General features: G+C 50.0%; 12 protein-coding genes, 3 long non-coding RNA genes and 1 other non-coding gene across 46 annotated transcripts; 8 read left to right on the top strand and 8 right to left on the bottom strand.

Moving 5' to 3' along the window:
- Positions 1–3,594: 3,594 nt before the first annotated feature.
- On the bottom strand, positions 3,595–23,493 carry LOC116945643 (NADH-cytochrome b5 reductase 3-like). Its single transcript, XM_032960164.2, has 9 exons — positions 23,277–23,493; positions 18,299–18,448; positions 17,614–17,686; positions 16,901–17,007; positions 13,814–13,943; positions 12,284–12,367; positions 11,643–11,728; positions 7,152–7,251; positions 3,595–6,626 (listed from the first exon to the last, which is right to left on the bottom strand). Exons 1-9 carry the CDS (start codon positions 23,289–23,291, stop codon positions 6,454–6,456), a joined length of 918 nt encoding a protein of 305 aa, XP_032816055.1. The 5' UTR covers positions 23,292–23,493; the 3' UTR covers positions 3,595–6,453.
- Positions 23,494–149,196: 125,703 nt separating this feature from the next.
- On the bottom strand, positions 149,197–277,585 carry FBXO3 (F-box protein 3). Of its 5 annotated transcripts, XM_032960162.2 has the most exons (11): positions 269,196–269,422; positions 262,352–262,441; positions 255,029–255,186; positions 243,042–243,156; positions 218,363–218,573; positions 200,867–200,906; positions 198,422–198,506; positions 186,443–186,565; positions 169,008–169,123; positions 154,724–154,914; positions 150,239–150,385 (listed from the first exon to the last, which is right to left on the bottom strand). In XM_032960162.2, the coding sequence occupies exons 1-11, from the start codon at positions 269,375–269,377 to the stop codon at positions 150,374–150,376; spliced, it is 1,323 nt and encodes a 440-aa protein (XP_032816053.1). In that variant the 5' UTR covers positions 269,378–269,422; the 3' UTR covers positions 150,239–150,373. The 5 variants fall into 5 exon arrangements, with proteins under 5 accessions (XP_075925598.1, XP_075925597.1, XP_075925600.1 ...); XM_076069483.1 differs by lacking the exons at positions 169,008–169,123; positions 269,196–269,422 and adding an exon at positions 277,325–277,585 and having other exon boundaries at positions 149,197–150,385; XM_076069482.1 differs by lacking the exon at positions 169,008–169,123 and having other exon boundaries at positions 149,197–150,385; positions 269,196–269,428.
- Positions 277,586–279,088: 1,503 nt separating this feature from the next.
- Positions 279,089–564,956, top strand: LOC116945640 (CUGBP Elav-like family member 1). 6 transcript variants are annotated; one of them, XM_076069475.1, is made up of 16 exons: positions 279,089–279,627; positions 364,129–364,188; positions 481,923–482,064; positions 504,905–505,116; positions 521,672–521,754; positions 535,763–535,811; positions 545,064–545,195; positions 545,582–545,661; positions 546,814–546,972; positions 555,946–556,021; positions 556,504–556,641; positions 558,094–558,162; positions 559,009–559,110; positions 560,533–560,754; positions 562,077–562,220; positions 564,821–564,956. In XM_076069475.1, exons 3-16 carry the CDS (start codon positions 481,994–481,996, stop codon positions 564,946–564,948), a joined length of 1,665 nt encoding a protein of 554 aa, XP_075925590.1. In that variant the 5' UTR covers positions 279,089–279,627; positions 364,129–364,188; positions 481,923–481,993; the 3' UTR covers positions 564,949–564,956. The 6 variants fall into 6 exon arrangements, with proteins under 6 accessions (XP_075925590.1, XP_032816045.2, XP_075925593.1 ...); XM_032960154.2 differs by having other exon boundaries at positions 279,090–279,627; positions 481,926–482,064; positions 560,530–560,754; XM_076069478.1 differs by having other exon boundaries at positions 279,090–279,627; positions 555,958–556,021.
- On the bottom strand, positions 399,018–418,280 carry LOC142928925 (uncharacterized). The gene is made up of 4 exons (XR_012945237.1): positions 417,413–418,280; positions 408,764–408,891; positions 406,157–406,332; positions 399,018–405,466 (listed from the first exon to the last, which is right to left on the bottom strand). It is a non-coding gene; the product is annotated as an uncharacterized LOC142928925 (long non-coding RNA).
- Positions 564,957–578,194: 13,238 nt separating the features above from the next.
- Positions 578,195–624,876, top strand: MED25 (mediator complex subunit 25). 9 transcript variants are annotated; one of them, XM_076069474.1, is made up of 24 exons: positions 578,195–578,591; positions 580,693–580,882; positions 581,348–581,393; positions 583,300–583,424; positions 584,848–584,946; positions 587,649–587,769; positions 588,984–589,137; positions 590,502–590,657; positions 591,337–591,384; positions 593,229–593,374; positions 593,503–593,599; positions 594,518–594,711; positions 596,592–596,750; positions 600,920–601,006; positions 602,887–602,972; positions 605,676–605,733; positions 609,256–609,363; positions 610,323–610,496; positions 613,718–613,897; positions 615,494–615,562; positions 615,868–615,954; positions 617,121–617,291; positions 618,987–619,186; positions 621,836–624,876. In XM_076069474.1, the coding sequence occupies exons 2-24, from the start codon at positions 580,746–580,748 to the stop codon at positions 621,945–621,947; spliced, it is 2,814 nt and encodes a 937-aa protein (XP_075925589.1). In that variant the 5' UTR covers positions 578,195–578,591; positions 580,693–580,745; the 3' UTR covers positions 621,948–624,876. The 9 variants fall into 9 exon arrangements, with proteins under 9 accessions (XP_075925589.1, XP_032816039.2, XP_032816036.2 ...); XM_032960148.2 differs by having other exon boundaries at positions 578,196–578,566; positions 617,124–617,291; XM_032960145.2 differs by having other exon boundaries at positions 578,196–578,566.
- Positions 624,877–629,083: 4,207 nt separating this feature from the next.
- Positions 629,084–748,912, top strand: LOC116945638 (N-acetyl-beta-glucosaminyl-glycoprotein 4-beta-N-acetylgalactosaminyltransferase 1-like). Of its 3 annotated transcripts, XM_032960143.2 has the most exons (21): positions 629,085–629,935; positions 640,419–640,511; positions 667,647–667,852; positions 676,011–676,145; positions 681,760–681,855; positions 688,137–688,227; positions 692,316–692,416; positions 701,506–701,573; positions 710,386–710,464; positions 711,245–711,311; positions 712,482–712,622; positions 713,509–713,618; positions 716,411–716,511; positions 723,132–723,256; positions 723,990–726,195; positions 726,879–727,156; positions 728,269–728,422; positions 729,454–729,526; positions 734,782–734,935; positions 736,979–737,105; positions 738,661–748,912. In XM_032960143.2, exons 1-21 carry the CDS (start codon positions 629,812–629,814, stop codon positions 738,773–738,775), a joined length of 4,644 nt encoding a protein of 1,547 aa, XP_032816034.2. In that variant the 5' UTR covers positions 629,085–629,811; the 3' UTR covers positions 738,776–748,912. The 3 variants fall into 3 exon arrangements, with proteins under 3 accessions (XP_075925588.1, XP_032816034.2, XP_032816032.2); XM_076069473.1 differs by lacking the exon at positions 676,011–676,145 and having other exon boundaries at positions 629,084–629,935; XM_032960141.2 differs by lacking the exon at positions 640,419–640,511 and having other exon boundaries at positions 629,086–629,935.
- A 50,694-nt stretch (positions 748,913–799,606) lies between these two features.
- On the bottom strand, positions 799,607–842,673 carry LOC116945637 (plakophilin-1-like). The gene is made up of 14 exons (XM_032960140.2): positions 842,371–842,673; positions 839,233–839,448; positions 832,039–832,205; positions 827,432–828,315; positions 822,372–822,504; positions 821,673–821,883; positions 821,212–821,380; positions 820,833–820,950; positions 820,145–820,351; positions 814,896–815,072; positions 814,104–814,260; positions 813,140–813,332; positions 809,410–809,494; positions 799,607–803,403 (listed from the first exon to the last, which is right to left on the bottom strand). Coding segments are annotated over exons 1-14 (2,832 nt in total). The 5' UTR covers positions 842,372–842,673; the 3' UTR covers positions 799,607–803,289.
- LOC142928924 (uncharacterized) lies at positions 842,666–857,543 on the top strand. The gene is made up of 2 exons (XR_012945236.1): positions 842,666–842,766; positions 855,272–857,543. It is a non-coding gene; the product is annotated as an uncharacterized LOC142928924 (long non-coding RNA).
- Positions 857,544–857,545: 2 nt separating this feature from the next.
- Positions 857,546–867,541, bottom strand: LOC116945635 (aflatoxin B1 aldehyde reductase member 4-like). Of its 2 annotated transcripts, none has more exons than XM_032960136.2 (7): positions 867,283–867,541; positions 865,088–865,303; positions 864,021–864,208; positions 861,871–862,072; positions 860,668–860,767; positions 859,797–859,926; positions 857,546–858,766 (listed from the first exon to the last, which is right to left on the bottom strand). In XM_032960136.2, exons 2-7 carry the CDS (start codon positions 865,296–865,298, stop codon positions 858,605–858,607), a joined length of 993 nt encoding a protein of 330 aa, XP_032816027.2. In that variant the 5' UTR covers positions 865,299–865,303; positions 867,283–867,541; the 3' UTR covers positions 857,546–858,604. The 2 variants fall into 2 exon arrangements, with proteins under 2 accessions (XP_032816027.2, XP_032816029.2); XM_032960138.2 differs by lacking the exon at positions 867,283–867,541 and adding an exon at positions 866,851–867,276.
- Positions 867,542–867,765: 224 nt separating this feature from the next.
- On the top strand, positions 867,766–874,859 carry RPS13 (ribosomal protein S13). The gene is made up of 6 exons (XM_032960139.2): positions 867,766–867,890; positions 870,111–870,159; positions 870,901–870,979; positions 872,371–872,540; positions 873,447–873,547; positions 874,782–874,859. The coding sequence occupies exons 1-6, from the start codon at positions 867,868–867,870 to the stop codon at positions 874,813–874,815; spliced, it is 456 nt and encodes a 151-aa protein (XP_032816030.1). The 5' UTR covers positions 867,766–867,867; the 3' UTR covers positions 874,816–874,859.
- On the top strand, positions 871,240–871,335 carry LOC116945682 (small nucleolar RNA SNORD14). The gene has a single exon (XR_004403358.1). It is a non-coding gene; the product is annotated as a small nucleolar RNA SNORD14 (small nucleolar RNA).
- A 20,503-nt stretch (positions 874,860–895,362) lies between the features above and the next one.
- On the top strand, positions 895,363–921,000 carry LOC116945442 (uncharacterized). 5 transcript variants are annotated; one of them, XM_076069472.1, is made up of 7 exons: positions 895,363–895,648; positions 904,158–904,764; positions 906,096–906,191; positions 907,727–907,960; positions 909,378–909,400; positions 911,039–911,184; positions 911,430–921,000. In XM_076069472.1, exons 2-7 carry the CDS (start codon positions 904,192–904,194, stop codon positions 912,158–912,160), a joined length of 1,803 nt encoding a protein of 600 aa, XP_075925587.1. In that variant the 5' UTR covers positions 895,363–895,648; positions 904,158–904,191; the 3' UTR covers positions 912,161–921,000. The 5 variants fall into 5 exon arrangements, with proteins under 5 accessions (XP_075925587.1, XP_075925585.1, XP_075925583.1 ...); XM_076069470.1 differs by having other exon boundaries at positions 895,364–895,526; positions 904,109–904,764; XM_076069468.1 differs by having other exon boundaries at positions 895,364–895,648; positions 904,109–904,764.
- Positions 921,001–921,004: 4 nt separating this feature from the next.
- LOC116945634 (transient receptor potential cation channel subfamily M member 5) lies at positions 921,005–976,225 on the bottom strand. Of its 2 annotated transcripts, XM_032960134.2 has the most exons (27): positions 975,905–976,224; positions 957,614–957,690; positions 956,570–956,738; positions 954,355–954,535; positions 953,508–953,674; positions 952,215–952,392; positions 950,844–950,908; positions 949,906–950,103; positions 947,471–947,576; positions 945,917–946,035; positions 944,760–945,215; positions 943,373–943,540; positions 941,966–942,095; positions 941,129–941,274; positions 940,283–940,395; positions 935,561–935,656; positions 934,751–934,991; positions 933,929–934,047; positions 933,568–933,700; positions 931,936–932,110; positions 931,416–931,578; positions 930,143–930,324; positions 929,854–929,986; positions 928,134–928,206; positions 926,913–927,012; positions 926,236–926,295; positions 921,005–924,142 (listed from the first exon to the last, which is right to left on the bottom strand). In XM_032960134.2, exons 1-26 carry the CDS (start codon positions 975,929–975,931, stop codon positions 926,273–926,275), a joined length of 3,738 nt encoding a protein of 1,245 aa, XP_032816025.2. In that variant the 5' UTR covers positions 975,932–976,224; the 3' UTR covers positions 921,005–924,142; positions 926,236–926,272. The 2 variants fall into 2 exon arrangements, with proteins under 2 accessions (XP_032816025.2, XP_032816026.2); XM_032960135.2 differs by lacking the exon at positions 926,236–926,295 and having other exon boundaries at positions 975,905–976,225.
- Positions 976,226–986,093: 9,868 nt separating this feature from the next.
- Positions 986,094–1,018,830, bottom strand: LOC116945632 (basic helix-loop-helix ARNT-like protein 1). Of its 5 annotated transcripts, none has more exons than XM_076069464.1 (17): positions 1,018,403–1,018,830; positions 1,008,736–1,009,024; positions 1,004,187–1,004,234; positions 1,003,519–1,003,560; positions 1,002,747–1,002,904; positions 1,002,186–1,002,265; positions 1,001,624–1,001,719; positions 999,721–999,838; positions 998,761–998,928; positions 997,871–998,363; positions 997,357–997,463; positions 995,993–996,143; positions 994,878–994,969; positions 993,692–993,803; positions 992,697–992,790; positions 992,249–992,333; positions 986,094–991,608 (listed from the first exon to the last, which is right to left on the bottom strand). In XM_076069464.1, the coding sequence occupies exons 1-17, from the start codon at positions 1,018,410–1,018,412 to the stop codon at positions 991,460–991,462; spliced, it is 2,292 nt and encodes a 763-aa protein (XP_075925579.1). In that variant the 5' UTR covers positions 1,018,413–1,018,830; the 3' UTR covers positions 986,094–991,459. The 5 variants fall into 5 exon arrangements, 4 of the variants coding, with proteins under 4 accessions (XP_075925579.1, XP_075925578.1, XP_075925580.1 ...); XM_076069463.1 differs by lacking the exon at positions 1,018,403–1,018,830 and adding an exon at positions 1,018,169–1,018,389; XM_076069465.1 differs by lacking the exon at positions 1,018,403–1,018,830 and adding an exon at positions 1,018,169–1,018,389 and having other exon boundaries at positions 1,001,624–1,001,716.
- On the top strand, positions 1,018,821–1,025,647 carry LOC116945631 (uncharacterized). The gene is made up of 2 exons (XR_004403355.2): positions 1,018,821–1,019,357; positions 1,023,775–1,025,647. It is a non-coding gene; the product is annotated as an uncharacterized LOC116945631 (long non-coding RNA).
- Positions 1,025,648–1,028,022: 2,375 nt separating this feature from the next.
- Positions 1,028,023–1,064,345, bottom strand: LOC116945630 (serine/threonine-protein kinase 38-like). 2 transcript variants are annotated; one of them, XM_032960132.2, is made up of 14 exons: positions 1,064,223–1,064,345; positions 1,053,240–1,053,377; positions 1,049,829–1,049,880; positions 1,048,178–1,048,300; positions 1,045,939–1,046,022; positions 1,044,474–1,044,597; positions 1,043,897–1,044,051; positions 1,043,217–1,043,325; positions 1,042,486–1,042,547; positions 1,042,145–1,042,262; positions 1,041,578–1,041,701; positions 1,040,445–1,040,540; positions 1,033,096–1,033,193; positions 1,028,023–1,032,590 (listed from the first exon to the last, which is right to left on the bottom strand). In XM_032960132.2, the coding sequence occupies exons 2-14, from the start codon at positions 1,053,362–1,053,364 to the stop codon at positions 1,032,460–1,032,462; spliced, it is 1,401 nt and encodes a 466-aa protein (XP_032816023.1). In that variant the 5' UTR covers positions 1,053,365–1,053,377; positions 1,064,223–1,064,345; the 3' UTR covers positions 1,028,023–1,032,459. The 2 variants fall into 2 exon arrangements, with proteins under 2 accessions (XP_032816023.1, XP_032816022.1); XM_032960131.2 differs by lacking the exon at positions 1,064,223–1,064,345 and adding an exon at positions 1,064,054–1,064,216.
- Positions 1,064,346–1,068,047: the final 3,702 nt, after the last annotated feature.

Raw genomic sequence — 1,068,047 nt, 5'->3', positions numbered from 1 at the left:
AACAACGACCCATTTATTGGCGAAGGGGCATTGACTGCAGCGATGAACGCCGCCGCCGCCGACGCCGCTGCTGCCCAGTCCGCACCCTTTGGCGGGAGCTGCGGACAAGAGCCGCAGCATTCAGACGGCCTATGGGGGGGGGGCCTGGGCTGCGCGGACTGAAGAAGAGGAAGAGGGCAAATTGCGTGCCAGTGCACGCGCAGAAGAAGCGCGCGGCTGGCGTGCAATGCGCTTGGAATGACTCGACATTGAGAGGCGTCAGAAGGGGAACGCGTGGGCCGTACGTGCGTGGAACTTATTTCGCACCGTGCGGAGTCAACCGTGCTGAGCGGAGGTGCGGGTGGGAAGGACGGCAGAAGGCAACAAACTAAACACCAATAAGCAGTTGTAAGGAGATGAGTTGTGGGGAACGTAGCGCGCGTCGGAGATATCGACTTGAGAAAAGTGCGCGGGGCTTGGGGTAGGGCGGGCCACAGTCGACGGGGAGATGGTGGACGTCGAGACTAAAGTCGGAGTGGCAGCCAAAGCAGGGGACGCGTCCGAGTGGAGGACGACCGCTGTGGAAATGAAATAAAGAAGCAGGGCTAACACCTTCACATATCTGTCTCTCCACACATATGAACTCAAATTTAGAGACCTTGTTTTTTACACATCCCATCGCACACACGGTTTTCTTGGGAGTGATGTTGTAGTCGTTACACAAGCAAACGCTGGACCTGTTTCTGCATGCAGTGTCTCATCAGAATTGATTAAACAAATGCTGAAGAGCCGCCAGATGTTCTTGACAAGGACCCCCATCAAGGTTCGATATGGGCGCTAGTTCGATGCGAAGATCTGTAACACGGAGCAATAATTAAATCTCGTGTTCCGGTTGCGAGGGTGAGTTATACATCATCGGACTAAGAGAGAAACAGCTTTGGGGAGGCTCTCATCCAGCAGTGGATTGATCATGGCTGATACTAATTAATCCATTATTGGTGGTGCCGGTGCAACGTTCACTGTTTACATTCTTCCCTGGCCACTCCGACATGGACTCTCCTCACCACATTCGGGTCGTTAACGATAACCCGCGAACCCGGTAACCGTTTTCATCATCGATTACCGGGGGATGGGATGCCGAAAGTCAATCGATCCCATTGGAATGCGAGTGACGGATGCAACCCTAGAGGTGGTGTCAACGTTTCTCGACGTCCGCCGAGCCACGATGGCCGGTTTGTGCTGTTGTCCTTCTATGAAGGCTCGCGGTTACGAAATTAACTTTTTTTCTGCTACCCCAATTGCTACCCTTGTAACCTCGCTCTCACACGCGAGGTGTTCCAGGGACCCGCCGGGTAAAATGGAAGTAAACTCGCTCCGAGTCACGGCGGAGGAGGATGCTTCTCGCGTGAGCCTCACGCGAGATTTTTTGTTGTTGAGCTCTTCAGAAAAACTCCAGAGCCGCACAAATACAATAATACAATAATAATACAATGATACAATGTGTGCGGCTCTGAAATAGCGTGCGATGCGGTGAGTCACCAATTAGCAATCGCCCAGTCATCTATCCACTGCTGGATGAAGCCCTGCCCCCCCCCTCCAGCCCCACCCTTCTAGCCCCTTCCCACACCGCCCTACGCCGTCGGAATCCCTCCACATGGCTGCTGCTGCCAACATTCCATCGTTGCAGCACTCCGTCTCCGCGGTGAACGTGCCTCTCGGCGCGCGTTTCCTCCCCTTTGGCTGCCATTCCGTCAGCAGCCTCGTCAATCGGCCATCCATCCCCGAAGCCGGCGATGTTGTGTCCCGCCCGCGCCGAATTGCTTTTTTTTCTCTGAACTGTCGATATGTCTGTTAATAAACGTTATACCATTAAATATGTATTATTCACCCACGCGCGCTGACCAGCGTGGTGAAGTATGGCCAAACAGCTCCCATGGCCGAACGACGTCACGGGATCTTTAACGTCCGCCGTGAGTGAAGCAGGCAGCACGTGGTAATTTTTTTGTTAGGGCGAGGCACGCCCGCAGTAATAACCAGGGCGGCCGCTCGGTTCGAAACAATGAACACAAATTTTTGCAACACTTGGCGAACGACGAGGTCACGTGACTGCCCCTTCCCCAGAATGTGATGTTTATCGCAGAACATGTCCTCTACGTGCGGTAAATATGGTAACCGGTTTAATTTAATCCGGTTACCGGTAAAACAGTAATGCGCAACTCGGCTACTTTAAACCTTGTCAATATTGTTGTAAGGGGCCGTCCATAAATGACGTCACGCACCTGGGGGGGGGGGTTAGACATTTGTGACGATGTGTGACGAGGGGGGGGGTGAGAAATGTGACGTCACATCAAAATGAGCAACTTTAAATATAGACAACACGTTCTACTTAATTAAAAACGTTTTTATAAATGTTTTCTCCTACATCAGAGTGCAGCGCCGTCATATTTGAGGGGGGGGGGATCTGACTTTTTGTAACGCCGTGTGACGGGGGGGGGTCAAAAATCGTCAAAAATCGCGTGACGTCATTTATGGACGGCCCCTTATATCTCCATGGCGAGCTGGCGTGGTGTTACGGACTGCGTCCTCTCGTGGCTAACACGAGAATTATAAACCAGCATTGCCCTTCGATTAAACAAAACCCGACTGCCGAGGACACCTGGCACGTCGAAAATGGTCCAGTGTTGCTCGTCTTCAATCAATTCTGCTGAAATTATACACTCACAGAAGGGCGCGCGTGTATGCAGATGGGATTTGTGATAAATAATTGTTTATGTTGATGCGGAGAGACGTTGATGTGAAGGAGACGAGTAGTATCGTCTGCTAATTTTATTCAAATCAATGAGTGTGATGGAAGACGGGGGGGATGCTGTGTCTGTGAGAACAAGTTTGCCGAGCTTTGTCCTCCAACAATAAACCCCGACATCAATAACCCATGACGTTTTGGGTCCAAATATCGGTGAAAATGTGTCCTCTCCATTTTATAGTTGAAAACTGATGTTATGCAATGTGTTAATGTTAAATATGCGATATATTCAATCTAAAAGCAACCCTAACATTGATGCTCATTTGGCACACTGAAAAGTGGCGTGGCAATTTCACCCAAATGCGCACTTCCAAAAAATATGGCCATCAGTTCTGTTGCCGTACGCGCAGCTCTTACAGCCAATGCAGCGACGGCACTCGGACACGTTCGCAAGCGCCTTCCGTGTATAGCCTTAAACACACTGTTGGGGCAAGTGCTGTTAGCGAGCGCCTATTAAGCCCAGCGTGGCGTCATACACACACAACCCACGCACATTAAAACTCACACTTTTGCATCTATAATCGTTGCATTGTGCGTGCGCATGGATGTGAGAACGTATGCGAGTTTAAGACATCATTATGACTTGAGAAAAGCGAGTGGGTCGGGCTTGAGCAGGACACGTGGTGGAGACTGATGGAGAGGCGGCCACGCCGAGGGAACGCGCCCCAGCGGTCACCCTCCACGATGGAGCGACGAAATTAGTCCGTGTGACGGTGCGCCAGCTGCCGTCTTGTTTAAATCTTCTAAATAGGAAATAAACAAGCGTTCTAATAGATGTTTAAAATGTGTAAACATTTGAAAATGAAAAGAAACACGATTTCTTTGGCTTTTAATGTGGTGAGAAACAAAACACAAAGCAGTACAACTACTTCACTGGCTATTATCACAATTCAACATTACTTGTATCGCGCCCCACAACACAAATCTCATTTATTAAAGCAACCGTTTTCAACCCGGGGACACAGGCTGCAGGATGGATACCGTGCAGAACGAAGGGTAATGGATGGGTCACTATATCCTGCACAAGAGATTTGAGCCACGTGGAGTTCATCAGAGGAAGATTCCACACGCGATAGTTGTGTGTGCAGGCAGTCCCGCCATTGTATGCGATATAATTTCGAGCCGGTTTTAGGTTTTAACCTACGATGGTGATTGGCCGTTGGCTAGGAAAGCGGGCATTAAGGGTTGTTTCTCTTAATTGGATGTGGGCCTGAGCAGGCCACACGATGCCAATAAGGGATGGCAGGCCAGTGGTCGAGACGAGCAGTGGAGCAGCAGCTGAAGGGAATCGCCCAGGAAGACATCCACGCAGTGCAATCGCTATGCCCGAGCAACTCTTGGCGCGCCAATGCAGCGGTGCGAGCGCCATGAGTGAGCGGGAAGCTGGGGAGGAGGGGGCAGCGTAGGGAGCAGTGGTGTTGATTGGGGGGTGGTGGGGGGTACTACCACACTTAACAGGTTGAGAACGCCTCCATTAATTAGGGGGGGGGGGCGATGAAATCAGACAAACGCTTTTTGATGGGGAGTTTATTTAGAGCGTCCCGGGTTCACTTCAAATGCCAGCACGCGTGAAATACAGAAAAGTGCGGCACACCCCTTGGCTTTTATCAACGTTCAACGTTCAGCGGAGAGCAAAGCAACATCGGGAATGACGAACAAAAACATTTAAATCGCTAACCTCGGGCGGCCAATTTAGTGCACGTTTAATTAAAAGGCACGACGGAAATGAGCGCGATCAAATTAAACACGTCAAAGACGCGCGCGTGTTACAGGGAATGGCCTGCCAGGATCGTGGCGCACAGAATAAGAATATTGATAAACGGATTAAAAAAATACATTTAGCGCATCTCGCACTAAACATGGGTAAGCCATACACATTGAAAGCAAATATGAAACTTAAATAACGCTGAATTGTTGTTGTATAATATAGATATATTATTGTGGTATAATAATCAGCGTAGGTTGTATAGATGTATTTGTTTTGTTTATCAAGTCCGACTTGAATCGACACACCCCCTCTTCAGCTCGGAGTAACAATCACCTTGGTCGAATGCTGGACGGATTAACTTAAACTGTACGGTTTCGTTGCATGTTATTACTTGACCTAATAGGCGTGTAACAATACATCAATGGATGAATATAAATGCTTTGCACATAACGACACGTGCAATAGATTGCGTGTACAAGAATCGTGATATTACAATATTATCAGATGTCGATCGGTTCATGAAATTCTCTACAGGCACTAGAGGCGCTACACACACCGCAGTGGAAACAACAAAAATCAATCATTGTATTGAATTGTGAACCCCACCCCTCCAATCACGGCAATCCATTGAATGCCGATGGGGACAGAGTGTTACATGCCTACTAACAAGGCAGCCAAAGCAATATCCGACGGCAGTTTCCGATTACCATGCAAATCGGGCACAACGGACAAAGCCGCACACGGCTTCACCCCGTCTTGATTGAGGTCCGAGCGTTCCGTGTGGGCGTGACAAGCGGGTTACGCGCGCCAGCTCCAGACGGTAGCGCTGGTCACCCTCAGCTTGGCATTGGAGTTAACGCGTTTACGTAAACAAAACTTTGGCCTAAAAGTAGATTCAAAACAATACGCTATTATCGGAGCCTGCAAGCTGGCAGGCTGCAGCTCGGAAACCTATGGACTTTTCTGGGCTACCGTCTTATGCAAGCAAATGGGACACATTCAACCACCCCCGCCTGAATAATGGTTTCTATGTAATCTTATTTTGCGTTCTGTTCTAATAAAAAAACGACAATCCCAGTCACGGTGCACGCGTGAAGGAGGCCATCTCGTCTAATTTTTTTTGCACGGCACTTTGTTACGTCTGTACCCGTCGCGTCGCTGTGGGGCCACCCAGGAAAAAGTGGTGGATCGCCATTTACACCGCGCTAACAAAAAAAATGTATCGCTCAAGTGGTTCGTCGGTACGTCCGTCTCTTAAGGCTCGAGGACTGTTAATTGCCGGCAGCTCTTTGAAAAGCACGGCAGCTGCTGATATAATGAGTGCAGGAAGCATGCAAAACACGCCGACCGTTCCGTCGGTCCTCAGGCTCGCGCAGTGCGTGTGGCTTTTGGCGCGTTACGAGGGAGGCGCGCGGTGGGCTGGTGACCAAGTTTCAAATACCGACTGTGACGTGGCTCTTAGCTTCATCTCACAACTAAAGAAAACAAACCCCGGGAGGCAATCCACCAGGAGTACAAAAACCATCTGGTCAAAGTTCCTGGCAACAAGAGCTTTCCTTTATGAAGTTAACTTTAATGAAACAAAGATTAAGTTCAATTTTTATTGCGCCCATAACAATCAAATATCAGAGCAATTTTTTTTTATCCTAGGGGATCCTCCCCAATGGCAGCTTGTCCCTGTGCAGCACAACGGGGGAACACATAAGACTGGCCTGAATGTGTGCATTTGTGAACCAGTTTTGGGGCAATTGGTGGTTGCAATTAATCGATTTAATTTCTCCAAATCTGGCACACGGCCCTGCTGTTTTAGGTGTGACACCGAGTAACCCTGCTGAGGATTTCTTTCATCGGCGTAAAAACAAGCACCATTGTTTTTTTTTTGGTTTCACAGCTACCTATGAAAACAGCTCGAGAGGCGTTAAAACGACGGTGCCATCCATGGCTGGTTGAGCGGCGCAGGCCCTCAGTAGGAGAAGCGCATGGCCTGCGTGTACTCGAGCTTGTCGAGGCTCGGGTAGCAGGCAAACTGGATCATCGGAGGAGGGCCGCACATGAGGATGAGGACATCATCCGCCGGAGGGGGAAGGTGGTCGCGGATCATCTCGGCTGTCACAAAACCCTTGCCGAAATCCCAGTCTGTCGGGAAGAATCAAACAGAGGTGCCTGAATGAACGGCGGGATCTGAACACAAGCGCTCACGTACAGGTCCTCGCAGCCAAGCGATCACAGTTCAATCATCCCATGCGAGGAGAAACAATTGTGACATTAACGGAGCAATAATACAAAACAAATGTTGCGGTAATCCGTTACTTTTGAACATCATATTGAGGGCCTTGGGCCTCCACAATTACCCCAGGCAAGCGAAGATCCATTGATTTGCCGATAAAAATCGATTCTTGAGCCAAACACACGCGCATCGAACTGTACACATTTACATTATTTACTTGTATATAAATGTTAAATTCAGGGTGAGAGAATGACACTAAACATGAGACAAGCAGTACAAAGCGGATGGCACATACGAGACAAGAAAGAATAGATTCATTGAATTACATTGCGATCCTGTATCGTGGCAATTCATCGACTTTCAGGTGGGAAGGGGGAGTGGGGGGGGCGAGGATGGATTGGTGGATTAATCCCAAGTAGCACACCCCGACGTACCTTCCGTGGCAGTGTCGAGCGTGAACCACAGATTGAACTTGTTGGGGTGACGTGCCTGGATCTCCTCCAACTCATCACGAAGCAGGATGTCCTTCTCTGTCTGAGAAGAGAGGTGGCGAGATGTTAATTCCCTCGACCGGTATACAAGAGGTTGTGGGGTCGATCCTGACCCCGACGCCTGTTGTATATTTGGAGTTTGCATGTTCTCCCCGTGGGCGCGTAGATTTTTTTTCTCGGTGCTCCGGTTTTTCCCTTCACATTTAGAAACATGAGTTTAAGAGTATTTGGCTATACATTTCCACACTATAAGCCACTTCGTTGAGCTATCATTTGTAGCCAGGTTGCTTCTGAAAAAGAGCTACATAACTCAGTGGGCCTTCTCACACAGCTTAGAGGTCGCGGTCTGAGCTTGGCTGTGTTCGCTCCAGCGCTGTCCTCCAGACAGTCTCGTCCCTTCACCTGATGAAGGCCGCTTGTGTTGTGGCCGAAACGTCGTGAGAATATTATTGTGTTATTTTATTTTATCAATTTATTATTTTATTCTCATTCTACGTGACTTTACCGAAAGAACCAAAGAAGATGAACCCTTGCAGTCACGAAAGCTTTAAATCGAAATAGAAAAATAAAGTTTAGTTTAAAAGATGTAGGGTGTAAGGCAGGGTGGATGGGCAGGTATGGCAAACGGGTGGCCGGACGGGCGGATAGCAGCAAGTAGGTAAAAGACGATCCCAAAAAAATATACAACGCCGGCATATCGGTCAAAACAACTGCATGTTGTTTTCTCGCGCAGTTAAGAAAAAAGAAATGGCACAATAAAAAACACATTTTAAAAATACAGCCCAAGATGTTCATCATTTATGTGTCACTTGCTCGCGGCGAGAGCGAGCGTCGTCAGTAGCGAGACGGAGCACGCTCGTTGGTCACAGCGCGAGCGGTTGGACTGCTGCCACGAGCACAGCTTTCCCTTCAGGAGGCGAGGAAGCTCAAAAAATACACGTGCTTTTTTTGTGGTGTGCTAAATGTCACTTTCCAGCCAGTTTGTCACACTTGTCAAAAGTTGCCAGCGGTCACGGCCGTGAGAAGATGTACTCCCGCGGCACGACACGCAATACGCTTCCGAAAAACAGCAGTGCGGCAGCTGACAAGCTTGAAATGTTGCTCTCTTCCATGTTGATTTTTATTGTTTTGTTTCTAAGGGTGCCCTTTTTCGTGTTGCCCAATTTATTTTTCACATACACCACGATTGCTGATTTTTAATTTTTATTTAAAGCTTTCGTGACTGCAGGGATTCATATTCTTGGTTCTTTCGGTAAAGTCACGTAGAAGGGAAACAATAAAATAATAAAAATATAAAACAATAAAATTCTCACGACGTTTCGACTGCAACACAAGCAATCATCATCAGGTGTGAAAACCACAGCAAGAACATTTTTGAAAAAAGTGGCGTTTTTTTTAACGTTAGCACCACGGACAGCGATTTGGCAGTTATTCAGATGGACTAGTCCATGTTCGGAAAAGAAGAGGGGGGAGACGAAAATAATGGATGCGGTCTGAAAGCCACCGTAAGCGTGAACAATCAATTAAGACCCGAAATGGTTTATCAAATCCTTCCAATGATTGCTAAGCCAGAATCCATCTTCTCGGTTGAAATTGTCTCTGTTTGTATATGTCGATAGCCTCATGAACGAATCTCTCATGGTAGCCAGATGGCTCGCAGAGAACCTCCGTCTTGGAGAAGTCAATGTCATGTGAGCCTACTGAATTATAACAGTGATCTGCCACGGCCGAGGTGTTGGTCCTACCGTGTTTTAGGTCTGCTTTGTGTTCACGGATGCGGTCCGAGATATGTCGTTTGGTTTCTCCAATGTAACTACTACCACAGAGGCAACTTAGTTTGTAGACGCCAGGGTACTGTATGTCCGGAATCACATCTTTTACAGATGGAACCAGATCACGGATTTTATGTAATGTGTTGAATCGGACCTGGATCTTGTGTTTGATTTTGGAGATATTTTTTTGTGATCCCCGCAATGTAGGGTACAGTGATGGTTTTGAATGGCTCCTCAAGAGGGTCCTTCTTCATAGTTGGAGTGATAGCTTTGCGGATTGTGTAGTCGGAGTAACCATTAGCCTTAAGAGCTTGGTGTATGTCAGGGGCGGAGCCAGGATTTCAGGCCAGGGTGACATTCAACAAATTTTTATTTCAAGAATGATTAGAGAGTCAGGCTGTTGAACTAGACGCCATCGGTTGGCGACACACTGACAATGCAGTTGCACGGAGTCCGCCAGACCGAGTGTCGTACACTTACACGCAGAATGTCACCCCTGTCACCCCCCCTGGCTCCGCCCCTGGTGTACGTCCTTGAGTTCACTGGCTACGTGTTCCTGGTCGGATATGCATTGGGCTCTATGGTGCAGAGTCTTTATGAGGGAATTTCTGGGATGGATGGTGGTTGGAATCCGGTTTCAGGTAAGCATCCGTATGGGTAGCTTTCCTGTATACAGAGTGGCTCATTGAACCATCAGGTCTCTTTTTAATTAGGACATCCAAAAGAGGTAGCTTGCCATCTTTTTCGACTTCCATGGTAAATCTGATGGCTGGGTGTATGGAATTGATGTGGTGGAGGAATGTCTAGAGCAGGCCGGCCATGTGGCCAGATGACAAAAGTGTCATCCACGTACCTCTGGAGAAATTTGAGACAGACGCCATCCAGACTGCCACTCTGCGCCCAACCTTATGGAAGAGGTACGTGGATGACACTTTTGTCATCTGGCCACATGGCCGGCCTGCTCTAGACCAATTCCTCGACCACATCAATTCCATACACCCAGCCATCAGATTTACCATGGAAGTCGAAAAAGATGGCAAGCTACCTTTTTTGGATGTCCTAATAAAAAAAGAGACCTGATGGTTCAATGAGCCACTGTCTACAGGAAAGCTACCCATACGAATGCTTACCTGAAACAGGATTCCCACCACCATCCATCCCAGAAGAATTCCCTCATCAAGACTCTGCACCATAAAGCCCAATGCATATCCGACCAGGAACATATAGCCAGTGAACTTAAGCACGTACACCAAGCTCTTAAGGATAATGGTTACTCCGACTACACAATCCGCAAAACTATCATTCCAACAATGACGAAAGACCGTCTTGAGGAGCCTTTCAAAACCATCACTTTACCCTACATTGCGGGGATCACAAAAAATCTCCAAAATCTTGAATAAACACAAGATCCAGGTCCGATTCAACACATTACATAAAATCCGTGATCTGGTTCCGTCTGTAAAAGATGTGATTCCAGACATACAGTACCCTGGCGTCTACAAACTAAGTTGCCTCTGTGGTAGTAGTTACATTGGAGAAACCAAACGACATGTCTCGGACCGCATCCGTGAACACAAAGCAGATCTAAAACACGGTAGGACCAACACCTCGGCTATGGCAGATCACTTTTATAATTCAGTAGGCTCACATGACATTGACTTCCCCAAGACAGAGGTTCTCTGCAAGCCATCTGGCTACCATGAGAGATTCGTTCATGAGGCTATCCACATATACAAACACAGAGACAATTTCAACCGAGAAGATGGATTGTGGCTTAGCAATCATTGGAAGGATTTGATCAACCATTTCAGGTCTTGATTGTTCACGCTTACGGTGGCTTTCAGACTGCATCCATTATTTTCGTCTCCCCCCCCTCTTTTCCCAACATAGATGGACTCGTCCATCTGAATAACTGCCAAATCACTCTCCGTGGTGCTAACGTTAAAAAAAGCCACTTTTTTCAAATTTTCTTGCTGTGGGTTTCACATCTGATGATGATTGCTTGTGTTGCAGTCGAAACGTCGTGATAATTTTATTGTTTTATTATTTTATTGTTTCCCTTCTACGTGACTTTACCGAAAGAACCAAGAATATGATTGCTGATTTGTTTTAATAACTGCAAAAACATGAGCGGATATATATCAGTCCCGAGTACGAGCTGGCAAAACAACATGCAATACATCCACGGAACAGCCATAGACTGCAAAAAAAAATTCACAGCTTAAGATGCATAATCATGTTTTCACTATACAATTTAAATTTGGAATGTTCGTGAGGTTTAATGATTTCTTAAAAGTGGCAAGATTATATGGTACAGAATCTCTGGCCATGTTCATCAACGCATTGTCACGATGACTATTAACAAAGGCAGAAACGAGGCATAGATTTCCGGTTGAAAAGAATTATTACGCTCAACGTACATCCATGAAATCAAGCATGCTAGGGCCAATTAATTTGTATTTGTATGCTGCAATTACTCTGACCCCTACAGCCACAAGAGGCACTACACAATGCCATTTTTTTTACGAATCACAACCCCACATTGCAACACTACATTGACTTACAATGGGAAGGGGGGGGGTGAATTATTGACATATCAACTGGGAACCAATAGAAAATTATATTATAATAAAAGCTAAAAAATTCCCCCGTCTGCCTGTACCTGATTAGCGAAGATCAGCGAGCAAGTGGTGTGGTCGTCAGAAGACTTCATCACCTGCCGAACAAGCTGCAGCATCGGGGTGATCCCTGTTCAATGTAAAAAGAAACAACGGACGACATCGCCAAAGCCTCAAGCGAATTCAAAAGAACGCGTGTTGTAGCAACTACCTCGCTCGGCAAACACACAAGGTAAAAGGCCAAGGTGCAGCACTGCCAATTCTTTCTCATGCCACTGAAGGGGACCCCCGCCCCACCCTTTGAATTAGAAGAGGGAGCTCTAGAGCGGCAGCCCTCTATATGGTATTTGGCCTACTCTTCCATCTTAAAAAACGTGGAAGTACCCACACTGTACCTCACCACATGCGACCCCGCTGATTGACTGATGTGACCCATGATACTGCTGCTGGATGTACAGAGGCCATGCCGGGAGATCAAAGCAGTGGCCTCTGAAGTGCAAGTCCGTGGCAGCAGCATCCCCTTAGCAACACGTAAAAAACACACATTAAAATAACCTGCAATAAATTAAGTTCTGCATCAAATGTGTAATTATAATAATAGGGGTTTTTTTTTCTTCTCAAGGCTAACATTCATCATGCAAACATGGCATTTAGACGCGATGTGACAGACAGGAGCTCAACTGACCTGTGCCACCGGCAATCATCCCAACCTTGGTAACCTTTTTAATTTTGGGCTCCGACTTCTTGTCCGGACGGATGGCAAATTCACCTTGACATGAGACCAAAAGAGACCAATGAAAATATATTTTAAAAAAGATAAAAATATAAAGCAATGCAGATGGAGTTAAAAGGCAATATATTTTAAAAATATATATTCTTAAACAGATTTTTCTTGAAGAAGAAACGCAAAGAAAAAGGCATCAAATCAAATTCATAAATGACAACATATTATTGACAATGAATTACTATGTAATGAGACACACGCATTAAAATATAATGATGTTCTGATTAAAAATAAATGCATGTATATGGGATGACCCCAAGGACCTTTAGTGGCACGTTACTGACATCTTTGTGAAACGTGACACGTCTGTGCAAAGTTATTTTTAGCCATCTGATGCTGCCCATCAAGCAGGATAGAGCGTCCGCTATCTTGTGGCTTGTGCCAGTGAAGTGTGGTTAGAACTACCCTAGCGCAATGTGCGACGTTCGTCACTGCCGTGGTCTCAACTAATTTACACAACGGCTCAAAATTAATGTGCACAATGTTTTATCGTGTGTGGGAGTGAAACGAAACATGCTGCCATTTATGTATCTATAATTTATTTCACAACGTACGTAGCCAGCAGTGCTAATTGGAGGTGCGGGGGGGGAAGGACAAACTAAACACACAAAGCAGCTCGAGAGAAATGAGTTTCCAATTTAGATTTTAAAGTGCATAGCTCCATTGGCATGAGCGTATATCGTGTTCGTTTTTAAATAACTGCAATCATGACAGCTATTCATATAGCGTGGAGAGTCACATTTTAAAATACAACACATCAAAAGAAACAGATCCCGTCAGAAGCCTCACTGGGCAGTGCAACCCTTCGTGTTGAAGAACGGCCCACGGAAGTGGATATCGCAGAACTTATTTTAAGATCCCTTTAAGTAAGCTCTGGTGCACACAGTAGGGGGCAGCACGTTGCCATAAAACTTGTGACAGACAAGTCACCGTCTAAGAATTTTATATGCACACAGCTGTGATTTGACCATATTAATTGGAGAAGCGAATGTAACGGGGATCTTTTTTTTCGTGCAGTCATTGGAGAATGGGCTCTGACCATCAACTTGCTACACTTGAGAATGCAGTTTAATTACAACATAATCTACATGAGACAACGGTTCTTCATGCGAGTTTATGGGTCTCTTTGTAAGCCAATGGGTGGGATCTCTACATCATTGGTGACTGGGCCAAGGCCATCAAAGCGGTCCCAGTTGAGCACCCATCTTAATAAAATACAGAACATCGGCTGTGCGCCGGTTCAGCACGTTTACCTGTGGTTCCATTTTTGGTAGAGTTTATATGTGGACACGCATAACAATAACCAACACACACAAGTACATTCGTTATTCGTTTGTGTGGCAACGGTGCAAAGCAGAGCGCTGCTTTACGTGGAGCTTGGCGATAGACATGTGCAGATGGTGGGCGGGATGGGCAGCGCGGGACCCTTACCGTTGCCGTTATAAACCAGCAGACCACTTGGTCCGCGGAACTCGATGGCGTCACCCAGTGGCAGGCTGTCCAAGTACTGGGACATCTTGCCTCCCTCGGGGAACTTGGGGTGAACACCCTTCAGGTACACCTACAGTACACAACACAAGCCACGCGCGTTTCGTAGGTTTAACGACGGGTTGTTAACGACACCCGGTAATACCGGTAATCCGTTTTCAGAAGCGATTTGCAGTTGCTACGGTCAGGGTCCGCTTACCATTTCCAGTGCAGATTGAGTGAACATACCGTTTGGCACCGTGCGCTAACGTACAGATGGCACGGTGGGCCATGCGCATGTCGGCCTCATGCTTCAGTTAAAGGGTAAAGGTGCAACCCTGAAATTGCTTTCCTTGGTCATGCCACTGCTGGCAAAAGAGCCTCCACGAAGAGGGGCATTGGTCTACTCTTCCACGCTGAGGAGACATCTTAAATGTGGCGTAGCCACGCTTCACCACACCACACACTCCACCTGCTCATTGACTGCGATGTACCCACACGTACAGAATCATAATCTTGATTTAGACTGGAGGAATCCGATGAGATATGAAGCTCTTTTTCACAGATGTCCAGTACAGCGGGTGGACAGAGCTGCTGGTGGAATTTAATACACTTTCCCCTCTTAGTTCAGCTGACACCCTGGGAGATGGCATCAAACCAGTGACCTCTGGATTACAAGTCCAGTGTGCTCACCATGACACCACTGCGATGGCTCCCTTCGTTTCTCAGTTAAAAAAGGTAAAACGTGCATGTTTAATGCTATAAACTTTTCTACGTGGGGCGAATTGCCAAACGGTTTTCTTCATCTGGTTACCGTTAATGCAAAAACAACATTAACAAACCCAGCTTTATGTTCTGTGTAATCTGAAAAAAGTGCTACAATTAAAGAGTTGCACGGAGAAAGTAAAAGCGCTACAGAAAACCTTTTGCCCTCTCTTTGGAAGACAGCGTCATATTGTTAGCCGTTTGTGTTATTTATTTGTTAAAAGGTAATGAGATGACGTTTATTTATTTATTTCAACATGGGTGCAATTATGCCTTGCTTGTGTAATGAAGCACATGCATTGGGATATACAGCGAGCAAAAGCTGGACTCTTCACTGCAAAAAGTGAAATTCAACATTAATTTCCACAAGCGTCTATCTTCAAGTGGTTTGCATTTCGCTCGACCGCAGTTGAGAGATACGCTTTGCGGTGCCCAGGATGGTTGCGAGGGCTCGCCAATCACAAAGGTTGCGAGTTCAAATCCTGACTTGGGGGGGGAGGGGGTCGAAATAGCCCATCATCCCTTCGGGGGTCCAGAAAATTAACACCGCTTTGTGGAGAAGTCAGTGGTTTTCCTCCTTTGGCCAGACCAGAGGTCGGCAACCAAGACAAGAGCAGACATTTTTTTTCGAATTCTGTACGCGACGGTCCTCAATAAATAACATCACGAAGCAGTCCCTTGAAGAGCCGCATGTGGCTCCAGAGCCACAGGATGCCGACCCCTGCCCATGGTGAACTGGACTCCCATGGTGAACTGGACTCCCATGGTGAACTGGACTCCCATGGTGAACTGGACTGCCATGGTGAACTGGACTGCCATGGTGAACTGGACTGCCATGGTGAACTGGACTCCCATGGTGAACTGGACTCCCATGGTGAACTGGACTCCCATGGTGAACTGGACTCCCATGGTGAACTGGACTGCCATGGTGAGCTGGACTCCCAAGGAGAACTGCACTCCCATGGTGAACTGGACTGCCATGGTGAACTGGACTGCCATGGTGAACTGGACTGCCATGGTGAACTGGACTCCCATGGTGAACTGGACTCCCATGGTGAACTGAACTCCCATGGTGAACTGGACTGCCATGGTGAACTGGACTCCCAAGGAGAACTGCACTCCCATGGTGAACTGGACTGCCATGGTGAACTGGACTGCCATGGTGAACTGGACTGCCATGGTGAACTGGACTCCCATGGTGAACTGGACTCCCATGGTGAACTGGACTCCCATGGTGAACTGGATTGCCAAGGTGAACTGGACTCCTGGGCTAGACTCACCCCCCTACCCCCCATAGGAATGTGGAATTCCCACCACTGGCTCATGGCAGTAAACAGGATATGAGCACTGCTTCAATGCTAATTGCAGCAGGAAATCACAGACTTTGACACAGGAGCACACAAAAATAAAACCTGCAGGAGCCTACAAGCCCAAAACATGGAAGCCTCTAAGCAGAACCTGAGGAGGCTTTGTGTATAATCTACACAAATCTACACAATAGATGATTCTAAGCATTTCATCGTTTCGTCAATTCGACAATATATTATTAGTCTCATTTTTTCCATTCCATACGTGTCACTTCTCTTTTCTTTCGTATTGCTTCATACAGCTTTTTTTGTGCCTTTAGCCTAAATGTAACTTCAACATACCATTTACATTTAATCGTACATTATTTATCTAACAACGCAATAGAACACATGTATTGTAAAGCCGAAGAATCAACTTCAATCAATACAATCAATGCATCATTCCATGTCTAGTGTGAATCCAATATTGGTGTTTGCCCTCGAGTCATGTCATATTTTTTTCATTTTCAAAGAGTTAGGACCTATAAATTAAATCTCACTCCACTTTGGCTGTAATCTTGTTCATCGAATTGGGTCACATGCCTCACTTGAAACGTGGCTTATTGGATTTTAGGATATATATATTTTTATATATATGTATGTGGCGGCACTATGATCATGATGCAAGTTGTGCTTTCTAGAAAGAACCATTAATGTATTCATTGACTTCACAGCACAAATAAACATTGATTCATAAATGATTGGGTTAAGCCTCAATGATCTGGCCCAATTTGTGTTGCAAGACCATCCACCATTAAACATACTAAAACCAAATGAAATTTCCACGTTTACGGACGTTCAATTTTTCTGGTTACGTCGGGTGGCGGAGGGTCTTACAACAAAGTTTGGCCAGATCATTACGTAGCCCAAACCAAAAAAAAAAATCTATCATGAGCCATGACATTGCTTGCAAGTGCTCACAGGTTCACGCGACATTCACCTTGACGACGAGGTCAACGTAACCCTTGTTGTCGTCGCTCGACACGGGTGTGTATGGGCGCACCACCAGGTTCCCATCAAAGGTGGCCGACAGGTAGATGTGCTGACCTGTGCGTACAACAGACAAGCAGAGACACCAGCCGTAGTGGTCTTACTACTCCTCCTGCAAGCATCCACACGACCGCAACCACTGGTAAATAAACTTGGCGAGGGCTTACCGAGTTGCAGCGTTCGGACGCAGTGAACAAACGCAACGCACACACAAACACCTCGTCCTCGGCTCTAAATCTGAATACATACGCAAGGACCCTGTAACGCTTTCCAACACGCGTTTGTGTCCGTCCAAAGTATTGAATTAGCAATGCTGACATTACATTTCAAGCCGCACAACAGGATGACGTTGCACGTGATGCAGTCTCGCGAGGAGAGGGGGGGGGACGCGGCGTTCATGTCAGCCAGCAGCGCTTTGGCCAGTGTTCAACAGAGTCTATCCCTGATCGTGAAGCCACTTTATTCAACACCGAATAAACAGATGTTGGTGCATCCTCGCTTAATGCATTCGAAGACAGACAGCACTAATGCAATAACGCTTTTTCAATCTTAGTTTGGAGGGCATTAGCAAGTTTAAAGAAACTGTAAATCTTGATTGACAGAGAGTGAGAGAGACTTCTTGGTGGTGGTGGTGGCGGTGAAAACACGAGTCTGTGTGCGTACCCACGGGCAGGCCCAGAATGTGCCGTGGAGTTGGCAGAGCGAAGCGGAAACGTCGCGTGTCATGGCTGATGATCTGCGGTGGAGGGAGGGGGGGATGGAACATTTGACATTTACAGAAAATGCATGTGGATATCTGCACTCCAGCGCTGTTGGCGGACGGACACTTCTTGGGCAAGGGAGAATATTTTTAGGCCAGCCCTCCTGCACCTCTATTAAACATTGGCTGCAGTGCTCGGCAGATTAATTTCTTTTGAGGGTGAGGGGGTGGTTCGTTTCCATAATCGCTGTATTCGGACTGTCCCAGGCTAGACATCTACAACCGAAACCGCCTTAAAGACTAATCTCATTATATCAGGAAATCTGAACAAGCTGCCCTGGCAATGTAACCAGCGCACCCTGAATGAATTACAAATGAAGTGTCCAAATGACCTTTCACTATTCTGTAGGTACAACCAAATTAGAAATCAAAGCAGATAAGCGAAGTAACCATTGGCATGCTTTAGTCACAGTAACGATTCCTCTTTTTGTGACCACCAAATTTCGATCAATTTGAAGAGCAAAAGTGCCACACACCATGGCTCCCTCGAGGCTACCAAGTGCCTAAGACAAGCGTGCAGCCAGTTTACGCCCGTTAGTTAGCTCTCTGCCAGCCACGAGCACGGTAACATCCGTGTGCACGCTTCACCTCCTTGTCAACAAGACGCAGCGGGTACTTGATGGCCGGGTCTTTGAGGAGTACAGGCGACTTGCGCTTGCGAGCGTTCCAGAGGGTGTAAGCCACCACACCCGCAGTCGTCAGAGCGATCACCCCGAGGGCCACCACCACGCTTGTCGTCTGTGGGTGGCGGTTTGTGGGAAGCAGGAGGAACGTTAAATGCAGGGGCATACCACCGCCCCGCGTACGCGACTCAGCCGCACTGAGGTGCATGTCACAACACGTGCTTCCAGAGAATTTATGGTTACAAATCAACAAAATTAGTTTGAAATGCGAAGAGCTAAAATAAATAATTCACCCAAAAAGCCAGCCTCTGGTAGGAAAGGGTAACAAAACTTTTCTCATAGCTTTGGGGTTCAGAAGGAGTTAAAACATTTAATAAAGCAAAAGCAAACTAAAGGCAGCTCAAACAGACCAAATATAAAAACCAATACCACACAGATAACCTCTCATACTGTTCCATGAAAAGGTCGTGAGAATCAGTCAGGTTAAATAATCCAAGGAATCCATATCATTGCAAACAATAAGAACCAACCGAAATCTTTACTCGTGGCACAATGGTAGAACGCTCGTCATTATAAATTCCACCCTAGTGTGCATACCACCAATCAGCAAATCCTGAGGCTGTTGAAAGTCTTCAGGATGTATGTGGAGATGAAGAGAGGCCTCAACGACACACAAGGCTGATTTTTTAAAGAGGTGCAACTAAGATAATTATCAGTCGGCGATTCCACAATTCAGACCACCTCATTGTCAATAGTTCTAAAATCAATCACAATACACACGAGTCATTGTGATGGTTATCATCACAATCATCCCAGCTTGAAGGAAAACATTAGTCTCTGTAGATCTGACACACCATGGTATGTTTTATGAGCATCTCTCCCTTATCAAAAAAGGTGGACAAATTATTTCCTTTTAAATTAGAAATGTAATTGGTTGACATGCTCTGCCCAAGAGAAAAAATACACTTGGTGATTATACCGATTTCACAATCAGAAAGGGTTTTATCATATCTTGTTTGAGAATCATCCAAACCCTTGGAACTACAGCAATACCTTGACTTTCGTCGCTTCGCTCTTTAGTCCGATTTAATCCCAAACCTTCCACGAAATCCACGCGCCGTCTTTTCGTTTTTGAATAGAAGTCGTTCAGCGAGCATCTCTTATATTTGTGTTTATTCATATATTATTAATACTGTACTTATTTATGCGATTATACTGTAGACAATTCATAGTTCTTTTTGTGATAACAGTATAACACAAGTGTTTACTTGCACAAGAATAAAAATATTTCAAGGTATCAGTTTATTTAGTTTTGTTTATTCATTGAGTTTTGTTAATTTATTCTTGTTTATTTTTCCTTTATTTCTGTTTCGCACGAATGTATTATATAGTTACTGTAGTTATCTGCATGGTCGTTTTTATATTTACTGTAGTTATTTGCATGTACGTTTTCCCCCCGTGTCCCCTGTTGTATCTGTGTTAGTTCCCCCTACTTGGGTGTCTGTATATACATCTGAGGTTATGTTTCCCCTCTCTCGTAAATTTAGCTCTTCTGTACCTGATGATGGCTGCTTGTGTTGCAACCGAAACGTCGTACGCTATTATGTTATTTTATTATTTCTTATTTATACGTGACTTTACCGAAAAAAAAAACAAAGAGTAATTCCTGCAGTCACGAAAGCTTCAAATCAAGTCTGAACCACCTCTTCGGGGAGGTATGAGGTCTGTGTGTTGTGTTGTCTCTGCTTGTGTATCTGCCTTTGTGTCTTGGCTTGGATTTGTGTCTCTGTGCTGTCTCTGCCTGTGTGTGAGCCTTGTTGCTTCCGAGTGGGTGCTGCCATGCCCCACTTTGCTGCATACCTCATGCTGATTTGTCCCATTGTGTGCTGCCGCGCCCACCTTTGCTCCATGCATACCTCATGCTAATTTTGTCCCATTGTCTCTCAGCCTTACCTTCTCTGCCTATTTAAGGCGACTTCACTGTGTGCTTGTCTCTGTGCTGGTTCGCTCTACTTGGATGTCTGTGTGTGTGGTCTGTATTTTGAGTTTCATATTTAACTTGCAATTTAGCAATCTTTGAAACAGCGTGATCAACCGGACTATGTGTTAATTGTGTTTTGACCGACCGTCTGTGTTGCTTTATATGGTTTCCAAAATTTTGCTAAACCCTGTTTGTCTGGTATGCTTCTCTCTCTGTGTCCCCTGTTGTATCTGTGTCGAGTTCCCCCTACTTGGGTGTCTGTATATACATCTGAGGTTATGTGTTTCCCCTCTCTCGGAAATTTAGCTCTTCTGTACCTGATGATGGCTGCTTGTGTTGCAACCGAAACGTCGTACGCTATTATGTTATTTTATAACAAAGTAAGCTAAATATAAACAAAGTAAGCTAAATAAAGGTACTGCTTTGACATTCGTCCATGCTCTGGTTCCTAGCCAGACGAAAGTGCAAGATATTCCTGTACCCGCTGGTTGGCATCCTGAAATAACAATAATATCCGCTGGAGTGTAGTGGATACGAGAAGTTTAACTATTCCAGAGGTAGTCACAATACGTGTAATCAAATCTAAACAGGCCCGCATACTAATGATGATGATGATGCTGAGTTTCTGCTGCCGAGCCAGCCGAGTAAGTGTAACAGCAAGCGCTCGTCGGCGGAAAATATGCAAACACACTGGTCCCAACAGACATCGACGAAATCAAATTCAAGTCCACTCCCAGACCACAAGGACAGCACACGCCAAAGGGCGGGGTGGGAGGACGAATTCATTTTAAATTGAGCATCTTCCTGTTACGATATTTGCCAAGGGGCCTGAAAGGCAGGGGCGGTTCACTTTGGGTGGGAACTCGAACAAGCCACGAACATCGTTCCATATCCAAAACGCCTGCATAAAGCTCCTTTTATTCACCGTGTGACAGTCACACCCCGAGAGAGGGAAAAAAGGGCTGCCACCTCCACAACTACCTCCATGTATTTAGCAAACTCATAGAACAGCGGCTAAACACACATGCACGCCTCGGATTAGCATTGTTGGCTACGCACCATGCGAAAGAAGTTGAATTTGATTTTACGTACAATTTAGTGATGGGCGATCCGATTATTTAAGTGGAAGATTATTCTCCGTTGTATTTCTTACTCGAATAATAACATGCAAATAACTTTGGGGGGGGGGGGGGGAGGGCATCACAACAATGTTTCCACGTGTGTTGCTGGACGGGAGGTGATGGGCGGGGCTTGATGAACCCACGCTGCATAGTTAGTGGGCGTGGCCTGTGGGTTTTTTTTCCTGCCTTCAGGAGGCTTCCAATCAATTGACGCATCGTTCCAGTTATAAACATCTGTAATTAGCTCAGCACACTCATCTTGCAGTGTTTAGATTATTGAGCTGCTAGAAATATCCACGTGATAAGCCACCTTCGTTGAGCTACCATTTTTGGCCAGGTTGCTCCTGGCTTTACTTGGTAAGACAAAACAAGTTTTTCGATTTAAAGCTTTCGTGACTGTAAGGATTCATCTTCTTTGGTTCTTTCGGCAAGGTCACGTAGAATGAGAATAAAATAATAAAATAACACAATAAAATTCTCACGACGTTTCGGCCACAACGCAAGCGGCTTGCCACAACGAAAGAACCAAAGAAGAAAAAAAAAAGTTTTTTTTGGTAGAATTTGAATTGCTTTGTTTACTTTTGTTGTTGTAACGCTCTCACTCGCCCCGACTGGATTTGTGAAAAAGGAGCTTTATAGCTCATCGGATTCCTTCAAAGATAAATACATGTTCAGATTCTGATATGGCTCTCCATGACACTGTACAAGTATAATATCATCTGTCCACACTCACGCCTGCGGGCAACTCTAAAAATACCGTAGCAAGACGTCCAGACCTTCCCTTTGAGGATAGATGCAGGCGTTTGCGAGTTGCAAAACACATTTCTAAGGCAATGTCCTTGATGAATACGCCTGTTGTGCAACTGCTCTTACTAAACAGCATGCCATTCAATTTACGAGGCGAAACATTACCCACCGAGTATATATTTATATATCTGCATATTTACATAATTCACCCCGAATGCAGTAGTCGAATGTGTACATTGTCTGGCTTCTTAATGGTTAAGCTCTGCCTCTATAAAGCATGGCGATATTAATATCCTGAAGGCTAGTCTGCTCAAAAGGCGGACATTTATTCTCCTCAATGACACTAACAATTTAAATTCAACGCCGCAGTAAGTTGTTACCGTACAAGGCATTATTATTATTAAAGGCGAAACGGCAGCGGCGTAATTCATCATTTCCCACCAGCACCACTATTGATACAAGCATCTCCTCGCCATCATCTCCCATCACCATCACGCACCCATCGGCTCAGCCAACGCCTCATTGCCACCCCCCCAACCCAAACCATTGAGAGAGGGAAAACTCGTGGGCCATCGCTCGCACTCAGACAGAGCGGTGTGCGTGGGCGTGCCGTCGTCGTCGTCATTAAACACGAAATGGAAACGCAAGAGACGAGGCGCTTGGACTGTTTAAAAAAAATAAAACGCAGCAAACAAAAGCAAGTGTACAAGAACCATCACCACCGCCACCACCACCACTATACAACCACACCACACATTCTCAAGAGGGCCCTACGTGGTGGGCCTCACCGGCCCTGCCATCCCCCACGGCGCACACGCGACAACCCGCCCCGGGATAAACTAAAATCATAAAAAAACACACATTTAAGCCACAAGCCAGCCGTGTGCGTATTCGCTTCAAAATTGCACACGGAAGATGTGCGGGCAAGCCGTGCATCTCGTTAAAGTAAAATACTCCTTTCGAATGTGAGAGGTCTCTTAAAAAACCCAGAGGACGGTGCCAGGCAATGTCAAGTGAAGTTGGTGTCGCGCCGAAACGCCCCAGCGATGGCGATGCGGACACCACCGAAAAGGGCCCTCAAAGCGACGTCTTACCGTGCTGCTAATCATGGCTGGCGCCTGCCCTCTGCTTTACCCGTTGGGTGCCGAAGTTGAACGAACAGCGGCGTTAAAGGAACCGAAGAGGCTGCTAACGGCAACGCAACAGCAGCCTTCAACGGACAACGACTACAACATCATCATCAACAAACACGACCACAACACTCTCGTTACTGCTGCTGTAGTGCTACTGCGCCTCCCAGTTTTTATGGCGCAATTCTGGAAGATGAATTCCGCTTCCGGTAGATGGATGCTACCTTCCGAATGACGGTTGCTACCTTCCGGAAGATGGACGTTACCTTCCGGAAGATGGATGTTACCTTGAGATAGATGGATGTTACCTTCCGGTAGATGGATGTTACCTTCCGGAAGATGGATGTTACCTTCCGGAAGATGGATGCTACTTTCCGAATGACGGTTGTTACCTTCCGGAAGATGGACGTTACCTTCCGGAAGATGGACGTTACCTTCCGGAAGATGGATGTTACCTTCCGGAAGATGGACGTTACCTTCCGGAAGATGGATGTTACCTTCTGGAATATGGATGTTACCTTCCGGAAGATGGACGTTACCTTCCTGAAGATGGACGTTACTTCCAGAACATGGATGTTACCTTCCGGAAGATGGATGTTACCTTCCGGAATCTGGAAGTTACCTTCCGAAAGATGGATGTTACCTTCTGGAATATGGATGTTACCTCCCGGAAGAAGGATGTTACCTCCCGGAAGAAGGATGTTACCTTCCGGAAGATGAACGTGAAGGCCGCTTGTGTTGTGGCCGAAACGTCGTGGGAATTTAATTGTTATTTAATTTTATCAATTTATTATTTTATTCTCATTCTACGTGACTTTACCGAAAGAACCAAGGAAGATGGATATTACCTTCCGGAAGATGGATGTTATCTCCCGGTAGTAAATGTTGCGTCTTCCAGAAGCAGTAGCCTCTACCGGAGTGACCCCGAACTCCCCAGTTGTTCAACAGAATCACAACAGAATCACAATCTTTATTTAGACTGCAGCAGAATCCGATGAGCTGTAAAGCTCTGTTTCACAGATGTTCAAAAGGGGCAGGTCATAACGTTATAATAACAAACAATACCAAAACACGATAGGAGTGAAAAGTATAGGAAGTAAATAATACTGGTAGGAACGAAGTTGTAAACTGAGTGTACCAGCCTTTAATAGATTAATGTGTCCGTCCGTCCGTCCCCTTTCAATACTTTAACGAAGTGAAATCTCGTGCTGTTGGGGTGTAAAAATAAAATTGTGCAAAATTCTAATGTTCCTACCAGCCCACCCTGCAGGGACCTGTCAAAATATCTACAAATAAAACTAAACTATGTTTTTATCTAACCAGGTAAGAGTCCACTGAGCCATTAATTTCTTATTCAGAAGCGACCTGGCCCCAAATGATAGCTCAACGAAGTGGCTTATCGTGTGGAAATCCAAAGCAGCAAAATAATCTAGACGCCGCCCCCTTAATGGACATCTGTGGCAAAGAGCTTCACAGCACATCGGATTCCTCCTCCTGCAGTCTAAACAAAGATTCTGATCGTCCCAATGCTAATGACGTCTTCCAATCTTCCGGCGGCCGTAGAAGAATAAAAGAAACCCTACAAAACAACTGCGATTCTTCCAGAAGCTCTTTGCTGCCGCCGTTGCCGCGGTGACGAGGCCTACTCAATTACTCTTACAACAATTCGGCCCTTTAATTATAATTACGAGTAATTAGCAGAGCCCAGACACTTTGGCAGCTTATTTTGCAATTTGCAGTCCTAATGGCCGCCCTGGGCTTCTGAGGGTCACGTGAACAATTTTCATTAACTTTAAATCTGTGGCGTAGCTAATGGAGCATGCTCCAATGTACACAGTTTGTCATCTTTAATGCTAATGTATGATGCACCACTATATGGCATATTTAATACATTGCTAAGTGAGATTAAATTTCGTTGCCTGCTTGTAAAATGTTCATTCCACTTTTCACCACTTGGGAAATATGCAATTAATAACACTGCATTGCCCTGTACTTAATCCAGCAAAGACTCAATTGAGTCTCAATACTGCTTTCTTAGGATGTTCTTGCATTAGGATGTTTGGCAAATGACATTAATGAGTAGTTTGATTTGCTTGCAGGAGTCACGGTTATTTATGTCTGAGCTAGTGTGCACGTTCATTTGCTATGAAGCCATCTGGCCGCTTCGCAACCCAGGCTTACGGCACACAGAAAGCTTAAAGACCAACACAGACCCATAGTCTAACACAGAGCCATAGTCTCACAGAGAAACCCATGGACACACAGTCGCTCACAACACCCCACATAGAGACCAACAGAGTCACAGAGACCCATAGCGCAGGTTCGCACAACGCCAGGCTCAAACCTGCTTAGCTTCCAAAGTCTGACGAAATTTAGCATATTCAAGTGATTTAGACACATATTCTTTGTAACTCAGTGGGCTGGGGCGTGATTCACCAATCATTGCCATAGAAGGTGATGGCACCATCTATATGCACTTTGGCACAACAGATATCCGACCACTTTTGGATGTACTTAGATAATTAAATCCCACTGATCTACCACCTGTAATGAATAAGGAGAGGGTGAAGCTGTAAAACGTGTGTCCATGCCTTTCACCGCCACATCCTTGAAACCAGGAAACTACAGCCCCCTTTACAGAGGCCGCTGGGTCCACTAACCTCTGGCGACAGTCCCCCACTGTTGAGGATCATGTGACATCTGTTGCCGATGTTTCCACCATCATAGTGCCTCTTCCACTCCATCACTCCACATTTCATCGGTCGCCCCGCTGCCTCTTGTTTGTCCTCTGTAATTCCACCGCACAAAATGAATTAATAATGTTGGATCGCTCCACTGGCGCTCATCCAATGCACGACACCAAACTGTTGTTGTACCCTTGTGGATTTCAAAACTTAATCCGAGTTCTTATCAGCACGATCAGCATTGTGGACAGAGCCGCCTTTAGACATGCCCTGTGCTGAGGCACCATCATATATCGTATACAAAATCAAGATTTGACCACAAATTCCTTCCCATCCTCTGCAACCGTCACTTGGATTAAACGAGCTCCCTCTCGTCACAGTTTGCGAATGGATTTTTCGGGGAAACTGATGATAAAACTCGATTGTGCCAGAGTTACGGGTTGAAACTTGAAAGCACACGATGAGTTTCCGGCTACGGATATTAATGATGCCGAGCTAGATGTTGATGTTACATATCGCCCTTGTAGTTCGAGCTATCTCTCGTGTGACTTCATCCATTGAAAGCCTTGCCAAAGGCCCTCAAAACACAAAGACACAAACATGGTTTCCATCCAGTGAGCAATTACCAGAAAGCCACATTTTATCTCTCTTTTTTTTCTTCTATCCAAATGTTATCCAATTATGCTATCGGCGTAAAAATTTAAGAGCCGAAATGTTGAGCTGGTACTCTTGCAGGTCAGTGCCGCAGTGGTAGAGAATGGCCTGCGGATGTTTTTACGTACGCATGAAAGTTGAACTTCTTTCTCACCGTACGTAGCCAACTATACCCTATTTAATGCACACACCAGTGGTCGCTGCACATCCGCACGCACCCCACGTACAGAGGGATGTCCATTGCGTGGAAGTCAAACTGTTTATTTTCAATTCTTCGAGCTGGAATGTTAGCGACACTAAGTGAAGAAGCGTTCATAAAACGCTGCAGTGGGTTTTAAGTGCAGTCATTGGTGACCGGGCTGACACCGTCAATTCACTAAACGTTCGAGCCTATGTTCATCGCGAGTGGCAGAAACCCAGAGTTGAACCCAGGCTCTCAGTGGTTGTGGCCTCAGCGTCGCTTGACAATCTGAGATACCCGATCATTTTGGGGAGTCATTTTATCTCTCTTGGTGGCACCTACGATAGAGATGAGGGAAAAGTAAAAAAAAGTTGGAAACTATTCCATCTACCACATTGGCCCTTGAATGTGGCATAACATTGCATTCCTTTTTACATTTAGATGGATTAAAGATTAGAACTTTGATTTAATGGAAAATGTATGTTCGTTACTTTGACAATGTGAATGTAAGTGCTATGCAACGACGGCCGTGCACACAGCGGTGAAAACAAGTCGGAACGCCGTGGTGCGAGGTAACATTTGAATCCGTCTTCCGGAATTAAAAGGTAACAATTGTAATGCAGGGTCGTCTTAGCTAGGGAAAAATCCGCAAGCGTCCATCCATCACGTTCTACATCTTCCAACATACACGCAGTTGTGTGACAAGTCCGCATGTATTCTATTTTACTATAACGAACTTGCTCAAACAGACAATATGAAGGTGAATTTGTTCGTCATTGCAATTGGCTTCATGGGGATCTTTAACATCCATCATGAAGCGGACGGCGCAGAGTGTCATTACGGTAAAATACTCCCGCAGTGATGACCAGGGTGGCCGCTGGTGCAGAGTGTCATTACGGTAAAATACTCCCGCAGTGATGACCAGGGTGGCTGCTGGCGCAGTGTCATTACGGTAAAATACTCCCGCAGTGATGACCAGGGTGGCCGCTGGTGCAGAGTGTAATTACGGTAAAATACTCCCGCAGTGATGACCAGGGTGGCCGCTAGTGCAGAGTGTCATTACGGTAAAATACTCCCGCAGTGATGACCAGGGTGGCCGCTGGTGCAGAGTGTCATTACGGTAAAATACTCCCGCAGTGATGACCAGGGTGGCTTCTGGTGCAGAGTGTCATTACGGTAAAATACTCCCGCAGTGATGATCAGGGTGGCTCATGATGCAGAGTATCATTACGGTAAAATACTCCCGCAGTGATGACCAGGGTGGCCGCTGGTGCAGAGTGTCATTACGGTAAAATACTCCTGCTGTGATGACCAGGTGACCGCTGGTGCAGAGTGTCATTACGGTAAAATACTCCCGCAGTGATGACCAGGGTGGCTCATGATGCAGAGTGTCATTACGGTAAAATACTCTCGCAGTGATGACCAGGTGACCGCTGGTGCAGAGTGTCATTACGGTAAAATACTCCCGCAGTGATGACCAGGGTGGCTTCTGGTGCAGAGTGTCATTACGGTAAAATAATACTCCCGCAGTGATGACCAGGGTGGCCGCTGGTGCAGAGTGTCATTACGGTAAAATACTCCCGCAGTGATGACCAGGGTGGCTCATGGTGCAGAGTGTCATTACGGTAAAATACTCCCGCAGTGATGACCAGGGTGGCCGCTGGTGCAGAGTGTCATTACGGTAAAATACTCCCGCAGTGATGACCAGGGTGGCCGCTAGTGCAGAGTGTCATTACGGTAAAATACTCCCGCAGTGATGACCAGGGTGACCGCAGGTGCAGAGTGTCATTACGGTAAAATACTCCCGCAGTGATGACCAGGGTGGCTCATGGTGCAGAGTGTCATTACGGTAAAATACTCCCGCAGTGATGACCAGGTGACCGCTGGTGCAGAGTGTCATTACGGTAAAATACTCCCGCAGTGATGACCAGGGTGGCTTCTGGTGCAGTGTCATTAGGGTAAAATACTCCCGCAGTGATGACCAGGGTGGCTCATGATGCAGAGTGTCATTACGGTAAAATACTCCCGCAGTGATGACCAGGGTGACTCATGGTGCAGAGTGTCATTACGGTAAAATACTCCCGCAGTGATGACCAGGGTGGCCGCTGGTGCAGAGTGTCATTACGGTAAAATACTCCCGCAGTGATGACCAGGGTGACCGCAGGTGCAGAGTGTCATTACGGTAAAATTCTCCTGCAGTGATGACCAGGGTGGCTTCTGGTGCAGAGTGTCATTACGGTAAAATACTCCCGCAGTGATGACCAGGTGACCGCTGGTGCAGAGTGTCATTACGGTAAAATACTCCCGCAGTGATGACCAGGGTGACTCATGGTGCAGTGTCATTACGGTAAAATACTCCCGCAGCGATGACCAGGTGACCGCAGGTGCAGAGTGTCAATACGGTAAAATACTCCCGCAATGATGGCCAGGGTGGCTTCTGGTGCAGAGTGTCATTACGGTAAAATACTCCCGCAATGATGACCAGGGTGGCCGCTGGTGCAGAGTGTCATTACGGTAAAATACTCCCGCAGTGATGACCAGGTGACCGCTGGTGCAGAGTGTCATTACGGTAAAATACTCCCGCAGTGATGACCAGGGTGACTCATGGTGCAGAGTGTCATTACGGTAAAATACTCCCGCAGTGATGACCAGGGTGACCGCAGGTGCAGAGTGTCATTACGGTAAAATACTCCCGCAGTGATGACCAGGGTGGCTCATGGTGCAGAGTGTCATTACGGTAAAATACTCCCGCAGTGATGACCAGGTGACCGCTGGTGCAGAGTGTCATTACGGTAAAATACTCCCACAGTGATGACCAGGGTGGCTCATGGTGCAGAGTGTCATTACGGTAAAATACTCCCGCAGTGATGACCAGGTGACCGCTGGTGCAGAGTGTCATTACGGTAAAATACTCCCGCAGTGATGACCAGGGTGACTCATGGTGCAGAGTGTCATTACGGTAAAATACTCCCGCAGTGATGACCAGGGTGACTCATGGTGCAGAGTGTCATTACGGTAAAATACTCCCGCAGCGATGACCAGGTGACCGCTGGTGCAGAGTATCATTACGGTAAAATACTCCCGCAGTGATGACCAGGGTGACTCATGGTGCAGAGTGTCATTACGGTAAAATACTCCCGCAGTGATGACCAGGTGACCGCTGGTGCAGAGTATCATTACGGTAAAATACTCCCGCAGTGATGACCAGGGTGACTCATGGTGCAGAGTGTCATTACGGTAAAATACTCCCGCAGTGATGACCAGGGTGGCTCATGGTGCAGAGTGTCATTACGGTAAAATACTCCCGCAGCGATGACCAGGTGACCGCAGGTGCAGAGTGGCATTACGGTAAAATACTCCCGCAGTGATGACCAGGGTGGCTCATGGTGCAGAGTGTAATTACGGTAAAATACTCCCGCAGTGATGACCAGGGTGGCCGCTACATTCCAACCGTGAACGTCTGCAAGAAGCGCCACCGCCAAGGCTCCATAAACGACCGACGTGCACAAAATGCGCACACACACAGGGAGAACGAAGTGTGTGCGCGAACTCGCAATCAACCCACGTCACCAAAACCCTAACACAAAGCTCCGTTTATTAGTACTATTATTGATCTCTTTTATTACACAAATTAGACAAAGCGAGCTCGTTTAGAAGTGCCCAGGGCTTCTGCGCTGGCGATGTCTGGTGCTGACACGCTGCGGTGATGTGAATGAGGCTGCGAATCCCACATCTAAGGGGGTGGGGGGGGAGGGGTGTTTTTGTTGGCATGTGAAAGCAGCTGTCGTGCCTTTTTGCGGCAGCGACAACAACAACGACGACAAGAAGAACTGCTTTTGGAGTCGCTTTGCCTGGAGGTGACATAAAACACACAAAAGGGGTGGATGATCTAAAAACTTGCATGCTAATTCAAGGTTTGTTCCAAGATGTAAGCTGAATTATTTGAAAAATGAAGGGGGGTGGGGTGGGGCGGGGGATGCTCCACTATTAGTTGTATCGATCAGTTGGCACAAACCAATCTGAAGCCACAACATAAAAATAAACTTCAATGACTTGGGATTTCCTAAGCGGTGAGATTTTCGTGCCAATGCGTGCCGATGGTGGCAGGAGGAGCCGTTGCTGTTGGCTGAACAGCAGTGGCAGCATTGCGATTATCGTGCCCCTTATTAGCATAATTTATTGGAAGGCAGCAAAGCCACCACAATTCCATAGGAGTTGTAGGGGTGCTGCAATGGAACCGCTTGAAATTTCAGCGACTGCTACACAAGGGAGAAATCTGGCGAACAGGGCTCGACTCGACAGCCAAAGGACATCATCAACATTCTATCATCTTTCGATTTAAAGCTTTCGTGACTGCAAGGATTCATCTTCTTTGGTTCTTTCGGTAAAGTCACGTAGAATGAGAATAAAATAATAAAATAACACAATAAAATTATCACGACGAGAACTAAGTGCCGTGATAATTTTATTGTGTTATTTTATTATTTTATTCTCATTCTACGTGACTTTACCGAAATAACCAAAGAAGATTCGCATCATCATAATCAAAAGTATCAGCAACCATGGTCCATCCACTGCTGAAACGAACGCCTGCCCAAGCCGTCGCAATATCTCACGATCCTGCATAGTAATAAAAAATAAGCATTATTAAAATAACAACCGCCATTCGCCACTAAGTGGCGGTGACGTCACCACGACGCTTGTGCCAGACCATGTGCACCTTGAGGCCACGTGAAGTTTCGAAGGTCCGCCAGCAGGAGGTCACGGAACAGACACAGCAGGTGCCACGAGTTGACTCGCTGAGACGACTGGCAGATGCACCAACTGTGCTATCCACTCTGCCAACTTGCTGCGTTTTAATACGCCCGGCGCTCTGCTCGTTGTTATGAGCGTCGCAATAATTGTAGTAATCCACCCAGGACATGCGCTCGAGATGTTTCCTCGCTCCACCTTATTCGCGGAGGTACTCTTGATAGGCATTACATTCCTCAGCTGCCGTTGCGTAATCATTCATGAGCATCGTTCATCATACCTTCTATCAACGCGTCCTGCCGAAGTCCCACTTAACTTTTCTCAATACGTAGTTTGGATCATGCTATGAACCCTTGTGCGTTCTCTAATCCGCGCGCGCTCCTCGTTCCGTCTCTCAATATAATGTCAAGCGTCATATCTGCATGCTTGGGAGCTGCTGGGTCATTGTTGTTGAGAATGTTCTCAAGTCACAGGAAATGACCATGGCTAAATTAATGACATTATCAGCTACCATAAATATACCTCCCTAATATACCGTGTCAATAACGGAATTAATGGTAGCAGGAATTACCGTAGATTAATTGATACAAGTGAATGAATCCTAGACGATGTCATTAATTCTTAATTTAATATCAATTCTGCTTGACTTCCTCCATGTATCATTGCCCCATTGCGTGGCAGGAGACTGACAGACATTTTACGCTCGCACAGTGATTATTAATATAGGACATGCAGTCTTTGCAATATTAAACATGTCTCTCCCTGCCGAGCATGTAATATTTAATTAACAGGGCACTCAATACTCGTGAACGGATATTAATAATTCAGCGCAAGATCCATCAATTATTACTGTTGACAAAAAATATCTTGTCATCTTTTCAAGTGAGATTTAATGTAGCGTGTGTGTTTTCTCTCTCTCCAAAAGTTGAAGCGAGTGCAATTTATTGCTTATTTATTCGAGAGGCACAGCTCTCAATAACAAAAATCTCGCATCGATTTATTTGATTCTTTACACGCGTATACATTCCAAAGAGAGGCTTTTAGGTCGAGACGCCAATGATAATCGTCGGCAATAGCCGAGCCATTTCAGCGGTCACCCACATTAACCTACAAAAGACCTCCTCGACATGTCCGCAAGCAACACCATGTGTGAGTGTGGGTGACCTTCAAAAGTGGGGAGCAGTAGCACAGCGGTTAGCGCGCTGCCAACCCGGCATCCCGAGTTCGATTCCTGCTCACGGCCAGCACCAGTGACGATGATCTGAACCGGTCCTGGGCCTCCCCGAGGTCGAAATAGCCTTAATTGAGTGCCCGGTGCGGTGTGTAAACATCGCCACTGGGGAGACAAATGCGATCGGGCGTGGTGCTGTTCACCCCACCCCCTCGCTAACAGCCCATGCTCCTACAGCCTGTGCAGGCGAAACGGCGGATATTTGAACCGTATGGCGGGACCCCGGGGTCCGGAATAAACGGAAGTAAAAATCGTAATTAACTTATTTATTTTTGGCGACTCCGTCCTGCCGCGCACATAAACGCCGCGACCCGCCTGGAGCGGATCGTTCTGTTCTCGTGTCGTGTCCAAGCACAGCAGCGAGGACGAATGCGCAGGAGAGCTGAACAAGCATGGGCAGGATCATAAGTCTTATCCAACGCTGCTCAAACTGCCTACACGACTTAAGTCCTTTATTTGTCATAGCGGTTTGCATCATACAGTGAAACTGCTCTCTTATCGTCATTATTATTTGTGACCTACCAATGTCTGCAGCCAGGATCAATCGATGATAATGCTATTACCTTCAGATATTTAACAGATGAGATGCGTTGCACCGTTAATTCCTCCTGTTTGATAATACTTCTCTTGTCCGTATGCATCTGTGCAGATGTTTTTTTTGCGGTTAAGCCATAGTCCCCACTTACCGCTCGTGTCAATGCTGATAAGAGGAGCGGCAAACCACTACTCTGTAAAGTAACATTGGTATAAACACTTGTTACAATATGAACAGCGCATTGAAAACGCGTACTATTTGATGTACTGTTTACAAAGTGTCTTCACAAATCCACACTGAGAAACACCATAGCTTAATTTGTTATAGTGGCCTTAAAAGGAAAAAAAATCACGTGATAGGCGGAGTTTCAGGCGATGGCCCTTCTTCATAATCGTGCATAAACAGAGAGGCCAGAGGGAGAGAGGGGACAGAGGGGATAATAAGAGTTGTGTTACCAAACGTCGACACGTGTGTGTATATAGTATGCGTGTTAAACAAAAATTAAACATAAATTAAATTCGCCGACTCGAAGCACATTGAATACACGTTCGTGAAGTGTCACGAAGATTTCATTAAAAAATACAATAACAACAACAACAAAACGGCGCGATTTCGCGTTCCAAGCTCCGTTGTCCGCGCGTGTGCCGTGGACCACAATTGTGGGCCATGGGGTCAGCACAGCCATTAACGAGACGGCATTTCGTGAAATTGCTTCACCCGACTCCGCCGTGAAGTCACGTGGAGGCGCGTGGAGTCACGGCCTGTTGGTGCGGGGCAGGAGGCGTGCGGCGGGCGAGCGTCCTGCGTGAATGTTCGAGTCCAGGGAAGCGGCCACGGTGGGTGCCGTGGGAGGTCCGGAAACTCCACCCCCCGCCCGAACCCGACAATGTTAAGATGTTGGCTATATGGCTCCTTCTTCTTTCGTATGGATGATGTATATGCAGAGCCACAACTACAATTTCACATCCACGTTGGTCAAGCCCAGACGACCGCGTCAGGAGCAGTAGCGGAGTGTATCGCTGTGATGTCTCCCCCGTATCTGTGGATCAGGCATCGCGTCATTATACGATGTATGGTCTGTTCTTTAGAGTGGACCGTGAGCTTCGCCAAGATGCAGCCGCGACATTGCGGACGAAGCTCTCGGTATGTTTCAGTAGCCGACGCTTTCTCTCTCCCTCTCTCCCTCTCGTCCGATTGTGTACCACGAGCAGAGCACGCAAATAAACAAATCCCACGGACACTTTTTTCAGACATCGAAATCTCGCAGAGCCTCGAGCTTCGCACCGCTAAGGAGGTGCACGAAGCGGGCTGAGAGGCGACAGGACGTGTCCCGCATGGCGATGCGAAACGAGACAGCAGGAGGTTGCCCGGCTGCTCCCGCGAGCCGAGACGCGTCAAGACAAGCAGCTAATGAGCGCTCCGTCAAGTCGCAGTGCTAATGGTGGCCCATGTGCTGTGATTCAGGGCCGTTGCCCGAAACGTCGCCTATTCTATACTTGGTTATTTTTTAAGGGCACGCAGTGTTAATAGCGAATGTGTTGGGGGTTTTTGTGGATTTGTTTTCATGGAGGGAGGGCGAGATGCCGTCGAGCCAAGGAGGTTTATATGTAAACTTATATATAAACTTTTATATATAAACTTATATATATAGAATTTCGAATTCCCCTACACCCCACACCGTATTTAGCCGGGAGGTGGTGGTGGTGGCTACGCCGCACGTGGCTGCTGTAATCCAGAGCTATGGAGGCAGCAGCAAGGGTTTGTGGATCAGCGCACAGACGGCGTGAATCTCCCTTCCCGTGGGAATCGAGGAGGAGTCGCGCCCTGGCTCTGCCAGGAGAGGGCGGTACAGCAAAGTGCGGACTGTTATCAATTGTCCCATCTGCATGATGGGGTTGAGTTGAGCATTGCCTCCCTCGCACGCGTGGGATTTTCTACGTGCGCTCCGGTTTCCTGGCACACGTATAAACAACCTATTAATTGCCTGGAAACAACTCAATATATCGAGAACGGCAGAGCTTGGAATTTGTTGGTAGCGCCGGCTACTCGCCGCCGCCTGTCTGCTGCCTTGCGAGGCTTTGTCCGTGGTTCCGCGGCGATTACGAGACGCACTTTACATGAGCGGCGAGGCAACACGTAAACTAAAGCATTAGAATTGTGTTCTGTGGTGCTGTGCTCATATTTATGATCATACTCCACTGTGACTTGCACATGAAATGCAATGTTCTGCAATGGAATGGAACGGAACGACAACGGCTCGCAGCCACGCATGTTACTTTGTCATCAGAACGAAATAAATTAAATATCACCACCATTATCAACCATGGTCAATCCACTGCTGGATGAAGGCCTCCCCAAGCCGATGTAACAAACAATCCTCTCTCAAACACGGCCCGTTCATTAGCTTACTAAACATATAGTGGATATAGTATTTTTATTTTACCAGGTAAAGCCCACCTGAGCTATGTAGCTCTTTTTCAGAAGCATTCACAATTTGAGTAGAGTAGTGGCGCAGTGGTGAGCGCGCTATGATATGATTCTGGCATCCTGAGTCCGATTCCGGCCACGGCTAACACCAGTGGCGAGTGATATCAGAACCGGTCCTGTGCACCCCCCTCCCCACTGCTTCACCAACCTGCTTCACCAACCTGCTTCACCAACCTGCACTGACCGTGGTGGAGAAGTGTGGTCCAACGACCCCCGTGGGGAGACCAGTGGATCGACAAAGTTCTGTAAACAATGAATTCGAAATATTGACTCAAATATAACAAACATTTAGCAATGCGACACGGGAGTTGCGTGACCACACTTTATTGCCACACTGGTTCGTGCGGGTTGGCGAATGAAGGCAGCCCAAGACGGGTTCGGATAGCACTGGCCACTGATGTTATCCGTGGCTGGGAATCAAACGTAGATGGCCAGGGGTTAACGGCGATAGCCATTGCACCACCGCTCCCCTATTAAACGTAGCAACCTCCTAAATCTAATGCGAGTGCTGTGTTCTAAGCCCATAAACATGCTCACAATATATGCGAACGTCTCTGCTGTTTGGTATCTCATTAGCAAAATATATTGAGCACCCATTGTTTACACTAAATATTGATGTGTAACTGTTAAGGCCGAACAATTTTAATGAGCTGATGAGAGCCAAAAGGTCGAAACTAGTACAGAGTTTTTTTGTTTAAATTAACACTGCTGGGTAATAGTGAGCGCTGCGAAATGGAGGTGACAGTGGTTGGAACCGCATTGCGCTATGAACATGGCGACCTGAGTTTGTTTAGCTCTGGCTACGGCTAACATCAGTGGCGAGGGATATCTGAACTGGTCCTGGGTACACCCCTCCACCCCCCTCTTCCCCCCCACACACACTTCCACCAAACCTCCCTGCCCAGCGTGGTGAAGTATGGTTAAACAACCCCCACGACTGATACGGTGTGGGCAGGCATTTATCCAGCAGTAGATTGACAAGGGGGCTGTATATTATTATTCAGTTATACATGTAATATTGGTTCAGATAACTCATAGGCTGAATAATTACTATATATCATAGATGCGGAAGGAAGGTGTATTTACACTGCCGCATATAGTTGTTCACAGTTGTGCTGTAGGCTTGTACAGTTCTGCCCGATGTACTTTCGAAGTACACCACGTGTTGTTCGCCAACCATGTCCGACGTTTCGCTGCACGTCCTCGACAACCAGAAGGTCCCAGCAGTTTCCGCAGAAGCGCCCAGCACGTGCAGCGAAACGTCGGACATTTAGGCCGAACAACGCGCGGTTCAACCCAATGGTGCAGAAGGCTGTACCGTGTTAATTTATTGCATGCAACGTAATCGCCATAGGATGGATTTCCAAACTTAACATACAGCAGTTAAAACCTCGTCCGCTGCTTTCCTACTATCTTACGAGAGCAACAAAAGAATACTCTCATAATAAATATAAAACTTAATCAGTATTCACGAACTCGTAAAAGTGTTGCCCATTTAACGGAAACACGGGCCAACATTGCGCAGTCATCAACAACAACAACAAATCCTCAACACAATTGACAGTAACATCACTCATATGTGTTAATTGGCCCTTCTCAAATGACGCTCTTTCCATGTGCTACGCAGGACTATTGGTCCGAAACGTGGCACATCACACATGTGTAGTTATATTAAAGTCACACATGGTTCATATTCTTGGTTCTTTCGGTAAAGTCACGTAGAAGGGAAACAATAAAATAATACAAATATAAAACAATACAATTCTCACGACGTTTCGACTGCAACACAAGCAACCATCATCAGGTGTGAAAACCACAGCAAAACCACAGCAATAAAAGAGCTTCATTTTGGTCTCATCTGACCACAACACTTTCACCCAGTTGTCCTCTGAATCATTCAGATGTTCATTGGCAAACTTCAGACGGGCATGTATATGTACTTTCTTGAGCAGGGGGACCTTGCGGGCGCTGCAGGATTTCAGTCCTTCACGGCGTAGTGTGTTACCAATTGTTTTCTTGGTGACTATGGTCCCAGCTGCCTTGAGATCATTGACAAGATCCTCCCGTGTAGTTCTGGGCTGATTCCTCACCGTTCTCATAATCATTGCAACTCCACGAGGTGAGATCTTGCATGGAGCCCCAGGCCGAAGGAGATTGACAGTTCTTTTGTGTTTCTTCCATTTGCGACTAATCGCACCAACTGTTGTCACCTTCTCACCAAGCTGCTTGGCAATGGTCTTGTAGCCCATTCCAGCCTTGTGTAGGTTTACAATCTTGTCCCTGACATCCTTGGAGAGCTCTTTTTGTCTTGGCCATGGTGGAGAGTTTGGAATCTGATTGATTGATTGCTTCTGTGGACAGGTGTCTTTTATACAGGTAACAAGCTGAGATTAGGAGCACTCCCTTTAAGAGTGTGCTCCTAATCTCAGCTCGTTACCTGTATAAAAGACACCTGGGAGCCAGAAATCTTTCTGATTGAGAGGGGGTCAAATACTTATTTCCCTCATTAAAATGCAAATCAATTTATCACATTTTTGACATGCGTTTTTCTGGATTATTTTGTTGTTATTCTGTCTCTCTTTGGTTCAAATAAACCTACCATTTAAATTATAGACTAGCATTTCTTTGTCAGTGGGCAAACGTACAAAATTAGCACGGGATCAAATACTTGTTTCCCTCACTGTAGCTCTTTTTCAGAAGCGACCAGGCCACAAGTGATAGCTTAACGAAGTGGCTTGTCATGTGGACATTTATAGCGGCCAAATCCTCTAAGGCAGTCTAAGCGCACGTTTCCAAATGCGGAGGGGGAAACCGGAGGACCCGGAGAAAATTCCACGCGACGACAGGGAGAGAGAGAGAGACACCGCAAACTCCAAATATACAGCAGCATGCGTCAGGGTCGGGATCAAACACACGGCCTCCTGCATATCAGGCGAGGGAGTGAACATCTCCTAGCCACCGCAACGCCTTTCCTCAATCCTGCTGCAAGTTTCATATCCCAGTTCTCGATAGAACCCCCCCTCCCCCCGGTGCAGGACGTCAATCATTCATCACTTCAGAAGGCTCGCGGGACGGTCATCTCGGGCAAAGACACTGACGTTTGACAGCCGTAAGTGGGTTTAAGGCACGGTTATAAATTAACAACAACACACACGCAACACACTCCTCTCTCTCTCTTTGTTGCGAGTCCCGGCCTGAAAGTGGGAGGCAATAAATAACAAATAATACGGGACACTAATTTATTGCCACCTTTCCCAAGAAATATAGAGAAAAACAAATAAAATATTCGGTCAGCCCCCTCCAACCCCCACCCCCCATATGCCGCTTGGTCCAATGTTCGCTGGCAGCATTTTGATAAAGCAGGCAGACGGAATGTACAAAAATAAAAATATGAAAATGGCAAAGGATTTGTGTCCTTATTTGTTGAGCGTTAGCGCCAGCCAGAGAGAGTCCGGAACACAGCTGTTCCAGGAACAATGTTTGGTCTCGCCAGCCACATCCGTCTCTCCCTGATCTGTCTCTCTTCTTGATCCTGCAGTATCAGAGGATTAAAGGAATCTATGGGGCGCAATGGGTCGTGCCTCTTGGCTGCAGTGGTAGTGCCTTAGGCCAATAATCCTACTTCAGAGTCAGCTCAGCAGCCTTCTGGTTACGATCGGGTAAGAAATGAATCCCCGTTTATGATCATTATCAATGTCATTATGAATGTTATTGTCTACAATCCTGATTTGCACTCTAGCGGCAGAGTGCAAATATAAGACGACTGACAGAGGCATACTTTGTTCATGGAGTGCACTTTGTGTGTGATTATTTGATGAAAGCAGGGTTCTATGGATATATCATAATTTGTTTTACATCCAATAATCAACAACACAATCTCTTGACCAAATAGCCCGCAGCGCAACCAATCCTAAGCCAAGCTAAGTGGGGCTTGAGCCTGGATATTGTTCGGATGGCACCACCACTGCAGTGGAAAACCAAGGTTTATATCGGCTGCGACGGGGGCCACTTTGTGGTGGGCAGCCGGAGGGCAGTACAGAAAAAGCCATTGTTGTACTGCATTTCTATGCTACCACGTCCAGGCTCCCCCACTTTCACCAACTAGCATAGACGAGCGTGGTGAAGTAGGGTCATATTACCATCACGACCTGCAAAAACAGGGCATGCCTTCATGCCAGCAGCGGCTTGCGTCAGCTGGTATTCTAAATTCCGCACATGACAAACAAAGAAAAAGATCCCCCATATAGCCTTAACAGACGGCGGGGCAAGTGCTGTTAACGAGAACCTGTAAAGGCCGGAAACGGCACACGAGGGGAGGTGGGTGCCCAGCACCACGCCCAGCCGCCTTTGTCTCCCAAGTGGCGACGTTAACGCATCGTACCAGGTACTAATTTGAGGCTGAGTCGACCTAGGGGAGGCTCAGGACCAGTTCAGCTAATTGTCACTGTTGGTGGCCGTGGGTGGGAATCAAACTCGTGCCGCCGGGTTCGTAGCGCAGCGTAGCACTTACCACCACACTACCGCTCCCCACATGACAAACACACTCACACACGACGCGCATGCGTGTTGTAGATATGTGTGTGTGTGTATGGAATGTTGTTGTTATTATTTTTGCAGGGGCCGAGTGGCTAGCGGCTAGATCACACCCCCCCCCCCCCCCCCTTGTCAATCAGAGAAGCGGGGCTCGCTGCCAAGTGACCGCTGACCTCTGTGCCTCCCTCGTGAAGGTCACCTGTGATCAGGTGTCGCCGATAGATGAGGCGCGTGCGGCAGCGGACGCGGGGGGGGCGAGTGGGGCGGGGGCGGGCATCCGTCGACGCGCGATGACCCACGGGGTCAGCCGTGCCACCACGTGACCTTATTCTCTCTCTCTCTCTCCACGGCATTTGATTGATTGCCGCGCTCCGCCAATAATAATCTCGACCGTGCAACGGCGGCGCACCTAATTAAAGCCACCCCTGGGCAGCGGCGAGTTGGGAATTGCGTGGCTTTTTGTTTTTTAAATGTTAGTAATGAAATTGTGTACGGCCACCCTCAACCCACAACTCCACTACCCCCTCCTCTCCACCCCCCACCCCGTCTCTCTCCCCCCCACGTCTGCCTCTCCTACTCCCCCGTGCACGATCCCAACAAGCGAGTGTGTAACGCGACGCGGTCGTGTGCGGAGGTGGGAAGGGAACGGTGGACGTGGGAAGATATTTGAGCGCAGGCGAAGCATGCGGCGGCGAGTTATAAACAATCCGTGATGTTTTTGGTCAAATAAATATCACGTAAATATAAATGCGTCGTTAACCCGCCACCGTTCGACGCGGCCAATTAGTAACGTTCGTCAACGTAACCAAAACGTGCCAATGAGTCACCGCTTCAGCACACCGGTGCGTTGGAGAGTAAACCCACGACCTCCTGTGTACCAGACGAGGTAGTTAACAACTCGCCACCGAGATGTTCATGACCCTCTCCGCCCATCACGTGAGCAGCCAAGCCGGCAATGCTCCTCGCGCGACCAGGGGTGGGGGGCAAGAATCTTAGCAGCGGTTCGCAATGGGCTGCAGTCAAATCAGTTAATGAGCAGAGCGAAGGCAGGCGTCAGGAAATCAATGGGGTGAAATGGAGAAGCGATAATCCTTTAGTCAAGCGGTGCGGCAGCCTTGTAAGAGAAAAGCAGGTGACAGCCAGCAGAGGATCGGCTGGCTCGTTCCTGACGCATCAATTGTTCGGCTCACGACGCAGGCATCGAATCGCGCGTGTGAGAATCAAATGGGTCACAATTAATGATAATAATAATATTTAATTAATACTCATTCTGGAATTAGTTTTTTCCGCTCCTAACTTAACTACCCGTATCATAGCAGGTAGCTTAAGTTGTGTAACTTCAGAGACAAAATGTAAACATCGCCACTGGGGAGACAAAGGCGGTCGGACGTTGTGCTGACCACCTATCCCTTCGTGTACCGCTCCGGCCTTCATCGGTGCTGCTCGCTAACAGCACTTGCCCAAACAGTCTGATAACGCTATACGGGGAGGGGAATCATTGTCTTAATGTAACTTCTCAAGCAATTGTATCACGCGCGTAAATGACACAGCCGTAGCTGATAGTGGCCGAAGCGACCCCCCCCTCCTCCATCCACTTCGTAAGCCTCGCTCGGTCAGCGTGGGCTCACAAATTACGCAGCCGCTACCCCCAGGCACCGTCGTGGCTGCCGTGGGCGAGGGGATGCGAACCAGTAGGTGGCTCTGTGAATGCGTTGTCCGCATTTCTGCGCGGGGCAATTCCGCGAAAAAAACAACAACCTTGCGGCCGCCGTTTTCATTCGCGGAGTCGGCGGGGTCCGTGGTGGCTCAATGCTGCTGCTCCCACGGACATCATTGACAAATATAACAACAAATATTCCACGTAACTCTTACTTTCAACTGTGCTGGATACATGGGGAGCGGTGAGCGCGCTGCTGCGTTACGAACCCGGCACGAACGAGTTCGATTCCTCGCTCACGGCCACCAACATCAGTGACGATTGTCTGAACCGGTCATGGATCTCCCCTTCCCCTATGTCGACTCAGCCTCAAAGGGATAACTGGTGCGATGTGCAAACATGGTCACTAGGGGAGACAAAGGCGGCCGGGCATGGTGTTGACCACCTACCTCATCGTGTGCCGTGATGCCATTCATATTTACTACTCGCTAACATCACTTTCCCCAACTGTACATTAAAGCGATACGGGTGATTTTAGTGTTTTGTATTTGCGATAAACTGCTCTACGGTTGTGTGTTCTGGTTATGCTGCGTGTTGTTCGACACGATGTCCGACGGTTTACTGCAGTTCCTGAAGAAGCTCGCTCCAAAAACGTTAAGAGTAACGTCAGACAACCCTTGTTTTAACTCCCACAAAGTGGTACTCCTTTTATTGACCGACCATTGAGGAAATGATGATGGTCTGAGTCAACCCCCTCCACCAGAGCTTGAACTTGCAACATCTCAAATTGCGAGCCACTCACTCGCTCTTCTGCTCAGCCACCAGAGTCCCTGTGTGGAATGTGGGAGCTGCTCTGGGCAATGGAGAGAAACGTCGGGCATAGTGCTGAACAACACGTGATAACCACCACAACAAGCTGCCGTGCCCGCATTGATCTGAGTTGGCTCTTAAATGTCACTTCCCCAGCACTCACAACTCCTAAATGTACCCTCTCAGCCCCCTGCCACCCCTCGCTACGCCACCGCCCACCCATTCCCCCCCACGCCCCCTGCATCGCGAGACGTGGCGCTCAGCACGGACCGCCAGTTTTGACAAATATGTTCGCTGTGTCTTGTGTCAACAGCTATTCACGGCACAGCGAACCCCGCGATTAAAATGCATGCGTGCGCATGCGCGATCGGGTCACAGCGTCGAGCTAGAACCAAGCAAGGTGTACGTGTGTGTGTGTACATGTGTGTGTGTGAAAAGAGATGAAGTGACGTGGTACAGGAGGACGTGGAGCTGAGTGGACTTGCCGATGACTGGTACCAGCGGTGTCAAGATCGACCTCTATAGATGAGGTTCGTGAAGAATGCTGCTGGGCAGTTGGAGGCAGTCGCCATGCAACAACAACGGAGGGCGAAGGAGCGACGCTCACAACAACGAGCGGAGCGCCGGGTGGCTAAAACGCAGCAAGTTGGCACAGTAGGGGGCACAGGTGGTGCATCAGCCAGTCATCTTAGTCGACCCGTGGCACCTGGGTCTGCCCCGTGACCTCCTGTCAGAGGGTGTTCGACACTTCACGTGGCCTCAAGGTGCACATGGCCTGGCACAAGCGTCGTGGTGACGTCACCGCCACTTAGTGGCGAATGGCGGTTGTTGTTGCTGTGTGCGTGCGTGTGCGTGCGGGTGAGTATTCGAACTAGTCTTGGGCCTCTGCTTGGTCAATGCTTGGGGAGCGGTATTGTAGTGGCTAGCGTACAGCGCTCCGATCTTAGCGCGCCAAGTTTGATACCTGGCCACGGCTACGTGGCCGTGGTGGTGCTGGCCCACATCTCGACCCCCGTGCGCCGTGCCATCCTTCAATAAGTGTCCACTTCCTGCGCTTGCCCCAACAGTCTGTATGAGCTATAGGCGGTCGGGCGTGGATGTTTACATTTTTTTACCAGGCTGAGCTGTATAGCTCTTTTTCAGAAGCGACCTGGCCACAAATGAGAGCCCAATAAATTGGTTTATCATTTGTACATTAATATTGTAAACGCATGCTACTAAATGTGAAGGGGAAAGCCGGAAGACCCAGATAAAAAATCCACGCGACCACGAGGAGAGAGAGACACGCAAACTCCAAACATAAAGCAGGCGTCAGGGTCGAGATCGAACCCACGACCTCCTGTATACCAGGCGAGGTTGTTAACATCTCATAGCCACCGTGGCGACTTATCTTCATGTGGCAGGGGGAGGGGTGTGTGGTTAGGGGACTACACACGCGAGGTTAATGGATGGATATCGTGCGGACGGATGCTCAATCCACGACTGGCACAGAGGAAGGTAGTCGGAGGAGCAGTGACGGGGGGGTGGGGGATGAGCTAGGCACGAGCTGGCAAACGCCAGCGCTCACGAACCACCTCCTTCTCCTGCTCTGTGTTCTTTGGGTGACAGACGGAGGGAGAAGGAGGAGGGAGCCGTGCCTGCGTGAGAAATGGCTCTGTCCCAGGGCAGCCCGACTCGCCAACCTGTCTCCCCGTGCCTCCCACTGCATTCCTCAGTCGCAGCTTGCGTAGAGGGAGGGAGGGAGAGAGAACGCGGTCTAATGTCAAGCCAACGAACAGTCAAAGTGATTTTATGCTCAAGCAAGCGTGCGGACGAGTTCATCTCATTGATGTATGTATGTATCTTGAACTTCGTTCGCACCGTACGCAGCCAACCGTACTCATCGGTGGAAATTCCACATTCGTATGCCAGGGCTCGGTAATTCCATAGGATAACAAATATTCTCGATCTACAACAGTCTACTTATTGTATGGTCCGCCGAATAAATGTATGCCAGAAATAAACAATAACAATTAATTAGTTAGGAATTGTTGTTGTTGTTCTTTCTCTGCTTAGTTTATTGATTTCCACTACCCTCCAATGTCGGGTAGCTGCCGCCACTCCCCACTTTCTTGGGCTGTGGTCGATGCGTCTCAATGTGACTCTATGGCTCTCTTTGTAACTCTATGGATATCTACGTAGCCCTCTGTATATCTATGTAACTCTACGTATCTCCATGCAACTATATGGATCTTTATGTTATCTATGCAACTCTAAGAATCCCTATGCAACTCTAAGCATCGCTATCTAGCTCTATACATCCCTATGCAACTCTATGCATCTCTATCTAACTCTATGCATCTCTATCTAACTCTGTGCATCCCTATGCAACTCTGTGGATCTAACTCTGTGGAACCGCGATGTCCTGTGGTGACTCCTGCCGATGCCGATAATCTTGGACTGTGGCCGTCCTTGCAACAGAGCCGCTTTAGCTTCCATAAACCAACACGAACTCTCTCGCTCGCTCTCTCGCTCTCTCTCTTGAAGCCCTCTCGCTGTGGCCAGCATCAGATCTCGACATTGGCGTTAAGCTCCTGAACCACATGGGTGCCGTCATGCGCAAAAATATAACAGCAGAAACAATAACATTCGAATCTGAATATCGGATGATTTTGTCGAAGGAAAACTAAAATAAAAACGGAGATAACTCTCGGTCCGGCATCTGACTCGCGATCCTCAAAACGATTGGTCACACTCCTTCCACCACTGCACTGCCGTGGCTGCGTGACCCTCACGGTAGTAACCGTAAGAGTCACCGAGCTGTGGCTCTCCCAGGTTTATTTTCCATTGCGACGACGACGACGACGGTGATGATGATGATTCTATCCACTTTAATTAAAGACCCTCGGCGGCTCACGCTCCGCGCGCGCGGGAGAGGGCGAAGGGGTTTTGTTGTCGTTGAATTCGCACGTCTGGCGGACTCTTTAGCCGTGAGAAATGGTGCTTCAGACCTACACAATGGGCCATTGCCAAGGGACGCATCATTGGTTCTCACCGAGAGCCCCTGGGGACTACCACCTCACACCCCCCGCAACCCCCTTTACCAACCAGACGAGCAAACAATAGCGAGAGAGGGGGGGCGGCATTGAGAGGCAGGGCCCAAATTTTGCCAACAACACCAGCGCCGAGCCGAACAATAGGTGGTCGTGACGTAATCGCCCCTTCAACCACACGGCCGCCAAAGACAAAGGTTCCCCGTAAAGGGTGAACAGACTGTTGGTGCAAGTGCTGTTAGCGAGCACCTATATGAAGGCCGGAAACGGATAGGGTGGGTGGCTAGCACCACTCCCGGCCGCATTTGTGTCCACAATTGCGATGTTTACAGACCGCACCAGGTACTCATTTGAGGCTGAATCGTTGTAGGGGAGGCCCAGGACCGGTTCAGATGATCGTCAACACTGGTGTTGGCCATGAGCGGGAATCAAATTCGGGCAGCCGGTTTCATAACACAGCACGTGAACAGCAGCACCACCACCACAATCACCACCAGCACCACCACAATCCCCGCCATCACCACCACGTGTCACTGAATCAGTGAACCTTGACTCCAATAATGAGTCAATCTCTTTGAATAGTGAACACGGTTGCTGTCTTCTACACGGCCCAGACGTGGATAATATTTCAGTAAAAAGTCAAAGGCAAGACGACTTGTTGCTACATTTGGAAGTGGTATTGTAGTGGTTAGCGTGCTGCGCTACGAACCCTGGATTAGACGAGTTCGATTCCAGCTCACAGCCAACACCGCTGACGAATATCTGAACAGCTCCTGGGCCTCCCGCTAGGTCGACTCAGCCTCAAATGAGCACCTGGTGCGTTGTGTGGTAAACATCGCCAACGGGGGAGACAAAAGCGGCCGGGCGTGGTGATGGGCCACCCTCCCCCTCGTGTGCCGAGTGCCGGTCTTCATTGGTGCTACTCGCGAGCGGCACTTGCACCAAGAAGTCAGCGAAGGCTATACGGGGGGGGGGGGGGAATATTTGTCTTTGTTGTTTGTACGACGGTGCCACATGTGATCATGATAAGTGAAAACATTTGCATCGGTGGCGAGCGCTGACGTGGCCGCCTCACGCCGGTCTCGGGTAATTTAGAACCTCCGGTCGAGGGAGTGAAAAAAAAACTGCGGCCGGGCATATTTCTCACTTAGCCCTAATGGCTCCGTTACGCCACGGGCAAATTGATTCAGCATCCACACCCGCCCCCCACCCCCCAACCCCACTCCCACACCGCCTTCATCCGCATCCCTGCCATAACAACGTTAAGTTAAATTACACGCAACTTAGTGCTTTATAAATGCGGAGTACATGCGAGAAAAGTTGATTTTCCAGCGGAGAGTTATGACGGCGCCGTGTGCGTTTTGTTTTTATTATCTCTGTGATTTATCGGACCGGGCAGGTGCCGCGGGTGATGGAGATCGTTGCGGCGTTAGTAGCGACGTCAGCACGCGCGGAGATTACGGATCTCTCTCTCTCCCTCGCCATCTCTACACCAGTGCCGTCCCAACCATTTACAACCAATGTAAAACCCCTAAATAAAAAAAAACCCATCACGGACCACTATGCATTAATAACAATATATCTAGACATCTACATAGATCAGCCCCCAGCCTCCCCGTGAATCACGTGACTCCTGTGTGGCCACACCCACTGTGAACCCCTCCCCTCTCCCCGCCCTCTGTGGAAACAGACGCCGATGCAGCCTCTTCCTCATCGTCCTCGTCTCTCGAGACCTCTCGCTCCCGTTTCTCGGTTCCTATTCCATCAATGTCCTCCTCTCATCTCCCCTTGCTCTCTCTTTTCCCCGTGCATTAACATCCTCGACTCTACTCCCCTTCCCGTCGTGTGTGTCACGGATGCGACGTCGCTGTTATTGGCCACGCATCGCAATTCTGAATGATAGGAGCAATTGAAAACTTTTCAATTGGGATGACGCACAACACAAACAGCATGGCCTCCTTACTGGAAACATTTGTTAGGACCCTCTTTAAACAAAACCCACAGAGACTCAGTGAGCCTTTCCAAGCTAAATAAAGCACAATAATAATAACGAAGATAAACTAAAGCTCATCAGCAGTAAGCAATGGCAGAAATACTCCGATTCGGTCAGTAGCCTGCTGTGCTTGGTGAGTCACGAATACGATAGAAATGGTTGTGAAACCGGCAGAAAATTACCGTGGTGTTTCGTGAAAACAAATCCCATCTACAACACATTTCCGTCGGACTACCTTCACACGACGCATTGCAGTCCAGCAGCGGTCCACTGAGCCACAGGTTTGGATGCCCTGGTCTAGGCCACGACCCCCCCCCCTCGCCCCCCAACTCACCTACGTGGCAGTAATTGCAATCGCCTACAGCTGTACATTTGGGACCCCTTTTTTGCCAGTATCAAGATGATGAGAAATAAAACAGAATAGGCTTCACCCTTTCCAGCAAAGATTGCAAGTGTCAAGACGTTCAGACACCAAATATCATCGAAAGGTGGTCAAACGGCGCGTTATTGTAGGGCCAGAGAGCTCGGGTGAATGTTGACAGGCGCCGGTTCTGGCTGTCTGTGGTGTATCCCCCCGCCTCCCGTGTGAAACTTGCGTACGTTGCAAATTTGAGAGCGTTTTGAGAAGTGCTCTGCACGAATGACAACGCAATTCCCAAAATAAATAGAACGTAAAACATCATCATCGTTGTCATTACGTCTTCCCGTCGACAACCTGGCCATCAACCAAGACCTCAAACCTCGCCACCGACGACCCAAGTCCCCATCTCCCTTCTGGGATCGCGCTGCTGCTGCTGCTGTCACCGTCCTAGAATCTCTCCCAGCTCAGCAAGAACGCTGCTGCTGCTGCTGTGCCAACCACAGTGGCACAACGGGGACGCCCAAAGTAAAACACACCTCCTCGTTCGAGACCCAAACATCATCGCTCCTCCTCGAAGACACCGCTGGAAACATCATCACGCGCATCAGAAACATCGTCAGCAGCAGGCCGCTGCGCACAGCTCCCTCATTAATAGAACAAAGACGCAACCGCAGTGATGCGATTGTGGCCATGCAAACCAAACTATGCACCATATAGCAAACCCAAAGAGATCCATAAACTCATAGACTCATAGAGACTCACTCGTGGATATACAGAGACACACAGGGACGCATAGAGACCCCCATACAGACACAACGATATACATAGAGATCCACAGAGATGCATCAATGACGAGCCGTGGTAGTGCGACTGTGACCATGCAGCCCACACTCTGGCCCCGCACAGCGGACCCACTGTGGACTGCACTCCTTCAACGAAGGATGAGGAACAGCGACACGACACCAACTCTCTCTCTCTCTCCTGAAGCCATCTCGACAATGGCATTCATCACCTGAGCAAATGCAAGAATATAATTGCGATTCCTTATTATTACTTATTATAATGACCTCTGTACGTCTATAATCACGAACATGATCATCGTGAGCCATGACTTAGGACTCGTCGAGCCTTCGTAATCTTCGATATTAAACACATTACTTGGCGATGCTGCGGATCTCCAATATATAATCCTTAAAACCTCGATAATAATGAGAAAAGTAATTGACAGCCCCTCCGTAGGCGTCACGTCACGAGACGAGGAATCCGTTTGGATCTCTCGCCGAGCAGGGTAGAAGCCCTTCGCGTTAGAGAACGGCCCGCAGAAGAAGATCTCACAGAGCTACCTTTGACGTCCCATCATGTGACCTCTGTTCCACACGGTAGGGGGCAGCGATTTGACATTCCGCCTGTGCATATTGACTCATTTTCGTCCATGGGTGGTGGTGGTTGTGGCAACGCTGCACGTGGTTGCCTGCAATCCACCAATGTGGAGGCAGCGGCAGCGAGGGTTGATGGATCACCGCACACACACACACACATGTTGTGAAACTCCCTTCCCGTGGGCTTCGAGGAGATGCCGTGTCCCCTGACTTGCAGGAGAAGACGGTACAGCAAAATAGCACGGATGTATGCGTACGGTGAGAAAAACGTTCAAAATACGTACATACAAAATATGGACTCCACCTGTTCCGTCTGTATGGGATAGAGTGTTGCCCCGTCGCACGCGTGGGTCTTCTCAGGGTTATCCGGTTTCCTCCCACATATATCAACACGCATTAATTGGCTGAAAGCATCTCAATATATAGAGAACCGCAGAGCTTGGGTAATTGTCGCCAGACAAAGTGTGACCAAATGAAGCGCGAAGCATAATTGTACGCGATGGGTTTTTTGTGTTTTTTTGTGTTGGCCTTGGTGACCGGGCTGAGATTTAATCCACTCACTACTCGTCATTATCCACAGCCTACTGCCTGGTTTCGAACCCAGGCTTCTCATCAGTGGCAGCCACAGCGCTCTCACCTCTCAGCCAGCCAACCCGGCAGGCCCTCCTCTCTCAATCGTGTTTCATTACTGCAGCACCGCGATGGCTACGAGATGTTAACTACCTCGCTTGGTATACAGGAGGACGTGGGTTCGATCCCGAACCTGACGCCTGCTGCTATATATTTGTGAGTTTCCGTGTCTCCCTCCCCATAGTCGCGTGGATTTTCCTCCGGGACCTTCGGTTTTTACATCCACATTTAGAAAACTTGCGTTTAGAGTATTTGGCTCCAATACATTTCCACACGTTGATAAGCCACTTCGTTGAGCTAACATTTTTGACCAGGTCGCTTCTAAAAAAAAATAGTTAAATAAAAAAACAAGTAACTAGGAAACGTGTTAGAATCCGCGCACATGCGCGCACGCGCCTCCTGTCCGCATTGTTTACACAGCACCGGACGAACGAGCGCAGGCTGCCGTCTGCCGCAACGTTCGACATTGTCTCACCTGCGTTAAATCCGGGGACGAATTTCCACGATCTGCTGGAACTCTGCGAAGACGGCTCAGCTGCCCGGCGCAGCGACCTCCGAAAACCAAGACGGACGCTTTCACCACACACTTCGACAAGTTTTTCCATGGGGGGGGGGGGGGGGGGTTCTGAAAGCCACCGCCGATCTGACAGCAGCGCAAACTTAGCCTTGTTAGCTCGACGGGTCACGGCAACCCGCCACCATAGCAACTGTTGAAGTGATCAGCTGAAAGTGAAGCTTCACATGGAGGAGGAGCGGGAGGAGGGGAGTGGTTGTGAGGGACCAACTTTCACAACATCCCCAGGCGCACACCACGATATCCAGTTGAAGGTGATTATATTTATAGCAGTGATGATGGTGGTGGTGGTGATGATAATAGCAAATGGAAAGTTGCAGCCATGCAAACTTCTCGCTCAAGCCACTCCTGGCGGAAAAGATCTCCAACTAAACGGAGCTCTATTGAGAGCACCCCCCCCCCCCCTCTCTTGAACGAGGTGTAGGTGACACAACACTTTACCCCACCACACGCGCGCGAAACTAATTGTGGTGTACACTTTTATACTTCTGTGTGGTCAGAGGTGCTGGGGGGGGGGCAAAAACTGTTTTGACTGCGTCGCCGGGAGTTTGAAGTGGCGGATTGCAAGTCCAGCGTGCTGACCGTCAGACAGACCACCGTGGTGGCATCATCGCGATGGTGAACTGATGGCATTTGCCTATCCAGAAAAGCCCTCGCCGAGTCTCAGGAATCGTTTTCAGGAGGGCCCTGCTGCACTGCGCTGTGATGGTCGGGATAGTCTGTGCCAACGAGAGTTTGTCTGGCCTCTCGTGTGTCGCAGGTAACCGGAGAACCCGGGAGAAAACCCAACAGTGGCATACGAGGGACGGGATGGGGGGTAACGCTCAGAGAGATTCACGCAATAATCCATTGCTGCAGACATCTCAGATCGCCTGGCTACTCCGCAGCCCACGGTGCTTGGCATCCCAAGCGATCATCAATCCAAGGATGGCAAGAGTGGACGTGGCATCGGAGGCATTTGGCGATGATTGACAGCCTGACATCGTGACCCCGTGGTGACATCTCCGACACTGGAGCAGCGTGGTTAGCGCACCACTCCACGCACCCGGCGACCTGAGGTTTTATTTCTCGTTCACATAAAAAAAAAATCAGTGGTGAGTGACACCTGCACTGGTTCTGAGCCGCTCCCTTCATCAAAACGCACTGACCAGCGTGGTGAAGTATGGTCAAACCAGCCCCCTCCCCACCCATGACCGATACGGCATACGGAGGCCTTCATCCAGCAGTGGATTGACACAGGGTTTAAAATCATGAACGCTGCCTTTGTAACCGGGGATTAATTTCAGCTTGGTCTCTCGGGGTGCGCGAAAATATGTATGTGCCCGGCACCCCACATCAAGCATAGCTCTTGCTATGGCCGTGGCTACTTACTAGCCGCCTGTCCTCGTTCAGTCGATCAGCATTGCGGAAAATATTCCGCGAGAAACGAAGTCCTGCTTGAAGCTAAATAATCAACAAATACATACAACCTGTCAATACGCTTTCTTCACACATCCGTCCCTACGCATAACAATACACATTCTATCAGCCACACAGCCTTCAAGCTTGACTGCTGATGAGACACTGAATGTCGAAACCGGTCCCGAGTTTGCTTGTGTTAAATCAATGCTGCTGAAATGTATCACTCCCAGAAGGCCGTGTTGCTAATGTAACGCGTAAACAAAAATACTTAGATGTTTCACATGGAGTGACAGATTTGTCAAGAAGACATTGTCTGCTTATTTATTTTGAAAAGCATAACCTGACCAGTTCATTTACTTTCAGATCAATGTTTAGTTATTTTCACGTAACAAAAACATTAGTGTGGCACGGAGAGTCTCTGTTCCAGTCAGACAATTTCAACCGAGTCCATTACGGGTTTTACTGATCTCCCAGCCAGGTGCATTTGGTGGAGTTAATTAAAATTGAAGCGCCGCTGATGAGTCAACACTCAACTGTTCCCCATTGTGTGCATGCACCTGGTGGTGGCAATCACGACTGTGCGGATTGGATCACGGGCAACATGTGGACTGGACGTAAAAAATACAAAGGTCCCCGGTAGAGCTTTGATTAACTTATTGGAACAAGTGCCGTTAGTGAGCACCTATCAAGGTCACCACGATGCACGAGGGAGTAGTGGGCCAGCACCACGCCCGACCGCCTTTGTCTCCCTAATTACGATGTTTACACACTGCACCAGGTGCTCATTTGAGGCTGAGTCGAACTAGGGGAGGCCCAGGACCGGTTCAGATAATCGTTACTGGTCTTGGCCGTAATGGGAATCGAACTCGGGACGTCGGGGTTCGTAGCAGTGCAGCGTGCTAACCGCTACACTACCACTCACCCCATGCCGTAGCACGGACACACACACAGACACACAAAATCCATGGCTATAAACAAGAAACAAATTAGAATCCGTTCAGTCAATTCGTTGAGAACGCCCTCCCTGCGGACGATGCAATGCGTTACCCGCTAATTAAGTAAGCGCTCCGAAGTCCATTTTTATAGACTCGCCCGAAATTGGGTCGGCCGAACACATAAGCAGATTGATTGTGTGCAGTGTTCTGTGACCTGGTTACGTGGTGAGCGTTCTCTCTTCTGCCGTGGGGGCTGGGGGTGGGGGGCTGGGGAGGGAGGGCTGGGGGTGGGGGGCTTCGTCCGATTGTTAATTGTTGTTGCTGGGCACCGGTGCAGGGTCCAGTCGACGCCAGTTCCCGTTGAATTCCCTTACTGTCCAATGAACCCGCCTTTAAAGCGCTCGGTTGACGCCAAAGTGCTGAGCGAGGCTTAACTTGCAATCCACAGGTCACCGGCTTTATATACTGTAATAATAATATGTAGGTTTTTTAACGTATATTGCGCTGCGGCTTATGCAAACGGCATCTCTCAAAATCGACGAGGAACGAACAAACACGTGCTGGAACGCAGCAGCAGCAGCCAAGCTGAACTAAAAACTTTTTTTATTTGACCAGGTAAGGCCCAATGAGCTACGTAGCTCTTTGTCAGAAGCGACCTGGCCACAAATGATAGCTCAATGAACGTGGCTTATCATCATCGTGTGGAAATGTCTCGCAGCCAACTAATCAAGCGATGAGTCGTCGGCGCTCGCGTCAATCCCCGAAGTTCTGCGGTTCTCTATATATTCAGCTGTGGTGCACTCTACCGGGGTTCGTCTGTGGTTTTCCTCCCGCGTGAATCGAAAGGGGCTGCAACGCCGAACAGAGGGTAACGCGTTCAGCGCTCGGCAGTCAGAGGTTCGCGGAGTGAATTTACCCACAGATTACGTTGAAGGATCCGGAACTGGTAGGCCATTACTCATTGGTTTTTTCGGTAAAGTCACGTATGTAGAAATACAATAAAATTATATTAAAACAAAAAAAACAATCACGACGTTTCGATCACAACGCAAGCGATCTTCATCAGGTGTCAAGAACAAATCACGGAGGTAAATACAACAAAAAGATGAGAGACGAGAATTCAACAAACCTGAAAAAACATTATGTGAAGCACATCCAGTCAGGCCAACAACACAGTTAGACACTTCCTGGCGGACCACGAATTTCAGAAGAGTGTTAAATTTCGTGTTCAACCTTTGGATTGCACATACCAGCATAGATAGAATGAAAAATACGAGGTACACGGTCAGTAGAAATACATATACAAGTTCACCAAGAGGTAAGGAGGGAGGAAAGACGGACAGGGAGGTAGAGAGAGGTGGGGGAGAGGTCAGAGGGATGAACAGAAGCTTAAATAGGAAATACGGTTGGTAGGCCATTGTTCGTGCCGGCTGCACGCCCCGATAGCCTGACACAGAGCGAGCCACGCTGCAATCACAGCCACCTACTGCTGGCAGGCCGCTGCTTTGGTGTGGAGGGCTCGAGCTTGTGAGCTGGCCAGCAGATGGCAGTATATTAGTGGGTTATTGAAATATCTGTGTGGAGCTTTGAGTGTATGTCCCCTTAAGAGAAAGAATGCAACATAAAACAGGCGACGTTTCGTGCAATGACCCTTCTTCGTGGCACATGAATAGAGAAAATCCGAATATTTATTTATCCTGGAGGAATGCGATGAGCTATAAATCTCCTTTTCGCAGATGTCCTGCGGGTACTGAAGCCACAACAACAAACAATGTACAAAAACAACTCCAAGAGGAGGGCAATGTACAAGAAATGTAAGCAAGTCACTAAAATCAATAACTGAAAATAAACACGTTATATAAGTCACTGAAAATCAATAAGTGAAAACAAACACGTGAAATAAGTCACTAAAAATAAATAAGTGAAAATAAACACGTGATATAAGTCACTAAAAATCAATAAGTTAAAATAAACACGTGATATAACTCATTAAAACAATAAACAAGTTAAAATAAACACGTTATATAAGTCACTGAAAATCAATGAGTGAAAATAAACACGTGATATAAGTCACTAAAAATCAATGAGTGAAAATAAACACGTGATATAAGTCACTAAAAATAAATAAGTGAAAATAAACACGTGATATAAGTCACTGAAAATCAATAAGTGAAAATAAACACGTGATATAAGTCACTAAAATCAATAAGTGAAAATAAACACGTGATATAAGTCATAAAAAATCAATAAGTGAAAATAAACACGTTATATAAGTCACTAAAATCAATAAGTGAAAATAAACACGTGATATAAGTCACAAAAAATCAACAAGTGAAAATAAACACTTGATATACGTCACTAAAAATCATGAAGTTAAAATAAACACGTGATATGTCATTATAAATCAATAAGTGAAAATAAACAAGTGATATGTCACGCAAAAATCAATAAGTTAAAATAAACACGTGATATAGGTCACTAAAAATAAATAAGTGAAAATAAACACGTGATATAAGTCACAAAAAAATCAATAAATTAAAATAAATACGTGATATAAGTCACTAAAATCAATCAGTGAAAATAAATACGTGATATAGTGACTAAAAATCAATAAGTTAAAATAAACACGTGATATAGGTCACTAAAAATAGATAAGTGAAAATAAACACGTGATATAAGTCACTAAAAAAATTAACAAGTTAAAATAAATACGTTATATAAGTCACTGAAAATCAATGAGTGAAAATAAACACGTGATATAAGTCAGTAAAAATCAATAAGTGAAAATAAACACGTGATATAAGTCACTAAAAATAAATAAGTTAAAATAAACACGTGATATAAATAACTAAAAATCAATAAGTTAAAATAAACACGTGATATAAGTCACTGAAAATCAATAAGTGAAAATAAACATGTGATATAAGTCACTAAAATCAATGATTGAAAATAAACACGTGATATAAGTCATTAAAAATCAATAAGTGAAAATAAACACTTGATATAGTCACTAAAAATCATTAAGTTAAAATAAACACGTGAAATGACATTATAAATCAATAAGTGAAAATAAACAAGTGATATGTCACGCAAAAATCAATAAGTTAAAATAAACACGTGATATAGGTCACTAAAAATAACTAAATAAGTGAAAATAAACACGTGATATAAGTCACAAAAAAAATCAATAAATGAAAATAAATACGTGATATAAGTCACTAAAATCAATCAGTGAAAATAAATACGTGATATAGTGACTAAATATCAATAAGTGAAAATAAACACGTGATATAAGTCACTAAAAATCAATAAGTGAAAATAAACACGTGATATAAGTCACTAAAATCAATAAGTGAAAATAAACACGTTATATAAGTCACTAAAAATCAATAAGTGAAAATAAACACGTGATATTAGTCACTAAAAATCAATAAGTGAAAATAAACACGTGATATAAGTCACTAAAATATCAATAAGTGAAAATAAACACGTGATATAAGTCACAAATAATCAACAAGTGAAAATAAACACTTGATATACGTCACTAAAAATCATTAAGTGAAAATAAACACGTGATATAGGTCGCTAAAAATAAATAAGTGAAAATAAACACGTGATATAAGTCACACAAAAAATCAATAAATGAAAATAAATACGTGATATAAGTCACTAAAATAAATAAGTGAAAATAAATACGTAATATAAGTCACTAAAAATCAATAAGTGAAAATAAACACGTGATATAAGTCATAAAATATCAATAAGTGAAAATAAACACGTGATATAAGTCATAAAATATCAATAAGTGAAAATAAACACGTGATATAAGTCACTAAAAATCAATAAGTGAAAATAAACACGTGATATAAGTCATAAAATATCAATAAGTGAAAATAAACACGTGATATAAGTCAAAAAATATCAATAAGTGAAAATAAACACGTGATATAAGTCATAAAATATCAATAAGTGAAAATAAACACGTGATATAAGTCATAAAATATCAATAAGTGAAAATGAACACGTGATATAAGTCATAAAATATCAATAAGTGAAAATAAACACGTGATATAAGTCATAAAATATCAATAAGTGAAAATAAACACGTTATATAAGTCATAAAATATCAATAAGTGAAAATAAACACGTGATATAAGTTATAAAATATCAATAAGTGAAAATGAACACGTGATATAAGTCAAAAAATATCAATAAGTGAAAATGAACACGTGATATAAGTCATAAAATATCAAAAGTGAAAATAAACACGTTATATAAGTCATAAAATATCAATAAGTGAAAATAAACACGTGATATAAGTTATAAAATATCAATAAGTGAAAATGAACACGTGATATAAGTTATAAAATATCAATAAGTGAAAATAAACACGTGATATAAGTTATAAAATATCAATAAGTGAAAATAAACACGTGATATAAGTCATAAAATATCAATAAGTGAAAATAAACACGTGATATAAGTCACTAAAATAAATAAGTGAAAATGAACACGTGATATAAGTCATAAAATATCAATAAGTGAAAATGAACACGTGATATAAGTCATGAAATATCAATAAGTGAAAATGAACACGTGATATAAGTCATAAAATATCAATAAGTGAAAATAAACACGTGATATAAGTTATAAAATATCAATAAGTGAAAAGAAACACGTGATATAAGTTATAAAATATCAATAAGTGAAAATAAACACGTGATATAAGTCATAAAATATCAATAAGTGAAAATAAACACGTGATATAAGTTATAAAATATCAATAAGTGAAAATAAACACGTGATATAAGTCATAAAATATCAATAAGTGAAAATAAACACGTGATATAAGTCATAAAATATCAATAAGTGAAAATGAACACGTGATATAAGTCATAAAATATCAATAAGTGAAAATAAACACGTGATATACGTCACTAAAAATCATTAAGTGAAAATAAACACTTGATATACGTCACTAAAAATCATTAAGTGAAAATGAACACGTGATATAAGTAATAAAATATCAATAAGTGAAAATGAACACGTGATATAAGTTATAAAATATCAATAAGTGAAAATGAACACGTGATATAAGTTATAAAATATCAATAAGTGAAAATGAACACGTGATATAAGTTATAAAATATCAATAAGCGAAAATGAACACGTGATATAAGTCATAAAATATCAATAAGTGAAAATGAACACGTGATATAAGTTATAAAATATCAATAAGTGAAAATGAACACGTGATATAAGTTATAAAATATCAATAAGTGAAAATGAACACGTGATATAAGTTATAAAATATCAATAAGTGAAAATGAACACGTGATATAAGTCATAAAATATCAATAAGTGAAAATGAACACGTGATATAAGTTATAAAATATCAATAAGTGAAAATGAACACGTGATATAAGTTATAAAATATCAATAAGTGAAAATGAACACGTGATATAAGTTATAAAATATCAATAAGTGAAAATGAACACGTGATATAAGTCATAAAATATCAATAAGTGAAAATGAACACGTGATATAAGTTATAAAATATCAATAAGTGAAAATGAACACGTGATATAAGTTATAAAATATCAATAAGTGAAAATGAACACGTGATATAAGTCATAAAATATCAATAAGTGAAAATGAACACGTGATATAAGTCATAAAATATCAATAAGTGAAAATAAACACGTGATATAAGTTATAAAATATCAATAAGTGAAAATGAACACGTGATATAAGTTATAAAATATCAATAATTGAAAATAAACACGTGATATAAGTTATAAAATATCAATAAGTGAAAATAAACACGTGATATAAGTTATAAAATATCAATAAGTGAAAATAAACACGTGATATAAGTTATAAAATATCAATAAGTGAAAATGAACACGTGATATAAGTTATAAAATATCAATAAGTGAAAATAAACACGTGATATAAGTTATAAAATATCAATAAGTGAAAATAAACACGTGATATAAGTCATAAAATATCAATAAGTGAAAATAAACACGTGATATAAGTCACTAAAATATCAATAAGTGAAAATGAACACGTGATATAAGTCATAAAATATCAATACGTGAAAATGAACACGTGATATAAATTATAAAATATCAATAAGTGAAAATGAACACGTGATATAAGTCATAAAATATCAATAAGTGAAAATGAACACGTGATATAAGTTATAAAATATCAATAAGTGAAAATGAACACGTGATATAAGTTATAAAAATCAATAAGTGAAAATGAACACGTGATATAAGTTATAAAAATCAATAAGTGAAAATGAACACGTGATATAAGTTATAACAATCAATAAGTGAAAATGAACACGTGATATAAGTTATAAAAATCAATAAGTGAAAATGAACACGTGATATAAGTTATAAAAATCAATAAGTGAAAATGAACACGTGATATAAGTTATGCGCGGGAGCGCCGAAACTTCGTGGCGATTTATGATTTCGGGACAAAAATTATGTACAATTTAAGACAACAGTAGCACCTGTGCATCCCCAGGTGCGACTGTTCGATCATTACAATTCCGTCCAATTGCTGCGGTTGAAAATGTCTAATTTGCGCAGATTAAACCGAAGTACTTTATAAATGTGTGTGTATATATATAAAACAAAGACAAAGTTTACCCGTATAACCTTGAACAGACTGTTGGGGCGAGTGCTGTTAGCGAGCAATACAACCGGACGACATCACAGATCGGCATTCGCGTGCGGTGATGTAAAGTGTGGCTACTTCCCCGCTCTTCGAATTACATCGGGGCTCTCAGAGCTCCCTCTATTGCATGCATGTTGAACTTCTTTCGCGCCATACGTCACTAACCGCGTTCATTGGATGCCCCTTCCGCCCGCAGGGACGTGAGTGAGCAGTGGGCATGGCTGCCCTCCTCCTCCTCGTCCAGAGACTCCTTGGATGAGTCTCAACATTATTTTTCAGCAGGGCCCTGCACTCAGACGTTAGGTCAACTCCATTGGGGATACGTTTGTTTTGGCAGGGAACCAGATAAAACGCATGCAATACGAAAGTCTGCGCAGATGAGTTCATGAATCCACACGCCACCAAGGTGGCGGGATTTTAACTTCCTCGCCTGGTATACAGGAGGCCATGGCTTCAATCCCGACCGTGACGCCTGCTGTATATTTGGAGTTTGTGTGTCTCTCTCTCTCCCCGTGGTCGCGTGGATTTTTCTCTGGGTCCTCCGATTCGCCCCCACCCCACATTTGGAATCAGAACGCGTTTAGAGTATTTGTCTGCAATACGGAAATAAGCCACTTCGTTGAGCTCTAATTTGTGATAGCCAGGTCGCTTCTGAAAAAGAGCTACATAGCCCAGTGGGCCTTACCTGCTAAAATTAAAATAGTTACATTGTATCGGTGTTTATAGTTGTGAAGCCCGACAAGACCAACCAACCCAACCATCCGTGCAAGCCAAGGCGAGCCATTCTCCGTCTGCTGCTGGCTGTCTCTCCGCACCGACACCACCACCACCATCATCAACAACCTGCGCACAGTGCATCTATCATCCGTCTCGCTCCCTCGTGCTCTTTGATTACATTGCTCAACGTTTAGAGAGCGATCGCTCGCTCGCGTGCTCTCCGCGGAGGCGTGCTCGCGACAGCCACCCCCTCCGTCCTCCCTCGGTGTCCCAGACGCACCGGAATCGAACGAGCATATGGCCGAGCGTCTCTTGCAGATGCTCGGGGTTAATGACGAGAGAGTGCTGCAACTAATTTGTTTCATCAGACAAATAGTCGGCGTGAATGAATAGCCACGATTTTCTTTTCATTCCTGCCATGCGTTTGATAAAGAAACAACTCGCCCGATATAACGTAAAAGAAACACCACCCATACACCCCCCTCTCTCTACACAGCTGTCACACTCGTAAGGTTTTGCGAGCGTATACATTGACGTGCAAAGATAAATATAGGGTTTTCCTTGACGAGTAATTGATTGCTGAACATAGGCTCGGAGAAACAACATGCCAAAGAGCCATCGATGACTTTCATCTTCCTCATCATCATCTTCGTCAGCAGCAGCCATGTTCAATCTACTGCTCGATGTAGGCCTCCCCAAAGTCTCCGCCACCTGCTCGCGATCATGCGGTGTAATTCGTGTCCAGCTGAGTGTGGTCTCAGTTGAGTAGATTTCGCGAGTGATGGTCAACATCAGAATCTGAATATTTATTTATACTGGAGGAATCCGATGAGCTATAAAGCTTTTTTTTCACAGATATCCAGTAGGGATGGTTAAGAACGTTACAACAACAAACAATATAAAAACATAATGGGAGATACACTGAATGTGGGGTTTTATATTTGTTTAGCTTTGGGAGGAAAGCGGATGACCCGGATGATACCCATGCAGAATAGCGAGAGAACTTACAAACTCCACACAGACAGATACCCGGGTCGGGAATCGAACCCTGTTGCTGCGTTATTATTGATATTCTAAGGCGGAAGCGTGGTGCGCTGTCACCACGCTGCCGACCAACAACAACAACAACAATATTGCTTGCGCCCGCGCTCAAACTGAATGTATCGCTCCATCTCCCCGCCTGACGCCCTCCCACGGATGCAGTTCCATCCCTTGGTTTATGAATCGCGATTTCTGAACACGGGACGCCCAAAACAAAATACGTGGTCACATTTTTCGATGTTTCATGTCGGCGTGTTGCAAGTGATGCCCTGCGGCAGTTTAACCTGAGGCGATCGTTGTGGGGGGGGGAGGGGGAGAGATTGCCCTAACCCGTACACCTCTAAGACGGGCAGATGCTCGAATCTCATCGTTAACTGGCAACGCAGCGCGTGAACGGCCTCACCGCAGCGCGTGAACGGCCTCAACGCAGCGCGTGAACGGCCTCAACGCAGCGCGTGAACGGCATCAACGCAGCGCGTGAACGGCCTCAACGCAGCGCGTTATAAAACCCGCAGGGGCAACGTGCATCGCAACATGCACAAAGACAAAGATCCCCCCCCCCCCCCCCGTATAGCCTGCACAAATTGTTGGGGCAAGTTGTGTTAGTGAGCACGTAAGAAGGCCGGGACGGTACACGAGGGGGTGGGTGGCCAGCACCACGCCCGGCCGAACTTCGTCTCACCCAGTGGCGATGTTTGCTACGCACCGCACGAGGTCGTCACTTGAGGCTGAGTCGACCAAGGGGAGTCCCAGGACCGGTTCGTATATTCGTCAATGGTGTTGGTGGCCGTGAGCGGTAATCGAACTCGGGTCCACACGCACACACAACGCACAAGCGGCGCAGCGCTTAAACACACAGCAGTGATATATTAGACAGGGTGCTTTGCAAAAATGTTAACACTGATATGGGACTATCGTTTTTAATGGAAAAAGAACGGATAATACACTGTAACATGATAACAAATGTAAACGTTAATAGCTTCAAAAAGTCAAAGAGTCTCCACTTGTTCGCCATCATTGTCAACGCGTTGCCTTTAATCTTCTCCAGGTGGTCTCCAGGGCCCGGAGGGCACGTTTCTTGTGGCATTGTTGCAAATTCTCAGAAGTGTTCCAAACATCTTGAAGAACCCTGTACATAATACGTGTAATATTCGTCAATGGCTCTCTCTTGACGCGGCTGCTCTCCGACTTTGCAGGAGGCAGAGCGCTGTGATTTGCGTGCGCGCTTTGGCCACGCAAGGCGCGCGAGTCGACGACCCCCGCCCTCTTCCTCCTCCTCCTCGCTACGCAGGGCGCCTCCGCATCGCCGCCTGCGGATTTAATGTCTCGGTTGGGTTCCGTTTGATTTGGCCCCGAGATGCCAGATCGCCTCCCTGCTTTATCCAGTCGCCGCCTCTTGACCGATGACCGGATGCATCCAAACGCAGGCAGCCGGCCGGCCCGGCGAGCGGTGGTGATGGTACGTACGCGTGTTGAACTTCTTTCCCACCGTACGTAGCCAACCGCGCTATTCGGAGGCGGTGGTGGCTGCGCTGCACGTGGCTCTCCGTAAACCGCTGCTGTGCGTGCTGGCAGCGGCGAGGGTTGGTGGACCACCGCACTCATTGTTGTGACATTTCCTTTACCGTGGGTGTCGCGGAGGAGCCCGTGCCCTGACTCTTGCAGGGGAAGGCGTTACGGCAAACTAAATGTCGACTCCACCTGTTCGGTCTGTATGGGATAGAGTGTTCCCCCTCGCACTTGTGGGGTATATCATTAATTGGCCGAAATCAAAACCTTCATAACATCCAGAGGACAGCAGAGCTTGGGCAATCGTTGCTGCTGCTGCCTTCTCGCTCGTCTGTGGTTGATCATCCTGGCGCCTCTGAGTCGTCCTCCCTCTCTCTGAGTCGTCCTCCGCCTCTCTATGAGTCGTCCTCTGAGTCGTCCTCTCTCTCTCTCTGAGTCGTCCTCTCTCTCTGAGTCGTCCTCTCTCTCTCTGAGTCGTCCTCTCTCTGTCGGAGTCGTCTTCTCTCTCTCTCTACAAGAGCGAGCGTATACCGTGCAGTGGCGGCGCAGTTTAGCAAGTTGACATTATGTAACAAAAATAAAATATGACAACGCTCGCACAGCCCCAATGTTCCTGCGCGCACAGAACAGCAAACGCGATGCGCCAAGACAAGCAGCTTCCACTGGCACGCGAGTTACAAAGAATCCCACTGGGATGACTGTGGCGCCGAAACTATTTCATTAATTGTCCTCGGTGGCCGCATCAGCCGAAGAGATGAGGAATCCCAACTTCAGCCAGCCGCCCGTCACCCCGCTGGGTTGTACCCTCTCCCCTGCCCTCGTTTGCTGCCCCCACGAAACCATCGTTCGACGGAGGTCGAGTCCCCCCCCACCCCGCCGCCACGGGCCTTTGGGCAGCGGGAGATGGTCCATGGGTTGGCGACCCCCGAGGAGGCCACAAACCGAGAGACAAGACGGACATCACGAGGCGTTGCTGCTGCTGCTGCTTGAGGGCAACGCGGGCAGGGCCAGCGGCGGTGGTGCCGTGGGGGGGGGGGGGGGTGGAGGGGGAGCAGGCGGGCAGAGCAGGGAGCCGAAATACTGACAACGCTCGTTGAAAATTCTGGCATGTGCAGAACTTTTTGAAAAAAAAAGTGTCGGGTTTGAAGTGGAGTGGAGGGGGGTGAAGTGTGGAACACGCCGGCGTCGTCCGTACAGATAATTAGGCGCACCCTCAGCTCGCTGCGGGCTAAATGGGCCGCGGGGCGCTGTCAATGTCTCTCCGTCGCGCTTTCACGCCCTCAGAGTTGGCGACTGGCAAGTGGCCGCGTGGGTTGAAGCCCCTCGGCTGTGCGTGCCCGTGGCGTGTGCGAGACTCCGGGGCGCCGCGTCTCCACGCACCCGGCAGCTGCAGTGGCGCTCGAGGCCTTGACGTGAACAGACACGCGGCCTCCCCAGCTTTGTTGCCCGCTCGTGACGTTGCGCTCGTTTTTCCAAGGTCGCCTTTCAAACACAACATACGTCTCGTATGAACCTCGCCTAACATTAAGTACACGAACACATCTTATGCATCCTCTTCCTCCTCTTCCTCCTCTTCTTCTCCCGAGTATTTGTCCCACGAAGTTGGGTTGCGAATTCCGAGGAGCCTCTCTGCCACAGTCTTCGTTCCGTCGCCAGCTCCCCCGGAACTCTGCCACGCGCCCTCAGCTCCCCCTAGACAACTCCTCGCCGCGTGTCGTTCCGTCTCCCACTACCCTCTGCCTCTGTCCCGCATCTTCTGGGCCACGTGTCCGAGCCGTCTCCGTTTCGTCTTACTCCACTTCTCCCTCTGTCGACGACGCTACCTTTCAACTCCTCGCGTATTCCTCTTCGCTTCTCGAACCATCTTTCGCACCTCCGATAAGCACGGTTGGCTACGTGCGGTGCGATGGAAATTCAACATGCTAAATATTGTGTTTTTTTTATTTTATCAGGTCAGGTTCACTGAGCTATATAGATTTTTTTCAGACCCGACTTGGCCACAAATGATAGCTCAACGAAGTGGCTTATGAAGTGGAAATGTAAATGTCCTACAGTGTCGGCCCTTGAATAGTTTGAGATGTCATCAATGTGGCCCCACAGGTGATCAGGAAGTAATACCTAGAGTTGAATATGTTCGAATAAATCACAGTATTTACGTAAATTATTATAGATCATGTTAAACATATCCTTGTTCCTTCAGCCAGTGAAAAGGTGTTGTGTTTTGTGTCCGGTGCCGGATCTTTTTCCACATTTCTCTGCCAATTTCTCCGTGACTCGACCAGCGTGGTGAAGTATAGTCAAACAACCACGGTGATTAACGCGGCGTGGGGAGGCCCTACGTCTGATAATTATCATTACCGTGAGCGGCAATCGAACTCGGTTTGCCAGGGTTCGAAGCGCAGCGCGCTCACCGCTACACTCCCGCTCCCACACACCCCACCTCCTCCACCCTCATCCCCGCGATGGGAGCTCACGCACAGCCGCGCGTGCGTGTGCGCGTTCGGCGCACGAGGTTTAATTGAGTCTGCATCCAACAGATTCATCTAATAACCGGATTAGATGACTGCTCCCGTGAGCCCTCTACTCGCTGTGCGCGTGGTTTACTTAAATAGACGGCCGCCCAACGCCACGCACAGGCTACGGGGTGAAGTTGGGAGCGAAGGCTGTGCCCACAGAGGTGTTCCTTCCCCGCACCATGGATGGACGATGTCTCTGGTCATGCGTTCTCGAATAGCCCCCCTCACTTTACCCCTCCCTCACTTTACCCCCCCCCTCCACTCCCCGCCGCTTTCATTGCTGCATTATTGTTGCAATCCAGAGGTTGGCATTTTTATAGTTTGAATTCGAGGCAGTAGAAGCAATGGGTTCAAGTTGATTAAATCCTTCCCTGCCAAACCCACACCTCCCTTGCCTCCGTTCCCCCTGGATGCCAAATGTATTTCCGGACCCATCCGTCTGCAGACAAGCGCTGAGCACAACACAGCTGGTGCATCGAGAGGAGGTCGCGTTGTGGTGCGGTAAAGTATGGATACTTCCATCTCTCCATAGACATCTCTGCCCAGGGTGGAAGAGGAGGCCAACGTACCGCCTTGAGATGCTCTCCGGAGCTTCCTCTAGAGCGGAGGTTCTCGTGTCCACGGTGGCGGGAGGCGAGCAATTGCGGGGCTGCGCCGTGTAAGCAGGACATCACTTTTGACTCTGACGATTGAATACAATCCCATTTCCGCACTCCCAAAATAAACTCAATGCATGCAGTGAGTGGCGCGTGCAGGCACTTGCAGGTCTGCGCCGTCAGCTTTACAGATACTCGCCGAGGAATCTCATCAGGATGGGCCCGGCACGAGTATGTTGTGTATACAGTATTGAGTATATATTATACTGTGTATGTGTTCGCATGTATATCCTTGCGCGTGCTAATAGCTGCTCACTCCTCGTCTACCCGCCGTGATGTATTACCTTGTCACGTCCGTGCATTGGCTCGGGAAGCCTTTGTCTTCTCTGAAGCTGCGTGAACGTAGCATGCGCGTGTGTGTACGCGTGTGTGTGTGTGTGTGTAGCGGTTAGCGCGCTGCACTACGAACATGGCGACCCGGGTTCGATTTCCGATCACGAACAACACCAGTGATGATTATCTGAACCGGTCGTGGGCCTCCCCTAGGTCGACTCAGCCTCAAGTAAGTACCGGATTCTACCGTGGGATTCAGTCGTGGGAATCGGTCGAAAACCACCACTGCTTTCACCGAACGGTTAGTCCGTAAATGCGCACGCGTGGAAATAATTTCCGGGGGAAAGAAACAAAAAAAAATCCATTACATCATTACAAAATAAATCTTCACTTAGAATTCGAGCCGCCTATGTAATTCACAGCCGAAAGACTTAAAACAGATTACGTGACTCGGACGCCATCAAATTACAAGGGTGTAATTGTATTACTTTGCTATTGCGAGTCGTGCTGTACTTCATATATTTCAGTGTAACAGATCAATTTGAATTTTAATTTGTACACACTCTCGCGCAGCCCAGCAGAGCCATGCCGAGCCGTCGCGGAAATCTAATTTGATGGGTTCTGCAACGTGCGCCCCGCGTGGCTACATTGGTCATCAGCTGCCGAGCGCGAGAATTAGCGATTTATAATTAACGCTTCTTAGGCTTCGCGCGTTCCTCTCTATTCTCTTTCTTGCGTTGCCGCTGATGTAGGTGCAGACGTGCCGGGCCCTTCCTGGTGAGATTGCCCCAGCGAGTATCTGGTCAGCGTCGCTCCCGCCACTGTTGGCAGAATGAACTTCGCTATCGAAAAAACTCGGGAGAGCCTCTCTAGGTGGTACGTTGGCCTCCTCTTCCACGCTGGCCAGAGATGTCTAGGAAGAGGTGATGCCAAATTCAGAGCGCGCGGGTGGCCTTAATGTCTCGCTGAATATCCGCAGAGTTGCTGTTAGACTGGAGTAGGTGGCACCTGATGTCAACTACCTCGCCTGGTATACAGGAGGTCGAGGTTTCGACCCCGACCCTGACGCCTGTATATTTGGAGCTTGCATGTTCTCCCCGTGGTCGTGTGGATTTGTCTCCGATTTTACCCTCCGATTTTACCCTCCACATTTAGAATCACATCAAGCGTTTAGAGTATTTGGCTGCTATAAATGTCCACACGACAAGCCACTTCGTTGAGCTATGATCTGTGGCCAGGTCGTTTCTGAATAAAAGCTATATAGCTTCGTGGGCCTTACCTTGTAAAATACAAATAGCAAAAAATAGTTGCTACAGGTCGCTCCGTAGGAAGACGTTTGTGGCATGCCCCGGATGTTAAAATGTGTCTGTGTTTTGCTGGCAAATTGGAACACGTGGCAAGTGGCCACAGTAGCCACGGCCATAGCGAAAGGTATTCTGGATGTGGTGCACCGGGTGCAGAACCAATTTGAAACACCAATTTTTTTCAATATATTTCAGGGAGCTAAAGTAGACTGCTGGTCGGTGAAACGTGACGCAAAAGTAGCCACAGCCTTAAAGGTGGCTTTAAAGGCGCAGCCCTGCAAGTGCATGTTCACACCACTGCTGGATTGAAAGACCTCTAACGGAGGGAGCTCTGTAGAGCATTGCAGCCATACGCATTTTTTCTTACCATATACCTCACGGCATTGCGAACCCAGAACAGCCCACGGAACATATGACGACTCAATGCACGACTCAAAAAATACGAAGGAGGAGGCATCATCACAGCGGTGGACCCCTCGGCTACTCCTGACACAATCATCTGGCTCGACCACCTCGAATGTAAAATAACAGGTGTTGCTCTGCATGGACATCAGCCGCACGAAGGAGACAGAGGTCTATAGATTAACACTCAAACTCCTCGACTCACACAGGCATCCATAGATTCACGTAAAGAAACCTTACACTCACACACAGACCCACAGGCTTACACAGAGACGTAGAGATTCACATACAGAACCTTACACTCACACACAGACCCAGAGGCTCACACAGGTATCCATAGATTCACATACACAACTTTACATCACACACAGACCCACAGGCTTACACAGAGACGTAGAGATTCACATACAGAATCTTACACTCACACACAGACCCAGAGGCTCACACACAGAGACCTAGAGATTCACATACAGCACCATCGACTCCCATAGAGAGAGACCCATACGAAGGAGGAGGCATTATCACAGCGATGCGCCACTCCGCTACTCCTGACGCAATCATCTGGCACGACCACCACGATTTAAAACCACGGCCGTTGGCTCTGCATCAACATCGGTCAGTGCGAAAAATGTCTCGTCGGACACGTGCCGAGAATCGAGACTCGAACTCGGGTCGCCGAGCTCACATCTCAACGCCCTGACCGCTAGACGAGACCCCGGCCCCTCTCCACCCCTGCCCCCGCCCCCTCCACACCGCATGGGATTCGTACGCACGAGCCAAGAAATAAAACAAAAGACGACGCGAGTCTGAAGTGACGAAGTGAGACGCATTGGAACGGCGCCAGATCAGAAGCCGCTCTGATTGCTGCAATTAAACCATCTCACGTGCTGTGATTTCCGCGCAAGATTAATACAGCCGTACAACTATATATATGTTTTGTTATTATTGTCAAGTAATTATTGCTTTTGTTGAAAGATGGAGGTCAATTCTGGCCCCATTCTTTTGCCACAAACATGTTAATATCCCTGGGAACACTTAACCGTAATGGCATGAAAACGGGCGCACTAATTGACTGAGTGGTCAGCTATTAAACTCGGACGCTACATTACACTGGGAACGTGCTCTGCAAGCTGCTCTGCGGTCATTTGAATTTATTGGGGGGTAGGTGGTGGGGAGGGGTAGATGGGGGGGGGACGTGGGTGGAGGGAGGGAGAGGGTGGTGTAACATTACGAAGTGTTAATTTCACTGTGTTAATAGCCCGAGCTCATTAATGCAATGCGAGTTGAGTTAATTACGACTGCCTGTGTGCGCCCGTGTATGCGGTTGTGTTTTTGGAGGTGTTAGAGGAGCAAACGCTCACAAAAACGAGCGAAGTGCTGGGCGGAAGAAACAAAAAAAAACACGCAGGCAAGTTGTTGCAGTGGGAGGCACAGGTGCTGCGTCTGCCTGGTCATCTCGGTCAGTCAACCCATGGCACCTGGGTCTGTACCGTGACCTCCTGCCATCAGCGAGCCTTCCACTCTTCAGGTGACGGCCTCAATGTGCACCTGGCTTGGGATCGGCAGTGGTGGTGGTGGTGGCGGCGGCGGTGGTGGCGGTGGCAGCGGTGGCGGTGGTGGTGGCGGTGGCATTGATGGTGGTGGCGGTGGTGGTGGTGCAGTCCGATGGCAGCTTGCGCCACGTTCCGATAGCCGCACGATCCCCAACGGCTTAAGGGAACGCGCGCAACGACTTGGGTTAGATCGATGTGAAATAAAAACGTTAGTGGGGTTTCTGTGTATTTTAAAAATAAATATCTGCGCTTATTTCGATTTAATTCCTCGGGTGCAAAGCAATTCCCCATTCCATGTTTTCTGTAGTAAGCTGTAGAGAAAATATGATCTATAACATATTATTTGGTTCTTTCGGTAAAGTCACGTACAATAAAAATAATAATAAAGTATTTTAAAAAAAAACTCACGACGTTTCCATTGCAACACAAGCGATCGTTATTTTCTTTGTTTCTCTCTGCCTGATGACGACTGCTTGTGTTGCGATCGAAACGTCTTGAGTTTTTGGTTTTTATTTAAAAATATTTTTTTTTACTTTTTTCTATCTACGTGACTTTACCGAAATCACCAACGATTATAAATTCGTGCAGTCACTAAAGTTTTAAATTATAATGATCTATAACAGTTTTTTTTTTTGGGGGGGGGGTTACATCGCGCATATAAATTATGAGTCGTAAACCCTCCTCCACCCGACACAGCCAATCAATACAGTTGTCACGTGATGAACAAACGTGCTGATTCATTTCTATGAATCAGCCATGAGCAAAATTGTCGACAAAATATATTTGAGAGTTTACATCTCATCGAGCGGATTGGCATTGTGGGCCCTAGGTCTCGTTTTGTTTGCTGATAAGGCCGGCACACACCACCGCACGACGTGTCTGCATCTCACGGCTTCATCTGTTCTCCGATACAGGGAGGTGCATTGCTCACTATGACGCTTTCTGATAGGCACAATTGCAATATAACACCACTGGTTTATATATCAAATATATTGTATATGTAATACATGTATAGATGGCATCACAGCAATACTTCGGAAATCACTCTGACAGGGGTCCCTTTATTAACACCGGTGATACGACATTGTTTTTATGCCCTGCAAAAGAGTGTTCACTCGAAGTAAATCAAACCCACACTTCTTATTTATAAAAAAAAAATACCCATCCAGTGGTGGCCTTGCACTCGGCTGCCTGTAATCCCGACACTGTGGAGGCAGCAGCGAGGATTGGTGGATCACACACTGACGGTTGTGCTCCGGTTTCCTCTTCCGCACGTGAATAATAATAACGATACACACGACTCAATGTTAATTGGGGCTGAAAAAACATTAAAAATAAACACCCCAATGTAGCAGCGGCAGCAGGACCCTCCTGAAACACAGCCCTACGACTCAGCGGGACTCTCCTGGATAAATAAGTAAACAAGAAATCCTCATAGCATTCAGTGGAATAATGAATTGAATTCATTTTTTGTTTGTGCAGTCATTGGTGACTCGGCTGCTATGGTCACGTGGCTATACTCGATAATACAGTTTAATCATGCGTGATTAAAAGCTGGATTCAAACCCAGATTCTCAGCGGTACCAGCTCAGTGCCTGTGACATGATTGTATCCCTCCCCTCCTCCTCCCCCCGCAAGTCTAGGAGCAATAGTCAATATTGGCAAACATTAATTGTAACTTGGTGAACTCATAAAATGCGGGTCATAAGGCCTTAACTACGTTCAAGTTCGACATCAGGAATTTTCCCGTAGCGTGACTCAATATCATCCGTGTAATGATTTACTCCCACCCGCTGTTACCTTTCCGGCAAAGTGGTCCGCACTGTGGCCACACTGGGGGCTGTGGGGTGACAAGAGCTGTGGGTGGACATGACGATGAGGATTTTACACGGGGTTAACCCTTCCGATTGTACTCCCAACACAGCGAGAGCTCCGCCAACACCGCGAGTGTACGAACTTCAAAACACTCCGCCAACACCGTGAGAGCACAATCTTCAAAACACTCCACCAATACCATGAGAGCACGAACCTCAAAACACTCCACCAATACCATGAGAGCACGAACCTCAAAACACTCCACCAGCACCATGAGAGCACGATCCTCAAAACACTCCACCAGCACCATGAGAGCACGAACCTCAAAACACTCCACCAATACCATGTGAGCACGATCTTCAACACACTCCACCAGCACCGTGAGAACACGAACCTCAAAACCCGGGCAGGATTGCAGCCCGTGACTCAACACAGTGATGACTCGAATATGCACCTGCAAGTCTTGTTACGTGTGAGTGCAAATCTCATAGGTAGGGGATTCCACTTTCAAAATGATCAAATTAAAATGCCATATAGATAATTAAATCAGACAATCAAAGTCTAACTTCCCCGATATCATCCCGTAAATGTGCACAATCATTCGCGGGGGTCGAATGCGGACGACGTGGGACGGGGTTCGTCATCGAATGAGATGTTTTTAGTGGGACAGAGGCCTTGAATGTTGTTGACATCATGAGAAAGTGCGTGATTTCACAAATAAAGTGTGTGATTTCACAAATAAAGTGCGTGATTTCACAATAAAGTGTGTGATTTCACAAATGAAGTGTGTGATTTCACAAACAAAGTGTGTGATTTCACAAATAAAGTGTGTGATTTCACAAATGAAGTGCGTGATTTCACAAATAAAGTGTGTGATTTCACAAATAAAGTGCGTGATTTCACAAATAAAGTGTGTGATTTCACAAATGAAGCGTGTGATTTCACAAACGAAGCGTGTGATTTAACAAATTAAGTGTGTTTAACAAAGTGTGTGATTTCACAAATGAAGTGTGTGATTTCACAAATGAAGTGTGTGACTTCACAAATGAAGTGTGTGATTTCGCAAATCACTGCGCTACGTCCTCTCTCTCGCTCTGGCCGCGTGGCTGGAGGCTCTGAGTGTCGCCTATACTCGGGCCCCACCTTCAAGACAGTAAACGAAGATGGATTTTGTACGTAATAAAATATTATATTCATTAAAAATGTTTATTTTGTCTCAGAAGTTAAAGACACCGAGCCAACGTCGCTGACAATCTGGTTTCGAAAACATCTTCGAGCCGACTGATTTTCAGTCAAGTAATGATTAAAATGTAAGAGAGATAAAGGGGAAAAACCCCGAGAGATGGAGAGATGAGAGAGCTGTAGACGAGAGATAAAGATGACCGAGAGACGAATGCGAGATAGACAGGAGATGAGAGACGTGGAGAAGAGAGATACCGATTAGGGGGCGTGTACAGATGTCGTGACATGACGTGTACCCGCCAGCACACGCGTGTTGAACTATATAGCTCACTACAGCGTAATAGTTCAAGATCCCGGATTTAAGTTAATCTTCGCCACTTCCATTCGACGGGCTGGTCAACCCCCCCCCCACCGCACGCTGAAGATGTTGAAACAGCACCCAACGAGGATGCGAAAATTCTAGTAATGCCACATGCAAGTTAATTGACATTTACGGAATATACTCCATTAGGATGAAATGTATTTAGATATATGAACAACAACCATCCTCGCATTGTTTGGTAATTGTAGCGCTCGAGCGAGTCGCGCCGGCTATCTGGGAGAGCGCGTTGAGGTGTTTGTGTTCTCTTCGTCTGCGAGATGAGTTCTGCCGACACGCAGGCAGCCCGAAGCTCGCCACGGCAATCACACTCAAGGCGGCGGGGACATGATGTAATAGCGACACTCCGGTGAGAGAGAGACTTTTGACTTTTAAACAACTTTGATTGCCGCCAGCAGCAAAAGCACTGGAGGCGATTTCGGTATGAAATACACAAAGTCACCAGCAAACAAATGAAAATAAACGTTACAAATCCACGCGCTGTGGCGCTAAAAGCACCGCGCACAACACGAAAGAAAAATCACGTGGTGGTTGTGGTGGTCATCGCGCACGCCACGGTGACGAGCGAGCGCTTCAGAAGGTGAACATGAGGGTGCCGTCCACGCCGGTACAGAGAGGGCTTTTAGAGCGGAGAGATGGGGGCACAAACTTTTAACGTGGCGTCAGTGTTCGGGGAGCTGTAAGGAAGAGACGTGGAGGCCCCTGCCTCGGCACTCATAAATGAGGGGCTGAGATGCGGGCTCACGGCCCCATCGCCCCAAAGAGAAGAGGCTCGTCTCCTCCCCGAGTCGCCTGCCTCTTGCTGAGCAGGTTGCCTGCAACCCCCACCCACCCCCGCCTCCCAATACGAGCCACGTTTGTCTCACTGCAGGCATCTGTCCGCATATTCACCGTGAATGCATCACGGACCCCCCCGAGTTCACTAAGACTTCGGGGTTTTTTGTGTTGGCAGAGCAAAATGTTCCCTTTGCGTGTTTCTGATGTATGTGCCATAAAGAAGGTGCCTTTGCCAGAAACGTCGCCGACTATATATGTATCTCTCGGTCTTACTTTTATTAAAGACGCACAGTGTCATTGATTAATGCGTCCTTTGTTTATTGTGGCACAGTTAAAGTGTTCTAGTGTTGAGGTTCTGCGTGACACACGATCGCCAGTGCGATTGATATTTGGCTCCACGTGGCCGCTTGTAATCCTCCAGCACTGTGGAGGCAGCAGCAGAAGCAGGTGGGTGGGGGGGTTGGTGGATCACCGCGCATCACGTCGCGAAGCAGAGAGCACGCACGCAGAGTATTAGAGACAGACGTCATCATCACCATGATCGTTGTTATCGATATCTTCTGAGATATTTCACCCGGATATTCAAACTGACACGTGCATGGGGCAAACGTGTAACGACGGGCGTATTAAAGCACGTTATATTCACAACTTAAACTGCTCGAATCTGTATGGTGATGTAGCAGTCTACTTTCTATCCTGCCTCCAGTAGTGAGATACTTGTGTGGGTTTGTGTGCGTCTGGCGGACGTAGTCTCCGAGTGATCCACCAACCTCGATGACACGTCACACGTGCCGCACACGCGCACAGCACACAAAGAGACATATCCCCCGTATAGCGTTAATAAACTGTTGGGGCAAGTGCTGTTAGCGAGCACCTATGAAGGCCGGCACGGCACACGATGGAAAGGGGTGGCCAGCACAACGCCCGGCCGCCTTTGTCTCCCCAGTGGCGATGTTTACACACCGCACCGGTTGCTCCTTTGAGACTGAGTCGACCTAGGGGAGGCCCAGAAACAGTTTAGATGATCGTCAACGGTGTTCGGCCGTGAGCGGGAATCGAACTCTGGGCGTAGTGCAGCGCGCTAACCGTTACACTACCGCTCCCCACACACACAGCACACACGCAGTACAAACAGCACACACAGCACACACACAACACATACAACACACACACAGCACATACACACACACAGTACTCGCAAGGACAGCACGCACCCAAGCATCGCACGCACGCGCAGTACACACGCAGTACAAACAGCACACGCACACAGCACCTACAACATATGCACAGCACGCACGCAGTACAAACAACACACACACGGGACACACAGAGCGCACACAGTACAAACAGTACACACACATCACAGACACAGTACAAACAGCACACACGGAGTACAAACAGCACACGCACAGCACACACAGCACCTACAACACACACACAGCACTCACGCAGTACAAACAACACACACACACGGGACACACGCAGTACAAACAGCACACACAGTACAAACAACACACACACGGGACACACAGAGCGCACACAGTACAAACAGTACACACACATCACAGACACAGTACAAACAGCACACACGCAGTACAAACAGCACACGCACAGCACACACAGCACCTACAACACACACACAGCACTCACGCAGTACAAACAACACACACACACGGGACACACGCAGTACAAACAGCACACACGCAGTACAAACAGCACACACGCAGTACAAACAGCACACACACAGTACAAACAGCACTCACGCAGTACAAACAACACACACACACGGGACACACGCAGTACAAACAGCACACACACAGTACAAACAGCACACGCACAGCACGCACTGCTGCTGGCTATGCGCGGTGATACAAACCAAGGGGACTGCGACGTTGTCGATACGAGACACGATAGTGTTCGCACTTGAGCTGATACACACACAGTATATATCACACACACAGTATATGTCACACACAGTATATGTCACACAGTATATGTATCACACACACAGTATATGTCACACACACAGTATATGTCACACACACGCACAGTATATGTCACACACACAGTAGATATATCACACACACAGTATATGTCACACACACAGTATATGTCACACACACACAGTACATATCACACACACACAGTATATGTCACACACAGTATATATCACACACACAGTACATATCACACACACAGTATATGTCACACACACAGTATATGTCACACACACACACACAGTACATATCACACACACACAGTATATGTCACACACAGTATATATCACACACACAGTATATATCACACACACAGTATATATCACACACACAGTATATGTCACACACAGTATATATCACACATACAGTACATATCACACACACACAGTATATGTCACACACAGTATATGTCACACACACACACAGTACATATCACACACACAGTATATGTCACACACAGTACATATCACACACACACAGTATATGTCACACACACACACAGTATATGTCACACACACAGTATATGTCACACACTATGTCACACACACAGTATATGTCACACACACAGTACATATCACACACACAGTATATGTCACACACAGTATATGTCACACACTATGTCACACACACAGTATATGTCACACACACAGTACATATCACACACACAGTACATATCACACACACACACAGTATATGTCACACACAGTATATGTCACACACTATGTCACACACACACAGAGTATATGTCACACACACAGTATATGTCACACACACACAGTATATGTCACACACACAGTACATATCACACACACAGTATATGTCACACACAGTATATGTCACACACTATGTCACACACAGTATATGTCACACACACACAGAGTACATGTCACACACACAGTATATGTCACACACTATGTCACACACACACACAGTATATGTCACACACACAGTATATGTCACACACTATGTCACACACACACAGAGTACATGTCACACACACAGTATATGTCACACACTATGTCACACACACACACAGTATATGTCACACACACAGTATATGTCACACACTATGTCACACACACACACAGTATATGTCACACACACAGTATATGTCACACACTATGTCACACACACACACAGTATATGTCACACACACAGTATATGTCACACACTATGTCACACACACACACAGTATATGTCACACACACAGTATATGTCACACACACAGTACATATCACACACACAGTATATGTCACACACAGTATATGTCACACACACAGTATATATCACACACACAGTACATATCACACACACACAGTATATGTCACACACAGTATATATCACACACACAGTATATGTCACACACAGTATATGTCACACACACAGTATATGTCACACACAGTATATGTCACACACTATGTCACACACATACACAGAGTACATGTCACACACACAGTATATGTCACACACACAGACACAGTATGTCACACACATACACAGTACACATATAGGCTGTGTGTGTAGTGGCACTCGCATGTACCTATCAGTGATCTTTGACGAGGGTTGTGGGGGCTGGCTGAGTGTGGGGGATGCGTGAGTGACGGGGCGGAGAGTGGGGGGAGGGTGGGTGGTGAGGTGGGGGGTGAGGTGGGGGGAGGGTGGGGGTGAGGTAGGGAAGGGTGGGGGTGGGTGTGGGGAAGGTGGGGGGTAAGGTGGGGGGAGGGTGGGGGTGAGGTGGGGGGAGGGTGGGCCGAGGGAGTGGGTAAAGAGTTAAGTTGTTGTTGGGGTGTGGGGGGATGTGGGGAGGGGGGGCGAGGTGGGGGGGGGGGCAGTTAATAAAAGGCAAAGAGTCGCGCGACCTCGGCTGAGGCGTTCGTGATTTCTGCAGAAAATCCTCTTTTAAACATCAGGGGAGCGTGAGTGACATTCTGGAATCCATTTCTTATGGGGAAGGGGACTTAGGCGGTAATCTCGCGGGAGGGTTTTGGGGGAGAATGAAATGAGGCGGGCCGCGCTTGCACCACTTCAATCGAGCCCCTCCGAGTCATCACGTGACGTGCCCCCCACAGACCCCACCCCCCACCTCAACCCCCCCCCCTCCTTCCCCCAAAATGGATGTCTTCCTTATCTTCAAAGCCACAGGTAAGCCGGTGCCCCCACCCACCATCGCGCCCCACCCACCCACCCACCAGTCAGTCTGTCTCCCCACCAGTCCTTCTCGTTCTCACCACACCGCCACCACCACCACCACCACTCCTGCCGCTGTCACCAATGTCACCGCTCGCACTGCCAGTGTCACCACAGCCATCGCCACCACCACCACCATCATCATCACCGCTACCTTCACCATCGCTACCATTACCACCGCCACAACCATCATCATCATCATAATTACCGCCACCATCTCCACACCCCACCATGGTCCCACACAGGGTCACAGATTCCCCGGTGCGAGCACACAGCGTGCTGTTAGCGAGCACCTATTGAGACCGAATCTCAAGAACAAGGCGCGGTGGGTGGCCAGAACCACGCCCGGCCGCCTTTATCTCCCCAGTGGCGATGTTTACACATCGCCACAAATACTCATTAAAGGCTGACTCATTAAGGCTGATTGACCAGATATCAGTCGCCACTGATGTTAGCTGTGGCCGGCAGTCAATCCCTGGGCGCTAGGTGCGTACATCACACACACGTGTGTACATCACACAGTGTGCGTACATCACACACACACACTCGTGTGTGTACATCACACACATACATCACACACAAGTGCGTACATCACACACACCGACACACGCATCAGACACACACGCGCGCGTGCGTACATCACACACGCATCACACACGCATCACACGCGCCAAACCCTGAGCCCCATCAATTCTCGTAAAGTGTTGCAGACACTCGCTATGAGCGCGCGCGCATTCGCGCGGTGGGGGAGGAGACAACGAAGAGCGAGAGAGAGAGCGACAGAGAGAGAGAGCGACAGAGAGAGAGGCGTGAAAATGGCACAATCGGGTGAGTGTCAGTGCCACGAAAAAAAGCGCGCCCCTTTGTTTCAAAAGAGAGCCCCCGTCAGACAGAAAACAAAGCCAGAAGATTACAACCTTGGCCGTTTGAATGCCTCTTCCATATGGTGCTCAGCTCGGCTCCATATTCAGCGACATGCACAAGTAAGCCGTATCGAGCTGCGGAGAGAGAGAGAGAGAGTCTGAGAGCGAGAGAGGCAGCCCCTTGCCTCTCATTCTCTTTGTGTGTGTGTGAATATATATCTATCTATATATGTGCTCCCTCACACACACACACACGGGTGCACGTTAGATTAAATTTTTACAATGGATGAATTGTAGGTTGGGATATCTGGAAGGCTCGGGCTCTGCATAATTCATGGTGGGGGTGGGGTGCGGGGGGGGGGGTAGGCAAACTGCGCATAATTCCATAACCATGCGAGCTCACGCGTTGAGAAGTGCTGGGGCAACTTTGCACCCCACCCCCCAAAGCCCCCCCCCCCCCACCGCAACCACGTGGGAGGCAGTGGAAAGGGGAATTTAGAGCAACAGCTGTATAATAGATCAATAGGTCATGACGGCAGATATTCATTGATGCCCGCCGCCACGATCCACCCCCACCCCTCACGGAGATTCCATCGCCCGCTCTTCTCCGAGCCCCGCTCGGCCGCTGCAAAGTGGACATCCGAAGTGTGGACAGATCATCGCAGTCAAGCGCAACACACACGCAGACACCGCGTGCCATCTCGTCCTCCCGCTCGCTCGCTCGCTCGCGAGATCAGCCGTCATTTTCTCTAACTGGGGGATCCAAATCTTAAAGGGAGGTGGGGGGTGGGGTCCGTGCCTCTATTACCACCTGGGCAGTTCACCAGCCAGGCTCGCATGATTCATGTGAGCTGAATGTCGACATTCCATAGTGTTGCTCTCTGAATTTACACACACACAGAAGGCCGTGCGGTTGTTAATAAGTTCCATACAATAAAATATAATTTGTTGTTATTTACATGGAGAGACTGATATATGAAGGACACGTCCTGCTGATCTAGTTTGGTATCAATCTTCCTTGCCTCACCGTACGTAGCCAACAGCGCTGATCGCGGAGGTGCGGACGAAGGACAACAAGCTAAACACAAACATCAATTCTCAATAAATGCGTTTGTCAATCTAGATGATGATGATGATGATTTAAAAGTGCATAGCTCCAGTGGCTTCTTAATATCGGAAGAGGGTTCCAGACGGCCGCAGAAGCGTTCCTTCCTCAGATCCTGAAATTCTTAATCGGTGGACATCAAAGACGTCAAGAGGTCAACACCACGCACATGCCACTCCATCGCTGCCCCCTCCCGCTCGGTCCTGTCACCCTCCTCGACCATCCAAACTGCGCTCACATCAACTGCAATGCCACGCTCCGCTGGGGGTACAGCTGCTGGGCAGCAGCCACTCGGGCACGTCGATCTGCTGCTGGCTAACAATGAGATTGATACTTGAAACGTGGTTTTTTGTGATAATTTATGGTACGGGTGCGCAGGTTATGTATGTGCCCAGTCGTCGCAGTCAGTGAACCCCTGGCACCTGGGTCTGTTCCGTGACCTCCTGCCAGCGAGCCTTCGACACTTCACGCGGCCTCAAAGTGCACCTAGCCCGGCACAAAGCACAGTGGTGACGTCACAGCCACTTTGGTTTTGGGGGAATAATTTGTTTATCCTGGAAAGCCACACGAAGTCTAATTCGTTTTTTTTTTAACGAGGATCCTCCTACATTGGGTTTTTGACCTAAGATGTTGTCAACCAATGGGAAGTGTTTATCTGTACGGGATGAAACCGGAGCACCCGGAAGAACAAAAACCCACGCGTGCAAGGTGACAACAACAACACGACGTCCCCGTACAGATGGAAACAGATATGAGATTAGTCAACTTAATTTCCTGCATTCTGCTAGCCTGCGTCAAGAAAGTGCCATGATCTGTCTCGCCAGGAGAAGGCAGTAGAGCAAAGTGCCGACTCCTCTCATGGGTCGCTTCTGTATGGGATACAGTGTTGCTCCGTCGCATCTGTGAGGTTTTTTTTCCGGGCGCTCCGATGTCATCCCACATGGATGTATGCATGTTGAAGGTCCTTTGCACCGTACGTAGCCAACTGTGCTTATCGGAGGTGCGATGTATCATAAACAACTTGTTAATTGGCTAAACACGTATTGAATATATAGAGGAGCGCAGAGCCTGGGCAATTGTTGGTCGCGTCGACTCCTCATTGCCGTCTTGCTGCTGCTGCTCCTCGTTCGTGGTTCCCCGGTGTTTGTGAGATGCACTTTGCGCGAACGCCGAGGTGATATATAGAACTAGATACACACAGCAAGAACATTCGCCCACTGCTCCACCGCTCTGCAACCGCTCCTGTACGAATATAAATATACATGTGATACATATATATGTGCGTGCAGTTATATTAATAACTGAGCTGTCTCTAACAATACCAACACGTCTTTCCCCGGGCGGGGGGAGCGGGTGGCAAAATGCAAAGCCTGGCCCTCGCCTCTCTGCTAACGTTGCCCTGTCGTATACGTGTCACAAAGTTATCGCTTTAACACGACTGGTAAACTTTGGAGTACATTACCACATTATAGATGCACTCTGGCTCACATCCTCCTCCTGATGCTGCTGCTGCCAGCCGAATATCCGATCCACCAGCGTTAATAATAACTACCACTCGGGCAACGCCTGCATATTCAGTATGCTCTCCATTTAAAAGTTGCGTGGCCGAAGATACCTGCTTGCTCTTCAGCGCTTGCCGACGGCGAGGAATTTGCACGAAGAGACTGGCAGATGAAGAGCAACGTGTGGATTAGGGAGATGCAGGGTTCGTGCATCGATGGATTCGTTGATTATTTTTAGCGCCGTTCAAGCTGTTAATTAAGGTGAGCAGGGGGGGGGGGGGCTTGGGCAGGAGAAGTCGAGGCTAGAAGGAATCTGAGATGGTCGATGGCGAAATATAACAATGACGGAAGTGGAGTGGAGGCCACGGCAAGGTATGGAGTCCATCAATGGAAGAGATGGAGCGATGAAATCAATAAATTACCGTGAAGGGGGCCGGGGGGGGGGCTTACGTGAATAGATCGATGAATCTCGAGAGGTGGCTGGCAATGGCTTGCCGATGATGTTTTTTTTAAATCTCGCAGTGGATTGCTAAGCCAAGCTATTACATGTTTTATTTTACCAGGTAAGGCCCACTGAGCTATGTCGCTCTTTTCAGAGACGACCTGATCGCAACTGATAACTCAACAAAGTGGCTTATCATCACGTAGAAATGTACAGCAGCCAAATACTCTAAACGCATGCTGATTCTAAATGGAGGAAAAAACCGGAGGACCCGGAGAAAAATCCACGCGTCCACGGGGAAAGAGAGCGTGCAAACTCCACATATACACGCGTCAGGGTTGGGATCGAACCCACGGCCTCCTGTACACCGGGCGAGGTAGTGAACGTCTCGCCACCGTGACCCAGGTTGATGCCGATGACAAACTACGTGTGAAGTTATGTATGCGTTAGCTCCGTGCATCTGTCTGCAACACAGAGATGACGATAGCTCCCGTAGAGGAGATCCGAAGCGAACGGAACTTGAGTGCAAGGCTCTGGTTGAGGGGCTTTGCACGAGAGACGCTTTGCAAAATGCGCGTGTGAGGACGAAAACAAATGCACGCGGTTGGATACGAGGGCCAGGGTCAGCAGCCCTAACGCAGTGCAATAACCACGTGAATAAGTAACGCGTGCCTCCTCCTCCTCGTCTCCCTCCTCCCCTCGTGTAGAATTCTTCCAGCAGCTATCCGAGCTCGCAGCGTGCGATGGCTCACAGCAGGCCCGCACCGCGTTAGTGTCATCACATTGCGGCGATGTGCTAGTTAAAAACACAACAGACACGATACGTACGCGTCTGCGTTTTATGTATGTAGGTCGACTCAACCTCAAATGACTACCTGGGTGTGATGCGTAAACATCGCCACCTGGGAGACAAAGGCGTCCGGGCGTGGTGCTGGCCAACTACCTCCTAATATGCCGTGCCGGCCTTCATAGGTGCTCGCTAACAGCACTTTCCACAACAGTCTGTTAAAAGCTATACGGTGAAATATCTGCCTTTCCATGTGCGCGTGTGTACGCGCGTGTGCCTTGCTGTATATTCTCAAATAATAATCCGACGCTTGCCCGGGTCAAGTGACTCGCGAGTCAATGTAAAGGATTTGCTCCGGATTTCTGCTTCTTGTACTGTGTTCGGACATAAAGCGATTCTCCCCCCCTCCTCCTCCTCCTCGTCTCTCGCGTCATTGGTTCCGATCGCGGTCACTTACTGCAGGTCGCATTGGGCGCGCTCGAAACGGCGCGCTCGGACCAGCCACGGGCAGCAGCAGCAGCAACAACAGTCGCAGAAGCGGCAGCAGCAGCCCATTGCTTTCCCATTTTACGTGGCAATGTGCGGTGCTCGAGGGCCCCTTTCCTTTGTGTGAGGCCCTGGAGCAGTAATTTGCCCCAGGGCTTCACACAAAAGAGGTTCCCCGCAACGGGAGTGTTAATTGCCGTGTGTGTGTGCGTAATGTGTGTGTGTGTGTGCGTAGTGTGTGTGTGTGTGCGTAATGTGGTGTGTGTGCGCGTAATGTGTGTGCGCGTAATGTGTGTGTGTGTGTGTGTGCGCGTAATGTGTGTGTGTGTGCGTAATGTGTGTGTGTGTGTAATGTGTGTGTCTGCGCGTAATATGTGTCTGTGCGTAATATGTATGTGGGTGCGTAGTGTGTGTGTGTGTGCGTAATGTGTGTGTGTGCGTAATGTGTGTGTGCGCGTAATGTGTGTGTGTGCGCATAATGTGTGCGCGCGTAATATGTGTGTGTGTGCGTAGTGTGTGTGCGTAATATGCGTGTGTGTGCGTAGTGTGTGTGTGTGTGCGTAATATGTGTGTGTGTGCGTAGTGTGTGTGTGTGTGCGTAATATGTGTGTGTGCGCGTAATGTGTGTGTGTGCGCGTAGTGTGTGTGTGTGTGCGTAATGTGTGTGTGTGTGCGTAATATGTGTATCTGTGCGTAATATGTATGTGGGTGCGTAATGTGCGTAATGTGTGTGTGTGCGAGTAATGTGTGTGTGTGCGCGTAATGTGTGTGTGTGCGCGTAATGTGTGTGTGCGTAATGTGTGTGTGTGTGTGCGTAGTGTGTGTGCGTAATGTGTGTGTGTGTGTGCGCGCGTAATATGTGTGTGTGCGCGTAATGTGTGTGTGTGCGTAATGTGTGTGTGTGCGCGTGCGTAATGTGAGTGTGCGTAATGTGTGTGTGTGCGTAATGTGTGTATGCGCAATGTGTGTGTGTGTGCGTAATGTGTGTGTGCGCGTAATATGTGTGTGTGTGCGTAATGTGTGTGCGTAATGTGTGTGTGTGTGTGCGTAATATGTGTGTGTGTGTGCGTAATGTGAGTGTGCGTAATGTGTGTGTGTGCGTAATGTGTGTGTGTGCGTAATGTGTGTGTGTGTGTGCGTAATGTGTGTGTGTGCAATGTGTGTGTGTGTGCGTAATGTGTGTGTGTATACAGGTAGAGTCAAGGGGAGCGGTCGTGTAGTGATTAGCGTGCTCCTCGACGAACCGGCTACCTGAGTTCAATTCCCATTCACGGCCTACACCAGTGGCGATTATCTGAATCTGTCCTGGGCCTCCCCTAGGTCGACTCAGCCTAAACACAAACAACTATTTTAGTTTGTTGTCCTTCCCCCGCACCTCCGATGAGCACGGTTGGCTACGTACGGTGTGAAAGAAGTCCGACATACATTAAAAAATGGTACCTGGTGTAAAACATCGCCACGAGGGAGATAAAGGCGGCCGGGCGTGGTGCTGACCACCTAGCCTCTCGTGTGCCGTTCCCGCCTTCAACCGTGCTACTCGCTAACAACACTTGCCCCAGTAGTCTGGCAAAGCTACACGGGGGATCTTTGTCTTTGTATCCTCAAGCAAACCACGCAAGAGGCGAGCAATTGTTAAACACCTGCAACCATGATGATGATGCTGGAGGTAATCTCTGGTGAAATGTCGCCAAGATTCCTCCCCCACCTCTGCTTTTGCTGATACATCAAGTCAATTGGAATATTTGCAACGTACGGCGCGAAAGAAGTTCAACATACATTATTTTATTAGCTCTGTCGTGTGATGAAAGGATACATTTGTAAATTGGTATCATACCTACACAATGATGCAACCCAAATTAAACGAGTTTTGATTAATTCTACTTTTCCGTCCTCTCTATGTGGAGCATTGTCCAAAATGTCGGCAATAAATTTCAAGATGTTTATTTTTTAATCCACAGTATTATTGATGAATGTTTCGAGTTTTTTTTGTTGAACTGTACGTTTGTTTTGTCTTTTGTTCTTGAATCAAGTAAAGATGCAGGCCAACAAACTAAGAGACAAAAATAAAGAACTAAAGAATGGCTGCCGATGTCGCGTGCGCTGACCAATTAGACGCGAGTATGCCGATTCGTTGGTGAGGATAAAAGAAAGACTTTAAAGTTATGGTTAGATGTGGAATCGTAGCGATCGAGTCTACTGGAATACGAAAAACATTGATATCACAGTCACCATTACATTCGTGGGAGGCTCAACCTAGTCACGTGGCTGAGCTGGCAGTCCCGCCCCTCTCCGTTAGCAACGCCCACTTTTACGTGGCCACGCCCACTCCATCACTAGCCCCCACACGCACATTGAGTGGCCGGAACACTGCGAGTCAGCGGTACAGAATCATAATATTTATTTATACTGCATGAGGAATCTGATGAGCTATAAAGCTCTTTTTCACAGATGTCCAGGAGGGGCGGGTAAGAACGTTACAACAACAAACACAATACAACAACACGATAGTGGTGCAAAGTACAAGAAAGGTGAACAAATCACCCAAACACAATCAAATACAACACTAAACCATCTCCATCCTACCAGACAAAGCCCGCTGAGGCATTAACTTATTTTTCAGAAGCGACCTGGCTACAAATGATAGCTCAACAAAGTGGCTTATCATGTGGACATTTATAGAAGCAGAATTATCTACACAATCTCAATGCATGTTTATATATGTGTGCAGGAAAAGCGAAGCACCCGGCTAAAAAAAATTCCACGCGACCACGAGGAGAGAGACACACGCAAACTCCAAATATACAGCAGGCGTCAGGGTCGGGATCGAACACCGACCTCCTGCATACCGGGCGAGGGAGTTAACATCTCATAGCCACCGTGGCGCGCCCCTTTAATAAATGAATAAAGTACATATATACGAACAAGACAAATTGGAGGCGAACTATTAAGGCCATTATTTTGCTCGTATACGAGCTATGGGCCAGAGATGTGCGACTAAAATGGGATTGCCACCTGTGATGAACAAAAACGCAGTTGCATATCATGAGAAGATCACCCAATGCCAACTATAAATATATAAAACATGTCTTGTCTCAAGTGGTGAATTATTATTATTATTACGACGCCAACAATAAGAAGCAGGACTTGTATTGTCCCGGGAAGAATTACAGATTGCCCACGGGAGCGACTGCAAAGAAACGACGTTTCAGAAAGAAACAAACAGGACAGGTAGCAACGCATGACGAAGAGTTTGCTGGTTCGAGGTTCCAGGGTGGCTCAGAGGTCAGAGTGCTCAGCTGGCGCCGCAGAGGTCCCTGGGTTCGAAGCCAGGCAGCTGCCAGTGGTTACACCTCGAGCGTGAGTGAGTCTTGGTTGGTCTCAACCCAGTCGCAAATAACTGCACGAAAGAAACCCCGTAACATTCAATTAGATTCTTCAGTTGATTTGGCTGAATTCCAGCTCTGACAGTTCCGTGACAGATGAACGTTCCTCTCGCTTGGCAGAACAGGTGGCAAAGTGATGCCCTCTACTGTGCGTGCACCAGAGTGTCACTCGAAGAAGGAGGAGGCCGGATCTCAGACGAAGCTCTGTGATATCCACTTCCGTGGGGCGTTCACCGACACGAAGGGGTTTGTTGCCGGACTCCCGCGGAGAGATCCAAATGGATTCCTCTCACACCGATGGCACAATTGTGGTAAATTCGGGTGGAAATATGACAACAACATAAAATAGTAATAATAACAAAGAGAGAGAGATAGCAAGTGTGTTTTTGTGTGTTTCTGGTGTGCACACACGCGTCCATCAGCCGCTAGCCACAGCGCCGCACACAGCTGCAGCTGGGTCAAGGCAGATGCCTCCTCAATCATCTGTTTCCCGCACGGTTATGTGGCGGGTTTTTTTTGCTCTTTCCCTCCCTCTCCGTGGCTCTGTTTTGTTTGTCTATGTTCCATCATTTATTACTCAATCAACTCATCCATTCTCATTCTCTGTTTGCGCGTCAACTCGATATATCTCCGGCTTATAGTTGTTGGGGCACACCCCCTCCCATTGCCTTTGCAACCAACGCCATCAACACGCCCGCACCCATTCTATCTTGAATATATATACATACACGGTACTTTAGCAGTCCACTGCTGGAGGAAAGCCTCCCCAATGTAGGGATTATTGGACCATACTTCACCACGCTGGTCATCATTGCGAGTTGGTGAAGTGGGATGGTCGCGGAAGCAGGCCCGCGATCGGATATCGCTCACCGCCGATGTTTAGCCGTGGTCAGGAATCTAACTCAGCGGTTAGCGGCGCGCTAACTGCTGCGCCACCACTCCACGCGTCCAACCCGAGCTGGTAAAATTTAACTCTCATTCGAAACCGAGATAATTTATAAATTAAGGCCATTTGGGCAAAACATTCAGATTTCTCCTCTCCTCTCGGTGACAGCAAAAAATATTGCTATTATTTTTAATTAACACGTTATGCTGAGAGGCTATCTATATAACGGAATTTAATTACATACCCTCGTACGGGTGTAGGATATATTTAATTGCACGTAACGTAATAAACGTCATACAATGTAAAATGCATTTTTTAATGATAGAAGAAATAATTTCTATCACGTTATATTTTTCAAATGTATTTAATGCCAGGATGTGCATGTCGTAGGATATGGCAAAGCGACTTGGAAATTTTGAAATGAAATGCGTCTGGAAAGCGTCGCGGGTGTGACTAGGAGGAGATTGTGACGGGTGGGACACGTGGTGTGCAGGGTGGTTGAGGGCAGGTTACCCCGCACCTCCGATGAGCACGGTTGGCTACGTACGGTGTGAAAGAAGTCCGACATACATACTCAGAGGTCTGCGACCAAGGGGTAGAAAAGACCCAAAGCTACACGGTGGTGGTGAAACGTTAAGAAGAACATTGAAGATGGTCCGGTGCACGCATTGTAGAAACGATAATCTAGCAGAGTGGAGGAAGTGATGGCGAGGGTCGCCAGCACCACGCACATCTAATGAGCACGGTAGGCTACGTACGGTGCGAAAGAAGTTTAAAATACACGTATGCATCAACACAGTTGTGCGAGATGACCTCTATGCTTTGACTTTGAAAACTAAAGTAACGAGTTTGAGTCTGTTCCTTCGTTATGAACGTCTCATTTTCTGCAGAGCTCAGACGATCGTTAGACTTCCGCCGCGTGCATAATCAATCAAAGAGTCTGGAACAATGACCGTTAAATCTCCCCCGACGGAACGACACTCCCGGCCACCTTTGTCTCTCCACTATTGATGTTTACACACCGCACCAGGTATTCATCTCAGTCAGCTGTGGGGAAGGCCAGGGCAGGTGCGAACACAACCAAATAACATTCCATGCACCTCATATCGTTGTATCTCAGAAGCTAAGCAGTTGTTCAGCCTGGTTGGTACGTGAATGGATGACCATCACCAGGGCTTGCCGGGTGTTGTAGGTCTAGGCGAGGAGAGAGTCACGCCTCCTGGTATTCAGGATTCTTACTACAGCCAAACACTCATATACAGCGGCAGGACCCTCCTGAACATTAGTCTTGCAAATATTGAAATATAATTTGCCAACGACGTTATCTTGTGACCGGGAACCGAACTCAGGTTAGCAAGGATCGTAGTGCAGTCACTGCACCACCGCTCGCGTCTCCACGATTCCAACAGCCGCACGAAGGCAACGTCTGTTGTGGACAGTGCTGTGAGCGAGCACACATTAAGGCCGTCACGGCGCACGATGAGGTGGTGTGGCCAGGACCACGCCCGGCCGCCTTTGTCTCCTCGCAATTGATGCTTACACGTCGCACCAGGTACTAATTTGAGGCCGAGTCGGTCTAGGGGAGGCCCAGGACAGGTTCAGATAATCGTCACCGGTGTTGGCAGTGAGCGAGAATTGAACTCGGAACGCCGGGTTCGTAGCGTAGCGCGCTAACCGCTGCACTGCCGCTCCATACCCCACACACACACAAACACGAGCATGTATATTTATAACACATTGATAATTGATGTATGTGTGTGTGTGTGAGTGGAGTGTGTGTGGTGTTCACTCTCCGCTTGAAGATAACGCGCATCCCCAGCCCGGGCTTTCACATTGGTTCTGCTCAACCCCTCGTGACCCCACCCGGACACCTGCTCAATAACCTCCCTCTAACGCATCCCCGTCTTCCCGTCCATCAATCACATTATCCTCTTGTTTCAAGCCCCGTGCTCTCTCGCTCTCTCGCTCTCCCTGCTCGCTGCTCTTTGACAGCCCACGCTGCACCGGAGGGAGAACGACGTGAGAATTTGGTGGGCGAAACTGCGGGTTACCTCTCTCGCCCACCCGCCCGCTCGCTCGCTCGCTCTCCCCATTCTCGTCTGTCGGTGGACGCATGGCGACTGCTGATGGTGAGGCTGGTCCATCTTCTTCCTTTTCTTTCTCTCTCTCTCTCTGGTCACGGTCATCGCTACTTCTCGACCTAAAGACAAATTCCGCCGTATGGTCTTAACAGACTGTTGGGGCAAGTGCTGTTAGGGTGTAGCGCCATTGAAGGCCGGAATGGCACACGAGGGAGTGGGTGGCCAGCACCACACCCTCCCACCTTTGTCTCTCTAATGGCAATGTTTACACATCGCATCAGCTACTCATTTGAGGCTGAGTCGCCCCTTAGCGAGGTTCAAGGACCGGTGCAGGTAATCGTCACAGGTCTTGGTGGCCGAATTTTTAATTGAATTACTGCGTGGAAGGGGCCTGGGGTGTAGTGGCCCGCACGCCGTGCAACACAACACCGGCGGGGTTGATTCATGGACGAGCAGCTCTTGCGTTGGGCTCGTCGCATGGATATAATGCCACCACCCGACACAGCGAATCACATCGAGGTGTCACGTCATGGGCAAATATTCTCATTGATTTGTTTAATCGGCAAAGCCAAATGAGGAGGAGGAGGTGGGCGGAGGAGGGCGGAGCAGGAGAATGGTTGAAGAGTAAGACAGATCTTGACGATGATCACGATGATGATGATGATGCTGGATGTAATCCCCAGCGAAGCGTCAAACGTTGTCAAAAATGTTGCATGAACTTTTAAACATTCCTTCCTTCTTATTCTCCTCCTGCTTTTGCTGATAAAATAAATCAATGGGAACATTTGGTCATTACGTGACATTGATTCTATTGGCTCTGTCGGGTGGTGGAGGGTTACAGTAAAAAACCCTCTCTATGCCCACACGACTATCTATATTATAACCCAAAAGAAGGTGATTAAGAATCATAATACTGATCGAGAAATCCTACACATATATAATTGTATTCACTAACAATCTCAAGACGATCCGTACGAAGCAGACAAGCGAGATGGTGACGGCTTGGGGAGGTCTTCATCTAGCAGTGGATTGACCATGGCCACTGATGGTGCTGATGCCAAAACAGTGATGGACTTGGCTACATTCTATATCAGCAGGACTCGCCTCTTCAAAGGAATCCCATTGAGGCTCTCCTCTACATATTAGCAAAAGTCATGGTCCATCATCATCTTCATCAGCCATGAATAACCCATTTCTGGATGAAGTCATTCCCAAGCTTCCACCGCCGTCAGAACTTCTCATGATCCTGCGATGCAACAGTCGACCGTCAGCCCCGCGCAGACGAAATCTCTTCATCGCTCCAGATCCGCACGTCACGGGATGAGAGTGTGCACCCTGCACGTCACGGGATGAGAGTGTGCACCCTGCACGTCACGTGGTGAGAGCGTGCACCCTGCACGTCACGGGATGAGAGTGTGCACCCTGCACGTCACGGGATGAGAGTGTGCACCCTGCACGTCACGTGGTGAGAGCGTGCACCCTGCACGACACGGGGTGAGAGCGTGCACCCTGCACGTCACGTGGTGAGAGCGTGCACCCTGCACGACACGGGGTGAGAGCGTGCACCCTGCACGTCACGTGGTGAGAGCGTGCACCCTGCACGTCACGGGATGAGAGCGTGCACCCTGCACGTCACGGGGTGAGAGCGTGCACCCTGCACGTCACGTGGTGAGAGCGTGCACCCTCCACGTCACGGGATGAGAGCGTGCACCCTGCACGTCACGTGGTGAGAGCGTGCACCCTGCACGTCACGTGGTGAGAGCGTGCACCCTGCACGTCACGGGGTGACAGCGTGCACCCTGCACGTCACGTGGTGAGAGCGTGCACCCTGCACGTCACGGGGTGACAGCGTGCACCCTGCACGTCACGGGATGAGAGTGTGCACCCTGCAGGTCACGGGATGAGAGCGTGCACCCTGCACGTCACTGGCGGAGCCACGCTGCAGGTCTTGGTGGTGGTGGGAATCTTGGTGTAGGGGTTGACGATCGGCGTGAGTGTGGAGGTGGGTAGGTAGGTGGGTGGGGGGAAGATAATGCTAGGTAGTAGTAATTATAATCATGATTTGTTATTGATACCGACGCCTTCCGACAATACGCGGTGGTGTCACGTCGCCACAGCTCCTGTCCACACATTTTAAAGGGGCACCCCCCATTGGCAGCTGTCCGTGGGCGGGCACAAGGTAACTCAGAATTAATAATAATAATAAAACTGAGTCGTACGGTTGCTTTTTTTCTCTGGAGGGTCATGCCGCTGCTGCTACATTGGGGTTTTTGTCTTAAGATGTTTTCAGCTCAATTAATAACGAGTTGTGTTTATTATCATTCACGTGGGGAGGAAGAAACCGGAGCATCCGGAGAAAATGCACGCCTTGCGCGAGGGGAAAACCCTCTATCCCCGCACAGATTGAAACAGATGGATTGCAGGCAGCCACGTGCGGGCAGCCACGTGCGGGCAGCCACGTGCGGGCAGCCACGTGCGGGCAGCCACGTGCGGGCAGCCACGTGCGGGCAGCCACGTGCGGGCAGCCACGTGCGGGCAGCCACGTGCGGGCAGCCACGTGCGGGCAGCCACGTGCAGGCAGCGTCGCCACCGCCGCTGGGAGGCGAGAGGGGGCGATTATTGCTACGCATAATACAAATCGAGTCCCTTTCCGGGTTAATTGTTGGAATAAAAAAAACGTAGATCAAGGACTCCGGGATATGATGGCCTGCTCCTATCGAACGACGTCACGCGATCTTTAACAGCTCACGCGTTTGCAGACGTGGCCGTAGTATTTCCAATCGATGTATTTATGTATTTACTTATTCATCGCGGTGATTTCTGTTGACGCAAAGCACCGCAGTGATAACCAGGCCGGCCCACCGGAATTCGAACCGCGAACCTCTTGCAACAACAACAAGCGGCGGAACGCAACAATTGATGAAACTCCGGGGAAGGGGGCGATGCGAGAGAGGGTGAAGGGTGGGGGGCGGAGGAGGCGATGGAGCGTGGGGGGCTGGGGGGGTTGGAGGCGAGGGAGGTGGCGTGTGTCGGGCCGGGCACGCCGCGTAATGGATGGGAGAGGGTCACGCAGTCGCACCTGCGGCCTAATAAGATGGATTGCTCGTCCCCAGAGAGATTCCTCGCGTGCTCCCTCCTCCTCCTCCTGCAGGGCGCGCCGCGCTGCCTCGCGCTCTAATTTTCGCCCTCACTCTTTGTCTTAATTTCCCACCTGCGAGCAGGAGCGAGGAGGAGCAGGAGGAGGAAGCCTCCTCCTTCACCCCTCGTGCGCAGTAAATAGCCACGCCGCCTCCGCGTCGCAGCTAGGACCCGATCCGGACCCGAGCCACGTGCGCGCGCGTGTGTGCGCGTGCACGTGTGTGCGTGTGTCCAAGGGTGGGGGGGGGGGGCGTAGCGGTGAGCGCGCTGCGCTACGAACCCGGCTACCCGGGATCGATTTTCGCTCACGGCCAAAACCAGTGGCGATTATCCGAACTGGTCATGGACAATCTCCTCGGTCGACTCAGTCTCAATTCGGTACCTAGCGGCATGTGTAAAACATCACGTCACTGGGGAGACAAGAGCAGTTAGGCGCGGTGCTGGCCACCCACCCCTCGTGTGCCGTGCTGGCTTTCATAGAGGCTCGCTAGCAGCACTTGCCCCAACCGCCTGTTAAGGCTATACGGGTGATCTTAGTATCTTGTGTGTATGTGCATGTACGTTTGTGAGTGCGTACGTGAGCGTGCGTGTGCGTATGTATAAGTGCGTGTGTGTATGTGTATGTGTGAGTACGTGTGTGTATGTATGAGTGCGTGTGTGTATGTATGAGTGCGTGTGTGTATGTGTATGTGTGAGTGCGTGTGTATGTATGAGTGCGTGTGTGTATGTGTGAGTGCGTGTGTGTATGTATGAGTGCGTGTGTGTATGTATGAGTGCGTGTGTGTATGTATGAGTGCGTGTGTGTATGTATGAGTGCGTGTGACGCGTTAGCCTTCGTAGGTGGTCGCGATCAGCACCAGCCCCGACAGTCTGTGGATATGCACATGCGATGCCCGTCCCGAGACGCATCCTCAAACCGCGATTTTGAAAGTGATTCTCGCAGTTACAATACACCGACATACTAACGCTCTATGTGCGTCGCTCGGGTTACCAGCAGCAGCATTTGCTCTATTGCAAGGGCGACCTGAGTATCAGACGTTCTGGAAGAATCAGAGCATTTATATGATGTCAATTTGGGGTTACGGGCTCAGAGGTGGAAGTACCCACGCTTTACCGCACCGCACATCATCGTAATCATCGCCAGCCTCCGTCAATCCACTGTTGGATGAATGCCTCCCCCGGGCCGTCACCATCCACTCCGCACGATCCTGCGATGCGGCGATCCACGTTGATTCCATCGTTCCATCTCCACGGTATCGGAGGCGTTTCGCCTATACTGGATGTGCGGCTAATTTGCTAAAGAGACAGAGAGATATATTTTTTTCCCAAGTCGTGTCAAGTGGCTCCACGCTCTAACGAGCATTATACACACACACGCACACACACGTGTACACACACACGCGCGCGCGCATGTGATCTGCTCGCAGTGATATTACAGTGATTATACTGCACTCAGTCAAATTAATTAAAATCTATTTCGGGTTCTGCAGCCGTGAAGAAATGTTCGCTGTTATCTTACATTTTGAATGAATATGTGGCAATGTCGCTCTCGACGCGCGTGCGTGTTTCACGGGGGGGGGGGGGGTTGTACGGAAATTATGTCCGACGGTTCGCTCCGCATGCTGGGAACTTCTTCAGTTGACAGCAAAATAAGTTCCTGAGATTACATTTTGGCGATCGTCTAATTAGCGGTCATGCAAATAAATTGTCACTTGATTTTTGAAAATATTTCTATATTTGCATAGGTCCTGGAACCGGAGCGGAGCGTTGGACATCGTGCCGTTCATAGCGCAACTCGAAGACGCAGCGGAGGGATACGCAGCAAGGACGTGAGGCTGCCGAGAAAACACGGCACCGGAGTATTCATCACTTACGCGCGCGCTCGTGTGTGTGTGTACACGTGTGTGTGTGTACACGTGTGTGTGTGTGTGAGCGTGTGTGTCCGTGTGCATGTATACACGTGTGTGCGCGCGTGTGTGTACACGTGTGTGTGTGCGCGTGTGTGTGTGTGTACACGTGTGTGTGCGCGTGTGTGTAGACGTGTGTGTGCGTGTGTGCGTGTGTGTGTGTCACGTGTGTGTGCGTGTGTGTGTGTGTACGCGTGTGTGGGCGCGTGTGTGTGTACACGTGTGTGTGTGTGTGTACGCGTGTGTGGGCGCGTGTGTGTGTACACGTGTGTGTGTGCGTGTGTGTGTACACGTGTGTGTGTGTGCGTGTGTGCGTGTGTGTGTACACATGTGTGTGTGTGTGCGCGCGTGTGTAAACGTGTGTGTGTGTGCGTGTGTGTACACGTGTGTGTGTGCGTGTGTGTGTGCGTGTGTGCGTGTGTGTGTACACGTGTGTGTGCGTGTGTGTGTGCGCGTGTGTGTGTGCGCGTGTGTACGTGTGTGCGTGTGTGCGTGTGTGTGTACACGTGTGTGTGCGCATGTGTGTAAACGGGTGTGTGCGTATGTGTACACGTGTGTGCGTGCGCGTGTGTGTGCGCGTGTGTGTACACGCGTGTGTGCGCGTGTGTGCGTGTGTGTGCGTGCGTGTGTGTGTGTACGTGTGTGTGCATCGTAAGGAGTCGTAAGCGATGAGACGCGTGCACCGTGAGCACGCGGGGAAGCGGAATGGTTTCGCGAGGATAGGGAGGTGAGGTGATGAAGGCGTCGTGGTGTCATTGTAAAGACATCAAGGATTCGTTAACTAGGGGGGGCGAGAAGGCAACACAGAGAACGACAGCTGCGACGAGATCGTGGGAGGTGATGGCAAATTATTCTGAGAGGCCTTCATCCAGCAGTCGATTAATCATGGAGAAGGAGGATACGCACAAATATATAATCTCGGAATTGCGTAACTTTACGTAAAGTTTCTGCTCTGGTGAAATTTTTACAATGAGCAACAATAAACGTCAAAATATGGATTTTGCGGGGACTCGCCTTCAGGATTCAATGAAGACAGCCAGAGGACAGGAATATCTCTCTCATTGCAGTAACAGCCCAGTTATTGTTATGTCTAATTAACTTGCTATTCATGTCTGAACCATATACAAATGTGCATACATAGTTACCGTGTGAGACACGTGGAAGGGATGCTGCCGCGTTTTCATGGTCATTACAACGGACTTCATCTGTTCGATTCAATATCCCGGTGCGACGTAACAATATGTATTATACCAATTTCAACTTATAATACGCCACGCAGGATTCGCTCGCTCTCGAAGAGACGGAGAGAGGGGGAACTACTGACGAACGGGAAGGCAGCAGCCAGGTCGGCGAGCCGGCGTCACCAACAATTACCCAAGCTCTGCGGTCCTCTATGCATTAAGATGTTTCAGCCAGTTAATGACTGTTTACATGTGGGAGTAAATCGGAGATAGTCGGAGGCAACCCGTGCGTGCGAGGGGGCAACACTCTATCCCGGAGAGATGGAACAGGTGGAGTCCACATCTTTCGCTGGTACGGCGTTATTCTGGCGAGACGGGGATATGGCTCCTACTCGACACCCACGCAGAGATGGAACAGATGGAGATTAAGCCCGCAATCGGCTGTACCGCCGTCGACTGGCGAGCCAGGGTATAGCACCTCCTCGACAGCGACGGGGAAGAGGGGAGTTTCACGACATCTCCGCTCGTGATTCACCAACCCACGCTGGCTGAAATTTCAGGCCACCATGCACCTCTACGCAGTAGGCGCGTGGTTTCCCCTGAGCATAACTGCGGGTACCGTTTTGTTCAAAACCATTTGAACCCGTGGCGAGTGGGGTGCCCCTCCCCCCTTCACTTTACCCCCCCCCCCCGCCTGCCTCCTCCCCCCACCGCGCCCTCAGATTTCGTTGCGCGCCGCAGAGATGAACAGCGCGGGGTCGCGTCCGTAGGCTCGAAGCGGCGTCCCCTGCTAAGCGCATTCCTCAACCCTCGCCGCCCTCTGCGTGACAAGGCCGGCCAAGCCGCCACCGCCGCCTGTCTCGCATTCCGCATTCCCCAGTGCGCCCTTCGTCGTCTTCCCCGCTTAATTAATGAACGGCCGCAGCAGAGCCGTGCGGAGAGGCACGGAGGGGGGGGGGCAGGGCAGGTGAGGGTGTGGGGGGGAGTCGCACGGGAGAGAGGGGGCACGCCCAGCAGCCGCGTGCCAGCAACAATACACAAAGACAAAGATCCACCCTCCCGCATAGACTTTGCAGTCTGTTGGGGCAAAGTGCTGTACAGCAAGCACCGGAGGAAGGCTGGCACAGCACACGAAGGGGGGGGGGGGGGGTGAGTAGCCAAGCCCACGCCTTCCCGGTCGCCCTTCTCACCGCAGTGGCGATGTTGACTACACACCGCACCAGGAACTCGTTTGAGGCTGAGTCTACCTAGGGGAAGCGCAGGACCGGGTCAGATTATTCGCCACTGCGAGCGGGAATCGAGTCGACTCGGTTCGCCGGGTTCGTATCGCAGTGCTGCGCCAACACTCCCCACAAGTAATATGTGCACACAACAACAGCAACAGCGGCAACAAACAAACAAACGCACCCGCGGTGGATATGAAGTCAGCCCTGCACGGGCATTCCCCGTAGCAAGACGAGTTACCGGAGTGCTCACGCGTCCCGGGAGAGACGCTGTTACAGCGGAAGGAGCACGCAGCAATCTCAACCCCATTCTGTCCATGCTCCCACGACATCCATTCGTGTCCGTGTGGGGGAGGTGGAGAGAGAGAGCGAGCGAGGTGGTGACGGGGGTGGGAGCGGTGGTAAAATGGTGAGCGCTCTGCGCATCGAATCCATCGACCACGCGTTCAATGCCCACTGACATCTGCACCGATCCTGAGCCTCCCCTAGGTCAACCCAGCCTTCAATGAGCCCTGGGAGAGGTTTGTAAACGCAGGTGTGGGAAGACAAAGGCGGCCCTGCGTGGGGGTGACCGCATGACCCCCTTGTGCGCCGGTGCTTCTGGCCTTGCTAGTCGCCCGCTAACACCACTCGCCCCGACAGCTCGCACGGGACATGTAGGGGATTACGTGATGGTTGGGGAGCGGTGGTGCAGGGTGCTCTCCGAACCGGGAGACCTTAGTTACAATTTCCCTGCCACAGCTGATTGCGTTAGTGGCACGTTACATATCAATAATTGTGCTGGGCCTCCTCTAGGTCGACTCAGCCTTAAACGAATGAGTACTTTCTAAGGCGCGTAAACGAGCGTGAGAACTAAAAGCCAGGCATCGGCTTTAATAGGCCCTCGCCAACAGCACCTCGCCCCGTAGGAGGCCACATATATACACACACACACGTATATATACACACACGGCTGGTTGGGTGGGTGAGTGGGGTGTTTGTTTTCGGCATAATCCGAGCAAGCGCTTTGGCGCGCGGCAGTCACACAAAGACAAAGATCCCCCGTATAGCCTTAACAAACTGTAGGAGCAAGTGCTGTTAGCGAGCACCTATGAAGGCCGGCACGGCACACGAGGGGATGGGTGGCCAACACCACGCCCGGCCGCATTTGTCTCTCTAGTGACGATGTTTACACACCGCACCAGGTATTCATTTGAGGCTGAGTCGACCTAGGGGAGGCCCGGGACCGGTTCAGATAATCGTCACTGGTGTTGGCCGTGAGCGGGAATTGAACCCGGGTCGCCAGGCCCATAGCGCAGCGCGCTAACAGCTACACTATCGCTCCCCAGTCACACACACAGGCACACACACAGACAAACACACAGACACACACACAGTCACACACGTCCACACAGACACACAGACATAAACAAACACACAGACACACACAGACACACACACACCGCGTTCCACCCCCCCCCCCCCCCATTGCCGAGGCACCACCGCGCCCGACACAATTTGGATTTATTTGGCGCCCCGACCGCCACGGCGCTCCTCCACGTCACTTAGGAGTTGGAGACGGAAATATTTCCCGCGCCGTTCCAGAAAAAAGAAATGCCACCAAAATCCCATCCGCGACGTCGTCCACACGACGATATATTAAAGTGATCTCCGTATGATTCCATTAGGCGGTCGCTATTATAATGGAGCTAACCCTGGAAACCTTGGGTTAAGGATTTGGCGAGTGTCAACGCCATGCGTAAAGGTAATGGAATGATGCGGAGGTCTCTTGGTTGTCGCACCGGTGCCGGACGGGTGATTTCCGCGTGTGGGGCGAGCGAGCGAGTGACCCGCCAATGGGAATGTTGCAAGTTCAAAACCCCGGTTGTGGTGATGGTGGTGGTTGTGGTTGTAATTTTGGTGGTGGTTGTAATTGTGGTGGTGGTTGTGGTGGTGGTGGTGGTTGGGTTGGCCGAAAATTCATCCAGGGTCGATAACAAAAAAAAATAAGCACCAATTTATTGTAAAAGTCAACCGTGGTTGCTGGTTTTACTCGCCCCCCACCATAGTAATGTGGATTTTCCACCACTGGTTCAGGGCTGTAAACAGGAAAAGAACAACACACCACCTCGATGGGTGGTTGGAGCAGTACATCGCTTCGACTTATTGCGCGGGAGCTGTGCGTGTTGCTGTGAGCGCCGCGCTGTGACCTTGGCGACCCGAGGCCAGTTCCCGGCATTCGGAGATCTGCACAGCAGCGGCGGCAGCGGCAGCATAACGTTGACAACGAGAGGGAGCGAGTCAAGTTTGGAAGAGGAGAACGACTCTTAATATTGAAACAATTTCAGCGAGCGCGCTCCTTGTGAGTCGCATCATTGCACCCTCCACGGCACGCGCATAGCACACGCAAACATAAAGTTATCCACGTAATTGACCTGTACGAGCATGCTGGCAAATCTCATCTTCTCTCATATTTGTCTCGTTTCTCCTTGAAGGTCGATAAGGAACGATGAGTAACTGTAATCTGCACTTACATCGGTGTCTCTCTCTCTCTCGCTCTCTGTCGCTGTATCAGCTGCGAGCACGATCGTGAGCACACCACCGAATTATCTCGGGTCCCAAGGCAGCTCGGCGAGATGTAGCGACGTTCCCGCAGTGGCATCGCCACGACCCACGGCAGCTTCGTCATCCTCTGAGCCCCGAAATATTCTCTCTCGCTCTCTCGCACTCGCACATGCAATCCACGTGGCCTACCGCAGTGCTTCTCTACTGTTTCTGGAGGAACCCCGAGGGGGCGAGGGGGGGGGGGAGTTCAGTGTTCTGACTCCGCCAAATGGGGTTTGGCCAGAAGACACCATAGACGCCTGTCCCCCCGGGGTATCCGGCACAGGCTTATTGCTGTGCTTTCTTGCGTGGTTCTTTCGTAATGTAATTAAGGCTGGGGAGGTGTTACCAGCCCCTCAAAGACAAAGGTCCCCCGTATAGCCTTTAATGAACGGTTGGGGCAAGTGCTGTTCGCGAGAACTCTATAAAGGCCAGCACAGCACGAACACGAGGGGGGGAGGTGGGTGACCAGCACCGCTCCCGGCCGCCTTTGTCTCCCCGGTGGCGATGTTTAACGCACCGCAGCAGGAACTCATTGGAGGCTGAGTCGACATGCAGAGCCACGCACACGCACGGGCTATAAACAGCCAGGAGCTCACAGACTCCAAGATAACCACATTGAGTTTCATGCCAGGCGTGGGTTATATCCGGTACCCGTGTGCCTGGATGCAACGTTATTGTGCTTGTTTTCTGGCGCCGCCGACTCTATTTTGCAGATAAAGAGATTCTGAGTTTCTCCTTTAGAGATAATTTGTGTTGATGCGCTCCTGTTTTTTTTATCTATTTTCTTCAACCCCCCCCCAAGACCAAGCAACAACGAGCAATGTGCCGCCTCGGCGCTGAAACACAGCGGAGACTCTCACCATCACACGAATTTATTTCAATACCTTGAACAAAAACACAACATTAAAACGTGCAGCCACCAAGCAAAGCCATCGAGCCACACGCAAAGATAGAGAGAGAGAGGACTGGCTGTACCGCAAAGTGATGGCAGCAGCAATCAAACAAAGATATAATATCCCCCACCCCCGTATAGCCTCAACACCGATGTTCGGGCAAGTGCTGTGGGTGAGCACCTCTAAAGGCTAGCACGGCATACGAAAGGGGGATTGGCCAGAACCACGCCCGGCCGCTTGACTCCCTAACAGTGACGTTTACACACCGCACACCGGATACTAATTTAAGGCCGAGTCGGCCTAGGGGATGCCCAGTACCGGTTCAAATATTCGCCCACTATTTATCGGTCACGAGTGGGATTCGAACTTGGCTCGCCGGCTTGGTAGCTTGGCGGGCTAACCGCTGAGCCACCGCTCCCCCTACACGCACACGCGCGTGCATACGCACGCGCGTGTGCACGCACACAGGCAGAGCCACAGACCCATCCTTCATCTCCCTAGGGGGGCTGTTATAGTAGCAGGGTGCAGGTGCCGTAGCCTCAATCTGTCACCGCGGCGATCGGCCAGGCAATTAGTGCCGCTTGCTTCTGCCCCCCGCCTCGCCCGTACCTCTCCTCACCCCCCCCAAAACCAAGACCCCAATGAACCCCCCTTTCACCGACCCCCCCCCCTTTTCCACTCGCTCCACTTCCCCCTTCCCACCTCCCCGCGCCTCCAGACCGATCCTCACTACCTCCCTGTGATCCTTCCTAATGACCCCACAGTCGTTTCATTAATCAGTCGCTACCCAGTAGCTAGGGTCCACCGTGTCCGCTCGCCACGAGCTACAATTTACCCGGAGCTTCGTTTCTACAGAGCCTGTCTCTCTGTCTGCGTCGATGATCCGGCATAATATTTGCTCACCCGGCATACCACATCCAGTCTACATCTTCCTGTGGCCCTGGTGGCGACCAGTCACGTGCCACCTAATTGGTACCTATTTTATTGAACCCCCCCCCCCGAGGAATGATGATGGGCTGAATCAACACCACCCCTTCTCCAGACCAGGACTTGAACACGTAAACCTTCCAATCGCGAGCCGCTCGCAATTGGAAGCTACCTGGCCAGGCTATGATTGAATGACACAGCAGAGTAACAGCAGTCGACTTGAATCAGCAGCCAGTAGCTGAGCTCCCCGTATCCGATACAGAGTGGAGGGGGTGCGGCGGTGGGGGGTGGAAGCCGAACTTGGCCGATCCCATCTGTTAATGTGACTCATGACCACCGCGACCCATTGGCCGGCAGGGCACCCCCCCCCTCCCCTCAACGCGGTGGTACAGCCCGGGTGGGTCACCAAGCCCCGACCACCCGCCGAGGTGCCCCAACTCCTCGCTCCACGCGCCGCGAGTCGCTCACTCCACCTGCGCGCGGTCGGTAATTGGCGGTCTCCACCTGGGGTTGCCACGTGTCCTGGTTTCCCAGCAGGATCGCGCTCTTCCTGACGAGCTCGAGCTGCCGCTGTCCGGGGAAATCTCGAATCTTTTCCCGGGATATTAAAAGTCCCGGGTCAGTTGTATCCCAAAAACAACAACACTAATAATAACAATACTACTACTGCAGAAACAATCCACCTCTCGGGAAAGTGCCAAGCTTTTCCTCTGGCATTATCAGAAACATTTCTTCTCAATCCCCCACGATATGACCCGTTGTTGTTGTTTTATATCTCAGAGGTGGCAACGCCTAACTCGAGCTAGAAGTTCGGGCACGGCTGGGAGTGAATGCCGTGCGGGATGACGCGCGACGCGCGGCGCACGGAGCTGGGCACGTTCCGACGAAGCGCGGGGAGCGGTGGTGCCGCGGTTAGCACTGCGCTGCGAATACGGCGACGCGAACGGCCAACACCACGCCCCGGGCCGCCTTTGTCTCACCGAGTTCGATTCTCGCTCACGGCCAACACCGGTGACGATTATCTCAATCTGGACCTGCTCGAGGTGGACTCAAATGAGTACCTGGTGCGATGTGTCAACATCGCCACTGAGGAGACAAAGGCGGTCGGGCGTGATGTTGACCACCCAACCCTTCGTGCGCAGTGCCGGACTTCATAGGTGCTCGCTAACAGCACTTGCCCCGCCAGTCTGTTGAGGTTATACGGGGGATCTTTGTCTTTGTATGTGTGTGTATATGTTTGTGTGTGTGTTAGGTGGCCTCGGGGTAATGGTAATTAGCAAGCTCTCCTCTACCTCCCCATGCAATGCAGCACCTGCTGAGGTCATTTTAAAAATGCTGCCCGCATGCCGGACATCGCTTCCTAATATGGGCCTTCTCCCGTCCCTCTCGACGAGGAGATGCGACCACCACCACCAACAACAACCACAACCAACGCCACCACCACCTCGCCGCCATAACCCAGAGGCGGTCTGGGCTTGAACGCCGCCGGTCGCCGCAGCATCACCACTCCGCAGGTCCCAGGAGCGGCTCAGGCAATCGCCACTGATGATGGCCGCGAGACGGAATTGGTGGTGGCTACGCTGCTGCACGTGGCTGCCTGTAATTACCCAGAACCGCGGAGGCAGCAGCAGGAGCAGCGAAGGTTGGTGGATCATGGCAGCGGACGGTGTGAAACTTCCATTCTCGCGGGCGTCGAGAAGGAGCCGTGCCCTAGCTCTGCCAGGAGAAAAGGGTACTGCAAGTGAGGACTCCACCTGCTCCTTCTGCATGAGATAGAGATAATATTGGTTGATTATGGACAATATTTGTCTATTATGGAAAATATTGGACGCGAAAGCCTACGTGTTAACCTGGGATAGAGCGCAACAATAAGTTTCACCATTTCTGGCAATAAATATATGAATTGTCTTTGAAACTGATTGGTGTGTACCAAACAGTTTCAAAGACAATGCATATATAATTATCAGAGCATGTTTCTTTTTTGCATGTTCACTACAAGTGCGCGTGGTTAAAGCAGACAGGATTCCTTGAAAATGGATTCTGTTTGGTGTTTAAACATCTTAACACAACTCCTGTTTAATTACCATAAAGGGGCGAACCTATTGTTATATGTTGATACTGGCAAGAAAGGTCCCATACTGGGATAGAGTGTTTTTGCCCTCGCACACACGCGTAGGCTTTCTCCTGGTGCTCCAGGTTTCTCCCACATGTTGTCCGATTCCACCTTAACACATATAGAAGACCGCAGAGCTTGGGGGTGGGGTGGAGGGAGGGGGGATTTGTCACTGGCTCACGGCGTGGTGGCTGCTGCTGCTGCTGCCTTGCTCCTCGCGTCTGAGTCGCCCCCTCTGCCTCTCTCCGTACGAGAGCGAGCGGGCGCTGTGCGGCACTACGATTAAAACATTATTGTAATTCATAACCACGAGGTTACCGATCGCCACACGCGAGCGCGCCGTCGACGAACCAACGTGCCAAATACGCTGCTCTCCTTTTTCAGAAGCACGGCTCCCTGCGATTTGTTGGAACCCCCCGATAAATATGGCAACGTTGGCATGCGGACGGACCAACGTTGGCCCACCGTTGGGCCAACGTTCAATGTTTGCTGGGACGTGCCCAATCCATTTACATCGCGACACACTGCACGCCATATGTGTACCAGAACATGCCGCAGCCTACGGGGTGGAGCTAGTCGGGTTGCCACCTCCGGGACACGCACACACACACACAAAACGGGACACACACACACACGCATACACACACACAACGGGACACACACACACACAACGGGACACACACACACACGCACGCACGCACACACACACACAAAACGGGACACACACACACACGCATACACACACACAACGGGACACACACACACGCACACACACACACACGCACACACGCACAGACACGCAAACACACACACACAAAACGGGACACACGCACACACACACACGCACGCATACACACACACAACGGGACACACACACACACAAAACGGGACACACACACACAACGGGACACACACACACACGCACACACACAACGGGACATACACGCACACACACGCACACACATACACGCACACACACACAACGGGACACACACGCAGACACACACACACACGCACACACATACGCACACACACGAAACGGGACGCATCATCGGCACCGTCGTATCAACCCCGTGCCGAGAGGTGGCGAGATATACAGAGAGGGAAAAAAGTATTTGATCCCCTGCTGATTTTGTATGTTTGCCCACTGACAAAGAAATGATCAGTCTATAATTTTAATGGTAGGTTCATTTGAACAGTGAGAGAGAATAACAACAAAAAAATCCAGAAAAACGCATGTCAATAATGTTATAAATTGATTTGCATTTTAATGAGGGAAATAAGTATTTGACCCCTCTGGAAAACATGACTTAGTACTTGGTGACAAAACCCTTGTTGGCAATCACAGAGGTCAGACGTTTCTTGTAGTTGGCCACCAGGTTTGCACACATCTCAGGAGGGATTTTGTCCCACTCCTCTTTGCAGATCTTCTCCAAGTTATTAAGGTTTCGAGGCTGACGTTTGGCAACTCGAACCTTCAGCTCCCTCCACAGATTTTCTATGGGATTAAGGTCTGGAGACTGGCTAGGCCACTCCAGGACCTTAATGTGCTTCTTCTTGAGCCACTCCTTTGTTGCCTTGGCCGTGTGTTTTGGGTCATTGTCATGCTGGAATACCCATCCACGACCCATTTTCAATGCCCTGGCTGAGGGAAGGAGGTTCTCACCCAAGATTTGACGGTACATGGCCCCGTCGATCGTCCCTTTGATGCGGTGAAGTTGTCCTGTCCCCTTAGCAGAAAAACACCCCCAAAGCATAATGTTTCCACCTCCATGTTTGACGGTGGGGATGGTGTTCTTGGGGTCATAGGCAACATTCCTCCTCCAAACACGGCGAGTTGAGTTGATGCCAAAGAGCTCCATTTTGGTCTCATCTGACCACAACACTTTCACCCAGTTGTCCTCTGAATCATTCAGATGTTCATTGGCAAACTTCAGACGGGCATGTATATTTCCTTTCTTGAGCAGGGGGACCTTGCGGGCGCTGCAGGTTTTCAGTCCTTCACGGCGTAGTATGTTACCAATTGTTTTCTTGGTGACTATGGTCCCAGCTGCCTTGAGATCATTGACAAGATCCTCCCGTGTAGTTCTGGGATGATTCCTCACCGTTCTCATGATCATTGCAACTCCACGAGGTGAGATCTTACATGGAGCCCCAGGCCGAGGGATATTGACAGTTCTTTTGTGTTTCTTCCATTTGCGAATAATCGCACCAACTGTTGTCACCTTCTCACCAAGCTGCTTGGCAATGGTCTTGTAGCCCATTCCAGCCTTGTGTAGGTCTACAATCTTGTCCCTGACATCCTTGGAGAGCTCTTGGTCTTGGCCATGGTGGAGAGTTTGGAATCTGATTGATTGATTGCTTCTGTGGACAGGTGTCTTTTATACAGGTAACAAGCTGAGATTAGGAGCACTCTCTTTAAGAGTGTGCTCCTAATCTCAGCTCGTTACCTGTATAAAAGACACCTGGGAGCCAGAAATCTTTCTGATTGAGAGGGGGTCAAATACTTATTTCCCTCATTAAAATGCAAATCAATTCATAACATTTTTGACATGCGTTTTTCTGGATTTTGTGTTGCTATTTTGTCTCTCACTGTTCAAATAAACCTACCATTAAAATTATAGACTGTTCATTTCTTTGTCAGTGGGCAAACGTACAAAATCAGCAGGGGATCAAACACTTTTTTCCCTCACTTTAGCAGGGAGGTGGACACGTGGACGACACCCACCACCAAATCACCCTGCACGCGCCCGGGTTAAGCCTGGAACAGGTCCTTTGAAAACCAGGTGCTGTAGGCGTGGGCTACAATGTGACCAGGACACGGCACTACAACACTGGATTCTTGAACCCATCTGTGTGCAGGCTATGAGTGTTATGCCCCTCGCGTGCGGCGCTGGGTTCTCTCGGCGACCGTCGTTCCGACACGAAACCGACCTACGGCACGCCGAGCCACGCCCCGTCCCTTCCCACGCTGTGCGCGCGGAGCCCTTCCCACGAGCCGGCGTGCTTATCGCGCAGTTGCACCGCCTGCACTCCCCGCCGGGGCCTAGTGGCTGTGGCATTTCTTCCTCCGTGGGTTTCGGCGGCGTTTCTATCGCTCGCCCACGGTTTCATTTGGCTCGCTGCGTGTCCAGTCACCCAGGGAGGAGGAGGAGGGGGGGGGGTCATAATAGCCGGCGCTTTTGTTGCGATATTGCTCACAACGCTCCGCGCGCAGGTTAAACCAATCAGCTCCGCGCGTAATGAGCGCGGAGCGTGGGTACAAGACAAAGATCCCCCGTGTAACCTTGAGCAACAGACTTTTGGGGCAATTGCCGTGAGCGAACATCCTTAAAATGGAAGGCCGGAAATGGCACACGACCGGGTGGGTGGCCATCACCACGCAGGGCCGCCTTTGTCTCCCCGGTGCTGATATTTACTCACTCGAGGCTGAATCGACCTGAGTCGATCTATGGGAGACCCCAAAGCACCGGTTCAGATCGCCGTCACCCGTGTGGTGGCCGTGGGCGGGAATGACAACTCGGAGCACCAGGCTGGTAGTGCAGCGCGCAAACAGACTCCGCTGTTCGCCCGCCCCCGCCCCCCGCGACCCTATACAGCGGACGGACACAGCAGACAAACAGCACGCGATGGGAAGAGCGAAGTGAAGAAGAAATTCGGGGTAGGTTAGGGATTTGTGTTTTTTGCGGCGTTGGGACAGAAAACAGATTCACGTGAAAATGTTTGAAATGTGTCGAGAGCAAGGCCCTTGTAGAGCGCAGCTACGTCCGCTCGAGTGCACGACGCGCGCGGCGTGCAGCGCTCCGTCCGCTAACGCGCGGCTTTTAAGTTCCATTGTAAATAACCCATGAGCCTTCTGCTGTTTTGGGTCTCAACATTCATTGCAGCCTCTCGTTAAGGTCCTGCATCCTATCGGCTCTCGCCAGTGCGAGTGCCGATAATGGAGCTGCAGTAAATGTGGCGTTTGCTCTTTGCTGCTTATGGGTGGAGCGGTGGCACGGCGGTTAGCACGCTGCGCAATTAACCCAGCGATCCGAGTTCGCTTCCCGGCCACGGTGAACATCAGTGCCAAGTGACATGTGAACCCGTCTCCCCCCCCCCCCCACCGCTTTCAGCAATCCACACTGACCAGCATGGTGAAGTATGGTCAAATACCCCCAAATGACCAATGTGTGTGTGTGGTGGGGCAGTAAATGTGGATGAGTTTTTGGCGGTGGCTAATGTGTGTCTGACTGGGGAGCGGTGTAATTGTGTGTGTGTGTGTGTGGGGGGGGGTATGTGTCTGTGTGTCTGTATGTCGTGGGGAGGGGTAGTGCAACGGTTAGCGTGCTGCGCTACCAACCTGGCGACCCGAGTTAGATTCCCGCTCACGGCCAACACCAGTGAGGATTATTTAAACCGGTGCTGGGCCTCCCGTAGGTCGACTCAGCCTCAAATGAGTACCTATTGCAATGTGTAAACATCGCAACTGGGGGAGACAAAGGCGGCTTTCCGTGGTGCTGGCCACCTTCAGAGGTGCTGCTTATACTCGCTCCTAAGAGCACTTGCCCCAACAGTCTGGAACAGGCTCTTTGTCTCAACGTGGCCATCGTATGTGCAAGTGTCCGCGGAGGTGCCAACAGGAAGTCTGGCATTTGTCACGAGTTCGCGGTAAAACAGAGCGGAGAAACCCAAAAAATTGGGGCAAATGTTTCGTTCAGCTCGGTTGCCTCCCAGGGGTGAGCGCGCCCACGTTAGCTCTGCTTGCCGAGGCTGCCCTGCGTCGAAAAATCATGATGCGAGTCCTGGGCTTGAGCAAGGCAAATTGGCATCCTTTAGAGAGAGAAAAAAACAAAAGGACGACTTGATGTTACTTTTGCATGATATTGTTTTCGAGCGCAGTTGGGGGGAATATCTTAATATCAGTTCTTGGATGGTGATGGGAACGATGCCGTGCATCGTATGCACGTTGTATGTGTATGTAGCTCGAACTTTCTTTCGCACCGTACGTAACCAACCGTGCTAATCGTGATGGCAACCGCGCTGGTTCGATTCGATCGCCCGTCGAGGCAGTTGATACAATGGGGCGATTTTCTCAAATTCCTTCCCCCACCACCCCGGCACCCCAACAGCCCATTGCCTTCCACGTGCCAGCAGCTCTGAAGCAGTGTCCACCGCGGTCAGTCGATCACGCAGGTCACGTCTGGTGGGGTAGCGTGTGCACGGGTACTCCCACCTCTTCCACGACGTGCGGCCAGGTTGGAAGAGTAGGCCAAATACACTCTACGGGGCGAGGCTCCCTTACTCTTTAGCCGAGGCACCTTTAAACCAGCAGGGGCGCGAGGTAGGCAATTTCAGGGGCTGCGCCCCTTGAACAGCGCCATGCAGCCATTCCAGCATCCGCGCAATCATCGTGGATGCCACCAGGCCCCCACAATCGCTCTCTTCCTTCCGCCAGATCTCTCAAGTCGTTACTCCTCGATTGAAGACCGAGGCAGGAAGACGTCTTCACAACTCTGGCTGTCGCCTGGTGAAGCTGCTTGTCGATGTAATCACCGGCGAAACGTCTCGGTACTAGAATTGCAAATGCTGTTGGTTTACTCCCCAACGAACTTGAACACACACAACCGGCGTGTTGAGGTCGTCACTTATTGGCACGTTTTGTTCACGTGACAAACCTTACTAATTGGCTGTGTCGGGTGGTGGCGGGTTTAACGACACAACATTTATATATGTACGTGAGTGGCCAGCACCACGCCCGGCCGCATTTGTCTCCCAGTAAAGATGTTCATCCATTGCACGAGGTACTCATTTGAGGCTGAGTCGACATAGGGGAGGCTCAGGACGGTGTCAAAAGATCGTCAGTGGTGTTGACCGTGAGCGGGAAACGAACTCGGGTCGCCGGGTTCCTAGCGCAGTGCACTAACCGCTACACTACCGCTCCCCCCCCCCCCAACCCACACACATCCACGATTGCACAGCACCTAGCCAGTCAACCATCCACCACCGCCACCACCACCACCCTCACACGGGCAGCTGCACTCTTCCGGATGACTGGGTGCATTGAAGGCGGACACCTCGGCGCGCCGGTAATTAATACACAAAGCCCCGAGACACACTCCTAATGACGCTGCCCCGCTGGCGCGCGCTGATGCACGAGACGCGTTTATGAATCCGCTCCACCTCCAACTCCTCCCCGCACCGGGCCCGCGTCACGACGCACGCGGCGGTGCTTGTCAGGGAGGAGGAGGGGGGAGTTGGGGGGGGGGGGGTCTTAGTCGGGGGTGGAGGGGAGGTTTGGGGAGGTTGGGGTTTGGTGATGGGGGACAGAGCCCATGGAGGGAGAGGGTAGGATGATGTAGGGGGTATGAGAGGGGTCGACTCATAGATGATTCTGCAGGACTGCTGGCAGTTAGTGAAGCCATCAGGCCAGGGTTTAGCTTTGGGAGGAGGGGGCGAGGGAGGGGAGGAAGGGAGGGGGCGAGGGGTGCGTGGAACAGTTCTGCCTGACAGAGCCTGGGTTTAGCTTTGGGAGGAGGGGGCGAGGGAGGGGAGGAAGGGAGGGGGCGAGGGGTGCGTGGAACAGTTCTGCCTGACAGAGCCTAAGGGAGCCTTTGGAGACTCGGGGGCAACTGGGGTCATCGCTCGGGAAGGATGAAGAAGGGGAGGGTGGAGGCAGGACGGGTGCAGCGATCTCCCACAAGCGGCCGCCTCTCGTCGTCGTCGTCCGCGGGGCTCGCGTTCTCTGCCACCGAGACGCGCGGTCGTCCTCCGACCCCCCCCCCGTCCCCCCTCCCGTGGTGGATGCACGGAGGGGGGGGGCTATGTGGGCTGTCGTCCCCCCCCCCGCCCCTACAAAATAAGAGACAGCTGTCCATCACCGTGATCTTCTCACGATCCTCCTGAACTCGGAGCACTAAAAGTAAATCTGCTTTCTTTCGAAATAATAATAACAGCAATGTGCCAAGATAATGCGTATCTTGCGATATTTATATATTGTGTGTGTTCTCTAGAATTTACGGGATACCCTGGCGAAATGAATGACAATAATGGGAACGCAAATGTAAAAGTTAGAGCGATGTCAAATGAGCCGTGGTGAGTTTCTGTCTTGGTTTCTTCCATCTCTTATTCATTAGTATTATTATAATTGTTGTTGTTGTTGTTAAACGTCTTTCGAACGTCTTCTTCTTCCGCCGTTGAGAATTAAACTCAGTGTTTATTCGTTGTACGGGGGAAAAAATCACATTTAGCCAATTACCCGGCTAGCTTCGGTGTCCACGGCCCGCAGCAGCCACGAACAATCGAGTTTGCGGTCGACAGGCGCCGAGCCAGCAGCCAGCCAGGACACTCGAGGCTTATAATAATATTATTATTATTAATGAGCACGTATTATAAATACAATTTATCGAACATGTCGACTCATCGCCTTTACAAACGCGTGTAGCCCACTTGCACGTAACCTAAATTGCCCGTGCCGATACCTCTCTCTCTCTCTCTCTGTCGAGTTAATCACGCGGCCAATATGCACACACACTGCCTCCTTCTATTTGTGCTCTGAATCATCCGGCCCCTCTCTCTCCGCCGTGCGCTCTCCTCCTCCTCCTCGTCCTCGTCCTGGCTCCGTGTGCCGCGGTCGCAAATCGCACAAAACAAACGTTATTACGCCGCGGGGTAATTTTGTAGCCCGCCAGCACCAAGAACCCCCCCCCCAGTCCCGAACCGTAAAGGTCAGCGAGATTTTTCTCTTGTGTGTAATAAACCTCGGTGGTGTTACGGTATGCGGGTGTTTACGCCCGTGCGTGTGCGTGTTTGTCGTAGGGAGCGGTGGCGGAGCGGTGAGCGCACTGCGCTACGAACTCGGCGACCCGAGTTCTATTCCCGTTCGCGGCCAACGCCGGTGACGGTTAAATGAACCGGTCCTGGGCCTCCCCTAGGTCGATTCAGCCTCAAATGAGTACCTGGTGCGGTGTGTAAACATCTTCGCTAGGGAGGCAAAGGGAGTCAGGCCTGGAGCTGGCCACCCACCCTGTCGTGTGCCGTTCCGGCCTTCATAGGTGCTCGCTAACAGCACTTCACTTTCCCCAACAGTCTGTTAAGGCTATACGGCGGGTGTGAGCCTGTGTGCTTCGGTGTCCTGTTTGTACCTGCGCAAGCTGTGCTTGTGTGCTTTAAAAGTTGAGGGGGTGTCGCCGTGCCTTTTTCTGATAAAGACAAAGTTCACGAAATATTATTTCGATCAAATGAGTTTCAAAGAGCCGGGCCACTTTGCAAGCCGATGGCTGATGGATCACCGTACACAGATGCTGTGAAACTCGTTTCCCGGGGGCGTCAATGAGGAGCTGTGCCCTGGCTCGCCAGAAGAAGGCGGAAAAAGTGGACTCCACCTGTTCCGTCTGCTTTGGATACAGTGCTCCGATTTCCTCCCACACGTAAACACTCATTAATAGGACCAATAGCAATTCAATATAACGAGGACAGCGAGCTTGGGGTGGGATGTGGCGCCGGGTCATTGCTTGGCGTGGCTTCCAACGAGACTTCTCAAAGGAAACTCATGGTGCCCACAAAGGAATTATTAATCAATTGGTATATCACACAGCTTCAAATATCGCCCCCACCCCTACTGCCAAAATAATGCTCGCTTGCAGGCCAAGTGCTGAGTCTCCTTGTGGCGCACAGGGACAGCTGCTACTGGGGGTGCCCTAGGTGAGAACACACATCAGCAAACGTCGCTCCCCTAGTGGCAAAAATTAGTCCTCTTCACAGGCCAGGTCCTGAGTCTCCTTGTACCGCATAGGGACAGCTGCCATTGGGGGTGCCATTTCGCTCGCAAAGGGCTCTGATCCATCATAGAGGTTTTTTGGGTTAGATCGCGTAAATATATGAACGTGCCGTTAAACCCGCCTCCACCCGACACAGCCAACTAGTAAGGGTTGCCACGTAAACAGAACGTGCCAATTCGTCACCAGTACACCACGCCAGTGTGTTGGAGAGCCAGGCCACGACATTTACAAACTGAGTACGACGTTTCGCCAGTAATCACAACTAGCTTCATCAGGCGACAGCCAGATTTGTGGAGAAGTCGACCTGTTTCGTTCCTTATATAGAGGCGTAGATGTGGTGACCACCCTTCTGCGCTCTTGAGTCAGCGTACATTATGCATGCGCATTATGCGGGCCCATTGATCTTGTCCTTCCCGTCCATTGTGTGTATTAAAGGGCTCTGAGAAGCCTCGGCGTAATAAAACGAAATGCACTCGATGGAGCGCAGCTCATAGTCACGATAAATGGATATCATTGCGCGGTTGGCTACGTACGGCGCGAAATAATCTCGACGTACATTCATACATCTGGCTTATTGGTCGCATGACATGCGGGGGCATGTGCCCGGTATCGACAAAGCAGCGGTCGCGTGGCTTCCTTTGAGCACCTGTTGGTGTGAACGCCACTCACGCGGCGAGCACAAAGCTCTTCATGAGGGGATGAGCGCGAGACCGCTCTGACATTTACGCGAAGTTAAAGCACCCCCGAATACACAAATGTCAATTGCATTTGCAACATTTCCAGCAACGCAACTAGGCCATAACTAATTGCACAAAGGTTATGTTTATCTATTAGACCTTAACATAGCTTGAAGTTAAATTAGTTCCACTCGGATAATTACGATTTACGGCCTCCCAGTGTCGATCCACTGCTGGATGAAGGTCTTCCCGTGTCCTGTTCACGATGAGGCAACAAAGAAGCGGCTTCACGGGCATGGGAGAGCGAGAGAGGGCGCCTGTCGAACTCGGCAAGACGAATGAATCACAAGCGCAGCGCATGAAACAGGGCCCCCCCAACGTTTGAGTATTAATGCACGCGGATTATTCAATTACCTCGCCCACTTCATTTCCAATCAGCGCCGTACTTAATAACCGGACCTTGGCGATTAAAACGATGGATCCGGGTCTCTCTCGCAGACGCGTGCGGTCTGCCTACTTCCCAAATCCGTTTCCCGTAAAGGGGTGGGTGGGGCGGTGGGGATGGCCGCTACGTTTGTCCGGACGCATCCTATAGGCCGTGGCCGCCCGTAGAAATTATGAATAATTAAGGGCGCAATTAGGCAATTACCACGGTGCACATCACTCACAACGGCGTGCATTACTCACAGCGGCTGGGGCAGATGGGGAAAAAAAAGCAATGGTAAGTTAAATAAAATAAAAACTACTGACAGGCCAGTCCATCAAGAGAGCCTCGGTTTAGTGAGAGAAATTATTTGGTGGTGATGCTGTTGCTGTTGGCAGTGGTGCACAAACAACAGCAACAAAAATCGGCACATTTGTCACGACCAACGAACATCAAATCGCGTCTTTAGAGCTGCTTTTTGTGTTTAGTTTGTTGTCTTGCCCCCGCATCTCCGATTAGCAAGTTTGGCTTCGTACGGTGCGAAAGAAGTTCAACATACAGTACGTACATATAATAGGCGATGTGTCAGGCAATGGTCCCATGTGCAATGAATAAGGGCCATTGCCTGAAACGTTGATTCAACGTTGGGCCAACGTTAGTCCAACGGTTCCAGCGACGTTTCAACATTGGCCCAAACGTTGCGCGTTCGCTGGGAAGTCGCCTCGCAGCTGCCTTAAAAAATAAAAAAAACGACAGCGGCGTCTCACTGACCCAGGGTCGTGCAGCGTTCCCCCGACGAGAGATTCCTGGGCTCTGGTCGTGGCTGAAAAAATACGCACCTCGACACGAGCACGCGGTTTAATGAATGCCCCCCCCCCCCCCATCGCCGAACAGGTCGTAAGTATCACCCACATTTTTATTTTATGTTTTTTTTCTCTACATTTTTTCTCATACACAATTTCGCAAATTGTCAGCTCCAAGAAAAAGTCCTAACCTCTCCACCGGGGGTGGCTGCCTGGCAGGTGCGCGGGCGGGTGCGCGGGCAGGGAAGTTTGTTGCGGGGTAGTGTCGAGGAAGAAGATAGGACGACGGCATTGAGAATAATAAATAACGAAGCGAAGCGGAGGTTCAAACAAACTACCCCCACTCTCCCCCACCCACCACCACCACCAGACCCAGCAGTATTGCGTGCCACGTGATGTATAGACAAGAGTTGCCTGCGTATCATTGGGTCATTAGCGGCACCCCTTGCGAATTCCGAGCCGAAATAATGCAGCATCGACAACGCAGCATCGCGCATTAATTCGCAAATGACTGGAATCGCGCGTAAATTACGCGGAGTCCCACCGTGTGATATCATCAGCGCGCGTGCACGCGCGGCGCACGCGCGCACGCAACAAAGACAAAGATCCCCTGTGTAGCATCAGAGGCATTTGGGGTAAAGCGCTGTTAGCGAGTAGCAATATGAGGCTGAGCGGCGGGGTGGCGACTTTGTCTCCCCAGCGGTGATGCTTGACATACTGCACTGGGTACTCATTTAAGGCTGAGTCTACCTAGGGGAGGCCCAGGACCGGTTATGATAATCGTCACTGGTGTTGGTGGCCTTGAGCGGGAATCTAAATCACAAACAGACTCTCTCAGCCATAAAGACTCACAAGATCACTTGCTTACAAACACACACACACACAAACGCACAGCACACACTCACAACATCACTTGCTTACAAAGACACACACACAAACGCACAGCACACACTCACAACATCACTTGCTTACAAACACACACACAAACGCACAGCACACACTCACAACATCACTTGCTTACAAACACACACACACACAAACGCACAGCACACACTCACAACATCACTTGCTTACAAACACACACACACAAACGCACAGCACACACTCACAACATCACTTGCTTACAAACACACACACAAACGCACAGCACACACTCACAACATCACTTGCTTACAAACACACAAACGCACAGCACACACTCACAACATCACTTGCTTACAAACACACACAAACGCACAGCACACACTCACAACATCACTTGCTTACAAACACACACACAAACGCACAGCACACACTCACAACATCACTTGCTTACAAACACACACACACAAACGCACAGCACACACTCACAACATCACTTGCTTACAAACACACACACAAACGCACAGCACACACTCACAACATCACTTGCTTACAAACACACAAACGCACAGCACACACTCACAACATCACTTGCTTACAAACACACACAAACGCACAGCACACACTCACAACATCACTTGCTTACAAACACACACAAACGCACAGCACACACTCACAACATCACTTGCTTACAAACACACAAACGCACAGCACACACTCACAACATCACTTGCTTACAAACACACACACAAACGCACAGCACACACTCACAAGCATAAAGGCGGGCTGCGGAAGGCTTCATCAATCGATTATATTTGTATTCAGATATCCTTTTGATTATCGCCAGAGGTTAATAATTGAATACAGCAATTCAATAAACACACACATACACACATAATAATAATAAGAGTCTATCCACGCTACGTTGGGCGTGTGACACCGCCTGTCTGCCCGGGTCGTGTTCTTACAAATTCTGGATTAAAAGGAGCCCGTGTTTGGTTAAACCTCTGGAGGGCTTAGGAGTGTTTTTTAGCTTTCAGAGCGCAAGATAAAAAAATATATATTTAATATATGAGGAATCTACAGGTTCAACTGACGCGGCTCAATATCCCCTTGAAAAATCATCTGACAACACGCACCGCCACGCGTTACATGCAAACAGTCGCAAGATCGATCATCAGCAGCAGCGGCAACGGCAGCAGTCGTGTTCTATCTGCTGCTGGATGAGGGCCCTCCCCAACCCTCGCGGTTATTGCAATCCGTCCAGCTCCGGCACGCGAGCGGATTTCATCGCTCCATCTCCCCGCGGCAGGGGCGTCCTCTCGTGCGTTCTGTTTCTCCTTTGGCTGCCACTCCGCCACGAGTCTCCAGCGTTAGTCAGTCAACATCCCTTTTGACGAAGCGTCCTCCTGCTCAAGCCCGCTCACGTCCACGCGGCCCCCCACGTGTCTCCGCTATATCTAACGCACGCGTTCCTCTCGCTGCCCTCATATTGATGATGTCTTATCGGTGAAAGTGATACCCCCCCCCCCGCCCGCGCTAAAAACGAGTGAAGGACACTGCCACAGGTCGCTTTCGCCCGTGCACAATGGATACTCTGACTGGACGGGTGACAGCTTGGGAGTAAATCGAGGTCATCAGCCGCACGCGATATAAACCGGAACACGGCCGAGAGTTCACCGAGCGCGCGAACCAACCATTCTTCCCGCGACTCAAAAGTTTTGCTGGCTGGTTGGAAGGGCTGGGAGGGTGGGACATTAGGGAAAGAGGGATGGGGAAGAAAGACGGACGGAGGCTTACGTCCAAATGACATTTCGGGCTGCTAAGTTTGAGCGACTATCAGAATAAAAAAAATGAGCACGGAGCAGATAATAATCGAAAATCTCCTCCGTGTGGCAGCATTCAGAGGTTCCCAGGGAGGGACCTCCCTGCATCCACGCCGGTCAAGGGGCTCCGCTCCGCTCGCCGGGAGCTTGGCGCGGCCTCCCGCCAGGGCTCCTCGCGGTCTGCGCGCACGCGCCAGCGGTGTGCGATCCAGCGGCACAATTAGCGGCGCTTAAACTCAGCCACCCACAGAGTCACGCGCGACGCCCCTGAAATCACGGCAATTCATTTTTCTACCCATCGTCATCATCACCATTGTCATCACCATCATCATCCTCACCATCATCATCACCATCATCACCATCATCACCATCATCACCATCACCATCCTCACCATAATCATCACCATAATCATCACCATCATCATCACCATCATCATCACCGTCATCATCACCATCATCATCATCGTCGTCGTTGTCGCCTTGTGCGCGCCTGCGCAGTGACGGGGGGACGCGGAGAGGCTGAGTGAGCGAGAGAACGGAAGGCTACGGGATGATCACGATACCAAGGATGGAAGAAAAGCCAGAGGATGGTGCGGCGATGTGCGCGGAGTGCGGGGGACATCGTCGCGAGTGGAGGCGAAGGCTGCCGTGCGTGGGACCGGCCACGCACGCCCCCGTGTGCTGTGCCCGCTTCCATAGTTGCGACTCGCTAGCAGCACTTGCCCCAAGCGGTGTGTGAAGGCTTTACGGGGGATCTTCGTGTTTGTTTGCGTTGGCGGTAGGTGCCGCTCGCGATGTGTTTGCTGTTCGGCACGATGTCCGACGTTTCAGTACGCGTGCCTGGACCTTCATGCAGCAGTGGATCGATTGACAAAACGGGTGTGCGTGAACAGTAACCCACCGCGGTTGTTTATGACCTCAACATTCTCAAAATATAAATCTTATCTGGAATTAAACTAAACAAATGCAATAATATGTTTGTTAAATCTTGACTTAAAGCTTTCGTGACTGCAGGAATTCATACACTTTGGGTCTTTCGATAAAGTCACATGGATATAAAAATCATAATAGAAAATCACGACGTTTCGATCGCAACACAAGCAATCGTCCTCACCTGATTTTATTTTTTTCTATCTACGTCACTTCACCGAAAGACCCAAACACTATAATAAGTTTGTTACAGTATTTCTTTAAATAATTAATGACTCTTTATTACTGTTTATAGACTGTTTATAAGTTACGGATTAATACAATCGTAGCCTGAAATACATTCAATTGAAGAGCTGAGGTGGCCAGAAATTACATATATATAGAATATGTTTTCAAAATATAAAAAAAATTACAAATATATAAAGAATATTAAATATATTTTATTTATAATATATTTTAAATATATATTAGTATGGAAAACACTTATATGAATATTTTTACATGTGTATATATATACACATATATAATACATAGTTTTTTTCTCTTTGTTATAAAACATTCTGGGACTTCGAGAGCAAATTGTGAAGTGGCACCACCCGCGATGGTTCACGTGGCGCCCGCACGAGGGCCGGGGCCCACGGAGGGGAGGGGGTGGGAGGAGAGGGGAGGGGGTGGGGTAGGGGGAGGAGAGGGGAGGGGGAAGGGGAGGGAGTGGAGGGGGAGGGAGGGGAGGGGGTGGGAGGGGAGGGGATGGAGGGGGCCGTGCGGCACGCGGACCCAGATGAAGGGCGACTGCTGCACGGGGCGGCTTTATGAGCAATAAGAGCAGGGACACTGAGGCAATAACCCTCGCCAGCGCTCGCAGCCGCGGCCAATAAGCCCTCGGAAAATATGACCGGCCCGACGCTCTGCGTCAGGTGCGTCCACTTCTCTGCGATGCGGCGTTGTGTGGGGGGGGGGGAGGGGGGTCTGGGGGGTTTGGAGGAAGGGGGGGGGGTCACCCATCCGGGCGCGCGACGCGGGCATTCCGCAATATTCCGTGTGCCATCGCGGGCGTCGGGAGATACGATTTAACAAACAAACAAAAAAAATTGGTGGTGCAGAGCCAGCTAAGCCTGGCGGAGGATCTCTCCGCAATCGTCGTCGTGAAGTCGTGGCGTCGGAATAAAAATGAAGAAGCATCAGCGCAAGAGAGCGATCTGACGCAGGGTGACGCGGCCATTCGCTGAAGTGTCCGGGGCTTGCTCGGAGCGGGAGCGGCGGTTACAGGCGGTGGGTTCAGAGAAAACGATTCGTCAACCACCACCGTCAAACTCCTGGATTGTGTCCGCGTTTCGGGCGGCTGCGATTAAAAACCCGGCTTCTCCAACGTGGCCTCAGCCCCCCCTCCCCTCCCCCCCCCCCGGTCGCCAAGGATCGCGCAGGTGGAAGTCGCAAATCTGCCCCCAGCAGCCTGGATGCTGATGAAGTCGAATAACTTTTAGCTGCCACCCGCCGCTGGGATCCAGGGGCTTCGAGCTGGGTTTCCCGATGCCCTCGATCAACCCGGGTTCACCGAGTGTGGCGAGTTCATGGTCTCAGTCCCGTTCGCCAATGACGGCACAACCACACACCTTTGTGTGTTTAGTATGGTACAGGTGCAACCCTGGAATTGCTTGCACATGCGAAATGCTGGTGACAGGGCCCTCACTCCGGTGAGCGCTCGAGAGAGTCTCTGTAGAATGTTTGGCCGACTCGTTGAAGCTCGTCAGATGTCTAGGTGGGAGTAACCCATACTACATCCATGGTATTTTACTAACATGGACTAAAATTCCAGCTTTTGCAATGAAAAACATATATATGTATGTGTTTGACTATCACGTAACAAACGTTTCTCTACAGCAGGGCATGTGGTGTATGGGTAGGGATCTTCGAAGTAGTTCTGTTGCTTCTGCTTCAGCGGGCCATTCCCGAACACGGGAAGATGCGCTGCTCTGCGAGAGTTTGTGACGGACCCCTCGTCTCTGTCACCAAGTAAACCGATCATCCCGAGAAGCAAGTGACGGAGTCGAGACAGACGCAACTTTTACAGCCACTGCAGAGCCAGGGGTGCAAACTCCACGTCCCTACGTCGGGGTCGAGTCTACCCATCGGAGATCCGCCGTGTTTGCGGATTGCCCAGCGTTGCGTGATGCGGTTACGTACATAACTCTGCTATTAAACAAATACAAAGGACGTAATACTGTCTATGTATAAGCACCTTTCATGAATCGTCTCAATACGCTGTACAAGACACAGCAGCAAGCACTCAGCATGGCGGTAACTCGGGAAGCTAAAAACCAACAACGGTAAAAATATTAATACAATAAATGCTAAACGTCATTGACTGAATTAGCGAAGAGTTGAATAAACAGAAGTGCCTGGATGAGACTCAAGATGCGCTTGACGCGTGTCCCTTGACTCAGAGAGAGATTCTGAGACCTCTTGTGAGAGAGTTCCAGAGTGTTGGGGGCTCCTCCACGGAGCAACTTCGCCCGGTCGCCCCACGGACCACAGAGACTCGCCCACACGGAGCGACGCTGAGTACACAACAAGGAGTGGCGCTAACCGCTGCGCCACACATCACCCCCCCCCCACACCCCCGCTTACCCAACCCCAGCATTAAGTAATGATGACGACATCCATTTTTCCACAGGCCTCTCTCTCTCTCCCTCGACCGTCTGCAATTTGAGAGAGCGAGCGAGTGGGAGCGAGAGAGAGAGAGAGAGCGAGCACACACAAGAAAGTATTGGTGAGAGAAAGCTCACAGATGCAGCAGTAATCGAGTGGGGGGGCGGTCGCGTGTATAAAATAAATAATAAAACCGCCGAGGCACATCGCGAGGGCCATATGAGCAGAGACAACACTGTCGGGCACGGCAGGGAGAGATGCTGCGAGATAATTAGAATTCTTGTTCTTGGAAAATCGCCAACTCCTCTCTCACTCCTCACTCAATGCCAGCGCCCAGAGATGCCGCTAGGGGGTTCGGTTGGGGAAGGGGAGGGGGTTCTTTGTGGAGGTGGGGAGGGGGGCAAGGTGGGGTGGAGGAGTTGGAGTGGCGGTGTTTGGTGGTGGTTGGTTGGTGGTGGTGGGAGGAAAAAAAACTCTTCGAGCTGAAAATGGAACTCAAAATTAAATCTCGGCACCGAGTGAGGAGGAGGAGGAGGAGAGGGAACGCTGCTGTGAAACGTAAAGCGAGAACAGCAATTGAGATTCCACCCCGTTATTTAGCCGCAGTGTCGCAGTCAATCACGTCAAGCGGACGCAGAGCAGGTGGATGTGTTAACGCGACCAAGCCAAAGACAAAGATCCCCCCGTATAGCCTTAACAGGCTTTTGGGGCAAGTGCTGTTAGCGAGCACCTATGAAGGCTGGCACGGTTCGCGTGGGGGTGGGTGGCCAGCAGCACGCCCGACCAGGTATTCATTCGAGGCCGAGTAAATCTTGGGGAGGCACAGGATCGGTTCAGTTAATCGTCACTGGTGAATGGCCGTGAGCTGGAATAGTACTCGGGTCGGCAGGTTCCTAGCGCAGCGCGCTGACCGCAGCGCCACCGCTCTCCAAAGTCGTGTGCGCATACACACACACACTGCTGATGAGACCCAAAACAAGTCGAAACCGACCCAGGGCGCTTGCCCGCTTAAACGAGCATTGCTCGAGAAGGCCTTCTGTGCCGATGGAACAAAATGTCTTTTTTTTTCATTGGTGAAACAGTCGCTTGTCTGGTTCATCATCATCATCAGCGGCAGCAGCTGCGGACTATCCACTGCTGGACGCAGGCCTCGCTCACACTGTCACCATCCGTCACGGCCATGTGATGCGGCGATCCATCCCACCCGTGTCGCGCGAGCCGATGTCGGCGCTCCGTCTCCGCGGCGCTGGCGTTCCGTCCTTTGGCTGCCATTCCCTCCGCCACCTGTCTCATCCGTCCAGAGCCCCATTGGCTTTCTCCTCGGCGCTCCGACACGACGCGACCGACTGGCGTTTGTTCTCTGGCCCACGTTCAGTTTCTCCCTCTCGTCTCTCGCGCTCACTTACAGCCAGAAATCTCTCCATAGTTCTCTGCGCACTTTTCAACTTTTGTTACATTGTTTTTTTCCTTTGCGAGCGGCCACGTTTTCTGATTGAACGTTCTCAATTACCCGGAGCGTAGCGGCTCGCTCAATTACACCAAACGGAGACCCATTTGCTCCAAATGGCCAGTTTTTAACAGAACCAACGCTCTCTTCACATCCCGACGAATGTATACGAGTGATAAATGTTTGCTATCGTTGTGAAAGAGGATTAGGGGGTTAGGGTTACACTCGTCACTGAGACTAAAAAATAATTATAGACCAATCATACAAAATTTATACGGAAATATAAAGGCATGACCTCGGTAACGAGAACTACCAATTGGGACTCGGTGTCTCACATTGACTTATATAGCTAATCAGAGACTTGACACCTATATAGACATCCGCAGGCTTACATGTACCTGCGGAGATACGGTGTCCTACTCGCTCTCGCAGGCCATATTTCTTGGAAGAGGTTTTTGTTGCGAAAGGGCAAGGGGTGAGCATTGTAACGAATTTAAATGCAGCGACGGCAATTAAAGATCGCCTCGAGGCGAGCGTCTCCCTGTCGGAGACCCGAGACTATCACGCATCGAGGATGCCGCGACGCGGGTAAAGGCGCAGCCCTGCAATGCCTTGCTCACGCCACCGCTAGCGGAAGGGCGTCCACTCTCGATATCCCCCCTCCTCACCCCCCTCTAGAAGGTGATTGCCCTACACCCAAAGGCGTACACACACTGCCCTTACATATATGTGTTTGCCTACTCTTCCACGTCTGACAAAGACATTTTCGAAGAGTGTAGGCGTACCCACACTTTACCCCACCACACGTGACCTGCCGATCGACGTCACTGTGGTCAACCCATTTATACCACTGGGTGGACAGCCGACGGTGGGGAAAGTGGTGGGGGGGGGGGGTTAATAAACTCGCTCCCATTGTTTGAACTGCTCCGCCCAGAGATCGAATGGAACCGGCGATCTCTGGAATGCAATGCCCGGCGTGGCTCACCGTGACACCGCGATACACCGCGGCGGTAGGGGCCGCAGTTCGTCTCTTTATCCCCAAGGCGCATAAACCATCCTCGTACGAGCTCCGGATGTTGCCTCGTCATCGAACAAACGCGGCGGTCACCGCACCATTGTCGCGCGGTGCTTTCAGATGCGCTTGTGCGGCCGTCTGGAACGCTCTTCCTTCCGATGTTAGGAAGCCACCGAAGCCGCGCACTTTGAAATGATCTAGATTGAAAAGTAATTTCTATAAAAGTGCTCGTTGTGTTTAGTTTGTTGTCCTTCCCCCGCACCTTCGCAATTAACACGGTTGGCTACGGTGTGCGGAAGAAGTTCAAAGTACGCACGTAAAGATCGTCTAATCAATATCTCCGCAGAGAGGTTACACGAGGCGGAACTTTGGGTCCAAACGCGAGGTCTGTGCGGACACTGCACAGCTATTACGGCCAGAGAGCGTGGGACACGTGTGCAGTTTGACGAAGATGAAACGCTGCTGCACCAGGTGCTCATTTCAGGCTGAGTCGACCAAGGGGAGGCCACAGATTAGGTTCAAACGCCAAGTGCCGCAGGTGTTGCTGTGAGTCACGGCTCTTGTTTCACGAATTCGAAGCTGCGTTGCCAGAATCGCAGAAGGGTGAATGAGCCACATTCGTACAGCTGCCCCCTTAAGACTGTTGGGGCAGGGTTGTTGTTAGCGAGCACCTATTGCAGGGGTCGGCAAGCAAATGAACAAGAAGGACTATTCTTTTAGAATTCGAGCCGCATGCACTTTGTAGTGAATACGAGACGGTGGTGGTCCTAAATAAGTAGCGTCACGAAACAGTCCTGAAAGAGCCACATGCGGCTCCAGAGCTGGACGACTCCCATGGTAAACTGGACTCCCATGGTAAACTGGACTCCCATGGTGAACTGGACTCCCATGGTGAACTGAACGCCTATGTTACACTGAACTTCCATGGTAAACTGAACTCCTATGTAAACTGGACTCCCATGGTGAACTTGACTCCCATGGTAAACTGGACTCCCATGTTACACTAGACTCCCATGTAAACTGAATTCCCATGGTAAACTGGACTCAGCGTGTGCATAATAATCGCTGAGCTATTAGGACACAGAAATGCATACACATACACTGCCTACATATTCCGTATACCACCTGTCACTGATGTTAGCCGTAGTCATGAATCAAAGTCACCATCCCCACCTCCGCTTCACACAGAAAGACAAAGTTCTCACATGTAGCGTGAACAGACCAGATGAACAAATGTTGTAAGCGAACACCTCTGAAGGCCAGCACGACTCACCAGGGTAGCCAACACTCCAGGCCGCCTTTGTCTCCCGAGTGGCGATGTTTACCGTCACCTACACATTTGAAGCTGAGTCGACATAGGGGATGCCTGGGACCGGTTCAGATGACCGTCACTGCTGTGGGCGCTGTTAGCAAGCACCTGAGAAGACCGGCACAACACACGAGAGGGTGGGTGGCCAACACCACGCCCGGCCGCCTTTGTCTCCCCAGTGGCGATGTTTACACATCGCACCAGGTACTCATTGGGGGCTGAGTCGACTTAGGACAGGCTCAAGGCCGGGTTCAGATAATTGTCATTGGTGTTGGCCGTGAGAGGGAATAGAACTCGGGTCGCCGGGTTCGTAGCGCAGCGCGCTAATCGCTACACTAACGCTCCCTCCTCAGAGACACACCCACGCACGGACATACACACACGCACGGACATACACACACGCACGGACATACACACACGCACGGACATACACACACGAACGCACGCGTGCAATGGAACGGAACGCTGCTAATTACAGCCATGCCTGACCTCAAAGCGTATGGCAATAAGTAGGACCGTCATTAAAAAAATGACAATATTAATAAGGATAATAAATTATATAGTGAAAAAAAAGGATCCGCACACTTCCATCACACAACCCTCTCGCGTGCGACAGTGGCCGGAGGGGGGCCATGGTATAAGCCAGACCGATAATGGGACAATTTGGGTCATATTCCAGCTCCACCACCTCTTCCCTAATTTTCTAGAAAACTCAATTGCGGCCACGGTGCCAGTAAATAAATAACACGCATCGATGTATTATTATTATTGGTGTTGCAATGCGCGCAGGCCAACACTGCCCAGGGCGCGGCCGCCCAGGTTACCGTTAGATCCACCGCGCGGTTAATTGGGAGCCCAGGGCTCGGCTTTATTGGCTGATATTTGTGTGTGGGGGGGGGGGGGGGGGTGCCGTGGCGTGGGACAGAGGGCACCGGCTTCAGTATCGATCTCCTGGCGCGGCAGCTGAAGAATAAAAAACGACGCCCATGTGTTTTTAAATCACTCGAAGCGTTCGCGCTGGACTCACGGATTCAGTGTGAACGGGTAAGGCCGTGGTCGAGTGGGCAGGTGTTGCCGAGGTCGACTCGGCCTGAAATGAGTACCTGGTGTGGAGTGTAAACATCGGCACGAGGGAGACGAAGGCGGCCGGGTTTGGGGCAAGCCACCCACCGCCTCGAGGTGCTCGCTAACAACACTGTTAAGGCTACACGGGGTATCTCTGTCTTTGGGGTAAAGTGTGGGTAGCTCCCCACTTCTTCCAAGACATCTGACGAGCGTGAAAAATGAAAGCGCAGCCCTGCGATTGCTTTGCTCGCGCCACTGCTGCCGGAAGGACCCGCACGAGACGAGCGAGAGGAGACCTTCCCGTGGCGAGCTTGGCCAGATATAATCACTCTGGCCAGACCTTTTGGGAGAGGTGGGAGTTTAGAGATACGCGTTCAGAGCATTTGGCTGCTATAAATGTCCACGTGGTAGGCAACGTCGTTGAGCTATCATTTGTGATAGTCAGGTCGCGTCTGAAAAAGAGCTATACAGCTCAGTGGCTCTTGCCTGGTAAAATTACCCCAACACGCGCGACCTGCCCATCAACTAACCGCGGTGTTCTCGTTGGTACTGCCGTGTTGACAGAGGCGGAGCCCACGGGCGGCGGGGTTGAAAAAAAAAGAAAGACGTCGTTCGTCTGCCGTGCCGGGAGATCGCGCGTTTACCGGGCATGTGGTCCATTACTGATGGGGCTTCCAGAGAGCATCACTGAGTTGGGGGGCCTCTTCCACCAGCAGTGACGTGGGCGAGCAATTGCAGGGCCGCGCCTTTACCCCCCCCCCCCCCTCCACCTGATATTTGCTTAATTCCTGCTGCAAGGTAGCGGTGAGGGATTGGGGATGGGGTCGAGTATTGGAAAGCACACCCCGCGCACCCCACCACAAGCTGATGGGGTGGAGGGGGGTGGCCCGAACGGCTGTAGACGATTGTTGGCTGGGCCGCGTATTAAAAGCGGTCGTTAGCAGGGCCAAAGGAGAGTCAGCGAAGTGCCACAGAACGGCCCCTGGTGGAACATAATGCGGCTCTTCGGGTGACAGAGTGCCACTCTTAACATGATGAAGCCAGTTGCGGCCAAAATAGGAATTTAAATTGCAGTGAGTTTTTTTTTTTAATCTCGCACAGAGCCGCACCTCCCCCCACACTTACCGCCCCCTCTCAAATAATAGAACTGGGTAGTGGTTAAATTGGAAAAAAAGCGTTTATAAGCCCGGCACTAATATGGTGAAGTATGGTTTACAAAAAAACAACGACGACCACGTGACCAATATGGAACGGGGAGACGTTCAACCAGCATCGGACGAATCCAAGGGATGTAAATTTTATATGAGGGATGCTTTTTTGTCCCTCTAATTCGTAATTACCAGCGTGGTGAAGTATGGTCAAGCGGAGCCCCACGATCGATATACTGACGGGACACGGGGAGGTTTTCGTCCAGCGGTGGACTGACAAAGAGGGGCTATAAATTCAATCTTGATTTGAAGCTTTCGTGACTGCAGGAATCCAAACTCTGAGGTTATTTCGGTAAAGTCACGTAGGTAGAAAATTAATGGATCACGACGTTTCATTCGCAACACGGGCAACCGTCATCAGGTGGGACAAACGCAGCAGGAGAACTTCTGACGCGTCAGCTCGAGTTGCGATCGAAGCGTCGTGATCGACTCATTTTCTATCCACGTGACTTTACCGAAAGAACCAAAGCGCTGTAAATTATTCGGCGTCGTGATTATTGTTGTTATTATTGTTGTTATCCCGTAATCGAATGCTTGCAGGGAGTTTTTGTTGTTGTTATTGTTGTTTCAGCTAAAGGGCAAGGGGTGTGCATGGTATCGAATTTAAATGCAGCGACGGCAATTAAAGATCGCCTCGAGGCGAGCGTCTCCCTGTCGGAGACCCGAGAGTATCACGCATCGAGGATGCCGCGACGCGGTTAAAGGCGCAGCCCTGCAATGCCTTGCTCACGCCACGGCTAGCGGAAGGGCGTCCACTCTCGATGCCCCCACCTCTCTAGACGGTGATTGCCCTACACCCAAATGCTTACACACGCCGCCTGATGATGTTAGTTGTAGTTACTGGCGAAACGTCGTACTCGAATTGTAAATGTTGTGGGTTTAATCTCCAACAGACCGGTGTGCTGAACTAGTCACGAAATGGCACGTTTTGTTTACGTGACAAACCTTACTAATTGGCTGTGTCGGGTGGTGGCGGGTTTCACGACGGATTGATGTTTACGCCATCTCACCCAAACATCTCGGGTATGGATGTATGGATATGCTTACCTACTCTCCAACGCTGGCCAAACATCTTCGAAGGGTTACCCACACTTTACCCCACCACACGCGACCCTCACGATCGAGTGACTGCGATCCAAGCTCTTTTTTTGTTTACAAAAGCCAGCTCGGACACAAGTGCGCGGGGCCGGTCCACGAAACGTTTCGCACCGGCTTTGTTACCAAATGCCGCGCCGGGAGATGGAATGGAACCGGCGGCCCCTCTGGATCGCATGCCCGCTGCGGCCAGCCACGGATTACGTCGGCCGCCGGCCCCGGCGATCGCGGAGTGAAATCGACAACCGGGTTGGTTGCGTGCCCACCGACAGCACGGCACACGCCACGAATATCGCCGTGGCGGCGATTTCCCCGCGTGACCGCCGTGGTGTCCACGCAGCGCGCACGTCGCGAGAACGCGATCCCTCCACGAGGAACTCCCTCGTCCTCGTCCTCGTCGTCGCCGTCGCCACAGCAGAGAAGCACCACTCCCGCCACTCCGACCTGACGCTCGACCACCTCGATTTGAGCTTACAGCTGCTGCTGATGCTGCTGATGCTACTGATGCGTTTGCTCAGCATCAACATCAGCCACGCGAAGACCTATCGAGGGGGTGGGGGGGGGCGTATATTGGGGGTTGGGGGGGGCGGATTTCTAAACTAGTGGGGCATCCTTAAGTGCATCACCCTGTGCACGCGGGCCGTGTTAAATCGAGGCAACCGTTCAATAGCCGACAAAAATAAACCGCCGCTTACATTCACGCCAAACTTGTGCATTTATGTACATCTAGATATTCATATACATCCTGATATTCATATACATCCAGATATTCATGTACATATATATTCACGTACATCTAGATATTCATGTTGATTTCCCTCTCTAGTTCCATTTATTTACTTCCATTTATTTGGTATAGCCCTGTGAGCCATTCGGCTCTTGAATCGGGTGCCACCGCAACAAACAAAAACATGAACAAGAAAATATCCCCAAAGTCTCTGCGACGGAGGTGCCAGGATACGAGTGGTCACAGCTGGTGGTGGTGGGGGGGGGGTACCGTAGGGGGGGGGTGTGGGGGTCGGGGTCGGGGTGCTTACGTCACGCGCGATATTAGCCCCCTCTCCCCCCCACAACCCACGGAGACAGCGGTGATGTCGCCAGCGTGGGTGGTCGTCTTTTCATTGTCTCTGTCCGGCCGCTGCGGGGACACCGTGCAGGAGGAGATGTTGAGAAATAAATAAATAATCATGGAACCCGATTGGATTCTTTCTCTCTCTCTCCGTCTTTCACCATTCCCCAACCCTCCATCTCTCCCTACTTCATTATGTGTAACGTATATAACGAGTCAGACGAGCCAGACGAGCCATGCGTGTGCGTTGATTGCGTGACGCTTCGCAACCCGTGCTGCGTGAGTCGTCGGCAGCGTGGGACGGTGGCGATGCTGCCGTGAGGCCTCCAGCCGCGCCGCGCGTGTCCCCGTCGTGGCCGTGGCTTGCGAGGCGGAATCCTTGAGCGCTGTTTGTCTTTTTTTGTCGTTTCCACGTTTTGGGGAAATCCATCGACGACAAGAAAAAAATATCAACGCGTCCGTCAATTATACAGCGCGGCCTTAAAGTAAAGAAAAAAAATAAGAGGCGACGTTTCGGGCGATGGTGTTTCGTAGCTTGTAAAACATTTGATGCATTAGGATGGTTTTCACTCAATAGGGCCAGTCCCCAGAGGAAACACAAAACCTAATTGTCAGATGTTGTTGTTCGCATGAGATCTGCACTACTGGAGGTGCAGCACCCCCACCCCCACTGCGTCAACGGAGAGGCAGCCACCGCAATAAATGCTCTCTTTGGCAAGAGTTGAAAACAAACATGTGCAGGGAATGAGCTGGGCCGGTGGGAGGTTGGGTCCGTGGGAGGTTGGGTCGGTGGGAGGTTGGGTCCGTGGGAGGTTGGGTCGGTGGGAGGTTGGGTCAGTGGGAGGTTGGGTCAGTGGGAGGTTGGGTCAGTGGGAGGTTGGGTCGGTGGGAGGTTGGGTCCGTGGGAGGTTGGGTCGGTGGGAGGTTGGGTCGGTGGGAGGTTGGGTCAGTGGGAGGTTGGGTCAGTGGGAGGTTGGGTCGGTGGGAAGTTGGGTCAGTGGGAGGTTGGGTCAGTGGGAGGTTGGGTCAGTGGGAGGTTGGGTCAGTGGGAGGTTGGGTCAGTGGGAGGTTGGGTCGGTGGGAGGTTGGGTCGGTGGGAGGTTGGGTCAGTGGGAGGTTGGGTCAGTGGGAGGTTGGGTCGGTGGGAGGTTGGGTCAGTGGGAGGTTGGGTCAGTGGGAGGTTGGGTCAGTGGGAGGTTGGGTCAGTGGGAGGTTGGGTCAGTGGGAGGTTGGGTCAGTGGGAGGTTGGGTCGGTGGGAAGTTGGGTCGGTGGGAGGTTGGGTCAGTGGGAGGTTGGGTCAGTGGGAGGTTGGGTCGGTGGGAAGTTGGGTCGGTGGGAGGTTGGGTCGGTGGGAGGTTGGGTCAGTGGGAGGTTGGGTCAGTGGGAGGTTGGGTCGGTGGGAGGTTGGGTCAGTGGGAGGTTGGGTCGGTGGGAAGTTGGGTCGGTGGGAGGTTGGGTCGGTGGGAGGTTGGGTCGGTGGGAGGTTGGGTCCGTGGGAGGTTGGGTCAGTGGGAGGTTGGGTCGGTGGGAAGTTGGGTCGGTGGGAGGTTGGGTCCGTGGGAGGTTGGGTCAGTGGGAGGTTGGGTCGGTGGGAAGTTGGGTCGGTGGGAGGTTGGGTCGGTGGGAGGTTGGGTCGGTGGGAGGTTGGGTCCGTGGGAGGTTGGGTCAGTGAGAGGTTGGGTCGGTGGGCTGCTGTTGGGTCAGTATTGGCGTTGGTTGGGGCTCCCTGCTGCGCCTCTCGCCGTGACCCCCCTCGCGTCGCCTCTCACGCCGCTTCGTTGCCGAGCCGCTCCCCTGCCACTCGGTGGCACAACAACAAGAACAACAACGACAACAAAACCCCCAAACCAAATTTGTCACCAACCGACGCTGCTAAATCTGCGCGAGCCGGAATCGGCGCCGGGTCCCGGCCACACGGGGCAAATGAAAAGAGACAAATTAAATAAAGCCTCCATAACGCTGCCAGAAAAGTAATATATATATACCAGGGGACGCTTCGGGCAATGGTCCTACTTCATGGCAGAGAAGTGCAATGACCCTTTTCTAGTAAGAAGGGGACCATTGCTCACAACGTCGTCTGTCATGTATTTGTTTAATTAAATATTCAGGGCGCATTTAGTGTTCTTGACGAAGATGGATGCTGCCGTGTTGTGTCGTGGGCAGCGCGGTGGACACAAGATCTCCCGTCGCGGCAGTCGGAACAATGGGGGGCAGGGCTCATTAAATCCCCTCGCTAAGGCGCCGCCACCTCCGTCCAAAGCGGGCAGCGTAAAGCGGTGCCACCACGGTTAGGTCGAGCGGAAGGTCGCGGGCGGTGGGGTAAAGTGTGGGTACTCCCACCAACTTCCAAGACGTCGGGCCAGCGCGTGAAGAGTAGACCAAGCACACTCACACTCCTTCTTTTGGAGCTACCTTTGTTGCGAGGCTTGCGGCGTTTGCCTTCCATCGACCGGCAAGCGTTGAGCTCTCGCTATTTGTGAACGTGCATCGCTGCCAAGCCCACGGGGGACGAACGCGCACACGCGGAGTCGCCTTCTGCTTTTAGACGAGCGACGGAACTTGGTGCGGAGGAGGCGGCGGCGAGCTGCCCGCGAGAGCGAGCCGGGCACACGGGGACCGCGCAGAGCCACGCGGCCGATCGATGCCACGAAGTTGTTATGAGATTGTTTCGGATTTGCAGCGCCAGAATCTTACCGACACTCGTGGAGGAGTCTGAGTACAGCTTGGAATTCCCCGCGCAAGAGGACGCCGGTTACAGAGACGGAGCGTCGCAAAAACTGAACACAAATTAGAAAATAACTGCAACAAAAATGTGTTGTTTATTATCGCTGCTGTTGATGTAAAAGTTGTAAGCCACTTTGAACTCCTCCGCGTTCTTGGGATACTCTGCGCGGGGGGGGGGGGGGGGGTTATGTGGCCTGTAACCAGCAGGGGTGGTGGTGGTGTGTGTGGTGGTGGTGTTGTGTGTGGTGGTGGTGGTGGTGGTGTTGTGTGTGGTGGTGGTGTTGTTGTGTGTGGTGGTGGTGTTGTTGTGTGTGGTGCTGGTGGTGTTGTGTGTGGTGGTGATAGTGGTGGTGTGGTGTGGTGGTGCTGTGTGTGGTGGTGGTGGTGGTGGTGTTTTGTGTGGTGGTGGTGGTGTTGTGTTGTTGGTGTTATGTGTGGTGGTGGTGTTGGGTGTGGTGGTGGTGTTGTTGTGTGGTGGTGGTGTTGTTGTGTGTGGTGCTGGTGGTGTTGTGTGTAGTGGTGATAGTGGTGGTGTGGTGTGGTGGTGCTGTGTGTGGTGGTGGTGGTGTTTTGTGTGTGGTGGTGGTGCTGTGTGTGGTGGTGGTGCTGTGTGTGGTGATGGTGCTGTGTGTGGTGGTGGTGTTGTGTTGGTGTTGTGTGTGGTGATGGTGCTGTGTGTGGTGGTGGTGTTGTGTTGGTGTTGTGTGTGGTGGTGGTGTTGTGTGTGGTGGTGGTGGTGGTGTTGTGTTGTTGGTGTTATGTGTGGTGGTGCTGGGTGTGGTGGTGGTGTTGGGTGTGGTGGTGGTGCTGTGTGTGGTGGTGGTGCTGTGTGTGGTGATGGTGCTGTGTGGTGGTGGTGTTGTGTTGGTGTTGTGTGCGGTGGTGGTGTTGGGTGTGGTGGTGGTGTTGTGTGTGGTGGTGGTGTGGTGGTGTGGTGTGGTGGTGGTGTTGTTGTGTGTTTGATCCAAGCCCCCTACAAATCCCAAGCCAGGACCATGCCCCCCAGAACCCGCGGTCGAGCTGATTTCTTTCTGAATGCGCAGCGCAGCAGAGCACACGAGACGGAGTCCACTCACGCTCAAAGTGCCACGCGATAAACGCTTCGAATCCAGAGAGCGTCCGAGTCGCACTGCATCTCAAGACCTTACAAACGTTTGAGAAACGTGCCCATCTCTAGCAGTGGAAGATCGCCCCCCCCCCCCAATAGTCACCTCTATTGAGATCCCTCCCCCTTGCTTGGGAAGTACCTAGATCCGCCTCTGCTGTCTCAAGAGTTTGGCCACGAAGTCCCTGCGTCCAAGAGTAGCGAGAGGTTGACTTCACGTGGCAGGAGGAACCCGGAGACAACGCAGCGGTGCGCTGCCGTGCACGAGGAAGGAGGACACTCGGCACTGTCACCTTCTGTATCAACCACGGCCACAGCACATGGCACGCCCGCGTGGTGGTGCCCACCCATCCATGTCACCGACCAGGCTCAAAACCCTCTGCTTAGCTTCTGAGATCCAATGAGATCGGGTCCATTTCAAGTTATTTTGTATTAACTGCACTTGCGCTGGACCTCCTTAAATTGACCGAGCCTTTACCGAGTACCTGGTGCCGTGTATAAACATATGAAATCGAGGAGACAAAGACGGCCCCGAGTGGATCCGGCCACACCACCACCAACTCATCGTTGTGCTGCCGAACCGAAGAGGTCAAACGAGGCTCAAACTGCGCTTAGCTTTGGAGATGTGACGAGATTGGGCACATCCAGAGTGATCTGGTCTTCAGCATAATTCTGCTCAGCTGAAATTTACGGGAATAAAAACAAAACTATACAGACTGCGAGAAAGACAAGACACATGCGTCTACATTCTTCAATGGCTGCATGAAGTCTGCATGTGTGAGTTTAAACAAAACATTTTTTTTTACTGCCGATCAAAAAAAACCATCACCAATTACATCGAAAAAAATTGTTTAAACAGGAATCACGCGGTATCGGCAACGTGTGTGCGTGAGTGCGTATGTGAGTGCATATGTGTGTGCGTGTGCGTGTGTCTTGGTGTGCAACTGCACAATTTTATGGCCCCAATATATTTTTTCAGAAGTTCGCATTAACTTCATTATGGACACGCCGGCTGACATTTCAAATCTGCCACCCGTGGCAATTATGGTTTCGCGTCATACACGGATTACACGGGGCGCTGATGCCCGCGGAAATACTGATGAGACACACGGGAGATGGGATGAAGCGAACAGAGTGAGCGAGCGAGAGAGGAATCAGGGATTGGGTCACACGCACGCACTCAGCCACCAGCCGCCGCCGGTGACGTCTCCACAGCGATTGTGCCAGGCTGGGTGCACTTTGGGGCAACGTGGAGGTGTCCAAGGCTCGCTGACAGGAAGTCACCGGACAGGCCCCAGGTGCGCACACGCACGCACACTGACGCACGACGCTCCACGTACACAATGATGCCCCATTTAGTTGTTGAGACCAGAGGGTGCAGAGTGCTGTTAGAGAGCGCCTATTGAGTCTGGCACGGCAAGTGAAGAGGTGATGTGGCCAGCACCACACACAGAACCGGGCCTGGCCTCCTTTGCGTTCCCGGCAGTGATGAGTACACACCGCATCAGGAACTCATTTGAGGCTACGTCGACCTAGGTGAGACCCAGAGCCGGTTCAGATAATCGTCACCGGTGTTGGCCGTGAGCGGGAATCGAACCCCGGGTGGCCAGGTTCGTAGCGCAGCATGCTAACCGCTACGCTACCGCTCCCACACACGCACGTGTACACACACACGTGTACACACACACGCACGTACACACGCGCACGCACGGACACACACGTACACACACGCACGTACACACGTGTACACAGACACGTGTACACACACACGCACGTACACACGTGTACACACACGCACGTGTACACGTACACACGTGTACACACACACACACACGTGTACACACACACGCACGTACACACGTGTACACACACGCACGTGTACACATACACGTGTACACATACACGTGTACTTGTGAAACAGTGACCCGACCACAGTCGTCCCTGTGACCCCTACCTGCCCCCTTCCTTTCGCAACCTCTGAGGCTCGGGTATCCCGTTCCCCCACACTCTCACGCTCACACGCGAGACGACACAGACGCACGCTCCCGTCAGCACTTGCAACTGTCCTACCCACCCGGGCAAACTCACGGACAGACGGACCGACGGACAGATGGACACACACACACGCACGCACACACGCACACACGCACGCGCGCGCACACACACACACGCACACTTGCGGCAGACGCAGCATTAATTACCGGTCGGGGCCGGTGAAATAAAGAAAACGAACGTTATCGCTCCTCATTCTGTCCCAATTAGTTACACGGCCCGTTTCTAATCACAGGCGGCATTATCGTGCGGCTCCCACGGGACATCATTAGTTGGCAAACACGGGGAGGCTTAGCCCTTGCGTGAATTGCTATCGATTTGGCTGCCTTGCATCGGCTGATAGCGCGGATCCCAGCCTTTAACGACCACGCCACCACCACTACCACAGCGCTGCTGCTGCTGCTGGTGATGGTGGTGGTGGTGGCGCGTGTGGATGTTGCGGTTAGAGCTGCGCTGCGCTACGAACCCGGCACGCCGAGTTCGATTCCCGCTCACGGCCAACACCAGGCCACCCACCCCCTCGTGTGCCGTGCGGGCCTTCGTAGGTGCTGCTCGCTAACAGCACCTGCCCCAACAATCTGTGAAGGCTACAAGTGGGATATTTGTGTTTGGTGCACGTGTAATAATTTGGGGAGTGGTGGCGTGGTGCTTAGCGCACTGCGCTACGAACACGGCGTTACCCGAGTTTGCTAAGTTCACGCCGACGACCAATACAGCTGACGAATATCGGAAGCGGTCCTGGACCACACCCCTAGATCGACTCGGCCTTAATTGGCGCGGCGTTAAAAAATCAGCATTATGGAGACAAAAGCCGCCGGGCGTGGTGCTTTGCAACACGGCCACATTGTGTGCCGGGCCGCATTCATGGGTGTTCGCTACCAGCACTTGGCCCAACGAGTCTGATAAAGGCTATCCGGGAGATCTTTGTCTTTGCACGTGTCAGCACGACCAAGTGTGGACATCAGAGGGAGGGGTCACAGGGACGACTCCGGTCGTTGTCACTGTTTCACAAGTACACGTGTGTACATGTGTGTGTGTGTACACATGTGTGTGTACATGTGTGTGTGTGTACACATGTGTGTGTGTACATGTGTGTGTGTGTAAACATGTGTGTGTGTACACGTGTATGTGTGTACGTGCGTAGTGTAGCGGTCGGCGCGCTGCGCTACGTACCTAGCGACTCGCGTACGATTCCCGCTCACGGCCAACACCAGTGACGATTATCTGAACCGGTCCCCTAGGTCGACTCAAATGAGTACCTGGTGCGATGTGCAAACATCGCCACTAGGGAGATAAAGGCGGCCGGGCGTGGTGTTGGCTACCCACCCCCTCGTGTACCGTGCCGGCCTTTATAGGTGCTCGCTAACAGCACTTGCCCCGACAGTCTGTTAAGACTATAAGGGGGATCTTTGTCTTTGTACTTGATGTGTTTGCATACGTGCACTTGTATGTGTGCGCGTGTGTGTCATGCTCCTGAGTGTACACGTGTATGTGGGTGTATGGAAATGATCCATATACAGACAGACGCATGGCCGTGTTAGTTCACCAACATACAGTAACATGTGAAATTAAAACATGTCCTGCCCACCCCCCCCCCCAAGTGAACTCAGCTTTAAAATCGGTATAAAATTAATCTGCGCATAAAAAAGAAGCATTAGCAGTGGGGAGACAAAGGCGGCCGAGGCGTTGCGCTGCGAATACACCACCGCGTGTTATTCTGTTCAGTGCGGTGCCATTAATAGGCGCTCGCTAACGGCACCTTTGCAAAGAAGCTCACTCCCTCTCCTCCCTCCCTCCCCTCCCTCCCCTCCCTCCCCTCCCCTCCCTCCCTCACTCCCTCCCTCACTCCCTCCCTCACTCCCTCCCTCACTCCCTCCCTCTCCTCCCTCCCTCCCTCCCCTCCATCCCTCCGCTGTCGTCGTAGCGCACAGCCCGGCCAGGGGATGCGCAGGGGCGAGGCGAGACGAGTCCGTCTGGAATCGTCTCGCCTCCTCCATCCTGGGGGACCATGCGGTGCTATTTCACAAACATTTCATTACTTGCGGAGGTTTTTGTGTGGGGTGGGGTTGGGGGGTGCATGGGGAGGCGTGGGGGGAGGGGATATGCCCGCACCCGCAGTTACTCCTACACGCAAAGGTAAAGGTCCCCGTGTATTCTTAACAGACTGTTGGGGCAAGTTCTGTCAGCGAGCACCTATGAAGGCCGGCACGGCGCACGAGGGAGTGGGTGGCCAGCACCACGCCCGGACTTGTTTATCTCCCCAGCGGGGTTTAAAACGCACCAGGCACCCAGGGGCGGCCCGGGACCCGCCAAGGTAATCGCCACTGGTGCGGGCCGTGAGTGCCGCGCCACCGCTCCCCACGCACAACGACAACGACCGTCGATCACCGCGAAGTGGTGGCGGTGGTGACGTCACTGCGAAGTGGTGGCGGTGGTGACGTCACCGCGACGGTTGTGCCATGCTGGGTGCGCATTAAGCCAACGTGAAGTGTCAAAGGCCCGCTGGCAGAAGGTCACGGAACAGACCCAGCATGTGCCACGGGGTGACTAACTCAGATGACTATCAGATGCACCAACTGTGCTCCCCCACTGTGCCAACTTTATGCGTTTTAAACACCCGGCACTCTGCTCACGCACACGCGCAATCACCAAGATACACACACACGATAATTCTCACAAACACACAAAGCACGGTTACCAGCTTTTTGGTCATTTGTGTAAATTACGGGAAGTTGTGGAGTGGTGTGGGCTAGGGTGGAGGAGAGATCTCGACGCTTGCTCTGCAAGAGGCAGCAACACACTTAGCGCACACGGGGGAAAGGGGGGGGGTCATCGGCGTGTCCTCCTCTGGAGAGGAGGCACCTGCGAACCGCCCTTGACTCCCTTTATAATGACAGCGGAAACAATTAAAATCATGGGGGGCGGGGGGTAATAGAGATGACTGCGAGGAAGAATATTGACTTCTACCCCCGTAGGTGTGATGAGCGTTGCGTAGAACAGAACGGAAAGTCAGCGGAGGAGGCCAAGGCGAGCACGATTAGAGGGAATGATGGATTGAATGAAAGCCGCGTGGAGCTAAGAACCCGACGATCAAGGCCGAGTTCAATTCCTGGCCACCGCGGCGTGATGTGTGGCGAGCGATGTCGCTGGTTGTGGAGGAGGGTGGGCGGGGTGGTAGTTGCGGGCTCAGGACCAGTTCAGAGATTAATTTTGGTGGCCGGAGTTCATGCGATTATTCGCTAACCACTCGTCACTGCTCCGTACAGCTTTTCATCCATTCATTCCAAATATCACGCGCTACTGATGTTGGCTGTGGATTTTTTTCTTATATTTGGCTGTGTGAGGCATAAGTTAAGGCCCGACTGTGAATGAGCGACCCTATCACTTACCGGGGGACAGTGAGGTTCTGGAACGCGCCCTTCTCCCTTCCGACGGTGGCGAGGTGTGACAGATCACCGCCACCATGCAATTAACGTGACTTCACAAAAGGGCTCGAGATGAAATGTGCCAGATATTCATTTTATTGTATCTGGCTGCCTTCGTAAAATAAATAAAATAAAACGCTTTTCCTTTGGTAAAATGACCCCGTTCAATATTTTTGCCGTGAGTTGGCTTGCCACTTTCTATGACAAGCTATCAATTCCATTGCACACACATACACGAAAACTATTTAAAAGACAATTAAACATTTTGTACTGTGCAAGGAACACACGTCTCTCCGAAATTCCATTACACACACATAATATCCATGACACACATACACACATAATATCCATGACACACACATAATAGCCATTACATACACACATAATATCCATTACATACACACATAATAATCAGCATCTTCATCCCTTTGACAATCCACTGCTGGATGAGGATATCTCTACATCGTGTCTGTCGGTCGTGGGGGAGGGAAGGGGGGGTGGGGTGCTTGGCCATACTTCGCCGTGCTGGTCAGCGCGCGTTGATGAGGTTTGGGAGAGAGGAGCAGGTGCCAGGCATCACGCCACGTGCAGCACCGGCAGCTGTGACCGACAGGCCGCCAGGTTCACAGTGCAATGCGCTAACCACTGCACCCTCCGCTCCGGTCGATTTGTACGGTCCTTGTATCGATCCACTGCTGGATGAGGGGTCTCCGCACGTCTGCTGCGGGTCGGTGAAGGCGGGGAGCCACGGACGTGGGAGCATAGAAGTGCAGCACAATGGTGGACTTTGCCACACAGCCCTGTTCATGTCCGCCATGTAATCACGCAGCCTGTTTGTGAATGGTGGTCACCCATTGATGCACCACCCGAGCTATATCCTACATTAACATTCGCTGCCCCTCCCATCTCTAAACCTTTATAAACAGCTTGCCCTCAGAGGCTAACCTCCGGCTGTTCCTGATGACGACCGCTTGTGTTACAATCGAAACGTCGTGATATTTTTATTCACTTAATTTTTATTATTTTATTGTTATTTTTTCTGTCTACCTGACTTTACCGAAAGAACTATATAATATATATCCACGTTCAAACACTGCTCAGTTCTCGAAGAAAGAACAGACAACAGAGACACGCAGACCGTACATCTCCTTCACATAGCCGCCTCTCCACACACAAGAAAATTAACGCGTTCTTTCCACAACCCATCGTCCCCAGGTTCGTCTTGGAGTGCGCAATTCCAACAGCGTTGATTCAAACGCAAGCAAACAACGGAGTTGGTTTCAACATCCAGGGTATCATCAGCAGAGTCAGGCTCGCCTGACGATCTGCCGAGATCCGGGGCACTCTGGGTAGTTCGGCCACATTTAGGAATGTGTCAGCATCAGAAGTCAATGCCCGAGTGAAGCCCATTGAGCTGCACAGGTCTTATTCAACCAACAATCGCGCGACACGCTGCACATGTAATGATACGAATACAGCGTATGGTAAACATATGCATACAGATAATTACACAGATCCACTGTGTAGTCTTCAACAGACTCTTAGGGCAAGGGCTGCTAGCGAGTAGCACCAATGAAGGCCGGTACAGCACACGGAGGGGTGGGGGGCCATGTGGTGATGTGTACACACCGCACAAGGTACTCATTTGAGGCTGAGTCGACCTATGGGAGGCCTAAAACCGGCTCAGATATTCGCTGTCATTGTTATTGGTCGTGAGCCGGAATCGAACTCGGGTCGCTGGGTTCGTAGCCAAGCGCACTAACCACTGCACCGCTGTACCAATACACATACAAACATAGAAAATAAAAAGATCCCCCAATATAGCCTTAACAGACTACTGGGGCAAGTGCTGTTAGCGATCACCTATGAAGGCCGGAACGGCACACGACAGAGTGGGTGGCCAGCACCACACCCGACCGCCTCTATCTCCCCAATGCCGATGTTTAGACACTGCAACAGTAATGCTGAGTTGACCAAGGGGACGTCCATGATCGGTTCAGATAATTGTCACTGATGTTGACCGTGAGCAGAAATCAAACTCAGGTCGCCGGGTTCATACCGCAGCGCACTAACCGATACACCACTGCTCCAAACACACACACACACACGTCACCATAAACTCATAACCAGGTTTGCAAGTCAATGCATTTGAGTAACTTTTCAAAGACAATGTAAGCCTTGAGCTCAGCAATATCTGACATTCACCAAGGGGAGCTCTTCTTGGCTCAACACAGCCCAGCCACCCATCCAGATCCCAGCCATTCGTCCAGAACCCAGCCACCCATCCAGATCTCAGTCACCCGTCCACATCCCAGCCACCCGTCCACATCCCAGCCACCCGTCCAGATCTCAGTCACCTGTCCAGATTTTAGACACCCGTCGAAAACCCAGCCACCCGTCCAGATCCCAGCCACCCATCCAGATCCCAGCCACCCGTCCAGATCCCAGCCACCGGTCCAGATCCCAGCCACCCATCCAGATCTCAGCCACTCGTCCAGATCGCAGCCACCCGTCCAGATATCAGCAACCCGTCGAGTACCCAGCCACAAGTCCAGGACACATTTTAGGAACACCATACCTCTGCATGGATTCCGTAACACTTTCCGTAGATAAGTCCCTGCAAGGGACACAACTTTATCCTTGAGTTTGATTCGTATTAGAGCATCTTTACGACAGTTATCATGCCCCCGCAGCCCCCCCCCCCTCTCCTCGTTACGGACGAACGGACGGGGCTTAATTAATTATAAACGCTTTCAACCCGTGGTCGGAAAAAAATACTCCACTCAATCGGAGGCATTATCGTCCACGGACTTCCCATAATAATCTTCATTAGGGCAGCCGGCGGCGCGCACGATAGTCCGCACGCACTCTCTCGCGTCCAGCCGCCGGCAAATTGGAGCCCCCATCCGCACACTTTGGAACCCGCAACACGAACATAATATGAATAATAAAGCGAAATAGCATTCCACTTTGTCCCAACTTTACACAGAAGTCTACAGCCTTCCTCGTTCCTTTTGTGGCGCGAAGTTGCTTCACACGATGGGTCACAACGCAATTGCCCGTACAACCACCCGTTCCGCGCTATTAATACCACCCGCGTGTTTATATGTGAACGAGCGAGGTGCGTAAAAGTCCCTTTGTGGAGACACGGAGCGGCGCAGCGGGCCTCGCTTGCACGCGCTCCGGCGGGGCCGCATCACTGCAGCTCGTGGCGGGTGCTATCGTAATTGGATGAGTTCTTGAGAAGTTTTATACTGGGGGGAGGGGGTGGAGGGATGGGGGTGGGGGGGGAGCCCCCTCCACACTCCCTCGCCTTCCCTAGCCCAGCACGGCGAGGGAGGGAAGGGTGAGAATGAGATAACAAAGAGCGTTGCGCGGGCCCTGCTGTTGCGATCATTCATCAGCGGAGACGCCGCGTGTGGGAGCGGCGCGCGTGTGTGTGGGTGGCAGGTTGGTGTGTGTGTGTGTTCGTGTGTGTCGGTGTGAGTGTAGGGAGCGGCGGTGCAGTGGTTAGCGCACTGCGCTACGAACACGGCGACCCTAGTTCCATTTCCGCTCACGGCCAACACCGGTGACGATTATCTGAACCGGTCCTAGGCGGCCCCTAGGTCGACTCAGCCTCAAATGAGTACCTGATGCGGTGTGTAAACATCGCCACCAGGGAGACAAAGGTGGCAGAACCGGATGTGGTGCTACCCGCCCATCCCCTCGTATTTGCCCCAACAGTCTGGGAGAACGCATGAACGTGTGCGTGTGTACATGCATACATATCTGTACGTGTGTGTACATGTCTGTACGTGTGTGCACAGGAATGTGCACGCACGCTTGCTTGCATGTATATTTGGGCATGTCTGCACATATGTTCGGGGTCATGTCTATCTGTACGCGTGTTCAGCATGTCCGCAACATGTATCCACGCATATGAATACGCATCCGTGCACATGTATGTATGTTGAACTTCTTTCGCATCGTACGTAGCTAACCGTGCTCACCAGAGGCCCATGTATGCGTACACACAAACTCGGGTTGCCGACTCTGACTGAAGCTATTCAGGGATACATTTCAGTTTTAATTCATGTATTGTCTTAAAATATCGTATTATTATTAAAATCTCCTGGATTGCCTTCAATAGCCACCGTGAGATGGATGCCAAATTCCGGTAGAGACTCCCGGCCAATCCGGAATTGTTGACAACCCGAGTCCACACATACACACACGTGCACACACGTGCACACACATACGCACACGTGTACACACATACACACACGTGTACACACATACACATACGTGTACACACTTACACACACGTCCACATACACACACCACGTGTACACACCTGGATGTGCGCGTTATGACGTGGTGGGGGTGTGGGGGGGGCAAGAAGAAACGGCTCGCGTATCGCTAGCGGCAAGCGAGTGATGCTGACGCTTTGTGGCATGGCAATAGTCGCGCTCTGAGGAGGAGCAGCCATGGAAACGGAGGGGGGTTGGATGCGAATGCGGCACTCGCGGGAGTGAGGCGAGTGCGTGAGTGAGTGGGTGTCTGTGCACGTGCGTGTCTGTGCACGTGCGTGTCTACGGGGAGCGGTGGAGCAGCGGTTAGCGCGCCGCTCCACCGCTTAAGGCTGGCACACGTGAAGGATATCTGAACCGGTCCTGGGTTTCCCCTAGGTCGACTCAGCCTCAAATGAGTACCAGGTGCGGTGTGTAAAGATCGTCACTAAGGAGACAAAGGCGGCCGGACAGCGTTACAATTGGCTTCAACGGAGCGAACGAGAACATACAGCAGTAAAAAACGGGCAAAAAATAATATCCATCAATCTGTGAAATTTCATCCGAATAGCCACAGGGAGTGTATCACTCCGTAGCCTCGTTGACATGCAGCCAAAACAATTAATCACTTCTTGAATCTAATCGCGAGATCGAACCTTGATCATTCATTGAAAAAAGAACCCTGAAAGTGTGACTCATTAGACAAACAAGGTTAGTGAGCAGCTTTGAAATTGCTTACTCACGCCACTGCTGGCAGAAGGGCATATGTAGGTGTTTTAACACAGAGGGCTTTCGCGATCAATATCATCCAGAATTGAAATCTGGCTATCGCCTGATGATGCCGGTTGTAATTACTGGTGAAACGTCGTACTCAGATTGTAAATGTTGCGTGGCTTTGCCCTCCAACACACCGGTGTGCTGTACTAGTAACGAATTGTCATGTTCTGTTTACGCGACAAACCTTACTAATCGGTTGTGTCGGGTGGTGGCGGGGTTGACGACACATTTATACATTACGAGATCTAACCCAAAAAACCCTGTATAATGGATCATATGTAGGTATGCACGTTGAACGTTTTGTGTACCGAACGTAGCCAACCGTGCTGATCGGAGGCACGTGCTAATAATCGGAGGCGTCTACTATCGAGATCTCTAGATAGCCCTCCGCTCTTCATGGTGTTTTGGCCTACTCTTCTACGATTGTCAAACGTCCATGGCAGATGTGGGGAGCGATAAGGACACTATTTAATAACGATTTCTTTTTTTGTTATTTTACCAGGTAAGGCCCACTGAGCTATGTAACTCTTTTTCAGAAGTGCTTGGCCATAAATTATAACCCAATGAAGTGGATTATCACGTAGAAATGTATAGCAGCCAAAGACTCTAAACGCGTGACGTTGATTCTAAATGTGAAGGGAAAAAGCAGAGGACAAGGAGTAAAATAATATCCACGCGACCACGGGCAAAACAGAGAGAACAGAGACAGCATGCAAAGTTCAAAAACACAGCAGCAGGCGTCAGGGTCTGGATCGAACCCACAACCTCCTGCATACCAGGCGAGGGAGTTAACATCTCTTAGTCACCGCGTGCGATCTGCTGATCAACGCAACTGTGCTGCACAGAACTGTGCGGATGTAGGCCGGCGGGAGGATTTGAGAGAGGCGGGGTGGGGGCTGCGGTAGATTTAAGAAACTTGCAGCATTGTTTCATTAAACGCCTTTTGATTCATCCCAAGTCTGCCTTTATTTTTGTTGTGTACCGGGCGACTCATTAAGCAGTCTGGCCGGGCTTCGCGACGGGGACAATCACTGCTCGTCGAGTGAGGAGCGAGCGAGTGGAGGGATGGCGGTGGACACACGGGGGCTGGGGGGGGGGAGGCGGGGCGCAAAGCGCCGGATCAGACTTCGCGTTACAAAGGCAGAGCAATAATGATCCGCAACTCCCTGTCCGCCCTCTGTTTTCCCTCTACGGTGGTGCTGGGGGCTCGGTCTCTCAAGCAGACCTCCCGGTTTCCCGATCATCTCTCTCTCTCTCCGAAAACACGAAAGCTGTCTTTTATAGCGTATCCCCCGCGAGCGATGGAATGCATCTCCGCCAGTGTAGTTCATCTCATCTTACCTTGCCGGACGCGAGTGACTCACTGATGTGCACCCTAATGATGTTCTAGAAGGGCACAGAAAGATGAGTTTTTGGCACAAATAAGGCCGAGTCTCGTGCTTGTTACGAGACAGCGGCTCATCATGAAAGCCGAACACCCAAACTGCTCGCTGTAGGCCACCCAACAATGATGGCCAAGGGGCAGCGTTATTGACGGATGTGCTGAGATTGTTATTATTTGTCCTTGTGCACCGCTGTCAATAAACAACAGCATCGCCAGATAATTCACGAAGAGGTTTCGATTGGTCGCACGCAAGGGTCACTCGAAAATTGGAAACAGCGATGGCTCTTCCGCGTGAACACTTCACAACAACAACAAGAACACCATTCATTGACACGGCACATGTCTGCGTGTTGAATTTATTTCGCACCGTACATAGCCAACAGCGCTAATCGGAGGTGCGGGTTCTGTCTTTGTGTTTTATTTAATTAGTTATGCAAGAGAGCCACGCACAGTAGTACGATTCTTTTTCAGGAGGGCCCTGCATTGTTTTGCTCTTCGTATTTGTAAGATCTTGTCAGACAATTAGTGATGAGTTTCGTTCATGACACACTGTTTGAGCCAACCGGAGCACGCGGAGAAATCCCACGCATGCAAGGGGGCAACGCTCGATCCCCGCGCAGATAGAAACGGATGGGGGTTAGTCCACTTGCTGAACTGCCGTCTGGACAGCCAGGGCACGGAACGTCCTCGACGCCCACGGGAAGGGAGTTATTTATTTATGCATTAAGATGCGTGGGCAGTACGTTTATTGAGAGTTTGGCTTCCAGCTAGTAGGCAACCTGGTGTACCATCATAAAACCCATCATTACACACGAGGGGATAACGCCCAGCGCCGCACACCGATAGATTCAATGTGTGTGCACTGCTGTCTCCTGCCCGTAACAACTGGCATTCCCATGCAGTTTCCTATCTACATACAAATCAGACTCAACCCTGCCTAGCTTCCGAGAGCTGATGAGATCAGGCACATCTATGGAAATGTGTCCACAGCAAAAAAAACAAATATATGACCCCCATCATCACTCAACTGAGTAATTTGGCTCCCGTGGATCTGTGACACTCAAGAGCAGGCAAAACCACGAGTTACCACCACATACACAAAGATGCCCTGTGTAGTCCACGCAGACTGTTGGGGAAAGGCCTGCAAGCGAGCACCTATTACGGCTGGCACGGCTCACAAGGGGGTGTGTATAGTTAGCACCACGCCCGGCCGCCTCTGTCTTCCCAATACTGGTGTTTATACATGGCAACAGGTATTTAAGGCCGAGTCTATCCAGGGTAGCCCAGGACCGGTTCAGATACTCGTCGCAGATATTGGCCGTGAGCGGGAATGGAACTTTGGTCGCCGGGTTCACAGCGCATTGCGCTAACCACTACATTAAGGCTCCCCACTTTGCATACACAAAGATCCCTCGTACAGCCCTAAGTCTTTTGGGGCCAGTGCTGTTAGCGCGCACCTATGAATGCCAGGACAGTACATGAGGGGGAGGGTGGTCAGCACGACGCCCGACCGCCTTTGTCTCCCCAGCGGCGATGTTTCCACACCGCACCAGGTACTCATTTGAGGCTGAGTCGACAAAGGGGAGGCCTAGGACCGGTTCAAATATTTTCCATTTATTAGTCGAAGTCGCCGGGTTTGTCGCGCAGCGCGCTAACCACTGCGCCACCACTTGTGATTTATAATAATTATCGGAGCGCTTCGAAGCCTCGGGAATAAATACATATGCGGAAGCAAAATCCACACACACGTTATGCTGAGATCGCCACGTGTTTCTCGTACAGCCATCGCTGGGGCTGGTAACATGGACACGAGGTCCGTGGAAAAACGACAGGAACCACCGACAGTGACCGTCATTACCACCCCGCGTGCAACCACCCCGCCCCCCACCTGCACAACCGAGCAACTGACTCGAGCAGCAATCGGAACCTTCTGCATTCACACCCCCGCCCGCCTGCCAAACAGGCACATGGCAAGCTCCCCGTGCCGCACGCACTTTGTGTGCCAGCTCCGGTAGCACCTCCCTGTACAGCCAGGGCCGGCCCCCAGGGTACGGGGAATCAGAGCGACCGCCCAGGGCCCCACGCTTTGGCAGGGGGGGGGGGGCATTTCGACGTCAAGGTGTCAGATGTAAGAATCCCCGTTTGGTTTGAAGGCGTCAGGGGGCCCACAGGAAGCGAGTCGCCCTGCACCTCTACTCCTCACCCAAACCCATGGACTGCCCTGTGCACAGCGCTCAGATCCCCAGGAAATAGTTTTTTTCCACCGGCACATCCGAGCCCAGCCAGTACGGGGGGGGGGGGCTCACACGGTACGGGTGGTTTTACCACTGGGTGCTATTTGTAGTGCCGAGCCGACAGCCAGACCGTCACAAGAAGACGTCCGAATCCGGCCCCTGGACAAACACAGCCAGGAAGCATCGCTAATGACGCGCTCGTTGCGAGCAACATCAGCCATCTCGACGCGACGCGACTCGCTCGCTGCGTGTGTCATCAACGGCACGGCTCGGCTTCTCCCGTGGGTGGAGGGTAAACAAATGAAACCGGCACCGGCGGTTACCGAGGCGCGCCGGGACTGGCTCGGTACGGCCACGGCCGCCGTTCGTCGGTTGTTCAGCGGAAAGAGGCGACGGAGAGAGCCCCTGAAGCAAAGGGAGCCCGAGGGCTTCTGCCAGGAAGCCTGAGGGCAGCATTTGGCATGGCCTGGGAGCCCCCCAGACGGAAGCTTTGAAAGGGCCCTCATTTTCCAAAACGTGCACCGCCCTCCGACCCCCCCTCCCCCGCCATCCCGGCTTGAGCCACTTAATGGGAGATAAATCGCGACGGAGCCGCCTGTGGTTAAGTAGGCTCCTCGCTGCTCCGTGCTGCGTCCGGCACCCCCCTGAAGCTGCAGGGGGTCCCCGGCGGATGAAACGTTTTGCTGACGGCGGGAAAAGCTGGCGCTGTACCGCCCCGCACGCACGCCGTGGAAACTGTCGCTGTGGCGGAGACGGAATTAACGCCCCAGTCCCCCGCCGAAATTAAGGCCGCCGCCCGGTGCACTCAGCAATAACCCCAGCACCTGCCGAGCAGGCGCAACCGAACGCAGGCGGCTCGTGCCGCCACCCGCGTTCACCGTTAGTTTGTTAATCCCGTCGAGGGCAACGGGGGTGGGGGGGGGGGGAACAACAATCTCCCCGTTCCGGTAGCGAAAGCGTGACCCCCCCCCCCCTCACCCCCGAGCGCACGCCGCATTGCGGTGGAGCGACGGCGGCCGGCAGCGGGAGGGCCGGGGTTCGCGCAGCACAGCGAGAGCGTGGGCGTGGAACGTCGTCGTAGCCGAAGAAGAAGCAGCGCCGGCGGTGTATGAAATTAAATTAGCGCACACGCACACAAAAAAAATCAAATAAATTCCGTTGGCCCTCCCAATTAAAACGCACAAGCGAGAACGCTTTCCGAGAAACGCCCAAGCGCTCCATCTCTCACCCCAGGGGGGTACGCGTTAATGCGCGAAAATGTTGACGTTTCAGTATCCACGGCTGCGGGGTTTTTTTCTCCCTCTCCCTTTACCCATTCGTTCATTTACGTGTTTATCCTTCCCTCCCAGGGACGCAGGCACCAACTTGTGGGCACAGTCATTATTTTCGCGTAATTACGCAGATAAGCACATTCATTCGGCCGCAGGGACTTTGCAATTCACCTGCACGGTGGTCAGAGGAAGGGGCGGCGTTCATTGCACGCGTCCGGGCGTTGTGTGTTTTGATTACTTGGTTCAGGGAGAGAGAGGGATTTCGGTGCTGTAGTTAATAGCCCCCGATGCCTCGTTTTTACGGCCAGTGGGAAGTGTGCCGGCCACGCGCCGATTCAGTGCTGCCAGTCACGAGCAGTGTAGCCTCGAGAGCTCGTGGGGGACACGGCCCCAACGCCTGGCGCTGTCCGTGGTCCCGAATCCCTGGTGCTGTCCGTGGTGCTGATTATGGGGCCATTCCTTGACCAGCGAAGACGGATTCCCATCGGTCACGGCAAACAAGGCACGAGTTGAAACGGAGGACCTTCGGTAGATGAGGTCTTGGAAACTGATAAGAGCCAGGTCTTGAGCACCACCTCGCACTGACCAACATGGTGAGGTATGGTCAAACAACCCTCGTGACCTAAAGGCATGTAGATGTCTTCATCCAGCAATGAGGCTGTAAAGGACGCTACATTAATTCTAGATTTGAAGCTTTCGTGACTGCAAAGATTCATACTCTTTGGTTTTTTCGGTAAAGTCACGTAGGTAAAATAAAAATAAATGAAAACTAAATTGGGGTACATCACATTATTCCAATAAAAATGTCAAACTGATTTCCTGCTCAAATGAGAACCGAGGCATTGGTGCTCATCTTCTGTTCACAGCCCTGAGCCACTGGTGGAAATTCCACATTCCCATGGCAGGGGCAAGTCTATCGAGAGGACAACCACTGTTGACTTCCCGAGAAAAAGGGGTACTCGTGTTATCAACCCCAGAGGGATGATGATGATGATGAAGAGACAAGTCAACCCCTAACCAGGACTTTAACCCGCTCTATTACTCCAAACCACACAGTGTTGTCGTGAAAACATGTTTTCGAGGAGAATGTTCAGTGTTTTTAAGACATCGTGTGTAGACCGAATGTTTACTTGCCCACAGAAAACACGACGCACGCACTCACCGACAAACAGCTGATGTGCAATTTTATTCTGTGGCTTTGAAACCTTTGAACATTCTCGTTCCGTTAATTAAAATAACCACGGCGATATTACTCCACGCGTCGTCAAGACACATCGTAGAGGTTGGAAAGCGTATTAGTATTTTCCACCACCGTTACAATACAATATCAAAGTGTAAATCTTCACCGTTAGCGGCAAGTAGTTACGCTAAACCTGTTAATCTAATTGCCTTTTTTATTTTACTCGCAATGAGAATTAATGCTTCACCGTTCTTCCAGTCGCAGCCACTTTGAACACGCAATCATTTCTCGATCAAATGACGCAAAGGAAGGTTGGCCTCGGATTGCAAATTCGTAAGTGGCTAATTTGGAGCACGTTCCACATTTATTGTCGTCAAACAGCCACACGTTGTCCAGCGACACAGCCCATGAGCCAGAGCAGAATTCGGTACCAACTAAGTCAGAAAAGACCTTCTTCGTACCAATTTATTTACACGGCTAATCGGAACGAATTAATTGAGAGGACACTCATTTCAGTTGCTATTGCCATCAGTCACTGTCAATGGGCCACGGAAAGAAATTAGAAGCGTTCAATTTACGTGGGCTGCGCTGGTACTGACAAGAGCACTATATCTGGTCCGAACTAACCCAACCCCTGCAAACAAAAACAACGAAAAACTAGCTATCAACATGACAAAGTTACAACAACAAAAAAGATGACGCAAGCAGCGATCGCCGCTGCGCCCTTACAATCGCGCCGGCGAGACAAACGGCCTTTCCCCAAAGCACGAACCCTGAACCTTGTGCCGCGAAGACCTACGCAGCCGCGGCAAGGCAGCAGCACCAACAGGGAAAAGTAGAGAAAGAAAAAAAAAACTCACGAAAATAAACCGCAAGGCTATCTTCTGTTATCGCCGTTGGCGGGCGGCTCACGGTGAAACGCGGGGCGGCTCACGGTGAAACGCGGGGCGCCCGCGCGCCCACGATCGGCAGCTGCCGCTGCGTCGCTTGACATCGGCGTGCGGCAAAACACCGCGGCCCGAGCGTCGTCCGCACCCGCCCCCCCCCCCCCCCCCCGTCCCTTGCTCGATGGCTGCGGTGATGGCATTGCCCTCGCAACGATGATGTCGGGGTCAGCGATGGGGTCATCGATTCCTCTTGCTCCTCCTCCTCCTCCTCCGACAGTTACTCCTTCAGCTGCGGGCACAATGACATCGTCGTAGTTGTGTGCGCGCGTGTCCCTCCCGATCCCCGCCGTGGTCTGTCCACTGCTGGATGAAGGCCTCAGAACCAAGCCACTGCAGCGACAGCAATTAGGCACTGCCCGGAGGTGAGTGTTTCTCTATTGGAGAGCAGTGGTAGATCCAAGGGGGGTGGGATGGGGGAGGGGGCGATTCCACCCCACCCCCTACCCCAACGCCCCCCCCCCCTACCCCCTTGAGACCCAAATTTTTTAAAATTTTATTGATATTTGACAGTGAAAACACACGGAGTGTTATTTTTTTTAATATTTATTAATGCAGAGCTCTATTTAAACAGCTTAAAATTTCAGGGCTGTCCCCCTCCCTCACCCTCCCCCTCCTGCCCGCCCATCCCCCCTCCCTAGGGCAGATTCTAGACCAGTCTGCTACGTTGCTGAGTATACACCTAGAAAGCATCGTGCTTAAAAGATTGCCGATTTAAAATAACGCCAAGCTGCTGTGGTGCCAACCGTCGCGAACTGCCATTGTCGCGAGTGAAGCGAGAGCCACTCTCAGAGCAGCTTCCCCATCAAACGTTCGTCTTCAAATCATCGCCAATCCCACCGCTCCCAGCCCTCCCGTTTCGCCTCCATGTGGAGATGACGCTGGCGTTCTGGGGACGCCGGAAGGGAGGCAAGCGTGGTGGTTAGGCTCGTGTCTCGCAGCCTAGCAGTCTGGGTTCGATTCGCGACTCTAGCCGTTCTGTGTGGCAGGTTAAATGTTTACCCTCCCCACTGTTCTGCATGGAGTTTCCTCCAGGTTCTCTGGTTTCCTCCTCCCATCGCTAAAACAAAAAAACCAGACGCACAATGTAACTCATATTTAGATGCGCTTCTGCGGCCGTCTGGAACGCTCTTCCTTCCGATATTAAGAAGCCACTGGAGCTGTGCACTTTTAAATCATCTAGATTGAAACTAATTTCTTCAGAACTGCTTTTTAACGTTTGGGTGTGTTGTCCTTCCCCATACCTCCGATTTGCACGGGATGGCTACGTACTGTGCCAAAGGTTTTCAACATACATACCAATAACATCCCAATGCCGCAAAATTTACCTGCACATTACTAGATTGGGATTGCACGCAGCGGCAATGCCGTCCCCGAATGCCAAACAGCTGGCACGCTTCGGGGTAAACACGCAGAATAATACAAACGTAACAAATCTCAACAGTTGTCTTGAAATAAATTCTGCCCCTCAGCGCCTTCGCGACTCACTTCACGCAGAGAGGCCGCACGGCGAGCGACGAGCGACCGTTCTTCCCTAACGAACCGCCACGTTTGAATTCCTCCGCGCAAAAAACGCAACAACAAAAAAGCAAAGCTGAAGCTATTTCCTCTCCGACACTTCTTTGATATTTCCACGTTGATACGTCAAACGCCTCGTTAATTCTCCGGCGGTTTTTATTTAGCCACGGCTTGCTAATGACGGATGCATTTAACGCGGTAATGCCTCCCAACGCCCTTGTTTATGCATTAAAGCGCTTTCTGGCTCTACTCTGAAACATTATGAATGCCCACTTAAAGTTTCTTTATCGGTACACTTAATCTCGCACGCGGCAAGCGACGGCACGATCCTTCCCGGGGCAAAAAGTTTTCCATCGCTCTTGCACGCAACGACCAAACTTGCCAGGTGCTCACGTCGCTCGATAAGCAGATTATAATCGTCACCGGGGTGTGGATGACGATCGCATTAATGACGCGAGCCGTTTGCTGTAGGGGTTCAGCAGTTCGAATCCGGCAGGCCAACCCCGGTTAATACTGCAGGTATGTTAACCATACTACAGAAGGACACTGCTGCATCTAAGCGCAAAGGGTGACCAACGTAGTAGTAGGAAACAGGTTGCACACAGATGACGACGACGGCCTGATGGTGATGATGATGGTGATGATGGTGATGATGGTGTTGATGGTGATGATGATGGTGATGATGGTGATGATGGTGATGATGATGGTGATGATGATGGTGATGATGATGGTGATGATGATGGTGATGATGTTGCAGGCAGTGATGAGAAGGAAACTGGCACTATTTGGAAAAATATGTAGAAGGATGTTGTTGTTCAGAAAAACGGAAGGAACCGGAAATTAAGGAAGACCTAACAGAGAATGGCATGGCTACGACATCATAAGACATTGGTGCCAGAAATATCAAATTCAAGATCACACTCAGCATCGGCACGACCCTCCATGGACCCGCCTCTGTCTACCTCTCCCCTCTCACTCTACTCCCCTCCACGCACTCCCCCGCCTCTCCCCTCTCATCTCACTCTACTCCCCTCCACGCACTCTCCTACCTCTCCCCTCTCATCTCACTCCACTCCCCTCCACGCACTCTCCTAAATCTCCCCTCTCATCTCACTCCACTCCCCTCCACGCACTCTCCTAAATCTCCCCTTTCATCTCACTCTACTCCCCTCCACGCACTCTCCTGCCTCTCCCCTCTCATCTCACTCCACTCCCCTCCACACACTCTCCTAAATCTCCCCTCTCATCTCACTCCACTCCCCTCCACGCACTCTCCTAAATCTCCCCTCTCATCTCACTCTACTCCCCTCCACGCACTCTCCTAAATCTCCCCTCTCATCTCACTCCACTCCCCTCCACGCACTCTCCTAAATCTCCCCTCTCATCTCACTCCACTCCCCTCCACGCACTCTCCTAAATCTCCCCTCTCATCTCACTCCACTCCCCTCCACGCACTCTCCTAAATCTCCCCTCTCATCTCACTCTACTCCCCTCCATGCACTCTCCTGCCTCTCCCCTCTCATCTTGCTCTACTGTCCCCATGCTCGTTCTCCGCTCCAGCAATGAAGGCTGTCTGTTGAAGCTGCCCACGAATAAACCTTCTCTCTGTGGGAGGTCTCTCCTTCTCCTCTGTTGTCCCCAACAGTTTGGAACTCCCTTCCCCCAGCTATCCGTGCTGTCGGCTCCCTGCCCCTGTTCAAGTTCGGGCTCAAGGCCTCGCTGATCTCCTCCTCTGCCTGTGGCCGACTGCCCCTCTACGTAATAGGCGCGGCCCCACTGTTTCTGTCTGGCACCTTGAGATGCCCGTTGCATGCAGATGCTAGTTATATAAATCCACATTGCATTGTTTGTCATACACAAAACTTTGCTCTTTAGGCACACTGGTCTGTTGCTTTTCATTATCGAGTTCAGAATTTTAATTATTGAGCCCAAGTGCACTCCCACACGCTCTCATCTGCCTCGATTTCGGTCTAATTCAGTCCGTTTTCCCTTTTCAGCGATTCGGCCGACGTTCGATATCAGTTCTAGGCACACACATTCCAGTCGCGTCCCTCCAAACGACATTTCGACTCATCGGGCGACCATGTCGCTTAACTCTGCAAATTTCTAAATTGGGCTCTTCTGAGCGGCCAAGGAGACGGAATGCGGACATCCGTGAGAGCGTCCCCCGCGGAGATGGAGCCATGGAATCAATCGGTTCCTCGTGTGTGGTGGGCGCCGGGTGGACTGTCCCATTGCGTGATCGTGAGAGATCACGGTGGACTGAGGGTGTCCTTCATCCAGCAGTGGATGGACCATGGCTGACGATTATTTCCCGCAGTCAATCTTATCACATATTTGAAACGGTTAGAATTTTCTCACTTTAATTCATGCCGTTGATTCTCCAATCTGATTGCTGGGAAGGGATAATGTTGTCGGTTGAGACGTGTCAGAATAGCAATTTCATTTATCACACCTGATGATGATGATGATAACGATATAACAACAAGAACAAAAGCAGTCAACGTTGCATGAACAAAGCGATTAAAAGCCTCGACAATTCACCGCAACACATTTGCCCGACATCTCATCTCAAACTTTCGAAGAGTGCAGCTGACCCTGTGTGACACAGGGTGTCATTATCCTCCAGTAAGTTTCAATACAAGAAGCGGTTTTCCCCTTTTTTCTGGCAACAAAACAGCTGTGTTAAGATGTTAAAACACCAAACTGAAACCTTTTACGAGGAATCATGTCTGCATTAACCACAATACTTGTTGTCAGAATGCAAACAAAAACAGACTCTGATAATATATGCATTGTCTTTGAAACTGATTGGTCCACACCAGAGACAAGCTTTCTTTTGAGCCTAGTCTCAAACGGTGTTAGACCAGATAACGCCAAAAGGCCGCAAACCTATTCTCTTATTTTGTTACTGGCAAGGGAGGTCCCATGAAGTATCAATACAATAACCACTTTGGGGGGGGGGGGGGTTCACGGCAAAGGGGTGCAGGAGCGGGTGGCGATCACTCTCCACACCCCAATCGGCACGTCGCAAAACTTGTCATCATCCTACCTGTCCGTCCTGCGCCAGGCGCAGCGGCGGGCACACCATGTGGAAGCGTGGCACGGTGGCGGTGAACACGGCCTCGGGGTTGCCGAGCTGGTGGAAGGTGTAGTAGCCCTCCATGTCGCCCGAGCTCGTCGTGAACGTGGTGCAGCTCGTGTACTCGTGCCGGCTGCCCGGCCGCAGCGTCGGAAACTCGCCTGTGGGTGGGGCGGGATGGGGGGCAGGGGGAGAGAGGATGCGGCATCAGCTGGTGCAGCATCAGCTGGTGCAACATCAGCTGGTGCAGCATCAGCTGGTGCAGCATCAGCTGGTGCAACATCAGCTGGCCCCGACACAGCCACCAAGTTCGATTCCCGGCCACAGCTACAATCAGCCTGCATATGTGGAGTTTGCGTGTCTCTCTCCCCGTGGTCGCGTGGATTTTTCGCTGGGTCCTCTGGTTTTTCCCTCCGCATTTAGAATGAACGTCACGTGTTGAGAGCATTTGGCTGCTATAAATGTCCACTTTGATAGGTCACTTTGTTGAGCTATCATTTGTGGCCAGGTCGGCTCTAAAATAAAGCGAGATAGGTCAGTGGGCCTAATCTGATAAAATAAAAAATAGCTTACTAGTTTAAGTGACGTCGGAACTAGGCCCGTTGGCTGGGACCCGGCTGCACTGGACGGCATGGTGATGAATGGTGGTCCAAAGAGAAAATAAACTCCGTCACATTTTTCATTAAAAAAGTACGATAATTCATTTGCGATTGTTTAAATATGAAGGATGGAAACAATAATGGCCTTGCTACTACCAATACAAGTTGACGTAGGACATGGCATGGGGGACTCATTGGTCTGGTGCAGCGTGGGCAATGATACATAGAGCAGCCGGGGCCACGATAACTACAAGAGTAATTCTTTATTTGAATCAATCGATCTGCAGTTCGCTTTACGTCTCGAATGAATCCGTCGTGCGCCGACTGACACCGAGTCGTTTTATTTTTTTGCGTTACGAATTTTGTTCTGCGACTCGAGCGACGACGCTCGGCACGCTGGGCGCCGGAAGACGGCGGCGGTCGGCATGTGGGTCGCACGCAGCGTCCTGAGCACCGCCGGACTTTTTGTCGGCGACTGTTTCTCCCTCCTCGTCGCTGGTGCGTAAAACACAACAAAAAACCAAGCTGCAGAAAGCGCCCGGTGGGAACGCCGAGCGGCGATGTTCAATTAATTTAGAGCTCCGCTTTGTAACGTGCACGTACAAGGAATTGGACCGCGACCCGGGCGAATGGTAAACATTCGTTTCAGCCGAACGGTATTATTTTACTATTTACGGGAATCATCGGAGAGAATTATCCAATTAATGACGTGGCCGCTATGGTTTTTTTTTACTTACGTTGTGCGGATTTGGCACGCGAGTTTTCAGCTGTGAGCAAAATGTAGCGGTTCAGGTCAGAATGCGGTTTGCTGGATAATAGTGGGTGGGTCGATGCGTAGATTCAACGATCAATATCGAATCTTGAGCTCGTAATACACGCATCGAGCAGCAAGCGTAAGAACGTTGGCACGCGCTGTCGCTAAATGGGTTCACGTGGCCCCTACGGCCAGTTGAGGTTGCTGCAATACATCATCATCAGCCACCGTCGGTCCACTGCTGGATGAAGGCCTCCCTACTCACACCACGTCTAAGAATCCTGTGATGCAGCGATCAATCTGCCTGCGGCATTCACGCCGATATTATCTCGCTATGCGTTCCATAGCTATGCTGCCACTCCGCTATTATCCCTGACCATCGTCCATTCCCCCTTCTCGCCATGGGATGTGTCCTGCCCAAGCCTCGCTCTTTGTAAAGGTATTGCAAGTCATGCGATTTTTTACTTTCCTCCGCGCCATGTTGCTTGACGACTCTCCAATGTGCTTTCCGGTCGCGCCACGCACGCGCCCTTCGTCTAGCTCCACGGGTTGGGAAGCTCGACTCGTCAGCTGCCAGCGCGTGTACGCAAGTACGTACGTCAAAACTTATTTCGCACCGCACGTAGCCGACCGTATTAACCGGAGGCACGTGGCAGCCAAACGTCGGATCATCGCGCCGAACGGCACTTCGGAACGAACCGAAACCACGGCGGGAGAGCAGCGGCGGAAACACCCGACGCGGCAGTGGCGTCGCTGAAGATGATCCGCGCATCGAGGTGACGCACGGATCATCAGGCGCTGACGCCACTCGCGTGACTTTTGCAGCCCAACGGCGCGCTGCGTCGTCACCGCTCATTGTGCATTCGTCCGCCTCGACCACAGACGGTCGCCCCCTGTGCTGCCCTCCGCATAAATAAACGCAGCGGGCCGGTTAATCACCGTTTGATGACGGAGTATACCAGGAGCGATTTAAAAATACCAAGAAAAAAATGATGCCCACGGAGAGCGAGTTCATTGCTTCGACTTTTACTCGCTTGGATCTTATTGGCCCTGGACTCCCATCCGAGTTAATTTGTTTTTTTCCTTTCTCCCCAATCAGTCGCACAGATTTGCAGGTAGAATATGATGATAAAATGAAGCGAGAAAGAAAAGCCGAAAGAAAAGCCTGGTTTCAAGATGTAGGCGAGCTGCAACCGATCGCCGTGAAAGACGACGAATGGCATGAACAAAGCGCGACAAAGTGAAACCGAGAGCTCAAAGGGGCAAGGACGGGCGGAAAAAACCCACACTGCTTCCTGACGGCGTCACGTCGGCACCGCGTGCCAACGCCCGCACGCCCGCGTGAACAAAAGCGTCGCTTCGGGGGCTTCGCTCTGAAATGAACACACAAAAGTATATTTTTCTTATTTTACTTCACGGCACATCGCCCTGAATCCCTGGCTCCCCCCACGTGGCTCGTAAAAGTGGGGGAGAGGCAGCGGCGGTGCATCAGGTTGCAATGACGACGATGCTCACAATAGTAATAAAAAAAGGAATATATTGGGTCATCAAAAAAAGCACTTTAAAATTTCATGCGTTGGAGGGCATTGTTTTCCACAGCGTTTCATGTCCCCCCCTTGTTGATCTTCCACCGGGGTGGTGTGCAGAGCGGACCCCGTGCCCTACCACCAAACAAAGGCCCCCATGAAAGAAAGAGCATGGGGAGACACGCGGAGAGAAGCATCTGCTCAACATCAAATGAAACGAGTGTCTGTGTGAAACTAATAATTTTCATTACATGGCCTCGGGATCGCAAGTCTTTGCACAAAGCGAGAGAGACAAAGAAAGACAGACAGAGGCGTGCACGCGAGAGAGAGTGGGGGAGAGCGAGAGAGAGGGCGCGAGAGCGAGAGAGAAAGAGCAGGAGAGCGAAAGAGAGAGAGCGAGAGAGAGGGCGGGAGAGCGACAGAGAGAGGGGGAGAGGGACAAGAGAGAGCGGGAGAGGAAGAGAGAGATGGGGAGAGCGAGAGAGGGTGAGAGAGAATGAGGCAGCGCTCACAACTTCTCAATGTCAGTGCATATGTTTGTTATTTTATTTCGAATATTAAAATTATTTCTTACAAATAAAAACAAATAAAGCAACAATGCCAGGCCGCACCAGCTGTGAAGTGACATCTCGTTTCAATGTGCCCCTCGCGGTGCACAACCGGCACCTTCACGATGTTGTTGCTGCTGCTGCTGCTGCTGCTACTGCGTGCCGGGGATTTTGTCATTTCGTTTCGTCACCCCGGCCCACTCCACGTCTCTTTCCTCCTTTCCTCGGCCCCTTTAAACTACGCGGGGTCGAGAGCGTGCACGCTGCATGCCGACGTAAGGACTCAGTGTGTTCCACGTTAACCCACTCAACGGGCAAATCGCCACGTGCAACAGGGGGCGGGAATGCTTTTGGCGACGGTCCTTTATAACTTCAGCTCGTGACGGGACGTGCAACTGCAGCTCGTGCGGGCAAAGACGTGAGCCCGTGAAACCCCCCCAGGGAAGAAGCGTGCCGATGCGATGGCACGCTGATATTATTATTGTATATTTATATTTATCCCGTCCGTATTGAACACAATTTGCAACGTGACATGCTCCAGAGCCATCCCCCCACCCCCTCCCCGGGGATGAAATTACGCAATGTATTTTAACCCCGCGCGACCCGCTCTTCGATTGTCTGGAACCATCAGCAGGCAAAGCACCGGCTAAAAAAAACGAAGCCGAAAGCTCAGCCGCTAGCGAAATGGTTAAAAAAATTCCACAGCTTATTCCCATCATCATCATCTCCACCACCACCTCGTAAAAAAATATACCCTGGTGGCGGCTTCTTTCCGTCATCTCCTTGAAGAAACAATAGAGAATAGTAACGTAAAAAGATCTCCGAGCGATCGGTTGCGATTGTTACGGCTTCGCGGAAGGAAGACGGTGACGACGGAGGAGGGGGGGGGGGTGGTATATATATAAATAAATACATCTTGCGCCGGGGGTCATGACTGGATCATTATGTGTGCGCGTGCCTGTGTGGGTGGATGAGTGGATTAATTTGCGGGCGTGCGCCTGGGAGGTGGCGGGGCGCAGTTATTCCGTGAGAGCGCTCCTCTCGCTGACCCCCGTGCCGATCGCTCACTATTTAAGCCGAAGGAAATTACGCTATTTTATTCCCTTAATTGCTCCGTGTATTAAAACTCTTTTGGACAATTACATAAATCAAATTAGGAGCTGCGTTTAAAACAGAATCATTCTCCCAAGGACAGCGATCGGCAGTCCCCCTGATTTTTTTTTTTATATTTACGGACGCCGGTCGCGGAGAGGTTTTAGCGAGAAACAATTACGATCGAGTTAGCGCTCCGTAAATTAACATCGCCGTGCGAAAATAATGCCGTGTGGGTATCATATTTTAACTCTGTATTTTTAAATCGCTCCTGGTTTACTCCGTAATCAAACGGTGATTAACCGGCTCGCTGCGTTTATTTACGCGGCTGGGAATGCCGGACGACAAAAATAATGCGACGCCGGTTATTATTACAAGAGGTTAAGACGCACCCACACCAATTAACGTGGAGGCCGCCATTGGCTGTAATGAATCGCGCTGACCTTTCCCGTTACCGTAAATGTCTGTCTCTGTGGGAAGAAGATGTAAAACAAAACACCACACGGCTCGGTTTTATAATTTTATCACAACTGGAATAACGCATTCAAGGTAGCGGGGGGGGGGGGGCAAAAAAATACATGGGTATTTTATTACGATGTAAAATAATATTTCTGGCCTTTTAAAAAATAAGAGCGTAAAAAGTCCAAATATTATTCAACCATAACCGGGCACAAGGAACTAAAAATGCGACTTAAAATTTACAGCCGGCGTGAGCGAGCCGATCGGTTTAACATCACCGCGGCACGAGCCGGCGGGAAACACGGTGCTCCGGACTGTGGGAGCGGCAGCATCGAGAGGCCACGCCGGCGTCTGTGATGGTGGACAGGCGGGCGAGAACGCACGGCGCAGCATGCTTCGACGACCCCGCACACAACTCGGCAAATGAGGCAAGGCGGGCCCCGGTCGGTACCACCCGGGTCTGCCGCGGGGAATTTTACCACAGCGTTCACCCACCGCGGGCAGTGTCCGCCACCGTGGGGGGCACCGTCCGCCCACCGTGGGGGGCACCGTCCGCCCACTGTGGGGGGGCAGCATCCGCCCACCGTGGGTAAAAAAAGCTTGGCGTATATACGGTCCCGCTTCATATACGCATGCTTCCTATGTTTTTCCACATTCCGTCGATGTTTCATTATCCCATTATGTATTTTTGTCCAAAATTATATTCTCTGTCAAACATTCTTGTAAAATATAATGTACGATAGCAAGGTCACCGTGGTAGCTATTAATTTAAACAACTTTTTAGAGGATGGAATAATACGAATACTCTTATTTAATGACCTTATTTTCCTCGTAAAAAGCTATCAAGGTGACCTTGCTATCATACTTATTTGCTATCTGGAGATAAAATGCTCCAAAAAAATAATCATTAGCATCTGCCACCCTGTGTGGTACTGATAAGCCATTTTTGGGCCTACGGCACAAGGGCTTAGGACTGCCAAACTTCCTCTTCTGTTCAGGTCGAGGCTCCAGATCTCCTCTGCCTATCACCGAATCGAATCGTGACGATTCTGAAACGTGTAAAAATGTTTCGTATTTTTGGAGTTTGCACGTTCCCCCTTCCACCATGCGATGTCCGTGGGCTCTGATCTTTGGGTCTGTTTGAAACTCTATGGGTCTCTCTGTAATTCTATAAGTCTGTCTGTAACTCTATGGGTCTCTATGTAACTCTGGATCTCTGAAAAACTCTATGCGTCTTCAAACTTCTGCCACTGGACAACGGTCTTGGGCTGTGGTCGTGCTTTCAACAGAGCTGCTTAGCTCAGCTGGGGCCTCCTTAGCAGCTGGAATAATAAAGTCTGATTCCCGAGTCTGGATGAGAAAGCTTTGCCCCATGTCATTAAAAATGAACACTGCCCCGGAGGCTGAAAAATACGCGATATGTTTTGAGCAATGGATGTTCGTCGAGTAGAAACGAAAGAGCAAGCTTTATTGTATCGTTGATGTAGGTTTGTTAGCCAGGTATGCATTTGTTCGCTTTTATTAGCAATCTAAATGTCAACTATTTAAAATTCAAATGTCAGTCCCGATGCCACCACACTTTTCTGTTTTTCTTCCCGGCAGCAGCGCCACCGTCGAAAATGTTCGCCCGCTAATTACCGTAAACTTTTCCTCTTGTCAGGGCAACGAGTGTCCGTTAATGACGGGGAGGGTAAAATATTCTCAGGCCGTGCATCGCGTCTGACCGTCGGGAGGTCTCGTCGCGAGCGTCGATCCGCGCTCGCTCTGCGACGCACACGCTGCGCGAGCGGGCACGGACGCCGGACCTGGCGCGCAAAATCATCCACGCTCACCGGCGCTCGCTCGCTCGCTCGCTCGCTCACTCGCTCTCCCTCTCCCTCTCCCGCGCGACGACCTCGCGGTGTCGTGATCGCGCCGGGTGGTCGTCGCCATCGCTCTCGGCTATCGCTAAAGCGGAGCTCGCGAGCGCGGCGGTAATTATTCACGGCGCCGTTCGTTGTGATAGCGGACGGTGATCTGGATTGAGCGGCTCTCTCGTACGAGGTCACGGTGGGAGTGGGGGGCGGGGGAGGGGGGTGAGGGTTGGTGGGGGGGAGCCTGACGGCACATCGCGCACCGGGTATCGCTCAACGGTTTATTTCCACCGCTTGCGAAACAAATCCCAACAGCGGCAACGACGTGACTACAGTGAGAAATTTTAAAAGGTGAGCACCAACGGTGGCTCGCTTGTGAGCAACCGGCTATGAGTATGCCCCGCTCCACCTCCCTCCCCCCACCTCCAGACTCCCCACCCCCCCCCCCCACACTTATATTTGTCATCATCGTCGTGATTAACGCGTTCCCCCGTCCCCTAGCTGCACACGCCGTATGAGGGGAGAGAAGATTATAAACGTTGATAGGCGGGCGGGGATGGCAATGAGAAAAAAATAGAAAGAAAATCGCGAGCAAATGCGCTCGCGAGAGGTGCGGGAATGCGGAGCGAGGCTGCACAAGGAGGGGTACGAATGTCCTCAGCTGAAATTACATTCCTTCCAACGACAATTCTCCCCGCAGTGTTTCGATTCAACACGAGACGACAGGTAGGAGTTTTGCGTTCCTTATCACCCGCAATTACGCCAACGGATTAGCGGCAGCGCGGCCGCAGCGCTCGGCATTTCAATGGGGTCTCCGGCGGAGCCCCGATGTTCGGTGTCCGTTCCGACGCGGAGCGTTTCGAGAGCGCCGCGGCCCAGCGGGGCGGAGCTGTCAGCGCTGTTCTTTGGCAGCTCGGCGGGGGGCCCCTTCACCCCCACCACCCAACGCCCCCCAGCCTGCCGGCCCTCCTTCAACCGGAGTACCCGACGATTGCTCGGGCCAGTGTCCAGCAGCTACGGCCCTTCTGTCCTCGCCGCGCTGCGCCACGTCGTGCCAGCCTCCCCGCGCCGCGTTTGAAGGAGCTGGCACGGCGCGCTCCGTCCCCACGGCGCAGGAACAACACACGTGCCCCCCCCCTCGCCCGCCTTGCGCCTGTCCGTGCCGCACACACCACCCCGGCACAAACCACACAGCGAGCGAGGCGGCACGCGCTAACACGGCACGCGCCACACGAGACAGAAGACACCAAAAGGAAAGATCGCTTCCCCCCTGCCCCACCCAACCCCCCCCTCCCCCCTGACCAATAGCCTCCAACAGGCTGTTGGGGAGAGGCACCATCATGGCCGGCACGGTACACGAGGGGGTGGCGTAGCCAGCACCGACGCCTGCCGCTTTTGTTTTCCCAAGGGGTTTGAGTCCGAGTCGACCCAGGGGGGCGGCCAAGGACCGATTCAGATAATCGTCACTGGTGTTGGCTGTGAGCGGGAATCGATCACTAACCACCGTTGGTGTGTGCGCTTACCCACGAACCACACATGCACGCACACCTCGTCCGCCACCTCGTCGTCATCCTGACTGTCGTGAACAAACACGCACGGACGCACGCGGACCTGCGTCCCCCCCCCCCCGCACAGCAGCACTTAGCAGGCAAGCTGAGCAAACGGCTTTTTGCAGGGTCTGTTGACGCGGCCGTGACGAACGTAAACAGCAGCGGACGGGGCGGGCGATATCGTTGCTTTTCTAAAAAATTTTTTTTTAAACAAGGGCGCCACGTTTTGTTACGTGCATATCCAACCCCTCTACCTCCGCCACCAGTGAATACGTAAATATATAAATAATGCAGGGGGAGGGAGGGAGAGAAGAATGGTGGCAGGTGAGTTTATATTTAGATGAATTGCCGGGGCGACGGTAGGAGCCATTTTATTACCACCGTAGGCACTGCCTAATTTTCATTCGCACACATGAAATTCATTAATGCGGCCGCGCGGTCCGGGAACCACATAATTTGTCCCTGGTGACAGGCTCCGGTATAAAAAAAGAAAGGGAACGAAAATACGGCAGAGGGAGGTGGGCTGGGGGGGAATCAGGAGCTCGAGGGAGGGAGGGGAGGGCTCGTTTCGTTCGACTGTCACGCACGTCAGAGCTGCCGCCCGGCTTCTTCCGAGTCCACCCTCTTAATGAGGAACAAATTAAACTGCGGCCGCCTAGCGGAATTGCCTCTCCACCCGTCGGCACGCACACAGAGAGCCCTCTCTTCTAGCGCCGTGGGTCCACGAGAAGCACCACCAAGGCCGCCACCACCACCACCACAACCATCACCGCCACTTCCACTGCCATCACTGCCACCACTACTACCACCACCGCAATCACCACCACCGCTACCACCACCGCGACCACCACCACCATCATCATCACTACCATCAGTCTCACCATGAGCATCACCACCACCTGCTTGTTGTCTGGGCAGGGGGCTGCAGTGGTGGAGGGCGGTGCTCGGGATTGATGCGATGGTTCCATTACGTAATTAGACACCGCCCTGCGTTCTTGCAGTCAATTCATTCTCCCCCCCGATGCCCCCCATAACCCTGCCACCACCTGGTAGTCGAATTCATAAATGTCCATTAGCTTCTCATTTACCGGCCGAATGTCTGCAGTGGCCCTGACATTATTACATTGAACATTCGTGTCTCCAACCTTTCTGCATGTGTAGGTGTACAGCTACAGTGAGGGAAAAAAGTATTTGATCCCTGCTGATTTTGAACGTTTGCCCACTGACAAAGAAATGATCAGTCTATAATTTTAATGGTAGGTTCATTTGAACAGTGAGAGACAGAATAACAACAAAATCCAGAAAAACGCATGTCAAAAATGTTATAAATTGATTTGCATTTTAATGAGGGAAATAAGTATTTGACCCCTCTGCAAAACATGACTTAGTACTTGGTGGCAAAACCCTTGTTGGCAATCACAGAGGTCAGACGTTTCTTGTAGTTGGCCACCAGGTTTGCACACATCTCAGGAGGGATTTTGTCCCACTCCTATTTGCAGATCTTCTCCAAGATTTCGAGGCTGACGTTTGGCAACTCGAACCTTCAGCTCCCTCCACAGATTTTCTATGGGATTAAGGTCTGGAGACTGGCTAGGCCACTCCAGGACCTTAATGTGCTTCTTCTTGAACCACTCCTTTGTTGCCTTGGCCGTGTGTTTTGGGTCATTGCCATGCTGGAATACCCATCCACGACCCAGTTTCAATGCCCTGGCTGAGGGAAGGAGGTTCTCACCCAAGAATTGACGGTACATGGCCCCGTCCATTGTCCCTTTGATGCGGTGAAGTTTTCCTGTCCCTTTATCAGAAAAAACACCCCCAAAGCATAATGTTTCCACCTCCATGTTTGACAGTGGGGATGGTGTTCTTGGGTCATAGGCAGCATTCCTCCTCCTCCAAACACGGCGAGTTGAGTTGATGCCAAAGAGCTCCATTTTGGTCTCATCTGACCACAACAATTTCACCCGGTTGTCCTCTAAATAATTCAGATGTTCATTGGCAAACTTCAGACGGGCATGTACATGTGCTTTCTTGAGCAGGGGGACCTTGCGGGCGCTGCAGGATTTCAGTCCTTCACGGCGTAGTGTGTTACCAATTGTTTTCTTGGTGACTATGGTCCCAACTGCCTTGAGATCATTGACAAGATTCTCCCGTGTAGTTCTGGGCTGATTCCTCACCGTTCTCATGATCACTGCAACTCCACGAGGTGAGATCTTGCATGGAGCCCCATGCCGAGGGAGATTGACAGTTATTTTGTGTTTCTTCCATTTGCGAATAATCGCACCAACTGTTGTCACCTTCTCACCAAGCTGCTTGGCAATGGTCTTGTAGCCCATTCCAGCCTTGTGTAGGTCTACAATCTTGTCCCTGACATCCTTGGAGAGCTCTTTGGTCTTGGCCATGGTGGAGAGTTTGGAATCTGATTGATTGATTGCTTCTGTGGACAGGTGTCTTTTATACAGGTAACAAGCTGCGATTAGGAGCACTCCCTTTAAGAGTGTGCTCCTAATCTCAGCTCGTTACCTGTATAAAAGACACCTGGGAGCCAAAAATCTTTCTGATTGAGAGGGGGTCAAATACTTACTTCCCTCATTAAAATGCAAATCAATTTATAACATTTTTGACATGCGTTTTTCTGGATTTTGTTGTTGTTATTCTGTTTCTCACTGTTCAAATAAAGCTACCATTAAAATTATAGACTGATCATTTCTTTGTCAGTGGGCAAACGTACAAAATCAGCAGGGGATCAAATACTTTTTTCCCTCACTGTATATACACACACGTATGTGGGAATGTGTGTGGGAATATCTGTGTGGGAGTGTGTGTGTGTGGCGCAGTGGTTCGTGCTCTGCGCTACAAATCCGCCAACCCGAGGCCGATTCGCGTTCATCGCCATACACCAGTGACGGTTATCTGAACAATTCCTGGAAATTTTCTAGGTCGATTCAGCCTCAAATGAGCGTCCAGTGCGGTTCGCAAAACATCAGAACTGGAGAGACAAAGGCGGTCGGGTGTGGTAAACTCTCGTGTGCGGTGGCGGCCTTCATAGGCGCTCGCTGACAGCACTTGCCCCAACAGTCTGTTGAGGCTATACGGGGGATCTTTGTCAATGTGTGCGCGTAAGAGGGAGGCAGTGGGGAAGTGGTTGACGCAACCAACCGCCCGGTTTTCGAAACCGATCCGGGGCCTCCCCTAGGTCGACTCAGCCTTGAACGAGCACCTGGTGCGGTGTGCAGTGAACAACAACCGCCGGGGAAAAAAGCGGTGGGGGCAGAGTGGCTCTGGCCTCGACACTCCGTTGGATGCTGGGTTGCGGTCAATAGGTGCTCGCTAACCGCACTCACCAACAACGACGACCGTCGATACGAACTAAAGCGATCTAAATTCTCCTAAATAAATAAATATTTACACGAAATAAAGCGATCTTCGCGCGCCGCTGCTCTTTCCTTATTGCATCTGCGCATTTTTTTTTATGTCTCCGTAAGTGTTTGAGTTACATATATATAGGGATTATTAACACTAATGTTTAAATGAAATTCCAATCCAAGTGTTGAGTTGTTGGCAGTCAATAGCTGCATTTTTTTTCTCTCTTCCCAAAGCAATCTGATTTTAAAACGATCTCTCTCCGCTCTCGCTCTCTCCGCTCTCGCAGCCGTGCAAGGGATAGAGGGGGGAAAAAACAATCGGCTCCTTGCTCCGGCTCACAATTTTCTGCCAATTTCCAAATGAAAACCCATTAGTTCCTTACCCACTCGCTCATTAAGTCCCGGTTAGAAACGCACTGCAGCTCTTCATTACGTCCGATTTCTACAGAGATATATTTATCGCGCACGCGTGTGTGCGAGCATGCGTCGCACGTAGGGGATTTAGAACGAGGGTTGATACCATACCACGGTGAACAGCTGATTGCCAGAGTGAACGGCCACACACATACACACGCACTCACACACACGTTCACACACTCTTACACTCACACATCCGTAGCGGAGCGCGCTAACCACTACACAACGGCTCCCCACAAATCACACGCACACACCACTCACGCACACACGCACTCACACACACACACACATTCACGTCAGCATCACCACCGTCACACCGCTCCGACGGCCGAAGGCCGAGTGCAGCGCAAACCCGAGAAGTGGAAAACAGGCGGCGCGAAAACGCCGGCAACGTTATCGAGCGCGCAAGTCAAACTGAGGGCATTGGGGGAAGCGAGGGTGACGGAGGGTCAAGCTCAGCACCGGCGCCCACCTGCACGAGTTGACAGATGAAGGACTCCGGCTATCGGGCGCTCGCGGTAGGGAAGGCACCTAAACCCTCACTCCACCCCGCGCGGCAAAGTTACTTTCAAACGGCGGCGATTCTTTCACTGAAATTTCCCCCGTGTCTCAAACCTCCCCCCCCGCCAACCCCCCCACTACAAGGCCGACGCGGCTCGTCAAAACATCCTCGATCTCTTGGCGGAGTGCCACCTATTCACACCCTATTCACACCCTATTCATGGACGGTATCCGGGTGGAGGAGAGGGGGGGGGGACCCTAACGCTCAACAACAAGGCAGGCAGTCACGCAGGCAGCCGGAGGCAGTTTCTCCCGTCTGCCGCCCTGCTGCGTTTTACGATTCGGTGCAAACGTCGAAGCCTCGGAAAGCTAAAATGACCGCAGCCTGACTACGACTGAAACGTCACATCGTGCAACGTGTGCATGCGGTGATGTCACTAAACGTCCAGGCAGGAATTATCTGCCAGGTTCGATGGGGTAAGGCAAATGTCTGTACGTTAATACATTAAAGTAAATTTGACTCCGCGGAAATGAAAAGGTTACGTATCGGTGAGCGAGCGATGGTTCGTCTCATCACAGTCGTTGATTGAGTAGGAACACTCTAGACTGGATTCCATTTCCCTGAGTCGCATCAGCAGGCCGAATCCTGTTAAGCAGATGCTGCTGGTATAGGCAGGCATGGCCCGTTTCCTGAATATTCCACAAATTATAAATTCCTCGGCATGGTTGGTTACGTACGGTGCGAAAGAAGTTCAACATGCATCCATACAAAGATGTTTCCTTTCGCTCGAAACCAGTTGTGGAAATGCCACATTGCTATGGCATGGGGCAGGCAATTATTTCCATCGGACAACCGCTGTTGACCTCCTCTCAAAGCGGTATTTATTTTATCAATCCTGTAGAGATAATGGGCTCAGTCGAGTCCAGACCGGGATATTAACTCGCAAGCTTGCGAGGGCGATCCGCACACCCTAACCACCCAGCAAGATACAAACAGGCGTCCACAGAAACACGAGCAACATCATTGGTGACACGAGCAGCAATTATTCATCGCGTTGTGGTCTAAACACTAAGTGGAGAGGCTGACACACAGACACCTGGTACATGTGGGTGGTGCACGGTGCATGTTGATTCAAGCGCACTGACAGAAGCCTTGGCCTGTAAAATAGGGGTGCGAATTCACGGGCAGAGGGTCCCACACGGCCTGTGACTTCACTTCACACGTCACTGCGACTTCACTTCACACGGCCAGTGCCTTCACTTCACACGGCCAGTGCCTTCACTTCACACGGCCTTGTGCCTTCACTTCACACGGCCTTGTGCCTTCACTTCACACGGTCAGTGCCTTCACGTCACACGGCACTGCGACTTCACTTCACACGGCACTGCGACTTCACTTCACACGGCCAGTGCCTTCACTTCACACGGCCTTGTGCCTTCACGTCACACGGCACTGCGACTTCACGTCACACGGCCTGCGACTTCACTTCACGCTTGCCCGTAGCTTCCCCACGCTGTGTTTTAGACTTCAACCTACAGGCGTTTCTCAACCATCCCCCACACACACGGGGCAACCTACAGGCATCCACTTACCGACAACACCGGGGCCTTCCACCTCCTCCTTGCTGCCGTTGGCATCCGTGATGATCCAGAAGCGGCGGATGAGCTTGCACGCGTTCTCTGGCAGGGCGTCCTTGGCCATCTCAATCCTGCGGAGAGACGCGGTGCGCAAATGACCCATGTAAATTAAATCGGCGGTGGCGATAATTTGCGCTTTGCTTCGGTTAACAGTCTGGATTTCTCGAGAGAGACGCCCTTTGCGCTGGTTGCATACGCGCCCAGCCATCGGCACGCCCAGCCATCGGCAACTTGCGTCTTCGTCACAAACGTCTTAGGGTGTACCCCTGGCGGCAGCTGCCCCCGTGTAGCACAACGTGGCTTCGTCAGCTTGCCTGCATGTTGGCGCGAGTTTGCGAGTAGCTGGGCGATGACCGCTGCAGTGTGCAGTTCAAATTGAGTCCTATGTGGGTTTTTTTTTAATTTAAAGTTGACATCCATGCCAATCAAGATCTTCACTGGGGGGGGGGGGGGGGGGGGAGTGTGGGGCCCTCCGTGTGGATAGGATGTCCCTTGAACGTACCTCGGAAGCAGTTTGGCGACAGCCGCTTCTGCGGTCTGTTCTCTGCGGCGAGGCCATTCACCGATAGTCGTTGAAGAGTTCTAAATGGACTAGGCGTCCGCGGGTCATTACGCCAAGAAAGCAAATGGAATAAAACCGGCGGGGAGGGGGGCAGGGATGACTTCAAATGTTTAAAGGACGTGCAGTTGGACTGGTGAACAAGCAGAAGTGAAGGAATCAAACGTGTCCATACGCGCCGCCTTGCAGCGTGCAACCGTCGAGTCGGCGAGTTCATTTGGCAACGATTACTCATTCCGTCCCTGACTGTTCTTCTCTTCTAAGTGTGAGCCGGTGCCCAATATTGCATCCAATTACTTGATGTATTGTTCTGTTACACGGCTGTGTTAATGATGAAAATAATTAGTTTTGTTTGAATTCAGGGGTTGTAATGGTTGGCGTAACAAGGCGTCGCATTGCCTTTATGAAAATGTACTTAATTATTTTCGAGTGAATTTAAGGCACAGAGCCACCGTGGCAGGTTCTGTTTCGACCGTCTTTGACGATCTGTGGACGGTGGCGAGGTGCGGAGTGACGCGTCTATTCACCAGGCTCAAGTCGACCGATGTACTTCACGGCACACGCGTTGAAGAGCGCTCATGAAAATAGATTATATCACGAGTATAAATATTGCCTGCAATGGGTTAAATGTCACCCCTGCTGCTCCCGTATGTTTATAATGGAAGATTCAGCAATGCTATATCACGAAAAATCATCCGTACTTTAAAATTGTCGTCATTTAGATCCGACCACGAGTATGCGAGTTGCGCGATCGCCGTTGCGTCGAGAGACTACGGGACCGCTCTGATCTCTCGCAGAGGAGTGCCCACCATTCGCGTTGGCCAATGGCCCACGTAAAGCGAACATCACAAAAGTAGTTATGAGATCACCTCTTCAAGTGACAGAATATTAATTAAGGTCGTGTTTTTTTTCTTCTTATTGTGCAGTCATTGGCGAGCAAGCAAGAGACCGGCAACTCGTTACACACGTACACTCTTGCATTTAATTGTGAATCGTGAAAACGAATCAAATCACGAGTCGGCCAGAATTGTCACGGGCTTATACAAATCCCAAACAACTCGACACATTCGTCAATAACACCGCGGGCTTAAAATAATATATAACAGGCGATATTTCTGTGCAATGGTCCTTCCGCATGGCCGATAATATATTTTTCCTTTTAAGCTCACAATGTTATTGACGAATGTATTGAGGGTTATTTCTCATTCACCCTGCGTCGTTGCACCACTGCCAATACAGTGGCAGCGCCGAATAATTTGTGTTATATAAATACAAAATATATTTGGAATATATATTTTTTACGGGTTCGGTTTAGAAAGGTGGAAGTAGCAGCACCAGAAAAAAAAAACCTTCTCTACTCTTAGAACGATGGTAATTTCATCACACGCGCGGGGGGGGGGAAATCCCTCTGACTTGCCATGCCAGTGGCAAGTCAGCAACAGGCACAAGCGCAAATTAACTTTCTGTGCCGCTAATAAGATAGCGCACAATGAGATCCGCTCACTGACAAAATAAAGGCAGCCATTAACCCCGCCGCTTATAATACCCCAACACAGGGGCAACATTTAATTAAGGAAGGAGGCAGGTTGTGTGTAATTATTTCTTGACAAAAATCTGTCTCGTTGCGAACAGCTAAGGAATAATGTGGGGTTTTGTAGCTTGAAGGATTAGGGAATGATCAAACGGGAGCCATCGCCTAATCTTGTTTTACAGGGCATACACGTGTGTGTGTGCACGCATGCGTGTACACATGTGTGCACGCGCGTGCGTGTACACGTGTGTGCACGCGTGTACACGTGTGTACACGTGTGTGCGCGCGTGTACACGTGTGTGCGTGTGTGTACACGTGGGGAGCGGTAGTGTAGTGGTTTGCGTGCCACGCTACGAAGCCTGCGATCCAAGTTCGATGACAGCTCACGGCCAACACCAATGAACATTATCTGAACTGGTCATGGGGCCTCCCCTAGGTCGACTCCGCCTCAACTGAGTGTCCTGGTGCGGTGTGGAAACATCGCCACGGAGGATAGCAAAGGCGGCCGGGCGTGGTGCTGGCCACCCACCCACCACCTAGTGTGCCGTGCCGGCCTTCATAGGTGCAGGACTTGCGCCAAAAGTCTGTTAAATGTTGTATGGGTGTGTGTTTATAGGTAAAGGCGCAGCCCTGCAATTGCTCACTCATGGAAGGAGCCTCTACTAAAGGGAGCTCTAGCGATTACCTCGAGAGGATATTTGGCCCGACTCTTCCACGATGGGGCAGACGCCTTGGGCCTTGGAAGAGGTGGGAGTTACCCACGCTTTACCCCACCGCACAATTTAAGAGCCTTGCACCGCTGTTTAAACGGCCCCGCCGGGCTATCGAACAAATACCCAGCGACCCCTCGACCCGCAAGCGCAGCGCGCTCACTCCATACGGCACGGCGGTATCCTTGCACGTGCGAGTGCGCGTTGGGGCTATACGGGGGATCTTTGTCGATTTGTTTGGTGTGCGCATACACACATACATACATGACATAAATCATATATGTGCTGTCTATAGAAACACAAGTAATGAGTCGTAATAATAAGAGGAAGAACCGCAGCAACAACTTGTTGAAAATAAAAAAAAACAGGAATGGTGCAAATGAACGAGCTGACGGGCCACGCTCGTTAGGTGAGCATGGACTGGCTGATGATACCCGGGAGGGGGCGGGGAGTGGGGCGAGGGCAGGGCGGGGTGGCTGGCAGATCCTTGTTGCGCATTACTCCACCACCACCGTCACCCACCACCCCGTCGCGTGAGAGCGGATCATCAGCCGGCTAACCCCCAAAACTATCTGCCAAGCCTGGGGGATCTTCAGCACCAACTTTGGTGAGTTTGGCTCCCTGGGTAGATGTGCGCGCGTGCGTGTGTTTTGTTTAATGCCAGGAGCCAGTTTGAGATTTCTTTTGTTGTAAAAAAGAGTGACAGTGGAACAAAAACAAATTCGACCAAGGTCAAGAAGTTTTTTTCCCTTCTTCTAATTCTATTAAAGGGAGTGCTCCTAATCTCTGCTTGTTACCTGTATAAAAGACACCTGTCCACAGAAGCAATCAATCAATCAGATTCCAAACTCTCCACCATGGCCAAGACCAAAGAGCTCTCCTAGGATGTCAGGGACAAGATTGTAGACGTACACAAGGCTGGAATGGGCTACAAGACCTTTGCCAAGCAGCTTGGTGAGAAGGTGACAACAGTTGGTGCGATTATTCGCAAATGGAAGAAACACAAAATAACTGTCAATCTCCCTTGGCCTGGGGCTCCATGCAAGATCTCACCTCGTGAAGTTGCAATGATCATGAGAACGGTGAGGAATCAGCCCAGAACTACACGGGAGGATCTTGTCAATGATCTCAAGGCAGCTGGGACCATAGTCACCAAGAAAACAATTGGTAACACACTACGCCGTGAAGGACTGAAATCCTGCAGCACCCGCAAGGTCCCCCCTGCTCAAGAAAGCACATATACATGCCCGTCTAAAGTTTTGCCAATGAACATCTGAATGATTCAGAGGACAACTGGGTGAAAGTGTTGTGGTCAGATGAGACCAAAATGGAGCTCTTTGGCATCAACTCAACTCGCCGTGTTTGGAGGAGGAATGCTGCCTATGACCCCAAGAACACCATCCCCACCGTCTAACATGGAGGTGGAAACATTATGCTTTGGGGGTGTTTTTCTGCTAAGGGGACAGGACAACTTCGCCGCATCAAAGGGACGATGTTCGGGGCCATGCACCGTCAAATCTTGGGTGAGAACCTCCTTCCCTCAGCCAGGGCATTGAAAATAGGTCGTGGATGGGTATTCCAGCATAACAATGACCCAAAACACACGGCCAAGGCAACAAAGGAGTGGCTCAAGAAGAAGCACATTAAGGTCCTGGAGTGGCCTAGCCAGTCTCCAGACCTTAATCTCATAGAAAATCTGTGGAGGGAGCTGACGGTTCGAGTTGCCAAACGTCAGCCTCGAAACCTTGGAGAGAATCTGCAAAGAGGAGTGGGACAAAATCCCTCCTGAGATGTGGACAGGTGTCTTTTATACAGGTAACAAGCTGAGATTAGGAGCACTCCCTTTAAGAGTGTGCTCCTAATCTCAGCTCGTTACCAGTATACAAGACACCTGGGAGCCAGAAATCTTTCTGATTGAGAGGGGGTCAAATACTTATTTCCCTCATTAAAATGCAAATCAATTTATAGCCTTTTTGACATGCGTTTTTGTGGATTTTGTCGTTGTTATTCTGTCTCTCACTGTTCAAATAAACCTACCATTAAAATTATAGACTGATAATTTCTTTGTCAGTGGGCAAACGTACAAAATCAGCAGGGGATCAAATACTTTTTTCCCTCACTGTACTCTTTCTGGTGGGGGGAGCCAAGGAGTGATAGCGTGGTGTGATGTGGAATTGGAAAAATTGGGAAGAAGTCTTGGGCGCATCGCAGGGGGTTGGGCTAAGTGGGGTTGGTGCGGGTGGGTGGGGGGGCAAACAGGCAGGAAGGTTTAAGATAGAATCCTGGCTCCTGACAGCGGTGACACGGCGACGCGACGAGGGGTGGGGGTCGGAAGGGAACAGGAGGGCGGGGGGCCCCGGTGGAGCGGGCAGAGGGAGGACGGTGCAGGCAGTTTGTGCTTCAGATTAAAGAGGAAGGGTATTAACCCCCACGGAGCCTTTCACGTCGACGGGGCAATTCGCGCGTCGCGGCGCTTTCGTTGGCGACAGCGGCCGCCCCCCACCTCCCCCCGGCGTGTCACGCTCTCCCTCGCCCTCTCCCCTTCTCTCTCCGCCCAACTTTCACGACGAGCGACGCGGGGGGGGGGGGGGCCGCGTGCCAACCCGCGCGCGGGAAGCGCCGCGGCCGTCCCCCGTAGGGGCTCGGCGGTTTTAAATCCGGCGCTCGCCCCGCGCCGGAGGGTTAACCCTTCCGACGACGGCGCCGTTCGCGCCTCGTGGCCGACGTCGTCGCGCGTCCCCTGGCCGTCCGGGCTGGCGGCGTCGCTGGGGGCGGGCGCCGGAGCGCCGCGGTGACGGGAGGCCGCCGGGGGCCCCTTCCCCGCGGCGGCGGCACGGCGAACCCCGCGCCCGGCAAAGTTCGGCGAGCGCGGGGGGGGGGGGGGGGGGGGGGGGAGCGCGACGACCACCGCGGAGGGCGGCAGGGCGAGTCGGCGGGGGGTGGGGCGATGGGTTAAAAAATCTCTTGGGAGCCATCAGGCAGACAGGACACTGATGGGAATTACAGGAGACGTCAGCCTTGCGTTTCTAACGAGCTTTTGAAAAGGTCTCGGGGCAAAGAAAGGGGGAGTGGAGGTGGAGGGGAGAAAGGAGGGGGGAGAGAAGCAAAAAAAAAAGCCCAGCACGACGTAGGAAGCGTTAAGCTCCCATGCTGTCATCCCCGCTCGCATGATCTGAACCGTGTGATACTCAAAGGTTATTAACGGTTTAGCTTTTTTAATTCGGATGAATCCCTTCTTTTCCCCGTGAAAACGACTCTCGAGTCGAGGCAGAAATACCCCCCCCCCCCCGCCCTGTGAGTACTGCGTACCGTGCCGGAACATCACATGCCGCTAAGCGTAAGGGAGGGGGTGAGGGAGGGGGGGTGAGGCTGCTTCCACGAGGCTCTGGGACGAGGTGCGCCATCGCCCGCGCGGTCCAAACGGCGCGACGGCGGACGCCAGCGGAGCGACCTTTTTGATAATGTCGCTCTGCTCGCTCGTGCCTCAAGTGTGGCCCTTTAACAAAACGCGGATCGGCGGCAGCGGCGGCGGCGGATGAACCACTCGATACGACAACGGATTAAAAAAAAAAAAACTCGCGACAAGAATGGGTGGCACTGACATTCAGAGGCATTAAAATCAACGTGGACGCCCGACCGGAGTGCCCCGATCTCTCTCCCCGATAGCCCACGCGGGAGGGAGGGACATTCAAACCGGAGTGACGTTAAGAGGTTTGCGCCACGAGAGGTGCGAGCCGGCGCCGGGGTGCAACGGTAAAGTCGGCGTCGGCAAAGCCCGGACCCCTGCACGACGCTCGGGCGACTTACGGAACCGTCGCCGCCGGACCACCGCGAGCCGTCTTAGCCGACGAAGAACTGAATCGCGCGGTGGCGTGCGGGCGCGCGGGGCGCCCTGCGCGGAGCCGTACCTCGCCGCGCTCGCGGGGTGCCGGTGAAGGCGGGCAGCGACAGACGCCCTTCTCTTGGGGGCGCGTTTTCCCTCCTTCGGCTGCCGCACTGCCGTCAGCCTCGACCGCACAGCCTCGACCGCAGGCCACCGACCCTCCTAGCCGTGACGCGTCCGGCCCGAGGCCCCGCAACATACCGTTCTTAACGCACGTTCTCTCCGAGCCTCCCCAAACCTCGTCTGCCTCTCGGCACCACGCAGCAAAGAGAATCGCTCGGGATGGGGGCCACGCTGCACGGGTTACCCAGAGGTCGCCAGTTTGATTCCGTCTCCCGGCGGCGGCAGTTGAACCGAGCGGCGTGATTGGCTTCAACGAGAGTTGGTGGGACACCTGGACAGGGTGGGAGAGAGCCAACCAAAATATCCTCCTGAGGAGGAGCGGCTCATCAGAGCTGCTCCCTTCAGTGGAGGCCCTGCTGCCAGCCGTGGCATCAACCAGTACACTGCAGGGCCGCTGTGTCCTTGCACAGCAGGGAAACCACGCGCTCGTATGAGCGCGCGCACAAGCGAAGTCGGAGATGCGAACCGCCCAGCCATCTGCGAACGACGCAGGCCGACGTGTCGAGGAGTTAACGACAGGTGCACGACAGCTCCTGGCGGGCAGAGGCGCGGGGCAGATGGGCGGCGCGGCCACCGACGGGGGCGTGGATCAGCCACGGCGCGGACGGCTTCTTGTACTCACGAGAGATTTGGCCCGGGTGACAGGGTCTCAACTGAGTATTTTGCACCTCTCTCCCCATCGCCTCTCCGCTGGCCTCCGTTGACAACCCAAAGGGAGGATGCGATTTGAGTCGCAGGCGGCTCTTGTCGCGTAGACTCGCAAGTGAAGCTGGTCCCCAGACGGCCTCAATCATAGAATGTTCAGTCCACGCCACTTCCTTGTTTTCCTCGGTTACGTTGTGTGGAGCATCCACAGTTCCCTACCTGTAGTGAAACTATTAAACAGTTTTGTATGTTATTAGGTAAGGTCCACGGAGCTATTTAGCTCCTTTTCAGATTATAGCTCAACGAGGTGGCTTATCGCTTAGAAATGTATATGGGCCAAATACTTTGAACGCACGTCGATTCTAAATGTGCAGGGAAAAACCGGAGGGTCTGGAGAAAAATCCACGCGACCACGGGGAGAGAAACATAGGATAAAGCTCGCGACCTCCTGCATACAAGGCAGGGGAGTTAACACCTCGCCACCACGGCATACCTTGACAAAGAAAAAAAGTTCAATGCAAGCCCGGCTGAACGAAGATCCGGAAACTCGCCGATTCCCTCAATGGCGTTCAGTCGCCTCCTTGTTACACTTCCAAGTCCGTTACGATGGTCACTGTCCCCGCGAGCTTCACTCTGCTCCCTCCACCCACGCTGAGCCTACCAGAGTGACAGCATGTCGTCGTCGCACGCAGGAGGAGGAGGAGCAGAAAACACGAAAAGTAAGAGACGGAAAAGCGGATCCGTTCTTTAACCAGACGGGCTGGTACACCGATGTGGCAGGCAGGAGTGGAAACGTCTAAACGCTGCTTAACCCAACGATGGGTTTTTTTTGGCGGCTGCGAGCGATCAAACGAATTGCAAATGGGAGATCAGAAGGGATGAGGACGAGAAGGCGCGCGGCTGTAAAAAAAAAAATTGCGACGTGAGAGCGAAGATGGAAAGTGAGAGGAAGCGAGAGAGCCCATGGCGCGATTGACAAAAGGGAGTGGAGAAAGAAACAATAATGAGAAATCGCTAAAACGTAAAGGATAAGGAAGAGATAAAAGGTGAAATATATATCTGCTCGATGGAGGGGACTCGATATCCTCGGAAATTACACGGTATGGGGGAGTGAGGTCAATTTCGTTCAAGTGGCGCTTAACCCGGCAGCGGCCAAGACCCTCGCAGCGAGGTTTGCTGGAAGTGCGGCTTCCGCTCCGGCACCGCGACGACACCAAGACACCCCGCACACACGCACGCATCCTTTCAAATATTCCTCACTTAATTATTAATTGAGCCGCTCTCTGTACCGCAAGCCGAGGGTGTGTGCGACACGTCCGATAAACTGCCTGCCTGCCTGCCTGCCTGCCTGCCTGCCTGCCTGCCTGCCTGCCTGCCTGCCTGCCTGCCTGCCTGCCTGCCTGCCTGCCTGCCTGCCTGCCTGCCTGCCTGCCTGCCTGCCTGCCTGCCTGCCTGCCTGCCTGCCTGCCTGCCTGCCTGCCTGCCTGCCACGCCGAAAGCGTTAATGCCCTGCAGTTATAAAAGTGACCCTCGGTGGAACCCAGCAATTCCTCTTCATGCCAGGAAACATCTCACACACCATCTTTTTGTTTTATATTTAATTATTTTCTAGTGGATCGGGGAGGCGGGGGGGAAGCTGGAGGGGAGGTGGGGGGGCAGGGGCAGAGGGGGGTGGCTGCCACTTCGAGGTTGCTCTGATGGTTTTTTTTTACTTTTTAGGCCAGTGGGGTGGTGGACAGCTGCGGTCCAATACTTTTGAGGTTAAGCGTTGGTGCATCACGGACAGATTTGCAGGACACCTGATGTGTTCCGAGTTGGCCACCAGCGGTCATTTCCTTCCTCACGCCCGTGATCCAAAACCTGCTAGGCCTTGAGTGGGCCCAGCAGCATTCTTCCCCACAAGTGTGATGCGTGGGTTCTCTCCGGGCACCCTGGGATCCAATGAGCAAATCACCCAGGCAGCGCCCGAATCTCGCCAGGTCTCTCAAGTCAAGCAGCGCAGAGCCCGGGACAGTGGTGTGATGGGCGACCAGCATGCACCCCAAGATGTTATCGGCTACTGCTACGCTGTGCCTACCCGAAGGGAGGACAGCATTGTACTTCAATGTATTTCAATGCTCCCGCATCCACACTCCATGTACGGTCACGCGATTGTACCCCACCACGACTCCCGCATCGTGGAGGGGAGGGGGGGGGGCGACGCTCAGCAGTGGATTGACGGAAGGGCCATCCACGTCCTCCGCTTTCCTCCGAGACACAAAGCGCGAGCAGCCCATGAGAAGGAAGTGGCCAAACTTTGAAACGTCGCAGGGCGCTCCCTGAAAGCGTCTCGAGACCCGGGAGAGGCTTCTCCTTCACGAATGAATTGCACTATTGCATCGGTAGAATACTTTTTTGGAGGGGCCAAACAGGCGGACGAGCCACCGGCAGATCACCTGGTAGCCACAAGGAGGTGCGGGGCATGTCAACCGCGCCGCGGACGAGTGCCAGAATTTCCGCCAAAACGTCTCCCGCGGAGCCGAACAGCCGCCACGGCGCCATGCTGCCACGTCGCCTTGTATTTGAATGATGCGTGGCGGTGCGCACCAAAGCAGTGGGGGTAGAGAGTGGTTTATTTTTTTGGCATTTGTTGGCATTCCCCCGCACCCCCCGCACCCCCCTCAACGATTTTACCCTACTCTTTGTTTTTTTTCGGTAAAGTCACGCAGAAATAAGAAATAATAATGAAATAAAATTACATAATAGCATACGACGTTTTATTTCTACGTGATTTTACCGAAAAAAAAACAAAGAGTAATTCCTGCAGTCACGAAAGCACCAAATCAAGTTGATTTTACCCTAATCGTGCGATTGGCGTCACTCCACGAAAATAACTAAAAGCCCGTTTCAGAACGCACCCCACCCCCCCGCAGAGAAACACAACCCACCGTGATATTAGAAAATGGCCCGCGGAAGGGGACGTCACGGAGCTACCTCTGAGATCCCTTCGAGTGAACCCCCGCTCGTCGCGTGAAAGGCGAACAAAGGTTTGGAGCTGGAATTTAGTTAGCCAAAGTGTAGAACCAGATTCATCGTGATGGGTTCATTGATTTATTTAAAGTGCAGCATATTGGCCACAGGGGCTCAGATCATCGTCACAATGCTCTTAACCCTTTCCCGTTCCAATGAAGTACAACGTGCACGTCCATCAGTTTTTTTTCCGATTCTGTTCCGATGATGGAATCGATTCCGAACAAATTCATAAGTAAAACGCCATGCGGGCCGGCATGTGGCACAGCTTGACGTGAGCTACTACAGAGTTTGGCGGTCGTGTCGCGACAGTTCTCTGCGGTGAATACGGTACAGCGTCTTTATAAACAGCTGCGCTACGCCTCTCTAAATAACATTAGCGCTGAACCGCTTGTGCGTTCCGAGATCCGGCGGTGAACAGGACGCCGACCCTACAACTTGCAGAATATCTCGGAACGGGACAGGGTGAAGAGCCCAGTTGATTGAAAGGCTGCCTGTGTGGATTTTTTCCCCGCTACACAGATAAGTTTGGTTTCTTGCTTGGAGCTTTCGTGGAAGATTTCTGTAAAAAGACAAAAAAATCTAAACCGAGGCTGGTAGCCCAGCGCGAACAGGCAGCGTGGGGATATGCGCGAAAATTCATCTTTCGGTAATTATGAGGCTTGCTAAGTGGTTGCGTGGTAATTTATCACTAATCAGCACAACCGACGTGAGTGCGCGTGATGATGAATTAGGAATTATTACAGAACCAGCACTGCCATCACGCCGCATTTGCGAGCCCAGATCAGTCAGGAGTGCGTGATGAAATATCCCCTTTCCCGTATATATCAAACCAATAATCCTTTTAGGTATTTTACAAGCATTTTTTTTTAAAACGTATGAAATATTTCACATTTTATTTGAGCTCCTTCAACATTCCCTCCGTTAGAATTGGAAACGCATTAAATGCCGTGCAATGAGTGTGTGGTGGTTCTCGCCTTAAATCCGTGAATCAAGTATCAGGTCGATGAAACCGTCTGAACAACCTTGGCGTTCCTAAACTGTTTGCTTTCTTTTGACGTGGAGGAGAAATAGTTCTTGACCAAAAATAAATTTAGCAAAAATGCGTTAAGATGGTTCCTAAAACGAATGAAACAAATATGTGGTACATTACAAGCTGGAATTTATTGACGCATCCATTCATTGATAACAGGGAACTTTTATGATCAAGATACACGGCATCAAATCCCACAGGCCCGGATCTATTCGTCGCGATTTTGGCAAATTATGTGCGAACGTCGTTTTTGGAAGGATGGAAAAAAGCCCCCCACGAAAATAAGAAATGCAATTGTACTTCATGCTGTTATGCCATTTTAAATGTAATATGTGAATTCATCTCACTCTTGTCATGCGTAATGCTATTTTGGATTGCTCACTAGATTTACATTGTACATACTTACGCCTGTTTATTGGTCATAAATCGAAAATGTTCCCCTGATTTTTGTTCCATGCAGCCCCTGTAAACCCTCCCTTCTCCCACGTAACCTGACCACCACTACTGTGGCATCAGCCTCTCTGGACGGGTGGGCACTGAAAAAAGAGGCTTCCGAGCTGAATGGGCCTCAACAGAAATAAACCGATTGATATGACAATCTTGGCTCATGTTACGTTCAGGCAAATGGGACAAAAAAGCTATTATTTAATCAAATCACCAATCTGACCGGTGACAGTTAATCGAATCACAGGGAGGGGACACGGCGGGGGGGGGGGGCGGTGGTGGTGGATGTGAATCGTTAACACACCTACCGAATGAGCTACTTGCATTCGCAGATTTAATCACAGATAATCAAGGAGATTAATTTATGATGGGAGGGACGCGTGGCGTTCAGGGGTGGAGGAGGAGGGACGGTGACCGAGACGGGCAGTCGAGTGGCATCCAGAGGTCGGCGACCACGGGGAACAAAAGACCCGGAGCCAGATAGTGGCGGTGATTGAGAGCCCAGAGACCCCATCGCTGGTGATCACGCATCGAACTCACGGCGGTCGCACAGCACGAACCGACACGCACGCAACAGAGGGGGGGGCAATCGACGGCGAGGTTAAGCCACATCGACATGGTTGGTCACAACGACCTCTCGACTTCGGGATCATCATCAGCCCTGCGGCGATCGCTCTCGGCGCTCGCTGGCGGCGTCTCATCGAGCGAGGCCGAAGCGCCGCCCGGCGCTGCGCACGCGGAGAGAGACCAGGGACGGACTCGGAGAGGAGAGGCGAAAAATAAATATCACAGGGGTTGGCAGGTTGAGCAAAATAAGGCAAAGTCAAACAATATAAAATATAACGGAGAGGATGAAGATGGAGCCATCTGGGGAAATTATAGCTTTATAAATCAAAAAGGAGAAAGGTTAGCCTGGTTTATTTTTATTTTTGGGGGGAGGTGGTGGTTGGTGCGGCGGGGGAGATGACAGGAAGAAAAAACAAACTTGCCGTGCGTACAAAATCTAAACGATAGCTTCCTGCCAGCTCACAGCGTTTTGGTACGGTAATTGTAAAAACTGGAATCGGCACCTTCCTTCCCAGGGACCGCCCGCCCCTACGCGTCCATTTAATGCGGCGAAGCAGGCGCACGGCCATCCGCCGGAGAGGTGTAAACGATCACAGCCAGAGGAGTGTGACGACCCCTACTAACCCTGCGCGCTCGCAACGCGCGCAGACATGCCGTCGCGTGCCGTCGCGTACCGTCGCAACAAACGCGGGCGTGGAACAGTCAGATGGACGGACGGACGGGCAGGGCGACAGAGGAGCGAGTGCACGAGCTGAGACGCGGAGCAGAGGCAGAGCGAGCGAGACGCAGGGATACTGCTGCCGCTGCCGCCCCTCCAAGTGTGTGTGCCGCTGATTAGAGCCGCCTGCTGCTGCCGCTGCTGCTAAAAGCGAGTACCCATAATATAGCGAGGGCACACAGGGAGAGCCAGAAGTGCAGCGCCCGTTGCCAATAATCACATGCGTGCGTGTCGTTAGAAAGGCAGCTCAGCCCGCCTCTGGCGAGATGCAATCTGAAAAAATCGCAGCGGAGAGAGAGAGAGAAAGGTGAAAACGCAGACTCTGGAGCTTTTTTTTTACTTACACACGGCCAGTAACGCGTCACGAAAACACATTTGCGCGCGTTCCGCGCGTTTCATCTCCATTCTTTCCTTTTTAAAGACGGCAAATAGGCTGCTCCAAGTGTCCTTTCATACGGCGCGGCAGGCGTTTTGGACATATCGGTGGCAGCTTTAAATTTTTAATACATCACCCGGGTCCCCCTTTTATTCGTGGGCGAACCCGCGTGAAGCGAGACTATCAACGCTCGCACGGAAACGCCGCGCGCGGCCGCTTATCGTCCTGCCTTGTTTGGGAGGATGAGGAGGAGGCGACAGTTGTAGGCTGCTTGCGTGAGCAGCAAAACCGCATTTCCTTGCCCGTTATTCGCTACTTTTCCATTTCTCGATTTCCCCACCACTCAAGTCTTGTTTACCGCACGCCGGCGCGAATGCATCAGGGTTATCCCCAAGGTATGGCTGCAATAGCACGAACATGAATAATTCCTGCAAATGTTTACTGGCAGGACGGAATGCACTCCGTCGTGACACATACGCGCACGTTCTCGAAAAAAGTTACTGTGTCACCAGCCTCTACAGAATGCCGTCTTGGCAAGAACCCGTAAAGCGCATGCCGCCAAATTTAAATGGCAAGCGCGGCGTCTTCTCCACACCCCCCCCCCCCCCAAACTTATTGTGAACAGGCGAACAGGTTTTCATTTTTTAAAATGTTTTTCTCGAGGCCCATTCTCTCGGCAGGCACCCGCGTGCCGTGCAGGCATAAGTCAGCTGGCCTCTTTGTCCTCGGGGCCGGGGGGGGGAGGCGATAGGGGGGGAAACCTCTGCGGGAACGGATTCGAATAAGTCGCGCGAACACGACATATGGACGCGCCCTCCCCGCTTCGCTGCGCTTATTGTGCCATCTCTGATTAATGCGGAAAATCCTCCGGCGTTCGTGACAAAGTTATAGACCCGGAGGAGGTCCCACGTGGATTGGCGCTGGTGCGTCGGGCAGGTCGCGTGCGACACCGTTTGGCGCGGTGAAGGCGGGAGAGGGGGTGGCATTTTACAAATTTTGTGAGAGAGTGCCACGGGGAAAAATCTAATTAAGTGTTTTGGCGTTATTTAAAAAAAAGGCAAATTACGAGAGCAAAGGTGGTGCAGCCCTGCAATTTCCTGTCCGCGCCACCGCACCTGGCAGAAGAACCGCAACTAGGGGGAGCACTGGAAGGCATTTTGGCCAAGTCTTTCACAAGGCGGGAAACACCCACACTTTACTCTACCGGAAGCGACCAGCTGATCGACTGACTGTGGTGTGCCCATTGAAACTGCCGGGTGGACAGAGGCAGAGCCATATATAGAAACCCCATGACATTGTTTCCACTGCCGGGCCGGGGACATCAAACCTCAATCCAGTGTGCCTGGTCCAAATTACAAGCCTTTACTGCTGTACGATCAATTATGACTTATCTTTCTTTAAACTAAAGAAACTGTATATCTACAGAGAGAGTGATTTCAAGCGCGTGCTGGTTTCATTGTTGACTGCTCCTTACTAAGTGTTACTTCAAATTTGTTGTTTGCGCAGGAAAACTATTTTACCAAAGGCGTTTCTATTCCTCTTTTTGCAATATTCTATCGAAGCTTATTCCTCCCTCAAGATGTACTATTTTGCAATATATTTCTCTAATTTTAATGTTCACTGTGGTTAAATATTTAATTTATAATGAAGTAATATATTGTACGTTTTCTTAATTGGTTGACTTTTTTCATTGCTGTATTTATTGTATTCAAAATTTTTATGCGACCTGTAGCAAACGTTGTGTTTTTAATTTGACAGTTTTTTGTTTTGTTGATGAAACCCGATTCAAGAGCTTCTTAGCTCACAGGGCGATTCTAAATAAACTGTATAAAACTCATATTCTTGGTTCTTTTGGTAAAGTCACGTAGAAGGGAAACAACAAAATAATAAAAATATAAAGCACCACGGAGAGCGATTTGACAGTTTGTTCAGATGGACGAGTCCATCTATGTTCGGAAAAGCGGAGGGGGGAGACGAAAATAATGTGTGGGGTCTTAAAGCCACCGTAAGCGTGAACAATCAATTAAGACCCGAAATGGTTTATCAAATCCTTCCAATGATTGCTAAGCCAGAATCCATCTTCTCGGTTGAAATTGTCTCTGTGTTTGTATATGTGGATAGCCTCATGAACGAATCCCTCATGGTAGCCAGATGGCTTGCAAATGAACCTCTGTCTTGGAGAAGTCAATGTCATGTGAGCCTACTGAATTATAACAGTGATCTGCCACGGCCGAGGTGTTGGTCCTACCGTGTTTTATGTCTGCTTTGTGTTCACGAATGCGGTCCGAGACATGTCGTTTGGTTTCTCCAATGTAACTACTACCACAGAGGCAACTTAGTTTGTAGACGCCAGGGTACTGTATGTCCGGAATCACATCTTTTACAGACGGAACCAGATCACGGATTTTATGTAATGTGTTGAATCGGACCTGGATCTTGTGTTTATTCAAGGTTTTGGAGATCTTTTTTGTGATAACCCGCAATGTAGGGTAAAGTGATGGTTTTGAAAGGCTCCTCAAGAGGGTCCTTCTTCATGGTTGGAGTGATAGCTTTGCGGATTGTGTAGTCGGAGTAACCATTAGCCTTAAGAGTTTGGTGTACGTGCTTGAGTTCACTGGCTGTGTTCCTGGTCGGATATGCATTGGGCTCTATGGTGCAGAGTCTTGATGAGGGAATTCTTCTGGGATGGATGGTGGTGGGAATCCGGTTTCAGGTAAGCATCTGTATGGGTAACTTTCCTGCAGACAGAGTGGCTCATTGAACCATCAGGTCTCTTTAAAAAATAACCGCCACTTTTTTCAAATTTTCTTGCTGTGGTTTTCACACCTGATGATGATTGCTTGTGTTGCATTCGAAACGTCGTGATAATTTTATTGTTTTATATTTTTAGTATTTTGTTGTTTCCCTTCTACGTGACTTTACCGAAAGAACCAAGAATATGAATCCCTGCAGTCACGAAAGCTTTAAATCAAAATTGTATAAAACTCATCGCGGGCCTCTGACCTCATAAGCACAGACTCCTCACAGAAGCAACAAAAAACGGATGTACATATGCTGAACTTCTTTCACACCGTACGTAGCCACCCGTGCTAATCGTCGAGATGGGGGGGAAGGACAACAAACTAATCACACAAAAAGCAGTTCTAAAGAAATTAGTTTTCAATCTAGACAATTTAAAAGTGCATAGCTCCAGTGACTTTAAAATATCAGAAGGAAGAGTGTTCCAGACGGCCGCAGAAGCGCATCTGAAAGCGCCGCACGATGATGCGGTGACCACCGTCTTTGTTCCATGGCTAGCCAAAAGCTGCCACTGCCGCTGCGAGGATGACCGGAGTATCGCGTGATTGTGGTTTACGCTCCTTGACGAGATCAGAGAGGAAAAAAAACAGATGACGCATTCTGTGTCTTCACTGCTGCTGTCCGTAGGCGAACGATAAAATACATCGTTCTGGCCGAATTCAGCCACGTTCCGTATGATCCATCCCTTATATGATCCATGCCCTATCCGTATGATCCATTCCTCATATGACCTATGCCTAAACCGCGTGACCCCTACCCACCCCATGTACAATGCCTAATTGTGAGCTGACGACACGTTCATGAGTGTACGTACAAGTGTGTACACACCGCCCTCTATGTTACATTTTCAAACGCAAGACAACGAACAAAACAAGACAAAACCGCGCGAATGCAGGAATAATCATGTATCGTCGAGGTGTGTGTGTGTGTGTTTTTGCATTATTTGACAGAATGCACGCGGGGGGCATGGGGGGAGAGGGTGGGGGACGTCACCTTATTCTGTAGGTGAAGAAGTAGTGAGGAGGATTCACCGAACTGAATTCTGGGAGGAAGGAGGTTACCACGGAGACAGTGATGTCACCGGTTTGTGCGACACAGTCCTTGTCACACGTGTACCTGACAAACACATGGCGGGAGAGAGAGATAAAGAAAGCAGTAATTGGAGCACACGCTGGAAACAAATATATAATTTATTTTTAATTGGTAACTAAACATGGCTGTTAATTTTTCGTGACATGCCACATAGCTGCCAATTGCTTCCGAGATATTTCAGAAAATATACACTCGTGGGCGTGTGTGTGTATGAACGTGGGGAGCAGTAGTGCAGTGCTTAGCACGCTGCGCTACAAACCCAGTGACACCAGTTCAATTCCAGGCCATGGTTAACATTCATGGTAAGTGCTATATTAATCAGACTTCAAACACTCCACCACCCCCACCCTCCCTCCCCCAGGTCAACTCAGTCTTAATATGTACCTGGCGCAATGGTCAGGCAATGTGCTTCACCAAAATAATGGCGCAGTCAGAATTATTGCAGTATGCTATGTGTATAAGACAGATTCCCGTGTAGCCTACACAAGCCAGTTGAGGAAAGTGCTGCTCGCGAGCATATGAAGGCCTTGACAGCTCATGAAGGGGTGGGTGGACAGCACCACGCTCGGCTGCCTTCGTCTCCTGAGTGGCGATGTTTACACGCCGCACCAGGTACACATTTGAGGCCGAATCGACCTAGGGGCGGCCACAGGACCAGATCAGACAATCTTCACTGGTTTTGGCAGTCGTGAACGGGAATTGAACTCAGGTTGCCGGGATCGTAGCGTAGCACGCTGACCGCTACACTACCGCTCACACACTGTGTATAAACAAGCGCAAACACAGACACACACGTGCATTATTTTAAGCACACACGCAATTAAAATCGAGAAAAATAATTACACTGATTCCTACTTTGATAATGTTAAGTGATGCATCCGAACCTTATTAAAAGTTAATGTTTGTGCATTGAATCTTTGCTTGTGTTTGACAATCCTTATAATGTGGGAGTGTGATTTCTCATTAGTCGAAATGAGTCACCCCAATAATTAACTGCTGGATTAACCCACCACACGTGCTGGCAGGCCACACTGCTCCACCCAACCATTCCTTCGGAAACCAAAACGCTGGCTGAGCGGGGTGCGACGGGGTGGGGGTGGGGCAGGAGGTGGGAGTGCGCACGATGAACGTTTCAATTCGGGATCCGTCGCGTCGTTTGTGTGCCCGGTCGCCGGTGCTACGAGGTGAAACCGTCGTGCGGAAAGAGAAGAAAAAAAAACTTACTCTGACGGAGACCGCCCCGGTGCCACGCGCACAAAGCCCGGGTCCCAACGGCTCAACGTCACGCGACGCCACGTTGGGCGAGTCGCGAATTAAACAGGTTAACCACACACACACACACACTTCTGTGTGTTCAGTGACAGACCCTCGGTCCATTTTCTATTGCGATATGGCGGCGCACAACACGTGCGAATGTTTCTCCGAATCCCCGAGTGTGAAATTCATTACGGAGCGGTCAAATCAACTGACAAACACGTAATTGCATTTCCGCTTAAATACAAAGTACACAATGTTCTTCGCGTGCGATGGCAAGGAGCGAGAAGAGTTAAGAGAAATACTTTTATCTTAACTAATGAAAGGCTTTCCGTAACTCAAACATGACTCAGTACAAACTGTTAATGAAAAGGAAAACCAAGGCTTACATTCGTAATTGTGTCCTCACTGAGCACCGTTGCTTTGTTTAAGTACATTTTAAAACTGTTAAATTTTTCAGACGAGCAATTCTTTCCTTGGATGCATTTAATTTTTTCTGGGATTGTGCTCAAAGAAAGTTGGGCTGCGGGGGGGGGGGGTGGTGGGGGCAGGGGTGGGTGGCTGGGGGATAGAATCGCGGTGGTTGTTGGCAGACGAAGTTTTGTGGGTTTTTCATTTCCAGCCGTGGCCCGGGAGGGACAGGCGTAGAAACTTGGCCAAAAAAAGGTGGCGGAAAGTGCTGGCGGGCGACGGGGGCGGCAGCGGGGGCACAGGAGAGGGGGGGGTGCAGGAGGGGGAAGGGAGGGGGGAGAGTGGGCCGCTGAGAATATCTGCGGAGAAGGGCCGACATCACACGCTCACGCTTGACCGGACGGAGGGCTCAGAGGCAGCTCCGCTCTGTGGCAGAGTAATCTCATTTTAATTAGGTTCATGTGCGCCGAGATGCTGCTAACACGCAAAAGCTTTTAAAACAAGCAGACTTTTTTGGGTAAATTCTGCTTTATATATTTATTTGTTTCACCACCATTTTCTTTTTCTTCTTCCCCCTTTTCGTAATTTTGCGCACCGCTGTAAAAAAAAAAAGCGCGACGAAAAATAACTTCCCATTTACCGGGGACAAAAACAAATTCTAACAACAACAACAACGATGACGACGACGACGACGAACGACGACGTGGGTGTAACGTGGCCGAGATGGCACGGCGCTTCTACGAAGGCTTCATCTCTCGCGCCGTTTTTGACGCCGGGCGGAGTTAGAAAAAAAACGCGGATGTGGATTTTTCGCGGCAGCGGCGAGAGCGCACGTGGCGTGACTGCCGAGGCGGCCTTGTAATTGTTGATAAAGCCGGAGCCATTCCAAAGCCGACGAGACAGGCAATCCTGCAGCACTAACACAACGCGTAACGGTGCACGGTTGCCATCTGTCCGTATCCATTTGAACAAACAGATATGCAGCAGCGGTAAGTTAAAGGTAAGTGATACGACTCCGAACCAACAAAAAAAACGCAATCGCCATTGATCAGAAGAAAACAATTAACTCGCGAAGGTGCGGTATAGATCTACAAAGTAACGCTAAAATAATTAGGCGGGTCGGAAACCAAACAGGCCGCGCGTTTAAATGACCAATCGCCAAATAGATCATTCGCGAGCAAAAAAAAGACAAACAGCATTAATACGGGGAAGAGGGTCACGCCTGAAATGACTTTGGGCCAGAGGCTAACGAGATTTGCGGTAACGATACGGTCGCAGTCGGAAACAACGCAATCTACTCTCTCCATTCCGCGCGACGTGTATCCGCGGCGCGCGACTCGTTTATATGCGACATGTGCTCGCTCACACCCGGGGGGCGGGGGGACGCCTGGGCTTCTCCCTCCGATTCTTCGCTGACTTCTCATTCAGCCGGCTTCTCGGCTTCGGCCGACACCTCCGCCAAAAAACACCGAAGTTTTCTGCAGCTTCTTGTTGTTGTTGTTGCTGCTGTAGTTGTCGTCGTTATTGGTGTCACTGCTGTTTTGTTAGTGTTCACCCGCGCTCTCTCTCTCTCTGCCCGCTTACGCACCGAGTTGTTCTTGCCTAATGTGTGACCGGACCCTCGGGAGTCGGGGAAAAAGCCGGAGGGGTGGTTTTTTCCACAAGTGACACCCAACCGCAGGAGGAGCGGGGTAGGGGAGTTGCCACCGCTCGTAGATTTATCCCCGCGACGCTCGCGCGAGATTTATCGCGGTTCGCGGACGGTCGCTCCGAGCACGGTGACACCCGGAGCAACTCTGCTCGTTGCCGAATCGGCATGCGACGAGCGCAAGCGTCCGAGACCGAGAGAGGGGAGTGGAGTCACCGGCTGCACAGACACGGGCGGTCGCGTTGTGCCGAGTGGCGTGCACATCACACACACAATGGTGTGCCACTTCTGACCGCATAGCCGCTTGTAGGTGCATTCTAACCTCATAATAGAGCAAATTTTGGGTTCAAAAAGGTCAGCAGAGTGAACGGCGCGAAATCGCGCAAACAGGGCACGTGCAGAGCAACGAGAACCTGTAGACGGTGACGTTGTGGGCCGTGGTACTTCTTCGTGGTAATTCTTCGCGGCACATGAGTGGGTTTGTGAACATGTTTGTGAGTAGTATTGTGGTAAAAAAAAAATTCCACCATACTAATACGGAGCTCTCCGTCGATCCGCATGCCATGCCAGTCACGGGGGTTGCTTGACCATACTTCACCGCGCTGATCAGCGGGGCGCCAGGATGGGTTTGTGTACGAGTAAGCAGTGGTCGGAAATCGAACCCAGCTTGCCGGACTTACGAGGGCAATGTACGAACCAACAAGGCCCACACCCCCCTCTCCCCTCCAACCTACCCCACCCCACCCACCTCTCCCGTACACATACTAGAACACACGTTCGCTCACCAACCAGTAAAGCCCACGAAGTCGCGGAGAACCTCTGCTTCATTTCACACCTCGTCAGACGCTAATGATCTGCAGTCAGGTTTCGACTTCACACAAGGCAACGGCTCATTTCACTTAACGGTGGGCACTGCCCCGGTCACTTGTTTAATTTTCTTTCCCTACGCCGCATTTCTCCGCTCAGGTTTGAATTTAAAACGGGCTTCCGTAAAACAAAAAAAAAACGTTTACGTTCGTAGATTTAAAAAAAAGGAAACAAAAGTGTTACCCGTTGGAGCAGCACGGGGGGGGGCGGCAGCAGCGGCGGAGTCGGGCAGCGGCCAAGGTGGCGGCTCAATGAGCGGGGGAAAGGGACGGATGCCAAGACCAAACTAAACTAATCTATGACTATAAACAATATTTATTTTATCAGGTCGAGGCCCACCGAGCTATATAGCTGCTTTTTCAGAAGCGACCTGGCCATCGCAGGTGACAGCTCGACGAGGCAGAAGGCTATCATCGTCATAATCGTGTGGAAATGTAAAGCCGCCAAATACTCTAAACGCGTGGCGATGTTGATTCTAAATGTGGAGGGGAAAAACCGGAGGGCCCGGTGAAAATTCCACGTGACCGCGGGGAGAGAGAGAGAGAGAGACACGCAAATTCCAAATATCCAGCAGGAGTCAGGGTCGAAATTTAACTCACAACCTCTTGTATACCAGGCGAGGGAGGTAATTTCTCGCCACCGCAGACATAAATTGACATATAGGGCGACCCGATGCCTCTCCATACATTACCCTGCATTGGACACGTGACTGAAAGTGGCCATACGAAAGTGGAAACACAGGAGCAGGTGGAAAAATCGCTATAGAAACACATTGACGGACACATGGGTAAGGGGGTTTTGATGGGCGGACAAACAGCCGCGGTTGACTATCAAAGCTGGGCCTGACCGGCATAGTGGACAACCGTAGAGTCGCACTGTTTGATGTTCACCGTGCAGATGGGGCGGATCAGTTTGGCTCGTTTTCTGGGAGCTGGGCGAATCGTCTGTTGCGTCGCAGAGAGATGGCGACGGCTGGGTTGTGGCTTTCATCCAGCAGTGGATTATTGATCGTGGCTGACGACGAGGACGATGAGGTTTACACGGAGGAGCCAACGCAAGGCACGTCGGCTGCGCACACGCGCGGTCGCTTGCAGCGCAGCTGGGCTCGCGTCCATCTCCGCGACGAACCAATAAAAGGGAACAAGAAACCGATGTCGCGTAATTTGCGGAGGGGGAGGAGGGCCCAGATTAAAGAAATACATTTTGCGTGGGCTGAGAGGCGGAGGGAACGGCAATTAAATGGGCGCAGGTTTGACTCGAATTTGCAGTCAACGTTGTTCCGTGGCACGAGACGCGTTTCGTAAATAAACGGATTTACTCGTGAACGTTGGCCCCCTCGCAGCGGCATGTGGGAGTGGGGGTGTATGGGGGGGGGTGCTTTAATCAGCACCGCTGCCCTTGTTCCGCCGTGACAACGCAATCGCATTTCCAAGTCGAAAAACTATAAAAACTAAACGGATAAAAACGGCCACTCGTCTTATAAAACCCTAAGAGATTTCCGCAGACAAATTCGGAGAAATGAAAGCATCTCCCCCCCCCCTGTTATGATTTTTTTGGTATCTTTTTTCACCTCTCCCATCTGTTTTTAAAGAAAGGAGATTGGCTTGGCACGAGCATTAATAACATTCTGCTTTGCAGAAGAAATAAAACGAAAAAAAACGAGAGACGGCAATTTCGCCTTTCGGCAAACATTAAAAGAGCAAGTCAAAAGAATCCACGAAAAGCAATTCACGTGTGATGGTTGCAAGCTGGATCTAAATTCGCATCAAGGTAAGCTGTACACGTTGTACCTTTCATCGGCTTTCGCATGCGTCGTACGTTTCTCCCTCCACAGCTCACTTGGCCCCGGCGCGAACACGCGCCTCCTCGCGAGGGTGCTGAACGCGCGCTGCCGCGGTCGCACGCGCGCGTGGCGAGCAACGCCGTTCGCTCGGCCGCGCCGACGAAGGCAAAATCTCAGCGGGGCACCCGCAGCGGCTGCCCGCCGGTACGATGCCGGCGTAACGGGCTCCCCCCACCACCTGCCCCGTCGCTGACTTGCCCACTGAGTTGCGAACCTGTGGATCGGTGGAGGATGCAAAATCTTGATATTCCAATCTCGAAACAACCGTGAAAAAAATCTACCCCAGGAGTTCCCCTCTCCACCCCTTACATCCTACGGTCCCGGCCAGCGATGGGAAACCTACGCCCCGTGGAGGCTCCCCCCCCCCCCTCGTGGTGTGCTGGTCTAGGTGTCTCGAGGGTGATGCGTGGGGGTCACGGCGTCAATCTTGTGGCCCACTCCTGTGGCCCACTAACTCGTCTGTGTCGCCCATCGTTGCTGCAGACCAACGTTTCTCTCAATTCGGTCCGTCTACTGCCATTCCACCAATCCACCTCTTGCGAGGGACCGTTCTCTACTGCGCGCTCCTTCCACGTGGCAGTGCAAGACCACCGATGGTCATTTGTTCGCTCTCCTCCACTCGCTTCACATTTGACACATCTCCCATACTCTTTTGACCTGGCTCAATCCACGTCACCTCCTCTTATCTTTGACGACGCCGACAGCGCCATTTGGTTCTGGCCGCTTAACGCTCTGGGGCCTCTCCGCCCGTGCTCAGCAGCTGCGTTTAAACAGAAGTCTGCGTCTTTATGGCTTTGTACCAAAGATTCCGGCTGGCCAGGCTGTCTTGTCACGGTCTCAATTCTTAGTTGATGTGGTCTCGACAATCCCAGGCTCCTTCGACCATCTGGTTAATTTCTGATCGCGTCCGACATCGAGCGTCTGGAGGCTTTCTGTACGCGCTGCCAACGGCGGCATCCTTGGCAGATCAGGTGGTCTGGCTTCAAAAGAAACGTCACCGCACCGGTCTCGCCAACACAGAGGGGAGGTTTCATGCGACACTGCCGTCAGGGCCTGTGTTCAGGTGCGTGTAGCAGCTCGTCTTCAACAACCGGACGTTCCGGCTTGCCTTGCCCGGGAGGTCGAGCGTCCGTGGGGCCCCACCGCGCAACGGGACGCCCAAGATCGACCCGGCGCCGCTCTCGGGATCGTCGTCGTCGCGCTCGGTGATGGAATGCGGGCACGAAGCCGATATCCAGGAGGCCCGGCTTGGCGGCGACAGATCGCGATGACACCCAGAGGAACATTCAATGCTACGAAGATGCCTACCCCCCCTCCCCCCCCCCCCCCCCGAGGGATTTTGCTGGCAGTGTGGTGCATGGCCACGCATGGAACACGGCCTCACAACCGTCGCCCAACAACGCTGTCCGCTGGACAGGTTGGTCCCTTCACCTGATGAAGGCCGCTTGTGTTGTGGCCGAAACGTCGTGATTTTTGTTGTTTAAATTTTTTACCTACGTGACTTTACCGAATAGAACCAAAGAGTATGGATCCTTGCAGTCACGAAAGCTTCAAATCTAGAAAAGACGACATCTTGTGATGCGTACGGCAAGTTAACGTCTGTTTCTGGGATGGCAGGCCAGCATCAGTGGCCCACGTGGTGAAGTATGGTCATGACAAACATGGCACGGGAGAGGCCTTCATCCAGCAGTGGATTGACGAAGGGATGTAGGCTAAAGCGAGTGTAGCAACGCAAGATAATTTAACACAAAAAAATTGTGGTTTTCTGCTCAAACGAGTGTAGGGAGGTATCCCGTCTCCTGTCTGCAGCCTCCACATTGCTATGACGGCAGCAAGTCCATCCACAGGACAACCATAGCCGGCTTCTCACAAAGGGCGGGTCGATCTTCGCATTGTCTCGAGAGCGTGGGATGACGACTGGCCGAGTCGAAACCCCGACCGGGATTCGAACGCGCAGCCCTCCTGATCGCGGGCTGCGCAAACTCTAACCGCTGTCCGCAGCCTGGGCCGGATGAGAGTTTTGCCCGACGCTGAAAAGAAAGCTCCCGTGACCGAGTCGCCCTTATTAGGGGGTAACACCGATAAAAAAAACAACCTGACCCTCCCTTCACGGTTCGTGATGAATGAAAGGGTTAAGTGTATTTTCTTGCTGCTAGCCGAGGGGTAGGGGGGGGGGCTAAATCCAAATCCACATACTTAAGCGGAGGAATATCCATGCCCACGTTCCACGGATAAAACTGTTATTGCCTTGCTCTATTCTGCATACGACTGACAAAAATGGACCAGATTAAAAGATTGCATCGGCGATATCCTCGGTAGGACAGGCCATCCAAATGGCCCATTATAAAACCCCGCGCGCCCAACGCAGCCCCAAGCTGTCACCTCTCTAAAGCCTCTTTGCGTTTAATGCCTAAAACAAACTCGACTTTCTTTTCTCCCCTCCTCCTCTTTGTGTCATCACAGCGAACATAACTGGATACAGCGAGTCATACGTGACCGAGCAGCTGCTACAGAGGGGGTTGACGGTTAGCGCACCGGGCTTTCGACTTTCGAGCCGGCTCGATCCCATCTCATCCGAGTGGCAGTTTGAGATGGCAACACGAGTTTCCTCGAATCCGCCAACTGCCCCGCCTCTGTCCACCCGGCAGTAGAAATGGGTTCACACCACAGTAGTACGGTAAAGCGTGGGTATACTCCCGCCTCTCCCAACACTTGGGCTCAGCGCGGAAGAGTAGGCCAAACACACCGAAGAGCTTCCTTCCAGCGGATGTGGCGCGAGCGGAGCGATTGCGGGGTGGCTGCGCCTTTATCTCTTCAAGTGGATGACGAGGGACCTTGCCGTGGAGCTATCGCACGTGAGCAGCAACGTTTTTAATTCGTGGCAGAGAGGGGGGGACTCGGGCTCGCCCCTCTGAACCACCCTGTAAGCAGCTGGATTAGATTTCCATGTAAATGAGCAGGGCAGAGTAATCGGAGAGAGGGCCACCGCATCGTCACAGGTGGGGCGCCAACACCCCCCATTTCCCCCACGCGCCACCCCCCTCAACACAACCCCCCCGATGGCACCGCCCCCACCCCCCCGCGACACGGCAATTTGTCCCTTCGCTGCAACCGCACTCGGACGGAACTCGCCAAGGTTGGAGGAGACCTTTGCGATAAACGTCTACAAAGGTTACACATCAATTCGAGACAGCCCCCCCACCTCCGACACGGCGCCCCCCCCCCCGCCCCCCCCCAATTTACCACCACCGACCGGTGAAATCCGCCGCTGCTGAGATGCACGCCGGCGACCGGGGCCCCTGTGTATGAATTCACCGGCGTGAGTGGGGCTGCTCCTGATCGACTCGCGCGCCTCTGCTTTATGAATCGTGACGACAAAGCGCGTAATTTTCACCGCGAAAAACACCGAGCGTAATTGCGGCACCTCACCCCCCCTTCCAGGCAGCAGGGCCCCATAAATCACGGGCGTCACAGCGCGTCGCACCGGGGCGCGGGCACGCACGCGAGAGAGACGCGCGATGGCCGACCCGCCACTCGCTAGCGGTGCCGCATCTCCGCGGGTAACCAAGCGGCCCGCAGCGTGAATCCCGTCTAAAGCCAAGCTCAGCCGAGAGCTTTAGCGACGGGACGGGGGGGTCACGAGGTCACCGCGGGGCAACCTCCATCGCTACAGCTCCCCGGGCGGGTTGTCGAGGGCCGTACCGCATTGTGGTTCGCCGCGACGTCCGACGTTTCGCCCCACGTGCCTTTACCTCTTCAGGTGGCTGACGAGAGCCCCACGTGCCGGGAGCTTCTGGAGAAACTCAATTGGGCAGCTCGCAGTCTCCCAATGCAGCTGCTGTCGGCGTTTCACGCTCTGGGTGCTGATCGCGGCTCTGCCCTTTTGACGTCGGAAGAAAGCTCACCCCGCACCAGCGAGTTTGAGCATTTTCGCGATCCACCAACCCTGACGCCTTCAAAACTCCAATCTCCACCGCCGCTCTGTGCAGGCCTTCGCGCACGACTTGAGCCGGAACGCAGATGTGGACGTGTGGGCGCTAATAATATGAACTATAAACTATTTTGTATTTTACCAGGTAAGTCCCACTGGGCTATATAGGCCTTTTCAGAAGCGACCTGGCGACAAATGATAGCGCAACGAAGTGGCTTATCGCCATGAGGAAATGTATAGCAGCCAAATACTCTAAACGCACATTTATTCTAAATGTGGAGGCAAAAACTGGACACGGATAAAAATCCATGGGGAGAGACACATACAAACACCAAATATACAGCAGGCGTCACGGGCGGGACCGAACTCACGACTCCCTGCATACCAAGCGAGGGAGTTAGCATCTTGCCACCGCGGCACCCTATCACAACAGCGACTACGTTCACTCAGACTCAACCCTCCCCCGACTCCCCCCCCACCCCCCTCAGCTCCCGCCCTTCATACGCGGACAGCTCCGCAAGTCCACGAGAAACACGCGGGGGAGCGAGTGATTGGTGCGACCGCCCTGCGTGATTCACGCGCGCCCCGGCTCCGCACGTCACAACGCATCGCCGTGTGCTATTTCACGAGGCCGGGTGGCCGGCCGACCGGCCGGCCGGCCCGGGGTGAGCACCACTCGCAGACGCCGCCAACAAATTTCACCGCATAGAATAACCGGGGCCAAAGGGTGGAAAACGAGCAATGGTTTTCAAATGTTTTTTCCTCTCTCCCACAGCGTAGGCTCACGTGAGAGGCATGCGGAATATCCACAACTCACCCGACGTGTGTTCTTTGGATCGTGCCGTGCGATGTCCGACGTTACGTCCCACGTGCCGGGGGAGCTTTTTCGCCAACAAAATTCGCTTAGTCGCGAACGTCTTAAAGACGTTCTGGCGTCCCCCACATGCCCCGGGAGCTTCTTGGGTTCTTGAAGAAGCTCCCAGAGCACGCGGGTGCAAAACGTCGGGCATCGTGCTGAACAACACGCGGCACAAGCTGAGAAAACTGGAGAGGGCTGCGGCAGTTCTGCGGCTGAAAACCCACACGATGGTGTGTGTGTGTGTGTCTGGAATAGTCACTTAATTGGTCACATCAGGAATTCAAATGGCTGTTACATGAATTGGTAATGCCAGGGATCAGCAAGTCTAACTTTTTGATCACGCGTAAGTGAGTTACACAAATTGGCCATTCAATTTTTGATAAAGGGAAAGGTAATAAAAAAAAAGCGTGGAAAAGTGCCCCATAAATCTGGGCCCCCCTCTCTCAGACTGGAAAGCCACAATGGCTGAAATCATCCACCCTTCCCGCCGACAAGAATGCAAATCACCGCACCAAGGCATAATTCGTCAATTTTTTTATGATAAACGGTGAAATTAACTTCCAAAATGGTGAATTGTGGTTTCAAATGTGAGTAGACCGCCCACAGTTTTGCACGAAAAACCCCGGCGGGGCTGTGATCCCCCTCCCCCCCAACCAGACTCCCACCCATCTAGAAATTAACAACTTCACACACCGCTCAATAACTCTGTGGCTTTAAAAGGAAACGTTCTAACAGGCGACGTTTTGGGCAATGTGCCATGAAGAAGTGAAGAAGGTCCATTACCCGAAACATCGCCTCTTTAATGTTTTTCCTGTTAAGGTCACACACACATACACAGGTGGTGTTGTTGACACACAGAACGTGTCGAGCGGTTGCCTTGACTGTGCTTGTCCACCGCTGCCAACGCAGCTGCAGCAGCAGCATCCCCAGAGCAACGCCTCTGGAGAATTGTCACTTTTTTCGAATAAGACTCAGAATTTGTATCCATGCCAGAGGAATCCGATGAGCTACAAAGCTCTTTTTCAGAGATGCCCCCCCCCACCCGCCCGCGCGACCACGGAACTTACTTGTAGATCTCGTTGTTCAGGATGGGGTACTGGCCAGTGACAACGTTGTTCACGTACGAGGTGAACCAGTCGGTGAACGAAGATCCTGAGGCAGACACGAGCGAGAGAGAGAGACAGGCGTGGGAGATTGTCCCCCATCTCCGTCTAGCGTGGGTGTCTGCTCAAATGACCACAGAGGGGCATCGCCGCTCATCTCATCCTCACATTCCTGAGCCAGTGATGTCAATTCCACATTCCTATGACACGGGTCGAGGCTATCTATAGGACAAACACTTCCTACAAAGTCGCACTCGTATCGACTTCGGAGGGATGATAGGCCGAGTAAAACCCCTCTCCCCCAGCCAGGATTTAAACTTGTGACCTTCCGATTGCGAGTCGCTCGCTCTGCCGCTGACGGGATACACAATCTACTTGTAAAGCCCCTTGTCAATCCACTGCTGGATAAGGGCCTGCCCATGCTGTACGGGCGGTGGGAGTTGTTTGACCATACTTCACCGCACTCGTCAGCGCGGGTTGTTGACGGTGGGGAATACTGACGTGGGTACATAGAGGTGCAGTACAGCAGCAGATTTTGCTGCGTTGCCCTCTGCTGCCCACCGCGTATTCCCGAAGCAGCAGCAGCAGCCTATAGCAACCTGTTATACATGGCGGCAATTGCCCGTTCAAGTGCTGTCCAGGCTTCTAACCTGCTTAGCTTACAAGATCTAATGAAATCAGGAGGGCTACGGGTGACTGGGTCAGAGGGATTGAGGCCCGTGGGAGGAATGTAATAATAAAAAAGTCTTAATTTTAAAAATGTACTTTTTTATTTAATTAAGCATTCAATTGATGTAAAACAAAGTTAAACTCCCAGTAATCATTCTGAAAAGAAGTGACCAAAAACACGTCACCATCATATTACGCGAGTGCTGCTTTAGAGAAGAGGAGGGATCTCGGCAGTACTTCCGTGATATCCCCTTCCATGCTATCCATCGTCTTAACGCAGGGCAGCGCTGCACTGCTTCACCGCGACAAATCTAAAACAGATCGCAACGCAGCGTCGACAGCTCAATCGGAATAAACTCACGTGAATATATATTTTTAACATAAAATAAAAAATAAATACCCCGACAGCTCTGCTGCCGTGCATTTCCAACGGAGGCTAGAGATGAACCCAGGGCTTCCCTTAATTCATGGCAGAAACCCTAAGCACCGGTCCCCGGGGTCAGTCTCCCTCGGTGAGCGCAGTCCGATCATTGTCTCGCAAGACGAATCACTTTCCATAAGTAGCTCGTTAGGGCCTGCGCCTGCACCACCGACACCCGACGCGGATTAGAATTTATACCGATAATAAGAAAAGTTTGCTTAAACAAATCGTATCCGCGTCGTGACCAAGCTATCGGCTTACCCGTGCCGCTAATTCCTGCGGCGGAATTACGGCGGGGAACCGCTAAGGATGGATCGGAGTTTTCGAAACTGGTTAGGTTTTACGTCCGTTATAAATATCTATTACCCGCGTATCTACTCCCCGTGCCCGCACTTTTTCCGCAAAGCGAACAACTTGGCACCGCACGCCGCCCACTCCGAGTGGCGTGCTCCGTCGGAGGCTTCCCGGTTTGCGGTGTTATTTATGTGCGGCATTAAACCTCCTCCTGAACTTCCGTGTAATGGAGGAATGGGTGCCATAAAAACTGATAAATTATAAATGCTTCGGTTTTTTAAACTTTAATGCAAAGCTGAAAACGCGCAGCGGGCGGGCGGGCCGGGCGTGCTTTCTCTACACCCGTTGCAAGCCCGCACCGCGGCAACCACCCCGCGGTCACGTTCACGTCGGCCAGCCAGAAACGATGACGAAGAGCGCGGCCAGAAGCCGCTGCGGTCTTCGACGCAATCTGGGGATTTCGGCCCTAATAGACGGCAAAAGTGTGGCCTCCACGTAACGGATTGGTGGACACGGCCTGACGTCCTGCCAGGGCCCCCGAGACGAAGCCGCGAGAGGGCCCCCGGCGCGGCGAGCAACATTCGAATCGTTGGGCTTTCTCAATGGAGGCAGCGATGAAGGTTAACATCATTAACCGGCGATAAAAAAAAGCAAACGGCACAGCTCTCTCGGGAGGCAGACGCTAACACAATATTGTTCCCATAACAACGGCGACGTTACTGCGTACCCCCCCCCCCTCCCCAATTCTTCCTGGCACACGTACGATAATTGGCGATGCCCTTTACGCTAAATCTCCCCTCCCCAGCCCCCCTCCTTAAGAGCACAATAAATGAGGAATGTGCCTGCCGCGCAGATTCTCACCTGCGAGGGAGAGAAGAGAGAGACAGGAAGATAGAAGGGATAAAATAAAAATAAAAGAAACCAGGAAGCTTCAGTTCCCAGTGGGGGGAAAAGGCAAGACAGATGTTGCTTTCTCACCCAACACCCCCCAAACAACACAGCACAGAAGCCCCAACCCATCTTACCCATCAAGAAGAGATCAAAGACTCCATAGTCCGTCTGATCCTGCAGGGGAAAGGGGGGCGGGGGGGTGGGGAGAACGACACAGGAAGAGGCTTTAATTATTACGCACGCTTGCGGAGAGCAATAACGGATGGGCGGCGCGCGCTAAAAACCTCGCGCGACGCGGCGGCTTCGGGGGCCCGACGGCGCCGGAACGATGAAGCCGCAGCACCGTGAAGGAGCGTTGGGGAAAGTTGGGGGGTGGGTTGGAGGGGGACGACTCCAGGAGACGGGGGGGGCGGCTAACGGCGTCTTCCTCCCGGCGGGGCCGTGCGTCAACCGACGAGGCTGATGCACACGCCACGCGCATGCACGCAGAGGCGCGGACAGGAAGAGCGACGCGCAAAAGACGGCGCACAACAACAACGGCAGACGCAGCGACAACAACAACAACGGAATGTGAAATAAAAAAAACCCCAAAAAATCCCTGGGTTCCAAATCATCGGCATGTGAAATATATCGGATATGAAATATTTATTGAGAATTTGAATATCAAATAAGGCAAGTGTATATTTTGTTTTGAAGATTTCGTATACTGAGCTTCTCTGTTAATTTGCTCCCTAGTGTTTGAGTGAAGGCTCCCAAAGGGGCACAAAATGGTTCATTCCACTTTAATTTATCTCCCGAAATCATATCAATTATCCTCAGCGGGATCCGTATCGCAGTCACATCACATCACTTTCAGACGTCCAATATATACGGCATTCCACATCAGTGATTTTTTTTTGCAGGCTTAGAGCTTAACATTAATTCAAGCTCTCTCTCTTTCTCCCAGACTCAACAGAAGCCACAGTCATTTTGCCCCGGTCTCGGGTGAAATCAGAAAATCCTACAGTGAATATCTTTAACCGTGGCGAATGCAATGAAGCAGCCTAATCAACTCTTAAACTTAAGCATTTTTAGAATGAAAGTGTGGAATTTTAAATTCGGCTCCGTGACAGGCCCGCAGCATTAACGCACTGCAGATAATCCCGACTCCCGTACACAAGAAGAAATCATTAAAGGGACGCCGTAATTGCCAGCGTGCTTTTCAATATCACCCAGCCCAGCAAGCGGTCTCATCGTTCAGAATCGTACGAAGATAGCGCACAACTCTACGGGACCCCTCCGTCGTGTGACAGCGAACCGTCATAGGGAAAAAAAATACGCGAGCGACGCCGCCATCGCGTGCCCGGCCGGTGCGCACGAAGCGCCGGGGTTCAATCCCTGCTCGCGATCGCTCTGCGACGCAAGCCGAACAAGACCGCCCGCTTTGGAAATTATTCACGGGCGCGGCGCCGTTCCGTCGATGCCACCCCGTTGGAATTTGCAAACAGTGGAAACGGACAATAAAGTATATATAGAAAAATCACCCGCTGGCATTGCGCACGTTCTGAGGATTGCTTGCATTGAGGCACCACGACCACGAGGATTATTGACGATAACCAGCCTCGATAAATATCTGTCCGTAGGAAGAAGCTAAACGTGTACGATTTCGTACACCATCCGGAGCACAGGTTGACAGCGTTAACGCATTAGCTCTGCCAGTCTGTCTGTCTGTAATGGGGGCAGAGGGGGCAGGAGGAAGAAGGGGTACGATCATCCAACTACATATTCTTGGTTCTTTTGGTGACTTTATCGAAAGAACCAAGAATATGAATCACTGCAGTCACGAAAGCTTTAAATCAAAACATCCAACTACATTTTAGCGGTGAGTGCTGCTAAAATGTAGTGCTGCTAAAATGTAGCAGCACTCGCTGGGGAGAGGGGGGGGGGGGACTTAACGAAGAGCTGAACAGCTACCATAAACTAACAGGGTTGCCCACCAAGAATATGGCGATAAAAAACTGCACTAAAAGATTATTTGTCTTGTCCGCAAGAGCGATGACGAAGACGACAACCATCGCACATGGCGCGTGACCTCACTTCCTCCAGCGGCTTGAAACCTTACAGATTATCATCGCTAATTAAATACTGCGCTAATTAAATATGGGGGGGGGAGCAGTGTGGGCGGGAGAAATGTCATTTTTGGAAAGGGGTTACAGAAGCCGTTGCATATGCGTGACTATTTCTTTCTTGTTTAATGTAACCCAACCGTAAAAGAGATAACTGCTGCCGCTCAGTCGCCAGGCTGTTGAGGATAATTACCCGACATGTAAAACCGTCTCCGACGATATAATCTACTCGGCTACAGGCAATTTTCGAAACTCCCTAAAATAACCCCGTAATGTTACGGGACAACTGTATATTGCCAGCTTTCAGCAGTGATTAAATGTTTCCGGACAAAAGCCAGCACACGTTCAGCGACGTGGCAGCGATTCATTGCGGGAATCATCAGAATTTCCTGCCATAAAGAGATAACAGCGCCGCGGCGTAATTAAAAAGGTGCCGCCCGGAGGGAAAAAAAAATACAAACGGCAATCCGGGTGAGCGTTTTGGCGGTTGGGCTTAACCGTGACGATTTGGTGTCGGCGTTATTAATAGGGACGGGTCGTCCGCTCGATCATTTTCATCACCGTCCCCCGGCGCACGGCCAATTGCATCGCGTCGTGCCCAGCTAAGCCACAACTGGCGGTGGCAGCCAACGCCGAGCCGCTGTGTTTTTTTTTTAGCTCGACGCTCGGTGAGTTATAGGTGAATGAGTTAACGGGGCACTGGTTCAGTCTAATACTCCGACGCGTCACGCTAAATTTGGCGCGAGATAAACGGCAGATTTGGAATGCGCTGGCTGCTGTTAGGGGAAGCAAGAAAAGAGAGATGGTGGTGGTGGTGGGGGCGTGGTGGGGGGGGGGATGGTGGGGGGGGGGGGTGGTGGGGGGGGGGCCTTGGCAGGGGGCGGGGGGGGAGGGAGATTATGGATGGGTATAATCAAACACGAGTGATGGAGAAGTTTGTATTTTCTCTAAATCCACACAAGCAGCGCACAACATGTGCAGCCATGAATTACGTAGGGCAAATAAAACCATCACGAACACGCCATCGTCGGGAAACACTGGAGCCACTCCAAATGTCATCGTAAATGGCTTACCAATTCAATGGTGGCTTCACTCTTGTCTGGGCCACGAGGATTATGTCTGTAAATGCAGAGTACTTAACAAAAATTAATCCGTGCGTGCACGCTGCGCTCTGCAAGTGCGCAGCGTGCACGTGTGTTTGTGAATATATCATGGCAACCGGTGGGCTGGGGCAGCGGCGAATGCACCGCAGTACGACGCCAGTGACCTGGTAATGGACATAGGCAGTGAGCGGAATCTCAACAGCTCGTCGGCCTCCCCTAGGCCATACTCCGCCTGAAATGATTGTGTGGTGCGGTATATAAAACATTAAGCACCGGTGCAGACAGAGGCAGCTGTCCATGGTGCTGACCACACCGCTCCCCTGCCACCCCCCACTGCGGTATGCCGGACGTTAATAGGCGCTCACTAACAGCGCTTGCTCCACCAGTCTGTAAGAATACTCTTAGGGGTGTGGGGGCGGGGAAGGGGGGCCAGGGGTGAAATATTTGTCTTTGCTTACAGGCGCCGCGTTTTTCTTCTCCCAGCGTAAGCGAATAAATCACTCCAATTAAATTTTCATCGACTTGGTTAACTTTTATTTAAGCCATTACTTTCCGTTATTAACTGCCATCTGTATTTACAAATTACGCGGCGGAATCCGTGAGAAAAATTAATTATGGACGAGTCGAAGCAACGGCCGTTGGCGGTGCGGCGTTTGGGAGCGACGGCTGGGCGGCCCACACGGCAATTGGAACGACGCTGCGGGGGTGAAGCGGGATCAGCCAGCACCTGTCAAGAAGGTCTCCTCATCTCCACCTCCACCACCATCATCCTCACCAAAGCCTTACAGGTAAAGCAATTAAGACTTACTCCTGTTGTTAATAGGTTAAGGCAAAACGTTATTTTGTCCACGGAGCAGTTGCGTAAGTGGTTTCCGTGCCATCGCGCCTAGTCTGTAAAAGAAAACGCCTTATTACGGATGACCTCTTGCGGGGACTTGTGTTATAATGGCATTATGATATTTCCCGCAAGCTGTCAATCAGTGGGAGGCCCAATGGACTCAATTACTTTGACGCGTCACTTGGTGATACAGGGGCAAAGTTCCATAATATTCCTCAACAAAAACTGGGAGAGCACATGCCTCAATTTTATTAAAATGTCTCCTCAATTGAAATCTCTCGAACATTTTACAAAGGTTAACCCCTTTTCAGCTGCTTAACTTTACTTCTGGAAAAGTGCCGCAATTTTAAACTTTTCAATCAATATGCAGCATCCTTTTAAAATGGCAAACACAATTTTACCGCGATATCGATCAGAAGATTTATCCTCTTTTTATTTTCGATCTGTCCATATTTTTTTTTAAAGGAAACTGAAATATCAAGATGTGCTGCTATTTGAAAAAAAAAAAGCATTGACGATCCTAAAAAAAGCAACAACGCCTCAATGTGCCAGCAGCGGCAAGCCACGGCCTACAAGGCAGTAATTGGGCACGGCAATGTACGGCCGGGTTTCCAGCAATCATTCAAGCCTGCCTCCGCAAAAGGCTATGGGTTCAAATGTGCCAGTCATTTCCATCTCCCTCCACCCCACCACCCCCAACCACCCTCCCTGCTGCTTCACCCCCCACCCCACCCCCCAGCTCCCCCCCTGTGTAATCCCATGTTAGGTTTTCATTAGAGCGGCTGTGGAGGAGCAGACAGTGTCGACTGTCAGACGATTAGAAATTAGCTCAACCCTTGGCGGATTTGGGCGCTGGTAATTAACCTGAGAGTCTGCGACACGGCTTTCACTTCCTCCGGCAGGCGACACCACCACCACCACCCGCCAATCCTCTCTCCCGCTCTCCCGCTCTCCCGCCCGCCGGTTTGGCCGTGCTTGTCGAAAACGAAGCGAGGCCTCACCTTTTGTTTTTTGCTCAATAATTTTCATTAGGCCGCAAGGTGTGCGCGCCGCTCCGGTAATTAGCTGCAGGTAATACAAGAGGTTCGGTTTAAAATCAAGTCGATCGAAGGAGCACTCTATCTAATGGGGAGTGCGCATTCACGTCCCAAAGTGTTTAACGGTTAAAAAGGGAGCCAGAATCAAGAGCAGACAAGACAGCCATGGGCAAATCCTGGGCTACGATCGCTGACCAGAATAATATTGGACGCAATATATAGTGTTTAATTCCTTTATTAAATTATCAATTTACTTTCATTATCAGCTCGCAGCTGTGGCTGGTGTGTGCGGCAGCGATTGCGAACGCACAGTTCAAAAAGAGTGGCATTTTACAACGCCATTTTAAATTGCTGCGAAATAGCGTACCTATTTTTGTACGTCTTCCTAACACCACATCATCGTCGTCGGCCACGATAGATCCACTGCTGGATGAAGGCCTCCCGACGGTGTCACCACCTCTCGTGGTCACGTGACGAAACGGCGATCGATCGAGCTCCCCGCACGCACACGCCAAACTCGTCGGTCCGTGCCCCAGCGGCAGACGGCCCCGCAAGCCAAGGTCCACCTTTAGGCTGCCACTGCCGTCAGTCTCAACCGTGACCTCCTCCGGCGGCGTGCTCTGCACTGGCCCAAGCACCATTCCTCGGCAGGCCGTACGTCCCTAACAAGCGATCGTTCTCTCATCAACGCGAAGCCTCTTCCTGTCTCCCGAGCGTAAATCTAAGCGTGCACTTCGCCCCTGCTTGTTTGCGCACTTCTCAGCTCCTGGAGTCCCGATTGCCTTTGTCAATGTCCACGTTTCTAACCCGTGACTATGCAACTAAGGCGTTCAGCGTTTAACTAAATTCTCCGTGTCGTCGTTTACACTTCACTTAAATAAAGTCCTGATTTCCGCATCAGCGGCAACTGCAGGTGCTAGCAGAAGACATCACGGTGACGTTAACGGCTTTGACCTTGATGACTTCTCGACCTTAACCTACGAACGGCATCGCCGTGCGTAGCGACACTGCGGTCCACACGTCGAGGCCTCGATGACGCGGTAAACTGCTACGAAGCTGCCCCTTATAACTCAACTATCATTCCAAACCAATTGTTCTCAATTCAATCATTACAATCCACCTCACGAGGCGGCGCCAGCTGGCGGACATCAGCGACGTGGCAACGCACCGACGCACAGACTACCGAGCGATGTTTAAGCTCGCGATATTGCAGGAGCTCGTACCGATCTCTTTAGCCTTGTATTTGGTGCAGTTGCTTCTTCGTCGTGTCCTCTGCAGCCACCAGAGGCCGCTACAATCACGATAACAAAACATGTTATCGTTGAGGCGAATCGCAAGACTGAATCGTGAAGATTAATTGAATTGCGAGGCAGGGATGAATCCTTCCACTGCTAGTGGGGATGGAGTCTTCATTCTTTTGACACCCGGCGCCTTCTATAAGCACGAGGAATTTCACTTACGTTCAAAGCCTGTCTGCGAAAACCAACCAGTGATCAAGCCTTTTTGAAAATCTCGTCCCCCTGCCACAGGAATGTGGAATCTCACGCATAGATCAAGGCCGGCGCAAGGGAGGCGAGCGCCCTTGTCGGTCGCAGGCTCGTTTGAGCGAGGGGGAAAAAAAAAGTCAGGGACGTCACTCTCGCCTTTGAATTCCTGGTTGATCCACTGCGGAGTCAGGGGCTCACGCGAGTGAGCGAGCGAGCGAGCGAGTCCGGCACTGGGCGCGGGAGCGAGCACACGGCACCTGGCTCTGACATGGACACAAAGAGGGAGGGCCAAGTCTGGAAGGTCACGACAGCGCTGACATTTTTCCCTGGCAGGCCCCCGTGAAAAAGCATAAAAAGGACGTTGCATGACACCCTTTCTCCCTCGAAGGCTTTTGTTGCAATTTAGCGGCCCGGGGGAGACGCTCGCGGGTGGGTGCCAAGGGGGAAGCGGGGGATGGTATGGGGGGGGGGTTAGGGGGGCATAAGGGGTATTGGGGTGGTAAGGGAGGTAAGGGGGGTGGCAGCGATGGGCAGTTTCTGTCCCCTCCCCGCGTCTCAAAGCAATGCAATGACCCACGCCAAAAAGCCCCGGCGATAATTCTGTCATCCCTGAATTAATGCGCATGCACAAGTTTAACTAGCGGCCAGCTGCACCACCACCACCTCTTCCGCAACGGCGCGGCAAGGCAGGGGGCACCCTGCAACCCGCGGCCCCCACGCTGCAAGGCATCCGGACGAACATTGCCAGTGGCATTTTTATTTCTTTCAACCGCCACCCCCCACTCCCTCCACCATCTTCTTGCGACGGCAGCAAAAAAATACTCTGCCGGAAATCAACAAGAGGACAAAACGGCAAACGGGCGAACACATTTGAGCAATCGGAGCGCACTCGCTCCGATTGCTCAAATGTGGCGGTTGACTCCGCGTCCTTTTCGGCAAAAATGGTAACAAATTCCCCAACGGGTGTTGGCGTTGGAGCGCGCGACAGAGCTAACGAACTGTGCCACGTTGAGCGGGCAGCGTCACACACGCTGGTCTCTTCGCTTCTCTTTCCGTCCATCTTTGAGCAGCTCGCGGGATGTTTAAGGGTTAACGCGCAGCAAACCGCGTATAGCGGGCGAGAGACACTTTGATGAATGCCGCAAGCCACTACCAAAAAAAATCAATTTGGCGCAGTTAAGGAGGGACAAAGAAAAAAAATCTATTTATAACGCCCTGCTTTGAAAAAAAAAAACAATGGGGAGTCACTTTCGGAATACGGAAAATTATTGGCCGCGTTTGAAATATTACGGCGGAGCAGTGGTCTCTCTACGAGCCGTAACTATTTTATTGCGCGAGCGAGCGTTTAAGCGGATTCGGAAGCGTCCCCTCGCTCGTTGACGAGCACGCCCACGCGCAACAGTGCGTAACGTCTGCGCGACTTTTCGTAACGCCTCGACAGGTCACAAAAATGTACCAGTTATTTTGTTCCCGCCGTCTCCCGTACGGCTGTCCCAACAGTTGCCGTCAACGGCGCGCGTTTTCGCTTAAGTGAAAAAATAAATAAATAAACAAAACCGGGCGTACATTTTCACTCAAATACTTGTTTTCCTCTTCTTTCGTGCGCTGGCCAAATTAACGGAAAATTTCCCAGGCAGAAACTTTTTTCCCTTTTGAATCGCGAGCAAAACAAAACGCCAAAACGTGGGAGAGCTTCCCATTACAGCCGCGCTGCATCGCAGAGCCCAGTAGAAATATAATCACTGCCAAGATTCAAACGAAAGTGCTGCGCGCTAGAAGCTAATTAAAGAGCACAAGTGACACGATAGGGTTCAATGCCACACCTGGTATTTTGCTGCACAACAAAGCAATAACTGTGCAACAAAGCAATAACTGTGTGCCGTTATCCAAGACGTGGATGCTGCCACAGTGGTGGAACGGTCAGCGCACTGGACTTGCACTCCCGAGGTTGCCGGTTCGATTCCATCTCCCCCACCTCCCCCCGCCCCTCCAACACCACCGGCAGGTAAAGTGTCGGTAACTCTACCCTCTTCCTCTTCCAAAAGCCTGCGTCAATTAAATCGGCCAAAAAAATTACCCACGAGTGCAAGCCACTTTCCGCCAGCAGTGACGTGCGCAAGACATTGCAGGGGCTGCGCCTTTGTCTCGGTCACCTACAGAAGCGATGCGAGCTCTCAGGGCTCCGGCACAATTAAATAACCCCCCAGCGGCCAGCTGTCAAAGCAAGCAAAGCCATGTCCCTCGCCTGAAGTCGCTGTTGCTCCCCGGCCCCCACCCACCCCCAATGCGAGATGCACATGATCGGCCCTCACAGCTTGATTTTACGCAATTATTCCAAACCGGACAGGAGACATTTCGAACTTCGATAGTAGGCGTGTAGCAGTTCAATCGCGACCCCCTCCACCCCCTGGCCACCCCCGCACGCCCCACCCACCCAGCAATTTGATCAATTGTCACAATTCAGAGGTGAACAATTCGATGGCAGAGTCAATTCTCTCGCTCGTTTTGCAACATCTCGTTTGCAACCATTTTTTCCATGCGTTTTTTTTATTTTCTTGAGAATCTCGTTTCATAACGTTTCATTCACCCACACTGAGCTGAAACGAAGCGGTGACCGGTGCAGATCTGCAGCCTTCGGCTTGGAAGAGGAGGTGGGAGCACCCACACTTCACCCCACCACGCGCGACCCGCCCATCGACTAACCACGGCGTGAACATTTATACCGCTGGGGGGGACGGACGGACGGACGGACGGACGGACGGAAGGACGGAGGCAGTGAAGAGGATTTAAGAACGTAACTAATTTGCGCGAGGTTCCAATTGCCGTGCGGGCGGATCGAACCGGCGACCTCTGACCTCCCGAGTGCGATGCGCTGACCGCCACACCGCCGTCGCAGCGCCGAATTTATTTGTAGATATCGGAAAAAGATTGGCTATCTCACACGGACAATTAGCGCGCCTGATTAACGATCGTAATTGACGAATCGATGCGTCGCTACATTCATATTATTTACGCGCGCGGAGCGAGTCGTGAGCGCATGCTATGCCCAATTAAAGCTGTTGAACGGCAACGTTAGTGTTGGGGCGTAAGTGTTCTCGAGTCTTAACGATGATTCATGCAGAAAATGTCAGAACAAGCCACAAACCGTACCAAACTCCCACAACTGCAAATACATAATTTGTGTGTATATATTATATACTCTCTCACATATTTCCCGCAAATTACGCAGACCAACAGCCAGCGAACGCCGAGCAGTGAGCGCGTTTGGCAAAAAACGTAACAGATTACGCTACGGAGACGCGGAGAGCGAGCAAGTGGAGCAAGATTTATCAAATATAGCACGCGGCAGCAGCAGCAGCAGCGGCAGCAACAGCAGCAGCAATAATATATATTTATTTTTAAATCCCAGATCCACTTGGGAGCTGGGCATCATAATGCGCCGTGATTAATCACCCGTTCCTACAGGCGTCACCATCTGCAACTGTTCGGTTCGCACTTCCGTCGGCGACGCGACCGCTGTTCGGGGCAAATCCCTGATCGGGAAGCTAATGCGGAGGGCTGCGCGAGCACGGGCGCGCGGGCATGCGCGTAAGAGTGATTGGCAGAAATTCCTCTCGGCACTCGGCGCAGAGCACACACCGTTCTCTTTTGTTGTGCTGCTCCGCATTACGACCGTGCCACTCGGCGCAAACTTGTCATTGCCGTCGTCGCCGCTCAAATTACCCGGAGATTTATTTTGTTAACCCTTAACCCCGTTCACGAACGGTAGGGGTGACCAGGGGAGGACAGGGTGGGGGATGGAGGGGGGAAGCTGGCCATAAGCGGTTGACGCTTGCTCTGTGAACCGGCCATCCCAAGTTCGATTCCCGCTCGCAGCACAACATCGGTGACAAATAGCTCAACCAGTCCTGGGCCTCTCCTAGGTCGACTCAGCCTCAAAAGAGTAGCTGGTGCGATGCGGTGTGTGAACATCAACAACTGGGGAGACAAAGGCGGCCGGGCGAGATGTTGGCCACCCGCCCACTTGCGTGCTCGTTTTGCGAAACGGGAATAAAATATGCGTCTGCTAAAGAAGGGTTTCTCGATGGATTATCATGAGCTGATATGTTATACCCAAACTATTGTCATCAATCGTTTTCAAATTATCTATTCCACAGTCCAGATGGAGCAGTCGTGATGCAACGGTTCGAGCGCCATGCTTATCAAGTCTGGAGATCTAAGTTTGATTCCCAGCCACGACCGACATCAGCGGCGAGCGGCAACCACAGCGGTCTTGATTCAGCGTGGCCCAATATGGTCAAACACAACCCCAATAGCGTGGCACGACATCAGCATGCCGTCAAGCAGCAGTGGATTGACCGATAACTTAAAATTATTTTAAGTTGCATTTTTATTAATTTACTTACAAGGGACATTTCAACCCAAATGCCACCCATGTATTATTAAATTCCATGTTAATATAAGCAGCCGACAAACCGTTTACTGTAATACAGACATTGAAATGTAACGCAGGCTGACTAGCACTTAGCACTGTGAGAGCCAAGCTATGTGTGTGTGAGAAAAAAGAATCGACAATGGGAATACAGGTGTGGAGAATCGTCGTCCCAGGTAAGGGATGATGGAACCAGACGTTGACACTCACAACACAATGGTAACCGCCAAAAGAAAGGAAAACGCGCCCGAGAGAGAGAGCACGTCCAGCGCAGAGAGGAGCGATGACATCCGCTCACATCCTCACTCCTACGATGAAACGACTCCTTCCCCACACACCTCCGGTTAGCACGATCGGCTACGTACGGTCCGAAAGAAGTTCAACGCACGGACGTGCAATCTGTTGCCTATCGCTCATTACAAACACGGACACGAGGATGTGAAAATCCCAGCGAGGCTGCGGCGACAAGACAAGTCGGAACTAATTCTTAAATATAACCGGGACCACGGAATGGTGACAATTCATCCAATCGCTAGCGGTGGGGTAATAATTAAATCTATAACATAATAAAAAAAAAGATATATGGTGAGAGTAAATATATAGAGATATAAACTGAGTTAATGAGGCTCCGTTTATGCTTTTTAATATCCGATCCCTTGACTTTTACAGCCCTCCAACTGCATACACACACACATATATAAAGATACATATTTACCAAAATGACAGCTCAATTCTGTCTCCAACATAATACTTAACGAAAGTAAACGCGAGCTGATAGATAGCGGCTTAATTTTCCCGGCGGCCGGCGCACGTACGTTTTAATTCGGCGTTCTCCTCCACGAAATATATATATTTTTTTACGTCTCGACGCCAGAAAACGACGGCAGGGCTCTGCTGCTGCAGAGAACATTCTTGGCAAAGCTTCCTTGACAGCATGGCATCGTGCCACGTAAACAGCCAGGGGGAAACAAAATCAGAATTAACATATTCCTCTGCCTTTCCCTATGGCCCAACTGGTATTTGCAAGATGTTACCTCCGAGCGAAATAGGCACGGTCCCTTGTGGTAAAGTTTGCAGGGGTTTTATATATTTATTTTTTGCGGGGGGAAGGGGGGGGGGTTTGTATGTTTTTTGCGGAGAGAATTTAATTTTTTTAATTTGCCAACCGGCACGGCTCTACGTGGCGAGTGCTGCCTGTCCCCGTAAGATAAATCAGCGGTGGTATTTGCGGCGGTGGACTCCACTTCCCAACGGTGTCACCCGGCGATTATAAATAAACCCGCCTCCGCACAATAGGTGAACAGAGCCCCGTGGCAACGAACGGTGAGGGGTGGGGGCCGGGGGGGGGGGGACGGGGATGGGGGCGGTGGAGGGGGAGGGGGGGGTTTGCGTTAGCGCCGCATGCATTTTTATCTAAAGGTCTGCCCAGTGATGAACTTGCTCGCCCCCGCTTAATTATTAAGTTGCACTAAAACGTTCCTTCCCTCTGAATCAAACGCGCTGGAGGTAACGCTCCGTGTAAATCGGTGGAACGAACGACATCACAGCCGCCACCGCTCTCCCGCCATGGCAAGGGATCCACGCCGGATCGGGGGGGGGGGGGCGATGCGGCACCGAGACGACCGATGCCACGCGAATGATTATCGTCCGCGGGCATCGCGCCGCTCCGCGTGGGCACGGCGGGGGCAGGCGACGGCGGCTGGGCGCCCCGTGCGGTCGGTACGTTCCGTGGGGAGGCGGGGCGCGCCGCCGACGCGGCCGCGCTATTCCCGCCGTCGCCGCGCGTTGCCGACGACGCCGTCCGCCGCGGCGTTGCGAGACCCCCGCGGCGTTGCGAGACCCCCGCGGCGCTGCGAGACCCCCGCGCGGTGCGAGACCCCCGCGGCGCTGCGAGACCCCCGCGCGGTGCGAGACCCCCGCGGCGTTGCGAGACCCCCGCGGCGCTGCGAGACCCCCGCGGCGCTGCGAGACCCCCGCGCGGTGCGAGACCCCCGCGGCGTTGCGAGACCCCCGCGGCGTTGCGAGACCCCCGCGCGGTGCGAGACCCCCGCGCGGTGCGAGACCCCCGCGCGGTGCGAGACCCCGCGCGGTGCGAGACCCCGCGCGGTGCGAGACCCCCGCGGCGCTGCGAGACCCCCGCGGCGCTGCGAGACCCCCGCGCGGTGCGAGACCCCCGCGGCGTTGCGAGACCCCCGCGGCGTTGCGAGACCCCCGCGGCGCTGCGAGACCCCCGCGCGGTGCGAGACCCCCGCGCGGTGCGAGACCCCCGCGCGGTGCGAGACCCCCGCGCGGTGCGAGACCCCCGCGCGGTGCGAGACCCCCGCGCGGTGCGAGACCCCCGCGGCGTTGCGAGACCCCCGCGGCGTTGCGAGACCCCCGCGCGGTGCGAGACCCCCGCGCGGTGCGAGACCCCCGCGCGGTGCGAGACCCCCGCGCGGTGCGAGACCCCCGCGGCGTTGCGAGACCCCCGCGGCGTTGCGAGACCCCCGCGCGGTGCGAGACCCCCGCGCGGTGCGAGACCCCCGCGCGGTGCGAGACCCCCGCGCGGTGCGAGACCCCCGCGCGGTGCGAGACCCCCGCGGCGCTGCGAGACCCCCGCGCGGTGCGAGACCCCCGCGCGCTGCTTCGCAAGGGGAGGCGGCGGCTTTCGCAGCGCTGGCGTCGAAGTGGCCCGATGGTGCAAGAGTTCGCGTGGTGCGGCGACGAGCATCCCCGCCCCCCCTTGCAAAAACAGGCGACGCATTCAGCTTTCTCTCGCTTACGCTGGGAGAAGAGACGACGGCGTTTGTTGCTCTCCTGGCGCTGTTTTGTTTTAATGCAGCTTGTTTGCGGGTCTCAGATGAACTACGGTCACGGCTTGGGGAAGCTTTCTTCCAGCAGTGTATTGATCATGGCTGACGATGTTGCTTTTATAATTTAAATTTTCCTACAATTTATATTTCTACCGAGCCTTAGGAACGCTCACAGTCAGCAGTGGATCACCCCGTGTCAAAAAACAGCGCGTTAGATAACGTTACGTATACTCTTCAAGTCACTTTCACCAATTAGTGATCATCACACGGCAAAACCAAAGTGTTGTTTCTTCTTATTTTATCTCCACATCTTCACGATGGTTTGTTCGTGCGGCCATGATTCCCGAAGCGCTGAGATTATCAACTCGAGACCTTCGCTGAACCGCTTGATACTCAGCACATTCACCAGCGACACCTTGGCGTTTTAAAAAATACATATATATCTTATAATTCTAGCCTTATGCCCGTCCAAGGCAGGGTGTATTGCAGTAGATCTGAAACTTGCAAGCGAAAAGCAGACCGCGACGTGATCTTCATTGCACTAATTCGTGTGCAATTTGTAAGGCCGCGGTGACACAGACTCATTTCATTTTAAGGTTATAATCCCTTGTTCATCGCGACGTCATTTTGACTTCTATGTCTCAATAGCGTTACGGAGATCACGTGACATGAGGGTTCTGCCTTTGTAGTGAGGGTTGTCAGTTAACGCTGAGGAGGGGGGAGGAGGCGCCTCGCCCCCCCATGTGGAGTGACGTTAGTCGCTAATTTTTATGAAGGGGGGGGGGGGGTGTCCATTTGGAAGACGTCACCTCTTTATGATTATAAATGGAGGGGCTGTTCGATGTGGAGTGACGTCACCTGCTCATGATTATTAATGAAGGTCGGGTCCATGTGGAGGACATAACCTGTTCATGATTATTAATGAGCGGAACTGGTCGACGTGGGAGTGACGTCACTTGCAGGACACACAGACATTCTTGGCTCATTATCGTATAGAAAATGAGAAAAATATGGATGATCGGTGACGTTTCGGGCAATAGCCCTTCTGCATAGCAGGTGAATGCATTATTTTATACATATATACAGGGCGCTTCTAAAAAAAATGTTAACACTTACATGGGACTACCGTTTTTAATGGAAAGGGAACGGATAATAAGCTGTAACATGATAACAAATGTACGGTAATAGCTTCAAAAAGTCAAAGAGTCTCCACGCCTAGAATCTTCTCCAGGTGGTCTCCAGAGCCCAGAGGCACATTTTTTGTGGTGTCGTTGCAAATTCTCAGAAGTGTTGACATTTTTTTCAAGCACCCTGTATTTAAAACCCGAAATGTTGGCGTGGAAGAAACCAGGATGTGAACGCAGGATCTCAACCACGGTGGCTCCCCACGCGCCCCCGGCATCACACAGCCACCTTTCACATTCCACCCCAATAAGATGTAACCCGGTTAATTAAAATACATTTGGGAGTGTAAGTTTGAATAAAGTGCATTATGATTATTTAATACGCCGTATACGCACAAGCACACCAAATAATTAATCACATTTGTAACTGAAAATGAACAAAGCGCCAAACGGCTTAATTAACAATGAGATGTAACAGAAAAGGCTAGGTTTGTTTGAATCGTTATATAGATGTAAATAAAATAAACAATCTGGTTCAAGAGTTGAACTGTTAAAAAATAAATGGGTCTCAGAATATGAAATATCGCAAAGTACGAACGTGTGCGTGAATAATAAGCATCCAGTCTTGTGAGTAATGACGGCAAACAGCAGCGACGAGTGCTTTTTAATTACAACGGTAATAACGATGATGCTGGAGAAAGGTCACCCCCCCCCCCCGTGTTGAGGGTTGTTTTACCATACTTCACCACGCGTCAAATGGTTTTGCTTTTCTTAACGTGACAATTCCGTGCGACGCTTCATTGGAGACTACAAACGGCATTGTGGAGACGTTGGTAACGAGCTATCGCGAGCGGAAAGAGCTACGTGGAAAATTTAAGACACAGTCGTCGTAGTAGTGCGATCGTGGACATGCAACCCGAACTATGGATCATACAAATAGACCCATAGAGACCCATCGAGATAAATAAAGACACGTAAGAAATACAAAGAGATACATTAAAGACAAGCCACAGCAGTACGATTGTGGCCGTGCCAGCCCAAACTGTAGACCAAATCGTGAACCACTGTAGTCTGCGCTCTACACAAACTCTCTGGTGAAGCCCTCTCGTCATGGCCAGCAGACCGCAGCATTGGCATCTTGTGCTTAGACCGGTCATCGACGTCATAGCCGTAGCGTCATCACCGTGACAGTCGTTGCAGTACCCAGCAATCGAGCCCAAGGTGCCGGGTTGGCCGACAAGGTGGGCAAACTACTGCACCAATGCTCCACTCCCAATATGAATTAACATCATGATATCGATTTTTTTACGGGCAATGTAATTCAAGTACCGTGTGTTTTGTCTTGCTGTGGTCTGGGACTGTTGTTGTTTTTCTGCCTTGACAAAGCTTGCATTTAGTGTTGACAAATCGGCAGGAATTGATCATTTGTACTTCTGTACTTTATTGATATTTATCTAATTATTTATATTTGTAGTGACTTGCTTACCTTTTCTCTATCTTGCTCTTCTCATGTCGTTGTTTGTGTTTATTTGTTTGTTGATGTAACTGGCCGACCCCACGCCCCTACTGGACATCGGTGAAAAAGAGCTTCATAGCTCATTGGATTTCTCCTCCTCTTCCAGTCTAAGTAAAGATTCTGAACGTAATTCTGAAGGAACATGGACCGGCATTACGTAATGCGAGCAGAGGAACAAAAATAAAATAAAAAAATCCCAACTCCCCAGCGCAATCGTTAAATAATACCGGTAAGTTAAACACCGTGAGAGTGCAATGGCAGATAAGTAGCCTTTAAAAAGGAGGAAAAACGTAAATCGCTTGATTTTATTTTTATTTCTTCAACCGTATCGCTGTGACCTACATCCCCCATCCGTTTGTTAATCTCCACGAGCACGCGGGCGCACGCGGCGATGGATTGGAATTGAAAGCAGCATTCACTCATTCACTCACTCACTCACCCACCGACGCACGTCGTCGCATTTAAGGGTTTTAATTTCCCACCCCCCGAGCAAACGCGCTGGCAATTCGGCAACGGTGGCTCGAGCTGGAGGCCCAGCTCCCAAAAAGAGATGATCCAGAACTGTTATCATTGTTTATAAACAAACAAAAAAAGAGATAATAACGGACTGGCTGCCGAGGATTTTAATGCATCAGCGAGGATGTAACACCTGGGAGATGGAGCGATGAAATCGGTTCGTGCGCGGGTGCTGGATACGTTTGCTGCATCGCAGGATCGTGAGGATGTGGCGGCGGTGGATTGGGGAGTGATCATGGCTGATGATTGACGATGATGATGAAAAAATAAACCGTCACGCAACCCACTCCTTCGTCGGCGCGACCATGAGCGGGAATCAAATTCGGGTCGCCGGGTTCGTAGCACAGCGCACTAACCGCTGTGCCACTGCTCGCACAGACACACACGCACACACACACGCACACACACGTACGCACACATACGCATGCACGCACGCGCGCATGCACGCGCGCGCACGCACGCACGCACACACACACGCACACACACACGCACACACGCAACAACAACCGCTGTTCGCCACTAAGTGGCAGTGACGCCAACACGGCGCTTATGCCAGGTCAGGTGTCGAAGGCCCGCTGGCAGGACGTCACAAAACAGACCCATGTGCCATGGGTTTGGCTAACTTGAGACGACTGGCAGATGCACCACGCGTGCACCCACGCATGCACTCGCGCACTCACCCGCACTGCGGACGGGTAGAAGACCTCGTGCTTGTGGAGGCCCCCCTTGTCCGACATGTCCAGGTACTGGCTGAGGGCCGTGCGGGTGCAGAAGGTGAGCGGCAGGCAGCCCTCGAGGCTGCGGCGCGTCGTGTAGCCCATCACGGCAGTCTCCACGTCCAGGAGGTGCTCCGAGCGGTGGTGGTTCGAGATCTTCATGCTGCCCATCAGCCTGGACACGCGGTCGCACGTACATCGCCGGATGTCACCGCCCTGAGCGGATCTCGGAAATTCCACTTCACTGTGGCGGTGGCGAGTCTATTGCGTAGAACAACCACGGCCGACTTCCCCGTGTTGTTTGTCTCGCAGCGACGATGAGCCGAGTCAACTCCCAGCCAGGACTTGAACCCATAACCTTCGCATTGCGAGCCGCCCGCTCAACCGCCGAGCCACCTTGCCAGTCAAAGGCGCAGCCCTGCAACTGCTCGCTGACACCACTGCTGGCGGAAGGGCCTCCCGCGACAGGAAGGCTTTGGAGAAGGCTCGGTGTATTTTGGTCTACTCTTCCGCACTGGCAAGGCGTCTTTCTAAGAGGTGGGGGTACCCACACTTTACCCCACCACATGCGACCTAGAGCTCTCTCTAGTGCAGGGTGGGGTTGGGGGAGGGGTTTGGTAATTATTTCTCGTCATAACGGAAAAGGTTAAGGGATAGGCGTGCGCAACGAGGCAAGTTTAAAGCTGTTTATACGACCGCGTATATATCTGCACGGTGCCGCGCCTCGCTCGGATTAGCCAGCGGAGCTGGGAGTGAGAATTGCAAAATATAAATATATATAAATGCAAAAGATTATCCCATTTCGTCAGCTGTAACGAGAGCCTAAAGAATACAGCCCGTGCCAAAATAAAATTGACTAGTGAAAGCCCGGTTAAAAATTTATGTATATGAAAGTGGCAAGGTGGCTTAGGGAACTAAATCCAGGGCAGTGTCACTAAGCCGGTGCCTCTCTGACATCGCCGGTTTAACCGCGAGACGGTGGGAGAAGAGAAAAATATCCACGGCAGTGGCCGCCCCCCCTCCCCTCCCGACCCTCCTTTCTCTTTGTCCAGGGGTTTTGTGTCAACACTTGGGCAACGGTGGCCTTAGCCGGGGCCAGCGACGACAGCGACGCGACCACACGAGAGAGAGAGATGGAGAGAGAAATATCTCTCGGGGCGACGCGCGCGGCGCTTCAGGATTCCACGTCGCCGGTGGACGGGATCACGACAGCGGCGATCGGCGTGGTGCTAAACCGTGACCCTTCCCGGGCGGCAGGCGAGTGCCGTCGGCGTGTTGGCGCTCGCGAGGAGAGTCCGAGCATATCCGGCTTCATGTCCCAAAGTTGGGGTCGCCAGAGCGAGGCTTTGGCGACCGGAATATTATCTGGGTGGTGGCGGGTTAACGACACATTTATATTCATGCCACTTAAACCCCAAAATAACTTTATTTTGGAAACAGTTATTGTCGTCGCGATGCTCCTGGGTAGGTGGTGGAATAACGCCGCCTCGGACGTCATCGGGAGGGGCCCCAGCCGCCACGGTGCACAAAGCAGAGGAGAAAACTTTTAAAGACTGATTATAATCTCCAAGGTTTGGGCGTAGCATTGATCAGCTTAGCTATTCTTTTATGGGCTAAGTCCATCGTAGAGAAACACGACGTAATACTGAAGTTTAATTCGTACCGGGACAATGTTTGCAAGTTCAATCTCGTCTGAGGGTGGGGACTCGCTCCATCTTTCCTCTGGGGTGATAAAATGACTACCGTTTTGTGGGGTAAGTCAACTGCAGTTGTCCTCCATACAGGACTCGTCCCTGACGTGGGAATGCAGAATTTCCACTGCCGGCTCCGCAGGGCTGCTCACAGGTAGACAGCATTTAAGCTGGAAATCACTTTGAGTCCGAGACAGCTGGAAGGAAATAAAACCACAGATATTATTAACAGGTGAGGGCGACCGCTTTCTCATCCCTGTGCAGCGGTCCACGACCAATACCACGGGCAGCGGAGCATGTCAAAAACTATAAACACGCATCAAGCAGGCCGGGGCCGGTCGACCTACACGCGTTCCCGCGCCGACGCGCGCACGCAAAGCGTCGGCGCCGCAAAACGTGTGATTTTCCTCGCCGAACGATCGCCCACCCCACCCAACCCCCACTCACTTTGCCACAGAGCCGGCCGCTCGATCTGCGCCGCAGCCCGTTATATTTTGCGTGACGTTATTTCCGATAACGCGATTCGCCCGGCACAAGCGCGCCCCTCGGCCGTGAAGTGCCGGCGGTTTAAAGATCCCCGCGCCGCTGTCTGAGAGCGGCAGCGGCCGACCGCTCGCTCCGCGAGCTCGCGGCCCCGTCTCCATACACAACTCGTACTTGCAGGGTGGAGCCCTTCGTCTCTCTACTGCTGGATGAAGGCCTCGAGCCCACCTTCCACACCCCCCCCCTCCGCCAGCCACCCAAAGCCGTGTCGGTCGTGTGGGTCGTTTGGCCATACTTCACCGTGTGCATCGGCGAAGATTGGGAAAGGCAAAGGGGGGGGTGTGGGCGTCAGGACTGGGTTTCAGATCTTGCTCGGCACTTGACGTTAGCCGTGGGTGGCAATTTAAATTCAGGTCACCGGGCTCACGGTGCGGTGCGCTCACCACTGCACGACCACTCCTCCTGATGGATGGTCAAACAATCACGTGACCAAAATTATATCAATCAGCCATGATCAATCCACTGCTGTATGAAGGCCTACTTTGACCATCGCCATCTCTCATGGTGCTGCGATGCATCAATCCGAGCCGATCTCCGTTGCTCCGTCGCGTCATCACCCCATCATCGCCACCACGTCATTACCACGGCACGTCATCACCACGTCGTGTCATCGTCACCATGTCGTGTCACCATGCCGCGTCATCGCCACCATGTCGCGTCATCGTCACCATGTCGCGTCAGCACCACATCATCGCCACCACTTCGCGTAGTCGCCACCAGGTCGCGTCATCGCCACCACTTCGCGTTCCCTCCTTTGGGCTGACAATTTTTGTCGTCAGCCTCGACCGCGGTCCGTCGTCCCTCCCCGCTAAGGCGTCCCACCGTGGTTCCTGCCGCTCGCTTTTGCTCAACGGCTGACGCACCCACCCTCCCACCCCCCAATTCCGCGCATCATCGTCGCTCTCTTGCGTATGAAACCTCGCCGCGACGACGTAAACCGGATGCTGGTGATCTAAGAACGGGGCTAATCCAAAAGTTTTCCCCGTCACGGATTGTTTAAAGATCCGATTCGATTCCCTGCGATCACGACGGCCCGCGGCGAGAGTGGTCCGGCCATGTAATTAAGTCTTAATCCCTGCCCCTGTCCCTTGGCCGGTTTCTCGCAGCCAGCTGCTCCGTATTCGAAACAGCGTCGCGCGCCCGAGACTTCCCGCAACTCTCTCTCCTCTAGACTCCCCCAGGTCCCTCACCTCTCCTAAAACATAATAATCCAGTAAGCCGCCGCGACCGCTGTCACCTCAAGACTGCTCGCTTCGCAGCTGTGAGCGGGACCCCGTCAGCGGCTCCCGATGCAGTTCCAGATTAACAACAAGATCGCACTCACCATCTTCAAAATCCTGCTTGGACTCACCCCTGCTTACTTCTCCTCCACTCTCATCTCACTCTACTCCCCTCCACGCACTCTCCTACCTCTCTCCCCTCTCAGCTCACTCGACTCCCCTCCAAGCACTCTCCTACCTCTCCCCTCTCATCTCACTCGACTCTCTACGCACTCTCCTACCTCTCATCTCACTCTACTCTCTACGCACTCTCCTACCTGTCCCCTCTCATCTCACTCGACTCTCCTCTACACGCACTCTTCCACCTATTGGTCATGGGCAAGGATCGAATTGGGGTGGTCGGGTCCATAGCGCAGTGCGCTCACCACTATACCACCGCTCCCCAGGCGACAAACTGCCTATTAATTACAGCCTTTGAAAGCAGCCTTCATTGCAGATCTGCTATTTTTTTTTACCTGTCACCATCAGCATTTTGGCATGCACTTGGATCCCAAAGTTAACTGTTGAAGAGAAGACGCGAGTGTCATCCCGCTAGCGACGGTGCATAAATAAGGTATGAGCTACGCGTATAAACGAGCTCGCTAATGGCACCGTGCCCAACGATGTACAGAGGGGGGGCGGGGGTGGGGGGGATTTGCGATTATGAACGCGTAATTATTAATCAAGTGATGTCGGGAGCGGCCGTGCAGTGGTTAGAGCACACTACATCATCATCAGACGTCGCAAGGCAAGCAAAGGTTGGGCCTGGACGGCGTCTTGGCTGGACGACTACCGTGCATAACAGATGCTACGGGCATCGTGGTCAACTGCTCGCTCCCGGTTGCGGAGACGTCCAACGTGGAAGCGACTCACTCAGTTGCGACGCAGCCGAGTTGCGACACAGCCGAGTCGCGCAGCTGAGCTCGCGAAGATCTTCGCAGCGAAAGGTGCGATGCAAAATAGATGCTTGTGTTAGGTCACCATGTGATGATCCGGCCAAGCCTACGTCGCAAGACCCTCGACCGTCGCAAGACGGCCAAACAAACGAAAACTGTCATGCGGGCGGTGCCCAAATATTTATCGTGCCAATTTGTTATCGTTTCACAATCTATTAAGAGGATGCTGAACGAGGTTGTGGGAATCGTTCAACACACGAGTTAAAATTATAAAATAATAATAGCAATAAAAAATAATTGACCCGTCACGATGGCTCTGTCAGGTGCTGGAGGGATGGATCTTTAAGTGGCAGAGCTAAAAAACAATAATAATTTTGACGAATCCGCAACACAATACTATTCAGCGCGACGGTTATCCCTGTGGGTTTAATGTCGCCAACCAATGCGAAACCATCTTTAAAAACCACTGGAATTAAACCGCAACGTTCGGCTTCCTGCCAAACGCCGTCGCGCCATCTGAAAGCACCTCCGCTTGCCCGCAAAAGTCCCACGTTTTGCGTGCCATCCCGTCGTCCGTCTAATTATTCTGCTTCACGCCAATTCAACTTTTATTCCCACGCACCGCTGCAATCCTAACGGCGCTTTGTTAACGGGGGGCTCGACTGTGCCGTACGGCTGCCAAAGCCGATACGGCGAGCGCCCTATTAGCATCCATTACGGCACGGGAAGCCGCTGGGCTGTAATGGTGAAGTCACACTGGGATTGCCATCCAGGGCTCGCCGTGTGGGATCGATTCGATTTCCCGGCATGACAGTTGAAACAACGCCCCCCACGCCCGTGTCCACCGGGCAGTATGAATCGGGTTCACCACGGCCAGTTGGTCAGCAGGCCTGGTGCGGCGGGGCACATTGTGTTTCGGTGGCATTTCTTAATTTGTCTGTTAATTTTTAATTTTACCTGGGAGTAGGGTTTTCACTTGCTTGGTAGTGGCTGTATATGGCATTTGGTCCTTATATAGAATTAACAGACAGCGTTGCGGGATGCTTTTAGCACGAATGACGCAATATGAAATGAAAGTAACATTAAAAAATTAAAGTATTGTATTACTCCAACCTCTGTCCAGAACATGTGGCGAGCGCGGAAGCGTAGGCCCTCTCTCTCAGGAGCAGCAGCAGGAGGCACTCCTTAGCGGCGATGGTGTGAGCATCGCAAGTCTACACCTTCACCCTCACCTGCTCCTCGCCATTGCCGGTCGATACGAGCGGCGAGTTTATTTCCGAAAACGTTAAAAACCGACGCGCGCGAAGCACGCCGCTGAATGTAAAGCGAGCGATCGAGAGGCAGCGGGGGGGGGGGGGACACGGCAAATTGACCCCCGCGTTGCGCCGAAGCTCGATCTGGGCTTCGTCTGTCGGTTCGCGGAGCTCGCAGCGCTGATAGAGAGACGCGGGGAAAACCTCGCTCGCTCACTCGCTCGCTCGCGTTAAGAGGCTCCGAGCGGGTTCACGCGAGGTCAACGATCCGGCGCGTGGCGAGGTTATTCCAGCGCCGCCGTCGTCGCGCATTCGCTCTCGTCGTGGGGGGGGGGGAACCTTCACGCGCTATCCGGGAGTGTGGCTCCGTTGGTTAAATGCCTTCTAATGCCACCGCCACTCATTGTCACGCATCGAATTACCCAAACATCATGCCGCAACGCTGCTGCCCCACCCCCTCCAACGTCCCCACCTCCTCCCCATCTTCGGCTCGCTGAGGGGAACCGCTTCCCATCTCGCTGGCAAGACACCTCATTCGCGTGAGCAAACGTCCTAAAAAATAACAACCTTCCCACTTGCGTTGTAACGCTGCACAGTGAGTGTGTGTGAGTGCATGCATGCGGGCATGCGGGCACGCGCGTGTGTGGGCGTGTGCAAGTGCGTGGGCGTGCGAGCGTACGAGCGGTACGGGCCACACCATCCCCCCTCGTGTGCCGTGCCGGCCTTCACAGTCCGTTAAGGCTACACGGAGGATCGTTGTGCTCGCCTTTGTGTGCAGACCTCAAACGGGTACCCGGTGCCGTGCGTGAACATCAGTATTGGGGAGACAAAGGTGGCCGGGCATGGTATTGCACCACACCACCCTTGCGTGTGCTGCACCTTCCTTCATAGGTGCTCACTGACAGCCCCTTGTAGCTCACTGACAGCCCCTTGTAGCTCCACGCGATGTCTCCAGCACGCATCTCTCCTCTTCCTGCCTCTACGTGTGAATTCTGAGCGTGCGGAATCAGACGTAGATTTCGGTTGTTTTTTAGGATTGAACGTTAAACGCAGTCGATTAATAAGAGTGTTATTAATATTATGATTGTTTCAGAGTTTTGTTCTATAGTGCGGGCAAGGCAGATTCATTATTATGGATTTGCTTAAGAATAATTACAGTAATTAACACGACGGGTACAACATTTATACAAGTGCCCACGAGGCGTCCGCGCGTAACCCCGATCGCGCCTGTCGTAATGCGTAAAAAAAACAACAACGCCGGGCGAAAATAAATCCGATAGATCGCTACGGACAAGCTGCCTTCTCTCGACAACACGGCCACCAAAATATTCGACAACAAACGCCCAAGACAACGATGGGGGCCGGGGGAAGCGGGTGGAGTGAGGGGGGGGGTGAAAATACTGGCACAGACGAAAAATCACGAAGGCCCCCAAAACGAACGACAAAACTCAAGGCGAGGCAGCGACAAACTGTCGCTTCGGGTAACGCGTCACGGGGCTGACAGTTATTAGATTAGGACGTGTTTGTCCATACGTCGCCTGTCAGCTATGCCACAAGCGCAGGGGGGGGTGGAAAATTAATAGAAATTGATTTCAATAAAGCGGTAAAAACAACATACCTCCCCGAACAAACACGCCGCTGACGGACAGGTTTAATCGTTTCCCCATTTTGAAGGAGGTGGGTTTTTTTTAGTTCTCTTTTTGATATCGGGTGCCACGCGTGCATGCGTGTGTGTGCGCGTGTGTGTACACGTCTGTGTGTTAGCGGTGGTGTCGCGGTTTGCGCAATGCAGGTACAAATCCGGCGACTCGAGTTCGATTCCCGCTCGCGGCCAACACTGGTGGCGATTTTATGAACCAGTCCTGGGCCCTCCCTAGGTCGACTCAGCCTCAAATGAGCACCTGGTGCGGTGTGTAAACATCGTCACTGGGGAGACAAAGGCGGCCGGGCGTGTTGCTGGCCACCAACCCCCTCGTGTGCCGTTCCGGCCTTCAGCACTTGCCCCAACAATCTAAGGTTTTACGGGGGATCTTTGTCTTTGTGTGTGTGTGAATATATATGTACATATTGGGAGCGGTGGGGTCAGTGGTCAGCGCACTGTACTATCAACCCGGCGATCTGCGTTCGATAACAGTGGCAAAAATCTGAACGGGTGCTGGCCACCCACCCCTTCGTGTACGGTGCTTGCCTTAATAGGTGCTCTAATATTGTTTTGTCTTTCCGAGGGGATCATTGTGTTCGTTACACTTACATACACAGATAACAATCATCCCGCTATATGCATACAGAACTGTGGCTCAACAGCTGTTAGCAAGCGCCCGTGACGGCCGGCATGACGCACAAAGGGGGTGGGTGTGGTAAGTACCACACCCGGTCGCCTTTGTCTCCCCGGTTCTGATGTTTAAAGCCAGGTTTCCGGGTTCAAGGAGCAGTGCACTCATCACTAAGCCACAGCTCCACCCAAAGCACATGCAATACCCTCGATCGCTTCAGCTCCAGGAAGCCACGCAGGATTTGAGCCTGTCTAGAGCTCGGACGGGCGACCACCACCGCCACGCATAAACTTGTTATTTTAGGCACGGTGCTCCAACAAATGGCTGCGCGTGTTTGTACGAGAACACATTCACACCATTCATAATAACGTCGGATTCACACGGTCCGGTTCTATTTAGATTACCACTCCGTACCGACGCTCGTCTTGTTTTGAGCGGCGGTATAACGCCTCCCCCACTTCGTGTGCCGACCCCCAGGAATGTTGTGGCTGCGGTGGCGGTTTGTGGCGGTGGTCGCGTTGGCGGCGCAGGTGGTGGTGATGGTGGCAGTGATGGCAGCGGCCTGTTATGGCGGGGGTGGTGGTGGCTGTGGCAATTGGCAGCGGCGCAGGTGGTGGTCGCGGTGGTAGCTGCGGCAGTGGTAGTGACGGTGCTCATCGCGGTGGTGGTAGTGCGGGGAGGATTTGGCTTATATCGGTTCACAGCTACAGGTACGGTGGGGGGGGGGTTGTCTGGGTGGCGAGAAAGGTGATAGAATTGAAACCTTGGTAGGATCAATTCCAATCATTGCATTTCATCTCTCTGCCGCTCGCTTCATTACACGTGCCCCTAAACGGAAGCCAAAATCCATTCTGACCCTGTTTATCTTGTGCTGTTATCTGCAGCCGGTTTTTTTTACATGCTGGGCCCCTGACAAACCCCCTCCCCACCTCCGATTACCTTCCCTAAGCCACGTATCTAACGAACGCACGACCAGACGGCAAGCCAGATAATTTCCCCCCCGTCTCGTCGTTTGCTTCGGACGCTGCGGATGTTGGCAGGGGGTTTTTTTAACTCACTCCTGGTTTTTTTTGCCTTCTTCTTTTAACGTTTTCCAACAAAGGGTGAAAAGGCGTGGAACGCATTCGCCCCCTCGCCGGTCCGTCGGTGCCGCGACGCATGACGGCGTATCGTGAAAAAAAAACGATCAAAAAATGAATGACGCTGGAGATATGAGAACCTGTGTTGCTTGCTGGGACTTGCCCCCGCCCCTCTCCCGCCCCCGTGCAAGAGAAAACCGGCCGATTTGATGGAAGCACGGCCTGAAAGTTGACGGTAATAAACCGGCGTGCTAGAAAAAACACACGCCTTGCCGGCCCGTGGAGACGGCACGAGAACGGCGCCCATGGACGTGCGCGTCACTTCCCGCGTGACGTGTCACGCGTCACGTGTCACGAGAGCATCTCGCCTTCCCTCCCGGTGACGTCGTCACGTGCCTCGTCGCGGGGCTCGTAATGCTGGAAAGCGTCCGGGGCATCCACGCGTGCGAGTGATTTTTCTTTACCCCGGTTTTGTCGTCGCTCGAGAGCTCGTTCGCAGCCAATGCGGCTGCCACCCCTCTCCCTCCGGTGACCGTCACGAAAGTCTCTCTCTCGAGCCTCTCCGCCGTGCCGCCAACGCGCAGCCTCGGCAAGAAAGCCACGTCGAAGGCGCGGGAGCCGCCCCCGACGCCGCTCGCGAGTTTCAAACCGCGACGATGATTTTCATTTGTTTCATGAGATTTCACGGGGCCCGTTGTGCAAAGACGCGGGCGGGCGGGATTTGTTTCTCAGAGCGGCGGGCGTGAACGTTTCTTCGACTGAACAAAGCGGCGACAGACATCAAGCCCGGCTGTCAAAGCGTCCGCGCTAATTATCGGCAATGAGGCGGTGGCCGCGTGCCGACGTTTTTTTCCTTCTCCTCTGGCCGTGCGCCGAAAAACTTTCCCGCGGTTCCCCACGTCAGCCCCTTTCACGAGCTCTGACAATCGTAACCATTACTTTTTGATATTGAGCCATTTTTTTTCTAAGGGTATATTTGCCCAATCTCTTTTCAGAGACACATTTTATAGTGTTCTCATCTTGTTTTTTATGAAGGTGCTTTGTCTTGAATATGAGAATTATATTCCGATTCAAAAAACCCAAAGCTGAGTAATGTTTCTAAGCTTCGGAAGTCGGGAGAGAGAGGAAAAAAGAATTACGGACAATTAGAGCTGTGAAATGGTAAAACAGAAGCTTGCTTCTTCCTTCACCCATTGGCCAAGTTTTAATGAAGCTCCATTAGGCTTCGAATTAATGAGCTTAAACGTACGGCGTACACAATTCGCTAATTTTTCCAAAATGCTAAAACACATGTCCGCCGCCGATAATGCACAATGGTATCTCACGCTGAATTATTCATGGCAAATAGTTAATAATAGATTTTCTCAGTGTTTATAACAAGGACATTCATTTGGGGTAGAATGGTATCCCCCCCCCCGTTACAAATCACCACGTCACCTTCATTCGCTCCGACGCGCGCCTGAAATATTGCGCCTCTTCGTTTCGGGGGAATTTCTCGCCGACCTTTAGTTATTTCAGATTAAGAGAAATAAACCGAGGTGGGCGCGTAAAGCATGGCGTAATAAAAGAACAGAGATGTGTTTAAGGCAACGCAATAAAATAAAAATAAATAAAACTACCGACGGAATTGAAAACAGAGCACGGGGGGGGGGGGGCAGCAGTGGGGGAGGAGGAGGAGGTGGGGATGGGGGAAGGGGGGCATGCGCGGAAAGGTGAATAGATGACTGTGCCGACACCAATTCTCATCAGCTGCTCCTCGTCAGTCCACGGCGCTGGATATTAAAACAAAATAAAAAAGCGCCTCTCATTCATTAATTTTTATTCAGCGCGCCCTCCCCTTCATTAGCGCTGTCCGTCTCTCGGCCTCGTCGCACCATGCCGATTCTCACGATGGCAGGAAGCAACGAGCGCTTCAGGGGCTGGCGAAACGCATGGGGGGGGGGGCTACTAGTGCCACCGCTGCCACCTTAAATGAGCCATCAGAACGAGCGACCTCGCCGGCATTGCGACGTCGTCGGCCGGCGTCAGATCCGCGTCCCTTTGCCTTGCCTCGCCAGTCCCATCGCCCGTGCTGGCGGACGAGCGAGTGGGCGAGCGGGCGAGCGGTGCGATCGCGCTGTAAATTTCCATCGCTCTGGTCGTCAAGCCTCCGAGAGACAGCGCAGGCAATACGTACCCCCCCACCACCCCCACCGCCCCCGCCCCCCACCCTCCCACACCCCCACCCTGCCGGGCCTCCAGACCCTTAGCTCAGAACCCGCGTGTTTGTCATCGTCAACGGTGCGCACATTATTGAGCTCAAAAGTCCATCGCGCAACGAACTGCTCCTTAGCCGTTTCAAGAGCATTGTGTTCGGCTCACGGCGAGCGGTGCCTGCCGCCCAAGATTAATCAGCCAAGGGTCGCTCCACAATTGGCCGATTAATAACGCGTCCACTCATAGGCGTTGATGTGTTCCCCACACGGCGACCAGCAAATGCCTCCCTCTCCAATTCCCGTTGGGAGAAAATGAAATCCTCATTTCTGCCTCCAGACAAGATGAGAACAATGATTGGTAAACCTGCGCTGTCAGACTTCAAAAGGAGCACAAACCCCCGGTCATTTTATTTTGAAAATTGCGGCGAGGTTCAATCATAGCTTCACCCCTCCAACCCTCCGCACACTCCTCTCGTGCCACCCCTAAAACCCGCAGCCCCCCCCCGCCCTCCCCCCACTCGGAGGGCATTGCAAACGCCGCACTACTTTGTGCGGCACTCGCAGCTGGCAACGCACGCCCCACAAAGGCTGAGCCACTTAATTTATCTTTCCGCAGTGCTTTTTGAGATGAGTTATTTATAAACTCATCTCTCCCCCCCACCCCCCCGCCGCTGGTCCAGCTCACCGTTTGCGTCCAAGCCTTCGTTGGCGAATGTACAAAAAGTTTAAACAACGGCGCCGTCTTAATGACGGTAACGATAACTGTTTAGTGGCTTGGTCGGTCTCACAGCGCGGCGCTCTCGCGACGGAAGGCGCTCGTGTGTTTTTGCAGACGCGGTGTCCACGACGACCGAGTAACCGGCGGCTACTTTCCAAAATTTCTATCGGGACGACGGTGCGCAGGATGTCCCTGCTCGGTTCGAATGACGTCACGAGGGCAAGGTCCTGCCTGCGAAGCTGACGGCGGCGCATTTGCACGGCTAGTGGCGCACACCGCGGTTATGACCGGGGCGGCCTGCCGGGGTTGGAACCACGGAAACCTCGGAGGCGAGCGGCGCCGCCGCGGGGCCCGCGTCGCCGCCCCAAACGCGGCGGGCTTTTCGCCGCGTGAGATCCGCATTTATCACGGCACGTCCGCTCCGCTGAGCGTTGCGATGTACAAGCCCAATATCGCAAGCGGGGGGCGGTGGGGGGTAGAATTGAAGAAGAAAAAACGCAGCGCGGCTAATTCCGGAAGAGAGAACAATTTCACCATCTCGCACACTCTCCAAGGCAGCATTGCTTCCCTTTTTCTGTCAAAGCCCTTAATTAAAAGCTAATGTAAGTGTCATCGATTTAGAACCACATGACTAAATATCTGAAGGGCAAAGAAATAATACGTCACGTTGCGGGTGTGCGTGCATGCGTGCGTGTGTGCGGGCGTGGATGCGCACGGTTGGGTGTATTATTTTTGTAACACTTTTTTTCTTGGTGGCGTATTATTTTTTTGCTTGACGGGCCGTTACGCTTTGCCGCATTGTAATAGTGCGACCGCGTTCCAAAATACACCGGCGGTTCCACACGCCCCCAACGGTGGTGACGCCCCCCCCCCCCCAACTAACAAATAAGTATACAAAATAATTTTTACACGGAGGTTTGGGGAGACAGCCGATAATGGAAATTTTTTACGTCAGATTTTTTGGCTCTGTTTGTTTTCCTTACGGGGGCGAACCAATTCAAAGTCATCCGTGATGACAAATATGGGGAATGCACGTGCCCTTTGTGCTTGAACACGAGATGAGAGAAAAGAGACAGGAGGGCGGTAACGGTAGGCCAGCAGAGTCGTTACGCCTGCTGTGTCGGTGGTGGTGGGGAGGGTGGGGGCAAGGGGGGGCGCGTGGCAGGGTGGGGGGAGACCGTTAATGCTGTCCCTAATAAGTTGCTAAGCACATGCATCACGGGCAGGTAAATATCATCACGTATGTGCAAATGAAATATGCTGGCCAGTGTGCAATGGCATTACATTCTCACCTTCAGGCGGCCTCCTATTTACCCCCGAGAAGACGACGGAACGACCGAACGAAGAAAAATGTAAAAGGAAAAAGATACGAGAGGAGAGAGCTCTGACCGCGGAAATGCAAAATCCTGAGATGGGAAGGAAGGCGCGGAGACGTAGAGAGAGAGAGCGAGAGCGGCTGGCGTGACCGTTCGAAAACGGACGCATTAAAATGTACGAGCGCACTATACGAACACATCTTTTTGGTGGACATCGTATGCTGAGATATTAGCACGAAACGAAGAAATGCCCCCGGATCTGCGTGGAGGCGCGTCAGCCGCAGCCTCGGAGACCGAGTTGTCTGTATAGCCGAGCGAAACGCAGGAACAAATTAAGCACCAAATTACCGCGTAATGCAACGTTTTAAAAATAAGAAAAATCGGGCTGTGATGTTTAAATTCGAAAATCGCTTAATCCCAGCTGGAAAATATATATATAATACAATAATTTCGAGAAAATAAATGAACTAATCTATTTCTATTTATCGGAACTCTCGACTCAAACGCAGCTACTGTACCCGCACAATTCCTTACGGCCTCGTGACCAATAGCAAGCCTTTTAATTTTTCCCCGGGTGAAGCGAGAGGGATTTTAATCAGGATCTCAAGGCAGTATTTTTAGCGGAGTAATGTGCATATTTTCACAGCTCCAAACATCTGCCGGTGTCACGCAGCAAGTTATTTTGGCCCCGATTTCACACCTTTTTTAACATCCGTTAAAACTGTAAATTGCCTTTACCCGTTTCACCGCTCGAAGATAGAAGAGAGAGACTGAAAAAAAACACCCCCACCATACCCGCAAGGCTATAATAATAAGAAGAAGAATAAGGCAGAGTCAATCAAAGACCGTGCGCGAGCCCCGCACGCACGAAATATTTGAAACGAAAGTAGAAAAAAAAACGTTACGGTCCAATGTTATTTCCGTAAATTATGCCGCGGTAATTTTACAGCGGGGTGGTCGAGTAAAACTGGTTGACACTCAAAGCGTGATTCACTGGGGCGCGCGCGCGAAATCACGGCAGCTCCGGCCGCTCGATACGTGGAGTACAAAAAAAACAATGGAGAGGTTTTTGCGGTTTAATTGGCGAGCGGAATATTGGGAGAGCTTCCGTATTGAGTGCGCTTTATCACTTAGCCGTTTCCAGAGTGTACGCTAATGCAGTGAGCTGCGATAAAGCATTTACCGGATCTATCGAATTGACCGCGCAGAGGATCGGATGGGCATTCAGCCCTGGGACAGACGCGTGCGATGTGGGGTTTTTTTGTGTCGCCAATTCAGAATATTGAAGGAAAAAAACCCCAAGCACAACCGCGGCGAGACGATGCCGCCTTTTCTTCGGCCCTACACTCCTTTCAAAGTGTGCGCGCAGATGCTCAAGACACATCATGCCCTGGGAAATCAAGGGGGTTTTTTTAAGACGGGGAGGGTAGCGGTGCAAAGAGCCTAAAGTAGCCGGACCACAGCCATTAGATGCAAAATGGCCCTCCTCTGAACAAGGCAATTACCATAATGAAGACACCCACCACGCGAGCGCTTGTAATCATAGTAATTAAGCTAATTACAGAAGTGCTTCTGACAAGGCCCCGAGGAAGGGGAGAGAGGATGCGCCACTCGCTCGCAGATGCAGCCGGCACTTGATCCTGGTCAACAGGTACCTGGGTTGGTGAAGGAGTGTGGGGAGTACGGAGTGAGCTGTGAGCAAGTGGGGAGTAGGGAGTGAGCTGTGAGCAAGTGGGGAGTAGAGAGTGAGCTGTGAACAAGTGGGGAGTAGGGAGTGAGCTGTGAGCAAGTGGGGAGTAGGGAGTGAGCTGTGAAGAAGTGGGGAGTAGGGAGTGAGCTGTGAACAAGTGGGGAGTAGTGAGTGAGCTGTGAACAAGTGGGGAGTAGAGAGTGAGTTGCGAGCAAGTGAGGAGTAGGGAGTGAGCTGTGAACAAGTGGGGAGTAGAGAGTGAGCTGTGAGCAAGTGGGGAGTAGGGAGTGAGCTGTGAGCAAGTGGGGAGTAGGGAGTGAGCTGTGAACAAGTGGGGAGTAGAGAGTGAGCTGTGAACAAGTGGGGAGTAGAGAGTGAGCTGTGAACAAGTGGGGAGTAGGGAGTGAGCTGTGAACAAGTGGGGAGGAGGGAGAGCTGTGAACAAGTGGGGAGTAGAGAGTGAGCTGTGAACAAGTGGGGAGAAGGGAGTGAGCTGTGAACAAGTGGGGAGTAGGGAGTGAGCTGTGAGCTGTGAACAAGTGGGGAGTACGGAGTGAGCTGTGAGCAAGTGGGGAGTAGGGAGTGAGCTGTGAGCAAGTGGGGAGTAGGGAGTGAGCTGTGAAGAAGTGGGGAGTAGGGAGTGAGCTGTGAACAAGTGGGGAGTAGTGAGTGAGCTGTGAACAAGTGGGGAGTAGAGAGTGAGTTGCGAGCAAGTGAGGAGTAGGGAGTGAGCTGTGAGCTGTGAACAAGTGGGGAGTAGAGAGTGAGTTGTGAACAAGTGGGGAGTAGTGAGTGAGCTGTGAAGAAGTGGGGAGTAGAGAGTGAGTTGTGAACAAGTGGGGAGTAGTGAGTGAGCTGTGAACAAGTGGGGAGTAGTGAGTGAGCTGTGAACAAGTGTGGAGTAGGGAGTGAGGTGTGAACAAGTGGGGAGTAGGGAGAGAGTTGTGAACAAGTGGGGAGTAGGGAGTGAGCTGTGAACAAGTGGGGAGTAGGGAGCGAGCTGTGAACAAGTGGGGAGTAGGGAGCGAGCTGTCAACAAGTGGGGAGTAGAGAGTGAGTTGTGAACTGTCAACAAGTGGGGAGTAGGGAGCGAGCTGTGAACAAGTGGGGAGTAGGGAGTGAGTTGTGAACTGTCAACAAGTGGGGAGTAGGGAGCGAGCTGTGAACAAGTGGGGAGTAGGGAGTGAGCTGTGAAAAAGTGGGGAGTAGAGAGAGCTGTGAACAAGTGGGGAGTAGGGAGCGAGCTGTGAACAAGTGGGGAGTAGAGAGTGAGCTGTGAACAAGTGGGGAGTAGGGAGCGAGCTGTGAACAAGTGGGGAGTAGGGAGTGAGCTGTGAACAAGTGGGGAGTAGGGAGCGAGCTATGAGCAGGGCATTCGACGCAGCCAGGATCCCCCCCCCCCCCCCACTTCTCTAAGCACATCACTCATCCGTTCACTGGTGGTCAGTCGACTACTCGTCACTCTTCTACCGCTACAGCGATGGGGACTGTTCCCGTGAACTTCACTCATCGATTCCTCCTACTCTTTGGGTCTTTCGCTAAAGTCACGTAGATAGAATAATAATTTTAAAAATCACGACGTTTCGATCGCAACACAAGCAATCGTCTTGATTTTTTTTTCTATCTAAGTGACTTTACCAAAAGACCCAGAGTATGAATTCCTGCAGTCACAAAAGCTTTAAGTCAAGATTCCTCCTCCTCTCATGTTGTGGACTCTCTAACAGACACGGACTGTTTCGTTTCCTCCACCACACTGCAGGCCACAGAAACACTCACTCACCCACTCATCTACTCACTCAACCACGCACCCACCCATCCATTCATCTACTCACTCATCCACCCACCCACCCAACCTCACTTACCATTGCAGGTCACATCAACACACTCACCCACTCACCACACTGCAGGTCACAACAACACACTCACCCACTCACCACACTGCAGGTCACAACAACACTCACCCACTCACCACACTACAGATCACAACAGCACACTCACTCACTCACCACACTGCAGGTCACTACAACACACTCACCCACTCACCACACTGCAGGTCACAACAACACACTCACCCACTCACCACACTGCAGGTCACAACAACACTCACCCACCCACCACACTGCAGGTCACAACAACACACTCACCCACTCACCACACTGCAGGTCACAACAACACACTCACCCACTCACCACACTGCAGGTCACAACAACACTCACCCACTCACCACACTGCAGGTCACAACAACACTCACCCACTCACCACACTGCAGGTCACAACAGCACACTCACCCACTCACCACACTGCAGGTTACTACAACACTCACCCACTCACCACACTGCAGGTCACAACAACATACTCACCCACTCACCATACTGCTGGTCACAACAACACACTCACCCACTCGCCACACTGCAGGTCACAACAACACTCACCCCCACTCACCACACTGCAGGTCACAACAACATTCACTCACTCACCACACTGCAGGTCACAACAACACTCATCCACTCACCACACTGCAGGTCACAACAACACACTCACCCACTCACCAACTGCAGGTCACAACAACACATTCACTCACACACCACACTGCAGGTCACAACAACACTGACCCACTCACCACACTGCAGGTCACAACAACACTCACCCACTCACCAACTGCACGTCACAACACTCACCCACTCACCACACTGCAGGTCACAACAACACACTCACCCACTCACCACACTGCAGGTCACAACAACACTCACCACACTACAGGTCACAACCAGTAAGTTTCTGCTTCTACCCTCGCTCACTGCTCCACTCTGGAACTCCCTTCCATCTACCCCCCTGCATCCCAAATCTACTTAATAGCCTCACTCAATGTCAAGAAACGCGTCGCACTCTTACCCATCACAGCTGTGACAGTGTTGCATGTTGCTGGCCGCTTGATGTTGGTCTATTTTTTTTTTTAAATCGATGTTGCGACGCGATCGAGGCGGCAGCAAAAGACGATCCATTTATAGACACCCGACTAAAAATATCGGGCCCAAGTTTGAGAGAATCCTACATTCTATGTTACACGTCTCCCAACAACCTTGGTGCACTTATTAAATCGTTCACCTCTCTCCTGGTACACTTCGTCCGACACAGCAGGCGTAATTTGCTTCCAGCAATCAATGATACGTAAGCCGGAGTCATTGATATCTTGCGATTGTCACATACGGAGACAAAGACCCCTGACGCCCCCCCCCCCCAACGTACCCTTTGGGAGGCTGTTGGGGAAAGTGGCGTTCGCGAGCACCTACGAATGCCCAGCATAGCACACGAGGGGGTGGGTGGGCGGGCAACATCACGCCGAGCTACCTTTGTCTGCCCAGTGCTGACGTTTACACAACCACATCACACCAGGAGCTCGTCTAAGTCCGAGTCGACTTAGGGGAGGGCCCAGCATCGGTTCGGACATTCGTCACCGGTGTTGGCTGCGAGCGGGATTCGAATCGCCATGCTGCCGCTCCCAACACACACACAACGCTTACATGCGCGCACACGTGCACATGCGATCTTCGATGTAAACACTCAGTCTGGGGGCCATGTCAGATGAATGTGGAGGCCACGTGACTGTTCCACCTCGGCTCGATCCAAAACAGAGAGGGCCCCCCCCGTAACCAATCACGCGCCGCACGGGCCCACGGACATTATAAATCACTGGGGTATCTATAATTGGATCGCCATGCACTATTATAATGGTTATTCCGACTACACAATCCGCAAAGCTATCACTCCAACCATGAAGAAGGACCCTCTTGAGGAGCCTTTCAAAACCATCACTTTACCCTACATTGCGGGGGATCACAAAAAAGATCTCCAAAATCTTGATTCAACACATTACATAAAATCCGTGATGTGGTTCCGTCTGTAAAAGATGTGATTCCGGACATACATTACCCTGGCGTCTACAAACTAAGTTGCCTCTGTGGTAGTAGTTACATTGGAGAAACCAAACGACATGTCTCGGACCGCATTCGTGAACACAAAGCAGACCTTAAACACGGTAGGACCAACACCTCGGCCGTGGCAGATCATTGTTATAATTCAGTAGGCTCACATGACATTGACTTCTCTTTGCAAGCCATCTGGCTACCATGAGAGATTCGTTCATGAGGCTATCCACATATACAAACACAGAGACAATTTCAACCGAGAAGATGGATTCTGGCTTAGCATTCATTGGAAGGATTTGATAAACCATTTCGAGTCTTAATTGATTGATCATGCTTAAGGTGGCTTTCAGACCGCATCCATTATTTTTCGTCTCCCCCCTCCTCTTTTCTGAACATAGATGGACTCGTCCATCTAAACAAACTATAAAATCGCTATCCGTGGTGCTAACGTTAAAAAACCGCCACTTTTTTCAAATTTTCTTGTTGTGGTTTTCACACCTGATGATGATTGCTTGTGTTGCAGTCGAAACGTCGTGAGAATTTTATTGTTTTATATTTTTATTATTTTATTGTTTCCCTTCTACGTGACTTTACCGAAAGAATGCAGTTGACTCTCGAATGCAGTTGACTCTCGATTATCCGTGGGCAGATCACCCGGCTTGAGGGTTCAACTGTGCTTGCAAAAAAATGAATGTAGGCTGGTTACAATTATGAGTCGCTCATCACTTGTCCGGGTCGGTGACTGCGCAATGTATCGGCAACAAACACAAACACAAAGCCTATAGCACCTGTTATGCACAGTGGTGGTGGTCGGCCATCCAAACACTCTACAGGTTCGATCTTGCTAAGCTTCCCAAGCCTGCCGAGGCTGAGCACATTCCGGAAAATATGGTCAATGGTGCTGAACTATATCACCATAAAGCTGTATGTACACAAGCACATGTGTCCGTATTATGTACGTATGCTGAACTTCTTTCACACCGTACGTAGCCAACCGTGATGAAAACCGGGTCGCCGGGTTCGTAGTGCAGCGCGCTAACCACTGCGCCACCGCTCCCCGCAAAGACACAAGGTCTCCCGTATAGATGTAACAAACTGTTGGGGCAAGTGGTATTAGCGAGCACGTATGAAGGCCGGCACGGCACACAAGGGGGCGGGGGTAGCCAACACCATGTCTGGCCGACTTTGTCTCTCCAGTAGCGATGTTACACATCACACCAGGTACTCGTTTGAGGCTGAGTCGACCTAGGGGAGGCCAGGACCGGTTCAGATAATTGTCACTGGTGTTGGCCGTGAGCGGGAATCGAACTCGGGTGGCCAGGTTCATAGTGTCGCGTGCCAACCACTGCGCCGCCGCTCCCCACACACGCACACACGCGCACGGGCAGCGCGCGCCCGCGTGTATGTCATAACAAATTAAACATTTATCTTTTTAATGACGGGCCAGATATTTTATCTCAGCGTGACAACATGACTGCAGGCCCCTAGCATAATGCATCGTCTCTTATTAAACTAAACACACAAATAATTAATTATTTCCTTAAATTGCACCGTTAAACACACAAAAAAACTACGCGCACACACACACACACACGCCACCACCGCTGCCGCCACCATCGGCGACGCGCGATTGCCGCCCTCCCCGCGATGACAGATTATGAATGAGTAATGATAACACCTCGCGCAATATCTGCGGTATTGAGAGGGTTAACCTCCCTCATTGTGAGACTTCCGAACTGCAAAATTAAAGCTGTCAGGTTATCATAAAGTTGCAAATGTTTAAATTGAACAAAGCGCAATTGGAATAAAGAGTGTCACCTCGCCTGTCAGAGCGCCCGGAGACAGCACTCTGTCACAATAACGACCCGAGGGCTGTCACGCGGCGTCTGTTAACGTGGGACCCAGCAAGGCGCGCCAACCCATCGCTGGCTTCTTTAGTTCATCGGCGGCACGCCGCCTTTAACCAGCGGCGGCTGCCGCTGTCCGCACGCGCGCTTCAACCTCCTCATTAGGAGCTGTGACTGGGAAAATTGCGTAGCAAAAAAAAATGAATTGATTTTGTCAACAAACGAGCCGCAAGTTTCAAAAGCGTCTTCATTCGTTTGCCGAATTTACACATTTCTGTTCGTTTCTTTTGCAATCTGTGGGGGAGATCAAAAAAAGTATCGCGAGTGACGCACTGGGAAAAAAACACGAACCGTCCTAACGTACAACACGTTGTAAAGGTACGATGATGTGGTAGAAAGCTGGCGTGGTGGTTAGCTCCCTGTACCTGGTTACCCGTTTTCAAATGGGCTTTGCCCCCCCCCCCCCCCCCGGGCCGCTCCCCACCAACCCACACTAATCGGTGTGGTGAAGTACAAAAGCATTCATCCAGCAGTGGAGTGATTGAGACCTGGAACCTATTAAGTTATTTCATGTACAGCATAACAAAACAATCACAGCGATGTATCAGAATACACTTACAAGGAAGCTCATATCCTGTGTACAGCTCTATGCCAATCGTGGAAATTCCATATTCCATTGACGGGGGGGTAAATCATAAATCGCGCTTTAAATGAATGTCAAAAAACATGAATAGGGTAAAACGAAAATATTATTATTTGACCAGGTAAGGCCCAATGAGCTATGTAGCTCTTTTTCAGAAGCGACCTGGCCACAAATGATAGCTCAACGAAGTGGCTTATACTCAAAACACTTGATGATTCTAAATGTGGAGGGAAAAACCGGAGGACCCGCGGAAAAATCCACGCCACCGCAGGGAGAGCACGCATACTCCAAATATACAGGCAACATGGTCGAAAATCTAATCGACGACCTCCTGCATACCAGGTGAGGTAGTCAACATCTCGCGACCCTGGTGAGATGGTAAAATATGATGCCCGTTCCCTAAAACAACACGCGCCAAACAGTGGCGGTACGCGATGCACACCTTCAGCAGACGGAATTTTCACAGCGAGTTATCGGGGCAGATGCTCCACGCAGTCCGGGAGTCTCGGTTAAAGAGCTTCCGCGAGTGGCCTGTTCTGGATTGCCTTTTTTTTACTGTTGCAAACCATCGAGTTAAATAGGCATTAATTGACAGGATAAGCTCCGCTGGATCCTGCGTTAAGCTTAATTACACTCACGCGTGAATAATTAAGTCACCTGCCATACCGCTGAACCCACTGCCACATTGTGCAGTCGGGCGAAATTCATCATACTCGACACGGCTAATCCAGCTAAAGAGGCGTCCAAGAAGCTCGGACCGATCGGTCTCACGCCAAAGCCTTCTTTCACCTCCGTTCGGTCACGACCGCAGAACAGAGCAGCGAAAGTTCAGCCGATGCAGAAGGACCGGGGTCACATCGCCAGGGCGGAGGTTCAAAGTTGCGACACGACGCTTGCTCAACGGCATCCCGAACTCGACGCAGTTTTGCTTCACCGCTGCTCGCTTGCTCGCTCCTCCGCTCACCGATTTCCTGCAGTTGCTCTCTCGCCACGCCGTACAGCCGCTCCACCCTCACTCTTTTATTGCTACCATGAATGTGAACGTTGCTATGAGCTTCGTGATAATTGATACCGTCACCGATAGCCAAAGGTCTCGTTGTACCGGAATTGACTGTGCCCTGCCGGACACAATTCCGCTCAGCCAGCACACTTGCAGGAAACTTAACGAAACTAAAGTAGTTTTTATTTTACCAGGCAAGGCCCACTGCGCTATATATCCCTTTTTCATAATCGACCTGGCCACAAATGATAGCTCAACGAAGTGGCTGATCACGTGGAAATGTCATACAGCCAAATACTCGAAAAGTGTGACGTTGATTCTAAATATAGAGGGAACCGGAGGACCCAGAGTAAAATCCACGCGACCACACAAACTCCAAATATACAGCAGGCGTCAGGGTCAGAAATCAAACCCACGACCTCCTTTATACCAGACGAGGTTGCTAACATCTCATAGCCACCGTGATGATGGTGAGAAAGGGAGAGACACACAAACTCCAAATATACAGCAGGCATCAGGGTCGGGATCGAACCCACGACCTCCTGTAGACTAGGCGATGTAGTTAACATCTCATAGTCACCGTGATGATAATGATGAGAGAGGGAGAGACACGCAAACTCCAAATATACAGCAGGCGTCAGGGTCGGGATTGAACCCACGACCTCCTATATACCAGGCGAGGTAGTTAACATCTCATAGCCACCGTGATGATGATGATGATGGTGAGAGGGAGAGACACCCAAACTCCAAATATACAGCAGGCGTCAGGGTCAGTATTGAACCCACGACCTCCTGTATACCTCCTTGCCTCGCCCTGCTCGACTCTGGACTCTGGAACTCTCTACCCTAGTCTCAATGGCCTGTGATAACTCATGAATAAGGGCCATTGCCCGAAACATCGCCTATTATATCACTTTTCCTTGTAAGGCCACAATGTTATTGAGGAAGGCTGTAGAGTTTTTTTTATATCAACTTACTCTAATTGCAATCCCGGTCTCCGTGTAAATGAGAAACCGTGATCTCAATAGACTCTTGACTCGGTTAAATGAAGGGCAACATGGAACTGATAATCATGTGCGCTTGGTGTGACATGACAGAGGACCCCTGGTGGATTATTAGGGTGATAGAACCGGGCATTCCGTCTAAATGTCGCTCGTTCAGGGTCTCAGCCTGGTCACATAATTGAAGCCCTAAATTCCGTTCTTGCACTTAATTTGGTAATTTTACAGCTCCGAGACTTCAAAATTTCGATTTAATGATAATAATATTAATGATAGGAGTAACTTCAACTTGTAACGGTCCGCCGTGAAGTACTCGCTCACTCCCAAAGAGGTGCCAGGAACCACAGATGAGTGGGAAAGGCAGCAGCCAGGTGGTCGGGTTGACGGTAAATTTCCCCAAAGTTATGCTATCCTCTACACGTGGTGTTTCTTATTGACAATTACTTAGTGTTTATACACGTGTGGGAGGAAACCGGAGCAACCGGAGAAAGCCCACACGTGCGAGGGGGAAACACTCGATCCCATGCAACTGACATTCGCTGCACCGCTTCCACAACATTCGCCAAACCCTCGCCCGCTGCCTCCACAGCGGCCAATTACAAGAGGCAGCCACTTGCAATGTAGCCACCGCCGGCCAGGTTCGAGTATCACGCGAAGAACGATCTCGCAGCGGAGTGTATGGGAGGGCGTGCCCCCTGCTGTGTAGAGGCCACGACAGGCACTTGGAAGGATTTTTTTCAGGAAAGGTGCCGCAGCAATATTATTTCCGATGCAACAGGGAGGAAAAAAAATTGCGCAAAAAACGTTTCTGAAGAACTACCGCTCATCAAAATTTACGAGCGGCACAATGTCGTGCGCACATTCGAAAATTGGCGGAAAAAAAATAGGTAGCAAAAAACCGCATGACGCATGGCAAGAGAGCACAGCTGCGAGCGGGTACGAGATAATATCTTTGCCCCTAGGACTCTATACAGAAATGCGTTTCCACCCATTCCAATATAAATCACCTCCGTTGTTTTCCAATGAAGCCAATTATGCAAATTTGATAATTCCGTTGTATCCAAACGAGCCCTAATGAGGTGAAATACGGATTATATATATATAAATACAATTATATTTACTGTGTGTGCGCCGTACTGCGTCCGGCGCTCTGTTGCATGAGGATTGGTGGGAGGGGGGGGGGTAGAAAGAGAGGAATTGTAGAGAAGGAATGATAAGAGAGGAGGGAGTGGAGAGAAAGAAGAGAAAGACGGGAAAGGAGGAGGGATGATAGACATGGAGAGAATTGAGACAGAGAGCGTGTTGGGATTTACCCGTGTCCCAAAAATTTCTCCCCGTCGTGGATGCGCAGCGAGCAGCGGAAGTCGTTCGGGAACTGGATCCCGACCTGAGCCTCCAGCGAATCCAGCACGCTCTCCAAAATCCCCTCTGCGGAGGCATCACACAGCGCCGGCTCGTCAGCAGCGCACAGGGTCACGTGACAAGACTGGCAGCGGCGGCGGCGGCAGCAGCAGCAGCAACAATGTTCAGCGAGATGATCCAAACCAGTTTAGCGTCAACAAACTACGAGACAGAGAGGCAGTTAGGAAGACCAATCGACAGATAGAAAGGCACGGATGGTAGAGAGGCAGCTACGTGCGCAGACAAACAGATCTGCGATGCATAGATAGCGAGACAGGCAGGCAGAGAGACAGGTAGGTGGAAAACCAGCCAAATGGAGAGACACAATAAGACAGATAGATAACAAGACTGATAGAGGCAGAACGAGAGACAAAGAGACAGATAAACCAATAGAGGCAGATATACACAAAGATAAATAGGGATAGCCAGACAGACATGGAGACAGAGAGACAGAGAAATTAGACTAAGAAAAGGTCAGATAGTAAGAGAGACAGATAAATTAAAAGAGAGACAGGATGGAAGGAAGCCAGAGAGGGAGAGTTTCTTAATTTGCAAGGCAATGAGAACAATTGTTGGTGAAGCCTCGCTTATCTACATTTCACCTGAATAATACTCATCACCATTACTATATTGCCAGAATCAGGAACTCCGAGTGAGACATTGTTAATCAGTTTAAATAATCAAGAGATGCTCCAAAAGTCGCATTTTTTTGTTGCCCTCAATCACTTTTTTTTCTCGAACCAATACACAAGTTTTTAGGCGTTAATTTGTTGAAATGTCGCAAACTATTTGGCCGGTTTTCAATGCAGCCTGCATCCTTTTTGCCACGTGTCTGTGCCAATGTGACACCAGGGCCAGAATCCCATCCCCAGCCTGACAAGATGTGAACTTCCTCGCCTGGTATACAGGAGCGGATTGACAAAATTACGCAAATTATTACCGTTATCACAATTATACGTGTTCGTGCAGGCCACACACAAAGCGCGAGACACGCTCCACATCGGCGCGTCCCCTAAGAGCCACTCGGGATTTCAAAACGAAAAAAAAACATTAAAAATAAAACGCCGTGCAGTGAGGCAGCGTGCTGCACAGGGGGTGGGCGAAGCAACCAATGCAATGTTCAGAAGCTCAGCGGCGGGCACCGCTATTTATTGTTTGATTTTTTAGTTTTGGCTTTCTTCGAAATTTCATCCCGTAATTCCGCTGCTGGATGAAGGCCTTTTTCCCACACCGTACTAGTCATGGGGGATGCTTGACCATACTTCACCAGGCTCGTCAATGAGTTGTGGCGGACCAGAAACCGCAATAACCAAGGATTCATTTCAACCGGCTCCATCTGGACCAGCGATCCGGAAATATGTCTGCGCCCGGCAAACCACATCCAGTATGCCTCTCGCTATGGCTGTGGCTACTACTCGTGGGTCATGTGCCACCTACTCCAATCTGCCAGCGACCCGGAAAATATGCCCACTCCCGGCACACCACATCCAGTATGGGCTGCGGCCCACGAGCTCACGCGCCAGCCACCGCACGCACGACTACAGCGCGCCAGCGACTCGGACCGCACTCTCTGATCAAATCAAGCGTCGCTCACGACGACTGGACCACCTCCCCGGACGATCCGACCCATCGGCACCTTACTCGGGCGGGGGTGGCGTGGCACTGCCTGCTGCTGCTGCCATGAACGTGCGGGGGGAGGCGACCCGAGGGATTAAACAGCGATGCTGGGAGGAGGAGCAGCAGCAGCGGAGGCAGAAGGAAACCGACACGAGGCAGCAACAGCGTCCGACCTGTTTAGTCTCACGGCGCGCGTCGGTAAGCTCATCGCCGGTTCAATTTCACCGGGACAAGGGGATGGGTGTTCCCACCCAGCTCTCCCACCACCACCGCCGCCGCCGCCACCGCCGTAACCCACGCCACCATCCGCCGGCCACGGGTTTGTCCGCTGAACCCGGGATGTCAGAGCCGTCCAATACGGTTAATTGAATGACCGATCGTTTTCCACTGGATTCGCATTAAATCTATCGTCGGCCGTCCGCGGCGTGTCGGTGCCGTTGGAAAACGAAGAGCCGGCTCGTCGCGCGGAGCGGTTTACCGTTCTAATCGAGCGGCGAAATTACCGGTGAAAGACAGGAGATTCGACGCCCGGCTGCCGCCAGTCCAACCGTCGCCCCCCCACTCCCACTCCCCCCCCCACTCCCCTCCCCCCACTCCCCCCCCCCTGGCCCCCCGCCCCCTTTCAGAGAGAGGACGATGATTTTACGCGCCCCGCGTTCTACTGTCGCGGACACAGCGCGCTGCGGTTTGTAAATGAGCAGCGAAATGAGCGATGAGCGACAGGGCCGGGTTGCTCAACGAGCGGCCGCCTTAGAAGTACGACTGTCCCCGCAAATAGAAGTTAGTTTTGTTGTACCGGGTGAGAAGGCAAGGGACCAGAGATAAGTCTCATTGGCAGGAGCCACCTGGGTCACCCAAATAACGAAAGCAATCACATGCAAGCAACGTCCCAACAATGGAGCAGATAAAAATCGGAAACAAAAACGGCGTTACGTAAGAAATGTAACGCAGCGACTTTAAAAAGAGGAAGCATGCAGAACAATCACCAGGAGGTGGGGGCACGTTCATGGCCAACGGTAAACGAACGTTGAGCCACGCGCCGGAACGAGTGCCGATGCGATCCGCTCTCGCTCCCGCTCCCGCCCTCTGTGAAAAACGAAATTCTGCCAAGGCCGTCGCTGAATTGTCCTCATTGTTACACCGTTTGTTGACTTGAGTACTACAGCTACAGTGTGGTGCGGGGGGGGGGGGGAGGGCTTAATCTCATGCCCCTACAGGTCTACCCCGACCGCGGTCGCTCGTACGAGCCGCGTTGGAGAGGAGGCGACTCGCGCCGCCCGCTATCGCCGTGCGCGAGCTGCAAGCGGTCGACTCGCCAATAGGTGGCAGCACTTTGGGGCGGCCGTCTGGAAAACCGCGCGCGCTGTGCGGCACCCCCCGTGCCGTATTTAGACGGCTAGACAACAATAAAATAGACGTTGTGGGGTTTCAAGGAGGTTCCAAACGTCCCCGCCCCCCCCCCCCCCCCCCCAAAATTGCCCCCCCAACCCCCTCCAATGAATCCCGCACCATCACACACGCCGCACCGGGGTGACACGCGCCGACGGTTTTGCCGAGCGCGTTCCCAGCGCACGCCACATACACAAGCACGCACGCAAACACACGTGCACGTCGCCCCTGCGCGTCAAATACAGTCGCGCACGTTTATTATGCATCCCGCGGGCAGAGTACGCCTCGCGCGCTAAAAACACGTTCCCATCTAAACGGTAACAACCGTCGAAATAAAGGTTTAGAAAAAAACCTTTTAAACATTATTCCTGTAACTTTATTTGATACAATGACGACCTCAGGTGGCCTGTTAACCGTGTAAAGAATTTCCGCTCTTGTTAGTTTCCACGCTCCCTCCACCCTGCGATGTTCCGTGACTTTCGCCCCTCCAGGTGTACGTGGGCTTTGGTCAATGAGTCTCTTTGTAACTCTTTGGATCTCAGAAAATCCATGGAACTCCACGTAACACTTCGTGGATCTCTGTGCATATCTGTTTATCTCTATGTAACTCTATGGATCTCTAACTATTTAGATCTGTATCAACTCTTCTTGTACAAGCTGCTGCTTTTGATGCTGCCGCTTCTTATTATTTTGCTGCTTCTGTTATTATTGCTGCGACTGTTGATTTTCTTCTTCTTTTGCTGCTGCTGCTGCTGCTGCTTGGACTGCTTCTACTCCTGCTCCTCCTGCTACTGCTATTGCCGCTCTCATCCTCACAATCGCACCCACACGGGCGATCAGCAGGATTACGCCTAAAGGAGCCTCGCACCAAGCTCGAACTCTGCTCCTTTTCACGGTGAAATCAAAGTTAACCTGGCAGGCCAACAAAAGGGAAGCCGCGGCGGCCGGAGTGCCCGGCGCGCTCGCGCAACGCGGCTATCTTTTGGAGGAGAGGGGGGGGCAATAAAAACCCCGAAAATCCCAGCGACTGCTGCCGGAGAGGCATTGGCTCCGCGGGAGCGCTCATGTCCCGCGAGCAGATGGAAAAGCCAGTTTTAAACCTTCTGCTCCACCCCTCCGCCCCGCGCCCCCCGCGACCCCCGACCCACTCCCACAGCGAGCCGCGTGCTTCCTCGTGCTGCTGTCTGCCACATGGCACACGCGGCCGGGATCGGCGCCCCGCGCGTGTTCAAAGTGGGGGGGGGGTGACGGCGAGTTCATCGGTTATCGTTTATTTTTGTCTTAAATAATATTCGCCGTTCGGAATCCGTGACCCGGAATCCACGTTCACCTGCCATCTATCTGCCTTAACCATCGATCCGATCCATCGAGCTGACCCTCCTTAAGTAAAAAAAAAACAAATCTAAAAATATCAACGCGTGGCCTTTGCCGGCGATCGGTGCAATATTTATATACGAGCCGGTGCACACGTGCCATATCGATAGGCCGGCGAACGCTGATTTATAGCTGATAAGTGATTGATTATTGATTGCTGATGGATGATGATGGCGGTGGCGATGACGCTGGCAGAACTCGGAACGATAAGCGTGAATGTGCAGAGGAGCGGTAAAACACTCGAGATGGATTATCTGAATTTGCATTAAAAACAATATATAGCGCTCACAAAGACCCCTCCCCTTCACAGTATAGCCTTCGATTACTCTTTGGGCAAGTGCTGTAAGTGAGCAGCGATTAAGCTCGGCACGGCGCACGAGTGCAGTGCTATGGCCAGAACCACGCGCCGCAGGCCTTCATCTTCACAGCTGTGATGTTCACGCACTTAAGTCTAAGTTGACCTAGGGGAGGCTCAATATTCAGATATTCAGTTCAGATGTCCGTCACTGACGTTGGGCGTGAGCGGGAATCGAACTGAGGGCGCCGGGTTCAGTAGTGCGGTGCGCGAACCACTGCGCTACCGCTCCCCACATGCGGCACACGTCTGTGCACATTCACACACACCGAATCAAACAAAACGGCACAATGAGCAAATGTGAAAACACTGCAGCTACTACCCAGGCAATATCGACTTTAAAAAAAATCAACAAAGAATGCCGCCGAATCGTTTTTAACATACAGCACCGATATCTCCCAACATAAATAGCTTTTAGAGTTTCCTCCGTGCACACTGTGCATAGCACATCACAATTACCAAGTCCGTGCAATTATTAATAATGCAATTTCCATGAACCGGCGATTAGAAAACAAATTAAAGTAATTTTTTTTTTTTACAAGCACAATACAAGTTTTTATTTTTTTTGGTGGGGTGGGGGGGGGTGAGAGGGTGGGGGTAGCGGTATGTTTCTGTCTTCCTTCACCCCATTGTCCACCTTCCTTTAACACGAAGCGGATTCCGATTGGCCCGCGACGCTGCGGCGCTATTTAGTCGCACGGCAAAGCCCGGGTTTTTGTAATTTACATGTGGGCGCGTGTGATTAGCGCCGTATACCTTGCAAGCGAGATAAAGCAGCCAATTACAGGCTTGCACCGTCCGGTATAAAGGCGACAATGGAGGCCTGCTCAGGCTCACTGACCCTCCCTTCCACGAGCGCCCGACCACCCTGCAGCCCGGAAAGGGCATTTTATTTTATTTTTATTCCGCGCAAGACAGTCCCGCGAGCGCGCGGAGATAAGGAATGAAGGAAGCGCGTTTCATGCCAATGCGGTTGTTTCTTCACCGCCCCCCCCACCGCCACCGCCACCGAATTAGCAGCCGTCGGGGAGATGGGGCAGGTGAAACAATTACGGTACGACTGGGTTTGGGAAGTGACCTCGCGGTCCGTGGGTTTGTCCCGAGGCGGGTGGGTGGGTGGGTAATTGTGGGGGGGAACTTTTTGGACAGCGACGTTGAAGACCGACGGTACCGTGGCTCGCCGGGGTTCACGGTTCGAATCCGACAGGCCGCCCTGGTTATTACTCCGGCGTGGCATGAACCGCAATGGTACACGGCGCCCGCTTCACGCCATATGCCGGGAGATCGCCTGATGTCCTGAAAAACGAGCGGGGCACCGTCACGGTCCAAATTTGACAACATTTTTATTAAATTGCCTTTTGCCGTGGTGCACGGACAGCTGCCACCGGGGGCGCCCTTTGAATGTCTGAGATGAGACGTGGCACGGGTGACTCACCACCGCGTGTAAAGCGCTGTGAACATGCTCCGGCGACAAGGGGCGCGCTTTCAAAAACAAACGCTTGCTATTCTTATTTTTAGCGCTCGGCTGAGTGGACCCACAATGAGTGCGCACGCTCAAGGCTCGGAGGCAGCCTGCTTGAACAGCCGCTTGGACATTTCCAGGAGGATTTACCAAAGTATGCCATCCTGCCAGAGCGTAGAGCAAGCGGTTGCCTACCCTGTGGTAAGCAACCCGCCCCCCAGGAGCACCCGCGATGTCTCCAGGGTCTACGCGAGGCGAATCGCGCATTGGCAGATCTCTCCATCCTTTCACGTCCAGCGAACCTCACCGTGCCCCCCCTGCTGCTGCACGGCGATGGTTAGCGACTTAGCTTCTACTCTCCAGTAGAAATTGCCTTTATAACGATTTAAGTGGCAATAATGAATTGCACTTTTAGTCGTTATTAAGTCATTCATTTGATTGCAGAAAGCAACAACCCCAGTGTGCCTCAAGAAAAAGAGTTCAAGTCCAATGTTTTTCAATCGGCGCCCGTAACCTGCAATGAAACGTCGATCACAAACCCGGGAACTGAATGAAATGTCGTTGTGCCAAAAGCTGAAAAGTGTGCAAAGCAGCACGCTGAGAGGCAGACAGAGGAAAATTGGCCGTTAAGAAAAGTGAACTAGGCTCTGGGCAGATCATACCACGAGAAGAGACAGTGGCCAGTGGTCGAGATGAACAACGGAAGGGCATTCAACGGAGGGAACGCACCTCACAGTAACGCAACCGCAGTGATGCACTGACTGGCGAGGCCTTTCTCACCCAGCGGTAGAGAGACCACGGCTGATATTGGCGTAATGAAAGATTACGATGAAACAACAAAAGTCCCAGTGGACCCACTTCATAGACGAGATAATGAACCTAAAACGGCTCCCATCCGATGAGATAAAAGACGCCGATGTTAATGCGCAATCCCTGCTTTATCGTTTGTGAATGCCGGCGTTGTAAACGACGCACGGACCGAGCACCGGGGGGGGGGGAGGGACGTCGCCCCGAGGTTTTCGTGCACAGCCACGTCCTAGCCCGGCGTCGCCAAACCACGGAAGCGGCCGGCTGGCCAAACGAGACGTGGGACAAAAAAATTAAATAAACTAAAGAACAAACACGACCAACCGTTCACCCGTCCGCACCGCGCTCCGTCGTCGTCAACAGTGTCTGTCATGCTTATAGGTCACGCGGCGGCGGCAGCAGCAGCAGCAGCAACTCCTAAGTGCAGCTGTGGCAGCTCTGGTTGTCACTGCCAAAAGGAGGTGGAGGAGGGGGGGGTGGAGTTAAAAAAAATCCGGCATGTTTGAGCGTTTGTTACACGTCTCGATGTATCTCCGTCGCGCTCTATGTTCGGCATGACAGCCTTGTTATTTTGTCTCATTAGGGCCTCCTTAGTTTGCCTCTCCGTGGCAAACCTAGAGCAGAGGGGACGTCAGGCCACGGAGCGCCGGGCTATTTCTTTCTCGCATTTAAAAACCTTCCTCCGCCAGCCTCGGCCAACCCCACCCCCCCGGCCCCCCCACCCCTCCCCATCCCCCGACCCCTCACCACCCCCAGCTCGAAAGCGGCAGCGAGAACCGCCCGGCTCCGAGGGCCAAATTGACGTTAAATTGTCAGGATGGGCAAACAAGCGGCCGCACGTTCCCCGCTGTCCGACCAATTCAAAAAGCACCTCGGCCCCTGCCCAACAACACAATCAGACCACGAGCCGCATCTGTCACACGCCGCTTGCTCCGCTCGCTTTATTTACCGAGTCAACATGCTCCGCCGATAAAAAGGAAGAGAAGTATCTTAGCGTTGGCGGAGGCGGCCCGGCAGCCAAGCAGGCTGGCTAAGCTCAACCGGAATACCTCAAATAATTTGTGGTGAAAATGAACCCCATCACGTTACAGTGCCGCTATAGCGGACCGGTAACGTGATAACAGACTGGTAACGTGATAGCGGTCTTTCTTGCACTCGATGTGAAGAGTGGCTCTAAAACGGCAACTCAAGAGAATGAAGTGATTCTATTAAAAGTATAAGAAAATATACATGACAAATAGGATATTTGGAATGTTAGAAAATCAATAACGGGGGTTCATAAAACAGTAGCAGCTGTTGTTATGACCATCATGTTCACAATCACAGAGTTTTAAATCGCCGACTCCCGATTTGTGTGTGTGTACGCACGTGTCGCTTCCCAACATCGATGGGGCATCGTAGTGCTACGAGGCAGCCCCGCTGTGTGAATGCGCGGAGCAGGAGACTGTGGCTCAGACTTCGTCTCCAGGTGTGAAGTCAGTCAGGGCGTGCCGGACGCTACCGGTTGTTGTTGCTGGAGGAGGAGGAGCAGGCCGTCACATGGCTCTGTGGCTACGTGGGGGCTGACGTCCACTCACGGAACATCGACATACATGTCCATTTAATTACTTGTTTTGTGTATCTGGTGCTCTGTGTAAAAAGTCACATGTGAAAGCCTTTGCTAAGTAAATACTTTCATACCTATATTTTTACTCATTTATATTTAAACACAAGCGGCCACTAATTGGGTTTAACATTCTAGCGGTGGGTGGAGAATTTTCGTTCTCCACCCACCGCTACAATACTTTGTTCTGCCAGTGATCCTAAAAACTCTATTAGTGGCACACATTTACAAAGGCCACAGTTTAAACAGGGGATGATTATTTTTTACCTTCTAGTGAAAGGAATAGGGTAATAAAATAATCATAAATATTGTAAGGCTTTCATTAATGAGAAAAAACGCGGAATTCAAAGTGAAATTTACATTTTTCATCGAGGAATCTAATTTAGCTAAAGTTAAATTCACAATAAATGTTTCGTAACGTCTTCGCTTTGTATCAAGCTGCTTAAGCGCAGTGACTCCGCGGAGCTGTGCGAACCGAGTTGGCAGCTACCGTTTATTTGGCGAGCGCCGATATCTGAACTTGGCTGGGGCAATCTGAGAGTTAAGGCACAAAAAAAATCACAGCACTTGGGCACAACATCTTAACGGTCAATTTATGGAACGTTAGCAATTTCATTCAAAAATGGTCCGCGGTGGTTAACGGGTTCTCCTCTCTCCCTCTCTGGAATTTTATGGCATCTTAGCACGCTCAACTGAAAATCAGAGGGCCTAACTACGCGCCACCGCGTAAAGCAGTTTACGGACGTAAAACTAACGGCGTGTGCGGCGCGCTTTTCCGTGCGGTTGTTTGCGGGCTCCCGCGGGGAGCGTCCTGATAGGACCCGGACACCGCTGGCGCGACCGTGCCGCCTGCCAAACTCCCCCCGCGGCCAGCGATCCTCTGTCACGGCCTGTCGCGGCCGTCGCAAGCCAAACCCCAACCAGCCGTCACTAAGGTACATCTGCGGCTCTAAATATTCAGTGATCCCTTGCCAAACGCGAGGGTTAGGTTCCTAAAAACTGCCGCGGTTGGGGAACTTCAGACCTCGTGGGGAAAACAGGGTTAGGGGAGACCAAGGTCACGAGCGGACTTACTTCTCACGGGAGTCTGTGAGACAACACGGCGAACGCCACGCAGCAGCGCCAATTTTGATTTCACGACTCGCGTATTAAAAAAAACGAGATGCTCGCGACTGAACAGAAGTCAATCCGTGTATACTCGAATCCGGAGGTTGGTAAATTCGTGGTTAGCAAGGATTATTGTACATGCCAATGCTTGCGCAAGGCCCTCTCTCCCATCAGAGACAGGATCTAGAGAGCCTCTTGTCAGCCACTCTTCCGGACTGGTGATACATCTTGGACAGGGGGGCGGGGTGTGGGAGCACCTCACACTTTACCCCACTGCACGCAAACTGCCGCGAGACTTGTCCCCCCCGTTTAAAGCTGCTGGGTGGATAGAGGCTGAGTGGGGGGAGGGGGTAATTTAAAGAACCTACCCCCCTACTGTTTTAACTCAAGCGCCGCGCGACAGAATACGAACCGGCGACCTCTTGGATTGCAAAGTCGAGCGAGCGCGCCGCTAACTGACGCACCGCGGCAGCCTCCCCAAAGCTTTCACGGCGGCCACGCAAACGCCACGGCAGCCTGCAAAGGGCATCTTGACGAATGAACGCGGGCGGGAATTTGGAATGAGCGCGCGTACCCGGACGGCTTTAAAACATGTATCTTTACAACCGGCTACAAAATATTATTCCTGAACGCCGAGACCGAGATTTATTATCGACCAGGACGTCAGCGTTTTATACTTTGGCCTCCCCTCGATTTCACACCGTGCTTTAAGCACCGAGCGTCGCAACTTGGCAGCGCCGCGGCATTTTCAATTCATCGCCGCGAGGACGAGAAAGTACGGAGCCCTGACTCAACGCCGCCGACCCTCTCGCAAGTAGATGCTAATGTTGCCATTGGTTACGAATCTATTTCAAATATGGATGAACGGAGCTGCCATCACACCGTCATCTCCGTGCCACTCTCACCCCCCCCCACCCCTCCCCACCCCCCAACACGGATTGTCCCCTGCCCGTCGAGATCCAGCGGTGCGCACCGGCGGCGCAGGGAGCATTAATTCCGAGGCCGTGCATCTCGGGGGGGGGGGGGGGGGGGGGTGAGGGAACCAAATTTCACAATTTGAGTGTGAATGAATTGTACATCGATTTTAAACTATTTTAATGGATTCCGAGCTATTACGGCCAATTGGAATTGATTGCACCGGAGCCTCTCTTTGGGTGCGTGCATTTGCTAAGTGTGATTTGGATGAGGCGCCCCGATCACTCTGATTACCACATTTGAAAAGGGGAGAGATATTTCGATAAATTTAGATTTTTTTTGTTGCTATATTAAAACATTCCGTTTGCGGTCAAGCAGTGGGGGGGTGAGGGGACGGTGGGGGGGGGTGTGGTTTTTATTTTTTATTTCTGGCCGCGCGCGAGAGAGCTTGGTGATTTTTCAGTGTTAAGCCTGCTCCCCGGCAATTGGGTGTTAAAGGAAGGGCCCTCGCACACAGATCAATTAACGCACACCTGACCGTTCAATAAGACGCAAAAGGGCAAAGCGTTCGCCTCGAGATGAATCAACTCCCACTGTGAGCACGGACACTGGAATGCACTATTTAGTTTCCCAAACGTTTGATGAAAAAGCGACAATGCTACACGGTTAATTTCGTTAATTACTTTAATTGCCATTCCGCGCACCAATCGGAAAAACCTAACGTTTCGCGGAGCATTTTGCGGTCCGGTAGATTTATTTTTTGTAAAGTCGCGCGTAATTTAAACGTGTTATTATTTTACGACGGCCCTGTTGTCAGTCCCGACGCCGGATGAAAGACTTCTTCTCGTCGTGCCTTCTCACGGCGTGTAGTTTGACCATACTTCACCACCCACGGTTCAGCGCGGGACGGCCAAGTGAGGAGGGCCCAACACCGGTGTGAGATACGGCATCGGCCGCCGACGCTAACCGTGGCCACGAGTCGGATGAGGTCGCTCGGTTCATCGCGCAGAATGCACCAACCAATGAAACCTAACCCTCCGGGCACATGTTATTCGGAAAACTAAAAAAAACACAAACGCATTCTGTCTGTATCCGAGTATGACATTCCTTAGTTCTGGCTACAAATACCTGACCTTTTCGTCGACGCTCGAAATAAAATAAAAAATAAACAGACCCCCAAATGCAAGAAAGGCGCGAGCAGGAACGGGAACAAAGGCATCCATCACGGTGCGCAAAGCAAGACGGTGTGTGGCGCGGCGCGATCCATCACCTCTCAGGTTGCCGAGGAGCGCCGGGCAGTTCTCGCCGAGGAATTTCTCCAGGTCATTCCAGGCCCCCTTAATCTCGGCGTAGCAGCCGACGTAGCGGCCCAAGTCGCGGAACATCTCTCGGAAGCACTCCCTCCACGACGCCACTCCCGCGGGGAGCCTGTGTCGCCGTCGGATTGCAGGGCGCGGGCCAGAGCACAACACGTCAGGGCAGCGACCGTTAACCTGTTCCCCGTGACGTACGTATGCGTACCTCATCGGTTTTGCCCTTGTGGTTGCATTCCGATGACGTACGTGTACAGTAGGTGTGTGACATACGTATATGAAGTGCACGGACGTGTACGGTAGATGTGTGACATACGTATATAAAGTGCACGGACGTGTACGGTAGATGTGTGACATACGTATATAAAGTGCACGGACGTGTACGGTACAGGACCGCAAGAAAAACTGAAATACAATAACTTTGTCGATACCGAAGCTCCCACAGGGCCATAGGGGAGGGCGTATGGCACAGTTTGGCGCTGGCTATCGTAGAGTGCAGCGGTCTTGTCGCTACGGTTCTCTGCGGTGAGAACGTCTTTAAAAACAACGGCGCTACTATGTCTCTCTAAATACAATTAACGCCGAACAGCTTGCGTGTTCCGAGATTCAGCGGTGAACGGGGGGACAGCCGCTCCGCAACTTGCAGACGTCTCGGGAAGAGAAAGGGTTAATTCGGTCGGTGCGTTTAAAGTCTTGATTCGCAATTGATTTTTGGTTTGGTGCCACGTTAACGATCTGTAAAATGTTCAGCGGCACGACCCTTCCCGCCGACGCGACACAACCGAACAAACCGAGTTGTCGCCTGGGCCTACGCGCCGATCGGTTTTGTTTTGCCGGCACACACAAAAAAAACGTGGTTTCGTTAAGAAAAGTGAGCTGAAACGTTGGCGATTTCATGTGGCATTTCGCCGGAGGTCAAGGCCGGCATTGGGCGAGGTTGTTGGTAAAAGAGCTCCAAATTAAATTGTCTCGATCGAATTTTGTTTCCGATTGCTGAAATCCAGTCGTGAGAATTGTCCTCCCGAGTTACCGGCGAGCTGAGACGGCGACAATCGGTGCGTTAAAACTTTGGTTGAGCGGCTGGTGGGGAGGGGGGTACAAAACCACAAATTTGGCCAAATCGTGACGTAGCATAATCCAGTAATGTCGTCTCAGGCCACCCGAGCAAATTTAAATCTTCGTGGTCTGAGTCTACTCGTCGGCAACCTGCGGAATTTTAGTCGACTCTTATTCCATGGATTTCATTTAGCGATCAACATATTGGCAAAAAGTTTATCCGCAAAGACTTGTGGTAGATTAGACGACCACAAAATAAACAACAATTATGGGGGGTAGAGGGGGGAGTTTAAACAATAATTATTCATGTATATTCAATTTATAATCATTTATTATGTATTTAATATGTAAAATTACATTTAATATTACAGAATGAGAAAGTGATCCGAGTCCAATTCCTGGACACAACGGCCAGAATGGTGAGGTATGGATAAAAAAAATACCCCTGAAAAGCCTTCATCCACTGGCTGATTGAGAATGGTTGAGAGGGTGATTTTATGCTAATTTACGGTAACTTCATTTGTACAAAATCTATTTCATTTGCCGAAATGATTTGTCCTCCTGCCAAGATTTGTTATCCGGGCGAGCCACCGAGTCCGTAATCGGGGAAAAAAAAAAAGTGTCTATTTTTTTCAGAGGCGACCTGGCCAAACACGATAGCTCATCGAAGTGGCTGATATCATCGTCACATGCGGGAATTTATATTAGCGTTCCAAATAATCTAAATACACGCTTACAAACGTGCAAGGGGGAGGTGGGGGGGGTTTGCGAAACCGGAGGAATCTGGAAAAAATTTGCACGACCACCACGGGGAGAGAGAGAGAACGCATGTGCTCCAAATACATGCCAGGCGTTGTCAGGGTCCGGGATCGAACCCATGACCTCCTGCGTACCAGGCGCGAGAGAAAAGAGTTGGTTGGATTTTTTTGTTCACATATATAAATGAAAAAAATCCGGCGACCATTCGCCCAACTGACCCGGTGTTAAACGCCGATGTTAATCACGTATGAACCTCAGAATTGCGAGCGGGCGATTACCAATTATTGCACAAGACTTGCGCTTTGATGAACATTTTATGAATTAAGCAAAGCAGAGCCCACACAAGGGGTCCCTCGCAAAAAATATATTATTATTCCAAGCCTCGTTTAAAGTCGGGAGGGGGAAGATAAAAAAAAACCCCCACGGAGCTGTGTGAGAATACGAGCAAAGTCTTCCGCTGCCAAGCCGAGTGAGCATCACCGGCTACGGCAAAAGTGTCGGCCCGTATCACTTGTGAACCGGGCCAAACGCTTATCCTAATGAATAAATAATCAGCCCGTTGCTACCGAGGGAGGGAGATCAGTGCTACACTGTACGGCGTACGTTCACAATCTGCGGGGTGAGAACGCGCACGCGGCCGCGTAAAACAAAAACAAACAAAAAACACGTAGGGCCCCTCGTGTTCAATCCGCAGCTGGATGAGGGCGGTCCTCCCCCCCCCCCCCCCACGGCGTCGTGCGGGTAGCGGTAAGGTTATTGTGACCATACTTCACCACGCTGGCGAGCGAAGGTGGGGAAAGGAAGGAACACGTTGCTGCGCTGCCCTCTATCGTTCATGACACCCACCGCACCTGGCTTGCGCGCACGGTGGTCGCCCAGAGGAGAGCGCGACCCAGGCCCAGCGCCTGCTCGGCTTCCAAAGTCTTGACGGGATAATAAAAATATGCTCGGCTTGTAACGCGATGTCGCGAGGCATTTGCTCGCTCTCGAAGAAAGAGAATGACTCGGAGGCGTGCGGGAAAAAAAGCGAATTTCCCACCGAGATGTATCGCCCAATTAACATCTGAGAGGAAACTGGATCACCCGGAGAAAACCCACCCAGATGTAACAGATGGAGTTGACCATTCGTTGTACTTCCATCTCCTGTCAAACCATGGTATGGCATCTCGTTAATGCCCATGGGGAGTTTGAGATCTGTGTGCGTGATCCTCCAACCCTAACTGCTGCCTCCACAGGCAGCCACGTGCAGGCAGCAACGTGCAGGCAGCAACGTGCAGCGTCGCCACCACCATCTAGGATCAGGCGCATACGATGGCCTGGCGACGGCAGTCCGGCAAATGGTTTTGCGAAACCATGTGTGTGTGTGTGTGGTCATACAAGTGTGATGCTTTATATACCGTGGGTTCTGGCTGGGAGCTCCGGATATTTTACAACATGAAAAACACTCCCGAAAGAGGAAATGGTCATATATCCTCACGTAGGATCGATCAAATCCATCTAAACTTCATTTCTTTTCACAGCGCCTTTCTTAAACCAAGACTCCCGTACGTAAATTATCATTCTCCAATAAAACCTTTCAAACCATGCAATAATAATGATCAGGTTAATCGAAAACAGTAACTTTGGAGACACTGTTCATCGTCGTCTATATGTGCCAGGCTGAACATGGAATGGTTTAAGTAATGTGTCCAATCTTGGCAGATCCGGGAAGCTAAGCAGTGTAGAGTCTGGATAGTGCTTGGATGGGGGTGAATCCCATGCACGCCAGGCTACCACGGGTGACTCGAAGGCTCTTGCTACGTCACGGGCATTTGCAGAAAAATCCATCGATTCTACGCTACCACGTCCATGGCTCGTCACTTTCAGTGACCCGCCCCGTGCTGACCAGCGTGGTGAAGTATGGTGAAACAACGGCCACGACCCACGCAGTGCGGGGGAGGGGCCCACATGCAGCAGTGGATCGGCAAAAGAGGCTCATACTATGCATGCTAATGTGCAAATAATTCACGACATGACCGCATGTTTCGAGTTCTGTTAGATAAAACCTGCACAAAAGACTGTAATTTCACATGTGTATGCATGGTGTTCAGGTCTTATTGATTACGTGAAATTGCTGAATAATTGCGAAGCGGTATTGGGTCTTTGTGAACGTGACAATAATAAGTCCACAAACAGACATGAGTTATTATTACCACGATAACAATATTTAAAAAAACATTTCCGAATTAAAATCACGCCGCTCTTTCCCCAAACACACCAACGGGGAAAAAAGTGAGCATAAAAAATACACGGGCCTGCTCCGGCAAATACAGGACGCTGCCTGGAACACGGGCTCAGAATTGTTTATGAACGCGAGAAGAATATAGGCGCTTTTGATGCTGTGATGGGAGCACGCTGATGTCGAGACTAGGATGCGGCACCAGAAAGATCGTGAACAAAGATGTTTGTGAAAACCGCGGGATTACAAGAGAAAGACGCTGGATTGAGTGGGACAGAGGAAAGCGGGATGCACTGTGGAACACGTGGTGTTAAAACCCTACTGCCATGCCGCACTCCTTGGGAACAATGGAAGGTAGCAGGGGGGCAAGAGGAAAACAAAGACTGACGTGGTGGTGGTGGTGATGATAGCAAGCAGTGGCGCCAGCTCAGTGAACGTCGTGTGCAGCGAGGAAGCGCTGGCGTACGTTGACAGTCGACCTCCGAAAAAATCCAGAGTTGACACCGGTGGAGGGAAAATAACTTCACAGACTTCCTTCTCTTTCACCAGCTACATGGCCAGCAGTGCCTGGCCAGGTGGCTCAGTGGCAGAGCGAGAGTCTCGCAATCCGAAGGTCATGAGTTCAAATCCTGCTTGGGGGTTGACTCAGCCGATCAGTCATAGGAATGTGGAATTTCTACCACTAGCTCTGCAGGGCTGCGAACAAGAGATGAGCACCAGCGCCTCAATGTTCCTTTGAGAAGGCAAAGTGAGCAACTGTTTACGCAGGCAACCTCTGAACCAGTTTTGACTTTCTGGGTCTGGTCAGCAGTCAGGCCTGTTAAACAATTCCTGCTGGGTTGTCAGGCACCTTCGTCTTTAGGATGGGGGCCTATAACATTCAGCGTAAAACTGAAAAATGGCAAAGTGGGGAGATCCAGTTCCCGTTGGGATATCGCTTGCCACTGGTGTTAGCCGTGGCCGGGAATCGAACTCGGATCGCCTGGCTCATAGGGCAGTCTGCTTTCGCCACACATTCCATTTTATTATTGCGCACGATGGCAATACGTTCTGGAGTTAAACGCTAATGTTGAGGTCTGCTGGCCACGACGAGAGGACTTCAGGAGAGAGCTCGGATAATCTTGCTGTTGCTCCATTGAAGAAGTGCAGAATGCTCCCGCTTTATACGTAATCTGTATGTATAAATGTACATATTTATAAAGACTCATGAAGCAGTGTTTTTTTCTTGACATTGATGATCCAATAACGGTGCACCCTCCCCCATTCCAGGTCGCTGGGTGGGCAACCACGCGTTGTTAAAGTAAGAAGAAAAAGAAGCGCTTGTACTACCTTGTTATAAAGTGAGATCTTTCCAGCTCCGATTACGATCAAGGATCATCGTTCACAGAACTAAGCCCACTGCCCCCCCCCCCATACTCCACATCTTAGCGTCTCGGAAAATCTCTACGAAAATCAATGTAATGCAAAGGTTGTGGGAGATCGATAGCAAATTCACTGACTTTAAAAACAAACAGCGCAATGAACTTAACAACGTATGACAAGCTCAAACCCTAACAAACAACCCGGCTGAATAATTAGCATGAGTCTGTGTGGTTGATTTATCTTTAGGGATTTGTTTTCACTTCCACTGCATCAGATTTTTTATTTTAATAATTCTGTAATATTGGTTTAGTAAAAACTAAAGGGAGATAAATAAGTCACCCCCAAAACCCATGCAAAGCTCTCTGATTCTTTACAAGCTGGCCCCTTTCCCACAAAGACACAGGTCTCCCATATAACCCACAGGCTACCGAGGCAAGAGCTGTTAAGCGATCACCTATGAAGGCGGACACGGCGCCCGAGATGGTTTTGGCCAGCACCACTCCCAGGCCGCCTATGTCCCCCGAGCGCTACTGTTTACTACACACCGCACCAGGTATTCATTAAAGCAGAGTCAACCTAGGTGATAATTATATGAACAAAGGAATGGTATCAGAGAATCACCATCGATGTTAACCCGAGGCCGGGAATGGGACTCGGGCCGCCAGGTTTGTAGCGCGGTACGCTAACCGATCTATACCACTCGCTACTTTCCCACACGTGCGCACACACACACAGGGGTTGATTAAAGCAATTAGAAAAAAAAGCACACCGTTTGTGTTAACGCAACCGTGGTTTATCGCTCGAAGAGAGTTGTGGACATTTGCAACGGGGTAATGATTGCACGGTCGTCGATCTCGCAGACTTACGACTCTGATTAACTTTAATGAGCACTGGGGTCTGGCCGTTATTTTAAATCCGAGGCAAAAATCCACCTTCCGCTTTCATGGTGGCAGCAAAAACAAAAAAAACTGAACACAGCTCTGTGGGGCCACTTAATTATAATATCGCCGCCTCTGCCGAATGTGGCATTTATGAAGTTAATTATCACGTTCATTGTGATATCAAGAGAAAAAAAATTTGTCCAGGCATCTAATATGTCTTTGTGCACGTATTAAAGCTGTCCTCGGGGCTAAATGCTCCGACTCCTACACAAATGTCACATGCCAAATGTTTTGGTTTTCATTAAACTTGAGAAGGTGGAAGGCTCCTCCTCCTCCTCAATATTATGAAATATTTATACCCCGCACGCGAAGTCACGTAGGTGTGCAGCATGTTAAGATGACAAAGCCTATAATTGCACAGTCAATATTTTCTCGAAATTAATTCACGGGTAAACTTTGAGTGCGAATGAGGGCTATTTGAAAAAAAGACACTATTGTAGGAGCAAGTCCTGTTAGCGGAGCAGCACCTCCCTCGTGCGCCGGCACAGCGCACGAATGGGTGGGTGGCCAACAACACGCCCGGCCGCCTTTGTCTCTCCAGTGTTGATGTTTACACACTGCACCAGGTCGTCATTTAAGTGGACCTAGGGGAGACCCAGTTCAAATGTTTGCCACTGTTGTTGGTTGTGAGAGGGAATCTAACTCGGGTAGACATAAGCGTGGTGGGGGTCTAATAAACTTGGACTATTGTTTGAACCGCCACGCATACAGGGTCCTGGGTGCTATCACTCCACGGCAAGCCTCGCTTTTTATATTTAACTTGCGGGGAAGAAAAAAAAAACCACTCGCTCGCGAAAAGAGTGCATGTTTAAGCCAAAACCTCTCCAAGCGTGCCGCACACAACACTCTCGGCGATGTCGACGGGACATCGGCGAGCGGCCGCACGGTCGAGGGGGGGGGCGGGTGGTGGGTCGGGTGGTGGGAAGTGCCAGTCGGCAGCTCACCGTCGCACGAGCCAGTAGCGGCGACACTGCGCCTTCCACAGTGCGTCGTGTTCCACCAGTTGCCGCAGTCGCCTGCACACCATGCCGCAGCTGAGACGCACAAACGACACGGCCACGACGGGGGGGGGGGGGGGTGTTGCGGGGGTTAACGGAGATAACGACGCTGACGTTACAGACAATTAAAGATAATAGCGACGCGCCTGCGCCTGCCCCCCCCCGTCCCCCCATTTTGGGGCGGTGCTCGTTTTGCCAAAGCGTCGGTGCGCTTGGCAGCCCGCTAATTGTCTAACGGTACCGCGGGGGGGGAGTGGAGGGGGGGGGGGGATCTGTCGTTGCTCGAGCCAGGATAAGCGGAGGTGGTCGGATAAGCGGCTCGCAAAGTACCGGCCACGCCATTAAGAATACAGCCACCCACCCCACCTTCCACCGGCCAGCCGGCAACGGGGTCGTTGATAATTGCCGTAATTTTCACTCGCGGGGCCGAGAGCGGGCGGCGTGGAACGGGGAGGTCGCCCGTAATTCACAACGTGTCACGTGCCGCGTTTATAAACGGGAGATAAAACGGTGACACCGTGACACGCAATTTTGTCATATTTTACGGAGACGACCATCGCATGAAGTGGGATCGATGAGCCGCGAGATTAGTCTTCGTAAGGATGTGACAACTATCGCGATGCACTTTGCTCACGACTACAATCGGATTTATAAAAAAAATTACAACTCATTTTACCAGTTCACTTTTCCGAAGTGCAATTAGTGGCACAATTAATTAACATTTTTAGGAAAAAATATATTAAACAAATTCATTTAATACACATATACATACATATAGTCATTGTCTGAGGTTTTTTCTATCACACACTGCCAACGCTCCCTTCCTTCTGCCAGATATTACTCTATGCAATGAAACACTCCATACAATATAATGAGAATGCTGTGAGATATTAACTAAAATAGAAGATCATACCAAATGTAAATTCATGCAGTGCACCATAAAAGAAAGTTACCTCGCAAAATATTTAAAATGCCAGGTGGTTTTATTATCACCTAAAAAAACTTCTCAATAAGGCCGCGGTTGGAGGATATTATTCCTGTGTCAGCAATAGTTACAGAACAGGTTAATTAGTTTTCAATATTACAATGCTACAACTTCAACGACCAGGCATGCATGCACGCGCCTGAACTTTATTTCTAAGCGGGTAGAGAACTCGCAAAGATTAAACTCTTTTTGAGCACGGGAGATGCAAAGTGGTGCAAGAAGCATACGGTTACCAATATCTCGTGGGGAAAAAACGAGCGCTAAAATTTCAGATTAAAAAATGTCCCTAAGTTTGAGTGTTGAGTTTTTTTAATTTGTTAAATTGATGATGGTCCCGTGTAGCCAGCTGCTTGGCTATTTTACATGGGAGATCAAAAATAGGCGCGAGAAAAAACAAACATGATTTTAAAAAACCCGTAATTTCAGCTTTATATTGCTGCACGAAACTTTCAAACCCTATATCTGTTCAATGTTTACGTAACTTAAATTCGAATATCGTAAGATCAGTGTAAAAAAAATCTGCACAAGCCGCCTTGTGCTACAAGGAATGTATTACTGAACATTGATTAATGTTTGTGAAAAAATTATATTTCCAATGCAACGCAGTTCCTTTTTAATGGATTGCTATTCGCTTCAGTGCTGTACTTTAGTTTCTTTAGCTTTAGTGATTTTGATCACCGGGGTCACTGTTGCAAACGAGACCCCATCCTGGATCTCTCGATTTCTCACTTGGTTAAAATAAACTTGACTTGACGGGACCAGATACAGATTTGGTACAGGTGAAATGCGTGAATCTAGTCTACAGGTTATAAGACGCAATCCCAAAACCTGGGCCGAGTGTCAATCATGTTCGACAGGCCTGGTCGCGCACGCTAATCTTCGGTCCTTTGTTGGTACTGGTAGTAATGTGAATTCCTTACAATATTGGAAGCTCAACGTGTGTTGACGTGTAAAGAATAGCGGATGTGGCAGAGGTAAATTGACGTGCGCTGATAAATATTCATGCGAACTTATATTGCCCAACACTACACTTTTACTTCCAATCAGCTTTGTTTTGCACATCTCCTTGCACTTACCAAAAAGAAATTGCTATTTTTTTATCTCAAAAAGTAGTTTAAAATGCATTAGAAATTAAAGGAAAACCGTACCATAACGTGTGCCGCATTGCTTTTGATTTATATTTTTAATACAATTTTTTAAATGCGAAAAACACATTGGCAGGCTTATGAATGCGTAAACAGAAGGACCATATGCTACACCAACTGGGGCCAGGTCTACGATACCCAAAATAAATCGGGCCTGGTACAAAGTGCCGCTCATCGCGATGACGCCTACAATCTTGTTTGGCAACGCAAAACGTTTTCTCTTAAATTAAGCGCGCAGAAATTAACAGGCAGCTTGAATGTGTATTTGTTAATTGCAACTTCAAAATAAAGTCGAACGTTTCCGCTGACAAAACTTATTTGTTTTATGCTAAACAGCTGAGGTGGGAGGATTGGCACTGTGGTTTGGTCGTGCTGATTCTGACACTAACCTTGTTATATACAATGCCTATGCAATCAGCGGCAAGTCTGTATCTGCCGATGAGACCGTCATTTTGAAACCGGTCCAGAGTTTGCTTGTATCTGAATAAATGCTGTTGAAATGTTAAACTCCCATGAAGCCGTGCGCCCGATAGGATGCGTAAGAAATGCTTTAATTTTTTGTTGTGGAGAGACGGATTTGTGAAGGACACTTGCCTGCCAAATTATTTTATTTATATTCTCCCCAACACCAATGATTACACTATGTAACACAATTTTTCTTCCTGGGTAGTGTTATTTCGTTAGTGCTTATGCATAAAAAGTATAGAAAATGGCTATTATGCCCCACAAACTTAGCTTTTGTGACCAGGATAGTGATATTTTGCAATGTACCTATTTTCAATGAGAAACGTCAGAAAAAAACATATGAATCAAAATAAACATGTATTTATACTAAAGTAATACAAAAATGATTACAACAGTTGTAGGAGTAGTTTTTCGAGATTTACGATTATACCGTAAATCACTTTCACAAATCAGTCCCCAAATGTAGTCTCCTATCATGTTCTCGTTATACTGTCCTTGGTAGCGGCGTTCAAAGTCCAGTATATCCTGGTGGAAGCGCTCGCTTTGCTCCTCCGAGTACGCTCCCATGTTCTCCTTGAATTTATCAAGATGAGCATCAAGGATATGGATTTTGAGGGACATCCTACAGCCCATTGTGCCGTAGTTCTTCACCAGAGTCTCAACCAGCTCCACATAGTATTCGACTTTGTGATTGCCCAAGAAGCCACGAACCACTGCGACAAAGCTGTTCCAAGCCACTTTCTCCTTACTAGTGAGCTTCTTGGGGAATTCATTGCACTCCAGGATCTTCTTTATCTGTGGTCCGACGAAGACACCGGCTTTGACCTTTGCCTCAGACAGCTTAGGGAAGAAGTCTTGAAGGTACTTGAAGGCTGCCGACTCCTTATCTACAGCTCTGACAAATTGTTTCATAAGGCACAATTTGATGTGCAGTGGTGGCATCAGCACCATCCGGAGGTCCAACAGTGGCTCCCACTTGACGTTGTTCCTCCCAACTGAGAACTCGGTCCGCTGTGGCCAGTCCTGCCTGTGGTAGTGCACCTTGGTGTCCCTGCTGTCCCAAAGGCAAAGATAGCAGGGAAACTTTGTAAAACCACCTTAGAGACTCATCAGGAATTCCACCATTTTTAAGTATCCGATGACCTCCCAGCCGTACTCATCATACTTCGAGGCGTCCAGCAAGGTCTTGATGCTGTTGTAATCCTCTGAGGTGCACCGAGTGAGCCAGGGGAAGAGACGGGTACTTGTTACCATTATAGAGCAGCATGGCTTTGAGGCTCCTGGATGAGCTGTCAATGAAGAGGTGCCACTCATTCTGGTTACAGGCGATTCCGATTGCCTCGAACAGACTGGTCACATTGTGGCAGAAGCAGAGCCCATCTTGACGGGTGAAGAAGGCTGCAAAAAGGTTGTTGACGCTTCCTCTGATCTGCGACTTGCACACTTTCATCCAACAAGTTTCACTGCTTGAGCCTATACATCAAAAGCTCGGCATTGGACTTAGTCAGCCCAAGATCTCTAATCATGTCATTTAGGTATTTTTGGTTGGGGTAGTATGGGTTTCTCTCCTCAGCTCCACCTCTGAAATTGTCATCTGGATCTACAACGTCTTCCTCGCTCTCTGACTTGCTGCGCTCTTCTAAAGATGGCTGCTCTCTCTCCGGGGGAGTGGGTACGGGGAGCTCATGGTAGTGTGGCACAATAGATGAAGGAAGGTCCGGATACGTGATAGCAGGTGCATTATTGCCAGTCTGACGTTTGAAGAAGTAGCAGTTGCTTCAGTGGTCAGTGGGTTTCCGCCAAATTCTTGGGATAGCGAACTTCATTGCTCTCTTTCCCCCTCTTTACCGTCATACAAAAAGATATTTATTTCACCCATGACTAATGTGTAAGCGATTCTTGTAACATTTTTCATGTATATATTTTTTCAATAACATTTAAAATTGTAACAATTTTTTAAATTAAAAACTTTTACAATTTTCAAAATGAAATAACAAAAATTTGAATATTAAATTCCGAGCAACAATTGTCCATATTACCTTCCAGAGTTTTTTTGCATTACTCGCAGGTGAAATGAGGTGCCCAGGGTTTGTCTTGAACCCCGACAGGCATGCCGAAATATGCCTTGTAGGCCTCACACATCTTAGCAGATGCTTCCACAGAGCACTTTTTCGCTCGTCTTGATAAATTGGCCGCAGACATAGCAAAATGCGTCTGCCGGATGCTTGCAGCCTCTTAATGGCATCTCAGAAAAATGCAGATATCCACTTACGCAGCTGGAACTAAACTGAACTGGTGGGCAGGGGACACAGCCAAGAATGTCTGTGTCCTGCAGTGACGTCACTCCACGTGGGCCAGCCTCCCTCATTAATAATCATGAACAGGTGACGTCTTCCAAATGGATACCCCCCCCACCATTCATAATAATTAGCGACTGACGTCACTCCACATGGGGGGGGGGGCGAGGCGCCTCCACCCCCCTCCTCAGCGTCAACTGGCAACCCTCACTACAAAGGCAGAACCCTCACGTCACGTGATCTCCATGACGCTATTGTTGAGACATAGAAGTAAAAAGAACGTCATGATGAACAAGGGATTATAACCTTTAAATGAAATGAGTCTATGTCACCGCGGCCTTACAAATTGCACACGAATTGATGCAATGAAGACCACGCCGCGGTCTGTTTTTCGCTTGAAAGTTTCAGATTTATTGAAATACACCCGTCATTGGACGGGCATAAGGCTAGTTTGTAATAATGTTTAAATCCCTGTTATTGGAAATACAAATGATTGAGTGTATTACTTCATGATTGAAGTATTAATTTCAGCAAAAACAATTTACCAAATGGGTCAGATAATTTTGTTCCAACAATTGACGCTGCTTATTTGACAATGTCCAGTTATTATTACATCTGCCCTGGGAGAGTTCCCCTACTGTGAAGGTCAAAGTTTAACGCATCAAGTGTGACACCTGGACATTGCATCGTTGCATCTGAAACACGGTTGGATTCCTGAGTCATAAAAATGCATTTTGCCCAAGATAACTGGAAAATATTCCTCCACTAACATAAACAAAAAAATTCCACGTCATGTGTATATTATGCGTGTGTCTTTCTCACTAGATAAAAAAAATGATTATTTAGGTGCATTGTGTTGCTCTCCGTTATCAATATAACAGATGGGTATCATATGCACTCTCAGAAACACACATACACTGTACATACATACACACAAAACAAAGATCCCCCGTGTAGCCTTAGCAGGCTGTAGGGGCAAGTGCTGTTGGCGAGCACCTATTAAGGTCGGCACGGCCCACGACAGAGTGGGTGTCCAGCACTACGCCCGGCCGCCTTTGTCTCCCCAGTGGCGATGTTTACACACCGCACCAGGTACTCATTTGACGCCGAGTCGACCTAGGGGAGGCCCGGGACCGGTTCAGATAATCTTCACCACCGGTGTTGGCCGTGAGCGGGAATCGAACTCGGGTCGCCGGGGTTCGAAGCGCAGCGTAGCGCGAACCACTCTCGCAGACACACGACAACACTTTAAAAATCACTCGCACGCAACCCCACTCGACACACACGTGGAAGTGTCAAAGGCTCGCTAACAAGAGGTAAACACTCGCGCGCACGCACACACAGGTTGGGCGAGTGCGTGCAGTCACATACACTCGGACACTGGTAACCGCTTGCACAGACACGCAGACGCGCACAGACGCACACAATATGCACTGTTCACATACGCTCACAAAGACAACCATGCCACAGCACAGCATACATAGCCTTCAGACTTTTGGGGTGTCCAGCACCTACGAAGGCCGGCGCGGTACACGCGGAAGTGGTGGGCAGCACCACACGCTACCGCCTTTGTCTCCCCACATTGCACACCGCACCAGTTTTACTCGTTTGAGGAGACTCGTACGCTTACTCACGCTTACACAGGCAGTAGTATTAACACACTGTTTGGGGCAAGTGCTGTTAGCTACACACACTCTCTCGCAGTCACCATCAACCCCACAACAGCGACACTCGCGCACACACACCATGGGCCGTGCAGTGTGACACCAATGATGATGGTGCTGTTCATCGGTGACTCTACGATCACTCTGAATGTATGCCGATGACAACATCATCATCGGCCACAACAACAACAACGACACTAGCCACGCGAGACTTGATACTACAAGTGGGCAGACCGCAGCAGATCCGTGTAGTCCAGCATCCCGAGCACGAGAAGGAGCGGGTCTCCGGGCATCGCGTCCAGTCGCCTCCACCCCCCTCCATCATCACCATCGCCTCCTTCTTCACCCCCTTCATCACAAACATCACCACCATCACCACCACCTCCTCCTACAGCTATAACATCCTGGGAAGCCATGCTGCCCGGCCGCACGCACTGCGCATGCGCCAACCGAGCCCCCCTCCCCCACCAACACCACCGCGGCGGCGGCAATGGACGAGCGAGACGCGATCCCATTGGTCGTGGCTGCAATCACGAGAAAGTTGCAGCCAATCGCGTCGCGCCCTCTCCTCCCCCCCCGTGATAGGCGGGAGATGCAGGGCGGGGTATTGTGCTTATGTGGGTTAGGAAATGCAGAGGATATCGTTAAGCTATGCTTATCAAGTGTACGTAATGTAAATATGGGTATTTAACCGTTGCCGATGTGAACTAGGAAATATAAATGTTACTTTAAATATGCCTATGTGAACTTTTAAATATTAAAAAAGTATGTGTATGTATACCCCTTTGTGAATGTTTACATATAAATGCATCATGTACCGTACTTTTAACATTCCATATGTACTGGCCAATGTCAATTTGGGCTTGAAAACACATCCATCCCATGTTACACTAAACATGTGATTTGATGCTGCTGCAGTGGCAATAGCTGACTGGCACAATTTGTTTTAGATTTAATATACTTTCTTAAGAACTGCTGTTTGTCTTGAGTTTGTTGTCCTTACCCCGCTCCACCGATCAGCATGGTCGGCTACGTACGGTGCGAAAGAAGTTCAACATACATTAACAAAAACACTCAGTATTCGTCAATAAAACTCCCTCTCTGGCCTCTCTGTGTGCTGTGAAGAAGGGCCGTTGCCCGAAACGTCGCCTATCATATACGATATGAACAAATATATGTGAAGTCCAAGTGTCATTGTACCATGAACAAAAAAACTACTTATATGGGTCTCCATCATTCTCTGTTAATACCCCAAACTCCTGGAATTATATCTCTTCAAGTAGACTGTTAATACAAGTCAGATATATATTCGTACAATCGTCACCCTACAACCGTTTAATGTTTCTATGACCTAATTTGCCACGTGGAATGTGTTATTTAACATATGTTTACGATCGTGCAATATTCTACATTCCTCACGTGACCAGGTTGTTGTTGTTGACTTCTGTTTCCTTCATTGCTGTACTTGATATTGTTCGCTGAGCGGTTGTAATTTTTGGAGACCCAAGTCTCTCTCGCGAATGAGACTCAACCTCGTCTATTGTGTTTTCACTTAGTTAAACAAAATTAACTTAACTGAATACAAATTTGCCCACGTGGACTAGGAGTGGAAGCGTGTATTTAAATAACTTTATATTAAATCAGAGTGATTGATTTGCTTAAATGAGCATTTATTACTACTATTTTTATTTTATCATATAGAGCCCACTAAGTAATTAGCTCTTTTTCAGTAGCGACTTGGCCACAAATAATAGCTTAACAAAGTGGCTTATCAAGTGGAAATTTATAGAAGCCAAATACTGTAAACGCACCTTTCGAAATGTGAAGTGAAAACCCGGAGGAGCCATAGAAAAATCCACGTGACCACGGGGAAAACATGCAAACTCCAAATATATAGGTGTCAGGGTCGGGATCGAACCCACGGTCTCCTGTATACCAGGTGAGGTAGTTAACATCGCGCCCTTTTTAGGTGGTGTTTGTCGCCTGTTTAAAGGCAAGAGCCAGTTGCCGAAATTCCACATTCATCTACAAGACAACCACCGTTGGCTTGAGGGATGACGGGCTGAGTCAACCCCCAGCCAGGATTTGAACTTCTATCCTTCTGAGCCACTTGGCAAGGTTTGATGTTGGAAAGCTGTAAACGTGCGTTTGTGAACTCCGGGGATTTGCTGTGAGCAACAGCAGGGGGCAGTGCGGCAAAATCAATTGTTGTACTGTTCTATGCTCCGACGTCTTTGCTCCCAGCTTTCACCGATCCGAACTGCCCAGCGTGGTTAAGTATGATCAATAAATGCCCCCCCAATCTACACGATGTGGAGAGAGGCCTTCATCCAGCCGTGGATTGACAAAGAGGACAGCGTGGCTACACTTCGCTGATGAATCCTAATCAGTGTGTGACCCGCTTTAATATAGCTGTATCACGGGTTGTCGTTGTTTTGGGTGCGATTAGCCTTCTTAACGATTCTTGCCTTGCCCTCATGGCAATTAGTAACGTTGCGATTTAACCAATGGACTCGTTAAATATTTATATCACCAAATGAGATGCGCCAAAACGCATCTCTCTCGCACTGGAAAACACGTGTGGAGAAAACCGAATTGGTGAACAACAATAAATTATTATACAAATTGAAACCCCAGCATAGAAATGTGGAAAATCCACCACTGGCTGGAGGACGGTGAACAGGAGATTGATTAACACCGCTCCACACTCGTTGGAGCAAAACTCTATTTTGACTCGTTTGACTTTTATTCAATATATTATTGGCACTGCGCAATCACATGAAGCCGACGCTACGCCAAGCTAAGTAATAGAACACCCATATGTTTTCTATCACGTTCGGAGAGTCGTGGTAATACGTCTACAGGAGTTGTTGGTTGGGCGGGGGTGCTGAATTGGACAGCTCCTCTACTCGACATCGAGCCGCGTGCAAATTAGCGATCAAAGGCAAAGATTCCCCCTATAGCCTTAACAGACGTTTGAGGCAAGTGCTGTTACCGACCACTTATGAAAGCCGGTACGGAACACGAGGGGGCTTTGTGGACAGCCCTAGTCCCGGTCGCCTTTGCCTCCCAAGTGCTGAATGTTTACACACCGCACCAGGTACTTGGCCTAGGCATGGGCCTGGGACCGGTTCAGCTTGCACTCATCAAACTCGGGTTGGTATCACAGTGCGCTAGCCACTGTGATACCGCCCCCCCCCCCCCCATTAAACACACAAACAGACACTCGCACATATAGATGTCTGGTTTACAAGTCATGTTATTATTCGCATGCATACCCACACCTGCTCACATGATCTATTATAACATTCCACGTGTGCGCAGACATACACACACAGTAGCGCGGTCAATACGGGCTCAATAATGATAATAACGATAAATTAACCGAAATGCAGCACGGCGCTACTAACAGGGACAGATGTAACTAATATTAATGGCAAACTTTAAAATCGATACACTATTATGAGGGCAGCAATGGAAAATAGATGCTCTGTGTAAAAACACAGTATACTAATGCGGCGATAACATATGGGCTGCTGTATGTGTGCGTGATAAATAAATCACCTTCACTTCTCGTATCTGCACATAAAACAAAAATAATAGTTTTCAGAAAATCAGTACGTACATCGGTTGGTTAGCCTTCTGCAGCAGCATTTAAACTGGCAGAATCGAGACCAGTTTCGCCTTTACTGTGGCTCATCAGCATACTTCAGGCGTGCTAAATCAAATAGAGTTGGCTTATCAGATGTTATTGGTAAGTGGCTTCCATATACGCCATGGGTCGTCAGCGCAAAAACACGAATATTTAATAATAGTGCCATAGAGGACAATTTTGTGCAATTAATAATTATCCACCATCCGATTTAAAGCTTTCGTGACTGCAAGGATTCATCTTCTTTGGTTCTTTCGGCAAAGTCACGTATAATGAGAATAAAATAATAAATTAATAAAATAAAATAACAATACAATTCTCACGACGTTTCAGCCACAACACAAGTGTCTCGAGGACAGCGCTGTCCTCGAGACAGTCTCGTCCCTTCACCTGATGAAGGCCACTTGTGTTGTGGCTGAAACGTCGTGAGAATTTTATTGTGTTATTTTATTTATTAATTTATTATTTTATTCTCATTCTACGTGACTTTACCGAAAGAACCAAAGAAGATGTATCCACCATCCGTTCCTGATTCCTATATACACATTTTAAACATATTTTAGGCATATGCCCTTCCAAAAATATGCTACCCAACAGAATGCTTTAAAGCATCAACATTTTGGATGAGCCAGAGAAAGGGGAATGGGTTCCGTCTTTCTGTGGCTCATCAGCAGTGCCATGCGTGCTAAATAAAAATTCATGATTTATCAGCTGTTATTGATACAATAATTCACTCTCGACCATATATCGTCGACTGAATACTGGCTCTATGCAATTTACCAAAGCTGCCTTCAATAATCCATCACTAACTCCGATTTAATCATCTGTCGTAGTTGTTGGCACGAAGAAACTCGTTCGCATTACAAAACACATAAACACACAACATCTTGTTTTCATCTTACTCAGTAAATCGCTAAATGCAAGACCCGCTCTTGTCCGTGTGCAACAGCATCATTGCGTGTGTGTGAATCGTGTGTGTGAATCGTGTGTGTATGCTGATATTAATTAGCCGATAACAAGCAATTGGGCTGCAGCCTCAAGTCTTAATGTCTCCATAAGGAGCACTTGTATAGGCTACTGCATGTAGCACTCGAACAAGATTTGCACAAACATGCAGATCAACGTAGACATACACTTACATCATGACAAAGACAAAGATCACCCGTATTGCCTTAACAGACTGTCGGGGCAAGTGCTGTTCGCGAGCGCCTATGAAGGCCGGCACGACACACGAGGGGGTGGGTGATCAGCACCATGCACACATGCACCTACAGATAAGCCGCCTATTCTAAAGCTCAGTGGGCTTTACCTGGTAAAATAAAATATATATATAAATTTTGATTTAAAGCTTTCGTGACTGTAGTAATTCATATTCTTAGTTTTTTCGGTAAAGTCACGTTGAAGGGAAACAATAAAATAATAAAATATATATAAAACAATAAAAAATTCTCACGACGTTTCGACCATAACTCAAACGGTCGTCTTCAGGTGTGTTGGTTTGCATAAATTTATTTTTAAAAACGTCGTGATAATTTTTTATTGTTTTATATATATTTTATTATTTTGTTGTTTCCCTTCAACGTGACTTTACCGAAAAAAACTAAAAATATATATAGTTTAATCTTTGATCAAGTCTTCAGTCACCAATCACAATGCCATTGAATATGGTGAGGCACGATGATGCTTATGTTTCAATATATAATAGACGACGTTTTAGGCAATGATCCTTCTTCATGAAGTGCCATTTTAAGATCCCAATGTTATTGGCACATGTTGAGGGTTCGATTGTGCTTGTATGCATCACTACCAACGCAGCATCACCACGTCTTGAGCCATGCCCCATTCTTCTTAAAGAGACGTCAGCCTATTAACGATGACAGACTCGTCGTGATTGTTGGCTGAAGACATCATCCCTGACGGATGAATCATATATACACACACACACACATTGCACACTCAAATAACGAAACACAATTAAACCACTAGCTTTCAATGGGATGTTTTCGCTAACCTGCCAACAAACGTCCCTTCAGCCTCAGTTAGAATGCTGTTGAAGGGCAATTATCGGAAATAATCTTCTCATATTTTTTTGCAGCATGCTACTGCTGCTATCTTTCCAATAAAAACACAACTTTCTTGGCAGGTTAACACTTGAGATGTGACGCTTTTTTATGTACTTAGAATGTTAAAATGACATCGGCCAGAAGGGGATACAAAACAAATCTAAACACTGACCGCGGACGTGCACATTCACGCTGCTGGAGTGGACTGAGCCAGCGCTGTGGGATCTGCGAAGCTTGCCCATGTATGTACGTGTGTTCGACTTCTTTCGCACCGTACGTAGCAAACCGTGATGATCGATTGCAATCGGCGACGTCTGTATTACAAGCCCAGTGTGGCTTATCCATTTACACACCACGGCAGCACCTGTGGGATATAATAATAATTGTTATTATTAACTCTGGCCAACTGACTAGCTCATCGCAGCACAAGCGTGGAAGTCATTTGAAGGCAAGACTGGTTACCGTTGTTGTTTTTGTTGTTGACAACACGTCGTGGCGTTCTCGTTTTAAACACGCGATTTTAACACAAGCAGTGACCACGCCACTACGAAGGGCTGCCCTTCTGTGCTATTCGGTCACGTTCAGTCGACCCTGCTCCCACGCAAGGCGTGGGGAATGTTGTCTTCCCCTGCTCCGCTTTCCTCCTCCTCCTCACGTGAAGAATAATAATAATAATGAACACAACTCATCACTAATTGGGGCTGAAAACATCTTACAAATAAAACACTGCGTAATGTAGCAGAAGCAGCAGCAGGTGGAGGACTCTCCCAAAATAAAATAAAAATCCGACTACTCAGTGTGGCTCTCCTGGATAGTTAAGTAAACTTCGTTCACATATGTGAAACCAACGTGTACTTTAAAAGTGTTATTTGCGATGTCACCTCTTTGCCGAAGGAAGTCTCGCCGAATTTCAAGGTTTCATTTTACGGAAGAGCCCTGCTACATTGCCATGTTTGACCAATTCATTTTAAATCAATAATTATTATAAAATGACTTAATTAAGCACGAAAGCCTCACTGCATTTCAATTCCTTTCTAATCAATTTCTAATTAATGTTTTGCACGTGGGAAACAAAAAAACCAGAGTGTCCAGAGAAAACTCCGCGAGTGGGTGATGGAGCTCCACACACAGACGGATTCATGAACCCACTTGCTGTGCTGACATCATTCAGCCACCTCGCAGACGAGCACGTTTATTGCTTAATCGATTAATATCGACCATCATAGCTCACGAAAGATGCATGTAATAATATAAATGTGAACACGTAATATAAACTAGTCAACATGTATCCTGCACATCTGTGTCTCCACGTAAACATGAAAGTAATTCTCAGACGGCCTTCTGGGAGCGCATTATTTCGGCAGCATTGATTCAAGGCAAGCAAAGTCTGCGCCGGTTTCGACACGCGGTGTCTCATCGCAGTCAGGCTCGCTTGAATCAATGCTGGTGAACTACCAGATGTTATTGGCAAGGACCCTCTCTCTAAGATACGGATCCTCATGCATTTTATGACAAAAGTAAGGTGCAGCCCTCTTCAATCCACTGCTGGATGACGGAGGATTATTACGCCGTATCGGGCATAGGCGTTGCTTGACCATACTTCACCACACTGGTCTGTGCGGGTTGGTGAAGGCGATCGGGGAAGGGAAGGGTCCCAAGATCCGTTCAAATTCATCCGGACACAATATTTTCCGGAGCTTCGCCCCGGACAGCTCCGGCATGAAATAAACCCCTGCAGACAACCCCGGCACAAATCAAATAAAGTTCTTAGTTCGGCCCAGTTTGCTTTTCTGCTAATTAATTGTTGCTAGACGTAGCTGCCTGTGTGTGCGTGCGTGCGCTCCACGCGCCTTGTACAAAGTAAAGGCGAATTCTTCGGCGGTGCAAATTGGTGCCGATGCGATGACGGCACAGCGAGCAAGGTGATGTTTACAGCGAAGCAATTATTCTCCTGGAGAGTACGCGGGTAGCCCCCCCACCACAGGAGACGCACACAGTGTGGGCATGTGCTCTGCTCGTGCCCTGACAGAGAGCAGACGTGCCCTTGCACGCAATCGCTCGCCGCGCTCTCAATCGCCAATGTTTTTTTTAAGTCGTTATTTTGTATGTGTTTACAACTAGCACGGCCCTCCCTCTGTTGTTTTAGATCAGAAGGAACAAAAAAATGCTAGGTTATTCGGCACCTCCCGCCAGCCAGCGAGCAAAATTTGTATCGGCTATAGTATGATACTCCCGCCGCTCGCAAGGTGAGACTTGGCACGCCACGTGGAGGCGGTATATGTCAGTACACGTTGCTCAGGTCGAGAGAAGTCAGCGCTGCTCCCCTCTCTCCGTCCGCCTTTGCCTTCCCTCCTCTTATCCCCGCTTTCCTCGCTCGTCTCGCGTTACCCTCCCCTGTCATCGCTCGCCGCTCTTCTCGCTCTCTTCGCCTCTCTCCCTCTCTCGCTTTCCCCTGTTCATGCTCCCATCTCTGCGTCTCCCTTAACGGTGTTTGCTGCTGCTGCCCTCTCTAACCTCACCGCTTGCCTATGCCCACACCACTCCCCGCTCACCCCGTCTGCCCGCTCACCCCATATCCATGCTCACCCCTCACCCCCACAACACTCGCCTAGCCCCAGACCTCCCGTCCCCGACGCACTTTCACCAACCTCACTCCGTTGACAGCGGTGTGCACGCGGACTCCCCGCTGAGTCTCTTCGCCTCCGTTATTGTGCTATTTTTTGTTATTTACTCTTTAAAAAAAACGTTGAGTGCCAGCCCCGCGGTGATGGATGGCTCCGACTGCCGCCAGCTCCGCGCCTCCCGCTGGCCGAGACGGGCGCGGCCCCGGGGCGCGACTCCCGGAGGAGGAGAGACGCCTCGCCCCTCCTGCCTACATCCCTCTCTCTGTCTCTCTCTCCAACTACCTCCCTCTCCTATCTACCTACCTCTCTCTATCTCGCCCCCCTCCCCCCTCCGTCTCTCTCAACTGTTCTCTCCTCATCTTCCCATCCTCACGTCTCCCCTCTTCTCTCTTTCTCCCGCTCTCTCCCATCTGCCCATCCTTCTCTCTCGCCTCATTTGGTTTCGGTTCATTTATTTACATATTTTGCCCATCAGGCTGGAACTTCTGTTGTAATTTTCAACATTAAATCGTTCACCGTATATCACCTGGAGTTGTTGTTGTGTTTAATGCGCTGCACCATGACATACACAAACTGTGATGTCGGATTGACTACAATGCGTGTCTGTGCGCCGGGCCTACACGAGATAGGGCTATGGGATTTTTCCCTTCCCGAAAGGATAGGCTTGGGTGTTTTGGGGGTTTTGGATAGAGTGAGGGTTTTGATGAGGGCTCGTTTAGAGTCAGGGTTACGGTCGCGTCAGGGATAAAGTTACGAGCTATAGGATTGAAGTTTAAAATGTGGATTAGGGTTGGAACGAAGATTAGAGTCAGCATATGGTTAGAGTTAGGTCCGGGCTAGGGTTAGAGTTAGGTCCGGATTAGAGTAGCATTAGATTTAGGTCCGAGTTAGCGTTAGTGTAAGGTCCGGGTTAGGACCGGGTTCGGAGGCACATTATGAAAAGAGCGCCCGCATATCCACGGAGCGCGTGGCCTCCTTCTCCTCTCCCGCACACCGCTCCCGAAAGGCCGCGACGTCTCCCGCTCATTGAGCGAGCGGAACTCGATCCTCTCTCGCTCTCTCTCTCATCCTCCTCCTCTAAGAACATCTCTCCCGATCCCTCTCCCACCTCTTCCCCGTTCTCTCCCACCCTCCCTCCTGTCTCCCCCTGTCTCTCGCTGTCTCTCTCTCTCTCTCTGTCCGTCTCTCCCGCGTGGCTCTGCGCCCTCGCGCCCCTTCGCGCTTCTTCCTCCATCATCGCAGTCCTGGAATCTGCGCGCGCGCGCATTTTGTTTCGGCTTCCATGGCAACGCTGAGAGCAGCAGCAGCAGCGGGAGGAGGAGGGGGGGGGGGTGATGCGAGAGGGGAGGGGAGAGGCGGTGGGTGGGAGTCGGGGGAGTGGGGGGAGGGGGTGGTGGGGGTGCACGGGAGGTGGTTGCAGGACGTGAATGAGCGGTGGGTGGGGGAGTGGGGGTGCGGTGAGGTGACGGCGCAGTAGCGGACCCCGTGTGCATATCCATGGCAACATGAGCGCCTCTGTTTGATAATGATGATGATGCAGATGATGCAGATGATGGTGATGATGATGATGATGACAGGAACGACGATGACACCACGTGTGAAGAAGCTCTTTTACGCACTCCTCTGATCTCTCCCCTGCCATCTTCCGCGGCTCATCCGCACGTCTCTATTGCTCGACTCGTCCATCCTCCTCTTCCCCGCTCTCTCTCTCTCTCTCTTTTCTATTCTCCCTCCTCCTCCTCCCTCCCTCCTCCTCCTCCCACCACCACCACATGCCCGCCTCGCCGCCATCTTTCGGGGCGGGTCCCACGGATGCGCCGTCACCACGCTGCCCGCTCCCCGCTCCGTCTCCCGCGCAGCGAGCGCCGCGCACTTCTCACGCAGCGCGCACGCACACGCACAGCCACACACGCACAGCCACACACGCACACACACACACAGCCAGCCAGCACCGCGCCGCCCTTTCTTAGCCTCCTGTCTCTTTGCCTGTCACACGAGCGAGGCCGGTCCCGGCGCAACTCCATCAGCACATCCCAGCCCAGCACGGTCCGGCACCCTCGTAGCAGCCACCCGAGCCGGTTTGGCGTGGCGTGGCGTGGCATCAAAACCCAGCCCGTGCCATCCCCCCCCCCACCCCGAGTCGCCACCGCCGTCGCCGCTAGCACCGCGCGCTGCGCGCGTCCACACGGAGCAGCTCCCGGCAGTCGCTGGTTTTTGTTGCGGTGCCTCCTGCAGTCCCCCCCGGGCTTCGGGAAGAGAACAACAACAACAAAAATCACCCGGAACGGGCGCACACGCCAACGTTACTACACCTGCTGCTGCTGCAAGTGAGTGTCTTATCCTCCCCACTGTGTGTGTGTACCTCCCCGCTCTCTCTCCTTGTGCACACTGAGAGAGAGAGAGCGCGCGCGATCTACGAGGTTTGATTTTGCCGGTTTCATTGTTAAGTCGGTCGCTCTTTCGCCAGACAGGTTGATCGTGCTGTTGTCGCTGCCGCTGCTGCTGTTATTGTTGTGCTGTGCGTGTTTAGGTGCTACTCGCTAACAGCACTTGCCCCAACAGTCTGTTAAGGCTATACAGGGGGCGGGGGGGGGCGTCTTTGTCATTGTGTGCAGCATCGCTCTCGTGCGTTGTGCCGGCCTTCGTAGGTGCTACTCGCTAACAGCACTTGCCCCAACAGTCTGTTTCAGCCGACAGGCGGACGGGTCCGCGTGCTGCGCGCTGCGTGGCGAGCGATTCGTCCGCGTCGCTCCTCGGCGTTGCGCGCGTCGCCAGCGTCCGCTCCTCCTTCACTCGTGTTGAGCGAGCTCGTGAAGCGAGCATTTGCATTGGTGGAGAGGGGTGGGTGCCTGCTTTGTGGGGTTGGGTTGTTGGGGGCGGCGGTAGAGTGTGGATGAAGTGGTGACATCTGTGAAACTACCGGACGTTTGTGAAAAAGAGCTTTATAGCTCATCACGTTCCCCCAGTTAAAGGAAAAAATACATTTTTTATTCTCATTTTGTTGGGAGGGTTAGGGTTGCGGCGTTGTTTGGAGAATGAAATTTACGGACAGCGATCGCAGCGAGCGGAGGAGCTGAGCGCTTCCCGTCCCTTCATTGATGCCCTGACCACCAATCACTCACTGATTCACTCATTCACTCACTCACTCATTCACTCACGCATTCACTCACCCACTCAATCATTCACTCACTCATTCACTCACTCATCCATTCATTGACCAGTCTCGAGGCCGGGTCGCTTCCTGATTTGTCAATTGCGCACGTGTGGGATAGCAATTAAATGTAAAGAGTAGAACAGCAGCAGCATCAGTACTCGCAGCAGTAGCAGTAACGTCGCCAGTAAAAACACAAGCATTAGTACCAGCAGCAGTAGCAAACAGCACGAGCAGCAGTAACGTCACCTTTAATTTGTTGTCCTTCCCCCGCACCTCCGATGAGCGCGGTTAGCTACGTACGGTGCGAAAGAAGTTCAACAGATATATAAGTAACAGCGGCACCGACAACAGCACCAGCAGTAGCAGCACTAGCAGCAGCAGCACAAGCAGCAGCAACACCAGTAGACGTAGCACAAGCAGCAGCAACACCAGTAGAAGGAGCACAAGCAGTAGCAGTAGACGTAGCACAAGCAGCAGCAGTAGCAGCAACACCAGTAGAAGTAGCACAAGCAGTAGCAGTAGACGTAGCACAAGCAGCAGCAGTAGCAGTAGACGTAGCACAAGCAGCAGCAGTAGACGTAGCACAAGCAGCAACACCAGTAGAAGTGGCGCAAGCAGCAGCAACACCAGTAGAAGTGGCACAAGCAGCAGCAGCAGTAGAAGTGACACAAGTAGCAGCAACACCAGTAGACGTAGCACCACCAGCAGCAGCAGTAGAAGTGGCAACACCAGGAGAAGTGACACAAGCAGCAGCAACACTAGTAGAAGTGGCACAAGCAGCAGCAGCAGTAGAAGTGGCACAAGCAGCAGCAACACTAGTAGAAGTGGCACAAGCAGTAGCAACACCAGGAGAAGTGACACAAGCAGCAGCAACACTAGTAGAAGTGGCACAAGCAGCAGCAACACTAGTAGAAGTGGCACAAGCAGCAGCAACACTAGTAGAAGTAGCAACACCAGGAGAAGTGACACAAGCAACAGCAACACTAGTAGAAGTGGCACAAGCAGCAGCAGCAGTAGAAGTGACACAAGCAGCAGCAACACGAGTAGAAGTGACACAAGCAGCAGCAACACTAGTAAAAGTGGCACAAGCAGCAGCAGCAGTAGAAGTGGCAACACCAGTAGAAGTGGCACAAGCAGCAGCAGCACTAGAAGTGGCAACACCAGTAGAAGTAACACAAGCAGCAACAATACCAATAGAAGTGACACAAGCCGCAGCAACACCAGCAGACGTAGCACAAGCAGCAGCAGTAGAAGTGGCAACACCAGTAGAAGTGACACAAGTAGAAGCAGCAGTAGAAGTGGCACAAGCAGCAGCAGTCAAGTTTACCGCGTGCGCGCGCCCCGTGATTGTGATCCCGTCTCTGTCGCTTTTGCACCAAACGTTCTGCCTTTCCGAACTCGCGTTGTGAAGGTCACGAGTTCCGGGACCAGAGATGCCTCGCGCGCGTGTGCGCACCACGAGAGGCGACGCGACTTTGAGCGGCGCCAATTTCCCGACGTGGCCAAATGAGCGGCGATCGTGCGATAGCCATTCGCAATGAGTGCGGGTTATTATCTGGTAATTAATTCACTGGCAATGGCCGCGCTAATAAATCGGTACGAATAAAGTTTGGCTACTTTGGGTGGTACCGATTTTTGACCGGTGGATTATGCGCGGGGCACGTGTGTTCGTGTGTGTTCGTGTGTGTGTGTTCGTCTGTGTGTGTTCGTCTGTACGTTCATTGTGTGGGTGTTCGATTCAGTGCGTGTGTAAATGTATTGAACTATGTGTGTGTTCATGTGTGTGTGTTCGTGTGTGTGTGTGTTCGTGTGTGTGTTCGTGTGTGTGTGTTTGTGTGTGTGTTTGTGTGTTCGTGTGTGTGTGTGTTCGTGTGTGCGTAGTGGGGAGCGGTAGTGTAGCGGTTAGCGCGCTGCGCTATGAACCCAGCAACCCGGGATCGATTCCCAATCACGGCCAACACCAGTGACGATTATCTGAACCGGTCCTCGGCCTCCCCTAGGTCGACTCAGCCTCAAATAAGTACCTGATGCGGTGTGTAAACATCGCCACTGGGGAGACAAAGGCGGCCGAGCGTGGTGCTCGCCACCCACCCCCTCGTGCACGGCGCCGCCTTTCATTGGAGGTGCTCGCTAACGGCACTTGCCCCAACAGTCTGTAACAGGCTATCTGGCGGCTCTTTGCCTGTGTTATCACCCATCGTGTGTTTTCGCGGTTCAATTTACACCTCGACCTTCTAAGTTTCCAAGCCCTGATTGTGGGCACTTGAATGCGGACTTTGCATGAGAAGTCAATGTGATGGGAGCGACATGGCCTTCTCACGCCGTGTGGGTTTTATCCTGGGGGCAGGGAGGTGGGGGGGGGGGGTTGGGAGATGACCATACTTCACCACTCTGGTCAGTACGGGTATCCGGGTGACCCAGGGCGTTCGCCTCTGATGGTTGTCTCGACTCGCCAGCTTCAGAACGCGAGTGTGCTAAACGCTGCGCTACCGCTCTTGCTTTGATGTATTATGCGTATTTTATTGTGTGTGTGTGTACGCGTGTATGTGTGTGTGTGGTACAGCGCTTCTATTATGAGCTCTATTCATCTCTTGAGTTTACAAATCTCAGTTGTGAAACATCGTGTTCCTGCGGTTTTTTTTGTATGTGCGACTCGTGTGAGTGCGTGTTTACGTGTGTGTCTGTGTGTGCATGTATGATGTGTGCATGTGTTTTATGTGTGTGTCTGTGTGTGCATGTATGATGTGTGCATGTGTTTATGTGTGTGTCTGTGCATGTATGATGTGTGCATGTGTTTATGTGTGTGTCTGTGCATGGATGATGTGTGCATGTGTCTATGTGTCTGTCTGTGCATGTATGATGTGTGAATGTGTTTTATATGTGTGTCTGTGTGCATGTATGATGTGTGCATGTGTTTATGTGTGTCTGTGCATGGATGATGTGTGCATGTGTCTATGTGTCTGTCTGTGCATGTATGATGTGTGCATGTATGATGTGTGCATGTGTTTTATGTGTGTGTCTGTGTGCATGTATGATGTGTGCATGTGTTTTATTTGTGTGTCTGTGTGCATGCATGATGTGTGCATGTGTTTATTTGTGTCTATGCATGTATATTGTGTGCATGTGTTTATGTGTGTTTATGCGTGGGATTCTGTGTTCCTGTTAAATTTTTATGATACTGTGTGTGTGTTGTTTGTGCATGTACGCGTTTGTCTTTTGTGTGTATGTTTATGGTTTTGTTTTGTCTTTGTGTCTATGTATGTGTGATGATGTGTGTGTGTGCGTGTGTATGATGATGTGTGTGTGTGCGTGTGTATGATGATGTGTGTGTGTGCGTGTGTATGATGATGTGTGTATGTGTTCGTGTGTATGATGCTGTGTATGTGTGTGCGTGTATATGATTCTGTGTGTATGTGTGTGCGTGTGTATGATTATGTGTGTGCGTGTGTGATTCTGTGTGTATGTGTGTGCTTGTGTCTGATTCTGTGTATATGATTCTGTATGTGTGTGTGTGTGATTCTGTGTGTATGTGTGTGCGTTAGTTGGCTTTTAGTGCTTGCTCGATAAAGCATTCAGTGATGTGCGCCTTATGATGTTTCATGTGAGAATGTGTGTCTGTAAGCATGTATGCGTGTGTGTATCTGAATTTGTCTCTATGTATGTGACTGTGTTGTATGTGTCTGTGTATGTTCTATGTGTATGTGTGTTGTATGTGTCTGTATGTATGCATCTGTGTGTTGTATGTGTCTGTGTGTATGTGTAGTGCTCGCCACCCACCCTCTCGTGTGCCGTGCTGGCCTTCATAGGTCCTACTCGCTAAAAGCACTTGCCTAACACTCTGTTAAAGCTATACGGGGGATCTTTGTATTTTATATATGCGTGTATGTATGTTGTGTGTATGTATATTTGAGTGTGTGTGTGTATATATATTGTGTGTATTTTTCATTGTGACTATTACTAGCGCTAGATCACTCTCCACCGAACATCATCATCATCGCAATCTCACGCAGAGATCCTAATGAACACCGCTTCCCATATAACGTGTACGAATAACTTACAACCCAAATCCTATATAGACTCCGGCGCGCTAAATTACAACTCAAATCTCCACACAGTCGGCAATAACACCCGTGGCCTTAGGACAACAACACATTTCATAGGCGACGTTTCGGGCAACGGCCCTTGTTCAGAGCACATCAATAGCCCCGTATTAATTTCAATTGCCCTTCATGCAAATGTAGCGTATTTATTCGTCATAGCGTATCAGTGTGAATACAATTCACATCATCATCTACACTACAACGTATATGCCCCCTCTCCCAATACCGCGCAGGTTTCTGTAAGACGCCGCTATAAGTGCGTTTGCCTACTCATCCACCCACGAGGAAACTTAGCGGCAGATCAAACACTCGGGGCTGCACCGTAATAAACACATGCACACGCACACACGCGCGCGCGGCACATTTAGACGCGAGTGCTTTGGTCTGCCGAGCGGCGTTGTAAATGCGACTCTCGTTGACTCTAACGTGCGAATTAACTGCGAAATTATATTGACTGTTGTTTTTATTCATTCCGAATGTATAGTTTCCCCCTCCCCGCCCACCATACATATCACGGCCTGGAGGGTCATTTGGTTTCACGCGACATGCAGGCTCAGCCTAAAGTTAAATCATTGCCGCAAAGTATCGTGGTAAACCCTGACAAATACCACGCTCTCCCTCGTCATCATCGTCATCATCGGCGATACAATCCGCAGCGTCGTCATCATCGTCACCGGTGGAGTGTGACGCTGAGGCGCATAAAAAGCGCACCCAGCCACCCCGCTGGAGTGTGACATTCGTGGCTGTATTCTCTGCTGCTGCTGCGATGATGATGGGGTCCTTTGATGTGACGCGACAATGAGCGGTGTCCGATGGAGAGAGAGAAGCAGAGCCAACGAGCGTCACACTGGGCTGCTGGCGACAGTTGCCGACAATTGTACGAATAGATCAATGAATGGGTGAATGGGCTAGCGAGTTAATTAATTCGTGAGTGAGTGAGCGAGTGAATGGGCCAGTGAATTAATATGTGAGCGAATGAGTGAATGGGTGAGCGAGTGAGCGGTCGCGTGAGTGAATGAATCAACGAGTAAAATGAGTTCGTGAACGAGTGAACGCATTCAATCAGTGAGCGACTGAATGAGCTAACGATTGAATAAGCGAGCGAGTATATGAATGAGTGAGGGAGTAAATGAGAGCGATTGAATGAATAAAGATGCGAGGGTATGGGGGGGGGGGGTGCCGCCAGCCTGCCTTCCTTGCTGCCGCTGCGCGATCTCCGGGTGCGCGCCCTCGGAGAGGCGATGTCAAAGTGTGTGGGTGGGGGATGAGTTCATTTCGTGGCCAGGGCGACAGAGCGAGTGAGTGAGTGAGTGATCCCTTACGCTCATTACGGCCGCGCTCGTTGTGACCGTGCGCCTGTGTCTGCGTGTGTGTCTGCGTGTATCGGCCCAGCTTTAAATGAGTTCCTGGTGCGGTGTGTAAACATCGCCACTCGGGAGACAAAGGCGGCCCGGCGCGGCTCTAGCCAACCCCCCCCCCCCCGTATGCCGTGTCGGCCTTCATAGGTGCTCGCTAACAGCACTTGCCCTATCAGTATGTTAAGGCAATACGGGGAATCTTTGTCTTCATGTGCATATGTGCGCGCGGGTGTTTATGTCTGTGTGTGCATGTATGTGTGTGGGGAGCGGTGGTGTAGCGGTTAGCGCCCTGCTCTACGAACCGGCGACTCGAGTTCGATTACCGCTCACGACCACCAACACCAGTGACGATTATTTGAACCGGCCCTGAGCCTCGCCTAAGTTGACTCAGCCTCAAATAAGTACCTGGTGCAGCATATAAACATCGGCATTGGGGAGACAAAGGCGGCCGGGCGTGGTGCTGGCCACACACCCCCTCGTGTGCCGTCCCTGCCTTCATAAGGTGCTCGCTCACAGCACTTGCCCCAACAGACTGCTGAAGCCTACACGGGGGATCTTTGTCTTTATCTCGCGGGAAGCGGTGGCGCATTCCGTTCGCTCACTGCGCTATGAACCCGGCGACCTGTGTTCAATTTCCGGCCACGGCTACCATCAGTGGCGAGCGATAATCTCTACATCGACCAAAGCCTTGCGCGGTTCGTAAACAATCAGCGCTGGGGTGATAACCAAACCACCTTCTCGTGCGCCGTGCTGACATTAATAGGTGCTCGCTAACAGAACCTTCCCCAATTGTCTATGCGTCTATACGGGGAGGGTGTGGGGGGTGAGTGTGAGATTGCAAGTGTACTATTTGTTGATCAATGCAACTAAAAGTTTATTATTAGCGTCGGTCAAACTTTTTTGTTCGTATATATTTGAGACGTGGCCAGGGCAGAGATATTCACGCCCGTGGATTGACGCCCGCACTGCTGTTTAAATGGCCATGCGAGTGTGAGTTTGTGTCTGCGTGTGTGAGCAAGTGTGAATTTGGTTCTATTGGGTAAAGTCACGTAGAGTATGGATCCTAGCAGTCACGAAAGCTTTAAATCTAGAAGTGTGAGTTTGTGTGGGCGAGTGTGTGAGCGAGTGTGAGTGTGAGTGAACCTGAGTGTGTGAGTGTGGAGTCTGAGTGTGAGTATGTGTGTGTGTGAGGATATTGCAGTATGTGTGTGATCTCTGCCCACATCACGCCATGCGCCTTACTCTCACTTACCCCAACGGTCTATTGAAAAGGCGATACGGGGGGTGGGTTATCCAGGGGTCTTTGTATGTGTGAGTGTCACAATGGGGCCAGTGTGTGTGTTTATTTGTGTGTCCGTGTGTTTGGTCGCGTGTGTGTATGATATATGTCAGTGCGTGTCCACGTGTACATGTTGGAGTGTGTTTGTATGTAGGTATGTATGGGTATCTGAATAGATGAACGTTGGTGTAGCGGTGAGCGCGCTGTGACCCCAACCTGCGACCCGCGTTCGATACCGACCCATAGGCCAACACCGGCCCTGGGCCTCCCTCACGTCGACTCAGTCTCAAATGAGTGCCTGGTGTGGTGTGTAAACATATGGGGAGACAAAGGCGGCCGGGCATGTCGCTGGCCACCCACTCCATCGTGTGCCGTAACGGCATTCATAGGTGCTCGCTAACATCACTTGCCCCAAAAGTCTGTTAAGGCTACACGGGTGGGTGGGTCTTTGTCTTTATATGTATGTGTCAGTGTGTGTCCTAACGGGAGTGTGTTTGTGCGTATCTGTGGGTGTAGATGACAGTCCGTATATGAGTCTGTGTGTGTGGGGGTGAGTGTGCATGCCTATGCATGTCATATGCGGTGCATTGGAAAAGCTGCGCACATCATCAGCAGCAGGAGCTAAGCTTTCCTCTCTCTTCGGAAGCTCGCTGGCCAATATTCTTTTCCCGACGGCTCGAAATGAGCCTGAGAATGTAAGCGCCGCTCGTGACATATCATCAGATAACCCTTAATCAGCCGTGACTCAGGAATACAGATAGTGCGTGTACAAAGACACATGCAAAGGTGCCCCGTGTAGCTTCGGTAAATAATTGCTGGGAGAGGCAAGCAGGCGCTATGAGCTATCTAACGTGGTTGGCCAGTAAAGAGCCCGGCCGCCTTTGTTTCCCGTGGAGTAACAATTGCACTCAGGGATCGGTTCAGATGATCGCCACTGACGTTGGCCGTGGCCGGTAATCGAACTCAAGTAGCCGGGGTCCGTAGCACAGTGCTCGGAGCCGCGACGCCACTCTGCGTGCGTGTACCTGGACAATTACAAAAGTCTCTCGTGAAGCCTTTCACAGATTGTTGGGGCAAGTGCTGTAAGCGGGCACCTATTACGCACCATCTATACACACACACAGACACGCACATGATACGCACGCACACACATATGCACAGACGTACGGAAGCATATATTCACACACGTACACAACGTATACATCAACACACGAACGATATACAACGTTATTGCAATTACCATCGCCCTATAAAAAAATAAAAATAAAACATTTCAAAGGCTAACGTTTCGAGTTACGACCCTTCTTCAATGACTGAGTGTTCGACCAATGAATATAGGTATTTGCAACAGGGCAATGTCTGTGATGCATGTACGGGGTTACAACAACACGCGGGGTACGTGTGCTGGACCACCCCTGCCAAACTCAGTGTCTGAATCTTAGTTGTAAACATTCGATTTTGAAACACAGATCTTCTTCATCATCGCTGGCACTTCTTCCGAACGCGCCGCGGTCAACGGACGAGTTGCATGCAACGCAATCGCAATTACACGTTGACCTTTCTGCAACCGATTACGAGCAGTTTCGCGAGCAGTTGCGCGCAATCCGGTTGCTTTGCAGGCAGGAGATTTGGTTGCGCGGACAGGTCGGGCGGCACTTGGAGCCGAGGTCACGTAGACAGCTGCCGCGCTCGCCTTCCGAGCCGTGGGCTCAAGCCACGCGACCGACATCATCACAATGTTCAATACTTCTCATGCAGCTAGTTCCTTGCGACCTCCGATTGTTGTGATCAAGAGCCGAGGGGCTGTGAACGCACGAGAGAGAGAGAGGGGCTGTGAACGCACGAGAGAGGAAGGGGCTGTGAACGCACGAGAGAGAGAGGGGCTGTGAACGCACGAGAGAGAGATAGAGAGAGGGGCTGTGAACGCACGAGAGAGAGAGAGAGGCTGTGAACGCACGAGAGAGGAAGGGGCTGTGAACGCACGAGAGAGAGAGAGACGGGCTGTGAACGCACGAGAGAGGAAGGGGCTGTGAACGCACGAGAGAGAGAGAGGGGATATGAACGCACGAGAGAGAGAGGGGGCTGTGAACGCACGAGAGAGGTCGGGGCTGTGAACGCACGAGAGAGAGAGAGGGGCTGTGAACGCACGAGAGAGAGAGAGAGCGGCTGTGAACGCACGAGAGAGAGAGTGGCTGTGAACGCACGAGAGAGGTCGGGGCTGTGAACGCACGAGAGAGAGAGAGTGGCTGTGAACGCACGAGAGAGAGGGGCTGTGAACGCACGAGAGAGAGAGAGAGGGGCTGTGAACGCACGAGAGAGAGAGAGAGAGGGGCTGTGAACGCACGAGAGAGAGAGGGGCTGTGAACGCACGAGAGAGAGGGGCCGTGTGCTGCGTGTTCACGCGCTGCGCTACAAACCCGGCGAAGAACCGAGTTCGATTGCCGCTCGAGGCCACCAACTGCAGTGACGATTATCTGAACTATTTGTAGGCCTACCCTAAGTCGACTCAGCCTTAAACGCATATCTGTTGCTGTGCGTAGTAAACATCAGCATTGGGGAGACAAAGGCGGGCGGGAGTGGTCTATGGTAACTCATCCCGTCGTCGTGTGCCGTGCCGGCCTTCGTAGGTTGCTCACGAACAGCACTTTCCCCCAATAGTCTGTTAAGGCTGTTGGGGGAATCTTTGTCTTGTGTGTGTGTTGGCGCTCGCTAATAGCACTTCCCCCAACCGCCTGTGTAGGCTACGCGGGGGCGTTTGTCTTTGTCTTGTGTGCGTGGAATTATACAGCGGCGCAGTGGTTCGCGCGCGATGTCACGAACCCGCAACCGCTCTGGGTTGGACTCCCGGCCACGCATAGCATCGGCGGTGAACATCTGAACCAGTTCCGCTGCGTCTCCCCGGGTTCCACCTGGCCTTAACTGAGCAAGGGGTCGGGGTGTTTAAGGCTCAACAGACAAATGAAACAAAGGCGTCTGGGCGTAGTGTTGGCCCACAGCAACAAACCCCGTCGTGCCGCAAGCCTAGTGATAAGGTGCTCGCTGACAGAGGGTACTTTGCTCCAAAAGTCTTTAAATGGGCTACACGGGGATGGTCCTTGTCTGTATGCGTAATGCCAGAAATATGCACGCGAACACACGTACGTTGTGTTTTTTCTCGTCGCAAAGAATGAATGGATATTTATGAGCGGGTGATGGAATCGAGGATGTGTCACACGCCACGCATGATGTATGGGGCGGTCCCCATTCAAAATTGCGCCCCGTAGATCGATCCTCCTCGGCGAGCGTAAGCCCATCCGCCCAGCAAAGACAAAGATCCCCCGTGTAGCCTTCACAGGCGGTCGGGGCAAGTGCTGTTAGCCAGCGCCTATAAACGCCGGCACGGTACACGAGGGGGTGGGTGGGTGGCCACCACCACCAAGCCCGCCCGCCCGCCTTTGTTTCCCCAGTGGCTACGCTTCCATACCGCACCAGGTACTTACTCGAGACTCAATCGACCCAGAGGAAGCCCATGAGGTGCGGACAATCGTCACTGGTGTTGGTGGCCGTGAGCGAGGATCGAACGAGGGTCGTCGGGTTCGTAGCGCAGCGCTAACCACTGCGACACCGCTATCTGGTACACAAGCGCACGGGGCCTTTGATGTAAGAGGGGGGTGGGGCGGAGGGGGCTACACAACAAATCAACTTCGGCACACGCACGCCCCCTGCAACCAATCACGAATTTGTGCAGGGACTGGGGCCGTCGAGCCGGTACCACCAACCCGAGCGACCGATCGTTCGCGCGCAAAACCAAATCGCGCAACTTTGACGATCGCCTGCAACTGCTTTGTCCGCCTCCTAGCAAGCGGTTGCGCAACGATGGGGATATCACGCCGCGTGCTGTTCAGGATCGTGGCGACCAATCAGGGTCGCGCACGTGCGATCAAGCACGTTCGATGAAACGCGTGGCGACAAATCGCCGTGCGGATCGCGCAACGCGGTCGCGCAACCGCTCGCAATCGGTTGCGGAGACGCCTGCGTCTTCGCGCGGTTTTGGGTCGCAACGCAACCAAGCGCGCCTGACATCTATTGCTCGGGCTTGGACGCGGCGTTAAGACATCGGTGGGAATTCTATGAATGGATCGGCCCCCGTACTCGGGAGCGACATTCACATTCCGCGTGGTAACCCCGGGGAGCGTCTCGCGACGTCAGACGACCAGGGTCGTGCCTCTGACCGCACATCTTGCCAGCAGCGCCTCGTCCTAGGCATCGGTCACGTAGGGTCGTTTGACCATACTTCACCATTTCATGGGTGCTCGCGAATAGCACTTGCCGCCCAGTAGTCTGATAGACTATTACACAGGGAGATCTTTATTCGGACGGGTGGCGGTGGTGGCGGTGGCTGCATTTGCACGTGGCCTGCGATTCAGTGCTGCGGAGGCAGTCGCGAGGGTTGGTGGGTCACACACAGATGGTTGTGAAGCTCCTTTCCCGTCGACGTCGAGGAGATGCCGTACCCTTAAACTCGCCAGGTGAATGCAGTACAGCAAAGTATGGACTAATCGCCGTCTTTTTCCATCTCTCCGGGGATAGAGTGTTGCGCCCTCGCGCCAGGCGTGGGGTTTTCTCCAGATGCTCTGGTTTCCTCCTCCCACGTGAATAATAATAATAATAATAAACGCGACTCATCACTAATTGAGCTGAAGACATCTTACAAATTAAACGCCAATGTAGCAGCGGCAGGACCCTCCTGAAAAGTACACCTCTGGCGGCGTCTTCCTGGATATTTTTTGTGCGAGTTTAAATAGGTCTTTATATTGGTGCGTAGTTTAACACGTAGACTTTCGCGAGCAGCATTATTCATAAAATCATTTTCCTGATAAACCACCATCATCGGATAAATCGCCCGATGTTGCTGGATGTAATTAATAGCGAAACGTCGTATTCAAATTGTAAATGTTGTGTATTTACTCTCTAACACACCGGTGAGTTGAAGTAGGAACTAACTGGCACGTTGTTTACGTGGCAACGCGAGTCGCGGGCGAGTTAGAGGCATCGTCTTCCTCACGCGCGTCCACACGACGAGTGAAGGCAAGCGAGAGACAGAGAGAGAGACAGAGAGAGTGACAGACAGAGAGCCAGAGAGACAGTGAGACAGAGAGAGAGACAGTGAGACAGAGAGAGAAACAGTGAGACAGAGAGACAGAGAGGTTTAGAGACAGAGAGGTTTATAGACAGAGAGAGAGACACACAGAGAGACAGAGATACAGAGAGACAGTGAGACAGAGAGACAGAGAGACATAGAGACAGAGAGACAGTGAGACAGTGAGACAGAGAGACAGAGAGACAGAGAGACAGAGACAGTGAGACAGAGTCACGACTACTCCTTCTGTCTTTGTGCCGTGGTCGCGACCGTGGCTGTAGAAGCGGCTGCGGGTTTTGTTGTTGTTGTTGCTCCCCACGAGCAGGGACACCTTCTCACGGGCAGGAAAATACGGCGCGCGAGCACGCAGCGTGCCGTCAGATTCCCCGGGAAGGCAAAGCAGTAGCAGGGGTGTTGGAGGTGTGGGTTGGGGGGGTGGGTTAAGTGAACCGAGTTGGTACTTGAATATTGGGACATCTGCTTGGGGAATCGCGTTAAAGTAACACGCATGAAACGGCAAAAAAAACAATTAAAGTTCTAAATGAATGCAGTCACACAGGGCATCATATCTCCGCGTCAGCCCCCGCTCGCTCCGAATTGAATTGAAGAAGAAGCAGCAGCAGAAGAAAAAAAATCCCGCCAGGCGCCCGTAATTGACTTGAAACGCGGGCGCCTCTGTCACGGCTCTGGGCTCGTTATGCGCCTCTAATTGGACATGGGGGGTGCGAGGCAGGGCTCAGAGGACTCTCACCTGAACGGGCCCGCACCACTCCCCAACCCACCCACCACCTCCCCCTCCCCGGCTCTCACTGACTGAGAAGATCCGCAGAGTCGTTGGGGAGTCTGCGGCTCAACTCGCGATGCCGCGGCTCGCGCCGATGACGACGACGACGAGACGGAGTCACGGATTGTTGTGGTTGTTGTTGCTGTTGTTGCTGCTTCCTTCAAACACTCGTCACACGCACCCACGAAACCCGTGCCAGCTGCAGCGCCTGCTGCTGGCTCATTTGCTCGATCCACCGCTGGATGAGCCGAGGCCCTTCCGTCCCACCACGCCGTGCGTGAGTGGAGGTCGTGACCATTGTTTTTATTGTTGTTGTTCATGATTTAAAAGTTACGGCACAGTGCGGCCTCTGGGAGTTCAGATGTCAACTCGCTAATCGTGTTAGCCGTGGACGGGAGTCGAACTCAGGTGGGTCGTGTGTGTGTAGCGTTGTGTCGCGAACCACCACGCCACAACCCCCACGTGCATGCGATGGCCGTGTTTATTGATATACGGGGTGAATGCATTCGATTGTAAAGTAGCAAGCGTTGTGTTGGCTCGTGTTATCATTATCATCAGCCATGTTCTATCCAGTGATAGATGAAGGCGTCCTGATAAGATACCTTGTGCATTAACGCTTCACTGAAGTCGCAATATATAAATGAAAGGGTGTATTATCTTAACGAAATATAAAGTCAGTGAAATTAATGCTTAGACCTTTAACTCCTTTATAAAACATGAACAATGTTAAGGTCAAGTTGTTATGAGTTTTTTAACTTTCATAGATTGACACAACCTTTACTGAGAACAAAAACGATAAAATATCTATATTTAAGATTTTTGTAATTTACTAGGTAAGCTGCAGTTCTCGAGAGCCTATAACGTTCACCTGGCACACACGTGGTGGTGGTGATGGGGGGGGGGATTGATATTGTGCCGACGCACGCCCGGCCGTCTTTGTCTCTCCAGTGTGTACTGGGTAAAGTTGCTATCAGTGAGCATCCATTAAGGTCGGCGCAGCACATAAGCGGGTGGAGACGCCGTCACTCCACTTCGGCGCCTTTCGAGCGCTGTTACACATCGCGTCACGGTTCGCGCATTACGCCGTGAACCCTGCCACCTGAGTTCGATTCTCGGCCACGGCTGCCACTCGACCGACCTGGTTGCATCTACCCCTCCCCGCAGAGCGCTGACCAGCATGGTGAGGTATGGTCAAATGACCGCCAACGACTGACACGCCATGGGGAGGTCTTCATCCATCAGTGGCTTGACAGAGTATTGCATTGCTCTGTTTTGTTTGTGTTTATGTAGCCTCAAATTAGTACCTGGTCCGGTGTGTAAACATCACCACCGGGGAGAATCTTTGTCTTGTATTCGTATCAGAATGTACGCGTGCGTGTTTGTGCAAATGTATGTTCAACAATGGTGAATGTATTACGCTGCAAACCGGGCGATCCGAGTCCGATTCCCGCTCGAAGACAATCAATAACAGTCGCAGCGAATATCTGAACCGATCCTGTGCCTCCCTTCGGGTCGACTTGGCCTTAAATAAGTACCTGGTGCGGCGTGTAAGAATCAGCACTGGGGAGACAAAGGCGGCCGAACGTGGTGGTGCTAGCCACCCACCTCCATGTGCACCGTGGCGGCCTCAATCGGTGCTCGCTAACAGCACTTGCCCCAACAGCCTGTTAAGGCCACAGTGAGAGGAGGGGCATCTTTAGCTGAACCTTTGTCTTTGTATTGACTAAAGGGCTGCACACATAATAATATTGTCATAACTGCCGATGCAGTATTGTGTAGTCTGTTGTATTATATAATGGTCCTTTGTAAAAAAATATATATGTGGGGTGAATCTTAAGGGCACGTGACGCACATGGCTGAACATTTCCTTTAGGGGCAATTGTCAAGACGGATTAATGCCCCGTCTCTCGTGCACGCGCGCGCGTGTGAGTGTGTGTATATCTGTGTGTGCACTGTGTGTGTGTAGTGGGGAGCGGTGGTGTAGCGGTTAGCGCGCTATGCTACGAACCCGGCGACCCGGGTTCGATTCCCGCTCAAGGCCAACATCAGTGACGTTTACCTGAACCGCTGCTGGGTCTCCCCGAGGTCGACTCAGCCTCAAATGAGTACCTGGTGCGATGTGGAAGCGTCGCTACTGGGGAGACAAAGGCGATCGGACGTTGTCTTGGCAACCCACCTCCTCGTGTACCCTGCCGACCTTCATAGATGCTCGCTAAGAGCACTTGCCACAACAGTCCGTTAAGGCTATACGGGGGATCTTTACAGCTGGAGATAAACCTCCCGTGGTGTTAAAATGGTTAGTGCGCTTTGATTGCAATCCAGTGAATCATCGATTTGGTTTATTTCCGTTCGATCTCCGGGCGTGATTCGTTTTACCAAAACATATGTTGGGTTAGGTGGTGTAAAAAAAAGAATGTGTGTCGTAAACGCTCCTCCAACCGACATGAAGTGTCACGTGAATCAAACGTGCCAAATGTATTACTGTTTCAGCAGTAATAGCTCTTTTTGGTGACAGATGTCCAGTCGGGGCACGTCAGAAGGTGACAACAACAAACAACACAACAATAAACAACACAACAACAACACGGTACTAGTGCAAAGTATAAGACAGGTAAACAAATCACGTCAGATGTTTACAAATACAACGATGATGCTGGGTGCAATCTCGAGCGAAACGTCGGATACATTTAAATGTTATTTCTTCAATTCCTTCCCCCCCCCGCCTTCCCCTCCAGAAACCGCCTCTGTCCACTCAGCAGTGTGTATACATTACATGGGTAGAGCACGTTAGGCGATAGGCAGGTCGCGATGGCGGGGTCAAGTTTTCGTACTCCCCGGATTTCTTCCACGATGTATCCTCTCGAGTCTAGAGGGGCTCTTGCGCCAGCAGTGTGGGGAGCGGGTAATTTCAGGGGCTGCACCTTTGTGTGTGTAAAACTAACGCAGACCCTTACGCTTTAACAGTGGCAAAATATCTCTCGTCTAGCCTGAATCATGGCACACGAGGGGGTGGTGGCCAGTACCACGCTCAACCGCCTTTGTCTTCCCCAATGTTTACACACCGCATCACCAAAAAATAATTTCAGCCCCAGTCGACCTAGGGGAGGTACAGGACCGGTTCATATGTTCGGTGTCACGGCAATTGTTCGTGAGCATGGAATTGAACTCGGGTCACCAGCTTCGCAGCGCAGCGCGCTCACCACTACACGGCCGCTCCCCACCTCTACGCACGCGCGGCCGCACACACAAATACACATACAGTGAGGGAAAAAAGTATTTGACCCCCTGCTAATTTTGTACGTTTGCCCACTGACAAAGAAATGATCAGTCTATAATATTAATGGTAGGTTTATTTGAACAGTGAGAGACAGAATGACAACAAAAAAATCCAGAAAAACGCATGTCAAAAATGTTATACATTGATTTGCATTTTCATGAGGGAAATAAGTATTTGACCCCTCTGCAAAACATGACTTAGTACTTGGTGGCAAAACCCTTGTTGGCAATCACAGAGGTCAGACGTTTCTTGTAGTTTGCTACCAGGTTTGCACACATTTCAGGAGGTATTTTGTCCCATTGATCTTTGCAGATCTTCTCCAAGTCATTAAGATTTCGAGGCTGATATTTGGCAACTCGAACCTTCAGCTCCCTCCACAGATTTTCTATGGGATTAACGTCTGGAGACTGACTAGGCCACTCCAGGACCTTAATGTGCTTATTCTTGAGCCACTCCTTTGTTGCCTTGGCCGTGTGTTTTGGGTCATTGTCATGCTGGAATACCCATCCACGACCCATTTTCAATGCCCTGGCTGAGGGAAGGAGGTTCTCACCCAAGATTTGACGGTACATGGCCCGGTCCATCGTCCCTTTGATGCGGTGAAGTTGTCCTGTCCCCTTAGCAGAAAAACACCCCCAAAGCATAATGTTTCCACCTCCATGTTTGACGGTGGGGATTGTGTTCCTGGGGTCATAGGCAGCATTCCTCCTCCAAACACGGCGAGTTGAGTTGATGCCAAAGAGCTCCATTTTGGTCTCATCTGACCACAACACGTTCACCCAGTTGTCCTCTGAATCATTCAGATGTTCATTGGCAAACTTCAGACTGGCATGTATATGTGCTTTCTTGAGCAGGGGGACCTTGCGGGCGCTGCAGGATTTCAGTCCTTCACGACGTAGTGTGTTACCAATTGTTTTCTTGGTGACTAAGGTCCCAGCTGCCTTGAGATCATTGACAAGATCATCCCGTTTAGTTCTGGGCTGATTCCTCACCGTTCTCATGATCATTGCAACTCCACGAGGTGAGATCTTGCATGGAGTCCCAGGCCGACGGAGATTGATAGTTCTTTTGTGTTTCTTCCTTTTGCGAATAATCGCACCAACTGTTGTCACCTTCTCACCAAGCTGCTTGGCAATGGTCTTGTAGCCCATTCCAGCCTTGTGTAGGTCTACAATCTTGTCCCTGACATCCTTGGAGAGCTCTTTGGTTTTGGCCATGGTGGAGAGTTTTGGAATCTGATTGATTGATTGCTTCTGTGGACAGGCGTCTTTTATACAGGTAACAAGCTGAGATTAAGAGCACTCCCTTTAAGAGTGTGCTCCTAATCTCAGCTCGTTACCTGTATAAAAAACAACTGGGAGCCAGAAATCTTTCTGATTGAGAGGTCAAATACTTATTTCCCTCATTAAAATGCAAATCAATTTATTGCATTTTTGACATGCGTTTTTCTAGATTTTGTTGTTGTTATTCTGTCTCTCACTGTTCAAACCATTAAAATTATAGACTGATCATTTCTTTGTAAGTGGGAAAACGTACAAAATCAGCAAGGGATCAAATACTTTTTTACCTCACTGTATCCCCCTTATAGCCTTAAGAGACTTTTGGGGCAAGTGCTGTTAGTGAGGACATTTATTATATATATTCCCTCCCTTTAAGGCCAGTGTTGTTGACGATATGTGACGAGGTGTTTGATACCTCTGCACCACAGCCACCGCAGTATTGCACTTGTCTCTGTGTTAACCCGGGGATCACAGGTGTTCATTTACACACCTGGTGTGAGGACAAACGATTATGGGTGATGCTGATGATGATGGGTGGTGATGCGTGAGGATGATAGGTGGTGATTATGGGTGACGATGGGTGGTGATGATAGTTGATGATAGGTGATGATGGGTGATGATGGGTGTATGTGACCTTTATTGGCATTTGTCAGTGGTGCTCCTAGGCCATGGAACAACGCTTTGCCTTTGCTAATGAGACAATCAGAGTCGTGAGAGCTATTTAAGTCTGTCTTGAAAACTCACCTTTTTAAAGTGGCCTTTACCACCCCCTAGTCCTGGCCGTGTGCCCTGCAGGTCACATCTGTAACCCGCTTTACATACACGGTGGCGCATTGGTATATAAGGATGAAATGCGCCTTTAAAATTTAAATGATTATTCCTAACCTTGCATGATACCAGTCACAAGTCAAAGTGATTTTCGACTCAAATGAGCAGCGAGGCACTGCTTCTCCTCTCCTGTTTTACAGCCCCACAGAGCCAGTAGCGGTAATTCCACGTTCGTATGGCGGGGGCGAGTCAACGCGTAAGCCACCGTTAACTTCCCCCACACGGTGGTATCTGCTTTATCGACCCTCCCTCCTCCCCGTGAGGAATGATGGACCGAGAGTGAGCCACCAAGCCAAGTGTTGAACTCGCAAGGTTCCGATTGTGAGCCGCTGGCTCTGCCCGCTGAGCCACGCGGGCCAATTGTATGGCCGTTAGGAACGCGGGACTCCTGTGGAAGATCGTGATGATGTGATCCTGATGGATAAATGGATGCCTTTTATAAAACGGTAACCACATCAGAGCCCTTTTGAGGCCAGTTTCTTTTTTCTTTTGCTTGCCCAAGGGAAGCTAAGATGACGATGGGACTGCTGTCAACCTTGATGATGGATAAATCGAGATATAAATGGAAGTGACCTGTGCATGCCAGGCAGGTCAGGTCAGAGACCTTGAAGGGGAAGTCACCGTTGTTCAAGGAGCAGGTGATAATGGTGTGAATGTGTTAGATTGACAGATAGGTGGTCTCTATGACCACGTGAGCACCAATTGAGATTGAAACCAGCCGTCTTCTTATTTAAGAGAAAAGACAACGTTTGTTGATGGTGCAGATGATGGATTGACAGGTTACCCTTTCTTTCAATGAGGTAGGAGCCGATTAAGATCAGAAGTTTATTTCTGAATAAAAACATGATGACAGATTGATAGATAGGTGACCACGAAGGCTGATTGATGGTTTTTTATAAGCAGAAAACAACCCATTGATAAATGAAGACCATGATGATTGTGATGGTGATTGAAGTGAATTGATGATGGTGATGGATTGATAGACGACCTTGTGCATAGATTGACTGGTCTTCTTTATAACCGGTTAAGAGCCAATTGTGACCTTGGAAATCGGATGAGGATGATGATTCAAGGGAGATACTAGATGATGAGATGATGAAGATGGATTTATAGTTGGCCAGATAGATTGGCAGATGTAATTTGAGCCTAATGAGACCACAGAGCCATGCTATGAGTGATGATTGATGATGACAGATTATCAGACCAATAATGATTCTTTAGAAAATGGTAAAATGGCAATGTAATGGTGATGCTATGATAATTCACTGTGTAACAAAAAAATATATTTTTTTTGTTCCTGGGTAGTAAGTGTTATTTTCTAATTGCTTATGCCTCAAAAGTACAGAAAATGGATATTATTCCCCACAAACTTTGCTTTTGTGACCAGGACATTTATATTTTGAAACTTACCTATTTTTAATGAGAAAACGTGTGCATTTGTGTCATTCCTTCACATAAAGTAATCGTCATCATCATTTCATGATTATAATGATTACATGATGATGACGATGATTCAAAGGAGATGATGATGACCAGATATACGTATTGATTGATAGACATCCCTTAAACACAATTAAACATTCACACCATCGAGACCTAATGCTATTAATAACGATGATTCAAGTGAAATATGAGACGATGGTGATGATAATAATTGAAAGGAGATACGAGATGTCATTGCTGATGCTGATGATGATGTAGTTGTTATTTTGTGGAATGGATGGGATGGGCGTGGTGTTGGCCACCCACTTCTTGCGGGCCTTCATAGGTGTTCACTTACAGCACTTGCCCCAATAGTCTGTTCAAGGCCATTCGGGGTATCTTTGTATTTCTTTGTCTGATATGTGTGTGTCCGCCCTGACACGGTTCTGCCACTGATTTCCTTCGGCCACAGCTGACAGCATAATTAATTCAGCTCAGTCTGCCAGGTCGCTGAATGCGATGTTAATTTGTTTAAGTAAGATGGACAGGCAAGGAGGCAGGGAGGCATGCACGCACACATACACACACGCTCGCCTGCGTTCTTAAACACACACACACACAAGAGATAGATAGATACACACACAAGACATAGATGGATACCTCCATTTCAACATTTTACAGCTGGGGCAAGTGCTGTTGGCGAGCAACTGCTAAGGCTGGCAAGGCAACCGAGGAGGTAGTTTGACCAACACCACGTCTGGCCGCCTTTATCTTCCCAAGTCCTAATGTTTCAGATATCACTGGCTACTAATGTAGTTGTGACCTGGAACCGAGCTCGTTGCGGCCTCGTTCGAAACGCATGTGAGCTAACCACTGCGCCACGGCTCCTAACACTGACATACAGCAGACACACCGACTCACTCGACATGCAGAGAGATACAAGACAAAGATCCTCCGCATAGCCTTAACAGACTGTTGGGGCAACGCCTATGGGTGGTCAACATTACGGACGGCCACCTTTGTCTCCCTAGTGGCGATATTTACACACCGCATCAGGTATTCATTTGAGGTCGAGTCGACCTAGAGGAGGACCAGGACCGGTTCAGATAATCATCACTGGTATTGTCCGTGAGCGGGAATCGATCTCGGTTAGCCAGTTCCGTATCACAGTGCGCTAACCACTACACTATTGCTCCCCATCCAGAGAGATACGCATATTAACACACACACACCAAGATGCTGTAGTATCTCTCTATCTTACCTTTCACACATGCTGCCAATCAACGATAGCTCGCGCCGTTAGCGAGCACCTATTAAGGCCGCACGGACACCTCGCAGGAGTCGCGGCCTCTTCCCCGCGTCCGCGCCATCAGCAGACGCTGCGCTCCGTGGACTCCGAGCCCCGGTTTGGGGTGAATGGCCGTGGGGCGGACGCAATTAGCGGAAATAACAAGCGACGGTATTGATGCGTCAGAGCGGGGAAGGGGGGCTGCAACCGCCCCCCACGCCCCCCCCCCACCCACGCCCTCTCCGCACTGTTAGAGGGGGGTAGCACCCGCTCCCCCCCCTCTCTAACCAGGGACCCCCACTCTAGGCATGTTATGGGGGTAACGCCCGCTCCCCTTTCTAACCAGGGACCACCTCTCCTCGCCCCCCCCCCCACCCCTCAGCACCCCAAAACAGTGGAGCACAAAGTCCATCGTACGTCAGTCGTGTCGATTGACCCCCCCCCCCCCAGCGCCCACCTTACCCCGGGCCGTGGGTAGGGGGCGGGGCTTACTGGACGGTACCTTTCAGGACCTTGGACAGCGCGCGAGGGCGCAGAGGGGGAGTGGAGGGGGTGACGTCGTCTCGCGTTCACAGCTCACGCGCCCTCCTCTCCACACCCCCCCCCCCCCCCCAGAATGCGCCCATCAGCACACACGGCGTGCGCGCTCTTTCCTTGCATGCGATTTGCATCGATCGCACAGACGCGGCTCTTTCTCACGCGCGCCCGCGGTGCGATGCGACGTCACGTGTTCTGGCGAGCACTACAGAATCCAATGTTAGTCGATAGCTCCAATGCATCGTAACAAGCTGGGATTAATTTCCCGCCGAGTTTCTTTTTGGTGTCGTAATTTATATGCGGACATTAACCCCCACCACCCACCCACCTCCGGCCTTCGCAGCTGATTGGCTCACAAGGGACGGCATCACATTTATTTAAGAACGAGACAGGAGGGTTTCTCCACCAATCTGGCTGTCGCCTGTTGATGGTTGTTGTAATTACTGGCGAAACGTCGTACTCGAATTGTACATTTTGTGGGTTTACTCTCCAACACACCGGTGTGCTGAACTTTTAACGAATTACTAACCGGCGGTGTCGGGTGGTGGCGGGTTTAACGACACATTTATGTTTACGCAATCTGACTCAAATCGCCTCTCATGGATATCATCTCCACCCCTCGGGTCGCTGTGTAGACTGGAGATTAAGCTACGAACGTGGATTTGTAGCCACAGCAAAAGGTGCACTTGGATGAGGCGTTCCGGATGGTGGAAATATTTTCTAGATGACGAGTGGACTGAACAGTAGGCGGCGTAAATTTTTTTATTTAAAGCTTTCGTGACTGCAGGGATTCATATTCTTGGTTCTTTCGGTAAAGTCACGTAGAACGGAAACAATAAAATAATAACAATATAAAACAATAAAATTATCACGACGTTTCGACTGCAACACAAGCAATCATCATCAGGTGTGAAAACCACAGCAAGAAATTTTGGAAAAACCACCTCTGCGGTACAAAATTCTACTCACCTGGTATCGACAATCAAGGGTATTTCCCTGTCCCCAAACAACCTGCTTGTCAGTTTTGATGTAGTTTCCTTATTCACCAAAGTTCTTGTACCTGACACCATCGCAACCATTGAAGACTTGGTTCATCAAGGACTAAACACTGAGGTACCTCCCCTGGTGAGACACTGCTTAACCAATACATACTTCACTTGGAATGGAACTTTCTACAAACAAACTGAGGGCACCCCAATGGGCTCCCCCCTATCTCCGGTTGTAGCCAACATTTTCATGGAGAAATTTGAGACTGACGCCATCCAGACTGCCACTCGACGCCCAACCTTATGGAAGAGGTACGTGGATGACACTTTTGTCATCTGGCCACATAGCCGGCCTGCTATAGACCAATTCTTCGACCACATCAATTCCATACACCCAGCCATCAGATTTACCATGGAAGTCAAAAAGATGGCAAGCTACCTTTTTTGGATGTCCTAATAAAAAAAGACCTGATGGTTCAATGAGCCACTCTGTCTACAGGAAAGCTACCCATACGGATACTTACCTGAAACTGGATTCCCACCACCATCCATCCCAGAAGAATTCCCTCATCAAGACTCTGCACCATGGAGCCCAATGCATATCCGATCAGGAACACATAGCCAGTGAACTCAAGCACATACACCAAGCTCTTAAGGCTAATGGTTACTCCGACTACACAATCCGCAAAGCTATCACTCCAACCATGAAGAAGGACCCTCTTGAGTAGCCTTTAAAAACCATCACTTTACCCTACATTGCGGGGATCACAAAAAAGATCTCCAAAATCTTGAAAAAACACAAGATCCAGGTCCGATTCAACACATTACATAAAATACGTGATCTGGTTCTGTCTGTAAAAGATGTAATTCCGGATATACAGTACCCTGGCGTCTACAAACTAAGTAGGCTCTGTGGTAGTAGTTACATTGGAGAAACCAAACGACATGTCTCGGACCGCATTCGTGAACACAAAGCAGACCTAAAACACGGTAGGACCAACACCTCGGCCGTGGCAGATCACTGTTTATAATTCAGTAGGCTCACATGACAATGACTTCTCCAAGACAGAGGTTCTTTGCAAGCCATCTGGCTACCATGAGAATTTCGTTCATGAGGATGTCTACATATACAAACACAGAGACAATTTCAACCGAGAAGATGGATTCTGGCTTAGCAATCATTGGAAGGATTTGATCAACCATTTCGGATCTTAATTAATTGTTCACGCTTATGGTGGCTTTCAGACCGCATCCATTATTTTCGTCTCCCCCCTCCTCTTTTCCGAATATAGATGAACTCGTTCATCTGAACAAACTGTCAAATCGCTTTCTGTGGTGCTAACGTTAAAAATAACCGCCACTTTTTTCAAAATTTCTTGCTGTGGTTTTCACACCTGATGATGATTGCTTGTGTTGCAGTCGAAACGTCGTGAGAATTTTATTGTTTTATATTTTTATTATTTTATTGTTTCCCTTCTACGTGACTTTACCGAAAGAACCAATAATATAATAGTAGGCGGCGTGTTAACAGTAGCCACAGCGATAGCGAAAGGTATACTGGATATGGTGTGCCGGCTGAAACGATCCCCCTGGCTTTCCCGTTGGATGTTACGTCTGCTCACAGAGCTGTGGTCGTGCGTGCAGCTCTCGGCATTGCGGGTTGGAGGCGAGCATCATCCAAGGCAAGTCTGTTGCTTCTGAGTTGTATGCACTTCATGTTGTGTTTGCGTATTTTTCCTAAACACGACATCAAATCAACCTCGTCTGGTAGAGAGCCCCCCCCCCCCCTCCCTCCCCCACACAAAAATCGCCGAATGCATTCGCCGTGGCTAATGAGGTGGTTTCAGCAGTCGCTGCTGTCACCGACTCTTGTAATCATCTCGGCGCCACTGAGAGGAGGCTGACACACACACACTCTCAGCTGTAGGAGTAATAACCACACGTGGCTTCTCCCCGTTGATGTTCTCCGCTGTAAGAGGGCTTGGCGACACGACGCGATGATTGTTCACACCGCTTCCAAGAGTCTTGCTCGTCTTGAATCAATGGCTGCTGAAGTTGCGCACTCGCGGAAAAGGAAGGCCTTGGTGCAGTCGAGATGTCTAATAAACACTTTCATTTGTTTGCATCTGGAGAGACGGAATGGTCTACTTTTTTTTCCTCAATTTAATTATTTATTCAAATTTTTTTAAACGTTCCGTTTGAATTAGCGGCCTCTAGTGGCTGCAGGGATCACACCAATGCAATGGCTTCGTCTAATTCATGTACGGGCTACACGGCTGACAATACAGTAACCTACAGCCACATTGTCAATTCACTGCTGGATGAAGGCTTCCCTACGCCATATCGGCCGTGGGGGTTATCTGACCATACTTCACCATGCTGGTACGTGGGGGTTGTCTGACCATACTTCACCATACAGGTACGTGGGGGTTGTCTGGCCATACTTCACCATGCTGGTACGTGGGGGTTGGTGAAGAGGGCCACATCGGTGGCGAGTAATGTCCCCAACCGGTTTTTATTTATCTGAAAAAGGGATATTTTGTGTGTAAATATTGGGCCTAGATATGAAATGTTCGATGGTCGTAACGTCATTTTCCGAAACGTGACGTCGCTTATGCTTGAGGCCTTAATATAAATAACAAATGTTTACACGAAAAAAATAGTTTTGCCTATGGATAACAATGCAGTGATTTATATTTCAAATGATCTGAATGCTTCAAATGTAATACATAAATAAACAAGTAATGTATGCAAAGTTTATTAATTTAAATTCGAAAAAAAACATTCCGAAGTTGGGCCTAAAAATGCCACAAAATGTCAGACCTGATAATATTTCGGCGAGAACTCCCCTATGATAAATCAAAAACAAAGCCCACCCAGGTAGGAAGGGCAAGTGCTGTTATCGAGCATCTATCAGGCCGGAACGGCACACGAGGGGGTGGGTGGCCAGCACCACGCCCAGACGCCTTTGTAATTACTGGCGAAACGTCGTACTCAGATTGTAAATATTGTGGTTTGGCTCTCCAACACACCGGTTAGTGCTGTACTCGTGACAAATTGGCCACGTTCTGTTTACGTGACAACCCTTAGTAGTTGGCTGTGTCGGGTGGTGGTGGGTTTAACGACACATTTATATATTTACGCCTCCCACGTGTTAAACTTAAACACCGGAGCAGGCACTCATTTAAGGCCGAGTCGACATTGGGAAAGTCCAGGACCAGTTCAAATATTTGTCACCGACGGTGGCCGTGACCGGGAGTAGAACTCGGGTCGCCGGGTTCTCAGCGCAGTGCGCTAAACCGCTACGCTAACCGCTCATTGACATTTACACCCACTGCATGTCAGCCAAAAGTGTCCCATCTACGTGTCTTTACGTCAGTCGATCCGCCTGCCCGTAACGGGAGGGCAGTGTCGTGAAGATGTCCGAATGCTGCTATTGGGGTCTCACCCCGTCGACGAGCAGCCAACGTTGATCAAAGCTTTGCCTAAAACTCAGTGACACGGAGCGGAGCTAAAAAGGACACATTGATAATACGCAAATGTGTATGTGCACCGACAGCTACCTGTCGCCTCCAGACCGCTCACGAAATTCTTGGGAAGGCGAAGAGGGCGCGCGTGAAATTGTTGCGTAATCCGCGCGTACGCACTTTTTTTTTGCTGACTCGCATCTGTGGTGCACCGATAGGTCAGCTGAGAGACCTCGTTGCAAATTCGCTCATGTGCTGTCCCGCATTAGACTCGTCATGTTCAAGCAGCGCCTCCATCTTCAAAGCCACCGCTGGCGACGCTGCCGCCGCTTCCTTCCTTCTGCCAGATCACACAGTGCTGAAAGGCTCTGGCCACGACACCACCCCTCGTGCGCTGTGCCGCCCTCGATGAGCGCTCGCTGATGGCGCGGTCCCTACTAGTCCATGTAGCCTACACGTAGGGGGGTTGGTATCGGCGCGTCTGTATGCACATGTCGATCTGCGGGAGGGCTGTGTGTGTGTCTATATATGGCGTGGGGGAGCGCTAGTGTGGCGATTCGCGCTACGCTGCGCTACGAACCAGGCGACCCGAGTTTGGTTCCCGCTCACGGCCAACACCGGTGACGATTATCTGAACCGGTCCTGGGCCTCCCCTAGGTCGACTCAGCCTCACAATGAGTACCTGGAGCGGTGTGTACACATCGCCATTGGGGAGACAAAAGCGATCGTGCGTGGTATTGGCCACCCACCCCCGCATATGCCGTCCCAGCCTTCATAGGTGCTCGCTAACAGCACTTGTCCCAACAGTCTGGTTAAGCTATACGGGGGATCTTTGTATTTGTATAAGTGTGAGTGCATTTGTGCATTGGGAAGCAGTGGCCTAGTGGTTAGCGTGCTACGTCACAGACCCGCTCGCGGCCAACACCAGTGACAATTATCTAAACCAATCCTGGACTTCCCCTGGGTAGACTCAGTCGCAAATGAGAACCTGATGGCGGCCGGGCGTGGTGCTGGCCACCTACCCCCTCGTGCGCCGTGTCGGCCTTCATAGGTGCTGCTCGCTAACGGCACTTGCACCTGACGGTCTGTTCAAGGCTATAGTGGGGATCTTTCCCTTTCAGTGCGCGCGTGCCCTTCGCGCACTGCGCTACGAACGCGGGCGCCTACGACGCACGCGCAACCAGGCAGGAGACGGGAGCTGACTATCCCATTCAGCCGCGCTCATTATGGTAGAATTATTCAAATAGATGCACATCCGACCGTTCCCTTTGAGCAGCCAGCCTCAGGACTAGTCATCAAATATTAAAAATCCCCCGGCCCCCGTCCAAAGTCTGACCCGACCACCTGCCTCGCTTGCGTGGGAGAATGGGCAACAGCTGAACGCTTTAACCCTGAGGCCACCCTGCTTGCAACAGGCTCCGGCCCTCCGGACCGTCAGCCCGAGGCCTCTCTCCCCGTACGCACTAAAGGCCGCTGCTGTGAGTGGACGGCAGGGGCGGGGTGCCAGGCACCGTTTGTAAACGAGGTGTTAAACGCGCAGGCCGTGTCCCCTTGGGCAGCGGCTGTACGAGAAGACCGCGGAAATGTGCATTATTATTATTATATATTTGAACGAAAATATTTGCACCAATCTATTTTTTTATTTATCCGGATGGTGTTGGAGTTTCCATTCGGAACTCTGGCAAGAGATATGCGACCATTCGGCGTGTGTTGTCGGGTCGTGCCGCGCGATGTTGTTCGGCACGATGTTCGACGTTTCGCTCCACATGCCCGGGGAGCTTCTTCGGGAACTGAATTTTGAGCAGCTCACTTCTCAAGAGACAGAGAGAGAAAGATGTGGAAATAGACCGGTATGGATAGAGACAAGAACCAGAGAGAGAGAGAGACGCAGTGAGACATGGAACTTAGACACAAAGACAAACATGGGCTGACGGGCATGAAGATAGACGTAGAGATATCCACAAAGGAACAAGAGACGTACACAGTCAGACACATAAGAGGGACACACAGAAAAGACAGACAAAGAGATGTGGAGTGAGACAGACTGAGCGTGACAAAGAATTGCGGGGGCCATATCGTAGAAATGCATAGAGACAGACGCAGATAGAGACACAGTGAGAGACACAGAGAGACACGAAAGAGACACATGGAAAATCAAGCACAGAGAGACAGAGACGGAGACAGTTAAAATAAATTATCGGGAACCCGAAAGCATCGGAGACCACGTCTACACACACAAAGACATATCCCCCGTATAGCCTGAGCAGATGGCAGGGGCAAGTGCTGTTAATGAGCACCTATGAATACCGATACGAGGCACGAGGGGCGGGTGGCCAGCACCACGCCCGGCCGCCTTTGCCTCCCCAGTGACGATGTTTACACACCGCACCAGGCACTCATTTGAGGCTGAATCGACCTATGGGAAGCCCAGGACCGGTTCAGATAATCATCACCGGTCTCGGCCGTGAGCGGGAATCGAACTCGGGTTCCGGGTTGGTAGCGCAGCGCGCTCACCACTGCACCACCGCTCCCGATACGTGTATACACACACGCGCACGCGCGCACCCATACACACCGCACGCTCTGGACACACAAAGGTGACACCACTGAAGCGGCACGTGAATGACGATCTCCTCGCATGCGTTCTGTGAACGCGGTGGCGGCGGCGGCGGCGGCGGTGGTGGTGGTAGCAGTGCCGGTGCCCTAACGACGGCGTCGATGACGGTGATGTATCGCTATTTTTTTTATTGCGAGGAACAAGGAGAACACAAATCGCTTTTTCCACGGTTCACGTTTCACCTTCTCGGGACTCGCTCTCCGTGCGCGCGCGTGTTCGCTTGTGTGTGTGTGTATGTGTGTGTGCGTGTGTGGTCGTGTGTGTTCGTGTGTGCGTATGTGTGTGTTCGTGTGTGTGTGTATGTGTGCGTGTGTGTTCGTGTGTGTGTGTATGTGTGCGTGTGTGTGTGTATGTGTGCGTGTGTGTGCATGTGTGTTCGTGTGTGTGTGTATGTGTGTGTGCGTGTGTGTTCGTGTGTATGTGTGTGTGCGCGTGTGTTCGTGTGTGTGTGTATGTGTGCGTGTGTGTGTAGTCTGGCAAAACAACCCCCTACCTCCTCGCGGTGCCGGACGGACAACTCTGTCGTGGACAGTGCTGTGGGGGGAGGGCCAATTCCGATTGGCTCCTACCCTCATGGCGTCTGTGTCCACCACAGTGGCTAAACGGGGGCTCTGGACAGGTGCGAGGGGCTGGTAACCCCTCCACCTTCAATTAATTACCACTAAACCATGAGTTAAACTGAAATATGTAACTGATAAGTTTGTGCCGGAGGCCCCGTGGGGATAGGCGTCTATGACGTCTCCTGGCCAAACCCCAATTGGCGGAGCCAGGAGATTGAATCTCTACCCTCGGGGCTCCTCCAGAAACAACGAAAAGCCACTACGGATGGCCACGTGGAATGTTCGAACACTCACTGCGGAGGAGAGGATGCCACTCCTCTGTCGGGAGCTGGATCGGTACCGCCTGGATTTCTGTGGCATTCAGGAGGTCCGGTGGACCGGTTCTGGCTCTTGCCACCATGAGGGGTGGACAGTCCTCTACTCGGGGCAGCAGACTGCCAAACAAAAGGGTGTGGCTCTTCTTTTGAACAAAAGAATGAAGGGGGCGTGGGAGCGTAGCGGTGAGGTGTGGGAAGCTGTAAGCCCCAGGCTACTTTGGGCTCGCCTTCCCATCAACCGGAGGCGAGGAGTGGTGGTTGTGGTTACTTATGCCCCCACCGAAGACGAACATCCATGGAGGGATGCAGGCAAAGCCGATGAGTCAGATGCCTTCTATGACCTGTCACAGGTGCTGGCTAAAGTGGCACCTCGGGATAGAGTCATTATGTTGGGTGACTTCAATGCCCGAGTTGGTCATGATGCTGGCACCTGGTCTGGAGTGATTGGAGGGCATGGGCCAGATCAGCTCAATAACAACGGTAGGAGGCTGCTAGATTTTTGTGCAGCCCATGGGCTTGGAATTACCAACACGCTGGTCTGTCACTACATAGTGATGGACCAGCGGATGCGAGCCCATGTCCTTGACACCAGGACCTACCGTGGAGCTGATCTGCCCTCTGACCATCGACTAGTCATCTGTAAGATGCGCCTGCCATTTTTCCACTCCGGTGGTGGGTGTACACCCAGGACCCCATTCCAACCTAAAGTGGCCTGGTCTCAGTTATCTGATGAAAGTTGCAAGCGAGAATTTCATCATCGCTTGCGGCTGGGATTGGCATCGTCCCCAACTCCTCCTGGTGTCGAGGGTAAATGAGCGAGGTTTAGGACTGTGACTCATACAGCTGCAATGGCTGCTTTGGGTACGTGGTCAAGACCTCCCCAGCGACCCTGGCTGACAGAGGAGGTGTTCAGGATGGTTGAGAAAAAGCGACAAGCCCACTGTCATCGGCTACAGAATCCCACATCAGAGAATAAGGAGGCTTACCGCAGCCTTCGCTCGGAGGTTCGGAGAGCCGTGAGGCGCTGCAAGGATGGGTGGTGGTCACGGGTTGCTGAGGAGATGGAGTCTGCCTCAGTGGCCCTCGATCACAAATCTCTATTTAACTCCATCAAAAAAGTAACCTGCAGCGCCACACCTATTACCATCATTAGGGGAAAAAACGGTGATCCAATCTCCGACCCCCAGGAACAGGTTTGCAGATTTGCTGAGCATTTCTTTGAGGTCCTGGGGGAGGGAAAATCCCTCAGCTAGGAAAACATCATGGCACAAAGTGAGGATGACCCTGCTGAGGCTGCGGTGCCTCAAATATTGGAAGAAGTCACCCCCTGTGAGTGGCTGGCTGAGGTGCCATCTGTTGAGGAAGTACTGAAGGCGATCCGGAGTCTGAGACCACGAAAGGCAGCGGGCAGAGGGAGGGTGGCGTTTGTGCACAGACTGCCCTATATGACATAATAACAACAGTCTGGACCACTGGACGGGTTCCGCAGGATTGGAAGGATGCCCTGGTGGTCCCCCTCTTTAAGAAGGGAGACCGCACAGACTTTAACAACTACAGGGGAATCTCACTCCTCAGTGTGCCGGGAAAGGTCCTGGCAAGGATTATTCAACATCGCCTTGCCAGGCACGCTGAGGAGAGGCTTGCAGAGCCCCAATGCGGTTTCAGGAAAGGGCGGTCCTGCACAGATGCCATATTTTCTGTCCGTCTGCTACAGCAGAGGTGTAGGGAATTCCAGCAAGACCTACATCTCTGCTTTATTGACCTGGTCAAGGCCTATGATACCATCAGTAGGCCTGGGCTCTGGGTTGTTCTTCGTGCTTTTGGAGTACCTGACCCTCTGCTCACGATCATTAAGGACCTTCATGATGGTGAGCCGGCCCGGGTAAAACTACGTGGTCGGGAGTCCGAGCCATTCCCTGTACACCTTGGGGTGCGACAGGGATGTCCTCTGGCTCCCACATTATTTAACATCTCCATATGGTACAGATATAATGGGAGGCTGATTGATGCCCAGGTGCGGTCAAGGGATGGCTCCCTATTGGTCAACCACGTTATGTATGCCGATGATTTGGTAATAGCCGCTCATTCAGAGGAGGAGTTGGAGATGCTGCTGATAAGACTGGAGCGTGCTCCTAAGAGGTGGGGCCTTACCATCAGCCCCACCAAAACTAAGCACCTGCCTGGGTATTTTGTACTATCGGACACGCCACCCCCACAACTCCCAATCGGTGATGGGGCAGTTGTGGAGAGAGTGGAGAGTTTCCCATACCTGGGCAGCGTGCTTATGACCGGCTCCAGTTTAACAGCAGAGGTCTCACTCCGAATCAGTCGAGCGCCAATATCTTTTCATCGGTTGTGTAATGCTGTGTGGAAGCTACCTGGTCTGTCGCTCCGCACTAAGCTTTAGGTCTTCTCGGCCACGGTCATTCCCTCCCTTCTCTACGCTTGCGAAACGTGGACCCCCCTAATGGAACATCTTCGCCGGTTAGAAACATTTAGGCTGGCCTGCCTATGATCCATCCTGGGTTTAACCAGGCTGGGTTGTGTGAGGAGCTCACAAATCCTTGAAAGATCTGGGCACGGTCCCATCGGTGAGCTCCTCCGCCAGGCAAGGCTGCGTTGGCTGGGTCATGTAGCCCGCATGCCCAGCCACCGCATGCCGAAACAGCTTTTGTTCGGCCGGATCGAGGGGGCTAAACGGGCGCAGCACGGGCTAGAGTAGAGATGGAGTGATGTGGTACAGGAGGACGTGGAGCTGAGTGGACTGGCCGATGACTGGTACCAGCGGTGTCAAGATCGGCCTCTGTGGAGGAGGCTCGTGAAGGACGCTACTGGGCAGTTGGAGGCTGTCGCCCTCCAACAACAACGGAGGGCGGAGGAGCGACGCTCACAACAACGAGCGGAGCGCCGGGTGGCTAAAGCACAGCAGGTTGGCACAATAGAGGGCACAGGTGTTGCATCAGCCAGTCATCTCAGTCAGTCGACCCGTGGCACCTGGGTCTGCCCCGTGACCTCCTGCCAGCGGGTGCTCGACACTTCACGTGGCCTCAGGGTGCACATCGCCTGGCACAAGCGTCGTGGTGACGTCACCGCCACTTAGTGGCGAATGGCGGTTGTTGTGTGTATGTGCGTGCGTGTGCGTGTATGTGTGTGCGTGTGTGTGCGCGTGTGTTCGTGTGTGTGTATGTGTGTGTGCGCGTGTGTTCGTGTGTGTGTATGTTGGGGGCGGTGATGCAGCGGTTATTGCGCTGCGCTACGAACTCGGACTCCCAAGTTCGACTCCCGCTCGCGGCCAGCACCAGTGACGATTATACGAACCGGTCCCAGGCCTCCCCTAGGTCGACTCAACCTCAAATGAGTACCTGGTGCGGTGTGTGAACAAGGCGGTCGAGCGTGGTGTTTACCACACACCCCTCGTGTGCCGTGCCAGCCTTCATAGGTGCTGCTCGCTAACAACACTTGCCCAAACAGTCGAAGGCTATAGGGGTGATTCTTCTATTTGTGTGTATGTGTACGTGTGCGCGCGTATGCACACGCATGCACACACACGCGCATACACATGCACACACACACAGGCACACACGTTAATGTGGTGCGACAGTAACGGCACAAACCCCCCCCCCCCTCCAGCCCCCCTCCCTTCACTCCTCAAACCCCCGTGACCCCCCCCCCCATCGCCTCCATTCGCACCCCTCAGGCCCCCCTCCACCCCACCCCCCGCGTATAAAATAAATAATTAAAGAGTGCTCCAGTGGGGAGCACCAAACACCTGAAGCGCAATGCACCACCACCACCACAACAAGAGCAAAATGAAAGGCAGCGAGCGCTCTTGTTCGGGGCAGCGCGCTTTGGGGCCAGGGTGCAGCGCGTGAAATGTTCTTCTTGTCGTCGTCTCATTTCACCAGCGCTTGCCTTGAGCCCCAGAAGCTAAGCTAAGGGCCACCCAAGCAGCTGAAGGGGCCACCGGATGTATTGTTGTCCGCAGTGGGGAAACCAATAATAATACTAATAATGATTGATCATCATAGCTAACGTCGTTTCTCCGTGTCTCCATGTCGCATTGTTTGTCTGTGTATCTCAATGTGCGTCTCTCTCTCTCTCGCTTGTGTCTCTCCATGTCACTCTGGATGTGTGTGCGTGTCGCGTCTGTGTCTATGTCTCTCTGCCTGTCGCTCTGCGTGTCTCTCAGTGTCTCTTAGTGTCATCAAAACATCGGCTCCAAATCAAATCCGGCTAAACATAACGAGCTGATGATTAACTTAAAAGAGCAATTCAACTTTCTCATCTTTATCTTGTCTGCATCTCTCTTCTTTCATCTCGCTGCATCTCCATTTTTGTCTACATTTCTCTCATCTCACTACATCTCGATCCCGAGTCTGCGTCTCTACTTTCATCTCACGAGGGGTCTATGAGTTGAAAGGGTTGGCCTCCTCAAATATAATTTCTGCTTCGGGCCTCCAATGGGCGAGCATTCATCACTGGGTCGAGGAGAGCTGGGCAGAAGGCGCAGACGTGAGAGGGAGCTTCTCTGAAGAAAATAGAAGCTCCGTGGAGCAGAGGGGCAGCATTGCTAGAGAGGCTGGTTCGGTGGAAGGGCAGGGAGGCTGGTTTCGAATTGCACCACGTGGCACGACGCGGGCAACGCATCGGAGAAGAGTCGCGAACCGGCCACGTGGAGCCCGCGTGCTTCACTTGCACCACGTGCTTCACTTGCACCACGTGCTTCAGTTGCACCGCGTGCTTCACTTGCACCACGTGCTTCACTTGCACCACGTGCTTCAGTTGCACCGCGTGCTTCACTTGCACCGCGTGCTTCACTTGCACCGCGTGCTTCATTTGCACCGCGTGCTTCACTTGCACCGCGTGCTTCACTTGCACCGCGTGCTTCACTTGCACCGCGTGCTTCACTTGCACCGCGTGCTTCACTTGCACCGCGTGCTTCGCTTGCACCGCGTGCTTCGCTTGCACCGCGTGCTTCGCTTGCACCACGTGCTTCGCTTGCACCACGTGCTTCGCTTGCACCACGTGCTTCGCTTGCACCACGTGCTTCGCTTTCACCACGTGCTTCGCTTGCACCACGTGCTTCGCTTGCACCACGTGCTTCGCTTGCACCACGTGCTTCGCTTGCACCGCGGCGGCGATAACATTTGGATGTGCAAAGCGTCGTCCAAATACGCGGGTGTCTCGCGACGTTGTGCACACAGAGAAGACAAGCCCGCACCGAGGGTGTGAAGAGCGTCTCCTTTGTCTACGGCTGGGAATGAGCGATGGAATGACTCCACACAGATAAGTAATAGTGTTGGTGGAGTGGCGGCTCGCACTGGCTCGTTCGGAAGAAGAAAAAAACCCTCAGATCGACTCCCAGCCACGGAAAACATCAGAACCGGTCGTGGTTGTGCCGCCTCTTCACCGGATCTGTATCGACCCGCGGCGTGCTGAAGGCATCCCCCAACAACCCCTGCGACCCGCACGGAGTAGCGAGGCGTTCGTGGATTTCCAGCGGTCGGGCTGATGAAGTGGGGGTGGAGAGAGGGGGGGGGCGAGGCATGTAATGTTTCTAGGAATAATTGAGGCGACATTGTAGTCGTAGTGGTAGTGGTGGACGCCTGCGTGGTGTGTACGTGCGTGGGAAGACGATATCGCAGAGACAGACGGACAGACGAGGATGTTCTTGCTGCTGGAGTTTCGTCTTATGGGATGACGATCTTGGGAGGGTGCCGTCGCGTTCGTGTCACATCCTGGTGGAGGGGTGGGGGGCGAGGGGAGGGGTCTACTTCTTTGCCTGCCTGAGACTCGTCTCGGCTGAACGCACTTCGCCATCTTCGCTCTTGCACGGGCCGAACATTGGCAGTGGGAAGGCATCGACATTCATTGGCTGGGGTGGAGGGAGAGTAGGGGCGGGACGAGGAGGGGAGGAGGGATCGCTAAATTACGTCACAATGGGGTTGGGGGTGGGGTCATTAGCCGCGGGGGTGGGGGGGAACATATATGTTAGGTGGGGGCAGGGGGGAATATCAGCGTGTACGGTGCGGAGGAGTTCTCGTAGGGGAGACGCGACAGTAGGCGAAGAGCAATGTCGACTTTCTTTTAACTAATATATATCTCACATGCCTGCTGTACTAATATATATCTCACATGCCTGCTGTACTAATATATATCTCTCATGACTGCTGTACTAATATCTCTCTCATGACTGCTGTACTAATATATATATCTATCATGACTGCTGTACTAATATATATCTCATGACTGCTGTACTAATATATATATATCTCTCATGACTGCTGTATTAATATATATCTCACATGACTGCTGTACTAATATCTCTCTCATTTGACTGCTGTACTAATATATCTCTCATGACTGCTGTACTAATATATCTCTCATCTGACTGCTGTACTAATATATCTCTCATGACTGCTGTACTAATATCTCTCTCATGACTGCTGTACTAATATATATATCTCTCATGACTGCTGTACTAATATATATCTATCATGACTGCTGTACTAATATATCTCTCATTTGACTGCTGTACTAATATATCTCTCATCTGACTGCTGTACTAATATCAATCTCAATTGACTGCTGTACTAATATATCTCTCATGACTGTTGTACTAATATACAACTCATCTGACTGCTGTACTAATATATCTCTCATGACTGCTGTACTAATATCAATCTCAATTGACTGCTGTACTAATATATATCTCATCTGCCTGCTGTACTAAAATATATCTCATCTGACTGCTGTACTAATATCAATCTCAATTGACTGCTGCACTAATATCAATCTCATCTGACTGCTGTACTAATATCAATCTCAATTGACTGCTGTACTAATATATCTCTCATGACTGCTGTACTAATATCAATCTCAATTGACTGCTGTACTAATATATCTCTCATGACTGCTGTACTAATATCAATCTCAATTGACCGCTGTACTAATATATATCTCATGACTGCTGTACTGATATCAATCTCAATTGACTGCTGTACTATTATCAATCTCAATTGACTGCTGTACTAATATCAATCTCAATTGACTGCTGTACTAATATATCTCTCATCTGACTGCTGTACTAAAATCAATCTCAATTGACTGCTGTACTAATATATCTCTCATCTGACTGCTGTACTAATATCAATCTCAATTGGCTGCTGTACTAATATATCTCTCATCTGACTGCTGTACTAATATCAATCTCAATTGACTGCTGTACTAATATATCTCTCATGACTGCTTTACTAATATAAATCTCAATTGACTGCTGTACTAATATCAATCTCAATTGACTGCTGTACTAATATCAATCTCAATTGACTGCTGTACTAATATATCTCTCATCTGACTGCTGTACTAATATCAATCTCAATTGGCTGCTGTACTAATATATCTCTCATGACTGCTGTACTAATATCAATCTCAATTGACTGCTGCACTAATATATATCTCATCTGACTGCTGTACTAATATCAATCTCATCTGACTGCTGTACTAATATCAATCTCAATTGACTGCTGTACTAATATATCTCTCATGGCTGCTGTACTAATATATCTCTCATGACTGCTGTACTAATATATATCTCATCTGACTGCTGTACTAATATATCTCATTACTGTTGTACTAATATATCTCTCATCTGACTGCTGTACTAATATACATCTCATCTGACTGCTGTACTAATATCAATCTCTCATGACTGCTGTACTAATATCAATCTCAATTGATTGCTGTACTAATATATCTCTGATCTGACTGCTGTACTAATATCCATCTCATCTGACTGCTGTACTAATATATCTCTCATCTGACTGCTGTACTAATATCAATCTCATCTGACTGCTGTACTAATATATCTCTCATGACTGCTGTACTAATATCAATCTCATCTGACTGCTGTACTAATATATATCTCATCTGACTGCTGTACTAATATCAATCTCATCTGACTGCTGTACTAATATCAATCTCATCTGACCGCTGTACTAATATATCTCTCATGACTGCTGTACTAATATCAATCTCATCTGCCTGCTGTACTAAAATATATCTCATCTGACTGCTGTACTAATATCAATCTCAATTGACTGCTGTACTAATATCAATCTCATCTGACTGCTGTACTAATATCAATCTCAATTGACTGCTGTACTAATATATTTCTCATGACTGCTGTACTAATATCAATCTCAATTGACTGCTGTACTAATATATCTCTCATGACTGCTGTACTAATATCAATCTCAATTGACCGCTGTACTAATATATATCTCATGACTGCTGTACTGATATCAATCTCAATTGACTGCTGTACTAATATCAATCTCAATTGACTGCTGTACTAATATATCTCTCATCTGACTGCTGTACTAAAATCAATCTCAATTGACTGCTGTACTAATATATCTCTCATCTGACTGCTGTACTAATATCAATCTCAATTGGCTGCTGTACTAATATATCTCTCATCTGACTGCTGTACTAATATCAATCTCAATTGACTGCTGTACTAATATATCTCTCATGACTGCTGTACTAATATAAATCTCAATTGACTGCTGTACTAATATCAATCTCAATTGACTGCTGTACTAATATCAATCTCATTTGACTGCTGTACTAATATATCTCTCATCTGACTGCTGTACTAATATCAATCTCAATTGACTGCTGTACTAATATATCTCTCATGACTGCTGTACTAATATCAATCTCAATTGACTGCTGTACTAATATATCTCTCATGACTGCTGTACTAATATCAATCTCAATTGACTGCTGTACTAATATCAATCTCAATTGACTGCTGTACTAATATCAATCTCATTTGACTGCTGTACTAATATATCTCTCATCTGACTGCTGTACTAATATCAATCTCAATTGACTGCTGTACTAATATATCTCTCATCTGACTGGTGTACTAATATCAATCTCAATTGTCTACTGTATTAATATATCTCTCATGACTGCTGTACTAATATCAATCTCAATTGACTGCTGTACTAATATATATCATCTGACTGCTGTACTAATATCAATCTCATCTGACTGCTGTACTAATATCAATCTCAATTGACTGCTGTACTAATATATCTCTCATGGCTGCTGTACTAATATATCTCTCATGACTGCTGTACTAATATATATCTCATCTGACTGCTGTACTAATATATCTCATTACTGTTGTACTAATATATCTCTCATCTGACTGCTGTACTAATATACATCTCATCTGACTGCTGTACTAATATCAATCTCTCATGACTGCTGTACTAATATCAATCTCAATTGACTGCTGTACTAATATATCTCTCATCTGACTGCTGTACTAATATCCATCTCATCTGACTGCTGTACTAATATCAATCTCATCTGACTGCTGTACTAATATATCTCTCATGACTGCTGTACTAATATCAATCTCATCTGACTGCTGTACTAATATATATCTCATCTGACTGCTGTACTAATATCAATCTCATCTGACTGCTGTACTAATATATCTCTCATGACTGCTGTACTAATATCAATCTCATCTGACTGCTGTACTAATATCAATCTCTCATGACTGCTGTACTAATATCAATCTCATCTGACTGCTGTACTAATATCAATCTCATCTGACTGCTGTACTAATATATCTCTCATGACTGCTGTACTAATATCAATCTCATCTGACTGCTGTACTAATATTAATCTCTCATGACTGCTGTACTAATATCAATCTCATCTGACTGCTGTGCTAATATCAATCTCATCTGACTGCTGTACTAATATATCTCTCATGACTGCTGTACTAATATCAATCTCATCTGACTGCTGTACTAATATCAATCTCTCATGACTGCTGTACTAATATCAATCTCATCTGACTGCTGTGCATGGAATTTTAGTGGGTTTAGAATCTAGCCACGTCGATCGTTCACCACCCGAATTTGCCAAGCAGTGGCGTTTGGAGGGGAGAAAATGTGTTATTATATTATTAATTATAACGCTTGTTTTGCCGAGAACATTTTCCAGGCTATGACGATTATATTTACAAATTGAGTTATTTGTGGTGTAATGTTTTTGTTTAAAATGACGCGGGCGGACGATGGTCTACGGTCCTTCGAATTACATCACATCACGCCACGGTGGCTATGAGATGTTAACTCCCTCGCCTGGTATGCAGGAGGTCGTGGGTTCGATCCCGACCCTGACGCCTGCCATATATTTGGAGTTTGCGTGTCTCTCTCCCCATGGTGGCGTGGATTTTTCTCCGGGTCCTCCGGTTTTTCCCTCCACATTTAGAAACACGCGTTTAGAGTATTTGGCTGCTATAGATTTCCACGTGATAAGCCACTTCGTTGGGCCATTTGTGGCCAGGTTGCTTCTGAAAAAGAGTTAATATAGCTCAGTGGGCCTTACCAGGTAAAATAAAAAGATCAATTTACAGTTTAAATACTTTTAAATTACTTTTTCATAGTTTTATTTTCACAGCGCATACACCCGCAGTATTGACCAGGGCTGCCTGTCGGATTCGAACCTCGAACTTCTTCACTACAGCTGGGGTCGTGTCATCGCCCCAACACAGCGTCTGCTGCCTCTCATGTTTTCTTTTTTACACCACGGACGAAAGATGTGGGCGGGGGGCGGGGGGCAGGGGGGGCAGTGTGCAAGGTCAATCTGTCCCCGTGACCCCTAAGCTGTCGCCTTTAGCGACACCCCCCTCCCCACAGCCCGCCTGCTATCGTGAGAAGCCCCTCGGCTGATCGTGGGGACCGGCGGGGATCGGCGGGTTGTGGCGAAGACGCCGCCGCGCACCTCTCGCGTCGTCACCGCTACCGCCACCACCTTGGCCACCGTCGCCACCGCCACCGCCGAATTTCAATCCAGGGCGCGCCGCTCTCCGCGCGCGGATCCCCCAATTAAAGGCACCGCACGTCCCAATTGCGGTCCCGTCGAGGTGCGTTAGGAGCCGAGTTATTATTTCCCCGAGGCAATTTGCTCGAACGACACGGAGCCGTGTATCTCGAGCTCCGTGTTATTTAGTGCATCATCTCGGCTCGTCGTGGGCGCGTGTGTGAGTGTGTGTATATCTGTGTGTGTGTGTATATCTGTGTGTGTGTATATCTGTGTGTGTGTGTATATCTGTGTGTGTGTGCGTGTGTGTGTGCGCGTGTGTGTGTGTATATCTGTGTGTATATCTGTGTGTGCGTGTGTGTGTGTGTATATATCTGTGTGTGCGTGTGAGTGTGTGTATATCTGTGTGTGCGCGTGTGTGTGTGTGTATATCTGTGTGTGCGCGTGTGTGTGTGTATATCTGTGTGTGTGTGTATATCTGTGTGTTTGCGTGTGTGTGTGTATATCTGTGTGTGCGTGTGTGTGTGTGTATATCTGTGTGTGTGTGTGTATATCTGTGTGTGTGCGCGTGTGTGTGTGCGCGTATGTGTGTGTATATCTCTGTGTGTGTGTATATATCTGCGCGTGTGTGTGTGCGCGTATGTGTGTGTATATCTCTGTGTGTGTGTGTATATATCTGTGTGTGTGTGTGCGCGCGTGTGTGTGTATATCTCTGTGTGTGTATATATCTCTGTGTGTGTATATATCTCTGTGTGTGTGTGTGCGCGTGTGTGTGTATATCTGTGTGTGTATATATCTGTGTGTGTCTGCGTATATATATCTGTGTGTGTCTGTGTATATATCTGTGTGTGTGAGAGTGGGGAGCGGTAGTGTAGCGGTTAGCGTGCTGCGCTCCTGGCGACCCGGGTTCGATTCCCCCTCACGGCAAACACCAGTGACGATTATCTGAACCGGTTCTGGGCTTCCCCTAGGTCGACTCAGCCTCAAATGAGTATATGCGATACATAAACATCGCCACTAGGGAGACAAATCGGCCGGGCGTGGTGTTGGCCAGCCACCCCCTCGTGTGCCGTGCCGGCCTTTATAGGTGCTTGCTAGCGGCACTTGCCCCAACAGTCTGTCAAAGCCTACATGGGGGATCTTTGTCTTTGTTTCATCTTGTGGAGTGACGGCGCAGCCATTGGCGCACCGTGCTAAAATACGAGTTCGACTCCCATCCGTGGAGAATTGCATCAGAACCAGTCCTGGGTTGACTCACCCCGAGCATGAGCAACCCTTTTGCGCGTGAAAGCATCAGCGTCGTTGTTGTTGTTCAATGCAGGCGGCATCACCCACCCCACCCACCTGATGTGCGCCGCGCTGGCCCTGCGTAATAGGTGCTCGCAAACAGCACTTGGCACAACACCGTGGCTGGCGCACGCAGGAGCAATGACATCGGCCCGTTGTGCAGGTGCCAGATGGAGGTTCACGTCGCGGGGCTGTGAGAGATGATGGGGCGGCCACGGGGATGGCGAGTGGGGAGGCGGGAGGCAGTCACAATAATCCAGCAGTGGAGAGAGTTGATCACATCCAGTGTGCGGATGCTTCTGAAGCAGCCGTGCCCAGATTGCTACGAGAATAACCGATTGCCAGATGACCCAGATTTGCGGATCACGCATCCCTCCCTCCCACCACTATTCTCCCCCCCCCCCCACCCATTTATATTTAACAAGTGTGAAATTAGCGAACACAGTGGACTTGTGGCGGTGTCTGCAGCGTAGCAAGTTATCACTCACACAGTGTAATTTATTGTCATATAATGTGAGCGAATTTCGCATCACACACTCGTGGGGTTCGCTATACTCTCTGCCCGGAGCCAACATATTTTCTCAATTACAGGGGGCTCCATTAATTTATTTAATATTTTCGTAATTGGAACCCCCCTCGTCCACTCCCTCGGGAAGGCAGATCGGTGACTGACAGACAGGTCCTTTATTGAAACCAGGGTGAGTTCCCGTTGGTAATGAAAGATTTCAGAGGTGTGAAATATTTGTTTTATTTATTATTAACGAGGGAGACTTGGATCACAATAGCCGTACAGGAGACCAAATATCACATCACAACATCGATATCATCATCAGCCATTATCTATTCACTGCTGGATGAAGGCCTCGCCAAGCCATCGTCGTATCTCACGCTTCTGCACACGACTTTAATTCATCACGCCATCTCCATACTTGGACGTCCTCATGGGTGTCTTTTATATATATATATATTATTCATTATCGCCCGACCACTCACCATCGTCCCTTCTAGCGATGACGCGTCCTGCCCAATTCCATTGACTATCGCTAACGGCCAGTGTGATGATGATGATAATAATAATGTATCTAACCCGCGGATGTTTTCTGTTCCACGTGTTTCTCTTTGCGTTTCTCAGTGTAAAATGACAAAGCTTATGGCCAATTGTCAGAATCAGAATATTTATTTATACTGCATGAGGAATCCGATGAGCTGCATAGCTCTTTTTCACAGATGTCCAGTAGGAGCGGGTAAGAACGTTACAACAACAAACAGTACAAAACATAAAAGTAGTGCAAAGTATAAGAATGGTGAACAAATTACCCAAACACATATAAATACAAATTAAACCATCCCCATCCTACCAGGCAAATCTCACTAAGATATTAACTTACTTTACAAAAGCGACTTGGCTACAAATGATAGCTCAACAAAGTGGCCCATCATTTGGACACATAGCATCAACATAATCTAAATAATCTAAGTGCATGTTTCTGAATGTATTTTCAACACATTTTAGCGAACACATATTTTGCTGCATGTAAAAAATAAACCCTCCAGTAAACACATTACAAATGCAAAACATTCAGCATATAAAGGCGATCCGTTAATCTGCATGAAGTTTTAAACCGATCGTACATTTGGGGAGTGGGACGGTTTAAATTGTCGCGTGAGGTGGTGCAGTGGTCCCGTTGACAACATCATCATCATCACTCTTTGTTGTTTTTCGGTAAAGTCACGTAGAAATAAGAAATAATAATAAAATTACATAATCATCCTCACCACGTTTGAGAACCCGGTTTGTGTCACGGGAGTCGAATCCAGGGACTCAACAGCAGTGGCCAGTCCTCGTTACGGAGGTCGCAACAAGGGCGACTTATCAAACCACAAAACAACAACACCGAGCCAAATGTAAAACCAGGTCCAGACTTCTTCACGGATGTAACGCGAGCAGATTTATAAACCCACGTCGCCGAAATCAATAGCTGGCAAGAAGACAGCAGCAACAAGTTGTGAGCTGCGCGGTTAATTAGAAGGGTGATTAATTTCCGTGGGACACAAAACCAACAACATCCGTAACTTGGTTTTAAATTTCTAATTAAAACTTCAAAGTTCTTGGCATCGAACTTGGCAAACAGAGAGAGGGAGAGATAGGGCGTCCGCTCGCTGCCCGACTGTCGCCCAACGACCGATGACGGTCGTGCGAACGCCACCCTCCTCGTCAACACCTCCCGGGATAATTGGAGTTAAATAGCGGCGCGTGCACTCGACTGGACCCGTGCGGGCCGCTGTCGAAGGCGCTGGTACGTGCAGCCAGAGGGTGGCTTGACGAGACACCATGAGAGATCGATGGATGCCGCACTGCTTGAGCATTTTGGCACAAGACGGAGGGAAGTGAAACAAATGACGAAATGTGCAGTGGACACTTACGGGGGCTATCTGCCCATGCATCGTGATGGTGGTGGTGGTGGTCTACTCGATGAGGCCCTTCGGCCGCTGTCCAAGGTCCTGGGGCGTACCGCGTTGTACGTCCCAGGCTGTCGCCAGTGCCCCCGCCAAAGAAAAATACACTCCCCCCTCCCACTCCCATGTTTAGCCTTAACAGAGTTTTGGGGCAAGTCCTATTAGCGAGCACCTATGAAGGCACACACGGGGCGATGGTGTGGCCAGCACCACGCTGGTCCGCCCCACTCCTTGTCTCACTCGCTCCGCGTGACGTTAATTTGCACGGGCACAGTTTCACAGATTCTATTTTATACAAAGGCGCACGAATAGTATTCAATTACAAATGCACAACTTTATTTATTTGCGCTTTTGTGTTGTGTATTTGTGTTTGTTTATTTATCTTTATTAATAATTTATTTAACGCGTTTATTTATTTATCCAGATATATATTTTTTGTTTTATGTGACACCACCCCGCACCCCCCCCCCCCCCCGCTGCCGCCCCGTTTACATCCGAGACCGGGCATCATGTTCGTATGCGCGGTGGCTGTGACAGCACATTTGCGTTACAAAGGTTACACACAAAAAAACAAACACAGTTTCGTGTAAAGCGCTGCGACCGTCCGTCCGTGCGTCCTTTCGTCCGTCCGGCAGTCCGCGCAGGCCCGGAGTGAAAGCCGTGATGGAGTGTGCGACAAAAATCGCAGAGCGTTCGCTGAAATTGAACGACATTACAAGTTAGGCTTCGGGAGGTTGCGACTTTTAAACTTTCTCTCTTTTTTTTTTGCTGCTGCTGCTGCTGCGTTCACGTTGCACGGTTTATCTTTGTCCCTTCGCCTCGGCAGTCACTGCCGATTGGTTCGCCATCGCTCTTTGGGACCTCGCTCGAGCGCCGTGGTCGAAGCGCGGCTTCTTCCCCTGGCGCGCGCCCCGTGCCCTCCGTTGTTTATTCATCAGCTGGCAGGGGGAGTGTGTAATCGTTCGCACGCCGCTTTCCCCCCACCCCTCATCCTTACCACCGCCAAGCGCCACCAACCCCCTCTCTCCCGGGATTTGATGAATTGTCACGATTTTGGGGACCGATTCAGTGATCGCTAATTGTTCATCCCATTTGATGGGGGCAGCGGCTTAGCCGCCGAACAAAGCCCCGTGGTCACCGCGTCGAGCGCTTTCAAGATGCTCTTCTGCGGCCATCTGGAACGCTCTCCTTTTCGATGTTAGGAAGCCACTGGACTGAAAACTCACTTCTTCAGAACTGATTTTTGTGTTTAGTTGGTTGTCCTTCGCCCGCACTTCCGATTTCAACGGTTGGCTACGTAGGGTGAAAAATAAGTTGAACATACAGATATAGTGTGCATGTTTGCAACATAACCCATGCCACAGCTTTGTTGGAACACTGCAATCCACACTCGACATTTATTATTGCTTAATATCCCTACAGATGGCCACGCAACGAATGTAACAATTAACTAGTTTTTTTGCATCCAATTAATGTATGAAAAAAATTTGCATACGATTTGCATAAATTGTAAACGCTCAGTGTTTAGATGCGCGGCTTGATTCGTGTACTGCGAGCGTCGTATCGCGAGAAGTTTGCTCGATTTCTTCAAAAGAGATAACTTAATGAATTGACAATACCATCACACTGGTAATTATTTACCCAGAAAAGCTTCCTCGAGTCTCATGAATCAATTTTCAGGAGGCTCCTGCTACATTGGAGAGTTTGGCCATCCATTCCACATCATGAGCGGTTTAATGTGGGAGGAGAGCTGAGAATCATGGTTAAACCCCAGTACCGCGCCACTGCTGCTGTTGTATGCGAGGTGAGTGGCGCTCAACACTGCCACCTCCTGGACACACCTCCCAGCCCCACGCCTACGACACCTGGCAAGCCTCTGGTGGTGCCGCTGGTGGTGGTGGTGGTGCTGCTGGTGGTGGTGGTGGTGCTGGTGGTGGTCGTCACCCACCAAGCAGTCTCCACCACGATTGGCTTCTGAGATCTGATGATGAGATCTCATGAGATCTGATGAGATCTGATGTTGAGATCTCATGAGAACTGATGATGAGATCTCATGATATCTGATGTTGAGATCTGATGAGATCTCATGAGAACTGATGATGAGATCTGATGATGAGATCTGATGATATTGAGAGCATTCCGAGTGATTAGTGGCTAGGCGGTGGGCACGATTGCCCGCGTGTTAATGGAGTGGCATCTGCTGCGGTAGTTTGGTTATCTAGTTGCCTTCCATTGAGCTCTGATCACCCCCCCCTCCTCTCAATCTCTGCTCGGGCGTGTGGCAGATTCTGGCCATGCATCTCTGACAAAGGCAATCCGATTGGCCGCAATGGAGCCATGTCTTCGCTCTCTCGGTGTTTTGTGCTCTCAGGCGCTTTGCAATAAAAATACTCAAGGAGTCATTGCCCAATCAATCCCGCTTAAGGAAGCGCTAACTCAAGCAAATATGTTTTACAATTAGATTGTAAAAGATTTTATCGCAGCAGCAGCATTTCTCCCAATTGGGATGAAGTTCAAGCTGCGGGGAGCAGACACAGATGGGCCTTCGCCTTGACTGATTCTAGTCGACTTTTGTGAACCAGGCACTGGCGGAGCCAGTGGGAGGGAGGTCGCACGTGCCCCCCCCCCCCCCCCCTCTCCCAATGATCCGATCGAAATCTCTTATTTTCATCGGATCATTGGGGTTTATTAGTAATAAATCGGCATTTTGCGACCCCCACTGCCACTGTGTAGCATATTATTACGTGCCAGGGACACTATGAGACGATAGAACAATAGTCTGAGTCCATGATTGGCAATAAGTAACGGCAAAGCAGTTATAAGTGACTCAGAATTGTGCGCAGTTGCGTATCCAGTACACGACTTCCCTGAAGGCATCGACACCTTCAGCGATGGCGATCACACAACGTGGTTCGAATTCGACCCTCGATCGATGGCTGCGCCATCGCCGCACACGCATCGAAAAAAAGCAAGGGACAAGTCCTTACTCACTAACAACTCCTTACTCACTAACAACTCCTGTCATTTTTCATTTCTGGAGGGGTTGCCCCCCCTTCCTGAAAATCCTGGCTCCGCCACTGGAACCAGGGTCTCCTTGGTTGATGCTGGTAACGTTGCGGTCGTGCAATATGGAAATTCTACAATCGTTTGTATCCGCGCGATATTCAAAACCACGATAATGATCGCATCGCCCGACTTGCAAATATTGTAACGTCGTGATTATCGATGCTCATTTAATGTAACCTCAAATACTCAGTGTTACTTCCTGACAACATATTAAAGTTGCAAAACGCACAGATATTCTCAATTTAACGAGTAAGTCATGGACTGCGTGGTCATCATTATCCGTAGACGAGGTGGTGAGTTAATTGTGCCACTGCAGTGGCGTGCGCCCATTGTAACGCGCGCTGGTTTGTAAAGTTGCGACGATTTAGAAGGATGCGTGGCAGGCCCGCGTCGAGTGATCTGCCGATGTAGAACTTGAATAGTCTTCATCCCTCCTTTGAAGTTACAGCAAGGAACCAAAAACAGTCGGAGAAATATTGTGACAAAAACAATGACAAAGTTACGGAAAATGGGCAAAAAATCCTGACACCGGTTCCTCTTGCCTAGAGGGCCCCCCGGTGAAGGTTTGCTCAGCTGCCTCTGCTCCCTGGTCGCCCCTGCTCACCGGCTCCCTCCTCTTGGCTAGAGACACCGCGTGGGTGCCAGAGACTGACGGCTCTCTGCCCTGTGAGCACATTGACAGTTGTTGTCGAGAGCAAGGAAAGGGACGGGAGCTCAGGCCTGGTGGGGACGGGGGGGGGGGGCGGCGGCGGTCCCCTTGGGTCTGCATCAGACGGTGGGTGGATGATGTCCAGACAGCGCAGGCGCTGTTACGTTCGACTCAATTTCTAGCCCGCGCTGCGTTCATCCACTGAAAGTCTCTGGCCGCGCCTTTGGTGCCGTCTCGCCGGCGCAGCCTTGTCCGACGTTTCGCGCCACGTGCCCGGAGTTTCATCGGTTCCTGAAGCAGTTCCTGGAGAAGTTCCCGGCATGTGGTGCGAAATGTCGGACATGGTATATGTGATGTGTAAAGAAGGTGTTGTGGATGTAATTGGGAATGCGGAGGTTCTGGAGTACACATGCAGGACGGTGGAGGATAGGCTAAGCAACTTGGAAAATCACGTGAGATGCAAGGTGTGGCAAAAGTAATTAGTAGGATGAGGTCGTGATGGATGGGATAGGTTTGCGAGGATGCACCCTCATGTCACGAGTGGCCGGATCGGATAAGCAACAATGGATGCTGCGGTGGCTAGGAGATGTTAACTGCCTCGCCTGGTGTACAGGAGGGCGTGGGTTTGATCCCAACGCTGGCGCTTGCTGTATATTTGGAGTTTGCGTGTCTCTCTCTCCCCGTGTTCGCATTGTATTTTTCTGCCGGTCCTCCGATGTTTCCCCCCCCCCACATTTAGAATGACCATCACGCGTTTAGAGCAGTGGATCTGAACATGCGGTGCACGCACCCCCTGTGGGTGCGAGATGCCCTCTCTGAGAACCAAAAGGGGTGCAGTCTGCAGTAAAGGTTAATAACCACTGGTTTAAAGTCTTTGGCTGCTATAAATCCACACACGATGACCATAAGCCACGTTCGTTGAGCTATCATTTGTGGCCAGGTCGCTTCTGACAAAAGGAACTATGGAGCTCAGCGAGCCTTACCTGCCAGGAAAGAAAAGTAGTGGAACAAAATACGGGGGAAAAAATCGGAATTTCAGATTTGAACGAGGCGATAGAACGTCGCTCGCTCACTCGCTCGCTCGGACTGTCCCACTCGCCCCATCGAGACGCTGAGGCTGCCGCGTAGAACACGGGGAGGGGAGGGGAGGGCCACCGGGCTGGAGCCTCGCAGCACGCGACGCCGCCGCCGCCGCCGCTGCTGCTGCTGCCGCTGCTGCCCCTGTCGATGCCGCCTGCTGCCACCTTCATGAATGTGGACAGGGATATTTGTCTTACGTTCACATTTGTTAATTGTCACCTTTACTACCGCCGCAGATTGCATTTGTTAAATAATACAATTAAAATAATGTGGGGTAGGTTGCAGGGAGGTGGGGGAGTCTGAGGGGAGGAGGGGGGGGGTGTGTCGTGGGTTTGAGGTGGGGGGCAGGGAGAAGGGGTGCGGATTATAATTAATGAAGGAGCTTAATGTCGCATCGCGGGTTACCGACGCTGTCCGGATCTGGGGAACGTGAAGCCGCTTTCTCGGGTCGCGGGTGCGTGGTGGCGGGGGGGAGGCGAGGAGCGGTGGCGCAGTGGTTAGCGGCGAATCTGTGAATATCAGTGGCGAATATCTAAACCGGTCCTGGGCCTGAACTAGATCAGCTCAGCCTTAAAATGAGTACCTGGTGATACGGTGCATAAACATCGACTCTGGGGAGACAAAGGCGACCGGGCGGGCGTGGTGCTGACCACCCACCCCACCCACCTCACGTGCCGTGCCGGCCATCATAGGTGCTCGCTGATAGCACTTGCCCCGGCAGGCTGTTAATGGCTAAACGGGGTGCCTTTGTCTTTGGGGTTGCGGGGGGGGGGGCATCAATAAGTTAGCGCGTACATAAATTAATGCATTTGCGAATTAATTAATGCATGAATTAAGTACGGAATTTGATGAATAAATAAACGCGGCGACATTTTAATAATTCCTTTCTGCTTGAGAGTGTTGGCTAAAAGCCTATTGTTATTTAAGAGTTTAAGAACGTGATGATGATGATTCCATTTCGTTGTCGTGCCAACGAAATCTTGGCTGCAACGTTTCCTGAGTTGTGGCTGTCATCCTCCAGGATTTAGTTTCTCTGCCTCTGTACGTGTGTGTGTGTGCAGTCTCATCGCGAGCATGTGTGTGTCTTGTTTGTGTGTGTGTGCTTTACGATTATCTGAACCGTTGCTAGGCCTCCCCTAAGTCGACTCAGCGCCAACTTAGTATCTGTGGCGAGGAGATGAGTTCATGTACTGGTGCCAGCTGGAGCATATTGCATTGCAGGATTGCTTGAGAATGCATTCATCCAGCAGTGGATTGACCGCGTCGAATAATGATGATTATTTCATATAAACTTTTAAGAAAAAAATAATGTTATAATAAAAAATATTATCAAACGACTCAGCGGTAGATGGAGCAGCTCGCAATAGGAGGGTCGCGAGTTCGATCCCTGGTTGGGGCCGGGCGGGGGGGAGTCTACTCAGCCCATCATCAACATCATCCCTCCGAGGCGGACAAAATAAGCACACCTTTATGGGGGAAAGTCAAAAGCGGTTGTCCCGTGAGTAGACTCGCTCTGGTCATAGTAACGTGGAATTACCACCACTGACCCAGAGCTGTAAGCGGGAGATAAACACCGATGCTCCAACGCTCATTTGAGCAGAAAATCACTTTGACCGTTGACCCCACCGCCGCTCCAAAAATAATATCAAATCGTGGCCCTGAAATTTGACGATTCCTCAAATTATTGGGGGTGGGTGGGTCGGGGGGAGAATCATTTAACCCCCTGCGAGGCGTCCGCTCTGCGTTGCCCGTGGCGCCCAAGCGTACGTGCGGTGGTCGAGGTACAAAATGAAGTGATGCAATTCCCTCCGTGAGGTCGCCCTTGAGAGTTGTTGGCCATCCCTAGAGCCTGCAGGTCAGTCTGTCTGTCCCCGTCTCCTCTCTCCTCTCTCTCTCTCAACGCTCACCTCGCCACCTGAATCTTAAGGGTTTGGCTTTGTGGTGTCATCCATCAACCTGGCAGAATCTCTAAACCCGCGTGTCTCACAAGCGTGTGCGAGCGTGTGTGCGCGTGCAAGTACACGCGCGCGCGACGCCTCGCGTGTCTTTGTACCTCAAAGGCGGACAAGAGTGGGGGGGGGGCGGGGGGGGGTGGTGGGAGGCGTTGGGGATGTGACCTGGCGAGGCTCATCAGCATGGCACGGGTGTCCGTCGGCCGTTCCGACGGAGCGGGTTCACCTTGCGGGGAGGGTGGCCGTAGGCGTGGCGGCGGCGGCGGCGGCGCCACGCGAAGCCTTCCGCCGGTGCGGTGCCGATAGCGCCTCGGGAGTGACGGCAGCTGAGAAGCGGGGTGCGATTCTCGATTTGGAACTCGTTTCTTTGGAATGGATTCTCAGTGTGCTTCGTTTGCCGTCCGACCCCCACACCTCCGATTAGCGCGGTTGGCTACGTGCAGTGCGAAAGAAGTTCAACATACACACATGCACATACATACGTTCACACATCTACACACATACATACACACATGCATATACATATACACACAACAACAACCGCCATTCGACGTCACCACGACGCTTGTGCCAGGCCATGTGCACCTTGAGGCCACGTGAAGTGTCGAACGCCCGCTGGCAGGAGGTCACGGGGCAGACCCAGGTGCCACGGGACGACTGACTAAGATGACTGAGATGACTGGCTGATGCACCACCTGTGCCCCCTACTGTGCCAATCTGCTGTGCTTTAGCCACCCGGCGCTCCGCTCGTTGTTGTGAGCGTCGCTCCTCCGCCCTCTGTTGTTGTTGGAGGGCGACTGCCTCCAACTGCCCAGTAGCATCCTTCACGAGCCTCCTCCACAGAGGCCGAGCTTGACACTACTGGTACCAGTCATCGGCAAGTCCACTCAGCTCCACGTCCTCCTGTACCACATCACTCCATCTCTTCTCTAGCCCGTGCCGCGCCCGTTTAGCCCCCTCGATCCGGCCGAACAAAAGCTGTTTCGGCATGCGGTGGCTAGGCATGCGGGCTACATGACCCAGCCAACGCAGCCTTGCCCGCCGGAGGAGCTCACTGATGCGACCTTGCCCAGATCTTTCAAAGATTTGTGAGCTCCTCACACAATCCAGCCTGGTTAAACCCAGGATGGATCGTAGGCAGGCTAGCCTAAATGTTTATAACCGGCGAAGATGTTCCATTAGGGGTGTCCACGTTTCGCAAGCATAGAGAAGGGAGGGAATCACCGTGGCCGAGAAGACCTGAAGCTTAGTGCGGAGCGACAGACCAGGTAGCTTCTACACAGCGTTACGCAACCGATGAAAAGATATTGTCGCTCGACTGATTAGGAGTGAGACCTCTGCTGTTAAACTGGAGCCGGTATACACACTATACATACACATATACCTTATGTGCGACGCTCAAACTCAGGTTTATTATTCATGTTTATAAATAAATAAATATTTCGCGGTTGCTTTTTGAGAACACGCCCAAAGGCCCCGGAACGCCAAGCGGCCAGTAACACACAGCACTTATCACAGTTGTAATTGATACGAGTGTGACGCGTTTGTAGAATTGAGAAAGGTTATTATTATTGATTGTTAGCTCTTGGGGGAAAGTGACGATGATGGGAAGAGCGGATTTCAGAGTGGAGCAGTGCGAGGGAAGACTCAGAAGAAGAAGTGTTCTGACCTGCAGTGTGGTGGGTGAGGCAGTGAATGAATGAGTTAGTGAGTGGGTGAGTGAGTGAGTGACCAAGTAAGTGAGCGTATGGGTGAGTGTGTTGTTGTGACCTCCAGTGTGGTGGGTGAGGCAGTGAATGAATGAGTGGGTGAGTGAGTGAGTGACTTAGCGAGTGACCAAGTAAGCGAGCGTATGGGTGAGTGTGTTGTTGTGACCTCCAGTGTGGTGGGTGAGGCAGTGAATGAATGAGTTAGTGAGTGGGTGAGTGAGTGAGTGAGTGACCAAGTAAGTGAGTGTGTGGGTGAGTGTGTTGTTGTGACCTCCAGTGTGGTGGGTGAGGCAGTGAATGAATGAGTTAGTGAGTGGGTGAGTGAGTGAGTGACCAAGTAAGTGAGTGTGTGGGTGAGTGTGTTGTTGTGACCTCCAGTGTGGTGGGTGAGGCAGTTAATGAATGAGTTAGTGAGTGGGTGAGTGAGTGAGTGAGTGACCAAGTAAGCGAGTGTGTGGGTGAGTGTGTTGTTGTGACCTCCAGTGTGGTGGGTGAGGCAGTGAATGAATGAGTTAGTGAATGGGTGAGTGAGTGAGTGAGTGACCAAGTAAGTGAGTGTGTGGGTGAGTGTGTTGTTGTGACCTCCAGTGTGGTGGGTGAGGCAGTGAATGAATGAGTTAGTGAGTGGGTGAGTGAGTGAGTGAGTGACCAAGTAAGTGAGCGTATGGGTGAGTGTGTTGTTGTGACCTCCAGTGTGGTGGGTGAGGCAGTGAATGAATGAGTGGGTGAGTGAGTGAGTGACTTAGCGAGTGACCAAGTAAGCGAGTGTGTGGGTGAGTGTGTTGTTGTGACCTCCAGTGTGGTGGGTGAGGCAGTGAATGAATGAGTTAGTGAGTGGGTGAGTGAGTGAGTGACCAAGTAAGTGAGCGTATGGGTGAGTGTGTTGTTGTGACCTCTAGTATGGTGGGTGAGGCAGTGAATTAATGAGTGGGTGAGTGAGTGAGTGACTTAGCGAGTGACCAAGTAAGCGAGTGTGTGGGTGAGTGTGTTGTTGTGACCTCCACTGTGGTGGGTGAGGCAGTGAATGAATGAGTTAGTGAGTGAGTGAGCGAGTGACCAAGTAAGCGAGTGTGTGGGTGAGTGTGTTGTTATGACCTGCAGTGTAGTGGGTGAGGCAGTGAATGAATGAGTTAGTGAGTGGGTGAGTGAGTGAGCGAGTGACCAAGTAAGCGAGTGTGTGGGTGAGTGTGTTGTTGTGACCTGCAGTGTGGTGGGTGAGGCAGTGAATGAATGAGTGGGTGGGTGAGTGAGTGAGCGAGTGAGTGACCAAGTAAGCGAGTGTGTGGGTGAGTGTGTTGTTGTGAGACTCAGCGTGGCGGTGGTGGATGAGACGAAACTGCCAGTGACTGGTACAGACCGAGTCCTCAACACTGCGAGAGGAATAAACGGGTGACGTTCACAGGAACGGTGTCCACGGTAGTAGACATCGTAGAGTGATACGGAAGAGGCGTATCGCCTTTTGAGCAAGTGACTGGATTAGGAAGCTTTGCCATATATTAATCCACTGCTGGACGAAGCTGCTACCGCCTCTCGACATCTCTCGCCATCCATGTCGAGTGACATTGGACACAACGATACTCGCGCAGACGCATCGAGTAGCGGATGTAGGGATGCAGTCAGTCGTGTGTGCTTTGACGGCTTTGTAGTGGCACGTGGAGCACGCCGAGAGGTATGTGGGGAGGGGGCGGGTGGGGGGTTCGTGGGTGAGCGGAAGCATTGCGAACTGACCTTGAGAAGGAATGTAGAGGAATGAAAAGGAATGAAGAGGAATGAAGAAACGCTTCAGCGTGAAGGCGTTTGCCACGGTGATGGTGAGAATACAAAACTCATGGAGCATTGTGGCGAATAAAATTAAAAATAAGCATGTTTCCGTCCCTCTATTCACGTACAAAAACATTGAAATCTTTGCTTTGACTGTTGGCCTTGAAAGCGAGGCAAAAGTCCGGACCGTTTGTGACCTTTTGGGTCTCGTCAACACCGAGTCTGTAATGCGTGTGACAACAACGATACTGCTCAACGATAGCATAATGCGGGTTGTATATATATGAAAACATAAATACGTAATATTTTATCTATAATATAAATGAATGTCGATGTTTTCAGTGAGCATGAGCCCTGTCATGTAGATTGATTGCTCCTGCCAATAAACACCTGGAAACCCAGCAGTGTTTTACGTCACGAGCTTCATTATAATCATACTGCTGATGAGCTTCAAACATTTTACAAACAAAAACCCACAGCTTGCTTGAGGTTACATTAGGTCGGTGGAAACCTTTGGAAGGTGGCTCCGTCACGCAGCGCAAGCGACATGAGCAGCTGGCAGTGGCAAATGAGTGAGTGTGCAGGCGGTGCAACTGCACCGTGGGAGAGGGGGGGGGGCAAAGCTGGGAGGGGCCCAGGCGCTGGGCTACAAGGAGTTGGGGCGAGGTGGGAAGGATCGGACAGGGCCTATTGTCCCATTGAGTTCCTTTGCCCCCCCCCCAGATTACTAGCAAACCGGGGCCGCGACACTGACTGCTGTCCATGGTAGCCGGGCGCCACGAGCGTGGCTTCAGGGCGCAGGGCACACCTCCTCCACAAGTGGAGAATTAAAGACGACCCACGGTGTGACTGCGGCCACCCGAACCAGACAATGGACCGCGTTGCGAGCAACCGCATCCTACGCCCGCTCTCCGGTGGGACTGAGCAGTAAAAGTCGCGCTGCTCCTGAAGCTATCGCGTTGCTTACAGACTTCAACTTGGACGTGTGATTTGCACACAGTTGCCACACGCTAGAGAGAGAGAGGGCGCAGGGCCGTAGCGAGGGTGAGCTAGGGGTGGGGCAAGGTGGGGTCGGTGGGGTACCCCCTCACCGGGGAGGGGTGGAAGGATGGGGGTTGAGGGGTGTGGAGGACCTACATGGGCAGCCAAATTATCTGAAACGCAATCGAGCCGTGGGTGGCTCTAGTTTGCTAATGCGGCGCCCCGGAATAAACCTATCCAGCTCTCTCGCTCTAAGCCTGAGAAGTAGCAGCCAAAAAGACGATAATGCAAGCCCCAGTGTTTCTTTCCCGGGTAGTCTAATGTTACTTAGCATCCCGGCTCACGTTTGACTTCCTTAATGTTTCATGATTGTAATGCTTTACCTACTGTTCAGTCTGCCCCAAATTCCACCGCTGAGAGCCGGGGAGAGAGCGTTGGGGAGATGACGGCGGTGGGGAGGAATCACGAGCGAGGTGCAAGGCGGTAAGAGCCGTCGAGCGGAGATAGAAGGGATTGCGGCGAGAGATGGGACAAACACTTCACGTCGGAGATAAGAGGCATAAAATATATGGAAGACGGTGGAGATAGAGTGGCCGCGGGAGGTGTAAAACAGACGGGGAGGGAAAGCCTGCGAAGCCTGCGAGAGAACGCGAGATAGTGGCGAGAGAGAGCAGAGGACACTAAAACGCACTCAGCGCCGAGCAGAGGCGAGCTCGGCTGCCGAATAATTGATGACGTTCATTTGCCGGAGCCGCGCTGAGACCGCGGACTAAGACGCCGTTCATTCGGAGCGGGTCCGGTCCGCTGCACCCCCCCCCTCTCCCCGCTGCCGCGGAGGGGGGGGGGGCACCCCGAGTCCGCCACGCCAGCCGGGAAGTGCGCCCGGGGGTCTCCGCGGGGTCTCGGGAAGCTGCGCGAGACGGGGACAAAGAGAGCGGCGACAACGAGGGGAGGACGCGCGGCTGGCCTCTTGGGCACGGCTCTGGCAACTCCCTTTGCCCGGCGCGCGCGAGACATCTCCCTGCCGACGGGGGGGGGGGTGGAAATCGCGACGAAATTTTGCCCGAGCTCGTCACGGGGACGCTGAGCAGCAGGGCTGAGAGCTTGGTTCGTGCTCGAGTGGGAGACCACCGCGCCACGTGTTGCAGGTGTAGGGCTGCGTGGTAACGAGCGGGTGGCAGTGCTGAGTGTCAACCCACACGGGGTTTTTTTTTCTCCTGGTCCGCTTGTTGAGTTCCACATGTAAACTTACATTTTTAATTGACCGATAACAACTTAATATAGAGAGGATTGCCGAGCTTGGGCAATTGCTGCTTGCGCCTGCATACCCCCAGGTTGTTGCCTTCCTCGTCCGTGGTTTCTCCTCCTCGCGCCTCTGAGTCGTCCTCTGTCTACAAGTAGCGAGCAGATATGTTTAGGCAGCGCGTTACAAGTTGACACTATTATTATTATTCTTATTACATTATACAATTCCCAGCCAAGCATCCCAATGCATGACTCTAATGGAAATGTCCGGTCAATGTGGGTTGGCGGATCAGATATCACTCACCACTGAAGTTAGCCGGGAATCAGAATCCGGCTCGCCGAGTTTACTGCTCAGGTTGCTTGTTGTTATCCAGGGGCTATGATTTGAAATACTTCGATTTCGATGTGTGATTAATAACATTTTTCTACATAGGCGTTTTCAGAATAAACAAGAAATCCGGTGGAGTATAGTGGCTTGATTAAGAGCAGGGTCTAAGATTTACCCCTCTGAAGTCCCGGGTGGTATACAAATTGATGTGTATGTTTACCATGATGACACATGCATAGATTCGCACCTTTGAGAATCAATGTTGTATTTCCAGATTCGTATTCGCTGTACGTGATAGGGTTCACACGACTCCGACAGCCACTTAAGTGACCGCTATATTCACCGCAATGTTAACAAAAAAAGTGATACTTGATTTGAAAAACCTTTAACTTCGTTGTATTTCATGTACGTTGAACTTCTTCCGCACCGCACGTAACCAACCGCGCTTATCGGAGGTGCGATTGGATCACGGCTGCGCACGCGTGTACGTGTGTGTGTGTGTTCGCCTGCACGTGTGAGAGTTGTGAAACGCGGAGACAACATTGGCAGCGGCGCACCGATTTAACATTCACAAATCTAAACACCATTCGAGAATACAGAACGATAGTGTACAAAAAAAGCAAAAAAAAATTAATGCGTTGCCGGGGAAGGGAAAAAACGGATGTAATTTTTCTCTGCCATAGCCTTTGCCGCAGTCAATTAATTACGGCTAATTATTGCCGCAATAAACTAACGGATTAAACAGTCAAGTTTCTTGGTGCTGCCCCAGGCACCGGCGGAAGGAACGCGTCGTGAGCCGAGCCAACATTTTTTAAAAAACATTTTTTAGGATTCCCTGAGAGCGTTCATCTTTTATTTAACGTTTAAAGGCATAAAAGCGCGGAATTAAATGGTTTTAATCATGACCCACCATACTCACACAAACCATTTAGCCTGCATTGAAATCCCGGAATGATTGCACGATGATGAGTAATGAAGTGCAGTAGTGCGTAGAGGTTATGTTGTTATAATGGCAATGGTTGTAGTGATAATATTAATAATCATAACAGGGCCCTGTGTTTACCCGGCTAAAGCCTAAGTGGGCCTCAAGCAGAGACGCGTAGAAACGTTGTGGGTTGTCTCTCAGCCACATCTTGAAAACATGTATCGCTCCTGTTGTCAAGGGTCACTTTCAGCGGGGCCCTGACACTTCTATGCGGGATGTTTGGCCAAGTCCACAGTGCTTTCGAGTTTGCTTTTTTTTTTGCTTCGTGTGGGAGAAAACCAGAGAACCCACAAGGAAATCCCAAATCGTGGGGGTCGTACGAAAGGTGTAACGCTCCAAGCCCCACACAGATGGATTCAGCAACCCTCCTGCTGTACCGCCCTCACCTGGCCACCGACCCGCGGCGGCGTTGCCGGCGTTTTTATGTCCCGCTTTCCGCTCGTCTAATTCCCGACGTAATCCCCGGGCTTTGCGGAAACGTTGTCACACTCAATGTGGAGTCCGTGCGTTTGTGGCATCTCCCCCCTCCCCCTGCCACCAGCGGGTGGGCAGGGACGGGCGGAGCGACGGATCACGCCGGCCGACAGCTCTCATGCGTCGTCTGCTTGCGAAGACGGCTCTCGGCGCGCCGTGTCCTCCCACCCCGCCGAGCAAACGAACCTCTCTCCTCTCCGATGTGGTTCTTTTTCGGCTTGAATACCGCGTTGTTGTGTTGTTGTTGTTGTTAGTTATTGTTGTGCGGCGTAACGGCCGACGTTTCTTTCCGAGTGACTGGGCGCTTCTTCAGGAACACGTCGTATCGAACAGCAACTCGAAAACATTATCGGAGAGCTGTGCGGCAGAGCCGCGCTAAACCTGCGCATCGGTGCTAAAGCTGCACCGTCAACTCGTGTTGGCTTCTTGCCACCCTCTGCATTATGAGCCCTTCTCTCTCGAATCCTGCCGAACGCAACCCCCCTCAACTATCATTGTCGGTATCGTGTCATTTGATGGAATGATACACTACGTTTGAAAAGAGAAGGCAATTATTTTACACCTACGTGACTTTACCGAAAGATTCCTGCAGTCACGAAAGCTTCAAATCAAGAGATAATTAATTGTTAACCTTTTTAGATATTTTTTTTACAACAATCGCATTGCAATTTCAGCAGTCATGTTACGAGAATGTACGCGGAAGGGGCGTGGCCTACCAGCCTCCTCATTTGGGTGCACCTTGTAAATGTGCCACCCTGCCAGGACTGCATACGCATGCCATCTCCTAGCCCGTTTCAATTTATACGTATTGTCTCCCTGGTGGTAGAATTGCATCGCCACAGCCCCTTTAAGCGAGGGGTTTTCTACCCATGAAATGAGGTCAGCGCTCGGTTGGCACGATTAAGCTTCGCAATAACGACACAGCCCCCCGAAAAAAAACATAAAATAAAAATAAAACAGCAGGCTGCCCACCCTTCGCCTCTAATCAGGCACGATGCTGTAAGTGCTGATGTGTGCAAGAGGCAACAGATCGGCGACCGCGGGACACCACCATCCCATGAGCTTCCATGTAAAATAAGCGATTATCAATAAACGGGAAATTACCGGGCTGTGTGGGGGCGTGCAACGTGATGGCGGGGGGGGGGGCACGCGTGTCGGGCGTTCTGTGGGGGAGCAGTGGGGGACAGTGGTTAGCGCACCGCGCAGTGAACCCGGCGTGATTCGACGGTTTTTTTTTATTGTGAGTGTAAGACGTTAATCGATGAAGCCGTGTATCATTGCACCCTTCTATTACACCCTAGTGTATGTGCTGTGGGGCGGAGCGGTGGCGCAGCGGTTAGCGCGCATCGAGCTATGAACCGGCGCCCACCTGAATTCGATTCACGACCACGGCTCACTTCGGGTCGGCGTGGCGCGTGGCATCCTTCACCGGCCCGCGCTCACACCGGCGTGGTGAAGTATGGTCAGGCAGCCGGCACAACCACATGCATAAAAAAACACGGCTGAGCGAGGCGTTCATCCAGCAGGACCGCTCCCCACCCACCACCCCCCCCCCCCCCCCAATATGACACAAAGGTGCGCGCTGTTGTATCCGTGCGTGCTATCGCTCACTCTTCTGCTGCGTATTGTGAAAGGCGCGTCCCAGTTGTTACGCGTGGTGTCTCCATTAATTATATAAGTGATCTATTTTTGGTTTCGCCGAGAGCATTTCGAGCGAGAGGGAGCGGAAATAGGGGGGGGGGGTGAAAGCAGAATGCCCCCCCCACCCACCACCATCCCCTTCATTCCTCCCACCCCCCCCAACTCACTGCCCACCCACCACCATCCCCTTCATTCCCCCCCACCCTCCCAACTCACTGCCTCCCCCCCACGCGCATGTTTCAGCCGTGGAGAGTAGGAGGGCAGCAGTGGGATTAACGTTTGCAACATTCCCCGCTTTGTGAGAGCGTTCCTGGGCAACGCGCCCCCTACTCCCCCCGCCCCCCTCGTGAAGCGTCCCACAGCGTTGCGTTGGAAGCTTCTTTAAAGGAGGAGGGAGGGACAACAACAATGAGACATGCGAGCTACAACACAGAGAAACGACGCACACAAAATGTCTCTCACGCCGTAGCCAGGGGACACGGCCGCCCTGTGGACGGGAAGTCGCCGCGGTGGCTAGGAGATGTTAACCACCTCGCCCGGTGTGCAGGTGGTCGTGGGTTCGATCCCGACCCTGACGCCTGCTGCTGTATATTTTGAGTTTGCGTGTCTCTCTCTCCCTCTCTTCCCCGTGATCGCGTGTTTTTTTCTCCGGGTCCTGCAGATTTCTCCCCCTCCACATTTAGAATCTACATCACACGATAAGCCACTTTGTGAACAAAATAAGCCACTTTGTTGCGCTATCAATGGTGACACAGGTCGGTGGCTAAAAAGAGCTACACAGCTCAGTGGGCCTTACCAGGTAAAATACAAAAAAATGTTTTCGTTTTAATAGTTTTAGATGGGGGGGAGGGGGGGCGGAGAGGGGGGGGGGGGGGTCTCTGCTTAGCAAACGGTTCAAGGTGGTGACCGGGTCGATTACAGACAGAGCTTGCAAAGCACCCCCACCCCTACGCTTCCCGCCGCCCCCTCCTCTTCGTCACGGGTTTAGAGGAGGTGGCGTTCTACCGCCGCGCTATAATTGTATTAAATCCACCCAGTTACTGGCTCCTGGCTCCTCGGTGCTGAGCCGACTTCTCACCGCCAACTGTGTATCTCGGTCGAGCTCAAGTTGGTGGTGGGGAGTCGTTCTCCAACTCAGGCGGTGTTCATCAGAAAATAATAATCGGAACCTCGTGAAGCGCTTTCTAACACCGCATGACTTTACTTTGTTTGGCTGCGCCGGGTGGTGGAGAGTATTACGGCAAACATTTAAAAAACCCAGGCCAGTTCATTACGTAGCCAAACCCCCAAAATGTTAACTATGATGAATCAAGAAAAGAACTGTTTAGCAGAGCCGATGGGCTATTTGTGTTTACGCTCGGGAAATATTCCGTCTGTCGTTCCTGTGTCCATCCATATCGTCTTACGTGAAAACTAGGAAACCCGGGAACCGATCAGAATCAGAATATTTATTCTGACTGGAGGAATCCGATGAGCTATAAAGCTCGTTGTCACAGCTGCCCATTAAATCGCTACGGAACTCGCCACAACACCACGGTCCATCTCTCTGTCTCTCTGTCTCTCTGTCTGTCTCTCTCGCGCGCGTTGGTCAAATACCGTCGACGCGACTCTCTCAAAGAAGCACTGTCACTGCTTTTTTCAAACCTCAGAGTAATTATCGCGCTCTCGTCCGAGCTCGGGCGTGGGCGCCTGCGTGGCACGCGACGCACGCGTCCGTGCGTCCGTGAGTTTTCACGCGCGGTGCGGCTCAATTATCATGCCAACGTCGAATGTCTTCCCCGAACACCACCCTCATCCCCTAAATAAACTGAGGATCCCATAATGGACCCGCTTGGGCAGCTTGTACATTTTTATTATCTCCCTTTAGAGAGACCTTTGCAGTGACCGAGTGGCTTAGAACACGAGTGCGTTGCGGAAGCAGGGTGCCTGTTGCACCTGTATCTTAACTTGTGGAATGAGAAAAGTCCCCTGTGGGGTCACAGGGAGGACGAGCTGCCCTTTAATTAAAGCCGCGACCACGCCGGTGCTTGTGTGCCTGTGTGTGCCGTTAGAGTAGCGGGTAGCGCTACGCTGCGCTACGAACCCGCAGACCCGAGTTTGATTCCCGCTCACGACCACCACCACCAGTGACGATTATCTGAACGTGTCCTGGACGGGGAGATATCTGTTTGTTTTTAGTGTTTTCTTTCTCTGTGATGCTCTACTATTTTTCATTGGCCGCTATTGCTTGTCATGACGTACGGAATCAGGGACGCCAAGCATTGACAAATGACTCCATTCAGAGTCGAGCGGTCTCAACGTCAGCTCCGAGTTGTCGTTGTGCGTGCCGGGCCGAGTGAGCCGAGCGCTTTGCGCTCGGAGTCGAGACGTCGCTGCCGTAGTCTGTGCCGAGTCGTGAGAGCCTCGTTGGGATTGGAGTGATGGCTTCTGTCTTCGGCAGTGAAGCCTCCTGTCCCTGGGGTGCTGCTGCTGGTAGTGGTGGTGGTCGTGGCAGGGATGTGCCTGCTACCCGAACACCAACAAAGACGCTCCCTGACTGCATCACGTTGCGCTTTCAGATGCGCATCTGCGGCCGTCCGGGATGCTCTTCCGATATTAGGAAGCCACTGTAGTTATGCACTTGAACATCATCTAAATTGAAAGCTCATTTCCTTAAAACAGTTTTTTGTGTTTAGTTTGTTGTCTTTTCCCCAGCATTCAACATACATACATACATACGAAAGAAGCTACAAATACAAACATACAAGAAGCCACGGAGCCACTGGCCTGAGAATAAAGCTCAGCCACAGCAACACAAATCGTCCCCGTGTCTCACCGCTATGCCACGCGTCCCGGGCCCTCCAAGCATACTGGACATCACGCAAAATACAATCCAGTCCAATGCATGGTCTTCCATCCAGCAGTACCTCGATCTCCCTGCTTGGAGACTGCGGTGTGCTTAGGTTTTGGCCGTGGTGGTGCCGGCGGTGGTGATGATGGTTGTGGTGGTGGTGGCCATGCTTGTCGTCGTGGTGGTGATGATGGTGGTGGGTTGGCCATTGTGGTGATGATCATAGTGGCATTGCTGGTGACCGTATTGGTGGCGATGATGGTGCTGGTGGGCGGTCACGCTGATCGCCGTGGAGGTGGACGGTCATGCTGGTGGGCCAAAGTGTGGGTATCCCACCCCTCCACATCCCCACATCCAAAATTTCCAGCCTGTTTACCCAGCGTGGAACAGTAAGCTGGGGCTTAGCGCCACTTTAATACGAATTCCTTCCCTCCATCTCCGACCCACCCCTCCCTACTTCCAATCCGGGTCGCCGGCACGCCGGCATTTCCTGCCACAGCCTGCGCTCTAAATCCTCCTGGATAAATTGATAGCGCGATGCCATTGGAAAATGAAAAGGTATCAATTAGATATCCCATTACTGCATCGGAGGGCATTAACGGCCAGTCGGCTCAGGCGGACATGTGGGGCGGTACGATTAGCGGAGCGCTGGAACTCCGCGGGTGTGAAATCCGTAGTATGCACACGTGGACACGGATTGGAATAGCTACTGCTCATCGAACACCGACTTGGCGAAATATTTACGGTGCCGGGCCCGCTTATTGTGTTTTCCTGCATGGTGCATGTAAAGTCCCCGTGGATTTTGTTTGTTCGGGGAGCAACTGGACTCACTGCTTGGTGGCTATACGTGTGCGAGTGTTTCTGAGCGTGTACCAGTGTGTGTGACCTCATGCCTTCAATGACCTCCTGTCACAGGTGCTGGCTAAAGTGGCACCTCGGGATAGAGTCATCATGTTGGGTGACCTCAATGCCCGAGTTGGTCATGATGCTGGCACCTGGTCTGGAGTGATTGGAGCGCATGGGCCAGATCAGCTCAATAACAACGGTAGGAGGCTGCTAGATTTTTGTGCAGCCCATGGGTTTGTAATTACCAACACACTGTTCCGGCATCGGCGCATCCACACAACATCATGGATGCATGCCGGGTCCAAGCAAGAACATCTGCTGGACTACATAGTGACGGACCAGCGGATGCGAGCCCATGTCCTTGACACTAGGACCTACCGTGGAGCTGATCTGCCCTCTGACCATCGACTAGTCATCTGTAAGATGCGCCTGCCATTCTTCCACTCCGGTGGTGGGTGTACACCCAGGACCCCATTCCAACCTAAAGTAGCCTGGTTGCAGTTATCTGATGAAAGTTGCAAGCGAGAATTTCATCATCACTTGCGGCTGGGATTGGCATCGTCCCCGACTCCTGATGTCGAGGGTAAATGGGCGAGGTTTAGGACTGTGACTCATGCAGCTGCAATGGCTGCGTTGGGTACGCGGTCCAGACCTCCCCAGAGACCCTAGCTGACAGAGGAGGTGTTCAGGATGGTTGATGAAAAGCGACAGGCCCACTGTCATCGGCTACAGAATCCCACATCAGAGAATAAGGAGGCTTACCGCAGCCTTCGCTCGGAGGTTCGGAGAGCCGTGAGGCGCTGCAAGGATGGGTGGTGGTCGCGGGTTGCTGAGGAGATGGAGTCTGCCTCAGTGGCCCGCGATCACAAATCTCTATTCAACGCCATCAAAAAAGTAGCCTGCAGCGCCACACCTATTACCATCATTAGGGGAACAAACGGTGATCCAATCTCTGACCCCCAGGAACAGGTTTGCAGATTTGCTGAGCATTTCTGTGAGGTCCTGGGGGAGGGAAAATCCCACAGCCAGGAAAACATCGTGGCACAAAGAGAGGATGACCCTGCTGAGGCTGCGGTGCCTCAAATATTGGAAGAAGTCACCCCCTGTGAGTGGCTGGCTGAGGTGCCATCTGTTGAGGAAGTACTGAATGCGATCTGGAGTCTGAGACCAGGAAAGTGCAGCGGGCAAAGATGATCTCCCAAGCTAAATGCTGAGGGAGTGTGGCGTTTGTGCACAAACTGCCCTATATGACATCATAACAACAGTCTGGACCACTGGACGGGTTCCGCAGGATTGGAAGGATGCCCTGGTGGTCCCCCTCTTTAAGAAGGGGGACCACACAGACTGTAACAACTACAGGGGCATCTCACTCCTCAGTGTGCCGGGAGAGGTCCTGGCAAGGATTATTCAACATCGCCTTACCAGGCACGCTGAGGAGAGGCTTACAGAGCCCCAATGCAGTTTCAAGAAAGGGCAGTCCTGCACAGATGCCATATTTTCTGTCCGTCTGCTACAGCAGAGGTGTAGGGAATTCCAGCAAGACCTATATCTCTGCTTTATTGACCTGGTCAAGGCCTATGATACCATAAGTAGGCCTGGGCTTTGGGTTGTTCTTCGTGCTTTTGGAGGACCTGACCCTCTGCTCACGATCATTAAGGACCTTCATGATGGTGAGCGGGCCCGGGTAAAACTACGTGGCCGGGAGTCAGAGCCATTCCCTGTACACCTTGGGGTGCGACAGGGATGTCCTCTGGCTCCCACATTATTTAACATCTATTTTGACCACGTAGCTCGTGAAGCCTTAAATAGCTGTACCGGGGGAATCTCCATATGGTACAGATATAATGGGAGGCTGATCGATGCCCGGGTGCGGTCAAGGGATGGCTCCCTATTGGTCAACCACGTTATGTATGCCGATGGTTTGGTAATAGCCGCTCATTCAGAGGAGGAGTTGGATTCGCTGCTACTGAGACTGGAGCGTGCCACTAAGAGGTGGGGCCTAACTATCAGCCCCACCAAAACTAAGCACCTGCCTGGGTATTTTGTACCATCGGACACGCCACCCGTACAACTCCCAATCGGTGATGGGGCAGTTGTGGAGAGAGTGGAGAGTTTCCCATACCTGGGCAGTGTGCTTATGACCGGCTCCAGTTTAACAGCAGAGGTCTCACTCCGAATAAGTCGAGCGGCAATATCTTTTCATCGGTTGCGTAACGCTGTGTGGAAGCTACCTGGTCTGTCGTTCCGCACAAAGCTTCAGGTCTTCTCGGGCACGGTCATTCCCTCCCTTCTCTACGCTTGCGAAACATGGACCCCCCTAATGGAACATCTTCGCCGGTTAGAAACAGTTAGGCTGGCCTGCCTACGATCCATCCTTGGTTTAACCAGGCTGGATTGTGTGAGGAGCTCACAAATCCTTGAAAGATCTGGGCACGGTCCCATCGGTGAGCTCCTCCGGCAGGCAAGGCTGCGTTGGCTGGGTCATGTAGCCCGCATGCCCAGCCACCGCATGCCGAAGCAGCTTTTGTACGGCCGGATCGAGGGGGCTAAACGGGCGCGGCACGGGCTAGAGAAGAGATGGAGTGATGTGGTACAGGAGAATGTGGAGCTGAGTGGACTTGCCGATGACTGGTACCAGCGGTGTCAAGATCAACCTCTGTGGACGAGGCTCGTGAAGGACGCTACTGGGCAGTTGGAGGCAGTCGCCTTCCAACAACAACGGAGGGCGGAGGAGCGACGCTCACAACAACGAGCGGAGCGCCGGGTGGATAAAGCACAGCAGGTTGGCACAGTAGGGGGAACAGGTGGTGCATCAGCCAGTCATCTCAGTCAGTCGACCCGTGGCACCTGGGTCTGCCCCGTGACCTCCTGCCAGCGGGCGTTCGACACTTCACGTGGCCTCAAGGTGCACATGGCCTGGTACAAGCGTCGTGGTGACGTCACCGCCACCTAGTGGCGAATGGCGGTTGTTGTTGTGTACCTGTGTGTGTGTACCAGTAGCGAATGTTTGAACCGGTCCTGTGCACTCCCCTAGGTTGACGCAGACTTACTGAGGTACCCGGAGCAGGGTGTGTAAACATCAGCACTGGGGAGACAAAGGCGGCCTGGCGGTACTGACCACACCACCCCTTCGGAGAGGCTCACTAACAGCATTTGCCCCAACAGCCTGTGTCGGCTAAACAAGAGCTCTTTGTATGTATACATGCCTGTGTGTGCCTATGTAAGTGTGCATCTGTGTGTGCGCATGCGTATGTCTGTGATAAATGTGTATACACACACATTCCCGAGTTCGATTCCCGCTCACGGACAGCACCAGTGACAATTATCTGAACCGGTCCTGGGCCTCCCTGAGGTCGATTCAGCCTCAAATGATTACCTGGTGCGGTGTGTAAACATCGCCACTCGGGAGACAAAGGCGGCCCGGTGTGGCGCTAGCCGCCCACCGCCTCGTGTGCCGTGCCAGCCTTCATAGGTGCTCGCTAACAGCACTTGCCCCAACAGTCGACTCAGGCTATACGACGGATCTTTGTCGTTGTATACCTGTGTGTACGTGTATATGTATATGTACATCTTCGTGTGTGTATACATGTGTGTGTGTGCTTGTGTGCGCGCGTGTGTTTGTGCTGTCACCGATTGAGGGCACCATCGCTGATGATTCAGGACACCTCTCTGGCCCGCAAACACAGCGTTTGAGCTTGGCAGCGTTTCCCATCAGTGTGTCCCTGAGTTCTCGGCAGGGGGGCACCGAGCTCCCCCTACCCACCCCCCCCCCCCCCAGGGCCAGACCCCAATGGCGTGGCGACAGACCTGACATTTTGGTTAATTCAGGCATGCGAGATGGATTTCGCGCGTGGTGGAACGGTGGCGTGGTGGTGAGCGCACTGCACAGCAAACCCCGGTGGGCCTGAGATGGACGATTCTCCACCTAGAGCCAACATCAGTGACAACTATCCGAACCAGTCCTGGGATTCCGCCTAGGTCGGCTCGGCCTTAAATGGGCACTCGGTGCGTTGTGCAAATTAAAAAAATCGTCACTGGGGGAGACAAAGGCGGCCGTGCGTGTGTAGCGCTGGCAATGACACCCGCTCGCGAGCAGTGTGGTCCTGCATAGGTACTCGCTTAGAGTACTTGCCCACAAAGCCTGCGTGGGCTACACGGGGCACCTTTGTGTGTGTGTGCACGCGGGAGCGTGTGCATTGCGACTGACATTCGTTCACTCAACATCGATACAGTGCAGGCGCAGTACATACGTCCTGTACTCGCGTGATGTGAAGGTAAATATGGAGCCCCAGTTGGTAAATCCACTGCTGGATGAGGGCCTTGCCGAGCCGCAGACAGATTGGTCCTATCCTTGCAAGCTAAGCAGGCTGAAAGCCTGCTTAGCTTGCAAGAACTATTAAGATCGGGCCCATTGCGAGCGATATGGCTAATGCCTTTAGTTCGTATCGTATAATTAAAAAAAAAATAACGTTTGCACTTCGAGATTACTCGGAAGCATGAAAAACTCATCACATTCGTCAACCACACTGTGGCCTAAAAAGAAAAAAATATGTGAATCGACGTTTCGTGCATTGACCCTTCTTCGTAGCGCATTACAATGTAAACACAAACGCGCCGCTTTGCTTTCTCCGTGTTTACATGCGCGCGTCTGTAGGCGCGCGCGTGTGTGTGTGTGTGTGCTCGTGTGTGTGTGTGTGCTCGTGTATGTGTGAGCCGGCGCATGATTTGTAACGAGCCGAGTTTAACCCCTTGCCACCTATCGAATCGCTTTGATATCGGCGTCGTTGGTCGCGCGTGTCTCTCGGGAATAAATGAAGGGACCATTAGAAAAGATAATTTCCGTTCGGGTGCAGGGCAACGTGGTCTTTTTTACATCGTCGCTGCGGGTGACTGATTAGCTCCGCCAAAATATATAAATATATTAATATATAAGCGGCCCGGTAGAAGCTGGGGGTAATTAAATTCCATTCCTGTGTCCGGGGCATTGTGGGTGAAATGGTTACCACGGCAACTGAGTGTCAACTGCCCCCCCATTTCCCTCCCTACCAAATGTGGGGGGTGGGGGATGAAATCAATGAGCGAGCACTTCCCAAAGAGACGGAGATAATGCACGCGGGGCGCGCGCGCTCGCGCACTCACGCGCGCGAGCGCCTCACGGAGCGCGCTTGGGCCGAATGAAACCCAACGCGAACGCGCCCAGAACGAACCCGCGCAGCGCGTCGACAAGGAGATTCAAACAGCAGCAGCAGCAGCGTGCGCGGTTTGCTATACCGCCCCGTGTGTGTGTGTTAGTGTGCGTGCGTTCATGCATGCGGGTGGGTGGGGGTTGTGTGTGTGCGTATTCGAGTGGGTGGGGGTAGTCGTGTGTGTGTGTGTGTGTTCGCGTGTGTGGGGAGCGGTAGTGTAGCGGTTCCTGGCGACAAGGGTTCGATTCCCGCTCACGGCTAACACCAGTGACGATTATCTGAACCGGTTCTGGGCCTCCCCTAGGTCGATTCAGCCTCAAATGAGTACCTGGTGCGGTGTATAAACATCGCCACGAAGAAAACAAAGAGGGCCGGGCGTGGTGCTGTCCACCCACCCCCTCGTGTGCCGTGCCGGCCTTCATAGGTGCTCGCTAACAGCACTAAAGGCGATACGGGGGGAGGGGGGGTCTGTGTCTTTGTTCGTTGACAAAGGCGGCCAGGCGTGGTGCCTGCATGCCCACTCCATCGAGCGCTGGTGCAATATCCTGAATAGGTGCTCGCTAACAGCACTTACCCTCCCAGTCTAGGGGGATCTTAGTCCATGGTCTATGCATGGAACATGAACACCCATGGGTCCTTGCTAACAACACTTGCCCCATCAGCCTGTAAAGGTGATACGGTGGGCATCTTTTTGTTGTGTGTGTTGTTGTGTGTGTTGTTGTGTGTGTTGTTGTGTGTGTTGGGCGTGTGTGTTGTTGTGCGTGTTGTTGTGTGTGTTGGTCGTGTGTGTTGTGCGTGTGTGTTGGTCGTGTGTGTTGGGCGTGTGTGTTGTTGTGTGTGTTGTTGTGTGTGTTGGTCGTGTGTGTTGGGCGTGTGTGTTGTTGTGTGTGTTGTTGTGCGTGTTGTTGTGTGTGTTGGGCGTGTGTGTTGTTGTGTGTGTTGTTGTGTGTGTTGGTCGTGTGTGTTGTGCGTGTGTGTTGGTCGTGTGTGTTGGGCGTGTGTGTTGTTGTGTGTGTTGTTGTGTGTGTTGGGCGTGCGTGTTGTTGTGTGTGTTGTTGTGTGTGTTGTTGTGTGTGTTGTTGTGTGTGTTGTTGTGTGTGTTGTTGTGTGTGTTGTTGTGTGTGTTGTTGTGTGTGTTGTTGTGTGTGTTGTTGTGTGTGTTGGGCGTGCGTGTTGTTGTGTGTCCGTGTGAAGTCACTTCCTTGAAAAAGAAGGGGAGGTGAGGGGGAATAGAGGGAGAGGCATAGTTGGTGAGAAGGTGAGAAGGCGGAAGAAGAAGATGAATGGTTAGAGAGAGAGAGAGGTGAAGGAGGACTTGAGAGCGTGGGCAGTGAAGGGCGTTAGAGGTAACCATGTATAGGGGGGTCGCCGGGGGGGGCATGCAGATTCAGGGGGGCACGACCCAATGTGAACGCAGCGTCTTGCACCAGTGATAACACATTGTAGCATCACGCTTGGGGTTACGGGGCTGGCGAGGGGGTAGGCAGGTAGGGAAGGAGAGAGGGAAGGAGGATAAGGGGGGAGGGGGGAAGATGGGTTTGGAGGAAGCGCAAGGAGCCGGCAGTAAACAATGGATTATATTTTATTAGAGGGAGGGGAAGGGAGACCTGAGAGAGACTGAGATGGGATTAGAGCAGAGTGGGGAGAAAGGCAGGATGAGAGTAAGAGATGGATTATTGGGAAGCAGAATTGGAGAGAGTGAGCGTTGGGAGGCACGCAGGGCAGGGGAGGGAGGGCGAGAGGAGTAGGGGCAGGGAGAGCTGGGGGGGGGGGGAGCACGGTGTGGGGAAGAAGCGGCCCCGGTTCACGCCACTGCCGAGACAAATTGAAAAGGACTGTTCACTCGCACTGCCTCGTGCCTCGATGGGTTTTTATCTGCCTGCGACAACCCTGATGTCGTTACCGCTTTGCTATTTACAGTGTATTTATATTTTTATTTTTTCACGTCTTTTCGCCTCCTCCTACTCCTCCTACTGTCAGACTGTTGCCCTCTCCCACTCCCCCCTCAATCGCGGGCCCAACAGCGAGCGATGCGCGGCGGTGGCGAGGGGGGAGCCGTGCGGCTCACCCGACCCCCTAGGGCGCTGTCCGCCGCGGGGAGGGTGCTGAGTTCATCCCGCGCAGGAGTTCGCAGGGGTAGCCGCTCCGAGCGATGCGCGTGGCGAGGTCTGGAAGCGTTTTGCTTCGAACCGCTAAGGTTCACGGTGCTCGCTAACAGCACTTGCCCTAAAAGTGTGGTCAGGCTATACGGGGGATCTTTGTCTTTGTTGGTTGACAAAGGCAGCAGGGCGTGGTGCTGAACACCCAGCCTTTCGAGCGCCGGTGATGTAGCCGTTAGAGGTGCTCGCTAACAGCACTTGTCATAACAGTCTCTTGAGGCTATACAGAGGTTCACGGACAAGGATCGGAACGAGCGTTAAAACGTGAGATAAATATTCGCTACTCTGTATGGTCGTGAGCGGGTTTTGAACTCGGGTCACCGGGTTTGTAGCGTAGTGCTCTAACCACGACACTACCGACTTCCCCAAACGTGGATACAACTGCACACACACGTGCCATCATGCACACACACGTGCCATCGTGTACACACACGTGCCATCTTGCACGCACACAAACACGTGCCATCGTGTACACACACGTGCCATCTTGCACGCACACACACACGTGCCATCGTGTACACACACACACATGCCATCGTACACACACACACGTGCCATCGTGTACACACACGTGCCATCGTGCACACACACGTGCCATCGTGCACACACACACGTGCCATCGTGCACACACACACACGTGCCATCGTGTACACACACACACGTGCCATCGTGTACACACACGTGCCATCTTGTACACACACGTGCCATCTTGCACACACACGTGCCATCTTGCACGCACACACACACGTGCCATCATGTACACACACGTGCCATCTTGCACGCACACACACACGTGTCATCGTACACACACACGTGCCCTCGTGTACACACACACACGTGCCATCGTGCACACACACACGTGTCATCGTGTACACACACACGTGCCATCGTGCACACACACACGTGCCATCGTGCACACACACACACGTGCCATCGTGTACACACACACACGTACCATCGTGCACACACACGTGCCATCGTGTACACACACACGTGCCATCGTGCACACACACGTGCCATCGTGCACACACACACACACGTGCCATCGTGTGCACACACACACGTGCCATCGTGCACACACACACGGGCGTGCATACATACACTTATGCGCGTGCACACTGACGATGACATGCAAATATGTTTTGCTTATGATGATACATTTATTAAAAACAGAACTGAAATCAAATGGAAATCCCTTTGTAAGAGAAATCTCGAGAGAGGACACGAGGAAAACAAACACCCCAACATACAAAGATAGCTCCACTTTTTACGAAAAAAGAATTGAATCACTAACTTTGAAATATTTTTTGTCGTAGGGGCGACGTTTTTAGAGAGGACTAAAACCTTTATGATGAATATTATGATTTAATATTGCAGGTTAGCCTCTTACAACCCCTGTATCCTCCAGACGTTTTACAATTTTAATTCAAAGCTAGAGCCAGTGATGAATTCATTATTATTGGATTTTTTTTCATTCCATTGCACACATACAGTGAGGGAAAAAGTATTTGATCCCCTGCTAATTTTGTACGTTTGCCCACTGACAAAGAAATGATCAGTCTATAATTTTAATGGTAGGTTTATTTGAACAGTGAGAGACAGAATGACAACAAAAAAATCCAGAAAAACGCATGTCAAAAATGTTATATATTGATTTGCATTTTCATGAGGGAAATAAGTATTTGACCCCTCTGCAAAACATGACTTAGTACTTGGTGGCAAAACCCTTGTTGGCAATCACAGAGGTCAGACGTTTCTTGTAGTTGGCTACCAGGTTTGCACACATCTCAGGAGGGATTTTGTCCCACTCCTCTTTGCAGATCTTCTCCAAGTCATTAAGGTTTCGAGGCTGACGTTTTGCAATTCGAACCTTCAGCTCCCTCCACATATTTTTATGGTATTAAGGTCTGGGGACTGGCTAGGCCACTCCAAGACCTTAATGTGCTTCTTCTTGAGCCACTCCTTTGTTGCCTTGGCCGTGTGTTTTGGGTCATTGTCATGCTGGAATACCCATCCATGACCCATTTTCAATGCCCTGGCTGAGGGAAGGAGGTTCTCACCCAAGATATGACGGTACATGGCCCCGTCCATTCCTCCTCCTCCAAACACGGCGAGTTGAGTGGATGCCAAAGAGCTCCATTTTGGTCTCATCTGACCACAAAACTTTCACCCAGTTGTCCTCTGAATCATTCAGATGTTCATTGACAAACTTCAGACGGGCATGTATATGTGCTTTCTTGAGCAGGGGGACCTTGCAGGCGCTGCTTGATTTCAGTCCTTCACGGCGTAGTGTGTTACCAATTGTTTTCTTGGTGACTATGATCCCAGCTGCCTTGAGATCATTGACAAGATCCTCCCGTGTATTCTGGGCTGATTCCTCACCGTTCTCATGATCATTGCAACTCCACGAGGTGAAATCTTGCATGGAGCCCCAGGCCGAGGGAGATTGACAGTTCTTTTGTGTTTCTTCCATTTGCAAAAAATCGCATCAACTGTTGTCACCTTCTCACCAAGCTGCTTGGCAATGGTCTTGTAGCCCATTCCAGCCTTGTGAAGGTCTACAATCTTGTCCCTGACATCCTTGGGGAGCTCTTTGGTCTTGGCCATGGTGGAGAGTTTGGAATCTGATTGATTGATTGCTTCTGTGGACAGGTGTCTTTTATACTGGTAACAAGCTGAGATTAGGAGCACTCCCTTTAAGAGTGTGCTCCTAATCTCAGCTCGTTACCTGTATAAAAGACACCTGGGAGCCAGACATCTTTCTGATTGAGAGGGGGTCAAATACTTATTTCCCTCATTAAAATGCAAATCAATTTATAACATTTTTGACATGCGTTTTTCTGGATTTTTTTGTTGTTATTCTGTCTCTCACTGTTCAAATAAACCTACCATTAAAATTATAGACTGATCATTTTTTTGTCAGTGGGCAAACGTACAAAATCAGCAGGGGATCAAATACTTTTTTCCCTCACTGTACAACGACAAAGATGCCCCCCCCCCCCATAGCACAGTCTGTTGGGGCAAGTGCTGTTAACGAGGAGGGGCGGGTGACCAGCACCACACCAGGCCGCCGTTGTCTCCGAAGTTGCGATGTTCACACATCCCACCAGGTACTCAATTGAGTTGGACCTATGGGAGGCCTAGGACCGGTTCAGACAATCGCCTCTGGTGTTGGTGGCCGTGAGCGGAAATCGAACTCGGGTCGCCGGATTCCTAGCGCAGCGCGCTAACCACTGCGCCACCACTGCTCGATCACCCGCACACACACACAACCACACGTGCAGATTGATGGAGCACCACATAGGTGAGAGTGGTGCCTGATAGATTCTTTGCACTGTCATTCCGAGTCTGCTGTCTAATTCTCGGCCCATTCATTGCAGAAAACGAGAGATAACCTTTTCAACCCGAAACCTCACTCCCCCCTTCCCCCTCGCCCCCCCTTACCCCCCCCCCCCCAAACCCTTAGGTTTGAGATTTCATTTCGGGCCACACACACACACAATTCCGTTGCAAACTCTAAAGAAAAAAAATATAAAATAATTGGAGCAAGAGAAGGAGGTTTGGAGGGGATGAGTAGCAGAGGCATTACAAACTCGGGTTGGTGGGGTTGATGGGTTGACCGGAAAAAAAAATAAAACAATGGATAGGTGGGGTGGGGAGTGGTGGGGTGATGTGGGAAGGGGAGGGGTGGGGAGGGGTGAGATGGGGAGGGGTGAGGTGGAGTGGGGAGAGGTGGAGTCTCAAGGGGACCGCAGCTTTCATCAGGTGCACATTTGGCGCAACGCGGTGGGGGGGGGGGGGGGGGAGTCGAGAATAAAACGAATAAAATGAATGAATTGAGACTCATAATAAAGAGGTGTGATGTGAAATAGTTCTGGTGGGGGAGGGGCGGGGGCGTTGTAGCCAGACTGGGGGGGGGGGGGGTAGGGGGAGGGGCGCGCGCAAAGGATAAAATAATTGAGGATCGTGTTTTGCTTGGCATTTTATTTTTGATCCGCTCTTCTGAAGATGCTGTTTAAAAGGCTGGAAGCAATAATGTAGACCAGATCGTGGCTTCTGTGAGCCCCCTCCCCTCCAACCACACACGCACCCCACAGCGCCCGGCTGCCGTGTCGTATGTAAAATTATTTACTTATCTGTTTATTATCCGTTCCGTCATTAATCCATTAATTATCGCCATAATTAATCTACGGATCATTCACTCGTTAATTAATCTCGTCCCCCCCCCCATATATATATTTTTGTTTTAATCTAAAATGTGCACCGGCGTCTTGATTTGCATTGGTGGTGCGACACGACAACAGAGCACCGTCGTGACGCAACGTTCACTCCGTGTACAAACCGTGTGTTCCCGGGTACCCCACGCAGACTGGTGGGGCACGTGCTGTCAGCGAGCACCTATTAAGGCCGACACGGAACACGAGCCACGTGGTGTGGCCAGCACCACGACCGCCCGCTTTTGTGCAACTCTGTTACCAAGGGCTAGTTGATTTCAGCCTGGCAATCCTCACAATGGTGGCTTTGGCTGGGCCATCGCACAAAGACGGCCACTGCATCGCGCGCTTTCAAATGCGCTTCTGTGGCCGTCTGGAACGCTCTTCCTCCCGATATTAGGAAGCCACTGGAGCTGTGCACTTTTAAAGCGAGAATAAAAACTCCTTTCTATAGAACTACGTTTTTGTGCTTAGTTTGTTGTCCAATTAGCATGGTTGGCTACATACGGTGCGACGGAAGTTCAGCATACACACATACAACATACATCGTAAAAGCGAATAATACATCAGGTGCTTGGAATAATTTGGAATATTGTAGGTGCGGGGGGGTCATGTCACATTGCCTAGTCGGGATTCGCACGTGGCACGGAGTTGACAACACAGAATGGCTGGAGGGGAAGGGAGTTTCAGGCTGTGGGAGCAGCAGGGGAGAATGAGCGACCTCCCACTGAGCGAAAGTTCCCTGCGGGGGATTCGACAGAAGGCCTCGCCTCGTTGGTTGCTGGAGCGGAGAGTGCGTGGAGGGGAGTAGAGTGAGATGAAAGGGGAGGGGTAGGAGAGTGTGTGGAGGGGAGTAGAGTGAGATGAGAGGGGAGAGGTAGGAGAGTGCGTGGAGGGGAGTAGAGTGAGATGAGAGGGGAGAGGTAGGAGAGTGCGTGGAGGGGAGTAGAGTGAGATGAGAGGGGACAGGTAGGAGAGTGCGTGGAGGGGAGTAGAGTGAGATGAGAGGTAGGAGAGTGTATGAGAGAGGTATGAATGAGAGTGCGTGGGGGGGGGGGGGGTGCAATCGAGTGGAATGAGTCGGGGGCTATGTATAACGCTATTCATAGACAATTTATTTTACTGAACGGGACCAGAGAGGGCCCCATTTAACTATTCGATGCAAAGCGGTGTTTCGCTTGTGAGCGACGCAATGCAGACTCACGCGCGAGACTCACACGGAGACTCACATGGAGACTCATTCGGAGACTCATTCGGAGACTCATACGGAGACTTACACACCGAGACACACAGAGACTCACACGGAGACTCACACATCGAGACTCACAGAGACTCACGCACTGAGACTCACGCACTGAGACTCACACACTGAGAACCATGCGTGGAGAGGTGTGGGGGGTCGAGTCGAGGCCAGGCAGACGCCTCTCCTCAAACTCTTGGCACCTGGGCGCCGCTCCCCGTCTGCGTCCACCGCATTAAACGATTTAACTTTACTTCGCCAGCCTCGCGTTAATCAAGACCCGGTGCCTCCACTAATCTCCAATCTCACAGTGCAAACCCATATTGGGGAGGCGGAGTAGAGGAAGCGAGAGAGATAAGGCAGGGGCGGCTCCATGGAGGAGGATCTTCATGATTGCCTGCATGCCCTAAATCATAATGATCATCATGTCCTTTGAATCATCCAGGAAAGCCACACTCAGTCGCAGAACCCTTGTTCAGGAGGGTCCTACTGCTACTGCTCCAGCAGTGGGGTATTGTTTATTGTAAAATGTGTACAGCAAATTGATGAGATGCGTTTATGAATATTCACGTGGGAGGAGGAAACCGGAGCAGCTGGAGGAACCCCCTCATTGCGCGCGAGGGGACAGCACTCCATCGCCGTACAGATGGAAACAGATGGCAATGAGTTCACTTGCTGCACCGCCTTCTCCTGGCAAGTCACAGTGCGGCCACCTCCTCCTCGACTCCCACGGGAGAGGATATTCACAGTGTCTGTGTGTGTGATCCACCAAACCCTCGTTGTTGCCTCCACACACGCGGTGTTGGATTACAGACAGCCGCGTGCAGAGTAGCCACCCCGGTCCGGCCACCCAGGGTGAACTTCGGCCTGGTCGTTGCGTTGGGCGAGCAGAGCGGCGACCGGACGCTCAAATATTAAAACAAAAACTAAAATTCGTAATGCCACTCGTGGATTGGGATGGAATCAATGCGGCCGTGGTTGCCAACGCAGCTGCGTTGGCCGTATCGGTGATTAATCTGTCACTCCGCATCATTTGTCATTGGGAAATGCCCGTGGACTTTATATCTCATGTACAATTCACGACACAACACGTCTCTCTCTATCTATATCTAAAACGTCTCCAGACGCCGTACGGACACGGCATTCATATATATTTATATACAGAGAGAGCGAGAGAGGCGGGCAATCGTAGACAAAGGAAGAAAACAACAATACGAAGGGCTTGAGCCTGGCTTTTAACAAGGCCAGGGAGTTGACAGCACGGACGGCTGGTGAGAGGGGGGGGGGGAGCGGTGTGCGGGGGGAGAGAGTTCAAGGCCAGCAGAGGAGAATGAGCGACCCACCCACGAAATGAAGGTTGACATCGCTTTTGGTTAGAACTTGACTTAATAGATCATTGTATGATAATTTAGTTCACACACACATTTGTATAAATAAAAAAAACAAATCTACGGAGCAATGAATGGTGTATGTTGAACTTGTTTCGCGCCGTACATTGGCAGCCGTGCTAATGGGAGGTGCGTCTTTACGACGATGCCCAGTGAGGCCTGGTGGAGGAGGTGACTCCTTCAGATGAGACTCATACTGGTCTCTTGAGTTCACACCTGGGTTAAAATAAATCACCTGAAAACTTTTTTATTCATGGCAGTGGCAGTATATTAAAAATGAAACTGTTATAAATGTTAATATGCCTGTTGTTTCATTATGTATGTTATTAAACGTATATATTTCCGCACCTCCGATTAGCACGGTTGGCTACGTACGGGGCGAAAGAAGTTCAACATGCATACATAATTGTAATTATTTATCTTGACTTTTTAGCGATGAGTTCTTGGACCCGCATTGTATTTATTAGAAGTGCTGTCACGGATGCAATTCAGAGCTGGGAGATATTTTATTAAAATAGTGGAAGAATATGAAATCATGATATTTGTATCCTGCATTCACGTAATTATATTTTATTTTTGTTTTATTAAAGCCCTTTGTCGATCCACTATTGGATGAAGGCCTCCCTACGTCATCTTAGCCATCGAGGTTGTTTCACCATATTTCACCACACTACTCAGTGTGGCTTGCTCCAGGTAGAGTGGACAGGAGCGGTTCAAATATCACTGCTAGCCATAGCCAGGAATCGAACTCAGGACCGCCGGGTAACACAACAGCCGAAGTGCGTCAACCACTGCCCCACCACTCCACCGCCTTGCTCACAACACATTCATCCAACTGCGTATAAGCGCCTGTCATATTTATATTTCACGTATGTTTGCATAACGGTGATACAACACTGTTAGGCCCTGGACACTCAAATCACGTCGGGGCCTGCACACGCCCTACAGTAGACCAGGTAGGGCTGATTTCTTTAACCGAATCATTCACATCACCAAATCATGACTGAACGCATCATGCCCCCCTCCTTCCCCCCTACCAATTTGTGACAATACTTAGAATCGCAGAGGTGGCAAATTGTTCGAAAAAAAAATCCCACGATACGGCGAGACGAATTTAACGTCAATAAAGCAAGCAAAATTGCATAACTCCCCAAAAACATTGTTGTAATAAAACAGCAATAGCGTGGATTTTTTTTACGTGTTCATATGAGAGCGCATCACCGCTTCACTTTATGACAATTCGCTGCAGCAGATCGCATTAAATAGGGCATCTTAACACAATCACGGAACACAATGAAACAAAATATGCGCATATGTTACACGCGGATTGTCGGACGCCGTTACCATTTGTCAAAGGCGGGCTGGTTTTTTCTCCCTCCCCCCCCCCCCCTAATATTTATTCAAACACTGCTTGCAGTGTCGTCATGAAGGGCTTATCGATGCAAATGTAAACGTGAGTAGCCGTGCGAGTCCCCCTAACCCATCGCGGCCCCGCAGTGGCAGCTCGGGATACAATTAGCGGCCTTCGCGGTGAGACGCTTGCATTGTGGCAAGCGGTGGTGGGCGGGGTTATGTGGGGGGTTGGGTGGGGGGTTGGGTAGGGGGTTAGGTGGGGGGTTGGGTGGGGGGTTGGGTAGGGGGTTAGGTGGGGTTGGGTGGGGAGTTGGGTGGTTGGGGTTTGGTGGTTGGGGTTGGGTGGGGGGGTAGGTGGGGGTTGGGTGGTTGGGGTTGGGTGGTTGGGGTTGGGTGGTTGGGGTTGGGTGGGGAGTCGGGTGGGGGGTTGGGTGGTCAGAGTGCATCTCGCCTCCTGGGGCGACCTTTCTCCCGTCGCGAGTTGTATCGCGAGGGGGCCTTGCAGCGGAGAATCCTCGTGGTGAGGGGGGCCCCACGTGCTTCGTACGACCGCAGTTCGGAGAGGGGAGGGACCCTGCTGGTGGCTCTCCCCCTCCCTCTCCCCCTCCCTCCCTCCCCAACTACGCCGTGACATCAATGGCATCAAAGCAAACACATTTTTTTTTGGCCGTGAATTTTACACGCTAGTTTAACACCGAGGTCAACGTGTTACGGGACATTTGATTTGATTTAAACGCTCGTAGGTGTTTCGTGCCCGTCCTTTTGATTGCTTTCATGTGGCGGGGTGGTTTCTGCTCGGCGTTTTGCGTCGATTGTCCGCGCTGCGTTATTAATTGTTGCTGTTGTTGACATTTTGGTGACGACCCATGCTTCGCTTGAAACTACGGGGGGACACTATCGCGTCGTATTACTCACAGAGTCACCTGGCGGCCCAGGTCACTCTTAGCAAATGAGACTCATATCCTGATCGTCTTGTGTTCTCACTCGGTTGCGCGAAATGCACCAAAGGGAAGTGAAGTAAAGCACACAGCAGTTGCTCCCAATCTCACACGTTTATTTAACAGTCCAATGGACGAGGTTTCCACTGCCAACCCGATTGCATTCCACTTCATTGTTACTTGCTTTATTGGTCCTGTATGTACGATGAGCTGAGGTGACCCCTGACCTCGCTATTGAGCTGTACCCTCCATCCACTGCGGAGGCACCACCGCGTGCTGTGCGTACAATGTGTGCAGCACAAACAGATTTAACGCGCGTGAACCATTCACTCGCACTCGCGATTCGATGAGCCAGCGTGAGATATGAAATCCCACTTTTCTAAGGTGGGGGAAAATGTATCCATAGGACAACCAACTGTGAACTTTCTCACAAAGTGGTACTCATCTTATCGACCCCCGAGATATGATGGGCTGACTCGACCCCTCTCACCCCCCCCTCCCCCTGCCATGAACGGGATGTGAACTCTCGAACTTCTGGTTGCGTGCCGCTCACTCGACCGCTGGGCCATCCTGTTGGATTGTTGTCTAATAATCCCAAAAATATTTGCATAAATATTCCATGATCTATTCTGACACGCACGATTTCATTCATGTATCGCGTGCCAAAAAAAATCGATTTTAATCTTTAAATACATTAAGTTACATGCCTACGGGGGTGGACCTACATATTACATGAATACCGTATTCTCTGGATTAAAAGATGCTCCAGAAATTAAGACGAACAGTAAAAACGTGTGCCCGGTGTCAATAAAGTTCAACAGATCTGGTTTCTCTCTCTCACACACACGCACGCGCACACCAACTGGGTTATAAGCCACATTCCCAGCTATTGCTTGATAATACAGGGGAAATGAGTGCATCGTGTAACTCATAGAACACGGTGGGTATATACATCTGAGTCAACATTCACTCTATTATAGAGTGGACGACTGCGAGGTTAATCCATTGCTAAGCAAATTGGACATTGTGGCACAGACAATAATTTAATGGCCTACGCAATTAAAATTCTCCCTTGGCTAATTAGCGAGGCAAATTAAAGTCCTTCGCAAGCAGACACTTCCTTTGCTTAAATTGTAATCTTTATGTGTGCCTCATATACAGGAATTACAAGCAATATACTGCGTTATTTTATTGTTTAATAATTTAATAAAATTGAAATTCTGTGAGAATTCAAAGGACAAATTGCCCTCAATTCGCCCGACGTTTTCAGATCTCCGAAGCTAAGCGGGTTGTGAGCCTGTTTGGGAATAGGCATTGAGACTGGTTAAAAATACCAGGCGGTCTCGCGAGAAGTGTGATGTCTGAGGTTGCAAGGGGGATTGTGGCGCGGTAGTGGATTGCTGAATCCATTCCTGCAGAGTGCGACCGATATTGTTCTCAGTGGCAGAGCGGGCGAGAAGGTGCGTTCCCTCTCTACCACCGTGTTGGACCAGCAGAGGTCACTGAGCCGTAGCTCTTTGACATCCGCTTCCGTGGGCCGTTCTCCTAACACGCAGGGAAGAGATGCACCGCCCTTCGAGAGAGTCCTCGTCTCGTCACAATGATGCCGAGGGCACAATCGGGGTGACATTTCGGGGGGGAGGGGAGGAGGAGAGGATAGGACTTGGGAGGGGGAAGGTAAACATGAATTAAAATGACCGATGTGCGTGATGGGGGCATCTGCCACGTTGTACGGGAGCGGCGAGAAGGATACAGCGAGGGCTGCAGTGGTTTTGTTTGTTGCGTTCGGGGTGGTGGCGAGGGTTGGGGGTCTGGCTTTCAGGGCAGAGAAAGAGAGAGGGGCACAGGCTGCAGAAGAGGCTTCACCATCAGCTGCTTAACCAATTAAGCCCTCCCAATGGAGACGTATTTAACGGAGCGCAGCTGTCTGTTGTTTCATATCTGCCGCCGAGCTGCAGACGGACGTCTCATAAATGCTGTTTGCGCGCGTTCCTAGCCGGGAGGGCAATTACCGCGAAATAATTGAAAGGTAAAAAAAAGGTTGCTTGAAGTCCTTGTGTTAATGATGATATTCGTACACATGAACACCACACTGCACGACTCTTGTGGGGAATTTTAAATTATTATTTTTGGGGGGGGGGGGTGAGTTGGGGGGGGGGGGCTAATATCACAATGCTCCTCACCGTCTTCGCCGTCGCCCCGTTAATGTTTTAGCTGCTCGCGTTTCGCGTAAAAATGTTTAAAGGCGAGTCCTTCTGTTCCCCGCTACGGTCAAACGTCGCGGGCTTTTTTGATCGCATGCAACGTAAATCGTCGACGGCGCCCGCACCTCTCGTCTCGTCTTTAATCGTCATCATTTGCCTGCCGGTCGCCTTCGATCGTTAATCTCCTAACGTCATCTCTCTATCTCTCTCTCTCTCTCGATGGTTGTCGACATTCGCTTTGGAGATGCGGGGGCTGGTGCACGCAAGGCGGCGAGACGTTGCCGCTAGGGGGCAGTACAGCAAGTAGGCTCGTGAGACCACTTTGATTTCATAGAGGCGCGTTCCACACCCACGTCTGAATGAGTGTTTCTTTTTCTTGAGACGCTTCCCATTTTTTTTTTTTACCTCCCGTGACTATGCAGCAAAATTATTCGTAGCCAAAATGTTTGTGGGGCTTTTTTGTTCTTGGGGGGTGGGGGGGGGGTGAAGCAGACTCTCTCTGCAAAATGAATTGACTCAGTGAGGGATTACTGATAAAATATCATCATCAGCAGCAGCATCGCCACCATCTGTCAAATGTGTGATGTCCCGAATGGCTTTTACTTAATCATAACATCATCGCCATGACCACCGCCATCATCATTGTAATCACCAATCGTAATTTGTTTTTTATTGTTATTGCAATCAGAGAGTTGCCGTAGTTGTTTGCTCACTGCACTATAAATCTCGCCATCGTTTGGGAATAATAAAAATATGTAGAACCCGTCCTGGCCTGGACCCCCGCCTCCAACTTCACCAACGCACCACTGACCCCTTGACCTTCACGGCATGGGGAGGCCTAAATACCGCAATGGAATGGAAACATACATTACGATCGCCGCCGCGGTCGCTGCCCACCACTCGCATTGGCTGCTGATATTTGGGCTACGCCCATTTCAAACCTTTAAAAGCAGTTGTCTTTAGAAGCTAACCCCCCTTTTTCCTGAAGACGACCGCTTGTGTTGCGATCGAAACGTCGATATTTTTTGTTATTTTTTTCTGTCTACGTGGCTTTACCGAAAGACCCAAAGAACATTATCATTATAGATTAAAATTTTTACATAAATACTGTAGAGGATGCTAAACATACACACGGAGAATGCAATTATGATCGTACTAAATAAACACACGCCATCGGGGACAGACGCCATCAGAGAAACTGCTTGAGCCGAGAGAGGAAAACGGGACGCCTGTTATTAGCGAGCACCTATACAGGCCAGCACAACGGAGGAGGGAGTGGTGCGGCCTCGCCCGGCCGTTTTTGTCTCCTCGGTCGTGATGTGTACACATGGCACCAGGCACTCATTTAAAGCTGAGTCGACCTATGAGAGCCCCCAGACCGGTTGAGGTATTCACCACCGATGCTGGTGGCCATGGCTGGGATTCGCACTTGGCCTGATTCACAATCGTCGACGTCGTCATCATCATCAGACAATGCGCTGACACACATAACCTGCCTCCCTCTGTACTTGTGGAGGCGCTGTTGTTTGCCGGCTCTGTCCCTCATTAGTGGTGACCTCTGCCCCCCCTGTCCCCCCTCCCGCCCTCCCCCACGTGTGTGTGTGTGTTTGTGTTTACGCCCCCAGGTGTGAAATCGCCACGGGGACAGGGACAGCGCGTCCGCTTCGGCTAACGACTCCGGGACGGTACGCCGGATGATGATGATGACTCGTGCGCACACTCATTTGCATGGCCCGACTTGGGTTGAAAGCGTTGATGCATCATCTCCGTCCGCCCGTCCGTCTGTAACTGGGGGAGGGGAGGCGATTGCTCTCGTAAAGACGATCCAATATTAACGACTGTTCAGTATAAAGTCGTCTTGCTATTCGGGACACTGCTACAATGGAGCAGCGACCGAATTGATCGGGGCAAAGCAGACACATTGACGATGCTGCACTCGCTGGCAGCTATTCACGCGCCCAATTTATAAATTGGTCATCAGAAAGCATTTTCTTCAAATGTTATTCTCATCGGCGCCCCATGAAGGCGTGCAGCATCACACACTCCATCTCTCTACTGCTCGCTCTGTTCGTGTGCTGTGAAGGAATGTAACCTGATGCATGTATAGTCGCTGTCCTTTTAAGTCCACCGTGTTATTTACGACTCTGTTAAATTGATCAAAAGGTTGCCCAACTATTTTTTGAAAGACAAAAACCATCGCAAAAAAGGGGCAATTTGCTCATTTTCAAATGGATTCTGCCTCTGACAGCTACTTATTGGCTTCAATACTGCCAATTAAAAACTCCTGCGGAAAAAAAAACAAATCACGCGCGCACGTGCCTTTTCACTACTTTGTATTTAAAATAAAAATGTGTCCTATATTTGAATGTAATCCGCCTCAGCTGTGACCACGTGCGCAGGGCCTCGTGCCTGCGCCGATGTGGGTTCCCAAGTTAAACGCGCAATGACCGGCAAAAAAAACATCGTCATTGTCCGCAGGATGTCCATGATAAATCCGTAAGCAGTGTCGACCGATGATTTGAAATATATTGTATACCACTCACACCCTTCAATAGCAGTGCACCCTTGCGTGTAATCGCCACCACGCAAACGCTGCGTTAAACAGTTTCGCCCCCCGCTTTTCAGATCGACTCACGCTGGTGTTATCCACGTCGTTGGGCCACTTTTGCCTCTTGAGCTATAAGCAGAATACAAACACACTTAAATTAATGTCATCGTAGCATGATTGTACCATTGGTGCAATGCTGCGTTTGCTAAGAGAACCAATCGTGGATCCTACAGTCAAGTCAGTCTGTCTGTCTGTCCGCATGGCTCCAACCTGCCACGCCGCTGGCGGGCCTTTGCTAGACAAGTGCTGGACACAGAGCGAGGTCTCTGTGTGTGCGGCCATCCTCCACGGCCGGGAGTCTTCATGACAAGCCACACTGCGGACGCGGCAGCGTACAAACAACGTCACGTCCGGGTGATTGCTGCGCACCGACTCAGCTCATCGGAGGGCTAGGAAAGCCACCGCATGGCTTTGGCGAATTTGACGCACGCGTGGAATGCATTAAGAGAAGAGTCCCGTGGAAGCAAATATCAAAGAACTACTTGTGAGACACCATCCCCCTTCAAGAGACCTTTGTAAACAACATATCGGGGTGGGATGGGGGGAGGTACTGCACATTTCCTCATGCCTGGTTACGGAGGAAATATTCATGGCATGATGGCAACAACCGATATGTTTAATTTTCAGAGCTAGAAAACATTTTTTTTAAACCAAATTAAGTGAAAACCGAACTTAATGTGATTGTTTTGTGCAGTCAATCATGACCGGGCTGACACCATCAACTCGCTCCACTCGGGGACTCGGTTTAATCACTCGCGGCCGAAAAGCAGATCGGTACTCAGGGTCGCAACGGTGCTGGCTCAGTGCGCCTGACCCCTGAGGCCACCTGGTCACTTCGCATTCGTGTGTGTGTGTGCGTGTGTGTTTGTCTTTGTGTTGTGTGGAGCGGTGGTTGAGCCGTTAGCGCGCTGCGCGACGAACCTGGTAACCCGCGTTCGATTCCCGCTCACGGCCAACACTAGTGACGATTATCTGAACCGGTCCTGGGCCTCCTCTAGGTCGACCATGCCTGGTGCGGTGTGTGAACAAGGCGACTGGGCGTGGTGCTGACCACCCACCCTCTCGTGTGCCGTGCCAGCTTTCATCGGTGCTACTCGCTAGCAGCACTTGCACCAACAGTATGTTGCAGGTTATACGGGGGATCTTTATCTTTTTGTGAGTGCGCATTTAAAGCCATTGCTTGCTACAGTGAGTCTGTTCTATGGAAATGGCTTGTACGACGAATCTCAGCTGACAAATGGCCAAATTGGCAAGGCACGCTGGGTGATTTGCCAGTTCCTCTCTGCCCAACATTGGCGGAAACTCAGTTTTACGCCAGAAAATGAATTAGGCTCAATATCTTCCACTTGCATGTCTGTTCGGGGGGATTCATGGGGGAAATGTAAAACAAGTTAAAATATGTAAAAACACTGACAATAGTTTTTTTAACAATATATGTGCCCCTTTTTTTTACGTAAAACCCATCATGGCAAGAAAGCAACGTGATTCTCGTTTGAGGGCGAATTCAACAATTCCGCGTGTGCGGCTAATGCCCACCGTATTTGTTGTTCTAACCGAGCTTCAGCACCCGTCCGTTTGCAGGCACCGATTACCCAATCGTGCCAGCCTCTCGGCGTGAGTAGCACCACGATTCTCGAACCTCGATGTTCAGTTTTGGCTAGTTAGCTAAACTGGGGGGGGGGGGGGGGGTGGCATGAAGGCTGTGAGAGTGGCAAAAGGTGTGGAAGCCGGCTGTGAGTGCTGCGAGCTACCACGAGATGGCCCTACCCCAGTGGATTCGGTCCACGGTTAGGTTTTGTTCACCCGCGGGGTTGAGTCTGTGGAGTGAATCCGTCTGTGCCGAGCTTCGAGTGTTCACGCCTGCGTGCTCCCACTCCTCACTGCAGTTGCCGCTTCAATCCACGTTGATTTTGTGACGGTTCGCTGAACGGTAAATTACAAAAAATGAAAAAGTGACAAGGAGCATGATGGCAACGAAAATACGAACGTGAGACTGCTGGCACAAACATGTAGATGATCATCATCAAAAATTCTGATACGGCCCTTATGATGCATTACAGAGACACTCAGACCCGGGGCTCAAACCCAGGTTCCAACCAGCACCGGGTCGGTGTCTCGACCACACAGATTATGAGCCTGTTACTGCCGTTATTAACCTGAACATAAGGCAAAGACACCCAGACGCAGCGTTCGAACCAAGGACCACACCAGCACTGCCTCCGCTTTCTTGGCCACAACCAGAACGAACACTTAGGAGGACCTAAGAGCCTCTCAAATCAGAACCTCTCTCAGGCGCATCGAACGATGTGGATTTGGACCCCGCCAGCTGCCCCATTATCTCCCAACGCCAACAACAGCAGCAGCACAGGAGACGGGAGGGGGTTGCTTTGTCTTGGCACATTTTACTTTCTGGCTGCCGACGTCGATGGCATTTCTCGCCCGCCTCTAATGTTCGTAATTAGCGGGAAGCCAAACGGAGGCCCTCTGGTGTTGGCCAGTCTTGTGACTCTTCACCTGGATCGACGTCAACCTGTTCTTGTGTGTGTGGTTTTTTTTTTCCTACTGCCAAGGGCAAGAGAATGCATTCTTGTTCACGACTGTGGCGAACAAACAAAACAATTACGTTCTAAATTATGGGGTGGTTTCATCGTCGTCGTCGTCATCAGCAGCCATGGTTAAATCAACTGCTGGACGAATGCCGCCGCAACCCGTTGCCATCGTGCACGGCCCTGCGTGAGCACTTGGAGCAAGTGCTGCTAGCGAGCACCTGTGAATGTCGGGAGAGCACACGGGGGGGGGGGGGTTGGCCAGCCCCGCACCCGACCGCCTTTGTCTCCCGAGTGGCGATGTTTACACCCCGCACCAGGGGAGGCCCAGGACAGGTCCAGATAATTCCCATTGGTGTTGGCCGTTAGAAGGGATCGAATCCGGGTCCAGCGATATAACGATCCAATAACCACCTGCACACTCACGCGCGCTGATTTAATCACTCGATCTCCCCGATGGACGTGCTCCCAGGTGCGTTCTCTCTTTGGCTTGTGAAGCCTCCCCGATGTGGTAACCATACTTCACCACGATGGTGATACAGGACTGGGTCGGATATTACTCGCCACCGATAATTCACTATGTAACACGATTTTTGTTCCTGGGTAGTAAGTGTTATTTTCTAATGGATTATGCTTCAAAAGTATAGAAAATTGTTATTATTCCCCACAAACTTTGCTTTTGTGATCAGGACTTTGTGTGAAGGAATGACACAAATGCACACCACGTTTTCACATTGAAAATCGGTACATTTCAAAATATCACCGTCCTGGTCACAAAAGCAAAGTTTGTGGGGAATAATAGCCACGTTCTGTACTTTTGAGGTATAAGCAATTAGAAAATAACACTTACTACCCAGGAACAATAAAATATTATTTTTGTTACGCAGTATAATGTTTGCAGTGGCTTGGAATCAAACTCGGGTCTTCAGGTTCGTGGCTCAAGACGCTAACTGACCGACTATTTATGTTATTAGGTAAGGCTCACCGAGATCTTTTTCAGAAGCGACCCGGCCACAAATGATAGATCAACCAAGTGGGTCATCATCACGTGGAAATAAAACTCAGCCAACTACTCGAGATGCGTGGTGATTCTTAATGTGGAGGGAAACCCAGAGGTCCCGGAGAAAAATCCACGCCACAATGGGGAATATACTCAAACTACAAGTATACAATAATAAAGTATTAAAGCTTTCGTGGCTGCATAAAATTACTCATTGTTTTTTTTCGGTAAAGTCACGTATGTAGAAATACAATAAAATTATATTAATACAAAAAACAATCACGACGTTTCGATCACAACGCAAGCGATCTTCATCAGGTGTCAAGAACAAATCACGGAGGTAAATACAACAAAAAGATGAGAGACGAGGATTCAACAAACCTGAAAAAACATTATGTGAAGCACATCCAGTCAGGCCAACAACACAGTTAGACACTTCCTGGCGGACCACGAATTTCAGAAGAGTGTTAAATTTCGTGTTTAACCTTTGGATTGCACATACCAGCATAGATAGAATGAAAAATACGAGGTACACGGTCAGTAGAAATACATATACAAGTCCATCAAGAGGTAAGGAGGGAGGAAAGACGGACAGGGAGGCAGAGAGAGGGGGGGGGGGGCCGGAGGGAGTATACAGCAAGCGTCATAGTTGGGGTCGAACCCACGACCTCCTGTATGCCAAGCGAGGTCGTTAACATTTCATCACCGTGGCACCCCTGCATAACCGCTGCACTCAACGTGCATATTATGCAGCCATATATTCATGTATATATAATGTCGGCACTGCACATAATGTGAGTGTATTTGTACATATGCATGTATATCTCAAGACAATTTCCGCTGAGCGGACGAAAAAATAAGTGGCACACCCGCGCGGTGCGGGTTCTGGGATACGTTCGCGTGTAGCACACTGAGCCGTTACGCACAAAATCAATCTCTCCAAATCTACCGGATTTCTCATTTTGCGTTTGAGAAAATCACCACGGGGGGTGGAGGAGTTGGGGGGAGGGGGCAGGTGGGGGGGGGGCGGGTTGATGGGGGGGGGAACCAAATCAAATTTCGCAGGATTCCATGCATGGTAGCTGGTGGGAAATTGCAGCGCACACGTGGAAGCGTTTAATGCGGCGGTGGTGGTTTGTGTTGGGGCGCTCGCTCGCTCTCTCGATGCGACGCGGCTTGGTGTGGCGGCTGTGCCGTCGGGAACCCCGCAGAGTGGCTTAACGAGCCAATTTGTTTCAGTTGCGCGCCCCACAATTGCGCCGAGGGTTTAGGGGGCATCGTCGGCGAAAGGAAGCCGCGGGCGCGTCGAGGTGAGAGTCATTTATTCGGCGCTCGCGGACCGGCGTAAGGGTCATTCTGTTCATCTGGGAACGGATTCATCCGACCTTTATGACTCCCCGTCTCTGCCCGCGCATCTTCCCATTCAACCCCCTCCTCCCAACCCCACCCAACGACAACATTGCTCGCCCGGCCCAGAGACGCCCTTACAAAGCAGCGCAGCGTCCACCGCTCACGGATGTCCCAGAATGCATTGAGCGGCTTTGCTCACAATCGCGGTTGGAGGGCGTTGATTGGGCCACGAGTCTGGGGGTTTTTTTTGCCCTGATCCGATTGCTATGAACCCGGCTACCCGGGCTCGCGTGCCGCGATGGTTTAGCTTGTTCCCTTTTGAGTTGTAACGGGAACGAGATGAACAAGAACATATCGCACTGACGGAGGGGGGGAGATCTCCGTGTCACAGCGAAGTGCGTTGTTCTGAGTGGATGTATCGGGGGCCTTGTTTTTCATGGGATAGTGTCTGCCCCCCCCCCCAAGCTCCAACCCCCAGAGACACTGGGGTGGGGGCGCGGGGGGTGAAACAGTGTGGATAGATCTTCCAGGGCTCAGTCTCGGCCAACTCCAGGTAAAAGTAATCCCTGGGTGTACGATTACGCAAATGACTAAACCACGACTTTTATTGTCCCGGGGTGAATAATTACAGATCCCCTGGGACAGCCGCTACTACGCCCATCAACAACTAAGAGGACGACCCGCGTAGAACCAGGACAGAGGTGGCAACTTCCCGGAAACCCGAATTCCCAGGCACGGCCAACGCCGCTGGCGGACGACATCTGAAGCGGTCCTGCTCCGCCTGCTCCCCTCCCGTCCAAGCCGCCCACTACTCACGCAGCTCGCGTTGTCTGCGCCTGCGTCGAGATGACCGCTGGTCGCGTCGTGAGCGGCACGCCGCGCGGATGTCGAGGCCGTCGCGCGTCGAGGGTGCAAAATCGCGCGCTCGGTCACCGCGTTAAACGTCGCGCGACATGAGCGTGCGTGGTGGGTTGGAAAATAACATCGCGAGCATCTGCGCCCGAGCTCTTCACGCGCGCGGGATGCAAAGTGCCCGGAGCTTAAAGGGCAATGGCAGATTACCATATCGCTCATTTTGCACGGTTATTTATTTACTTCATTTCATTTCCCCCCGTTGTGACGTCTCCTGTCCGCGCAAAAGATAAAGGGACACGGAGAGAGGCGCCCGTGCGCGAGAAACGGAGCTACGTTACACGGGAAAAGATCCCCCGTATAGCCTGAACGGGCTGTGGGGCAAGTGATGCTAGCGAGTAGCACCTATGAGGGCCGCAACAGCACTCGAGGGGGTGGGTGAGATCACGTAGAGACCCGTAGGCTCGCATTGAGACATATAGATACCCATAGACTTATATAGAGACCCACTGACTCACATATAAAACCACAGACTTACATAGAGACCCATAGGTCTTCAATAGAGACCAATATACCTACATAGATACCCACAGACTCAAATAGGGACTCATAGATTCACATAGACTGGCGTAGACCCATAGACTCACGCACATGCGGGCAGGGCATTGCGTGCCCATAGTGATATTGGTGATCTCCACAGATCTCGCGTGGAGATCACTTCGTGATATCTGTGCGGAGCCCACGGAGTGACGCGTACAGCGTCACAGCCTGAGCAGTGAACATCGCATCAATAGAACCGCTCTATAAATATAATTCTCCATCATAGATGTATTGAAAACTAAAATACACGGACCGTCCTATCTATGGACAAGACAACGTGCTTTTCAAATTCTAGATCACTTACTCTATCGATGTTTCAGTTTGTTTTGTATTTGCTCAAAAAATTAGCAAGGGGCTTCACATATCCACTTGGAAATCGTGAGCCAGTGGTGCATTTCCACGTTTTTCTGCATGAGTCTATGGATAACCGTGAGTCTTCGAGTCTCTATGTGAGTCTATGCGTTTCTATGCGAGTCTATGGATCACTGGGTAAGTCTATGAGTGTCTGTGTAAGTCTGGGTCTCTACGTGAGTCTATGGGTCTCTGTGTGAGTCAGACAGCAAGGGGTGCAGGTCTGTACGTAGAACAACGAACGAAACGCCCCGCACGCTCCACGAGCCACGATGCTCCGTGGACTCGGGCATTATCCCCCCTCCCCGCTCTCACTCTCATTTGCCACAAAGCGGTACTGATTTTAACCACCCGAGACGGCGTCATTGGCTGCGTGGGACGTCCGACCGCGATTTGAACTTGCAAAAGCTGGCGGCTTTAGCCACAGCGACGATGGCACGTTTGAACCCTCCTCCCCCCCGAGTATTTTCTAGCGCGAGCCCAGACAGCAACTCCCTTCCCCTTGGCAACTCTCTCCGAGATGACGCAGTGACCATGTCCGCGTGCGCATTTCCGTATTAGCCCTTGTTTGGCTACAGCCCCGCAGCCGGCTCCAAAATCTGCAGAACGTCCGTGCAGCGTGCTCCGTTGGGGGGGCCCTAAGCACGGAATTATTTTTGGGGCAGCCGGCCCGACCCCCGTCCCCACCCCACGCCCTTTCAATGTAAAAATCCCCCACGCCCCAGTGAGATGTACGTGCGTCGAACTTCTTTCGCACCGTACGTAGCCAGCCGTGCTGATCGGAGGTGCGAGGGAAGGACAACAAACTAAACACATTTCTAAAAAAAAAATTATATCTAGATTTAAAAGTTAACTCGAGTGGCTTTCGAATATAGTTCGTGTTAGCTATGAAATTCGTACGATAATATTTGTATTTAAAAACATTTAAATGTGAATTCGAGCTGATATTTGGCAGGTTCCTAATTGTATGCGCTTGGCCACCAATATATTTATTTAGTTTCGTGTTCATACATCCGGGGCCCCTTGAGCTGCTTGAGGCCCCCAGCTGTAGCTGAGTCGGCTTCGCGGCTCGCACCGCTGCCCTGCTGCTTGAGGGAAGCGAGCGCCACGCATGGCCAAAGGCAAATGTTCCCCGTATAGCCTTGGAATTTTGAGGGCAAGTGCTATAGAAGCCTTTTTCTCCCAAGCGGCGAAGTTTTACACACGGCACCAGGTACTCTTTTGAGCCTGAGTCGACCTTGGATGGGAGCCCCAGGACCTGTTCAGATAAATCGCTATCACTGATATTGGTGAGCGTGAGCTGCAATTGTAGCGCAGCACGCTCACCACTGCGCCACCGCTCCCCTACACACGCGGACACTGGCGGCGGACACCCGAGGTGTCCCGACAAGAGGATTGCGTGGGATTTGAGAAATGTTCTTCATCCGGATTTGGCCGAGACAGGCGAGCGATAAGATGCGCTCCTCTCGTTCGGGATTCCTCTATTTCTTTCTTTTCCCGGGGAGACCGCAAAAGCTTGCCTCTCGTAATCGCCGTAAATCGGCACCGCAAAGGGAGACTCGAGGGCGAGAGTGAAGCGTGTGAAGAGAGAGGGCATGTTGCGGGATGCGCGTTTCCGTTTGTTCATGGGCGGTTTTCTTGTTGCCAGTTTTGAAAAATATTTCATTTCTTTACTTCCCTTGATCAACCCACTGCTGAATGAAGGCCTCCTTCACGTGACATTCTTTATAATAATGATGATGATAAAATATCGACAAGTTTTAGTCAATCCACTGATGGATGAATTTCTACAAACGCCTCTAAAACACTATACAGGCCGTGGGTCAATGTTACTGCTTGAACATGCTTCCCTATGCTGTGTTGATTAGGAGAATTGGTTCAACCAATGCGGGTTGGTCAATGCGGGTTGGTGAAAGGTGGTAGGGATTGGACCCAGGACCACTCAACCACTCACCCACCCACTCAACTACTCACTCAAGCACTCACTCACCCACCTACTCAACCACTCACCCACCCACTCACTCACCCACTCACTCACCCACTCGCTCACCCACTCACTCACCCACACACCCACTCACCCACACACCCACTCACTCACCCACCTACTCAACCACTCACCCACCCACTCACTCACCCACTCGCTCTCCCACTCACCCACCCACTCAACTACTCACCCACTCACCCACTCACTCACTCGCTCACCCACTCACTCAAGTACTCACTCAAGCACTCACTCACCCACCTACTCAACCACTCACCCACCCACTCACTCACCCACTCGCTCTCCCACTCACTCACCCACCTACTCAACCACTCACCCACCCACTCACTCACCCACTCACTCGCCCACTCGCTCACCCACCCACTCACTCACCCACTCGCTCTCCCACTCACTCACCCACCTACTCAACCACTCACCCACCCACTCACTCACTCACTCACCCACTCACTCACCACACTTATTCCCTCGCTTCTTCCCTCGCACTGCTCCACTTTGGAATCCCCTTTACCAATCCTCACTTTCTTCCATCGCCCCTCTCCTCCCCCAAATATGGTCCGGGTCACTGGTAGACCAGCAGTGGCAGTGACCAATGGCCTGCATCTTGCGCTTAAAGGCGTGTGTAAGGAATTCATCCAACAGTGGATTGACGTTATGTGGCGGGTTTGGACACGTCGCTGTACTGAACAGACCCGGCCGAAATTAAGGCCAGGTTTAGATACCAGATGGCATGGGAGCGTTTATTTATTTATTTACAATGGCGGTGGCTGTGAAGACCACTCTTCTGTGGCCATGAGCGGAGGATTGTAGAGGACGAGACGGAGAGAAGGTGGAGGATGAGCGACACCACGACGACTTCTCTCCTTGGGAGGGAGCCGCTGGTAGCGATGAGATGGGGGCGGGGTGGAAGGGATCAGATGCAGCCCCGGTGACCCCCCGGGGTTCAGGGTGAGAGCCCCGGCCGTAACGAACGACCTCGGCTACATTAACGAGCAAATCAACAGCCAGCTGCCCCCCACCTTGTTGCGATATGGCGATGAAGGCCGCTCCACCGTTAACCTCTCCTACCCCCACCCCCCTGCCCCCCAAGGGCAGTGGCAATCAATTTCGAGAATTTCATCTGGCTGGGTGAAAAAAAAAATATTTGCCGTTAGCATTTGCAAACAATGACTTGTGTTTATCAGGGGTGGGACAGTTCCACACCGTGGTTGGTGCCAGCGGTGGCAGGATCGGCCTCTGCGGAGGAGGTTCGTGAAGGACGCTCACGGGGAGTTGGAGGCAGTCCCCCTCCAGCAGCAGCAAAGTAGGTCGGAGGAGCGACGCTCACAACAGCGAGCGGTGCGCCGGGAGGCTAAAACGCAGAGTTGGCAAAGTGGGGCGCACAGCTGGTGCATCTGCCAGTCGTCGCAGTCGGCCAACCCATGGCACATGGGTCTGTTCCGTGACCTGCCAGCGGGCCTTCGACACTTTACTTGACCTCGAAGTGAACTTGGCCTGGCACAAGCGCCGTGGTGACGTCACCGTCACTTAGTGGCGAACGTCGGGTGTTGTGTGTGTATATATGAAGTAGTGTGTGTATATGAAGTAGTGTGTGTGTATATATATGAAGTAGTGTGTATATGAAGTAGTGTGTATATGAAGTAGTGTGTGTATATGAAGTAGTGTGTGTATATATGAAGTAGTGTGTGTGTGTATATGAAGTAGTGTGTGTGTATATATGAAGTAGTGTGTGTGTATATATGAAGTAGTGTGTGTGTGTATATGAAGTAGTGTGTGTGTATATATGAAGTAGTGTGTGTGTGTATATGAAGTAGTGTGTGTGCATATGAAGTAGTGTGTGTATATGAAGTAGTGTGTGTGTATATATATGAAGTAGTGTGTATATGAAGTAGTGTGTATATGAAGTAGTGTGTGTATATGAAGTAGTGTGTGTGTATATATGAAGTAGTGTGTGTGTATATATGAAGTAGTGTGTGTGTGTATATGAAGTAGTGTGTGTGTATATATGAAGTAGTGTGTGTGTGTATATGAAGTAGTGTGTGTGCATATGAAGTAGTGTGTGTATATGAAGTAGTGTGTATATGAAGTAGTGTGTGTATATATGAATTAGTGTGTGTGTATATATGAAGTAGTGTGTGTATATATGAAGTAGTGTGTGTGTGTATATATGAAGTAGTGTGTGTGTGTATATGAAGTAGTGTGTGTGTGTATATATGAAGTAGTGTGTATATGTATATATGAAGTAGTGTGTATATATGAAGTAGTGTGTATATGAAGTAGTGTGTGTGTGTGTGTATATGAAGTAGTGTGTGTGTATATATGAATTAGTGTGTGTGTGTATATAGTCAGTGGAAGTAGGATTATCTGAACCTGGGGGTCCTCCCCTAAGTCGACTCAGCCTCAAATGAGTACCCAGTGCGATGTGTAAACATCGCCAGCCGGGAGACGAAGGCGGCCGGGCGTGGTGGTGGCCACCCACCCCCTCGTGCACCGTGCCGGCCTTCATAAGTGATCGCTAACAACACTCGCCCTAACAGTGTGTTATATATCGAGTGATATCGAGTGCTTTAGCTCAGGCTCTTTGGTGCGCGGTTCTGAACATCACAACCTTCAGATCACAGAGCTTCCGCACGGAAGGCAAAAACGAACGTCTGCTCACTGGAGTTTGGCTCCTTAAGGTCAAAGCGTGACGTGAGCTGGAACTGGGTTTAAATCACAGCACCAGATGCGCCACTTTTCATGCCGAGTCCACGTCTGTGCCTCTTTCAACCAAACTGCTCTTTAACGTATCTGGCCACAATTGATGGCTTATCACGCCGACATTTATAGCGGCCAAATACTCTAAACGCACGTTGATTCTAAATGTGGAGGGGAAAACCGGAGGACCAGGAGAAAATCCACGCGACCACGGGGAGAAAGACGCGCAAACTCCAAATATACAGCAGCAGGCGTCAGGGTCGGGACCAAACTCATAACCTCCTGCATACCAGGCGAGGGAGTTAACATCTCGTCACCGCAGCATCCCTTGTTATCCAGGAAAGCCTCGCTTCTCAGGCGGGTCCTGCTACCTGTGAATGTCTGGCCGTTGACATCATCGGCCGTGCTCTATCCACTGGTTGATGCAGGCCCCTATAATCCAAATCTATTCCTCGCAGATTCCCGATGCTGTGGGCCGTTCAAGCTCATACACGCGAGCTGAATTAATCGCTCCAACTCTGCATTGTACGCACTTTTTTGAGTCGTGCATTAGTTTACGGTCCTCTGTGTATGTAGTAAAATATGTTTGTCCTGTAGAATAGTATATAGGCTCTATGTAAATCTGTGGGTCCTCATGTAAATCTATGGATCCTAAATTTTGATTTAAAGCTTTTATTGTTTTATATTTTTATTATTTTATTGTTTCCCTTCTACGTGACTTTACCGAAAGAACCAAGAATATCTATGGACCCTATTTAAAGCTATGGGTTCTCAGGACTCTGAGTCCTAAGTCTGCCTGCGAATCTTATGTAAATCTACGTGTGCTATATTAGCATTGACTTTGTGGCGTTTTGTTTGGTTTCGAGACGTACGTCAACGTTGTGTTTTGACGATCCGTTGGTTGTATTCTGACCACTCGTCTGCTTCTGCTGCTGCTTCTGTGGGCCTCGTGGGGATGTCATTTACCAGCTGAGTCACAGCCCCAGGCTAGAGTTTTATTGATGTGGTAGTGGTGGTGGTCTGCTGTCCGCTGGGTTGAGAGGGATTACGAGCGGCTGTAATGGGAGATTTGTGATATTGCTTGGGAGCAACTGGCTCAGCCCGTGTATTTCATCATCATCGTCGTTATCGTCGTGGTCGGCCGTGACCTATCCACTGCTGGATGAAGGCCTCCCTCAAGCCATCGCCATCTCTCATGGTACTGCGATACAAACAGTGCGTCATTGTATGTATATGTATGTTGAACTTATTTCGCACCGTACGTAGCCAACCGTGCTCATGCTAGGTGCGGGGAAGGACAGCAAACTCAACACAAAAAGAAGTTCTGAAGAAAGAGCCATCATCATCGTCATCGGCCGTGGTCTATCCACTGCTGGATGAAGCCCTCCCTAATCCGTCGCCATCACTCAACATCCTTTGATGGAACAATCCGTCCGAAAGCTGCGGCGCGAGCAGGTTTCATCGCTCCGTCTCCACGGCGGCACGAACGTCCCCTCGTGGTGCGTCCCAACTCCTTTGGCTGCCACTCCGCCGTGCGTCTCGACCACGAGAAATCGCCCCTCTCTCGAGCGACGCGACCTACCCAAAGGCCTCTTTCAGTTTCTTTGATGCCCATCGCGACGTTTCCGACTTGCCCGCGACTTCTCTCCCAGGACATGCATGTTCCCCTCTCTCCTCTCTCTCTCTGTCTCTGTCTCCCGGTGTCATTCCCACCGCGCTTCTCTGCACACTTTTCGGATTTGCGATCCTTACGGCTCGACGGGACTGTGTTCAAACACCGGACTCGCATGGCCCTTGCACACACGTAAATCTACATTTATCTCCGGAGTATTTGCCTTTCGTTGTAAGTGCAGCGGTAAAGTTGTGCAACCGACTGCTGAGCATGGATGTGTGTGTGTGCGCGTTGTACAAATATCACTACTAGGGAGACAAAGGCGGTCGGGTGTGGTGCTGGCCACCCACCCTATCGTGTACCGTTGCGGCCTTAATAGGTGCTCGCTCACAACACTTGCCTCAACAGTCTGTTAAGGCTATAGGTAACAACATGGGCTATCCAATTGCGCTACAAACCCAACCCCCTGAGTTTGATTCCTGGCCACGGCTAACACCAGTGATGATTGAACCGATCATGTGCTTCCCCTGGGTCGACTCGGCCTTGTTAGGTTACCCCTTACATCAGTTGCCCCAAATAGCCCATGAGCGCGATATGATATACGGGGCATTGTTGTGCGCACGTGTGCGCGGGAAACGAGAGAGCGAGAGGACACGCGCTCGACTCGCTGTGTGCGTAGCGAGAGAGCGAGTGGACACGCGCTCGACTCGCTGTGTGCGTAGCGAGAGAGCGAGAGGACACGCGCGCTTTAATCAACCGATGTGCCTGCCTCTGTTTGCAGACGTGGTATTGGTTCGCGACGATGCATGGCTCATTTCGCTCGCGAATGATCACCCCCGGTGTAATACCTTTGCCGCGTCGCAGGATTGTACAGGGACATTGGAGCGCCCGCGTATTTATGCGTGTGTATGTGTACATGCCTGTGTGTGTGTGTGTGACAGCGGAGGGCCAGAGAAACGACGCTCACACACACACAAACGCGGATAGTTGACGCAGTGTGGGAGCACAGGTGGTGCATCTGCCAGTCATCTCAGTCAGTCAACTCATGGCACCTCCCCTGTGTCCCTGGAGTCGCCAATCTCGAACCATTGGACCACAGAGCTGCACAGCTGTCCGTTTGATCATCCGTCCACCGTCTAACTCACCACCAACCTTCCCATACGTCTTCCTCTACATATATAACAACAAGTATTTGTTTACACATTCCATCGGCCACACGGCGTACTTTCATCAGCGCTGTTTTCAAAACGAGGCACAATTGAACCGGTTTCGACTTTTATAGTTTGCACGGCGGGAGAGATACGGGCAATGAGGTGGCGTTTATTGTCTCCTTATCTCCTCCCTTACTCGTATTCTCCGCGGTGACGCGAGTGTTTGTTGTTGCGTTGTAAAACGAGAGACCCGTAACTAACAGAGAGGCTCCTTGTCCCCACTAAAACGTCCGGCGATCCGCCAGCATTTATGACATTTGTCAGAATCCGCCCAGAGCCCACGTGACGAGTGGGCCGCTGCGCTCGCCGCTCCCGGCACGCACGGAGCGCGTCGATCAGTGGGGCGTGTGGATGTGCTGTGGATGTGCGCACACGGGCGAGTCTTGCACTGGCTCTCTCCTTCGCGTTTAATGTGGACAGCGGTGGCAGCGGCGGCAGCAGTAGCCGCAGTAGCGGCAGTGGCGACACCATTGAAAAAGAAAATACCGTGTATATTATTATTATTATTTATTACTGAATTAGATGGCCACAGCCCTGTCCAAGCTGTTCGGGTCTTCAAAATGCTATGGGCTGCATCGCTCCACTCTGGGATTTCTGCACCACGTAATAATGCACTTATTAGAATAATAATTTATCCATGATATAGTTTTTTTGGTGGGGTTAGATCGCGTTAATATAAATGTTTCGTAAAACCCGCCACCATCCGACACAGCCAACTAGTAAGGTGTGTCACGTAAACAAGCAATGCCAATTCGTTATTAGTTATTAATCGAGGAGGGCCACACTGAGCCGTATGACTATTGTTCAGGAGGGTTCTGCCGCTGCTACATTGGGGTATTATTTGTAAGATGTTTTCAGCCCCAATTAGTGACGAGTCACGTTTATTATTCACGTGGGAGGAAGAAAGCGGAGCACCCGGAGAGAACCCACCCGACGCACTATCCCCGTACAGATGGAAACAGATGGCGATTCGTCCACTTGATGTTACTGCCTTCTCCTGGAGAGCCAGGGGTATGGCACGTTCACAGTGGAAGCTTGTACGTATGTTGAACTTCTCTCGCACCGCACGTCCGATTAGCACGGTTTGGCTATGTGTATCGTAGAATTAACATTTATCGTACGCACACTCATCGTACACGCGTGCACCGCCTTATATCTCCACATACAAATACAACGATGTATATATAAATCAGCCTGCTGGTATTCCAAGACAAAAAAAAATTTAAGCAAGCACACAGTCTTCAACCTTCTGGGCCTTATCAGTAGTGTCAGCCTTGTTAAACAAATCAACATCGCCAATTATCATCGGCAGCACGGCGTAGGCGGTGATGTGCGCTCGTTGCACCAGCCAGCGAGGCCACGCTCAGCCGCGCCGTGGAGGCGGGAGACCTCTCGGTGGTGAAACCCGCGCCAAGAGCCGACCGCGGGCGGCCGATGTTATTGGCAGGAGCATTCCGTCTAAACTACGGAGCCCTGTTCGACGCACAGACAGTAGCAAAAAGTAGCTACATATGCTACGGACTTCCGCACTTGCAAGGGCCCCGCGCTAAATGCTTTCAATATATCAATTCCGGATCAGTGATTCCGCACTTGCTGTTTAACTATAGTACTATACCGCCTTCAACTTTTATGAACGACTGGGTGTTTAAGGTGAGCGATTTGTCGTATTATCTGGCTGTATAGCAAATAAAAAAAATACAATTACTTTACTATGCAAGTTAAACATTTGTGTTTTAATATGTATGTGTTTTTATTTATTTAGAGCCCCTTTGTAACAAATGCCACAGGCCCTGCACTAGCTTACTCCGGCCCTGCGCACAGAAGCGATGATGTTACGACTGCCACGATTGCCGCTTCGCCGACTTCCTCCAGGGCCGTTCCCATAAATTCAGGACTTTTGTTGCTGTTGACATTTGTGATTGTAGCGGCAGACGAGTGGCTGCAGGGGTTACACGAAGCCACTGCACGTGACAACCGTTTCGGTCATTCCTTTGCTAGACGAGGGCCTTCCTCGCACCCTGCAGGTCGTGGGGTGGGTGGGGGGTGTTATATGACCATACTTCACCCTACTGACAAGTGCAGGTTGGTTGAAGGCAAGGCGGGGAGCGTAGACATACAGGAGAACAGATGGATTTTTCTTCACTTGCCAGCTTGCTCGCCAATTACACCCAGGTATGCACGGCAGCCACTATCATGCAGACGCTGTCCAGGCTCGAGACCCTGCTAAGCTTCCGAGCTCGGCATCATATTCACCAGCGAAACGTCGTACTACTCAAATTATAAATGTTGTGGATTTACTCTCCAACACACCGGTGGGCTGAAGTAGTAAATAATTGGCGTTTTGTTTACGTGATAAATCACTTACTAAGTGGCTGTGTCAGGCGGTGGATGGTTACGACACATTTATACTTACACGATCTAACCCATACACCTTTATTATGAATAATATTGGTCGCGAAAGCCGACTACGTGTTAAACCTTCCGAGCTCTGATGTGATGAATTCTGGGTGATATGGCAGCCGTTACGCACGACGCACCGTGGTTTGGCTCAGAATCAGTATTTTTATTTGTATTGGAGGAATCCGATGAGCTATAAAGCTCTTTTTCACAGATGTCCAGTACGGGACACGGCGTCAGACCGTTACAACAACAAACAATACAAGAACACGACAGGAGTGCAAAGTAAAGAAAATTTAAACAAACCACTAAACAAATATACAAATACAAGTTGACTATTTTTTTAACAAGGTGAAGCGCACTGAGCTCTTTTTCAGAAGCGACCTGTCCACAAATGATCGCTCATCGAAGTGGCTCATCGTGTGGAAATGTACTACAGCCAAAAACACTCAATAATCTTCAAGCACGTTTCTAGGGGGGGGGGGGGAACCGGAGGACCCGGTCAGAGCACAGATCCCGACCACTCCCCCCCCCCACGCAATTTTACCAATGTAACAGTGAGAACATTTGCATATTGATCAAGTAACCGATGCATCATTGGGGTCCCACCATACAGCACGGCGTAGGGCAAGGCGCACGCACGCCGTAAAACATCATCGCTTCCAGCTTGAAGGAGGAGGGGGGGGTTCCTTTATGGATGCTCTGCGTTGTATTTGTATTAAACCAATTATGCAAATTGGACGCGCCATTGTATTACAATTAGACGGTAATGAAAACGTACGGCTCCACGTCGTTCCCGCGGCTCGCCCAGTAACATATCGTCCACTCCGTACCGCGGCGCCTAACGGTCACGTTGGTGGCGGTGCCGGCGGTGGTGGCGGTGGCGGCGGTGGTGGCGGCTGTGGTGGCGATGCTGGCGGTGGTGGCGGTGGTGGCGGTGGTGGTGGTGGTGGTAATAATAATTTTAATTTCAGCCATAAGTCAAAGTCCAAAGTGATTTCCGGCTCAAACGAGCGCCGAAGCATTGGTGCTCATCCCTTCACAGCTCTGTAGAGCCGGTGGTGGAAGTTCGCCATTGCTGTGGTGGCTACGGGGGAGTGGAGGGGGGTGATTCTATCCATGGGACAACCACTGTTGACTTACCCACAGCGTGGTACTGATTGAACTGACCCCTCCGCCCCCAGAGAGACGATGGGCTGAGCCAAACCCCTCCTCAACCAGGAGTTGAACTCTCGCAGGGTCGTCGGTTGCGAGCCGCTCACCCGACCGCTGAGACATGAAAATTCGCTTTCGCGTACAGACGGCGACTGGCGCGCGTGAATGCGACTCGTGCGAGTGACCGCGGTTCCCCTGTTAATTCCACGAGGAAGACACCAAGCAAAGTCCCGTTGTCAAGGGGTTTTATTCTTTAGTGCCCGTTAAGGAAAATTATCCGACGGGGGCTCGAAGCGCGGAGACGTAAGACGCGGAGGGCTCAAAAGGGCCCCGCATTTTCCCGGCTCTTGTCACCGCGCGCGCGCGCGCAGACTCCCGACGCGCCCCGTGTCACGGCACGACACCGAAGGCACGGAGCGCGCTTCACGCGTGACAGCGTCGACTGTCAAACACGCGGCTCGCGACAACAGCTTTGTAAATCCCGGTCGCCGTGTAAATTAGAGAGACCAATGTCCGGCAAGCATTCATACCCTGCCGCGCCTGTCTTTCACTGCGTAACATCACCACGCGTATATATATAAAATAACAAAATACAAGGCTATTTATACAAAAATAAAAAATAAAAAAATTACACATTAGTCAATTATTCTGTCGATGGGGCCTAATGGAGACCCTCTGCAAGCTTTGGCCATGACATCAAGAAATCGCGGGAGTGATTTATGCCGCAATTTCTCCATGCTAAATCTGCCCGACGGCTGCAATTTCTGCTCGCCAGTTTCGCTCATGTAAATTCCGGCGAGTTATACAAATTACCGCTTAAAACTCTCCTCTGCCTGCATTAACCGCTCATTAAAGCTCTATTTATAATCATCTCCACACGTAGACGCGAGTGGGCGAACGAAGCCCCCGTGACACGCGGAGTTACAGATCCCACAGCCGCGGCCTGCCTCGGTTTTCTCGAATGAAAATAATCTCCGAATAGCGATGGTTAGTGAAGTGCCCTGATTCTGCAACAAAAATAAAACTCAACATTTTTACGAAACAGATTGGCGAGAGGAGAGACAAACAACGTTCCCGTCTCGTGTTGCCGATGGCTCTGCGTGTTGAGCGCCGAGCCGGGAAGCTTTGAGACCCTGGGTTCGAATCCCGGCGTCACCCCATTATCTTTGGTAGTTAAACCGGGTTTTTAAGAGCGGTGGATTGACGTTCTCACTCCGATGACCGGGGATTACACAAAAATAACGTCACGTAGAAATTGGACCGTGGCTGTTGTTGTTGTATTCCAGTTTTAAGAATTAAACATTGAAAATGTGTGATAAACATGCGTGGAACAATGCTCTCTGCAGGACATGTAAGCGTTGCGCCGCCTGTAGTGTGGACACAGAGGCATGCTGCAGTGATTTCAGAAGCAGTTCTACAATGTCGCGTTCCAGGGACGTTCTCTGGCACAGAGTGATGCGCCGCTCGCTGCGAGTGTTCCGAACGTGAATGCCTGCAGCTCATGACATTGCGTGAATTTAATCGCAATTTGAATTTGATAGTGGGGGGGGGGGACCCACATCGAGAGCAGTGACTCCGTGTTGGCCAGGCAGCCTCGCACACAGAGAGCGCATCATCGTCATCATCGTCGTCGTCGTCGTCATTATCGCGCCCATTCGTCATCTCCCTATGGAATGCATTCCCGAATGGATAAAACATCTCTAACACCCAACAAATTAAATGATGAGACAATACACTTTTCTAGATTTAAAGCTTTCGTGACTGCTAGGATCCATACTCTTTGGTTCTATTTGGTAAAGTCACGTAGGTGAAAATAAAATAACAAAAAATCACGACGTTTCGGCCACAACGAAGGCCTTCGAAGGCCGCTTGTGTTGTGGCCGAAACGTCGTGATTTTTTGTTATTTTATTTTCACCTACGTGACTTTACCCAATAGAACCAAAGAGTACAATACACTTTCTTTAAATGTCTGTTCTGCCGTGTAAAAAACATAATCCATAGGTATATTTTACACATCCCATCAGCCACCACAGCCTTCTGGAAGCGCTTCATTTCAACAGCATTGGCTCAGAATAATCAAACTCTGGGACCGGTTTCGACATGAAGTGTCTCATCAGCAGTCAGGCTTTAACCATTGCTGGTCAAATGCCAGATGTTTTCGGCAAGGAGCCTCTGTTAGATATGGGTTCCTAGTTCAGACGAAACTATATATAATACACAGCCACAAGCTTACCATTAGCATCATGGGGAATAAAAATAACGGAATACATACATAGATATCGCTCCTTGTTCCCATATCTGTCCCTCCGCGTAAAAACAAAAATCAAAGCCCAAACCAGTCCAGTGTGGCGTCTGTTAAACCAATGCTGCTGACATTGTGCACCCAGGCTCGTTAATGCGTAAGGTCACTCTATAACAATAAGACAAAAAACTATTTCGAATAAGTAGCGAAACGTAACAAAATAATGAAATAAACATACTCGCGAAGAAGAAAAAAAACCGCGAAATAAAAACAGGCGTCCATAGGAATCGCCGATAGGTTAAGGAATATTGGATTCTCGTTCCGTGGTGGGGGGTCGGGGTAGGGTGGGTGGGGGGGGAAGTCGAATAAATAGAAACGAAGCAGATTGACTGCCTCGGTTGTGCTTCTGCCGGTGCGGGAGGCGGTGTTCAAAAGGTCTCCTGTCAAAGGAAAACATCCCACGGTGACGGAGAGAGGCTCGGCGGAGGGAACGCAAAGCGCTAAGATCACGGGGGCTACGGGCACCACCGGGAAAGGTCAGGCACGGCGTTCCTAAAACCGTTACACAATAACAAACCCTTCATGGCGCCCTCCTCGCCGCAGCCGCCAACCACAGCAGCCGCCCGCGACCCTGCGTCTCGTTGGCATTCCGTTTATTAAAGTTCTCTATTATTATTATGTCCCCCCCCCCCATTTAACTGCTCGGAAAAATTATTTTTCGAAGGATTTGATTCACGCGGCATGATATCGAGAGGAGCGACCTTTTCAGAATCCACATCGCGCACCACGAAATCACCACCCCGCCCCATCCCCACGCCACGTTCCTCCGTCCACTCGGCTCGTTTATGGAATTTCTCGCCGTCTTCACAACATCCACGGTGCCAAACGATGATTTCGTTTACCGACTCCGAATTTGCGATGTGAAGAAAATAAATAAAAGGGGGATGAGGCTGGCGCGGACGACGGCGTGGCCGGCAAAGGGAACGACTGGAAAGTTCCCGCCAGGGCGGTGTTTGTGGGCTTCTCGTGTTCGAGATAATACCAATACCCCGCCACTCGCCACTCAGCCACGTCAACCACGGTGGCTGTGCCAGGCTAGGTGCACTCTGAGGCCGGCACGTGAAGTGTCGAAGGCTCGCTGACAAGGAGGTCACGGGACAGACCCATCAAGGTGCCCATGGGTTGACTGACCGAGATGACTGGCAGATGCACACCAGCTGTGCCCCCTCCTGTGCCAACTCGCCGTATTTGATCCCCCCGACGCTCCGCTCGTTGATTGTGAGCGTCTCTCCTCTGCCCTCCGTTGTTGTTGTTGGAGGGCAACTGCCTCCAACTGACCAGTAGCGTCCTTCACGAGCCTCGTCCGCACTTGGCGCGTTCAGGCTCACAGAGTAACGCTCTCTGTGCAATCGAATTCCACGGTCGGGAGGCGGGGCTCTGTGGATCCAGGGCGAAATCGCCGCTGCGTGGCTTCGGGCGGCTAAAGTAAAACCTATATTTTGTATTTTAGCAGGGAAGGCCCACTGAGCTCTACAGCTCTTTTTTCAGAAGCAACCTGGCTATCACAAATGATAGCTCATCGAAGTGGCTTATCCTCTAGAAATGTATAGCAGCCAAATGCTCTAAACGCGTGTTTCAAAATGTGGAGGGAAAAACCGGAGGAGCCGGAGAAAAATCCACGCAACCACGGGGAGAGAGACACGGAAACTCCAAATATACAGCAGCAGGCGTCAGGATCGTGATCGAACCCACGACCTCCTGTATACCAGGCGAGGTAGTTAATATCTCCTAGCCACCGTGGCTGTGCTGCCGTGCAGATCTCTGGCGTGTTTGCCGGGTTGTACCCGCGTGTTGTCCGGCACGGTATCCCGACGTTTCGCTGCCACGTGCTGGGAGCTTATCTCCGGAACTACAGGATCACCAAGCGATGAGCCTTGCAATGCGAATGACATCAACCGGCCCAAACACCAGCAGTGGCCGGGAACGTTGCGTCGTCGAGGGAGAATGTGAGACATTCAATTCGGTTTACAAGTCGGTCACCATCGCTGTGGTTAGAGCGGACAGTTTTCACGAGTTGAGTGTCCACGCAACCAATCATGCCTCCTGGGTGGATAAAATAAGTTCCGCTTTGTGGGAAGTGAGAGTGTGGGGGGGGAGGGGCTGGGGTAGGGCCCAAGTCCACGGAGCATCGTGAAGCGCGGAGCGGTGGCACGGAACTGCACCTCCCGAACTGAATTCAGGAGCAGGCAGCGTGATTCACATCCCAGGTTGGAGAGCGAAACGTCGGACATCGCCGCGGAACGACGCCATGAAATTACACGTCGGACAGTGCGCAGTGCAGCAAGTGGGCCCCTTGATCTATCTCGACAAAGAGAGTCCCTCCGTTTGGACGGCTCACGACAACTAACACACAAGTTGCGTGCTCTCCTTGCGCGAAGACCATGCAACCGTTGTCATCACGTCTACCCCTCTATTTAAGGAACGAAACAGGGAGGATTTATCCACAAATATGGCTGTCGCCTGATGAAGCTGGTTGTGATTACTGGCGAAACGTCGTACTCAGATTGTAAATGTTGTGGCTTTGCTCTCCAACACACCGGCGTGCTGTACTGGTGACGAATTGCCCACGTTCTGTTTACGTGGCAACCCTCACTAGTTGGCTGTGTCGGGTGGTGGCGGGTTTAACGACACGTTCATATATTTACGCGATCTAACCCAAAAAAACTGTATTATGAATAAGAATAGAAACCAGAGCTCTTTATGTAACTTTGTAACCGTTTTAGCTGTTGGCTGCGTATCCTGTGATACTGTTATATAAACAAAGCCCTGTGGTCAGCGTTAACATTTCCTAAAACTAGGCGCTGGTAAAAAAAAAGGGTTATGAAGAGATGCACTCGCGGTGATACGGGTATCAGCGCACTCCACTTGCAATCCAAAGGGTAGCCGGTTCGATTCTATCACCCGGCGCGGCAATTAAAACAATGGGGGCCAAGTTTGTATTTATTTAAATGCCCTCCTGCCGCGTCTGTCAACGTAGCGGTGTGAACGGATCCAGCCACAGTTTCGTTTGTGACGTGCGGGTGACGTGTGGGTGGGGTAAAGCGTGGGGGTGCTGCCACGTGTTTCAAGACGTCCGGGCCAGCGTGGAAGAGTAGGCAAACTATCCCATTGACAGGAACTCTCTCGAGTGGAGGTCCTTCCAACAGCAGTGGCGTGGGGAAGCAATGTGCAGGGCTGCGCCTCTATCTATTTACGACGGTTTCATTCGTGTTAATTTTAACATCCTCCCCGCTGAGCTGCGGGTTTTCTCTCCGCACATTCGACCACACGCTCAGCACAACCGACGAGCGGCAACCCTCGTGGCACAGCGAGCCTGAGACTCGGCGAGGCTTCGCTCCCGCCTCGGGGTGAAGTTGGAGAAACGACGCAATAATGTAATAAATAAATAAATCGCTACTTCGGCCGCCCCCCCCCCCCCCCGGAGATTGCCTTCGCCCCCATTGGCCCGGACCGCCTGTACCATTTGCGGTGGTGGTGGTGGGGGGGGCCCTCTGAATAATTAATAGGGCCCAGGGATGTTGTCTACACGCCACAAAACCACTCCTTTTCGGTGTCACTCACAACAACAACAAGAGAGAGAGAGAAGAAATAAAAGCGCATGGGAACGGCGTTGTTATTAACCTCCTCGCAGTCACCTCTCAGAGGTACGGACCTTTTCCAATGCACCCCGCGTGGCAATATATTTATAGTGCACGGGTTTATCTCTAAAATATACATTTGGGTGGCCGCGCCAAATGGGGTTGAGGTATTCCCCTTGTGTTGTCCCCTCGTCCTTGTTAAGGTTAGAGATGTATGTATGTTATTTTTTTATTTGTATACAATGTCTATACAAAATTCCATATTCCCTCCCACCGTTATTTTTCTCTCGCTAAGTATAAAGCTCCCCCCCCCCGCCCCTGCTGTGGAGTAAAATCAGAATTGTAAATGGACATCCCTGAAATTCATAAAGCTCAGTGGGTGGCCTGATTGGCCAATTTGTAAAACATGTTCATTGAAATGCCCTTCCGTTGCTGCCCAGTTAAGGCAGAGCCCCACTCGCTCCCACCGTCTCTCTCTCTCCTCTCTTCTCACACACCCACCCACCCAACTTACACTTTATTCGTTATGTCATTTTAAACTCCTTTTATTTGTGCTCTCGTAAATGGCCGCGTGATTGCGCGCGTCCTTGCTTAGCTGGGGTTAAGGCTACGTGAACATTCACGTGAACATTCACGCTCAGCCGCTCTTGCCACTGCCATAGCTGCCAGACACAGATGATCAAGTGGGCTTTACGTGGTAAAATTAAAGTTTCGTTTCATTTTGATGGTTTATTTTTTTGACGTTATTTTCCGTTATTTCCTATACTTTGCACTCCTATCTTGTTGTTGTGTTGTTTGTTGTTGTAACGTTCTAACCTGCCCCGACTGGACATGTGAAAAAGAGCTTTACAGCTCATCGGATTCTTCCTACATGAATGCGTATTTTGATTATAATTTATGCAGCATCGATAGGAAGTGCGTGCTTTGTGTACGCTGAGATTGATTCCCTCTCACGGCTAATATCCGTAACGTATGTCAGAACCGGTTTGGGCTTCCCCTAGGTCGACTCAGCCTTACATGTGCTCCTGGTGCGGTGTGTAACCAAACAACGTCGGGAGTCAAAGGCGAGCGAGCGAGCGGGCGTGGTTTTGGCCACTCCACCCCATCGTGCAACGCGTCCACCGAGACATGTGCTCGCTGATAGCACTTGCCCCAACAGTCTGGATGGCTATCGGGGGATCTTTGTCGTTGGTTGTGACGATGACGCATGTGGTGGTGACGATGGTCGTCTCACTGATAAAGATGAGGGTAGTGGTGGCGGTGTCAATGATGATAGTTGTGTCATCAACACAAACTTCATCACTGCCACCATCACCACCACTATCATTGCCACCACCACCACTACTATTGTCATTATAATAATCGTCACCAATACCATCTGGATCACCACGATCAGTTCCACCACCATCTCTTGTATCTTTGGTGGTGGTGGTGGTGGTGGCGATGATAGTGGTGGTCCAGATGGTATTGGTGAAGATGATGATGGTGGTGATGATGATGGCATTGATGATGATTGTGTTGATGGCAAGTTGACGATATATTTTGTTAACATTTCGGTGGCCGAGGTTCGACGAACTTCTCGTCGCCACGTAGGGGCGGGCAAGCATCCCGACAACCGATGGTGGGGCCGATGCAAAAAAAAAATATCGCGGCGTCAGTTGCTTTCTTTGTCGTCGGTCGAAAGATCGTTCAGATGGTGGTGACGTCGGGAGCCAGATTCGCTCCCCATCGCGACTGCTAATGAGGTCAGGGCAGCCCCGGTGGCATATCCTGAGCCGCGGAAGATTAAAAGATGAGAATGATAAATAAATCAACACACGGAGAAAATGCATCCGTACACAAATTCGTACGCGTAAAATGTCACAGCCACGGAACAAGCTACGCACCATGTGAAGTAATATTTGTGACCCGGGCCGCCTTTGTCTTTCTTACCCGATGTTGATGTTTATACACCCGCACCGGGGCACTTATTTGAGGCTGAGTCGACGTTGGGGGGGGGGGAGTCCCAGGACCGGTTCGAATGCACAAACAAAGACAAAGATTCACCATATAGCCTTTAACAGTGTGAAGGTAAGTGCCATTAGCGAGCACCGATGAACAGCATTTAAACAACAGCCGCCATTCGCCACTAAGTTACAGTGATGTCGCTCCAGTGCTTGTGCCAGGCTAGGTGCACCTTGAGGCCATGTGAAGTGTCGAGGGTTCCCAGGAAGGAGGACACGGGATAGACCCATGTCTTTTGAGTTAAAGCACAAATGTATACACAACACACAATTTACCCATCTAAATAATTATACGTTTGTTCGTGTGTCTGTAACGCGCCGGGGTGACATCACGCGACATTGAGGTGAGGTTGAGGGGAGGGGTGGATGACCTCAGAGACGAGGAGGGAGCAAATGGGTGTGATGGCGTCACGATACCGTAGGTGGTTAGGTGGATGAGAGGGGTGAGGACGTCACTTTACACTGGGGAGATGATATGTCATGGCGTCACGCAACTCGAGTGAGGTGGAGGAGTGGGAGTGATGACGTTAAGAGTGGTGATTCGAGGGGGAGTGATCACGTCACAAGGGATTTTGGTGAGGCGGGTAGAAAGTTGATTCATTTTAATTTATTTTCGGCACATCTATATAAAAAAAAATCTATATTTCCGTGTGAAATCATCAGTTTATGAAATCCTCAAAGCCTCTACAGATTCGCCATCCTTTTACCGCGGAAATTCCGCAGATTCCTGCGAGTGTATATCCACAATTTACATCAAATTTTCGTTCTTCAAATCTCTCATTTCTTTCGACTTAATGTTTTCCGCCCCAAATTCACGTCGCTCTGTATAACCAGGGCGAATATTTCAGCCGGGCCTGAAAACTATATCTGAACCCGGTACACCACATCCAGTATACACCATCTCATTTCGGCTGTGGCTCGCAGTCACGTGCCACCCACGGTGAGTCAGATAGCCACACAGAGAAGAGACAGCGAGTAAATATATAGCATGCAAGGTCACAAGGATCCATACTCTTTGGTTATTTCGGTAAAGTCACGTAGGTAAAAATTAAATAAAATTAAAGAAAATAAAACAAAAATGAAAACAACTAAATTAAATCACGACGTTTCGGGCGCAACACAAGCGTCCGTCATCAGGTGGGGACAACCATAATATGCATACTTCAGCGATTTAATTTAGTTGTTTTCATTTTTGTTTAATTTTAATTAATTTTATTACATTTTTACCTACGTGACTTTACCGAAAGAACCAAAGAGTATGGATCCTTGCAGACACGAAAACTTAAAATCTAGAGGGTCACAAGGCACTGTTGCTAACGAACGCAGCGAGTTTTGATTGTAGCTTGTGTTAAACAGACACGCACGCATGATTCGTGCATTGGTGTGTATCATCTCAACCGGTTGCAACGTTTATTGTTGTAAATCGAGTTTCCATCGCGTTGCCTATCACAAAGAGCTTCATAGCTCATCGGATTCCTCGGGTAAAAATACATATTTCTGATTCTGATTCGGACATCTGGCGATCCACACAACTGCTCGTGAGACTCAAAAAGGTCAAATACGCGCCCGTCTGCTTTCACAGCAGATTTCAAAGATTCCGAGGCGAGTGCGCCGGCATCGTGATCAAAGTAAGAATAATTATTATGATTAAATAACGCAATTACCAGAAAATCACCGAATTGGGAAACGCACATCAGCAATCGTCACCCCCTTCTCCCATACCGACTTCTAAAACACCCAGCGCAGAAGATGCCTCGGTTTTTTTTTTATCTTCCACGAAGCTCACGGTCCGCCCTAAATCGCATCCACTGCACAAACCATGGTGGCACATGCGAATACCTGATGATGCACAAATGAAAACCCTTAAACATCTCCAGTGTGCGACTGTGGTTAACCAGAACAGACACAGTACGACATAGAACGACGCAATACCCGATCCACAAACACGAAGAAGAGACATCACAGCGATAGACTCCGCTGCTCGTGACAAGGTTATCTGGATTGACCACCTGCATGTGAAATTGTAGCTGTTGCTCAGCCGTACGAACGAAGACAACTGTGAAATTCTCGCAGGACCCTCCTCAAGAGAGTCTTGAGAGTCGGTGAGATTTTCCAAAGTGGTGCTGCACGCCATCTACCTGGCAACCTGAGTTCGATTCCCGGTTACGGTTAACATCGCTCGTGGGCCCTTCCCCCTGTTCGCCAGCCCACATTGAGCGGCGTAGTGAAGTATGGCTAAACGACCCCCCATGGCCGACACGGGATGGGGGGGGGCCTTCATCCAGCGGTGAATTGAAAAAAGTGTCTGTTAATGATAATGACAAAAGTATTACTTCTGCCGGAGTTTTGGGCTGCTTTAAAAAAAAAACTATTAATGGACTGAGACAGCGTTCCCGAATGCTGATAGGCGGACGGACTGAAATAGCCGAAAGCCATATTCCAGTAGGAGGAGGTGGAGACCCCCTTTTGCTCGAACGACTTCACGTAAAAAGGCTCCCTCCGAGTGCCTTGTCTTAAAATCCGCAGTTCGAACGGCACATGGCAGCGTTACGACGATGAAATCACCCACGCGGGAGCAACGCTGCTGTTGCTGCTGCCACTGCTGCTGCCGCTACTGCTGATGCCGCCACTGCTGCTGATGCCACTGCTGCTGTCACTCCTGCTGCTGCCACTGCTGCTGCTGCCACTGCTGCCACTGCTGCTGTCACTCCTGCTGCTGCCACTGCTGCTGCTGCCACTGCTGCTGCTGTTACTGCTGCTGCTGCCACTGCTGCTGCTGCCACTGCTGCTGCTGCCACTGCTGCTGCTGCCACTGCTGCTGCTGCCACTGCTGCTGCTTTGGCCACTGCTGCTTTTGCCACTGCTGCCGCCACTGCTGTTGCTGCCACTGCTGCTGTTGCCACTGATGCTATTTCTGCCGCTGCTGCTGTCACTGCTGCTGCTGCCACTGCTGCTTCCGCTGCTGTTCTCGGCTCCCGCAGGAGACCAGCGTCAGCGAGCAGCGTCTTAAATTCGGCTTAACGAGACAGCGCGCATCGAAGCCCTGCGTCCCCCAACACTTAGCCCAACCTCCCCGCTCCGTCTTCAAGGCGCGCACTCGCACACGCGCGGAATCGCTTCATCTCGGCGCGACGATGACGGGGGTTGGGGGGGGGGCGTCTCGCTTGATTCGCGTTCTCGCGCCGCCGTAACAGCCGAGCAGAGGGAGAGGTCTCGAGCGCATCGCCATCATTCTCGGCGTCGGCTTGTCGAGGTCGTGCAGTCGACAGTCACGGCTGCAAGATGACCACGAGGACCATGGTGACGATGATGATGATTATGGTTGTTCGAACGCGTATTTGCCTCGTAGTATAAATTAACAATGACGACTGCAAGATGATTCTGATGAGAATGATCACGGTGGTGATGATGATGATTGTTATTGCAATGTTGTTTGTATAGCCGGAGAGTTAACAAGCAATGGTAATGAAGGATTTATGAAGGATTCCTTTTTTTAATGAATATTTTCCGTGTCAATGGTAGACGAGAGTCGGTGGCACGTGACCAGTTATAATCATGATGATGAAAATATATTTGCAGTGTAATTTCTAGTCACATTGTTAATCATCACAACTACAATACCATGATGATGATAATGATGAATCTGTTATTAATAACAGACGATGGTTGGATATTTTTATTATTATTTCCCAGCAGAGACGCTCAGAGATTGTTAGTGGGTCGGTGTTATTTTTTAAATGGGAAGTGGGTAGCGTTTAATTAGTACAGCCCACCACGCTAACATGATTAGCGGTCGCTCATCAATTAATACATTTTAAATAACATGTAAATTTTAATAATTGGTAGGCGAAAGTTGGGTGAGGGCGGGGGGGGGGGGGGTAGCACTCCTTGCCAACTGATGTTAGCAGTCACAGGTGATCGAACTCATGTTACCGAGGTCATAGTGCAGTGCGCTAACCCATTGCACCACCACTCCCTCCGCACGCGACATTTTAAATCTATATTAAACAAGCAAAAAATGACCACATTTTATATCATGGGCTGCTTATTACTGCAACGTTTATGGAATGTTCGTGCCCATGATAACATCTGAGAACTATGAAAAATAAATCGTGCAAATTTTCCGTTCGGATTTGTTCACGGTTCTCAAATATCATTCATCAGCACCACTCCTTCTTATCCGTTATCCGATCGCCTCGACTCGTGACATTCGCGGAAACCTTCGCGCGTTTTTTTTGTGAACCCCTCCCCAATTATCCGCGATCATCGACAAACTTTATTTCCCCTCCAAACGCATAAGCAGAGTCCAAAATAAATAAATCATCGCCGACTAATCCCCCTGGGGACGACAGAATCTGCGATACTGGATCCCGGGCGCATCGCGACAGATACTTGGAGTCCTCCCGCGCTGCGCGTCCTTCCGTCCGTCCGTTTGCTGCCATAAATTTGCGGACGTTAATTTAGGCGACACAGCTGAGAGGTAACGGCTCATTTGCCGTTCGGCGCCGTCTCACGCCGAGACGGCCCCTCGCACAGACGCAGGAGGAGGAGGTGGAGGAGGAGGTAGTGGGGGCGGCGTGGGAAGACGAAACGACGTCATAAATATTGAATAGCGTGCGCCGAGAAACCGTGCTCATCACGGGCGTCGAAGGGAACGGCTCGTTACAGCGCGGCGCGCGCTCTGGGAGACACTGGGCCGGGCTGGGTGGGGGGGGGATGGGGGGGGAAAGGGGGCGGGGGAAGAAGATATTTAAAAAATGCGATCGCATGCAATTGGCCGTACGTACGTATGTTGATCTTCTCTCGCACCGTACGTGGACAACCGTGCTAATCGGAGACGGGACGATTCGTCGATTAACGTGATGGAAGTTGGAGTTTGTTTTCGTTTCACCAGATGGGATCTCAGGAGACCAGGGGGGGGTCATTTTCGAGAGTGCCCCGCGTCATCAAAATTACAGAAAGGAACAAAACAAAGAGCACCACAGATAGAGCTGGCTCAGGTAAAGGTGCAGCCCTGAAATGACTCACTGCTGGTGGAAGGGACCGCCACTAATTGGAGCCCCTCTAGAGGGTATTTGTCCTCCTCTTCCACGCTCCTCCGAGTCGAGTAATCGACAAAAATGTTAAATCCACTACTTTTTTAAAATAGTCTATTAATCTTGGCCCCTTTAAACGAAAATAGGTGGCCTCTGCTGCCACCCTGCCTGGTGAAGGCAGGAAAGACCCCGAGGAGCCACGCCTCAGGCGTGACGCGGCCGACGATGCGCGATGACGTCACCAAGCCCTGTCCGTCCCGTCACCTCCCGTCCAGCGGCACACGTGGCAACAGAGGCGACCCTTTCTTTCCCAGCTTACTTCTGCAATTTCCGGCGAGTGGGACGACAACCGAACTGATAAGCAGCAGAGGAGGGAATCACAGCGCCCTTAAATAATTGGAGGACCCAGCTGTAATAAATAAATATATATTAAACCCAGGGACACCTGCCACGCCGCTTAAATTTGACGATAACGCCGGAACCGCCGCTCGCCTATTAGGGCAAACCTCCGCGCCGTCGAATCGCGCTTCGCCGTGCACTAACCCTCACCCGCCCGGGGGTCAGAGGTCACCGCGCGATAGAACCGGCACGCCGGAGTCCCCCGCGGAGGTCACGTCGCTGCGATGGAAGCGGCAGCACGCACTCATATCGACCCCTTCGGCGGAAGTGAATGACGGGCGCTCTGATGCGGTGGCGGTGGTGGTGGGGTGGTGGTGGAGGGGGGGTTGGAAACCGATTGCCCTGCAGAACGAGCCTAACTTGCATCGTCGTTTCACGCGGCCACCTCGTCCACAGCGAGGTCGACCACCTGCTCCTTCCTCCTCCTCCTTCCTCTACCTCCTCCTCCTCCTCGAAGCGGCCCGCTAACGACGTCTCTGCCCCGTCGCTGCTGGCCATCTCAGCCGCACTAATCGAGTACCAGAGGGGGGATATTCTCAGCACGGTGGTTCTCGTTGTGAGCGCGCTCGCTGTCACTGCTGTCGCTGCGAGCGTTTGTCTACGTTCGGTCGACGAGGCGATTGTGATTGTGGGGTGCGCGTGTTAACGTGCGATGATCCTTCCGTGTGATAACCCTTCTGCGGCCTTCAGTAAGGCCGATCTCCGTGAATGCGAAGGCGGCGGTTTCGTAGCCACGTCGTATTTACCAACTGGTTCCTTTTTTTCACATCCTCGCGTTGGTACACCCAAAAATATCGCGATCGGATTGCTCGACAAATTGCACGGCTGTTTTGATGGGTTTTATTTGTTGAAGCACGCGTGGATGGCTTTTCGGCGAGAAGACGCTAACGGTTGTGACGTTTTGGCAGCGCCCAGTCCTTTTTTTGTTCCCCCCCTTCCCTTCCAGGGCCCCACGGAGGGTTCCGAATGCGTAATAAACATCGACAAGCGGACACAGAGCGAGCTGTCTGTGCGCTCTCAAACAAACATCGCAACAACGTTGTCACTCTGCCCGTCGCCTGGGGAAGGGGAGGGTGGGCAAGTGATGGACGATCGCCCCCTGATCCCCTCGATCCCTCGATCCGTTGATCCCGCTCGGTGACTGGGGTAGAGCGAGCCAGATGTAAATTGGCAGAGAAAATTTGGAAACGCGAAATAGAGAGGCACGTGGCACGAGCCCACCCTGACGAAATCGTCTGATCTCGGAAGCTCAGCAAGGGGTTGAGCCTGTTTAGTAGCTGCCTTGGAAAGCCAGGTGTGGTCGGATCCGGGATTCAATGTGATGGAGCAAATGGCAGTATAGCAACGGATCGGTGAATCCATCCGTATGGATCGCTCGTTTGATTTACCCACTCGTTGTGAGTGACACATCTCTGGTTTTCCTCCACGTGAAAACAAACGGTCATGAACGGTGTGGGCCAAACATCGGTGAGGCTCTTTTGGATAAATAAAATCTACATAATGTAGTATTATTTTTTTTATAATATTCAGCGTCGGCTACACCCTTAATATTGGCCCACCGCACGTTGGTATCAAGTGAATAAAAACACGAGGGCATAAAATAAAATAAAAAACACTTCAAAATATAAATGCACCAAATAACATTGACATGAAACCTGGGGACAAATCCACATTATGCACACAGAACAGACATACATACGTAAATACACGTATGCATATTCATAGGTATGGCTAGGAAACACATACTTCGCTGATATTGTTTGAGAGCACCTATCAATTGGTGTGCACTGACACTGCTGCAATACAATGACACCCATGCAATTCACCGACACCCATGCAACACACTGACACCCATGCAACACACTGACACCCATGCAATACACTGACACCCATGCAACACACTTATACCCATGCAACACACTTACACCCATGCAACACACTGACACCCATGCAATACACTGACACCCATGCAATTCACTGACACCCATGCAACACACTGACACCCATGCAACACACTGACACCCATGCAACACATTGACACCCATGCAACACGCTGACACCCATGCAACACACTGACACCCATGCAACACACTGACGCCCATGCAACACACTTACACCCATGCAACACACTGACACCCATGCAACACACTGACACCCATGCAACACACTGACACCCATGCAACACACTGACACCCATGCAACACACTGACACCCATGCAACACACTGACACCCATGCAACACACTGACACCCATGCAACACACTGACACCCATGCAATTCACTGACATCCATGCAACACATTGACACCCATGCAATTCACTGACATCCATGCAACACATTGACACCCATGCAACACATTGACACCCATGCAACACACTGACACCCATGCAACACACTGACACCCATGCAATTCACTGACACCCATGCAACACATTGACACCCATGCAACACACTGACACCCATGCAATTCACTGACACCCATGCAACACACTGACACCCATGCAACACATTGACACCCATGCAACACACTGACACCCATGCAACACATTGACACCCATGCAATACACTGACACCCATGCAACACACTGACACCCATGCAACACACTGACACCCATGCAACACATTGACACCCATGCAACACACTGACATCCATGCAACACATTGACACCCATGCAACACATTGACACCCATGCAACACACTGACACCCATGCAACACACTGACACCCATGCAATTCACTGACACCCATGCAACACACTGACACCCATGCAACACACTGACACCCATGCAATTTACTGATACCCATGCAACACACTGACACCCATGCAACACATTGACACCCATGCAACACACTGACACCCATGCAAAACACTTACACCCATGCAACACACTGACACCCATGCAACACACTGACACCCATGCAACACACTGACACCCATGCAATTCACTGACACCCATGCAACACATTGACACCCATGCAACACATTGACACCCATGCAACACACTGACACCCATGCAACACACTTACACCCATGCAATACACTGACACCCATGCAATTCACTGACACCCATGCAATTTACTGACGTACAATATCATAATTCTAACAACAATGCAGCGCATGTGATATTCAATGTCATTATTATCGCGGCAAGGCACTCATCACAAATTAAGGAGCTACGTTGCTCAGGCTCAGTCTGCGGGAGTTTCACCGTTGCTGGGGGTCAATATTGCCATGTAAAGCCAGTTGAGTAATTTGCGGGTGAATATTTTTTAGAAATGTGACAAATTTGGACCACGACGCCGGCACACAAAAGCCTACTCTCGAGTGACGTCTGGCATCTTTGAGTGTATTTTTTACGGTTAATACATCCGCAGTATGAATCCGGGTGGCCTTCCGGATCTCTGCGACAAGCCGCGAACCGCGCCGCCGCTGGGCCACGTAAAAGGCCGGCGCCAAATGATCAACGCATAGTGGCGTCACGATGTGGCCCACGATTTGAGATGTAGACTCACATGGAGAGCCATAGACTTGCAAAGACACTCATAGACTAGCATTGAGACGTGGCCCTACATAGGCGCCACTTATTCCGTCTGGAGGGTTGTTGATCGGAAATGTTTGTTTGTGTGGACGTTGGTGAGTGAGCGAGCAGACAGATATACGTGGAGCCTGATGAATGTCTGAAATGCTACCGGTGGATTTAAAAAGCGGTCAGTGGCGCCACTGTGGGCCTCGGTTTGAGATAGAGGTCCACGTGGAGAGTTATCGACTTACGTAGAGACCCACTCATAACTTACATATAGGACCAAATTATTAAACGGCGCTACAGGGGCGAGATGATAACTACCTCACCTGGTATACAAGGGATCGTGGGTTTGATCGCGACCATGACATCAGTATAATTGGAGTTTGCACGTCCCCCCCCCCCCCCCGTGGTCGCGTAGATTTTAATTTAAACTTGCGTTAGTATTTGGCTACTATTTATTTCCACGTGATAAGCCACTTCATTGAGCTATCATTTGTGATGGCCAGGTCGCTTTTTTAAAAATAGTTATACAGTTCAGTGGGCCTTGCCTGGCAAAAATAAAATGCAAACGTTTAAATAGGTTCAGTTTTTAAACAGAGATGCCTTCTGGAGCAGCCTCGTGGTGAATATCTGAAAAATCCGCCGGCGAAATAACCGCAGCGGGCAGCAGAGTCGCCGCATGCTCCACGCCGCGAGATTGGCGACCACAAGTCGCACTGCGGGACTGTCCTTCGGTTTTCATCGGTGGAGGAGGGGGGAGGAGGAGGAGGGGTGAGGGGGGCGGGCGGAAGGGAGGAGAGATGCCCGCATCTGCCGCGCGGTGTCCTCACCAATGTTTGCCGGGTGAATTGAAACCGGGGAGGTTATCGGCCATGCGCGCGCCGAAGACCGCTGAAGGGTGCGGGGGGAGGGCATCGGCGGAGGAGTGGCGCTCCGATCGCCGTGGATTTAATTAAATCCCGCGGTCACTCCCCAGCGGAAGGTCTCCGTCGTTCAGCGTGGCCATGTCTCCGGCTCGAAGTGAGCGGAGATGTGAGTGCGATGAGATGATGATGGTTGCGGTGATTTGGGAAATTATGATGACGGTGGTGGTGGTGGGGAGTGGTGGCGCAGCGGTTAGCGCGCACCGCGCTATGAAACTGGCTATCTGGGTTAGGTTCACGCTCATGGCTGACATCAGTGAAGAATTATATCTAAACCAGTTCCGAGCCTACCCTATGCCGACTCGGCCTTAAACGAGTACCTGGTAAGGAGGATAAATATCAACACTGGGGAGACGAAGACATTTTAGCGTGGAACTGACCACACCTCCCCAGTAGCACTTGCCTCAACGAGCTAAAAGTCTATATGGGGGATCTTTGACTTTAGAGATGATGATGACAGTAGTAGTAGTGGTGGTGGTGAAAAATATGCGGAATATTTTCTAATAATTAGCAATAACAGCTGCTGCTGATGATGGTGGTGGTAGTAGTGGTGATGGAAATGATGATTGTTATATTGTGATAGTGGTGACAAATACCGAACATCATCATCATTATCACCATCATCACCATCATCATTATCACCATTATCATTACCATCATTATCACCATCATCATTATCACCATCATCATTACCATCATTATCACCATCATCATCACCATCATTATCACAATCACCATCATCACCATCATCATCACCATCATCATCACCATCATTATCACCATCAATAGGTGACTAATAACATTAATTCCGATAACAGAATGAAATTCCTCTCTATATGTGGGGCTCCCAGGCGCAGATGGCAGCGAAACCCATCTACAGCTGTCGATTTACCACATTTTTTAAAACCCTTTGAGCTGGTGGTCAATCTAAACGACAAAAGGGCCACACGTTTAGTTGAGCTGGTGGTCTGGATAAAGCTGAGAGCTTCTGGACATGTCGGTTGCTGTGTCTATTCGTGGGGTTCTTTTTTTCCAGCCTGCGTGGATAAAGTGTATGCTGTGATGGGGCTTTCTCATCAATTTCAGATTCGTAAAAGTAGAAAAAAATCAACTAAATAAAATCCATCGCCAATTTCGGCCTCTCCGCTGCGTAGGGCGAGGGAGGGGAGGGGAGGGAGCGTCCGGCGTCTCGTTACAGCTGCCACGGCGACGTTTTTGTGATTTAAAAGTAAAATCAGGACGCTAATTGACCCTGCATGTACGACGAGGATGCCTGGCCCGCAAAGCCGAGCCGTGGGCCAAGCTCGCGATAATTAGCATCGGGGCGGCATAAATGTAGCTCGTGACATAACAGTATGTTCTCGGGGAGAGAAAAAAAGTACGCGATAAGCGGGAGAATGAATGAGTAAGAAATTATTGAGGAATTTCGCGTGAAAATATCAGGGGAGCGAAACGTTTTGTATGGCACGAGACAAAGCTCCCCCATATAACCTTGACATACTTTTGGGGCAAGTGCCATTAGCGAAGACCGGCACGGCACACGAGGGGGTGGGTGACCAGCACTACGCCCGACCGCCTTTGCCTCCCCAGTGGCGATATTTACACATCGCACCAGTTACTCGATTGAGACTGAGTTGACCTAGAGGAGGCCCAGGGCCGGTTCAGATATTCGTCATTGGTGGTGGCTGTGAGCGTGCATCAAACTCCGGTCGCCGGGTTCGTAGAGCAGCGCGCTCACCACTATCCCACCGCTCCCCACACCTGCACACACATGCCCGTGTGAACCCGCGTAACAATGTCAATTAAAACAGATTATTATACTCACTCGGCCTCGACGCCGTCGTATAGCATGCTTAATAATGTCGTGTGTGTATTATGATTTACTGATGCAAATCGGGTGCACGTGCGATGCTATTGTTATACTTGGGCTCACGGAGCAAGCGAATCCGGTGTGCACGAGGAGAGAACGAGCACAAGAAGAACCGATACAATCGAAGAAGACAAACAAGACAGAGACTTGCGTTGAATGGCAACGACTCCCGAGCGAGACGGTGCAAATATAACGAAACAATACAAATGAGACGGTACCAATAAAGACACAAACACATTTTGGTGTTCCTCAATCGAATTGTGAGTTTTCATCTCTTGGCCCGTGGCACGGGCCAAGAGATGAAACAAAGAATTTGATGACGCTGCTGATGCTGCTGCGTTGCCAGCGGCACAAAAGCGTCGTCGATAAACCATCGACAGCAACAATGCATTGCGTGTGAGCTTAAACGAAGCACACATAATAGGCGACGTTTTTAGGCCACAGCTCTTCTTCATAGCACAAAGACAGAGAGGCCACAAATGATGATAATAATAAGAGTTGAAGACTGCACTCTGGGCCATGGTGCCAGAGTAGAATTACATTTGTAAACGTGTTTCCTGATGCCCAGTTTTCCAAAAGGCGTGTGAAAGAGTCACCGAATAGAAGCTATTGAGTGGGCCAATAGATAAATAAACCTTCCTTTGGGTGAACTTGGCCTCACAGCGAGCACCTGGTGCAGTGTGCGGCGATACATCAGCGCAGGCCACTGGCACCTTGTCACCTACGCACAGCGCCAGCCTCTAACCCGCCACTTGCCCCAATATCTATATTCAAACAATGAGTTATCTTTATTAATATTATGTATTTTGTTGCAATGGGAAAGCACAAAATATACTCACCTCGAGTCAAAACACTCTTATCATCGTGTGATTTATTGTTTACCCGAAAGCACATTTCAGTGTTGGGTTATTTACGTAATGATGCATATTTCCAATCCTCTGTTGATCTGCCCGTCCATGAGGATTTTTCGCGTGTCGTGTCAGCCGCGGGTTTGTCGTTTGGCTATACTTCACCGCTCTGGTCAAGGGACGGGGGTCGGTGCAGAAGCGCGTGCGAACGGTGCCTAGACGTCGCTCGCCACCGATGTTAGCCGTGGCCGGGAATCGAACTCGGGACGCCGGGTTCTTCACCGGCGCGGTTCGCTAATTGCTGCGCCGCCGCTCGCTGCACGCGGTCGTCGGTCCGAGAGAACTGCACGCGTGTGCGGGAATCTCTCTCCAATCCCTCGCGGGAGATTTACAAAGGCAGCTGGTCACAAATAAACGCAAAGAGTAAAAGAGAAATGGAACTCCTGAGCAGTCACACGCGGCATTTCGTGCTCCGATATAAGGATGCACTAATTGGGATGTAAGTTCACTCCTCTGCACTATTACAAAAAAAACTATATATTTTTTTTATTTACCAGGTAAGGCTCACCGAGCTATGTAGCTCTTTTTCAGAAGTGACCTGGCCACAAATCATAGCTCAACGAAGTGGCTTATCATGTGGAAATGTATTGCAGTCAAATACTCTGAACGCATGTTTCTAAATGTGGAGTGAAAACCCAGAGGACCCAGAGAAAAATCCACGCGACCACGGAGAGAGAGACAAGAAAACTCCAAATATACATATTGACTTAAAGCTTTCGTGACTGCAGGATTTCATATTCTTGAGTCTTTCGTTAAAATCAAGTGGATAGGTCTTTTCTTTGAACCTATCTACGTGACTTTACCGAAAGACCCAAGAATATCCAGGCGAGGTAGTCAACATCTCGTCACTGCGGCGCCCCCTTTGATCAGCCCGCGAGCCAATGCAAAGAATGTCTTCTTCTTCCTTACCTTGGCCTTTTGGGGCCTTTGAGGCATGACCGTTCCCTTCCCCGACGACTGCTAGGCAGGTAGGCAAGCATGCTCACTGGCTGGTAGTCTTACTAACTGGCTCACTGGATAGCTAGGAGACAAATAGACAGACTGACTAATAGAGTGGGCTGATTTGTAGGTATGTGGACTGCTTGGCTGGCCAGCTGGTAGACAGGTAGGCAGACTGGTAGGCAGGTGAGATTAATAGACAATTAGCTGCGTGGAAAGCCGGTGGGCATATTTGAAGACAGCTGAGCCAGATGGATGAATGGCTGGCTGGTAGCCAGGTAGGCTGGCTAGTGGGATGACTTCATGACCAAATGACTGGGTGACTGGTAAGCAGGTAGGCTGGCTGGCTGAGTGGCTGGCTGATAAGGCAGATAAGGCTGTATACTAGGATATATGGCTGGCTGACCGGCTGAATAAATGGCTGGCTTGCTGGCTTTCTGACTGACTATCTGGTTGGGTGGGTGGCTGAAAAGGCTGAATGGCTGAGTGTTTAGTAGTCAGGTAAGCTGGCTGCTGAATAACTGGCTGGATAACCGGCTGGATGGCTGAAAGGTGGATAAGCTGGCAGTCGAAAGCGCCCACTCAGAAGTGTGTGGGCACTCAACAGTGGGCCGTGCCCCATTAAAGACTCAGCCCCGGGTTCACCTGCCGCTGCAGTGCACCAAAGTGCCATGGGTTTTCACGTCCGTTTGGAGAGTAGGCATTTTTGGGTTGCCGCGTCAGCATTTCTAAATAGCTCAAGAAAGAAAAAAAAACACTCCTACCACCACCGCTATCCGAGCCATTAGCCCTTGGAAAAAAAGGGTAGCGTGAAGATTCAACACGAAGCCCTTTATCAAAAATGCTTGGCGTGGTATATTTAACCAAAAAAAAATTGCCCTTGTTGACCCATTCCAACTTTTCCTTCTTTTTGCGGAACCCTAAGGTGCGTTCGAGTGACTGTGAGTTCACAGGTCAGGCTACTGCGTGGCAGGGGAGAGTGGCGGCGAGGGTGGTGGTTATTTCCCGGTCGTGGTGCCCTTTCCCGTTTGTTCGGGTCCCTACCGCGCGCCTTGTCCAGGCACGGTGCCCCCGACGTTCCGTGGCCACGCGCTCGCGGCAGCTGGGAAAGGCAAAAGCGGCAATGAGCTCGCCGCCAGCGAGCACGCGGAGCTGAGAACGTCTCAGACGCCGCGCCGAATAACACGCGGCAGTTGCGACCCCGAGGAACGCAGCTGGAGGGCTAGTCGAGAGATTAATTATCAAGCAAGGCCCTCCCGTGGCTCTTATTCTTTATTCACGATGGCTGCTCTTGCATTCGAGATTATCTCAGCTGCACTGGAGAGAGCCCCTGGAATCGTATTCCGGCTACTTCATTAGCAACAGAAGAAGAAACAAATGATTAGGAACGATATATATTTAATAGACTAAGAGACAGAATTTATGTCAATTGAGGAGGCCCCGGAGGGACTCTGAAGTGCAATGGAATGTTCCGTTCATAACCGTGCGTGGATGATGGTGGAGGAGTCGCATGGTGGGTGATGAGCGTTGTGTTTCACGGTGACAGCATGGACGGGTTTGATTTTTATATTTTTATTTTTCATGCTTCGGTGGGGGGTGGGAGAAGCGTCATCAGTCGCACTCACAAATATAATAATATTGTGCTCCCCCCACCCCCCCACACACACACTCATCCTGGTGTCCCCTTCTCTGACAAAAAAAATACAAATGAAGGGAAACTGAAATCAGGAAGGGAGGCGAACTTTAAGAAAAAACAGGAATTGAATAAGGTAACTGCTTTGACTTCCCTTACCTTTCCTTTCCGTTTGCGAGTGGGGCGAGCGAGAGAGCGAGCGTGTGGTCGGGCGAGCGGGTGATTCGTCAGGGTCTGCTGACCAAATTCACGCTTGCGATGGGAAAGTCACATCGCGTTAGCGCCCGGCCATTGACAGCCGGGCCCGCTCTGAGCGAGATGTGGACGCAGGGACACTGCGCGGCAGGGGTGGGAGGTGGGGAGAGGGGCAGAAGAAAGTTGGGGGGGTGGGGTATGAGGGGGGGTGGGGGGAGCACGGGGGAGGGGGGCAGGTAGTTGTGGGGGGAGGGGGGACAGCGCGGTAGGGAAGGCAGAACATCGGAAAGGCGAACATGAGGTTCATCTGTCGGTCATTCTATTAATTGTCACAATTCAGGGTGTACGAGGCTTGATTCAAGGTTTAATTTAAATTTTGGTCAGACATTGCAAGGCAGTACCCGCCTGGCTAGGGTGTCCTGAGACTCAGCGAGGCTTTTCTTGGTAAATAAAAACGTACAACACACACACCCCACACCCCACAACATTCCCCACATTCATCCAACGAATTGTCACAATTCACAATCGCGGTTGAATTCGAGGTTCTATTTGTGTTTTTTTCTCTGCATGTTTTTTTTCTTTCCCATAGTTCCATAGTTCATAGTTCATTTATTTGGTATAGCCCTGTGAGCCATTCGGCTCTTGAATCAGGTGCAACCGCAACAAACAAAACATGAACAAGAAAACATCTTAAAGTGATCTCGTTTGTATTGTTCGTGATTTGTATTACGCTTTGTGCAGATGTGTGTTCCCCATTAAGACGCGCGACGTTTCGAGCGATCCACGCGTGCACTGTTCACTGCGGATAACGTGAGCGTAAGGAAATCTATTTCAATCGGTGCATGGCTACGCGTGTAAACACTCATCGATTGAGTTGGCCGAACATCCCAACATAGGACCCCAGACCTTGGGAAATTATCGGAGCTTTGTCTAGCTGCCTTTGGTCTCCAGGGGGGCCTCTGTGTGAAATCTGCGCGAGTTACAATTTCTACAGCGACATGAGATGCGATTTGGATGAAAGGAGCTATATCTTTAAAATGAATATATTTACATTGCCATGTGTAACACACGCACAGCGATAGGGTGAACATGACACTATGGATGCTGAGATGTAGCTACATTGAAATGCTATGTAGATCCAACATGTATTGCATGTTTTTTTACGTGCTCACAGTCTTCCAGGTTGGGGTTCTATTTAAGGCACCCGGTGATGAGATGTTGACTACCTCGCCTGGTATGCAGGAGCTCGTGGGTTCGATCCTGACCCTGACGCCTTCTGCTGTATATTTGGAGTGTGCGTGTCTCTCCCCGTGGTCGCGTGGATTTATATCCGCCTCCTCTGGTTTTCCCACCACATTCAGAAACACGAGAGTAGATTGATCGGCTGCTATACGTTTCCACATGACAATAATTAGCCACTTGGCTCTAAGGACAGCTGTCTCGGGTGTGGACCAATCAATTTCAAGGACAGTGCCAATACATTATCAGAGTTGTGTTTTTTGTTTGCATTCCGACCGCAGGTATTGTAGTCAATGCAAACATGACTCCTTGTAAAAAAAGGTGTCAGTTTTGTTACCAGATAAAAGGGTAAAACACCAATTATCATATTTTGCTACTGGCAAAGGAGGTTCCAATGGTGAATTAGCCACTTCGTTGAGCTATCATGTGGGACCAGGTCGCTTCTGAAAAAGAGCTTTGAATCTCAGTGGGCTTTACCTGGTAAGTAAAACATAGATTTAGTTTGGTTAAAATATTGTTTACGTTTTTCTACGCCGTGTAAGAATGTGCAGTCGATCCCCATATTTTGTCAATCCACTGCTGGATGACTGCCTCCCCACGCCGTGCGGCTTTCCATCGGGGGCCATGTGACCATACTTCACCGCGCTGGTCAGTGCGGGTTGACGGAGGCGGGGAGCAAATACAGTGCAGCATAACAATTTGAACATTAGTGGATTCTAAGTCAGAGAGGCGGATACAAATAAGGACGGGGGTGGGGGGGGGTGGAATACAATAATAATAATTTTTAAAAAAACTGTCCCGTGTTGAGAATCGCGGTTCGGTATACACTGCACGCTTCACGTTTGTCCACCTCCATAACTCGACACCATTTAAACATCAATAGTAGACACAGGCACGCACGCAGCACACGCGCACGCACGCAAAATGACTCTCTGGCCGTCCGTGCGAACTCTACTCGGAGATGGAAATCGAGGAGGGGTGAAAATAAAACATTTACACGACGACATGTCTCGCGATGGCGATGCCCAAACGGAACAGCGATACACACACAGAGAGAGAGACAAGCGCGCTTGGAGATGACATCCACTCTATTTCACCCGTTGTATTTTATCTCCAGCGAGCGGCTTTCCCTTGCGCAGCTCTCTGGGCTTTATCTTCTGTCGCCTTTGTCGGCTCATCAGCTCGCCAGTCGCGCCGTCTACACCGAGGAGCGACGTTTGCGGTTAATCACGCCCCACCGGACAGGGCTGCCCCCCACCACCCACTCCACCCTCACGACCCCTCCACCCCCACCGCCCCCACCACCACCCCCACCACCTTCACCGCCCCTACCATCAGACAACGAGTGGGAGCGATGTAGAGTCCTGGATACAGAGCCACCATCGCCTCCTGCTGGCAGACCGATGCCTCGGGTCACCGCGGCAAATAACGGGACTCGTCCTGGTCTCTTGAGCTCACACCTGGTCACACAAAATCACATTGAGACCGTGCACTTGACATTCAGTACGGGAGCAACAGAAACGACAAAATAATGCACGTCCACAACCAGCATGGCGAGTAGGCAAACACGCGGCACAGGCACGCACGTACATCAGCGAGGCTGCTTCGTTGGGAGCTGTCGCTTGGCACGTCAAAGAAAATTAATGTGAATCGCACAGAACGCGATTAATAATGCAACGACGTTATTTGGCAACACTTAAGCCTGACACTGCTGAAGGAAAACCTGGCTGGCATGTGTAATTTATACATATACATCATGTGTACATTCGCGCACACATGTACACTCGCCCAACAAATACAGAGGCAAAGATCCCCCGTATAGGTTCGACGGGATGTTGTGGCAAGTGCTCTCAAGCGAGCACCTACGAAGGCCGGCACGGCGCACGAGGTGGGTGTTGTGGCTATCGCCACGCCCGACCGCCTTTGCCTCCCCTACGCTGATGTTGACACATCGCACCGGGGGCTCATTTAAGGCCGAGTCGAGCTACGTGAGACCCAGAACAGGTCCAGACAGAGCCGTCCAGGGTGGGGGGTGAGGGTGCGGGGCCTCTGGACAACGCCACCGTGTGCGACCCTCACGACGCCTTCAAACGACACCGAAAGGATCACATCTGACACAGTGACGTGGAAGCGTCCCGCCCCCCACCCCTTCTCAAGCGCGGGGCCCCCTAGGGGGGGGCTCTGGCTCCAGATACCCTTCACAGACGGTGTGGCCACAGTGAGTTGCGAACGAAGTCAGGTCGCAGGATTCGTAGCGCAGTGCGCTAACCGCTGCACCACCACCGATACTCACGTTCTATGTACACTACACAAAGACAAATATCCCCCTTATAGCCTTAACATACTGTAGGGGCAAGTGCTGTTAGCGAGCACCTATGAAGGCCGGCACGGCACACGAAGAGGTGGGTGGCCAACACCACGCCCGGCCGCCTTTGTCTCCCTAGTGGCGATGTTTACTATTCCGCACCAGATACTCATTTTTGGCTGAGTCGACTTAGCGGAGGCCCAGGACCGGTTCAGATAATCGTCACTGGTGTTGGCCGTGCGCGGGAATTGAACCCGGGTCGCCGGGTTCATAGCGCAGAGCACTACATCACACACACACACATACATGTACACTCCCTCACACACATACATGTACACTCCCTCACACACATACATGTACACTCCCTCACACACATACATGTACACTCCCTCACACACATACATGTACACTCCCTCACACACATACATGTACACTCCCTCACACACATACATGTACACTCCCTCACACACATACATGTACACTCCCTCACACACATACATGTACACTCCCTCACACACATACATGTACACTCCCTCACACACATACATGTACACTCCCTCACACACATACATGTACACTCCCTCATACACATACATGTACACTCCCTCACACACATACATGTACACTCCCTCACACACATACATGTACACTCCCTCACACACATACATGTACACTCCCTCACACACATGTACACTCCCTCACACACATGTACACTCCCTCACACACATACATGTACACTCCCTCACACACATACATGTACACTCCCTCACACACACACACATACATGTACACTCCCTCACACACATACATGTACACTCCCTCACACACACACATACATGTACACTCCCTCACACACATACATGTACACTCCCTCACACACATACATGTACACTCCCTCACACACATACATGTACACTCCCTCACACACATACATGTACACTCCCTCACACACATACATGTACACTCCCTCACACACATACATGTACACTCCCTCACACACATACATGTACACTCCCTCATACACATACATGTACACTCCCTCACACACATACATGTACACTCCCTCACACACATACATGTACACTCCCTCACACACATACATGTACACTCCCTCACACACATGTACACTCCCTCACACACATGTACACTCCCTCACACACATACATGTACACTCCCTCACACACATACATGTACACTCCCTCACACACATACATGTACACTCCCTCACACACATACATGTACACTCCCTCACACACATACATGTACACTCCCTCACACACATACATGTACACTCCCTCACACACATACATGTACACTCCCTCACACACATACATGTACACTCCCTCACACACACACACACGTAGAGCAGCGTCTATTTACTGCGTGCAATGTTCGTACTGTTTAACCTGTCACAATATACAAATATATATAATGAAACCATAAGAGAAGCTTTTAGGCCAATTCTGGCACGCAAAAAAATGCATCGGAGAGAGTGTGCATGACGTCACGCACAATCACGCCGTTGTTTTAAGTGCAGAAGCGGCCACTAGTAATGGCAGTCCGGGGATGGCCGTCTCACTTATCTCGCTCGCTCGCTCGTTCGCGCTCTCTCTTTCTCTCTTCCCCTCTCGCCCGCCTCTCTCATCCTCTCCTTCATCAGCACCTCGACTGCAGGCGCCTCGCATGGACTGTGAGGCGCGGGCGGACGGGGGAGTTCGCTTTGGGGCTCGCTTTGACAGCGGAGATGGAGGAGGGGATGGGGGGGGTGTAATATTTATATATATAGAGAGAGAGCCCTTCATCACACGCTCGCACACAAAGCAAACAGCGAGCGCGGCTGTGGCGGTAATGCGGTGTTTGCCGAGTGTAGTGGTGTGGTCCGAGCGGGCGGTAGCAATGCCAGCGGTGTTAGACCCTTAGAACTTTAGATGCTGCATAACGCCACCTTCCCCGCTGTGTTGGAGAGATCGGAGCGGTGGCTATCATCGGCGCGGTTGGCATGGGCTCTGGTGGAAATCAATTTTGAAGTGCCCGACCCTCGCAGACTCCCCCCCCCCAACTCCCTGTGCCAAATGAATCCCCCTGGCCCCAGGCTGCGCGCCCTGCGGTGCAGTTTCACCGCCTGCGCGCTCTCCAATCGTCATATGCCACTTCGATCGCAGAATTGGCAGTGATCTCCGGTTTCTGCGAGTTCAGATCCGTCATTGCCGTCATCGTAATCATCATTGGGGGCGGGGGGAATCGATGGGGCACAATTGAATCGGAGGCTGCACGTCTCGGGGTAGGTATTCCGTGGCGAGTGCGGCAAGCGGTGACCCAGACCGTGGACCAACAACGTGAACCGCTGTGACCCACGGCGCTGGAGCGTTCCACGCCGCGCGTCAACTCGAACCATTGCCTGGAGATAAACTAATCCTGGCCAGAGACTTGTAAGTTCCTCATTATCCAGCCATACACAAGATGGGTCTCCGTGATCATCATCGGCAGCATCGTGAAATATTTAACCCGTAGGCTTCCGCGAACGATATTATTAATAATAAAGATTTTTGGGTTATATCGCGTAAGTATAAATGTGTCGTAACCCTCCACCACCCGACAAAACCAGTAAGGTTTGTAACGTAAACAAAACGTACACAATACGTGACAAACCTTCCTGGCTGTGTCGGGTGGTGGAGGGTTACGACACGTTTAGACTTACGCGATCTAAGCCAAAAACTATTTTTAGTATGAATCATGAAATGTATCGTCACGGGAAACTGTGCCACTCGGCAATCAGCCAGACATCAAAAGGCGTTTGCTGTGCAACGATATGTATGCACAGGGGGCTTACAGAGATGTTAACACTTATATGGGACTATCGTTTTTAATGGATAAAGAACGGATAATACCCTGTAACATGATAACGAATGAACGTTAATAGCTTCAAAAAGTCATAGAGTCTGTACTTGTTCGCCATCGTCGTCAACGACATTGCCTGGAATCTTCCCCAGGTAGTCTTCAGAGCCCCGGGTGGTAACATCTCTCGTGGCATTTTTTTTCCACATTCTCGGAAGTGTTAACTTTTTTTTTGAAGCACCCTGTATAAGGGATTCCGAGAGATCAAACCCCTATTAGAAGATAAACAAATACGTAGACATCACCGCACCCGGCGGGTCTAAGGGGCTCTTCCACGTGAGTTCCAGTGGCCTGCTCGACTCTCAGCGGTGAGGGGCTATCGCAAGGGAGAGTCGACGTAGGGAGCAATCCCCAATCGCTTGTGAAGGTAGGGAACCACTCAACGTCGGATTGCCTCGTCGGGGAAAAATAAAATGGAAATTGAGGGCTCGGTGTTTGAGAGACAGTCGTGGGGGGGGGGGGGCAATCAATGGGATTGGTGGAGAATCATGAAAAGTTCGGGAAAGGATGGGTTAGAGACTAAACTAAACAACTAGTGTTTTTGTTTTACCAGTAAGGCTCACTGAGCTATAGAGCTCTTTTTCATAAGCGACCTGGCCACGAATGATGAATCGACGAGGTGGCGAAACACGTGGGAGTTTATAGCAGCAGCCAAATCCTCTAAGCGCGTGACGTTGATTCCAAATGTGGCGGGAAAAACTGAAGGACCCGGATAAAAATCGACGCGACCACGGGAAGAGAGACACGCAAACTCCAAATATGCAGCAGCAGGCGTCAGGGTGGGGATCGAACCCACGGCCTCCCGTACACGAGGCGAGGTAGTTAACATCTCCTAGCCACCGTGGTGCCCTTAAAAGGAGTCACAGAAGGGGAGTCGAGGCAGTGCCTGAACCCAGTGACCCCCTGGCGTGTGACAGGGCGCTGTGGTGCGGAAGACGGAATCAAGAGGAAGGTCGAAACTCACCCGGGCTGGAACTCCTTTGCCGATTCCTTGATTCGTCGATTGTAATCGATCCTTATGCTTGCGATGAATGGCATCAAATCCCGTGGCTTTACGTTCTGTTCGCAGCCATCGTTTTAGAGCTAATGGAAGTTTCGCGCATTTTCCACTTTTTTTTTACTCGGGGTGAGTGATGCGAGATAAAAGCAACCACCCCAAGACGGCACAAACGTAAGAAACAATCCGAACGAGACGGAAAAAATTGAAGACGACACGGTCGGTCGATCGATCCATCCTTGAACCACTTTGCGACCATTAATCGTGACAACTCAATGACCGTTGCGTCTGCGGGGATTGTAGTCAGTTGCCCCATTATCGCGATATTCCGAACGTGCAACAAACGTCACGTCCGCACAAGCGCGTACGCCGTCGGGTAGTTAAATAGACGATCGATTGCACGCGCGGACAAATCGATTAATCGACCAAGACGTTGCGCAAACAGACTCGCAGATGCGTGACAAATAGAACAAATATCAATCCATGGCCGAGGTCGGTGACACGGAAGGAAGCGAAAGTTTAAACGCAGTTCATGCCCCCCCCCTCCCCAATCCCTCAATCTCCCACGGACTGCGCGCACATCACATTCCTCATCGGCATCTCCCGCTGTTTCCGCGGAAGCTGCACGGCAGCGCCGTGGCATCTCTGCAGCTTAAATATATATTTTTATTTATTTAACCCACCACCTAGAATAAAAGGGGATGTGACACGGCGCGGTTCTTTGTAGAGTTGTAATCAAACACAGCCCCCCGCCCCCCACCCTTACTCCTGGCTCAGCCTTAGTGGGCCTGATGGCAGCAGCAGCAGCAGCAGCTACTCCACACCGCAGGCGGCGTGCTCGGAGCCAGCGGCGCTTGGGGAGGCGGAGGCCGTGGCGGTGCGAGAGGAGCGGAAGCGGAGCGCGGGGGTGATGCATGCGGGGGGCGGGGTGGCTGGGACGAGCGGGAGGGAGACAGACACGGGGCTTAACCCCAGATCAAAAAGAGGGGGGGGGGGCTCATTAAGCGTGCCCTGTGTGACGCCCCCCACGTCCGCCCTAGCCGGCCGCAACTCTCGTCTCTTGTCAGGTTCGAAGGAGCTGCGGCCAAAGCGGCCTGGAGCTCGCCACGACGTTCCTCTGCCGGCCGGCGCACGTGGTGATTCACGGTGGCACGTCAATATTTATGCGTGCAAACGGGCGCTCAGTTCTTAGTTTCCTAACCCAACAACAACAAGAATGCGTGACCCGTGCAAGCATCTGCCGCGCGAGATCCGCCGGGCTAATTCAAAGAGGCACACTGCGCGATTCTGACTTCACACGGTTTTGGGGATATTTTTTCTCTTTCTCTCTCTCCTTTTTGGTGGCCAAATCTCACGACATTTCGGTCGCCGCTCGTTTATTAAACGCAGCGCGACTCGCCTCGCGTGTCGGTGTGGATCCCGCTACCCGCACTCACCCGGGGAACGTGCTCGCGTCGTGCTCAACGCGCGCGATGCGTGTGGCTCGGTGGAAATGAATGGTGCGGTGCGGTGAAATTGCTGCCACTTTTGAGTGACTCCTCTTGTTGGCAAAAAGGTGCAAATTATCATCATCGTCGTCGACATCGACAGGCGTGGTCTTATCCACTGCTAAATTAAGGGCTCCCCTCGCCAGCACCACCCCTCACTGCTGCACGATCGTTTCCTTCACCGGTACCTCCTGACCGCTCTCTCTCTCTCTCCACTTCATGAAAAGAATAAACGATCGAACAAACGAATGAATGGACAGATCTGCTGGGAGGCTGAAGAACCGCAGAGTTTCCCCTTTTAGTCAGACGGTGCAATTTAGCGGGCCAAGCGAAGGGTTAAGCTTCTAGAGTCCCTGCATCCCAGAGGCATCAGGCCCCGTTACTGGAAAAGTCTCTGTGAGGGGTCCGGTGTGAGCCCGGGCACAATCAGAGGTTAACTACGGCTGGCAGCAGAAGACGGAGAGACAAAGGCGGGAGGCAACAGAAGCCGCCGCACGGAGCGGAGCTTAAACGCTCTCCCGTTACGCTCAGCTCGGAGCGAACACACAAAAAAAGCAACAACACGCGCAGGCTGCGAGAATCGTGGATTATAACAAAAACGAACGAGTGTAATGAAAATAATCATGATTGTGATTAGACCGACTGTAAACGTCTTGGTTTAGAAATGGAATCGTTTCCGCTTCAGCAATTTCGTACAATGAGTAACATCGCGCAGACTGCAGCGATAACACGCGCGGATTGTTGTTATTTTTTTTCTCTTCTCTGACGCTAAATAAAAAAAAACGCTAAAGGATCTGGAAGTTTTGGCTCAGGACTCGATGCTGAAATTTCAAATTATTTTAACTCCTTCATGGGAGGGAGAAGGTGCAGAGTGGGGGAGATACACACATACGAGTTACTTTCACACTTCCACTGGAATTGCGATTTAAATATCTAAACACGACGGCTAATAAAGAAAGATGGTGTAATTTTTTTCTGTGCCAATCCATGCGGCGTAAAGGTTTTTTAAAATATAAATTCTAAGTTTAATGTTTATGCCTTCAATTATTTAACATTAACTCGCAAAGTGCGTTAAGCACAGGCATGTCACTGCAGGAGGCCCGTACCCACGTCGCCCGTGGTGGATTCCTGATTTCTTTCGCAAGGCTCCGCTGATTTTTGTTTTTGTGTCCCCTCCGGCTTGTATGGAGCGAAGAGAACTCGTCACGTCACCCAACATTTGTAGCCGCTCGTGTCGCGCTGAAACTCATCCTCTATCAATTGTTTTGAATGAAAGAAAACCTAATCATTATTATAATTTACAGTCATGGAGCCAGCGACTCCTGGATGAAGGCCTTCCCTCGGCGTGGCGGTCGCCGATAGTTGTTTGACCATACATCACCACGCTGGTCAAGAGCGTGTTGGTGAAACTCGAAAGTTGACCCAGGACCGATTCGCGGACATCGCTCGCCGCTGCCGCGAGCCGAGCCCGGAATCGACCTCACGACCGCCGGGTTTGTAGCGGAGTGCGTGTCGAGTACTGTGGATTGGTTCACGTGGCCGCCGTTAACCGCTAGGCCATTGCTCCGCCACGTGAATAATTCATTATTTTTGTACTTTGCTGAGCCAACTGGGCCAGGATTGGACAAAACCTAGCCCGCTACTTGTCACCCAGGAAACTGCAGGGCATCACAGACTAAGTGTTACTAACCTAACGTGAAAACTGAAGTACAGCAGAGAGTAATAATGGTGTTCTTTGTCCGGCAAAGTCTCACTGAGTCTCGAGACTTAATTTTTTTCAGGAGGGTCCCGCTAGATTGGAATAATTGGCTTTGTGCGCGGGAAAAAAAGAACACTCAATCACGCAAAAGCGATGTGTTCATAGCTCTACACAAAGTATGCAAGCATCAACTTGCTGTACTGCCATCTTCTGGCCACCTCGTCTGCACAGAGTTGGACCACAACAGTGTGTGCCTCTACCCCTGGCTTGAGGCTTACGCAGGGCTCACTATCGCCACCTTCATAGCGCAGTGCGCTGACCAATGCATCACCACCCCCAGATGTGTTCCAAAATTCCGTATCAAAATTACTCAAAGAAATTAGGTTTTGAGTTTAAATCCATCAACATTATCATCGTCGTCATCATTCAAAAATAAAAAAAAACAATGGGCAACGTTGAACAGAAACCACACGTCTCACGGCAGATCATATGATCGCGAGCGGAGATTGAGGGCACTCGCACTGGACCGGCGAGCACGTGGTCAAGAGTTCAACACCGATTCAAGTTCACACGGCGCCATCGTCCACGCGGCTCGCACCTCGACGCCGCGCGCGCCGCTTGCCACGGGCTGCCCGATCCTCTGCCTCGACTCTTCCAGCGTCCGGCTCGATGAGAGGCAACGTGGGGGGACCGGGGGGCGGGGGAGGAAGAGGGGTGCTGTGTGGTCTGCGAGGGAGGGAAATGAGGTGGGGGGTGGTGGTGGGTCGGGAGCTCACAAATGCCCTGCAGTTTCCATTCACGTTTAGATATCAGCGACCCGGCAATTCGCCAACGTCGAGGGCTCGTGTGCTAGGAGCCCTCGAGCGGCGCAATTACCGGGAGCTCCGCGCAGACGACGCAATGAGCAATCACCGACTAAAGAGCAACACCTGGGAGAGAACAATGGGGGGGAGGCAAGGTGGCGGTCTGCCCGCGGGTCGCACGATGCGCGTCGCTGCCGGAGTGGTGGCGCGCGCCCAATTAGCCGTCGGAGCGCGCGCGCCACCGACACCCCGGAAGTAATAACGGTGAAGGTGTAGCAGCCCCGACAACGTCTCGCTCGCGCCACTGCCGGTGGAAGGGCCTCCTCCACTGAGACGGAGCTCTGCAGAGAGCCCCCTCGTAGCTATTTGGGCCCCGCTCTCACGCGCCGGGCCCGACGTCTCGGAGGAGGCGGGGGGTACTCACGCTTTGCCCCACCGCACGCGACCGACCGGCAATCGGCCAGCTGTGGCGAGACCCTCCTGCCTCCTGTCCTGCTGGGTGGACAGACGCGGGCGGATTTAACGAACTCAACGATTGTTTCCGCTTGCGTGCAGGGAGTTGTTAAGATAATATTGGATTGAACGTGTCCTTTACGCAGGGCGATTAAACAAGTAAACGCATCTGTAAATATATATACACATCGCCACGTGAAACAAACGATATTTGAGGTGGCCAGGAGGCTCCGATGGTCAGAGCGCTGAGCTGGCACAGCTGAGAGCATGGATTCGAATCCAGGCAGCTGCGTGTGGTTCAAACGGATGCTCGAATGTGGAGAGTTGATGGTCTCAGCCTCGGCCACCATAGACTCACGTAGAGACCCATATACTCACACAGAGACACATAGGCTCACACAGAGACGCATAGACTCACACAGAGCCCCATAGACTCACACAGAGACCCATAGACTCACATACATACCGATGGATTCACGTAGAAACCCATATACTCACGTAGATTGAGTTGTGATTAAGCCGGGTCCTCGAGTGTGGAGAGCAGATAGTCTCAGTCCGGTCATCAATGACTGCACACACAAAAACCAATCATATTAAATATGGTTGTGCACTTAATTTGTGCGTCACGTAATGTAGCCGACAGTGCAATCATAATAAAATTGTGGGGAGAATATGAAATCATTATTGAAGAATATATATAATATATACAGTGAGTGAAAAAAGTATTTGATCCCCTGCTGATTTTGTACGTTTGCCCACTGATAAAGAAATGATCAGTCTATAATTTTAATGGTAAGTTTATTTGAACAGTGGGAGACAGAAAAACAACAACAAAATCCAGAAAAACGCATGTCAAAAATGTTATGAATTGATTTGCATTTTAATGAGGGAAATAAGTATTTGACCCCTCTGTAAAACATCACTTAGTACTTGGTGGCAAAACCCTTGTTGGCAATCACAGAGGTCAGATGTTTCTTGTAGTTGGCCACCAGGTTTGCACACATCTCAGGAGGGATTTTGTCCCACTCCTCTTTGCAGATCTTCTCCAAGTCATTAAGGTTTCGAGGCTGACGTTTGGCAACTCGAACCTTCAGCTCCCTCCACAGATTTTCTATGGGATTAAGGTCTGGAGACTGGCTAGGCCACTCCAGGACCTTAATGTGCTTCTTCTTGAGCCACTCCTTTGTTGCCTTGGCCGTGTGTTTTGGGTCATTGTCATGCTGGAATACCCATCCACGACCCATTTTCAATGCCCTGGCTGAGGGAAGGAGGTTCTCACCCAAGATTTGACGGTACATGGCCCCGTCCATCGTCCCTTTGATGCAGTGAAGTTGTAATGTCCCCTTAGCAGAAAAACACCCCCAAAGCATAATGTTTCCACCTCCATGTTTGACGGTGGGGGTGGTGTTCTTGGGGTCATAGGCAGCATTCCTCCTCCTCCAAACACGGCGAGTTGAGTTGATGCTAAAGAGCTCCATTTTGGTGTCATCTGACCATAACACTTTCACCCAGTTGTCTTCTGAATCATTCAGATGTTCATTGGCAAACTTCAGACGGGCATGTATATGTGCTTTCTTGAGAAGGGGGACCCTGCGAGTGCTGCAGGATTTCAGTCCTTCAAGGCGTAGTGTTACCAATTGTTTTTTTGGTGACTATGGTCCCAGCTGACTTGAGATCATTGACAAGATCCTCCCCTGTAGTTCTGGGCTGATTCCTCACCGTTCTCATGATCATTGCAACTCCACGAGGTGAGATCTTGCATGGAGCCCCAGGCCGAGGGAGATTGACAGTTCATTGTGTTTCTTCCATTTGCGAATAATCACACCAACTGTTGTCACCTTCTCACCAAGCTGCTTGGCAATGGTCTTGTAGCCCATTCCAGCCTTGAGTAGGTCTACAATCTTGTCCCTGACATCCTTGGAGAGCTCTTTGGTCTTGGGCATGGTGGAGAGTTTGGAATCTGATTGATTGATTGCTTCTGTGGACAGGTGTCTTTTATACAGGTAACAAACTGAGATTAGGAGCACTCCCTTTCAGAATGTGCTCCTAATCTCAGCTCGTTACCTGTATAAAAGACACCTGGGAGCCAGACATCTTTCTGATTGAGAGGGGGTCAAATACTTATTTCCCTCATTAAAATGCAAATCAATTTATAACATTTTTGACATGCGTTTTTCTGGATTTTTTGTTGTTATTCTGTCTCTCACTGTTCAAATAAGTCTACCATTAAATTATAGACTGATCCTTTCTTTGTCAGTGGGCAAACGTACAAAATCAGCAGGGGATCAAATACTTTTTTCCCTCACTGTTTTTTTTTCCCTATTGGTCTTCCAGGCTTGTGTTAACTGGCAGCATTTGTTTAAGCATGCAAACACTGGAGAGGCTTTGACTTTCTGGGTTTCATCAGCAGAGTCAAGTTTGTTAAATAAATACTGCCGGTTTGCCAGATGTTATTAGTGAGAGCACTGTCTCTACACAATGGGGCCCTATCAGTGCAATCGATCGATGTTATTTTAATAAATAAATAGAACTCATTATGCTTCGAAGTGTCAAAACCCCTTTCTCAATAGGTGCGGCTTGGGAATGTTTGGTACATTCCGTTCATGAGTGAATGTGGAATTTTCATCATTGAAAAGGTCAGAGTGATCCGATGGTAAATAGCAGGGTCAGACAAAGTAAGGGTGTTTAAACTCAGTGTCGGGGTCAAGATCCAAATTATATGCGAGGGTCAGGGGGTCAAATGGTGATATGGGTTTTAACGTTTAGGTTCATTGGCTGGCATTAGTATAAACAGGCACTCGCTAACAGCACTGACTCTAATGGCTTCTATTTGTAATGTAGGGCGAATAGAGAATGCAAGTTCATTGTCGTTTAGAGCGAGGCCGTCGTGCTCTTTCACGCTCGAGCAACGTTTGGCTCCTGAGCAAAGATCGTAATTATAATAAATAAACAAGTAGCCGAGCGAACACTCAGCCGAGCTAGCGGAGCGCAAACCTGGCGGCGGTGTTCGTGTTGTAGCGGCGAGGCCAGTGGTCTCCTTCGCGAGGAGGTCGAGACGGCACGGACAAAAACAGACGGCGAGAAAAGCCACAGCCGCCATCCACCCACGACGACGCGGTGGGGTCTCGTTTGTGAGAGATGAAACAAAACGAGCCAACGAACAAAAAAAAACTGTCGCCCGAATTGTAACTGACAAAAAAAACTCCGCAGCTGCCGAAAAAAAGAGACCACAGCAGTCGCAAAAATACGTGGCGGTGGCGGCGGTGGCGGTGGTCGTTGGGATGGATGCGTGGGTGGGTTGCGAGCGAGCAGAGGTTGAGCGTGTGTGGCAGAGATATCGTAACGGCGAGCTGAAAGATTTTCTTTTGGTCCGGGGGGCTCGTTCCACACCCAGAGGCCACCCGTAATTGGGTACAGACGGTGGGCGCGCGTGGCCTCCTGGGTCCATGCAACCACCCCGCGACCCCCATCCTGCCCCCTCTCTTTACCGCGCGCGTTGAAGACGAACGGCGCCAACCAACTCGACGCCAGTAAGTAACGATACAATCGACGTTTTGCGATCGTCGGGCGGGCGAAGTCGTGGTGTCGGAGAGACGACGGTGTTGTCGGGGGGAGGGGGGTGGTGGGGAGGAGAGGGGGGGTGGCCCCCCGGGTGGTGAAGCGAGAGAGAGCGACAGGAGGAAAAGAGCCGGAGAAAAAAAAGCGAAATGGTTTTTTTGAGCGAGCTCGTTAAAATTGAATGCCACCCACCCGTGCGTCTTGGGAGGTGTGGCTGAGCAGGTTACGAGTGGAAGTTTGCAATAAAAAATAAAATAGAGGAAAAAAGAGAGAAAAAAGTTACAAAATTGGATAAAATTATTCCAAAAAACGGTCCAAGGAAGCCGTTCTTTTACACATGTGCACCTGCCTATCATGAGGGTCCAAAATAAATCAGCCTTAGTGCAAATATCACAAAGACAAACATTGCTTTTGTACTGCCATTTTCTCTTTAAAGAAGCCGTGTAAAAGAAATGAAAAAATTGCAACGAAAGAAGTAAAAAAATGAGTAAAAAGTTAAACTTTTAAAAAAAGGGGCGTCCGCACTTTTCTTGCGCGTGCATTAGCGGAGCGTCACGCTGGTGGCCGCTCGCTCTCTCGCGCGCGGGGGACGACACCGGCCTCGCGGCTCTGATGCAAGTGGCTGCTTCGGGTGGCCGTTCGCCGACCGCACTTCAACTGTAGCGCAGACGACTGCGGCAAATGTTTAAAATTTATCAACTATTCATAATTATCCATAATTCACAGCCCCATGTCATTCCACTGATGGATGAAGGCCTCCCACTCCCCCCCACCCCACCTTCCCCGCCCACGCCATGTTGGACGTGCAGATTTTTAGATCGCAATTCGGCATTCCGCTCGCTGCTGAAGGTGCTGGAGGGAGGAAGGGCCGGTTCAGTTATCACTCGCCACTGATGTTAGCCGTGGACAGGAATGATATTCAGGTGGCCGGTTTCATAGCGCAAGTGCGCTAACCACTGCGTCACCGCTCCTCCCAGGGTAAATTTTATCAATGGCAAAACATAAAAAAAGCTCAGACGACCCCAGCTTATCGGAACGTAAACGCCTGTCAACCTGCCAGGGCACAGTTTTATCTGTCAGTGGTCCTGACAATGGACGCTGGACCAACGAATGGATCCGGCATCAAGAAGTCAGATTGGATTGGACTTCTTTGCTAGGGGTCAATTTTACTTTTTGCGTCATTTGCGCGCTGTCACAAAAATAAATAAAATCGCGACGTGTGACACAAAATGATTAAAGAGATTGGAAATCAATACGGAAAATACGCTGGAAATTAGGGCTCCTGTGTGAAATTTGGCAGCAAAACTCTGCGAGTGCTTTCTATTTGTTATGTTTTGAAACGAGGGCGCCTGAACCCTGACCCTAACCCCTGCTTTCAATGATATCTGTACGCGCGGGTGCGAATCTGATTGCTACAACTCATCAAACTTCTCACCAACGTCACTGACGATGGGGGTGCAGTCCAATCTCATTTCTCTTCCAGAAGCAAAAAAAAGATTAATTCTCCAACTTCCCCGCACAGGAAGCCTCTCATTAGCGGTTACGCGAGCCTTTTAATGAAATAAAATATTAATCAGGAGCTAAAATTCCCTGTGCGGTGGATGAATATTTTAAAGAAAAGAAAACCATCACGAACAGCGGCAGAGAAGTCGGAAGGGTTTGGAGCCGCGGTGACACCGTGCGACAAAATATAGCGGCGAAAAAAAGCAAAATGGGTGGGGGGGGGGTCATACCGTAATGAATTCAATCACCTTAATGAATGTGCAAAGAAGCGGTGTGCGCGGCATGACGGAGCTTGTCACTCCGCGTTACTTCACGACGCGACCAAGTTGTTGCAGGTTGCACAACGAGGTTTGTATTTTATTCCAGTAAACATTTTAAATATTCATATTTCCTGCTGAATAATTTATGGCGGGGGGAGAATGGGGGGGGGGGGCGTGCAAGGGGTATTTTTTTTTTATGCCGCTGGGGACAAATCGGCGAGACGCTTGTACCCTCCACCGGGATTTCGGCCCACTTTTGAAGTTTTTCTGCCGCTTGCGTCACGGAACAAGCGCGGGCTTCGCCGTGAGATGGAAGAAGAATCACAAGGCAGGGATCGCTACCCACGTGGGTGGCGGCGAGGAGAGTGGGGGGGGGGAGGTTATTATTATTATTATTTTTAAATGTAAACTGCGCGGCGCCTCGATGAACCGCGTCAGATTTATGGGGCGCTCCAGCACAGCTCGTAAACTTAGCGCTGCGCTCCTTACGGTTGGCGAGCGCGCTATCTGTCGGGAAGTTTATCGCGCTCATTAAGCGAGGCGGGGGCAGCTCACTTGTTAAATGTCTCGACAGCCATGAATTTATTCCGCAGTCGCCTACAAATGTGTAAATAAGTGGAGCGACGGGCGCCTTCGTAATTGTTTTATTAGGGGACTAATGATGAAGGGGCCATCGATGCAATCAGCAGCGTCTCAGGGCATTTGTTTGGCAGATCCACCCAACGTTGACTACTGCAGCCACAGCTAATACTCTCGCTCACAGCATTGCAGCCACTCGACCTGATGATTGCAGCGCCAAACTTCAGAAAGACACCTCAACTAGCCCAACTACAGCGGCTTCACAGAAGCCTGCCACGTGCTGTCCTGGTCAGCCGGCGTGGCCACGTGGCTTCCATGTCTTCGCCAGAAACTGCATTGTCTCTGCCTTCAAATCAAGGGTATACAGCACAACATCGCTGTCCTATACCACAGAGCTCTTGCGGTACCTCTCCACCCTCCTCACTCCACTGACCACGGCAAATCGCCACGTCCTACCAGAGTACGTCTGACAACCTGCTCCTAGTACCCAGAACCAGCACGACCGTGGCTTGGGTGGCTTTTTCCATAGACGCACGGAGCCATTTGGAACTCACTCCCAATGCACACACGCAGCAGCATCCAAGCACCATGCACCTCCAAAGCAGCGGCTCAACGTTCACCCGTTCAAACCCTCACTTGTTCAAGCTCTCACCCGTCTAGGCTCTCACCTGTCCAGGTTCTCACCCGTTCCGGCTCACGCCCGTTCAGGCTCACGCCCGTTCAGGCTCACACCTGTTCAGGCTCTCACCATTCCAGGCTCTCACCAGTCCAGGCTCTCACCTGTTCAGGCAAAATTTGAGCTCTGGCTCCACGCCTGCGAGTTCTTCATTGAACAATGTGTGTGATTCCTGAAATTTGAGCAGGTTTATAGAAATTGTGTTTGTTATGATGATTGTGTTTAATGTGATCGATTTGTAGCTTAGCTTGCAGCTATGAATGCCCATCAGCGTACCACGCAGTTAATCGGTGATGGGTTATTGTGGCATTGTGGTTAAAAGGCGGTGGGTGGTTGAGGGAGCCGCTGAGAGTTGGAGCGAAGAGGAGGGGCAGGGAGGAAGATGGGGATGGTGTGATATGACGGCGGATGAAGAGAGATGGAGGGAGCTCGAGAGAAGGTCGAATATGCCAGCAGCTGATAGGGCTGTTAAGATAGCCTAAGAGATGTAAAGGGAGTTGGAGGGAGATAAATATAGTTGTTGGGAGATGCAGGAAAAACCGGTGAAGTGGGAGGTAGAGAGTTGTGGAAGTTAGAGGGAACTGGTGAAAGGAAGAAGGTGAAGCGAGGAAGAGGGAAATGGAGAGAGACAGCGAGAGGCGATGGAATGTAATGACAGACAGAGGGAGTTGAAAATAACTCAAGACGGGTGGAAGATGCAGGCAGGATGGGGGAGGTGAAGAGGTGACGAGAGGTAGAGGGAGATGGAGGACGATTGAGAAAGCTGCAGGGAGATGCAGGGAGCTGGAGACAGGTGGGAGGTGGAGAGAGGTGGAGGGAGAGGTCTCCCTCGCGGCTGCAGACAAAGCAGGGTCTCTGCAGGCCCCAGCGATTGCTCGATGCACGCACCGCATCCACACGCGAGCATCCCATCTACCTGAGGAATTAATTTATAAATAATAAAACACGACAGATCTCTCCCGAAGATGAGAGCTGCAAAGCGCAGGCACGGTCAAACGATTATTATAGTTTCCTCCCCTTTCATTTTTTCTTTTCGACAGAAACCGCCGTGTGCTTTTTATATTTTATTATTATTTAACTCCCGTTTTTTTGTCTCTGGCCGCCGTTAAACTTTTAACTCGCAGAAGCCCTCGCGCCCCGTGCCCGATTGGTATCACTGTCTGTGGCACCCAGAGCGGTGTCGCTGTCTGTGGTACCTAGAGCAATGTCACTGTCTGTGACACCCAGAGCGGTGTCACTGTCTGTGGTACTCAGAGCGGTGTCACTGTCCGTGGTACTCAGAGCGGTGTCGCTGTCTGTGACACCCAGAGCGTTGTCACTGTCTGTGACACCCAGAGCGGTGTCACTGTCCGTGGTACTCAGAGCGGTGTCGCTGTCTGTGGTACTCAGAGCGGTGTCGCTGTCTGTGACACCCAGAGCGGTGTCGCTGTCTGTGGAACCCAGAGCGGTGTCACTGTCTGTGGTACCCAGAGCGGTGTCACTGTCTGTGGTACTCAGAGCGGTGTCGCTGTCCGTGGTACCCAGAGCGGTGTCATTGTCTGTGGTACCCAGAGCGGTGTCACTGTCTGTGACACCCAGAGCGATGTCACTGTCCGTGGTACCCAGAGCGGTGTCGCTGTTTGTGGTACCCAGAGCGATGTCACTGTCTGTGACACCCAGAGCGATGTCACTGTCTGTGACACTCAGAGCGGTGTCGCTGTCTGTGGAACCCAGAGCGGTGTCACTGTCTGTGGTACCCAGAGCGGTGTCGCTGTCTGTGGTACCTAGAGCAATGTCACTGTCTGTGACACCCAGAGCGGTGTCACTGTCTGTGACACCCAGAGCGGTGTCACTGTCCGTGGTACTCAGAGCGGTGTCGCTGTCTGTGACACCCAGAGCGGTGTCGCTGTCTGTGACACCCAGAGCGGTGTCACTGTCTGTGACACCCAGAGCGGTGTCACTGTCTGTGGAACCCAGAGCGGTGTCGCTGTCCGTGGTACCCAGAGCGGTGTCGCTGTTTGTGGTACCCAGAGCGATGTCGCTGTCTGTGACACCCAGAGCGGTGTCACTGTCTGTGGTACCCAGAGCGGTGTCGCTGTTTGTGGTACCCTGAGCGATGTCGCTGTCTGTGACACCCAGAGCGGTGTCACTGTCTGTGGTACCCAGAGCGATGTCACTGTCTGTGACACCCAGAGCGATGTCACTGTCCGTGGTACCCAGAGCGGTGTCGCTGTTTGTGGTACCCAGAGCGATGTCACTGTCTGTGACACCCAGAGCGATGTCACTGTCTGTGGTACCCAGAGCGATGTCACTGTCTGTGACACCCAGAGCGGTGTCGCTGTCTGTGACACCCAGAGCGGTGTCACTGTCTGTGACACCCAGAGCGGTGTCACTGTCTGTGACACCCAGAACGGTGTCGCTGTCTGTGACACCCAGAGCGGTGTCGCTGTCTGTGACACCCAGAGCGGTGTCACTGTCTGTGACACCCAGAGCGGTGTCACTGTCTGTGGAACCCAGAGCGGTGTCGCTGTCCGTGGTACTCAGAGCGGTGTCGCTGTTTGTGGTACCCAGAGCGATGTCGCTGTCTGTGACACCCAGAGCGGTGTCACTGTCTGTGGTACCCAGAGCGGTGTCGCTGTTTGTGGTACCCTGAGCGATGTCGCTGTCTGTGACACCCAGAGCGGTGTCACTGTCTGTGGTACCCAGAGCGATGTCACTGTCTGTGACACCCAGAGCGATGTCACTGTCCGTGGTACCCAGAGCGGTGTCGCTGTTTGTGGTACCCAGAGCGATGTCACTGTCTGTGACACCCAGAGCGATGTCACTGTCTGTGGTACCCAGAGCGATGTCACTGTCTGTGACACCCAGAGCGGTGTCGCTGTCCGTGGTACCCAGAGCGATGTCGCTGTTTGTGGTACCCAGAGCGATGTCACTGTCTGTGACACCCAGAGCGATGTCACTGTCTGTGACACCCAGAGCGATGTCACTGTCTGTGACACCCAGAGCGGTGTCGCTGTCCGTGGTACCCAGAGCGATGTCGCTGTCTGTGACACCCAGAGCGGTGTCGCTGTCTGTGACACCCAGAGCGGTGTCGCCGCACCATGGCCAGGTATGTGATGCAGGCAGGGGCACAGTGAGACTGAGGGGAGGTTTCCTGCCAACAACGATCAGTGCAGGTCAGCATGAGCGATGTATTGGGAGATTTTGGGGGGAGGGGGGGGGCATCCGAAAGCGTTACCCTTGCTATTGAGTCACAGACAAACTCTTCAATAAACAAACACGAGTAAATATGATCTTCTCTTGTTCGTCCCCAGCTGCCCACTCTCCCTGTCCTGGCTGCTACTCGTCTAAACCTAACTCGCTTATCCATAATAGAGGTTTTTGGGTTAGATCGCGTAAATATATGTTTACATGACAACCCTTACTAGTTGGCTGTGTCGGGTGGTGGCGGGTTTTAACAACACATTTCTATATTTATGCGATCTAACCCAAAAACCTCTATTATGGATGATATTAGTCGCGATAGCCTACATGTTAAATTAACTCGCTTAACTCACTGCCTTGGCGACACTGACAAAATTATACTAGTGATGTGATCATTTACTTATTTATCCAGGGAAGCCACACTGAGTTGTATGACTCTTTTTCAGGAGGGTCCTGCTGCTGCTACTGCTAGACTGGGTTTTTTGCGTATAAGATGTTTTCAGCCAAATAATGATGAGTTGTGTTTATTAGTCACGTGGTCAGAGAGAACCGGAGCACACGGAGAATACCCACGCCTGCAAAGATGGAAACAGATGGCGATTAGCCCACACTTGCTATACCGCCTCCTCCCGGCGAACCAGGATACCATGGCACCTTCTCGACACTTACGGGAAAGGGGGCGCTGCGGTGGCGAGATGTTAACTACCTCGCCTGGTATACATGAGGTCGTGCATTCGATCCCGACCCTGACGCCTGCTGTATATTTGGAGTTTGCGTATTCTCCCCGTAGTCGCGTGGATTTTTCTCCAGCTCCTCCGTGTTTTTGTTTCCCCTCCGCACTTAGAAACGTGCGTTCGGAGTCTTTGGCTGCTGCTGTACATTGCCACACGATGAGCCACTTCGTTGAGCTATCATTTGTGATAGCCAGGTCGCTTCCGGAAAAGAGCTACGTAGTTTAGTGGGGTCTTACATGGTAAAAGAAGAAATAAATACGGTAGTTTAAATAGTTTATAGCAGTTTTACAGCACGGCCACCATCGCGACCCATGTATTGTGCACTGACAGTCCGCTCATCGCCAACCTCCCAACTGCGTCTGCCTCTGGCTGTAGCTAATCCGCTTCTGGAAGTGTGATTTCCAGATCGGGACAATCTTCTTTGATATCATTGAGCTATTGTATTTTAATCTTGGCACGTCCTCTAGACATTGTTTCCCTTGATGTTGCCGTAAAGGAGGGCGTTTGGTAGATCTGTCTTTGTCCATCCTGACTGGGTGTGCGAAGTAAGATCAATCGTCTGCTTCGGATGAAGTCTAAGACGCCCCTCTGTTCCTCATTCCTTTCTAATGCCAATATTTTTCCTCTTATCTCTCCCAGGTAATCCCATTATCTCCCTCAGTGTAGTGTAGCCGTTTCAGACATTCTTAGCTTCTTTTCTGCTTTTCACCTTAACCATTTTTTTTCATTCCGCCGCCTTTACCCGCTCCTGCCTCCCCACCACCACCACCCTCGCGATTTCACACCCTACACGTCGTGCCTTTTTGTTGCCATCGTCTTGCGATGCGGTCGCGCGCGAGCGAACACGCTGCAACTTCACGTTGCACGTCGCGTGATTGCCTTTCGAAGTCGCCACGTGACCCCCCACCCCCGGGTCCCCCACCGCGGCGACTTTGCAAGGCGCCCGGGCAAGGTTCGTGAACGAAGCTCCGATCAGCACGGTTGGGCACGTACGTACGGTGCACCAAAAGAGGCTCGCTCAACGTACGTACGTACGTGCGTACGTGCCGGTGTTGCTGGTGCCATCCTCCACGAGAGTCGTGGTACTCGCGGTGCGAGGCAGGGGGCCTTGCGTGGCTGAGAGCTCCACCACTGGCAAGTCCTTCCTAGGGTTGGTGGATTACACAGACGAGTCCGCGAAACTCCATCCCTTCACCGCAGGAGTTGAGGTCGCCACCCCTAGGCTTATGGCCAGGGCACGATGGTAGTACAGCAAGCGGGTTGATTTCAATTTGTACGAAATCTTTGTGGGCCTTGGCAACTGATGCCCGGTTCCAGTCGCTGGCCACTGGTCCTAGGTCCCATGTTCCTGACCCCCTAACAACCCTTATCCCAGGCCTCTGGTCCCGGATTTCTGGTACCATATGCCTGGTCCCAGGCCCCGTGCTCCTACCCCCCAGATTCCACGCTCGTGGATCCAGGTACCAGGTGCCAGGACCAAGGTCCCAGATCCCTGGTCCGAGGTCCCAGGTGCCAGATCCCAAAAACCTTGTCCCAGGTGCCAGGTCTCATGTCTCTCGTCTCAGATCCCTGTTCCCAGGTGCCTGGTCCTATATTCCCTTGTCCCAGGTGTCAGGTCCCAGGTTCCAGGTCCCTGGTCCCCTTAGATGAAGTGCGAGAGTTGTCCCGCTGTGCGTGGTACAATCGGTTTGTGAGATTGCTGAACGCTGATTCATATTCTCTGGAGGGTTCTCATTATCTGTCCCAGTGAACAAAACAAATGTTGTGGTAACACAACGGCTCGCTTGTGAACCTATGAGCACAACAACTGAAAAATATTCTGAAATAAAAAAACAAAAAATAATCAGCTTAATTTTTTGTATTAAAATGTTTTTGCTGGGTATTTTTTTGTTATCCAGCATGTATTTTTCGCAGAAACCGAAAGGTATTATTTTCGTCAGCATATTCCTCTCTCGCTCTCATTAATTTTCTAGCGAGATAAGCATAAATGCAATTATTCCGACAGGCAGGAACCTGAACATGACGTACATTTGTCAAAGCAATATAGGCATTTGTGTATTTCTAAGTTGAACTCACAGCTGTTGCCCCTGCTACAAATCATCGTCGTCATCCTCAGCCATGGCCAATCCACTGCTGGATGAAGGCCCTCCCGAAGCCGCCACCACCATTTCTCAGAGTCGCGCGATGCATTCACCCATCTGGCTCCTGATTGCATTGCTCCATATTTTTTTTTCTCAGCCGGACTTACTCCCGGACGCCCTAGGAACGATTGTTTAAGGGCGCTTTAATAATGTAAATGATAATCATTATCATCATTCCCGTGGCTCACCAACTACGTCGTTGTTCACGATACAACGGCCACCGTCCCTTCTGCACCTGATGCGTCCTCTGCCCGGGCTCACTCGCTTTTCTTAACACTTAGAATGATGCCGATAGTAACCCGGGTCCCTTCTCGAAATCGGCGCGCTTTCCACTTTCCCGTTTCCCTCGAACGTAATCGCGAGCACGCGTCTCTTCCCCGCTCCCCCCTAGGCGTCGCCGCTCTGAGATAGCGGAATCGGAATCTTTATTTGTCCTAAAGGAATCCGAAGAGCCGTGAAGCTCTTTTGTTTCATATTTGGTCCTAAAGCCGCGTGGCTCCCTACAGTATCATAATCTCTGGTTCGCTCCAACTTAGGGGTCTGCTTGCCCCCACCCCCCGCCCCTACTCCCAATTTTCATAAAATAATCTTCGTACGGGAATTTATTTCTTCCAATTTGTTTTTTTCTGGGAACTGCTTGAGTTTTACCCCACAGCGTCTCGTGCGTGATACAGAAACGAAGATAATATATTTTATATATATCATAATTGAGTTAAAATGCTCCTTGGCTGCCGACGTAAATAGCGAATTTTCAAGTGGCCGTGCCCGTGGTGTTTTCATATCGGCAGCGCGTGCGTGTGCGTGCAACTTAATAAAGGGATGAGATTTTATATTGAACCACAGGGTATTGCGGTGAGGTACATGATTGCCTTTGCAAGGAAGATCAGGGGGTGTAAACACGAGGAGGTCAGTGCAAATTAAAAACATCAACAACAACAACAACAACGGAAACAGCAACCGTAGCCCTTGCTATCCAGAATTGCATAACCCCCGCTGCGATCATAAGCACGTATTTTTTATGGTATTAAACTATGAATTGATTCACTTGACTGTGCTTGTCCCGGAAATTTTCAGCTTCTTGTTAAACAGAGTCGTGTTCTTGTCACCACAATGCCGGACATTATCAAGCGTTGTTTGTTTAACGGTAATGTATTTATATTCTTTGGGTCTTTCGGTAAAGTTACGTAGATATAATCCTGATTTGAAGCTTCCGTGACTGCAGGAATTCATACTCCTTGGTTCTTTCGGTAAAGTTACGTAGATAGAAAAATAAATTATCGATCACGACGTTTCGATTGCAACAACAAGCAATCGTCTTCAGGTGAGAGAGAGAAACACGCCGCTCTGACGAGGCATTGCATAGGTCCGAGAGGGGGAGGGGGGGCTGTCGTAACGGGCGAGAGCGTGGGGGTGAAATTAAAAGAGGGAACGAGGTGAGAGAGAGAGAGAGAAAAAAGAAAAACGATCCAAACTTAGCAAACTTAGAAATGTAATGCAACTCAGAGAGTCGGTCAACACAACAGTGAACACTTTACCTGGTTGATCAACGTCCTTCCGAAGATTGCTACATTTGCATTCGTATTTTCGGTTGAAGTCATATTTGAGTTGTGTGGAAATCCTCCGCGTAGAGGCGGTTCAATCCTGATTGGAAGCTTTCGTGATTGCAGGAATTAATACTCTTTGGTTTTTTCGGTAAAGTCCCTCCCCCTGTCGGATCTACATAATGCCCCGTCACAACGGCTTGTTTCTCTTTCTCACCTGAAGACGATTGCTTGTTATTGTTGTGCTCGAAACGTCGTGATGTATTATTTATTTTTGCACGTAGATGGGTGCTTTTTTGTTCTTTTCTTTGAACCTATCTCCGTGACTTTACCCAAAGAATAGGAATTCCTGCAGTCACGAAAGCTTTAAGTCAAGGTGATGTATTTGTCCACGTCCTGTAATGGTAATCGACGCCGTGCGATGGTTAGAACGTGGCGCTGTCTCTCGTGAGAGCCGTCACCAGACGGCACCACGTTCCTTCCTTCGTTGGGCCGTTCGTTCATCAACGTCGTTGACACCTAGGCGAGAGCCCGAGGAAGCAGCTCAACGTCTCGTTCGAGCAAGGAGAAACCTGGGGCACGATGGCCACGCAGTGCAACATCGCAAGCTACCGGCTGGAGCAGCAGTTGAAAAGGTTCGGTGGGGACGTGCAAGGTCGTCGCCAGATCTGTGTTCAACAGCAATGCTTCTCTGCGACCCTACACTGTGTGGGTTAATACAGTAACAATAATTAGACCTCATCCAGCAGTGGATTGATCCAAAGCGCTGTACGTGCGCATAGGGTCTGGTTTAAAGGCACTCGCAAGTGGCTGAGGAAACAAATCCACGTGCAGATTGAGAAGGGGAGAGACACAGCCTGACTTGGCGATTAATTGTGCTCAAACGCAATGGAGCTGTAATGTCATTCCGTATCGAATGACACATTTGAAAGTTACACCTCAAATGACGGCCAAATGAGGGATTATACACAGCGGGCATCACCCCCCCCCCCCCTACTCCGAAAGGCTTGGCAGGGCCCTCCTGGAAAAGAGACTCTTGTGGCTCAGCGCATTATTCTTTTTGACTGTCTAAAGAAGAATATAAATTATTATTTGGTTATTTCGGTAAATAACACTAATCGTGGCGTCGTTATTTCCTACGAGTGATCACATCGCTCACGAGCGAGCGACTTCATCACGGGGCCCTGTGTGTCGTGCCCGACTTGGAACCTGGTCAGTAGCCCCTCTCCCTCCCCCTCGATCGGCTCAGTTGACAACAACAACAACAACAAAATTCTCAACAAAATGAAAAAGTAGACGGGCGAGAGCACGTGACCTATATCCACTCCCCGTAACCCGGACACTGGAAGGAAGACAAACGCAAAGTCTCCGCACGTGGACCTCGCGACGATGAATACATTGAGAGCGGCGTTTCACCACATATGGACAGAGTTGCAGGGAGAGAGCGAGTTGTGTGTGGTCACAGTGGTAGGGAGCGGTGGTGTGGCGATTAGCGCTACGCTGTGCTATGAACCCGGCTTCCAGAGGTCGATTATCTGAACCGGTCCTGAGCCTCCAATAGGTGGACTCAGCCTCAAATGAGTGTCTGGTGTGGTGCGTAAACATCGCCACTATGGGAGACAAAGGCGGCCGGGCGTGGTGCTGGCCACCCGCCCTCTGGTGTGCCGTGCCGGCCTTCATAGGTGCTCGCTAGCAGCACTTGCCCCAACAGTCTGTTACAGGCTATACAGAGGATCTTTGTCTTTCTTTTTTGTTTTGGTGGTTGCGAAAGAGTTTGCGCTGCCGTTCGAGAAGGGAAGGGCTCTGGGTCCGTCGTGGGGCACTCCGTGGCTCGGTGCCGTCAGGCTCAGTCACCTGTCTCGCTGTGGACGAGGCGGCCACGTGTTGGGGCGGCTGCTCCGAGGAGACAGCCTAAGAGACGAACAAAGCGAGCGACTTTTTTTGAGACGAGGACGTCGATTATGCACATTTATGAGCAATTTCAGGAGTGCTTTAATGATCCTAGATTGACAACTCATTCTTTATAAATGCCTTTTGTGTTTAGTTCGTTGTCTTTAACCGTCGCGCACCTTCGATTAGCACGGTTGGCTACGTACGCTGCGAAAGAAGTTCAACGTCCCGTATGGGCGCACTCTGCGTGATGCTCTATGAGCTGTCGAGCGGCGTGATTGGGGTCGTGTTTTCAGGATCCTGCATCGGTACACATTCGTTAGCGACGGGTTTTTTGTTGTTGTTGACGATCTTACAAAGTCCATCTAGCGACATCTGGTGACTGCTTGAGGTTATTTTGCCTCCAAACGTCGCGATGCACACCTGCAGCTTCATGGGGGGACGGGGGGGGGGGAGGTCTATGTCGAGCGATAGCTGTTATTTGTTTTTTTTATATTCTGCAATTATTACAGGGTTTTTTTCTCTCTCTCTCTTTCGCTGCGTGTTCAGACTATGCACACTTTTATTTATTTCTGCACTTTGGAGTCGAAATGAGGTCGCGAGTCAACATAGCCGAGCGCCAGCGTGGACAATTACTTGGGGCTCTGCAGCTAAGGTGGAAGAAAAGCAATCACAGCCAATTAGGGTCGTTGCTACTCACTCAGCGTGTTGCGCGCGTGCGTGTGTGTAAGTGCATCCATCTGTGGTGCTGTTTAAACACGATAGGTGCTAATGCGAGCGAGCGAGTGAACGAGCAGGTACACACATTTTGATTTAAAGCTTTCGTGACAGCAGGGATTCATATTCTTGGTTCTCTCGGTAAAGTCACGTAGAAGGGAAACAATAAAATAATAATAAAAATATAAAACAATAAAATTTTCACGACGTTTCGACTGCAATACAAGCAAGCAATTGCTTGTTTCGACAGCAACACAATTGCTTGTGTTGCAGTCGAAACGTCGTGAGAATTTTATTGTTTTATATTTTTATTTTTTATTATTATTTTATTGTTTCCCTTCTACGTGACTTTAGCGAAACAACCAAGAATATGAGCAGGTACACACTTGTGCGCGCGTGTGTCTGTGACTGTGTGTGCGTGGGGTGGTGGTGAGTGGTGGTGTAGCGGTTAGCGCTACGCTGCACTAAGAACCCCGCTCACGGCCAACACCGGTGACGATTACCTGAACCGTTCCTGGGCCTCCCCTAGGTCGACTAAAGCCTCAAATGAGTACCTGGTGCGGTGTGTAAATATCTTCACGAGGGAGACAAAGGCGGCCGAGCGTGGTGCTGTCCACCAACCCCGTCGTGTACCGTCCTTCATAGCTGCTGCTCACTAACAGCCCTTGCCCCAACAGTCTGTTAAGGCTATACGGGGGATATTTGTCTTTACCTTTGCGCGTACGTGCATTTATATTCGGCCTATCGCTCCATACGAAGCTCCGGGTCTCCTCGATCGCAGTTATGCCCGAACTTCTCTATGATTGCGAACCCTGTAAAGGAACTAATGATAAAGGTGTTTTGGGTTAGATCGCGAAAGTATAAATGTGTCGTAACCCTCCACCACCCGACAGCAAATTAGTAAGGGTTGTGTCACTTGTCGATGACTGGTAACATCAGTGTCAAGGTTGGACTCTGTGGAGGAGGCTCGTGGGCAGTTGGAGGCAGTCGCTCTCCAACGACAGCGGAAGGCACAAAAGCGACGCTCACAACAACGAGCGGGCAGCTAAAACGCTGCAAGTTGGCACATTTCGGAGCATAGGCGGTGCACCGTGCCAGCCATCTCAGCCACGTAGACCCATACCACCTGGGCCTCGACCGCGACATCCTCCTGCCGGCAGCGATCCTCCGACACTTCACGTGGCCTCAGAGTGCACCTATAGCTTGGCACTAGCGCCGCGTGGTTCCGGCACCGCCACTTGGTGGCGAACGCCGCCAGTTGTTGCGCCCACACAGGTGGTGTGCCACGTGTCTTCTCACCTGCATGTTGGCAAGAACGCAGGTGCGTTCACACAAGTGTCTGTGCCCCGTATTTGAGATCGATTTTCTTTTGTTTTGTTCTCCGGGACCATTTTTCAAATTGCTTTTTTTGAATTTGCAGGGGGGGGGGGGGTGGGAGAATGAACCTTAATTTACGAAATCACTTTGTTAGGTAAATTCAATTCTCGGGGCAGGACTTGCAATGAGTGCTCGGCACGGTTTTATTTGCATTTTATGGCGCGCGGCAGCATTCCGGTCAGAGCTGTGGAATTGAGATGATGTTTGTGTAGCTGTCTATCTGTGCGTACGTGTGTGTCACACTCAGTGTTGTTGTTGTTGTGTGTCTCTTGAGGATGTTTGTGTGGCGTCTATCTGTGTGTGTGTGCGTGTGTGTGTGTCACACTCAGTGTTGTTGTTGTGTTTCTTGATTATGTTTGTGTGGCCGTCTATCTGTGTGTGTGTACGTGTGTGTGTGTCACACTCAGTGTTGTTTTTGTGTGTCTCTTGATGATGTTCGTGTATCTGTGTGTGGTCGTGTAGCGGTTAGCGCTACGCTGCGCTACGAACTTGGCGTACCGGATTAGACTCCCGCTCACGGCCAACACTAGTGACGATTATCTGAACCGGTCCTGGGCCTCCCCTCGGTCGACTCAGCCTCAAATGAGTACGATATGTAAACATCGCCATTGGGGAGACAATGGCGGTCGGGCGTAGTGTTAGCCACCCACCCCCTCGTGTGCTGTGCCGGCCTTCATAGGTGCTCGCTAACAGCGCTTGCCCCAACAGTCTGTTACAGGCTATACGGGGGATCTTTGTCTTTGTTTTGCTCCACTCAGTGTTGTGTGTTATTGTTGTTGATGTGTCTCTTGCTGGAATTATTTAAAATCCTTGGCGGTGGGTACTCTTGACATTCTGTGAGTGCACGGTGAATTTTCTTTTTTAATCTTGCAGATTTAAATTGTCCACGAACCTTTTGGTGAATCATCACCAACATCACTATCATCATCGTAACCACCATCATGCTCCTCTCGTCAATAACCATCATCACGCGAACTCCGCTCATCCTCGCCGCGGCATTTGGCTGGCCATCGCACAAAGACGGCCACAGCATCGCGTACTTTCAGATGCCCTTCTGCGGCCGTCTGGAACGCTCTTCGTTCCGAATATTCGGAAGCCACTGGAGCTATGCACTTTTAAATCATCGAGATTGAAAACTCATTTCCTTGGAACTGATTTTCATTTCTAGTTTTCTGTGCTTCCCTGGCACCTCCGATCAGCACTGTTGGCTAGGTACGGTGCGAGAGAATTCAATATTATGAATAGGATAAACAGGAGCGAGGTGCTTGCTCAGGAACTTATTAGGATACTGAGGAGAGGAGACAGGGGCTGGAGGATCCGTTGGATGATGATGATGATGCTATGAAGAGACAGATAATTCCGAGAATGATGCTGAGGAAGAAGAGAAGGAGACTAGACCAAGGGAGATGAGGAGGATGCGGAAAAACAAAGAGGAGGAAGAGGAGGGGCGAGGAGGCAGTAGGGAAGTCCACGGGCAATTGCCGGTGCCACGGTGCACACCCACCCACTGACGCCTTCGCCTCCTCTCCGGGCCCAGCCCCGCAGCCAGCCGTGAACTTCTCAGGCTGGGCCGGCAGCCTCGGGGCGACGCTTGCTCAGGAGGGATGTTGTGGGCGGGAGGGGAGGGAGGGGAGCGGGCAACGCCGCAGTCGCTCGCTCCGCCTCTCTCGCCCGTGACCGCGCTGGGCTCACGTGGAGCGAGTCCCGTGCCAGAAGGGGGAATGGTTCAAAGGCGAGAGTTGCAGCAGCCCCCTGTAATTTCTTGGCCGTACGACGCCACTGCCTGCGGAAGGGCTCTCCGCGAGACGGAAGCTCTATCTCGAGAGCCCCACGAGTGGCTCTTGTTTGGCCTACTCTTTGACGATTGGCCAGTACTTCGTAGATAGAAGAGGTGGGACTTACCCACACTTTGCCCCACCGCACGCGACCTGCCAGGTTGACGAGCTGTGGTGAACCCATTTGTACTGCTGGGTAGCTGTCAGGGGCGCGGGGGGGGGGTGCGGTTGGTCGCGGTGGGCAGGAGGGTTTTAGAAACTTGGACCATCGTTTAAACAGCCCCAGCCCGCAGGTCAAATCGAAGGGGTGACCTCTGGGTTACCAGCCCAGTGTGGGCTCAACGGTACCCCGCTACGGGCAGCCTGTTTGGACTGGGTGGGTCACGCGAAGAGTTCCAATCTTCGCTTGGCCGATCTCGGCACTATCTCCACTCTCTTCGGAGATGAGGCTCGGTGTGTAGGCGAGGGGGCTGGGGGGGGGGATATTGGGACCGCAGTGGGGAACGGTGCCTAATTTCAACCGGCGAGGTGGGGCGTAGTGGGCTGCGAGCGAACCATCGCAATTTCCACACGTGTCTGCCTCTCTGCGGGGGATCTCCGTCTATAACATCTTCGGTTAACGAGGCGACACGCCGGGACAGAGTGGTTGGCCCGCCAAGCTTTCACTGGCGAGATCAGCCGCCTGCCCCCTCCACGCCCAACCTCCCCCGTGCCCTTGCCGGCGAAGCCAGGCGCTGCCCATGCATCACGATAAATGCAGGGGGGGTTGCCCTTTGTGCCCGTAACGCTGTCTCGCGCTGTGGGGGGTGAGGCGGTGGGGAGGGGGGGGGGTTCCATGGACAATGCCCTCCCACCCACCCATCCCGCTCTGCGCGTACGGCCGAGTAAAGGGCATTGGTTTGAGGCGGCCCGCTCAGCATGGGCACGATGATGGGGGAGAGAGACGGCGAGGGGGAGTGGAGCTGCAGGTGAATTGGCTGAGTGGTAATCTTTACGCTCGTAAGAGTTTTTTTTGTTGTTTTTGCGGTGGTAGAAAGAAACACAAATGGTTGAGAGAAAATCTAGCGCGTCTCAGCGTAATGTGATAAAGCAGATGATAAATATAACTTCGCAAACGAAAAAAATGAAAATAGCTTGTTTATTTTCGTAATGGGTACCTTTTTCGTGGGGTTTCTTTTGCTGCCAGCAGCCCATAGATGAACACATATATATTTTATTTTATTTCTCTTTCATGTTCTTTCCATCCCGCCACCCGCACGTGAAAATGAAATGAATGGTGAAAAAAAATGTAAATTATATACAATCAGTCGCTGCGGTGACAACGGATTGCCGGGCCTTGAACCGCGAGCAATCAAAGGCGGCTGATTTCGGGTGATGCCGAACGTTGAATGAAGAGAGGCGGCGTCATCCTCCATGCACCTGCGCTGGGGGGGGGGGGTGTGGAATGAGGAGAGAAAGCCACGGGGGAGCCAAGAACAGCACGTTTACAAAGGGCACCCAGCAAAAAATAGGCAGCGACAATGTGCACCCCAAAAGGCAAACATCCCCCATGTAGCCTTAGCAGACTGCTGGGGCAAGTGGCCTCAGCGAGCACCTATGAAGGCCGGAACGAGGAGGTGGCTGGCACACACCACGCCCGGACGCCTTTGTCTCCCCAGTGGTGATGTTTACACGCTACACTAGCTACTCATTTTTGAGGCTGCGTCGACCTAGGGGAGGCCCAGGACCGGTTCAAATAATCGTCACCGGTGTTGGTCGTGAGCGGGAATCGAACTCGATGCGCCGGGTTCGTAACGCTAACCGCTCCACTACCGCTCCCCACACACACGCCGGGGTTTTAACCACACACACTCGCACGCGATTGGATAATTGGATATTTGATGGGGGACTGTCACACTTGTGCACTATTTTCATTTGTAACTTCTATAGCGCTCGTATTACCCAGATTATTCGGTGATGCCGCTGCTTAGTTTGCAGTGGTGCATAACCACAAATAACAACAAACTCAACACAATCGTCAATAACACTCTGTGTGAACTTAAAAGGAACACACATATATCATAGCTGACGTTTCGGGCAATGACCCTTCAGTAATTGCACATTAAATTTATACCACATATAAATGAATATAATAAGCTACGCTGCGGACAATGGCTCTTCTGTAGAGAGCATCACAATTGCCTCTTAAGAAGGGCCATTGCCTGACACGTCGTCTATCACAAAACATAACTTTTCAGGTCTCACACACACAGTGGCATTGACGACGAATGTGTTCATTGCATTTGTCTACCCAGGAAAGCCCTCGCTGGGTCTCGTGACTGCTCCGCCATGAGCGGGTCCGCTTATTGAACCATCTCGCGCCGAATTCGTTCCAACCACTTTTCTGTTTTCGTTTTTTACTGAAAAGCGCCAAATAAGTGGATTCGTGATGCGGTTTTCAGCACGTTACTCTCTTGCGCAAAATAGGTCGAGTGGGTTGAGCGGAGCGCTAGATGCAGCAGCTATGTGTGTAGGACAGTGTTTGATATCTCGCAATAATAATAATAGCAAGAGGAATTTGAATTTATATAGCATCTAAATACGAAAACGCATCTCAAGATGCCGTGCACAGCAAGCATATAAACCTAAGCGGCACGCGTAGACGCACGTGGGAAATGAACAACGCGAAATGGCAATACAATTTGTAGTGTGCGTCGCGGCTAACCGAGGCGGTTAATCATAGACAGTCACACACACATCACAGACAGTCACACACACACACATCATATACAGTCACAGACACATCACAGACAGTCACACACACACATCATAGACAGTCACACACACATCATAGACAGTCACACACACACATCATAGACAGTCACACACACATCACAGACAGTCACACACATACACATCATAGAAAGTCACACACACACATCACAGACAGTCACACACACACATCATAGACAGTCACACACACACATCATAGACAGTCACACACATCATAGACAGTCACACAGACACATCATAGACAGTCACACACACACTCATCATAGACAGTCACACACACACACACATCATAGACAGTCACACACACATCATAGACAGTCACACAGACACATCATAGACAGTCACACACACACTCATTATAGACAGTCACACACACACACATCATAGACAGTCACACACATCATAGACAGTCACACAGACACATCATAGACAGTCACACACACACTCATCATAGACAGTCACACACACATACATCATAGAGAGTCACACAGACACATCATAGACAGTCGCACACACACTCATCATAGACAGTCACACACACACACACATCATAGACAGTCACACCCACACACATCATAGACAGTCACACACACACACACACATTGTAGATCTTGAGCCTGCACCTGAACCGAGGCAAGGGAGTCGACGCCACGGGTGACTGGGAGACAGCAGTTCCGTACCAATGGGGACAGCAGTTGCGTACTAATGGTGACAGCAGTTCCGTACCAATGGGGACAGCAGTTCCGTACCAATGGGGACAGCAGTTCCGTACCAATGGGGACAGCAGTTCCGTACCAATGGGGACAGCAATTCCGTACCAATGGGGACAGCAGTTCCGTACCAATGGGGACAGCAATTCCGTACCAATGGGGACAGCACGGCCCTTTGCCCATATAACGCCGAGTCAAGGCCAGACTAATTTTCTTTGTAAGCATTTGTTGATGTTATTATTGCTATCGGTATTCAAGAACCAAGAATACAGTGGGGAATATCAAAGGGCGGGAGATTTAATAAGATATAAAATGGCTGAAATGGCAAGAGATGACTGGTGTGGTGTGTGATAAGAGGGTCCCAGTATTAACTCGATTTGGTGCTTTCGTGACTGCAGTAATTAATCTTTGTTTTTTTCGGTAAAGTCACGTAGAAATAAGAAAAAATAAAATTACATATTATACGTTTCGATTGCAACAAGCAATCATCATCAGGTAGAGGAAACACATAACCGCAGATATATATACAGACCTTAAGTAGAGGGAATTAACACAGATGTACCAGGGGATACAGAGAGATGGAGCATCACACTAAATCAAACGGGGTTTATCACTATCTTAAATTTCACACTCAACTTACAATTTTACAATCTTTGAAATAGTGTATTCAGCCAGACCATGCGTTAATTGTGTTTTAACCGACCGTCTGTGTTGCTTTACATAGTTTCCAAATTTTGCTAAACCCTGTTTGATTTAGTGTGATGTTCCGTCTCTCTGTATCCCCTGGTATATCTGTGTTAATTCCCTCTAATTAAGGTCTGTATATATCTGCGGTTATGTGCTTCCTCTACCTGATGATGATTGCTTGTGTTGCAATCGAAACGTCGTATATTATGTAATTATATTTTTACTTATTTCTACGTGAATTTACCGAAAAAACAAAGATTCGGGTCCCAGATTGGTTGAAGGGAAAAGTGTACAAGGCGGTGGTGAGGCCGGTTCCTGTTGCATTGGGCCGAGTGCTGGGGCACAACAAAGAGGGAGAACCTCGCTATGGCAGTCACAGAGATGAGGCTCTTGCGGTGGATGTTGGGGTTTAACAAGGAAGGACAGGGGGGTGAGAAATGAAGCACTGAGAGGAAGACTCAAGGTGGTAGAAATCACAGAGAAGATGAGAGAGAGAGAGAGAAGGCTCTGGTGTGGTTCGGTCATGTTGAGAGACAGCAGGAAAATTATGTGGGTCAGAAGGTGGCAAGTGATACTTGTGGAAGGAAAGAGATTAAGATGAAGGCAGAAGAAGAGGTGGTGGGGTGATCGGACACGGTGGCTCGAGTCGTGGAAAGAGAGATGGTGCAGGACAGGGCAGCGTGGAGAAGGTTGGCAAGGATAGCGGCACCCCCACGTGAGTTGGACAAACGCGTGGAAGAAGAAGAGATGACGTCCAACAGGCCAGGCGTAATGCAATCTCGACATTAGGCAACTGACGAGGGAATCCGGGCTCGCTGACCCACCGTGGAAGGGGTCAGGATCGGGAGCAGTGTACAAGGCCAGACTAATTTTAACCGGGACAACATTTGTCGACGGTTCACCCACCATGGCTTCAGGACACCGCGACAACCTTTCAGAAAACCGGGGGGGAGGGGGTGGGTGGGGGGACTGTTCCGGTCAAACCGGGACATTTGGTAGCCTGAGGCTACACGCAAGGCCTTTGGGTGCACTTTGTTAAAAGGCTCGTTCAGGGGAAGGCTGTGGAAGGCTGGGGATGTGTGAGAAGGTGCGGGGAGGGGCGGGCGGGGGGCAAATGCAGAGTCTTATGAAACGAGGCAGGAAAGGGTGAGAGAGAGATTGACGTAGCTTCAAATGGTACGTGTCGCATGCGTCGGACAAGAATCGGCATGGTGTACGTCGTCGCCAGATGAAAGCGTGGTTCGCAGTCGTCCGGGGTTCACGATACGGCTTGGAGCATTGCCGGCATTGTGTGCCGTATGTTGCCATCGCGTGTGTGAAGCATACGGCCGCGCGTGTGCGCGTGTGCGTGTGTGTGCGCGTGTGTGTGTGTGCTTGTGTGTTCGTGTGTGTGTGTGTGCGTGCGTGTGTGTGTGCGTGCGTGTGTGTGCGTGTGTGTGTTCGTGTGTGTGCGTGTGTGTGTGTGCGTGTGTGTTCGTGTGTGCGTGCGTGTGTGTGTGTGCGTGTGTGTTCGTGTGTGTGCGTTTGTGTGTGTGCGTGTGTGTTCGTGTGTGTGCGTGTGTGTTCGTGTGTGTGCGTGTGTGTGCGTGCGTGCGTGTGTGTTCGTGTGTGTGTGCGGGTGTGCGTGCGTGTTCGTGTGTGTGTGTGTACGTGCCACAGCAGTTGTCCCGATGGTCTGTTCAGGCTATGCGGGGGGATTTCTGTCTTTGTGATGCTGAAGGAGAGGAAGTCGAGAACCGTGGTTGAGCGTTCCGCGCTACGAACTCCGTCGACACGGGTTCCATTCCCGCTCGTAATCACTGTGGTCTAAACCGGTTCTGAGCAACGTGTTGTGTACGCGTCAGCATTGGGGATACAAAGGCGGCCGGGCGTGGTGCTGACACATACACACACGGCCTCTCCTACCGCGACGGTGCTCATTCACAGCACTTGCCCCGACAGTCCGTTGGAGGCTATAGGGACACCTTTGTGCGTGTAACGGTGCCGTCGGCGCGTTTGGGAGAGGAGACGCCACGCGTTCCGAGTGTGCACGAAGGGCGTGAAAGCGGCCAAGAGGACGTGGTGATGGGAGCGATCACAAACAACACAACGACGATCCGCTCGGGTGATGCAGTAGGCGCCATTCGGGCGCGAACATCGCGCGTGAGAGGTGGCGACGGCCTGGCGAGGTTCTTCATCCAGCAGTTTGAGTGATCACGTCCGATCATTATGATTATGCCAATGACGGTGGTGGTCACTTCGGAAAGTCACCACTGTAGTGTATTCACCTACCCCGGCGATGCGGTACATTATCTAAATTCGGGGGTGTCTATTTGGTTATTTAAGAGTCGATTGCAAGGATCTATGGATTTAATGGAAGCCGCCACTCCTGATTACAGGGGTTTTATCTAATCGATTCTCACACGAGCGATTCAAATCACAACTGTGATCTCGAGAATCGATGATAATCGACGAAATCTGTGCATCAATACAACCCCAGAGTGTGCGAAACGCGTGCGCGCGCGATCCGCAGATGAAGCGTTGCCTGTCACCAATTGTCGTGGGTGCGTTATGACGCCACTGACGGCTTCACACATTTCCCAGGACGCATTCTGCTACATCAACGGGAGGACGATCCTGGTGGTGGGGGGGGAGGGGGAGTGTGAAATCGAGGACGAGGTGGAAACCTCCTTGGGTGAGAACCCACGGGAGGAGGCGCGGGGGGGGGGGTGGGGGGGTGCTCCGTCTCTTGCATTTGGATTCCGAATCTTGCCGCTGTTGTCTGAATTCCTACGGCCGGGTCCGAGGCTGCTGCTGCTGCTGGCCGTCTCTCCGTCACCTCCCCGATAATAATGCATGAGCTGGGGTTTGCGGGTCCCTCTCGAGTGGCGGCCAGGTGCCACGTGCAGATCGTTTGTAATAAATAGCGCACATAAGCAGCGATGCGTTAAATACTCTGGCTTTCCACTCAATCACTCACCCACCCACTCTCACCCCCCCCCCCCAAACGTTCAGAGCAGGTGACCGTACCTATTTAAGGAGTTGCATTTTTCCAATCACTCCGTGAGAAATCACCCTCGCCAAATGGGTCGTCCACTCGTTCCCTCGCCAGCCCGCCCGCCAGCCCACCCTCTCCTTCATTCGCTGGTTCGTTCGTTTCGCTGCTCGCCTACAAGCGGACGACGTTGCCCCGCTTTTCACGACTGAAACGTGTGGCTTTACTGGCTATTCGTTCATGTTGCGTTTATTTGCAGCCCACTGCTAATCTGCCGCTGGATGAACAGCGCCCCATGCCGTGTTGGTTAGCGCTACGCTGCTGCACTATGATACTTCGGCAATCCGAGTTCGATTCCCGCTCACGGCCAACACCAGTGACGATTATTTGAACCGGTCCTGGGCCTCCCTTAGGTCGACTCAGCCACAGTATGAGTACCTAGTGCGGTGTGTAAACATCGCCACTCGAGAAACAAAGGCGGCGTGGCTTGGTGCTGGCCAACCACCCCCTCGTGTGCCGTGCCGGCCTTCATAGGCGCTCGCTAACCGCAATTGCCCCAACAGGCCGCAACAGGCTATACGGGGGGATCTTTGTCTTTGTGTGTATGAGACTGGCTTCATCCGCGTGTCCGGGGTTAAGTGACCCCGGCCTCGGTGAAGCCATGCATGCGAATCGGGGCTTTCTGTGCGAACGTGCGCACGGACGAGACCGCCCGTTCGGCTGTGGTTCGTGGCGCGATAAATTAATGACGGAGCCCCAACACGCCGCCACTGACTCCTGCAGACATCAGGGCCCACATGTGCCCGCTTGAGTGTGCGGTGTGTGGTGTCGTGGGGAACGGTGGCGCAGCGGTTAGCGCCTCGCGCAACGAACCCGGCAAACCCAGAGTTCGATTTCCGCTCACGGCCCCCACCGACACCGGTGACGATTGTCTGAACCGGTCCTGGGCCTCAACCTATGTCGTCTCAGGTTCACGCAAGTACCCGGTGCGGTGTCTATGCGTCGCCACTGGGGAGACAAAGGCGGTCGGGCGTGGTGCTGGCCACCCACCCTCTCGTGTACCGTTTCGGCCTTGATAGGTGGTCGCCAACAGCACCTGCTCAACGATTTGTTTAAAGCGTCTTTCATACGGGGTATCTTTGCCAGCGTCTTTCATGAGTATAAATAAGTGCAGGCGTTAACAGTATGAATAGTAGCGAGGGAGTATGAGTAGTAGCGAGGGAGTGTGAATAGTAGCGAGGGAGTGTGAATAGTAGCGAGTGAGTATGCATAGTAGCGAGGGAGTATGAGTAGTAGTGAGGGAGTATGAGTAGTAGCGAGGGAGTGTGAATAGTAGCGAGGGAGTGTGAATAGTAGCGAGGGAGTGTAAGTAGTAGCGAGGGAGTATGAGTAGTAGTGAGGGAGTGTGAGTAGTAGCGAGGGAGTATGAGTAGTAGCGAGGGAGTGTGAATAGTAGCGAGGGAGTGTGAATAGTAGCGAGGGAGTATGAGTAGTAGCGAGGGAGTGTGGGTAGTAGCGAGGGAGTGTGGGTAGTAGCGAGGTAGTACGAGTAGTAGCGAGGGAGTGTGAATAGTAGTGAGGTAGTGTGAGTAGTAGTGAGGGAGTGTGAGTAGTAGTGAGGGAGTGTGAGTAGTAGTGAGGGAGTGTGAGTAGTAGTGAGGGAGTGTGAGTAGTAGTGAGGGAGTGTGAGTAGTAGCGAGGGAGTGTAAGTAGTAGCGAGGGAGTATGAGTAGTAGCGAGGGAGTGTGAATAGTAGCGAGGGAGTATGAGTAGTAGCGAGGGAGTGTGAGTAGTAGTGAGGGAGTGTGAATAGTAGCGAGGGAGTGTGAGTAGTAGCGAGGGAGTATGAGTAGTAGTGAGGGAGTGTGAGTAGTAGTGAGGGAGTATGAGTAGTAGCGAGGGAGTGTGAGTAGTAGTGAGGGAGTGTGAATAGTAGCGAGGGAGTGTGAGTAGTAGCGTGCGGGTATGAGTAGTAGCGAGGGAGTATGAGTAGTAGCGAGGGAGTATGAGTAGTAGTGAGGGAGTATGGGTAGTAGTGAGGGAGTGTGAGTAGTAGTGAGGGAGTATGAGTAGTAGCGAGGGAGTATGAGCAATGTTGTCGGCGCGGTGTGACGCCTGTTCAGGCGTCACACCAGGCGTCACACGGGCAAACAGCGGTCATCATCTCTTGGGGAAGTGGGGGGGAGTGGGGGGGAGTGGGTAAGAGGGGGGAGTGGGGGGTAGTGGGGGGAGTGGCGGGAGTAGGGGGAGTGGAGGGTGGGGGGCAGTGGAGGGTAGTGGGGGTAGTGGGGGGGAGTGGGAGTATTTGCGGGTAGTTGGGGGTAGTGGGGGGAGTGGGGGGGATTGGGGGGAGTGGAGGCATTGGGGGAGTGGCGGGGAGTGGGGGGAGTGGGGGGGAGTGGGGGGGGAGTGGGGTAGTGGGCGGAGTGGCGGGAGTGGCGGGAGGGGGGGGAGTGGCGGGTGGGGGGAGTGGCGGGTGGGGGGAGTGGCGGGTAGTGGGGGGAGTGGTGTGAGCAGTGGGGGATCTGGACTCTCAGAAGGGAAGGATTCACTCCCATCGTCTATGTTCTCCCAGTTCTTGCAATAACCTTCATCGACCCAAGATGAACTCGAATCTATGGACTCGTACAGTATCTATTACACCGTCAACAGCGCTGTTTGTTGCTGCCGCCTAACGGTTTGGACCTATGGGCCCTGTACCTCATCAACTGTCATTTAAAATAAACCCCCGCTCGCTCCACGTGGCGCTGCTGCCATCGGCGGTGCCAACAAGAGAGGCCTAGGCGAAGAAAAAGAAGAAAAGGCTTCCAGCATCGTGGACCGAAACGTCGGACATCGCGCCGAACAAGAACGCTCGGCACACAACCCGAAATAGCGCGTCGGAGTAAAGTGCACGCGCGGATCCTCTTCAGCTCCTTTTCTGCCCGTGGTTTTTTTTCTTCTTCTGTTTGTTTAGAATTTTTTGCTGTTGCTCAAGTGGACGTAACTTCATTTGAAGGAAGATTACTTCAAAAGTTTTAACCGTAAACGTTGCGATATTGGAAATACATTCTCCTCCCGTTGATTCGATCAGTGTTAGAACATTGCGTTCGATTTTTTTTGGAGGGGGACAAAATCAAATTTTAATATCGGGTTTGCTGCCCGCAGCTCCACCAAGTTATACATTTAAGAGATTTTTTTTTTGCTTCGCTGAAAACTTCTGCTTGTTAAACTACGTCTGCTTTTATTTTAATATCATTCCGCACGCTCCCGCAAGATTTACGCGCCTGTAAAGAGGCCGCGATATCGTAGGACGTCATGAAATAGTTACTCTTCTGACCCAACAGGAGCACCTATTCCAACACCTCTATCGTGGGGCTCTAAGTCCGTGGAAGGTTATCGGCGGCTCCGGATCAATAAGGGGCTCGGTGATGCGGCTTTTGCCAGGTGAAGCTCCCAGGTCTCGGAAGGGCGTTCCGCTTCTGTTAATACGACTAACAGAGTCGTTCGATATATATTTAAGAACGTCTTGAAAGCTCACCTCTTTAAAGTGGCCTTCACACCCCAGCGGAGTTCTGCCCGTGAACCCTGCAGGTTCTCGTGATGTTGTTCCTGCTTTCCGCACACGTTGGAGCATTTGGTGCGATCTACGGAGGCGAAAAGTACCACGTTGACAACTATGATTTATCATTTTATTTACTGGAAGTGCCAGAGGCCAACCCCATCGCTGAAGGCTTCAGCCCTCACTTTAAATTCTTAGGTCAAGTACAATAATAATAATGCTGCTGCTGCTGCAATTAAGCGACACGTGTCGACGAAGGCCGTGGTGGGTGCGAGAGAGAGGAGAGAAAAGAGAGAGAGAGGAGAGAGAGAGAGAGAGCACCAGAGAGCAGAACGCGCGATAGACAAGCGCCGAGCGCCACTTGGAGCGGTTACCCGCGAGTCGAGCGGCAACATTTCAGGAACGAGCTAAACACGACGGAGAAATCGGCGCGGGCTTCCACGCGCCTCTGCGTACGCGTGGAAGATTGTCATTTGTGTTTTAGTTGTTGATTTGGGGCTGAGTCGGGGACATCCAGGCGGTGGAGGGCCTTGACGAAACACACAGTCGTGGTCACATTATATTAACCGAAACCCAGAGCCGCGGAAAATCAATTACGAATCGGTCTCTCGGTGAGAGTGGCGCGCTGAGGTGTGTGTGTGTGGGGGGGGGTCAGAGCGAGGGACGCGCATTTCACTAAAACGTTGGACGCATTTTAACGACCTTTTTAGTCGGGGGGTGGAAGCGGAGAGTGCATTGCAGATTTGAGTGATGTTTTCAAAAGCCAGGCATTAGCCATTAACGCTGATTGTTTCGTTTCAAACGCACATCACTTACCTTCTCGGAGAGACGCATTGTCATTGTTTGTACTTATTATATATTTTTTTAAAGGCAAATATCTTCTTCCTTTTAGCCTCCCCGGCTGCCTGGGCAAATGATGTTAGCGATCGTCTATTGTGGCCTGCACGGCACGCTAGGGAAAGGGGTAATGCTGAGGTCTCACGCGTCCATCACCCCCACCCCACCACCTACCCACCGTGTGCTGATGTTCGCGAACTAATGTCGGGCTGAGCCGACCTAGGGGAGACCCACGGCCGCAGCTATTGTGCATGGCTAGGAATTTTAGCAAGGTTCAAGGATAATTGTAATACAAAACAACAACAAACCACCACTGTTTACTTCGTACACATCACTCGCAGACTCACGTGTATAGAATACCACACAGACCAATAATTCGGGTGTCTTTTGTGTCCGTCTGTGCGTGCCGAGCGCTGGATGCGTATGTGAACATATGTGTACTGCATGTGTAGGGAAGAGTGGCGCAGTGGTAAGAGCACGCCGCGCTATCAGTCCGACCGTTTAAAGTTAGATTCCTGGCCACGGCTTACGGCAGTGTTACGAGCGATATAAAGCAGCGGCAGCAGCAGCGCTTTGGAAAACAAAGGCGGCCGGGCATAGTTTTGGCCGCACCAATCGTTTGTGTGCCATGCCATGCTGGCCTTAATAGGTGCTCGCTAACAGTACTCCCCCCCCCACCCCCCCCAGCAAAAAGTCTGCCCATGGCTATGCAGGGAGTTGTCTGTCTGTGTATATCCATGCATGAATATACCTCCGGTTAGCACGGTTGGCTACGTATGGTGCGAAAGAAGTTCCACCTGCACACATCAGTGTTTGTGGACTTGCATGCGTATGTCTGTGCGCGCGCGCGAGAATATATCCTTGCATGGGTATGTGTCACTTGTCCCCAAAGCCTATTAAAGCTATAACTGTGGGGATCTTTTTCTTTGTTGTTACGTACGTGTGAACGTCTGCGTGCGTGTATGTGAACGTCCACGTGCATAACTGTGCGGTTTGGGCCTCCACATGTGCGTACGTGACATTTCATACGCTGCGAACCCGGCAACCCGAGTTCGATTCCCGCTCACGGTCAACACCAGTGGCGATTATCTGACCCAGTCCCTGGGCCGCCCCTATGTCGACTCAGCCTCACATGAGTACCTGGTGTGGTGTGTAAAAAAACATCGCCACTGGGGAGACAAAGGCGGCCGGGCGTGGGGCTGGCCACCCACTCCATCGTGTGTCGTGCTGGACCTTCATAGGTACTACTCGATAACAGCACTTGCCCCAACAGTCTGTTACGGGCTATACGGGGGATCTTTGTCTTTGTGTACACATCTCCAATACACAACCGCTATTGACATTTCATACGCGTAACTTCATACAATAACGATCAGCCATCTTACAAGGCGAGTGGTGCAGAGACAAAGAAAAACCGGGGGAAAAAATTACAGAAATAACAGGGGGTGAAGTGCACGGTTTTTTTCTCTATCTCCCAGCCTCTGTAGCTGAAAGTGCCCCCTTGTTGAGAAAGGTAATGCCGTAGAATCTCTGTCATAATTTTCTGAAGCACTCTTGAGACCGCACAGCCTATTTTCTGGCGTGTCCTAGCCCACGTACCGACTTCCCACCGTCGCATCTTGGTCGGACAAATCTGTTTTGTTAAATAATTTGATCACGCCCCTTCCCATCTCCCACTACCGCCAGCACCACCACCACCACCCCACCACCGTCTTCCCCATTCACCACCCCGTGCTCTCCTCACTCCTTGACCACCGACACTTCCATCCCCTCCATCCACCGCCATCACCACCAACAACATCAGCCTCCTCCCCCCTCCGTAATCCACAGCCACCACCACTTTCCCAACTCCATGACCATTATCACCCTCGCGGTACTGAGAACCCTGTCGGTTATCCTCGCACCTTTTCGAATTATGTCTCTTCTCTCTATCTTGTGTGTGTGTGGGGGTGGTTTTGCGCCTGAAAGCGTATAATTTTTTTCCAAGGCTCTCGCTGCCTGCATGTGATGTCCCCTTTCATCAGAGCCACTCTCTGGCCCTTCTCGGCTCTTCACGAGGCAGGCGCTGGGGCTGGATGGTGGCGCGTGACGTCTCCTCCCCTCGCCGCGCGTCCCGTCCGTTTTCAGATCCTTACGTTGTGGGGGGAATAAATAAATGAGCGGATAAATGAATGAAGGATTGAATTCACAAAGAGATATATCCTGCTTTGGTTTCCTTGGCGGGTACGCGGCTTTGTAGTGTACCGTCACGAAATGCAGACGGCCCTGCGTTGACTATAACTCAAAGCACCATTTGATCTTTGTACTTGTGCCATTATTTCTCGACAAAAAATATATAAATCTGTCCCTATTATCATTACGCACGCAAATGCACGATACGGTTAGGAATTAAATAAAAAGTTGCGTGCACAAACATCAAATGATTGCGATGATGAATTATGAATACGGGGGACAAAATCTCGGAGAAAGGAATAACAACACGCAAAAACACAAAAAGTGTATTCTTTCGTCTCAAATTGCGCGGGACGCAGTCGCTACCACTTCTGGCGTTCCGGCAGCTTTTTGTTGTTGGAAACTCTCGCCGCAAAAAGGGCTGAATCTTGACGACGACAAAACATCGCTCAGGAGAAACAGACAGAGGCTCCTCTGTTGGACCGTCTCGGCGCGTTTGCTCAGTCTCGGTTACATTTACGTTTCACTTCAGGGTAAAGGTGCGTGGCGAGGAATCGGTTTCAGCAGCGGAGGTAAAACAGAGCGACACAACGCGTCATCGAAATATTTCACGGCAATCTTCTCGTCCGTTTAGCGCAATTACATCGAATGTCGTGGTTCACGTCGATGAATTTTTTTCTTTTCTTTTTTATTACATTTCATGTCCAGACACAATGTATGAAACAACTGGTACGGTGACGTTCACAATATTAATGATAATCAAAGTAAAACATATATTGCCATGACCCATTAGACCAGTGTTGGGGTTCAACTCTTTCCGGATGAATGTGCAGCCCGCTTGGCTTTTGCGTCCTCCGCGTTACGGATCGCAGAGTCGCAGCAGCGGCCACGGAGAGGCTCGCACGCGAGAGCTGGCGGGGGGGGGGGGGGCTGCTGCAGTGCCACCGCTTTTGAGCGGAGCGCGATTCGCACTCGAGGTGCATTCAGGCGCAACGACACGTCGAAGAATGCGTAAAATACAAGAGCAAAGTTAAGGGGAAACTGATATCGCGATTATCGTCGTCTAGTAGATATGTTATATCGTATCTTACCGGTAAATTTATACCGCGGTAACGCTAGTTAAAACCAACTCGTTAAGTTGACAGTCTAATTAACACTTTTTACTCCAGTTATTTTTCCGTGGCGCGACCATATTTGTGAAGGAGGCGCATTGTCAAAGTATTACCTTGTTACTCGTTCTCCACACTCCTATTCTTTCATGGAGCTCTCTCCTCATGGCTCTCTCTGCTCGTGTCTATCTCCTCGTGGCTCTCTCTGCTCGTGGCTCTCTCCTCATGGCTCTCTCTGCTCGTGGCTCTCTCTTCTCGTGGCTCTCTCTCTCCTCGTGTCTCTCTCCTTGGGGCTCTCTCCTTGGGGCTCTCTCTCCTCGTGGCTCTCTTTCCTCGTGTCTCTCTCCTCGTGTCTCTCTCCTCGTGGCTCTCTCCTCGTGTCTCTCTCCTCGTGGCTCTCTCCTCATGGCTCTCTCTGCCTGGGGCTCTCTCTGCTCGTGGCTCTCTCTGCTCGTGTCTCTCTCTGCTCGTGGCTCTCTCTGCTCGTGTCTCTCTCTGCTCGTGGCTCTCTCTCCTCGTGGCTCTCTCTGCTCGTGGCTCTCTCTCCTCGTGGCTCTCACTGCTCGTGGATCTCTCTCCTCGTGGCTTTCTCTGATCGTGGCTCTCTCTGCTCGTGGCTCTCTCTCCTCGTGGCTCTCTCTGCTCGTGGCTCTCTCTGCTCGTGGCTCTCTCTCCTCGTGGCTCTCTCTCATCGTGGATCTCTCTGCTCGTGGCTCTCTCTCCTCGTGGCTCTCTCTCCTCGTGGCTCTCTCTCCTCGTGGCTCTCTCTCCTTGGGGCTCTCTCTCCTTGGGGCTCTCTCTCCTTGGGGCTCTCTCTCCTCGTGGCTCTCTCTCCTCGTGGCTCTCTCTCATTGTGGCTCTCTCTGCTCGTGGCTCTCTCTCATCGTGTCTCTCTCCTTGGGGCTCTCTCTCCTCGTGTCTCTCACTCATCGTGGATCTCTCTGCTCGTGGCTCTCTCTGCCTGGGGCTCTCTCTCATCGTGTCTCTCTCTCCTCGTGGCTCTCTCCTTGGGGCTCTCTCTCCCCGCCGGGCCAGGCCGTTCGTCAAACGCGCATCGACACCGCGGATCTCACTCTGCACACATTCGGTTGTTTTGAGGGTGAGAAATTTTAATTGTTTCTGCAAAATTGTGATTTATTTTTCTCCATGAGGTTGTTTATCCCGAATTAAAAAAGCGTGTTATCTGTAAGTCGGTGATTAATTAATGTTTTCCGTAACCCCTGAGCTTTTTTATTTGATGTCTAAACACACGCTAAGCGTTTTATTTCTCTCTCTCTCGCTCTCATGAATGCACTTTATTAATTCATTTCCGTACACGTTTATTTATTCATACTGTCATCGTACGAGAGTGTTCTGATAAATGACCACCTTCCTTAGCCACGCGTACCGTGTTCACCAGGCCCGTGTTCACATCGTCTAACGTACGGCTCTGACTGCTGTTGATTGTCAGGAACTGATAAGACACTGTATGTACGTTGAATCTCTTTCACACCGTACGTAGCCAACCGTGCTAATCGAATGTGTGGGGGAAGAACAACAAACTAAACACAAAAATCAGTTCCAAGCAGTTGAGTTTTGATGAGATATCGCGGTGCAGTGCGGAGCAACCCCCCCCCACGCCCTACCTCGCTTCCTAGCTTGGTAATTGCTCCGCTTGATAACGATGACACGGAATCATCGTCAGTGGTCGGTGCGGACAATAAATAAATAAATAGCGCTGCTAAATAAAACGCACGGACAGTTAAAGGGAGAAGATCGCCCGGGGGGGTGATGCGCTGCGGGGATGGAGCGATGAAATGGGCTTCGCGTGCCGGAGTCGATGGCATCGTTTCATAGCGACCCCGTCCGTGTGAGAGATGGGGGGATGGTGGTAGTGGGCTTCATCCAGCAGTGGATAGTTCATGGCTGAAAATGATAACAAATATTATGAGGTTTAATTATTTTAATTTACAAAAGAAAGCCTCGAGCTGCGCTCCAAAAGCTATCGGGGCCACAGTCGGATGGCGTACAGAAAATGCTGATGATGTCAACAAGCCCCACCCGTCACCTCCCGTCCAGCGGCACGCGTGGTTACAGAGGTGCATTATTTTTTATTTCAAAACTTGTTTCGTTACAGTATTACCCGATTCTGTGCAAGCGATGGGAACGATACTCGGTAGTAGAGTAATCGACTCAGTCGACCGCCCCTAGAGCTTCTTCTCTGTGCGCCACTCTTAAGTAAGAAAAACAAATCCAGAGCCGGCAATGGATGGCTTTCCTCTGCAGAGCCTCGGGGGGAGGGGAGGGGAGGGGGGAGGGAGCTGCTTGTGTCGCGGGCTAATGAGAGATGCAAGCAGCCTGACTCATTCCGAGCAAACTTTTTTGACAGCCACACAGACAAATACGCATTTTATTATTTAGGCCACCAACTCCTGCGACGCGCGCGCCCGTGTGTGTGTGTGTCTGTGTGTGTGGGTTTTGTTGGGTGGTGTGGTGGCGGAGGAAGGGAGGGAGGAGGTGGTGGTGGTGCAATGCTCTGTGAAGATCTCCGCGAGAGCGTGCGTCTGTGTTTGCAAAGCGCATGTTTAACGTTGTCAATTTTCGTGCGGTAAGAAGTGAGCCACCCGCATTACCGCGTGAATAATGCACCGCTTTAAAATAGGAGCCTCTCACCAGCGCGCGCTCGCACATACATGCAGGCATATGAGGCGTACATTCTCGCTAACGCGAAGACCGACGGATGCCTGATTATTCCCTGAATACAAATCGCAGGCGCAGGTACTGTTAGCGAGCACCTATTAAGGCCAGTACGGCGCACGAGGGGTTGATGTCGCGCTGTCTTCCGCCCTACGTCTAGCTGCACCGAGTGCTCATCTCAGAGCTGAGTTTGCACTCGTATTTTTTTAGGGATATTGATGTATTCAAATACACAACTTGAACGATCGCTTGCGACGGATCACCTCGTCCGCGAGGGCTTCCTGGGGGATGTCAAGTGACGGACGCAGGTAGGAGACGTCTATTAATGACGCGGGCGCAAACAAATCGTTGGTGTTGAAAAAATTAGAACGCGCTCGCGGTGGAGCGGTGTCAAAATACATTGGTGGCGAGTCAAAGAGAGAGAGGACGAGACGGCACCGGGCAGTGCGCGTGAACGTCGCTCCGCAGAGGCTCGAGTTGACTTTGTTCGGCCAGATGAGATGTCAAGAGTCGAGGGTGGATCTCGTTTTGGAAGAGCGTGACCGGATTGGGTCACCGAAGCGACAAAAAAATAACCAATAACGTATACGCAGAGAACAACAATGAAACAAATAGTGATCAGAGCAAAAACAACCACGTAGAAATCATAGCAAAAAAACAACGTCACGGGATCAATCACCACAGGAGCACACACGCAGAGCGAACTCATCAATAAGTGGTGCAGATCTTCGGTTCATAGACAATGTTCTGAACAGTACCAGGTGATGTGCAAGGGGGTATCAAGTTAACCTAGGGGAGGCCAGGAACTCAAATTCAAGTTTTCAGGAGAATAACATAATGCGTTGATCACTTAAGCATCAATCACACACACACACAAAGTTCAAGGTCCCCCGTGCAGCCTTTAACAGACTGTTGGGGAAATTACTGTCAGCGAGAACCTATGAAGGCCGGAGCCCTACACGGGACCGTTCTCGTTTACGGCGGAGTCGATGCAGGGAAGGTCCAGAACCGGTTCAGATATTCGTAACTGGTGCTAACCATGAGCGGAAATCGAACTCGGATGGCCGGGTTGGTAGCGCGTCCATTACAAATGCACACACTTTGACATAGATATTCTCAACAGACTTTTAGGGGCAAGTGCTGTTAGCGAGCACCTATGAAGGCCGGCACGGCACACGAGGGGGTGGGTGGTCAGCACCACGCCCCACGGCCTTTGTCTCCCCAGTGGCGACGTTTACACACTGCACCAGGTATTAATTTGAGGCTGAGTCGACCTAGGGGAGGCCCAGGACCGGTTCGGATAATCGTCACTGGTGTTGGCCGTGAGCGGGAATCGAACCCGGTTCGCCGGGTTCATAGCGCAGCGTAGCGCTAACCGCTACGCCACCGCTCCCTACTGTGAGCACACAGACAGAGACGCGCATGCATTGCGTACACGGAGAGGAGGGGGGGAGTCGTTGAGAGAGGGTGATAGTCGCGATAAGACCTTGTCTGCGTGTTTACTCTGCTACACAGAGGTCGCCTTTGGTGAACGCAGCTGGGCGTCATTTCCAATGAACGCGTAACAGGTGAACGCGTAACAGGTTCACTGGCTGGCACGCAGGTCCAGAGGACTCATCTGCCCAGACTGACAGCTCGACCCAACGACTTAATTCATTATCGGGGTTTAACGCTTCAGTTCCCGATTTCATTGGCTCTTTGTGCACATGTAAATTATAAACAATGCTAGAGTCTGCAGAGACACAAAGCATCTCGTGCAGTTAAGAGGTACACTCTTGCACTGAGCTTTCTGGATTAACATGGGATGTAGCTAAGCAAATCCGATTAGCATGGTTGGCTATGCACGGTGCAACATAAGTTCAACACACATACATATGTGCTATAGTTCTATTTTATTTAGTTTTTTTTATTTTACCAGGTAAGGCCCCGCTGAGCCATATAGCTCGTTGTTCAGAAGCTACCTGGCTATCACAAATTATAGCTCAGCGAAGTGGCTTATTGTCACGTGGGCATTTATAGCAGCCAAATACTCTGAACGCACGTTTCTAAATGTGGTGGGGAAAAGCCGGAGGACCCGGAGAATAATTAAGTTGACCACGGGGAGAGAGACACCGCAAACTCCAAATATAAAGCAGCAGCCGTCAGTGTCTGAATTGAACCCACGACCTCCTGTATACCAGGCGAGAGAGTTAACATCTCATAGCCACCGTGATGATAATGAGAGAGAGACTCATACTCCAAATATGCAGCAGCAGGTGTCAGCGTCTGGATCGAGCCCACGACCTCCTGTATACCAGGCGAGGGAGTTAACATCTCATAGCCAGCGTGGTGATGATGAGAGAGAGACACATACTCCAAATATGCAGCAGCAGGTGTCAGCGTCTGGATCGAGCCCACGACCTCCTGTATACCAGGCGAGGGAGTTAACATCTCATAGCCACCCTGATGCCCTTGCACCGTGTGTGTGCGACTCTTTTTTTGCCGATCCACCGCTAGACGAGGGCCTCGGCACGCCATGCGCTGTGCCGGGTGGGACTGTGTGACCATACTTCACCACGCAGGTAGGTCAGTGCGGATTGTGGAAAGCGTGGGAGCTTAGACGTGGAAGCATAGAAGTAGAGTTGAGTGTTGCTGCACTGTCATCTGCTGCCCACTCCACGTTACCTCGCAACCCACAGTAACCTCGGCGTGCAACGTGGTCACCCATACAATCGATATCCAGGCTCGGACTTGCTTAGCCTCCGAGCTCTCACGTTCTGGGTGATTTGGCCACGAAACGTTGAGTGCAAGACTTTTCGCTCGACTGTTGGGGTGAAGGAAGCTGCGTTCACGTGCTGTGCTGGTGGCGAGTTCCCCAGACCATTGTGATCGAGCGTGTTTCGTGCGAATGGTTTGTTGTGCGCGAAGTTGCGTGGGGGACCGGTTTGAAAGATGCAAATATTGTTTTGGAAGCAGAAACAATTAAAAAACACCCGCAACGCGCCGAGCGGCTGTGTAGAGTCGCAGCTGGCGAGTCTTCATCGTCGTCATCATCATTGTCGTCATCTCGCTACGTCACACCTCATCGTTGTCCTCATCAGGAGAGTTCTGCATATTAGGCGACCCTCGCCGTCAAAATGTCATAACCATTCTAACAATACGCACGGTAGCACGGGGCATAATTTTTGTTTCGCAGGCGATTACATCTGTGGTGTGTTTTTGGAAAACGTGGCTTGTTCGATGGGATTATACGTCAATGGGTTTTTTTTTGTACGTATATTGAACTTCTTTTGCCCCGTACGTAGCGAACCGCGCAAATCGGAGGTGCGGGGAAAGACAACAAACTAAACACAAAAAGCAGTTTTAAATTTTGATTTTAGCCGTTGGTTTTTCACACCTGATGATGACCGTTTGCGTTATGGTCGAAACGTCGTGAGAATTTTTATTGTTTTATATATATTTTATTATTTTATTGTTTCCCTTCAACGTGACTTTACCGAAAGAGCTAAGAATATGAATACAAAAAGCAGTTCTAAAGAAATTAATTTTCAACCTAGATGATGTGAAAGTGCGTAGCTCCAGTGGCCTCCTAACGTCTGAAGGAAGAGCGTTCCAGACGTCCGCGGAAGCGCATCTGAAAGCGCCGCGCGATGCTGTGACCGCCGTCGTTTGTTCGATGACGGCTGCCGCTTGCGAGGATGACGACCGGATGAGTTGGCGTGATGATGGTTCATAGCTCCTTGACGAGGGTTCGACGCGCGCGTGAAGCTGAACGGCTCCGTCTCCCGTTGTCTCTCAGCCCCAGCGTGCGTGGAAGGTCACTTTCATCTCAGCGCGTCCGGCACTCTGGCGGTCTCGTAAGCGTCTTTTGCTCAACGAGAAAGGTGGGCCAGGTGGAGGGATTGTTTTTTATCATCTGAAAGCGAGTGCTGATCGGTAGACATAACTATACCCAATTTCACGATCAAACTAATGATCACAGCTTTTCTTTACAAGTGTCCGACGTTTCGCCCCACGTGCCGGGAGCTTCTTGAGAACCGCAGCACTTAATCGGGAGTCCAGTGCAGTTTCCGACGAAAGCTCGCAGCGTGTGGGGGCGAAACGTCGAACATGATGTCTCGAACGACAGAAGAAGAAGAGGAAGAAGAAGAAGAAGACAAAGAAGAAGACAAAGAAAATGAAGAAAAAGAAGAAGAGGAAGAAGAGGAAGAAGAAGACAAAGAAGAAGAGCTGTCTCGCAACTTGCCCGTCAACAACCAAAAGACGGCGGCGGCATCCCGAGAGGCGGCAGCGTGGCGCCCATTTGACTTCGTTAAAGGCGCGCGCTCCCGTGCGACACGAGCCCGGGAGTGCTTCAATGATGCTTCGTCTCGTCCGCGTCGTCGTCTCGTCCGCGTCGTCTCCTTCGCCTGCGCTGCGCCGAGCGCGCCACAGCGCCCGGCTAATCAACGCGACCCGCGCCGATTCACGCGGCGATCACGGGGGGGGGGCGGCGTGCGTTAAGGTTCAGATGCCGCGTTAATTTCAGTACATTTAATCAATTAATGCGCGCGGCTCTGAAAAGTTGTTTATTTATTTAGAATTGATCGGCGTGCTTATTTACTTATTTATCGCATTGCCATGGCCTATGGAGTCTCCGCGTACATTTTAAACGGCCCATCGCTCGCTCGCTCACTCGCTCGCTCGCTCGCTCGCGCGCTAAATCCATTCGCTCGATGTTCGGAGAGGATTCCGTGGTGGAGACGGAGATTCACTTCGCTTCCTTACTAAACGGTGGTCATTTGTCTGCGGTGCGTGGGGCTGCGGGCCAAATGGAGAATGCATTGTTTAATCTCCGGCTCTTAAAAAAAAACTCTTCCATAATCATCCAAATGTGCTTCGCTTGTGCAAGCAAGCAAGCAGCAAGAGCGGGGGGGGGGGGGAAATAACAACACTTTGGAATTATGTGCAGACACAGCTTCTTAATGAGCTCCATGTCAGCGGTTATTTAATCGTAAAATAAAGGAAGTAAGGGGGGAGGGAGAGAAGGGAGAATGGGAAAAAGCAGGAGAAGTGAATGCCGATGTGTGTGAGGAAACGCATCGACGCTAGACATCGATGCTAGACAAAAAAACATTCCCATTGTGTTGCGGCGGTGACTAGAGAGGAGGCTGGACACCCCCGGGGGGCACGGCTGATGTAGACAGTCGCAAAGAGGTTGTCTCTCTGTCCCAAACGCCACCCCAGGTTTAACAACGCCTCGAGGTCAAGAGGTCATCGCGGCCGAAGCTGTTGATGCTGGGCGCCACGGTAGCTCGGGATGTTGACTACCTCGCCTGGTATACAGGAGGCCGTGGGTTCGATCCCGACCCTGACGCGTGTCTCTCGCTTCCCATGGTCGCGTGGATTTCTTTCTTCCAGATCCTCCGGTTTTCCCTCCACGTGTAGAATCAACATCACGCGCTCAGAGTATGCGTGTGGCCGCTGTGCATTTGCACACGATGGTTAAAGCCACTTGGTTGAGCTATCATTTGTGATAGGCAGGTCGCTTCTGAAAAAGAGCTACGTAGCTCCCTGGAGCCTTACCTGGTAAAATAACAAAACATTACTCCTTACAGTTTAGTTTCATGCCGGCACCACGCCTCACTACCACCGCTCCTGCCGATCCTCCGGATCTCTGGGCTGTTGCGCCATTTGACACGCAGCGAGCTCCGTGATCTGCCCCGACAGTCTCCGGCTCTTGGGTCGCGGGGCTCGTGACACATGCAGGTGGGTCGACGTCGCCCGTGCAGTGGCCGCCGCTGAAGAGCAACGACAACTTTCTTTTTTTCAAACGGCCCGTTCGTTCGTTCGTTTCTGAATCCGCTTGTCCTGTTGAGAGTCGCGGCAGAATGTTGAGTAGTGGCGGCCCAGACCTCCCTTTCCCTGGCGACAGACTACAGCTCTTCCTGTTGGCAGCGTGTCCTGGGCCGGCCCCGGGGTCTTCGCCCAAACGGTGAGAGACTCAAAGTGTGTTGAATACTAACGGGGCAATAGCACAGATTCAGAGATGCATAGATAGGTCAAGGTATTTCTGCCATTCGGGCAGAGTGATCGGTCGCTCACTAGAACATTGAGGCGGTGGTCGCCTCTCGTGTACAGCCTGGAGCCAGTGGTGGACATTCAACATTCCTATGGTAGGGTCGAGTAACGCCATAGGGGAATCCAGTCACGTGCCACGTGGCTTCGTAGGCGGACCCACTCGCAGCTGACTTGACGTAGTATGGGACAGAGCCATTCAGGTTATCACGCACCAACTAGTGCAGACAAACACATCACATGCACATGCAAACAAAGAAAAAGATCCCCCGTATAGCCTTTAACAGACTGTTGGGGCAAGTGCTGTTAGCGAGCCCCTATGAAGGCCGACACGGTACGCAAGGGGGTGGGTGGCCAGCACCACGCACGGTCGCCTTTGTTTCCCTAGTAGCGATCTTTACACACAGCACCAGGTAATAATTTGAGGCTGAGTCGAGCTAGGCGAGGCCCGGGACCGGTTCAGGTAATCGTCACTGGTGTTGGCCGTGAGCGGGAATCGAACTCGGGTCACCGGTGTCATAGGGCAGTTCGCTAACCGCAACACAACCGCTCCCCGTATGAACGCACACACACATACACAAAGACGCAGACACACGTAGACACAAGCGCACGCTAGTCAATATTCACAGTGCCTGTCTCCTCTCGCTCTGTTAAGAGTCTCTCAAGTCATGACCAGCTCACGTCAGCCTCGATCAAGCCGAGTTTGTTTGACGAGTCGGAAAGTGGAGTGTGTCGCGTGTTCTCATCACAGCCCTGTGTGTGTGTGATATATCTGTTGTTTTATTTCCATCATTATTACTTCTCTCGATAGGACAGAGGTGGTGCAGATGAGATACATAAACCTCTGAACCCGTGGCACCGCACCACGGGAAGGGGAGTCGAGTCTGGTTCGCGAAAGGGTAGCAGTGGGGGGGGGGGCAGGGTGAGGGGGTTAGGGGGAGGTGCAAGCTGAGTGGGAACGGGCATCTAGGCCGGGACGGAAGTTCCAGAGACGGGCAAAGAGGAGGGCAGGGCTCAAAATGAGCAGCAGGGAGAGAGGAGGAGCGCTGGGCAGGAATAGGAGTAGGAAGGGGGGGGGGATGAATGACCGGGTCGAGATGTCGGAGATGGTGAGAGTGTGGTGAGGATGAGAGGGGAAGGAAGAGAGAAAGAAGGGGAGATCCGAAGTGAGCTGCACGGAGGAGCAGCGTCTGTTTTCGCAGTGGGCGGGGGCGGGCAGAGGGAAGGGGTTCATAGTGGGCGTGGTCACAAACAAGTCACGTGCTTCACGGGAGGCTTGAGCTGATTTAGAGATAGTTGGGTACAAAACCAGTGACCAAGTCAACCCTGCAAAGCGCCCAATCTCGTCGTATCTCGGGAAGCTCGCAACATCGGTTGCGTTCACTCGCTCACACCTTTATCCTTCCTGTATCCTTCAAACCCTTCTCCTCCGGAGGGTAATATATTGCTCTTGTTCTCTGCGTGACGTTAATGCACCCGTTCGGGAGTTATGCGTTGTAAAGCGCGAGATGTTCGGTGGGGTAGTGGCGAGGGTGGTGGGGGTGGTGGTGGTGCGTGTTGTTCTTTGCTTCAGGAGCAGTAAATGGTAGCAGATGGTTGCTGCTTTTTTATTCTTCTCACAGCCGCCTTTCCCGCTGAGACCACCGCGGTAATTAAAGACAATGAAAGATGGACCGCGGGTGGATCGATAAATCAATGGTTGCATCGGGAAGTAGACCTCTCCCAAGAAGATGATGATGGTGATGATGATCAGTTCCGCACCGCGCCCGCGCGCGCTGTACGCGTTAATGGCGGGCGAAGCGTCGCCCCGTGCACATCGCTACGCTTCAGGGGTTAAAGTCTCTGGAGGCCGGTCTCAAGTAAGCCAGCATTCTGGGAGAGCCGGAATGATTCATCCCGCGTTCCGGCTTAGTCGAGTTGTCCATTCGTGCGTATTGAAGTGCGGCTTTTCGGGTTGGGCTACGTGGCGTTTGTTGTAGTGGTTGTTGTTGTTGTTGATCATTTGTTCCGTACAACTTTCGCCACCCACTGCTGCGGAGCAACTTCGGCAGTTGCATCGTTTCAACTCTCGGGAAAGCCGCGCTCGGATGGCAATCGTCGCGTGAAGAAAGCTCACACCTTAATTAAACGACGACGTGCTAATTAAATTACTACGTTTCAGTTCCGTGCGTAAGGTTATAATTCCGTGCGAATGCAAATCGTGGCGGTAACTTGCGGTCGCTGTCTGCCAGCAGTGGATCGATCATGGCTGACGATGAACCGTGTGCGGTTTATTTATTACCAGTAATCGGAGCGGCTCTTACGCCAATTAGTGTGGCTTCAGAGATGTTTACTGTTTGTAGATAGTTTGGCTTTCCAAATATAAAATTAAATAGCCCAGCATTCGTCTCTCCAGATGATAATACAAATTTAAAAAAACGTTTGCCAATAAACTATTTGCCCTAGAGAGCCTCATTGAGTCTCAATTAAGACTCTTCTTCAGGAGGGCCCTGCCAAATTCAAGAAACGAGAGTTGTTGTCTTTGTGGTGTGGGAGGAAGCCAGAGAACCTCGGAGAAAAGCGACGTTGCGTACGAGGGGAGAACACTCAGCAGCCCTCCACGCCCAGAGGAACGAAGCCATCGCTCTCCCGCCATCGAATCCCACAACACCTGTTGGCGTCTTCTCAGCCAGTCTCCCATCCATTTGCCGAACCAGGCTCACCCTCCTGCTTAGCTTCCGAGACCGGACGAGCTCCACGACGCGCGCTCGGTTTGCGCCCCGTGTAGTAGTTGTTGTTGTTGTTCGGCACGATGTCCGACGTTTCGCTGCACAGTGCCAAAAGAAGCAGCTTGCGCGTGGACGAAAATGCCCGCAGGTCACCGTGCTGACCAACAAGCGGTTAAATCTGAACAAGCATCGGGCAGCTTTGCAGTACGATTAGCAGCAGCAGTGGCGGCAGCAGCGGCAGAAACATTCGGTGCGATTTCTAAAATATCGGCTCGAGTCCAAAGTATTCCACCAACGCTCTCGGGAGACGAGGCAACCGCCCACGCACAGGGAAGGGACAGCTCGACGTTTCCACTGCAGCACAAAGACAAAGATCCCCCTTATAGCCTCGAACAGACTGGTCGGGCAACTGCTGCTGGCGGGCGCCTCTTATAAGGCCGGCACGGCACGCGAGGGTGGTAGGTGGGCCAGCACCACGCCTTTGTCTCCCCAATGCTGCTGTATACGCCCTGCCACACGCACGCACGGTCACGCGCGCGCTCGCGATGCAGGGGGGGGGGGGGGGTGATGGGTATGTGGGGGTTAGGGGTCGAGGTGAGGGTGAGGGGGGAGGGGTGTGTGGGGGGTTAAGGGGGAGGTGAGGGGGGAGGTGAGGATTGGGAGGGGTTTGTGGGGGGTTAAGGGGGAGGTGAGGGTGGGGGCTATGTTCTGTGACCTCGCGCTTGGAGCGGCTCGCGGGGACATCAAAGGCCCCTCTCTGTGCACCCGCCCGAGAGGGCTGCTGTAGACACCGCGGGCAGCAGCAGCAGCGGCGGCAGCGTTCACACTTTAAAGTTATCCTGCCCCCGTGACAAGTCCCTGTCTAATTTGCCGCTCCGTTCGAGGGCAGCTGCTCACGCTTTCTCCCTCCCAGCGGAGCGACGGGCGGATGATTTCGGGGGGGGGGGGGGGGGGCGGGGTGGATGGAGCACGGGGGGGGAGGAGAAGGTAAAAAAAACACGGCACGACACGCGGACGATGCCCACGCGCGCCGGTGCCAGCCAGCACCGCGTGGCACCGCCAGAACCTTCGACCCCAACCAGCCCCCTTGGCAGCAGCCCGCAGGCTCATGAGCAGCCCCCCGTTGCCGGGGGGAGGGGGGGGGTAGCCGATGGCTCCGTAACCGCAGCGAGTCGCCACTTGCGAGACCGGCCAAGGCGTCGACGGTGGAGCCGGCAAATGAAATGAGCCCCACTTCTCCCGCTCACCCCACCAATGTTTGGCCTCTGGTTTGACTTTAAAGTTCGAGATCTCAGAGATGCCATCGAAAAAAATGTACCGGAATAATACAAATGTCTTGTTACGGTGCAAATCAAGTCGAGTTGTCTTGAAATGAGATTGAATGTCGTCGCTGGGTGGCGCCGAGCACAGGACGAATCTTTTACTCGCCGCTCTCGGGAGATCGTGCTCCTTGCTCCGGCATGAGAACACAAAAAGACAAAAAAACGACTCGCTCGCCCGACCGCGGGAGCAGCACAAACAAATCAGTCTCCAGCAGCCGCGCAATTATGGCTCTGTAACAAGGAACCCATTTCCGCGAAATTTTGGGCCCTTTCTTTGCCTCCGCTTCACCTGGCCCGCGCTCGTCCGCTGAACTACCGACGCGGGGAAACTTGATTGAATTTCGGCACCGTCGTAGTTTTGCTGAAAACGGAAAGACGAAGAACGGGAAAGACGCACGTCGCGAAGAAGCGGGTTTAATGAACCCGGGAGATTATCGGACGTCGCGACCCCTTCTGAATCGAAGCGCACGGCGACCCGCGCAATTGTGGCGTCTCCTCGACAATTCTAAAACGTTTTTTTTTGTCGGGGGTCTCGCATTGTCCCCCCGCATCGATCTCCGGGACGGAGAGTCCTTAACTATTGCGCGACTCCTTAAATTAGACCCCGCTGCGCGATAATTCGAAGTATGTCTCCGCCTATTGTTCCGCCACCGGCAACCGCTGCGAGACGGCATCGATCTCACGTCGACGACGAACGCCGGGACAGCTACCGAGGGCCTCGCGCACGCCCACGGGACTAGGGAAGGTTTCACGCCCAATTGGAAAGGGCAGCACCCGCGCGGCCTGATCTCGAGGAGCAAAAATGACCTCTGGATTTCTGGCAAAGTAGCCGCGGCCACAATTCCCGCAAGTCTCAGTTGATGATCTCGGATGAGGTAGAGTAGAGGTCAAATATTTTTTTTGCAAAAGGAGGACATCTGCTGCTGCTGCTAACGCGACACAGAGGGCTCGGCTAATGACCCGCAAGCACAGAGCACAAGTGCTCGCTATGCCCAATTGCTCTCGGAGCGTGAATTATGGCCGTGCTGTGAACATCAACACTGAAAAGCGGTCAATGCACCTGAGGTGGGGGTTAGTGGTTGGATTAGGCCCAGCGGTGCAGTGCAGCGTGAACCCCGTGTCCTGAGTTAGATTCCAGGCTACGCCCATCCGTGCACTCTCCTGCCTCTCCCCTCTCATCTCACTCTACTCCCCTCCACGCACTCCCCTGCCTCTCCCCTCTCATCTCACTCTACTCCCCTCCACGCACTCTCCTGCCTCTCCCCTCTCATCTCACTCTACTCCCCTCCACGCACTCCCCTACCTCTCCCCGCAGCAGCTTTTGGCTCGCCATCCAACAAAGACGGCCATTGCATCGCGTGCTTTCAGATGCGCTTCTGCAGCCGTCTGGAACGCTCTTCCTTCCGATATTAGGAAGCCACTGGAGCTATGCAGTTTGAAACCATCATCGTCTAGATTGATAACTAATTTCTATAGAACTGCGTTTTGTGTGGTTAGTTTGTTCTTCGCCCGCACCTCCGATTAGCACGGTTGGTTACGTGCGGTGCGATACAAGGTCAACATACTTGCGGTTGTGTCCAGATGCTTTATAAATCCACGTTGCATTGCTTTGCATTGCGTGTGCCGTGTGCGCGTTTGAATGGAAATGGCGGAGCGGCGGCGCAGTGGTTAGCGTACTACGCTACAAATACCGGCAACCCCAGTTAGATTCCCGCTCACGGCCAGGATCGGGGACGATTATCTGAACTAGCCCTCCCCTAGGTCGACTCAGCTTTTAATAAGTACCTAGTGCGGTTTGTGTAAACATCAGCACTGGGGAGACAAAGGCGGCCGGGGTTGGTGTTTGCCACCCACCCCATCGCGCGCCGTGTTTGGCCTTCATCGGTGCTGCTCGCTAACAACACTTGCCCCAATTGTGTATTGAGGCTATGGGGGTATCTTTGTCTTTGGTGAGTGCAAAGAAGTGCGGGCGTAGTGATCCCAGCCTCCGATTGGGGCGACTGCATTTGCAAAGTGGGGGTGGGCAATAAGTCGGTATTCTTAATAAATAAATAAACGGTGCGCTATATATAACGCGCTACAGGTACCTTTGCAATTTAGAGTCGAATTATTCCTGCCGATTTTGTTTTTTAAAGGCAAGTGTAAAAGGTTAGGTGTCTCATTAAACGCGAGTTTTAAGCAAAACGCTATGCACACAGGCACGCACGGAACACACACGCACACACGGACACACGCACACACGCACACACACGGACACACGCACACACGCATGCCCCAACACCTACAGTGCCGCCCGTAATGCAGCCTGCATCCGATGTGCCTTGTCTACCCCACAACCCATCCCCCACCGCCCTCTTTTAACGCCTTAGACTGTTGGGGCGCAAGCGCTGTGTGTGGGCCATCCATTAGGGTGGCCAGCACGACGCCCGGCCGCCTTCGTCTCGCGAGTGGCGGTGTTTACTACACCGCACTAGGCACTCATCGGAGGCTGAGTCGATCCCGGGGGAGGCCCAAAGACCGGTTCAGATAATCCCCACCGGTGTTAGCCGTGAGCCGGAATCGAACTCGGGGTCGCAGGGGGTTCGAAGAGCAGCCCCCTAACCGCTGCACTACCGCTCCCCACACTCGCACACACTGTCGCACGCGTGCGCGCCGACGTGCACGCGGGAATGCGCGCGTACACGCGGGTACACGCGCACATACACTCTAGCACTGTGCGTGGCGCGCACCGCTTTGTGATATTCGGTGCATGAGGTCAGTGCTTGCTGACACGACCTGCCACGTTCCCACTATGACTCGCAATGCCCAGACGATTCCTTCATTAATTCTTTTTTTTTTTCCAAGGGAATTTCGTTTTCTCGTTCGCGGCTCGGTGTCCAGGGGTTGTCCGCGTTATGTCGTTACGGGTTTCGCCCGGTAAACGATTCAAAGGGGTGAGGGAGGACGTATTAGCCGATCGTTAAAGGGGTTGATCTCTGTCAAATACGGCACGAAATAGTATTCAAACTTTCTGCAGGAACACGCGTGCGCATCGTGTGCTTGTGAACAATTGTTTTGATCTCTATCAGCAATTAATTTCACCCGTGACCAAATCGCCATTAATAAGGCGAATCTCTAGAGAAGGAGGGTTGAGACTCTGGTTGGTACTTGGATGGGTGACCATCACGAGCACCGGTACGGCTTGCCAGGTGTTGTTGGCGTGGGACTGCGAGGAGTGACCAGGAGATAACAGCGCTGAGTCTCTCCCCCTCGTCCACAGAAGCGCGGTGCTGGCTTGTCTCGGGGTGCTGCGATTTCCATGAATGAATAGGATAGAATTCATGGCCGATCATCCCATTGTATGTTTGTATATTGAACTTCTTTTGCACCGTACGTAGCCAACCGTGCACATCGGTTGGCTACGTATGCTTTCCTGAAATTCGGCGAGTCTTTATTTGGTAACTACCTGTCTCTATTTGACCACGATTCATATTTCAAGAATTAACTGTTGGTGACGTTCAGGCTTAAATATTTGACGAAATATATGAAAATCCACTCGTGAAAGGGTGCCCCCGGTGTCCGTCCGCATCACGTGAGGCTTAGATAAACAATGAGAGGTCACGAGGTCACTGTGACGCTGGCACGCTCGCCCACAGATGGACACACACACACACGTGCGTGCGTGCCACCGTTGAAGGCACCTGACACTGTGATGATATAATGTGTTCTCGTTAGACGAGGAGGAGACACCGTGCTCAAGGAACACACGGACGCGGTTTTGTAACTCCCCCGCGTTTTAATCGGACGGCGAGCGCCGTCTCTGATCCTCAAACGGGCGTGGGGTTTTGGGGATTGGTCGAGGTGGCAGCGGGGCTCAGGAAGGGGGAGGAGAAAAAGAAGGGGAATATTTTACAGGTAATATGAAAAATGGCTATTGCCCAAAACGTCGCCACTAATATTGTTTGTCCGTTTGCCTTTTTCAAGGCCACGGTGTTGGTGATGCACGCATTAAGATTGCTCTGTAGCACACTCTGGCTCATCGTGACCCCGCGTTGAAGACTGAACCATGAAACTATATTTTATTTGACCAAGTAAGGCCCACTGAGCTGCATAGCTCTTTTTCAGAAGCGACCTGGCTGCCACAATTGACAGCTTAACGAAGCGGCGGCTTATCAACATGCGGAAATTCACATCAGCCAAATACTCTAAAAGCGTGTTTCTAAATGTGGAGGGAAAAGCCGCAGGACCCGGACAAAAATACACGCGACCACGGGGAGACACGCAAACTCCAAATATACAGCTTGCGTCAGGGTCGGAATCGAACCCACGACCTCCTGCATACCAGGCGAGATAGTTAACATCTCGTAGCCACCGCGTGTGCCGTGAAATGGCCCGGCGCACGACGCTCCAGTTGTCCCGGCTGCTGATTCAGAGCGCTCCCCAGAAAGGCAGTCGGCAAGAGAAGGTGGTGCCGTTGCGGAGTTTGTTTATAGATGTTATAATTATTAATATTGAATCACATTAGCAAAAACTAGCTTAATAATGTTACTAATTATAACTATGTAACACGGTTTTTGTTCCCGGGTAGTAAGTGTTATTTTCTAATTGCTTATGCCTCATAAGTATAGAAAATTGTTATTATTCCCCACAAACTTTGCTTTTGTGACCAGAACTTTGCGTGAAGGAATGACAAAAACGCACACCACGTTTTATCATTAAAAATAGATACATTTCAAAATATCACTGTCCTGGTCACAAAAGCTAAATTTGTGGGGAATAATAGCCATTTTCTGTACTATAAAGGCATAAGCAATTATAAAATAACACTACCAGGGAACAATAACATATTTTTTTGTTACACAGTTATTTATCATACTTTAGTTATTATATCCTTATTTATTAATCCAGGCAAGGACTAATCTTGATTTGAAGCTTTCGTGACTGCAGGAATCCATACTCTTTGGTTCTTTCGGTAAAGTCACGTAGGTGAGGACTCTAGGACTCAAATCTGTGTTTTATTCCGTGAATAGGTGAATTTAGATATACAGCAGTGTTTGAGTGAGTGTGTGACTTGTGTTTACTCGAGTGTAGATTGTGTGTGTCTGTGTGGACATGGAATGGTGGTAGTGTCGTGGTTGGCGCTACGCTGCGCTACGAACCCGGCCACCCGAGTTCGATTCCCGCTCATGACCCACACCGGGAGACAAAGGCGGCAGGGTGTGGTGCTGTCCACCCACCCCATCGTGTGCCGTTACGCCATTCATAGGGGCTGGCTAACAGCGCTTGCCCCAACAGTCTGTTGAGGCTATACGGGGCGTCTGTATCTTTGTTTGTGTGACTGAGCGAATGAGTGAAGACAGGTCAAGCTGCCACTATTAGCCTCCCTCCCGCCAGAATCAAATTTATAAAGAGCATCTCCACAGCAACCTACTGTACACATACGCGTGTGTACGTGTTGTTACGTGGGTGTGAGTGTGTGTACGTGTGTGTACGTGGGTGTGTGTGTACGTGTTGTTACGTGGGTGTGTGTACGTGTGTGTACGTGTGTGTACGTGTGTGTGTGTACGTGTGTGTACATGTGTGTTCTACACGACCCGAGTTTGATTCCCACTCACGGATATTTCAAGCGGTCTTGGGCCTCCCCTAGGTCGACTCAGCCATAAACACGAGTACCTGGTGCGTTGTATAAACCAAAGCATCGGGTAGACTAAGACAGTCGGGCGTGGTGTTGGCCAGCCTTCATAGGTGCTACTCGCTAACAGCACTTGCCCGAACATTCTGTTAAAGGCTATAAGGGGAATCACTGTGTGTGCGTGTGTGTATCTAGGCCGTGTCAGTTGAGACGCAAGGCACGGTTGGCCACGTCTCCACTGTGACCACCACGCAAGATGATCATAATATTGCGCTCGCTAACCCAGGAAAGTCTCACCGAGTCTCAAAGCTCCTTTCCAGGAGAGTCCTGCGGGGCAATGTTGCTCCTGTTGCCGTGTGCGATCCCAATTGAGTAATACGTTGCGGGTATTTTTTTCAGCATTGGAATATTGTACCCGAAACCAGTGAGATTGTGTGGAGTTTGTTGTTGTTGTTCTCCATCCATGGGAGGAAATCGGAGAACCCAGGAAGAAGCCACACTCGGGAATCGAACCCAGGATGTTCTTGCTGCGAGGCAGACGTTGCACGACTGTGCCACCCTGCCGCTACCCAACCAAAACTTATTAAGTCGATGCTGACTCAGAGCCTTTTTTCTTATTGCTTTGGCCGGCTTATGGCTCTTTAAATGCAATGCCCAAGCGCCATGCATTGTACACACAGCGGGTCGCACGCCTCCGCCAGATTCTGCCAGGCAGAAGCGACCCCGCCGGCGTGATCGTTGGTCATAGCGAGCGGGCAACTCCTATAGAACGCGGCGTCAACATCTTACGAGGCTTCTCTTGGCTGCAAACGAAGGTTACTTGGAGGAAGGCAACGAACAACCGGCGTTGCTCCACGTGCGACGAGCTGGCTGAAAATGCACGGCAACCTGCCAGCGGGTTCCTAAAGGAAAGTCATTCGCGAATAACCTCGACGCTAAACGTCGATCGTAAATCATCAGCAGCCACCGCGCTCAATCCACTGCTGGACGATGAAGGCCTCTCCCCAAGCCACCACCACCACCATCTCCTCTCACGATCGTGCGATGTTACAATCCGCCCAGCAAGTGCGCAGCGCGAGCTGATGTCACCATCGCTCCATCTGCCCCGTGCACATTCTCTGGGACGCAGAATTCCATTCCCTGGCTGCCACGTGATTGTTTATTCTCGACGATGTGCGACACGTGCTGCCCCGAGCTCGATTCCTTCTCTTTAACGATGTCATTCGCCTCCTGCGTGCGTTCTCTAATCCACGTGCTCTCCGTCTCTCAAAGTAATTCCGATTCGTTGCCGCTCGTCATCGGCAACGATTCTTCACCGGTCCCACAATGGAAAGAATCAAAATATTACTTCTCTTTACCATGCAAGGCATTCTATTCTACGTTGCTGATTCCAAGTGCCTGTCGGATAAATGTACGTGTGTTATAACCAGGGTTTACCACAGCAAAATTTGGACACTGACCGTGCTGTCTCTGACTCAAATCTTTACCCGTACGGTCCTGAATTCCCCTGCCGGGCGTATTAAATTTGCTCACAACGAAAAAAAGAAAATCAACACTGCCATAAAATAAGAATAAGAATAAAAAACTCACCATAATTCCTTCGCCATGGGTTGATATTAAAAATGCGAGCGGAATATATTTTCATTCGACACATTTAGCACTTAATCGCTAAAAGATGTTAATGGAATGTCACTAGCGGTGCCAGGCTGAGGATGATACAATAAACGCTCAATGGAACGGTAAGGGCAAATTAGCCGCTGAGGTACAGCCAATTTTATGGCCGTCCCCATAATGACTTCACTTCCATGGCCGGTAATTACAATTGAGCTAGGCAAACGGAGATGTTGGGCCAGAGACAGCCTGCTGGCTCCTGCCTATGCCTCCTTGAAACCATATCGTGTGTGCGGTGCCTGGCGCAGAGCTGGAATATCCAATTACTTAAGGAATCTATTCACGATCAAACAGATTATTTGGCAATACTGCTGCTGCAAGTGGTGCCAGAACACAAACCGACAAACCCAACACCTTTGTCTATAACAATGTGTGGCCTTAAATAAAATGTGTGGCATTTCGAGCAATGGTCCTTCCCCATTATCGCGCAAAATACGTTGACTTTTTTTTGTATATCCAAGATCAACATTAAGACAACATCATCAGTAGCGGAACGAGACTAGGTCTCCACCCTCGTAGGTGGTGAATGCTACGCGTTGGGGCACCCCTCTGATGAGCACCATGAGATTTGTTTTCATCAACAGTGTCAAAGAACGACGACTTATATGATGATGTGATTAGGCAGGTGGAGCCGCGATATGTAGTTACTACACCACTGATAATGTAGTTACTACACCACTGATGATGTAGTTACTACACCACTGATAATGTAGTTACTACACCACTGATAATGTAGTCACTACACCACTGATAATGTAGTTACTACACCACTGATAATGTAGTTACTACACCACTGATAATGTAGTCACTACACCACTGATAATGTAGTTACTACACCACTGATAATGTAGTTACAACACCACTGATAATGTAGTTACAACACCACTGATAATGTAGTTACTATACCACTGATAATGTAGTTACTACACCACTGATAATGTAGTTACTACACCACTGATGATGTAGTTACTACGCCACTGATAATGTAGTCACTACACCACTGATAATGTAGTCACTACACCACTGATAATGTAGTTACTACGCCACTGATAATATAGTTACTACACCACTGATAATGTAGTTACTACACCACTGATGATGTAGTTACTACACCACTGATAATGTAGTTACTACACCACTGATGATGTAGTTACTACACCACTGATAATGTAGTTACTACACCACTGATAATGTAGTTACTACACCACTGATGATGTAGTTACTACACCACTGATAATGTAGTTACTACACCACTGATAATGTAGTTACTACACCACTGATGATGTAGTTACTACACCACTGATAATGTAGTTACTACACCACTGATAATGTAGTTACTACGCCACTGATGATGTAGTTACTACACCACTGATAATGTAGTTACTACACCACTGATAATGTAGTTACTACACCACTGATGATGTAGTTACTACACCACTGATAATGTAGTTACTACACCACTGATAATGTAGTTACTACACCACTGATGATGTAGTTACTACACCACTGATAATGTAGTTACTACACCACTGATAATGTAGTTACTACGCCACTGATAATGTAGTCACTACACCACTGATAATGTAGTTACTACACCACTGATAATGTAGTCACTACGCCACTGATAATGTAGTTACTACACCACTGATAATGTAGTCACTACACCACTGATAATGTAGTTACTACACCACTGATAATGTAGTTACTACACCACTGATAGTGTAGTTACTACACCACTGATAATGTAGTTACTACACCACTGATAATGTAGTTACTACACCACTGATGATGTAGTTACTACACCACTGATAATGTAGTTACTACACCACTGATAATGTAGTCACTACACCACTGATAATGTAGTTACTACACCACTGATAATGTAGTCACTACACCACTGATAATGTAGTCACTACACCACTGGTAATGTAGTTACTACACCACTGATAATGTAGTTACTACACCACTGATAATGTAGTTACTACGCCACTGATAATGTAGTCACTACACCACTGATAATGTAGTCACTACGCAACTGATAATGTAGTTACTATACCACTGATAATGTAGTTACTACACCACTGATAATGTAGTCACTACACCACTGATAATGTAGTTACTACGCCACTGATAATGTAGTTACTACACCACTGATAATGTAGTTACTACGCCACTGATAATGTAGTTACTACACCACTGATAATGTAGTTACTACACCACTGATAATGTAGTTACTACACCACTGATAATGTAGTTACTACACCACTGATAATGTAGTTACTACACCACTGATAATGTAGTTACTACACCACTGATGATGTAGTTACTACACCACTGATAATGTAGTTACTACACCACTGATAATGTAGTTACTACACCACTGATGATGTAGTTACTACACCACTGATAATGTAGTTACTACACCACTGATAATGTAGTTACTACGCCACTGATGATGTAGTTACTACACCACTGATAATGTAGTTACTACACCACTGATAATGTAGTTACTACACCACTGATGATGTAGTTACTACACCACTGATAATGTAGTTACTACACCACTGATAATGTAGTTACTACACCACTGATGATGTAGTTACTACACCACTGATAATGTAGTTACTACACCACTGATAATGTAGTTACTACGCCACTGATAATGTAGTCACTACACCACTGATAATGTAGTTACTACACCACTGATAATGTAGTCACTACGCCACTGATAATGTAGTTACTACACCACTGATAATGTAGTCACTACACCACTGATAATGTAGTTACTACACCACTGATAATGTAGTTACTACACCACTGATAGTGTAGTTACTACACCACTGATAATGTAGTTACTACACCACTGATAATGTAGTTACTACACCACTGATGATGTAGTTACTACACCACTGATAATGTAGTTACTACACCACTGATAATGTAGTCACTACACCACTGATAATGTAGTTACTACACCACTGATAATGTAGTCACTACACCACTGATAATGTAGTCACTACACCACTGGTAATGTAGTTACTACACCACTGATAATGTAGTTACTACACCACTGATAATGTAGTTACTACGCCACTGATAATGTAGTCACTACACCACTGATAATGTAGTCACTACGCAACTGATAATGTAGTTACTATACCACTGATAATGTAGTTACTACACCACTGATAATGTAGTCACTACACCACTGATAATGTAGTTACTACGCCACTGATAATGTAGTTACTACACCACTGATAATGTAGTTACTACGCCACTGATAATGTAGTTACTACACCACTGATAATGTAGTTACTACACCACTGATAATGTAGTTACTACACCACTGATAATGTAGTTACTACACCACTGATAATGTAGTTACTACACCACTGATAATGTAGTCACTACACCACTGATAATGTAGTTACTACACCACTGATAATGTAGTTACTACACCACTGATAGTGTAGTTACTACACCACTGATAATGTAGTTACTACGTCACTGATAATGTAGTTACTACACCACTGATGATGTAGTTACTACACCACTGATAATGTAGTTACTACACCACTGATAATGTAGTTACTACACCACTGATAATGTAGTTACTACACCACTGATAATGTAGTTACTACGCCACTGATAATGTAGTCACTACACCACTGATAATGTAGTCACTACGCAACTGATAATGTAGTTACTATACCACTGATAATGTAGTTACTACACCACTGATAATGTAGTCACTACACCACTGATAATGTAGTTACTACGCCACTGATAATGTAGTTACTACACCACTGATAATGTAGTTACTACGCCACTGATAATGTAGTTACTACACCACTGATAATGTAGTTACTACACCACTGATAATGTAGTTACTACACCACTGATGATGTAGTTACTACACCACTGATAATGTAGTTACTACACCACTGATAATGTAGTTACTATGCCACTGATAATGTAGTCACTACACCACTGATAATGTAGTTACTACGCCACTGATAATGTAGTCACTACACCACTGATGATGTAGTTACTACACCACTGATAATGTAGTTACTACACCACTGAAAATGTAGTTACTACACCGCTGATAATGTAGTTACTACGTCACTGATAATGTAGTTACTACACCACTGATGATGTAGTTACTACACCACTGATAATGTAGTTACTACACCACTGATGATGTTACTACACCACTGATAATGTAGTTACTACACCACTGATAATGTAGTTACTACACCACTGATGATGTAGTTACTACGCCACTGATAATGTAGTTACTACACCACTGATAATGTAGTTACTACACCACTGATAATGTAGTTACTACACCACTGATAATGTAGTTACTACACCGCTGATAATGTAGTTACTACACCACTGATAATGTAGTTACTACGTCACTGATAATGTAGTTACTATGCCACTGATGATGTAGTTACTACACCACTGATGATGTAGTTACTACGCCACTGATAATGTAGTTACTACACCACTGATGATGTAGTTACTACGTCACTAATAATGTAGTTACTACACCGCTGATAATGTAGTTACTACACCACTGATAATGTAGTTACTACGTCACTGATAATGTAGTTACTACGTCACTGATAATGTAGTTACTACACCACTGATGATGTAGTTACTACACCACTGATGATGTAGTTACTACACCACTGATAATGTAGTTACTACGCCACTGATAATGTAGTCACTACACCACTGATAATGTAGTTACTACACCACTGATGATGTAGTTACTACACCACTGATAATATAGTTACTACACCACTGATGTAGTTACTACACCACTGATAATGTAGTTACTACACCACTGATGATGTAGTTACTACACCACTGATGATGTAGTTACTACACCACTGATAATATAGTTACTACACCACTGATAATGTAGTTACTACACCACTGATGATGTAGTTACTACACCACTGATGATGTAGTTACTACACCACTGATGATGTAGTTACTACGTCACTGATAATGTAGTTACTACGTCACTGATAATGTAGTTACTACGTCACTGATAATGTAGTTACTACGTCACTGATAATGTAGTTTCTACACCACTGATGATGTAGTTACTACGCCACTGGTCGTCACGGCCAAAACCGTTGACGTCAGCGCACATCCTCACTGCCCACGCGGTCTGCCCCCAGCTGTTGCCCAGTGGAAACGCAGTGACCCCCCCAAGGCCTGCGACCAGGCCACCCTCAATGTGCCCAATGTCGTCAGATATATGCAGGCTAAGCAGAGGTTTTTTTGTTTGAAGTTTGTAAAAGTTTATACACGAAATACACGCGAATGAACAAAATATAAAACAGTGAAAAATAACACGTGAGAGCAAGAGGCACCAGGCAAAAAGTTACGTACAGATACAAGCAAGCACGCTATATTTGAGTCTTAACAGTGAAGCTCGGATGGGTGACAGCCAGTGCTTGCCGGGTGTTGTAGGATAGGAGTTGTGAGGCGGCGAGGAGAAGACAGTGCGGAGTGGCTCCCACTCCGTCTGCGTGGCGGATTTTCTCCAGGTCCTCCGGTTTTCCTCTGTCCTGCCGACAACTCATTTCGAGTGAACAGAAACTCAGGTTTTCGTCGCCAGTACTATGAGCCAATATTTGTTTTTGGTTTAAGTTTAGGACACGTGATGGTAGTAGTGTGAATGCAGTCATTAACCCTCCACCATCCCGACAGACTGGTCGCGGTTACACGGATGTTGTTGTTGTTATTAGTATTTCCGCGATGGTGCCGATGCATCGAACAAGGAGCTCCGGGTAAATTTCAGACGTGGAAAGTCCTGATCCGCCGTTGATGTTTATCGGTCGGAGTTTCGCTCGATCCATCGGCAAGTGCACAACTGTTATATCTTCGTAAACGCCCCTCCGATTCAGCACTGTTGGCTACGTACGGTGCGAAGGAAGTTCAACGTACGTACAGAAAACCTCGTCGGATTGGCGGAGGACGAACAACAGGAATGTTGGCGTTAAGCTCGCTGTTTGACCAAGCATCCGAATGCAGGAGCCTCCTGGAAAGTAGAAAATGAAGTATTACATGAGTAAATCATGGGCATGATTAAACGCAGAGTTGCTTTCCTTTGATGCTCGTTAGGAGTGACATTTATTTTGCTTTGTGAAAATTAATTCGACTGCTGTCTGAAGACAATAGCGCCACAGGAGAAGACGCATAGCTCTCCAACATGGCACGATTCAAAATTGGGCTCTCCATGAAGTCACATTTGGGATGGAAATGACTCCAACCTTAATCTTTGACTAATTTTGCCTTCTAACTCTTCCATCGCCACCTTGCCACGACGATGAACGAGTGTCTGTCCAGAGCTCTCGGCTCGCTGAAAGAGATATCACAGAAGCATGTCTGAGATCCCTTCAAGTGGCATCTTATCCACGTGGTTAGGAGGTGCTGCTCTCTCCCGTATACCCTGCTGTACAGATGATAGTCGCAATCACTTTGTGTATTCTAAGAGCTGATATTTACGTCAAATTGAGTGCAAATTCCAGTTTAAAAGGATCGGGGGAAGGGGGGGAGGTTGCGTGTGCAAGCATTGTTGAGACCATCAACCCACTGCACCTAAAAACGAATATGAATTACCAGCGGCTGAAACCTGGATTTGAACCGAGGATGTCAGCAGCGTTGGCTCAGTAACCCGACTCCTGACCCACCTCGCTCGTCCTCTTCCCATTGCTAACCATGACTTCTCAACAGGGCTTAATTACATCCAAGTCTGTCTGAGTCGGTTAACCCAGAACGTATGTATCTTCCCGGCACACCACCTCCAGTATACCTCTCGCTGTGGCTACTACGCGTCGTCAAGTGCCACCTTCTCGAGTCTGAACAGCAAACATTTGATGTGAAAATGTTAAGCCGGGGCCTCGAACCACAATTTTCACCGCAGCCAGAATCCCACGCAAGTCATATTTCCCATAAATCTCACCCCAGTTTTACTCTTTGTTATTTTACCCCTCCTCGTCATGTTGTGTTGCTTATTGTGCCGCGCGTGCGGTTCCCGCGTGTGAAATCCCCGTGCCAGGTGTTGACCGGAGAGTCACCGCTGGCAACTCGGCGGATTTCTCTCTCCGATGGCCCCCACGTGGTGGTGGTGCAATGGGCGTCTCAGCGCCCGCTCGAATGGCTCGCTAAACTATAAAACTATTACCTTTCATAATTTTACCAGATAAAGCCCACTGAGCTGTGTAGCTCTTTTTCAGAAGGGACCCGGCAGACAAGTGATAGCTCGACGAAGTGTCTTCGTATCACGTGGAAATGTACGGCAGCCACTTTCTCTAACCGCGTGTTGTTCATTCTGAATGTGGAGGGGAAAAACACGAGGACCCGGAGAAAAATCCACGCGACCACGTGGAGAGAGACACGTGCAAACTCAAAACATACAGCAGCAGGCGTCAGAGTCTGGCTCGAACCTACCACCTTCTGTAGACCAGGCGAGGTAGTTAACATCTCCTAGCCACCGCGGCGTCCCAAAAAGGGGAGGGGGGCACTTGCGTTGATCGCCCCGCCCCTACCCTCCCCCTCCTCCTGCGAAAATGTTGCACGCGGCACATTGGTGGCAGACCCGACGTTCCGTGACTACGGACGGACCCTAGAGCACGCGTGGCCGTACCTGCGAATGCGGCGTACCGTGGGGGTGACACGAGGGGGTGCACGAGGGGGTGACACCAGGGGGTGACACGAGGGGTGACACGAGGGGGTGACACGAGGGGGTGACACCAGGGGGTGATACCGGGGGGTGACACCAGGGGGTGATACCGGGGGGTGACACGAGGGGGTGACACCAGGGGGTGACACCGGGGGGTGACACCGGGGGGTGACACCGGGGGGTGACACCGGGGGGTGACACGAGGGGGTGACATCTATAGACTCACAGAGACCCATAAACTAAAAACGGAGATCTATCGACTCACACAGAGGCTAATAGACTCACACAGAGACCCATAGACTCACACAGAGGCCCATAGACTCACACAGAGACCCATAGACTCACACAGAGACCCATAGACTCACACAGAGACCCATAGACTCACACAGAGACCCATAGACTCACACAGAGACCCATACTCACACAGAGACCCATAGACTCACACAGAGACCCATAGACTCACAGGCAAATAACTCTGAACGCGTGTTAATTCTAAATGCGGAGGGAAAAGCCGGAGGGCCAGCAGACAAAATAACGCCACCACGCGGAGACAGAACTCGCAAACTAAAATAGACAGCCAGGCGTCAGGGTCGGACTCGAACCCACGACCTCCCGTGTACTGGGCGAGGTAGTTAACATCTCGCCACCGTGGCTACAACGGAGGCAGCTCTTTACAGAAGATGCAGAAGCTCCCGAAAACAAATCAACAAACGGCTCCTATCGTCTCGATCCACACGTTGGCTTCATGTGTTCTGGGCTGATCGGCAAGAGTTTGAAGCTGTGTTAAAGGAACGTACACAGGTCTTCATGCGGCCCCGGCAATATCTCCTCTGACCTCCTTGAGAACAATGTTCCTGCCTGGTGTCTTAGATCCACTACACAGAGCCAGCGCCTTGTAGTTACTGGGAGAGCGATAGAGAGAGGGCGATCTTGTGATTGTGTTCGTGTGTGTGTGTGTTTGTGGCTGCGCTACGAACCCGGCGACACGAGTTCGATTCCCGCTCATGGCCCGCATCGGTACGAGTATCTAAACCGGTCCTGGGTGGCCTCTCCTGGGTCAACTCAGCCTTAAATGAGTACCTGCTACGGTGTGCGCATAAAACATCAGCACCGAGGAGACAAAGGCGGCCGGGGGCGTGGCGCTGTCCATCCACCCCACCACGTCGTGCACAATGTACACCTTCATAGGTGATCGCTAACACCACTCACACGAACAGTCTGTGAGGACTATAGGGGCTGATCCTTTGTCTTTTGTATTCTTGCACGCGCTGCTATCGATCACCGATCGTGAAGGTCAGCACGGCGCATTTGCCCCCAGCAGTCCGGTAACGTCTCTGAGCGAAATCTGTGTCCTTGTTGTGTCTGGCGTGTGACGGTGCAGTAGTAGCAGCAGCAGCAGCTGCGAGCTCAGAGCGTCCACCGACACCTCGGGGAGCATCACTCGCCAGCGACATGACGTCCTCCTTCAAGCTGGACTTCTTGTCGGACGGGATGTCCGGCCACGGCTCGGCTGAGCCCCTATTGTGAGTAGCCCCTTCCCACACCATCGCCCCCCCCGTGCCCCCCCCTTCCCATGCCCCCCTCTTCCCGTGCGCCACCCCTCCCCCCCGTGCCCCACCCTTCCCCCCCCCCACCCGTGTGCCCCCCGCCGCCGTCTCTGTCCACCCGGCATTGTAAATCAACAAAAACATGTTTTTATTTTACCAGGTGAGGCCCACCGCGCTATTTAGCTCTTTTTTTTTTCAAAAGCCAGCTGGCCACAAATGATTCCTCAACGAGGTTGAAGGCTTATCGTCATCATCATCACGTGGACATTTACGGCAGCCAAATGCTCTAAACGCTTGATGTTGATTGTAGATGTGGAGGGAAAACCCGAAGAATCCAGCGAAAAATCTACGCGACCACCGAGACAGAGAGACAAATACATGGGCGGCGTTAGTGTCGGGATCGAAACCCACGACCTCTTGCATACTCGGCGAGGTAGTTAACATTTCAACACCGTGGCGTTCACCGCAGCAGCGAGTTGATCAGGCCGGGAGGTCGCGTGCGGTGGGGTAAAGCGTGAGTACTCCCTCCTGTTCTCCCAAGACGTCTGGCCGGCGTGGAAGTCGAGGCAAAATTACTCCGTTGAGTTTCTCCTCCACCTCCACCCCCACCCACCCCTTCTAGTGGAGGCCCTTCCGCCAGCACTGGTGACAAGCGCAAGAGGCAATTGCAAGGCTGCGCCTTTGCCTCTCCCGATTTAGTTTTGACGAGAGTCGAGGGGGGGGGTTAATGTTGGCTCTTTATTTGATGGCGACCCCGAAGTCAGGGAATGGTTTCGGGGCTACCTCCCCGGCCCTTGACGTTACAATGCCCTTGAACTCCCCTGACCCGACCCACATCCCCGTTCATGGAGCCCTTTATAAAAAACGAGAGGTCGTGGCTCGCTCTCGCCGAGGCTTCTGCGTGAGAAGCGACCTCCCGAGCGTTTGTTTTGTTTTTCTCCCAATGCCGCGACCCGCACGCTTTATTACTGCGATGAGAAATGCAACGGAACGGAATGCCGCAGCGATGCCCTTAATGCGAGGCGGGCCCTGGTGAATGGCGCTCGCTTGAACAATAATAATCATTATTATTAACATTTGTAAGGCGCATTTTATCCGTGGATCCCACCAATGCGCCCCATCTTAGGAAAGCAGGAAATAAACAGAACCTTCCGGGTATACGGCCAGAATTAGACGGGGGAGTGAAGGCCACTTTAAATGTGTGAGTATTCAAGACAAGACTTGAATAGCTCTAACGACTTTATCTTCCGAACGAAGGCAAACAAATCCTTGCTCCACAGCCTGGGAGATGCGCAGTGGCAAAAGCCCCGACCGTGGCCTCCGGAGTCCTCAGAAGAAGTGCTATCTGAAGGTCTTGGGGACTCCGTTGGGAGATAAATAAGTAATATTTAAAACACCTTTTTTTTAAACATGCTTTAATGAAATGTACTGGTAATGGAAGAACTCCACGACTCCAGGAAGTGGCCCCAAAGCTTGCCATAACGTAAGGGGACCATGGTGATTTACAGCCAACGTCAGTTGAGCGTGGACAATTAGACCCAAGCTGAAACATAACATATAAAAAAGATTGTTTAAAAATATTTTGAAAATATTTTTTTATTATAGAATATAGTCATCAGTATGACATAAGTATACCAAGTTTGCAGTCGATAGTACATTGGGAAGTGGGTTAAAATTGCGTTACAAGATTTGAGGATACAACGACAACAACAAGAACAACAAATCTATGAGTGGGGCTGAGCCATCGGGAGACTCGCAGGTCAGTGGCAGGACAGGTCCCACGGCGGCGGCTGTGTCTACTCGAGATAAAAGGTCACGGCGTCGCCTCGCTCGGTGTAAGGCCGGAAACGGGAGGGCATCCTCAAAATCGGGGCACAGTTCGTCCGATGACGCTGGTTGTTGTTGTTGTTGTAATTGTCAGCAGAAACGTCACGCTACTCAAATTGTACATGTTGTGGGTTTACTCTCCAACACACCGGTGTGCTGAAGTAGTAACTAATCGGCACGTTTTGTTTACGTGACAAAGCTTATTGATTGGCTGTGTCGGGTGGTGGTGGGTTAACGACACATTTATATGTACGCGATCTAACCCAAAATAACCTTCATCACGAATAGCATCGGTCGCGAAAGCCTGCCACGTGTTAAATTGTCTGCGTGTGTCTGCATTGAACATGTTTCGCACCGTACGCAGCCAACACGTGCCAATCAAAGGCGGCCGATTGACGCGATCCCACGTGAACAAAAACGGACTCCGTGATCGTGCGTCGTCCAGCCGAGTGGCTTTTTGCAAACCTAGTCCTTCCCGACTGACTCTGCCAGCAGGAGTGTGTGTCTGTGTGTGTGTCTGTGTGTGTCTGTGTGTGTTTGTCTGTGTGTGTCTGTGTGTGTGTGTCTTTGTCTGTGCGCGTGTCACTTCGTTTGGTTCCCCACCAACCACCGCATGTGCGTGACGAGCGGGACGCACGTTTTTCATGGGTTGCGGTTTTTTTTTTCTTTTGCTTCGTTGTATTGGATTGGAGCGCGGCACTTACCAGATGTTGTAAACTTAGTTTTTTTGTTTACGAACAACAACAACAACAAAAGAGAGAGGGGAGACATGAACCCCCGTTGGGTTGGGGGAAAGAGAAAGACGTCACCTTTCTGTTGGGCGCGTCGAGGTGTTTGTTTATCCTCTTGTTTTGTTGGTTTTTAATTAGGTGTAATATTTAAAGAGCAGTCGCAACCTTTACTGCGGTTTAGTGCGGCTGTAGCATTGAGGGCGGAAGGCGGCATTGATCATAATTTGGGTTTTTGTGCGCGAGTGTGGGCGTGAGTTTGTGTGTGGGAGCCAGTGTGTGTGGGAAGCGGTAGTGTAGTGGTTAGCGTGCTGCGCTATGAAGCTGGCGACCCACGTTCGATTCCCGCTCACGACCAACACCAATCACGATTATTTTAACCGGTCCTGGGCCTCCCTTAGGTCGACTCAACCTCAAATGAGTACCTGGTGCGATGTGTACTAGGGAGACAAAGGCGGCCGGGCGTGGAGTTGGCCACCCACCAACAGGTGCTCGCAAACAGCACTTGCCCCAACAGTCTGTTAAGACTATACGGGGATCTTTGTCTCGTGTGTGATGAGTGTGATGAGTGTGATGAGTGTGATGAGTGTGATGAGTGTGATGAGTGTGATGAGTGTGATGAGTGTGATGAGTGTGATGAGTGTGATGAGTGTGATGAGTGTGATGAGTGTGATGAGTGTGATGAGTGTGATGAGTGTGATGAGTGTGATGAGTGTGATGAGTGTGATGAGTGTGATGAGTGTGATGAGTGTGATGAGTGTGATGAGTGTGATGAGTGTGATGAGTGTGATGAGTGTGATGAGTGTGATGAGTGTGATGAGTGTGATGAGTGTGATGAGTGTGATGAGTGTGATGAGTGTGATGAGTGTGATGAGTGTGATGAGTGTGATGAGTGTGATGAGTGTGATGAGTGTGATGAGTGTGATGAGTGTGATGAGTGTGATGAGTGTGATGAGTGTGATGAGTGTGATGAGTGTGATGAGTGTGATGAGTGTGATGAGTGTGATGAGTGTGATGAGTGTGATGAGTGTGATGAGTGTGATGAGTGTGATGAGTGTGATGAGTGTGATGAGTGTGATGAGTGTGATGAGTGTGATGAGTGTGATGAGTGTGATGAGTGTGATGAGTGTGATGAGTGTGATGAGTGTGATGAGTGTGATGAGTGTGATGAGTGTGATGAGTGTGATGAGTGTGATGAGTGTGATGAGTGTGATGAGTGTGATGAGTGTGATGAGTGTGATGAGTGTGATGAGTGTGATGAGTGTGATGAGTGTGATGAGTGTGATGAGTGTGATGAGTGTGATGAGTGTGATGAGTGTGATGAGTGTGATGAGTGTGATGAGTGTGATGAGTGTGATGAGTGTGATGAGTGTGATGAGTGTGATGAGTGTGATGAGTGTGATGAGTGTGATGAGTGTGATGAGTGTGATGAGTGTGATGAGTGTGATGAGTGTGATGAGTGTGATGAGTGTGATGAGTGTGATGAGTGTGATGAGTGTGATGAGTGTGATGAGTGTGATGAGTGTGATGAGTGTGATGAGTGTGATGAGTGTGATGAGTGTGATGAGTGTGATGAGTGTGATGAGTGTGATGAGTGTGATGAGTGTGATGAGTGTGATGAGTGTGATGAGTGTGATGAGTGTGATGAGTGTGATGAGTGTGATGAGTGTGATGAGTGTGATGAGTGTGATGAGTGTGATGAGTGTGATGAGTGTGATGAGTGTGATGAGTGTGATGAGTGTGATGAGTGTGATGAGTGTGATGAGTGTGATGAGTGTGATGAGTGTGATGAGTGTGATGAGTGTGATGAGTGTGATGAGTGTGATGAGTGTGATGAGTGTGATGAGTGTGATGAGTGTGATGAGTGTGATGAGTGTGATGAGTGTGATGAGTGTGATGAGTGTGATGAGTGTGATGAGTGTGATGAGTGTGATGAGTGTGATGAGTGTGATGAGTGTGATGAGTGTGATGAGTGTGATGAGTGTGATGAGTGTGATGAGTGTGATGAGTGTGATGAGTGTGATGAGTGTGATGAGTGTGATGAGTGTGATGAGTGTGATGAGTGTGATGAGTGTGATGAGTGTGATGAGTGTGATGAGTGTGATGAGTGTGATGAGTGTGATGAGTGTGATGAGTGTGATGAGTGTGATGAGTGTGATGAGTGTGATGAGTGTGATGAGTGTGATGAGTGTGATGAGTGTGATGAGTGTGATGAGTGTGATGAGTGTGATGAGTGTGATGAGTGTGATGAGTGTGATGAGTGTGATGAGTGTGATGAGTGTGATGAGTGTGATGAGTGTGATGAGTGTGATGAGTGTGATGAGTGTGATGAGTGTGATGAGTGTGATGAGTGTGATGAGTGTGATGAGTGTGATGAGTGTGATGAGTGTGATGAGTGTGATGAGTGTGATGAGTGTGATGAGTGTGATGAGTGTGATGAGTGTGATGAGTGTGATGAGTGTGATGAGTGTGATGAGTGTGATGAGTGTGATGAGTGTGATGAGTGTGATGAGTGTGATGAGTGTGATGAGTGTGATGAGTGTGATGAGTGTGATGAGTGTGATGAGTGTGATGAGTGTGATGAGTGTGATGAGTGTGATGAGTGTGATGAGTGTGATGAGTGTGATGAGTGTGATGAGTGTGATGAGTGTGATGAGTGTGATGAGTGTGATGAGTGTGATGAGTGTGATGAGTGTGATGAGTGTGATGAGTGTGATGAGTGTGATGAGTGTGATGAGTGTGATGAGTGTGATGAGTGTGATGAGTGTGATGAGTGTGATGAGTGTGATGAGTGTGATGAGTGTGATGAGTGTGATGAGTGTGATGAGTGTGATGAGTGTGATGAGTGTGATGAGTGTGATGAGTGTGATGAGTGTGATGAGTGTGATGAGTGTGATGAGTGTGATGAGTGTGATGAGTGTGATGAGTGTGATGAGTGTGATGAGTGTGATGAGTGTGATGAGTGTGATGAGTGTGATGAGTGTGATGAGTGTGATGAGTGTGATGAGTGTGATGAGTGTGATGAGTGTGATGAGTGTGATGAGTGTGATGAGTGTGATGAGTGTGATGAGTGTGATGAGTGTGATGAGTGTGATGAGTGTGATGAGTGTGATGAGTGTGATGAGTGTGATGAGTGTGATGAGTGTGATGAGTGTGATGAGTGTGATGAGTGTGATGAGTGTGATGAGTGTGATGAGTGTGATGAGTGTGATGAGTGTGATGAGTGTGATGAGTGTGATGAGTGTGATGAGTGTGATGAGTGTGATGAGTGTGATGAGTGTGATGAGTGTGATGAGTGTGATGAGTGTGATGAGTGTGATGAGTGTGATGAGTGTGATGAGTGTGATGAGTGTGATGAGTGTGATGAGTGTGATGAGTGTGATGAGTGTGATGAGTGTGATGAGTGTGATGAGTGTGATGAGTGTGATGAGTGTGATGAGTGTGATGAGTGTGATGAGTGTGATGAGTGTGATGAGTGTGATGAGTGTGATGAGTGTGATGAGTGTGATGAGTGTGATGAGTGTGATGAGTGTGATGAGTGTGATGAGTGTGATGAGTGTGATGAGTGTGATGAGTGTGATGAGTGTGATGAGTGTGATGAGTGTGATGAGTGTGATGAGTGTGATGAGTGTGATGAGTGTGATGAGTGTGATGAGTGTGATGAGTGTGATGAGTGTGATGAGTGTGATGAGTGTGATGAGTGTGATGAGTGTGATGAGTGTGATGAGTGTGATGAGTGTGATGAGTGTGATGAGTGTGATGAGTGTGATGAGTGTGATGAGTGTGATGAGTGTGATGAGTGTGATGAGTGTGATGAGTGTGATGAGTGTGATGAGTGTGATGAGTGTGATGAGTGTGATGAGTGTGATGAGTGTGATGAGTGTGATGAGTGTGATGAGTGTGATGAGTGTGATGAGTGTGATGAGTGTGATGAGTGTGATGAGTGTGATGAGTGTGATGAGTGTGATGAGTGTGATGAGTGTGATGAGTGTGATGAGTGTGATGAGTGTGATGAGTGTGATGAGTGTGATGAGTGTGATGAGTGTGATGAGTGTGATGAGTGTGATGAGTGTGATGAGTGTGATGAGTGTGATGAGTGTGATGAGTGTGATGAGTGTGATGAGTGTGATGAGTGTGATGAGTGTGATGAGTGTGATGAGTGTGATGAGTGTGATGAGTGTGATGAGTGTGATGAGTGTGATGAGTGTGATGAGTGTGATGAGTGTGATGAGTGTGATGAGTGTGATGAGTGTGATGAGTGTGATGAGTGTGATGAGTGTGATGAGTGTGATGAGTGTGATGAGTGTGATGAGTGTGATGAGTGTGATGAGTGTGATGAGTGTGATGAGTGTGATGAGTGTGATGAGTGTGATGAGTGTGATGAGTGTGATGAGTGTGATGAGTGTGATGAGTGTGATGAGTGTGATGAGTGTGATGAGTGTGATGAGTGTGATGAGTGTGATGAGTGTGATGAGTGTGATGAGTGTGATGAGTGTGATGAGTGTGATGAGTGTGATGAGTGTGATGAGTGTGATGAGTGTGATGAGTGTGATGAGTGTGATGAGTGTGATGAGTGTGATGAGTGTGATGAGTGTGATGAGTGTGATGAGTGTGATGAGTGTGATGAGTGTGATGAGTGTGATGAGTGTGATGAGTGTGATGAGTGTGATGAGTGTGATGAGTGTGATGAGTGTGATGAGTGTGATGAGTGTGATGAGTGTGATGAGTGTGATGAGTGTGATGAGTGTGATGAGTGTGATGAGTGTGATGAGTGTGATGAGTGTGATGAGTGTGATGAGTGTGATGAGTGTGATGAGTGTGATGAGTGTGATGAGTGTGATGAGTGTGATGAGTGTGATGAGTGTGATGAGTGTGATGAGTGTGATGAGTGTGATGAGTGTGATGAGTGTGATGAGTGTGATGAGTGTGATGAGTGTGATGAGTGTGATGAGTGTGATGAGTGTGATGAGTGTGATGAGTGTGATGAGTGTGATGAGTGTGATGAGTGTGATGAGTGTGATGAGTGTGATGAGTGTGATGAGTGTGATGAGTGTGATGAGTGTGATGAGTGTGATGAGTGTGATGAGTGTGATGAGTGTGATGAGTGTGATGAGTGTGATGAGTGTGATGAGTGTGATGAGTGTGATGAGTGTGATGAGTGTGATGAGTGTGATGAGTGTGATGAGTGTGATGAGTGTGATGAGTGTGATGAGTGTGATGAGTGTGATGAGTGTGATGAGTGTGATGAGTGTGATGAGTGTGATGAGTGTGATGAGTGTGATGAGTGTGATGAGTGTGATGAGTGTGATGAGTGTGATGAGTGTGATGAGTGTGATGAGTGTGATGAGTGTGATGAGTGTGATGAGTGTGATGAGTGTGATGAGTGTGATGAGTGTGATGAGTGTGATGAGTGTGATGAGTGTGATGAGTGTGATGAGTGTGATGAGTGTGATGAGTGTGATGAGTGTGATGAGTGTGATGAGTGTGATGAGTGTGATGAGTGTGATGAGTGTGATGAGTGTGATGAGTGTGATGAGTGTGATGAGTGTGATGAGTGTGATGAGTGTGATGAGTGTGATGAGTGTGATGAGTGTGATGAGTGTGATGAGTGTGATGAGTGTGATGAGTGTGATGAGTGTGATGAGTGTGATGAGTGTGATGAGTGTGATGAGTGTGATGAGTGTGATGAGTGTGATGAGTGTGATGAGTGTGATGAGTGTGATGAGTGTGATGAGTGTGATGAGTGTGATGAGTGTGATGAGTGTGATGAGTGTGATGAGTGTGATGAGTGTGATGAGTGTGATGAGTGTGATGAGTGTGATGAGTGTGATGAGTGTGATGAGTGTGATGAGTGTGATGAGTGTGATGAGTGTGATGAGTGTGATGAGTGTGATGAGTGTGATGAGTGTGATGAGTGTGATGAGTGTGATGAGTGTGATGAGTGTGATGAGTGTGATGAGTGTGATGAGTGTGATGAGTGTGATGAGTGTGATGAGTGTGATGAGTGTGATGAGTGTGATGAGTGTGATGAGTGTGATGAGTGTGATGAGTGTGATGAGTGTGATGAGTGTGATGAGTGTGATGAGTGTGATGAGTGTGATGAGTGTGATGAGTGTGATGAGTGTGATGAGTGTGATGAGTGTGATGAGTGTGATGAGTGTGATGAGTGTGATGAGTGTGATGAGTGTGATGAGTGTGATGAGTGTGATGAGTGTGATGAGTGTGATGAGTGTGATGAGTGTGATGAGTGTGATGAGTGTGATGAGTGTGATGAGTGTGATGAGTGTGATGAGTGTGATGAGTGTGATGAGTGTGATGAGTGTGATGAGTGTGATGAGTGTGATGAGTGTGATGAGTGTGATGAGTGTGATGAGTGTGATGAGTGTGATGACTGCGTGCATGTGCGGTGATTTCCGTCAAACCCACAATGAATGACACAGCATGGGGTGGCCGTCATCCAGCAGTGAATTTGACAAAGGGCTGCACATTATACCCGTATCACCATTATCATCATGACAATACATAAAAACACGCGCGTGCAATACCCCCCCCCCCTTTCTCCGCACCACACACAAACATCCCCCGGGTAATTTCCGCATCTCCTTTTAGAAGGTTGCGCCCGCGTGCGGAAGCTCTGACATCTTTCAAATCGTACCACTTTCAAGCGCGTCGAGCGACGTGAAACTTCCAAGCCGAGTGCGTGCACCTCTGTTCAGGCTACACGGGGGATGCGTCATTGTGGTCGCGAGGCTCGCCCGCCCGCTCGCAGAATTTCGCCGAGAGACGGAGGCGCGGATTTAGAGAAGAGACGCCGGTCGATGACATCGCGTTGCCCGTTGTGTTCGGCGAAGCGAGTGGCTGGTTGCTTCGGGGGTTCGCGGGGGGGGGGACGATGACACCCCGATAGTTGAGAATAACGATGCAGCGACAGGGCAAGGAACGTAGCGGGCACGAAGGGCACGACGCAGACCGGGAAGGAGATGGAGCGATTAAATCAACTCGTGTGTGTAGCGGCTAGTGTAGCGGTTAGCTCGCTGCGCTACGAACCCGGCGGCCCGAGTTCGACTCAGCCTCAAATGAGTACCTAGTGCGGTGTGTAAACATCGCGGCTAGGGAGACAAAGGCGGCCTGGCGTGGTGCTGCCCGCCCACCTACTCGTGTGCCGTTCCGGCCTCCATAGGTGCTACTCGCTAACAGCACTTGCCACGACAGTCTGTTCAGGCTACACGGGGGATTTTTCAGCGGCTAGGTGGACTGTTATCAGTGTATGTATGTTGAAACTTCTTTCGCACCGTACGTAGCCAACCGTGCCAATCGGAGCTGGGGGGAAGGACAACAAACTAAACACAGAAAGCAGTTCTACGGAAATGAGTTTGTCAATGTAGATGATTTAAAAGTGCACAGCTCCAGTGGCTTCCTGATATCGGAAGGAAGAGCGTTTCAGACGGCCGCAGAAGCGCGCGATGATGATGCGGCGACCGCTGTCTTTTTTCCATGGCTGAGATCGGAGAGGTATTGTGCTTGATTTGTGCCAAGCACTGTTACATCGCAGGATCGTGAAACAAGGTGGAGGCCTTCATCCAGCAGTGCCTTGAGCCTGGCTGCTGGTGCTGCTGCTGACCCCTGCGTCTATAACAACAACAATGATAATTTGTAACGTGCACAATTTTCACTTTCCAGAAGGCAGCGACCCTGAGTCGAGGGGCCCAGCTCAGACATCCACTCAGTAAAAGTGAAATAAAAAGATGTCGCTTTTGTGAAGGCGCTTAAAGGCGAGTCGAGAGTCGAGCGTCGCGAATGTGGAGGCGGGGGGGGGTGGCGGCGTTCCAAGTGGAGGAGGAGGAGGGGGGGGCAGAGGCAGACAACGGGGAAAAAGACGCGCGGCGATCGTGGTCCTGACTCTCAGTGTCAAGAGAGCTGCGGGAGAGTTCTGGTGGTATGGAGGGGGAGGTGGGTGGTGAGTGGTGGGGGGGGGTGGGGTAGCCCAGGGTCTCACCGTTACACAGCGACAACGCGAGGCACTAAAAGTGCAGCGGTCGTCACCACCGAGCGAACGTATCGCTTCGTTCCGGGGGATGGGTGCGGGGTGTCTCGGGGGCTCAACAACGCGAGGCATTCTCCTGCTACGGCGGCGGGGCTTTCCGCAGATTTGGTGGTGGCGGCGGTGGGGGAGGTGCTGACTGATGACTCGCCAGAGCGGCAGGAGTAATGAAGTCGAGTCACTCGCGCCGCCAGATGTTGGTGTTTGGAGAAGCAATTATCGCGGCGCTGTCACGGCGAAAACCGCGGTGCTTTTTGCAGCCTTTTTTTTACTGAGCACGCAGACCACAAAGGCCAAACACGTGGAGCGGCCGGCAACGACACAACGCGATGGAAGTTGTTACATCGTCATCACCATCGTCATCACCATCGTCATCACGATCCGTGGGGCAGATATCCCGTGGGCGTCCACTTCACATTCCGTCAGAAAGTTGTTGCAGGTGAAAGGTCAACGCCGCGCGTTCCATCGCGAGTGTCGATGGTCCGCAGGGCACGAGGTCGCGATGGGACATCGGCCAGTGGAGAAGCTGTAGGGTGTTTGAGGAGGGCACCATAGCGGGGAGATGGAGCGATGATTGTAGGAATGTGAATAGAGCGCCTTCCCTCAAGGCGCTCTGTAACGTAGTTTCACAAACGGTGCCAAAATACATATAATTTAGCTCGCGGCGGGGTTACAAGGGCTGAGAATTGAGTGCCCGCGATAGATGGGCACTTGGGGGCTAACGAGAGGGCACAGGGGAGGGACGGGGAGGGGTGGAGGGGCGAGGGAAGAGGAAAACAATTGGCGACAGAGAAGCGGTGAACCCGTATCCCCTGTGCCGTGGGACGTGGCCCTGCTGCCCAACCCACGCGCCTGGCGGCTCCGGGGCCGATGTTCAGCTGCGTGCCAGTTTGGTCGGCTGGGGCAAGGTCGCAGGGCGCCTCCTATTGGTCAGAGAGTCGCCTCGCTAGCCGGGAGGCCACGCGAAAGGTGGGGAGAGTGGTGGGGGGAGTGGTGGGGGGTGGAGTGGGGGGAGTGAGGGCGGTACAGGCGTCGAGGCGTGACAAATCATTTGGCGGCGTCGTTAGAACTCGTTAATGTTTCAGTTGCCGAGTCACTCCGTCTCAAGGAGTTTTCCTCCTTCGATGCCGTGGCTCGGTAAAAATTATGATTTGTCTCTCGAAAGTCGGGGGCTTTGTTGGGGGGGGGGGGGGGCGGCAGGGGGTCGGGGGTTTAAATGCATGAGAGGGGGGGTGGAGGGGGAGGAGGTGCGTGAACCGTGGGGCGTCCTCGCCACGCCTGACCACGCTGAACCGATATCGCCGCTCCATGCAGATACGTTTGAAGGAGAGGTCACGAGGTAAAGATCAGAAGGCATCAGCCGTCTGCTGCTGAGCCGAGTCGGCGAGTCAGTTAAAATCTGGCGGAGTCGCGCTCAGTGAAGCCCAGCGCCCCCCCCCCTACCGGTTGCAGTTGCACCGCCTACACACTCAATAGCTCCTGCGCTACACGTCGGCATATTTATATTCTTCTTGTGAGAGTCTGTTGAGACTGCGAGTCTCTGTAAGAATGTCAGGCGCTTCGATGTTGCGTAAAATCGAACACATACAAAGGGAGGGGTGGTGCTGCGTTATGAGTGAACCCGGTGACTTCAGTTTGATTCACGGCTAACATCGGTGTCGCAGTGACATCAGAATGAGCCCTGGGTTCCCCACTGCACCTACCCGCACCGAATATAATGGCGAAGTATGGTCAAACAACCCTCACGGCTGACCCGGAGTGGGCCACGGCATGATATGAGTACGTACTATGATGAAAATATATATTTTTTTATCTCAGAAATCCACTATAAATCAGGGGAATATGCGGGCTACATGTGGTAGAAAAACCATCGCACACGCACTAAAATCTATCGAACAGCTTGACGACGGGTTGATTGAGAGGGAGCAGTCGTCCTACACAAATAGTCCCGGGTTTGTGAGTGCTGTGAGCGAGTGGCACGTGTGTGGCTCGTGCTGTGGTGCCCTGGGGGTTGGCCCTCGCCAGCAAGGCAGCTTGCTCCGACTTGACAGTTCAATTCCCAGGGCAGGCTCGTAGGAATGTTATTTTTTTTTCGTGGAGGAATTAGCGAAACGCGCCGTCTGCCGGACAAGAACTGCCGCGGCCATACTAAAAACCTAGCGTACGCTATCAATAGTTTCGTGTATGTGTCCACAGGTGTGTATGGTGGTGTACATGGTGGTGCACATGTCCTGGCACAAGTGTCGTGGTGACGTCACCGCCACTTAGTGGCGAATGGCGGTTGTTGTTGATGGTGGTGTGGGGAGCGGTAGTGTAGCGCTACGAACCTGGCGACCCGGGTTCGATTCCCGCTCACGGCCAACATCAGTGACGATTATCTGAAACGGCCCTGGGCCTCCCCTAGGTCGACTCAGCCTCAAATGAGTACCTGGCGCGGTGTGTAAACATCGCCACTGGGGAGACGAAGGCGGCCGGGCGTGGTGCTGGCCACCCACCCCCTCGTGTGCCGTGCCGGCCTTCATAGGTGCTCGCTAACAGCACTTGCCCCAACAGTCTGTGAAGGCTAAACGGGGTGGGGGAGGGTCCCTGTGTGTGACTTTGTATGTGGTTAACGCATTGTACTGGCCAACAGCGGTGACGAATATCTGAACAGGTACTGGGACCTCCCCTGAGCTCACTCAGCTTTAGATGAGCTCCTGGTGCAGTGTGTACACATACAGCACTAGTGTGCTGTACAGGCTCTTACTTAATATGCGCTCCCGAGCAGCCCACGTAGGCTACAAGCTGCTTCAAGCGGTAACCCGTGGTCTTTGTGCGTTACATCAGTTCGGGTACAACCTCACAGACATCCCCCACACGATAGGCATCTTGGCACGGTGGTAGCTACAGTAACAGCACTTGCGCCAGCAGTCTGCGTGGACGTCTCTCTTGCATGGGCAGCGTTTCATCGCCGATTTGCACACTTGCACTACGATCTTGATTCTCGACTAACAATTTGTATCCGAACCTCTGTTGGGCCTGCCTGTAGGTCCACTCTGCATGGAGCAGTGTAAACATCAGCCACTTGGTAGCCAGTGGCCGCAAGTCGGTGCACCGTGGCGACCCGCAGTCTCGAGTCCTAGTCGTGTCATCTACTTGTCGTGTCATCTCTGGCTTGTCTTTTGTCTTCGTGTCACCGTTTGGCGTAGTCGGAGGGGTGGGGAGAGTGGAGGTGGGAGTGGGCGCAGAACGACGCCTTCGTCGTTTTATTAGCCGACATATCAGAGACAACGCGATATTTCATCTTTTTTTTACAGCACAATTTTGTTGTTGTTGTTAGGGCCAAGTGGTGGTGGTGGCCGTGTAACGCGACAGGAGGGGGTTGGGTTGGCGACGGTCACGCGGCTCGCGCAATGACTGCTGCCGGATGATCCACGACCGATCACCGCATCACTCTCCATCTCTCCCTGTCCCCCGGGGACGATGAGGAGCCTACTGCTCCTTCTGTTGCTGCTGCTGCAGAAGAATCTGAGAATTGTTCGGGGTTACGTTGGCTCGTAGCTTCATACGTGGGCGCGTGGCTCGAGCGACCGGAGTTTTAGCCCCGTTGTAAATCCTCTTCCTGCAGCTTGCAATCACCCCACACCAAACCCCAACGCAGCCTAGAACGGCGAACACCACTCGAAGGCAGACTCAGCAAGGCGGGGAGAGCGGGGTTTGCAAGGTTGTGACGAGCAGAACGAGCGGTAAGATCACCACCACCACCCACACGACCGATGAATCCGTGCAATTAAAGTCGCTTCGACGATTGGTGTGTAAACGTGGGAGAGATCGCAAGGTCACCACTCGCAGGGCACGTGTCAGGCCGACGCGATGGGCCAACCCCGCAGTCTGCCACCGTCCCACATTGCGTCCGACACGCGCACGAGGTGGTGACGCTCACCGCTGACAACACGCTCCTCGGGAAGCCTCGAGCCTACAGCATCCCGCAAAACCCTGATCGTCGGCCATCCAAGAAGCACTTTGAGCGGGTTCGACCCTCCCGAGCTTCCGAGATTCGACGGCATTGGGAGCATCGGGGTTGGATTTGGTCGGAGGCAAATGCATTCGATGCAATCGGACACTGCTCGGAATCTCCCAGCCACAATCACGTGCAGGTGGGCGTGTCTGTTTGGACTCCCCCCCCCCTTCAATGACGTAGGAGCGTCGGGGCGTGGCCGCAAACGCCTCTCTTCGGTACACTCTGCAAAACAGCGCCGCGTCGGCATCTTCGCCGTTATTTATTGGGTACACGGTGCAAACGTTCCCCGTGGGGGGGGGGGGGTGGTCGCGGTGGAGAGCGCCGCGCGTGCTGTAGCGCGCTCGTTAACGGGAACTCTTTGCTCGGCGTGGCTTGCCGGCAGTCTGACGGCACGCCAAGGAGGAGGGGTGGGGGGGATAGACTCGTAACAAAGTGCTCGCTCGCTTGGATCCCTTCCCAAAGACGCCGCCGCTCGTCCGAGCGGCCGTGGTTGTGCGCACGCCCGCAAATCTGCGTCGCGCGCGCGCGCCTGTGGGAGGGAGCGGTAGGGTGGAGGCGGTCCCGTGGTGCGATGTGTAAACGTGGACGCTGGGGAGACAAAGGCGGCCGCGCGTGCTGCTGGGGCCACCCACCCCCTCGTGTGCCGTGGCCGGCCTTCATAAGTGCTCACGAACAGCAGGTACTCATTTGAGACTGAGTCGATCTAGAGGATGCCCACGACCGGTTCAGATAATCGTCACTGGTGTTGGCTGTGAGCGGGAATCGAACCCGGATTGCCAGGTTCGGAGCGCAGAGTAGCGCTAACCACTACACCACCGCTCCCCACAAGTATATAGACAACCGCCATTCGCCACTAAGTGGCGGTGACGTCACCACGACGCTGGTGCCAGGCCATGTGCACCTTGAGGCCACGTGAAGTGTCGAACGCCCGCTGTCAGGAGGTCACGGGGCAGACCCAGGTGCCACGGGTCGACTGACTGAGATGACCGAGATGACTGGCTGATGCACCACCTGTGCCCCCTACTGTGCCAACCTGCTGTGCTTTAGCCACCCGGCGCTCCGCTCGTTGTTGTGAGCGTCGCTCCTCCGCCCTCCGTTGTTGTTGGAGGGCGACTGCCTCCAACTGCCCAGTAGCGTCCTTCACGAGCCTCCTCCACAGAGGCCGATCTTGACACCGCTGGTACCGGTCATCGGCAAGTCCACTCAGCTCCACGTCCTCCTGTACCACATCACTCCATCTCTTCTCTAGCCCGTGCCGCGCCCGTTTAGCCCCCTCGATCCGGCCAAACAAAAGCTGTTTCGGCATGCGGTGGCTGGGCATGCGGGCTACATGAACCAGCCAACGCAGCCTTGCCTGCCGGAGGAGCTCACCGATGGGACTTTGCCCAGATCTTTCAAGGATTTGTGAGCTCACACAATCCAGCCTGGTTAAACCCAAGATGGATCGTAGGCAGGCCAGCCTAAATGTTTCCAATCTGCGAAAGACACACACAGAGACACACACAGACAACGGTTGCTGCACACGAACACAAAATTCCACCATCCCCCCTACCGACCCCCCCCCAAAAAAAAATCTACCACAACGGCAAGCAACCAGCAGCAAGCAACCAGCAACAAGCAACCAGAAACACGCAACAGCAGCAGTTGAAGGTGCAACAGGGAAGAGCGAATACGCGCGCGAGTTCGGCTCCCTCGCACGCGCCAGCACAGCAGAGGGGGGGGGGGGGCTCGGGAAACACAACGACATAACAACAACAAGAACATGAAGAGAGAGAGAACATACATTCGAATTCGGTGAAGAAGAAAAAAAACCCCTCGATATTCCAAGAGCCGCGAAACCCACGGTGGTGAATCCGAGACGCCGTGGTGGTTCTTAATGAATGTCGCCACGAACCCAGTCCTGGAAGAGCCACCCGGGCATGCGAGGCGCGGTTTGCCGACCCCCCTCCTGCACCACACCGCCCTCGCCCCTCCACCATGAGCCGCTACATTTCTCTCAGCCAGATGGGTGGGATGGGTGGGCCAACTTTCATTTACGAAGCCCAACCAATTTTAGAAACAACACACACACAAAAACAACCCCACGTCCCCCCCCCCGCCCCCATCTCTTCCTCCTCCACAGGGCTGGAAAAATGCTGACGATTTCATTGCACGACGGTGGTTTGAGGATCGCCGAGCCAACTTAGGAAAGAACGAGAGCCGTTTACTTTTGCCTCTCAACTCGCCACCCGCCTCCTCTCTGGGGTTTGTTGTTGTTGTTGACGATGCGGCGAGGGACTGCAGGCGCCCTCCCCGCTGAGCTATATGGTAGAGGGACTTTTATTCCCCTCTCCGAGATTTGTATCGCGTTGTGGAAGATTAAACACAAAATATATAGATATATTTCTTACATGATTGGAACTGACCGAACGAACGCACGGGACTGGCGGGCGGATGGCTCCGACTCTCGGAATTCGTGTCCATGCTATCGGCCGTTATGTTCACGCGCGTAGGGCCGTTTATAGTCAAAACAAAAATTTTAATGAAAACAATTTATCAAGTTGGAGAGATTCAACGTGGACGCTGAGATCGTGCCATACACATTTAGATGACTCTTTCTCTCTCTCTGTCTCTCGGTGATTCATAGCAAGCGATGCCAAGAATGGCTGCTATTCATTTGTCTTTGTCGGTGATGTCCTCTCAGCCAACGCCAAATCGCCCCGGAATGCGCCCGATCTGGGCAGAGGCCAAGCGGGCTTGAGCCATCAAGCGTAACAGGTGTTTTCGGCTGTGGCGAGCAGCATCGAGACAGCACAGCGGCAGCAAACATCCACTGTTGCACTTTACTTATGTACTGCCACTGTTTATAACCTTTGACGAGGGCAAATAATATGGACTTTCTGGCCTATTAAAAAAGGGACGTAAAAAAATTACAGCCCGTTGTCAATCCACTGCTGGATGAATGCCTCCCCACGCTGTGTCACCACACTGATCAGTACTTGTTGAAGGGGAAAGGCATAGATACCACTCGCCACTGATGTTAGCTGTCTCCAGGTATATATAAAAAAAAAAAACATTCCGCGAGAGAGGTTCGTGGTGGTCCCTAAATAGCGAGCTTTTTGTGCGCTACATTCAATAGAGATATGAAATCATTGAATGCATTTTCTGGTAGATATCAATAAAATACCATTTTTCGAAGTCTCGAGGAAGGAGGTACTGCGGGGGAATCCCCTTCACTCCCTCCACCCCCCTTCACCCCCGTCCAACCCCTCCACCCCGCTCCCACCCAGTCGCCCTCCGTGTGGACCTGCCACTTGCTGCCCCAGGTCACCGTGTTGATGGCTCACTGCGCTATCCACTACGCCACCCGCTCACCCCAGCAGTGCGTCGTCGATTAATACATCGGCGCTGCTGCTGCTGCTGCTACTGCTGCTTTGGCAGTGGAACCAGCAGCAGCGCGACTGCGCGAGCCCGCACAGTCGCGGTGTCTGAACCGGTACCGGGCACAAAACTTCACAAATCCCACACCGGTTATTATTATAATAATAAATAACGAATATCGCGTTCACTGAGCAAATGCAGATAGATCGGTCCAAACATTTTGGACGCTCAAACGATTACCCGCGATCTCCTTCCCCGAACCCTCCCTGTGGCAACCCATCACTGTTTTTTTTTTACCAATAAAATGATCTCTCTGGGCCAATTTGCTACAAGGCAATATTTGTCTTAAGAATTATAATGAAGATGATGATGGTGGCGGTGGTGATGAGGATGATGAAAGAAATTGATTTAATTGATGCGTCAATTTACTTAACGAGTCTTTGCTGTCCAGACATTTGGGTAAGCCACTCTGCACACATTTGTCCGTCCAAACTTTCACTCCGTTTAAATTGGTTCTTTGATTTCGCTCAAATTTGATCTCTATTTACAAACCCTCGCCGTGACAACACACATCTGCTCTTTCCAGCTGATAAACAGCACAAGCCCTTGGACAAATAATCCAGAAATCGCCCAGTCCCGTCAGATATCGGAAGCTAAGGCGTGTTCGAGCCTAGATTTTGCGTGGATGGGGGCGACCACCATGCATAACAAGCGCTTTCGGGTCCTTGAGGGGCTATGTGGCTTGACGGCAAAGGGCAGTGCATCGTTGGACTGAAAATATACGCTCCGCAGTTTACACTTCCCACTTCAACGCCCTGTACTGACCGGCGTGATGAAGTATGTCCAAATGACCCCCACGACCCGCACGGCGTGGGCAGGCCCCTCGTACAGAAATTGATTGGCATGAACCAGGTGCACAAAGAGAGTTCATCCCTAGGGGTCAATTTGCCGACAAGGCAATAACTTGGCTTACGCGGGATGATCGTGGCGGCGATCTTGATAATGACGATGATGAATTAAAATAATTGGACTTCACTCTCTTTCGCGAGCCTCAGAGCCAGATTCTCTCAGTCAAAATCCCTCCATGTCTCCGGATCAAGGCAGCTTTCTCCCCCACCCCCACCTCACCCCACTTCACCGAACAGCCCACGAGCCCCAAGGGATGCATAGGCTCCGGGGTTAATTGTGCGGGCTGTTTGTAATATCTGTCCCGTGATTGCGCTGGTGCCTGATGACATTTTACGAGAATTTCTTGCAATCTGCGGTAAAACATCACCCCCAAGGAAACGCACTCACTCACACACGCACACACACGCCCACACATACGGGCATCCACACACACACGCACACATCACACGTATAGCCTTCACAAGAATGTTGGGGCAAGTGCTGTTCGCGAGGACCTATGAAGGCCGGCCCCGGCACACGAGAGTGTGGGTGACCAGCACCACGCCCGGCCGCCTTTGTCTCCCTAGTGGCGATGTTTACACATCGTGACCAGGTACTCATCTGAGGCTGAGTCGACCTAGGGGAGGCCCATGACCGTTTCAGGTAATTATCAGCGGTGTTGATTGCCGCGAACGGGAATCGAACTCGGTTCGCCGGGTTCGTAGCGCAACGCGCTGACCGCTGCACCACCGCTCCGCACACCGCACCCCCTACACAGCACGCGCACACAGAATCACACACATAATCCCACACAGAATCACACACAGAATCACATAATCCCACACAGAATTACACACAGAATCACACACAGAATCACACACATAATCCCACACAGAATCACACACAGAATCACACACAGAATCACATAATCCCACACAGAATTACACACAGAATCACACACAGAATCACACACATAATCCCACACAGAATCACACACAGAATCACACACAGAATCACACACAGAATCACACAGAATCACATACGTAATCACACACAGAATCACACACAGAATCACACACATAATCCCACACAGAATCACACACAGAGTCACACACAGAATTACACACAGAATCACACACAGAATCACACACAGAATCACACACATAATCCCACACAGAATCACACACAGAATCACACACAGAATCACACACATAATCTCACACAGAATCCCACACAGAATCACACACAGAATCACACACATAATCCCACACAGAATCACACACAGAATCACACACAGAATTACACACAGAATCACACACAGAATCACACACAGAATCACACAGAATTACACACAGAATCACACACATAATCACACACAGAATCACACACAGAATCACACAAGAATCCCACACAGAATTACACACAGAATCACACACAGAATCACACGCAGAATTACACACAGAATCAGCGCGATTTCTTTGTTTTGGGAGTGGGTGGCGGCGGGCAGGGGGTTGCTGCTACGCTACACTCATCCCTGTGGTGCCGTGACGCGGCATTCCCTCCACGTTCGCGGCTTGCGGACTGCGCGGCCAGGCGGATGGAGCAGGAGCGTGAGGGCGCGTCACGGCGAATTCGGTTCGCGTGGACATTGATTCTTCACGGTCCGCGTGGACATTGATTCTTCACGGAGGTGACGGCGTGCGGAATTGACACGAACGATGAGTTCAGACGAGTGGCGGCGCGGGGACGACTCGACATCGGAGACGCGTTCGAGGCTGCTGCTGCTGCTCTCTCTTGTCTCTTTATTGGGTAGGGGCTGCGTCGACAAAGTCGCCTTGCTGTTGCTTGACACGCCGCTTACGAGCACGTGGCACGCGTGACGCTCACGAAGGGCGTCGCTATCACCCCTGGGTGTGCGAAGGCGTGCCCTGACACGCGTAACGCTGGCGCTTTTCCTAAGATGCCGACAACAAAAATTGTCATCTTTCATCTGCACCGGGAGAGCGATAGCACGTCTGTGTGCGTGTCAGAACATCGATTTATGCCAGTAATAAGCCACGGTTTCGAAAACTGCAATTGTTGCCTTCTCTGGACAATGTCCGGTCCAGCCGTGGCTCCGAAACTCTCCCGCTGCCCATTCGCGTTCTCCACTCCCGAGTTTATAACCACAGATAACTTACCTTCACAATAACAAGAGCAACATTGATAACAATACATGCCAACTTTTAACACTGCTCACCGTTCCCACCAAAACATTCACCAGTGTGATGATTTTAATACTTTTTTGACCCCGTGAAGTCGCCACATTTATGGAACCGCCACTTTTCCACCGTGGGTTAATACGGAACGGGACTAAGCAATCCCCCCACCTCTTTCTCTGCCCGCTCGCTCTACTCCCTGACCTAACCCTCATCTTTCCCTTCCCCACAGAAAAGTACAAAAATCCCCGCTCGCGATCCCCATTCGGGTGGGACAGTGAGCCCAATCTCCCCCCCCCCCCCCCAGCTCAACCCCCTCTCCTCTCATCCCAGCAGCACAGAGTTCTGGGTCTTAGATCCGCAGAGTTTCTCTTACCCTACCGTCCCTGCGTAGCGGTTCGTGCTCTGTACCGAGCTCTTATTGAAATACATTTTTTTTTTTTACTTCCATATGAATAAAAACACAAAGGAATCGCGTCGCCACGTCGGCCGATACCGCACGGGCCAGGCTCGACAGGGCCAGGATCGTAAATTCCCCAAAAAAGGCGGCGGCGGCGTCGTCGTCGTCGGCGGCGCAGTGCAGGGCCCTGAGAGGCGACCTGGGGCGGACGCCACGCGGCGATTTAAACGGCGCCTCCGCATCGGGGACTGCCTCCGCGACAAATGGGCGCTGTCGCGGGGAATTTTGCGATAACGTCCCGCACGCGCGCGCGCGCGCGAGAGATAGAGGAGAGTGGAGATATGAAAGAGAAAATCCAGTTATGTTGCGTTTAAAATGAATGCCGAGTGGTTTGGGCGTGCGTGCGGTCCGAGTGACTCGACTCGAAGGGGAGCGAGATGCATATTTAACTCGAACGGGGGACGGCTACCGCTTTGATGTGTCGCGTCGAGAACTGAATAAACGGCTGTATAATGCTCGTGGAAGAATTTAATGTGAATTGTGAATGCAACGTTCCCTCTCGCTAAATCTAAGTGCGTCTTCTTTCCAATCGCCTTTGTAATCCTTAGTCTCTCCGCACCCGATTCTTCTCTCGCTCTCTCGTTTGTTCACTTGGCTTCTTCGCGTGTCCCTCCTCGTCAGCCCTACCGCACGTATACAGACATAGATCCCCCGTATAGACTTTAATAGACTTGCGGGGCAAGTGCTGTTTGCGAGCAACTCAGGAAGGCCGGCACGGCTGACGAATGGGTGGGTGGCCAGCGACACGTCCCAATATAAATTTTGATTTAAAGCTTTCGTGACTGCAGTAATTCATATTCTTAGTTTTTTCGGTAAAGTCACGTTGAAGAGAAACAACAAAATAACAAAATATATATAAAACAATAAAAAAAAAAATTCTCACGACGTTTCGACCATAACTCAAACGGTCATCATGATCATCATGATCATGTTTTATATATATTTTGTTATTTTGTTGTTTCTCTTCAACGTGACTTTACCGAAAAAACTAAGAATACGTCCCAATATCGTCGTCTTCCCAAAGCTGATGTTGTATACACACTGCACCAGGTACTCATTTGAGGTCGAGTCGACCTGGGGAAGCCCAGGACCGGTTAGGTAATTCATAATAAAGGTTTTTGTAGGTAATTGTCACCGGTGTTGGCTGCGAGTGGGAATTGAACTCGGGTCGCCGGGTTCGTAGCGCAGCGCCCTAACCGTCGCGCCACCGCTCCCTACACACACCGACGTACAAACACTGACTCGCCACCCCCCTCTTTTGAACTCATGCTCCTCTCCCTTTGCTCTCTCCTCCTCCGCCGCTGCCGAGAGCAGCATGGGCCAAGACGGCGGGGGCAGCATGAACGGCTCGCTGGAGCACGGCGGTCCGGCGGGGCAGCCCGACCTGGACGCCATCAAGATGTTCGTGGGGCAGATCCCGCGCTCGTGGAGCGAGAAGGAGCTCAGGGATCTGTTCGAGCAGTTCGGCCCCGTCTACGAGATCAACATCGTGCGGGACCGCACGCAGAAGCCTCCGCAGAGCCGCGGTGAGTGGTCGTGCGGGCGGGATTTGGTGAATTATTGGGCGAACGTGCAGACGTTGGGTCGACGTTGGGTCGACGTTGGGGCAACGCTAGGCGGATGTTGGGTCGACGTTCGTCGTTGCATTGGCGCAAGCTCACGCCAACGTCGGGCCAACGTAAGCATTTTGGCGGTGTATACTCACAATAACAAGCGTAGCATGGCCCTAAAAAAACCGCATAAATAATAACCAGAGTAAATATAACGACATCACGGCTTCACACAGTCATCGCTCAACGCGAGCAACCTCAAGTAATGCACGGTTCAGTTATAATTTAATAAGGGTTAGCGGAGTGATTATTCGACGTGTGAACATGTCGCTGTCTGGGAGAAATCTCAGAGCTGGGGATTTAAGCGTGAATTGTGAACGCGCGGGAGTTGCTTCCCTCCCCCTCTCCCCGTTGAACAGTGAGCGGCTCTCTGACTGATAATCAGAGGCGGAAACACCCGTGCGTTACTGTGGGCGCACCTGGCTGTGTGGGTGTCCATCTGCCGCAGAGCGCGTGGGATTGGCGCCTGCGTTGCAACATCGACAATGTACACAGGGCACACGGAACACACGCCGCGCTGGGACGGAGGGGTAGCGCAGGCGGGTTAGCGCAACCGCGCTTTGAAACCAGCGAACCGAGTTCGATTCCCGGCCGCGGCTACCATCAGTGGCGAGTGATATCTGAACTGTTAACTACCTCACCTGGTATGCAGGAGGTCGTCGGTTCGATCAAGACCCGGACGCATGTATAATTGGAGTTTGCGTGGTCGTGTGGATTTTTCTCCGGGTCCTCTGGATTTTCCCTCCACATCCAGCAACATGCGTTTATAGTATTTGGCTGCTATAAATTGCCACATGATAAGCCGCTTCATTATTTGTGGCCACGTCGCTTCTTAAAAAAGAGCTCTATAGCTCAGTAGGGGCCTTACCTGGTAAACTACAAATTTATTCGAATAGAGAATAAATTAATTTCCAACCGGCAATGAAGTACGGTCAAGCGGCCTCTCACGATCGACAGCAGTGGATTGACAAAGGGGCCGACAGGTAGAGCGGTGTCACCGTGGCGAGCGCATTGCACTCCGAACAGCGGGCACGGCCGATTACATCACCAGCGACAGTTCACATCAGCGGCGAGCGGCAGCCAACCCGGCCCCCAGCTCGCCCCATTCCCCAAACCTTCACTGGACCACCTTAAGGGGGGGGGGGGGGGGGGTCAAGTACGGTAAAAAATCCCTTTGCGAAGGACGCAGCATCGGACATCGGGCAGCGGAGGCCTGAGCGGCGCTGTAAACGATTTGGGACATTCAGTGGCCACGCGCACGGCGGGGTTGCTGGCCACCACCTCTCGACCTGCCTCGGCGTTTGGCTCGTCGGGCCCTCGCGCGCACCTGGTGGGGGTTGAGTCGGGGTCGACCGCGGTGGCCGCGCATGTCCTCAGCGCTTTTATTGGCCCAGTCCGTGTGAAGTTCAACGTCTCGATCCTCGCTGCAGCTGCCTTTGTCTTCTGCCGAACATCCAAGAGTGGGGGGCGAGGGGCGGGGGGGTGGGGGAATTCGCAGCTGGAGTTCCTCATCGCGTTTGCCTTGCGTGGTGGCGCAAATCCCAAACATTAAAATTGCTTTCCCGGATATCCCGCTGCAGTCGCGACCGCCGCCTTTATTGCATACGCGGTGATTGCCGTGGGCCCATGGGGAGGCGAATCACGACATGCGATGTTGAGCCCCTCCTCCACTTTCCATGTATAAACTCGTCGTGAGATGGCGGAAGAGAGATACTGTCGTAGGCACGCTTGTTCAGAGACGCGGCGGTAGAAGAGAGACGCAGATGAGAAGATGCCTTCTGTGAGATGACAGAGATGTAGACTCTAAAATTAAAACTAATTTATTTAGAACTGCTATTTGTGTTTAGTTTGTTGTCCTTCCCCCGCACCTCCGATGAGCACGGTTGGCTACGTACGGTGCGAAAGAAGTCCAACATACATCCATACTGACATACGGGACAGATATGTAATGAGATGATAGAAGAGAGAAATACAGGCAATAACGGAGATGAGAGCGATTAATTAGCGCTATTTTTCCTCGACCTTTTTATCGTTTGTTAGCATCTGAACTCGAGCTTGGCATTTGGTGCCTCCGTATCCGTGTGGATTCCCCGTGGAATCTCCCCGCCCGCCCCACCTTTAACTCCACGGGGCTCCACGCCTCTTCCCACGCGCGCTTTTGTGTGACGCCCAGCGCACAGCCATCACCACCACCAGCAGCCACCAGCAGCAGCCACCAGCAGCCACCACCAGCAGAAGCAGCCACCAGCAGCCACCAGCAGCCACCACCAGCAGAAGCAGCCACCAGCAGCCACCACCAGCAGCCACCACCAGCAGAAGCAGCCACCAGCAGCAGAAGCAGCCACCAGCAGCCACCGCCAGCAGCCACCAGCAGCAGCCACCAGCAGCCACCACCAGCAGAAGCAGCCACCAGCAGCCACCAGCAGCCACCACCAGCAGAAGCAGCCACCAGCAGCCACCACCAGCAGCCACCACCAGCAGAAGCAGCCACCAGCAGCAGAAGCAGCCACCAGCAGCCACCGCCAGCAGCCACCAGCAGCAGCCACCAGCAGCCACCACCAGCAGAAGCAGCCACCAGCAGCCACCAGCAGCCACCACCAGCAGAAGCAGCCACCAGCAGCCACCACCAGCAGCCACCACCAGCAGAAGCAGCCACCAGCAGCAGAAGCAGCCACCAGCAGCCACCAGCAGCAGCAGCAGAAGCAGCCACCAGCAGCCACCGCCAGCAGCCACCAGCAGCAGAAGCAGCCACCACCAGCAGAAGCAGCCACCAGCCACCACCAGCAGCCACCAGCAGCAGAAGCAGCCACCACCAGCCACCGCCAGCAGCCACCAGCAGCAGAAGCAGCCACCACCAGCCACCACCAGCAGCCACCACCAGCAGCCACCACCAGCAGCAGCAGCGCATTGCCCCGGCGCTCTCTCACGAGCGGGCCACAGTGGTCCTCGGCGGGCCTCTTGGCCCATTAAATGAATGGCCGCCCGGTGATTGATCGCGAGATAAAATGTCGCGATGGCCAGCGGCGTCGGCGGTCGGCGCGCCCGCCGTCTTGGTTGGGTTTGTCGGTCGCTGGAGGGGCCCGCGGGGATCGAGGCGGCGGGCCGCGCAGTGAACGCGCCCCGGGATTGTCGAGCGGAGCCTTTTTGCCCGCGAATAAATGGATGGATCCCCCCCCACCACACCTCTCCCGGGTTTAATGCGACCTGTCCGGCAAGATGACATGAGTGTGTGTGTGTGCGCACGGGGAGCGGTGGCGTATCGGTTAGCGCGCTGCGCTACGAACCCAACGACCCAGGTTCGATTCCCGCTCACGGCAAACACCGGTGACGATTATCTGAACCGGTCATGGGCCTCCCCTAGGTCGACTCAGCCTCAAATGAGTACCTGGTGCGGTGTTTAAACATCATCCACTGGGGAGACAAAGGCGGCCGAGCGTGGTGCTGGCCACCCACCCCCTCGTGTGCCGTGCCGGCCTTCATAGGTGCTCGCTAACAGCACTTGCCCCAACAGTCTGTTAAGGCTATACGGGGGGTCTTTGTATGGTGTGTGATGGCTGTAAATGGCGAGCGGTAGCGCACCGGTTAGGACAACGCTGCACTACGAACCGGGAATTCAGAGTTCGATTCCCGCTCATGGTCACCGATACCGGTGACGATTATCTGAATCGGTTCAGAGCATCCCCTAGTTCGTCGACTCATCTTCAAATGCGCACCTGGTCTGGTGTGTAAACATCGGCAATGGCGAGACAAAGGCCGCCGGGCGTGGTGCTGGTCACCCATCCCTTCGCGTGCCTTGTCGACCACCATTGGTGCCACTCGCTAACAGCACTTGCCCCCAACATCCTGTGAAGTCTATACGAGGGGCCTTTGTCTTTTGTGTGTGCGCGCGTGTGCGTTCATCTACGTAAATTATCGGAATCATTCGCAACTCGACAGGCAGTGGCGGCAGCGGTGCAACGCAGAGTGGATGACAGGCTCGGTGCGGGAGGCAGGGAGGGAGGCAAGGAAATTGTATCAAAGTGCTGATTTCCTCCTGGGTGTAATTGCTTGTTCGGAGAGAGAAACTCAAGCGGCGCTGGGGTCGTCTTTACAATTCCGGTCGCTTTCTCTCTCTCTCTCGCGGCATTGGCGTGGAGATGCCTCCGCTGCCACGTCCCATGATTCATCACCGCCAGCAGCAGCAGCGGCGGTGGTGGTGGCGGCTTCAGCCGTCTCTCCTCCTCCTCCTCGCCCAGAGGCTCCTTTGTCGCCGTGCAGGGGGGCGGGGGGGGGGTCGCCGCGGTTGCTCTGTACGGCTCGCGCGTGCGGACTCGGCTCGTGGACGCGACGAGTCCGCGGCGATGAGCGATGTTTGTTTGCTCCACGTGCTGCGAGAGCTTCTTTCGGGGGGACCGACACGCGGCTCTCTTTCTCCCACGGGGTCGATCCGTGACGGAGACTATCGTGGTGCCGCACGAGACGACACGCGGCACGACCCCAACACGCTGTCCTTACACAGAGGTCCGTAGACTTACATCGAGACCCATGGCGTTACATCGTCTTCTAACACAGACGTCCCTCGCTATTGCTTGGGGTCAGCTGTTCAGATTTCCTTTCTCCATGAACTTCAATGCTGTACCTCTGCTCTCGTCACGTACATACGTAGAATTTATTTCGCACCGTACATAGCCAACCGCGCGAATCGGAGGTGCTGGGGAAGGAAGAAAAATGTAAAACAGCATCCTGGTATCGCATCGCACTGCACCAAACACTCCCATTCCCCCCATCAGCCATTCTCACGGCATCTTCTCCGTCTCTTCTCAGTACGTGCCAGAAAATATTTCAGTCTCGCATTCCCGGACCTTTCTCGCTTCTGTGATTGATCCCTGTTGTGGCTCTAACTTCTTCATTCCACCTCTGTTCGATGAGCGGTCAACAGCCCGAACGGGGTCACCCCTCACGTGACAACCAATGGCAGTGCCGGGCACGGTGTGAGTTCCAGTTTGCTCATTTTCTGTGTACGGTGATCATCGCAATCAGAATCTTTATTTAGACTGGAGCAGTGTCGTGGTAACGACGTTATCAGCTCAGGGACCGTCCATAAAGAACGTCACGCGATTTTTAGACGATTTTTGACCCCCCCCCTCGTCACACGGCGTCACAAAAAGTCAGACCCCCCCTTAAATATGACGTCACAAAGCTCTGCTCCCCCCCCCCCCCAAAAAATATAAAACATGCTTCAAATCGCTTTAAACTATTGCCATTGTAGTGCGTATTTAATGTGGCGCTGCACTCTGATGTTGTAGGAGAGAACATTTATTTAAAAAGTCTATTTAATTAAGTAGAACGTGTTGTCTATATTTATTTAAAGTTGCGCATTTTGATATGACGTCATATTTCTCAGCCCCCCCCCCCCCTCGTCACACATCGTCACAAATGTCTGACCCCCCCACCTCCCAGGTGCGTGACGTCATTTATGGACGGCCCCTCAGGGGCTAGGCCAATTGGTCACGTGGTGCCCCAATATTGAATTCGTCTCGCACGGTCACTCAGCGTTAGCGCTTCAATGAAGTTAAAATAAAGCGTGCAACGTAATTGAAAGCATTTTCATTAAAACAAATTAAAATGCGTTTTTTTTTTACGATTTAGAAAACAAATCTCGTGGTGGTTGTCAAGGCGGTCCAAACTCGTAGTTTTGGCCACCAGAGGGGAGTAGGGGCAAGCACCCCCTGCCCCCACGCTCGTTACGCTACTGGACTGGATTAATCCGATGAGCTATGAAGCTCTTTTTCTACAAATATCCGGTCGTAATCACAACGACAAGCCCTTAATCCGTAACAACTCACCCAGCCTTAAGACTCCTTTACGGGAGGGTCCTGTTAGTTTGGGGTATTTTTTGGTCCTAGTTTTATTTGGCTTCGTGCGGGAATAGAGTGAAGTACTGTACCTGGAGAAGCCCCATGCATGCGCACGAAGGGATAACGCCCAGAGCTGTGCACAGATGGATTAAATAATCTATTTTTCGCCTGCAATATGCCCCCCACCTCGCAACCCAAGACTGAAATCCGTGGTATTGCCAGCATCCTAGCAACAATCTAAACAGGCTCCGTACTGCTTAGCTTTCGAGATCATACAGGCTATGGTCATGTGACCTGGATAGATTGAAATGTTATCATCATTTATTTTGGATCGAGGGTTCTTTATTTAGTAGATTAAACCCCCTATTGAGAATCCTTGCCTCGCATGATGCATGTTCTTTATTCAACTATGTGAACGCACATTGAGATTAATTATCAGTTTACATCGACATCCTTTATTTAAGCAATTGAAGAGCCCATTAAAATTAATTATATTTTGTGAAAAAATAAGTACTTTACACGCACGTTGAGAGACCTATTTTCTGTCCCGTCATTTAAGTAATTTAACTACGTAGAAGCACATTGGTAGCAATTAACCCCTTATCATTTGTCCTTTATTTTTCCACGTAAGAGCTCCTTGAGTGTTATTATCTCTCGCAATTGGCCCCCTTCACTTACTCGGCTGAGAGCTCATTGACCGACGACTTTCGTTTTGCAACGCAGACCGTGCAAGGGTTGACATTAGCGATGTGCAGGGTGCATGGTGGTCGGGGTTTATGCCGTCTTAGAATTCCAGTTGCACCCCGGGGAACGTCCCGATGTGAGATATCGAAACGTTTTGACAAAATGTACTGCCACAGGAGGGATACTCCATCTAAGCTGGACCCAAAGAGTGCCCAAAGTTGAAGTAGGAAACAGGTTTGCACACAGAAGAAGACCACCCGACGATGATGATGATGATGATGCAGGCAGTAATGAGAATGACACTGGCACGATTTTGGACACACATGTAGAAAGATGGACAACAACAGGAAAATTAAAAGTGGTTTCTTTTTTCGGAAAAATGTAAGGAACCGGAGAGAGAGAGAGAGAGAAATACCTAACACACAATGGCTTGACAACGACAACACAAGAGATTGGTGCCAGAAAGATGTGGCCACGACTTGATCATATTGGCACAAGGGAGAGGAAAGTTTAAACAAATTACGAAATGTGCAGTGTACACCTACTACGGGCTGTTTGCCCATGGCCCGTGATGATGTAACCACAATGTGGTACTAATTTTTATTGAACCCAGAGGAATAACGGGCTGAGTCAACCCCCGAACCAGGCTGTGAACTCGCGACTCTCCAATTGTGAGCAGCTCGCTCTACCGCCGAGCGAGCAGGCCAGGTAAACTAAATATGATTATACAGGTTTTATGGGTTAGATCCTATAAATATAAATGTGTCGTGAAACCCACCACCACCCGCCACAGCCAATTAGTAAGGTTTGCCAGGTAACAACCCTTACTAATTGGCTGTGTCGGATGATGTTGGATGATACTGTATTATGGATAATATTGGTCGCGAAAGCCTGCATGTTAAACCAAAATTATTATTACAGTAATATGCCGAATTACGTCTCTGCCTTTTACGTCGTTTCGAAAATACGTCGTCACTTTATGGAAACCGCCACCCGGTTTGCGTCGCCTCAAGCCCACAACTCAAGTCACTGACCGTATCGCCCGCTCCCTTCTCGTTATCCGTCGCCTCTCAGCCCTTCGGCTTCACCACCACGACCACCTACCGCTGGAAGTCGCTTTGATTGACGTCGTTTCGATATTCGTCGCCGTCGCACCTTTCAGGAACGCATCCCCGACGCAAATCGAGGTGTACTATGATTAAAAAAAAAGTTTGTTTTTTTTATAATGAACAGGCATGAATAGCCAGAACCCGGGGGTTCATACGTAGGCCGAGCTTATTTGTGTTCGTGCCCGTTTCATTTGAAGCGAAAGAGGCACTTAAGATAACATTGTGAACGATGGGAGTGGATTGCATTGGTGGTGCGGGTCAGTGAGCTTCCCACTGTGCGTCGTGGATTTTTTTTTAACGTTCGGCGCTTGGCAAGGAACGAGATGAATTACGGTGGAAATTGCGTTCGCCCGATTTTTACACCAACAACATCATCATCATCATCACCGACATCGTCATTTCGCAACGTGAATACCGAAACGCGCCGTGGGATATTTGTGGCGGTTGTGGACAAAGCCGCTGAGATGGGAAGGGCATTGCGGGCCGTGGCGTTCGGGCGCAATAATGTCGAGTGCTGTGTGTGCACACGCAGGCGACACCACTCGCGTGAGAATGACAGAGGTCCCCTCCCCGCCGTATAGCCTTAGCAGACGGATTGTTTAAGTGCTGTATACAGCGAGCACCTATAAAGGACCGGCACGCCCGAACGCCTTTGTCTCCCCGGTGCTGATATTTAGACAGCAACACCAGATACTCATTTAAGGCTGTGTCGATCTACAGGAGGCCCAGGACCGGTTCAGATAATCGTCACTAGCGTTGACCGTGAGCGGGAATAGAACTCTGGTCGACGGGTTTGTAGCGCAGCGCAGCTAACCACCGCGCCACCGCTCTCTGTGCCGACCTATAAACACAACAACAACAACAACAACCGCCATTCGCCACTAAGTGGCGGCGACGTCACCATGGCGCTCGTGCCAGGCTACGTGCACGTTAAGGTCGCACACTCGCACACATGCACTGCTGTGCAAACACAGTGCCATAGCTAGCAACAGTACCGGCGGTGTAACTGCACCGGGGGTCATAGGTCGGAGGGTCCCGGCCCGGGCGCAGAGCTACGAAACGTTGGGGGGGGGGGGGACGGGGGGGGGGGCATCTCATTCCCTGTGCCAGTGCCTAAGCCATCCACACACCATGCCGCTGCTGGCAAAACGCGTGCAGCCGCCGTCTGATAGCGCCGCTTGATTGTTGCTTGACACCGAGCAGGCACGCCACAAACGACAATAAACATTTACTCACGAGCAACACCACCGTGAAAGAGCCCTCTCCCCCCCCGTGTTCAATCCGCGCCGCCCTCGCGTTCCATTAATGGACATCCACGCGGTTTTTATTTTTATATTTTTAAACGAAGAAAGAAAACCACTCCCAATTCGCCCGTTATGTTTTATTTAATTGGTAAATCGCATAAGACATCCGCGCTGGGGAAGAATAGAGAGCTGGTAAACTCATTACCGGCGAGGCGCTGCCGAGGAGCAGGCGATTCCTCCCGTGAGATCCCACAAGGTAAATGTCAGGGCTGCTCAAAGCGCTCTTGACACAGCGAGACGAGGCGAGCGAGTGAGCGAGCGAGCCACTAATCCGGCCAGCAGCGTTCGCCATTGCCATCGCCGCCAGTGATATTAGTATGTACAAATATACAAATATATCTATAAAACACAAAAGTTTTGTCGTCTTATTATTTTAATTGTCATCGTTTAGCAGTGGGGGAGGGGGGGGGGGAAATAGGAGCGGGCATGCAGGGAGGCGGGCAACACAAGGGGACATCTCTCCTGGGTGGGCCTCATACAAGAGAGGGCACCAGAACGGACCGTGTGGGATTTTTGTTTTGTTCGCTGAACACCTAGGTCAAGTAGCTCAGCGAGCGGCTCGCCATCGGGAAGGTCCGCAGAGTTCAAGTCCGCGGTGGCGATATGTTAACTTCGTCGCCTGGTATACAGGAGCGTGTGGGTTCGATCCTGACCCTGACGCCAGTATATTTGGAGATTGCGTGTCTCCCCGTGGTTGCGTGGATTTTTTTCTCCGGCTTCTCCGGTTTTTCCCTCCACACAGAAACATCCGTTCAGAGTCTTCTTTGGTTCTTTCGGTAAAGTCACGTAGAATGAGAATAAAATAATAAATTGATAAAATAAAATAACACAATAATATTCTCACGACGTTTCGGCCACTGTCCTCCAGACAGTCTCGTCCCCTTCACCTGATGAAGGCCGCTTGTGTTGTGGCCGAAACGTCGTGAGAATATTATTGTGTTATTTTATTTTATCAATTTATTATTTTATTCTCATTCTACGTGACTTTACCGAAAGAACCAAAGAAGATGAATCCTTGCAGTCACGAAAGCTTTAAATCGAAATTTATCCGTTCAGAGTATTTGGTTGCTATAATTGTTAACGTGGTAAGCCACTTCACTGAGCTATCATTTGTGGCCTAATCGCTTCTGACAAAGAGCTATATAGCTCAGTGGGCTTTGCCTGGTAAAATAAAAATATATATAGTTTTTAATAGTTTATAGTTTAAATCCGGTTTGCGGGATTGACTAAACTCATTTTCTCTACGGGTTCGACAAAATGTATTACACTTTGTGAGAGAGATAACTAGCATTTGTCCTCTGGATAGACCTACCATAGGGATGACGAATTTCCACCGGTGGATGAGGTGCTGTGAACGGGCGATGAACACCAATGCCTCAATGAACAAAGGGAACCTCACGTGGCACTCTGACCGGGGCCTCCAAGGAGGTCTTAGCGGTGCTGGTTATAGCGGCAGCAGCATTGGCAAAATTATCATCATTATTGGGACACTGGTCTGCTAGCCAGTACCATTGCCAGCGTCGCTGATATTCCTAGATATGAATATTTTTCATGTTGTCTTTTTTTTCAGGGAAAAAAAAATCCCATCAACATCATGTGCAGCAATATGAGTGAAATAGTCATGAGCATAATCATCAGCAGAAGCAATAGTAGCAGCATCATGTGCAGCTGAAGAATCAGTCGTGTCGTATTCTCTGCAGCAGAAGTTAATTAAATCATCATCAGGCACAGCAGCTGCTGCAGTAGTCAGCAGTGGCAACAGCAGCAGCAGTAGTAGCTGCAGAAAAAAAAACATTGCCGTCAAGACAGCACGCACACGCGATGCACATTAAATCGGAGTTCATCCAATAACCAGTCTTACCCACCACCCTCCACCGATACGGTGTTTGTAGGTAATAAGCCACCATGTCAGTCGCACATCACCATGATCAGGAACAGCAGTGACAGCGCACGTGCAACGAAATCGTCGTCTGTTTAATTGACAGCTACATCATAAGTGGCAGCAGTTGCATCGAATCGAACCATTGGCAGCATCAGCATCGTCGTAATCATAATGGGTGGCTGTAGCAGAATGCATCGTGACTGCATCAGCATCATCATGAGGAGCATAAGGAGCAGCTGGTGAATTGTCATCATCATCAGCAGCAGCAGCATCACCATCAGCAGCCATTCTAACCGCACTGGCGAGTGCGGGGAATTCTCGTAGCTATCAAAATAACGGCAGCGGTGTGTAACGAATTAAAAAAGCAAACTCAAAATAACAGCACGATTCGCCACTACGCACTTGCCACACGCGAACTTTCACAGTGCACGCTCCTGCGAAGGCCCCAAAAAGAGTAGAAACACGTGACAAGAAGATGCGCCGTGCACCGCGGAAAGCATTAATACAAAATGGGAAATAAATGCATGAGACTGAAATCTAAGTAATTGTTTTTGTCTTCCCCTGGCAGTGCCTAATGAAGTGTCCCAGCATCTGCCCGACGGAGTAAAGGCCTGTGACATGTTTATTATTTATTTATTCACAATCCTTGTCAGCACTCCAATTTGCGTGGCCTAAATTGAAGTTATCTGGCTACACGACTCGTAGAGATTGGCGCGGTGGGGGGGGGGGGGGGGCAGGGTGGTGGGAGGGAGGGGGGCTAGTGGAGAGGAGCAGAGAATCCCATCTTGGTTTTATCCATCTCGCTTTATCAATTGCCCCTTTTTCCCATGCAGAAGTGACCACGCGAACCGCACCGCATCACCCGTGTCAGGGGATTGCCAATAAGGCCGCGTGATCACCGAGCCTCGGTTACCGTCTGGCTGGGAGCGTCTTAGCCACCCGCACAGTTTGCTCCGAGCTCGGGGTTGGACTCTCGGCGCTGGCTTGTGAATTTGAGGCCGCTGACGGGGCGTGCCACATGTCGCTGTCAATGCACGTGTGGTACGCTGAACTTCTTTCGCACCTTACGTAGCCAAACGCGCTCATCGGACGCGCGGGAGAAAGACGGCAAAATGAACGCAAAGAGCAGTTCTGAAGAAATGAGTTTTCAATCTAGATTTTTTTAAATGTGTAGCTCCAGTGGATTCCTAATAGCGAGTAAAATGCGTCGTGGCGTCTTCACGTGTTATTGTATAGCAGCAGCATCATCGCCGTCAGCGGCTACGGCAACTGCAGCAGAAACCATCAGCAGCAACAGTAGCACGATCGTTGCCATCACTATTATCACCATCATCATATTTATCAATAACATTATTAAAAGCAATAACATAAATATCATAATACTCATCAGCAGCAGAAGGGTCACAATCTCATCATCATCAGCGGTAGAAGAAGCATCACGTGGATGATCAGCAGCAGCAATTGGCATTACCAGCAGCAGACTCAACATTGTAACGTGTTTTTCTTTTCGAATTATTACCTTTGCTTGAAGAACTAAAACATATATTTTTCTAAAAAATATATATAATAATCTTCACCATCATGATCATCATCAACCATGATCAAACCACTGCTGTATGGAGGTCTCCCCAATCCATCGCCATCTCTCGCGGACCTGCCATGGAATGTTGACTACAGCCCCCTGCACAAGCGCTGACCCCATTACTCCAGCTTCACGTTACCTCCTTTGGCTGCCACTCCACCGCTAGTATCGACCACTCGCCACCATCCCTTCAAGCCCGCGTATACTTTTCTCAACAGTCGATACAACGTCGATAATAGCTTCCATGTGTTCTCTTATCCAAACAATAATAAATTATTATTATTATTAGTATAGGAGAGCCTCCAGGACCAATATTTTTTTAGGAGGTCCCTACATTGGGATGTCTGGCCGATTCTATTCGTGAGTGTTTGGCTCTGTGTGGGGAGGGGGGCCGGGAGAACGCGGAGAAGACCCAGCACGTGGGGAACCCTTCCGGCCGCACGGGCTGCACTTAAAGCCCTGCAGAAGCTCGAGAACGCGGCCTCGTGGGGTAGCACCGTCGCCCAACTCGTTGCAGGAGCTCGCGGTTCGATTTCCAGCGGCCGCCCTGATTAATACTGCGGTGTGTGACGAGCCCTAGACGTACGACGTGCCATCTGCTCCCTCGCTCATTAGCGAGTCCCAGAGCAGGCGACGTTAAAGATCCCGTCACGTCGTTCGCAAGAGTAGGCCGTTTTGTTCTCGCGCCACGGTCCGCATTTGCCAAATTTACATCGCAGATCGCCAAATTGAGATTATACAGTACGGTACATAATACAGTACACAGTCATCATCGCCCCCTCTTGCGAAAATCTGGCGGGACCCCTCCTGAAAAAGTCATCGGACACGGCGAGTCTTTCCCGTGTATATAAGTGGAATAAGAAGAGACTACAACTATCTTTATTTTATTTTACCAGGTGAGGCCCACTGAGCTACGTAGCTCTTTTTCAGAAGCGACCTGGCTGCCACAAGTGATAGCCCGACGAAGTGGCCCGGAAATGTATGGCGGTGGTTAAATGAAGACGACTACAGCTCAGCCACACGAGTTCCTCGCTCGTTACCGAATCTCATAAGCAGGCTTTGTACCATTCGCAAAGTAGCCTTGACAGCGGAGTTAAACATTCCCCGTGCAGCTCTCAACGCTTCCCAACGTTGGGCCCAACTTTTCTCTCTTCCGCTCTGCAAGTTGCCTCGCTCTCAAGTCTCCACTCCCAAAGCTTCAAATCTAGAATCGTTCTGCTGGGGTTTTTTATTTTTGCACCGCGACCGCAAAGGCTATTTTGAAAGAAAAAAACACAGTTAAGAAGACTTTATCCAATTCTTCTAAAATATCTTAAGGAAATAATCAAAGAGAGAAAGAGGGGGGGGAAGGACCCCCCTCCCCACCACCACCACTCACCCCCGCTCAAATCCGCGCTGTCCCGCGAATGATCTCTCCCCGCGGCCGTACGCATTCGCCACCTTAAAGACGGCTTAATTAAGGCCGGTACTTAATGGTCGCCTTTCCATCTCCCCTCCCCGTATTACTTTAAGTTATTCTAATCTATCTATTTTCCGGACTTAATAACTGTAAAGCCAACGTTGACGCTAGTTACGCGGCTCGCTGCCTTCTCACACACACACACACGTGCCGCGGGTCCTTCACCATTACCACGTGGAAAATAATTGGGTCGTTAAAAATAGCAGGGGCACTATTTCACTGGCACGGAGATCGTGGGGTAGGGAGATCTTCACGCTCGGGGCTGACTGGAGAAGAAGGAGGCCCAGACGGGCTAAGAGACCACGGTCGCATTTCCTGTCACTGACACAAAATATATACACACGTATTGAATCTGTGATTGTTAATTAATCCGCCGTTACCGTGTGATTTTCTTAAGGGGGGGGGGGGGGGGAGAACTGCAGCGGTGGGGCAGTGGTTGGCGCATTCCCCTAGATCAGGGATCGGCGACCTGTAGCTGGGGAGCCGCATGCGGCTCTTCAAAGACCGCTTCGTGATGTTCTTTATTAAGGACCCCCTCCCCCCACCGTCTCGTGTTCGCCACGAGCATCGCGGCTCGTGGAATATTGAGTTCATCGCCGAATTCGAACAAAAAAATTGTTTCTTATTATTTTCGGTCGCCGACCCCTGCCCTATGCATACGGAAAACATGAGTTCGATACCCGCCAGCGTGGGGAGGTATGGTCAGTCAGTCTCGGTAACCCACACAGCACGGGGAAGGCCTTCATCTAGCAGTCAATTGACGAAGGTATGTCTATTGTATTGCTCTTACTAAATGGACATCAACAACAACAATGTTATTTTGCTGTGCATTATGTCAAAGAGAGGCAATTTGACTGAAACCTCTCAATTGTGACTGAATTTGCTGGTTTATGCCACGGCTGGCGGAAGGGCCTCCACGAACTGGAGCTCTAGGCAGCCCCATCTCAAGGGTATTTGGCCTACTCTTCCACGCTGGCTCGGTGTCCACAGTTAGTCGATCGACTAACTGTGGTTGTACCCGTTTAATGCCTCCGGGTGGACAGAGACACGGGGTGGTGGCAATTCCACATTGCTATGGCGGGGGGGGGGAGCAAGTCTATCCATAGAACAACCACTGTTGACGTCTTCGCAAAGCGGTACACATTTTATACCGACTCCAGAGGGGTGATGATGGACTGAGTCTTTCCCCAACCAGAAGTGGAACCCGCAACATTCAAATTGCGAGCCACTCGCTCTACCCCTGAGCTACATATAGAGTACAGTATATATACTGTACTATATATACACCGTAGAGCAATATATAAAGAGCATTAACTACTGAGAGGCGTCGTGCTAATGTGGCACATAGCGGTCCCTTGTACCGTGTTCGGAAATTGCTGTGTTTAATGTGCGTGCCGAATATTCCTCCGTTATTACCTCGCTGCATCTGGTGGGCACGACGAGATGGAGACCACAACTTTGGCACACATTCGCCTCTCTCTCTCTCCTCCCCGCCGTAACACCCCTCAATTTCCATTCACGGCCAATAAATCCCGGAGACAAAGATCCCGCCCCCGCCGTCCCCGCGAAGCCTGCGGTGTGGCAATTTGCTGTTCGCGAGCACCTATTAAGGTCGCCAGGGTGCACGAGGAGGGGTGAAGATGGGGGTGGTGTGGCCAGAACCGCCTTTGTCTCGCCATCACCGATGTTTTGCGCATTGTGCCAGGAAAAAAATGTAAGGCTGAGTCGGCCTCGGGGAGGCCCAGGACTGCTTCGTATGATTTGTAAATCTACCGTGGGATGAGGACCTCCAAACTCCGTGTGGGTCATGGAGGCTACTTAACCATACTTCACCACGCGGAGCAGTTCGCAGGGAGCACTCGGCACAGTAGCCATTTCAACCTTTAGGGGCGAAATTACTCGCCACTGATGTTAGCTGTGGTCAGTAATCGAACTCGGGTTACCGGCTTCGAAGGGCAGCTCCATGGTGCACGCCGCCACCAATTCATCCCAAAACGTATCAACGCATACACCATACCCCCCCCCCCTCCCTGCGTCGTTCTCTCTTATTCCCTCCCCTCCCTCTCGATTCACATCCGTCGCCCACCCGTGCACGATGCAATTGCGTCAAGAGAGAAATAAACACGCAGAGTGCGCTAACGTGCGCGGTAAATGACGCGTATGATCACCCACAGTGGCTGGCCGCCCGTGATTGACGTGAGAGTTCGTGCGTGTGACCGTGTGTGCTGTGTGCGTGTCCGCGTGTTGTGTGTGGATCTGTGACCGTGTGTGTGGCTGTGTGTGAGTGCGTGAGTGTGTATGGCTGTGGAGCAGCGGTTTAGCGCTACGCTGCGCTCCGAACCCTGCGACGCGAGTGCGATTCCCACTCACGGCCAACACCAGTGACTACTAACTGAACCGGTCCTGGTCTTCCCCAAGGTCGACTCGGTCTCAAATGAGTACCTGGTGAGCGGTGTAAACATCGCCACTGGTGAGATGAAGGCGTGCGGGCGTGGTGCTGTTCACCCACCCCTACGTGTGCAATGCTGCCCTTCAAAGGCGCTCACTTCCAGCACTTACCCCAAAAGTATGTTAAGCCTATACGGGGGATCTTTGTGTTTGTGTGTGCGTGCAGGCTGCTGCTTTGTGACGTTCTACACGCGCAAGGCTGCTCTGGAAGCACAGAATGCGCTGCACAACATCAAGACCCTTCCCGGGGTAAGTGGATGATCGCCACGTGCGCTTCCTAAGCACCGTGCGACTGTATTTAGCAGTTCTATTGAATTGGGGTTTCTCGTGTCCTCGGCTCAACTTGCGCTATGAATACATTCGTCCTCCAAGTGAATTCCAACTGCAGTTCGCCCAACGTGAGCCTGCCCGCAGGTCGACCCCATCGCTCCCGTTCACAACGATCAACAATTCGCACGTGGGGTCCATCGCGCGATAATTAATGACGTCACTAAATTAATGACAACAACAATTTTGACGTCATACAATTGCTTTACAAAATACTTCAACGCAATCGCGCTTATTACTTAAGACATATTTAATCATATTCTTGGTTATTTCGGTAAAGTCACGTTGAAGGGAAACAATAAAATAAAAAAATATATATATAAAACAATAAAATTCTCACGACGTTTCGACTGCAACACAACCAATCATCATCAGGTGCGAAAATCTACGTGACTTTACCGAAAGAACCAATAATAGGAATCCCTGCAGTCACGAAAGCTTTAAATCAAAATTGTACATATTTAGTCGTGTGTGCACGTGTGTGTATAGACTGCGTGTGTGCACGTGTGTGTGTATAGACTGCGTGTGTGCACGTGTGTGTGTATAGACTGTGTGTGTGCACGTGTGTGTATAGACTGCGTGTGTGCACGTGTGTGTACAGACTGCGTGTGTGCGTGTGTGTATGTATAGACTGCGTGTGTGCACGTGTGTGTGTATAGACTGTGTGTGTGCACGTGTGTGTATTGACTGCGTGTGTGCACGTGTGTGTACAGACTGCGTGTGTGCGTGTGTGTATGTATAGACTGCGTGTGTGCACGTGTGTGTGTGTATAGACTGCGTGTGTGCACGTGTGTGTGTATAGACTGCATGTGTGCATGTGTGTATGTATAGACTTCTTGTGTGCGCGTGTGTGCACGCACACACGCGCACACACGCGTGCTTTATTACCAGAAGCACCAGGCAGGTCACACAGCTGCAGCCCAGCTCTGTAGAGCAGCGGACAGACCCAGTCACATCTCCTGCATGACACCAGTTCCCTAGACACCTGAGCTGGGAGATATACACACAGACAAAGGTTCCCCGTATAGCCTTGAACTGCAACCAATTCCTATGAAGGCCGGCACAGCACATGAGGGGATATGTTGGGAACACCACGCCCGGCCGCCTTTGTCTCTCCATTGCTGATGTTTACACACCGCACTCGTGACTCATTCAGGACTCTGTTGTGTGGTGCTGCGCTGTAACACTCTGTTGTGCTGTTGTGTGGTGTAACACTCTGAGTGTTGTGCTGCTGTAACACTCTGAGTGTTGTGCTGCTGTGTGGTGTAACACTCTGAGTGTTGTGCTGCAGCTGCTGCGGTGTAACACTCTGAGTGTTGTGCTGCTGTGTGGTGTAACACTCTGAGTGTTGTGCTGCTGTGTGGTGTAACACTCTGAGTGTTGTGCTGCTGTGTGGTGTAACACTCTGAGTGTTGTGCTGCTATGCGCTGTAACACTCTGAGTGTTGTGCTGCTGTGTGGTGTAACACTCTGAGTGTTGTGCTGCTGTGTGGTGTAACACTCTGAGTGTTGTGCTGCTGTGTGGTGTAACACTCTGAGTGTTGTGCTGCTGTGTGGTGTAACACTCTGAGTGTTGTGCTGCTGTGTGGTGTAACACTCTGAGTGTTGTGCTGCTATGCGCTGTAACACTCTGAGTGTTGTGCTGCTGTGTGGTGTAACACTCTGAGTGTTGTGCTGCTGTGTGGTGTAACACTCTGAGTGTTGTGCTGCTGTGCGGTGTAACACTCTGAGTGTTGTGCTGCAGCTGCTGTGTGGTGTAACACTCTGAGTGTTGTGCTGCTGTGTGGTGTAACACTCTGAGTGTTGTGCTGCTGTGTGCTGTAACACTCTGAGTGGTGTGCTGCTGTGCACTGTAACACTCTGAGTGTTGTGCTGCTGTGCGCTGTAACACTCTGAGTGGTGTGCTGCTCTGCGCTGTAACACTCTGAGTGTTGTGCTGCTGTGTGGTGTAACACTCTGAGTGTTGTGCTGCTGTAACACTCTGAGTGTTGTGCTGCTGTGTGGTGTAACACTCTGAGTGTTGTGCTGCTGTAACACTCTGAGTGTTGTGCTGCTGTATGGTGTAACACTCTGAGTGTTGTGCTGCTGTAACACTCTGAGTGTTGTGCTGCTGTGTGCTGTAACACTCTGAGTGTTGTGCTGCTGTAACACTCTGAGTGTTGTGCTGCTGTGCGCTGTAACACTCTGAGTGTTGTGCTGCTGTGCGCTGTAACACTTTGAGTGTTGTGCTGCTGTGTGCTGTAACACTCTGAGTGTTGTGCTGCTCTGCGCTGTAACACTGAGTGTTGTGCTGCTGTGTGCTGTAACACTCTGAGTGTTGTGCTGCTGTGCGCTGTAACACTCTGAGTGTTGTGCTGCTGTGTGCTGTAACACTCTGAGTGTTGTGCTGCTGTGTGGTGTAACACTCTGAGTGTTGTGCTGCTGTGTGGTGTAACACTCTGAGTGTTGTGCTGCTATGCGCTGTAACACTCTGAGTGTTGTGCTGCTGTGTGGTGTAACACTCTGAGTGTTGTGCTGCTGTGTGGTGTAACACTCTGAGTGTTGTGCTGCTGTGTGGTGTAACACTCTGAGTGTTGTGCTGCTGTGTGGTGTAACACTCTGAGTGTTGTGCTGCTGTGTGGTGTAACACTCTGAGTGTTGTGCTGCTATGCGCTGTAACACTCTGAGTGTTGTGCTGCTGTGTGGTGTAACACTCTGAGTGTTGTGCTGCTGTGTGGTGTAACACTCTGAGTGTTGTGCTGCTGTGCGGTGTAACACTCTGAGTGTTGTGCTGCAGCTGCTGTGTGGTGTAACACTCTGAGTGTTGTGCTGCTGTGTGGTGTAACACTCTGAGTGTTGTGCTGCTGTGTGCTGTAACACTCTGAGTGGTGTGCTGCTGTGCACTGTAACACTCTGAGTGTTGTGCTGCTGTGCGCTGTAACACTCTGAGTGGTGTGCTGCTCTGCGCTGTAACACTCTGAGTGTTGTGCTGCTGTGTGGTGTAACACTCTGAGTGTTGTGCTGCTGTAACACTCTGAGTGTTGTGCTGCTGTGTGGTGTAACACTCTGAGTGTTGTGCTGCTGTAACACTCTGAGTGTTGTGCTGCTGTATGGTGTAACACTCTGAGTGTTGTGCTGCTGTAACACTCTGAGTGTTGTGCTGCTGTGTGCTGTAACACTCTGAGTGTTGTGCTGCTGTAACACTCTGAGTGTTGTGCTGCTGTGCGCTGTAACACTCTGAGTGTTGTGCTGCTGTGCGCTGTAACACTTTGAGTGTTGTGCTGCTGTGTGCTGTAACACTCTGAGTGTTGTGCTGCTCTGCGCTGTAACACTGAGTGTTGTGCTGCTGTGTGCTGTAACACTCTGAGTGTTGTGCTGCTGTGCGCTGTAACACTCTGAGTGTTGTGCTGCTGTGTGCTGTAACACTCTGAGTGTTGTGCTGCTGTAACACTCTGAGTGTTGTGTTGCTGTGTGGTGTAACACTCTGAGTGTTGTGCTGCTGTAACACTCTGAGTGTTGTGCTGCTGTGTGGTGTAACACTCTGAGTGTTGTGCTGCTGTGCGGTGTAACACTCTGAGTGTTGTGCTGCAGCTGCTGTGCGGTGTAACACTCTGAGTGTTGTGCTGCTGTGTGGTGTAACACTCTGAGTGTTGTGCTGCTGTGTGCTGTAACACTCTGAGTGGTGTGCTGCTGTGCACTGTAACACTCTGAGTGTTGTGCTGCTGTGCGCTGTAACACTCTGAGTGGTGTGCTGCTCTGCGCTGTAACACTCTGAGTGTTGTGCTGCTGTGTGGTGTAACACTCTGAGTGTTGTGCTGCTGTAACACTCTGAGTGTTGTGCTGCTGTGTGGTGTAACACTCTGAGTGTTGTGCTGCTGTAACACTCTGAGTGTTGTGCTGCTGTATGGTGTAACACTCTGAGTGTTGTGCTGCTGTAACACTCTGAGTGTTGTGCTGCTGTGTGCTGTAACACTCTGAGTGTTGTGCTGCTGTAACACTCTGAGTGTTGTGCTGCTGTGCGCTGTAACACTCTGAGTGTTGTGCTGCTGTGCGCTGTAACACTTTGAGTGTTGTGCTGCTGTGTGCTGTAACACTCTGAGTGTTGTGCTGCTCTGCGCTGTAACACTGAGTGTTGTGCTGCTGTGTGCTGTAACACTCTGAGTGTTGTGCTGCTGTGCGCTGTAACACTCTGAGTGTTGTGCTGCTGTGTGCTGTAACACTCTGAGTGTTGTGCTGCTGTAACACTCTGAGTGTTGTGTTGCTGTGTGGTGTAACACTCTGAGTGTTGTGCTGCTGTAACACTCTGAGTGTTGTGCTGCTGTGTGGTGTAACACTCTGAGTGTTGTGCTGCTGTAACACTCTGAGTGGTGTGCTGCTGTGCGCTGTAACACTCTGAGTGTTGTGCTGCTGTAACACTCTGAGTGTTGTGCTGCTGCTGCTGCGCTGTAACGCACCGAGTGTCGCCACGCGGTGCTCTGCACGGGATCCGGCGTGAATCTCCGCCACGGCGAGGCCGCTCGCTAATGGCATCTGTCAGCCGCTTCTCTCCTTGCCTCTTTAATTGCCCAGCCCTCCCAATCAATGAAGCAACTTTTGGCGTTCTTTTTTTTTCGCTATATTCTTTCATTATTTCCTTTACCCGCATGTCAGTACCTTCACGCATCCGAGACGCACACGCTCTTACCCCGACAGCTGCCCGATCTTTTCTTTTTGAGCCTCCTTCCTTTGCTCCGCCAGACCAGGCAGCGTGTTTCGTTTGGGGGGCCATGGAGGGGAGTAGAGGGGGGGGGGGCAGGGCGGGGGGCGAGGTGGTGGTGGGGGGAGGGGCAGGGCAGGAAGAGAGATGCAAAGTGAGGGAGCGAGAGACGAGCGAGGTTTTTGGGGGGCGCTGGGGAGATGGAACCGTGGTGTCAGGCAAGGCGGGTGTGGGTCAGCATGCAGCCTTCATTACTGCGGAATAATAGCATCGTCGTCGAGTATAAATTCCGATAATGAAGGGGTTGTAAGTGACATTTATCCCTTTGATATTTCTCCAGAGATTGGGTCATTACTATTGATGCTCGCCTTTTTTACAGCCTCTGCCGACCACCCTCCCTGTATTTAAATGTAAATTGCCTCATGCGAGACGCCACGGCAAACTGAATTAATGACGGCTGAGGAGGGGGTGGCTTTTTGTGGCACCGAGGCCCTCTTTTAAAATAGTTCTCTGGCTCTCTCTCGTAGTTTCTTAGACTGCGCGGCAGACAGAATTTGTGCTTTGATCCTTTAACAAAAAAAATACACAATAACTCTTGGTCGTGAAGTCTCGCGCAATAGATATTTCATTTTTATATCTTATTTTTTTTTTTTTTGGGGGGGGGGGGCTGGGGGCAGGTGGGTAGGGTGTTGTTTGTGTTTACAAATTGATGCCCAGTAATGCACGCCTTAGAGAATACATCACGAAACAGATAAATACTGCGGGACAGTGGCGGCCGCCGGGTGAATATATCTCTGGGACGTGGAAGTCTGTGGTGGGGGGCAGGTGGGGGCAGGTGGGGGCAGGTGGGGGTGGTGTAAGCGGTTCATAATCTATAGACTAGACAAGCCACTATACAGGTTGGGGTGGTGTAAGCAGTTCATAATCTATAGACTAGATAGGCCACTATACAGGTGGGGGCGGTGTAAGCAGTTCATAATCTATAGACTAGACAGGCCACTATACAGGTGGGGGTGGTGTAAGCAGTTCATAATCTATAGACTAGATAGGCGACTATGCAGGTGGGGGTGGTGTAAGCAGTTCATAATCTATAGACTAGATAGGCCACTATACAGGTGGGGGTGGTGTAAGCAGTTCATAATCTATAGACTAGACAAGCCACTATACAGGTGGGGGTGGTGTAAGCAGTTCATAATCTATAGACTAGACAAGCCACTATACAGGTGGGGGTGGTGTAAGCAGTTCATAATCTATAGACTAGATAGGCCACTATACAGGTGGGGGTGGTGTAAGCGGTTTATAATCTATAGACTAGATAGGCCACTATACAGGTGGGGGTGGTGTAAGCGGTTCATAATCTATAGACTAGACAGGCCACTATACAGGTGGGGGTGGTGTAAGCAGTTCACAATCTATAGACTAGATAGGCGACTATGCAGGTGGGGGTGGTGTAAGCAGTTCATAATCTATAGACTAGATAGGCCACTATACAGGTGGGGGTGGTGTAAGCAGTTCATAATCTATAGACTAGACAAGCCACTATACAGGTGGGGGTGGTGTAAGCAGTTCATAATCTATAGACTAGATAGGCCACTATACAGGTGGGGGTGGTGTAAGCGGTTTATAATCTATAGACTAGATAGGCCACTATACAGGTGGGGGTGGTGTAAGCGGTTCATAATCTATAGACTAGACAGGCCACTATACAGGTGGGGGTGGTGTAAGCAGTTCACAATCTATAGACTAGATAGGCGACTATGCAGGTGGGGGTGGTGTAAGCAGCTCATAATCTATAGACTAGACAGGCCACTATACAGGTGGGGGTGGTGTAAGCGGTTTATAATCTATAGACTAGATAGGCCACTATACAGGTGGGGGTGGTGTAAGCGGTTCATAATCTATAGACTAGACAGGCCACTATACAGGTGGGGGTGGTATAAGCAGTTCATAATCTATAGACTAGATAGGCGACTATGCAGGTGGGGGTGGTGTAAGCAGTTCACAATCCATAGACTAGACAGGCCACTATACAGGTGGGGATGGTGTAAGCGGTTCATAATCTATAGACTAGATAGGCGACTATGCAGGTGGGGGTGGTGTAAGCAGTTCACAATCTATAGACTAGACAGGCCACTATACAGGTGGGGGTGGTGTAAGCAGTTCACAATCTATAGACTAGAAGGCCACTATACAGGTGGGGGTGTTGTATGTAGTTCATAATCAATCTTCAATCCTCGAAAGTTTCTTACGAAATAAGTCTGCCACTAAATATCTTCTGGGTCGTTTTCCCCCGGGAAATTTCACGGACCCTTAGAAGCTCCTCCACCCTGTCCATGCATAAAGAACCCCACCTCGCCCCCCCCCCCCCCCCACCAATGTGACAACCAAACTCAGTTTAAAATTCCTTAACCATCCTTGTGCCACTTTAAATCGCCGTTGAACCTCACATTTTCTTGTGTCCGTGCAATTGATCGCCTCCGCTTTGCGGACTTCAAGTTATAAATGTGCTCGTGTGCGTTATGCGTTATCATCCCAGTCTCACTGTCGGTGTCTGGGCGTGCTGGTTGTGTTGGTTGTGTTGGTTGCGCTGGTTGTGTTGGTTGTGTTGGTTGCGCTGGTTGTGTTGGTTGCGCTGGTTGTGTTGGTTGCGCTGGTTGTGTTGGTTGTGTTGGTTGTGTTGGTTGCGCTGGTTGTGTTGGTTGTGTTGGTCGTGTAACCGTGATGCTGGTGCACGACCTTGCCGTTTGGAACTTCGCCGTGGTCCGGTCGTCGTTTGTGGATCGCTCCTCGTTGCCCTGCACGCGCTGGAAGGAGGCTGTCGCGTGGCTCTGTGGCTACGTGAGGCTAACGTCCACTCACTATAAATATATCACGACATGTATATAACATTAACAAACACGTGCATATGTTTGTTTTTCTTGCGTCTCTGGTGCTCTAATTGTTTGATGACAGTCACACGTGCAACTGCGAACATCGCAGTTGCACAAACGACGACGAGGTTTCCATGGCGGAACCAGATCCCCTTCGACGATGAACACTTATAGCCCCCATTCGGTTTTTTACCTGTGACCATAACAAACCGAAGGAATGTATCGCCAACAAACGCAAATCCCATCGCCACCCTAGCGCTAAAAGATGCCAATTCCCAGACGCGTCCCGGGGTCAAACCGCAGAGAGGTGGCAACCCCCCATCGCCGATCCCGCTCACCCGACTGTTTATGGCAGGGGTGGGGAACGTCCGGCCCACGGGCCCTTTGAGGCCCGCGAAATCATTTGGTGTCTGGCCCTGCCAAGGTAACCGCAGGCGGGACTCGAAATTCAATAAATCTAGGAGCAAACCTGGAAAAGCAGTTGCGAATAGCAACAACATCATCAATAGCCAGCTAACATCGTCACACGCCTCACCAAAGAGAAGCAGTTCCAGCCATCACATTAGGGGTGAGTTAATTAAATGTTTGACCACATATAACAGGCTAATTTTGAAGTTGATCATTTTGTATGGCCCGCGAATGATGTTATAAATATCCAAATGGCCCTTGGCAGAAAAAAAGGTTCCCCACCCTTGGTTTATGGGGACGCGGCCCGTCGAGAGTTGTGCGACGGGCGCCTAGTGCTCGATCGCCGCTGCCTGGATCCGCGGCGTCTCACTGGGCACGACGAGGCGACGTTGGGCCGCGCCTCTGCGAGCTCGAGGGACCGCACAGCTGGGGTTTGTCTGCCGGACGCACCGGGGGTGGTGGGAGCAGGCCGGGCGTGACGCGTTAATGGTGCGGTAACCGTCCGTGCGCCTTCATTCATTCGTTCGCTTCACCGGGGGCGGCTTTTGTTTCTGTGGGTGCGTGCGTGTGTGTAAGTGCGTGAATGTGTGTGTGTAAAGTGTGTGCGTGTAAGTGTTTGGGGGGAACGGTAGTGTCGCGGTTAGCGCGCTGCGTCACGAACCCGGCCACCAGAAGTCGATTGTTGCTCACGGTCAACACAAGTGACGATTATCTGAAACGGTCATAGGCCTCCCCTAGGTCGACTCAGCCTCAAATGAACACCTAGTGTAATGTGTAAACTTATCCAGTGGGGAGGCAAAGGCGGTCTGCTGTAGTGCTGGCCACCCAACCTCTCGTGTACTTATCCGGCCCCTATCGCCTGAACAAACTGTTGGGGCAAGTGCTGTTAGCGAGCAGCACCTGTGAAAGCCTGCATGGCACACGAGGGCGTGGGTCGCCCGGCACCACGCCCGGCTGCAAACCACCCCGATCCCTCCGCCTCCGCCCTGCGTGTCGCGTCTCTGCATTGCCATCACCACCACCACCGCACGGCGCCTCTCTCACGAAATCCTTGACAATCTTTTGTGGATTCTCACAAACGGCTCTATGGAAGGTGCGCCGCACGGCTCCCATCAAGGCCTCCCACGGTCACACTCTGTGCATCCGGCTTCCACAGCAACATTGCTCCCCCCCCCCCCCGCACGACTCACCACCGTCAAAATAATAATTTTGGGTTGTTCTTGTTGTCGTTGTTGTTGGGATTTTTTTTACATACACACAAAAAAATATCCCCGCGTTTACGAGCGGGTGGAATTTATCTCCCCGTTTGGATAACGACGGAATCGTTCGTGGAAATTCAAGACGGGACGCACCCACCACCTTGATGTCCTCCTCTCGTGGCCTTGCCCCCGTCTTACTCGCCCTTCTCATCTCACTCCACTCCCTCCCCCTGCCACGCGCTCTCTTCAGCTCCAGCAGCCGATGGCTTTCTGTCATAGCCGCCAGGTGACCTTGACTCGGTGGGAGGTCGCTCGTTCTCCTGCAACTCCCTTCCGGCCGCCATCCCTGCTGTCAGCTCCCTGGGGTCCCCTGACCAAGACCCTTAATTCCCTCTGCCTGTGACGCCGTCTAAACCCGTATCGTACTGCAAAGTCTACATTAGTATGGCAAGGACAAGCATATGCTTAGGATCCCTATCGGCGTTTAATTGGATTGTGGCAATCGTATCAAACACGGGCGGGTGTGTTGAGTGAAGGGTTTTCAGTCGGGTCCCGGATGGGGATTTGAACTCGTAACTTTGTGATTGTGAATCGAGCGGTCCAACCGCTTTCACCGCGGTGCAGCACGACAGTCAATAACAACCCGGCGTGGATTTATACAGCGGCGTCCAAATGTCACCGTAGCTCATGACTGTACAGCAACAGTGGGGCGCATGCATACAGTGGTTTTGAGAGAGACGGGGGGGTGGGTGGTAAGTCGGTGACAGGCAGAGAGGAAGAGAGAGGTCTCGAGCCTGGACTTGGACGGGGACAGCAGGGAGCCGGCAGTACGGATTACTGGGGGGGAGAGGGGTTCCAGGTGATGGAGGCAGTAGATGGGGAATGAGCAACCGCCATCGCATCCCCATAATTCCAGACTGTCAACGTGACGTGGCCGCGATCTGATTTATGCAAACGACAAAGAAGCTGTGCGACAATTGTTATTTAAAGCTTGTGGGGTTTTGTTGTTGTTGTTCATCATCTGGACCCCCCCCACCCCCCTCCAACTAATAGCGAGGGATTCTTGTTCGGTATTCGTGTCGTTCATTCTGTGCTCGCGCGAGCCCGAGGAGGTTTCGCGAGGTTGTGGACTCCTCCTCCTCCTCCAGCACTCCGACAGCGGCAGGCACCTGTGCACTCTCCGTCGAGTGATATCATCCTGCGGCATCAGATCAACTTAACGATTTAGTCACGTCCCTGAAACGCGGTGGCAATTTGTGACAGGGTGAGGCGAAGCTCGCTGCGCGTTCCGCGCGCCGCGACTCAGCGGAATCGCGGCGCGGATCGATAGACGCATTTCGTTTTTTTTAGACGATTTCGCCATCCATTCTTTCCTATTTCTCCTCCCGCTCGCTCCCTCACCCCTCCACCCACCCCGTCTCTCTCGTTTATAGTCAGTAGAGATTCCACCTCTGATGTACAATGCAAACTGGGACATTTTCATGGGATTAAGGAGACTATCTCACAATACCAAGTTTCATCATTTATTTATATTTTGGGTTCGGCCACGCTATGATCCCGGGGTAAATTTGTGTCGTTAAAAATCCTTCACCACCTCACGCGGCAACGGACAAATTACATTGTCACGTGATGTAAGCCGTTATCCGTCGAACAAAGACAGCGGTCACCGCAACATCATCGCGCGGCGCTTTCAGATGCGCTTCTGCGGCCGTCTGGAACGCTCTTCCTTCCGATGTTAGGAAGCCACCGGAGCCGTGCACTTTTAAATCTAGTTTAAAAACACAATTATTTAGAAGTATTTTTGTGTGTTTAGTGTTGTTGTCCTTCCCCCCGCACCTCCGATTAGCACGGTTGGCTACGTACGGTGCGAAAGAAGTTCAGCGTACGTACATTAACGCGTCGGCTAACTGCTGTTTCGGCTCGCACACGAGCCAGTCGAGAGAAGATTCTCACCGCGCAAGTGTAGCGATTGGGCACGATGACGTCTCGCTTGAAAGTGCGTCAAGCAGCGTCAGCACGAGATCCAGGAGGCCGGAGGAGAAATGCAGGGAGTCGGAATGAACACCGCGAGAGGGGAGAGAGCTCCGTGTCCTCGCGTTATCGCGAGTGGTGGATGATTATGCAACGCACAAAAAACCGCGACTTTTAATGTCACGGGGCGTATGAAATGAACGCCTCGGGCCGTATGTGACCTGTGGCAGTAGGGTCCCCCATCCCTGCACGGGAGCATCGTGGGAAGGTTGCCTGAAGAATAGGGTTACCACCTCTAAGACACGAAACGCCAGCACGTCGTATCACGGGAAGAAAACTATCTCACAATGCCAGAGGAGGCGAGAGCTCCGTGGAAGTGATAAATCACGGGACTGTCAATGTCTCGGTGGAGACTTCCCAGGACAGCAGGAGGAACGATCCTGGGAGAAACCAGGACAAGGGGGCAACTCGATCCTGGGGCCCTCCGACCCACGGGCCCCCGGTGCAGTTGCACTGCCTGCGCACTTGATCTCTACGCCACTGGTTTAGAACCGTTGTGTAGTGCCGGGTGAGAGATTGCTGAGACTGCACGTCTCTTGTGAAGACTTCCCGGATTTCCCCAGGACAGCGGCTGCTTCGATAAGGGAACGATGCTGCGGGTGGCATCTCTTAGAGTCCGCAGCCTACAGGGCGAAACAGAGGGGTATGTGCAATCAATGCCTCTTTCGATGTGCTGGGAAGAAGGCCCATTGCCCGTAACGTCGCCTGTTATTTAGATATTCTTTGCTGCTATTGGCGAATGTGTTGTAGGGGTTTTTTTCGTCGTTGTCACGTGTGCCTGTGTTCGCGAGTTCATGTCGTGTCTGTGCACGCGTTACCTTTTGTACGGAGCGCATCCATTGTTGTTGTCGGTGACTCGTGGTCCAGTGTCCCCTTCCCTTCGTGCTTCAGTTTCAGTTTATTTATTTGGTATAGCCCTGTGAGCCATTCGGCTCTTGAGTCGCCGGGAACAAGACGCTATTGTTGAGAGTGCGCGAAGTGCCTCTGCGTTCGAGCGAGAACCTGCGTGTGACCTTCACGCAGCGAACGCACGCACGCACGCGTAACACGCACAAATATCCTCTGTTTAGCCTTGCAGACTGTAGGGGCAAGTGCTGTTAGCGAGAACCTATCAAGGCCGGCACGGCACTCGAGGGGGTTGGTGGCGAGGACCACGCCCAGCGCCTTTGTCTCCCGAATGGCGATGTTTACTACACACCTCACCCGGTACTCATTTGAGGCTGAGTCGAGGGAAGGCCCCGTAGCGGTTCAAGTATTCGCCACTTTTTATTGGTCGTGAGCGAGAATCGAACTCGTTTCGCCGGGTTCGTAGATTTTTGTGCCAACCGTTGCGCCACCGCTCCCCATACACGCACACATGCGCGCGCATGCGGTGCGCTCGTCACGTGTTACAGACGCAGCAGGCGACCCGTGCGTGCAGAGTGCGTGTGGAGTGTCTGTGGAGTGCGTGCGGAGTGTGTGCGGAGTGTCTGTGCAGTGCGTGCGGAGTGCGTGCGGAGTGTCTGTGGGGTGTGTGGAGTGTGTGCGGAGTGTCTGTGGAGTGTGTGGAGTGCGTGCGGAGTGTCTGTGGAGTGTCTGTGGAGTGTGTGCGGAGTGTCTGTGCAGTGCGTGCGGAGTGCGTGCGGAGTGTCTGTGGGGTGTGTGGAGTGTGTGCGGAGTGTCTGTGGAGTGTGTGGAGTGCGTGCGGAGTGTCTGTGGAGTGTCTGTGGAGTGTGTGCGGAGTGTCTGTGCAGTGCGTGCGGAGTGCGTGCGGAGTGTCTGTGGAGTGTGTGCGGAGTGTCTGTGCAGTGCGTGCGGAGTGCGTGCGGAGTGCGTGTGGAGTGTCTGTGGAGTGCGTGCAAAGTGTCTGTGGAGTGCGTGCGGAGTGTCTGTGGAGTGTCTGTGGAGTGTCTGTGCAGTGCGTGCGGAGTGCGTGCGGAGTGCGTGTGGAGTGTCTGTGGAGTGCGTGCAAAGTGTCTGTGGAGTGCGTGCGGAGTGTCTGTGGAGTGTGTGCGGAGTGTCTGTGGAGTGCGTGCAAAGTGTCTGTGGAGTGCGTGCGGAGTGTCTGTGGAGTGCGTGCAAAGTGTCTGTGGAGTGCGTGCGGAGTGTCTGTGGAGTGTCTGTGGAGTGTGTGCGGAGTGTCTGTGGAGTGCGTGCAAAGTGTCTGTGGAGTGCGTGCGGAGTGTCTGTGGAGTGCGTGCGGAGTGTCTGTGGAGTGTCTGTGGAGTGCGTGCGGCGTGTGTGCGCCGTTCATCCAACCACAGTCGTTCGCTGAATCGCAGCGAAATCGAGAGTCGCGAGTTGATTCAAGAACTGATTATTTCGTCATGAACCACACCTGAAATAATCATCGGCACTTGCCAAATATCAACAAAACCGTAAACGATCTCTCACTTCCCGAGGACCAAGGGACGCGTAATTCATTAACACCTGTACATTATTAACGCCAGGGCAGGAGGAGGAGAAGAAGAAGAAGAATAATCGCCGTGTTTGTTTTTGTTTTGTTGGGGAAATGTTTGTGTGTGTGTGTTTACTGCGCCCTGAGATTCACACGCACGCCGCCAACACCTAACGCCGACTTCAATTCCGCGCGTGGTGGGTGGTGGAGTGGGTGGAGTGGGGAGGGGGAAGACCACCAACATGTTTGCAGCGATAAGAAAATAAATGACGACCGATTGTCGCGCCGCGCCGAGTCGCTCATTGTGACAACGAAGGCCCGCGTGTGCGATGTCGAATTAAAAGTCTCCTCCGAACCGCCGTCTCTTGCAGATGCACCACCCCATTCAGATGAAGCCGGCCGACAGTGAGAAGTCAAGTGGTGAGTGCCGCAGCTGCCGCTGCTGCTGCCGATTCCATTCACCGCAAATCTGCACCGTGCCTTTGTTTTTGTACGCGGTTTTCTTTGGCCTACGGGCAGAACGCGTGGGGGAGGGGGGGGGGATTTGGGGGTGGGGGCGCCCCACCTCTCCACCCCCCACCCAATACAATTGTTGCATCGCAAAGCGATCTCTGTCCACACTCGTCGAGACTGAGAGAGATATCAATTATAGCGACATTCGTAGAAACACGTGAAAGTGGACTACGTTCGGTTGCACAGGGACGGTTCGTGAATGTGGCTGCCACGTGAGGACCCCATGCACCGGCATTGATAGCTGTGTAATTAAATGCACCTCCACATGTTTACATCGAGATCCATTGATTAATGAGACCCCGAACACCTTCATAGATATTCATTAAATCGTAGAGATACCGTCAAAATAACCACCTCATTGCTTTCGCGGAAATGTATTCGTTAAAGTTGCCCATATTCACTTCCATAGATATCTGTTGACAATACACATATAAACACTGAAGCAATACCCATAGCATCGCAATGTTATCCCTGTCGTCGAATGCCTCTCTGGTGCCTGCGATCGTGCAATCCAAATCAAGCGCCTGGCTGAGCGGGAGCTCGCCTCATTAGAGGGGCCTCGCTGACAATGAGTGCGGCGATCTCCTCTCTCTCTCTCTCTCTTAATGGACTTCTAGCGAAGTGAATAGGAGAGGTCGTTAAGACGCATGGAATTCGGCAACCAATCACTACGCCCGTCATTAACAACGGCCCTTGCAATATATATAAATGTACTAATAGGTCGACGTTGTAGGCAATGGCCCTTCTCCACAGAGACTTGTGGGGCAAAGAGACAAATTTACATCTTTTTTTGTTCCTAACGATCAGCTTGTAATTGACATATGAACAGTTTTCCCATTAGCAGGCGTCGGGCGGCACGCAAACAAATGCCCTGCTTGCAGATCGTTTCTTTTCCACACTCCCCCTTCTTCGACACACATAGTCAGGTCCCTCCCTCCCTCCTTGTTTTTTCGATCAGAAGAAAAAAAAATGCTCGGTTATTCGGCACTTTGCTTCATTCATCATGTCGGTTTCTTTGGTTTTAAATTTTTTGCTATGGCCTTTCTTTTTTACAACTCTCCCTCCATACATCCATCCCTCCTCACTCCTCCCTCCCTCCATCTCTCCCTCCCTCCCTCCATCTCTCCCCCCTCCCTCCCTGCACCCCTCCATCTCTCCCTCCCTGCCTCCATCTCTCCCCCCTCCCTCCCTGCACCCTCCATCTCTCCCTCCCTCCCTCCATCTCTCCCTTTCTCCCTCCCTGCCTCCATCTCTCCATCCTGCCTCCATCTCTCCCTCCCTCCCTCCATCTCTCCCTCCCTGCCTCCATCTCTCCCTCCCTCCATCTCTCCCCCCCCCTGCCTCCATCTCTCCCTCCCTCCATCTCTCCCTTCCTCCCTCCATCTCTCCCTCCCTGCCTCCATCTCTCCCTCCCTCCCTCCCTCCATCTCTCCCTCCCTGCCTCCATCTCTCCCTCCCTGCCTCCATCTCTCCCTCCCTGCCTCCATCTCTCCCTCCCTGCCTCCATCTCTCCCTCCTCCCTCCATCTCTCCCTCCCTGCCTCCATCTCTCCCTCCCTCCCTCCATCTCTCCCTCCCTCCCTCCATCTCTCCCTCCCTGCCTCCATCTCTCCCTCCCTCCATCTCTCCCTTCCTCCCTTCATCTCTCCCTCCCTGCCTCCATCTCTCCCTCCCTCCCTCCCTGCCTCCATCTCCCCCCTCCCTCCCTGCACCCCTCCTCCTCCCTCCCTGCCTGCATCCCTCCTCACTCCCCCCTAATGCGAGTGGTCTAAATGAAGGTTTTTGTTGGCGCGATGCAATGATCTCGGGCCATAATTCACCCTTAATGCACTGCTGGTGTGAACGCACTGCAGTGGCCAGTGGTTTATGGTCCTCGGGGAAGTGCGTTTAACACCACTACCACCACGCCTGCACACGCCCACGACCAGACATCCTTGGTCCTCGGAAGATAAGCAAGAGTTGAGCCTGGTTCAGTGTTGTCCTTGAATGGGAGATCATCTGAGAATACCGGGCCTTCTAGGTTCGTGGATGAGCTGTGAGGTGGCCCAGTGAGATGGGAGTACGGACATCGATTGTTGAATCCATCTGCGCGGCTCTTGGGAGTGTTACTGCCTCCTATTCAGACTGTTAAGGGAAGCTGGCCGATGGTCCAGAATAAAGATTGAGTGGCAGCCAAGGAGGAATTGTACGCATCTGGGAGGTGCTTCGAGGATTACTACATCGTAGGATCGTGAGAGATGTTAACGGGGTGGAGAGACCTTCATCCAGCAGTGGATTTATCATAGCTGACGATGATTGATGATGACGACGACGACATGTGGGCTTCGTCATTAGCAGAGTAGGATGGACTAGCGTGAAGAGCCGTGCGTGCAGCGAGCGGTGTGTGTGTGTGTGTGTGCGCGCGTGCGAGAGAGAGAGAGAGAAAGATGATCACAAAGTTTACAGTCGACACGGAGAGCAATGAGTGACCTTGCTAAAACTGTTTCCATCTAGCACGCTCCCACTGAAGTGTGATGCATGCGCTCCATTGGTGTTCCAAGGCTTTTATCTCAGCCTGGAAGAAGCCTTTTGTCTCGCTCCCTAAAACACAGCTAGTTCCTAGCACAACGTCGTCTTCATCGTCACGGAAGAGGATTGCTTCCGCTACTGCAAGGGAAAACATCTGGAAGTCACTGGCAGCTCGGTCTGATGAGGAGCGGGTTGTTTCATGCCTACAATGCGCCACGGTGGCTCGGAGATGTTAACTACCTCGCCTTGTATACAGGAGGTCGTGGGTTCCATCCCGACCCTGACGCCTGCTGTATATTTGGAGTTTGCGTGTCTCTCTCCCCGTGATCGCGTGCATTTTTCTATGGGTCCTCTGGTTTTTCCCTCCACATTTAGAGACATACATTTAGAGTATTTGGCTGTGATAAATTTGCACGTGAAGAGCCACTTCGTTGAGCTATCATTTGTGGCCATTTCGCTTCTCAAAAAGATATATATAGCTCAGTGGGCCTTACCTGGTGAAATAAAACAAAATAAAAAATTGTTTAGTTTTGAGTTTTATCAACGCCTTTATTTTAGAGCAGGTAGGATCTCGCTCAGACCGCAGACTGAAAGAGTATATTTACAAAAGCATACATTGTAACAGCAAATAGATTCATTTTCACGACCAGTGTCAAGATTCATCACTGAGCTTTGGAACAGATCGTGCGTATATAAAATGTGTCGTAAAGCCTCCGCCACCTCGCAACTGCCCGGTGATGCTGGTTGTTTGTAACTACCAGCAAATGGTTAAACATGCGTGTAGATCGTTCTAACATACGAAAATAAATGCGAAAACAAGGCCTGGTCATCTCCTCCGATTGGTCATGCCCCTACCCAAAATAAAAAAAAATATCTATCACCTTGGAAAAAAAAATACGTTAATATTTAATGACCACAATTAATTGTTATTTCTACGATTTACGTGATAAATGTTACATTAAACGTGAACTTATTTAGATATTTTCAATTACGTTAATCACGTCGCTCCAATAATAATTAAACTTGCAAATGAGCGTCAGCCGCACTCGATGGGGAACGATGCTAGTAGTAGCGGCGGCAGCGCCGCGTTTCATTCCTGTGCCTCTGCCCGAGCCGTGCGGAGCCCTGGGACGGCACGATGGGCAGACGGGACATTTTCTTCCGCGATAGACTCCAGAAAACAAAACAGACCCAAAATAACACACACACGAAATGTCAAACCGCGTGAAATGTGAGGACAATTGCTTCATTGTTTATAAAAGTAAAAAAAAAAATCTATGTACCCAAATGACTTTCATTGACTTGCACATTCTATGTCTATTTATGCTTTCTTAGCTTATATTTCAATGACACTCGTATCCACTAACACAACAGCAATCCTCAGCGTAGCCATGCGAGCACAGCAAATGTAAATGTCTACGCCGCTGTGTGTAAGCGGTAGGAGTGGAATGAAAACCCCTTCAATTCGATTTGAGGCTAAAGCACCGATTGGAACGGAGGCGCGCTCTCGTTTGAAACCGGCGAGCCGAGTTAGCTTCCCGGCCACGGCTGACATCAGTGGCGTGTGATTGATAAGAGCCAATCCTCCTCGGTCTTCCAACGTCACCAACCCCACGCTGCCCTGGGTGGTGAAGTATGGTCAAAACAAGCCAAGCAACTGACGTGGCTCGGGGAGGCCTTTCATCCAGCAGTCATTTAACAAATGGGGCGGTAAAAATGATTGTTATATTCAAGCATGACGCGATTTCTCCACCGTGTATTACCATTCGTTTTAAGTATAATGTAACGCAGCGCTCTCACAAAGCGGGCCACACACTTTTACGAAATGACGTTTAACGTTTTCTTTAACGCACGATGAACACCTTAACTGAGGTGACTCACAATTCCCCATCGATGCGCGCCCCGTGCATTTTGCCTTTGTTAGCATCTGTGTTTTTTCTTTCTCTTAAATCCCGCAACGCCGCGCGATGATCGTCAGCTGCTCGGTTTATTTCGGGCAAGGCACGTTGAGCCGACCAGCTCCACGCACCACGGTAGAGAGAGAGGGCCCAGGGTTTATTTATTTTTTATGTTTTTATATTTTTTGTTATCTCGAAATATTCAGTTGTAAAAAAAATGCGGCTTGCATCCCCGGGTGACCTCCTCCACCCCCACCACCACCACCACCGCCACCACCAGCACCACCGCCACCACCTCCACCACCTCCACCATCTCCTCCTGCACTACCGCCACCACCACCACCACCGCCACCACCGCCACCGCCACCACCACCACCACCGCCGCCACCACCGCCACCACCACCACCACCACCGCCACCACCGCCACCACCACCACCACCGCCGCCACCACCGCCACCACCGCCACCACCACCACCACCACCTCCACCATCTCCTCCTGCACCGCGACTGCTGTTTGGCATTCGGGGTTCCACCGGCGGTCGCTGCCGCCGGTGGCTTCCCTGACGGGGCCGGCGGGCGGGGGGCTGGGGGAGGGGGGCTGGGGGCTGGGGGCTGGGGGCTGGGGCCATCACGGGGCTGTGATGGCAGCCGTGGCTGCTCGCCTAATTTAAGTCGGGGGCACAACCTCATTCTCCAGGACGGTGAACACCGAACCTGAAATCCGCACCACCCCCCGCATGCACGCGCGTGCCACGCCACAGCAAGCGGCCACTTTGGAGCCCTTTTTCCTTCTTCATGGTGATGTTTTGGTGGTGGTGGTTGTGTTTTTAGTGGTATTGATGATGTTGATGGTGATGCAGGTGGTGATATTGATGGTGGTGATTGTGTTTTTGGTGGTGGTATTGATGATGTTGATAGTGATGTTGGTGGTTGTGTTTCTGGTGGTGGTGGTGTTTTTGATGAAGTCGATGATGAGGTTTGCAGAGGTGAGTGGGGGTGGTGCAGCGGTTGGCACATTACGAATCAGGCGAGTTCGAATCCCATTCACGGCTAACTTCAGTGGCAGTGACAGATCCAAGGGGGTGGTATTTATTTGCATTTACCAGAGAACATAGATTTAATATTTTTTACTAATGTATATCTCTATTTAGATATTCCAGGACCACCTGTGCCTACTAAGGTCTACACATGATTATGGATATTAACGGTGACTCTGGTTCATTTTAAATGTGTGTGGAATTACTCTGACTCCAATCTACCTTCAAAATGCGACGTTTAGTCTTAATTGGCTCTCACCCTGGTTTAAATAAAATTGATGAATGAATGAATGGTGATGAAAGGTGATAATGATATAATAACCCTTGTAGAGGAATAGCACAATATAAAATACAATATGACAATTTAACTCAAAATAATATCAAGTTTTTTTAGGCTGCCACTGAGGAAAGGAAGAGCTATAGTACGGTCAGCTGACCTCCCTGTCGTCTTTACTTATTTATTACAATTTACAGCACCTTTTTCAATCCACTGCTGGATGAAGGTTTCCCCATGCCGTGGCTGGAAACCGAATCATAGCGCAGTGTGCTAACCTCGGCGCTACTACTCCGCAAAACGCACTCCGATTAGCACGGTTGGCTACGTACGGCGCGAAAGAAGTTCAACATACAGTGCGTACATACAAAGCAGGACCCTCGTGAAAATGAGCCTCGGGACTCGGCGAGGATCTGCTGGACACGCGAAATATTTTTTTTCCGCGCTCGCGACCCAATGTGTTGCTGGTGCTTCAGCTGCTGCATTTCTATTTGGATTGGCCACTACGGTTTTAATAGTTTACCCAACTTCACCCACACCTTAATTGGATGTTTAACTGTTACGCGTTGCTCGGTCACTGCGGCAAGCCTCCGTGCTCGCTGATGTTTCCTCTGTCTTATTTGATGTCCGAGAGCTGTCCCCACGTTCAGTGCAGTTTCATTTATTAGGTATAACCCTGTGAGCCATGCGGCTCTTGACTCGGGTGCAACCGCAACAAACAAAAACATGAACAAAGAAACATGTTAAAGTGACGGCACGCAACAGAAAAATCCAGGAAAAAACAACACGTGAAGCGTCCCACATAGAGACGGCCCCTCGTAATGAGATGCCATATATAAACGAGAAACTATTATGTGTATACACTTGTACAATCGCCTCCTTGTCTCTACAAACACACGCCTGTCAACCGCAACTCTTTTTCATCTCCGCGATCAGCAAAGGCGGCACCATGAGGCCCCCTGTGGTCGAATCCATGCCACTGCACGGGAGTTCAGGCTCCAGGAGGTTTCCCGTCTCAACACGAAGACAAAGACCCCCCCCCCCCACCGTGTAGCCTTAACAGAGTGTTGGGGCAAGCGCTGTTTGCGAGCAGCGCCTATGGAGGCCGGCACGGCACACGAGGAGTTGGGTGGCCAGCACCACGCCCGGCCACCTTTGTCTCCCCAGCGGCGATGTTTACGCGTCGCATCAGGTACTCATTTGAGGCCGAGTCGACCTAGGGGAGACCCCGGACCGGTGCGGATAAATTGTCACTGATGTTGGTGGCAGTGAGCAGGGAACACGAACCCGTGTCGCCGGGTTCGTAACGCGAAGCGCTGTCACCGCCACGACACTACCGCTCAACAACGTACGGCACAAACGGGCACGACAGCCGGGGGTATCCGCACGGGGCTATGAACCAGAGAGGGCTTCAGGTCAGCCAGGTTCTGCCAGGGTCAGCAGCTACCCGGAAAATACTTCCGCAGCCGGCACACCACGTCCAGCATACGTCTCGCCAACCGGCTGTGGCTCCTACCGCTACTGCAACAACGACTGCAAGTCCAAGTGTTTACCTCCTGCAATTCTCCCCAGCTTTCCCGGAGAAATGTAAGCGGCCGGGCACACAGAACGATGCGTCAATTAAGGTTGACTTCCTCAGCGCAGTCGGATCCTCGCCATGGACCCTCGTGAGCGAGGAGTGACGTCTTACAACGGAACGTGACGGACATCCGTGGGAACGTACCGTGTCCAGTACCTTCGGACATCTTTCGCACCGCACGCGAGGTTGCCGGAGGCCTCTTGCACCACGCACACAACAACAACAACAAAAAAACGATTCGTGATTTCCGAATCGCAGCGGTGTGTGTGGTTCGTCCCAACTTCTGCGTCTCACAATACCCGAGGACTTGGCAGCCCACCGACAGTAAACAACAACAATTATAATCAATCAGCGATACCCGTCCCAGGATAGGAGGAGCCAGCTGCAATTGAAATCAAGTCCTTAATGAAGAAGGAAAGGTATTCCATTAAGGAGCTTAAATGTGTCACCTTAGGGCGGGGCAGGGCACAGATGGCTTTGTGGTATTCTTCATGGTTGGTTAACTCCACGCGTTCCCGTGAGAATATTCATTAATTCCTCAAACTTTAAAGATTGACCGACCAGCCGATGTTTCTATCGACCCTTTAGCTTCACCACCGTCGTTCTAGTTTCAGTGAAACTACATTCGCTCGTGTGCTCTTTTCCTGTGTGCGCAGAGGCTGAAGAGACTTTCCGGAAAAAAGAGACGCTTCAGCAAGATTCAATATAGTCAATTATACGTTCACATAATCGTCTTGTGTCAATAAAATAAACTTTGTGACATGGTTAAATGACCATTCGCCTAGAGGCTTTAACAATCTTGTTAGAAATGATTAATTTATAATTTAAAAAAACAGACACGGTGGTTCCACAGAGACGTGCAGAATTGAAATTCAGACTTTATTTATTTTAGACCTCTGCCAATTTCATACATTACCTTTAGAGAACATTTCCCTTTGTTAGTGATTTCAAGCAAAATACATGCTTTAAAGTGTTTTTTTTTGTGCAACCAGATGCTGTGCTAATTGGAAGGTAATCTGTGGCACCGTGAGTTAGGGTCCAAACTTGGTGACTTTAACTCTTTGGTCACTGGCCAGTCTTGAGTTGCAGCTGCAGTTAAATCCAAACTGCTTTGTCGCGTGAAGATTTGTAAGTGTGCGTGGCTTATCACTTGAAGCAATGGGAGTTGAAGCGGCCGGTTGGCTCAAGTTGTCAGATCACTGAGCAGGCAATTGCTGAGATCCTGGGTTGGAATCCGAGTATCATCCGCCCGTGACTAAACCGGGTTCTCGAGTGGAGCGAGATCATGGTTGTAGCCCAGTCGCGCCGCTACCAAACGATCTCTCGTCATCGTTAGAGTCTTCGTTGGTTGAACACCCTCAACCAAAGACGCTTAGAGTATCGCGTAGGCCTGAGTAGCTCTCATATAGCGGATATGGGCACCCGCATCAGGCAGGTCTGAGACGTTAACTACCGCAACGGGAATACAAGAGGTCGTGGGTTCAATCCCGACCCTGACGCCTGCTGCTGTATAATTAGAATTTGCGTGTCTCTCTCCCCGCGGTCGCGTGGATTTTTCCTCTGGGTTCTCCGTTTTTTTCCCGCCACGTCTAGAATGGACGTCACGCATTTAGAATATTTGGCTGCTGTGAATGTCCACATGTCGATAAGCCGCTCCATCAAGCTGTCATTTATCATAGCCAGGTCGCTTCTGAACATAAATAGAGATGCATAGCTCAGTTGGGCCTTCTCTAGTCAAGTAAAAATAACTAGTTTACAGTTTAGATACTCAGCGATCGATAGGCGTTCCCTTCACCGTGGCCGCACCTGGGTTCCCCCCCCCCCCCGTCAATCGAACTAAACTCGACCCTCGGCTGTCGCGCAGTGGAGGAGCGGAAACTCTTCATCGGCATGATCTCGAAGAAGTGCAGCGAGAACGACATCCGCGCCATGTTCTCCCCCTTCGGCCAGATGGAGGAGTGCCGCGTGCTGCGCGGGCCAGACGGCCAGAGCAAAGGTGGGCGGACGTCACCATCGTCGTCACCACAGTCGTCATCAGCCTCGTCACAGTCGTCATCAGCCTCGTCACAGTCGTCGTCATAACGGCTTATTATTATTATTAATACCGTCGTCGTCGTTATATTCGTTATCGTCGTCGTCAACATCATTATCGCGACAGTCGTCGAATTCATCTTCGCCATCATCGAACGTCGTTTTTTTTTCATTGTCGAAGTCGTCATCGTGGTCATCTCCGCAGTCGAGCTCGATGCAGAATCAAACCCACGCAGTACTAGCACACATTGCCTCGATGCAATTATTATTGTCGCTTTATTTTGTTTAAATTACCCGTTGTTGTTGTTGTTGTTTTCATCTTCCTCCTCCCTCCACCTCGTCCCCGTCCAGGCTGCGCGTTCATCACCTACACGGCGCGTGCGATGGCACAGAACGCCATCAAGGGCATGCACCAGTCCCAGACCATGGAGGTGAGTTGTGTCGGTGCGTCCTCACCACCCCTCCCACCATTTCCCTCCCACCACGTGTGGTTCATGCAGACGTCATCCCTTGCAAAAGGTTTCTATTTGGTGTTTGAACATCTTAACACCACTGTTTTATTGCCAGAAAGGGTAAAACCGATTATTATTCTGTACACAGTCTTGTCTATCACCTTCCCGTATCTGTCACCTCGATGTAACACATTTATTTTGCAAAATAATTTAGTTGAACGCATCCCGTCAACCACACGGCCTTCTATGATTGCGGGGATTTCAGAAGAATTGGTTCAATGCATGCAGAATCCATGGACCGGTTTCGACACACACTGTCTCATCAGCGAAGTTCGGGTCATTTTGAATCAATGCTTGGTGAAACTGCCACATGTTAAAGGCAAGGATCCCCTCTTCTATGTAACGTATGGGTCCTGGTGTTTCATCATCACAGCGTGTTTGACGGAGGTCACACGTGGTGCGAGAGTGGAGACGCGTGTGGGTGACGTGGCATCTTGCTTGATCGACGTCACACGTGGTGGGAGAGTGGGGATGCATGTGAGTGACGTGGCATCTTGCTTGACCGACGTCACACGTGGTGAGAGAGTGGGGATGCATGTGGGTGACGTGGCATCTTGCTTGACCGACGTCACACGTGGTGGGAGAGTGGGGATGCATGTGAGTGACGTAGCATCTTGCTTGACCGACGTCACACGTGGTGGGAGAGTGGGGATGCATGTGGGTGACGTGGCATCTTGCAGATGCGGATACCTGATGCACAAATAGACTTGTGAAAAACTGTCCATCGTGTAACTGTGGTCATTCAGAACAGACTGTACGACGTATAACAACGCAATTCCCGATCCACAAATACGAGAGCGACATCACAGCCATACACTCCGCTACTGCTCCTGCTAACGCGGTTGTCTGGCTTGACCACCTGCATGTGGAATTATAGTTGTGGCTCTGCATCTACATCAGCTGTACAAAAGAAGAATAGGACCATTTGGTTCCTGGCTCGGCTTGGCAAAATGCCAATGGAAAACCACCCCGTACCGTGATGGCCCTGCGCTGGCTCGGCTCGGATGTGGCAGTGGAAAAAGGGGGCATCGGTCTCACGTCACTCCTCGTCCCCCTCCCTCGCCTCCCCAGGGCTGCGCGGCCCCACTCGTGGTGAAGTTTGCCGATACGCAGAAGGACAAGGAGCAGAAGAGGCTGCAGCAGCAGCTGGCGCACATGCAGCAGCTGGGCGCCGCAGCCGGGTGGGGCGGCCTGGCGGGGCTTTCCACCATCGGGCCGCACTACCTCGCTGTGAGTACTCACAACGCTCGCCCCCTGACCCCAACCCTCCGACCCTAATCTCACCCTAACCCACCACGGCTGCACACTCACACGCGGGCACACACACGGTGGCTGCACCAATAGGGGAAGCGTGCTTGACATTGGCCCCGGCGCGAGGAATGAAATGGGGCCTCTCCCCCCCGTGCAAGATCACCGCCTCCACACTCCTCACGTCTCCCGCGTGACGACGGAGCATTTCACGCGATGTGGTTCCGAGGCGTCTTGCGCACCAATCGCAGTCGTCCAACACGACGATGACCTGACACCACGATCACCGGACACCACGGTCACCTGACACCACAGTCACCCGACACCACAATCACCTGACACAACGGTCACCCGACACCACAATCACCTGACACCACGATCACCTGACACCACGATCACCCGACACCACGATCACCTGACACCACGATCACCTGACACCACGGTCACCCGACACCACAATCACCTGACACAACGGTCACCGGACACCACGGTCACCTGACACCACGATCACCTGACACCACGGTCACCCGACACCACAATCACCTGACACAACGGTCACCGGACACCACGATCACCTGACACCACGATCACCTGACACCACGGTCACCCGACACCACAATCACCTGACACAACGGTCACCCGACACCACAATCACCTGACACCACGGTCACCCGACACCACAATCACCTGACACCACAATCACCTGACACCACGGTCACCCGACACCACGATCACCTGACACCACGATCACCCGACACCACGGTCACCCGACACCACGATCACCCGACACCACGATCACCCGACACCACGATCAGTATACAGGAGGTCGTGGGTTCAATCCCGACCCTGATGCCTGTTATATATTTAGTGTTTGCGTGTCTCTCTCCCCGTGGTTGCATGGATTTGACTCCGGGTCCTCCGGTTTTTTCACCTTCCACATTTAGAATCAACGTGCGTTCAGCGTATTCGGCTGCTATACATTTCCATGCAATAAGCAACTTCGTTGAGATACCGTTTGTGGCCAGGTCGCTTTTGAGAAAGAGGAACATAGCTCAGTGGGCTTTGCCTGGTAAAATGAATAGTATTCGTAGATCGTAGCTATTCCACTGGAGCGTACACAACATGAATGGCGTGCACTCACTTCAGTATGTACGTATGTTGAATTTCTTTTGCACCGTATGTAGCCAACTATGGTAATCCGAGGTGCGGGCGAAGGACAACAAACTAAACACAAACAAAAATAATGACGTGCTCCCAGAACCTGTGCCGGGCTAGTTGCCGATTGAACCTCAATAAATAAATCTAAATAACTTGTTGATGTTGGTCGGCACCTGTGCCAGGCTAGGTGCCAAGCACATCAGCTGTCAACAAGTGATTGGGTTGTTAAATTCGGAGGTTGCGAAGGCGTGCGAGTGCACTTGACCAATTTTCACGAACTCGAGGTGAACACTTAAATCGCACTTCTAATTAAATTCGCTTAACTTATTAGTTTTCTCGCTTTTAATTTCAATCCTGTTTCAGATCTGACCGTTGAGTTTGATCTCTCGTGCTTTATTACATTACGTTTTTATTTCATTTGCTTTGCTATTTTGAAAAGAAAACTAATGCGCTCGCGTTATTAATTGTTTTGCCTGTGCTCGTTAGAGCCAGATGTCCTTTATCACTTAAAACTTTTCATCCAAATGGGCTCCCCACCTTGTTATAAGTAAGTAAATAATATTATTATTATTATAGCTGCACTTTGAGGTTAAGTGAAGTGGTCGACGGCCCGCTGGGTGAGGTCATGCGACAGACGAGCGTTTTAAATTATAAAAATAACACAGAGATCATTGGTAGGTACCACCGATTAGCACGGCTGGCTACGTACGGTGCGAAAGAAATTCATCATACATACTAAACTAAACTATTTTTTTATTTTACCAGGTAAGGCCCACTGAGCTGTATAGCTCTTTTGTCAGAAGGGACCTGGCAACAATTGATAACTCAACGAAGTGGCTTATCATCGTGTGAAAATTTATAGCGGCCAAATACTCTGAACGCGTGCCGATTCTAAATGTGGAGGGACAAACCGGAGGACCCAGAGAAAAATCCACGTGACTACGGGGGAGAACATGAAAACTCCAATTATCTAGCAGGCGTCAGGGTCGACCTCGTGCATACCAGGCGAGGGAGTTAACATCTCGCCTGCCTGAACACTCACAGCTATCCTCCCGCCCAATGCAGGCAGCGATCACCCAGCAAATCGGAAAGGAGCGTGTGCTGCAGAACGATAGCTTGGATGTACGTGGGGTCTCGTTGCGATCGCATCTCAAGACACGGCTTTTCACTGGCCTTCCTTCTGCAAACACCTCCACCATTCGCTGTGCTAATAATGACGCCCTACTGTTGATTTATTGTCAAATATCGCGACTATTTCATAACCATTGTGTATTTATTTCATAAATCACCCCGCGAATGACTACAGAATCAAACAACTTACATATACAAAACAAATCAACAAAGACTTATAATATTTTCCAAAATGTAAGTTTTTATTGGTAAGTGCACGATTTGACCTGGAGCTGGATTTTTTTTTCTTCATCATGGAGCAGTTGGTCAGCCATGATTGCTCGTGAGAGACACTTATTGACTGACATCTGAATTCCAATATAATATGTTTATTAAATTGTCATCGTATTTCTACTGATATTCATCGGACCACATTTGTTGTCCTCATAATAATCGCCATGCAGGACCACTATCGATGTATCGAAAACAAACGTATCGATCTTCTTTGGTTCTTTCGGTAAGGTCACGTAGAATGAGAATAAAATAATAAAATAACACAATAAAATTCTCACGACGTTTCGGCCACAACGCAAGCGGCACAAAGAAGATGAATCCTTGCAGTCACGAAAGCTTTAAATCGAAGTTTAAACGTATCGATCGTTAACATCTAGCAATAAAAGTAGGTGATCGGTCAACCCGCATCATCCACGGTCACCTTCCTGGGCACGCAGCCACAACGGCGTCAAAAGACGCTGCCGCTCGTACCGTGAAAACAAACAGCATCCCCGTCGCGACGAGACGATGTTGGAACCACGGTGGGACTCGCCGCGCGTCGTGCCCGCGTGCGTACGTTGAACTTCTTTCGCACCGTGCGCAGCCAGCCGTGCTAATCGGAGGCGCAGCCCGAACGGCAAGCCCTGCTGTGGCACCGTCCGTCATGGGGGGGGGGGCGGGTGAGGGGGTCCGTCGACACTTCATCACGAAACACAGAAACGGCGCGTTGCCCCCGCGCGCAATCGTGAACTCGTTAACTCATTTTTATTTGACGTTTTCTGCATTCGCCGTTCACTCCGGAGAGCTGCGCCTCGTGTTTGACATGTAGGTTGTTGTTGTTGATTCGGCTATTTTTCGCCTTGCGTATTTATTAGATTTTGGGGGGGGAGGGGCGGGGGGAGGGGAGGTTGCATGACAAAGTGGCGATAACAAACAAAAATCCGGTGGAGAGTAAATCGATGGAACCGGTGAGAGATTGGTTCTAACCCTGTCACTAACCTCTCAGCCGGAGGTAAAAGGCCGTCTCGACCCAGACTTATCTCCTTCCCCTGTCAGACAGCCGGCGATGTTAGAGCGGGGAGATTTGCGTGGGCTTTGTTCACAGACCCATGGGCGCTGTCAGGAATTCTACATTTCTCTGGGAACTCAATTGCTCTGTGATTGAATGCCGGGCGCGTTGTTAGCTCGGGGAATGGGGGGGGGAACAAAAAGCTCTTCCGAAAGCCTCGAGTCAAGCGCTGTCCACAGCGGCGGAGGCAGCGGCGAGCCATAAGCAACGCGGACCAAAGCTTAGGGCCCCAAGTAGCTCAGGGAACAGAAGTGGACCAAACTCTGTTCCGAGCTTGAAGTCATATCCCAATTGCCGTAAACTTGACGAAAAATACCTCGCCGTTCTAATAACACTCTTCAAATAATGCTGATTGGAAGTAGTCTATACGTTTAATTATTTCGCACGCAACCATGACATAATTAATCGATCTAGCTTGTCCAGGCAGCATGTGTTTTTTGGAGTCTGGTAACACACCCGATAATAATATCGGTTTCGGGCCCTGAATAGACTGGTACCACCGCTGGGTGTATGTAGGCACGTATTCTATATGTATTTATTATTTATTTACCGAATAAAGCCTCGCTGAGTCTCAACACTCCTTCTCAAGAGGGTCCTGCTCAGTTTTGCAGTCTGGGGCAATGTTGATACACGTTTGTCCAATTGAGAACAATGTGGGTTCTCTTTGAAATCTGGTATATTTGGACCATGAAGCTGGCAAACATACACACGTACACCTCACATATATACATATCTGAAGGTGTACGTGTGTATTTTATTTGAGTGGAATCTGGCTATTTATTTCCCCGTGTGTTATATAATTTATATTCGTCTTATTATTTGTCCATGTCTCCTTTGGTTGATCTGATTATTTTAACTGCTGCTCTGTAGCAGCGTGCATCCACAGGCCGGGTCAAAATCATTCACAAATAATCATCATGTTCCCTTCCTGTTCACCTAAATTGCATATCTGAAGATTAGCCACAACTAAATGACAACGGGAAATTTAAACCCAACCTGTCAAAACTTCACTACAAGTGTTTGTGTGGAGAGAAAAAAAACAACCTACGTGTTTGTGTTTGCCAAAGGACCATGCCTTTGCAGTGACATCATCATTTGGCGACAACAAAGCACCCTGAAAATAATGAAATTGCATTGGGTTCAGGTTGGCAGATTGTACAGGGGGTCAGATCACTGAGCCAGGGCACTGCCGAGATCACTGGCTCAAATCTGGGTTTCGGCCAATGCAGACTAAACTGCGTTCCCGGATGTCGCGAGTTCATGGCCTCAGCCCAGTCACCAAATTAGTGCACGCATAAAGCATTTCATCGTTCCATTAAAATTCAGCTTTTCCTTTAGTCTGGCCAAAATCCCACCTCTGGGAATATTTTTGTTTATCTGTTACGCATGCGGGAAGGTGCAGCTGCAGTTGTGCGGTGGATCAGAGGTCGCTTGAAGGCACCTAAGAAGTACAGTGAGGGAAAAAAGTATTTGATCCACTGCTGACTTTGTACGTTTGCCCACTGACAAAGAAATGATCAGTCTATAATTTTAATGTTAGGTTTATTTGAACAGTGAGAGACAGAATAACAACAACAAAATCCAGAAAAACGCATGTCAAAAATGTTATAAATTGATTTGCATTTTAATGAGGGAAATAAGTATTTGACCCCCTCTCAATCAGAAAGATTTCTGGCTCCCAGGTGTCTTTTATACAGGTAACGAACTGAGATTAGGAGCACACTCTTAAAGGGAGTGCTCCTAATCTCAGCTTGTTACCTGTATAAACCTGTCCACAGAAGCAATCAATCAATCATATTCCAAACTCTCCACCATGGCCAAGACCAAAGAGCTCTCCAAGGATGTCAGGGACAAGCTGTAGACATACACAAGGCTGGAATGGGCTACAAGACCATTGCCAAACAGCTTGGTGAGAAGGTGACAACAGTTGGTGCGATTATTCGCAAATGGAAGAAACACAAAATAACTGTCAATCTCCTTTGGCCTGGGGCTCCATGCAAGATCTCACCTCGTGGAGTTGCAATGATCATGAGAACGGTGAGGAATCAGCCCAGAACTACACGTGAGGATCTTGTCAATGATCTCAAGGCAGCTGGGACCATAGTCTCCAAGAAAACAATTGGTAACACACTACGCCGTGAAGGACTGAAATCCTGCAGCGCCCGCAAGGTCCCCCTGCTCAAGAAAGCACATATACATGCCCGTCTGAAGTTTGCCAATGAACATCTGAATGATTCAGAGGACAACTGGGTGAAAGTGTTGTGGTCAGATGAGACCAAAATGGAGCTCTTTGGCATCAACTCAACTCGCCGTGTTTGGAGGAGGAATGCTGCCTATGACCCCAAGAACACCATCCCCACCATCACACATGGAGGTGGAAACATTATGCTTTGGGGGTGTTTTTCTGCTAAGGGGACAGGACAACTTCACCGCATCAAAGGGACGATGGACGGGGCCATGTACCGTCAAATCTTGGGTGAGAACCTCCTTCCCTCAGCCAGGGCATTGAAAATGGGTCGTGGATGGATATTCCAGCATGACAATGACCCAACACACGCGGCCAAGGCAACAAAGGAGTGGCCCAAGAAGAAGCACATTAAGGTCCTGGAGTGGCCTAGCCAGTATCCAGACCTTAATCCCATAGAAAATCTGTGGAAGGAGCTGAAGGTTCGAGTTGCCAAACGTCAGCCTCGAAACCTTAATGACCTGGAGAAGATCTGCAAAGAGGCGTGGGACAAAATCCCTCCTGAGATGTGTGCAAACCTGGTGGCCAACTACAAGAAACGTCTGACCTCTGTGATTGCCAACAAGGGTTTTGCCACCAAGTACTAAGTCATGTTTTGCAGAGGGGTCAAATACTTATTTCCCTCATTAAAATGCTAATCAATTTATAACATTTTTGACATGCGTTTTTCTGGATTTTTTTGTTGTTATTCTGTCTCTCACTGTTCAAATAAACCTACCATTAAAATTACAGACTGCTCATTTCTTTGTCAGTGGGCAAACGTACAAAATCAGCATGGGATCAAATACTTTTTTTCCCTCACTGTAGTTCTGCAATGTCTCCTTCCGTGCGCCGTTCTCTTACACGGGTCAATCTGCTACTCTCTGAGAGTTACAAATTAGCACTCACCATTTGACGTGACGGTGATAGCACAGTTTTAAGAAAAAAAAATAATGGGAAAACAGCACGTGCACTTCATCCGTGGATTCTGCTGCATCACAGGAACCTGAGTGATGGCAACAGCAGCTCGCGAGTGAGGCCTTCATCCGGGAGTGCAATGACCGTGTCTGACGATGATGACAACTGGAGTTACATCAAGGGGGGAGGGGGGCCGTCAGCTTGAGATCAGCGTGGCGCTCGCCGCGGCTCCGGGGAAAAGGGGGGGGGGGGGGCTCGGGGCTCTGTTCAACATCAAAAGACAACAGCAGTATCGCTCCCTCCATCTCCTATCTGCGTCCTCACTCTTCAGGAGAGAATGAGAGGCGCCGCTGATAGCGGCGGTCTTTTTGGTGGGGCGCGTGAGCGCCCGTCGGATGAGAGATGTGTCGAGCCGCCCCTCGTGGCTGTGCGGGCGCCTTCATTTCTTGCAGCCCGCCCCCCCCCACACATGCCCTCTTCCCCCACCTCCCCGCCAACACCCCCACGCGTGTACACGTGTCAGGATAAACGTCCTCTTAAAAGATTGAGCCCTTCCGCCTGGAGTCACGCGAGCTCCGCCGACGCGCGCTCGGGACGGGCGCGCCGATTCCGAGATCAATCGCAGGCCACGTTTGGCATCAGATTATTCCTCAGCCGGAAGGCCGTAGCGGTGCGCGGTAGCGACGGGAGCGCGCCGTACAAGTGGGGAGCGGTTCCTCGCTCCGGCTGGAGCCGGCGCGACAGCGCGCTGCTGACAGGCCACCCCAACAGCGCACTCATGCGCACGACGGACCATGCTTGTTTTCAATCGAGAGCTGGACCAGCAGTGACCTCTCTCCCTCGGGGGTTGCCACCTGTCCAGGTGACGACCCAGGATCGTTCTCTATTCTGTAAGTCTTCACTTGCAGTTCTTCCCCTCTTCTCGTATTCGCGAGATATTCTTCTTCCCTGTGATATGTCCTGGTGTTGTGAAACCTCAGAGGTGGCAACCCTGAGGTTCAGTGACTTCTGGATTTACGCTGCAACTGTTGATGCAGGCACGATGCCCCGAGTACTGGAGTGAGGAGGCTCAGGCCCACGGGGTCAGATAAAACTTGAAACGGCATTGCATGCAGCCCACGGCTACGTGAGGCCGACCACTACGAAGCAATTTTCATCTGTTATTACAACCATCTTGGCAGCGTTAATTTGGTACTGGAATGTTTTCATCCCGGCAACGAGACTGAAAGCGCCACGCTCGGTCACTTCTGCAAGGGCCTCTTTCAGCTCGATGGGCGCGCTCGTTATTTTATTACATTTCATCATCATCATGCTCCTGGGGCAGATAGTCCGTAAGTGTCCACTGTACATTTTGTCATTTGTTTCCACTTTCCTCTATCTTGTGCCAATATGCTCAAGTAGTGCCACAGCCTTCTGGCACCAATCTCTTGCGATGTCGTCTCCGTTAGGTCTTCCTCTCTTTCCGGTTCCTTCCATTTTTCCGCACAACACACTTTTAATGTTCCTGTTGTTGTCCAGCCTACGACATGTGCGTCCAAATAGTGGCAGTTCCCTTCTCATCACTAGATTTGCTCATTTATAATCACAATTATAAGAATTATAGTACATCACTATTTGGATAAAAAAAAACAAATGTTCGTGGTGTTAACATGCGGCCCCCTGCCAAAGGTGTTTCATTTTAAATTACTTTCTCAGCCTTCAGTAAGGAGACGGGTTTGCCCAACCGCCGCTGCGCTGACTCCCGCAACATCCTAGCCCAAAAGTCGCCCGGGTTTTGGTTTTGGTGGAGCGTGTCTGGGGGCTGGACAGGGGACGCACACGGAGTGTGAGCGCGCGTGTGGTACGCGCGTGTGGTACGTGCGCAAAGACCCTTCCCCCCCAGCCCTAACCTTGTCCACGTTCCCGTCCCTCCCCGTTCCCTGGCCCGTCCCCACGTGCGTACCTGTCGTACGTGTTTGTGCTTTGTGCGTGTGTGTGCGCGCGTGTGTGTGCGTGCGTGTGTGTGCGCGTGTGTGTGCGTGCGTGTGTGTGCGCGTGTGTGTGCGCGTGTGTGTGCGTGCGTGTGTGTGCGCGTGTGTGTGCGTGCGTGTGTGTGCGCGTGTGTGTGCGCGTGTGTGTGCGTGCGTGTGTGTGCGTGCGCGTGTGTGCGTGCGCGTGTGTGCGTGCGTGTGTGTGCGCGCGTGTCGTGGCGTAACACGTGCAGCTGTATTTGCAGCTCCTGCAGCAAGCTGTGGCGGCCGGCAGCCCTAGCACCCTGGCCGGCCTGCAGCAGATCGCCGGTGAGCTACTTGGGCCACGTCGCCCGCCAATGCCAACCGCACCGCACCGCCCTGCACGGCTTGCGACGTCCGCAGCCCCCCAGTGGGACTCGTAACCGAACATGTCCGTGGATCGACGCGTATAATCCTTCTCAATTCTTTATCCCTCTCGTCGAAACGGAAGGGAAGTGGGGGGGGTTATGGAATTATTTTCACGGCAAAGAGAATAGGGAATTAACATTAAGCTCGGCGTGAATCATATAAATGAGATATTTGGCCAATAAGCCGACACTGGTGCTTGAGATATTTTTTCGGCATGGTTCTGATAATACCCTGCTCTACACTGTGAACCCCACCCCCTCCTCCGACACCAACCCACACCGTGCCCCACTCGCTCTGCGACCCTGCAACGGCATTGCACACATACACGTAACACACACGTACCCACACGCACATCTCCACACATACCCACACACACCTGCACACACGCCCGGCACCCGCAGGATTGAACGCGGTGCAGCTGCAGGGCCTGGCCACGCTGGCGGCGGCCGCTGCTGTGAGCCAGGGGGCTGGCGGGGCCGGCGGAGGGGCCAACGCCCTCAGCAGCCCCACGGGAGGACTCTCGGCCCTCTCGTCCACGGGTGAGAGGAGAGCGCGACACGCACGCACAGACACAGACAGCGCCAAACACGTGTGTCCGTAACAGACTGTTGGGGCAAGTGCTGTTAGCGAGCTCTTCTGAATGGCCAACAGACACAAAGACATGCACACAACGCTCGCATAACTGTGCGAACAAAGACCAAGATCCCCCGTGTAACCTTCAACAGACTGTTGGGGCACGGACGCACACAGCTACATACGTGTGTACACATGCGCACACAAAGATAAAGATCCCCCGTATAGCCTTGACATACTGTTGGGACATGTTAGCATGCACATATGAATGCCGGCATGGCACACGAGAGGGTGGTGGCCAGAGCACCACGCCAGACCGCCTTTGTCTCCCCAGTTGCGATGTTTACACACCGCACCAGGTACTCATTTTAGGCTGAGTCGACCTAGGGGAGGCCCAGGACCGTGAGCGGGAATCGAACACGGGTCGCCAGGTTCGTAGCGTAGCGCGCTAACCGCTACACTACCGCCCCCCACACACACATACAACACACACGTACACACACAACGCACGCATGGATATACTTGCTCGGGCAGTTGTGCATGGCCCAAACGAGCCCAGCGTAATTTGCATTCTCATCTCTGATTGACAGCAATCAGAACGGCTGTGACTCATTTGCATGCACACACGGGAGAGAGAGAGAGACGGGGGATGGTGAGGGGGGGGGCTCCGTTTCTCATTTGGCATTTTTTTTCTTTTTAAGACAAAAAAAGCCCACAAACAACAACAACAAACAACACAACAAACAACAACTCTTCCTCACGATTACCTCAATTCCATTATTCTTTTGGTTATATGCACCCATTTATTTCCACCCCCCCGCCTCCTCCTCCATCCATCTTTGTTTAAACAGATTTAATTTTATTTCATTTCTATTTGTTTAGGTTTGTTTTCCCTCTCCCTTTGTTAAAATTCATTTGGCTCAATTTCAGCATAGTAATTAATACGAGGAGTCACTTTAAGCCCGCCGTGATATTTACTCGGCTGAGTGGCGCAGTGGTTAGTAAGCCTGACTTGGGAGCCACAGGGTTGTGAGCTCAAAACCCATCGTGGTGTGGTGGGTGTGCGGGGGGAGGTGGATAAATTGAGTACCGCTTTGTAGAACGTCAACAGTGGTCATCCTGTGGATGGACTGCCGATATCTCCTTCGTGCGAATGTGGAATATCCTCAGCTGGTGCAGGCCTACTGAAGCACGATGATTTCGACCATATTTAAAAAATGTGTTTTATAATTGACATCATTTTTACTTTCACCCAGGAAAAGCCTCACTGAGTCTCAACACTCCTTTTCAGGAGGTGGGCAGGGGGGGTGTTTGTCAAATTCCATAACAATGAGCACATGCCATGTGAGAGGAGACCAGCAGGATACCTCGGAGAAATCCCAGGCGTACAAGTGAATAACACTCATAACTCCACACAGATACATTCAAGAATCCATTGCTGTACTGTCATCTCCTCGCCACATCACTGCCCAAGACCACAATTCCCGGTATGCCTAGGCAATGTCCCCCATCCAAGTAATAACCAGACTCAAGCGATGTTGCTTCTCCTTCGAATTCTGCGAGAAAGTTGTAATGCTTTTCCTGCTTGGCACGTGTAAGCCATCGTGGTTCCCCACGCGGTGCGGTGCGGTTTTCCACTGCCCGTTTGCCGTGCCGAGCCCGAGACCAAACAACGGTACTGCCGGCCTTGCGAAACATCTCAGTCTGGCCTGGGTCGCAGTGGGGCCAGGTGCAGGGATGATTGCGTGTTCACTGAGCGTGACGTTGTTATTCGGTTCGCTGGACGACTTGACGTCACTGCGTCATCTGCACGAGATCCCAACTCGTTCACTGTGTGTCACATTGCTGTTAGGCCACACACACAAAAAAAACCTCAAAACATTTGTTAATGCTGAAAGGAAAATATAGAATAGGCAACGTTTCTGGCATTGCACCTTCTTCTGTACAGAAGGGCCCATTTCCCAAAACGTCACCTCTTATATATTTTTTCCTTTTGAGGGCTCACCATTAGTGGCGAGTGTTGTTTATTTTTTTTATTAGTATTAAAATCCATGCCCGCGCACAACTTTCCAACGCAGCAGCAGCATCGCCGAATAATTTTTGTCGGAAACGGCTGTAACCCCCCCCTGCCCCCACCCTCCATCATCGACGCGCGTTACCACGCGCTCGCTCGTCGCGATGAATCTGACGCCAGGGGCTCGGCTCGACACCCCGAGCCACGCCGGGTTGAGCTTGGCACGGCCCCAGCACGGCTCAGTCGCGCAGCGGAAAAAGTGGCCCAGAGAAGGGAACGGCGTTGAGCTTGAGGTCCGTACGTTCCGGTTTCTGTTTAGGCGGCCACGGCGGAGGAGCGGGCGGCGCTGGGGCCAGTACCCTGGCCTCCCTGGGGGCCCTGCACAGCCTTGCTGGGGCCTCGGCCATCAGCCCGCTCACCGGTAGGCCCACGCGCCGTCGCTCACACCCAGGGCTGGAGTCAGGAGCCTTTGTCCCGGGGCAGAAGGGAGCCCCCCCCCCCCCCCCCACTCACGCCTCCACCTGTCCTCCTCCCCGTCACCCCCAAAGACAAAGACCCCCCACCCAATATAACCTTAACCGAGTGTTGGGGCAAGTGCCATTTAGCGAGCACCTATGACGGCCAGTATGGCACGCTAGGGGGTGGTGTGGCCAACACCACGCCGGGCCGCCTTTACCTCCCTGCTGGTGATGCTTACACACCGCACTGAGTACTCGTTTGAGGCTGAGTCGGCCTAGGGGAGGCTCAGGACGGGTTCAGATCATAGTCTCCGCCAGACACACACAATCCCCAAACCTTGCTGCTTAATGTCCGATGTGGGGTGGAGGGGGGGAATAAACATTGCAGGATGAAATTAAAGCAACACACGCACAAAAATCAGCAGCAGCGGTTAATAAAAGTGGCATTCTTCAGCTCTCCGGAGAGCTGTTGAGGACGAGCGTGGGAACCTAACGCCGTCGTGGAAGCGTTGTCTACGCTCGTCATGATTAAACAATAACGTGAACAACAACAGCAAGTCCCACTTCTGTTAATTCAATCAATTGTTTCTACTTTCTTACGGGGCCCCGCCTGCAATTTCGAGCTGTGAACAAATGAACTAATATTGATGAAATGATGCACTCCTACAAGGCCATGTGGCTGATGAGATGAGTGAGAAATGCTTAATTTTATAGGACAGATATGTAAAGATGGCCCTCTTGCCTCACTTATATGTATTGAAATAAACACTTGTTCCTTCGTGAAAAAACAGAATACACAAACAAACTAAAATCTTTCATCCGACTTGTTACCTCCAAAGTAATATCATCTCTAAACCATTTGTAAACAGCTCTTTGATTGGTGTAGACCTACTGCAGGTGACGGAGACCTCTCCTACATTAACATTAGTTGCCCCGCCCATCTCTAAACCTGCCTCGGCAGATTCCCCCCTCTTTTGTCACCTGAAGACGATTGCTTGTGTTGCGATCGAAACGTCGTGATATTGTATCATTTTTTCTATCTACGTGGCTTTACCGAAAGACCCAAATAATATGAATTCCTGCAGTCACGAAAGCTTTAAGTCAGGAATCAACAAAATTCGTTTATAGTACAGCTCAGCGGTATGTTGGAGAGCAAACATTTACACTGGTGTGCTGTACTAGTAACGAATTGGCACGTTCTGTTTACATGACAAACCTCTACTAATTGGCTGTGTCGGGTGGTGGCGGGTTTAACGACACATTTATATTTACGCGATCTAACACAATCTAACCCTCCCCAAACAAACCTATATTATGGATGATATTGGTTCGCGAAAGCCTTACTACGTGTTTAAAAAAAAAATGCACCAAAAATTTCCCAGCAGGCATTGCGGCGCTGAACGGCAGCCTTGGCGTCGGGGGCTTGGCCAATGGCTCAGGCAGCGGCGTGGACGCCCTGGCTCAGGCCTACTCGGGCATCCAGCAGTACGCAGCCGCCTCGCTCCCCAACCTGTACGCGCAGAGCCTCATACAGCAGCAGCAACAGCAGCAGCAGCAACAACAACAGCAGCAGCAACAACAGGGTGCGGCCGGCAGCCAGAAAGAAGGTATTTATTAGCAGCCATGGGAATGTGGAATTCCCGCCACTGGGTTAGGGACAGCCAGCAGAGGTGACCGCAGCCGGTGTTGGTGACGTCGCGATGTCATTTCCAGATCGAGTGATCTTCTGGGTTTACCTCGTGGCAACATTTATTCAAAGCGACTGGCGACAAACATACTGTACAGTGACCCTCACTGCAGCCAGAACTATGCAGGAGCTGGGGGTAATTCCCAGGCATGTGTTAAAGATCCTCCCTCAGCTTACTGTGCGCAGTTTCATTGCAAATTGTCTCGTATTTTTGATGGATTCAGTGAGTCTCTTGAGGAACATCTAGCCACGTGTTTGGCGACTTTCCGCTCTTTGCATAGCTAGCCAAAACTAACGCCGTGACCCCACTACTCATTCCAACAGGAAGACTCCCTGACTATGACGAGGGGCATTCTGCCCTGGGTGCCTCCCACACTTTTTTTCTAGCTCGTTGGGTTACGCAACCTTTTTGTCCTCTTCGTCGTCATAGCAACGGAGCGTCAATCTGTCACTCGTGCATGACCATCACCAGTTGTCTGGTCCCCGCGGTTTGCGACAAAAATATGGACTTCTTGTCCATTGATGAAACGGCTACGTCGTTTGGGAGTAACACCCGTCGTGATTGAACCGCGACGCCGCGGGTGTGCGCACATGGGCGCTTTCTTACGGCTTCAGGTAGAGAAAGTATTTCTCTAGCTGGCACACCACATTAAGCGTACCTCTCTCTGTGGCTGTGGCTACTACGAGCCACAAGCCACCTCTTAGCCTACTCCAGTCGACCGGTGCGAAATTAAGGGCCTGCGAGTTATATAAATAATTAATAAAACATAACAACGCGGGGCAGGGCGAAAGGAGATAGGATGGTGGGTGGTGTGCAGTGAGCGGTGCAGAGAAGCGTAGACGCACGTACAGACGCATAACGCGGGCGACTTGAGTGGCTCTGAAGTTTGCCGTGCAGGGAGCGGTGGGGAGTCGTAGGCTTGCGGTTAGCGCTACGCTGCGCTACGAACCTGGCGACCCGAGTTCGATTCCAACTCACGACCAACACCAGTGACGATTTATTTGAACGGGTCCTGGGCCTCGCATAGGTCGGCTAAGCCTCAAATGAGTACCTGGTGTGGTGTGTACTAAACATCGCCACTGGGGAGACAAAGGCAGCCAGGCGTGGTGTTGGCCACCCACCCCCTTTGTGTGCCGTGCCAGCCTTCGTAGGTGCTCGCTAACAACACTTGCCCTAACAGTCTGTATCAGGCGAAATGGGGAATCTTTGTCTTGTGTGCCCGTGTGTCCATTATCTCCCAGGACCGGAGGGAGCCAACCTGTTCATATACCACCTGCCGCAAGAGTTCGGGGACCAGGACCTCATGCAGACCTTCATGCCGTTTGGGAACGTGATCTCGGCCAAAGTGTTCGTGGACAAGCAGACAAACCTCAGCAAGTGCTTCGGTAAGAGCTCGACGTGGCACACCCGGCCGCCGCGCCTGCCAGAGGTCAAAGCGCCCAAATCGCGCTCGGAAAGGCTGGGAGTTCAGGTCACGGTCGGGCGTCGATCGCACCGCGTTCAATAGAACACGCCGCGTGCTGCCGCGGAAGGTTCATGCCGCACACGTAGCGGTGCGCCGGTTTCGCTGGGTAAAAATCAATTTACGTGCTCACAGTAAATTAAAACTCGTATCTGTGACATTCGTCGATGGTGCCGTTTGTTGCTGGCCGCGTGACGTTGTGGGCCATTGAGTTTGTGCTCGGCACAGCAGCGATTCGGAACGAAAATGCAACTAATTTTGCTGCTTGGGAATTAATTTTGTGTGATGAATGCAAATGATTTGACCGTGTTATGTTCAGGTCTATGGGGTGGACAAGAGTATACAAATGAGCTGGATATATATTATTTTAATAACATAAACGGGATTGTAAGATCGAGACAAAAAAATGTTGGCTTATTGCACGGCTTATGAGAAGATGTGTTGGAAAATTGTTACCTGTGAGATTGTAATTTTACATTAATCTACTTGGTATATTTATTTGAATGTGGTACAGTGATGTAATATTCATATACATGTTGTAAGGCTTATGAGAAGATCGTATGGAAAATGGCTCAGTGCTGTGCTGTTAACATTTGGATGTGGTATTGGCTTTTGTAAGACGCCTCGGGAGTATTTCTCAGATGAAAGACGCCATGAATACACCTTGTACATATGAGTAGTGAACAAAGAGAAAGATACCCCGTATAGCCTTAACATAATTCTTGGGGCAAGTGCTGTTTGTGAGCAGCACCTATGAAGGGCTGGTATGGCACACGAGAGGGGGTGGGTGGCCAGCACCACGCCCGGCCGCCTTTGTCTCCCCAGTGGCAACGTTTACACTTCGTACCATGTCCTCGTTTGAGGTTGTGCCGACCTAGGGGAGGCCCAGGACCTGTTCAGATATTCGTCACTAACGCTCTCCGTGGGCGGATTGTGACAGCCTAAAATCCAGATTCCATTCCACGCATTACCTTTCGGCCACTGCCGAGTAAGCAGCTAAGACGCCAATGCGAGGAATTTCACAAACTTACGACAGACTGAAAGTTCACGATAATAATATATAAAAGGGGCAATGTTCACAAATCCGTGCCTGAGAGACCCGGAGCTCAGGACTGGCAGGGCAATAAATGCGTGCTTTATGATGATCATTACGCTCTGAGGGGTCCTCCCCAACAAAATGAATGTCACGGGCTTCACGGACAAAATTAATTGCTCTCGGTCATGGAAATGTTTCTCGTTAAACACCGCCGTCTGAAAATTAAAGACTTCGGCGCGAGCGTCGTGCTGCGTGGCCGAGCGCTTTCTGCTCGGAGGGGGCGCAAGGCAGGCGTCTCGCCGCGACGCAGCCACGGGGGTCACGGGACACCCCGCTAGGAAAAACGACAAGTGAGCCCCGTCAACCGTTTGATTCGACGCCTTAAGGATGAGCTCACGAGCAGATGCGGTGAATGCGAAATCCAGAAAATGGGCCGTGGCCAGATGTTAATGGAATTACGCGTAATTATGGGTGAAGATTTATTTTGTAAGTTTTGAGCTGTAAAAGGAAAGCGACCCCCCCCCCCCTCGTATTAAACGTGGGATCGTCGGTTGATTGTAAATTATTCCACGTGCCGAGTGCAGCAGGTGGTTACATCTCAGTGGGGCCTCTTGTAATAAAAGTGGAATCCAGTAGAGAAATAACTTTGTTTATTTTAATGTAATTTAGAATAGCTTACCCTTAATTAATGCACTTCTATGATTGTATTTCTCACTTCTCTCCCGCTCTCTCTCTCTCCCGCTCTCTCGCTCTGTCTCTCTCGCTCTCCCACTGTCAGCCCGTTTGTATCTCTCTGAAGCAGCATGCGCGGCCGTCCACACGCTTCAATTTATGGGCGGTTTATTATAATCCTTTTTGTTTCTTTTTTTATTTCGTTTAATGAAAGAAAATCACAGAGGAGTAAAAATATGCAGAGGTGGAAAGAGATTTCAATGTGGCGATGGTCACAAAGACGATGGTGGTGAGAGTGACGTTGATGATTGTGGTAATGATGATTATGGTGGTGAATACAATTATGATACTCTTTGATTTTAAATACCCCGATTGTTAAGTGGTGGACACTCGAGGTTAGGGTCGCAATAGCTCGATTGTACTAATACGTTATGGTGTTAAAATGTGGGCAGCTCTGAGACAGAAGCTGATTTTAATGGAAATATCATAATTATTAATCACCTCGGAAAGCCACAGAATCTAAGGACTATTTTTCAGAAGGGTCCTGCGTTGGGTTTTTATTTTTTCAAGACGTGTTCAGCCAATTAATAATGAATGTTTATCATACAAGTGGGAGAGAACTGGGACACCCGGAGAAAACCCACACGTGCGTGGAGTCAATACTCTATCCCCGTACAGACAGAAACAGATGGGGATTATTCCACTTGCTGTACTGCCTTCAGAACAGCCAGGGTATGCATCTCGAGTACGCATCGGTGACCGTCGTTTTTGAACACCCCACCCTCTTTGTCTTTCTTCTCTGGGCCCTCCTCCAGGTTTCGTGAGCTACGATAACCCCGTGTCGGCTCAGGCCGCCATCCAGGCCATGAACGGCTTCCAGATCGGCATGAAGCGACTCAAGGTGCAGCTGAAACGCAACAAGAACGACAGCAAGCCCTACTGACGAGGGAGGGGGGGGTGGGAGGGAGCCGGGTGGCCCAGGAAGGGGGACGGCGCGTGGGGGGTGGGTCCGGGGGAGGGGGTACCTACCCAGGGAGCACCGTGGTTCAGGCACGGCTCCTGAGGCTTTGTGGGTTTGGTGTAATCCAGGTTGGGGACCTGGGTATCGACGGTGGACCAGGTTTGTAAATGCATATCCGGGACCAAAACACACGACCTTTTTTTTCCAGGCGGGGCTGGGGTATGGGAGGGGTGCGAACGCGGCTGAGAAGGAGGTTGTCGAGTGAGGGGTGGCGGGGGCGAGGGGGTGGGCGGATGAGCGGTTGGCGACGATGTCGCGAGTGGCAGGCGAGGTGGGCCTGTGGTCGTTGAGGACGGGGGAAGCCGTCTCGTTTCGGGAGAGGAGTCTTTTCTCCGCGCCATCAGAGTCCGCTCGCCGATCGGTGAGAGTGTCCGTAAAAGTGTCGACGCATTTTCCTGGCGCTCGTTTTTTGGTCTGGCCACTCTCCCCGGACTCTCCGCGGACTCCTCTCTCCGTAGACTTTGCCCAGACTCTGTAACCCACCACCGCTCTTCTGAAGTTGATGGATGCCACACAGCCACACGCGCCCCGAACCTGACACCCGCAGCCATCCGCCCGATCCATCCATCCGTCGTACTTCCTCCCCCAACTTGTACCCTCAACCACTGCACTCTCAGCCACTGCACTCAGGGGGTGAGACAGAGGATGGGAGAGTGTCGGATTGTGCTTGGGCATGTACAGCTCTTTAACCTCATCCATCACTGCCAAATTTTTCATTAACTGTTTTCTTTTTTTGTTTTTCGAATTTATTTTTCATTTTGTAGCATTTCAAATATATTGCAGTATATATACGACATATATACTGTGAATATCAATACATAGATAATGTATAATATATACTGTATATAGCTATATAGTATACAGTATATTTACAACAGATACAGTACTGTATATAAAGATGCAACTGGTGCATACGATGCAAAATTCATGGAACGATGTCATTTAACTTGCAGAGGTAAAAAGTCAGCTGGTCAGTATGCGTGAACATTGGCGTAAGGTAGCGGGGTCGCTCAAAAGTTACTCAAAAGATGCTGTGGTCAATTTTTGAAAACCCTGACCAGAGCAACTGTGGATTAGGAACATGTAGAAGTCAACCTGATTGGTTATTTTAGGTCACATGTTTTATAAATAACTAAGTAAACATCCACACACGTGGCACGAGTATGGAATTAATCACAAGCACGAAAAAACGACCTGAAAGTTAGGGATGTTATAACTTGATGAAAGGATTAAGTTGAACCCTAGGAGGCAAATTTAAACATACGTAATCGCAGACGTTTCCCCCCAAAGGGTCAGCCCGTGGCACCGCACTCGGGGCCTATTGCAGGGCCATCGGTGGACATCCACTCACGATCACTCGAGGCTCCTCGACACCTGGGGGACGTTTCCCGACTAGGAACTAAACCACGACCGATCGATCACCGCCGTTATGAAGTTCGCAGTGGAACAAAGGCCTCTCGCTGTTTACACATTTTTGCATTCGTTCCATAAAAAGAAACACACGCGGTGTTGACGTTACGTTTACATTCACGTATCGGCGCACGTGCACAACAGGGGGAAGGATGGGGAGGGTGGGGGCAGCGGCTTTGACACACGAGAGGATTGTGCCCGACGGAAACAACATTGTGACGCGAGGCGCGAATGTGAAATCCACCGTGCTTGGCCCGGGTGGTGCAAAACTGTGCCACCGCGACGCAGAGACGCAGTTGCGCTGGGCTTCCGTGGGGAAGGGGGGGGAAGGAAGAGACCGAATGCTTCCATATTTCCTCGGAGGGCGGGCGATTATGGAATGTCTCTCTCTCTCACACACACACCTTATCGTTCTCTCTTGAGAGAACGTGCCGTTATCATTCAGCAACCCCGCGGCGCTTGGCCCGCGTGCGTGCGTGCGTTATCCGTGCCGCTCTCTGCCGATGCTCTGTGCCGCTGACCGCCGCGCAAAATTTCATCGTCGTTGTTCAGCCGCTGTCGCCCGCCCCGCCGTTCATCCACCACGCGTCCCCGCGTCCCCGCGGCAGCTGCGTTCGCACATTCACGGCACTCTTCCCTTCGGCGGTGGTGGCGGCGGCGGCGGCCCCACTTGTCAACCGATTTATTTGGTTCGTTTTGTACACACACAGACGCACGCGAGTGCGCGCGCACACACGTTATAAATATATATAAGCGTAAGAAGCAGGGTTTTAAGTGGTATTGGACACAAGCAGACATGTGAAGACAATCTGTCATCTGCTTACAAAGAAACAAACAACAAAACCAAGACCAAGGTGAAGAAATCAACAAAAAATACAAAACCCCACCACCACCGACGTGAAATGCACACTTCTCACCAGATGTAAAAAAAAATAGAGGGTTCAAACACAGAACAACAACAGAAACAGGGAGACCAACAAATTCGACGAGGTTGTGTGTGAGTTTGAAGGCTTTAGTTTCCCTGCTCAGCAACCGTTTTGTTGCACGCTTCAAGTCCCAATGTTTACACGTGCTTCACTCGGCAACTTTATTTTGCCTTTTGCCAAACGATGCTCCCAGAAGAGAGAGTTGAATCGTCAGGTGACAGAGGCTTAAAGTTACTGTTATATCGCGATGGGGGGGCTTGAGCATTTTTACGTAAACTCGTCAATAACTTATAAAATGCAGGCGAGAGAGGGGGGGCGGAGAGAGAGAGAGATCGAGCGAGAGAGAGAGAGCGTATTGTACTTAAAGGTGATGCGTACACACAACTTGAAGGTTTTTAGGAGAATGTTATTTAAAATAATGATAATTTAAAAAAAAATAATTTTATCAAAATATAACTCAAAATTATGCTACCAATTTAATCTGTCGGGTAGAGGCCATTGCTCTGTATATTTTATTGACAGTATTTCTATTTTTATACGGGTTTTTTATGAAGTCATATGGCTCAAATGATAATTTATTTCCTAACTTATTTGGCACTTGAAAAATAAAGTTTTTAAGACAGGTCGGTAGTACATGTTCTCGTAGTTTTGTTAAAGTGCTCAAGGTGTTTTCACACTTGTTCTGAGGTTGTCTGGGATCAAGTTTTGTCTAAGACAAGCTGCTACATTTGAACTGTTTAAAAGTGCGTTTTACATCACGACTTGCATTTTTATTATTCGTTTGCCAAGATGCCATTAACTAATGTTTTTTGTTGTTGTGTGTGTGTGACCGTTTTGCACGTCACTGCATCGTCTCTTTGGCTCGTTACATCTTATAACCGCGTTGGGTTTTTTTTGTTTGTTACAAAAAATGTTATATTTCTCTTTTCTCCGTAGCGCATCATCAGCTTGCACGTGGTTTTAAAGGCACGGGGGCCCCATGTGTGGGGGTGAAGCCACTCCCGAAAGCTGGTTCAGTTTTGGCCGATCCACGGAAAGTTAGGGGTCGGTCATCCTTTAATGTCTCCGCGCACCGGTGGTCGGGTTTCTTTGTTGTGCGTTCGTGATTCCTCATTTCGGGAACAGTTTTTTTTAAATATCTCGCGGTGCGTGCACTCAACCGTGAAAACCCCCAGTTCCACAGCGTCGAACTTTTTTTTTTCCGAGAAGGAACGGAGCATGTTGTTAGGAGATTATTTGGATCGTACATCGTGTGTCATTTACCTATTTGCGTTGTGTCCAAGCCAAAATGCTGGGGGGGGAAAAAAAGGCAAAACAAATGCAAGACTAGAATTTATGCGCTTTGTGCTTCGTCGAGATTTTGTCTAAACCGCTGGAGATTTTAAACGTTTTTTTTGTGTGTAAACGTCTCCGATGTATATTCCCCATAGATTAAAGGGAGAGTAAGTTGGAGGAAAAAAAAGTCGACGAAAAACCAGAAAAAAATATGTCACCTTTATCTTTTTGCGTTACTTTTGCGGCGATACATAATTACGCATTGGAGCATGTGGTTTGTGGCACGGCAGAATTGTGTCAAGTGGCGTCTTGTTGTTTGAGATTCACGAAAGGGCCTCCTCGCCCGGGTCACCCCTCGCCCCCCCCCCCCCCAACACGTTGTTTAGACTGCCTCCAGCTTCGTTTGTGGCGCTACCAACACCCCCCTCTCTCCTCCGACCAACAGCGACGGAGGATTAAGAGACAAGGAGTTTCGCCAGTCAAGAATGCCTGAAAAAGGGTATTTTTATACTTAAAATGAATATAATTTAAAAAAATATATGAAGAAGAAACACGAATGAATGATTAGACAACAGATGGATATAAATTAAAGGTGTGTAAATTAAATAAAAAGTCAGCGAATGAAGAACGCTAAATTTAACGTACAAAAAATTATCTTGGAAGAGCTGTTTTTTTGTACACTAGCCAGGCTGTTATCTTGCTATACTTTGTGTGTTGTTGTAACTGTCGTCTGCCGTTGTTGGTGTTTTTTTTGGAGCTCGTTGCAAAAGCAATATGAATTGTTACCGCGGTGAGAATTGAAGATGCAGGTTATACATTCCTCCCCGGAGGTGATTATGGGGCAGGCGCTCACAAAGGCCACCGCTCTCCAATCACCTCTCGTTTGAACACAGATCTCGACGTGTATTGCGTTTCGTCTGAAGGCAGGAGATCTACTCTGTGGCCACAACGTCCCTCTGCAGCATGCACCCTGCGGCAAAGGCGAGGCCCCTGGCGCATTCTGCCCTTGCAATTTGGGAATTATTGGAATACGGGAAATGCAGCGGACGGTAGATTGGGAGACGATCCGATGTGATCTGGCCACCTCGAAGCCCAGACCTGACAACAAGGGGAATACCTGGCAGATTGACAAATATTGAGGATATTGAAACAGCTGTCCGGAATTTGCTTGTGCAGTTACACAGCCATCCGCTTGGGAAGATCTGTGGTGGAGAACTGGGGCACGAATCCAGCCTGCGTGCTGAGAATGGAGGGCAACAAACGTAGCTGTTCGAGTCGAGGAGCATCGTCTTTTTTTCATGCAAAGGAACTTTGTGGCCACCCTGTATATGTCCACAAACATGCATACATATATATAGGATTTGTATTTTGTAAAGAAAATGACCGCGTCTTGCTTATGTTGTGAAACCGTGTGAATTTGAGCGTAGGCGACGTGCAACTCTAAAGGAAAAAAAACTTTTAATATGAAAATTTGTGCAACATCTTTAGATGCCAGTTCGTTAAAACGTCCTCGTTTGTGGGACATCTGTAGCTCTCTTAGATGAAGCTGTCGCGTCTTGTCACATTTGTTTTCGGCCAATAATAGTTTTGACAATCCACTTTTGATGTTTTCTGTACAAAACATTTAAAGAAACGTGTTTTTTCATGCACAACTCTTTCTTAAACGAAGTGTAATAATTTGTGTATTTTTCATTAATCTGTGTGTGTGTGCATGTGGGTCCTGTAGAACATTTTGCCATGGTTAGGTCTATTTATTGTCCGAGTCCTGTACGCATCTTAACAGTGCCAAATGACTTAGTTGTGGTTCAGACTTCGGTTGATGATTTATTCTTTATTCATTTTTAACGGGGGGGAGGGGGAACGCAAAGCCATTCTCTTGCAGAGATTTGTGTTGCTGCTGTTGTTGTCGTCGTTAACATTGTGCATGAGAACATATCGGATCATAATTTTTTTAAAGAAAACATCGTACATTGGTTGGCTTACGTATCACGTGCATTTGCTATCGACATTTAAACCGTAATTTTATTTTATTTTCAAAATGAACAAAATGACTAAAAACCAAATACGTTCTTTTGCTTGCTTGCCAACTCAATGTTGCTGAACTCAATTTTCTTGCCGCCTAACTTGCGAGATTGAAGGTCCTGACTTTGAAATGAAAGGCCATGTGGTCGTTCAGTGAATTAATAACGTAATGTTCTCAAAAACATTGCTTTTTCATTTTAATCGCCATGCCCTTCCATGAGTAAACCGGTTAAACCTTGCAGACAAAGCAAGGCACCGCCTCCCTCTCCGCAGCTCTCGTTCTTGCGGCCCAATAAAGGTTTCTGATTTGACATTTAAATTACGTATTCACTGTAAAACTCCCACCCTCCGTGCCGTGCTGTGTGGGCTGGATGATAGATAATATGTCCACGGAAACAACGCAAATATGTTTTAATACACTGCTCTAAAAGTTAATATATAACGAACACCCTTTCAGGCAATGGCCTTCATCGTGACAGAAAGTACATCGCCTAATTTATACATATTTTGTATAAGGACAGTGTTATTGGCGAACGTTGTTTTGTTTTACTTGTGCTTGCGTACCACTGCTAATGCAGCATCGCAGTTTTGATGTGCAAGGGAGATCGCCGCGATGTACAGGAGGATGGAGATTGTCGTAGCGGGGAGTGCAGAATAGCGCACAAGACATGGACGCATCGACTCTATTTCCAGCTGTAATCCTCCCAGTTACCGTTTTGCGTCGACAAAATATTCTCATACATGGACACGGCAACATCCCACCCTCGATCGGTGGACAAACAGAGATGTCACCTTTACATTAACGCTTAACACGTTATCATGCGGTAGGTGGGGAGTAGAGAGGAGGCATGCCGAACCTTGTGCAAATTTCAGTTGAAGTATAATCGTCGTCGTCATCAACTCTAAATATTTATACCGCCACCTCCCATGCCGTACGTCTCGAGGCGCTGCGTGGCAGGGGACCCTCGGTGGCAGCTGTCCCTGTGAGGCGCTGGGTAAACGCAGCACCAGCCAGCAAGTGGGCGTTAGTCTGCCAGTAGGGGGCGATGCTGCTATTTGGCTTCCCAGGTAAGTGCTCTGCGAACAATTGATCAAATACCGACGCTTACTCTGTGCGTTCAGATTCCTTGCGCTGTAATGTAAATCCGCATCGCGATGCAAGCTCTGGTTGCCTGTGTCGTACAGCCAACCACGTGCAACTAGGGCCGTGTGTCTTGAGCACACTTTGAAAAAATTCGGATGCAGGGACAACGTGGCATGGGGCTCTAACTCGGCGCCTGCAGCTCCAGAGGTGCATCATCCACCCCGCGCTGTGCCATCGTTGAGTTGACGTGGACAAAAAAATCGATCTTTTTCCCATGTCATATTACGTATTCTTGTTGCAATCATAAAAGTATTGATTTGCTCCCGAACCGAGTGTACATATTTATGGTAGAACAAATGAATAATAGGCCTTAATAATATACTTTCTTAAAAATGTTGATGGGACCTGCCAAGCAGAGAAGTTCGACGTCAAATAAATGTTGTAGGTGAATCGGACATCCAAGGACCTTTTGCCATCGTTATGTGTTTGTTAAACTGCCAAAATTTATTTAGGAAGCAAAGCGCTAACATTTCAGTCGATTGACCTTTTTCGGTTTTCTGAACAAGGCCAGTCACCCCGAAGGTCGCTTCTCTTTTTTTTCTCTCTCTAAATCTATGTGGCAGTTTGACTACGAAACGACACGAGTCATGACGCACCCAAAGCCACCGCAGTTAAAACTTTAAAATCAAAACTCTGCGGCTGGCTCCTGTGATATTAACCGTTCCGTAGAAATTACTTGCATTGACCTCCGAACCGAGGTTCTGTAATTGACGGAATTGATCTCAAGTTGCCAAATGTAAAATGCGGTGCTGGCCCTGCATGAAAATCTGCTGTTTTTTGCGTAATGCTCCATCTTAAGTTAATACACATTTTTCGCGTGCTTCTACTATTATTTATCTGAGATGTCCTGTAAAATTCAGGGATAGTCAATGTTCTTTTGGGATTGAGAAGCCCATAGCAGCCACGAACACAATCTCTTTGACTTGACTCACATTACAGTGAGCTGTGATGCGAAAGTGGCACTGCAGCCAAATATCTGTAATTGAGAAACGTTTCAGAGTCACATTGCCTGCAACTTCTTTGTAAGCCTAGATTTCTCGGTCAAATGAATCTCACCCAGCAAAAATCGCATTGGCTCCACCGTTGGTAAAACGTGCGTTACGTGATTAATTTCAACATGCTCACAACTGTTCTATTATTACGATGAACATTTATATTCTACCACTGAACCCACCAAAAAGCAGTTGGCTTGTACTACAGGGAGCAGTGCTGAACAGTGGGAAATGCTGGTTGAATACCAGACTAGCAGGGTTATTGTGTCGGGTTCTCACTCCTTACCACTGTGTGGATCGACATTAATTAAGGCTACATTCTACGGAAATAATCCCTACCTGAGCTAAAGTCACACCTCTAATGCCATTTTGGTGACACACCCTGGTTAACAAAAGGCGTGGATATGTGTAACGCAAGCTGTGTGTCGGATTGACTGTTTTGTTTGATTTTATTTGTTGTGATAAAAGACCTGGTACCAACTTCGACGATTAACAAAAAACACACACACACACGGGACATTGCGACCCCAGTGTGGAATTCATAAACACGAGTGTCGTGCACGCGTCGCTCAGACTCCTCTCGTAACAGCCGTCGTGTGCGTACGTTACTTTACTTTCAAGATGATATACATGTACATAACTGTATTGTTGAACAAAAAAAATACTGTAACCTCTTGCCGTATCTCCGTTTACAGATTCCATGCAAAAATAATTATACGGTGACATGCTTCCATGCATAACTCGTTCTTTATAAGTACTTATTCGGTGTCAAAGGTCGTTCACTTATCGCATGCTTGTAAGTCTCGTATTTTAATTGGGCTTCTGGAATATATTCACCACACATCACCTGGCCGTAGAGTTAGAGGGGGTAGGAGTGCAGGGCTAGAGGGGGTGGGCAGGCAAATGGAACCTGCTGAGTATAAATGGGACCTGCTTTACGCATTTTTATTATTTGTTCGGGAATGGCGAGTGTTGGCGCACCGTGCAAAAACACAGTTGGTCCGAGGCCCCGCGCGCTCCGTAAAGAGGGGACGGTCTGTCCCTCTGGCGCTGGAGGTTCCTTGGCCTCTAGCGACACTTAACGCCCATTCGGACTTGAGAACAAACAAATGAGGGGTGGGCTTGGGTTTAAACAAAAAAATGAAAAAAATATTTTTTAGAACAGAATAAAATTTAGCACAGCGCGTGTCGTTTTTGTGTTTCCGTTTGTGTGTTGAGACTCGTCGTGTATGGTGTATCTGTAGTATGTGCTGTGTTGTCAGTCCTAAAGCACAAGGCTCTGATCTGCAGCCTGTCATTGCCAATCATGAACGAGGGGCAGGGCCGGCTTTCGCTGAAGCTGTGTCGGAGCTGGTGGGAGTCCACGTTTTGCATCATCACCTAATTAGGTCTCGTTACCGGGAATTTCTCAGATCACTTGTAACGCGATCATTTAATGGGATTAAAAAATAAACGGGCGTTAGTTGAAAAAATAAAATAAAAAACGAAACAATGTACTTTTTTTCTCTCTGATAGAATATCGGTTCATGAAACTGCAGCCTCCGAGGTTCTTATCTTGGAATACAAACGGAACGAAGAGTTTGTGGAAAGCTCACGTGTATCACTTACAACAGCCAATCAAAGTGTTATATCTTCTGTGCGGTCTCTGGCCATCCTCTCTCGTAGTGCAGTCTCCGGTATATGTAGTTTATTACGCGTATATTTGTAACAGTTAGCAGTGTTTTCTATATTTGACTATTTACCATCTTGATTGTTTTTTGGTGTTCGTTAGTTGACGACTGGTTTAATCAAACACACAAAAAAAGAGTTATACATAAGTGTTTTTTGGTGTTCTTGTGTGTTTGTTCTGTTATAAATTAATAAAGCAAAACACTCTGCCTTTGACATTCTGTGCCCTGCAGTAATGCCTTGCACTTAGTGTGTCTACACTCGAACTTGCAATACATACAGCAAACCACCAGTATTACAATGCACTCTCAACCCTATAAACACCCCTCCATCTCCACCACAGGCCTTGTGCCCTAGTTTTTCTTTGTTAAATTTTCTATGACTTTCCAGGGCTGGTTGATCTTCGTGTTCAAAGTATTAGTCCTGCCTCACAGCACTCAATATTTTGTCAATATTTGTTAAAGAACAGATGCACACACAAGTCTGTGGTTTCGTCATTTATCTTAGATTGTTTTGAAACAAGACAAGAATGACCCACATGCTACAGAGATGCCAGTGCGGGGAAGAAGGATGCGGTGGATGAGATGAAAGAAAAGGCGCATAATATAAAAGCTCATGGAGCCAGCAGCTGAGGACCGTGCAACAATGGGACTTCTGGCTTCGAAGAAGAATGACTCGGATGGGGATGAGTCATGAGGATCCTCCACTTTCCCATGGCGCGCCACTCTTAAGTGTGGGTGGTCCTCGTAAGGATTGTGCAGTGTGCTCTCAGTTCAGGTGCGTGCGGCTCAATAATGTAAATCACAATGAAACATTACATAACATTTCTACCGGAAATGTCACCGATTATATATTTTCTCTTTTTAAGGCAGTAATATTGACGAATATGTTACCCTTTCCTTCCTTGATCATTGGAATCAGCCAGTGAATTTGTCATCAGCAGAAGCCTTGATCTACCACTGTTGCGTGCCCACCCCCCATCCCATCTCTATAAGTTCTGAAATGTAACAATCCATCTAACATCTACAAATAAGCTGATCCCTTAGCTCCATCTCTACGCTTGTACGTCCTCTTGGGCGTGTTTCCTCCATTGGCTGCCACTGCGGAAGATGTGCAAATAAGTATGGAGAGATGATGTATGCTTGGAATTACTCTGAGAGGCAGAAAATGTGTCAAGGTAATACAATAATACATCACATAACAAACACGCCGTTAAGTCAACCCATTAAAGTAGTGTCAATTTTGTGAGGCCATTCAATTGTACAAATAAATGTGCACACAGTTACACAAATTAACGCGTGAACTTACACCCACGCACAAATATCTCCCGTATAGCCTTAAAAGACTGTTGGGGCAAGTGCTGTTAGCGAGCACCTATGAAAGCCGGCACGGCACATGAGAAGATGGGTGGGCAGCACCGCACCTGGCTGTCTTTATCACCCCAGTGGCAATGTTTACAAATCACACTATATAGTCATTTGAGGTTGAGTCGACCTTACGCAGGCCCAGAACTGGTTCAGATCATCGTCACTGGTGTTCTCCATGGGCGGGAATCGAACTCGGGTCACTGGGTTCATAGCGTAACGTGCTAACCACTGCACTACCGCTCCCCACACACACGTTCTTATGCACATATGGTAATGGCATTCGTACAGAACGTACAGACATGCCACCAATAGTTAATATTGTTTTAGCATCTAAACACGACCGTATCGCAAGACGTTAAAAAAACAATATTAAAAAAATACACATACTGTAATTCCCCCAAAAAATCTCAAATGCACGTTAATAAAAAAAAATCTATTTCCATTGCTAATCTTTCCCAAAGGCTGAGCACTGCTGTCACTAAGGGTATACCACTTAGCAGTACATTGCTTCCCTTAAAAATACAAGTCATGCAGTATGCAACATGATTTTAATTGGACAGGAACAGTGCACTTAAAGCACACAATTGTGTTATATGTTCGGTCGGGGGAACAAAGCGTGCGATGCGTTGGGGGGGGGGCAGCAGTGGGGGGCGTGTGGTGGGATGGGAACAATCCATATGCAGTACCCCCTTTATAACCTTTATAGTATCCCCTTTATAACCTTTACACCACCCGCCCCCACCGTACCCTCGACATTTGCCCCCCTCAGATACGTTCCTGCATTTCCAAAATCGTTCAATGCCACTGCATTGGTAGTAAAAATTATAATGATTATTATACGAGTGCAGTCTTTTGCCAAAAAATATTTCGTGTAGCTGCAGTACACCAGCAAATATGAATGTGTACAGGCTGGAAACATCAGATAATACAGTACTGTATACACGAAAGGTGTATCGCCCCCTCACCATGGCAGATTGGATTGTCTACCAATGGTGCAGGGCTGTTAACATCAAAACATCCACGTAACTGACTATCTTGATTAACATTTGCTGTTCAATATAGTAATGGCCCAGCGGTATCGCTGGAAACGAGTGGTCCAAATTTGCAAAGGTAACAAAAATATACCTGGCAACTGCGTATTTGAAATGGCTCACGGCAATTAAATCGCCCCTTACTAGCAGACGAATGCCCATTGTCAAGCTGGCGCTGAGTCACCTCGTGCTGCATCGGGACAGCTGCCACTGGGGGTGCCCTTCGACTTGTTTGAGATGAGGTGTTGAGTGGCTTTTCATTGCTGAGCTATTTAAGCGCCATATAAATGCAATGATTATTATATTGTCGAGTCAATGCTTATCGCTAGATTAATATAAGGATTTTTTTTTATTTTGGGGACCGCCAAAATTAGACTTGATTTTACAAAATGTAATGCGGAGAAGCGATATTGGTGAACTATGTTGTTTAAACTTAAGCTTACAAAATGCGGCATCTTGTGGTTTTTAAAAGTTGTGAATGCAATGTGTCTTGTTTACAATTGCGAATCCCCTAACAACTTCCAGCGAGGCTTTGACAATAGATGTGGCTTGTTTGATGTGCAGTCCACGTGACCAGATCGGACATTTAAATGATCGGAATCACCTGAGGTCGTGTAACTTCAGTAGTTCGAAATTATGTCTGTGGCCAATAACAGTGAAGTATGTGAAATGAGGATGCTATCAAATTAATCACTCATATTCGCCGTTTAAATAAAACTACCCTTTTTATTTGACCAGGTAAGGCCCACTGAGCTATTAATAGCTCTTTTTCAGAAGCGACCTGGCCACACATGATATAGCTCAGCGAAGTGGCTTAACATGATCGTGTAAAATTGTATCGCAGCCACATACTCTAAACGCGTGCTGTTGATTCTAAATGTGGAGGAAAAACGCGGAGGAACCGGAGAAAAATCAACACGACCAGGGGGACAGAGACAGAGAGAGAGAGACACGAACTCCAAATATACAGCAGCAGGCGGCGTCAGGGTCGAGATCGAACCCACGACCTCCTTCATACCAGGCGAGGTTCACAGCGTTGGCGTACGGTGATTTTTTTCTGCAAGACTTTGCAGTTTTTTCCTGGATTTTTCTGTTAAGATGTTTTTCTTGTTCATGTCTTTTGTATGTTCCGGTTGCACCCGATTCAAGAGCCGATTGGCTCACAGGGCTATACCAAAGAAATGAAAACTGACATGAAAACGGTGGTGCAACTTTCTGCCGTGGCCCATGGTCTAATAATTAATTAATCTGTGGGGGGGGGGGTCCATGGGCAGTCGTCATGGCAACGATGCCTGGGTTCCTGGAGTCCGAGGGCCTATCGGTAGCTTGGTTACGGGAACTGGGTTCGTGGGGACCCGGGTCTCCGGTGCCATGGCAATGAGGAGGTGGCCACAGGGAACCGGATCCGGCCTCGCTCCTCGGCCTAGCGGCGTTTCGCGGTCACCGCGGAAGCCAGAGTGAGAGCGAAGCCGCGGTTTCTTTTCATTTTAACTGAGGGGTAATAATCGGGCGGCTTCTGAGCGGCAGAGCGCACGTCGGAGTCGTCTTCGTCGGCCGGGAAAACCGATGACCGCGCGACGGCCCCGGGACACCGGTCTGGCCTAGCGCGGCTACCGGCCGGGACGTGGCGCCCAGTCGTCCAAGTGGCCAGGCGAAGCCGGTCCCCTTCAGGCTGCACGCAGGCGTAGGCCGCAGCAAATTGCAGGTGACTTGTGGCTCTTAACTTTTAGGTAATTAAGTATTAGACTATACCTTAATGTGTAGATAGTAACTGAAGTTGTAGATAATAATTTGAAGGGTTGAGGTTATTATTAGGATGACCACTGAGGGCCAGTTGGGATGGACTTTGTCCAATTAATCGTACTTGCCGTCATCATCAGCATGATTCGTTAAATACATAGCCGTGATCGGCATAGGAACTCAACAATTTGACATTTTACAGCGTCACATTGTTACCACATATAAAAAGGCTGTCGTCGATATCACGTGCAACTTAAAAGTCGTCATTATTCACGCGACAATTACCTGTATCCGTGCTTTATTGCGGACAAGAGGAGTACAGTCTTCTTTGGTTCTTTCGGTAAAGTCACCACGTAGAATGAGAATAAAATAATAAATTGATAAAATAACACAATAATATTCTCACGACGTTTCGGCCACAACACAAGCGGCCTTCATCAGGTGAAGGGACGAGACTGTCTGGTAGGACAGCGCTGGAGTACAGTCATTTGTTCTGGGTGGCACATAAACCCTTTTATCCGCGCTTATCCACATGTAAGAAGATCATTTGATCAGATAATATATTCTAATATATCCGGATGCAGGATATGGTGGGGACTTTTGCCCCGTAGATAGCTGTCAATTGGCATTGGTCGCTACCAGCAAATGCATTGTTATTCACGTTTAAACCGTGCTTTGTGCGCATAACATGAATAATGTTAGCGAATAGCGCTCAAAATTCGTGTAAATAGGAGTTTTAGTTTGTAATATTTTTCACCATCTGATGGCTTAAGTACTTGTTTAGCAACCACTGGTTTCGCCGTGTACTGGATACCTATGGGAGGTTTTTATTACCCTTGCATGTAAGAAAGCCGCCGTGTTTTAAATCTGGTGACCCGATTTCAAATCTTGGCTACAACTAATATCAGCGGAGAGGGTTGTTTGAAATGCGATTGGGCACACTCCCCCACCACCGACCCCACTTTCACCGCGAGTGGATTGACAAAGGGCTGTAATTCTTTTTTCATGTTGACCCAGGGTCCCATTACCCAGTTGTGGATGCCGTTTGTACTATTATTTGGCCCCCACAACTCAAGACTAGATGGTCTTTAGCCGCCACTTTCATATAAATCCCACTCGTGATTTTTTCCCATCTCCAACGATGGATTGACAAAAATGGCTGTGTAATGGCTACTCTCATATTTTTTAGATGATTATATTGGCATTCAGAGGTGAGTAGGACATTTTATATTTACAGACGGACATTAAAACTTCCACGCTGCTGGGGTATACACAGCACAGATATGTTGTTTTATTTTGCATCTTTTATATATGTTTGTTGAACTTTCACACCGTACGTAGCCAACCGTGCTATTCGGAGGTGCGCGTGAAGACAACAAACTAAACACAATACAGTATTACCTACCATTATACTTTTATATTTACTGTCGTGATGCACGTACATGGTTGGGGGATAGAACGAAATGATTGAAATAAACTTACACAATTAAAGTGAATGCAGAGAGTGTAGTTTACGTAGCGCTATGCTTTTTGAGAATGTAGTCGGTGCGAACTTTACAGGTTTTTTCTTAACATACGCTGAGTTTGAATGTTAAGTATGCTCATTAGGACTTTCCAAAGTCTTTCAATTAAGTCATTAAAACCGTATGAGCCGCACTGTGTTTGTAGGGCATTAATGCTATTCTACACTGCAATGCTTTAAAAGCACGTAATTGACCACGATGTAGGATTGCTTTAATCCGGTCATGGTCGAAGGATGTTGATTACAATAATTGGTGTTTGAATTTTTAACCATATTAATAAACACAATTGCTCGTAAAATTAACTGCATTTGTAGACAAGCGGTAATTATAAAACTCAACAGTGTATGCGTGATAAGAATTATATTTAGTGGATGCATACTAATACGCACAGTGGCATGATAGGTTTGAAAATGTCATAACTTGCAAACGGCTAAACCATTAAATGTTGTTTGGCTTCATTATATATGGTATTGCTGTTGGCGTATAATTCAGTTTATTTCACTGGCTCTGCATTTAAGGCTTTTTGAGCCTCAGGAGATTTTTTTTTCCTCCCCAACGAACCGAAAAGATCGTGCTGCCGAGGGGCCCAAGCGGGGCCCGCGCCCGGCGCAGCGTTCGAGGATGGTGGTGACGGACGTGGTGGGTGGCGCAGGGCCCAACCAGGCGGTGCGCGACGTGGTCTTCGTGGTGGAGGGCACCGCCAACCTGGGGCCCTACTTCGAGAGCCTCAAGAAGTCGTATCTCCTTCCCTCCATCGAGTAAGCGGGTGGTTTCCCCGTCGCACAACGCTGCCCCCCCCCTCTCTCTCGTCTTCTCCGATGTCTTTGCTCGAGACGCGCTTTATGTTTTGCCCAAAACACCCAATAAACACACAGACACGCAAGTATAAAAAAATGTAAGTATAGTTTTTTAAATAAAGAAAACTGCGAAATGCCCGCGGTGATGCATTTGTGGAATTCTTAGTTGTTTTTTTTCTCCTTTTATGTGTGTGCTGCTGAAGCTGAAATTTTGACATGAAAAACCTTTGCGCTAAGCAAAAACTTAAATATATACAGTATAACATTTTACAATGTGGAGTTATAGTGGATGAAAACAACATAAAGCCAAGCATAAAGCAGTTTAGTATTCCTTGAACTATTATTGAGCATTTTAATGAAGGTTTGGTTGCAGTGTATTTCCTTTCATTTAAACTTTCATCTTTTACGATTGATTTACTGCTGAAGGTTCTTCAATGGCGGACCACCTGCGGAGACCGACTTTGGGGGAGATGTAAGTGTTTACTTCTTTTACTTTTAAGACAATTCATTAACTTTTAATTATACTTTGAAAAGCAACATTAGCGTTTGTCCACATCAGCCGTTACACCACAGATGGTGTGTGCGCTGGTCTCAAGCAGAGTCGATGTAATGCCTACATTAAATCAGCCTTGCAAGTTCTCCTTCTTTTCAAGACCTTCGATAATTATCATGTGTTTTAAAACCCTGATTGAAAACATTAAAAAATAAACGAGATTACCGTATAAATTTCCCGCACATGTTGACTGCTTTTGTGCATATCGATCCTTGTGCGATCGAGCGCACAACAACAAACATTATTAAATCAGGTGTGTATTACAGGTAATTTAATTATGAATGGTATTACACAGTGTTCACAGCTGTATTGAGCACGCTCGGTGTGAATGCTCGGAGATGCAAGTCGACGGAGGTTTTTTTTAACACTACTTGGACAGTGAAAATGAAAACCCACCATGGTGCTACTTCATTTGAACAGGAAAGGCTGCCTGCTGTGTTGTTTAGCCTTGTCTGGGGGGTGCAGAGACAACTGCTGCCGTGTTGCATTTGTCTCATTGAACTGAGCCCTTGACACTCATGGTCACACAGTGCACGCACCTACGTAACCTTCCGCTCCTGAATATATTCGATGTAGATAAATCATTCAATAGTTTCCTTTTTTTTTCAACATAAAACCGTTGACATACAGAAATCGTGTGATTGTTTAACATTGGTCGTTACTCATGCTGATCCCTTACAGAGATATTGTAATATCCTGGAATCTTGATTTAGTATGAATGGCAGTACGTTGTAAGTAAAAATTGTGTATAATGGAGTAATTACAGGATTCAGTTCAATGACACTTCATACCAGATCTACTTTTCCAGGTTTATCCTTTCACGTGACAAGTGCTCTTTAAAAAAATCAGTAACTCATCGTTTTTGTTAAGCTTTTACAGCCTTATTTTTGTTATTTCATGTTTACCTTTTAAACAAATATATGGAAATAGTGTGCTCTTGACGTTATGTAATGAGATGAAGAAATGTCCTTCGCAAATCTTGCACTGCGTTGCATCACCCTGTGTGTGTGATATCACAGAACTACTTCTGAGATCTCTTCAATTTGACCTTTTTTTCCACACTAGGGTGCTGGACTTTCACATTCACACAGCGACAGAGATTTTCAGCGCATGACATTTGAAGATTTTTTTTTATTCTCAGAGCTGGAGTTCTGCTAAATTAAGTGAAAAAGCAGATTTAATATAATGGCATTTTGTTCATAGATACTGATAATAAAAACTAGAACAAAATATTACAAGTTATGCAAATAAGCATAGAGACCATATCCATTGCTTTTTAATCCGTGACTTTGCTTTGTGATAATCATATGCAGATATGATATTGGTTGTGCTTTCGCACATAGCAGGGGAGACCTTGAGAAGGTTGTCAACACCTGCCTGGCTGAGAGACAAAAAAGGGGAATGTGTGGATCTCACAAAATGCTAATTTAGAACATCGTATTGACTTTCGAAAAATAGGTGGGCCCTGAGCAGGACACACCGGATGGAAGAGACGGTGGCCAATTTAAGAGGCTGATCACAGAATGGCAGCCGAAGGAGAAAATACACCCGAGGGGAAGTTCACCAATGAGATGTGAGAGATGAGGGATGACGACGTGAGAAGGCCTTCATCCATTTCATCCAGCATTGAATAGATCAGAGCTGATGTCTTTTTTTGTACAGTCATTGGTGACCAGGCTAATACCATCATCTCAATTAATTTGTGAACCCAGCTTAATCATTGGGTGGCTGCCTGAAATTGAACCCAGGCTCTCATTGACCCATGAGCCACCTTCTTTATGGTGTTATTTTTAAAACCCGTTTTTTTTTTCGCCATGTTCCGCAGTACGGGGGCACGCAGTACTGCCTGGTGGTGTTTAATGCGGTGGATTGTGCCCCGGACACCTACGTGCAGTGCTTCGCTCCTACCAGCAGCGCCTTCGAGTTCGTCACATGGCTTGATGGGATCCAGTACGTGTGTTTCCACCACCCTAAACTTTTATCTCACGCCAAGGGTCTCACAAAAGCTGTCTGTGTTCTGTCATCACTGTCTTGCCTTAAAGGAACATGCAGCTCTAAAAAAAAAGTAGCTCTTGCAGATATGTACATAGGCTGTGTGTTCTGGGCTGTTTGACATCCGTTTGAAGCTTTAGTTCTGACAATAAAGGATTTTAATTCACAGCACTCCAGTTATATCACTGTGGTGTCACTCCTGTACTGTACAAAAAATTGCAAAACCTTAGAGTTGTCATTGATCTGGAGCTCTCGTCTCTTCGCACACATCTCACCTGTTCAGGACTTCATACATCTATCTGCGCAACATCTGCCACATACGCTATTTCGTTACCCCAAGTGACGCTGATTCGCTCATCCATGTCTTCAGATCATCCCGATTCAACGATTGCAACTCTCTCCTTTACGGCCTTCCCAACTCCCAGATTTCAACATTTTAGATGACCCATCATAACGCTGAAAGACGCTTCACCCGTAAACTAGGCCACATCACCCCAAATCTTCATTGCCTCCACTGGCTCCCAATCAAATCCCGAATCAACGTCAAGGTCACACCATCATCAAGAACCTCCATGGACTTTCTCCGACCAACCTCTCATCTCACTATTTTATTCCACCCACACACACACTCTGCACGAGAAACCAAGATTTTCTATCAAAACTTCCTTTGCTCAGTGGGAAATCACTAATTTTCTGCTGCCCCAGTAGTCTGGAGCTCCCTTCCCCCTGCCATCTGTGCCATCAAATCCCTGCTTAAGCATAAAAGGCAAGGCTGAAGACCCTCCTTTGTTCCTCTGCTCATTGATTTTGTACAGCATCTTAAGATGTAGTTGAATTTACAAGCTATATAAATCCACATTTTATTTCATGAACAATTCAACATCACTGGAGTGTTACAACGAGCGCGCATGGACAGATCACAAGACTTGGACTCTTAATTTTTTTTATTTTCTCATAAGCGAAGCTGCTAAACAATTGACAAGACACGCATGCTAGGTACAAATCTACAAAATAAGAGCAATTTATGGATTGTATCTTTGTTTAATGCTGGTCTCATTATCAGTGGGAAGGCCTCTGGCTGTCTAAACTATGGTAATAAGATTTCCACAATTTTAACACTTTTGAGTTGGTGGTCTACAACAATGCAGTTTTCCCATCTAGATATCATGTATTTATGCCTATTCCTGCCATTGTAATCCCTCTGGTATATGGTTGTTGTGTGTCGTCTTCTACTCCATCGGCAACAATTCACTGGTCACGTGACGTGCAACTCTCCCCCGGAGTGTTTTCATAACACATGAGTATAATTGTGATGTTTCTCCCGGTGTGTGTATATATATGTGAAGTCTGTTTGGCCCAACGGTGCATGTGTTCCTGTCAGGTTCATGGGCGGAGGTGGTGAAAGCTGCAGTCTTATTGCCGAGGGGCTCAGCACGGCACTGCAGCTCTTCGATGACCTCAAGAAGATGCGGGAGCAGATGTACGGTTTCACAAAATAGTGTGTTGCAGTGAGCACCCATACGCCTAACACAAACTAAACCACTCCACACGTTCATCAATGAGACTGCCTAAAAAGGACAAATATGTCATTGGCGACGTTTTGAGCAGTGGGCCCCTCTTCATAACACATTAAGAGCACATCATACATTAAAAAAATATCTTCCATATAGCTGGATAACCTCACCAGCAAGCAAAGCGAGTAATCACCTCTTCAGTTATGGAGCCCAGTGTCCATGTGACCGGGATGATGACTTTGGTATACATGTTACAGGCTCTTGCAAGACCTTATACAAAAATATATCTTATTGCATAAAGGGATCAATATTTCATCTTCCGTGAGCAAATGCTTATTACATTATTGCTCATGCCGGTCCTCTAGAGCCGACCACTGGAATTGTGCAGAGTATTTGAGGGCTGCATCCTAGGGTCAAGGCCAGCGTGGCTTATGGTGGGGTGGTGTGGTCAGCACACTGCTCAACCTATTTTGTCTCCCCAGTGGTGGTGTTCACACACTGCATCTGGTGCTCAATTAAAGCAGTGAGCCAAGGGGGAGATCCAGGACAGGTTTAGATACCACTTGTCACTGATGTCAGCTACAGTGAGGGAAAAAAAAGTATTTGATCCCCTGCTGATATTGTACGTTTGCCCACTGACAAAGAAATTATCATTCTATAATTTTAATGGTAGGTTTATTTGAACAGTGAGAGACAGAATAACAAAAAAAATCCAGAAAAACGCATGTCGAAAATGTTATAAATTAATTTGCATTTTAATGAGGGAAATAAGTATTTGACCCCCTCTCAATCGGAAAGATTTCTGGCTCTCAGGTGTCTTTTATACAGGTAACGAGCTGAGATTAGGAACACACTCTTAAAGGGAGTGCTCCTAATCTCAACTTGTTACCTGTATAAAAGACACCTGTCCACAGAAGCAATCAATCAATCAGATTCCAAACTTTTCACCATGGCCAAGACCAAAGAGCTCTCCAAGGATGTCAGGGACAAGATTGTAGACCTACACAAGGCTGGAATGGGCTACAAGACCATTGCCAAGCAGCTTGGTGAGAAGGTGACAACAGTTGGTGCGATTATTCACAAATGGAAGAAACACAAAATAACTGTCAATCTCTCTCGGCCTGGGACTTCATGCAAGATCTCACCTCGTGGAGTTGCAATGATCATGAGAACAGTGAGGAATCAGCCCAGAACTACACGGGAGGATCTTGTCAATGATCTCAAGGCAGCTGGGATCATAGTCACCAAGAAAACAATTGGTAACACTACGCCGTGAAGGACTGAAAACCTGCAGCGCCCGCAAGGTCCCCCTGCTCAAGAAAGCATACATGCCCGTCTGAAGTTTGCCAATGAACATCTGAATGATTCAGAGGACAACTGGGTGAAAGTGTTGTGGTTAGATGAGACCAAAATGGAGCTCTTTGGCATCAACTCAACTCGCCGTGTTTGGAGGAGGAGGAATGCTGCCTATGACCCCAAGAACACCATCCCCACCGTCAAACATGGAGGTGGAAACATGCTTTGGGGGTGTTTTTCTGCTAAGGGGACAGGACAACTTCACCACATCAAAGGGACGATGGGCGGGGCCATGTACCGTCAAATCTTGGGTGAGAACCTCCTTCCCTCAGCCAGGGCATTGAAAATTGGTCGTGGATGGGTATTCCAGCATGACAATGACCCAAAACACGGCCAAGGCAACAAAGGAGTGGCTCAAGAAGAAGCACATTAAGATCCTGGAGTGGCCTAGCCAGTCTCCAGACCTTAATCCCATAGAAAATCTGTGGAAGGAGCTGAAAGTTCTAGTTGCCAAACGTCAGCCTCGAAACCTTAATGACTTAGAGAAGATCTGCAAAGAGGAGTGGGACAAAATCCCTCCTGAGATGTGTGCAAACCTGGTGGCCAACTACAAGAAACGTCTGACCTCTGTGATTGCCAACAAGGGTTTTGCCACCAAGTACTAAGTCATGTTTTGGAGAGGGGTCAAATACTTATTTCCCTCATTAAAATGCAAATCAATTTATAACATTTTTGACATGCGTTTTTCTGGATTTTGTTGTTATTCTGTCCCTCACTGTTCAAATAAACCTATCATTAAAATTATAGACTGATCATTTCTTTGTCAGTGGGCAAACATACAAAATCAGCAGGGGATCAAATCAAGTCATCAAGATTGTTGTGCAGTGCACAAACCACCTCACCTAACACACGAATATTTTTGCAGTCGGGCTGAAATATAGTGGAAAGTACATTAAAATGTTTATATAGGTAATTAATGTAGATGTCATCATCTACATTTTTCTCTATCCAAGTGTTACACATGTACACTCTTTTGTTGTAAAGTTGTATTTTTCAAGGGAGATCTGGGTTCAATGTAAGAACAAAATATAACAAGCGTAACATCAATCTACAGATATTCTTGGTTATTTTGGTAAAGTCACGTAGAAGGGAAATAATAAATAAAAATATCAAACAATCAAATTCTCACGCCGTTTCGACTGCAACACAAGCAATCATCATCAGGTGTGAAAACAACAGCGAGAAACGTCAGGTATCTTACCACCAGGGTTCTGGCAATAGTTGGCACCTTGTTCTTGTTCACTGCCATTGTCCTGTGATTGGTCGATTGTTGAGGAGTACGTGCGGGTGTTTTTGTGTTGGCGATGAGCAGCGGGCCGACGCACAAGGTGTGCATCCTCGTGTGCAACTCCCCGCCCTACCAGCTGCCAGCTGTGGAGAGCATTGCGTACTCCGGGCTCACAGTCGACCAGCTTGCCACCATGATTGGGGAGGTATGCCTACACCTGCACCCCCACTTGTACACACAAAGTCTTCTCACAGACTATAGAGACAGGTGGTGTTAGATGAGCGCCTACGGCCGGTACCACATCCGGCTACTTTTGTTTCTCACCAACTTTGATGTTTCCGAACTGTACCAGTTACTTGGTTAAGTTTTAGGGAAATTATTTAAGGTCAAGTCGATATCAGGGGGAGGCCCACGAGAGGTTCAGATACAACTTGCCACCAATGTGCATTGAATCTGAGTACAAATGTTTGGGATCGTAGTGGATTGTGCAAACCACTGTGCACACAATGCATACACAATAACAGCGATCCCCCGTGTGGACTTTTGAGGCAAGTGCTGTTGGGGAAGACCTATTATGAACTGAATGGCACAAAGAGGGAGTGCTGTTTGTTCAGCACCATGCCTGGCTTCCACTGTCTCCTCAATGCTAATGATGACGTACGACACTCGGTATTTATATCAGGCTGCGTTATCAAAGCGGTGGGCCAGGACAGGTTCAGGCACCATTTTCCACAGATGTTAGATGTGGACAGCAGTCTAACCTAGGAAGCCAGCCAGGTGCATTCGTCACTACCCTATTGCTCCCCACTTATACACATACACTATAAAATATGATTTAGAATTATATGTCATCAAGACAATACAGCAACATTGGGATTATTTATTTTTTAGGGGAATTCAGTTGCAAGCTGCAGTAATAAGGCAGGCTTTAAGCCTGAACTTGAACAGGGGCTGGAACTGGACAGCACGGTGGGGGGGGGGGCGAAGATAATTCCAGACCATGGGGAAAGCAAAGGAGAATGAGTGACCTCTCATTGATAGAAATTTATTTTGGGATTTGAAATAAAGCCGTGGCTGCTGGAGTGGAGAGTGCATGCAGGGGAGTAGAGTGAAATGAGAGGGGAGAGATCGAGTCTACGGAGGATCTTGAAGCCGGCAGGTGCGATCTTTAAATTCATCTGGGATTGAGTGGAAGATAGTGGTGGGACTTGGGTGTTGGGGTGAGGTGATCCTGTTTGTGGGTACAGGTGGGGAGTTTGGCAGTGAAATTTTGAGATGAGAGATGTAGCGAGACAGAAGGCGAGGAATATATAATACACAGAAGCCAGTCAGAAATATTAAATCACAAGCTGCCCAAGTTCCATGACGATGTGCAGGTTTTTTTTTTTACATGCGGTGTTTTGCACGTTGTTTTGATAGAGGGGAGTGCACTTCTCGGTGATCGCCCCACGGAAGGTGCCGGCGCTGCAGTTCCTCTTCGACAAGGGAGGGCCGCTGGTGCCCGAGGCGGCTCTCAAGGCCTACCACCAGGATCTGCGGCACATGATTTTGGTCCGCGGTCTCGTGCTGCCAGGTTAGCATGGCTTGTTGGGAGAATGAGCTCCGTCCGTTTGGACGAGGGGGGGGTGGGGGGAATATGGCTCAGTGGTAGGCATGCAGCGCTTACTTGATTCATCGATCGTCGAATTGCGTGTACAAGAATATGTTCGTTTTGATTCATATATGTTGCGGCACTAAATGTATCATGATGTTAAAAACATTTAGGTTGATTTCTTTTTTATTCAATTGTAACGAGTAATTGACTTGTGAATTGTGACATTGCCTACTCGGTAAGCTGAAATACGTGAAAGAATGATTTTTGGTTTTAAGTGAAATTGTTTTGGCTCAAAATGTTTCAAATAAATTGAACACCCAACTTGATATAGGGTTATAGTTTATATAATGATCTGAGAATTGTATCTAATAAACATAGTTAAATGCACTGATTTATTTATTTTTACATGAAAAGGGCTCTTGTAATAAACATAATGTCAGTACATTTTCCGAAGGTTAACTGGCACACATTGTTGAATGGTGTGAAGACATCCTAATTGTATCTAATTGTTAGTGTCAAAACTGTCACATTCAAGGTGGCAATATCCTTGGTGTTATTGTGATTTATAAATAATTTGCGGGTGCTCGTACAACTTTTTTTATGACTTTGTAAGAACCAAATTAAAAACAGGATTATATTTTTTAAGCAAACCCTTGGAATAAGTACAGCAAGCCTGACTGACAGAATTCCACAATGTGTCAATGTAACAGTACAGAAAATCTGAAAAAATGGATGAAAATGCATTTTTAAGTTTTCTATTAAAATAATAACTATTAATAAATAAATACTTTTAATGAACAACCTATGGGACCCTTTTGCCAGTATCGAAGATGATGAAAAAATAAGAATAGGTACTGTTCGTTTTTTGCCATTCTCTTGTCTAACACTCATGAGACAAGGGCATAAAGAAGGCTGGTGGAGGCTAATCAGTTTTAAAGGCAATGCATATATTATCAGATCATGTTTGTTTGCATGTTTTGCCACAAGTATGTGTGGTTAATGCAGACTTGATGCCTTGCAAAAGATATGAATTTCGTGTTTGAACATCTTAACACCAGTTTTATTGCCAGAAAGGGTAAAACCGATTCTTCCTTTTTATTGACTTTAAATGTTGAATTACGTGGTCAAACATGCATTCGTAAAGGTCAAAATAATGCCTGTTATAGCAGGTTGATACCCGGCTGACTAAAGGCCGTGTAGTTGTGTACTGTTATCCTTGCGCGAGTGGCATCATGACGCCAACTTTGGAAGCACATGAAAACCGGAGCCACGCTGATTGCCATGCCCTTGTCGGCTTGCCACGCGATTGTGCGTTCATGTCACTTGTCCGTGTGTGTCGGTAGAACGCGAGTCGATGCACCAGCTGCCGGCGGTGATGCCGGGGAGCGCCTTGCCTGCCGGCGTTGGGAGCGTCTCGGGTTCCTCCAGCTTGGCCCGAGCCACGCAGCCTGGCGGGGCCCAGGCCGGCCCCACTGCCGGACCCGGGAATCACCCGCAGGGTGACTCAAACTGCAGCGCTGCTCTAGGGATTTGGGGGTTGAATATAGTGTAGGATGGAATTCGAGCTTAAATTGTTGGATGGTGTTGAAAGAATATTATCTTGATAATTATTCTGGAAGAATATGATCGTGATAATAATTCACAGCCCTTTGTCAATCCACTGATGGATGAAGGGGGGGCGGCCCTTACACCTAGTCCATCTTGGTGATTGTCTGACCATACTTGGCGTTGGTAAATACGCACTGATAAAGGTAGACATAGAGGGACATTTCTACAGATGGATAAACACATCGAGAGACAAACATTTAGATGGGGCACAAGAACATACATTTAGAACCATGAATGACACATGGACAGAAATAAGAATAGATTGACCAAAAAAGTCGGTAGTGAACTTAAAAGCAGGTAGTACTTATTAATTATATGCCGGGAGATAGGTGGATACACATATGAGTAGACACAGAAGAAGCAGGGGAGAGATGAACAGACACGCATGTATTCAGACAGACAGGATTAAAAGAATGAGATTAAATTAAAGTTAGGGCCGCAAGTAAAAGTTGGTTTTATATTCCTATGTTGGTTTGTTCGTGCTGCTGGAGAGTTGGTTGATATTACAGAATGATGGCGACTGCACTGGCTGAGATATTGATGTCAGCATGTTCCAATTTTATTTCACAGGCAGCCCTGGTAAAGTGTGGCCTCGGCAGCCGCCTCCATCTACAGCAGGTAACTCCCAACGTTTCCCCTGAGATCCTTGTAAAGCAATTTACATCAGAAATACTAAACATAAGGGGTGGGAGGTGGGAAATTTGGAGGGAAAGAATGAAATAGGAAAATATGAATAAAATTAAGACAATCAGAATGTGTATTTATACTGGAAGAATCTGATGAGCTAGAAAGCTTTTTTTCGCAGATGTCCAGTAGGGACAACACTTGGCAATGGAACCATGACTAAGCGGTGCCTGCACATAAAAAAAAAACATTTGCACAACTGCCACCAAAACCCAAATAACTAGTGGACTCCAAGGAGAAAGTCCAGTAACAAGGCAGAATTAAAGGCGCCTTCCCAGTCCAACCACCGTTGCACCATCACTCAGACCTTCGCGTTGTCACCAAGGCCGCCGACCCAGCTCGCAGACTAGCCCCGAGAGAGTTTCCACAGCACCACCTCTCAAAAAACAGGTCCCAGGAAAGTTACTGCACCGCCGCACAGTTCCTCAAACAAGCCATCGGAGAGTCTCTACACTGCCGTTTGTGCACAACGTTAAAACACAATTGTACAGCGGGTTACAGCTTGAGAACATCCTGTATGAAGTGGCGGTGTGCACCATTTATTTATGCATTTATTTATGGTGTGATGTTCACGCTGTGTCGGCTGTCTTGTTCCTGTTATTGACACTATCATCCATTTGACATTGTTTAAACATATCCTGTGTGTGTTTTATATTTTAAAATATCATATACACGTCATTATGTGTTTGCTATGTGTCACTTGACATCCTTGGGCACCTTTGCAAACAAGACATTTCTATCTCAAGGGGTTATCTGAGTAAAATGTGCTTCGTTAAAACAAAATTGTCTCAAACCTAGGCCCCACGGAGAGTACTGGCACTACCCATGGTGTCTCAGTGGAAGGCCCCAGAAAATTCCCAACGTTGTGTCCTCAGGCAAAGCCCCAGGATCTTGGGCACGTCCAAGGGAGGATCTTCGCACTGTCACTTTGCCTCTTAGGCTGGGCTCAGGAGAGTGTCCACGTCAACATCACAATGCATAGATTCAAGCAAATGCCAGGAGAGAGCCCAGGCAGGTGGTGGCGATAAGAGAAGGGAAATTTGGGTGGGGGGGTAGTAACAAGGAAGTGCCCGGGGATAGAAGAACAGGCTCACTGCAAGGGAAAACATTTATACAAAATGAATGTAAACAAAACTGATGAGATCACCATCATGCTTAAGGGTAATAGGGGTAAATGTAAAGCAAGTCAACAGTGCATTGTATCTGCACGTTGCACCCTGGCCAATTGAAAATGGGTGGACGGGAAGATTGCAGCGTTAAGTGCACAAAACACGGCAGCCGTCGTCATTGATGTATGAGCGCACTGTGGCTTTGCACTGCTAACTCGCGGCATTGCCACGATATAACTTCACGGTTTGTCATTCTACTCATGAATTATTGTTCTTACCTCGATAATCAACCTGCTCGACTCTCCATGATGTTGGGTTTTGCTTTAAAATTGTTATACAGTCCCCTCGGTTACATTTACAAATTCTATCCGTTCATCTTAGTCTCTGTCTACCTCTATTCACCCATGTTCCTTTTTTAATTAACTTTACCAAATGTCAACACTTTCTCTCGGTATTTCCCATCACATTTAGCTATGCGTCCAAAATACTTTTGTTGCTGTCTTTCCATCATTGTGTACAGATCAGCTTTTGCACAATTATCTTATTGTACACTCTCATTGGTTCGTCTTGCTGTCCACGGGTTACGAAATTAGTCGTTTCCAATTCAATAGCAACCCTGGCTCTGAATCCCACACACTGAAATGGTGGTTGCGACTGTGTGACGGGCAGGGGTTGGAGGACTGCAGACTCAGGGTTCGCAGCAGCAGCAGCAGCAGCAGCAGAACAAGTTGGCCATACAGCAGCAAATGGGTGTACAGCAGGGCCCAGGACAGCAACCCCAGCCGGGGCACCCCATGTACCCCATCCCATCGCAGGTGGGCACTGGCAAGCGGCGTGCCGCGCCAATGCATTGACACGCTTCATTCTTTACCGTGCTGCTGCTGCCGTGGGCTGTGACTCACCGCTCGTGTCGCGATGGCGCGTCCACGTTTCCCTACCTCAGACGGGAGTGCCGGTCCTCACTGGCGCTCATTCGGCCGCTGCGGAGGCCATAAAGATGGCTGCCATGCAAAAGGGCTACCCTTCTCCAGCAAACCCAGGTACTCGTCATAGTGATGCCTTTCCCCAATTTCATCCCAGATGTGCCTTCGCTGTTTTTTTCAAACACGAGATGAAATGCCCCTTTTCAATCTTTCACACCTATGAAAATCCCAGGACACGGTCAGCTATCGCCTGCCACTGATGTTATGCGTGGCCAGTAATCGAATCTGGGTCGCTGGGTTGATTAGTATGGTTCGCTAACCACTGCAACCCAGACGTGCGCTCTGACACAAAAACACAAGCTCCAGTAGAGTTGAGTTATTTTGTAGGCACACTTTTTATTTATTTCAGTCCACTGATTCATATTTGCATCCCATTGTTAGATTACTGCTCAAACAAGTGTTGTTAGTCCTGCTGAGAGTACAGATCACAGCGTGAGAGGGCTCTCAATGGCGCCTTGAACAATGCAGGAATTGTTACACGCGGTAGCATAAAGGCTGAACGTGAGTCAGGTCTTGCTGTGTAATGGCTGTAACTCCCACGTGTTGTCAGTGGGTGGTGCCAAAGCATAACGCATTCTGCTTCTCTGCGAAACTTAACTTTGAGCCTTCCCCTGCTTTTGTGAGTTTATGCATATTTTAGTTACTTTTGAAGGATTTTTTTATGTTACTATCTACACTTAAGGCTAATCGTTCATATGCCTATTCAATACTGGTTATCATGAAACATTCTTAAAAGTAAATGAAAGTCTCCAATTGGACTCTACTAATGAAGAAGCTTCCTTGCCTGAAATGTTACCTGATATATTTTTTCTTCTTTCGCCAGTTTAATTGACAATGGTGTCGAGTTTTTGTCCTGGTGATGAATGTGCGATTTCCTCTGTGTGCCATTTATGTACGTGCGTATGTTGAACTTCTTTCGCACCGTACGTAGCCAGCCGTGCGCGCTAATCGGAGTTTCCATGTGCTTACATGCAGGCATGGGCCCTGGACCCCAGGTGCCATCAGCCGTGGCTGGCCCTGGTGGCCTCGTGCCGACCTTCCCTCCGGGCCAGGGCATGAACCAGTCTGCATCTGCAGGGGGTTCCCAAGGCGGTCAGGGGGTACCCTCCTCCATGCCACCATCCAAACTCCCCCCCAATGCGTCTCAGGGTGGAGCGCCCATGTCCCAGGTACACGAAGGGAGCCCATGGTTTCTTTTCCTCATTTTGGGGGTATGTTTTCACGCTTTTCCGGCTAAGCTTTAAAACGTTTCCGTATTAGTCCACCTCAGGATGGGGCCTCGATTCCTCTCATAAAATAATCCAATATGAATTTAATTTTACTTAAATTACGTTACTGTTGGGGACTTACCCTTGGCCACATTAATTTCAAGGGGTTACCCAAAATGTGGCAATTAAGAAATCGGCATTAAACAGATAAATGCAACAGCTAAGGTGGTCAGGTCACATGCCATAAGCAAATTCACATCCCCATGACATAATTAAATCATATCATTGTGTGGCTTGAAATGAAATATCACTGCTAATTAAATACTTGTGATAACAAATGCATGTTTGAAATAATTTACAAAATCCATACATGTGCATTATTTTGATCTCTTGTCAGTTCATGAATATATGAAGCAATTATGTGCAGAAGCTTCAATGGTGCAATTAAAAAATGCCTTTGCAAATCTTGTGCCTTCCACAAAATGTATGATCTATGTTCATATTTAAATTTACATTTTGCAGTGACTTCCAAATTTGTTTCAGGAGTTTATTTTTTGTGTCTGATGGCACTGATGGGTAGGTATGCATACAATAGACTGGCAGAGTAATCTCTCTTGTCTGTAAAATTGCATTGAGAGATTATTAATCATATTTCTTCCAGGACCATGTACACACCACAATAACAACAACAATCCATGTATTATTTAGATCTTGGAGTGACAGCCTGTCTCATTGACTTGGCTCCAGAGAGCAAGCTGCTATCGCACAATTCCTCTTACGTTCAGATATTCCGCACAGAGATAGTTTTTTTACAGTGCTGTTCTGAGCTTGTTTATCACACATTACGCAGGTTTGCGACTCGAGACTCCGGGTCTAGCATGTCGGCAAACGGCTTGGCAGCTGACGTGCGACATTAAAATTTTCCGTTTCTCTGCTGCAGTCTTGAAGTGATCTCTCATCACTGGCCCCTGATAAAGAAAATGCCATCGCACGGCTCAGCAGACACATTACACGAGCATGCCTGCTCGCCTAACTGGATGAATGCTGATATGTCACTTTCCACCGCTATACATCAGGCCAATAATAAATGTCACCTGCAAGGCTCCTTTAATACCCACCACAGACTGGAATGCGTAATGTTGCTGGTAGAACCACGTTTGTACGAATGGCATCCTGAATCCCTGCTTAATCTGTGTGGGTTAAAAGAATATTGAATGCACCAAATTAATCAAAATTATAATAAATCAAATAGTTGTTTTTTTATATATATATTCTCTTTTTAATTAGCTGGTGCACATGTGAGTATCCAATTCGCCATGCTGCCCATTGTTCAAGTACAATAATGAAAAGGGTCGAATCAAGTCCTGAAACCACAAAGATGGGAGTAGAAGCAAGAAAGCTTGTTTGGTCCATACATTTATTTGCTCAGAATCCACACCAGCAGTGGAACCTTTTTGCGCATATTACGTGGTCGCTTTGTTCGAACAATAAACATGTAGTTTGCGCTGAATCTTTGTTCACCTGCCTGCTGAATTTATGCAAATATTGTCGTGAAATTGTCTGACTCTCCCCAGCCATTGGCGATCCTACTGTGTTAACACAAGAAATCCGATTCTTTCCCAAACAAGATATGGCAGAAACTCACACGTAACACTAATTATGTTTTTACCCCAGTTTTTCACAACACCTTGTGTGCGTTTTGTAATTGTCTACGGCTCGGGTGTTTTTAAGTTGGAATCTCTCACTTCGATTCCCCCGGGGCAACCCCTCGCGCTCACTCTTGCCTTGGTCTGCACACCTGCCCGCCCGCCCACCCGCCCTTCCCGCTGTGGCCGTCACAGGCCGGTGTCACAAACGTCCCCACTGTGGGGATCGCGGTGGCAAAACAGCCGCAGGGACCACAGCAAAACCCCACGCAGCAGCTGCAGCAGGGGCTCGGCATGCAGGCGTCGCAGCAGACGGGAGGAGCTGGGGGACAGCAGCAGCAGCCGCAGATCACCGTGAGTTGCTGTGCCGCTCCTCTGGGGGCTATTTCTGCAACGCAATCTCAACTTCTTCCTGTCTTTTTTGTACATTGTGTAACAATGCGCATATATCGTCAATCCACTCCATATGTTTACAACACACTGACAGATATACACCCTATAGCTTTAGTGACCTTGGGCAAATGTTGCTGGTGACCACCCATTAAGGTCAGCGCAACAAACGAGCAGGTGGTATGCACAGCACCATGCCTGGCCACCTGTGCCTCCCCAGTGCTGATATATATACACCGCACCAGGTCGTCACTTAAGGTTAAATATATACCACATGCCATAGCACATGCCCTTATCAGTGTGTGTGCGTATATATGTACAGTGAGGGAAAAAAGTATTTGATCCCCTGCTGATATTGTACGTTTGCCCACTGACAAAGAAATTATCATTCTATAATTTTAATGATAGGTTTATTTGAACAGTGAGAGACAGAATAGCAACAAAAAAATCCAGAAAAACGCATGTCAAAAATGTTATAAATTGATTTGCATTTTAATGAGGGAAATAAGTATTTGACCCCCTCTCAATCAGAAAGATTTCTGGCTCCCAGGTGTCTTTTATATAGGTAACGAGCTGAGATTAGGAGCACACTCTTAAAGGGAGTTGCCCCTAATCTCAGCTTGTTACCTGTATAAAAGACACCTGTCCACAGAAGCAATCAATCAATCAGATTCCAAACTCTCCACCATGGCCAAGATCAAAGAGCTCTCCAAGGATGTCAGGGACAAGATTGTAGACCTACACAAGGCTGGAATGGGCTACAAGACCATTGCCAAGCAGCTTGGTGAGAAGGTGACAACAGTTGGTGCGATCATTCGCAAATGGAAGAAACACAAAAAAACTGTCAATCTCCCTCGGCCTGGGGCTCCATGCAAGATCTCACCTCGTGGAGGTGCAATGATCATAAGAACGGTGAGGAATCAGCCCAGAACTACACGGGAGGATCTTGTCAATGATCTCAAGGCAGCTGGGACCATAGTCACCAAGAAAACAATTGGTAACACACTACGCCGTGAAGGACTGAAATCCTGCAGCGCCCACAAGGTCCCCCTGCTCAAGAAAGCACATATACATGCCCGTCTGAAGTTTGCCAATGAATATCTGAATGATTCAGAGGACAACTGGGTGAAAGTGTTGTGGTCAGATGAGACCAAAATGGAGCTCTTTGGCATCAACTCAACTCGCCATGTTTGGAGGAGGAGGAGGAACGCTGCCTATGACCCCAAGAACACCATCTCCACCGTCAAACATGGAGGTGGAAACATTATGCTTTGGGGGTGTTTTTCTGCTAAGGGGACAGGACAACTTCACCGCATCAAAGGGATGATGGACGGGGCCATGTACCATCAAATCTTGGGTGAGAACCTCCTTCCCTCAGCCAGGGCATTGAAAATGGGTCGTGGATGGGTATTCCAGCATGACACTGACCTAAAACACACGGCCAAGGCAACAAAGGAGTGGCTCAAGAAGAAGCACATTAAGGTCCTGGAGTGGCCTAGCCAGTCTCCAGACCTTAATCCCATAGAAAATCTGTGGAGGGAGCTGAAGGTTCGAGTTGCCAAACGTCAGCCTCGAAACCTTAATGACTTAGAGAAGATCTGCAAAGAGGAGTGGGACAAAATCCCTCCTGAGATGTGTGCAAACCTGGTGGCCAACTACAAGAAACGTCTGACCTCTGTGATTGCCAACAAGGGTTTTGCCACCAAGTACTAAGTCATGTTTTGCAGAGGGGTCAAATACTTATTTCCCTCATTAAAATGCAAATCAATTTATAACATTTTTGACATGCGTTTTTCTGGATTTTGTTGTTCTTTCTCTCACTGTTCAAATAAACCTACCATTAAAATTATAGACTGATTATTTCATTGTCAGTGGACAAACGTACAAAATCAGCAGGGGATCAAATACTTTTTTTTCCCTCACTGTACATATGCTTGAAATCTGGTGCCAATTTTCTGATTAACATTCTAAAATCAGGCCGATGTGCGAAAATGTATGTTTGTTTATAATTTATCCTACAACCAGAAGTAGTGTAATATGGCATCCAAAAAACCCCTGACATTTCAATTAAACCCTAAATTGGCATTTTCAGATCTGAAAGTCATCCCTGATAAATATATACATACATTGCACAATTCACATGTTGGAGGAAGGCCTTGTGTAAGTCTGGCAGGGCATATTTTTGTTAGTTTTTCCATCACATTTGCCAAGATGGAGCATCCCAATAGGCTTGCATGCACAGCCCTTTTGTAAGTCCACTGCTATAAGAGGCCCCCCCTCCCCAAGCTATGCAGGTCACGGGGGTTATTTGATCATAATTCACACTCGTGGGTGGAGCATCGATTCAGGCGGGGAGAATAGACATAGACATTCCAGTGAATAAATTAATTTAGCTGCCCTGCCCTCTGCTGTCCACCACGTAGCTCCACAGGAGCCTGGCGTGCATTATTTATCACCCAGCAAAGTACTATGCAGGCTCAACCTGCTTAGCTTCTGAAATCTGATGAGAGTGGGCACCCGCATTCTTGGTGATATGCTCATAAGCAGGCTCAAGTAACCTTCTGCCAATACGTGAATCACACCGGACAGGAAACAATCAAAAGTCAAAAGGTTTGCGCTTAAACAATCAAAGGAGACTCTAAATCTCCTGTTTTCAACCCTGTGCCAGTTGTGGAAGTTACATTTTGTCGTGGGAAGGTAAATGCATTTCGAAGGACAAGCACTGTTAACTTCTCACAAAGTGGTACTCATTTTATCAACCCCAGAGGGATTAATTGCTGAGTTTATCATCAGCTGAAAATTTATTTTTCAGCCTTTTGAATGTTTTAAATGTGCTCTAACCATTGCAACATACTCGTATATACTTTGGGTGTCTGAAAAACAATCACATGGCAATATCATTACCATGAGAGGACACTGGCCCTGATTAATATTCGGATTTTTGCCAAAATTGTGATGACATTTCCCTTGTGAAAAATTGTTCCTATCACTGAAGTCATGTATTTTTTATTGAGTGTCAAATTGCTCATTGGTTTTTTTTCGGTAAAGTCACGTATGTAGTAAAATTCGACAGCAACACAAGCGATCTTCATCAAGTGTAAAAAACAAATAGCACATAGGGTGACATCAATGCAACACATAGAGAGCATTAAACTGCACGGAGGTAAATACAACAAGAAGATGAGAGACGAGAATTCAACAAACCCTAAGAAAAATTTTCGTGATGCAAAACCAGTCGGCCAACGACACAGACACTTGCCTGGCAGACCACAAATTTCAGAAGAGTGCTAAATTTCGTGTTCATCCTCTGGGTTGAACATACCAGCATAGACAGAGTGAACAAATACGAGGTACAAGGCAGCAGAAATACATATACAGGGACACCAAGAGGCAAGAAGAGGAAAGACGGACAGAGAAGCAAGAAAAAGGGGCCGGAGGGATGAACAGACAGAGGCTTAAAATAAGCAGTAGAGGTGGGGGGAGGGGCCGAAGAAAGCAAGGGGGCACGGCAGCAGCACAAGAGGGGGGAGGGGCAGGAAAATGTAAGGGGGCGCAATAATTTTAGGACAGAATTGTAAAGGTAACTTCCCCGTAGAAGTGTGTTAATAAAGAATTAAAGCTTTCGTGACTGCATACATTACTCATTGTTTTTTTCGGTAAAGTCATGTATGTAGTAAAATTATATTAAAATAAATAATACGTGACTTTACCGAAAAAAACAATGAGTAATTTATGCAGTCACGAAAGCTTTAATTCTTTGTCAAATTGCTATTGTTTTTTTCCATATCAAAAAATAATATTTTGTGATGGTTTTAAATACTCTTTGACAGTGTTAGAAAATAATGTCTTTACCCAATGTTTAGCACTTGCTGGCAAGTGCAGACCCTGCTTCTATCTGCGTCATCATCAGGGAATACCTTGCAGTGCTTGCATGATCAGGTCCAGAGTGTCGGAACGGGAAGTGAGGAATAAGGCCCTGTGAGGTTATTCCCAGGGCTAAGTGCTTATGCTTTAAAGTTCCATGGTCATCACTCTGTATTGTCTGTCCATCTACCAGTCCATACATCTGTCCGTCCTTTTGTCAAAATGTCCCGCTGTCCGTTAAATTGTTCCGTCTTTATGTTGGTTTGCAGCTGCCCGGAGCTCAGCCCATGCCTAGTGGGGTCCCTGGTGCAGCAAACAAGGTGCCCGTGTGGTCAGGATCTTTGGAGTGGCAGGAGGTGGGTGTTTGTTTGCTTCAATCATCAACTGTTAAAAAGGCAGTGAATAAGGCTGGAAACGATCCTTGCCCATGTATAGCCTTGCGAGGTTGTTTTCTACAAACTGTGCTATGCATGCATACATATGTATGTGTTATTTATGTTTGTGTGTGTGCCTTGAGGAAGCAGTGGCGCAGTGATTAGCGCGCTCTGCCATGAACCCGGCGACCCGGGTTTAATTCTCGCTCACGGTCAACACCAGTGGCGATTTTCTGAACTGGTCCTGGGCCTTCCCTAGGTTGACTCAGCCTCAAATGAGTACCTGGTGCGGTTTGTAAAAATGTCGCCACTGGGGAGACAAAGGCGGTCGGGCGTGGTGCTGGCCACCCACCCCCTTGTGTACCGTGCCAGCCTTCGTAGGTGCTCATGGAACAGTACTCGCTCCTACAGTCTGTTAAGGCTATGCAGGGGGGGAGGGTCTTTGTTCTTGTGCCTTGTGTATGTATGTGTGCTTGTTTTTGTGTATAAGTTTAATTGAGAACAGTCGTCCAGTGGTTGGACGACTGTTCTCATCCGGTGAGCTCGGTTCCCAGCCGTGACTAGCATTATTATTGGCGAGTGACATCAGAACTGGTGCTGGGCCACTCTTAGGTTGGCTCAGCCTTAAATGAGGACTCGCCACGATTGGTAAACGCAAGCTGTGGAGACAAAGACGCTGGCGTTAGCCATACCACCCCCTTGAGCAATACACCAGCCTTAATAGGTATTCACTCACAGCATTTGCTCGAACAGCCTTTTAAGTATAAGCAGGGTATGTTTGCCTTTGTTGTGTGTATACACATGCACTGTATAGTGTAGCATCCTGCAAATAACCTGCAATGCATGATGCATGGATTTGGAGTTGTACATTCCAGTCATCTTTGTTAATTGTGGATTCGTAACCACCATCTACATCACGATCACTACCGCCACCACTACGATCATTGCCGTCACGTCTGGAAACCTCGGGCTGTCCTTTTTCAGCCCTTGGTTGTTTTCTTTAATGCCTTCACATTAAGAGGGAGCAGCACACACACAAAAAAAAACCTTCCCTTCGGAACGGGCCCGTCGGAGGTCGCAGCAGTCGCTGTCAGTCGCACATCATTGCCGAGCCCACGGTTATCATTTTCATCATCATTACTATTCTCCAACACAGCCGCCAAGTGAGATGTCGTGTTCTGGGAAATCAGATGAGGCCATCTGTCCCCGAGCAAAGATGCTCGCTGCCTGCAAACGCAGAAACTCTAAGCCAGCCTTGGGAATATTACACCCGTATTTACGCTGTCAGGGTCGTCCCGAGTATTGGATGCTTTGAATTTTTATCTCGCCGGATTAAGGCTGGTGGCTGATATTAGTCTTTACTGTTGATATTGAAGTGTGGGGAAAAAAATTATGGCGAGAACAAATTTCAATATTTCATACGTATGATTGAAAGATGGCGATGAAGAGTAATTGGAGAAAATTTAGGCAGTGATCGTTTTATGTAAATTTTAGCACATGCATAATTGACAGACTGACAACAATTAATCCTTATTCCAATCTTTAGTGTTTTACTTAAATTTCATTATTCAGTTGATTTGCCATTTAAATGCTGTATATCTACACTAGGTAAGCTTAAGATATTGCATTAAAACTTTGCAGATTCAGTTTTGACGGAAGGTTAATTAGCTAAATTACTTGTTTATTTTGTGTTCATTAAGGCTTGTCTTTCAACAATAAAGCATTTTAGCATTCACCACAGAATACTCATGGCTCTGCTTAGCACTACATTTGAAATATGTATTCCACATACAGCACTGCCATTGACTGAATGTGGCTTATGTATTGTTCCAGAAAAGTTAATTTTTTATTGTTTCCATCAGAAACCAAAGCCTGCTTCCTTGGACCCGAATACCAAGTTGACCCGGTCTCTCGCTTGCCACGTGTTCATCAGCCAGGGCGAGTCTTTGTACGTAATGACTACTGTCTTGCGCTGACACACTCACTTGTTCCAGTTTTTCAAAAACCACTTAACTGAGCAGCATTCGCCAAGGCATTACCCTTATACGATCACTACTAATTGCTGTCCATACAACCTTTAAAATCGACCAATGAGTGCTCAATGTGGTTTTCTCTCAGTGCAGCAGCTTGCAGTGACATTTTATTTGCATTTGGAATAGCGCTTTTGAAAAACAGATGGCTCCATTGGCTTCCAGACAAAGCTTGAATCCTTTTGAGATGGGCTCTCTATTCACTATTATGATGGATAATTGTTGTCTTTTTATTTAATATATTGCTGTTGATGTTATCTTTATGTACAGTGAAGGAAAAAAGTATTTGATCCCCTGCTGATTTTGTACGTTTGCCCACTGACAAATAAATAATCAGTCTATAATTTTAATGGTAGGTTTATTTGAACAGTGAGAGACAGAATAGCAACAAAAAAATCCAGAAAAACGCATGTCAAAAATGTTATGAATTGATTTGCATTTTAATGAGGGAAATAAGTATTTGACCCCTCTGTAAAACATCACTTAGTACTTGGTGGCAAAACTCTTGTTGGCAATCACAGAGGTCAGACGTTTCTTGTAGTTGGCCACCAGGTTTGCACACATCTCAGGAGGGATTTTGTCCCACTCCTCTTTGCAGATCTTCTCCAAGTCATTAAGGTTTCGAGGCTGACGTTTGGCAACTCGAACCTTCAGCTCCCTCCACAGATTTTCTATGGGATTAAGGTCTGGAGACTGGCTAGGCCACTCCAGGACCTTCATGTGCTTCTTGAGCCACTCCTTTGTTGCCTTGGCCGTGTGTTTTGGGTCATTGTCATGCTGGAATACCCATCCACGACCCATTTTCAATGCCCAGGCTGAGGGAAGGAGGTTCCCACCCAAGAATTGACGGTACATGGCCCCGTCCATCGTCCCTTTGATGCAGTGAAGTTGTCCTGTCCCCTTAGCAGAAAAACACCCCCAAAGCATAATGTTTCCACCTCCATGTTTGACGGTGGGGATGGTGTTCTTGGGGTCATAGGCAGCATTCCTCCTCCTCCAAACATGGCGAGTTGAGTTGATGCCAAAGAGCTCCATTTTGGTCTCATCTGACCACAACACTTTCAACCAGTTGTCCTCTGAATCATTCAGATGTTCATTGGCAAACTTCAGACGGGCATGTATATGTGTTTTCTTGAGCAGGGGGACCTTGCGGGTGCTGCAGGATTTCAGTCCTTCAAGGCGTAGTGTGCTACCAATTGTTTTCTTGGTGACTATGGTCCCAGCTGACTTGAGATCATTGACAAGATCCTCCCCTGTAGTTCAGGGCTGATTCCTCACCGTTCTCATGATCATTGCAACTCCACGAGGTGAGATCTTGCATGGATCCCCAGGCCGAGGGAGATTGACAGTTCTTTTGTGTTTCTTCCATTTGCGAATAATCACACCAACTGTTGTCACCTTCTCACCAAGCTGCTTGGCAATGGTCTTGTAGCCCATTCCAGCCTTGTATAGATCTACTATTTTTTCCCTGACATCCTTGGAGAGCTCTTTGGTCTTGGCCATCATGGAGAGTTTGGAATCTGATTGATTGATTGCTTCTGTGGACAGGTGTCTTTTATACAGGTAATAAGCTGAGATTAGGAGCACTCCCTTTAAGAGTGTGCTCCTAATCTCAGCTAGTTACCTGTATAAAAGACACCTGGGAGCTAGAAATCTTTCTGATTTAGAGGGGGTCAAATACTTATTTCCATCATTAAAATGCCAATCAATATATAACATTTTTGACATGCGTTTTTCTGGATTTTTTTGTTATTCTGTCTCTCATTGTTCAAATAAACCTACCATTAAAATTATAGACTGATCATTTCTTTGTCAGTGGGCAAACGTATAAATCAGCAGGGGATCAAATACTTTTTTCCCTCACTGTAGATATTGATATCTATCACCTCTTTTAATCAAATTTCACCGGTTAAATTATTTTAACGCGTGTTGGTGCTGCACTTTGCGGTGATATGCTTACCAATGGTAAGTTGATAACAATTATCACTGGGCGGAGTGGTGGCAGGGTGGTTAAAATATCAGTTTCAAGGCTCACATCAGTGGCGAGTAAATGTCTGAACCAGTCCTAAGGTACCCTCTCTTCACCACAAACCATTGCGGCTTAGTGTAGTCAAGCAATAACCATGGTCGTGATAGCGTGGGGGGGGGGGGGAGGCTTTCGTCCAGCAGTGCATTGACAAAGGGCTGTAGGCTTTACTTTAATATTTTAGTCATTATCACAAATCATGGCGGTTCATAATTGATTGTTTGGTGTTAGGCCACTTCATAATCTGACCAAATATTTTTTTTGTATCGTGAAGACCCTTCACCACCAGACACGGACAAGCAAATTAAATTGTCAATGTTCAAGCACTTAACACGTGAAATATTATCCTTTCAGCTCACCGGTAAGTTAAAAAACAATTCTCGCAATTAAGAATTATCCTTTTCTCACAATTGAGAATGTTTCTTTAACTAAAACATACAAGTTATAATCATGGTACCTCTTGTCATTGCAGCAACTGCAACTGGAAGGAGACTAACAATGGGTTTTTCCTTGCTTGTTATTTAATTAGCTCGATGTTACTTTCTCTCCGATTTCATCATCCTGCGTGTGTGGGTGTATTGTGTTCCTCCAACAGGAAAACGGACCAGTGGCCTCCAAATCTCATCATGCAGCTCATTCCACAGCAGCTGTTGGTGAGCACCTCTGTAACTATGGAATTCAGTTTTTGTTTACACTGTGACCTTTCAACAGAGTGCAAGCAAGCATTCTTTGTGCGTTCATCCTCGTGCAGAATTGTTTCCATTGTTTTCTCATAGCAGTGAAAGAGAAGTATCATTCCTTCATTACTTCGCCGATGAGGTTATTTAGATAATTGTTTTTTTACCCTTTTATCTGGCAACAAAACTGACACCTTTTTTGACAAGGAGTCATGTTTACATTGACCACAATACCTGCGGTCGGAACACAAACAAAAAACAACAACTCTGATAATGTATGCACTGTCCTTGAAATTGATTGGTCCACATCCGAGACAGCTTTCTTTAGAGCCTCGTCTCACATGGTGTTGGACCAGAAGACGCCAAAAGGTGTGGACCAATCAATTTCAAGGACAGTGCATACATTATCAGAGTTGTTTTTTGTTTGCGTTCCGACCGCAGGTATTGTGGTCAATGTAAACATGACTCCTTGTAAAAAAGGTGTCAGTTTTGTTGCCAGATAAAAGGGTAAAAAACCAATTATCATATTTTGTTACTGGCAAATGAGGTTTCCAGTGGTGAGGTTATTTAGCTTTGCTTTTTCATTTGTATGTTATCCACCTGTCCAACATACTCGCCCCCCTCTCACCATCTCCTCCGCACACACACCGGTATTGTTGTACACTCCGTCATCGTGTTGCTAAATCGCAGCGAATGTGTTTCTAATTTTAATGGTCATGTTTTAATTTTACATGGAAACAAAAAAACCCAAACAATTTATAAATTCTCATTGCAACTCGTTTGATCCGTCCGGTCAAATCTTATCACCTTGCAGTAGTCTTGAGCGTTGAGCCCAGTCTTAGTCCCAAGAGATGCTCGTGTAAAATATAAAAGAACGTATCCACGCCCTTCCTTTTGACCAGTCCACCTCCCTGTCTTAAATCGCAAAGTTCAACAACCTCTGATTCATTCCGAGGCTGTGAGAGCAACACAAGGCTGTGTTTCACCGGAGAGCATTGTGACAACTGTGTGATACAGCTATTTTGAGGGACGAACGCTCTTTTTAAGTTAATGAACAGATAATTTCTGGAAGTACGACTCAGTGGTGGCAATTGTAGCTTTTATTTTACATAGTCTTGGTGACACATACACAATAACTGTAAGGCATATTGAAGCTAAATTGCTTTTCAAAATAAATCCATTGTGTATTGGTGGCTGTGTGTTAACTTGCCTGTGATGGATGAGCGGTGAGTATTCAGTGCTCAGAGCTAATCAGTAAGCAGCTTCACAGTAGAAATGCATGCAGTACATTGACTTAATTGAATACAATGTGTCAATATGCCGAACCACATGATTGGCCTCTTAGCTAGCCCATGCCTCATTACTTATTGCTACAGTTCATCGCTTCGACAGAACTCTCTCATTCCGAGTGGCATATGTGCAAAGCGAGCACATCATTTTATTGACACAGCTAAATTCCCGTGTTGGCTGGGATTTTGGATTGAGAGGATACAGCTTTTAGCCGCAGTGGGGTTACAATTGAAGTTATTTTGTTGAAAGACAGCGGGCAACCGCTGGGTGGTGACCTGGTCCCTATGGGATGAGTACTTGGGCACAGGCAAGTGATGCAGCCTTCTTACCTAATGACAAGAAAAGTGTTTTTTTGTTGGCGTTAAAAAATTGAACCGGTGACATTGTAATGTACGAGAGGCCTTGACTACATAGAGGGCCATGCCCTCTGTACTTGAAGCTGTGTTGGCTAAAATCGGGACACACACACAGGTGTCAACTCTTTTCTCAGTTGTTCTGATAACAGCCCTCGTACGAGTTCAACTTTTATGCAATTTGATGGCTCTGAGTTTCTGGCTGTGTGTGTGTGTGAGCTTGTGGTGTAGCATTTAGCGTGCTGCGCTACGTACCTGGCGACCCGGTTTCGATTCCCACTCACGGCCAACACCAGTGACGATTATCTGAACCGGTCCTGGGCCTCCCCTAGGTCGACTCAGCCTCAAATGAGTACCTGGTGCGATGTTTAAATATTGTCACGAGGGAGACAAAGGCGGCCGGACGTGGTGTTGGCCACCCACCCCCGCGTGTGCCGTGCCGGCCTTTTTAGGTCCTCGCTAACAGTACTTGCCCCGACAGTCTGTTACAGGCTATACGGGGAATTTTTGTATTTTTCACTTGTAGAGCGGTAGTGTAGCCACTTAGTGGACTGTGCTATGGACCCGGCAACCCGAGGTCGATTCCCGCTCACGGGCAACGCCATTAATGATTATCTCAACTGCTTCTGGGCCTCCCCTAGGTCGACTCAGCCCCAAATGAGTACCTGGTGCGGTGTGTAAAACATCACCACTAGGGAGACAAAGGTGGTCGGGCGTGGTGCTGGCCACCCATAAATACTCGCGATCAGCACTTGCCCCAACAGTCTGTTAAAGGCTATACAGAGGATCCTTGACTTTTTACAACTATATAAATGTATATATGAGTTGTGGTAGTATACAGTGAGGGAAAAAAGTATTTGATCCCCTGCTGATTTTGTACGTTTGCCCTCTGACAAAGAAATGATCAGTCTATAATTTTAATGGTAGGTTTTTTTTTAACAGTGGGAGACAGAATAACAACAACAAAATCCAGAAAAACGCATGTCAAAAATGCAAATCAATTTATAATACTTTTTTCCCTCACTGTAATTCGCACACAGTTCTTTGCTATACACAATCCCAGTGGAAAATGCAATTTGCACTTCGCATAACCTTTGCTTAGATTACCCCAGCTTAATTAATGAGTACCCGATACAATATCAGCATCAACACGGGGGAGACAAAGGTGGCTGGTGTTAGTGCTGGCCACTGCAGTGCCTTGTGTCACACTATCCTGCATAAGTGTTTGCTAAAAGCACCTACTTCAACGATTTAAAAGACTGAACTATGGATCTCTCCCCTTGTTCGTGTGTTCAAGCGTTTGTGTACGCATTACTATTTTTTTGTGTAGCACTTGGTGTAGGAAACATGGTGCAATGACAAAACATGTCCATTCGCGTGGATTCTGCTGTGCTTTCGCTGCAGTTGCTTTAATTTGGATGCTAGCCTGCCCCTGCCATGGAGACGGCATGATAAGCTAATCATAGGTCAAGGGTTTAATTGTTCTTTATATTTGCACGTGTGAGTGTGTATGTTGAATTTCTTTCGCACCGTACGTAGCCAACTGCCAATCGGAGGTGCGGGGGAAGGACCACAAACTAGAGCAGTTCAAAGAGCAGTTCTAAACAAATGAGTTAGATGTAAAAGTGCATAGCTCCAGTGACTTCGTAATATCGGAAGGAAGAGTTGTTCCAGACGGTCACACCTCTGCTTAGCATGATTGGCTACATACAGTGCGAAAGAAGTTCAACATACATACCAGCGCATCTGGAACGGTATGTGCTTATGTGTACCACACTACAAACCTGGTGACTGATGTCCTCTGTGCGTGCGTGCATGTGCGCGCATGTCTCTCTGCGTGTTCCCGTACGCGCAGTCCAGCCTGGGCCCGCTGTTTAAGAACTCACGCATGGTGCAGTTTCAGTTCAGCAATTCGGACGTGGAGTCCCTCAAGGCGCTCTACCGCATCATGGCCACGGGATTCGTGAGTAGCACATGGTTCCTTTGACGTGACGGCTCACTTGGAACAAAAAAATCTAAAACGCCGCCAAAGACAATTACCTACTTGAGTGTCAGTTGTCACATTAACACACGCGCGGGGGTGGGGGGGGGGGTGATTTCCTGTGGAAGTGAAACGCTTTCGAGATGGGGGAAAAAAAATCTGCACATGTAAATTTACATGCAGCTGACGTCGAGGCTTGGAACAGTGGCGGTTCTTTTTTTCTGTTTACAGCGTGTGGGAGCCGATTATTCTGTGAGTCTGATGAGGTATTTTTAGCGGTTTGTGGATGCTACCGGCTATGTAATGGGCTTTCTCTTGGAGTAAAAACTGAGGGTTATAGATTGCAAGATTGTTTAAAATGCAAGCTACAATGAATATTGGGCAAATAAAAAAAAGTACAAATGAAAGCATCCCATCCGAGGAATAAAAGATGCTGATAATCCTTCAGAAAGTCTGTCCTGATTATGAATCTGATAGGCTCAGCTTATGAATGCTTTGGATAAAAAAAAAATCCCTATAATCATAATTGGTATTTCTATTTAATTGGATGTTAATCGGCTGAGAGTGTGAACAGAAGCATGTCCTATCTGCCACGGCAGTGAGCACATGCTGTAGTTTTCCAAAGCATCTATCTTTACTGTAGACTGGACATTAAAAGCCTGTGGCATCATTTGTAAGAGTAGAGCATTGTGAACATATTTAAAGATTTTGTTAAATAACCTCTATTGAGATTGTAATTTTAATCCGTTATAACAAAATGCGGTACAAACTGAACGCACATCGGAGACCCGCACAGCACAACTGCAAAAAAACCTACGCGTAGGGCATAGACTCTCGTTATAAGTCGCTCTACAACATCCGGGCGTGCGCAAAGACCCAGAATCTTGTCGCTCCATTCTAACGCCCCTCCCGGTGCGCCGTGCCGCGTTCGACCCTGACAGGCGGGCTGCGTGCACTTCCCAAACAGCGCGCCGTGCGAAGTGCGCGTGCTCATGCTGCTCTACTCATCGCGCAAGAAAATGTTCATGGGCCTCATCCCCAACGACCAGAGTGGCTTCGTCAACGGCATCCGCATGGTCATCACCAACCACAAGAAGGCACAGCAACAGCGAAGCGTACGTCCACCACCTCGGCCCACCCCCGCATCCCCACGATCCCCTTTTCCTTGCCTTCCAATCATTGCGATCATTGGGCTGCTGTCACAGGCTGGGTTGAGAGGGATAGAAGGAGAGTAGTGGAAGGGAAGATGCATTCATCTGAACGGCACGGTGGGGAAGGGAGGGGGAGGCACCCTTATACTTGAGAGAGGAGGTCATTTCTGTAAGCACAGAGGGTGCACCATTTTGCCAAGCAAGTGGGGCACATGGCTGATAAGGCTTGCCGGGGCTTAGGCTAAGCGAGGAGAGCTTTTATGCTGCACGTAACCGCTGATTTAGGTCGTTTCCAAAATGACAACCAAATCTGATTTTAATGGATGTTCCCTCCAGGGGCATTGTTTGCCATAGTTTCCCTGACATGTGAGCTGCAATTGGCGAGTAGTGTCAGTTTGAATCACCGTGTTGCAGCCTCAGGCAATTCATGTAATTCGTAAAAAAATTGCTCCCTTTTTTTGTTCAGTTTCGTTGAGAATGCCCCCACAGCTCCACGCGCGGCCATCGAGGCGAAGCGGCCGCACACATCGCGCTCGTGCGGGATGCCGTCGCAGGGCCTCGGTTTGTTGCCAACGTCGTAGCTCTCCGGCCGTTGTCGTCTTGCAGCTGTCGTTTGGGCTGTGTAGCCAGGGCGACCGGCGCGGGGGCCTTCCGAGGGAGGCGGGGTGGGCACCGGTATCGGGGGCAGCTGCAGTCCTGCTTAAGCAGACGACGGCGACTGAGGAGGGGGGATGCCTTGTTCGCTGATCGCGGCACAGCTCGTCTCGGCGTTCATTCCACGCAAGCGGACATCCGGCCGTTTGAAAGCCGAGGATGTCGGCGATGCACATAGTTTGGCTAATTCACTACAGTGGCTGCTGTGTGTGGGAAGTTCTGCTTGTTTTTATCCTCCTCTCTATTCAAAACGTAGTTAAGTTTGGGAGTCCCTTTTCCTTTGGGCAGTCTAGGAGGTCCTTGGATTGAGCAACAAACGCTGTTGTGCTGCATGCAGGGAGAAGAATAGTGGCTCTTAGCAGTTGGAACCCTTTGCATGAAACAGGTGGTGCTTTAGATCTGAGGAGTGTGGGCCCTAAGGCTAATCAATTGGGTGGTTTATCGTACAAGGATTGCTTTCTTGCAAAGCAAAGAAAAAAGGAGTCGCTCACATCCGTTGGCATGGCTTTATTTTTAAAAATAATAATATAACCTAAAACTAGCTCATCTGGTTAAGCTCTTTCAACCCGCTGGCCCAGTTTATTTATAACTGTGTTCATTCATGTCGTGAAAAAATATCAACAAAACACGTTGCTCAAACGGTGCACCAACACACAAAGATCCAGGGTCGGTGGGTCAGTCGGTCGGATGGACGGTTGGCGATCCATATCACACTTCTGTTTAAAACGTTGGGTTGGATTGGGCTGGAATTGTCACGGGAACTGCGCGTTGTGAATCTCCGGGTGGGCTCCTCCTCTCTCTCTCTCTCTGCTCGTGGATTCTGTTCTGTGCCGAGCGACGCGTGTGATATGACGGTGCTGTGGTCTCGGCGGTGCTGTGCTGAGTGCAGGCAGATATCAAAAGGAGATGGACCCACAGCTCTGTTGGTATTCCCAGATGGTCACAGTTGTATTTTTTTTGTCTGCGTGTGGAAATGATAAAACGTTATTAGAAACCGGAGTGACGTGCGAAAAAGGGTAGCGCAGCATATGCAGAGGGATCACTACTGACCCAAAATGCTATAATTTAATTTTGCATATAAAAAAATTGTAGTCTTTAATAATCAATTTGCCGTATTTTAATGATGTAATTGTAAACCTGTAATTCCACTGTCAGGTTATTTCAAGTTAATTTTAATGTTGTGCACAAAATTAAAGAGGAAGCCTGAGCTAATGTGCTTTGTTCCCGAAAATGGGAATCTTTAAATGTTAATTGCAGTTCACTTTGGATGTTGGGCTGAAGCAAAATGAGCAAATTTGCATTGCGGGAATATTATGGGGCTTGAAACAAGAGTCAACATGCTGTGCGCGTGTGCGTGTCTGCGTGCAAATGTGTATAACATTATACTTGCTTTAGAGTGCAGTATTACTACTAATGTCTGTTTAACACGTAGGCTTCCGTGGCCAATATTATCCATAATAGAGGTTTCATTGGGTTAGATCGCGTCAATATAAGTGTGTCGTTTAACCCTCCACCACCCGACACAGCCAATTAGCAAGGTTTTTCACGTAAACACACCGGTGTGTTGCACTTGTAACGAATTGGAATGTTCTTTTACATGACAAACCTTACTAATTGGCTGTGTCGGGTGGTGGAGGGTTGGATGACACATTTATATTTCCGCGATCTAACCCAAAGAAACCCTAATGGACACTCTTGTCTGTTTACACACAGTTCAGCCATCCTCAGTTGTCTTCTTACATAGATTATGCCCTTATCATTGTGTGATATGTTATGCTTTATCTATATACCTGTCTCTGTATTTGATTTATGTTTTACTTTTGTTCATTCGTATTTACATTTGTTATATATGTGGATATATAGCCTGCTTATCATTGCATGTATGTACAGTACAAGCATGCAAGATAATTTTTAACACATTTGTGCTTAGAAATAGATCCCACAAATAATAAAAGTAATTTCCTTTTCACACTTGACTTCATAGCATTTAATCTCAACTCATACATTTGTAGAAGAGCATTATGTCATGCCAAATACTCATTTATAAAATTGGCCAAACTTCAACACCAATCCTGAATGAGTCTTGAGACTCCATGTGGCTGCCCTGGGTAAGGAAGTCATTATTAATGCCTTTCAACTAATATTGAAGGCGTGTATACGTTACCTCTGGCCATCTGTCTGTAAACTGCAATATAGAACTGTGTTGCTATTTGGGACTGTTGAAAACCTGCCAAATCCATCAAAGGGTTAGCTCAGGACTTAGAGACACAAATTCGAGCACGATCTGGAAATTTGCAGCTGAGCATCCGTGGGATTCTGTACTGCCGTGTGAAATACTTCCAAACACAAACACGTTGGAATGCAATACGTGAACCCTTGCAATATCCGAGTTTTTTTTTCTTCACCAAAAACTTGTTAATATTTTAACTGTAACTGACCTGCCGCATTGAGTTATCCTTTTTTTTTTATCGACAACAAGGTCCCCCGTCGTTCTAAAAACCCCAGTGGTCGTGTGTTGCTCTCTTCGACAGCAGCAGCAGCAGATGGGCGGCGGTCCGGGGGGCCCCCAGCAGCCAGGACAGGGGGGCGCTCAGCAGCAGGGTGCGGGGCCACAGCCTGGGGCTTCGGGGCAGCCCCCCACAGGCGTTCCAAATTCTGCGGGGTTCCCCAGCCAGCCCGGAGGGCCAACTGGACAGCCCACTGCCCAGCAGGTATTGCCGGTGTGCATAAATACATGCCCACTACCACAGTCCCCTTTTAACTCTTTGCTTTGTATTCTAAAACCTCGCGCGTGTTCGTTTTGTATGCAGGCCTTGTCGTTGTTTTGTTGAAGCACCGGATGCCTGTTTTGTTTATTGTAACGCGATGAACCATTGTGTAATTGTGTGCATTGTATCGTATGCACGAATGCAGCAGTAACCATACGAAGAAAGTCTTAAAGATTGTTTTTGATGTTTTGGTCTTTGAGGTTGGGACATCTTCGGTCAGTTCTTTCTTGGCACTCAAGGCCAATGGGATGTGTTCCATAAGCGGTTTTCGCCACGCAGTTGACATGGATCAGAAAGAGAGAACCGAATTTGTTTGGCAAAAAGACACTTATCATGCAGTACTTGGGCCTCTCTTGGCTTGTAAAAAATAAAAACAATAAGAAACTAGCCAGGAGCCCAAAGCAACAAGGCAGCTTGTGACAGCAGAAGGGAATCCACTAATGGACTTTGTATTGCTCATTGAATATCACGTGCGCTGTTTGTTTAGCACTGATGAGCTCTATGTAGCTGGAGCAGATTGAAGTTAGCTTTCTTTTGCGAAAAACGAGGCTTTTGTATCTACAATTAGGGTCTGGCTCAAGCAAGGAAGTGCATAAAAGCCACTGGAAGGCAAGCGGCCGTATTTTGAATAGAGCATCTTAATGCAGTTGTTCTCCAAACTTATGTACGAGTGCAGACCTTATAAGGGGCACGGAGGGCGCACCTGAATAAAGGGAACATCCTGATCACGGCCTGTACCTTTCTCTTCACGTTGCTGAGTATCGAGTGCTTGTGTGTGATCGGGATTCAGTCCTCATTCATTTTCGTTTGCGCTTTACGCACGTCGTCCGACATTGCCGTATGATGCAGGTGCCACGTCAAGCCCTTGTAGCACCTGGGGAGTCCTCCTTGCATCATCACCGTCTGACTTGTCTTCCCCCACGGCGCTTGCTTGCACAGGAAAACCCGTGCCCGTGGGCTGCATTTAATGGTCTTGTGACGCGTCCCTTGTTCATGCAGATAGCGCCTTATCAGGACCCGCGGCACCTTCACGGCGGACATATCCGAGTGTGGCGCACGACCGAGTCGGCGCCTCCTTGCCTCTTAATGCAGCGCGTGTTCTTTCAGGCGTCTGCAGCCACCGTTTAACTTCCGCTGTTGGCCGGACGCAGTTTAACGAGACGTTGCCGGCATTTCCCCCTCCTCGGTCGTTTGGATTCGCGTTCGTTCCCTCAGGTGCAGTCTTCCGGCTGCCCAATTGCCATAACCTCCTTGCCACACACTTCCCGACACTGCTTCTGTGTTCGGCGTGGCTCCTGCCCTTGCCCTTGTCATTTTTTTTTAGTTCCTTAAAATTTCAACGGTTGCGTTTTTCGTTGGCGGCGCAGTCTGGCACGTGCCATTAACGCGAGCTCTGTTGCGAGACGCGTTGCGGTGCAACGTCGTACAGTGATGTCAACAATAATTCCTCGCCTGCCTCCTTCTCAGCGGCAGAGCTCATTGCGTCTTTTAACCGAACACCTGGTGCCCTATCCCCCTCCTCCACCTGTGTTCTCGCAGCTACCAGGTGCAGGAATGGCGAACCCTCCGGCAGTAGTGAACTTGGAGGAACAAAGGCAGCAAAACCTGGTGTGTTTTGTACGCTTCCTTCCTTTTAGTCTGAGACTGACCGTCACTCAGGCCCCCCCTCCCTCTGACGTTAGCATTTGTAATACCATTTAGTATCATAATGGCATGGTACTGTTTTGCCCATCTGTGACTTGGGATTTTTGATGATGACTTTCTGCAATGTTTACAGGTGATCATTTACCATTTTGTTTAGTGCTTGCTCCTTTTTTGTTGTTTTGTTCGAGGGCCTCTCTGTCTCATTTGTTTTCCACGTGCACTTGACGTTCTCATTCCCCGACTGTGTGACCCTTTGTTTGCGTGCCTAGCGTCACATCCAGGCCCTGCAGCAGACGCTGGAGGCAGCGCAGAAGAAAGAGCAGGCCCTGAAAGTTCAGCAGTTGCAGATGCAGCAGGTGGGGAGTTACCTCCGCTCGGGAAGCCCCTCCGTCCACTCCGAATCGCTTAAGGATCTGGGCTGACCCTCGAGCTCTCTAAGCCATTGGGTTTTACATAGGAAGTGTGTGCCCTGGTTTGGTGCCAAATCTACACCGTGCCCTTATTCCAGCAGAGGATGGATGAAGTGATGCTGATGGCCATTAAAAGGAAGATAAAGACCTGGGGATAGGTAATGACTCCCACTGAATGGGTCGGATGAAGGGTTAACATTTGAAATTAGCAGGAGCGCAGATGCTACATTTGGCTGTTTAGCCTGGTCCCAATTAAACTTGAAGTGAAAATGCAACGGCTGTCTCCCAAATGGACTTATTTTCAGATACTGTAATTTAAATGGGACAACTTGCATAAATATGCTAGGGGATTACTTTTGGCTATAATCTCATCCCTGATAGGACCAATAATATGTGCTCACTCAGTGAAAAGGAAACTATGAGCGTGTACACGTGGGTATGTAAACATAATATGCAGATTTCACGTGTAGGCACAAGCATGCACGTATACACACAAGCATGCACGTATACACAGACACCTGTATAATGTCAAACTTAGATGTTTTTGATTATTTGTAACATTTTTATTGCAGAAAGTTGATTATATAATGCATTTTTTTAAATCACATTTTCACAAATGATTCATGATGTGTAACTGTCATACATCATGAAATTGATCACAGTGCAAAATGAGGTGGCAGGGACCTCATCCTGACAAGGAAACCATGTAATTTACCTTGGGAATTGTGAGATTGAAATGTCTGAATCATTTATTGTGTATGTTTTGTAGCAAAGGGAGGGGAAAAAATATCACAAGACCTAATCTTAATAGTCATTAATCTTTTTTTTGCACAATCTTTTTTTAATTCCCCATATTTAATATAAATGTGAGCATCCCCTTTTTAGAATTTGGATATATAAATCTACCCCCCCTCTAAACAAACAACCCATAAAACTAATGTCGCCCACAATTGTGGGCGCTTCCGTGGATTATGTTTCACCATACCGATCACCTGTCTCGGTCACCAACCACTGTGGTGACATCGCGTGGTGCTGAGTGTTCTTGAAAGTGTCCGGGCAACACCAGCTGTGTCGCCACAATGACGCGCGTGTTTGTCCGTATGCTGGGGTAGCAGCACATGAAGCAGCAGCAGCAGCTGCAGCTGCGTCCTCAGCAGCCGGCTCAGGGGCAGGGCCAGGGCGCACCGATCCCTGCCCAAGCAGGGGGCATGCCCCCTCGGCCACCTAACCCCACAGCGAACCCACAGCTACGCAGCCTACTTCTCAACCAGCAGCAGCAGCAGGTGACTGACCGATTCATCGGCACGTGTGTAAAAGCCAGGCTTATACGATCATAAGCCTGGCTTCCACACAAAAGGACGACTCGGTGTATGGAAGTGACCCATGGCTGCCTCGTGATTTAGCCATTTGTATTTCGTCAGTTAATCAGCATAGGAATTAGGTGTGGTCCACTTGGTCAAAAATACCGAGGACTGCAAGTAGGACCTGCGCTCGTGCAATAATCCGAAGTGGTTGCCCTTTGTATGTACGCCATTGGCAGCCTTAACAATCGGTGGTCATTAAGTCTTCCCTTTGAGTTGATAATACATGACCGTTTCACGTAAAGGACAAGCGCCGATTGAAATAGGTCAGACTTAAATTGCAGCCTTAAATCAATTGCCATTTTTTCGCACTGATCGCATCCAACGCTGACAAACGTGCGGGCTGGCCCGACGGGAAAGGGAGCCCCGTTCCTCCCGAGTGGTCGGGTGGCCGAGTAATCGTCGCTAAAATGCCCGCAGCGCCGTCCCGCATGCTTGTGCCAAGCCACAGATCTGTGTCGACTACAGTAGGCGGCACGTTTTATGCGAGATATTCCCGTGTTGAAGTTATCCTCCTGCACCCCCCCCCCCCAAACATCACCTCTCTTGTTGCCCCCCCAGCAGTGTCTGTCTGGTGCATTATACCATGTGCTGTGTGCTCACCTTAGATAACTTGGCTTGTCGGTGCATGTTCCATTCATTAAGCGGAGACTTGTACACGCCTGCCTGTAAGATAGCTCGGCATATTGGCGTGCGCTCTATTCAGCCACGTGCGCACACCGCATGCCTGCCTAAGATAACTGGGCATCGGTAATGTACGTTCCATTGGGGGACAGAGATGTACACTTTGTGGTCGCCCTCCTTTTCGGTTGGCCGCAGCCTCTTGGCCCATTCCCCGTTGGCCTTGTGTTATATTTCTATTCGCTGTGTGCACTAAAGAGATTGCAGGTGACTCAATGTAAATAAATCTACAGCAAGAGCTAGCTCGATCGTTTTACTTGGGGTCACGATGCACAAGCCCATTTTTGCCGTCTTGGCGCGTAACAGATTTTCTGTAGGTAAAATCAGGGTAGAGTTACTTTGTTGATCTTAGAGCAATGGATGGAGTTTTGTTTAAGCTCATGGCAGATTAAGGATTTGAGGCCTAACTTTCCCACTTTTTGCCAGGTGCATTGTCCAAAGGCACATTCTTTACATGCTCAATATTTTTCATTCCCATTGTCTTGTATTTGAAGGTGCAGTGTCAAAGTATTGCCTTTGAAGCTGCGTGTAAAGACTCTGGAGAGAATACCCATTACTTATTGGCAATGGGGTATTTGTTGAAAAAACTAGATGGAACAGAACATGAAATGCTATAAGTTTGTTTTGGTTTGACACAGCATTCCAGAGTAGCAATACTGCTCATACTTATCCTCACAGTAGCTCTCTTCACTGGTGTTATTGGGCCTGTCATTCAACACTCATGATTGGTATAGAGTTCATGTGTATGATCAATATCACTGTGCTTTGCAAGCAGACTTGTAATGCCACATCGACTGTGCCTTTAGACATCTTAGCCATACAAAACAACAAAACATAGCGCAACTGTTTACTTCCCGCACTCATTGCATGACAGGACTAAAGTGCATTTTTGTGGCATGATCTACTTATTAATGTATTTGTTTGCCGGTCCCCCAGCAACCACATCACCGTGCCTGTTTCTTCTGCCCTCCTGTCTTCCAAGCAACCGCAGCAGTCTCAGCAGCCTGGCCTGATGCCCATGCAACAGCAGCAAGGCCCGCAGATGATGTCCCACCAGGCCCTGGGGCAGCAGCTCACGCACCAGCCTCCGGGCCAGCAGTGGGGGGGACAGATGGCCCAGAGGCTCCCCATGCCCGGTGAGGAAGGAAACAGGCGCTGTGTCGCCTCGACCCGGAAGCACGTTTTTGGGGGGGAATTAAGCTACAGGCACCTAGGGTGGGTGGAGGGGTGGGATGAAGTGCGCACACGGGGCTGACCAAATGAAAGCCTGCCAAGAGCGATCGCCTCTCGTGATCTAACATCGAGCGCACGGGCTGCATCGGATAAAGCGGCGCGCGTGAAAAATTTGCTCACTTCCCGCAGGACTCAACGTAATTGTTTACGTGCTAAAAATAGCACGCTCGGTGCAGGGCCACTCCGTGGAGGTGTACTGGAACCCACAGATGACATTAGCAGGGAAAAAAAGTAATGATCAATCTCCCGTTACAGCTGGGCCTGCAGAGCGGTGACCACAGATGGTTCATCCATTGCCGATTTTTGCCGAGACATGTGGCCCCCTGAGGATGGTTGGTGCGTATGGGGTTAAGCAAATGTTCCTTTTGAAGGTTCGCCTGCTACCGCGTAGATGGTCACGGTTGCGCCGCAGATCCCTCCGCAATGTTTTCAGGTTGTACTGTGTGGATGTCGTGCCGAACAACGCGAAAGCGCGTCGGAGAGCCCAAGATCCAAAAGCCGTTTGGCCCAGGTGACCCTCCTGTACGTTTAGGTAGTATGAACCGAGGGAGGTTTTTTGTTTGTTATTTAACCACACTGTGCACCGAGACAGCCCAACCATGATAAAGCAAGCCCTACCCTCGCAAGAGTCAGACGTGCCGCCTCACACTTTGCTCTCGTTAGCAGCAACTTGCGGGCGGACGGTCGTGTCCCACAAGGCGTGGAGTGTGCAGTATTTTCTTGGCGCCGATGTTGGGCCCGGGGTATAATGCGCGCGACAATCCCTCCTCCGCTGTGTAATTTGAACGCCACCGACCGCTGTTCTTTGATGCCTAACCGTGCCACCTGACTTTACCCTCCTGACCACTCCTCCCTTCTCCTGACTGGTTAGTAATGCGTGCAGTTGAAAATCTCTTTCATGAATGCGCACACACAAAGAAAAGCCACTTGGGAAATTCCGTGAACCAAAAACCCATAGAAATGTATTGTATTTTTTTGTACTTCAGCCAGTCGTGCAGTGCATTACAGCAGCATGGGCACAGAGCAATAGTTCAATGCTTACACAAAGGAACGATTGGTGTACATTAATGATCAAGGCGTGGTGCTTATGTTTCTTTTTGAGAGTGGAGCAGTGGCAGGTAACACGAGTCGCCAGATACGCAATATAACTGGGATGTCAAACGCTTGTCTGCCCAGGGCAGTGGTGTATCACATAATCAAGACTGCGACACGTGCGTTTATGACAGTCATATTGCACAAAATCTCTGCGTACTTGCAAGCAAAATGGGAATAGTTCTTGGATTAATTGTTCAAATTATTTCGTCTGTAAAAAAGCGACATGGTAATCTGGATTATTTTGTCACATTTGGGTCGGGAGTTATTTTTGTAATTGTATTTTAACGTCACCATTTCCTTCGAGGTATATTGGTGCTTGGTGGAAATGATGCGTGCTAATTCCATTTAGCATCCGAGAAAGTGGTGCAAAATTGGCTTAAAGCCAACATTAAACACTAAAAATGTTAATTTACACATTACCGTCGAGAAATTTGACACAAATTGCGTATGAGGTACTCTTGCATTGGATTATAATGTGTGTAATAGTATTCTCCAAAAGCACATATAATCTTGAAACGCGGATTCAAGAGTATAAACTTAAATACACAATGGGCCCTGCTAGAAATCTGAACACGTTAGTGTGTGCTCCTGGATCAGTACTAGTCCACGGATTTACATATGCACATATTCATGTTGTAGAGTTTCCCTTCAGCCTGTACATTTTTTTGTATGTACATCTGCCAGCTGAATTTCACTGGCAAGAACAATATTTCCCTGATTGAACGCCTCCGTATTGAACAAAAGTTATTTTTTAAAATAAACTTTGGCCCTGATCTTAACTTCTCAAAATGTTGGTTCATGAATGAAAATGCCATTTTCTGACTTCATAGCATTTGCCAGGCCTGCCTGTATCCATTTTATTTGGAGGCAAGGATTTGTTTATAACATTAACAGTTATCTCCCAGCACCTGTGGGCTCTAATGGGACCAGTAGATGGCAGTACAGCACATGCATCCAAGAACCCATCTGTCCTGACCTCCTTTGAGTATATTTTTTATATGTATACATAGATTTACTCTGGATTCTTACCACATGCAAAACACTCGTTGAAATATAATTGGCCAAATAATCCCTGTGCCAGGACCCTCTTGAAAAAGGTTCTTGAGCCACAGTGAGTTTTCTCTATCCGTGTATATATGTAAATAACATTACTACGTAGGTTTTCAGTTGTGCTGTACAGCTCTCTGATGTCTTCGGGTTGTACCACGTGTTGTTCGGCATGATGTCCGATATATCCGAAGAAGCTGCCAGCATGTGGAGTATAAACGTCGGATATCATGCTGAACATCACGTGGTACAGCCTGTGAACATATTAAGAGAGCCATGACATCATGATTACTTTTTTATTTAGATTTAACTGGGTTGTACTCGTCGGCAGTGGAGATCCCATAAAGTGAACTTGCTGTCGCCTTGCTGATAAACCGCTGATGTCGATCTTTTTGTTTGTGGTTTTGCAGGTCAAATGATGATGAACCCAGGAGCCCGAGGACCAGTGCCCCCTTCCCAGCAGCCCATGTCCCAGCTGGGAATGCAGCAAGGTCCAGGGACGAGCATGATGTCCGAGGATGACATCATCATGGACCTCATGTGACGATGCGGGCAGACTTTGACGGCCAGCGCGTTGTCATCGGAAGAGTTGAGCTACAGGGCCCGTCTTATGTCACTGTAAACGTAACCAACGAGAGACGCTGTGGGGGAGCAGCAAGTCCCTCCCGTATGTGGGGAGCAATAAGTCTGCTCCATTGCACGAGCACACCATAGCAACCGCTCACGAATCACGTAATTAAAAAAAAACGAGCTCCAAAATATGAGCAAGTTGCTTCACCATGTGTTTGTAACATCATGAATTGTTGCTGGGAAACCAGTTGCCACTTATGGGTCTGAGTATTTATTTTATGTGCTAGCAAGTGACTGCGTTTGTTATTTCCAGTCTTATCCACGTTTCTAATATTGTTTTGTACACTTGAAAGGTCTGCGAACAGGACCAGGCATATTTAGTGATGGATTTGCATAAAAAGAGCTCCTGGGTTGCCGCACGGTTTCTCAAGGGCAGCTGTAGCGGAGTGATAGCGTGTAACTTTGTGTGAAAACATTAAGAAGAGCGCCCTTGCTGGTATCCATCGTGGCATTTCTAATGCAAGCTGTGGTGCACGGTAAGTGCATTGGAGAATCATCCCCAATTGTCGCTTTCACAAGCGCACAAAGAGCAGCCTTTTGCTTCATCCCTCATGCCCACCCCCTGCCCAGTCTCCCACCATCAAAGCCATTTTGTAAATAATTGTCACATTTTTCATGATGTCATCACCTACTCTTTGCACGGAAGGTGCACTTTGTGTGCTCTTGGCAGTGACCGGAAACCACGAGTGGACCCATTCCTTGAATAAACAATTTTCAGACTGCACACGATCACACGAAAATTAATGCAAGGACACAAGTTTGCCTGTTAACCTCACGAATCGAGTCGAGTGTTTTTAGCGAGCACCTATTGCAACGAGCACACCGCAAGTGTGTGTGTTTTGTAAGCGTTAACACTTGCTCTGACCTTTATTTCCTCAGCATAATTTTCAACACACCAGGTCGGGGGTGGTAATTTTAGACTTGAGTGAACATGTGGACGAGGCCTACACCAGGGTATGGTTACCAGTAGTCACTCGTGCATGGACGGGAGATGAACTGAGATGTCAGTTGGAAGGGTATTGTACCATGGGGCGTTTGACAACTTACTGTGTTACACTTGGCTCTTCCCACACTCCTGCACACTTTCACCCGTTCCCACTCGCACACATTGATCTGGGACTTGAGCGTATTTGTGTTTATACATTGATATCACTAAAGACTTGTACGGAGGGCATGGCTCACAGTGATCTATTTGTGTTTTTTTTCCAATTGACGGCAAAAGTTTCTGGCTGTTTTATTTTCTTTGCAGATCATGGTGCAAACAGCGCCCTTCAGAACGAGGGGTTAAGCAAATATTTGTCATGAAACATTCATCACGTACTGGAATTTACCTTCTGCCCTGTATTGATCATTGGGACGCCGTTGAATGTCTCTTTAAATATTAAACATTGCAAATGCCATCGCATCTGTGTCCACTGCTTGTAGTGGCCAAGACCAAACGATTATAGTGCTCCTGTTCTCCTTGGAAACTAAATTGGCACAATGTGCTCAACCACTTAGTGTGTACGTACAATAAATGTATTAATCATCCACAAAGGCTTTACTCGCTGTGCCAATGGGCATTCCCCTTCGTTCTTGTGGCTGGTACATGTGAAGCCCTTTGTGTCAATCCACCGTTGGATCAGGACCTTCCCACACCTTTCGGGTGGTCGTGGGGTTATTTGACCATGCTGCACCACACTGGTCAGTGTGGGTTGTTGAAGGCAGGGAGTGGAAACGTCAAAGCACAAGTACAGCAGGACAATATATTTTATTGAACTGCCCTGTACTGCCAACCACGCAGCCCCGCGATCCCATGGCAACTTGTTTGTGCGTGCTGGCCACCCATCCAAGCACTATGAAGGCTCAACCATGCTGATGATGTTGGGTGCATTCTGGGTAATTTGGTTATGGCTTCTGCTGCATCTTAAACACTGACAATTAAGGGTTGCATGTGGATTATAATTTGTCTTGGCACATCGCTGTGATGGTGTTTTTGTACACTTGTACGTTCTACAATGTGAAACTGGTCCAGTGTAAAATAATATGCCGCCTTAGATAAATAGAGCAACTTTTAATCGGATGAGGTTAGCTTGCTGTATTATACATCGCTGTATAAACATATTGGGTTGGCGGGGGAGGGAGATCACCAAAAATAACCAATATTTTTGTAAGTAAAATGATGACATACGCTGCCTTGGATATGCCTGCATGTTAAAGAAAACAGTATAGTATTTCAGCATACTGTATGACATGGGCAGTGCATGCGCCAGCCTATTGTGCCACTCTTGTTACGTTCTCTGCAGTACCCCGCTGTTTTTTGAAGGGTAGTCATAATTAGTGTTGGATCATTTACTTCAAATGTTCCATTGTTTATTTTAAATTGTGGTTTTCACGGTACAATAACTGCAGGAACATAAATGTTGCTGATCAACTCCCCGCCAGTACGAAAGACGAAGTCTGTAGTTGCTTGACATTGGATTTGCACGCGTGCTGCTCGTGTGTGGTGGTGGTGGATGCTGGCCGTCCCCAGGAAAATACATTTTCCACGATAAAAACCGACAACTCGTTAAAAGCCTAATGAGTCAATACAGTTCTGGGTTTAATTATTGATCACGATCTAAACCTCGAGAACATATCTTGGAATTTCACGGTGCTCTACGGTCCAGCGGTTAGTGCTCCTTGGTCATTTAAAGTGGCGTGTTTAATAGAAAGCTATTTAAGGTTCCATTATACGACCAGCCACTTCAATAATTTTGAATTCTGACTTAAGCTTGTGGAAATGCGTGCTCGCTGAACTTTTAAAGCAACAGTCTTTGTAATAAAGCAAGGTTAGAAACCACTTTGCCTGCTCCGAGTAATAAGCCTTGTAACCTGCTTGTTAACATTTTCCATACACGCTACTAACGACTTGCGATATGCCTATCTCTATAAGTTATTTGCTAACATTTATCACACTTTGGTTTTAATCACTCTGTACACTTGTGACATTTCGAATACATACAAATATATACCGTGATGAACAGTCTTGTCTCTCCGATGGCAACTCGTCAGGTGGAGCTTAGATAAAAAAAATTATAATTCCGGCCTTGGATGGTATTTTACAGACCTTGAAATTATCTCAATGTCGCGACATAATCTGAATTTGATAAGTAAAAAAAAACTCATTGTTAACATTTAAAATATCCAATTGCTATCGTATGTCATTCAATATCACACGTATTCATTGGAGGCCCAATTGTGAATTGTTTGCCCGTCAATCTGGCATTTAAATCGGTAAACGATATTCACCATTAGTCCATTGTGCTCGGCGCCGTGGCAGTTCAACTGAATCAACATCTGATAGAAAGTTTCATTTGCACATCCAAGCGGCAAGCACGTTAAAAAGTAAAGTTAATCATTTGAGAACAATTCGACAATGACTTTACTATCCGTGAAAAATGCTCCCTGTTTGTGAGTTTACACTTTCACCGATCACCGCTGCAGCTGGGAGGCGCCAGTCGATGGCATCCAAAAGTAAACACCCGTTCACCTTTTTTTTAATGTGTTCAATCCCAAACACACGTCTCGCACATGTCCACGAAGCGGCACGACAAACTCTGCCAGGACTGTTCCTGCATTTCTATTTTCGCTCGCATTTTCACCTGTGGGTTCTCCATTTGGTTATCTGTGATCTCGCGCGGGAGGTTGTGAAAACGTCAACGATGTCGACGGCTATTTGACGTGTACTGAGCAGGAAAATGGTTCGTCTCGTGTTTGGCCCATTGTATACTTGTATGAACCTGTAGTATAACACTACCCGTCTTTGTCTGTCGGGTGTGGTGCTGGCCACTCACCCCCTCGTGTAATACAAGTACCCCTCTCACAGAACTTGCCCCAAAAATATGTTAAGGCTTTATAGCAGGGGGATCTTTGTTCATGGCGGGAGTGGTGGTGTAGTGATTAGCGCGCTGCGCACGCGGCCACCCGAGTTCGATTCACGCTCACGGCCAACATCAGTGCGACAATCATCTGAATCGGTCCTGGGCCTCCCCTAGTTCGACTCAGCCTCACATGAGTACCTGGCGCGATGCTGAAACATCACCACACGGGAGACAAATGTGGCCGGGGGTGGTGTTGGCCACCCACCCCCTCGTGTGCCGTGCCGGCCTTCATAGGTGCTCGCGAACAGCACTTGCCACCACAGTCTGTTAAGGCTATACGTGTGATATTTGTTCTTGCGCTATGATCTTAAAGGTGTTTTTTTCCAACAAGTGTGCCTTTATAGGTGGGAGCACAGGGCAACGAAGGCATTGTGGCCACGTGGCTGTTCGTTGTGACAATCCACATAGCATGTGATCCGACAGATGAGAGATGTTCTATCCGCTCGACACTGGAGTGGGAGGCTGGGTATGGCAGGGACATGCAGAATCCCCCTGCCGCAATGATCATTAATTTCCATAATGATCATTCATTTCCATAATGAGACAGACTGGCTGCACAGACGCACGAGGTATGTTGTTTCCGTAATGCGCATGATGCCGCTTAAACTAATCAAACAAATAGAGATTCTGACAAACGCGAATCTCTTTAGTAGTTGTACACGGTGCATTTTACCACTGCACATATCCTCTTTCTGACTGCGCATTGTCTCGGCTTCGGGCGTGGTGGCTGGCAGGCATTGTATGGTTGTGCGACTGCCATTCATTCTGATTCTCTGTCGAACTTTCTTCTGCGAGCTCACCTTCTGCATCGGTGTGTATCTCTATATCTGTCCCCCCCCCCCCCCCCCGTGTGTGCCTGGTGCGTGTGTTTTCGTGTCCATCTCACCGCATATCTCAGTCGTCTATCTCTGTGTATCTGCCTTTCAGTTTCCGTCACCACTCTTTGGGTGTGTTTATGCGTGCGTGTTGGTGGTGTTGTTTCTGCCGCTGTCGATTTCTGTTTCTCTGTGTGGTCTGTGTCAATCCTCACGCGTGTGTGTCTGTATGTGCATCTGGGTAAGCCAGTGCACAAGTGCCGTGTGTGTTCTGTAAAAGCCTGTGTGCACGCGTATACCATAGTGTGTGTATATACCTGAACGTTTAAGGTCGCTTTATACATTATTATACAGTATACGTACTGGCTTGAATGTGTGTACGCCTGTGTACGTGCGTCTCTGCGTACACGTGTCTGTGTGAGGACACTAAGGCTATAGGGGGATCTTTGTCTTTGCACATGTGCGCAAGATTACATTTGCACGTGTGCGTATATGTATAGTACAGTACATGTACAGTGAGGGAAAAAAAGTATTTGATCCCCTGCTAATTTTGTACGTTTGCCCACTGACAAAGAAATGATCAGTCTATAATTTTAATGGTAGGTTCATTTGAACAGTGAGAGACAGAATAACAACAAATTCAGAAAAACACATGTCAAAAATGTTATAAATTGATTTGCATTTTAATGAGGGAAATAAGTATTTGACCCCTCTGCAAAACATGACTTAGTACTTGGTGGCAAAACCCTTGTTGGCAATCACAGAGGTCAGACGTTTCTTGTAGTTGGCCACCAGGTTTGCACACATCTCAGGAGGGATTTTGTCCCACTCCTCTTTGCAGATCTTCTCCAAGTCATTAAGGTTTCGAGGCTGACGTTTGGCAACTCGAACCTTCAGCTCCCTCCACATTTTCTATGGGATTAAGGTCTGGAGACTGGCTAGGCCACTCCAGGACCTTAATGTGCTTCTTCTTGAGCCACTCCTTTGTTGCCTTGGCCGTATGTTTTGGGTCATTGTCATGCTGGAATACCCATCCACGACCCATTTTCAATGCCCTGGCTGAGGGAATGAGGTTATCACCCAAGATTTGACGGTACATGTTTGACGGTACATGGCCCCGTCCATCGTCCCTTTGATGTGGTGAAGTTGTCCTGTCCCCTTAGCAGAAAAAAAAAACCCCAAAGCATAATGTTTCCACCTCCATGTTTGGCAGTGGGGATGGTGTTCTTGGGGTCATAGGCAGCATTCCTCCTCCAAAAATGGCGAGTTGAGTTGATACCAAAGAGCTCCATTTTGGTCTCATCTGACCACAACACTTTCACCCAGTTGTCCTCTGAATCATTCAGATGTTCATTGGCAAACTTCAGACGGGCATGTATATTTCCTTTCTTGAGCAGGGGGACCTTGCGGGCACTGCAGGATTTCAGTCCTTCACGGCGTAGTGTGTTACCAATTGTTTTCTTGGTGCCTATGGTCCCAGCTGCCTTGAGATCATTGACAAGATCCTCCCGTGTAGTTCTGGGCTGATTCCTCACCGTTCTCATGATCATTGCAACTCCACGAGGTGAGATCTTGCATGGAGCCCCAGGCCGAGGGAGATTGACAGTTCTTTTGTGTTTCTTCCATTTGCGAATAATCGCACCAACTGTTGTCACCTTCTCACCAAGCTGCTTGGCAATGGTCTTGTAGCCCATTCCAGCCTTGTGTAGGTCTACAATCTTGTCCCTGACATCCTTGGAGAGCTCTTTGGTCTTGGCCATGGTGGAGAGTTTGGAATCTGATTGATTGCTTCTGTGGACAGGTGTCTTTTATACAGGTAACAAGCTGCGATTAGGAGCACTCCCTTTAAGAGTGTGCTCCTAATCTCAGCTCGTTACCTGTATAAAAGACACCTGGGAGCCAGAAATCTTTCTGATAGGGAGGGGGTCAAATATTTATTTCCCTCATTCAAATGCAAATCAATTTATAATATTTTTGACATGCATTTTTCTGGATTTTGTTGTTATTCTGTCTCTCACTGTTCAAATAAACCTACCATTAAAATTATAGACTGATCATTTCTTTGTCAGTGGGCAAACGTACAAAATCAGCAGGGGATGAAATACTTTTTTTCCCTCACTGTATACCCGTATAAATTGTACGTGTATGAATGTGAATGCACACAAAGACAAACCCCACCTATTGGCCTTTCACAAACTGTTCGCGAGCACCTTTGTCTCCCCAGCGGCGATGTTTACTACACACCGCACCAGGTACTGTACTCATTTGAGGCCCGAGTCGACCTAGGGGAGGGCCAGGACCGGTTTAGATAATCGTCACCGGTGTGGTGACCCGTGAGCGGGAATCGAACTCGACCCGCCAGCATCGTAGTGCAAGCGCTGCGCTAACCGCCACACCACCGCTCCACACTCCCGCGCGCGCGCGCGCACGTGTTCACACAGTTGTGATGCGTGTCGCGTTCCGCCTCCCATTGGGCACACACACAGAGAGAGAGAGGCGAGGAAGGGGACCTCCCTCCTTCCTCCTCCCCTCGCCGCGATCTCATTCGGCAGCCCTGGCAAGCAGCAGGTGATGCAGCAGCAGCTTCCCTTGCCTGCCGGTGCCCGCCAGTGTTGACCGGTCGCTGGACCTGCTGCTGCTAGGTCAATAATAGCCCGGGTATCGGGCGATAGAAGAAAGCATTGGTGTGGGCTGGTCGCAGTGCAAGTGGGAAAATGCTGATTTGTTATTCGACGTTAGCGTAAATTCTTTTGCCCTAGGTTTTTTTTTTGGGGAGGGGGGGGTGAGGGAAAGGTAGGATTGATCAGATCTCTTATTTTGTTAGCCAGCGTTTATTTTGTTTATTATCGTCGCCGTCAATATTTTAGTTGTTGTGTTGGAGCTATGCCAAGTTGTTTGTGTCTTAGCTTGAGAGGCAGCCGCAGCTGAAATCGCGATGTAAGATCGCAAGGACACGGGCGTTTACCACCAACAGCATCGTGTTAATTTATTATCATTGCCAATTATACATGGTGCGTTAAGTTTAACGGATAGAAGAAGATGGTCTTCCTTCCTATCAAGAAGATACGCAAAAAGGCCAAGACGTTGGCTGCGATCGCCGTGCTGACGCTGGGAGTGTTGGCCACTTACCTCGGCACTCGCGCGGGGTCCCGCCCGCACACAGGTAGGCCTCGCGGCTGGGACTAGCGAGCCCCGCCGGGCTAGGGTGCGCCTCGCCCGGCAGAGCCCCCCGCGGTGATGAGGGTCGGATGGGGTGTTGATAATAATGTGTGTGGGGGAGCGCTGGTGTAGCGACACGAGTTCGATTCCCGCTCGTGGCCACCAACACCGTTGACGATTATCCGAACTGGTTCCGGGCCTCGCCTAGGTCGACTCTGCCGCAAACGAGTACCTGGTGCGGTGTGTAAACATCGACGCTGGGGAGACAAAGGCGGCCGGGCGTGGTGTTGGCCACCCACCCGTGTGCCGTGCCGATCTTCATGGGTGCTCGCTAACAGCGCTCGCCCCAACGGCCTGTTTGTGGCTCAGTGTGTAGCAGGACATGTGATGTGTGGGTAATACAATGTCCTGCAGACGTCTGCAGTCGCCCATGTACACATTTCTGTGTGTGGAGTGCAGCTACACATGTATACATGTGCACACGCGTGCGGGTAGTACATGAACACGTGTAAAAAGGGCGTATCTTCTTGATGTGTGGGTATGACATGTGCATGTGTGGAAGGACACAGGTTGTACATACGTGTGTAGTACAGGTATGTGTCGATGCAGGTACCCGTGTGGTCATAAGTGCACGGAATGTGTTGCACATGCATACCTGTGTATGAACGCACACTCATTTGCATAGTATGTTGAACTTGTTTTCAGTTGCATTTATTTGGTATAGCCCTGTGAGCCATTCGGCTCTTGAATCGGGTGCAACCGCAACAAACAAAAACACGAACAAGAAAAACATCTTACAGTGATTATGTGACTGTGCAAACAGAAAATACAGGAAAAAAACAGCAAAATAATCCTTGAAAAGCACCGTACACCAACTCTGTGTGCAAAAATCCCAGTGGGATGCAAGTCAAACAACAACCACAAGACAACTTAGATTAAGATATTTCGAACCGTACGTAGCCAACCACGTGTTAACATTACACGAGCTGTACCGTGCACACCTCTAAAAAAAACACGCATTCGTCTGTGTTATCCCTCGATCCTCACGACCGCAGCAATTCCAGTCCACCAATTCTCACGCATCACATGGGCGCGATTGGGTCGGCACTTTTAATACAAACCAACATGAATTCCTCACGCCTCCAAACCCCATCCATCCTCCCTACGGCTCTCACGCCTCCACAAAATCAACCTCACACGCTGGACCAGTTGCCAATCTCAGGCATTGCCCCACCACCGTACAGCATTGGCAGTTTTTTTAATATGTATAACAGTCCCTAGATGCAACGGAGTAATTCGATTAAATTGATTCCCAATCAACGAGCTTGCAATCAAAATACTATCCGGAGCCACATCACGGTCATCATCTGTACAGAAAATTAATCGTGTTCATCAATGACACTGTGGCCTTAAAAGGAAAAAAATATATATTCGGCAACGTTTCAGACAATGGCCCTTCTTCATAGCACACCTTCCATAGAGGGTAAGTAAAATTAACATAGCAACTGGTAACGCTATAACCTGTGGTTGGGGTAGTAAGCAGCGGTTTGCTCTTGAATAGATGGGTTCCTGTAAAACTAACGTGGATTTTCCATCACTGGCTTCTGGATTGTGCTTGGATGATGGGTGGTCACCATGCATGATAGGCTGCGTTGCTATGTGGCTACGTGTTTAATGTTCAAAATATGCTGGATATATGGTACAAGTAACTGGCAGTGGTTAGACACAACGCTACTTGGTTTACTGATGATCGGGCATCATGTATTTGTAAGTGATTAGTGTGAGGCTTGAAATGCTGTGTTGAACTTAAGGCTGATCCTATTTTAAGAGTGAACTGATCAACCTTCTAGCATTATTTTTGGGGACCCAAGTTCAAACATTTAGTTAATCATATATATTTGCAGATATAAGCATGAACTGTAGTTTATCGTGATAAATTTCAGATTGATTAGCCCTTCTAGAACATCATTAGAAAAATGGTTCAAACACTACACTTAAATTGATGTACGTACATACTTTTCCTGCAAGCAAATATGGTCACAACCCCACCAACCAACATGGAGTGGAGAGGCCTTGGCCCAGCAGTGGATTGACAAATGTCTGAAAATCAATCATACAGCTTTAATATAGATGCATGAAGCTAATAATATACACTCATTTTTACTTTATATAGTACACTGCTGCATATGCAGAACATTCAGTAACATCACACGATGCTGCAGATGTCACAAAATCATTCTGATTGCTTACTGGTACAAAGTGCTCCTGCTTAGCTGTACAAAGGGATCTCTTAGCCAAATTTCCATAAGGCAATACTATAACGATCCATTATGCCCGACATAATTAACGTCAAAAAATATTTCGTACTCAAATGAGAGCAGGGTGTAGAGCGCTTCTGTTGTTACTCAAATTCTACATTTCTCTGGATGGGAGCATTCTATCCAAGGGCAACAGCTACCAGGGATCTCAATGTAAAACTCGTGTTGCAGACACCACAGCTAAAGTGGGGCTGAGTTGACCACGACTGGGGTTTGAACTCAAAATCGAATGATTTGAATCCGTTTTCACTTCCCACTGAGCCATATACCGGTCAACATCATCAGCAACAGTGGCAATGATTTGTCTTTTGCGAGATAAAGTCCTCCCCGAGATAGAGTCCTCCCCACACCATCTCCAGCCCTCAAGGTCTCGTGAAGTGACAATCCATATCATTATTGCACATATGGTTGAGTCTCTCCTTTGGCTGCTGTTCAATTTTCGGTCTCTTTCATTGGCAATCATCTCTTCTATTGATGTGTCCTGTCCATACCCACGTGTTGAACTATCACACTTGCCATGTTGGTATTTCAGAGGAAGAGATATGTCGAGAATCCTGAGGGTTGTGGATGAGAATGAAATCAGTTTTATCTCCAATTTATCCACGAGGGATACTCCTTGTCCTTTTTTTATTCTATTAAACATATGATTGCTGTTTTCATATCCCCACTGGCTGCAAACTGTAATGGATGTTCTCCTCTTGTTCATCTTTCCAATGCAAAATTTACCAATCCTCTCATCTCTCGTATTGCTTTCCCCCACATTGAAATTGAAGTCTTCCATGATGATGCTATTGTCTGTTTTGTTCTCATTCAGAAGTTGGAAAATGCCTTCTTACGTTTTTGTCAAATTCTACTTCACGTGATTAAACACATTGTTTGGTGATGCCGCATTTGCGGTGGTGCACAAAGCACAATTGACAGCAAACTCAACAAATCAATAACACTGGTCTTAAATAAAAAAATATAACAAGTGACAATTTGGGCAATGGCCCATCTGAATTAGGGCCATATCCCGAAACGTCACCGATTAATTAACTTTTTCCTTTAAGACCACAATGTTATCGACGAATTAGAGGGTTTTTAGTCTTTTCAGCTTGTTTTGGGGCGTATACTGTCATTATCTTTAATCGTATATTGGTTGGAGAGCCTTAACTTTAGCTGGGAAACTATTTGTGAAGTACTCTTTAATTTTCAAACTAATTCCCCGAGCGACTAAAAATCCACGTGTCTGAAATTACTGTCAACTCTCCTATGATAGGCTTGCCACGATTTAATGGATTTATTTACATTTTCGTCTTTTATCTGCACCTCACAGAATACCTAATATGTTCCAATGTATTTTTCAAAGTTGTCGCCAGTTTGATAAGGTTTCGTTCATTAAAGAGTCAGCATATTTGTGCGTAGCTAAGGGTCAAATCCAGATGGCACGTTTTTTATAGTAAGTGATTTTGTCCCTCCGCTTTCTCAGATAATGCCATGGCTATTGTTGGGGTGAAATTAATTTGGCTGGCCACATGCCAATGAAGCTTGAACTATTGACAACATGGGCGCTGACGTGGCCTTAACGTTAGCGCTTGCCGCCTGTCGCGCAGAGGTTCACAGTTCGAATCCACCGACCGGCCCCTGATTATCACTGCAGGTGCATTAACCGTAAAAACAAATTTTACACGCTTCATCGTAGACGATCAAGAATCCCGTAACCTTGTTCGCAAAGGGTAGGCCATTGTGATGCCTGCGCCGCGGTCAATTTTTTTTTAAATAGCCGCAAATCACTCAATTGGGATTATTCGTGGCAATTATTGACCCCGACTGCAACACCTTAGAAGGACCCCTCCTAAAAATGAGTCACAATACTCAGCCAGACTCTGCTGGGCAACCGAGAATAATTATTATAATAATGCAAGGTCAGCGTATATATTAACGAATAATTATATCGTGAACGTTGTGCGTGTTTGTGTTATTCATGGCTGTTAGACGTGCCATGTAAAGCCATTTTAATGATTTATTGCTGCTCAGTACGTTTCCTATACGTGACATTTTATCAGGGTGGGTACATCTGTGCAACGCCCAAACTCTGCTTTTTCCCGTGGATAAATAATGAGAAACGATAAGACGGCTATACCAAGATACCAAGTCTAAGTCCTATTAAGTATTCAACCATTCCGGTAATTTATATTTCAGAGTGCAGTATATTATCAAGTTTCTCAGATTTTATAACATTTCTGACTTCAGATGAGAACTTCCCACACTCCCAGACCATGTGGGCTCTTATACTTCAGGTGCGTCTATATATGTCAGCCTGTCTCACTCATGTACAAATCATATGACGCATCTATTGCTTGGTAGACATTGGTGACATGACTGCAAGGGATGAGAGCTGGTGTCGGGATTAAATGTCTGGTTTGCAAATAACTGCTCTTTAAGTTACTGCATTCCTTCTCCACCATCCTCCCCCTCCACCGCACCCCTCAGAGTAAAGATGACTCGATGAATTGTCATATTTCGGGTCTGAAAATCTATTCAAGCATCGCTTATTTTTGTCTTTTGTTTACACTCTTATTAGTATTTTTTGTTTGTGTTTATAGATTGTGCTGCCTCGTGTGTACACATGTGTTCACCTCATTAGCTCAAATGGAACTTTAGAAGATCAATTTAACAACATTCGCTGATGATGATGAAAATAATGATAAATTCAGTTTGGGATTATTAAGCAGTGATGTTCTGAATTCACATTTTGGGCTATCCGACTAAACACATATGTACAAATGAGTCTGAAAAGCTTGAGAAACAAAAGAAAAGACTGGCTTATGGTTTACACACATTGAGAAAATGTTTTCATACGCACAATCCATGCGCTCTAAAGAAAGGCCATTGCCCAAGACGTCACCTGTTATATATTTTTCCTTTTTAAAGACAGTTTTATAGGCAAACATGTAAAATGTTTAACTCTTATGCAATTCGATGCACGGCTGCGCTCATAATTTAAACTAAAACCTAACAGTGCACTGTTTCTACCTGCAACACATTTTTTCAACACCAGATGTCTGTTTAGTTTCTCTATTTAAACCTTTTTTATTTCTCCAAAATTCCACTTCGAGTAAACAAAAAATATCCTCGTCGAAAGAAAAATGTAACTCCACACCCACCGAGTAAATTTAAACATTTTTTTTACTTTATTTATCTTAGTACAGTGCTGCCCCCAGGGTCTTATTTTGATAAAAATGACCGCGCTATATATGAAGTAGCCAATGTCAGTTGTTGTCGTGGCACTATAGGATGTGCTGTTAGCCCTCTCCATGCTTCCTGGCAGAGTGCTTTCAAGCACTGAGCAGGCATGTCACACGCCCACCCATATTTCCGTGCATATACAACACGTGCAACGTTAAAGGTTGTTAAGATAGTTATTTTAAAAGAAGAATATACAAGCCAGCAGAAACGTGTTGTAATGTTTCTTCGACGATTTTTTATCCTTCGACCGACGCTCCCGCCGGTTAGTTTATTTGTCGCGATTCAGGTTGACAAATTCGATCCAAGAATACTTAACTTTATTTTCACGTTGTAGCAGCACCTGGCAGCTGGAGGGGTCACCTAAATGAATTCATGCACGTCTTCGGACATGATCAGTCCGCTGATGGATGAAGGCCTCGCCATAGCCGTCGCTATCTTTCACTGTACTGCGATGCAGCCATCCATCCGCCGCCTACACACAAGCTGATTTCATCGCTCCATCTCCACGGTGGACGTTTTATCGGACATGACACGTAATTTAGCAATCTACAAACATCTCTTCCTTCACACGTCATTTAATGCATGTATCGCATGCTTAACGATCAATCCTCATCGATGTATCGATGCATCATTACACTGCTAGTCTTAAACAACTGCCCACTGTCATTATGGTTACCAAAAAAACTGGAATTATATAATATAAACCACTTTTACAGTACCGACTTCGATTTCTAACCAGGGCTAAACATCCGTGGCGAGTGATATCTGAATCAGTCCTGGGCCTGCCACCTTCACCAGTGTGGCAAAGTATGTAAAAAAAAATAATGGTAAAAAAATTTACCGTAATTTTTTAATGCAAAAAAAACCACAATCAACCCATGGTGTGAAGCCTTCATCCGGCAGTGGATTAACAGTGGCTGTAAATTACTTTCACATTATTTTTTTTGTGCCCAATACGTCTGATAAGAGCGGCAGTAGAAGCGCGCATGGCGGATGTGCGAAGCGGTCGCCTGACGCGCTGTGGGATGAGCGCGTCACCCGGCGTTCGTTCTGGCAGTGAGGCTTCGGACGCAATCTGCACCTTTCCGCATAGCAGCGAGTCTTCAGGTTTACACACACGGGTCCCCTTTTTTCTGTTTAGTGTGCAAGGGAAAAAAAAAATCGCGTGCAGGCTCGTCAGCACAAAAGGATCTTTGTGGCCTCGCAAGCAGACCGCAGAATTCGCGCGTGTGTGTGTGTGTGTGCACGCACCCCAGTGGGCTGCCGAGATGTGGCACCACTCCAATGTACCGTACAAATATTAGAGCTGCAAAATCACATTGACCGTTTTGATAATTATTTCTGTTATCATTGCTTCTTGGTTATTTTTTTCATTTCATTTTCTGACAGTGTTTTTCTAATAAAACGTAATTAAAGGTCCCAATACCACACGATTCTAAGGTCATAATAAATAGCAGTTACCCATTCAATTAGTGCTGTGCAGAAAATATATTCCCCGAGTAACTGACGCACAGCCATAATATGACGTTCTAATTTTTTTGAGGCCGATTAATTACTTATGTGTTTGACAGTTGTGTGCATTATAAGGGTTATATAGGTGTTTAAAGGTGCAAATGTGAGAAGGCCTATGGGCAGGCTTATGTTGGGTGAATTGCAAGTTAAATAAATCAAATAACTCAAGATGTCTTTTTGCGCTGGAAAAATACGTGAAAGTGCGAAAACAATACCACAAAAAACATAGTTAAAGAGCAATTGGAAACTGACGTGGCGATCATCGTCATGTCGTGAAACTTAATCATCGTATCATTTTGTAGAGAAAGATATTGCGGCAAGCCCTAGGTGCACTGATGCATACTTGTGAGTTATCGACACAAAAAATGTGAGAATGCATATATTGACTTGCACTTGGCCAGACTGTGTACAGCCCCATGAGTCAATCCACTTCTTGATCAGGGCCTCCTCCCACACCTGTGGGTAGTAGAGGTTATTTGACCATACTTCACGCTGGTCAGCACGGGTTGCTGAATGAGGGGAGTACAGAAGTACAGTAGAACAACGGACTATTCCCGCACTGGCTCACCAAGTAGCCACGAAGCCCTGTGACAAGCTATTTGTTCACAGGTTCCCACCCATCCCGAGCACTATCCAGGTTCTTACCCCTCTTAACTTCCGAGATCTGACGAGATTGGGCGCATCCCAGGAGACCTGGTTGTGAGGCCTGCTATGAACCTGCACGGTAGCGGTAAGAGCTAGGAATTCACACGCCTGGTTCAAATGTTACATTAGCCCCACGGCTAGACACAGCCCCATTGTGTGGAAGTCCCACTCGAGACGCACCGGGAGTCTCGTTGTCAGGCACTCGTAAGTGGGGAGGTGTGCTCTCCCGCCGATGTGGGTTTCAGGGATTGACTTGTGTCACGCGGCGCAAGACTGGCAACAGTTGTCAACGGTCGTTTTAAACGGGACCAGTTGACAAAACGATTGTTCACGAGGTTCACTTGGGCAACGAATGGATGGCGGCTTCCCAAGGTCGCATGTTCAATGGGATCAATTGCAAACACCGTTTCGCCCCCCCCCCTTCCCGAAATGCCTACTTGCATGACTGAATGTTGGGTATGCACGAAGGATTATTGTTTAAATAGTGTTGGTAATTTACTGAGCTATACAAGCACGCGGATAATGATTGGCTCGGAGAATCAGATAAAAATAAATGTTTGATATATTCATGTGCTATATGCTTTTGCATTATATTTTAGCACACCACCCCTGCATCTCATTTAATAAATATCTGCCGGTTCGGAAGCAATGGATTTTTTTCCCTAAAAGTCTCGCACACGTACATGTTATGTTTGTGTAGTCTTGTACAACAATTTCGCTAAATATTTAGAAATGTCTGTTGAATGGACATTAAATATATATATTCCTAGGACAGCCAAAATAATGAAATAAAGATGTGGATGACGATGGTTTGGAGCGCTTTCATAAACCAGAACATGGTAATGACAAACAACACACCGGTTGTCTGAAGAATGCATTTTACCATCGGCGTGTTCTACATGTGATGACAGATTAATAAAAAAACATGGACATTGATGAATAAAATGGAAGAAAAGCTGAAAAACGTGCAAAGGAGCATGGAGAGAGAGAGATGCATCCTTACAATTACTCTGGTAGACAGACGGCGGAGGAACACGTGGATTATTGAACATGCCCCAGACAGAGAGCATTCCATTGACTGTAAGTGGCGCTTGAGCAGGACACGTTTCTAGAAGAAGGGATGATAGCCGGTTGTCAGAACGAGCAACGGAGTGGCAGCCAAAGGAGGGAATGCCGTCAGAGGGGTTTACTTTAACACGGAGGCTTTCGAGACCAATATAATCCATAATAGAGGGTTTTTTGGGTTAGATCGCGTAAATATATAAATGTGTCGTTAAGACCCGCCACCACCCGACACAGCCAACTAGTAAGAGTTGTCACGGAAACAGAACATGCCAATTCGTCACGAGGACAGCACACCGGTGTGTTGGAGAGCAAAGCCACAACATTTACAATCTGAGTACGACGTTTCGCCAGTAATTACAACTCGCTTCATCAGGCGACACCCAGAGAAAAATCCACACGACCACGGGGAGAGAGAGACATGCAAACTCCAAATATACAGCAGGTGTCAGGGTCGTGATTGAACCCACGACCTCCTGTATACCAGGCGAGGTAGATAACATTTCAAATCCACCATGGCGCCCCAAATGGAATGATCATGGCTGATGATGATTGGGAACTTAGTTGGCCAGGTACTGCATCGGCGTTCACACCAGAGCACCTTGCGTTCCCACATCAACCCGGCCCCGCCGAGACAATCCCATTACACCAGAGCCCCTGGGCTAGTGTCTCGACCCGTGGCGCACGCCGAGCCCTGTGGCCGACTTAATCAGAACCAAGATTTTTTTTTTTCCAGCCCAATGCCAATGGAGGGCAGCGCTCGGTTGGGCATTGGGCGTGGGAGGAAGGGGATGGAGCAGGAATTATTCACCGAATCCTGTGGTTGATAGAGGAGAACAGGAAGGTGGAGCCGAACTTGTGTCATCACCATCATCTCACCATCGGCTCCAATTCTCTGAGGTCGTGGGTTCGAGTTCACATCGTGACGCAGTGGCGAGATGTTAACTCCCTTGCCTGGTATGCAGGAGGTGGTGAGTTCAATCCCGACCCTGACACCTGCTGTATATTTGGAGTTTGCATGTCTCTTTCTCCCCGTGGTCGTGTGGATTTTTCTCTGGGTCCTACGGTTTTTTCCCTCCACATTTATAAACACACGTTTAGAGTATTTGGCTGCTATACATTTCCATTTGATTAGCCACTTTGTTGAGCTATCACTTGTGGCCAGGTCATTAATAAAAAAAACTACGTAGCTCAGTGGACCTTACCTGGTTAAAATAAAAAAAGTTTAGCTTAATTTTAAATTAGTCTCACAGTCTCGCCGATGCAAAAATCCACGCAGCCCCTGAACATACCAACTGATTTCACCGCTCCATCTCCAACGGCGGTAATTTTAACGTGCGTGTTCCTGCTTTGGCTGCTCCCTGCTTTTTTTGTTCGCCTCGTTGCACGAGGTGGAGGGTTTGAGGGAGGTGAGTATAGCAGGAGTGGATTAACCTACCACGTGGCTTTTATAGAATGGGTGTACGGAACCCCCGTTTTGTGGGTTGTTCCTGGACCAGTAACTAGGCCAGCAGACTAGTCCCAGGTCAGTTCTCGTGCAATCGAGACGGCCCGTCTTATCCTGTGTTACGAGTGATATCTGGCAAAAAAAATTACTTGCGAGTTTTTCTGGCGTGACCTTTTAGGGTGTTTGTGCCTGGTGTCTTTGGGAAGCAACTGGCCAAGTGCGATGCCGCTTTAATTGCCATTTTAGACGCCGTCACATCTTGCTTCTCTTTCCAGCGCCCCCAAATGCACTGTACGTCGACTGGTATGCAATTTGGAATTGGCGAACATCCCAATGCACGAGGACTGCTCTGAAAACGAGGGGACCCGGTGAGACTTTCTTGAATTTAAAAGGGCATAGTTATTATGTCACACATACGTACAATTGAATTATTATACAAAAACATCTAATAGTGCTAATTTAAAATAATTTAGCACCACGAGAGGGGATATTGGCCTACTCTTCCACACTGGCCAGATTTCTTGGAGTACCCACACTGGAGCCCTCCGCTACGCGACCTCCCGAACAATCAGATGAACTTGTGGCCTTCCCCATAGCTCGGTGGGCCTTAACTGGCAAAATAAAAATAGTTGATAGTTGATTTACATTGCCGTGCGGATCGAGGCAGAGCCCGTGGGCTCATCAAACTTGCAGCATCCCTTCATCTTCAGCAGTAAGGAGATCGAATCGGCGACTTCTGGACTGCGGGTCCAGCGCACTGGGCGAGAAGGCCATGGCAGTGTCCCCTGCACCTTCAGGGTAGTGCTCGACACACCTGGGCACGTACAACACACATTGCAATTGGCTTGAAGGGTCCCTGGGTTCGGGTAAATTTTTTGCATTTTAACTCCATTGTGAATCACCACGGCAGAGAGAGGCCACTTGTGAAACCGCAGATGGCTTTGGTGCTGCTTTGCCAAAGATATGACATTGCTCGCATATTTGTGTTCGCTTCACACAAAAGCACGCCTGATTGGATTGTGACGCTTTGGCATGGCTGATAGCTACCACAATTATACGCATCTTCAGACTGCCGACACGCGAATTAATTCAGCGGTTGAACTTAACATAAATATACAAAGAAGACAAAGACCCCTTGGATAGCCTTAACATACCTTTGGGGCAAGTGCACCTTTGAAGGCCAGCACGGCACACGAGGGAGTGTGGGTGGCCAGCACCACGCCCGGCCGCCTTTGTCTCGCAAGTGACGATGTTTAAACATCGCACCAGGTACTCATTTGAGGCTGAGTCGACCGAGGGGAGGCCCAGGATCGGTTCAGATAGTCATCACTGGTGATGACGACCCGAGTTCGATTCCCAACCATTGCAAACATGTGTGGCGAGCGACATCCGAACCGGTCCTGGACACCTACTTAACTTCACCAGCCCCCACTGACCAACGTGAAGTGCGGTTTGCAATCGCCGAGACTGATGCGGCGTCGGGAGGCCTTCACCCAGCAGTGGGTGGGAAAAGGGGCTGAAAATGTAAATTAATAAAGACGCTCCGAGCAGCGATGTCAAAGCTGCGGTTCACAGTTTTTATTGCGGCTTCGAGGCAGGCCACAGCACAGTAATTAAATTTGCCCAAGCAGAGATTTTCATGGAACATGGCACATTTGTTGGAGGTCAGCGGCTCAGATGCGTTGGGATACGAGCATGGCCAGAGGTGCTATTGCCTGTCTTTGTACCTCTGCGCGAGCCTAAAAAAAGACCTTGCCGTGCCTGGATTGGCACCGCAAGTGTTGTGGGAGTCTCGTGTGTGAGCTCTGGCCGTGATGTTGTGACACCGCGTGCTGCCTTTGCGTTCACCCGTACATTTCCGCTCGGATACGTGATTATATATTTTAAGTGCTTAAGACTGTGCATGATCGAACCCTCGAGTGATTCCGAATACGATCCCCGTGAGCGATTTCTCGTCATGCTCCGAGCCCACACTTACGTTTTCTCGCTTGCAGAACGTGCGTGGTGGATTCGCGTAACAAACTTTGTATAGAATTAATAAATAATAAATAATACGAAGAAAAGTTTTCTCCCTTTTAGGATGGAAGGTGGGAGAAGTTGGGACTGGCTCCGGCTCCCACTTGCATTACCGTATTGAGACTCGCTAAAAAGTTCAGAAGCGTAAACTGGCGATGGAAGCGCGTGGTTGGGTTCGTTGTATCGGTGGCTGTTGCTTCCTCCGAGCGCAGCTACACACACACAAACAAGTTTGTTATTGACCTTACGAGATACGACGGTAGAGTTTTACGGTGCCTCTTCCATTATTCCCACGGTAATTTGCGTGCGAGTGTCGTTCACACTTTTTGTGGCCGGCGTAATATTTTGAATGCGGGCCACTTGCCGTTGAGTTTTCTTTTTGTGTTTAGTTTTTTTATCCTTCCCCTGCACCTCCGATTATCAGCACGGTTGGCTACGTACGGTTCTAAAGAAATTTCAACATGCACACGTATGTTGCTGCGAACGCCGAGGAAGCCGCCACTCTGCACGACATGCTGTCGCGTTTCTTTTGCAGCTCGCGTGCTCGCACCGTGCCAGAATGTTAAAATGCGGGCTCGTGAATTACCGCACTTCGACGGAAGGTGTTGCAGTCGGGAGAAATTAAATGCTTTGGCGCTGCTGAAATGATTGCCCGTCCCCCAAGTCGCGCGCGTGCATTTTGTCCGTGTCACCCGCGTGTGTACATATTCGGAATGCATGCACACGAGCATATCCTGAAACACGCCTGTAAACGGACATGCAGTGCGTGTATCAAGTGTCTGGAACGATTCACCCCCTTCCCGCCTCCCCCACCTCGCAATTCGACGAATTGCCACAATTCAGGATCGCAATTCGATTAAAACGATTCCTGTGTTTTCATTTATTTTTGCACAAGCACTAAGGTATTTTTTTTGTTGTTGAAAAGATCCAAAAACATTTTTTTTGAATAATAATTGTAGGTTCATTAGTAAGCACAACACTCGCGCATACAAGGGTGAGGGCGGCGCACACTTTTTAGTTTGGTGGGTGTTGTTGGCTGAGCGAATGCGCAAACGCGCGTGGACGAGTGGCATGCGACTTAACATTCGACTGATATCATTCGACTGCTATCTAATGTTAAGACCGCCATGTACGCACGTGTGTATGTACGTTAAACTTTATTCGCACCGTATGTAGCCAACCGTGCTGATCGGAGGTGTGGTGCGTGCATCGTTACGCGCGCGCGCACGTAACAGGCTGTGCATAATTGGCTCTCATGATTGTCGACAGCCACTGTAGACCGCTGCCTTTCACTGTAAAAAAATATAATTTATTGTGGAATCGGATCGCGACCCTGAATTTCTATAATTCATAGAATCGTTGGGGTGGGGGGGGAGATGGGGGTACGTGGGATGAATCATTACGCTTCTGCGGCGCACAGTCAGCAAATCATTTTAATACATCTATGTAGGCTTTTTCGCAGTTGTGCTGTACAGCTAATCAAGTGCGTTTTCGGGTTGCACTGCGTGTTGAATGGGATGATGTCCAACGTTTTTCTCCGAGTGCCGGGAGCTTCAAAACCCGAATCGTTTCTGAATACTTCCTGAAGAAATTCCCAGCATGTGGAGCAAACTTGTCGAACCATCACGCGAGCTCCGGTCATCCTTGTAGCGGCGGCTTTTGGCCGGCCATCGAACAAAGACGGTGGTCACCGCATCGTCATGTTCTTTGAGACGCGGTTCTGCGGCCGTCTGGAACGCTCTTCCTTCCGATATCGGGAAGCCACTGGAGTTGTGCACTTTTAGATACACATTGAAAACTCATTTATTTAGAGTTACTTTTTTGTGTTTAGTTTGTTGTCCTTCCCCTGCACCTCCGATTTAGCACGGTTGGCTACGTCCGGTGCGAAAGACGTTCAACGTACATACGAGCAACACGCGGCAAGACCTGAAAACGCATCGGAGAGCTGTACGGCACAATGACAAAAAGATAATTTTGTGTTTTTATGTTATGGAGACCAAGCCCCTGACTCTCACCGCATCATTGGTGTAAGACTGCACCACCAAGAAAGGGGTTGTGGGGGTTTTTGATGGCACGTGGCTGAACGTCTCGCTTGTGGACGCCACAAGTCCACTTTCATAGTTTCCTGCAGTCAGCATCGCACTTACAATAATTTGCAGCTACATCGGTGACCTTACCTTATAAAAAAAACTTGTGGCTGGGAAAGGGTATTTTATCTTTCGATTAGCATGGTTTGGCAACGTACGGTGCGAAAGAAGTTTAACATACATACGTATATTTATGCTGAAATGCTGGGCTGATTCCTTCGTAAGTTGCTCGTTATGATGTACGGCAACCCCCGTATTGTTGGTATTTAGGCTATAAACTGAATAATAATGTAATACTTTACTGTTTGCGCCATTCTTATAGCCCCAAAGCTATCACGAAGGTACTATGGAGACCCACCTGTGAAACTGCAGGAAGTTTCACAGGTGGGAGCGATGTCCCTCTATGTGTGCAGTACTTTTTGAACTTCGCAAATTTGGATTATGACGCCGGAGGGGGGGGGGGGGGGCACGAAGGCCGACCCCATTTTTGAATGACATCATCGGGGGATCTCAAACATCCATTGTTGGTTAATACACCCACAACAATAATCAGGGCTGCCTGCCGGATACAAGCTCTAAGCGCCCCACAGCAAGCTGCAAACGCCATAATGCCGAGGCAAATCACCTCCCTATTGTGGTGATAAAGTCCCGGCGAGGGGCTTGAAGAATGGGCGATTTTTTTTGCACTTTATAAAAATCTGTTGTCAAATGTGGTTGAGAAAAAATATACTTTTCACGAACTTTGGTGTTTTTATTGTAATCCATTTTGGCAAATCGAGTGAAATGTGGCTCCTTTTGTCCACAGTTGTGGGTGCTATTTACTCCTCCACCCGCCTCAAAACCAAATATTTTCCAACCCTTAACCCAGGGCCTGATTGCCAACCGTGTACGTATTCATCATCATCACGAGTCACTATCCACTGCTGGAGTGAAGCGCTCCCAAAGCTGTCGCCATCTCTTGCCGTTTCTCGATGCCAACGGTTTGTCTGGCTCGTTTGGGTCGGCAACCAACATAACAAGAAGAGCCATTTTTTTCCTTTAGAATTCGGTACAAAACTCGATATCTCAAGGGCCTCAACGCGTCGGAACGCATACGTGTACGTTACGTCACGAAGCAGCCTGTAAAGAGCCTCGTGCTCCTCCGGAGCCACCGGGTTTACTGACCCCTGGTCTAGCTCACGCACACAAGCCGATCTCACGGCTCCATCTCCGCCGTGCTCTTCCTCCCGTGGGTGCGTTCTCTTCCTTTTGACTGCCGCCCTCTGGCCGTGTTCTCGACCATCGCCTCTCTTCCGCACGAAGAATCGTGGCCGATCGGAATCGACGCGTTGTTTCGTCTCGTGTTTAGTTGCCGTCTCTTTGGAACTGCCACTTGCGTGTCTAGTCCTGTCTACTGCTTTCACGTGAACATGATTAGGATGCACCCTAAATAATTGATTGTCACGCGCATGATGTCGTGCATGCATCGCGGATGTAAAGAGTCTTATCTGAATAATTGAATTGTTGCATGAAGCCTTCCCGGCCCGAGTAATTTACCCTCCAATGTTGACACAATGTGACAGAAATGTGTGCATTTTACCCATGTGTGCATTACCGTATCTGTGGAGGACTCCACTTTACTTACACATAGTGTCAAGATTGGAGTTGAAATTTATTTTCATGGGCTAAAGGGCTAAAAGCGACCCTGAATGTATGAATAACTTCGAGTAACGTTAATGAATACTGCACGGTCTTCACTGCCAACTTATTGTGTATGCATAAACGAGACGCCTGACATTTTTACCGCAGCGTTACTTTGAAATACTGCGCAGAAAAAAATGGTGACACAACTGCACAAAAACTTGGTCTTGCAAACTCGAGAATGTTCCTCAATGGGAATCATTACTAAACTTGTTATTATTTCAAAGAATATATTTTTATTTATATCCCAGCGAGAGAAATTAAACTTGGGCACTGTGGTTTTAATGGTGCGAATTGCCGAAACGCCTCCCTCGTGAGCCCCGAGGGTCACATGACCACCCGCGTCAGTTTTGTTGCACGTAATTCATATATATATATTTTTTAATGCGTAACAACGCTCGGTCCATCTATCCACCAGTGCAGATAGGGTATCACTCGCACGCCGATGTTAGCCATGTTTGGGAATCAAACTGAGGTGTCTTGTCTTCAGAGTGTGCGGTGGCTCTCTAACCGCTGTGCCACTACTCCACTCACAACAGTGTTACTCAGCTTATCTGGGAGTGCTGGTGACATACGACGAGTGTTTACCCATCGAGCAGAGCGCTTTCTTGCCCGTGTGTCTTTCATAGCTTTCGAGGAGCATCAAGCATGGAAAACAGCACCAAAATATGCCTCGGATTTAGCTCGAGGGCCAGCCTGTGGCTGCAGATTTTGGCTCATTGGTGAGGCTGCCATTGTTTAACGGGCTAAGTCAGCAGCTTACCGCAACACTGGAGACCTGCGCTAAAGGATTGGGAAAACGGGAGGAGCTCGCTGTGATCTGCCCGCTGCTGGATGCGGCACGTCCCCAAGCCATCGACATCTTATCACGGCCTCGCAGTAAAACTATCTGTCTATCTGGCGCACCCTGCACGCGAGTTGATTTCATTGCTCCGTCTCATGCAGCGGACGTCCTCCCCCCACCGTGGGGTGCCTCATCTCTTTCGCTGCAGCGCCGTCGTAACCCACCAATCCCTTCCAGCGACGTGCGCCTCCCCAAGCTCGCTTATTTTTTTGTGAATTATTTTTAGTGATCCAACCACGGGGGGTTTGGGGGGCGGCCGGTGTACAACTTTCGCAACAGGTGAAGTGGTGCACAGCGCGATAGGCGGCTCGGACAGACAGCCAACACGGACGTGTAGGACCGTGGCTTTCTGTGGCACGTGCGTCAGATCCCTTTTCTTTGGGGAAGGAAGGGGGGAAGTGGGAAGTCAGTCTCATTTCAAGTTCAGTCAAGTCAACTCAGGGTCTCTGGAGTGGCATTCACTCCCCTTCCCTATTCCTCAGTTTCAGACTCAGGTGTTTCTAAAGCTGCTCGGGCGAAGAGGGAGTTATGTCAGAGGGTGAATGAAGGTGCCCCATGCCCGCTTGTCTTTCTTAATCAATGTAGCAGCATCTTTCACTCGGCACGTGTTTGATGAATCGTATATATTTTCCTCTTCCTGTCGCATTGACTTCTGGATAAAGCGTGTAATATTGGAGGCTGGTGTTTCTCTTCTCAGCTCTGAAGACGGACCAATTGGCCAAAACATGAGCCTGAAAAACATGTTTCGCCTTTGTAAATTCAAAGGTCATTTTCCCGTGCTGGGTGATTATCAGAACGAAGTTTGCACAGTTTTACTGTTCAGTGGCAACTGGTCAAACAATATATTTTGAATAATCACAGCCTGGTGAAGGAACCCCGTTGAGTTACATTATCTGTTCTTAAAGGTACACCTGTATTTAAACATATCCGCTCAAAAACAACATCGACGAGAATTGGCATCCTGCAGTTAACAGCGCACCGAGAAAATTGGCTTTTTTTATTGCCTCGTTTAGTTTTCTTGTACTCCCCTTATAAATGTGTTGGCCAGGTGTATTGGTGTTAATTATTAACGCAAAGGACAACAACTACAAAAATCCCTCCCATCGTTTGTGTTGAGCTCCACTTGGATCCACCTGGGCCCATTATCCATCAAACGCTGCTCGCAGATTCCCCGCACCCCCAACGGCTTTAATAGGCGCTCGCTAACAGCACACGCGTGAAGGGTGATCCTTCTGCCTGCAAAAAAAGACAAAGATCCCCCCTATAGCCTCAACAGGCTGTTGGCGCAAGTGCTTTTAGCGAGCGCCTGTGAAGGCCGGCACAGCACACGAGGGGGTGAGTGGCCAGCACCACGTCTGGCCACCTTTGTCTCCCCAGTGGCGATGTTTACACGCCGCACTAGGTACTCAACCTAGGGTAGGCCCATGACCGGTTCAGCTAATCGTCACTGGCCGTGAGCGGGAATCGTACTCTGGTTGCTGGGTTCATGGCGCAGCGTACTAACCACTGCACAACCATTCCCCACTACGTGCACACGCACGTGAAAATCCCTCTGTGTGCAAAGTCGTTGAACCGCCCTGTAGCCCTATACACCATTGGAGCAAATGTTGTGAACAAGCACAAATCAAAGCCCGCACGGTGCAGGCCCGATCTCCTCTATCTCAGGACTGGTTTGGAATATCACTCGCTACTGATGTTGATCAAGGCCAGGAATCGAATTTTGGTTGACTGGTTCAAAGCGACGTGCGTGCTAATTCTCCCATACCACTGCCCGCGATGTGCAGATGGCCACGTGTTTGATCGCAACCCAGGATCTGTTTCAAAATGACTGGTTTAGGGTCGGCATGATAACTCATGAAGATGATCCGAATAAAAAATGTTGTATGTGTGTTTAGCTTGTGTTTAGATAACCCGCACGTGTTATCTAAACCGACCGCCTTTGTCTCCCCAGTGCAGCTGAGATGACCCATGCTGGTCATCTCAGCTGCACGTTTAAACTCTCGCGCAGTCTAAAGGGCACTAAAACCGCGTTATTTTTTCGTCACGTTGCGCAATTTGTTGGCAACTAATGCAGGAGTATATAAATATTTGTAAAGCCCGATTTTGAGGTGAGCTGGCTGAAAGGTGAAGCAGTCACATGAGCGGACGCAAGAGAGGAGAGATGCCAACCGCAGATGTTGGGCAGAGAGTGGCTCATGTGCAGGCGCTGGACGTGTGGCTTGCTTCACAGGAATGTACAAGATGGTAATGGCTTTGGCTGAGGGCTTTCATCCAGAAGTGGGTAAATCAAGTCCGGTGATGATGGCGGCGTCGGAAATCATCGCCTTTGTTAAATGGTCACGCAAAAAAAACTCTCCATAAAAGTCACTGTCGTTTTGAACCGAATTTTTATGTTATTACCGAATAGCAGAGGCAGTTTTAATTAATTGTACGGGCATTCCACACTTCGCTTTGTGCAAGTCTGAAATGCATTGCATTCGTATGCACATGAGCTGCCACGATTGATACAAATTCAAGAAAACGTACATTCTTGTGTGAGCCGGGACTAGTCTGACCGGTTTGCCCCCCCCACCCCACGACGAATCTGTAGTTACAGCAGTTGGGCCAAAAAATGTGTTCACGACTCGAGTACTCTTGTGCCAAAGGGGTTACACATTCCTGCAGAGCCAGAGAGAGTGTTTGGCTTTGGTGGCTACAGTGGTGACCGTCCTGTACTGGCGATTCCCAATGAGGACACACCTCCCCGTGATAGACCCCGGCGACGCGGAATATCCCCTAGCTTTGCTGCTTCGCGAAGCTTCTGGGGGCCACAACCCAAAAACCGCATTGGCAGACGCGGATACTCGAAGCACGAATGGAAAGGTTTAAAACTCTCCGTTGTGCGACTGTGGGTCATCACCCACAACCGTGTGGAACAAACAAACGACTCTGCGCCCGATTCACAAGCACGAATGACGCATCGGAGCAGTTCACCACTCCGCTATGCTTGATGCAATTATCTGCCTCGAACACTGCAATGTAACAATACGGTTGCATAAACCATCAAGGAAATTCCGATCATCCTCCTAGCGGCGGCTTTTGGCTAACCATCGAACAAAGACGGTCACCGCATCACATGCTTTTAGATGCGCTTCTGTGGCTGTCTGGAACAATATCCGATATTAGGCAGCCACCGGAGCTCTGCACATTTAAATCTAAATTGAAAACTCATTTCTTTAGAACTGCTTTTTATGTTTTAGTTTGTTGTCTTTCCCCCGCACCTCCGCTTAGCGCGGTTGGCTACATACGGCACAAAAGAAGTTCAACATACACACGTTGCTCTACATCAACGTCAATCATACGGAGGAACAAGAAGGTGGCCTTGTTGGAATGGTCGTATTACCTTTTGAGCAGGTGACCTAAAGCAATAACACGGCCACACGTGTTCAACTTTCCGAGCTGGTGGTGTGAATAAAGGCCGAGAGCGTTGTACGTGCGGCGGTGCTGTCTGTGAGCACACCGAGTCGCTGAATCTACGAAGCAGCAGGAGGTCTCTCCGGACCTGACGGTGAGACACTGCTTGCCACCTTGTCCCAGTTGAACCAATATCATCCTCTTTTCTTTGAAATAGCTGGCCTTGGGAAATGTGCAAGTATGTCCAGATAAAAACTGGAGGGGAAAAAAAGGTATTTTGATGTCCTTAGGAAGACTTATCGATTTCCCATGACATTAAGAGTCCCGGTTTGTGTTATAATTACGCACCACCCAAGACATTGCATTTCAATGTAGTTCTCCCCCCTTCTGGTTTTGCGAGATAAATTATTGTTCCCGTGATATGTCCCTACTTGTTTTTGTACCGAGCCTAGGTGAGCACCGTCACCCCGAGCCAGCCGTCGCTGCGATAAGAGCCTTGAGTGGACACTCGAGCACGCACGCACGCACACGCGAGCACGCACGTACTCAATGGCAGAAAAAATCCCTTGGGGGTGAAATGATGTGGTGGGATGATACATGCGCCTCTCCGAGTTTACATATCAACGATCTAAAATGGTTGCACGCGCGCGTCGGGATTTCTCGTTCGTCCATAGAATGGGGCTTCCATCGTCACACAGCCGGGGGGAGCGTGGGGCATCGCCCGTCTTGCCACTCCTCGCTTTCCTCCCGAGTCGTCGCGCCCCGAGAAATATTCAAGATTGGAATTTTAAATAAATAAAAACATCGTCGTGTTAACATCACTTGACATCGCAAAGGAATAAATCCGTCTTGTGTATTTCTTATTACTCTATTTCTTATTATGTATCCAGACATAAGACGTCTTGACCTTTGTGCGAACGACGTCGGCCTGCCGTTCATTTGGCTCGCTGGAGTAAAATAAAACCTCTTCATTAGGAGACAGGCAGCAGGGGCAGCAGGCGCAGCAGCAGGAGGAGCAGGAGGAGGAGCAGCAGGCAGCCGCGCGTTCGCGTTTTCTGTTCGAGTAGCGTCGTCGGCTCTTCCGCGCGCCGTGATGCACAGCGAGCCGGGCACTGCCCACGAGAGTGTGGCCCGGGCTGCTCGGGGAACAAACGCACGGCTCGCGCGCAAAGGGGGGGCACCGCTCGCCGCCTTGAGCCGGTCCCATTGACTCGCACCGCGTTCACGCACAGCTTGCGGCGGCGAAACGTTTGCCGGTTTCTCGCATTGAACTGCCCATCCCCCACTCTATTATGATTTATACTACTCATGACGAGTTTCTGCACGTGGTCACCGCGTTTCATTTTACACGCGCGAACACCTCAACGCAGTCGTCGATAACGCTACCTTTAAAGGAATAGAATATACCCTTTGGTTATTTCGGTAACGTCACGTAGGTAGAAAAAATAATAGATCACGACGTTTCGATCGCCACACAAGCGATCGTCACACAAGCGATCGTCACACAAGCGATCGTCACACAAGCGATCGTCACACAAGCGATCGGCCTCCGATGGGATAGAGAAAAAAAAATGTGCTTGTTTTTTTTATTATTACCATTAAAGTATTTCACTCGGAATGTCCCTTGAGATAGAAAATCTCGTTTGCAAGGGTGTCCAGGCTGTCGATTGACACGAGGCAGCGAGGCCACGTAATGACACGTGTACACGCACTGTAAATCTACGATTTGTACGGTTTGCTAATATATCACAGACGACGTTTTGGGCAATGGACCTTGTTCAGAGATATTCGAGGACCTCGCCAGGCTAATAGACCATGCCGTATCATCATCACGTGGCCGATACTGAATAAGCCCCTGTGTTGGCCGAATACAAGGTGATACATATTGACCCGAAATATTGCCTTACATAATTTTTCCTTTTAAGGCCACAGTGTAAATGATAGATGTGTTGAGTTTTAATCTCTATTGTGATTGTGCACCGCTGCCGACGCAGTATGTGCCAATTAATTTTGTGTCGTCTCAACGTGAGCCAGTGCGTGTATGTTCTCCTCTTGTGAAGGTGATGCAAGGTTCCAGCAGATCTTATTAGGTGGTGGGGCAGCGGGTCCGCACGCTGTTTGTGCTCTCTAACTCTTCATTAAACATTCATTTGCTCGCTGTAAAGCGCAGTTAATATTGCATTGAGCCTTATTAAAAGAGGCCCAACTCAAACACCATTGTTAGCCTGGGGACTTAAACGCGCATTTGTTCACGTGGAAACACAACAAACGTCCACGCCGCGCTCGCTCTCGCGCGTTTGTGTCCGCACTTTGAATTTTTTTTATTGAGCGGAAATTAATTTTCGCCACAGTCATTAACGCTCTAGTGCGCACGTATTACTTTTGCAGTATTATTTCCAGACGCAGGTAAAGGGATTTTTTTTGCTGTCCTTATGTATTGAGCTCCGCTTGGTCACTCCCAGAGCGTTAGTGGAGTGGGGGGGGGGTGTGTTGGCGGAAAGAAAAACATTAGTGATAAGGTAGTCGAGCCGCAGGAGAGGGCACGTTTCTGCTCCCTGGCATTCTTCATCGGGCACGTTCGCATTATTCACCGGCGAGGCCGAGCGCTGCACGCGCGTCGAAGCGCACGCGGCGCTCGTGTTCGTCGTGCCCAGCATCCGTGACGCCGGCGATCACGGCGCGCAGCTCCTGTCCACAATTAATTGGTGTCCCAACGAGCGGACCCGGCCTCAAGTGAATTACCGCCTGCCAGCTTTGCCCGCGGGCTCGCCGTAATGGTTGTCCGCCGACGCGAATTGGCCGAACAGCCCCGCAGACTCGGCTAAGGGAGAGGGAGTCGCGCCGTGGGACGAGAGGGTTTGTCCGTCGCGGAGATGGAGCGATGAAATCGGCTCGCGTGCTGGGGGGGGTGGGGGGGAGGTGTGCCGGCCGGGTGGATTGTCGCGTCGCGTTACCGCAAGCGAAGGCGACGGCTCGGGGAGACCTTCGTCCAGCAGTGGATTGATCGCCTGGACATGCTGTGAGAGACCTGATCTTAAGCACCTCCGCGCGCGTGTATATATGCACACACGTTGATGCAGGACAAGTTATTGGTAAGTAATTGGATGGCTTCGACATTACAAAGGGCTGAGCGCTTACGTAAATTGCCGTGGATTGCTCCCTGCTCACTGAGATAATATCGTAATTAGCGCGGACAACCGCAACAAGAACACCAACGCACGATTACAGATGCAGTCACGATGTAATTGGCAATATTCATTCCGCTGAGCAATTGGTGCTAACTGCGCGGGCGTGATGCACACCCGTTCGTGAGGATCGCCCAGAGAATTGCCGCACATCGCCGACTCGCTGACGAGGCCGCGGAGGCGAGCTGTTGGTGAACCGGAAAATAAAAGAGGGCTCCCCCCGTCTCCGCTTGGGGTTAGAGGCCACTGCTTTGGGGTGGGGGGGGTCAGAGGTTACGGGCATGGGCTGGGGGCCAGTAGAAATGGCGAGAAGGGGTTTGTTGTGCTTTCCAACTGAAGCTGAAAGCGTGAATTCACGAGCCCTTGGCCGTTGGTCTGTAATAAAGGGGACGCAATAATTATCGTCAAGTTGATCCAACACGAACCGAACATTTGCATCGAGTTGTGTTTTTGCGTTGGGGTCTTGCTCGAGTTCAGAACTGGCCAAAATCATCAGAGCGGTTGCTCAAAACTTGCAGGCACAAACTAGAAAAAAGGACGATTTGTAAATATGCAACAACAAAAAAAGTATTTCCCCTGACAGCTATCTGTCGGCTTGTCGTGCTGCTGATTAAATACATGCGAGAACAAACGCGCGGCAGAAGGCATTGCAAATCCATGCCCATGCATAATTTTTCCCCTTGTATTTTTCAAGTGGAGACCACCCCACTCGTGGAGAACTGCGCTTCGTCCCTGCAGTCATTGTCTACGTGTCTGCTGCGTAACAGCGCCAGTTATTGAACAACAGCAGCAGCAGGCATCACAATAAAGCACTGTAGGCCGGTCTCGACTGGCTCGGCTTGCGAGTGCGCACGCAGGGGGAAGCTCTGCCTACTGGAGCAGCTTTCATCATCATCCTGAGCTGTGTCCAGCCATGATCTGTCCACTGCTGGATGAGCCCCCCCCCCCCCCGCCAAGTCACCGCCATCACTCAGTCTTGCGATGCTAAACATTCACCCAGGTCCTACACATGAGAACTGATTTCATCACTCCAACTCCTGGGTGGATGTAGCCTCGTGTGAGCTCGCCTGTTCTTCCCTTGGGCTGCCACTGTTTGACTTATCAACTGCAGGCCATGAACCCTTCCAGTGTCGTGTTCTGCCCAAGCCCGCTTATTTTTCTCAAGAGTCGGTATGACGACAACGTTAACTTACGCGCGTGTTCCCAATCCCGTCTGTCGATGTAATTCCAAGCGCGAACGACTTTCTCCACTGGAACATTTGCAACTGACGCTGTTGGCTACAACAAACGACTGAGTAGGCTGCAGGGGATTTTGCTCTGCACAATGCTGGCAGGCCGTGCAATCATAATGCGAAATACATCCGAGAACAAACGCACGATTAGGGGGACAAACTCTGCGTGCTATGATTCACGCCATTGCAATTCGGCACATTGTCTCGTTCCATTCTCGCGATTAAAATCAAGAGTCTATTTTTGTTTTACATTGTGGTGAATGTAGTGTGGCCTACAGTGGCATTACTATTCACCCCCAATCACTGATACCACGAAAGAACCGTCCGGGATTGAATCTATGAATCTATACCGAGTGGAAAACTAAAAAAACGTCCCCACGTCTTGCGGCTGGTTCCGGCCACCGTGGCCTACAGGAGTGGAAAATTCACAGGAAGCGCTGGAATGCGATTGCAGAAAGCCATGAACACAACGCACTGCACGTCACCTTGAAGCGAGCTCTCGGCTCACGAATCTGCATGGAGACATAAGTGACTGCACTCGCAGCCAATACACAACACTGTTCCTGCGGCCGATACGGATCACTGCGTGGTGGTGGTGGTGACGGCTAATCACGTGGCCTGTAATCCAGCACTGTGCAGGCGAGGGTCGGTGGGTCACACAATTAGGCGCCACGGTGGCAAAATGTTAACTACCTCGCCCGGTGAACAGGAGGTCGTGGGTTAGATCCAGACCCTGGCGCCTCTATTTTTGGAGTTTGTGTTTTTCTCTCCCCGTGGTCACGTGGATTTTTCTCCGAAGCCTCCAGTTTTTCTCTCCACATTTAAAATCAACGTGCATTTAGTGCTTGGCTACTATCAATTTCCACATGTTAAGCCACTTCATTGGGCTTTCATTTGTGGCCAGATCGCTTCTGAAAAAGAGTTTTATATAGCTCACTAGATATTTTTGCGCGTCCAAGGACGGGTGTATATTGCAGTAAATCTGAAATATTCAATATAAAAATTGTTCAGCTCATGATTATTAATGAGGGGGGAGGGGGTGACCCATGTGGAGTGACGTCACCCGCTAATGGTTATTGTGGAGGGGTGCGGCATGTGGAGTGACGTCACCCGCTCATGATTATTAATGAGGGGAGGGGTGGCATGTGGAGAGTGTTCGTGTAAATTTACACTCGTGCATGAATATTAATAAAGGGGGGGGGGGGCTCTTTTGCAGTGACGTCACGCACGGATGTAGCACTGTGCTGCGTAGATTATTTGTTTTACCGCCACTTTATGTAAACAAACGTCATATTTTAAACAATTTTGCGTAATAAGTTATTAAATGCAGCTCGACCTGAGTTCGTGTAAAAATCCACCCACTCATGAATATTAATGAGGGGGGGGTGGGCCTCGTGGAGTGACGTCACGCTGGACACATTCCTGGCTCATTTTAATCGTAATTTTAATAACTTTTTCAATAAAAAACGTCAAATTTTAAAACGTCAAAATTTGCGTAAAAATATTTGTTTCCGCTCGACCTTCTGCGGGAGTGTAAAAATCCACCCGCTCATGGTTATTAATGACGTGGGGGGGGTGTCCCTATTTTGCAGTGACGTAACATACGCATGTAGCAGTGTGCTGCGTATATTTTCTACCGTAACTTTCTGTAAAGATCTACATCATTAGACCTCCTTTGCCAGTACCAATATATAATAATAGGGGTTTTCCCCTTCTGGCAACAAAACTTAAACTTTATTTACAAGGAATCATGCCTGCATTAACCACAATACTTGTGGCCAAAATGCAAACAAAAAACACACTTTCGTGACTGCAAGGATTCATCTTCTTTGGTTCTTTCGGTAAAGTCACCACGTAGAATGAGAATCAAATAATAAATTGATAAAATAAAATAACACAATAATATTCTCACGACGTTTCGGCCACAACACAAGCGGCCTTCATCAGGTGAAGGGACGAGACTGTCTGGAGGACAGCGCTGGAGCGAACACAGCCAAGCTCAGATCACGACCTTTAAGCTGTGTGAGAAGAAACAGAGCGCCTTGACAAAGGAATTAGCATAGAATTTAGCATTTAATTGGCTGAGTGATTAGCTTGTGACTGGTCACAGAAATGGCTATGTTAAAGTTAAAGCATACACATCTGCAAAGGCACCCCTTGACAAAGGAATTAGCATAGAATTTAGCATTGAAATAGCTAAGTTAAAGTATACACATCCGCAGAGACTGTGACCAGTCACAAGCTAATCACTCAGTTATTTCAATGCTTAATTCGCCTATTTATTTCAATGCTAAATTCTCCTGTTTGATTTGTACTAGGTGCCTCTGTGAATGTGTATGCTCTGACTTTAACATAGCTATTTCTGTGACCAGTTACAAGCTAATCACTCAGCTATTTCAATGCTAAATTCTTTGCTAATTCCTTTGTCAAGGGGTGCCTCTGCGGATGTGTATGCTTTAACTTAGCTATTTCAATGCTAAATTCTATGCTAATTCCTTTGTCAAGGAGTGCCTCTACGGATGTGTATGCTTTAACTTTAACATAGCCATTTCTGTGACCAGTTACAAGCTAATCACTCAGCCATTTCAATGCTAAATTCTATGCTAATTCCTTTGTCAAGGCGCTTTGTTTCTTCTCACAGCTTAAAGGTCGCGATCTGAGCGTGGCTTTTTCACTCCAGCGCTGTCCTCCAGACAGTCTCGTCCCTTCACCTGATGAAGGCCGCTTGTGTTGTGGCCGAAACGTCGTTCTACGTGACTTTACCGAAAGAACCAAAGAAGAAAAAAGACACAATATATGCATTGTCCTTGAAACTGATTGGTCCACACCAGAAACGGCTTTCTTTTGAGCCTCGTCTCAATTGGTGCTAGGCCAGAGGACGCCAAAAGGCGTACAGATCAAAGACAATGCACTATCAAAGTAATGAGGGCTCGGGGTGAGCATCTACATCATTAGACCTCCTTTGCCAGTACCAAAATATAATAATAGTTTTTTTCTGGCAACAAAACTGAAACCTTTTTACAATAAATCATGTCTGCATTAACCACAATACTCGTGGTAAAAATGCAAACAAAAAACACACTGATAATATATGCATTGTCCCAGCGGAACTGCTGTATTATATTTTTTCCACCTGAGGACGACCGCTTGTGTTGCGATCGAAACGTCGTGATTTATTTTATTTTACACCTACGTGACTTTACCTAAAGAACCAAAGAGTATGGATTCCTGCAGTCACGAAAACTTCAAATCAGGGTTGTACCTAATAAATGAAACTGAAAAGCTGAAAACCAAATCACCCCAAATGCCCCCAGCCTTGTCAGGGCTTGGAAGCTAAGCAGCTTCGAGCCTGGTTAGAACTTGGATGGGAGACTTCCTGGGAATAGCAGGTGGGCTGTGAGATTAGCCACGGGCAGGTATTAGAGTAGCAGATGCTTAAATCTATCTGTGCGAATCTTTGAGTATCACACCTTCTTAAGTGTTACATCAATGGCAGTGACCAAAGAGTCCAATGCAGAACTATTCTGAAGAAATTTCGAGACTCTGGGAGGCTTTTCTGTGAATATCATTGACATTGAGTTTTTTTCCATCATTAATTATAACTGAATTTAACGTGTACATTATTCGGAGCCAAAAACTCACGAAGCATACGCGAATTACATTTTCGCTTTACTTTTCTTCGGCAAAAACAATCCAGATATGGCATAACGCCCCGTATGGCAAACATTTCATTCAGACACAACACCTCATTGCTGTTGTGAGCGTACGTTGCCCCGAACATGAAGCACGTGTATTTGTTGACAATGCTGACTATGCTTGCACACTAACCTTGACTCAAAACACTCAATAACATTGAATTGATCAAACATCGCAACGCACGCTGCTGCCAGGTCTTCCTAGCCAAAGCTTTTCTGACGATAATGAAGATGATACCGATTTAATGTTTATGTAACTTAATTTTGAATTGTGCAATGATCGACCTAAAAATTGAGCCAACTTACGCTGCAGGTAACGTATTTCGTAACAGAATCAGAATATTTATACCGGAGGAATCTGATGAGCTGTAAAGATTTTTTTCACAGATGAACAATGCAGACGTCCAGAATAAACGCCTCATTCGAGACTAAAACATCCCACCCCTTGGTGTTGACATTCCTCCTTGAAGACACTGGTGATGTAACCATCGACCGCATCAGAGCATCTTCAGCAGACCCATGCGCAAACATCTCCTTCATAACTCGAACATTAAAGACACAGCCACATCTTTAGCATTTGTATTTTTCCCAGAAATGGTAATGCCTTTTATTTTTATTTTCATCTTAACACTGCAAAAAAGGGTTCCGTAGATAAGCCACGGTGTGGCCACGCAACCCAAACTTTGGACCACGGAGTAAACCACTGCGGTCTGCCCTCCTTCAATGGAGGAGGATGAATAAAACTACACCAACTCTTTCTGAAGCCCTCCCGTGACTAGCAGATCTCGACATTGGCATATAGCTCATTAACGTTTTGCCATGCCTAACAATATAATTACTTAACATTGATTTATCTTTGTGGCAAGAAGTTCAATTTCTCACGCCAACGACACGGCATGGGGATGCCTTCATCCAGCAGTGGAGTTATGAAGGGGCTGAAACTCTTATTTGTAATATAACTTCGGTTCATTCACTGTGATAATTGCATTGCAGACTTCCCTCGCGAATTACGAGGGAATACTGCGCGTCTTAATATCAGCGTTCTGAAGAAGTGCATGTCGCAGTCCCGTTTATTTACAATGATAATGAAGCTAATACGGACCCCTCCCGCATGTTAACGGTCATTCATTGGCCAATAACACCTTTATATATAGAGGACTGCAGAGCTTAGGAGGGGGGTTTGTTGCTGGCTCACCGCCTGGCTGCTGCTTTGTCTTTGGTTCTTCCCCGAGTCGTTCCCTCTGTTTGAGAGTGAGCAGCGAATAACAGTGCGTGCGAAGTCGCATTACAAGTTAAAATGTGTTATTATTAATCAATGCTGCAGTAGCAAGTGTTGACGCACAATAGCGGCCACATCTTGGGCTGGGCCTGATGGCTCGGTGGTCAAGAGCGATGATCTGGCATCGCTGATATTTTTAGTTCGAATTGAGGTTTCAACCTCCTGTAGTTAAGCCGGGTTCTCAAGTGGAGTCAGTTGATGGTGTCGGCAAGTGGCTCTACAAACAAACCCATCGCAACGCAAAATGTAGTTTGGTGCTTCATTTGGCTAGATTCTAGGCGTGAGAATTAAAATATCCATTTTAAGTTCCGTTCGTTCCCTTCGCAGCGTGCACGCGCGCTTGTGTGTAAACGTACGACCCATGTCACATGAAGGATTTGTTTGGAAAGAGTCCGGTGTGAGGCCTCTTCTGCAGGCCGCTCTGCGACACAAAGCCTTTAGCGCAATTGGAATAAGATGTTGGGGTGGGGGGGAATAAAACACATTTTAAGCAACCCTACCCCAGAAAAAACATTGTCTTGTCTAAAGACATATCGGTCAAAATCCCACCAAATCCCGGTATTGGTCGACGAACATCTCTATCCCTGACAAACTTTTTGTTTCAAGACCCATCTCGCGGAATTAATTATTTATCTTTTTCGTAGCCGGGGCGGCACGGTGAATGAGATGTATTCATCAGGGTGGAGATATCGAGCGCAAATACGTTCCCAAATAAAAAATAAATTGGCTGGCCTGCGCCGCGCGCCCGTCAAGGTTGGCGGGAATGGGCTGCGATAGGCCCTTGGCTTCGTCGCTACTCGCACAGCTTACCAAAATACAATTGCACCAGAATTGCGGTTTTCATAGCGAAGGCTACTTTGTAATGTGTTGCCGTTGCTCCTTAAGCTTGTGATTTATCTCTAAGCCTGCCCACAGTTGCGCGCGCGCGCGCACACACAGACACGCACACGCACACACAGACACGCACACACGCACTCGCGCACGCCCGGCCGTCCACTTGAGATGCTCTGCTTCCCTAAATCGGGCCGTCCTCAAAGGCTGCCTATCCGCGACATCTCGGCCACGGTCTCGGAGATTGTCTCGTGTGCAGGCTTGCGCCGAGTCTAGGTTCGCGCTGCCGTTGTATAGCAGTCGGCGTTGCTGCACTTGCAGTGGCAGAGGTCGCCGGTTCGATCTCTCCGTCGGATGAAAAGATGGGGTAGGGGGCAGGTGTCTGAAATGGCCCTGCATTTGTCCTCCCCAGCAGTCTAAATGGGCTGCACCACAGTTAATCAATCGGCAGGTCGCGTGTGGCGGAGCAAGGTGTGGGTACTCCCACCTCTTAAAAAGATGACTAAACTATTTTGAAAGACTTTTCTTTTTTATTTAACCAGCTAAGGCCCACCTGAGCTATGTAGCTCTTTTTCAGAAGCCACCTGGCTGTCGCAAATGATGGCTCAACGAAGTGGCTTACCATGTGGAAATGTATAGCAACCGAATACTCCAAACTCGTCATGTTGATTCTAAATGTGGAGTGGAAAAACCGGAGCACCTGGAGAAAAATCCACGTGACCACGGGGGGGGGGGAGAGACACGCAAATTGCAAATATACAGGCGTAGGGGCCGGGATCAAAACCATGGCCTTCTGCATGCCAGGCGAGGTAGTTAACATTTCGCCATCGTGGCGCCTGTGATAAAGTGTGAAAGAGTCTCCCAAAATAGCGACTTGAGGCTCTCGCGAGTAGAGGGCCCTTCCTCCAGCAGTGGCATGTTCAAGCAATTGCAGGGCTGCACCTTTAACCTCTTTAGAATTCATATTGAATTCAGTTTGTAGCAAGTGCTCTTTGAAGTGTGTGTACGCTTTGGTGTGATGCACATCGCTCGAACAGAGTAAGCTCGCGAGCGAGCAGGTAATTAGAAATGTAGGGGCTGACTTTACCGCACGTTCGCTTCCGATGTAATATTAATTAAATACGAGCCCACCGCACACCGCACAAATAATTGGCGCTAGTGTCTAACTAAATTAAACGAAACAGAACCGATCCCCACCGCCCCCCCCTCCCCCCACATTTATGCGCGAATCATCTTGTTGTTTTTTTCATCACCGCTCCCGCGGTTTGCATTCATTTCATTTTAAATTCTAAATTAAATTTTAGCTATCGTTTACACGTTCACGGCGGGGCACGTGAGGTGTCCGCCCGGCGTGTGTCGGGGTTGACGATGATTAGCGCGGGGGCTAATTGCCGTCGAGCGCGACGAGTAGGAGCGCGCGTGGCTCGGAGCCACTGCCCCCCCCCCACCCATGCGTGACCACTCGCGATCGCCCCCCCCCCCCGGGGGCCCGTCACGGCTGACAGGGCCCCACGCGGCGCTTTTGTTCCCACTGGACCCTGGCAAGCCCCCCGACAGCTCGAGTTGACAAATTGGGATTCTTTTTTAATGTGCGGGAATTTTTCCCCCTCCCCCCCCCAATTTTTTTTTCCAACTACGGTGCTTACCGTAGTCGTTGTGACGTCATGAGACGAGAAGCGCCCATTCGAAATTCTTGCAGGGCAGTGCATCGGTCAGAATCATTATTTAGACTGGAGGAGGAATACGATGAGCTTTGGAGCTCTTTCTCACAGATGTCAGCTATGGGTGGATCGGCGGGTTTGAGGACATCCCACGGAAGCAAATATCGTAGAAAAGAGAATCCCAACAAGTCAACTGTTTTTAATCCACATGCTTGGGACGCTGTATTTCTGTATTTCCCCGCATGCTCTGCTGTAGAAAATCTTCTGTTGTAAGGTAGTCAAATTCCAGAAATGGAATTTTTGATTAATTAAGATAAAAGTAATTGCAATATTGCGAAGTATTTTGCCCAATCATTTGTTATTGAGCTTAAACCCTGAACTCACTACAATTGCGAAACTGAATTAACCACGGGTGGCTGAAACCTGGATTTGAACCCAGGTTATCTGTGGTACGAGCTCACCCCTAAAGCCACCCGGCCACCTCCATCTCATCTCCCTTCCCATTCGTAACCCATTCCCTACCTCTAACTCGGGATTCATTTCAGTGAATTTTTTCCTACTGTGGGTATCATACATTCTCGTAACTCCTGCCAATGTGAATATCGAATTTCCAACACTGGCTCACGACCACCACTGAATGTCGAGCGCCGCCGTTCCACATTCATTCCAGGGTGGATTCTTACGACGCGTTAGACGGGAGACATCGCGCAAAACGTTGCTCTCGATCGCTCGTTCGGTCGGGGCGCTTCAAAGGAGACCGGTAATGAATCCGGTGCGCGATTTGGCGGCGCCCCCCGGAAACCTGGGGGGGGGGGGGAATCCTTTCGGCACCGCTGAGAGTTCGCGCTACAATCGCACGTCTTAATTGTGTCCGGGCGCAGCGTGTTGCCTCCGTGTGGCGGTCGTGTTTCCCGCGCAGCGGAATGCCCCCGCGCGCGCTGCTGCGCGTGGCCGCCGTGATTGCTCAGACGACGCGCGAGGCCGTCTGGAACGCTCTTCAAAAAAGAAAATTGTCTCCTGGCAACTGAGCTGCCACGTCGCCTTGTGACCCACACCGCAAAAAAGGTGTTGATGGTGCACCTCCACCACCATCACCATTAGCAGCAGTAGCAGCAACTATAATCTCTATCCACTGCTGGATGAAGCCCTCGCCAAGCCGTCGCCGTATCCCACGGACCTGGAGGAAACCGATGAGCTATATACAGCTCTTCACAGATGTCCAAATCAGGATTGTGTAGCTCCTGCAGATGAGCTGATTTCATCACTCAACCCTTCATCACTCCTTTATACATTGCACATGCAATTTCAGTTGATGATAATAGGCGTGCCATTGATTGATCCAGGTAGACTGCTTTGCTGCAGGATGATCATGCATTGCAATGTTTAGCCAAACGCTTTTCTATAAACTGTAAAATACCTAGGAAGCAAATGTTGTGGAAAGCTGTTTATTTGCCGGACAGACAACGCAACTTGAAAACACAGCAGAATACCTACCCCGGTCAGTTATTGAATGAATCGATCAATCCAAGATTTGTAACGCGCCACCATGTTCAGTCAAAGGTTGAGAAGAAGCACCGATGGCACAGGGACGAATGAAACTAAACAAGAAGAGAAAATAAGTATTTTTCTTTAGTCCGGTCTATAAAAGTACCGATTTGCCACGGCTGAGCAGACTTCATGTCGAGAAGGCTGCTGCAGACCACGGGGGCCTGCAGTTGAAAATCTCCGTTCTGGAGGTCCGTGGCAGGGGAGCGTAGAGGAAGGCCTCGACGACATCAAAATGGTGAAATAAAGAGGCAGATGACAGCAAGTTGGAAGTGCTTTTGGGGCAGCTGAACTTGATAGTAAATAGTTCAACGTACCAACGCACTAAAAAAGGCAAAGGTTTTTTTTTTTTAATGAGGGCACGCTCCCTTGCTTTGAAATGAGGATCAGAAACGTGGACATCGACAAAACCAAAATGGATGCAAATTAGCGTGGAGTGATGATGCACGCTTGGAGTTGCATTGCGAGGCGGAGAGAGGTAGTGCGTGGACTCGAGAACGTATATGTGGGTTAGAGAGATCGTCACTTTAACCGGGAAGATAAAGCGCACGTCCGCTTGGGTAGGACGCGTCATCACTCCAAGTGTTGACGCACAGCAGTCAAGACTAAAGACGGAGTGGCAGCCAAAGCAGGGAACGCGTCCGGGAATTAAATTGCCTCATTGTTCACACGCACTCGGTCAGTGGTGGTCAACCCAGACTATAGTCGGCAGGCCACATGAGTGGCCCTCCTTCACCTCAGTGGGCCTCAAGCTTGATGTCGTGCTCGTGCGCTAATCATGATCCCCCATGCATCAGCCTAGACACACCGAGACCGAGCCTAAACATGCCGGGATGGGCCTAGACACGCCGAAACCGGGCCTAGACACGCCAAGACCTGGCCTAGACACGCCGAAACCGGACCTAGACACGCCAAGACCTGGCCTAGACACACAGAGACCTGGCCTAGACACGCCGAGTCCGGGCCTAGACACAGAGACCTGGCCTAGACACGCCAAGACCTGGCCTAGACACGCAGAGACCTGGCCTAGACACGCAGAGACCGGGCCTAGACACGCCGAGACCTGGCCTAGACACGCCGAGTCCGGGCCTAGACACACAGAGACCTGGCCTAGACACGCCAAGACCTGGCCTAGACACGCAGAGACCTGGCCTAGACACGCAGAGACCGGGCCTAGACACGCCGAGACCTGGCCTAGACACGCCAAGACCTGGCCTAGACACACAGAGACCTGGCCTAGACACACAGAGACCTGGCCTAGACACGCCGAGACCTGGCCTAGACACGCCAAGACCTGGCCTAGACACACAGAGACCTGGCCTAGACACGCCGAGACCTGGCCTAGACACACAGAGACCTGGCCTAGACACACAGAGACCTGGCCTAGACACGCAGAGACCTGGCCTAGACACACAGACCTGGCCTAGACACGCCAAGTCTGGGCCTAGACACACCGAGACCTGGCCTAGACACGCCAAGACCTGGCCTAGACACGCAGAGACCGGGCCTAGACACGCCGAGACCTGGCCTAGACACGCCAAGACCTGGCCTAGACACGCAGAGACCTGGCCTAGACACGCCAAGACCTGGCCTAGACATGCCGAGACCTGGCCTAGACACGCCAAGACCTGGCCTAGACACACAGAGACCGAGCCTAGACACACAGAGACCTGGCCTAGACACGCCGAGTCCGGGCCTAGACACACAGAGACCTGGCCTAGACACGCCAAGACCTGGCCTAGACACGCAGAGACCGGGCCTAGACACACAGAGACCGAACCTAAACATGCCGGGATGGGCCTAGACACGCCGAAACCGGGCCTAGACACGCCGAGTCCGGGCCTAGACACGCCGAGACCTGGCCTAGACACGCCGAGACCGGGCCTAGACACACAGAGACCTGGCCTAGACACACAGAGACCTGGCCTAGACACACCGAGACCGGGCCTAGACACACAGAGACCTGGCCTAGACACGCCGAGACCTGGCCTAGACACGCCAAGACCTGGCCTAGACACACAGAGACCTGGCCTAGACACACAGAGACCTGGCCTAGACACACAGAGACCTGGCCTAGACACACAGAGACCTGGCCTACACACGCCGAGACCTGGCCTAGACACGCCAAGACCTGGCCTAGACACACAGAGACCTGGCCTAGACACACAGAGACCTGGCCTAGACACACAGAGACCTGGCCTAGACACGCCGAGACCTGGCTTAGACACGCCGAGACCGGGCCTGGACACGCCGAGACCGGGCCACTACGAGGAGGGGGGGAGGGGGGCTCCGCGGGACGCCTGCGGGGCCGCAGGTTGCCCACCGCTGACTCGGTGGATTGCGGGTGTGTGAGAGAGAGAGAGGTGTGTGAGAGAGAGGTTGTGTGTGAGAGAGGTGTGTGAGAGAGAGGTTGTGTGTGAGAGAGATGGTGACAGCCTTCAACGGTAGGAAGAGGGAGAGAAAAGGCAGAAGGATATGACTCATCACGGTGGCGCTGGGTGCAATGTGTAATTCAGCCTGGTATTGTGCGATGTGTTTTGCTAGTCTTGAATATTTTATGCTGACAGGTAAAAAAAAGTAATGTGATAACAGGTGCTTAATTATATTCAAAGCAGCGCTATCATCAGTTTAATTAACTTACTATGTAACCATTTGTGCATTTATTGTTTCAAAATAAAAAATATATTAACTTGAAGAGATTATTGCCGATACATTTTCACCGAGTTTCAGAGTACTTCAAAGGGGTCGTGCGTTTTGGGTGTTTATTCATGTCCAAGAGTAGTGAGAGTTTGGCTTCGTATGGGAGGAGGGAACCGGAGACACTCAGCACTGTTATCTCCAGGCCACTCGTAAGTAGCCCCGCGCCTACAACACCTGGCAAGCCCTGGTGGTTACTCATCCAAGTACTGAGCAGGTTCGGTTCATTTTTAGCTTTTGAGATCTGACGAGATGGAGCTCCGTCTATGGTGATTTGGACATGAGCAGAGTATATTACCACGCGTGTTAACATCTAGCTCGCTGTAAATATATTCAAATATTCAGACGAGTGCACAAGGTTCATTTCAACTTTGGCTACAACTGAAAATGTCTTTGAATAGCAGGTTAGTGCCATTTAATCTGCCATTCCCATTGTCGGGAATAATGAGCTCTATCTTGTATTCATGGGCTGCACTGCGGCGTACAATTACAAAAACTCCGATAATGAATGGGTCTTTTGTTCTTTACTTGTGTTGGGGTGCGTGTGTGTGAATATTTGTTATATCTTTGTATCGTCTCAGTCGTTCGTTAGCACCAGTCTCTGCATGACAAAGGTCAACGTGAAGTTCAACGTGAAGGTCACCGCGTTGATGTGGCCAAGTGGCTCCCGAGTCAGAGCACTGAGCAGTCTCCGGCCCGTGGGCCTGGAGAGAGATCGGTACCACGGCAAGGTGGCGGAACTTTAGCAGAGCACCGATTCATTTACACGGCCAGTGAGCGTGAATGAATTTAACACGTAAAAAAAATTCGTTAGAGATTGCGGAAATGTAAATGTGTCGTGGACCCCCCTCCACCCAACACAGTAATGGTTTTTGATTGGCAATACAGTAATGGTTTTTGATTGGCACAAAACTTGCCAATTAGTGATTACTTCAGCACACCGGTGTGTTGGAGAGTAAACTCGCACAACATTTACAATTTGTATACCCACATTTACAAACAGTAAATTTACAAATTGTAAATGTGGGTCTACTCTGAAGCAAAACACATGTCGGTGACCCGTACGGCACAACCACGAAAACCTCCAGAATATAAACTTGGTTTTGACGACCATGCGACAATCACCTCTCGAGCAGAGTGCATTGGAAAGAGATCTCCGAAGCACTTCTGTGATATCACCTTCTGCGGGCCACTCTCTGTCACGCGGGGGTGGGGGGGGGGTGGTGGCGGGATGCCCTGCTCCACGAGCAGTCCCAAGAGGACACTTCACCCGGTGGCAACGTGTTAGAAGGTGAATACAACCCCCCCCCCCCCTGAGCTGTCGTTTCTTCCTACGGAACGCCCGACACCCCTGACAGGTCCCGACGGACGAGGCGGGCGGCCGGAGGGCGACGTGAAGAACACCGGCGCCCGGTGGGGGGGGGCCGGGGCCGGCGATGCCGAGGACCCCCCCATCTACGGGGAGGTTCGCGGGGAGCTGTCCAAGGGGGGCCCAGAGGAGGCTTGGATGAGGGGGGTGGCCGCGCCCGAGGAGTGGGACTACGAGGAGGATGCGTGGAGACAGGTGGGTGGGGGCGGAGCGGGGGGTGCTGTAGTTGTGGAAGGGGCTGCAGTGGTTATGCAGTGCGTCGAGCAACTGCCATGATTTATGGATCTTTTTCGGCGGCGCGCAATGGCTGGGTTTGCCTAGTAGGAGGTGCGACCATGTGACCTTGCAACTTTGCGACCGTGTGACCGTGGTACTGCGTGACCGTGTAAATGCGGTACCGCGCGGAGCGCGCGTGAGTGCATCCTCACGGGCGCTGTCCTTTGGTAGCGAGACATTCACCTTCCACTTTTGGGACCTTATGTTGACTCTGGGGTGCGAGCTGAGTGGACTGTGCCCCACTCTGGGCCGCTGACTCATCATTTTGCCTCTCGAGGCCGCAGTTTGGATTTCGTCGCACACGGCTTTTGTATTTTCTCTTTATTTCTTCATCGGCATCATCATTGTGAGCCGTGATATATCCACTGCTGAATGAGGGTCGTCTCCATCCCTCGGTGTCCCGCGATGTTGCCATCCATCTCCCTTCATGCTCGTGAACCGATCTCATCGCTCTATCTGGACGGCGGTCGTCTTTCCACGTACGGTTCTCTCCCTCCGCCGTGGCTCCGTTAGTCTCGACCACCACCGCCGCCGAAGAATTGTCACGATGCAGGGCTGCGATGTGGTTTCAGAATTGATTCTCTCCTTTGGTTGTCACCACTCTTGTCCATGAGCCATCATCCCCCCCATCACCATCGTGAGCCCTGCCCCATCCAACTTACTTTTCTTTCCAGTCAATATAATGTCTCTGAATTGTCCTCTGTTCTTTGACCAATGTTTCTTCTATTTCTGTCTCTCGGGGTAATAATATTTTACGAGAGCGCATATTTATCTGAAACGTCGCCAGAGTGCATTTTCTGACTATAACGTTGCACGTGACCATACCCCCCCCCCGTGTGTGTGTGTGTGCATGTGTGTTTAACAGCAGAGGTCTCACTCCGAATCAGTTGAGCGGCAATATATTTTCATCGGTTGCGTAACGCTGTGTGGAAGCTACCTGGTCTGTCGCTCCGCACTAAGCTTCAGGTCTTCTCGGCCACGGTCATTCCCTCCCTTCTCTACGCTTGCGAAACGTGGACCCCCTTAATGGAACATCTTCGCCGGTTAGAAACATTTAGGCTAGCCTGCCTACGATCCATCCTGGGTTTAACCAGGCTGGATTGTTTGAGGAGCTCACAAATCCTTGAAAGATCTGGGCAAGGTCCCATCGGTGAGCTCCTCCGGCAGGAAAGGCTGCGTTGGCTGGGTCATGTAGATCGCATGCCCAGCCACCGCATGCCGAAACAGCTTTTGTTCGGCCGGATCGAGGGGGCTAAACGGGCGCGGCACGGGCTAGAGAAGAGATGGAGTGATGTGGTACAGGAGGACGTGAAGCTGAGTGGACTTGCCGATGACTGGTACCAGCGGTGTCAAGATCGGCCTCTGTGGAGGAGGCTCGTGAAGGACGCTACTGGGCAGTTGGAGGCTGTCGCCCTCCAACAACAACGGAGGGCGGAGGAGCGACGCTCACAACAACGAGCGGAGCGCCGGGTGGCTAAAGCACAGCAGGTTGGCACAGTAGGGGGCACAGGTGGTGCAGCAGCCAGTCATCTCAGTCATCTCAGTCAGTCGACCCGTGGCACCTGGGTCTGCCCCTTGACCTCCTGCCAGCGGGCGTTCGACACATTATGTGGCCTCAAGGTGCACATGGCCTGGCACAAGCATCGTGGTGATGTCACCGCCACTTAGTGGCCAATGGCGGTTGTTGTTGATGTGTGTTTTTATTCAGTATTTAAGGTGCGGCATGTGCTCCCAGTGAGCCTTAACAGCGAAAAAAATGGTATTTAAAAACCTGCTGTTTAACTGACGGCCGTGGTGTATAATTTATTCTATGCACACCACGGTGTCACTTTTTTTTAAAATGCGTCATATGTATGCATATGTTTTCTTGCCCCCGGGGGGAAACAAGTTAGATTGAAAATTATTTTTGCGGAGAACGAGAAAGCGAGCGTATGACGCCGCGTCGCACGAAACAACCCCCTCGGAAATTGTATAAAATTACCACGAGGCTAACGACTTCGAATGTCTGAGAAGCGGCGCGCGGTTTTAACTGCACGCCCGGCCACGCAGCGCCGCGGTTGGAGCCGCCACCGCCTCGCCCTACGGCGCGCGCCCGCGAAGTGGCCGGGAATTCAAATGACACCGTAATGAGCGAGCCTCTTAATTGCTTTTCCTGCGGCCGCTTTGCAAGCTGCGGCCAGCCGCGCGTGAACCAAATCGGGGTTATCCAAATCGGTGTTCCCGGAGGATCGCGTTGCCCCTCGCATTTTGTTGGTGCCCTGAACACCCAGAGGCATTTTCAGCAGCTTCTGATTGAAGTGTTGGTGGAGAACTGGGCGGGGGCGGGAGGCTGGAGGGGGGAGGAGGCAGAGGGGGGGGGGGCGGGTGGGGGTGCTGACTCGTGCGAGACGCAGAAATACGAGGTGGTAGAAGTAGGATACATATTGTACTTGGAAGGGGACATGATGATGCAGGCAGTGATGAGAAGGGAACTGACACATGTAGTCGGACGGACAACGACATGAACATTTAAAGCGTGTTATTCAAAAGAATTGAAGGAACGAGAAATAAGAGAGATTGGTGCCAGAAGGATGCCGCACTGCTTGAGCATATTGGCACAAGGCAGAGGGAAGTGGAAACATGACGAAATGTGCAGTGGGCACTTACGGGGGGCTATCTGCCCCCGGAGCGTGATGACGATGATGATGATGGTGAATGGGGGACAGCCATGGCGGAGTGACCTCCCGCAAGCGTTTGTAATCGGGGTGAGAGGGATTTCACGAAGATGCGGACGCAATAGCGATCGTTGGCTAATGGCTGTGGCTGTGAAAGTGATGATGACGATGCTGCTGCTGTTGTTGTTGCTGGGCTTGGGTTGTAATGGGGCACCGTGCATGGTACGATTCGCATCCCGCAACCCGGCGATTCCATTCATTTTTGACGAATAAATGGTCGGGATTGGATTCGAGAATCAACGATTTATTTTGTTTCGTTTGAATGTGGGGTGTTGTTTTTTTAGCAATATTTCTTATGCCTTCTTAGCCTGGATCATACAGTGAGGGAAAAAAGTATTTGATCCCCTGCTGATTTTGTACGTTTGCCCACTGACAAAGAAATGATCAGTCTATAATTTTAATGGTAGGTTCATTTGAAAAGTGAGAGACAGAATTACAGCAAAAAAATCCAGAAAAACGCATGTCAAAAATGTTTTGAATTGATTTGCATTTTATTGAGGGAAATAAGTATTTGACCCCTCTGCAAAACATGACTTAGTACTTGGTGGCAAAACCCTTGTTGGCAATCGCAGAGGTCAGATGTTTCTTGTAGTTGGCCACCAGGTTTGCACACATCTCAGGAGGGATTTTGTCCCACTCCTCTTTGCAGATCTTCTCCAAGTCATTAAGGTTTTGAGTCTGACGTTTGGCAACTCGAACCTTCAACACCCTCCACAGATTTTCTATGGGATTAAGGTCTGGAGACTCACTAGGCCACTCCAGGACCTTAATGTGCTTCTTCTTGAGCCACTCCTTTGTTGCCTTGGCCGTGTGTTTTGGCTCATTGTCATGCTGGAATACCCATCCACGACCCATTTTCAATGCCCTGGCTGAGGGAAGAAGGTTCTCACCCAAGATTTGACGGTACATGGCCCCGTCCATCGTCCCTTTGATGCGGTGAAGTTGTCCTGTCCCCTTAGCAGAAAAACACCCCCAAAGCATAATGTTTCCACCTCCATGTTTGACGGTGGGGATGGTGTTCTTGGGGTCATAGGCAGCATTCCTTCTCCTCCAAACACGGCGAGTTGAGTTGATGCCAAAGAGCTCCATTTTGGTCTCATCTGACCACAACACTTTCACCCAGTTGTCCTCTGAATCATTCAGATGTTCATTGGCAAACTTCAGACGGGCATGTATATGTGCTTTCTTGAGCAGGGGGACCTTGCGGGCGCTGCAGGATTTCAGTCCTTCACGGCGTAGTGTGTTAACAATTGTTTTCTTGGTGACTATGGTCCCAGCTGCCTTGAGATCATTGACAAGATCCTCCCGTGTAGTTCTGGGCTGATTCCTCACCGTTCTCATGATCATTGCAACTCCACGAGGTGAGATCTTGCATGGAGCCCCAGGCCGAGGGAGATTGACAGTTCTTTTGTGTTTCTTCCATTTGCGAATAAACGCACCAACTGTTGTCACCTTTTGATTTAAAGCTTTCGTGACTGCAGTAATTCATATTCTTAGTTTTTTCGGTAAAGTCACGTTGAAGATAAACAACAAAATAATAAAATATATATAAAACAACGTGACTTTACCGAAAAAACTAAGAATATGTTGTCACCTTCTCACGAAGCTGCTTGGCAATGGTCTTGTAGCCCATTCCAGCCTTGTGTAGGTCTACAATCTTGTCCCTGACATCCTTGGAGAGCTCTTTGGTCTTGGCCGTGGTGGAGAGTTTGGAATCTGATTGATTGATTGCTTATGTGGACAGGTGTCTTTTATACAGGTAATCTCAGCTCGTTACCTGTATAAAAGACACCTGGGAGCCAGAAATCTTTCTGATTGAGAGGGGGTCAAATTCTTATTTCCCTCATTAAAATGCAAATCAATTTGTAACATTTTTGACATGCATTTTTCCGGATTTTCTTGTTGTTATTCTGTTTCTCACTGTTCAAATAAAGCTATACTCTTTGGTTCTATTCGGTAAAGTCACGTAGGTAAAACCTACCATTAAAATTATCGACTGATCATTTCTTTGTCAGTGGGCAAACGTACAAAAGCAGCAGGGGATCAAATACTTTTTTCCCTCACTGTAAATGACAACATGATTTGCATACATCATAAATATATTAAATTCCCCCCCCCCCCCACAGAAGTGAAAGCAGGCGATTGTATTTAAGTCGATGCATAATTACATGCCTCGCTGTAAAGCAGTGGCGGTACGCCTTTGGGTTTGGAGGCAACCAGACTTTTTGACAAAAGAATAAATTGCAGGTTTCATGTTTTTTAAGCAAACCGAGCAAGTGCCAGGAATATATTTTCGGTCACGAGCTCGCGCGTCTTTCCCAATCAGATTTTTACGTAAATCATTTCTTTTTTAAATGGCATATTGCGCCTCTGCGGAACATATGGGAAACAAATATTATCTTTTGATGGCCATATGTGTCGAATGTTCCGTTTTATGTTCGGGGACTTTTATCTTGAAGTGTTGGGAGGACGTTGGGGGGGGGGGGGATCCTTATGCCGCATTATGCGAAGTCACGTAATGAAATAAACAACGCTATTAATTACAGAATTAACGGTAACAAACGTATGCATAAATAAATCCCAAAACTAATGACGTGTAAATAATGCACAAAAACCCATCGCAGACTCAATTGGCCCTCGCCCACTGCTGGAGCGTCCGCGGCACAGGGCGGCGTCGCGTTTTTGTGTCGGAAATTCTGCCGAGAGGGCCGACCGCAACGTCAAGGAAACCCCAATTCCTTTTTGGGGGGGGGGGGGGGGGTGCTGCGCGTGTCTTTCTGTTTTCGGTGAAGCGCACCGAATGTAATGCTCGCCGCTGCCTGATTCCCTGTGCCCCGACCCCCGCCGCCTCCCCCTGTTCAAGTTTTCAGGCTCTCAAGTCCCCTCCCGCTCTTTCCGTCCGCCTGTTGTCCGAGGGTCTCTGGTCTTGTGAAGTGTCATCACGCGTGCCTTTATCGCGCGCCATTGTCTCTTCGGTCGCTCGCTCCACGCCCCGCAGCGTTTCACTTCTTCCCTGTCTGCTACTTCTGGAACAAACATTTCTGAAAATCGGCCCCCCCCCCACCCTATCATGAAGACCCCCCCCACCGTCTCCTCCACTGTACCACTTCCCATTTGTGTCTTGAAATGGTTGCATTTCTAAAGATTTAATCATCATCGAGGTCAGCTAAAATATCACACACATAATGTAGCCGACATTGGCCAAACATCCCAATGCTGAACCCCCCTGAAAAATAATCTTGAGGCTCCACGAGGCCTTTCTGGGTAAACAAGCATAATAACAATAATAGTCTCTATCTACTGCTATTAAACTGTTTTATTTTACCAGGTAATGTCAACTGAACTATACAGCTCTTTCAGAAGCAACCTGGCCACAATTGATCGCTCAACGAGAAGTGGCTTATGTGTAAATTTATAGCAGCCAAATACTCTAAACGTGTGATGTTGATTCTAAATGTGGATGAAAAAATGCAAGGTTCCGGAGAAAAATCCATAACCACGGACAGAGAGAAACATGCAAACTCCATTATTTACAGGCGTCAGGGTTGGGATCGAACCCACGACTTCCTGTATACCAGTCGAGGTAGTTAACATCTCACCACCGTGGTGCCCTACTGCTGGATGAAGGCCTCCCCGATCCGTGGCCATCTCTGCACAGTTTTGCGATGCGGCGATCCATCTTGGCACACCTTGCACATGGGCAGAGAAAGTGTCACGGAATCGCAAAGTCTCGTCGTCGCGTTACAGAGCGGCAACGTTGTCAAACTCACCGTTGCCCGTGTGCCGTTGAGTTTGCTGGTGCTGCTGCTGCTGCTGCAGTGGCAGATGAAGAAAAAAAAAACGCGACGTCAATTTCTTTTACAAACAATCGCAGGCGTGCTCGTGAACGGGAAATATTTGCAATGCGATTTTAAGAGGGCCCCCCCCCCCTCTCTGCAAACAGCCCCTGCCGGCACGGGCAGCCCTTTTCTTTTAGCACCGCTCCCTGGTGTATAAATGAGCTATTCTCTTTAACCTTTTGCGTTGTAAATGGAGTGCCAGCAACTCGCATTGTAACCTTTCTGCAAGGCACAACTTTTTTTTTAATGGAATAAAACATTGAAATGCCAGAGAGTAAACAGTTTAATTCCGCCGGAATTAAAAATGCTGCGCAAACGCTTTCGAGGGGATTAATTGTGCACGAGGAGGAGTGATCTGGGATTTGAGCGTGCATCTATTCCGCCTGTAAAGCTGCACCTATCGAAGTTTTAAGAGAGTGGAGTATTAGACAAGTACGCACGCACGCACTCGCTAAATTCCTTACCTTCGTTCTATGGAGTAAGCCCGCACATCGTCGGAACCTACTACATTATTTAAAATAATTATAATCTTATCGTATTTACATTACTTGTAAATTTGAATGCTGATCCTTCCCGTTGCGTGGGTGGTCGTGGTTGTGCTGCTGTGTGGCTCTCTCGACCTGTTATTTTTCGGGCGGTGCCGCTCGTTGTTGTTCGGCACCATGTCCGACGTTTCGCTCCACGTGCTCGGAACTTCTTCAGGAACTGAGGAAAATTTGATTCGGTTCCTCAAGACACTCCCGAAAGAATATGCGGTGCAACTGGAGTGGTGGCGCAGTGGTTGGCGCGCACCGTGGTACGAACCTGGTGACCCGAGTTCCATTCTAGGCCACTCGTACTGACCAGCATGGTTAAGTATGGTCAAGTAATCACCTTCACTGACAGTGTGGAGAGGCCTACATCCAACACCTCCGATTAGCACGGTTGGCTACGCACGGTGTGAAAGAAGTGCAACGTGCACACGTACATACAAAGGTGTTTTTGTTTTATTTTCTCGTGTTACACTTGGGAAATTGCTTTTTTGCTGAACTTATTGAAACCCAAGTCTCCCTTAAGAAAGAGACTCCAGCCTCTGTGGGCTCTCACCTGGTTATAAAGGTCATCGGGGTTCACCCATGTCCTCTAATTAGGCATTTAGCAATGACTCCCTCCACCCCCGCCCCCAGCAATACAATAAATTGTTTCGGTTCAGGCCCTCATTCAATTCACTTTTGCTTGTCCGACTTTCCCTGCCTTGTTTGTACCATGCCCTCATTGCGCGGCGTCTCGGTGGAGTTTCCTTCGCTCCATTAGCCCAAATGTATCGTTAGCGTTTAATTTGCACGCGATTTGCGTAAATTGTAAATAGTGGATTCTGACGCGCGCGATGTGATGCGCGCGTATTTACGGGCGTGCGAATACATTGCTGGCCCACGCATCACGCCGCTGTTGCTTGCCTGCGCCCCAAACACGGGTTTCTTTAAAGTGTCCCCGCGTCCGTGTGTCCGTGTGGTTCCCCACCTCCACCCCCCGTGCTTTTGGTAGATACACGGCGTTCCACCGGATGAGGGGGTCAATGAGGACGATGAGGGGGGCCCTGGGGAGCCTCCGGGCGTTGGTGGGGGGCCCGGTCGGGGACTGGGTGGCGCTCCGCCCCCCCAAACCTCGTGGGAGCCCCAGGTGGGTGCTGGCAATTTCGCCAAGTTAATTGTTTACGTGGCTTTTTTTTCGTGTGTGTCCCCGTCAGGGTAAAACGGTTGGGACAAATGAGGTCAACAGATGATGACCGTAGATGAGAGAAGATCGAGTGCAGAGGGGACAGAGGGAAGAACAAAGCGGGGCAGGGCAGTCCAAGCGAGAGGCACAGCGCAGATACGGCATTACAAACGAGAGACAATAAAACGAGAGGCGGGTTCGATAAGATGAACAGCTTCGATTTAAAGATTTCGTGACTGCAAGGATTCATCTTCTTTGGTTCTTTCGGTAAGGTCACGTTACCGAAAGAACCAAAGAAGAAGATGACCAGTACAAACGAGTCGGCTGCAAACAAGACGAGACAGAAGAAAGAAATGAGACTGGGCAGTGTAAATCGTGCTGATCAAACAAAGACCGTCGAGGCAGTCGGAACCAAGGAGTCCCAATGATAGCTGGAAATGAGGCAAAGTGGAATCCTTTGTCGAATCCAACCGTGACCCTGAATTTGGACGATTTGGCGATTTAGCGATTTGGCGTGGCTCGGCGGCATGCGTTGCTTTACGTCTGCCCAGCGACGGCACCGGCGCAAAGCTCGCCGTCGCTCGCGAGCGTCGGAGTTTGATAAGTAACGAAGAGCATTAGCGCATCGTGAAAGTAAGGCGTGTCACGTGTGTACGTGTTTAAGGGCACTGCGTGCGTCGATTGACTTTTCTGGAAAATCCTGCGTTCGGGGAGGAAACCGGAGTGGCCGGAGGAAACTCACAAATCCAAACTGAAAACGTTCAGTAGATCGACACGAACACGTTAGCAGCCTACTTGCCGCCGTACATTTAGTTTTGTTTGCGACGAAGAAAGAGCCATCGCCCAAAACGCGTCCCCTATTATATACGTTTATCGCGTCGAGGCGGCAGAGTGTGTCCGGTTTGTCGTCAGTCCTGCTGCACCACTGTGCCGCCGCGGGCAGAGGGGCGGACCCCGTTCGCCCGTGGTCGTGACCTCTCACCCGGCTGCCACGGGGTCTCGGGCTCACGAGCGGGCGTAGCAGCGCTCGCCCGCCCGTAAGCCCGCGACCCCGCGAAACCGCACTACGGGAATTGGCCAGCGGGCGTAGCAGCGCTCGCCGGCCAATTCCCGTAGTGCGGTTTCGCCGTGAGTGAGGCGAGAGGAGGCGGGGCCTCGGTTGGCTGTGCCCGCGGCGTGACGTCGCGCATTTAGGAAACGGAGAGAGTGCGGGTGGAGCTCGGAGCGCCGAGCCGGTGCTGCCGAGATCCTGGTTTAAAATCCGAGGTTCAACCGCCCGTAATTAAACCGCTGTCTCAAGTGGAGCGAGCGAGTGGATGGTCTCAGCCCAGTCTCCAAATACTACGTAAAAATAAAATAATTGTAAAAAAAGAAAATGGGTTTTCAATGAAGTTGGCAAAAATTCCATCCAAGAGTTAAAGATAAAATAAAAATGCTTCGATTTCCATGTCACACAAGCATTGCTTTGTAGCACGGTGTTGTGGAAAGTGCTCCCGCTCAGGATAAATAATGTAGCTTGAAGGGAAGTAGTTCTGTGATGTCACACTCCACGGGTCGCGATTCACTGCTGTGCGAGAGTTTCGAACAGATACTTTGTCTCCTGACATGACGCTGATAGTACAAGTGGAATAAAATTGGGTGAAAACAGAAACGCACATTACATGTCCGCAGGCCACACGCCCAGGAAAAGGCAACCGTGGTTTGCTTTTCTTTTTTTTCTCTCCATTTCATGGGTCGGCGGTAAAGCATCCACAAATGACTTGTAAAAAAAAAAGTTTGGCGGCGTTGGCGGCGGCGACGGCGGCACCGGAGCCAGGACTTGGGGGGACGCGGACGCTTCACCGCACGTGATTCATCGTCCAGAAACTTGGGGAAGTGCGTGGCCGTCACGGTTCAGGCGCTTGCCGAGAAATACGACCGCAGTGGCGGTCGCTCGCCGCCGTTAAATACCCAGCGAACACCTGGGGGCTTCACATGGGCGTTAACCCTCGCGCAGGTGCTGGACTGCAGTGACTGCCAACTATTAATAAATCTCGTATGGAGAGAGAGAGTGTGTTTGTATGATATAGTACCGAAAGTCGATCTACCCTTGTAAATATTGACATTTGACAGAGATAGAAGAAAATTATTACTCAATTACATGGAATGACTCGCAAACGATTAACTCCCGGAGGGGGCGAGGGGTCTCGGCTGCCATTGCTGACGTGCAAACTTCCGTGACGTGGTGGATGAAAACGGCCTTCCTCAAACTGTGAATGAATCTCAAACTGACGAGAGAGAGTGAGAGAGACCGTTGAGGTGGCCCCACGTGAACGACTTTGGAGTGGGACACGGAGATGCGCCGAGACGGAGGTGTTCCCTCTCGAGCGGAATCACAACGTGGGTGACGCCGTGACAGCAGGGTTGGCCTGGGGACGGTAGGGGTGGGGGGGCTAACGCTGTGTCGGTCGGGGGCGCCGAGCCGGCACCGGCGACAATCTTTGGTTTATATCCGAGGTGGCCGCCCCCGCGACTGCTCCGGGGTTCCCAGCGGAGCGGATTGATGGCCTCGGCATGGTCGGCGAGGACCGAACGGGGAAGGAAAATCGCTACGAAGAATCTTTTGCCTTTCGGTTTGGCTGAATCCCGCCGTGTGGATGATGAACGTGGAAGAACCGGGGCTGAGGCGGGAGAGGCAGGCCTGAAAAGAGGTGATGATGATGACGCTATGCCCGTCACATTGGGTGTTAGTGGTCCTGCCGCCGTGCGGCGGCTCTGGAGAGTTTCCTGGTTGTCGTCGCATGTTGTTCGGCTCGATGTCCGACGTTTCACTGCAGCCCCGTCAGCCAGCACGCGAAGTGAATCGTCGGACATTGTACCGGACAACACGCGGCAACGACTCCGAAACCACATCGGATGGATACCAAAAGGCGGCTCGAAGAGTGAACCAGAATTTGCAGGACTCTCGAGTGGACGTGGAGACGGCCCAGGAAAGGAATGAGTGGAGAACAAGGGTCAGCAAGGTAGACTCCACATGAAGCGGGAATTGCCCAGAAGAAGGAGAGTGCTAAAATGATTACGAAATTTTTCATAATTATCGACGAAATTAATTGAATGTTGAATAAAATATTTTCTTTTTTTCTAATCGATTAATATGGCAGACGCCAGGCAACCGGCTTCCAAGACGGCGGCGCACACGCCCAGCGTGATGTTGTGGCCATCGGCAGTGATGACGACGATAACCTCATCAATACAGCGGTCCTGCCATGCGAATGTGGAATTTGCATCCACTGCTTCAAATGCCGCCGTACCAACAACGAAGAAAGCCACCACCCAGAATTTACGATCACGGGAAAGCCTGTTTTGTTTTTTTGCAGATACGCGCCCATGCATATTTCACCGCGGCACATGCACTCCAGCAAATGTTATGCGCATGCTTCTGTACGGTCCGTGTGTGTGTGTGAAATTCCGTGCGCAAAATTCGGAGAAGGTTCCACCCTCATTACATTAAAGCCCCCTCTGTAAGCGAGGGGAAGGGCGAGTGCCTGCTGGGAAGAAGGAGAATAAATAGTTGTTGTGCCGCAGTTTGAAGCACAGAGTGAGTGTGTGGGGGGGGGGTGGTGGCGGGAGGGGGGGCGAGGGTAACGAGTGGCAAGCTCGGGGGCAGCAATGGAATGCGAAACGCAACAAACACTTTACGACATCACGATGACGTCGCAGCCACGCGTTGCACTTTACGTGCCGTTTTTTTTTTACACGAGAGGCCGTTGTGTGCAAGCGCACAGCATGGCACGACTGGCAGCGCAGAGCAGGGATGTATAATTTATGCCGAATGGATTCTCAGTGATCTCCGAGGACATGTTTGTTGCGTGGCCACGAGGGGCTAATGGGCCTGCGAGATCTTCAAAGTCGGTTTCGTCGTCGTTTTTGACTGCAGGAATGAGGCGTCGTTATGTGGCCGGGGTGTTTAATTTCCGTGTGAACGTTTCGTGAAGCGGCCCGCTAATTTTGTTCCAACAACCGAGGTTGTGCTTTTGTCTTGATGCCCACGGTTACGCCGCCTGGTCCAGGAGCTCGTCCATTTCTCAGACCGTGAAGGGTAGAGTCGAGTCGGAGTCGTTAAAAGTCAGAATATTGACTTCCTGCTGAAATCCATCATCGGGGCATTGCTTGTCTGCTGTTTACAGCCCTGAGCCAGGAGCAGAAATTCCACATTCCCATGGCAGGGGCGAGTCTAAACCAGATGGGAAACCACTTGACTTTCCCAAAAAGTGGTCGTCACTTTATCTACTTTATCTACCCCGATAGGTTGATGGGCTGAGTCAACCCCCAGCCAGGATTTGAACTCACAACAGTCTGAATTGCTCTGCCACTGAGATGCCTGGCCAGATAAATGCGGAGATTGCTTCAATAATTTATACGCTCAGAGTAATGACTCAAAACACTGGCACCGTTTTCCATGTATGTATAATAATAGGGTTTTTTCCCTTTTTTCTGGCAACAAAGCTGAAACCTTTTTACGAGGATTCATGTCTGCATTAACCACAATACTTGCAGTCAAAATGCAAACAAAAAAACACGCTTATAAAATAGGCATTGTCCTTGAAACTGATTGGTCCACACAGAGACAGCTTTCTTTTGAGCCTCGTCTGTGGTTAATCTGTGGTTAATGCAGACATGAATCCTTGTAAAAAGGTTTCAGTTTTGTTATATTTTGGTACTGGCAAAGGAGGTATAATGTATGTATGTTGAACTTCTTTCACACTGTACGTCGCCAACCATGGTGATCGGAGGTGCCGGGAAGGACAACAACATGCAGTTGTTCGAAATGTTAACCAGCATGTGATGTCAGGGTATGAGTCATGGTATACACCCTTACAGTAAAATAAATCTGCCAACGCAACAAAAACTATTTATGTCGGCAGACCAACGTACATTGTGCGGAGAATATGACACCCAAAAGACAGCAGTTCTAGCACACGATTCGTAAATAAAGATCGTGGCTTCAGAATAAACATAACCCTCGGTTCGCTAACATTTTTTTATTTTGTACAGAACATTTTAGCCCCCCCCCCCCCTTGCGTAGACTGTTGTTGTTGCCACCTTGTGCCAGACACAATGCGTTAGCGCGCGTGCAGTCGTTTTGAACGTTGGCACACACCCCACTGGGCGACCTCCAGGGTTTAAAAAAAAAAAACATTTGCCTGCGAACTCCGGCCGCCCAAAGCGCCAGGCTGTACACACAAGCGTCATGTCATACGGCAGCACCGCCAGCGAAGGAGAATGTCTCTTGTGACATTCTGTCGCGTGCGTGCGTTTACTCGAACGCAGCTCGTTGCCCAGGGTAACTTGTTTGCTGTAAGCAGAGTGCTGTTTGTTCATAGCTGGGAAAAAGTGAAAGCCAAGTAAAGATATTGCTATGTATTTGTACACTTATGAGCAATCGGGCTTAGACTGATAGTTCTGTTTGGTGCCCACGATAATCATTCATTGAATTTGTGTGCCAACCGTGCTACTTGGTGCCACTTGACCGAGCTGACATGTTGGCTGTGCCGTGCCTCCCTTCCTACCACCACCCCCTTCCCTTGCGTGGGTGCAGTTCAAAGGTCGTGCCAACCTGCACGTTTTCGAAGATTGGTGTGGCTCGTCCGTGGGACAGCTTAGGAAGAACATCCACTTCCCCATTTTCCCGCACGTAAGTCGGTGTGTGGGGCGGCTGGCCGGTGTCACCAGCACCAGGCACAACAGGCAGGGGGAACATGGGAAACTCAAACAGAATTATCGCTGCGGTGCCACTGCTGTTAGATAGCGGGGTGTTTGACATGGTGTGGATGACACACGGATTGTGTTTCCGCATCAGCCAATCGAACAGATACTGCACATTCTGCATTTATTGAATAAATAAATAAGCCGTGCTCTGATTATTTTCTTATATATTTATAGTCAATCGTTCAAAGTCCATCTCGAGATTGCCAGACAATTCGTAAAGCACGCAGTTTTAAGCACGGAGGCGCAGCAAACCACAGACAACCAGGAAAGCGGAGAGAACCGATGCTATCAACAGTTACCCAAGCTCTCTGTGGTTCTATATTGGGACCTTAGTTCAACTCCATTCATGAAAGCATGTGGGAGGAAACTGGAGTACCTAGAATAAAGCCACATCTACGAGGATGGTAACGCTCAACCTCCGTAAAAAATGAAAATTAATCTACTTGCTGTACTGCCATCATAACTTGACAAGCGAGGAGATGGCGACCTCTACCCCTTCTTTCACACCATACATAGCCACACGTGGTAATCGTAGGTGGAGAGAAAAACCGGAGGACCCCGAGAAAAATCCACGCGACCACGGGGAGAGAGACACACACAAACTCCAAATACACAGCAGGCGTCAGGGTTGGGATCGAACCGACGACCTCCTTCATACCAGGCGAGGGAGTCAACATCTCGCCCACGGGTTCGGAAGTAGTTTCACAAATCCTGTGACCCAGTGATCCTCGCCTCCACGTGCTGGGTTTAGAGGCCTCCTGCTCCACGAATAATGATGTGCACCTCGCGCCCCTCCCCCCCCCCCCCCCCGCATCATCCACGTACTGCCGACCCTCGTCATTCAACGAGTTACTGGAAAAAATGTGTATCGAGATGCAATTCAAGAATCATTTGGTTCACGTTGTGTTTAAAACGATTCAAGATGAATTTCAATAGATTCAGAAATCAATGGAAATCAAGAAAAAACGTGGGTTTTACTTGGTGCTGAATTTAGCGCCTCTAGTGCCTGCGGGGGGTCACTTGACAAAATATTACATAAGATACACATACGAACAGAAAATCATCCATTCTTGCTTGATGAGTGCATGGTATAACTTGTAAATCTATTTTTAATGGACAAATCTGTTACCACATGACCACCGCTCATTGCGTTGCTCGCAAGCGAGGTGGTGAGACTGGTAAACCTGGAGAGCTGGTTTGCATAATAACCTTTAAATACGAGATACAAGCATCGCGTCTGCTGGGTTTTTTGACATTCCTCATAGACACCGGTGTAGCTGTCAACCGCATCAGAACATGGGGTCAGCAGGCTGATGCGCAATTGTGGCCACGCAACGCAAACTCTAGACCACGGAGTAAACCCACGGTCGTCTGCGCTCCTTCAATGAAGGAGGAATAGCAAAACTACACCGACTCTCTCCTGAAGCCCTCTCGTGGCAAGCAGACCTTGACATTGGAATTCAGCTCCTGAACATCTTGCCATCACAGGCAAGGATAAAATTGCTCACACTACCTCACCCAGCCAGTTGTGTCTACAGACAATTTTAGCTCCGTTGCCTCCGGCCAATTCTGTGGGATACCGGCAATTAAACTACGCGTAGAGCATAAGTCACGTTGATTTATACGACGTATACTGCCTTGTGGCAATTTCATCCGAGGAAGTCTTGTCAGCCCATCATATAGGGCGTAGCGTTTAAAAGTGATGGCTTTTTAAGTTGTCGCCATTCCGGCTCATTACCCCGTGCCGCCACGGTAAATGTGGAGCTCAGCGAGCTTTTGCCCGCTCGGGATGGACTGATGCGTCGGTTCATCGATCAGTATCGATTATCGAGCTAGTAATGCACGCCTGGGGATCACGCGCGTATGCAGTCCGTTGTCGTAGATCCATGTGTACGTTTCGCAATCGCGCGTATGCATTACCTCCACCCCTTGGTGAGGAATACATGCGTGGGTCAGAGAGCGCACGCAAGATATCGACAGCATATTGACGGTTTAGGGAAAAGTAAGTGGTCTTGGGCGGGGCGCGTCGATGGAAAGGGGGGGAGCGATGGCCGGTGGTTGAGACTGACGGGAGGAGGGGGGGCACGCAACCGAGAGGACGTCCCAAGCGGAGGGTGGTGCGGTGATTAATATTGTCTGGAGCGTGCGGGGGAGCCGAGATGAATCATTGCGTCATCAGACAATGAGAGATGGCGATTGCTTTGGTGGGGGTGGCGGGGACTCATCTAGCAGTAGATAGATGATAGCCGACGAAGTAAAGGCCTACACATCCACAGAGCTTCAATGAACGCTGTTAAGATTCGTAGCACAGAAATAGATGTAGGCTTTGACTTTAACATCTATTTCTGTGACCAGTCACAAGCTAATCCCTTAGCTATTTCAATGCTAAATTACTAGTTGCCTCTGTGGATGTGTAGGTTTTGACTTTAACATAGCCATTTCCGTGACCAGTAAGAAGCTAATCCCTCAGTTATTTGATATGCAAACCCCCTTTTGTCAAGGGCCTCACTTCTCCCAACCAGCTTAAAGTCGCTACGAATCTTAACAGCGTTCATTGAAGCTCTGTGGATGTGTAGGCCTTTACTTTAACATCTATTTTTGTGACCAGTCACAAGCTAATCCCTTAGCTATTACAATGCTAAATTACTAGTTGCCTCTGTGGATGTGTAGGTTTTGACTTTAACATAGCCATTTCTGTCACCAGTCACAAGCTAATCCCTCAGCTATTTGATATGTAAACCCCTTTGTCAAGGTGCCTCACTTCTCCCAACCAGCTTAAAAGTCGCTACGAATCTTAACATCGTTCATTGAAGCTCTGTCGTCCTGACAGGTCTGTTCCTTTCACCTGAAGACGGCCGCTTGCGTTGTGGCCGAAACGTCGTGAGAATTTTATTGTGTTATTTTATTCTCATTCTACGTGACTTTACTGAAAGAACCAAAGAAGATGAATCCTTGCAGTCACGAAAGCTTTAAATCGAAAGATGGTGATGATGTTTTTGATTGTAACCAGTCGGCATGACCCCCACCCCGACACCCACAGGCGGTGCTTTCACTTCCCACAGTGGAACAACAATGAATTAAAAACATAATTTCTTGCGTTTTATCGGGAGTCGTGACAATTAATCAAATTGGCAGCGGGGTGAATAGTTCACTCCCAAGTGTCGGATGACATTAATTGCTTACAAACCTCTCAAACTGCTTCAACTTAATTCAGCAATGGGTTCTTTAATGGGTTGCTCTTTTATGGCCATGTCTCTATCTTTAGACACTTAATATTCTCCTTTTCCCCCAGTTCATTATACCAAATGTATCAGGGAGGACACAAAAAAATTCTCCCCTCTTTTATATTTATTGCAGCCGGTCTTTTTTTCACGTTTTTGCTTTATTTTTCTGCATGTTATCTTTTTTGTGTTTTTTGTCGTTTTGTGGCGGGGGGGGGGGTTATGAAACGTAATGTTCCACTTACCTAGCAGTCTTATTACCTAGTCATCTTACCTAGCTATCACACCTAGCAGTCACTGCTCAGCAGTTTTTGACACTTCAGTGCAAATATAGCAGATTTGAAAACTATGAGTGTAGAATATTTATTTATTTTTTGCAAAGTGATAATTTAAAGGGAAAAAAAGTTAACTTTTCGGTTGACATGCCATCATTCCTTCTAATATCCACCACGGACACTGTGAGCATCCAGAGGAATGGGTAATGCGATTACGGAGCACTAGGCCTTTATTGATTCCTCATCGTATAAGCTAGACACACAACGATTTCCCACACTGGTGATTCGATACATTGTCATGCTTGGGGGGGGGAGGGGGCATTCCATTCATCGTTCAATTCTTTTTAAATTTCGATTTGGCCATCTCATTTTTATCATTTCCTGGTTTGTCCTCTCCCGTTTGTAATGTTTTCTTCTCCCCGTTAGCCCAAGTCGCACACGTCGGCGTATCCCTCGCAATGAATTCGCTCATATCCGAAAACAACCGGGTCTAAACGCGCACTATTCGACGCACATATTTACCACGCGGTAATCCATCAACACGATCGATCTGCGCGTCGTTAGCATACCCCGGCAAAGGGCCCCCCACCAGCCGTTTTGAGTGACGGTTTGCCAAAAAGAACACAGCCGGTGCCTCTGCCACACAGATCAAAAAATCCGATTGGCCGCCGCTCGTTCGCCGGCTTCCCCCTTCCATCGCCGGCTCCCCCCGACCACTCGGCGCACTCAAATGAATGGCCGACCATGCTGGACACCTGCTTAGCTGCTCTGTTACCGCTTCACAAAAAAAATACTCTCATTCGAATTACTTCTCAGTCCGACCGATGCGCTCCCATTAGCCCCGTAGCGATAGCTGGATCCACCACCTCTATAAATCCGTCGGTAGAATAAGCGGAATTTTTTTGCGATTATTTGTAATAATGTAACCTTGAATACTAACGGTTCCATATACCCCCTCCGCTGTGGAAGGCGCGGTCGGGAATATCTGCGGTGCCGGTGCCGTGAGTCCATCTCGCTGTTTCAAGGACCCGCGCAGTAGACCTGGGCACAAATCCAGGTTTCAGCCGCCCGCGATCGAAACTGGGCTCTCGGGCGTGGGCGAGGGAGTCGTCTCAGCCCGGTCACCGATGTCCTGCACAAAAATAACGCATAAACATTAATTAGCGTTCCGAACATTCGGCTAAATTCTAGCTCTTAAGAATTAAAAATAAATATTGCTTTGACTGTCCGTGCATTGAAAATTACCCTCAGTGGAAGAGTGGGTGGGAGAGTGCTTTGCCCCTACTCTGTGGACTAGAGGCCACTTAAAGGGTTCTCTTACCACCAAGGGCTGCAACTGCTTTGTGAGAGATCCTCGTGGACGCTTCATCTCATGACGAGAGGGCAAATGGCACTTTTTGGGATAAAATATGGAAAAATACAATCAATTTTATTTATTGAAGGAAATTACACGGTATTCGCATCTGGCTCGGCCATACTGGGCCCTTCCTTCCTTTCCCAGCCACCTAGGCCACAGAGCGGCGGTGGCGGGCACACAATTATTTCAGCCGCCGAAATTGAAACAAATCTCCACTCTGTTTCGGCACTTCCCCTCTCGCAAGCGGCGCTTAAGGAATGGCGAGAGGCCACATCAATTTAAACGCGCCTTCCCTCCGCCCCCCCCCGGCTCGTGAACAAATGTAATTTCCTGTCGTACAAATTGCCGAGAAATATCGCCCCGCCCGGCCCCCCACCCCCACACCCCACAACGCGCTTGCGGGGATGCGTCGTGCGCTATTTCCTCCACGCGCGAAACCGAGCGGGCCCCATAAAACACCCGCGCGCGGGTCAGCCGCTTACCAGCACCGCGCACACACCTAGCCGGGCAGAAAATTGTGGCCCAATTAGCAGCTGGGGATGCGCGCCGTCCTATTATCGTTTTTACGTTGCGCCAGCGTGGAACGCGGCGCGGAGGTAGATGTTCCGTGTCGTGCCGGTTAACGGCCGCGGCTGGAAATTGCACCGGTCGGCGCGTCACGGCTCGTGCCAATGTTCTCGCTAAATTACAAGAGGCGTTAATAACAACAGAGGAGCAGCTTACCCGTACAAAATTGGCAATGCAGGTTCGTTGTTGAATGGTTGGGGTCTGTTCATTAAAATGTAAATGTGATATATTTTTTTTGAATGTATTTACAAGTTCGACTTGGGCATACTCGTACATGTCACAGTCATTTTGCAATCAGCAGCTCTTGCGTTAAATAAAAGTGTTCATGTTTATTTTTTCCAGCGTGACCTGTGCCCACCCAGTCAATCCATTCAATCGTGGGCCAATAAAATAAAAATTACTTGGCGGTAAATGAGCAGCGATCGTGCATTTTTTAGACCATTGCACACTCAGGTTAAAGACGTCATTCAAACTTAAGACAAGTAAGCGGGCTTGACAGGACACGTCATGACAAGAAGGGGCGACGACCGATGAACAAGACTAATTACAGAGTGGCCACATAAATCTTTTACATCATTCGAGTGCTCTCTGTGCATCAGCTGGCCAACTTTGTCTCCTCGGTGCTTACATTTACACGCACATACGAACACTGCACCAAGCTCTCATTTTAATGACGAGTCGATTTGTCAGCACACGGATTGATCATGAACGCCGAATTAAATTAAATGAGATTATACTCTTTTTGCGGTGTACAAGCTGTGTGTTTTGTCGTGCTGTGCTTTTGCAGAGTCGAACGTTTGTTAGCAAGCTCGCTCTGACACCAAAGTGGAAGAACTACGGCCTCAGAATATTTGGCTACCTGCACCCGTCCACCGAGGGTACGTGTTTCCCCCCCCCCCCCCCCCCAGTGCCTCCCCGTGGTGTGCCGTCCCGCTGCCAAGATCGCGTGCATTTGCTGTTTCGGTAAAGATTTTTTTCCAAATGCACTGGCCGAGAGTCGTGCACGTTAATCTAACGAGAAGTACGGGAGACAGCTCCCCGTCATCTCCCGTTCCTAGCTCCTCGTCATCTCCCGTTCGTGGCCTCGCACCGTCTGTACCCATAAATGCACCAGCGTCAGTGTGGTCCAGTGGGTGTGCACGTGAACCACCACCACTGTCACTCATTGGTTTTTTCGGTAAAGTCACGTATGTAGGAATAGCATAAAATTATATTAAAACAAATCAATCACGACGTTTCGACCGCAACACAAGCGATCTTCATCAGGTGTAAAAAACAAATCACGGAGGTAAATACAACAAGAAGATGAGATACGAGAATTCAACAAACCCAAGAAGAAAAAATGTGATGCACAACCGGTCAGGTCAACAACACAGTTAGGCACTTAGCTGGCGGACCACGAATCTCAGAAGAGTGTTAAATTTCGTGTTCAACCTCTCGATTGAACTTTCCAGCATAGACAGAGTGAACAAATACAAGGTACAAGTCAAAAATACATATACAGAGACACCAAGAGGCAAGGACGGATAGAGAAGAGAGGAAAAAGCAGTTGGATGAACAGAAGCCTTAAATAAGAAGTGAAGGTGGGGGGAGGGGCCAGAGAGAAAGGGCTTCTGTTCATCCAACTCCTTTTTCCTCTCTTCTCTGTCTGTCCTTGCCTCTTGGTGTCTCTGTATATGTATTTCTGACTTGTACCTCGTATTTGTTCACTCTGTCTATGATGGTAAGTTCAATCGAGAGGTTGAACACGAAATTTAACACTCTTCTGAAATTCGTGGTCTGCCAGGTAAGTGCCTAACTGTGTTGTTGACCTGACCGGTTGTGCATCACATTTTTTCTTCTTGGGTTTGTTGAATTCTCGTATCTCATCTTCTTGTTGTATTTACCTCCGTGATTTGTTTTTTTACACCTGATGAAGATCGCTTGTGTTGCGGTCGAAACGTCGTGATTGATTTGTTTTAATATAATTTTATGCTATTCCTACATACGTGACTTTACCGAAAAAAACAATGGGTAATTTATGCAGTCACAAAAGCTTTAATTATTTATCACCACCACTGTCGTCATCACGACCGTCGTCATCATGACCATCATAATCATCACGGTCATCCTCATGACCGTTATCATCATCACGGTAGGCCACAATCAACCTCGCTGCTGGGTGAAAGCGTCTCAAAGCTATCGTCGTTCCTCACGCTCCAAACGATGCAATAATCCGCCCCGCGCCTGCACACGAGACGATTTAATCGCTGCGTCTTATCGGAGGACGTCCTCACGGACGCTTTCCATCCCTTGGCTGGCGCTCCATCATAATGCTTGTCCATTGATCGTCATCTCTGGTGACGTGTCCTGCCCAAACCCACTTAACTTTTCTTACCAGTTAAAAAAATGTTGCGTTTGACCTGCGCGTGTTCTCTCATCTGCACCTTCCTCTGTCTGTCTCGCTTTGTAAATTCGGGCAAGCATCTGTGCACCTTTCGTTTTTAATTCTTTGTTTCAATTCCCTTGTTAACTTCCCTGTTGGTGATTCATATACCGCAGTGGTTATTGCGCACTGATTAAAAACCTTCCGCATACTTACGCGGCTGTGTAATATTTAACTTGTACACAGAGGTCATTCGTATTATTGCCACCGCGATGAAGCATGGGAAATCCCTTAGGCCATTTTCAGAGTCCATAATCCCCCCTGTTCTCGACATCTTGTCAGTGGTTTGGCCTTTTCTGTGTTAAATGTTTGCATTAAAACCGACGGGGGGAGGCTCTTGCCTCGTAACGTGAACTATTGTCCTCGCCTCCATATGTCTCAACAAGTTATAATATTTATAAACCACATGAGATGACGAGGGTCTGTGTCGCCCTATGAAAATGAAAAACGTTGTGGTCAGTCCGTTTGCACGCTGCCTTTTTGCCCAGGTAGGCAAACTCTGGACCCGTCTCCACTTTCTAGCGTCATTCGTCAAGTGATGAGGCACAAGTCTCAACCGGTCTGCACTTTGCCTGCCTAAGCAACTGCTGTCGAATAACATTGGTCCTGGAGACCCCCCCCCCCCCATCGACCAATGAAGCCGTGCGATATTTTCTGTTTTATAATTTTCACACGATGAACCCCGCCCCCCCACAGCCTCTTTATCCGTCGTCTTTTTTTTTTAATTCTCCACAACGCACCGCGGCAGTGGCGGCGCGCACGCTTAGCGTCGGATGTTCATCGAGCAGCTCGTCGCACTGGCCCTTGTAGAGCGCGAGGGCTCGGAGGCTGGAAAACGATCTCGCCTTGTGCCACCCCCCACCCCCTCCCCACAAATTGTGCCGTTGCGTTTACACGTTCCCGGCATGGCCTAGGGAAGCAGGTCGTGGGTTCGATCCCAACCCTTGACTCCTGTGTATTTGGAGTTTGCGTGTCTCTCTCTCTCCCTCCCCATAGTTGCGTGGATTTCGCTCTTCTGAAAAAAAGCTATATAGCTCAGTGGGCCTTACCTGGTAAAATAAAAATAGTTTTAGTTCATAGTTTAGCATGGCGCTTGCATTTGCTGTCATGTCGGAAAAGGCAGTGCAGTCGGGGGGAGGTGGGGCAACAGAAAAAACAAAGAATAAACATCATGCGCACGCATGGATTCTGTGACGCTCTCCAACGCGCGCCTATGCTCGTAATTCTTTAACGGTGATGGTAACGCCGCGTTTGAAGGTGCACAACGAGGCATCGTCTCCCGGCGACGCGTGAAGTGCGACACGGCCCCGTCGTGCGGTTTCACACCGTGGCGTCTGATGATGGCATCACCCCCTTGGCCGCCGAAGGATAACCCTTTTTTAGCACCAAATTTTGGACGCCGTTTTTTTCTTGGGTTAAGTCCCCCATAGCAATGCGGCCTCCAGGAGACAAACGGACAAGGGCGAACGCATTCACACGTTCACGCATTCAACCCCGGTTTGAAAGTTTGTGAACGAGTTTTGGCGAAGAACTGGTTAACATCTCGGGCGTTGCACGTGCGCAGACACGGTGGCGGGATCATATAGTGGCGCACACGCGCGTACATACGCGCACGCTCGCGCTAACACATAGTGTTGTAATCTAAGGAGGCACTGCAGTTGATTTTTAAATGGGTGTTTGAGTTTCATGCATTTTTCATGTAGAGATACATTTCACCGCACGCTTAGCGGCATTTTAATGACTATGCCTCTGGTTTATTTGTTTCGGCTGCTGTTGGAGGGAAGAAGAAAAATCTGATAATGGCCGCGTTACATCTCTCTTTCCCATTCATTATCGTTATCAACGTCAAATCGCCCCGAGGGAAGGTGCGGGATTTTTAGCAGTCAACAGGGTGTTTACGAAGTTGCTCCCGTGTAAATAGAATTTCCGCGAGGATGCCAATGTGGCTGCGACCGCTCGTTGGGGTGTGGTTGAGTATGAACGCTTTACCGAGGCTCTCAGAGCTCCCTCGCTCGCATCTCCCGATTTGTGTTTTGGCGACGCTGCTCGGCAAATGACGATGCGCGCGCTGGTGCGCATGCATCACGCGGGCAAACCTATTGCGTTGCCAGCAGCTCAGCGTGCGCGGAGGCTGCGCTCAGAAGCCATTCCCCCGTGGTGAGGAGTCAGCTGCGGGTATTCCACCCTGTAACATCGAAGTGTGTGCCCGGACTCTCCTCTGGAGGTCAACTGGTGCTGACTTTGGACACGTGTGTGTGTGTGTGTGTCTCTGCGCGTGTGTTGTGTTCGTGTGCTAGCTGTGTGTTTGCATGCGTGTCCGTGTAGTAATTGCGTGTGTTTTCTGTTTGCGTCTGTGTATTTTTGCGTGCGTATATGCATGTGTGTTTGTTCACGTTTGCATGTGTGTGTTTGTATGTCTGCATGTGTTTGTTTTTGTACGTGCGTTTTTTACGTGTGTTTGTCTGCGTGTGTTTGTGTGCGTGTATATATGTGTTCGTGCGTGCATCCGGGCTGTGTGTTTGCATGTGTGCGCGTGTGCAGGTGAGTTTATTTTCACGATCGCATCCGACGACAACTCCGAGTTTTGGCTCAGCCCCGATGAAAAGCCTGCCAACTTGGCGCTGATGGCGTACGTGGGCAAGGTGCGCTATTTCCAGCTCTTCTCCGCGTTTTTTTTACTTTGTTTACAACACGATGCCGCATCTGCCACCCCACTGCGTCTTCGCGCACAGTCCAAACACGTGTTTTAAACGTGCAACTGTGGCCCGCTCCACGTATTTTTGTGGGCCGAGCGAGTGGACATCGGGAGCCGTGGCGCGGTGCTTAACGCACTGCGACGGGTAACCCGGCCCACCCGAGTTGGTGGCATGGTGAGTTTGCAGGTGGATGAGTGGGCGAGGGCATGAGTGGGCAAGTGAGTAGTGGGTGCTTGGTTGTAATGATGGATCGGTTTGCGAGTTGGTAGGTGGCTGATGAGTGGGTGTGTGGGTCTGATGGTGGGTTGGTTGATGAGTGGGTTGGTGAGTGAATAAGTGGGTGGTTATAGTGATGCGGTGGGTGGTGAGCAGGCAGGTGAGTGATGGGTGGGTGTATGAGTGTAATGATGGGTTGGTTGATGAGTGGGATGGCGAGTGATTGGGTAGATGAGTGACTGCGGTCCCTATTCTCATCTGGCCATGCAGAACCGAGTGCAGGTGCCGCCCGTAGCCGGCACGCTCTTCTCCTCTCGGTCCACTCCGTTCAAACCTCTTCACACGCTCACCACACAAGGCCCACTGAGTTATAGTGAGGGAAAAAAGTATTTGATCCCCTGCTGATTTTGTTCGTTTGCCCACTGACAAAGTAATGATCAGTCTATAATTTTAATGGTAGGTTTATTTGAACAGTGAGAGACAGAATAACAACAAAAAAATCCAGAAAAACGCATGTCAAAAATGTTATAAATTGATTTGCATTTTAATGAGGGAAATAAGTATTTGATCCTCTCTCAATCAGAAAGATTTCTGGCTGACAGGTGTCTTTTATACAGGTAACGAGCTGAGATTAGGAGCACACTCTTAAAGGGAGTGCTCCTAATCTCAGCTTGTATACCAGTATAAAAGACACCTGCCCACATAAGCAATCAATCAGATTCCAAACTCTCCACCATGACCAAGACCAAAGAGTTCTCCACGGATGTCAGGGACAAGATTGTAGACCTACACAAGGCTGGAATGGGCTACAAGACCATTGCCAAGCAGCTTGGTGAGAAGGTGACAACAAATTTTGATTTAAAGCTTTCGTGACTGCAGTAATTCATATTCTTAGTTTTTTCGGTAAAGTCACGTTGAAGGCAAACAACAAAATAATAAAATATATATAAAACAATAAAAAATTCTCACGACGTTTCGACCATAACTCAAACGGTCGTCTTCAGGTGTGTTGGTTTGCATAAATTTATTTTCCTGTACCTGACACCATTGCAATCATTGAAGACTTGGTTCATCAAGGACTAAACACTGAGGTACCCCCCCTGGTGAGACACTGTTTAACCAATACATACTTCACTTGGAATGGAACTTTCTACAAACAAACTGAGGGCAACCCAATGGGCTCCCCCCTTTCTCCAGTTATAGCGAACATTTTCATGGAGAAATTTGAGACTGACGCCATCCAGACTGCCACTCTGCGCCCAACCTTATGGAAGAGGTACGTGGATGACACTTTTGTCATCTGGCCACATGGCCGGCCTGCTCTAGACCAATTCTTCGACCACATCAATTCCATACACCCAGCCATCAGATTTACCATGGAAGTTGAAATAGATGGCAAGATATCTTTTTTGGATGTCCTAATAAAAGAGACCTGATGGTTCAATGAGCCACTCTGTCTACAGGAAAGCTACCCATACGGATGCTTATCTGAAACCGGATTCCCACCACCATCCATCACAGAAGAATTTTCTCATCAAGACTCTGTATCATAGAGCCCAATGCATATCCGACCAGGAACACATAAGCAGTGAACTCAAGCACGTACACCAAGCTCTTAGGGCTAATGGTTACTCCGACTATACAATCCGCAAAGCTATCACTCAAACCATGAAGAAGAACCCTCTGGAGGAGCCTTTCAAAACCATCACTTTACCCTACATTGCGGGGATCACAAAAAAGATCTCCAAAATCTTGAATAAACACAAGATCCAGGTCCGTTTCAACACATTACATAAAATCCGTGATCTGGTTCCGTCTGTAAAAGATGTGATTCCGGACATACAATACCCTGGTGTCTACAAACTAAGTTGCCTCTGTGGTAGTAGTTACATTGGAGAAACCAAACGCCATGTCTCGGACCGCATTCGTGAACACAAAGCAGACCTTAAACACGGTAGGACCAACACCTCGGCCGTGGCAGATCATTGTTCTAATTCAGTAGGCTCACATGCCATTGACTTTTCCAAGACAGAGGTTCTTTGTAAGCCATCTGGCTTCCATGAGAGATTCGTTCATGAGGCTATCCACATATACAAGCACAGAGACAATTTCAACCGAGAAGATGGATTCTATCTTAGCAATCATTGGAAAGATTTGATAAACCATTTCAGGTCTTAATTGATTGTTCACGCTTACAGTGGCTTTCAGACAGCATACATTATAAAAAAAATTGTCTCCCCCCTCCTTTTTTCAAAATATAGATGGACTAGTCCTAAATAAACTGCCAAATCGTTGCACGTGGCGCTAACGTTTGTATAAATAAATAAATGCGCCGTTTAAAAATACATTTATGCAAACCAACACACCTGAAGACGACCGTTTGAGTTATGGTCGAAACGTCGTGAGAATGTTTTATTGTTTTATATATATTTTATTATTTTTTTGTTTCCCTTCAACGTGACTTTACCGAAACAAACTAAGAATAAGGTGACAACAGTTGGTGCGATTATTCGCAAATGGAAGAAACACAAAAGAACTGTCAATCTCCCTTGGCCTGGGGCTCTATGCAAGATCTCACCTCGTGGAGTTGCAATGATCATGAGAACGGTGAGGAATCAGCCCAGAACTACACGGGAGGATCTTGTCAATTATCTCAAGGCAGCTGGGACCATAGTCACCTTGAAAACAATTGGTAACACACTACGCCATGAAGGACTGAAATCCTGCAGCGCCCGCAAGGTCCCCCTGCTCAAGAAAGCACATATACATGCCCGTCTGAAGTTTGCCAATGAACATCTGAATGATTCAGAGGACAACTGGGTGAAAGTGTTGTGGTCAGATGAGACCAAAATGGAGCTCTTTGGCATCAACTCAACTCACCGTGTTTGGAGGAGGAGGAATGCTGCCTATCACCCCAAGAACACCATCCCCACCGTCAAACATGGAGGTGGAAACATTATGCTTTGGGGGTGTTTTTCTGCTAAGGGGACAGTACAACTTCACCGCATCAAAGGGACGATGGACGGGGCCATGTACCATCAAATCTTGGGTGAGAACCTTCTTCCCTCAGCCAGGGCATTGAAAATGGGTCGTGGATGGGTATTCCAGCATGACAATGAGCCAAAACACACGGCCAAGGCAACAAAGAAGTGGCTCAAGAAGAAGCATATTAAGGTCCTGGAGTGGCCTAGCCAGTCTCCAGACCTTAATCCCATAGAAAATCTGTGGAGGGAGCTGAAGGTTCCAGTTGCCAAACGTCAGCCTCGAAACCTTAATGACTTGGAGAAGAAACGTCTGACCTCTGTGATTGCCAACAAGGGTTTTGCCACCAAGTACTGAGTCATGTTTTGCAGAGGGGTCAAATACTTATTTCCCTCATTAAAATGAAAATCAATTTATAACATTTTTGACATGTGTTTTTCTGGATTTTGTTGTTGTTATTCTGTCTCTCACTGTTCAAATAAACCTACCATTAAAATTATAGACTGATAATTTCTTTGTCAGTGGGCAAACGTACAAAATTAGCAGGGGATCAAATACTTTTTCCCTCACTGTATATCTTTTTTTCCGAAGCGACTTGACCACAAATGGTCGCTCAACGAGAAGTGGCTTATCATGTGGATATTTAAAGCAGCCAAATACTCTGCATGTCTATTCTAAATGTGGAGGAAAAAGGCGGAGAAAAAGCCACGCGACCACGGGGAGGGAGAGACGCACATTCCAGATGTACAGGCGTCATGGTCGGGATTGAACCCACGCCCTCCGGCATATCGGGCGAGGTAGTCAACATTTTTGCCAGAACCTTGGCCACCCATTAAAGGTCATCCATTAAAAGGCAAAATCGTCGCAACGATCTTTGGAGAGCTCTTCGTGCAGCGCGACCGCTCCATTAGGGCTGCCCTCGACTTTATCTGCCAGGACACCGTGTGATCCTTTGGGAGGGGGTGGGGGAGCGGAGGGACGCGACCCGCGGCGTGGGTGGTTAATTTGCGTGCGGGGCTCACTCCCGTCGCCAATGGGAAAAGTGTCGCCCGGCGCCGCCGCGCTCGCTCACTCTCTCCTGCTCCTGCTCTCATTGTACCCAGCGTCCCTGCACTGCAGCGACTCGTTTGTTGACGTGGGAGTAATGGGTGGGTGGGGGTGGAAGGGGGAGGGAGGGAGGGAAGGAAGGAGGCCTGGTTGCCATGGAGACCTGCATCTGTTTTACAGTCGCTTTGTCTCTCGCCTTCAGGAGTTTCCAGTCGACTTGTAAAAAAAAAATCAAAACTGAAAGTGAAAATCCTTTCACGCGGGGGGGGGGGGGGTTGCAGGGGTGTGGGGGCACGTGGCAGGAGAGAGGGGAGGATGCTGCTTGCTCCGGTGTCACGTTCTCTTCAGGAAATGGGAAACCACAACACTCCCTTCGCTTCGCGTGGAGAAGTGGCGGAATCCCCGAGTGAACAATGCACGCGCGATTCCGACAGCGGGATCGGTTCACGCGCACACGGTGCGCGAGCCCCGTTTGTCGACGAGGACCTCCCCGCGCCGTACGGTTGGTGGGGGTGTTGTTTGACCGTACTTCACCACGCCGGTCTGTGCGGCTTGGCTTGGTGAGGACAGAGTATTGACGAGGGAGCATAGAAGTGCAGTGCAAACATTGATTCGTCTGCACTGCCTTCTCTGCTGGCCATAACATAACCCAGCCCCGCGACCACATGTGACGACCTGACCTGCGTCGTGGTCACCCATCCAGGCACCAAGCAGGCTCAGCCTGCTTGGGCGTCGGCGATGTCTCAATGTGCCGGCCAGCTGGCCCAGCCATAGAGCGGTCGGACGGTCCTCCGGTTAAAATCCTGTTTTGGGGATTCTGCTTTGTCGTCATCTCGTCGTCTCGTCGTCATCATCGTCATCGTCGTCATCATGTCGTCGTCATCATCTCATCATCGTCGTCATTATCGTCGTCGTCATCGTCGTCATCATCGTCATCTCGTCGTCATCATCTCATCATTGTCGTCATCATCGACGTCATCGTCATCTCGTCGTCATCATCTCGTCGTCATCATCGTCATCATCGTCGTCTCGTCGTCGTCATCATCGTCTTGGCATGTCGTCGTCGTCATCTCATCGTCGTCATCACGTCGTCGTCATCACGTCATGTCGTAGTCGCCGTGTCTCCTGTCCAACCTCTACGGTCTCTATGTTCTCTGCACAGGCCACCGCTTCTGGGCTTGGCATTGCTAAATATTGAGGAGTCATGACATTGTGCTGCAGTGCCTCTCAGGAGATGGTATCACGTGGTTTGCCTTTCCTGACAAGCACATTGGTCGGTTGTGTAGAAGCCCCCCCCCTCCCCCCCCCCCCCCACGATTTCATGAGAGAGTTGCATCTGCTGAGAGCCACTCAGCCTGTTTAGGCTCGGCCATGTGAGCCATTTGGAATAGAGCCAGATGCGAGCTCCTTTGCTGGGGATTGACTAAGCCCATCATCCCCCCCCTCTGGGGTTGATAAAATAGATACCACTTTTGTGGCAAAGTCAGCAGTGGTTGTCCTCTCTCCATCACACCGGTGTGCTGTACTCGTAACGAATTGGCACGTTCTGTTTACGTGACAAACCTCACTAATTGGCTGTTACGGGTGGTGGCGGGTTTAACGACACATTTATATTTACGCGATCCAACCTAAAAAAAAACACTTATAAAGTGGTTGTCCTATTTGTAAACTTTTCCCCGCCAAAGAAACTTAAGAATTTCCACCACGAGGCTTGGGGGCTGTGTACATCGGCTGGGCATGTGATGCCTAAGTACTCATTTAAGTGGGGGAAATCGACGACTTTTTTCTTTCTTTCACTTCGAAGTTCATAATTGTAGACGCTTAAATAACACTCAGAAGGGGTGGCTATGCAGTCCCCAAATGATCACGTGACCAATTTCTCCCGTGACCTTTCCCCCCCCCCCCCCCACCAGCGACACCGTGTAATCTCGACTTGAACGAGCGAGCTGCTTGCACGCTTCCTGCCGTGCGCGTTTGGCTCCCCATTATTCCCCGTCGAGGCCCGGGAGTGCGAGGGGTCGCCCATTTCATTGCACAAGAGGCAATTTGAGAACCCCCCCCCCGCCACCTTTTTGTGAGGGTTTGAGTCAACGGGGGGGGGGGGGGGAGTGGCGGAGGGTTTGGGGGGTGGCGGGTGGTGACTTTAATCAATGGGCCGTGCTGGGGAGGTCCCGTGCGTGCATCGCAACGTAGCGCAGGCCGGAGCTGGCGAGCGACCCGATTGAGATGCGTACGGGGTGGGGGGACGCGGCGCAAGGGGGGGCGGGGTGCGGAGAGCCTCGTTCGCAACATTTTGCACCCCCCAAAAAAAAAAACGGCAGCCGTCTCTCCCATCTGTTTTGACGCCTGAATCTCTCTCCCATCGGCCCCGTCGTATTTTTATCTGGCTACAGTTCACGAATGCCTCCCCTGCCCCCCCCCCCCCCATTCAGACTGTAAATCTGCACCGTCAAAGATTATTGGCCAGGTTTAGACTTGCTTTATGGCCAGAGTGTATCTCGGCTCGCATACCAGCATAGTACCGTCCACTGATGATATCACTCGTATAGATTGTGTGGCCGCACTTGACATCGTGATCGTCGTCGTTATTCTCAGGTCCGTAAGATGTAGAAAGCCAACAGTGGGCGTGCTATGCAGAGACAGATCCATGCCATAGGAATGTGGAATTTACACCATTTGCTCAGGAGTTGAGCCCAAGCCCCCTGCCGTGCTACAGTCAAAGGGATGTTTTTACATTTATGTTGACTTACAGCACAGGGGGACCTTGTACTTTTATTTTTTAAATGCAAAACAAATATCCACATACTAAGCTATTAAGTATTCCTTCAATGAAGCCTTTGGTATAGTGTGAGGCGTTTTTGCTGCGCAAGTCATTAGGAACGAGGGCTCCTTCATATTAACTGAAAGCCCACATAGCTAGAAAGGTTTAACGGGATCTTTATACCCTCCGTGATTATTTTTTTTTCATCAATGCCCATGACAAACTATTATGAAGGACAATCATACAAATAAAACTTGCGAGCCATTGTCTTGATAAATGAATCCACGCTATGATTCGTTCGAAGGTTAAAACATAATCTATGCCTTGAGTTTCCTTGCTGGCTGCTGGCTGAGCTCCTCTGCGCACCCCACGCGGTGATGAGATGTAATCTTCCTCGCCGAGTGTACAGGAGATCGGGGTCCGACCCCGACCCCGACACCTGTGTATGTGGAGTTTGCGTCTCTCTCTCTGCCTGTGGTCGCATGGATTGTTTTTCTCCGGGTCCTCCGGTTTTGCCCTCCACTTTTAGAAACATGCGCTTAGAGTGTTTAGATTTCTTTCGCTGCTATACATTTCCAAATGATGGGCCACTTTGTTGAAGTTTATGGGGATGGTTTAGTGTTGTAGTTGTGTGTGCTTGGGTGATTTGTTTACCTTTCTGGTACTTTGCACAACTATCGCGTGTTGTTGTAACTCTGTGTTTGTTGTTGTAACGTTCTTACCCCGTGCCTCGACTGGACATCTATGAAAAAGAGATTTATAACTCATCGGATTCCTCCAGTATAAATACATATTCTGATTCCGAGTAACTCTGTTGTTAGAGGCTGCGGGGCCGTTTGCCACCGAAGCTAGCTGGGTAACTGGCTAAATAAGCATTGTAGTTTTTCCGTGTAAGAAAAACAAACGTTGAATTCAAACGGCGGAAGAAGTTTGGAAGACGTAATCGCAGGTAGCGACGCTGAAGAGGTGGGGGTCACAAATACAGAAGACACCACGATTAATTTAATATTGCTCTAACTTTTCAATTTGTGCACACAGTCGTTTAATTACTTTGACAGAATATTCGATAAATCCTAGAGAATGTAAAATCAATCCTCACAATAGATGTTATCTTGGCATTTTATTGTTATATAAAAAGCAGATTACTCTTAGTGCTCTGAGTACAGGAGGACTGAGAAGAGTGGAAATGAGAAGAGATCCCATTTCAATGGGATCTCTTCTCATTTCAATAAATTGAAACAATTACCACAGTTTGTAAATCTTCTGTTAGATAAAGCCCCCCCCCCCACTCTGCATCAGTCATATGGGTTGTTTGACCATACTTCACCACGTTGGTCTGTGCGGGTCGGTGGAACGAGGAGGGGGGTGGTGCTCAGAACCAACTGGTTCAGATGCCGCTCGCCACTGACGTTAGACGTGGGCCGCGGGTTAGTTGGTTCTCAACCCCGTCGTGGCAGCCGCTCCTCCGTAAACACATCGCCAGGGCAAAAGCCTGGCGTGTGTTCGTGTGAAATTGGCCCAGTTAAGTAATTACTATCGTAAACGTTGATGTCGCTAAGTGGAATATCATAAAAATGTATATAATGGGACAGCTGGCTCTCTCCCGTGAATTATTATTATTTTTTTCATCCCTCACACAGGTTAGCCAGTCGATTTATGTTTCACTTTCCATCTTGGTGAGAAAACAAAATCATTCGTAGCGGAGCCATGTTGGGATAAGCGGAAGCAGCTTGCCGCATTATTGCAACGTTGAGTGCCCTCCCATGTATATTTCGCCAGCGTTCAATTTCAGCACGCTGTGCTGCGGCTGGTGGTGGCGTTGCCTGCTATAGCAAACGAGGATTGCTTTTCATTAAAGGTGTAAAAAACAAAAAAATCATCTTAGAGCGAAGGGAAGCGTTGAGATGGGGAGACGATGACGCGATGGCGGTGGGGGTGGTGGCGTGAACGTGGAGTGGCGTAGCTTTTATTTTTGGATGAGCTTGTTAAACACGACGATGAACGGTTGTGTGTTTCCGTACCGTTTCAGTCAGGCAAAGAGTGGACGGCCCCGGGAGAGTACACCAAGTTCAGGACCCAAGCATCGAGCCCCGTCAGGTAAAGCGATTTTTATTCGCGGCACGCACGCACGCACGGACGGGTGGACGGTGTCGGAGTTGAGGGGTGGGTGGGGGGCAGTGGTGGTGGGTGGCGGCTCTCAGAAAACGATGGATAAAATAAACATCACCCCGCCACCGAAGCCGCCCACACTGGTCGCTTGCCCTTGGCTTGCCCGTCAGGGCTCCTCTGCAAACATCCCAGTGAGCATTGAGATAAACTTATTACACACACACACACACACGCGCCCCTTGCTATTTGTGTGCTCTCTCCCATGTGTGCTCTTTCTCTTTCTTAATACAGATAAAGCCGGTCGTGTTTTTTGGAGCTTTCGCGCACCCCGTGGTTTGGGGGAGACGGTGGTGTGAATTGCGAAAGGCGACCGTTCATTTTGTTTTTACGCCTCGGCTCTATCTAAACGGGCAGCCAGCTGCTCGTGGTCTTAGAGGTTTTTCACCGCTGACTTGTGTTGGGTATGAGCATCTGTCAGCCTTTGCTTTGAAGGATAATGTGCCTCATGATATTCAGAACCCTGTTCGGGCCCAATTTGCCCTCACTTCAAACGAAACTTTTGGTATTTTAACAGGTAAGGCCCACTGAGCTTTATTGCTCCTTTTCAGAAGCGACCTGGCCACAAATGATAACTTAACGAAGTGGCTTATCACGTGGAAATATATAGCAGCCACATGCTCTTAAAGGCATGTTTCTAAATGTGGAGAGAAAACCGGAGGACCCAAAGAAAAATCCACGTGACCACGGGGAGAGAGACACGCAAACTCAAAATATACAGGCGCCAGGGTCAGGATCGAACCCATGACCTCCCGTACACCAGGTGAGGTAGATAACATCTCGCCACTGTGGCACATAGGCCTCTTTATTTTTAGGAAGGGTTCCAGCTTCAGGATATTTGGGCAGTGACATTGATGAGCGTACGGCTTCACGTGGCAGGAAGCCAGCGTGTCCCGGAGAAAAACCCCATGACGGCACAGGGAGAGGGAGGATGACGCTCGGCACACGACCGCCTCTCCGTCACACCTCCGTTCCCCCACGTACATCAGCTGGCACACTGCGGCTCACACCATCCAAGCACTTGGCAGGCTCAAGCGTTGAGCAGCTTAGCCTCCGAGATCTGACGAGAACGGTAACTTTTGAGGTGGCTTGCTCGTGGGCTGCCCGCGTTGATCTTCTGATCGGTGCTGGCGAGCGGAAATCGCTTTGTTCGCTGCAGTAGCCTGAGCGCAACGGGTTGCGTGTAATTTGCATAAAATCGGAGGTGATTGATTGCCATGGGCTGAATTCCCACGTGTGCGTCGCGAGAGACATCAATTAAAATCGGGAGATGGCTGGCATACCTCGAGTTTGCCGTTTTAGTCACGAGGTCACGTCAGTTTGCGGCCTGACAAACCATGACCTCTGACCCGGACTAATCAAGATTTTCACTCTGCCATGAACTCGGTTGTCGTCTTTTGTTGCGGAATATTTTCTCCCGAGTTGGGCGAATGGTATGGGAACAGCATATTATAACGAGACAAAGTTATTTTTATACTTCTTTGGTTCTTTCGGTAAAGTCACGTAGAATGAGAATAAAATAATAAAATAAAACAATAAAATTCTCACGACGTTTCGGCCACAACACAAGTGGCCTTCTTCAGGTGAAAGGAACAGACCTGCCGGGACGACAGAGCTTCAATGAACGTTGTTAAGATTTGTAGCGACTTTTAAGCTGGTTTAGAGAATTTAGCATTGAAATAGCTATTTCAATGCTAAATTATCCTGTTTGATATGTAAACCCCTTTGTCAAGGTACCTCACTTCTCTAAACCAGCTTAAAAGTCACTACAAATCTTAACAACGTTCATTGAAGCTCTGTCGTCCCGACAGGTCTGTTCCGTTCACCTGAAGAAGGCCACTTGTGTTGTGGCCGAAACGTCGTGAGAATTTTATTGTTTTATTTTATTATTTTATTCTCATTCTACGTGACTTTACCGAAAGAACCAAAGAAGATGAATCCTTGCAGTCACGAAAGCTTTAAATCGAAATTTATTTTTATACTCTTTGGTTCTATTCGGTAAAGTCACGTAGGTAAAAAATAAAATAAAACAACAAGTTATTTTTGTGAGTATTCTTTGATGCCAGCCATCTGCCGATTATAATGATTCCTCAATAGAGAGAGGGGTGTTTTAGTCTGCCTAATTTAAATAAGGATCACACACGCGCAACTCTTGCCCTCAGATATTTTGTTGTTTTGTTTTTTTTTGGTTTGGGCCCAAGCACTTTCATCTCCACACATACGCACGCGCACCCACGTAAACATTTGTTTACTCCCATCCCACTTATTTCATGATGATGAGGAAAGTAAATTAACCGGCGGCAAATGCTGTTTGCGGTCGGAAACTTGAGTTATTTATTCAGAGCGCTTTGTCAAGGTGCTGCTTTACAAAGGCCTTCCCCACGTCTTTGTCTTTCTTGAGGGGGTGAGGGCGGGTGGTGGGCGGTTGTTGGCCAGTGCGGATTAGCCGAAGGGGTTGGTGGCCCAGGACCGGTTTGGATAATAACACGCCACTGATGTTAGCCGTGGCAGGGTTATCGAACGAGGGTCGCCGGGTTTGTAGCGCCGTACAGCAACAACTGCGCCACCGCGTCACCGTTGACGTGAGTTTTTAATCATCACCGTGGTAGCGAAGGATATCGTGGAAATTGTATTATAATAACGTGCAAATGAAGACGTGCTCTCTGGGGCACTGGCAGCGTCGCATCGGTGGGTTTTTTTCCCGTCTCTTCTGGAGCCCCACTGCTCTGCAAACACCATGGGTTAAACACTTTCCCTTCTTGGCAGCACAGCCACTGAATGAATAATGAATGAATTGCCGAAACCCCCTTTTTTATTACTGGTGGGGGGAAGCGGAGGGATTCGCTCTCTCGTGCAATGAAGATTTTGGGATCCTTGTGCTTTGAGATTCATGACGTCTTTCCTTCCGAGCGTGCCGTCTCGCCGCCGCCGCCGCCACACACAACAAAGGGGGGCCCGCACAGCAGTCGAGCCGCGTTCTTAGAGGCTCGATTTCAGTCGACCTCTTTGAACGACGAGGTGGCCCGGTGGCCCCCGGGGAGCCAACGCCGCCGGGTCAGAGCACCGAGCCGCCCGGCACCGTTGAGATCCTGGGTTTGGATCCTGGGTTCTGGTTTCGACCGCCGGTCATTAAACCGGGGGGCGGGGGAAAGGGGGTGTCAAGTCGCTCGTGTCGATGGGAGTCAGCACCGTCACCGATCAATCCCATCCATCAGTGTCATCTCCCGGGTTCAGAGGCCAACGGTCAACGTGTGGCCGCCCTTTCTCTCGGTGCAAGCGCTCGTGATATTCCACCGTGACGGGATGCGTCCACCCCAGCCCCCCCACTCCCCCACCCCCCACTACCCGCGCATGTCCAGCTTTGTCTTGCTCTTCTGTCTTCAGGTTTCCCAAGGAGAAGGGGCGGCACCACATGACCGCAGTGCCTATCTCCTTCCGCTGGCTACATCCGGCATCCTTCTCTGCAATACCATTATTATGGACATCTGTCACCGACAGATAATAAACAAATTAAAAAACACCCCACCTTGTTAATTGTTTTCACATAATTTCGCTTATCCGAACATTGAGAAGTATATCACTTGGTTTGATTGACATGCGACAAGCACGCTTTGAAGGACATGAAAGAAAGGGTTGCCCGTCATGAGGTGTGGTAGAGTGGGGAGTTGTTCCAAGGTCGTATTCCAGGAGCTTTCTCTGACACCGGGTGGTGCACTGATTGCTGCGAGAGATTCCAGGATAGGAATCGTGACATGATACCGTGAGCACGATTTAAATAGAATCTAAGGAGTGAAAAAATTCGAAAATGTTTTTTACAATTTTTTTACAAATCCTCTCAAAAGATGTTGAAGAATGATATCGTTAACCGTTTTTTTATTTTTATTTCCCCGTGGTAAGTGAATCGATGTACTGTACTGTCGTCCGCTCGGCACGTTTATGCCACCAACGCTTTTTGAATTGAAGGGAATTGCAGGCGTGGAAGAATTAAAATGGTGTTTCTGTGCTGCGAGACATTTTGTACATGATGGGCGCAATATAATTCCAAGTATTTGCCCGCTGTTTACATTTGGCGTTGGGCACTTAGCTTCTTTTGTGTTAGCGTGACTGTGTTAACGCACCCCGAGTGCACTCAGGGGAATGCATCACGACGATAACAATAATAAGTGTATTAGTGCAATTATTCACCCGGGAAACGCTCAGCACTCCTTCACAGGAGGGCTATGCATTAGTGGCGGGATATTCTCGTCAATAGGCACCAGGTGGATTATTGCACCGCGTGATCATGAAATGTGGCAGCGGGCGTGCAGAGGAACGTCATCCAGCAGTGGATTGATCGTGACTGATGATCCCGATTCTCATGATTCTTAAGCCTGGAATTGCTGTTACGCTCTCAAATGGAATACGATTCCTCGCGGGATCCCCATATCGGCGGAGTCGTGGGCAGGTCGGAAGTGAGGGCCCTTGTGGGGCCTAGGCTGGCCTAGTTGAATCACAATGGATTGTACGGCTGATGGCTATTAATATGTTTCAATGGCTATATTGTTTGTGACTGGCTGGAAATGGCATAGATACTAGTCTGCTTATACATTTAAGTGGCGATTCGAATCTATAGAGCTTGGCTGGTATCGATCAGATATTCCAATAATGCATTGTATTAGGATCAACCGCCAGGACAACCAAAGTTACTCCTGAGGCCTCACAGACTACCGCTTGGACTACCAGGACTACCGAGACTATAACTTAGACCACCTGGACTACCTTTGAATACCTCTGGGACTATTGGGACGACCACTAAGGCCATCCGAACTACCACTGGGAGGGACCTCAGACTAATGCCACGATGTCGAGATGTTAACTACCTCGCCTGGTACACAGGAGGTCGTGGGGTCAATCCCGACCCTGGCCCCTGCTGTATGTTTGGAGTTTGCGTGTTCTCCCCTTGGTTGTGTGGTTTTTTTTTTTCTCCGGGTCCTCCGGCTTTTCCCTCCACATTTAGAAACACGCGTTTAGAGTATTTGGCTGCTATAAATTTCCACATGACAAGCGACTTCGTTAAGCTATCATTTGTGGTCCATGTTGCTTCTGAAAAAAGAGCTATATAGCTCAGTGGGCCTTACCTGGTAAAATACAAATACATTTTGATTTAAAGCTTTCGTGACTGCAGGGATTCATATTCTTGGTTCTTATGGTAAAGTCACGTAGAAGGGAAACAATGAAATAATAAAAATATAAAACAATAAAATTACCACGACGCTTCGACTGCAACACCCCTTCTACGTGACTTTACTGAAAGAACCAAGAATAAAAATACAAATAGTTTAGTTTTTGACTACTCCGCAGATTACTCGGACTGTGGGAATGAGGCATCAGTGGTGTTGGAGCTAGAGTTGGGTTGTTGCAGCGACATTTTAATTGGCCGGGGCTAAATTGGTGGAATGGGAGCCGCACAGCCCCGATGACCATCTCCCAGTGGTTCATCACAAGCATCACGTCGCAGCTTTTTTTTGAGCTGGAAAAGTTCCTTTTAATCTTCATTTTAATTCAAATAACACGTGCGTGGGTACGTGTCGGGTCACTCCCTTGTCCATTATGTAAGCAGATGAGATAAGAGTCCATTTATATTCGTGTATATATATAGATAACGGGAGCTCTCATAGTTATAAAGTTGAGTTTCATTAAACATACAGAAATCGGTCATTTCATATCTTCTGTGTATAACCAGGTGACTGACCGCTGAGCAATGGTGAAACTTTGAAAAGGAGATATTATTAATGTCAATAATACTCAGTTGTGAAATGTAATCCGTCACTCCCTGTAACGTTCTTACCATTTATTCTACGGCGTTTTCTCCTGCCACCAAACTCGACACAATCGTCAGCAGCACTGCCTTTAAGATGGAAAGAAGCGGAATCGGCGATGTTTCGGGCCGATGGCCCTTTTTCATAATCCCTTCGCTACGAAGACCGGCCAGCGGCCCATGACGTCGCCCACTAACATGTATCCCCCCGTGTTGGGGCACTATGATTGACGAATGTGTTGACCTTTTCGTCTGTTGGTGCTAATGCACCGCTGCCAACCCGGGCGTCGCGGTGCCGGCACGCAGCTCGCCATCGTAAGCTTGCGAGTTAAAATCCCAGTCAGGGAGACGACTCAACCCCTGCACCCCCCTTCCTGTTATGCCTCACATCCCCCCCTCCTTCGTGTTAAAGCCTCCACACCATTTGAAGCGGCGTTTTGAGTTTCTCAGAGGCCAGAGCGTGCGGTGTAGCGCGATCAAACCCTGGACCCGCTGACCTGTGTGGTGAGGCCATTGTCCAGCCGTGGTCTGACAAAAGGAGCTGTCTGTGTGCGTACAATGCACCTTCGGTTCAATAATAAACGCTACGAGTAGACTGATAATGACAAGTGGCATGCCCGATGTGCCTGAAGAGGACAGCTTTCAGTAATTGCATATTGCCGCATATGACACGCGTATCAGAAACGTGGGCACCGGCAGCAGTGAATGGCGACAAAAGCCGAAATGCGTTCAGAGCGGCGTGGAGATACCGCCACGCTCAGAGTTGAGCCGAAAGACAAAAAGCGGAGGACGTCGCGTTGACTTGTCGAGGAAGGTTGAGCGGCGTGCTTGGGAAGGACGCGTCGTTGCTCAGACGTGGGGGACGATGGTGACGGCCAGGGGGAGGTGACGGTGCCCGACAGAACGCAAACAGCGGGGACGGAGCCGTGAGACGTTGCTCCCTCCGTGCGCAGGTCTGACGCGGTCTCTGTGTGCCTGTGTGTGGCGTTGCGGAAAACTGCGGGAGGATGTCGGCACCCTTGCGCGTCTTTCGTCAGGCAGTGGATAGGCACCGGCTAATGATGTCGACGATGAGACGTACTATATATCTGTAGTTAGTGGTGTTCAGCCCAAAGAGGGGAACCGCGTGTGTGCGTGCGTGCGTGTGCACGCAATATCTTTTTTTTTGCTCGCAGCTTCCTGCCTTGCAATTGGATGAACTGTTGCATTTGAAATGAAAAGGGTATCTGAATGTGGACGCACCTTATGACACTGTGCAGCTATGTCCGCTCATCCCAATTCGGGAGCATTGCTCCTTACCGGCCCCCTCTCCCCACCCACCGCTTCAGTCCCTTGCCTTTTGTTTTCCGAAAACCATTTCGCAGACTACAGGTGTGGCCCCGGTTGCAAGGTCCATCTGTCTTCCCCCGCAGAAGAGATAATGAATCTCAATTGCCTCTCGCCAATCTTAAATAAAGGAACATTGGATGTAATTTAATTTGCTCCCGTGCTTTCAAAGTCCCGTAACGCGTTCTGATGATCTGTAATAAACACGAAGGGATTGCGTGAAATGAATGGGTTCCTACAGTCGTCAGCGTAATTATAAATAATAACATGCTGAGTCGGACAAAGCTGAGCTTCAAAAATAACGATGGAACAGACTGGCTAAAGACACATACGCATTCTACTGATGCAATAAGTGGGTGCTTTATAACCTCTGGTGTTCCTTAGCCAGCAATGGAAATTCCGTATTCCTCTCGTGGATATCTCCATAGGGCAAGCACTTTGGGCTTTGACCATGTGATGGGCAACTCGGCTACCCAGAGAGATGATGGGCTGAGTCGGACCCTGACCAAGATTTGAACTTTGGTAGAGGTTAGTCTCGCCACAGGACCATCACCGAACCTCTCCGCTTTGCCTACCTCTCCCCTCTCATCTCACTCTCCTCCCCTCCGCGTGATTCTTCCGCCTTCGTCTCACTCTGCTCGCCTACCCACCCTGACCACGAGCTATCATCGCTTCCAGAAAAGTGTCCTGTCAATGACTACTTACTTTTCTGATCAGTCAATACGACTTACTTGACGAACGTGTGTTCTCCAATTAATTTGTTTCTCGGTCTCGTCGGAACTCCCAGCATGCTCGTCTTAATACCTCATTTTAAACTTTTCAGCTTTATCTTGATTGTCTTTGTCAAAAGTCCGTATTTCTGATCCACCTGTCAGAGCAGGCAATATACACGTCTTGACAACTTAACTTTTTCGGAACATTGCTACGTAAAATTTTAATGAAGTTCGATTTCCAAAAGCTACTGGATATTAGCCGCTCATAGATAAATCCAAATTTGACATTCTTGGATTTCGGCAGAGGAAAGACAGCGGGAGGCACTGCGGTCGTGTTGCTGCGATGCTCACAGGGAGCATTGTTGCTCCCCTCTCCACCTTGGGGAAAACCTGAAGGCAGAAGAGGAAAGAGGAAGACAAAGATGGACGCGGGGGGGGGGGGGGGGGGGCGGCGGGGATGACATTTGTGAGTGGACCAATCCCGGCACGGGGACTTTCACGAGCGCTTGTACCGAGAGAAAGGGCCGCCACACGTTGACCCTCTCGGCCTCCGAACGCGGGAGCTGACACTGATCGATGGGGGATGGATCAGTGATGGTGCCGACTCCCATCGACTCGCGCCACTTGACATCCCCCCCCTTCCCCTCGTGGTTTAATGACGGGCTGATGAAACCGAACCCGGGATCCGAACCCAGGATCTCAGCGGTGCCGGGCGACTCGGTGCTCTGACCCGGGGTGGCGTTGGCTTCTTGGGGGGCCACCGGGCCACCCCGTCGTTCAAAAAGAGGTCGAGTGAAATCGAGGCTCAAACGATGTGAAACGTCCGATGGCTTTGTGTTGATGCGCGAGAAGGTCCGGCCGCTGTCGCCCGCTGTCGCCCACTGACGCTCGCGTTTTGTCCCGTCAGGCTCTCCGCCTCCTCGCGCTACTACTTCGAGGTGCTGCACAAGCAGAACGACCGCGGCACCGACCACGTGGAGGTGGCGGTGAGGATTCGCACGTCAGAATACAACCGGGTGGGGGGGGGCCGTCAGCGCAGAGTTAACACTCGTGACCCCCACGGCAAGAAGGGGGGACCTGGGTTTGATTGCTGAACCAGGCGCTGACATTGGAACAACTGCGGGATCCTGGGGTAGAAAACGACGCAACAGCGGCATTGGCCTTGATGGCCTCTTGACCTTGAATGGGTACTGAATTCACTGTATGGGCAAGTCGCCAACCTACTTGCTTTACTGCCAGCCCAAGTGGATCCGATAAAGCCAACCTAATCGATGGATTGTTCACGGGTAAGGGAGGGAACCAACGCCCACCGCTGCCAACATCAAAGAGCTCAATGACGAAGCAACCATCGCAACCCGAGTGTAAAATCAAAATTAAAGCTTAACCCCCCCCACCTCCTTTCCGAGCTGGGCCCAGCTTTCCTCACCAGCGGTGGCGGGGGGTGGGGGTTGGCGTCTGAGCCCTGTCGCGTTAGCCGCCCCCGCTAACAGGATTCGCTCCGAATTAAAAAGCGCACGCCGCCTTTCAAATTCACTGCCCCGGAAAATTACGCCACGTTGCGGTATTGACCCGGGCTTTAATTTCTTGCCCCAGCCACCCACACCCCCGCCCCCCGCCCCAACACTCTCCATCCGCCGCTGCCACTGTGGAAAAAACAAAAAAACTCCTCAAGCAAACGCTCTGTGATGGTTAAACGAAACAGCTGCCCGCTGTGCCCAACCACGCCGCTTTGATTAAAGCTCTGCCCGTGTTTTTGCCGTTTACAGTGGCGACTCAACGTCCCCAGCTCCACGTTCGCCATCATCGACGCGAGACACCTTTCCCTGTACACCGGTAAGCACCGCCTCATTAGATTTCCACCACCCCCCCCCCCTTGCCCCATCACAGCCGTCGGATGAGTTGTCGCCGCCACAGATCCATTTGTTTTTATCGTCTCCTCGGTGTGGTCCCTCGTTTCTCGCATCTCATTTGCACGGTTCCCTTCTTCGCCGCCGCGTCAGCCTCGATGCAATGCATATCGCTTGCGTTCGAATTGCAAGTAGGTGCGGCCTTTGTTTCTATTCACTGCTAGGTGAAAGCCTCTCCACTGCTAGATTAAGGTCGTGGAGGATGTTTGACCACACTTGACCGTGCTGGTCAGTGCGTCTTGGCGAAGGGGAGGCTGTGACATGGGCTGGTTCAGTTGTCAGCTCGCCCACTGATGTTGTCTTTTGGCCAGGAATCGAAGTCAGGTTTTTCCACGTTCACCGCGCGGTGCGCTAACCACTGAGCCACTGGTCCACCCATAATGTTTTACTCATCGACAACTTATCGCCCGCATTTAAACGTGTGTGTCGTGAGGGTAAGAATGAACACGCATCGATGAATCGACGTGAAATTGAACTCCTACTCATTCGCTACTAAAACTACACTTGAGATACGGGGGGGAAAGAGACGAGTTAACTTTAGTCATTGTCTCTGATTAAATATATCACATAAGTTTTTTAGCTTACCGCACATCTTGGGCTGATATGATCACTTCCAAGAGGTTCATGAATGTAAAATGTAATTTAAATTAAGCCTTACTTCTTCTGTCTGGCTGTAAAATATATAAATGTATACGTTTTTATCCCCTTTAGCTGCATGGCTGTGTCTGCGCCTCATTCTGTCAGCGTCTCTGCGTGTCCCTTCCATCTCTAATCCATTCCGCAAACACCCCCAGTGCCACGTTCCTTCGTGTCGATTAAACGTTGCAATAAAACCAGGTGACCTTCGGTTCCGGTCGTATTTACCTTTTTCTCATCGTCGCCCCCATCGTCAGCCACGCTCTCTCCGCTGCTGGGTGACGGGCCTCCTGCTCCCGACACCACCGTGGTCATCCTCTCGGGCCTGTTTTCCCACCTACAGGCTGCTATTCCGCCCGCCCGCCTTGTCAATGCGAATGTCGCTGCTGCTGTTGTTGTTATTATTACCCTGGCCGTTCTCATTGTGCCCCCCTCCCCCCCCCCCCCGTTTTCCTCGTAGACGACTCGTCGTTCAAGATGAACGAAGTGGAGTACATCCCGCAGTCCCCCGCCAGCCACGTGGGCGGTCTGGAGAAGGCGTCGCTGCCGAGCCACTCTGCCGAGATGCTGCACCCCGACGCTCGTGACTCCCTCTACCTCAGTACGACCCCTGACCCTCCGCTCCCCAGACCCTCCACTCGCCCAGACCCTCCGCTCCCCCGAACCTTTCAAGCTGGAGCGTGCACGGGTGCCTTTTGGTTATTAAATCGGAATCGGAATATTTATACTGGAGGTGTCCGATGACCTCTAAAGCGCTTTTTCACAGATGTCCAGTAGAGGCGGGTCAGAACGTTACAACGATAAACAATACAGAAACACTACAGGAGTGCAATGTATAGCCAAGGTAAACAAATCACTGAAAAAAAATATACAAATTAAACTCAACAATTTTTTGTTATCTTACCAAGTAAAGCCCTGTGAGCTATTAGCTTATTTTTCAGAAGTGACTTGGCCACAAACGATAGTTCAACCAAGTGGCTTATCATGTTTGTTAGCCAATTGATGCGGTAACACATCCTGCTTGACATAAACGGTTACATTGCAGTAGCATTTATTCCCATCTGCAATCGACCAGAATCGCCGTTTTGACCAGCCGGTTTTGGCAATGCTTAGCCGAAGTTTAGTTCATCTAGATTTGCGGTGAAATCATGATGGGATCCCACTCCATTACAGGAATATGCCATAGCAGAATCCCCGTTAGAATCCCATGGAAAGTGAATGGAGATTTTTTTTTTTTTACAAAGCAAAAGGAGAATCTCTACTCTTGCAGGAATCGCTCTGGATGGAATCTTATGAATCCAATAGAATCCCTATTGGAATCGTGCGAGGTAGAATCCTAGGACTTGGATACGACTCCCAGAGCAAACCACCCAGCTGTAAACCAGGAACACGTGCACATACGTCAGTGTTCAGCTGCGGTTCCTCCGCGAGGCTCCGGCGCGCGATTTCGTCCGGCTTGACGTTTCATTTTTGCCGCTGCGATGCAGCTCCACTGGTGGAGGCGACGGTGCTGAAGGGGATCCTGCCGGACTGCGAGTACCGCCCGTCGTACCTCCTGCACGGCTACGACCTCGACCGCTACCAAGGCCTGCAGTTTGTGAGTACCCCCCCCCCTCTCCGATTGACAACCACCCCCCACCCTCACCCCATCCCCCACCCCGTGCCACCTCTTCAGTGCAGATTCAGTCCGTTGTGCTGTCACGCGGCGGTAGTTGCGTTCTCGAAGGTTGCCGCATTATGGAAACATTCCTGTTGTAATAAACAATTTAGGGTAAAGCAAAAACTCGCGATAACACGTGAGAGATGTGTACGCAGGCTGAACAAGAAGCATCCAGCAGCATCCCAATGCCCTGTGTGATGCTACGCCGAGGCAGCCGTACGACCGCTTATTCCTACTCGCGCGACGTAGTTCCGTTCACTCCATCGTGTTAAATCCAATTTGCATCCGTGTTATAAAAAGTGTGTTCCTTAATGAATTCACCGCATTATATCCAATTCGCATCATGAAAACAACACACGTTATAGGAGAAACAGGCTGTACTTGTCGCCAGCCGGGGTATCTGCTTGTACTGGGTTATACCCACAATGGCAGAGCCAGGATTTTCAGGTAGGGGGGGCAACCCCTCCAGCAATGAAAAATGATAGGAGCTAGTAAATAAGGACTTGTCCCTTGCTTTTTATTCGACGCATGTGCGGTGATGGCGCAGCCATCCATCGAGGGTCGGATTCGAACCGTGTGTGATCGGCATCGCGCTCGCTGAAGGTGAATGCCTTCAGGGAAGTCGTGTACTGGATACACAACTGCGCACAATTCTGAGTCACTTATAACTGCTTTTCCATTACTTATTGCCAATTATTGTTCTATCATCTCATAGAGTCCCTGGCACGTAATAATATGCTACACAGTGGCAGTGGGGGTCGCAAAATGCCAATTTATTACTAATAAACCCAATGATCCGATCGAAATCACTAATTTCGATCGGATCATGGGGGGGGGATGTGCCATCCCACCCCCCCCCCCACTGGCTCTGCCAGTGCTTACCCAATTGGGGATCACACACGGCAGAAATCATTGCCCCCCCCCCCCCCTTACTGCCAGGCTAATGCTCGTCTGTAGGCCAGGCGCTGCGTCACCTTGTGCCACACAGAGACAGCTACCACTGGGAGTGCCCTTTCAAATGTGCTGAGATGCCCCGGGAGCATATGCGGCGGTTGCATCAAAATCAAATCGTTATCATTGTAATATAGCCTATAATTAGTTTAAAATTATCTTTCCCAGGGTACATTGCTAAAGTTATTTCAAACTAAATGACTTGTAGTTTATATATTTGTAGTTGTTGGGTGTACATTGTAAATTCAGATTTATGCCAAGCAATCTGAGACACCATTTCCGACTTGGTGTGGAAAGATTGACTCATCCTCTTCTCTGACAGCCTGGGTTCGACTCCCGGTGGTGGAATGCGTCATTCTGGTTGGTTTGGTCATGGCCTGCGGTGTCTGGGCCTCCCTGTAAAATGACGGAGCCCTTAGTGTGTGTACGTTGAACTTCTTTCTCGCCAATACGTAGCCATCCGCGCTAATCGCAAATGCGCGCGACAAAAAAGCGTGTGGATCGGTGAGCTCCTAGCCTCCCGTGTGGACAGGCCTTGGCTGTGAGCGGTGCGGTAACCGCAGTGTGGCCAGCCAGGCTTTGTGTCGGCACGCGTTACTTTGTTATCGAGTATGTCGTGGGGATCTCTGCTCTTCGTGTCCAATCCGGATTATGAGTCGGGAGCGTTGGTGAAGCCCCGACGACTTGCCTGGCACGGTCGCGCCGACTGCAGCATTTTGGGCGTCCCGAGTTTATTTTCTGCGACCGGGGTGAGAACTTTAGAGACGAGGATGAGCCTCGTTTGTATGGTGTGGCCTGGGTTTACTAAAATTCCAAAAGAAAACATATATTTCAAGTATAGCAATGGAAATCGGAACAAAAATAAACCGTGTTATGATGTGAGAAATCGAAAATATTGTACAAAGATAAATCATTGTTACGTAATACATTTCCTGTTGTGCAAGTTGGCGTGGGCAGATTACAATTCAGATTGATCTTAGCACAAATAAAACAAAACCACAACACAATTTGTCAATAACACTGCAGCCTTAAAAGGAACAATTTTACAAAACGCGAGGTTTCGGAAAATGGCCCTTCCTCAAAGTGGATAATGCCAACGCAGAATCCGCAAATTGTATTTGTTTAATAGTACAACTACAATGAAATTACAGAAGCATGAAACTTACATAAGCTGGACCATTGTTACGAATGCATCAAGCGACTGACCGCTGTGTCTAGCTGCTCCTTGGTTCACCCTGCCATGGGGTGACCATTGTTGCTACTGCGTCGAGCTACTGACTATTGTGTCCAGCTGCTCCTTGGTTGACCCTGCCCATCAGGTGGCAGAGAGATGCTGGTAAGTGGCGGGGCAGGCTAAGTGAAAGTCACTGACCTGGTGGCGGCAGCAGCAGCACACTGACAGCTGAGAAGGGAGCTTGCTCGGGCAATTACCACGAGCGACTCTTTTGAGGTTGGTATCAGAGAGGGAGGATGCTGCTTGTTGTTTGCTCCCACGGTTGACGACTGACCTGCGACCGCTTGTGTGTGCGCGCCCCTGCTGCTCAGGTGAGCGGTAGTGTCGAGGTTAGCGCTCCGCTGGGCCTCCCCTAGGTCGACTCAGCCTCAAATGAGTACCCGGCGCCGGTGTCTAGTAAACATCGCCACAAGGGAGACAAAGGCGGCCGGGCGTGGGGCTGGCCACCCGTGCCGGCCCTTGATAGGTGCTCGCTAACAACACTTGCACCAGCAGTCTGTTAAGGCTATACGGGGTGGGGGGGGTCTTTGTCTTTGCTGTGCAGGTATACCTCTCCTACATTTACCCCAACGACTACACCCGGCTGACCCACATGGAGACAGAAAACAAGTGCTTCTACCGGGAGAACGCCTATTACCTCGAGAGGTACTCGCGACAACCCTCTCCTTGAAGGTTTTTTATTTACCCTTTTGCTCGTGTTGCCAGTTTAACTTTCTTTCAGCCATTCATTTCAATTTTTTTTGTACTCTCGTTGCCACTCGTGTAAGAAAATACGGCCCGCTCGCCGACCGCCAAAATTGATTTTTTTTCGCAACGATTGGGGGCTGTGCGTGGGCTCCGAGCGCCCAGCGCTAACCTCGTCGTATTTTTGGATCTCGAGGAGAAAGCGGTGACGCGACCGTGGGGGTTCTCGATGTTTTAAAAAAGCCTGCCGCGGCAGAAAGGTCGGCTCATCGAGCACGCGACCCCCGCGTTCAACGCTGGGACCCCGGGCCTCCGCGCTTTAATGAAGAAACTCGTCTTCGCTTGTCAAAAGACGTCGAAGAACTTTTCCTGCTGCGTTGTCATCATTGCCGTGCGTTTTGTAGATCTGGCTGGCTGGTTGTGCACGTGCTCTTGCGCGCGCCTAAGTTCACGATCTCCTCAAACTTTTTCGGCAGGATTAAATTTATTGCTGTCATTTTTCCATGATTTTACGCTGATGTTGCTACCGGTGGTCGTGGTACGGGATGAAGAGTTTAAAACGCTCCACGGTAGTGGACATTACCTCTTTCAGTGACCTCTGCTCCATACGGTAGAGGTCAGCAGTTTCCCACCCACTCTGCCACTGAGAGTAATGCTCATTGCGCTAAAGTCAGGCTAACATAACAATTCTCAGAGGTGGAATTTATCCAACTACTGTGCAGGACCAAATTCAACGGGGTGATTTTTTTGAGCAGTCATTGGTGGCCTTGCTGAGACCATCAGCTCACTCAACTCGAGAAGGCAGCTTAATTTCTGGCTGCTGCCTGGTATCGAAATTCCAGGATCTTGGCGGTGCCAGCTTGGCTCCCTGACATCTGAGCCGCCTTGGCCACCTCCTCAGCAGGTGATCCCTACGGTTTTTCCCAGCCCGATTCGGTGTTGCTGGGCTCACGGTCGGGCTGGTGGTGACAGTGCCTAGCTCTGTGTGCGCGCTGGACCATTTGCTTCCCCGTCTTTTTCCCTCGACTGTAATTCCACTCCTACTTTCGGCGTCGTATCGCAAGACGATCGCTTTTCATTTTGGAACTCTCCTGGCGAGCAATGCAGCATCCCGTGTCAGCCCCCAGAAACCTGGTTCTCCCACGTTCATCATCCGCACGGCTGGATTCAGCCAAACCGAAAGACAAAAGATTCTTCGTAACAATTTTCCTTCCCCCTTCGGCCCTCGCCGACCATGCCGAGGCCATCAATCCGCTCCACTGGGAACCCCGGAGCAGTCGCGGGGGCGGCCACCTCGGATTTAAACCAAAGATTGTCGCCGGTGCCGGCTCGGCGCTCCCAACACGACATGAGCCCCCCCAGCCACCGGGCTATCTCGGTGTCACCCACGTTGTGATTCCGCTCGAGAGGGCACACCCCCTCCCCTCTTTCGCTGGGCTCCTGCAATTCTCGCGGTTTGTTTTTTTGCTCCCCCAAGTGACCAGTTCTTCATCAACTTCTAACACTCCTTGTTCTTCGCTCGGACACCGAGCCTCACACGTTCCCTGTGAAGATTGGCTCCAGGATATCCATGCCATTCTTTCTCTACTCACTCACAACCGAATAATGTTAGCGGCAGTCGCAGCAGCCGCAGCCATGATCTCTCTACTGCTCGGTGAAGGCCTTCCCCGTCGCCATCTCTCACGGCCTCGCAGCAATCTGTTTAGCGGCTGCACAACGGGGCCAATTTTTATCGCTACGTCTCCGCGCCGGATGGCCTCGCGAGCGCATTTCTTTGAGTGAAATAAAAGTGGTTTTGGCCATTAATCGGAAACCTGGCTCGGCTTCGAGGATGTGAAAAGGTGTGCTCCTTTACCAATACTGTAAACCGTAGGGCAAATATGTAAATAGCTTAGGAACAAACACAGCTCTTCCCCTCGATGCTGCTTTTACATTTGAATTGTCAACCTTGTTTACTTTTGGTTTGAATAACTCGTTTATCAGGACCGCTCGCGCGAGCGGATAGCCGTATTCTAGTTATGCCGGTTCGTAGTACACCGCAGGACGATCAAATACAAACCATCACGAAACGTGGCCACGATCCGAATCGAGTATCGAATGTCGTCTCGTCTTTACCGCTTCGTTTGTATCGCGTTTGCCGTCATGTTCTCGTTTGTGTGTGGTCGTGTTGGCGGCAAAATAATCATCGGGCCCCCCCCCCAAAGCTTGCTTATGTTTTCAATCATAGTCTCGGGTTTTCAACTGGACATTTTTAGTTGTTACACACATTAGTGTATCCTTTTTTATGGAGGAGGCCACTGTTAAATTAGTAAACGGGGCAGGTGGGTTCATTTGGCGGCCAGATCAATACGCGGGGAGACAGCCGTTGTCAGTCAGCAGTCAAGCAGGGATCGGTGGGCAAGTCAGCGGGGTCGCCAGGGTGGACAGGCGGTCAGGCAGCAAATGGGTTAAACGGTCTCCAAATGAGAATTCAAGTCACACCTTTGAATCAACAGCAATCATTTTGTTTCAAATCAGACACGGACCGATCTATGCGTCGGTTTATATACGTGTGCAGGTATTTATTTATTTATTATACGTGTGTTGTTTCTTTATTATATTTAGGATTGCTTTTTTTTGTAACCTCGAATCCTGAGCACCCAGCTGTAAAATTGTTGAAACAAACATCAATTTTAATTTATTGGAAAATGTCAACGCTTTGAAGTAAAAAAAATATATATATAAAAATCGATTTCCTTTGGCCACGTGCTCTGCGTGTGGTTTAGCTGCATGGGCCCGTGGTTACACGGACGTGTCACGATGTGTGGGGGGGGACGGGGGTGGGGGGCAGCGTGGAGACAGACGTCTTCATTTTTAAGACGTCTTCATTTTTTCTTTCTTTAACCCCGCGGGAACGACGGCGACGGGAGACGCGCGCGTCGCGCTATTTAATGAAGCGCGCGGGGACGCCATCGCATAACGGCCCTCGATTATTATTTTGGATGTGCTGCCACTGTGGCGTAGCGGGTCGGCGCGCTGGACTTGCCCATCCCAGAGGCCGCCGGTCAGGTTCGATCCCCTCGTCGTGGCAGTTGAATCGGCGGCGCACGATTGTTAAATGCCGCGGCCGGCTCAATCGAGCCGGCCGCGTAAATGGGTGTACGCCACGGATGGTCGATGGGTCGGTCGCGTGCGGTTCGTGTGATGCGCGGCTGCTCCCACCTGTGTTCCGAGACATCTGGCCAGCGTTGGAAGAGTAGGCCAAATACCGTTTGAGAGCTCCCTCGAGAGTCCTGCGTGGTTTGCGGGAACCGACGAGATCAGGCACATTGAAGGTGATTTTGGTCAAATGACAAATCAAAGTACGTGTTGATATTGTTTCTGCAGTGTATGAGCATTTATACAATACTGTACATTTACAGGCATAACATTGGTTAACCTTGTTTTATGGATAAACTGGCCTCTGCCATAGCAATGTGGACTTTCTGCAGCCTTAGGGATGCTTTTGGTCATGAAGACCTTCCCGATGCCTGTTGGAGCACGGGGAACGACAACGATGATGACGATGATGCGCGACTGTTTTCATATTTAATACTTGGTGTAAATTCTGCACGAGACCTGCGAGTTACATCGTGTCGTTTTTCTCCTCAATTTAAGGACACGGTTGATCCCAAGTCAAACGTGGAATGCGCTACATAAGCCGTAAATAATATTTTCCCCTGCCAACCTCCCTAAACAAAACAAAAGGGCGACTTATTCTTCGCCACGTTTGAGAGCTTCTTTAGGAGTCGGAAGCCTGGGCACTTGCCCGTCTTCCCTGCAGTAATGCACGGATCGGACTCGTGACTGCATTGCAAAGAGCGCCAACTCAAGGTTCCTGAGACAGACCACATCAAGAGTGGGGAAAATCTACAGCTGGGCTGGGTGGTTCTGAGTTCAAATCAATGAGCCATCGTCACTGAGATCCTGAGTTCAAATCTGGGTTCCTGTCACCAAAGATTAAACCTTGGTTTCAATTGTAGCGAGTTGGTGGTCTCAGCCCTGTCACCGATGAGGGCAAAAGAAAAGTCAAGAACGTTCAGTGTTGTTTGCACTGTGATAAAGGTGCATATCCTAGTATGTGGTTGAAATAAGTCGGAGGGAGCTCAGATGTAGTTCTGTCATATTCGATTCTGCGGGACGTTCTAAAACAAACGAGGCTCTGCACTGCTCTGCAAGAGTTCAGAATAGCCGTTCAAGTCTCACGTGACACCGATAGTAAAATCAGAACAACATTGTTCGTTCGTTTCTCAATCCGCTTGCCCTGGTGAGGGTCACGGTGGCAGCATGTTGAGTAGGGGCAGTCCCAGACCTCCCTTTCCCTGGCGACAAACTCGAACTCTTCCTTGGGAATTCCCAGGCGTTCCCAGGCCAGCCGAGCGAAATAGTCCTGCCAGCATGTCCTGGGCCCGCCCTGGGGTCTCCGTCCATAAAACTAAATGAAAACAGCCACAGATGACTGATAAGCTCAACTCCAATGCTGCTACTCTTGCACACAATGAGAAGCAAAGGAAGACCAGGACGAACCTTTACTTTTCCCAATGCAACCGAGCTGAGCTGGGGCTGTACCAAGCCAGTCCCGCGTAGCTCAGGAGCCAATACCATGTATTTTCCACTGCAGAACCGGAGCCGTGCCAGTGAAGTCACACACGTCGCATATTGAAGTGTACTGACGGAAGCAACGGTTAAAAACGAAAATTAATTAACGCCACCCCTTGCCCTGCTTGGCCTCGAGTTAAATGAAGGGTCGGCAGCCTGCAGCTCCAGAGCCGCGTGCGACTCTTCAAGGACTGCTTCGTGACGTCATTTATTAAGGACGCACCGCCTCGTACTCCGAGTGCATTGCCTCTCTTGAAATATTGAGGGTTTTTTCACTGAACTCTAATACAAATGGCTGCTCTTCTCGTTATTATATATTGGTTTGCCGACTCCTGAGCTTGATTCAGAAGCCTTGTGAGCCTTGCGAGTTTCACGGATCCGTTGAGGCTCGACTCGGCAAATAGCCAGTGGAAAGACAACCCGAACCGCCGGGGCCACCCACGCACCGTCATGGCCTGAGTGGGCCGGTGGGAAAGGGCGGTGTTGGACACGTTCAGCATGGTCGCTTGGATCGGAGCTGGATTTTGAACAGGAGACGGTCAACGTCAACATCACAGAAGGACGGGAAGCAGCGGGCAGCGTGCCCCATCTGGCTGTCTAACCTCTGGAATTGTAATTCGTCCTCGTGTTTGTAATCCGATGTGGAACTCCGAGGGCAAGATGCTCCATTACTTACGCGTCGGACGGTGCTCATCTGTGTTGTTGATCCGGAGCCAGGAGTTGAAATTGCATGTTCCCTCCAGAAAGAGCCCCGCTCGCTCGCTCGCTCCGTAGTGAACACGAAGGCAGCCGGTGTTAACTAGCCAGGCAGCCGTGCAACAACCCACCCCTCCCAGCGACGCGATGAATCATCACGATTTAGGACCGCGCTTAAATTCATATTTTTCATTTTTAACCCTCTTGTTAATGTTGTTTCTCGGCATTTGGTTCATTGTTGTGCCCGTTTTATATGTTTACTGCATTGTTCCAAGCGTAACATCGATTTGGATAAACCCAAAGTAATTGATGCTTACGCGCACACAGTCCGATGCGTGTGATCGTGAGTGTACGAATGTCTTTGACTTGATGCGCTGTTGCACACCTATTGCCTTACTTGCGGTACAACGGTGGTGGTGGTGCACCGAGTCAACTTCGACCTAGAATTGAACTCGCAACCTGGCACTCGTGATGTGCCCGGCATTCCAGTGAATAAGCGCTCCGGGCGTCTATGTAGGCAGGAATATGTGCCCGGTCCTGATCGCTTTAAACGCAGGCATTTGGCCTTGTCAGTGCCGATGCGAATTCAAATGTAAACACACGGGGACAGCAGGAGACCCGCGAGTGTGAGGTTTTTGGTTGCGTTGAGGATGGAGTGCTGCCCTCTCCAGGCCAAACGGAGCACAGTCCCCGCCCCCAGGAGCCAGTGTGGAATGAATCGTTGAACAATGGCGGCATTGGCGGCGGGGGTACAAAAACACAATTCACAGCAAACGTGAACGCACTCGTCGACAACGATGCCTTCAAAATAATATATTTTATACATAATATATGTAATCGGCAACGTTTCAGGCATTGGCCCTTCCGTGCCCTGTGAGCCATTGCCTGAAGGGCCATTGCCTGAAACGTCACCGATTTTCTTTTTTTCTTTTGAAGGCAGTGTTGTTGACAAGTTTGGTTGATTTCTTTTAGTCGGGAATTTAAAATGTGCAACGCACCAACTGAGGAAAAATCGCTTTCCAAAATGTGTCCCACCTGCTTAAACATATCAATGACTCGACCTGGATGGGCATTACAGCGACCAGCTCCCATCAGCGGTTCACCCTCGGCAAAAAAAAAAAAAACTGCGTGCAGTATAAACGAAAGCGTCGTTATCGTATTGTGACGAATGCGCGAATGCCTTCCGCATTAGTTGGGACAGCCTTGAAACCGCACGCACAAAAAGAGAGCTGTCCAAGTCATAAGCTGGCGCTGCCACACCCGCGCAGGTTTGGCTTCTACCGATACATGAAGATGGACGCGCCAGAGCAGCGGCCGGGGCTCGCAGCTCAGCAGCCGCAGAGAAGGGACGGAGAAAACAACGGCAGCCTCTGGGAGGACCGGGGCTCGGACGGTGAGGCCCACGGCAGAGCCTGCGGCGTTCCGTTCCACCACGCGCTGCTTTCCCCACACGCGTGCCGTGCTCACACCCCCCAACCCCTGCCCCCCCCCCCCGGGGGTATTTCTTACGAGCCACTTTGCGTCTTGGTCAGCTCTCGCCTCTGATTTGGAAGTTAAAATGAGCGATGTTCCCCCCCCCCTTCCCTGGTGTTCAGCGCCACGAACTCAGCCCCACGAACTCAGCCCCACGAACTCAGCCCCACGAACATGTTGAAAGCTGTCCGATCAATCCTTTTAGCTCCAAGAAGCGTTCTCAATTTAATCTCGGGACTGCTTCTTCTTCCGTATGGTCTCCGCGCAGTCCCTCCAAGCAGATTCAATATGGTGGCGAGATGTTCACTACCTCGCCTGGTATACAGGACCTCGTGTATTTGATCCCCACCCTGACGATGCCTGCTGTGTATTTTAAGTTTGCATGTTTTCCTCCCCGTGCTCGCGTGGATTTTAATCCTGGTCCTCCAGTTTTTCCCTCCACATTTAGAATCAACATGCGTTTAGAGTATTTGTCTGCTATAAATTTCCACACTTGATAATAAGCCACTTCGTTGAGCTATCATTTGTGGCCAGGTCCACTTCTGGGAGCCCTATAGCTCAGTGGGGCTTACCTGGTAAAATATATATTTTTTATCATTTAGTTTTAGTTTATGATCGTTGTTCTCCCGCTTCTTGACCCCTGTCACCCTCAGCACTGGACCCCAGGGACCAGTTCTACGATGACGACGGCGGCGGTGGCATTGGCGGTGGCGTTGGCATTGGCGGTGGCATTCACCCCGACGGTCTGCCCGACCGCGCCGCGAACGAAAACAACGAGGAGGAGGTGGACGAGGAGGAGTACGACGACGAGGAAGAGCAAGAGGAGGAGCCGCAGCAGCCGGAGCTGGCCCCGCCGGACCGCGTGCGCCGCCATGCGCCTCAGCACGGCGCGGTCGACGTGGAGAACGACGAGCGCGAGCCGGATCGACAGCACCGGCGAGAACGCGGGCGAGAGAACCGGCGAGAACGCGGGCGAGAGACCGGAAGGGAACGCGAGCCCACCGCGGGCCGGCCAGGCGCGGGGGGCGATCAACACCAGGCGGAGCAGCAGCACGCGCTCCCCCCTCGCAACCGCGCCTTCCCCGTGCAGTGGTTTGTCGCCAATCACGATGCCGGCGCCGTGCTGGGGGAGCCGGCCGCCGGGCCCCGTGCCGGCGTCACGGGCGGCAGGCGCAGGAAGCACAAGAGGAGGAGGAGGCCCGAGCAGCCGGAAGTCCGGGAGGCGGGCCGCCGGGCGGAAGCGGCGGGGGCGGCGGTGGCGTGGCCGGCCGCGGACGAGGGGCGCGCCGGGCCGCGGCACAGGGACTACGGCGACGATTTTGACGACTACGCGTTCCAACGCCGGCGGAAGCTGTTCGGGCTGGACGGCAACCCGAGCCCCGCGGTGCCACGGGGAGCGGTGGAGAATGGGGGGGGCGGCGATGGGTTCGCTGCGCCCGCCGCTGCCGAGGTCGGTGAGCCGCGGCGTCGGTTCGGCGACGGCGGGGATGATGACGACGCCGCAGCCGCCGCTCGGCTTCGCGGCAAATCGCGAGATTTGCGGGAAGCGTTTCGCGGCGCGGGGAATGAATCCGTCGAAGCCGCGGCCGCCCTTCTCGCCTACAAGGAGGCACACAACGCAAAGAGGAGGCGCAAGAACGTGAGGAACCAGAGGGACGCGAGGGAAGACGGTCACGGTTTGGCCGCCGCAGCCCAAGGAGGGGATGGTGTGGTGGTGAAGGACGTTGCCAACGGCGAAGTGGCAATCGGTGATAAGAAGCGTCGGCCTTCAAAACGGCGCGGTCTCGCCCGGCAAGGAGGAGCGAACGACGTGGATCAAAAGCAGAAGGTGGCGGTGGACCTCCCCCTCGTCAATGCCGGGGGAGTCGGCAAGAACGCTTCCCGCGAAATACCCACGGGGGCCCCCGTCCCCACCAAAAGCAACGTCGTGGCGGGGCGCATCCGAGACGCGGATGACGCCGCGGGGGCAGCAGTGGCGAAGGTCGGCGAGGCGCCGGAGAAGAACGGCACGCGACCGCCGCAGAGTGCCAACGCCACCGACGGCGCCGTCAAACCCGCCGCCTCCCAGGCCCCCGCACCGTCGAGATCCACCACGCCCCCCACGCGCGCTGCCGACGAGGAGCCACGTAGGAACGAGGCCAGCTCGCGGACGAAGGCCAAACGGAAGCGGGATCGCAACGGCGACCGCAGGTCGGAGGTCATCTTCGCGAACCACGCGGGCCGCGGCCAGGAACGTGGGCACGGTCCGGGTGACAAGGCGGCAGCCGCACCGGGAAACAACAACAACGACGACAACGACAACAACCGCGGCTCGCGGGTCGAGAAAAACGGGTACGAAGCCTCCCCAGGCAATCGTGGGGTCCAGCGCGGGACGACCGAGTCGCAGAGGGGCTACCCCCGTGGCGACCGGGGCCGGGGCGGCGTCGAGCCGCTCGTAGCGGCCGGGGACGACGGAGACGCCGCCGCCGGCAGGAACGAGGGGCCGTGGAACTCGCTGTCGTCCTTTGACCCGAACGACGACGGCGACGACGCGCGGGTCGGCGCCGGAGCGGTCGAGGACAACGGCGGGAGGGCCGACGACCTAGGCCGCGGGATCAGGGACGGGCGCAGGCGCCGGGGGCGCGCAGGAGGGCGCGGGGGCCGCGGCGGGGGGCGCGGAAAGTGGAGCTGGGCCGTGGAGGAGGAAGAGGAGGCGGACTGGAAGCGCACCTTCAGCATCGGCGAGACCGACTTCCAGTTCCTGCGCTCTGACTGGATCGACCTGCGCTGCAACGTGTCGGGCAACCTGCGGCTGAGAGAGGAGGAGGCCCAGGCTGTGGCGAACGTCATGATGGAGAACCTGGGCCGGGTGCATCCCGAGTGAGTGCGCGCATGTTCACAAAGACAAAGATCCCCCCCGGCCCCGTGTAGCCGTTAAAGACTGTTGGGGCAGGTGCGGTTTGCGAGCACCTACGAAGGCCGGCACGGCACACAAGGGGGTGGGTGGCCAGCACCATGCCCGACCGCCTTTGTCTCCCCAGTAGCGATGTTTACACCGCACCAGGTACTCATTTGAGGATGAGTCGGCCGAGGGGGGAGGCCCGGAACCGGTTCAGATAATCGTCACTGGTGTGGGCCGTGAGCAGAAATCGAACTCGGGTCGCCGGGTTCATTGAAAACCGCGTCAAACTGCGACACTTCCGCTCCCCGCACACTTGAGATGAACATTACTGTCAGGAGTAGAGTGAGTGGGAAAGTGCTACCCGCTCCTGTGTGGATCAGAGCTCGCCCTATGACATCCCCTTCCAATGGGGCGTTCCGCCACACTGACCTGCGAGAGGTGTTAAGTGACACCTGGCCCCGTGACATAACGCCGATACCACAATCGGGATGCTCAAAAAAATGTTGAACCCAAACCCTCGGCTTTGCCGATTCGGTGCCCCGACCTCGGAGCCGGCTCGGCCACCGTAAAAAATGTCCAGCATCCCGGGTGATTTGGTGATTCTTCTTCACGGGATTTACCTGCACCCCATCCCACTCCTCCCCCCCCCCCCCACGCGCAGCCTGTACGAGCTGCGCCGCGTGGTCAACGCAGAGAAGCGCCGCGACCGCGTCAAGGGCAACCGCTACCTCCTGGAGCTGGAGCTGCTGCACCGTCCGTCGGGGCGGCTGGCGCGCCTCTCCCAATACGTCTTCGCCCCGCTGCCGGCGCGCACCTCGGGCCAGGTCGCCGACGGCGGGGGCGGCGGCGCCGGCGCCGCCAACGTGCCGGCGCTCTCGCTGTGCCTGCCGCGGGGCTTCGCGTGGAAGCCGGATGTGATGGTCTACTTCGTCGTGCCCGGTGAGGGACGCGCGGGGGTGCCAGCGCGCTGTGCGAAACGCGGTTTGGTTTTTCTCTACTACCGCCGGGCAAATCGATGGGTTTATACTCGAAACCGCGGTTGGAAAAGCCCGTGGTGGGCGAGGGATTGCTGCATGCGTCTACGGAATATGATTATTGTGAGCTCCTCTGGGACCTCTCCAACCTCCTGTTGAGCAGTGGGCACAGCAGGTGGCAGCATTCGTCTTTGACGGGAGCAAACACCGAAGTAGCTTATGTAGCTCCCTCTCTCTCTTTCCACGAGGGTGTGGCCTCCTCCTCCACCTCGTCCGTTGCCGTGTAGTCTCTTGACTGAAACCTCACAATGCCTCTTGGGAACAATCGGGGAAACATTGTACAGTACAACACATAAACCGGTTTCAAGGAATGGGTCGTCTCTCGGACCACTCTGCATCCCGACTTTCTATATGCTGAGCTGGTAGCCCCGAGATCCTGTGTTGGATTCCAGGCAGCCGCCTGTCATTAAACCGGTTTGTCAGATGGAGAAAGTTGATGATCTCAGCCCAGTCTACAGTGACTGCACACACACACACAAAACCCCTCATCACGTTCCGTTCGGGCGAACACCTAATTTGGCTAAATTCCAGCACTAAGAATAAAAAGAAATATCAGTTACAATCTCACGCGATGAACATTACTCTCAGGGACGGCGTGTTGGAAAGTGCTTTGTTGACTAGAGGTCACATTGAGGGTGCCTCGGAGCTATTTCTGTGATCTCTGCTTCTGGGGGTCATTCTCGAACATTAAAGTTTGCAATTAGTTGAAAATGTTTTGTCGTCTCACGGACATGACCCTTCAAGAAGAATCATGAAAAAGGCAAAGGAAGAGCGAGCTGACAATCCAGTCCACGGATGGAGCCTTCAGTCCTGCTTTAGGGGGTTTGTCCGTACACAGAAACGTGCATGTGGGAAGGAACACACAAACGGAGGAAGACACTCGCATTCTAACTCGCACAAATCCCTCGTGCTGTTACGAATCTGAATGTAATTTTGTCATTTATTAAGTTAGTTTATACAGATGTTGACTGCAATGCCGCGCTGTGCTTGACCTGCCCGTCGCGCACGTCCGTGCAGTGAAGAACCAGGGCCGCTGGGTGCAGCAGTTCATCTGGGACATGGAGGCGCTGCACCGCGCCACGGGCGACCAGCGCTTCGGCGTCGTCATCGCCGACTACTCCAGCGAGGACATGGACGTGGAGAAAGCCCTGCTGCGCAGCTCCCTCCCCCGGTGGGCGTCCTCACTTCCTCATCATCCACCTCATTCTGCTACCCATACTCATCCTCACTCCCTCCATCCTCATTCACGTCCTACTCACCCTTCTCATCCTCCTCCACGTGCATCCTTTTCCCGCACCTCCGATTAGCACAGTTTGCTACGTACGGTGCTAAAGATGTTCAACATACAAACATCCTCCACCACCCCCCACATCCTCCTCCAAGTGCTCCTCCACCATCCTCCTCCATGTCTTCATTCTCCTCGTCCTCCTCTTTCTCCTCTTCACTCACCACCATCTCCTCCTTCCTCTTGCTCCTTTTCCTCCCCCTTCCCCATCATCCTCCTCCTCTGCTCTTCAGCCACTCAACACTGCTTGAAGAATCAGGGATGGCGACCTAATGTCCCCTTCAGTTCAGGGGACGTTAGGGAAGCGTTCTTACCGAAGTGTCGCTCTTTCCATCCATGGTCACCATGCCCTGACTGAACATTACTCCTGCTGCAAAAGAGTCAGGAGATGGGAGTCTAACGGCGGAATGTTGAATCCATCTGTATGGAGATTTGAGTGTCACCACCTACCGTGCATAGGTTTTCTCCAGTTTACTTCCGCATGCAAAACGGTCAAGAAAATCGGTCAAATAAAATCCCGATTTGTGACCCTCATACAAAGAGTCTTGAGACGCAATGAGGCTTTTCGGTATACAGGGCTGAGCGGTATGTTACAGTACGTGGAGTGATACAGTAACGCGGCGGCGTACACTCACTCATTTTACCCGCCATCTCGCTGGTTGTGCGTAGTAGTGGTACATCGTATCTCGACAAACTTTATCGTTACATTGTTTCCGTGCAAATTGTTTTTCGCTTAACACGGCATTTTTCGGGAACGCATCTACCACTGCCGCTTCGTTAAATGAGGACCTGCGGTACTGTCCTTCCCCCCGCACCTCCATTTAGCACGGTTGGCTATGTACGGTGCAAAAGACGTTCAGCATACATGCAACATACATACTATCTTTCCCATTTCCACCCCTGCTCCCGTGCCCCAGGTATCACTACGTGAAGCTGCAAGGGAACTTTGAGCGATCGGCCGGCCTGCAAGCCGGAGTCGACGTCATCAAGGTAGACACGCGTGGCCGTGAGCACCTGACATCGCCTCCGGGCGAGGTGGCCTGGGTTCGCGTCCAGGCTTCACCCACCCGTGGTTAGACCCGGGTTCTCAACTGCAGTGAGTTGATGATATCAGCCCGGTTACTGCTAATTGCTCAAAACAAACAAAAAATACTACCAAATTTGTTTCTGCGCTCAATTTGCCCAAATTCCAACGCTGAGATCAAAATATCGCTTTGACTGTCACATGACAAACATTGCTCCCGTATGCAGAACAGGCAACGTCATGTAAGCGAGCTCAGGAGTGGGTCTGCGGTGTCCACTTCAAATGGGCCCGTTCTGGAACGCGCGTGGACGGCCCGTCTCACTCGTGACGCGATCCCGATAGCGTCGTCGGAACAAATTGGTGAAACGCGACAGTAGCCACAGTGCCATTGGTGCAGAGCGCGAGCCAATCGCTTGCTCGGCACCACCAAAGAGCTGCAGGTAAGAGCGAGCAGGTCACGAACTTCCCCGGCCGATGAATTCCTCCGAATCCACGGGTTCCCTACGTGTACCTCACCCGGTCGGCAAAATAAAACCAGCAACTTGTGTGCGTCACGGTAACGTGTGCGGCGCTCGCCCCCGGGGACGTTTGGAGACGTTGGGAGACGTTGGGGAGACATTAGAGACCCTCCCCCCACCGCCCCCGCCCCCCGTGGCACTTTCACAGAAGCCGGTTTGCGCCCGCGTCGTCATCGCGGTCGGATTCCAAGCCGCAATTAAAAATAGACCAAGCGAAACGCCCTGTGTGTAGGTAACACAGCGGGCACGCCTGGCTGGAGGCACCTGTAAACTCAGCGCCGCAATCGCATCAGTGCGGTGCAGATAGCCGCTGTCTAAGTGGCGGTGGGCATATTGTTGGTGATCGAGCCTGACTGGCTGCGTTGTTTATGTGTGTGTGTGTGCACGTAGGTGCTTCTGCCCGTCTGTGCGCTGTGCGTGTGTATCATTGATGGATGTTCGGGCGTCTGTGTGCGACATGCAAAGGCTGCATTCCATCAGCTACACTCGTGCAATGTGTTCGGGGGCAAGGCATACCGCTCCTCCCGATGCCCATAATAAAGAAAAATCGAGAGTTCAGCTTGCGTGACAGGTTTGTTTAATCGCCTTAAAAAGAGGTGAAAGTGGAAAAATGTTTAAATAAACCCCACACGGACGAGGTTTGGTTGCGCTTGTTCCAGACTGCTGCGGTGCAAGTGCGTTTCGAATCCTCCGGCTCGTCTTCACCTTAAAGTTAAAGGTTGCTTGGCAACCGTGGGCACATCTGCTTGGCACGTGTGTACGTGCGACGTCGTTAAACGTTTTTTGTAGAACTGAAGAAAGAGAGGAACGGGGAAGGTGTGCTGTGGGGCGGGAGCAGAGGTTGTTTTAAATTACTTCAGCAGTTTTCTTTCTTTCAGTTGCTGTAATTTATTTTATTGCTTTGGTGGGATGGAGAAGGAGTTCCTGTGACCCCGATGCGAGCGCCTCATCACGCCACGCCCTAGACATTCCCCAAGCCCCGCCGGCCGCCGGCTAGAGCCTCTCGGGTTTCTCCGCATTGTTCCTCCTTGAGTCAGTCGTGCCAGACGCAATCCGCGATGCGATTTAAAACTTAAAAACTAAACTTTTAGCGGGCTTTCAGTCAAGTCACGTAAATAGAAATAATAGATCACGACGTTTCGATCGCCTGAAGACGATTGCTTGTGTTGCGATCGAAACGTCGCGATCTTTTATTTATGTTTACGTGACTTGACCGAAAGGCCGAAAGAGTATGAATTCCTGCAGTCACGATAGCTTTAAATCAAGATTTAAACTTTTAGCATCGTTTAAGACTTTAGCGACTAAACTAAATTATTTTATTTATCAGGTAAAGTCCATTGAGCTATGAGCTCTTATTCCGAAGCGACCTGGCTATCACAAATGATGGCTCAACGACAGTGGTCGCTTATCACGTGGAAATCCATAGCAGCAGCGAAATACTCTAAACGCGTGGCGATGTTGCTTCTAAATGCGGAGGGGAAAAAACTGGAGGACCCGGAGAAAAATCCACGCGACCACAGCGAGAGAGAGACGCGCAAACTCCAAATATACAGCAGCAGGCGTCAGGGTCAGGATCGCATCCACGACCTCCTGTATACCGGGTGAGGTAGCTAACATCTCGCCACCGCAGCGCATAAGAACGTCTGACGACCGAACAGCAGTGCGAGCGATAGAGGGCAGCAGCAACACAGCACACCCCATTCTTCAGTCGCGTGAAAGGAAAGGTTATTCAATTAGCGAGTGGACGGAGGAGGACAGGGGACTGGGGGGTGGGGGGAGCACGTTTTTTGAATTCGTGCAGGGAGGTCGAGTGGATTTACGTGGATTTGAGTCGAAGGTTTAGAGGCAGTAAATCCAGTTTCTGTGGAATTCGATTGGGTGGTGGGAAATGTGGCTGACCGTTCTGCCTCTTCTGTGGCTTTCTACCCGTGTTGTTGTACATCAGATTTTCAATCGGCTTGTTTGAGTGTTATCCCCTCCGATGCGTGGGTGTTCTTCGAGTGTTTGCGAAACGTCGCTCTTGGCAAAAACACTCTCTGTGGTGTCAACTGTGCCAAGATGATGACGACGACGATGATGACGATTATGATGATGAGGACGATGATGATGATGATGACGACGACGATGTGGCTGTGCCAGTAGACGTCCTGCTCGACCCCCACAACGTTCCGTGGTGACCACATTAATCGCAGCGCCGCTCCTGACGTCAGCGGTGAAATCGGTGGCAGTGGGCGGCGGCGGCACAGCCGCATGCCATTATAGCGGCAGCCGGTGATCCTACCCCGGCAGGCCCGCGTAATGCGCCGATCCCCGTAATTACCGCGACTTAGCCGTGGTTGAGGTTAAGTTCTGGGACCGCGCCCCTCAACTCTTCCGTGTTGCAGCTTTAGCCGGGCGTGGCAGCGCATGCCCAGAAGTTGGTGGATTTGTCCAGAAACGATCACGTCCCATCGAGGTGGGGGGGGGGGCGAGCCCTTGGCGCTGGGTCGTTTGGTGGGAACGCTCGACGTCTGGGGAATACTGGATGGTGTCAGCGCGGGGAATGCAAGGAGATGGCGGTGCAAGCAATGGGCTCGCGAAACCGCCTGTGCGAGGCGTCGAGTGTTGCCCGCCCGTACGAGAGTCGGTTTTGTACTCTGGTTTTGTCCCACTTGAAGCCTCACGCTTATTAATAGCATTGGCCAAACACCCCGAGGCAGTACGCTCAGGAAAAGCAGCATTGAGACTCATTGAGGCTTTCTTGGATAGAGGAATAATTATCTCAGCGTGAAATATTTGTGATCGCTTAGTTGGCGGCACATCCCTCCGACGTGTGTTCGAGTTTAAGACCCGTGTGTTGTTTGGCACGATGTCCGACGTTTCGCTCCGCGTGCTGAAAGCATCTTCAGGAATTGGATGCACCAGCAGCAGTAGGCAAACGCTATTTACAGGGACTCTTCTACTTACGAACGAGTTAGGTTCCAGAGGTGTTTGTTCGTACGTCGATTTGTTCGTAAATCGAACGTTACTCCTGTCGATTCCAAACACGTACGGCATGTACACTAAACACGGGGAATGGCTTTAAGAGTTGTATCATCTCCTGTAGATGTAAATGCCACTGGTTCTGCATGTTCTGCAGATGTAGATGCCACCACCACCGTCTATTGCGCGGCGGTTGAACTGACGACTCTCGGTCTGGACAGGCAACTGGACATACCGACAGGTTTGTTCGTAACTCTGAAAGTTCGTAAGTCGAATGTTCGTAAGTAGAGGAGTCCCTGGAATCGAGCACATGCGACGAAACCTCGAGCGTCGGGCCGACGAGCACGCGCTACAATCCGAAAACACCGCGCTGAGCTGCGCACGGCGCGATACGCAATAAAGCCATTACCTCTGTAATGGCACAGTTATGTTAATTTGGCGGAGCAGCGGAACGTTGCTTAAACTGGCCGACACGTCGCGAGAATTAGACTATGATGTCATTTTGGCGCAGGGGCTTACGGCCTGTGAGGCAGCGCATTTTAGATATTTACTGAAATGCGCTGCACATGGGCACTTGGTTGAAAGTAAAGGATATTTTGACCCATGTAGGTAAGCCTATAATTGTTATTACTATTAATTATTATTTTTACCAGTCTCACCCGCCCGTTAGCAGTGCGCCAGAATAATTTTGCGCCGGCCGTGAACGCCGAATTAAAATAAAATTGCTCGTCGCAATTATCGTGGGATTATCCCTTAATGTGCCGATGATGGCATTATCATTAGGGTAATGGGCCGCTTGTTTCATCTGTGTACGCGCGTGCGTGCACCGAGAGGCTCTCGGAGCAGCCATCGCCCACTCTTCTCTCCTCACCGAGCCACCGTCATCGCCAGCGAAACACCCTTCTCTGTGTGTAATCCATCGCTAACGGCTTACATCAGGTTAATGAATGTATCTGCGATTACCGTGGCGTAAGTTGCGACACAGAGAGTCGCGTACGTCGCCGCGGCCTGGTGACAGGCTCGTGTCGGCCATCTTGAGGTTCTGCCACCCCGCCGTGTCACCCCGAGAGGCCTGGTCGCCAAGGGCTCGTGCCGGTTTCTCAGCTGTTGTGGAGTTTAAGCGATTGTGTTTCGAAGATAATGAACGTTGTTATTGTGCAGCTTCTTGAGATGCGGACACAGTTATGCACATTGTCACTCCACATTTATGACTTTGTCGTATTTGCATTTCCTAAAAAAACATATTTTCGTAATGAAGTGTAAGTAGAGTTGAGCGTGGATCATAGCACTTGCATGGGTAACCACCGTGCAATACAGGTTGCTCAAGTTTTGCAGGGATATCTGGTGGGCAGCAGAAGACAGCGGAGCAACATCAGTTGTTCTACTTATATTTTGCCAAACACACACCACTCGTTAATTGCAGTGGCCAAACTTCCCAACACACCACCCTCCTGAAACTCAATGAATTGCACATCGAGTCTTGAGTCTTGAGACTCGATGTGCATCTCCTTGCTATAATCGCCTCATCATTACAATGAACCCACACTCGAAGGTCTGCTGTGTACCGATAATAATCTTCAGGTCTTCATCAATCCATTACTGTACGAATGCCGTATCGGTCACGGGGATTGTTTCAGCCCGTGCATATTTTATATCGATCTCCACGTGATGTTGATATTCCTGGACGATGATGCGTTGACTGTGGCTTGCGTGGTGCGTGCGTGTGTGCATGTCGCTGGCAGGACCCACACAGCATCACCTTCCTGTGCGACCTCCACCTGAGCTTCCCACACGACATCGTGGACAACATCCGCAAGCACTGCGTTGAGGGCCACATGGCGTACGCGCCCATCGTCATGCGCCTGGCGTGCGGGAAGTCTGCCCGCGAGCCCGACGGTGAGAGAGCCGGGCAAAGCGTGGGGGGCTGGCACACGGACAAACGAGGGGGCGCACGTGAGAGACAGACGCCTTACGACTGGGAGAGTTGGCGTGCGCACAAGCGCACGAGCGAGCGGGCGAGCGAGTGCGTGATCAAGAGGATTGGCAAGAACTGAGCTGGTCGGTTGGTAGGCTTGCAAGCGAGCTGGCTGGTTGGCAAGCAAGCGAACGGGTTAGTTTATGGACAAGTGAGAAACCTAGCGAATGGGTGAACATGTGATCATGCTGCAAGTAAGTCAACAGTCCAGTGAATGAGCTGGTGGATGAATGCGTGAGTATTAAGCAGGCTGGTGAGTTGGCTGGTGGGAGCAAGAGTGAGCGAGCAAATGGGCGACCAAGGGAACGGGCAGCTAGGCAACGGAGTTCGGCGATCGGGCGGGCTATTGGTCCATCAAGCGAGTGAGGTGACTGGGATGATAGGCAGGTGAGCGAGTGAGCGAGCGGTCAATCACGAGCGTGGCGCAAGGGGCAATCAAAAACTCTTTGAGAACAAAACGCGAGGCGGGGCGTGGGGGCGGACTGACACCATCTTACGCCGCTCTTCCACATATCTGGCCCGCCCGCACCCACTGCCCTGCTGCCAAACAGCGGCCGCAGCTCCCGATTCGGGCGTAGATGCTGGCAGCGGCCAATTTGGGATGCGGGGCAGCGCGACCGTTTTCTTTAAAAGTGAGCGCGCGAGAGTCGGCCGGCCGGCCGGCCGGTACCCAATCGGGGAGCTACCGGGGAGTTTGGAGGAAAGCATGGAGCTCACTGGGGGAGAGCACGGAGCTCGGTTGGGGAGAGCGCGGAGCTCACTGGGGGAGAGCACGGAGCTCACTGGGGGAGAGCGCAGAGCTCACTGGGGGAGAGCACGGAGCTCGGTTGGGGAGAGCGCGGAGCTCACTGGGGGAGAGCGCGGAGCTCACTGGGGGAGAGCGCGGAGCTCACTGGGGGAGAGCACGGAGCTCACTGGGGGAGAGCGCGGAGCTCACTGGGGGAGAGCACGGAGCTCGGTTGGGGAGAGCGCGGAGATCGGTTGGAGAGAGCACGGAGCTCACTGGGGGAGAGCACGGAGCTCGGTTGGGGAGAGCGCGGAGCTCACTGGGGGAGAGCACGGAGCTCACTGGGGGAGAGCGCAGACCTCACTGGGGGAGAGCACGGAGCTCACTGGGGGAGAGCACGGAGCTCACTGGGGGAGAGCACGGAGCTCATTGGGGGAGAGCACGGAGCTCACTGGAGGAGAGCGCGGAGCTCTGTTTGCGTCCGGGGCTGAGCCTAGTGTGCGCTCGTTAACCGTCGTCTAGACCGAACTGTGCTCGCACGCGATTGCTCATCCGATCAATGAGGCAATAGCACACCGAGAGCTCAAAGCGGTGACACGCTCAAGGTGTGGTAACGACGCGTCGATTAGTGACATTGTAATTTCAGCTAACATCACTGCTGTACATTTAACTGTGACCCCAGGTCATGTTTGGAGCTTGGTGGGACTGCGGGTTGGTGGGGGGGTGGCATGAATGGTTACCTGCTCATTTAGCGGGGTGATTTTAGAGGGGTGAAAGTGGTTTAGCCAGTGGAGCGGTGGTGCAGTGTGGTTAGCACACTGCACTATGAACAAAAGCGGGCGTGAGTGTGAATCACGGCCAGTGGCAAGTGATATCCGAGTCATTCTTGGGCGTCCTCCGCCCCCTTTCACCGACTTCGCGCTGACCAGCTTTGGCGAAGTATGGCCCAACAATCCCGTGACCAGCAAGGTGTGGGGAAGTCTTCATCCCACAGTGGATTGACAAAGAAACAGAACAGATGCAACCGTTGTCATCTTAAAGTCTAATTCCATGTTGAAACAAGGATTGTCGCGTGTACACATGGATTCTGTTTACTGTTTAACACCACTTTCTACCAATGCACCCCTCTGAACCTTCACCCCACTTCCCTCTACGTGCCCCCCCCTCCCCCCCCCCCCGCTGTATCCATGGCTCTTGCCTGTCCCCCCCACCCTCCCCCGACCGTAATGCCGAACAGGCTACTGGGAAGTCAACGGCTTTGGGCTCTTTGGGATCTACAAGTCGGACTTCGATGGAATCGGGGGGATGAACACGCAGGAATTCCGCGACCACTGGGGCGGCGAGGATTGGGAGCTGCTGGACAGGTGCGGACGTTACCCCTCGCATGGCAATTAAACACGCGCACGAGTACGCACACTCGCTCGGATAGACGCACGCACGTACGCTGGGGAACGGTAAGTAGCCACGCACGTTCATGGCACAGAAGCTCTGATGTCCTTTTGGCCAGCCTGCTCCTATCCGAAGAGAAGGGGCTTCAAGTAGGGGACCCAAGTCGTTTCGTGGGCGGTGCTTATCTCTCAACTTCACGGCCTTCCCGAGCCAGTGTTGTGTGAAATCCAACATTCGTACGGTTGAAAGCGAGTCGTCCGCTGACGTCCACCAACAGGGAATTTTGAAACTCGCAACCTCGCCGCTTGCTCCGACTGCTACGCACGTAACGATTCGACCCGCGAGCGGTGCGGGGGTCATTATTCAAACCGAGATGAGGTTTGTCGAAATATTTTGCCGTTAATTGTAGCGCTTCCAGTGGCTTCCCAGGGGGTCATGTAAACCCGTTGTGTACAGCGTATGCGAATCGAACGGCGTCGATTTCCTGCTCGGAGCAATTTGACGCACGTACAGTAAGCCTAAGATTGTTTTAATTGAGCAGGCAGGTTAATTCAGGAACGCCCATGAGATTATTTGCTTCTTGGAGGAGTTAATTAATTAATTATTGGAGGCACTCGCACTTTTTTTTTCTTATCCGGGAAGATATTTGCGGCGTGCAAGGACACGGGCGAGGTGTAATGCTTCACAGCCACCTACGTGACTCACTCACTTTTTACCAACCGCAACTTTATTATTATTTTCATCATCATCATCATCCCAATCATCGTGAGCAACCACACCCTTGCAAGCCTCAATGAACAATGAGACCACTCTTATCCATCACCGAGCCTATCAGTCAGTAAATAGTGTACGAGTTGAACGCCCGTCTACACTTAGGGCCTGAGGAGCGAATCACCCAGAATTCGCTTCAACCTCATCACATTGCAGAAGCTAAGCAGGGTTGAACCCAGATAGTGCTTGGATGGTTGAATACCATGCAGGCTACTGTGGGTGTGTAACCCACATGGGGAGCGGTAGTGCAGTGGTTAGAGCCCTGCACCATGATTGCTGCTCACAGTCAATACGAGTGACGTTTATCCAAGCCGGTCCTGGACCTCCCCTATGTCGACTCAGCTGGACGTGATGCTTGCCACCCCTCGTGTGCCGTGTCGGCCTTTTTAGGTGCTACTCACTAACAGCACTTGCTCATATTATTGGTTCTTTCGGTAAAGTCACGTAGAAGGGAAATAATAAAATAATAAAAATTAAACAAAATTCTCACGACGTTTCGATTGCAATCATCATCAGGTGTGAAAACCACACCTGATGAAGATTGCTTGTGTTGCAATCGAAACGCCGTGATAATTTAATTGTGTTTTTTATTATTTTATTATTTCCCTTCTACGTGACTTTACCGAAAGAATCCCTGCAGTCACGAAAGCTTTAAAACGAAATTTAGCACTTGCTCAGACAGTCTGGTGAAGGCTATGCGGGGGATCTTTGTCTTCATCTCGTAACCCACGTGTGCGTGTCTGGCACGCGATGCTGCAGGGTACTCCAGGCCGGTCTGGAGGTGGAGCGCCTGCACCTGAGGAACTTCTACCACTACTTCCACTCGCGGCACGGCATGTGGAACCAGATGAAGGGCGCGCAGGATCGGGAGTGATGACCCGGTGTGACCCGGTGACGACCCGAAGTGACCTACAGTGACCCGGCATGACCCGCCGACTCCGAGCCCAACCCCTTTGCTCCGTTTCCACGACTCAGCATGTCACTTTTCTCCATCGTTTAGGAGCCTGCGGTTGGGAGTTTTATTTTGTTGCTTTTGGTGTTTCGTTATTTTCAATATCGTCCGCAGTTGGGTCGTGGGTGGGGACCCCGGGAAGGGTGGCGTGGGGCAGAGAGGAGACGTCCTGGAAGACCTGAAAAAAAAAAACACGCACGCAAGGGACAAAAGGAGAAATGTTTTAGATCCTATGTGTGGGCATTTCAAGGAATGCCAGCAAGCGGAGAGGGCTGACTTGTACGAAGTATATATTGTGGACGATTATTGCAAAAGGTATGAAGATGGATGGGGGCGGCTCTTCGTCAACCGTAGAGCGACATTCGAGCATCGTTTGCGGTTTGTTGCCATCACGTGCCGTAAAATAATGGGCGTGCGCCGAGCAAAGGGTAAACACTCCTTACTTTTACTACCTTCGCTGCAGCGATAACCTGGAACGGATTGATGAACGACGGCACTGCGCAGCACAGCACCAAAGGCAGTGCCGAGGAGACATCGTCAGCCGCGCGTACCTGATCGGAATCAAAGATATCTCGCCCGGATAGTTCTGGGTGAGCATTTTAAGAGCAAAAGAAGTGAACTGAAACGTGGAAGGCGAGGGCCGCCGAGCTCGTGAGTGTGGCACCCTGGCTCTTGGCACGTCCACTTTGTTGACAATTATTCAAACATTTTTTTTTAACGTTATCGTTTTGTTTTCCTTTAACCTATTGCCGTTTTGGGTGTCGTTCGGACGTGTCCGTTTACCCATGCTTTCTTGTGGGTCACATTGGCATGGTTTAATTTGTCTGCAAGCTCTTCCCCGGTTTTACTTCACTGTGGATTTGCATTCGCCATTCGTTCCCCGGTTGTGCGTTTTTTGTTCTCGCGTGAAGGGTTATCAGCGGAGGCCCTGTCCTCCGCTTTGGGGCGACTCACGACGAGCCGTCCGTCCGGTGTAGCTCTAGCAAGGCCGCCCATCGACGGCCAGCAGAGACGTGTGCCCCCGTCGTGTGTGAATGTGAATTTTGTGACGCTAAGGATTCCCCCCCCCCCCAAACAGTCTGAAGTAGAGAGAAATTTTAAAAATTTGATGAATTGCTCGCACATTACTGAATTGGAAAAAATCACGAAGCAAAATCCGCCCTTACCTAGTGGCAGACCGATGCCCGCTTGCGACGTTCACTTTGGCTGCACGAGGACAGCAGCCACAGGGGGAGTCCCCTTGGCCAAAATGCGGCAGAGCATCTCGAAATGCGCTGCATGGGAGGAAACGGTATGAATATTAAGTTGTAATGACGATGATGAAGAAGAACCCAGAGAAACGAGAGGTCAGGGGACATGACGAGTTCAAAGGGCACGGCTTAATATGGGGCCGCTTGCGGTGATGTCAACGCTTGGCCAGCCAGTGTTCGGTGGAGTCCCCGACCCGCGTTTCACTTTGTCGTCCGTGACTATCGCACAGTGCTCGTAATGATTGGCGCACGGCAACTTGAACACTGAGCACACACAGGCACACACATGGCGAGAGCAGTCCTTCGAGGTCGTGTGTAGGGAATGCAGGGTGCGAGACGTGGGCGGTTATCGGCCAAGCGGGTAGGTGACGAGCTTGGAGTTGTTATATGTTGATGGTGCGCATGCGATGTTAACTACCTCGCCTGGTTTGCAGGAGGTCGTGGGTTCGATCCTGACCCTGATGCCTGTATATTTGGAGTTTGCGTGTCTAATCTCCCAGTGGTCACGTACATTTTTCTCCCGGTTTTTCCCTCCACATTTGAAATCAACGCACAGAGTATTTGGCTTCTATAATTTTCCACGTGATAAGCCACAATCGTTGTGCCACATCATATGTGATAGCAAGGTCCCTCCTGAAAAAGAGCTATACAGCTCAGTGGGGCATTACCTAGTAAAATAAAACAGATGAGAATAGGTTTTCCCCTTTTTTCTGGCAACAAAACAGGTGTTGAGATGTTATAGCACCAAACTGAAACCTTTTACAAAATAAAACATAGTTTTAAAAGTCCGTGGCCCATGTTCCACAGGAGGAGCACTAACAACTCCATTGCGGAATGACCACGGACTCTTGTATCACTGCTCGTGACTTTCTATTATAGATCGAGGGCATTGGAAATTCATAGCCAGGAAGCCTTGGATTTGGCGAAGGCTCTGCAGTCCGTTGTGTGAATGTCATCGGTTGTTCCCTAAGGTGGTGCAGGAGCTGCTTTGCCTCTATTCATTTGCGTAATAGGCGACGGGTAAAAATGTTTTAAAAAATTGGGGTGGGGGCTGAATTAACCTTTGAAAGGAGTTCATCATTTCAGATTTTTTTTGGGTAAAAAAAAACGAGCGTCCAAATATTAGAGGGCACAAAATCGCCGATAGCAAAGAACGTGATCACGGGGTCACCGCTCGCCTCGGCCTACCACGCGCTCGCCTCGTAGAGATCCCGCGAACCTCGTTGTTGGACAATAATCGTCCAAACAAATTAAAATATTTTTCCTTAGTGATGAAAATATATATAAATATATAAATAATTTTGCCACTTTTTATGTCCAAAAAAACAAAAAGAGAGCCCCGCGTTTGCCACTCACAGGGCCACGTGATACAGACTGAAGCGTCCAAGGGCGCACGTGTTGACGTGCCGAGTCCGTGTGCTGTGTGGTTCTTCAAGTGCCGTGCGCGCGCTCCGAGACTCTGCGAGTCCGGCTTGGAGAGCTTTCGGCCGTGTAGACTGCGGGCTGCGAGCGAACGCGAGAGCCGGGTAACTCGTCTGAGGTGGCGAAGGAGAGTGGGTGGGGTGGGGGCGCTGAGCCCCCTTGAGCGGCACGTGTTCACGGTTTTCGCTTGGACCAAACTGGCGGGGCGGAGGAGGCTGCGCCGTCGTCTCGGCTGAGAGCCCCCAACGCTGGTGCCGCCCGCGTTCACAGCCGTTGCTGCCATTTCGCTTTCGTTCAACGGAGAGGATTTTTATATATATACGTATACTGTACAGACGTTTCTACGCGTTATATAACGATGCATCAATGCCAGGGCGCCATCTCTTAGGTCACCGAGGGGTTTTTGTAAAATGTGGTCGCGCTGCGTTTTTACTTGTTGGGTTCTGTTTTTTCTTGGCACACTTGACGGCATTTTATTTAAAAGTTATTTAACGTGCTTTTCTGCCCGTTTAAAAAAAAAAACTACTGAACTAGCTGGATTCTGTCGAGGAAATCCTTCACATTTTTAACTTATATCTTGAGTCGTTATCATTGCAAACACTGGATCTTTAAGGTATATTTGATCGATATTTTAGTTTTGCTATTACGTAATCACGCCTTATTCCCCCCCATTCGAATTCCCGCCCGCTTTGGATTATCGGGGTCGTGGTCCTCCTGCGCTCCGTGTCAGTCGCCACAATCGTCCCGATGTTTGCTCCCCACCCCCCCCCCCCCCCCCTTCGGCCCGCTGCTCGAAGACGTCCACACGGTCCGGGTTTTGGCGTTCGGTTCGCGTAACGAGAAGTGGCTCATCGGCCAAAGCAGTGCGATGGGAAATCTCCGTTCCGCTGATTGACATCGACTCTCGGAAGTGAGCGGCGCCACGCGTGCTGCCGCCACCACCACTGCTGCACCAGGCAAGGCTCTTTGAGCCGTGACCCTGTGTGCACGTTGACCTTCTACCGCACACCGTGCGTAGCCAGACCATGTGGGAGGAAGGTAACGGCGGCATCACACTCTCTCCGCCTTGTTTGGGGGAGTTGGCACCTCGGCCATCGGCGGACAACGGCATTCTGGTTTTTTTTGCGCGACCTGGTTGCATTGCAATTGAATCGCTCATTTGCGGGACGCGTCTCCGTTGCCGGTTGCGAGCGGTTGGTGCAACCCGAGTTGCTGAGAGTAGAGGCAAGACTCTCGAGCGACGGTATCGATCTGCTCGGCGATTGGTGGCGATGCGGCTTCGCCACGTGCACAACACGATCGTCACAGTCTAACACTTGGGAGGAGGCTTTCGCAACCAACATTATCCATGGTAGAGTCTTTTTTTAGCGCAGATCGCGTAAATATAAATGTGTCATTAAACCCGCAACCACCCGACAGCCAATTAGTAAGGTTTGTCACGTAAACAAAACATGTAAACCCACAGCATTTACAATTCGAGTGGGTTCATTCTCCAACACACCGGTGTGCCGAACTAGTAACGAATTTGCATGTTTTGTTTACGTGACGGGTTTAACAACAACATTTACAAGATGCAACTCTAAAAACCTCTGATGGACGATCGTTTGCAATGTCAACTTGGGGAGGGGGGGGTATCAGAAAAGGGGCGGGGGCTGTGCTGTAGAGGGCGTGGCCAGACATGCCCCTCGTGCGCAACTGCTCGCTCGGACGCGCAACGAAGCCACTTTTAAAACGTGGGGGCCTTCGCCACCAAATATTACCCGTGGGTTTGGAACATAGTCGTTTGCAAGGCCAAGGCGATCGCGTTTCGGCGGCTCGGGAGAGCGATTGTGGACCGCGTGGCCGATGGCTCGGGCTCTAAGAATACTGAAAACATTGCTACTGAAATGTCAACGTGCTGTCACGCTCTCGGAAGATGATCACAGCAATAGGTTAATTTTAACTTATAAAAAAGTTTTATTTATATGTATCGTAATGCTGTCGACTGCTGGATTTTTTTGAGTCATGTGTCCACTTGTGGCCCCACGTCACATGGTCAGCTGGTGAAATATTTTTTTGCGATCCCGAGATATTGTCACGAGCATTTACGTTGCGCGTGCTGCCTCTGTAAAAATGTTGAAAGTAATGGTTCAGGTTTTATTTGTTTTTTTAATATCTATCTATCTATCTCGAAACAACCCGGCAAAGTGAAGCAAAAACCTCCTCTTGAAACGAAGTAAACCGCACTGCGTGTGGAGCGCCACGAGAGCGTTTTCGCGACGCATTGTCTGCGTCTTCACTCTTGCTTAGTTCTGCACCTAACCCGTTACACTCGTCTATATTGTGTTCATGATCGAGGTTTTTTTTGGGTTAGATGGTGTGAATATCAATGTATCGTTGAACGTATGTTATGTTTTTCATATTCAGCTCGGGTGTAATGTGTATATTTTTTACCGTTTTCTCTCCCGAATTTACTTGAACAGTTATTTTTATTTCCCCCCTCGTGGTTCCCAATAACCGGTGTGTGTGTGTGTGCGCGGGCGTGTGTGTGTGCGTGCGCGCGCGTGTGTGTGTGATTTCATTCGCTGCCGCTTAGCTGCCAATGTCTTGGGGACTCTTTCGTTTTGCACGTCCCGTGATCACGGCGGCTTTTGAGGAGGGGTCGACGGAACGCCCGGGGATTGCGTCGTTCAACAAGCGCCGCTCCCCACCTCCAGCGGAACGAGCTGGTGGCCGTAGGAAGGCAGGACAGCAAGTCGGTTTGATAGGCCGTCTGCTGTGTGGAGATTCGAGCGTTCTCCCCTCCTCATCTCTAAGCTTTCTCTGGTGTATCCCGGATGCCTCTACGTGAAAGGATGTACCCGATTAGCAATTTGACATTCAACTGAAGCAAATTAGTTGGTGATGCGGCATTGGCAGGAGCGCACGAACGACAAAAGCAAGCTAAACACATTTGTCAACAGCAATAACATTGCCTTTCAGAGAAAAAAAGTATGTTATAATAGACGACGTTTCTGTGCAACGGCCCTTCACAGCACCTGGAGAGGCCAGAGAGGCAGAAGTCAAACTTTTAAGAAGTTTATTTCAAAAGTAAAGCCCATTGAGCTATGAAAGCTCCGTTTAAAGGGCGACACGGCTGGCAGATGATGACAGCAGTAGCAGCAAAGCGTTAAAGTGCCTCCATGTGCTGTGAAGGAGGACCATTGCCCGAAACGTCATCTATTTGTTTTCCTTTTCTATTGCAAGGCGACAGTGTTATTGACGAATGTGTTGAGTTTATATATTTAAATATAAAGTAGGACCTTGCTGATAACAAGCCTCGAAGACTTGACGGAGCACTGCTGCGCCAAGGAAATAATAATAATCACGATAATAATGGGTGAAACACTTGTGGGGTGCAATGTAGGAAGCCTAACAGGTTGCCATAAAGCTTCTGGGGCTGTGGTGGGTAGCAGAAGGCAGTGCTGCAGTGGAATCCATTGTTGTACTGTACTTTGAGCGCTTCACGTCTATGCTCCCCACCTTCACGTGGTGCAGTTTGGTTAAAAAAATCCCCCCCCACGACCCCATATATATGCATGTTGAACTTATTTCACACCGTATGTAGCCAGCCGTGCTAATTGGAGGTGCGGGGGAAGGACAACAAACTAAACACAAAAAGCAGTTCTAAATAAATGAATTTTCAATCTAGATAATGATTTCAAAGTGCATAGCTCCAGTGGCTTCCTAATATCGGAAAGGAAGAACGTTCCAGACGGCCACAGAAGCGCATCTGAAAGCGCCACGCGATGCGGCAGTAACCGTCTTTGTCCGATGGCACGAGAAGGCCCTCGTCGGGGCCTTGAGTTGACAACAAATGGCCGTACAAGCGTCGAGTCCCGTCATGAGGACGGCGTTCCACGCCCCACGTGGAACCCAGAACGGACGCGAAGGCGAACGCCACGCGTCGGGATCCGTCCAGGCGGTGGGGGGGGGACCTCTCCCGTCCTCCCGACCCCACCTTTTCCCCTCTGGCCAGACCCCCTGGACGCAATTACAAATTATTCTTGCAAGCGGCGTTGCTAGGTGTAAATTCCAAATCGTTGAAATGACAAGGATTGCGGTTCATTTAGCAGTTACGCAGTCACAGTTGTAAGTGATCTCTGGTGTGTGCGTGGCTTTCTTTTTTTTCTGGCCCCGAACTCCTGCACTTTCTCTGGGGTTCACACTGGGAGGGGGGAAACATTGTGTGTACACTCCTAATCGGTGGCGGTCAGTACATAACACTCGGATGCTTGTGTGCGGAATATATTTTACAGTTTATATTCTTGTTTTGTCCCCGGATGTGAACGGGTTGTATTAGGTGATCGCACTACTAAAATTGGAGTTCCTCTTGCCCTCGGGGTGTCTGTGATACCCTGCGGTGGGTGGGTGTCCGTGGTATTCTGGTCGTGTTGGGAGGTCTCAGATAGGGACGGCTCCATGGTGTCCTGGATATCATCGTCGTGTCTCAGATATATTTGGTGTGTAGGATGTTCTTGATGCATGGAGATATCATCGTGAGCGTTCGAGTGTTTGAATGTTTTGGGTAAATCGTCACGGGTGTCTTTAATGTTCTGGTTGATTGGCACTCTGGTTGTCGATGATGGTCTGTGTGACCTGGCTTTGTCTGGCCCTGGGTTTCTTGGATGTTCGGCGCATCCCCTGGGTGGTTACGCGTTGAGATGACTCTGGCCTGTGGTGAATATTCACACCGGTAAACCCCCTGTGCAGCCCTCTTGCGCTGCTACTAAGAACATCTGCTGCAATGATGGAGGATTCTTTTATATATATCCCGGTAAACGTTACGAAGCAGAATTTGCCTTCACGTTTTTATGGACTTATCTGAAATAGGGATATTAATAAATATATAAAGACCTATTGATGATGTTAAAATTGGAGTAACAAAAAAAACTAAAGTGTCCATTGAGGCAAGGTTTCTTAACATCGCTCGTGTCACCCTCTTTCATGTGCCACCTTTCCAGGCCTGCCAATCTCCCGTGAACAAATAATTGGGTGCACGTGAGAACGCGGCGTTTGAGATGCCCCCCTTTTTGAAAAGAACGTTTTCACCGTCCTCAACAAACGTCGGCTCGTTTCCTCGTCCGCTGAAAACCACCTCGCGTTTCTTTTTTTGTGACCGCGGTGGTAGATGCCGGTGATCCAGCGCTTGCAAAGGCAAGGGTTGGCGGATCACGTCGGTCTGGTGACACTGCCAAACCGTTTCTTGGGATGCGACGTGGCGGTACGGCAAAAGTGGGTTTGTTCACCCGTCCTCTTGAGCGTTATCACCACCCCGCTTGCGTGGCAAGAAGCCACCTCCGGCTACTCCGGAGACAGCCTCTAGCACGCAACGTACTCAAAAAAGCAATGGAAATCAATCCTGATGTAGCAGGACCCCACCCCCCCTTCCCCCCGAGACACGGTTAGGCTTTCCTGGATAAATAAATGGCATTATAATTACCATTACATATTTTATGGGTTTGTTGCAGTAGAGTGGACATGAGGATCTCGGTGCAGTTGAGTTCTGGGTATCCTAGATGTTGCAGGTGTCTGGTTCTGGGTGTCTTCTGTTCTGTGTGTATGGTTCTGGGTATCCTCTGTTCTGTGTGTATGGTTCTGGGTATCCTCTGTGCTGTGTGTATGGTTCTGGGTATCCTCTTTTCTGTGTGTATGGTTCTGGGTATCCTCTGTTCTGTGTGTATGGTTCTGCGTGTCTTCTGTTCTGTGTGTATGGTTCTGGGTATCCTCTGTTCTGTGTGTATGGTTCTGGGTATCCTCTGTTCTGTGTATATGGTTCTGGGTATCCTCTGTGCTGTGTGTATGGTTCTGGGTATCCTCTGTGCTGTGTGTATGGTTCTGGGTATCCTCTTTTCTGTGTGTATGGTTCTGGGTATCCTCTGTTCTGTGTGTATGGTTCTGGGTATCCTCTGTTCTGTGTGTATGGTTCTGGGTATCCTCTGTGCTGTGTGTATGGTTCTGGGTATCCTCTTTTCTGTGTGTATGGTTCTGGGTATCCTCTGTTCTGTGTGTATGGTTCTGCGTGTCTTCTGTTCTGTGTGTATGGTTCTGGGTATCCTCTGTTCTGTGTGTATGGTTCTGGGTATCCTCTGTTCTGTGTATGTGGTTCTGGGTGTCCTCTTTTCTGTGTGTGTGGTTCTGGGTGTCTTCTGTTCTGTGTATATGGTTCTGGGTATCCTCTTTTCTGTGTGTGTGGTTCTGCGTGTCTTCTGTTCTGTGTATATGGTTCTGGGTATCCTCTTTTCTGTGTGTATGGTTCTGGGTGTCTTCTGTTCTGTGTATATGGTTCTGGGTATCCTCTGTTCTGTGTGTATGGTTCTGGGTATCTTCTGTTCTGTGTGTATGGTTCTGAGTGTCTGGTTCTGGGTGTCTTCTGTTCTGTGTGTATGGTTCTGGGTGTCTGGTTCTGGGTGTCTTCTGTTCTGTGTGTATGGTTCTGGGTATCCTCTGTGCTGTGTGTATGGTTCTGAGTATCCTCTGTTCTGTGTGTATGGTTCTGCGTGTCTTCTGTTCTGTGTGTATGGTTCTGGGTATCCTCTGTTCTGTGTGTATGGTTCTGGGTATCCTCTGTTCTGTGTGTATGGTTCTGGGTATCTTCTGTTCTGTGTGTATGGTTCTGGGTATCCTCTGTTCTGTGTGTATGGTTCTGGGTATCCTCTGTTCTGTGTGTATGGTTCTGGGTATCCTCTGTTCTGTGTGTATGGTTCTGGGTATCCTCTGTTCTGTGTGTATGGTTCTGGGTGTCTTCTGTTCTGTGTATATGGTTCTGGGTATCCTCTGTTCTGTGTGTATGGTTCTGGGTATCTTCTGTTCTGTGTGTCTGGTTCTGAGTGTCTGGTTCTGGGTGTCTTCTGTTCTGTGTGTATGGTTCTGGGTGTCTGGTTCTGGGTGTCTTCTGTTCTGTGTGTATGGTTCTGGGTATCCTCTGTGCTGTGTGTATGGTTCTGAGTATCCTCTGTTCTGTGTGTATGGTTCTGCGTGTCTTCTGTTCTGTGTGTATGGTTCTGGGTATCCTCTGTTCTGTGTGTATGGTTCTGGGTATCCTCTGTTCTGTGTGTATGGTTCTGGGTATCCTCTGTTCTGTGTGTATAGTTCTGGGTATCCTCTGTTCTGTGTGTATGGTTCTGGGTATCTTCTGTTCTGTGTGTATGGTTCTGGGTATCCTGGATGTTCTGGGTGGTCTGGTTGAGTGCCTTTCAGGGTGGGATCGCTGCTTTGTTGGAAGTTTGTAGACAATGGCTCGGGGTGTCCGTTTTTCCTGATTTCTGTGAAATTACATATTTACTGTATTATGATGGTTATTAATACTACTTTGGGAGTTTTGTTCCTTCTGGGGTTTTTTTTGTTAAATAAAGTTAGTTTAGCATAACACGGAGTGGTACGTGTCCTTTGTTTTTTGCTGTCTTGATGAAACACCAAGTCTGCTCTCTTTTGCCCACTTGCTTTCCCAATTGTGCTGTCAGCAACATGTCACCGGACAGTTGTCGGATCTCGAGCAGAGCAGTGCATCACCCTGTGAGTTGTAGGAGGGCCCACAGAAACCAAGGTTAAAGTGAACCAAGAAGATATCTCCTATCCACACACTGGGCACACTTGCTGCTGCAGATACACATGGTAATAATACGAGTCAAACGAGTATTTTTTTTCCCAATTTGCAAAGCCGGAATTTTTCCGATTCGGTGAAAAGTAAAATTTTATCCGATGTTTTTTTTATTTGTGTCGCCATTGGGTGACCGTGCTAAGCCCATAAACCCGCTGAACACGAGAGAAGCCTGTTTAACCTCTGCGCCGTTCGGCCGCCTCTGCTGCCCTGAGTCCTCAGTCCGTCCCATGTCAGTGAGACGTCGGTTTAGCCAGTGGCCCATATTCGTCACGGTCTCGTGCCGCTCCGTGAGCCGAAACACTTCCCAGGTGACACCTGTCGATGCTACGACCTGCGCTGGTTCCTTTAAGCCAGTGGTTCTTAACCTGGGTTCGATCGAACCCCAGGGGTTCGGTGAGTCGATCTCAGGGGTTCGGCAGAGCCCCCGCCACGGAGGTCCGGACACACTTGAATTATTGTGTAAATTTGTGATGACACACACGGCCCGATTGGCCATCACTGGCTGCAGATGATCATGCTACACTGCTTGGCCAATCAGCGCTGCGGGGAATTTAGTGCGTACTCAGTAGTCAACGTGTGACTGTTGTTGTCGTACGTCGTGTGATTTCTTTAATATTTTATCCATACTAACTATGTCGGGCAAAAGAAGAAAGTGGTCGGACGAATATGTACAACATGGATTCTCATGTATCACGGAACGTGATGGGAGTGAGCGTCCTATCTGCATGATTTGCAACGCCAAGTTGAGCAACTCTAGTCTTGCACCGGCAAAACTAAAGGAACACTTCTTGAAGCTGCATGGAGACGGGGAATACAAGAACACAACACTTGCTGAATTCAGGGTGAAGAGAGCCAGATTCGATGAAAGGGCCACTCTGCCTGCTCTTGGATTTGTACCTGTTAACAAACCGATCCTGACAGCATCGTACGAAGTTGCTTACCTGATCGCAAAGCAGGGCAAGCCACACACCATTGGTGAAACACTTGTGAAACCAGCTGCATTAAAGATGGCGAATCTGATACTCGGAACAGCGGCCGAAGGTAAATTATCCCAAATTCCCCTTTCAAATGACACCGTCAGTGACAGAATAGAAGACATGAGTAAAGACATCTTGGCTCAAGTAGTCGCGGATCTGATTTCAAGCCCGGCAAAATTCAGCCTTCAACTCGACGAAACCACAGACGTTTCTGATCTAAGCCAGCTTGCTGTTTTTGTACGCTATGTGAAAGACGACATGATAAAAGAAGAGTTTTTTATTTTGTAAGCCTCTTACAACAACAACGAAGGCAGCCGATGTGAAGAAGCTTGTGGATGACTTCTTCAGAGACAACAATCTTTCATGGAATATGGTTTCTGCAGTTTGTACGGACGGAGCTCCAGTCATGCTGGGAAGAAAGTCTGGTTTTGGTGCGCTAGTAAAGGCCGATGCACCACAGATCATTGTGACGCATTGTATTCTGCACAGGCATGCGTTGGCAACAAAAACCTTACCTCCAAAAATGGCAGAAGTATTAAAAACTGTGGTGGAATGTGTGAACTATGTGCGAAAAAGTGCTCTGAGGCACCGCATCTTCAGTGAGCTGTGTAAAGAAATGGGCTCTGAATTTGAGGTACTTCTGCTCCATTCTAATATTCGGTGGTTATCCCGGGGACAGGTGCTGAATCGTGTTTTTGCCATGCGTGTGGAATTAGCCCTGTTTTTGCAAGAGCACCAACACTGCCATGCAGATTGCTTCAAAAATCCTGAGTTCATTCTCATTTTAGCGTACATGGCTGATATATTCGCAGCTCTCAATCATCTCAATCAGCAGATGCAGGGTGGTGGAGTCAATATCATGGAAGCGGAAAAACACCTGAAGGCTTTTCAAAAAAAGCTACCGTTATGGAAACGACGAACAGAGAACAATAACTTCGCAAACTTCCCGCTTCTGGACGACTGTGCAAGTAAGATCGAAGATGTGTCTGGAATCGGAGATATTTCTGTATCCACGGAACTGAAGCAAACAATTGCCACGCACTTAGATGAGCTTGCAAAGTCTCTCGACGGATATTTCCCTACAAGAGAGTCATATCCAGCATGGGTGAGACAGCCGTTCACGTTTGCTGTTGAAACAGCAGATGTCAATGATGAATTCCTCGACGAAATCATTGAAATTCAGCAGAGCCAGGTTCAACAGCAACTCTTCAGAACAACAACGCTCTCAACGTTTTGGTGTCGACAAATGAACAAGTATCCAGTTATTGCTAAGAAAGCCCTGGATTTTTTAATACCATTTGTTACAACATATCTTTGTGAGCAATCCTTTTCGAGGATGCTGGACATAAAAACGAAGAAAAGGAACAGACTTTGCTGTGAAAATGACATGAGAGTGGCACTTGCCAAGGTGAAGCCACGCATATCTGAACTGATCTCTCAAAGGCAACAGCAGAAGTCACATTGATTTCCAGGTATGTAATTTGTTGTGAGTTTATGCATTGTGTTGGTTTTATTCTTTGAACAAGGTAATGTTCATGCACGGCTCATTTTGTGTACCAGTAAAAAACATATCTACGTCTTGAATTTGAAAAAAATCACATTTTATTTTTCACTAAAGAGGGGTTCGGTGAATGCGCATATGAAACTGGTGGGGTTCGGTACCTCCAACAAGGTTAAGAACCACTGCTTTAAGCTCACCCACGATCGTCTTCGTTGCATTAAGTCCTCTGCTTATTATTTTTCAGGTGACGCAGCGGATTTGCACAAATCCCTCACTCAACCCCCATGCGATGATCGATCAAGACTTTATTTGTCACCAACAGTTCCGTGTTGTCCTTTTTCGTGTGTCCCGTAACCCAAGTCGGCCAGAATTGCACCCGAACCTCGTGAGATCTCAAGATGCCGCCTGCTCGGTTGGGCCGAGATTGCACTCCCGACGAGCGACCAATTGGGTTGGCGACGCTGCGCTCGAAAGGGGTGCACGACCACAAATAACAGGAACCTCGACACCTTCAACAACGTTGCCCCCTAGGAGAGACGATTGTACAACACGTGACCCTTCACGCATTGGCCCTGCGTCAGGAGCAGTAGCGGAGTGTACCGCTGTGATGTCTCCTTCGTATTTGTGGATCGGGGCATCGCGTCGTTACAAGTGGTGGTGGTGTAGTTATGGGGACAGGAGGACAGGTGGGAGTGGTGACAGGAGGTATATGGGTAGTGATAGGGGTTGGGGTAGGGGTAGCGTTAGGGTTGGGATAGTGATGGGGATAGGGCTAGACCTGGTCGTAGCTGGGGGGGGGGGGGGGGGAAATGGTTTAGGGAGTAGCAGCAGCAGGATGGTCTAGGGGAAAAGCGATGGGTGTTAAGAGATGAACGGAAGCAGGGTGGTGAAGGTTAATGTTTTAGTCATCCGGCAGTGGATTATCAAAAGGGCTGTGTACGTGCACAATGTTCTGATCTGCATCCCTGCTCGCTGTGTGCGCGCGCGTTCTTGACAAGGTGGTTGTCGTCCCGTGGCAAATCACCCCCAGGACCGTGGCGCTCCTTTAAACTCCCGTCGTCTGGAGCCACGTGCCTTGCATGGCAGGCTCGGTTCAGCGATCAATAATGGCCGAGGCCTCATGCGGTGGCATTTCGACGTTGCTGTGCGCGCGCGCGTAGACGTTCACCACGCTGCGCTCTGCGGAACCCGGCCACCCGAGTTCGATTCCGTCACTGGTGTTGACCGTGAGCGGATTATCAGGACCGGTCCTGGGCCTCCCCGAGGTAGACTCGGCCTCAAATGAGTACCTGGTGCGATGTGTAAACATCCTCACTGGGGAGATGAGGGCGGTCGGGCGTGGTGCTGACTACCCATCTCTTATTCTTAGTTCTTTCGGTAAAGTCACGTGACTTTACCGAAAGAGCTAAGAACATGAATTACTGCAGTCACGAAAGCTTTAAATCAAAATTTACCCACCTCTTCATAGGTGCTCGTTCACAGCACTTCCCCACCAGTCTGTGAAGGCTGTGAGGGAGATCTTTGTATTTGTGGCTTTAACCGCACAAATACCTAGACATAAATTACTTTTAAAAGTAACAGACAAGGTTATATTTAACCTTCAATAATTAAATTACTATTCACCCCCATCCGCCTGTGGGCCTTTGTGAAACGATTTCTTTTTCTCAGCAGCGTCTCAGGCGATTCTGCGTGAGCTCATCGGCAGAAAGAATGTGACGGGATGGGGGGGGGGTAGTGCCAGAAAGCATATAAATGTGATGCTTAATGTGAATACCACATGTGTGCCATTGAGGAAATTGTGAATGCGAACAAAAGTTCGTGAAATTTTGGAAATGACCGGAGGTGGAAATGGTGGGCGACACGGCCACACTTTATCCGTGACCTTGCCTGCGCGGTTTTTTTTCTGTGGTGATGATGATGATGGTTTTTTGTTCGTCATTTCCAGATTTAATTATTTTTCGTTTCAGGCACGCGGGGCCGGCAAAGGTTCAGCCGCCCATCACCGTTTCAGCTCTAGGAACCAGGGCGTCTCGCCTCGGGCCGCTGCTGAACCCATCGGGCGGACACCAAACCGCCGCTGTGCCGACAAATGAGGAGGGGTTCACGTGTTCACTTAAGGTCAGACGAAGTTGGGGGTAGAGGCGACTACGATGGCGCGAGGGAATTCCAAAGTCGGGCAGCGCTATGGGAAGAAGCAGAAAGGGAAGTGTTGTGCCCTGCCGTGTGGTGAGTGTGTGGGTGAGTGTGTATTGTGGGGAGCGGTTAGTGTTACGCTCTGCTGCAAACCCGGCCACCCGAGTTCGATTCCCGCTCACGGCCAACACCAATGACGATTATCTGAACCGGTCCTGGGCATCCCCTAGGTCGACTCAGCCTAAAATTAGTACCTGGTGTGTAAACATCGATACTAGGGAGACAAAGGCGGCCGGGCGTGGTATTGGCCATCCACCTCGTGTGCCGTGTCGGCCTTTATAGGTGCTCGCTAACAGCACTTGTCCCAACAGTCTGTTAAAGCTATACAGGGGATCTGTCTTTGTTGTGGCGTGAAGTGTGGTTGGTGGTGGTTGAACACAGTGTGGTCGAGACCGAGTCCTCCTCAACCCCGGAGGAGGAATCGACGAGTGAAGTGCACGGCAAGAGTCACCATTGTGGTAGCGATAGCAGAGTGACAAGGAGGCGACTGGGAGGCGACTGACAGCCGGTGAGCGGGCGAGTTGAGTGAATTGGTGAGTGAGCGGGCGAGTGGGGCGATTCGTTGAGCGAGTGGGGTGATTCGTTGAGCGAGTGGGGTGTTTCGTTGAGCGAGTGGGGTGATTCGTTGAGCGAGTGGGGTGATTCGTTGAGCGAGGGGGGTGATTCTGTGAGTGGGGTGATTCGTTGAGCGACTGGGGTGATTCGTTGAGAGAGTGGGGTGATTCGGTGAGTGGGGTGATTCGTTGAGCGAGGGGGGTGATTCTGTGAGTGGGGTGATTCGTTGAGCGAGTGGGGTGATTCGGTGAGTGGGGTGATTCGGTGAGCGAGGGGGGTGATTCTGTGAGTGCAGCATCACTGCCCTGCCTCTGTGCAACCGACGTCAGTAAGTGTCCACGCCCTAACCAGACACCGGCTCTCTGGACACTATTTTTTATCTTACCAGGTAAGGGTCCACGGAGCTACGTACCTCTTTTTTTCAGAAGCGACCTGGTTATCACAAATGATAGCTCAACGAAGTGGCTTGTCACGTGTAAATTCATAGCAGCAGCCAAATAGTCTGATAGCGTGGCGATGTTGTTTCTAAATGCGGAGGGGAAAAAACTGGAGGACCCGGAGGAAAACCCACGCGACCACAGCGAGAGAGACGCGCAAACTCCAAATAACAGCAGCAGGAGTCAGGGTCGGGATCGAACCCACGACCTCCTGCGTACCAGGCGAGGGAGTTAACATCGCCTCGCCACCGTGATCATGATGGTGAGAGAGAGGGAGACACGCAAACTCCAAATATACAGCAGGCGTCAGGATCGAACCCACGACCTCCTGTCGGCCAGGCGAGGGAGTTAACATCTCGACACCGCGGCGCCCATTCCAACGCCGGCCTTTCGACCCCCCCCCCCATCCCCCCCACGCTAAGGACCGAATGCAGGAAAGGCCAAAGAGGCCTTCCACTGCGACTCTCACTCAAGTCGCGTCGTGCCTCGTAGGGGTGGCGCTGTGAATTCCCGGCGTGACAGACACGGGCGGGGCTGCTGCGTGAGCGGTGGGGTGGTGGTGGGGATGGTCGTGGTGGTGGGCGTGGAGGGGGTGGTGGTGGTGTTTCCTCGATCCAACACCCCCGGGATTGCGTCCTTGTCTCGTACACTGACTCCGGTGTGTGTCTGCGTGTCTGTCTGTAGTCTTCGAGGTCATGCCCGTATTCTCCGGATCGTAAGACGCCGCGGGACGTAAAACGCGCCCCGCAAATGTGTGCCCAGATGTCCATAAAGTAATAAAAGACTAAGATCTCCCTTATAGCCTTCACAGATTGTTGGGGCAAGTGTTGTTTGTTAGCGAGCGCATATGAAGGCCGGTCCGGCAACACAAGGGAGTGGGTGGCCAGCTCCACGCCCGGCTGCCTTTTGTCTTTCTCATGTTGATGTTTACACACCATACCAGGTACTCATTTGAGGCCGAGTCGACCTAGGGAAGGCCCAGGACTGGTTCTAACAATCGTCACCAGTGTTGGTGGCCGTGAGCGGGATTCGAACTCGGCTCGCCCGGTTCGTAGCGCTCACCGCTCGCCGCTCGCCAATAAAGTTACGCAAATATGCTACGTAGCCATCCGTGCGAATCGGAGGTACCAGGGGAAGGGCAATAAATTAAATATAACAAAAGCCGCACCCTCCAACTTTTGGTTTAAAAAATACAGGGTTGGAGGGATGTGCATCTTAAAATCCGGACTTTCCACCGCCAACACGTGACCTTCAAATCGATCAACTGCAACGCACCCACTGTCACTCCTGGGTGGACAAAGACGGAGGAGTGGGGGAGGGAGGGAGGGAGGTGATTCACGTGCCTGGGGCTTCAACCGTCGAGTGCCATGAGAGATCGAACCTGCGAACCCCCACGGTGCGAGAGCAACTGTGGCACATGGAGTCGGTGGCACATGGTGTCAGTGGCACATGGAGTCAGTGCACATGGTGTCAGTGCACATGGTGGCAGTGCACATGGAGTCAGTGGCACATGGAGTCAATGGCATATGGAGTCGGTGGCACATGGAGTCGGTGGCAAATGGTGTCAGTGGCACATGGAGTCGGTGGCGCATGGAGTCGGTGGCGCATGGAGTCGGTGGGACATGGAGTCGGTGGCACATGGAGTCGGTGGCACATGGTGTCAGTGGCACATGGTGTCAGTGGCACATGGAGTCAATGGCATATGGAGTCGGTGGCACATGGAGTCGGTGGCACATGGTGTCAGTGGCACATGGAGTCGGTGGCACATGGAGTCGGTGGCGCATGGAGTCGGTGGTACATGGAGTCGGTGGCACATGGAGTCGGTGGCACATGGAGGCGGGAAAAAGCCCCCCTCCCCCCCCCTATTAGAATAGTCAGGATGCTATGAACTGCATCCCCGGCCAAGCTGGCTGATGAGAGCTCACTGCTTACCCGAGCAGGATACCGAAGGGGCTCCATCCTCCTGCGCTCTTACCACTGAGCTTGTCGGGAAACCAGCCTCGGATTCACAGCGGTGAAGTTGCAAAGCCGCCGGGGGCATTGAGGAACGGGATGAAATAAAAGCGTCACTTTTTTGCGTATAGGAGCTGAGGGTCCTGGCTGGAGTCCCAGATTAAATTAGCCCCCCTCCCCTTCCTCCACCCGCATGAAGTCTCCACGGCCATTCGTGCGCGCACGTTGACGTCTGAATTCACTGATTTTCTTTATTTTTAAACCGAACTGGACATACGCTCGTCACTTCTGAAGTGCCACGTGTACCAGCAGCAGCATCTTCATAAGTCTACCGTACACGAGTGTGTGTGTGTGTAAACAATGTTGTGTCGAGGTGTCGTGGTGTGTTGAAGCAGTGGGCGCGGCCACGCCTCGAACACGGCACGCGCGCGGCAGGACCAAAATTGTCGCCATTTCGGCCAAAGGCTAAGACGGATGATGGTTACTTAAAAATAAAACTACTACTACTACTACAGTGAAGCGAGGATTCGTGTTTCGCATTGGTTTAGAGAGAAAGCCCCTTGGAGGTTTCTCGATGAGTTCACTTGTGGAGATAGGTGGCCGTCCATAAATGACGTCACGCACCTAGGGGTGGGGGGGGGGGTCAGACATTTGTGACGAGGTGTGACGAGGGGGGGTTTGAGAAATGTGACGTCACATCAAAATGCGCAACTTTAAATAAATATAGACAACACATTCTACTTAATTAAATAGACTTTTGAACAAATGTTTTGTCCTATATCAGAGTGCAGCGCCACATTAAATACGCACTACAATGACAATAGTTTAAAGCGATTTGAAGCATTTTTTATACAAACATTTGGGGGGGGGGGCAGAGCTTTGTGACGTCATATTTAAGGGGGGTCTGACTTTTTGTGACGCCGTGTGACGGGGGCGGGGCGCGTGACGTCATTTATGGACGGCCCCAAGAGAGTAAAAATAATTCGGGAAAATCCGCGTTTCACTGCGTTGCATCTCAAAATACCCCTCGCGAATGTCGCCGCTGTGGCAACGTCGGCGAATCCCGCCCGGGGAACAACCAGAGCGCAGGGGGCGAATGTCACATCTGCAACAACAACATAAAAATATAAATTGATTTTCATCTTGATTTGAAGCTTTCGTGGCTGCAGGAATCCATACTCTTTGGTTCTTTCGGCAAAGTCACGTAGGTATGAAATACATTTATTTTATTTATAAAATATTTCTATTTCGGGGTCATCACTCAGAAGCGGCAAACCACGGAAGGGAAAGGAGCCCAGAGGTTTGCGTACCGCGGAGATGGCGCGCCGATGAGAGCGCTCCAAGTGCTCGGTGGATTTTTGCATCGCAGGATCATGAAAGGTGGCGGCTTAGAGAGGCCTTCATCCGGCAGCGGATGGACCATGGTTGATGATGATGATGATGGTAAATGTAAGAAAACGCTTCCGATTTCGATTGAAAGCTTTCGTGACTGCAAGGATTCATCTTCTTTGGTTCTTTCGGTAAAGTCACGTAGAATGAGAATAAAATAATAAAATAAAACAATAAAATTCTCACGACTTTTCCGGCCACAACACAGGTTTTTCGGCCACAACACAAGAAGGCCACTTGTGTTGTGGCCGGAACGTGGTGAGAATTTTATTGTTTTATTTTATTATTTTATTCTCATTCTACGTGACTTTACCGAAAGAACCAAAGAAGACGCTTCCGATTATTTGAAATTGCCACTTTTTACGAGTAATCGATATTCGTTGTCTCACGGTACGGCTAGAGCGAGCGCAGTGAGGGTTTAAGGCAAGTGAAAGTGCGTCGGGGTGATTTAAGCCTGTCACACACCCGTCGGGGATTAGAGTGAGAGCGATGTGTGTGGGTTTATTTATGCCCCTTGTGTGGTTGTCTCTGGCAGTTAACGAGCTCAGATTGACGCAGATGCAGTTGGTCTTCTCCCTCCAGGGGGTGATCGCGGGTCAGATTTTTTTTATCCGTATTTCACGAGATGACCGCTGGGGGTTTCTCTTAGAAGTTTGAGGAATAACTCAACTAAAGTCACAAAGCCACACAACAAGTTTGATAACTTAATATTTTCCAAAAAACAGATTTGTCGCAACTATTGCTTGTTGCATGTTCTGTAATTCATAAATGATTTTTTTTCAGTAACGTCATTATTATTGTCCTAATGCTTGTTTATCCAGGAAAGTGTCACTGCGCCTCAATACTCTTTTTGTAGGAGGGCCTTGACAAGTTTTCGCAGTGGGTGCGATGTGGCTGTTGCTGTGTAATCCCAGTTGAGTAATTTGCAGGTAAAGTTTTGAGTATTGAGATGTTTTTGGCCAAAATGAGAGGAAATTAAATGAGAGGAAATTGGGAAACCCATTTAGAACAGGGACAGAACACACATTCTATGCAGAAAGGTGCCCGATTGTGGGATTGAACCCATGTGCTTCTTGCTGTGTAAGGCACAAGTGTTACCACTACGTCACACGGCTGCCCAACCACTGCACATCTCTCGCAGTCTCCAATTGGGATGGAATTTTTGAGGCTTTTTTATTTTCACGTAAAACTCGTTCACTGCGTCATAAATGCACTGGTGTTGTTTTTTTATCACCATTTTCTGATCGGCATCTTTTTCTTTCATCGTTTACAGACCATCAAGGTTTACTCTTGCAAATGAGGTCTCCGGGTCTCTTGAATTTCCCTCCTGGTGAAACAAATGAACTACAATCAGAGGCGTATATGATATCCAAACTGTAATTATTTTCACGAAATGTAAAATACATGTAGACTTTTTGATTTAAAGCTTTCGTGACTGCAGTAATTCATATTCTTAGTTCTTTCGGTAAAGTCACGTTGAAGGGAAACAATAAAATATATAAAAATATTTTAAAACAATAAAAGTGATTTGTTTACCTTTTCTATACTTTGCACTCGTATCGTGTATTTGCACTGTTTGTTGTTGTTTTATATATTTTATTGTTTCCCTTCAACGTGACTTTACCGAAAGAACTAAGAATACATGTAGACTTGTTTCGGTGTCCATTCTATTGACATCATCCCAATTGTTGGCGAGGTCTTCACCCTTCTGAATCAGAATATGTATTCATACTGGAGGAATCCGATGAGCTATAAAGCCCTTTTTCACAGATGTCCAGTCGTGGCGGGTCATAACGTTACAACAACAAACAGTGCAAATACACGATACGAGTGCAAAGTATAGAAAAGGTAAACAAATCACTTTTAGAAATGTACAAATGTAACTAAATTATTTTTAATCTTACGAGGTTGAAGGCGACCGAGCTATTAGCTTATTTTTCAGAAGCGACCTGGCCGGTAATGATAGCTCAACAAAGTGGCTTATCTTAACGTGGACATTATTTTATAGCAGGCAAATACTCTTAAGCGCGTGTTGATTCTTCACGTGGAGGGAAAACCCGGAGGAACCGGATAAAAAAAAACCACACGACCAAGGGGAGAGAGACACCGCAAACTGCAGCGCGCACCCACTGTGGTCACGCCTGGGTCGATAAAGACAGGATGAGGAGCAGCAGCCACACTTTTCCCGTGTCTGCCTGAGCTGCCATGGCCGAGAAAACGAAAGCGGTCATCCCCAGCCACGGTGGGAAAGGGCAGACAACCAGACTGGGACAGAAATTAAAACAATTCTAATAATAAGGTGTTCTTTGGGAACAGGTGACTCCCCGGTGAGTCGCGTATGATTGTTTTAAGACGGGTGGGGCCCGCGTAATAATGATGAACGTTCGCGTGAATTTAATTCTGCGAGTTGTTTTTGTATCATAGAGATGACCCCGAGGGAGAAGTAAAGTTTTGACTTAAAACTTTCGTAACTGCAGGAATTCATATTCTGTGGTTCTTTCGGTAAAGTCACGTAGATTTTTTTTCTAATAAAGTGACTTTACCGAAAGAACCACAGAATATGAGAAGTAAAGTTTTAATTGTATATTATTATAGACGGAGTGAGTAGTGTTATGGTATATTTAAGAACACTTTTTATCTGCACCTCTGCATTGGAAGGTTAACTTTCGTCTTACATAATGAATATATAATCGATGGTGCACACCGTACTATGAACTCAGCGACCTGAGTCTGATTCCCGGCCACGGCTAACATCAGTGGCGAGTAATAACGTAAGCGAGTCCTGGACCTCTCCTTTACCAACCCGCACTGACCAGCGTGGTGAAGTATGGTCAAACAGCCTCTCGAACTGGCAGTGGATGGACGAAAAGCTGTAAATTATTTGTCTTTATGTTTAAAATAATATAAATCATTAGCCGCTGATCTTAGCCTGTACGCTCCCGGCGAAAAGGTGACAAATGTTGGGCCCTAATTTGAGCCAAAGGGATGCATGAATGTGTCATAGCGCTACAGCTCGCTGGGGTGGGCTACAATGACAGGTGAGATTATTTTGTTGAGAACTCAAGGTGAGAATCGGTAGGCGCGATCCCCTTGCAGGTGTGGTTCCACCTTAGCGCAGCCGATGTTACCGTCGCATTTGGATGCCAAAAATAATGTAAGTGCCCTTTTTTGTTTTAACGAATCTCACGACTTGTTCTCAGTTGTTCGTCATGCGCATTCTCAATCTGATTTCTGGCGAATGAGTGAAGTGTGCTTTGAATAGCAGTGGTGGTGATAACCAAGTCCAAGGCTGAGCAAAATGCATTGGTCCAAAATAGAGGGGGGGTTTTTTTTGGGGGGGGGGCTAGATCGCGTAAATATAAACGTGTCGTTAAGCCCGCCACCGCCCGACACAGCCATTTATTAATTCGTCACTAGTTCAGTACACCGGTGTTTTGGAGAGTAAACCCACAGCATTTTTTTCAATTCGTGTACGACGTTTCGTCAGTAACTACAGCTAGCATCGTCAAGCGACATCTACATTTGTGGAGACTCGTCCTGGTTCGCATTGGTACCACTACGTAGGCTGTTGAATTCGGGTTCCTGAAGAAGCTCCCAGCAGGGTGCAGCGAAACGTCAAACATGAATGTCTAACAACGCACGGTGCAACCTGGGACACAGCAGAGAGTAAACAGCCATTTATTTACATATTGACCTTGATAATGATATATTGTACTGTGCTTTTTTCGTTTTCTAGGTCTCTCTTGTTGAAATAAAGGAAAGGCCTGAACCAATACTCACAGTGACAATAAAGGCAGCGTGCCCAGTGTTTATGTAGTGACATCGCTGGATGTCAACATGCTGGGTGTAGTGCCGGCCAGAGAGGGGCCCGGTGAGCGCTGAATGATCGCGCTGGATGGCACCACGCTTTGCGTGCAGTGCCGACCCTACAGGACCGGCTGTGTGGGTGCCGGCCGAAGGATGAGGGTGTGTCAGGCCATGGCACTCTGCTTGACCCGGGAGGACACGTGACCGGTTAAGTTGACAGAGGGGCCCCAAGAGGGGGCTAGGGGTGGTCACGTGATTGGGACCCAGATCCTTCCCGAGGATTCTGGAAGGTGGACGTGGCCAAGGGTGGAGCAGGCCATGCCACAGAGAATATCAGCCGGGTCCCGAGAGGGACCAGGGTTGTTGTTGCTCATCCTGAAGAAACCCTTCGTCTACGTTCTCCGTTCAACGAGTCTCCAACAAGTGGACCCGGGCCGAAGCTGTTGGTCCCGGTCCGTAGTAACAGTTACGTAGTGACTAGTGTAGTTAGCCTGGTGGTCACCACCTGGCTAGCTACACCAGTTACGTGATAACTAGTGTAGTTAGCCTGGTGGTCACCACCTGGCTAGCTACACCAGTCACGTGATAACTAGTGTAGTTAGCCTGGTGGTCACCACCTGGCTAGCTACACCAGTCACGTGGTAACTAGTGTAGCTCGCCTGGTGGTCACCACCAGTCCTAAATACACTAGTCACGTGGTAACTAGTGTAGCTAGCCTGGTGGTCACCACCTGGCTAACTACACTAGTCACGTGGTAACTAGTGTAGTTAGCCTGGTGGTCACCACCTGGCTAGCTACACCAGTCACGTGGTAACTAGTGTAGTTAGCCTGGTGGTCACCACCAGGCTAAATACACTAGTCACGTGGTAACTAGTGTAGCTAGCCTGGTGGTCACCACCTGGCTAACTACACCAGTCACGTGGTAACTAGTGTAGTTAGCCTGGTGGTCACCACCTGGCTAGCTACACCAGTCACGTGGTAACTAGTGTAGTTAGCCTGGTGGTCAGCACCAGGCTAAATACACCAGTCACGTGATAACTAGTGTAGCTCGCCTGGTGATCACCACCAGGCTAAATACACTAGTCACGTGGTAACTAGTGTAGTTAGCCTGGTGGTCACCACCTGGCTAGCTACACCAGTCACGTGATAACTAGTGTAGTTAGCCTGGTGGTCACCACCTGGCTAGCTACACCAGTCACGTGGTAACTAGTGTAGCTAGCCTGGTGGTCACCACCTAGTGTGGCTAGCCTGGTGGCCACCACCATGGGTTGTTATTCTGTTAAGGGGAAAGTTACCGCGTGTGTTGGAACTGAATAAATGTGTTGCCTCCAAGTCTACGTCTGCGACTCAGTTGAACCCATTACATTTATATTCCCTTCTGCAAGGGGCTAAGCGACTACAAGATGGAATACCATTATAACATTTTATTTAAGCTTTAATAAATCAGGCGTATCTGGCAAAAACAGCAATACATTCTCGTGTGTAAATATATGTTTAATGTTTTAAACGTGTATTGTGAATGAAGAGACGTAATGGACTGTTAAATACGACGATGGGAGTGTCGGTGCATGTCCATCGCGGAGATGGAGCGATTAATGATCTTGCCTTGGTGGTTTCAGCTCCATCTCACCAGGCGCTCATCGTACCCAGCATCAGAAACTGCTTTGGCTGGGCGGCGTTTCTCCTGAGCTGGACAAGTAGCCGTCTGGAGTAAGGAGCTCCACGCTCTCATCCTTTCAGGCTCTCACCTGGTGAGGCTCAACACCTGTGCAGGCTCTCACCTGGTGAGGCTCAACAACTGTTGAGGCTCTCACCTGTTCAGACTCTCACCTGGTGAGGCTCAACACCTGTGCAGGCTCTCACCCGTTCAGGCTCTCACCTGTGCAGGCTCTCACCTGGTGAGGCTCAACACCTGTTGAGGCTCTCACCTGTTCAGGCTCTCACCTGGTGAGGCTCAACACCTGTGCAGGCTCTCACCTGGTGAGGCTCAACACCTGTGCAGGCTCTCACCTGGTGAGGCTCAACACCCGTGCAGGCTCTTACCTGGTGAGGCTCAACACCTGTTCAGGCTCTTACCTGGTGAGGCTCAACACCTGTGCAGGCTCTCACCTGTGCTGGCTCTCACCTGGTGAGGCTCAACACCTGTGCAGGCTCTCACCTGGTGAGGCTCAACACCCGTGCAGGCTCTTACCTGGTGAGGCTCAACACCTGTGCAGGCTCTCACCTGTGCTGGCTCTCACCTGGTGAGGCTCAACACCTGTGCAGGCTCTCACCTGTGCTGGCTCTCACCTGGTGAGGCTCAACACCTGTGCAGGCTCTCACCTGGTGAGACTCAACACCTGTGCAGGCTCTCACCTGGTGAGGCTCAACACCTGTGCAGGTTTGCTTGCGAGAGACTTGGAGCTCCGGCTCGATCGAACGTCGCGTCCGATTCGCGAAATGTGCGTGAGGGGCGGTGGCAGCTTGGGAGGGGAGCCTTCATCCAGCACTTTATCGATCACTACTGCTGATGACGAAGGAGGTGATACAATGATATTGTTGTTAATAACGTGATGAACATTGTCAATAAAAGTCGACTGAGAAGGCGCTTCCCCTTGCAGGTGTGGGCAGGTGTGGCGTGGCGATGACGAGAGGGCTGTCTGCGCCGGGCACGCCGCTCTCGGCTCGCAGCCTGCCCGGACAGCGAGCATGCGAGCTGGTGTCGTGTCAGTGCTGGTCTGACCCCCCACCCTCCCCCTACTCTTCAAACACCGCCCCCCACCACCACCACAATCCTCCCCGGCCCGCCCTGTCCTGGACGCCAGCCAAGCGCACACCCCATCATCTCCTGCGATGCAGAAGGCACGGCGCTTGCTGCTGCTGTCGGCTGTCGTGGACTCCTCCTTCCCCTCCCTCCCCTCCCTCCCTGATCGTCGCCCCCTTCCCTCTCTTCTTTCCACCCCTGCGGCTTGTATTCTCCACACTCATCAGAGGTCATTGTCGTCAACAACAACAACAGCAGTGGCAGTAAGCAGGCATGATCTATGAACTGCTGGATGAAAGCACTTTCGCCGAGATATCGCCATCTGTCGCGGTCCTGCGATGTTCTAATAATCCACGCAGCTCCCGCACACGCGACCTGATGCCGTCGCTCCACCCAGTGGCGGATGATCCTCGTAGCAAAAGTAGCATAACGCTCGGGGCCCCGCGCTTAATGGGGTTGTACTGCTGTTCCAGGCTAGGTGCAGGAGGAGGTGGTCACGCGACAGACCCAGCAGGTGCCATGTGCTACACATGTAGTAGTAGCTACGGGGCCCGCAACTTTCAAGGGCTCAGCGCTAAATGCTTTCAAGCTGTCAATTCCGGTTCAGTGATTCTGCACTTGCTCTATTACTATAGTACTATACTGCCTTCAACTTTTACGAACAACTGGGTGTTTAAAGTGAGCGATTTGTCGTATTATCTGGCTGTATATCAAATGAAAACATACAATTACTTTACTATTCAAGTAAAAAATTCGTGTTTTAATATTTAAGTGTTTTTATTTATTTAGGGCCCCTTTATAACAAATGCTACAGGCCCCGCACGAGCTTCATCGGGCACTGGTTCCATCTCCCACGGTGGACGGAAACTCTCAGGGACCGCTCCCAGTCTTTGGTTGCTGCCACTGACGGAGCCAGTGGGGGGTGGGGTGGCACGTACCCCCCCCCCCCCCCCCATGATCCAATCGAAATCCCTAATTTCGATCGGATCATTGGGGTTTATTAGTAATAAATCGGCATTTTGCGACCCCCACTGCCACTGTGTAGCATATTATTACGTGCCAGGGACACTATGAGACGATAGGACAATAGTCTGAGTCCATAATTGGCAATAAGTAACGGCAAAGCAGTTACAAGTGACTCACATAATTGGGCGCAGTTGCATCTACAGCACACGACTTCCCTGAAGGCACTAACACCTTCAGCGATGGCGATCACACAACGCGGTTCGAATTCGATCCTCGATCGATGGCTGCGCCATCGCCGCACACGCGTCGAATAAAAAGCAAGGCACAAGTCCTTACTTACTAACAAGTCCTTACTTACTAACAACTCCTTACTTACTAACAAGTCCTTACTTACTAACAACTCCTTACTCACTAACAACTCCTTACTAACAACTCCTTACTAACAACTCCTTACTTGATAACAACTCCTTATCTTCTTTGGTTCTTTCGGTAAAGTCACGTAGAATGAGAATAAAATAATAAATTGATAAAATAAAATAACACAAGCGGCCTTCATCAGGTGAAGGGGGCGAGACTGTCTGGTAGGACAGCGCACTTCAGCGCTGTCCTACCAGACAGTCTCGTCCCTTCACCTGATGAAGGCCGCTTGTGTTGTGGCCGAAACGTCGTGAGAATATTATTGTGTTATTTTATTTTATCAATTTATTATTTTATTCTCATTCTACGTGACTTTACCGAAAGAACCAAAGAAGATGAATCATTGCAGTCACGAAAGCTTTAAATCGAAACAATTCCTTACTTACTAACAACTCCTCTATAATTTTTCATTGCCGGAGGGGTTGCCCCCCCCCCCGCCCCCACCTGAAAATCCTCGCTCCGCCATTGGTTGCTACCACCTGCCCCGCGGGGAGCACCATTGTTGTTTGCATTGCGTTTGTAAATGTATTTTGATCTCACTCAGCTTTCAATAAGAGCCTAGATTCATTATTCGAACGGTTCGATATTTAACAAATATAGCTCTCTCTTCATAATTTCATTCCAGATGTTAGAATTGCTTCGTAAAAAAATAAAATCATCACATTGTGCGTCCCTGTCTGTCCTCATTGGCATTGATTTGCTGTGGACATTTAAAAAAATGACACCCAGTTCGCTGTCCTTACTTAAACCCATGCCTCCCTGGCAAAGAAAAACCTCAAGGTCTCATATTTTTGGAACGCATTTGATGAAGGCGTTTGACACGGTTAACACGCGGTAAAAATGAAGACGTGATTTAGTTGGGCAAGGGGCCGTGCGAGGGATGAGGAACGGGTGGCCACGTTTGAGGGGTGCGTGGGGTTGAGGAGAGGGCAGGGAAGAGGAGGGAAGGAGTGGAGGGAAGAGAATGGGCCGTGGAGAAAGAGGCGAGGCTGTCAGGGAGGAACGGAAGGAGGTTCAGGAAGGGGGAGCTGCTTCACGGAGGAGCTCTCTCACCCGCTCATCAGCACGGCGCTGCAAGGTAGAAACGAGGCAGGTTACGGCGCGGCCTCGCCTGCCTCCCGCAATGCGCTGTGGCCCCGCGCCGTCCACCCGTGCAGATTCCTGCAGTCTAAATACAGATTCTAATTCCGTACTCCGAGTCGTGTTGCTCGCGAGAGGCGTGAGAAAAGAGGGGGGTGTGGTGGTGGTGCTGGTGGTGGTGCTGGGGGTGGTACTGGTGGTGCTGGTGGTGATGGTGGTGGTGCTGGTGGTGCTGGTGGTGCTGGTGGTGCTGGTGCTGGGGGTGCCGGGGGTAGTGCTGGTGGTGCTGGGGGTGCTGTGGGTGGTGCTGGTGGTGCTGGGGGTGGTGCTGGTGGTGCTGGGGGTGCTGGTGGTGGTGCTGGGGGTGCTGAGGGTGCTGGTGATGCTGGTGGTGATGGTGCTCGTGGCGGTGCTGGTGGTGGTGGTGCTGGGGGTGCTGAGGGTGCTGGTGGTGCTGGTGGTGGTGCTGGTGATGCTGGTGGTGCTGCTGGTGATGCTGGTGGTGGTGCTGGTGGTGCTGGTGGTGGTGCTGGTGGTGGTGTTGTGGGTGCTGGTGGTGGTGGTACTGGGGGTACTGGTGGTGGTGGTGCTGGTGGTGGTGCTGGGGGTGGTGGTGGTGCTGGTGGTGGTGTTGGTGGTGGTGCTGGTGGTGCTGAGGGTGCTGAGGGTGCTGGTGATGCTGGTGGTGGTGCTCGTGGCGGTGCTGGTGGTGGTGGTGCTGGGGGTGCTGAGGGTGGTGCTGGTGGTGGTGCTGGGGGTGGTGGTGGTGCTGGTGGTGGTGCTGGTGGTGGTGCTGGTGGTGGTTGTGCTGGTGGTGGTGGTGCTGGGGGTGTGAATGCCTCTTGTGCGGCACCGGGAGGGGGGGGGGACCCCGCGCGCGTTCTGCGCCGCCTCGCTGCTGTGGGGGTTGCCACCTCTGAGGACAAAGCATCCATGCCATGGGGAGGAGAAGAAGGAGAATATCTTGCAATGTTTAGCAGAGGGGGAGAACTCAATGTAAAAGGCATTGTCAGGAGTAGTAGCTCAACAACATCATCATCAACAGCAGCATCATCGCCATTATTATTACGCAGCTGACAACAACTGCCGCTTGTAATGTCCCGGGATGATTTGCAGATTTCCCAAGACGACGGTCGCCCCTCAACAGGAGGATCCTGACAAAAATCGGGACGGGTGGCAACCTTGGCTTCAGCGTGGTGCGTGGCTCTACGGAGGGTCAGGTGCGGGTCGTGCCTCTGTGTGGGCAGCGGTAGCGGAGAGGTTAGCGCACTGCGCTACCGTCGATTCCCAGCCACGGCTAACATCAGCGGTGGGTGATATTCGCATCGGTCCTGGGCCTCGTCTTGGTCGACTCAGCCTTAAATCAGTACCCGGTTACAGTGTGTAAACATCAGCACTCGGGAGACAAAGCCAATGGCGGTATGGTGGGGAAGATGGCCATACCACCCCACCTCGTGCGTTGTTTCCGGTCTTCATCGAACTGATTTTGCGTTTAGTTTTGTTGTTCTTCCCCCCGCACCTCCGATTAGCGCGGTTGGCTACGTGCGGTGCGAAAGAAGTGCAACGTACATGCTCACTGACAGACATTGCCCCAACAGTCTACACGGTGTGGGGGTGTCGCTGTGTTTGTAAGGGGCTGCGGGGCGAGGAGAGGGCTTTTTCCTGCTCTGGTCTCCCAATAGGCAACGGGACTTTGAATCCAGCCCCGAGTCTTCACCCGCCTCCTCAATAGCTGCCAGTTGAGCTTGGCCATGCGGAACCGACGGTTTGCCACCAGGCATCGGCATTCAAATTCCAGGCCACGAGGTCGCCGGGTTGAAGTGGAAGGGGGAAGGCGGGGGGGGTAGAGAGTTCAGAGGTCATCAGCAAAGGTTTACACGGTCACGGCGTTGGAATGCCATGCTCTCTGTCGGTATGCAGGTGTCTGTGTGGGGGGGAGCGGTAGTGTAGTGGTTAGCACGCTGCACTACGAACCCGGCCACCCTAGTTCGATTCCTGCTCACGTTCAACATTATCTGAGCCGGTCCTAGGCCAACTCTAGATCGACTCTGTCTCCAATGAGTAGCTGGTGCGGTGTGTGAACATTGCCGCTGGGGAGACAAAGGCGGTCGGGCGTGGTGCTGGCCACCCACCCCCTCTTATGCCGTGCCGCCCTTCATAAGTTCTCACTAACAGCACTTGCCCCAACAGTTTGTTCAGGCTATACGGGGGATCTTTGTGTTTTTGCGATGCCCTGGTGCATGATTGGAATTTGGAACTCTCACGTTGCTTACTACCGGCCGATGAGACTTTATTTATCAGATGAAGGGCACAAGGAGATGAAAGTTGCGTTGCTGCAAGGGGAGACCTTGGAAGTTGAGAATGCAGCCAAAACTATCTGAAACACAGCCGTGGAGAGGCAGAGTCCCACATGGGTGTGGGACTACCCCCACTCCCGTGAAAATCGTGGTCATTTATTTATCCAAGAAAGTCACGATACTTCTGTCGAAGAAGGCCCTGCTATAATGTTTACCAATTCCCTGGTTAAGGAGTTTGTTTTGTGGTTGGAAATCAAAAGTACCTAGAGTAAATCTACTTGTACGAGTGGGGGGGGGAGGACGAAACGGACCAACGGTCCGCACAGCCGGATCCACGAACCCCACTCGCCGCACCGCCATCTCCATGGATCACAGCCGAGATTTGTCAAGGGCCATTTCGGCGCTTTAAAAACCTAGGCTGTGATCCACCAACCCTTAACCTCGAATGCGATGAGTCGCACGTGTGCACTGCCACAGCCGGTTTAAAGGCTGGCCCGTGACGAGGATGCATTGATAATCTCCCAAATGGGGGAGGGAGGGAAGGGCGGGAGGGGGCATAACAAGGACCGAGATAAAAGCCCCCAGCAATCATTGCTGGCTCCCCCGAAGACGAAGCAAATCAGGGCCAGTGCAGGGCGGCGTAACGTATAATTGTTTATCCATTGAACTGGATCTTTCATGTCCTGTAATTTATTTTTCTTCGGTTAATGGGACTTTGAAAAGAAAAGGGGGAGCAAAAAAAAAGCACGTGACAGAACAAGTTTTGTTCCCCCGGGTCACGGTGACCTACACGTGGGAATTAAGTGTGGTCAGACTTCGTTGGGGCGCCTCTACCACTCACTGCGTTTGGAGTTTGCGTGTCTCTCTCTCTCCGTGGTCGCGTGGATTTATCTCCAAGTCCTCCGGGGTTTCTCTACACGTTTAGAATCAACGTGCGCTTAAGAGTATTTGGCTGCTGTACAATTACACACGATGATATGCCTCTACGTTGAGCAATCACCTTGTGGTCAGGTGGCTTGTGAAGAATATCTATAGAGCTCAGTGGGCCCTTACCTGTTAAAATAAAACATCGTTTAGTTTAGAGTTCCTCACTGTCCCACGGCACACTGGGCATTCACGTTGAACGCTTACCAACTAAGGTTCATGAATTTACTCCATCCGTTTGCAACGGGGTGGGGGGGCTGTAGGGGTGATCACGATAACGCTCACGATCAGGATAATCCAAGACGGATTTCACGTGAGTGTAACGTTTAGCTCATTGTTCGGTGACGATGCTGCTACTGCTGCTGTTGCTGCATTGGCAGTGGTGCACAGAGTCAACAACAACAACAAAGCCTCGACAACATTCGCCGAAAACAACACCGCGTGTGTGTGTGGCCTTAAAATAAATTTATAATAGGTGACGTTTCGGGCAATGGCCCTTCTTCATGTTAAATTAATGTCCGTTCCGGGCTCGATGTGTACCTGCTGCGAGGAAGAGCCATTGCCCAAAGCCTTGCCTATATTATATCTTATTTTATACTCATAGAGCGCCTTAGCTCGAGGCCCTTGGAATTCTTAAATGTGGCCAATTTTGTCAAGCGTTTTGAGATAAAATTTAATAAATGAAGCTATGTAAACTTAAACTCGTGTTATTAAAATGTGCGAGGTGACCGGTGGTGTAGTGGCCAGTGTGCTGTGCCATGCACCCGGCGAATTGACCAGCGTGGGGAAGTATGGTCAAACAACCCCCAACCCTGGAAGCGATGCTAAACTGCATCCGAGTGATTGTGTCACTTGGCAAACGCTGAAGAGGAACCCGAGGGGAGACATCTCGCCAACGCGTCTGTAGTTAGTCCAGGATGAGGTGAAGCAGAGTAAGGTCAGATGGTGGTGGAAGGGGCTTGCGCCAGGGAGCTGGCCTCGGGAGGGCAGAGATCTTGAGAAGAATCATCCAGCACACCACAAACATCTCTGGCCCCAACAAGAGCGAGTGATTTTGATATTATGATGATACATTGGAGAAATTAGTGTCAGAAGGAAACGGTTTAACTGCCTCTCGAATCGCGACATACGGGAACTTCGGGTGGATCCGCGCCAGGTTTCTGAGCGGTGCACGCGTGGTCGACACCCGTGGTGGACACGTGTGGTGGACACGCGTGGTAGACACGCGTCGGGGACACGTGTGGTGGACACGCTGGGATTTTTGCACACAGCGTTGGTGTACGGTGCTATTTCATGAATATTTTGATGTTTTTTCCTGGATTTTCTGTTTGCACATGCACAAAGTCACTTTAAGATGTTTTCTTGTTCATGTTTTTGTTTTTTTGTTTGTTGCGGTTGCACCCGATTCAAGAGCCGAATGGCTCACAGGGCTATACCAAATAAATGAAACTATGAAACTAAACTATGAAACTATGGTGGACACGCGTAGTGGACACGCGTGGTGGACACGTGTGATGGTCACGTGTGATGGACACGCGTGCAGTTTGTTGTCCTTCCCCCGCAGCTCCCATTAGCACGGTTGGCTACGTACAGTGTATAGCGCACTGGGTTCCACACGAAAGAAAGTGGTAACAAAAATCAGTTTACCAGTTTTCCGCATACAGTATTATATATATAAATGTGTATATATAAATACATATACAATGTACTATGTGACCTTTTAACTGAGAAACGAAGAGGAAGCTGCCGTGGCGTCACAGCACAAGGGGGACCGGTAAACCAGAGTGTCCCGGTTCGACTCCATCTCCAGGTGCTGCATGTGAAACAATGGGGAGACATTTCTTAACCCCCCCTCCCACCCTGTCCACCCAGCACAGTCAATTGGCATATCGCGTGTGGTGGAGGGAAGCCTGGGTATGCCCAGCTCGTTCGAGACGTCTCGAGGGGCTCTCTAAAGCTCACTCACGTGGAGGCCCCTTTCGCCAGCGGTGGCATGAGCGGGCAATTGCAGGGCTGCGCCTTGAGCTTTTTCAATTGAGACGCGAGGGCAAATGAACCACGCGGTGACTGGAGCCGCCGTGCGGTTTGTGCGTTCAACACGTGCCCATCTCTGCGTTCATCACGAACATCGCACTCATGTCCGGTTTTCGAGTTCCTGACTGTCGGTAACCTAAGAATATGTCGGTAACCTGTGATCGATTCTGAAAACGGTTACCGGTTCAGCAGTTGTTAAACAGCCACGCTACAAACCCAGCGGACCCCGAATTCAAATTCCCGCTCGCGAACAACATCGGCGACGATTATTGAAACCAGTGCTGGGCCTCCCCTAAGTCAACTCGGCCATAAACGAGTGCATGGTGCGGTGCGCGTGTGTATCAGCGCTGTGAAGACCAAGGCGATTGGCCGGGCGTGGCTCTTGTGGTCACGCCACACTGCGCCCCCTCGTCCTACCGTGACGGTGCTCGCTGAAAGCACTTGCTCCTCCAGGTCTGTATGTCTATACGGGGTGGTGGGGGACCTTTGTCTTTGTGTGCGTGAGTGTGTGACAGCTGGTGGTGTAGCGGTTAGCGCTGCGCTACGAACCTGGCGACCCGAGTTCGATTCCCGCTCACGGCCAACACCAGTGACGATCATTTGAACTAGTCCTGGGCCTCCCCTAGGTCGACTCAGCCTCAAATGAGTACTTGGTGCGATGTTTGAGCATCGCCACTAGGGAGACAAAGGCGGCCGGGCGTGGTGTTGGCCACCCATTCCCTTGTGTGCCATGCCGGCCTTCATAGGTGCTCGCTAACAGCACTTGCCTCAACAGTCTGTTAAGGCTACACGGGGGATCTTTGTTTTGCATCGGCCGGTCATCTCAGTCAGTCAACCCCATGGCACCTGCTGGGTCTATCGCGTGACCTCCTGCCAGCGGGCGTTGGACACTTTACGTGGCTTTAACGTGCACCTAGCCTGGCACGAGCGTCGTGGTGACGCCACCGATACTTCGTGGCGAATGGCGGTTGTTGTTATTGCTGTTGACGTGTGTTATTGGCCCGTGGTTGAAGTTTCTTCTTTTCGTTCATGAAAATCCGTTGTATTTATTTCTTTATTTGGGGAGGATGGGGGGGGGTCGGAAATCCTCCCGCGGGTGAACTCTGTGACGCCTTCCAGTGGCATTGCAGTTCGTGTTTGTATTCAAACCCCGGCCAACACGAGCGCAGTGTTTGTCGGTTGCCTAGGCGCGGCATTATCGCTCCGCCGTGTGACCTGGGAGTGGTGCGTTAGGAGTGGGTAAAAAAAAAAACTCCTCGTAAATATCAGGGGTTGTGTTTTTTTTTCGTTGAACAATCAGAATCGTTCACAGCGGTAAGTGCACCGAGGCATCGCATCTGCAAGTGAAGAGTATTCAATTTGTTTTATTAATGGTGAAATGCGGCGGTTAATAACCCTTGTACAGCCGTGTCGCCGACACACTTCTATCGCTACAACCCATGAATATATATGCGTTCATCTGTGTGTCAGGAAAAAAAGAGCACTTAATTCATGTTCGTTGTACAACTATTTGTATTTTTACCAAGTAAGGCCCACTGAGCAATGTAGCGCTTTTTCAGAAGCAACCTGGCCGCAAAAGGTAGCTCAACGAAGTGGCTTGTCGTCATGTGGAAACTTATATCAGCCAAATACTCTAAACGCGTGTTTCTAAATGTGGAGGGAAAAACCGGAGGACCCGGAGAGAAATCCACGCGACCACGCGGAGAAAGACACGCAAACTCCAAATATATGGCAGGCGTCAGGGTCGGGATCGAAGCCACGACCTCCTGTATATCAGGCGAGGGAGTTAACATCTCATAGCCACCGTGGCGCCCATTCTTACCGGAAAAAAACAGGGACTTATGCCAACGATGATAAGAGTCCAGTTTATGACCTTGGTTTTAGACCGTGTCACTCTCACTAACTCAACAGACCATAACAATGCCTCCACTTGTTACAGTCTTGTGCAATCACTCGGAGCACTTCCCATGTTAACGCCTGCAGATGCGATATCCTTCTGCAGCATCGCTCACTTCCAACCCATCCACGATCCTCCAGCACCTTTGGTTCATATTTCTGGAACCCGCGGACAAAAAAGCGCCGTTCCATCTCCACGTCTATCCACATCCAGCAGTGGATTTACACAAGGGCTGCACCTTGTCAACAATCAGACTAAGAACATTTATTTATTACTCGAGGAATCGGATAAGTTATAAAGCTATTTTATTCACAGGTGTCCAGTGTGGCGGGTCAGAACGTTACAACGACAAACTGCAAAACACGATAGGAGTGCAATATCACCAAAATAATCAAATAAAACTAAACTATGTTTTTTTATCTTACCAGGTAAAGCCCACTCAGGTGTGAACTTGTTTCTCAGAAGCGACCTGGCCGACAAACGATAGCTTCAACAAAGTGGCTTCTATCATCTTGCGGAAATGCATAGCAGCGAAATAATGCAAGAGGGACCCGGCTGCGACCAGCTAGCCGATGCCACGTGGCCTACGCGTTCCGGCCCACTTCAGGTGGGCCTCTTTGGCGAGCCGGGTGATCGACGGTGCGCGAGTTGTCCGTTTGAGCAAGGTTCAAAAAAAATAAACCGAGCGGATGAAAACAGGTGATGCTGTTACACCGCAACTAGAGGGCAGCATCGGGGGGGTGGGGGGTTGTTCGCTGATGACGAGTGTCACACAAGCGGGACGCCACCGTCACAAAGGGCTCGGACCGCCTCGTGCTATCTCGTTTCATTGAAGGATTGTGTGACCGGCTGTGACCAACTTGTCTTCTGTCTTGCGTGCATTAGCACGTGTGTGCACAGCCAGTTATTACATGAACACATCACCATCCTCATGTCATGATCGACGTATGCACCACTGACTTTCTGATCTAAAGCATGCGCAAAGGAAATGTATCCATGCTTCAACATTGTAATAACTGAGCGATGGATGACGGACGTGCTGCAGTGGTTGGCGTGCTGCGCTATGAACCTAGACCCCTAAATGCCCCCCCCCCCATGGCCCCCCACCCAAGTTCACCCAGCGACGTATCAATAGGACGGTGCCCCCCCCCCCCCCCCACACACACAACCGCTCGACTGCCTCCTCCCCCATCTGCCATCAGAGGACCTGCAGCTGGGTCTCGTACAACTCTCGGTCTACGGTTCACATCAGTGGCGCGGGATATCTGAACCAACCCTGGATGCCCCCCACCCCACTTCGCCACTGATTGACCATTGTGATTAATTATGTAGTTATGTGATTTGAACTTCTTTCGCACCGTACGTAGCCAACCGTGTTAATCGACCGCCATGGTATGGCACGGGTGGCCTTCACGCAACAGTGGGTTGACATTGAGCTGTACATGTATCGTTTATTATACATATAGAGTTAATGATGGTGGCTTAATTAACCAGAAACGCCTGAACAGACGTAAAGGATTTTTCATTCAGGAGGGCTCGACCACTGGGGGGGTGTTTGTCGCACAGTCGTAACGAGTCGTTATTTGGCGCTTGAGGTGCCGTCCGATCCGAGTTCGTGGGCGCACCGTGACGACTTGAGCAAGGGGCGCAGCAGCTCGTTCAAAAAGGCACGGCCGCCTATTGCGATTATGTCTGTCTGTCTGCTCCTCCGACTGTCGGGTTAATTGTCCTCCACCGCACCCATTTAACCATGGCCCAGCTCCAGGGGCCAAGCGGCTTGCAAGAGGCACCGCCTTTACCTCGAGCCTGCAGATTAAGCCGTGAGTAATCGCAATCTTTAGTCAGACTGCTTGGAGGTGACGTAACAACCGTGGAATTGAGTCTGTCTGCAGTGGCTGCCGAGATCACGTGTTGAATGCATTGTTTGTTTGTCTTTTAACCCAATGCCGCCCGCCTCTGCTGCCTCCGCCGCGTGCGGCTGCGTTTGAATCGTCGCAACGATAACACAAATCCAAAATCTCGGTTGTTCAGACGTGCTGACGTCTCGCCGGAGAACTTCGCGCTCCTCCATCGGCATCTCGGGGTTGGGACGAGTGTCCGATGAAGGGGGGTCGCCGGTTGGGTGTTTGACAGCCTCAGCGCCCCTGTCCGGGTTCAGCACCGGCACGGGCCACTCTTTGCGAGACGGCTCGGACCCCCCAGGAGATTTCGAAGTTAAAACCAAAAACTATATATTAAACAATTTGTTGTTGTTATTTTAACAAGGTAAGGCCCACTGAGCTATGTAGCTCCTTTTCAGAAGCGATCTGGCTATCACAAATGATAGCTCGACGAAGTAGCTTATTGTTACGTGGACATTTATAGCAGCCAGATTCTCCAAACGCGCGATGTTGATTCTACGTGTGGAGAGAAAAACCGGAGGAGGACGGAGAAAAATCCACGCGACCAAAGGGAGAGAGAGACACGCAAACTCCAAATATACAGACGGCAGGGTCGGAATCGAACCCAGGACCTCCTGCATACCAGGTGAGGTAGTTAACATCTCCTAGCCACTGTGGTGCCCCAAGTTTGATCAGGAATCGAGGGGTTTCGTCTAGGAGAGTAAAGAACAATAAGAACTATCTTGGCTCACGGCCAGCTCGTCCCCTGCGTTGAATGTCTCGGGAGAGTCCACTTCCTCATCCCTCTTCTCTTCCACCTCGACTAATTAATCGGCAGCTAGGGCCGGTTTAAGTTCGACGGGAGCCCAGGGCTGTTGTTATACGTTTGTGGGCAGCCCCTCTGTGTGTATTCACTTCCTTCCCTTTGCTGTCTTACCACCACCGCACATGCCCACTGCTAGCGGAATGGGCTCGAGAGGAGCCCTCTAGTGCAGGGTATTTGGCCTACTCTTCCACGCTGGCCAGTAAGTCTTGGTGGGTGGGTACCCACACTCTACCCCACCACGCGCGACCTGCCACATCGACGAGCTGGCGTCACCCACTTACAGTGCTGGGTGAGCAGTGGCCAAGTGAGTGGTGGAGGGGGGGGGGGCGTTCAGAAACGTGCCCTCATTGTTTCAATTGCCGCGCCTGCAGATTGAACCGTCGACCAGCGTGCTCGACGTTCCACCACAGCGGCAGCAGCAGCAGCAGCATCTCTTCGATCGGTGTTCGTCATTGCAAGGCCCGCGGGCCACTGGCGGTCCCTGGTGGCCTTTAGTGCGGCCCCTGACATGCGCACCGACTACGATATTGAAATTGTGGAAACACTCCCCCGCCATCATCATCATCGTGCTGCTGTCAAACCCAACGCAAGATACGTGGCGGCACCCTCGCGCTGACGATGTCTTATCGGCGAGGGTGCCCCCCTCCCCTGCCTTAGAGGCCCTGCGCCATTAATCATCGAGCCCCGACTCCATCCGTACCTCAACAACGACCACCCCGGATGACCTCACCGCGTGCTCCTCTCCCCCCTCCTCCTCCTGCCGCCGCCGTCACCTTCCAACCAACCCCACGTGCCCCCCCCCCTTTCTCTCTTCGCCCCCCCCCACCACCACGCGTTCACGTCGCCGCTTGGGCTCATCGCCAGAGCCGCTCCCTGGGCGCTGGGCAAAGGGAGTTGTTGAGACAAGTGCTCACGAGAGGCGCGCAGCAGCAGCAGGGGGAGGAGGAGGAGGAGGCTGTGGGAGTTCACACACTCGCCGCAAGCCTCTCAGTGCACCACGCTTCGGGGGCTCTGTGCGGGATCGGCCTCCCGTCAGTCGACCCCCCCCCCCCCAGCCATTTTCCCTCCCCCCTCCTTCCATGCACCTCGATTCACTCAATCAATGTTCTTCACTCATTTTCAGGGGGTGAGGGGGGGGGGGATACTTTCGCCGATAAGACATCATCGGTGTGAGGCTCCGTGACCTCCAAGCTCAGGGAACCCCCCCCCCCCCCCGCCAAAAGCGCGGGGCCTGGGGCGAACGCCCCGATCGCCGTACCCCAGGGACGGCTCTGTCCCCAAATGTTAGAAACCGGCTGGTGATGGAACAAAGATGACCTGTGTTTACGTTCTCCTCGACTCTGTACGGTACACGTTTTTTGGGTTTCAGTTCATGAGGATGCTGGATCGACCACTTACACGTGAAATTGTAGCTGTTGCTCTGCGTCGACTTCAGCAGTCGCACGGAAGACGGCGGGGCAAGCGAGCAACGCTTTCCCCCGTGCCCGCGTGCCTTCGTCGTAGCTTTAGTTGAGAGCGGCGATTGCCACCGCGCGCGTTCTTGAACGGTGTCCGCCACGCGGCGACTGACCATCGCATCAGAGAGAGAGACAGAGCGAAAGGGTTTGATTCGATGCCCAGCGTCGCTTGCCAAGGCGCCTCCACTTCAATGCTTTTAAAAGTGGACAGTGGTGTATTTATCGATAGTTGCACCTCGCCAGGGTCGCGAGATGTTAACTACCTCGCCAGGTGTACAGGAAGTTGTGGGTTCGATCCCGACCCTGACGCTTGCTGTATAGTTGGGGTTTGCGCCTCTCTTTCCCCGTGGTCTCGTGGATTTTTCTCCGTGTCCTCCGGGTCTCTCTCTCTCCACATTTAAAATCGACAGAGTATTTGGCTGCTTTACATTTCCACATGATCGAGTCACTTAATTCGGCTATCATTTGTGGCCAGATCGCTTCTGAAGAAAGTTGTATAGCTCAGTGGGCCTTACCTGGTAACATACACATCGTTGAGTTTTCGAGGGATGACAGACGATGGGATAGCTGGGGGGGGGGGGGGGGGGGGGTAATGGTCACGGTTCTCTAGAGTCTAGGCGACTGCTGGCATTGTGCGGTCTTTTGCTGCAAGTTTTTTCGGCGAGGAAAAGGCGATAGTTGGAGGTGACCGTTTGATCCAACCCGCTGACCCCGTGCCCCTGAGTTGGACATCTTTTAAAAAGAGCTTCATAGCTCATCAGATTCCTCCTCCGGCCTAAATAAAGATTCTGCTTCTGAAAACAAATGTTTACGTCCAGCGCTTGCAGCACACGTGGTGGGGAACCGTCTGTTATTTCAAGTAAATATTGCGCTTTCAGGCTGGCCCATACTTTACGAAGCCATTCATTACCTGGGTAATGAAAGTGGTAAGGCCCTCTTGGTATGCTGATGGAGTGTGGGGTGCGGCGGCGGAGAAGGGCTTTACTGCTTCTGTTACCTTTTCCGTTTTATCTGCATTGTTTGCTCAGTCAGGCGAGTTCATGGGCCATTGTAAAGCAACGATGAAGAGGGACGGCTACCTGAGGATGAGTTTGTGGTCAGGCGGCAGCTTTTTAAGTCGTTTGTTAGCATAAATCTGCGGGTTGGAAATTAAATCCGACAAGAGGTGCAGCCGTCCTACCGAGCGTGTGTTTACGACTGCGTCGGGTTTTTCGCGGTTTGTGCACCGCGTGCTGTCCCACACCGATGTCCGACGTTCGGCTCTACGTTCTGGCAGCTTGTTCACAGGGACTTAAGCCCCCTGCACATGCAGTGAAACGTCGGACACAGTGCCAAACAACGTGTGCGCCAAACGTGAAAACGCGCAGGAGAGCTCGGCAGTCGACGTGCGTAATCCTCCCTTAGCTTTGCTTTTGACGGCGCGATTCCTGTGGACTCCACTGGCAGTGTCACTGCCAGTGTGCTGGCGTGCGTGCAGCTCAGCGCTTGAGCTCCTCAACCTCAGCGTGCCCACGACCGTCGTGCACACTCCAATACGAATTAGACTCCGAGGAACGTTGCAATTTGATGAACATTGTTGGCAAGCACTTGGCAGCCCTTCGCTCGAGGCCATGGTCTATATATCACGGCCTCGGCGATGCCAGGTGATGGCATCGCAACTGAGACGCTGGCAAGCACGGCCGTCGATGATTCGTCATGAGTGTACAGCTCAGTCTCGAGCATTCACGTCCAAACCACAGGAGTTTGGGTCTCGGTGTTGGAGAATTAATCAACACGGGTTCGTGCGTTCCTCGGTTAAATGAATTAACAGCTGGCCGCTGAAGGCAATCGGGTATCTTGACACTGTGATCATAACCACGCGCTGGGTATTTGTCCCGTGGTCTCCAGATGCCATTGCAGGCGGTCAAGAGCCACTCTGTAGCCCAGCAATGTGGGGAGATTCTGGTGTTAGTTAGGTTTTGAATGTATTTTTTTCTTCTCCCAGATTCATCCCAATTGTGCTTTCGGCATCATGTCATGGAGACCAAGTACCGTATCGAGCAGGGCGATTCAACCGATTATCTCGAGTATTCTAATACTCGTTGAGTCCATGAGATGAAAAATACATTTGGAACATTTAAAACCCTTCGTGTTAGAGAGCAACCCATGGAAATGGATATCAGAGAGCTACCTCTGAGATCCCCTCTTGTAACCTCGAGTCTACACGGTAGAAGGCAGCACTTTGGGAGAGTCGTGTTCGTCGCATAACGGTCATACCGATATTCCAATTTTCTTAACCTGGAATTTATCCAAATTAAATGCAGAACCAAATGTAATGTGATGTTTTTTTTAATGCGGTCTTTGGCGACTGACTCAGTAGCTTTTGAAAACTAATTTATTTAAAACTGCTTTTTTGGTCATTAGACCTCCTTTGCCAGTACCAAAATATGATAATAGGGTTTTTCCCCTTTTTTCTGGCAACAAAACTGAAACCTTTTTACAAGGATTCGTGTCTGCATTAACCCAAATACCTGCAGTCAAAATGCAAACAAAAAACATACTATGATAATATATGCATTGTCCTTGAAACTGATTGGTCCACACCAAGGAACGGCTTTCTTTTGAGCCTCGACCCAATTGATGCTCGACCAGATAACGCCAAAAGGCGTACAGCTCAAAGACAATGCACTATCAAAGTAATGAGGGCTCGGGGTGAGCATCTACATCATTAGACCTCCTTTGCTAGGTATTGTGGTTAATGCAGACTTGAATCTTTGTTAAAAGGTTTCAATTTTGTTGCCAGAAAAAAGGGGAAAACCCTATTATTATATTTCGGTACTGGCAAAGGAGGTCTAATGATGTAGATGCTCACCCCGAGCCCTCATTACTTTGATAGTGCATTGTCTTTGAGCTGTACGCCTTTTGGCGTCCTCTGGCCTAGCACCAATTGAGACGAGGCTCAAAAGAAAGCCGTCCCCAATCAGTTTCAAGGACAATGCGTATATTATCATAGTATGTTTTTTGTTTGCATTTTGACTGCCGGTATTGTGGTAAATGCAGACATGTTTCCTTGCAAAAAGGTTTCAGTTTTGTTGCCAGAAAAAAGGAGGAAAACCCTATTATTATTATTACTACTGCTTTTTTGGTGTTTAGTTCGTTGTCCTTACCCCGCACCTCCGAATAGCACGGTTGGCCACGTACAGTGCGAAAGAAGTTCAACGCACATACAGACATGCATGTGCTTGCTTTGCTGCTGCTGCGATGTTTGCTTCACTCCATAGTGTTCTGGCTGCAGCCCCAGCTCCGTGTCTTTCGGGGTCACTAGGAGACCGTGATATATTTGGAAGCCGGCGCGAGCCCCCGCATGATCCAAGGGGCTGAGAATTTGGCACGTGGGAGTGACATGTCGCGGGTGTTTTTTAAACACGAAGCGAGGCATTGCCGTATTCTCTTAGAGTGTCATTTAATTGTGCTCGAATTCGCGTGTCAGCTGCACATTGCAAACGTGCCCGCGATTGTCTGCGTAGCGGAGTTCTCAACCGAATCTAAGTGATCTCATCATCCCGATTGTGGCTTTTCATCGTTTGAGTTGTTTGCTCGCGCACGCGCGATAGGACCGGAATGTCGCGAGCCGTTGGTCCAACTTCTCGGTCTTAAAAGTTTAAACTCCCACCGCTGGCGATGCCACAGTCGCCGCACAGCCGATGAGCGCCCTTTCCACGTGCGCTGGCAATGATGTGACAATTGGATGTTAAAATATATTAATATTTAGTCAATAAAAAAACAAGTGAACTGAACACGTGATGATTCAATCCATCACGTGTCCAGTGGACATGTGATCTTAACTGCCTCGCCTGGTATGCCAGAGGTCGTAGGTTCGATCCAGACCCTGACGCCTGCTGTATATTTGGAGTTTGCGTGTTCTCCCCGTGGTCGCGTGGATTTTTCTCCAGGTCCTCCGGTTTTTTTCCTTCCACATTTAGAAACGTGCGTCAAACGAATTTCGCCGATATACATTTGTACATGGTGATAAGCCACTTCGCTGAGCTATCATTTGTGGCCAGGTCGCTTGTCCGTAAAAACAAAAAACAGAGCTATCTCGCTCAGCGGGCCTTACCTGGTAACATTACAAAAAAAATGTTCGTTTAGTTTCTCTCTGCAGCAGGAAGGGATGCTGAAGGTGCCCCCCCCCCCACTCCGCAGGCCAAAGGTCACTTGGAAGGGATTTGAGGTGGCGCTCATTCCTTGTTCACAGCCTATAGCCAGTGGTGATCGCAACAATGTTCCTCCGACAGGGGCGAGTCCACTGTTGACGTCCCCACACGGTGGTACTTGATTTTATCTACCACGGAGGGACGATGGGCTGAGTCAACTCTGATTCGACCTGCTTACTCGACTGCTGAGCCACCTGGCCGTGCCCCACAGAGGTAGCTCCGTAACATCCGCTTCAGTGGACCATTCTCCAACACGGTACATTATTATGCCCGTGTGTGGCACCGCGTTTTCTGAATTACGGAGGAAGGAAGCAACCTCGCTGGCCGCGAGCTCGGACGGACGAACTCTCTCCTCCGTGCCGTTCAGTGGCCGAACCCGCCACCTCGTCGTGCGGCAGCAGGCAGCCGTCAACCCCCAGCCCCGGTCCTCTCAACCCCCTCAGTTGCAGGGGGCGGGGGAGGGGCGCCCCCCGCCCAGCCAACCCCGGGCCCACGGTGATTTTTGGGTTCGGTCCGCCGAGCGGGCTGAGTTCAGTTCATTTATTTGGTATAGCCCTGTGAGCCATGCGGCTCTTGAATCGGGTGCAACCGCAACAAACAAGAACATGAACAAGAAAAACATCTTAGAATGGCTATTGAGAAGGGCTGCTCTCACACAAAGGGTTGTGCGTGACATCTGTGGGGAAAAAAAGAGCTTCGTAGCTCATCGGATTCCCCCTGCAGTGTGAACACGCACACGCACGCACACACACGCGTACACACACGCACACACACGCACACGTCCTCATTCTGCACTGCTACACGAAGATTTTTTTTAAACGGAGGTCTTCGCGTCCCGTGACGCGACGTCGATGGCACGATCGGGATAACAAACACGAGTGGGGAAGAAAGCAGGACACCAGCAACGACACAATGTAGAGTTGGGTTGGACCGAGTTGTGCCTGAATCGGGGTAGTAGCTTGGGGCGGGTTCCCCCGATTGCCCCTCCCCCTCACTTACAACCCCGACGCGTTTAGACAAAGCAATAGACGTGATGTCACTTAATGGGGAAAAAAATACGTGTGTGTGTTGCCACAAGTATGTATGGTGAATGCAGACGTGATACCTTGCAACAAGAAGCTCTCTGGCTTGGCGCTTGAGCATCTCAACGCCGCCTGTTTGATTTGCCAGCAAGGGTAACGGCCTATTCTTATTTTTCCCATCATTTTGATACAGGCGGACAAAAACAATATCCCATAGATATGTGATGTCACTTGTTTTCTCAAACAGCACGAACAAGCTCTTGAAATTGGAACGACTGTTTAATTATTAAACCCCATTGCAGATGAAAGTGAGAGATGCTGCCACGACATCACGGGGTTACATTTCCAGACGTCGCCCCTCTGTCGGGCCGACAGACGTGACGCATCAAATCTTTTTCGGTTCCCTTTCGTCAGTTTTCAGACGTAGCAAGGCGTTCGCGACCAATATCATCCATAATATATAATTTTTTGGGGGGGGGTTAGATCCCGTCAATATAAATGTGTCGTTAAACCCACCACCCGACAAAGCCAGTTAGTAAAGGTTTGTCACGTAAACAGATCGTGCCAATTCGTTACTAATACAGCACACGGGTGTGTTGGGGAGTAAATCCACAACATTTACAATCTGAGTACACCATTTTTTTTGTGTTCGCGACGTCTCGTGAGCTGAGCGGATCTATCGTGGAAGTGGTCGCGATGACATCAGCTCGCGTGCGTGTGCAGGTCTTCGGTAGGTCGGCTCAGCCTCAAATGAGTACCTGGTGCGATGTGTAAACATCGCTACTGGGGAGACAAAGGCCGTCTGGCGTGGTGCTGGCCACCCAACCCCTCGTGTGCCGTGCCGGATTTCATAGGTGCTGCTCGTTCACAGCGCTTGCCCCAACAGCCTGTTGAGGCTACACGGGGGGATCTTTGTCTTTGGTGGGTCGATATTTAGCAGTGGATTGACAAAGGGCCGTCCGTGTATGGTACACGACGATGATTGTCACACGTCGCCTCTCTCTACAATCCAGATCTCAAACTACCCACGTGCACACATTACGTGAGACTGGACAAAACGAGATTGGCGTCAAAGACAAGTTCAAGTTTATTTGCTTAAACCAGGTCAAGAAACCGCAATATTGTCATTTGCAAGAGTGACCCCGGGGCATTGAAATGACAAAAGCAAAATAAATAAACTAAATCAAGAATAGCAATGAAGCAAATAGACATCTGAGAGAAAAGCGGAGATTGTTTAAGATTGTTGTCACATCACACTGTCATCGTGAGCCCGTTTGCTCCTTGGGGAAGAAGGCCGGGTAAGGCCTTACGAGATGGGCCGCTCTCTGGCACACATGGCGGGCCTTAGGGATGTGGGGGGGGGGGCAGCACTTTGCAGAGTTCAGTTGCATGCCCCGAGTCTCGAGGGTTTTTTTTACGAGGGTTCTGTGACATTGGAACGCGTGGTGAATTCCAGCAATGGTTGGCTTCACGCGGAAAGAGCCCCCCACTGCGCATAGGAGACGGTTAGGGCTCCAAAACAACTCCACACAGAATGGATTCAATAATCACTTCCATCTCACGGGCCACCTTCCAGCTGGGTTATTCGTTACACGATTTACAATACCCGAGTATTTATAGCAGACCTGTTTTTTTTCGTGAGCCGGGCAGAAAATCATCTGCTGCCGCGGCTGCGTTGACAAAATAAAAATTGCGGGGGGAGGGAAGCCAGCGAAGTGGACAAACCGGTGGGTCTTGTTATGCATGAGTAACCACCGCGTGGGTGAGTAATGCAACACCATTATCTTCTGCTGGTGTTGGTGCTAGTGGGAGGATGAGGTTTATATATATGTGGGCTGCTGGTAATGTGCGGAACGTCGCTGCTTTGATGTACGAAGTGGTGGAGTTCGCTTGGTGACACCCTCACGGCCCAGCAACCGGTCACCCCTCGGCACATTCTTCCTCTCTCCTGCATAAACGCCGTTTCTGTGGGCCATGTGGGCAGACAAGAATTGTTGTGAGTTTCATGTGCGGTGTAATAATAATATTGATATATGTGGGGGTAGCGGTGGTGTCGCGATTAGTGCGCTGCGCTACCAACCCAGCGAGCCGAGTTCGATTTCCGCTCACGGCCACCAACACCAGTGACTATTATTTGGACCATTCCTGGGCCTCCCCTAGATTGACTCGGCCTCAAATGAGTACCTGGTGCGGTGTGTAATATCATTGCCACTAGGGAGACAAAGGCGGCCAGGCGTGGTCTTAGCAACCCACCCCCTCGTGTGCCGTGCTGGGCTTCATAGATGCTACTAGCTAATAGCACTTGCCCCAACAGTATGTTAAGGCTATACGTGGGTTCTTTGTCTTTTGTAATAAAATATATGCACTGTCTGGAGCAGCAGACATTTGCGAATATAACACGTAGGCTTTCGCGACCAATATTATTGATATGGCAAATCGCCTGATGAAGCTGGTCGTAATCACCAGCGAAACGTCGTACTCAAATTGTAAATGTTGTGGGTTTACTCTCCAACACACTGGTCTTGCTGAAGTAGTGACTAATTGTCACGTTTTATTCATGTGACAACCCTTATTGTTTGGCTGCGTCGGGTAGTGATGGGTGAACGACACATTTGCATTTACGCGATCTCACTCAAAACAAACATCTTTATTACCAAGACACATTTGTATTTTGACTTTCAGAGGTGCTCACTTGTATTATCCGAGATGTGGGCTCGCGTATCCACTCACTGCATTATTATGATGAGGTCAATTACGTCTCTCACTTGCTGTCGGTCACAATATACAGACGTGCTTCCCATGGCTATTGACCTGTCTGTCTCAGATCTTCACGATCTTCTGGGAACTTAACCAAACTTAAAGTATGTTGCAAAGCTTGCTTGTTGAGTCCAGTATGGCAATTCCCGTGATAGAAGGTACCGTTTATGGCAGGTGTTCCATCTCGGGATGTATATTTCAAGTGAGCACCAAATGTGTGTGTGTTTAAACTGCCCCAACGAGTGGTTTCGAGTACATTCGCATTATTTTGCCTCGTCAGGTGGTGTGACTGCAGCTTTGTGTATACAGTAACACATGTTTGCATAACCAAGTCAACATAGAACGCTGGGCAAAAGTTGGTGGCATAGCGGTTCAAACTCCATGCCCGCGTTGGCCCACCGCTCCCCACGTGTATTGGGTATCTGTCATGGAATATCTTGGGACGCAAGTCGGTCTTTGTTCTGTCGTCATTTGAATGCACGCTCTGCTCACGGGTTTAGATGCAATGCTAAAACCCCAATGTTCTCGTAGCTCTGTGATTTCAGTGCAGTAAATGCCAAAGGGGTCTTTTTTTAAGGAGACGCGCGCCCGGCACAAAAAAAACTGCCGAGGGTAAAAAAACGTCAGTTACGTGTCATCGGCAAATACTACATCAATAAAGTACGCCCTTGCTGTACAGTCGAGTGCATAACTGACGATATTTCCAAGTGGACATGACTCCTACTGGAAAAAGAGGTATCCCCTGATACTCTATAGCTGCTCACCCCGAGGTATAAATGCCCTGATAGTGGCATTGCCTTTGTACTGTTCGCCTTTTGACGTTCTCTGGTCTGACACTGGTGAGACTAGGCCCTAAAGAAGGCTGTCTCTCTGGTGTAGACCAATCAGTTTCAAAGACAATGCATAATGTATTATACTAGCATGTTTGTTTGCATAGATCACGACGTTTCGATCGCAACAACAAGCGACCATCTTCAGGTGAAGACGGTCGCTTGTTGTTGCGATCGAAATGTCGTGATCTATTGTTATTTTCTACCTACGTGACTTTACCGAAAGAACCAAAGAGTATGGATTCCTGCAGTCACGAAATCTTCAGATCTAGATATTAACACGTTGCATTGGCAGAAAGAGCAAAATCTGTTGCATTGGCAGAAAGGGTAAACCCCCTTATTATTTGTTATACTTTGAAACTGGCAAAAAGTTGCCGTGACATGACTCTCCTACGTTGGTTTGTGGTGGGTGACGGCGATGGGCGAGGCTGCATGTGAGATTCACCACGTGCGAGGTTCACCACGTGTGAGATTCACCACGTGTGAGGTGCGAGATTCACCACGTGTGAGGTTCACCAAGTGCGAGATTCACCACGGGTGAGATTCACCACGTGTGAGATTTACCACGTGTGAGGTTCACCAAGTGCGAGATTCACCATGGGTGAGATTCACCACGTGTGAGATTCGCAAAGTGCGAGATTAACCAGGTGCGAGGTTCACCAAGTGCGAGGTTCACCACGGGTGAGGTTCACCACGGGTGAGGTTCACCACGTGTGAGATTCACCACGCGTGAGATTCACCACGTGTGAGATTCACCACGTGTGAGATTCACCACGTGTGAGATTCACCACGCGTGAGCAATGAGCCGCGTGTGAAATGTGGCACGAGTCAAAATTCCCAGCTCATCTGCCACCCCGTGTGCATTGCTGCTGCTTCCTTGCTGGCCACACGCAGTCTTAAATGGGACTTGAACACGGGTGGCCCGTCGTTTAGACAGGGAGTGCTCTTCCCAATAACATCTGGTAAGCCAGCATCGTATGTTAGAACCAGACGGTCAAAACCAATCCAAAGCTTGCTTGCTGAAACAAATTCTGCTGGATGTAATATTGGTCTGGAAAAAGTCAATAACCCGTTTGGATTAAACAGGTTTTTATTCACACGTGGAGATACAAAACGGAGCTCTGCTTGTTTACGATTTTATATTTCTCAGCTTGTTTTTAACCTTAAAATCAAAAGAAGTTGCTGCAGCTTGGTGAGGTACTTCGTCCGTTGCCGGCGTGGATAACATCAGATGCGTGCATTGTGAGCTTTAAATCATTCACATAAATTGTCTTGCCGACTCTACTTATGTCAGCGCTCGTCTGCTGATTGGTAAATTCATGTTTACCGCATCACCGATTACCGAATGAAAAATTGCACCAATTGTCCCCCCCCCCCCTCTCAAACATTGCGATATGGCTTTGAAAATCGGTGTGCAATTATAAAGGTTTAAAAAAAAACAAAGTTGACTAGCCTACCTCTTAATTCGGTCAGGGTTTTGGCAAAGCAATTTATAAAATATAAAATGTCTTAAGCTCACCGATGATTAATGCACGCGCCCCTCACGCTCGTGTGCGTGTGGGGTACGGGACGAAGCGTTGCTCGCCCTCTCCCTCCCCAAATTAAAGTCTCAAACGGCCGCTTTCAGAGCGAAGCTCAAACACGCACGGTCAGGCCCGGCCACGAGGCTGCCTCCTAGCCCGGGGCTGCGAGGCTGGGGAGGTGGGTGAGGCGTGGCCCTCTCCTAAGCCTCCGCTCTCTCCGCCGCACATCGCCCCCATTCTTTGTTGTGCGTTTGTACTACGTTTAGCTTAGTGCGCACCGTACGTCGCATTAAAGAGGCCTTTGTCAATCCACTGCTGAATGAAAAACCTCCACACGCCATACTTCACCACGCTGGCCAGCGTGAGTTGGTGAAAGTAATTTGGGGGAGACAGACCCAGGACTGGTGCTGATGTTAGCCGTGCTTGGGAATTGCCCAAACATTCCATTGCGGGAACCCTCCTGAAAATCATTCTCGGTTCACCTGGTTCACCAACCGCCGTCCGCCCACCAAATAAATGATTTATGTTCAGTTGAGTGTTTTTTATATATTGTTTAGCCTCTCATCTCCCACCACCTCGCGCACCGGGCGTGGCCCAAGCCAGGATTTATTTATTTATTTTTTCAAAATCTGTTTTTCAAAACTTCAGACGCGAGCGTGAAAACTGGCGACGCTCAACGATTTGGGCTTCGGTTACCGCTGGAGTCCGCCCCCTCACCCGTGCCCGATCGCGACGGGTGTGGAGGAGTGGAGGAGGGGACGATGGGGTGGTGACGGCACTTGTTTGTGTGTGTTTGCGGGGAGCGGTGGTGCAGCGGTTAGCGCTACGAACCTGGCGACCCGAGAACGATTCCCGCTCACGGCCAACACGGGTGACGATTATCTGTAACCGGTCCCGGGCCTCCCCTAGGTCGACTCAGCCTCAAATGGGAACCTGGTGCGGTGTGTAAAAACATCGCCACTGGGGAGACAAAGGCGGTCGGGCATGGTGCTGGCCACCCACCTCCTCGCGCGTCGTTCTGGCCTTCATAGGTGCTGCTCGCTAACAGCACTTGCCCCTACAGCCTGTTAAGGCTACACGGGGGATCTTTGTCTTGTGCTTTAATTTTTTATTGTGACCTTAGCGTTGAGGGCCACAGTGAATTTCTTAGAGAACTGATGGGGGTTTATTTTTACGCAATGCCAAAAGGCTGGGTGTGTGTATGCTTGTTGAACTTCTTTCGCACCGTACATAGCCAACCGTGCTGATCGGGAGGTGCGGTGGAATGACAACATGTCGTGTTATTTACAGGTTTCCTGCCTTAACTATTGGTCTGTTTACGATGGGGGGGGGGGGGCGGGGGCTTTCCTCAGCATTATCAGGCTCGACTTAACCTGCTGCTGCAGCGTCCTTGATTAACTCCACGCTTCGTTTGACCACAGACAAACTGGCCAGCAACAGTCGGAAGGGACTGAACAAAAGTGATCTAGTAAGCAACAGTGGGTCTTTCCCCTCTCAAATACCTCAATAAAACACGGCGAGTGAGATCGAGAGCAGAATTCACGACAGACAGCAGCAGATTGCATTCCGCTTAAGCCTTCGTACATTCTGGAGTCAGGCCACGGCCATCTGACCACACGTCTCGTCTGCCATGGGCAAGCCCCCCCCCCTCGCCATTCAGGGGCTACGAATCGTGAACATTGGCCGCGAAAACACCGCGGAGTCTGTGACGCACGCGTGGCGTGATTAATCCCGTCCAGCGTCCGACATTCGTTTCGTCTTTCTTTAAGCGTCGACTCTATGGTGCGTCGTCGTTGTAATCGTCATCATCATCATCGTCGTCATCATCGTTGTCATTATCGTCGTCGTCGTCATCATCGTTGTCATTATTGCCTTAGTCGTTGTTATTATTGTCGTCGTCATCATCATCGTCGTCATCATCGTCATCATCGTTGTCATTATCGTCGTCGTCGTCATCATCGTTGTCATTATTGTCTTAGTCGTTGTTATTATTGTCGTCGTCATAATCGTCATCATCATCGTCGTCATCATCGTCATCGTCGTCATCATCGTTGTCATTATCGTCGTCGTCATCATCGTTGTCATTATCGTCGTCGTCGTCATCATCGTTGTCATTATTGTCTTAGTCGTTGTTATTATTGTCGTCGTCATAATCGTCATCATCATCGTCGTCATCATCGTCATCGTCGTCATCATCGTTGTCATTATCGTCGTCGTCATCATCGTTGTCATTATCGTCGTCGTCGTCGTCATCATCGTCGTCGGCTCAGTGCGACGATGCTCGCTCGGTTCCCGCATGCGTTGCCCCCCCCCCCCCACCGTGGCCACTCTCTAGAAGGTTCCGCTTTGTTTTGGGAAGCGCGGCGTTTGTGTTTTCACGGCGCTCACGGGGGGGGATGGGAGGGGCACAGGGGGGAGGGGCGGGGGGGATGGGGGGGCACAGGGGGGAGGGGCGGGGGGGATGGGGGGGCACAGGGGGGAGGGGGGGCACAGGGGGGAGGGGGGGCACAGGGGGGAGGGGGGCACAGGGGGGAGGGGAGGGGCGGGGGGGATGGGGGGGCACAGGGGGGAGGGGCGGGGGGGATGGGGGGCACAGGGGGGAGGGACGGGGGGGATGGGGGGGGCACAGGGGGGATGGGGGGGCCTCTGTTTTGACACTGAGGTGTCCACTCCTAGCCAGGGCTTGGAGGCTAGAAATGTGTTTTTTTTAATAAATCACAGAATGATAAGAATAACAACATGAAGGGCTTTTACTACTATTGTTATTGTATAATTTAGAATGTATAGTTTCTGATGTGTGGCCAGAAAGCAAACAAAAGTGAGCCGCAGGAGCTTGTCCCGTGAAGCCAAAGCAAGCGAAGTGAGAGGAGCGGAGGATCGCTTCGTATTTGCACCGTCGCGTGAGCAGGCCGACGAGACAATGACCTGGAGCGTACCCAGTCTCGCCACATCTCGGAAGCAAAGCAGCCTTGAGCGTGGATAGTGCTGGTTGGATAGTTCTACGCGACTGCGTGATACAGAGCAGGAGCGTAGCTGGCATGGGCCTTGGTATAACGGATACACTCAGCCCCCCCCCCCCCTTGTCTCAATTCCCTCCATTCAAAATCCCCCCCCCTTCCATCCGGCGCAGTTGCATAACCTGCACACTCAGTAGCTACGTGACTGATAACAAAGCAACGGGACAATAGCACACGGGAGGGATTTGTGTCAAACCTTCCGCAGATGTTACATCCGGGTGCATGGTCACGACACGCGAAGCGGGGCGAACGCGTGCCGAGTGTGGTTTTACGACGGTGATTTTGCATCTTCCGTGAACTTTACGGTGCCAGAAGACGCACCTGTGCGGTTACCTTTGGTCCGGGCTGCGGTCCGCTGAGCCTAGACCTGATACAGTGAGGGGAAAAAAGGATTTGAGCCCCTGCTGATTTTGTACGTTTGCCCACTGACAAAGAAATGATCAGTCTATAATTTTAATGGTAGGTTTATTTGAACAGTGAGAGACAGAATAACAACAACAAAATCCAGAAAAACGCATGTCAAAAATGTTATAAATTGAATTGCATTTAAATGAGGGAAATAAGTATTTGACCCCCTCTCAATCGGAAAGATTTCTGGCTCCCAGGTGTCTTTTTATACAGGTAACGAGCTGAGATTAGGAGCACACTCTTAAAGGGAGTGCTCCTAATCTCAGCTTGTTACCTGTATAAAAGACACCTGTCCACAGAAGCAATCAATCAAGCAGATTCCAAACTCTCCACCATGGCCAAGACCAAAGAGCTCTCCAAGGATGTCAGGGACAAGATTGTAGACCTACACAAGGCTGGAATGGGCTACAAGACCATTGCCAAGCAGCTTGGTGAGAAGGTGACAACAGTTGGTGCGATTATTCGCAAATGGAAGAAACACATAAGAACTGTCATTCTCTCTCGGCCTGGGGCTCCATGCAAGATCTCACCTCGTGGAGTTGCAATGATCATGAGAACGGTGAGGAATCAGCCCAGAACTACACGGGAGGATCTTGTCAATGATCTCAAGGCAGCTGGGACCATAGTCACCAAGAAAACAATTGGTAACACACTACGCCGTGAAGGACTGAAATCCTGCAGCGCCCGCAAGGTCCCCCTGCTCAAGAAAGCACATATACATGCCCGTCTGAAGTTTGCCAATGAACATCTGAATGATTCAGAGGACAACTGGGTGAAAGTGTTGTGGTCAGATGAGACCAAAATGGAGCTCTTTGGCATCAACTCAACTCGCCGTGTTTGGAGGAGGAGGAATGCTGCCTATGACCCCAAGAACACCATCCCCACCGTCAAACATGGAAGTGGAAACATTATGCTTTGGGGGTGTTTTTCTGCTAAGGGGACAGGACAACTTCACCGCATCAAAGGGACGATGGACGGGGCCATGTACTGTCAAATCTTGGGTGAGAACCTCCTTCCCTCAGCCAGGGCATTGAAAATGGGTGGATGGGTATTCCATCATGACAATGACCCAAAACACACGGCCAAGGCAACAAAGGAGTGGCTCAAGAAGAAGCACATTAAGGTTCTGGAGTGGCCTAGCCAGTCTCCAGACCTTAATCCCATAGAAAATCTATGGAGGGAGCTGAAGGTTCGAGTTGCCAAACGTCAGCCTCGAAACCTTAATGACTTGGAGAATATCTGCAAAGAGGAGTGGGACAAAATCCCTCCTGAGATGTGTGCAAACCTGGTGGCCAACTACAAGAAACGTCTGACCTCTGTGATTGCCAACAAGGGTTTTGCCACCAAGTACTAAGGCATGTTTTGCAGAGGGGTCAAATACTTATTTCCCTCATTAAAATGCAAATCAATTTATAACATTTTTGACATGTGTTTTTCTGGATTTTCTTGTTGTTATTCTGTCTCTCACTGTTCAAATAAACCTACCATTAAAATTATAGACTGATCATTTCTTTGTCAGTGGGCAAACGTACAAAATCAGCAGGGGATCAAATACTTTTTTCCCTCACTGTAGTAGACAGTGGGGTCTTTGTAAACGTCAGCCGGTCGGTGTTAGAGGCGACTTGAGAGAATTGTGCAAGGCGTTCCGTCACCACCCCCCCCCCCCCTTTAATCTCACTTTATTTTGTTATTGCGCCGCTGTTGTGCGACTCGCCAAGATTCGCTGCACCCTTGTTGTTGGCAGAAGCGCGGAGGAGTCGGTCAAACACACCTCTTAGAGGAGCTCTCGTCTCGAGATGCCCTCTCGTCAGTAGTGGCACGAGAAATCTATTCAGGGTTGCACCTTTACAACTGTTAACTACCTCGCCTGGTCTACGGGAGGTCGTGGGTTCGATCCCGACCCTGACGCCTGCTGCTGTATATTTGGAGTTTGTGTGTCTCTCTCCCTGTGGTCGCGTGGATTCTATCTCCGGGTCCTCCGGTTTTTTTCCCCTCCACATTTAGAAACATATTTTTAAGAGCATTTGGCTGCCATATATTTCCACTTCGTTGAGCTTTCAGGTGTGATGCCTGGTCGCTTGTGAAAAAGAGCTGTACAGCTCAGTGGGCCTTACCTGGTAAAAAAAAAAAGTTCAGTTGAATTGCTTCATGCGAGCAAGCAATAGAAGGGCTGCTCCTGTACTTTTACCACCGTGCGTCTAAAGGTTGTTATTTAGTCACTGTAGAACGCTGGCCAAAGTAGCAGCGTGGGTGGCCCGACAGTTAGAGCGCTCGACTTGCAATTGGAAGGTTGCAAGTTCAAATCCCGGTTGGAGTGGGGCGTGGGGTGGGGAGTGTGGGGAGGGTGGGGAGTGTGGGGAGGGTGGGGAGTGTGGGGAGTGTGGGGAGGGTGGGGAGGGTGGGGAGGGTGGGGAGGGTGGGGAGGGTGGGAGTCGTCTCAGCCCATTATCCCTCTGGGGTTGGTGAAATGAGTGCAGCACAAGTTATTGTGTGGAGTCTCCTGCGGATTAAATGCACCCTGCCGTGGGAATATGGAATTCAAATACCTAGCTCAGCGTTGTCAATGGGGGGAGATGAGCGCTGGGTGTATATAGCGACCCGTACGGCATTCATAGCCAGTAAACATGGAACATTGGGCCAACTTTGGACCAATATTGGACAAAGTTAGCCCATAGCTGCATGTTTGCTCGGGAGGCCCTCATCCAGCATTGGAATGACACGTGAAGAAAGTACTTTGAGGTCGAGGCGGAGACGGGGGGTACTGTGTGAGCATTGTGATTTCTGTATCTATGGAATGTCTATTTGGTGTCATCCTCACAGCTCAGGGTTGATTCCCACGGCAGATGCTTGCCAACTTTTGTGATCTTCGGCATTTCCCACGGAGATGGCTGTCCAACTGTCTCTCACACTGTCCCACCATCTGTCTCTCACAATGTCCCACCATCTAATAAATGTCCTTCTTCTTCCCGTCTTCAAATTTCCCTTGCATAATCATCTTCACCGAATCTCCAGCTCTGACCCTCTTAAGGATATGCCCTGCATACGCCTGCTTCATTCTCATCTCATCATCAGACTGCTCAGGTCACCATCCTCTCTCAGCACATCTTCATCATCATCTTCATCTTCTTCCTTATCTCACCTGCCGCTGGAGAGGTCCTCGTGGAGTTTTCCTCCCATCCCCATGAGTAAGTTAATTTATTTTGAATTACCCTGTGAGCCAAGAAGCTCGTAAATCGGGTTTCATCGACAAAAAACAACACCGCTTCTCCGACATACGCAACAAATCACAGTAAAATCAAATCAATAATATACAATAACAGACAAGCGAAATAAAAAAAATAGATATAAAATCACGATCGCAATGGAACATTTTTCCTTTTTAAAAATAAATAAAATATACGGGGGGTCAGCAACCAGCAGCTGCGAAGCTGCATGCGGCTCTTTAAGGGACTGCTTCGTAACGTTCTGTGTTAAGGATTGGAATGACACGTGAGAGTGCATTGTGGCTCTTGAAAGAGTTTTTTTTATACCAAATTCTAAACAAAAAAAATATCTTCGTGTGATTTTTGGTTTCCGGCCTCTTGCCCGTATACAGACGTCTCGACTCCGACTGTGGCACACTCCCACCCAACCGGTAACATCATTCACGATTAGTCGGGCAGAAGGAAAACGTGGCACGGAGGAATTCCTGGGGGAGTGAACATGTTGTTTGACAGTGTATATCTCTCAGACGGTGTACCGCGTAACCTCGGTGTTGTTTGTGCATACCTCTTACCCTAGCTCCGTATTGTAATGGTTGGGAGACTGAGCTGGAGCAAAGGATTGATGGGTGGGTGGGTAGGTAGGTGAGTAGGTGTATGGGTAGGTAGGTGAACGAATGTGTAGGTAGGTCGGTCAGGAAGGTAGGTGGGTGTTTAGATGCGTAATTAGATGTATAGGTAGGTGAGTGTGAAGGTACGTGTGTGGATATGTGGGTGAGTGGATAGGTAGGCGGATGGGTAAGTAGGTGGTTAAGTGGTTAGGTAAGTAGGTGTGGATGTGAGTGCGGGGGTAGTTGGATGAGTGGATATACGTTTAAGTAGGTAGTTTGTTAGTTACATTTATTTTGTTTAACCAGGAGTAGAACTCAAGAGAGGATCGTGACATAGCACTCTCCGGCAAGACGAAAGGCGGTGGTATTTGTTTTTACATTAACAGTGACTGGTGTGTAGATGTCACAGTGATTCTGCAACATTGTTCTCCACTCCTTGAATCAATTTTTATAACTTGTAAACCGTTTTACTCGCCTCGCGAGTTCGCGTCGCTCATTTTGGTCGGAGTTTATTTGCCGCCTTGTCCTCAGGTTAAAGAGGCCCAACGCATGCTCGCCGATCAGATTCTGAGTGTGGAGCGAGCAAATCCAGATTCGTTGGTTATCGTACTTGGCGACTTTAACAAAGGTAATCTCAGCCACGAACTCCCCAAATACATACAATTCATTAAATGCCCAACCAGAGAAGGGAACACTCTGGATCACTCCTACACTACAGTCAGTAGAGCCTACCACGCCGTCCCCCGAGCAGCACTAGGACACTCTGACCATGCCATGGTCCACCTGATTCCTGCATACAGGCAGAAACTAAAACTCTGTAAACCTGCTGTGAGGACATCTAAAGAGTGGACCAGTGAGGCTGTGGAAGATTTGCGGGCGTGCTTAGACTGTACTGACTGGGATATGTTCACGACTGCTACCAATAGTCTGGATGAACTCACAGAGGCTGTGACGTCCTACATCAGCTTCTGTGAGGACTGCTGTATCCCAACACGTACCAGGGTGAACTTTAACAACAATAAGCCCTGGTTCTCAGCAAAGCTCAGAAGGTTGAGGTTGGAGAAGGAGGAAGCGTTTAGGAGTGGAGATAGAAACAGATTCAAGGAGTCGAAGAACAGGTTTAGCAAAGCGGTGAGAGAGGCTAAACGACTGTACTCAGAGAGACTAAAACACCAGTTCTCTACAAACGACGCTGCTTCTGTCTGGAGAGGGCTCAGGCAGATCACCAACTACAAACCCAGAACCCCCTACACCACTAACGACTCCCACCTAGCCAACGACCTGAACGAGTTCTACTGTAGATTTGAAAGACAATTGAACTGTCCTGAACCACCCCTTCCCACCCAAGAGGCCCCATCCCCCACCCATACTACAGAGACGACTCTCTCCTTTCAGGAGGGAGAAATTAATAGACTTTTCAAGAGGCAGAATCCACGCAAAGCAGCCGGGCCGGACTCTGTCTCTCCAGCCACCCTCAGGCACTGCGCTGACCAGCTGTCTCCGGTGTTCACTAACATCTTTAACACCTCCCTGGAGACATGCCATGTACCAGCCTGTCTCAAGTCCTCCACCATCATCCCTGTGCCCAAAAAGCTAAGGCCAACAGGACTAAATGATTACAGACCGGTCGCCCTTACATTTGTGGTAATGAAGTCATTTGAGCGCCTGGTCCTGGCACACCTTAAAGCCATCACAGACCCTCTCCTGGACCCCCTTCAGTTTGCCTACAGAGCCAACAGGTCTGTGGACGACGCAGTTAACATGGCCCTCCACTTCACCCTACAGCATCTGGACGCCCCAGCATCCTACGCCAGGATCCTGTTTGTGGACTTCAGCTCTGCCTTCAACACCATCATCCCTGCCCTGCTTCAGGACAAGCTCTTCCAGCTGAACGTGACCTACACCACCTGTAAATGGATCACAGACTTCCTGTCTGACAGGAAGCAGTGCGTTAAGCTGGGAACACAAGTCTCTGACTCCAGGTCCATCAGCACCGGAACTCCTCAGGGCTGCGTCCTTTCCCCTCTGCTCTTCTACCTGTATACCAACAGCTGCACCTCCAATCATCTGTCCGTCAAACTATTGAAGTTTACGGACGACACCACCCTCATTGGGCTGATCTCTGGTGGGGATGAGTCTGACTATAGGTGGGAAGCTGGCAATCTGGTGACCTGGTGTAGCCAGAACTTAGAGCTAAATGTTCTAAAGACAGTTGAGATGGTTGTGGACTTCAGGAAGAATACAGCCCCACTCACCCCCATCACCCTGTTAGACTCCCCAGTCAAAATTGTAGAGTCCTTCTGCTTCCTGGGCACTATTCTCTCCCGGGACCTCAAGTGGGAACTGAACACCACCCTCATTGGGCTGATCTCTGGTGGGGATGAGTCTGACTATAGGTGGGAAGCTGGCAATCTGGTGACCTGGTGTAGCCAGAACTTAGAGCTAAATGTTCTAAAAACAGTTGAGATGGTTGTGGACTTCAGGAAGAATACAGCCCCACTCACCCCCATCACCCTGTTAGACTCCCCAGTCAAAATTGTAGAGTCCTTCTGCTTCCTGGGCACTATTCTCTCCCGGGACCTCAAGTGGGAACTGAACATCAGCTCCCTCACCAAGAAAGCTCAACAGAGGATGCACTTTCTATAGCAGCTGAAGAAATTCAACCTGCCAAAGACAATGATTGTGCAATTCTATACAGCGATCATTGAATCCATCCTCACCTCCTCCATAACCATCTGGTACGCTGCTGCCACTGCCAAGGACAAGAGCAGACTGCAGCGTATCATCCACACTGCTGAGGAGGTAATTGCCTGCAATCTACCAACCCTCGAGGACCTGCACACGACAAGGTCCATGAGGCGAGCGAGGAAGATTATGGCCGATTTCTCCCACCCTGGACACTCTGTTTCAGCTACTCCCCTCCGGCAGAAGGCTTCGGTCCATCAGGACCAAAACCTCACGCCATAAAAACAGTTTCTTCCCATCTGCTGCTGGCCTGTAAAAACAAGGCCAAGGGCTTACACTGTTTTTAACATTTTATCTACATAATGACACCTTGCCGATATTAACTCTGTTAACCTATTTGTATTTTTTATTTTTAAATTATATCTTAAAGCTATTTTATATTCGATATTTATTCAATTTTATATACTTCAGCCCCTTGGTGTTAGACTTTTAACCCTTATTATAGTAAGACTTGTTTAAAACTTATTTAAGATTTTAGATTCCTATATGTTGAATGTATGCACCATCCTGCCAAAGTAAATTCCGTGTCGGTGTGAACTTTCATGGCGAATAAAACCCTTTCTGATTCTGATGTGGTTAGGTATGCATGTGCAGAGTTAACAGGGCAGGCAGACAGCCTTGGAGTGACCAAACATTGACTAAAATAACTTAAATTGTGATGTGTGCAACGTGCGCCTACGACCTTGCGTGACTACAAAAAAAAACCACAGCGGGTATAAACACTTTCACGAGGTCACATTCGTCACTCCCTCAATGCCGCCACACCGCTCCACGCTTGCCGTCGGCAGAGACAGTTCACGCGGAAGACGCGAACCGTAAAATCTTTTTTGAACGACTTTATTTAGCTTTTTTTTGTTTGTGTGCGTGCGTAAGCGTACAGAGCAACGCGGCGTCGCGGGCGGCCACGGCGGCGCGTTTTTAAGTACTCCGAACGTCAGCCCCAGGTTACAAACGAGACATCGCCGAATCTCAAAGGGCCTCTCGCCTGGTTAATGAAAGGGAGAGAAGCGGGCACTTAACAAGATGCGTAGGAAACCAAGCCCGTAGCAACAACAACAAAATTATATTCGTAAAAGTTTTTTTTTCATGCCAGGAACCCAGGCACTATGGCCAGACATTGTAAAATGTCCTCATTGTCACACATTCTCAGAGCAGAAAGGTAAACTTGATAGCGAACAGCCAATCACGTGCACACGCGAGTGTGTTTTAAGCCAATCTGATCAGTGTTGGAACATCGATCCCCATAACGAGGCTTGTACATATGTAACTTTTGTAATCCGGTAAAATTTCAGGCAAGGGTCTTTCCCGATATCGCGATTCCTGTGCATCCTGGCCACTGGCGATGCCGACCATAATTTTTTGTGTGCATTCGATTTAAAAATATTTATCGACCAAGCGAGCGACTGTCATTGCTTGCACGTGATTGGCTGCATGCCCTCTTTGACAGGACACGAAAATTAAAGGTTTTTTCTCTGACTCAGCCATTTAAATTAAGGCTGAAAACCTAGATCTAAGCTTTAACAAGTCATAACAATTATTACGCATACACCTTAACATATCGGTAACATGCTATACATTTTATGTTTAATTGACTTAAAGTATATTTTGCGACATCTTCCTACAATTTACTCTTTTTTTTTAAGCAACTCGGGAAGCTACATTCCGAGATAGCCACACATTTAACTATAAATAATGTTCAGTTAATGGTTTCCATTCCCATTAGGTGATGGGTAATAAAAGGACACCTCTAGCAGAGCATTATGGGACCATCACTCCCAACCATCTTTTGCATCCAGTCCCTTCCATCGCCATTCGCTTGAGCTGCCCTTTAAATACTGAGCAAGGCTCCTCTGTTGTAAGTTAAGGCTTTTAATTTGAATGCGGTTGATAAAGATTGGACTTGTGTATAGTGTGTGTTTTTATTCCTGTGAGTTCAATTCATCTTTAAAAAGAAACAATAAACCTCCGCCTTGCCTTACCCACGAGCGAATTCGATTGAAACACACCATCGGGAAAAATGTCAAAAATAGGTGAATAAAACACAACTCGTCAATATTAATTCATTAATCGATCGACCAATATTATAGACTCGAGCAGGCATTCAAGGCACGATGGTGCTGTATGTGCCGTAGATGGCGTCGCGATCACGTCCGCCAATAACGACCCGGACCGTTCGGCCCCCCATGTGCACTCGTTAGCGAATGCCTAATTAATTCTACATTGCGTCTGCGAACCCGGAAAGGCGTCTAAAATAATGTTTTAATCTACGCGCAAAAAAATGTTAGCGCAAATAAAACCGCGGGGGTGAAACGAGGCAAAAATGAGAAGCAAAGAAAAAGTATCAATGAAAGAGCTAACATTTACTTTACGAGACAGCTTCAGGACTGCGATAACGTATGCGACATATTTGACTCGCATTTTTATTTTTTTTATAAAACTCAAATATTATTAACCGAAGCAAAACACCAGCATTTAGTACTTATAGTCATATATTTAAAAAATTCAACCCATCCTATCAATGAGACTACACCTGTGTTCCTACTCGTTACAGACACAGACACTCCGCTACCACCGCACGACCACGATGCGCTCCACTCTTCCCGCCGAAGCGTCTTCGGATTGTGCCGTGGTGCTGTCGTTCGGCACGATGTCCGACGTTTCGCTCTGCGTGTTGAGAGCTTCTTCAGGAAACGTCGGACGTGGCGCCAGATAAAACCAACATCGGCACAACCCGGAAATATGATTCGTCGTTGCTACGCAGCACAACCGCACAAAAACCTACGCAGGAGCTTTACTTTTCTGCTACTACACTGCCCGCATTATTTATATCTCACCATTTAAGCTCTTTTTTGTAAATTACATGATACGCTCACCCCTCCCACGCTCTACCGATATGCTGAAGGTACCCGATTGCTGTCTACCACGACCATCCCCGCTCAGTAGTGGCAGTGACGGCGGAGGTAACGTCACGTGCGGGTCCACTCACGGCGCGCAACGACGGAGGCCCTGTCCTCTCTGCGATGGTTCCCTGTCCGGGCGGCTTAAATTCCTCACCGAATATTTTCCCCATGGCGGCTGGTGGAGTGGAGAGGCTGGGCACGTGAGCTAGGAGCCGTCGCCACGGCGAGAGGTGTGACCGGATGTGGTGTTGCCGGGTGCGGGGAAATATTTTCCGGGTCACCGAACGATCTGGAAAGACTCGGCTGCAATGAAGCCCTGTTGCTTTTCGAAACCGTGGGCAAGATCGAACCGTTGCATGGGAAGTTCTTGAACAATAGCGGAGGAGAGGTTCCACGATTATTACGATCGATCGTTCCCCTGGCGATTCGATGAATTGTCGCATTTAAGAGTAACGATCCTGTTCAAGAATCAAGCCGGGGGCTCTTGATCTATTCGCCAAACTTATCTGGTCCAGCATTGTTTTGTTATTGCTTTAATCCCCGTGAAAATGTAAAACAAAATATTTGGCAAAAACGATTCTATAACAGAATGCGAACAGCAGCAGGTACGCGAGCGTCTAAGATCGATGTACATTTAGAGACAATGACATCCATCGCAGCCGCCCGCCGCCACCAAAGATTTCCATGGACGGCATTGTTTTGTGAACTTTGAACACCACTTGGCCCACGTCTCAATAAAACATCTCGTCGTCAATTACAGATTATTTTCTTTGCTCTTTCGCTTCCACACACAGGTGCATGAATTCCCACTTCCTCACAGTAACAATTGCTAGAAGCCTCGCCTACCCTGCTACCTTTTGACGTTGCATTTTTTTTCTGTCAGGGTTTTTTTTTGTTGTAATCAAAAACATTTTTTTTTAAATAATCGTTTGCCTACTTTTGTCAGCAAGGAAGGTGCTTTAGAAATTGTTTTAATGCTATCTGTTGTACAAATTGTAAAGGAAATACTGTTTGCATCTACAGCTACGATGTCCATCCATAAGTAACAACCATTAAAAAAATATACAATGCGTGGCTTTCAGCATAAAACTAATGAAACCTCTAACCCTCTGTCAAAGCCTGCAAATAAACTCTCCCCTCCTTAACAACAATCATCCATAACTCTTCCACTGCCTCACAATGTTTTATTAAACTCTCCGATGTGTTTTGGGGGTCGTTCCGTGGTGCTGTTTCGGCACGATGTCCGACGTTTCGCTCCACGTGCCGGGAGCTTCATCAGGGAAACGTCGGACGTCGCCGCCACGATAAAAACACGTGGCACGACCCGGAAACGGACCGGAGAGAGCCGCGAAAACCCCACGTGGTGCTGGTGCCTCTCAAAGCTGAGTCAACCCTCTCCTAAACACCCACTAAGTGAGAATGGAGCGTTCCACGCTTGTATGCGTTATGCAAGAGCCGCGACTGTGCGGCGGAGGGGGGTGGGGGGATCATCTATGGACTCTTGAATCCGCGCGGGGTGAACCGAAGCGTCTCGCGCTCAGGTGCCGATCGGCACGGCGGCACCGCCTGTGTCGCGTCGCCGCTGTTGCCCTCTTCGTCGCCGCCTAGTACCTCAGTGTACCGTCCTGGTAGCGGTCCGAGTTGCTGTCCCGGCCGTACAGGTTCTGCACGGACCTCACCGTGAAGTTGTTGATGAAGTCGTCCTTCTTCAAGCCATCCTGCGGTGAGCACGACAGCACGAGGGCGATGTCAGCGGTTGGGGGAGTTTGGGAGTGGGGCACCCCGGTGGGGAGATGTTATCTCCCTCGCCTGGTATGCGGGAGGTCGTGGGTTCGATCCCAACCCTTACACCTGCTGTATATTTGGAGTTTGCGTGTTCTCCCCGTGGTCAAATGGAATTTTTCTCCACATTTAGAGACATGCTTTTAGTTTCCTTATCTACTGATATAACTTCCACGTGATAAGCCACTTAGTTGAGCTTTCATTTGTGGCCAGGTCGCTTCTGAATAAAAGCTAAAAGCCCAATGGGTTTTACCCGGTAAATAAAAGTTTAGTTTGTATAGAGTGGCCGAAAATGTCGCTAAAATCTTAAACGATGCTAAAAGACACGTGGATAGATTTATATGTGTACATTTTACATCTGTGGCAACGTTTAATTTACATTAAAATTAACGTGAATAAAATGGATGAAAAATCAAAGGTCAGCAGGTGCAAGCCACACTTCTGCTGTAAACTTACAATTATTTTTGAAATGCGTACAAAATCGCATTTAATTTCTTTGTTGTTGTATATATCAGCTGAGAGCCGTACGCCAAAATATACTTTTGTCTTGTACTATGGTCACGCATTTATTAGGCCATACTTCGCCACGCTAATCCACGCAGGTTAGAGAATGTGCGCTGCTCCGAACTGAACTAAACAATTTTTTACGTTACCAGGTAAGGCCCACTGACATTTTCATAGCAGCCAAATACTCTAAACGCATGTTTCTAAATGTCAAGGGAAAAACCGGAGGACCTAGAAAAAAATCCACGCGCCCACAGGGAAAGAGAAACGCAAACTCCGTCAGGGTCGGGATCGAACGCACGACCTCCTGTATACCACGTGAGGGCGTTAACATCCACCACCACGGCGCCCACTCCGGTATAACTCGCCAGGTTCCGAGCGCAATTGCCCCGTACAAGAAACAACAAACACATCAAGTTCGCTTCTCAGACACGCGGAACCACGCAGGCATCACAAGATCAAGAGCCGATATGAATCGATTGAGCTGCGCCTCGTTACATTCCTAACCTCAGCACAATGACAAGGCTCTGGCCAAGTGAAGCGTACCTGTGTACGTATGCAGCTATAGAGAACCGATTGACAGATAAGCGCGCCTCTGTGCCACCGGTAGCCGAATTCTGCCATGAATTTACAGGTGCGGCCACACCTGTTTTTCTCCTGACTTAGGTACATAGCCAACCGCCCTAATGGGAGGTGCGGGATGCTGATCGGAGGCGCAGGAGGCATTCGTACAGACATCCGTCCGTCCGTCTCTTTTCCACTGCACAATGCTGAGCTGCCACCAAGTTGTTTCCCCCCACTGTAGAACCCGAGCCATGTCGCTTAAGTCACACACGCATACCCCCTTAAGTCGCACACGCATACCCCGTAAGTCACACACGCATACCCCATAAGTCGCACACGCATACCCGAGTAAGTCGCACACGCATACCCGAGTAAGTCACACACGCATACCCCATAAGTCGCACACGCATACCCCATAAGTCACACACGCATACCCCGTAACTCGCACACGCATCCCCGAGTAAGTCGCACACGCATACCCTATAAGTCGCACACGCATACCCCATAAGTCACACACGCATACCCCGTAACTCGCACACGCATACCCCGTAACTCGCACACGCATACCCCCTTAAGTCGCACACGCATACCCCGTAAGTCACACACGCATACCCCATAAGTCGCACACGCATACCCGAGTAAGTCGCACACGCATACCCCATAAGTCGCACACGCATACCCCATAAGTCGCACACGCATACCCCATAAGTCACACACGCATACCCCGTAACTCGCACACGCATACCCCCTTAAGTCGCACACGCATACCCCGTAAGTCGCACACGCATCCCCGAGTAAGTCGCACACGCATACCCTATAAGTCGCACACGCATACCCCATAAGTCACACACGCATACCCCGTAACTCGCACACGCATACCCCCTTAAGTCGCACACGCATACCCCGTAACTCGCACACGCATACCCCATAAGTCGCACACGCATACCCTGTAACTCGCACACGCATACCCAATAAGTCGCACACGCATACCCCCTTAAGTCACACACGCATACCCCGTAACTCGCACACGCATACCCTGTAAGTCGCACACGCATACCCCGTAAGTCGCACACGCATACAGTGAGGGAAAAAAGTATTTGATCCCCCGCTGATATTGTACGTTTGCCCACTGACAAAGAAATTATCAGTCTATAATTTTAATGGTAGGTTTATTTGAACAGAGAGAGACAGAATAACAACAACAAAATCCGGAAAAAAGCATGTCAAAAATGTTATAAATTGATTTGCATTTTAATGAGGGAAATAAGTATTTGACCCCCTCTCAATCAAAAAGATTTCTGGCTCCCAGGTGTCTTTTATACAGGCAACGAGCTGAGATTAGGAGCACACTCTTAAAAGGAGTGCTCCTAATCTCAGCTCGTTACCTGTATAAAAGACACCTGTCCACAGAAGCAATCAATCAATCAGATTCCAAACTCTCCACCATGGCCAAGACCAAAGAGCTCTCCAAGGATGTCAGGGACAAGATTGTAGACCTACACAAGGCTCGAATGGGCTACAAGACCATTGCCAAGCAGCTTGGTGAGAAGGTGACAACAGTTGGTGCGATTATTCGCAAATGAAAGAAACACAAAATAACTGTCATTCTCTCTCGGCCTGGGGCTCCATGCAAGATCTCACCTCGTGGAGTTGCAATGATCATGAGAACGGTGAGGAATCAGCCCAGAACTACACGGGAGGATCTTGTCAATGATCTCAAGGCAGCTGGGACCATAGTCACCAAGAAAACAATTGGTAACACACTACGCCGTGAAGGACTGAAATCCTGCAGCGCCCGCAAGGTCCCCCTGCTCAAGAAAGCACATATACATGCCCGTCTGAAGTTTGCCAATGAACATCTGAATGATTCAGAGGACAACTGGGTGAAAGTGTTGTGGTCAGATGAGACCAAAATGGAGCTCTTTGGCATCAACTCAACTCGCCGTCTTTTGGAGGAGGAGGAATGCTGCCTATGACCCCAAGAACACCATCCCCCCCGTCAAACATGGAGGTGGAAACATTATGCTTTGGGGGTGTTTTTCTGCTAAGGGGACAGGACAACTTCACCGCATTAAAGGGACGATGGACGGGGCCATGTACCGTCAAATCTTGGGTGAGAACCTCCTTCCCTCAGCCAGGGCATTGAAAATGGGTCAAGGATGGTATTCCAGCATGACAATGACCCAAAACACACGGCCAAGGCAACAAAGGAGTGGCTCAAGAAGAAGCACATTAAGGTTCTGGAGTGGCCTAGCCAGTCTCCAGACCTTAATCCCATAGAAAATCTGTGGAGGGAGCTGAAGGTTCGAGTTGCCAAACGTCAGCCTCGAAACCTTAATGACTTGGAGAAGATCTGCAAAGAGGAGTGGGACAAAATCCCTCCTGAGATGTGTGCAAACCTGGTGGCCAACTACAAGAAACGTCTGACCTCTGTGATTACCAACAAGCGTTTTGCCACCAAGTACTAAGTCATGTTTTGCAGAGGGGTCAAATACTTATTTCCCTCATTAAAATGCAAATCAATTTATAACATTTTTGACATGCGTTTTTCTGGATTTTTTTGTTGTTATTCCGTCTCTCACTGTTCAAATAAACCTACCATTAAAATTATAGACTGATCATTTCTTTGTCAGTGGGCAAACGTACAAAATCAGCAGGGGATCAAATACTTTTTTCCCTCACTGTACCTCTTCCGTCCTTCTCCCGGCTTGGGTGTCCCAATCCAGATTTGGCTTGGCTCAGATGTGCCGGTGGAAACATTGTTTCTCGAGCAAAGGTTGGACCCGTAGCCCCACGCTAAAGCCGCCAGTCATGGAATCGGTGAGTTGTCGGCCGACGATAGGATCAAAGGGGGGAGACTGCCCAAGTGCCATTGACGGACGCACTTCCACAACTGACGAACGCGATCATTATCTTGAAATTGCTTTCCGTACCCCCGGCGCACCACCTCCAGTGTACTTCTCGCTATAGCAACAGCTAACGGTCGTGCACAGCTCTCTTCGATGCACGCAGCGCAAACCGCAAAAGAAAACACGCGCCGGTGGTACAAGTCACGTGCCTGCTCCAGTCTACCGTGTCGGTGAGACTGTCGTGTCCTGGTTCTACCATCCCCATCCGTTGGCCAGATTCGCCATTAACCACGACGGCAACGATTGCGGCATTGCCAGGGCAGGCACGCCCAGCTTCGTTTGTCAACACTGCTGTGTTGATACTGCGGGCTATAAAACACCCCAAGAGATGATGATGATGGATGAATGAAATGCTGCTGCCAAACATTGATCTTATCGGCCGGCGATGAGGGCGGAAACAAAATCGAGCGGAGAAAGGGAGCTCAGCAAATCGGCATTTTTCGGCGGTGCTACGCCCTCAATGAAACAAATAAGTGTGGGGGCGCAAGGGAATTGTGGGCAGAGAGGGCACTTGCAATGATTTTAAACCGTGATAAACAAAACAAACATTTGAATGGGAATTCACAAGGACAGAGACCCTGTTGTGGACCCTGGCCAATCTCAGAAAGGCTTCACCGACATGCAACCCCTATTGGGACGTTTTGCATTTTACAGAAAAACGCCGAGGCCAATGAAATGAGCGGCGGCTGCGGACGTCGGCGCCTACGGCCACATCGCCTGGACGCGCCCCATCTCGTCAGTTATCAGAAAGCTAAGTAGGTTGCTTTGGCCGCCGCCCCGCATAGCAGGTGCCGTATAGGCCGCAGGCCTACGTTGAGGGCCGCAGAAGGCAAGTCCTTCGCGCTGGCCAGCCCGGTGAAGGATTACCAAAGTAACCCTCACTGGCCTGCACGGCTGGAGAAGCGAGGCCCTCGTCCAGTGGTAGGCTAATGAAGGGCCGCATGGCGTTCCTCCTCGAGGCGCGCGGACAGCCGGCGGGCGGTCCGCTACCTCGAGGCGACGCGGAGTGAGCGAGACCAAAGCGGAGACGAGAGAATGTGGAAATGCCAGCGTTGTTTTTCGAGAGGAGGGGCACGTCGTCGTGGCGTGCACGCGGATCTGGGGGCTACGTGTTTACGATCCGGGACAATGGCCTCATTGTTAATTTACGAGGACGAGCAGGAGGATGATGAGGAAGGGGGGGGGGGCAAGGAGGAGTGACACTCGCAACGCTCACGCGTTCATGATGGAGTCTGCAGGTGAACCCGACTCGCTGTGGAAAAATAAAAGCTTCAGTTTCCTGAACGCAGGAACTCGGCCCCTTCGCACGCGTTCGCAACTCCGTGCCGTGCATCGCGCCGACCCCGTGTGTGGCCACGCCGACCCCGTGTGTCGCCACGCCGACCCCGTGTGTCGCCGAGTAGGCAGCGAGCAGCGCCAGTTGTTCATTAACCAGGGTAAACGGTCGGCGGATGTTGCCAATGGGCGTAATGACAAGTGAACATTTACCAAAGTTGATTTCGCCAAACCGCAGTTGACCTGATTTAAAAGTTTTAAATCAACAACCTCCCTGGACTGTGGCAGACTTTGTAAACGACATTTTCATTGATTCCTAGCTAAGGTTGAAAGTGTTTTTTCGATAGCTCCGTCCATTTGTCCGTCTGTCTGTTTTTAATGGAGCGAGCAGTATAACACTTGTAAAGATGAGCCAATACGAACCAAACCTTACTATGATGGTGTGTTGCTGTTAGGAACTTATCCTCCTGAAAACCAGAGACAAACTGGAGCAAAGAGGAAGTTTTTCCATTATGCGAATATTTGTTTTCCTTGAGAGCTACCCATCAGCTTCCATGATGCCAATTAAATCAATCCGAAGAGAGGCGCATGTCAGAACGTGCCACAGGACCCAGGCGTGCGCACAATTATTCCTGGCCAGTGTAAAAGTATTGTGACGGAAATGCCGATGAATAATCAGTGGCCACTCACCCGCTTGTAGTCCTTCCTGAGGTCCTTGAACTCCCAGAACTGGTGGAGTAGCAGAGAGGAAGCTTCTGCTGACTTTGGATAGGCCCTGAAAACCCAAGAGATTGTTTGCAACGTTAACAGGGTTATGTCTGTACGTCATCGGTTTGGTGGGTCCGTCTATCCCTCTGTCCTAAACGGGACAATTCTTCCTGTCGCCTGATGATGCTGGTTGTTGCAATTACCGGCGAAACGTCGTGCTCGAATTGTAAACGTTGTGAGTCTACTCTCCAACAGACCGGTGAGCTCAACTAGTAACTAATTGCATACCTTTTGATTTAAAGCTTTCGTGACTGCAGTAATTCATATTCTTAGTTTTTTCGGTAAAGTCACGTTGAAGAGAAACAACAAAATAACAAAATATATATAAAACAATAAAAAATAAAAAATTCTCACGACGTTTCGACCATAACTCAAACGGTCATCATCAGGTGTGTCGGTTTGCATAAATTTATTTTGAAAACGGCATATTTATTTATATATATAAAAATAACGTTTGCGTCACGCGCAACGATGGCAGTTTGCCAGGACTAGTCCATCTATTTTTTTGAAAAGAGGAGGGGGGAGACGAAATTTGTTTTTATGTATGCTGTCTGAAAGGCACTGTAAGCGTGAACAATCAATCAAGAACTGAAATGATTTATCAAATCTTTCCAATGATTGCTAAGATAGAATCCATCTTCTCGGTTGAAATTGTCTCTGTGTTTGTATATGTGGATAGCCTCATGAACGAATCTCTCATGGAAGCCAGATGGCTTACAAAGAACCTCCGTCTTGGAAAAGTCAATGGCATGTGAGCCTACTGAATTAGAACAATGATCTGCTACGGCCGAGGTGTTGGTCCTACCGTGTTTAAGGTCTGCTTTATGTTCACGAATGCGGTCCGAGATATGGCGTTTGGTTTCTCCAATGTAACTACTACCACAGAGGCAACTTAGTTTGTAGACACCAGGGTATTGTATGTCCGGAATCAAAAGATGTGATTCCGGACATACAATACCCTGGTGTCTACAAACTAAGTTGCCTCTGTGGTAGTAGTTACATTGGAGAAACCAAACGCCATATCTCGGACCGCATTCGTGAACATAAAGCAGACCTTAAACACGGTAGGACCAACACCTCGGCCGTAGCAGATCATTGTTCTAATTCAGTAGGCTCACATGCCATTGACTTTTCCAAGACGGAGGTTCTTTGTAAGCCATCTGGCTTCCATGAGAGATTCGTTCATGAGGCTATCCACATATACAAACACAGAGACAATTTCAACCGAGAAGATGGATTCTATCTTAGCAATCATTGGAAAGATTTGATAAATCATTTCAGTTCTTGATTGATTGTTCACGCTTACAGTGCCTTTCAGACAGCATACATAAAAACAAATTTCGTCTCCCCCCTCCTCTTTTCAAAAAAATAGATGGACTAGTCCTGGCAAACTGCCATCGTTGCGCGTGACGCAAACGTTATTTTTATATATATAAATAAATATGCCGTTTTCAAAATAAATTTATGCAAACCGACACACCTGATGATGACCGTTTGAGTTATGGTCGAAACGTCGTGAGAATTTTTTATTGTTTTATATATATTTTGTTATTTTGTTGTTTCTCTTCAACGTGACTTTACCGAAAAAACTAAGAATATAATTGCATACCTGTCAACCCCTTACCAGTGCCTACCTTCTTTCAGACCTTATTGGTCACCCCGTGTCGTTATAAATCCTACAAAGTACCATCACAAGGGAGAAACACAAACATTTTTTTTGCCCTTATTAAAACGGCTGTACGCTGTATGGCCCTGAAAATTAAATTTCCCTGTACAATAATACGGGTAAACCGTATGGGTTGACAGGTATGCAATTGGCACGTTTTGTTTACGTCACAAACCTTACTAATTGGCTGCGTCAGGTGGTGGCGGATTTAACGACACATTGCAATTTACGAGATCTAACCCAAAAAAACTCTATTAGGGACATCTCTCGTATCCATGATTCGTTACGAACGAAACTTCAGTCGTAAGTCGTGTTGCGTTGCCATTATGTAAAGAGTCGCCCTCTCCGTTGTTCTGTGAATTCCACGATCCGGGGTCCTCATCGTAAATCAACTGTTAAATTGCAAATTCGCAAACATAGGCTACGCAGTGGCTCCGTTGATGAAATATACCACGACCTGAAACCCTTGTACTGCTTACGACAGTCTGGGGGGAAATTATTTCATTACATTGTGACTCACGGAGTGACTCGTTCACTGACGCAAAGAGCTTAGTAAAGCAAGCGATCCGATAATTTCAACTCATTTTATTTTAATTATCAAACACAGTTTTGTGGTGGGGTTGTATATACGCTGTACTCGCTTGTATATGGGAGGTGTAGTAACCTAATATGTATGATAGTAGCCTATTACATATGTCGTGTATGTGTTTAAGCACGGTTGGCTACGTACGGTGCGAAAGAAGTTCAACACACACACACTTGTGTGTTTCTACGGAGCGAAGGCGGCAAGCTTCTTTTGCATTTGGACAATGCAGCCGACACTGTCCCCAACTCACGAGCGTGTTTAATTTATGACTAGAAATGAGATCGTGTTTAATTAATGCGCTGCCGCGGCTTGTCCGGTACCGCGCGAGTTCACGTTGTAGTCCCCCCGTGCGTGTCATCCCGTCGTCGGCATCTGACAATTCGAGCCCCGACCACACCATCGTTTCAGAGTCTGGGGTCACTGTTCGATGCCTAGCCTTGTGGCCGTTTCTCTCGCGTGTCCCCCTCGTCGATTCCACCTCATTGATCCCGTGCGCATAGAGATAACTTAGTCAGCATCATTGCCCGTGATCGATGCGTTGCTGGATGGAGGCCTGTGTTTTCCCGATTGAACTTAGAGGATGTGATCAAAGTACGCAACAAAGAGGGAGGCTGTCAAAGTCGAGCTCAGGGTAAATTTGAGTAAAACAAAGAACACTTGTGAATATAATAGAGCCTATAATCACCATACACTTTACTTACATTGCAGGCTCCTTATGGATGCCATTGGAGCGTATGAACTCGTATACAAATCGTTACAATTCTAGATTTCAAGTTTTCGTGACTGCAAAGATCCATACTCTTTGTTTTTTTCGGTAAAGTCACGTAGGTAAAAAAGAAAACAAATAAATTAAATCACGACGTTTCGGGCGCAACACAAGCGTCCGTCTTCACGTTACAAGTCTCATATCAACTGGTTATCTCCATTGTACCATCCTATCCTGCACCGTCCTATCCCTGTTCCATCCCTGCCCCATCCCCCACCTCATCCCCTACCCCATCCCCTATCCCATCCCCATCCCCACCCCATCCCCTACCCCATCCCCTACCCCATCCCCTACCCCATCCCCTACCCCATCCCCTACCCCATCCCCTACCCCATCCCCTACCCCATCCCCTACCCCATCCTCTACCCCATCCTCTACCCCATCCTCTACCCCATCCTCTACCCCATCCTCTACCCCATCCTCTAACCCATCCCCTACCCAATCCCCTACCCCATCCCCTACCCCATCCTCTACCCCATCCTCTAACCCATCCCCTACCCAATCCCCTACCCCATCCCCTACCCCATCCTCTACCCCATCCTCTACCCCATCCCCTACCCCATCCCCTACCCAATTTCTACCCCATCCCTGGCCCCGCGAGACCCCGGCGAGTCCCCCCGGCGCCTCCGCTCACCCGGCTCGGTCTCGCACGAGCGACACGAGGCTGCGCACGGTGCCCAGGCTCTGGTAGCGCCTCGCCGCCGCTGGGTTCGCCTGCACGAGGTCGAAGATGGAGTAGCAAGCCGAGCTGACTGCCTCGTCGTCCAGCTGGGCCGACGTGACGCGCCCGGGCAGCATGCCCACGAGCGTGGGGGCCAGCTTTGCGTCTGCACAAAGAGATGAGTGGCGGAGAGAGATGAGGAGAGAGGCAAAGAGGCGCTGCCGGGTTGCGGGGATGGGGGCTGCTAAAGTGTGCGATCCCGCCGGTGACGACGGCGGTGTCGACGACGACGACGATGACGATGACGACATATGGGCGTTGATGATGATTAGAGAGACCGATGGACGAGCTATATAACCAGCTGTGAGGATGTTTGGGATCATCTGTCTCTTATGCAGACATTCATTTAGACCCATACACTTAGACAGAGGACAAAAGACTTGTATGCGATTACATTGACACCCATAGACAAACATTGAGACCCATTGATTTAGAGACGCAGATACTTATGGCGATGGTGATGATGATGACGGCGGCGACGTTGATGCTATCACGAGTGTGTAGTTTTGACTCGCGTACGTGCGCACACGTGAGGTCGTCCGTCCTGGGCAGACAAGCTTAATAATCAGAATCTTTATTTAGACTGGAGGAATCCGATGAGCTATAAAGCTCTTTTTCACAGATGTCCAGTTGGGGCAGATCAGAACCTCACAACAACAAACAATACAAAAACATGATAGTGCAAATTATAGGAAAGGCAAGCAAAAAAAATACAGAAATAAAACGAAACTATTTTATTTTAGCATACAAGCCCCACTGAGCTATTAGCTTTCAGGAGCGACCTGGCTATCACAAACGACAGCTTAACGAAGTGGCTTATCACGTGGAAATTCATAGCAGCCTAATGATCTAAATAATAACAACAGAGGTCACGTACTCATCTCAGCGTGGTTCTGCGGGTTGCGAGACAGGTTCCGCAGCAGGAAGGCGAGCGCCTTGGTTGTCTTGGCGTCGCTGGAGCGGTGCATCGCGTCGGCCAGCGTGGCAGAGCCGTCGCCGTGCATCAGCGCCACGTTGCCCAGCGAGCGCGCCGCCTGCACTCGGGAGGGAGCCAGCCGGCGAGGCGAGTGAGACGCGACAATGACGCGACAATGACGCGGCCTGGTTAGGGGCCGTTGACGTGGCCCCAGCGGTTCAAATCTGGAGGCCGCCCTGGTTATTACTGCGGCGGTGTAATCGCCGCAAGAACGCTACGCGCTGTGATGCTTCACAGTGGACGTTAAAGACCCCCCTCTAGGCCGTTGTGTGCCGGTGGAATCGGGGTACAAATTTTACTAAAGTCATTGCGTTGCGTGTAGTCAGCGCAATGGGTCGGACTCTAGGAGGTCAAAAAACCATTTACCCGACTATTTTAATTTAGCAGGTAAGGTCCCCACCGAGCTACGTAGCTCTTTTTCAGAAGCGACCTGGCCACAAATGATAGCTCAACAAAGTAGCTTATCGTGTGGAAATCTATAGGACCCGGAGGAAAATTCCATGTAACCACGAGGAAAATGTGCACGACCTCCTGCATACCGGGCGAGGCAGTTAACATCGTCGCCCCAAAACAACCCGGCTCCTCCCAAGCTGCGCCCAACTGGGTTCGGCACGGCGCTTGGCGAGGCTCAGTTGCGCAATGGAAAACGTGGTTAGGGGGTGGCCGTCGCTCAACATCGCCCGGCCGCCGCACCTTCGATCCCCCGGCGGTGATGTTCTGCAGCGCCCCGGCCGCGCCCTCCATGAGCGTGGGCTGCTTGGCCTTGTCCAGGACGCCCATGTAGGCCTTGATGAGCTGCGGGCACCAAAGCCACTCCATCCCCTTGGGGTTGGGCATGGGCAGCGTGTACTGGTCGTAGCGGTAGCCGCCCTGCCGCGCGTCGCGAGGATCACAAAAAAAATAAGTTATTACTCTGTGATTGAATCATCATGACCACCATGTTCAATATTCTGCTGGATGTGTGTATGTGTGTTGGACTTCTTTTGCACCGTACATAGCCAACCGCGCGAATCAGAGGGGAAGGACAACAAACTAAACACAAAAAGCATCTCTAAAGAAATGAGTTTTCAATCTGGAAAGGTGGATGAAGGCCTCCATAAAGTCGTCACCACCTCTCGCTATTCTGCGATTCAACGATCCACCGAGTCCCTGAACGCGAGCCAATTCCATTGCCCCAACAGTCTGTTCACGCTGTACAGAGGGTATTTGTGTATTTGTCTTCGTCTGCGGGAGTGGGGGGACGCCGTCGTCGAGTCGGGATGCGATGAAGGCACGGACGGATGAGGGTCTCGGTCGCAGCTGGGGCAAGGAAACGATGGACGGGGTAGAGGTTGCAAAGATGAATATACGAGGGCCTGCAGGGTTCAGATATGCGGTAGGAGAGTCCAGAGCCCCAGGGGCCATCTACCATTGGCAGGTGTGCATTACTTGCTAATCATTTCGATCACCTGGACCAACGACATCTGCCTTCTCAACATCGGTCACGAGGCAGACCTTGCCTGACATGACCGTCCGCGTGACTACCGTGGGTGTGGCCGACGAGATTCGTGCCTCGTCACAACGGTGCCCCTAAGGCGTTGGTGCAGTCGCCGTAGTACGACAGCGCAACCGTGAACAAAATCACAAGCTGGATTGCGTTTCTAGCGTACTTCATCATCTGCGCTGTGCTGTGCCCCGTGCAGTACCCAAGCTCCTGAGTCTCCTCGTAAGGAATCGCGATGAGGGTGGATCAGGGGTTAGAGATGGTGAGCTGGCACCGCCAAGATCATAGGTTCAGTCGCCTGTGATTAAAGCTGGGTTTTTGTAGTTGATCATCTCACGCTTATCACCAATAACTGGCATAATATAAAATGTAAAAAAAAACAACAACCCCATAACATTAAGATGTGTTCGGCACTTTTTTTTGGCTAAATATTGTTCAAGATCGCTTGAAGGGGTGTCTCAAAGTAGCTCTGCGATATCTGCTTCCACGGGCCACTCTAGAAAATGCGGGCATGGTTGGATTAAAAACTGTGGGTAAAGAGACAAAACTGACGACTCGTTTTAAAAACATAACCACAATGCTCTTTTCTTCTACGAGCAGCCAGATTTCTTTGTCCCCACCACCATTTTAAATTCCCGCACACACACACACACAAGCAGACACGGACACACCGACACACCAACACGCTCGCTCGCACAAAGATGAGGGCCGGCCCGAGGCAACTTGCCGTGGAAAATTAATAACTTGACGGACCGGTCCTGGGCAGCCCCCCAGCGGGCGTGTCTCAGTGTTCGCGCTCTGAATGTTCTGTTTATTTCATATTTCATCTCACCGCCCGCATTGGCGATCAGGGCTGTCACAGGACGGCACTGCTGTGTGTGGATTTGGTCACGGAGGGGATTTGGGGGGTTGGGGGTCGTTGGAAGGGTGCCGCGGTGGCAAGATGTCAACTACCTCGCCTGGTACGCGGGAGGTCGTGGGTTCGATCCGGACCCTGACGCCTGTTGTATATTTGGAGTTTGCGGTGTCTCTCTCCCCGTGGTCGTGGATTTTTTCCCGGGTCCTCCGGTTTTTCCCTCCACTTTTAGAATAAACATCACACGTTTAGAGGATTTGGCTGCTATAAGTTTCCGCACGATAAGCCACTTCGTTCAGCTATCATTTGTGATAGCCTGGCCCCTTATGAAAAAGCTATACAGCTCGGTGGGCTTTACCGAGACAAATAAACAAAGTTCAGTGTTGAGTTTAAGTGGTTTAGCCTCATTCCCACCCACCTGACTCTGCCCCCCCACCCCCCTTTCTAAAAAACTGTTGGTACAATATCCAACAACAGGAGTGGGATAAAATATGAGTGCTGGACTCATTTAAGTCAGGGACAGGCGTCGTAGCCTCAACTTATACACCGTGGGTGAGGGCCGGGGCAGAATCCGTGATAGGCAAGGGCAGTTCACCACCCTAACGCATACAGTTTAGCACTTAACTAATGTTGAAAGTTTATTGAACATCACTGACTGTCGTGTTCCTTCTGCCCCCCCATCCCCATGAGTTGTTCTCTAGCCCCTGCCACCCGTGTAGACGAGACCACGTTAGACGCATGTAGCCCCTGCCTCCCGTGTAGACGAGACCACGTTGCACGCATGGCACGAAGCGTGAATGGGCAAGGTGAGAGATGGGGAGGAGGGGAAGCCACGAAGCTATTTTGTTCTGTTCATTCGGTGGCCAAAGGTATTCTTTACTATTTGCGGTCGTGAATGAAGTTCCTTGACATTGTGTTTGTTAACTGCTATCGCATTTATAGTTGGCAAAGGCAATCCCACGCAGTTTCCCTTAGGTAAGAGGAGAGATCGGTAACCACCGAAGGTAGCAAGATGCGAGTCGAACCGATTTCCTTACACAGCCAATGAAAGTGACTCGCTGTACTCGATACACCCCCACTCATTGGCACGTGGAGAAATTGTAACCGCTAATAAATAAAGTTATGCCACTTCAGGCGGAACCGATAAGTGACGTATCTGCTCTGGAATCGTGGCAGTGTTGTGAGCAAACATCACGATGCAGATAATTATTTCGCTGCTTTACATTTTCACGTGATATGAAGCCACTTCGTTGAGCCATCATTTGTGGCCTGGTCACTTCTAATAGCTCAGTGGGCTTTACCTGACAAGATAAAGAATATATATTTTTAAAGCTTTCGTGACTGCAGGGATTCATATTTTTGGTTCTTTCGGTTAAATCACGTAGAAGGGAAACCAAGAATATTAGTTTTATTTGTATATATGTTTAAGTCATTTATTTACCTTTACTATACTTTTCACTCCTATCGTGTTTTCGTACAGTTTGTTGTTGTAACGTTCTGACCCCGCAGCCCCTACTGGACATCTGTGAAAAAGAGCTTCATAGCTCATCGGATTACCCCAGTATGAATGCATAATCTGATTCTGAGTACTGTATCTCATGTCCAGCTGCTTTTGTCTCCCCACTGAACTGGCCACTTGGTTTATCCTTGAGTAAACTGAGATTGAGGGCCAGGTGAGTGCCGAGTAACATCTACCACCAGTACTGGGCTTGGTCAGGAACTCATTGCAAAGACTCCAATATCATAGCATCATGCCAACTAACCACTGCGACACTACCTCCCCATCGACACACAAAAATTCAAACTGTTCGGAGCAAGGTGCAGTTAGCGAGCGCCTATTCGGGCTAGCACCATGTCGAGCCACATTTGTTCACGCAGGGCTGATGTTTACACAACACATCAGGTGTCCGGATACCTTAGACGGGTTAATATTTGCCACAGGAGGGTGGAGCGGTGGCACAGGGGTTCGTGGACTGCGCTACGAACCCTGGCTTGAGTGGTGAAGTGGCTCTGAGCCATCGCCCTTCACCGACCACGCCGGCCCGCGTGGTGAAGCAGTCAATCAACTACTGCACATGAAATGGAGGTGTTTGTTCGTCAAGAGACGGCAAGAGGTTGCTCCCCCCCCTCCGACGCCCCCAACGTGCCGGGGTGCAACCTCCACCACTCTGGAATTGCAAGACTGTGGGAGCTGCCGGAACGCGATGAGCAGCAGCAGCAGCTGAGGGATCGGCGGCGCGTTTGGGCTTGCCAGGAAATGTCTGCGCATGGCTGCCTCTCAGAAAAACTCCACGGCTTGCCGTCAGCCGCCCACCATTCTTTCGGCGCTATGCACTTTGACCCCAGGGGTCGCGTAGCCTTTGACGAGTTATGTTATTGTTTGTTTGTTTTGTAGCGGGTTTTGTGCTGTCAGCATCCGGAGATGAAGCGTTCGTCCCGGACGTTTGTGAAGCGTGTATGGCGGTGCATCAAGTTAGAAGAAACTATTTGAAAGTGATGGAAGTTTTTTTTTTGTTTACAGTCATGGGCAAATTTGTTGGGAAGCCAGTTTAATCACGGGCGGCTGAAACCCGGATTCAAACCCAGGAATGCCAAGTCCGAAGCACCTGGGCGATCTGAGTCACGTGGCTAATCACCAACGTAATTCTTTCTCTGGAGCAAGGTGACAGTACTATCCGTGGTCATGCAATCCAAAGTTCAGGTGTCCTAGCTTTACCTCGATATCTATGAGGACAAAGGCTATTTGGTGAATGACCCAGGCTATTGCTGAGCAGTGTTTGCAGCTCTTGCTGCCAATTGACGCCTGCGTCCAGGTAAACACTTTGGCGTAACCCCGGCCCATGCCGGCGCAGGGCAGCGAGCGGGAAAACAATTCGCGCCTTTGTCCCCGCTGCTGATGTAAAATTAACGAAACCGGAGAGGGGCGACGGTTACACGGCCCCTCCCCGAAGCCAGCCCCGAGGCGACTGCAGGTGCGAGACGTCAATCGGGAGAGTTTGTCAAACGTGGCACACCCACTGGACTTGCAACCCAGAGGGTCGCCAGCTTAACAAGTACATGGGCAGGTTGATTAAATCCCCCCCTCCCCTCTGCTGCTGTGCACCAGCGGTATAAATGGGTTGACCGCAGTTATTAAATCGTCAGGTTGCGTGCGGTGGGGTTAAATGTGGGTAAATCCCACCCCTTCAGAGATGTACCAGAGAGCGTAGGCAGGGTAGGCCAAAATACCCTCCACTAGAGGGGGCTCTCTACAGCTCCCTCTAGTGAGGAGGCTTCTTCCAACAGAAGGGGAGTGAGCGAGCAATTACAGTGCTGCGCCTTTACCTTCGTTAAAGAGCGCACCACCTCATGAGCCAGACCTCGTTCCTCGGTGCCTCATTCCTTTAGCAGTCTCAGGCCCCACACCACAAGCCAGCCTGAATTCAAATCAATCTAAATGGTGCTCGCTGACCCATTACAACCGTCAACAGCTTGGTGGTCCCTAAGCCCAGAGGTGGAAAAATCCACCCGTTGCATATTTGCAAGCGGCCAAATATACAGCAGGCGACGTCGAGGGTCGGGGATCGAACCCACGACCCCCCGTCCCCGGGCCGCGAGTCTCACCGGGCCCGGTACGCGGCGGCTCTTGCCGCTGAAGCAGCCCGTGGTGTCGTCGTCGGGCCCGGCCATGTTGCGGGTGGGGTACGAGGGCGGCTCCTGCAGAATGTCGGCGTAGCGGTTCGGGGCCTCCTCGCCCAGCTGGTAGGAGAGGTTGCGCAGGGTGCAGACGCAATTCTCCACCGTGCCCAGGGTGCGACCCACGCGAGCCTGCTGCTCCACCCGGACGGACGGACGGACGGAGGCGCCACCAGGTGGAACGGGAAGAGCGGCGGGAGCGAGGGCGGAGGGCGTGAGACGGGACGGGCGGAGACAAAAAGACCACGGGTTAGTTGAGAAAATAATAATCGTCGTTTTATCAAACATTTACAGGTACACTTTGTCACGATGCTACCGACTGACTAACTGTGGTGCACCCATTTAACCTGCTTGGGGGGACAGGGGCGGGAGGGGGGAGGTGGAGATTTAACAAACTTGTTTGTGCGTACGTTGAACTTCTATTGCACCGTACGTAGCCAGCCGTGCTAATCGGAGGTGCGGGGGAAGGACAGCAAAAACTTGCACAGTTGTTGCAAATGTCGTGTCCGGGGACACTCTGGCTTGCGGGTTTTGTATCTCGATTTCTAATCGCTACTCAAGCCAAACCCGCACGTCGACGACAATGAAGAAGACGCAGAAAGAAGAGGCAACTGACCCGCTCCTCGAGCTTGCCGGACGTGACGGCATTTTCGGTGAAGAGCGAAAGCGACTCGACCAGCCCCTCGCACTCGCGCATCTGCTTGCGTGCCTCCACGCCCGCCGAGCTCAGGTTCCTGCGGCCACGACGATGGCACACAACGTGCGGCACGCGACATATGTGCGTCACGGGCAGCGCGCGTCGCGAGCCACACTCGCACAAGCCCTCCTGCGCCCCTCGCTAAGCAAGGTGGCGGGTCTTGAGTCATCCAGGGTGCTTCAAGTTTCTAGTGCCAGAGCTTTCGTGACCTTGGGTGCGGTGCCGGATGGACACGTGGTGGTGCAGAGGTGACCGCAACGGCCGCCCTTTTCGCGCCGCTGCATTGTGCGTCACGCACCTCAGGCATCCCGTGGCGTTGTAGAAGATCTCGGGGTCACTGTTGAGCGTGTTGGCCACGTTGCCGACGCCCGAGTGCGGCACCACCCCTCGCTCCACCAGCGGATCCAGCACCTCGTGCAGCAGCTGCTGCTTCAGCTCCTCGCACGACGACAGGTTCCACAGGGCGCCTGGGGTCACGCGCCGGGGGGTCGGGAGGTCGGGGAGGTCAGGGCGGTCCCGGGCGTGAAGGATCAGGGGTGGGCGGCAGTATTTTGTCGAGGCTCTTTGCAGGTGGCGGAACATAGTTCATGCTACACGTGTGTAGTAAGCTGCGTGCCGGCCGTGTGAGGTATGTATCACGCGATAGTATATCCCGATGTGTTCCAGACGTGCCCAAGGAATTGTGTCGGCGTTTCGCAAGTGAACACTCGGTCGTCGTCGTCGTCATCGTGACCAGTCCACTGCTGGATGATTGCTCACCCGTGGCCTGCCGCAGCACCTCCTTGTCCTTGCTGGCGCCCAGCATGCCGGCGAGCGCCGGGATGCCTTGCACGTTGCGCAGCTCCAGCTTGTTGCGCTTGTCCTCGAAGATGACGTTGCGCAGCGCCCCGCACGCCGCGCTCTGCACCTCCGCGCTCCGGTTCTCCTGCAGCAGCTCCACCAGGTCCCGGATGCCCATCAATGTGTAGACCTGCGCGCGGGCGACACGAGCGGCGACGTCACTTCCGGCACCGCACTCGCAACGGCAACAAACAACAACAGACTACAGCAAACGATAACGGTAACAGTTTAACACGTAGCAAGGCTTTCGCGATCAATATCATCCATAATAGAGGTTTTTTTGGGGTTAGATCGCGTAAATATATAACGGTAACGGCCACCATTCGCGGATAAGCGACGGTGACGTCGCCCGCTGAGCGCTCGTTCTGGGCCGGGCTGCTCTTGGTGCCGCGTCAAGCGTCGGAGGCTCGCTGATAGGAAGTCACAGGAGGTCATGGGACAGAGCCAAGTGTCGTGGGTTAAGCGGCTGAGATGACTGACAGACGGGCCGTCCGCGCTAACCGCCATGCCGCGCACCGCACGCACGCGAGAGCGCGCCGTGTCACGCGCGCCTGCGAGACCGCGCGCGCGTTTGTGAGGTGAACACGCCCGGGCGTGTGTTCGTGCGCGCCGGCGTGCCTTGTCCTTGTTGGCCTGGTTGCGGTAGCAGGCGCTCTGGATGAAGGCCGAGGCGTAGGCGAGGTCCTGCGGGTCCCGCTTGGTGCGCAGGATCTCCACCGCCTTCTCCAGCGTCATGCCCTGCGACAGCATCCTGCGTGGCGGGGGGGGGGAAGCGCCGCGTCAGCCCCCGCCGCCGCCGCCGCCGCCGTCGTCGCGGCACGAGCGAGACCGTGAGTGTTGCACTTATTGGGGGGAAATTGTTCTTTATAATTCTGAGCTCGAGGCTTTTCCTGACCTCCACTCGTGCCTTGTCGACATCGCACCTCCGACTAGCACGGTTGGCTACGTCCGGTGCGAAAGGAGTTCAACGTACATACGTGCGTCATATAAAGCGGTGCGAAAAAAGGTTCAGTCGTGCGTACTGTCACACGAGTCCTCTTGCTGTGGGGTACACGTCACAGCTGACGTCCCACTTAGCGGGACGTGGGACCCTCCAGGGTAACCGAATGTCACAATGATCTGCTACGTTATCTATTCTCGTGCATGAAATATACCTTCTACACTAGAGAACACATTCTTGCATATTTAATGTACGTTATACACTACACAACGGTTTTTTTGTGGATTTAAGCTGTATATTAAACACAGTACACATCCCGATGTTACACCTCAATTTCCCAGCACGTCATCCCGTCTGCTTTTTTCTTACCCGGTATGCGCCCACCCCCCCACCTTTAACCACTGCAATCAGCGACCTCCTGACCTCGCCTGCCTGCCTGCCCCTTGCCACAATGCCCCCCCCTCCCCCACCACATTCCCACTACCAGTTGGGGCATCAGCAAAGCTCTTTGGAAAGTTCGGTGAAACCTCAGAACGATGCGTGTTAAACGTTGTGTGGTTTGTAATGACGTGGTCATTATTAATTCATCTCCCACCGGTCCGATGAACTGTCACAAATTGAGATGCAACTTTTATTTATTTATAATCTCACTCTTATTCCCTCATTTGTATCGTTTCTCACGTTTTGTTTTCTTTATCTCATGCGTCCAGTTTTCTCTTCTCCAGTAGCTCGTATGTAACATCTACAACAATGTAGCAGCCCTTTGTCAATACACTGCTAGATGAAGGGCTCTCAACACCATGTGAGCACACTGGTCGGCCTGGGCAGGTAAAGAGGGAGGGCCCAGGAATGGTGTGGACATCGCGTTCCACTCGTGTTAGCCACAGCCCGGGAATTGACCTCAGGTCACCGGAGTGACAGAGCATTGCGCAAACCGCTTCACCGCCGCTCCACCCCTATCATCATCATTATTGTATAATTGTGTTTGTGTAAATTATATTAGTACTAATGTAGGCGCGAATGGTGAGTTAAGAGTGGTTCAGCGGTTTATGGTGAGGACAGTGAGGAGCCTGTCGGAGACAGTATGGCAAGCAGGATTGTGACCTATCTGACCCATTCTTCCCTGCGCGAGTGGATATTCTGTGGACGCTGCAGTTTCATGCCACATGTGAAAATATTTCATAAAAGGGATCGGCCAATCGCGCTAAAAGAAGGCACGTACCCAAGAGAATCTCGAGACTCGGTGAGGCTTCCTGGGTAAATAAGAGACTTGGGGAAAAATTCTTAACATAGACGGGGAATCTTAGCCCGTGTTCTCTGTCTCTGACTGTGCCTGCAGACAGCCTCACGCGTATATTTGCCCAGACAATCTTCATGGCCATTCACTTGTAATAATATTATCTCTTCATAGTGCTTTCGAACGAAGGTTGAAACTGTCAATGCATCGGCTCTGTCATCTGTCTGCCCCTCATTGTCTGTCAGGCAAATGAAGAGAGCTACAACTCTCGTAAAAGGTGATCCTATATAAACAACAAGAGCTCAGTATAAAAGTCGTGTCGCTTATCAGGGATTTAACCTATAGAAAACCGGCGAAATGTATCGAAGCGTTGTCCAAAACCTTGAGAGACAACCTAGAGTAAAATACTGTAGAACTGTTAGCAAATATGCAAAGGCATTTTGCTCTGACAGACACGCATCAGCTTACGTAACTGCTAACCAAATATGTTTGAGGTCTACCGCGTACCTGTAGCTAATGCTTACTCCTTGCATGTGCATGATTATATCTTCCTTATCTTTTTTAAGTGTTAGTCACGTCAAAGTGTCTCTCTGTTCAAGGTCAGTTTTTTCCTCATCTTTGAGCCAGTGGCAGAAATTCCATGTTCCTATGGAACAGGTCAACCTGGACCCAGGTCTCCCGTAACAATATACCCGTATTCTCAACATCCCATCACCTAGTCGTAAATAATTACTACAGTACTACACGGGTCTCTGCATAGGACAACTAAAGTTGACTGCCACAATGCGGCATTCCATTTTAATCACCCCCAAAGGAATCATGGATGGGCTGAATCGATGTCGTAGCTGTTAACCCATCACGGTTTAACTGTATTCTTGTACAGAGAAATTGAGTTTTCAGATCCATACGGCATACGGCCGTTTCAATATGGGCAAAAGAAATGTCTTTGTTTGTGTTTCTTCCTTCTGATGGGACTTTGTAGGATAAACATTGAGATTTATGAGGGCACCAGGTGACCAATAAGGTCTGAATTGGTCTGTAATGCGGTAGGGCACTGATCAGGGGTTGACAGGTATGTGTATAGTAGTGTATAGTGTAGGGTATAGTGTAATGTATAGTCGTGTATAGTGTAGTGCATAGTAGTGTCGAGTGCAGTGTAGTGTATAGTAGTGTATTGTATAGCAGAGTGAGTAGGATGGACGTTGAGGTGTATAAGGGCATGGGGTTGACTGGTATGCAATCAATCTACAAAAAAATGTTATAAAAAATAAAAACAACCTCCACCAAATTCGCCGAAAGTAAAACGCTTAAAATGAGGAACACGTTGGTTCGATATTGAGGTCGGCTCAAGTCTTGCTGGAGGAACGCAGTTTCGGTTCGGTTGACGTCGTCGAGGTTTTAACGGCGTTATCAGCGGACGCGCCAGTGGAGTTCCCCGCATCAACGGAGCGGCGTCAGTTGTGTCGGTGATTGCACCTCCGCAAAACGAGATTATATCTCTCCCGCACCCGCAACGGCACACATTTTAAGGCCCCAGCAACCACCAAACCACCATCGTGCAGGTTTGTCACGGATGTGCATGGGGTACAGCTCTCCACCGTGTTTTCAGGCTTGCACCGCGTTTCCTTTCGCGTCATAACCAATTGAATTCACATCAGTTCCTGCGCACGGAGTGAAACGTCGGACACCACGCCGAATGGCGCGTGACATAACCCCAAGAACGCATCAGAGATGTTGAATTCCAACTGACCCCAAGAAGCATCAGAGATGTTGAATTCTAACTTCTCCCCCCCCCCTCCCAAAACCGCAAAGCTGTGGTACATTCCAGGCCTCCGTCTGTAACTCTACCACCTCCCACCCCTACGACCGCCTCATGTCTTGGTACGCTCCAGATTAGCAGCTCAAGGTGGCTTACAGCTCGTGTTTACCTTGAGAGTTGCCAACAGGACAGGGCGTGTTTTTATTCATTATTTTACTCTTTGCCCTCGTCTACTGTGCCCACATCTTTGCCTCCACGTTGCCCCAGGCAGCCACAATTTGGATGAATTCGTAATTAAGCCCAACTTCCATAACGTTCTGGCGAAACTGAGTTCGGGTGGTTAGTAATGACTCTGTAATGCCCATGCTTTATAAAAACATATCGGATTTTTACACTTGGCTTAATGGCATCAATAATCTGTGTTCTTAGGTTCTGCGCATTCAGGCAAGGCCTGCTCAGATATCGCTCGCTGCTGCTGATAGTCACGGCTCAGAATCGAACTCAGATTGCCGGTTTGTAGCACAGTGCGCTAACCATTGCGCCACTGCTCCTCCGAGACAATATTATTCCGATGTTAGTTTTATGGGTCATTCATAAAAGCCTTGCCTGTTATTTACTTCCCACAGTGTTGTGCAAGTGGTAATATCTTCCAAAGTAGAGCCAACATATGGTAGTAAGGCATACAGGTTGCCTGCGTGTTAATCTGCTCTGGGTAATCCGACTTAGAGCCACATGCAGTAAAACATGGACGAACGGGTAAAACATCTCAATCTAGAGCCCTCCTGAAAGAGAGTCTGGAGACGCAGTGAGAATTTCCTTAACACGTGTGAGGATGACATTTTTTAAAATAGCTTTTTGTTTGCCAATTTTACTCTGCTTGCCATTAGCCAAAGCATCCATTCGGAACACTGACAGGGCAGAGCAATCACATGTGTTAGAGAACGACCCGTGGAAGAAGATGTCACAGAGCTACTTCAAGTGATTTCTTAGTCACACTTCCGGGTGCTGCTTCACTTTCTCACACACTTTACAGATAATTATTGCATAACAAACCACATTTTACATTTAAAATCTCAGAGCTTGGAATTGAATTGATTAAATTTGGCAAAACAAATCCAAATTTTGAATTTTCTCCTTGCAGTCCATGGTTGACCGGTCTGAGACCATCAACTCACAACACTTGAGAATCAGGGGCATCTTAAAACAGGAATTGAAAATCAGGATCTCGATGATGCCGGCTCAGCGGAGCACATGGTACGCCACCACATTCTGTGGCGGTGACGTAGGCCTCGCCGTAGCGCGTTTCGTCCGCTTGCTGCAGAGGTGTTGACGGCTTTAACCCAGCGGCTGCCCTGATTAACACTGCAGGTGTACGAATTGTAAACAAAAATAATACATGCGTCGTCTGATTAACAAGTTAGACCGTTAAGAGATTTCTGTGATGTCATTCCAAAGAGTAGGCCATTGTACTTGCGAGCCTCATGGTCCAAATTTTAAAATGACCTGCATATCACTGAATTGGGATTGCACATCAGGGCAATCGTCACCCCCCCCCCCCCGCCACTGCCAAAACGTGACAGCAACGTTAAAAAGCCATGAGAATCTACGAGGCTTTCCTGGGTACACAAACATAACATTGCCTGTACCATCCCCGCCACCACAACGCCCCAATGCTCGCCCACCGCTCGCCCACCGCTCGCCCACCGCTCGCCCACCACTCGCCCAACGCTGCCGGGACGTACGTGTTGAAGGACGCCTGCGCCGTGCGGCCCCATTCGGCGCCACTCGACGTGTGCTGCATGGTGGAGAACTGCGACGCGGTGCTCTGCGCCGGGCTCGGCGGCCGGACCTGCTCCTGCTGCTGCACCTGCTGCAGCTGCTGCACCTGCGTGGTGCGCACCATTGTGCTTGCGGTGGCGCTCGATCCGAATCCGCTGCGGCTCTCTTCGGCCGCCTGATCGGCTCCGGCGTAATCCAACTGGTCGTAGCTCGGCGCGGTGGTCGGGCGTCTCAGAGGCATCGTCTGCTGCACCAGCTGCGGAGGCGGCAGCTGCTGCAGCTGCTGCTGCTGTTGCTGCTGCTGCTGTTGGTAGCTCTTTGACATGGTGCTGCTTTGCTGATGATGGTGGTGGTGGCGGTGCTGCTGCTGCTGACCCATGTTGGGCATGGTCTTAGAATACTGCAGTGGCGGCTGTTGGGGCACCACATACTCCTCGTAGTAACCGCCGCCGCCACCGCCGGCCATCGAGTAGTGGCCGAGCGTCGTGATGCCATTCGCAGGCGGCGCCGGTGCGGGCGTTACCACCCGCGACATGGTCGTCTGCCGACGGTTCATCGACTGGAGCCCGCTGGCGCTCTGCGACCCGTACATGCTTTGCCGCTCGAGGACCACCCTGGGGGCTGGCAGCGGCTGCTCGCCGGGGCTCACGTCAAGGCGCAGGGACGGCGGGCCGGGCAGCCGGATGTCGTCGTACACTAGCGGGCGCGCCACCGACAGCGTGCGCCGCCCGTAGCTCGTGTAGCCGTCCACGGCCGACGAAGCGGTGCCGGGCCGCCGGTAAGTGTCGCCACCGTTCTCCGCCCGCCGCATGCCGTCGCCTGCGCCCGCCGTGCGAGGACGGGAGATCTGGGGTGGGCGGAGACGGAGGGGAACGTGGCAACGCGAGCAGTGGTGGGTTAGGACCTACGGCTGGAAAGATTGGTTGAGGCCGATTGGGGTGGCTCGCGTTTGTAACCGACTGCTGTGGTTTAGCCGTTGAGCTTGAAATGCAGAGGTTGCCCGGTTTGAATCTCCCGGAGTGACGGATGGAACGACGAGGCAACTTTTTAAAATCCGTCTGCCCCTGCCCACCCAGCAGTATAGACGGGTGCACCACAGTTAGTTCATCGGCACGTTGAGCGTGGCGAAATCGTGTGGGAACTCTTCTAAGATGTCTGGCCAACGTGGAAGAGTAGGCTAAATTACCTCTCGAGGGGCTGTCTAGAGCTCCCCTTAATGGAGGCTCTTCCGACAGCAGCGGTACGAGTAAACGATCCTTGGGGTTGCAACTTCACAATTTCCCTTTTAATAATGGTGTCCGCGAGCGCCTATTGAGTGAGGCCAGCACTCCACACTGTGACCACACCACACAGTACTCATCTTGCACTTAATTGACCGTGATGGGGAAGGTGAAGTCTGCTCCAAATATAATAATCCATTGGTAATTACCATGGCCAGGGATTGAACCTAAGGTGGGCCAGGGTCACAGTAGCAGTGCTCTCGCTGTATATGAAACATCACGACACCACTCGGCACATGACACATCGCAACACAACTCGGCACATGAACATTGGGACAACAACACGCATGCGCGGTGGCGCATGTGCTGGATTGCCGTCTCCATCTGCCGCTGACCAGCCTAAAGCGATTATCAAGGTTTTGTAAAACTCCCCACCCCGCCCCTGCACAGTGGCATGTTAGTGACAAGAACACGGGACTCATCGGAGCAGTAGCGCTGAAACCGCCAAACATCCTGCTTTATTAATAAGTGATTACATTTGGAATTTGCGCCACTGTCATGGTGCGCGGCTATCGTGAAGGCGCTGCGTTTCGCAGGCGAGTGCAAGTCTCTTCCAGCGGGGGGTATAGATATGTGTAGCTAAGTGTAGTCTCGTCCAGCGAGGGGAGTAGCTATGTGTATCTAAGTGTAGTCTCTTCCAGTGGGAGGCGGTGTAGTTATGTGTAGCTAAGTGTAGTCTCTTCCAGCGGGGGGTGTAGCTATGTCTATCGAAGTGGTCTCTTCCAGCGGGGGGTGTAGCTATGTGTAGTCTATGTGTAGCTAAGTGTAGTCTCTTACAGTGGGGAGGTGTAGCTGTGTGCTTTGACCCAAATCAAGTAATTTGCGATTGATGGCCAAAAAAAATGTGATCATGGTGCCGAAACAACATGCGGCCCCGCTTGTTTTCAAATAACGTCGTGGGATCTCCCAGCGTCCAACGTGAAGCAGACGACGAGGCACACGCAGCTGTGGTTCATACACCCCACAGTGTTAAACAGGGCAGCCACTGGGGCTCTAACTGCAAGTCTCTGCAAACAAAAGAAGCAGTAAAATCACGCCGCCACTCGGCCACGTCACCGCCGGCACAGTCCCTGGAGGTCTCAGAAACTGTCCTAGTGTGTCCGCCGATGCATTTGCGAAAATCTGGATATTCTTCTCGGTTTAATATATTCTCGCCTCATCCTTGACCCACAATACGGGCAAAGGGTGGGGGGCACCATTAGAGACTACCAGTAGGGCCACTCACCCTGATCCGGAGGCTAGTGGTGCAGTGGGCATGGCAATGTAAAAGTGGGCGGTGCCAACAGAGAGGGGCGTTGCTTCCAGCGCTCACCACATGTGCCGGTTGAGCCTCCCAGAAATGCGATAGCCGCGGCAGTCTCGTGCTGTTTGTTTAAAACACTGGCGGTGGTGGTAGTGGTACACATACCACCTCTACGATACGCTCGTTAGGCAGCACTCTGGCTTGACTCTCTCTCTCTCTGAACCTCCCGCCCTGCCCAGGTGTTGGCTCTGTTCCCAACCTCGAGCAGCATAAGGCTGAACACGTGGCCCCCTCCCTCTAACCCTCCCCCACCTATTCATCTTAAGTTACAGCTCGTCTAGAAATGCACGGAAGTGCCAACTACGGTTCTTCTTCTGCTCCTATGAGAGCGTTAATTGATGGAGACGAGGACAGAGAGCCGCGGGGGCGCCAAATTGTAATCGCAACACAGCGCACAGCGCTGCACGCACGCTCCAAAACCGGGCAAAGTTGCTCTCGATATAAAGTCAAAACTTCCGCAGATTTCCAATCGCCCTTTGGGTACAAATGTACTACAAACACGACCCCGGCCACACCCTTCCATTGCTTGTGCACTCCTCTACGTTTGATGCAGAAGTGCTGCTGGATGAACTGTCAGTCATGCTGTGATCAACCAACCAGTAATTACAATCTGGCTGCCGCCTGATGACACCGGCTGTAATTACTGGTGAAACGTCGTACTCGAATTGAAAATGTTGTGGATTTGCTCTCCAACACACCGGTGTGCTGTACTAGTAACGAATTAGCATGTTCTGCTTATGTGACAAACCTTACTAATTGGCTGTGTTGGGTGGTAGCGGGTTTAACAACACATTTATTATGAACACATTTGTATTTATGCGATCTAACCCAAAACACCTGTATTATGAACATAACAGGTTATTTGCTGCGCCGATATTTTCTAACGACTTAAGTCTACACTTAAACATTTGAATACACGTTCAAACATCTTTACATTTCCATAATGGGGAGTACTGCTTTGCATGTGCGTATGTAAGTTGAACTTCTTAGTGCCAGTTCCCTTCTCATCACTGCCTGTATTGTCGGGGTCTTTTTTCTATGTGCAACCTTTTTCTGCGATTACCTAATTAAATTGGCCTGAGGTGGCCTGTGGCATGGGAAACTGTTGCAGCTGCATCGCTCCTTGGAACAGACGGAGACAACGCCGAAGTATGCAGCGGCGTGACAGTCGACTGATTGTGTGAAGGCGCGGCTGGTAATGAACCCACCGAACAGAATTTGATTTCCGGCTACGGCTAACACTGGTGGCGAGTGACCTATGACCCGGTTTCGGGCTGCCTCCTTTGCGAGCCTGCGCTGACCAGCATGGTGAAGTATGATCAAACAACCTTCACAAACGACGCGTCACGAGGAAGGCTTCGTTCAGCGGGGGACCGACAAATCGGCTGTAAACACAACTACCTCTTCGGTGATAATGGTGATGACAAAACATCGACTGCTTAATAAGCTCAACATCCACACTCCAACGCTTCCCCCACCTCCATGGTTGGCGTCATCATAATTTATTATTTATAGCGCCGCCTCCTATGCAATCCATCTCGAGGCCTCGGAACAAAGTGGTTATCTGAGATAATAATAAAGTGGTTATTTGAGATAACGAGATAATTGGGATGCTGCCTTGGTGTGACGGTTAGCGCACTGGATTTACCATCCAGAGAAGGCCAGTATGGCCTCTTGGTGTGGCAGTTGGACGGCTTTCTCAGTTCTTAAATCCCCTTACCTCTGCGAATCACCATTATGAAGGAGTATAACGCCGTTATGCGATCGGCAGGGAGATTGCGGTGGGGTAAAGTGTGGGTAAGTCCCACCTCTTCCAAGGCATCTGGCCAGCGTGGAAGAGTAGGCCAAGCGGAGACCCTTCCGCCCACAGTGGCATGAGAATACGAATAATGGGCTCTGCCTGCACCGTTTTAACAACAGGATCGCAATGGTAAGAAAGTTGCCTGTAGACCCAAAAGTAACGTGACCTGGACACATCCTTGCTCACCTTGGTGTCGAAGATGTATCCCTGGGACCTGGACGAGAAGTTCCGTGTCGGGGTCTGCGCGAAGGACATGGATCCGCTCGCCTGCGACAGAGTCCCTCCGTTCATCGTCTGAGCGAAGAATTTCTCGGGCTGGCTGGCGGTTCGCTGGAGCCGTTGCGCCCTCGACTCTGCGGAACACACGTGCGTGGGGTTTGCTCGATCGAACGTTCACGATGGCACCTTTTGGAACTTGGTACTCACAGTCGGCGCTTAGCTTTAGCCAGGTCTGTTCGGGGTTGGCGACCCAGAAAAAGAAATCTGCGCCCAGCACACCACATCGAATATAGCTCTCGCCATGGCTTAGGCTACTAGTCACATGCCACCTACTCTAGTCTTCAAGCGGCCCAGAAAGTATTCCGTGAAAGACAGTGCTGCTGCCATCAATCCATAGCCCTATCTCTAACCTGGACTTTTATTTGTGTTGCTATGCATAGCTATGGCACGGTGATTTTTGAGGCCAGAACTTTTCTAACTTTCACCACGAATGTGAGAGAATGGCCCCGCAGAAGGAGATATCACAGAACTATTTCCAAGATCCCTTCAAGAGACTTCTTATCCACGCATTTGAGGCAGAGCGATTTCCCACATGCCCTGTGGCTGAAGGCCTCCCTGCACACATCGTGTCGTCTGTGGAGGGGTTGTTCGGCCATACTTCACCACATGAGCCGTGGCCGGGAATCGACCTCGTTTATCAGGGTTCATAGCACATTACTCTTTGGTTCTATTCGGTAAAGTCACTTAGGTAAAAATAAAATAACAAAAAATCACGACGTTTCGGCCACAACACAAGTGGCCTTCATCAGGTGAAGGGACTGGACTGTCCAGAGGACAGCGTTGGAGTGAAAACAGCAAGCCCAGGTCGCGTCCTTTAAGCTTTGTGGGAGGAAACAAAAAAACGCCTTGACAAAGGAATTAGCATTAAAATATGTACTGGACCGGCACGGTGGGGGGGGGGGGGGAGTTTACATAATGTTGGTGTGAAGGGAAATAAGCTGCTGTGAAAGTTTGGAATACCACTACTTGAATAAATATACTATACCATTGAAAATTAGTTTAATATTTGGTTTGATTTAGAACATCTTTCCAATGATTGCTTAATTTGAAACCATTCTCTCGGTTGAAATTGTGTCTGTGTTTGTAAATCTGAATTGCCTCGTGGACAAATCTCTGATAAAAACCCGTGGGTTTGCAGAGAACCTTGGTATCGGAGAAAACTATATCGTGATCACCCACAGCGTTGTAACAGTGATCAGCTACGGCAGAAGAATTCATTCTGCTGTGTTTCAAATCTGATTTGTGCTCGCGAATTCGGTAAGAGACATGTCGTTTCGTCTCCCCGATATAGCAGTCACCACGTACAACTCAATTTGTAAACCCCGGGGTACTGTAAAGTCAGGAACGACATCCTTCACGGATGGGATCAGGTCACGGATTGTGTGTACTGTATTGAACCGGACCAGAATCTTGTGTTTGTTTAGAATTTTGGAGATCTTTTTAGTAACGCCTGCTATATATGGTAGTGTGATGGTTTTGACCGGAGTATCAAGTGGTTGTTTCTGTATGGAGGGAGAAACAGCTTGGCGGATGGTACGGTCAGAGTATCTGTTTCTCTTGAGGGCCAGGTGTACATGTTTTAATTCACTGGTCAGGTGGTGTTGGTCCGAAATGCAATGTGCCCTGTGGTATAACGTTTTGATGAGAGAATTCTTTTGAGCTGGGTGGTGGCGGGATTCAGGTTTAAAGTAGGAATCTGTGTGGGTGGGTTTCCTGTAGACAGAATGCCCCAGTCACGAAAGCTTCAAATCTAGAATTCATTGCACATTGCGAAAACCACCTCTCCGCAAGGATCCCAGTGTAGTAGCAATAATAATAATAACAGTGAATGCGGCTGTTCGGTATGGTTATAGGAAACGTTTGCAGAGTCACAAGACTCATTTTACAGGAGGGTACTGCTTTGAGAATTTTTGTTACAATTACTCCCGAAGCTTGATTATAATTATCTCTTGTGTATGAAGCCAAAGTGGCCAGTTGAACACCCACTCCATCGGAGGGGATACGACTCGAACGATGCACAGGTTAATATAGACTCAGCGTACAGGCTGTTGGTAAATGTATTTTGTTTCAGTTTTCAGTTTATATATATTGGTATAGCCCTGTGAGCCATTCGGGTCTTGAATCGGGTGCAACCACAACAAACAAAAAAAACCGGGTAAGAGCTCAGAGACCAGGATAAGTCTCATCTGCAAGAGTGATTCTGGTCACCAACATGATAAAAATGAAAACAAATGGACTAGCGTTCACCCATGAAGCTGATAGAAGTCAAAAACAATTTGGTCACGTGAATAATCGAAAACGGAGCACAAGGACAAATCGATGTGAAATGATACATTCTCTATAACGTCGTTGGCTTGGGTTGATAATGTTTAGATTGATCATAGCACAATTAGAATGATGTTACACAAACTTACAGGTATGGTGTGTGTTGAACTAGTATGTAAAGAAACTACGATATATGACGTCAAATGCAACTGCAAGTGAAGTTATCGTGAAGAATCGACAGCGTTCAGCTGTTCATGAACAGTGACCAACATACATTGACAACCTGCATCTCCATCCACACGTTGTCAAGTGTACACAAAGCAGTGTGAGGGTGCGTGCGTGTTTCAGAGCGTTAGTGTGTGTGTCAGGGAGCGTCTTTGTCTCGGAGTTACGTGTCTATAAGTGTGTATGTGTGTCCCAGAACGAGTGCGTTTCTGAGTCTGTACTGCGAGAGACTGTTGGTTTGTGTGTTTCTGGATGTGTGTGTTTCTGGATCGTGTGTAAGTGTGTCTGTGCGATGAGTCCGTGTGTATGTCCGTGTGTCTGAGTGCTAGTACGTGTGTAAGTGTGTCTGTGCGAGTGAATCCGTGTGTATGTCCGTGTATCTGAGTGCTGGATCGTGTGTGTGTGTGTGCGAGTGAATCAGTGTGTATGTCCGTGTGTCTGAGTGCTAGTACGTGTGTAAGTGTGTCTGTGCGAGTGAGTCCGTGTGTATGTCCGTGTGTCTCAGTGCTAGTACGTGTGTCTATGCGAGTGAATCCGTGTGTATGTCCGTGTGTCTGAGTGCTGGATCGTGTGTAAGTGTGTCTGTGCGAGTGAATCCGTGTGTATGTCCGTGTGTCTGAGTGCTAGTACGTGTGTAAGTGTGTTTGTGCGAGTGAGTCCGTGTGTATGTCCGTGTGTCTGAGTGCTAGTACGTGTGTCTGTGCGAGTGAATCCGTGTGTCCGAGTGTTGTATCGTGTGTAAGTGCGAGTGAATCCGTGTGTATGTCCGTGTGTCTGAGTGTTGGATCGTGTGTAAGTGTGTCTGTGCGAGTGAGTCCGTGTGTATGTCCATGTGTATGTCCGTGTGTCTTGAGTGCTAGTACGTGTGTCTGTGCGATTGAATCCGTGTGTATGTCCGTGTGTCCGAGTGCTAGTACGCGTGTCTGTGCGAGTGAATCCGTGTGTCCGAGTGCTGGATCGTGTGTGTGTATGTGCGACTGAGTCCGTGTGTATGTCCGTGTGTCGTGGGGAACTGCAGCATTTAACGCGCTGCGCGATGATCCCGGCGACCCGAGTCCGATTCCCACTAGCAGTGTTGAATATTTCAAACGATCGTGGGTCTCTCCCCTAGGTCGACTCGGCCTCAAATGAGTACCCGGTGCGGTGTGCAGTGAACATCGCCACTGGGGAGACAACAGCGGCCAGGCGTGGTGCTGGCCTGCACAGGGTGCTACTCGCTCACAGCACCTTACCCCAACAGTCTGCTACGGCTTTGTGTGTGAGCTCGTGTGTGTACACGCATGAGCTTTTGCCCGACTCGCGTCGCTAAAGTCTCACGCGCGCGTCTGCTTTTAATTACCCCATCGACTCATCGATGGGTCTTTAGAATAATCATAAAAAAAATTGTTGTTGTTAAAGTTGAATCGACGCTTCTATTTGTTAGAGCCACCAACCCTCCGTCGACGCTACGACGTGTCAAAGCGCTAGACAAGAGGTCGCGTCGGCTTGCCCCCAACCGACAGGGGCAGACGACGCCCAAAGCGCCAAGACAACGCTCGACGCCGCACGGATGGCTGCTCGCCTCCTCGCCGCGCCCAGAGGCCCCCACCGCTGTAGCACGGATGGATAATAATAATAATAATAAAACCTCCGGGCCCCCGCGGGCTTTTAATCCGTTCAGCGACTTCATTTCACCATCTGTATGTTTGCTTGCACGTTGAACTTCTTTCGCACCGTGCGCAGCCAACCTCGCTGGTGCGGGCCAGAACAGACATTGTGACCACCTCCAGCACGAGTAGTAGTAGTAACAAGTCGTTTGCATGGCTAATCGGATTGAATTGTTCGAGAACTCCACTCGTAATAGTTTTTTTTGGGGGGTTAGATCGCGTAAATATATCAATGTGTCGTTAAACCCGTCACCACCCGACACAGCCAACTAGTAAGGGTTGTCACATAAACAGAACGTGGCCAATTCGTCACTAGTACAGCACTAACCGGTGTGTTGGAGAGCCTAGCCACAACATTTACAATCTGAGTACGACTCCACTCACTGCAAATGGATATCCACATATCCACATACTTCACCATTGTTGACCGCATAAAAACATTGCGACCGCCTCAGGCGGTAGCTCTGGTCTGTGCTAATGGATGATAGGAAGAGACTTCTTTTTTTCGGAGTCACCTCATTTTCTATCTTTTAAACTTCGAGCGAAAAGACAAGGTACGGGGACGGGAACTAAGGGACGTGGGAAGGATGACGGGACAGACGAGACAGATGTGAAATGAGAGAGATGTGGACAACACAGACATGGGATACAAACAACAACAACAACCACCATTCGCCACTAAGTGGCGGTGACGTCACCACGGCACTTGTGCCAGGCTATGTGCACTTTAAAGCCACGTGGAGTGTCGAACGCCTGCCGGCAGGAGGTCACGGGACAGACCCAGGTGTCATGGGTTGATTGACTGAGATGACTGGCCGATGCACCATCTATAAATCACCTAGTCATCAAGCAAGACGGTGATGACAGGCATTATTTTTTTTAAGTGTTACCCATTAACTACTATAATGAGCCAAGAATGTCTGTGTCCCGTGCGTGACGTCACTCCACGTCGACCAGCCCCCCTCATTAGTAATCATGAACAGGTTACATCCTCCACATGGACCCCCCCTCCCTCATTAACAATCATGAGCAGGTGACATCACTCCACATCGAACAGCCCCTCTCATAAATAATCATGAACAGGTGACGTCCTCCAAATGAACACCCCCCACCATTCATAATAATTAGCGACTAACGTCCCTCCACATGGGGGGGGGCGAGGCGCCTCCTCCCCCCTCCACAGCGTCAACTGACAACCCTCACTACAAAGGCAGAACCCTCACGTCACGTGATCTCCGTAACTCGCCACACAACTCATCAACACCAAAGCTAAACTTGGCACTCAGCTAACGCCAATACTAAACTCACCACACAACTCACTAACACCAGCGATAAACTCACCACACAGCTCACACCAATACTAAACTCACTACAAAACTCACTAACACCAGTGATAAACTCGCCACACAGCCCACGCCAATACTAAACTCACTACACAACTCACTAACACCAGTGATAAACTCACCACACAGTTCACGCCAATACTAAACTTGCCACACAACTCACTAACACCAGTGATAAACTCGCCACACAGTTCACGCCAATACTAAACTCACCACACAACTCACTAACACCAGTGATAAACTCACTACACAACTCACTAACTCCAGTGATAAACTCACTACACAACTCGCTAACACCAGCGATAAACTCGCCACACAGTTCACGCCAATACTAAACTCACCACACAACTCACTAACACCAGTGATAAACTCACTACACAACTCACTAACACCAGCGATAAACTCGCCACACAGCTCACGTCAATACTAAACTCACTACACAACTCACTACACCAGTGATAAACTCGCTACACAGCTCACACAAATACTAAACTCACTACACAACTCACTACACCAGTGATAAACTCGCTACACAGCCCACGCCAATACTAAACTCACTACACAACTCACTAACACCAGTAATAAACTCGCCACACAGCTCACGCCAATACTAAACTCGCCACACAACTCACTAACACCAGTGATAAACTCGCCACACAGCTCACACCAATACTAAACTCACTACACAACTCACTAACACCAGTGATAAACTCGCCACACAGCCCACGCCAATACTAAACTCACTACACAACTCACTACACCAGTGATAAACTCGCTACACAGCTCACACCAATACTAAACTCGCCACACAACTCACTAACACCAGTGATAAACTCGCCACACAGCTCACACCAATACTAAACTCGCCACACAACTCACTAACACCAGTGATAAACTCAGCTCAGCTGCACACAGTTCACCTACAACAACCACAAGATTTGTGGGCAGGTGTGACAACGCCATACTTCAAATAGCGAGTTATATTCATGTGAACTTTGAACTCGCCGTTAGCAGCGTGATTAGTGAGTGTGTGCGTTAGAACGCACTGCAAAATACTGCATCCGTGTAAGTCTGTGGATCTCCAAATACTGTAAGTGTATGGGTCTCTGTGTAAGTCATTGAATATCTGTGAGTCATTGGGTATTTATGTAAGCCTAGAGTTATCTGAGTCATTTGGGTTTCGGCCAGTCTGACTATCGGTGTAAGTCAATGGGTCTCTGTGTAAGTCTAAGGTTCTCTGCGGAAGTCTATGGGTTTATGTATGCGTCTATGGTTTCTACTTGAGTACTGGAGTCTGCGTAAGCCTGCAGATATCTACACGAGTCGATGGGTCTCTTCGAATGTGTATGCAAATGTCCGAACTGAAACCGAATATCTGAACTGAAACTGCATCTCTGTTGAGCGTCCATGGCATTCCCGCGCAAGTACACATTTGAGACCCGCGCGAGTCTCCGCACGGAATCTCCGGACGAGTCCGTGGAGCTCTGCGAGTCTGCACTCGAATGGCCCCGAACTCTGACGTCAAGAGGAGGGACGCGCCCAACGGCTCGACCCTCTTTGCCATGCCCGACCGATCTCTCGTTGCCGGCATGTAAAAAAGAGAAATAAAGGGACACACGCACTGTTCTTGAGGCTCGCCACGGTGTTGTAGCCCCGGCTCCTCTCCATCATCATGGACACCTGCTGGTGCACGCGGTCGCTCTGGCCCCGCGAGCCCCCCATGCTCCGCTCGAGCTCCCGCTCGGGCGGTAGGGCCAGCGTGCTGGTGTGCAGCTCTCCCATGGAGGGCGTCACCGTGCGCAGGTAGCCCTCCGACATGCTGCTAGTGCTGAGCATCACTGTCATGGAGAGGGAGAGGGAGGGAAGGAGGGCATCACCGCCATCGTCAACATCGTCATCAACATCATCGACGTGATCATCTGATTAGCACGGTTAGCTACGTACGGTGCAAAGGAAGTTCAACATACATACGCACGTCACCACCCTCATCGTTATCACCGAGAGAGAGTAAGCAACGGAGCCACAAACTGCGAGACCAACACCATTATCGCTGCAGCATCATCATCACCGCATTACTACTATAATGAGCCAAGAAAGTCTGTCTGTGTGTCCCGCGCGTGACGTTACTCCACATGCTGCACCCCCCGTCATTAATATTCATGGCACTCATGCAGAAGGTCGAGCGGAATTTTTTTTCGCAAATTCGCTTTAAATTTGACGTTTCTTTATTGAAAGTGAATCTAATAATAATTCTACGCAGCAACAAAGTGGATTTGGTGTCTTTATTTATTTCTTCAGCATCTGAGACAAAAGGTAATTTATGCTTCTACATTATGGTAAAATAGACATTTCTCGGTGATTTTCCAGATATTGTATCGATTTCCAATTTATCTCAACCCCAGCGACCGAAAGAAGAAGAGAATAAAGTACCAGAGCAGTGAATTTGAACAAATTGAAGGTCAGTTATATACAGTGCTACAGTGACATGAATTTAGATGTTTTATGACGTAGATTCACTGCCATTAACACAGTGCTACAGTGAAATGCAGTGAAGTGTTTGATGACATAGTTTTGTGCAAGATTCACTGCCATTAAATTTGCACAATATACAATTTATACTCTGCTCAATTTTTTCATAAACATTACAGCTTCCATCCTCGGATGGGCAAAGCTAGTCAGGAATAGGAAGATGGAACCGACCAACTTTGAGCCACAATCATTATTATCGTAATCACCAACCATGATCGCAACATCAATACCAATGGCTGTCATCACCATGTATGCATGTTGAACTTCTTTCGTACCGTACGTAGCCAACCAAACAACCATCCAATTGTGAGACACGGCCGTCAATCAAATGGAGCAAAATGTCGACTTAGAAACCAACCACGGGCATCATCATTATCACCGCCGCCACCACATCCGAACCTCCGATTAGCACGGCTGGCAACGTACGGTGCGAAATACATTCAGCGTGCATACAAAAGTACAACGGTGAAACACGACACCAACACACCAACATTGCCACCATCGCCATCAACAGTAGATGGTAAACAAAACAAACCGACTGCGAAATCCGACACCACCGCCACCACATCACCATGAAGGACAAATAGACCAACCGAGTAACCGCCGCACCACGCGAAGCAGTTTGTGTTCGTGACCAGTGCACGAGTTACTTGTCGCTTGAGTGGAGGGAGGAATCGTTTTTAAGACTCGTAAATTAGTGTACGAAACTTGAGGTGCATCGGTGTTGTCACTGATGAAAGTAAAGACGATGATATCCGTGATATAGATATAAGTACGACGCTGATAATGGTGGTGGTATTATTGATGCAGATAGTGATAGTGTTATTGATATGTGATTGCATTGGTGGTGTCACTGATAAAAGTATACTGTAGACGATGATGATATCGATGGGATTATCGAGACAACCATTGACGATGACATTGATAGAAGTGATAACCACGACATAGAGGAAGATGGTGACCACGACATTGATAGCGGTGATAACCACGACATAGAGGAAGATGGTGACCACGACATTGATAGAGACGATGACCACGAGATAGATGAAGATGGTGACCACGACACTGATAGAGGTGATGACCACGACATAGATGAAGATGGTGACCACGGCACTGATAGAGATGATGACCACGACATAAATTAAGATGGTGACCACGACATTGATAGAGGTGATGACCACAACATAGATGAAGATGGTGACCACGGCACTGATAGAGATGATGACCACGACATAGATGAAGATGGTGACCACGGCATTGATAGAGATGATGACCACGACATAGATGAAGATGGTGACCACGGCACTGATAGAGATGATGCCCACGACATAGATGAAGATGGTGACCACGGCACTGATAGAGATGATGACCACGACATAGATGAAGATGGTGACCACGGCACTGATAGAGATGATGACCACGACATAGATGAAGATGGTGACCACGGCACTGATAGAGATGATGACCACAACATAGATGAAGATGGTGACGACATTGATAGAGATGATGCCCACGACATAGATGAAGATGGTGACCACGGCACTGATAGAGATGATGACCACGACATAGATGAAGATGGTGACCACGGCACTGATAGAGATGATGACCACGACATAGAAGATGGTGACCACGGCACTGATAGAGATGATGACCACAACATAGATGAAGATGGTGACGACATTGATAGAGATGATGACCACGACATAGATGAAGATGGTGACCACGGCACTGATAGAGATGATGACCACGACATAAAGGAAGATGGTGACCACGACACTGATAGAGATATTGACCACAACATAGAGGAAGATGGTGACCACGATATTGATAGAGGTGATGACCACGACATAGATGAAGATGGTGACCACGACATTGATAGAGATGATGACCACGACATAAATGAAGATGGTGACCACGACATTGATAGAGGTGATAACCACGACATAGAGGAAGATGGTGACCACGACACTGATAGAGATGATGACCACGACATAAATGAAGATCGTGACCACGACACTGATAGAGATGATGACCACGACATAGATGAAGATGGTGACCACGACACTGATAGAGATGATGACCACGACATAAATGAAGATGGTGACCACGGCACTGATAGCGGTGATGACCACAACATAGAGGAAGATGGTGACCGCGACACTGATAGCGGTGATGACCAACGACACGTAAAAACAATGTTTACACGATACTAGTGTTATCATCATTATTACTTTTGCCGCAGTCGCTCCCGTCAGCGCCGTGTGCGCCGCTGCTGCCGCTCGGAGTGACAACGCTGGAAGGAGATCTCGCCTTGGAGCAGAGACGACGGAGCGACTCGCTGGGACAAGGGGGGGAAGAGCGCGACTGGGGAGTGGCGGCCGTGTGGTGGTGGTGTGTGTGGGTGGTAGCGGTTGTGGAGGGTGCGGGGGGAGGGTCAGGAATCCGAGGCAGCTAATAGGAACAGGGCGGGGTGGGTTCGGCTGTAGGTGGGAACGCTGCTGCAGCGCCTCAGGTGTGGTGTGGGCACGCCCCGTGTGCGGATGATGATGGTGGTGGTGGTGGTCGTGATGAAGGTAGGATGATACTACGTCCTGGGACGTGGGTGAGCTGAAAGTGAATGAGTGCAGGTGAGAGTCCACGCCTCGCCCTCCGCAAACTCTGACACATCGATGTGTGAGATAATTTTATTCTTAAATACCCTCGACTTGCAATCGATATGGTATGTTCGGACACTTTATGAGTAGCTCCGGCTGTTTTTTTTGTGTGCCAAGCTGCGCTCTTGTGCCTGCAGCAGAGAGTGGGCACGCATAGCCCACATTTGTCAATCCATTTGCTGCATGAGGGCCTCCCCATGGTTTGCGGGTTGCCAGGGGGTGGATAACTTTACCTCCCGCAGGTTCGGTGCGTCGTGGTTGACGAAGGAGAGTGGAGGGAGGGGAGTGCAGAACAAGAGATCTTACAACCGAGGTTTCCGAAATTGTGCTGTATAAGCCCTTCGATTCTTATTTGGAAACTGAACGTGGAGCGCAACGTCGGACATCGTGCCGAACAAGACGTGGGTTCAACTCGAAAAACAAATCTGAGAACAATGGATTTTACCACACTGCCCTCTCGTGTCCATAATCCGTGTTGCTAAGCGTGTCTCTTTGCCGGCGGTGGTCACCCACTTCCTAGCACGTCGCCTGAATTCGTTCTTCAACTCTTCCTTTAACCTCTTGAGATTTGATAAGGTCATAGGCGCAGCCACACGGCCTAGTACACCTCGTGAAATGTGTTTCCGGAGCTTAGGCCTGGACGGCTCACGGACCCATGCGTGGCGCAGCGAGACGAGCGCAGCCGACAGAGAATGTGTTTGGAGGAAGATTAGCATCAGCCGAGGTCGCAGTTGCAGACGATACACACAAAAACGAAAAGCGCCCGTGGAATGCAGAGATGTTTCGAGGGGGTTAAGGAATTGTATCGCCAGTGGTACAGTCAGCGTATACCAGTGTGGTGAAGTGTGGTCGAACAACCCTCACGTTGGACGCGGAATAGGAAGGCCGTCATTCAGCAGTGAATTGATGAAGGGCTGTGTAAGATACACCAAATACTAAACTCACCACTCAGCTCACCAACCTCAGTACTAAACTCACCACACCGCTCACCAACCTCAGTACTAAACTCGCCACAGCTCACTAACACAGATACTAAACTCACCACGCAGCACACCAACACAGATACTAAACACACCACACAGCTCACCAACACAAGTACTAAACTCACCACTCAGCTCACCAACCTCAGTACTAAACTCACCACTCAGCTCACCAACACAGATACTAAACTCACCACGCAGCACACCAACACACCACACAGCTCACCAACACAAGTACTAAACTCACCACTCAACTCACCAACCTCAGTACTAAACTCACCACTCAACTCACCAACCTCAGTACTAAACTCACCACTCAGCTCACCAACACAAGTACTAAACTCACCACTCAACTCACCAACCTCAGTACTAAACTCACCACAGCTCACCAACACAGATACTAAACTCAGCACTCAGCTCACTAACACAAGTACTAAACTCACCACTCAGCTCACCAACCTCAGTACTAAACTCACCACTCAGCTCACCAACCTCAGTACTAAACTCACCACTCAGCTCACCAGCCTCAGTACTAAACTCACCACACAGCTCACCAACGTCAGTACTAGACTCACCACTCAGTTCACCAACACCGATGGCCAGGGCAGTGTAGCTTTAGAGCAAGTTTGGCGACGCAATAATTGTCTTGTAAACAAAAAAACCCCAAGTTTAATTTGAATAAAGGCAACGTTATCATGCGGTTGTACATTAAGCCGCGCGTAAGTGCGCTAGCGCCGCGTGAGTGTTAGAACGCGGTGCCTCCGTGAACGAATTAACCACCGTTAGGCTAAAACCTCCGCCACAAGCGAGGCTCTCTTAACAGACTGGCATGTCGGCTTGGTTTTGTATTTTTTTTCTCTTAATCTTATGTTACTAGCCTATAGTCCGTCCAAGGACGGGTGTATTGCAGTAAATCTGACACATTCAAGCGAACAGCACACAGTAACATCATATTCAGTGCATCCATTGGTGTGCCATTTGTAAGGCCGGTAACACAGACTTTGTTTTATTTCACGGTTATATCCAATGTTCATCACGACGACCTTTTTCCTTTTACGGCTCAATAGGGTTACAGAGTTCGCGTGGCATGAGGGTTCTGGCTTTTTTAATGAGGCTTAAGTTCTCGGTGAGGAGGGCCCCCCCATCCCCAATGTGGAGTGACGTCAACCGCTCATGATTATTAACGACAGCGTCACGGAGTGAGCGGGACATCAAGGCTCTGGATTTTTATATATTAATTATTTCTTTATTAGCTTTACTCTCCATAAAGAAAGGTCAAAATGAACGCTAGCTTTCGTTTCCGCTCCACCTTCTTCATGCGGAGTGACGTCACCCGCTCATGATTATTAATGAGGGGGGCTGGTCGACGTGGAGTGACGTCAGGTGCGTTACACACAGACATTCTGGGCTCATTGTATTAGTGATGAATGCACTGAACAAACGTGAAGTCGCGTCACACTTTGGAATGTACCAGCGGTACTGTACAGTATTGCGCTTTATCCTGCTGCGTCTAACCCACACTATCGTGGTGAAGTATGGTCAAACAACCCCCACGACCCGCATGGTGTGTGGGTGGGGGGGGGCTCTCATCCAGCAGTGTGTTGACCTTTCCATTCGCTTTCCAAGTCAATGACCACCAGTCACTAGCGGAGGCACTGCTGGATGATCGCCACCCCACACTGCTGCGGGTCCCAGAGGTGATTTGACCACCGTACGCTGGTGGCCATCGCGGGTGGCTGAGGGTGGGGACATAGACGTGGGAACAGGGGAGTACCACAAATTTATGTAGCTGCTTATAATAGCGATCTGTGTATCCTGCTCATCTCGCGAGACTTGACAGGCGCATTCCAGGTAATTCGGTCAAATGCATGTTGGGCTCTCACGTGGTCACAAATAAAGGCTTGGTCTGAATTACGAACGTAAGATCATCTTTTAAACGGCGTGGCTGGTTTGCATTGCATATTAGAGTGGGGACCGCTGCTGTCAGCCGCGCGTGTTGTCACTATTAGCACATTAAACGAGACTTATACGAACAATTAACCATATCATAGTCCCATCAGCCTATTGACTTTCCACACCAATTATTTCCCCATTAGCATTTGCTTAAAGATGCACACTCTGGACCGATTTCGACCCACCGGGATCTCATCGGCAGTCAGGCGTGTTAAAGCCAATGCTGCTGGATAAGCCACATTATAATCAAGAGAACTGCACGTAAACTATTGGACCATGTTGAAGTGAGTCGCTCCACCCTTGTACGTGGAGTTAAATGACTCACCCGCATGCTCATAGAGGTGTGTGTGTTACGAGCGCCAGGGTAATTGTTGCGAGATTGAGGTTTATCTGAAACGGGCCAACAAAAAGAACAGAAGCTTCGTTTTTAGCTTTTGCTGTCATTTGCGGTTGAAGCTAAATGCATAAAAATGCCCGTGTTTTTTTAAAGAAAAAAAGTAGGGCAGAGGAATTATATTATTAAAACAGAAAAAAAGACATTCACCGAAGTCTATTGGTGAAATCAGGATGGTGTATATTCATAATCATCCTTCTAAGCCATGATCAGTCTACTGCTAGATGCAACGAACCTTCCTCAAGGCGTGGTCATCTCTCTCACAGTCAAATAATCCGTCTCTGTTTTTAGTTCATCCTCCCGCAGGCGTTTCCGACAATACTGTATTTGGTTAAGCAAGAAAACGCTGGACCGGTGTAGACATTCTGGGCCTCATCAGCAGAGTGGGGCTTGCTAGACAAATCCCCGTTGGGTTATTAGATATTATTGGCAAAAAAACACTCCACCTGTTCATATCATGTGTGCAGCCAATATGGAGAGATAGACTGAGATGCTGTGTGCCGTTGTGCGGAATTAGTTTCTAGTCCGTTGGTAAACCGGGAGTTGTCACGTGGTGAGGCAGCCACGGCCACAGCAAGAAGTATCCTTGACGCGGTGTACCGAGTGCTGAGTGTTTTTTGCCAGGTCCCAATCAACCCGGAGACACCCCGGGGATAATGCCAGCCCTGTCTGTAACTGAGGGACACGGGCGTTGGTATTTCCCCAGTTCGTAGCCTCCCCCCTCCCCCCCCCACTGTTATCAGGTCCAACCGGCTCTGGCCAGACCTGAACCGGACGAAGCTTAAGTCTGCGAGGCACGGGTCGTATAATGTTTGACACACAAGCCTCAGAGGTGGCCAGAGGTCAGAGGGCTTAGAAACCTGGGTTCGAATCCGTGTTAAGCCTCCTGACATAAAATCGAGCATGTTAAGAAGTACTCTTTGTTTTTTTCGGTAGAGTCACGTGTTTTTTAAGTGGTTCACGCGACGTCTCTATGGCCCCTAGAGGCCGCTATGTCCACCGCAATGTTGTTGACTTTAAAGAATTCACGCTGTGTAAATCGGAGGTTGTTTCTATTCCCGTGGCTGTGTTGCCCTCCAGTGGCTACACGGGACTCTGGATAGGTTTGTTAATTTAGACACGTGAAGGGATTGGATTATGTTTTAGACCAATATGTGAAAAGTAAAAAAAAACATGAATTTATCCATAGGAACTTCACCGAGTTTCAAGGCGAATTTTAAAGAGGATCTTTTATTCGGATGCTTGGTCATTTCATTTTAATCAGTTGTTGTGCTTCGTGAGAACAGAAACCGGGGTACCCCAAGAAAGCCCATCATGGGCCACATTGGCAGACACATTGGTTGTGACTATTAAACTATAAAACTATGTTTTATTTTGCCAGGTAAGACCCACTGAGCTATATAGTTATTTTTCAGAAGTGACCTGGCCACAAATGATAGCTCAACGATGTGGCTTATCACGTCGACATGTATAGCAACCAAACACTCTAAAACGTGATGTTGATTCTTAAAGTGTAGGGGAAAACCGGTGTACCCGGAGAAAAATGCTGCCATCTTCTGGCCATCGGGTTTATTATTTATGCAGATCTATAGGTGATCCACCAACCCTTGCCTCCACGGCGCTGGATCACATGCGAACACAGCAACCGAACGAGTCTGAATGAATGGGTGAGAGAGATGTGTTTGAACCAGGTGAGATGACAATATTGATCTAACTCAGGGGTGTTCAAACTTTTTTTCCCGAGGGCCACATACAGAAAAATATACGAAAGACTGGGCCACTCACTAGACGTGAGGTATACTGCCTCACTTCTCATGCACTAATATTGGCAAAATCAATCAAATGCAGGTAAATTACGTTTGATAATTGAACATGTTTGAAGAAAAAGCCTCCATCATAGCTCTCCATTAGTAGATTTTCATTTTATTTTTTTACAAAAAGGTTGGCAGGTCATTCTCTCAGTGACAGTCTCAGATTAGTTCTTAGGGTTCTGATCCCCCTTCATTGTCCTGTATGAAGAGAGAGACAAGAAGAGAAATAGGGGATGTGGATATTTCAAGCTTATTACACAAATAAATTATTGGGCTTGTTAACACATCAACTAATGTTTGTTAAAAAATTGTCATCAACTTTAATTGACTGAATTGATTAAGTATTTGGGCTTATTAACAAATAAAAACTGCGTGTATATTTTTAACTTACCTGTAATGGGAAGAATGTTGCACTCAGTGAGATCAGTGATGCTGCGCTTTGGTGTGAAGGATAGCTGGCAGGTCAGGAGTAAGTTTGGTGGTTGAGATGCGAAGGACGTCACGGAGATGGCTGTCGGTCGTTCTGGTTCTCAGTCTGCTTTTGTTCAGCGTTAACAGAGAGAATGTCTGCTCACAGATGTATGTTGAGCCGAACAGACTCATCATTCGTTTTGTGTGGCGTCTCATCAGAGGAAACTTGGCCTTTTCCAAGCTCCGGTAGAAGTCAGGTAGGGAGAGAAGCTAATGCTGATTCTTCATAGAAGCATCACACTGAATTTCGATCAGTTCTAATTGCACACTCTCCTCCACTTCTTTTGCATCCATTGAAAACGGAGCCGCAAACAGTGTGATTTCCTTCTCAATAACAGAAAACTCTTGGAAGCGCTGACTGAATTCTGTCATGAGAGATGTGATCACAGACACATATTCTCCCATTTTTGCAGAGAGCTTGGCATTTGGAAATGCGCATTTGATTTCGGTCAGCGTGGGGAAGTGCGCTACATTGAAGTTGCACAGTTGTGACTCGAGACGGAGCTTCGCACGGAATGCTTTCATGTGCGCATACAGCTGTAGTACCAGCTGCTCTTTGCCTTGTAGTCTCTTGTTCAGGGTGTTGAGATGATCAGTGAGATCAACTAAAAAAGACAGGTCTGCCAACCATAAAGGGTCACTGATCTCATGGAGAGGTCTGTCCACCGAGCCTGAAATTTTCTGCACTCGCTTGCAATCTTGCGTCTCTTCGGTTCCGGCATTTCTGGTGACCCCGAGCATTTTTTTTCTTCGATTGCTTGCTTTATGGAGACGCTGCCTTGTCCAAGACAATAGCGCCACCTAGTTGTTAAACTAAGAAGTGCAATACAGTGGGCCATAGTCCATTATATTTTTAGACTTTGATACGGGCCAATTAAAAATGGATGGCGGGCCGCAGTTGGCCCGCGGGCCGTAGTTTGGACACCCCTGATCTAACTTATCTTTTTTCTTCACAATCTTATCCCCATTGTGCTATCATCGGTGTCTCGTCACGCGATGAAGAATCCATTCGGAACTCGCACAGGGCAGTCCAACATTGGTGATGAGGAACGGTCCGTGGAAGCGTGTGTCATAAGTACATTTAAAATACGATAAGCAAAATAAATGTTCATACAAACGTCGTAGGTTTGTGGATAAATGTAAGCATGTAATTTTCTTTGTCAGAACTGGTGAGTACATTTAGTAATGTATACATTCATTACGTAAAGGATAAAAGTACATTATTCATCATAAAATATAGATTGCGTGGTAACGTTGGTAATACAAGTCATGTTGGATAAGCTCGCGTAAATATAAATGTATCTTGATTTAAAGCGTTCGTGACTGCAGGGATTCATATGCTTCGACTACAACACAAGCAATCATCATCAGGTGTGAAAATCTGATGATTGCTTGTGTTGCAGTCGAAACGTAGTGAGAATTGTATTGTTTATTTTTTTATTGTTTCCCTTCTACGTGACTTTACCGAAAGAACCAAGAATATAAATATGTAATTACCCACCAGCACCCGACAGACGATCAGTAAGGTTTGTCACGTGAATAAAACATGGCTATTAAATTATTACTTCAGCACAAACATTACTAATTGTGTGTCTTGGGTGGTGGTGGTGAGTTAATTACACATTTATATTTACGCGATCAAACCAAACAATACTTGTATTATGAATAATATTGGTCGCGAAACCCGACGTGTTAAATTGGTAACGTTTAGTTCACTGGGATATACCAAAGTGCACAAAAGTCAGACTAATGCCCAATTGGAGTTCTAAATGTTCCAAGTTAAGTAATTTAGACAAAGACACAGATTACGAGTCTGCGTATTGTAAGTGTTTGTCCGAGGCTCATATATCCAGACTAAGGATTCCAACTTAATACACGCGACTCGCCTAGGCAGACAGGCACCAGCTGCAACAACAAAAAACCCCACCCGAAATTAAAGACACCGCGCGCCACGTGTAATTACGGTGGCCACGCAGGTCGCTTGGGTGAACTCTGATCGATGCGCATTACCACGCGGCACGGACCAGCCTCGCAGCTCACAATACCTCGGTTGGACTCCGGGCCGCTGTGTTCGCTAAGCCTCCCCCAAGAGAGCAGAGCGCACCTGGGCAGGTGAGAAGGCCTGGGGCGGGATATGGAGGGTGGAATGTCGTGTGTACCTGGGGTTTCCGATTCAGTACCCAGATTCCAATCCAGAATCATGGAGCTTGGGATGCCTGCGACTGGAACTATAGGGACCCAGTGTCCAGAGCTGAGGATCCAGTGACCCGAATCCGCAGCTCGAGTTGAATCAGAAGGCCGTGGTGTTTTTTGTGTTAGGGAGCTGAGTGGCCACGATGAATGAATACATTTAAGCTGTTATCGCATCGCACCAACTAACTCTTTAAGTCAATCAACCAATAGAGCATTTAGATCAATATATTTATGTTCGGGCATGTTTTCAATTGTATGAGTCTCATCAGCGGTGTGGCTAGTGGCCACCTCTAGTCTGTGTCTGCAGAACTCCACCCAGAGCACTCTACCAATATAATTGAATGAGGTATCGTTTAAAAGCGTGCGCTTTGTAGTTTATGCAAACGAGGTGAATATTACGGAGGGAATGAATGACATTTTACCCGATAATTCGGCTTATCGGTTCGGGCGCTGCTTTTCTGCTCTGTCGTTAACAATAGCAAGCACGTGACGCGGTCAATCCGTTTCAATATCACACGACGTACAGGCGTGTGCCATTGAAGTTCAATTATGAATATTTTCATTTACAACTCAATGGAAGGTACTTATTAACCATTGAATCTGCACCGGCTTCCCATCAGCAAAAACAATTTGCATATTTGCACCGTATTTGGTTTGCTAGTCGTTGCAGCCCTCCCCAGGCGATGCAGCTGATCCACAGTTTCTTCACAAGGCCGTAGCCATGGAGTCAACATTGGGGGGACCAAATCTTCCAGGGGGTCTGGGGGTCCCCCCCCCCCCCCCCCAGAAAAAATCAAAATTTTTAAACGAATTTCCTGCCTAAAGTAAAAAAAAACATCACTAACACAAAGGATGGACTTTTTATTTATTTTTTATAATAATGTCTAATAGTGTATTGTATTACATTGCACTGTTTCATTGTATGTAATGTCAGAGATTAGGGATTAATAAAGTACAGCCATAACCACAATCATATAAACAGAAATCTATTTTATAGCAATATATTGGGTGGGACATTTTGAGTATATTTGAATATTGGGGGGGGGGATGTGTCGCCCCCCAATATATTATAATTACGACCTTGATTCTTCAGCATTTAGGACTGAGTTCTGTACTCGCATAAGAAGGCGAGACTGATTTAGAATTAACTATTCATATTCCTATTTAAAAACTGCCCATCTGAGAAAAAAAACTTTCTCATCAGGCTCCAAAGTGTAAAACGTAGTCTCCAACTCTTATTATCCACTATCCGGCCTCTCTGTATGTTGTGAATAAGGGCCATTGCCCGAAACGTCGCCTGTTCCATATATTTTTTCATTTTAAAGCAACAGTGTAATTGACGAATGCGTTGAGTTTTGTTCATTGTGCTTGTGCGCCACCACCACCAACGCAGCAGCAGCATGACCAGATTATTTGTTTAATTAAGACGGAGTTAATTCCACGGACAGACTGCTTCTCGGCATAGGAACGAGGAATGGCCCCGTTGATGTGAATGCCACCCAGTGGTGGCTTGCTCACAGCTGGGTGGCGGTGGAGGTTATCACTGATTGAGATGTGACCCTGTAGGGTTATGTAGGGTTATCGATCAATTAGGCGCCACTGCCGAGATAGAGCGCAATGACCCAATGGTTACGATGAGATGATCATGCTTGGTGATAGTCGTATCTCGGTACCAATTATTGAATGACGTGGAATTATAGTGTAATTTTTAAAGCAGAGACACACACATACAACACTCAGCAAAAATGCCCCTAAAATAAAATAAAAACGAATTAAGTAGGAGAGATGAAAAAGACTCATTGATGACAACCTGAGACCAGTTACATATTTTAGTGGTTGATTAACGGAGAATAATGAAGAATCATTCCGGAAAAGCCAGCGTGAAACACATAATGGGTACTGCACAATTAATCCTTAACCGTTTTCTGCAGAGGTTTCCATCGCAATGAGTGCAGTCAAAACTTCACTCCGATTATCACGGTTGGCTACGTAGAGTGCGAAAGAAGTCCAACATAGACATACATATAATAGGTGGTGAGGGAGAGATTGCTTGAGTTGACTGGAGGGATAAAAGGAAGTTGTTGGAGAAAGGTGCTGGCTGGTGGTGGTGGTGGTGGAGGGATGGAAGGTGAGGAAGGGAATATGGGGAGTTATAGAAAGTGGGATGAGTGGAGGATCTTCTTTATTCTTTCGTACAGCTGATGTAGATCCAGAGCAACAACTGATCAAGCCAGACAACCGCTTCAGGAACAGCAAAGTGTATCGCTGCGATGTCTTGCACAGTTATACATTGTATGATCTGTTCTGGATGACCACAGTCGCACACTGGAGAGTTTTCAATTTTACATTTGTGCATCAAATATCCGCATCTGCAATGGTTTCTGCAGATGCGGTTTAGGGTGGATCATGAGCTTCGTGAAAAATCGAAACCAGGTTTCTTCAAGCGATGATGAGGGACGCATGTATATTGAACATACATGTTGAACATACATACATAGGCCCCTCGCAAACACAAAACGCAGTTCTAAAGAAATTAGTTTTCAATCTAGAGTTAAAAGTGAAGTGATGATGAGTCTTTTATTGAGGTCCTGATGAATGGGAATGCGACTGATTACCTCGATTCGCAGGACTTCCCCGCGGGTTGCGGTGGCTGAGTGACACACCGCATCGCAGTTTGACATCAACAAGTCGAGTGTGACGACTTCTGGTCCATACTGGAGCACAGGGGCCATCGTTGATGTCCGTAGCACTGAGGGTGCTGATGGCTCCCCAGATTGTGCTTGCCAGTTAATGGACCAGGTTGACCCTTGTATTTGGTCTTGGCAGATACATTATTCAGGTGGTCATGGAAGGTAAGCGTGCGGTCCAGCTTCACTCCAAGATAGGTTGGATTGGGGTCGTGTCGCACAGTGTTGCCGCAGAAGGTCACTTTCAGAGTGTGCTTGGCACCCCTATTTTCAAGATGAAATGCAGTGACTGTTGTTTTGTGGGGATTTGACTTGATGCTCCATTTCCAGATATATTCCCCCATGGTGTTTAGGTCTCGGTTCAGCGTGTATGCAATGTCGCTGAAAGTTGCTGCTCGTGTTGCTAGGGCAATGTCATCCGCATATACACGTTTGCATGAGCCGGTTGGCGGCACGTCGCTCACGTAGACATTGAAGCGAATTTGTGCAAGTACTGAACTTTGTGGCAATCCATTGTTGAGGAACCGCGGTGAGCTGGCTTTGTCGCCCATATAGACACACAGTCGCCTATTGCTCAGCATTGTCCATAGCAGGCGTATTGTTTGGAGGCAATGAATTGTCTTTGCAAGCTTCACCGTCAAGCCCTTAATCCAGAATGTGTCGTAGGCCGATGACAAGTCCACAAAGGCTGTGCCATTCTTGGATTTCATCTGAAATCCAGCAGCTGATGTCACAGCAGCTGCGTCCAGGCTGGATGGAGGATAGGGAGATGTGAGGAGTGGGGAGAAGGCGGGAAAGGGACGTTTTTGGAGGGTATGAAGGAGGAAAGAGTGATGCGATGGTTAGTGAGGGAATGATGGCAGTGCACGGTGTGATGGCAAGAGCTGAGGTTGAGCAATGCTTCAAGAGCTGGCCCCACAACTTGGGTCCACTAGGGGGCAGAGTGGAGTACTGGGGTAGTTTTGTTCGTATTTGAAGTGCGTGGTGCGTGGTGATATATTCAGGTGGGAATGCGCGAACCTGGACCGTGTTGTAATAAATGGAGGAGAGAAGGGAATGTGATGGGTCGTGAGGCAAGTATTGGTGTGAGGAGTATTGTAGGTCTAGAGGAATGTGATTGGAAAAAAAAGTTTTAGCGTGGTAATGTGTGTTTTATGTCAGACTTCTTTCACACCGTACGTAGCCAACCGTGCTGAATCGGGGGTGCAGGGTGATGGCGGTAGTGGTGAGGGAAGGTGAAGATTAGAGGTGAGGGAAATGGGTGCTTATGAGAAGAGAAAATGTGATGAGGGTAGGTGAGCAGAGTGGATCTGCTGGTGCAGATGTGATGTTGGGGTGAGGATGTTGATGTTCGAATATGGCGATGTTAGAATGGCGATGTTAGAATGTCTAACCAAAAAATAGCTCCGTCAGCCATTGTATTTTAAACGGGTGAAATTATTTTCATACTACGAGACCTATATCACAAGAGAAAATACCACTTCTCACACTGTTATTTTTAGCCTTCAAATGTTTTATTGTAATATTGTTTAAAGCACAAATCATGTTTAATGCTCCCTTAAACCTCGTGTACTTGTTTAAACCCATACTTTGCCTGACATTTTGATGCCAAACTATTTCAAATAAGTTTTGAGATTAGTTTAAAATGAATTTCGCGTTTGTTTCGTGGGGGAATTCAGTTTAAACCTCGTTTTGCCCGCTACCACACGGTTTTAGACCATTCATTAGCACGGAACCAGTTTTTAAACCAGTTTTTGCGAGAATAAATGTTTAAGTTAGGGTTTTCGTTGCAATAGTGCCCCTAGTGGCAGTTTGTGCGTGGAAACCGGGTTTAACCCCAAGAAGTTGGTTTAAACCCATATAGTTGCAACAGCGCCCTCTAGTGGTGAGATTATACACAAAACATTTTTTTTACTAAAACAGTTTTTGTTTAATCGTATTTCTCTCCACGGTGGCTCTCTTTCTCACCCACCACCCTCACATCTACAGCGTCTCCGTCTCCTCACCCATGGTCACACCGTGGTCGCCATCAATCCCGATCCAAGCATCGCTACACCCAGGCTCATAGCCCAGGTGCGTTCCCGCTGCGCCACGAAGCCACACACTGAGTGAAGGTTGTGATGGCAATTATAAGGCGTCAACGTTGCGTGGCTGGGCACTCTTCGTACGTGATGACGTCATGACGTTCCTTCCTGCAAGTCTAGCCCTGGCCCGTCATCGCGCACGCCGGTGAGGTCATCACGCACGCCAAAAATAATTACTAAAAGGGTTGCGAGAGAGGGATTCGAACCCGGGGGTTGTAACTCGAGCAGCGGGCGCGCTGTGGCTTAAGCTACAACGACTCGTCCGTTAGAATGCTCTGGTTATTATATAATTGATATGATTTTGCAATTATTTTTGAACAAAATTTTTCGATATTTTTAAACGTAACAAAAAAAATATAAACCCTTGTTTAATGAAAGAAAAAAATAATGTTTACGACTAAAAATGTTAAACATTTGCATTGAAATTTGTTCAAGGTTCAAAAACAAAATGCTGGATTTGAACCAAAGGACTACCAACTTACAATCCCACGGCGCTCTCCACTCAACCACTCACTCACTCAACCACTCAACCACTCACTCACTCAACCACTCACTCAACCACTCACTCACTCAACCACTCCACTCAACCATTCAACCATTCCCACCCCCCCCCCCAGCAACAAATGCTGAGAAGCCGTAGCTTATATGACCAGAGACTCGGCTTACACTGTTGGGGCCGTTCAAGACCTATCATTGGTTGACTGGGACTCTAACCCACCCATATGCTGTACTACTTAGTGTGTCAATGTGCAGAACGATGTCTTAATTAAACTTGGTGAGGCCAGTAGACATCTGTGGATGTGCCCGAGGCCATGGTGCAGCATCTCACCTCCGTCTCCACCCATGTAAATGCTCTAACCGAGCTCCCATACACGTGCATTATTTACGCGCGTGCCAGTGACAGGATTTATGACACTGATTTTTGTGTGTGAGCACTCCGCATTATTGTTGATCACGTTTGCAGTCAGTTTTGGCTTGGGTTTCGTGTAATGTCCTGTAACTGCTGACGCGGCTGAGCTCAATAGGGCCTCACCAGCTAAAATAATCAATCCAGTGTTGAGAATGGTTTGCCTGTTTAACTGTTAAAAACTTGAGGTATTTACGATTGGAGCGTGAAACTGGACGAGGATTCAGGACACTCCATGCAATGCAACTTCATGTCGAAATGTAGTTCAAAAATATTCACTTTATGATAATCATTGACACACCAATCGATTACATCGCAGCCACGTAATTGCCTGTGAATGGTCAGTGGTGTGCCAGGGATGCATTTGTGATTTGATAAGCTTGACGAGGTTTTAAGTGGTGGTGGGTGCTGGAGGGCGACGCTTATCAAGGCTTGAGGTTGCCCGGGCAATGCTGTGGAATCGAGTATCTGAATCTCTATTTATACTGGAGCAATACGGTGAGCTATAATGCAATTTTTCACATGTCAGGAGTATTGGCGGTTCAGAAGCAAGATTCGCGCCACCCATAGATCGAGCTGGGATCAGCTTGCATACGATCAACACAATACGATGTGGCATGTATAGGAAAACAATTCAATCGCCTCTGACAACAGTTCACTAAACATTCAAAATGGGCATAGGTGGTGCAGTTGTTCGCGCAATGCACCATGAACTTCCTGCCAGTTTGATTCTCAGCCAAGAATAACGTGCAAATCAATACATTCCTGAACATGCCAGACCTACCCACGTGCCCCTCCTCAGGATCACACAGATGCCTCACGCATTATGCAGTCAGCACCACAACTTTACAGGTAATCATTACCAGGACATCACATCTTATGAGCAAACATGAACAATGATAACTCTGCACACAATAGCAGTGACAGAGTTGTCAACTGAAAATGGTTTGATGAAGAGTGCATTTGATGAACAATGATTTGTCTGCAGAGCACACAACTGCAGGTAGTCATATGACCTATCTGTGATTTGATTGGAAGTAGAAATTCGAGCAGGTCACAAAGAGTAGCAGTGGTCAGATACAACCAGAATTGTGCAAATATATGTAATTTTACCACAGACAAAAGTCAGAATACTATATTACTATCGGTCACTGCCAACAACGATTGATAAAAAAATGCCCTCATGTATCATGTGTGCACCCTCATTCAGAATTTTCACGTTGGAGAAAAAATATATTCCATGAATGTTCAATAAAATAAAACAAGATGACCTTTTGCGTGAGCACATTTATTAAAATGGGAGGGGGGGTGGCGGGATGGGGTTTGGCAACAATTGTTGCACCACGTGCTGTCTGACCACTACAAAAAACAAAATCAACTTCACTATTCAGAAATGTTAATTAAACCAGTTCACATTTGTAATCAAAGTGAAACTAGTGTTTAATTTTAAGTGCGTATCATTTACATACATTTCTAATTCCAGCATGTCAGACAAATGTGCAACAGCTTAATTATTGAATTACATTCAACGTGTTTTATTGTGCGTGTCAGAAAATGCCTGCCAACTTTCCAAAAGACCATTTAAGGAAATGTACCTTTAAAGCAGAGACAAAATCCATAACAAGTGCTATACAGCACGAAATTAGTTTCCAGGTTCTTCATATACCCTGTCAATGCAATAGCGCTTTCAACTTCAAGACATATTTAACATGATCCATGGACCACCAATGGTAAGAAAAAACATTAAAAGCGCATGTTTTTTACATGATGAATAATAGAGGTGGCCTGGTGGCTGGCACTGTTGATGAGAGCCTGGGTTTAACATTAGGCAGTTGCCTGTGATTAAACCAGGTTCTCCAGTGTATTGAACCAATCGATGGTCTCAGCTCAGTCACCAATGACTGCACAAAAGCAAATGTCAATTGGACCACTGAGAATTAAAACATTTCTCTCATTGTCGAGTGGGTGGTACAGTGTAAAGATCAGGGGTCACTTGAAGGAATCGAAAGAGGTTGTATCCTTGAAATCCGCTTCCATGGGCCGTTAACTAACATGAAGAAGGGCTGCACTGCTCTGTGAGATTTCGGAATGAACTCATCATGATGCCGAATGCACAATCGGGATGGAACTGGAGATAAAAAAATATATCCAAAGACAAGTAAACGTGGAGATCTGTACCATACTAGCGTGTAAGGAAAGGTCTGCTTTTACAAGGTAGGCATGTTATTATTACAAAGGTTGCAAACATATTCAAGAATAAATTTTGCTCCAGCAACATCACATCAGCTCCTGCAAGGGTAGGTGGACGGGCGTGCGGATAGACGTACTCGCTCAGCGGAAATAGTTAGGGCAATCGTGCGCGCTGAGCTCCCAGGCCTGCTGGTAAGCCGCCACCACCGTCTCATCCAGCGGGCCCTGCTTGCTCGCCGCCAGGTTCTGCGAGAGCTGCTCGGGAGACGAAGCGCCCAAGATGACGCCGTCGCCAGCCTCTCCCTGCAAAATCGACATCATCATCACAATTAATGGGCAAATGGCCGATAGTAATTTTTTCCACTTTCCTCTGTCTTGTGCAAATATGCTCAAGTGGTGCAACTTCTTTCTGGCACAAAGTTCGCATGTCATCATCAAGCCATTCATTCTCTGTTTAGTCTTCCTCTCTATAAGGTTCCTTCCATTTTTCTGAACAACACACTTAACATTTTTCTGTTGTTGTCCATCCTACATATGTGTCCAAATAGTGCCACTTTTCTTCTAATCACTGCCTGCATCAGGCATCCTTCTATGTAAAACCTTTTTATTCTAATTTGGTCACTCTTTGGGTCCAGCATAGATGCAGTATCCTTCTGCAGCAATACATTTCAAGTGCCAATATATTATCTGTCAGTCGCAAAATTCACAACACGCTATTAATTTGCAGAAACAATCACAAGCTGAGGAGCCTACACTGCGTGTCTATGTTGTGTCTCTGTGTCTGTGTTGTCTCTCTCTGCTTGTGTGTCTGTGTGTATCCGTGTCTGTGTTTTGTCTCTTTATCAAATTTAGTTATTCCTGATGACGACTGCTTGTGTTGCAATCGAAACGTCGTACTCTATTATTTAATTTATTTTCTTTCTACGTGACTAACCGAAAGAACCAAAGAGTAAATTTTGATTTAAAGCTTTCGTGACTACAGTAATTCATATTCTTAGCTCTTTCGGTAAAGTCACGTTGAAGGGAAACAATAAAATAATAAAATATATATAACAATTGTTTCCCTTCAACGTGACTTTACCGAAAGAGCTAAGAATATAAAAAAACAAAGAGTAATTCCTGCAGTCACGAAAGCTTCAAATCAAGTTTACACTGCAAGGGCTTTAAGGAGACAACATGTAGACACACTTTCTGGGTCACTGGTAGGATGGAATGGGCATGTGCCTGGTATCCACAGCCAGCGATAAATATACTGGATGTGGGTGCAGAAATAATTTCCAGGTCACCAACCCGGACAGACCAAACTGAAAAAAGTCCTAAGATCTGCACGCACGCTCAGCCTTGAGTGGTGGTACATCCAGCGCAGGGCGGCCTCCGTCAGTGACACCTTGCCCTCCCCGTAGGCCGCGTTCAGGGCCTCGCGCACCAGATCGATTCCCGCAAAGTGGTGCTTTTTCCAGTACCTGCGAGAGCCAAAAGCACACCATCGTTAAAGTCTCCCACCCACAAAGGTCGGAACATAGCGGGAATGCAAAGATGCATCGATTCACAGAATAGAATATATTATTACGATTGAAATACATCCATCGAAACGTTTGCTTGAGAATCAACTTGGACATTGGCAGAGAAAATGGGAAAAATCTGAAAAAGTATAAGGCGGCATGGAGAAGTACATGCTTGGAATTACACTGAATGGAGAATATACAAGTTAGACATGTTGACTGTTATGAAAAGTGGGTTTTGTGCAGGGCACATCACTTGAAGGGATGACTGCAGGTGCTCGAGACTAATGATGGAGCATAAGCCAAAGGGAAAAAAATATTTACAAAAGAAATTCACCGCGGAGATGATCAATTCCGTTCATGTGCGGTCGCTACATAGATTGTTACATTGCAATACTATGCGAGATGGATATAATGTAGGGAAGCCTTCATCCACATTGGATTATCCATGGCATATGAGGAAAATGCTAATTATATGCGAACATTACATTTAGACTAATAGAGCAAAGAAAATTGCTCAAACAAGACAAAACACACAAGAAAAACAATACTCATGAAGCAAAAAAAACAGAATTGCTACTGCCATGAATCGAGATAACAAATCAAATTGTCAAGGGGGGGGGGGGGGGGTGGGGGAGAGTTACTTATGACATATGTAGAATACAGGCTAAAAGAGATTTCCCCCCAAGTGGCCAAGCGTACCTGTTGCGGTAAGCTTCGGCCCAGTCATTCCCAAAAAACCTCCCTTCTGGCTTCTTCGTGTCCTTGTCCTCGTAGCAATATTTGCCCGTGAGCAGCCCCCCTGGCGCACAAGCGAGATGAGACCAAACCCGACGTTAAACGCCCGAGCACACAAACAAGCATGCCCAGCACGCATATTGTGCTTATTAAATTTGATGTGAAATGCAGTCAACACTTGATTATCCGGGGTAATGGGAGGGGTGCCCATTTACATTGTAATGAGTTTACATGAATCCTGAAGCCACTAGGAGGCGCTACGATCACCACAATGTTGAAGAAAAAACTTCTTGAATAAAATCACAGCCTCGAATTATGAAATTAGTGCCCAAATGTAAGTTCCACAATTTATGTACAATTCTAATTTGAACGTCAGTCACATTTATAGTGACGCAGATCGGAGACGGATAATACTTGGAGGCACTTCTTTATTAAACAAGCACCATTGGGATATATACACATCCTACATGGGTGCACACTATTATAATAAAGACCGTCTATTTGTTCGGCGGCACTACTTGGTTAGAACAGTTAGTGGGCTGTCTGACTACCAGCACCCCGGGATGGTGACGACGATGATATTGAACAGCACGACAGGGATTCCACTTCCTGCAACAGCCCCGAGCTCCCGCTCAGGGATCCCTCTTATACTCCCAGCGTGGCCTTGCTCCACCCCGGCCACGCCCCCCTTCTGGAACCTACTAGTGTTTCCCGGGGCTTCCAGATTAGCCCCTTCTGTGACCTTTCCCCTAGATGTCCCCCTCTCGTATATATCGTGACCTGCTGACGCGAGTACTGCCGTACACCGCAGTTACCCTTTCCCGCCAGCAGCTAGCGCTATACCACTACACATGCGTAACAGCATAATCATTGAGTTATAGCCTAGACTCTTTGCATGTGCATTTCAGTAAATGTCTGCCAACTTTTCAAAAGACAAATCATGAGATATCCTCTTAAAAAGAGGCATAAGCCACAACAAACGTCCCACACATTCTCCACAACCTCGAATCATGACAATTCATGGAGTCGCCGCGCGATGCGAAGGCGTCACATGCTTGGTAAATCTGCGCTGCGTTCACCACCTTCAATGCCTTGCTTAGTCTAACGGAACAGCCTAAGCGCAGGTTGGGACAAGTGCCCACACACCGACGCCCCGCTCGCGCGTACCGGCCAGAGGATTGTAAGCGTAGAAGCGCATGTTGAAGCGCCGCAGGCAGGGCAGCAGCTCGGTCTCCACCTGGCGCGTGCACGCGTTGTACATGCCCTGGTACAGGCTCGGCAGCACCCAGTTGTTGAAGTGGCAAATGTGCCACACCTCGGCCACCTCCCACGACGAGTAGTTGGACAGGCCTAGCTCTTTGAACTTGCCCTGCAGGAGTTAAAGAGGAATGCATTTCATGTCAGGGCAGCACAATAACGCATTTTTTGTTGTTGTTCATTTCATGAAAATCTTTTTACCAAATGTTATCCTGATTTTGCTGTTGGCATCATTTCATGAGATAGTCTTTATTCAGCAGGGCAGTGCAATCCTGAATGTTAGAGAATGGCCAAAGAAGTGGATATCACAGACTTACCTCCGAGATCCCTTCAAGTGACCTTTGGTCCACATAGTAATAATTATCAACACTAGTTTAGACAAACTAAGTGCAGAACCAAATTTAATATGAAGAATTTCACCCCCCTCCACCCGTGAGTCAAACGACTGTGCAATCATGTGCTCAAATACATTTTTAGGTTGTGCACATTTATGCAAAGCACCCTGTGAGTGGATCTGTGTTGGTAGTTATGAAATTCCTGGCCTTGCACTACACCAAGGGCCAGAAGTTAATGTCTACCAATATACACGTTGCGTGCATATCACCCAAATGTAATGCAAATTATATTTGCATCTTGCCACTGTGGTGGCACCACTATGGTGATATGTTAACTACCTCGCCGGGTATATAGGACGTCGTTGGTTCGATCCCGACCCTGACATGTTCTCCCCATGGCCTCGTCGATTTTTCTCCAGGTCCACAGGTTTTCCCCTCCACATTTAAGAGTATTTGGCTGCTATAAATTTCCACGTGATAATATGGCACTTTGTTGAGCTATCATTTGTGGCCAGGTCACTTCTGAAAAAGAGCTATACACTGAGTTGGCTTTACCTGGTCAAATAAAGAAAAGTTTAGTTTTAGTTACAAATGAAACAGATGGCACCGAGTCCAGACTATAGCAAATGTGATGATGGGTGGAGTGGTGTTTAGCAACTCACTAAACAATACACCGGATGTATCACATAGACTCCAACTCTAGGCGACCCACCAATTTCACAGTCTAAACTCTCTGAGCTACAGATCCCAACCACCACTACATCCAACATAACCAATCACCCTCACCTCCCAAGAGGATGGGTCTCTGTCCTTGCCCGAAGGCAGATTGGTCGATCTGTTACCAACGGGACAAACACAGGTCCAACGTCGTACTTGCCCACCCCACCAATTTAAATAGTGGGCTGCCAATTTTCAAACTCTTTACCGCATACTGAATTTAAAGCTAACCAAATAGTTTAACACGTAGGCTTTCGCGACCAATATCATCCATAAGAGGTTTTTTGGGTTAGATCGCGTAAATATATAAATGTGCCGTTTAAACCCGCCACCACACGACACAGCCAACTAGTAAGGGTTGTCATGTAAACAGAACATTAGAGAATCTATCAAAGTTGAAAGAAATAAAAATTATATTAACCGTTTGGATAGCTACCGCCTTAGTGCTGCGTGGAAGCGAATTACCAAATAATACATTTTTTAAATGCATGCCTACAAAGGGCACCATACTTCAATAGGGACTACCGTTGGAACAGCTATTTTAATGTACACAATAGACAGGAAGGACAAGATGAAAGGGCTCACATAATGCACATCCATAATGTGCATTGACTCATTAATTCCCCCCCCCCACTTTGCGCAAGAGCGCAGAAGTGTGGCCACCACATCTACGCCTCTATATAAGGAATGAAACAGACTTCTCCACAAATCTGACTGCCGCCTGATGAAGCTAGTTGTAATTACTGGTGAAACGTCGTACTCAGATTGTAAATGTTGTGGCTTGGCTCTCCAATACACCGGTGTGCTGTACTCGTGACGAATTGGCCACGTTCTGTTTACGTGACAACCCTTACTAGTTGGCTGTGTCGGGTGGTGGCGGATTTAACGAAACATTTATATATATACGCGATCTAACCCAAAACACCTCTGCTAACCAAACAGGTTCACAAAACGTAATATATGTGTATAGTCAGCAATTAGTTGCTACGTGGCAGGTGACGGCCGTGCCTCCTGGTGGAGTGCGTGGCAGCCGGCGAGCGTCTCCTCTAGCGGCGTGTTGTGGTCGGGCGCGTGCAGATAGAACACATCCGCTGAGGAGCGACGCAGGCGCTGCAGGGACGTGCTGAGCTGAACGCGCAGGCTGTCAGCTTTCAGGGTGTTGGTGCCCCATGGGTTCGCCTTGGTGTCCACGCTCACTGAATGCCAGAAAGACACAACGAGCATACACACTGATAATAATAGGAAGCCGCTGGAACTATGCACTTTTGAAAACTCATTTCTTTATAAATGCTTTTTGTGTTTAGTTTATTGACCTTCCCCCACACTTCCAATAAGCGTGATTGGCTACATATGGTGCAAAAGAAGTTTAACATGCATACACCGAGGATAAAACAGGTATTAATAAAACTCTGTTCAATGTCTGCACTTATTCTTGTTATGAAGGATGCCTGGGTGACTCTCCTTCACTTTTGTCTGTGGAAGACCTCCTCCCTCCCTCCCTTGTTGTCACCTGAGCCACTTTCATGTTCTCCTTCCATCTCATCTTCAGTCTTCCTCAGCCTCTTTTTCCAATCTAATTTTAAGAACTCTGAAAATGTTTACCTCCTCACTCTGCACCACAGGGCCATATGCTCTCAGTCCTGCTTTCGCTTTGTCAACAATACTTCGTATCCCCAGGTATTTTCTGATGCCTCCACATATAAATAAACATTTTCAGTCCAATTTTGTCTCTCCAGACCAATATTGTCCAGCAGCATTTGTTTAAACAAGAAAACTCTGGACTTGTTTAGACCTTCTGGGTATGATCAGCACAGTCACATTTGTTAAACAAATGCTGTAGGATTTTCAGATGTTATTGGCAAGGTCACTGAATATAAACTATGGGATCCCCTTCGTGAAAAGCAAAACTTTACAAAAACTCATGGGTAAATGGCGTAAAATGTTGAAATGAAACATACATTTTTCAACATTTAATTATTTGGCAGCAAAACATTTTTAAATTTGAACAATCATTTATGTTTTCACATCCACATGGAAGAAATGAAGGTGTGGGGGCACTCAGGGCAGTTACCGACCTTGGTTCTCAAACGTCCCGCCGGTGCCGCAGAGAGTGCCCAGGATCTCCTCGGAGCGCCCGCCCGCATACATGAGTGCTGTGTCCAGGTGCCGGTGCCCACCGGCCGCGAAGAGCCGCGTCATCTCACGACTCATGGCCTCGTCGGCCCGCCGACCCATCTCCATGGTTCCCAGCACTGTGCGCGGCAGTGTGGCCACGCGACCTGCCATGGCTCCTGTAGCGGAACATATGAGCTTGATTGTTGTCATATATAGATTGTTGTCATATATATGAGATTGTTGTCATATATATGACAACAATCATAAATCACCCCTTATCTCTGTCTATGTGGGTGGGGGGTCATTATTAGCAGCATATCCTTCTCATGGAAACCCTATAGGCAAAGCTCATGTATTCTCACATATTGTATTCACAAATACAATGAGTCAAGTATTATTTTTCAAGTCATTGTACAAATGAAAATGTAACACCAAGTTGTTGTGGTAATACGTGATCGAATATTACTGTTCAAGCCACAGTGTGATTGTGGCCATACAGACCGAACTACGGATCATGTAGCAAGCCATTGTATTCTGCACTCCTTCAAGGGAGGAATTGAAAAAAAACCACACGAATTCTCTCCTGAAGCCCTCTCGTCGTGGCCAGCAGACCTCGACATTGCCATTTAGCTCCCAAAACATATTGCTGCAACATGCAAGAATATAAGACTGTCCGTAGAAACTTTTTTTTGTAATGTGGTACAATGTGTTTTGCAACGTTACACATTAAATGTTGCATAATAAACATCACCAAAATGGGTCATACTCCTGTCGCACAACGTTGGCAAAGGCTTTCTCTGAAAGGGCCACGTAATTTGACAATACAGTTTTTTTTATTTAAAGATTTCGTGACTGCAGTAATTCATATTCTTAGCTCTTTCGGTAAAGTCACGTTGAAGGGAAACAATAAAATAATAAAATGTGTCGGTTTGCAAACCGACACACCTGATGACGACCATTTGTGTTATGGTCGAAACGTCGTGAGAATTTGTATTGTTTTATATATATTTTAATATTTTATTGTTTCCCTTCAACGTGACTTTACCGAAAGAGCTAAGAATATGAAATACAGTTTGGCTTTATACAGCGCCTGAATGCGACCACACCTACTGTGATGTTGCCTTACTGTGGGTCTATGAGCACTGCACCAGTGCACTATTTCTATTCTCGCCCACGGGAATATCTTCAGGATCGAGATGCTAATGTCCAGCTGTGCTCGCCGCGACGAAGAGGGCTTCAGGCGAGAGGAAGTTCGTGTAGTTTAGCTATTCCTCCTCTGATGTACATACCTGTCAACCCCTTATTAGTGCCCTACCTTATTACAGACCAATTCAGACCTTATTGGTCACCCCGTGCCTTTATAAATCTCAAGGTTCATCCTCCACAAACAAATAGAAAAACATTTTATCATTGGTTCTTTCGGTAAAGTCACGTAGAAGGGAAATAATACAAATATAACAATAAAATTATCACGACGTTTCGATTGCAACACAAGCAATCATCATCAGGTGTGAAAACCACAGCAATATTTTTTTTTAAAGTCGCGGTTATTTATTATTTCCCTTCTACTTGACTTTACCGAAAGAACCAAGACCAAGAATACGCGTAGCTTTTCAACTCCTCCGTTGAAGGAGTTCAGAATAAAGTGGTTTACTACATGGGCCATAGTTTGGTTTGCATGGCCACAGTCTGGTAGTTCGTGCAGGTTTTCCTATCATCCCACCTTCCTCTGTTGAGTGAACGCGGGCTTAGTGGCTCGAGAGCACGGAACACCACAAATCTCGGGGCAAGTGGTCCAAAGGTCGCCGCTTCTTGCCGATATTACTTCGCCATTCGCCGCATCGTTACAAATTCTCACCGCCACCAAACCGCAAGTGAAAACCACCTTTTAACTCGCCGTCTTACTTACACCGCCGAGGTTATATCGCGAAACGTCGCGCAAAGACTTTAATAAGCACAGCGCTCAGTCAAAGACGCGCGTCCAGCCACAGCGTTGATTCAAATCGTTACATTGGAAGCGTGCAATTCATTGCGAACGCGGCCGGTGCTCGGGCGGTAAACGTTTAGCGCGGATTTAAGCACTCGTCTAAATGTGCACGAACGAATGAATAATACAAGTTTTAAAGCGTCGTAAAATAAAAGTTTAAAATCGAACCTCTCAGTTGCGGCCTGCAACGTTGCACCCACGCAGATGAAATCGATTGTAGCGATTCACTTTATGACAAAAAGAGAGATTCTGTAATCGATACGTAACCATCTGTCGACTCCGTCTCGCTTATTCTGTCTCGTTCTCACTACTCTGTTAGACTCAGCCTAACGCTTGTGCTGGATACATGAACGTAAGTGAATTGTAAATAATCGATAGTGACACACATGGTTCGTCGATTCGCGAGACAATTAATAAAATTGTGATACGAATCGTTCGCGCGCGTCGACGAGTTATTGGATATTATTGGCTTGCTCTTGCGCACGTGACTCTCCTTGAATAAATTATGTATTTTGTCACCTTTAAGCTGGCTGGTCAATTATCCCTCAAATACCATATATGGCGATAACTAACATAATATATCCACAATCTAACGTGACGCAAGTTCCTGTCTACCACCATATATGGTAATTAATTAACATAATATATCCCGAATGGGCGGCCTCTTGCACCACGTTAACATAATAAATTTCCCGCTGTTTAATTTATGCGTGACGTCATTTCCGCCTCCCTCTTTCCCCGTACCGCGCCATCATGGGTCGCATGCACGCTCCCGGGTAAGCTCCGCGACACCGCCCGACGCGGCCAATTCCCAGCCGTACAAACACTCGCACACACGTTAAAACATTCTTTATTCACTCACGGTAATGACCGACAGTGAGGAAACGGGTATTGTTAATGTCTTAATTTGGTGTTTAAAGCGGCTACAATGCGGCCTAGTGCAGGCTCTTATCATGGCCGGCGGCGATGGAGGCCTAGCGTGGCTGTTACACATTTTACATTTAATTAAATGTAATAAAATACATGCGTGCGAAGTTGTCTTTGCATTCTAGCTCGCAGGGCGCTTTCCTTTGTTCCCGATTCTTGCTGTGCCTCGGCGCTGCTCACGCGGTCGGTGTGGAACGATCGACTAGGCTTCCACATGGGCGCTTCTTAGGTTTCATTAGCACACGCTGACACGCGGCTATACTCTGTTAATGTAAAAGTGTAACCAAAGTGCCTCACGAAAGACCGAATTGAGGTAGCTTACAACGATATACCTTTTGAGACGTCGCGGTTTTTATCTACTTTTGGGGGTTATTCGACCATACTTCACGCTGGTTCGGGGAGAGGCCCTCGTCTCGCGATTGGGATTGACAGAGAGATGGTGCTTGCTCACCTTTTAGCTTTACGTATTGCACTCAATCATAAGCAGATCGACGAGCGCGCTTGAGCCCAACATCTTTCCGATGGAGACCTGGTGGGGGTGGGGTGGTGGTTTTATTGAACCAGGTTATAAGCCCGAGATTCACATCAAAATTTTCCAAGTATTAGCGTTTTCAGGTTACGGTGTATAAATAACTCGGACGAGAACAAAAAGATGCACAGTCCATGTGCAATACTTTTGTATATCCTCACAATGATCCCACTGTGGGATAATTTATATTTTAAACGAGACTGGGTTGCATACAAAGTACATGGGGCGCGTGTGTAGTGAAGCCAGGTAGTTAATGAGCACGAAACAAGATGAATCCTGGACTGCTGCAATAAAGAATCCTAGCTTGGTACGGATTGCTATCGTAAAGTATGATGGACTGTGGTATGTGTTAATTTTGGTCCTTAATCTCGTACGTCCTAATATACTGATGTGCGATGAACATTGCACTGATGCATAAAGATGAAATGTTAGTCTCGCGTTTGGTGAGCAAATATGATGTACACTGCATGAGTGCATGATATAAAAAGGTCTGGCATACAATGAACATTGGCTTATTACTAAAGTTACTGTTGCATGGTTAACACAAGTTCTAAATGAATTTTGTAAAGAATTACAAAACCTTTGCGGTCCCAAACAACTAAAATATCAATCCAGTTAAAATAATGCACAATTCCATCCCTATTGAACGTTTAGCTCCATACTGCCGAGCTCCAAAATTAGTATTGTGAACGGAGTTGATTTCTTATTAGTCGCATCTCCTTTATCAAGCCACAGTTTAATGAGCATTTCCCCCACACCATGTTGGTCCATGGGTTTGTTAGACCATACTTCACACGACGCTGGTCAGTGCTGTTGCTGAAAAAGGGGTGGGGGGCGGTTCAGGTTAAGTGCTGATATCATTTGCCACTGATGTTAGCCCTGACTGGAAAAAAACTCGGTCGTCAGATTAATCGTGCCATTTGTTAACCCCACTGCGCCACTTCTCCACAGCGTTCAGGCAAGTCATTAACTTAATCTCTGATCCACTGCTTTCTGAAGCCTTCACCAGCTCATAAGCCCTCGATAGAGCTGAATAACTTTCAGTTGGAGTACCATTTCTTAAGAACTAAAATTATGGATATAATTAAATGTTTGTGATAGAGCACCCTTCGTGCAAGGGCATCTAAGCGCTTTACATACGATACATTTTTTTATTGAAGTTGATAAATGCAAATTTCAGAATGGGTCAGAATAGCTTAGGAGATGTGAAGTGCCAGTTAAAAAATATGCACTTTCTAAACGTGTTCATAATTTTACAATTACATAATATCTTGCAACACTTTGACTTGTCACTTAGTCCAATATTAACACTATTGAACACATATTTACAAAGTCAAATAGTGTGTCACCACCTTTCTGTTCTCACCCATGCCAATTGCAGTCCAGGGTGGAAGAGGTAGTTTTTGTGTTGGTGACCACAGCTAAACCTGATGATTGGTTATTGTAAAATGCTTTTTTTCCGAAGGGCAGCAGAAGGGTGGTGGTAACCTTACCTGGCAGACACTAATGCTCACGCTTGACCATGTCGTGTTGTCTGCAGAAAGGGCCTGTCTCAGTCAGCGCTGCCCTATCGCCGGAGTGTGCCAACAGTAAGTCACACAGTGTCCAATGTCCGGGAATTGCCCCCTAAAACATTACATACACACCGGATATATTTTTTCCTCAATAACGTGGGTGGATATACTCTACTTTGTCCTACATATAACAGCGTTTTTGGGAAGGACCACTAAAAATTGAGACATTTGAAAATCCCACTCCGGAAGATCAAAATTGAACACCGAGCAAAGCAATTCAATTTAACGACACAAACGGTCTGCTCGCAAAAAGCAGGAAAGCACAAATCTTTCCTTGGGATAGATGTCATGTGGCCATCACATTGCAATTATAATGCTGTCAGCCTTGCCAAAGCTCCTAGCTCGCTTAGCTGAGCTGTGGCTGGATTGTTCAGACCACCCGACTAAACAGAGAGTAAAAGATGTGGCTGTCTCAACAGGGTGATATTATAGTTGAATCTCCACGATATGCAGACATGTCTCGAGCCACGCAGTCCCAATTTAGTATGGTGCTCTTAAGTACAGTACCATTGGATTGTGTTGCAGATTTGTAATTTGTATTTTTTTACCTTTTATATTGCCTTTAATTTTTGTTTATGAATAGCATTACAAGCTGTGATTGAGCTAAACTTGGTCTTCATGGAAATAGGGTTTTGATAAAAGAAATATATAGATACACCAGGGCACGCAACCTCTTTTATTGTCTGGTATTTCGAGGCTGCATTATTATGCTGACACTTAATGCACATTCCCTGATGAGCTACTTTGTATCAACAGTGGCTCAAGCTGACTTCCGATGACGTCAAGGAGCAGATCTTTAAGTTGGCCAAGAAGGGCCTCACGCCATCTCAGATCGGTGAGCCCATCCAGTGCAATTGATCGTACAACCATTTTCACCACTGTATCCCGGAACACTTGCTGCAATGATGATAGAAGTAATTTTCATATATGCTGATTGTTTTTCCACGAGTGAGTTTTGACTTTGTTTTCTTTTAATAATGTTTTCCCTGTGGCACTTTGCAATGTGTGGGAGGATATGGCCTTCTTTAGAATATGCACAGGCAGTTTGAAGGCTGAAGATTGACCGGTCCTTAACCCCTAACCCCGCAAGTTGGTTCACCGTGATGATTGAGTTCCATATCATTCGTAGTTTCCACCAGAAAGGCATCATCGCCTCATGTTGGCAAACACCTTCCTTGGATGTCTGAGTGAACCAAACCCACAGATGAACATAAGATAAAACATTTTTCTTGATAATGCTTTGGCAATGGTACAGAAGCAGATGTTACAACACATTTGTAAATAACACTGTGCTTGACAAAAAAAATCTAATACATGACATGGGACAATAGCCCTTTATAGCAGACAGGTCACAGATTGAGAGAAAATTATATAAGACTGCGCAGAAGTAATGTAAAATCCTTGCACATCATGTAATGACACACATGAATCTGATACTTAAATAACTTTTGACATGCCAAAACACTTATATTAATTATTAAGGCTTTGCGTAGTCGTTTGATTCAATAATTGATTTACCTTTGTCTAATTGGTTATGATTTTCTGTACCCCAATTGTATAGTTTTACTAACTCCATGAGCCTGAAGGTAACACTTATAATTTTCATTGAAAATTTATGTTATCAGACAAATGTATGTATTTATCATTCACGTAAAAATGATTTGCTACAAACCTTGAATCAGCATTGCAGTAGCGCACAACTGTTGTACATATTTCCAGGTTGTGTATTCCAAAAAGTTTAGTTTTCTCACATTTTATATGTACGGCCTTTTGTCAATGCCCTGCTTTATTGGGGGAGGGTGGAGTGGGGCTTATCGTAACCCGACGTCATGCTGGGTGTTGCGGGTTTGAAGGAAGCTTAAATATATGAGCAAAGGAAATAAATACTCTTTGGTTCTTTCGGCCAAGTCACGTAGGTAGAAAAATAATATATTATGTTATATATTTTTTTTATTTTTCTACCTACGTGACTTTACCAAAAGAACCAAAGAGTATGGATTCCTGCAGTCACGAAAGCTTCAAATCTGAAAGGAAATAAAGTAAAACAATGGCATTTGCCACTCTGCCCTCTGCTGCCCCACCACATATGGCCACGAAATTTTTTCCACCCCCAATTCTCTCAGAAAGATGTGTCAAGACCCGTAAGGTGAAGTTCTCGAATTAATGGCACTGGGCATCCACGCCGCTGACAAACGTGCCTCTCTTCTCCCCGCCTGTGGCAATCAGGCGTGATCCTCAGGGACTCGCACGGAGTGGCCCAGGTGCGCTTCGTCACTGGCAACAAAATCCTGCGAATCCTCAAGTCGAAGGGCCTGGCCCCTGACCTCCCCGAGGACCTGTACCATCTCATTAAGAAGGCCGTGGCCGTGCGCAAGCATCTGGAGCGCAGCCGCAAGGTGCGTCGTGTGGGAGAATGCACCGGCTGCTTGCGCTAGCACCTGGCGAAGGAGGTGGTGTTTTACTTTGTGGGGGTGGGGAACCTACATCCCACCCTCTGAGACTTAATGTCACGTGGCCACATGAATGCCTGTCACTCCTCAGTAGCCCACAAAGGATATTTGTTTGTCACTGCAACCATCTCGGCAGCACTGATGGGGTAGTAAAGGAAAATATTGTGACCTCACAATACTTTCTAATTTCAGCACTCTTGTTAATATAAGGGCCGCATTATACTCGTCGACATGCACATTATTTATTGCTTAATTGTCTCACACCAATTTAGTTGTAATTGTGGTCTGCCAAGGGTTATTTAAGTTCCTTTTCAGCCCTTGTTAAGGAATAGGTTCCTCCATACCTTGCACTATTGGCAAGGTATACCACTCAGATTCGTGGAGTGAATCTGAGTGGCATTTTCGTGCCACTCGGATTCAACCACAGTGGGAGTCTGGTTGTCAGAGCAGCACCTCCCTTCCGTGTCTGCGTGTGCCACAGATTTCTGTTAATGACAATGAAAGTGGAAGTATTCATCTTGGTTCTTTCGGTAAAGTCACGTAGAATAGAAATAAAATAATAATAAAACTTTTTATTTTTATTCTTTTATTTTATTTCCATTCTACGTGACTTTACCGAAAGAACCAAGAAGATGAATCCCTGCAGTCACGAAAGTTTTAAATCGAAAGTGGAAGTATTGTTTAAAAAAACTGCACATTTTCGAGCAGTGACGATTAAGCTTCCTTTGACGAGTTTATTTTACACACACTTCTTTGGCTGTAACAGTGAAACGTTGTGTTGATCTCAATGCCGTGCCCGTGTGTGCAAATGCATGTTGGCGCATGCATGTGATGTGTGTATGTGCTATGCAGGATAAGGATGGCAAGTTCCGGCTGATTCTGATTGAAAGCAGGATCCACAGGCTGGCACGCTATTACAAAACCAAGCGTGTTCTGCCGCCCAACTGGAAGTAGTAAGTATTTTTTTTTTACTTTTGTGGCCTGTTGGTTTCTGGTAACCACTCAAAAAGGTGTGATCTTTAACACATTCCTGCGGAGGGAGCTAGTAGGAGCGTTGGGTTGCTCGGTCAATGGCCAGGGTCAACGGCGGCATGGTGTATTCCGCAAATATGCCCGACTGTGAGGGCGGGCTTGGCGGCTTATAATGTAGAGATTGAGAGCGGCCGCATACTCCAAACGCATGTTGTTGATTCTCCACGTGGAGGGAAAAATGTCGTGAAGATGGCCGGACGTGGTTGGTGGCCACCCACCCCCTCGTGTGTGCCGTGGCCGCCTTCCCCACCCAGCCCCTCCCCACCCTCCTCTCTCCACCCAGCTCCACCCCTCCCCACCCCTCCCATTTTTGGATGCACGACGGACGGACACAATAATCCCCTGTGGGCTGGTGGTACCAGGAGGTTCCTACCAGTATCGTTCATATATCATGCTGTCCTTTGCTTGAAAGGCATAGATGGTATTGAAACAAAAACCACATTGATACTGATAGTCATGCCACCCTAATTCATTTCCCACCATTTGCAATAGCATAGCAACTAAAAATAAACCAATGACCATTCCAGTGCATGTCCTTTTTTGTAAGTCCAATCAGATTAAACACGATGCGGTTCATGGGGGGGGATGAATTGATTACACGAAAGTGGTCAGTGTGTGTTGGTGAAGACCCATAGCATGTACCCAGGGTGCCATAGTGGCGAGATGTTAACTACCTCACCTGGTATGCTGGAATGTAGGAGGTTGTGGGTTCGATCCTGACCCTGGGGCCTGTATATTTGAAGTTTGCATGTTTTCCCCGTGGTCAAATGGATTTTTCTCCAGGTCCTCCGGTTTTTCCCTCTACATTTAGAAACATGCGTTTTAGAGTATTTGGCTGCTATAAATTTCCACATGATAAGCCACTTCGTTGAGCTATCATTTGTGGCCAGATCGCTTCTGAAAAAGAGTTTTATATAGCTCGGTGGGCCTTACATGGTAAAATTAAAATAGGTTAGAAACACAAGTATCGAAGTACATTACTAACAGTTTAGAAGTAGATTCAAGAGCCGAATGGCTCACAGGGTTATACCAAATAAATGAACTAACTTAGAGTTTATATAGTTTTAAGTGGTACATTACAATTACACCACGTATTTGCAATTGACGAAAGAGTTGTTTCTGTGTTGACCTATTTGCCCTTTTTTTTCTCCACAGTGAGTCATCCACGGCTTCTGCTCTGGTCGCCTGAGTCAGGAATTTGTTTCAATAAAGCATTTGGCTCACAAGATCACACCATCTCGCGTCCTTGACCTGTTTCTGTGTGCACTCATGTATGAAAGAAACTTGCGCATTAAGTGTGTTGTATTGTCACTTGTCATTTTGACTGCTTTTATTTTAGCGACATGGAATGTGCAGGTTTTCTTAAGCTTGGCTCTCACCCTCCACAGTTGCAGCTGCCAGCCAGTACTTGCCCCTGACAAGTAACATAGCTTTGCCCATTTACCACCGTGTATCAATTTTACATAAAAAAAAATCTCGTTTGGTCCTGTTTAAAAGCATAAGTGTTGGCATTTCATTGCCACGAAGAAAAATCCAATGTTTGCACGTAGTAAAACAAACCTTGTTATGATTATGGTCAGGTGTGTTGGTGCCAGTTTTGTTCAGGCTTGCATGCGTGTAACAGGGCACGGTGCACTCTGACTTGTCAAAAACCCAACCCACAATTGTTCACTGCCAGTTTTCGGGTAAGTGACTTGAATTGAATTGCAGTTCTAGGTTTCGGGTCGACCAAGTTAAACATTTACCATTTTAGTGTGTACTAATTCCAACTCGGGTGCTGAAATGTTATCTCCCTAAGCTGGTATGCAGGAGGGCATGGGTTTGATCCCGACCCTGACGAGCCTGTATATTTTGAGTTTGCATGTTCTCTCTGTGGACGTTTCTCCAGATCTGGTTTTTCCCTCCACATTTGGAAACATGCTTTAAAATTACGTTTTCTATACATTTCCACCTGACATCCACTAAGTTGAGCTATCATTTGTGGCAAAGTCGCTTCTGAAGATCCAATTGCTCAGTGAGCTTTACCTGGAAAATAAAATACAGTAGAACCTCGGAGATCGAACGCCCCAGAACTCGAACAATTCGCTGAGCGAACAAAATTTTCGACCATTTTTTTTGCCCCGGACAACGAACAAAAGTTTGGAGGTCGAACAACTGGAAAGAAACTATGGGCCGAGACGCGTAGCCAGGGTGACCGAGACACAAAGGCGGATGACCCAGTTTAAGCGTAGCTCTCGTCCTTTATCACTGTAAAGTTCCTGCCCCCCAATACGACTCCTCACATCCAGCCCATGGACCAACAGGTAATTTCCAACTTTAAAAACTCTATACACGAAAGCCCTTCTTCAAAGGTGGCAAAATGGGCCGAGTTACACAAATTTGTAGAAAAATATACAGAACGCACTAACCAGCAGAGCAGGCGATTTTTATAATAATGCATTGAGTCATTTCAGAAACATCTTAAAACGGAGGCAGAAACCTCTCGATCAGTTTTTAGTAAAAAGGCCCTCAAGTGAATTTGCTAGAAAAAAGGCAAAGAAAAGAACCCCAGAAGGGCAGTTACCCAACGTGTTTATGGAGGGGGACTCCCCCATCCAAGCAACACTGACACCACCTTCCACTCAAGCCATCCACTCTCCTTACTATAGGTAAAGTGAAGTTCAATGTTCATTCTATTATAACTTTCATGTACTGTATTTTTGTATTGTAAACTTTGTGTAAAAATGGCCCATAATAGCATCCTTGGGTGGGGAACCAATTAATGCTATTTCCATTCATTCTCATGGGGAAAATTGATTCGGTGTTTGAACAAATAGGTGTTTGAACACGGTTTTGTAACGAATTAAGTTCGATCTCCGAGGTACCACTTTAGTTAAGATGACTGATGGTGGCTTTGGCTGCAGTATCACAACCAGCCGTTTCCTGTAGAAAAGGCCCAATCTATTGACATTTTATTTACTATCTTTGTGAGAGGCCAAGAGGTAGATTGAACACCGTCAAATGTTATTGGAACTGAAATTCCTCATCTGGTTACAGTGTAAAAGCCTCTGTACAATATTAATCTCATCTTGAATCCAACGGACTGCGGTTATGTGCTTTAAACAGCAAGGACCACCTTTTAAAAAAAAATGAGTGTCAGTGTGGACAATATAAACAATCACTGTAAAATGTGGAACATTTCTACAATATGGTAGAACCCGGAGCAGCAATGCTATTTGAAAATGTCCGGAGACCATCTGGGGACATTTTTTAAGTAAGAGACATCGGTCTTCATACCCAATGAACCGTGATGCAGTGGGTTTGATTTCTTGATCCAACACCGATTCGCTCACTATCGGTCCCGTAGCCTCATCCTGTATCGCATCTACCGTGGTAACTTTCTGTGAACGTCTCGACATGAGACCACCCACGTTGACTGTATTCCAAACGATTTCGTCCCGTACATAGTGTTCAACTAGCATAACCCCTATTGTGTTCAACTAGTATGACGCGTCCTGTGTTCATCCATAGAGGTTTTTGGGTCCGCGTAATGTGTCAAAACCCGCCACCACCCGACACAGCCAACTAGTAAGGGTTGTCACGTAAACAGAATGTGCCAATTCGTCACTAGTACAGCACACCGGTGAGTTGGAGAGCCAAGCCACAATATTTAGAACCTTGAGTACGACGTTTCGCCAGTAATCACAACCAGCTTCATGTGTTCAACTAGCATAAGTCATAACATCTATTTGCATCTACTCAGGCACTGCTCGGTCCCATGCAGAAACGTATTATAAAGCGATTACACACATCAGCTATTTTTATTTTATCGGGGCCCACTTTTTCATAAGCTACCTGGCCACAAGAGATAGCTCAACGAAGTGGCTTATTGCGTGGAATTTTTTTTAGCAGCCAAATATTTTAAACGCATGTTGATTCCAAATGTGGAGGGAAAAACCGGAGGACCCGGAGAAAAATCCACGCGACCACGGGGAGAGAGACGCAAACTTCAAATATACAGCAGCAGGCGTTCTGCATACTAGGCGAGGGAGTTAACATCTCGCCACGGTGGCGCCTAATGTTCGTATTTATTATACCTTAAATAGGTATGTGTCAATATCACTCCTATTATTATACCTTTAATAGATATGTGTAAATTTCCGGCCGCTTGACTTATCGTGCTCGGAAATTGTAAAACATTGATATACCTGTAAGCTAACGCATGCAACCCCATCGCTCGCCACCTTTGCAAGAGTCGTGTCAAAACGTGTGGTTCGCATTCCTTCGGTGCTGCGCTCAACGCGGTCGCTTTTGAAAGTAATTGCACAAGACCGTGCCCTGGCACGCGTCCAATGGAACATCAACACCAAAAAAATATACCCATGAGCTGCTGTTGGAAATAGCCGCCGAACGAAAAGGAGAAGTTGAGCCTGAGACGCGAAGTTTCGTTTTAATACGGGAGGGGTTCGCTGGGGTGGTTTGGAGGGGTGTATTGAACTGGGGTGTTTCATAACTTGCGGTTACGCACGAACGCTGTTGCACGAATACATTTTAAAGGCATGTACATAGTTCGCTACTCAACAACCACAAGCCATGATCAGTCCACCGCTGGATGACAGCCACCTCGTGGTTCGATGTATATCGATCCACCTGGCTCGTGTACAGGGGGGCGGGGGGGGGGTTACGTTTCATGTCTCCGTGCTCTGAGACTGCCACTCCCGTCGTCGTAGTCACTCAACCACCACCAGCTCGTCGTCCCTTCTAGCGGCGTGTCCTGTCCACGTGCATTCATTTTTAACAGCGAGGGTGGTGCCTTTTTAGCCATGTCCGGGTTCTCCAATAAATGTCAAGTCAGACGTGAACATTTGTCCACAAAACGTCGCGTGTATTGCCCGAGTTTTTGAGTGCGCCCGTAAAAGTGCGTGCGATCGACAATCCTCTGCGTCTATAAATCTGACGCCTCTGCACTGAAGAAGGGCAATTATTGCATGAAATATCAAGTCTGCTGCAAAACACAATGCGTTTATGCGTTATACGCCAGTGGCAATGATTGATGCGGTGGGGGTTTTTTCTTCGGTCTGTGTGTGCTGTTGTGCACCACTTCCTCCCCAAATAACTCAAGTTGAAGTTGTTCATTGCTCACTTTGCTCGTAACTCTCGCAACAGTTTTGTTTATCTCGCACAATAATTAAATCCGAGATGTACTCTAGCCACGTGCTGGCATGTTCGCAAAAGTGAGCGCACCGATTTATTATTTTCATTTTTTACCTTGGCGCAACAAGCAACACATGGGGATCAATATCCACGGATCGATAACATGAAATGAGTTTCGTAAATGTCAACCACGATGTCGTATGACACCACAAATTATGGCCGGTACGGCTGACTGTTTATCCAGTGCCTCAATTGCCCGTGCAGATGTGAAACGGACAGAGCAGTAAGGCAGACATTTGGTGCTTGGAGCATGGTGCCACATGGCCACCCCCGTCACCACCACCCCTGCTGCGACACCAGCACCGCACCACCAAATATTTAGAGGCACCACAGCCACCGCCTCCGGCCCGCTCCAGCAACTCGCTCCAGCGTCTACGACCAACTCGGCGGGCAGCGCCCCCAATTCGAGGAAGTGCGAACCCCCTCCCGCCCGTCCTTACGCGCACACCGCACACAAAGACGAAGCGTGTCTACTTGGGTCTATGCGTGTGTGTGTGGGGCCTCCACTAGGTCGACTCAGCCTGAAATTAATACCTGGTGCGATGTGTGAACATCGCCACTAGGGAGACAAAGGCGACCGGGCGCGGTGTTGTCCACCCACCCCCTCGGTGTGCCGTGCAGCCTTCATAGGTGCTCGTTAACAGCACTTGCCCCAACATTCTGTTAAGGCTATAAGGGGGTTACTTTATATAATGCGTGAAGGTGTTTGTATATATCTGTCGGAACTCTCCTGCAGCTGTCATTCGACCGGGCGGAATCAGTAACTTGAAGCGGAGCGCTCTCGCATTGCCCTGAACCTTAATTTGGTTATGTTATCACTTCCTCCTCTCCCCTGCTACATTGTCCCCAAATTCCCTCTCCGCTCGTGTACCCTCTGTCTTTATTGGTGCGAACATAAAGCGTGTTTTCTTTAGATACCCAGGTTTAGAATCTCAGAGGGGCAACCGTGATTTGAAACGGAGACGCATGAGGTTAACACTTAACATAACAAAGGTTGTACGTACTATGTTGAACTTATTTCGAACCGTACATAGCCAGCCATGCTAATCGCGGAGGTGCGGGGAAAGGACAACAAGCTGAACACAAAAAGCAGTTCTAAACAATGAGTTTTCAACCTAGATGATTTAAACGTGCATAACAGCTCCCAGTGGCTTTCTAATGTAGTGTTTCTAATGACGAATAAACTTCTTATGATTTACACTGTTTATTGTAATACTTCTCTTTACACAGTCCTTAACACACAGAGGGGTATACGGTCCCCTCACCCGATACCCTAAGAAGGTACAGCCTCCGGACTTAGCATGACCTACACACAGGTCTCTTCCTAACCTAAGGAGGTACAGCCTCCTGTCTTGGCGGGACTTACTCACACGTCTACCGCTATCCTAGAGTCCTCCGGCTGGGACCTAGGGGAGGCTATCTGACCCACCGCTGGCCCGGTAAGTCTTGACCACTGGATACGCCGAGCCTTAGCCCTCAGAAGGGCTGGAAGGCTGGGTCCAGGGTCCTGGCTATCTTCAGCCCGCGCTTCGGTCTTCGTGTAGGGAGAGAACTCCCCGCGCTCTGCGCGGTCACCCTTCTTATACCCGTTTGTGGCCAGGTGTAACCAATCCCACATTCCCACGTGGAACTGTCTGATTGGTTCTTACCAAACTGTGGCTACGATCCACTTCACCTCGTCTGACCCCAACCGTTATTTACATAGGTAACGCTGCACTGCCCTTTGATACCTCGTGGCAATGCAGGTTACCGAACAGTGAGTAGTTAACACCTCTACACTAACATCGGAAGGAAGAGCGTTCCAGACGGCCACAGAAACGCATCTGAGAGCGCCGTGATGATGATGATGATGCGCTGACCGCCGTCTTTGTTCGGCGGACAACCAAAAGCCGCTGATGCTGCGAGGATGGCCGGAGCTCACGTGATTGATGGTTTATGCTGCTTGTGATACGCGAGGTGAGCTTGTACAAACTTGTACAACAGAATAAAACATTCGGTGATGCTGCTTTTGTGTGTTTTGAAGAAGGTTAATTGCCCTAAACGTCGCCTGGTATGTTTCCTTTTAAGGCCAAGGTGTTATTGACGAATGTGTTGCAGTCATTTTTGTAATTGAATTATATTCAACATGTTTCCGTTTACTTCAAACACGAAAGACAGATATCGATTGTTTTGGACGACAGGCCGTCCTTTGGAATATACATTTTAACAACGCATGCATTCTTATGTTATATTTATATAGCGCTTTACAGATTTTAAAAAGGGGTAACAAGAATAGAGGTATTTACATGGCAGGGGCAGTGCAAAGAGCCTAAGAGTGAGTGACTGTAACAGAGGGCACGTGGGGGTCACGTGGGGGCTACAGGGGAAAGATGGGACGGAGTGGAGGGGCGGGCGGAGGGAAGAGGACGGAAGGAGATAAGGAAGGGGACCGCTCAATATACTGGGGCAGTGCTGAGTCGCTGGGCAGTGCTGAGTCTATGGTGCAGTGTTAAGTCTAAGGACAGTGTTGAGTCTAAGGACAGTGCCGAGTCCATTGGCAGTGCTGAGTCCATTGGCAGTGCTGAGTCCATGGGCAGTGCTGAGTTTATAGCCAGTGTTGAGTCTATGGGTAGTGTTGAGTCTATGGGCAGTGTTGAGTCTATGCTGAGTCTATGGGCAGTGTTGAGTCTATGGGTAGTGTTGAGTCTATGGGTAGTGTTGGGTCTATAGGCAGTGTTGAGTCCATGGGTAGTGTTGCGTTTATGGTACAGTGTTGAGTCCATGGGTAGTGTTGAGTTTATGGTACAGTGTTGAGTCTATGGGTAGTGTTGATTCTATGGGCAGGGTTAAGTCTATGGGTAGTGTTGAGTCGATGCTTAGAATATGGGCAGTTTTGAGTCTATGGGCAGTGTTGAATCTATGGTGCAGTGCTGAGTCTATGGTGCAGTATTGAGTCTGTGCAGTATATTCTTGGTTCTTTCGGTAAAGTCACGTAGAAGGGAAACAATAAAATAATAAAAATAAAAAAACAATAAAATTCTCACGACATTTCGACTACAACACAAAACCACAGCAATAAAATTTTCTTTCCGTGGTTTTCACACCTGATGATGATTGCTTGTGTTGCAGTCGAAACGTCGTGCGAATTTTTTTTTATATTTTTATTATTTTATTGTTTCCCTTCTACGTGACTTTACCGAAAGAACGAAGAATATGAATCCCTGCAGTCACGAAAGCTTTAAATAAAAATCTATGTGCAGTGTTGAGTGTATGGGCAGTGTTGAGTGTATGGGCAGTGTTGAGTCTATGGGCAGTGTTGAGTCTATGGGTAGTGTTGAGTCTATGGGCAGTATTGAGTCTATGGTGCAGTGTTGAGTCTATGGGCAGTGCTTAGTCTATGCGCAGTGTTGAGTCTAAGGTGCAGTGTTGAGTCTATGATGCAGTGCTGAGTCTATGGTGCAGTGCTGAGTCTATGGTGCAGTGCTGCTCAATGCACAGGGGAAGTTGATTCCAGTGGAGGGGTGCAATGAGGAAGAAGGATCAAAGACGATATTGGCACAGGAAGAAAGAGGGACACAGTGAGTGAGATAGACAGATAAGATTTGAAACGAAGGGGACGTAAAAATATATAAGAGAGGCGAGATAGGGTGGGGCAAGGTCATGGAGATATTTAAAGACGAGTGCAAGGTAGTGATGCATTAACATTGATTAAAAACACCGAAGGTGCGTGCATTCAATTAAAACAGTATTGGCAACGCTCCCCATTAGCCATGGAGACACCACCACGAAAATTAGCGATCGTCTGCATGTGGGAACGATTACATTTGCTTTAAATCACTTTGTGAGCACAGAACCAACACACCAAGCGCCAACCAACAAACGGCAGGATCGCAGGTACAAGAATAGGTACGAGTTAAACACGTTTCTTGAAGTGAGCAGGGCTAGAGGGAGTTTTGCAGCAACACGCGACGACGGGAGGGAATTCCAAAGCGGAGCAGTGCGAGACAGAAGCAGGCGTGAAGGAGAGGTGACCTGCGGTGGGCGAGCGACTAGTTGTGACCTGTGGGGAGCGGTAATGTAGCAGCGGAGAGCGATCCAGGCGACCCACGTTCGTTAGCACACAAGTGGGATTCACACAAGTCGGCGAGTAGCACCTATGAAAGGCCGGCACGGCACACGAGGGGGTGGGTAGCCAACAACACGCCCGACAGCCTTTGTCTCCCCAATGGCGATGTTTACACACCACCCGGGTATTAATTTGAGGCTGAGACGACCTAGGGGAGGCCCATGACCGGTTCAGATAATCGTCAACGGTGTTTGGTGGCTGTGAGCGGGAATCGAACTCAGGTCGCCGGGTTTCGTGGAGCGCGCTTACCCGCTACCCAAGTGTGTTAAGCACTATTTGCCAAACACCCGCATTTGGCCACTCTGTCACCTGTGTGAGATAGGAGCCCTTTAGGACACGTAGAGCTGTAGCGTTTGACCATAATGTGCGTACAAGAAGCCGTTAACGCGCTGTTCATGTCGCAATCACTTTGGGTCAAGTTGACTTGTTGGCACTGCTGTGAAATCTAAAGATAGACGCATTAATGTTGTTTATCCAGGAATACCTTAATGGAAAGCCATACCGGAATGCCTTACTTGAAAGCCTTACCGAGTCGCCAAAATTCCAGGAGGCTCTTGCAGTGGGACGACCTTTGGCAATTTCCCTCTGCTAAGGAGTGTTTTGAGTTTCTGGGTGAAACCTAACGGCCTGGAGTAGACACGCCGTGAATACGTGTGGGTGGGACTACGCGCATGAGTCCACACGGACGGGTTTGTCTTTCGCTCACTCCATCAACACCCGTTGAGGTTTGTCCGCTTGTCGAAGACATACTCTCGGGGGTTTGACTCCACACAGAGATCAGGATTTTAACGTGAAATAACAGATTTTTTAAAAATCAATTCGGAACACGCATAATTATTCAACAGACATAAAATGACTGCAAGTAACTCGGAGCTCAAAAGCCAGGTGAGGGAGGCGGGAGGGTTGGGTTCTTTAGGTGTCTCTGCGAAGTGGGTGCGGAGTGAAAGCCGCTGCTGGATGACCACGATGACGGTGGTTGTGGTTGGTGGCCGCGTTCGAGACGGTGTCGGCTGCCGTGCCGAACCTACGCCCGGCAGTGGCCACGGCGTCCCTGGTGTAGAGACGAGTTTGTGAGTTTGCGCTTAAATGACACCGCAACTCAAACACGCTGGGTTGCAGTCTTTTATGCACACATTACATATATAAAAAGCACCTGGCGTCGATAAGGCGTGAAGACTGGGTCTGATAGATGTATATATGTATCTGGCACAACTATTCTGCAGCTGTAATTCGACCCAAGGGAATTAGTACTTGAAGCGGAGCACACTCGCATTGCCCTGCACCTCATCTTTGGTACTTTATCGCTTCCTCCTCTTCCCTGCTAGATTCTCCCTAGCCACTCGTCTTTCCTCCCTCTTTATTGTTGATATCATAAAGCGTGTTTTTTTTATACCCAGATTAAGAATCTCACAGGGGCAATGGTGATTTGAAACGGAGACGCAATACGTGAACTGGAACAATGGTTGTACGTATGTACTATGTTGAGCTTCTTTCGCACCATACGTAGCCAACCATGCTATCGCAGGTGCGGGGGAAGGACAACAAACTAAACACACAAAAAGGGGCTCTAAACGAAATTAGTTTTTAATTTAGATGTAAAAGTGTGTTGCTCCAGTGGCGTACTAACAATGGGAAAATGTGGGAGCGGGTCCACGATAGACCCGTGTAGGAGGGCCCCCAATAGGAGCGCCAGGACCATCATGATGGTGCAATCTAACAATACAACAAGCGCTTGTTAGCGAGATTATTTCATTGCGAGCGCCAATGAGGCCAAACGCACCACTTCTATTCTTAAATTTGAGAATACGGTATGTTCCGGAGACACGTGCCAATGTCTCATTTCTTTAGAACTGCTTTATGTGTTTAGTTTGTTGTCCTTCATCCCGCAGCTCCGATTAACACGGTTGGCTACGTACGGTACGAAAGAAGTTCAACATACATACAATGTCTAGGTCTGATAGCTACGGGACCCCCAGCAGTCGTGTAGCGTGGTTGGCATGGATCCGATGGGGCACCCCATCCAATGTCCCCTTCTTTTCGATGGCCTCTGGCCCATGAGGCCCCAGTGGTGCAGTTGCACTTCCTGCACAATCGACAACCAACACGCCACTGGATCCCAGGCCACATCTACATTACTTCTGGGAGGAAGTCCACACGAGTCGTCCTGCAAAGGGAACTTTATTGTTCCAGCACCGCCAACACGAGCACCATGTAGGGCACGCACACGGATGTTTACGGCGAGAATTCTTCCCCGGGAACTCCTCGCGCTCCGCCTCCCGTTCCCTGATATCCCTTCTCTCACTTTCCCACCAACGGGGTCCCCCCCCCACTCCAATCCCCTCGCTCCCTATCCCCACCTTTCTTGCCAGCACCTCCATCGCATTGCCTCTACGGGGCGTGGTGCCGTGTCCTCCACGTGACCCCCCCCCCCAGCCCGCACTCAATCCCAACCACGTGCCCCCCCCCCACCGCCCCATGAACTCCATATCTCACGTTGACTCCGTCATCAACACAAACATCAATGAGTCAAGCACTGAAAAAGCCAAAACATTGCAGTGAGTGTGAGGGCCAGGCAGGTGTTTTTTTTTTGGGGGGGGGGGGCGGTCACAGCCCGCTAGTCAATGCAACTTTCGCTCTACCCCTAACCTGAACGAACCAACTATAGACAACCAGCCACAAGCATTTGGCTTTCTACTCATCCTAACCATAACCAACGAGACAAGTATAGCCACGAGCGCTGTACTCGGCTAACCAACTCGCCACGAACACTCTCCCCAGCCTTTACCTAATGCTAACTGGAAAACCAGCGACTGGTACTAACTAGCCTAACCAAAAAGAACCAGCCAAACGGCCACCCGTATTAGCCTTCTCATTGAGCCTACGCCTCAAACCATAACCTCTTTGGCGCCTCTCTGATTACATCTTGTTAAACTTTTTGGTTCGTTTTACAGTTTCAGTATTCGTAGCGCAGACCTCTCCAAAAAACGGCGACCTGGCAAGGGGGCATCGAAAATATCGTCCAGAATAACCTAGCAGCTTGTGTGGAGGGATTGCAATGAATGGTTGAAATAATAGTAATGGATCATAATGCCCTCTTGACATTGATGGATTGAACGCGAACAGGCGAATTTTTTGTTACAACAGACACCATACAAACTGCTTCACTCATTGACCCGGTCACAAGTGTACATGCTTTGAAAACAGCAGCGGCTGAATGTGAACAAAGTTCCGTTCTCAAAAGCTTTTAAACGCGCGTTGAAAGTGTTCACGCATTAAGCTCCGTCAGACCGTCTGGTAAGTGAAATATGTTTTGAAAAGGAACACAGACTTGAGCATTACGTTGTATTTGCTGGTATGGACTTATTGTATAGAAAATCTGGGGGGGGGGGGGGGGGGGGAAGGAAAGATCGATCAAAGTGTGAGCCAAAACTTCGAGGCACAAACCCAGCGCTTAAAGGATTCTCCCCAGACGCCACGGCGTGTGACGTCACATCGCCGGCGTGGCTTGAAACGGAGACGCAATGTATTTTCGAGGACGAGGGTCACATTGGAAAATGAACGGAATTCATGCGGGCGCATAATTTCCCTTCCTCGTCCTGTTCATCGCCCTGCTTGCGGGCAAGTTGATGGACACCATGTGAACAGAAGCACGTCGCTGCGGATCGATGCGGCGTCACGTCGTCAATGCGCGAGGCTGACAGACGCGCGTGGTATACGATTGCGTGTCACTGCCGAGCAGTGGGGGAGTTGTGTGTGTGTGTTTGTTTAGAAGCGAATGCGAGCATGCTTGCATACAGCAGTGGCCGTTGAAGGTTGCAATATTGGATCAGGGCTGGTTGTGTAACAGTCACCATCGTAATATCAGTCCTCCAAACTGACCCTAACCAACTAGCCACTAGTCCTCCCACTGACAGTAACCAACTCGACAACCGCCCAATAACACCACCCTTATTTCTTATCCCGAATGTCGACAGGGAGCTCCGTGCTAGCTCTACTTAACTAACAAGCCAACCCGCCGCTAGCCCTATTCCGAGACCCTAACCCTTGCCAGCCATGCAACCGCAAATAGTCGTCCTTCTATGATCTACGAGCCATCCGGCCACGAGTACTAGCCCTACTCTGAAGCCGTATGTCTAACAGGCCATTTTAGTACTCACCACCACTGTCGTAACAATCCTGTCCGAAGCCAATACCCAACCAACCACCGGTATTTTGCCCCCCTTCCGATAATATGAATATAGCCACTCCTCTAATCCCACCCACGAGGCTTTGCTGGGGCGGTCTTTAACGTCTCGTTTGCTTTACAGTGGTTGGTGCGCTCGCCGCTGGGAGCGGCGCTTTCAAAGTCACCACTCCTCCCCGTAGGGGATCTGGCTGCGAGCATTAAATTACATTAAACTTTAGAAACTATCACAATTTTCACTTCACCTTCGAGTAATACATTTCCTCCTCACATCTCGCTCCCCCCCCCCAACACCACTAATCCCCGCGCCCCTACAGGCAACGGTGTGGCTGCCGAGTGTTTGGGCGGTGGTGCGAGCGAGCGAACCACCGCCGACACCCGCCGGCCGGAGTGGCCCAGGCGATGGGATATGAAGAAGGGGGAGGTGGAATTGGGCGGAGAGAGCGAGAGAGAGAGGGCCCATGCCACACACCCGAGGCCACTACCCTGAGCCTCTACCCGTCCCTCTCTCAAAGAGACCCATTAATTATCGTACATGTACGTGCACGACTCTTCTAGCGTTGGCGGGGTTGTAGGGAGATTATCCCCCCCCCCGCCAACCCTTCCCCTGCTGTAAGCTCACCCCTCCCTGCTCAATTATAATCGTCAAAAGACGCTGGGGCAATGTTTAACATCGGCGGTGGCCTTTCGAGCTTCGCAGGGAGTGAGAGCTGCAGCAGAACGATGCACGAAAACCAAAAAGAGATCGCATCTCTACCCGGTGTGTCGAGCAGATTTGTTTAAAGTTTGTTTGGCTTTGATGGTTTTCGTGGCCCCCATGAGTCTGTGTGTATTGTGTGCCCCTCACCCCCGTTCCCTTTGTAAAAAGTTCACGCCACGCGGGTCGACGTAAACCAGCACAGCTCAGCCGTGCTCGGGGCAGAATCTCAACACGTGGACTTCACCAAGCCTCACGCACTGGGCTAGCCCCCCCCCCTCCCTCCTCCTCGTACCTTCCCAGTCACTCCGCAACTTTCACCGCATATGAGTTTCTGCGTTGTGTGTGGTGAAGTATGGTCAAGCAACCCCCATGACCAGCACGGTGTGGAAGAGGCCTCCATCCAGCAGTGGACTGACGGAGGGCGAAACATGATTAATGTTGCCTTTGTTACGGGCGATGGTGTTAAACCGTCACGCGAACTCCGGTCGTCATCCTCGCAGCGGCTTTTGGCCGCAGCTATCGAACAAAGACGGCGGTCACCGCATCACGCACTTTCGGATGTGCTTTTGTGGCCGTCTGGAACGCTCTTCCTTCCGATATTAGGATGTCACTGGAGCGATGCACTTTTAAATAATCTAAATTGAAAACTAATTTCTTTAGAACTGCTTTTGGTGTTTAGTTTGTTGTCCTTCCCCCGCACCTCCGATTAACACGGTTGGCTACGTACGGTGCTAAATAAGTTCAACATACAGGAGTAAGTAGGCTTGTGCAGGACACGTCATGGCCAGAAGGGATGACGACGGGCGGTCGAGACTAACAATGGAGTGGCAGCCCAAGGAGGGAAAACAACTCCCAAGAGGCCATTCACCGTGGAGATGGAGCAATGTTGCATCACAAAACCGTGAGAGATGGCCATGGAATGGGGGGAGGCCTTCATCCAGCAGTGGAGTGATCATGGACGATGAGAATGACGAGTCCGGCTGGGCTACAGGGGGCACACGACGTGGCAGTAGAGCAAGTGGGCGCGTGGACCCAGCAGCAGCGGCGGCGGCGTCTTCGAGGATGATTCTCTCAACACGAATGGTGGATTCCCTCTGCATCCTTCAGTTATCTCCCACACAGGAGGCAAAACCCTAATCATATACTGTATATTATTAAACAACAACAAAACATACGCTTGGACAAAAATAAACAGCCAATTCACCTCACCCGCTCTGCCCTGTGGTGGCGTTGGATTTAATGAAGGTTAAAACTGCGTAATTGCCTGGACAAACAACACTTGGCAGGCTGGGCCATGGGGAGGAGTCAGGGTACGCAGCGTCCTTCCCGGCAGTGAACATCGCCGTTGACGTAGGTTGACAGTGAAGCCACCACGCCATATCGCGTGTATTCCTGCTATCGGGTTCATGCAGCACCCGGTAAACCCCTCCCCATAAAACGCTCTCTCCACCACCACCACCGCCGCCGTCGCTGTGGAGATCTGTACAACCTCAGTTGAATTACCGTTAGCGAAGAGAGGACATAGATGAAGACGCAGAGAGAAAGGTCAGGAACGAGAGAGAGACACGCAGAGCTATAGATACAGAGATAGACATAAAAGAGAGATAAGCAGACACATGGAGGCAGAAGTGGACGCAGAGACATGGAGAGAGATGGATGTGAAGAGAGACACAATCACAAAGACCCCCTCCCTACCATATAGCCTTAACAGACTGTTGGGGCAAGTGCTGTTAGCGAGCACCTATGAATGCCGGCACGACACACAAGGGGGTAGGTGGCCAACACCATGCCCGGTCGCCTTTCTCCCCAGTGGCGATGTTTACACACCGCACCAGGTACTCATTTGAGTCGACCTAGGGGAGGCCCACGACCAGTTCAGATAATCGTTACCGGTGTTGGCCGTGAGCGGGAATCGAATTCGTGTCACCGGGTTCATCGCGCAGCGCGCTAACCGTTGCACTACTGCTCCCCACAAACACAAACCACATGGAGAAAGACACAGGCAGAGATAGACAGAAACAGAGATACAAATATATACACGATGTGAGACGGATGCAGTGATACAGAGAGACATTGAGGCAGACACAACATGGAGAAACAGACAGGCACACACAGAGAGAGACACAGAGCCATACACGTGTCTCAGACACAGGTGAAACCTAGCACGTACAATGTGGTAGACAGAAATACCGAGACTAAACTTTGAAAAAATACAGAATTGGCCCAAATAAGTGGAGGTCTCTGTCTGCGCACGCACTCATGCAGAATCAAAATCTTTATTGAGACTGGAGGAATCCGATAAGCTATGAGGCTCTTTTTCCACAGATGTCCAGGATGGACAGGGGTCAGCGAGTTGCAACAGCAATTCAGCGAGTCACAACAGCAAATCAGCGAGTCGCAACAGCAAATCAGCGAGTCGCAACAGCAAGATCTATGGCGCTGACTACACAGACGGAATTCCAGTCTTGTGACAACTTAATTCAGCTGGAAATTATCACAGATGCTTGAAAGGGGAGAGAGCTTACGGGAGTCTGCGGGATCCTTATACTACCGAGCCATGGGGTGGGGGTGGTCCTAGTATAACCGCAGAGTTAATTCTTTGGATAACAAAATATGCAATAACGACCATGCGACTGACCCACCATGCCTCGCATGCCACGCGACATCCCTCTATCGTCCACACAGCATTGTATGTAGACCGCCAACAAGTCAAAACTGTGGTCCTATTATCTTTGACAGCGGCAGCGTGTTCATTGGAAAGAAACTGTACTATACCAGTTCCATACCTGTCAACCTATAGGATTTAGCCGTATTCTTATACAGGGAAGTTGAGTAGTTTTCAGGTCCATATGGCGTACAGCCGTTTCAATACAGGCAAAATGAAATAAAAATGTCTGTGTTTTCCCTTATGGTGGGACTTTGTAGGATGAACGTTGAAATGTATAAGGGCACGGAGTGACCAATCAGGTCTGAATTGGTCTGTAATAAGGTAGGGCACTGATAAGGGGTTGACAGACAGACAGGACCAACGCATAAACGCCTTCGACCCTTCGTGTGAAAGCGTTTCAAACTAATTAATCATCAGGACATTAAACGTAATAGAGGTTCAACGTTGGCCCAACGTTGGGCCAACGTTAGCCAACGTTGGGCCAACGCTGGTCCAGCATTGGGCCAACTGTTACCCAACACATGCCAACTTTGACCCAACCCAGTCAACGTGGAACATTGGGAACACTGGCCCAGCGTTGGCCCAATGTTCTACGTTGACTGGGTTGGTCCCCGTTGTCTGCTGCTACCCTGTGCCTCGCGGGGGGGGGGGTCTTCACGTGATCAGCATCGAGAGACAGTCTGACAGCTGCCTAAGGGCGGCATTGAATGAATGCTGCCCACACAGGCTGTTCTCCTATAACGGGGTAGTAGTTGCATTCCTAACGAACACCGCGTTATTGAACAACAAAAAATCTCGTTAAAATAAATTATATATAAACATATGGTAAAGTACAGTCCGCGATAGCACGTGAGAGATGCGTCACGTAGGCCAAACAAAGACCGAGGCACGTGGGTAGCATCTAGAAGCATCCAGCAGCATCCCGCTGGCTCATGCGATGGTACGCCCAGACAGCCGTACAACCGCCTATTCCTACTCGCGTGGCGTCATTCCGTTCACTCGATAACGTTTGGGGCCGTCCATAAATGACGTCACGCACCTAGAGGGGGGGTCAGACATTTGTGACGATGTGTGACGGGGGGGGGGTTAAGAAATGTGACGTCACATCAAAATGCGCAACTTTAAATATAGACAACACGTTCTACTTAATTAAATAGACTTTTTAATAAATGTTTTCTCCTACAACATCAGAGTGCAGCGCAACATTAAATACGCACTTCACTGGCAATAGTTTAAAGCGATATGAAGCATGTTTTATTTTTGGGGGGGAGGGGCAGAGCTTTATTACGTGATATTTGAGGGGGGTCTGACTTTTTGTGACGTCGTGTGACGAAGGGGGGGGGGGGTCAAAAATCGTCCAAAATCGTGTTACGTTCTTTATGGACGGCCCCTTTTACTTTTATCCACTTCGCATCCGCGCTTAAAACAAAAATGAGTTCCCGAATACATTGATCCTCACATTATATCCAATTGGCGTTATGAAAACAAAACGCGGAGGAGGCCTCTACCCTTTTCTTTGTAAGCGGAGGAGGAAAATCCTCGCTTCAAGCCTGCAACTCACCGTTTTTGTCCGATGAGGTTTCTCATCGTTTACAGAAGTGCCAGCATTTGTCCTTAGACTTTCATGGGCTCTAATTGCCTTCCGCCACCCGCCACCCCCCATCAACCAATGCCAGATTATCTCTGTAAACGATGTACAAAGCGCATTTTTGGCTGGTGGAGAAACAATTCTGCAGAGTATTTTAAGTGTTTCATCAGTCTGACATTGTGAAACGTATCCTCGTGTGTCATTTCAGCAACTCATCTCCTTGAGCCGCACACAAACGGTAGGCGCAAGGGTAGATAGCGATCGCCTGTTGTGACTCTTGTTGTTGTTGACATCCACAAATTCGTCAACCACACGAGAGATGTTGGAGAACGATTCATTACACCCCCCTCCCGCCAAGCTTCAAAAGAACCATGGATTGTTGATCCGAGTCTCTTTCACAGAGCTCTAATTTAAAAGTTTATTCGTGATCATCAGACGTGACTTTTTGTTTTGAGTTGTGAATTTGCCGTTCTTTTTTGCCGTGTTATTTAATTTTGAACTCGTTCTTCCCTAAAAAAAAACACATCAAGGAACGTATTTAGCTTTAACGGGCCTCTCTTATATTTAACCAACGACTTGAGTCTTGTTTGTATTTGACAAGCACGGTGGTGCACGAGATGAGTGTGTGGTGCCACCGCAGCGGAGCAGCTCGGCCAGCGCAACCCTCTGTTTGTACCCCCCCCCCCCCACGAACGCACGCACGCCCCACTAAACTCTCGCATGCACCCCCGTAGGGTCTCGAGGAGGGATCACCTGGTACGGTGGGTTTTCACCCGAGGACCCCATTAACAGGGACGTTTCCCCGGACCAGGACGGTTTCCCCGGACCAGGAAGGTTTCCCCAGACCAGGAAATTGGCTGAGCCCCCCAGACCGAATTACATGGTGCCCCCCCCCCCCTAAAAGGGGGCATAGAGCTTTACAGGCCGGCCGCGATGAAGCATACACAACACGGGGGGATGGGACCTTCAGCCAGCACCCAGCGGCAGGGTAAACAGTAGGGTGGGAAGGAAAAGCAGATAAGAGTTGATTTAAGTTGGAGGGAGCGAGGGGGTTATCGATGAGTCAACGGCGAGGAACGCAGGTACAGAGACAATGGGAAGGGAGGGGATGACGCGACCCCCCCCCCCCCCCCCCAACGGCCAGAGCGCTCAAAACGGCTGTAAAGAGGATTCGATTGGATGCGCAGGATGACGTCATATGACCCGGGGGTTAAGGGGCTTTGGAGGACATAAAGGAGCCGGAGGGGCAGATTGAATCAGAGTTCTTCTGGAGTGGCGGAGAATACCAGCCACCCTCAGCGTCCGTGGGACGCCTGCAGGGTGCAGCAGAAAACAATTGCCCAGGCAAAGTCTCCGAGGCGGGCATCTTCCCTAACCCCCATCGTGCAGCTGGAAAGGTGGGTCAGTACGTGGGGGAGGGGGCCAATTCATCCCAGCTCGCAGTCAGCTCGAGCTTGGAGGATAGACGCACTCTGCGACGGCTAGGTGATAGGAGGTTAGGCGCTGTCCGAAGGGTGCTGGCTGGAAGAGACCATAAACACGGGGGTTCACTATTCGCTCCGGGAATAAACCCTTAGCACAGACTGACGTTGTGACGCGTGGTGCATGTGTGTGTGTGTGAAGAGCGGTGGGACAGTGATCGGCACACGACGGTGTGTGGATGACTTTAATCAGTATATGCACGACGCGCGCGCACATACAATAAATAATTAAAGAGGGAATTAAAGAGGGACGCTTGACCGCGACACGAGCATAGCGCGCAGATTAATTAATTGATTCCGAGCACCGTTGGTTTGTTGACACAACGGCTTAGTGGAAATAATTAATTAACTCTGAACAGCCGCGCGCGGCGAGTCAAACAATATTACGTAATCCGTGCGGTTAGGACGCACGAGTGGAGGTGGAGGGGGCAGACGTCGGCTCCCACCCGCTCGCGGAGAGTGTGGAGGGGGAGATCAGCCCCCACCTAATGGGGAGTGATGAGCACCAGCACGTTTTGTCTCTCCAGTGGTGACATTGGCACGCTTCTTTGGCAAGTCGTTTAGGGCGAAGTCGACTTGGGGGAGTCCCAGGTCACACTGGATTACAATTGCTGTTGGCGATGTGCTTCACCTCGACCGTCATCAATACAAAGGCAAAGATCCCCATATAGCCTTAATATGCTGTTGTGGCAAGTGCTGTAAGTTGAAGGCCGGAAAGGCACACGACGGGGTAGGTGGCCGCCTTTGTCTCCCTAATGGCGATGTTTACACAGCGCAACTACCATCACCGACACCACCACTGCAACCATCACCAATCAAATCACTACCAGAAACACCACCACCAATATAACCAATACCACCACCGCCATCATCAGCATTACCAAACAAAGACAAAGGTTCCCCCTATAGCCTGAGCAGACAGTTGGGGCAAGTGCTGTTAGCGAGCACCTAGAAAGGCCGGCACGGCATACGAGGGGGTGGGTGGCCAGCACCAAGCCCGGCCGCCTTTGTCTCCCCAGTGGCGATGTTTACACACCCCACCAGGTACTCATTTGAGGCTGAGACGACCTAGGGGAGGCCCATGACCGGTTCACACAATCGTCACCGGTGTTGGCCGTGAGCGGGAATCGAACTCGGGTCACAGGGTTCGTAGCGCAGCGCGCTGACCGCTACACCACCGCGCGCACCAGCACCACAAACACCACAACCATTACCACGACGAGCATCTCCGCCACGATTATTACCATGACTCTAACCACCGCCATCATTACCACCACGACACACACCAGTATGAGCATTATTATCAAAGCCAGCATCGACACCACCATTACCATTTTACAATAATCACCAATACCACCACCATAAAACACCACGACCACCACCCTCACCACGATCGGTCATCGCGACCACCAACAACCACGACTACAACCATCACAACTACCACCAATACAATGACCACCACCACCAAACACGAGCACCATCGCTCCAGCTACACTACGAGCATCCCCATACCCGAACAACACCACGGCACACAACCATCAACCGCCATTCCCTATCACTAACCACAACCACCACAGCCACCACAACCACCACAGCCACCACAACCACCACAACCACAGCTCATGGGGCTCTCGCAGCGCGCACGGGGCGGGTACCAACAACATCATCAGCAACATCATCAGCAGCAGGAGCAACAAGTTCGCTTCCGAGCAAGGAGCGCGTCATTTCTCAATAGCCTCATGCATCATGAATGAGGAGGGAGTGCCAGGGCGTTGCTGCCCGCCAATGGAGCTGCGCTGCTGGGAAACACACCCCAACAGCCCTGGAAGGGAGCTTTTTTTTGTTGCTGCTGCTGCTGCTGTTGCCCGGTGGTGCTTAGCGCAGGCTGTCATCGACTTGAAAGGGCGGTGTTAGACTTGTGCCACTCGCTGCTTGACTACCCAACCACCAGCATTACCTGCCACTCGCTCGCGTGGTTGAAGGTTTGTGTGTGTGTGCGTGTGCGCGTTGAGCAAGCCCAACCGTGAGATGAAAAGTCGTCTTCTCTGAGAAGTGTCGCGGATGAGACGGAGGCAGCGTCGCGGGCAGGTTGTGAGATAGCCAGGTGAGGCGAGCCAGGAGGCGAGAGTGATTTGAGTTGCGGTGAGTGAGTAACCCAGCCAGCGAGTGAAGAGTGAGTGATGAGCGGAGGAATGTGGCAACGGCGCTTGGCTCGGGGAGGCATTGATATAAAAAAAACTAACAGAAGCAGCAGCAGCAACGTTATTGTAATAGACGACGTTTCGAGCAATAACCCTTCATTTGCCTATTATGTGTATATTAGTTTTTTTTATAACAGTGGTATTGAGGAATGTGTTTATTTTTTGTAAACTTTTGCTTATGCACAAATTCAACGCAGTACTGTAATCATCGTCGTCATCTGTCGTGTTCTATCCACTGCTGTGTGAATACGGTCCCTTGCGGTGGCGCCACGCTTCAATCCGTCTCGCTCCTCCTTGCACGCGAGCCGATCTCGCCGTCGCTCCATCTCGCGCGGTGGTCGTCACCCCCTGGACGCCTCCTCCCCTCCTTTGCCCGCCACTCCGTCGCCAGCCTCGTCCGCCAGCCATTGGCGTGTCCCTGCCTGCCTGCCTATCTGCCTGCCTGCCTGTCTGTCTGTCTGTATGTCTGCCTGCCCGTCTGTCTACCTGTCTGTCTGTCTGTCTGCCTGTCTGCCTGTCCGTCTACCTGTCTATCTACCTGTCTGTCTGTCTGCCTGTCTGCATATCTGCCTGTCTGCATATCTGCCTGTCTGCCCGTCTGCCCGTCTGTCTGCCTGTCTGCCTGTCCGTCTACCTGTCTGTCTACCTGTATGTCTGCCTGCCCGTCTGTCTACCTGTCTGTTTACGTATCTGTCTGTCTACCTGTCTGTCTACCTGTCTGTCTACCTGTCTGTCTACCTGTCTGTCTACCTGTCTGTCTGTCTACCTGCCTGTCTGCCCAAGCCCCAACGACCGCTCTCAACGGCCACCCCCGAAGTCTCGACCTCGCGTCCGTTCTCCGATCCGCGCGTCCCGTTTCTCTCTCTCGGTGCCCACATCTCCACCGTACCGTTTGTGTCTTTTCAGCTCTTGATGGAATTGTCTTTGGTCAGCGTTCACGCGCCGTCCGATCCATGCCATAGCGGGTGACGTTCACTGATTGAATACGGCTGTTGGTAAGGTGCACATTTGGTATAATGAAAAAAAAGTGTAATGTATATATCAAATTCAAAGTCTCCGACAGCAACTCCAAATCGCTCGTCCCTTTTGCTCACCGCGCGTCTTCGCCACGAGTCAGCCCTCCGCAGAGAGAGAGAGAGACATCCACGCACGCTCACACGACGATCGTCTTTCCAATTGCGTCTTTCCGACAATTATTTTTGTTCATTTTGTTCGGCGGATTTCGCTGTGCGCTACGTGCTGCTTGCGTGTTGTTTACATGAGCGAGTCATACTTTTTTTTAAGAGCTACCATTAATAATGAACACATGCATACGCGGGTGTCGTATTAAGGCTACGCGCGCTCTTTTTTTCTCTCGAGGGATGGCTGCTCCTCGCCGAATCCCGACTCTTCTTGGTTGCGAGCCTCAGATCGGTCTCTCGCGTCGAGTTGTTTGGTCAGTTCCATTTTTCAAGAAGTCCCCCGTTGCTTTTCTTCCTGTGCGAGTCTCATCCCCTCGTATCTGCGCGGTGCGGTTTCTCCGGCCACTGACCACGTGAAGCGAAGCACACTTTGAGCGATGTTGGTCAAACATCCCGATGTAGCAGGACCCTCCTAGGAAGAGCCCTGAGACTCCGTGAGGCTTTCTAAGATGAGCATAACTCTTCGCGAATTCCGCGGAATATAAGACGCCCTCCTCCCCACCACCACCGCCACACTTATTTTAAAAGCAACATTTGAGGGTGCGTATTATTATCCGGTGGCTGCGTGTTTGCGTGTGTGACCAGATTTGGATAACTTTATTGACGCGGGGCACGTGTTTGGGGGTGCGTCTGGTTTTCCCGAGCGTCGTGCTGGTGCCCTATGGCCGAGGAGCGATCCCTTGCGGAGACGTCATCACTATCGTTATCTTAATCATTATCGTTATCTTCATCACTATCGTTATCTTCATCATTAACACCATTACCACCACACCCATCATCGCCCTTATCATCATCATTTTTGTAGAAGGAAATAAATGGCAGCAATTGAAAACCAATCACCAAAACGAACACATTTCGGGGTGCGTCTTACTTTCTGATGCGCGTTAATAATCTGCAGAATGCGTTGTCGGTGTTGCTCGACACGCGACGAGTCACGCGCAATCCCTAGCGAGTTGACGATACTCACATGCGTGGACTATCGTTGGGTCCGTCTCGCAAAGCTGGGTCCGTCGCAGAGACGGACCCAGCTTTCCTGGATTCGTTATTAAGTCGTAACGATGATCAACCAGTGCCGGATTATCCCAGCAGCAAAAGTAGCAACACAAGTAGCTACGGGCCCGCACATTCAAAGGCCCCGCGCTAAATGCTATCAAGCTGTCAATTCCGGTTCAGTGGTTCTGCACTTGCTCTATTACTACAGTACTATACTGCCTTCAACTTTTATGAACGACTGGGTTGTTTAAGGTTAGCGATTTGTCGTATTATCTGACTGTATAGAAAATGAAAACATACAATTACTTTACTATGCAAGTTAAAAATTAGTTTTTTTCATGTGTGTGTTTTTATTTATATAGGGCCCCTTTATAACATCATGCTACAGGCCCCGCACGAGCTTACTCCGGCCCTGTGATCAACAGCTGCGTGTTGATCATCATGGGAGTGTTTGTCCATACTTCACCACGCTGGCCGGCGCAGGTTTGTGAAAGTGTCGGGGGGAGGGAGACGTGGGTGGGTGGGTGGGAAGCCCAAGGCCGGAGTTCAGATACAACTATCGCCACTGACGTCCTTCACCTTGCCCGGGAATCAAACTCAGGCTGCCATACTTCACGACGCCGATCAGTGCAGGTTGGTGAAGTGTGAAGGCAGCATTGGTTCAAATAAGACTCGCCACTGATGTTAGCCGCGGCCAGGAGTTGAATTGAACGCCTGCGTTTCATAACACAGTTTGCCAGCCACTGCGCCACCGCTCCCCCCTTACATTGTCACGTCTCTCATTGTTACAGGAGTCTAGAGTTTGTCCTGAACACGTAATTAAACGTAAAGGCGGCCAGGTAGATTTATAATCCAGCATTCACTGATTGACTCCAAGACAAGACAAAGAGCCCCCCCCCCCCCCTGTATAGCCTTCACGGACGGGTGGGTCAAGTGCTGTTAGCGAGCACCTTTGAAGGCCGGCACGGCACACGAAGGCAGATGGGTACACAGCACCACGCCCGACACAACGCACCTGATTCTTATTTGAGGCCGAGTCGAACTAGTGGAGGTCCAGGATCGGCTCAGATAATCGTCACTGGTAATGGCCGTGAACGGGAATCGAACTCGGGTGACCGGGTTCACTACAGTCGTTTCCTTATCGCTCTTCTGTCGCTACTACCGTGGTGACCTGTTCCCGTGAATGTCACCGATGGATTCCTCCACGCGTGTTGATGACTCGAGACAGTCTACTAGACTGTCTCGCACACATCGTTCTGTGGACTTCTGGTTAACGGAATCATCTTCGTGTAAGTGTGATCGCGTTTCTACCGGACTGTTTCGTCTCTGCCACACCGTTATAACAAACAAAACAACTGCAGGTCACAACACAACAAAGACAAAGATCCCCCGCGTAGCCTGTAACAGACAGTTGGGGCAAGTGCTGTTAGCGAGCACCTATGAAGGCCGGCACGGGCACACGAGGGGGTGGGGTGGCCAGCACCACGCCCGACCGCCTTTGTCTCCTCAGTGGCGATGTTTACACACCGCACCGCGTACTCATTTGAAGCTGAGTCGACCTAGGGGAGGGCTATAACCGGTTAAGATAAACGTCACCGGTGTTGTTCGCGAGCGGGAATCGAACCCGGGTCGCGAGGTTCGTTGCGCAGCGCGCTAACCGCTGCACCACCGCTCACCCACTGACTCACCTCACTCACCTACCACACCGCAGGTAACCTCACCTCTGTATCTGCTTATCCCTCGCACTGCTCCACTTTGTAATTCCCTCCCAGCGTCTCTTTACCCAAAACTATTCGAACAATAACCTCGCTGACTCTCGCGAAACCGCGTCACACTCTTAAATTATACTTCAAGTACCGTTTTTTTCCGATCGCTTAACGCGTTGGGACTTTGGACCCGTGCCAAGGAATCGTGATTTTTTTTAAATATATATTTGTTTTAAAGACGCGCACAAATAGGAAGGTGCCTTTTCTATATTTATTGTTTTGCAGGAAACAATTAAAAGATAAATGATCGCACAGGCCCACGCCGTGTTGTGCTGACACGTTGCGTTTTTGTTACACGATCGACATGGAGCCATCATCACTCGCAAAGACGAAAGCTCGAGGCTGTCTGTCACACCTGCTGTCACCAATACCTTCACAACAGTTTCACTTCACCAACGCCCAGAATCAGACAGTGCACAGTTTCAAAATAAAAGTTGCAACTCTCCCGTAGCGCGTTTGGTCTGCACGTGTCGCTCAACACCCTTGGACAACAGTAGCACACCCTTGCAAACTATATGTTCCATTCTAGATTTGAAGCTTTCGTGACTGCAATGATTCATACTCTTTGTTTTTTTTTTCGGTAAAGTCACGTAGGTAAAGTAAAATAAATGAAAACTTAATTAAATCACGACGTTTTGGAGGAAACACAAGCTTCCGTCTTCAGGTGGAAACCGTCACAGCAAAATTGTTGTATGAAGTGAAGAGAGCTCTAAGAGACCCGACATTATATACAGGTTAAATTGAGCAATCATTGGAAAGATGTCATCAACCAAGTCAAACTATAGCCCTCCCCTAGGTCGACTTTAGCTGCCTTATAATTGACATTTCTTCCAGTTGGTCGCGCTCGTTTTCGACAACCGCTCGCCATCGCCTTTCCGTCCCCCTAACCCCCTGCAGCATAACAAAAGGCGGCTTAACTTAGCTCCCCCACAGCTCTTCCTGGCTCCCCCCCCTTAACCTGTATATAATCTCGGGTCTCTTAGAGCTCTCTTCACTTGATACAGCTATTTTGCTGTGACGGTTTCCACCTGAAGACGGAAGCTTGTGTTGCCTCCGAAAAGTCGTTATTTAATTTAGTTGGTTTCATTTATTTTATTTAACCTACGTGACTTTACCGAAAAAAAAAACAAAGGATATGTTCCATCTCGTGGTATTCGTAATATATTTAGCTTCATGAAAACTCTCCTTTACTGCGTCCTCAAATCCCTAATCTCCCATTAAACTCCACGTGGTGCAAAATGTTTCCTTCTGTCAGACTCCTCACCCACAACCGTAACCAAGACCACGTGTCTCCAGTAACCCCAATCACTCCACTGCGTTTCAATCCAATCTTGGAGTCATTTCAAGATGGTATTCGCCCTTCTCAAAGATGCTCCGTGAACTCGCTCCTACCTACATTTTCCCCTCGTCTCAAAATACTCGCCTCCACGCACCCTCCACCCTCTCTCTTCACTCTACTCCCCTCCAGGCGCTCACCTACATCTCCCCTCTCTCGTCTCACCCAACTCCCCTTCACGCACTCTCCTCTCCGCTCAGTAGAGGTAGACCACCAATTTTCCTTTGCTGCACCCAAGAGTCTGGAATTCACTTCCCCCAGCCTCAAGCCCTTCCTTTTTTTCCCATCTCCATGTGACTGCCTCCCTCCCCCTCTCTAAAAGTGAATAAATGAGTCCACTGTGTCTGATGACGCATTTCGACGCCGCGTCTGTAAATCGCAAGCTGCAATGCGAATGCAAAGCGCACCCCGCGGGTCACCCCGTGGGTCACCCCGTGCGGGAAGTCCTCTGACTCTTTGAAAACGTCGCGTGCGTACTGTGGGTAGACGTTTAATAGCGTCGCGTGATTTCACCGTTCCCTCTTTTCAACTGCAGAGTCTCATTGTTATTCGACGGATCTCTTTAATGCAATACAGCGCCTCGCTTTGCTTGGCAGATCGTTTGTGGCGGGACCGGTTCCCGCAGGCGCGTGAGGTTGCTTATTGGCGGCGTCAGGCTGATGGGAGCGACCAATGCAGAGATCCTAAATAGCCCAATAGCTACAGCTGATGACGGGAAATTGATAGCAGCCTGTGAATTCTAAAGAGGTAAACCACGTTGGCTGGGGAGGCTTATAACCAAGTTATATTTGTTATTTGCATCATTCTTATCGAGCCGTAATATCGCGAAGGCGCTGTGTATCAACATACACGTGTAGCCTGCAGTAGATTCACGGTTGTTCTGTCACCACTACGCTCGGTTGTTCTGGGAAAGCCTCGCTGGGAGTATCAAGTCTTATTTTCAGTATGGTCCTGCCACGTGCTCGCAGTCGGGTGCGATGTTGCTGCGATGTTGCTGCTGCTGCTGCGTGTTTCCCATTGAGTATATTTATAGGTATTTATTCTAGCTTTGGGATGGTTTGGCGAATACCAGTTATAGTACATGCTTTTTTCTTTAGCGAAGTTGCGATGTGGCTCCAACCAGTTGAGTTAATGATGTATGACCGGGGCGACTTCTGCCAACCACGGTTAGGCCTGGGTGACCACAATTCATTTAAACCACAAGGTCGTCAATGGCCTGCAGAGAAAATAAATGTTTTAATGTCCTCCTACCCACCTCCAAATAGCACGGTCGGCTTCGTACGGTGCGAAATAAGTTCAACGTACACACGTACATGCTGCCACGTCGATGCGTCCCGCCTCCACCAACCCGCGCGGACCAGCCTGGTGAAGTATGGTCAAAAATAACCCACGACCCGCGCAGGGGAGTTTCTGATTTGACACAATTGACGCTTCCCTGGGCACAGTACAGTGATTACTTTCATTACCGTATTCCCCGGTGTATAAGGCAATTCAAAATGTAAGACGCACCTCGCAACTTGTGGCCCATGTCATTAACAAAATACAAATTTGGATTATAAGACGCACCACAAAATTGGAGGCGCGGTGGGGGGGGGCGTTAGATAATCCTGAGAATACGGTTGTACTTACACCAAAGACAAATATCCCCCGTATAGCGTTGGGTCAAGTGCTATTAGCGAGGAGTAGCACCTATGAAGGCCGGAACGTTACTCGAGGGGGATGAGTGGCGAGCACCACCCTCGGCCGCCTTTGTCTTCCTCGTGGCGATGTTTTTCCACACCGCACCAGGTACTCATTCGAGGCCGAGTCAACCTAAGGGGAGGTCCAGGACCGGTTCAGATAATCGCCACTGGTGTTGGTGGCCGTGAGCGGGAATTGAACTCGGTTGGGCTTAGTTTGTAGAGCAGCGCGCTAACCGCTGCGCCACCGCTCCCCGTTGTCTTCACGTCCCCCACAGTGACAAAGGAAGGCTATTGTTACCCACACAAAGCCAACGTTGTTCGCCGTTGTCTTGCCTGCCACGATCAAAAAGCAATATAGGAACAACTCAATTCGGTCTCCCCCCCCCCCCGCCACCCCCACATACATATGAGAGATGTTAAACGACAACCGCGAAAAACCGGTAACCGTTTCAGAACTGATCACCGGTTCCAAAAGCGAGGAACCGGTTAACCGTTTCCAGTGGAACGTGGGCGGCGTGGCACCGATGGGGACCTGCGAGCGTTCGCGACGCCAGAGGCCGCCCCACCCCGCCCCGAGTCGCCGCGGGGTGACTCGGGGCGACTCGGGGCGACTCGGGGTGACTCGCGGTGACTCGGGGCGACTCGGGGCGACTCGGGGCGACTCGGGGCGACTCTAGAGAAACCCCTCCAGGAGGGGTATTTGGCCTACTCTTCCACGCTGGCCGTGTTGTGGGAAGGGGCTGGGCGTACGAGATTGGTCATGGAACGGTAGTCGAATGAACGGACGATCCCCCGGGAGGAGACGGAGCGATGAAATCAACTCCGGTGTTGAAGCGACGTGGATTGTGTAATCCACTGCTTTAGTGGAAGCCTCCTCCCCACGCCGTCCTCATCCCTACCGAAGTTTGCCGTCACGTGACAAAGCATGGACTCGCGGAATTGGCCAAACATCCCAGTGCGGGACACTCACGAAACAAAGTCTCGAGACTCTGTGAGTTATTTCCTGTCTATGCACTCGATTACCTGAGTTAGATTCCCAGCCATGTCTGACATCATTGGCGGGCGACAGCTAAACCGGTCCTACAGCACCCACCCCTTCAAAAACCCGCACAGAGAATCGTGGTGAAGTATGGTCAAACAACGACGGACACGACGTGGGAAGATCTTCGTGTAGCAGTAGACTATCTAAGGAATGCACATTATTCCTATTACAGTATGTAGTTATAAGTTAATACGTGCGAATACACACACGTATCAAACATATCAACATTTTGGTCGTCTGCCTCCCTCCCTAATTCCCTGCAAACTATTGCTCCCGACACCGTCACCATCACCACCACCATGCATGTCATCATCATCTCGCATGTCATCGTCATCCATACCTTGTCATCCATACCTTGCACAGCCACTCCTCCATCCTTCCATCCATCCATCTTCCCCGCCGCCTCTCGCAGAACTCCTGAACCCGGAATCCAACCCGAACGGGCCATGTCGTTTCTGAGCGGCGGCGGCGGCGGTGGTGGCCTCGAGTCGGAGCTGCGTTGCTGCGTGTGTCTCCACGTGTTCACGGAGCCAGTCACTTTGCCGTGCGGGCACACCTTCTGCCTCGACTGCGTGGAGGGCTGTTGGGCAGCCACCATCACCCCCTCGTCCTCCTCCTTGCCGGGCGGCACTCCGCGACTCGGCCGCTGGCTGCGCCACCCCGGACGCGGCGCGCACATGTCATGTCCGCAGTGCCGGGCCGAGTTCCCCGTGAAGCCCCCGCTGCGTAAAAACGTGCTGGTGTCGCGCCTCGTGGAGCACCTGGAGGCGGCTCCGTACCAGAAGATCGGGCAGTGCGACACGTGGCCCGGCGGCACCACGGAGGACGCGACGGGAGGCCGCGGGGCCGCCGGCGGCGGTGTCGGCGGTGTGGGCCCCAGGCGATGCTCCCTGCACGGGAAGAAGCTGCGCCTCTTCTGCAGGGACGACCGCGCCTGCGTGTGCACGGCGTGCGCAATCGTGGGCGCGCACTCGAGACATCACGTCACGGACGTGCGCCAGGAGTTCGCTCACCTCGTCGTACGTGATGATGATGATGGGCATGGTGATGGGCATTCGTTTTTGTGTTGTTATTCAAGAGCCCAGAATACAAAGTAGATTCTGAACAGTGGGGGGGGGGGGACGACAGCAAACACCGTGTTAACAAACCCGGAGCGATACACACTCAAGATTAGGGACCGACTGGGAGCGCTGTACAGTGTATGTGAAGGGCATTCATTTCATTGGGCGGTCGTTCATCCGCTGTGTGGTCCTCCCCGCTTGCTGTGCTACAAGCAAGGCAGGTAAACGCTCTCACGGTCCCATGGAACTCGGTGGGGGGAGGGGGGCGCTCTCAAATGATATTTACGGGTGCATGAAATGCCAGCTGCTGTTCAGATTCTAGTAATCAATCGTGGCTAATTAACGTAAGCCAATTAATCTCTCTCATCTACGCTGCCTATCTCATCTGCCATCTCACTGGCATCATATAGATTGAAAGGGCCCCTTCCCCAATTCGTTTTTCTTCATATACAGAGCCTTCGATGAGCACAGGGTGCGTGGATACCTGGGCAGTGGGCGTGGCTACCTGGGCAGTGGACGACGCAACCTGGGCAGTGGGCGTGGCTACCTGGGCAGTGGACGACGCTACCTGGGCAGTGGGCGTGGCTACCTGGGCAGTGAACGACGCTACCTGGGCAGTGGGCGTGGCTACCTGGGCAGTGGACGACGCTACCTGGGCAGTGGGCGTGGCTACCTGGGCAGTGGACGACGCTACCTGGGCAGTGGGCGGCGCTACCTGGGCAGTGGGCGTGGCCATGAGCAGTTGGCAGCGTGGTAGGGCGTTGGGATCCGCTCGCCTAAAACGCGGAAGAAAGCCAATGAGCGTCAAAGGGCGGCCTAATATGGGTGCTTTTTGATCTACCAATTATGTGACAGGAATCACTTCACCGTTAAATGTTTTTATTCAAAATGTCACAGCTTGATCCATGCTCGAGCACTTCTCGTGAAAAAATTGGTCGATTCCCGTCCCAGTATTCCTTTAATATATGGATACAGCCACGCCCAATGACTCCATACATGGGCCTAAAACATGAACATCATTTATCATTCATTCTGTCGAGGATTCATTTTATCCTGCTGCACCGCGCGGTGCTAGTGGATGAATGGGCGTGGTCATGTAAAAGTAGGCGTGGTCATGTAAAAGTAGGCGGTGGCGACAGACGGGCAGGGGCTGCCACCTTCACCATGTGACCCTCACCGCTCACCAATCATAAACTCACATGAGCCTCACCGCTCATCCGTTTATAGTTTACACAATGTCACGTATTTGTTTTGTTTACCGTGTGTCTCCACCGACTGATGTACAAAAGGATTTCTACAAAGAGAAGTTGAAGAGGCTGAGAGCGAGACGCGGAGAGACAGAGGACGCGATCCGGCGCACCCGGGAGCTCTTCACCGTGGTGGAGGTGAGAGCGCACGTGTGGGACGAGAGGAGCGGTGGCGCGGTGGTTAGCGCACCACACCGCCAATCCGACGAGTGCTGTCCGAACCGCTCCTGAGTGCCTGGTGCCCGTGTGTGTGAGCGTCGGCACTTGGGGGAGACAAAGGCGATCGGGAGGGGGTGTGCACCTGCACGTGTCAAACACAAACCAACAACGTAGATAGGTTCAGAGAAAATAACCAAAAACTAAGACGTTTCGATATGAATTCCTGCAGTCACGAAAGCTTTAAGTCAAGATACAAACCAACAAATAATCAAACCGTGCACGCGAATTTCAATCTCATCCCATCCATTGGATCTGCGGCGTTTCTCTTTTTCCCTTCATGAGGTTGACTTTTCTAAACTTTAATCATGAACTGGTTCTGGCCCTCGTGCGGGCTCGACTGACATCAGAAAGCGAATATGACATTTGGTTTGCGTGCCACAGGGCCAGCATTAACGCAGTTCGTCTGACTGTTGGCTTCACGTGCATTTATCGCTTAAAAATGTTTCAAGCCGTGACATTTGGCCCCGCACCCACGTAGTCATGAACAAAAAATGCCCTTTTCTTTAAAACTGTTAAACGGTTTCGGAAAGACGCATCATCCAGCATCCCATTAAAATACCACCCTCGCCCCGTCGATTTAAGTAAGCACTTGCATAATGTTCTGAAGAGTTAGTCGATTGGCAGGTCGCCTTTGGAGGGGTGAAGTGTGGGTACCACGTCCAGCATGGAGGACTAGGCCAAAGTGCCCTGTCAAAGGGGCTCCCTAGAGCACTCTTGTGGCGAGACCTTCCGCCGGGAGTGGCGTGAATGAGTGAGGAACGAGAATGAGTGAGGAACGAGAATGAGTGAGGAGCGTGAATGAGTGAGGAACGTGAATGAGTGAGGAGCGTGAATGAGTGAGGAACGTGAATGAGTGAGGAGCGTGAATGAGTGAGGAACGTGAATGAGTGAGGAACGAGAATGAGTGAGGAACGAGCGCGGGCGCGAGGTGGATTTTGACATCGCGTGACCGTAACGAGGGAGCCTTCATCCAGCAGTGGATAGATCATAGTGGATAATGATGATGCACGCATGTACCTGCGTGTATGTTGCATTTTGCGCGCGCGTGTGTAGGTCGCGCGTGTGTGTAAATGAGTGCCTGGTGCGGTGTGTAGTAAACATCGTCACTCGTGAGACAGAGGGGTTAGGGCGTGGCGCTGGCCACCCACCCTCTCGTGTGCCCTGCCGGCCTTCAAAGATGCTCGCTAACTGCACTTGCCCCAAACGTCTGCTTTAGGCTATGCGGGGGATCTTTGTCTTTGTAGGTCGACTCAGTCTCAATTGAGTACCTGGTGCAGTGTGCGGTAAACATCGTCACTCGTGAGACAAATGCGACCGGGCGTAGCGCTGGCCAACCCACCGCTTCACGCACTGTCCCGGCCTTTCATAGGTGCACCGCCTGCCCCAACAGTCTGTTCAAGGCTACACGTGCGGTAGCGGGAGGACCACACCTTGGCCTCTGTTTGCGTGCGCAGCAGGCAAGCGGCGCCCTGCAGGCCGGCTGCCGGAGGGCCTTCTCCCGCATGAGGCGTCTCCTGGCGGCGGACGAGGCGGCGGCTCTGCGCTTCTTCCGCGGCGAGGAGAAGCGCGCGCTGGGTGGGGTGCGCCGGGCCGAGTGGCGCCTCCGGGCACAGGCGGACGCCCTGGACAAGGCTCAGCTGGAGGTGTCCAGGCTGCTTCAAATCGCCGACCCCTTCGAATTTGTGCAGGCGAGCGGCAGAGATCAGAGAACTATTTTTATTTACTTTACGAGCGAAGGCCCGCTGAGCTATGGCGCTCTTATCCAGAAGTGCCCTGGCCACAAATGATAGATCAACGAAGTGGCCTATCGTGTGGAAACTTATAGCAGCCAAATGCTTTGAACGCACGTTGATTCTAAATGTGGAGGGAAAAACCGGAGGACCCAGAGAAAAATCCACGTGGCCATGGGGAGAACATACATATTCCAAATTTACAGCAGGTGTCAGGGTCGGGACCAAACCGACGACCTCCTGCATACCAGGCGAGGTAGTTAACATCTCCTAGCCACTGTGGCGCCCTGATCTCACCACCACCGTGCCTCACAAAAAAAATACAACAAAGATAAAGATCCCCCGTATTGGCTTAACCAACTGTTGGGGGCAAGTGTCGTTATATTGAAACCCTACGAAGGGCGGCGACAGCACACGAGAAGGTGGGTGACCGACGCCACACCCGCTTTGCCTTTGTCTCCCAAATGATGACGTCACGTACTGAACCAGGTGCTCATCTAAGGTTGAGTCGTCCCAGGAGAGGCCCAGAACAGCTACAAATATTACCACCTTTATTGGTCGTGAGTAGGAATCGAGCACCGGGTAGCTGAGTTTCGTTGCGCAGTGCGCTAACCACTGGGCCACCGCTCCCCACGCCATCCACACACCCTCGACCCTGCCACCGGTCCAAATGAGACGATGCTAATCTCTTGAGTTCTCTCCTCGTCAAACAAAATAAACCTGAAACTCGAGGCTTGAACTCGACCCACGATACAATCTCAGCACTTTCTACAATGACACTCGTGGATATTTTAAGTCACGTTTGATATAATTTTGCGTCAAACTAGTACACGTGTCTTAGAAAGGGGGACCTTGCCTCTAATGCATCTTGCAGTTCACCAGCATTGATTCAAGCAAGCCTGCCTCTGCTGATGAAACTGGTCCAAGTTCGCGTGTACGGTACTCAATCAATGCTGTTGAAATTACTAATTCCCAGAGGGTTGTGTCATCGATAGGTTTGCATAGCGAATAGTTGTATCGTATATGGGCACAACAGATACACACGAATCATTTGCTTTAACGTGCCGATTTATGTACGCAGGAGATGCCGCAGAGGGTTTGAAGTGGTAACACGTTGAGGTTGACATCGATGACATGAAGCCAGCCGTCCGTGCTGTCGACTCTTCTGCCCCAGCTCCAGTCCAGGCTCAAGCCCTGATCTTCTGCCCAGGGCCGCCTGCTTCTCGATCAAATAAATCCACCCAGTGTCGCCGCACAGCGTCTTGAGGGGCGGTCTCGTTTCGCCGATATATAATTCAACATTTTATTGCATAAATAAAATAACTTTATTAGTTCTAACCTTTTGCACGTTTTTGTTTTTGTTTCATCCACGCAGGTTCACAGCTGCAGCGTAGAAAGGTACGCGTGTGTGTGTGCGTGTGTGGGAAGGTACGCGCGTGTGTGCGTATAAAGGTACGTGCGTGTGTGTGTGTGTATAAAGGTGCGTGTGTGTGTAGAAAGGTGCGCGTGTGTGTGTAGAAAGGTGCGCGTGTGTGTAGAAAGGTGCGCGTGTGCGTGCGTGTGTGTATAAAGGTGCGTGCGTGTGTGTGTAGAAAGGTGCGCATGTGTGTGTAGAAAGGTACGCGTGTGCGTGTGTGTGTGTATAAAGGTGCGTGCGTGTGTGTGTGTAGAAAGGTACGCGTGTGTGTGTGTGTAGAAAGGTACGCATGTGCATGCGTGTATAAAGGTGCGTGCGTGTGTGTGTGTAGAAAGGTACGCGTGTGTGTGTGTGTAGAAAGGTGCGCGTGTGTGTGTGCGTATAGAGGTACGTGTGTGTGTGTGCTCTTGCATCACTCTCCCCTACCCACACCCCCCCACCAGCCCTCCCCCCCACCAGCCCCCCCCCCCCCCACCCCCTGTGGGTTCATCCGCCCTCTCTTCAAAGGATAATTGGAGGGGTTACTGGGTGACTCCGGAGGCTAATTGTGGCCATCCAATCATCACCCTCCTCCACAGCTCTAACTTACCCGATCCCTTTCCTGGCGAAACTAATCTCGACTTTAGACTTAGAAGTTGCTAGAAACTGAAGCAATGTGTAAGAATAATGCCTCACAACAACGCATATTGACGGCCTTGCATACGATGCCGCTTGTTGCAACAAACAGGGCGTCCATTGTTTAGATGGAGTGCTCTTGCCAATAACGTCTGGCAAGCCAGCTGCATTTGTCTAACAAGTCTGATTCTGCTGATGAGACCCAGAAGGTCGAAACCGGTCCAGAGTCTACGTGCTTGAATGCTGCTGGGTAATAGTGATCCGGAAAGCCGATAGGCGATGGACTTGATGTGGTCACGCTACACGGAGGTCTGGTGATATGCGCTTGACGCGTGATCAACACAAAATAACCCTGAGCGTCGTGGAGAATAATATAAATAAGAAGATGAGTAGACAATTTGTCTCCATATATCTGCCTCTCCAAATGAATAGTTACAAATATAACAACAACCGCCATTCGCCACTAAGTGGCGGTAACGTCACCACGACCTTGCACAGATCTTTCAAGGACAAATATAACACAACCCATCGGACCCACAGCTTTCTGGCTTGCACACAACCTCGATAGCATCGATTCAGTACGAGCAAAGTCTACACGCAGCATTTCATCAGGCTTGCTGCAGTGTAATTGGTTTAATTGTGCCATGGTGGAGAGATGTTAACTACCTCGCCTGGTATACACGAGGTCGTGGGTTAGATCCGGACCCTGACGCCTGCTGTATATTTGGAGTTTTCATGTTCTCCACGTGGTGGCGTGGATTTTTCTCCGGGTCCTCCAGTTTTTCCCTCCACATTTAGAATCAACATGTGTTTAGAGCATTTGGCTGCTATACATTTCCACGTGGTAATCCACTTGGTTAAGCTATCATTTCTGGCCAGGTCGCTTCTGAAAAAAGAGCGACGTAGCTCAGTGGGCCTTACCTGGTCAAATAGAAATAGTTAATCGTTTAGTTTAATTGCGAGACGTATTCGTGATGAGCCCTCTCCTTTGCTCCCCGCTGCAGGGTGGACGCGGCGCTGGGAGCTCCGCTGGAAGTGGACACTGGGGAGGCGCGCTTCAACAAGGTCAAGGTGCGCATCGTGGCCGAGAGGATCAGCACCTTCACGCGCCGGCTGGACGAGTGGCACGGCCTGCGGCCGGTCTTCATGTGTGAGTCGCCACGTTCCTCAACGCTCCCTCCGCTGCCTCGTGTCCGCTGCGACATCGCCTGCGACGGACGAGCCCAGAGGGCGCGGTGACGCCGCGTTCAAAGTTGCGCGCTCGCCGATGTCGCGTGCGACGGCGGCGTCGTCCCGTGCGCCAATCGCGCCGCATCGCCGTCCCGTGCGTCGACGCTCGCCTCAGCAGCGCGAGTCTATACGGGGGAACCTCGATCTTTGCCCGCGTGCGTGCAGATGACAAAGACACGGAGCCGGAACCGGACTCGGCTTTCCGCGAGCCGTCCTCGCCGCCCGCCTTCCCTTCCTCGCCGGGGCCCCCGAAAGATCTCGCCGTGACGCGGCACGACCCCGACCCCGACCCCGACCCCGACCTGGAGGCGGACTTCGCGGGGCCGTCCCGGAGCGCCTCCCCGCGCCGGGTCCCCGCCGCGGCGCCGCCGTCCCCGTTCCCCGGCGGGCGCGTGGCGAGCGCCCTGCGCGGGGTCCGCTCTGGGCGCCACTACGTGGAGGTGGAGGCGTGCGTGAGCACGTCTTGCCGCGTGTGCGTGCACACGGGCGAGGGCCCCGCGGAGCGACGGGAGGGGGCTCCGCAGAGTCCCCTCGGCCCGGCGGACCCCGCTCCCGGGGCGGGGGTCTGCTGCCTCTTGCTGTGGGACGAGACGCAGTTCCTCACGGGCGATCAGCGGCGCCGGCGGCAGCAGCAGCAGCAGCCGCAGCCGCCCCAGCAGAACCCGCAACAGCGGCAGAATCAGCAACAGCAGCAGCAGCAGCAGTTGGTAGAGACTGGACCACTGGGACCTTCGAGCCTTCTCACCATCGGGGTGTACTTGGACTATGAGGGCGGCACCGTGGCCTTCTACAATGGGTACACGATGGCGAGCCTCTACACGCACCACGCTGTCTTCACGCAGCCTGTCAACATCACATTCTCCGCCGGCGAAGACGCGTCTTTTGCCATCGTCTAGCGTAGGTGAGAGGTGAGGGGTCTCGGGCTCAGGGTTCCAGCGCTTCGTGGTCCATCTTTCTCCAGATTTTAAACACAGCAATGGATGGGATGGGTGGGAGAAAATGGAAACGTCTTGACAGAAACGGGAGGATGGACAGAGATGGATGGAATATTTTAATGAAGCATACGGTTGCTAAATCAAGCTGCATGCAGTCGATATTAAGCGGCGATGATGAAGTTCAAGCGAGTGAAGTTGCAAAGGGAAGAAGCTGAAGAGGAAATTAGGTCCCCGAAAATGGGCAAATGAGCAGGAATTGACGTCCCAGGATAATTATTTCAACAGGGAGGGAGACTGTAGCAGTGATTTACTTACAAAATAGCAAAATAACAGCTGGGAATGAGGAACATGGCTAAATCAATGGATGCAATCAATAATAATACTACGAAAAACTAACACTTACAGATGGCGGCATAAGTATGAAGAAAACGAGCCTCATCAGCCACCATCAGTCAAGCATTATTCCAAAGAATATTGAACTCAAAGCAACACGCGAAGCTCTAAATAAAGAAACATGAAGCAAGTTTGTGGAGAAGCGCAGAGCTCCGCAGAGCAGATGTTTAATCTCTGCACCTCGTGTGGAAACATCACGCGGAGTCCGACACCGTGATTCGATCGCTTCGAATCCTTTTGGCAGAGTCTGACAAATAGCACTGCGGATCAACACGGGGCAGCAATAACCTTCCGAAAGCATCACCAGCACGGCAGAAGCCTCCTACTTGAATGTTGTTTGTTGTTGAAACTCGCTGACCTCGTGCCCCTGCTGGGCATCTGTGAAAAATAAGTTTCATAGCTCATCGAATTCCTCCTCTTCCAGTCGAAATAAAGATCCTGAATGTGAGGAGCGCGTCTGCTGGCCAAGTGGCGTGCAGCGGCTCTTGCATGAGATGGCGACGCCCGCTCCGTCTCGCCGGCGCTTACTCGACCCCTATCGAGCGCCCATCGCGGCGAGGTACCGCATGGCGATCGGTGAACCGCAGCGGGGGCGACCTACAAAAGATCCGGAGGAGCCGACATCAACGACTTACGCCGCAACCCCCTCGTCCAAGCACGAGATGGAGACCGGCGGAGAGTCGAGAGACGGCGGCGTGCACGTGCGTGAGTGTGAGTGTGCACGCGCGTGCGTGCGTGTGAGTGAGTGTGCGTGAGTGTGAGTGTGCGTGAGTGTGAGTGTGCGTGAGTGTGAGTGTGCGTGAGTGTGCGCGTGCGTGAGTGTGCGCGTGCGTGAGTGTGCGCGTGTGTGAGTGTGCACGCGCGTGCGTGCGTGAGTGTGCGCGTGTGTGAGTGTGAGTGTGCGTGAGTGTGCACGTGAGTGTGAGTGTGCGTGAGTGTGCGTGAGTGTGCACGTGAGTGTGAGTGTGCGTGAGTGTGCACGTGAGTGTGAGTGTGCGTGAGTGTGCACGTGAGTGTGAGTGTGCGTGAGTGTGCACGTGAGTGTGAGTGTGCGTGAGTGTGCACGTGAGTGTGAGTGTGCGTGAGTGCGCGCACGTGAGTGTGAGTGTGCGTGAGTGTGCACGTGAGTGTGAGTGTGCGTGAGTGCGCGCACGTGTGCGATCGAGGTGCACGCGGCACCATGACGCGGGCGGACGACGAACTCGGGACAAAAACGACATCGTTGAAATACCTCGCATCAAAGGATACGGTCGGTGGGAAGATCTACTGGTTTTAGTTAACATCGTGAGCCTGGAGAGATGCAAACACCTCCATCGTCACCGAAATACATCGTTCCTAGGTGCCCTCTTCGTTATATCTTTCATGCGCGGATTTGAATGGTGGTCATCAACATCAGACACGCAGATTGATGGAGGCGATGGAAAGTCTTTTCTGTTGCAAACGTCCGCATGTCCCCATTCAGGAAACTATCAAAACAAAGAGGTCCGACGAGTAAGGGAAAACGGAGAGGTTGGCGAGCGTGAACGCCTGTTGTCTGTCATTTAAAAAATTAGAAATCTGAATTGGTGTGGGCTTACCACGACATTTGTCAGATCCCAGCCAAGGCCATCGGATAGGGGACGGCCGATGGCAAAAGACAGCGAGACACGCCGGGTAAGAACTGGCTCGATAACATCGCGGCATGGACCGGCCCAACCCGCGAACGTCGATTAATCACTGCCAAGGACAGCACAGGATGGCTGGAGAGATAACGTCCGGTTAATACGGTTGGCTACGCACAACACAGTGAAGACACCGCCATCGCTCGGGTGACGGGATCAGGGGAGAAGAGGACGACGATCGGGCGCGAGCGATGCTGCTCGTTTGGCAAGAGTGAATGGAGGTTGCCAGATTACAGTTATGCAGTGATGACGCAAGAACCGCGTGGGTTAAGACTTTTAAGAAGAAGCTGCTATTGTGTGCAATGTCCATAATCTTCCATCATTAAGGCCACAATCACTACAACATTTTGATTGTGGTAATTAGCATCTTCATTACGGTCCCGACCATCGTGAGCGTGATCGCCATCGCGCTCATCTTGGTCGTCATCGTCATCACGGATATCATAATCATCATCGTTATTGTCAACATACTTGCAACCAGGATTACAGTTTTCAGTTTTTTTAAATTTTGGTATAGCCCTGTGAGCCATTCGGCTCTTGAATCGGGTGCAACCACAACAAACAAAAAAACAAAAGCACGCCCAAGAAAAACATCTTAAAGTGACTATGTGACTATACCATCATCCTTATCGTCAACGCGGTAGTAGTTATAATACTCATCATTCACTATCATCTCAATCACAGTCAGTATGAACATCATGGTCATGATCGGCGGAATAAAATCATCGCAGCAGAGGGGCGCGTGCAAACGTCATCACCCGCCACTGTTTTGGCGGCCCAGCCCGACGTAGCGGATCGAGGCCTCAATTCGTACCTTTACTCTCCCAGAGGGCACTTTAACGCCCCTAATGAGTGGGCTACAACAATGTCTGACGCGCGTGACAGTATAATTTGGGGTGAGATGCCTGATGCGTCAAAACAATCGTTCTGCTTAATCCCGCTGCTGACTTTGAGAGGCTCCAAGCGTAACCTTCGCCGAAGGCTCGCCGTGACTTTATCAACAAAACGGTGACCCGCCCCCTGGCTAATGCCCCCTTCATTCACCCGGGCTATTTTCATCGAGTCAACATTTAAAAGATATTTTTTTTAAATGCACTTAGGGAGGAAGAAACTTGGGCTCCCCATAGAAAAACCATATGAGGGGGCAACACACTGAACGTTCCACACAGATGGATTCAAGAATCCACTGGGCCTACTGCCGTATTTGTGCCCATGTCGCAGCCCAGTTACTTTTTGGTAACTAAAAAATAAAATATATTTTGTTTAGACGGTGGCCATATCAGGTTGTTGGGGACCTTTTTAGTGACCATATCTTATTTTGTTTACACGCGAGGGGCATTTAACATTGCGGGCTCAATGTCCCCCCCCCCGTGCGTTCCTTCAAAGTGACGCAAAAGTGTTCATTTGGCTTTCCCCAGGACGATTTCTGACGATTGATGATTTTTGTTATTTTTTCCATCGACGTGGCTTTACCGAAAGACCCACAGAATGTTTCCCCAAGACGTTCCTCTGCCGTATTTTAGTGGCCACGGCCATTGCGAGACTCGCTGTTATCCCACGACTCTCGCTGTTATCCCACGACTCTCGCGGTTATCCCAAGACTCTCGCGGTTATCCCACGACTCTCGCGGTTATCCCACGACTCTCGCGGTTATCCCACGACGACTCTCGCGGTTATCCCACGACTCTCGCGGTTATCCCAAGACTCTCGCGGTTATCCCACGACTCTCGCGGTTATCCCACGACTCTCGCGGTTATCCCACGACGATTCTCGCGGTTATCCCACGACTCTCGCGGTTATCCCACGACGATTCTCGCGGTTATCCCACGACTCTCGCGGTTATCCCACGACTCTCGCGGTTATCCCACGACTCTCGCGGTTATCCCACGACTCTCGCGGTTATCCCACGACTCTCGCTGTTATCCCACGACTCTCGCGGTTACCCCACGACTCTCGCGGTTATCCCGTTAAACCCGCTCAGCTCGCAGTCCGCGTGACAAAGTAAACCGTAGCATCGCCGCAATGTAATTCATTTGTTTTTCTTTTTTTACAGCACGATAGGAAACAATCGTTTTTCACGACATGACGATTGTCGCAATATTACTTTCGAGTAGCTTTATACAATTTTATTTCACGTGTTTTTAATAGTGTTGTTTCTGTACTCTGCCGTCCTTACAGGAATCCAAAAAATATTACTATATATGTTCTCCATTTCTCTCGACATGAGCCTGCCATATATCTTGCAATTATTGCAATTTAACAATCTGTAGCGGTCATAAATGGACAATGCTGTTACTGTTCACATTTGGAATAATTTAATAAGTAACTATGAAACTGAACATGTGAAATTTGCAACATGCTATCGACAACTGCACGAACTTTTGCAAAACACTCATATCATGGGCAAAAGCTCATTATTTGAAACTTCAATTATCGTGCTAATTGGTTTTCTCATAAATATCCCTGTAATGAGTTTAAAATGTCAATTAAAAATGTAAACAAACTATAAGAAATTTCCCGCACCTCCGATTACCAAGGTTGGTTATGTGCCGTGCGAAAGAAGTTCAACGCACAACAATAATCAGCCCGTAACGGTATTTTGCTAGACCAGGGGCGGGGAACCTTTTTTCTGCCAAGGGCCATTTGGATATTTATACAACATCATTCGCGGGCCATACAAAATTATCAACTTAAAAATTAGCCTGTCATATTTGGTCAAACATTTTTGTGATGGCTGGAACTGCTTCTCTTTGGTGAGGCGTGTGACGATGTTAGCTGGTATTGATGATGTTGTTGCTATTCGCAACTGCTTTTCCAGGTTTGCTCCTAGATTTATTGAATTTCGAGTCCCGCCTGCGGTTACCTTGGCAGAGCCAGACACCAAATGATTTCGCGGGCCTCATACGGCCTGCGGGCCAGACGTTCCCCACCCCCGTGCTAAATGAACGACACGATTACTGGTGACCCGAAAAATAGTCGTGAGACTAAGTCGAGGCTTTTCCTGGGTGAGCACGCGTGACGCTGGACATCCGTGAAAAAGAGCTTTGTAGTTCATCGGATTCCTCCAGTATAAATATTCTGATTCTGGGAATATTATTGTCGTATCCCGGGCAACCCCAGTCAAAGAGCTACTCAAGGCACTGTACCTATAACACAAAACGTGAGTTTATCAAGACTTTGTTCATTTAAACACAATTGTTTTTGTTAATCAATGTGGGCGAGTTTCAATTTCTGGTTTTTCGCGCGGAAGTAAATTGAAGGCATTTAAGCGAGCGTCAACGTAACATTGCATTTGATCGGACGATCATAATAGTTTTTTTGGGTTTGATCACGTAAATATAAATGTGTCGTTAAACCCGCCACCACCCGACACAGCCAACTAGTAATGTTTGTCACGTAAACAGAACATGCCAATTCTTTACTTGTACAGCACACCGGTGTGTTCAAGAGCAAATCCATAACATTTACAATCTGAGTACGACGTTTCGCCAATAATTACAACTAGCTTCATCAGGCGACAGCCTGATTTATGGTGAAGGGTTTAACGACACATTTATGCAATCTAACCAAAAAACACCTGTATTTTGAATATTGGTCAAGAAAGCCTACGTGTTAAACGTTGTTATGTTTGTTTTTTTAAAAATCGTACCCTGAGTTTTCCCATCTCACATGGAGGGCAATCGGTTAACTTCTTAAAATAGTACAACAACAAAATGATAGTTCACATTAATTTCAGCTCAAATACGTGTATTATTAATAGATTAATATGAGAGTCTATACTTAACAACCCTTTGCAAATTCATTGCGAGATGAAGGCCTTTAGAACTGCTTTTTGTGTTTAGTGTTGTCCTTCCCCCGCACCTCCGATTAGCACGGTTGGCTACGTACGGTGCGAAAGAAGTTCAGCATACACACGTTGTGTGCTGTGGGGGTTGTTTGACCATACTTCATGCTACTTGGTGTGGGTTGATGAGCGGGCGTTGGGGTGGGGGGCGCGTGGTAGGCAGCACTGGGTCGGATCTCACTCGCGACCAATGATAGCTGTGGGCCAGGAATCAAACTCTGCCGATGGGGTTTAGGGTGCACAACGCGTTACGCTGACCGCTGCACCACGACCGCACACACATAATAAACAAGACAGGATTTTTGTTTGCTCTTTCTTATTTCACCTGGTGGGTTCAATTAAGATTTATTTGTTTTATAAGCTCGAGTCATTTCTTTTTGAGACATTTAAAGACAACGTCTATATAGCTCTTGTTTGAGCAAAACAAAGTGGGAAGCCCAATTGCCGTAATGGCATTCATGACCGATTCCAAGGCTTAACTTTTTTCATGGAATACTTTTGCGAGGTTCCAAACCACCCACCTACCTCGCTGCCCTATATCGGGAGGTGATGCGACGGGGGAAACATCAATATGACAGAGGTTCGTGCACTCATTGGTGACCAGTCTAAGCCACGTTTGAGAAGCTGGTTTAATCACGGGCGGATGAAAACTGATTTCAAACCCAGCCTCTCTGCGTTGCCGGCTCAATGCAACTGACACAGTTTTTTTTACTGCCGATTCACCCAAACGTCCAGTGCCTTGTGTTTCTTTATGGTACTGCCTTCCATTGTGCTGTTCCACGTCAGAAACAAAACGGTCTAAAAAAATAAAGGCAACATTGACCCATGGAGAGGGTGACTAGACTGTTTGGGAAGTGCAGCATTCTAGCCAAGCGAATCTTAGCCCTGTCCCAAACGAGCCTCCCGTGCAAGCCCTCCCGCCGAACCAACCAACTAGCCACGAGCACTGTGCTAATGCAATTGACCTTAACGCTAACCAGCTAGTCACTAGTACGAGCCATTTCACTGACCCTAACCAACGAGCCACTAGTACTAGCCATTTAGTGACCATAACTAACTCGCTACTAGTACTAGCCATTTCACTGACCCTAACCAACTAGCCACTAGAACTAGCCATTTCACTGACCATAACCAACTAGCCACCAGTACTAGCCACCAGTACTAGCCATTTCACTGACCATAACCAACTAGCCACTAGCCATTTTACTAACCATAACCAACTAGCTACCAGTACTAGCCCTTTCACTCACCCTAGCCAACTAGCCACTAGTTCTAGCCCTTTCACTCACCCTAGCCAACTAGCCACTAGTTCTATCCCTCTCACCGACCCGAGCCTGATGCAACTCACCACGAGTACTGTAATCAACCCCCCCCCCCCTAATCTTATCTCTGGCACTCTGTCAGGATCTCTTTCACAGTTTCTGTTCTCTTTTCAATCTTGGCTCGATGGGCCTTGCCCCGAATAAACTGGCCGACTGAGCTGGACTTGCCGGCGTGTAAACATCACCATTGGGGAGACAAAGGTGGTCGGGCGGTGGTGCTGGACGCACCGCCCTCTCATTTACCATTTCAGACCTTAGTATGTGCAGTGTGTGATCAGGATGTGTGATCGATACGTGTGTGATCGATACGTGTGTGATCAGTACGTGTGTGATCAGTACATATGTGTGATTGGTACGTGTGTGATCAGGATGTGTGATCAGTACGTGTGATCAGTACGTGTGTGATTAGTACGTGTGTGTGATTGGTACGTGTGTGTTCAGGATGTGTGATCAGTACGTGTGTGATCAGGATGTGTGATCAGTACGTGTGTGATCAGGATGTGTGATCAGTACGTGTGTGATCAGTACGTGTGTGATCAGGATGTGTGATCAGGATGTGTGATCAGTACGTGTGATCAGTACGTGTGTGATCAGTACGTGTGTGATCAGGATGTGTGATCAGTACGTGTGTGATCAGTACGTGTGTGATCTGTACGTGTGTGATCAGGATGTGTGATCAGTACGTGTGTGATCGATACGTGTGTGATCAGTACGTGTGTGATCAGTACGTGTGTGATCAGTACGTGTGTGATCAGGATGTGTGATCAGGATGTGTGATCAGTACGTGTGTGATCTGTACGTGTGTGATCAGGATGTGTGATCAGTCATGTGTAATTGGTACGTGTGTGATCAGTACATGTGTGTGATCAGTACATGTGTGTGATCAGTACGTGTGTGATCAGTACGTGTGTGTGATCAGTACGTGTGTGATCGGTACGTGTGTGATCAGGATGTGTGATCAGTACGTGTGTGATCAGTACGTGTGTGTGATCAGTATGTGTGTGATCAGTACGTGTGTGTGATCAGTACGTGTGTGTGATCAGGATGTGTGCGACTGTTGGGCAAAGTGCTGTTAGCGAGCACCTCTGAAGGCTGCCACGGTGTGTCCAGAGAGGCGGGGATGGTTCTTGTGTTTGTGTGGCGGGGATGGTTCTTGTGTTTGTGTGGCGGGGATGTTTCTTGTGTTTGTGTGGCGGTGATGGTTCTTGTGTTTGTGTGGCGAGGATGGTTCTTGTGTTTGTGTGGCGGGGATGGTTCTTGTGTTTGTGTGGCGGGGATGGTTCTTGTGTTTGTGTGGCTTTTGCTTGGCCTCGGTGTTTGGGAGTGGTTGTGATTTACCGAGCGGCTTTCTGAGAAACTGTGCATGTATTAATGTGGTTTACGCAAAGCTGTGGCTGGCTCATCTGTCGCGATTCTCCAGTAACACGGTGTCTTCTGTAGGGATGCCCTGGGGGTGCAGGGGGCGGGTTGACCTCCCCCCACAAAACAACAACAAAGCAGAAAATGCCCCCCCCCGCATCGAATGAATTCAACCGGTTACATCTTGTCCTGAAATATAAATAAAACATTTACATGCGCCGACTGGTTTGTAAAAATGTTATTTTATTCTTAATCGTACATTTATATCCACGTCTCGGCAACCACAGCACGTCAAGACAGTAACTGTCGAGCGCGTGACGAACGGTTCAACAAATCTAAGGCAATCGTGACGTGAAAAAGAAGATTTGTTCAATTTTTTTCCATACGATTCAAATAAAAAACACTCCCTAAACACACGTAACGGCAGCGGCTAACTGGCGAATCGTTCCCGGTGGTGGCTCGGTCACTGCCAGACAGACAGGATCTGGTGAAGCCCTCCCTATGGTGAATAGGGAACGATAGTCGAATACAACACGAGAATTTGCCGCACAGCCTTCCACCACGAGGCATTGCAGACAACCCGACTGTGAATGGTGGATGCGCATCAAAGCACCGACCAGGCTCGACCCCGCTTAGCTTCTGAGAAGTGCACTCTGGGGGTGGGGGTCTGAGTGATTTGATGGTATGCGTGGGAACCCAATTTGCATTTTGGTCTTCGGCTTGTCACTTTGCATGCTGTCGACTTCTGGCTCTGTACGTGGACTAGGTTATACACCGTTATCACCCGCTCCTCGAGACAAGAGGCGCAGTCTCTGCTCTGCACATCCCACACGTACACTATTACATGGTCACCGTGTGGCACGCAGGTTAAAAGAAGTACGTTTACAAAAATAAAATTCGCGTTAACCAAATTTCGATTCCAATTGCGCCCTTGGCGTCAACGTCACCAAAGAGTCCGTTTCAGAACCCTCGCAAAGTAGGGCATCGTACCAAAAAACAAAAAAGGGTCATCATCCCCACGTGCTTGAGAATGGTCCCGCAGAAGGTGCTGTCACAGAACTGCTTCTGATATCCCTGCACATGACCTTTTATCCACACCGGAGGGACACTCCACTTACCGACGCGTCCTGCTGTAGAGATATTCATTGTACGATATTCGGAACAAAAAAAGTAGAAAAATCACAAAGTTTTAAATGTTTTCCGAAATTATTGAAAGAGAAAAAAAACACCCCCCCCCCCCCCAACCAAATGTGTGCAGTTATTGGTGACTCGGCTGAGATCATTCGCTTCGCTAGAGCAGCTAAAAACCCGGATTGTAACCCAGGATATGTCGAGGGAACCAACTCGGCACTCTCATCTCTGAGCCACCCATGCAATGGTACAGGAACGAAACTAATGATGATTGGAAACCCGACAGAAGGAGCAACGTTTCTGGCGCTTAACCCTCTACCCACAAAATTATCCCGAGGGTGCACAAGTACAAACATCTCATTCATTTAAATGAGATCAGAGTCTATTACAGGGGTGGCCAAACTTGCTGACCCTACGAGTCGCATGCCACAAAGACTCTGAGCGGGGTCACAACGCGGTGGTTACGGTTTGATCGTACCGGGTTTTAGGGGCGCCACGGTGGCGAGATGCCAACTGCCTTGCCTGGTATGGAGGAGGTTGTGGGTTCGATCCTGACCCTAACGCCTGCTGTATATTTGGAGTTTGCGTGCCTCTCTCCCCGTGGTGGCGTGGATTTTTCTCCTGGTCCGTCCTTCGGTTTTTCCCTCCACATTTAGAATCAACGTCGCCATGCGTTTAGAGTATTTGGCTGCTGTACAATTACACGTGATGATAAGCCACTTCGTTGAGCTATCATTTGTGATAGTCAGGTCGCTTCTGAAAAAGTGCTACATAGCTCAGTGGGCCTTACCTGATAAAAAATATATATATAGTTTAGTTTAAAACAGTTTAGTTTTTGAATTGCGAAATCTGTGGGAGCGCCCCAGGTGCACTCACGCCTGGCTCTGCCGCCAAATGTGAGTGGGCCCCTCCGGATTCCGCAGAATTCCTGTTTCAAACACCATCGAAGGCCCTTGAGGGCCGCATGCCGCTCATGAGCAGCGGTTCGACCACCCCTGGTCTACTCGTTGTAAGCTTCCTTGGGCCACAGCTCCAACACAAATTATGAAACGTATTCCACCACATTATATATATCCCACACCTCTTAAGTAACTAATATTACTTGACAGTTTATGATTGTCACATTGAACATTTTACACCACATTTCACCTCCGATGATCATTTACGATCTCGACATAACAAAAACTCAACACGTCCGTCAGTAACACTGCCCCGAGGACGGAGGTACAGGCCAACCTCTTCATTCGCAGATTTTACTCTCCCGAAATTCGACTATTTGCAATGAAATATGTGTATACCAGCTCAACTTTCACGCCCTTTTCCCTCAAATATTCGCAGTTTGGCAACATCGCACCATGGGGAGGGGTACTGTACTTGTCCACTGAACAGGGTGGTAGTCCAGATGTCTTGTGACCCCACCAATTAATTGACCCCTAACATTTTTTCTTCCTTTGCATATTCATTCACGTTTTAAATAAGCCTTATTTGCAAAAATATTACGTTTCAGAGAATTAAATGGGGGTCGCAAGACATCTTTACCACCCTTTACGGTAAGCAGGTTGTAGCTCGTATGCCCGGGTCAGCACACTGATGCTTTTACACCTCAAGTGCCATTGCATTTTAGTGCTATTCTTGCCTTATTTGTGGTGGTTTCTTAATTTCACTTACGGGGTCTAAGCGGAGGAATTGACATTTTCATTTGGTCCCGTATACTCAGTCGGACACAGCACAGTATCTATGTTTCACATATTCCACTTTGGAGCAGATTTTCAAGAACCTAGCCCTCACCGTATACGCAACAGGTGACATTCTGGGCAAGGCCCTATTTCCAAACAGAGCCAGGAAAGGGCCATTCCCTGAAACATTGGCCACTCTCCTGTAAATCTGTTATCCTCTTTAGGGCAATGTTATTGACGAACGTGTTGACATTTGGTTATTTGTGCACGATTGCGATTCGATATATCTCATACGCCCCAGCGCACACAGATACCGCGACACGCGCGCGCGTCACTACGTTACGGGATACATGTGAATCACGTCAGCCGATCTTTACTATTCTTTTTTTACAAATGAGTGACAATAGTTCGTTGGGTGCGCGTTCGCAGAGAAGTCGACAGCAATCGACGTCATCCGCAGCTCCTGAAATGTACCGTACGTGCAGCGGCAGCGAGGGCCGGCCGAGGGAGATGCGCGCTCACCGCAAGCCGAGGTGCTCACTTCGTCTCGCCCAAGTCTGCCAAGGAACGAGCAAGGGAGAAAGGTCAACAGCGCGTGCGTGGATCCCTGCGTCGCCTGCCAAAAGCGCGCTCGTCCCTCGGAGTCGACCAAATCGGCGGAAATTACGGCACCTTTGCGCCACGCACAACGAGACGCCGCCGCTCGTAATGACGTCACGGCGAGGCAGCGCATACGTCCTGTGACGTCGCCAGCCTCGGCCTGAGATGCTCATCCATTTGACGTTGGGGTTTTTTTATCGCCATGTATGTTTTTTTATCGCCATGTATTGGGCAACCCCTTTGGAGAGGCTAAGTGCCGAAGAGCAGCACAAATATGAACGACAATGTAAATTGCGTTGAATGGTTTTTACGAGAGTTGCCATTACAGACAGAGAGAGAGACGGAACAAAGAGATATTAGTGCTTTTAACAATAGCTGGAAAGCATTAAAAACACACGGCATGTGGTCGTCTCCTCGACTACAAGCCACCTTCCACTGCAGCTCCACCCACATTAGGCCCTGGCGAAAAATAATAATTCAGACTTTTAAAAATATATATACAACTATATATTCTTTCCTTTATCCACAATTCTATCCCAACCGTGCCATCAGCATCGTGTGATAGGATGAAGAATTCAACCACTCGCAGAGAGCCGTTGCAACCCTGCATTTTAGACAACGCCCCCATGGGGGTCACTGAACTTCCAAGACTCCTTCAAGTTACTTCTGGCTTGGACAATGGGGGGGGAGGGGGGGTAGTCATATCAGGCACGTGCATGGTTTGTTGTCCTTCCCCCGCACCTTTGATTAGCACGCGTGGCTACGTACGGTGCGAAAGCAGTTCAACATGCATACAAACAGGACCAGATTTAACGCGATGGGTTTTATTTTAATTCTTGTGGAGCTACTCCGATTAACCATCAACTCGCCACCCTTGAGAACCCGGCTTAATCCACGGGGTGGCTGAAACTCGAGACTCGAAAACTTGCGGTTGTCAACGGCGCCAACTCGGTGCCTCTCTGACCTCTGGGCCACCATTGCCCGGCCACTCCGGGTAATCATTAATTCGAAATCTAATTTGGGAAAGTTTGGCAAGAATCCAACAGATTTTACGTGGAACATTGCGAAATCTTTAACGCGCATGCAAATAAATCCTCCCCCGTTCCGCCACCAACTCGCTTCAACGAATTGTGTTCATTCAAAGCCATGATTTGCTTGAAGGACTGATTCCTTGTCGTCTCGTTCGTACCATCTCGTATGTCCGGTGAAGGTCTCCCCATGCCTTATTGGCCATGGGGGCTACTTCACCATACTTCACCACGATGGTCAGTGCCGGTTGATGAAGGTGGTGGTGGGGGGATTGGCGCGGCACAGAAGTACAGTACGATGAATTTTGTCGCATTGCCACGCAGCAGCAACAGCCTGTAGCACCTGCGCTGTGCCCGGTGGTCACTCGGCCAATTGCTATCCAGACTCAACCCTGTTTAACTCGTGACGTCTAACGAGATGGCTCGCATTCCAGCCGATTTGGTCATAGGGGGCATCGACAGAATTTGCTTACGATGTGCATGTACCACGATCGATTCCTAGACGCACACAATGCAATGCATGCATGTATCAGAGGTAAGAGGCGAGATGTTGACTTCCTCCACCTGGTATGCAGGAAGTCGTGGGTTCGATCCCGACCCAGACGCCTGCTGTATATTTGGAGTTTGCTTGTCCCTCTCCCCGTGGTCTCGTGGATTTTTCTTCGGGTCCTCTAGTTTTTCCCCTCCACATTTATAAGCAACGTGCATTTAGAGTATTTGGTTGCTATACATTTCCAAGTGATAAGCCACTTAGTTGAGCCATTGTTTGTGGCCAGGTCGCTTCTGAAAAAGAGCTGTATAGCTCATTGGGCTTTACGTGGTAAAACATAGTTAAGTGTGGTAATTGTCACACGCCTGATGATTATGTATGCATGTACGTTCAACTTCTTTCACACCATACGTAGCCAACTAGGCTAATCGGAGGTGTGATTAACCTATTTGGGGCTGACAACGCGACCGACGTATGGAGCCCACCAGTCACACGGTGCGGTGTGCGTTTGTGCTCGCAGGGTTCCACCCACGTTTTTGACGATGTCAGGCGCCGCCCCGTGGTGGTGGCTATGCGTGCTTCAGATCCAGCCCTTTGGAGACGAAAGATTGGCGGATCACAATGGGGACGCGTGAAACTCGCCGAAACTGCACGGTGGCCGGGGCGACGTCAATACAGCAACGCGCATTTTGTGGGGCCATCTGTGCGGAACTGTCAGCGTTGTCCCCTCGATTGTGTCGTGGATTTTCTCTGGGTGCTCAGATTCCCTCCCATACAAAGCCACGCCCCTATTCAGAAGGAATTGTTCAAGGCAGGACCACACCTCCTGCGAATGAGTCTAGAGACTCTGTGATGCTCTCCTGGGTAACCTATGACTACTACTACTGCACTTGAGCGGGCCAAGGACCATAGTTAACTCCAGCCCAGCCGGCCACTCCCAACAGTCCATCCGTCCAGAGTACAAGGACAACGTCTCCGTCTCAAAATGGCCACCGCCTACTGAACATCTGTATAAGAAGAGCTTCATTCCTCCAGTATAAACATATTCCAATCCTGACGGCACAGCCAGTTGTGACGGGGGAGGGGGGCCAGGTGTAACGAGGCGAGCCAGCCAGACGCTGCCAAGCCTCCGCGTGGTGTAACTCGGCGACCCGGCTCTGGCGCAAAGCGAGTGGCATTGTTGTCGCACAAGCATAGCGATGGTCTCACCTGGACACACCGGTGGCACCATGGTAAAGTCTTTGTTCGTTTCCTTCTGGGCTTCGATGAGCCATGACAGCGCCTTGGCGCAGTATCGCATCTGCTCGTACTACGCGACGCCACGCACGAGAACAACAACAACACAAACCAACGATGGGCACAGCGGAGAATGTATATACACGTTTCACGCCACGTCGGCCCGTCTTGATGCGCAAATTCCACCAAAATTGTGCACTTCAGTTGGCGGTCGACGTTCAAAGGTGGACCTGTGACCCTCAAAGGAATGGCACCACACCCGTAGGACGTGGGTCAAACAAATCACTCGAGACATGCCGGTCTATGGCAGCAAGTGCAGTTTATGCGGACGCTGTCGCAAGAGGTCATACGTTTAGTGCCATGTGTCCCTCGCCGACTGCCCGTGGTGAATGAATGAATATATTACAACAAAATGGTTGCCGGCTGACGTCACCCGCATCCCACGGCGTCGTGCCGACGCCACTCCCCCCCCCCTGCCCCCACCACCCATCCCCGATGTGGATCCCGCAGGAAATGCGACAGAGGAGAGGGATAGAGGAGGGAGATTGAAACGAGGGAGTTGGAATAGGGAGGAAGAGATGGAGGAGAACAGAGAGGAGAGGGGGGCGGGGAGATAATGAAAGGGGGGTCTCAAATGGAGAGATCGAAGCGAGAGAGCAAAAACGGAAAGAAGAGAGCAAGGGGAAAGTGCCAAGCAGTGGGAGGGAGGATTCGGGAGAGGCAGGAGAGAGAATGAGATGGGGAACGGAGAGGTAGGAATACGGAGAGTGAGAGGTGAGAGAGAGAAACAGGGAGAGAGATAAAGGGGAGGGAAGTGCGTGAGATACAGTGGAGGGAGGAGAGGAATACAGAGGGAGGGAGGGATAGAAGAGGGGACAGAGGAACAGAGAATCAGAAAGAGACAGCGAGAAATCGAGATAAATTGAGATATATGCCCCAGGCAAGACAAATGTGGAGAGACGGACGGACGGTCAGTCGTTCATGTCAAAAGGACATTCGGGTTGCTAGTGTCTGTACAAGATGGGGACAGCGCTCACTGTAATAGAGCGAAGTGACACAAGCGTTACCACGGCATCACCCTGCGGCCCCTTGACACTCGGCGAGACTTACTCTGGGGGAAAACGAGCAAAACAAGTAACGGACGACGCAACGATGAAGTAACGTTCACGCGAGCGCTCTACACACCCCCCTCACCTGGGCGTCAAGGCTGTTGAGTCTCCGCTCCTGGACCTGGATGTCCTGTGCCAGCTTGAGCACCATGTCCAGCCTGCCGGCAAAACACACCACCCCGGCACGCTCAGCGCAACCCTCAGCACAACTCTCAGCACAACCCTCAGCACAACCCTCAGCACAACCCTCAGCACAACCTTGAGCACAACCTTGAGCACAACTCTCAGCACAACTCTCAGCACAACCCTCAGCACAACACTCAGCACAACCTTGAGCACAACCTTGAGCACAACTCTCAGCATAACTCTCAGCACAACCCTCAGCACAACACTCAGCACAACCTTGAGCACGACACTCAGCACAACCCTCAGCACAACCCTCAGCACAACCCTCAGCACAACACTCAGCACAACCCTCAGCACAATACTCAGCACAACCTTGAGCACGACCCTCAGCACAACCCTCAGCACAACCCTCAGCACAACCCTCAGCACAACCCTCAGCACAACCCTCAGCACAACCCTCAGCACAACCCTCGCACTCTCCGTTGCGTTTTTTTCTTTTTCATAAAGCGAGTTCCATATTGGGGAACCGTAAAACCTCGACGCGTTCGCCAATTACGACTAACCCAGAAGGTAAACAAGATACCCTATACAATAGGCGACACCGTATTGGCAAATGGCCCTTCTGCATTGGGGAGAGATGAGATGTGAGTGCGTGGTCACGCGCGTGTGTGCGTGTGTTTGGAGGAGCGGCGGCTCAGTGGTTAGCGCACCGCGCTCGAACCCGGCGAGCCGAGTTCCATTCCCGATCGCGACCAATAACAGTGGCGAACATTTCATCTGGTCCTGAGCCTCCCCACGGTCGACTCAGCCTTAAATTAGTCCCTGATGCAGTGTGTAAATATCATAATTAGGGAGATAAAGGTAGCCAGGTATGGTGCTGGCCACCCACCCCCTTGTGTGACGTTTAGGACCTTCAAAAGGTGCTCGCTAACAGCACTTGCTCCAGAAAAAGTCTCCGACCGCTACACGGGGGATCATCTTTGTCTTTTGACGTGCATTAGCTTGACACCTAATTTCCCTCAAGTGTACTGCCACGTGACAAGCTCTTCGACAGCAAGTCACGTGAGAAGGTGGCACCACCTAGTGTCGATTAGAGGCACTTGAAGGGACGTCGCCGTCCGTGGGACGTTTTACAACACGGGGAGACGTTACGCTGCCTTCTCTCTATAAGAGCTTCCGAGCGGTAATTTCTTCAAACTTACAAGGCAGGGTCTCGTACCCAACGCTACAATCCGTATCTGTTTTTGGGTTAGCGCCATGTTGGCAGTCGTGTTCATGCCAAAACGTTTGCCATGAAGCCTCCGCAACATTTGTGGAGGGATTTGTCAAGTCTGCAGAGGTTATTACTTGGCACGACGTGGCCAAAGTCGTACAAATCGATCAGATTTGTGACCTGATAAATCCGCTCACCGGCCGCTTCGGACTTTTGCGAAGAGCGAATTCGACGGCAACCAACGCGCGACGACGTTCCGCTCCGGCGGCTTCCGTGCCGCGTCGGGAAGCGACCCTCGGCAGAGCGAGTGGTGCGTCTCAAATCGGCCGTTCCTGCGCTCGGCGCCATTTCCTTCGTACCCCCGCGCCAACGTCGCACGGGTGCGCACGGCTGGAATCTAACGGCTGCCGCCGTGCCACAACGCCGAGTGTCGGGGGGGGTTTGGGGGGGCCACGCCCAGACTCACTTCTTCGACGTCCTCTTGAGACGCTCCTCGCTGCAGTCGCGCTTACGAAGGATGGCGTCGGTCAGGTAGTTGACCTTCTGGATGCCCTCCCACACCATGAGTCGCTGGTCCAAGTCCTCCTGCAGCTTCTGCACTGCATTCGGACGGCGCTCGGCATTAGCCCAGAAAGAAGGGTAGAGGCGCAGCCCTGAAATTACTCGCTCAAGGAAGGGACCCCCTGCAAGGTGAGACTCTCCTGGGTCAAGCGAGCGCAATGACAGTGACGTTAACCGCGCCGTGGGTCACTCACTGAAGTGCTTGTGCTTCTCGGCAGTGGCTTTGAAGACGAACTTGCGCACGAGGTGCTTGATGTGGCTGATGATGATGAAGGGCGGCGCGAGGGAGGGCCGGTCGTGGTACTCCACGATCAGGTTGTACCTCTGGAAGCGCCAGATCTTGTCACTGTTCCCCTGGACTTGCGAGAAGGTGTAACTGGGTCCCACAGCCAGGCAGAGGGAAAGGTCACGTAAATTCCAGGACTCAAGGAGGAGGGGGGGAGGGGCGAGAGTAGCGGCGCTGCAGTTAGCGCACAGCGCCATGAACCCGGCAACCAGTTTGATTCCCGTCCACCGTCAACGCCGCCTGGTTTGAGTCCCACAAACTCGCACTATCATGGTGAAGTATGGTCGAATGACCCCCATGGCCGACAACATCACGGGGTGTACTTCGTCTCCAGCAGTGGATTAACAAAAGGCTGTACGTACCATCTATATGTCACGTGCCAGAATATTAACGACAAAATTGGTGTCGTTCGTGGCGTTGCCAGGAGGTGGCAGTGCTGAGTGTTACCCCCCAGCGCCATGCGACATTTTCTCCATGTTCTCCGGTTTCCTCCCACGTGCTGCCACAAACACTCACTAATCGAAACGGCCAAACATCCCAATGCAGCGGGACCCTATTGAGAACGAGCCTTGGAGACACGGGTGACGCCATTCCCGGATAACTAATTACAATTGCGATTGTCGTTTGAATTTCTGATTGTTTCTTGGTTATAAAATAAGCGGATGTTTGTATCGAACTGCAATCCCAAAACATAACGCAAGTTCATCAATGGATCGTGGGTAGTTCCCCAGGGCCTCAGATGTAAAGAGGCCTCTGAAAGAGGCCCCGGTCGGCCTTATCTGGCATTTTGCCCTGGGCCTCCAAAACCCCTTGTGGCAGCCCTGGTAAATGTGGAAATGTCGAGCAGGCAGTGACATTTGACCACCTGCATGTGAAATTGTAGTTGTTGCTCTGCATCTACATTGGCGGTACGAAAGAGAAGAGGCGGTAACATGTTCTCGCGTGCCATGAGGTGACTCCAGAGATTCAGGTGGAGGGACATTAATCAGATCCCCGCACATCCCCTCACCCCCGCGCCACTCGTTCAACTGGAATGGTCCAACGTAAATACGAGGCACTCGGTTGGTGCACAGCATTCGCAGCGGAAGAGTCCACGTGCAACGCGGGGCAGCGCGGGGGGCGGAGGGGGTGCGGGTCGTGACCATCTCTGCTCCCACTACGGCTGAAGCCCTGGTGGTCACCTGAACATGGCGATGAGCAGGTTGAGCAGCAGGACGTTGGTGACGAGCAGAAAGATGACGAGGAGGAGGATGACGATCCAGTTGGCGTAGGTGTTGGGGCACGCCGCGTTGCTCCCCATCATGCCTTCCATCGAGTCGTCCGAGCAGTTCAAGATCTTCACGGCTGATGAACCAACGGACATCATCGTCATCGTCGTCAACATCAATCATAATATTATAAATCATCATTTTACTAAAGACAATGAATGACACCTAATACAGTGCAATGTTTAGGATGGCTGAAGTTGCTTACGATGATGATGGTGACAATGATAATGACAATGACGACGATGATAATGACGACAATGACGATGTTGGTGACAATGACAATAATGATGACGATGATGACAATGATGACAACGACAACGATGACGACAATGACAACGATGTTGGCGACGAGGACGACAATGATGAGAATGACACCGATGATGACAATTGACGACGACGACATCGCACTCCCCGCCATCGCCAGAACACCGACCGTCCATCTCGTCGAGCGGGATCTGCCCGAAGATCTGCAGGTATGGGCGGTAGAGGACGCGGCGGAAGGTCCAGTCGAGGCGCGTGTCGTCGGGGTGCAGCAGGCCCTCGGTGGCCACGCCGTACGCGATCAGCCAGATGCCCAGGATGAAGAGGAAGAAAAACACGTCCTTGATCTGAGCGCCGCATTGCCGAGCCGGAGAGAGGGAGGGGATGAGAGGGAGAGAGGGGGAGAGAGAGAAAGAGGAGCGGGGAGTTAGTCGCATGGCAGTTAATGCGTGGCAGTCAAACATTGAATAGCGGTGAGAGCAGAAAGAAAACGAGCACAGTAATACGGCCACACGTTCAGCTCTACTGAGCCAGTGGTGTAGACAAGGCTGAGAGCATCGTACATGCAATGCGGTGGTCCAAATGCCACGCATGCAAGGCATTATGGGAGTTGTACCTTCCTGCTGTTTGTAAGCACATATTCGCGTGTTGTTAAATCACAGGGGGGGGGGGGAGGGATGAGGGAAAGATACCAGGAGAGTTGTCATCATCATCTACCACGATCTATCCACTGCTGGGTGAATGCCTCCCCAAGCCATCGCCATCTCTGACGATCTCCACCTAGCTCCTGAAGCAATGGACCCTGTATGCAAGATCTCAGATGCTAAAGAAAATATTTTTCTTTGTTTACCAGGTAAGGCCCACTGAGCTACGTAGCTCTTTTTCAGAAGTGACCTGGCCATCACAAATGATAGCTCAAGAAAGTGGCTTATCACGTGGACATTTACAGCAGCAGCGAAATACTCCCAATGCTAAGCAGCTCCGAGGCTGGATATTGCTTGCGTAGGTTTATCACTTTACACACACAGGTTACGGTAGGTGTGCCGCGGGACTCCGCGGTGGGCAGCGATGGTTAAGCTGCGACTCTCTGCTCACACGCCACCAACGGCACTTATCAACGCGGTGAAGTATGGTCAAATAACCCCTCCCCCGACCCGCAAGGTGTGGGGAGGCCACCGTTCAGCGCTGGATTGACAAACGGACGATGCATGTCCGTGTTCAAATGCCGATTCTGGCGGAGAGGATTTGGATCTCAATTTGCACGGCGGGGGGGGGGGGGGGTGGGCAGGGGTTGAGGCCTCTTGGTACGAGGGTCATCAAATCACATCGCGAGCACGTTTGTACGCACGCGCATGCGTGTGTTGGGCTTCCTTCGCACCGTACGTGGCCAACCGTGCTGATCGCGAGCACGTTCGGTATTTGCGCCACTCTCACTGCGCCAGGCTATCGTCAAGGCGCGCTGTGGTTCACAGTCGAGTATAGCCCGCAGCGGTTTCACAGTAGGGGGCGATGTTAAATTTGTGTTTTTTCCCAACTGAGCAATTTTGGGGACCTGTGACGCCTTTCGCGCGCAAGGCCCGATGATGAATGACTTCTTCAAACGATGTCACGGCACCTCAAGCTCCCACTCGTGAGGTGCACGTCGCCGCATTCGTACGCCCGCAGTGTTCACCGGGACGGCACGCTGGGGAAGCTCGAACCGCGAATCCCCCCCGGCAACGGGCAGCAAAAAAAGAACGGCGCTGACGCTGTCGCCCCGGTTGCGTCACCGCTGCAAGGTTCAGGGGGTCAAAGGGGACCTCACCATGCCCCCCACGATGATGATCTTGGGTCCCAGCTGCTTGTGAACGGCGAATATGTGGATGAGCCTCATGGCGAACACCATGTAGTCGAGGCAGAAGACGACTCGGCCATCGTTAAACCGGGACGGGAACATCCTGAGGTGACACACACACACAGACACGCGTGACACACGGACAAGCGTGACACACTCTCGCGCGGACACGCGTGACACACACACAGACACGTGCGACACACACAGACAAGCGGATACGTGTGACACACACGCACGGCCGGACACACGTCCTTGTCCTTTCCACGTAATCGCAATAGCCGCAATCGCCGTGCGTGCAGCCGAAGACACGAGGGACGCCGCGAGAGCTCACCGCAATATGAGGCCAAGGATGAAGAGGGAAATGGCGATGATGTCACACTTGTTCCAGAAGTCTTCGATGTACTGCTTGAGCGAGTGCACAAGCGAGATGTTGCCGACCTTGTGGAAGCTCTGCCGACGGGGAAAGAAACGACGCGCTTATTCTCGCTTCTTGTGTTGTTTGTTCATTGGGACTTCCTGGCCCTCGTCCCAATGATGCTCGGCGAAGTCCCCAGCAAAACGTCGCGCGTCTAACTGCTGCTACTATTTGGCTGTGAGAATCGTTCCTCGACCCGCCGGGTGCGCGAGCCGGAAGGGTAACAATTGGCGCGCTGTTAAATTCCTGCACGCGTGCCGATTTTTATTAAACTAAGCTGTTTTTCTTTTACCAGGTACGGCCCACTGAGCTACGTAGCCCTTTTTCAGAAGCGACCTGGCCACAAATTATAGCGCAACGAAGTGGCTTACCACGTGGAAGTTTATAAGCAGCCAAATACTCTAAACGTGTGGGGATGTTGATTCTAAATGTGGAGTGAAAAATGGAGGACCCGGAGAAAAATCCACGAACCCACGGGGAGAGAGACACGCAAACTACGAATATACAGCAGGCCTCAGGGTCGGGATCGAAGCTACGACCTCCTGTACACCAGGTGAAGTAGTTAACATCTCCTAGCCTCTGTGGCCACGTCTGTTCGTGGAGGGGGGGGTCGCCACAACACAAATCCAGACACATTCATTGCGAGAATAAATTTTCCGCGTCGCTTTACGCTCGCGACGCACGAAATATAGTTCGCACGCCCTCCCCCCCCATTGGCTGCCCCATCCCCCGACTCACCTGGCGTATCTCCTCGCACACGAGCGTGAAGACCCAGAAGTAGAGGAAGAGCTCGGGCCCTCGCGGGCCTACGGGCGGGGGGCGGAAGTCGACGAGCAGCACGTACGCGAAGAGGAAGAGGAACATGAAGTAGGTGACGACATTGCCGAGGAACACGATGATGGGCGCCCCCCAGAAGCGCGTCCAGCGGCGGCTGCAGGTGTAGCGCTCCCTCATCGACATGGTCACCCCCTCGATGTCCCTGCGTGGGAAAACGACAAAGTCCGTGGGTTTAGAGAGCCAGACAGGGTTGCACCCCCCCCCCCCCCCTACATAGAGTACGTGATGTGTGAGAGTGGGAGAGGCAGGGGTCGGGGTGGATGTGTGGCAGGGCCACTCACTTTAATTTAGTGGACAGCGCTATGAACCCGGCGACCCGAATACAATTCTCGGTCATGGCCAACACTGATGACGAATGCCCAGACCGGTCATGGGCTTCCCCTAGGTCGACTCAGCCTCAAATGAGTACCTGGTGCGGTGTGTAAACATCGCCACTTGGGAGACAACGGCTGCCGGGCGTGGTGTTGGCCACCCACCCCCTCGTGTGCCGTGCCGGCCTTTAAAGGTGCTCGCTAACGGCACTTGCCCCAACAGCCTGGTCAGGCCATGCGGGGGAACTTTGTCTTTGGTGTGGGTGGGAGATGTGTGAGAGTAGGAAGGGCAGGTGATAGGGGCCGGTGGTGTGGGAGATGTAGCTGGGTGGGTGGGAGATGTGCGAGGGAGGGACAGGCAGGTGTATGGGCGGGTGGGTGGCATGCAGGGCCCGCTCACTTTTCGTCCAGTCTCTGCAGCAGGCTCAGCACGACGTTCTCCCCATCTGCGACGCTGTCCATCTCCAACGCCGACGGCTTCTGTATGCTGAGCTCGCTGCACTCCACACAAGGTCACGGGGGAGGTGGGTGCGGTGAGACGGCCATTGTCACACCGGCCCGTTGAAAAACTAGAAACTAATTTTTATTTTACCAGGTAAGGCCCCACTGAGCTATGTAGCTATTTTTCAGAAGCGACCTGGTCTTACACAAATGATAGCCAAACGTAGCGGGCTCATGGTGTGAAAATGTATCGCGCCCAAATGCTCTTATCGCATGTTTCTAAATGTGGAGGACCCGGACAAAGATTCACACGACCACATGGAGAGAGACATGTAAACTTCAAATATCCAGGTGTCAGGGTCTGGATTGAACCCACAACCTCCTGTATACAAGGTGAGGTAGTTAACATCTTGCCACCGCTCGCTCACCGGCGGTCAGTCATCTCCATAGCGCTCTTACATTGCTACTACCACGGGCACTGTACCCGTGAACTTAACCCGTAGGGGTTCCTTCACCCGTGTTGTGGACTCGGCCTAGCAGACTGTTTTGTCTCATCCATCACACCGGTGTTCGACCATCATCACTGCAGGTGACAACTCACTCATGCACCCGACCGCTCACTCACGCACCAAACCGCTCACTCGCGCACCCGACCGCTCACTCATGCACTCAACCGCTCACTCGCGCACCCCACACACTCACCACCATTGCAGGTCACAACACTTCTCTTTCTGCTTCTTCCCTCCAATTGTCATCTCTTTGTCCCCCCCAAAAATCACTCATATCCTTGTCCAATCAAGAAAGGTGTGAACTCTTATTATACTTTCAACTTTCACCGTGTTGCTTGTTGCTCGCCGCTAACCGTTTTGGGGACTTTGAGCCTGTGCCCAGCCACTGTGTTTAGTGCCCGTGAGCTTCACCGTGCACGTACTTCTGTCCAATTAAAACAAACCACCAACGCGTGCAAGCGCAGGGCAAATACAGGCCCGAGCTCGCAGTGGAGATTCAACATTCCTACGCAAGGCGGACGAGTCTATCCAAAGGTCGAACGCTGCGGACCTCCCGCATAGTGGTACCCACTTTATTGAACCAGGATTGATGATGGGCCCGGCCGAGATTTTGAACTCACGTCCTTCTCGTCACGAGCTGTACGCTCAACCGCCGTGCCGCCGAGACTGACCACGTGTGCCATCGGCATCATCCACTATCTATCCACTGCTTGATGTAGTCCTCCACGAGCCATTAGCACCTCTCGCAATCTCGTGATGCAAGGATCCACCCGGCACCTGCACACGAGCGGAATTAAATCGCTCCATCTCCGCGGCGGACGTCCACTCTCGGACGCGCTCCCTTCTCTCCTGGTCGCTCAGCGGTTAGTCTCGACGGCCGGCCATCTTCACTCCGAGCAACGTGCCATGCCCAAGCACGCTCGCTTTCCTCGACAGTAAACACGCGACGTCGCTAACTCACGCAAGTTCTCCAATCCACGCCTTCGTCGTTCTGTCCCCCCCCCCCCCCCCGTGTGAATTACAAGCGTGCGCCTGCATTTCAGATGATTATGGCCAATTTCTCCCACCCTGGACACTCTCTGTTTCAGCTACTCCCCTCTGGCAGAAGGCTTCGGTCCATCAGGACCAAAACCTCAAGCCATAAAAACAGTTTCTTCCCATCTGCTGCTGGCCTGTTAAACAAGGCCAAGGGCTTACACTGTTTTTAACATTTTATCTATAAAATGACACCTTGCCGATATTAACTATGTTACCCTATTTGTATTTATTATTTTAAAATTATATCTTAAAGCTATTTTATATTCGATATTTATTCAATTTTATATACTTCAGCCCCTTGGTGTTAGACTTTTAACCCTTATTATAGTAAGACTTGTTCAAAACTTATTTAAGATTTTAGATTCCTATATGTTGAATGTATGCACCATCCTGCCAAAGTAAATTCCGTGTCGGTGTGAACTTCATGGCGAATAAAACCCTTTCTGATTCTGATTCTGATGAACTTCTGCGGCCGTCTTGAACGCTCTTCCTTCTGATATTAGGAAAATCGTTTCTTTAGGACTGCTTTTTGTGTTTATTTTGTTGTCCATCCCCAGAATCTCCGGTTAGCACGGTTGTCTACGAATTGTGCGAAAGACGTTCAACGTACGTATGTACATATGAACATGATACGTGCCTCGGCGTGCAATTTTCATCGTCAGTTCCTTCGTCAGAATGCGTGGCCTCTAAGGCACACGTCGCTGCCGGTCACCTGCTCCGATTAAAGGCAACGGCGGGCGTTATCGGCACCGCTTCAATGCAACGAACACACCGGGCCCCGTAACCCGCCCCCTCCCCGCAGCTCCTTGACAACACCACTGAAGGGGGGTGAGAGACTTAACATGAGTGACGTGCGGTGAGGTCAATGGCTGGGGAGGCACTGGCGAGTGTCAGAGCCAGATTCACACACACTGAGGGGGGCGTGGCCTCACGGAGGGGGGCGTGTTAGACACGTCCCCCTAAGTGAGGCAGATGTGATAGCTGCCTCCCCTGCTGCTTTTTCATTGCAATTTCATGACGAGACCAGCGAGCCTAAATATCTTTATACACATACGTGAAATAAGTTACCTGTAGTATGGAAGGCGAGGACATGAAATGAAGGGGTCTACAAACATTACATTGGTGACACACTGAGATAGTAACAGGCACGCGCTTATTGCCCGCGCTCCTTCTAGTTACTGAGGGGTTGCGCAATCAGAGGGGAGGCTGAGCTCGTCGCTGCCTCACCTCTCGTCTCTACTGTATTTGCAGCGGAGCTCCGCAAATTTGTCGATTTGGACTATAAAAATGATTGGAATCGTAGCAGAAATGACATTTATAACACAGATCAGTGGAAAAATCTTAATATATATTTTATTTGATTATTCTTTTGTTTTACTTTTCGTAACAGCTATTTTCATTGGAGTATGACAGGTGAGGCTCTGCCTCCCCTGCCTCCCCTGCCTCCCCTGCCTCCCCTGACCGCACGTCCCTGCTTATCAGACTGTTGGGGCAAGTGCTGTTAGCGATCACCTATGAAGGCCGGCACGGAACACGAGGGGGGTGGGTGGCCAGCACCACGCATACACACACACGCGCTGAACGAAACGCTCGGTCACGTCTGCAGATGTGCAAAAAACACCCGCCCGCCCGCCTGCCCGCCACCGAGAGACTCATCACATAATTGAGATTGATATAAGAAGGGCGGACAGCTGTGGCTCGACACCTCAATGCGGGCACCGTCACACCCGGTCGTCGCCCAGCCGCCCAACCCGGAGGGAGCGACCCCGCAGGGTCCATGCCTCACGCTTCTAGATTTAACCCCCGGTAACAACGCCCACGCGTCGCGCGTGGCCACGACAACGCCGCCGCCGCCGCCGCCGCCACGCCCGCTCGCGTTCCTGCGGCCAAACGTGGGCCAAGAATCTTATTCTTCCCGTTCAATCGACCATCGCCTGCCGCTCTGGGGTGATGGGTTAGGTCCGGGTTGAAGTGGGTTTGCGTTGAATCAGCCTCATACGAACTTTTTTTTTTCACGCCTTCCCAGGATTGTGTCCCCATTCTGTTATCGTCGTCACGTCGTGGTACAAAGAAGCAGATATCACAGAGCTACGTTGGACATCCCTTCTTCAAGTGACGTCTGGTCCACACCACACTAGAGGGCAGCACTTTCCCACCAGCCCTGCTACTACAGAGTAATGGTTACAACGTGACAGTCAAACCAATATTTGTATCTCGCTTGCCTGGTACGCAGGAGTTCGTCGGTTCGATTCGGACCCTGATGATGCCTGTTGCATATTTGGAGTCTGCACGTTCTCTCTATCCCTGGCCGCATGAAGTTTTCTCCAGATTGCTCTGGTTTTGTCTTCTTCCGCATTGAGAAACATGAGTTTAATTGATTTGGCTGCTGCTATAAATTTCCACATATGATGATTATGATGATATCAGCCACTCCGATGAGCTATCATGTGTGGCCAAGTCGATAGAGAACACGCTATAATCACGGACGGCTGAAACAGGGATTCAAACCCAGCATCTTGACGATATCGGCTCTGCGCCCTGCCCTGTACACCACCAGGTCAGCTCGACCTCACACTCAATACACACACACAAAGCGCTTGCCGCAAATGACCCACAATACCTCGCTGACCTCTATAAGGAGCATAAATCATCACACAAACTGTGGTCATCCTCGCAACGGCGGCTTTTGGCTAGCCGTCGAACACAGACGGTCACCGCATCGTGCGATTTCAGATGCGCTTCTGCGGCCGTCTGGAACGTTCTTCCTTCGGATATTAGGGAGCCACTGGATCTGTGCACTTTAAAATCTAGATTGAAAAATACATTCCTTAGAACTGCTTTTTGTGTTCAGTTTGTTGTCCTTCCCCCGCACACCTCCAATTAGCACGGTTGGCCACGTACGGTACGAAAGAAGTTCAACATACCAAGACAAAGGTCCCCCGTATAGCCTTAACAGACTGTTGGGGCAAGTGCTGTTAACGAGCACCTATGAAGGCCGGCACGGCACATGAGGGGGGGTGGGTGGCCAGTAACACACACACACACACACGCGCGCGCTGAACGAGACGAATGTGACGTGAACCGCGACCCGTCGCTCGCGGACGGGTCGAGCGAGCTCGGTGAATTTGCAGCACCTGAACTCGATCAGGTTGCAGTAGAGCAGCGGAGGACAGAAGAACACGGCGAAAATCTTCCAGATGTCAGTCTCGTTGGACATGTCTCCCCACCAGATGTCGTTGAGGAGGTCCTAGAGGGCGGTGAAATGACAGGAAGCAAGGTATGATAAAAGGAAAAAAACATCTTAAGACGCAGAAGTTAAGGAAAAATAGCATCGCAGCCCAATGTAATCCCGTTCTGTAAACGATGAGAAAAAACAATTGCGGCAGGAAAACTGCACGCAAGAGGAAACAGATTTTACAGCAGACACAATGGTGTGCTCCTCACAATCAGCAGGAAGGCGTGACTCCCATCATGCCTTGGTATACTTCTCATGCATGCAAGGCATGACATGCAAGGCATGACCAGCATGCCTTGTGGTCACATCAAATAACCACACTGTTTACAATTTTCTCTAAGCATGTTCAAAGCCTTGTCTAAGCCACCAACTCAATAGAACTGAGTGACGTCGTATTACGGCCCAAGAATGAAAGGAGAGCGCACGCACCTTTGCGCGTTGGTGGTCTAGACAAGGCTGAGAGCAGTGTATGTGCGATGCGGTGGCGACGCGCCTTCGTCGTTAGATCCGTTGGCGTCCGGCCTACAAGCGAAGGCTCCTGTTGCGCGGACGGCTTTCCTTAAAAGCTACAGATCCGAACAAGACGACGACATTACCGCGACACCAGATTCGTGCGCCGCCGGATCCTACCGCCGTTCCCGGCAAACCTCGGCGCGCGCGCGCGCACGCCGCATCGCGTCACGGAAAAAAAAAAGAAAACCGACGTAGCCGCGAGGCCCCCTCGGTGGTTGCCGTCGGCGAGCACCTGCGCGGCGCTGTGGCTAAAGAAGGCCTCGGCGTTGGCCTCGGAGGCGAGCTGCAGGCACGTGGCGTTGCCCCACGACGGACTCTGCCGCACGAGCAGCTTGAAGGTGCGCGCCTGGCTCGTCCGGTAGCACTCGTTGAGCACGGCTGCAGTTTCCCGGGAAACAAACGGCAGCGGCGGCGGCAGCAGCAGTGGTGGGAATTACACGCAGCAACAGTGGTGCATTTAGTGGTGCACGCAAGCACGAGAGTTGTTGCTGACCAGCCCTCCCCACCCCAGGCCACCGCCCTCCCCACCGCCCAGTTTATTTATTTGCCCATTAAATCCAGAGTCTCCTAACTCCTTTTCAGAAGGGTCCTGCTATAGTTTCTCCAGTGGTGGGGGGGGGGGGGCGACGATTGCTATGCATATTTACAAAATCTGGTAATTGTTTAAAATTAGGCACCGTGACGCCGGCACACAGCGGCCTGCTCTTGCGAATGACATCAGGGGGATCTTTAAGATCCACTGTGAAGCGGACGGCGTAATGTCAGAGTTAGGGCGAGGCCTACGGTGGACCGAGCCTTCGCAAAGCGACGGAACGCCCTCCCCACCAGTGGCTACACAGGCGAGCTCACTTGCCCTGCTTCAAGTCTGTTGTTTCACCTGCAGGCCTAAACTTCCCATGGTACGACCAGTGGACTCTGGACTCTGCAGTATTTATAGTTCCTAACTCCGTGCACGGCGCACCGAGGTCCCCGGATGAATCGCGCCTGACAAAATGCAAATTATTATTAATGTGACATTTTGTGATCCTGACGGGGTTCTGTTCGGCGAGGCCAGCGACGCCCCACTCACCGACAGACATGTTCTCGCACATCACCATGAAGTCCTTCATCTCCAGCGCCGCCTCGGCCTCGGGCTCCAGGCGCGACAGTCCCTTGAGGATGCGCATGGCGGCCAACATGGACGCCACCGAGTTCTGGCCCTGCCCGTGGGTAGCGCGCGCACACACAGGGGGAGAGTTGAGAGAGCACGCACGTCACCCACCCCTTCCCGAGTGCGTGCAGCGGGCAGGGCGAAGCGGTTCGGCTCTTTAGACGCTCGCCGCAATATCGCGGTTAGCACGGTTGCCTATGTATGGCGCAAAAGAAGTTCAACGTGCAAAAAAACCTGGTTTTTTTACCACGCAAACTGACCACAAATGGTAGCTCAACAAAGCGGCTTATCACGTGTGGACATTTATTGCAGCCAAATACTCACGTTGATTCTAAATGTGGGGGGGGGGGGGGGGGGGGGGGGAAACCAGAGAAACTCGGAGAAAAATCCACACGACCACAGGGAGAACACGCAAACTCCAAATGTATAGCAGGCAAGGTAGTTAACATCTCCTAGCTAGCGTGGCGCCCCTATACACCACCATTTCCATCGAGCGACTTGAGATGCAGTCTAATTTTGGACGCCACACAAATCCCAAATTGTGCCGTCGTCGTGTCACGCCTGCCGTGCGCCCCACTTCCAACTGCTACGCGACCACTCCGTCAGAGTCGTGGGGGAAATCGCTTCGACTCCACGGTCTTCAATTGGTGAATGGGATTAAGCGACCAGGCGGCCAGCCCCCACGACTGGGGGTTGCGACCCGTGAGGTGCACAATGCCGGGCACGTGTCGCGCGGAGTAGAATATCGCACACTGCCGGGAGAAGGGAGCAACTACATGGAAGGGCCTCATCCTGAGCAGCGTGTTCTTTCGCAGCTGACAAAAAGTGGGAAATCAATGTCCCGCGAAGGCTTGGAGATCTCCCAGGGAGGCTCCTCTGAAAAGAGGATGCCCTGGAGATGGAGGACATTTTTAGAAACAAATATATATTCACTTTATTCAGATGTTTACACTCTAAAGTGCTAAGCAGAGGTGGTCCCCGCTTTTACGACGACGTTACAACGCGTTCCTGGAAACCCCGTCGTCGCAAATCGGATCGTCGTAAACGGGGCCAGACTTTCCCAGAGACGCACCCCGTTACCGTCTTGGTGAGGACACAAATGTACGGTCAAGCCGTATTGTTCAAAATAATAACTAAGGGGTGGGGGGGGAAGAAACGAAATAGAAGAATTGAAGAAGTAGCTCTGCTAGCAATGCAGCCCTCGCACTATTTTGGTCGAAGACAAAAACCCCAGCAATGTGCCCTTTCTTCTTTGAAAGGTTTGCCTCTGGCCTAGTCATATTGCCGCAAACCAAGGCCCTGAACCCACCCACCGGAGAGCCTCACCATTTCCCAGAAATAGAGCGCCATCTGTCTCCGGTTCTGCAGCACGGCCCAGATGAAGAGGTCCCTGTAGGGGTACATCTTTGGCCTCGTGGAATCCTCTTCGAAGGTTGGCGAGTCGGTTTCGTCCGTGTAAGCCTGCTCCACTTCCTTCCCCTTGCTCTTGAACAGCTGAGGGCGACCAAGTTAAGCAAGGGCGCGATGAGCGGAAATGGCCCATTTACCCGGGTCGGCAATTGCCTGTTTTATATATACATATTATTGTTCACTTTCCCAGAAGAATAGGTTAAGAAAATTTATGGAATGGATCAAATAAATATATATTTATATATACATCCTTCCCCACCATACACGTACTACCTACTCACCAAACAGGGCAAATATACAGTAATTTTGTGAATACATTATATGACAAAATAAGTTCAACGTGAGATTTGATCTAATCAGACAATTATCATCAGGACACTACAGGTAAACTTCTAAATCAAGCGGTACCGCATCGGCCCGTTTGGTCATCAAGTAACAACTCTATTGATTGGCCGCGTCAGATGGAGGAGCGTGTGACGACACGAAATTTCACTTGCGCGCCGATCTGAATCCAAGAAAAATTACGAATCAGAGACACGTCTGTCGAGAACTTATTCAAATAACAGAAGCACGCGGATTCGAACACGCCTGGGTTATTTATTCTACTTTTTAGGGGAAACCCAATAAGTCCAAGCACTATCTACGACGAACTCTTTATTATATGAGCAGTTCGATCGGGAAACTGTAGATGATGTTGGTCATAGGCAATTGACAGTACTAGTAATTACCGTAGACCATACATCTTGCTGTTATATTGTGCTCTTCACACCAAGCTCATCCCTGGGCACTTCACAATACAAATTCTGACAATAATGAAAACCTTGAGTCAATTAATCCAGGTAAAGGAAAAGCTCATGCAGCCAGATGTGTTGTTATATTTTACTTTGGCTGCGTGGCTGACACAACTACAACCTATTCACTCACTCACCAACCCACCCACTCACCCAACAACTTGCTCACTTAGCCACTCGGCCACTGAATCACCTACTCATTTAGTACTCACTCACCAGCTGACAGCGGCATTCACGATATGACTTGCGACGGAATTCCAAATGCAGCGAGCGGCGCAACCAAAATGCTCCTCCTGCCCCTCCTGATCTGAAAACGGCTTCCGGGAACCGCCAGCAAAGGGTCAAACAATTGCCACTCTCAAGGTGCGACCGGGAGCATAAACACAACCTCCCAGCGGTTCCTTTAAACGCAAGGTGGGGGGAGGTGGGGGGCCTAACACCGCCAAGGGCCTCGCGTCCAAGCAGCCATCGGGAGCGGCGATGGTAACCCCGTGCCTTGAGCGGCGACTCACGGTCTTCAGTGAGCTCTTCTCCATGTAGTCCTGGTAGATCGGCTCGCACACGTCGCCCAGGAAGTCGTGCAGCACCAGCGACACATCGCGCATCGTGAAACCCGGCTTGCGGCCCACGTCCGGATTGCTGCCGCTCAGCGCGCCGCCGTTGGCCTCGTCCTCCGCCACCGTGGCGGCCGCGTCGGCTTCGTCGCCGCCGCCGCCGCCGCCGCTGTCTTCGTCGTCGTCGGTCTTCCCGAAGAGGAAGGATCCCACCTTCTCATCCTTCCGGCGCGCCAGCTTGTCGCTTAGCAGCTTGTACAGGACGCTCTTGGGTGCCGTGGCGCAGTACAGCTGCTGCAGCCGCTTCAGCGTGAGGAAGGCGCCGATGTTGACGCCGTTCTCCACGAAGAGCTTCACGAAGTTGGGCTTGTCGCTCACCAGCGCCACGTTCATCGACTCCTCCAGGTCCTTCGCCTGCAACGCACAACGGGCGCACGCTCGGGTCGCGGCCACAGCTGGTGCGCTACGACGCGTCGTCTTACCACCCCGTGGTGACTCGTCGATACCACGGACGCCGGGGCTGGGCTCCGCTGATGGGGTGGTGGTGGAGGGACCAAAAAAAAAACCTCCACTCACGATGCTTAACTACTCATTGTAAAGATTATAATGTGCCCAGAATTCAATTCAGTTTCTGAAGTGGCTCTCTGCTCGCGAACAACATCACACGGAGGAACCCGAAAACCACGTCAGGGGAGCGGCGCACGGCAGCGCGACCGCGAGAGACGCAACGCGCCAGAAACGAGCGGCGTTCGGCTCAAGCTGTCGTTCGTAGATAACGACGCTGGCGCTCCACCCTCAACAGCGCCAACGTCGCCACCCACCCACCGTTCAATCGTTCGCCCCTCCGATTATCACGGTTGTTTACGTACGGTGCGAAAGAAGTTAAAAACACGTACGTGCATGCAATCGTTTATTGGTAAACACATTTGTAACGTTTGTAAAATTTCACGTGAAAAAAGGACATCCCAAGCCTCGGGAGAATAAAGAATAAAAGCGGAACGAGCCCTGGCCTACATCGGCGGGCTGTGCGGCGACAACCGCGGGAAACGATGCAGGGCCGCCGAGCCGCGCGAGTTTACGGACGACCAGGCGCTTGCGCCAGAGCCCGCCGTTACCTTCCATGCGATGTTGCCATTGAAGATCTCGCTCTTGGCGATGTCCATCTGGTTCCAGGCGAGCGCCAGGTTCAGCTCATCCTTGTACTCAGCCGCCTCGTGACTCTTACCGCGGCACGCTAAACGCGCACCCGGCAAACGACAGGCAGATCCCGCGGACGGCTTTTAGCAGACCGATGACGCCAGCGCCGTGAAGCGAGCAACCCACGGGGGGTGGCACGGCGCACGACGGGGTGAGGTGTCGTCGGCATCACGCTACCTCGCCGATCTCGTCAAGGAGCATAAGACCGTCGCACAAACTCCGGTCATCCTAGCAGCAACAGCAGCTTTTTGGCTGGTCCATGGAACAAAGACGGTTACCGCATCGCGCGCTTTCAGATGTGCTTCTGCGGCCGTCTGGAATGCTCTTCCTTTTGATATTAGAAAACCACCATCTAGATTGAAAACACATTTATTTCGTACTGATTTTTGTGTTTAGTTCGTTGTCCTTCCACTGCACCTCAGATTAGCACGATTGGCTATGTACGGTGCGAAATTAGTTCAACATACATCCTTACATTCACTTGTCGCTGATGCTTACACACCACACTAAGCATTCAATTAAGGCTGAGTCAACCTAGGGGAGGCCCCGGACCGTTTCTGATACCATTTTCCACAAACTGGAGTCGCCTGGCTGAGTGCACTGTGTTGATCATACAGCACAAAACACGAGTCTTTGCAAATTGTGAACATCCTACAGCAAATGCCAGAGTGCTCATTTCAATTGGTGGCCCCGAGTCAGTGGCAGAAATTCCACATTCCTATACCAGGGACCAGTCCCGCCAGGCACACTGGGCAACATATTCACCTCGGGGCCAGCTTTCACTGATCTGTCAATGTGTCTATGTTGAAGTTCTTTCACACCGTAGGTAGCCAACCGTGCTCATCGCAGATACGGGGGAAGAACAACAACGACACGATTATTGCGGTCGCCCAGTAAGGGACACATGGAAGAACGGGACAGACGGAGAGGCCGATGGACAAACAGTCATCGGAGGGATGAGACATGGACCGAGGGACAAACAGAGGGATGCGTGGATGGGGGCACGGATGGATGGGGAAGGGATGGGATATAGAGGAAGAGAAGAAGACCGAGTCGTAGGGATTGAAGGATTGACGTCAGAGGGGCTGACGGAGTGATGAGATTCAAACTGACGGGAGGTATGGACGAGCGGACAGATGGAGAGATGTCTGGAGGGACAGAGATGGAGGGAACAGCGACACTGACAAGCAGAGAGAGGAATCGGTTTCCCTTTTCCTGAAGACGACCGCTTGCGTTGCGATCGAAACGTCGTAGTTTTTTGGTTATTTTTCATTATTTTCTTTGAACCTATCTACGTGACTTCACCGAAAGACCCAAGAATATAAGCAGTAAGAGAGGATGTATAGACAGAAGGACAGACGTATGAATAGGCAGACCGACAGACAGAGGGTGGATGGATGAATAAATCGAGCGGCTGACCGACAGTGGGTGGGGGTTGTTGGGCAGACAGTCGGACGGGCAGACGGACCGACCTTTGAAGAGCGACTTGAGGATCACCGTGTCCATGGGCTCCGCGACCTCGTGCTCCTCCTCGGTGAGCGCCGTCAGCATGTTGGACTGCTCCACAATGCTCTTTATCTGCACGGGGAGAGAGTGGGTGGGGCGGGGGGGGGGGGGCGAGGGAAGAGCAGTGTCAGGTGGTGCTTTGAGCTCCTGCTGTAATTTCAAACGAAACAAAAAATGTAACCAGGTAAGACCCACGGAGCTATGTAAGCTCTTTTCCAGAAGCGACCTGGCTATCACAAATGATAGCGCAACGAGGATGAAGCTTGTTGTAATTACCGGCGAAACGTCGTACCCAGATTGTAAATGCCGTGGATGTACTCTCCAACACACCGGTGTGCTGTACTAGTAACGAATTGACACTTTCTGTTTACGTGACAAACCTTACTAATTGGCTGTGTCGGGTGGTTGGCGGGTTTAACAACGCATTTATATTTACGGGATCTAACTTAAAAAAAAACCTGTTTAATGGATAATATTTGTCCCAAAAGGCTACATGTTAAACTCAACGAAGTGGCTTATCATGTGGAACTTTATAGCAGTAGCCAAATACGCTGATTCTAAAGGTGGAGGGAAAAAACCGAAGGACCCGGATGAAAATCCACGCGACTACTGGGAGAGAGACACCGCAAACTCCAAATACACAGCAGGCGTCAGGGTCGGGATGGAACCCACCAGGCGAGGTAGTTAACATCTCGCCACCGCGGCGCCCTGGACTCTCTACCCCGGGGGGCTCAAATAATGTAATGAGTTTTCTGAGCCCGGGGTTCAAATAACGCAAACTCAGTCCGCCATCTCACAGCGGGGCCCGAGCGCCACACGGCCCTGGGTGGCGGCCAGCGTCGTGGCATCGCGGCCCGAGGCCCAACCGTCGTCGAGGCGCCTCGTCCCAAGACGAGGCTTCCGCTCGTGTTGGAGCGAATGGCCCGCGGAAGCGGACATCACAGAGCTGCTTCTCAGGACCTCATAAAGTGACCTCTGGGTCCGCCGACACAGCGGGCGGTCAGCGTTAAACCCGACCCACCCTGCTACACCGAGCAATGTGAGTTCCATGACAGTCAAACCAACATTTTCAATTTTTTGACGTGGAATTTTGCCACATTTAATGCACAACTATACATATATTTGGGGTTCATTCTTTGGTGAACTGACTGAGACCATCAACTCATTACACTGGCAAACCCCGGGTTAATGGGAGGCGGCTGTAACCTGGATTTGAACCCTGGATCTCATAAGTGGAGGCTCAGGGCTTTGACCTCCCTCCGAGCCTCCCGTTTACCTCCAGAGTGCAATATTTGTTTACATCACAAGAGTCTGCGTAGCTCGATTCCTCGACACAGCAGCTATGAGCGACAGTCAAACATGCGGGCAGGGCGGCGCAGTGGTAACATTTCTGCCTCATAGGAATAACACCTGGGTTCAATTCCCGACCTGGGTGCGTCTCTGCAAGCCTTGCCTCTGGGCCCCCTGATTTCCTCCCATAGCTAAAGAAACATAGATTTGTAACTGATATTGGCCAAAACATCCCCTATCCCTCCTGGGAAAAATTGGCAGGACCCTCTTGAAGAATGGTCTCGAGGCTCACCGAGGTCTTTCCGGAGTAAACAAGCATAGGGATAATAATATTAATAAATCTACATTCACACACGTGACACTTTGAAATTGAGTCGGGCCACAATTCATCGCGTTGGCAAATGTGACATTTACAGTCATCACGTTTGACATATGTTTTTTTAAACCATCAATTAAATTACAATTTCAAAACGAAAGTTTACGATGCCCTTTCACTCATCTATCAGAATCTAACCATGATTTGGGCCATGAGAGATTTGTGGGGTTTGGGACGGGAGGGCCAATTTGCTGGAGGCGGCCGTTCCCCGAGATCTGGCAACGTGCGGGAGCCGTCGGCGACTCGTACATCACGCAACGCCCACACGCGCCCGTGCCGCGCCTAGACTTACGCAACCCACGCTCACACACGCGGAGCTGGTTTCCGCGCGCGGAAATATCCACGGCGACCACGACGCCGCCGCCGCCATACCCAAACGAGCGTCGTCGGTCGGCTGTAGTCTCCACTTGCTGGGCTCCAGCCGGCGGTGGAAATTCCACATTGCTATGGCAATGAGTGGATGGGTGTGCCGTAAGCAACGGCGGCAGTGACGTGGCCGAGCGGTGGCGGATTCATCACCTCCACCACCTCCACCACCTCCTCCACCTCCTCCACCACCTCCTCCTCCACCACCTCCACCACCTCCACCACCTCCTCCGCCTCCACCACCTCCTCCGCCTCCACCACCTCCACCACCTCCACCACCTCCTTCACCTCCTCCACCTCCACCACCTCCACCACCTCAACCACCACGACTGCCACCTCCTCCACCACCGCCTCGCGCCTCCCCCTCACCACGTCGGTCCACTTGTTGAGCTGCTCGCCGCTCAGCTCGTCCTCGTTGGGGAAGGCCACGTGGTGGTGGGTGGCCACCATCTCAGCAGTGATCTCATCGGGGGACACGGACACCACCGCCGTGATGATATCGGCGATGCCACCGGAGCCGCCCAGCACGAGGCAGGGCGTCCCGTTCACCACCGCGTCCTGCACCGTCTGTCGATGGTGGTGGGGCAGGGGGGTGGGTGGTGGGGCGGGTGGGAGAAGGGAGGGGGGGGTGCGTAGGTGAGCTGCTGCCGGCCGCCACCCCTGGGTAATCGGCGTCGTTCGGACGTCGCTCCGTCACCTCCTTTCGCGTCGTCCGCTCGGAGCTCCCACGCTAGATGATCTTCCCCAGGACTCTCTCAACGTTCTCCCAAGCTTTGTTGTGGTACTGCGTGGACCGGAGTGCGTGAGCGCGAAGAAGTAAGATGAACGGACGTGTTCGAGTTTTTGTCATCGTTCTACCCATTTGACGTATGTATATTCAACTGCACCGATCGCGCCGTATCAATTCTGCTTCACTGTCGACTCTGCAGCACGCACTGCTTTGCCTCAACCCACCACGCACCCCAACGCTGCTAAACTCTGCAACTCACCTCCCTCCACCCAAGACCGTCCGCCAACCGAGTTGATCAGAGGTCCGAGGACAGCCGCCTCATTCCGCGGTGACGAGGCCGCTGCCCGTCTCGCCAAACGAAACACTTCGCAGCCCGTGCGACTAAACCTCCGCTCACTCCTCACCCTTCTCCCCTCCTTCAACGACTCGTACTGCAAAAACCGCGGGACTCATCTCCGTACGCGGACGGGCCTCCCGGCTGAAGCCGATCGCTCGCCCCTTAGACCGACGACCGCTTTTTGAGCCGCGAGCAGCCGCAGCCGGACGAGGGATTTGCGGGAGACCGCCTCCCACCCACCTTGAGCACCTCCAGCTCGCCGCCGATCAGCACATAGAGCACTGGAATCTCGATGCAGCCCGTCCCTGTCGGGCAACATCAACCCACATGAGCCATTAAGCGGGATCACACTGGGGTCGCTGGGGTCGCAAGGGTAACTGGGGTTGCTAGGGCCAACACTCCCCTCTGTCACTCCCGCAATAACGAACAACCCCTGTGTGCCTTCTACTTTCTTACAGCCAAAGCGTTCATTGCGAGCGACTTAGCGTTTGTCTAAAAGTTGGTGATCATCATTATTGTGATTGGTATCCCGCTCGTCTACCCAGGAAATGCTCACCGAGTCTCAAGAATCTTTGTTCAGGAGGGTCCCGTTGAGTTTTCTCAGAAGGGGGGCGATGTTGTTGCTGTGTGTCATCCCAATTGGATAATTTGCAGGAATTTTTTTCAGCCTTGGGATGGTTTGGCCAATGTTAGATACATTGCATGTTTTTTTTTCTTTGAGCTATGGCAGGACACCGGGGAACCTGGAGGAAACTTATGCAAAACAGAGGGGGAGAACGCACAAACTCTGCAAGGAGAAGGCACCCGCTTCGGAAATCCAACCCAGGAACTTCTTCCTGCGAGGCCCACATGTTACCAAATTGCGCCACCCTCAAAAGTATAATTAGAATCTTTACTTAGACTGGAAGAATCCGGTGAACTATGGAAGATCTTTTTCACAGACGTCCGCCCTGCCGGGCAGATACAATCAACTGCCTTCTAATGTTTATGAGACCTCCTTTGCCAGTAACAAGATTTCGGAATAGGTTTTACCCTTTTAACTGGCACAAAAACTGACACCTTTATTCAAGGCATCATGTTTGCAATAACCACAACACAAGCAGTCAAAATGCAAACAAAAAAGACAACTCTGATAATAATATGCACTGTCCTTGAATTTGATTGGTCCACACCCGAGACGGCTTTTCTTAGAGCCTAGTCTCCACTGGTGTTGGACCAGAAGACGCCAAAAGGCGTACAACTCAAAAACAGCGCACTATCAGAGTATTGAGGGCTCGGGGTGAGCATTTACATTATGAGACCTCCTTTGCCAGTAACAAGATAGAGGAATAGGTTTTACCCTTTTAACTCGGGTGTGGACCAATCAAATTCAAGGACAGTGCATATTATTATCAGAGTTGTCTTTTTTGTTTGCATTTTGACCGCTTGTGTTGTGGTTATTGCAAACATGATGCCTTGAATAAAGGTGTCAGTTTTTGTGCCAGTTAAAAGGGTAAAACCTATTCCGAGATGCCTTCTAATGTGTTTTTTGGGCAGCACAAAGTTCCGTGGGGCACGTTTTGGAGTTGTCAGCCACCTCCCCCCACTCACACCCGCGGGTGCACTACTCACCACCGTGCATCGTCTTCTGCTTGGCGATGAACCGCTCAAGATGCACGCGCAGCATGTGCACGTGCGTCGACCGCTGACCCGTGGTGCCATCGTCCACGAGCAGGAAGTGCGAGTGGTTCTTGTCGAGCGGCAGCAGGGGCCGCTCCCAGCCTGGCACCGTGTACTCCTTCCTGAGACCCTAGGCGAAAGCAGAGGACAGTACAGCACCACACGATATATAATAATACTTTCCTTTTGCATTTGCATAGCGCTTGCTTAAATTCCTCGGCAGCTCTGGGCCCCTAAGGTCACGCATCTCATCTCGAACATTCGAAGGGTAACCCCCCCCCCAGCGGCAGCATTCCCTGTGCGGGTAGAGTGAGTGAACTGGCTGCTTAAGCGCCCCGAACAACCCGGCCCTGCGCTGCTCCATCTCATGGCTCCTCGGTCATTTTAAGACTCGCATCTCTCGCTGGGGGTCACCGAGAGCTCGGCCCAGCCCCGATCGATAGGCACCGCGGTGGCTAGGAGATGTTAACGGCCTCGCCTGGTATGCAAGAGGTCGTGAGTTCGATCCCGACCCTGACAATGCCTGCTGCTGTATATTTGGAGTTTGCATTTCTCCCTCTCTCCCTCCCTCTCTCTCTCCCCATGGTCAACGTGGAAACTCCGCTTTTTTCCTCCACATTTAGAATCAACGTGTGTTCAGAGTTTTTAGGCTGCGGTTAATTCCACGTGATGGTAAGCCACTTCGTCGAGCTACCAATTATGATGGGCCAGGTCGCTTCTGAAAAAGAGCTAGAACAGCTCAGTGGGCCTTACCTGGTAAAGTAAAAATACAGTACTCTCGATTATCCACGGATCGCTATGCCAAAAACCAACGATCGATGTGCGTGCTCAGAGATAACACTTTCCTGCTCCTGTGCAGAAGACTTGGCCCACGAAATGGAAAGCAGAGCCACGGCAATCAACATCAATCAAACTCCGCTCACTATTGTAAAGATATGCAACTACTGTACTGTAGAGGTGATCGCGTGCATTTCGGATTAACTGGAGCAACATATTTGTTCGATTTAAGCACGTGACGTGTAATAAACATTTCCAAGAATAACAATGCGATACTGTTTTTAGATGATTATTTTGGGCTTAAGGGAAAAATCCACGAGTTATTCATTCATGTCAAAATCTCAGCTGCGCGGTCAATCCGCAAATCGGATAAACCGCACGCGGATAATCGAGAGTCGATTGTAGTTTTGTTTTTTTTGGATCGGTTCGGGAAGCGACGTGGCCGGGCGTGGGCGTGTCGGCGCTCACCCGCTTGTTGAGCAGCGCCTTGCGCCCGGCGAGCTGCCCCCACGGCACGATGCCGATGGCCACCACCTTGTGCTCGGCGGGCGTGCGAGCCATCGAGTGCTCGCTCACCGCCTCGCCGATGTGGCGCATGACGCCCGTGTGCAGGCCGCCCGTGATGAGCCACGCGCCTTGGGAGAGCACGGGAAGAGGAGAGAGTGGAGAGAGAGCGGAGACGACGGGGGGGGGGGGGCAAGGAGGCAGCGGAGAGGGAGGCAGGGAGTGACGCGTCGCTGTGTGGCGCACACACCGCATCGTCGCGAACATTGAAAACTCATTTCTTTAGAACTGCCTTTTGTGTTTAGTTTGTTGTCCTTCCCCCGCACCTCCGATTAGCACGGTTGGCTCTGTACGGTGCTAAATGTGGTGGTGTAGTTATGGTCGCAGTTAGAGGGACAGGTGGGAGTGGTTAAGGAGGGGTGAGGGTAGGGGTAGTGATAGGTGTAGTGATAGGGGTAGTGATAGAGGTTGGTGTAGTGATAGGGGTGGTGATAGAGGTTGGTGTCGTGATAGGTGTAGTGATAGGGGTAGTGATAGAGGTTGGTGTAGTGATAGGTGTAGTGATAGGTGTAGTGATAGGGGTAGTGATAGAGGTTGGTGTAGTGATAGGGGTAGTGATAGAGGTTGGTGTAGTGATAGGTGTAGTGATAGGTGTAGTGATAGGGGTAGGAGTGGTGATAGGGGTTGGCGGTCGGCCTCGTCGCAGCTTGGGGGTAGGAGCAGGGAGTAGCAGTAGGATGGGCTAGCGACAACACACACGCAAGTTCGCACCGCACGCGCTCTGCGCCACGCCGCATCGCGCCACACCAACCTGTGCTCTGCACGGCGCGCATGAGGCCCGTGCGCAGGACATCACGCACCCACGGCTTCAGCTGGAAGTTGGCCTCCCCGCCCACGACAGACATCACCAGGTTGGGCGTGCGCAGCCCCCAGGTGCGTGTGAGCACGTTGTACAGCAGGTCCGCGCTCGTCTTGTATGACACCCGCGCGTACTGGTGGCAGGGAAAACGTGAGTTCGCATACGCGCATTTTTTTTTGTTTCATATATATAACAAAATCATCTTCAGAAGTATTAAATTAGCAGTAGAGCTGGGCTCTCCGACTGTTTAACCCTTTCCCGTTCTGAGACGTTCACCTCCGAATCTCAGAACGTGCAAGCGGTTCAGCGGTCATTTTATTTAGGGAGACGTAGCGGCGTTGTTTTTAAAGACATTGTTACTCGCCCCAGGGGAACTGTAGAGACACGACTGCCCCCTTCCGATGACATACGTACATATATGTCATCAGAAGGGGAAAGGGTTAGGTCATCGATTCGTCAACAAATCGCTCGACTCATCGAATGGTGCGAAAATAGTTCCGGCGGAAAAAAATCAAATCTGCCGCTGTATGGGAGGTGATGGGCGGGGTTTGGTGATGTCATCGGCAGTCGCGTCACGCTGGGCGTGGCTTCTGTGGGGGTTTCCCACCTTCAGGAGGCAGGATGGTGGCGCAGCCGCCATTTTTTAAGTGGCCCAAGTAATGGACCATGACAACAGTAGTCGATTATAATCTCAAGGTGATTCATCTCCTCCATCATCCCAGTTCTCGTTGCCAGCATGGACGCCGATAGAAAAACTGTCGGGGCAAAACGTGTTGGCGTATTATTTGCAAGTCGCCCTTTTTTCCCCTCGAGTTGTTTGCGTCTCCCACTTTTAGGCAACCCTTTGATCAATTCAGCCGCCTTTCAATTCAGGGTAGATCCCGGACAGCAATACAAACCTCACGCTAAAGTCCCGTTCACAATGGGTCAACTTTACGAGATTCGTCCTCACGCCACGTCCCCACCCCCGCCCACCGCCCCACTCCCATACCATGTCAACCCACATGGTTTACCCCATATTCTTGTACAGGGAAATTGAGTTCAGGTCCATACGGTGTACAGCCGTTTCAATACGGGCAAAAAAATGTATATGGCCAAATAAAAAAAATAATGGGACATTATCAGCATGCAAGATGAGTGGCATCATGGCCATCAATAATCAAAATTAATACATAAACCTGTTTATGTCTATTTGTTTGTGTTTCTCCCTTGTGATGGGACTTTGTAGGATGAACGCTGAATTATATAAGGACACGGGGGGACCAATAAGGTCTGAATTGGTCTGTAATTAGGTCGGGCTCTGATAAGGGGTTAACAGATATGCACTCCGCTACCGACAGACGGACAGGGCCTACGCATAAACGCTTTCAACCCTTCGTGTGAAAGTGTTTCAAACTGGGCAAAACAAAATGGTTGGTCAGCGTCCGGTTCAGGCATCACGCGCCACCGATGTTAGCTGTGGCCGGGACTCGAACTCGGCTCGCACGGGTTCATAGCGCAGCCAGAGCTCAATGCGCCAACCCCCATCTCGCTTTATGTGAGTATTTGAGTGATCCAGGTTCGTTTGCTTAAAGTATACATTTGTTTTAGGGTGTAGTAATATTTACCCACGTCTCCCTACAAAAGAAAGACCTCAGTTGACACTGGGTTCCTGTTCACTCATCAACGATTTCTGTCTATCAGTTGGGGAACAACTTTCACCTCCGCAGAGTTCATCGGTGATTTGTCACGATTCCGGGGTGCGACTCTCAAACACATCGTGGTAAATGTAGCGGCACCTAGTCACTGGTGGATAACGTAGTCCCGTTGAAAGTGGACAGCGACATGGGCTTTCCACTGACCATGATGACAGTGACACTCGACAGAGATGTTACACAATTCAATACATTGTGTGGTGGGGAGTAGAGTGAGATGAGAGGGGAGAGGTAGGAGAGTGCGTGGAGCGGAGTAGAGTGAGATGAGAGGGGAGAGGTGGGAGAGTGCGTGGAGGGGAGTAGAGTGAGATGAGAGGGGAGAGGTAGGAGAGTACGTGGAGGGGAGTAGAGTGAGGGGAGAGGTAGGAGAGTGCGTGGAGGGGAGTGGAGTGAGATGAGAGGGGAGAGGTAGGAGAGTGCGTGGAGGCGCTTGAGGCGGCGTTCCGTGTCGTCTCCGTGGCACATGGTGGCACCTTGCGCTGGGACTTGCCCAGACCCTGGCAGATGAAGTCGCCGTAGGCATCCGTAGGCTCGTCGCTGGTGTGCAAGTCGGGGTTCCACACGGTGTCGTCGGGGTGAGTGTTGTTCTGCTGCGCCAAGTGAGTGTGCAGAGCCATGGAGGAGCCACACTGACATGTCGCCCTGCAACAAGGATACCACCACCAGTGTCCCAATTCATCGTCATCATCAGCGTCATGATCGTCATCATCATCAGCGTCATGATCGTCATCATCATCATCATAGTCATCATCGGTGTCATCATCGTTGTTATCATCATCATCATCATCAACATGGTCATAAACACAGTCATCATCAGCATCATCTTTGTAATCTTCATGATTGCTGTCATCGACTTTTCAGGACAACACCCTCTTGCGTGATATTCGTCCGCATTTTTGTCAAACCCGGAACGGGCAGCAAGGGGGAAGGCGATTCTAGCATATCGGGACAGCAGGAGGGAAGGTGCCACCTCCAATTAATCATCAGAAACTGCAGCAGCAACAGCAGTACCAGCATCCCTGACATTACAGCAGCAACAGCAGGATTAAAATAACGCAGAGCACTACCAACATCATCATAAGCAGCATGAGCAGCGGTAGTTATACAACGATTAAGATCTCCCCTATAGCCTTCATAGACTGTTGGGGCAAGTGCTGTCAGCGAATAGCACCTGTGAAGGACAACACGGGACATGAGAGGATGGGTGGCCAGCACCTTGCCCGGCCGCCTTTGTCTCCCCACGATGATCATCAACAGAAACTAGTCTCCATCATCATCATCATCCCACCACTATATTCACCACGATTGCCCATCATCTTCATTACCGTAGCAGAAGTAAGAGCATCATCATCACCATCAGCCCACCAAGACCACCACTATCACTACCACCGCCACGATCATCATCCTCACGAAGGTCATCATCAACAGAAGCAATAGATCAACATCGTCGTAAGCAACATCATCATCACCGTCCCCATCACCACCGGCGCCGATCTCGAGACCGTGCTCCTACTCACCGCCCATTGTGTGCCAGCTCAATGTCAGCAACGTACGCGCTGCACACGGGAATCCGAATGTTCCTCCCGATCCAGCCCTGCGGCACACAAGCAGCGGAGTCGGCATCAAGTTCCGTGAGCAAGCACCCCGTTAGGGTCGGCACGGCACGCGCGTACGCGGCAGGCTGGCCGCGCCCGCAATGACCAATGCCGCCACCGCTGCCACCACAATGCACGCTCCGGCCACTTATGAATTAACGGATGTACTACATTGAACTTGTTTCGCGCAGTACGTATCCAACCGCGCTAATCCGAGATGCGGGGGAAATACAACAAACTAAACACACACAAAAGCAGTTATTAATAAACGAGTTTTCAATCTCGATGAATTAAAGGTGCATAGCTCCATGACTGCACCTGCCTCTCGTTTTTAGGCTGAGTCAACCTAGAGGGGGGGGTTGGTGTTGGGATGCTGCCGTGGTTGTTAGTGGTCAGCACACTGGACTTGCGGTCGAGAGGTCGCCGGTTAGACCATTCAACGTTTATTCCGCGCCTGCCATTCGGTCGAGCAGCGTTCTTCACTCCTTGTCTCCCCTCTCATCGCTGCGAGGGCCGCCACACATATGAAGCCATTGGGGGTTTGACAGCAGCAGCACGATGATGATGATGGGGGGGGGGGTCTTGTCACGTGTTGTGTATTGTCAGGGGCCGCACGTCAGGGGCCGCACTAAAGGCTACCAAGGGCCGCCAGTTGCCCACGGGCCTTGCAGTGAAAACCACTGCAGTAGAACCACACAACGGTGCACGCTTGTTAACCCCCCCCCACATCTGCCCACCCAGAAGTACGAATGGGTAGAGCACGTGAATCGTTCGGTCACCTGTGGTGGGCGAAAGTGTGGGTACGCCCCCACCTCTTTCAAGACGTCTGACCAGCGTGGAAGAGTAGGCCAAAATAACCTCTGGAGAGCCCCTCCTTTCCCTCTTGTGGAGGGCCCCCGTGCCAGCAGTGGCGTGGGCGAGACATTGCAGGACTCCACCTTTGCCTTCGCAAACCCCGGAGACGGCCTCATGCCAGGTCCGCGCGTAAATTTGCTTCTGGGCGGCCGGTGTTCGTTGTTCGCGTTGCGTAACACGCGGACGTGGGAACCCCAGCGTACGCCTGGCTCATTCATCCCGCACTAATTTCGCCACAACCGCGCTCATGATAACCAGTAGTGTCACGTGCTAAAGGTTCGCACGCAAAAAGAAAGTGGTTGTGCGCTCCCCGTTAATGTTGAACGTCAAAGAGACTCTTCTAAGCGGGTCAAAAGCTATTTATTGGCAAGCAAAGCACCTCCGATTAGCACGGTTGGCTGCGTGCGGTGCGAGAGACGTTCAACATCGTTCGCACGTACATACCGTGGGCGAGAGCGGGAGCGTCACTGGCTCGGGCACTGGGCTATGAAACCAGCCACGTGAATTTGATTCCTTGCCGCAGCGGTGTCACCCGGCTTGAGTGATATCCGAAATGGTCCTCCCCGCCCCCCCCCCACCGGGTCCAACTTTCACCAACCTGCACGACTGGCTCCGACTGACAAAGCGCGTGGGGTGAATTGACAAACGGCCGCTAAATTTTTATTATCTAAAATCATCATTGCTGAAGTGCCAAAGTCAAGCCAAAAACTGGACCCACGCAAACTGCAAGGAGGCGGTGTGTGGTGGAGGGGCTGAACACAGCAACAAACGGTGACTTTGCGGTCACGGAATATGCAGATTGACAATCATCCGCACGATGTCAATCATCCGCACTGTGACAATCATCCGCACGGTGTCAATCATCCGCACTGTGACAATCATCCGCACGGTGTCAATCATTCGCACTGTGACAATCATCCGCACGGTGTCAATCATCCGCACTGTGACAATCATCCGCACTGTGACAATCATCCGCACGGTGTCAATCATCCGCACGGTGTCAATCATCCGCACAGTGTCAATCATCCGCACGGTGTCAATCATCCGCACTGTGACAATCGTCCGCACTGTGACAATCATCCGCACGGTGTCAATCATCCGCACTGTGACAATCATCCGCACGGTGTCAATCATCCGCACTGTGACAATCATCCGCACGGTGTCAATCATCCGCACTGTGACAATCATCCGCACGGTGTCAATCATCCGCACTGTGACAATCATCCGCACTGTGACAATCATCCGCACGGTGTCAATCATCCGCACGGTGTCAATCATCCGCACAGTGTCAATCATCCGCACGGTGTCAATCATCCGCACTGTGACAATCGTCCGCACTGTGACAATCATCCGCACGGTGTCAATCATCCGCACTGTGACAATCATCCGCACGGTGTCAATCATCCGCACGGTGTCAATCATCCGCACTGTGACAATCATCCGCACGGTGTCAATCATCCGCACGGTGTCAATCATCCGCACTGTGACAATCATCCGCACTGTGACAATCATCCGCACGGTGTCAATCATCCGCACTGTGACAATCATCCGCACGGTGTCAATCATCCGCACGGTGTCCCACCGCCACGCCGCATGATCTGTCATCGCGTCTCCTCGTCCTTCTCTGCGCACCTTTACGCCAGGCCCCTTTCGCTCGTCGCCAGGAACGCGACCTCCGATCGATCGCACCTTGGAGCGGGGCTGCCTCGGCTATTTTGGGGCGTTGCGGGGGGGGGCAGAGCACGGCGGTCGGCAACCGCGCGGCATAGAACGTGGATGCCAGCAACAGAATTCGTCGTCTTAATTTGTCTTGACACGTCGCCCCTGCGGCGTTTGGCGCTGCAGGGGCGATACGGGTCGACCCCTGGCGCACGCAGCCAAACGCTGCCGCGATGCAAAATTCCGCTTCGAGCAAAATCTTTGGGTGCGGCATGCGCCCGGTGTGTGTGGAGGACAGAGAAAAAACACACAAATCTGATCTGGCCGGTAAAGCCGGTCCCTCCACCCACGCTCAGCTTTGTGACACACACACAGCTTGTTACACAAAGACAAAGACCCCCCGTATAGCCTTAACAGACTGTAGGGGCAAGTGCTGTTAGCGAGCATAATCGTCACTGGGTGTGTTGGCCGTGAACGGGAATCGAACCCGTGTCGCCGGGTTCATAGCGCAGCGCGCTAACCGCTACACTACCGCTGCCCACCTTGTTTGACACGCACACACCTTGTTACACACACACACACCTTGTTAGACACACAGACACACACCTTGTTACACACACACACCTTGTTACACACACACACACCTTGTTACACACACACACACCTTGTTAGACACACAGACACACACACACACCTCGTTACCTGGGCTTACAGTAAAATGATTTGCCCCTCCACTTTACCGCTGAGCACACAACAAGAACAACCGCCAATCACCACTAAGTGGCGGTGACGTCAGCACGATGCGTGTGCCAGGCTAGGTGCACGTTCAGGCCACGTGAAGTGTCGAACGCACACTGCCAATAGATCACGGGACAGACCCAGCAGGTTCCACGGATCGACTGACTGAGATGACTGGCCGATGCACCACCTGTGCCCCCTACTGTGCCAACAAGTACACACACACACCTACACACATTCACTACACACGGACATACACACACCTACACACATTCACTACACACACCTACATTCACTACACACACGACACACGGACACACATACACACATTCACTACACACACGACACACGGACACACACGCGGACAGCGCCAGGGAGTCAGGTGTCATGGGCGTGGGGATTCATTGTCCGGTCTACTTTGTCCACTCCTCTCTCTCTCTCTCTCCACCCATGCCCGTTATTATCCAACAACACCGGTTACCATGCAACCAGCACCTACCTGTGTGTCAGCACCTGTGTGTCAGCACCTGTGTGTCAGCACCTGTGTGTCAGCACCTGTGTGTCAGCACCTGTGTGTCAGCACCTGTGTGTCAGCACCTGTGTGTCAGCACCTGTGTGTCAGCACCTGTGTGTCAGCACCTGTGTGTCAGCACGTGTGTGTGTCAGCACCTGTGTGTGTCAGCACCTGTGTGTGCTCGCTAACAGCACTTGCCCCGACAGTCTGTTAAGGCTATATGGGGGATACTCTTTGGTTCTATTGGGTAAAGTCACGTAGGTAAAAATAAAATAACAAAAAATCACGACGTTTCGGCCACAACACAAGCGGCCTTCATCAGGTGAAGGGACGAGACTGTCTGGAGGACAGCGCTGGAGTGAAAAAAGCCATGCTTAGATCACGACCTTTAAGCTGTGTGAGAAGAAAACAAAGCGCCTTGACAAAGGAATTAGCATATAATTTAGCATTGAAATGGATCATTGAAATAGCTAAGTTAAAGTATACACATCCGCAGAGGCACCCCTTGACAAAGGAATTAGCATAGAATTTAGCATTGTGATTTTTTGTTATTTGCTAATTTTTATGCTAATTTCTTTGTCAGGACACCTTGTTTGCTCGCACACAGTTTAAAGGTCCGCGGTCTGAGCGTGGTTGTGTTTCGCTAAAATTCTCCTGTTTGATTTGTACAAGGTGCCTCGGTGAATGTATATGCTCTGACTTTAACATAGCTATTTCTGTGACCAGTTACAAGCTAATCACTCAGCTATTTCAATGCTAAATTCTATGCTAATTCCTTTGTCAAGGGGTGCCTCTGCGGATGTGTATACTTTAACTTAGCTATTTCAATGAGCCATTTCAATGCTAAATTATATGCTAATTCCTTTGTCAAGGCGCTTTGTTTTCTTCTCACACAGCTTAAAGGTCGTGATCTAAGCGTGGCTTTTTTCACTCCAGCTTGTGTTGTGGCCGAAACGTCGTGATTTTTTGTTATTTTATTTTTACCTACGTGACTTTACCCAATAGAACCAAAGAGTATGGATCCTAGCAGTTACGAAAGCTTTAAATCTATATGGGGGATCTTTGTCAGCACGTGGGGAGCGGTAGTGTCGTGGTTAGCGCGCTGCGCTATGAACCTGGCGATCCGGGTTCAATTCCCGCTCACGGCCAACACCCAGTGATGATTATCTGAACCGGTCCCGGGCCTCCCCTAGGTCGACTCAGCCTCAAATGAGTACCTGGTGCGGTGTGTAAACATCGCCACTAGGGAGACAAAGGCGGTCGGGCGTGGTGCTGGCCACCCACCCCCTCGTGTACCGTTCCGGCCTTCATAGGTGATTGCTAACAGCACTTGCCCCTACAGTCTGTTACAGGCTATATGGGGGATCTTTGTCTTTATCAGCACGTGTGTGTCGTACTTACAAACAAGATCACCACCTCTCAAGGTTCCAAACAACAAGAACAAAAAATGGGGGCAACACGGCAGATAAGGGGGAGAAGCCACGGACCTACAGATGTCTAAAAATACGACGCGACAGCCCTTTTCATACAAATGACTCGCTCATTTTTGCCCTTAAAATAATAAAATACAGCTGTGTTTCTCCTTACAACACGATACGTTTTGTATATGTTATGTATACGTTGAGTATATGTTATGTATACGTTGAGTATATGTTATGTATACGTTGAGTATATGTTATGTATACGTTGAGTATATGTTGAGTATATATTATGTATATGTTTAGTATATGTTATGTATATGTTTAGTATATGTTATGTATATGTTTAGTACATGTTACGTGACGCTTGTATCTTTCTACGTCGTTTTCTCGCCCGCTACCTTCGCTCTCTCTCCGTGTTCCTCCTTCCCCGTGTGCTCAAGATTCACGCTCTCTCTCCCTGTTCCTCCTTCCCCGTGTACTCAAGATCCACGCTCTCTCTCTCTCTGTCTATCTTCTCGCCCGCCCCCTTCACTGGAACGAACTTCCCCCTCCACATTGAGCGGTCACATTCACACACGAAGTTTGGTCTCCGCACTCAAAGCTCACACTCATTGTTCCCGAGCTCACCACCTGACCCCTTGACCTCCCTCTCGGTGCCACCATCGTTACTGTTCCCTCTTCATATTCTCCTTATATGGCTCTCACACATTTACCCCATTTCATTCAATCCATTCATCATCATTGTGAACAATTTCACTCTCACCGCATGCACGCATCTTCGCCACCCATTGCTTCCTTTCATCGATTTCATTCACATCATCTCCACCATCACATTCATACGCTGTCCCGTTGTTAAGGCGCTTTATACATGTATTTTAAGGACGTGTTTTGTATACGTATATGCGCAAACCTTTTCGTCAATCCACCACCTGGCCACAGCCAGTGATCACCTCCGATTAGCTACATATGGTGCAAAAGAAGTTTAAGTTCAGTGTCACTCGCCACTGAAATCAGCAGCGGCCGGGAATCAAACTCAAGTCACCGGTTTTATAGCTGCATCACCCCCCCCCCCCCAATTGCATGGATAATTAATAAAGCAGAGTAGTAATATTAATAATACCCGCCGAGTCTTCTTTGATAAATAATCGATTCTCAACGGCACAATTCAACTCCCGTCGTCGCGAGTGAAAAAACCCCGTCGAGATGGGAGAGACTCCCATAACGGTGGGCGGTTTCCCTTCGTCCGCGGGGGGGGGAGGGGGCTTCGCAGAGCGAGAGACCGAAGCGGGGACCAGCGGGGACCTGCGGGGAAATATTTGGACGAGCGTCGCCTGTCAGCGCCGTCTCAGCCACCGCTCGCGAGTTCGTTGGATGGACGGGTCAGCCGTGGGTGGACGGCACTCGCAAAGCTCCGAGTAACTTTTGAGGCCTGCGGGGAGGCGGTGGCGTGCAGGCCCTACCGGGGACGCACTCTCAACACAATCCAAACCGGGGGTGAAAAGCAGGGGATGTAGAAAGATGTGGAACGGGCTCGCTGCCCAAAACCATACGGGGGGGGGGGGGGGGGGTCTCACCGAAAGGGGAAAGGTTGACTCTTTATCAAGGGGGGTGACAAGTGGGGGAAAGGGGGACACAACCCAACACAGCTGACATCAGGGAGAGAAGAAACAAAACCACGTGAGGCGAACTAAACGAGATTTGTTTTTTGCGCCCCTCCGATTCCGGCTCCCGTCTAATTCGCAGTGGTCATGCCCCCTGACCCTCGGTCCCTGTCCCCCGACCCTACATCCTGCTAATTTATTTGAGGTGTTGTATGAGGGGGGGGTGGGGGTGGGGTGCGATCTGGCCTCGAATTCCCCCTCCGTTCCCTTGAGCTTATGGCTCAGGTGTTCCATAACGCGCCGTAAGCGCACTGTACCTTTGTTTCCAGGTGTGTGGTTCATGGTTCTTCCAGTTAGTCGAAATAACCTTCCTGGCTACGATACCGAAGGTTTGGAGGCGAGAATGTTGACATTATGTTGGCCCATGAGGTCTAATCTATTGATGGGGACACATGTGTGGCACGAACCCAGAATGATTGTTAATTTATCCTGGAGCTATCGTTTTTCTCGATGCTTTCACGCCAAACGAGCTGCAGCAGCAGCAGCTCAAGCTGGGACCTGCAGTCGGCACTAAAGTTGGCTTCGTTCCTGGAGGGTGGGCCTCGTGGGAACTTGCTTCGCAAAAGCACCAGCGAAGTGCACCACGGGAACAAACATTGGCCACGATCAAACGAACTGCTGGATCAAGGTCTCCCGAAGCCATTACAATTTCCCTCGCAGTCCTCTGTGCCGGATGATCCCAGTTACATATGTAGCTACATAAGTAGCTACTGCACGTGTAGTAGCTACTGCACGTGTAGTAGCTACTGCACGTGTAGTAGCTACTGCACGTGTAGTAGCTACTGCACGTGTAGTAGCTACTGCACGTGCAGTAGCTGCTACACCGCGTGCAGTAGCTACACCACGTGCAGTAGCTACACGACGTGCAGTAGCTACACGACGTGCAGTAGCTACTGCACGTGTAGTAGCTACACGACGTGCAGTAGCTACACGACGTGCAGTAGCTACACGACGTGCAGTAGCTACTACACGTGCAGTAGCTACTACACGTGCAGGAGCTACACCACGTGCAGGAGCTACACGACGTGCAGTAGCTACTACACGTGCAGTAGCTACTACACGTGCAGGAGCTACACCACGTGCAGTAGCTACTACACGTGCAGGAGCTACGGGCCCCGCATTTTCAAGGGCCCCGCGCTAAACGCTCTCAAGCTATCAATTCCGGTTCAGTGGTTCTGCACTTGCTCTATTACTATAGCCTTTAACTTTTATGAACGACTGGGTGTTTAAGGTTAGCGATGTGTCGTATTATCTGGCTGTGGAGCAAATTTAAAAAATACAATTACTTTACTATGCAAGTAAAAAATGTGTGTTTTAATATTTTTTTATATTTAGGTCCCCTTCATGACATATGCTACAGGCCCCGCACTAGCTTACTCCGGCACTGTCTGTCCTGCGATGCAACAATCCGCCCCAAGCACCTGCACAACGAGCAGATGTCACCGTTCACATCTCCAGACGTGTAGGTGCTCTCTCTCGGCTGCGCTCCCTCTCTTCCCCCCCCCCCCCCCGGTAATTACAATTGGCGTACGAACAAATAAAAGTCTCGTCCGAATTCCACGACTATTTTTCAAGAAGTTTCTGCATTGAATGAATTATTTCCACGGTTTATTTTTATTTTTCGTGGACCAGGACAACTCCGTTCACAACTCAAAGCTCGCAGTGCATCACTCCGTGTCGGAGAACAACCTCAGAAGTTAACACAAAATAACTACTCTGGAATTATCTATCCTATTAGATCTTTGCACAGCATAAGTGGCATACAATTAATCCGATTATCCGCGTTTATCTGCACTTTACCGTTAACATAAAAGGCATGAAATGTACTGATGAGCACATATAATAACATGATCCACTTCAGCGCCCTTTCTAATCAAATCGGATATTAGACAGTATACAATAAATTTCACAGAAATCCTGAGCGAAGCGCATCTACAAACCACGGACCGGTTCGCGTTCACACACCGGCGCAAACTCAAGAGACTTCTGAACACTAAAGGCATTTGACCTTTCCCAGACACAGCTCTCACCCCCCCCCGCATCCACCCCCACTCTCAAAAAGTTTTCTACATTTTTTTTTGGGGGGGTGGGGGGTCATTAAATTTCAATTCAAACTCAAAAGCTCGCAAGTGTATCACTCCGTGTCAGAGAACAACCGATTAGCACGGCTGGCTACGTACGGTGCAAAAGAACCTCGACGCACATATGTACGTACGCTCAACGCAACATAACATAAACACCACTCGGCATTCTCTCAGGCAGTGTAAGGGGCGGCAGCGAGGTGGACAGAGGCGGCGAGGAATGCTCGCAGAGCACGAGGCGAATCACACTTTCGCCGCGTTTCTTCACGACGCGCAATAAATAAAAAAATATCCCCGTCGCTCTCGGCGCCGCGTTCATCACTCCGTCGAATTAAAGCCCAAGTGACACAGCTTCCTTTCGGACGAGAGCGGCCAACTCCCTGACTACGACGTCTGGTTGTGCGGTAATAATAATAATGAGAATGCACCGCAGGTTGCATTCTTGAATCTGACCCAACCCACAACGGCCCGCCCGGTCAGCGTGGGGCCATGCGTCGTCTGCCGTTGGGCAGGTGACGCGCTAGAGAGCAAGAATACAAAGCACTGGGTGGTGCAGATGCTCGTCGGCATACCGACCTCGTGCGTGTCCCGCCATGGAGATAGATTACCGGGTGTTAAGAAGGTAGAGGCGCGGGCCCGCAATTTGCTCGCTCACACCACCGCCGACGTGAGCGTGCAATTTTGCATGCTCGTGTGTAGGTTGGACCTCTTTTGTAGCCAACCGCGCTAATCGGAGGTTCGGCGGCAGGACGACAAACTGAACACAAAAAAGGCAGTTCTAAAGAAGCGAGTTTTCAATCTAATCTTTTTTTTTAAGTGCACAGCTCCCAGAAACTTCCTAACATCGGAAGGAAGGGCGCTCCAGCGGCCGCAGAAGCGCATCTGAAAGCGCCGCGCGATGATGATGCGGTGACCGCTGTCTTTTGTTCGATGTCCAGCCAAAAGCCGCTGACGCTGCTGCTGCTGCTGCGAGGATGACCGGGGGAGTTCGCGCGACGATGGTTTATAGCTCCCTGAACCCGTTTGGGGCCGCGGGTCACTCTTTGGTGCAGCTGGCTGACCCGCGCCTACTGGACATCTGTGAATAAGATCTTATTCGCCCATCGGATTCCTCCAGGATAAATAAAGATTCTGATTTAACTCTCAAAGAAACTATTTGTGGGACCACGATGTGGTCAGAAACACGTGATGTTTTGGAAGAAAAAAAACGACGTATCAGCCACAGTTTGGCGGAACGCTTCCCACGGCCTTGCAGACTCCACCAGCGGTCCACAGACCGCAGGTTTGGAACCACTGCTCTAGGAAGGCCCTCTAGAGGTGCCCACACCTTACCGGGCTACATGCGACCTACAAATTGATCGTTGTTGGATCCCCTTTATACCGCGGCGTGAACAGAGGCGCCAGGAGGGGATGGAGGAACCCCGCTCAATTGTTTCGACTGCTGCACCCCCCGACATGGAATCGAACCGCCGACCTCTGGATTGCAAGTCCCAGTGCCCTGCTCACCATTGCACCTCGGTGGCATCCTTCTATTTAAGCATTAAGTGTTATAGTTAATCTCATCTTATCTTCATTGAATTTCTATAGCGCATTAAACCAAAGCGCATTACACATACTTAACAACGATACATGCGAATGTGATGGTGGAGATCAGGCGAATGAAATAGATGAGAGGAAGCAATGGGGGGCAAATTTGCGATGATGCGGAATTTGGGTGAAAGTGAAATTGATGACGGTAAATGGCGATGAATTGATTGATTGTATTGAAAATGAGTGAAAGCCACACAATGAGAATATGAAGGGGGAAAAGTAACCGTGGCGGTTATGCGAGGGAGATTAAGGGGGTCGTGGGGTGAGCTCAGAAACGATAAGTGATCTTTGAGTGAGGAGCGGAAACTTGGTGAACGAAGGTGACTGCTTATTTTTTATTATTTTATTATTTTAGTGTTTCCCTTCTATGTGACTTTACCGAAAGAACCAAGAATATGACTGCTTATTGTGCAGGGGGAAGTTTATTCCAGTGAAAGGGGGCGGGAAGAGAGAGAGGGAGAAAGCGTGGATTGAGTGCAAATATAATAATTTGTTGTATATATAACAAACGATATATATAAAATTATGACTCTATATATAAAATTTGTGGCTACGTGACTTTACCCAATCGAGTAAATGTCGCGAGTAATTTTCAAATTGGGAAATTTTGGACGATGACGCCGGCAGATGTCAAAGTCTCCACAGGTCCTACACACCACCATCACCACAGCTCCTACACACCACCATCACCACAGGTCCTACACACCACCATCACCACAGCTCCTACACACCACTGTCACCACAGGTCCTACACACCACCATCACCACAGGTCCTACACACCACCGTCACCACAGGTCCTGCACACCACCATCACCACAGGTCCTACACACCACCATCGCCACAGGTCCTGCACACCACCATCGCCACAGGTCCTGCACACCACCATCACCACAGGTCCTACACACCACCGTCACCACAGGTCCTACACACCACCATCACCACAGGTCCTACACACCACCATCGCCACAGGTCCTGCACACCACCATCACCACAGGTCCTACACACTACCATCACCACAGCTCCTACACACCACCATCACCACAGGTCCTACACACCATCACCACAGCTCCTAGACACCACCATCACCACAGCTCCTACACACCACCATCACCACAGGTCCTACACACCACCATCACCACAGGTCCTACACACCACTCTCACCACAGGTCCTACACACCACCATCACCACAGGTCCTACACACCACCATCACCAAAGCTCCTACACACCACCATCACCACAGCTCCTACACACCACCATCATGTCACCACAGTTTCTCCCCAAATTTACACCCTCCCGTGGTGCGCTCTGTGGAGTGATTTTCCGTACATTCGACGTCGCAGATGTTCCACATTTCTACGGCAAGTAGTCCAGCCACCACGGGCTGCTGCTGGTGGGCAAACCGGTGACCAAACTTCTAATCGTAAAAGCAATAACAGTTTATAACCTTTCACTTGCCACTGTGTTTGGGGGAGTGGAGCGGTGATACAGTGCATAGTGCAACTGCACTATGAATCCGGAGACACCCGAGTTCGATTCACCGGTGAGTGCTGAGCGATGTTCTTTACCGGTCTTCGGCTTCACTAACCTGGGTGGTGAAGTATGGTGGAACAACCTCCCAAGACTGACATAGGGTGTGTGGGTGGGGGGGGAGTCTTCATGCAGGAGTTGACTAAGGGCTGTAAACTACCACGTTATTAAATGCCCTATGAACCTCACATTGACCATGCCAACACACACAACTATGCTGCAGTGCATTACATAAACAACTTACAGCCCCATTCTCCTATAACGCCACATGTTGTTTTAATAACGCAAATTGAATATAATGCGATGAATGTATGACGGAACACTTTTTTTATATATAATGCGAATTGTACATAACGCGATCGAGTGAACCGTACTACGTCGCGCGAGTAGGAATAAGCAGTCGTACGGCTGCCTCGGCGTAGCATCACACAGGGCATTGGGATGCTGCTGGATGCTGCTAGATGCTACCCACGCGCCTCAGTCTCTGTTCAGCCTGCATACACATCTGTCACGTGTTATCGCGGACTGTGCTTTACCCATCATTGCGTAGTATGTAATCTCGCGAGATTGTTCTGTAAGGCAGTGTTCTTCAGGAACGCAACTACTGACAGGAGAACAGACTGAACGTACAAACAACTGCCATACAATTGCCACACAATTTGCATTCGTAGGACGTCTTGATAGGCACTGCATCTCAACGCACTGCATCATGAACAGGCAATGTGCGTCGCGAACAACCACCAAACACGGCTGGATTCAACACGGCTGCTGAAGCAGCTGATGACATTCGGCTGGGTCAGTCCTAGGCGAAAGACAAACGTCTCGAGGCCGGACCTGCATAGGGCCACTGAGTAGTCGAACCGCGCTGATGGCCAAGGAGAGGGAATTCCAGATTAGGGGGTTTGCAACAGAGAAGCCCTGGAGGCTGACTTGAGGGTTTGGACAGAAGGGGCTTGTTCCCTGTGGAGTGGAAAGTACTTGGAGGGGAGTAGAGCGAGATGAGAGGGGAGAGGTAGGACAGTGCGTGGAGGGGAGTAGAGTGAGATGAGAGGGGAGAGGTAGGAGAGTGCGTGGAGGGGAGTAGAGTGAGATGAGAGGGGAGAGGTAGGAGAGTGACAGAATGGAGTTATGGCTTACAATTTTACACATAGGAATGCTTATATGATCAATTTCCAACTCTGTTTCAAATATTTGCAAACATTGTTCCCCGGTTACGTGTCAATCTTCTATGAGTATACCTTTTGGGTCCTGAGGCTTTATTCTTTAGAAAATAACACATTTTACTTTGAGACTCATAGTCACATGCTCCGCAATTAATATCCAAGAAAGCGTGTTCAACCATACGCAGAAGTTCTCCTGAAAGTAAGATTTTGAGCACATTATAAATATCGCCCTGATAAGGGAACTTTATTATCCCATAAACAAGACAAAGATCCCCCGGATATCCTCGGCAGACTGTTGGGACAAGTGCTGTTAGTGAACACCTATGAAGTTCGGAACAGCACACGAGGGGGTGGGATGGCCAGAACCCCCCTGGTCGCCTTTGGTTCCCGTGTGGTGATGTTTACACACTGCACCAGCTACTAATTTGAGGCCGAATCGACCTAGGGCAGGCCCAGGACCGCTTTAGATAATCGTCACCGGTGTTAGCGACCGTGAGCGGGAATCGAACCTGGGACACCGGGTTCGTGGACGCAGCGCGCTCACCACTGAACCACCGTTCCCCCAGCAACCCACACTCCCACACACTCTGTGTGTAAAGCTTCTTTGCCAAAACTGCCCATACTCACGCCACACCCTCCTCAACTACATCCTTCGCGAACCTTCCAGAAGGTTCCAGAAGGTTCTCACCGATTCCTCGCTCCCTCTCCCTCCTCCTCCGTCCGTTTGCCCTTCACCGAATCCCTCCACTAACTTCGTGCCCCACCCCGTCAGCTGTTCCCAACAGCTTTGCACCGAATATTTACTTTTTAATTAATGATCCTTCGGTGACCCTCAACATGTGTATTGACACAAACATTTGCGACGTTCTTCAAACTTTTCGTCCAGCTTTCAAAACAGTGTCACTTGCTGATCACTTTGGAATAACATAACTCTTTGTTACCGAAAGAACCAAAGAGTATGGATTCCTGAAGTCACGAAAGCTTCAAATCAAGATTTAAATCTTCGTGTCTAAAAAAATATACAGTTTGTGCCTCGTCTTGCAAAAGATATTGACAAACAGTTTTCCTTCTCCGTAGCGTGAACCCAATGGGGCCTGAGGTTTACTTTAATTCATTTATTGCTGCAATTTCAAATGTTCACAGTCCGTGGCCGAGTTATAATGTTAAGCACCGAAATGATGATTTTAAAATTAGAATTTCTTTCCCACTGTTTTTCGCCATTCCCACGTCTCCCCTCAATTGTATCCTCGATCGCACTATCGGCGTCATGTCAGTCGACAAAAAAACAATCAGGGACCCGCAAAGCAATCCGACATGTACCAGAGAACGACTCACAAAAGCAGACATTAGAGAACTACTTCTGAGAGAATTCAAGTGACCTCTTATCCACCCAAGGTGGCAGCACTTTCCCACCCGCTCCTTTTACAAGACGATGATTTCCGTGGATTGTTTATCGCGCAGAATTAGAGTTGGGTGAGATTAAGCGCAAACACAATTGTAAAATTCGGTTTTATTTTGTGCGATTGTCGGAGAGACCATCAGCTCGCTGCACATGAAGACCCCGGTGAGAAAACCCCACGCTTGGCCGAGCCCTCTGGGATTCCCACCCGGGATCTCGGTGGTGGCGGCTCGGCGCTCGGACCACAATCCCACGCGGCAGCCTCCTCCGATTTAAGGACGACTCCTTTAAAGTGTTCACGGAGGTTGATAAACAACTCACGTCAGGTGCGCGTCGTTGTAAAAATAACATGTTAACGGTACAACAACACGTCTAACCACGTGTGTGTTAGTTCACCAAGAGCCGCTCAAATTAGATTGTACAGAACATTAGTTGGTTAAGAAACTAGTAGAATTAGACATTTGATGATGACGGTATGCGATCATAAAAATGATGGTAAACATATGAAGAGATTACGATCGTGGCTGTTGTAATTGTTCGGATTATGAACATGAAATTATTGCAATGATTAATATCTTTTACAAAATAAGCGACTTGCAGTTGGCAATGCTGAACCAAGGCGTCTGATCAGGGTATCAGATGAGAAGGATACTATCAAATCGTAAGGTGATGTTGATTTCCAAACATGCTTGGAACATGCTCAGGCATGTATGTAATAGAAGCTTACTAATAAAAAATGGAACTCAATGACTGTTGCCGTAAAAAGGGGCAAAGATTAGCACTACGTCTTTTCTCTCCTTGCCATGAGGGACACGCTTATGAATTCGCAAAGTGAATGCTATTTACATGCTATGCAGAAGGGCCGTTGTCAAAAACGTCGCCTATTTTGCAGTGTTATCGATTAAAGTCGTGCGTTGTTATCGCTGTTTGTTCAGCAGCAGCATCACCATCGCCACGTCATTTGCCTGTTGGTGAGTTTGAGGACTGCTTCTAAGTGAGACATCGATGTTCCAAACCGACTTAAGTCGACGATGTCCATGAGGGTGAAGAGAGGGCCATCGCGACGTGCCCCATGAAGAGAGTGAGTCATAGCCGGTGTTGTGAATGTCACCGATAGCACCCGGAGACTGAACACAGACATCGGAACAAACGCGGCGCGGCAAGGAAGCACCGAGCGATGACGGAGACACGGCAACAAACACGAACATTTATTTATATTGAATGTTGAGGGTAATTAACGGTTCGGGCAACATACCTCCCAGGTCGAATACACCATATTTAACAAATAATGTCAAAGTGAAAAACACCCTTTTTAACAATTATGTCTGGAAAATCACAAAAAGAACTGAACTCCAACAGCCCGTGTCAGGGGTTGCCTGCATACACATATGCTGCTGAACACCATTGATCACTGTTATTATAATCGATAATCAGCCCACTGCTTGACTAAGGCTTCCCTGTGCCTCATAAGCAGCTAATAATCAATCCACTGCTGGATTAATGCTTCTCTATGCCTCATCATCAGCTATTAATATAATCAGCCCCCTGCTTGATTAAGGCTTCCCTATGCACCATCAGCTAATGATCAACAGACTGCTTGATTAAGGCTTCCCTCTGACTCATCATCAGCGAATGATCAATCCACTGCTGGATGAAGGCTTCTCAATTCCACACGAATCAGCACACGAAGCTGAACGCTCCATCTCTGCGCTGGCTGTCCTCCGAGACAATCTCCCTCCTTTGGCTTCCACTCCGTCATTATCGTGTCTGTTTAACCACATACGGTACCGTACTATTATTTTAAGATAAACATCGGTCACCTGTATATATAGTCATTTACCGTACAGTACGTCTTACAACCAACAAATTACCAAGCCACACATAACCTTGATTGCAACGCTTCACTGCCACCAACTTCTCGCTTGTACATTTCTGGAACGTAAAGCGAACGTTCAGAGACCTCCCCCACCCACCGCCTCTATTGTGACCTTCAGTGGACTGTTGGCACGGATGCTGTGAGCAAGCGCCTGTGAATGCCGCAGCAATTCACGGGGTGGAGTTGTTCCGGTTGTTTGGCCGGCCCCGGCCGCCTTTGTTTCTCTGCGTTGCTATTTTTCTGTTACACACAAACCGCGCCAGGAACTCGCTTGAGGCCGAGTCGACGTAGGGGAGAGGTCCCCACACCGGATTCTGGCCGGTTATTGATATCATTCGCCAATGACGGTAGCCGTGGCTGGGAATCCGATACATGAATCCGAGTATTGAAATGTATTTGTTTTATTCTACTCGGAATCACTGCGCACTGAGAGACAGGAAGAGAAGCGGACGGATGAAGGAACATCCGAGACATCATCACATCGACTGCTGAGAGGATGATCAGAGCAGGCCTGGGGGGCAAGAGACATCTCGACGGGACTATGATGGTGGCGATGATTGGTCAGTTGACGAGACCGGAGGTGGAATGGCAGCCAACGGGAAGGGAGAGGACGGATTGATGACATCGGCCAATGATGTGCAGGAGCGTTCCAGACGGCCGCAGACGGACACTCCGCGTATTGAATGTGGCAACTGGCCCAATTTCCCAATGCAGCGTGCCTCTCACGACAGAACGAGTCTTGAGGCTCGCACGTGGTGCTCTTCTATACCTGGATCAATGGAACACTCTGGCATTACACGATATGTGTGCACAATTATTTGGATATAAAGATTATGATCAAAAATGGACGATCATCGGAATATAATGACGCCAGGTGGACAATGATGATGATGGTGTTGGTCCAATTGATGATAATGACGTCAGATGATGACGAGAATCCAATTTACATCAGGCGATGAGAACAATGACGTGAACGTGGGTGAAAGGGATGACGATCAAAATATAAACGACGCCAGGTGAAAACGATGATCCAATCGATGGCGACGACGACGGGAGAATGCATCTTAATGACGATGCACACAGTCCTACCCACTCCTTTAGAGGCTCGTGTTAGCGAGCACCTATTAAGGCTGCCGCATCGCACAACCGGGGGTGGTGGTGTTGGTGGTGATGCGTGGCACAGCAACGCACCACGTCCGAACGCATTTGTATCCCCCGGTGTTGATACACACACACACCGAGCACAAAGCTGCTCGTTTAAGTCTGAGTCGACCTAAGCGAGGCTCAGCATCGGTGCAGAAATACTGCACCCCCCACTTGATATTAGCCGTGGCCGGGAATCGAACCCACGTCCGCTGGGTTTCGTAACGCGGTGCCGAGACCACTACGCCACCGCTGACCACACTAACACAGATCCCCCGTGGCGCACACACATTAACACAGACCGTTGGGGCGAGTGCTGCCAGCGATCACCTTGTGAAGGCAGGTGCGGCACAAGAGGGAAGTGGTGTGGCCGGAAACACCACGCACGGCCACATTTGTCTCCACGGTGCTGATGTTGCCACGCCGCACGAGGTACTCGTTTAAGGGAGGGCCCGTTTCGGGGTTGTATCGCACTCACGCACGCGTAAACCGGTGTGCACACAGGCATCTAGCAACATACACAGCGATAGCCAGGTATGTGTACTATGTTATGTATACACACACACGCGCGTGCGTGTTCTCACCTCGTCTTGAAGGCCGTGACTCGCCATGGCTCTTTGAGCCACCACACGGCTCTGGGTTGAGTCTCGTCTCGTGAGCCTCTGTCCGCCCCGGTCTGTATGCTCACTCTGTGGGTGGGTGTGTCACTCGGGTATGCACAGTGGTTACAGGGGAAGCGAGCCAGTGCCTGGCGGTCTGTGTGTGAGATGGGTAGGCGTGGTGACCTATACACAACCTATGAATTCAAATCTGAAAATGACAAAGCGAGCACCATCACAGCAGAAAGGCCGGAAAACCCCCATGAGCTTCAAACAGCACACACAGACACATGTGCAATAATGTTTCGGTTCATCAGCCAATTGGATAATTCATCGGAGTCCAGACCGGTTTCGAGCTTCTGGGCCTCATCATCAGAGGTTAAGGTTTGTTAAACACAAACTTGCTGGATTACCAGATGTTATTTGGCAAGACTGGGGGGTGAGGGGGCATAGACGTGGAAACATAGAAGCATAGCACAGCACAAGGCTTGTGTTGGGTGTACTCAACCATATGCCCTGCTCTATGTAACCTGCATTTCCAGTTTGTGTAATTCTCGCTCCTACCGAGGGCTTCTCGACGCCTCGCCTGTCACTCCCATTGATGTCCCCCCCCCCACCGTGTGCAGATACTACTGACTCCATGATATTAAGGGTGTCTCAGCATATATGCCTCCAAAATACATTTATATTTGGGGGGGGGATCGACAATTTTTGGATACTTGTTGGATCAACTTTCTACCCCCCACATCTGGCGGTGGGGGGGGGGATAATTTTTTGATTGAGGCCTTCGGAAAGGCTCTTATCATTTAGTTGACGGACAACGAAACGCCACGATTTTATAATAGATGCTGTTGTCAGAAAAACCCTAGAAAATAATAAAAGGTCTTCAAACCGGTGCTAGATAGCCCGTGAGCCACTGGCCCTGTTAGATGTGTGTTGAGTTTGTCTTTTGTCTTCCCTTAAAGGAGGGGGTGCTCTGGCTTTGAGATGATGGCATCAGACTCGGACAAATAGCCCAGTGGAGTGAGTCTCGCGACAAGCTCACCATGCGTAGTCATTACATCACGCGTGACACCACATAGCGCCGGTCGCCCCAATCATCCAGCCACAAGTCCACACCCGTACTGCCCTTGCGACGACATTGTTTTGGGCGTTGGTACTAGATAACATTGTCGAGTGCAAGAACACGGACATAAAATATCAACAAATCTTTGAAATTCTTTAAACAGCCAACAAGCAGCCCCTCTGATGATGATGATGATAGGAAATGAGCCGCATATGGGTGGCAGCGAGCTACTCATGAAGCACGGTTGAGGGTTCGGTGCTTGCGATTACACCGAGAGACAGAACGAGGAACTCGAGGACTGGGGAACATGCGCAAGAGACGTGTTCTTATTATTGCACACCGTACGGTTAGGTGAGGAGCGCCTTTAACGTCTACGCAACGTCCGCGTTTGGAAGTCACGCGACTTGCTTCAGGCGAGGCCGAACCAATTGCCTCCGTTGGGCTTCCAAAGGTTAGCGGTGGGTCGCAGTGTGGGACGTGAACACTGCGGCTAGGGGACTTTGCGAGTCCACTTGTGTTGGGCACTCTTGAGAACGCGCAGTGCCCACTCGTAGCCTGCCAATCCCACTCTCCCCGCGTATCCGCTTTCCTGTCTCACACAATACACAAACAGGCCACTGCCGTGTTTGTGTTCATGCCAACTTCACAAAGAACTGGCAAGTGAGTGAGGGTGCAACGCTGTTTGCCGAGTAGCAACGGGAAGGTGTGACCCAGGGAATGTTTGTACGTTGAACTTATTTCGCACCGTACGTAGCCTACCGTGCTAATCCGAGGTGCGGGGGAAGGACAACAAACTAATCGCACAAAAAAGCAGTTCTCAAGAAATTCGTTTGTCAATCTGGATGATGATTTAAAAGTGCGTAGCTCCAGTGTGCTTCCTAATATCGGAAGGAAGAGCGTTCCAGACGGCCGCAGAAGCAAACGTGAAAAGCGTGCGATGCGGTGACCACCACCGTCTTCAATTACAACTGAAGGGGTGGGTGGCCTGGTCGCACGGAGCCTGCGAACGCAGTGGCCATCACATGGGCACTGAACCGACACCGCTGAGAGCCTGGGTTTGAATCCAGGTTTCAGCCGCCCGTGATGAAACGGGGTTCTTAAAGCGCAGTTTGTAATCCCGGCTGTGATATCGGCGTCGCATCATTAAAGCATCGTGTTGGGATGGAGACTGAACGGATCTATTTATTTTAATTACATTTCTCTGTGATGATCATTTATTGTTACGTGCATTTCCCCCCTCGTTATTCATGTATTCATCCTTTACTTTTTGATTTGCTAAGCGATGGGGTTTTTTTTATAATCTGTGTAAGGGCCGTACATAAATGACGTCACGCACCTAGGGAGGGGGGGGGGGCTCAGACATTTGTGACGATGTGTGACGAGAGGGGGGGGGTGTGAGAAATGTGACGTCACATAAAAATGCGCAACTTTAAATAAATATAGACGACACGTTCTACTTAATTAAATAAACTTTTTAAATAAATGTTTTCTCCTACAACATCAGAGTGCAGCGCAATATTAAATACGCACTACAATGACAATAGTTTAAAGCGATTTGAAGCATGTTTTATATATATTTTTTTGGGAGGGGGGTCAAAAATCGTCAAAAATCGCGTGACGTCATTTATGGACGGTCCCTTAAGGGACCGGATAATTTATGTGGCAGCGTTGTGGGATGCAATTGCATGAATTACGCTATATAAAATTAAATTATGATTATCTCTCGTCTACTGTATTCTTGCAAATGTACTGCAGTATGTTCGTTCAGGAGCGAAGTCAAAATGTCGAGGTCTACTTACCACAAGGGGGCTTCCAGAGAGCGCTTCTCAACTTGTTTTTATCCCCCCTCCATTGAAGGATCGCAGACGACAGTGGTTTACGATAGGTCCACAGTTTGGGATGCATCGTCACAATCGCACTCTGGCTGGGCATTAGTTTATTTTTGTTACTTTTGAAGAAATTAACATCGGCCTGTTGATGTTACACCAGTGTTTCACCGGCGCATTTACTGGACATCTGTGAAAAGGAGCTTTATAGCTCATCGGATTCCTTCAGTATGAATATTCTGATTCATAGGGGAATGTTAAAGCCAGAAGGTGCGATGTTTGGCCCTTGAATGAGGCGTTTATTCTGGACATCAGGGGGGGGGGGGTCGGGGGGGGGGGCAGGGGGTGGAATGGATTCGAAGCTCGCGTCTCAGTGGTTGACAGCTCGGCGTTATGATCCCTGGTTTTGGTTTGTTGTTGCAGCTCTGAAGACCAAAAATGTTTTCATTTGACTTTTAACAAACACCTCCATAGAACAGTGTGTATGTTGAACTTCTTTCGCACCGTACGTGGCCAACCGTGCTCATCGGAGTGCATTAAGGCGCTCGATCTGGCGTGGGTAAAAGCAGTTGCACGGATAAATAAACAGCCAAACACCTGTAACTTTACGCCTATTTTACTTTTAAAAAAAAAGATCATAACAATAATCAGAATAAAAAAATAATGAAAATCCTGCATGTTTGTAAAAAATAAAAAAGTGCTAAACTTTCAAGAATTTGTAAAACGATCTCTGAAACCTGCATATATAAATGTACAGCGCGTGAATAGGAGAAACAAAATCACATGGGGAAACATTTACGTCGACAGGAACGGCAAAAAAAACGCCCCCGCGGCTTTCAAACCGAACGCTTCAAAGTGCGGCACTTCAAGGAAGCGAAAGAACTAGGGGACGAATTTCGATCGATCGTTGTCGCCTGCTCAACAATGTCAACCACAAAACCGTGGCAGTGCTGCACAAGCACACGCTGGACTGCGTAACACAAACTCAAGACATGCGTCAATAACAACGCGCACACAGAACAGGGGAAGGAAAACACCACTTGTACACACCGTGTATTCTCCGGATTGTAAGGACGTACTTTTTATCCTGTACTTTCAAAATCAACATTTGGGGTGGGGTGTTTTTCTGAAATCCGATAGGCGCGCGTGTGCCTCAAATGAGTTACCGTACCCGGTGCGGTTTGTTACTAAACATCGCCACTGGGGAGACAAAGGTGGCCTGGCGTGGTGCTGGCCACCCACCCCCTCGTGTGCCGTGCCGGCCTTCATAGGTGCTCGCTAACAGCACTCCCCCCCCCCCCAAACAGCCTGTGAGAGGCTACACGGGGGGGGGGGTCTTTGTCCACAGTTGTGACACCGGGCGTGAGTTTGACGCGCGTCTTACTCTGCAGGGCGTCTTATAATCCGAAGAATGCGGTAATAGGCAACGTTCTAGGCAATGGCCCTAGGCAATGGCCCTGGCGTTTTTCATCTTCGCGAAGATGAAAAACGTTGATTGCACAAAAAACAACGTTGCTTTCTCTGTATATATGCCGTATATCCTGTTCAGAGGCAAAGTTACGAAGCACACGTGTTGGACTGTTTTATTTTTTTATAGCTCTGTTCTTGTTAGCAATATAACTCACGGGATTTTTAACCGTACGTGCGACATCAAACGTTATAAAACGTGTTGAAGCTTTTTTACTTATGTTGTAATCTGTCGCGAACATTTTACAACCAACTTGCCCCCCGCGAGAGAAATTCACGATAGTGGCAATTTTACATCTTTCTCGATAACCCAGCTTACCCATTCGGGGTTCACATGACCGGCACAGCAGTGGCTCGTGGTTTTCACACTGGACTTGCACTGCAGAGGTCACCGGTTCTATTTCCCGGCGCGGCAGTTGTAACAATCAGTTCAGTTCATTTACTAGGTACTGTATAGCCATGTGAGCCATGCGACTCTTGAATCGGGTGCAACCGCAACAAACAAAAACATGAACAATGGTGCAAGCTTCTTAACACCCCCCCCCAACCGCTTCTGTCCACCCGGCAGTACCGTACAGTACTGCTGTACATGGTTAACAGCACGGTGAACGGTTAGTCGATTGGCAAGTCGTGTGCGGTGGGGTATGGTAGTGTGGGTACCGCCACCGATTCTTAAGACATCTGCCCAGCGTGGAAGGCGAGGCCAACGTACCCGTTAAAGTCTGGAGGTCTTCTCCAAAGTTTCTCTGCCAGCAGCGGCGCTGGCAGGGGCATTGCAGGGGCTGCACCTTTAACCAAGTTGATTTGGGGATGTGAAAGAGTCTCAACGATATTGAACTAGAACTGGGGTCGGCAACCAAAACAACAAGAGCTCAATAGTTCGCGGGCCACAATGCACGTGAATAGGGGACGGTGGGTCATTAATAAATTACGTCACCTAACCGTTCCTTTATGATCCATGGTGAACTGAACTTTCATGGTGAACTGGACTTCCATGGTGAACTAAACTTCCAAGGTGAATTAAACTTCCATGGTGAACTGGACTTCCATGGTGAAGTAAGCTTCCATTGTGAACTGGACTTCCATGGTGAACTAAACTTCCATGGTGAACTGGACTTCCAAGGTGAACTGGACTTCCATGGTGAAGTAAACTTCCATTGTGAACTGGACTTCCATGGTGAACTAAACTTCCATGGCGAACTGGACTTCCATGGTGAACTGGACTTCCATGGTGAACGAAACTTCCATGGTGAACTGGACTTCCATGGTGAACTGGACTTCCATGGTGAACTAAACTTACATGGTGAACTGGACTTCCATGGTGAACTAAACTTCCATGGTGAACTGGAATTCCATGGTGAACTAAACTTCTATGGTGAACTGGACATCCATGGTGAACTGGACTTCCATGGTGAACTAAACTTCCATGGTGAACTGGACTTCCATGGTGAACTGGACTTCCATGGTGAACTAAACTTCCATGGTGAACTGGACTTCCATGGTGAACTAAACTTCCAAGGCGAACTGGACTTCAATGGTGAACTGGACTTCCAACGTGAACTAAACTTCCATGGTGAACTGGACTTCCATGGTGAACTGGACTTCCATGGTGAACTAAACTTCCATGGTGAACTGGACTTCCAAGGTGAACTGAACTTCCATGGTGAACTAAACTTCCATGGTGAACTGGACTTCCATGGTGAACTAAACTTCCATGGTGAACTGAACTTCCAAGGCGAACTGGACTTCAATGGTGAACTGGACTTCCAACGTGAACTAAACTTCCATGGTGAACTGGACTTCCATGGTGAACTGGACTTCCATGGTGAACTAAACTTCCATGGTGAACTGGACTTCCATGGTGAACTGGAGTTCCATGGTGAACTGGACTTCAATGATGAACTAAACTTCCATGGTGAACTGGACTTCCATGTGAACTAAACTTCCATGGTGAACTGGACTTCCATGGTGAACTAAACGTCCATGGTGAACTGGACTTCCAAGGTGAACTGGACTTCCATGGTGAACTAAACTTCCATGGTGAACTGGACTTCCATGGTGAACTGGACTTCCAAGGTGAACTGGACTTCCATGGTGAACTAAACTTCCATGGTGAACTGGACTTCCAAAGTGAACTAAACTTCCATGGTGAACTGGACTTCCATGGTGAACTGGACTTCCATGGTGAACTAAACGTCCATGGTGAACTGGACTTCCATGTTGAACTAAACTTCCATGGTGAACTGGACTTCCATGGTGAACTGGACTTCCATGGTGAACTAGACTTCCATGGTGAACTAAACTTCCATGGTGAACTGGACTTCCATGGTGAACTGGACTTCCATGGTGAACGAAACTTCCATGGTGAACTGGACTTCCATGGTGAACTGGACTTTCATGGTGAACTAAACTTCCATGGTGAACTGGACTTCCATGGTGAACTAAATTTCCATGCTGAACTGGACTTCCATGGTGAACTAAACTTTCAAGGTGAACTGGACTTCCATGGTGAACTAAACTTCCATGGTGAACTAAACTTCCATGGTGAACTGGACTTCCATGGTGAACTAAACTTCCATGGTGAACTGGACTTCCATGGTGAACTAAACTTCCATGGTGAACTGGACTTCCATGGTGAACTAAACTTCTATGGTGAACTGGACTTCCAAGGTGAACTGGACTTCCATGGTGAACTAAACTTCCATGGTGAACTGGACTTCCATGGTGAAGTAAACCTCCATGGTGAACTAGACTTCCATGGTGAACTAAACTTCCATGGTGAACTGGACTTCCATGGTGAACTGGACTTCCATGGTGAACGAAACTTCCATGGTGAACTGGACTTCCATGGTGAACTGGACTTCCATGGTGAACTAAACTTCCATGGTGAACTGGACTTCCATGGTGAACTAAACTTCCATGGTGAACTGGACTTCCATGGTGAACTGGACTTCCATGGTGAACTAAATTTCCATGGTGAACTGGACTTCCATGGTGAACTAAACTTCCAAGGCGAACTGGACTTCAATGGTGAACTGGACTTCCAACGTGAACTAAACTTCCATGGTGAACTGGACTTCCATGGTGAACTGGACTTCCATGGTGAACTAAACTTCCATGGTGAACTGGACTTCCAAGGTGAACTGAACTTCCATGGTGAACTAAACTTCCATGGTGAACTGGACTTCCATGGTGAACTAAACTTCCATGGTGAACTGAACTTCCAAGGCGAACTGGACTTCAATGGTGAACTGGACTTCCAACGTGAACTAAACTTCCATGGTGAACTGGACTTCCATGGTGAACTGGACTTCCATGGTGAACTAAACTTCCATGGTGAACTGGACTTCCATGGTGAACTGGAGTTCCATGGTGAACTGGACTTCAATGATGAACTAAACTTCCATGGTGAACTGGACTTCCATGTGAACTAAACTTCCATGGTGAACTGGACTTCCATGGTGAACTAAACGTCCATGGTGAACTGGACTTCCAAGGTGAACTGGACTTCCATGGTGAACTAAACTTCCATGGTGAACTGGACTTCCATGGTGAACTGGACTTCCAAGGTGAACTGGACTTCCATGGTGAACTAAACTTCCATGGTGAACTGGACTTCCAAAGTGAACTAAACTTCCATGGTGAACTGGACTTCCATGGTGAACTGGACTTCCATGGTGAACTAAACGTCCATGGTGAACTGGACTTCCATGGTGAACTAAACTTCCATGGTGAACTGGACTTCCATGGTGAACTGGACTTCCATGGTGAACTAGACTTCCATGGTGAACTGGACTTCCATGGTGAACTGGACTTCCATGGTGAACGAAACTTCCATGGTGAACTGGACTTCCATGGTGAACTGGACTTTCATGGTGAACTAAACTTCCATGGTGAACTGGACTTCCATGGTGAACTAAATTTCCATGCTGAACTGGACTTCCATGGTGAACTAAACTTTCAAGGTGAACTGGACTTCCATGGTGAACTAAACTTCCATGGTGAACTAAACTTCCATGGTGAACTGGACTTCCATGGTGAACTAAACTTCCATGGTGAACTGGACTTCCATGGTGAACTAAACTTCCATGGTGAACTGGACTTCCATGGTGAACTAAACTTCTATGGTGAACTGGACTTCCAAGGTGAACTGGACTTCCATGGTGAACTAAACTTCCATGGTGAACTGGACTTCCATGGTGAAGTAAACTTCCATGGTGAACTGGACTTCCAAGGTGAACTGGACTTCCATGGTGAACTAAACTTCCATGGTGAACTGGACTTCCAAGGTGAACTGGACTTCCATGGTGAACTAAACTTCCATGGTGAACTGGACTTCCATGGTGAACTAGACGTCCATGGTGAACTGGACTTCCATGGTGAACTAAACTTCCATGGCGAACTGGACTTCCATGGTGAACTGGACTTCCATGGTGAACTAGACTTCCATGGTGAACTAAACTTCCATGGTGAACTGGACTTCCATGGTGAACTGGACTTCCATGGTGAACGAAACTTCCATGGTGAACTGGACTTCCATGGTGAATTGGACTTCCATGGTGAACTAAACTTCCATGGTGAACTGGACTTCCATGGTGAACTAAACTTCCATGGTGAACTGGACTTCCATGGTGAACTGGACTTCCATGGTGAACTAAATTTCCATGGTGAACTGGACTTCCATGGTGAACTGGACTTCCATGGTGAACTGGACTTCCATGGTGAACTGGACTTCCAAGGTGAACTGGACTTCTATGGTGAACTGGACTTCCAAGGTGAACTGGACTTCCAAGGTGAACTGGACTTCCATGGTGAACTGGACTTCCATGGTGAACTAAACTTCCATGGTGAACTGGACTTCCATGGTGAACTAAACTTCCATGGTGAACTGGACTTCCATGGTGAACTGGACTTCCAAGGTGAACTGGACTTCCATGGTGAACTAACTTCCATGGTGAACTAGACTTCCATGGTGAACTAAACTTCCATGGTGAACTGGACTTCCATGGTGAGCTAAACTTCCATGGTGAACTAAACTTCCCTGGTGAACTGGACTTCCATGGTGAACTAAACTTCCATGGTGAACTGGGCTTCCAAGGTGAACTGGACTTCCATGGTGAACTAAACTTCCATGGTGAACTGGACTTCCATGGTGAACTGGACTTTCATGGTGAACTGGACTTCCAAGGTGAACTGGACTTCCATGGTGAACTGGACTTCCATGGTGAACTAAACTTCCATGGTGAACTGGACCTCCATGGTGAACTGGACTTCCATGGTGAACTGGACTTCCATGGTGAACTAAACTTCCATGGTGAACTGGACCTCCATGGTGAACTGGACTTCCATGGTCAAGGAGAGCCACACTGCGGTCCCTAAAGAGCCGCACGCGGCACCGGAGCCAACAGGATGCCAACCCCTGAACTAGACGGACATTGTTCTTCCCATTTTGTGTTCCAAACTGTCATTTAATTTACTGTTCAGCTGTATCCGCGTCAACCACGTGTTTCAAATGGCCAACAGACCTCTGTAATAAGTCACACGCAAGCCCATGTGGCCAGTGCCGGTAGTGTGGTCGCCATGGGGCCTGGTGCAAGCTATTAAATGGGGCCCCTTGGTCAATGTCTCCCACCCTCCCCCCCTACGTAGGCCAGACCCAGTGCCCCTCCATCCCGTGTGCCCCAGTGCAGTTACATTGCCCGCACATATGCACGCACGTGTGTGTGTAGGACTTATTTTACAACGTACGTAGCCAACCGTGGTAATCGGAGGTGCGCGGGAAAAGACAACAAACTGAACACAAAAAGCAGTTCGGTAGAGTTGCCACTTGCCCGAGTTTTAATCCAGACAGTCCAGACATTGGCATTTGTGTTTGGGTGGCAGGAATAGATTTGTACTGAGATCTGGTACCTGTATTGCTGTTGAATTGTATTACAGTGTACTGCACAGTGCTGATAGATCTAGGCTGATTGAGTAAATATTTTTGGATTTGGTCTACAGTGGAAAAGGTAGCAACTCAACAATGAATTGCTACACCACTGTGGCATCAAATGACATTCGGTTGGGTGCTGACATTTTATGCAAATTCAAAGCCTTGCATCCAGGGAATGCCTCAATATAACAGAGATCATTTAGAACAAAGGAACCCAAGTGCCCAGATCACGTACAAAGCGAATAAAGATGTTTTTTCAATGCGTCCCAAAACTTTACATTTCCCCTATACACAGATTTCAGATGTGCATCACGACACATTTGCGTCTTTCTTTAATCTCATTGAGTGCCGAGTTCCCCCTGACTCCGATAAGCGATCCGACCCCCCCGTTTGTGAACCGGGCAAGTGGGGTCATTCGGGGTTTTCCCTGCGGCGGATTGATTGGGGTGCATGAGCTCTACGCAGGCCGTGCAGTCCACTTTTTTCACAGACCAGGTAGCTCACTCTCCAAAAGAGAGCTACTCTCATTCAGTTGGACCACCCATCGGAAAGAGTTTACGGCATCATCGGGTCAACGCGGAAGATGAGAGTCTTCAACCAGCTGCTCTCGCGTTGGGTCAGCTTCAGGGTTGTGTTTACGTTTTACAAAAAAAATCCATGGAAAATATTTTTTTAATGATAACATTCTTTTTTAAAATCTTGGAACAGTGTAACCGACACCATGGAAGGAAGCAAAGGGAGAGTCGGAGCTGAGACGACAGAACCACACAGCCATGACGTGTCGGAGGCAAGAAATGAGCTGTGCCGGGAGGTACCGTGGGCCGGATCTGGTTTTTAACGGCCGCGGAAACGCGGCATGAGGCCATCCATCAAGTGGCCTCGTTGGCAAGATGCTTGGGTGTAAACGCCACGGAGTTGTAACTTCAAGTAATACTGCTGCATAGGTTTTCGCGAGGTTCTGCATAGCTCTCTTGATGCATACTGTTCTGCATGGTGTCACAGTTACTGAAGAAACTCTCAAGCACGCGGAGCGGAACTTTCGGGACATCGTGGCGAACAACACGCGCGGTGCAAACCCGAAAACACACGGGGGGAGCTATCGTGCCGAGTGTGTCCAGGTGAAAACGCGAGCACCCGATTTGGCTAACGGTGCTCTACCGCCACCAAGCTGCCCAAGAGTGGGGCTTCGACATCAATATGAAAAAGCCCTCATTATTTAGTTAAAAACAGCCTGTTCCGTAATTACAGTTAGGCGGACCTCGGTAGAATATTTATTCCTCTGTGTCTTCAAATACACATTAATTACGACACGATGCTCACACGGATTTACGTAAAATGTGTTTTAAAGTTTCACCCGCAAAGTTTAACCAAAGGGACAATAATACAAAGGGACAATAATACAGCTGTACACTGTTGGGGTAATGATATCCGTATAGTATTAGGCCGAAGCCTAAGGGGCCAACGATCTCTACAGCATTTGACGCTACTGTGTCATACCGCTGCGGGGAGGCTACGGGCTAGTTGCATAACATTAGGAAGAACCGTCTTTCGTCTGTTGTTTAAAGTAATATAAGTTAAGAGAAAACATACCAGAGACAAGGATCTTCCGAAACACCATTACTCACGACGCAAAATGGCACTCGTTTCTACATTTACCAATTATTTTCTTTGAAATATAAATTGCAATTATACATTGCATGCACCTGATGATTGGTAAACACCTCCCATGTAACATAGTGCGGATTCAAATCCTTAGATTTGGTTAGGGCAGTGTAGTCTAATCATCCAGGGTGGCCTAGTCATAGCTACCAGGGTGGCCTAGTCATAGTGGTGAGGCTGGCTTAGTCATAGTGGCCAGGCTGGCCTAGTCATAGTGATCAGGCTGGCCTAGTCATAGCGGCCAGGCTGGCCTAGTCATAGTGGTCAGGCTGGCCTAGTCATAGTGACCAGGCTGGCCTAGTCCTAGTGGCCAGGCTGGCTTAGTCATAGTGGCCAGGCTGGCCTAGTCATAGTGGCCAGGCTGGACTAGTCATAGTGGCCAGGCTGGCCTAGTCATAGTGGCCATGATGACCTAGTCATAGTGGCCAGGCTGGCCTAGTCATAGTGGCCATGGTGGCCTAGTCATAGTGACCATGGTGGCCTAGTCATAGTGACCAGGGTGGCCTAGTCATAGTGGCCAGGTTGGCCTAGTCATAGTGGCCAGGCTGGCCAAGTCATAGTGGCCAGGGTGGCCTAGTCATAGTGGCCAGGGTGGCCTAGTCATAGTGGCCATGGTGACCTAGTCATAGTGACCATGGTGGCCTAGTCATAGTGACCAGGGTGGCCTAGTCATAGTGGCCAGGGTGGCCTAGTCATAGTGGCCAGGGTGACCTAGCCATAGTGACCAGGCTGGCCTAGTCATAGCTACCAGACTGGCCTAGTCATAGTGGCCAGGGTGGCCTAGTCATAGTGACCAGGCTGGCCTAGTCCAAGTGACCAGGGTGGCCTAGTCATAGTGGCCAGGCTGGCCTAGTCCTAGTGGCCATGGTGACCTAGTCATAGTGGCCATGGTGACCTAGTCATAGTGGCCATGGTGGCTTAGTCATAGTTGCCAGGCTGGCCTAGTCATAGTGGCCAGGGTGGCCTAGTCATAGTGGCCAGGCTGGCCTAGTCATAGTGGCCAGGCTAGCCTAGTCATAGTGACCAGGCTGGCCTAGTCCTAGTGGCCAGGCTAGCCTAGTCATAGTGGCCAGGCTGGCCTAGTCATAGTGACCATGGTGGCCTAGTCATAGTGACCAGGATGGCCTAGTCATAGTGGCCAGGGTGGCCTAGTCATAGTGGCCAGGTTGGCCTAGTCATAGTGGCCAGGGTGGCCTAGTCATAGTGGCCATGGTGGCCTAGTCATAGTGGCCAGGGTGGCCTAGTCCTAGTTACCAGGGTGGCCTAGTCATAGTGGCCAGGGTGACCTAGTCATAGTGACCATGGTGGCCTAGTCATAGTGACCAGGGTGGCCTAGTCATAGTGGCCAGGGTGGCCTAGTCATAGTGGCCAGGGTGACCTAGTCATAGTGACCAGGCTGGCCTAGTCATAGCTACCAGACTGGCCTAGTCATAGTGGCCAGGCTGGCCTAGTCATAGTGGCCAGGCTGGCCTAGTCATAGTGGCCATGGTGGCCTAGTCATAGTGGCCAGGGTGGCCTAGTCCTAGTGACCAGGGTGGCCTAGTCATAGTGGCCAGGGTGACCTAGTCATAGTGACCATGGTGGCCTAGTCATAGTGACCAGGGTGGCCTAGTCATAGTGGCCAGGGTGGCCTAGTCATAGTGGCCAGGGTGACCTAGCCATAGTGACCAGGCTGGCCTAGTCATAGCTACCAGACTGGCCTAGTCATAGTGGCCAGGGTGGCCTAGTCATAGTGACCAGGCTGGCCTAGTCCCAGTGACCAGGGTGGCCTAGTCATAGTGGCCAGGCTGGCCTAGTCCTAGTGGCCATGGTGACCTAGTCATAGTGGCCATGGTGACCTAGTCATAGTGGCCCTCGTGGCTTAGTCAAAGTTGCCAGGCTGGCCTAGTCATAGTGGCCAGGGTGGCCTAGTCATAGTGACCAGGCTGGCCTAGTCATAGTTGCCAGGCTGGCCTAGTCATAGTTGCCAGGCTGGCCTAGTCATAGTGGCCAGGGTGGCCTAGTCCTAGTGGCCAGGGTGGCCTAGTCCTAGTTACCAGGGTGGCCTAGTCATAGTGGCCAGGGTGACCTAGTCATAGTGACCATGGTGGCCTAGTCATAGTGACCAGGGTGGCCTAGTCATAGTGGCCAGGGTGGCCTAGTCATAGTGGCCAGGGTGACCTAGTCATAGTGACCAGGCTGGCCTAGTCATAGCTACCAGACTGGCCTAGTCATAGTGGCCAGGCTGGCCTAGTCATAGTGGCCAGGCTGGCCTAGTCATAGTGGCCATGGTGGCCTAGTCATAGTGGCCAGGATGGCCTAGTCCTAGTGACCAGGGTGGCCTAGTCATAGTGGCCAGGGTGACCTAGTCATAGTGACCATGGTGGCCTAGTCATAGTGACCAGGGTGGCCTAGTCATAGCTACCAGACTGGCCTAGTCATAGTGGCCAGGGTGGCCTAGTCATAGTGACCAGGCTGGCCTAGTCCCAGTGACCAGGGTGGCCTAGTCATAGTGGCCAGGCTGGCCTAGTCCTAGTGGCCATGGTGACCTAGTCATAGTGGCCATGGTGACCTAGTCATAGTGGCCATGGTGGCTTAGTCATAGTTGCCAGGCTGGCCTAGTCATAGTGGCCAGGGTGGCCTAGTCATAGTGGCCATGGTGGCCTAGTCATAGTGGCCAGGATGGCCTAGTCCTAGTGACCAGGGTGGCCTAGTCATAGTGGCCAGGGTGACCTAGTCATAGTGACCATGGTGGCCTAGTCATAGTGACCAGGGTGGCCTAGTCATAGCTACCAGACTGGCCTAGTCATAGTGGCCAGGGTGGCCTAGTCATAGTGACCAGGCTGGCCTAGTCCCAGTGACCAGGGTGGCCTAGTCATAGTGGCCAGGCTGGCCTAGTCCTAGTGGCCATGGTGACCTAGTCATAGTGGCCATGGTGACCTAGTCATAGTGGCCATGGTGGCTTAGTCATAGTTGCCAGGCTGGCCTAGTCATAGTGGCCAGGGTGGCCTAGTCATAGTGGCCAGGCTGGCCTAGTCATAGTGGCCAGGCTAGCCTAGTCATAGTGACCAGGCTGGCCTAGTCCTAGTGGCCAGGCTAGCCTAGTCATAGTGGCCAGGCTGGCCTAGTCATAGTGACCAGGCTGGCCTAGTCATAGTTGCCAGGCTGGCCTAGTCATAGTGGCCAGGGTGGCCTAGTCACAGTGACCAGGCTGGCCTAGTCATAGTTGCCAGGCTGGCCTAGTCATAGTTGCCAGGCTGGCCTAGTCATAGTGGCCATGGTGGCCTAGTCATAGTGGCCAGGCTGGCCTAGTCATAGTTGCCAGGCTGGCCTAGTCATAGTGGCCAGGGTGGCCTAGTCCTAGTGGCCATGGTGGCCTAATCATAGTGACCAGGGTGGCCTAGTCATAGTGGCCAGGCTGGCCTAGTCATAGTGACCAGGGTGGCCTAGTCATAGTGGCCAGGCTGGCCTAGTCATAGTTGCCAGGCTGGCCTAGTAATAGTGGCCAGGGTGGCCTAGCCCTAGTGGCCATGGTGGCCTAGTCATAGTGGCCAGGCTGGCCTAGTCATAGTGACCAGGCTGGCCTAGTCCTAGTGGCCAGGCTGGCCTAGTCATAGTGGCCAGGGCATGTCGCTGAAGTCCACGGGCCCACCCAGGCCTCCGTCGGCCTCCAGGAGGTTGATGATGACGGACATGGCCACGTCGTCGTCGGGGCTGCCCGGGTTGTTCATGAGGTCGAGGTCCAGGGAGTCCGTGTCGCCTGGGCAACGGCGGGATGCCGGGAAGTAAAAAAATAGGACAGGATAAACAATTTTTAGAATCGTGTGTTAAGGCTTACTTTTTTTGTTGTTTGTATTTTTCGTACTTGGCATAGGTCGTTTTTTTCACAACTATAAAAACAAACTTCACCCTCCCTCCCTTTTCATCAATAACTGTACAAATGGGGCAGAAAATAGAAAACTAAAAGGAGTTGATTCTTTATTCTAATCGCCGCCCCGAATTGTGACAAAATTCCTCAAATCGCTTGGAAGTGGAGGTGAATTGATGCAGTGTTTTAGCGATGTACCTGAAGAACCATAATGGTGCAGTCGCCTGTAAATGTATAGTCTATTTTTCTCATTGTATGTTGTATGTATATTGAACTTCTTTTGCACCGTACATAGCCAACCGTGCTAATTGGCGGCCTAGTCAAAGCAGCCAGGGCGGCCTAGTCTTAGTGGCCAGAATCAGCACTATGTTACGTGGGAGGTGCTTACCAATCATCAGGTGCATGCCAGGTGCATGCATTCACTTCGTCTCAATAACGAAAGGTGAATCATTAAATGTGAGAGATGGTGACGGTGGGTTGGGCAGGCCTTCATCCAGCAGTGGATTGGCCGCGCCGAGTGCAGTGCGCTCACCCAGAGGACCGCCGCCACCGTGGTAGGAGCTCATGTCCACGGGCGGGAGCAGGGCCGAAGGGGACGGAGACTCCACGGTGAGCAGCTGCGTACCGTGGCACAGCGCACGACACCACAGAGCGCGGCGTTAAGGAAGAACAAGCCGACAAGCTAATCCAAGAACGGAGCCCCGTGGAGCAGACGTCACTTGCATGTATGTACGTTGACCTTCATTCGCACCGTATGTAGCCAACCGTGCTAATCGGAAGTGCGAGGGAAGGGCAAGAAATTAAACACAAAAAGCAGTTCTCAAGAAACGAGTTTTCAACCTAGAAGGGATCTCAGAGGTAGCTCTGTGACATCCATCATCCGTTCTCCCCCGCGAAGGGTCACACTGCCGTGCGAGAGATCCGTCGTGTAAAATGGTGCCCACAGCCTACAATAGCAAGACAACAGTGTGTGGAGCGACCTTATTGCCGGGCGACGGGGTGTTGGTTGGAGGTGGCGTCCGGGAGTCTGGCTGCAGGGGACTGCAGTCACAACTGGATGGAGACGATCGCAATCTGAGCAGACGCACACACACACACATCGCACGATCGGTACGGTGCAACACTCCATCACGCCTGCGGACGCACCTGCGTCATTAACTGCTAGGTGGAAATTCATGTCCAGGAGCGGATGTTTAATTAGATAAGAGTTTCATTTCCACAAGGAACCCGGTATGAGGTTTTTCAGCAATTGCGGACTCTATCCATGTGATCCAGTTCCACAATTACAAGCATGAGCCTTCTCTTTGCTTCCTTGCACACTTTTCAGCCGTTGTTCCATTCTGTACGCACGTATGTCGAATTTATTTCACCAACCGTGCTAATCGGAGGTCCGGGCAAGGACAACAGACTAAACACAAAAAGCAGTTCGTAAAATGACTCCGTTTCTGATCAATATGTCACAGCAGAGGGTGGACCGGTGGCGCCGTGGTTCACGTACAGAATACAAAACATGAAGCAACGCAACAGGCTCTTCCCTCTTCCGGGTCACCACCGTACATCTGTAACCAATATAAACTCTCATGGCCATCTCCCTTTTCTTGTTGAAAGAAGTCTTCAGGATCCGGGACAGGTCTTGTCTTCGAGGAGGAGGAGGAGGAGCCTTGGCTTTCTTCCCGGGCGCTCAGTCCGCCATTGCAAGATGGCGCGAGGGTGGTTGTCGTTGGCCACGCACCGTCTCTCTTCTCCCTTACTTCTCCCTTTGTCTTTCTCCTTCTTGCACGGCGGACGGGACTTCTCTTCGAGGTGACGTGCTCTGAGATGTGCTTCGGAAGAAGGGGCCACTGCCTGGACTTCCGCCTGTTATATAATCTTTTAAGGAAGTATTATTCACAAATACCTATTGACTTACACAGACGCCCATCGACCTAACTAGAGGCCCGTGGATGTACACGGAGAGACCCACGGACTTACTAACCTGCTTCGGGACTCAAAGAACTCCTCGGCAATCGTGCGACCAAGTTTCCCGGCCCCGAGCCGCGTTCCGCCCGGAAGGCCCGGAACGCTGGGAGACAATCCCCGCTTGAGGCCTGGTGACACGAACATCTCGGATGACGATCACGTGCAGGAACGGCGACTTCCCGGATTCACGGCCAAGAAAAACCGTGAGGTCGGGACCAAGCTCCCCAGTGTTGAGATGTTAACTGCCTCGCTTTGTATACAGGAGGTTGCAGGTTCGATCCCGATCCCGACCCTGACTCCTGTATATTTTGGAGTTTGCGTCTCTCTCCCCCCGTGGTCGCTTGGATTTTTCTCCGGGTCCTTCGGCTTTTCCCTCCACATTTATCATCAACGTGCATTTACATATACTGGCCGCTATACATTTCCACATGATGATAAGCCACTTCGTTGAGCTATTTTTTGTGGCCAGGTTGCTTCCGAAAAATAGTCTTATAGCTCAGTGGGTCTTACCTTATAAAATAAAAAAATGTTTTATTGTTTAGTTTAATAAGAAAGCCATGGATGATGTGTGGAGATTGAGAGGGGTGGGGGGGACTTCAATGATAAAAGCTAGGGGTGGGCCCCGGACCGGTAGAGATAAATCACTCGCCACCGGTGTTGGCCCTGGCCACAGATCGAACTCAGATAACCGGGTTTGTAGCATGGTTCGCTAACCACCCCGCCACCGTTCCACCCAGCGTGCACTGCTTATCCTCACAGAAACAACGTGAACTTTACTCAAGCACCAAAACCCATCGCATATAAATGTACCGTATATACTGGAACGTATATGCATGCAGTAGGACGCATGCTACAAACGACCAAATTACCGGGAATGCGCATTGATCTCTAGTAATACCTCAGGAGCTAAGCAGGATTTTTAGCCTGGATTGGGGTTAGGATGGGCGACCACATGCGCAAAAATAATTTTAAAAAAACACGTGCAGTGAAAGTTGTGGGCGGCAGAGAGCAGTGCAGCGAACTCCGCTCTCGTCCTTCAGGAAACCCGCCTTGACCAGCTTGGGGGAGCGCGGTCAAATGTCAAAAAACCCTCCCGGCCTCCACGATGTGGGGCGACCCCTCACCCATCCGGCAGCGGATCGACAAACGGGCTCGTAAGCGCGCGTGATGCCGGAAGCTATGGGGGGGGGGCACCCACATACCGTCGAGAGGTTGTGGCCGGCCATCCCGTCCAGGCGAGGCCCCAGGCTGCACGACGGTCGTGGACGAGGCGAGGCCTTCGACGCTGCCGTTCCTGAAGAGCGGAAATGACAAACGGAGCCGACAAGCCGTTCCGTTAACACTCGGTGGCGGTTCTTAAACATTTGTTGGCTACTTGTAACCCCCCTCCCCCCCCCCCCCGGTTGAATTTTACTTCAACCGGGTAAACCCCCCCCCCTCCACCCCTTGCCTGACCCCACATGGTTCTGAGAAATAAATGTATGAATAATGAACATCAATATTTTAACCCAAACTGTCCATCTTGTGAGTTATCCTTAGTAGCTTGCGAATAAAACAAATTCAACGGACGCTCTGCATGCGGGTGACGTGATTTGTTAGCGCTCGCTGGATACTCTTGGAAACCAACGTTGTTTACGATCAATGAGTTTTAAAAAGTCTTTATGGATTTAAATTGGACTAAAATGTTATCCTAGTTATTTGCTATTGGCAGATTCATACATGGTCATTCGCCATCGACTCTCACGTATGATATAATTTCACACGCTTATAAATGACCTCACGCGTACCCCCTGGGACGTTGCCACGTTCCCCTCCAGCTGAGGACCGCCACGTCGAGGGAGCCTCTGGGGATGAATTCGTGCGTGCAGAGCGGCGTGCCGCGTTGCGCGTCAGAGGCAGGGAGGCACGCGACTGATCGCGCTGGCACGCAGCGTAACGTCACTTATTTAACAGGAACTATTTTAAATGACCCCACCCCCCCCCCCCCCCCATCGGTACAGATCTGGGCGCCGGTGTTCGGTGAGCTGGGTGGTGAGTGTTGTGGCGATTGTCTCTGGGGGGGGGTTTGTAATTTCCGTAAAAACATCACAAGTGTGTGTGTGTGTGTTTTTTTAAAAGATGGATTAGCTCGAAGTAATATTCGCTGGGCATAGCGATGAACGCATCATCGTTCACACAGCCTACATTTCTAAGAAATGTGTGGCCAGCTACCGATGGAACAACCAATGGCGATTTGGAGGGAGTGGGGCCCGTGCCCTCGAAAAAACTAATTTGGTGCCGAGCGGGGAGACTCGCCGCGGGGGTCCGCGACACTCACGAGACAAGCGTGTTGGTGGACACGATGTACTCTACGTCCTTCGTCCAGGGGTTGAGGAAGCTGAACCACTGGCTGCGGAGCACCACGTAGGAGCCGTCGCGCGAGCGGAACCGGTACGGCCCCATCGTCACGCGCTCCCGCGTCTGCAGCACTGACGGCAGCCGCGCGCACAGGTCATGTGGTACCCGCACCGCGGGGAGACACGTGCTCGCAATGCACACACACACACACACAAGAGACTAACACACACGCCGGACTAACACACACGAGACTAACACGCACACGAGACTAACACGCACACATACACGAGACTAACACACACAAGAGACTAACACACACGAGACTAACACACACACACACGAGACTAACACACACACATACACGAGACTAACACACACAAGAGACTAACACACACGAGACTAACACGCACACGAGACTAACACGCACACATACACGAGACTAACACACACAAGAGACTAACACACACGAGACTAACACACACACACACGAGACTAACACACATACACGAGACTAACACACACACATACACGAGACTAACACACGAGACTAACACACACGAGACTAACACACACACACGAGACTAACACACACAAGAGGCTAACACACACACACACACGAGACTAACACATACACGAGACTAACACACACGAGACTAACACACACACACGAGACTAACACGCACACATACACGAGACTAACACACACACGAGACTAACACACACGACACTAATACACAGACACATTTCGTCGCGTGAATTGTCGGTCAATACGCTTGCGCGTGACGTCAGCGCCACGACTCTGGGCTCTGCGGTGGAAAAACAACCAGGGCACCTCGCCTGGGCCACGCCGGGCTCCCTCGGTATGACCCCAACACAGCTTCGGCTCTACGTATGTTTGTACGAATGTTCGTTGAACTTCTTTCGCACCGTACGTAGCCAACTGTGCTAATCGGAGCTGCGCGGGAAAGGACAGCAAAGGAAACACAACAAGCCGTTCGGCAGAATTGCCACCTGTCCGAGTTTGAATCCAGACAGTCCAGACATTGGCATTCGTGTTTGGGTGGCAGGAATTGATTTGTACCGAGATCTGGTACCGTTATTGCTGTTGAACTTCATTACAGTTCTAATGAAATTCGTTTTCAGTGGGGAAAAACAGTATGAAATTGCGAAATATTCAGGGTGATCAATCGAGATGCACGGTAAGCTGGTAGCCCCCTCTGTCTGCCTGCTTTTACATACCCGCTGCTACTCTCCTGGCCCCAAAACACAGAGACGGCGATCACAAATGACCACGACTCCCTCTCTTAGTCTAAACCCCGTGACGGGGACGCGGGCGCTCGGTACCGTGACGGTGGCTCTCGGCGAGGTGCGCCAGGTCGTCGTGGTGGAAGAACTCGTAGCACGAGGTGCCCAGCAGCTCCTGAGGCAGGTACCCGAGCAGCGCAGTCACCCTGCCACAGACGGCGTCGTCAGCGCACGGGACGACGATTCGCTGGATTCACGTGACGGGCTCGACCCGTATCCGATTCCGGGCGCCCAAAAAGAACATCGATCGAAATCCCGCACGCGGCGATTACTCTGCATTCGCGCGCCCGCAACAGCGCCGCGGTGGTACGCGCGCCAAGGTGGTACGCGCGCCAAGGTGGTACGTGCGCCGCGGTGGTACGTGCGCCGAGGTGGTACGTGCGCCGAGGTGGTACGCGCGCCGAGGTGGTACGTGCGCCGAGGTGGTACGTGCGCCAAGGTGGTACGCGCGCCAAGGTGGTACGCGCGCCGCGCTCGAAGCCCGTCGGCCTGGGTCTGTATCCCCGGCCGGGCTGCCACAGCGGGACGGAGATTGCGGGGGCAGCGGTCAAACCTCTGGTCGACGAACGCAAACTTCCCGTCGACCGCGTGCCGGGACGCGAACTCGGCAGCGCGGACGCGGATCTCCCCTGGCCTGGCGCCGGCGCCGCCCGAGAGTCCTCGTCCACCCGGGATCGTCGCGGTGCCGCCGAACCGGCACGCCGCGTCGCTCGCCGCGCCGGGGCCCCCGTCGCGGCGGGCGCAGCCGGAGCCGGTCCCGGCCGGCGCCGTCGCGGGCGGGTACAGCCTGCCGATGGCCACCAGGCAGCTGAGCGGGCTGGCGAGGGGGCCTCCTCCCCCCGGCCCCGAGGCCGGCCCCAGCGCCTCGGGGCCATCCTGCGGCCCGCCGCCGGCGCCTCCGGCCGCCGGCGGCGCCGCCGCCGCCGCCCCCCCCGAGGAACCGTGGGGGGCCTCCCGGCTCTCCTGCTCCTCCTTGAGGCCGACCTTGGCCGGGAGCCAACTCTTGAGGTAGCCCGTGCAGTGCACGGTGCAGAAGCTCTTACGGTCTGTGGACACGCGCGGCCATTACGAAGTACGCTCTTTGCTTGATTATTCACGGTTGTAGCCACCTATGTCCATCGATAAGGGTGATGATGATGAAGAAGATAACGAGGGTATAACGACTGTGATGACGTCACCGCGAGAGACCGCTCCCAGGCCATGGCATCGACAACACAATTACACACACTCCTGATTATAAGACGCTCTGGGATGTAAGGCACACTGCCCAAATGTGTGTCCGGTGTCAAAATACGTTACGAAACATCTGATCACACACACGCACATACCCACTGGGCCGCAACACCCAGTGGCCAGCAACAAACAGCACCGCTGAAGGTGCAATGAAGTGAACGGGCGGGCGGGCAGGGGGGGGTGGTGGCGGAGAGGCAGGGAGGCGCCGACCTTTCTTCCTGGAGCAGGAGGAGGTCGTGGAGAAGGGCTTTTCGTCCGGGCGAACGGTCGCGCACGGCCGGTTGCTCTTCATGCGGCAGAAGAAGGAGCGGCGCGCGCCGGAGCAGAGGCGCGACGGGGCGGCGTGCACGTCGTCCGTGCGCACCACCGGCAGCCCGGCTGTGCAACGATCGCCACCGTCGTTTGATTCAAACGCATCACCGCCATCGTCGTTGTATTCATCGTCGCCGTCATCATCATCATTGCATCCATCAATGTCGTCGTTGTATTCATCGTCACCGTCATCATCATCATTGCATCCATCAATGTCGTCATTGTATTCATCGTCATCATCATCATTGCATCCATCAATGTCGTCGTTGTATTCATCGTCGCCGTCATCATCATCATTGCATCCATCAATGTCGTCGTTGTATTCATCGTCACCGTCATCATCATCATTGCATCCATCAATGTCGTCGTTGTATTCACCGTCACCGTCATCATCATCATTGCATCCATCAATGTCGTCGTTGTATTCATCGTCACCGTCATCATCATCATTGCATCCATCAATGTCGTCGTTGTATTCATCGTCACCGTCATCATCATTGCATCCATCAATGTCGTCGTTGTATTCATCGTCACCGTCATCATCATCATTGCATCCATCAATGTCGTCGTTGTATTCACCGTCATCATCATCATTGCATCCATCAATGTCGTCGTTGTATTCATCGTCACCGTCATCATCATCATTGCATCCATCAATGTCGTCGTTGTATTCGTCAACATTGCAATATCGTCATCATCGCCGCCATCATCGCCGTCATCATGATCATTGCATCCATCAACGTTGTCATCATTATAGCCCTTAAACATCGTCGTGTTCGTTACTGTAATCATCGACGCCATCATCATCGTCGTCAATGATGATGGATGCTGCAGCACGCCGGCTGTGTCCGCGCTCACTTTTGGAGTCGATGAGTCGGTCCCGGGGAGCCGTGTCGGAGGACGAGAGCTGTTCCTTCACCTTGGCGATGTCCTTTGGGTGCAGGTAGTCGAAGAGGCTCTGTCCCACCAGCTCGCTCTGTGCGCACGCGGCACGGCACAACATGCGGTGCAGCAAAGACAAAGATCCCCCGTGTAGCCTGAACAGACTGTTGGGGCAAGTGCTCTTAGCGAGCAGCGCCTATGAAGGCGAGCACAGCACACGAGGGGGTGGGTGGCCAACACCACGCCCGGCCGCCTTTGTCTCCCCAGCGGCGATATTTATACACTGCACCAGGTGCTAATTTGAGGCTGAGTCGACCTAGGTGAGGCCCAGGACCAATTCAGATAATCGTCACCGGTGTTGGTGGCCCTGAGCGGGAATCGAATTCGGGTCGCCGCTGCTGGGTTAGTAGCGTAGTGCGCTAACCGTTCCCCACAAACATATGTTGACACACACATACAGCAAGCGTGTGCAACTCCAACAGCAAGCCGCCATTCCCCACTAAGTGGCGCTGGCGTCACGTGACGTGTGGAAGGCTCTCGCTGCTGCTGGCAGGTCACGGGACAGACCCAGGTGTTATGGGTTCACTGATATGGCCAATAGATGTGTAGTGGGTTTGTATGGAGACGAAGTTCTTCATAGGAGGCAACACGTATTTATTTATAACAACCATGACAGTAACACTAGGTCCCGAACACGAAGAGGTAATGGCCCCTTCTACCCACAACCTAAGGAGGTACGGCCTCCGGGCTAACGTGCCCTAACCACTGGGCTAACCACTCCTTAGCCCTCCGGCTAGCGGGACCTAGGGGAGGCTGACCCGACCCAGCCAAGCTCCTCGGGTCTCAACCGCTGGCCAATACAGACCCAGCCCTGAGAAGGGCGTCAGATTGGGGGATCCTCAGGGTCCTAGCCTATTGACCGCTGGCCTCACTGAGCCCCGGCCCTTATAAGGACGGCGGGGCTTGGGGTCCAGGGTCCTATCTTCAGGTGGGCTTCTGGATCTTTGGCTTGAGGCGGACTGCCTCAGCCGCCCTGGGGTCCGGCTTTTATGGGGCTCCCAGGGTCACACCGCCCCTGGCCACGCCCACCATCTGGAACCTTCTTGAGGGACCTGGATTATTGCGCAATCCTCCCCAGCCCCCCACCCGGGGGCCTGGGGTGTCCCCCTCCGGGTTGCCTGACCCACGAGTCCCGCTTGGGACAGGCCGGACTCGCTAATGCCCCCTGTAGGCCCCTGACTTGAGGTACTAGCTCAACCAAAGTGGTGGCGGCGGCGTATTACGCCCAACAATTACCCACCACAGATGCATCACCCGTGCTCCCCGCTATGCCAACCTTGCTGCATTTTAGCTGCCCGGCGCACTGCGTGTATGGATTCACACACACAACACGCACACGCACAACATGCTTGAACAACACGCACACGCACAACATGCTTGGACAACACGCACACGCACCATCCAGGACATTCACTAACGCACAGAATATCCACACGTGTACAACATGCACACATGCACAACTGTTGAGAGCGGTCCGTAAAGGACACCTTAACCTTGTCGCCAGAGGAAGACCCAAGCCAACCAGTAGTGGCGGCGAGGATGGTAAATGAGACTCGATCTCGGACTTTGGGCGTCGACTTCGCAGCAACCACACGATCTAGCGGAAGGAAGCGCCTGGAAACCGTGGTGGCATCATCGGCATCGGCCGTGTCGACCTCTTGACCTTCGCCTTTCAGCGTCACCGGACAAGATGCTGACGAGCGCTGAAAGCTACCGTGAGGAGCCGACGGTGTTAGTGACGGACTCGGAGAGACAAAGAGACACCTGTGGACCGTTTTCGTCCTTGTTAGGACTACATCGGCCCGGCACTGGAACTTACCTGCGAGAAGCTGAGGATTTTGGAGACGGACTCGGAGACAAAGAGAATCCTGCCTCGGTCGCAACCGACCACAATGAGGAATCCGTCTGAAGCCTGCTGCTCATGGTGGTACCAGCATTGTGAGCGTGGGGGCACAGGAGACGGGGGGGGGCATGGGGGGGGCACATGAGGGGGGGGGGCAGGGTTCGCCAGACGACCACGTTACTCGTACCGCAACTCTACAGACACATGATTTGGACGACGCAATTTGCACCTTATCTCACGGTACGGTAAACATTCGCGATTTGAGTGATGAAAAGCGACGGTTCAACGCCTGCCCACGGGCAAAATCGGTCGTGCGTGACAACGGAACTGCAAACGGTCCCCTGAGCCTCCTTCTTCACCAAACCCTCGCAGTGAACCGGCGTGGCGAAGTACGGCTGAACGACCGCCACGGGTGCGGAGAGGCCTTCATCCGGCAGGGGAACTGACCGAGGGCTTGCCCGTTTCAAATATCGCCGGCGAGTCGCACGGAGACTGGGCGGCGGCGGGGCAGAGGAGGCCGCAAAGAGCCACCACTCACCCGCAGGATGAGGTGCTGCAGCTCGTCGTCGCTGAGGAAGGCCGGCTTGTAGTTCGCCTCCGTGTAGGCCGTGGCGGATCCTGCGGGCAAGGCAGCGCACACGCGGGAGGAGCTCCGTTGAAACACTTTCGGTGTGGCCGCCACATCTACGCCTCTGTATAAGGAACGAAACAGGTGGACTTCTCCACAAGTCTGGCTGTCGCCTGATGAAGCTAGTTGTAATTACTGGCGAAACGTCGTACTCAGATTGTAAATGTTGTGGCTTGGCTCTCCAACACACCGGTGTGCTGTACTAGTATACTACACTATACACTACACTATACACTACACTATACACTACACTATACACTACACACTAGTGCTGTACTAGTGACGAATTGGCCACGTTCTGTTTACGTGACAACCCTTACTAGTTGGCTGTGTCGGGTGGTGGCGGCGGGTTTTAACGACACATTTATATATTTACGCGATCCAACCCAAAAACCTCTATTATGGAGAGATATTGGTCGCGGAAGCCTACGTGTTAAACGGGGTTTTTTTTCCCCAAAGCGTCCGCCGTACCGCGCAGCGCCCGCATGTGCTGCACGGCCAGGCGCAGCACGGTGAGCTTGTCGAGCTTGCGCTGCATGCCACGGCACGATGGCACCATCTGCTCCAGCTCGTCGATGTAGTGGTTCATCTTGAGGCGGCGCCGGCGCTCGATCTGGCTGTGCACCTCCCTACGACGCGATGCGGCGCGGCACAGCAACGACGATGACGACGAAGATGACGATGAAGACGACGACGACGATGACAACGAAGGCGACAATGGTAACGATGACGACGAAGATGACGATGGCGACGGTGAAGACGACGACGACGATGATGTGGAGAGGCGAGGCCAGACAGCAGAAGAGAAAGATGTGGGGTAGAAAAGGCAGATGGGTTATCATCATCATCATCATCAGGCATGAGCAATCAACTTTTGGATGAAGGGCTTCCCCTATTGCCGCTGCCGTCTCTCACGGTTCCACGGAAGAACAAATCCACTTTCTCAGGGCTGGGATTTAGCCAAAGTAAGTGCATACATTAAATTAAAGTGATGGATTATTGCGTGCAGTCACCGGTGAATGGGCGGCTGGGACTGTGTCAACTCGCTACACCGCAGAGCCGGGGAATAATCACCGGCGGCTGCCTGGATTCGACAAACAGGATCTCAGCAATTCCAGCTCAGTCACTCAGCCAAAGCGGCGTTAGAATCGACACTTTTTTAATCGCCGAATCGATGTTAGTTGATAATAGAACGACTCGATAAAAAGTGCTGAATTGTTAGGGGTCATGATGCAGCACTCACCTCGAATACTTGGGTTTGCAAGGATGGTCACCACTCTCCCCTCTATAAAACAAAACAAGGGAGAGAGAAAAATAATGCATGGATTCCGTAACGCTTTCCAACGTGCGATCGCTTCGATGGCGATGATAAAATCACAATTCCGAGCTGCTCAACGAGCTGACGTCACGTGTCCCAGACTTGGTCGGCCGGGGAGCAGTGACTTTGCGAGATGACACCCACGCGTGATGACATCATCATCACCACCTTGGCCAGCAGGGCGAATCCTTTTAACTCTGGGTTTTTTTTATGTTACCACCAAGTTTTGGGGAAACCCTTTCATAGATTTGTCCAGCTTTCTCTTGAATTAGTGTCCCGAAAAAGCCACGCAGGTGTATCCAAAAACGTCGTTCGTATTGGACAAAGCCAATGCATTAACGCTTTCAACCTTCATTGTAAAGCGTTACAAAAACAAAACCTGAATATTAAACATTAAGCAAGAACAGCTTTTCAGTGGCATTGCAGGTACAGTGACGCTCCTGCCGGACAGAGGCAAGGGCTGGCGGGGCCGGTCCCATCGCTGCCAACTTGCTGTGTGCGCATGCATGTACCAGGGTGACACCGTTGTGAGATGATAGGGATGAATCTTCGGCTGGGATCTTGGGCATTGACTCTCTGCGCTCTCTACCCACCTGCTGCTTTGATCGTCCGCATCGAACTCCGTGTCCAACCCATCGCTGCTGAGAAACGAAAGAGGTCGGACGAAACAAAACAAAACGAACTTTAGTTCGGGGGAAATGGCGCGTACGCACGCGCCGCTGACACACTCTCCCAACACGCGTTTTGTCTGTGGAGGTGTTTAATCGGCGGTATGTTAACTACGGTCACACTTTAGTGGCTGGGCGCTAAGGTGGCAAGATGTTGACTACCTCGCCTTGTATACAAGAGATCGTGGGTTCGATCTCGCCCGTGACGCCTGTGTATTTGGAATTTGTGTGTCTCCCTCCCCGTGGTCATGTGGATTTTTCTCCAGGTCCTCTGGTGTTTCCCTCCACATTGAGAATCAACGTCACGCGTTTAGAATATTTCGCTGCTGTTATACATTTCCACGAGATGATGAAGCCACTTCTTTGAGCTAGCATTTGTGATAGCCAGGTCGCTTCAGAAAAACAGCTACATCAGTAGCTCAGTCGGCCTTACCTGGTAAAAATTAAAATAATTGTTTATAATAGTTTTAATCGGCGGTATGGAAGCCGACGGGCAGGCCGTTGGGAGCAAACCGCCGCTTTGCGTAATTCTCTCAGCAACCAACGCCCCCATCGCAGCTCAAAAACGGCCCCGTTGGCGCGTCACCTCGTGGCACGACTACTCCGGTTCGTGGGCGGTCAGCACCAACAAGCACCGACTCTCGCGAAGACGTTGACTTCTCTCGTTCAGTCCGTGCCTTCCGAGCGTGGGCGAGTCGCAACACGCGACTTTGTGGGTCAGCCGGTGGTGATTTTTGTTGTTGTTCGAGCTTCGAGTTCGTTTTTGGTTAACCCGGGTTGAGAAGTCGAGAGAGACCAGGCTGAGTCTCGTTTGCGCGATTGGCCTTCTGGAGGATGCTCTTGTTACAATCAGAACAACAAAAAACTGCATAAATGTTGTATATACACACCCAGGCTTTGAGCCTTGAACCGTCTTTATATGATATTCTTGGTTCTTTCGGTAAAGTCACGTTGAAGGGAAACAATAAAATAATAAAATATATATATAAAACAATAAAATTCTCACGACGTTTCGACTGCAACACAAGCAGTCATCATCAGGTGATGATGCAACACAAGCAGTGATCATCAGGTGATGATGACTGCTTGTGTTGCAGTCGAAACATCGTGAGAATTATATTGTTTTATAAATGCAATTATTTAATTATTTCCCTTCAACGTGACTTTACCGAAAGAACCAAGAATATGAATCACTGCAGTCGCGAAAGCTTTAAATCAAAATTCGTCTTTATATGAGTTTGGAATATTACATTTTTTTATGGGAAAAACTTATTTAAATTGACGTTCAAGAGTGCTCAAGGGCCGTCATTAAAGTGTGACTGTCAGACTTTTAAAAAAATACGATGTCTCTGCATGGGATCTTACATGACCTTGATGTAATATACAGCTCTTTGTCAGTCCACTGCTGGATGAAGACCTCACACCTTTCCATCATGGGGATTGTTTGACCCACAACTACTTGACATGTGTGAAAAGGAGCTTTCATAGCTCATCGGATTGCTCCAGGATAAATACAGATTCTGATGCAGATTATGATGCAGATTCTGATGCAGATTCTGATGCAGATTCTGATGCAGATTCTGATGCGGTTGGTAAAGGGGGAGGAGGAGGAGATCCAGGACCGGCTGAGACGTCACTCGGCGCTGATACTGATCGAGGCTGGAAATCAAACTCAGCTCATCGGTTTCATAACCACCACGCCACCTATCCACTCGTCACCTCACACACAATATATTTAACATATTACTACATGAACGGATCAATAGGTCGTATTTCGTGAGCAATTACACATCAATGCCTGTACGGGGTCTTCCAGACCCAGCCACTGGAACGGTGCCAAGCATTGGAGGGCGGAATCCTGGGGATAATTTAGTAGATTCGCTAACTTACAGCGAGGCACGGCATCCAGATTGTGACAGCAGCTGCCATGTCGATCATGGGTACAAGCGGAGCTCCCCCTGACCCATTCACCCCAGCCCTCTCGCTCTCTCTCGCCCTCTCTCAACGAATCGCTGTGAAATTCCGACACTCCCACACGGGCGCACCCCCCCCCCCCTCCCCCCATGTATTTCACAAAAGTAGAGGCGCGTTTTGCGCAATTAAACCAAGGCGGCCACGTGCAGTCGCGCTAAGCCTCAGAAATTGTCCCAGTGAAAAAAAGAGGGATAAATGAACTCATGCGGCAAAAGAGAAAGAAGAGCAGCAACCAGCAAGTGCAGCCAAGCTTCCCCAACCACCGCCACCACCACCACCACCACCCACAAGCAGAGGGCACGAGAAATCGGTGGCATTAGCAAGAGAGTGCATCCTTAGAGCAAAGAGCGAGTCGTGTTTTTTCGGAAATGTTATTCCAATTCTGCTTAGGGGCTGCACTTTCGTCGTGAGACACGGGGTCCATTCGCGATATTCGCAAAGCATCACCTTTGGTTCCAGAGCGGCACCTTGGAAGGGGGTTTCAGGGAACTGCATCTGAGATGCCTTCGAGTGACCGTTTTGTAATCCTCACTCGATGGGGGGGGGGGGGGGGGTGCGGGAGGGGAACTGTCGTGGCATGGCAGTCAATCCAATCTTTAATTTGAAAAAATAAATTCTCATATCTAGCATTTAGCCACATGAAGCAGGGATCAAAATTTGACACAGATGTGTTTTTTTCCGTGTGAAGTCTTTTGGTGGCCCAGCTGAGACCGCCAACTCACGAGCAGTGAAACCGATATGCTTTCCCAAATTCTCATATCTCAAATTCAGCCACATGCAGCAGAAACCCCAATGCCACGCGGTGGAATTTTTAGATAATTCGCGGCCATCGGTGACTGGGCTGTGGCCACCGACTGGGTTTAATAACGAGTGTCCGAGACCCGTATTCAAACCCAGGTTTCTCAGAGGTGACGACTAAAGTGTCTCCCGAGCCCCTGAGCCACCAGCTCACACCAAGCCGTGCCCTGCAACCCGGCACCACGGGAGCCCCACGGACACCCGTCGAAGGCGAACGAGCAGCGAAGAGGGGAGCTCGCGCTCTCTTACTCACTCAAACACAACGTCCATGAGGCTGAAATTGAGAACGACATGGCAGGTTGTTGTCAGCGGTGGCATCGACACTCCCACGGCAGTGACCTACAGTGGTCTTAGATCAACAGACGGAAAAGGCGTGCACCTGGGGCAGCCTTGAACGCGTCCGTTCGCCGTACAGGCAGGCCGTTATGGTCTGCGGGCAGGTTATCTGGGTTGAGGATTAGCCGTACTTTGTGGAAAAATACACAAAGTATCTTACAGAGAGGTGCACAATTAAATTTGACACAATTCCGATTAGCACGGTTGGCTACGTACAGTTCAACAAACATACGTACAAATTGGCACTGCTCCACTTTGGAATTCACTCCCATCGTTTCTTACTCTAATACTAACCTCATTAAACGTGTTTCGCTCCTATTTGTTACAACTTTGACAAGTGCTGTTCGTTGTCGGCCATTTGGCGTTTTTGGCATTTGGGCCTGATCGCACACTCACCCAGAATAATTACGTCGACTCTCAAAGTACATGGAATTATTTTATCGTGGCTCATAGGGCGATAGGAACCGAATTTTCGTTGCGTTTATATTGACCTTGGATCGTTCTTACCGGGCGCATGCAACGAAGTGCCGATTAAAATCGATTCCGAGGCTCACGTTGTGCGAGTGAGAATCGATTGTCTTAACGATTGATGGAAATCGTATGAACAGCTCTAACGACATGCCAGCATTACACTGAGGCCAATGAAGTAAGTAATGCTAAATTTTATGCTAATTCCTTCGTCAAGGCTCTTTGTTCCTCTCACACAGCTTAAAAGCCGTGATCTGAACGTGGCTCTCTCACTCCAGCGCTGTCCTACCAGACAGTCTCGCCCCCTTCACCTGATGAAGGCCGCTTGTGTTGTGGCCGAAACGTCGTGAGAATATTATTGTGTTATTTTATTTTATCAATTTATTATTTTATTCTCATTCTACGTGACTTTACCGAAAGAACCAAAGAAGATGAATCATTGCAGTCACGAAAGCTTTAAATCGAAATTTAAATCGAAATTTAAGCAAGCCTGTCGGTGGGTAGGTGGGTGAACGGGTGAGTGAGTGACAGGGTGGGTGAGTGAACAGGTGAGTGACTGGGTGGGTGAACGGGTGAGTGACAGAATAGGTGAACGGGTGAGTGGGTGACAGGGTGGGTGAGTGAACAGGTGAGTGACTGGGTGGGTGAACGGGTGAGTGACAGGGTGGGTGAACGGGTGAGTGAGTGACAGGGTGGGTGAGTGAACAGGTGAGTGACTGGGTGGGTTTGTGGGTGAACAGGTGAGTGACTGGGTGGGTTTGTGGGTGAACAGGTGACTGGGTGGGTGTGTGGGTGAACAGGTGAGTGACTGGGTGGGTTTTTGGGTGAACAGGTGAGTGACTGGGTGGGTGTGTGAACAGGTGAGTGACGGGGTGTGTAGTGAACGGGCGACACTCACTCTGGGTAGTCCACCGAGCTGCTCTTGCGCTTGTACCCCGAGCTCTCGGGCGCCAGCTCGGCCAGAGTGCCGGCGACGAAATCTGGGGGGGTGCCGCCTCCCGGGAAAACGCCGCCGCCCCCCCCCACGACTCGTCCGCCAGGGCCGATCGTTACCGAGCCCCCCGAAGAGAGCGACCTCGGCACCCCACTTCCTCTGCTGCCAAGGCCCCCCAGGCCGCCCCCGCCGGGGGAAAAATCCCCCCCAACCGTGGAGGAGACATCCAAGCCTTGTTCCGCGAGCAGGTCACCTGGGGAGAGACGTAACAATAACGTCGTCGTCATCGTCGTCATCGTCGTCATCGTCAGTCTTCACCGTCATCATTGCCGCTGCTGTCATCATCGTTATTATCGTCGCTGTCATCGTCCCTTGATATTCGCAATGGCGACTTGGTGTTGTATTATCACTGCAACCACCAGAGTCATGAACATCATCATCATCAATGGCAAAAATATCAGCTTCTAGAAAACAACAATTTGTCACAAAATGGAGTTAATCACCGGTTCAATGTCAGGTTATATTCAAACGTGGTAACAATGCGCACACACATTACAACAACAGTAGGCTGCACTAAATGGTGGTGTCACCACAGCGTTTGTGCCAGGCTAGGTACACTTTAAGACTATTACGTGAAGCGTCAAAGAGTCTCTGGCAGGAGGAAGTCACGGGACTAACCCAGGTGTTATGGGTTGACTACTGTGCCAGTCTAGGTGCAGGAGGTCACAGGACTGACCCAGGTGTTATGGGTTGACTAAGACAACTCGCAGATGCACCTCGCTGTGCTTTCCGCCCGACGCTCCACTCAGTGTTGTGAACGTCGCGCACACATCCACATCACCGATGCCTGTCATTGTGAGCGGTGGTGCAGCGGTTGGCGCACTGCGCTATGAGCCCAACACCAGTGACGGTTATCTGAACTCGTCCTGGGCCTCCCCTAAGTTGCCTCAAATGAGTACCTGGTGCAGTGTGTGAACATCAGCACTGGGGAGACAAAGTCGGCCCGGCACGGTGGTGGCCAACCACCCCCTCGTGTGCCGTGCCGGCCTACACAGGTGCTCGCTAACAGAACTTGTCCCAAGAGTCTGTTGAGGCTATACGGGGGATCTTTGTCTTTGTGTGTGGGGTACAGACCCGTCCGTACTGTGTGTAATCCAGATACATGTGTAATGACAGGGTGCCGCCTGTCGGCCAGGAGGGGTAGTCACGGGTATGGGCGCGTTATACAATAACCAACCAGAAGGGGGGCGTGTCTGGGTTAAAGGTAACAGGCGGGGTCAGCCGGGAAGCTCCAGGAACCTGCTCGAAGGTTCTAGAAGGGGGCGTGGCCGGAGGCGGAGCCTGGCCACGCCGGGAAGTATATAGGGGGGACGTGACCGAAGGTTCGGAGCTGTCGTGGAGTCCCGGGTCCTGGCCACGTCGCTGCTCGCCGTCATCTCTCTTCGCCTGGCTGCTTGGCCGAACCCCTGCATGGCTTCCATCGTCGTCATCGCTATGTTAGTCAGACAGCTATGTAGTTAGACGCCGACGATGGGGCTGTGTAGAAATGTCGGCTCGGTGTAGCTATGTAGATACGTTTCTATATATCGCCCACTGTTTGTGCCCGAGTGTGATATATAAATAAGAAGCCCTCTACACGTTGTGTCTCAGAAGTCGCTCATTACACATGTAACCAGGCACCAGCCCAGACCTGCCAGTGATCTGGGACGTGTCCGTTCACCCAATTAACAGATCAGCCGCCTAATGAAGGCACGTTACCACTCAGGAATCTCCGTAATTCTACCCTCAATTGTATGCTTATTCCGTTTTTTATTCAAATTGTTTTATGATGACTAAAAATAAATGTTGATTACATGAATACATTTTTTTTAAGTTACAATAATTTTGTTATTGTATTTTGGGCTTTCCATACGAAATCGTTTCATAAAGGACCAGTTTGACTTTCTGGATCTCATCATGGCTATTAAACAAATGCTGTTATGTTGCTGGGTGTTATAGAAACTCTTCATTCGTTTTAGCTGTAGGGTTGATCAGCGCAAAAGCTTTTATTTTTTTAGTGTTCTGTAAATAATTTGCACCCATTTATAAGCAAACTAGCTTTACTACCCGGCTTCGCCCGGGACTTGGATTCACCACGCCCGGCCGCCTTTGTCTCCCCAGTGGCGATGTTCACACACCACACCAGTTACTCGTTTTAGGCTGAGTCGACCTAAGGGAGGCCCAGGACCGGTTCAAATAATCGTCACCGGTGGTGGCCGTGAGCGGGAATTGAACTCGGGTCGCCGGGTTCGTAGCGCAGCGCGCTAACCACTACACTACAATGCTTTACGCTTCCATATGTGCCGGTCACGTGACAGATTTGACGTCACAGCTCATTTGCCGTGCAAAAAAAATGCATTATTGAGCTCCCCCCCCAAAAAAAACACAAGGTATTTTTATATTTTTTCCATGATGTACAGTCTGGAAAGTACCCACATGGCAAATTTCAAGTTTGTTGCATGTCGGGAAGTAGGCTAAACATTTTGAACAGGCACACATAATCACAACTTTGCCTTTAATATATATGGAGATGTCTCTGATATCAAGTTGCACATTTCCATACCCTCGTTGCCACAAAGCCACATTGTGACATGGTTAAATAAAGCACATAATTGATCGAATGAGGTCAAACGTAACAATTTCGACAGAGCCGCTGAGCAGGAAGATTTCAAGGGTTTGGAGGCTTAAATAGCACCCAGTGCTTCTGCTATTGCATGTGGAGGGAGCAGTTCTGCTGTGATGCGGATGGTAACTTGAGATTGGATTTCGATTTAAAGCTTTCGTGACTGCAAGGATTCATCTTCTTTGGTTCTTTCGGTAAAGTCACGTAGAATGAGAATAAAATAATAAATTTATAAAATAAAATAACACAATAATATTCTCACGACGTTTCGGCCCCAACACAAGCGGCCTTCATCAGGTGAAGGGACGAGGACACTCCAGCGCTGTCCTCCAGACAGTCTCGTCCCTTCACCTGATGAAGGCCGCTTGTGTTGGGGCCGAAACGTCGTGAGAATATTGTGTTATTTTATTTTATCAATGTATTATTTTATTCTCATTCTACGTGACTTTACCGAAAGAACCAAAGAAGTTGAGATTGGATGTCACTGCGTTTGTTTTGCGGTTGCGCCGCACAGCTCTCCAATTTGTTTTCGCGCCGTGTGCCGTGCGTTGTCGTTCGGCACGATGTCCGACGTTTCGCTCCACGTGCCTGGGAGCTTCTACCAAAACGGAATTCCTTTCCTTAAAAAAGCTGAATGTTGAGTGGTTGAAGAAGCTCCCAGCACGTGGAGAGAAACGTGGGGGCATTCTGTGGAAATGAAAGCAGTGCGGCCAGAACGCAAAGCAGAAAGCCACCTTGAGAGGTTATTTCTAAAGAAAGCCGATTGAGTGCGGACCTCGCGAACCAAGTAACAAACATCAGCTTCAACGACGGTGCCGACGGATTTGAGCAATATTAATAATAAATGTCCCCGTCCTCGCTGGCACAACAGCCCACAGAGCCACATTCAGAAAATATGGAATCTAATGTTGAACAAAACATTCAAGTTTTCATATTCTTGGTTCTTTCGGTGAAGGCACGTCGATAGAAAATAAAAATAAATAAAAAACATTTGCATTTTTATTTATATATATTTTGTATTTTATTTTCTATCTACGTGACTTTACCGAACGAAGCAAGAATATGAATTCCTGCAGTCACGAAAGTTTTAAGTTAAAAAATATTCAAGTTTCGCAGCAAGAACAATTACATAAGTGAGGCAGAAAGATCACCGCAGCATCAGCCTGGTGCCCTGTGTTCGATTCCCAGCCACAGCTCACATCAGTGGCGAGTGATATATGAATTGGAGGATGCCCCCCCTACCCTCCGCACCTCGCCCACCACTACTTCACCAACCCACACTGGCGAGTGTGGCAGAGTATGGTCAAAGAACCACAGTCGCCAACACTGTATGGGAAGGCCCTCGTCTAGCAGTGGAGTGAAAAAGTGCTGTAAATTGTTAAGGTTAAGCAAACATTTTAAACGGAACTACAGGAGGGGACTGAAGGAGGGAATGCACCGAAGAAAACATCGTTCCGCGGAGATGGAGCGATGAAATGAGCTCGCGTGCAGGTGCTAGGTGGATTGTTGCATCCCACGGCCGTGAGAGATGGCGATGGCCTGGGCAGGCCTTCGTCCGTCAGTGGATAACGCGCGGCTGATGATGAAATGAGAGATTTGAGCAGGATTAGCAAATACGACTTACGAACGCAGAGTGTTATAAATTATGAGACAACACTGAGAACGTTTCATGCAGTGAGTGGGGCCAAGTGTGAACGCATGATAGACGGAAGGAAATCCATCCGTGCCAGGACGTGCACAACACCATCACAGCACTGTCTGCATGAGTTCCTGCGACCGCCTAATTAGACCAAGTCAGACTCGCGTGCCTATGACCAAATCACCCAAAATGAAACCCCAATCTCATCATATCTCGGAAGCTAAGCGTCGCTGAGCCGTGCAGTGCACGGACAAGGAGGCCACCCCATGCAAACGCGGCGTTACAGGCCGCCGCGGGGCTAGGTTATGGACGGCAGAGGGCAGTGGAGCAGCGTCCGTTGTTGTACTGCACTTCCATGCTACAACCTTCACCAAAGCGCTCACGCACGGCCTGGAAGGGCCCTTCACCAAGCAGTGGATTGACGAAGGGCTGCGCTTGTGCTGTACACAAGCACACGTCCGTATACCTCACCTACACACGCCGTCCCAATACTGCCTGCAGTATTTAAATGTGACCACGAATTTGACTTTTAAAAATTATGATGATAATAATGATATACCAGACGTGCACACATCATCATAACAGAGTCTGCATGATTTAAATAGGCCACTCACTTAGCACAAAGCTGCATTTATACCCAGCAGTTAACTCGCCCTGTGCACACCCGACCCACCCGTGCGGTGATGGTTCTGCACGTTGGCTGTCTGCCATCCAACACTGGAGGCAGTGAGGGTTGGTGGCTCACAAAAATGTTTGCGAAACTGCCATCCCGTGGAGGTCGAGATGGTGGCCATACCCTCGCTCGCCAGGAGAGGGCAGTAGAGCAAAGTTCGAGCGAATACCAACTTGTTTCCATCTGTACGGGGATCGAGCGTTGCCCCCCTCGCACGCGTGGGTTTTCCCCCACTTGTATAAACACTCATTGGGTTGGCTGCAAAACATCTTCGTAAGTAGAGGACCGCAGAGCTGGGGCAATAGCGCTGCCTCCCAGCTTGGTCTGTTATTCCTCAGCATTTGAGAGATTCCATTTGCATGCAAGACAACGCTATGCTAAACATCATTATTATTTATCATGATCATTACACTGATAAAGAGTCCCCCCCCCTATAGCTTAACAGGCTCTTGGGGAAAGCGCTGTTATCGAGGACCACAAAAGCCGTTAGTGCAATCTGCTCCACGCCCGGCCGTCTTTGTCTCCCCAATGCTGATGTTCCCATATCGCAGCACGTGCCTCCTTTAATGCTGTTGGCCTAATGGGAGGCCCGGAGCCGGTTCAGATGACTGTCACCGATGTTAGAGCAGTGTGCTAACCACTACGTATGCAACAGCTTACCACCGTGTGCACAAAGATAAAGATCCCCCGTATAACCTGAACAGACTGTTGGGGCAAGTGCTGTTAGCGAGCACCTATGAAAGCCGGCACGGCACACGAGGGGGTGGGTGAACAGCTACACGCCCGGCCGCCTTTGTCTCCCCAGTGGTGATGTTTACGCACCACACAAGGTACTCATTTCAGACTGAGTCGACCTAGGAGAGGCGCACAACCGGTTCAGATAATCGTCACCGGTGTTGGTGCCGTGAGCAGGAATAGAACTCGGGACGCTGGGTTCGTAGCGCAGCACAACGCTAACCACTCCGCTACCGCTCTCCCTACACACACAAACATCGCTGCTACACGCGCCACACTGTGCATAAAATGTAAATCACAGGAAACATAGCCTGGGATGCGTATTGGCAGGGGGCCCATATAAAATCTAAGCTTGGCGGATTACTCATTATTCACAGAGCTAGAGTTTCCACCTCTGAGATGCAAAACAAAAAATCTGGGTCATATCATGCGACGTGGAATATCTAAAAATACCAGATAAATACTGGATAGTACATGTATATTAATGAAATTGCCTTAAGTGGTGTATCATCATATTTATACATGGCACAAAAACATCCACGCGATTTCCTGGCTCAAATGACCATCAAGGCGGTGGTGGCTCCGTTCCTGTTTACGGCCCTGAGACAGTGGTGGAAATTCCACAATCCTATAGCGGGGACGAGTCTCTCCATAGAACAACCACTGATGACTTGAGCACAAAGTTGTATAGTACTCACTTTACAGATCCTTGGAGGCATGATGGGCTGAGTCAACTCCTCAAACTAAGAGTTCCACTCGCAGCCTTTCTAATTGCTCGCAACCCATTTTAATACCGCTGCTAGGTTATTGTTGTTATTAGTATTACAATACCTGTACAGGTAACCGACTCCACACATCGGGAAGACTTACAGCCCCCTTATCAAGAGGACGCATCCTTGGGAAACTCCCAGGAGAGGTGGCAACCGTGGACTGAGCCTGCGTGAATAATGGGGAAAGACGACGACGCAGTGGTCGGGGTTAAATGCTCCTGCTGCCAAACATTGTCTGCGAGATCTGGCCCCGAGCGTTCGAGGAGACAGACCGCTGTGTGAATAACAATGAATCGGGGAGGCAGTGGAATATATAGAGCGTGAAACAACGGCGCTGCGATGTTGCAGAGTGCTGGACCAAGACATTTATTCGCTCGAAGAATCGTACGCCCTTGTGTGAGTCCACGCTTAGATGTATTTTTATACGCGGTTCAGAACGGTGCGCCTACGCCGTATAAACACGCAACAACGCTGTGGACTCTCGTCGTGGTTTGAACGCACAAGTCGCCCGTTCGATTCCCCGGCGCGGCAATCGAGAATTTTATTTAATCCGCACGCACTCCGTGGCTCTGTACCAAATCTCAGATGTCCTCCCTCCCTCGTGCTGGCGACTGGATGTTGTACAGCACGGTGGTCATGTGCTAGATTAATCACGAGGATGATAGTGTACATACTTCACGTGCGTGTACAATTGGTAAAGGCGCGGCCCTGAAAATTGCTCGCTCACGCCACTGCCGGCGGAAGAAGCCCTCCACTCAAGAAATGCACTTTGGTCTACTCTTCCACGGGTCTTGGAAGAGGTGGGAGCAATCCACGCCTTAACCCACCACACACCGCCCGTCGAGTCGATCGGCTGTGGTGCTGGGTGGGCAGAGAGGATTCGAGGGATTAAAATAAATCAAAGTCCCAACTGCCGCGACGGAAAATCGAATCACCGTCGTCTGGATGTGTGAGCTCCGCTGCATGCTGACCATTCATTCACACGGCTGCAGCTGCACGCAGACCATTCATTCACACCCCTGCAGCTGCACGCTGACCATTCATTCACACCCCTGCAGCTGCACGCTGGCCATTCATTCACATGGCTGCAGCTGCACTCTGACCATTCATTCACACGTCTGCAGCTGCACGCTGACCATTCATTAGCGCGGCTGCAGCTGCACGCTGACCATTCATTCACATGTCTGCAGCTGCACTCTGACCATTCATTTACACGCCTGCAGCTGCACGCTGACCATTCATTCACGTGTCTGCAGCTGCACGCTGACCATTCATTCACATACCTGCAGCTGCACGCTGACCATTCATTCACGCGGCTGCAGCTGCACGCTGACCATTCATTAGCGCGGCTGCAGCTGCACGCTGACCATTCATTCACATGGCTGCAGCTGCACTCTGACCATTCATTTACACATCTGCAGCTGCACGCTGACCATTCTTTCACGCGGCTGCAGCTGCACGCTGACCATTCTTTCACAGACCTGCAGCTGCACGCTGACCATTCATTCACACTGCTGCAGATGTACGCTGACCATTCATTCACGCGGCTGCAGCTGCACGCTGACCATTCATTCACACCCCTGCAGCTGCACGCTGTCCATTCATTCACACGGCTGCAGCTGCACTCTGACCATTCATTCACACGCCTGCAGCTGCACGCTGACCATTCATTCACACGCCTGCAGCTGCACGCTGACCATTCATTCACACGGCTGCAGCTGCACGCTGACCATTCATTCACACGACTGCAGCTGCACACTGACCATTCATTCACACGCCTGCAGCTGCACGCTGACCATTCATTCACACGCCTGCAGCTGCACACTGACCATTCATTCACACTGCTGCAGCTGCACGCTGACCATTCATTCACACGGCTGCAGCTGCACGCTGACCATTCATTGACAGACCTGCAGCTGCACACTGACCATTCATTCACACCCCTGCAGCTGCACGCTGACCATTCATTCACGCGTCTGCAGCTGCACGCTGACCATTCATTCACACGGCTGCAGTACCCAAATGCGTTCACATTGTAGGCACAACGCCCTACCCGTGCGAATGAATGCATTGTGTACCATATATACGATACGTCCTACATGATGCTAATGTCATATGTCAATAATACACAACACGGCCATCGCATGATATCATTCGGTAAGGTCATGGTCATGCTGTTGTGGATACTGCCATGGAGCGGTGGCGCAGCGGTTAGCGCACTGCGCTATGATATTCGCGCAGACGTGACTTCAAGTCACGGCTAACGTCAGTGGCGAGCGATGGTTATCTGAGCCGTGCCTGGGAAACACACCCTTCGAGAACAGGCGCCGGACCAGAGTGGTGAAGTATGGTCAAACAACCCCCATGACCTCTCAATCCAGCAGTGGACTGGCAAAGCGCCGTATGTTATTACACAGTACAGTACTGTATACTGTACAGGCTATGTATTAGCATACCGACTACTGTGGTTTGTTTCGTAAAAAAAAATGCATCATAATTATAATACACAACGCAATGCCCTAACGGTAACGCGCAGCTGTTTATCAATCCACTGCTGGATGAAGACACCCCGAACGCCGCGAAGAGTCGGGTTGTTTGACCATACTTCACCACTCCGGTCAGGTGAGTGAGGTTCCGACTCGCCGCTGATGTTTCGCGTCGCCAGATATCGAACCTCGCGCCCGCTCTGGCTGCACGGCGCCGCGGCGCTAACCGCTGCGCCACCGCTCCACCGTTCGAGCACACAAAACGCTGCCAACAACAACGACAGCAACTTCACACTGGCACCAACACCCAAACAGCCGTCACACACAAGCACACGCACGCAGCACTGTACAACACGCACGAACGCGGCACGCGCGCGATGTGCACGCCGCACGATAACATTTGACCAAATCACCCGGCGTGATTTGACGAACCGATGGTCAACATCGCAGAAGCTGAGCGCGGTTGAGCTTGGAATCAGTTCTTGGGCGGGTGAACCACCGTGACAGAGAGCCAGGCGGGTGTCCAGCAGTGGATATGACAACACTGCCCACGCAACGCACGCACGCTAAGTAGCCGCGGATTGCGCCGTTCTCCCGTCACGCGACGCACGACGTCGCGTGACCGACAGCACGCGCAGAGCGGGAACAGTCGGATGAAGAACGTACCACCATCCATGATCCACACCGTGTGCCCGATGAAGCCCCGCTAGCACGAGTCCAGCCGGCACCAACCAAACCCTCCACCACCACGACCACCACCGGCACCACCGGCACCGCCGCGATTGTACCGAGGGCAGCGTAACTCGACGCCTGTGATGCTTGGAACGAGAAGGGGCGCCCGGGAGCGCCGGATTCGAGCCTCGCGAGCGCCACCCGTCGTGTCCCGTCGACTCACGCGGCGGCTCCCATTGGGCAAGCGGCAGGGACGCGGAGGCGTTGCTCCGCGTTCATCCCCCTCCCCTCTCCCGTGCCGTGACCGCAGAGGCGGCTGATGATGGTGGTGGTGATGATGATGGTGGTGAAGGTGGTGATGATGATGGTGGTGGTGGTGATCATGGTGGTGATGATGGTGGTGATGATGATGGTGGTGATGGTGGTGGTGATGATGATGGTGGTGATGGTGATGATGGTGGTGATGGTGGTGGTGATGATGATGGTGGTGGTGATGGTGGTGATGGTGATGATGGTGGTGGTGATGGTGGTGGTGATGATGATGGTGGTGATGGTGGTGATGATGATGGTGGTGGTGATGGTGGTGATGGTGGTGGGAGCGGTGGTGCAGAGTTTAGCGCTACGCCGCGCTACGAACCCGGCAACCCGAGTTCGATTCCCGCTCACGGCTAACCCACACTGGCGACGATTCTCTGAACCGGTCCTGGGCCTCCCCTAGGTCGACTCGGCCTCAAATTAGTACCCGGCGCGGTGTGTAAACGTCGCCACTGGGGAGACAAAGGCGGCCGGGCGTGGTTGCTGGCCACCCACCCCCTCGTGTGCCGTGCCCGCCTTCATAGGCGCTGCTCGCTAACAGCACTTGCCCCTACAGTCTGTTACAGGCTACATGGGGAATCTTTGTCTTTGGTGGTGGTGGTGGCGATGCGCTGTTCTGGAAACTCAATGTCTGGTGAGTCGTACGGGGTTTGGTTACTCCCTCTGGGATGTGTCGGGGCGCTATTGTTGGAGTTTCTAGAATTGTGATGTCGTCGCCCGTGATATTACTTACGTGAGTGGAGTGCTGTATGTGTGTTGAACTTCTTTCGCACCGTACGTAGCCAGAGTGAACACTGTGGGTATTTAGCAGGGCATTATTTTGTCCGGGGCTTAATCTTAGCTGGCTCGGTATACCAGAAAAAAAAATATTGTATCTCCAGGAACACCACATCCAGTTTCCCTTGCGTTCTAGCTGCGGTTATCCTCGTCACGTCCCACCTACTGTAGGCGACCGGCGACCTAGAAAATATTGAGTGAGAAATTACACCCTGGCAATTACCGGACTAGCATGGAATGTGTCAAAAGCCATCGTGGATTGGTTTTCAATGACAGGATGTTTGTGAAATGCTGTTGCGTTGTGTTGTGGCTCTTCGGAGCATTCTCTGGGAGAGCCTTACCCTGCACTCCTCCCGTCCCGGCCACCCACCCATTTAACTTTCTGAGAAATCAACAGCGATTACCTCGAGTCCGCTACTGAACGTCTCGGTGATGGCACCATGTACTCTGAATCCACGCGTGATTTGTGGACGATTTCAAAATTACTTCTCGTTGACTCGAAAGCCACTCGATGCTGAGATTGCGTAATTTCAACAACAACAAAAAATGCCTAGAAGCCCTCTGTGACGTGAGAGCAATTCCACAACGAGCCGCACAACTCTGCGCACGTGCAGCACCTGGACAGCGCTTTGCATCTCCACTGCTGTTCGAGGGTCTGCCTCCCCCACGCCGTGCGGGTCCCCCGGGGGTCATTTGACCATACTTCACCACGCTAATCAGTGCGGGTTGATGGAGGCTGTGGTGACCATACACGTGGGGTCACGGAAATAGAGAGTGCATCTCCGCAGCAGACTACAGCAAACGTTTTTTCTCTTCTTTGGTTCTTTCGGTAAAGTCACGTAGAATGAGAATAAAATAATAAATTGATAAAATAAAATAACACAATAATATTCTCACGACGTTTCGGCCACAACACAAGCGGCCTTCGTCAGGTGAAGGGACGAGACTGTCTGGAGGACAGCGCTAGAGTGAAAAAGCCACGCTCAGATCACGATCTTTAAGCTGTGTGAGAAGAAACAAAGCGCCTTTACAAAGGAATTAGCATATAATTTAGCATTGAAATGGCAGAGTGATTAGCTTGTGACTGGTCACAGAAATGGCTATGTTAAAGTTAAAGCATACACATCCGCAGAGGCACCCCTTGACAAAGGAATTAGCATAGAATTTAGCATTGAAATAGCTAAGTTAAAGCATACACATCCGCAGAGGCACCCCTTGACAAAGGAATTAGCATAGAATTTAGCATTGAAATAGCTGAGTGATTAGCTTGTAACTGGTCACAGAAATAGCTATGTTAAAGTCAGAGCATACACATTCACCGAGGCACCTAGTACAAATCAAACAGGAGAATTTAGCATTGAAATAACTAGGCGAATTTAGCATTGAAATAACTGAGTGATTAGCTAGTGACTGGTCACAGAAATGGTTATGTTGAAGTCAAGGCCTACACATCTGAGCTATTCACAGTAACTGGGTATACAATACAATATATAATGAATACTATATAGTGAACCAATAAAAAACTAAAATATAAATTACCTTAATGTTATCAATAAACTCTATATTCTCCAATCAGCTAAGCTACCAACAATAAGTCGTTATATATCACAATGCTATATGGCGAAAAAATGGGTGGATTCTTACCCTCAACTTTAGCAACACGGATAGCTACGGGCCCCGTTCAGACGGACGAGTTCATCCATGGTCGGAACAGAGGAGGGGGAGAGAGACAGCTGCGAGGCGCTGTTATACTCCATGTTGTAAACCATACCATTAACCGTGGTGTGAGAGATTATTAAATTTACAGCAAACTTCCTTCTGCACGACGTTCACACTTATGTATGCACTATCCAGGCTCAAACCTGCTTGGCTAACTTGATCTGGCGATCGCAATTAATTTAATAGGTTACGTGAGAATCCCATATATTGCATCGGGGTCATTTCATATGCACGGATTCTGAAGAATCTTAATTCACATTCCCATGCCAAATAGATTCCCGTATTGAAACCTAATTGTGATGAAACTATTCCATTTCGGAGTCGCGATTCCGGTTCATCCATGATTCGAATCGGAATCGCCCGACCCCCAAAGACAACACGGGCGTAATCCGCACGAGTGATGGCGTGTGCGGTCGAAGTGGGTCAGCGAATTGGCAGTTTGTGGGGATTTTCTGGCCTGTCCACTTTCAATGGACCTAATGATGCCATTCCATACCAAACGTCGTCACATTCGTCAATAACATTGCCCCAAAGGGACATGGGGGGACGTTTCGGACAATGGCCCTTATTTTCTTTGGTTCTTTCGGTAAAGTCACGTAGAATGAGAATAAAATAATAAAATAAAACAATAAAATTCTCACGACGTGAGAAGGAGGAGGGCCCTGTTTATTTTATTATTTTATTCTCATTCTACGTGACTTTACCGAAAGAACCAAAGAAGATTAATTCTTGCAGTCACGAAAGCTTTAAATCGAAAAATGACCCTTATTAATAACAAGATTTTGATTTAAAGCTTTCGTGATTTTCGTAACTACATCATCTGTGGTGTAGTAACGATATTTTCAGTGGTGTAGTAACTATATTATCAGTGGTGTAGTAACTACATTATCAGTGGGGTAGTAACGACATTATCAGTGGCGTAGTAACTACATCATCAGTGGCGTAGTAACTACATTATCAGTGGTGTAGTAACTACATTATCAGGCGTAGTAACTACATTATCAGTGGTGTAGTAACTACATTATCAGTGGTGTAGTAACTACATTATCAGTGGTGTAGTAACGATATCAGTGGTGTAGTAACTACATTATCAGTGGTGTAGTAACTACATTATCAGGCGTAGTAACTACATTATCAGTGGTGTAGTAACTACATTATCAGTGGTGTAGTAACTACATTATCAGTGGCGTAGTAACTACACTATCAGTGGTGTAGTAACTACACTATCAGTGGCGTAGTGACTACATTATCAGTGGCGTAGTAACTACATTATCAGTGGCGTAGTGACTACATTATCAGTGGCGTAGTGACTACATTATCAGTGGTGTAGTAACTACATTATCAGTGGTGTAGTAACTACATCATCAGTGGCGTAGTAACTACATTATCAGTGGCGTAGTAACTACATTATCAGTGGTGTAGTGACTACATTATCAGTGGTGTAGTAACTACATTGTCAGTGGCGTAGTGACTACATTATCAGTGGCGTAGTAACTACATCATCAGTGGCGTAGTAACTACATCATCAGTGGTGTAGTGACTACATTATCAGTGGTGTAGTAACTACATCATCAGTGGTGTAGTAACTACATTATCAGTGGTGTAGTAACTGCATTATCAGTGGTGTAGTAACTACATTATCAGTGGTGTAGTAACTACATTATCAATGGTGTAGTAACTACATTATCAGTGGTGTAGTAACGACATTATTAGCTCAGGGTGTGTGGCAATCTGTCAGGTGGGGCCCCAATATTTGATTCGTCTCGCACGGTCGCACCGAGGCTCTTACATATCGCGTCTCCTCTTGCCTAATCACATAAGTCGTCGTTCTTTGACACTGTTGACGAAAACAAATCTCGTGGTGCTCGTCAGAGGGGTGCACCAGCTCGTCGCTTTGGTCACCGTGGGGGGGGGGGGGGGGGCAAGGCACCCCCTGGCTGCCCCACGCTCGTTACGCGACTGAGTAGGGTGCAGCGCTTCCACACCCTCTCGTGACCGACGTTTGTAATTACCATACAGCACTTGCAATTTAGCCACGTGAAATACAGAACAACAATTTCACATGGCTCTTCTTAGTCATTGGTGAACGCGTCGCGAGACCTTCAACTCTCTACCCAGTTAAATTACTGGGTCTTGAAGTCCGTATTCAGCGTTGCTGGCGAGGCATTGTATTTAAAGCGGAACTGAATGCAACGTGACGATCGCTGGTGACTCCCTACATTTGAGAAGCCCAGTTTACTTACTGGCTGTTCAAACGCAGATTTTAATTGAACCCTGACCTCCAGCGTTGCCAGCTCTGTATGATCTCACGAAAGCTGTGGTATTCAAACTTTTTGGTATGTACCCCCCCCCCCATGCAAATCATCACCACTGGTACCCCCCCCACCAACCCCCGAGGATTACCAAAGCCACAACACACAGATGGATCACGTGTGCACGCCTCGAATCAACGAGGTGCTCGGTCTGGCATTTGTTTCAAGTTGATTTTCCCCGCGCGCGAAACCAGCCACCGCCTCCCACCACCCCACTTCACCTGCACTGTATCTGTGCCGCAGACTCTCGGGCCCCCCCCCCAACCAACCCACATGCAAGGCCACACGCTGCAACTGGGTGGCGCTGTGCTACCGTCACCTCCCCCCCCCCCCCCGTCTGCTCACCGAACAAGAGGGCGGCGATGGATTGCGTGAGAAACGACAGCGACCAAAAATAACTGGGAGGGGGGGGGGAAGCGCTGGGTGCGTTGCGCAACCTCGCGCGCTGTGCCATGCCCCAGATCCGAGCGCACCCCACGTGCCACGCACGATGATCATTTGTCGCTAGCTTCGGTACCGCTGCTCGACACAATGCGTGCGAGTGGTAGCGTCGCGGTCATCGCGCTGTGCTACGAACCCGAACAAGAGTTCGATTCCTGGTCACGGCCAACACCGAAACGGTCCTGGGCCTCCCCTAGGTCGACGCATCCTCAAATGAGTACCCGGTGCGATGTGTAAACGTCCCCACTCGGGAGACAAAGGTGGCCGGGCGTGGTTGCTGTCCAGCAACACCCCATTGTATGCTGTTCCGGTCGTCATAGGAGCTCGCTAACAGCACTTGCCCCAGCAGTCTGTCACATCTATACGGGGGATCTTTGTCTTTGCACAGATGTAATTAGTCACAAAAAAAGAGGGTGTCATCCTTTCAACATAATAATCATTTGAACATGTCGCCGCCGCACGGGATTCGCTCGACTCTCGAAGCGAAAGAGAAAACGACTGAAGAGATGCGAATGGACCAGAGCAGTGGGAAGGCGGCCAGCTGGTGACACATTTCCTCCCGAGCTTTGCAGTGTTCTCTACATATGAAGGTGTCATTTGGTCAAATGTTGTAGGAAACCGGAGCACCTGGATAAATCGCAGAGAGAGCAGGTGCGTGGGGTTCACATTTACTGTACCGCCTTCTCCTGGCAAACCTTAACGCCCGCAGGAAGGCGGTTCCACGTTTGATCCACCAACCCTCATCTCCACTGCTGGATTACAAGCATACGTAGCCACCACGATCACCCAGCTCTGGAACATATTTCTCTTCATCTTAGGAACGGTTTGAATCCTGGGGCATATTATTTTTCCTGTTATAGAGATCTACATAAATCCCTTGCACTATTTAGTATTTCTATCTCTAACTTGTGGAGCGGCTTTATATTTATCCTGCAAGGTGACCGCCATTCATGAATTGCCAATCGTTCACCTCTTTGCTGTGCTTATAATCCAAATTGATTGGCCCGATAACTTCAAACATGTTTTCGGATTTTTCTCATTTTTTTTTCTTGTTGATAAAATTACAGATGTCTGTATATGCAACTGTATGTTTAACATCCGTTAGTTAAACCCTGTCCAGTCAGCGGAGCCAAATCACAGGATGAATTAAAAAAAAAACCTAAGTCAAGTGGTCATCCTACAGGGAAACCGGTCCATGCCATCGTAGTTTGGAATTACGACCACTTTTCTCGGGCTGCCCCAATGCCCCGTGTCCTGAGATGGGGTAAATGACTTAATTTTAGTTTTACTGCAATAATATAATCCAGTGGTAGTGGGTTCGCCACTTGCTGTAGTGGTTGGCAGTGTGAATCCGGCAGGCCAACCCGATTCAACACCGTTGGTCCATTCACCCATAACGTGCACGCAGTCAGTGGGCCTTACAATGTCCCGTGACATCATTGGAAGCAGAGTAGGGCCACGCTCTGTTGGCGTCATGATCCGAATCCGAGCAGGGGCCTCCTGAAGATGAGTCTTGAGACTCCCCGAGGATTCTCGTGAGGAAACAAAGCACCGTAACACTGGTCTACAATTTTTTATACGTCTGCTTCAGAGATTAAATGTGCTGTTTATTATGGATTTTGATGTTCTGAATTCAAATGACAATTAAAACTGATTGGCTGCTGTTCCCAAGATATGGAAGTGGTTTATATTTTATATCTATGTATATTGTGTAGATGGTCGAGTTTTACTCATAAATTGTAAACCTAGGTCTTTTCGTGTTTATGGTTGCTTTACATGATACCAAGTCACCTGTCCTGTTCATGTAACACTTTAAACATCAACAAGAGGGTTATATAGATAAAATGTATCATGAAACTAGAGGTAAAAATAACTATTGTGTATATATAAGTGCATAGTTTAGTCCTTATTCAGTGTCTACTCAGCGCTGCTTGGCTTGCCTCTTGTATTCATTAAATGGAGCGTCTCTTGTCACTGTCCAGCAATAGTCTGCAAGCATTGATGGGCTCCATTTGCCCTGTTAGCGTTTCTCCATTGTCGCAATGTCCTGGTGACATCGCTCGACATGCTCGTCGCTCGCTGCTCTGCAGTTCGGTGGGGAAAAATCTAGATGACAGTGCAACATTTTTATCTTGAGTGACATGTTGCAACAAAGGCTTTTGTATGCCTTGAGGTTTTCCACCAACTCCCTGTAGTTGTCTGCCCTGTTGTTTACGAGAAAATGTGTTGCCACTAACTGGAAGGCGTTCCATGCCGTCTATTCCTTGCCACGCCGTGTACTGTCAAATGGATCTCGAATTCACAAATCTGAGGACCAACAAAGACACCTTCCTTCATCTTAGCTTCACTTAACCTTGCAAATTTTCCACGGAGGTACTTGAAAGCTGCTTGTGTTTTGTCCATGGCTTTGACAAAGTTCTTCATTAGACCCAGCCTGATATGTAATGGTGGTAACAAAATATTCCTTGATTCAACAAGGGGTGGATGCTGAACACTTTTCCTCCCAGGCTCCAATGACTGTCGGAGTGGCCAATCTATCTTGATGGAGTGGGAATCTCAGACGATCCCATTCGCAGAGAAAACAGCAGCAGTACTTTGTGTCTCCAGTCTGCAGACCAAGAAAGAGAGCAACAACCTTCAAATCGCCACAAAGCTGCCACTGTTGTTGGTCATAGTTTATGCACCTCAAGAATTGTTTCATTTTGTCATAGATTTCCTTCATATGGACTGCATGACTAACTGGAATTGATGGCAAAACATTGCCATTATGCAGTAAAACAGCTTTTAGACTCATCTTTCATTAATCAATTGTCTCCATTCATCTGGATCATGAACGATATCGAGGGCTGACATCACACCATCGATGTTGTTGCAGGCTACAAGATCACCTTCCATGAATAAGAATGGGACATCCTTTTGATGGTCACAGAACATGGAAACCCGAACATCACCTTCCAGATTCCACTGCTGCAGTCTGGAGCCCAACAGCTCTGCCTTACTCTTGGGTAGTTCCAAATCCATGACAATGTCTTTCAGTTCACCTTGTGTTATGAGGTGTGGTTCAGAGGAGCATGGGAGAAAATCTGGGTCATGTGACCTTGATAGTTCAGGACCAAAGTTTCATCCTCTTCCTCGTCTGACTCAAGTGAAAATGATTCTGGTGCATCAAGAACCAGCAGTCCTTCTCCGTGAGGTACTGGGCGTACAGCTGATGGAATGTTTGGATAATGCAGTCCACTTTTTCTTCTTTGACACACCTTTCCCAACTGGAGGCGCCATGCAGAAGTAACAATTGCTGATATGATCTGTTGGCTCTCCCAAAACACATTGGCACTGCAAAAGGCCTAGATTTCCTTTTCCTCTTCGACCACTGGCAAAGATTTGTTGCACACGTGTTAGAGCATATATGTGGGGCCCACATCTTGTCCTGATCTCCAATTTTTCAGCCAAAATAAAGGTGATAGGCTTTCTTAACCATAGTGGTTAGACTGCACTTTTGTGATGCAAAAGTCACTTCACCACAAACATAGCAGAAGTTATCTGCTTTGTTCACACAAGAGGCATCTCTACTCGCTTTGGCTAAACAGAAATGTGTCCCTTTGCAAAATCAAACTGACAAATAAGAGAGCACGACACTGATTGCTAGAGCTGATATAGGGCAATTTGTTCAGCAGGAATAACATGATGCAATTCATATCATGTATGATGCAATACCAGGTTCAATATGTATTTTAGTAATTTCTGGTTTCAATTGAGATCCCTTCCCTTTATAACGCGCTTATCCTCCGCCATTACCAAGTCAAGGGTCGTATATACTGACCCAGTTGCATATCTTGAAAGCTGGAGCCAATCAACAATTTTAAACATCATTTTCATTCTCAGTGACCCACAATTGGTAAAATTGGACTACATTTATTTCGGAAGCATTTTTGCTGTGGCCCAGGGTAATCGGCGTTATTCCGCAGCTCGGGTCGGACCGCAACGTTGGTGGCCAGCATCGCAGGCACGCGGCGATCGGTGTGCGGCGCCGGGGGGGCGGGGGTCACTCGATGGAGAGAGACGACGTGTTTTTTTATTGCTGTGAATGTACAACGTTATTACAAGTCGGTAGCGCACACACACACTTCAGGTACCCGGAGGCGTCGGCACGGCGGACAGACTACACAGGAGCCTCGCGTGTCGCGTCGCCGCGGGCCCGTCAAGCGGGGGAACTCTGCTCTCGTTTTCCACCGAAACCACCGCACAGATGCAGCTCCTTTCACGGAAAGAAACGCGCGCGCGCCGTATTCACGAAACAAGCGCCAGGTCCAGCTCTCTCTCTCTCTCGGCAGTTTCTTTTAATGTTTTTTTTGTGTTATTTATCGTGTGTTTTTTTTGTTAAATACCACCCCATCACCCAAGGAGGTCATTATATAACTGTACAACGCCCCGTTGCATATTTTGAATAGCCCTGCAGTAAATGCGTGTTCCCTATTTTCTGTATTACATATATTTGTATTTTCCGCAGCGCGTGTGTATATATACGGTGAGCATCGTACACACACCACCGCATCTCCCAGCGATATGTAAGCAGGCTGCTCCAACGTATAATATGTACCTTCCACGAAATTATATCACGTATAGCAAAGGAGAACACGTCATATGGAGGAAAAAAACGCTCCGACGGGAGCCTCTGAGGGCGCGCAATTAGCAACAAAAAGCGCCTTGTGTACGCATCTCTGGACGCACCAAAGCCACAAACATTCCCATTGAGAGGAGGGGGGGGGGTCAAAAAAACCAATAACATGTTTGCGATCATCGTCAGTGAAATGGGTGAAAAGGAGGAAATGCTAAGTCGATTAGAAAACAAATGCATTTGATTAAAAACAAACACGTGTTGATATGGACCAAATTTGCTTCCTGTTGTAAGGATCGTCGGAGAGCCTTCGCGAAAGCAACGAACGGGCCACTCTCGTCTACGCGAGTGAACGGCGGTCTACGGGAGTACACGCACGGCTGTGGATAATACGGTTAACTTAAGACTGCTTGAAAAGGAGTTTAAAATTATAAATATATCGTGTTACGGTAAAAAAAAAATATTACATGAAGCGAGAAAAAATAAAAACGACCAAAAATGCCACCACCAGCAACAAAACACGGAGCAGCAGATGTACGGGATGTTGACCCACACGCCCGTGTGTTGCCAAATTGGCCGAAACGTGTCCTGCGAAACGGGACATCGAGGTGTGCCACTTAAATTCAAGCAACAACACGTGGGACACGAGAATTTCGTCGTATTTTTTTTGCTTAAAGAGTTAAGACAGTCCTGTCTGATTTCAACCATCATTGAGCATCGGTAGATATTATCAGATGAACCCCATTTAAGTTAAATTAAATAAGATTAAGTTAGGGCCCAACTAAGGGGCCTTCTGGACAGGCACGGGATCGAGAAGAGTCAATGGATTAGTCCACTCAATGAGACTGCACAAGCCACGTCATTCCCACTCACCACAAGCTCCCTTCCGAAAGCATTCTTTACAAGTTTGAACACGAGCGCAAACAACCTCCGAATATTTTCTTCTCTTTGTCCATCCGTATTTAATGTAACTTGCTCTGAAAAATGGTAGTTGGTTTGACACTGTATATGGTGCCAATCCATGGTCTATCTACTGCTAGACGAAGGCCTGTCTATCATCATCACGAGCCATGGGCTATCCACTTATTGATGGAGGCCTCCCCCATTGATGACACTATAACATGCTTTGTTATTATATTTGGGCGACAAATTAACTGTGTATATATCTAACTGTGTATATATCCAGTAAAATGTGCTCTCGAGTTGAAGAAGCCAGTGAATTCATCCTGTGCGAAAGCCTGTAGCCAAATAATCATCAATATACCTATTGTGCCACATGTCGCGCCCGCTAATTAAAAATGATTATGCGTTCACGTTGCAAAAATACCGAAGCGCGGCTATATCTAAACAAAAGAAAAAATAGACTTTCCACATGACCCCTGCACGCGATGGCGTGACAAGAGTTAATTTCTCCTTTATACCACAAACGTCACACCACTCACTTTCGCAGTCAGCAACTCCGATCTGCATATTAGCAAAATGTTTCCAAACAACAAAAAAATAAGCAAGTGGAGATGTTGGAGGCGGGGGTGCACATTTGGGAATTGAACGAAAAGATGTAATCGGTATGATTTTGGTGACGATGCTTTGACACCCTAAGGCATTCTGCGTTGATTGTTGTGGGCAAGTCCACAAGTCAACCGACGAGGAGCACAACCAAGAGGCCCCCCTCGACCCTCGAATGTTAACGCCCAACCCTGCTGCCCAACACCCCTACGGACAGATAGACCGCTCCGTGGTGGATACCGCCACCTGTGCATGCCGCAGCCGCGAGAACAGTTCCGTATTAGGTGCAGGTTATGATGTTGCTTCAGGAGAATGGAACGTCCAATCCCCGCTGCACCCCCATCATTATACGTGCGGACGCTGACCCGCATGTTCTGTTGCACCAGGGATCAAAAACCTATCGCCCAGGGAACAGATACTACCAACGACTTCATTATGTGGTGCACATCCACAATCTGGCAACACTGCTACTTCTGTCAATTGCATGGGCCTCATTATACTCAGGGAACGCCACGTTGCTTTTTTGCGCTGCTATTGTATAATGCCAAGGTCGTGTGTTAACGTGTGGCTGCCTGCCAAAGGCGTTTGAAGGTTCTATCCGGCCGTCAGTAAGGATAAGTTTCCCCCACCGATGCGTCGTGCTCGCAGCAGGCGAGACGCACTCCCTTCCGAAGAATCGTCCACCCTCACCACCAGGGATTCCTACGTCCCTTTGGTTCCCACGCTGCTCCGATTGATAGAGTAACACCACTCGGTGGGACGTTCCCCCTCACGGAAGGCCTGCTAACAGCTGCTTGGGATACATTACACCCTTTAAAATATGGTTCTGGAAATTCATCTGGCGTTCCCTTCACGGCACAGGGGATCAACCTAACTCTCATTAGAGGAGACATGGGGGGGCGGGGGGCAAGGGGCGGCACGTCTACAAATGCTTTGGTACACATTTCAGCATAACAGCACAAAAGTCTTACACTGTTCTCGTTAAAGAAAAGAGAAAACATAGATACTAACGTATCAATCGCTGATTCGTCAGATGTACTTTGTCGGGGATGAGGGCAGCGCAGACTTTAAATGTCAGCCAAATAATCAGTGGAACAGGACTTCGGCTTGGAAAACAGCAGTGACAAATAGTGCCCCCTTCCTAAAAACAAAACTCCTGGTCGCTAATTCGTCTGCACACACAGGAAATGTCTGAAAGTGAAACGGCTTGCCGATTCACTTGCGCTCCGACCCCCCCCCCCCCCCCCCCCCCGGGAGCGATCTCGTGGCTCGTTTTACCGCACGACAGAGCATCACACAGACTTTAAAACCAGCGAGAAGCGCTTGGCAATCCTCCCGTTCCACGAAAACTTCACGGGAGGCCAGCGTTTGCCAATGCAAGTCATTTAGAGGCGGGCGGTGCAAGTTTTTTTTCCTCCCGTCTTATGTAACATTGTGGGTAACCTGGTTCGCATGATTATGACGTAACAGCAGCAGTAGCGGCAGCAGCATAACGGATTTCAGACACAAAGGGTCGCCATCAGCAGCAACCGGCGTCATCCAAAAACCCCTCGAGCACTTTAAATATCCATCATGAAAAGTGCGGGGGGGGGGGGGGGTTAGTTTTCGTTGATTTAGCATTCTATCCCTTCTGTTTTGTGATACGCAGCGGAGGACCATCCAAGCACATGCACGCACATACACACGCACTTAGACCAAATTAAAAAAACGATCTCCGTAGCCCAGCTACCGTGCAACGTAGGCACACACCGTCCGTCCTCCTCCCTTCTCGGCAGAGCGTTCATCTGCAACCTCGTCGCTTTTCTTCTCATCTCTTCTTTACACGAGTCAAGTGTGGCGGCGAACGGGGGGGGGGCAGCGGAGGAGTCTCCGTAGGGGCGGGCGTGCGTTTGTGCGTGCATGTGCGTGCATGTGCGTGCGTACGCGAGAGCGAATCACAAAGATCCGCCAGATAAGACACACAGGCTGTTGGGGGGGGAAGTGCTGTTGGCGAGCATCTATGAAGGGCGGCACGGCACACGAGAGGGTGGTGAGATCAACACCACGCTGGGCAGTGGCGGAGTGATTATCGCACAGAGCTACGAACCCGGCAACCCGAGTTTGATTACTGGCCACGGCTAACATCAGCGTTGAATACCTGAACTCGGTTCGACAACTACTCCCTAGGTACTCTTAAATGACTACTTGGTGCAGTGCGTAAAACATCACCACGAGGTGGTTCTGACCACACCACCACCACAACTTGTACATCGTGCCGGCCTTTATTAGGTGCTCGCTAAACACAGCACTTGTCCCCAAAAACCTGCGCAAGTTACGCGGGGGATCGTTATCTCTGTCCGTTGTGTGCGCGAGACCCGGGGAGGGCGTCACACTTTGTGCTGCTTCATGGAGGAGGGGATGGGTCCGCGCTGCGTGAGCCCCTCAAAGCGCTTGTACGTGTAGTTGATAAACACCCAGTCCTTGTACTTGCTCTCCGCATCCGTCGTCTGTTCGTTTCCTGCGCCAGACGTTCGCAGGACGGGGGGGGCAGGGCAGGGATGAAGAGCAACAGTCAGTCGTGATGATAATAATACTTAAATCAATTATAAAGTGCATTTTAGTATTCACGACATTTTTATGTCACAGGGCTACGTTTCCGAGAGGTAGCAGAAGTTCATGGTAGGGAGCAATGTTGCTCTTTAGTAATAATAATACTTTGAATAGTGCCGTAATATGGCAAGCCATTATAAGGGCAGCAGCATAACCGAGTGATTTGCAGGTATTTTTTTTATTTTGCATATTATTAAGATTATTCCACCCGCAGTAATAACCAGGGAGGACGCTGGATTGGAACCGCGAATCTCTGCAACGGGCGACGAACGCAGCGCCCCCACCCGAACGTCGCCGACTTAAGCCACGGGTGGCGGAAAAACCGAATTAGAAAACCAAGGGCCGTTACTCAGACAGCCCGAGTCACCTGGCCACCGTCTTAACATCGGATATTAAAAAAAAGGCCGCGGTACCTCCGGTAGTCTGCAGCAGGTCCGACTCGGGGAACTCGTCAAAGTTGGAGGTGTCGTCGATGCTCTTGATCTCGATGGGGATGGCTGCTGGTCGCTCCCTGGTGGAGGTGGTTCAGAGAGGCAGTTTGGGGGGAGGGGGATGAGACACAAGGGTGAGAAGGGAGAGTGGAGAGCTGTGACTAGAACCTGCCGGTACAAAATTACCTAAATTTGCACTTATTGCAAAAATTAAAAGGGGTGTGAGATTCATTATTTCCAATGTGTCAGTATGACCAATAATAATGATACTTCCATTGACTAAATCACCCGGAGTGTGACAGAGCTCACCAGATCTCGGAAGCTAAGTACGATTTAGCCTGGATAGTGCTTGGGTGTGCTACTCTGGGGCTGCATTGTGGGGAGTGCAGCAAAAAGCCACGACCAACAACTCATGCACACAATCAGCCACTGGCTCACAATTGCCTTGTTACTGAAATAAAATTAACATTATTTACTTGTCCACAAAAACCTCACTGTCTCATTCTGTTTAGGAGGGTCCTGTATTGTGATGCTTATAAATATGCATTTTAATTCGTATTTGTAGGTGAGAGGAATCCACAGAACCTGGAGAAAACCTATAATGCACACACAAGGAGATAACACTGAAAAGGTCCACAAAGACATGTTCACAAACCCACTTGCTGTACTATCATCCCGTGGCCACCTTGTAGGATTCTCACGAACCTACGTGGTACGCCAACCATTGCTGTTAAGATGTTTGATCACCACACCTGTACGACCGCTCTCTATTTTGGCTAGACGATGGGAACCTTGTAAGTGGATTGGTTTCGGTTCATGAAATCACAGATGGGAGAGAAAAGGCTGGTGTGGTTTCGGTGTTGAGTGACAACAGGAAAATTATGTGGGTCAGAAGGTGCAAATGATGCAAGTGGAAGGAAAAAGATCAAGAGAAAGGCAGAAGAGGTGGGGGGGGGGGGCGATGCGGTGCCATCGGACACGGTGGCCCGAGGAGCGGAAAGAGAGCTGGCGCAGGACAGGGCAGCGTGGAGAAGGTTGTCAAGGACAGCGGACCCCACGTGAGTGGGACAAACGAGTGGAAGGTTTCGGTTCATGAGCAGTGAGAACTGCTCAATGCCTCTGCTAAATTTTTGTTCACAATGGTTTACTGCTAGGTTTATTTTAAGGCAGCGTTAATGACAAATGCATTTAGTACTTGTTACTTGTGCATGTACACCGCTGACAACGCAGCAGCAGCAGCATCACCAGGTAATGAGTTCAAAGGTGTTCTCTACTCTGCGGTCGATGCTCAGGTTGGTGTTTCCGTAATTGCATGCCGGATTTTTTTTAATTTCCACTCGTGAAGGTCGTAGGCGGATCTTCCGTGAGACGTGCATGCTCTATTTAACGTGGAACATTGTTTTCGTGTTATGGATTAAATCGCGGAGATTATTTATTCGGCTCGGTGATCGGGAGCTTGTTCGGAATATTGGAGGTTTGTCTAAATCTCTCGCCATTTCCCCGAGGCGCCAAAGCCGCTCAATAGCGTTTCGGTTTTGTGGACCGGATAAGGCCAGCGAGCTGGTGTGCGCATAGATTGCGCAACGCAGGCTCAATAGAAGACCGGCAGAGTAAGTAGGATTGTGTGTACCGATGGACAGGCCGCACACTGTCGGGGCAGCACGACCAGCCCGGGAGAGCGTTCACTGGTGAGAGACGCCACCTTTACTGCTCGCGATTGCGCGGCTGTTTGTTCAAACAGGAGTCGCGGCAACAGAGGTCCAAAGGCTCTGCACGGGCACTCGACTGTGCACGCACAATAAAGTGAACCCTCCCCCAGTAACCTGGCTATCGAGTATGCAGGGGGTGAAACTGCACCGGAGCCCTTGGGCCAGATTGTGCCCAGGCACCAGGCTGCAAAGGAGGGGTGGAAATTGGGCAGGTGGGCCCCAGTTCATTCCTTGCACCAGAGCCCAAACCAATGACACAAGGTCATCTGGCCCTCCCCTATATCAATGCCATAATGGGGTATTTTCAGGCCAGAGTAGTTCTCGCTTGAGTTTGATTTGTTGGTGAGAGCAGGGAGATTAGTGGAGGGGCAGCAGGACAAAAAGTCATTTGCGAGGTTGTAAACATTGCACTAAAAGTGCACTGACTTCGTAGCAGAATTCAACGACGAGGCATAATAAGAGAAACAACAAAGGAGTTCAGTCACCTTACGAACAGGCAATCGGGCAATTTATGAGTCTGCAACGCGATACAGACTTCTCAGAAAGTACGTTAGCTCGACGTCACAGCCCCGGCACGACTCAAAACATATTCGCTGTGCTCCCCCTGCCTCGCACTCTCCTCTCGACCAACCAAGGCTTGTTGCTGCCCAAACCCTCTCAGTGGAAGGACACGAAGTCTACTCTGCTGCCCCATGATCTGGAACTCCATTTCCCAGTTATCCATACCATCAACTCCCTGTTCCAAGCCCAGGTTCGTCTCTTCTCCTGATGACCGACCGTTTTTGTGAAATAAGTATGCCTCCTTTGGACAAAGTATCCATGCCCTGCAAATTTGCAACACACATTGAAATGTATGTACGTAGAACTTATTTTGCACCGTACACAGCCAACCGTGCTAATCGGAGGTGTGATGGAAGGACACTAAACTGAACACAAAAAGATGCGGTTGCACATCCACATTAATCTCTTTGACATTACTTATTCACTCTGCCTATGACCGAGTGCCTATATTGCTCTGTAATATAAACATGCCCAACCTTTGCATACAGTTTCCAGATGTGGTGGAATTAAGACGTTCGATATATCCACATTGTTTCGTAGCAGACTTACACGGACAGACATTTTAAGCTGGAAGAACTCGAAGAGCTATGAAGCTACGTGACTTTACCGAAAGAACCAAGAATATGAATCCCTACAGTCACGAAAGCTTTAAATCAAAATTTAACCGCCTCTACGGGGAGGGTTTCCACATAACTTTGAGATCCTTCAACAAACTCCGGGATAAGAAGGCTCAGCTGATCGAGTCTCTCACCGTTCTGAAGAGATGCCGCGACTCTGGGGTAATACCAATCGCATTTACACTGACCTCTGCTGCTGTAACTTCTTCTAATGCGAAACGAATTCTTTCCAGAACTAGCTTAGCTCTTATCTCAGAGAAAATCAGACTTATACGCACCAAACTAGATCAGTTAGACAAGACACTCTACAAATCACACTTATCATTGACGGAAACAATGTCCACATCGGATTGGGAACATGTAGACAATATGACTGCCTCTTCAGCTGCCACTATATCGACCAAATGTAAGGACAACCTGATTTCCAAATTTAACCTCCTCTCCAACAAAAGACCGGACCCACACACCAAAAAGCTAGACGTTAACAAAGTCGTAATTAATCGCAGTAACAGTTCTATTTCCGATGGTCTGAAATCCGTTTTAGCTAAAGGGCTAAACTTTGCAGTCACACCTAAACACATACCAGTTAATGATATCATTGCCCAAGTAGACGTGGCTCTCAAGGGCCTGGGTCACATCGCTGCAGATGTAGCAAGATCTGAAATCGCTGCAACCCTCAAAAACGCTAAGATCCCAGCTAGCAACCTCAGCAAAGATGAGCGTTTTTAATTATATAAATTAAAAAAGAGGGATGATATTGTCATCCTCTCAGCCGACAAGGGCAATGCCACTGTCATCATGGATAAAATAGAATATAACAACAAAATTCAAGAATTACTCAACGATGGCAGCTATACAAAAATAAAAAGAGATCCCACCAACAGCCTCGTCATACAAACCAACAAAATCATTTCTGATTCAACCGCATTAATTGATCAAACCAAACAGTTCTCGTTGAAACCTTCTGCTGCCAGGCCACCAAGATTATACGGCTTACCAAAAATACATAAAGTAGATACACCCCTTCGTCTCTACTATCAACTCCCCGACCTACAAACTGGCTCGTTTTCTATCTGAAATCCTGCGGCCTTTCACTGGAAAAAACACCTCTGCGGTATAAAATTCTACTCACCTGGTATCGACAATCACGGGTATTTCCCTGTCCCCAGACGACCTGCTTGTCAGTTTTGATGTAGTTTCCTTATTCACCAAAGTTCATGTACCTGACACCATCGCAATCATTGAAGACTTTGTTCATCAAGGACTAAACACTGAGGTACCCCCCCTGGTGAGACACTGCTTAACCAATACATACAGTGAGGGAAAAAAGTATTTGATCCCCTGCTGATTTTGTACGTTTGCCCACTGACAAAGAAATGATCAGTCTATAATTTTAATGGTAGGTTTATTTGAACAGTGAGAGACAGAATAACAACAACAAAAAATCCAGAAAAACACATGTCAAAAATGTTTTGAATTGATTTGCATTTTAATGAGGGAAATAAGTATTTCACCCCTCTGCCAAACATGACTTAGTACTTGGTGGCAAAACCCTTGTTGGCAATCACAGAGGTCAGACGTTTCTTGTAGTTGGCCACCAGGTTTGCACACATCTCAGGAGGGATTTTGTCCCACTCCTCTTTGTAGATCTTCTCCAAGTCATTAAGGTTTTGAGGCTGACATTTGGCAACTCAAACCTTCAGCTCCCTCCACAGATTTTCTATCGGATTAAGGTTTGGAGACTGGCTAGGCCACTCCAGGACCTTAATGTGCTTCTTCTTGAGCCACTCCTTTGTTGCCTTGGCCGTGTGTTTTGGGTCATTGTCATGCTAGAATACCCATCCATGACCCATTTTCAATGCCCTGGCTGGGGGAAGGAGGTTCTCACTCAAGATTTGACGGTACATGGCCCCGTCCATCGTCCCTTTGATGCGGTGAAGTTGTCATATCCCCTTAGCAGAAATACACCCCCAAAGCATAATGTTTCCACCTCCATGTTTGACGATGGGGATGGTGTTCTTGGGGTCATAGGCAGCATTCCTCCTCCTCCAAACACGGCGAGTTGAGTTGATGGCCGAAACGTTGATGGCCAAAACGTCGTGATTTTTGTTGTTTTATTTTTAACCTACATGACTTTACCGAATAGAACCAAAGAGTATGGATCCTTGCAGTCACGAAAGCTTTACATCTAGAATTGATGCCAAAGAGCTCTATTTTGGTCTCATCTGACCACAACACTTTCACCCAGTTGTCCTCTGAATCATTCAGATGTTCATTGGCAAACTTCAGACGGGCATGTATATGTGCTTTCTTGAGCAGGGGGACCTTGCAGGCGCTGCAGGATTTCAGTCCTTCACGGCGTAGTGTGTTATCAATTGTTTTCTTGGTGACTATGGTCCCAACTGTCTTGAGATCACTGACAAGATCCTCCCGTGTGGTTCTGGGCTGATTCCTCACCGTTCTCATGATCATTGCATGGAGCCCCAGGCCGAGGGAGATTGACAGTTCTTTTGTGCTCCTAATCTCAGCTCGTTACCTGTATAAAAGACACCTGGGAGCCAGAAATCTTTCTGATTGAGAGGGGGTGAAATACTTATTTCCCTCATTAAAATGCAAATCAATTGAAAACATTTTTGACATGCGTTTTTCTGGATTTTTTGTTGTTGTTATTCTGTCTCAAATAAACCTACCATTAAAATTATAGATTGATCATATCTTCGTCAGTGAGCAAACGTACAAAATCAGCAGGGGATCAAATACTTGTTTCCCTCACTTTACTTCACTTGGAATGGAACTTTCTACAAACAGAGGGCACCCCAATGGGCTCCCCCCTATTTCCAGTTGTAGCCAACATTTTCATTGAGAAATTTGAGACTGACGACATCCAGACTGCCACTCTGCGCCCAACCTTATGGAAGAGGTACGTGGATGACACTTTTGTCATCTGGCCACATGGCCGGCCTGCTCGAGACCAATTCCTCGACCACATCAATTCCATACACCCAGCCATCATATTTACCATGGAAGTCGAAAAAAATGGCAAGCTACCTTTTTTGGATGTCCTAATAAAAAAGAGACCTGATGGTTTAATGAGCCACTCTGTCTACAAGAAAGCTACCCATACGGATGCTTACCTGAAACCAGATTCCCACCACCATCCATCCCAGAAGAATTCCCTCATCAAGACTCTGCACCATAGAGCCCAATGCATATCCGACCAGGAACACATAGCCAGTGAACTCAAGCAAGTACACCAAGCTCTTAAGGCTAATGGTTACTCCGACTACACAATCCGCAAAGCTATCACTCCAACCATGAAGAAGGACGCTCTTGAGGAGCCTTTCAAAACCATAACTTTACCCTACATTGCGCGGATCACAAAAAAGATCTCCAAAATCTTGAATAAACACAAGATCCAGGTCCGATTCAACACATTACATAAAATCCGTGATCTGGTTCCATCTGTAAAAGATGTGATTCTGGACATACAGTCCCTGGCGTCTACAAACTAAGTTGCCTCTGTGGTAGTAGTTACATTGGAGAAACCAAACGACATGTCTCGGACCGCATTCGTGAACACAAAGCAGACCTAAAACACGGTAGGACCAACACCTTGGCTGTGGCAGATCACTGTTATAATTCAGTAGGCTCACATGACATTGATTTCTGCAAGACAGTGGCTCTTTGCAAGCCATCTGGCTACCATGAGAGATTCGTTCATGAGACTATCCACATATACAAACACAGAGACAATTTCAACTGAGAAGATGGATTCTGGCTGAGCAATCATTGGAAGGATTTGATAAACCATTTCGGGTCTTAATTGATTGTTCACGCTTACGGTGGCTTTCAGACCGCATCCATTATTTTCGTCTCCCCCCTCCTCTTTTCCGAATATAGATGGACTCGTCCATCTGAATAACTGCCAAATCGCTCTCCGTGGTGCTAACGTAAAAAAAAACACCACTTTTTTCAAATTTTCTTGTTGTGGTTTTCACACCCGACGATTGCTTGTTTTGCAGTCGAAACGTTGTGAGAATTTTATTGTTTTATATGATTATTATTATTTCATCGTTTCCCTTCTACGTGACTTTACCGAAAGAAGCAAGAATATGAATCCCCGCAGTCACGAAAGCTTTAAATCAAAAAGCTATTAAGCTGTTTTTTCCACAGGTGTACAGCCTAAGCTAGTCACCAATGGTGGAAGATTAGAGGAAGTTACACATGTGATATAGTAACTCACAGACCCACATACAAACCCACAGACTTGCGTAGAGATCCACAGACTCGTACAGACCTCATTACTGACCACCTCCCTCGACAAAATAAATACGCACACCATTTTCCTACCCAGCATCCCCAGATGCGGTCGTATGCGGATGCTCTATGAATCCACGTTGTATTTGCAATTGTACAAAAAGCCACACAGGCTTCAGCTGCTGACCTCATGTGCTCCCAGTCCACGCCCTCGAAGAAGGCGTGCGTCTTAATCTCCTCCACCCCGTTCGCCCCGACCCTGTTCTCTGCCTCGCAGCAAAACCTGCAAACGCGGTGAACGAGAAAGGGAAACGAAAACCAAGGTAACGGCGTCTCAGGAGAAAAACACCAGCCTCCGCAAACAGCTGTGCTGCTGTTATGATCTGGATTGCCCCCAAGCCCCACAATTGGTAACTTAACGGTAATCATCTGTTCCAAAAGGTGATTTAGAGTCAGCAAATGATGGCTATACTCCACTGATGATTCTTAATACGGATGAAACTGGTATACAAAATTATAGCCTTGAACAATATTGATTATTTGAATTGGTAGCCTAAAACAAGGCAGTGTGGTCATGTCATGTGACATGCACGGCACTAGCAGAGGACCGATCTTGTTATCACGATAGCACCTTTTGCTCTCGAGACATCACCTTTCCGTGCGGCAGTATTTCTACTATTATTGTGCTTTCAGCTTACATCTGATGGATTTCTCATCATTTACATCAAGTGTTAGGTAGGGCTGGTTGCACAGATAACTTACTCCCAACACGCAGGCCGCAGTGAAACACCGAATGATATGACGATACCGCGCAGCTCCAGCATAGCTGCCAACTTTGCATGTGCGAGGTGAGATGTTCCGAAGTGTGAAACACTCCGATGTTAAACTTATTTAAAATCTACTTTAAATACAATCTATTAAATTAACGTGTTGTTTTTAATGAAAATACACTTCACCTATAAAAACCTTACTGAATCTCAAGAGTTTTTTTTTTTATATCAGGAGGGTGCTGCATTGGCACTTTTGGCCAATTCCATGAAAGAGAGTTTGACTTCACGTGGGAAGAAACCGGAGCACCCGGAGAAAAACCACCGCAAATACGAGGGAGTACCATTTAAAGCTCTATCCAGATAGTTTAAAGAATCACATATGTTGCTCTGCCATCTCCTGGGCACCTCGCTTTTAACTGCTACATCGAAATGAAAGACCCACGTTACTGAATTAGATTAAAAACTGTAAAGGCACACGTGGGGAATGGAATTGCACATAGGAGATGCGATGGTAAGTGAGGGTTGCTGTGTTTACGGATGGAGGAGGCACCTGAGGATGAGGTCTCTAGACTTCTCGGATATAGGCACTTCAGGCGGAAACACCAGCGTCTCTCTCCAGTGCATCACCTTGCGATACGTCTCCTGGGGCGACTCAGAGCAAAACGGAGGGTACCCTGCACACAGACAGACAGAGAATATCCCACGTATAGACTTTTACATACTGTTGGGGAAAGTACTGTACGAAAGCACCTATGAAGACTGGCATGGCATATGACGGTGGTGGTGTGGCAGTGAAGGTGGTGGTGGGTGGCTATGATGGTGGTGGCTGTGGTGGCAGTAAAGGTGGTCATGGTGGTCGGTAGTGAAGGTGATGATCATGGTGATGGTAGTGGTAGTGAAGGTGGTAGTGGTGATAATGTTGGTGGTGGTCATGATGGAAGTGATATTTATGGCTGTGAAGGCGATGGTAGTGGTGGCAGTGCAGGAGATGGTGGAGGTAGTGGTAATGATGTTCATGTAGAAGTTGGTGGTGGCGGCGATGATGCTGGTAGTAGACGTGAAGGCAACGGTGATGGTGGTGGTTGCTGTGGAAGTGGTGGTCGTTTCGCTGACTCACCGATGAGCATCTCAAACATGATGACCCCAAGTGACCACCAATCACACAGCTTGTTGTATCCTGTCTGCAGGAACACTTCCGGGGCGATGTAGTCTGGCGTGCCCACAGTCGAGTAAGCCTGGGCGTGTGACACATGGCCACAGAGATGAAGAATATGAGAATCAATAACCAATCATCAATTTTCCAGTGATTGAGTGGTGAATTAAAAAATAAGAATTCAGTTTACTTAGTGGCCACCAGTGGGTCATATCCTAAAAAAATGTCGTGGGTTCATTTAAGTTTACAATTACATTTTTCTCCAATAATGAATTCATTAAATACGTTTTAGTTCTCTGGCTCACCAGCTGCCGCCGGTTTTTCTTCCAAGTTTCCGCTTTTCTCTTTGAGTTCATGGGCTTGGAAGCTGTGGGAATACAAACACAGCAGGACGGACACACGCCCAAGTCAAGGGGGGCATCCCCCGCAACAAACCCTGCAGCTGCACAGGTCCCCACCCCTGTGGCTTCGGGAGCTTGCACAGTGTGAATCACCAGGGCTGGGAGTAACACGCCAGAAGTTAAAACTATCAACTAAAATTACACTTAGTTCTACCACAAAAGCTGTATTAAAATATTTGCCTTAGTTGCATTATATTTGCCGTAGAGTGCGTTGACTCTACAAACTTTAAGGCCCGCTCCTGGCCAGTGAATTCGTTGATCCCAATGTACCATTCACTGCAAACGTGTGCAGGTGTTGCTGAATGGTCACACAAGTTAAAAGTAAGCACACGGGGAAGTTGGAACACAGGCACGTGGGCTGGTGGGCTATTGGTCCTCATCGCCATATGGGCTAGCAGGCACATGCATGTATAGATATTGAACTTATTTTGCACGGGACGTAGCCAACCGGGCAAATGGCCATGTGGAAATTTAGACGAGCAGGCAAATTGGGCACATAAGCAAGTGAGCTTGTGGAAATGTGGGCAGGTGGGTGTGTGGATGTTGGGCTAGTAGGCACAATTGGAGACATAGGCAAGTGGGCACATGGAAATATGGGTTAGTGGCTGTGTGGGTTGATAGGTTGGTTTCCGTACAGGTACTGAAGTCGCTGGGCTGTGCCTGCGTGAGGTCCCGGTAGAACTCGGTGCGGTGAGCCTTCTTGAGGCCTGTGCATAACCCAAAGTCCGACAGCTTCACGTGACCCTGCGGGAAGAAGCGACATCATCTCTCAGCGGAGACCAGGTGGTACACAGTATGTGCCTAACAATAGCTGCTCCTTAAGTGTAGCTGTCCTAACCAGCAGCTATTCTACGCAAGATCAGGTGTCATTTATAAAAGCTGCCTGTTGAAGTCTCACTGGGTTCTCACCTGGTAAAAAAAATTCTACCAATCAAACTTGCAGAAGCTTCCCCTGAAAGCAAATGTCCATCATAGTAGCTGTGTCTTGTGGAAGCTGTCTGAGATAGCAGCTGCCCCTGGTAGTATCTCTTTGATAGCAGCTGTTACTTATACTTAGTTACTCTTCATCAGCAGCATCATCATATTTCTGATGTTTGGTGTCTCATGAAAGACGCTATCTCTGATCTCAGGTGTTTATGTACACTCTCTATCACACTGGAACTCAGATAGGATCTGTCTCTGACATCTTTCAGTAGGGACAGGCATAGCTGATAGCTGCCTCTCACACTGGCTGTCCCTGATAGAAGCCGTCCCTGTTCGTGGCCATACCAGATGGCCTGCGACCGGTAGGGCAGCACACGGCAGGCGGACGTACCTTGCTGTCGAGCAGCAGGTTGTCGGGCTTGATGTCACGGTGGATGAAGCCCAGCTGGTGGATCGAGTCGATGGCCAGTATCGACTCGGCGATGTAGAACTGCGTCTCCTCCTCCGTAAGCGTGTCCTTCTTCATCAGCAGCGTCATCATGTCGCCTGCGCGCAGAGGCCACACGTTGGAGCCAGGGGTGCAGAAGCTCCCCCTGATCTGCTCTAGCTTAAACCCCCGGCAGTGTCCAGAACAGAGCCAGGGCGAAGAGTCGATGAGGTCGTAGCTGACAGCAGGGTGGCACAGCACGTTACGCCAAATTCATTTGTATTTTAAACAAGAAGTGGAGTTTGGGAAACATTTCACGATGGTATACAGTCCTTTCTCTTGGCCTGTCCCACACTTACCTCCCCGCAAAAAGCCCACTACAGGCATAGACCCTTCCAGACAGCCTGTTCCATCTTGACCTCCCAGCAGAAGCTCCACTAAGGAGTACAGACACCACCCTTGGTCTTGTTCCACACTTGAATTCCAACAGGAACCCGATTAAGATGTAGAGACCCTTCCCCTGACCCTGCCGCACACTCACCGCCCGGGAGAAACTCCATGATGAGGTAGAGGTTTTTGGGATCCTGGAAGCTGTAGAACATCTTCACAACCCACAGGTTGTCTGCTTCCACCAGGATGTCCCGTTCCGCTCGGATATGAGCCACCTGCAGATGTCGCACGATTCGCAACAACGCACGACTTTGCAAGTGTGTGTGTGTCCCCCATGTGTCAAGGGTTCAAAGTCGTTATCTCTTCAGAATAATCCAATTCTACAAATTGACAAATTCTTCAACTGTAATGAATAATTTCTGCATTGTTTTATGAACACACTGTAATGTGTTGCAGTTTGGTTGTGCTTCAAACAAAAACATCCCCCTGTCAAGCCACTGCTGAAGGCCTCCTGACAGCGAATGTATGTCTGTTTGTTGAACCGTGCTAATAGGAGGTGCAAACAACACTATGTCGGTTGTGGGGGTTGTTTGACCACACTTCACCACGCTGGTCTGTACGGATTGGTGAATGGGAGGCGGGTAGCGATGCCCGGTTCAGATATCACTCGACCCTTATGTATTGTTAGCCGTGTTTGGGCTCAAACCAAGGTCACCGGATTCCTTGCGCAATGCGCTAATCGCTGCACAACCGCTCCACCCCGTCAGGCTCGTACTAGGATACAAATTAAGGTAATATCATATAAGCTTCACGTGAACCAACGTAAATTTACTTGTAGAGATTCATAATTGCAGAGAGTTGCATACCATACCTGGCCTTATCATGGCATTTTGTCCTGAACACATGTTTTTAGCTACTTCTCGCTTTGGTATGTCTTTCACCACAGGTCTCCGTTGCAAAAGAGACTTGTGGTCTCAACGTTTCTGTGGCTGGCTCTAAATAACAAAACATAGCACCCGATCGACTGGGCCAATGGGTCTAGCGCTGGCAAGCTACACATGAAACGTGTCATCATTCAACCTGCCAGCGGTTCGCAGAATGGTCACGATTCTGGGTTGGGATTTAATTTTCTACTAAATCCCAAACGATACTATCTCGTTAACTCTATCACTTTTATAGTGTTTCATTTTTTTCTGTTTATTTTGCAGTTTTGTACACTCCATCGGCCTCAATGTGACTAAATTATGGATTTTCACACGAACAATATGCTGCACATATTGAGTGTAGAAATCGATTTCAATCGACAAATCAACACATCACTGCAAGATTACTATACAGGGCGGCCATAGACTGAGCTTTGTACCAAAAGAAAGACCAAAATCTAGCAACCTCACAAGCAATATACGAAATACATGACTTGGCACATTCAAGCACTGCCCACTCCCCAGTGCTGGCGCCTGATTAAACAGCGGCTTCTGCCAGGAGGGCTAAACCACTCTCTTCCAACGCAACGTCCGACGTCTTATCAACGGCGACAGCCATTGGCTGCGCGCCCATGCCGCCGTCTTCTCCCAGGCGGGGTCACGGGAGTCATGATCCGCCGCCGCGCGTCTCACCTGCTCCTTCTCCAGCATGTCGGCCTTGCGCAGCACCTTCATTGCGTAGATGTGGCCCGTGTCCTTCTTCTGCACCAGCCGCACCTACGCAGTGACGACACACGAGGAGGAGGAGGAGGGCGGTCTCACTTTTCCGTAGCAAAGTCTTATCCCAACAGAGGGCTGGTCACCGGTGACGTGCACCATTTATTATTGTGCCCGATTGCGGTACAATATTAATCAGCGCTGCCTTGGCTATCTTGTTTCTGTATTTTTAAAGTCAATGATTTTCTGCTTAAATGATCATTGAGGCAGTGTTCATCTCCTTTTAACATCCCTGAGCCAGTGGTGGATAATCCACATTTATATGGCGGAGGTGAGTCTATACAAAGGACAACCTCTGTTAACTTCCCTACATATTTTAACTCAAATACTCGACACGGGCAGGATGGTGGGCAGAGTCAATCCCCAACGAGGATTTAACTCAGGGACCTTCTAACCCTGTGAGCTTTTCACTTCAGCACTAAGCAACCTGTTAAGAACACTGTATAAATGTATTTAAAGTTGTACAAATCTAAACTGTATACTTTGTAGATTAAAATAATTGCACGCGCGTCATTACGTATCTGCTGTGTACGTGTCACGTGATACCCTGGAAACCCTTACAAAAAAGATGTTCCATCTCAAAGGATTATCCAGGTGAAATATTTCAATATAATGATTTTTTTTTAAGATGGCAGCAGTTCACAAGTTCCGTGTAAAATTAACAGCTATTCAAAACAGCCAACCAACCACGAGCAATCATTACAAGAAACTAAAATCAATTTTGATTCCCCTTTCCTATGGTACGCGAGCGAGATAAGCACCCGATTTGTGCTCGGTTCTTTAGCCACCTCACACAGGTGGCTGCCAGCTGGTGAACTGCTTTGCTGCCACTCTTCTTGGTGGGCAGCAGTTGACTCTGTGCACCATTGTTTTGTTCTGCTCTGCAGTTACAGGTGGCACTGTCTAAAACAGTGTTCTTCATTGCAAGGCCCGCGGGCCACCGGTGGCCCCTTGTCGACTTTAGTGCGGCCCCTGACGTGGGGCCCCCGACAATACACCAATGTGAAAATGCCCCATCGTGTGTATTGAAACTGATTGGTCCACACCAGAGACAGCTTTCTTTTGAGCCAAGTCTCAAAACTGCGTTAGACGAGAGGACGCCAAAAGACAATGCATATATTGTCAGAGTATGTTTTTTGTTGCATTATGACCACAAGTATTGTGGTTAATGCAGACACGATTCCTTGTAAAAGGTTTCAGTTTGGTGTTCTAACATCTTAACACCTCAATAATTAATAATATTGATCGTGAAAGCCTACGTGTTAAACTGATCTTAACACCTGTTTGTTGCCAGAAAAAAGGGGGAAAACCTATTCTCACTCATCTAAAACCTATATTAATCAGACAACAATCAATCCTCCCATGCATCGTGTCCACCGTGGTGGACCGCTGTGAGTTGTTGGCATGTTTCCGGCCACGGTAACACACGCCTCAAAGCTTTTTGGTGGGTGCAATCCCTCTCCATAGGACGTCATCACTCCGGTGTGGTGGCATCATAGCGGCAGACAATGTGACGACTATAGCAGAAAGGACGAGCAAAGCAGAGCTCTGCATTCAAGGTAGCGGCTGGTGGAAAGTCAGCGTCCACTGTGATGCACATGATCAGAATGTTGTGAATAAATTATACCAAGAATGTTCAACATATCTGCTGGGGTTCCTTTGAGTAAAATTACATGAACGATTTGGTTTTAACACGTCGGCTTTCACGACCAATATTATTCACAATAAATGTTTTTGTGTTAGATCGCATAAGCATAAATGTGTCATAACGCTCCACCACACGACACAACCAGTAAGGTTTGTCACGTAACTAATTGGCGCATTGTTTACGTGACAAACCTTACTGGCTGTGTCGGGTGGTGGAGGGTTACGACATATTTATACTTACACAATCTAAACCAAAAACCTTTATTCTGAATGATTATGATTTAGTTTTGCTTTTAATAATTCATTCATGAGTGTGCTAAAAATCAGTTTGTGTGCAGGGGTTAGGTGGATGTTACACCGCAGAATCACGAGGGGTGGCGGAAACCTGAGGAAGCCTTTATGCAGCAGTGGATGATGATGATGATGATTAAAAGGTTAAACAACACCCTGATTCTGACACCTGGCATGCCCACCACCTGTGACAGTCCCTGTGTCCCCCCCCCCTCACCTCGCCGAAGGCTCCGCGCCCTATGACCTTGAGGGACTCGAAGTCTTCGAGGCCGAGCCTCGTCCGCTTGAGCCGCAGGAACTCCGTCTCCTTGCGCGCGTGGTGCTTGCGTTTTGTGTCCTTCTGCATCCCGGCACAACGATACGGAGGGCGGATTGAGAACCGACACTCATACAATGTGTGTGTACGTTGAACTTCTTTCTGAGCGTACGTAGCCAACCGTGCTAATACAAGCTGAAGAAACAACTTCCTCCTGGCCACAATACCAAAGGCTCACCGAGTTAAGGCACATTACTGCATGCAACTTTTACGTTATGCATGGGACATCAATTGTGCACGCCTGCCTTTTCTATTTCTTAGCCGAACAAAATTTAAACATCCCAACCGTCGCCTTAGCCCAGGGAAACTGCAAGGCCACCAACGTAAAAAGGATAATAAATCAAATACATTGTATAATAAATCAAATACATTGTATAATAGATAAAATACATTGTATAATAGATAAAATACATTGTATAATAGATCAAATACATTGTATAATAAATAAAATACATTGCAATGTGGTGTTAGAAACCGTCTCAATGTGGCTGCATCTTGAAACATTTTTGGGGGAGAGTCTAAAGGGTACCAAGGGCTACCAGGCATGGAAGGAAGCACGCTCCGATTGCGGCATGCATGACCTCGGAGGTCTGATGTCGAGAGTGAGGCAATCATCTGCAGAATCTGGCAGAAGGAAGTGGCGGCGAGGTGCAGTGGGATGAACACAGCACCTGCCACGACGACCTCTTGACCTTCACGTCGATGACCGATTCTATATAAAACACGGCGCAGGCCGCCGCCGCCGCGTCACGCCTCTCGCCACCGCTCGCTGTTTTTGACAACACGGCTCGTAACTTAGGAACGTGCCTAGTGGGACTCCCCTCCCTTCCTGATCGTGCGCACAGTGGGAGGGTGGGGGGGCAGGCGGCGATGCACGCCGCGATCATCCTGTGCACCTCGATAACAGCTGGGTCAGCTCTGGGCGCCGGGTGTCAATGAGGCCTTAGGCAACGTCAGGCAAGCGGAAACAAGCGTGTACGTAACAGCCATGCGGCGAGAATGCCGCTTGTGGGATAAAGAAAGCAGCTGCTTCGGCTGAGGATGCGACAGGGTGAAGGTGCGCAATTTGTGTTCGGTACATCGTAATAAGTGCGCACTTTGCTCCAAATTATCCGGGATGCACCTGATGTTATGAAGGTCTTGAGGCTGGATAGTGCACGAATGCACAACAGGTTGTGCTATAGTGAGTAGCAGAGGGCAGTGTGCCAAAATCCATTGTTGCACTATTTATATGCTTTCACATCCATTCTCCCCGCCTTCAAACCCACAATAAGCGTCAAATATAGTCAAACGACCCCCACGACCCGCCCGGAGTGGGGCGCCCTCACACACAGCAGTGAAATGATTACGTACGGTGCGAAAGAAGTTCAACATACATACTTTACCTGTGTGTAAAGTGTACGTAAAGTGCAGGCTTCAGGCAATAATGTGCACTATAAACGACAGATGCTTTTGTGTGGCAGCCAGGAAGAAGGGTTTCCATTACGTGGGTGCCCTTGACTCGAGGGGGACCAAACCGATTGGCAAAATAATAAAAATAATAAGCACTCACCTCGTCATCTGTCAAGCCCTCTTCGTCCATAACCCGCTCGAGGTTTTTCTGCCTAAATTCATTAACATACAAAACGAAACAAGTTACAATGCAGAAATGGCACAAGCAGCAGCGAGCACGCACGGTGACGACTGTAGATTTATACGTGTGGCTAAATTTAGAATGCTTTTTTTTCTTTGACTTTATTTTTTCCACACAGATGTTCCCAGCTTCCTTTCCCAAATGCAACTAACTTTGGGCACGAAGGTTTATTTATTTCTGTTAAATAAAAATGCGCTGCAATATTTAGTGATAAAAAACATTCACTGCACGACAGATTTATACGGCATCTTGGCAGATAATTAACCGGGGTGGAGTGACGGCGCAATGGTTATCGCACCGCGATATAAACCCAGTGACCTAAGTGCGATTCCCGGCCACGACTAATATCTATGCCAAGTGACACCCGAATCAGATCTGGGCACCATCACCCTTCAGCGATCCATACTGACCAGCGTGGTAAAGTATGGTCAAACACCCATAACCAATGCGATATGGGGAGGCCTTAATCCAGCAGTGGATTGACAAAGGGCTGTAAAAAAGAATGCTATTCACTATTTGATGTTGAAAAATCATCTTGAGATCTGTGTGTATAGTCTACATTCATTTATTTATCACCAGGTGAAAGCACAGAGACCACACATTTATTTTAAAGGGAGACCCTGGGTCATGAAACCGAACACACGTGCATAATAAAAATCAGTGCAGCAACGCGAAACACAATAAAACGTCACATATCGAGGCAGAAAAACTCATAAATGAGATGCGATGTCAGTTCAAATTATAACTCTCTGTGGATTGCAATGGGCCATATAACGGCAATAATTAACATATTAAAACAACAGTTTTTTCATGTGGCCGTTTTATTTCCCCCGAGCCAACTTCCTCCAGTGTACAGTTCCCTGGGTTTGCCTTGCGAAAGAGTCAAAAGGTGTTCACCTTGTTCTGGTGTAAAGGTCACGGCTTAATTAAATAATTGGCTTGCTAAAAGGGAGGCGTGCCAGGGAATGGAGGGGTGCCTCTGTGGTTTGCCACTTCACCATGAACCCATTAACCTCAGTTTGAATCCTGACCATGGACAACATCGGTGGTGCACAATATCTGAAGCATTTGTGGGACCTCCCACCCCACCTCTACCAACCCGCGGTGACCAGCGAGGTAAAGCATGCTCAAATAACACCAATTGCCGATAAAGCGTGGGGGAGGCTTGCGTGTAGCGGCGGATGGTTGATGCATAGTGCTGGAAGTGAGCAGCTATGAGTGACAGCCATTGTATGTGTGTGTGTGCATGTTTGGTAGGTCTGGTATAATGTGTGCAGATGATACCTCCTGCGTAATAAGTGTGCAGACGATTTACAAAATGCGGAGACAAAAAAAATACCGAGGTGTCTAAAAGTGCACGCAGAAATATGGAGGTGCATACTCGAAATAACACTTAAGAGACAGGAGGAAGAAGAAGCAGAAGACATGGATTAGAGAACACACATACACGTTGTTAGTGAACATAGTTAAGTTATCGAAATCACACAAAACAGCCTGCCTCAGCAGCTTCCCCCCTCCTTTTTTCCTCCTGATGACGATTGCTTGTGTTGCGATTGAAACGTCGTAGTTTTTTGTCAATTGTTTTTGTTCTACGTGACTTTACCGAAAGACCCAAAGAAAAATCACACTGACTGTGAATAAAAGTTAATGGGCCTGGGCACAGGACACGTCGCTGTAAGGAATGACGGTGGAGGCTGATGACCACGAGGATTGGAACGCGTGCAAGAGATTATCCACCATGAAGATAGAGTGATGAACGCGGCTCGCATCGATGTTTTATCCTGTTTAACCAAGGGATGAAATAAACCCAATGGGTCACATTCAACAACATTACCTCTTTTGCAAGGGGTGACCTAGCACCTGGTGTGCAAGTGCTAAATGAATTGTTACATCCCAGGACTCCGAGAGATGGCAACGACTTGAGAGGGCCTTTCTCTCGCAGTGAATAGATCGTGGAATGATGGTGACTGTACACCGTGCAAGTGTGCAACTGTACAACACATTGCCATACCGTCTGAATTCATTGTAGGTATTAAAATAATGTATAAATAAGCACACGAGTCTGCTTAACCTCCCACCAAAAAAGTTTAAGAAAATAATGTTTATGTACGTTGGCAAAAATGGCCCTTCTTACGCTGTTTTCCAGAAGCATTTGTTTGTGTTGAAGGAGGGGCCACACCCTCCTGACGAGACTTAGAAAGTCGAACCCGACTAAGAGTATGCCTTACTGTATAAGGCAGGGTTTCCCCAAACTCCACTCAACCATGGCGAACCTTTTCCACACGTTTCCCAGTGTTCTCCATTCAAACGCAACATTTGCGATGGCAGTTTATACTGCAGCCATGGCAAAGAATAGCAAACTTTTCCTAATTAAAGTAGAAACATCAACCGCTTTCCACGAGTAGGTATTGACTATATATGGCTATCAACAAACTCTGCAAAGTAAAAAAATGTCAACACAACTTAAATGCTGTTCATGCGTCAATCGAATATGGATCATTCATCAGCTTTTATTTCAAACCCAGTTTTCCCTGGGCCAGCGCAGAATCCATGCCCCGCTCTGAGTGCGCTAAGTCCAAGCTTTAAGCGTGGTCACAAAACGTGTTTTTTCTATTCCTTTTGGGAACACTTTTCGCACAATGTGGAACATGTCCGTTATCACACAGAACGCGCTCATTATAACACAGAACGTGCGCTGTTATGATGCAGAACGCGACTGTTATAATACATTTCGAGTTAAAGCTTTCGTGACTGCAAGGATTCATCTTCTTTGGTTCTTTCGGTAAAGTCACGTAGAATGAGAATAAAATAATAAATTGATAAAAGGGACGAGACTGTCTGGTAGGACAGCGCTTCACCTGATGAAGGCCGCTTGTGTTGTGGCCGAAACGTCGTGAGAATATTATTGTTATTTTATTTTATCAATTTATTATTTTATTCTCATTCTACATGACTTTACCGAAAGAACCAAAGAAGATGTTATAATACAGTTTCTGAGTGGTCGATGACAAACTACTTTCTTGCGCAGCCGAGTGGTACAATACATTACTCATAATGATTCACAGTAACACGGCGGCATAGCCTCAATTACTTGTCCCGCCAACTCACTGTGTGTCCATCGTATCTCGCCAAACTTTATCGCCGCATTATTTTGGGGGAAAAAGTTTTCGCTCAACGTGTTTTTCGCTAAACGTGGCACTTTTAAGGAATGCATCTATCACGCTAAATGAGGACTCACTGCACTTTGAACATGGGTTACAACAACCCGAAACCGACCACCAGTTGGGAAGCAGTTACTGTCGGGCACACAGACGTTTCCCGCGGACTCACCGCGTCTCTCGCTCCTCGTGCTGGGCCTGCAGGTTGCAGTAGTAGTTCTCCAGCGTCACCTTGGTGCGCGTCACCTTGTCCTGCGTATGCACGCTCATCGGGATGCTCGCGCCCGTCATCGCCATAGCAACCCGCCGCCTGAGTTCCGGCACACGGGCACGCGCACAGACGGGAACAGCGGCGAAATAACGTGAGAAAACAACAAAAAAACCTGCCAAACGGGGCTTGGTTGGATAACGGCGAACAGCCACGCACACACGGGTTGTCGAAGAGCTGTGGGAGCTGTGTGGTCGGCAGCAGCGGTCACCGGAGGAAAAAATATGGAAGCGCCTCTGGACACATCGAATAGCCTGTGAAACTGAACGAGCGCGCGGCTGGAGGGAATTGTGCTTCGAAAACCTGGTCAGTGAGTGGCAAGTGCGATGCTGTGGTATGCAAGTGACTCACCCTTACATTCAAAAATTCTGCACAGCAGACTACTGTCTCGCGAAACAAACGGCCCTTCTGCAGTACCATACGTACACACAAAATATTAAACAAGTATTATTTCAAGGTCAGCCAGTTGTTTGTTTAACAAACTATACCACCCACCATAATATATTATGAATTAATTACGTCCTGATTTAAAGCTTTCGTGACTGCAGGGATTCATATTCTTGGTTCTTTCGGTAAAGTCACGAAGAAGGGTTGTTTCCCTTCTACGTGACTTTACCGAAAGAACCAAGAATATGAATATTGTTTCCCTTCTACGTGACTTTACCGAAAGAACCAAGAATATAATTACGTCCCGTCTCTTTGAGATATAAGTATGGGTATTGATGTGGAATATGGCTTATGATCAAGACGGGTGGTGGTAGAATGGTAGCTAAACTAAAAAACAGACTCAAAAGGACGACTACCGCTTAGATAGAGCAAAGTGATAACAATCTTGATTTGAAGCTTTCGCGACTGCAGGAATTACTCTGGTTCTTTCGGTAAAGTCACGTAGAAAATACATTAAATTAAATAATAGAATACAACGTTTCGATTGCAACACAAGCAGTCGTCATCAGGAAGAACTAAATTTGAGAGAGAGACAAAACACAGACACGGAGACACACAGACAGACACACAAGCAGACAGACACGCTATGTTGTGTGTCTGTGTGTCTCCGTGTCTGTGTGTATGTCTCTCGCTCAAATTTAGTTCATCCTGATGACGACTGCTTGTGCTGCAATCGAAACGTCGTACTCTGTTATTTAAGTTTTCTTTCTACGTGACTTTACCTGAAAGAACCAAAGAGCAAAGAGGTAATGTCTGTATATACATGTGTTTGTATATAAGTATGTAGGTATATAAATATATAGGAACTTATAGGTTCATACATGTGCATAGAGCGATGAGACAATTTTATCTGCAGGAGTAAAACAATAGTGGTGTCGCAGGACCGATAAAGAATGCGAGAGCTTTTGGGGCCTTTATCCAGCAGTGGATAGACATGGACTGATGAAGATGATGACCATGATGATGCAATTGCCCTTTTTATTCCTCTATTTATTAACAATGCGTACACTCCCGCTCACACTGTCTCTTTCCCACACTGCTACGGGAACCTTGACTGCGGTCAGACTTGCGTTGTTGCCACATCCGTGCGCGCTCCGCTCAGACGAACCCGCAGCAGCCCACGCCAACAGCAGAACCAAGCAAACCGGAGCAAGGACGCGGGCGTGAACAAGGCAACGACATTTCCGCTACCACTACCGCTCAGCCCCAATGATTGATCGCAGGGCGGGCGCGGGGGGGGCTGCCTCTCGGCCCGCAAGGTCACGGTTTCCGTGTCGGTGACCCACCCCTGCTCCTTGTCCCAACCCCATGTGGATGAATAAAATTGCGGCACCACCGCTCACAAGAAAACCGGGGGGGGGGGGGGGGGGACCGTGCTCACCCACGCATTGTTACCTGCCATGATCTATCAACTGCTGGATGGAGGCCTTCTCAAGCCACTGCCATCTCTCACGGTCTTGTGACTAATAATCCATCTAGTTCCTGCACATGTGATGATCTCATCGCTCCACTCAGGATGTAATGACTAGCTCTCCTATCCCCCCTGGCCTCGCAATTTGATGAACTGTCATGATTTTGGATCATAATTCTGTTCAAGAAAAGGTTACTATTTTTATATTGACCTTTATCTGCTGCCTCGATTGCACTGTTCTGCCTTATATCTTGCATGTACCTTTCACCTGAAGACGGCCGCTTGCATTGTGGCCGAAACGTCGTGAGAATTTGATTGTGTTATTTTATTATTTTATTCTCATTCTACGTGACCTTACCGAAAGAACCAAACAAGATGAATCCTTGCAGTCACGAAAGCTTTAAATCGAAACTTGCATATACTGTTTATCTTGTTAGTAATTTTTGTCTTCTGTCTGTCTCTTCATTCCTATTATCTCAATTGTATTGTCTTGTTTCCATGATCGGTCTTGTTTGCACTGTCTCATTCTTCTTCACTTGTCCCGTCTACCTTATTTGTTTGAATTTGTTTCGTTTGCACAATCTCTTTCGTACTATACGTCTCATTTAAACTGTATGTCCTTTGTACCGTTCATCTAAATTGTTCAGTCTGTCTCTCTCTACCGTCTCATTTGCTCTGTACGTCTTGTCCTGACTTGTTTGTCCAACCAGTCTCATTTGTATTGTCTGCCTGGTGCATTCACTCCATTAGCCGAAACGTAACAAACTCTGATCATTTCAATACCATTGCTAACGATTGACTCGCAATACGCACATCATTGTGAATGTACCCTGCGAGCAATAATCGATTTTGGGCAATGAATCAGTGTATCATCACAGGCCAAGCATGTACACAGTGCCCCTTATGACGGCTGGGGCCATGAGAACACCGTCTGCGTGAGATAGAAATCTTGTCACGGCCGAAAAAAGCGGTCTCGCACAAACTCACGGGAGGGCAGAAGGCAGGCGGGGGCGCGACGACTCCGTAAACGACTCCGAACGCCCACAAATATGCGCTTGGAATTCTCAGCTTCAATTAGCGGGCGGGAGGTCTGTGGGGCCTATGGCGGTCCAGAAACTGGCTATGGAGCGCATGAAATGGACACCAACTCGCAGATTATCTATTTTTGTTACAAGTATCTCCCGTAAATGGTTTAAATTTCAGCAAGCGGTAAAGAAACACCAATGTGAATACTTGAGATAAATTACAAATCTCTGAGGTCTGCGGAAATAAAGGTGAAAATTTAAGTATAATCTCCACAATTGGTGAGGGTTGTGTGGTTAGAGCTGGTCTACTCTTGTTATGCCTAGCTCCACAAAGAACATATTTGCCATACATACATAATCACTGCACTTGATCAGTGGCTTGCTTCCACGCTTTATGTCAAGTCTAGGCATATATGCTCTTTCAATAAAGCACAATATTACACAACCAAGGTGGAGCTGTGGTGCTGTGGTTAACGCACTGCGCGAACCACAACTAACATCAGTGGCGAGTGATGCCTGAACCAGTTCTGGGCAAAATCCCATCTTTCACCAAACCATGCTGATCATGGGTTGGTGAAAGATTGTCAAACAACTCCAATGACCAACACAGATCTGTATCCAGCAGTAGATCGACAAAGGTGTGTACATTATTTACACTTATGATACACTACACAGTCTCGTACACTACTACATACCAAAGTGATAACTACTACTGTATGCAGAGTTTTACTGACTATACAAAGCTAGTTATTAGGCATAATGGCTCCGTTCATTACCCCCACAAGTGCAGGGGTTCTGCATAATTGTACAATATTCTCTTGCGAAGGTGAGAAATTTAATGTGACCGAGGTGTTTATGTCCGAGAAATGTTTTGCAGAGCTGTGCTACACTTAATGCCTCGTCAACACCAGCAACACCAGCACTGCCCTTTGGCGTCTTACTTCACAGCTACCAGTGCGCTTCTTACATAAGAGCGAACAGAAAAGATAAATTGCGACACGACAACAGAAACAACACGTCCCAAAAACAACAGCAGGAATTCACGCCACTGCTGCAGCCGCTACCACCTTGTAAACACCCCACGTGTTCTACTTCGAGCGACATTGACCAGCGATATTGACCAGCGATAATGCCGCGAGGACAAACAAGCCTCTATATTTTTTCTTGTGGAGAGGTTTTGAACGAGATGAAGCAGTCATTGGAGCTGTGTTCAGTTTAAGGACAAAGGACGCATGTGCACACCACCCAAGTGTGACAGACGTCATTTTGACCGTCAAAAAAAAGTATTTCGACCTGAGTAGGACATGAGGGCAGAAGCGAATTTAATTGATAACGAAAATGAAACAAAAGTTGAAATGTATGCAAAGAAGTGTGGAGAGGAGCATTCTTTGAATGCAAGAGTGGCAGGTAGATTAGAAAACGCATGCCATTAAGACATCATAATAGTTTGTTTTTTAAAGAAAATTAAGTGGGCAAGGGCAGGAAACGTCACGAGAAAGATGGCCGACGGTGGAGTCCAACAACAGAGTTGCAGCCAAGGGAAGGAAGTCGAACTAAGGAGATGGAGCAATGACATCATCATTAAGTGTGCAGGTGATTGGTGGATCGTTGCATCACAGGACCATGAGAGATGGCAACAGCCTAAGGAGCATTAATCTCACAGTTAATTGATCATGCCTGATGATGATGATGATGTCACAGTACAAAATCCATGGTCTATAAAATAAGTACTGTAAAAGTAGTTTCCCACTCAAATGAGTATGGGGTGATGGTCAGTTCATGTTAACAGCCCTGAGCCACCGGTGGGAATTCATCATTCCTATGATGGGGGTGAGTCAATCCATCGGATGATCACAGTTGACTTCCCCACAAAGCAGTTCTAACTTTATTACCCTCGAAGGGATGAAGGGCCAAACAACGCCGAAGCGGAATCTATGGTCTACATTGCAAAATACTCAAAAGAGGAACTGGCCAAAGCATCTCAAAGTAGGACCCTTCTCAAAGTAAAAGTCTTTCAACTGAGTGGCGGCCCTCCAAGTCAAACAGCTATAATTGTATTTACTGTACGCAAAGTGCGTGTAAAGCTGGACATGATTGATATTTAAGCCATATGCCATAGTTTGGGCTATGACCAAATTACCTGGCATATGTAAAATCTCAACAGATTTCTGAAGCTAAACAGAATTACGCTGGAGAGCGCTTGCATGAATGAGCAACCCCCACGCATAACAGGTTGTTGTTATAGGCTGTGGAGATACATGTATGTTCCCACATTCATGCTCCTCGTCTTCACTGATCCATTTCGGACGGCATAGTGAAGAAGGTACTCAAATAACCCCCACGGCGTGAAATGTGCAGGAAAATCCTCATCCAGCAGTGGATTGACAAAGGAGCAGTACATCGTGAATACAAAGTATTCATGAAGATGGATATCATGATTACTATTTTAAGCCACGTGCCAGAGCTAGAATGGCACACAACATCCTTCTGCCTGTGACCAGACTCCCAACACTGGTGATCTGACACACACCTAAGGGACGACAACAGGGTTTGCTGTTTCCCAAATAAGGGGGTCTCCCGTTCTAACAGCGCAACTCGCTCACCCACAAGCCGGCCGGCCGGCACGCACGCCCGCCCGCCTTCTGAGGAAGGAAAAGGAGGATCACTGCTGGCACCGCCAAGCTCACTTGGGGTCTTTCAACGCCGGGCCGCACCCCTCGCAGCTGCAGGCCGTTACGTGAGCCGACCGCACGGCCGCCGGTGTTAAAGGCGATCTTTGTTTTCTGCCTTGCCCGCCCGCTCGCCTCCCTTACGCGGCAGCTCTCACTCGGACAGCTTCAGCCCATGGAACCCATTAGCGGGGCTCGCCTACAATAACCACCATCGGGCACAGCCCCTGCCGACTGGGTGCATGGCATGGTGGAAAGGATTTTTGTTTCTCTAACCAGTGCACACCGCCACACCCCACCAATTTCCCTCGTACCACGTAAACTGCAAAACAGCACGGCGCAAACGAAAGGGGTGGATGGGATGTATGTATGCCCGCTATTTCACAACCGCTCTCTCTATTTTTTGCCTCCAACGCGCCACAGCAATATCCGCGAGCGGTATTCGGTGACAACGCAAACAAGTTAATAAATATAATCAAGGATGGACCGAGAGAAATGAACCTACAAAACAAGGTTGAAGGCGGGGTTCTGCAAACGTGGTCCGGGAGCGGACCATGGGCGCGATCCGTCTCATTTGCCTTGGCATAAACAGCACTGCCATGCATAGGAATTCCAAGAAAACAGTCAACAAGATATGTCTGCGTGCAAAGCACTAGAAAACTTGTGGACTGCCACAAAGGGAACTGAACACACCAAACACGGTGCACCTTCAATGCCACTGGTCAAACAGTGAATGAACACAAAGCGGGCACTTTACCTTGCGAAAGAAGATTTCTGGCCACACCGGCTAACTGTGCAAACAAACATGGAGGCGTTTGGTGCACGTTAACGCGATAAGTAAACTAAGTCAAGCTGTCATCTGAAACCCAACAGGGTTGATTACACTGTGTAACAAAAAATACATATATTGTTCCTGGGTAGCAAGTGTTATTTCCTAATTGCTTATGCCTCAAAAGTACAGAAAATGGCTATTATTCCCCGAAAACTTTGCTTTTGTGACCAGGGCAGTGATATTTTGACATTTACCTATTTTCAATGAGAAAACGTGAGCATTAGTGTCATTCCTTCACGTAAAATCCTGGTCACAAAAGCAAAGTTTGTGGGAAATAGTCATTTTCTATACTTTTTAGGCATAAGCAATTTTAAAAAATAACACTTAGTACCCAGGAACAACAATTGTGTTACATAGTGTTATAAAAGACCTCAAATGAGCACAGGCCAGGACACAGACTCAGGATCTCCATTAAGGCAGCTAATGCGATGATCATCAATAATAAATAAGAGGCAGAACAGAAAAAAAACTCCAAGTGATCGTTATACAGTACACTGTATAATATGCAAGTTCATTAAATATTTAAACTGGGCTGGGTTATGGCCAGTTGCATAGCTTACAGACTGATCCCAAAAACAAAAATCACCCGCGTAGCCGTAACAGATTGTTGGGGCACACGAGAGGGTGGGTGGCCATCACCACGCCCGGCCGCCTTTGTCTCTCTCGCGACGATGTTTACACACCGCACCGGGTGCTCATTTGAGCCTGAGTCGACCTAGGGGAGGCCCAGGACCGGTTCAGATAATCGTCAACGGTGTTTGCCGTGAGCAGGAATTGAACCCGGGTCACCAGATTCATAGCGCATAGCACTAATTGCTACGCCACCGCTCTAGACAAAGACAAGTCAACAACAATGCCGCTTCCCAGCATGAACTGACAGTTTCTCACCACATGCGACCGATAATTTAGCATCAATTTTGCGTTCTTAACATCCCATTTGTGTTGGGCAGGGCGTATAATCAGCAGCATTTAGCGGTGGCTAATTCTCATCTGCTGACAGCGTCGTCTGGAATATCATCCCTGCCCCTGTATCTAGTCCGGGCACGAGGTCTTCATTTTTAACCTCGACCTGTGACTGACAGACAATATCTGCAAAAAATAAAGAACACCCTTTTTCTGTACTGCATCTTGAGATACGAACGCGGTTAGACGCTTTACAATACACTGTATTTGCCAAGTCCTAAACTGTGCCAAGATGACAATTTATCCAACAACTCACGCACTGAATCTACGGCAACTTCTCCAGCACAGCCAACGTCAACTTCAAAGCAAACATTATATTCTTGCTTCTTTCGGTAAAGTCGCGTAGACTTTACCGAAAGAACCAAGAATATGAATCCCTGCAGTCACGAAAGCCTTAAATCAAAATTCAAACTTAATATGTTGAGCGACCACATCGTGCCCATAGCAGCCTCCACCTGCCTGTCCTGTCTGGATAAACACCACAGTAGCACTCACAAACGTGCGTGTCTGACCTATGTGGGGCGACTGCCTCTGGCTAAACGTTGGTCAATGACGTGTCCGAACCGACTTGTGTAGCACAGGCCACGGGAAAACAGCCATACTGCTCTGTGCACAACGAGGCGAGTGCAGCCTCTTAGTGCTAATTAGGGTCATCATCATTAAACATCATCAATGTTTGTCTTGCGGTACTGTTGTAGTACTATATTAATGTAGCTTGATATAGTATCATAGTACATACCGTACTGTAAACAAAAACAATACTTGATTGGAGTGACAAAATCCTAGGAATGATCCACTGAAAGAAATCCAGTACTTAATAATATCACGCCAAAATGCCGATTCCACAGTTCCTCCTATCATATTCTTAGAAATCAGAATCAGAAATGGTTTTATTCGCCATGAAAGTTCACACCGACACGGAATTTACTTTGGCAGGATGGTGCATACGTTCAACATATAGAAATCTAAAATCTTAAATAAGTTTTAAACAAGTCTTACTATAATAAGGGTTAAAAGTCTAACTAACACCAAGGGGCTGAAGTATATAAAATTGAATAAATATCGAATATAAAATAGCTTTATAAGACCTCCTTTGCCAGTAACAAGATATAGGAATAGGTTTTACCCCTTCAACCGGCACAAAAACTGACACCCCCATTCAAGGCATCACGCCTGCAACAACCACAACACAAGCAGTCAAAATGCAAACAAAAAAGACAACTCCGACAACAATATGCACCGTCCCCGAATCCGATTGGTCCACACCCGAGGCGGCTCTAAGAAAAGCCGTCTCGGGTGTGGACCAATCAAACCCAAGGACAGCGCACATCACCATCAGAGCCGTCTCCCCTGTCTGCACCCCGACTGCCCGTGCTGTGGTCACCGCAAACACGATGCCCCGAACAAAGGTGCCAGCCCCCGCGCCAGTCAAAAGGGCAAAACCCATTCCTATATAAAATAGCTTTACAAAACAGGGCGCACCAACCGGCCGAGGCTGCCATCATCGGCGCCACCCACCACTCATGTAGTAAAATGATTCATCTGCTTGGAACAACAATCTCATCTGACCTGTCGTGGAATGGCTATACAGTATTACTAATCTGACTAAACTGGCTAAGAAGGCATCGAAGAAGCTTGGCTCTCTTGTCTGTGCCAACCCCATATCTGGGATGAAGCACCCAGTCCATACTTCACTCAACTCACGAGAATTTAATGAACCTAAAGCAGTCCCGCCGATTGAACTTCCACAATACCGCACGTAGCCAAAAACCGTGCGAATCGGAGGTGCGGTGAACCAGCAATCGCTGACTGACTTGCAGGCACTCACTACTCCCTTGGTATTGGTTCCCGTGAACTTTACTCATGGATTCCTTTACCCACGTCAACCACAATGGTAACAACATTCTAAACATTTCTCTCTGTCCTTAGTACCTCGCGCTGGTTGACTTTGAAATTCCCTCCCATCGTCATATTTTCACAAGTTCTTATAACCTTGGTCAATTTAAGCCTGCTAGTTCTAATACGATTTTAAGAGCGCGCTGCCTGTTGCAGGCAACTTGGCATTCTAGGCCTCGGGGCACTGTGCTCAAGCACATGTTGAAAGAAAGCACTCCGCTCATCAGTGTTGCTTGCTGAAGGCTGGGAGCGGTGGTCGTCCATGCAATCACGACGCATGCTCAACTATGCTTCTTAGCTTCTGAAATCTGAGATTGGATGGACCGCGAGCGGTTTTGTCACACTGCTCATGTGAACAGGCACGTAATTACTACATTCATGGCCCGATTCTCGCATTGGCGAATGTCCACTTTCAGAATAGGATTCATTCAGTAACAATGGGCCAAATCGCCAAACATACGTGTTTTCATTTCATTCATTAAGTGGCTATTATAGCCTAAACTCGAGTGTAAAGGGGGTGCTGTTGCATATCAAATGTGAACGCTGATTCACTGGGTAAAATATGGAAACAAAATTCACAACTTCCGCAAACCGGCTCGTCATGGCTTTCACCCCCCCCCCCCGTGTTATTGATAGCAATGTTAATCATTTGCAGCCTCTTTATCAATCGACTCGTGGAATAAAGCCTTGCCCCACGCCGCGTCGTGGCGGAGTTGTTGTTGTTTGACCATGGTTTACCACGCCAGACAGTGCGGTAGAACGAGGCGGCGTGGGTGAGGCCAGGACCGGTTCTAACATCACCAGCCACTGATGTTATCCGTGGCCAGGAATTACACTCGTTACCCACTGCGCCACACGTCCACTGTAATTAACAGCACTGTCGTGAAAAAAATACAAAACAAGGGGACAACTCGTCTTGATATTTTATGACAACATGCCAAGGGTTTCTATCGCTAACAGGCAAGATATGCCAGTCGGCTGCGTTTCGTGAATCTCGCTCAACGCGTCTCAAAACGATCAACTTGAGGGGGTGACCGACGCTCATCTCTGCGCGGAACCCAGGTCCGCTCATAGCTATGTCATTGTGCCACCACTACAACGTAATACAATAATAAGTCATCACTGTGCCACGTTCAAACGAGCGTGGGTCGCTATTCTTCTACGTTTAAGGTCATCGGATAGTGACGGAAATTACACAGCCCCCCCCCCAACGTGGGAGTGCAGTCCACCCATCGCACATAAACAACACCTCCACTCCCCCCCCCCCCCGATAAAGCGGCAACACAAAAGCAGCACTGTGCGTCGCCTACGAAAAAAACACAATCTATTGTGGGAAAGAAAAAAAGAGAGCCCCCCGGCAGGGAAAGAAGAGGAAAGAGACGTGGGGGAGATAGAGTGGAAGGAAGAGAGGCAGTAGGAGGCGGCCGAGGTGAAGGAGTGAGTGGAGGTGGCGGCGGCACTGAGTAAAACCTCACTTCAGTCGCGGCTGCGTCTTATAAAGACGTTTTGCTCCTCGTGTTCGCTCGAGGGCTGGTTAATCAGCGAGGGAGACAACGGAAAGGATCTCCCGGACACCTCGCCCGCGCTGTCGCCGCCGCCACCGCAACCACCGCCGCCTCGCTCGCCCGGAACACCCTCGACTACCTTCCACTGGCGACGGGAAGCCGATCCAACGCGCCGAGGGTTGACGCCGACTACCCTCGCGCCATTTTGGTCAGGGACAACGGTCACCTCCCACCCACTCCCGTGACGCCTTCTCGCGCCCAGCGTCATCCACGCGCGCCTCCGATCGGGTAGGCGGGGGGGGGAGATTTTCTAAATGGTAACTTCGAGGGTGTGGGAGGCACCCCCCCCCCTCTTCCCTCACCCAAGATGTCCGACAAACACGTTTGGCCCGCGTGGGGTGACGTCACGGAGCAGCAAGGTTGTTGGGCCGCCTCCATTCACAGGCGACGGTTGGGTGGGGGGGCGGGTAGGCGGGGGGCGGGGGGGTTGGGGGCGGGGCCCTCACCGCCCCTCGCCGCGCGCTATTGGCGGGCGGAATTTAGGCGAGGCCGACGCCCTCGACCAATCGCGAGGGTGGGCGGTTTGAGCACGTGGGTTTGGGTCGCCAATGGGGAAAGCTGGAAAGGTCCGAACCGTCGCGTGTTGGGGACGTAAGGAATGTAGGCGTGGTCGTGGGGGCGTGGTCGTGACCTCATCGCCGGCTGTGACGTTGGCACCACGCCCCACAGCACATGTGCCATGAAGAAGGGTCTATTGCCTGAAACGTCACCTATTTAACAAGGACTCCTCTACTTACGAACATTCGACTTACGAATTTCACAGATCCGAACAAACCTGTCGGTATGTAATGTAGATGCCGCATGAAGATCCAGTGTCCATACTCTCTGGTTATTTCGGTAAAGTCACAGATAGAAAAAAAAGAAGTGTTCTTTTATTATTTTTTCTATCTACGTGACTTTACCGAAGGAACCAGAGAGTATGGATTCCTGCAGTCACGAAATCTTCAAATCAAGATTGAACCAGTGTCATCTACATCTGCAGAACGTGAAGAACCAGTGGCCTCTACATTATACAAAAAAGCCATTCCCCGTGTTTCGTCTACATGCCGCAACAACACATTTGGAATCGACAGGAGTAAAGTTGGTTTTACGAACAAATCGACTTTCGAACAGACCTCTGGAACCTACTTCGTTCGTAAGTAGAGGAATCCCTGTAAAGCCTTTGCTTTGGTAGGGGAAGGGTAGTGTTATTGACGAATGTGTTGAGCCTGGAGACTGAACTCAGAGTGCCCCCACCACCACCACCGTGCAAATTGAACATGGGGCGGCGCTAGTGGCCTGTTTGTGACAGTGGTGGAAATTTGCCCGTTCCTATGGCAGAGAGGAGTACGTCCATTGGGCAAGCAGAATCAGAATCGATATTTGCCCTGGAGGAATCCGATGAGCTATGCAGCGCCTGCTAGCAGATGTCCAGTCCGGGACAGGTCGACAAGTTACAATCACTTTGACTTGCTACAAAGTGATGCTCGTTTTCATCGACCCATGTGGCATGATAGGTTTGTGCGTCAACCCACGGACAAGGGCTCTGTGCTTTGCGATCTTATAATGACTCGAGTTCTCTGATGCAAATCGCCAGCCGGCCAGTCCATCAGTTAAAGAGTGAAAGATTGTGCGGGTTATTTCACCGTACTTCACCATGCAGGTTGGTGACATTGATTTCAGGAGCGGTCCGGATCTCGCCGCTTGTTACGCTATGGTTCGGTACTTGGGACTCTGGTCACGGGGTTCATAGTTCAGATCATCGAGACCACAGTGCCACGGCTCACTCCAGCTAGAGATGTTATCTACCTCACCTGCTGTATATTTGGAGTTTGCATATTTGACTGGGATAAATTTCCACATGTTAAGCCACTTCGTTGAGCTATCATTTGTTAAAGCCAGGTCGCTTCTAACAAAGAGCTATATAGCTCAGTGGACCTTACCTGGTAGAATAAAAAATAGTTACATTTAAATGTGAGAAAATCATACATCGGTAAACTAAATTCTTAGAAGATCACAAAATTTAACTTTCTTCCCGCTCAAAGAGGCCGTCCATAAATGACGTCACGCGATTTTTGACCCCCCCCCCACTGGTCACACATGAGGGAGGGTTCTGACTTTTTTTTCACAAAAAGTCAGACCCCCCCTCAAACGTCACAAAGCTATGCCCCCCCCCCCAAAACCATATTTCCATTTTGAAAATAAAACATGCTTCAAATCGCTTTAAACTATTGTCATTGTAGTGCGTATTTAATGTGTTGCTGCACTCTGATGTTGTAGGAGAAAACATTTGTTAAAAAGTCTATTTAAATAAGTAGAACGTGTTGTCTATAATTATTTAAAGTTGCGCATTTTGATGTGACGTCACATTTCTCAAACACCCCCCCACCCTCGTCACACATCGTCACAAATGTCTGACCCCCCCCCCCCCAGGTGCGTGACGTCATTTATGGACGGCCCCAAACGAGTATTGTGCGACATGTGTCTCCTTTGGCGGCCCTGCTATAAAGAGGAGTGTTTTTGACATACCATCCTACTGGTATGGGTGACGTCTATTGGAGGGGAAGGGGTAGCGATGGCCAAAGATAAATCTGAAGGAAAAAAAGTTTTACAGCTCAACAGACTCCTCCAGTATAAATAAAGATCTGATTCTGATTCTAGTGCTTGCTACGAACATAGAACGAAAGCTCTGCTGTGCATTGATGGCAAGGATAAAAGTATCCAGTTGTGGAATGGTTCCCAGTGTTGTGCTACCGATAACCTTGTTTCACGTGTTTCATTCATGTGAACGACTGTGCTTATAATTGTATTCAATTCATGCAGCCACTGGCTATTGACTCAATATTGAGCCGACTGTTCACGCGCCACTATGTATTTAACGTCCATAATAGAGGTTTTTTTTGGGTTAGATCGCCACCACCCGACACACAGCCAATCAGTAATTTTGGTCACGTAAACAAAAAATGCCAAATAGCTACTAGTTTAGCACACCTGCGTGTTGGAGAGTAAACCCACAACATATACGAGCCTACTGTGTTAAAATGTATTATCCATTATCTGCATAAATCAAGCGTTTAAGGTTGTAGTTTTGTTTGAAGGGAGAAATATCCCAACAAAGTGGCGTGTGGGTCTCTCGGCCAAGATCTAAACGCCCACGCCACTCACGGCCCCTGGCTGGTGGCCTCTCCGAGGTCACGCCTCGGTCGATTAAAGAGGCCGGGGATTTGTGGTTGGTGCCACTCCTCTGCGTATTCACAATTATCAGAACGTCCTCTTCAGAGCTCGCATTTCAAGCTTTACTCTTTAACCGCTTGGTGACCCTTAACACTGCTGTTGTCCAGCCTTATTGATCGCAGCTGTCGATATGCAATTTTAAAACGTTGATTTTAGTTATCGGTTCATCACATTTTGTGCCGGTGTCGGGTCAGGTGACAATGTAACGCGCCCATGGACGGCGCTTCAAGAGACTGGTTGTGGTATAGATATGTTTTTTTGGTGGAGGAGGTGACGGTTGTGAATATTGCCAAATTTTAGTAGTACATTGTGGCGTGTTTTTCTTTTTTTGGCAAACTTCTCAGAACCCGTTGCACAACGAAAACTGGGGGTGAACTCATGTTGTCAGGATTGCAGCCAGGTTGCATGACACTGTTCAGTTATATATTTAAACCAGACAATGGCCCATTGAGATGCGTGTGTTTGGTTTTACGAGTGTGATGGACAGAGGTGGGTGTTGATGTTAGAACATTGGAGGATACAAGGAAGATGAAGATACAAAAACACATTTTTGTTGGATGTCCTCCCATGCCGTGCAGGTGGTTGGGGTTATTCGGCTATAATTTACCATCAGCGAGGGTTGGTAAACGCGAGGAGCATAGACGAGGCTGCATATAGGTAGAGTACAATCGTGGATTTTTATGCACTCATT

This window comes from Petromyzon marinus, chromosome 24, assembly GCF_048934315.1.
Source record: "Petromyzon marinus isolate PM22_M1 ecotype Great Lakes invasive population chromosome 24, UKy_Petmar_22M1.pri1.0, whole genome shotgun sequence".
Classification (NCBI taxonomy): domain Eukaryota; kingdom Metazoa; phylum Chordata; class Hyperoartia; order Petromyzontiformes; family Petromyzontidae; genus Petromyzon; species Petromyzon marinus.
Note: the sequence above shows the minus strand (reverse complement) of the source record. Positions and strands in the feature narration are given on the sequence as shown.

Bases quoted from the DNA above. Each gene is read 5' to 3' on its own strand.
- MED25 (XM_076069474.1), top strand. From the start codon at position 580,746: ATGGTGGTGACGGACGTGGTGGGTGGCGCAGGGCCCAACCAGGCGGTG. The intron at 593,375-593,502 runs GTGGGCACTGGC...TCCCTACCTCAG, and splicing joins TGTACCCCATCCCATCGCAG to ACGGGAGTGCCGGTCCTCAC. The intron at 605,734-609,255 runs GTGAGCACCTCT...CCGTACGCGCAG, and splicing joins TCATTCCACAGCAGCTGTTG to TCCAGCCTGGGCCCGCTGTT.
- RPS13 (XM_032960139.2), top strand. From the start codon at position 867,868: ATGGGTCGCATGCACGCTCCCGG. The intron at 870,160-870,900 runs GTAAGTCACACA...TTGTATCAACAG, and splicing joins ATCGCCGGAGTGTGCCAACA to TGGCTCAAGCTGACTTCCGA. The intron at 873,548-874,781 runs GTAAGTATTTTT...TTTTCTCCACAG, and splicing joins CTGCCGCCCAACTGGAAGTA to TGAGTCATCCACGGCTTCTG.
- LOC116945442 (XM_076069467.1), top strand. From the start codon at position 904,045: ATGCATGTCATCATCATCTCGCATGTCATCGTCATCCATACCTTGTCA. The intron at 904,765-906,095 runs GTACGTGATGAT...GATGTACAAAAG, and splicing joins AGGAGTTCGCTCACCTCGTC to GATTTCTACAAAGAGAAGTT. The intron at 906,192-907,726 runs GTGAGAGCGCAC...TTGCGTGCGCAG, and splicing joins AGCTCTTCACCGTGGTGGAG to CAGGCAAGCGGCGCCCTGCA.
- LOC116945643 (XM_032960164.2), bottom strand. The intron at 13,944-16,900 runs GTGAATGTCGCG...TGTGTACTGTAG, and splicing joins ACGTTGACCTCGTCGTCAAG to GTGTACCTGAAGGGTGTTCA. The intron at 6,627-7,151 runs GTACGTCGGGGT...TCTTCCCGACAG, and splicing joins GCTCGACACTGCCACGGAAG to ACTGGGATTTCGGCAAGGGT.
- LOC116945638 (XM_032960143.2), top strand. From the start codon at position 629,812: ATGGTCTTCCTTCCTATCAAGAAGATACGCAAAAAGGCCAAGACGTTG. The intron at 727,157-728,268 runs GTGAGGGACGCG...ACGTCCGTGCAG, and splicing joins GGTCTACTTCGTCGTGCCCG to TGAAGAACCAGGGCCGCTGG. The intron at 728,423-729,453 runs GTGGGCGTCCTC...CCCGTGCCCCAG, and splicing joins CTGCGCAGCTCCCTCCCCCG to GTATCACTACGTGAAGCTGC.
- FBXO3 (XM_076069482.1), bottom strand. From the start codon at position 269,377: ATGGCTTCCCAGGATGTTATAGCTGTAGGAGGAGGTGGTGGTGATGGT. The intron at 255,187-262,351 runs GTGAGCTGCCGA...ACGGCGACACAG, and splicing joins CGCTACTGGCTCGTGCGACG to GCTCCCCGCGGGAGTGGCGT. The intron at 150,386-154,723 runs GTAGGATGATGA...TTGTGCCCGCAG, and splicing joins GCCTGGCGCAGGACGGACAG to CTGAAGGAGTAACTGTCGGA.
- LOC116945637 (XM_032960140.2), bottom strand. The intron at 832,206-839,232 runs GTGCGTGTGTCC...TGTGTTCCGCAG, and splicing joins CGTGGCGAGCCTCAAGAACA to AGTCGAGGGCGCAACGGCTC. The intron at 809,495-813,139 runs GTGAGCGGAGGC...TTGGGTTTTCAG, and splicing joins CTCGTGCGAGACCGAGCCGG to GGCCTATCCAAAGTCAGCAG.
- LOC116945634 (XM_032960134.2), bottom strand. From the start codon at position 975,931: ATGGCGAGTCACGGCCTTCAAGACGAG. The intron at 945,216-945,916 runs GTAACGGCGGGC...TGTGCGTTGCAG, and splicing joins ATGGCAACATCGCATGGAAG to GCGAAGGACCTGGAGGAGTC. The intron at 930,325-931,415 runs GTGACCACCAGG...TGTGGGACCCAG, and splicing joins CTGCTCATCGCCATGTTCAG to TTACACCTTCTCGCAAGTCC.
- LOC116945632 (XM_076069463.1), bottom strand. The intron at 1,002,905-1,003,518 runs GTGAGTGCTGCA...ATCGCGTCGTAG, and splicing joins TGCAAACCCAAGTATTCGAG to GGAGGTGCACAGCCAGATCG. The intron at 1,002,266-1,002,746 runs GTACGGCGGACG...CCTTGCCCGCAG, and splicing joins GCACATGCGGGCGCTGCGCG to GATCCGCCACGGCCTACACG.
- LOC116945635 (XM_032960136.2), bottom strand. From the start codon at position 865,298: ATGGCAGGTCGCGTGGCCACACTGCCGCGCACAGTGCTGGGAACCATG. The intron at 862,073-864,020 runs GCACGGCCGTCA...TAACTCCTGCAG, and splicing joins GCCACGCACTCCACCAGGAG to GGCAAGTTCAAAGAGCTAGG. The intron at 858,767-859,796 runs GTGCGTGCAGAT...TCGATTTTGCAG, and splicing joins ACCACCACTCAAGGCTGAGC to GGAGAGGCTGGCGACGGCGT.
- LOC116945640 (XM_032960154.2), top strand. From the start codon at position 481,994: ATGACGTCCTCCTTCAAGCTGGACTTCTTGTCGGACGGGATGTCCGGC. The intron at 546,973-555,945 runs GTGAGTACTCAC...TAACACGTGCAG, and splicing joins TCGGGCCGCACTACCTCGCT to CTGTATTTGCAGCTCCTGCA. The intron at 556,022-556,503 runs GTGAGCTACTTG...CGGCACCCGCAG, and splicing joins CGGCCTGCAGCAGATCGCCG to GATTGAACGCGGTGCAGCTG.
- LOC116945630 (XM_032960132.2), bottom strand. From the start codon at position 1,053,364: ATGGCGATGACGGGCGCGAGCATCCCGATGAGCGTGCATACGCAGGAC. The intron at 1,042,263-1,042,485 runs GTGAGCCAGAGA...TCACACGCCCAG, and splicing joins AGAAAAACCGGCGGCAGCTG to GCTTACTCGACTGTGGGCAC. The intron at 1,033,194-1,040,444 runs GTCAGCAGCTGA...CACCTCCACCAG, and splicing joins GTGGACTGGGAGCACATGAG to GGAGCGACCAGCAGCCATCC.